At 37.4% G+C, this 960,000-nt stretch overlaps 9 protein-coding genes and 2 non-coding genes across 47 annotated transcripts in view; 8 read left to right on the plus strand and 3 right to left on the minus strand.

The window, feature by feature from the left end:
- Nucleotides 1-28,784: 28,784 nt before the first annotated feature.
- On the plus strand, nucleotides 28,785-503,027 carry LOC106061977 (neuron navigator 3-like). Of its 10 annotated transcripts, none has more exons than XM_056032697.1 (31): nucleotides 28,785-29,892; nucleotides 189,583-189,700; nucleotides 222,308-222,360; nucleotides 242,942-243,014; nucleotides 257,386-257,668; nucleotides 293,695-294,029; nucleotides 341,377-343,917; nucleotides 346,845-347,001; nucleotides 347,513-347,755; nucleotides 349,415-349,438; nucleotides 381,067-382,292; nucleotides 385,160-385,228; nucleotides 387,874-387,926; nucleotides 390,559-390,582; nucleotides 391,443-391,517; nucleotides 472,759-472,854; nucleotides 482,773-482,911; nucleotides 484,100-484,254; nucleotides 484,910-485,085; nucleotides 485,797-485,932; nucleotides 487,050-487,221; nucleotides 488,124-488,227; nucleotides 488,372-488,461; nucleotides 489,161-489,329; nucleotides 490,248-490,419; nucleotides 491,361-491,576; nucleotides 492,050-492,121; nucleotides 493,752-493,945; nucleotides 495,721-495,827; nucleotides 496,276-496,476; nucleotides 497,005-503,027. In XM_056032697.1, the coding sequence occupies exons 1-31, from the start codon at nucleotides 29,083-29,085 to the stop codon at nucleotides 497,161-497,163; spliced, it is 8,442 nt and encodes a 2,813-aa protein (XP_055888672.1). In that variant the 5' UTR covers nucleotides 28,785-29,082; the 3' UTR covers nucleotides 497,164-503,027. The 10 variants fall into 10 exon arrangements, with proteins under 10 accessions (XP_055888672.1, XP_055888676.1, XP_055888673.1 ...); XM_056032698.1 differs by having other exon boundaries at nucleotides 28,786-29,892; nucleotides 484,103-484,254; XM_056032699.1 differs by having other exon boundaries at nucleotides 28,786-29,892; nucleotides 293,698-294,029.
- Nucleotides 503,028-526,909: 23,882 nt separating this feature from the next.
- On the minus strand, nucleotides 526,910-544,742 carry LOC106079752 (glucose dehydrogenase [FAD, quinone]-like). 4 transcript variants are annotated; one of them, XM_056033058.1, is made up of 13 exons: nucleotides 544,377-544,442; nucleotides 544,166-544,229; nucleotides 540,798-540,950; nucleotides 540,321-540,529; nucleotides 538,531-538,720; nucleotides 536,979-537,107; nucleotides 535,828-535,949; nucleotides 534,596-534,763; nucleotides 533,261-533,411; nucleotides 532,131-532,279; nucleotides 531,310-531,487; nucleotides 530,449-530,671; nucleotides 526,910-529,732 (listed from the first exon to the last, which is right to left on the minus strand). In XM_056033058.1, exons 3-13 carry the CDS (start codon nucleotides 540,925-540,927, stop codon nucleotides 529,591-529,593), a joined length of 1,791 nt encoding a protein of 596 aa, XP_055889033.1. In that variant the 5' UTR covers nucleotides 540,928-540,950; nucleotides 544,166-544,229; nucleotides 544,377-544,442; the 3' UTR covers nucleotides 526,910-529,590. The 4 variants fall into 4 exon arrangements, with proteins under 4 accessions (XP_055889033.1, XP_013096412.2, XP_013096419.2 ...); XM_013240958.2 differs by lacking the exons at nucleotides 544,166-544,229; nucleotides 544,377-544,442 and adding an exon at nucleotides 544,463-544,742; XM_013240965.2 differs by lacking the exon at nucleotides 544,166-544,229 and having other exon boundaries at nucleotides 544,377-544,742.
- Nucleotides 544,743-550,635: 5,893 nt separating this feature from the next.
- LOC106079785 (catalase-like) lies at nucleotides 550,636-565,460 on the plus strand. The gene is made up of 13 exons (XM_056032753.1): nucleotides 550,636-550,793; nucleotides 551,561-551,658; nucleotides 553,586-553,757; nucleotides 554,565-554,675; nucleotides 555,134-555,264; nucleotides 556,168-556,218; nucleotides 556,952-557,131; nucleotides 558,095-558,286; nucleotides 558,992-559,144; nucleotides 559,579-559,717; nucleotides 560,152-560,303; nucleotides 561,451-561,606; nucleotides 563,952-565,460. The coding sequence occupies exons 2-13, from the start codon at nucleotides 551,602-551,604 to the stop codon at nucleotides 563,973-563,975; spliced, it is 1,518 nt and encodes a 505-aa protein (XP_055888728.1). The 5' UTR covers nucleotides 550,636-550,793; nucleotides 551,561-551,601; the 3' UTR covers nucleotides 563,976-565,460.
- Nucleotides 565,461-574,437: 8,977 nt separating this feature from the next.
- LOC106079795 (catalase-like) lies at nucleotides 574,438-589,765 on the plus strand. Of its 10 annotated transcripts, XR_008778474.1 has the most exons (5): nucleotides 574,444-574,597; nucleotides 579,745-579,894; nucleotides 580,860-580,943; nucleotides 585,969-586,133; nucleotides 588,592-589,765. XR_008778474.1 is itself a non-coding variant. In XM_056032521.1 (3 exons), exons 1-3 carry the CDS (start codon nucleotides 583,130-583,132, stop codon nucleotides 588,613-588,615), a joined length of 237 nt encoding a protein of 78 aa, XP_055888496.1. In that variant the 5' UTR covers nucleotides 582,945-583,129; the 3' UTR covers nucleotides 588,616-589,765. The 10 variants fall into 10 exon arrangements, 1 of the variants encoding a protein (XP_055888496.1); XR_001220081.2 differs by lacking the exon at nucleotides 580,860-580,943 and having other exon boundaries at nucleotides 574,438-574,555; XR_008778469.1 differs by lacking the exon at nucleotides 580,860-580,943.
- On the plus strand, nucleotides 578,857-578,939 carry Trnai-uau (transfer RNA isoleucine (anticodon UAU)). Its single transcript has one exon. It is a non-coding gene; the product is annotated as a tRNA-Ile (tRNA).
- Nucleotides 589,766-598,773: 9,008 nt separating the features above from the next.
- On the plus strand, nucleotides 598,774-706,747 carry LOC106079880 (blood vessel epicardial substance-A-like). 4 transcript variants are annotated; one of them, XM_056032520.1, is made up of 8 exons: nucleotides 598,774-598,914; nucleotides 611,216-611,375; nucleotides 612,496-612,685; nucleotides 613,696-613,818; nucleotides 615,357-615,462; nucleotides 616,531-616,683; nucleotides 636,059-636,281; nucleotides 680,774-681,614. In XM_056032520.1, the coding sequence occupies exons 2-8, from the start codon at nucleotides 611,243-611,245 to the stop codon at nucleotides 680,827-680,829; spliced, it is 984 nt and encodes a 327-aa protein (XP_055888495.1). In that variant the 5' UTR covers nucleotides 598,774-598,914; nucleotides 611,216-611,242; the 3' UTR covers nucleotides 680,830-681,614. The 4 variants fall into 4 exon arrangements, with proteins under 4 accessions (XP_055888495.1, XP_055888494.1, XP_013096570.2 ...); XM_056032519.1 differs by lacking the exons at nucleotides 598,774-598,914; nucleotides 611,216-611,375; nucleotides 612,496-612,685; ... (2 more) ...; nucleotides 616,531-616,683; nucleotides 636,059-636,281 and adding exons at nucleotides 671,532-671,691; nucleotides 684,800-685,012; nucleotides 686,435-686,619; ... (2 more) ...; nucleotides 693,681-693,815; nucleotides 695,439-706,747 and having other exon boundaries at nucleotides 680,774-682,805; XM_013241116.2 differs by lacking the exons at nucleotides 598,774-598,914; nucleotides 611,216-611,375; nucleotides 612,496-612,685; ... (2 more) ...; nucleotides 616,531-616,683; nucleotides 636,059-636,281 and adding exons at nucleotides 671,532-671,691; nucleotides 684,800-685,012; nucleotides 686,435-686,619; ... (2 more) ...; nucleotides 693,681-693,804; nucleotides 695,422-706,747 and having other exon boundaries at nucleotides 680,774-682,805.
- Trnas-uga (transfer RNA serine (anticodon UGA)) lies at nucleotides 660,088-660,169 on the plus strand. Its single transcript has one exon. It is a non-coding gene; the product is annotated as a tRNA-Ser (tRNA).
- A 26,600-nt stretch (nucleotides 706,748-733,347) lies between the features above and the next one.
- LOC106079806 (myophilin-like) lies at nucleotides 733,348-764,483 on the plus strand. The gene is made up of 4 exons (XM_013241014.2): nucleotides 733,348-733,553; nucleotides 760,753-760,889; nucleotides 762,237-762,459; nucleotides 762,832-764,483. The coding sequence occupies exons 1-4, from the start codon at nucleotides 733,500-733,502 to the stop codon at nucleotides 763,006-763,008; spliced, it is 591 nt and encodes a 196-aa protein (XP_013096468.1). The 5' UTR covers nucleotides 733,348-733,499; the 3' UTR covers nucleotides 763,009-764,483.
- A 2,056-nt stretch (nucleotides 764,484-766,539) lies between these two features.
- On the minus strand, nucleotides 766,540-805,226 carry LOC106079892 (protein dissatisfaction-like). The gene is made up of 7 exons (XM_013241147.2): nucleotides 804,801-805,226; nucleotides 778,158-778,238; nucleotides 777,159-777,320; nucleotides 775,999-776,255; nucleotides 774,388-774,540; nucleotides 770,238-770,457; nucleotides 766,540-768,924 (listed from the first exon to the last, which is right to left on the minus strand). The coding sequence occupies exons 1-7, from the start codon at nucleotides 804,829-804,831 to the stop codon at nucleotides 768,677-768,679; spliced, it is 1,152 nt and encodes a 383-aa protein (XP_013096601.2). The 5' UTR covers nucleotides 804,832-805,226; the 3' UTR covers nucleotides 766,540-768,676.
- A 61,586-nt stretch (nucleotides 805,227-866,812) lies between these two features.
- Nucleotides 866,813-882,956, plus strand: LOC106063879 (coiled-coil domain-containing protein 83-like). Of its 2 annotated transcripts, none has more exons than XM_056032516.1 (12): nucleotides 866,813-867,038; nucleotides 870,578-870,702; nucleotides 871,068-871,152; nucleotides 871,254-871,422; nucleotides 872,218-872,385; nucleotides 873,096-873,187; nucleotides 874,433-874,501; nucleotides 875,200-875,321; nucleotides 876,516-876,646; nucleotides 880,063-880,161; nucleotides 880,572-880,639; nucleotides 881,798-882,956. In XM_056032516.1, the coding sequence occupies exons 2-12, from the start codon at nucleotides 870,581-870,583 to the stop codon at nucleotides 881,972-881,974; spliced, it is 1,302 nt and encodes a 433-aa protein (XP_055888491.1). In that variant the 5' UTR covers nucleotides 866,813-867,038; nucleotides 870,578-870,580; the 3' UTR covers nucleotides 881,975-882,956. The 2 variants fall into 2 exon arrangements, with proteins under 2 accessions (XP_055888491.1, XP_055888492.1); XM_056032517.1 differs by having other exon boundaries at nucleotides 866,813-866,977.
- An 8,975-nt stretch (nucleotides 882,957-891,931) lies between these two features.
- The window catches only part of LOC106063880 (beta-1,4-N-acetylgalactosaminyltransferase bre-4-like), a 139,715-nt gene continuing 71,646 nt past the window's right edge, over nucleotides 891,932-960,000 (minus strand). For 3 of the 12 annotated variants that reach the window (XM_056032506.1, XM_056032504.1, XM_056032505.1), the window contains 6 exons: nucleotides 945,693-945,926; nucleotides 944,906-945,043; nucleotides 911,556-911,794; nucleotides 896,121-896,308; nucleotides 895,246-895,470; nucleotides 891,932-893,723 (listed from right to left, as the gene is read on the minus strand). In XM_056032506.1, coding sequence (XP_055888481.1) covers nucleotides 893,594-893,723; nucleotides 895,246-895,470; nucleotides 896,121-896,308; nucleotides 911,556-911,794; nucleotides 944,906-945,043; nucleotides 945,693-945,926 — 1,154 coding nt within the window. In that variant the 3' untranslated portion in view covers nucleotides 891,932-893,593. Of the gene's footprint in view, nucleotides 893,724-895,245; nucleotides 895,471-896,120; nucleotides 896,309-911,555; nucleotides 911,795-915,171; nucleotides 916,830-924,213; nucleotides 924,233-934,494; nucleotides 934,670-934,735; nucleotides 935,134-935,179; nucleotides 935,381-940,554; nucleotides 940,904-944,905; nucleotides 945,044-945,692; nucleotides 945,927-960,000 lie in introns of those variants that run through there. The other 9 variants (XM_056032511.1, XM_056032513.1, XM_056032514.1 and 6 more) reach the window with 9 other exon arrangements.

Raw genomic sequence — 960,000 nt, forward strand, 5'->3', positions numbered from 1 at the left:
GGCAATCGGCCAGATCTTGGTCACGCTGTTGGGGCAAAAATCAAAGACTTTCTTGTAATTGACAGCTTTAAGACTTCATTAGCTATTTGTCAGACATTGTCTTTTGAGGCCAATTACTGAACACTTTGCAATGCCATTCGTTAATTTTAATTTTTACAATATACCTCTATTCAAGTCAGAACTTCATGGAACCTGGAACCAGTACTTTGGTTGTTACCGGTTTTCAAAGTGAAGATTGGACTTCACAGACATCTTTGAGTTCATAGCGACGGAGACCTCCTATTAGTGGTTGATTATGTGTAATGTGTTTATGTTTGGTCAGTGGTTGTCACGCATAATGTTCAACTCAGTCATCTATCTCTGATTAGTGGTTGTCATGCACAATGTTCAACTCAGTCATCTATCTCTGGTCAGTGGTTGTCATGCACAATGTTCAACTCAGTCATCTATCTCTGGTCAGTGGTTGTCATGCACAATGTTCAACTCAGTCATCTATCTATCTCTGGTTAGTGGTTGTCATGCACAATGTTCAACTCAGTCATCTATCTCTGGTTAGTGGTTGTCATGCACAATGTTCAACTCAGTCATCTATCTCTGGTCAGTGGTTGTCATGCACAATGTTCAACTCAGTCATCTATCTCTGGTCAGTGGTTGTCATGCACAATATTCAACTCAGTCATCTATCTCTGGTTAGTGGTTGTCATGCACAATGTTCAACTCAGTCATCTATCTCTGGTTAGTGGTTGTCATGCACAATGTTCAACTCAGTCATCTATCTCTGGTTAGTGGTTGTCATGCACAATGTTCAACTCAGTCATCTATCTCTGGTCAGTGGTTGTCATGCACAATGTTCAACTCAGTCATCTATCTCTGGTTAGTGGTTGTCATGCACAATGTTCAACTCAGTCATCTATCTCTGGTTAGTGGTTGTCATGCACAATGTTCAACTCAGTCATCTATCTCTGGTCAGTGGTTGTCATGCACAATGTTCAACTCAGTCATCTATCTCTGGTCAGTGGTTGTCATGCACAATGTTCAACTCAGTCATCTATCTCTGGTTAGTGGTTGTCATGCACAATGTTCAACTCAGTCATCTATCTCTGGTCAGTGGTTGTCATGCACAATGTTCAACTCAGTCATCTATCTCTGGTCAGTGGTTGTCATGCACAATGTTCAACTCAGTCATCTATCTCTGGTCAGTGGTTGTCATGCACAATGTTCAACTCAGTCATCTATCTCTGGTCAGTGGTTGTCATGCACAATGTTCAACTCAGTCATCTATCTCTGGTCAGTGGTTGTCATGCACAATGTTCAACTCAGTCATCTATCTCTGGTCAGTGATTGTCATGCACAATGTTCAACTCAGTCATCTATCTCTGGTTAGTGGTTGTCATGCACAATGTTCAACTCAGTCATTTATCTCTGGTTAGTGGTTGTCATGCACAATGTTCAACCCAGTCCCTGGTTAGTAATTAACATTTGTAATGTTCATCTCATGTAGCTATCTTTGGTCAGTGGTCTACCATCTTGGTGTTTCCTAGTTTAATTAGTATAATGAATGGTTATTAAGAAATGCCTTGGTCGTGCAATCACGCAGTCAACGTGCTACATGCCCGGCTTAAAAATATAATATCAGCTGAAGTAAACAGATTATATTAGCTCGGCCTGGATTATTTTCTCAACTCGCCAGGCTTAGATTTCAAATCATCGATCACAGGTATGGGCAGCCAGGCGTGCAACTGCTCACCACAATGCAATTGTAATGCTAAACTAACAAATTTTTAAAAATAAATTGTAATTTAAAATTAATAATTATATTGTTCAATATAAAAAGTAATAATTTGCATTTAAATGTTTAATGTAAAACTCACTAAAATCCCATAAGTATAGTTAATATTCATCAACAGACGTAGACGGCGAAAAGAAAATCTAAATCAAACCACCGGCGGACAATGGTTATGTCTGCGATGAGGATGGCAAACTTTGTAGGTCGCAGCTGGGGCTGCGTGGACACGGGAAATAATGCGTCCCTCATTAAATCCTCGTACTCGAAGACAGGCCTTATTATTATTATTTTTTATAAATAAAGTCTTATGTTGAAGTCTTAGAATGAAATACATCACGAGGCCACAGAGACCTAGCTGTAACCTACATATCTTATCACCTGTTACACTGACATAGGTATTGCCTGCTTGGGGGGGGGGTTTATTTAAGTTCTCTTCTCCCCGTCAGGGTCTGTCCTCGAAGTTAGCTTTCATTACGATCTCAAATGAATGTCCAACGTGCTTTTTAAATTAATTCCAACTGTCAGGCGTTAATTATGTTTGTGAAATCCAATGAAAGTTTTGATCGTTAACGAATAGAACATAGTCTCAATATTTTGTCAGGGTTCTATTTATATATAGTGCTTGTCTCTTGTTCTTGTGTTTCTTGACTTGGTTCCTGTGGCTCACTAGCGGGTTTCTTGAATACTAAATAATACTTGCTCGATACTTTCTTGGTTACTCAATTATAATTCATCAATACTTGCTTAACTCAAATACGAACACTTAATATACATCAACTCTAACTCCTTATATTCATGAATATCGATAATACTTTAATACTTAATAAAGCACACAATCACTCTTATGAAATAGTAATACACAAAACACCAGTCCATCAACTTATAAATACATAAATGCATAAATACCAGTCCAGGAAGTAAACGTCCAACCTTCCTGGACCGGGAGCAAGACCTTACTGACTAACACACTCTCTCGCACATTCAACGAAGACTTAATCACTCAGTTCACAACACGTGCAACACTTCGCATTCATAACAAGGGGATATAACAATCATATCAAAATATCAAACTAACATTCATTCTCGCCATACCTCCCCCTAATATATTTCAGTAACTAGTTGAAGCCCTCCAGGAGCAATGCTTAATTAAGTACCTCCATAGAAATGTGCCGCATATATTCTAGTTAAAGTAATGTCTTGCGTACATGTTACACACCTCCCTTGTGTCCTCACTCACGTGATGCCGTTTGTATCCACAATGTCGGAAACTTGAATCCTAACAGAAGCCAAGCCTTTTCTAGCAAAATGAGAGTTCCTGAAAGGTTATCCACCCTTAACCTTGAGGTGTCCTTGAATTAGAGGCATTGTGATGAACTTAACATAATTAGTTTGGAGGGATGAAGATATAAATACGTAATTATCTTTGTAGGCGTTCACCGTGATATAAGCCGGCACCTGTTGTAGATTTTTTTTTTTAAATCTCAATCGGGGCACTAGGTTTCTATTTCAGGGACCATAACTTGTCATTAGCTGCATAATTCGAAAAAAGAGGAGATAACTTACGCTGATAACGTCAACGCCAGGATTATTCTCCCTTTGAATGTGACTCACTACTGCCACGCTATTTTCGAACTATTTGAAGAGTCGGCTCTAAGATTGAACTATGTTTACTTTTATTACAAAGCTTATATCATTATATCAACTCACCCTGTCTGTCTATATGTCTGTCTGGTTAAAAGTTTGTACATGTTATTTCTCCCACACTCAATCTCGGCTAAAGCTGAAAATTTGCTCAATTATTTCTTTTAGCGGACAACACAAGAATCAATTTTAAAAAGTTAACCAATTAATTTATTAGTTGACTGAATTAGTGATATCAGCTGAATTAGTTCCCTTTTATAGGTCGTCGTCTGAGTCTTAGTGAATACAAACATGAAATACAATTCATAACTATACAATCTTCTATATTTAAAAGAACTTCACTTGCAGAGTGGTTACAATGTTGGCTTGGAAGATAAATCCACATTTTGTTAAGCTGGGGATAGAGAGAACGTCATGCAAGAAAAAGGTTGAATTCGGACCTGACGTGGTTGTCAGGGATATAAAAGTTTGTTTGTCTTGGGTTATACCGAGGGCATCAAGGCTAGAAATTGTTTGGCTAGGGATAATGGCGTCATGAATAAATACGATTTTTGTTAAGCATTGCGTAAACTGAAAGCGACAGAGATTAAATTAAATTAATGAAAATGTGGTTGTGACAGAGCGTCGCATGAAGTTTGCGGGACATGTTCTCCGACAAAATGAATTACGCATAATAAGAGTTGCGATGACATCCTAGTACATTTTGGCGCCATACTTTCATGGAGGTCCTCAGAGCAGGTGGGAAAAGGTTTCAGACATTGCCAGTGACAGATTTTTGTGAAAACAGCTTTCCAGCAAATGCGCCGAACGGCGCAGGAGGGTCTAATTCAGTAAGAATAGCACATTAGGTTTTTGAAATAAAACTTTTTAATAGCAAAGTAATGCACTGTAGGTACCACACAATATGCATTTAGTTGGCTTTCAATACCAGAAATAGTGCTTGGTAGTGAGAAAAGTAAAAAAAATCCTGGCTAGGCCCATAATATATATATATACAGTGTTGTTGTTTTTTTTAAGTGGTGTAATTTTTTGAAAAATCTGCTTGCATATATAATTTTAAAAAATTAGATGGTTCACTTTCGGAAAAGAAAAAAAGTAGCCATTGCATCAGAACTTTGAATGATCTAAAATATCATGATGTCCGATTTTCATTTTCTCCTCTAGTTTCTGAGATCTAAATGGGACGGACAGACGGACGACGGGCGGACAGACAGGCAATACAAAACTAATAGCGTCTTTTCCCCTTTCGGAGGCCGCTAAAAAATAATGGAAGGCAGAGCTTACATTTGCTAAGATCCCAGTGATAATAATAAATCCTTCAACTCCAAGACATTCAAACAGAATCTTTGCGTTAAACATTTAATACATATTCATAGACTCTTACACATACACATACTCATAGTCGAAATAGTTGACTAGATTTAGTTTTCTATTGTTTTAAATTACTTGCAATAGTCCTGTATGTGTGTCTGTCTGTGTGTCTGTCTGATAACATTGGGTGTGGGAGAAATAACGTGCACAAACTTTTTACCAGACAGAAAAACGGACAGAGTGAGTTGATATAAGCTTTGTAATAACAATATCGATCTAATCCCTCCAACTAATCAGCGGGACACGTGACCTGGTCAGTGTGCCCTGGGAAATAATTCGCACTATGAACACTGGATGTTTCGTTGACTAGTGGTTGAATCTTGCGGGGGTGGAGATATTGGCACGAGTTCAAACCGATGTACCTAGTCCTGTTCCCACAGTAACATCGTATTTCATTTTTTTAAAAAGTAGCCTTGATCTTAAAGGTCACGGGTAACTTGACCTTATAATCAAGGACAATAATCTATATAAAACGTATTGATAGAGATATCTAGTTTGTAGGCTAGAGGATTATCCAACGTAAATATCTTGCTGGTGATATTCTGCTCTCCAAGCAACCACTTGTCTTATTTTATCTTATATGATACAGACCTTACTTTAAAAAAAAGAAGATGTTTACGTCCCACGCGTCATGCATCTAGTCATGCATGTTAACCAAAGACTTAAATTCTGCCAAGTCACTGTTTTTTTTTGTTTTTTTTGCTGGCTCAGGCAACCCATTCCATGCTCTAATTGCAATATTCAATTAAAGAAGACACGAAATCATTGAGAATCTTATCTTTTACGGACAATGAAAGAACTCCATTGACCCGAGACTAATCAGGTGAAAGTGACATGTGACACTGTGAACGTAGTTTCAGCAAGCAGGTCTACAAAGTTCAAGCACCAAAGTTTATTACCTAGCAGATCTATGTACGTCGAAACAGACAGAAAGACAGACAGAGGAATGCTGTGCAATATTTCTTTTCAGACTGAAATATAAAAAGATTTACTGTTGCAGGGGGGAACAGCTGTATAGAAAAACAATACACTAGGAAACGTTTGTGGACCAAAGTAAAAACAAAAGACGTTTAGGCCAAGAGGCCTTCATTAGCTGGAAACTACCGAAAAAGGCTTATAGTAAACGTATTTGTCCAATGTTGTTGGCTAACAGATATATGGCTCCTTCTGTCTCGGAAGACAATGGATGCACCCAGGTGAATCAATGGTTTTGGTTTCGTCTTGAGACGGGGCAGAATCTGGTGTGACAAAATCAATCCGATTCTGGAGCGGAAGAGTTTGCCATAGTTCGTGCAGGGTGGTCAAAGAAAGCGCTACAGGGACACCCTCAAAGCTTCTCTGAAGGCGTTCAGCATAGCCCCAGCCACCTGGGAGACAGAGTCACATGACAGGGCATCATGGCGTCGCGCTGTGAAAACTGGTGCACAGGTTGCTGAGGAAAAGAGAACAACGCTGGCAGAAGAAAAACGCAAAAGAAGAAAAGCAAGGCCCACGACACTAGCTCCAACTGGAAAAACCTGCCCAGTGTGCAGCTGAACATTCCAGGCTCACATAGGTCTCACCAGCCACATGAAGAGGCATACAACCCCAGTGCAAAGCCCTCAGCCCTCCGGATGACAGAGTGGTCATCATCGAACTGAACGAACTATATGCATCTGACCTAGGGCTAGTTGACAGGGCAGCATTTTTCTTCTTTCTCGACTGATGCAGCTTCGTTTCTTTTGCACTCGTCGAAGTTCGTACCAGCACGTACAGTCTGTCTCAATGCTGTCCGATCTTGGGCTATCTCATCCCACATACTTTATTCGATGCCGTGGTTCTCATGTCTCGCTTACAGACATCTCTGTAGGTTAGTATTGGGCGGCCCTTGGGTAAGACTCCCTCTGTTGGCCATCAAGGCAGAAAAGAAATGAACTACGCTGACTATAAAGCGCGGGAAATCGGGAGAAAGTGGTGGACTTTACGATTTCTTTAATGTTGAGATATCAAAAATTAGAGAAGCAATAAAAAATTCTATTTCAGGATAATTTGCAGCTTGCTAAATTTACATGCAACAGCATTTTGGCTTCTGAAACCAAACCGTCTTTATTTTATTTAAATTACGCTCCCCCCCCCCCCATACAAATAGATTGAAACAATTCATATTTTCAACATGACAAGGTGCGATTACGATCAACTGGTGTTTGTAAACACACACACACAACCACTTGAACTCCTCTCGATTGACCTCATTCCGGAAGCTTTCTCCGCACGTAAAACCCACTCCCACGTGACACAAAGTTATGTTAAATACATACCTGTATTTTTTTTTCTCTTTTTTTTTCTTCTCAATTATTTTGTTTCTTCCTTTATTTTTTTTTTTTTTCGTATTCCTTACTTTCTCTTTCTGCATGTGAAGAATGTATTCTCATCTTGAAGCTAAACACGAGTTCCCGCGTAATTAAGTTGATCACTTCTGCTAAGTCTCTCTCCTTATTACATACAAAATGTTTAGAGGTTTTTGTGTGAGTTATTTTTTTCTTAAGTTTTTTTTTGTGGTTTTTAGGTTGTTTTTTTTTTTTTGGCTGTTGGAATTTTGTTTACTTGAAGCTATGAGGAAGTTATCTTGGACTAGATCGTGCTATAATACTAATGGTCAGTGTAGCAGTGTTCGGACATGGAGCTACCTAATTGTGTTTTGGAATTCTGTGAGAATTTTCATTCAGGCTTAGCGAATTTTGATTTCAATAATTTATTCAGCTTGTTCTGTTCTTACGCTCGCTAAATGAAAGTTCATCTGTTCTTCAGACACTACAGAAATGAATTTTTTACAAATATGTGCTGTTTTTTTTTAAGTTTTTATCTTATTTGGGGAAAAAATTATCTTCTTATCTTATCTTATATATTATAGACGTAATTTAAAAAAAAAAGAGATAGTTAATTCCTACGCATTTCATGTGTCAATCTGGTTAATCAATGACTTGAACTCTTCTAAGTCGTTAGTTTCCTGGCTGATTCAGGCAACCCATTCCATTCTCTAATGCCACTAGGATAGAAGGAGCACTTGTACGACTTTGTTTCAGCCTATGAAATAAGAAATGTGCCTCTGTTAGGGTAAGGTGTGAATTGTTGCTTAGCAATTTAGAACTACTTCGATGTTGACATTCAGTCATTGGGTTGAGTCCAAATTGCTACTCCGGCTAAACCTTTGAAGGCGTTGTTATAGTCTTAATGCAGAACGTAAACAAAGCTTGAACAAACCTCTTTGGCAACAACAAAATAAAAGCATACAATTTGTTGATCTTAAATACAGATTCTATGAGGCGCGATGGCTGAGTGGTAAAACGCTTGGCTTCCGAACCGAAGGGTCCCGGGTTCGAATCCTGGTGACGACTGGGATTTTCACTTACGCGATATTTAAGGCGCTTCTGAGTCGATCCAGCTATAATGGGTACCTGACATTAGTTGGGGGAAAGTAAAGACGGTTACACTTTGTGCTGGCCACATGAAACCCTTGTTAACCGTGGGCCCAAGAAACAGATGCCCCATATATCGCAACGATAGATCGTGTTTCTCCAGTGTATCCAAGAAATGAGTTACAATAGATGTATAGCTTGTATGTCTTATGATTGTCGGGGCAATACAAATCTCTCTTCACCAATACACAACCGTGGCAGCTCTAATAGATTCTAATCTTCCTTTAAGTTCTGAAAGTTAAATGCTGACAAATGTATTGCGCCGTTACGTTGAAATGTACTTAAATGAACACTGGTGAGTAGATAATGTCTTCCTCATTTCTGGTACTATGTGGATTATGAGAGTCCATTCGTGCCAGGATGTTCCATATACTAAAATGAATACTTGTGAATCAGGTGAATCCTCATTTCTGGTACTAGTGGATTATGAGAGCCCATTCGTGCCAGGATGTTCCATATACTAAAATGAATACTGGTGAATCAGGTGAATCCTCATCTATGGTACTATGTGTATTATGAGAGCCCATTCGTGCCAGGACGTTCCATATACTAAAATGAATACTGGTGAATCAGGTGAATCCTCATCTATGGTACTATGTGGATTATAAGAGCCCATTCGTGCCAGGACGTTCCATATACTAAAATGAATACTGGTGAATCAGGTGAATCCTCATTTCTGGTACTATGTGGATTATGAGAGTCCATTTGTGCCAGGATGTTCCATATACTAAAATGAATACGTGTGAATCAGGTGAATCCTCATTTCTGGTACTATGTGTATTATGAGAGTCCATTTGTGCCAGGATGTTCCATATACTAAAATGAATACTGGTGAATCAGGTGAATCCTCATTTCTGGTACTATGTGGATTATGAGAGTCCATTTGTGCCAGGATGTTCCATATACTAAAATGAATACTGGTGAATCAGGTGAATCCTCATTTCTGGTACTATGTGGATTATGAGAGTCCATTTGTTCCAGGATGTTCCATATACTAAAATGAATACGTGTGAATCAGGTGAATCCTCATTTCTGGTACTATATGGATTATGAGGGCTCATTCGTGCCAGGACGTTCCATATACTAAAATGAATACTGGTGAATCAGGTGAATCCTCATTTCTGGCACTAGTGGATTATGAGGGCTCATTCTTACAAGAACGTTCCGAATGTTTCCTGGATCAGGGCTCGTTACGGTACATAGTGCAGACACTAATGCACCAATCCCTTTTTTTAAATTTCTTTGTTGTTTTTCCCCAGTTCTGAAGCATTGTTTCTGTTATTTTCAGCAAATTAGCGACATCTGTATAGGGTGGCTACTAACTGTTAATTAAGACCCTAGCTCGAGTAAACGTGTTGTTTTTTTTTCATGATTGATTATCTAAATCAGTGTTTCCTATTTTTTTCCATAAGGGAACACTTCGTCTATTCTGAGTATTTAACGGAACAAAGGGTGTATTTTTTAGAGAGATCAATTCACGTGGTGGCCTACTAATTAATTATTCAAGTAGTTCGGGGAACCCCTATTTAGGCCTCGCTAAACACTAAGGTTCCGATGAGCACAGTTTGGGAAACACTGATGTAAATACATCTTTAATCAAAGTAACAACACAGAAATTCTAAATTTCTATAAAGTTCGTTAATTGACGTACCGACTATGATGTTCTGAGTTTTGTCTCAATCACTAGTAAATGAACAGTCATTAAAGCTGTGTATGGTTCGAAGGGATAAAAAAAAAATAAGTATATTTTTTTTACCAACATCCAATTCTTTTGGAGCTGTTCATAGATGACGAAAGATCTAGAAATAGCCAGCTTTTAGTGTATCCGGTGTATACATTTTTAAAAAGTTACATTATTCCTGTAGTATGTGCAGTGGCGTAGCTAGGGTACATGATGCCCTGTGCGGCAGCTCCTCATGATGCTCCCCCCCCCCACTTCTAATTAAGGAAATAAAGCGTAATGTGTATTTATTGTTGAAGTATAGCTAATTTGCGGAACAAAATTCCATTTAACAACAAGATACTACTAAAATCTTAGCTGCTTTCTTGCTGACAAATCGGAAATCTATTTTTTCCCAACAATTGCCAAATAAGTTAGTGGCAAATTTTTCAGCTTTGATTGCCATTAAGTAATGATCATCTTGACTCAGCCGAGCAGATAATGAATTACGATGATGTCAATGAAAGACTATTTGTACCCCGTCATTATCCATGACAACGTAACCTCAACATTTAGAAAAAAATTGATCCAGTTTTGTGATGTCAGTTGAACTGTCAAAAAAAAAAAATTGTCTCATTATCACCCAAAATTCCAGTAGGTTCATTTTGTATATTGTGGAGACATGTATTTGGTCTGGAACTAAGCTTAGTTCGTAGCACATGTGCTCTCGGAAAAGGATTGAATTTGGATTGTAATTTCACAACCCCCCTAGAAATGACTCAGACTTTGTCTTTGTCATGCCTCTTTAACTTCTTTCCGATGATCCTTAGTAGCTCGATTCTATTTTAGAGTCTAAGGCATTCATTTATAAGCTCTATATCTAGATGTAACCAGCGTACTGAACAATGGAGTAACACAATGTTCCCTGGAAGAAAAAGAGTAAAAGTAAAAGAGCGTTGCCCTCAGAGATTGAAACAGATCTAGTCAACTTGATTCAACTTGGTTCACAGCTTACGAAAGAACATAGGAGATTAACAAAAGTAGCACAGTCAATTAATTTCTAGTAAACTTTTCAAATTTAGTAGTTTCTCTTTGTTCATGTATGTACAATGCTTAGATTTTATTGAGAAAATGTATCCTTAATTCGATACCACTCACAACTTCATGCCCCGTGCGGCTCGCACCATTCGTACATGGCTAGCTACGCCACTGGGTATGTGTTTTAACACCTCATGATCAAATTTTTGAAACTCTTCTGTTTGTCACTTTTATATTGTTGGCAATTTTGAGGCTCAAATTAGCGTCCTTGACATTGCTAGTTTATCACCTTCACCTCCACCTAGACATAGTCTGTTGGACCGTCGGGGCACCATACAAGAACTGTCAACCGCCTTTCCCCGTTCCTCTCTGTTCTTTGCCTTGGATGAAATTTCATTCACTGACAGGTCTGTCCATCCTCACCTTGCTTTCTAAGTCTTCCTCTTCTTCTTCTTCGTGGTACTGTTCCTTGAAGGAAGGTCTCTGCTAGCCCTGAATACTCTTTTGATGTGGCCATAGAGTTTGAGTTTACATTTTTTGACCGTGGATAGCAGGTCATCGTGGGATCCAATTGTTTATGTAGCAAAATAAAATCTTTAAAAACAAATATATTAGTCATCTCACATCACATTGGATCATCCCTAAACACATTGCAAACTGGTGCGGACTGGCTTTATGGGCCTTTGGGCCGGCACCCGATGGGTTGCTGGGACAACCAACAGTTGAATTACGAGGACAGATGTCAATGGAAGTTCATCAGATAACACGCATCTCGCTGTATGATAGTGTCAGGGTCGATTTCTAGAACCGGCCCGGCCCTTTGTTAAAACAGTCTTGTAGCAATACAAATGGAATTTATGTTCTTCTGGTTTTATAATTAGAGAAACTTAACAGTTTCTGTTTTAATTGAAAGCCAAAATGACACACGCTCAAGCCGCGAGCTTTTTTTTTTTTTTCTCTTTTCAGTAATTGAGGAATGAGTTAAGTAAGTGATTAGGTTAACGGTGCTGGAACATCCTTACTTCTGCAAGTGAAGTCAATCAGTGGTTTAAAAACAAACACGCAGTGGTATATTTTAGCTCAGAATGAATATAAAAGCCTAAAGTGAACATCTCCTAATATTGCGTGATTTTGTGGTAAACATCTTGATAAGTATCTACTGGAAATGTATGGAGCATAGTGTCATGTAAAGCCGGTATGTTAAACATGTAATTGTGGTTCAAGGTAATAAGTTATCAAGAGGCTGTTATCTTGATATCAAATTACCTGTATGCTAGGGCGGATCAAAATGTGGTGACTGTTTGATTCGGAAAGATATTTCGTGATCTATTTTTTCATCGCTCGAAAGTGTTTCGATTTCTTTCAAAATGTAATTAAAAAGTAATAATGTTTTGAAAAATATTGATTACTTAAACAAGGTCTATTGTTGTTTTATTTTCTATTTTTAATCTGTTGCAGTGTTGGCCTATTTCAGTCATAGGCGTCTACGGTTCATCTCGTAGATCATTTTTTCACGTGTCGGAAGAGCCCTACTGGAGATTTTCACAGAAAACTTTCCAACGTGAAGGACGCTAAATTTAACCTCATTGTTGCCAACTAACTATTTCATATTGAGATAATTTTGTGCTGCGAAAAGAAGAGGTTAGAAGTGACAAGAAATATTTATATATAGCTTTAGAAATACATGACTTCTGGAGTCTTCCTTCATTCTGTACACCGGATACACCGAAAAGCTAGTCTTTCCGCCATGTTTAAAAATCTCCTATTTTGGAGAGACATTATCGTTCACAAATAATGCAGGTTAAGGTGGCATTCGCGTTGGTGGTAGAGGAACCAACTATTTTTCTTTTGGCAAGCTTTTCTTCCAGAGCTGAGGCTAATGCTTTTTTTGCTGACCATAGTCACCGTCTTTCTCCAAATAGTGCGGTCTTACTTAGGGCTATGTCTATAGAGTAGTTAACATCGATGTCCACTGCGTTGAGGTCCTTTTTTATACCATTCTCATATCGGAGATGGGGGTCGTCCAGTTTTTCTTAAGCTCGTCGCGCGTTGTCCATATAGGATGACTTTCGGGAAACGTTCATCCGCCATTCGGGGGACATGACCAAGCCTCCCATGGCGGCGTTGTCTGAGGATTGTAGAGATGCTGGGAAGACCTGTTCTAGCAAGTGTCGGAGTGATACACACTTTTGTCATGTAGTTTTCAGAATCCTCAGGAGGCAGCGCAAGCTTTAAAATAACTTTAATATTCGCTCTTCCTTCGGGTGAGTAGTCCAATACACACTACCGTACAGTAGCGGGTTAAAAGTACATGACTTGTAGACTTGGTGATAGTAGAGAGCTTCCGGTTTTCCTAAACTGTTGGTCTGAGTCTAGTGAACGTCCATGCAGTCTTCCTTTCCCTTCATTTCTAGGGACAGGTCGTCTTGAATTGTGGAGCTGACAAGAATAATTCATAGACGGCTTTTTAGCATGTTTTCATCAATGAAGATGGAGGCTGATGTTGTATCACAGGGCCCCATCACGTTTTTTTCTTCCTGCTAATAGTTATACCACACTCTTTGCAGGCGTGAGAGAAACTGGACATTCGCGACTAAAGTTCTTCTTGTGTGTGTGCCGACACCGCTGCATCATGCTCAAAAAGCATATCTCTCTGATCTTTTGCTAGCAGTAGTTCTTGAGAAAAAGAAAAACACTGATACTAAACTACAAGCCAAAAAAATACATCGGCTTCCTCTGCTTTTAGAACGGCAAATAAAGTAGGCCATGGCTGGGTCTGTTCAAATGTCGTACTATTCTGCAGTGCTTTAGAATGACATATATATATGTCCATTTACTAGTATCAATAAACTAATCTTAACACGTTATCTTTTATATTTGTTCTCCATGGAAATGACTATAGCTTTTATATATCCACACCCACTCTCGGAAACAGTGACATAAACACACACACAAGGTATAGTTTCTCCATTGTCGTAATTTTCCTTTCTTACACCCCACCCCCTCAGCTTGTCCTTTCTCTCCCCCACCCTTCACCTATCCCAGGATACTCTCCATCTGTACATTCGCACCTTATCCCCAGTCCTTATATTCCAGATCCCACGGCTTCTTCGGCATTCTAGTTATCATCACATCCCATGCTCACGTCTATAAGCTCCCCCAATGCAAAACAATGGCGTAGTATTAGGCTGGGCAAAGTGTGGTACGAACTCAACATTGGGGACCAGTTAGTATATTGAAAAAAAACGAACTTTTATTTAATTTTTTTTTTTTAAGGTTTTTTTTTTTAAATTCAGTAGTTCAAAAAGGTTTTACATCGTCAAAAACAAAGAAAACAAATCTCATGGTGTCTCACGCCAAGTAACATTCTACCTCAGCAGAAATAGTTTATAGGTCACTTGGTTGTCCTATTTTCTGATTGTAGACATCATGGCTATTGTTCTTTGTTGTAGACACATGTACGAATAGATGTATTATGCATGTCCTCACATGACAAACGATGAACCAGGGATTCTTCCAAGGACAGTCGTCTGCAGTTTTCATGGAAGTCTGGAAGCCAAACAAATCCCGGGGAATACAATGCTTGATGTTTTTGCTGTTGACAGATCCGCGTGAATCTTCATTGTTCTAATGTTGTTATGTCCAATACTATATACTTAAAGCTGGGCTAATCAATGCAATATTCCTGGACATCACTAAGTCATCACGTTGCGCCCTTGTATATTCTAGGTCCGGGAGCACTTTTTAAAAATTCAATATTGAAGAGATTACATTGCCAACAATACATAAGACACTAACGTAAGTTCCTGGTATTAGGAAACCTCAGATTTTGCGCTATTCAATTTAAGCTTTGTCACCATAGGAATCCCTGTGCCTTAGGCCTCTTTTTTTTGGCCTCAACTTTGAGCTTCATATGCATGTTTTTTTTTTGTTTTGTTTTTTTTTTAATATGTTTTTATTTGTAAGTTACCATAATTCACTAGTATTAAATCATAAACAATTGAAAAGTGATTAACCTAAAAAATATCACAACTGTTCAATGTGTGTACACTGAGGGAAAGAAAGAGAGAAAAATTGGAAAATACATTTCATTGATTAAACTTAAAATAGGTTAAATGTCATATGTTTAAAATAGCAAGCAAGTTTTCCATTTCTTATATTTGATACCAATTATTTCCCTTCATAGTGTACTTAAATTTATACGTGAAAGCCTCCTTATTAATTATATAGTCGCGGATACAGAATAAATTTTACAGCGAGAAAAACTTATATCAGCGTTGTAACAAGTTGTTAGGTTTTATTTGACTATTTTAACAACAAATATATAAACCGTCGCCGGACAACGACTTTGTCTGTAACAAATGCGGGAAAATATGCAGGTCGCAAATGAGTTTGCATGGTCACGTGAAACACTGCACTCATACTTATCTTCAGAATGGAAGACATTGCCATTAGAATAAGCTAGACCCATTAACATATCGAACATATTGTATTAATGCTATCGAAAATATTAGCCTACCCAACCGGTTTGCTTTGCATACCAAAAAAAATAAATAAAAAATAAATAGACTACTCCAGCGGTAGGTTTTTGTTCGCGTAGATGTAGTAAAGCGGCCCACGGATGAATACCATGCCTACCACTTGAAGAAAGATTGAAAGAAGAAAAGAAAGGGTTAGGCACAGGAGGAGAGAAGTGAAACAGGAGGAGGAGGAAGAAATAGAAAGAAAAAGGGGGGAAGGGATGATGTAGTATGATTTCTGTAACAGCCCTTATCTCTCTAGGGTATCTCTCACCCCGACACGTTGTGGCCTCTATGTTATCGCACGTGGAGTTTCACATTCAGCCATCGATTTGTTTCACATCCCCCCTCTCCCCGTACACTGGCCTACACACATCCTTCGCCATGAGGATACATTTACAATAGACCTTCTCTTTCCTTGGCCATGATGATACACTTCCAATAGACCTTGTCTTTCCTTGGCCATGATAATACACTTCCAATAGACCTTCTCTTTCCTTGGCCATGCTAATACACTTCCATTAGACCTTCTTTTTCCTTGGCCATGATGATACACTTCCAATAGACCTTGTCTTTCCTTGGCCATGATAATACACTTCCAATAGACCTTCTCTTTCTTTGGCCATGATAATACACTTCCAATAGACCTTCTCTTTCCTTGGCCATGATGATACGCTTCTAATATACCTCGTACACTGGCCTACACACATCCTTCGCCATGAGGATACATTTACAATAGACCTTCTCTTTCCTTGGCTATGATAATACACTTCCAATAGATCTTCTTTTTCCTTGGCCATGATGATACACTTCCAATAGACCTTCTCTTTCCTTGGCCATGATAATACACTTCCAATAGACCTTGTCTTTCCTTGGCCATGATAATACACTTCCAATAGACCTTCTCTTTCCTTGGCCATGCTAATACACTTCCATTAGACCTTCTTTTTCCTTGGCCATGATGATACACTTCCAATAGACCTTCTCTTTCCTTGGCCATGATAATACACTTCCAATAGACCTCTTTCTTTGGCCATGATAATACACTTTCAATAGACGTTCTCTTTCCTTGGCCATGATGATACGCTTCTAATATACCTCGTCTTTCCTTGGCCATGATGATACGCTTCTAATATACCTCGTCTTTCCTTGGCCATGGTGTTACACTTCCAATAGACCTTGTCTTTCCAGTCTAGAAGATTCCTTCCATTTTTTCCCCAATTAATTTTTTTTTCTAAAGTGGAAAGATTTTGTTAACATTTTTGAATATATTGCTTCTCTTAAAAAAAAAAATCTTGAATGTCTGGAAAGATCAATACCGCGGGCGTCTGGTAGGATCGATACTTTGGGTGTCTGGAATCGATTTAGTTTTGGAGGACTTGTTGCTGATAACATCGTGACCGCATTTGCTGCTATAACTCTTTATTTCAAACACACAAACACAAACTCTCTCTCTCTCTCTCTCTTTGTCTCTTTCTTTCTTAAATTTCTCTCTCTTTCTGTCTCTTTCTCTATCTCTTTCTCAGACTCTCACCATTTCTCACTTTGATATTCTTTCTTAATTCTCTCTCTCTCTCTCTCTCTTTAAATGAAATGTATATCTATCTCTCTCTCTCTCTCTCTCTCTCTCTCTCTTTCTCTCTCTTTAAATGAAATGTATATCTATCTCTCTCTCTCACTCTTTATCTCTCTTTTTATGAAATGTATATCTCTCTCTCTCTCTCTTTCTCTCTACGTCACATTGTTTCTCTCCAGCTCTCTCACAACCTTGCACTGTCAATCTTTCTTTCTCTCCTTTTGTTTATTTTTTGGTATTTCTCTCTCTCTCTCTCTTTCTCTCTCTCTCTTTCTCTCTCTCTTTATCTTTCTCTCTCTCTCTTTCTCTCTCTCTCTTTCTCTCTCTCTTTCTCTCTCTCTCTTTCTCTCTCTCTTTCCCCTCTTTTATCACCCTGTTTTCTGTTGTTTTTTTTGTTTTGTTTTTGTTGTTGTAAATAAATGAACGTGACCTAGCGCTAGTTGTATTACAGGTCTGAAAGTGAATTTGTATTGTCATGTAGCTTCTTACCAGAGGCGTAGTGAGAAGGGAGGAGAAAGTGGGGAACGATGCCCCGGGCGCCACCCTCAGCCTATATTTCTACGTGATGTTTATGGAAAATGTGGTGGGGGCACAAGTACCTTGCCCCGGGCAAAGGTTTTGCTCACTACGCCTCTGGCTTCTCCATAGTATTAAATAATTGTCAAAAAAAAGGGCCGTATGTGAAAGTCACCAAGGGCAGAAAACCCAACCTCAATGTAGAGTCTCCATAAAAGATTCAAACTCGTGACCCTGAATTGGGTAAAAAAAAAACTATCACGCTACAACGCCCTGAACCGCATTTTTACTTTCTACAACCTAAGTGGATATTGAGAATTGTATGTCCCGCACAGAAATCGCGCTAGACAAAATGTGAAACAAACAAACTCGTCCTAACCACTCACAACAGAAAACGCACAGAAAACTGGTAGAAATAATGTGTTTACTATGAGTCTAGCTGCAAGTGTCTGGAACTTCAAATAAATTCTACCGATCAGAAAACACGATTGTACTCTCTCACACATCACCCCAACCCACATACACTAGCTCAGATCGTTGTAACTGGCCCTTTGGACCCAGTCCCGTTTGGTGAGCAGATCGCCTAGTTTTGTTTTTTTTCTCCTTGGTAAAGCCCGCTTGATCAGCGAAAATATTGGACCGTCTGGTCTCAGCGCTTGTGTCATACATATTGGCAGGGAGAAGCACGTACTCGGCTGCAAGTGTGTGTTCAAACACATTCTGGATTATCTCTGGATTTACGCTTGTTCTTTTTTCAATTGTATTTCATAATTGTTGGTGTGTTCTAGATTCGGAAGGCAAGCGTGTTAGCACAAAGTTTATTTCTTTAATGTGCTTTATTTTCGAGGAGACTGAATATACCATGTGATGTGTTAGCGCTTCATCTTTCATCTTCAGAGGTTTCATGAAAAAAACGGTTCAAAGCCGAGGTGGTGGTTGGAAACGCTGATCTAAATGTGTTAGACATTTGAAGTGTATATTTTAGAATCGTATATTTGAGAACGAATGCATTTTATCGTATCTTACAACTTACCGAGTTTCCATTAAAAGAAAGCTAATTACCTCCTACGCGTATCCATGTGCTAATGTAGTCGTGTATGTTGATTAAGAGACTTAAGCTCTGCTAATTCAATGGTTTTCGAGGCTGATTCAGGCAACCCGCTCCATGCTCTAATGGCACTAGCGAAGAAGAAGAATTTATATGACTCTGTCCTACTATATGAAATAAGAGTCTGTCTTTCTGTGTGTTTTATTCGTTTTTTTTTAATTTATTAGTCTTGTTTCAGTGATTTTATATAATTGCTACCTAACATTTTAGTCTGTATAGATCTACTTCCTTGGCACAATGAAGCAAGATGATATACTCTGTAGATTTTATTTGGTTGTTTATCAAAAGTAAAGCTCCTCTTTCAACTAAATAGTCTATAGGGCAAACGATGTTAACGGTTTCTGTTTTCGTGGCCCACGTTAACGAGGGTATCATGCGGCCAGCACAACGACCAACCGCCTTTACTTTTCCCCAACTAATGTCAGGTACCTATCAGAGCTGCGTGACTCAACTCAGAGTCGCACTAAAGATCCCAGTCTTCACCAGAATTCGAACCCACGACCACCCGGATACAAAGCTAAGCGCTTTACCACTCAGCCACCGCGCCTCATAGTTGTTTAAATGTAGACAGAAGATTCATTTTTAGCTACAAGAAACAGTTGTATTATAAATATTGTAAACCTTTATTTCATGACTACTTGCCAGTTTTAAATAGTATTGCACTGCAAAGAGACAATATTGCTAGAGATGTTCATCTATTGAGTAAACATTAGAAATAGTTGGTTTTTTTTTATTTAACTTTAGAAATAGTTAGTTTTTTGGTTTAACATTAGAAATAGTTAGTTTTTTGGTTTAACATTAGAAATAGTTTTTTTGGTGTAACATTAGAAATAGTTTTTTGGTTTAACATTAGAAATAGTTTTTTGGTTTAACATTAGAAATAGTTTTTTGGTTTAGCATTGGAAATAGTTTTTTGGTTTAACATTAGAAATAGTTTTTTGGTTTAACATTAGAAATAGTTTTTTGGTTTAACATTAGAAATAGTTAGTTTTTGGTTTAACATTAGAAATAGTTTTTTGGTTTAACATTAGAAATAGTTTTTTGGTTTAACATTAGAAATATTTTTTTGGTTTAACATTAGAAATAGTTTTCTGGTTTAACCGGTGCTAAAGAAAGTGTTGATAAGAACTATTTTCTACAAGCTTGATAGTATTTTGTTTTTGGTACTGCAGAATGAAATTTTCTAAAATCTTCCGATTGTAGCTTTTATTTGGAAGCCAAACACTGAACCAATCGGCCACCACGACCTATATAATGGACTACAGCGAGCTGAAGATTGCTAAAAAATATGTTTATATGTATATATGTTGTTATAACTAAATTATTTCTATTATATTTTTCTCTTCATTTACCATTTTTTTCTGCATTTCTTTCTCTCTCTCTTTTTCTCAATCCAATGCCTATGGCCGTGTTATTATATTGCATATCACTTGGTTTTTATTGAACTCTTTATAACGAAAACATTGGCTAGCATTAATCCGATAGCGTAGCAAAATGCATAACTAATTGTCTCTTTAAATTCGTTTAATTATGAAAAAATAAGCTTTACGCAAAAAAAAAAAAATTGCCATCAGTCGATCAATACTGAATGTTTGACTACAATATCGTTATTGTTCCCAGGCTTAAATAGCAGGAATGTATTGATTGCTTCAACATTCTTGTATTTGGTGATTCAATTACTTCCCTTACATCAGAGGGATGTTTTAATGGGAGAGTAATCCAGGGGGACAGTTGCAGAGACAGTTCCGTTTGATTGAATAAATGCAGCGACATTAGTCATGTTCATTCATATTCATTTACGGACAATGACGTAGATGACCCGAAAGGGGAGGGGGGGATTCAGGAGTTTGAACCCTCACTCCCCTCTCTCCTAGTCAAGCTGATGCAGAGATCACTTTTCAGAAAGAACCAAGACCGACAAATTTCGGAGCTAAATGCGCGGCAGTGTTGGATTATTGGTTATGGTAGCAGAATGATTATTTAACCTTAGACAATTATTGACTTTGGTAGCAGAATGATGATCCGGCTTCCGACAATTATTGGTTATGGTAGCAAAGTGATGATTTGACCTTCAACAATTATTGATTATGGTAGCAGAATGATGATTCGACTTCCGACAAGTGGGTCTAACGTTTGAATCCTTCTATAGGCACTAATTCTTTTCAATTTGTTTCTGTACTACCTTGATTAAGTTTGGAGAGCTAAGTAAAATAAACGCTATCTAAAATGAACTGCGCTGTTCCCAGATTAGGCAGTTCTTCCCAAAGCTTGTCTTTAATAAAATGAGTTAGCCTACAGACACTACGTGCAGGGAGAGATTCTCTTACATTCCGTTAAGAGATTGATCCTAGTTCCACTCTCAGGTCTAATGGGTACCTAACATTTGTTCCTAAAGTGTCATGGAGTTGTGTCGTTGTGCTGGCCACGTGACACTCTAGTTAACTGTGCCCCATGGAAACGGGTTTACCTTACTTCATGTCTCATAAATATTTTGGTCTTGAAGGGAAAATGTTATCTGGAGGCGAAAGCAAAATATTTGTTTGATACGTTGAGGTTATTAAAAACATTGGACATAATTAAGCTACGCCCCTGTTTTACAGGCAATTTTTATATTTGCGCAGGGCTTGGTGGTAATGCTAAAATTACGGTCCTTAAGTCTCTTGCCAGCCGATTGAAACTTAAGCCGTCCGGAGCTTCCCAATCACTGGGAGTAGTCAGGAGGTACATGGACAGCGATGTGGATCTCCTCCAAAGCTAACAATCTGTTCAGAGAGGCTGGTGAGAGGAAGATGGTTGCTCTTTGTTTGCTGGCCTAGAGTTTCCAGAGCTTTCGGTTTAACTCTGCCGACAGTCTCAAACGAATGCCTTTTCCGCCACCTGGTCTCCAGTTCAACCTAGTCGCCAGTAGCCGAATGCCTCGGACTGACCAGCCAATGTATTACTACCAGGTTTAAACAATGTTTTCAAAATTTCTCATATTGTCAGAATCGATGTAGTATCGCATTGATTGATTTTTACTTTTCAACTATTCCCCACTCAACAAGAGACCCTACACCCTAAGTTTGTATCTCGTTTTCTCTAGTTTCTATTTAGCGTTAAACCCTTTTTCCCACCAAAGCGGTAAATAGAATACTATCAAGCTAAGCGACAGCACTAGAAAAATGAAATAACTGACCTATACAAAATAATAAGCCAACATCCTTCATCGCTCGGGTCGATATGGCACTTCCGCCACTCACCAGGATTGGGTAACACACAACTGAGACCTCTCGCAATCACATGTTAGGCATTCATCATTCTGGCAGACGTGCAACGAGGTGCATGCTGGGTACACGGCATGTATGAATTATAATTATCCTCAGTTGGATTGAGTTCAAAGTACGTTGTCCCTAAATACCCCCCCCCTTCTCCTTCTTTATTTTTCATCTCATTTTTCCTCCATCCCCCCCCCTTTTTTTTTCATGTTTAATTATATATCAGCATTCTTTTCTAAGCCAAGGGAACTAATTTATTTTTTTAGGCGGAATTTGAGTACTTTCGATTAAAACGGAAGTGAGTTGCAGAGATTACAGTAAACATTCCTATTTTCTAAATTAAAAAAAAAATAGGCATAGCTAGAAAAAAAATATATTCCAGAAAAATATCAACTGATTTGCATTTACTGTTTACTTTTAAAAGACCTAAAAATATAAATTGAAGTTTGTAATGAATCGTGCAGCATTCTACGTAGATGATCCTTGACTTACGAAATTCTATCCATGTTTTTCTGTTTGCATTTGTTCCTATATCTAATTGTGCTGATAGCTAGTTCATCTGTCTATAAGATACTTATTTGGTAACCATCGTTGACTTTTTTCCAAAAATAATCTCTCCTCCTCAACCACACGAAGGGCATTTAAATTAAAGAACATTTCTAAAGTAGATCAGTTTTTTTAAACTCTTTCTTGCTACTGATATTTTGATATCCCGGCATTCCAGCATTCACAGTGAAAATAGCTTGTTGACATTAGTAACATTATGAATAGAATCTCTTCAGGTTTGTTGGTGTCGGGAATTTCATACACGTCTGGGCTATTCATAGAGTTACTTGTTTGCTTTGTTCTAACCCTAATGGTTTATTATTATGACTGGGTGACTCCAGGGTGGCTGCGTGGTCGTGTGGTATCAACTTTGGACTATCGTCTCGATGGTCCTGGGTACGGACCCTGCCCGCCCTCCCCCGTCGTCCTGAGCTAAAATGTAATAATCTTTAAATTTGAAGGAAGGTCCGAACTATGTAAATGTTTCATTTTCTAAGGTAGGTTAACTATGATAATGGTCGCATGTGGTCAGGGCAGATCCAAAAAATCCCTGGGCCCTATGCGAAACGGATTGCGCGGTGCCTAGTCTGGGTGGGCATAAGGATAATGTCAAAATTAGGATTTTGTATTAGAAAATACATTCGTCTTTGAAATAAAGTTTTTATTAAATGGAAGTTTGTAATACCGTTTTTATTTACTTGCAACCCAAAATGACAATTTTGTCTATTTTTCAGTAGATTTTTATGAGTTTTCAGGAGATTTTAATAATTTACAGGAAATTTCCAGGAGGTCCTGGAAAATCAGGACGCCGCAGAAATCCTGTTATTGTATATAAGTTATAATGGTTTAATTTCATAATTTACGCCAAGAATTAGCGCGGGGCCTTTGAAAGTGCGTGGCCCACTGCGACCACTTAGAGATAGAAAACTGAATTTCATTTTAAAAAGAGTTTCTTTTAGTGCACAATTGAAAAACTAGATAAAAACTACACATTAAAGGAGATTGTAAATACATAATCGATTTATGCCGTGATAATATCGTATGACTTTAAATGTACTATTTTATATAAACAAATATGCTAACAAAAAAAAACAACAGTTTTTGACTACTTCAATTACTTATTTGAAATAGTTTTATTTTTGGTAGAAAATGCAGTTGCTGGGTGATTCCAAACTGCATCGGTTTGCTGGTCATTTTCTCACCCTCTAATCCCTGCTCCCCCCCCCCCCTTTTTTTTTCCCCCTATCATGAGTATCGATTATTTTAAAGTAGTTGAGTCTGATTTATATCGCGCTGTTCGTTCTTTGATACCAGAAGCTCTAACGATGTTTGCATTTGGAGATATGATTTACTCGATACCGCAGCAATCTTTCTACTTTATTCGACTCGAATGGATTTATATCAAGCTCTCTTTTTTTTTACCCATTTCTTTTCATGTTTTAGATGAATTCAATAAACAAAGTAGTTTTAGAACTTTGCAGATTTTTTTTCAAAATCGATTTGGCCTTTATATTTAAAAAAAAAAGAGTCGATGAACGCAATGCAAATCTGATTTCAATCTTTTTATTTATTTATTTTTTAAAAAATGTTTTCTTAAAATAATTTTAAAATCTAATTAATGAAATCCGTTTCACGTGCTAAATTTATAAGTTTATAATAAGATAAATTTATAAGATAAGCAAATTTTATAAGATAAGCTGAGTGTATAAGATTAGCTTGGTTTTTTAAGAGCCTAGCGTCTTAAATAAGTGAAGAAATTAAACGCAGTTAGCTTAGCCTATAAGAAAAGCTTTGCTTATAAGATAAGTTTAGTTTGAAGGATTTTAGTCTATAAGCATTGGCGTAGTTAGGGGGAGGGTGTCCAAATTTGAAAAAAAAACCCTGGTCCCCACTTGAGAGGGGGGGCCCCGAAATGAGTAACCAAAATTTGTTTATACATTAAATATTACGCCAATATCTCATGTCATGATGTCGAATGTAAAAATGCAGGGAACCCTAAAGAGGTCAAGCCTTCTGGCCCCCAAAAATTTAGCTACGCCACTGTGTATAAGTTTAGTTTACTTCTTTATTCACAAGGTTTGAAGTACTAGACTCCTAAACTTTTCCGTAAAGGACAACTACAGCAGCAACAAAACAGCGCCATTCAATCAAACTACAACAGCAGCAGCAAAACAGCACCATTCAATCAAACTAAAACAGCAGCAACAAAACAGCGCCATTCAATCAAACTACAACAGCAGCAACAAAACAGCGCCATTCAATCAAACTACAACAGCAGCAGCAAAACAGCACCATTCAATCAAACTAAAACAGCAGCAACAAAACAGCGCCATTCAATCAAACTACAACAGCAGCAACAAAACAGCGCCATTCAATCAAACTACAACAGCAGCAACAAAACAGCACCATTCAATCAAACTAAAACAGCAGCAACAAAACAGCACCATTCAATCAAACTACAACAGCAGCAACAAAACAGCACCATTCAATCAAACTACACTCGAGCAAAGCTGCTAAGGCCTACAAATTTAAATTTATGTATTCTGATTGTCAATACGATAGAGCCGGTGTACCGAAAATACAAATGTCTAATCTATACTTTAAAAACTTGAACTCGGAAATCGATTGAGTCGATTATACCATCAAAATAAGTCACAAGCACAGAACTCATTGAAATAGAATTGCACACGCAGAATCCAATCCCTCCCCCCAACCCCGAGTAAAGATTCTATTTAAACCATCTCAGTTTTAATGATAGCCTGTAGCTATTTTAAATACATACATCACCAGCATATTTTTAATTAACTTTAATTAACACTAATGAAAGAATAAAACTATTCACATGGTAATTTATTTAACTAATTTTTTTTGTAATGCAAAATATATTAACAGGCCGAATATGACCCACGGGCCTTAGTTTAGGTATCGCGGATCTAGTGCATTTGATTTATGCCTAACAAAGTGAGATGTTCATTGTGTTAGAAAGCAATGGTTTTTATCACTTTTAAATTTACCCACGAAAAGGAAAGTAGGCTTTGGAAACGGATTTACCCAATTGTTATTATGGTTTTCTTCTTCTATAGAGAAAGGCATTATTTTTTTTTAGAGTTCTCCGGATGCGGGAGGGACATTTAACATATACTACAGCCTCGGCAATGATGTTCGTGGCAAGTTTGATCAAGATTGGTCAAACAGTTTGATTTTCTATGGAAGACATACATACACCTTACATTCATACATTCTACTTTATGTATTATACATTTTATTTTAAATTACGATTTTGTTTAAAAGAGTATTAATACCAGAAAAGGAATTTGCGTTATGTGCTATTAATTCAGTTTATTACAAATTTAGAACAACGGAAACCATTTCAGAATCGAATGTAGTCATGTTTTTATTTCAAATGTTTGTTGGTTATATCCTCGAATATATTACTCCATTGAAATGTGAAGGGTTGTGAGCGAGTGAAGGAAGTCACGTGTTCTTAACATTAACACTAGCTACTGCGTTGACAACATCAACAACCACTTTAAAACAGAAACAAAACCAACAACTGAAATAAAAGTTTGGGTTATCGAATGGTCTGCGCTTTGGACTGCCGTATCTATGGTCCCGGGTTCGAACCCTGCCTGCCTCGCCCCGCCCCACCGTTCCGAGGGAGGTTTGGTGAAGGGCGCAAAAATCTTCAACTCTGAAGGAAAGTCCGAAAGATGTAAAAAAAACAACAACAACTAAACAACATTCACAAACAACAACACAGCAACAGCAAAAAACAACACCACTACAGCAAAAGCAGCAACATTAACAAGACTAATGCAAGCAACAACGTTCTTACAACAACATCACGGGTTGCCTGAGTCAGCCAGGAAAACCAACGACTTGGCAGAATTTAAGTCATTGGCTAACATGCATGGCTAGATTGAACTACGAACAACTGTAGGACGTAATCATCTACTTTTTTTGAAGTAACGTCTGTATTTCATAAGATAAGTTAAAATAGGATACGATAAAATAAGATAATATAAGATACGATAAGAAAAAAGCATGTTCATTTAAGCATTGCCCTCTCCATTGAGTTAGCAATTTGTATGTTGGATCTGTCACTGACACAAAGCACATGCTAGCATGCCAGTGACTCCCGACTCAGGGTCGTCGCCATATTAAGAAGTTATGTATAACAAAGCAATCTACCCATTAAAGCTATGACTGAGAACCGCTGCACGGAACAGTTTATGAACCACTGAGATAGACAGTGAGTCCTGCCGTACACTGCTCAATATCTGTTCATATTCCCAGCGCAGGAAGTTGGTGAATAAATACAATTGATTTGTTTTATGAGCCAGTCAATCAAAGTGTCATTTACACACAAACAACACAACTGGCCATCACGAGGTGACATTAAGGGCCCAGTGTGCTGTCATGCCCTAGATAAACCTGTCAGAGGCACTCTTTCAAATAACCGTTGGGAAAATGTGATGCAAAAAAAGACGAAAATCAGATAAATTGACAGCACAAATAAACACGTTTAACCAATGCTATTTTCATTATAAATAAGGTTGATTGCCAACTTATACAGTGATTTACATTTAAATAAATCATCGGAAAAAAATGTATTAAAACAAAAACAAATGTAAAGCATGCTTTTTTAAATAACAAAGCTTTTATTCAGTTTAATTTCGCCAATTAGTTTGCATTAGCCACAAAATTAAATTTATACTTGCGGTTAGAAATATTTTTACCAAGTTTGTTTTAGCGCGATAGCCGTTTTGACTCGGCACGTAAAGTTTTATTCACATTATAGATGTTAATTTTATTGTTTTTATATAAGTATAATATTTTTTTTTTGTTTTATATGAAGAAAATCCGCTGCCTCATTTGCCCCTTCCCCCATCACTACGCCTCTGTTATGTTGAATGTTCACATATTGACAGCAAAGTTATGTCTTGTGTTTCTTTAGTGAACTCTGTGTTTTAATGAGGTAGTCACTCTCTCTATATCTCACTAGTCACTCTCTCTATATCTCACTAGTCACTCTCTCTATATCTCACTAGTCACTCTCTCTATATCTCACTAGTCACTCTCTCTCTATATCTCACTAGTCACTCTCTCTATATATATCTCACTAGTCACTCTCTCTATATATATCTCACTAGTCACTCTCTCTTTATATATATATCTCACTAGCCACTCTCTCTATATATCTTACTAGTCACTCTCTATATATCTCACTAGTCACTCTCTCTATATATCTCACTAGTCACTCTCTCTATATATCTCACTAATCACTCTCTCTATATATCTCACTAGTCTCTCTCAATATCTTTCACTATTTACACCAATTCCAACTCCCAATCTTATATCACAGTATTTCAGTATTTTCCCTTGCTGTCTAGTCTCACTATACTGCCGTCGAGTTTCCGTAAAAAAAAAATGTTCAGAGCGTCTTTTGTGACCATTTTTTTTCTTTCTTAAAGTCTGCAAGTCTGGAAACTCTCATTTATCATTACAAAGTTCATCGGTTGGACAACTAACTTCCACCTGAGGGCCGCTTTGGAGTTATGTGTCTTCTCGCGGGCCAACACTGCAAATTGTGGTTGTAACTCACAATAAGGACAGAAAGTGTTTCTGGCGCTTACTTAAATGGAAGTTTGAACAAAGGAAGAAATATTTGGTATATCTGTTTTAAAAGTTGGAGTTATGTGTCTTCTCGCGGGCCAACACTGCAAATTGTGGTTGTAACTCACAATAAGGACAGAAAGTGTTTCTGGCGCTTACTTAAATGGAAGTTTGAACAAAGGAAGAAATATTTGGTATATCTGTTTTAAAACTTAACCATAAATAATACCCAACATTTCTTTAAAAATGTATTAGGGTTCATTGACCGTAGGTTGGGAACCGCTCATGTAGATGGGAGGAATATTATTGTTTGTAAGTTACAGTTTTTGGTGTTTCGAACTTTTCTGTCTCCTTGTAGATCTATTGTCTGGACGCCTGTGTCGCAAGGATTTTGATGATTTTTTTAAAAAATCTCGTTAGTTAAGTATTATAATGTTCGGTCACATGACAACAATGAACTTGTAGCAAAAAAAATAAATGAAATTCTGTTTTTAAAGTACATTATTATGTTTTCAAAACGGGTGATGATTTTGCTCTAAAAAATTTATGTTCCGATTCTTATCCAGACTTTACAATGACGTGTATGAGATGACTAGTATGTATTTTATTTTTAGATCCTGAGCTAATATTATTGCATCATGTGACTTTAACCTATATCATGGCTCTAGTCTCATGTCTGATTCCCCAGGGATTTAAATAGTGGTGATTACGTTTCAGTATTGTGTGCATTATTAAGCTTGAGTTACTATTAATCTCTCTGATGGGAGACATTTTGATGTGTAACTTTAGCTATGAAAAGCCTAGAATAAACTATTGATTCTTCGAGATGGCTTACACGAGATAATTGCACTAGATGAAAACAAAATGTAATTAGATATCTTATAAAACACGTGGGCTGATAAGAAATAGTGTCAAATAGCGTCTTTCTTGGATCACATAATGGATTGGAGAGATTTGACATACTATGCTGCTGATGTAACAATGCATTCGATTGGATGAAATCGCCGACGAGGATTAATGAGACCGTCCGGAACCAGCCGAGATTGAGTATGGCTAACTGCACAGTGGTGCCCGCCAGGTCGACAAGGATACCAGTGGCGTCGACCACAGGCAAAGGCGCGTCACCGTCTCCAGTGAGAGCGGCGCACAAGGGGGATAGGAAGTCGATGCACACGGTGATCGCTGTCACGCCGAAAAAGTGCATCGACGCGAACAGTAACCGGAACCTGGCGTCTACAGCGGAGATTATTCCGCCGTGCAAGACCGACCCGAGCAGGGAAGAGTGGGAGAACAAGGATAACGATGAGGCTGCGCGAAGTGGTGAGGAATACGGCGTGGAAAACTCTGAGGAGAACCGCAAGAGAAGCAACGTGGGCATCGAGCTGATCTCCCTGGAGAAGTCCATTCACAAATCCCTAGAGAAGTCCATTAACAAATCCCTGGAGAGGTCGCTCGAAAGCCAGGCGTCCTTACAGTCTTCGACGCATTCTTCCTCCTCTCTGTCCACTGTGGCGACAACGTCCTCTTCCTCCCAGTCATCGGCATACTCGTCCTCAAACACTGACCGCCACTGGGCGGCTGGGCGCCACCTCAACCAGAGCACCAGCAGTGAGAGCAGCAGCAGCCCCGGTGCGGGAGGGGCGACGTTCGATAGCAGCGCCAGCAGCTGCAGCACCACCAACACCGCCACGGATAGCACGGCGGTGGCCGCCATTGTGGATAACGTCGTGGGCGGCGTCAAGATCTTACCGAGTGGGAGCAATGGATTAACTGCTCAAATCGCTGAGGGAAAATCAAAAGTCGGAGTAAGTTATCATGTCATACTCACATATGCTATCACTGATACATACACTCACTCTAAAGGCCAACATACACGTAAACACATCCACACACACAGGCCCCACACACACGTTGAACATGTATAGAAATCAAAACGTTTTTAATTTTTTTCCTTCCATATAATATTTCAATTTTTTTCTTAACTCTCTCCTTTCTCTCTTTGGCTAGAACTGCACCAGATATAGCGGTCAATTTTATTTTTTTAAGTATCTCTTCCCCCATTGTCTAGAAGAGCACCAGATTTATCGTCAATTTCTTTTATCATATCTATCTCCTTCACCTATTAATAGAAGTGCACCTAATCTAGCAGTCAATTTTGTTCTTAAGTATCTCTTCCCCCTTTGGACTAGAAGACCACCAGATCTAGTGCCAAACACGCTTTAATGTCCAGGCATAAGCCAACACTTCTCTATGACAATTTATCAATGGATTTCAAAATATCCACCAAAAGTAATGCTTTTGATTTTTCGCTTTTTTTTTTTTTCGGCTTCCCATTTTTAAAGCGGTCACCGTAAGGGGAAAAGCCGCAATTTAAAGATCTACAATTAGTTACAGGAAACTATTATAGCGACAATTCTTTATATGTAAAAACAAGACCATGGCAACAATTTCATCACCAATAAAGCAATTAGAACATTTTGTCCTCCAGACAAGTCGTATAGTATATCTAATTTAGGCTCACGGTGCTTTTCCATACACGAAATTCGAGGGCTACTCCTGAGTTAGTGTAAAAACACAAACTCACTCTGTTTTCATGTCTTAAAATTTGTCTGTAGGCTGCATTTACGCATTGGAATTTTATATTTGATATGCCTATAAATATTTACGTCAATATGAAGTGCCATTATTGTGTTGATGGAATCAAACTGAGAATGGTCTGTACAAGTCAATAACAATACACTTCAAGCACGAACAATCGACAGTTTAAAAAAAAAATGGAGTCTTTATTACCTGCTAACTTTTCAACATATTTTAAAAGCATTCTGAAAAAAACAAACAATATTGAGCTGGTAAATGATTGAGTTGAAATGTTCTAGAACTTGCTTCAAGTGCCTCGAAATTAGCGCCAGAGGAGACAAACACAGAAAACTAATTTACCCAAGATAGGGTAAAAAAATATGGTCATGAAAAGTTTTCATTGACACCGTTTCTGTGGAGATAGTTGCCAACTCCAATACTCTGCCAAATTGCATCCTGCGTAATTAATTAGCTCGAGTGGTATTTTTTTGTATTTGGTACAAGTATAAAATGGACCCTCCATAATGAAAACACTGGAGAACACACACACACACTCACACACCAACACACTCACACACACCCAGAGCACACTCATAGCAATATTTTTTGCACTTTAAAGGAATAAATGTTAGTTCTAGGGCTAGTGTAGAATGGACCAAAGTAAGTGTCAGAATTCAAACCTTTATCCACTTTCAAGTCGTACCACTCTATAAGAATTAATTTTGGAACTGTGTACAAAATACTATGCAGGGAAGGATGTCGTAAACAAAGTTCTGTTTGAAATTGTGTTTAATGAAGCGTACATGACTCGTAACAGAATCATGTCTTATAGTAGTTATCCTGCATATCATGATTGGGCCTATGTTTGTTTCATAGCGTCATTACTAATGAAGGAAAGAGATGAGGGACCCGGATTCAAAGATAACTTGAGAGATAGACTGCCACAGAGAGAGGGAGGGAGAGATAGATAGATAGACAGACAGACAGACAGACGGACGGACAGACAGACAGACAGACAGACAGACAGACAGATAGATAGATAGATAGATAGATAGATAGATAGATAGATAGATAGATAGATAGATAGATAGATAGATAGATAGATAGATAGACAGACAGACAGACAGACAGACAGACAGACAGACAGACAGACAGATAGATAGATAGACAGACAGATAGATAGATAGATAGATAGATAGATAGATAGATAGATAGATAGATAGATAGATAGATAGATAGATAGATAGATAAACGGTGAGAGAACAGAAGTCAAAGAGAACTCAAGAGATAGACCGCCACACAGAGATAGAGAGAGAGAGAGAGAGCGTTTGACGTAAAGAGATACAAAAGACTAGAGATATTTATAAAAAGAGATACATACACCACCAAAGAAAAGAGAGAGAGAGAGAGAGAGAGAGAGAGAGAGAGAGAAGTACAGAGACATACAAAAAGTAAATGATCCTTAGCCGAACACTTGGTCCACTCGGCCCACAAAGACACAGAGAGTTTGGCTTCTTCAACCTTTGCAGTCTTCCATTTCTCCCTGTCTTATGTCACGCTAGACCGCTAGACCTACCATGAATACATCTACAGATGAGCCCACAACTACAGCAAGCTAGCTGATAGTGCTTCTGCTCGTCCTCTACTCGGACCTAACCGACTTTAATTCTTCTAACCCGTTGAAGAGTTTTGGTTTCATAACTCCAAAAGAAACGAAAATCCCGAGACGCAAAGCAAATTGTGTAACTGTCCGCCCCTTTACTTCCGGTGAAGTGGTCATAGTGTGCGCTCCTTTAAATTTTTTGAAATGGTGGACGCACCAAATCTCGCTTCTAGACGCTCTTTAGACGTGAACACCAGAATACCTTGAGGGAGTCTACACAACTTTCAATAAGACAGACAGCGCGACCCTACTTTATCAGTCCGAACACATCCATACCGGAACTCGTCTCAAGTTATGCTTCCAGACGTACCTAAAAAAAAATCTCACGCTAGTGCATGTTTTTTTTTTTTTTTTAAGTGACATAAAGTAATTTGTCAACTTCTTTTTTTTTTCTTTCTTCTAGCACCTCACGCGATCTAACTATTGAATTCTAAAATTTAACTTCCGTTTGAAACAGGAAGTCACGTGACACAGAAAAGTGGTTCCGGATTGAGACAAAGTTCTCGGGGCTTCTCAGTGTGTCTGCAGGGGGGGGGGGGGTAAGACAAATGTGTAACTTCAATGACGGAGACAGTTACTGCTCTCGAGTTTGTCCAGCTACAAAACAGAACAAAAAAAATTAGGCATGCGTGGGGAGAGGTGAGGCCATCCTGACCTACCCCACCCCTTCTCCACCATGTTTTTTATAGCGGGAAAAAACACAACACAACTTATTTGAGCTTTTACCCTAAAATATTATTGGACTATTATATTTCTAGTTTCCCACGCCACTAGATGAGATTCTTTTTTAAACTGGAGGGAAATTAATAAAACAGTGAATTGTGGGTGATTATCATTGTTCATAAATGAAGTAAAAGTGAATCCGGAAGTCACCATTGACACCAGTTTACATCTTTGCTGACACCATTCCTCGCGCCAGGAGTTGATAGATAGTATTAGTAATGAATCACTACACAGCCCTGGTGTAGAACGCTACTATTTAAAGTAGTTTTAAAGTGTATCAATAAGAAAGATTCCCTCATGGAACCTAAGGGAAAACAGGGTGTGACTCAAGCAGTCTTGACCCCCGCACCAAACGTGTGATGAGATCCTTTAAACAGAGGGGTCGGCTAAGAACTAAACTGGCCAGAGGTGGACATTCTTTCCTTTGGTCAAGGATCTCAAAGGCACTAGAGCTCGGCTCGTTATTTTGCTATTTAACTGCTTGGACTCACGATCCGGTGCAGACATTAAGCATAATCATAATACTTGAAAGAGCACACTACTAGGGCGGAGTGGGTGAAGGAGGGAAAAGGAAATGACGTCATTTGTGTCATTAGTTACATTTTTTGTTCAAGACTTTCCAAAAAGAGAAAAGAAACTAAAATTCACTCAAATTAAAATATACTAGACTCCTTTACGCCAGACCCCTTTACATTAGACTACTTTACACTTCTTTACACTATAATTCTTTACACTGTTGACTATACTTGTTTACACAGAGGTCTGTCCACTATATTTCTGAAGTGGTCTTCTATAAACTAGACTTCTGTACACAAGACTTCTAAAAATAAACATGACATATGTATACAAATTTACCCAAGAGTTCTGTCTACTAGACTTCTACACATCAAACTTCTAGACCAAATGCTACAAAAATTGTATAAGAAACATTGTCAGAAATGTCATTTGTTTTGTTATGAATGAAAATAGAAATGTGTAACTGTGTAACTGATATACCACGTTGACAAAACAAACTTCATAATTTTTGTAATTTGAAACGTGTTATTTTTACTCCTTAGATGAGATATAAAACACGGTGTGGGGGTGGAGGCGGGTGGGGGGACAAGAAACGCGAAAGGACGGGAGACATTTACTTGGTTCATTTATTGATTTCTTTTTTTTTATGTCAGTGGCGATCGTATTTTTAATTTGAAATTTAACCCTTTCCTACAGCTTCTAAAAATATTTACATAATGCTAGGAACAATAACTCTACGCTTAAACAGCGGAAGTTAGTAACTGACATCTCCCTTGCAAACGTGACCGATTTATCAGAGTAAAATCAATCTAGGCCGAACTCTTAACCTGCACCTCTATGCTCTGACGTCCGTTGTGTATACTCCCTTAGTCCGAGTCTCTCGTTTTCAGTGATTTGAAATGTTGCATTCCATTCGACATAAGTTTTTGGTTCTCACGTGACGAGCAAAAAGTTTTGTGGTTGCTGTTGCTACGACTGGCTGACCAAACAATGAATTAATTTTTTAAATGTGTGTGTGTGTGTATTTTTTGAGAGGTCCTCGTTAGTCATTGTGTTGTGTACCTTCTTGGACATGTGTATGTGTTGGTCCAATAGACATCTATTAACTAAATGCACAGACCGACAGTATACTCGCCTTTCTTAAGATATTATTTTTGACAAAGCTTATAATAAACTTATTCTGTCTGTCTGGTAAGACTTTAGTACAAATTGTTTCTCTCTATCCCCCATTCTCAGATCAAGTTGAACATTTGCAGTCATTCGAAGTTGATGACAACATTGGAATCAATTCCAAAAAAAAATAATAATAATTACTTATTAGTTCATTAATTTGTGGTAGATATTTTATTTATTTTGCTTTTATATAGAAAGGGGGAGATAAGTTATGCAATATTGAAAGATATTGTAGTAATTGTACGGTTGTTTCCCTCATATAAGCTTTGTTTTTTTTCTTTTTCAAAGTTTTTTTTTTTTTTTTGCTTGTTTTGAGTCTGTCCTTGATATTTCTAAACTTTGGGACCTCACAACTAGTCATAATGGAGATCTAGCTCTCGACATTTCTGTAGGGATTGGTGTCCTTCATTTCAAACAGGACGAGAACCACCGTTTGGGTATGAATGAAGAAAATAGAATCGGGAAAGGGGGGAGGGGTTAGAGTATTGACTTGTCTGGGCGGAAGCGGACGCTCGAAACACGCGCTGCCTAGCGGGGGAAAAAAATTAAAGGGAAACTAAGCGCGGACTATTGCACACAAGTTACAGACGTCGTCTGCCAAACACAGAGCCAGAAGTTGACGAGATAGTTTCGTATTTCATCGTGCAGACCTGTAGCTGAACTTTTTACCCGATATCACATAGAACTAGGAACGTAAACTTGACGTAATTATCTAGACTAGACAATATGCAAATTATCCTTTGTTCCTGTAATGTAGACAGTATCATACACCAGCACATCAATCTTCTATTTGTATTTCTGTGAGCTCTGAAGTATATCATACAGATTAGAGGCAGAAGGGCCCAAATAAAGGGGAACAATTGATACAGATTAGTATGTACATTGTTGTCTATGGTTTTCCGTTGATAGTTTTGTTTTCTCTTTGGAATTCACTAGATCTAGATTACAGATAATACATCCGCCATCTTGGTGGGTTCTTTTTATTTTGTGTTGAAATTTTAAAGATCTTATAGAATTCAAAATCCAAATTGAAGAAAATATAGTGATATAATTTTTGAAATATTTGTATGTTATATCGTTATTCACAATTTGGTTATATAAATATGAATAATGAATACGTTTCTAGTATATGACATTGAGTATAGGTGTTTGGTCATTTATATCATCAATATGTAGATTTATTATTGATTTTCGCACTAATCAAAGTAATCTGCTCTTTGGCTACACTTTGATTTTTAGAATCCGTTTTTTTAAAGCAATAAAACTGTAGCAAAACTAGAAAAAGAAGATAAAACGATATGAAGAAATGGGGCGATGTAATGACACCTAAGGAAAACAAAAAAAGACAATGTCGAGGAGGACATGCTGCCAACTAAATAAAAGAAACTATTTTGTGCTACAAACGAAAGACCTTAGAAACAAATGTTAATACATTCATTAATATCAAATCTGTTGTAAACATTCAATCGTAACGTAGAGGTAGATCTAGACTCACTTCTTTCTTTATTAGACACAAATCATATTGCACGTGTCAGTGCTTCTGTAGCTAGACCTACACTTTCTTTTATATTTGAGACATTGTATTTTATTTTAAAAAATACACTTTAGAAGATTCAAATCAATATACATCTACAGTAGATCTAGCACTGACACACACAAACAAGCGTTGAATTGTCTACAGTTACTCTACCGGAAGTACGATCTAAAAATAGCCCACCAATCAGAGCTTTCAACACAGTACTTACAAGCGCTACAGGCTAAAAGAATTGAATGTTTATTAGCAAGATTGGTCAGTACAAATTCACCGGTCTATACATAGAAAATACGTCAGGAAATCAAAATAACTCGACAAAGTTTGATTTAAAAAAAATTGTATTAAATTGAGCTATTCCATTGGCTGAACAAAAATAAATTAACCTTGTAGTGAAACAAAATGGCTTCACAGTGTTAAATAATACTCTAGTTTTACAATCGTATTTCTACTTGTTGTTTAGTAGGAAACATTGCGCTTTTTAATAATTATAAAAATAAGATCCAGTCATACACATATGACCAAAAAAAAATCATAATAAAATAATAATAAAACAGTTGAAGACAATATAAATTAAATTATTGTACACAAAGATGGCTGAGCTACTAAAATTAGGTCAAAACAGAAAATAGTTTTTTACCCTTCCCCTCCATCCACCCCTTTAATTTGGTGTCCCGCCTTTTACAATATTTCGATTGTCAATGCTACTATATCTTCCACACCGAACGCACCAAAAAACTTTCTATTTATGGATTTGCTTCCATGTTTTTCTTGTTTCTGATAGTATCGTTCTGGAGTTCACTTGAAATGTTACAGCTTCGGTCATGTTTCTGGTAGTATTGTTCTGGAGTTCACTTGAAATGTTACAGCTTCGGTCATATTTTCATGAAGTAAAACATTAGGCGACAAAACCCCCCCCCACCAAAGCTTATCTATAGGGGAAGAATTCCGCCCTTAAAACTATATCTATCAATAATGTACAAGTTATTTCCCTTATTCGATATGAAACAATTAATTAATTATCAATAATTAATTGACTAATTGTGTATCTCATGTTTGTTTTGCTAGGTACAATAAATAATTAAAGTTTCAATTTAATCGGTGAATGTTTGAGGAAGAAATAGCGTTAATACTTATTTAAGGGGACTAAACCCACCAAATTTAGCCATATATGTGAAAACTGAAGGATTAGTTTTTCATTGGTATCAAACCAAATTGTTAATTACCAGTAATTAATTGACTAATTGGTTACTTTTTTTAAAAATGATTCATGACTCGTCTACGCCAAAGAAAAATTTTGCAAAGTTTCAACTTGATCCGTGAATGGGTGTGGTAGACACTTTTTACCAGAAAGACAGACAGAGTGAGTTTATATAAGATTTGTACAAAAAAAGTTCGCATTTGGATTTGAAAATGTCAATGTAACTCCCGAGTATAGCGATTAGATCTTACAAAAAAATGTTCTCATTTAGTCCTTCTCGCTGTTTTCAACATCTTCTGCTGCAACCCGCTTCACTGTTATATGTAACGAAATATATTTCTCTTCACTTCTAATTGCTATGGTTCTCTATCTACCAAAAACAAAAAACATTTTGACTTTAAATTATACTATAAATACATATAAACGGGAGACTACTCGCGATGAAAGAAAACACTCTGCCTTTAAAATAATATATTATAAGTTAAAATGTTTATACACATTATGTTCATTTTAGCTCCCATAGGAACATGACCTTCGCCTTTATAAAGCAAAGGTCATACGGAGCTCGTGAACAAGATCGTTAATATAACAAAGGTCAAAGGTCTTAGTAAATTAAAAAAGAAAAAGAAAACAATTCACGAGGGCAATGAGTCATTTTTAATATTATTTTTTTTTTGAGTGTCGGCTCCATTAGGTCAATTATATAACGCTCGATGACAACGAGGCTACTATCACGTGACTTAGAAACTTTGACACATTTCAAAGGGAAGCCACTCTTTGTTTTGAAAACCGTAAATCTATTTCAAGAATATGTTAATGCGTCCACAACTCTCGCAAAGTTTAGAGCACTAATACCATACAAACTATAATTCATTCATTCTTTTTTTCTACAGCTAAGCTGTACTCTAATTTAAATCATAAATTGTTTTTGTACTCTAATTTAAATCATAAATTATTTTTTTTTACTCTAATTTAAATCATAAATTATTTTTGGTAATCTCTGCTTTTAATCCAGAAAAATAAGAGTTTGTAGTTTGTGCTTTAGGTAAGAAATTATTATTTTTTTGCCAAATTTTTAAATAAATCTTTCATAGCGATGGAAAAAAAACAACAAAACAAACATCTATGAATATTAGAAGAGTGCACATTAATCATGTTATCATCCTAATCGTATCATTATCCTTCATATTAACTTAAGCTGAGTAATAGTTTCAGTGTTGATAGCTTTGTGGCATTTTTTAAAGTTCTTCTCTTGTTTCAACACAACTGTATACATCACTGAAATTTGTAAAGTTATTCATTATGTATATTAAGCCTTTTGTTTTTGCTAAATACATGTTGGCTGAGTGGCCAAGAGGTAAAGTGCATGTATCATAAACCCCTAGTTCGAATCTCAGGATGTTCAAAAAGACCACGAGTGCCTTGAGCCCGAATAAGAAACTTGAGTTTTGATTATAAAAATGTTTTACATGTTTCGGATGTTCCCTTAGGTTCTGAAGGTAATAACATCCTAGCCCAAACCTACCGCAGGACGGATGGGGACGGCAGCGGGCAGTTTTCGAACCATGGATCTTCGAGAACACTGAACGACAGTACAGGAGTATACCAAAAGACAAAACAGCAAAAAAAAAAAAATCGAAGTTGTCTGGTCTCCGCTAAACACTTACAAGTGACCTAGACCTACCACAATGACTCTGTCTTATCCAAACATTGACATAGACCTACCACAATGACTCTCTCTTATCCAAACATTGACATAGACCTACCACAATGACTCTCTCTTATCCAAACATTGACCTAGACCTACCACAATGACTCTCTCCTATCCAAACATTGACCTAGACCTACCACAATGACGCTCTCTTATCCAAACATTGACATAGACCTACCACAATGACTCTCTCCTATCCAAACATTGACCTAGACCTACCACAATGACTCTCTCCTATCCAAACATTGACCTAGACCTACCACAATGACTCACTCTTATCCAAACATTGACATAGACCTACCACAATGACTCTCTCTTATCCAAACATTGACCTAGACCTACCACAATGACTCTCTCCTATCCAAACATTGACCTAGACCTACCACAATGACGCTCTCTTATCCAAACAATGACATAGACCTACCACAATGACTCTCTCTTATCCAAACATTGACCTAGACCTACCACAATGACTCTTTCCTATCCAAACATTGACCTAGACCTACCACAATGACTCTTTCCTATCCAAACATTGACCTAGACCTACCACAATGACTCTCTCCTATCCAAACATTGACCTAGACCTACCACAATGACGCTCTCTTATCCAAACATTGACATAGACCTACCACAATGACTCTCTCTTATCCAAACATTGACCTAGACATACCACAATGACTCACTCTTATCCAAACATTGACCTAGACCTACCACAAGGACTGTCTCTTATCCAAACATTGACCTAGACCTACCACAAGGACTCACTCCTATCCAAACATTGACCTAGACATACCACAATGACTCTCTCCTATCCAAACATTGACCTAGACCTACCACAATGACTCTCTCCTATCCAAACATTGACCTAGACCTACCACAATGACTCTCTCCTATCCAAACATTGACCTAGACCTACCACAATGACTGTCTCCTATCCAAACATTGACCTAGACCTACCACAATGACTGTCTCTTATCCAAACATTGACCTAGACCTACCACAATGACTCACTCTTATCCAAACATTGACCTAGACCTACCACAAGGACTGTCTCTTATCCAAACATTGACCTAGACCTACCACAAGGACTCACTCCTATCCAAACATTGACCTAGACCTACCACAATGACTGTCTCCTATCCAAACATTGACCTAGACCTACCACAATGACTCTCTCCTATCCAAACATTGACCTAGACCAGGGGTCGGCAACCTTTTGAGTCGGAAGAGCCAAAAATTAGAATTTACAAATTTTAAAGTTTTTAAAGAGCCACAACATTTTTTCTTGCCAACAATAAATAGTACTCACACACTCTTTTTAAACGTGTTATTCCTATATATATATATATATATATATATATATATATATATATATATATATATATAGTGTTTTTCACTATAAATTAGATAATATATATGGCGTTATTAGATAATTATCTTTAATTCGGTAACAACCAAAGCTATTAAACATTAAGGCCTACTTACACTACTAACTTGTACTTCACTAACAAACAATTGAGCAAACAAAGTCAGTGGGAGCGATGCCTTTGCATAGTTTTAGAAAGTTTGGATACATTTGGCTCATAACTTATTTTTAGTTTCAAACACGACTCTCAATTTTCATTTGTAAGTTGGCTTCTTACTTTACTTTTCATTATATTTATAGAAGAGAACGTTTTTTTGCACGAATATGTCGATCCAAAGATGTAGCAATCTGGAAGACTATTCAACTCATCAACTCGCGGCATTTCTTTGAAAGCGGTCCACTTTTGTTGCGTTACGTACACACATTTCTGGACCTCCAACACTTCCAACTTGATTTCAACTCTGTAAATTTTCTACCCAACAAAACCTTACTTTTTAATTCGAGCAATTGCACTTCTAGAGATCAAGTATCATTTTCAAATGGATCAATGTGGATTTCGTTACTATTTGTGTTGAAATGGTGTACCAGGAATGCTAGAATAGTTTTGTTGGTTTTGAACTGCTTAAATTTATCAAGAAATTCATCTTAGATTTTTTGTATAACTGTGCTGAAGTAATTCGTGTCAAAAGTTGCTCTGATTTTATCGTGATACTGCTTTAGACATTGAAAATGAAATTATTTGCCGCTCTGAATATCTTCTGCAAAAAAAAAATGTTTTCTTCAAAACAAAACAATTCGGCTGGGTTTTACTTTCCTTGCAGCTTTAGATTCAGCTCATTTAATTTCGATGTTATATCCAACATAAAGAAAAATGCTTGCAACCATTGTCGTCTCTAATTCAGGTTAATTAATGCCTTTATCATTTAGGAATGTATTTATTTCATTCAAGCACAAAAAAAAAAGTTCAACCTTTGGAAAGTCATCGCACTTTGTTGGCAATAAGGAGGTCGGAATACTGAGTCTCCATTTCCTTTAAGAAGTCTTTAAACTGACAACGGTAGAGTGCTTTTGACAACATGCTGTTAACAATCTTAATTACCAAATTTATGACCTCAACTATTTCAGCCGGAAATGTTTGGGCACAAAGCGCTTCTTGGTGTATTTTGCAGTAAAACGTAAGAATTTCGAGGTTTATTTTGTCGTCGTTGCCCTTTTATTTTTTCCTGTCATACATCTGGCTCCATCAGGTGTTATTGAAACGATTTTAATAAAAGCGATCTTAATGTCTTCAAGGTATTTTTGCACGGCATGCGCTATATCTTCTCTTCTTGTTTGTCACGACAGTGGTAGCAATCCTAGAGTTTCTTCTTTTGGACCTTTGGGAAGACATATAGCTGACAAAATGGAAATCTTGTGCCGTGTCTTTATGTCGCAAGACTCATCTATATCAAGTGATAAGACAGAAGAAAGTTGGATATCTTCGCCTACAAATATGTTACATTTGAAGACAATTAAGCTATATTATCTTGTTCTGTTTAAGCGAATAATGGCAAATCTTTGATTTTTTTTTTTAATTTCTGGTTTGTTTTTGAAATCATGAATCAGTTCTTCAGATGCATGTATGAAGCAGTTTTTCTATAAATGGTTTGCCTTTTTCCGCAAATTTCTAGTGGTACTGCAAAGTGTGCCAGATTAGCATTACTTGTAGATTGCTTCTAACATGGAGAAGATAATCGCTTCTAACTCATTGACTTGAAACAACAAACTATTCGTAACAGCCAAAGCAAGGTTAAGATGCTAATTCGTCTTGCGTCGAAAGCGATTTAAAACCTACATAGAAACATCCGACGACGGCCGAGAGCTTCCAACGACTGACAACAGTGACGAAGCATGTCATAGGGGAGGGGTGGGGTGAAAAAAGAGTACAAGTTGCTGAGAAATAGAATCGGTGGCTAATTCTCGTTAAAATATTCAGAACTATTTGAAAAAATGTTTCGATAAAATAAATAATATTTGCGTTTGGAACTAAAGAGCCGCAGCTTCACACCCAAAGAGCCGCATGTGGCTCGCGAGCCGCAGGTTGCCGACCCCGGACCTAGACCTACCACAATGACGCTCCCTTCTCCAAATTGGTTAACGAATACAAATCTGTTGCTATAAGAAGAAATGTACTACCTTAAAAAAAAATAGTCCTGATCATGTATACATATTTACGAGTATTAGTCACAACTATTGCAAAACAATGTTGTTGATTTTTAAACAAATGTAAAAGTTCCTGTTAAGTTTTAAATGGTTCAGGTCTGACATCGTGGATAAATAGACATCTAGAGCTAATCGACTAACAGATAAAGCCTCTTTTAAATGTTTGAAATAGTCTAGTCTATAGAAGAAAAAAAACAAAAAGAAGAAATAAAGGATAAGAGAGGGAGAGAGAAAGAAAGAGAAGGAGGGAGAGAGGGAGAGAGAGCCATAGCGTGTGTGTGAGTGGCAGACAGAGAAACAATGTTACTGTTTGTGTGTAAAAGAGAGAGAGAGAGAGAGAGAGAGAGAGAAAGGAAACTCTTCATTCATAGCTATATATTCATAGTTGCGTGAGGACAGAATGGATCAGGTTGAGATTTACATTTCAAAATCTGTGGACTGACTAACTGGAAAGAAAAAAAAATATTAAATAGTACATTCGTTGGACGCTATGAGAAATACAACAAGCTCCTCAAATATTTGTTTTGAAGTCTGCCAAACGTTATGCATGCAATAAGAGACTATACATTTATGTTTTCAAGAACATTCTCCTCTCTTATAATAATGACCACTGCTTATAATCATAGTTCGGGGGGAGGGTATGTTTCATACGATGGATTGCAGCACCTAAAGTAAAGTTTTTGTGCTTACTTCACTCGTTGAGCAATATACTTCATCTTAGTTCTGCCTCTATCTTCCACTTCAACCGGAAATGGAATCAATCGTGTGAACTGTTCTAAATATAGATCCACACGTGACCCAATAACTGACCCATTTCATATATTGTCCTAAATAAAGCTATTGTAAGTCATTCGTATGATATAAATATATCTAGACTTGAAAAAATTATCATGAGGATAAAGTGAAAAAAAAAATCTTGGTCGCTATAAGGTCTCAAGAGGCCTACGACAGTAAAAGAACCTTTCCCATAATGCCTAGTGTCAAGACTTGATACTATTATAAGGTGACAACATAGTCCCCCAAATCTCAACGGGCCATTATGGCTGAGAGACTGCTGGACACTTTCGTGTTTTATGGGGCGCGGGAGATTAGTGGCCCTTCTTATAAGGCGTCATCTGGTTCATCCGCCCCTGGGAGGAAAACCATAAATTTTATAAGACTTCATGCTAATAGTACACTCCATGTTCTCGCCGTAGAGGCCAATATTTCTATATAGTTTAATGATTTTTTTTTATTGATATAGCAAAAAGTGGTATGAACATTTTTTTTCTGAAGATGAAATAATTGATACAGTGAAGGCGAATATATGTAAAAAAAACAACAACACATTAGGGGGAAGGTGTGTTGTGTAATACTTTGACCCTTCCATGTAAATAACACGTGTCAAGGTTATTCATATTTAGTATCTTAATTTGATCATAAATTATTTTTGGTAATCTCTGCCTTTGATCCTGAAAATTTAAATTTAAGTCTCGAAACGACTCTATGTCTAAAGATAGCCTACGAGAAATAATACCCTCAAGTGAACTATGAAATAATTCAAATTTCTAATATTTGAGAAGATAAAGTTCATTTAGACTTCACTATGTGAAAGAAATGAAGAAAGCTCGTGGTTCATAAGTTTCGGTCTAGACTCCAGATGTCGAATCTGTTTCTGTAGGTTTGTGATTTAAAACAATGTACAGACTATTTTATAATTCTCAGTGAAATCTCACTAATCTGATCTCGATGGTATTCTCTCAACTGGACCATTGCAACACTCGAAATACTGCATTCCTCATTAATCTTCAAACTAGAAGACAAGCCTTATATAATTATTATTATTATTACAACATTCAATCCTTAAAAGTGAATCCCTGTATGGATTTAAATAGTCTTATATACTGAGTTAATGGATGGCTGCCTGGCCGTGAGGTATGCCCTCAGACCTTGTCAAGATTGCCTCGAGTTCAAATCTACCCTCTGTCTTCCCTCGCCTCTCTGTGTAGTGGTGATTGGGTGGACTAGGCCGTTACAATCTTTATACCTGAATGTACGTCCGACATTTACAAGGCATTCTTATTACGTGTTTGAGACGTATACACATTTTGATTAATGTACATCGGGATCGAATCACTGAAACCAGCCGTTAGGGTACAAGTTCAGTTTCCAGCAAAGCTTTATTTCTATAACTGTTTCATTCGTCCAGTAATTAGTTAATACTTTGTATTATTACTATATTGGAGAACTTCGAATGTTTGTGATTCATCTCTACAGTGACCCCTTGGTGACCGTTATAACTAAACATTGATGACCCATGAAACTGACCGTGCCCGCTCACAGCTCATCGTCATCTTGTCCTGATGTAACGTCCAAACTACCGCTGCCGTCGTTGAGCTTCCCCGCGTGTGACCCATCGTACTGTCCACTTTACACTACACTGGAACATTATGACCACCCGAGGAGAAAGGCCGCTCTTTTTCTAGTTTAATTTGTGAAAGTAATGACCTCTTGTCACGGTAGCTTTTCTGACCTCGTTGGACATCCGTAATGGTCAGTTGTCTCGACATGAACGCTCGTGGAAATTGATGAAAATTGGGAAGTGTCCAAACTATAAGTGCTGCCATTTTAAAAATCTTTGTTTGTGTGTCAGTGTGTGTTTGTCAATGTGTGTGTTTTGTAATTTTCATGTGCTCTGCGTCAGTGCCATTAGAGCATAAAATACTGTACCTGAAATTAGTAAGAAAAACCAGTGACAATGGCTGTGTTTAAGTCTCAAAATAACGACTAGATTCTAGAAGAATTAATAAATGTGTACCCTCAAGACATAATTATCTTCTTTTATGAAGGGACATGTGTAATAAGATAATGGCCTGAGCCATATATATGCAGATTTAGAACCAATGCTTTCAGTGAGTCCATTCTTACCACTTCTCTGCTTGCTAATGTAACAAGGGAATTGTGTGGTCGAGACAGTGTTGTAAGATTAATGCCTGGCCCTGCACACTAAATGATGTCTGGTCATTTAAACACCACCGTATTGCAGGAAATACTCGTTTGAAGTGTAAACTCAAACAAAAATACTTTTAACATAAATACAAAACATTTCATCTAGAACAGTGTTTCTCAAACCTTTACTTAACTGGAACACATCGCACATCTCAAGTATTTAGTGACACACTTTGCTTATTTTCCGGACGGATTAATTCATGTCATGGCCTACAGGTTAATTATTCCACTAATTTTTGAAACACATTTTGAGGTCTCGTGGAACACAAGGGTTCCGCAAATACAGTAAACTCTGGCAAACTCTGATCTAGAAGTTGAAAACACTATGGTGATTAACTCACGTTATAATTAAAGAAAAAAAATATTTTTGTATACATTTACAGCAGTCACCGAGGCCCCAAAACAGTCCATACTTCTACTTATTTACTTTAGCCCAGTGCACGTTGTTCTCCCTGCTAGAACCATCAAGCTATTTTTAGCACATATAGCAACTTCCTAAAAAATCGTCTTAGTTTGAAACTAGCTTGTAAACAATTGTCAACTAGGATCTTACTGCGTGATTCCTCAATGTTCTCAAAATACACCAGTAACAAACAAAACAAGTTTATCTTTCCAACTTTGACCGTAAAGCATTGAACGAAAACATGATGTAGACTCCTGGCGGTAAACGGCTCTGTCTGCGTTTGATGTGGTAACATATGCAGGGATTGCGTGGTCATGGGAAATACTTTACTTATCCTTAATTTTCGGTATGGAAGACATTCTGTGATTTTTTTTTTTAATCAGAGATTTTCCTACATGGAGATGAATCCATAATTAGCAAGTTTTATGGTGTATACGGTGTACAGAATAGAAGTGTTAATAAGCTAGGCTTTTTTTTTTTTAATTCAATGATAATCTTTGGTGCACATTTTGCACTGCAGAAATCAAATTTTTAAAGTTCTTCTGTTTAAAGTTTTTATTTACTTCCGTTTAGCGTCCTTGACATTGTTTAGTTGCTAGTGAAAATCTCCATTTTTTTTGGTGGAAGGGTGTGTGTGGAGGCTATTGCCTAATTTTTGCTTTCACCTCGTTTTGGGGGCTTCATGCCTCTGTTTGGTTATTCCGGCCTCATAACGTTTTGTTAAGTTGGACTCCCACGCGCTCCGATATTGTGGCAGGTCTAGAGCAGTACCGTACTTTAGTCTCCCTGATACTACTTGTAAACAATATCTCCAATATTTGTGACTTCCATCGAAACCAAGAAAGTAGATCATTTAAAAAATCTATTCAAAATCCTCTTTTGAGATAAAAAGAGAAGAGGAAACCGTATTTAAGTTTAATTTAGTGTCAGATGACACAAACAATCGATATCCTTACTCTGTTTACTGGGTCAAGATCAAGTAGCAGCAAAATGTGAGATCCAGCGAATAAACATGGGGGAGGGGAGGAGTTATTCGTTTTATTTTGAAATCGTTCAAATCCGATTTATTATTTACAAGTGTTAAATTGAAACCCAGCGGTGTATTCATGGAAAAGCTGGTGTCTGTCAATGCCACCACAGCGGGGGACTAAAGTTGCCACAGTCTATGGACAGTGTTTGGTCCATGGAGTCTGCAGTGACTAAACCGCAAGGACTGGTCCACATTATAGGTAAACATTATCCGATGACATGGTAAGAAAGGGTCAAAAGCAAGTCATAAGCTTACTTATTTTATGTGACCAAGTTTGAGTTTAGGGTGAATCAGGAGCGAAATGAGGAAGTCGCGATACAATGTTGAGACGTGAGATTTAGTTGTACTTCAAAATGCAACCCAACAAAATACAAAGCTCTAGCAACAAAGTCATGCTAGGAGTGACGTCCATAACATGAAAAGAGGGTATTTGAATATTGGTCTAATTATCTCAAAGATCTGTTTAATGATTTTAAAACATACAAGAGAAAAGGACAGAGTAAGAGAGAGAGAGGTAGAGAGAGAGAGAGAGAGAGAGTGTGTGAAAGAGATGGATAATGAAAAAGAGAATGGGAAAGTGAGTGAAATAGAGAGAATAAAAGAGAGAGTGAAAGGGAGAGAGAAAGTATAAAAGAGAGAGTGTGTGTGAATAAGAGATAGAGTGAGAGCAAAAGAGAGAGAAAAAGAGAGAGAGAGAGAGAGAGAGAGAAGAGAGAGTTGTAAAAGAAGATGTAAAAAGATGGATAATGAAAGAGAAAGGGTGGTAATAAAAAAGATCCAATCGGATTATCGCCGCCATCACATGTCACAAAAACGTCCACCATCCAAATCTGGAGTTATTATTATTGGCGCGAAACAATTTTCACGTCTGCCCATATGTTATTCCTCCATCCATATTGACTCCACAGCCGCTCCACTCCCCCTCCCAACTCTTTAACTTTGGCGCCACCACAACGGAACACAACCTCGATGGGCAACAGTAATATCACGTGACCAGGGCGCCAGAGAAGACAATACATTACAATATCTATGAGAAGGGGCGCATGGATTAGTATCGAGGGCGCAAGGACAGGAGGGAGGAAAATCGATGACCCACATCAAGTTTCAAGTGGCCAAGGTTGATCCCCCCTCCCCTTTTCCTACTTCTTCAACCATCAACAGTTAGTTGTTCTATATACCGCCATGTTTGTCTGTTGATTCTTCTTGGCATCTCATTAACATCCGGGTCAAGAAGGAAAAAAAAAAAAGACTGGCATATAAAAAAAAAAGTCATTGCTAGAGAAGCGCACGTGACCTAGTTTTTTTTTTTGTTTTTTTTTTACTCTTTAACAATACTAGAGAAGCTTTTTATCATTATTTTTTTTAAATATTTACTTAATTTTTTTGTGTTCGTCCAATGGAATTTCGACTCCAGTTTCAAAGACAAAAAAAGACAAAAAAAAAAATAGATTAGAAAGATAACTTGAAGTTCTAGAACTTTCTGAGTGAATGCATCTTCTTTGTTTGTAGTCACCACGTCTGGCTTTATAAAAATAGAAACAAAACGAAAGCGAGGCCATCTAATATTTATTTAGTTATATTACTAGTAAACATTTCACGTTTTTCTTTTGTTTTGTTTTGTTGTTTTTTTTATTTAATGTACCATGCTCTCATGGTAAATTTTAAAGTGATTTTTTTTTTAGAACCACGGAAGCAACCAATTAGTCTAGATATCAAGTTATAGCTTGTCAATATTTCGGCCTGAGATAAATAACTGCGCCGACATGCCGATGCGTTCGAAGCATCTGAATCCCTCAATTTGTTCCTCCAGGCGTTGTCATTCCACTTCCGGATGTCTTTTCAAACCGAGGCTCTCACATTTGTGTAGTTCGTGGCAATTGCAAACGAACACTCAGTGGTTTCCAGATCTGGCAGTTCTCCATATAGTTTTTGTTCTATATGAAGGGTTAGGGCCAGTTTCTTGTATGGGCCTCTTCATAGAGTATGCTTGATACATTTGTTTTTTACAAAAGTGTCCAAAGATATTTCATTTTTAGCAAAATGTGTACAGCTAAAATTAAAATAATTCAAAAGAATGTAAAGATGAGATTACATTAAATTAAAATAATAATAATTGAATGTTTTTCATTATTCATAAGTACGCAGGTTAAGTAGGTGTAGTATGTGTTACCAATGGCCAACACATAATTATACTTTTTTCTCAACTTTGAACACTAAAATTGTTGATATAGATATTAGATCTTCAAGAAGATACAGAAACACACACACACACACACAAACTGCATTATGAAGACATGAAAGCTGAATTTATAGATTTTTTTTTCTTTTTAAAAAAGTTTTTATAAAGCGAATTACAATTTTTTCCGGCTCTAGTGATAATCCTTAGGGCATTTTAGACGACTCTAACACTGTTTAGGTTTTTTCTACCCTTATTTCATGTGTATCATTCTCTGTCATTCTCTCTCCCTCTCTCTCTCTCTCTCTCTCTCTCTATCTCTCCCTCTCTCACTGTTTTATCTATCAATCTCGACGACCTTTTGTCTCAGTGTTTCCCAAACTTTGCTCCCTGGAACCCTAGTTTTCAGCGAGGCCTGAATAGGTGTTCCACCTAGTACTGGAATAATTAAGCAGTAGGCCAGCACGTGAATTAATCTCTTTTAAAGAAAATAAACAAAGTGTTCCGCTAAATAATCAGAATTTGAGAAATGATCCGTTAAGGTAAAAATTTGGGAAACACTGGTCTTACTTATTTAACTCTTCATCTTTCTTTTTTTTTTTTGTCCCTTTTTTTTTCTTTCTCTCTCTCTCTCTCTCTCTCTCTTAATCCTCAGTCATTCCTCTTCTTTCGCCCCCCCCCTGTGTATCTCACTAACACCCCATGTCCGGACATGACTATATTAGTATGCCCGTACATCACTCCAAAGGCTCACCCCGGCAATTACCAAATAGGATCTTCACGAGGCAGAGTCCGCCCCCTACCCACCCCCTCTCCACGGCGTCGTATTCACTCAAAAACATAAGCAGCTTCGACTATCTCCAGAAATGGTCCAATGGTCCCTACCCGAAAGAAAGCCACTTAAGCTGTTTGGGTTTGCATACGGAACACGGTCCGTTTGGAGAAAGGGAGAGGACTAGTGACGGAATACTAAGAGGAAGACAGCATTGACAAAACATTGTTTAGATTTTTGAAAATAAATGAAATCCATAACCTTAGGGCCATTAGCTGTTTGAACTCGAGAAGATAATCCACATTTTATCAACAGGAAACTGAAATTCGAAACCATTTCTTTCGCCCCATGACTGTTTGTGGATTGCGCTCTGGAAATAAAACAGGAATACGCGTAACATAAATCACATTCGCACTAAACATCTAGGAATAAAATAATTATTTCGGTTTTATCGTTCCAGCACTAGGTTTAACAATATTGTATTTTTCTAAATGTTCTTTTTTTTTTTTATAAGTTGCAAAGAAATTAATATTATTTTACTCCGCCACATTCTCCCTATCGCCTTCTCTGCCCCCAAGAAAAAAATCTTGGTTAAGCTAATGTATAAATCAACTGGACTTTATAACGTTGTAAATAAATCTAGACTACGAGGACGATCAGCAAAAGGTTCCTGAATATTAATTTATTCATCTCTTTAATGAAAAGGGCCTACATGCGGAAATACCCGAAGACGTATCGTCTGATTTGTTTAAAGATTTTCTTGTCCTCTAAACCAATTTTGAAATAAATTTTTTTATACTTTGAAAAATTATAACGGTCAAACTAAGTGTTTTCCCAGCGTGGTCAAATACCTTTTCACAAAGATACATATCAATTTCTAGGCAAATAGTTAGAGCCGTTTTCGAGAACCAGGGTACAGATTTTTCTATGTTTTTGCCGATGAAGGTGCAACCTAAATAGATGAATTGTAAAAAACCTGCTCGAAGGATGTGCTCCTTCCTTGAAGTGACTGAGTCCTCTTCTCTAATGTCTTCCTCTATTTCTTCACATGGTGTTGTGTTTTGTAGGAGCTAAAGAAGCGTACATTTAAGAAATTCAAAATGTGTTTTGATAAAATGCTAATATTAAGATATTTAAACTTTATATTTTAATATAATATATAAATTATGTCCCATTTCAGACCTACTTTTCATTTGGCAGATGATCTAAGCCTATTCTGTTAGCTAGGGTTTTATGTGAACAGCGCAACATCCAAAACTCTTTTTCTTTCCCAATCTAACGCTAGTTACCCATTAGAGACTGATGGACTCAAAGACATCCGAAAAGTCATGATTTTCCTAATTCAGAGACATCCAACCCCTAACCCCCTGGGTTTGGAAGCAAAGGGCTATACTTTTACCACTCAGCCACCACACCCCACTAAAATACGGTACAGATCATCAACGAAACTCGTAACAGAGAGATGGATGAAAGAAAGTCTCTATTACTTAAAAGCGTTCCAAAACATTTGTTAAAAATTAGATCAAACATTAAAAATACCTTTGCTTCTGACACCATTTTTTCACTTCTCCACCCCCAAGAAAAAAAAAAAGATCTTAGAATGAAACAATTGGTGCAAACATGGCTGACTTAATTTGACAATGTTGGGGAAATGTGTCTCTGTTTCCCGCCTCAAGATCTCTTCAATCTTCTGCTTCATTTCAAACAGGTCAAGGGCTAACTAGGAGGACATGACTCATCTCTCTTTTAAAAAAAATCTTTCATGATTTAGTGCCCTTTGAAATTCATTTGTTGGTGCTATTCTGTGTATTTTTTTTTCATCTTCTTTTTGTGAACATAGATTAAGTGTAGGTTTAGTTTTAGACTAGGTCTAGTTTAGTATAGTTTTAGTTCAGTGAATGTTTACTTCAGTGAAGGTTTAGTTCAGTATAGATTTAGTTCAGTTTAGAATTAGTGTAGCTTTAGTTCAGTATAGGTTTAGTTCAGTGTAGCTTTAGTTCAGTTTAGAATTAGTGTAGCTTTAGTTCAGTGTATGTTTAGTTCAGTATAGGTTTAGTTCAGTATATTTTTTTCTAGTTCAGTGTAGGTTTAGTTCACTGTATTTTGTTTTAGTTCAGTGTACGTTTGTACGTCGTTTGTTCTCTTAGTTTGTTGTTTCTATATTTCTAACATTCACACTATTTTTCTCAACATTTCTCTCTCTTCCATTCTTTCTTTTTCCTTCTCTTCCTTTCTCACACTACCTCCTTTTCCATTTCTCCCGCATTTCTCTCCATCTCCTTCTCTCCCTTTCTTCCCCTCACTCTATCTTCTTCTCCTTCTCTCTCCTTTTATCTCCTTATTTCAAGCTCTGAATCTGTTTCTTTCCTTCATCTTTCTCCCCTTTTATCTTCTCTCTATTTTACTCTCTTCCTCTCTCTCTGTGTGCCCACTCAAACTCCCTTTCTCCCTCCCCACCTTTCTATCTCTTTACCTGACATCGTCAAGCAAACTTTCCCTGATCTGATTCCGTCTCCTTACCTAAGATATCCCACACTTGTCAACCTTAACTTGAAATAATTTCTATCACAGACCTACCGGATGTAGTGAATGAATGCCGGGAATGGTGACACCCACTTCCGGTGATTTTGCAAAAAAAAAAAAAAAAAAAAGGCTAATTTTAAAACTTCTGAGCTCGAAATTTATCTTTTTTTATGAATTATCTCTCTTTGCAGGTTATCGAAATTCAGACGATTGTGAGAAAAGAGACAATTTGTAAACTACATAAGAGGATCTTTAAAGACATCATAAAAATATTTACATTTTGACAATAAACTTTATAGATATCAGAGATTTATGAAATATATTTGATGAATACCCTGTCGTTCTGATGTCTTCAGAGAGTCTGGCGAATGTTCTTACTTTCACGATCAAAGGCAGAATTTTGTCACAAATCAGAAATTCTTCAAACTAACTTGGCGCATAGGCGCATGAGTGGCAGGCTTTGCTATCTCTCCAGAGGTCAGTCACAAGCTACTTTCGCAGCATCTTCCCAGCTAATGCCTACGGGTTTTAGGTATTCTAAGAAGGTGCGTCGCCTTAATTGTGTTAACACGTGGATAATAGTGTTTGTGATGACCTATTATTTGGTATTTAGTTTTGTAAGAATATGTCCTGCAAATGTTATACGACGTGGGGTCACCACTTCGCTGAGGGGAAAGTACCCGCGCGGGAAGGGATCTGTTTATTGGTAACATGATCTAGTTTGCTACTCCAATGATCATTCTCAGCCACCAGAATCATGAAAATATTTATATTTTAGCAATGCCTTTTTTTTTTAAAGATATGTGACAATTTTAGCATTTATTAGATAAAATGAGAAAAACTGATAATATAATAAAACAAGTGAAACATGAAAAAAATACTTTGAAAAAAATGCTTATATTAAGTGTGTATTAGTTTGGATCAGTCATGTAATTACATTTGTAATAGATCTAGAATAACAATACTAAATCTGCACGACTACAAATATTTTTAGCAATTGTTTTTTTTTTAGCGCAAAATTATTCTTTTGGCTTTCTCAATACTCCATACCTATGATCCTATCATTTGTCTGGACCAATTTTAAAAAATGAAGGAAGAAAGTAGAGGGTATCTGGGTGATCGCTTTTTAAATGCATTTATAAAAAAATGATGAACGACCTGAATTCGAACTCGAGTGCTAAAGGCTCCTCAAGCCGGTAAACTAAGTGCTTATGACAATAGAAGGTTTTATGTTAAAGTTACTTATAATTTCAAACTTTTCTCTCTATAAAGTATAAAGGGGACTAATTCAAACTATACCACCCTATCAGCCAAGTACAATTTCTTTTCCTTATTCGAAATAACGAACAAAATAATTAATTACCAATAGTTAATTAACTGATTGGTTAATTTCTTAAAAATTGAATCTTGTTTTGTGAATGAATTAATATAAAATTTAACCTATCAGTTAATTAATTATTAGAAATAATTTTTTTTTATTGACATCAAATAAGTGAAATAGCTTCTACATTATTGATATATCGTTGTGAGTGCGGATTTATTTACCTTTAAAAAAAGTATTTTTATTATACATAGAACAAAGAACATATTTGTTTTCATTAATCAGTAGAAATTATATTTTCAAAAACAAACAAGACAAAAAAGTAACTATTATGTTCTCACAAAGATTAAGGTTATCAGTGTTCAGACTTGTTTTGATTTTTTAAAGGAAACCTTAGGATTTGCGCTATTCAATTTTAGCTTTGTCATCATAGGAATCCTTGGGCATTAGGCCTCTTTTGGGATCCTCCAGCCTCTTTTGTGGGCTTTTTATTTTATTATTTTAATTTAATGTTAATTTGTACGTTCTCACATTTCACAAATATTAAATCATAACGAATTAAAGGAGAAAATGTTAATTTTAACTTTTTAGTGTTTGTACTAGTAAAGAATTCTTGAAATAACACTATATGAAGTCGTGAAACTGAACCAAAAATAGCTTTCTATATCTATGAATAGAGTAAATAAATTTTTTTCTTCTAATTACCGTGTCTGTGATTAGCGAGAAACCACACAACATACTTATGAAAAACCAAACCTCACGCTATTCCTCCATTTCTCTCCTCACGGCTGGAAGAATTTCTCCGCGGTCTCTGCTCAGTAGGTAGATGTCTGGCTTACCTAGATCAAGGCAAACACGTGACAATATAGAAAACAAAGCAATAAAAGGAAATGGCATGATAATTACTTCAGTAGTCTTACTAACTCAACGTGTTAACTACGTGTATAGAGGTCATAGGTCAAGTAGACCAGTGATACTCAAACTGCGGCCTACCGGACACCTCTGGTCCGTCACGCGGTGCGATCTGACCCTATTTGACCCTTCGAAACTGCTCGTCGTAAGTAATAAATATATTACAAAGTGGACAACGAAATCGATTTGGAAAAAAATCCCCTCTATCTATCTATCTATCTATCTATCTATCTATCTATCTATCTATCTATCTATCTATCTATCTATCTATCTATCTATCTTAATTTCAGCTGTGTTAGTTAAGCGCCAAAAGCCAGAACAAAAACCTCCTCCCAGATGCCGCCTCTTGACCAAGGAACACGGGAGCAGACTATGCAAGAGGACTTCATCATTTCGTCACAATCTCTAATCTGGACTCGTTTGTTTTCTAAGGAAGCTTTGCGAAGTTGACCTCATCAGATCTGTGGAAGTCTAGGTGTGAATCTAAACTCTAAACTAAGATGTTTATATATGTCAGATCCTGTGGTCAGTACACAAAGACTTATAAAGACATAAAGGTCAGGGTTCTCATTTTCTGAAGGTCAACCTTAAGACTGAAGCGCTAGTGTTAAAGAAATATGTCGTCTTCTTTCCATTCTGTGAATTGGGGCAACACAAGCGAACGAGGGAAGGAGAAAAGAAAAAAAAGAACGAAACGCCCCCACCCACCAAACCCTTCAAGGCGTCCTACGCCATCTCATAGGCAGATCAACATGTGGCAGATAAAACAGCTCACGGCTCCCCTGGGAGGAAGGAATGCTCCTTGACACTGTTGCGTGCGTGCGTGGTGAAAAAGTGGGTCTGTGTGGAGGGCGGAGGGGTGAGTTCTCAGTGGTCTCTCGAAGACAAGGCGAGGCATCTCTTTGCCGTTCCGACATTTTCATTAAACTTATTTAGTACATTATTTTTGTTTTAAAGTTAGCAGACTTCAAAATGTTTGAAATCAATAAAATATTTCTCTATTTTGAGTTCACTGCACCTCCTTAGGTATTAGGAACATTAAAAGAAAACATTAAATTTTAACTTTTGTTTCAATCCACCTGTCTAGCACTTGGATTTGTCAGCCTTCTGCTCTGTATAACGTAGGTTATGCTCGGTACCACATGACTTATGCTCCGTATCACGTGGTTTATGTTCTATATTACATGGTCTATGCTATGTACCACTTAATTGATGCCTTAAATGACGTAGTTGATGCTTTGTATGACGTGGTTGATGCTTTGTATGACGTAGTTGATGCCTCATGTGGTCTATGCCTTGTATGACGTAGTTGATGCCTTGTATGACGTAGTTGATGCCTCATGTGGTCTATGCTATGACGTAGTTGATGCCTTGTATGACTTGGTTGGTGCCTAGATCCATCGATCCCAAAATCACTTTGCTTGATCTGGAAACAGACAGAAAGTGCGTCATCATTGTCAGTGGCTATAACTTTTAAACAGAAAGATGTATTAATCATTTAATTATTTTACACATTTAATTAAACAAAAATAATTATATTTAACAACAATTAATATTAAATTAAACGAGTCAGTTAATTCGTTCAGACATATATTTAAATATTCATAGAAGCCACATGAAAAAAAAAGTTATGCGGCAAAGACTAACGTCGAAGTGCGACCTCTCCAACTGAAGACGATGACATCGTCGCACGAGACCCAAGTCGCCTGTCCCCGAGGTTTAATAATGGAAAGTGAGTCATTCCGTAAGGGGGGGGGGAGGACTTGAGGGATGTTTGGAAGGGACATGCGGAAAAAGAAACGAGTTTTGGAACGTGTGGCGGATAGTTGTCTTAAAAATGGGGGAGGGGTGTGATTGGTATGCAAGAGGCAGGTCGGGGTGGTGACCAGTGATTAGAACGCACATGCCTGAAAGTAGCAAAGACAGGAGCATCTTAAGGTTCTTGGGGAAAGGGTGGGGGTATGTCTTCTTTTTGAAGGCTTTGAAGCATATTTAAAAAACAAACGCGCTTCTGTGACATTTTCTTGTTTCACTTTTGTTCTTTAAACTTCCGGTGTTTTGTCCACCCGAGCGGTTCAGCATGCAGCACAGGGACTTCCGGTTTATGCTGGGAAAGGGGAGATCACTGTTTGGAAAAAAAAATATTTGCAGACGATCTTAAAGTGCCGCTCATGAGATTTTTAATTAGCGAGACCCTTTATAAATTGACGCGAGGAGATCTTCTCTTCGATAGCCACTGATCTTGAGAGAAATGGGCATTGGATGTTTCAAGGGTCTGTTTGAATTGGGCTTAGCCGATATGGAAACTGAGGCATTGGGCAAGTTAATTATGATACCTTTCAGCCTTTCATAAACCTTTTTTTTTTCAACATCGCACCAGGTGATTCTTTCCCAGTTTGTACAGCAAATCTCTCATTGCACAAATACTCAAACATGTAGATAGTCTGTTTCTTGTTTAGAAAGGTGGCCACTAGCATGAATATATTTTGATAAGTTTCGACCCTTGCTCCGGGGACCTACATGTTTAAAAAAACGTAATGAGAGGGGGTTGGCAAACATTTTTTTTACTGAGGGCCGCATTGAAAATATTAGTGATATAAGAATAAATAAGTAAGTAAGTAAGTAAGTAAGTAAGTAAGTAAGTAAGTAAGTGTTACTACTTTCAGACCTTGCGACATATGGAGCAGATGATGCTAAGTTAATCTATTTCTTGAATCGACAGCTAATTCATGAGCCCTGTACATATTGCATATGTATAATTGTAAACTATATCTCAAATTGCAATCTACCAGCTGTCTATGTATTTATGAATGAATGCTATTTATAAAATTAACACCATTTGACTAACCCTGACAAATGTTTTTTTTAGATCTGTAATAAGGTTGGTCATATTACATGCCTACATTCCCCCAAAACCCACGGGGCACTCATTATGAAAAAAAAAATGCTTAAATTGTTTAGCCCGGATAGATTACCTCATTGATAAAAATAGCTTCATTAAATCATTAAAATGATCAGTCAGAAACCATGAAACGTTGCATTACTTTAGAGTGTTTCAATGGATGAATTAACTCATTTAATATTCGTTCATATTGAGTTGTTGTTTATTTAGCATTACAGATCCACCTATTTTGTTTTTTCTTGTTTTAACTATTCATAGGTAGACACTTCAAATAGGGATGACAAATAAAAAAATAGGGAAAAAAAAAGCGCAATGAAAAAAGTGCAGATGATACGCGTAAAGAATCGCACACAAACTCTCAGTTTTTACACATACACATCACACATACACGCACACACACACACACTTAATTTCTTTGCTGGAAAAAAAATGGATTGACCAGCAATCCTGAGCAGGGAGGTGTAAGATGGCGACATATTCTAACCAATCAAAAACGTTCAGGAAGATGACGGTGTCTCTGCTAATGTTACAAAGTTACAGGAACTAAGAGAGGGAAGAAAGGGAGTGGGCCGGAATGTAGTCAGTTTGATCGGTGGTCCTCACGCGATGGAGTTAAGTCACATCCATGGATGTAATGATTTCCGTTGATCTGCAAGCCTCCACCGCACCACCCCCTGTCCCTTTAGTCTTTTCATTTGGTCTCAATTTATCGCAGGCAATACGAGCTCATGATCAAGTAACACGAAACTTTGGCCTCGCTCATTGCATTGTACATAGCATAGCAGCACTGGGGTACACATTGAGAGTATAAGGTGAAGACAATTTGAAACATACAAAAGTTTTGCCAAGGACCTAAACCACCGAGCAGGCCACATTGTTTTTCTACGACCCAGTTACCATGCAACATCCAGCACCCCAAAGTTAACCTTTGGAGTCAGTAGAGTTAACTCGACCTGTATCTTCAACCAGGCTTCAGCTCCTTCACATTTTCCACCACTAGAGTTCACAATCATTTCAGGGTTCGTACATATTGGAGGCCGAAGCTTCTTCCAAATACAAAGACAAAGACCTTGTTTTAAACTGCATCTTTCTCTAACATTACAAACAGATTTGGTATACAAAGAAAATCCTTCCCGAAGTCAGGCGCAGAAGAAAACAAAACAAAACCAAACTAATTTAAAAAAAAAACATAAATAGACCCCTATTGAATAACGTTTTTGTCCGCGTTAGATGTTGCAAAATATGTAGGTCACAACTGGGTCTGCCTTATCACGTGAACTATTGAACCCATTCTTAATCTTAGGAATAAAAATGTATGCCTTATAGATCTGTAACTACAAGAACTAATGTACTACAACACATTAAAACAATGAAACTAACAATTGTCTACACCCCTATCGTTGACGTTTTCCCAGATAAAGTTCTAATCCAGCTTTTCACAAACTATGCTACACGGAACCTTGTGTTCATCGAGTCCTGAATAGGTGTTCTACGAACTATTGGAATAATTAACCATATGACCATCGCGTGAGCTAGTCTCTCTAGTAAAAATTAAGCGAAGTGTTCAGCTAAATACTCAAAATGTGCTCAAAATGTGCAAAGTGTTCCCTTAAGGAAAACGTTTTGGAAACACTGTTCTAACCACTAGACCATGTTTTACAAGACAACACTTATTGGTGTAACTTGTCAGTTCTGTTTCTCTTACATTTTTAGTGTCGTTTTTATTTTTAAAATAGAAATGGATTGAGAGGGAAGGGGGCTAATGAACAATATGAAAGGATATCAAATAAATACATCTTAGTTTTCTCCGTGTTATAAAGAATAATGTCCCGTTTACCCAGAATTCTAGTTTAATGTCATTTGTGTGTGTGTAGAAAACGTAAACATTCTCTCTCTTCATTTCTTTCTCTTTTGTCTTCTTTTCGCTTTTCTCTTTTCTTCTATTCTTTTACTTTTTGCCATCGGCCACATTACACCAAACGTTCCAAGGTACGCAATAAAAGCCATAAAGACATCAATGCCTTGACCGGGAAAATCCGAAAGCTAAAAATAGTAATACACACGCGCGATTCAGGATACGCATGTGTATTGCTTGAGCTCACCCTGTTCGTGGTGATACGGGCATAATGTAAACATAACAGTATTGATGTCATGGGCTCCCCTAAACCACATCCCCAACATAGGAGCTCTGTAGTCTTAAAACACCTACAGTTTCCTTTCTCACGTCTAAACATAGAACTGAGATACAAAAATAAAGGAGAAATTGAGACTATTGTGTTTACAAGCAAAGGGAGACCACTTATATGAAAGTAACATATGGTTCCTAATTCAGACCTTACGATCTATAGGGCAGATGATGTAAAGGTCATCTGTTTCTGTGGTTAACTAGGGTGTCATATGGCCAGCACAACGATCAACCTCCAGTACTTCACCAACAGCTGTCAGGTACCCATTAGAGCTGGGTGGTCTCAGGAGCGTCCTAAAGATACCGAAATTCAAAATCTAAGTTTTCGAGATTCGAACCCAAGACTCTAGGGTTTGGAAGCCAAGCGCTTTACCACTCAGCCACAGAGCCTCCTTTATATACTCCACTTATAAACATGATGGAATTAAGCCAAGACTACCTCCAGGGCTCAGGCATTCTCCCTCACGATGTATAAAAGGAAATCGAAAGGAAAGGAATCGACGCCTCTGCCCCTTCTGTAATAGCACTTACCAAAAGTAGAATCTACTTATTTGATCACTTGAAATCTAAAAGAAGAAGTACATATGGGAACTGGTTCCACTGAGATAGTGAATAGGGAAACAAAAAGCCCCCACCGAGTCCCTGCGGCCTTTGCACATATTGTATTAAACATTGTTCTAAATAGAAATTGATTTACACAAAGCTTATATCAACTCACTCTGTCTGTCTGTCTGTCTGTCTGGTAACATGTTGGTGTACTTTTTGTCTCTAACACCCAATCTCGAATCAAGTTGAAATTTTGCATAATTATTTCTTTTACCTGACAACACAAGAATGAATTGAAACAAATTAACCAATTAGTTTTTTAGTTGACTGCAGTAGTGATATAAGCTGACTTAGTCCCCTTTATAGGTCGTCGTTTGAGTCTTAGTGAAAACAAACATGTGATACGACGAGATAACTATTAGTTAATCACCTATTCGAGATTAAGTATTTTGTTTGGTATCTCGAACATTGTACTTGACTGTTGGTAATGTATAAGCTGAATTATAGATCGTCGCTTTAAAGTAAGTTTGAAACAAACAAAAAAAAAACCCCAGATAACAGTACAATCTTCTAGCAATAATAAATATGTGCTATTAGAAATAGTTTTACAATTTCTTTATTTAGTGCTTACAATTTGATTCCACAGCGCTGAAAATTGAACAAACATCGTTATCAAGTTTGTTCTAATACTTCGCACATCAGTTCTTCCGTACTCCGTAGACTGGATACACTGAACAGTTTGATATAGATAGACTTCCCACAATGTATCCATATCTCCAATAGGTATTAATTTTCCTAATGAAGATACTTATATTTTTACCAAATGAATATTCCATTATTAATCATCACATGGACATAATGACAAGGGAAAGGGAGACAACTAATTGCTAACTTGGCTAATGGCGGCAAAACATGTCATACTGGAGTAACATTGGGAATTACAATGTGAGAATAGCACGCAAAGTGATAGCAGTTATGTTACATATTGTCGTAATGTCTGGCCATGCATATCTCGTAAAGTTACTGGGCTAGCAGATAAAATGCAGTAAAGTTACAGGTCTAGCATAGCATAGGTCGTGAAGTTACAGGTCTAGCATAGCGTAGGTCGTGAAGTTACAGGTCTAGCATAGCGTATGTTGTAAAGTTAAAGGTCTAGCAGATAAAATGTCGTAAAGTAATAAGTCTAGCAGATTATAGGTGGTAACGTTACAGGTGTAACAGATAAAATGTCGTATAGTTAAAAGTCTAGAAGAGTGTATGTCGTTAAGTTACAGGTCTAGATGTTGAAACTAAATTTAATTTTAAAGATTTTCAATGAATTGAGAGAAAAATAACGAAGGAATAGATACACACACACACAGACACGAATGCACATACACACTCACACCAGAAACAACAATGACAAACATCACTGCCATAAACTGCAGCATTAAACAAACAAACAAAAATGTTGCAGCCTGGAAATGTTTGTGTTTTCTTAATTTGAACTCGTGTTTGAAATTAACGTCAAATGTCGCAGCGCTAAAATTTAATGGCTGCATCTCAACAGCGACAAAAAGTCGAAGACAATGGAACGTCGCTGTAAGGGAAGAAATTAAAGTTAGAAGGAATCATTTCTCATAAAATGTTGAAACTCCTTTTTGATGCTGATAAAATGTTGCGAACGATCATTAAAACTGAGGGGTGCCTGTGTGTGTGTGTCTGAATGTGTGCATCTGTGTGATCATGTGCAAGTATAAGTGTGCTAGGTCCTGCTTAGATGTGTCCTTAGTGTACGATGATGCTAATTATTGTAAAAAAAAAATAATCGGAAACTTAAACTCTATGTCCATATTACAAGGTCTTCGGGGCTTGCAAAGACCTTCTTTCAGGAAACAGTACCAGGAAAAAGAAGAGGCGGACAGAGAAAGAAGCGATGGGAAGACAACATAAAAGAATGGACGGGCCTAAAAATGAAAGAGGTTCTATCCAAGGCAAAAGACAGAGCGGAATGGAGAAAGACGGTTGACAAATTTTGTGTGGTGTTTCATCGTCCGACAGACTAAGGAATAGATGGAAGTGGAAAACGAAATCGATATGGAAAAATTTAACCATGGGATCACTCTATCTATCTATCTATCTATCTATCTATCTATCTATCTATCTATCTATCTATCTATCTATCTATCTATCTATCTATCTATCTATCTATCTATCTATCTATCTATCTATCTATCTAACTATTTTTCTCCTTTATTATAAAAATGAAGTTGGAGGTTTCTATTAAACCATTTTCCCAAAGACGCAAGTGCGGCCTAAAAAACAATCACCAGAGATTCACATTCATAGACGGGTGGAGGAACAGACATTTTTCTCTCAGTATTTAATGTCAATCCTGAGTGTAAAATGCTGACACCAATCCTTACAAAAAAATAGTCATTGACATTTATATCTCAAAATATTTTTTTACAACCATACTTTGATATTTTCTCTTTCTCTCTATATATCTGTGTCTCTCTCTCTTTTGTTTTGTTTTAGTCTTTTTCTCTTTGTTTCTCTTTCTCTCCCTGTTGCTCTGGACCCCGCTCTTACCTTTTTTATGTCTTTTACTTCTTCTCTGTCTCTTAGTTGTTTTTTTTCTCCTCTGTCTCTTAGTTTTTTTTCTCCTCTTTTTTACTTTCACACAAACACACACTCCTTCTCTCTCTCTCTCTCTCTAATCTTTAATACCCAATCCTTTTTATTCTCTTTTTCTCTCTATCTCAACTAAATGCTCTTGCCCTAATATGCCCTGTTGACACACGCGGGAATACCAAGTCCCGCCATTAATTTCGTGTTTCCACATCCGGGTCAATTAGAACAGTGCATTCTTTCTGTCAGGTCTTCATATCCTGACGTGAAAATAACTCTCCTTCTCTTTCTCTCTTATTTTTTTTTTATGATCCGCCTCTCTGACACTCTTTCTTTCTATCGCTGTCAAAACTGACCAAAAAAAAGTGACATGTTTATTTAATCGAATTCTTCTGTCAACAAAATTTTACAAAAATTAATCGCATTGGCACTTCCCCCCATTTTTTTTTTTTGTTTTATGTATTTGTTCCAGTGTCTACAGCGCCATATTGGGATTCCGGGCTGAATGACAATAGACATGCTGATTGGATAATGTTTGAACAAAGAACAATAAGCTTTGACATAATTTTTTTAGCCAGACTCGAGAAAAGGGGAAAGTGAATCTATCAAAATTGGGAGATGACGGGGGATTGAGGTGGATGATTGGTAGCTTGAAAAAAAAAAGGTATATAGGTGGCAGGAATTGTTATCGACTATAAGGGTGTATAAACGACAGACTTTAGTTTCTAACATATTTATATATAATCTTTTTATTATTGATAAAAGCTATAGCTTTTTTGCATATTTTATTACAAAGCTTATATCTGTCTGTCTCTATGGTAAAACAAAAATTCACAGATGTAATCTCGGATCAAGTTCAAATTTTGCACAATTATTTCTTACTCTTGACAAAACAAGAATAAAAATTAACCAATTAATTAGATAATTATTGGTAATTGTCGTTATCATTATGTGTGGTTTCAAACAAGGGAAAGAAATTGTACTTGACTGATGTGGCGGTATAAGTTGAATAAGTCCCCTTTATAATTTATGTAAAAAATAGATAATTATGAATCCTTCTATTTTCATAAGCACTTCAATGGCATAGTGGTTAGAGTATTGGCTTGAGGATGCTTTAGCCCTCGAGTTCCAATTCAAGTCGTACAACTTTTTTTAGTACAATATATTTAAAAAGCGATCACGGTAACATTTACACAGATAACTCCTTTCTCCCCCCCCCCAGGAACTGGTCCAGACAAGTGATAGGATAATAACGTAGTGAGAAAGCAGGATATTGCACTAAACAAAAACTAATTTGGTAAAACTATTTCTTATCGCATATATTTATTATTGCTAGTCTACACCTATTACACATATAAGTCTCGAGTCTTTGGATCAGGCCAAATTCTTGGGTCTTTGAATCAGGCCAAATTCTTGGGTCTTTGAATCAGGCCAAATTCTCGGGTCTTTGGATCAGGCCTAAATTCTTGAGTTTTTTGATTAGTTCAAATTCTTGAGTCTTTGGATCAGACCAAATTCTTTAGATCATGCCGAATTCTTGGGTCTTTGAATCAGGCCGAAGTCTCAAGAATACAAGTAAACAATTTTTCTTTTGCGTTTGTTTATAGAATTTTCAAACATATATCTGGTTTATGCCTCTGTAAAATCCATGACAGTAGTTCTGGCTCAATTTCGGATACAATTGCTTTGATAAAAGTAGGTACAAATAAAAGCCAATCGATTGCAAGATTTGATTCGATCCGCCAACCGCCCAAGCTAGCACGTTAAATAAAAGCTTGTCATAATATTTAGAAACCAAATATTCAGCCATATTTTTTTTTTCGGAAGGTTGCATTTACAATCTGTGAATATGTTCAGCCCTCCATAGAATGAAAAGCAACAGGCCATCGCGTGCAGGCCATTACGGATGTCAAATCAAGCACGCATGCGCGGTAACGAGCCCGGAAAAGTAACAACAGAGGAAGGGGTAGGGACATGTAGAGACAGGGAGAGAGGGGCGGAAAGGTCTATCAGACCATGAGATCATAAAAATACACAGTCAGATAAAAGCAGTAGCCAATACAAAACCCAAAAGAAAAATCTTACTCTGGAATAAATGTAACCTAACACAACTACACCAAGCTGCATTAAACTTTCAACAAACATTCTTATTAGAAAAAGACATTAACCAACCAGTCGATGACCTCTGGAATTTCATTAAAAACCATCTTAAAAGCATTATAGAAAATCAAATACCAACTAAATACACATCAGACAAAATAAATAAATGCTGGTTTAATAATAGACTAAAGAAGCTTTGTAAACAGAAGGAAAACCTATATAGAAAATTTAAAGAAACTAATGCAGAAAGAGTTTACAAAAAGTATATAAAAATTAAACACTTAACCCAAAAAGTAAGCAGACAGCTGCAGAGTGAATACATAAACAATGTAATATCTAAAGACAACAACAAAAACCTATGGTCATACATTAAGTCTAAGAAAATGGAAACAACAGGCGTAGCACCATTAAAAGATGAACATAACATAATACATAATGATAATGAAACTAAAGCAAACATTCTAAACAAATACTTTGCATCAGCATTCTCAGCCCCAGGAGACAAAGACATATTACTGAATTTGAACCAAGTAGACAACATAGAAGATATAGTAGTACAAGAAAATGGAATTCAAAAACTATTAGCCAACACCAAACCAAATAAAGCTTCTGGACCTGATGGTATTCCAGCTAGATTACTCAAAGAACTAAGTAATGAGCTAGCCCCAGTGTTCAAAATACTCTTTCAGGCTTCACTTAACCAGGGCAGAGTACCAAAGGACTGGAAAGAAGCTAATGTCACCCCCCTATTTAAAAAAGGAGAAAAATCTGACCCAGGAAACTACAGACCAGTATCACTTACCAGCATCACATGTAAAATCCTAGAACACATAATATGTAGCAACATCATAAACCACTTAGACAAACATAATGTCCTCACACCATACCAACATGGCTTTAGGAAATATAGATCATGTGAAACACAACTAATAGGACTAATTGATGATTTTTCAAAAGGTTTAGATAATAGTGAACAAATAGATGCTATCTTACTAGATTTTTCTAAGGCTTTTGACAAAGTTCACCACCATAGTTTGCTTAAAAAATTAAAATATTTCGGCATTAATGGTCCACTGCATCAGTGGATTAAAGACTTTCTGATAGGGAGAGAACAAACTGTAATAATAAATGGCTCTAAATCAACACCAATAACAGTAAACTCAGGTGTACCTCAAGGAACAGTCTTGGGTCCACTACTATTTTTAATTTACATAAATGATTTACCAAATTGCATTAGTTCAGGAACAAAAGTCAGATTATTTGCAGACGATTGCATAATATATAGAACAATAAAAACAACACAAGACACAGATATTTTACAAAGAGAATTAGAGGAATTACAGAAATGGGAATCAAATTGGAGCATGTCTTTCCACCCAGAAAAATGTCAGTTGTTAAGAGTAACAAAAAAACTAAAACAAATTAATTCCACTTATCTTATTCATGGCAAACCAGTAACACAGACTAAAAACGCAAAATACCTAGGTGTTATAATAAATGAAAAACTGTCATGGAATCCACATATTGATGAAACTACAAAAAAATCAAACAAAGCATTAGGATTTATTAAAAGAAATTTCTATAAATCAAATAAGAACATAAAACTAAAATGTTATTTAGCCTTGGTTAGGCCAATAATAGAATATGCATCCTCTGTTTGGGACCCCTCAACTCAAGAAAACATTAAGAAACTAGAACAGACACAAAATAGAGCAGTGCGATTCATAACAAACGAATATTCACATTTGACTAGAGTAACACCTTTAGTAAAATCACTAAATTTAGAAAGCCTTCAGGACAGAAGGCTCAAAAGTAAAGTAGCAATCATACATAAAACACTGAACCATAATCTTCAAATACAAAAACAAAATTTAATAAAATACTCTGAAAGACACAAAGATAAAGGCACATTCCTCGTCCCATATGCTAGGACAAATTTGTACAAATACTCCTTCTTCCCTAGTGCTATTAGAGCATGGAATGGGTTGCCTGAGCTAGCCAGGAAAACCAGTGACTTGGCAGAATTTAAGACATTGGTTAATATGCATGACTAAATGCATGACGCGTAGGACGTAATCATCTTCTTTTTTGAAGTAACGTCTGTATTATATAAGATAAGATAAGATAAGGGCATTATTTATTGGCCACGAACAGCCAAAAATGACCCCTTCCTGACCAAAAACCTTTTTTTTTTTTGAAAACCTCTTTGTTTTCAGGGGCACGTTTTTTTCCCCCGTCAAATCGATCGGTAAAGAAATTAGGTCACTGACTCTTACCTTTATTTTCCCCCTTCTAGTGCTTCGCGCCTCCGGCCTTACCCCTGCATTAACCCGTTTCCCTTGCATTCATTATTACAAAGTCCTTTCATCTCATAACATTGAATTATATCTTCTGAGGCGCTGCTCGCGATTGAACGCCAAGCAATTCCCACACTCGCGTAAATATGAATGTACGCTTTCTCCGTTCTACTTTATTTATCCTATTTTTAGGAAATTCTTTTCTAAGGGCAACAACCCTTTGGACCAGAACCCGACATTACTTCCTGCCCAGAGACTCATTTTTATCTCTTGTCTTATAATATGCTCATAAAGTCTGGCCTATGTTTTGCTGGTAAAGCTGTTTCCTGGACCATAATGAAACAAGGAACCATCGTATACGTATTAATTTGTTTTACTGATTTTTTTTTCCGTTCCGAGTTGTCTGTGTATATCATCATTTTATATACATCTAAAACAAGAGATGTTTAACTATATTGTACACGCAGTGCCAGGAATTCTATTTTCTTTATTTGCTGTTCTAGTTCTTATTTTGGGACTGTTTAGTGCAATCCTATTTCGGGGCTAACAATTTAATGACATTTACTATTGCCGAGTCGGGCCCTTATTTTATTCTTCTTCTTCCTTCTTCTCATTGTTATGTTGGAGTGTTCAGATGACTAGACCAATATATGAGATGAACTGTTGGAGTGTTCAGATGACTAGACCAATACAAGAGATGAACTGTTGGAGTGTTCAGATGACTAGACCAATATATGAGAGGAACTGTTGGAGTGTTCAGATGACTAGACCAATACATGAGATAAACTGTTGGAGTGTTCAGATGACTAGACCAATATATGAGATGAACTGTTGGAGTGTTCAGATGACTAGACCAATACATGAGATGAACTGTTGGAGTGTTCAGATGACTAGACCAATACATGAGATGAACTGTTGGAGTGTTCAGATGACTAGACCAATACATGAGATGAACTGCGCAGTGGTTTCCAAATCAGGGAGCTCTCCATATATTTTTCTTTCTATTGGAATGTTTTGGGCCAGTGTCTTGTACGGCCCTCTTGGTAAAGAGAACAGTTTTGAAGGACATTGTCAGCATTCTCTTGTGACACTCCACATGGGCAAATTTCACTGGTTCCAATTTTGAGCTTCCGGTTCATATGTTGTCTCAATCTGTTGTGTCCGGCCCTTATTAATTTTATGATAATTGCTTTACACCTCTTTAAGAACTATGAAGAATTGATAAAAATTGAATTATATTTCTATCTTTACATACAGTATAGTGTATATAAAGTATATTACCGCTTGGCTGTCTAACTAACGAGGATCGTGTTCGAAGCTAGAAATGTGTATTTTGGCATTGTCAATCCACTCGTAAAACTTTAGTTCATCTGGTGAACATGATTCGTTGTGGGGGGGGGAGGGGAGGTAGTGATAGAGAACAACGCTTTTGCGTGTTCCCTTTACAGCTGGACCCCAGCCGCACCCATCATCAGCTGTGTTCCAGCTGCTCATCAATCAGCCTCAATAGCCCTAATTCCACAGGTGCCACAAGCCGCGAGGGTAGACTCGTTATAGACATTTATTTCCAAGGGCGAAGTATTAAAAGAATCAGTTGTTGGACTCCACCTGACGATTTGGTATTATGTGCACTTTTTTGTTTTAAAATTTTGAATTGTATTAAGTGTTAACTAGTACCAGCTCACTATGCTAAGATATTTCTAAAGACTTTTGATGGTGAGCGATGTTTCTAAGATGTGAACTAGAATCACGAGCCCATTAGTCGTTTGACATGGTACCTTCCTATCTTCACTAATACCGGGACATTACACGTTTATGTATATACATCCTATATTTATACAAGATAGGTTTGGTTTATTCTGATTATTTTTTTCTGTGATTTATTCTGATTATACTTTCACTTACAAGGCACACAAGACAAACAGGTTGGATCGTTTACCAGCTGACATGATCAGCCCGAATTCCTATTGATCTGATGTTTTTATGTCCAACATTTAAATCTGGGCTAATCAACAATGTTCCTGGACATCACTTTGCGGAACTCCACAAGTGGACAGACCGGTACGATTTCCAGATGTTGACTTATCGTCAACCCAAAACTGAGGCCAAACAGCATTGCAATGAGCTTATAAGGAGTTTAGAGGACTATATATAATCTAAAACTGATCATTCTTGACAATTGTCTGGTCTGGCGATAATTTTTTCCCCAATGAAGTCCCGGAACAACTAATCTCCACCAGTTGACACCGAGAGGCCCTGAAGTTCTCTTAGAATCACAACAGACTGAAAAGATTAACAATGGTACCTATGTGTAATTTTTATATATTATTTTTTTTCCAAATAGTCCAACCTTTTTTTTATTGCTATTTAAACCTCCATTGGATAAAACCCTTTACTTTACAAAATTACAATAATAATAATAATCTTAAAATTATAATTTAAAAGCAAAGATATACTGCATAACTAAAGAGACCATCAGAGACAGAAAAATGTAACAATGATTAGCATATCAATAACTAAACGGATAACTAACCAAGAATAAAGGTAAATACACACCAATATTTACACACTAATACATGCATGACCGCACCCACATACCAAACATAAATAGATACACACAATGATCTAAGATATATGCACACAATTATCTTGTAGACAACCCACAGAGCTACAAAGACAATGTGTCGGAGAATTCTGAAGATGCAGTGCCTCAAATACATCTCAATACAAGCACAACATTTATTTTATGTAAATAATTTCATTAACTCTTTCTCCCCAATTAACGCTGGTATAGTTGATTTGACTCCATAAAAATTAAATTAATTTTTGGTTTTATAAACTTTAATTTGTGTTGTATTAAAATAAAGCATGCATTCTTCTATAATTCTAGACCAAAACTAAAATTTCCTGATAACAAACAAAAAATGTTATTGAAGTTTAATCATGACAGGGTAGAATGTACAAATGTGAAAAATGAACAATTATATCAGAAAATAATTACGGAGATAAAGAGTTAAGTCAAATACAATTGCAATGAGAAAACTACTATTGTAATACTTAAAAAAGAGCTTTATTACGTAATTCGAGAACCATATTTAAAAGGATCTACAGATTGACATCCACATCTGAGTCACAATTAGCATCTAACAGACTTTTGACAGTATTTTCTACCTTAGAAAACAACGGACAATCTAGAAACAAATGTTTCTCTTCCACTGAAATATTACATATTTTACATATACAACAGATTTCTAAAATATTGACCTTCTTGCTCTTATTAAGTGTCATGCCAAAATGAGCCTATAGGTTATTTCTCTAGCCTTGGGCGCAATGTTATGAAGATTTCTAAAGGAATCCCTAAACTCTGTTATACCTCTTTCATTTCCCCATTTGATTCTGAGACCCAAGTTCTCCTTTAGTGTGTACTTTAGTGCCGTGTAAATTTCCTTGAACTTATTATGTATTAAGTGTTCATTATTCAAAAGGATTCGTGAAATTGACCTATAAAATGGATGTACGCGTGCACTTAAATAATAATGTGGGGTGTCATTCTGAAATATAACTAATCGCCTCATTCTGATTCCATAATAATACACTGCCAATGGGAACTTTATAGGATTTCTGACTATCTGTCCCACGAAGTCTTAATGCCTTGATCTTAACTCGAACATCCTGTACATTAATTCCCCCGTCTTTTTTATCTTGGATCAAAGTGTTATGTTTGCAAAATGTTTTAGATGTTGTGGATGTTCCTTCAGAGTTGAAGATAATTACTTCCTAGTCCAAACCTCCCGCAAGACGACGGGGGATGGGAGCGGGCAGGGTTTGAACCCTGGACCATCGATAAATCTGAACGACAGTCCAGCGCGCAAACCGCACGACCATGCAGCCATACATTTAATTGTGTTTCTAAAAATGAAGCTTCCAATTATTGTGTTCATCTTGAAAATGAAATACGATGGAAGTTCTATGATACTCGCCATATAGACCACCCTTGGAATGACCATATTATTCATCAAAATCGCCCTCCCCAAAAATGGTAGACGAGGTATGCTTATACATTTTAATATAAAGTTACAGGTTTTATTATAAATACTATCCTACTGGTCTTTGGAATAATAAAGTGGGTCACTATTCCAAACTAGACCACAGATCCTGATTCTGTCTACTACTGTCAAGTTGTCAAGTATATTTAAACTTCCACTTACCCAGCCCCATAATGGATGTTAATTTTTGACCCGCTAGCCAGTCCAAAAGATTTAAACTTGTCCAAAATATTGATGATATCGCTCTCACTTCATGTGAAAAACTTTGTATTGTCTGCGTAAGCTTTTAAATTAACAACATGTATTGGGCCAGAAATGTTACTACCCACAATTGAACTGTCTACACTAATAGATTCCAGAAGAGGTTCCAAACAAAGCGTGTAAAAAAATGGTGACAACGGACACCCCTGGCGTTCTGACTTTTTCCAGAAAATTTTCGAACTAAGGGCGTGATTTATTAACAATTGACTTGTTGCTCCCGAGTAACATAGCCTTATAAACCCCAGTAAATAAGAACCAATTTTACTCTTGTCCAACACCTGGCACGGAAAAGAATGGTCAACTCTATCGATTAGTTCTTGATCAATGGACAGAAGGGCAGCATTTAGGTTTTTATCTCTGCTAAAACTGATGAAATCTCTGATTGTACTTTTATTTTTTTTTTAATGAAAAATAGTTTATTCTTTTTTTTCTCTTTTTCTCTTCTAATAGGAAACCTCAGAATTTGTGCTATTCAATTTTAGCTTTAATAGACATTTGCATTAATAAAGAAAATACGCATGGAAAGAGAATATATTGTTCTGAGTTTATTATAGAGTTGGTATGCATAATTAACATAATGCTGTAAAATTGCTTGTCCGGTGTATTGACTACGTGGTCGCGATGTATGTACTTCGTATTACGATGATCGATCGATGATCGAGTTCCAACCACGCCTGTGAAACCCATTTAATTCCTTTCCTGCAGAAGGTGTGGCCTTAAGAATCTTCAGACCTGAAGGGTCATGGGAAAGTTAATAAGTTCAAGTCAAGTCAACCCTCAACATAATAATTCCTGATATGGAATTCATTATGTAAAATCAAAATAGTGGCTAGAAAGTCCTTGTGTAAATGAGATGACAACTATTAATTAATACTCCAGCCTGCGCAAAGTATTTTGAAAGTGATAACTGGCTCGTGCAGGCCAATACCACTCTTTACACTATATGCAGTCCACAGTGGCACAGAAGTCTTAGACACAGGTCTCCTGGCTGCTGACCAAGGCTAAATTGCAGTTTTAGGTAAGATTCAATGCCCTACTAGAGCCTGTCGTAGCTAGATCTAGGTCGAGACTCCGAACAACGTGACGTAGAAGGTAAATAGCAAATATGGCGCCAATGTGTGAACAGAGTTTTAGTTGAAGACGATCCACAAAGACAATTAGCATAAAATAATTACACTAGATAGAACCAACGAGTTACTAATATTGGCGGTTGCACAATTCCTTTTATTAAATTTTTTTTTTTTTGGCAAATAGGGTATTTTTTTAATCACTACTGATTTGTTACATTCAATTCAATGAATCCGCAATGTCGGAACAACGAAAAATGCAACACGGTCAGCCAAGTCCACTATTCTTTGATATGTTTGAGCCAAGCGGGTGATTTACTGAATGATTGTAAGGGCGTCAATAAAACATATCCCAGGAAGGCTACACAGCCTGATCCCATGCTTGGTAGTAGCTTGAAGTAAAACAAAGACTATACATCTTCGAGATCTATTTGCTGTTGATCGATTTTACTAGTCAGTAATCTCTATCTCACTTGGAGGTGGATCTGGTCTAAACTTAGAAAATCTCTGATAGTTCATAGAGTAGCACTGACCAATGAGGCTAAGCATCAAGAAAACAGCGGCCACGAAGGTGTAGTAGCCATTGCTCATCCATGTTTGCAGATCTCCATATGTGGCACCAAGGACTTCGACTTTGATGGGGAATAAAATGAGAACGAACAAGCCTAAAATCCATAAGACGCCATATAAAATGGCGAAGACTCGTGTATATCTCATGGAAATTAAACATGCGGCAATAAAGTTGAACAAGATGTTTGTCAGAAGTATGACCAGCATGGCGATGACCATGGCCGGCATCGTCGTTTGCCAGACGTTACAAAAGACATAAAGCTCGCAAATATTCGAACCTTGGCAGATGTACATAAAATAAACAGACGTGTAGACCTTCCCAATGGATGAGCACTGAGACCATTTGCCAGACGCAGGAGGACAATCAATGCTGAAGTGAAGATCCTAGCCATCAAACCCAATCAGCAAGTGACCTTGACCTATTTCGAAGCTTTCGATGAACGAGAAAATAAATACTTCTGATGTATATAAGAATTTTGATCTAATGTTAAATGCAGATATGCGTCTTAACTATTTGTTGTCATTACAATTACGTGCTATGAAATGTATACTACTGGACCATGGGCATGAGACAACATCAACAAGGAATATTAAGAAGAATGAAAACAAGAAACGAAAAAGGTTTCTCTCCAACAGAATAATTACTTTATCCTACACACAAAAATCCATTCTTCTGTTTTATAATTGATTGGGGCTCATTTCCTTTACGATTGATTACAAATAATCCGTGGAAAGGCTGAGCTCACCCTGGGACGTGCCTAAATGACCAATGGTCATAATTGCATTGAGAAGGCATGGGCCCAGCCTGAAAAGCGCTGGCCGTAATTCTGATTCTGGCACGCCTTCTTTGTCACCTAAAGTCTGGACTAAAAGTTTCGTGTTTCGACCTGGCTCAGTCATTCTAAATCATTCTCAGAATTTCAGTATATTGGAATAGGCGTATTTAAAACAAAGACTGTTAGGTAAGCAATCTGTTCTTCTGATGACATTATAGAGTTCTTTTGGGGTATGAGTCATATTTCATTATATAACAGAACGTTTCTCGTGAGATTTTGAGAACTTTATTTTTCCAAATCTCCTTCCGATTACTGCGACTGTCTAGCGCAGTGGTTCCCAACTTTTTTGTCTCACCGACCCCATGCCACGTTTTATTGTATTCGGCAGACACTCTGCTAGCTCATGTCGCAATTCTGAGCTTTATCTTACAGCGTTCGAAAGTATTTCAATTCTTCATTTTATAAGGGTGGCATCGTCTCAAATGACTTACGTGGTTTCCTAGCGTCGCTCCATAAAACTGTTGCGTAAAATGCACATAGGCAAGTGCTTGATTGACAAGGATTGAAGTTGTAGGTCTACATTGTATTGTCCAGATCTTCATGACGTTTAAGATTCGGCCTTGTTATATATTAGATACTCCAGACCAACCCTATTTTCTATCGAATAACAGAGAAACAAAAAAAAAAAGATTCTCTAAGGCTCAACTCCGATGCGCGTTTGAAGTTATAGGATGAATGGGAAATACAAATTCAAGTAACGACCTGCTTAATTGAGATCCATTATTGCAGAACACCATTTACATCTCATTGACCCCTAATTAATATTTTTTTTACTAACTCAGACCCCTTGACAGTCGTCTTAGATCCCTAGTGGGTCTGTATAATATACCACCTTGAGAATCACTGGTCTTGAGTCTGTATGTTGTTACTGTAAGTTTAAAAAAAAAGGATGCATCGAAATCAGCGAACTGCTGTTTAAAGATAAACTAAAAGCTATGCAAAAATAACTGTATCAGACGAGCTCTGGACACAACATATTGAGAAGTGGAAACCTATGGAGCGATTCCTAACTTTAGCTCAAATATCGGTAGATTTTAGACTTTCTGTTGGAACTTTCAAACAAGTCATATTGTACACATATTTTAAAAAATATCTTTTCAGAATTTCAGAACCAATTCTCAAGCCCAAAGTGTAAAAAATTATTGAGTTTAATTTTTTTCTTTTTTTTTTTTTTCATTAAACATCCCAGAATATAATAAAACGAGCCGACCCGCGGCCTAGCACACGCCTCTCTTTAGTGACGGGTGAACACTTCCTGAAAGACACAGTTATCCAAATGGGGTGGGTGGTTGGGCGACGTAGAGAATTATATATACAGAGAAGATTACTTGTTTTACCTACCAAGCTTTTTTTTTTCTAAGCCGCTCTCTCTGTCGCTGCGAAAGTTACGTGGGGTAACTCAGGTCCGACTTGCAGAAATAAAAGAGTTATCTTTCCATGACTTTTTCATCGAGTGCTAGAGAGTCGGCGTGCGTGCGTCTTGTCCCGCATGGTTGGGCGACGTAGAAAACTATATATACAGATGGTGAAAACCTGTTTAATTATTTCATCAGAGAAAGAAGAGGGACTAAAGTCTATAATATTCTATCAAGGATTGATGCATTTACATTGCAATCAAACATTCAAAATACAGTATACAAATGCTACAATTCTACATATACGTCACAGCTAGTTATGTAAGATTTTAATCATTTTAAGGATAGCTTGTACATTTGAATAGACGGTCTATACCGTTCATAAATATCCGACAAAAAAGACGACATTTTTAAGGCTCTTCTAGTTGAAGATACTCTGTTGTCTCGCATTCCTAGACATGTTGTTAATAATTTCTTTTACATTAAGACAACCATTCAAAGATATTTTCTCTAGAACCATTGTAAGATATTTTCTTTAGAGCCATTCCAAAATATTAAACAGATCATTGTCTTCACAAAAGTTTTCTGAACTCAAATATTCTATTGTTAACTTTTCTAGGATATTAAACATCTGACAAAGTTTATGTCGCCATGAAAACATCTTCAACGTCTTTAAATTGAATTCATATGAACCTTCCCCCAGACTCCAGAATACACTTGCTAGCGACAGACACGCCACAACGTCTCCCTCAATGCAATTATATTTGACAATTCCTCTCCTGACGTATTACCACTGAATTACGTTTGTCACAATTGAAAGAATGACAAGATGATCTGTCACCACGTGTCCACATGCGCGATTCACATCTTCTTCTTCCCATTCGGTTTTTATGCTCCGCTCCTTGCAAAAAGCCAACACGGAGAGGAGCCACAGCGAGAGGCAGGACTTACGCGCCTAAATAAAGGGGAGGCAATACCTCTTGGTAATGTCTTGATGAAGTTATCTTCCCATTTTCGACAAAAGCACATCGGAAATGTCCCCAAAGTTGAAACAGCGAATCTCTAAAAAAAAAAATATTTAAGAAATTATATAGTAAATTTTGAGACCAAAGAAAATGGTTGGGAAAATAAGCCCATAGGTTAGAGTTTGTGTGAAAACAAAAACTCTCCTTTCTTTGTAATCTTATTTTAAATGGTGATTTAAATCGGAATGAGATACGTAAAAGCAAGAACACGCAAATATTATCAGAAGTTATTTTTTCGCATTGAAAATTTTTATCCTAGTATTTATATTACATTTGTAAAATACCACTCCGACTCATGAATCAAGAGGGCTCTTAAACTAGCATAAAAATATGCACAGATCCCGTTTACCTATTTGTTTATTGGTATTGCGTGATTTTGACAGATTCCAAATCTAAATACCACAATTCGCGAAAAAACCGCAAGCTTTCTATTAGACCTTTGTATTTTATCTTTGGTATTTCCCGAAAGTCCGCATTCTATATATAAATAGAAATAGAAGTAGCGCACAAATAAACTTCCTGTATTTTTAAAGAAGTCAAGTTGAGAAAAAAAATTACCTTACTCATTATCGCTTCCCTTTAGACGCGAAGCCGGTTTTTAATGTTAGTCTATTAATATAAAAGAATATAATAACAAATAATGCTGGCTTTTTATGTATGTAAGAGGATTCGTCAGTTCTCCAATAGCGATTGGGCAGTAGAAGATATTGGCGTGAAACGCGCGCTCTAAACTCAATTTCTTTTTTTTTCCGGTGGAAGAGGCTCTCAGCAGACGTGAAGCCTTCGGCAATGCCACCAGAAGTGATGACGCTATGGCCGGTGACTCACGGTTTAAGTAATTTTTTTCGGCTTGTTGCTGTCACAATGATTAAGTTGGCCGGTCAATGTTGTCAACTTCAATGGGCAATGTTGACCTTTTTTATAGGGCTCTTTTTAAATTTCTTTCAAATGAGTTGATAAAACTTGGCACATATCTTTTCTGTAGCTAATTGTGACATTTTCTGGCGGCTTTTGCATTGAAAAACAAAAATAGATTCCGGTAATGAATCCGAGATTCAGTTGATATTTATCTTGAAATAAATTTGTCATTTCATTAAACACAATGATTGCTAGTTAATACGTCTGTGGTATTATACGTCTCGAGAGATTATATTTTCCCTTGGCAATTTCTCGTGTGACTAAAGAGGCCAATCCTTGATACACAGCTGCGGTCACAGGTTGGGCATATGTATTCACAAGCGCCGTTGCATTTTCACCCTTCTTACTGCTGCTGTTGTGTATGGCATCTGTTGTGTATGGCATCTACAATCCGGGACCCTCTCTCTCCATGTGGATAGATCCACATGGCTAGTTAATAGTCGTCTGTCCCTTGACTTTCGTCGTAAAGTTTGTGTGACAATTCGAGTAACCAAATTCCTTCCTTTTTTTTTCCGGTCAGCAGCTGTTCTTAGTAGGATATCAAGAGAGAGGCCCTTCCATTCTATTACATTATCCAGCCAGCTTTTCTTCGGACGAGCCTTTCTTCGTGATCCCTCTACTGTACCTGGAAGGATGGCTTTTGACAGTGAGTTAATTGTGCATCACAGTGAACAGAATTAATAATGGGAGGCGTATACGTATCTATGCAAATAACGGATTATCTTTAATGTACACAAGTATCATGTAAATATTTTTTAACAAGAAATTTTTTTTTATTAAAATACTGAAAGTAAAAACCCACATCAATAACCGCAACAAAGCTTATTTGAAGTGTAGAGGTAACAATTAGTTTGGATCAGACGTGGAATTATATCTGTAATAGATCTACACCAACAACAACAAAATCTGTGCGATTAGAAAAAGTTGAACCAAATTATTTATGTTTAGCGCTATTCATTCCTTTAACAATTCTCAATACGCTGTTACTTGACATAAAATTCGTGGTTGAGGTTAGGCGTCACCGCGCTGTCTTGTGCAGCTACATCTAAAGGGAGGTAACACTCAAATAACGAAATAACACAAGGCGAAAGGCCATCACTACAAAAGCAGTCGACGCTGACAAACGATGTCGAACGAAAAGTTAAATACTTAAAGAAGGGAACCATCGAATGTCGTGTTATTCAAATATCTACTTCAGAAACTCAAACAGACCTTATTTGAGAGCTGCCGAAAGTCTACTGTGTTCACTTTAAAGCCTGGTCTTATTTTTTTAAAATCACGTGACTGTCTCTAAATCAAAACTTTCCATTTTTTATGACATAAATAACTTTGCACGCTCAATTCCTAGTCGTGTCGTAACAGTGATTAGTACAAAGTTGAAAGCCCAACGAGATAAATAAAATGAACTCAGGTGATTTCAGAGAATCTACGAAAATGAATCCTTCAAATATAAATGCTTCAAGGAATAGGAACCTGATTAAGTGACTGCTGTTTTCAATTCTGACTATGAAATGGATTTTTTTTTCTGAGGCTATCTTGAATAAAATGTCCAATAAGATGATATGCCACTCCATTGTACACACATTCTTTCTATTCATTGTCTCTCTTTTTCATTGGCTATGTTTTAATACATAGCTATCTTTTTTTCTTATATCTTTCTCTCTCTCTCGCTTCACTCTCTATATATCATCTCTCTCTCTCTCTCTCTCTCTCTCTCTCTCTCTCTCTCTCTCTCTGTCCATGTTTCTGCTTAATTTTCTGTTTTTCATGCTAACATTTTTTTCTCCTCTTTTTCTCTTTCTCCCACTTTTCTCACTGACTTTCTCTCTCTCTCTCTCTCTCACTCTCTCTCTCACTCTCTCTCTCACTCTCTCTCTCTCTCTCTCTCACTCTCACTCTCTCTTTCACTCTCTCTCTCACTCTCTCTCACTCTCTCTCACTCTCTCTCTCTCTCTCACTCACTCTCTCTCACTCTCTCTGTCTCATTCTCTCTCTCTCTCACTCTCTCTCTCTCACTCTCTCACTCTCTCTCTCTCTCTCTCTCTCACTGGAAAGAAGGTTAAGCTTGTGACTGATGCTGTAGAAACAGACATACCATTATTACTCTCCAGATCTGCTATGAAGTCAGCAGGAGTAAAAATGGATTTAGAAAATGATACAGCTGTTATATTTGGGAGAGAGGTTGCCTTAAACTTAACATCATCTGGCCATTATTGTATTCCCATTGACAAGACAGAAACAATTCATATTGAAAAGGTCAACACAGTAAAAGCATTCGACGAATCCCCAGAAAAACGCAAGGTTACTATTAGAAAACTACATAGGCAGTTAGCTTACCATCCAAGGGATAGATTTATAACTTCACTTCAAGATGCTAACATTCGGGGTGAGGGTTTTGAAGAGGAATTAACAGATATAGAAAGAAGCTGTGAACTATGCAAAGTAATTGCTAAGACACCATCTCAATCTGTAGTGGCTTTCCCTATGGCCAGAGACTTTAATAAAAAAGTTGCAATGGATCTCAAACAATACAAAGGTCAATGGATACTGCACTTGCTAATGAAACTTGAGACTGAAATTTCAGACGTAGATCTGGAAACTCTATTCTGGGCAAATATTGCTAAAAACTCTTTGCAAATGAGAAATGGTTATAGTAGCCATCAGCTTGTGTTTGGTAGAAACCCTAATTTACCAAGCATTCTTCACGCAAAACTACCAGCTTTAGAGAGTAGCACAACAAGTGAAGCCTTTTATAAGCAACTGCCCACTCTCCGCGAGGCACGTAAAGCTTACATCCAATTAGAGTCAAGTGAAAGAATACGAGCCCTGCGTTCTAAAGTTCGAGCATCAAAGCAGGTGTTTCAAAATGGTGACAAAGTTTTTTACAAGCGGGAAGGCAAAGAGAGATGGTTAGGACCCGGAAAGGTGATATTTCAAGATGGAAAAGTTGTTTTTGTGAGACATGGCGGTGTATTTGTCAGAGTGGCACCTAACAGGCTTTATAAAGCGAGCGTGGATGAGGAAGAGAGTACAGAAGATAATGAGGACACAAAAATGATTCATGACGTCGTCAAGAGTGGTGTAAGCGAAATTTTTGATGGAGATCGTGAACTTATTAGAGATGAAAGTAACACAAGGACAGACATTCATTCTGTAACTTGTTTGAAACCAAATGAACAAATAGAATACAGAATGGACGAATCAGAACAATGGACCATTCTCGAAAGAGCAGAGTGGCGCAGCGGAAGCGTGCTGGGCCCATAACCCAGAGGTCCGTGGATCGTAACCACGCTCTGCTACCATTTGTTAAACTAGGAACGCTACACTTAATAAACAACGCCAACACTCTAGTACCAGATTCATGAGTGAATTTATTTACACACTATGTTAACACACATGACACATAACATTCCAACATTCAGTCCCTTAGTGAAGGGGAATCATTCAAGCTACTCATATAAACAATGTCAACACTCTCTCTCTCTCACTCTCTCTTTCACTCTCTCACTTTCTCTTTCAATGTCACTAACTTTTTCTTTCTTTCTCTCTCGTTCTCTCCTTATTCTCCCTCTCTTACTTCTCTGCCTCTAATTTACTCCCACCCACAACTTTGAAACATTTACTTCTTTTTTTTTTAAATTGATAAATCGGACGTCAGCCAGTTTAATTTGACACAAAGTGGCAGTGACAGATGAAGACAGACAAGAGAAACTGATAAAAGAACAAAACACACACAAAAATGTTCTTCATTACACACGACAGTTGGGTTTATTTAATGCATGCATTTTTAGCCATACCCTAAAAACCTATGTACAAAAAGATCTACCTATATGTATGTTACAAGCACCTAGGCGTGATCTAGAAACACCTACTTAGAACTTAAGATAGTAACCGGTAATCTTTTATCAACTTATTCATTAGTAAAATATAAATATATTATATACTCGTCAACCGTCCTTCTCCAGTCCTCCCTGTCTTTTGCCTTAGTTAAAACCTCCTTCAATGGCATGCCCGTCCATTCTTTAATGTTGTCCTCCCATCGCTTTCTCTGTCTGCCTCTTCTTCTTTTTCCTGGTACTGTTCCCTGAAGGAAGGTCTTTGCGAGCAGCCGAAGAACTTATAATATGGCCATAGATTTTAAGCTTGCGTTTTTTTTAAAAGCATTATCAATATAATGTTTTGCTTGTTAGATTAGCGAGCATACATTTTTAGGGTTGATAAAAGAGGCTAAAGTTTGTCCTCATTCTAGCCTCCCCACTCTCTCCATCAAGATTCCGACTATGGAGAATTTTATGGAGCAACATCAGCTTCTCCGTGAGCTTCAAAGCGTGGTCATCTGGAACTTCACTAGTGACCAGGACTATAGTCCACACTCTTACATGTATAACCATCACGTTTCGTAATGCGTTCCATATTTTATACAAACTAAGCTTTAGTCTCAGGGAGAGCTAGTCTCATTCTAAGAGACAAGGGTATAGTCTGTTTGGGGGTCAGACGAGACCGATCGTCATATCTGGTCTGAACACAGGTCTGAAGGACGTGGCAACGAGCTGTTGGTCCAAACTGCCCACAAGGTTGCGAAGTCACAGGTCAGTGTTGCGGCCTTCTATAACGGTTGGTCTTGCTTAGACTTAACAGTAGTCTAGAAGAGACTCATTTTTAGGTAGATAGTCTAGAATCATTTTTAGGTAGATAGTCTAGAATCATTTTTAGGTAGATAGTCTAGAATCATTTTTAGGTAGATAGTCTAGAATCATTTTTAGTTAGATAGTCTAGAATCATTTTTAGGTAGATAGTCTAGAATCATTTTTAGTTAGATAGTCTAGAATCATTTTTAGTTAGATAGTCTAGAATCTAGATGGAGATAGAGAATCGGCACCCGTTTAGATCATTACCTATAGTCTTTGAGTTAAAGCTTGTAATCTGATTTCACCATATGAATTTTACTGTGTGTATACAAATGTGTATAATAAATATAAATGGGTGTCTGCATGGTTGGGGTGTCTGCCTGGTCGTGCAATTTTGGCGCTGGACTGTCGTTCGGACTTGTTGATGGTCTCGGGTTATACCCTGCCCACTGCAATCCCCCGTCTTTTTGCGGGAGGTTAGGACTAGGAAGTAGATTATCTTTAATTCTGACGGATCATCCTAAACATGTAGAACAAACAAACAAACAAAAACTTGTCCAAGTTTGAACACTGTGAATACTATAGACATTTTTGTTCACCAAGATACATCTAGAGAAGCAGCTCAACTAGATCAATTATTCTTGTGCTTTGTCTGGTTCAGATACAAAACAAAATTAATGCGAATTACACAAAGGTACTTTGAATTCCTTAACAACGACTACTACTTCCTGTCAGTTTAGTGAACCATAGTCATTACATAAACGGCCTCCGCAAAAACTATCTAGGAGAGGACTTTCCCTGGGATGTGCAGTATGTTCTCTTTGGGATTCGATCTCACCTAAACAGGTGCAGTAACAACCGGTGGAGGCAGCAACAATATGGACAGAGAAAGAGTCTTTTCAAGCATATTCTAACAAAATGCGTTATGTATTCTATTCCTTATTATAGCTCACCGAAGCTAGTGTTTCAATAACTCTGGGCCTAGAATGTAATTTATTAACGAACATGTATAATCATGTCTATCATATTGTAGACCTAACTGAAGCCAAGGTATCTCATCGTGAGACATCTTCCACATGCCAATTATTGGTTCCTGAAAGACACCGGCAATAGCTAAGGGTCAATAGCTCTATTGGCATTTCCAAACGCCATGTTGAACCCCGGTTCATCTTCTTCCTCTTCATCTCTTCGTGCCCCCAATTCTTTAAAGTGCCCCCCCCCCATCGCCGCACCTATAATTCAGGCGTTAGTAAGAGACAAAAAGATAATAGTCACTGAGCCCGACCCTCCTCATCTTGACCCCCCTTATGTCAGCGCCCTCCTCCTCCGCCCAGACCATTACCCTCGTAAGAGTACTCAGTCATTGATCTGAGTGAGAAGCTACAGAACGTGACAAGGGTTTCAGACAAGCGTTTTACTTTGGAGAGGCCCCAACGGTCCTGAAATCTGATAGTGCCTAACCCTCCTCCTCACCTCTCAATCGAAAAAATTAGTTCGCCATATTGTCGATCACCTCATTATTGCGCGCCCCTCCTCGCGTCCCTCTTTATCTACAGTGAGCTTATTAATCTTCATTTGACAGTTCGGGCGAGCTGTCCATCTTTGAGACCCTGCTCCGTGAATCTGTTCTCCTTGTTTTATTTTTGTTGTTTTTTTTTAAGTTCTCCGTTACATGATACTGTTGACTTGTAGTCTACACTCATCTACACACGCTGATACACACATTTACACACATTCACATACACACCCAGATACCCACATAATTACACATTTAATTCATGACCACACACACTCTTTATCACACACACACAGACACATACAAGTAACTTCCTTTACTACTGGCATTTAGGCCCGGAGATTTTTACTATATCTTTGAATGAAGAAGCACTGTTTGAAGCTTCAAAAAACAAAACCTAAAACTTGGGTTGGTGGACGCGATTCTCGAAAACGGCTCTAGAAATGTAACAGTTGATGTATATCGCTGGGGAAAGAATAACTAGCTTGTTGGCCACACTAGGAAAACTCTAGTTTGATTGTTATAATTTTGGAAAGTAAAAAAAAAAAGAAATTTTAATTTGGCTATAGCCATCATTAACGGTTTATAGGTCTTTGTGTATTTCCGCATTTATTCAAGATTTTACTACATTAGTGATCAGGACAATTTAGCGCATCTTCTAAGTCTAGATCTCAAGGCCTATCATTGGAATTTCGTAAAGTCTAGTAGCTGTATACATTCGCTTTACCAGGATTCTTTCCCGTGGGATGGGGGATTAGGGCGGGCTAAAAAATGTTCCTTTTTTCAAATCTAATAGTCATTAGAGTCATTAGAGAATAACTCATTCACTCTATTAGTTGTGAGAAGGAGATATCGCCTTTTTTTTTTTAAAGAAGTATTTTTAATGTTTTTCTTCTTGAATTCTAAGGTGAGTTATGCAAATTAAACTGCCGTAAAAATGACCTGATTCATCTACATTAAAGATTTTCTGCTAGTAGATTTACTTTTGATTATTACATGCAGAGAGACTAATTGAAGAGAGGGCTGGTTGGCAGAAAAACTTTGAAATATTTAAATCTAGTCCTAAATGAAGAGCCAGTTGGCAAGCTTTGAAAAAAAGATTTGCTTTAGCAAGATCTACTTAGATCGCAATGATGAGCTGTTATATCAAAGTCATCGATCAGCTGTCTCTCTCTCTCTCTATGTCTCTCTGTGTGTGTCTCTTTCTCTGACTGTCTGTCTCTCACTGTCTCCTTCTGTCTCTCTATGTCTCTCTCTGTCTCTCTCTCTGTATCTCTCTCTCTGTCTCTCTCTCTCTCTCTGTATCTCTGTCTCTCTCTGTCTGTCTGTGTGTGTGTGTGTGTCTCTTTCTCTGTCTCTGTCTTTCTCTCTGTCTCTCGCTCTGTCGTTTTCTCTGTGTCTCTCTCTTTGTCGCTGTCTCTCTCTGTCTGTCCCTCCCTGTCTCTCTCTCTGTCTCTGTATCTCTCTGTCCTCTCTCTCTGTGTCAGTATCTCTCTCTGTCTCTCTTTTTCTCTGTATCTCACTCAGTCTATGTATCGCTCTCTCTGTCTCTCTCTCTGTCTCAGTATCTCTCTCTGTCTCTGTATCTCTCTCTCTCTCTGTCTCTCTCTCGGGTACTTACATTCAAACTGGTTCTCTTGCTCCCTATTGTTTTTTTCCCTTCTTTCTCTTTTGTTCTTTTTTTAACATTTCTCTTTCAATGTCTCTCCCTCACTGTCTCTTTTTTTTCTGCTGTCATTCTCTCTTTTCTCCCTCTCCCCCCCCCCTTTCTCTCTCATTTAGCTATTTTACTCCACTCTTGTTACTCCTTTTTCCCCCTCTCTCTTTATTCTTTTTTCTTTTACTCTCTCTCTCTCTCTCTCTCTCTTCTCTCCACCTCTCTCTGACTCTCCGTCGCCATCAATGAGCAGTAAGCCATCTTTAATAATTCAAAGCTATCCCAGAAGACTTTGAATCCGGCGACTTCGGACAGAAAAAAAAAAAAAAAAGAAATTTGAAATAATTCAAAGATTATCTCTCATGAAATGTTAATATCTCCATAGAGCACGCAGATAGGACGTAGTGAGTAGACACGCATTTCTTCGAGACATTAATAAAATGGCGTCCGAAAAAAGCGAAATATATTCTTGACCTACTACATGTTACCCTCTATGTCAAACTGTATAGAATAAGTGCCAAAAACAAATTATATGTCACAATGTGGCGCTCAACCTCCAAACCTCAACCAACACTCCCCAGTGCACTAAGCCTTTGAGGCTTAAATTAAGATAGATAGAGAGAGAGAGAGAGAGAGAGAGAGAAAGGATTATGTAGAGAACAATAAAGTAAGAGAGAGAGAGAGAGAAAGAGAATAAGAAAAAGAGACAAGATGGGATAAGAGAGAAAGAGAAAGAGAGAAAAGGAGGGAAAAAATGGTATGAAGAAGAGAAAATCAGGCAGAAAAAGAGAAAGAGAGAAAAGGAGAAGAGAAGAAAATAGTATGAAGAGAGAAATAAAATAAAGAGTGAACCGAGAGAGAGAGATAGAGAGAGAGAGATAGAGAGAGAGAACATGCAGTGAATGACGTGCAGAATATTGAGCAAGTAATCAAAGGTACTCACACAATCTGTGTCAAGGCGTACATCAGATATTGTGTTGACATTTTAAATTGAAATGGATTTTAAACTGTGTCTTTATATAGTCCAGGAAAACTTGAGTTGAAACACATAGAACCCATTGAAAAAGATGAAAAGTGTTTTAACAATGTGTAGTGTTCACTTTGAAACATGTAGTGCTTGAAGAGGATGGAACAGCTTAGAAAAAAAGAGTGCTGTTTCCTCACAGTTTTTGAAAGTTATTTCATTTATGTAGTTCATTTGGACTGCATAAATAATAAGTCTTTGTGTCTCTTTTTCTCTCTCTCTCTCTCTCTTCTGTTTCTCTCACCCCCTCTGTCTTCTGTTCATCTTTTCTATCATTTCTACATGTTCCACTGGGACCTCTCCTGAGACCTAATTAGACAACTTTAGCCACATTCATTACAAGGGAAGAATCCTTACCGGAAGTATCAGCAGCGAGGTTATTCTTCAGAGGGATTATGGTCTCCAAGTCTTAATGGAAATTGCATTCAAAATTAGGTTGCAGAAATTACAACAAAAAAAAAAAAACAAAAAAAAAACCGTTTCACACTAAGTAGTTAGAAGAATGACTTCAGTGGGTGTAGACTTTCTTAATAGATTTGTGTCTTTAGGTCTTGTGTTAAGTTCTTTTGTCATGTCATTTTATTTGGTCCTTTTGTCATCTTTTTGTGATATGTCTTTCTGATATGTCTTAGTGTCATGTCATTTGTCATGTCTTTTTATTTGTCCTTTTGTCATCTTTTTGTGATATGTCTTTCTGATATATCTTAGTGTCATATCATTTGTCATGTCTTTTTATTTTGTCCTATTGTCATCTTTTGTGATATGTCTTTCTGAGATGTCTTAGTCCCATGTCATTTGTCATGTCTTTTTATTTTGTCCATTTGTCATCTTTTTGTGGTACGTCTTTCTGATATGTCTTAGTGTCATCTATTCTAAATCTTTGGGCAGTGCCATCGAAAGTTTTAATTGCCATGTTATTATGTCGTGTCCAATGTCTTTATACCATGTCCATGTAGGAGATCTGTGTCGTGTTATACTGACATCTTTTTGTGTTACATCTTTCTACCAAATGTTATGTCATGTCTTTGTATCAAGTCTCGGCCTGTGGTCTTGGTATAGCCTTGATATAGCCCTGCATTAATTCATATCATGATCTAATGTGGCCTATGTACATGTTCTAATTGAGACAGTAGCCGAAGAGACACAAGAGTCGAAGACTTATTTTAGCAGTGATTCTAAACCTAGACGCCAGGAGAAATCATTTCTGTAGCTCGATAGTGCTTTTTATTTTGGGGGAGAAAGCGTCACAAGGAAATGTTCTAGGAACTCTATTTCAGAGCTTCTCTGCTAAGCAACTTTATCGTCCATCATCTGCCTCACCAACACCACCATCAGCATCATCAGCCTCACCAACACCATTATCAGCATCATCTGCCTCACCAACACCACCTTCAGCATCATCTGCCTCACCAACACCACCATCATCATCATCTGCCTCACCAACACCACCATCAGCATCATCAGCCTCACCAACACCATTATTAGCATCATCTGCCTCACCAACACCACCATCAGCATCATCTGCCTCACCAACACCACCATCAGCATCATCTGCCTCACCAACACCACCTTCAGCATCATCTGCCTCACCAACACCACCATCATCATCATCTGCCTCACCAACACCACCATCAGCATCATCAGCCTCACCAACACCATTATTAGCATCATCTGCCTCACCAACACCACCATCAGCATCATCTGCCTCACCAACACCACCATCAGCATCATCTGCCTCACCAACACCACCATCATCATCATCTGCCTCACCAACACCACCATCATCATCATCTGCCTCACCAACACCACCATCATCATCATCTGCCTCACAACACCACCATCATCATCATCTGCCTCCCCAACACCACCATCAGCATCATCAGCCTCACCAACACCATTATCAGCATCATCTGCCTCACCAACACCACCATCAGCATCATCTGCCTCACCAACACCACCATCAGCATCATCTGCCTCACCAACACCACCATCAGCATCATCCGCCTCACCAACACCACCATCATCATCATCTGCCTCACCAACACCACCATCATCATCATCATCATCAAACCCCATTTGCGCTAGGGCTTGAGAGGTTCAAGTCTTCTTTTATAGTTGCCCCAGACAGAACCCTGATGTTGAGCGTAATACACACATGTCCCCATACCGGTCAAGAACTTTCCCAGACTTGTCGAGACGGAATCAGAAAGTCTAGGGCAGTCAAAAAGAAAATGAGACACTATTTGATAAGCTTTGCTTCTAATGTTCCTGAAGTTGCTGGGTGAGCCACTGATAGTCAACTTCGATCTTCGTTCGCCTTCAAACGCTCAGTTAACATTCTAGTACGATTTTAAAACGTGTAACTAATGTAAACAAAGTGGCCGGAAGTTCTTGTTTGCTTCCACATCTGCCTTTAAAACAAGGATAGCTTCCCTTTTAAAAAAAAAAAATTCAATTAATTCGAGCAATAAACTATTTTATTTATAGCACTGACCTACACAAGTCTTTGATTTAAAGCTAATTTCTTGGGTAAATTGTTTAAAAAAGATGCGCATGATCTTTGCCTCATTAAAAAAAAAAGACCTAGAAAATAAAAGTTTGAGTTTACAATTCTAGATTACTATGGATACATACAGTATTCGTCTGCATTGTTTTAAAAAATTAATAAAACAAATCGACTAGCAATCAGAAAGGCGGGAAAACTTTTATTCCTAAGGTTAAATAAATATTGGATGCGAGATTTTAAAACCGCTTGCTCAATAGCGTAACTAGGTCAAAGGTTAAATGACAGAGGGGGGTAAGGTATTTCCGGTGATATCCGCAAAGTCAAACAAAATTTTATCGTATAACCCCCCCCCCCCTTTTTTTTTTTCTTTGAATGTATTTAAAATGAACAGCGGCGGAAACTTGCGCGCGTCGTGGTGAGCACCATCCTCCCGCACAAACTAAATGGACCGAGCGGGAGGGAACCAGGAAGGGAAAGAGAAGGTTGGTTGGGGGGGTACCGCACGTGCGAGGGAGGCTGTGGACATGCCGCGGTGACAGTGTAAAGGAATGGCGCTGATAGAAAGAAGATGCAGGGAAGGGGAAAAAAAAGTGGAAGGAGATGGAGGGAGTGAATGTCAGTGAGGCTGACAGAGAGAAGGGGGGGGGGGAAGATGGAAGTGCTGTGAAAGGGGGGGGGGCATTGGTGGCGTTTGTGATGAAAATCAATGAATGAATCTGGTGGTTGTACGTACGATGCCAACAGGTCAGTGTTGAAACTATCACGCTAGCAGGGGAGGGAGGGGGTGGGGGAGGAGAGGGTGGGGAACCGGTGAAAATCAGAGAAGAGGGAACTAAAGAGGGGAGGGGGATATAAATAGAGAGTGGGGGGGGGGGCTGAGGCTTGTGTAAGAAAAAAAAAGGTTGGTGGGGGGAGTGAATGGATACGGGGGGAGGGAATGGAGAGAGGCCGGGAGGTGTCCAGTGACAGTGAAAACAAGAGTTTAGCGAATATGTGATAGTCTTGTGATCGTTGGAGGTATGGAGTCCGTGTGAGTACTGCAGCCATGAAGTAATGTCAACAGAGTGAGCAGCTCTATCAAAGGCTGTTCTGTAAGTTGTTCCTGTTCTTTCTGGAAACTGACTTTTGTGGATTAAGCATTTGGTTTAAAGTGTTATCCGAGGCGCTCTGGATATTAGGCGTGCACCAGTGGATTATCGTTACGACTTTGGATATGTAAGAAACGAATTTTGAGTTGTGATATACTACTTGTGGTTTATTGGTTGAATAGATTTCGTTATTTGAATGAGCGTCTTAATAAGGAACTTTCTATGTAGGAATAAATTGAATGTTACTTCAAATATTTGTGAAATAAGGTTCTCAGAACTTTGTATATCAAATTTCGATCTTATGATACCAAATGGTGATGTATAAAGAGTTATTATAAAGTAAAAATGTATGTTTCGCAACAGGTGACAATTAGTTTCTTTTTCTCTATGATATGAACCCAAAAGATTTTTCTTTGAATGTATGTACATTAAACAGCGGAGAAACCTGGCGCGCTTTGTTCCAGTCTCTCTGGGATCCAATATGTATCAAAGAACTAAGTTGTTTATTTGTTTTTTTAATAGGGATTTCGAAATTTATCTCTTTACAAAATATTGAAACAAGTTTTAAAAATAAAACAAATATACAATTTTGTATTTAGACACGGCTTATTGCAAACGTATATTACTGGACTTCAGCTTCTTGGCTCTGTAGAAGGAAGTAGTATTGACTATGCTTTCCACGGAAATTTTTTCTTGAAAAAAAAAAGACAATATCAAATTTGTAGCGGTCTTCCACGTAGATTCTCCTTATTATGTATCTCGGTGCTGTTTGGATAACTTGCGCGACGGTGCCCTGTTTCTTGACCAATCCCTTGCGGCGAAAATCTTTTGGAGGTCACCTAACGATTGATGCAGAGTTCAGAAACTTTATCAGCGCTTACCTTCTATTTATTCACTGGATGTTCCGTCCGCTAGTTTATCCCATCTATAGAACATTTCAAACGTTTTCTTGTATTCTGTCTTATCTTATCTTATCTTGTAAATTACAGATGTTCCTTCAAGGGGGAAAAAATTGCTTCTTACATGTAACTTCGGGTCGATCTAACTGAAGACTTAACTCTGCTAAGTTATTTGTTGTCCAAGCTGGTTCAGGCTAAACGGCCCTTGCTAAAACGGTACAAGAAAAGAAAGACTAACTATTATAATTTAGCTTCATCTTCACCTTTATCTTAGTCTGTTGAACCGTAGGGACACCACACTTGATCTGTCAGTCTACTTTCTCCGTTCCTCTGTCTTTTTGCCTCAGACCTCTTTCAGTTACAGCCCCGTCCATTAGTCGATGTTGTCTTCCAATCACTTTGTCTTCCTCATCATCTTTTGCCTGGTACTGTTACCAAAACGATGGCTTACAATATAGACAGTAGGAATACAGACTCTGAGTATTTTATTAGGTTGTGTTTTTTTTTTTTTTTCTAAATTATGGTTCAGTGTTCTACATTTTACTGCTACTTAACTTTGTAGTCTTCTGTCCTGAAGTGTTTTGAAATTTAAATGATTCTTCGTCTCTGTTTCTACTTGCACATTAACTAATGGGACATTCTCTTATTGGCAAATTTCACTTATTGACGGAGGAAGGATCTCTTGGACTTCCGCTTTGTGCTCTACTTGAAGCTCCTAGCCTACACTGAAAATGTCTCGATTCTGTTACATGGCTAATGTATTTATTGCATAACGAGGTTTTATATTCCACTGGTGGTTGTTTCGTGTGAGACTAGATTGACACATGGAATTGGAAGGACGTAATTATCTCCCTTTTGAAGGCACGTTCTTAAATCTAAAAACAAAAAAAGATAAAGGATAGATCCAAAGTTTCGGCCATAAGAGAAACAAATAGCCAGTGTATAAAAACAATTTGTTAAAAAAAATTTTTTCGAATTTTCAATAAATCCGTATTGACTCAAGAAATTGATTTGTAAACTTTGGGGTAAAATCTCTAAATAAGGGAAGGAATGTCAGCAGAGCGTAGTTCAGGTCTTACAAATATCTGCATTGTCTGACTCTAGTCGGTGTTCACTGTTCATTTCAGCAGAAAGTTATTAGCCTTGGTCTAAAAATCATGCTGTTTCAATGTCTTATTCCACATTTTAATTTTTTTTTTCGAATCCACTGCCTCCTTTGTGTTCCAATCATTGAGTTCCCTGAGCATTCCTATCGAACTTGTTGGTGGACATGATCATGTGAATAGAAAGCAACCAGCTTGGAATCGAACCAGGGGAGGACTGACTATATAGGCAGTCGGGCAAATGCCCGGTGAGCCGGTACTCAAATGGGCCGGTAAGGCCACCCAAATGGCCACATGGATGCCACTATGACACGTGACCATTTTCCTAATTAATCTAATAGCCTACATCCGTGGACAAGTCGCGCGGTTGCTGAGTGGAAAAGCTTGGCTTACCAAACGAGGGGTTCAAATCCTGGTGAAGATCCACCCAGCTCTAAAGGTTACCCTGAAAAGTGAAGGTGATTGGTCGTTGTGCTTGCCACATAACACCTTTGTAAATCTTGGGTCACAGAAACTGATGACCTTTACATCATCTGCTATATAAATCGTAAGGTCTGAATGGGGGAACTTAACTTTAGTTGCACTTGATTATTCTTGACTATAACAAATAATTCTGTTGATTGTACTTGACAAAGACTTGCATTCTGTTGATTGTACATGACAAAGACTTGCATTCTGTTGATTGTACTTGACAAAGACTTGCATTCTGTTGATTGTACTTGACAAAGACTTGCATTCTGTTGATTGTACTTGACAAAGACTTGCATTCTGTTGATTGTACTTGACAAAGACTTTTATTCTGTTGATTGTACTTGACAAAGACATGCATTCTGTTGATTGTACTTGACAAAGACTTTTATTCTGTTGATTGTACTTGACAAAGACTTGCATTCTGTTGATTGTACTTGACAAAGACTTGCATTCTGTTGATTGTACTTGACAAAGACTTGCATTCTGTTGATTGTACTTGACAAAGACTTGCATTCGGTTGATTGTACTTGACAAAGACTTGCATTCTGTTGATTGTACTTGACAAAGACTTGCATTCTGTTGATTGTACTTGACAAAGACTTGCATTCTGTTGATTGTACTTGACAAAGACCTGCATTCTGTTGATTGTACTTGACAAAGACTTTTATTCTGTTGATTGTACTTGACAAAGACCTGCATTCTGTTGATTGTACTTGACAAAGACTTACATTCTGTTGATTGTACTTGACAAAGACCTGCATTCTGTTGATTGTACTTGACAAAGACTTGCATTCTGTTGATTGTACTTGACAAAGACTTGCATTCTGTTGATTGTACTTGACAAAGACTTGCATTCTGTTGATTGTACTTGACAAAGACTTGCATTCTGTTGATTGTACTTGACAAAGACTTGCATTCTGTTGATTGTACTTGACAAAGACTTGCATTCTGTTGATTGTACTTGACAAAGACCTGCATTCTGTTGATTGTACTTGACAAAGACCTGCATTCTGTTGATTGTACTTGACAAAGACTTACATTCTGTTGATTGTACTTGACAAAGACTTGCATTCTGTTGATTGTACTTGACAAAGACTTGCATTCGGTTGATTGTGGTTGACGCACTCTTTGTTGGTTGTTAGGTTGTAATATCTCTTCTTAAAAGTCAATATTTGATTCCATTGGTTAGTCTTACAATTTACAGTCATTTTTTTTAGAATTAACTAATCTATAATTCTATTTTGAGTTGCTGAGTCCATCTTACTCTAAAGTTTGTTCTTGTATTTGCCACACAATACACCCGTGAACTTAGGTCACTTACAAGGAAAGCTCTTCTTCCCTTCTTATCAATGCCCCAAAATGTCGACTGAGAAAACAATTTTATTTATATCCTTGAAATATCCTTACGCCTCCAGGTCTATTTTTTTCTATCTAAGTATGACAAAGAAAATGACAAATTTATTAGCAAGAAGAGACAATTTATTAGTCATTCTGTGAGCGTTTCAATGGTGAGGGTATCAAATTACAAAATGGGATTATGTTATGAGAACATTACTTCAACAATGGCGCGCGACAAGGAAAAGGAGGGGGGGGGGAAGACTCTCTGTTGTGACCGGTAAGGACGAAGTCACATGACTATGAATCACCCGGAAGACGACAGTGACCTCATGAATCTTCAAGTCTGACCCTTTGGACTAAGTCTTATTTATTATTAATGTATCACACAATGTTAAATGTTTGAATTTCTACATTTTTTTTTCTTATCAAGGGAGACAATTTTATGATTACGATTTTTGCAGACGATAACGTGTTTTTATTTATTTCTCTAACGTAATTCACGTTTTTGTGATTGTTTGAGAACTAGTCGGAGGTACATTATGGTTATTGATTGTGTTTAGAAGATCGATAATTTCATCGAACGATTGGCGCGAGTAAGTGATATTTAGCTGAATGAGGCTCAGTTCCGCCAGGCCCGCGGGGATTACGAGCGGGACATCCACCCGGTCTCTTACAACGGCCACCCAAGAAGGGCGCGGGGGATGTTGCATGCGCCATCGTTTCACGCTTGATTTGCCGAGCTCACAAACAGGCAAACGTGACTGGAACTCACGCTTGCCCACGTACACAGAAGTGGGGGGGGGGGGGTCCTGGTCTGATAAAAGAATGTAAAGTTTTCAATAGTTAACTTTTCCTTTGAGTTATTGGCCTTGTATCTGAAAAGAGATTGAAGTGATTAAGCACTAAGGCTTTTTCTCTTTATTGTATTACTTTTGATATTACTTTTTTTCCCTAAAGGACATAGTGACCTCCCCTTTAAGTAATAATCAATCAATTAAATTGTACGAATTAAACTTATTACATTACAAATATATTAATGTACCACAACTAATCGTTGTTATCTAATAGCGTGCTTTGTTTTTTTATTCAAATGAAGTATGTTGATGTAAAGACATAAAAGTAGTTTTATAGCCCAACTTTATAAGAAATTCGTCTTGATCTTCACAATGCATCTGTCATATCATCATGGTATGTGTGTGCATGTGCCGTTGTGAGAGTACTAGTGATTAGCATGAGGGCCGCCTAAGTGTTTATTGGTGACAAAAATTTCTATGTCATCTTGTTTTATTATAATTTCAAAGATTTTTGAACATTAAGACCCATCATCTTATTTTGAAGCTACCTATGAAATTATAAGTTTTAGTAACTTTATATTAAATATTCATACCCATCATTTAATTCTCCATTCCGTTGGCCATTCATTGGTTGCCAATTTTATCTAATCACTGAGAAAGTAGAAACATTAGTATTATAAGTTTCAAATCTATATCAGTGTTTCTCAAACTGTGTTCTTCCCAACACTAGTGTTCCTCGAAGCCAGAATAGGTGTTCCACAAACAACAGGAATAATTAATTAGTATACCTTAATAATTATATTAATGAACTAGTAGTCAAACACGTGAATTGATCTCCTTAAACAAATAAGCAAAGTGTTCCGCTAAAGGCTCAGAATGTGCGATGTTAAAGAAAAAAGGTTTGGGAACCACTGAGCCAGGTCATCCACACTCTATGGTCGGACATTGTTAACGATCATTTCACTTTCACCCATTCCTTAGCTTGGGGCACCACACATGATCTGTTGACCGTCTTTCTCCATCCCTCTTTGTCTTTTGCCTTGAATAAAATCTCCTTCCATTACATTCCGTCCATTCTTTTCTATTGTCATCCCATCTTCTTTTTTCCTGGTACTGTTACCTGAAGAAAGATCTGAAGATGTGATATGGCCATAGAGTTCGAGTTTGCGTTTATTTGACAGTGGTTACCGAGGCATCTTGGGGCTCAAATATCGTTGTGATTCAGCTTCTTTGTAGGTCTATAGCATCTCGATTCCGTAGCTAGGATCCTTCTCTCTGGTCATGCAATTAGCTTCCCAAATTTGCAATCATACAAAAATGTATTCATGACCACCATACCAAAAAAAAAATACGGACATTCCGATTGGATGCACACAGTGAGATGAATGGAAGCGGAAAAAATGATTAGCCACGCCACCTAGCGGCGTCATCCAGCCATAACAAGCAACCAGGGCTCACACCAGCAGCGGCCACTGAAGCATGTCAATAGATTTGCAAGTCATGCAAAGAGTGAATAAGAGTTGGAACAAAATACCAGTATGTAGATGTCAGTATATGGATGTCACTACCTAGATGTCAGTGTACAGATGTCACTACATAGATGTCAGTAGATATATGTCATACATTTGGGACATAATACCAATACGTAGATGTCAAGATATAGATGTCACTACCTAGATGTCAGTGTACAGATGTCACTACCTAGATGTCATTAGGTATATGTCATAAAGTTGGGACATAATACCAGTACGTAGATGTCAAGATATAGATGTCAGTAGGTATATGTCATAAAGCTGGGACATAATACCAGCAAGTAGATGTCAGTATATAGATGTCACTACATAGATGTCTCAGTGTTTACTGAGCGCCTAAAGGCAGCGCGGAAAACCTTCTCCCAGATACCCCCTTCCCCACTGGTCCACAAATGAGATTGGATCATAGCGCTCTGAGCATGCTATAAGCTTGAAAGTAGCGCTATATAAAAGCATTATTTTTATTATTATTGTTATCTGTCACATATACGCCAATATATAAATGTCAGTACATAGACCTAAATGCCATTGAAGATTTTAGTACAAGATGCCAATAGACAGTACACAAGTTAATGAGTGAAACAATGAGACTCATGAAGTTTAATGTAACGTATATATATATCCTTCGTACGCTCTCCTAAACAAGGCTGTACAACGTTGTCCATTCCCATTAGATAAATAACACTCAATAAGATCAATCTATTTATTTTTTGACTGATTTCTTTTATATTTTACCGTCTAAATTCTTTTTTCTTTTCGTCCGATCTCTGTTAAGTTTCCAGTAAACTTTTGATCTAATTAAAACTCAAAAAAGCTCTTTGTAGAACAAACTTAACAATCATCTAGGACCAATCTTGACAATGTTCTAACCTTAAATAACTTAAACCTGATAATGAACTATATTTGACAATAACTTAACCATAACTATGACTTAATGTTGACAATGAACTAAGTTTTTTATGTTTGATGATGATCTAAACATGACAATGCCTCAAGCTTGAGAATGACTCTTGACAATGGCTTAACCTAGACTAAGCTAAACTGAACTAAACTAGACACTGACCTAAAGTTAACAATGACCTTAACTATATATTGGCCTAACATTGATAATTGCTCAACCTTTATAAAAACTTGACCTTGATATTGGCTTAACCTTGATAATAGCTTAACCTTGACAATGACTTAGTCTTGATAATAAATTAAACTTGACAATAAATAAAGTTAACGATGGATTAACCTTGACAATAGATTAAAATATTGACATCTAATTAAACTTGACCTTATTTAGATATTGTTTAAACTTGAACATGACCTGAACTTGACCTGGTCCTTGTCCGATATCTAATTTCCCCCTCGTATTTTTGTCTTACTCGACTTGCGTATTTACAATAGTTCTTAGTGTTAAGCTGACTGTTACCCAGAGATGGCATGAATCATGGAGGAGACGGTGGAGGGGAGGGGCGAGACACCAAGTACTTTGAGAACCTCTTAAGTCCGATTATACTTTGTGTTTGAAATCCCCTAGAACAACTGACCAGACATCACTTTGCCTCAAGTCGACACGGCGCCAGACAAGACACTACTCGCGCCTTTCTTATTGCGTGTCTGTGTGAGTGTGTGTGAGTGTGAGCATGAGTGCGAGTGTGAAGCTCAGGACAAGACATGTTGACCTTTTCACGTGAGTACGTAGAGCCAACAGAGCGGAGGGGGAATGGTCGGAGGAAGCGGGAAAGGAAAGTGGGAGGGGTGGGTACAGAAACTCATCGGTGTCCGTGAGTACCGGAGATGAGGCGGAAGTGAATAAAACAAACGGAGAATGGAGTAAAGGCACTACGGTAGGCTAAGACAAAGTCATTGTGGAGAAGCCTTTCAAATATTTATTCGCGTATTACATTGGCTCTTTAGATCTTTGTGTTTTAGTTCTAGCTTACAATTTTTACTATTCCCCTATTGAACTAGCGAATTCGTGGGCTCAAAAACTAGGGTGTTCTTGAAAACGGCTCTAACGATTTTTCTAGAAACTCACATTTGGGAAAAGAAGTACAAGGTATATGGCCACATTGTGATATAGTTTTCAAAGTACACAAATAATAATTTAAATTTGGCTTGAGACTATCTTTATCTTGACTATAGGTCTTCGGGTATTTCCGCACTATGTCCCTCATCATTAAAGAGTGTAACTCTTAATTTCCTAATCGACGATATCATCGTTGATTTTAACCCATTAAATAAGCTTTTTGGCTTATAAACTTAAATTTGTATTGTGTAAAAAGAACATGCATTTCCCGATAATTTTAAGTCAAATAAAACATTTTCTGGTAAAAAAAAAAAAAAAAGAAAAAGGTTATGGAAGTTTAATGGGATAGCGAAATACAAATTATCAAAATGAAATTAAAACATGGAAAGTTAATTTAATAAATAAATTGACATTTAGGAGCGCCATCTTGTAAGTCTACATATATTCTTAGAATTAAAAAAAATCTAGTAAATTTATACATTCCCTACACCAGGATTTTATTCTTCGGTGGGGGGTGGGGGATGGGGCGGAGTAAAAAGTTTCTTTTAAAAAAAAACAAAAAATTTGAACATTTATCAGATATTAAGAGCGAAATATTCTCTCTATAAGACTTCTTTTATATTTTGTGTGTGTGTTGTATTTTGTCTTTGTCTCTTATTCAAAAACGTATTGCTCTTATTGCTTGCCCAAAGCTTATTGCGTAGCCAATGGAACAAACTAAAAAGTGTCTGATCCAGTAGTAATAATTCTTTTGTCGATCAATCAATCAAGTAGCGACTTCATGTATCAATGTCAATCACGTTTGTATCAACGTGGAGCTCCACTGGTTCTTCAGTGCGTTAAAGTTTTAAATAAATAAAATATTAGTTTTGATTTGAACCTCAAAGCGGTTTAAAGCAGTTAAATATTTTTGGGTTGATTAGATATTGTTAAACTATTAATCGTTGCAGTTACCAGTAGAAAACATATCATGGTTTTTAATTATTTACAAAGCTTAAATCAACTCACTCTGTCTGTCTATCTGGTAAAGAGTTTGTACACGTGATTTCTCCCATGCACCATCTCGAATCAAGCTGAAATTTTGGGCAATTCCTTATATTACCTGACAACGGTACCCCGTCAAAATAGCGCGGACAAAATAGCGCCAACAAAATAGCGCCGACAAATTAGCGCGAAGAAAATAGCGCAGAAAAAATATATTTGAGTCATTTTGAAAGAAATACTTTATCGTAAAATATGAATAGAGCCAATATATTTTTTTGGTTTTAATGTTATCATTATTTTTCAGTCATTTTGCAGGTAACACTTGCCCGTAAGTCCGAAGTAAGAGAAGTAATAATACGTATTCGTTTCAGAAAAAACAACAACTGAATTTTGTCCTGGAAAAGAATCTACCATAACGAGAGGAAGGCAAGATTTCTTTTCTTGTCTCATGAAGGGTGTGCTTGGAAGAGACGAGAAGTTGATTCAGGCCTACAATCCAAATGGACACTCCTAAATTTGACATCTTTGTGATGGTGTTAGACAAAGACGGACAGGAAATAGCAAAATCAGTGATTGAATTGGTCAGTCAGGGCCTGAGATTAAACAAACGTTTGGCGAGATAAGAAATGTGGTCGTCATCTTGACTAATCCTGACACAACTAAAAGTTTGTTAATGTTGCGGCCAAAGACGCCCAGATTTCTAATTCTAATAGAACACACTTTCGTATTTTCCTATCCTATTTTATCGGGTCACCACATTTCAAAATCCTATTTTTAGCAAGTTATGCAGTTTAATCAAAGGTGAAAAAGGGGAATGATAAAAATTTAAATTACTTTCGTTCTCTGCAAATATATATATATGGCATAATTTCAAATGTATTAATATTGGAAAAGAGAGAGACATCAACAAAATGATGCCCAGGACATTAAATTACTAATAATCCGGTACTTTTATACACATCATATATAAGTCCGCTCTATTAGTCTTGCTCTACTCATCCACAACATTTCGCGCTATTTTCTCGGCGCTATTTCGTCCGCGCTAATTTGACGGGTAACCCCTGACAATACAAGAATCAATTTAAAAAAAAAAAGATTAATTAACTATACGGAATAAATTATTTTGTTTGTTATCTCGAACAAGGGAAAGAAATTCTAATTGACTGAAGTGGTGGTACAAGCTGAATTAGTCCCCTTTATTGTTCGTCGTTTGAGTCTTACTGGACACAAACCTGACAAAAAAGGTCGAGACAATACAAACAAAAGATAAGTAAACATTCTTCATGTTCATAAGCACTCCAATGGCAGAGTGGTTACCGTGTTGGCTTAGAAACCTGAGAAGGCTGGCACCATGAGCTCGAATTCAGGCCGTTCTCCAGAACCCTTATTTTTATTTTGATAAATGCCTTTTATTGTTTATGATCTAGTGATTTTATAAAACATTGAACTCTCTATCCTTTGATTTCACTAAATATCCATATTTCTATCTATTTATTTCAATAATCATTTCTATCAATTTATTTAACTAATCATTCATCTTTCTATCGATTTTTTTGTAAACAAAGTATACATATACTTTTTCGTTTCTTCCGGTGTACGAGCCATCTGGAATAGGGATGTCATAATCTACTTCTCCTCTGATCTTCCCCATACAGAAGTTTGTCCAGACTGGCAGATGTGTGAGAGCTTCCAAAGACATAGAGTTCCAAGTGTCTTAGACTCAACTCTTTTAACAATAACAAAGAAGATCTATCTCTCTATCCTATTAGTTCTACATTATTTTTATCTTTCTATTCAAAATCTTTACTAGTAAAAAAAAAGTTACCTTTCAGACTTTGCGATCTACAAGGCAGATGATGTAAAGGTCACCTGTTTCTGTAGTCTACGGTTAGCAAGGCTGTCATGGGGCCAGCACAACGACCAACAGCCTTTACTTTCCCCAACTAATGTCAGGTGCCCATTAGAGTTGGGTGGACTCAGTGGCGCCCAAGGATCCCGGAGCTGAAAAGCCCAGTCTTCATCAGGATTCGAACCCGGGACCTCGGTTCAGCAACCAAGCGCTTTACCGGGATTTACCGCTCAGCCACCGCTATTCAAATTATTTTACTTTATATCTTTATTTCCAACAAATTATTTCAATCTTTTTTTTTAAATATCTATATCTGTTTCTTTTGAAGCATTTCTGTCTTTCTATGTATTCCTTTCACTATTTCAATTTCACACACAAACTCTTTTTTTAACCCATCTGAAACTCAATTAATTGGTGTCAATATTTTCACGTGTAATCAAATTTGTGTTTTCCTCTCTCTCCCCTTACTTTAGGACAAAACAAGAGCACTGGGGAAAACAAGTAATTTCATTTTAAAACAAACATATTACTTCCGGTTCATTTGCTGGTCAGTGCTCAGGGCAGCATGACCTCTTGGAAACTTATGCACCGACGTAAGCCAGTGACATTTGAAAGTTAAATGTGGATACAGAAAAGAAAAAATACAGTTTTAAGGGTGTTTAAGTATTGCCAGAAGAATATTTTTAGAACGAAAATGTAATTATACTAATTTTAGGATTCACTCAAACTAAACAAATTTCAGGGTTATTTATTTATTTTTTCACTTTAAAGTCCTCAGCGTTATTAGTGGTAACATTTTATCAGAAAGCCACCTTAACCTGCTATATAACTGGATGAGAGTGTCTCTTCTAAAAAAAATGCTCCACAGTCACATGTGTTCCACGAGACGAACCCGCTACAACTGAAGGAAGCCAACACAAACACACACACTTAGGCCAATAATTAGGCTAATTCTTAAGTCAATACTTAGTCTGATGCATTGTTCAATAGTTATTACTTAAGCAAATGCTTAAAGTTAGAGTAAAGTAAAAAAAGTAAAGTTCCCTTTCAGAATTTGGGAATTATGGGGTAACTGTTAACAAGCAGGGTCTCATTGGGGCCAGCGCAAGCTCAACGACCAAACGAGTTCAAAGTAAAGTCAGACTCAGCGGTGCCCTAAAAATCCCGAAATTCAAAATCCCAGTCTTTACCGAGATTCGAACCCAGGACCCCAGGTTCGGAAGCCAAGCGCTTAACCACTCAGCCACTCAGACTAGAAAATATATACATACTTAGGCTCAGTTTGACCAATCTTGATGAAACTTTACATGTACGCTCTTTACATTATTGCGGAGACCGTAGTGTATATTGATTGTCCCTCCCAAAAACCGGAAGACCCTAAAATAGAATAAATTCTCTAGAGAAGGAAGAATCTATGCAATGGACCTCATTCACCAATCGTAAAAAAACATTTAGCCACGTGGGTCTCTTTATCTTCTACACAAATTACTCAGTCCATAAAGGCTGTCACTTGATACGTTATTTTCATTGTTTTATCAATATTATCACGTGGCTAAATGTTGTTCGTTTACGATTGGTGAATGAGGTCCATGCTACAAATCGGGTAAACCCATTTTCACAATAGTTTCTTTTGCATTTAAATATGTGGGGTAAACGGGTAAACCCACTTTCACATGTACTATCCTTTTCGTGGGAAAATTAAGAAGTGTTAAAAAAAAACCTTTGCTCTCGCATCTTGCCATGTTTGACTTCAATACCAGAACTAAGGCCCGCGGGTCATATTCAGCTTGCAACAAATAAGATCTTTTCTTTTTATTCCGTAAATTATTATTTTTTTTTTTAGTTTAGTCTTGGATAGGCTACAAAAAATACACTTGGGGGAAGACAACTCTCTTGGCCAGCATTAAAGCGCTTGTTTAGTTACAGATTTACCCCCCCCCCCCCCCCTTTGATGTCAAACATGGCTTTCTTGATTAATTTAACATCTGAATGGGTCTAATCGATGAAGCGTATTTCTACGGTTAGTTTTGGTCCACGGGGTCGGGTGACCTTGTCAAGCCAATGGTCTTCGCGGTCACTTAATGTAATATACTTGGGTCAGCCTGTTGTCCAGATACTGACTCTGGCCCTTCCATCGACTCCATGCTTGCAACAAAGGAGAGCTTAGGGGTTATCGGAATGGAGGTCAGGCGATCGGCCCCAGCGTTGTCCTCTTGGCGGAGATTAGAAGATCTAACTTCATTATGTATGACCCTTCTGGCCATCCCCACCTCTCAGAGGGTATTAGCATCAGTCAATTTGTTTTTATGTTTTCTGCGCGTTTCACTACCTGCTAATGTACACGATAGTTACCCATACGATCAAGCTTATGCGCATACACTTATTGGGAATTACCGTTTATATGTTATATCCGTACTAGCACGTAAACCCGTTGAACTTTCGGGTGGGCTTTTTTTTTTTCTGATTTGATGAAGGTATGATCTGAAAATAAAACAATACATCGTTTTCAGTCAGGACAATGTATTCAAAGTTTAAAACACACATTGGCAAAAATGATTAACTGTATGATTATATATGTGGTGTTCCAGGTGCTGATCTTTATAATCTTAACCTACGGCATAATTTTCTTTGATCTTTTAAGTTCGTACAATAGAGGGATTGTTTTATAAGATGAATTCGTCTAATCATAACAAAAGCAAATATCGTCGTCTTTCAACAAGTTATTCATTGATTCATTCAAGCCAAAAGACTTATTCTGCCATTTGCAAACTTTTTTTTTTACTCATGCGCAATTAGAGACATTCTAGCCATGTTGAGAAGTTTTTGAAATGTGATTTAATCCAACGACATTTAACCTTTTGTCGTCTTAATAATTTCGTGTTAATTAATTAACTAATTAATTAGTCCATTTTTTTAAATTGATTCATATTTCATCATTTGTCCATTTCCTAAACCAGCAAATTAAAGGTTCTAGGAATCTAGAGTCACTGTAACTTTTGAAAGCTTAATCCAGACGTGAGACACCACATTAAATATTAGAGATTTGTCACAACAAACTTTAAAAAACTTTAAATAAAAAACAACAACAAAGGATTCCTAAGAGGAAGAACTGTGTATATATTTCAGTGCTGTAATATTTATTTCCCTATATCAATATCAGACTAAATTAATTAATGAGCACTAATTAATTAGTCAATTTTTTTCAAATTGATTCATATTTTTGTTAGGAACTATGATTAACTCGAAACGAGAATGTGAAGTGGGAGAAAAAACTTGTACGAAAATTGTACCAGACAGACAGACAGACGGACAGAGTGAGTTGATATAAGCTTTATATAAAGAAAGAATTCAGCAATAATTTTCACAACATCAATCATTTTGACAACTAAATTCGTGACAATTGATGACGGTATCAACTTAAAACTTCAGGCAGAAACCTATTTGAAGTTTGTTACAATAGAGGGACTAGTGGCTGAAGTTTTTACAAACTATTTAGCAATGCAATATCGCAGCTCAGGATGCAGAAAATCTATTAGCTCTGTCCGGATACCGCTGGACCAAAGTTTTCGCTCTGCCCGGACACTGCTGAACAAAATTCCAAGCTGCATGGGCGGAACGTTAAAAATAAAAACCAAAAAAGCGACTTATAAAAGTCAAATTTGTATTTTTACGGACATCAATAATGAATATAAAAGCTGCTGACCGTTTAGAGCAAAGAATTATGTATAATTTATTTAGTATAGCAGCCCCGCCCTTTTCCCACCCAAAAAAAAAAAAAGTAGCCAAGAGCCTTAGACGATTTGTCGTCACGAAGTAACTCAAACCAGAGATCAATGGTCGATATTCAGCTGAAGTGGTCTACAATCTACTACACTGACGTAAAAAAAAAAAACCACTCTCGGGCTTGAATTAGTGGTCATCGCTAGTGACCGACATGAAGACAATGTGTTTTCAGACCCGTGGGTTGAAACCAATCTGATTCCTATCAGTTCTGTGTGTAGTCAATCTTATTACTGTGTTTGAAGGTTTTATGTTGTAAACAAAAGTTCTATTTAGAGTTCCATTCAATGACGTTGCTTGAGGGGTGTACTTACGCGTTTGACCTAAACCAAGATGTCTGTACGTTCTCTAAGGGTAGTTTATCTAAACCTCTGCTGATCAGATTTTTATTCTACAGTGACTGTTCCAACTAGAATATATTCATTAGGTAAAATTAGTTGTTGTTTTTTCTGTGCGTGATTCTACAAAGGTCAATTTGAGTTCACCAAAAGATAGAAAATGACTGGTACTTATACTGAACTAAAAAATCTATCGATGGGTTATGATTGATACGTTGCTCTGCTGATCGGGGAAAGGGGGGGGGTATATATTCCAAGCCTCATTGCGGCACACCCATGGAGGGAACGTCTGCTAGGGGATACAGAAAGGCTAACTGGAATAGATCACTGCCCCCAGAGGACTCTCATAGTACGTTCAAGCGAACAAGCATTGCACGTGGGAAGGATGAAAGAAAGGCTCGCTGACCCGTCCCATTCTCATATGCTAAACCTTTCCTCGCGGGGCTGTACGTTGTGGTGATTGCTCTCTCACGGTCAATAACAGTATAGTATGGGGCACTATGGGAGCACATAGTAACCCCACGTGTGCTAGGCCTCCGGCCTCTCTGGGATTGAGGAACCCAGGCGGTGGCTCTAGGAGCCGTGATTAAATGATCTAGTGGACGGAGAACCTCCTGAAAGAGTGCGCTGGGAAGAGTCATCTCTCTTTCCTGGGATCTTGGAAAATTCCTTTCCGTTGGTCAACGGCCATAGTCGGATTTGATGTCCAACTGCAACTACAGCTCAAAGGAATAAGTTGCTGTAACTGTAACCACAACCATTCTGTATTCATCGGTATCCGTTTTTATGGCCAGTCAATATTCCTCAACTGTAACTATAGTCAGTCTGTATTCCTTGATATTCAACTGTAGCTATAGTCTGTATTCCTCGATATCCGACTGTAACAATAGACAGTATGTATTCCTTGATATTCAACTGCATTTATAGCCAGCATGTATTCCTACTGTAACATTGGCCAGTCTGTATTCGTCAATAACCAACTGTAACTATAGTCCGTATTCCTCGATAACAAACTGTAACTGTTGCCAGACGGTATATCTTAATATCGAGCTATAACCTTAACTAGACCCAAATACTTGATAACCGACTTATTCCACGATCAATTAATGGATATTGGCAATTATTTAATATTACACCTTTTAATACCTGTATTATTTTCCCCACCGAATCAACAAATCTGAAATCATTGGAGTGCGACACATGCCATGCGCAGTCTGACACGTTAACAAGCCCAACTTACAATCAAAAAGAAGAAAGAGATATTTGAGAAGTGATGGCAGCAGTTCGCAGCAGACGACTATCTTTTTTTTTTTAACTAACAAAGAAAAGAATAGCGAAAGAAAAACTCACGCACTTTTTATCGACCACCCGTACTTTCATCCGTTTCAAAGCCCACCCACGACCGCCCTCCAGGGTTAATTTGCGCGGCACTAATTCCTTATGTTTATTTAATGTATTAGGGTGCCATTCGATTCGATGTTACGCCGCATAGCAAACAGGTTGTAAAACAATACGAGAATCCTGAAATAAGAATTAAAATTTCATGGTTAGAAAAAAAAAAGATATATAAAAGAATGAAAAATCGAAAATTTTATTTGAACTTAAAACGAAATAAAAGAATAAAAAGCCAAGCTGAGAAAAGTGTTTGAGTGAATCCTAGTTTATTTGGGAATCAAAGATCAGTCAAAAATATAAATAGACCATAATTATTTTTTTAAAGATAATAAAATACATGTGTAAGATGTGCTTTGACATTTTGAAAGTCACATTTATACATTTTAGTCTCGAGACCAACAACCACCTTTATTTTTCCCCAAATAAAAATCCCAGTCTTCAACTGGATTCGAACCCGTACCCGCTCAGCCACCGCCACTCCTTCTCTTCGTGTTGACGTCTTAATTTTTCTAGCGTAATTTTAGAAACACAATTTTCAATTCATCGTCTCTGACCATCGCATTTGTTACATTCTGATAGGAAAACAAAATGTAGGCATTAAGACTTAGATATTTTGATGATTTTCTTATCTATTAACATGTGTGTAAGCTTCAAGTTGTGTGTGTGTGTGTGTGTGTGTAGCACTCAGAAGTAGTGGGGTTGACGTTTTCTTAGTGTGACGATGTGTGTGTGAATTTTGTGTGTGAATGAAATGAGATGAAACATTTGTGCGTGAAGATTTGTGAGTAAATTTGTATGTGTGTTTGTGTAGTTTTGTGTGACATTGTGATGGATGTAAAGTTGTGTGTTTGTGACGTTGTGTGTGTGAAGTATTCTGTGACATTGTGTTAGCGTTTATAGTTGTATGTGTGTGTGTGTGTTTGTGATATGTAAAACACACTGTCACCATCTTCAGTGATTTCCTAGAAATTTCAGACAAATACAACCGGAGACAGGAACTTACCGGCTGTTTAGTAGACACATCCATCAGATGGGATTCGGCTTACGGACTGTCCCTCGCGACTCCGGCCAGACACTGACCAGACACCGCGTGGATTACTGGACGTAATCCTGTGGATAAACACTAAAATATTGGACACAAATAAAAGAGTTTGATGGCTGTAAACAAGTCGCCGCGGTTGCTATGGGGAATCAAGATAAATAAATAACACTTCGGGGTAATCAAAAACCTCAAACTCCAAGGAATGAAAACTGAAAAAAAAAAAAAATAACGCAACAAAATTTTCACTGGCTTCACGTTTTATGTTTGGTCAAAGTAATTTGAATTCGTTTCCCATTCAATCTGTATGTCCCAATTGCAAGTCGGGTTGGTTCAGTTGTTAAGGAAGATATCATTTGATATTCACTTAACATTTTGGCTTTTCCTACCTATAGCAGTGTATCCATAAAGCTTTGGTTTAATCCTAACCACGATTATTATGTTGCACATAATCCAAATTGTTGACTTTTCAAAAACCTGAAGGCTAGGGTTTCATTCATTATATCTATCTGTATTGTTTGATTCCATCTATCTATCTATCTATCTATCTATTTATCTATCTATCTATCTATCTATCTATCTATCAGTCCCTCTATCTCCTCTTCACTCGCCCTCATTATTTTTTTTATGGGAAATTGTTGCGTGACTAATTATCAGACGATCTGTGGCTAGTTATGAGCCATTTTGTTTTGTTTGGTCTTTCTCCTACTCTGACTTGCGGTGTGCTCCAGGGGGATGGCTGATTGAATGAGTTTCTGGGAGCCCTGATCAATGTATTGGCTACTTCTGATCAGTTCAAAGGCACGAACCATCCCGTTGTTACCTTTCGTTTAGTCAAGTGATCATATCGGCGATCTCAGATCCCCACAGACAGAAGACGAAACAGTAAAGTAGCGGTAATACATAAAACACTGAACCATAATTTACAAATACTGAACAAAACTTCATACAATACTCAGATACAAAAATATAGGCACATTTCTTATTCCATATGCTAAGACAAATTCATACGTCCCTAGTACCATTAGAGCATGGAATTATTAGAATTTGTGGCCTGAATCAGCCAGGAAAACCAATGACTTAGCAGAGTTTAAGTCATTATTGCACGACGATAGATTGATACATGAAAAGGGTAGGATGTAATTATCTTCTCTATTGTAGTAACGTCTAGAATTTATAAGATAAGATAAGATACGTGTGTCTCGTTGATTATCTTCTCTTGAGTTTTGGAGACTTTTCGTTTTTGTTTTTTTTTAACCTGGGTGTTTGGTCAAATAATACATAGCATACGATGTCGAATAATTCACATAGATCTTTGTTTTCTAGGATCCATTATTAGAAAACAACCTTAAATAAAAAAACAACCCTAGAATGTCCTCATCGAAAAAACATAGATTCATACTGTTTGTTATAACTGTCGAACAGAGAGACCAATTTTAGCTTCAGCTCTACAATGGCTATATTGAATGTTCTAAACTTTGAACTCAAATGCAACTCAAATGATTAGACATGTGATTCTCGAGTCTACGTGATGAGAGTGGACTTGAACTCCTAACCCAGGATGATCTTCCCTTAGCCAGCTATGGGCCGTCCGATGATTCTACCCAGCATGGATAAAGCAAGGCCGTCTGTAAACAGGTTCGGATATGTCAGTGTTTTCGTGCCCCCAAAGTCGGGTTCCGACCAGGGAGTCAAGCCTGGGGAGACTAAAATTGTGGCTGGAGGTGCTGGGGCGAAGGGAGTGTCAAGTTCGCCGGGCATCCTGGGCGCCGGCGCCTCAAAATCCTCAGGAGCAGAGCAGGTCAGCAATTCAAAAAAGGTGAGATCAGTGTGTATCAGTGTAGTGTATATGTGTAATTGTGTATACAGTAGATATGCTTTCTGGTGCGGGTATGTTCTATAGCATATATATTTACATTGTCAGTAAAATTTGGATTCAAATATATATATAGATGCTTAGATGTTGTGGGCACATGAAAAGTAAACTATATAAAACTATATTTTTGTCCACGGCAGGTGGGAGAATTAGTGATTGATCAATCAGTTGGGGCCTTTGTAAATATATAATAGATTTAAGCATATATCTAGCCTAATCCATTACATCATCCCTTTCAAAGAAAGTCATAAAAAAAAATCTAAAAAAAAAAAAATACTAAGGGGAAAAACTCCATACTTACAAATATATATATATATATATATATATATATATATATATATATAAATATATATATATATATATATATATATATATATATATATATATATATATATATATATATATCAATAGTGTAGAAGTTATTTCCCTTATTCAATGCCAAACAAAATAATCAATTGACTTAATAATTAATTAAATAATTAATTTGGTTAATTTTTAAAAAAATTGAAAATTTTTGTGTGTGTATGCCCATGAATATACTTGCAAAATTTCAACTTGATCCGAGAATGGATGTGGTAGAAATAAAGCGTACAACATTTGACCGGACAGTCAGATCGAGTGAGTTGATATAAGCTTTGTAAAAAAAAAAATAAAAAAAAAAAAAAAAAAACTTTTACTACCACACTGATACGGACATCCCTGTTTTACTTCCGCAAACGCCCCTGTTAACAAACAACTTTATCTAGCCAAATTCAAAGTCTTAGGAGCTGGTTAGTAGAGTTTATTTTTTAAATCATTTTCCGCTGATTTTTTTAAAATAATGTTTCTGGGTTTCATTTCATTAAACTATTTCCTTCGTCTCATTAAAATTTAAAACTGTTCATTAAAATAGCAAAAATATTGATACAGACTCGCATAAAATCAATACATTATAATTGGAGCACTAACACAAAAAAACAAAAGATCAATATTTCATTTATAATCATTGAAAATATTTTGATGAAATATTGATACGTAAGCAGACGAACTCTTCTCAAGGCTCGAAGTTAATAATCAAAACCTACGTCATTTCCGGTGTGTAAACTTCAAGAGTCTAGATCTTGCCATCAGTGTGTTTTAGAAGTTTATTTTTCTTCAGTGTTTTCATCTTACGTGTCCTTAAATCCGTCTAGGAATAACAACAACAAATGACTGCTTGTAGAAAGGAATTCATTTAATAACCTATTTTATTAACGTAAATTACCTTTATCAATGTTATCCATTGGCTTCCCGTGAAAGCAAGACTCGACTAGAAGGTGGTCACACTTTGTCATCACTTTGCGGGCTTTTTCGGTATACGGACGGACTTAAGGTTTGGAACTCGCTCCCCATCGATCTGAGACAGACAACATGCTACACTACATTCAAGAAGAACATTTAGACCTATCTGTTCAAAACTTTATTAGAATAGCTTGTCATTTTCTCTCTCGTGTTCATGTTTGTAATGTTATCACAGCGTCTTGAGCCTGCATTATGTTTGCTAAAAGCGTTCTATAGATTATTATTATTATTATTATTACTAGTGTTTCGGCTAATATGAATCAAACACAAGAAATTTGAGAATAATATAATATAATAATATTTTACGAAAATGAAAATGGGTTTACCCGTTCAGCCGCCATATTCATATTTAGTAGGAATTACTGTGAAAACGGGTTTACCCGATTTGTTAAAAAGGTTTCGTTATTTAATAGAGGTACTATTAGGTACTTTTTTTTGTCTATTTTAGGGCCCTCCGGTTGTGGTAGGGACATTAAACATACGCTACGGTATCCGACATGATCTAAAGAACTTTTATTGCAAATGTTATCAACATTGGTCAAACGGTTTTGATTGTTATTCAGGACAAACTTACATACATAAATACATACGCCTTTGTTTCTGCTTTATATAGTAGATATTGAGGTTTGTATAATGATATTTTAAGTTCATACATGTATACATAACTATGTTCGAACGTTTCAGAGTTTGTCTTTGCGTGTGCGCTTCTGCAACGTGCACCAATGTAATCGACCACCTTTGAGTTTGACTGATCAAAAGTTTCTATTGTCTGAACTTTACAAAAAAAAAAAAAGAAACTACAATGGAACCGTTCATTCTACAGTTGTTCTCCCATGGGACAAAGGAGCGAGAGTATTTAAGACTCCCTCTGCTACCTCACCGTAGCGATGTGGCGCCCAATCGGCTGTGTTGGGTACAGAGTCCAGGAGAACGGCCGCTGAAACAATATGCTCGACCAGACGACGTGGGGAGCCTGGTTTCATCCGCAGGGGAAGTAATCAGTAGATCTGACTCCTTTCTTTATTCAAATCTAAGAGCTGAACATTGGAAGAGTGGGAAGAATTAAAGTACTGGTGCGTTGGTACAGGTACTTTTGGCACTTTAGCATGGTGGCCTCATTGCCTGGTCTGTCACCACTCCTTTCTAGGATAATTTGAAGTTACCCACAGTCATTTCCGCCCGTCTTGTAGAAGTTTAGGCCTTAACTAGATGTTGGTATCTTCGATTCAAATGTCTGAAACTAAAAAGTCAAATCTAACAGACAACCAACAAGCTATTCAGTCAACTTTTATAGATTGTCCATTCAAATTTCGGTGTATGATTCTAGACCAAAGAGAAGGATTTCTAACTTAAGGCTTAACTTAAGGTATTTGAGGGGCTTTTCACGTCTTTATTTCCTCTCTCAATCTCTCTCTCTCTCCCTTCCCCCCTCTTTCTCTCTCTCCCTTCCCCTCCCTCTCTCTCTCTCTTTCTCCCTCTTTCTTTCCCTCTCTCTCCCTGTCACTCTGTTTCTCTTTCATTGTTTCTCTTTCTCTCTCTGTCTTGCCCTCTCTTCCTCCCTATCTCTCTCTATGCCTCTCTCTCCCTCTCTCTGTGTCTCTCTCTCTCTGTCTCTCTCTATCTCTATGTTTTGCTCACTCTTTCATTCGCATTTCTTGTCTTTCTTCTTGTCTCTTTATCTGACTTGTCTGCCCCTGAATGATGTCATGAGAAAAAAACAAAACAATTCAACTCACATCATGAACAATGAACCGTTTTAGATTTCTTCCCGCCCGGTCGTAAAACTTTACAATTTATTTTTATTTATTTATACACCTCCTATAAAAATACCAACGCGTACATAAACACACGCACCACGACACACACATACACACACAAAAAGACTTCCCCCCCACACACACACACAACACACACACACTCGTATTACCATTCTTATACTGATAATTCAATTCTCCATAAAATTGTTGTTTTTTTTGACAAAAATCTTTTCTTTGTCTTTGATTAATTATTCTATTGAGATTAATTTACAACAACAACCATTAAAACCGGACGAAACAATTTTATTGAATTTTTTTTTCTTTGCAACATTTTCAATGGAAGAGTTTTTAACGATGGCAAATTAATATTTCAAATTGATATTTCAAAATTTCTCATGAGTATCAAATGTTCACTATTTTATTTCTGTCGTCTGCTGATGAATGAATCCCAAGAGTAAAAGGTAAAACTATGTTCTTAGTAAAGCTTTAAGAAAACAAAATGTTGTGCGATTGATATAACAAGATGGAGACACGAGATTCAGTGACACTATTTGACCTGATTTCAGCGTCTCGTCTGCTGCATGAATTAGGACAGTGGGGGCTCAACATGGCGACCAAATACATTTCCCAAACGAATAGTTACTGACAGCGTCATAACAAAACAATGGACCTCATTCACCAATTGTAAACAAACAACATAGAGTCACGTGTTTTCCTATCTCTTCTAGACAAATTACGATCTAATTCTAATCAACAATGGTTATCACGTGACAGGTTTTTTTTTCGTTGTTTTATCAATATTATCATGTGACCATTCGTTTCGGTAAATGAGATCCATTAACATAAACTTTTATTAAAATACAATTCCTCCCGATAATGTTTTAGAGAACGATTATTTGCTATGTATGATTAATGAATGATAAGTTAAAAAAAAATTGGAACATTTTTTTACCCGCTCTAATCCCTCCCATCCCTTTACCATGTTTGTTCCCGGTTGAGCGCATGTATAAATAAATCTACTCACTGTACATAAACACTAATGATAAGTCTATATGTTCAGACCACAGACCTATATATATATATATTAAATCTAGACTGGAAAACGGAAAAAAATTCTTATTCGCGATTGATCCGCTCACAGACCTATATATATATATAGACTGTTATGGAATCCCCATATTGATGAAACTATGAAAAAAAATCAAAGCATAAGGGTTTATGAAAATAAATTTCTATAAATCAAATAAGAACATAAAACTAAAATGCTATTTAACCTTGGTTAGGCCAATAATAGAATATGCATCCTCTGTTTGGGACCTCTCAACTCAAGTAAACATTAAGAAACTGGAACAGTCACAAAATAGAGCCAGGGACGGCCTTAGGCCACTGCAACCTAAGCAAAAAGACACAAAGATAAAAGCGCATTCCTCATTCAATATGCTAGGACAAATTTGTACAAATACTCCTTCTTCCCTAGTGCTATTAGAGCATGGAATGGGTAGCCTTAGTCGGCCAGAAAAACCAGTGATTTGGCAGAATTTAAGTCATTGGTTAACATGCATGACTAAATGCATGACGCGTAGGACGTAATCATCTTCTTTTTTGAAGTAACGTCTGTATTATATAAGATAAAGAATATAAATATGATGTCACTTCCCAAAAACTGGCGCGTCACCAGTTTTTGTGTTACAAAAATAATCTAGATACCGTGGTATTTTTTTCTAATAAATAAATACAGATATTGAGCTTGGTATACTAGTATCGTATCTTAACCAGAAAAAAAAAATGCGACGGGACACAATTTTATACAGGACTTTGAAATCTAGTTTAAGTTTGTGTTAATTTATTCTTTGATGTCCTTTTCTTTGATTTCTTTACTTCCCAAAATAATAATAATATTATTATGACTTGGAAAACTCCAATTTCTATCAGCGGTAAATTAAATAAAAATGGTATAAGGCCCCCCTCCCCCTTTTCCAAAAATGTATAGATCTATGTGCAACATGCGTTTTTAAAATTCGGCATAGATAAAACGAAAAAAAAAAAGCATTATAATTAAAATTTTAAAGACATTCAGAATCTATCAAACAAAACAACGAAAAAAAAAGTTCCACTCCTGCACTTAAACATTCCTTTGATGTGGTCAGGGCACGCCATCCTCTACTCATCATTGGCATTGATTGCATTGGTCAACAAGTACAAAGTCATTGAAATTCACTGATGACCGCGTGTCAACACCATAAACGTCAATGTTAATCACAAAACTCTTCCCCACCCCCTCTTGCGAGCCCCCCCCCCGCCACATGACATCTACATCACCTTGAACTTTGATTATATGTTCTCTAGCAGCAATGACAATAGAATGATGTTGGACACACAGTCGCTGACAAGGACAATAACTCACAGCCTTGGTTTGTTCGAATTAATTTCAAAAGAATGTCAAAGGCGTTTCTATGTGGAGACGAAATGAGGATGCTTAACATTTTTTAAATCGCTTTTATACAGCACATCTTTCTAGCGGCGCGGTGGTTGAGTGATTAGGGGCTTCACTTCTGAACCTTAGGGCACCTAACTCTAATGGATACCTGATTTTAGTTGGGGGAAAGTAAAGGTGGTTGGTCGTTGTGCATCCTGCTCGTTAACCATTGGCCACAGAAACATGACCTTAACATCACCTGTCCTGTAAAATAAATATAGATCGCAATCTCTAAAAGGGGAACATTACTTCTCATGCACTCTCATGGTCCAATCTTTTTTCTAGACCAGTGGAGGGGAGGGCTTCTGAGTGATGCTTTCCGTGCTGCCTTTAAGCGATCAGCAAACATATATCTGCTCGAGTCGAGATTTGAACTTGAGCCTCCCTGTTAGGTGGCCAAGCGTTTTGGCCTCTGTGTCACATATATCACATTGTAAATATATATTAATTTTTTAACATAAATTCTGAACAAGGAAATCCTATGCCGAACTGGGAGTCGAACACTTAGTGAGGTTGTGACTGAGCGTCGCATGAGGTTTGCGGGACATGTTCTACGTTAAAATGAATTACGCACACCAAGAGTTGCGATAACATGGAAGCCAAAACGAGGAAAGCGCAAACAGGGACGTCCTCGTATTACCTGGCGACACACCTTCATGGAGGACCTCAGAACAGTGGACACCAGGTGGGAGGAGGCTTCAGACATTGCCAGTGACAGATCATTATGGAGACAGCTTGCCGCCCAATGCGCCGAACGGCGCGGGAGGACCTAAGTCTAAGTAAGTCTGAACATGCAGATTAATTTATAGGTATTTTATATTTTAGACAAACAGAAACAATACATACAATTCTCCCCAATTGCAAATTATTCGCTTTTTTTTTTTGGCACTCCCCGAAAGCTGTAGCCTCGGTGATATCCCCCGGGAGTGAGGTTATCGTACCCTAGTTGGAAGTTAAAGCATCGCTTAGAAAAACAAAGAACATTAAATGCAGGGGAAGGCATGCAACGAAAGGTTAAAGGGGAATAACCGTGAAAATGTTGGCGCATCGTGTCATTGATAATGGGATGAATTACGTTACTTGACAATATCTGTGCAGACCAGCAGAAAATGGCATTAACATTATAACGCTGTCATACTGTTCATGATTATATAGGGGGTAAAGTCATAGGCACACTGATCCTTCTTTTAAACTGTAACTATAGTTCACTGACCTGGGCGGTTTTTGACTTAACGCACTACGCGAAACAACTGAAAGGTGAAGAGATGAAGGCGGATATCTGGCGCCTTTAAGATTGGAAGCTTCGGACCTAAATTCCTAATTAACTCTAGCCGATGAAGGCCAATTTGAGAGAGCGTCGTATAAAACCCCAACTTACTTGTAATCTTGTGAAGCGCCTAAAAATTACTTCGTCAATTAAATTAAAGTTAGGCAAAGTTCTTCTCTTCCCAATTTCAACTCTCAATAATAATAATAATAATAATCGATAAAAAAGAAAAAAACCGCTACCATTATAGATATCGCCGTACCACTGTCTCATAATTTAAGAAAAACTGAGATAGAAAAACAAAGAAAAAATGGGAACCTAGGCTTGGAGATTAAGCGTCTATGGAAATTGTCCAAAATAACAATATACCCCATTGTTATATCAACCGAGGGGATAATAACAACTGACCTCACAGACACCTTCAAGGCCCTTAACATTCCTAGGAACATCTTCGTTGCCTGTCAGAGGGCGGTACTGCTACAGAAATGCCACATCACCAGAAAATTCCTCAGTGGAAACTGTTAAAGGGACTACGATGAATTTTGTTTCTCTTTAGCGAAACTCGACCCTGGCAGCGCCAGAGAATGACTACTCGTTCATTTCTAAAATAATAATAATAATAATTATATAATAACAATACTACTACTACTACTAATAATAATAATTTGATCAATAGGGATACTCCTCCTTATTACAAATACTTGCCACAAGAGGCTCTCGAATCTACTGATCATGTGCTGTACTGGGATAGGCCTATTTGACTGACAAAACGGTAGATTTCAATCGTCCTGACCTGCTGTTCGTTGTTAAAAAGGAAAAAAAACGCCACCATTATTGACATCGCCGTACCACTGTCTCATAATTTAAGAAAAACTGAGATTGAAAATATGGGAACCTAGGCTTGAAGATTAGCCGTTAATGGAAAGTATCTAAAATAACGATATAACCCATTCTTATATCAACCGAGGGTATAACAACTGACCTCACATATACCTTCAAGGCCCTTAACATTCTTAGGAACATCCTCGTTGCCTGTCAGAGGGCTGTACTGCTGCAGACCTGTCTCATCACCAGAAAACTCCTCAGTGGAAACTGTTAAAGGGACTACGATGAATTTTGTTTCTTTTTAACAAAACTCGACCCTGGCAGCGACAGAGAATGAATACTCGTTCGTTTCTAACATAATAATAATAATATTATTAACAAGGTTACAAAGACAGTTTGTGTGGAGACACAAACTCAAAATCGGCCCCCGAAGTGGTCCACCCAGGCAGGTAAAAGGCAGGTTTCAATATTTTCAGAAAGAACATCAGAATGAAATTCTATCAAAGACAAATGACAGAGAAGAATGGAGAAAAAAGGTTGACGGATCTTGCGTGGTGCCCCAGACCAAAGGATAGGTGAAAGTGAATGTGAAGTTAGGTGTGAACTTGGCATAACTAATGTCTTATAATCAATGTATAATTGCTTTAATTGTTTTTTGTAAATTGACAATCTCTTATTCCTCAAGAAAAAAACATTTCCGTAAAATAAAAAGTTCCTTTAGTTCAGTGTTTTATAGCCTAACGGCTAACCCAACGTACACGATTCAGTCCAGCCCTAACAGGAATCAACCTTGGAGAAAACTCCAGACTTAGAAACTACAAACTATGGTATCCCGGAGTTACGTTGGTACCAAATGAAATGCCAATCGATGGTCAAGTGACCATGACACATGAAAAGCCTATAATCTAGTACCTTCTTCCTCCATCTTACTGTTACGTTCAGCACCAGAGACACGTAACTGTAACAAGTGTACTCCATATTGGACACCTGGATGTCTCTTATTTTTATTACAAAGCTTATATCAACTCTCTTTCTCTATCTCTGTTTGCCTGTCTGTCTGTCACGCCCATTCTCGGATCAATATGAAATTTTTACATAATTATTTGCTGTAACAAAACATAAATCAATGAAAATATTAACCAGATAATTAATCATTGGTAATTAATTATAATTTTTTTTTGGTATTGAAAAAAAAGATTAAATGGTACTTATTGATCAGGGCCGGCCCTAGCAATTGCGGGCCCTATGCGAAACGGATTGCGCGGGGCCCAGTCTGGATAGGGATAAGCAAAATTAAGATTTTGTATTTGAAAATACTTTCGTCTTTGGAATAAACTTTTATTAAAGGAAAGTTGACAAAGCCGGGGTTTTTTTTATCGAGCGTGTGATTGGCACCCCAAAATGATTTTTTTTTCTCTTTTTCTGGAGATTTTGTATGAGTTTTCAGGAGATTTTAAAAATTTAAGGAGATTTCCAGGAATATTTCGTATATTTTGCAATTTTAGGAGATCTCCAGGAGGCTCTGGAAAATCAGGATGCCGCGGTAGCCCTGTTATTACATATAAGTTCAAAGGGTTTCATTCAATAATTTACATCTAGAATTAGCGCGGTGCCTATGAAAATGCGGGACCCACTGCTGCCGCATAGGTTGCTGTGGCCTAAGGCCAGCCTTGTTATTGATATATGTACATGTGGAGTTATTTCCCTTATTTCGTTTTGTACACGTTTTTTCTCCCAATTCACATGTTAAAACAATAAACTTCATTCATCCTTATCTAGCATTAAAATCACTCCCATACTTGTGGCTTGATTCTATTATCGCGTTATTTAGTTAGTGTGGTATTTTATCCAAGGAGGGGAGTCACAAAGATGTGCAATAGGGGGGAGGGAGGGGAGCGGGTAGAAAAGTGAAGGTGAGAACACTGGCACCCCTTGCCATTGATCTCGAGGAATGCACGTGCATGAAGACACAAACAACAACAACCAATGAACGCGCTCCTTTAAATGTTAGACGGGGAGAGGTCACGTGGAGGCGGTGACGTCACGGAGGTAAAGCTGGCAATGCGAAACAAGAGTTAACTGCCAATACCATACTGGCTAATGTACAGGTGACATTTGGAGCCCAAAGTAGAATCTGGCGATTGTACAGGTGACATTTGATGCCCTGTTCCGTGTTCCCCATTGGATAGAGAATGGAATGCGATATTAGATCTACGACTTTCAACGAAAATAAAAATAAACAAATATTCAAATGCATGTGCCAGTCTATTTCATCTTCATGTTTCCTTTGCGTTTCTTGTGGAACATAAGGCCTCAGTAAAAACAAGCCACTCTCTACGGTCTCTTGCTAGTTTTTTAATGGCTTCCCAGCTCTTTCCTGTCCGCTCGGCTTCATCTAGTATACTGCGTCGCCACGTTCTTTTTGGTCTTCCTCTTCTTCTTTTGCCTTGGTGGTTCCACTCTAAGGCCTGTCTAGCTCTGTTGCTGGTGTCTTTTCTAAGGGTGTGACCAACTTATCTCCATTTTCTAAGATCTGCACTTCTATATTTCTCTGTAGAACCATCTTCCATTATTTGTCACTACTGTGTACTATATACCACTGTTTTTCATTTTCAAAATATTTTCATCTGTTGATGAAGTCTTTTTGGTTCATGTAAAATGAATAATTATAACAAAAAAATAAATCGGTGCGCTTGAGAAGACGGAGTTAGGCCTTACCCTCACTTAAGTTGTTCCTGTTTGAAGAAGAAGGAAAAGGATGTGTAAGGATGATCTCCAAAAACTGCCCCCCCCCCCAAATCCCTTCTTCATCCACACAACTCCTCGAGCTAGTAAAAAAAAAAAGACGTAACAAGTGTTCACACTGCATCCATCATGTCAGTTCGTCTGCTTGTCCGTCAGCAATGTCTCAAACGCGATGTGTTGAAATGTTTATTAGTGCCACGTCGGTCCGGGTCAGTCGTCAACCCTCAGGAACTGATGGCCTTGTGGCACGAGTCACGGCGTCCGTTCGAATTCTTTTACTACTCTGACAATCGTCTGCTCTCACATTTCTCTCCCCTTGTTGCTCTTCTATTTTTTTTTCACGTTCTTTTCATAGTACTACGAAATCAATATTTAATTTTCGAGAAAACTTTTCAATCGATCGCCAACTCTACGACAACCCACCTCCTCCTTCAAGACACACAATGACCCGCTCACACACAATACGAAATACTGATACTTGGCAGTAAATCTTACAAAGTTGGCAGCACCTGACCACAAAATGAGATTTTAAAAAAATGTGTCAGCTATAAAACATGAATATAAATCAAAGATTTAGCGTGACAGCACCGCATGACCTGCACGACGATAAGCGTTACTCAAGTAGAAATTGATACGATAAAAGTTGGCATGAATTGAGCTGCTAATTTTGCACTTTGCCTGATTTTCGATGGTGAAAAAAAAATTCAGAGTTGGCAGGATTAGCTTTTATTCAAAAACGGTTTAGTTGGCAATTTTTTGTTTAGAGAAACAGTTGTAAACAAATTGACAGCTTTCTTCTATTAAAATGTATAGAGAGAGCGTGGAAAAGGAGACTGTCAAAGTGTTTCAATGGTGTCAAACTCAAAGATGTAAGCCGTATTTAAATAGCCCGCAAATTTTAATTGTGCTTGGTACAAAAATTATGTTAACTTTGAAAACCTATTTTTGAGCCGCAATATGCTTGTTGAATACAATTATTATACATATTATCTACAACGGCGGACATCTAGGGCGCATGATACGCCTGGCAATTTTAACTGAAAACGTCGAATTCATATTCCCTTTGTATCAAATTTTGGTTGTGTTCTTCTGATAGCATCGACATTGTTAGTTTTTTTAATCGTTTCTCAAACATTTTTCTCAATATCTGATTCAGAGTTGGCAAGTAAAAATATTTATTCCTTCATAGTTGAAAGGCAAGCTGTGTTTGTATTGGTAGTCGTTGATTTTTTAAATTGTTGTTTTATAGACCTAATGATTTAATTTTATGTTAGTTTGCGAAACCTATTTTTGAACCGCAATATACGTTGTTATTTAAAAAAAAAGTTCAAGGATATAGGCGCTTCATCCTTGGAGTAACAAAAGTCATATAATGGTCTAAATCTGTCCTAAATATCCAGATCACCACATGCAACAGTATTAGAAAATGAAAGAATGGCTTTCAAAGATTAGAGTGTGACACGAGTTGTCTACGACCCACCCCCCACATGATCCCACAACACATACCTACTCACAAATATGTTTTTTTTAATTGTTATTATCATTATTATAAGGTTCATTTCATCCCAAACATAAACAAGCACAATTTCTTTTAACACTAGAAGGCAAACAAAGAAAAATTTGGATTTACGACTCCGGGAAAAGTTCCGGAAGTGTTTCATTTTAAATCACCATCTGAAAAGTAAGATAAGTGTAAGTACCAAACGGAGACCGCTGGGTGTTGAAAGGTGTCATTTTGTTTGACTTTGCTCTGTGTGTGTCTTTGTTAAGATCTACGCGTCCAGAAGGTTCTAGATCTCATGTCGAGGTGTCATGAGCTAGACGTCTGAGGCTGTGTCGAAAACAACAGAGACACAGAGAAGAAGAGAGAGAGAGAGAACAAAAAAAAAAGAGAGGGAGAGAGAGAAAATGAGAACTAAGAAGAGAGTGAGAGAGAAAGAGAGAGCAAAACAGAGAGATGGAGAACATTAGAAAGATAGGGAGAGAGAGAGACAATGATAACCAAAGAGAGTGTGTGAGATAGAGAGAGCAAAACAGAGAGAAGGGGAACAAGTGAAAGAAGAGACAGATTGAGAACTAAAGAGAGAGAGAGAGAAAGATAGAGAGTGAGAGAGAGCAAAACAGAGAGAGGGAGAACAAGAGAAAGAAGAGACAGATTGAGAACTAAAGAGAGAGAGAGAGAAAGATAGAGAGTGAGAGAGAGCAAAACAGAGAGAGGGAGAACAAGAGAAAGAGAGGGACAAAGAATAAGAACAAGAGAAAGGGAGAGATTGCTGATCAATCCGATGGTGAGCGGGCGATAGAATAGAGGAGGGAGTGTCAGTGGAGTACTAGGCGGTTGGGCTGGAAGACGCCTCTGTTTACGCAAGTGTGAACTCTCTTGTCCTTTCAACTTGTTGGATGCTAGCTGAGTACATGATCCACCTTCTGTCTCTCACTCTCCCTTTGTTTTACTTCAAACACCTCCCCACCCCTCCCTCTCTCCCGACAGGTTTGTTCGACTCTGTTGATATTAACCATCATAGTTTATCCTGCTGAATTACTTCCGGTATCAAAAGATACACGGATACACTGGCTACAGATAAGCGTGAGAAGAGAGGGGGGAGCGCGTGTATGAGATTGTGAGTAACTTAAACAATAAGGGGCCGGGGGGGGGGTGCAAAAGTATATTCTAGAAGGAAAAATAAAACGAAGTTCGCCTTTTTTTTTTCTTTTGACCTCTCTATGTAGAGTTCTTTAATAAACCAATCGGTAATGAAATACTAATAAACAAAAAGAAAGATTAAGCAGAGACAGACAGACAGACAAAGATAGACAGATAGATATGTAGATAGACTGACAGAAAGACAAACAGACAGACATAGATAGATAGATAGATAGATAGATAGATAGATAGATAGATAGATAGATAGATAGATAGATAGATAGATAGATAGATAGATAGATAGATAGATAGATAGATAGATAGATAGATAGACAGACACATAGACAGACAGACAGACAAACAGACAAACAGACAGACAGAGATAGATAGATAGACAGACACATAGACAGACAGACAGACAAACAGACAAACAGACAGACAGAGATAGATAGATAGATAGATAGATATATATATATATATATAGATAGATAGATAGATAGATAGATAGATAGATAGATAGATAGATAGATAGATAGATAGATAGATAGATAGACACAAATATACATACATGCTTACATGCAAAGTAGAATAGATACATTAATACTTTGATTCCAAAACTGTTCCGCGGAGACCTAGTCCCAAGAACTACTGGAATAATTAACTAGTAGGCCGACACGTGAACTAATCTCTTTCAAAAATAAGCAAAGTGTTCCGCTAAATACTCAGAATGTGCGAAGTGCTCCGTTAAGGAAAACAAAATAATAAAGAAAACACTGCATTAATACATAGATACATACATACACATTTTGTTTTGTTGGTGTAAAATGTGTCAATGAATAGATTAGTTTATATGACAATACTCTGCCACTGTCACACAGTTCTTTCTCTCCCTCTCACACTTCTGATTTCATCTTTTAGTCCTCTTTTCAACCTTTCCAATATGTCCTCTCTCTCTTTCTCTTTCTCTTTTTCTCATCTTTCTTTTCTCTTCTCTTCTCTTGTATATTACAGACGTTACTTCAAGAAAAAAGATAATGACTTCCTAAGCATTTCACGTGTCTATCTAGTCATGCGTGTTAATCAATAAATTAAACACTACTAAGTCGTAGGGTTTTCCGGCTGGTTCAGGCAACTCATTCCATTCTCTAATGGCACTAGGGAAGAAGGAGCATTTGTAGAAATTTGTTCCAGCGTATGGAATAAGAAATGTGTCTTTTATCCTCAATCTCTCCTCTCTCTCTCTCTCTCTCACTTCTATTTCTCTCTTCTATTTCTCGCTTGTATTTCCCTCCTATGTCTTCTATTTCCCTCCACTCTCTTCTATTTCTCTCTTCTTCTATTTCCTCTCCTCTTTCTTCTATTTCTCTTCTGTTTCTCTTTTCTCTCTTCTATTTCCCTCCTCTCTCTTTATTTTCTCTCTTCTATTTCCCTCCTCTCTCTTTTTTCCCCCTCCTCTCTCTTACACTCTGATAAGTCTGTACTGTGATCCTTGTGCTCAAGCTCGTCATCACCCATACTCTAAAACAATCTTTTTGTTTACTTCTAAAGATTCTCCCATCAATCTTTTCTTCTATCTGTTGTAGGTGTCAGCGAAGTTGACCCTCTCCATCCGCCTCTGACTCTCACACAAAAAAGCTACGCAGTTAAGTTATGCTACGTGAGTCAAGTTTTCAAACGTTTAACAATGGTGAAGTTTATTATTTGGGGGGGGGGGGTGAGTCGTGGGGAGTGGTGCAGGCAAGAAGGTGTCGATGAAAGAAGAATAATGACCCCCCCCCCAAAAAAAAAAAAAAAAAATAAAACGTAACTTTTGGGTGAAAAAAGAGCGAGACTGAAAAGCGCGCGGGAAATTAGAAAGCAGACGTGAGCCAAGAGTTGTGCTTGATTTCATTGAACTTTGTTTTAATGTTTAGAACTGAATTTTGTTTTCAGACCTGAGTGTGTTTTTACAGGTGACGAGAAGATGAGTGTGCTTTTTTGAAAAAGCTGTGTATGTGTGTGTGTTTTGTGTGTGTCAGAGAACGTGCGTGTTTTTATTTCATCTTCTTTAAATCATGTTGTTTGCCTGGCTTTGTTTTCGTTCGTGCGTCTGCTTTCTGTTTCTATAACGTGTAGAGCCCAGGTCAGTGGTCGGGACCATTCAGTTCTTCACCAAAGTGAATGTTGGGGTTAGTAGTAATATTGAATAGTACCAGGAAGTGTTGTACTTTTCGCTGTGTTTAACAGTACTAGTGCGCTGTGTTTAACAGTACTAGTGCGCTGTGTTTAACAGTACTAGTGCGCTGTGTTTAACAGCACTAGTGCGCTGTGTTTAACAGTGCTCGTGCGCTGTGTTTAACAGTACTAGTGCGCTGTGTTTAACAGTGCTAGTGCGCTGTGTTTAACAGTACTAGTGCGCTGTGTATCCAAGATCCTATATCGTGCTCGGGTATACCAATGATGAGTTAATTACGAAGCTATAACCTCACTAAACTTATTGAGACGGCCTCACAGCTTATCCGAACATATTGATTAAAACTGGGTCAAACACGTGATCTCCGAAACAATATCGTTGCGCTCTATCCATTAAGTCAACGCGGTCGTCATGTTCATAGTTTTATTCTATCTCATACTGTCTGGTCGTGCGGTATGCCCGCTGGACGGTTGTTCGGTTGTCTCGGTGACAGCTGACATTCCCCGTCGTCCTGCGGGAGGGTTGGGATAGGTTTGCATTATCTTCAGAACTTGAAGAAACATCCGAAACATTGAAACAAAACATTTTCTAGAGATTGTCCAACCTTGGGTCTATGGTCTTACCTTTATCCACGTGTCGTTCATATACATTACAGGCTCTAATATAGGATTCCTTTTTTGTTTTTAAGGCTGAAATAAGCAAACCGTGCTATGCTTCAGTGCCATTGTGCCCTCATACTATAGTGAAGGGAAAACAACAAATATAAGATTGTGTTTTATTCTTAGTTTTGGTTTACTAGTTTATGTATACATTTTTCCTCACTTTCAAATCTTTCTATAGTTGAAAAAAAAAATGAGATCGATGAATAAATTAATATTAAAGGTAATTTATAATTATACATTGTGCATTTTAAGTTTTTAATGTTTTCTTCATTGGGAATACAGTTAAAAATACTGAATAAATAGGCCTGAAAATAAATAGGCCTGAAAATAAATAGGCCTGAAAATAAATAGGCCTGAAAATAAATAGGTCTGAAAATAAATAGGCCTGAAATTAAATAGGCCTGAAAATAAATAGGCCTGTAAATAAATAGGTCTGAAAATAAATAGGCCTGAAAATAAATAGGCCTGAAAATAAATAGGTCTGAAAATAAATAGGTCTGAAAATAAATAGGCCTGAAAATAAATAGGTCTGAAAATAAAGAGGCCTGAAAATAAATAGGCCTGAAAATAAATAGGCCTGAAAATAAATAGGTCTGAAAATAAAGAGGCCTGAAAATAAATAGGCCTGAAAATAAATAGGGCTGAAGTAATATATGTAGTTCACATGGGTCAATATATTTTTTCACACTCATTCTTGATTTAAAACTTGACTATCAAAACACTCACACGCACGCGCACATTAGTTGAATGTACCACATAGGTCAAAGTCACATGTGTACCGGATTTCAAATGACTTTCATGATTGAAAGTTTTCTCTGTACCATTATCAATTGTACAGCTACAGAATTCAGTAGAATCAGTGTGATATTCATTTCTAATCATTTTTATAAAACCAATATATTGTTTAATATAATTTAGACAAAACAATCCTTAAATTTATCCCTCAAGTCAGTGAATTCAAACGATATAAAGTACTAAATGCTTCATTTACCTTCAATGGCATTAACAAAAGAAAATGCCTTTAATTTGTACGTTATCTAAGTTTGATAATAACGCTAGAGGCAAAAAAAAAAAATGCTAATCTTAATTATTTTGATTTTTTTTTTCGGTTGTCAGCTTTAAAAAAAAAACAACATTTCACAAACATACAGTATTCCTCCCGCAGGGGGGTGCAAGGTCGTAAATGTGCACCACCCTGGATTCTGAGTAGCCCACCACTAGCCAATCTTTTCCACCTTCAAATCCATTAACTTCTAAGTTTAATGCTTCCACTGAAGGATAAGCTATTGTATTAGACTAATAGCAATAATAATAATAAACCTTTCTAATTTTCTTACAACGCATGTGTTACACCAAACAAAACCAGCCTAGGCTTTATCAGGAACTGATGCAGATCACGCAAGTGGAACCCTCCCCTTCCTGAATTCCAAGTAGCCAAATTTTAGACAATGCTTTGCACCTTCAAAAGAATGAACTTCATGAAAGTAGCAACTGAACCAGCAATGCTTTCACTTAAGTACAGTTGCAAGGAGAAGCTGATATTGTAATCAACTAGAATAGGATATCAGGAGTTGATGGCCGACATTGTCTGTGGCATTTTACTTCTCGAGAGACGATCTTTTCCCTTTGCAGCTTGAGATGCAGTGACCTCTCCATTGCTAGGGGAAAGCCTGAGTGGTAAATTTGCGAGTGCTGGGCTGCCCACACGTCAACAATCGTCTCTCCTCCATACTGACCAGATCCAAAGGGATGGAAAGTCATCGCTGTTTGGTGTCAGGCTGATGGAGAGCTCGCCGGAGAGCAGCGATCTTACCACTGTTCCCCTGCCTACGGGGCTCCAAAACCGCATTTTCTGTAAGGGTTCCTAAAAAGATGCAAGAGATGGAACGTGAAGAAGACCCTCAGCACTGAGCACGATAAGCGTTCACCGCCAGCTTGTCCATAGCGACGAGAAGCAATTCATCAGGAACGTTTTTGAAAATTTCGATGGCCACTGTCAACGTTTGCATTTTCTATCGACCGTATGGAGGCACGGACGGCACGGATAAACGCAACGGGTACAGTAGAGAGTTTGTTCGCTTGTTTAGTTATTTTTTTAATTATTTTATTTCATGAAACAAAAATTTAGAATTTAAAGTGCTCTTAATATCACATAGGGCAAAAAAAAAGGAGGGCAGGGGGGCGCACTAGTTCTTTTTCTTCAATAATCTGCGTAACTAGAAAGTAATAAGAAAGTTAAAGCTACGACTAAAGCCAGAGGGCGCAACACGCACTCCCCTGCAACAAATCCTGCGGGCGCCCCTGCCTACTGCTTAATGTACCTGTATACGCCTCAACTCTCAACTACTGAATAACTACTAAGTGTTACTAAGTAAAAAAAAAAGAAAAAGAATTTGTTTATAGCTAACAATTTGCTTCTTTATGTTCAATTGCTTTGCGGTTGGATGCTCACAGCGATGTCACGGGACATATATTTATTCTTGTTTCGTTAAATCTTGTTCGATGGTTAAGTAGTTTCAGTTTTTGTGTGTGTGTGTGTGGCTGAGTGGTAAAGCGTTTGGCTTTTGAAACGAGGGGTCCCGGGATAGAAACCTGGAGAAGACTGGTATTTTAAATGTGGGGATCTTTAGGGCGCCTCTGATTCACCCAGCTCTAATGAGTACCTGGCATTAGTTGGGGAAAGTAAAGTCGGTTGGTCGTTATGCTGGCCACCTGACACCCTCGCTAACTGTGGATCACAGAAACAGCTGACCTTGACATCATCTGCCCTATAGATCGCAAAGTCTAAAAGGGGAACTCTAGTTAAAGAAGATGGGTATACAGTAGAATATACAGACCAAAGCAGTCGATAGAAACAAACAATATTTAGTGGTAGGGGAGCGCTGTCCACAAGTAGCGGACTAAAGCTCTTGAGTTAAGAATCCTGTTGGATTTGTAATTATTTGCAAAAGTAATAACTATCTGACATCAATTGGCAAATGTTGAAAGGGTTGTCATTGTACTGACCACATCACATTCCCACGAAACAGATGACCACAGAAACAGATAAGTCTGCACCATAGATCTCTATTTCTCTTAAGCAAAACCCTGTAGTGGATGTACATATCAACCCAGTGCTATGACAGATCTTTGTAGTCTAATGTAACTGGTCTTGGGTGTGCATGTTTTGGGCGCAAAGATTCTACCACGTTGGGTCATCTGAATACCCCCATACTGTACCCTAAAACATGTGTATGTCTCAATGTCTACATAATTTTTACAAAGCTGTCATCAACTCAGTCTGTCTGTCTGTCTGTCTGGTACAAATCTTGTACACGATATTTCTCCCACTTCCCATTCTGGGATCAATTTGAAACTTTGCACAATTATTCATTGTCGATGACAACACATGAATGAATAAAACAAAATAGCATATTAGTCATTACTCAGTAGTAATTATTTAGTTTTGTTTTATAACGAAAACGGAAATAAACCTTACAATATTGAGAGATATTAAGTAATTGTGTGGTTATTTCCTTTATATAAGCTTAATTTTAATGTAATCTATTACGTTTGTATTTGACTGCATTATGTCTTAAGGACTTGTTCATAAAAGACCTGATCGTAGTGCCTCATAGAAGTTATAGGATGCTATCCTAGGCCTATACAGATGGAACAGATGTTTAATGTTTTAAACGTTTAAAATCATTCAACCAAACATACTATTAAAAATAGCAACTTTCAGTTTTACTCTTTAAAAACAACAACTGACTTGCACGTGAGTTAGCGAAAGAAAAGCACAGTTATTAATAGATGTATTAGTAATCTTAAACGCCACGATCTTATCTCCCCTTGTTTTTATTTTTAAACTTTCAAAAGTGAGATTTTGTAATTTTGTTTATAGAGAAGTTCGCGATTGTTCCCGCTCATTTCAACAAGTAATAAATGTAAACATTTCATATTGTGTACAAGTGTGTAATGATTCCTTAAACTTACAGTATGATGTCAGGCTGTTACAAAAACAAAAACCTGTGGGCGAGAGTCATTTTACAAAAGGCGGTAAAACACAACTATCTTCTGTGTTGAGCAGACGTGATAATCTCGCAAGGTGGTAATAGCGGGAAGAAATTGCGCTTATTTTTTTTTTCCTTTATCTTTTTTTTTTTTCTTTCTTGGTTTTTTTTTACTGTGTGTGTTTTATTCTGAAACGGATGTGCACTTATTGAAACAGAGAAATGTTTATTCAAACAATTGTTATCATGTTTAAGTTTGTAAGTAGAAATAATCGTTAGGATCCGTTTCAAGTTAATAGAAGAATGAATGGCTGGCATGATTTATATTCGTAGCATTTATGAGTTCGGAAGATTTATAGTTTGTTTTTATGTTCGAAAGATTTATAATTTAAATATAGTAGAAGTTCAGGACATTTATAGTTTATACCATTGGTTCGAATAGTTTATGATTCATGAATTCGGGAAGGAGAAATACACGAAGGTGATGCGAGTTCTGGCGTGTGACATGTGGCTGTATTGTTGTGTGTGACATGCTACTGCATTGTTTATATTCTTGAATACTACATCTTAGTGTTGAGTTGTTGTTTATTGTTTACATTCATCTTCTGCAAGGTTCGGATGACACGTGACCTTACTACATAGTCTAAGCCAACGTGCTTCCAGTAGAAATAAACTTCCTGTTTACACTTCTCTTGATGCGTACACCACGTGATACCTATTGCTTCCTACAGTATCTGTGCTCGGGATTTTCCTACGTTAATTTTTAGTGTTGGCATCGATGCTGATCTACAAGTTTCCTGAGCATTATTTTGTTTATTTTTATTTTTTAGGCTTTTACATTTGCTTAACAAGTAAAAAAATACAAAATACTTTTTAAAAAGCTTATCGAAAGGAAAGAGCTCTGCATTTGCTACTATATCTCGCAGTAATGTAGAATGTATTTTCCTTCTTCGATATGAAACTAATAAATTAATAACCAATAATTAATTGACTATTTTTTTAAAATTGAAATGTTTAGTTATGTACAATAAAAAATTCTATAAATTTCTAACTTGTTCCGAGGATGGTTGTGGGAGAAATAACGTGTACAATTATGTGATAGGGCCAAACCCTACATATTTAGCCATATATGTTAGTACTGAAGCATTCATTTCCCTTGTTGGTATTAAACGAAATAATAATTACCAGTATTTTAAAATAATTTTTTATAATTGATTCATGTCTTGTCAACGCTAATGAATAATTGTGCATAGTTTCAATTACATCCAAGAATGGGTGTGGGGGAAAAAAGGTGTTAGGGTTTAGGGTTTATTCGTAAAAAAGAGTTGTTTTTTTCTCACTTTATCTAGAAGTAATTTTCTATGACACAGCAATATGTGAAAGTAGCCCTTTTGCAATGTATTGTGCAGAGAGAGGATTTAAAGTTAATGGTTTTGTGGCCCATGGTCATGTGGTCAGCATAACAACCAATAGCCCATACTTTTCCCCAATTAATGGCAGGTACTGATTAGATTTGGATGGACTCAGACGCGTCCTAAGAATCTAAGCCAACACACACCCAAAGCTATAGATCTAGGTTTCTTTTTTATATGTAATTTTTTCATATTTTTTAACCACAGAACATAATAATTTCTTTTTGCTTTGCTCTGATTACTTCGATTCCCATATTCCAGTTTCATAACTAAACTGATTCTCGTTTGATTTTCGTGGATTAAATAAGAAATGGAGCACAATAAAAATGAAAACTCTAGAAGTCACTTTGACCTCACAGATGTGACGTAATTAAATGTCAGTGCGGCGGAAACTGGAAGACGCAAATACAAAGAAAAGATTTACATGAAATAATTTATTTTATTTTTATTTTGATTGCAGTCCATAAAACGTTAAGGTCTATTACAAGGCCAGATGCCATTTCGCCATTTTCTTTTTCTTCTTCGGTTTTATGCTCACAACGTTTCGATGTTGTTTCATTCAATTAGGCAAAGGGCAGACAACTTTTCCCCCCAAAGATTTGCAGGCGATACACAGAAATTACGTTGCGATGTCATGTTAGGCGGGGGTTATCGTTCTTTGTCTTCTGCTCGGGTGTGTTCACAGCGCGCAGTTGTGTATTCAAATAGTCTGTCCATGTATTTTTCTATTTAGATGAAAAACAAAATATATTCATAAGGACTCGCTTGTAAGTACTTTTTTTCTGTGTCGATAAACTTTTCTTAAAAGAAATAGGAGTGTTTCACCGTGTGATTTGTAGAATGTCTCACCTGCCACAGCTTTATCTTCCTAAGTCATAAAGTGTATTAAAAAAAAGTTAAAAACATTCTTGGACCCTTACAACTGTTATAACTTTATAATTACATATAGAACAAACAATCATATAAAATGTGTTACATGTACACTCAGACTTTGATGTGATCTTCTAGGCCGAGATATTGGCGCCATGTATAGGTTTTAGACTGGAATAATGCTGAATATTAACATATAAGATCACTTGTACAATTGTTAACAAATAAGAAGTTTGAGCAGTTAATTGATTGAGATGGAAACTCATATCCGATTAGTTAAATTCTGATATGGGTGTCATTTATTTAAAATAGTGATATCTTAAAAGACATTTGAGCTAATACAATTCATTACCGTCTGCTGAGTGAATTCTAAAAAATGGATTATTTATCAACAGTCCCTGGATATTATTTAGGTCTCAATGTTCTCTTGGATTAATTATACCACGTGACTTGGAGGAGATTAGACTTACAATGATAGCCTTTCAAAAATAATGAGACAGCCATTCTATAGCACATGGAGAACATTCGAATCTGATTGAGAGGCTGACCATGGAGGAAACTAAAACAAACCGATGTGCTGACGGGAGAGGAGCAACTAGTGAGCACAGTACTCACCCTCACACTCTCTCTCTCCTCTCACACACGCTCACACTCTCCCACGCACGCTAAACGTGTAAACATTAAAAAAAAAATTCTTTGAGATCTTCAAGTCAAAACGTGCGTGCAATTATCATGACGGAGAAGAGATACAGGATTATCTTGCATTCTGCTTCTCTGTGAGACGAGAGGGGGGAAAATGGCATAAAAAGAGAGAGAGTGAGAGAACAAGTGCGGGGAGAGTAACCTGACATCATGGTCCTGGATTACGTCATTACTGTCTGGGATTCCCCGGAACCCAAATCATTCAGCTCCCAGGTAAGTGGACGGTCTAAGCCAGTTTATGACATCATACTAAACATTTTCAAAGGATAAACTTCAGAAAAAAAAGGGGGAGGGAAGTCAGGGGCAGCTTTTAAATAGATGAAAAGGAGAAGTGGAAAGCGAGTCTGTCGTAATCTTTAGGATCTAAAGAATTCAAATGATTAGTCTGTTACAAAGTATGGTATATAATGCAATATATTGCGAATCTCAAATAATCCTTAACCTTGAATAAAAAGCGAAATTGCAAAGAGAGTTTGTGTTTTCACATAAACTCAGAGGACGCCCCACCCCCAATGATATTAATGGGAAAGTACCATGCACTTGTTTAATTACTAATTCTTTGTTGGCTGTCTGAAAGTCAAAATGTTGTTTATTATCTTATTGGTGATGAAGTTAAATGGAAACCTCTTTACAAATTTTTTTAAGAAAATTATTAATTTTCAATGTTAATTATTTATTTATAACTTTGAATAAATCAGATGAAATGATGTAAGCTTACCCATTTTCTGGCGTTTTTTAACGATAAGGGCAGTTACAATTGTTACATTATTAAATGATATAGATAAAATTGCATCCGAACCCCCAAAGAAATAATACTTCAAGAAAATACTGTCTCTTATGTGCGATATTATGGATGACTAGATATTGTATTCTTGTTGTTGCTGTTAGTATGGGCTATTTTCACAATTTTCTTTATCTTTGCGAAAAAAAAAACGCCTTTGTTTTAAAGCTTAATGTGGATTTTAGGAGTCAGTTTCAGACATCGGGTCTCAAACAACATCTTATGCCAACTTAATGAGGTTTTGACCGAGCGTCGCATGAGGTTTGAGGGACAAGTCCTCCGACAGAATGAATCACGCATACCAAGAGTTGCGATGGCATGGAGACTAATACGAGGAAAGCGCAAACAGGAACGTCGTCGTATAACCTGGCGCTACACTTTCTTGGAGGACGTCAGGGCAGAGGACAATAGGTGGAAAGATGTTGCCAGCGAGAGATCTTTATAGAGACAGCTGGCTGCCCAATGCGCCGAACAACGCGGGATAATTTGTTTAAATGTTTGCCTAACCAAAAGCAAGGGTAAACTGCTCATATGCGTGAAATAATAATACAATAAAATAATACAATATAATAATACAATATGATAATACAATATAATAATACAATATTATAATACAATATTTATTTCTCTCTCACAACGAAGTCTCACTTTGGTCATCCATGACAAATTAATTGCTAATTTTGTATTTGGGAATTAAGGATACGTCTTTGAAAAGTTCAGTATCATTAATTGAAAAGAAAGATTGCAATGCATAGATGAATCTACCTGTTTTTCAAACTATATCGACTTATTTATTTATAGACAAAATGGCATTAGTTTATTCACTGAACGTTCGGTCTATCAAATGTAAGTTTACTTGCTTTATTTAAAAAAAAATGATTTACCAAGCACTTTTGTGTGATAATAAATAAAGGTACAATATTATTTAGAATAATTAATGTCAGCTCCAGATGTCCTAGCAAAATGGTATGAGGCCGGCAGCCCCCAAACAAAATCAAATAATGAATATACTCTTTGAAAGCTATTAGAAATAAATAAGAAACTCTTCCGTGTCAGTACTTCCATTAAGCACCTATTGAAACACCTGCTATCATTTTGTTTTATCTCCAGTCAAACTTCTAAACATGTTATTAATCTTTTACGATATAATACTTTGTCCTATTCTTAACTATAAGACAAACAATTAAAAAAGACAACAAAAAAGCTAGTTTATGTTGAGTGAAATTGCATCAATTATTTTGAATCAATCATGTCATTAATTTTCAACAGATCTAGACTAAAAATGATGCATTCGTGCGTTTTGAAATATTCGTATTTGAAATAGTTGTTTTTGTTAAGGGAAACTTTCATGATTATAGCAAGCTAAGTTGCGCAATGGTCCAGTTACTTTGCTGTGGACCGTTTCGGAATTAGGAAGGAAGCTTCCGTTCAGCTTTTAAAAAAAACTATTTAATAAAAGCAAAATATTTAAAACTTTATCTAAGGGAAAGAACTCCACACTTAATACGCTATATCTCAATAATGTAGAAGCTATTTCCCTTATTCGATATCAATCAAAAGCATTAATTACCAATCGATAATTGACTAATTTGTTAATTTTTAAATTGATTCATATGTTGTTAGTTTGAATTTAATATTGTTTAAAGTTTCGATTTAATCCGAGAAAGCGTGCGGGAGAAATAACGTGTTCATTTATCGAAGAGAACGAAACCCTACAGATTTAGCCGTATCTGTGAATACTAAAGGATTCATTTTTCTTGTTGGTATCGAACTAATTGATTACCAACAATTAATTGACTCATTGGTAATTTTTCTCTTGACTCATGTTTTGTCTATGCTTATGAATAACCGTTCAAAGTTTCAACTTGATCCGAGAATGGATGTGGGAGAAATAACATGTACAAACTTTTTACAGACAGACAGATTGAATGAGTTAATATAAACTTTGTAATAAGTAGCTCAAGTCTGTAGTCTAAGGTCTGACTCGGAATCTCGAGCCTCTACAGTGTATTATGATGTTCATTGACCCATAAGATGTCTAAGTAATAAAAAGAGGTTTTATAGTTTAAAAGTTGTGAGTTTCAAATTTTTAGCAAAAGACTTACGTCTGTACACAAGGCTTAACTCCCTTAGGTTGAGTAAATTTTCTATGTAAAAACAAAATCAAATATTAACGAGAAATGAGTGAACAAATCGGTTACCTATGAATTGTTTCATGTGTCATGTCATCTACAAAGTGTAACCCTGTGGGATGTTTCAACTTGATCCGAAATGGGAACTGGGACTTCCAGACAGACAGAGTGAGTTGATATAAGCTTTGTAATAAAAATAATTATTAATTAACTCCTACCACCCTGCACCCTCCACACTCTGCTCTCCACCCAGTGCATTTACAGTGTGCCCCTCTTTTTTGATCCCTCTGCCCTGTACCATCCACCCTGCCTCCTCCGCCCTGTGCCTTCCACCCTTCCTCCTCTGTCCTGTGCCTTCCACCCTGCCTCCTCTGTCCTGTGCCTTCCACCCTGCCTCATCTGTCCTGTGCCTTCCACCCTGCCTCCTCTGTCCTGTGCCTTCCACCCTGCCTCCTCTGTCCTGTGCCTTCCACCCTGCCTCCTCTGTCCTGTGCCTTCCACCCTGCCTCCTCCGCCCTGTGCCTTCCAACCTGCCTCCTCTGTCCTGTGCCTTCCACCCTGCCTCATCTGCCATGTGCCTTCCATCCTGCCTCCTCTGCCATGTGCCTTCCACCCTGTCTCATCTGCCCTGTGCCTTCCACCCTGCCTCCGCTGCCCTGTGCCTTTCACTCTGCCTTATCTGCCATGTGCCTTCCACCCTGCCTCCTCTGCCATGTGCCTTCCACCCTGCATCCTCCACCCTCTGCCATGTGCCTTCCACCCTGCCTCCTCGACCCTCTGCCCTGTGAATTCCACCCTGCCACCTCCATCCTATGCCCTGTGCCTTCCACCATGCCTCCTCCACCATATGCCCTGTGACCTCCACCCTATGCCCTGTGCCCTCCACCCTGTGCCTTCCACCCTGCCTCCTCCACCCTATGCCCTGTGCCTTCCACCCTGCCTCCTCAACCCTATGCCCTGTGCCTTCCATCCTGCCTCCTCCACCCTATGCCCTGTGCCTTCCACCCTGCCTCCTCCACCCTATGCCCTGTGCCTTCCACCCTGCCTCCTCAACCCTATGCCCGATCTTTAAATTGCACTTTTTTTTTGTTTCCACGAGTGTTTTGTTACATTCAAGGCAGCGCGTGCAAGCGCGTGCATTCACGAGGTCAGAGCGAGACGCAGTGCTCTCTCGTGCTTTGTTGCCCTCTGTGCTACGAGAAGAATTTTTTTTTCATCTTCACTTTCTGCTGACCTACAAATGTCACACGGGTGTCTGCGCCACTGGGGGGCATTCTCTTATTTTTTATTTTTTTGTTACCTTCTATAAATATGACCCCAAACACCCTTTCCCCTCTATCACATTGACCTGATGCTTTGCGCTCTCAAATCTAAGTGACGTCTGGTTGAAATAAAACAACATTGTTTTGAAGACTGCTAATATTTAGATCATTTATCTACATCCCACTGACTATAGTAACATTAGTTGCTATAACGTTAGACTATGTCATCGTCTTTGAATATTTCCTTGGAAGTATCAACTTTTCATGTCATTACCTAAAATGCATTTGACGAATTTTAAGCTAATAAAACTATCAAGCAAAATAAAAAAATACTTTGAAAAAGAAGAGCTTATATAAAGGAAAGAACTGCACATTTACAACCATATATCTCAAAACTGAAAGACTTATTTTCTCTTTTGTCTCTCTCTCTCTCTTTTTTGTCTCTCTCTCTTTCTTTCTCTCTCTCTCTCTCTCACTCTCTCTCTCTCTCTATATATATATATATACACTAGCCGGACATTACCCGCGGTCTGTGGGTCTTAGTGTGTGTATTACTAATGTAGTGGATTGGATTTAGGTGTATGTTATACTAAGCTTATGATTCTTTCAAGTTTTTCTCTTTCGCTACGAAAATAAAAGTAGTTTTGCTAAAATGGGTTTACCCGTTAAGCCGATACATTCATATCTATTAAAAATGAAAGAAGCGCGAGATGAATGAGATATAAAGTATAATTAAAACGGGTTTACCCGATTTGTGTTAATAAAGTACGTCAGGACTTCTAACTTCGCAGATATAAGGAACGAATTTACGTACATACATACATACATACATACATACATACATACATGATACATACATACATACATACATACATACATACATACATACATACATACATACATACATACATACATACATACATACATACATACATGATACATACATACATACATACATACATACATACATACATACATACATACATACATACATACATACATACATACATGATACATACATACATACATACATACATACATACATGATACATACATACATACATACATACATACATACATACATACATGATACATACATACATACATACATACATACATACATACATACATACATACATACATACATACATACATACGCCTTACTTTCTACTTTATAGTATATATAAATATTAATTACCACAAATTAATTAATAAATTGATATTATTTTTTATGGACTCATGTTATGGACATTAAACAATTGTGTAAAGTATCAACTTGATCCGAGATGTGAAGTAGGAGAGATAACGTGTAAATTGTACCAGACAGACAGAAGGACAGACCTAGTGAGTTGATATAAGCATTGTAAAAATAAAACTACCCCTTTCAGACCTTGCGATCTGTGGTGCAGACGATCTAAAGGTCATCTGTTTTGTTTTTTTTGTGGCTAAGCACAAGGATCAACCATCATTGCGTTTCCCCCAACTAATGTCGGGAACCCATTAAAATAGAACAATCGATGTTGTACAGTAAATTAATCAGATTTAATGAAGAGTGAAATTATGACCTCGTTAGCTTCTATCAAGGTATGAGAGCAACATCTTCAGTTGTGAGGCGGTTGTAACGCGGTATGGCAGTAAAATTGTCTGAGGTTTAAGACTTGGACTCCTTAAGTCTTGGGAAAACACACATTAAAAGAATGTCTTATTAAATAGCTGAGACATGTTCATACACTTTTTTCCCAATAGTTTTTAAAGCTGAGGTGCCCAATCTTTGTCGGCCCCGGGGAGAGGGGTATTTATATAAATCTCCAACACATTTAGCACGAACTATACGAAAGCTATAGAAAAATAAATAAATTAATTAATTAAATAAATAATCTAACAATCGTCTAGTCCAACGGAAACTATTGTCTGCTGCTTGATACGCACTTCTTGAAGTATTTTGGACTAATTTGGACTAGATAGCAATTTTTTTTCAAGTGATATTTTGTCCTTTAAAGAGACGTTTTCAAGATAAAACAGATAAGATAAAACAGATAAGATAAAACAGATAAGATAACACAGATAAGATACAACAGATAAGATACAACAGATAAGATACAACAGATAAGATACAACAGATAAGATACAACAGATAAGATACAACAGATAAGATACAACAGATAAGATACAACAGATAAGATACAACAACTAGTCTTTGCTAAATCGTTTTTCTTTTAAAAGATAAAAACACATATTTATTAATTGTTCTTGGATATCGCTAACCCAGACTCCATCCAATACTCTGCAATACAGCATAATGCTTAAACCATCAGTCAGTCAGTCAGTCATCGCATTTCGTTCTTGTAGACATAACCAGTGTGGGGCACGTGCCCTGGCTGCCAGCATCACACCGCACCTTACCCTTTCACTGCAGCTTACAATTTACAACATCCCTTCAACCTCCCACTCGACCCCCCCCCCCTCCTCTGTCTCCCTACTACACCCCCCCCCTTTGTTATCCCCTCTGAACGGGCCCAACAGCTGGAATCTGTAACATTAACCTTGTGACAGACGCATAACATAGAAAACTATCTTGCCTCCCGCCCCCCCCCCCTCATCCCATACAAACACCCACACAGCAGGCATCCACCTCCATCTCGCGAGGGGTCAATCGAGGGCGGTTTCTTAGATTCCGGAAATGTCACAGACCATGTTCTTCAATCCGTGAACATTTCCAGCGCTGACAGATAGAAGTGAACCCAGAGAAAATATGTTCAAACAATCTGTTTTCCTTTCTGGCACTGGAGAGACCCATTTTACAGGTTTATATATAGACATGTCAGTCGAATAAATGTGTTTGTTTCTTTTATCTCGTTTCTCCAAATTTAGCATTAGCTTTTAAATTGATGAACTTGTTTCCAACGGAGAAATTTGTCAAAATTAGTGCAAAATCTGTAGATGTAAGTCTCTGGCAAGTGCATCTGCATTAATCTCAAGCCTTAATTAATGCTTTTATTATTTGGTCATCGAAGAAATTTAACATAATTTTTTTTTTCAATCAATGTAATAAATTGCTACATTATTACACTTCACAAACACTCGCGCGCAAACACATAATCACATATGTTTTACTTAATCTGCTCGAAAAGACGACTGCTTTATTTGTGTTACTGTGGCAAAATATGTAGGTCATAGTAGGGTCTTTTAAATTTGGAAAAACATCTTCAGTGTTCCATAATTATCAGACACTGTTTTTTTTTCTTTCTGTTCATTTTTTTCTTTTCTCTTTCTTGTTCTCGTTATCATTATTGTAAATATTATTATTTAAAATGAGTTAATAATCATTTCCTATATGACAACAATTCACTGTATTCCCTTGTATTCCACCTTATTAGTGTCCATTACGAATGTAATGTTGTTGTGATAAGACAGGTGATACGAATCCTCTTCAAAATCTTTTGAGCTTTGAATATGTCTGTATTCACTACCAATTATTCTTATTCCGATGGACCTTTAAGGCTGAAAAGAGCCGGACTCCACTGGTTAGACATTTCGATGGAGCTATTTGGTTCAGGCCGAAAAGGGCCGGACTCCTCGGGTCTTTAGTTCAAGCTCATCGCTAAGCTTCATGTTTACTTTAAACATTAGTTACGTTACAAGTAGACTTTCTTGTCCACTGTCCTGGATGTAATAGTTGGGAGAGTAAACTGAAGGGAGGGAAGGGGCTGTGACATGGGAGAGAGAGGAAGAGATATAGACAGAGAGAGTAAGAGAGCGACAGAGCTCGGCTGCCGGATGTATAGAGAGACAGGCATGTCAGTAGACACGTGGAGAGAAAGGGGGGAGAGAGAGAAACTCAGTGACACTATTATACCACCCGACGTCGGTTCAATTCTCTGCCACTTGTCACCATTACACAAAATGCATGACGCGAAGGTTCCATTCATAGAACAATTACCTGTACGTACTCGTGTGTGTCCATTCACACGCTGGTGTAAGTACTGAGTGTACTCACACGTTATACAATACCAACTTCACTCGTGGCACTAGTACAATCACACCCATTGACACTTTGACACGACATCGACACACGACATTCGTCATAGCAAAAAGATAAAAATAAAAAATGGACGAGCGGGGCGATAACTCACTGCGTCTCACTGGCTATGTAATATTAATAGACATTGTTTCCCTTGCATTTCTTTTCGTTGTCTCTACACTACAGACTTGGCGTCGGCCAAAAATTCCCCCGCTCTTTCCCTACAGTAGTGACTCTAGGGGTGGCAAGTGGGGCAACCGCTCCCGGGCCCCGCGCCTGAGGGGTGCCCCGCGATCGTAGATCTACTTACAACATTAAGCTTCGCAATCCAGATCAGTTCTCATTAATCTAGGACTTGTTACTCAATATTTAGGAAGCTTTCCAGGCATCTAAAATAATCTAAATGATACCAATTACCATGCAACCTCTTAATATGACATTTTTGGTTTCAAATAGCGTTCAAGTTTCGGTAAAGACAGCATCTTATGACCTGTCCATTCTACGAGGCTATAATTGTTTAGTTCACCTTCGCCTCAATAAAAAATAAGTATCCTGAAGCGACCAAATACCATCGTTTCTTTTGTAAATAAACGACCGCTCAATCGGATTTGATAGGAAAACGCGTAGTGATCAGGTTTGAACCAGTTCCAAAGCAATAGCAATTTCTACATGAAGGAGTTATAGGTCAGTTATATTGTTGTAACATAAATACATTTTTGACAAATAGATTTTTAATGAGCATTAATAAAGAAATATAGGCCAGTGTTTTCTTGACTGTCGATGGGGATACGTTACGAGACATTAACATTTCCGTGGTATTTAATTTCTTATAGGTACACAATTAAAAAGTAACTATTTCCCATTCTCTCAATAACCTTTACATGCCATCTGTTTCTGACGTCACGACCTATGACGGTTGAAACGTCGCAGGTCAGTGATGAGGCCTACTGTAACGACTGGCCTCGATTGAACCAGTTCATGTGCTCTACTGTTAGTTCGGCCAATCAGAATCCACAAAGTTGACGATGACGTATTCCCTTTTTTTTTTTTTTTTCAAAAGGCTGCTGTGCATATACCACTTGTGTTCGTAGAAAAACTTTTGTTAAAAAAAAATAAAAAATACGGGAGTATTTTTCTTTTATTTTTTTCAAAACCCGTGGTATAGCCCTTCCGCGAAAGTCAAATCTGCGAATGTCAAGGAACAATTGTAGCTGCTATCGCACAACTTGTTCTTAAAGAACATCAATTTGGCTTCGGCATTCTGACCTCGCATCGGGATAGAAGATACATATTATAATCATTAGTGCGAAGCTACAAGCCAGGAAAAGTTCGTGACTGAATCCGTCTGTGACCGTCTGTTTTACAGATGTTAAAATGTTTGACATGTTTTGGATGTTCCTTCAGATTTGAAGATAATTTACTTCCTATTCCAAACCTTTCGCAAAACGACGGGTAATTGGAGCCGGCAGGGTTTGAATCCGGTACCATCGATAAGTCCGAACGACAGTATAGCGCGCAAGTCGCACGACCAGGCAGACATTTTTGGTTATTGCAAGTGTTCTGACTCTCCTATTAATTGTTAATTCCCGTCTTCAGCGTGCTTAGCAGAAATTAATATTTTCTAGTTAGTTGATTTTTCATGCAAAATGTTTCTGAATCAGTAGTTACGTTTATGAACCTTAAAAGGCGAAATAGTTCATGCAGAATAATCACAATACATTATGTTATTAGTGAAAGGCCAATAATAATACAGTATCTACGTTAGTTACTATGTTTAGTACAAAAAAAAAAGTCTACAGCGTTAGAGGCGGACGAGCCTGTTAGCTTGATGAAGTACGATATGTATAAGGCTCAGGGCCCGGCATATGACACTCGCCCAGGGCCCCGCGCCCTTCTAAGGCCAACTCTGCTCCCCCAATAACTGTTCTCAGTTCCCTATTTAATTTTCTACCTCCCCCTCCCTTTCTGTTATTATCCGATAGGAACAGAGAAAGACGGCAGACGGTTCAGGTTTGGTGCCCTAACGGTCCAACAAACATAGAGACAACACAAGGTAAAAGATTTGCACTCATCACACACTACGAAACGTGTACACAACTCTGTGTATCATCTCAGGTCAAGTCTCTGGGCATCAGATCTAGATGTAACTGACGTCTCTCTTCTCCACGTGCAAACAGTGACCTCCCTTTCGTTACTCCACCAATGGGTGACAACAACAACAAAACAAAAAACAAAGAAAGATAATACATTCCCACCATTCCCCTGAAATCTCGTCCTATCTTCTCATTCTCGTGCACGCCCCAAGATCGTCTTTTTATCAAGTCCTTCACACAGTTGATAGTCGATATTATGGTGCGGGGGGCACTGTTGACGGAAAACTGCATGGGTGGTGCACGTGATGGAAGATCTCCAGTTTTACTCTTTGTGCGTGTGTGTGTGTGCGTGCATGTTCATTACATGACAAGGTTCTTCTTCTTCTTTGTAGTTGTCCTGAGAGTTGATTCGATGACTATTGAAACTCTATAGAGTCACTCTAGACCATTGGAAGCTTCATCGGCCTGTCTGAACAACTGTTCTGTATGGAGAGATCCAAGCTGATATAAATTTGTTACATCCTGTTCTCGATGGCTCACATCCCAAAACGCTAGGGTTAGAGACGAGGCCAAAGGCCGAGCACACCGCAAAACTTCCGCATATTTCTTCTCTGTAACACATCAGCAGTAAGGGTGTCCTCCATAATACGGCCCATGATGGAACCATGTAGATAGTGTCATGGGTGTTGGGGCTCTCTTCCATCCCCGCTAGTGCAATGGACTCGGTCCTTAGGTACCGTAATGATATAGTCTTGTATTGCACCCTATTGTTTTTATCGTCTCCTTTAACGACCATGTCCACTCATGCGTTACCTTGAGAATGAGATGTATAGCCCGAGACATGACAAGGTCATGGTAGTCAATTTATTCTACCACACATTTACCTTACCTAGTACTGGTATATATCATATATATCGCTACAAATAAAAAGTATCTTTCACTCACGGGGAGAAAAAAACCCAGAAACTTCTAGCCTGTAACTTCTTCTGTAAGAGTGCGTATGGATAGGGCACCAGTTCCGCTCCACTGCTGCTCTAAGCCATGACCTTGTTAGTTTGTATTATGAACTTTGAGTTACGTTCAGAAAACACGCACACATTTTCCACACCTCTTCACATTCTCTGTCGGATACGCCACTGGTTATTAATTTATTTACAAAAACATTCTAATCAAATATTTGGCGAACAAAGAGGAAGGATTTACACCGTGGGGTTATTGTGATGAGCCCACCATCTTACAGTTGAAGTAAATCATGTGATTAATTCCATTTACTGATATATAACAGGTTCTATGTTCTGAAGACGAATCTTACTGTAAATATTTTAATTTTCAAAACGTCGGTACTAATTTTATATTACTTTGTTGTAACAGATTTTTAAGCACCACGAATATATTTTTTCCCTTAAAAAACAACAAACTTTTCTCCCCACCCCTGCCCCCCTGTTTTGGCTGGACGTCACGCCGCCCTTGATAGAATCTTGCTGCTCCCTAAGGGGGCCGCACTCCACAGTTTGAGATACGCTGGGCTACACTCTAGTTCTTCATGTACTCACTCACAATGGAACACTACCAAACCCAAACGCACTCTCACACCCACTCATACACACACATGTCGTCACAAGCAACCTCTCACTCACACACATCACACACTCTTACTCACACACATGCTTTTACACACACCACACTTACAGCTACACTAGCACACTTACTCACAAACGCTTTTACACACACCACACTTACAACTACACTCACACACTTACTCACACACGCTCTTACACACAACACACTTACAGCTACACTCACACACTTACACTCACATACTTTTACACACACCACACTTACAGCTACACTCACACACTTACTCACACACGCTTTTACACACACCACACTTACAGCTACACTTACACACTTACTCTCACACCCCCACGTTTTCTCGAACACGCACTCACAAACCCCTCACACACACGCGCTCACGCACCCTCACAGATTCAAAGACGCTCTCACACACACCCCACACTAACTTCATTGGCTACAATACAGTTCATTATCCACGCAGTCACTTACACACACACGCACAAGCGCTATCCCACCCAAACACCATCCACACGCACACTAACACACATAAAATATTATCAGTTGTTGACGAAATTTTCTTTGGGTTACTTCATTAGCTACGAATTAACGCGCGCGCCAATGTTGCGACGGACATTTCCGGTTGCTGTTTCAGCCATTAAAATTTGTAGCCGACGGCTGACGCAGTCTCTCTCTCCCTAGCCCTGTCTCTCCATGTCTCTCTCTCTCTCTCTCTCTCTGCCTGTCTCCCTCCCTCTCTCTCTTTTTCTCCCTCTCTTTTTCTCTCTCTCCTTCTTCTATATCGTCAGCGTCACTAACCTCTATGCTAAGATCATCAGATTCTAGACAGCTAATCTAATGCCAGGTTTGTTACAAATACAACACCTAATTAAAAAACGATTTCTTGAGCCCTGGTTTACTGATTACCGACCAACGTGACCGCCCTGATCACTCATACCTGAAGTAGAAGAAACTTTTTTTTTTAAATACATTCAGGGCGCACCGCCCTCTTTTTGGTCTTGTCTGTAAATGAAGGCATCTTAATTCTTTTTCCTACTGCTGTATTTGATCAGCTGAGCTGTGGCAGGGCCAATAACCCAAAATAAACGTTTTCACATGAGCAGTTAGCCTTCTTTAATTACCTCCCTTTGAAAAAAAAAAATTACGTGCCGTGAAGTGATTTTGTTAATTGTGTTGTAAAGTTAAAAATAACTTCTTTTTTTTTTTAATCACAAATTATCAGGTGAATAAGGACAAAGATATTTCTAAAACCAGGCAACCTTAAATTTCAATATTCGAGGTGGAATTGCATGGGTGATCGGGTATTGGAATTACATAACTTACCACTTGGGATGGCTGCCTCTTCGTGTAGTATGCGGCTAAGACTAGTTCTAAACAAGGTTCATGGTCTTACAAGAAAAAATGTAAAACTTCTTCATAAAATGTTTATTATTCACGCGCTCATTTTTGTTCAATTCGTCGCTGTAGACACGTGATAAGTCCTCATACATCCCACAAGTTCTTTCATCTCTTTCGAAACGAAACACTTTAGTTTATTAACCTTTTCTTTTTCCATTAAATACTTTTTTTTTCCAGTATGTCTTTTTTCTTTTGATACATTTTATTCCGTATTTTTGTAGTTACATCAGTATCTTATATACAGCTCTTTTTTTCTTTTAATTTCCTTTAAAAAAAACAACAAAAAAAACAACGAATTTAATGGTATCACAATAAGAAATGTAAAAGCTTTGTTCAGAAATTGTTCAGAGTTCTTGCTTTCATTTGCTTGTCCTTTTTCCTGCCCTAGTCGCATGAAAGTCCGGATACATTTTAAGCCATACAATCCACATGGGCTTACATCTCATACGAAATGCCTGATCTCCGAAGTTTTGAAGGTCAATGTCTTTATTTACTAGTAAAGTCCAGCAGTTCTGGGACACATACAGTAGTATAGTGGGAATTTGATAAGCGAGTTAGGTCAATAGTTAGTAGTTTTAATCAATTATTTTTTTTTTTTGCAAATAATAATTTGTTAACTGCAGGAACATCAAGTACACCCTTTTTATATCTTAAACCTTAGACGAAGCTGAAACGTATAATAAATACTAGTCTTAGGATTTATTTTTGAGATCTAGGATAACCAACTCTTGAAAAAAAACAACATCTTAATCCACACCCTCCCTGACCAAAAAGTAAATAGACTGTGTCAGACTGATTTTAATAATCTGTAGGCCTAGTGTACTGTACGTGTGTAGTCGATGATACTACAAGACTACCCGGTGTTTTTTTTTATCATTGCGCGTTATGCAATAGTGTTTGCTTAATGTCGAGTGGACAAACAAGAAACTTAACACACTGGCGTAGCTAGTCAAGCATGTTCGTAGATATATCTGTACACTAAAATAGTTACTCACCCTCCATGTCCAGAAAGTAAATATACCGTGTGTCCAACTGGTCAGAAAGACGTACACATGCAGGCCTAGTGTACTGTAGTGTGCAGCCCATAATGACAAGACCACACGTGGTTTTTTCCTTGTGCATTTAACGGTTTTGCGATAGTGTTAGTGAGTGGTCAGACAAGAAAATAACACATTGGCAGGGTTAGTCAAGCATGTAATTTACCACAAAATAGTTACACATGTCAAATGTTTCATAAGATTCCAACTATTTCGTTTCTATTTCTGTAATTCCTAGATCTAAATATGAAAATCTATATCTGTTATTAAATGAGATTTTAAAATTTACAGACGTACGTATGATTTTCTGTTATGTAAGAAGTTAATATATATATATATATTTTAAGTACCAGGTAAAGGTTTTAATTCAAGGCAAAAAAAACAAAGTACACATATTTATTTAGACATCTTTTTTTTCAAATGTGATTGTGCATTAACGTTTATGTAAGAAACATTTTCCTTATTACTGATTGTATTAGCTTCTACAACGTTAAAAGGAAGCGCGGTGGTCCCGGGTTCGAATCCATCTTTTGTGATTTTTCACTATAAACTGAACTAGATCAAGGACGCTAAATTGAACTGCAATGCTGCCAACTAAAAAAGAATGTCAAACGAAAAGTTTAACAATCTGCAGTTTTAATAAGTGTTAAAAAATTTATCATAGAACTTAAAAAAAACAAAAAAAAAAACACTTCATTTATTGTGTACACCAGATACACACACACACACGAAAAGATGGCTATTTATAGTTTCCCTGCCATAGATGAAAACCTCAAATTTTTCACGATTTGATTTCGGCGTGTTCGTCTGCCAAGAGTCTTCTTTCAACTTGACGTTTGCTCTTGTTTCTTTTAGTTCGAATCCCGACTTCAGCTGAGTTTTGCTGAAACACTTAAAAAAAACAACCTTATAATAGGGAATCAGCGTAATCAGTACTATCTCTAAATACAGGAAGATGTATCTCCCTTTTTTATAAAACAAAATTAGTTAATTACCACTAAATAGCTGTGGGTTTTTTTTTTTGTTTGTTTTTGTTTGAATCCTGTAGTGTCTTAGACAGTGACTAATTGGGCACGATTTGAACTTGTACCGAGATTGGGAAAGCGGAGAAAAAACCCGTGTAAAAGATTTGCACCCGGAGAGACGGATTGAGGTCATATAAACTTTTGTCAAAAAAGGTACTTCATTCCGTCCTCACCAACAGGTAATTTTGGTATTTAATTGTCTTTACAGTAGTGTTTCACTCTTTATTTTGATTTTCCATTTTATAAGGTCAAAACCGGAATTTTTTGTTTTTCGCTACTCACCCTTATCCTATCTCTAGGGAAGTTTCCCCCCAGCGTGAGCCAATTATACACTTATTTACATTTGACCCCCCTCTCACGCGCAGATCGCAGTGTGTGGTGTTTGATAGAGTACCCGAAGGCGTATCTTCGCTCCATTCCCTGCCTCCGGTAACCCGAGATTCGCCCAATTAAGCCTCACGGAAATCTCGATTTTAAACAGGGACACTTCGTCAATGAATCAGGAAAGGAGAAAAGACGAACAGGGGGAGGGGGGGGCGGTCGGACGTGGAGGGGGGAGCCTGAAATGTGTATTTTTATAAATTTGGAGTGCTCGGCCCAAACCTTCTGTGAAGATGAATGCGACAGGTGCGTTTAGTGAGGGCTAGGACTCAAAATGAATACGTAGAAGTCAGGAGCAACTACGAGATAGAATGTTCAGAAGTTAGGAGATAGAATGTTCAGAAATTAGGAGATAGAATGTTCAGAAGTTAGGAGATAGAATGTTCAAAGTTACAAGATAGAATGTTCAAAGTTACAAGATAGAATGTTCAGAAATTAGGAGATAGAATGTTCAGAAGTTAGGAGATAGAATGTTCAGAAATTAGGAGATAGAATGTTCAGAAGTTAGGAGATAGAATGTTCAGAAATTAGGAGATAGAATGTTCAGAAAGTTACGAGATAGAATGTTCAAAAAGTTACGAGATATAATGTTCAAAAAGTTACAAGATAGAATGTTCAGAAATTTACGAGATAGAATGTTCAAAAAGTTATGAGATAGAATGTTCAAAAAGTTAGGAGATAGAATGTTCAAAAAGTTACGAGATATAATGTTCAGAAAGTTAAGAATCCAAAGTATCTTTCAATATTTGCTTTGCACATTGATCTCATTATTGCAAGTTTTTTTCCCCATTTTTTATATAAAGCAAAATTGATTAATAACCACCAAATGATTTACTGATTGTTTATTATTTAAAATCAATTCATGTGTTGTCATTGAGAGATGTTAAATGTGCAAAGTTTCAACTTGATCCGAGAATGGAAAGTGGGAGAAATAACATGTAAGATAATCCACCCAGACAGACAGAGTGAGTTTTGTAATAAAACCCACTCTTCTTTCTGTCTTGTCTGCAATATTGCACATAACTATTTTTTAAACTTTGACACTTTGGCTTCGAAGATTCTGGTTATTTTTATATTATTAATTCGGAGCGTTGTTAAAAATAGGATTACTACAGCATTGTTTTTTTTTTGTTTTTGCTTTTATTATTTTAAACCTAAAACGTTCTCTGTATCGTGAACAAACAATTGGAATCTATTTCTAGTGGCGACTCTCACACTAAAAGTCAATCACGTTAATCTTCTCTAAGTGTTTACCATGACTCTTGTGATCGAGTACATGTTCTTAAAGCCAAAATTCAGGAAGAGAGATGAAGAAGGTAAAGAGATATGTGGAAATATGGTAGCGATAAAATGAAAGGAAAACGTAAGACAAATATAATATCAAGATTGAAAGAGATTAGAGATCTGAAAAAATATGTACAAAAAAATAAAGTCAATGTTTGAAAGATGGAAAGAGATTAGAGATCGTAAAAAATATATACAAAAAAATAAAATAAATTCAATATTTGAACATTTCAAAAAATCACATTTGTCATCTAAAAAATAGAAATTATTTTTTGCAGCAAGCAAAATTACTTTTCTCTCTCTATATATATGTTGCTACAGGATTAAAAATACACTTTTGTATTCTGTACACCGGAGACACCAAAAGTTGTTTCTTTAAATAGACAACAAATAGTTTCACTAAAATGACCCCAGTGCTTATGGTCCGAATCAACGTCCCGTTCAGTAGCATCAAAACTAAAATTTTTAAATACTAAAATCACTTTACTTTTTGTCTTTAAAATCTTTCTTGCATAGTTTTTGGAGCATTAAACTACATCATTAAGGAGTATCGGGAATTAGTGAATGAACTATTAAGAACTTTTTTTTAAAGAATCGTAATAGGGTGTATAATTGTGCATAACATTTATACAGTAATGACAAACTAGTGTTTGTTTAAAATAAAGTGCTCTTTAAATCTAAAGTGTTGTAATACTTATTTAGAACCCACAAAAAAGTCTAGTAGTTATTATATCAATACATATAGATACATAATTTAGTAGATAGATAAAATCAAACCATATAGATAGATATAATGAATCAAACCGTAACTTTCAGATTTTTAGAACAGTCATCTAATCTGCCCAGAAAAGATAAGAACAACATTGTATGACCTTTTCACGAAGCTAGGGCGTACAGGGCTGTAGACATGAAAGTGCTCTTTCTCTACATACAAATCAGTATAGAATATCATGTCTGAACGAGCCATGGCAATCAATAAACAAAGCTATTCTCTAGGTTGAAATAACACAAACATCCGGATTATCTCTTCGTATTATAAAAATACTCTGACGGTAATAATAATAAGCTGCAGAAGACGACCTTCTACACAGCCTTAGAACGATGTGCCAGGCTTAGCGATGAAATGACCTTGACATAAGAGACGTCATTCTTAGAACGCTTGGTCTTCCATCTCACCTTATCACACGCATACCGTCTGCAAGCCTCGGCCAGTATGTCTTTCCTTTTTTCACAGATCTATCCTTAGGATGCTTTGAGACCTTTTGCTTTGAGACTAGTGGCTTTGAAACCTTTTTTCTTCGAGGACTTTTGCTTTGAGGCTAGTGGCTTTGAGGCTAGTGTCTTTAAGAGATTGACTTTGAGGCTATTAACTGAATCGTTTGCGTTGAGACTATTGGTTTTGAAGCCATTTGCTTTGAGACTTGTGTCTTTAATGACTGAGCTGTTTGCTTTGAGACAGGGGCTGACTGGCATTGTGTTCGACCAGGCGATTTCCCGTTGGGCCGGCACCTGAATGGACCCCTGGGGTCACCGAACGGGCCTCTTTGAATGACTATAAGTACCGTAAATGTAATTGGTATATTTTAACTTTCTTAAAAGAGCCTTACAGACTTTACTGTGTCAAATACATACTCTCGTAAAAAATGGAATCACATAGATCTTTATACATATCAACAATTCTCTATATTATATACACCAACCGATTTTAACAAACAACATAAGGTTTATATTGTGTATACCTCTGTAGAAAATACATTTGTTTGAACATGCTCCGGTAAATCTTTAGCGAGACGCTGAACTTAAAAATTAGTAATGAATTTCAGGTTATAAAGGAAGTATTATTGTATAGAGTAATCTTCGCCTGCCTGCATCCAACATAACAAGGTAAGCCCTAACCTGGAACCCCCAAGGAAAGAGGAAGAGGGGACGGCCCAGGAATACATGGCGTCGCGATTTGGAAGCAGATGCCAAGCAGTTAGGCAAGACGTGAGGGCAGTTGGAGAGACTCACCCAGAACCGAGAGGCCTGGAGGAAGCCGGCTGGCGGCCTAAGCCCAAGAATGGATCACAGGCGGAAATGAAATAAATTTATAGATCCACTGTTATTAAAAATGACTGAAATATACAAATGTGCATTATAGTAGCGTTCATCCAAGATCCTCGGATTTCCCGGCGCCGAATTTTTACTCATTTAGTGATAGAGAAAGGTGGGGGTGGCGGAGATAAACAGGACGATGTCTTGTGAGAGTTAGAGGTGAGAGTTGTCTTGTAATAACTGTTCAAATAGTTGTCACTGAATTTGAAAGAAGTACAACATTTATTGACAGGGGCGTGTTTTGTAATCATCAGCTTGACTTTTGAGTTAGTGATTACGAAAGTAACTCGTGAAAGGAATTTCGGCGCGTTGAAAAGATTAAGGAATTGGGATGTTTCATGTTTGAGGCTGTTGATAATGTTTGTTAATGAGGAAATTTGTATTGTTAATTCTCAATGAATGTTGTGCAAGAACGTTCATGTCGCTCCCTGTTCAAGTATTCTTTGAATTGTATCAAATCGTTTCAAACTCATGTAGTCAAGTATTTTATTCAAACTGTGTTAGTTTCTTTCTGTATTAGTTCAGTGATGTCCAAACTATAGCCCACGGGCAATATCCGGCCGTTGGAAACTGTTACGTTTTCATATTGGATGAGACTCTTTAGACATGTAAACGACAAATCACAGTTTATAAATACTTTAATCTTTATTAACACTGGAAACACTTTCTTATTCATAGTCCTCCATTTCGGTTCTTTTCCTTTCAACACGCAATCGCACCATTTCACATTCACACTAAGATGCGCACGTAACACCCCCCCTGTTTAACAAGTTCGATGTACATCGAACGTCCAAAATACAAATCACTGAATATATTATCAGACTATTCCAAGTTAAAAAAAAATCGGTAACATATAAAACCATAATGTAATAACTAAACAAACTCAAACACAATGTCATGTTAATACCAATACAATTCCAACATGGAATAACAATTATATTCATCACAATAATAACTGTTATTATGAGCAATTGAAACCACTTCTGTTAACATATACCTTAAAGTAATCATATTTCTATTAATACAACTCCCCACTCATAATTTTATGCCTGTACAAACACCAACATTCCAGTCGCAATCACATAGTTAACAAACAAGGTCTATTTGGCTCCATGTATATTGTAGCCTCAACAACATGACCCAGTTTATAACTAACAACACTCCTCATAGGCTACCATAGATTTAATCCAATGCTATTTACGTCTTAGTATCATCAGGCCTATATAATAATTCCAGTCTTGACGTTTCTTTTTATGTATTTCTACCACATCATTTCGATAATTTTCTTACAAATGTAATTTTAATAGAATAATTATAATCCAACAGAACCACACATAATTAAATACATTGTGCAACATCTACGTATCTACTTTCCAGTATTTATACTCTTTTACATTTCCTATGTAGCCTTTACAAACTTCTATAATGTAGTATCCTTAACCTATATGTATATGTAACAACAATATTTACTTCATTACACGTATATTTATTCATTGTAGAATAGAACAATAATTAGTGTCCATCAGTCCTACCTTTTCTAATCATATCTATATAATTCTAACATTATCGACATGCCATCCTTTCCGCTGCAATGATGTCCCATTGTGATCCTACTACCGAATGATCTAGCTGTACTGTTTTCTAGGCTGCTAATATCCCTCTCTTTTCTCGTATACGCCTCTCCACTATTGTACCTTGATTCCTTAATTCTAATTAACTGTTGACACTGTCTTCTAATATGCCCCCTTCTCCCACAATTAAAGCATAAGATGTATGGACTTGTACGTCTATATGTGGGTTTAAATCGCTTTCCCTGTACCACTGATTGCCTTACTTTACTTTGATTTGGACCCATTCCTATTGCATTGCTTTCTACCTTATCTGTTAATTCTTTCTTCTCGTGCTCTCTGCTACCCATGTCATCTGATGTATGAGATCTTATGTCTTCTTCCACATCCCCATTTCTACCTCGCGTAGACTTTATCCCATAATATTTCTTCCAATTCTCAATCTCCCTTACTGAACATATTTTCACCCCATGAATATTCCCAATAATTAAATCTATCTCACCCTGATCTACAACACAAGCTTCCACTGTCCCCTTAAAATACGGTGTGTCTATACTAACTTTAGCAATCGGTAATTGTACAATATTCCCATTAAACATAACACACTTCCTAGATTCGCCTGTATATTCATGGTCTTCCACTAAATCCTTATTCACTCCAATAATAGTGCTCCCTGTATCCCTGATGGTCTTGGCTGCCTTGTTCCCTACGAATGTCTGAAAAATCTCCAATGTTCCAGTATCAGATGACAATGATAAGCCTTGCTCTATTCTACCTTTCTCCCAGTCCTTTCTTTCCTGTCTGTTTCCTTGATATCTTCCGTTGCGGCTATCATTTTGTCTTTCATATGTACCACTTCTATACTGTCTATCCTGTGTCTCCCTTGTTCTGTGAGAGTTATTCTGTGTCTCACATGTTCTGTTAAAGGCAACTATTTCTTCTATGTCACTGCCTCTAGATAATTTCTTCTCGGGATGAGCCACTTTATAAGCCCTTATCAGTCTTACTATGTCTTCTATGGATTTCGGTTTCCTCTCCAACAGAAATATTTTTAATTCCTCCTGACACTTGTACATCACTTTGTCCAGCATGAGAAATGTCTTAAGACTGTCAAAGGTTTTTTCTACCTCAGCAGTTTCTATCCAGTTATCGAAATGGCTGCTCATTTTGTCCAAGAAGGTCTGCGGGTCATCCTCTGGTTCTATCTCACAATTAACAAACTGTTGGCGATAGAAAGCTTCTGTTTTCCCGAAAGTTCGAAGTAGTTGTTCTTTCACAATGCTGTAGTTACCCTGGTTCATACATATTTTTGAAGGCACCTCCGCTGTAAATGATCTCGACATTAAGAATGTCCATTTGTCTTCAGGGTATTCCAATTCTCTCATTTCTATTTCGAACTTCTTCAAAAAAATGTCTATGTCCATTTTGTCTTCGTTGAATATCAAACCTTTATATTTTGCCAGTTTATTCCCTGTAGAGTCACTCTTTCTCACTGGCGGATCCAGGGGGGGGGCGGTAGGGGCGATCGCCCCCCCCCACTCGGCCGACCCCCCCCAAGGGGGGGGGGGCGGACGAACTTTTGTATAGGATTCACACAATTTGTATACGAATTTATTACTTATGTTAAAAATATATACTAATTATTTATATTTCAACCTATTTTTAGATTATTTCGCCCCCCCTCTAGTATGTTGGCCGATTTGGTGGGGTCGGGAGGGGGCGATGGTATCAATCCCGCCCCCCCCCCCCTTAACTTTCGAGTGGGGGGGGCGGTCCAATTTATTGGTAGAAATCACAGCCTGCTAACAAAATCAATTAAATATCTATATCCTTGTAACTTGTTATTGATATTTTAACCGATCTTTATATTATGTCGTTCCCTGTTTGCCGATTGGTGGGGGGAGGGGACGAATACCTCTTCTGTCCTTCCCACCTAAACCCTTTGAGTGGGGGGGCGGTCCGTTTTTATTGAGAAATCATAGTTTGTGAACAAAATTAGTTGAATTAATATATAAATTTTATATTATGTCGCTCCCTTTCTGGTATTTTGGCCGATTCGGTGGGGTGAGGGGGGGCGATTGCAAGTACTGCCCTCCCCACTCTAGCCCTCTGAGTGCTGGGGGGGGCGGTCCTATTTTTGTGGAGAATCATAGTTTGTGAATAAAATTAGTTGAATATCTATATAATATAAACTACGTATTGATATGTGACCCATTGTAAATATGTCGTACCACACTCTAATCTCAAATTGTATCATTAGAAAATTTAAATGAAAAGGGTTGTACCAGGTGGGAGGGGCGATACATGCAATCGCATTTCCCCCATCGGACAAATCAATACTTTTTCTTTTTGTATTATAGTTAAGAAATTACAAAATAAAAAAAATCTGTCACTAATATAATTTATATATACTATAAATTAAATTCTTATATCGAGTCGCCCCACACCTATTCTTTAATGCCAAATGCAATCTTTAGCAGAAATTAGTAAAGGAGCGAGGATTAATCGTTTTCACTCTACCGCCATTCCCATTTCCAGACAGAGTTTTTGTAATTTCACATGAAGTTATCATAAGTATTTTAAGAAAGACTTTGCATTGGAAAAGTTAGAATTCAAACGAAATTTTTCTGTAGAAGAGTCATGATTGAGATGAGTTCTAGACTCAAATAACATTTTCATAGTCACCTTTTCCCAACCTTTACTCAATCTGATAATTTTCTAGCTAAATAAATTTGGGACTATAACTCACAATTTATGCCAGAGTTTTCTTGAATACTATTTATCGAATAAGTTTTTTTTCGGCGGCGATCCTCAAAGCGAAAATCTAAATACGTGGGGTATCCTATCTTTTCAAGGAACAAATCGGTTTTATTTGCAATGTATTATGGGTCTATAAATTCAAATTAGAATATTTTTCAAGTACAACATTATTCGAAAGGTCGTTTTTTAATAGTATGAATAATGAGCTTCAGGTCAGGAGAATGCGTTTCTGCAGTGAAGAATGCAAGAAAACGCTTTTGGCGTCGGGGCTTCGCCCCGAACTCCATTTATGAGTAATGAGTTGTAGATGTCAGGAGAATACGTTTCTGCAGAGAAGAATGCAAGAAAACGCTTTTGGCGTCGGGGCTTCGCCCCAAACTTCATTTATGGGTAATGAGTTGTAGATGTCAGGAGAATGCGTTTCTGCAATGAAGAATGCAAGAAAACGCTTTTGGCGTCGGGGCTTTGCCCCGAACTACATTGATGAATAATGAGCTGTACTTGTCAGGAGAATGCGTTTCTGCAGTGAAAAAAGCAAGAAAACGCTTATGGCAAGAGAACCTTATAGCGCTGCCCCAGTTGTTTTGGTTTTCGCCGAAGGTTGAGAAATGCTGCTTTTTTTATTCTCATATTTATATTTATATATATATATATGTATATATGTGTGTGCGTGTGTGCGTGCGTGTGTGTGTGTGTGTGCGCGCGCGCGCTGTATGCACGTTTATGCGTAGGGTTAGGGTTTACTGGGCGTTAGGGTTAGGGTTTGGAAAAAAATCGCCCCCCCACTCCAAAGTTCTGGATCCGCTAGTGCTCTTTCTTTTATCATTCTCTTTTCCTTGGTCTGTTTTTAACTTTTTCTCTGCTGTCTCTTTTTCAAACGCTAATCTTTCTCTTTCAATGGCGACTAATTCGTTTTTCTTCTCCTTTTCAATGGCTTTCTTTTCTCTTTCTCTTTTGTCCTCCTTGTCTAATCTTTCTTTTTCTTTTTCTCTTTCTCTTTTGTCCTCCATGTCTAATCTCTCCTTTTCTTTTTCTCTTTCCATCGCTAATCTCTCCTTTTCTTTTTCTCTTTCCATTGCTAATCTCTCCCTCTCCATCAACCTTTCTTGTACGTACTTTCTTAGTTCTGCCCCTTCAAGCTCCAACAACCTTCCCTCTTCTTTCAACGCTGCTACCTCAGCCTTGTCCGCCATTTTCTATTAATATTAATCAAATTGAATAGTATCCTGTCACTAGATCTAGACTATATAATATGATATCTCTACTGTCTGTTGACAGGAGATCAACTGTGTATAAAGGACTACGTAGGTTTTACCTTTGCGTTGGCGCCACTTGTTACGTTTTCATATTGGATGAGACTCTTTAGACATGTAAACGACAAATCACAGTTTATAAATACTTTAATCTTTATTAACACTGGAAACACTTTCTTATTCATAGTCCTCCATTTCGGTTCTTTTCCTTTCAACACGCAATCGCACCATTTCACATTCACACTAAGATGCGCACGTAACAGAAACTTCCACCCACAATACATAATGACTCAACGTTGATTTCAACGATTTGTTGTGAAGATGCACAGAAACTTCCACCCACAATACATAATGACTCAACGTTGATTTCAACGATTTGTTGTGAAGATGCACCGGAAACTTATATGGCCCCTCAGGCCGGAAAAGGTTTGACATCAATGTTGGTATTCATACAATCTCATAATCAATCGCAACAATGTTTGGAACATCATAATATTCAATCTTTCCACATCTCCCTTTTGCTACTGGTATCAACATTTTAAAATATTCTTTCAACATTATTAAGTACGCACGGATTGTACCTTATCCTTCTGACCCAACCGAAGCCAATACCCAGGCTCTCTTGAGCTAGACCCGTCATACGATTGAAGGAAGTTGATTTAACTTACTTAATGTTTTCATTATATTTACATATATCATTTTCATTAAAAATACATAATGTTGTCGTCAAATACTTTACTTACTACTCTGGTGGGGTGTAATCAATAATAATTCCAAATATGCTAGATATTTTACGAAACCTTTTTTTTAACCTTTATCAGAGAGTTTATTCCTACACAGGCACCTCTGTTTGGTTTCTGAATTTGTTGTTATATTGCAGTGATGTCCAACATATGACCTGGACGGCCACGGTAATACTAAAAAGTCCTTTCTGGTCCTCAAAACACCCGCCCACTGTGCATGATGTTGATGAAACTGCAAAGTTTTCGGTTCCTAAGAACACGACGACACTTTCAATCTTAATAAACACGTGATAAGTCAGTGTAAGCACACCTTCTCCACCACCTATCGCTTAATATGTTGGACCGCTGGGGCTCCACACGTGATCTGTCCGGCCGTATGTTCCATTACTGTCTTTTGCCTTGACTAGAATCTCATTCAAAGACAGGCCTGTCAATGCATTAATGTTGTCTCACCTTGGCTTTCTCTGTCTGCCTCTTCTACTTTTCCCTGGTACTGTTCCCTGCAGGGAGGTCATCGTAGTATAAGCTAGTCAAAAGGAAAAAAAGTTGGCTACTAATATATTTCTTACAAACTACATTTATTTTGAACAGGATCCTGTTCTGTTATTATATTGAAAAAGATGTTTTGGATCAACTTTAAGATACATCGTCTGTTATTTATCCCATTGTTTTCTTAAATTGTACATTAAATCATGTCCGCTTTTTTCCTGAACATAAGGCTTCAAGATAGAATGATCCGAGTATTTTGTTTTTTTAATCTGACGTCCTGGTCTGACCATCCATCCACCAAGAACCCAGCCTTCACTTGTACACTCAGGTATAGAGACCCCACCACACACCCACAACCCTAACACACACACACACACACTGTATAGACCAGCAGAGAATAAGGTTTATCTTGACAATAACAAATTATTATTTTTTTTTTTACTTTGGATAAAGTCAGAAGAAAGCTTAGATGGTAGAGATAGACGTACCTGGCACTAACCGCGGCCTTAGCTCTATAATCTGATTTCTGCTGGCTTACGCCTTTTTTTTTAATCTTCCACTTTCTCCAACCGCATCCATTTTCTTTTTCATTTCTGTTTATATATATACGCAAACCCCTTGATAGTACTTTCATAGTACGTGCTTCGTACGAATCACTGTCTTTAAAGCCGTTCGCTTTGAGAACATTGGCTTCGATCACATTTGCTTGAGACTATTAGCTTAAAGAATTTCGGCTTAGAGGCGAGACTAATGGTTTGAGACTATTTATTTGGAGGCTGTCTGGAGTTCCGCGTTGACATGTACATACTCTAGTACGAGGACCCTGTTCAAATCCCCCAGAGTAGGTAACTTTGAGTGGGCACCTATTGCAAGCAGTTGGTGAGTTGAGATCCACTTGACAGGTTTAAAAAATATATTAATGAAGTTTGAAGCTTCAGGGCTGTAATAAATGAATAAATAAACATGGCATGTAACATACAGTCAGCAGTACTATTGCTCGATAGTACAGACAGAAGAATGGGAAAGAAAGTATTGTAGACATAGATAAACTCCTACAAGGACTCGGAGCTCGGACTAAAAGCTACCAAGTCCTCCAAAAATGATCCCAGGATCACGTGGTTTCGCGACCCGCCTTGCTCTCTCTTATATTTTTTTCCACAATTTTTTTCACGAACTCGTGATCGAAGATGAGCATTACCTGCAGGGGCATTCTGGGTATTCTGGGATGTAAATTACGTGGGAGAAAGAAAGTGAAGTCTTTTTTTCAAGACTTTGATTATATCTTCTTAGATTTCCGACCCAGGACTTTCGGCTTGGCATCTAGTCTGCTACCACGCTGCCGCGTCGTATCTCAATTAGTTCGATGCAGAACACCAATGTGCCAGCACGCGTGTGCCTCTGTCAGTGGGTGTGAGTATACATTTGTTGGCAGCTATTAGCTCACCCCGGGGCATGGCGAAATGATTCTTTTGTCCGTAAACATAGATTATTGGCACCAGGAGAGATAATTCTAACGAGATTATTAGGTGCATGGCTATGTGTGCGCGTGTGATCTGTGCGTGTGTGTGTGTTGTTTAAACATTGCCAACAGGGCCGGTCCTACATATTGCGGGGCCCTATGCGAAATAGATTGCGCGGGGCCCATTCTGGGTTGTGATAAGGATAATAAGGGAAAGTTAAGATTTTGTCTTAGAAAATAAATTCTTCTTTGCATTTTAATCATACTTTACTAAGTACAAAATCAATGTCAAATTAACTTTACGAGCCATCTACAGTAGATAGTAGTTTTCCAACAAAAAGCCGATAAACATTTAGATCTGCCTTTTAGATTTACTATTGACTAGCAAAATATCGCTTTTGTCTTTTAAGAGGTCGAGATAGATTTAGATCAATATTTGTATGCCAGGACAACAAAAGTAAATAAATATTTGAACTTCTTATTTTGGTTAAAATTCGACTTATTATTATATTTTAATTAAATGAAAGCTGACAATGCCGTTTTTTTTTTTATTGCGAGTAGAATTGGCGTTGTCCATATTTAATGACACCCCGAAATGACAATTTTGTCTGTTTTTAAGGAGATTTGCATTATTTTCAGAAGATTTTAATAATTTCAGGAGATTTTCATGACTTTTTAGTAGGTAATATTTTAGAATTTCAGGAGAATTCCAGGAACCTTTAATAATAAGCTAAAATGGTTTAATTTAATAATTTACACCTAGAATTCGCACGGGCCTATGAAATTGTGGGGCCCACAGCGGCCGCATAGGTTGCAGTGGCCTAAGACCGGCCCTGATTGCCAATCTCATGCGTGTGTGTCTGTGTTGGTACATGCCAAGAAACCCTAACTAAATACTGTTATTAATAATTTTACTGGTTTTTGAGAAAAAAACAATTTCTTTGTCACGTGCTTTTTAAGTTTCCCTTTCGACAGTGAAGCCCAAAACTTTGGCCTGCTGGCCATATCCGGTCCGCGACGCGGTGGTATTCGGCCTTCGAAATTTTTGCCCACAGTGTATATTGAAGCCATAGAAGATTGGACGCAGACGATGACAAATTTGTCAGAAATATATAGGTCCCCTAGGCTGAAATGTTTTGGCAACCCTGACCAATGACAATCACAGTCAAACGTTTTTGACCCGGGGATCCCTAAAAGCTTGACCACGGAACCCTAAGTGCAAAAGCTACATAAATGTATAGCACATAAGTTTAAGAAAATCAATGTACAGTGGGATTGTTTATTGAGATTATAACTTTTATTTAAAATAAAAAAAAAATTAAAATTTAATGACTTGGATGAAGTAGAATAGATTTTATGACCTACATTTCTGTCCAGCTGAATAGTTTGGAGTAGCGGCCCCGCAACTCTTAACGAGCACACAGTTCCAGTGGGTTTCTTTTATTTACGATGAGGTTCGTGGATTCCGTTTTTCGTGTCCAGATTTTGTGGTATCCTTGACCACACATTACTTTTAAGTTCTTTGTGTGTGGATATTTCAATAAGTTGCTCCTGCCTTAGTATGGATTCATCTGTGATTGGGATCTGACCTTGATAACGTGGAAGAGGGCTCAACACCCAGTCGGGAGTATCCTATTGAAGGATGTCTTTTAATCTTTGTCTTAGGGCGTCAAAGAATAATTCTTAATAGACTTATTAAATAGTAGTGAGGGGCGAATTGATTATTATTGAAATTATCTTATCGGATAAACTGGCCTTTAGCAAAAAAAAAAAAAAAAGTCATTCTAATTGTTGCGTATACAATTTTCGTTTTTCTGAGGAACTCTTACGATCGTCTCTAGGACCCCTGGGGGTCCGCGGAAGACAGTTTGAGAACCACTTATGTAGTATGGTTGGTCGTTGTGCTGGCCACATGACACCCTGCTTGTTAACCGTTGGCTAAAGAAACAGATAACCTTAACATTATCTGCCCTATAGATCGCAAGGTCTGAAAAGGGAACTTAACTCTGTTAATGAATTGAGGTTTCCCCTAACGAATCTAGACTCTGGAAGGACCTTAAGTTATGGTTCATCAAATAATATAGCAGTTTTTTGATCACTAAGATGGAAGTCTGTAAATTCAAAGAACTTAAAATCATCACTTTATGTTGGCATGACATTGACCAGTTAAGGTAAACAAAAGATAACAAGTTATGTAACGTATAACAATATATTTGAACTCCTGTCCACTAAAAGTAATTTAGTAAAACACCATAAACAAAAAAAAATCGATTGTATTACTTGTTATTGAGGACAGGTATTATGCCATACCACTAGCTTATATATTTGGAGCAAACATAATTACAGAGTTGTTCCCCTTCAAAGAAAAAAAGAACTAACAGCATTATAGACATATTATTATATTGTTTTTATTTAATGATTCTTGCTTATATTAACAAGAGAGAAATCGATTACTCCTTTATTTTAACAGAATCTCCGCAAACCTGTATATCCAATAGAATCCTTTAAGATTAAGATCGTGTATCTAACAACAGAGCTTCTTCCAAACACTGGCAGACACAGGGTTGTCTCTGGTGTAATCAAAACATTTTGAAGAAAAAGCAGCTCACTCCCTCTGCCCCACAAACCCATTTGTTAAAGCCCGATTAGTTTATTGTCTTTTGGGAGGGGGGAGGTGCGTTGCGCCGAGATGCTCTACATTCTACATGCACCCAGCCCATCACTTCCCCAGACCATCTCTTCGTTATTATGGCTCCACTGTTCTGAAAACATCCGCGCTAGCGACATTACCTTTTGTTATAGAGGTCGTACTGGGGGGGGGGGGATGTTAATCTGTTGATTGTAAACATCGGTACACTGTGCTGGCTAAGGACATACACAGCTATATATGCACCTAAACATATATTCCGAAATACAAGCTTACATGAGCATGTGAGAGCGTGCACTATTTCTATTTTAGATAAATTAATACATTAAACACATTTAATACTTGAGAAAAGTCCTTTAAACTATTGAATAAAAGAAAATTCCATTTGTTCTTGTTCCTTAAATGAACTATATGGTGCGCTATCGGACCCACTATGACCCACTATGACCCACTAGGACCCACTAGGACCCACTATGACCCACTAGGACCCACTAGGACCCACTAGGACCCACTATGACCCACTAGGACCCACTATGACCCACTATGACCCACTATGACCCATGACCCACTATGACCCACTATGACCCACTATGACCCACTATGACCCACTATGACCCACTAGGACCTGCTGACTAAAGTCGAAAAACAAAAACAACTTAAATTTAACTTTACGGTCATATCACGAGATCCTCGGGGCTTGTAAAGACACTCCTTAAGGGATCAGTACCAGAATGTGATAAATCCTACAGTATTGAAAGATGGCTTTAAATGTACAGTTCTTTCCCTTATAGAAGCTTGTTTTTTTTTAATTCGCGTGCTTTTTAAAAAAAATTATCTTCACTACATTTAGTTATAACGAATCAAGGACACAGTGACCTTACTAAGGTCATCTCTTTATATCATTATCAATGTTTGACTAGATTTCTGTTTGAGCACTTCAGCTAGTTCTTGAATATGTCACTGCTAAGTCTTAGGCTGCTTGCACACTTGTACGACTACTGCAGCTTGTGTCTTGAAGGAAGAAGAACTAGAATGAGCTAAATAAATACCCAATACCCAGAAATCACAATCATTGATCCCTAACTGTACCTTATAACGGAACCTTGCCAGTCTGCAAAGTGAGCACAAACACAAAAAAAAAAAAAACTCGTCCATTTGGTGAGCAGCAGAAGCTAAAGCAGACGTACGCTCCACCTGTCCTCCCCCCATTTTTACCTTCAACGCCCCCCCCCAAACAAATGCCTTGTTATATTTTACCTGTGCTTATTGCCAGCTGTTGCATTTTTTTCCCTCCCCAGGTAGAACTAATAGAGGTTTCCTCTCGTCCTGGACCTAGTCGTTTCTTAAACTTTCCCCTCAGTTTTCAACGAGCTAGCACCGCTCCGTATACCCCACTAGTAATGGCGTCGTTCTTTTTTTCTTTTCTGTTCTGTTTTCCTACCAACTTAATTGACTTTCATAGTGTATGTCAATAGCTAGCTTTAAAATAAAAATAGAAAAAAAAACACGTTTTAAACCTTTCCCTCCTCCCTCCTCCCATAAAAAAACAACGCCTTCCAACACTATTTTCCCTTTCACTGCTTATATGATTGTCGGAGTGAAAGTAGTAAGGGAGATAATAAACAAAAAAGAACAACTAAAAAATCTTCTAATCATCTTCGTTTATGCTAACGAGTTGCATGCCTCGCGATTACAATCTTATTGTCAAAGTAACGAGGAAGCGACGAGAGCTGCACAAAACGGAGGCACAGCCCACATGAGGGACCATAAAGGAATTTTGACGGGTACTCCCCTAGCCCTAGAAACTATATTACCATACAAGTGCTCCAATGGATTTCAAGAATAGTTTTTTTTTTTTTTTTTTGATGACGTAGTAGAGTCATGGAGCCTTTACTTTGTTTAGATCAAGGATGCATTTAAAAAGAAATATCATTGGAGCATTTAGACTGCCAGAAGGAAGACTAGCCCAACCGACGATAAGTACATCTGGTCGAAGGTAGCCGATTTTAATTTGCTCATCAGGTTAAAGCTAACAGATTTATAACAATCACAACAAGTCGTAACCAAGTGATGTATGACCAAACACGAAACTAGGTACGAAAGTAGAATAAGTAAAATAAAAAAAAATTACTTTGTAAAATTAAAGCTTATTCAGTGTGTGGAGAGTAGGGAAAGCCCCTTTCAATCGCTGCCATATCTCTAAATATTGAAAGGTATATCACCCCTTTTTTATATTAAAAATAATATCTAAAATGTGGGGTCAATATAAGGTAAGGTAGAGAGTGGTAGTCCACATGAAAAGATAAAGATTGAGAGAGATCTTGAAATCAAACAATGCCAATGACGCTATACTGAAAAATCTAAATTTAAGTCATTGGTTAATATGCATGACGCGTAGGACGTAATCATCTTCTTTTTTGAAGTAACGTCTGTATTATATAAGATAAGATAAGATAAATCATTGTCGCCAACTATTACAAATTACTTTGTATAAAAAGAAAAAAAAATAGGATCATCCAGTGCTCTAAGGGCAAAACAATAAGTGACTGTTTCCTTTTCAAATGTCTAGTCTTTCAATAGTTCCTATAGTTCATATATTCTATATACTGGATACATCAAAATGTTTCAGAAATCGTCTCAAGTAAGCAGCCACTAAACAACGTTAATTATTTATTTGCCATAAAAGCGCGCGAATTTCACATCACACAATTTTTTTAAAATTTTTGCACAAGAAAGTCCCACCCTGTCGATTCATCGCAGATAAATGTCCAATTCAATATGAATGCTATGTCTGCCAGTCCGAAGCTTAAGGTCGCAGTGCAGTATATTTTACGAGGTGGCCGCTTGATGCACATGCAGGTTCACAACAGCTAAAAGTTCAGGAATGGAGACAAAAAAGCGCAGGTGAGTTCCGAATGGAGAGATGTGTTGGAGCAGGACAAGGCTCTCTGTGGGCTGTAGTGTCACTGCGAGGGGAGAGATCCGAATGTAGAGATGTGTTGAAGCAGGACAAGGCTCTCTATTATTATTTATTCTTGCTATAATCCAAATACTAATCCTAATCCAGACTGAACTTGTGTACTAACCAAATAAACAACACTCAATTAACTCGAAACCTAGACTAACTCTAATACTAAACCAAGACTAATCTTAATTCTAACTTAGTTCTTCAAACCGGACTTGGATATCTAAAAATATATTTTTAAATATTACCCCGCCACTCTCTTCTATTAAACACCGCACTTGCTTCTTCTATCAAACATCTCAAAACCAAACCTACTTCTAAAGAATATCCCACAACCTACTTCTAAAGAATATCCCACAACCAATGTCTAAAGAACATCCCACAACCTACTTCTAAAGAACATCAAAAAATTTACTTTCAAGTAAAATTCGCTACCCACTTCTATAAAATAAAACATTTATTTCTAAAGAACATTCCAACATTAGCTACCTCTGAGCATTCCGCCATACAGTTCTCAAGAGCCTCCTGAATATATTTCACGGAACATGTTTGCGGAATAAATGTGAAAATATCTAGACGTTTAGCGTGCCCTTAGGATCCATTAAATTTCCGAGGCTAGAAGAATTGAAGTCTGTGCAGTATCGACTTCTACAAAAGTATGTTGTTGTTTTTCAAGCATCTTTCTGTCAGCGAAACTGTTGTATGTACTTGTCAGAGGCTCCACTTAGAGCTGCTCATTTAGAACTCTCGTGAAACAGAAATAACTTTTTTTTTCTAGCTGAAACATAACTTTCGTTTATTTTGTGCGTTTAAAAAAAACAATACAAGAACTTTTCGAAGAATTTCTTAAGAGCATTTTGAATAAAAAGAAGAATAAAGACAAGAGGAGTACAAAGATAACTCTTTACATTTTTGGAAACAGTTTCAGTGGAAGACAGTTGTTTCATTAGAAGACGTCTGTTTCAGTAGAAGACAGTTTGTTTTAGTACAGTGGTTCCCAAACATTTTTGTCTCGTAGACCCCTTGCCATGTTTTCTGCTTTTCGGTAGACCCCCTGCTTAACTTATATTTCTTTTTTTTTTTGCAATTTTTTAAAAAACTAATTTCTAATTTTAGTGAGTTGAAGAGTGAAAATACAATTTAAAGCTACAAATTAAGTATTAAATAATAACTAATTTTTATTGATTAAATTCAAATGAAATGTAAACCAATTAAATTAGCAATTAATATGTATTGCTGGAGTCATCAAACACACTGGAAATGTTTCTTTACCCAGGCTTATCATCTGTTCCTACGGATGTCATGTTTCATACATTCTATGAAGAAGACATTCCAACATTAAATATTAATTCATTTATTTGTATTAAGAATCAGTGTAAAAGCTTTCGCAAAGAGTTTCTCGTGTATTTCTTGATCTTTCACGTGTCCGCGTAACCTTTTTCACTAAAGGAGAAGGGTGAAGGTGAGTAACTGGCGCCTTAGCCAGTAGGCTTCAAGCAGGAAGGGCTCATTAGCCACATAGCAGAAGGAAAAATGAATTCAAAACGCTGCTGCCTTGCAACTATACCCAAACATGGGAAAGCTGTCGTGAGTTCATCATCATCATCATTCCTTTGGGTTCCTCATGGAACATAGGGCCTTGACAAAAACACGCCACCCTCCACGGTCTCTTGCTAGTTTTTTTTTTATGGTTCCCCAGCTCTTCCCGGTCCTCTCGGCTTCTTCTAGTACACAGCGTCACCATGTTCTTTTTGGTCTTCCTCTGCGTATTGTTCCCTGGGGGTTCCACTCAAAGGCCTGCCTAGCTCTGTTGCTGGTATCTTTTCTAAGGGTGTGACCAATTCATCTCCACTTCCTCTCTAAGATCTGCACTTCTATATTTTTCTGTCCACACATTTCCCACAGTTTGGTGTTTTCTACTTTGTCGTAACAGTGTATTTTTAGGATATTTCTCAGGCATCTGTTGATGAATGTCTGTACTTTTTTATTGTCCCCTCCGTAATTCTCCATGTTTCAGAACCATTCAGTAGGACAGCCTTGACATTAGAGTTAAAGATTCATAGTTTAGTCTTGTTTGAGATGTGAGGAGATTTCAAGGTTGGTTTTAGCTGTGTAAATGTCTGACGCGCTAGATTTATACGGCGTTTAATGTCTTCATCTGTTCCACCTCATATACTGACTACACTCCCAAGGTATATAAAATTTTCTACTTGGTCTATTGTTTGAGAATCCAGTACGTGGGTTAACCTGAGGAAAAATAAGGAGCTGGCGACCCTTAGGCAGTTTGCAGCACACAGCGCTACACCCTGTCACAGCCTGTGACGCCACTGATCTCAACCTATATATATTTCCTTTGCAAAGAATCACATAAGAAGCTTTTAATTTGATAACTCATGCCACCGATGTGCCATAGAACTGTTGCTTAAAGAAATTATTTTAATAATATCACATATAGGTGTGTGTAAAACAGTTTTCACAACTACAACGGCTGGTAAAATCCATGTTTTACCAATTGTGTTTTCCGTATTTTGCTATAAGTTAAGAGATATTGTAAGACACTCACAAACCAACATCTTCTCTATATGATGTTGAAGAGAGATTGTTTGGGTCTATTCAGAACTTTATCTTTGAGGGTTAGAAAATTTTTCAAATCTTTATCTATTTTGTCAGGGTGACATTGTCTCAGATGATCCTACAGCGTAATAGTTTCGTATCATTATAAAAAAAGTCACTTAGGCAACCGCTTGTTTGACAAGGAAGGAATGAATCCCAGTTTTAAATAACCAACACTGGACAGTGTACATTTCTTGTTGTTAAACATTTGTTACATGTAGACAAAATGAAGCTTTTTAAATACGTATTGAGACTAAATACTACAATTCTTTGGTTTGATTAGCAGGATAAATATTTAAAGGATTTACCAAGGTACACATCATATATTAGTCTACAAAATAATTACATTAAATGAATGTAAAAATTAAAGTCACGATCTGCTTAAATGAAATCTATTACCGTAGACCCCCGTGGACATCTCATAGACCCCCAATTAATTTTTTCACTTTCGTAGACCCCCTGGAAGTCTTCGTAGACCCCTGGGGGTCTATATAGACCACTTTGGGAATCACTGTTTTAGTAGAAGACAGTTTGTTTTATTAGAAGACAGTTTGTTTTAGTAGAAGACGGTTTGTTTTAGTAGAAGACGGTTTGTTTTAGTAGAAGACAGTTTGTTTTAGTAGAAGACAGTTTGTTTTAGTAGAAGACGGTTTGATTTAGTAAAAGACAGTTTGTTTTAGTAGAAGACAGTTTGTTTTAGTAGAAGACGGTTTGTTTTAGTAGAAGACAGTTTGTTTCAGTAGAAGACATGTTTTAGTAGAAGACTAATTGTTTCAGTAGAAGACATGTTTCAGTAGAAGACAGTTTGTTTCAGTAGAAGACAGTTTGTTTTAGTAGAAGACAGTTTGTTTCAGTAGAAGACATGTTTTAGTAGAAGACAAATTGTTTCAGTAGAAGACATGTTTCAGTAGAAGACATGTTTCAGTAGAAGACATGTTTCAGTAGAAGACAGTTTGTTTTAGTAGAAGACAGTTTGTTTCAGTAGAAGACATGTTTTAGTAGAAGACAAATTGTTTCAGTAGAAGACATGTTTCAGTAGAAGACAGTTTGTTTCAATAGAAGACAGTTTGTTTTAGTAGAAGACAGTTTGTTTTAGTAGAAGCTTACTCCATTCCTTTTCCTAGATCTACTTCTAGATCTATAGTTTTATACTCTAAACGTAATCAAATAGATTTAAGTAACAAAATAAGCAAAGCTTAGATAATCTATCAATAAACTTTGAGCAACTTTAAATTTAATAAATAACTCAGTTATCTGTACACTACGTCGGACTACACTACATTATTTTTACTCGATTTTATAGCCAAATTTAAATTTGTTTCATTTTTTAATTGAATAATGATAACGGTTTAACTAGAGTTTTTAACCGTGTGGCCAACGAGCTAATAATTCTGTTATATTTCTAGGAAAATTGTTGGAACCGTCTTTGATATTAGCGTCCATGCAGTTCCTGCTTCCAGGTTCCACGAAGTTCTGACTTAAATAGCGGTATTGTAAAATAAAACAGTAAGGGAAGTAAAGGTACCCATGAGAGTTGGGTGTACTTAGGGTCTTCCTAAAAATCACGAGATATGAAATTGGCACTCAACAACCAAGCCCCAAAACCTGCAGCCTAAATGTGTTTGAAAATTATTGTGCAAATCTCACGTGGACTGTCTTCACTGTAAAATGTACCAGGCCCTATCTGATCAATTATTTCGGTTGTTTCATATTATATCATATAATTCTCTTAACGTTTATTGTGTGTGTGTTTTATGTGTTTGTATGTGTGCTGTTGTTTTTGTCGGAGCAACTCCCCTTCCATGTTTTAAATTTAAGGATTATTGAACACCAAAAAAAGTGTGCCTAAAAGAATCAGCCTATTTATACATATACAGCAAGTCGAGTTTTAGAATGTAGAATTTAATTGCTAATTTGTATTAATTTGTATTTAAAAAATTACACACACACACAAACACTCACAAAAAACTTGTAAACTAATTTCTCTTCTGATTTATATCTCTTTGTATGTGTATGTGTGTTCTTTTTCTGTTATGGTAGCCTCCATATTGTCCAACCTCACACGATGAACCGTGTAGCACGAGGAGTCTCCTCCTGAATGCTGAGGCTTCTGGTTCTGTTCGGATGGAAACTATCTCCGTCTGTCTATCATACTATCTCTTATATCTGTCCAGGTGTAAACTGTCTCTGTCTGTCTATTACTGTGTCTTGTAATCTCACACAATCCTGAACTGAACTACCCCCCCCCCCACCATCCTTTCAAATCACTATCCCTGTGTCAGCCCTGAGATGTCACTGCACGAGTCTGCCTGGCATGCTATCTACTTCTTTCCTTTCTCTTAACGACCCCCTTGCATCTACTCTCACTCCCTACCCCCCCTCCAGACTTTCTATTTTGTACTTATAGTACCAAACTGTAATCGTCACGTCTGCTTCTCGTACGTTAGTCATTGTGAGTACTCTCCCCTTTTCCCACATTTCTCTTTGACAGCCTTTTTTTTCTCTTCTGGTCGCCCTCGCAACCCTGCTCGTTATTCGTACCTCTAGTTTTTTTCTTTTCTCTTGTTCTTTTTTTCCTGTTGTCTTCCTCGAGTCAGGTGTGTGTGTGTGCGCATGACAGTGAGTACCTCTAAGAGTAAGGAGCGAGCACATGAGTAGGTTGGTTTGATTCTAAACTCTAGGTGAAGAGGTCAGACGCGTATTATATAGAATCTTTATCCTCTAAAATACCGCGTCCTCCTTAAAAAAAAAACGGAGGTTCATCTGGCGAGCTCTAAGGTAAGATAGTCAAGACAACATGCCCCCGTGAGTGCTAGAATGAGGAGGAGAGAATGGAGGGGCGCCACCGACGCCACCACCGCGCGTGCATTGGGCTAATCCATTATTTACTCATTGTACTATTGCGGATATATCTACGCGTCCACACTTGTTTGTGTGAGTGTGTGTGTGAGTGAGGGAGGAACTCTGTTCCGCTTCCCACGTGAGGCGCCCTCCCGCTTGGAGCGTAATTAGCGGGGGCCAAGCCTGAAGGATTTCTCTCTTCTGTGCTCATCTTCTTGTCAGAGGGAAACCGAGAATAAGGCTTTTCTTTTCTCGTTATTTATAGATAGATGTATTTGTGTGGATAGCTAAATTACCATTGGACAATATCGCATCCATTTAATGAACGGATTATTGTGTGTACAAGATAGGCGTATGAAATGTGCTTGTTGTGTAGGTTATCGTAAAAAGCTTATACACTTTTTGGTGTAGGAAGTGAGGAAAGAAGAAACAATAAATATCCGGTGTTATCGTGCTGTTTATGTGTACATCGGGAATACCCACAAATTATCCATATTTACGGATAACGTGAATTGTGACAAGTATTAAACGTCACTGTGAGGTTAAGCTGGCGATATTTCCACAGCTTCTTTGCAGTTATAGGATATTCATCACTACATTGTATGTTTTCTTTACATGTCTGGATACATGCATTTTTAAATGGATTAAATTGTTAATTTTCTTTTCTACTAAGCAGTTTCTTATCTCTTACGAGTTTCTAAGCTGTGATTTCATTAGTTCAAAAACATAGGTGGATTATTACAGTGTAGATATTTGTTCTCATTGCTAGTGTATGTAAAATGTGCATGTTTTAATGTGGTCTTACCATGGATGGTCTTTCGTTATGTGGGAACGGTGTATCCAAGGATGACCACTACGATGGGGAATTCTATGGAGGGTCATTTACTTTAGCAGCTACGCGGTCGTCATAGCAAAGTGTTCAGATTGGTCAACAGTACAATGGTGAAGGACCGTAACCCCGCGAAAGAAATGGAGGACCTGATGAAGAAGGCATTGGTGAGTTCTTTTTTTCCCCTGAGAGGACCCGGGTCATTGAATGGGTCAGAGTAAAATTGAGTGTAGTGTGTGAGTGATTATTAATGTGTTTTTCTTAATGTGTGTGGTTCTTGTTGTGTGTAATTGATTCTTAGTGGTGGTAAGTGATTTTTAGTGTGTTTGAGTGATTCTTCGTGTGCTCTGTGTGATTTCAAGTGTGTGTGTATAAGTAATTCTTCTTCTTCTTCTTCCCTAGTGCTATTAGAGCATGGAATGGGTTGCCTGAGCCACATAGGAAAACCAGTGACTTGGCAGAATTTAAGTCATTGGTTAATATGCATGACTAAATGCATGACGCGTAGGACGTAATCATCTTCTTTTTTGAAGTAACGTCTGTATTGTATAAGATAAGATAAGATAATTCTAAATGTGTGTCAGTGTTTTTTTTTAGTGCGTTTTTTTGTGATTTTGTGGCAAGTAATAGTGTATGTTAGAGTTTGAGAGGGATTCTTAGTGTGTGTGTGAGTGTATGCAAGTGTGTGTTTGAGTTATTCTAAATGTTTTGTGAGTGATTCTTAGTGTGTGTGAGTGTATGGATGTGAGTGCCTGTAATGGTATATATGAATGTATGTATTAGCATGCCATGTATGTGTATTTGAAAGTATAAGTGTAGGTTCGAACTTATGTAAATATTGTTTCAGTGTGTCTACAATTCTGATTGTTTCTGTATGTTTAAGTCTGTGCTTGTGTGAGAGTGAGTATGAATGTGTTGTTAACAAGTCTGATTGTTTCTGTATGTTTGAGTGTGTGCTTGTGTGAGTATGAATGTGTTGTTAAGTGACTGAGTGTATGACTCAATGTGTACATGTGTTTGTGTATGAGTACTCACGGTTACAAGCTTGTCATCAAGTTACTTAGGTATATGTCAGGGTATAGGTACTTGATCAGGTAAGAAAAAGAAATAAAATGATGAAGAGAAACAGAAAGAGAGAGAGAGAAAAACAGAAAGAGAGAGAGAGAGAAACAGAAAGAGAAAGACACAGAGAGGGTGTGTGTGTAGAAGGAAAGGGCCACAAGAGTAAGTACAAAAGGTTTTTCATAAAAGGGGGGGGGGGGAGGGAAGTACCCTCCGGACATTTGACTTAATGATTTCAAAACTAGCTCGACCTAACAGAAGTAACTGGCTATACCCTGTGTGTCTGTTCAGCACCTGGCTTCACCCATCGTCAGGTAACACTAACACATCATGAAGAGGTGGGGGGGGGGAGTTCAGGTGTGCCCAGAACAAGCCAGTTTCTATAGTTTGGATACTGCGCTCTATTCACCTATAGTATGGACGAGAAGAACAATATCGTTCATATTGTCTCGTTATTTCAGTGGTTTCGAGGCCTTTACTTTTTGCAAGCACAACTATTACCTGTAAGAATATATGTAGATCCTAACCTTTAGGCAAAAATATAATTATTATTATAAATATGTATAGGAGATCTTCATACGTGTGGGCTAAGCCATAAATATAGTAAGTTTCTTGGTGTAAAAGGAAGTATTTATGATTTAGGTGTATTACTACTTACCTAATAATTTTGTTTAATGAATAGTACGTCTATAAAGAAAAAGAAGGTTATGCTCTTTGGCTTGCAGCAGAAAGTAATTTTTACAAAGCTTATATAAATTCACTCTGTCTGTCTGTTTGTCTGGTAAAAAGATCTCGGATCAAGTTGAAATTTTAACAATTATTTCATGCACTTGACAAAACAAGAATAATTTAAAAATAAAATTAACTAGTTAGTAAATTAACTATTGGTAATTAATTATCGTACTTGACAGATTTTGTGGTATAAGTTGAATTAGTCCCCTTGTGGAGGCTTGAGCCCTGAGTTTGAATTCCAATCGTACAACTTTTAAAAAAAAAGCGATCACGGCAACGTTCACCCACATTTCCCTTTATCCACCCCCCCCCACACACACTTTTTTTTTCCTTTTTCCAGAATGGTCCAGACAAATGATAGGATCATAGTGCATTGAGAAAGATAAAACCTTAGAGACTAGTCAAAAAGAGAAAAAGATTTTAGGAAGAGAGCTAAATGTAAACAGACTACTTTTGACAACTTTAGAGAGAGGCAGATTTTATGGACGTAGAGATTTAGCTTGACGACATTCGACAGTTCCCTTCGTTATTAGTAAACTTCTTGTTCGACATACACTATCAGCGTCGACTAAAATCTATTGTTGGCCTTTCGCCATTTTATTTGATTTCGCTATTAAAGTGTTACCTGCGTTTGACTTATCTGCATAAGAGTCGTGCGGTTTGCGCGCTGGACTGTCGTTTGGACTCATCGATTGTCCCGGGTTCAAACCCTGCCAGCTGCCATCCACAGTGTCCTGCTGGAGGTTTGGACTAGTAAGTTCATTATTGGAGAATCATTATCTTCAGCTCTAAAGGAACATCCGAAACATGTCAAACATTTTACAAACAAACAGCGCTAAACAATACATAAGCTAGAAGACAGAGACTTATCTTCAAGAAGAGCATGGCATGGTTTTCTCATATAGTGTTTGCCATCTTCAGTGTTTATGTATTTTGCCGAGTAACTAGGGCGCCATGTTGAAAGCCCAATGGCAATTACGTTTTCTCCAATCAGGTCAATGCGAACTTTGGAATTTCTCAGATTTAAAAAAATAGGCTACTAGTACCATCCATATTCTGGGTTTGAACTTAGGACCCTCGGTAAGATGACCAAGCGCTTTACCTCTCGACTTAAGTATTAATTGAATTAATTAATTTTGTTTTTTCGCGAATTTGCTACAACTGAAAAGCACTGTTGGCTATGGCGAACTTGGGTAAACACAAGAACAGGTACTCACGCACAACAGTTGCCACTACACTAGTAGCATCAAGTCCTACAGCCGCTGCAACCCACTGTTGTAAATAAGCACAGCACGAGCGCCCCCAGCATGAGTTCCAGTCCCACCCCTTCCAACCCACCCCCCCACCCCACCCCTCATTTCTTTGCCCATCTACTGCATTCACTGTCGACCCCAACAGGAAACAGTGCGCACGGCAATGGAAAAAGCTCGTAAAACATTTCACCCCTCGGGGGATAGCAAGTGGTGCTGGGGCCAAAGTGGCGAAGGCTGTGGCGCATGCAAGTAGGGAGGGTGTGACAGACTCAGGGTTGCGACTGCTCTCCTGGAAAGCGAGGTAAATATAGGATTCCGTTGCAATTAAGAAAGTTGTCAGGTTGATTTACGCGTAGTGTAGTTCTTGACCTCTCCGTGACCTCTGGGAACAGGGCCCGTTCAACCAATAACGTTGGGACCAGGAGCCACGTCCATTATTGCCTAGAACTGTTTGACAATTTCATTTCACAAACAATGTGCTCAAAACATTTTTGAAATCCCAAAAGTATTAGGGAGGCGCAGTGGCTGAGTAGTATAGCGCTTGGCTTTCGAACCTTGGGGGTCCAGGGTTCAAACCCTGGTGAAGACTGGGATTTTTAATTTCAGGATCTTTAGGGCGCCTCTGAGTCCACCTAACATTAGTTGGGGAATAGTAAAGGCGGCTAGTCTTTGTACGGGCCAAATGACACCACTGCTAACCGTGGATCACAGAATTGAGCTTTTCTTTATCTGCTCTATAGATAGCAAAGGTCAGAAAAGGGGAACTAACTAAAAGTATTAAACATAATTTATTATCAAAAGCCTAATAAAACACACAGCAGAGACACTGGATAAAAACATTTCTCTAACACCTTTACATGGGACAAACACGTATGAGAACCCTATCAATGTAAATGTTATTCCATCAAGTAATAGGAACATTTGTGATATTTGCACCTGTTAATTATTTTTCATCATGATCGACTGGACGAAAGACGAAATAGTTCCTAAATCGGTTTGACACTTTTGTTTAAAAACTTGATCTAGTACAGTATCTATGCTCTTCTGACACAGGGAATACTATGTTGACTCGGACATGTCATCAGCATGCCAAATGGAAGAATTCCCAATGTCATCTTCTATGCATAGTCTGCGGAGGGAATAAGAGCCAGCGATAGGCCAACTATAACCTGCGGAAAGGTTTCATACGGCCCGCAACATGCTTTGAAATAATAATTAGCAAGAAAAAAATAATAACCGTACTTGTATCGATTTACCGAATTGCATTAGTTTTAAATAAAATATCTAATTATGCGAGACGTTATGCACCATTCTAACATTAATTACTCTATATTTAAAAAAAAAAAAAAAAAACGACTCAATAATAGGGCACTATAAATTTAAAATTTACTGTTTTGACAGTCGCTTGACAGGACCGAGCTATACTGGTATATTTAAATCTGATGTTTTTGTCTAATAAAATTAATTTCATAGTCAAAAGAAAATGAGGAATTTAATAAGTAGACAAATACCTCAATCTTATCGATCTGGAAAATGGGGAGACTAGACAAAAGTATGATTTCCTGTTTCCAAGAACTACTCAACACTAAATGTCAGACGTAGTTTTAGTAATGTCATTAGGTCATACAGCGACACCTCTTCAGAACGACGTAGGGTTGCCTTCCAACGGGTTTTGATCTAGGGACCATTTTGAGATGAGTTCAAAATGCTAACCGGACGGTCAGGCAGACGAAACTTTAAACCGTCTAAAACAAACATGGTAATGGACCTCATTCACCAATCGTAAACAAACAACATTTAGACACGTGATAATATTGATAAAACAATGAAAATAACGTATCATGTTACAGCCTTTATGGATTGCGCAATTTGTATAGATATAGAGAACCACGTGGCAAAATGTTGTTTGTTTACGATTGGTGAATGAGGTCCATTACAGGAAAATGAGTTTCAGAGAGGTCAGTCTCACGTGTATGCGATTCTTATGGACGAAAAAAATTTTTTTCTTGGAGAGTATGAGATTTCTTCCTGCGCGCGCGTGCTAATCGTCTGCAAGTCATTAAACTTTAAAAGTATATGTGTGTGTGTGTGTGTGTTGAATCGCGTCAGTGTACTTTTCTGCAGCTCATTATTCTCGTGTTTCCCGATTGCGTTAACAATAACATTCGGATTAAAACCCCAGTCACGTGACAACGCGGTGGTCCATCACCCAGAATGCAAGGCTAGTTGCTTTACAGTTTCCGGCTAGTCTTAAAACTATTAATTTTAACATCTAAAAAATAAAGAAAGATGTATGTATTTTTAAAAACATGTTTAGTCATTAAAAAAATGGAGATGGTATAAAGTCCTTCCCCCCCCCCCCCCCCAGGTTTATATGAAACTATTTTATGGGGGGGGGCCTCCTTGTGTATTACATCCTCAATGTGATTATCAATGTTGGCAAAAAAAAAAAGACAAATTATCCTCGTGAAAAATTCAGCTTCGTTTGTCCCATTGATGCCCGTGTTGTACTCTGTGCCTGTGTACCATGAGTAGCAGATGTGCTCATGTATTGGGACATCGACAAAGTTCCTAGTTGTTACTATGGAATTGAGTGGTAAATACATATGACAACATGCAAACGTTATATATTTATATATTGATATTTTTGAAACCGAAAGTTCAATAATTATCTCCCTTTCATGAAATGACTCTTCTACGTAGAAACCGGAAGCTAATACAATGTAAACGGCTTCCTGTTTGCACCTCTCTGGCAATCGTCAAAACGCACTTACACTGATACCTTGGTTGGGGCCCACGTACTTTCACACCTCCAGGCAAGCCGTTTCTTTTTGTCGTCTGCTAAGATAGGCTGGCTAACCCTGTTATACCATCCAGTCATATCCTCTTTTGCTTTTCTCGCTTTATTCTGCCTGGTGAAGATCTTTGTAGGAATGAAGGATTTATTTAGGACTTACTTTGTAGGAATGTAGAATTTATTTAGGACTTACTTAACACTTCATTAATACAATAATTTTCTCATGCTAGCAAGTACTCCCCCCCCCCCGTGGTTACACCGTCGTTGGATTTAAGCCTCCATAGTGGTAAAATTATAAAAGCTTGAACAATTCAAACAATATACAACTCATTGTAAATCAACATCAAACACACATCCTTCTGACTCTCGGCCTCCGGCCTCAACTCCAACAAAAAATGTAACAATTGTATTCGTTTTGCCACAAAGCACTAGTGCTACAGAAGCAATCGAATTACAAATCATCTGCCATTCACCCCTATTTAGAACCTAATAGTCCTACACGTGATTACATCAGAATCTATCCAGCCAATCCAGACACGCACTCCGTCTTGCCCTCCCCCCCCCCCTCCTCATTTTCTTTTATTTGGAATTATATTTATACATTTTTACCAAGCTAACATCAGCTGACTGTCGAGTCTAATTCAAATCTTGTGCACGCTAGTTCTTCCGCTTCTCGGATCCACTTTGTACAATTATTCATTGTCGATAACAAGACGTTGATCGATTAGAAAATTAATTAGTGGGAATTAAATAATTGTATTATATATATAATAAGGGATATCGATCTTGCAGCATTTAGTGACATAGCAGTAATTTTGCGGTTCTTTTCTATTAAAAGCTATTTTTTAAAGAAGTATTATTTTTTTATATATTTTGGATGCTCAATCATGAGCGTAATTTCGACAACAATTAGAGGTCTCACTAGACATATTTTGTCTTGCATTTTTTTTTCCGGCTTTTAATTAGATCTGATGAGGTCACACTTTGACATCTGCTTCGATTGTGATCTAAGAATCAGTCCTACTTACACTCATGTTCCTATGGAGGTCAAAAGTCAATCAGTGAAGTCAGGTAAATCTTCCCTGTCCCCCATTTTGTTTTTTGAAATTCCCGTTTTGTTACAAGAGCTGGAAAAACAAAGTATGCTGTCGAATGTTTGGTTGTTTGCTTTGGGTTGAAAAGTATTGTGGGATATGTTGCAATCACATCAATAATATCGTAAATTCCTGAACTACTCTCTCTCTCTCTCATTCACTCTCTCTCTCTCTCTCTCTCTCACTCTCTCTTTTACTCTCTCTTTCTCTCACTCTCTCTCTCACTCTCTCGCTCTCACTCTCTCTCTCTCACTCTCTCTCTCACTCTTTCTCTCACTCTCTCTCTCTCTCACTCTTTCTCTCACTCTCTCTCTCTCTCACTCTCTCTCTCTCTCACTCTCTCTCTCACTCTCTCTCACACTTTCTCAAACACACACTCTCTCTCACTTTCTCTCAAACACACACACTCTCTCTCTCACTCTCTCTCTCTCTCTCTCACTCACTCTCTCTCACTCTCTCACTCTCTCTCTCTCTCACTCACTCTTTCACACTCTCTCTCACTCTCTCAAACACACACATACTCACACGTTCTCAATACATTTCTCTTTCGCATTCAATGTCTCGTGTTGTAGCCTCAATCAAGGTCATTGTTTCGTGATCTCACTGACCTTGTTCTAGCTCCGTCCCTCTCTCTCTCTCATTCTCTCTTTCTTTCTTCATCCTTTTCATTCTCTTTTTTTCTCTATTTCTTTCTTTTGTTTACGCTGGTTTTTATCGGATATTTTATTAATGATAATTTTTTTACGACCACGTGTTTTGAGCAGACGTGAAGAACTGAATATTTTTTTTCCCGGCGTAACCTTGCTCTTTGTCATTGATATGAATTCAAGGTCAAATTCCAATTTTCTCAAAGTTATATCCCCTTACTCTTTCTGTCTGTTTGTCTGGTAAAAGTTTGAATATGTTTGTTTCTCTCATTTTCCATTCTCTTATAAAGTTAAAACTTTGCACAATTATTCATTGAACTTGACAAGACACGAATCAAAATTATAAAAAAATCACCCATTAGTTAATTATTTGTTGGTGATTTATTACTTTGTTTGATATCGAAATAAATGGAATAGATGCTACTTATTAAGAGATGTGGATGTTTATATGGATTTAATCCCATTATTTTGTTTTGACACGTTTTTTCTCCCACTTCCCATTCTCGGATCAAACTGAAATGTTCCATAATTATTCATAGTCGATAGCAATACACGAATCAATCCAAAAATTTATCAATTAGTCAATCATTTAGTACTAATTCATTAATTTTGTTTTATATTTAAAAAAAGGGAGCTCAACCCTGTAATTTTAATTAAATGGCAGTTATAAGCGGTTGTTTCCCTTTGAAAGGCTTTGATTTTAAAAAAGTATTCTATTTTCTATTTGCTTGTTCTTTTTTTTACAGAAGGTTTCAATGAAAGCAATGCGATCTTGCGACCTGATGGCCTCTTGTAATTTGTTTCCGTGGCCCAAGGTTAACGAGGGTGTCATGTGGCCAGCACATCGACCAAACACCTTTACTTTTTCCGAACTAATGTCAAGTACCCATTAGAACTGGGTGGACTTAGAGGTTTCCGATCTCGAAAATAAAAATGCCATTCCAACCCGAGACCACCTAAGAGGACATAAGTCTTACTAGACCACTTGTTATTTAGTTCATGGCTTAATATAATGATTGTAAACATCAAGATTTAATCATTATCACTTCAAACCAAATAGAAAACCGATCCAATCAATTATTGTGACTATTGCGTAATAAAAAAAATTCATAATTAACAGACCCAGAAATTGTTTAAAAAGAAAGTTTCAAATAGTTTATGGTCTTACCCTTTTTAAAGTTCAACATATCAGATGCTATATTGTTCGTGATCCTATAAAGAGATCACTATATTATGAGTAAAAAGAATACTAATACAAAATAATATTAACGTGACTGTGACATTCGTCTATTCTCAACCCCCACCAGTTTCATAAAACTTCGCCCCTGGCTTAGGATATATACATTTTGAAAAAGAATTAAAAAAGCAACAAAACGTCAAACAAACTGGCAGCCAATCAGAAATAACACGTAAATATAACCAAAACTTTAAAAAATAAAAAGCTGAGTAAAAGTATATCAATTATTAGGGATAAATAAATTGATTAATTGCTAATAGATTGATACTAACAATTATACAGTTGTGAGATTGGAAACACTATATTGGCATAGTGTCGAGTAACTTTCAGGCTTATTTTAAGCTCAGTGAGCCATTGTTCAATCACCTTAGCGGAACATTTGGTGGAGTAACTGGAAATAATCTGGGATAAAGTTTCCCTGTCGCCTTTTTAAAAGCTTATTCCAGAAAAGGTAGTTTAATAGTCTATAGTTACTTTAAATTTACTTTAAAATATTTAGTGTACGACCTAATTCTCTACAGACGGCTCAGCTTAGTACATTTTTAATATTAAACTTAATTAATTAATAACGGCTAATTAATTTATTTACTGGTTATTTTTTAATACTAGAACATCTACCAGTGACAATGAATGATAGTGCAAAGTTTCAACTAGATCCAGAGATGGGAAGAGAGAGAAAATAGCCTGCAAAATATTCCCCCCCAGACAGACAGCGTGAACTTTGTAAAAATGGAAAATTAAAGCCTATTCTAAAAAGATAAATGAATGAGTTCTATTACATCCCTTTATTACTTCCCAAACTGGCAATGGACAAGATTTTCTTCTTTAAATTTGCCTTTTGCCCACTACATTCTGTGCCTAACGTTGTCCTTGCTGTGGACGTGATTGCGTTTAGAGTTATATGTTTTGGCCAATGCTAGAAATCGGCCAATCATAGAAATTGTTAGCCATTTCGCGAGATGTTACTTTATCGCTTTACATTGAATGGCCAATGTTAGGTGGGTCGACACAGGGGCGTTTCTAAAAATTCCAAAATTCAAAATCACCGAGATCGTCAGTTCCGAAGACAAGCGCTTCTCCACTCGGCCTCATTACCGTTAATAACAGACATGCTTTAATATGTTTTTCCCTCTTTATTAGCTCTAATATGTTACTTCATTGATTAAAGTCGTCATTACGTCGGGGTCAAGACGAAACGAGCGGAATATCCCATTACGATATTCACGTGCAAACTATATAGAAGCAAGCATGTCTGATAAGCAAGATACAACTGCCAGATAATATCACAGTCTTGTTTAACACATGTATGCACATCTCTGTAGGCACGTCTCTGGGGGGAGGCCAGGCAGACTTCTGAAGACCACTTAATAGGCAGCTCCTTTGTAATGAGTTTGGTTTTTTTTTTTTTTGGTTTTGTTTTATTTTATTTTTGGCCAATGCGCATAAAAAAAAAATCTGGCACACCTGCCTGCACTTCAGACTTCGTTTGCTTTCTTCTCTTCTGCTTTCATCTCCCGCTTTTTTATCTACCTCTTCTGTTTTTTTGTTTTTTGTTCGATTTAGGTTTTTTTTTTGTTTTGTTTTCTTAATCTTCTCTTTTTTTTTTTCACTTTTCTGATCATTATTAGAGTTAAGAGTGAGTTTTAAATGTAGAGATCTCCAATCGAAGAGATCACAAAAATGGAGGGGGAGGCGGGGAGAAAGGTGAAGGACACAGTTTCGCTAGGATGAGGGTTAGGTATTGCAGAAGTCAGGAACAATTAGATCTCGCTCTAGATCTAGATTTTATGGCATTCCTTTATGCACGCATTCTTCTCTGGCAGATTGTAGCTTTCAATGAGGTATCTGATAGTCAGTGACAGCAGACGTGATTTAAATGAATATGCATGTTGACAGACATAAGAAGGTTTTATTTGGCTTCACATGTCGAAGTGAATGCTCCGTTATACGAAAATACATTTTCAAGTAAAATGTCATTAAAAATAATGTGCTTTCAATGGACGATGTTGTTGATGGCGATTCAGATCCCATCGGCCATCAGTCATGCTGGGCAGGGACCCAAAAAAAAAAAAGTGCCATTTCATTCGGCCATCGTCTGCGTGATTTAAACTGTACACTTTACTATACAGTACCGTGAGTATTTCTTTTATGAACGAAGACATTATTTTAAAACAAGCAAAATAAAAAAAAAATCATTGTTTTAAAAAAATAAATAACATAGCTTATCAAAGGGGAAGAACTCAGCACTTACAACTGTTTATCTCAATAACGTAGAAGTTATTTTCCTTATTCGACATCAAACAAAATAATTAATTACCATATAGTGTGGCTGAGTTGTTGTTTTTTTTTCCGTGTGTGTCCAGCATGTCAGAAGGTCATGTCCAGTGTGTATATGTTCATAGTACTTAATTATACAATGTCGTGTGAGAAGTGTTTGGGCACGAGCACTGTTTACTGTGAACTGTTGATAAAAGTCATGATATTGGTATTCTAGTCGAGTTATCTCATTACATACCAATAATTCAGTTACCTCTTGGTTTAGTAGTAGTATTATTATTGATTCTTTTCTTACGTACAATAAATAATTATTTAAGTTTCATCTTGATCAGAGAAAGGGTGTGGGAGAAATAACGTATTCAATTATCTAAGGGGACGAAACCCTACACATGGAGCGTATCTGTGAATACTAAAGGATTAATTTCCCTTGTTGGTATCAAACAAAATAATTAATTACCTGTAACTAATTGACCTATTGTTGTTGTTGTTTTTTATTCAGTCATATCTTGTCTATGCCAATAAATAGTTTTCACAATTTTCAACTTGATGCGAGAATGGGTGTCAGAAATAACATGTACAAACTTTTTACTAGAGAGACAGACAGAGTTGATATAAATAAAATAATAATAAAAATATTTTCTAAAAACTCGATTCCTGTAAGTGAAATCGAATCAACTGTTTTGAATCAATCACAACTGTACACAATTGCCTAAGTTACTCTCCTGGTTTTGCAACTTTTACGCGTCTGCTTTCTTGCATGTTGACAACAATCACATTCGCGCTTTGGGAAGGGGGGGGAGGGGGGAGCCCACTTTAATCGCTGACGTTTTATTACACTTTCCATATAAAACAAGATAAATCAATTGCAACTAATTAGGTTTTTGTAATTGTTCATATGTTGTCATCAACAATAAATAACAGTACAAAGTTTCAACTTGATCCGAGAATTAGAATGGAGAGAAATCACGTGTACAAGATTCCACCCGGACAGACAGAGAAAGTTTGATGTAAGCTTTGTGAAAAGGGAACGGGCAAGAGATCCTCTTAGTACTTATAACACGTGACTCAAATTTGACCTAACTGTGACATTTTTTTTTAGCCTTCTAATCCATACCTTTTATCATTCGACAGACTATATGTGTGTATACTGTACTTATTCTTACCAGCAGTTCTTTCCCATGACCTAGATTACCTCCCTTTGATGTCTAGGCCCATCCATTTACCTACCTTTCATTTTCACCTTCCTAGCCTACTTGCACCTGGCTTTCTCCTGGAGAAATGGCATATTCCCAACCAGACTAGCGGACCTTTTTTTTTTCCTTCTATTTAACGTTCTGTTTTAAAACGAGGCTTTCCTGTGAGGAAATCTATTTTTACAACTTATGTTTTAATTAGATTACACCACTCTTTTGAGTAGGCGCATATTGGACTTCAGAAATGTCATCGCTTTGTTCGTACCCTTTCACTTTAAAACGTATAGCAGTGTGCTATGTCAGCTCGCCTTAGTAGAAAGTCCGTTCTGTGGCGTAGCAGTCCTGACTTATCTTTTTCCGTAATTATATCCCCACGTTTTCAAGGAATTCTTCATTTTGTCCATTACCATTTCACTGCCCTGTTTGAATTAAGCTTCAACAGCGTTGTCGTTTGTTATTAGAAAATGTTTTTATTTTGGTAGAGAATTAAATACATGTTCTTTTATATAACACAAGATAAAGTGTATAAAATTAATCAATTAAGTTTATTTAATGTGGTGAAATCAACAATGGTTTCGTCAATTAGGAGAGAAAGAGTTAAAGTGGCCCGGATCAATGAGCATTGAAAGAATAACGTAAGGATAACATAAGTTAACATTAAGTATCGTGACGCTATTATTTGTAAAGTAAAAAATAGAGTTACCCGTTTCAGGCCTTGAGGCAGATGATGGAAAGGTCATCTTTTTCTGTGGTTAACGAGGGTGTCATGTGTCCAGCACTACGACCAACAGCCTTGACTTTTTCCCAACTAATTTCTGGTACCCATTAGAGCTGGATGGACTCGGGTCCTAAAACTCCCGGAATTAAATATCCAAGCCTCCACCCTCAAGAACTTAACCTCTCAGCCTCTACGCCCCAATTAATTGTAAGAATTTGCTGCTTAATAGAATATAATAAGACTATTTAAGATTTTCATGTATAGAGTGCAGAGAATAGAAGAAGTAGTGATGAGCTATGTATTTATAAATCTTGCGCACTTTTTAGCGCTGTACTAAAACAAATACATGAGTTCTTTCCCTTGTAGCAGAAATGTTTATCAATGAAATGGCAACAGTGGTCTTTGAGTATAGTGTCCTTGACATTGTTTACGAGAAAACAAAATAAGGCTAAACATGCCCAGTTACTTTTAATAATAAATACCAATATTGAAAAGTCTTTTTGTAAATGTACTGATTCGAACCATAGGTCTTCGTATGTTGTTTAGTTTTTTTGATCACACATCGCTTTCTATTATGTGGCAACAATCATGTTCTTGGGTCTTGGCCAACTGGTCTGTTCAATCCCACGACACTTAACCAGTTTCTCATTATGGCATCGATATGGGAGAGCACTCTTTGGCTCGTGACTGGCTGATATTGTCCCCTTTTCTTTGTTTATTAAATAGAAAATAGGTCACAATAGATGACACTTAATACATGCTGCCTGGTCGTGCGGTATGCGCGCTGAACTGTCGTTCGGACTTCTCGATGGTCCCAGGTTCATACCCTTTCCGCTGCCATCCCCCATCGTACTGCGGTAGGCTTGGACTAGGAAGTAAATTATCTTCAACTGTGAAGGAACATCCGAAACATGTAAAACAAAAAAATAAGTAAACAAACAGTAAATTAAAATTCATTTATCTTTTAAAAATAAAAGTGAAATCATTCAACGCGAAATGTTTTAAGCCTGGGAATGTAAACTACACATGTGCGTAGGATTTTGTACACCCTTGTTGCGGAATTTATCGAAATTATGAAACTCCAGTTGTACTTAAGACAGTGAAATCAGGGCCTGCCTTAGGCATAGGAAAACTAGGCAGCCGCCTAGGGCCTCCGATTGGTGGCCACATGACATCCGTCGGCCATTGAAATAGAGTAAATAGAGGATCTTTACATCTAACGTATCCTACGCTCATTGCAATGATACAAGGAGTAGTCCTGAACACTGACCTGTGACGTGGCAACGTGTGGTCAGTGGAGACCAATCGTTATAGTAGGCCTGAACACAGACCTGTGACGTGGCAACGTGTGGTCAGTGGAGACCAATAGCTCGTTGCCATGATAACAGGCCTATGTTCAGGCCTACTATAGTGATTAGTCTGGATTGGTCAAAGTGTGTTCATTTGTATAAGAAACTTATGTCACAATTTGTTTTATTTATTAGTATAGGATACATAGAGATATAAATGGATACATTAATATAGATGTATAAATGGACATACAGAATCCAGAAATATATATAAAGGTAAAAAAATCAGTAGCCATCACGACAATTTGGCTTCTTGCCTACCATAAAACCAAAAAAAAAGCAACCAAAATATGAGCCATTTGCCGAGGGCACACACACAAATATTCCGCCAAAAAAAATGAGTTGCGTTACCCCTGTGACATTTCCAAACAGCGCGGAATTGACGTCTGCAAAATATCCCGTCTGGACTTGTCCCAAGTCTGTCTGTGTGGTGATAGAGGTTAGTGCATGCATATGTCAGCTTACGTAATATTGATTGGATAATCAGTCCATGAGGAATAGATTAGTTTTTATACAGACACAATACTTTGAATTAAAACACTTATTTTAAAGTATGACCTTATTTTGAACTTTATTTTTCACTTCATTGACATCGACGCTGAAAAATCTCAAGAACAACGCATTCTTTGGGGGAGGATAGTTAGGACTACTTAGGCTCTAAAAAATTCTTATACTCCCCATCTGGGAGTTTTGATTGCAAGTCTGGACTGTATTGTATTCTGCGGAGTAAATTTTAGAAGTCATATAAAAAAAAAACCTTAAACATAACATATACTTCACTGAACAGAAGATCTCTTGAACTCTTCTAGAATGAAAACTTTTAGGATGAGTACTTCCAGGAAGTGTGGGCCTTGTACTTTGATGGGTACTTCCAGGATATGTGGGCCTACTACTATGATGAGTACTTTCTATAATGTTTTCTTTTAGAACTAGTACTTGTAGGATACTTCTAGAATTTTTACTTCAAACTTGACTACGTTTGGGATAAGTACTTCTAAAATTATGTCTTCTAGGATAAGTACTTCTGGAATGATGTTGCTTATGAATTATTTCGGTGGGTTTTCACAAAGCGTATATCAACTTATTTTGTTTGTCTGTCTGGTCCAAAATATGTGCACGTCATTTCTCCCACACCCAACGTTGGATCAAGTTGAAATTTCGCACAATTATTTCTTTCACCTGACAACAAAAGAATCAATAAAAAAAAATAACCTAATTGTTAATTATTTATTGGTAATTAATTATTTTGTTTGGCATCTCAAACAAGTGAATGGATTAGTACTTGGCTGAAGTGGTGGTATAAGCTGAATTAGTCCCCATTATTGGTTGTCGTTTGAGTTTTAGTGAATACAAACCTGATAAATAGGTCGAGACTATAGAAACAACAGATAACTACACAATCCTCCAAATTCATTAGGTCTCCATTAGCACAGTGGTTAACGTGTTGACTTGAGCAGCCTAACAGGCTTGAGGTTTCGTTTCAAATTTAGGTCGTTCCTCCTTTCTTTTTTTTTGTTCTATTAAAAATGTAATTACATGACTGATCCAAGCTTATTGATACAAATACGCTTTTTTTTTTTAATTGTATTTTTTTAAAATGTTTTTCTTGTTGAACCTCTGATTTAAAAAAAAAATGTCTGGGTTTCTAGGTTTTTGTTTGTCAGCGTCTTCCTTCCATGGTCATTGCGACATGAACTAGAAATAAAACTGACTGGGAGGGGGGGGGGTAGCAGTGTCGGCACACTTACAGAAACACTTCCTTCCAATCAAAATGTGTTACCGAGTTGATATGTCCGGGACTGTCGATGTATTTTCATGACGTCTTATCTCCCTTAGAAACTTTACCTTCTTATTATTCGTGACGCAAGACAGTTTTTTTTTCTCCTTCTTTCATTTGACCTTGATGCTGACCTTGTAAAGAATACTTAAGAGGCCGAGTGTTGGAAAAAAGGGGGGGGGGGTGAGCACACACTTGTCGTCTGCTCACTTTAGATTTATTTCATCTTAGCTTACTCTTTGGTGATATTTTATTTTTTTTGGTTGTTTGTCTGTTTTGTCTGTCAAGGGCAAAACGTGTTGTATAAGTGGAGAATGTCGGTGATGTTAATGAAAATCTTATAATGCGAATCTTATCTTATGAATTGATGACGTTACTTCGAAGGAAAAGATAATTACGTCATAAGGCTTTTCCGATTACCAAAGGTACATGTTAATTGGAGACAAATATATCAACGCCTTTGGTTTTCATGACTGATTCAGGCCTTTTGTTTTTGGTAGCTATAAGGATTCTAGAAAAACTATAAAATAAAAAACATTATTAATATAAAACTGTCTTATAGTGTAGAATGATAACATACCCTTACCGTTTTGTCTTCCTGTGTATTTTTATATAAGTTACATAAGTGTATCTACACTGGTACACACAAAGGTATGGACTTACAGGCCTACTGTGTATTAGTTTGGGGGGGGGAGAAAGAGGAAGGGTGCACAGAAAGAGGGGGGGGGGTGCTGCAGCGTGCACGTATTATATCTCTTTGTGCGTGCGCGCGTGCGTGTGTGCTGGAGAGAGGGAATGTTTAAGTCGAGCCAGGCTCTGTTTGTATAAGGCGCATGTGGTACCGTGCAGAAGTCTGCTGAGGGGAAGACTTAGGGACATGATCTTTAGATAGACAAGCGGCAGGGGGCCGGGGGGAGTGAAAATACAAGAAGAAATTTCAAGAAAATGGATACTTGAAACAAAAAAACTAGAATGTATCAAGAATTGACACGAGAAATTATAAACATTTATTGCTGTTTAGTCTACTGTCAATTGTTGTCAATACTTATGTATAATTTTCATCCTTCATATTTATCTATCTATCTATCTATCTATCTATCTATCTATCTATCTATCTATCTATCTATCTATCTATCTATCTATCTATCTATCTATCTATCTACCTATCTATTCGTAGATCTGTGAACTAAAACAAAAAAAAAACATTAGTATGTATTCAAAACAATAGGAAAATTTTACAACCGAAATATAGCGAAATAAAAAAAAAACTTAAATTATTCCTTTCTAAGCATTATACAAGGGCCGGATCTAAGTACCTGGACTCCTTGGGGGTGATTTTGTTTATCCATTTACACGTTTTCGAAAGCTGCAAAAATTCACGTATTAATAATAATTATTATAGCTGAAGGTATGCCATATTTTAGAAGAAAGTAATAAGCCAAGACTTTAAAAAATTTAATTGGCATATTTAGCACAAAAAAAAGTATATTTTTGAGTTTGTAGAGGGTTAGGCCCGATGTTTACTAAATGTCGTGAATCCGGAGTTTATTTCTATATTACGATCACGCTACAAGCGGACACTTAACCACGACCGTAAGACTGAAAGACTAAAAGTAAATGGTAAAAATATTAATAGATAACAAATAACAATTACAAAAAAATTGAAAGTTGCTGACCCGTTGAAAGTTTTTGCTCATCGTTTGGGTCCCCCTCTCTAATGCAGGTCCAGGAGCGATATCCCCGTTAGACCTCCCCCAACCAGGGCCCTTCATTATACTAAGGCGAAGTTACGGACTTTGATAACAGTGATTTTGATTATACAACGTGTAACACAAACTATAAATGTTGCCTGCTATTAAATGTTTTTATTTCCCACTGTCTCACATTTAGTTGTTCTCCTCCTCAGATCTACACGGACTGGGCCAATCACTACCTGGACAAGGCCCGCAACAAGCGGCATATCGTTGACCTACAGAATGATGTGGCGGACGGTGTGTTGCTGGCCGAGGTGATAGAAGCAGTCAGTAAGTACCTTGTTTATTTTGTAGTTTTAACCTCACGGCATTGTGTGGAACTGTTGTCAGGGTTTCTTAACTCATTGCATCTTTATTTAAAACAAACATCCGGGGTCTCTCAAGAACCTTAATCTTGTTTACATAAGGGTTTACGCGTTTTCCCGAACCTGTTCTGATAGGAACTTAGATCCTCCCCGCGTAGTTCAACCCATTGGGCGGCAGGATGTTGGGTTTTTTTTTTTTAGTAATCTGTCTCCAGCAGCTACTTTCTACCTGGTGTCCACTGCTTGGAGGTTTCCTAAAAAAAAAAAATAATAACTACGACATTTCAGACCTCACAGTGGCCGTTCAACCACTTTCTATCTCACCTTCATAAGAGATACCGGCACCTTTGTGACACAAATTTGGAGTATACATATGACTGCTCACGTGAAAGAGTGAGAGAAAGAGAAAGGCAGGGAGGGATAGAGTAAGAGAGTGAGAGAGTGTGTGTGAGAGTGAGATGGAAAGAGGGTTAGGAAGGAAAAGGAAAAAAAGAGGAAAGAGTATTTCTGAGCGCTTGAAATAATAAATAATACGAAGATACCCATAGTGCTCGTGGAGGAACAATGTAAACAAAATAATTGAGTATTTACAACTGTTATTTCTTGTCAGATATAACCATTTGAGGTTAATAGTGATGGGAACTAAACTAAATTTTTTTAGTTAAACTAAAACTAAGTTTGAACTAAAAAAAGTAATTAAACTTTTAGTTAATCACAAATTGAAAAAATTAATTAAACTAAACTAAGAAACTATAGTTAAACTTTTACTAACTATTTTGACCTTTTTTAAGGACGAAACAGCCAAACATGAAAAATATAAAGCACAACCAATCTCTTTAGCAAAATGTAATAAACATTTATTTGTGCACATGAAAAAAGATTTAAATGTCTTTATGGGATAGATGTAGATCTTAATAGAATCACTAGAATGATACTATTATAGAAAGAAATTAGAAGTAATTGTCCAAGTTCTAACAAAAGTTACCTTTAGAAGTAATGATAAAACTGCATGTTGACTCTCTAACTAACTCTAGATTCTAGAATATTCTGGATCTAATATCTTGTACAAACGAAATGATCAGAAATATAATCTGGATCTAGAATTATATCTAGCTACTAGACCTTGATCAAATAATTAATATTTTACTCTAAAAATAATCTAAGAAATACTAGTTACCACTACTACTGTGACGAGATGTTATTTAGTTATTATTTGGCTTGTTTCTTTATGTCTAGGGGAAATTTTATTAATTTTATCCCGCTCACATATAAGATTTTGTACAGGCACACCGCAACTAACAGTAAGAACAGACCAATATTATAAGTTCATAAATAAGAATAATTTAATGAATGAAAGTTTACAAAGGAAAGTGATCAAATAAAATTATAATTAAGAAAATAAAAGAAGTAAAGGTGCTAATATCTAAAATAACTGCTCATCATGGATTGCTAATTATTGAGTGATTGGAGGAGAAGAATGTTCCTATGTCTGCTACTTATTTTTCTTATCTGCTAGCCCGTGGGTCGTCTTCTGGCGGTCGTAGGACTGGCACTCAGAAGGATGAGTCATCCGGCTCTGTCTTAGGACGTCGGCTCGAGATGTTCTCTTTGCTTTAGGCAAACTGGCTCTAGGGTGAGGCCGCTGCCTGTTTAGCAATAGAGATGGTTGGTGCTGCAGACTAAGTTGTAGTGGGACGATCTCCCAGCTGTGATCTCTAACTCGTAGAGAGCCGTGCTAACGCAACACCAGTTTATCTTCTGCTGCGAAGGTTGCTCTAGTCTGTCGGCATTAGGCAATAACTATTGGGCAGTGGACAGTTTGGGCCGGGTACTGGGCAGATGATACTGGGCAGTATAGGGCACTGTGGACACTGGGCAATATGTTAGGGCCAAGGACAGTAGGCAATGCCTTCTTGCTAACAGGTATGTAATTGGGGGGGGGGGGGGTGTATCTGGTGTGGTCTGCCTCGGTTTCAGCTTTCTATGGAGATCTGGTAGTTGTAGCAATCGTGTGTAGTAACCAGGGGTAGCAATCAGGGGTAGCAATCAGGGGTAGCAATCAGGCCGTTTGTCCCTAATGAAACCTCACAACTAAACTTCCTAACAGAGGAGACTGTATGAATCCTAGCGGGCCTAACTTAGAATGTTTGGGTCTCTCTATATATATATAGATGGGACTTTTCGTTTACCGGGTGGGGAAGAAAGCTAACTGATTTTCTCACATGTATCGATGTACCGGAGATGTCAGGCGTCAGGTCAGATTTATGGTCAATATTCGTTGCCTACCGTGGGAGTAAAGTCTTAAGCGAATATGTATCTGTCCAGCCCGATTGCAACGCTATTCTTAGAGCGATGCGTATTCTGCGGGGGGGGGGGGGGGGAGGGGGGGAGAAATAGGTGTGAAAAGTTATTAGTCCGCAGCGCGTAGCGCAGGTGAAGCGAATATTGTGTGTGTGGGTCACCTGTCCAGCGGTCAAAATTAAAAGTTAGCCCTAGAGAAGCTAGTTAATGTTTTACGTCGAGATTCGTCCCGTGAGAAACGTGCGAGGGGGGATAAATCCTACAAGAAATTAGTTATGGGTGGACAAGAAAATAATTGTTTAAGTTAAAAATTAAAGTTTCTCACGGTTTGCTGGGAAAAACTCAAATGAACTTTTGCATGCAAGTTTCGTATCGTCACATACCCACCCACTTAAAAAGTATTCGCAGAATACTAATACTTTTGTTGCCTAATCTAATTGTTTAAATTTACTGAGGGGTGGTACCCATTGAGGCCTGTGGGCTCAAGAACGCAGTGCCGACTGAGGAAATCAGACGCTGCATTTTCATTTCCAGGAACATGTTCAACCTGGAAGGAGTACGGTTGCAATAGCAAAGACCATCTCATAAGTCTGGCATTTAGGTGCTTGCTGGAGGATAAGTAAGATAACGGCTTATGGTCAGTTTGCAGAGTGAAGTGCTTTCCATATAAGAATGCCTGGAATTTCTCTATCGCCCACACCAGTGCCAGGCATTCTAGCTCTATTGTGGCGTAGTTGGATTCTGCCTGGTTCAGCTTACGGCTTGCATAAGCTACTGGAAAAAGTGTGTCACCGGATCCTTCGGCAGTTTGCATCAGAACTGCGCCCAGGCCAGAGCCACTGGCGTCTGTCCTCAACACGAAAGTGCGGGATAGGTCAGGTAGCTTGAGCACTGGTGATGAAGTGAGGCATTCCTTGAGTCGTTGGAATGCGAGCTCACATTTCTCATTCCATGTCACCTTGTCTGGTCGATCCTTTTTTGTTAGATCTGACAGTGGGGCAGCGATAGAGTTGAAGTGTGGGATGAATTTTTGATAGTAACCACACATCCCGAGGAATGATCTCACTCCGGTTTTTGTGATCGGCCTGGGAGCCTCGAGTAATTGAGCAACCTTTTCTTCGTCTGGCATGAGCTGGTTTTCTTGAATGACATGGCCTAAGAACTTGAGTCTTGTGAAACCGATGAGACATTTGGAGGGCCGAGCAGTTAGACCCGTCTCGCGGAGCCTTAGCAAGAGGGAGGAGATGAGAGCTATGTGTTCGGACCAGGTCTCCGTGGCGATCAGAATATCATCTATGAAATTTTGGATGCCTGGACTTTCGATGGGAGCTAATAGCTTTCTCATCATGCGCGTGAACACGCTAGACGAGTTATTCAGACCAAAGGGGACCGTTTGAAATTCATAGTGCCCTTGTGGGGTGCTAAAAGCTAACAAAGGTCTGCATTCTGGCTCAACTTCTATTTGATAGTACCCTCGGCTTAAGTCAAATTTGCTAAAATACCTAGCGTGACTTAAGTTGGCAAAAATTGTGGCTGGGTCTGGAAGAGGCTCCGCTTGGAATTCAGCCACTGCATTGAGGCGTCGAAAATCAATGCACATGCGATGGCCTCCATCTGGCTTCCGAACTAGCACCACTGGAGCGTTGTATGGAGAGACCGAAGGCGCTATAATTCCAGCTTTTAGAAGCTCTTCCACCTCTTGTTTGATGACCTCAGCTTTTGCGTGAGGTAAAGGGTAGGCCTTTACTTTTATGGGCTCAGCACTTAACAGCTTCATCGAAAACCGCTCAAGCGATGTTCTGCCAGGCTTATCCGACAAGACGTCATGGAACTCCCCCAGTATAGATTTGACCTCGGCCGTTTGCTCGGCGTCTAGCTGTGGACTAATGGTGACGTTCTCGTGTGTCTCCACTGCATGGAGGGGGTACTCCACTAGGTCTTTGGGTTCTTTCACATCCTCTGCCACCGCTATAGCCATCAAGTCTCGGGGAGGGTCCGCTTGTGAAGGCCTCTCTAAGTAGTGCTTGAGGAGGTTCACGTGATAAGACTTCTCCTTGCGACCGACTTTAATGACGTAGTTAGTGGGTGATACCTTTTTCAGCACCTCGAATGGGCCTTGCCAACAAATCTGTAACTTGTTTGTGTTCTTGGGCAGTAACAAGAGAACCTTATCTCCGACGTTGAGTGACCGTTCTTTAGCCCTCCTGTTGTAGTATTTCTCTTGTCTCTTACGTGCCTTGATGAGTTTGCTTCTAGCCAGGGACCGTATGTCTTGTAGCCTTTCTTGGAGGTCCTTCACATATTTGGACACCGTTTTGACTTCATCGTTGAGTTGATCTTTGGTCCAAGTTTGTTTTAGGATTTCTAGTGGGCCACGGGGATGAGATCCAAAGATGATCTGGTATGGCGAATACCCTAGACTGGCGTGAGGTACCTCTCGGTATGCGAATAAAGCAGCAGGTAGGTAATTGTCCCACTCTTCTGGTTTATCATCGATGAGACGTTTAAGCATCGTTACCAAAGTGTGATTGAACCGTTCTACAAGACCATTTGCTTGGGGGTGGTATACCGAAGACCGGAGATGTTTTGCATTAAAGAGAGCATACACCTCCTTCATTAACTTCCCTGTGAACTGAGAACCATTGTCTGTTAATATCTCTTCGGGAAAGCCTATCCGAGTGAACATATTGAACAGAGCTTCAGCCACATGTTTAGAGTCTATGCTTGACAAAGGGGCGGCCTCTGGCCATCTTGATGCTTGACATATGACACAAAGAATGTAGGCGTTTCTTTTCTTCGTGCGGGGTAGGGGACCAAGTATGTCCACAGATACTCGTTTAAACGGAGTTTCGATCAAAGGGGTTTTTCCCAGAGGAACGGGCGGAATGCGATTCTTTGGTGACAACTTTTGGCACTGTGGACATGAGGCGACATATCGTTTGATGTTTTCGGTCATGCCAGGCCAGAAGTAATGGAATCGGATCCTGTTGAGGGTCGAGCTCTGACCTTGATGGGCACTTAAAGAGGAGGCATGACCTGTTTGCATAACCTGCTCCCTGTACGGTTTGGGCACAACCAGCTGGTTGCAGGCATCTGGTTCTTTACCTCGTCGATATAGTAGCCCTGTTTTAAAGAAGAATTGTACCTTGCCAAGGGCGGGTTCACCTTCTTGGGCGAACCTAAGATATTTTTGAAGCGAGGGGTCTTGCTTCTGAGCTTCCCTAATCTCAGTGGGAATGGTATTGACTTTGAGGGAGTCAGATTCTTCCACTTGTACCTGTGATCTGGTGAGAACAGGTGCAGAGACGCTGGGGTATGGTGGTGTTCCTAGAAACACGTATCGGCAGCCTAATATGAGATCATAGGCTGGGGATTTCATCACAATCGCTTTGATGCGACCGCGGACATATTTTGACTCTACATTTATGAGAGCCATAGGTAGAGTCTTGGGCGGACTCTCCAAATCAACTGTTTGGATTTGGGTAGTCTCCTCGATGTAGTCACTCGGGCTTACCAATGACTCCCGAACTACAGCTTCCACCAAGCAACCTGTGTCGTTGAGACAAGTCACAGCTCTCCCGTTGACCAGCGCCTTTTCGACACTTGGGGGATGAGGAGACTCACCTGACTGAGCGCTTACTGCGGCCAAGACGAGGGCTTCAGCATCACTCGGTGCAGGATTGCGTATACTATTTAGAGTATGGGTGGGCTTACCTCTGCTCCGACAGTCTTTAGTGTCGTGCGAGTTAATTTTATGGAAATTACACCATTGTTTAGGGGGCGGGTGAGAAGATCTATAATTAGCAGGGTTCGGGGTATTGGGGCGAGGATGAACGGCCTGGTTGTTTTTGTGGTTGGGTGGATTGTTTTTCCCTTGGTGGGAGTTAGCTTTATTTGTGCTTGCTTGGGGCTTTGAGTCTTCCGTCTTTGTCTTAGTGTCACGTCTGGCAGCTAAATATCGGTCTGCAGCAATTGCAATGTCAGAAGGGTCAATCACCTGTTGCTCATTGACATATATTCGAGTTTCCTGCGTTAGGCAGTCTCGAAGCTGCTCAGTCAGAATAAGGTTTCTAAGACCTTCAAACGTTTCGGGCATTTTGCTTAGGGCTAGCCATTTTCCGAGGTATTTGTCCAGCCTGTCGCAAAGATTGACATACGTTTCTTTGCGCTCAAGGCGGGACCCTCGAAACTTCTTATGGTATGAATCAGAGGTTAGCTCAAATTGAACCAATAGTGCCTCTTTTAGGGCTTCAAAGTCCTCCCGTTGGTATGAGGGGAGCTTTGTGTAAGCCTCATAAGCTTTGCCTCTAAGGCATTGAGCTAGTCTAAAACACCACCTATCCTTGGGCAAGCTATAATAGCGTGCCACCTCTTCAAATCGTGTTAAATAAACTTCAACACTTTCGCTCTTCTCATCGAAGGGCTCGAAGGGGATGTTGGGTGAGTTATTTGAGGACCCTTGGCTGGAAGCTGGGCTAGCAGGCTGAGAATCAGCGACTGTGCGAGCCGTCTCATTCTCTTGAACTATTCTAGCTCTCTCAGTTGCCTGTCTCTCCCGCTCCATGGCTAACTCGTGCTCATGTTTTTCTTTATCTCTTGCTAACTCAAATTCCCGTTCCCGGGCTACCCTCTCCTCTAATTCCCACTCATCCAACTTTTGTCGGATGTAGTCAGAGCGATCTTTCCCTTCTAATTCTAACAATGCCGCTGTCTCTGTCAACTCTTGTATTTTGAGTTTTCTGTCAGAGTCAGTCTTGGATCTTGTATTGCTGGCCATTATTTATGTATGAGAGAAATAAAATGGGAAACTAATAAGACTACAAGGAGGGATATTACTGAAGTAAGAGCGTTCTATGAAGCCCGTATGAAACAACCACGTTGCCCGTGATAATAATACAATATTAAGTACAGTGATGCAACTTAAAATAACCACAAATAATAATATTATACTAAGTTAATACGTGATAACATCTAAAGTAAAATAGATATAAAATAAAGACTCTAGCAACACTCATCACTCCGTTTGCAATCCGTTACTTTAAGATAATGAAAGTATATTAGATATAGGAAAGTTCTACTGCTGTATGCCTGTGCCTGTCTAATAAAGGATTCTAGTTTCAGATCCCCGGACGGGACCACATTTATATGTGACGAGATGTTATTTAGTTATTATTTGGCTTGTTTCTTTATGTCTAGGGGAAATTTTATTAATTTTATCCCGCTCACATATAAGATTTTGTACAGGCACACCGCAACTAACAGTAAGAACAGACCAATATTATAAGTTCATAAATAAGAATAATTTAATGAATGAAAGTTTACAAAGGAAAGTGATCAAATAAAATTATAATTAAGAAAATAAAAGAAGTAAAGGTGCTAATATCTAAAATAACTGCTCATCATGGATTGCTAATTATTGAGTGATTGGAGGAGAAGAATGTTCCTATGTCTGCTACTTATTTTTCTTATCTGCTAGCCCGTGGGTCGTCTTCTGGCGGTCGTAGGACTGGCACTCAGAAGGATGAGTCATCCGGCTCTGTCTTAGGACGTCGGCTCGAGATGTTCTCTTTGCTTTAGGCAAACTGGCTCTAGGGTGAGGCCGCTGCCTGTTTAGCAATAGAGATGGTTGGTGCTGCAGACTAAGTTGTAGTGGGACGATCTCCCAGCTGTGATCTCTAACTCGTAGAGAGCCGTGCTAACGCAACACCAGTTTATCTTCTGCTGCGAAGGTTGCTCTAGTCTGTCGGCATTAGGCAATAACTATTGGGCAGTGGACAGTTTGGGCCGGGTACTGGGCAGATGATACTGGGCAGTATAGGGCACTGTGGACACTGGGCAATATGTTAGGGCCAAGGACAGTAGGCAATGCCTTCTTGCTAACAGGTATGTAATTGGGGGGGGGGGGGTGTATCTGGTGTGGTCTGCCTCGGTTTCAGCTTTCTATGGAGATCTGGTAGTTGTAGCAATCGTGTGTAGTAACCAGGGGTAGCAATCAGGGGTAGCAATCAGGGGTAGCAATCAGGCCGTTTGTCCCTAATGAAACCTCACAACTAAACTTCCTAACAGAGGAGACTGTATGAATCCTAGCGGGCCTAACTTAGAATGTTTGGGTCTCTCTATATATATATAGATGGGACTTTTCGTTTACCGGGTGGGGAAGAAAGCTAACTGATTTTCTCACATGTATCGATGTACCGGAGATGTCAGGCGTCAGGTCAGATTTATGGTCAATATTCGTTGCCTACCGTGGGAGTAAAGTCTTAAGCGAATATGTATCTGTCCAGCCCGATTGCAACGCTATTCTTAGAGCGATGCGTATTCTGCGGGGGGGGGGGGGGGGGAGGGGGGGAGAAATAGGTGTGAAAAGTTATTAGTCCGCAGCGCGTAGCGCAGGTGAAGCGAATATTGTGTGTGTGGGTCACCTGTCCAGCGGTCAAAATTAAAAGTTAGCCCTAGAGAAGCTAGTTAATGTTTTACGTCGAGATTCGTCCCGTGAGAAACGTGCGAGGGGGGATAAATCCTACAAGAAATTAGTTATGGGTGGACAAGAAAATAATTGTTTAAGTTAAAAATTAAAGTTTCTCACGGTTTGCTGGGAAAAACTCAAATGAACTTTTGCATGCAAGTTTCGTATCGTCACAACTACTACTAAGTACTAGATCTAAAATCTAGATAGAGTCTAGTAGATATTCTAAGATATCTTACTAACTGTAGATCTAATGATTTTAGATTATTATAATTATGATTATAACTAGATAAAGGTATTTAGATCTATATACTCTAGTACTACTAAATAATACTAGATCTAGATCTAATAGATCTAGATAGTAGATTTAACTTAATTAATTTAAGTAGATATAGATCTAAGATTCTAACTATAAGATAAGTACAATTATAATAGAAGTAGATGTAGATCTAGTCTAGATTTAGTTAATTTAGTATTAGTATTAGATATAGTATAGTGACGACTATTATTAGTATTATAGTCATTATAGATCTATCATCTATGCATCTTAGGTCTTAGTAGCCTATAATAAGTAATCTAGATCTAATCTAGACTCTAATTCTAGAATAGTAGAATCTCTAAACTAATAGATCTAGTATCTAGTCTAATAAAGTAAAGTAATATAGATGATTTCAATTAATAGATCTAGATCTATATTATTGACTTATCATTTTAAATTTACATCTAGATCTAAGACTAAGACTACTAAGAGTTCTTCTATTGCTGTATGTGTGCGGGGTGGGGGGGGGGTCGCAGCAAAGTGGTGGATTGCAAAAAGGGGTCGCTGAACTTAAAAGGTTAAGAACCGCTGCTCTAGATCTATCTTGATCTAGTAAAAAGTTTTAAAATTAAAAGAGTCGACATTTCTTTTAGATCTATAGTTAAGCAAAATTCTTTGCAGGAACACACTGGTGTTTAATAAAAAGCAGCAAAATGTAGATCTATAGAAGCAAGGAATTATCAGGATTTATCAAGGAGCGAAACTTGCTAGAAATATAATGAACACGTTTATTTTTCTCGCCTTTCAAATACCTTGAATTGGCGGGAATAGCGACCATTATAGGGTAAAGGTCAAAAGGCTTTCTACTGACCTGTGCACCCTCTAGTTTATTCTCCTCTCTATTATTCACCATATATATTCTCCAAATTACATAGATCTAAATATTTACTGGTATGTATATTTAAAAAGTTTGTAAAATTTGTAATTAAACTTTTTAGTTTGTAACTAAAAAAAAAAAATTAAACTAGGATTTTAACTAAACTTTTTTTTTAAATTAAACTTTGGCCTTAACTAATTTTTTTTAGTTAAACTAAAAGTTGGCAACTTTTAAGTCGACTTTTGCCCATCACTAGAGGTTAACAATGAAATAACATTTTATAACATCCACTATTAGCTCGAAAGTTGTTGTCATATTTCCAATATTTAATGTAACGAAATCTATACAGTGAAATTGGGAAATTGCTGTTCTGTGCTTTTCACATAAATAAACTACACTACTACAGCAAACTTTGATTCTAATAACTATAAGTTTGTGGCACAGTCCACAACACATAACAACTAAATTGTTTTATTTTTTTAAATTTTTTTTTTTTTTAAATTTAGTTCAAGGGACGCAACTGATAAAATAAAACTGTTACTTCTTTTATCCTTGTTATCTTCCATGAGACGCTATCTTCTTATATTTTTAATTTTATTTCCACTCATTTTGAACAGAAAAAAACTCCTTTTAAACACATTAAAAAAGACAAACATTATAAAATTAATATATTTGAGAATTATGGATGTTTTTAGAACAGTATTTTACATTTTTGATTTATTTTTAGAATCTATACGTCCGTGAAATATAATCAATTATATACTTATTGAAAATGAAATGGTTTTGTTCTATTGCACTTCATGCACTTCATCGTAACAGACTCGTTAAAACATGTCATCCATTTAACGTGTATCTTATTAAGCATAAGGCATTTAGCTACCAAAATGAGGGTCTAGAGTTCGAATCCCTTCGAAAATAGAAAAATATATTTCCAGATTAGTTTTTTATAGGAACTGAGTTAAGCTTTAGCAGCATGGAAGAGCGCTAGATAAAACGTTATTAACGCAGACTACTTGGGTTTGAGTGAGAGCTTTTGTGTGTGAGATCGTGTGTGACACTGTGTGAGAGATGGTTGTGTGCGGCTGAGGGCAATAGCTTCACCACCTTCCAATGTCGAGTATGCCCGCTACTTGTAGTCGAAGAGACTGCACTGTTCTGCTAGAAATAACCTAGTTAGTTCTCTACCCTAATCACACACCCCCACCACTCTTTTCCCATCCAGAACCTCCCTGGTGACTGGTGGGTCAACATGGTCACGCCGCCCTGGTGTAATTTATGCATTGAAATACCATCTGCTATTCATTTTCAAGTCATTGTGATTTAGTTTCGGACTAGGTGGTCCTTCCTAGACCTAAAATAACAATTAATTATCAATTATCTTTAATTAAAAACAATTTTTTAGTTAAGCTTTTTATAATCAGTTTTCCTGGCAATACTTCCCTGTTATTTTTTGGAAGTGCTTAAATTATTGTTCTATTTATATTCTGCGTTGTTCCACGCATACACATATTCAAAGATGTCCTGGAAGTATGTTTTGTTTTTTTGTGACTTATGCAGAGGTGGGGGGGGGAGTATTTGAAAATACTCGTGCCCCTACTTGTAGGGGGCCCCCAAATAAGTGTTTTAAGAAATATTAAATATTACGCAAAATGCAGGGGCCCCCAAAGAGGTCAAGTCACAAGGGCCCCCAAATGATGGCGAATTCCTAGCTATGCCGCCGGACCTATGACGTATGTTGTTCTTGTCTGAGATGATATTAACTGAAAATGTACTTCAAGATTTGAAGAAAGGAAAGAAAACACCGGTCATCCGTTTGTCGTCGTGTGGTCAGCGTAACCGACGTAGCGCTCATCAAATTAGATGACATGGATTTAAAGTAGCTAGTCAAACCGTGTCAATTGATCAAAGTAGGTTTCAACACTGAGCTGTGACGTCGTAACCTGTTTGCAGTTTAGACCAATTGCTCGTTGCCACGTCGCAGATCAGCGTTCTGACCTTCTTATAGAAAGTCCTTAACACGAGCTCTCGGTCTCCACTGCCCACATGTTAAGACGTCGCAGGTCAGTGTTCAGTCTTTCATAACGATTGGTCTCAGTCAAACCCAGTCGTTATTCACAGCTTATAGATCAACATAAGAGAAATGTTTGATCAAGCCAATAAAAGCTAATTCATTCTACCATCCTGGCCACCACTTCTATGCTTAGATTAATTGTATGAACAACGATTTGTTACTAAATGTACATGCTATAAATGTCATAGGTTCCCTACAACCTTGTTGCTTGACCGGTCGTGTGGCATGCGCTCTGGACTTTCTTTCAGTGGTCCCAAAAGTCTTGGGTTCAAACCTTTCCCGCTACCTCCCCTTCACGTCGTCCTGCGGAAGGTTTGGGCATTTCTGAAAATGTCTTTAAATATGTAAAAACATCCGAAACATGTAAAATAAAACATGTAATATATAGTGAAAAGAAAAGGGGGATAAGGGTGAGTCATGAGCCCCCCCAAAGCATCCATGTGTAAATATCAGTTTGTTTTTTACTAATTTATTTCGCCCACAGATCCTCTGATAAACGTTGTTTTGCTAATTATTTAACCTGCAATGTGCTTCCATAATGTGAGAGCTACTATTATCCTAATGACCTCCCATGGCGAATTGTAATGAGACTCCTTGCAGGGGCAAAAAAAAAGCTGGCGTCCATGGAGACAGCAAAGGGCCGCAACCTTCCTTTGTCTTGCCTTACACTCTCCAGACGCTCTCTCTGGGTGTTGTTTCCCTTTGTTCACGTCACGTTCCTGGAGGACAGGCGAGTCCTGCTGGTGGTGGTTTGTAACGTAAGCAATGCACCGTGTCTCCCCCCCCCCCCCCCAGCCTCCCCCCACAAAACGTTTTCACTCCAATCGACGCCCTCAAGCTGTCGGTCATGTACCTTATATTGAAAAGTGTTTCAAAGTTAATGTCCAGCTAAGAAAAAAATGTTATGACTAGTTACACTGTCACACATTGTGAAACAAAATGGGGTCTTCAACACACTCGGGATCAAATGTGTTATGGATAATGACATTTTGGAGGATAGTCAAAAAATGATTGCCTCGTATTGCCATGTTCCTCAAATAATATTTTGTCTTTGGAGACATCTCTCTCACTTTCTTTCTCTCTCTCTTTTTCTCTCTCTTTTTCTCTCTCTCTTTTCTCTCTCTTTTTCTCTCTCTTTTTCTCTCTCTTTTTCTCTCTCTCTTTCTCTCTTTCCCTCTCTCTTTCTCTCTCTCTCTTTCTTTCTCTCTATCTCTCTTTCTCCTTCCCTCTATTTCTCTTACTCTGCTTTCTTCTGTATTACTTGAAAAAAAAAAACAACAGAATGTCTCCTATCAATATACCCATTAACTGGCTCATTGTTTTTTTTTAATTTAAATATAAAAATCAGCTGTTCTATTACAGTTGATTAGCACTGTGAACAAATGCTTAGATTTGTAGAACCTTTGTTGAAATGTTAGATATAGTGTACGAAACGAAACAGACTTGTATATTATTTAATCATTTATCAGCAGCTGTACAACTAACGAGTTAGATGTGTGAGCCAAAAATTGGTGGATTTCTTAATCCCTTGTTTTGGAGGCGCGTTGGCTGAGCGATAAAGCGCTTTGCTGCCCGGGGTCCCGGGTTCGAATACTGGTGAAGACTAGGATTTTTGATTTACGAGTCATAGGGAGGGGGACGCCTCTGAGTTCCACCCAGCTCTAAAAAGGTATCTAACACTAGATGGGGAAAAGTAAAGGCGGTTGGTCGTAGTGCTGACCACATGACGCCCTCGTTATACAGAAACAGATTGCCTTTACATCATCTGTCCTATAGACCACAAGGTCTGAAAGGGGAACTTTACTTTAATACATTTTTACGCAAGTAAATATTAAGCAATAAAGATTTACGCAACTAAAGTTTACACAATAAAGGTTTACTTAGTTAAGGTTTACACAAAGATTTGAATTTGTTAAGAAAATGGTTAAAGAATGAATTTAAAAACCTGTCTCTCTATCTGTATGTCAGATTCTGGCAGCTTTTCAGGTGGGTTTTTTTAAATCCATTCTTAGTCTTATATGGGGTGGAGGTTGGAAAGGGGTGGTGGCTCCAATTATTCAAGGTCGGACTAAGATCTTGTGGTGGTTGGCAGAGGAGTGGCTGCTCCGGGGTGAAAATTTGAGATGGTGAGTCATGACGTCAGAGCGACGTCTTGTCTTGCTTTGTGTTTGTCTTCGTGCCTGACTCCTGTGACTCACTGACTCAGGGTTTTGTTTGTGCTTTAAGGTGTTTTGTTGTTGGCTCGAGGTGGGAGGTATTCGTCAGGGTAAATAAACAGGCTCGAACGTGACGTCAGAATAGAGCTGAGGAGAGGTTCTCAACAGTAAATGAGTCTCTGACTGTTTCAAGTTTGATCTATCTATCTATCTATCTATCTATCTATCTATCTATCTATCTATCTATCTATCTATCTATCTATCTATCTATCTCCTGTCCACATATATCGCGGGTTAAGGTGGATTTCGCTTTGGTGCTGGAGGAGCCGGGTGTAGTAGATGCATTTAAAGCTGCTGAAACAATAAGGCATGTCACAATACCAAGATGAAGGACTAAGTCTAGACCGTTAGATACTTGAGTAAAGTTTAATGCATAAATGTCACGGTCGAGTCTCTGTCGGGAATACGAGGTTGTCACATTGAATTCCTAACACCAATTGGTTAATACTAACAAGCTAAACCCCACTATCCGTGACGTCACTTAATGTCACTTGTAAAGTCCGTCAACTATCCTGCGTCTCTATACTCACTAAGTGCCTAAAACTGTTTAACTTTTTGTTTCAATATAATGTTTCCTAGGGAAAGTGAGTACTTACTTGTTTTAGGGTCAGGCGAATGAAATAATGCAAGAACCGTTGATTTGATTAAGAGTCGCCCTGCTAAGTGAGTGACCTCACAGCTGTTGACTGATGAGAGTGACTAACGCTAAGTTGACCAAGAGGGAGAGAGAGAATGGGGGGGGGGCGGTAGCTAGTGAAAGGGGCACTCACTAGTTATGGTAAATCCAAGCGCTATTTTGTGGCCCGCATATCGTTAAACGTTTCAAATCACCATATCGTCCGTTGGAACATCAATTTGGCCAACTACATTTATTAAGAGATTGAGAGGTCAAACCTAGATCGACTTTCTGTGAAGTGGAGGTGTTGGGGCCGTGTTGTGAAACTTTTTGTTTCAATGTAATGTTCCTAAGGGAAAGGAGTACTTACTTGTCTAAGGGTCAGACCATGAAATAATGTAAGAACCGTTGATTAGTCTAAGACGTCACAACAGCATGTGCCCATTAGAACGTACTAGCTGGATTAGACCCGTGGCCTTCGAGACTTACTTTGGGTAGTACTGATCTAATTGATTGGATGTTGATCTATGTCAAACATGGTGAATGTTTCCTTAACAATTTTTAAAATATATTTTAGCACGAAAATGAAAGTAGAGTGTGAAAATGGGTTTTCCAGTCTAGCCGACATATTGATATCAAGTATTAAATACTGTGAAAACGTATATTACCTTCATATGTGCAGCTTTTTTTTTTTTTTTTGAAACCACTTCGTTAGTATTTCATGTGTACTAATAACGTTTGCATGTTTGTTTGTTTGTTTGTTTCTTTGACTCACTCACCACACAGTAACGCAATGAAGAAACTCAAAACACATTGTAAAGAAACAAACTGCAATTACTTTTATTACTAAACTACCAGCCATTCATGTAGATCTAGATCTTAGGTCTACATGTTTCTAGCGGATTAAACGCTCAAAAGTCAACAGCCAGTCCTTAACAGTCAAATTGAGTGCCCCTTTGCGATCCATAGCCGACGGCTACCGAAGGTGTCATGTGGCCAGCACAACGTCCAGACGCATTTGCTTTCCCCAACTTACGACATGTAACCTGTCTCCTGGCTTGTCTTGTAACCTGTCTCCTGGCTTGTCTTGTAACCTGTCTCCTGGCTTGTCTTGTAACCTGTCTCCTGGCTTGTCATGTAACCTGGCTCCTGGCTTGTCATGTAACCTGGCTCCTGGCTTGTCTTGTAACCTGGCTCCTGGCTTGTCTTGTAACCTGGCTTGTCATGTAACCTGGCTCCTGGCTTGTCATGTAACCTGGCTCCTGGCTTGTCTTGTAACCTGGCTCCTGGCTTGTCTTGTAACCTGGCTCCTGGCTTGTCTTGTAACCTGGCTCCTGGCTTGTCTTGTAACCTGGCTCCTGGCTTGTCTTGTAACCTGTCTCCTGGCTTGTCTTGTAACCTGGCTCCTGGCTTGTCTTGTAACCTGTCTCCTGGCTTGTCTTGTAACCTGTCTCCTGGCTTGTCTTGTAACCTGGCTCCTGGCTTGTCTTGTAACCTGGCTCCTGGCTTGTCTTGTAACCTGGCTCCTGGCTTGTCTTGTAACCATTAGAGTTGGCTGGACTCAGGGGCGTCCTAAAAAATTAAGAAATTCCAAATCCCAGTCTTCACCGAGATTGTGCTTTACCATTTGGCCACCTTGGCCCATTAACCATTCTATCAACAGCTCTTTAAGTAGTCCGCCAGGAGTTCAATCCCCAAGTTAAAAGAAAATTTAGATTCCGAACCGATCAGCAGGCCTTTAGACAAAGTTCAATGTTTTTGACATCTTTCAAAACAAGCTTCTCTTAAACGACTCAAACGACAAAAGCCTGGGGCCAAACATCTTCCCGACCCTTGACTTTTTGTTTTATTGTAATGTTTCTAAAAAAAAAAAAACATAGGGGTCAGGCGATAAAATAATGCAAGAACCGTTGATTTGATTAAGATTCACAGAGCTAGGGGACATCAGGAGCTGTTGAATGATGAGAGTGACTAACGCTAAAGAGGTGGGGGGGGGGGGGAAGAAACCAGAGAGAGGGTAGAGAGGGCGTTAGCATTTAAAGGAGGGCGCCCACTTGTTATGGTAAACTCAGGCTCTATTTTGTGGCCCGCATATCGTCACAAGGCCAAAATCACCATATTGTCCAACTGAACATCATTTAGGACAAAGTAAAAACGCGTGAGAGCCTACCCTAGACCAGCTTTACCAGCTAGACCAGCTTGACGTGTAGGTTTTTAAGTCGAGATGTTGGGACAGGGAAGTGACTTATTCACCAACAAGCATTTTCCTGTTCTTACGACCTTCTTGGGCCACCACTGCCGATTGTAAGACTGAGGCTATTGCTACCTTATCCATTTCTCTGCATAAAGCTAAACTCTGTAAATATGAGATAAAAAAAAGTCCAATCCTTGGTAGTATGTATGTAACTCAATTTACATCTTCACTGCTGTCTTACGCTTGGAAAATGTATAACAGTAACTTGGTTTCGATGTCTAGGTTCTAAAACAGGTCGATTATTATTCTGTCTCTTTAATCATATTGTCTTTGAAAGAAGTTCGGAAGATTTTACAAAGATAATTTATAAGTAGCAGGATAGACAATAGAGGCGTTCAGTTAGTAGAGCGTCAGGAAAGCTCTCTGTAACTTTTTTGTTTTTATTTGAGAATCGACGAACAACGACAGCATTTGATCCAGAAATGAATTTCAACACAGTACAATACCGGACTCTACTCAACGCAGAGCATTCCCGGATTCCACTCAATACATTCCCGGATTTTACTCAGTGCATTCTCTGACTCTACCCAGTACATTCCCTGACTGAATCCAGTACATTCCTGACTAAACCCAGTACATTCCCGGACTGAACCCAGTACATTTCCGGACTGAACCCAGTACATTCCCGGACTGAACCCAGTACATTCCCGGACTGAACCCAGTACATTCCCTGACTGAACCCAGTACATTCCCGGACTGAACCCAGTACATTCCCGGACTAAACCCAGTACATTGCCGGACTAACCCAGTACATTACCGGACTGAACCCAGTACATTCCTGACTAAACCCAGTACATTGCCGGACTGAACCCAGTACATTCCTGACTGAACCCAGTACATTCCCGGACTGAACCCAGTACATTCCCGGACTGAACCCAGTACATTCCTGACTGAACCCAGTACATTCCCGGACTGAACCCAGTACATTCCTGACTGAACCCAGTACATTGCCGGACTGAACCCAGTACATTCCCTGACTCCTCCGTTTAAAAACCCTTTCAGTAGACCCAAGATGTCTGGCGCTACATCATTACTGACTTGTACCTCCTTCGCTGGAGTTTCTCTTCCTTCCTTTTCCACTTTTGAATGGACAGAGGAGCCAAGCGAAATAGGGAAAAAAATTCAATAACACGTAGCCAAGTTCAAGGCCATAACGCCAGGAATGACATCATCTGGTTCTGTTTAGGCATTCAAGGGAGGGCACTTTGGATCGATTTTTTTTTCCAGATTAAATGAATCTTTTTTGAATTCGTACCAAACCTTTAATTCTCATATTTGTATTTTTTTTTTCAAATATTTTTTTTTTTTGTAATTTTTTGTTTGGGGTGTAGTGTGGAAAAGGATTTCCAGAGGAGAATTTCTAAAACAAACAAACAAAAAACAACAACAATTCTTTGGGCAAAATTTGATTATTTCTGAGTAGAATCATCCTGTATCCTATTTTATTGTGTAGTTCTTTCTCAGTCTTCCATGCATATGTATACTAACTGGATTATTCATTATAAAGTGTCCCTTTAGTTCTTTTATCATTATATGAGTGCTGTGTAATATTCTTTTCATTTTTGGCTGGCAAACACATTTAAAAACCTTTCAACCAAATTTAAGTCTATTCAATCGTCGTAAAATAACGCAAACGTATAACGATACGCCAACAGTCCACACCGAAATACAGTAGTCACCAATCATGCTTGTAAATCTTTACCCACCGGAAACAGTTCAACATTCTTACTACTGTCAGATTTAGCATTAGGAGAAGAGCAGCTCTATAGCTACACAGTGGAAGAAGGACCTCAGCGACATGTATTTTTTTTTTAAACAGTTAAAATTGACGTCATCAAATTAGGTGTTGCCCATTCTTAGAACCGCCCCCCCCCCTTTGTTATGGAGTGTACGTGTGCGTTTCCTAGACGACGGTGAGTAGAGGTTAGGCGATTGGCTGATGGCAACGCAGTGCGAATGATGAAATATGGGCTGATTTGTCGTAATACGAATGTTGAGAACGAGAGACGATGTAGAGATTTGAAGTTAAATCTGTCCTGATTTACATCCTTATGTTAAGTTTTGTTTTAAACCAGAAGTTTGTTCAAGATATTTCACGCTCTACAGTTTAAATATAATACGCCTTCATTGTTTTAGTTGTACCAGCAGACTGGTACTATAGGTAACCGACCTACCAACAACACCCCCGTCACATGCTGTAGAGATCTTCTTGGTCTGAAAAGTTGAGAACGTCATTACATTAGAATCTCGGATGTCCTGAAAGTGCTCTAACAAAGAAAGCCGTATAATTAGCAATTAAACAAATTACGAATTTTAATGTTTAAAAATGTTAATGCGTTTTTTTTTGTTTTTTTTTTTTAAATAAATTTTTAGTAAAATTCATTATACTGAACTCATTCTCTAACCGAAATAATTCCTCATATTTAGTCAATTCCCTAGGGGTCACAGATGGGAATCCATTACATTCCAATAATAATAAACCAGGCTAAGCATTCCTTCCCAGGTTGGGGATATAATTGATATCCTTCAGGAGTTGGGGATATGATTGGGATTTTACTTGGTCTTGAGGGGGAAAAAAAAGGGACCATGACTGTCTTGTTTAGTTCTTGGGAAGCTAAATTTAGAAATCTGATTTGACCAGCGGTCAGTATGGTTTATGAGACTCTTGATCTTATAACATGATTCTAGTTGGGCTTGATTGAGTCCTGGGGGAACTGATTCAAGAGGTGGTCAAGGTCAATGATGGGACGGTTCCGGAAGTGCTCTCGTTTTAAAGTGATGTATTAATAAAATGCCTGCCATCCTGAGACTTCTGCTTCCTTAAAAGTAGGCTACTCTCTCTTTCTCTTTTATTTCTGAGACCTATCTCTCTCTCTCTCGTCTCTCTTTCTTTCTCTCGCACTCTATCTCTCTCTCACACAACTATCTCTCGCTCTCTCTCCTTCTATGGCCTCTCTCCTTTTTTCTCGCTCTCTTCCCCTGTCTCTCTCACGCTCTCTTTCTCTATCAGCTCTCTGAGTCTCTCTCCCTCTCACACTCTCTCTTGCTCTTTCTCGCTCTCTTCCCCTCTCGCTCTCACGCTCTCTCCTCTTTTATCCCACACGCTCTATCTCTGCTTTCGCTCTCTCTCTCTCTCTCTCTTACTTCTTGACCACTCATGTATTCTGTTTCTTTGTTTCTCTTTTTCTTCCACTTTTTCTCGCTCACTCTGTCGTGTATTCTTTCGTACAGCCTTCTGTCACTCCCAGTCTCTCATGATTACTACTGTTTCTTATTCCGATCAGTTTCTATACAATAGCATGCTGCTTTCCTTCTCGTTTCGTTAATACAATCGAGTCTTTATTATCTTTAAATTGTGTTTCACCATCAATGATTGGAATCTAGGATATACCATCTGTAAAAAGGATTCAGGGGGACTAGATATACATAAGTAAATGGCTACTCTGGCCAGCAACGCAGGTATCGCCCGTGTAGCAATTTGATTGAACTTGGCCAGCACTGCAGGTATCGCCTGTGTAGCAATTTGATTGAACTTGGCCAGCACTGCAGGTATCGCCCGTGTAGCAATTTGATTGAACTTGGCCAGCACTGCAGGTATCGCCCGTGTAGCAATTTGATTGAACTTGGCCAGCACTGCAGGTATCGCCCGTGTAGCAATTTGATTGAACTTGGCCAGCACTGCAGGTATCGCCCGTGTAGCAATTTGATTGAACTTGGCCAGCAAGACTTTACTTGTCTATATATGGACTAGTATAAAACTCGCTGATTTCGTGGGTCGTGTTTATCGTCTAGGAGTCATCCATAAATGGCATCCAGTTATAAAATCGTATTGACGTCTACTGTATTTCAGGAGTTCCAGTCTAGACTCTTTGCGAAAGATTCGTCACTTCAAAGTTACCTTTTTTTTTTCCTCTGTGCATAGCTCTTGATAATTGAAATAAATTTTCATTTTTTATCTTTTTTTCTTATCCCGCTTGCTCTTTCTATCTCCCTCTTTCTCTCTCTCTCTCTCTCTCTCTCTATTTCTATCTCGTAGTTATCCATCTCTGGCCCCAGCCCGCACACGCACACACCGGACATCTTCTCACGACATAATCAGAATCCATGGCAGCCCAAGTCAATGAAATTTGCCGACACGTTTCAATCCTAAATTCAAATATCCGAACAAACTCTATCAGGAATCTCTTTTCCTTACTTATTAGCTCACGTCACGTGACTCGGTATGTGTGTGTGTATTTGCGTGCTCGCGAGTGTATGTGTATGTTGACGAAATGTCCTAATCCCAGTGTGTGTGTGTGCGTGTCTGTCCGTTGGTTTGTTTCTAGGCAACTGCTAGAGAACGACCCTTGGGTTCAGCTTAGCCAAGAAAGAGATGGGGAGAGCTAAACACTCCTGGGCAGAGAGGGGGGTGGGCTGGGGGTGGAAGCTAGCGACCCAAATGTCATCACAGCCGAAAGTTGATTCTGAAGGATTACCAGTGGCCAGCAATCACGAAATATTTTAATGAACCTGGAACGACCACCAGCATCTCCAGCACTGCGTTACATACTCTTTTTTTTCCGGAACCTTCATAGAATTCGAGGGACGAAAATTCATTTTTCTGTTTATATGAGATAGAGACATTTTTTTTTCACTTTCTCTGTCGCCTCCCTTCTAGCCCTCCTTGCATCCCCCTTCTCTCGGGCTCACTCCACCCCTGCGTGGGGCGCCATTGATTTTATGTCAGGATTTGAAGCCATGTTCATCGGTTAATTTCTTTTTAAATATTTTCTGCTTTGAGAGACGCCAGTTTGTAGGGTCTTCTGTTGGTGTTTACAGTCTCGTAATTAAAGTGTCTCATACGTGTGTCTGGTGTGTGTCGTGTGTGTCGCTTACGTGTTTCTGTGTCTCGTATGTGCCTTTTTAGTCTTTTGCGTATCTCTTAAAAAATTGTGTGTGTTTCTGATTGTGTGTGTGTGTGTGTAGCAGTTGAAGTACGACCCCAACTGCTAATGTGCAGATACCCAACCAATTGATTGTCTCACTTATACACTCAGCAGCTCATCGGTCCATAAAAAATGGGTTAACTCTAGACGTCTGAAAATTCTGAATTTACAATTGTACCTTTTACCAAAGAATCTAATTAAAACCCATCCGATTCAATTGCTTTACCTAGAACAAGGCCAAGCCCACTAGCAACCATAACATTTGGCCTACTTTTGTACAGTTTGGGGCAATCTATATGTATATATAATTCTCTTCGTCGCCCAACCATGTGGGACACCACGCAAGCACGCTGAGTCTCAAACTCTCGATGAAAAATTCATGGAAAGATAACTCTTTTATTTCAGCAAGTCAAACTAGAGTTATCCCACGTAACTTTCGCGGCGACAGAGAGCGAGGCTCAGAAAAAAAGAAGGGGGGCGTATGCTACGCCGCGGGTCGGCTCGTATTAAGTATTAGCGCTCTCGAAAAAAGAAGTATTTTTCCTAACATTGATGCCCGCGGGCAATGTCAGGCCTATGAGTGTGGTGCTATCCTCGAAATATCTACTCGAAATCAATTATGAAAGTGCAGAGGTCTAGTCGCGTAGAACAAATTGAGTTTCGGCACTGTAGCGGCTGCTGACAACTAGGAAGATTTGGAACCACTGTTTTTAAAGAAGATCTAAATACTACCAACTACATTTCTAAATTCTACATATACACCAACAAACATTTCCATACTTAAAAGATGGATCTACAATAAAGTCGAAATATTGATAGAGTTGTATTGTTGTCGAACAATCACTACGCCAGTGTTTCTCAAACTTTTTCCGTAACGCTTCACACATTCTGAGTATTTAGCGGAACACTTTTCATATTTTTTAGGGATTTTAATTCACGTGGTGGCCTTCTACTGAATTATTCCAAATAGCTTGTAGAAACATCTTTTCAGTCCTCGCGGAACACTAGGGTTCCTCGGAGCACAGTTTGGGAAACACTGGTCTACACCTATGGGATTTACTTCCGAGCGAACATTCACCAAGGAAGAAAGTCATTCTCTCAAAGGAAAGAAATCTGAAGGAAGAATGACCTCCACAAAATAACTTTTTTTTTTGGAAAAAAGGGGGGGGGGTTGTCAACAGATGAGCAGTTTGACGTGGCATAGAACCTTATACACTATGCGAGGGAACAAGGGTCAAGCTGATCTCTTTAAGTCTTAAGATACAATTTTTGTAGAAATCATTTGAAATGTTAGGAAAAGAAATATTTGGATATGCGGCTTTAGAGATTAGACTTTGGATCTCAGACACTTAGGAAATCAACATTGGGACAAGACATTTTGATGAGTTTCGTTTAAAAATGATCATTGCTCAAACATTCGGAGAGGATTTTTAAGGATCACATCACAAAGTGACTTAAGAACAAGATGACCAATAGTGGTAAAGTATCTCTCTCATTCCTTATGTCTCCCCTCTCACACTCTCTCTCTCCCTCTTTCTCCCTCTGTATCTCCTCTCACAATCTCTCCCCCTATCGACTCCCATCTCTCTCTCTTCTTCTCTCCCCCGCGATCTTTCCACGCTCTCCTCCTCTTCTCTCTCCCCTCACTCTCTTCCCTCTCTCCTCTTCCCCTCTCTCTCTCTTTCTCTCTCTCTTTAACACACAGCGGCGACTCGTTTTAAAGAGCTTCTATTTTCTCGTTTGATTCACTCGTGGAACCTCAGGACGAAGTGAAATATGAGGAAAACTTGCGATTGGGTCTGAGGGTTGACGCCGTTCTGGGGAGGGGGGGGGGTCATCGATCTGCCTCGGGGCCTCTCGTGACCTCTCCGTTGAAACCAAAACATAACATCTTCTCTCAGTTGTCTTCTCTTTGTCCAGCGAATTCAAGGAAGGCCTCGCAGGGCGTTTAAGCATGGTTGCTTTTAAGATTCATCTTTCCCCCTTTCCCCTCCCCTGGCCCGCCCTACATTTCTCGATTCCCAGCGCCGAAACCCCGATCTAGATACCCTCCCATGATAATACACTCGCCCGTGATGCCACACTCTAGAAGTTCTCCAAAGCGCCTACAGTGTCTACTTCTATGTTTTTATCTCTTTTTTTTTTCTTTATCTCTCTCTTTCTGTACGCTCTCTCTCTTTCTTTCTCTCTCTCTCTCGCTTTCTCTCTTTCAACTACTATTTCCTGTTTCTCCATGAACTCAGGGGAGTAGAAAATCGGAAATTTTCTTTCCTGTTCCTCCCAATCTCTTTTTCTATGTTTCTCTCTCTCTCTCTCTCCTTCTCTTTTCTCTACACTCCCTTTTCTCTATCACGCTCTTACTCATCAACCTTTTTTGGCTCTTACTTTCTCTATTTTCCAAAGACAGTCTCCTCTCTTCGCTCTCTCGCGTTCTTATGTAGCTTCCTTTCTCTGAACCACACACTAATTACCTTCTCTTTTTCTCTCTCTTTCCCTCTTTCTCCCACGTCTCTCTTTCTCTTTCTCTCAATCCTCATTTCTCAGTCTCTCACTCTATCCCCCAGTCTGTCTCTCTCTCCATCTCTCTCGCTGTCTTTCTCTACCTCTCTTTCTGCCTCTGTCTCTCTATGTCTCTCTCTGTCTTTGTCTTTCTCTCTGCCTTTATGTCTCTGTCTCTCTCTCTGTCTCTGTCTCTCTGTGTCTCTCTGTCTTTCTCTCTGCCTTTAGGTCTCTCTGTCTCTTTCACTCTATCTGCACATAATTGAAGTCAAAACATTACTGGAAAACAGTCAACTCCTGACGGTCGAGGTCTAGAAAAAAACGTCACGGTTCCCGGACTCAGATATTATTCAAGGACAAAAAAAATCCTGATCAATGAGCCTCGGGGCGAGGGCCGCCCTAAGCAGATGAAGTACATTCTTAAATTATGACCCTTAGTAACATATTGTTTTTTATTGTGGCCCTAGGCCCTAGGGAGAGAAAGTGAATCAGGCTTGAGATATATGGCCAGGGGAGGTAGCTCTATACATATCATTAGTCATATTTACTATTGCAAATGTAAAACAGTGAATATTTTGCAAATTAAAAAATTAAATCTAGTGTTAAGATTTGTAAACATGCAGAGTACATTATAATATTTTCACAAGCTACATCTGATGATCTAATGGAAGTTACATCTGATGACCTAATGGAAGTTACATCTGATGACCTAATGGAAGTTACATCTGATGACCTAATGGAAGTACATCTGATGACCTAATGGAAGTTAAATCTGATGACCTAATGGAAGCTACATTTGACCACCTAATGATAGTTACATTTGATGACCTAATGAAAGTTTCATCTGATGACCTAATGAAAGTTTCATCTGATGACCTAATGAAAGTTTCATCTGATGACCTAATGGAAGTTACATTTGATGATCTAATAAAAGTTTCATCTGATGACCTAATGAAAGTTACTTTTGATGACCTAATAAAAGTTTCATCTGATGACCTAATGAAAGTTACATTTGATGACCTAATGAAAGTTTCATCTGATGGCCTTATAAAAGTTTCATCTGATGACCTAATGAAAGTTACATTTGATGACCTAATGAAAGTTTCATCTGATGACCTAATGAAAGTTACATCTGATGACCTAATGAAAGTTTCATCTGATGACCTGATGAAAGTTTCATCTGATGACCTAATGAAAGTTACATCTGATGACCTAATGAAAGTTTCATCTGATGACCTAATGAAAGTTACATCTGATGACCTAATGAAAGTTTCTATTCCAGCATAACCTAGAGTGAGATGGAAATTAATAAACAAAAAAAACAAAGCTCACATAAGATAACCCGACGAAGCCTGGTAGTCAAGAGTTAAAATTTTCTTTCAGACCTTACGATCTATGGTGCAAACACGACCTTAACACCATCAACCAGGACTCCAGGTTTGGAAGCCAAGTCCTTAAACCACTGAGCCACCGTAGGCCTGGTACTCTATCCGTTATTCGCCAAACTAGACGTCTCCACCGAGACTACGGTAGGCAGGATCCTAGAAGATGATTGAACCAGAATTTTCTACTGAAAAGATACATGTTTTTTTTTTTAAACTCCCTTGGCTATTTTTAGTTCTATTGGAAAATCGCTGTTGTTTCTCGAAATGAAAACATGATGTTTATTGTTTGTAGCTGGTTGTACAATCAAGACAACCGTGACACTAATTATTACGTGACAGTTGGGTATTAACAATTGTTTATAATAGCAAAATAATATAGAATGTGTTTGTATGAGTGGAAGATGCAAACAAATAATAAACACTAAATAAATAAATATTTAAACTAGCAAAATCAAAATCAAAAACAACAAAGCTTATCTAGGGAGAACATTTACATTTCTAAATATACACCAAGATACATATATCTTTCTCTCTCTCTTTTTTCTCATTTAATACTGTAAGATGTATGTAACTTTCCTATTTCAATCAAAATTGATAGGGGTTTTTTTTCGTCTTTATTTTATAGATTTATGAGATTTTTTTTAAAAACAATGAATAATTGTACAAAGTGTCAACTTGATCCGAGAATGGGAAATGGGATAAATAACGTGTTAGAAATTTCTACTGGACAGACGAACAGACCGACACAGTGATTATAAGCTTTGAAAAAGAAAACAACGAAAGAAAATGTATTTGCTCTAGCTTTAGTTTCGAATTTCTTACATTTTACTTTCATATCTCCATCATTTCTATCATGAGAGAGTGAGAGATTCCTAGGGACATCCTCGTTGCCTGTCAGAGGGCGGTACTGCTGCAGACATGCCACAGAAAGAAAATTCCTCAGTGGAAACTGTTAAAGGGACTACGATGAATTTTGTTTCTCTTTAACGAAACTCGACCCTGGCAGCGCCAGAGAATGAATACTCATACTTTTCTAACATAATAATAATCTTTATTGTCCATAAGGAAATTCGTCTTACAATTTGTGCATTACATTAAACAAAACATAATAACTACAGAAAACCAAAATACACATTCACACTAGACTCGTTCCTATCAATTAATTTTGTTGTTGGAACAATCAAATTTAACAATGAACAGCAGAAAAAAAAACTTTTCCCACAATTCCTTTCTTGCGTTCAGGTTAGAGAGAAACCATGCATTTTGTATTATGAATAATGTGTTATGAATTACGTCCACGTTGTTTCAGACAGAGCGTTGACCGAACAGCGCAAAAATCGAAATCATTTAAAAATGTCTGCGCGGTGATTTGTTTTGGACGGACGGACGGACTGACTGACTGACGTTAATTTCTATTCCAGCGATTCGTCCCCCACCAAGCGAAAATTAATTTCCTAAGCTATTTTCATTATAGTAATCTTAGGCTTGGAAATGGGGCGTCAGTCTTGTTTGCGCAGGCCTTCCATTACTAGTCCCTTTCTTTACTACCGTGTTGATACGGACATTGTGCCATGGGAGTCAGCATCGAATATTTGTATAAGACCAATGTCCTCCTGCAGCTGTTGTCCATTTTGTCCCCCTCCTCTCTCTATACCACCCCCTCCTCCCCCCCCCCCATCGCCCTCCCCCCTCTCTGGCCTGCTTGGTCATTGGCCGTGGTCAGCTAATGATGGACGATGCTCATCACGGCCAGGGCAACTCACGATCTGGTTTGCCTTATAACTTTAATTTGCTAATAGAATTCTGATACAAACTGGACGAGGAGTAGGGTAGGGGGAGGGGAGTGAGAGGGCGCTGAAGTTGAGCATCCCTGGGGTGGAGACTAGAAACAAAGGAGCCACGTTGGTCTTTCACCTATGGGGAGAAATGGGGCACTGGTTTTCTTTTTGGTCCGTGTTTGGCACCCGATGAACGGGGTGGATGGGGGGGGGGGGTTAGAGTGAGAAAGTAAAGTTGTCATTGACAAGGGGGAAGGTGGTAAAAAAAGAGGGGGGGTGTGTCTTTTGGGAGTATCGGGTCATTAATCCTGATTAATGTTTAAGATTAACTGATGACCGGTTGGAAGTCTCTGCAAGCGATATTGCGGATTCCGAGAAAGGTCAGCGCAAGGACGCATGTCTGTCCGTCAGAGTGTTCAGAATGAAATGACCAGAAGTGAATGTCCACTCAAAGTCAGCAACAGCAGTGGACGTGAAATCTTTTAACGCTGAGAGATTAATGACCTTCTAATGCGCGCTTATCATTGGGTGTTACTTCGATTTGTTTCATTCAGATAGGCCAGGCATTGGTTCTAAACAGGTTGAAACTACATGCTACGTAAAGCTAAAATTATCATGAGTACACATTTTTTTTTTGTTAATTTAAGAGACAAAGTTGTCTAATATTTGTTGTTTTTTTTAGTCACGAGCATGGGCATGGACATATACAGACTGACCAGCATGTTATTGGCTTCTATTTTATAGTATATATTCAGATAGTGAAAAACATGCTTTTCCTCCCATTTCCCATTCTCGGGTCAAGTGAGAACATTGTATAATAGTTCATTGAACCTGGCAAGACATGAATTAATAAAAAAAAAAATTAGTTAATTTATTGATGGTGATTAATTATTTTGTTTGGTATCGAAATAAGGGTAATAAATGCTACTTAATGAGATCTGTAAATGTATATATGGATTTAATCCCCTTATTAGGTTTTGACACGTTTTGTCTCCCACTTCCCATTCTCGGATCAAATTGAAATTTTGCATAATTATTCAAAGCCGATGGCATTACACAAAAGAATTAAAAAATTAAACCATTAGCAATTTATTTAGTAATAATTAATTTATTTTGTTTTATATAGCAGAAAGAAAACTTAACCATGTAATTTTCAGATAAATGGCAGTAATAAGCGGTTCTTTTCCTTTGATTAAATTTTTTTTTTAATATTTTATTTTTAGTTTGAAAATTCTATTCCCATATTGCCAAGATTCAACTATACAAAAAGAAGGCGCAGTAAATGTTGGATCGTCATTCTTTATATTCTGGTTCATGATTTCTGAGTTAAACTAAAAAAAAATGATTTACTTCAGTCGAAATTTAACTGGAAAATAATCCTAGGGTGCTATGACGTACTTTTCGAGTGGCGTGAATTAAATATTGCAACGATCAAATGCAAACATTTTTAGGACATTACTTTATTAATAATGGTAACAGAAACTGTAGAACTAGAGAGGCGGATCCTAACAATGGAATTGGGATGCTACAGTAAGATCCTAGGTATTATATACAAAGACCGCATCACAAGCGAAAAGTTTAGAGACAGGATTATTACAGCGATTGGACCCCACGATGACTTGCTTACGGCTGTAAAAAAAAAACGCAAACTGCGACACTATAGCCGTATTACAAGGTCCTGAAGGCTCGTAATGACATTCCTTCAGGGATGAGTTTAGGGATACTACGAATAATTCTGAGCCTATGCTTCACGAGCCTTTGAAATCGTACTCAACATACAAATCCAGTGGCGTAGCTAGAGTATATGATGCCTGGTGCGGGACCTCATCTTGGTGCCCCCCCCCCCCAAAAAAAAAAAAGCTAACTAAATAATAACATTGTAAAACCTTACTTTTTTTCTTCAAAATAATATGTATTTGTTAATCAAATATTGTTAATTAAAAAAATCACTTTTACATAAACATACTACAACTGAATTTTACGAGCTTTCTTGCTGGCAAAAGTATCAATAATTTTATCGAAATCAATTTTTTCCACCAGCTCTTGTTCAATGAACAAAATGGCTAAATTAGTGAGTCGTAAATTTATCATCGTTGATCGCAAGTAATTCTTGATCAGTTTCAGTTTGGAAAAACTTCTCTCGCATAAAGCGACGTTTACCGCAATAGTAAAAAATATGCGAATCATGAGGACGATATTCGGGACTGAATCATCTAGCTGATATTTATTTATAAATTTCAAGAGCTCAACAGGTCCTTGTTTTGGAAGTTCGGAGGCTTCTGATGAAACTAACAAACCGTTGAAGCCTCTTTCGCTCCAGCAGAGATTCGTTTTTATCAATGTCGCTAGGAGTACAATCGAGATTGATTTCGACCTGAGGATTTAATAGCTGGTAAGGCGACAAAAATTCATACCTATCTGCTACATCATGAAGTTGCTCGAATCGAATGATTATTTCTTGAACAATCCTGTCCAAGGTAGAATAAATTTCCCTTCGTAGCTCTTCTTTGTGTGTAAGTACAGAGTCGTCACTTTTTTCACCAGGCATCTTTTTCTTATGGCCAATACGTTTTTGAGGTTCTTTACTGATTCTCAGATCTGAGCACACGCTTTCGGTAAAGGTAATGCTGGCTTCAGCGATGTCCTCTCGATTACTACTTTAAAATGTCTCTAATGTTTTTAGTTTGAGTGAGCAGTCTTGAATAGACAATCCTTGTTGTTGAAGGTAGACTTGCGCATCATTAATTTCAGTTAAAACAGGAGCCCAAAATCCAAGATAGGTGAGGAAATTAAAAGACTGAATGGCAACTAATAATCCATCTGCTTCAGATCTAGTCGATGAATTTTCCTCTCTGCTAGATATTGTCTCCAGAGTTTCTATAATTTTAGAAAATGTATTTCTAACCATCTTGACGGCTTCTCCTCTGGCGCTCCAGCGGGTCAAAACTAAACGTTTAAGGCTAGTTCCGGTTATATTGATGAGGATATCCCAGCGGTGTGTTGAAGTTGAGAAAAGTGTACCAAAAAATGTTACCGAATTGACTTCAGCTTCAGCAGCTCGAATTCCTGCTATATTAAGAGAATGGTTTAAGCAGGCAATGAATAGTGCTTTGGGATTTACTTCTAGAATACATTTTTGGACACCGTAGTTTTGACCTTTCATGACCGCTGCATTATCATAGCCTTGACCCCTGCAGTCCATTATGTCTAAGCCATTCGAACGCAGTTTCTCTAGAATCATCTCAGCGATTCCAGCAGCATGCTTGTCCTTTGTGTCGATGAAGTCAATAAAAGACTCACAAACCTGCACCCCGTCATTATCCATGACAAAGTACCGGAAAATTTGGGAAGTTTGATCCAACTTTGAGATGTCAGGTGTAGGCCTACTGTCAAAAATCATATATAAATATTTGGCTTGTTTTACTTGCTGTATGATTTGTTTTTTAACGTGATCCCCCAATATTGTAATAAATTTATTTTGTATTTGTGGAGACAAGAATGTATTCGGTCTGGAACAAAGCTTAGTTCGAAGCACATGCTCCCTCAAGAGTGGATCGTATTTTGATAGTAATTTTACTAACTCCAAGTCACTCTTTGATCCATGCCGTCAGCCAATTCAATCAGAGATGCCGATTTCTCCGTCTAAGCTTAAAACGGTTTTCAGGAACTAGACAGACTAGTCTGTTTTGAGCACTGTTCATCTTTTGTTTACTTTACAGTATTACAATTAACTAGTTAGTTAAAAAAAACTCGTAGAAAACAAAGGTTAGCTTATTTTAAAATATTGACATTACAATAGAATTATTTCCAAAATTAAACTATAAAGAATCATAAAGAAATGAATAAACTAAGACAATTGTTTAGAGCTAGAGTTTAGTAATATATTTGTAAACTCTATATCTAGATTAAACAAGTGGACTAAACAATGAAGTAAAAAAGGTTGGCCTATCTTCTTTATATTACAGAGCATTGATCAGTGTAGTAACAACATGTACCGTGTGTCCAAAATAAATCTAGTAAATTTGATTCAAACTGTTCTATAGCTTACATTGTATGGAAGAAATAGTCAAGGAGATGAAACAAAATAGCGACATAACTAGTTTATAAATCGTTAGTTCATGTTTAAAATACAGTAGTTTATGTTTGTTCGTGTCCATACAATTAGTCGTTTTTACTGAAACGCTCATGGAAATAGGAAATTAATACACACTGGGGGAATTTTGGTGCCCCTCTCCACTTGGTGCCCTGTGCGGCCCGCACCACCCGCACATTGGTAGCTACGCCACTGTACAAATCTATGAGTTTCCGAAACATACATACAATTCTATCAGGTTTAAAAATCTTATACTACCTAAGTACATACATAAAAGTCTATGAGTTTCCAAAATCTTATCACCACATACATAAAATTACATACATAAAATTACATACATAAAATTACATACATAAAATTCTATGAGGTTAAAAAGACCTATACTACAGACATACAATTCTACGAGATTTAAAAATCCTATACTACATACATACAAATCTATGAGTTTCCAAAATCGTATCCTAACATACATATAATTGTATGAGGTTTAAAAATCCTATACTACATACAAACAATTCTATGAGATTCCATAATCTATATTACATACTATTCTTTTCCCCACCATAATTTATGCTACGCACAATTCTTTGAGCCACCAAAATCTTCTGCTACATACAATTCTCCAAAATTGTAATAATTATTTCCGTTCTTGACCTCGTTTAAATTTATGCTGATCCCAATCTTATTACACGTCGTTACTGACAAAAGCTTCTTTGTGTGTGTAAATTTCTTGTTCGCCATCTCTCTCTCTCTCTCTCTCTCTCTCTCCTTGTGTTTCAAACTTCTGCCACTTTCAATTCCTTGAAACATGGTCTTTTGTTTCTCTTTTCAGCCGGTGAGAAGATCAAAGACATACGACCGAAACCAAAGAACTCGGCTCAAATGGTAAGTTGTTCAAAGTCCACATATTTCGTTTTAAAAAATCAATAAAAGCCCCCCCCCCCAACCCATTTTTTTTTCTGAGGGAATCGTGATATTTTTCTGTCACGTTAGTTCATAATAGTTCATGACCAACAATTCTGTAATCCTTCCGCTTGGTTCCGCACCTGTGGCCCTGTCTGTGTCTCCGCCTATGGCTCGTGAGGCCCAATAACGTGGCTTTTTTATATCATTCTTAACAGCACATTTTAGGCCAAGCAGCCTCTTATGACGGAATTCGCGTCAATACAAATACTTCTTTGTAAGTTAAAACAGTGAAACGGTATTGTTCAACTTTTCGGTCGACTTCAGTACTCGGTTAACGTCATTGTTTGGTCGACTTCTGTATTCGTTTGACTTCCGTATTCCATCAGTCGATTTCAGTATTCTGTCGGTCAACCTCAGAGGCTTTTCATGAAATATTGCGTGATCAAACAAATGCTTCTCCCCAGAATAATCTCCAGCTGATCCCCGGAAGTGTTTTCATAAATGGTCTTTCAAACGATAGAAATAGACTATCCAGGCCAGGTCAGTAATGTCTTGACCTACATCTGTTGCAGACAACTTGTTTCATACCGACAGCAAATGAGTTTTTTCTTCAAAGTAACAAATCCTTTTTTCCTAAAATAAACGCTATCTTCTTCAGAAGGAATAAAAAAAAAAACTTCTTCGAAAATTGTCGGAAATAAATCAGTCTCCTGAAGTGAAATTCAATTTCTAGAGGCGTTTCTTGCCAGAAAAAAAAATACATCCGTTTTGATTCCTAATCAAACTATTACACAACAGAAAAGCGTCATCTAGCCCAGAGGTTCTCAAACTATGACACTAAAGAATCGTGCCATCCAGCCCAGAGGTTCTCAAATTAGTTCCTCATTACAAATGTATATCCTGCAGTACTGGTCATTCTAAAGAAGTTGTTAACTGCTCTCCCGTCTTCTTATTGGGTAAAAAGTGGATTCATTGACGTCATTCATAAAAAAAAAAAAAAAAAAAAACTCGGTCAAGTCATTTTTAAAAATTGTATTTTAAACAAAAAAAAAAAGAAATAATGTTAGTTATATGAAATCTATTTATGTAGATTCTTTTTCACTTAGTGGTCCTTGGGCAAGTTTTGACTATATAAAGGGACCCCCGTGTCCTAAAAGCTTGAGAAGCTCTGGTCTAAGTTGTTGGATGTTTAATTCCCTAAAGGGGTCTCAAACTTGAATGAGATGTTTAAGGAAAGTGGCTAAAAGTAGAAGAAGAAGAAGGCCAAGTAAAATAAAAAGGCGGGACTTCATTTCTCCAGATCTGCTTCCACGTCTTCTATGTCTTCAATAAATGTATTGTACTCGCCACCAATCAACCGTTTAAACCTTTAGGCGCTAAGTGGTCAATTAAACTGAAGTTCAATGCCGAGAAATCAATAAGCTTTTTGTTTTCCCTACTAACCACGTGAAGTAAATTGATCGATTTTTTTTTTTTTTAGAAAATGTCACTTTCTGTAATTTCTGATTTAAACTTACATAACTCTGTATGCAAGGAACACCAGGTCACGTGACTACATGACTTTGTATACAAGAAACACCAGGTCACGTGACTACATGACTTTGTATACAAGGAACACTAGGTCACGTGACTACAGCACTTTCCATACAAAGAACACCAGGTCACGTGACTACATGACTTTGTATACAAGGAACACTAGGTCACGTGACTACAGCACTTTCCATACAAAGAACACCAGGTCACGTGACTACATGACTTTGTATACAAGGAACACTAGGTCTCGTGACTACATGACTATGCATACAAGAAACACTAGGTCTCGTGACTACATGACTATGCATACAAGAAACACTAGGTCTCGTGACTACATGACTATGCATACAAGAAACACTAGGTCTCGTGACTACAGCACTTTCCATACAAAGAACACCAGGTCATGTGACTACATGACTTTGTATACAAGAAACACTAGGTCACGTGATGACATAGCTTTGTATATAAGAAAAACTAGGTCGCGTAACAACAGATTGAGAATAGTTATAGGTCACTCTGTTTTTTTATATTTTAAAAAAGCTTATGTCTACTCACTCTCATGTTGGCCTATAACTCAACCTAGATCTGGTTTCAAAGGCAGAGAACAAAAAATGTCTCTCGAAAGGTCAAAAACTTGATTGAATAGTTAACGAGATTTAAAACTAGACATTAAGGGAGAAAAAATACTGAAACTCACACACCAACAAAACAGGTCCAATAAAACAAAGGTAACCTAGTTTTGGATGCATTGTTTATTTAGAAAATAATAATTTTAGCTAGTTGTTTTTTTGTTGTTGTTTTTTTTGTTACTTAAATGTAAATTTAAAAAGTTGTAATAATCACTCAATAAATTTAACTTCCTAGTAAAATGTGGTAAAATTGTGTGCACACGTGATTTCTCCCACCCCTAATTTCGAATGAAGCTGAAATTTGGCACAATTATTTCTTTATCTGACAAAAAAAAGAATCAATTAAAAAAACAAACAATTAGTTAATTGGTAATCAATTATTATGTTTTGGTATCTCTAACAAGGGAAAGAAATTGTTCTTGACTGATATGGTGGTATAAATTGGATTAGCACCATTTATTCGTTGTAGGTCGCCGCTTTAGAGTTTGAAACAACCTTCTATTTTCATAAGCGATTCGCTGGCACAGTGGTTTTTGTGTTGGCTTGAGGATGCTGAGCAGGCTTTAGCCCACGGGTTCGAATTCCCTGTCCACCTCTATTTCTATATTTATATATATATATATATATATATATATATATATATATATATATATATATTATGCATTTAAAAAGCGATCACCCAGATAGCACAACTTTCTCCCCCTACCTTTTCCTAACCTGTCCAGAGATGTGACAGGATCCTATCGTATCGATAAATCTTCCACCTTGGAACTCTGAGAAAGAAAACAGCCCAGCGACTCTTTTTTCTATACAAACTCAACAGTTTTAAATTAAACAAGAAGATCCTTGAGAATTTTTACGGCTCGACTATACAAAATCTACTAGCATACGGTATAACTTGTTGGCAAGGCAACGCCTCATCTAAACTGTTGCGACGTCTAGAAAACATCATAAAAAAAAGAATAAAAAATTACACTCACAACATTACCACATTTAAAGGAACTTTTTGAACAAAAGTGCCAAAAAAAAATCGAAAAAATCTTGGAAGACCCGCTCCATCAGAACTACGTCAGGTCGTCGCGAAGTGAGCGTCTGCTGTTAATCAAAACAAGAATGAAGCGGTACAAAAACTCGTTCGTACCTCACTAGGTCAGACTCTATCACCGCCACTCGTTGATCAGGGAACATGAAAAGCACCCAGATAACTGTGTGTAGTCGCTGAATGAACTCTTTATGTTGTGTCTGTTGTATTTATGTGTATTTTTCTGTTGTGTTGTCTTTATATTAGAAAATAGTCCTTGTAATCACAACAAATATCCGTAAGGATCAATAAAGCAGTCTTAGTCTTAGTCTTAGTCATAAAATTGCACTAAACTAAAACAATTGGTAAAAATATTTGTAATATCGCAGATGTATTATTGTTAGTCTAGATCTATAGTAAATTTAAATACAGGACTGATCTAAAAGAAATTAATACAACTACTCCAAATATAAGCTTTGTAGGTTTTTTAAAAGTACTTTTTCTTGTTTTACTGTGGACTCAAATACCAGTAACTTATCGCCACTTTGGCAACAAACTAAAATTAAATATAACCCACACTCCAAAGCTAACGTCTATAACTCACTGTAGTTGACAAGCGATTTATCACTTTAAGAAAGCAATAATTTTTTTTTACGGGGTGGGGGGAAGCGCTTAATTATATCCATTTAACTCCAAGCTATCCGTTTTGTTGTAAAATAATAACGTTCACTTTACTGTAAAACTGAAAAAAATATTGACTTTTCTCAGCGCTCGTTCCGTACCAGTCAAACAGTAGTCAAACCAACGAGCTTCTGGTCGCGTGCAGAAAACTTTTGGCTTGGATTGATTTTTTTTTTCTGATGTATTGGGGAAAAAAGAAAGAAAAGGGAAGTACAGATTTTTAATCAGAGCATTGCAGCCTAATTAGTAGAACTAATTGCCTTAACGCTAACTGGACAAATACACACTCGCGTGCGCGTGCTAACAAAATAAATACAGAAGCCAAACAAAAACGGAAACGGAACTAGACATTCATTCTTTCGTTTTGACGAAATCACTCGCGAGCACTGTGTTTGTGCAGTGCAAAGAAGCTTATCCCCCCCCCCCACACACACACCCACACCTTTCTTTTTACGGTTTAGATGTTCATTAATAAGTTTTCGAACAAAAAAAAATGACACGTCTGGAAAATGGGAATTAATTTCTGGGGAAACAAAATGGTGGAAACAGAAGAGGGAAGAACAAAAGGGTTAAAGAAGAAATCGATACGTCAAATTGAAAAGGGGTGGGGGGATTTATTCCCAGTGATGATTCACTCAATGGGTTAAGATAATTATGAATATTGAGCTCTGATAATTGAACTTCATCAATTAACATGGAAAGCCGGTGATAGAAACAGTTTATCTTAGTAGAAATTATACAAGAAAATGTTTAGCCTGTAAAATTGTAATTTCACCATGAGATGAACACAAATTTTAGTTGGAATGTACCTTTTACTTCAAAAACTACAAAAATGCATACATCGAAAAAATGTCAACAGACATTTAGGCTGTCTGATATTTTTGTGACATCGCTGGCCTAAATATCTGTGACATTAATGACTGCTATCTCTTTGAAGTCACTGACTGATGTCTCTTCGACGTCACTGAATTCTATATCTCTGTAGTTAATGACAGCTATCTCTGTGGCATACACTGCTATCTCTGTGGCATACACTGCTATCTCTGTGGCATACACTGCTATCTCTGTGGCATACACTGCTATCTCTGTGGCATACACTGCTATCTCTGTGGCATACACTGCTATCTCTTAGTAAATGACTGCTACTTCCATGATTTTACCGACTGCTATCTCCGTGACATCACTGACGACTTTCACTTGGACGTCTTTTTGACGTCATGAACTGCTATCTCTTTCACCTTCCTGACCGTTATTTCTGTGACGTCACTGATTGTTATCTGTGCGACATCACTGCCAATACTTACGTTGATGAGCGCATTCTCTTGACGCTTCAGTATTGAATCAAAGAAAATGCACATATTGGGCTGCAATTCCTGCCTAACGTCACATTGAAGTTCGTACTTCAATGGTATTTCAAGCATTTACTGCGTCCTCAAAACAAACCACTTAATCACTTCAATGGATTTATGTGAAGGTATTCCTGTGCAGTGAAGTACGCTAAGACATGTACTAGTTGGTTTCAAATGGACTCATAAATAATACTGACAATAATAATTTGATTTAAGAAACATAATGTAGGCTCAATGAGTTATGATAACCTAAAAGATAAGAAAAATAGAAAGTTTAAAACAAACTAATCTAAAAAAGTTTTGAACAGATAGGTCTTAATGTTCTTCTTGAAAGCAGTGAAGCATGGTGTCTGTCTGAGATCATCGGGAAGCGAGGTCCTCAAAACGTTGGGTCCGTGCACTAAAACAAGTAAAACTAAAAATCACAAAGCTTAAATTATGTGTAATTGTATCAACTGGACCAGTTGGGGGGGGGGGGGATTGGGAGAAGGTTTCCCAGCTGACTTTTCAAGAACAATTTTTTAAAAAAGTTGCTCGACTTAATTCAAATTTTAGGACTCAATTCTCTTGACACGCTATCCACTAAGCTAGACAGGTGCTTATGAAACTAGAAGGATTATAGCTACTTATAGTAAGTTTCAATTTTTTGTCAACGACCAAATTTTCAATAGCATGACATGCGATGTGCTATTTTCTTAAATAAAAACAAACTTAATTAATTACGACTAATTGATAAATAACTGGTCAACACGTTTTGAATAATTGTGCACAATTTAAACTTTATCCGATAGAATTGATATAATCTTTGTAAAAAGCCAGCACACCTTAACTTTGGAGAGTAAACGAGGCACAAACTAGAAGCGTTGATTCCTTGGAGCGAACGGCTCTCTGGGGGACTTATGGAGCGATCAGTTCACTAAGGGACGAGGGCATTTCTTTGATGTCACCATGATCTCTGTGTTTGAGTGAGATGCATTAAATCCCTAACAATCTGAGAAAATGCCTTAATTTCTTAAAAATTAGTTACTTTGTGGGTGTACGTGTGCGTGTTAAAAAAAAAATCAAAACGAGCGTGGAAAAGGTTATTGGAGGAAAATTTCGTAAGTACAAAGATTCTCAAATCACTTGTCAAAACCTTGAATGTAGATTTGTATTCTATTCTGCCTATCATGTGATCACCTAGGCGTACAGAAATAGACAGCGTAATTATTTCAAGATTTATCTTCCTTGCTACAATAACAATCTCTCCTAAAGAAAGAAATCTCTGCTTTTTTCCATTGTGTTTTTATTAGGATCAGGACATTCTCTACGTTGGAGAACCTCTTCTGTAAATTGTTTAGATTCGCCGACTCCTTGATTGACAGTGCCTGCGTCGGCCATTATTGACCACTTCCGGCTTAGAGTTTCATACAACCTTGTCGTCTTGTTGCCTCCCCTTTTTTTTTATTTTTCTTGAACGTTTTCAAAACATTGAGTCATGAATCAGGCCCTCGATAGGGCGCAGATCAGGGGAACGTTTTAGTCTTGTGGCGTTGAGTGGAGAGATGGGTGGGGGATGGGGGAAGGAGACTGTAGGGAGTGAGTGACTCACTAAGTTAAATTTCGTGTTTTAAAATGTTTGAAGCGTACAAGTGACTGAGTGACCATGCTCCTGCCGACAGATGTTTCCAGTCGTTGTTGAGAAGGAGTGGGCAATAGAAGCACTGGAAAAAAAAAGGCAACACTTTAATAAGCATTTAGAAAGTCAGCTGCATTGGCAAACATTTTGAATGTATGAACGTGAGGAGAGAGAAAGAGAGAGTGAGAGAAAGCGAGAGAGGGAGTGAGAGATAGGTATGGGGACAGGGGAAGGGCTATAGAAGGAGAGGAAAGAATGAGTAAGACTTATAGACTAGTCAGGAGGGATAGAGAGATGGAGAGAGAGAGGTGAAAGAGACATACGGAGATAAAACGGAGGGGGGGGGACTAGGGATAGAGAGAGAGAGGAGGAGACAGTTGGAGAAAGAGGGTGGAGAATGAGAGACGAGAATAGAGTAAGACAGATGAGGAAATGGAAGAAACAGAGAGAGAGAGTGATAGATACAGAAAATGGGAGAGAGAGAGACATTTAACTGTGCCTGGAGGATAAGATTTTTTAAAAATATGAAGATAGTGAAGAAAAATAACGGATGAAATGAGGTGGAGGGACTCATGCATGGAAAGAGAGAGAGAGAGAAAGAAAAAGAGAGACGGACTATACATTAAATAGCAATTAGACACGCGCACTTACAAGATGCATTGCAGCTATTTCTTAATGGTCGGCGATCAATTAAAGTCGTCGGGTCCATTCGTTAGATTTAAAGTCTAATGTCGGACCGGCGAAGTGCACAGGTGAAGAAAAAGTGAAAGAAGAAAAAAACAGAAGGGGGAAACGAGCTGAATTCGAACTCCTGGCTCTTGCCTCCTCAGACCGACTTGCTAACCACTGTGCTAGTGAGGAACTTATGACTAGAGAAGATCGTATACTTATTTTTTTTTCGGGCCGACGTGCTAACCACTTTGCTAGTGAGGGGCTTATGACTAAAGAAGATGTATAATTATATATTCTTTATTTCAATCTAGAGCGGCGACCTATGAAGGGTACTAATTCAGCTGATACCAACACTTCAGTCAAGTACTATTTATTTCGCCAAGCAGAACAATTAGTTACCAATAGAAAATTAACAAATTGGTTGATTTTTTTAAAATTTATTCTTGTGTTGTCAGGTAAAAGAAATAATTATGAAAAATTTCAGCTTGATCCGAGATTGGGTGTGGGAGAAATAACGTGCACAAACTTTTTACCAGACAGACAGAGAGACAGAGTGAGTTGATATAAGATTTGTAAATTGGTTAACATTATGGATGAATAAGATAAGTGTTCGTGGACAAATCTATAGAAGCTCTTTGAGAAAAACAAAAGAACAAAGAGAGAGGCAGACAGAGAGAGAGACTGAGAGCAAGAGAGGCAGAGAGAGACAGGGGCAGAGAGAGAGAGAGAGACAGAAAGACGGTCAGAGAGACAGACAGAGAGAGACAAAAAAGTAAATAGTTAAACAGAGAGAGAGAGAGAGAGATAAAGTATTGAGAAATGTAATAGAGAAAGCAGGAGAATAAAAGACTGGAGAAAGAGAAATCCCATTAAAAACATTGATGAGTACACAGAGAATGAGAGAGAGAAATAGATGGAGTAAAAATACAAGGCAGAGACATGTCGAATATGCTTTTTAGCTAATGATTATTGAGCAATGAAGATAATATTGTTACAAATGAACAGTGATAGGTAGAGGTCAACGTATGACCCCGGCGAGATGACACAGCAGCGAGTGTTCTCTGAAATCTACATGTACAAACAAAGACAGGATGTGACGTGTCCTCACGTGTTGTTCCAGGGGACGAACAGATCTAAGTAGGGGGACAGTTACTAATGAATAGTGACAGATAGAGGTCACAACTTGTGACCCCGGCAAGATGACACTGCAGCCGATGTTTTCTGAAATCTACATGTATAAACAAAGACAGGATGTGACGTTTCCTCACGTGTTATTCCAGAGGATACTAGCCGTGTTTGTGCAACTTTGGACAAGCGATTAGGGACTCTATATAAGCCAGAGAGTTAATGTGAAAGTCAGTCGTATGGAGTCGTGAGTGAGTCGTGACAGTCGATACAGACAATGTAAGACGTGTGCGGCTCTGTGGAAGAGAAATGTGTACGACTCGATGCAAGTTAACTAGGGTAGAGTTAACTGGAGTGGACTACTGTCGTTAAAGTCTATACAGCGAACTACAGTGGACTTGAGCCGTTACAGTCGATACAGTCGATGTAAGACGTGTGCGGCTCTGATTCGGTAGACTTGAGTACGACTTGGTTCAGCTTTGGGAGACCTGGAGCGACACTGGGAAGTGTGTCGTTGGTCTGTTCTGTGGAATACGGCTCGATGCAAGTTGAGAAGAGAGGAATTGCAACGAAGTGAAGAGATGCAGTGCAACGAAGTATAACTAACTGTAAACTGACAGATATTGTACAGTCTTCTTCGCTACATGTTACAGTAATGTTAGAGTTAATAGTCATTAAAGTTATATGAAACTGAAAGTTTAGTCGTCAAGTTCTTTGCAGTGTTTTTATTTGTGTGCCTACTAATACACATAGCCAGAAGATTCAGAAATACGTAACAATATAGTCGAATTAACTAATATGTTCTAAGGAAATAAATGGCCTGATGGAAAGAGAGAGAGACAGAGAGAGATATGGGGAGAGGAAGAGAGAGAGAAAGAGGTATGGAGGGAGGCAGGGCCGGACTTAGGCCACTGCAACCTATGCGGCCGCAGTGGGCACCGCACTTTCATAGGCCCCGCGCGAATTCTAGGTGTAAATTATAAAATTAAACAATTTTAACTTATTGTTAAAGGGTTCCTGAAATTGTAAAATATACAAAAATCTCCTGAAACTATTAAAATCTTCTGAAAACTGATGCAAATCTCCATAAAAACAGACAAAACAACGCCAATCCTACTCGCGATTAAAAAAAAAAACGGCATATTCAGCTTTCATTTAATAAAAAATATATTAATAAGGCGAATTGTAACCACAACAAGAAGTTCAAATACTTAATTGACTTTAATAGTCTCTGGCATCTATCTCGACATCTTCAAAAAAAAAGCGATATTTCGCTATTCGATAGTAAATCTAAAAGGCAGAATGTTTATCGGCTTTTTATAGAAAATCTACTATCTACTGTAGATGTCTCATAAAGTTAATTTGACAGTGATTTTGTACTTAGTAAAGAATAAATAAAATGTAAAGACGAATTTATTTTCTAATACAAAATCTTATTTTTCACTTATTATCCTTATCACAACCCAGACTAGGCCTCACGCAATCCGTTTCGCATAGGGCTCCGCAAGCTGTAGGACCGGCCCTCGGGGGAGGGAGGAGAGGAAGAGAGAGAGAGAGAGAAAGAGATATGGGGGGAGGGAGGAGAGGAAGAGAGAGAGAGAGAGAGAAAGAGATATGGGGGGAGGGAGGAGAGGAAGAGAAAGAGAGAGAGAAAGAGATATGGGGGGAGGGAGGAGAGGAAGAGAAAGAGAGAGAGAAAGAGATATGGGGGAGGGAGGAGAGGAAGAGAGAGAAAGAGATATGGGGGGAGGGAGGAGAGGAAGAGAGAGAGAGAGAGAAAGAGAAATGGGGGGAGGGAGGAGAGGAAGAGAGAGAGAGAGAGAAAGAGATATGGGGGGAGGGAGGAGAGGAAGAGAGAGAGAGAGAGAAAGAGATATGGGGGGAGGGAGGAGAGGAAGAGAGAGAGAGAAAGAGAAAGAGAAATGGGGGGAGGGAGGAGAGGAAGAGAGAGAGAGAGAGAAAGAGATATGGGGGGAGGGAGGAGAGGAAGAGAGAGAGAGAGAGAAAGAGATATGGGGGGAGGGAGGAGAGGAAGAGAGAGAGAGAGAGAAAGAGATATGGGGGAGGGAGGAGAGGAAGAGAGAGAGAGAAAGAGATATGGGGGGAGGGAGGAGAGGAAGAGAGAAAGAGAGAGAAAGAGATATGGGGGGAGGGAGGAGAGGAAGAGAGAGAGAGAGAGAAAGAGATATGGGGGGAGGGAGGAAGAGAGAGAGAGAGAGAGAAAGAGAAATGGGGGGAGGGAGGAGAGGAAGAGAGGGAGAGAACGAGATATGATGGAGGGAGGAGAGGAAGAGAGAGAGAGAGAAATAGATATGGGGGGAGGGAGGAGAGGAAGAGAGAGAGAGAGATATGGGGGAGGGAGGAGAGGAAGAGAGAGAGAGAGAAAGAGATATGGGGGGAGGGAGGAGAGGAAGAGAGAGAGAGAGAGAAAGAGATATGGGGGAGGGAGGAGAGGAAGAGAGAGAGAGAGAGAAAGAGATATGGGGGGAGGGAGGAGAGGAAGAGAGAGAGAGAGAAAGAGAAATGGGGGGAGGGAGGAGAGGAAGAGAGAGAGAGAGATATGGGGGAGGGAGGAGAGGAAGAGAGAGAGAGAGAGAGAAAGAGATATGGGGAGAGAAAGAGAGAGAGAAAGAGATATGGTGGGATGGGGAGCAAGAAACAGATAAGTTGAGACACACAGAGAAAGAAAGAGTACATATATAGGAGTTCAAGAAATCAAAGTGTCTGGACAGAAGACAGCCAAGAAGAGAGTAGCTGCAGACTCTCCCCCACTCCCTCTTATACCTCCCGAGCAGACAGGAGGAGCCCACTGTCCAGGGTAATGAGGCGTGTACAGTCTGAAACAAGTGGACGTCTGACGGACAGCGTTCCTAAAGCATTAATTAATTCCCCCGCCCCTCTCTTTTCAGTCCATCACGATGCCTGGAGATCTAAACACAGTAACAAGAGTTCTGGGGAAAGTCATCACAGCCTGAGCTTTCAGCGGGCACTCCTCCTTCTCCTCCCCCCACCCTTCCCCCCAACTAGCTGTCTTGAGATTTAACCGAAAACAATTTTGAAAGAAATGCTTCAAGGGTCGACGTCATTGAAAGGGATCATAAAGCGCAAGGACTTATGGAGGAGTTTTTACTTGACGGTACTAAAAGTACTTTCTTAGTGTTTTCACATTAACTACTCACCGACTCTCAGAATGATTGGCGGCAACATATAAAAGTAACAGTAACAATAAATCTCTATCTTGGAGACGTCAGAGATTTCGAAACACGTTTTATAATAATAATAATAATAATAATAATAATAATAATAATAATAATAATAATAATAATGTTACGGCACGATTAGGAATTAATTATTTGTTTCGGAAATACGAAGTTTTGACTTTGAGACAATGACGTGACTGTCACGTGACTAGTAAAAACAAGACTAGGTTTTAGTCAGAGCGAAATATCAGACGACTTAAACGGACTACTTCCAGGACGCCTTAGAGATGGGAAGCTTGATATGAACGTAGAGAGTTAGCTGACATTCGACTGTTCCCTTCATAGCTATTCAACTTGTTCAGTATCAGCGTCGACTAACTTATATTGATTGTTCGGCCTTTCGTTGAGTGTTACCTCCGTTACCCTAACCCTCCCTCCATTTGTTTTATCTGCATTAGACACCACGAAAGCGCCTAATAATAATAATAATAATATAAGAAAAACTGAAATGGAAAAACAAAAGAAAATATGGGAACCTAAGCTTGGCGATAAGGCGGTTATGGAAGTTATCTAAAATAACAATATACCCCATTGTTATATCAACCGAGGGAATAATGACAACTGAATTCACAGAATGTACATACATTCACTCTTTACAAATCTTATATCAACTCCTTCTGTCTGTCTATCTGTCTGTCGGTCTGGTAAAATGTTTGAACACGTTTGTTCTCCCAGTTCCCAATCTTGATCAAGTTGAGACTTTGCACAAATAATCATTAAACCTGACAGGTCACGAAGCATTCAGACAAAAAAAAATAGCCAATTAATTTTTTAATTATTGGTGATTATTTGTTTGATATCGAAATAAGGGGAATAAATGCTATTTAATGAGAGATGTGGATGTTTATATCGATTTAATCCCCTTATTACGTCTTGAAACATTTTTTTCTCCCACTTCCTATTCTCAAATGAAGTTGAAATTTTGGCATAATTAGTCGTAGTCGATGACAATACACGAATCAATCCAACAATTAAACAATTAGATAATCAATTAGTACTAATGAATTAGCTTTGTTTTATATGGCAGAAAGGGAGCTAAATCATGCCATTTTCAGGTAAATGGCAGTACTTGGCTGTTGTTTCATTTAGATAAGCTTTGTTTTTAGAAAAATAACCTTTTTTTTTTCTTTTGCTTGTTTAGAATCTTCTCTTAGAAGGATTTGAAACTTCCTGTTTACACTTCTCTTGAGACTAAGACGACCATGAACTTTTCCAGTACTAATAGGAATAAAGAAAATAGCTGATCAATGTATACTTATTTTAAACAGAAGTGGATCTTAGTGTAGTTGTTCGTCTGGCAGCGTTTAAGATTTAGAAATTAAAAAAACCCATTAAAACCGTTGCCACTTTCCCATTTAGATGTAACAAGGGAAAGGATTTAACGATTCGGGTTCCCAGCAAACATCTAGCAAAGTATTTCAAATGTTCTTAGATCAAGTTTCTATCTAGACAGATTTATCGATTACTTCATGACGCAATTGGTCTCGAGATATGAAAAAAACAAACATTTGAACTACAAACATTTTATAAATATGATATCCTTGATAATGCTTTATCTTTTTTTTAAGCATTTTTTTTAAAGATCGGATCTCATTGACCTTGACACTTTCATTCTATTTCTAGACCAGGACGGCTCGGTTAGTTCCTCCTGCCATTCTTCTCATCGCATGGGATCAGAATCTTGCCGCCGCGTTAGCGTCTGGATTTATTCCAGGAGAGTAACGCTTGTTATAAATAGCGATATGTCAATCCCGGGTCTGCATATCATAATAAACACAGCATTGGTTTGAAGAAGCAGGGCCGGCTTATTTCCTTCCGAAGCCCAAGTTTCTCGTCCATTTTTTAATAGTCGAGGAGTGGATGTAGCTGTAATGGTTTCAATGAAATGATTATATGATCAGCGAATTGTTGACACAGATTGATACCCCCCGAGATAGTGGAATAAAAATCTCATAGGTCTAGAAAACGCTATTTTAGATAACCTTTTGTAGAAGGCATTGTTTGCAAGGTTTGAGATCAAGGAAATTGTGAAATGTTGCTTAAAACGTTAACTTTTAAAAGGAATGACTTTAATTTTGTGGAGAATTTCGTAAATTGAGACAAGTCTATAAATAGCTAGCATTTTTTGGTGTATCCGGTTGTACAGAGTTCAGAAGTATTTATAAGCACAATATTTTAATGGAACCTTATGACAATTGTGTGTGCGCTTTTAAAAATTATGGAATAAAATGTGTAATCTCTTTCGCACATGAATTTCGATAACGGCTCTAACGATTTTCCTAAAAATTTGGTGTATACCGTTGGAAAAAGAATTACGAACAATTAGTTCAAACTGGTGGAAGCGTGGTGGCTGGGCGGTAAAGCGCTTGTTCCGGGCTCAAAACCTGCTAAAGACTGGGATTTTTAATTTCGGGATCTTCTGGCGCCTCTGAGTCTACTCAGAAGACCTTCACACTGGTAAAAATCTAGTTTGGCCGTTATAATTTTTCCAAATATTATCTCTCTGATAGTTCATTTGGTCTCAAAAATCTTTATCTTGTAACAGAAATACGACCAGCGGATACGCTTGCATAAAGGTCTTATTCATTGAAGAACTGAATAAAGAATGAGAAGTTCTCTGGAACATTTGGTGCACCATCTTCTAAGCCTGGACCTGTAGGCCTGTCATTAGCATTGTATATACTCTGCGTGGATTTATACATTCGTTAAAACAGGTTTTGTTTTCTAGGGAGGAGGAAATAGTAAGAAAAAGTAAAGTTCCTCTTTCAGACCTAGCGGTCTATAGGGCATATGATGTAAAGGTCATCTGTTTCTGTGGCCAACAGTTAACGAGGGTGCCATGTGGCCAGCACAACGACCAACCGCCTTTACTATTCCTCAATTAATGTCAGGTACCCATTAGAGCTGGGTGGACTCGCCCGAAGCCCGAAATTAATAAACCTAGTCTTCACCAGGATTCAATCCAGGATTTCCGGTTTGGAAGCAAAGCGCTTACCACTCAGCCACCGCACCGCAACAGCGTGAGGAGGAAATAGGACTTGATAATGTTCCTTTTTAAAAAAATCGGTCATTCATTAGTAAAAATGAGTAAAATACTTACGAAAAGTCTTCATCTTCTTAAGAGAGCATTTGTCTTGAAAGAAAAAAAAAAAATGTTATTTGTTTCGTATAATTCCAAATCTCTCTTAATCTTTTTATATTTTTTTTTCGTTTTCCTTAATCGATTCAACGCATCACTTCCACATTGCTTCGTATCGCTTTCTCTTCTTTATCTCTCTTTTTTTTTTTTTTTTTTGTATTTTATTTCTTAAAGGACATACACAAATCAAGGTGTCAACAAAGAACAGATTACTGTGATTAACTTTTATTGTGAAAACCCTCAATTACTTAGTTAAATACGCCCAGGAAGCCGAATCTATTGAAAACCTTATTTTGAGAATGGCTGTCGTTAGGGTATCGGGTGGCTACAACTCGGCCAGCTGTTTTCGTAACTACAAGTGAATTAGGAGGCTCAGAAGCTGAGTGGTTAAGCGTGTAGCTTCCAAACTAGAGATCCCGGGTTCGAATCCTGGTGAAGACTGGGATTTTTAATTTTGGGATCTTTAGGGCGCTTCTGAGTCCAACCAAGCTCTATGAGAATAGAAATGTAAAGGTGTTTTTCGTTGTGCTAGCCACCCGACACCCTCGTTAACTGTGGGCCTAAAAAACAGATGATCTGTCCTAAAGACCGCTTGGTCTGAAAGGGGAACTTTACTTTACACCTTAACTCCTCTTCCTCTTTTAACGACAATACATTTGTTTATTTTAACGACAATACATTTGTTTATTTTAACGACAATACATTTGTTTATTTTCACGACAATACATTTGTTTATTTTCACGACAATACATTCGTTTATTTTAACGACAATTCGTTTATTTCTGAAAGTAATTAACCCTCTTCGCCCATTCTTTAATGTCATAGTTTGAGTAAAAGAGAAAAACATTTCATGTTTGGAAGTCAACATTCCTGATTCTATAATTATCCTAACGCGAGCCATTCGTCGAGGCTCATTAAGAAAAAACAAACGTGTCTCCTGTCTTCCTGGTCAGGTCCATTGAACCGGTGTGACGTCAGTGCGGCTTTTAATCAGTTCGACTATTAATACCTCAAGACAAGCAAATCTTTTTTTTTTCTTCATTGCTTTAAACGACAGATTTAAAAAAAAAAGAAATTAATGTGAATATTACAGAACTAATAATATTCTTTCTGGATAGAGGATTAAAAATATGAATATTTTTTCCACCGGCTACGTCCAGTATTTCGATATAATTTTGGTTTTAGAAAAGTTAATTTAAGTATTGGAAATACTTAAATACAAATAGATAACTATACAATCCTCTGTATTCATAAGCTCTTCACTAGCAGAGTGGTTAGAGTGTCGGCTTGAGCTATGAGTTCGAATTCAGGTCGTTACCACTTTTTTTTTTTTTAATTTTTATAAATGCTTTTAAAAAGTTATTATGTTAACATTCACCAAGATATCCATTTATTTCATCTCCCCCTCCCTCTTCAATGTTCTCAACTAGTTCAGATAAGTGATAGAAGTCTAGATAAGTGATAGGAGTCTAGATAAGTGATAGGAGTCTAGATAAGTGATAGGAGTCTAGATAAGTTATAGGAGTCTAGATAAGTGATAGGAGTCTAGATAAGTGATAGGAGTCTAGATAAGTGATAGGAGTCTAGATAAGTGATAGGAGTCTAGATAAGTTATAGGAGTCTAGATAAGTGATAGAAGTCAAGATAAGTGATAGGAGTCTAGATAAGTGATAGGATTCTAGATAAGTGATAGGAGTCTAGATAAGTGATAGGAGTCTACATAAGTTATAGGAGTCTAGATAAGTGATAGAAGTCAAGATAAGTGATAGGAGTCTAGATAAGTGATAGGAGTCTAGATAAGTGATAGGAGTCTAGATAAGTTATAGGAGTCTAGATAAGTGATAGAAGTCAAGATAAGTGATAGGAGTCTAGATAAGTTATAGGATTCTAGATAAGTGATAGGAGTCTAGATAAGTGATAGGAGTCTAGATAAGTGATAGGAGTCTAGATAAGTGATAGGAGTCTAGATAAGTTGTAGGAGTCTAGATAAGTTATAGGAGTCTAGATAAGTGATAGGAGTCTAGATAAGTTATAGGATTCTAGATAAGTGATAGGAGTCTAGATAAGTTATAGGAGTCTAGATAAGTTATAGGATTCTAGATAAGTGATAGGAGTCTAGATAAGTTATAGGATTCTAGATAAGTGATAGGAGTCTAGATAAGTTATAGGAGTCTAGAGAAGTGATAGGAGTCAAGATAAGTGATAGGATTATAGATAAGTTATAGGAGTCTAGATAAGTTATAGGAGTCTAGATAAGTGATAGGAGTCTAGATAAGTGATAGGAGTCTAGATAAGTTGTAGGAGTCTAGATAAGTTATAGGAGTCTAGATAAGTGATAGGAGTCTAGAGAAGTGATAGGATTCTAGATAAGTTATAGGAGTCTAGATAAGTTATAGGAGTCTAGATAAGTTATAGGAGTCTAGATAAGTGATAGGAGTCTAGATAAGTGATAGGAGTCTAGATAAGTGATAGGAGTCTAGATAAGTGATAGGAGTCTAGATAAGTGATAGGAGTCTAGATAAGTTATAGGAGTCTAGATAAGTGATAGGAGTCTAGATAAGTTATAGGAGTCTAGATAAGTGATAGGAGTCTAGATAAGTTATAGGAGTCTAGATAAGTGATAGGAGTCTAGATAAGTGATAGGAGTCTAGATAAGTGATAGGAGTCTAGATAAGTGATAGGAGTCTAGAGAAGTTATAGGAGTCTAGATAAGTTATAGGAGTCTAGATAAGTTATAGGAGTCTAGATAAGTGATAGGAGTCTAGATAAGTTATAGGAGTCTAGATAAGTTATAGGAGTCTACATAAGTGATAGGAGTCTAGATAAGTTATAGGATTCTAGATAAGTGATAGGAGTCTAGAGAAGTTATAGGAGTCTAGATAAGTTATAGGAGTCTAGATAAGTTATAGGAGTCTAGATAAGTTATAGGAGTCTAGATAAGTGATAGGAGTCTAGATAAGTTATAGGAGTCTAGATAAGTTATAGGAGTCTAGATAAGTTATAGGAGTCTAGATAAGTGATAGGAGTCTAGATAAGTGATAGGAGTCTAGATAAGTGATAGGAGTCTAGATAAGTTATAGGAGTCTAGTTAAGTTATAGGAGTCTAGATAAGTTATAGGAGTCTAGATAAGTTATAGGAGTCTAGATAAGTTATAGAAGTCTAGATAAGTTATAGGAGTCTAGAGAAGTGATAGGATTCTAGAGAAGTGATAGGAGTCTAGATAAGTGATAGGAGTCTAGATAAGTTATAGGAGTCTAGATAAGTTATAGGAGTCTAGATAAGTTATAGGAGTCTAGATAAGTTATAGGAGTCTAGATAAGTTATAGGATTCTAGATAAGTGATAGGAGTCTAGATAAGTGATAGGAGTCTAGATAAGTGATAGGAGTCTAAGTGATAGGAGTCTAGATAAGTGATAGGAGTCTAGATAAGTGATAGGAGTCTAGATAAGTTATAGGAGTCTAGATAAGTGATAGGAGTCTAGATAAGTTATAGGAGTCTAGATAAGTGATAGGAGTCTAGATAAGTGATAGGAGTCTAGATGAGTGATAGGATTCTAGATAAGTTATAGGAGTCTAGATAAGTTATAGGATTCTAGATAAGTGATAGGAGTCTAGATAAGTTATAGGAGTCTAGATAAGTGATAGGAGTCTAGATAAGTGATAGGAGTCTAGATAAGTGATAGGAGTCTACATAAGTGATAGGAGTCTAGATAAGTGATAGGAGTCTAGATAAGTTATAGGAGTCTAGATAAGTGATAGGAGTCTAGATAAGTGATAGGAGTCTAGATAAGTGATAGGAGTCTAGATAAGTGATAGGATTCTAGATAAGTGATAGGAGTCTAGATAAGTTATAGGATTCTAGATAAGTGATAGGAGTCTAGATAAGTTATAGGATTCTAGATAAGTTATAGGAGTCTAGATAAGTTATAGGAGTCTAGATAAGTTATAGGAGTCTAGATAAGTGATAGGAGTCTAGATAAGTGATAGGAGTCTAGATAAGTTATAGGAGTCTAGATAAGTGATAGGAGTCTAGAGAAGTGATAGGATTCTAGATAAGTGATAGGAGTCTAGATAAGTGATAGGATTCTAGATAAGTTATAGGAGTCTAGATAAGTTATAGGATTCTAGATAAGTGATAGGAGTCTAGATAAGTGATAGGAGTCTAGATAAGTGATAGGAGTCTAGATAAGTGATAGGAGTCTACATAAGTGGTAGGAGTCTAGATAAGTGATAGGAGTCTAGATAAGTTATAGGAGTCTAGATAAGTGATAGGAGTCTAGATAAGTGATAGGAGTCTAGATAAGTGATAGGATTCTAGATAAGTGATAGGAGTCTAGATAAGTTATAGGATTCTAGATAAGTGATAGGAGTCTAGATAAGTTATAGGATTCTAGATAAGTTATAGGAGTCTAGATAAGTTATAGGAGTCTAGATAAGTGATAGGAGTCTAGATAAGTGATAGGAGTCTAGATAAGTTATAGGAGTCTAGATAAGTGATAGGAGTCTAGAGAAGTGATAGGATTCTAGATAAGTGATAGGAGTCTAGATAAGTTATAGGATTCTAGATAAGTGATAGGAGTCTAGATAAGTGATAGGAGTCTAGATAAGTGATAGGAGTCTAGATAAGTTATAGGATTCTAGATAAGTTATAGGATTCTAGATAAGTGATAGGAGTCTAGATAAGTGATAGGAGTCTAGATAAGTTATAGGATTCTAGATAAGTGATAGGAGTCTAGAGAAGTTATAGGATTCTAGATAAGTGATAGGAGTCTAGATAAGTTATAGGAGTCTAGATAAGTGATAGGAGTCTAGATAAGTTATAGGATTCTAGATAAGTGATAGGAGTCTAGATAAGTTATAGGATTCTAGATAAGTGATAGGAGTCTAGATAAGTTATAGGAGTCTAGAGAAGTGATAGGATTCTAGATAAGTTATAGGATTCTAGATAAGTGATAGGAGTCTAGATAAGTTATAGGAGTCTAGATAAGTTATAGGAGTCTAGATAAGTTATAGGAGTCTAGATAAGTTATAGGAGTCTAGATAAGTTATAGGAGTCTAGATAAGTGATAGGAGTCTAGATAAGTGATAGGAGTCTAGATAAGTGATAGGAGTCTAGAGAAGTGATAGGAGTCTAGAGAAGTGAATGGAAGAGAATGAGAGACAGACGAAAATAACAAAAAAAAAACACTCCCTAAAAGAATGGTAGGTGAACTAAACACATAAAAGAGAGAACAAGTGGGCAAAAAGAGAGAGAGAGAATATGAACCAGAAATAAAAGTTTTGCAGAAAACAAAATGACGCTATAAGAAAATGCAAGAAACACACGACAACACTAAGTCCACTGTTCTGTGTAACTTATCCAAACATCGACCGCGTGCTAGACTCCAGATAACACCCAGACCTATCAGGAATGTCCAGACATGCTGAAACAAGAGACCCCCCTCTTTACTTTATGCCACGCTAACAGCCTCATCTACACCCATTGGCATAATAGATGTACAATGTCTAATTATAGCTTCGTATTTGGAACAGGTTGAAAACATCAACACAAGTTTGACCTTCTTGGCCGGTCTAGGAGTCAGCGTAGAGGGAGTGAGCGCCAAAGGTATGTTCTTTTTTTAACCCTTTACACCTGCAACATATAAATCTGTTTCAAAGTTGTTGTTATTCCGCTTCAATATTCTCTATTGTTTAGCACCCTTGGCTAGTAAACAAACGTATAAGTTCTGTAAATAACTCTAAAAAAAAGTTTTTTACCAAAGCGTATATCAATTAACTCTATCTGTCTGGTAAAAAGTTTGTACACGTTATTTCTCCGATTCCCAATCTCGGATCAAGCTGAAACTTTGCACAATTATTTCTTTCACCTGACAACATAAGAATCAATTGAAACAACTAACAAATAAACATTAACATTTAAAAAGCGATCGCCCAGATACCCCGTTCTTTCTCCCCCTATCCCTTTCCAACTGGTCCAGACAAGTGATAGAATTATAGCGCATTGAAAAAGCTAAAAGCATCTAATTGCGCTAAACAAAAACAATTGGTAAAAAAAATATACCCCCTTTGGCTACGCTCATAGAATTTTGAGTGTGTAATTTGATTTTTTTTTAATTGAAGAGGTGGTTGTTAGCTTCAAACACCGCTAGTAGGGGGTTTAAACTCAAAACGCACTTAGGTTATGCTCATAGAACTTTCAGTGTCTAATTTGTTTTTTTATAATGAAGAGGTGGTTTTTAGCTGCAAACCCCGCTGGATGAGGTTTTAAACCCAAAACCCCTCTTGTCTGCACTCATAGAACCTAGTGACTGATGTATGGATAGTCTTATACTGAAGAGGGGGTTTTATTGTAAATTTCGGAGGGGGGTTTAAAATCAAAATCTTCCTTAGCTATGCTCTTGGAATTATGGGATTGTCGTTTGCATTATTTATTTGTTTGTTTGTTTTGTTTTATAGAAAAGGGGGATGTAACTGCGAAACCCCCTCCCCCTTGGCTGGGCTGGGGCAAGTGATGGTTTAATTTTTAATATCTCACATAAAATAAACAAAATCAAAGCAAAAATTCTGTCACAAAATTCCACCCCCCCCCTTTCCTGCTGGGGGGATTTCATTTACGAGGGGGGGGGGGTTGAACCCCTAGACCCCCCCCCCCCCGCTACACCCATGGGTCATAAGCAGGCTGGAAACCGTAAGCGTAGACTATGCCTATTTATCATCTCACAGAATCATCCGCCTCTAATGTTGTAGGCATTTTCATTGTTACAAAACGTGGTATCTTCCGAAGGTACTGTAGTATCGGCCGCTTGACTGAATTAAATACTATATTGTGATTTGTTCTGCATGCTAGCTTTTGCTTGTAAGATATTGTCTCCAGTCCTCTAATATTGATTTAGTCGCTTTTAATCAACCTAACTAATGAAAATTCAATAAAAGAAATGATCATTATGATTTCTGCTATCACGGTGCACCTCACTTTGAGAAACAAGGAGTTAAGAAGACGGCAGGGAAGCTAGTGCTCAAACAATGGCTTTGTGGCAAGCTCTCCGAATGGTTATGGGTTTAAATCCTATCCGCATTCCCCTGCTTTTCTACGTAAGGTTTGGGCTAGTAATTAATACATATCCAAACCTGAGAAGCTAACATGCATGTTATGTATTTATGTCCCTTTATTTATAGCGATGAAACAATTCAACTGAAGATCCTATCTTTATATGTAACTTAGCCTACTTTTGTAAATTTCGCATGTAATGTTAAAGAGTTTCAGTTTGAGTTTTGAGTTTAGGCACATCGGAACAATTTAGGCCATGTCGTGCCCGTAATCCTTTAAACAGAAACTGGGATATGAACGCATATCTTGTGTGCCATAGTGTGCCATTGTGTGCCATTGTGTGCCACTGTGTGCAATTGTGTGCCATTGTGTGCCATTGTGTGCAATTGTGTGCCATTGTGTGCCATTGTGTACCATTGTGTGCAATTGTGTGCAATTGTGTGCCATTGTGTGCAATTGTGTGCCATTGTGTGCAATTGTGTGCCATTGTACAAATGTTTGCTCTAATCAAGTACTGTTGATGTTTTTTTTGTAATGCACTATTATAAAACAAATTTCCTGACGGATAATAAAGATTATTATTATTATTATTATTATTATTATTATTATTAAATCCAATATCATGCATTATCGAAATATTACCAGATAAATTTTCACCAACTAAAAAACAAAAACAAAACATGGATTTAAAAGATAAAACAAAGTGTAAAGTGCGGTGCACTTCATATCCAAATATTTGCAAACAATAATTATTTATTATAATGGTAATGACAGTATTAATATAAATTATATTTATATTTTTTTTAATTCTATGGTGTAACGTTGCCTGACAAATAGTTAACAAGTTCTTCATTCCTACTGATATTTTATGCATAAGTCTTTTTTTTATAACAATAAGAAAAAAAAACTTAAGCTATTGATGTGCCTTCCAAAATACATATAAAATTCTGTATCTCCATGGCAACGCTTAGAGAAACCAGCCATCAAAATAAAAAAGACAAAAAGTGTAATGTAAAAATAATGAAGTCGTCCGACTGTCTCTTGAGACACAAAGTCCGTTGTCCGTAAATAAAATCCGACCGCACGTGTATGCGCAGAACAATCGTCGCTTGTGTCTGTTTAAATCCATCCAACCATCTTCTTTCATTAGGTCACTCTGTCTTTCAGTCAGATACGCTTACACAATCCTTTTCCACTTTTCAACCCTGTGGGGCTAATTTTTGTTTGTTTCCTTGTTTCCAAACTCTAAGGGCCCACAAGAGAGATAACTCAGTCAACGATCACCTACTCAAGGAAAAACAATTTTCGCTTTGAAGTAATTACCTCTCTTGGAGTTGCTTTCTTCCTTCAAAATCCATTTTCAAGCCAGTGATTCTCAAATGGCCTTATACATAAAATACATTCTAGGTCTACTAAGGAACCATTGCACCATACAATATTTTGGGAACTGCATTAGTTCTCTTTGGTTGAGGTCAAAGGTCAAATATTACAACAAACATAAAAGTAAAGTTCCCCTTTCCGACCTTGCAATCTGTACGGCAGATGATTTTAACATCATCTGTTTCTTGGCCAACATCTAACGAGCAGGGTGTCATGTGGCCATCACGACGACCAACCGCCTTTACTTTCCACTATTAAAGTCAGTTACCCATTAGAGTTGGGTGGACTCAGAGGCGCCCTAAAAATCCCGAAACTCAAAATCCTAGTCTTCACTGAGATTCGAACCCAGGACCCAAGGTTCGGAAGCCGTCAGTTGGTCATGGCTGACCTCATCCTTTGACGTTTCCTGTTGTGCTCTATACTGAGTAGCAGATTTGATCATAAGTAACAGACACACATTTTTTTACGTTCGCCTGGAGGTTTAAAGAGATCCCGCCCTCGAGAGGATCATTTTCCTCTTAGGCATTTCTGAGGATTTTTATTTCCCAAGTATTTATCAAATTTTCTGTGGTTTTGGTCAGCGTCCAGACATCGCTTGCAAACAAGACTACAGGTCTCAACACAATCGTCATTCCAACTGCTACATATGTATGTGAGACATGGAAGACATCTGTCAAAATTGAGAAAAGACTAAATGTGGCTCAACAAAAATGGCTGAGACGGATTTTTTGAGTCAGTTACACAGATCGGGTCTCAAACAAGGAAATCCTATGCCGAACTGGGAGTCGAACACTTAGTGAGGTTGTGACAGAGCGTCGCATGAGGTTTAAAGGGACATGTTCTACGTCAAAATGAATTGCGCACACCAAGAGTTGCGATAACATGGAAGCCAATACGAGGAAAGCGCAAACAGGGCGTCCTCGTATTACTTGGCGACACACCTTCATGGAGGACCTCAGAACAGTGGACACCGGGTGGGATGAGGCTTCAGACATTGCCAATGACAGATCTTTATGGAGACGGCTTGTCGTCTTCTGCGCCGAACGGCGCGGGAGAACCTAAGTCTAAGTCTAAGTAAGATGGTTTTGTAAATGGTTCTCTTTGTTTTCTTAGATATATGTTTGTTTTTAAGTATGTGGCTATGTATACACGTCGACTTATTTGTCTTCACATGAACAGCGCACTTGGAACGTTGAAAATCTGTTCTCTCAGGAGAAGGATTATGGGAAAGGAGGGGGGGGGTAGAGAAGTAGACAACGAATGGACATCTGGTCAGTTTTGTTGACATTTGTCCAAGCTCTGTATGAAACCTTAAAGCGACTCTGTATTTGTAGCTGTCTTCGCTATTATTGTAACATTTTCTTTCGGCGCGAGCCTCTTTGAACAATGACCTATTCCTTGCTTGTGTTTGCTTAAGTAAGAACTCAACTTGACCTCTCTCAAAGGTCATTGGTAATGTTTATTTTCCTGGTATATATGCACTCACATAGAAGCACGCTTGAAACGGGCAGGGCCGGATTTAGCTGTTAGAGATCTGGGGCTTCTTGTAAGACAATTCTTTCTTTCCTCTTTCTTCAAAACCATTTTTATTGACGTTCAGGTAAGCAGGAGTGTTTAAGCTATAGCTTTTTTTTTAGACTATAAGAACATCCAGCACTGGAAACTGGCACCCGTTGTAATCGTATATCTGCTTAAAGATACATTAACTAAGGGGTGCAGCAAGAATATGATGGCGACCCCGCCCCTTGAAAAAACTCTAAGGTTGTGTGTGACTAAAAATCCATTCATTTTATAGGTAATAGTGAATTCACTTAACAAAGAGACTTGTCAGTGTATGTACCACCCTTTATAAAGGTAATAGTGTCTTGACTCACTATTCGGTAACGACTTTGTACAAAAATTTATATTCTGTAAGGACTTTGTACAAAAATTTCTTTTCGATAAGGACTTTGTACAAAAATTTCTATTCGGTAACGACTTTGTATGAATAAATTCTATTCGGTAACGACTTTGTACGAAAAATTTCTATTCGGTAACGACTTTGTACAAAACGTTATGTCATGTCACTCAACGCTTGAACTTCTTAATAACAGTAATAATCGACTTTCTTTAAAATGACCGCTGTGGGCTTCTATTAATCATAGGTCCGGGCCAGTGTTATGGATGCTACACCACTACACTGACTGCAAGCTCATAACCCTTTCGTTTAGTCATTATTTACATCCCCCCTCCCTTAAAATACTTTTTTTCCATATCATTCTAAGTATTCGCTCACATACACACATTCAGACATACGCGATTCACAACAACAACACACACACATACACACATCTTTCCTTTACTGGCTACTATCTGTGGTCAACGATGCCTTGATTAAAACTTTTTTTTTAAAGAGGGTACGGGGGGGGGGGGGAGGTTAAGAGGAGACTTCACTATCTAAAACCTTTCAGAGAGTCGAGCAGGACAGTTGATGGTCAGGCCATATGGTAGGGAGGTGGGAGGGTGATCGGAGAAGGAAGAGGAAGCACTGATGAGGCTGAGAGACAAGTGCGACGGACACGCACCACGCTCGCACTGAGTCAGAACGTGAGCTCTTGACGTCATCAGCTGTACTCAACGTCTGTCCTTGACCTCTAGCGTAAATTTATTGATGTGACTATCATTGTCTTTATGGAGATATTTCAATTTGGCTGTATGTGGTAGAAATTACAAACATTTATAACATAAAAATATATTTAACAAATCAGGAACGGAATAAATGGTTGTTATATTTCATGCTAGCCGGATATGACCCGCGGGCCTTAGTTTGGGTATTACTGATCTAGTAGATTGGATTTCGATCTATGTCAAACATGCCAAATGTTCTCTTAACACTTTTTTTCAATTTTGTCATGAAAATAAAAGTAGAGTGTGAAAATGGGTTTACCCTTTCAGCCGGCATACTCATATCAAATATAAAATACTGTGAAAACGGGTTTACCCGATTTGTGAAAAAGTTTCGTTCTTTAATAGAGAATTTTTTTTTTATTTTAAGTTTTTTTAATTTTTAGTGCCCCTGGTAGTGGAAGGGACATTAAACATACACTACGCCATGATCAAGGAACATTTATACCAAAGTTTATCAACATTGGTCAAACGGTTTTGATTTCTGTGCAGGACACACATACATACATACATACATACATACATCTGTGGCATTTTACGTCTCTGAATATTGCATTCTCCAATTGAAACTTCTTGTGTGACTAAAGTGGTCAATCCTTGATACGCAGCTGCGGTCACAGGTTGGGCATATGTAATCACCAGGCTCCGTTGCATTTTCACCCTTCTTTCAACTACTGTTGTGTATAGTATCTGCAATCCGGGACTCTTCCATTTATGCTCGCTCTCCATTTGGATCTATCCAGCTGGGAAAAAGTGGCACATACAAACATAAATACATACATACATACATACATACAAACATACATACATATATAGATAGTCCTTACATTCTACTTTTTCTATTATCCAACGAACACCACTTACCTTACAACTAAGCACAAGAAACTCTACTGTCAGTCCTTGGCCATTTTCCCCTCTATTTCTACATTGTTTCACTCGGAAACGATCGGTGACCTAAGCAAAAGACACCCAATCAGTCGGTAGCAGTTGATAAGATTAGCGAATCGATACCCAAACACTAGAAGATTTTGCCCGTTTTAAGCAAATGATTTTGTTACCATTGACAGCGCTGTAAAAAAAAAAACAACTAGAAACCACAAACAGACGCTTTAAAATGAGATGAGTTAAAGAGAGGATGGGAAGAGAGAAATGGGGAGAGGGCAAAGAGAGAAATCGAGATAAAAAAGAAACACAAATAGAGATTTAGAAAAGAAGAAAGAGGAAGAGATAGCGAAAGGAATAGAGAGGGGGAGAAAGAAAGAGACAGGGAGAGAGAAAGAGACAGAGAGAAAGAAATAGACAGGGAGAGAGAAAGAGACAGGGAGAGAGAAAGAGACAGGGAGAGAGAAAGAGACAGGGAGAGAGAAAGGGACAGGGAGAGAAAAAGAGACAGGGAGAGAGAAAGAGACAGGGAGAGAGAAAGAGACAGAGAGAAAGAAAGAGACAGGGAGAGAGAAAGAGACAGGGAGAAAGAAAGAGACAGGGAGAGAGAAAGAGACAGGGAGAGAGAAAGAGACAGGGAGAGAGAAAGAGACAGAGAGAAAGAAAGAGACAGAGAGAGAGAAAGAGACAGGGAGAGAGAAAGAGACAGGAAGAAAGAAAGAGACAGGGAGAAAGAAAGAGACAGGGAGAGAGAAAGAGACAGAGAGAAAGAGACAGGGAGAGAGAAAGAGACAGAGAGAAAGAAAGAGACAAGGAGAGAGAAAGAGACAGGGAGAGAGAAAGAGACAGAGAGAAAGAAAGAGACAAGGAGAGAGAAAGAGACAGGGAGAAAGAAAGAGACAAGGAGAGAGAAAGAGACAGAGAGAAAGAAAGAGACAGGGAGAGAGAAAGAGACAGGGAGAGAGAAAGAGACAGGGAGAGAGAAAGAGACAGAGAGAAAGAGACAGCGAGAAAGAGACAGGGAGAGAGAAAGAGACAGAGAGAAAGAAAGAGACAAGGAGAGAGAAAGAGACAGAGAGAAAGAAAGAGACAGGGAGAGAGAAAGAGACAGAGAGAAAGAAAGAGACAGAGAGAAAGAGACAGGGAGAGAGAAAGAGACAGAGAGAAAGAGACAGCGAGAAAGAGACAGGGAGAGAGAAAGAGACAGGGAGAGAGAAAGAGACAGAGAGAAAGAGACAGCGAGAAAGAGACAGGGAGAAAGAGACAGAGAGAAAGAGACAGGGAGAGAGAGAGAGACAGGGAGTGAGGGATTGCCTATATGTGAATAGAGAGACCGCGATAAAGAGAAGAGAAAAAAAGGGAGATAAAGAAAGAGAAATGGGCTAATAGACGGTGAAAAAGAACGAGAGATTAAGAAAAGTGGATATATATAGGGAGAGAGAGTGAGAGAGAGAGAGAGAGAGAGAGAGCGAGAGAGAGAGAGAGAGTGAAATGAAATTTCAATTCTTATTCTGTATAATATGTATGTCCTGTTACGGAAGAAATACAAGTCAATAGCTCAATGGTTACATCGCTCTGAGTTTAAAAAAAAAAAGCATTGACCTACATTCAACAATGTTAACCAATTAAAATGTATTTAAAGACAAATTGGATGTGATCTGACCAGAATTACTACCCACTAATTCTCATTCAGAAAGTTTGACTCTCAGAGGATTGTCAGTCTGACTCAGACCAAGCACCAGTCACCACAGGACTAACAAATGCCAGAGCTTAATGTGCCAGTGTCTCCACTAAAAAAAAAAAAAATCCTGTCCCCAGCTAAAGACAATTGAGTGATTTATAAAACCAGTGGCAACCGTTTATAAAAAAGTAGGACTCGATAATGCGGGAGAATACATTATTTGGGCCAGTCAGGCAAAGAAACAATAGTTTTATTTCGAAAGACGTTCAATTTATCTTTCTAAATTTTTAAATAATTTTTTTAATGTAATTTTGTCCCCAAATTTTCCCCCTTTGTTTTTCTCAAGAATGATTTTTTTTCATATTTGTATTTTAAATCTGAAGTTTAAAGAACATTTGCATAATTCTAAGTTATTATAAAAGTAAAGGTTTTGTTTAGTGTAATGCATAAATGTAAGACAAATGTCATCAAAGATATAAAAAAATATTATTATTATTATGACATGTATTATTATTATTATTACATTATTATTACTATTAAACCCAGCTATATAATTTAACGATTCTGACCCAAAATAAAGCCTTTGATTAAAGAAGCGTTTCTCGAACTTTTTCCGGTGGCGCACCTCAAAAAGAGAAAGCTTTCATCCGTGCCTCACTTGGCTAACTGGTGAGTTCGGCGAGCGCTGTATCTTCTCTTCGTGGGGTCCTGATTGGTTTTAGACTTTTGTTATCGGAACAATGATTTCGTAGACAATGGTTATAGAGTATTTGTATATTATAATAGGTTCTTTATGAAGATAATTTTAGAGTACGTTACCCTTCCATCCGGCAAGGGGTTTGAGGAAGCGTTGTAAGCTCCCACGGTGGGGTTGTGGGAGGAGTCCCGGCATTAATTGTTTCCTGCGTTCTCATCTTCAGAAGTCATTTTTTATTGCAAGAAGCGCACTGTAAAAAAAAAAAAAAAGTAAAGGTATGATTAAAAAGGATACTGAAGTCTTTTCTTGCAATATGGCACACCATTCATAATTTATAACCTGAGATGAAGATTGTTTTTTTAAATATTTTTTTAAGTTTGGTATTCTTAAATTCAGTTTGAATTTGGGCAAAATAGTTAACTGAACACCAGAAGGAAAACAAAATTATATCATTACAATACATGGAACGGTTACAGAGATCTGTATTATTAACTAAATGTTTTCATTTTTGAATAGTGAACTTTGACTTTCGACCTATTCAAAGTTAAGTAACAAAAATTCTTAGGGGAAGCAAGATAAAGATCTTTGATTTCCTTGTGTCACAAACAACTATGAAATGTATTTTAAAAAAATTAAAGTTCCCCCTTTCAGGTCTTGCGATCTATAGGGCAAATGATGTTAAGGTTATCTGTTTCTTTGGCCAACGGTTAACTAGCAGGGTGTCATGTTGCTAAAAACAACGACCAATCGCCTTTACTTTCCCCAACTAAACCCATTCACGTGAACTCAGGGGCGCCCCAAAAATCCCAAAGTTCAAAATAGGTTTCGGGTTCAGAAGACAAGGGCTTAACCACTCTAGCACCACGCCCCATGAAATGTATAAACTCAATTTGAAGCATATAGTGTACCTATTGTTTCTCACAGTTCGTCATAACTATTCGCTTATACCAATACTTCTTGGGGTTATTAACTTTCTGATTTTAAGATGTCTTCCGGAACTGTTCAACATAAACTTGTTGTTGTTTTTTTCTGCTCACTAAAAATTTATATTTAACCAAAAAATCGAAATTTTTTTCTTCGTTCAGCATATTGACAAAGTCATCTCCTCATAGCGCCCGTTCAGCCAGCGCCTTCATCCAGCGCCACCAATCCTAAACTCATCTCCAGGAAACCGTAAAAGAAAAAAAAAATGTAAATGACACTTGATGGAAGAAAGAGTTAACAGCTCCAGGGAATACTCCCCCAACGTTTAAGGGAATCTCACAAAACTCTGAAAGGTTTCTGTATCTGGGTCGAACAAGTAATAAGAGAGAAATAAGAAAATAAGAGAGAAATAAGAGTTTTAAACCAACCGAAGGAGAGAAAAAAAAAACGTAAAATCAATCAGTTTTGTATCGGGGATAAATTGACTTTTTTTGTGTGTTTAGAACTGGCCACTGTCAGTCTTGTGTGTGCAAAGTATTAGCGTTACTATAGCAACAGAATGCGTTCTTTTTTTTTGAAACTCTTAGGATCAGTGGAACCAAGGGAGTTAACCGGTAGTGTCGTGTCGTGTTAATAAGTAGCAAAGAAAACTAGATAGTTTATTATGACCTGTACATTTCTAGAAGACTTCACATGTCTCTCTAGTTCTCTCTCCGTCACTCTCTGTATCTCTCGGTATCTCTGTCTCTACCTGTCGCTCTCTCTGTCCCTCCCTCTCTCTCTTTTTGGGTCTCTCTTTCTCTCTCTCTGTCTGTGTCTCTCTCTTTGTCTCTATCTGTCTGTCTCTCTTTCTTTGAAATATAAAATCACAATGTTCGTAGGTACAAGTCTTTATATAATTTTAGCTAAATAATAAAATACAATAATACGACTTGTCTTCAAGTTCAAAGACACAAGAGAAGAGCAGTATTTTACGTAGCAACGAGGTCCTAGCTGTGATCTACATATTTTGCCACACCCACTGTTGTACAGTGGTTATTGAGAGAAAATAGTGAAATAAATGAAACAGAGGTTCCTATGAGGACTCGAACCATGGACCAGCTGGTCGTTTCTAAATGGCATTTAGGTCCGAAGACCGAGTCCTTGTGGGAGTCTATCTTTGTTTCACTAGATTTTCTTCATCTTTTTCTCATCACAACCATTGTCCTGCATTTTCTTTTTCCTCCTTTATGTCCTCCTTTGTAAAGTTTGCCCTCCTTTTTGTCTACCTTATTAAGGCTTGTCCTCCTTTTGGTCTTCCTTTAAAAGTCTTGCCTTCCTTTTTTTCTTACTTTGTTAGGATTGTCCACCTTGGTGTCCTCTTTTGTAAGGCCTGTCCTCCTTTTTTTTCCTCATATGCGCATGCAGTTGTGTGGCAACCCTAAAATAATATAGCAACAAGGTCGAATGCAGGACTCAGTCTCGAAAAAACATAAGTTATTTGAGAAATGGGGCCCTCTTATAATCATTTATTCCTTTGCCTTTTCTTCAGAACAATATTGGGGGGGGGGCTGACAAGTGGGGGCCCAAACCTATACCTTATGTTGCCCATATGTAAATCCATCACTGGTCATATGACAATCCAGAATCCTTTTCATTTATTTATTTATTTTAGCATTTGATTCGAATATTTTTTCTCAAGAGGTCACTGTATTTAATAGAATCTTGGAAACAGAGGGAATTAGGATGTGAGGAGGCTAAGGGGACTAGATGGCGCCCCTTGGCGGCGTTCTTTGCGTGTGAATCGAATGACAATGTCAAAGATTCTTGATGTTTTTCCTCTCTCTTCATTTGTTGCCAACCAGTCAGAGTTGTCTGCCCATGCGTTCAGATTGGCAATTTGTTTAAATCTGCGAAGGAATTGCGCAAGTGTACATTTATAAATATGTATGAGAACATTTATATTTGATCTTGTTGGCCTTTGCGTTTTCAATGCATATTTTTTAAAATACATATTTTAAGTGAAACTATGTTGGTCTGTAGATTGGTTTTCACTTTTTTAATCCATTTGATGATCACTTCAGTTTTAAAAAAATCCTTGTGCATTATGTTTCGACTCCCGTGACTAAAGTTTTGTTGTTCTTTGGCGCCTCCTCTACCTGCTGTGTGTGCAGCTAAAAAGAGGGGGGGGGTCAAGGTTTAACTAGAGAAAGACACTTTGTAGATCCCTAAGCTTAGAACCGAACCAGGACAGAAGACTAAAAAGTAAAAGGGCTATAATACATAAGACACATATCTTACAAATACAAAGATAAAGGCACATCACTTTTGTTCAATATGCTATGACAAGATTGCACCTAGTGCCATAAAGGCAAGTAGCGGGTTGCCTGAATCAGCCAGGAAAACATGCACAATTAGATTAACACATGGATACAGGTAGGACGTAATTATCTTCTCTTTTGAAGGGCCTATCTCTCTGTATATATAATTCTTTTCATGGCTCAACGGTTTGGACACCAAGAAGTAAAGGAAAGATCACTCTTTGATTTCTGCAAGTCGGACTAGAGTAACTTAAGTGGCGAAAAAAAAAGGGGGTGGAACAAGTAATCTACTCTGTATTCACCCGTCACTAAATAGCAGGGCCGGACTTAACTATTGTGGGTCCCTATGCGAAACGGATTTCGCGAGGCCAAGTTTGGGTAGGGATACGGATAATAAGTGAAATTTAAGAGCTTGTATTGGAAAATAAATTCGTCTTTGCATTTTATTCATTCTTTACTACGTACAGAATTACTTTACGAGCTTCGCATGTAGCGAAGTCATACACTATGTCATACAAATTCTATTTCCTACATAGATCACACTCAATAGCAAGAATTACCTAATGTTTCAATCTATCTAAGAGAATTGTTGACCTCAAGTAATTTAATAATCTACACCTGCAATTAGCGCGGGTCCTATGAAAGTGCGGGGCCCACTGCGGTCGCATAGGTTGCAGTGGCCTTAGGCCGGCCCAGCAAAATAGCGGCGTGTGCTAGGCCGTGGGTCGACTAGTTGTAATTAATAAGACAAGTTTATCACTACATTTAATTTTAAATTAGGTAACAATTTGTTTTTGTTGATAATTTTGAGGATACCTTTTTTTTTGTTTGGCCAGTCTTTGCAACTTATTTGAAGCATCATGCTCTGTATTCTGATACGTGCAAACATATTGACCCTAAGAAAATTTTTTCCCTGACTTCAGAGTTTGAGTGAGAAACTGATCAAAGAGTGGCCCTAATTGATTCCTGAATCTTCTACAGCCCGGGTGTTCTTGGTTTCGATTCCTTGGTCTTTCTTCTTCTCCAGCCCTCTCTGTCTCTCTACTCTCTCTCTCTCTCTCTCTCTCTCAACAACTCACTGACATTCCTAGATCCTCCCCCTTTCCTTTCCTAGTATCAATCTCGTGAAAGAGTGAGCCACATTCTTTACAATCAGGCTACTCACGTTCCTACCAGGCTAGCGATCACAAACCTGTAACACACACAGAGACATACGTCTTATAACGTGACGTCTTATTTTAATTAACTACATCCGAACACACGCAAGCACAAATCCAAACCAGAATTGGTGTAAAAAATAGTTGGTTTTTTTTAGGGTGAAAAATTCCTTAAACAAATAATTCAGTATTTTTCGAATCTCGGAAATAACATTGTTTTGTCCCCGTGATCAGGCAACTCCATACTGTTCTCAGAGCGAGGCTAATACCCTCATAAAACAGTTCACTAATCACGTGACGGAGATTTTCCACACATAAAAAATATTTGTTTGAAGCGTACACTTCCATATGGTTTCTATACCTTCCAAAAAGTCCATTATGGAATAATGGCTTCTATGCGTAGCCGTTATTCCGTTGGCTGTTAGGAAAGATTTATCCTAACAGAAAGGCGTACATTGGCAGCTCTTTCTCCCAAGTCCTCTCTGAAGATTCCACAGAGGCAAACCAATATTAATGCGATTGGGTCTACTGACCAGATCTCCAGTTCGTCACTTTTGCTCTTTGCTTTGGTGGACAAGGCTTTTTTTTTTCTGCCATCGCCCGATGGTCATTAAGTAGGTCAACTCCATAAGCGATCAGCTGGCCAGTTTTAGTATTCATCTCGATTCTCTGTCATTTCGATAAAGACTCAACTTGAAATCCTCAAAGGTTGAATACTAAGTGATAAGACTTGAATTCAAAATGGTTCTTTTTTCATCCCCAAAGCTGCTGAGCTTTACGTGACACAAAAGGCGAACATTGAAGGAATATTTTTACGGCTATGTCAAAAGTGAAAGTCTCTTGTGTTATGGGAGATTTTAGCGTTAGCCACAAACTATTTAAACATTTCACAATCACGTTGCTTTTGATTATCTCTCCCTCTCACACTACACCTCTAATGTAACCCAACCCAACACATTTCGTTCGTAAACCCAAAAAGCTTTATTATATATATAAAAAATCCCTAAAAGGGTTTGATGTACACTGGCGCCCTGGTCTAAGTGTTTTCCTTCAGCTCCCCTTAAATCATACCGCTATGATATACTCCTACTTAACAGACGTCTAATAAAAGGGGAATTGGAAAAGTGCTTAACACTATTTCCCCACACACAGAATTTGACCCAAATAACTCTTAATAAGAGCACATACAAATATTCTTGTCTCTTTATTTTTAATGCCCATATGATTTTTCTTTATCCCGCAGATATCAAAGATGGCAACCTCAAATCTATACTAGGGCTCTTCTTTAGCCTGTCACGGTACAAACAACATCAAAAGACTTTACAACAGCAGAAGCAGCAGCAGCAACAGCAGCAACAGAAGCTGCACCAGAGACAGCCAGGGGAACAACAGCAACTACAGCAGCAGCCGCGCGTCACAGTGCCTTTATCAGCGCCATCTGGCGACAGCAATATCAATGCCAGCGGAAGTGGCTCCGCGCCGCCCGGAAGTAAAATTTTGGCCAACGGCGGTGAGACGACATCAAGGTGAGTGATTGGTTGGTTGGAAGGTTGGTTGGAACGCATGGAATAGTAAAGGCTGCAGTCATTTACCACCTGCTCTCTGAGTGGTGACATGAGTGATGGGGGACAAAGTGACAGGTGTCAGATACTTATTCTGCATTACGTTTTGACAACTTCGGTTCATTTCTTTGTCAGTATGTCTCCCCCATTAAGTTTGGGTCTTCTCTAGATGAAATACTAAATATTTTATTGGCGCATGGTATAGGGATAACAAAATGACTCCAAGGGGCCACCTAAGATTTTTTTGTAAAAACACAAACTCCCTCTTTTTTTTTTTTTTTTTTTTTTTTTGTAACATGTACACATTATTAGCGTTATACTTCTGTCATTACTTCCATTTGATGAGCTTGTGGTAGAAAAAAAAAGTTTGTTCTTATATACGTATTTAGTGCATTTTATATTTCAAAATTTGATCATTATATCATTAGGTCCTACCGTCATTTTAGAAAAAAACCATTAAAAAATAGTAAGTAGTGTGTCATTGTAACAACTACACAGGACGTGAATGTAGCTTGTAACCACATTGTGATTATAATTACTGAGCACATTTAACATGTATGGACAAATACAACAGACATTTACATAGGAAACCCTTCTGAATACTGAACCAGTAGGGTTTCCTCATATGCTTTTTTACCTTGCAACTGTATATCTTTTTATGGTACACTTGTAGTTGACACGATGGAGATCTAACTAGAAGACAGTTAATATTTTACTACTACGAACTTTGAACTCTAGTTGATTGATCCTAGACCAATTGTCACCCACTGATCTGTAATGTCATAACCTGAGGGCTGTGGAGACTAATAGCTCTTTGAAACGTCTTAGTTCTTTTCGGGTTATTGGTCTCCACAGCCCACAGGTTGCGACGTCACAGGTCAGCGTTGTGGCCCTGTATAACGAATGGTCTTGGATAGACATGAAGTAGAATTGCTTCTATTATACTGAGCTCTATTCGCACACAAACACAAACACAACTGCAGCGACACACACAGACACACCTATGCGACACACATACTAAACACAACACCTTCCACACACCCACACAAACACTTACCTGTTCATTACATTTCCTGTCAGTATTTAAAAATAGAACTTTCAAACATGTATTTTAATCTATTTTTCAACCCAGGATTTAAAATTCCTTTATGCTTTTTAAAACATCTCCATCTGGCTTCCGTTGATATCATTAATTGAAACCAGGATTTAACAAAATTTCATTTATTTAAAAAAAATAAAAAAATAAAATCGAAATCCTGCGTTCATTTCTTTTTCCTGGCCATTTTTTCCCCCATTCGAATGTGGAAAGTTTTGAGCAGATTCTTGGTAATGAGCATCGGATCTGCATTTTTTCTTCACACCCAGATTTGTAAACAAATCTTCTCCAGAAAACAGAGCATGTAATAGTTTTTGAAACAGTTATTATTGTTTATATAAAGGAAATGGGTTTAATTTTGTTACTTCTGGGTCTACGATTAAATTCTCATATTATTTAAAACATTATATCGATGAAGAAAGATTTGGCAGACATTTTTTTTGGGGCGTATCCGGTGAAAAGAGAATATTATTAAAAAACCACATGATCATGTAAGTGGAATTTTAGCATTGCAGATTCCAATTTTCTAAGCTCTTCCATTTGTAGCTGATTTTTTAAAATTAGTTATTAGCGTCCTTGACATTGTTTAATCTATCAGGAAAGTCCCTACGAGTTTTTTATTGCTTATTTCTTTGTGACAAAGCTTATATCAACTTGCTCTGTCTGTCTGGTACAAGTTTTGTACACGTTATTTCTCCTACACCCATTCTAAGGATCAAGCTGAAACTGTACACAATTATTCACTGTATCTAACAAAACTTGAATTAATTATAAAATAAAAAAAATAAAAATAAAAATAACCAATCAATTAACCAATTTAAACCAGTTCTTAGTTTTGGTTGATTTTGAAAATAAAAGTAAATAAATAAGGAGTGTTGTTATTAGATAAGCTTTTTGTTTTAAGTATTTAAATATCCTTTATGGACATACGGTGGCAAGACTGCACTACAAACAGCTCTATTCGCTTTGCATAGGGCCTCAAATTGCCTAAGGCCGCCCTGATAGAGACAACAAGATGAGTGATAATATTAATATAGGAGAGTGAGAAGACTGGTTATTACTATTTCGATGTTCAAATGTTCAAACCAGGTTGAATCGTTGAAACTAGTAGATTACTAGCACTAACTGCTTGGCCAACTAACCGATGGGGTAAGGGTTCAAATGAGACTAAAAAGTTTGAGATATAATAGCTGGGCGCCTTGAAGGCAGCACAAAATCACCAGCTGAGCCTCTCTGCTCGCGCAGTGCTTGGGGGGGGGGGGGGGGGCGTGTAATCCGCGCCTTGTCACAAGTGTGCTTGTCTCACTGGTGTGTTGAGCGCGCGACACGTGCCAAGGCGCTCAGCTCTTTGAAGGAGTGGGAGCGGCGCGCTCGTCACGGTCGGGTGAGTAACGTGTCAGAAGTCTTCTCTAGACGAGGCTTAGTCGCGCGACATAGAGAGAGGGGGAAAGAGGGGGGGGGGAGATGTTGTCAACTTTTTTTTCCCCTGGAGTTGACAAGTTTTACCATAATGCATTCACGCTTAACTGGACTTTGGCGCCAATTTCCACTCCTTTGACTCACCCTCCCTCACTCCACTGAACACTTCTTTTTTTTTTTAAATAACAGGTTTTTCGATATTGCATGAGTAACTATGTCGCGTCTTATTCCAATGTATTGTCTCAGAAAACAAGGACAACTTGATTGTATAGACGGCAGTTGACGACGGAACACTTTTAGTTTTTGTCATTGGAGGGTAAACGCATTCATTCAGTAGCAGCATTCAGCTTTAAGCTGGGTTTTATTGCGGAATTTCATGCATAGACGAAAATCCATAAATATCAAGCTTTTTGGTGTATCAGGTATGAAGAATGTGGAATTATTGAAAGTCAAAGCATTTTAATACATCATGTAATAATTTGTGTACACTTTTCAGCACTGAAGAATCTGTTCTTAGCTCAATCGCATGTAAAAAAAAAATAAAAGTTCCACTTTCAGACCTTGCGATCTAGGGGAAGAGGATGAAAAGGTCATCTGTTTCATGGGCCCACGGGTAATGATGGTGTAATGTGGCCAGCACGACAACCAACCGCAAAAAAAAAAAACTATTATAAGAGCAGTGTGGATTCAGAGGCGCTATAAAGATCTCGAAATTAAAACTCCCAGTCTTCATCAAGATTTGAACCCGGGAAACCTCGCGTCGGAAGCCAAGCGCTTAACCACTCAGCCTCTGCTCCTCCTAATTCGCTTCTAGTTAAAAGTAATTTTGTTTATTTGACAATATGGCATTTTTTTGTCTATTCATCTCAAAATCTCTCTCAAAATCCTTCTTTTCATTTTTAGATGCCTTTATTTAGCTTCCATTTACATCACCACTACAAACTTTTAGCCACTACAATTGTTCAGCCACTACAGTTGTTCAGCCACTACAATTGTTCAGCCACTACAGTTGTTCAGCCACTACAGTTGTTCAGCCACTACAATTGTTCATATCGCTTTCATTTGTTCTATGGCGGTATTTTATTACTTTAAGAGCGTAAAACGGGAGCTAAAACTTATTAAGTGGAAACAAAGAGCAGATTACTGTCGTCCACTATTTTGTGTGATTATCCCCAAAATGAATAAGTCTATAGATTTAAAGAAAAAGAATAGACAAACAACAACACCTCAATAACAAGGTGTTTCTAAAACAATGTGGGACAAAAGCTGTTTATGCGAAAGATTTTTTTCAGAAAATTAGCTAATCCCTAAGTATCTGTGTGTATGTGTGTGTGGTATGTGTGTTTGTGTTGCATAAAAGGATGACTTTTTGACACAGTATTGGAAAATCCGTTTAAACCAAAGAAACTCATGTTTTTGTCTTAATCTGTTGTCTGGTGTTTGTAGTGATCGAGGGCATGTATCATCAGTTCATTGCTTAGCTTTTCCCATCGAGGTTGGCAATAGTACTTCCGGTAATCGGTATTGCTTTGTCAAGGCTTGACTTAAAGAATGTTTTAACCTGTCAACAATGGCGGCATTCTTTTTTTTTTTTTATTGAAAGAAAATGACACCCTATCACTGTGGACTAATGACAGATGACTTTGTCCTGGGATGTCACAGTCAGAGAGTGTGTGTGTGAGTGTACTTTCGTGTGAAAGTTCTCTTCTTTTTGTTGTTGTAACTTTCGGGCCGTAGTGTATTGAGTTTATTTTGTTCTATTTGGAAGATAGAGAAAGAGAAAGTGGAGTGGGGAAAGAGAAACAGTGATATAAGGAGTTTAGAGAGGGGAGAGAGAAAGAGATGGCAGAGAGGGGTAGAAAGAGAGATAGAAAAAGAGTGGATAACAGGATAGAAAGAGAGAGAGATAGAAAGAGAAGGCAGAGAGAGATAGAAAAAGAGGGGAGAGGAGGATAGAGAGATATGGAGAGGAGAGAGGGATTGAAAGAAAAAAAAAAGAGGGGGATTTAGAGAGAGAATTTAAAAGTGAATAAAAAGTTTAAGGAAATTCTGCGACACGTAAAGAGAGAGAAAGTGAGAGATGAGTGTGAAAAGAGAGAGAGAGATTGAAATAAAGGAGCGAGAGAGAGAGAGAGAGAGACTCAGAAAGAGAGAGAGACTCGGAGAGAAAGACTCAGAGAGAAAGACTCAGAGAGAAAGACTCAGAGAAAGAGACTCAGAGAAAGAGACTCAGAGAGTGAGAGAGATTCAAGGGACCGACTCAGAGAGAGAGACTCAGAGAGAAAGACTCAGTGAGAGAGACTAAGAGAGTGAGAGATACTCAGAGAGAGAGAGAGATTAAGGCGAGGACATTGTGAGCACCAAAAAACAAAGAACTTGTTAACACATGTATTCCAGACTCCGGTCCCTGTGTGTGTGTGAGTGTGAGACTCTGTGCCCGCTCACGCGTGTGGCTGTGGGGTGAATGTGTGAGTGTGTGTGCGTGTGTGTGTTGTCGTGGTGGCAGACTAGGGGCCGTAACATCAGACCAGCGTAAGGGAGATGATTCACTCACCCCCCCCCCTATTCTTTCTCTGGTGCACTAGACGGACATGTGTATGCCTGGCTGGGTGTGTGTGTGTGGGTCTGTGCGTCTGTCACAAAATGAAAAAAGAGTAGGGGAGGGGGAGGAGGACTTCTTTTGGAAATCAGAAGGGTGACTGGGATAGAAGGAGATGAAGGTCCGAGAAACAGAGAGAGAGAGAGAGAGAGGGTGGACTGCACGGTTGAAAACAACCCCCCCCCTGCACGCGTAGACAGAAGAACGAGAGAGAGAGAGAGAGGAGAAAGAACCTTGTGTGAGCGGCTACATGTGCGCTGTGTACAAGCAAGCGTGAGCCCGTAGGGTCCGCGTCCCCATGCTCCCTTCCGCCAGCCACCCCCCCTCTCTCTCTCCCCCCTCTTTTCTCTTATTCATTTCTCCCATTATTTTTTTTTCTCTTCTCGGTGTGTGTTTAGTTTTTGAAATGCCTTTCTGAATAGCACACACACATTGGAACACACCGTGTCTTACCATCCCTGCTACAGCGACTGACCAGGAGGATTATTATAGCCCGATACGTGTGTTAACTAGCCGATATGTTGATAGTCCTGTGTCGACTGCACGCTGAGGACCATGAATAGACCTGTACACCATTTCATAGGACCTGTTTATACAGTCATTCTCAGGAGTGTGTTTTATAACTGTGTGTTTTTTTGTTTTTAAGCTTGGCGATTTCGAAGCTCTTCAGTAAAACAAATTTCAAAGGAGTTATGTGAGCTTCGTTAAGTATTGTCACCAGTGCTAAATTGTTTACTGACTGATAGGTAGGTGATTAAAAATACATTTTATATATAGCTTCCTAAGACTAGCCCTTAAAGACAGGGATAAAACTTGTATAGCTTAAGTATCAATTTTAGGGTGGCTGCCTCATCATATGGTATGCATCCTGGACAGTCATCCCCATGGTCACGGGTTCTAGCCCTGCCCGTCGCATTTCCCCACCGCCCTTGTCAGTCCTAGGGAAGGTTTGGGCTAGGGTGTCTTACCTTTCATTCTGAAGGAACATCCAAATTAAGTATTAGAACAAAGTCGCCTACATGAAACAGTCTGCAGTTTGTCTATCTTACAAGTAGAGTTTAAAACAAGTATAAAGTCTACATCTAGTCTAAACAAAAACAACCAAAAAAAAAACAACAACAACTGTTTTTCGCCCTATTTAAAAATCAATAAATAAAATCTAAATATTATTATGCCAGCTCTAAGTAAAAACTACTTAAACAATATTATTATATATATATATATGTAATAATAATAATAATAATTCTTTTTCTTTTAGTAGCGTGATGAGTTTTGCCTCATAAAGACATGTCTTAATTTGCAAAATAAGTATACATAGATAGGATTTTATTTCATTAGTTTTATTCAGTATTCTTAATCCAATAATATAAAAATATCCAATTAGACCCCTTAAGCTTAAAAGTAAAACTCGAGTGAATTGGTTATTAAACTAGATAGATGTTTATTCTGTGTCATCTACAGCAGTTGAGATAACAAATATTGTGATACATCAAAAAATGCACTGGAAATAAAAGACCCTGTGAGAGGAATCGTGTGGCTCTTTTGCAAAACTGGCCATCATGGTGTCTCTGTGACCCCCCCCCCCTCGAAATATTTAAATTGTATAGCATCTTGACCTTGATGACTGGACTACAAGTAAATGTATTTCCATGACAACGTGAATAAAGCGCCGAGCTACACGGCTGGATTAATATAACCACGGTGCTGAAGTTGTTTCAGTTTACAGCTTCACGGCTGGATACGTTTGTTTGTACACAGCTTGGATAAGTTAGCTGGAACACGGCCTCACTCCTGGATTTCTTTGTTACGCAGCTGGAGTAAATAAATAGTCAACTTCAAAGTCTGGATATTTTCCTTGTGACTGGTGAGTGAGTAGACATAAGATTAGCAACTCAATATTTACGTATGGAATATAGCTAAGAGCAGGGGCTAAATTGGGTGGTCAACTCCAATCCCCCCTCCCCAAGTTTCATTTCTTTTGAAGCAAAAACTATTCCCTTTGGTGTTAAAAGATATTTAGTAAAAGCGCAAAAAACAACAACAAAAAAAAACAACAACACATTCACTTGGTTGCTAGAAATTATTTCAATGAACACAAAAACAATTCACTGAAGTGCTAAAATCTATTCCGAATACGCGCAAAAACAAAATAAAAGTTCTCATCTGGTCGATTTATTCTTTCCCTACTTAATTCAACGTTGGTAAGCCTTTTGTATGTTGCTTTTTTTCAGTCATTTTTTCTTCCTAGACAATTAAGTCTTCAACGCTTACGGTCTAGTTCCACTATATATTCGTCAAATGAGATTTTTAAATGTTAACTGCTCTCTATTTTTTTTTTTTATTTTCATTCAGATCTCTCTTGTGACACTCTTGTCTTAACTCGAGAAAACAGTAAAAATATATTGTGCTATTATTTGCGTTTTTCTTATATAAATAAAATTAGAGGATTGTTTCGAAAACACCAATGAAATAAATTTTAATTTACACGATAGCTTCCTATCCTTTTCTTCAATACAAAGCTTGTACCAAATCCCTCTTTCTGTCTAACTACGTACTAGTCCTTAACGAACCAATTTATATAATATGCATTAGGGTAGTTCACTTATGGGTCCGTTTTGATTACGTAAAGGGGTCCTCGGATCAAAAAAGTTTGAGAACCTCTGGCGTAGACACTATATGAATCAATAAAAAAAAACAATTAATCAATTACTTATTGGTAATAAATTATGTTTTTTGATATCGAATTAGGGAAATAACTTCTAGCCCTTTAGGTCCAAAACCATAGCTGCTTATCAAAGGAACAGACATGTCCGCTCATTAATATGGTCTCATTCTCTTCTTTCACATGGACCTTTTTTCTTTTTTTTTTTTTTTTTTGAAGACTTTTTCTGATTTCTCCTACTTATGAACATTGGCCTCCAGCTGTTTGAAACCTGTAAAATTGTTAATTAAAGTACTTTTATAAGTTTCGTGAGCTGCTTAACGGCATCGGCAATACCAAAGAATTTTCAACATTATAAGTTGTTTTTAATGGCTTATTTAGGCCTATAGTTGTGGCTTTTTCTTTGAATATTGTTTTAAAAAAATATTAGGAATGATTAAGATAATGTGGGGAGGCATTGTGGCCGAGTGGTAAAGCGCCTGGCTTCCGAACGAAAGGGTCCCGAGTTGGAATCTGGGTGAAAACTTATTTTAAATTTCGGGATTTTCGGGGTGCCCCTGAGTACTCAAATTTTGGGAAAGTAAAGGCGATTAATGCACATGACACCCTCGTTTACTGTCGGCCATAGAAACAGATAACATTAACAATCATCTCCCCTATAGATCGCAAAATCTGAAAGGGTGTTATGGAATGTGTGTGTGTGTGTGTGTGACGGTGACGGTAGGAAGAGGTTAGAGATCTTAGTTGTGAATGATGCAACATTGTTGGCATTGTCGTCACTTGGTCTTAGTTAGGGGAGACGACTGAGTCCAGAACGTAAGACTGAAAGGTGGTGTTATTGTAGTGAGTCAGACTTTGTTAAAGAATACTATTACTAAAGTCTACTATAAATAAAATAAATACGTCTCACCCAAATTAAATTCCGAAAAAACAGGGGAAGAAAACTCCATCTCACCTCAACGCGTTTGGAATCTATGGACGTTGAATTAAAAAAAAACGAAACGAAAAGATTATCTTATACGGTCTATTAATTTGGCGCGCATTTTTAAAAATCTATTTTTAACTTTTCTGAAAGTGAGAACGAGGGTGGGAACATTTTTACAGTTTGGGTGAGAGGGGGGGGGGGGATTGTGAATGAGCATCCTCAGAATTCTTATCGAGATACAACATTTAATCTATTCGCACTCCTCTCACTCTCCCCACCCTTTCTCATGAGCACACAGACACATAATTCTATTTAAAAACATTCTCTTAAAGATTTAAATCCCAATATAATTTAGCCTGTACGTTTCTTAGACTTGATGGGACTGCACTAGAATGAACTCTGCAGACGGCAGAAGCCATGAGAGGGTGGGGTAGGGGGGGGGGTGAGGGATTGAGCAGAAATTTGTTGAAAATGAAACAGCCAGACAACGTAACTAGGAGATCAGGAATGTAAGGATTTGAACTGTAAGCCTCCATAACGAGCTGCTCACTACCAAGCTGAAATGATTATAATTGTGTTATTTGAATAATTAACAGGTCGGACATGTTATGTTAGCGATAAGTTGGTCAGATATATTATTTTTGTGTTAAGTAGGTCTATCGTGTTATGTAAGTCGTAAGTAGGTCAAATATTCATGGATAAGTAGGTCAGAGTCATGCTATTAAAGTATACATACGTTAGGCATGTCATTCATTGGCTATGTAGGCTAGAGAAAATAATTTAAGTCTTACGCAGAATGAAAATGTTATTTTTGTGAAAAGTTGGTCAGAAATAGTTTTTAAATAATAAGTTGGTCAGGCTTATATGTTAGTGCAGAGTACTTAGGTATGTTATTTTTTGTAATAAGTATACTAGATATATTTTTTGAAATAACATGTTGGTCATATGTATGATCTTAATTGCGAAAATTGTATCAGATATTGTTTGTTTGTAGGCCTACTAAGTAGATCGGATATGTTAATTATTTTATACATTGGTTAGACAGATTATATATATCCTATATATGATACATTGGTCAGAAAGTTATATATGTAATGAAGGTCACTTTTTTTTGGTGTGTGTGTGTGGGGGGGGGGTAATATCTACGCGGATCAGTTCAGCTTTGAATGTTACAATGTTACATTTTGTGAGAGCCTGTCATCTTCCGTAAGCCCCTCTCAACTTCTGTCAGACAGCGGAAACTGAGAGACTTTTCTGTAACCGTTACGACATCCGGCCGTCTGGTGAACTGTGTAAGTTGTTAAGACCTTTTTGGTTTCTTTATGTTCACAACAGTGGCAGCTTGAAAGAATATCACAGATGAGCCCACGGTAAAGGCGAGTGACCTGGTTATAGTAAGGTTTCTGTGCAAGGTTTAATTTTCCGAAAACAATCGAAACATTTTGTCTCGCTTAATGTTTTAGGTTTTTACATGGTTTTGGATGCTCCTTCTCAGCATTGAAGAATTTTTTTTTCATTAAAGCCCAAAAAATCCCTAATGACGACAGGGCAGCGAGAAGGGTTAGAACCCGGGACTATCGAGACATCAGTCTAGAGTGCATACCAAACGTCTATTTTTATTTTTTTTTAAAGTTCGCTCGAAGCCAATGTTCATTTCTCATCGATTTGTTAGTTGAAAGTTAAGTGCACAGTGACTTTGAAGAGAACATTGTTAGGAGTTAAAATGTTTGCGTTCTTATCTTTTTTTTAGCCATTGAAGATCCGCTATTGTGACGCGGGATATTTGTCAAGCAGTATCACTTAAGCGCAGCTTTCAAATACTAAAACACACACACACACACACACAACTGTAGAACCATATGAAAACACATCTTTTCTAGAATAAATAGCTCTGGAACAGCGAATACCGCTCTCTTGGAAACGAAAAACAACTACATCCTCAACTTTTTTGGAAAAACCAGCTTCATCCCTTTAAGAACAACTTACTTCTTACTCTTCTTGAAGAACTAGCTCCACCACATTCTTGAAGAACTAGCTCCACCACATTCTTGAAGAACTAGCTTCACCACATTCTGGAAGAACTACCTTCACCACCTTCTGGAAGAACTAGCTCCACCACATTCTTGAAGAACTAGCTTCACCACATTCTGGAAGAACTACCTTCACCACATTCTGGAAGAACTAGCTTCACCACATTCTTGAAGAACTAGCTCCACCACATTCTTGAAGAACTAGCTTCACCACATTCTGGAAGAACTACCTTCACCACCTTCTGGAAGAACTAGCTCCACCACATTCTTGAAGAACTAGCTTCACCACATTCTGGAAAAACTACCTTCACCACATTCTGGAAGAACTAGCTTCACCACATTCTGGAAGAACTACCTTCACCACATTCTGGAAGAACTACCTTCACCACATTCTGGAAGAACTAGCTCCACCACATTCTTGAAGAACTAGCTTCACCACATTCTGGAAGAACTACCTTCACCACCTTCTGGAAGAACTAGCTTCACCACATAATTGAAGAACTAGTTTCACCACATTCTTGAAGAACTAGCTCCACCACATTCTTGAAGAACTAGCTTCACCACATTCTTGAAGAACTAGCTTCACCACATTCTTAAAGAACTAGCTTCACCACCTTCTTGAAGAACTAGCTTCACCACCTTCTTGAAGAACTAGCTTCACCACCTTCTGGAAGAACTAGCTTCACCACCTTCTGGAAGAACTAGCTTCACCACATTCTGGAAGAACTACCTTCACCACCTTCTGGAAGAACTAGCTTCACCACATTCTGGAAGAACTAGCTCCACCACATTCTTGAAGAACTAGCTTCACCACATTCTTGAAGAACTAGCTTCACCACCTTCTTGAAGAACTAGCTTCACCACCTTCTGGAAGAACTAGCTTCACCACCTTCTTGAAGAACTAGCTTCACCACCTTCTTGAAGAACTAGCTTCACCACCTTCTGGAAGAACTAGCTTCACCACCTTCTGGAAGAACTAGCTTCACCACATTCTGAAAGAACTAGCTTCACCACCTTCTGGAAGAACTACCTTTGCCAAGTGAGCATTATTTTTCTGACTGGTCATCTTGATAGTCTCATCCTTTTAGTACTTGCCCACGTTAACGCAATGCACTGGTCCGACTTTCTTGAGCGCAAAGACTCTCATTGAGGGGCATGCGCACTTAAGTATAATACCTGGTACCTCGAATCTCTCAGCTATGTTTTGTAATTAGAGACATCTGAGATATTAGCATTTAATGAGTGGGAGAAGAAGAGAGTTGAAAATAAGAGGAGGGGAGGTGGAAAAGAAGCAAGACAAGATTAAGTTCTGGGGGGGGGGGGGTTATTGTTTTTTTTTTTTTTACAAAATCTTTCTCGACGTGTTTGCCCCCCCCCCTCTATTTTTTCCCAACAAAACTTACCCCATGACCCCTAACCCTTACCCCATGACCCCTAACCAGTTTGAAAGTCGCTGTTTTTTTTTTTTTTTTAGTAGTACAGAAGACATAGTTGCTATTAACTGAAGTGTTGGGTGATGATGGATAGAAAGAGGAAATGAGTTGAGTTGAGTTGAGGGGGCGGGGGTAGGAAGCGTGAGCTAAATATAGAAACCACTTTAAATTATTTCTATTTTAGTCTTTCTTTTCTTTTAAGCCGGGACAAGAATTCCAGGTATTTATTTCTTGAAAGTCTTTCCAATTTATATTTATTTCAACTGCATGGAGAGACAGAGAGAGAGAGAGAGAGAGAGAGATGAAAAGAGAAAGAGATAGAGAGAGAATAGGAAGAAAGAAATAAGAAAATAAAACTATAAAAAAGTTGTAAGGGAGAGAGAGAGAAGAGGTGGAGGAAATAAATAATAATTCCAATGATAGATAGAACTGGGTGCTGAAGATGCAAGACATAAAAGAATGTACTCGAGATATAGAGCCGCCCAGAAAAGATGGAGATATAATGAAAAGACGCGAGGCCCATATGACCTGTCAGCCTAATGACAGAAGACCGTGAAATGTGGGCTTACGGTGACAAAGCCCAAAACCCAGTTGGATCCCTCGAGAATATTGACAGTGTGGATAATGATGCCGTTAAACAGAGGCACTGTTCTTACGTTTCTGGTTGCGTGTAACCGAGAGTCCTGAACGTTATTTTCTTTTTTATTCAATCTCCACTTCAACGTTGGAAGGAGCTCGGAAGCCGGCCATCTTGTTTGCCAGGCCCAACGGCTGAATGACGTAAAGACTGTTTTGTAACATGCTGGAGGCTACGATCATCTTAATGACGTAGTTTCGTAGGCTTTGATAGAACTCTGACCGTATCCCCCCAAAGCTGCATACTCTGTCCAGATGAATGAATACAAAAAAAACTGTCCCCTAACCTCACTATAGAACAATAATTATAAGGGGAGCTGCCTAATCTGGAAATTACAGAGTAGATTTGGCAGATATAGGACTAAACTGAAATGATCATGAAAAAGAAGAAGATGGTTTTGATCAAAACTTTCGTCCTATATTAGTGATCGTAATAATAATAAGGCGTGTCTTTGAGACCGTAGATAATGAGCTATTCGGCATTTCTTACGTCACACCAGGAAGTTAGTGAGGGGGAATGTAGGTTGAATCGACACTGGAGTCAGCAGTGGGCCAGCGTTAGTTGCCCACAGGGTGGGGAGAGAATTTGAAAATCCCTCCTGGGATTGAGATGGGCCCCCATATAAGTGTTTTTGGGATTAAAAATTAAATATTACGCAAAATGCAGGGGCCCCCAAAGCTTCACGGGCCCTTAAGCGATGGAAAATTTCTAGCAACGCCCCTGGCCAGCGTAGTGAGTTTGTTGTGAAGAGGCCAAATATGTACTAATGTGTTGGGTTTTATGGGACGCAAATTGAAGAATGCTTACTTATCTATTAGCATAATATTTATAATATAATAATTGTTAAATTCAATAATAGATTACGTTGTCATTGTATTCAGTGTAAATAATTTCATCTAATTAAATATTATATTGATATGTTAATCAGGTAATCAATTATTTATGTGAAGCTCTAAGTGCATTGAATGTCAGGGGACCTGGCAAACGAGCTAAGGCTTATGTCAGTGATCATAGTTAGGGATGAACAAGCGTGTCATTTGCCGAGCAGAAGGTCTCGGGTTTGAATACTATTGGAGACGCTTGAAATTATCCTGTGCTTCTTCTGCTATGAAAATCAGAGATCGATCGCAGCCCAAGGATGGGGGGGGGGGCACTTATGCTCACTCATTCTTTTATCGTTATCAATAAAAAAAAATGCACTTGACCTTAGCTAAGGACCACAGCCCAGTTAACTGCATCAATGCGGCGAGCCAGGGAATGTGGGTCATAGCTGCCCCGTAGCAAGGTGCTCTCCAGTTTCTCTAAAGTTCTGTTCTCAAAGCGTGACGAAGTCTCTCGGAGGTTGGCTCGCATTGCACTTGACAAGTTTCACGGGATGTGCTCGAAAGATCGAGGCTCACTGCCCTATTGACTTGTAAATTCTTCTACCAACAATGTCTTATTGGCGAAGCAGTGTACTAGATGAAGCCGAGAGGACAGGAAAGAGCTGGGAAGCCATTAACAAAACTAGCAAGACCTTAAATGGCGTGTTTTTTTAACTGGGGAATGCAAAGGAAAGATGATGATGATGAATGTCCTAGAGTTGGACAACTATCTTGACCTTTGGTCAAAGGACATACATTTTTAATATTACCCCCCCCCCCAACCCCATCTTTCTGTGTGTTTTAGCTTGTAACTTGACGAGGACCATCTGGTTACTTTACACTAACCTCCCCTCCCCAAAACCTCACACACCGCCTCCCCCGGTTTCTAACTCACGCTGAAACCTGTCGATAAATCACCTCCGGAGTAACTGAGGACAAAAGCAGGAGACATACCTCAGCAAGATTTCCAGCTCACACTCGACTCTCTTTTTCTCTCTTTCTCTTTTTTCCCCATGTTCACATTGTATTTCGCTCACGCGTCAAGATCACAGCTGTCTCTATGAGCATGAACGAAAACGGGTTGGGGAGGGTAGACCGGAAGTATGCTGTGCGTATAAGGTGTGACATCATCCCTAAGATGAACGTGTCTCCGGCTTCAAATTTTGTGTTGAAAAACTGACATTGATTTTTTTTCGTTTCACTGTAACAGGCCACGGAGATCTTCTGACAAAGAAACAAACAAGAAATTGCTGCTTACCTCCCCCTGTCTCCCAGGAGACATATGGACATTCCTTCATCCTAGTTTGGAAATGAAGAAAAAAAAAGTGATTTTTTAAAGAAATGAACGAGATTTGAATTTGGGAAAAAAAATTAAAGGGGAGTTTGCATTTTTACAAACTCGTGGGTGGCCCCAAGTTGGTTTTTTTTTTATTTAGTAAGCATTGCATGCCAAAAGAAAATAAAAAAAATTTTTTTTGCGAATTCGTGTGCGGACAAATAACTAAAATGTTGGTCTGTCAATGTATGGTATGATTGTACAGTATAATAAATACGCGGCGGTATATGTAGATCACTAAAGAATTGGCTATCAAATCCTGTTTTTTTAAAATGTCATAGTGTATAGCATACTCACATATATTTTAATTTTTTTCTTTCATTTGACTCATAAACAATATTGATCAAAAATGTGATTTTAAAATTTGGATCCATTATAATGTATTTGTACGTTGTGTATTGTTTGTGCTCTTGTCACCTGAAATCAGTTGATGAAATGAAATTCTTGAGACTATCATTACGTTGTTCTCAGCCTAACAGCTAGCCTACTAAGTTGTGAGTCAGGCAGTTTAATCAGAGAACATAAAATATATATAAATAATAAAATAATAATCCTAGATCTTAAGTTCATTATCCTCCCTCTCTGATTAAAAAAAAAAAAGTAAAGTTCCCCTTTCAGAACTTGTGGTCTTTAGGGCAGACGATTTTTTAGGGGCCTACGGTTAACAAGGGTGTCATGTGGCCAGCACAACGACCAACCGTCTTTACTTTTCCCGAACACAGGTACCCATTAGAGCTGGGCGGACTCAGAGGCGCCCAAGATCGCAGAATTATAAATCCCATTCTTCACCAGGATTCGAACCTCGGTCATCGGTTCGGAAGCCAAGCGCTTTACCGCTCAGCTTTAAATAACTAGCTACACCCTTTTTTATTACCTCCTCCTTTTCTGGAACAACTAGCTCCGCCACTTTTTGAAAAATTGCCCCTGCCTTTATAGAACTACAGACTCCGCCTTTTTCTGGAATATCCACTATCTCCCTATTCCAAGTAGAGATGGGAATCGAACCCAACTTTTAAAGTTCGGGTTCGGTTCGGTTCGGTCAGATTTAAGTTCGAGTTCGGTTCGGTTCGATGACGAGTATAGTTCGGGTTCGGTTCGGTTCGGTCAGGTCTAAAGTTCGGGTTCGGCTCGGTTCGATGTTATGAAATTATGCAATAGCAAAATTAAGTTATAATGTTTAATGCAATTTATTAGTTAAAACGTTTTTATTTGAATTTTTACATAAAACAAATACTTTGCAATATATAATAGGCCTATGGGCAATACTTTTTCCAAAATAATGTTGCCTACATACATTCAAAGCGTAAAAAGTTCTTAATGAAGATAGAAATAAAGATGCGGCAGGTTTTCGCTCAAGTCGGCAAGTGGTTTAATTCTGGGCATGACTCGGTGCTAAGCGAATTTTTTAAAAAGGCTAATATCGATGTGCTTTCGTTCAGAACGCACTATTCATCATAATAAAAAAAAAGTCGAGGGCCATATTAAATCTAATAATAAAGAGGCAGACCTGGCCAATAGAATTATGCAAGGGACATTCTAGGTAGGCCTATAATGGGCGTGATCTTTTTAAAGAAATATTCTTCGTGTAAAGACGTCTCTATCGAGGATTTTTTTTCACACATAAGTCGTCACTATTATAAATTGCAATATACGGAAGAAATTCGACTAATCTGAGACAAAAAAATGCAGAAAGATCACACTAGAGTAGATATTTTAAAATGTTTTCTTCAAAACGATTTGACCCACATTGTGCATACGCGCCTCGCAAAAAGCAGTCTTCAGTTGACAAGCTCTTATTAGAAGATAAAATGACATCTTCTACTTAATATTTTAATTTTTAAACATGTAATTATACTAATATTCAGATAAGTTACACTAAAAATAAAACTTTTTTTTTTCGATGCCCCGTCTCTTTGTTAGTTGGTCGTTGGTTTGTCGCTTACAAACAGCTATTACAATTGAACCAATAAAGGCGTTTTATATTTTTACCGGTAAGGATAGTAAAGATGGACTTCTTATGGTCCGACAGTTACGCTGGTCAGGACACGTATCCCGTATGGGAGACGAACGTATGCCAAAGGCAGTCTTTTTTTTTTTGGTGAGCTAAAAGGTGGTCCACGTAACAGAGGCGCTCCACGGAAACGCTTCAAATACCAGCTTAGGCGTCAACTTTGCTTAGCTGACATAGAAGAGAGCAGCTGGTTGCGTGCGGCCTCAGAACGAGACAGCTGGAGGTCAGGTAGGCCGCGGGATACACATTTGAGACCAAAAGAAAATCCGCTGCCGAGGACAAACGCGGACGCGCAAAGAAAAACTAAATCGACCACCTGCGAACAGTGGTTATGCTTGCCCTGGATGTGGCAAAATATGTAGGTCACAGCTGGGCCTGCGCAGCCATGGGAAAAACTACATTCCTCACTAATCTTCGGACTCGAAGACAAACCTTATAATAATATATAAACTTAATAAACTTTAAAATAAAGTTCTTATGTGAACAACTCAATATAGCCTAACTGTTATTACAATTTTCACATATTTAACTTTTGATAGAGATGTAATATTAATGAAATATACTGATATTTAAACGAAATCTAGCTCACCACAAAACAACGTCTTCACTCTTTCATGTCTCAAGATTGTCTGCCGTTTCACATTTGCATTACGCTAATTTCATCATCCTCAATACATAAACACAAATCAATCGCTTAACCTCTTCTTACCGCCACCAGAAAACACACACACACACTCTATGACACCCCTTTTTGTCAAGAAGTTGCGTCTCCCCATCCCCCAATTCAAGGTAGTAACCATCCCCACCCACGGGAGAGGACCCAAAGTTTGAGAAACGCTGCATTAAAAATACTGATGATCAATAATGCAAAACAGAATAATAGTAAAAATATTCAGGGGCGTAGATAGGAATTTTTCATCATTTGGGGACCCGGGAGGGACTGGACCTCTTTGGGGCCCCTGCATTTTGCGTAATATTGAATATTTATTGTAAAAAACACTAATTTGGGGCCCCCCTCAAGTGGGGGCCCGGGGGGATTTAACATTTCTCACCCTCCTCCCCTACCCTTGCTACGCCACTGATAATATTCCAATATGGAATACTTCACAATTTTGTAAAAATAAATCACTTAATAGAAGATAATTAAAATGTATTTAAAACTAGAACACAAATGAACTTATTGTAGATTGATATCTACACTCTCTAATCGGCAAAAAATATTCTACTCTCAACTAACAGTCATCTCAAATAAAAGTGACAATATTTTAATGTTGACTTGCTACTTACTAGGAACTTGAATCTAGATCTAGATCTAATTAGAGGGCGCCTATTCGACTCAAAACCAATATTGCAAACAGCCCACGAACATTCAAGGTTAGGGGAGAGTCGGCACGTACGGAAAAACCCATGGGAATCAAAGCGCGCCGCTTTTTTTTTTTCAAAATACCACCCCCCCCCCTTCCCAAGTTTTCAAAGTATAATGGAATCATTAGGATTTAAATAAAACATTTAAGTAATTTTTTTTAAAACCCAAAATATAAAAAAGGAGTCTAAAAATTGCAAAATTAGTTCGGTTAAGAAAAGGAGGGTTCGTTCGGTTCGGTTCGTACCAAGCAGTTTCAAAGTTCGGGTTCGGTTCGGTTCGGTCATAAGTGAGGTTCGAGTTCGGTTCGTTCGGTTCGGGTTCGGTTCGTTTCCCATCTCTAATTCCAAGTACTGAAAAAACTAGTGTCGCCCTCCTTCGGAAACAATAAGCTTCGCAGACTTCTTGAGTCGAGTTCATTTATGCAAATGATGTTCTTTAAAAGTACTCGGCAAGACGACATTGTTGGCCAGGCTCCCAGTAGCCGGAGCATAACACTTGAATGGACATCATGAGGTAATCGATCCACTCTTAAGTTCTGACCAGGGAGATGTAGTTATGGGCTCTAGACTGCGGTAAGAAAGTATTTAAACGGCGAATCTCAAAGTCCAATGGAGGGGCTCGACACGATTACCCAGCAGCCGTATCAAAAGTAGCTCACGAGGAACTGTCCGACGGGCGATATGAGGATAGATACTACAGATACTACAGATGCTACAGTGCCTACGTTGTGTATGATAATAAAAGTAGCATCTATTTATTTTATTTTAAAATTATGTATATTTTTTGTGGATGACAGAGAGAGATAGAAAGAGAGAGAGAGAGAGAAAGTAAGGGGGGGGAAGAGAGAGAGAAAGAGAGAGAGTGCGAGATACAGAGAGAGAGAGAAAGAGAGAGAGAAAGAGAGAGAGAAAGTGAGAGATACAGAGAGAGATACAGAGAGAGATGGAGAAAGAGAGAGATACAGAGAGAGAGAAAGTGGGAGATACAGCAAGAGAGAGAAAGAGAGAGAGATACAGAGAGAGAGAAAAAGAGAGGTGCAGAGAGAGATACAGAGAGAGAGAAAGAGAGAGAGATACAGAGAGAGAGAAAGAGAGATATACAGAGAGAGAAAGTGAGAGATACACAGAGAGAGATACAGAGAGAGAGAAAGAGAGAGATACAGAGAGATAGATAGAAAGAGAGAAAGAGAGAGATACAGAGAGATGCAGAGAGAGAGAAAGAGAGAGATGCAGAGAGAGAGAAATTGAGAGATGCAGAGAGAGAGAAAGAGAGAGATATATAGAAACAGAGATACAGAGAGAAAGTGAGAGTGAAAATATGTGTGTCTTTGTGAACAGTGAGACAGAGACAAGACACTTTTCAAGAGTTGACTAAACCTAAAGTCCAGGACTTGACAAGAAAAGTTGCCAACTGCTTTTAGATCTTAGTATTTTATCGATGTCTAAAAACAAAGGTATAGAAACTAATGTGTCATAATACAGAAATATAGAAGCAAATTTTGTGGTTCAGTTGGAGTTTCTTTCATCTAGATATGTAGATGTACCTTCAAGAAATCTTTGCATTGGCTTACAGAAACATGGAAACGAATAGATTGTGCATACAAAAAGTTGTAGCCAAATTTTGCGCACGCTTAAGGACAGACGGAATGACAACAAAAGCACAGTAGCTGTTCTCCTGTTGGTAAAACTCCCTTTGAAATAACTTCTGACGCCAAGAGTGTCACCTACAAGTCAGTCAGTCTGCTTTTAATGCTAGTTTCTCCTACATGTTTGACAGAGTGCTGGCCCCCTTTTTAACTCTTTCATAGCTCATTAAATTCTTCCTTTTTTTGTTTCAAGTCTCGCCTCGCAGCAGACATTGCACGCTGTGTAATTGTGTACTCACCATAACGAGCTGGGACGTGAGCACTTCCTCTCCAGTGTAACCGTCGCAGTCTGCACTCCGGGCACACGTCCACACTCTAGTTGTTGTTGTTGTTGTTTTTTCCCCTTTCATCCTCCTTCATTGGAACATCGCCCACACAGCAGGGAGCCAAAAATATTCCAGACGAAAAACAAAAACAAAACAAAAACTCTCTCACACACACAAAACAATTCTTAACCCAAACACACACACACTCTCACACGCATGCGTAATTAGGAAAAAAAAAAACGTTTTGTAAACAAGGAAATGTCCAAACTGGTATATTTCTTGTGATGTTGGTTCCCTTGTGAAATTCTCTCGTCTGCTCAACATAGTGTAACCTTCCCCGTCACCTTTCTGGACATCTTTGACCCTCGTACATCCCTCGAGCAGGAAGCAGAGCGTGTTTATCAATAAGTCTGGAAGTTAAAAAGGTACCTTCAGTAACAAAGAAATAAAACAATAAGCAAAGATAATAGAGAATAGAGTGGATGAGGGGGTTTGTTGCTGACCCGAGGAGGCAAATATTTTGCAGAACCTTAGATTATTTCTGCCGTAATTTTCGGAATTTATTTGGTAAATAAACATCGGTCGTGTCAATACAGATCAATATTGTAATAACTTAAGTGAGGCAACTCAACGAGGCACATATATGTTTATTTACAAGACATCACAGGTACACAAACAACATCCATCTTAGGCACAATCTCTCCATATTGGCTCTCTACTTGGGCGGAAATCGTTTGTCTCCTAATGTCAACATCCGACTTGTTTAGTCACAGATAGTGCGCACCTTCGTTCTGCACTATCTTGGGTGGCGGTGCGCATGGCAAAGTCATAACAATATTTAAAATTGTTCCATCATTTGGAAACGTGTGCCACAAAATAAAATGTGACTTTCAAGTTTTCAACTTTGTCTTAAGAGATGGCAAGATATCAGAAACAAATCTAGATCTCTAGGCAGAAGTGATCAGGGCCGGCCTTAGGCGTACGCAAACTTGGCAGCCTCAATTCCGTCGTTCGCTCGGCTTTAACAATCTAATAAGCAGAAACTTTACCTATGGAAGAACCAGTACAAGAACTGTTTGCAGGTTATGCTTGTCGTAACATAGTTCAAAGCTGGTTTTTTAACGCTCGTGTTCCAAAGCCAGTTTTCGACCTATATCATTTACAATAGGGGATACAAATTTGGCCTTAATCCTCAGAGAAGTTTTCAAGTTACTTTTGAGCCAATTTCGTTGTTTTATTGTTGAATTGAAATTCAACAAATCTGCCAATTTAAGCTAGACTGTTTTCATAGCTATTGACTATGTGTTAACTGAGCAGTGCTTTAGCTGAATAAAAGAAAAAGCATTATAAAAAGTTTAAACAAAATTTAAAAAAAAATAGTTTAAAAAAGCATAGGTGACATAAGGAAACGAACAGCTCAATTACTGCAATTTCTCGCAATATTATAAGATTTATTTCTTTTTCTGTATAAAGCGAAATGAATTTAATTACCACTAATTAATTAAATAATTGGTTAATTTTTGTTGTCATCGACAATAAATAATTTTGATAAGTTTCAACATAATCCGAGAATGGGAAGTGGGTGAAACAATGTGTAAAAGATTCCCACACAGACAGACAGAAGACAGACGGAGTGAGTAAATATAAGCTTTGTAAAAAAAATAAAATTGGACAGCTACCAAGCAACATTTCTCAAAGAGGGATCTTTTTTCTTTTATGTCATTCTGGCCCAGTCCCAGTATGATATCCGGCACATCAGACATTATCTCACGTGACTCTAAGAACTCAGCTGGACTCACGTCTTGCCAGAAGAAAGCGAGCCATTTACCTCGGGAACACCCAGACACCAACGAGGGCTGTTATATCACCTCGTCAGCTTGCAACATTGAAATGTACACGCACTTGTGCGCATGCGTACATACACATCTAGGTCATAACAATCTAGAGACCAAAATCAAAACAGAGCAGCAGAAGACATAGCAGATGTTTTAAAAAAACAACAACACCTGATTTCAAAATGAGAATTTCACATTGTAGACATCTGCCAGTTTAGAGGGTGAGCGTTGCAGCAGACGATGGAATGGCCTCGCAGATGGTTTTCCTCTCTTCTATGTTACTGTCACCTTTTTTTAATTTTTTTTTTTTCAGGTTTCCCAAGTCACAAAATTTGTTGCCAATTAATTTAAAACCCTCGTCATTTCCTCCACTCTTGTAGTTTGTGTTTCAACCTAATGAGGACCAGATCGTTTCAGAGAATTATAAAATGTTGGGACGAAAACTAATTAGGAGTGTCTTGGATAGGCAAACTTGACATAAAATGTTTGTTTTTCTCTCTGCGTCGTCTGTCTTTCAATCGATCTCTGGTCATTTAAGCCGATTGCCGGTACGGCTTTGTGGCATCATGTCAATACTCCATCCTGCTGAGAAATCCGCTAGCAATTTCACTTCTTCCATTAGTGACTGACTAGCTTTTTTTTTTTTACCAAGACTCGTAAAACTTTTAGTATAATAAGAACTGATTTTCTTTGTTTTGAGAATTATATATCAAGATCCCCAGTGCTTATAAAGCAGCTGACCCCCTGAAACTTTTTATCTGGACATCTGCGTCCTAAAATCCCCTCAGGTTGTTGACTTGTCCAGTCGGACATTGTTCTGTCTTTTTTTTTTTCGCGTTTGGTGAGTTCTGACCAGCATTGTGGACAGCATTTAATAGTCGAAATTGTGTACTTCACTGAAACAAAGACATCGACTAAATAGACTAGTTGAATAGCATCCTATATCACTCGAACACAGCTACCATCTCGTGAAGAACATTTTCCTGAAAGATGCCTTTCCAAAGCACTAAAAAAAAAAAACAATTTGCACCCATTACACTAAGTTCCATCAGATCTGGACAAAGTGGTCAGCCCCTCTCCGTTAAAGTTAGAGCATACAGATTTAAAAACTCTTTTATCCCACTTTCAGTCACGTGTTTCAAGATCATTTCTACTCACCGTGAAGTACACGGAAGTCTGGTCATGTGTGTATGTGTGTTTCATATGTGTGAATGATGTTCATGTGGTCAAAGTTGTAATGCTGAGCTGGACAATTGTAGTCAAAACAAAATGTCCATTTGTTTTGGACCAATACGATTATCCCATCTCTCTATTATATAGTAAAATATTTTCTTTTTAACTTGTATGTACAGTAATGCAACATTCATTGACTGTCACTTTCAATAGCACACTTTTCTCTTTTGGCGAAATTAGAATCGCTATTCAAATAAATAAATAAATAAATAAAAGATCTAAAAGTTGGTTACACGCACAGTGAATAAAATCGTTACAACAAAATCTAGACTTATTGAGGATGCATCGCTAAAATCAAACTATACCTTCCACCCAAAGTGCAAGAGTGATAGTTTAAAATAAAACATATAGCATACGGTTATAGATTTCAGATTCTGTATTCAACATTTTCACCTACTCATACCCCTATATTTTCCCCTCTCTGTTTTCTTTTTTTCTTTTGTATTCATTTTTTTTTTGTCTTTCATACCAACACACACACATCAGCACACACATGCACACACTCGTTGACACCCTAACTCGTGTTCTTGAAAAAAAAATCGTCTTCAGACACTTTTATTCTTTCTAAAATGTACTGACCAGTTTTGTCCAGTGAAATAGGCGCGTAAATACGATCCATTCCCTTGTAGCTAAGAAAACAAACGGCCCTACCACAATAAGACTTCAATTGTTTGCTTTCTTTATTTGTGGGACGCGACATGGAGTCTGGACGTCTTTTGTCCTCTTTTGTCCAACCTATCATTTTCAAGACTTTGACTGGCTTATAGATCTACAAATATTTTGAACGTGTCGTCTGCTAGCCAAATAGCTTTTCGTGCGAAAGAGAGTTATAGTGCTAATAAAAAAACAAGTAACCACAAAACATAACTTGTAAAAGACGCTTTCATTCTCATTTTTCGTATTTCATTGTTATAATTATTATAGTTATTTTTGTGTGTTCTAGTTTTTTTTTTGTGTGGAAACATTGAAACGTAGATATTAGACTAAGCATTTTTTTCTTGATCATACATAAAACAACTCCATTGCAATACAACAAATTGGCTTCAATAGGATTGTACTGTAGTTAGGTCTGACAGCTAATATACTCCAAGAGATGCAGCCAAAACGTGAACTTCATCAACTAAGATCTATGTTCCACCCTGCACCCCCCCCTTTTTTTTTAATTGTTAATTCTCACATTCAAGTACTAGAATGTTATAGTGATGTTATCATCATGTTATAGTGATGTTATAGTGATAGAAAGTCAAGTTAATAGAATGTTAAGGAGATACAATGTTAAACGGATAGACTATTAAACGGCTAGACTATTAAACGGATAGACTATTAAACGGATAGACTTTTACACGGATAGACTATTATACGGATAGACTATTAAACGGATACATAAAGGGATCGAATGTTAATGTGATGAATGTTAAACGGATAGACTATTAAACGGATATACTTTTACACGGATAGACTATTAAACGGATAGACTTTTAAACGGATAGACTAATAAACGGATACCTAAAAGGGATTGAAAGTTAATGTGGTAGAATGTTCAACGGTTTGTATGATAAACGGATAAATGAAATGAATAGAACGTTAAAAGGACAGAATTATAAAGGGATATAATTTAAAATAGGATATAATGTTATAGGGATATATAATGTTGAAGGGATTCCATGTAGTAGGGATAAAATTCTCAATAAACGTTTCGATTCAATTTAAAAGGATACGTGTATGCCTAGTCTGACGTTGAAAGATTTGGGGTGGGAGGGGGGGGGGCAAGGTAAATGAGAACTAGAACGTCTGCTCGGTACTCAGTGTCAGGACTGATGTGCCAGGTTGGAGTTTTGATTCCAGTGCTGATTACTGGCCACAGAGTTACTTTTTGTTTTCTCGTAAACCTAAAGCAACATTTTCAAATTTACTTTCGTTTTCCGGGTAGGATTGGTGGACGAGGGGAAACAATAGGACTGTGCTGCTGAGTTCGAATCCTGCTCAGGTTGGGCTTTCTATTTCTAGTCCACGTGTGCTCAGCACTTTTGAATACTGGACATGAACTGGAGGAAGACTTGTGTGAGCTTAATGGAAGGCTGGTCTTTGTGATCACATTATATGTCCATCTTCGTTAACAGTCGAGCACAGAACAAAAGATCAACTTTACCCAACATTTGGCTGCATCTCCAAAGCAAAACAAAACAGAGATGGTTACCTGGTCGTGTGGTATGCTCTTCTGGCTGTGTTCACATGGAGTTTGAACTCTTCTCGCTTCCATCCCTTCAGTCCTGCTGTAGGTTCAGACGTTATAATCTTTATTTCTGAACTTAAGTCTGAAACGTGTACAACAAAGACAAGCCTTAAGTTTTGAACTAAACTCTGTAGCAAGCTTCTTGGTGACATCTCCACCACGTATTTGAGACCAAAAGACGAGAAAGTTCGTCCCCCCCCCCGCCCCTTTCAACGTTTTGAATATTTCATGTGTGGTCAGTTCTTGTGTAAATGGTTGGGAGTGGGGGGGGATCTCTATTTCGTCTTCTCCTTGCGGCTATCTGGTCACGTGATTCTCTGCTCGGCCCGTATTGGCCCCAGCAGTCGTGTGCGTTTATACTTTCATAAATTATTCAGAACATTATTTGAAAGCTCCGAGCATGGTCAAATTAGAAACAGGGAGTGGGGGGGGGGGGGTGAGAGATCATCTGGCCGTTGGCGCCCTTACCGCGGCGTATATCGATTCTGGTGTTCTATTCAGACGTCATATTTTTTTTTATCTCTATTTTTTTTTCTTATTCAAAATGCTATCGACCCGTTTAGGATGATGAGCACTACAGTCAGAGTTACTGGACGTAGGAAACAGGACATTGATATAAAAAAAACAACAGTGAGGTGAAGAGGGGGGGACAGGGGGGGTTAAGAAAATTTGGGGGAGTGTGATGCGATGGAAACGGAAAGGCGTGTCATATTTATATTCAGCGGCTAAAATCTGGCTCGATCTGACCATTTCCTTTTGGTTTTGTCTCCGAAATCAAGTCGTCTGCTCATGACGTCATACGTCTCGTGCATATCCTTTGGAAGTGATTTTATTTCTCTTAATTTTTATGAAATGTGCAAAAAAATAAAGAAATATCTAGAAATTAGATCTATTTACTACACGCGGAAATGTAATAAGAAACCAAACCTTATATAATGGGAAGGACTCCACATTTACAGTCACATCTCAGTAATGTAATATATATTTCCCTTTATCGATATCAAAAACAATTAATTAATGACCACTATTTTATTTACTAACTGGTTATTGTTTTTAATTGATGCATGTTTTGTTAGTGACAATGAATAATAATTGCGCAGAGTTTCAACTTGATCCAAGAATGAGAAGTGGGCGAAATGAGAAGCTCAAAAATTTGTGCCAGACAGACAGACAGAGTGAGTTGCTATAAGCTTTGTAAAAAATATGTCTAGAATCTAGATCTATGAACTACATACGGAAATAAGTCATGTGTAATCTTACATTTGTTGTAGCACAGACTGTGTAAGCAGATGTTGAGTTTAAAAGACGTTAATGAAATTCAGACCAATTCTAAGTCTATATCTAAATGAATATGGATAGGACCTAGCCCAAGCCTGTTGAGTCCTACAAAGTATGGCAGCAGGCAGGGGTTTGAAACCTCGAAGACCCACTCTATTGCGATCTATAGGGCAGATGATGTAAAGTTCATCTGTTTCAGTGGCCCACGGTTTTACGAGAGTGTCATATGGCCAGCACAACGACATTAATAACCACTATTAATTAATAATTACCTCTACCAAAGTTACCTCTACACACTGCCTATATATACACAGAGAGAGAGAGAGAGAGTGATCTAGCTCCTCCTTCTTGTTGGAAGAGGTGCACAATCTCATCTCCTATGAATTCGAAGATGGCTGTGGAGTTCCATCTCAGCTTTGTACAGCCGATTACATTCAGCTCACGTGAAGCTGGGCGTGTTGCTGTATTGTCTGCATTTCTTCAGAGTTATCTGCCTTTTTCTTTTTTGCTTTATCGTTCAAGAAGGAGAATGGAAAAGTGTGGAGCTGTGTCATGGCTGTATGAGTGATCTCCCTTACTATTAATAGGTCCACTACGTCTACCAGAGTTACAACCCCTACCAGATCCTCTACCACTGCAATATAACTATAGTATTACAACGAGCGAGGCTCAGTTGATACCTTTGATTGTGTCTAACAGGAAGTTTTTGTCCCATCTGAAAGCTCTTCAGCTACAAGTGACCCCGGGAGGTAAAAAAAAGTGCGTATGTGTTTAGGAGAAGGGGTGTGTGAAATAGAGGTGAGCACCAAGGTCAGACCTGGTGACACGTAGATGACTTGACTCGGCTGCCAGGTCGATTCCTCGTAGCTGGGCTCGCGCGAGATCGATCTAATGAGCTTACCGCGGTCCTAGTCTCTCCCCACCACCACCACCACCACCACTGCCCCAGGGTGTTGCAATGTTTTGGTCAGGTCTCACGAATGGTTAATAATTTATTTAAAGGTTTCAGAAGCATAAAATATTTGAAGAGTTATGATTCGTATCTTTTATTACTGGTTTAACTACATTATACCACCTGAAAACTTTTATTGGCACTGATTAGTTTTCTACATTAAGTATTTAATAAAATGTAGTTAAGGCGTAATAGGGTTAATTTTAGGCTTTAATTGTATAGCTGACCGGTGGTGCGGTATGCGCGCTCTGGGCTGCCATTCGGTTGTTTCAACGGTCTCAGTTACAATCCCTTCCCGCTGCCATTCCTCGTCATCCTGCGGGAGGTTTGGACTAGAAAGTAGATTCTCGTCAACTCATCCGAAACATGTAACACATTTTACAAACAAACAAAGGTACCTAGAGTTACTGCAAGTGGAGTAATACAGTCCTAAAGTGATCAGATTTATTTTTAACCCATACACGCCTAACATTGTTTTTTTTTCAACAAATGGCTGATAGATGCAGTCGAACTTAATTGACATAGATGTGTAGGTCAGTGATGCTGAAAAAATGGACAGCGGCTCTCTCGAAACATCTGCCCAGGTTGCTATATGAAGCCGCGGAAGCGCATTTCTATTAGACTAGTCCATGTACGAAAAAAAACAACACAAAGAAATGATTTCAGACTATAGAAAATAATAATTTTTTTTTGGGGGGGGGGGGTGAGACAAAACTGTATAGGGTCCAGTTTCTTGCCAAGGCACTACAGTATAGGGTCCAGTTTCTTGCCAAGGCACTACGGTATAGGGTCCAGTTTCTTGCCAAGGCACTCGGGGACGATAAGTTCACCCTGTCCTGACCACAATCAAGAGTTCATCTCAGAGACCAAACCATCAAAAGGCTTAACGCGTTGCTGGTCACGTGATTTGAACTTGTAAAAATGTTCATAATGACTGTCCAGAACCTGTCACTCAAGGTCATTTATACGGAAGTCTGGCCTTCACTCTCGTCCGTTGTTTAGTGTCTCTAATGTGTCACAACATCGGCAATGTCCAGTTCTATTTATAATTCTTACAGAACTATTTGAAACACTGGACGGAGAGTCCTTCATTTAAATTCACTGTTAACGTCAATAATTAAATAAAATGACCTTCTCTTTACTTAATCGCCAAGATAATCATAAAAAGACAATTTAAAAAAATCCTTTACTGTTGGTTCCTATCTCTTTTTCGCTCTATAGTTTTCTTTCATTGTTTATCTTTCCATCTGTCTGTCTGTCTGTCTGTCTCTCTCTCTCTCTCTCTCTCTCTGTCATTATCTCTCTAATTTAGTTCTAATTATGATGTTGTTAGAAACACTACAGTCAAGAAATAAACCAATCAAGCAAAACAACACTTCATCTCCCCCCCCTCTCATCCATGTCCCCTTTCTAATTTAGCCCTCGGTCAGAGCCTCGTCGCTATTAATGAGGCCGAGTCTGATGTTAACATGCTACAAAATGGCGAGCGTGCTGCGGTTGTCTCTAGAGAGTCTCACCCTCTTTTTTTTTTGTATTCATTTTTTGTCTTTGTTGAACTGTCATGTCCTGTTATGTTCTCATGCCAAAGTCTCCCATGCATAACTATTGTATCTTCCACCAAGGACTATTAAGGGGGGGGGGGGGGAGGGCTTCAGTGTTTCCGGTTGGTTTCCCATCGTCCCATTGAATTTGCATGATTTTGCCAGTGCGTTAATAATAAGGCCCTAATAATAGATTCAGATCTATACATTATAGACCAACGATTCTCAATCATGTGGGTCGACATCACCCTTGGGGGTTGAATGACGTTTTGCCAGGGGTTGCTTTAGAGTTTAGAGTATAGACGCTGAAACGGATCAATCTTATGTGTGTATGTGTGCGTTCGCGAATACTCGAGTGTGTTTTTTAAAACGTGTTGAACTTTAATAGGCCGCCACAAACAACAGATTTGTCAGCGTTAGTTGTGACAACAAAATGTAGGTCACAACTGGGTCTAAGTATCTACTTGCAATACTGTAAATTCCAAACTCAAAAGACAAGGCCTCATTATATCGTTATATTTGAATTCATATAGCGCTATTAGCAAACATAATGTTGGCCCAGGGCGCCCTGAGAACATAACAGACAACAAAAAAACAGGACATAAAGATAAGACAGAGATAAAAAGACAAACTAGTCTAGTTTTAGAGTTCTTTTCGTATGTAGTATGTAGTAAAGCTTTCGGTTGTCTGTGCTCTGTAAACAGCGAGTTATATTATACATGTTTTTATGTCACTATATGCTGTGGCTTTGTTGATCTGTTTTTTTTTTTACATATTTCGGATATTCCTCAGATTTAAATATTTTTACATCCTAGCCCAAACCTCCAGCAAGATGAGGGGTGGGGGTGGCAGCGAGCAGGGTTCGAACCCGGGACCTTGAGATGACAGTTAATAGCGCACACAAGCGACCAGGCAGACATGTATACACATATACATGTATATAGCTTTGGATTTAGAATCTCAGTGGAAAGCTTTTATTCGAGGTTAAAAGAAAAAAAATAAACTCATGCAGAAATGCGTCTAGAGGCGCAGTCGCTGAGCGGTAAAGCGCTTGGCTTGGGAACCGAGGTCCCGGGTTCAAATCCTGTTGAAGACTGAGCTTTCTAATTCCGCGATCTTGGGCGCCTCTGAGCTCATGGGTACCTAACATTAGTTGAGGAAAGAAAAGGCGGTTGGTCGTTGTGCTGGCCACATGACACCCTCGTAAAACCGTAGGCCACAGAAAAAGATGGCCTTTGCATCATCTGCCCTTTAGATCGTAAGGTCTGAAAGGGGAACTTCACTTTTTTTTTAAAACTAGCATTGCGTCTGCAATTTAAAAGATTAAAAACCTTGTTCCCAACAAAATCGATTGATTAGAAATGTTATTGTCCTCATAAGCTTGCAACGCGCATTCATTATGACGACCCTCTGTCCTATCACTCCCATTCCTTTTCTGTTCGTGCCTGTGTCTTTACATCATTATCTCCCTCCACCTCCCCGTGCCCCAGTCTTGGAGTTGTCGCGGTTAATTTGGTGATTTTGTACCTAGCTCTCGACATTAAGTCCTCGGGCTATGACTAAGGCGTGCTCGTCTCGTAACTGTGCTGCCATTATCTCTTGGTTTTGAATGGTCACATTGCTTTTTTTATAGCTTTGTTTTGAAAGTTTTGCACGTTGTCTTGGCGTCTGCTGTGTTTGTAAGACGACAAAATGTTCCTTTTGTACTTATCAGAAGACTAAGGTAATCGACTTTTTGTTTCTTTAAAATGTTATTTTCGCTTTGATGCTTACGTTTTTTTTTTTAACAACCGGAAGCAGACGTCACCATTTATTTTTTCTGGTTAGCCAATCAGGCGTTGATTTGAGGTAATAGGATAAATGGTTACATTTCTAAATATCCGAGACTCTCGTAAACTTGGAATGGACTTTTTTTTAAGGTGTTCCTTTAGTAACTTTGGTCAATTCTTTAGAATGACCTCAAGGATGATGTCCGGATAATTGGCAGGAGTGGTGAAGTGTAGCTAGACTTAGACTGACACCTCTCACCCGATGGTCGCAGTTTGAACAGGAAATACTTAGTCTGACGGGTCGTGTATGTGAGAGATAGAGAATGCCAATATTTGAAAGGGATTAAGTTTAAATCTAATCATCGTTTTAAAAGATGACAAGATACATTTAAGACTAATTGTCAAGATGTCTTGGTTGACGTTACGATGAGATTGTGTTGATCAGACAATGCGTTTCCGATACTCTAGCTTTGTGTTATCCTCTCTGACAGTTTTAGAATCCCCAAATAATATCGTGAACCTGAGATACTACTTCAAAGTATAAACTCAAAACAGAAATCTTCTTTTAAATAAATAAAAGCTTTAATTCTGAAACTTGGAATCTCATAAAAATATACACACTACATAAATGTACAATAAAATTCAATTTAAATTCTTTTACTCGCAGATCTCTCTAAACTGAATATTGAAGTCTTTTTTCACATTCGAGAGAGATTTGCACTATAAATCCAAGATTGCACTTTACCTTTGAAAGATTTACATTAGTTGCATATAAGTTTATATATTCTACATGGGTCATCCCACATACTACTTTACAAATGGTGGCCTCATACATAAACACACACCATCTCATGATACAAAGATTACTTTATGATAAGCATATCTGTCAAAAAAAGCTGTTAATTTTAATTTATCAATCAGTAATAGAGTTTAAAGCAAGAAGGTAAATAAAAGAAAAAAAAATAATATTAATATTGGTATGTTATATAGAAGATTTGCAAAAACTTCAGTAAAAACGATTTGTTTGAGTCATGTAGGTATTCGGCTCCGGCTCCGGCCGAAAATCAAATTTTACTATCTTGTCATATCCTGCTCCGGCCGAATATCAAAAAGTACTATCCAGTGCACCCCTACTTTAAATACTTCCTCTTGCCCCCTCCCTTTTTCAAGCAACATCCAAATTATTTTTAAAGCTTACGGAAAAATCGTCAACCTTTCAAATAAACGTGCCATTACTTGTCAACAACATACATCCATGACCTTGCGCTGCAAGTATTCAATCTAAAAAAAAATTAATGCAACAGCTGCTTTAAGCTACGTGACAGTGCTGAATACGTCTTGGTATAGTCAGGAATATATCTAATGACCCAAAATCCAATTGCTTAGGGGAGATAATTGTTTAGGTGAAGAAATGACAGAATCAACTTTACGAAATACAATATGTTAATTCTCCAAGCAGAAATCATGAAGAGAATGAACACACATTATAAACAATGTAACTCAAATTGAACTATAGATTCACACAAAGCAGACTTGACATGAAGCTTAAAACTTATGAACTCGACTCTAATTGTCTTCACTTGTATTTATACTCTCTCTTAAATAAGGTTCTCCTATTGACAGAAAAAAATTGAGAAACTTCTACTGAAAAGAATGTTAGCCTTTTTTTTAAACTCCATTGGCTATGATTAGTTGTTTTGAAAAATTACTGTTATTTCTCAAAATGTAAACATGTTGTTTATTGTTTATTTACAAGTAAAGAACATCGACACTTACTATTACGTGAAAAAACGTTTTGAGAGCAGCTACGAATTTGTATATTCAAATAATACTTCATGGTACATATTTATACATATTTATACATCTTTATTCATTTTAATATAAATTAGTCCAGTAGAGAGACCGTAAGGCAGATGAATGGATGGATGGATGGAGGGATGGATGCATGAATGGATGGATGGATGGATGGATGAATGGATGGTTGGATGGATGGAATGTGGGATGGGAGAGAGGGATGCAGGAAGATGAAAAGAGAAAGAGAAAGGTTCAGATAAAACGAAAGTTTGAGACCATTACCAGTGACGTCACTTCTTTATTCACAACAGACTAGATATAGATAAATATATAAACCTTTTTGGTAGATGAAAGGTGAGGTGGCTGAGTGGGAAAACGCTTGTCTTCCGGTGTCCCTGGTTCGAATCTTGGTGAAGTCTGGGATTTTTTTAATTTCTGGATCTCTAGGGCGAGTCTACCGAGCTATAATGGGTACTTGACATTAGTTGGTGAAAAGTAAAGGCGTTTGGTCGTTGTGCTGGCCACATGACACCTTAGTTAATCGTGGGCTATAGAAACATAAGAAACATGTGACCTTTACCCTACAAATCGCAAGGTCTGAAAGGGGAACTTTAAATGTTTACATAGACACATGAATTAAGACCCAGACATATGTGAGTTCGTCTATTAAAATGTTTACAAGTTACTTATGCCTCAGTTTCAAGAAGATGTTAACTGAAAATTTACAAGAACCTTGATCGAAATACGTCGCGTGCATTTTTCCCTAGGCATTCAAACAAATCCATTAGCTGGATACATAATCCCCACATCTGTCACTCTGACCTTTTTAAAAAGGTCACACATTGTCTAAATTTGGAAATATTTAATGCTTGACTAAAAGCGTGAGCGATGCATGTTTTGTGTTTTTTCTTTAAGAGAAACTTTGTGTATGCATTTTTTCTAACCCATTCATAAGATGATTGGAAGTAATGGAACTAATTAGGCATACTATTTGAAACAACACACATAGGGGTATCAGTAGGGCTATGTTAGTGTGATATGGAAAGTTTTGTTTCTAAAGTTGAAAATGTTCGTATATTTGATTCCGATAAGACATATCATGATACATTCATAAATAGTAAGCGAGAAATGAAAAAAAAACAACAACACTTGTGTGTGTGGGTCGGGGCGGGCGGGCTAGGGAATTGTATATGTTCTGAGTTAGATTAGATTTACATTTGCTGTTTTCATGTGCTAACTATGTACACATGTGTTCCTAGTGCTTTAATGTTTTACTACTACTTCCATGTTTTCCAAGTACTTCCATGTTTTCCAAGTACTTCCATGTTTTCCAAGTACTTCCATGTTTTCCAAGTACTTCCATGGTTTCCAAGTACTTCCATGGTTTCCAAGTACTTCCATGGTTTCCAAGCACTTCCATGTTTTCCTAGTAATTCCATGTTTTCTAGTACTTCCATGTTTTCAAAGTACTCCCATGTTTTCTCAGTACTTCCATGTTAGTACATCCATGTTTTCCAGGTACTTCCATGTTTTTCTAGTACTTTCTTGTGTTCCTAGTACTTCCATTTGTTCCTAGTACTTGTTCACCGTCATTGAAAGAAACAGATGACCTTTACATCATCTACCCCATAGATCTGACAAGGAAACGTTTCTATTGTAGACTATATAGAGTACTGCTACTCGCAGGTATTCATTATAACAGAAAGTCTGAGAATGTATAATAGACTTCTTTTCTGTTAAACATTTACTTTTATAGAACTCATTTTAAACAGAAATATCAAATCATAAAATGTTGTAAAGACACATACCCTCACTCGTTGACTAAACAAAACGGAATGGAAGTTTCTCCACTAACATCGCCCTGGTCCAGTCTGGAACTTCAATTACTCAAAGTAATTACTTCATTAAAAACTGGATACGTTTGGGGAGGGGGATGAAAAAGGAAGTATTTTCTCTGTCTTACCATTGTTTGTTTTCTCTCACTTCTACCACACAACCAACGTCTTGTGTTGTTGTTTTTTTTTCAAAGAGAAACGCTGTTATAGTTTCATTAGTATAAATATACTTTAAGAAGTAAAAAAAAAAAGCAATGGCTTGATACCAAATGTAACTGAGGATATTTGATTTGGTCAAGAAAAAAACAGAAATCCTCTTTTAAAGAATTGAACACTTTATGAATCCAGTCTGAAATTATCGATAAAATAAACATTTTCAATATTCAAAATGAGAATAAGCAATTAAGGCATCATCTTCGATTCAGAATGAGTGCGGTACTTCACATGGTCACGCAAACCCATTTGCGATATGCCTATTTTGTCATATGAAATGCAGCCGTTGCCTGCGGGGGAGTCTACTTTTACTGTCCTATCCTGTCTGCGCCTGTATTCGGCAAGGGTCCTTCTATGAGGTAGCGCTAAAAACATTGAATCAGGCCCTCACTGACGTACAGGACATCAGCTAGCAGCGAATGGGCCCCCTACCAGCTTGAGAACTCACGGTAAGGTCACGGCACACACATTTCAGACTCAAGAATAAATGCAGTGGAATCAAATAACAAATCTACAGAAATGAATTCAACAATAAGTATAAATCTTTAGGACTTAACAAAAAAAAATTCAATCGTCAGAACTAGAACTCTGTGGAAACCTGCAGCTACGAGAGTTAAATTAAATTTTACTTGTTGATCACTTCACCTGAAGTATTTACTCTCTTGCTGCCAAGACACAAATCATCCAGAATCAATTTAACATTTTGGTAAAGCTTCTGCGACCTTGACACTTTTTATCACATGGCTACGATTGACTCCACTTTGATAAGAAAGTTTAACATATTAGCGTAATTTGTACTAAAAGTCTAATGTCTAGTTATGACTGTCTGGGCTCCTACACAAGTGAACTGATTATCAAACATTACTTTTGTACTAACAATAATTCTGCTGTCTGCTATAGAGCTACAAAAAAGAGTTTTTTTGATGATACACTGATGCCATTATTGATTGACTATTGACTGATTATTAATTGATGATCGATTGATTACTGATTGATTATTAATTGTTCTTTTCTTTCAGCAGACTTCCCTCCCCGTTCAAACAGACCGGTAAACCTACAGCCCCTTTAGCAGTCCAGACATCTCCGGCGCCTTCATCGTCCGCGCCGCCCTCCTCGTCCACATCAGCGTCCCTCCCGGCGCCCTCCAAGGACAATGTCAACCTGGGCGGAGGCGGCGCCCTCATAACACGAAGCGGAAGCGGCAGGTCCGGGTGCCCGGCCACAGGCTCTGCTGAGAAAGGGCGGCTGCACCAGAACCAGCAGCCACAGGGAGCACTCTCCCTTGGCGCGGATAATCAAATAACTTGTGGGATTACTAATAACAACAACAACAGCAACCAAAATTCCAATGCAGGTAAGCCTCCATTGTTTGGTTTTCTGTTTGTCCTCTTCTTTAAACACCTGAGCAGGTAAACAATATACACGATACTAGTGAGGATGTTTTGGTGTATACGGTGTACAAAATAAACTGTTGATAAGCTAGGTGTTTTTTTTAGGGTATATGGTAGCTTTTCTTTTTAGCACTTTTTAGCACTGCAGCACCCAATTTTCTGAGCTCTTCCGTTAGTAGCACAAAATAATTTTAATATTGAGGAAGCATTAGACTTTCACTCTGTGACTTATGAATTATTTAACAAGAAATGGGCAACTAACTAGCGGTATTAAAGGAGATTTGATCGAGACTCAAATTCTAGCTTAATTCTGTCTTGTATAGTTGGCAACAGAGAAACTCAATTTAAGGCGAACCCCATCATGTTATTCTGTTAGTCTTACTACCAAGTCTTAGTCTTACTTCCGCAAGTTTATCATTGCCGGAAGTGGTAATGGATGTAAGCACTCCACTACCTATAAAATGCTTCCAAATGGCATGCGTCTCAAATAGCCTCTGACAATCAGTCCAACTCCTGGCCTTCACGTGTGGCTCAGATATTGAGTCCGGCAGAACTGTTCTCACTAGCAGGGGAAGGGCAAAGGCGAGTAACTGGCGCCTTAATCAGTAAGCTTCGGGCAGGAGAGGCTTGTTACCCATGGCTGGCTACCCACCAAGGAGAAAGAAAACTCTGAATTCAAACCTCTGTTGCCTTGCAGCTATACCCAATCATGGGAAAGGCTTCGGGAGTCAACCCTGAGGAAAAATCAGGAGCTGGCGACCCTAAGGCAGTTTGCAGTATCCCATGCTACACCCTGGCAGAACCTGCGACGCCGCTGACCCCAAACTGTATCGGCAATGCCGTTCCTTTGGATACATCAGCTACGTGGAGAGGGGGAACTGATGTGTGGGCGACACAGCTAATGCCCAAGCATTCATCTCATTTCCATGAGATGATCCATAGTCGCTTCGCGACGGAAGGAGACCATAGACTACCAAGACATTCCACAAAATAACAAGTGTCGTCCTCAACTAAGGATAATTATTTATGCCATATACATTAGCTTGTACATCGTTGTACTGAGTGTTATGTGTAAGTTATTTTATGTTAGCACCGTCTTCTACCTATGTCTTGAACCAACAGTAAAGATAACTCTAACTCGTCTAGTTATCTGAACATTCACTATTGCCAGGACATTTTCTATAGCTGCTAAGTCTACAAGTTCATAAATTTCATACCTACATATATATCATAGTTACTCGTTCAATTAACAAAAAACATTCGCGAACATCATTTAAATTGTTCTTGGTAACAGCATAATAACACGTGACCACCTGTACTGCGTTACTCTAACTTATAAGCGACGAATTTAAGCACCTCTCTATCAATTTAACTTATTAGAGTTGTTCTTCGTAAATTATCTACACTGAGGACTATAGTTCTTAAAGACTAAATTCGTAGCCCTTTTACAAACTATGCCAATAACAACAAAAATGTATGCAAAAACTCAGTCTTTCTATAAGTTGTTTCATGTAATTAAAATGTTAATGAATGTTAATTATGTTCTAGTTAAAAGAGCAAAGAAAATCACTCTCGCTTCTATTTGCATAAGCTTAATATAAAACATACAATTTTCTTCCATTGGAAACGATGTATCACGAGGTAATGAAATCACTGAACTTTTCCTATACTTTGATACAGTAGGACAACAAAAATCTCCTAGTTACTTTATGTTTGGCTCCAATGTTTTTTGGTGAACGAATTGAAAAAGATGGCTGCCTGGTTGTGCGGTTTGCGCGCTGGACTGTCGTTTGGATTTATCGATGGTCCCAGATTCGAACCCTGCCCGCTCCCATCCCCGTCCTCCTGCGGGAGGTTTGGACTAGGAAGTAAACTATCTTCAACTCTGAAGGAACATTCAAAAGATGTAAAACATTTTTTACAACACATTTTCTCTGTGTATTTTTGGTTATTACAACACTCTGATTCGACCAAACAAATCTTGAATCTTGTAAGTATATCAAAAGATTTCTCTAGAATTCCCATTCTAATTACGAAAAAAAACAACTTAATGATCCCATTTTTAAAACTTCGACAAGGTACATCTTTGAGGAGCTAATCTAGTGACATGGTAGTGTAAAGTACTGAAGTAGTGGAGTATATGTAAGTATTTGTGTAAAATGTAGCTAATAAACTATTTTAATATCACATACAGGAATCGTATATCGAATAAGTCAATATAATGCATCAAGTATAAAGACATAATATAAAACAAGTTAGAGAATAAATTTACAGAAATAATTTTAAAATGAAGCACAATAAACAAATGACCCTAAATTTCTCAGTTTTTGTCCCCTTTTATATACAGCGATTTCAGAATTCTTCTAGAGTTATCGTTATTTTCTTGTCTACGAAGTCAAATTTTAGCTACATTTGGGCTGTTTGCTATGAACTAGTTTTTTCAGTATGCTTTGGATATTATTTCATTGTATTTTGTTCCGACATATTATCTCTCAGTATGATTTAAGACATACATGGAATAAACTATTTTAGTTAATATCTCGGGTATTTTTTTTTCTCTGATTTCTTCTGATTGCTCTCCCCCTGTCTTCTTCTGATTGCTCTCCCCTGTCTTCTTCTGATTGCTTTTCCCTGTCTTCTTCTGATTGCTCTCCCCCTGTCTTCTTCTGATTGCTCTCCCCTGTCTTCTTCTGATTGCTCTCCCCCTGTCTTCTTCTGATTGCTCTCCCCTGTCTTCTTCTGATTGCTCTCCCCCTGTCTTCTTCTGATTGCTCTCCCCCTGTCTTCTTCTGATTGCTCTCCCCTGTCTTCTTCTGATTGCTCTCCCCCTGTCTTCTTTTGATTGCTCTCCCCCTGTCTTCTTCTGATTGCTCTCCCCCTGTCTTCTTTTGATTGCTCTCCCCTGTCTTCTTCTGATTGCTCTCCCCTGTCTTCTTCTGATTGCTCTCCCCTGTCTTTTTCTGATTGCTCTCCCCCTGTCTTCTTCTGCTTCTTCGTTTTCTTGTTTCTTCATTTTATTTTAGTCTGAGTAGGAATCTGTTGGCTTTGATCTATCTTCACTGATAGTACAGCACTTCAATACTAATTGCTCAAATAAATTGTTATCTTTGGTGCCTAACTATTTCTACTTTCAACTCTGAGGTCAACTATGTCCATGTTCATTATTTGTAATCTAACTTTTTGCACCAAGTCCACCAATGTTCTAATCTAATTTGGGTTAAATATAGATGACTTTATTTTTTAAAGCAAATACATTCTAACATTAAAGTAATGCAAGACTTCAATCATTTTGGCTTTCAGTTTTTTTGTCTTATTTCATTGCTACTAGTTGTCATAATATTTGTGGAGAGATGTAAATACAGAATGTAATATGGTGTATCTCACTATTACATATTTATAATTATCTACATCTCTCTGTGAATGGACCTTGGTTTTAATGGCTTAACTATAAAAAATTTAGCTCTTGTGGTATGAAGGGAGAGGAACCCATGAGGAATTGAGGGCACGACATGGCCTAAAGTGTGCCGATGTGCCAAAAAGTCAAAACTCATTTTTTTTCTTTCCGTAATCTTCATGTTTCAACTTATTTCTTTATTTAGAGTCTATTCAAAGTATTAAAATACGAAACTTTGATGTGAATTGAATGTATGGTGTTGTAATTTGGTAAAAATCAAAATGACAAACAAATCAACAGACAAACATACGAGCAAACATACAAATAAAAATTTTGAGGCGAACACAGACAAACAAATTTAAAGTCGTTTTGATTCTGCCTTGGCCACTGTGAGGTAACTCCGGCGTGCGCAAACTTCTACAGAAAAATTTTTCGTAGATGGATCTAACATTCATGATTCTCTCTCTCTCTCTCTCTCTCTCTCTCTCTCTCTCTGAACGCTCTAATAACGTTCGTGTGTTACTTGCCAGATAATGTTTTTATAAGAAAGCGCGATAAAAACGCTGCTTCTGTGATTACGCGGGGAAAATATCTATTTCACTTTTATTCGTTTGACGCCAACTGATAAGGAGAAAGTGAGATGAGGTCAGAGGGCATGCAAGCAGACGATAGATAGCAAGACACACTTTGATCCAGGGAAAGACAATTCCGTTAAGGGACATTTAAATTAAACTTTACGTTGATCTTCATTCCTAAATAGATACAACAAGCTACTAGACTTGGGAAAGTGAGTTGCGCAAACGTGATGGCAGCCCCTTCGGAGCACCAGTGCACACAGTTTATATTTAAACTATACTCGTGCCGATTTGACCAAGACATGTGTCAGTGACCCGTGGCTTAATTATAGCTTAAATGAAAAAAAAAAGTTTCCCTTTCAGACCTTGTGATCTATGGGGCTGATGATGTTAAGGTTGCCTGTTTCTGTGGCCCACGGTTAACGAGGGTGTTACGTGGCCAGTACAACGACCAAACGCCTTTACTTTTCTTCAACTGTCATCCGTTAGAGCTGGGTGGGAGCAGAGACGCCCTAAAATCCCGAAATTCAAAATCCCAGTCTTCAAAAGGATTTGAACCCGGAACCCTCAGTTCGCGAGCTAAGCACTTTAACACATCTTTTTTATGGACCCTGTTAAATGAAAATCAGAGTTATATACAAAATAATTTTTTCAAATGTTATAATGTAAGTTAGGTTTGATACGAATATTTACTAAGTAACTAAAATATTCGACTACTAGGAGTTATAGAGGTCACAGGTCTAATTTTAGTACATCTATTGTTTTAACGTCTTTTAGTTTCAGCTTCTACACTTTTTTTTTTCCTGTTTCATTTTCATGGTTTCAGAATTTGATATTTCACAACTTAAATGTTTTTTGCTTTTTTTTTTTTTTTCATTTTGAACTTTTTTTCAGATCAGTTTTTTTCTTGTCTTCTGCTTCTTTCTATTTCGTTTTGATTTTATTTTCGTCATGAGTCTAGCTATTTCCTGTTTACATTACCGTTAGCGAAATGTTTCTATTTCCTGAACCAGTTTCATCTTTAGTTCTTCCAATGCCAACAATCACTCCGAGAAACACGTTTGCAAAAAATTTACAAGAATCGAAACTTGGTTTTTATCGCTTCGAGAAATATTTTGTTGTGTTGTCGTCGTCATTGATTTCTTGCTCAAAGTCAAAAGAGAATTACCTGCCAATTTTGTACAATCGACTCCGATTAAAGCAGATTCACAAGCGTCCTCTATTCTAGCTCACACTCACACACACACTCACACTCAAACATGTACACACACACACACACTCAAACATATACAGACACACTCACACACACATACACTCAAACATATGCACACAGACAGACCTGTAAAACAAAAAATCGCTAACATTGAAGAGTTTAAAATAGTTTTAAAACAAACGGAAAACGAAACGAAACAAATAAAAAATAAATAAAACCAGACGTTTGCAGCGCGTGGGCAGATTGAAGCAGCCTGATGTTCAACTAAAATATTTCCATTGGCGTTGATTGGCTAAATGCAACATGCTTTTTTTTTAAAAAAAAAAACTACTTCCGGCCTCGAAGCAGATTTTAATTTTTTTCTTTTTTTTTACAAAGCTAATATCAACTCACTCCGTTCGTCTGTCTGGGGTAGATTTTGTACTCGCTATTTTATCATTGAATTGTCTGTGAAATTGCCTCTAATAAAAAACATGAATTAATAAAATGAAATTCATTAACTAACTTTTGGTTATTAACTTTGTGGGATATAGAAAGTGGAAATAAATGCTACAATATTGAGAGATATGGCAGTAAATGTGTAGTTTTTTTCCCACTTGTATAAGCTTTTGTTTTAAAAGATATATTTCAACAGCTCTTATCCATATATTTCTATGTTTTTGTTTTAACTCTTTCTCCATGTTTTGAAGGAATTCTTCATTTGCTTATTACTATTTCACTCTCCTGTTATGATTGGGCTTCAATAGCTTTGTTGTTTGTTTTCAGAAAATGTTGTATTTGGTATAGAATTAAAGGGAAATGCATGCTCTTTTTATATAATTCAAAGCCAAGTTTTAAAAATTAAACATTAATTTAATTTAATGAGGTCAAAATCAACGATGGTATCGTCGATTAGGAGAGAAAGAGTTAACTCTTAAAAGTTTTTTTTCCTCCCTGTCCAAGATTTTGCACAAAAGAGACATTCCTGCACGTGCAGCGCAGACACACAAACACGCACTCACGAATTTGGTGTGCGCGTGTGCGTGCTGTGTCCATGTGTGTCTGTTCTCGCTTCTCCACCAATCAATAGCTCTCACTCAGCTGTAGATGTGAGTTGATCCTGGATAAGATTAGCCCTACGTCTTTCCCCTGAGGCGCGGGTTTAAGTCTAAGAATGTCTTTTTTTTTAATGCTGCCGGGTTCACGCATCGATACAGTGTCTTTTTTTAACTATAAAGAAATGAACAAAAAATTAAAAAATCAATGAAGAAACTGCTTTTGTGTTTGTTTTTTTGTTGTCTTTCTGTCTGTCATTTCTTTTCTTGAAAACAAATAAAAAGCAGACTTTAACGTAGTCTTTATCCAGCTCGATCTTGATCTAGACCAGAGTTTCTCAAACTGTGTTCCGTGGAACCCAAGTGTTCCGCGAGGCTTGAATAGATGTCCCACAAACTACTGGAATAATTAACTTGTAGGCCACCTCGTGGATTAACCTATCTTAAACAATAAGCAAAGTGTTCCAGTAAATACTCAGAATGTGCGAAGGAAAAAGGTTTGGGAAACACTGATCTAGATACTAGGGGCTGGTAAGATGGTTAGTCTCTGCGACAACTTTGGTGTTTAAGTAGTGCGGACAATCTCTTAAGTGTTGACTCGCTAGGTCAGCTGTTTCTCTTTTTTTTTTTTTTTACGGGTTTTCTTCATTTCGGGCAGCCAAAAGTGTGCATTTTTTTCAGATTAGGATTTTGATTCTTATCCGGTCTGTATGATTGAAAACCCACACATTTGTACCGCGACACAGTTTGAGTTCGTGTCCATGTCAGACTAAGGTGTGTCCTCTTTTACATTAAGTGAGTGGGTGTGTGTGTGCTGCGCTGGTGTGTACAAGTCAGATGACACCATCCTAACCTTGGCTGACAGCACTGACATTTGTTAACGTCCCTGCCCTTTCTGTCACGTGGCAATGGAGCCTGGTGGGAACTGAACCTGGGACTTAGACCACACCGTCACCTAAAGACTGATGATTAGGTCACTCTGATCTGCTGTCTTCCCTCCCTCTACCAGAGCATCATTATTGCTGTGGGTGTAGGGCTGGAGGTTAACCCACAAGAAAATTGTATGATTGTTTATTAATATTAATTATTTTTTGAAAAAAACATTGTCTGTTAGAGATGTGTTGAATATGAAAAAAAAAATTTTTAATTTGATTCTATAAGAACAAAACAGACAGACATTTAATATTGAACAGCAAAAATAAACTCCAGACTTTACTTTTAAATTACAAGTATGTGCTACATACTTTTTGCATGGATAGCAGGCATATATTAAATACTTAACGTTTAAATAAAAGTAATGGCTCCACAATTTTTGTTTAAATAGAAAATATGTTGTTGTTTTTTCTATTAGTTTACTCAACAAGTTTTTTGCTGCAGTTCAAAGTATTTGTTATGATAATTTCTTTCTACTCCAAGAGTTTTAATGAATCAAACAAAATTCTGAATAATTAACAAGATTATCGTATATCATATACATGTGTACAAGCTTTCTTCCTGACATATATTCCGACTCTACTAGATTGCTTCAATGGATGCTAGAATAAACTCGTCGACCTTTTAGAGATTTTTTTCTAGCTCTTTGTTAACTCTGTGATGCTCTCCAGTGGGCTGTGAATGAGATTGAAGGCCCCTGAAAAGAGAGAAGATCCTTTTGCCTTTGTGAGCTGGATCTCGCGAGACTTTCTTGCTTGACATATGTTTCAGCTTGTCTCGCGCTGCGCTCGCCCTCTTTAGACCTGTATTCATTCTTTGCCCCACCGAGTGGATTCGTCTTGCCTCATTACTGTCATGGGGATTCATTTAATTACGTGCGTGCAGGGAGGAGGCTTAATGAAACAGCAGTGGGGCGTCCTTGCTGTGTGCCTTTCTCGTACGAAATCCTATCTGAGGTCGTCGATGTACATGTGTGTGAAGGGTAAGGATTTGGGTTTGCATGTTTGTATGTATTAAGTGTGTGTGTGTGTGTGTGAGGAGAAAAGGAGAAGTCCGTGTGTGATAATATTGTTGATCTGGATTAAATAATGATTTAGAAAAAACGCTGGTGTGACAAAATGAGGACACCAATCTGTGGGAGACGAGGTGAACAGAGAAATATAGAGTCGCATATCTTAGAGAGAGAGAAAGTGGAGATGGATTGATCACACCCTTTGAAAAGATACAGACAACAAAGCTAGACAGGCCTTAGAGTCGAACCCCTACGGCAAAAGACGCAAAGAAAGGCCAAAAAGAGCGTGGCACCAAAATGTACTAGATCAGAGTTTCTCAACCTGTGGATCGCGACCTCCTTGGGGGTTGAAAAAAATGGATTTTTTAAAAGTCAATTCTAACACGTAAAACTTGACACATGAAAAGTTTTTTTCCTTGGAATTTACTATTTTTATAGTTACCCGAGGATAGATGTTGCAGACAACTGAATCAGAAATGATTTCAAACATTTTAATTATCGCAGAAGAAATATTTTTTAATAGTTTAAGTTAATGTGCATTAATGCATAACATATCGTTACGTTTGGACGTGTTAACCTCTGGACTGTCGTCTGCAAAGTCAAGAGTCAACATTATTAGACAGTAATTTCTATAGATATTAGTGAAGTATACGGTCAACCATTTGAATGACACACTACTGCATGCAATTAAACAAAAATGTTAAAACTGTAAGATGTGACCAAAATTGTGTATGTTTTGAAAAAGGTTGAATAAGGCATCCATAAATTTCAATTTTAATACGTAAACTCTGTATAGAAATACATAACGTATTGGACAAGATGAACATTGGATGAACTAGTGGTAGCAGGGGAGGAAAGCATGGTAGTGCTCTGGTAAGAAACTGTGGTTGAACGTAGTGCTTCATAGCTTCCATGCAGTTCAAGTGACCCTTCAGTTGTCTCCCCGCAGCTCTTGGACACTCTCGTAAGACATACTCCACTGTTTCCTCTGCCTGCCCCCATTAGTTTAAGCAGGAATTAATGAACCCCAGTCATTTGTAACGAAGTTCTCTAAGTCTATGAAGCTGAAATAACTGCAATGCCTTTTTGGTCGCTAGCATCCGAGCTCATCATTAAGCTTTTCCTAATGATGTTTATATAATTATACTTGATAGTTACTTTTAAATAATGTCGTCATGGATACCAAGTAGTTTACAGGAATGGTTAGGCAAAGAAATGTTGGCCATTTAAAGATTTTGGCAATCCAAGACATTATTCGAACGTGTTAAAGAAAATGTGTTCTTTTTGGAAAAGTGTCAAATAGTTTTGAAAAATATTAGAGGTGTCTCTGCACAGATTGAGCTCCATGTATAGTAGTATGCTGCTCTGAATTTTAACAGATTGAGTCACCAAAAGTCATCGGAACTCTGTGATTCAGCGTCGAATAGTTATAAAGAGGGCAATGCTGCTAAAATTACAACAAGCAATGAAAAAAAGGTCACTGCAAGGATCAGGTGCAATGGATAATTTTTGTGAAAGAACATTTGCAAACACATCCAACTTTCCAAACTTAACACTCCATTTGCATTAGCCAGAACTGCAAATGAAAGTCAAAGTTGAAGACGTTTAGGAGACAGATATAATTTATTGAACTCATTAATAGAGACGCAGCGAAAAATGCCTCTATAATTACACCAATCTGAATCAATCGTTTGCAGTCATGTCCCAATTTATCTGTATTGCACCTTCAATTTGCAGTAATACATTATGTGCATAACAGCATGTTCATTATCAAGTCTACATACAGAAAATCGTCACACCTGTATGAAATGTGAATAATGTGAATAAGAAATAGAACGATAAATAAATGCATGTCATAAAGAAATTATTTTATTTATTTGTGATTGTAATAAAGAGATATAGTCAATGGCAAAATAAGACATATTGTAACATATTATAACATATTGTTTCATGATTAAACATAAAGCTTTGGCAATGCAAATCAAATATTTACATTATGCCTACACTCATTAATATTGTAACATTAGCGAAAGCACAGTCAATTATACTTATGAATAAAAATAATTTACTGTTGGTGGGTCGCGGCATAGTGAGGAGTTGTAAAAAGGGGTCGCCGAGCTGCAAAGGTTGAGATCCACTGTACTAGATGAAGCCGAGAGGACAGGAAAGAGCTGGGAAGCCATGAAATGACTAGCTAAAGACTGTGGAGAGTGGCATGTTTTTACTGAGGCCGTATGTTCCATGAGGAACGCAAAGGACTTGATGGTGATGCATTAAGCAAAAGAGAGAGAGAGAGAGGGAGGGAGAGAAAGAACAGTACGAGACGTGAATAAGACGAAGCGAACAAGACAAACATTGCTAAGATGTCTATCGATACATAATTATTTTGTCGATCTGGTATAACTTTAAGAATTTATATTTGCGTCCAATTGCCCATCTCTCGCATCCATTTTTTTGTTTGTTAATTACCAGAACGCCGTTTGAACAGACTTGATCTGGTGTTTTCCTTTGTCTCAAGGGAGTTTAATTTAATCCTACACTTAAAACGACTAAGACAATGTTTTCATTTCTTCCACATCTTATGATATAACGGCACATGTTTTAATGTTTTGTTTCAACCAAATTTTCATTAGATCGGCTTCAAGGGCGTTTCTTGTTTTAAAAGATACCAGCGAGCTTCGACCGGGGCGCCACCCGTATAACTCAACACATTAGTCAATATCAAAACGAGCTCACGCCAAAAATATATTTAAAAAAAGAGAACGTGTGCAATGTTTGGTATTTGGGTCAAGGCCAAGTTCATTTACAGGTAAACTCAGTTCTCACGAGAGAAAAGAAATGGAGGGAAGAGTGAGACATGCGAGTGTACAGAGAGTAATCCTTTAGTATTGGGTAAGGTGATCTGAGGCGTTGGTCTATATATTGGCTTTGTTTTACACATTATTTGAAAAGTGTTATCAAATGCTATTTCATTAGAATTTATATTAGCTTTCTCTTGTTAACGATCTGTCAGATTGGCAACCTAAGCTTCCACATCTTGTAGGATTTAGTGTCCGGAGCAAGAGTTGGCAACAGTAAAATCTTGGCTAGGTTGTACTGTATTATGTCTGCATTAAAACGAAAAAAGGTTGTTTTTTCTCTCAAATTTATTTTGGAATCTGCACAACCATTTTCCTTGCTCCTTTGTCTATCTATCTATCTATCTATCTATCTATCTATCTATCTATCTATCTATCCATCTATCTATCTATCTATCTATCTATCTATCTATCTATCTATCTGTCTGTATGTCTGTCTGTCTTTCTATATGTCTGTCTGTATGTCTGTCTGTTTGTTTGTCTGTTTGCTTGTCTGTCTGTTTGTCTGTCTATCTATCTAATATTTCTGTATTTATATACCTACCTACCTATCCTATCTGTCTTTATGTATACTTTTCTTTTTCTCTCGAGCTAGTCTCGTGTAATTAGAAGACAAAGGGTTATCAAACGCAGACGTAACAACATTTTTTTCTATCTAATTTGTTTCCAAAAGTCTATCAAAAATATGAAATCAACTTATTAAAAGTTAAGTTTTCTCCCCAAGTCTCGTCAATGGTTGCCAACGGAAACAAAAACGGTTGCTTGGCAACGGAAAAATAAAAACAAAATGTGTAAGTGGGTGAGAACTATTGACTAAGTGTTTATATGGCTAATTTCAAGTTTAGGTTTATATAAAAAAAAAAATTGAGAAACAAGCTAAAATCGTCAAAGAAGCTGCCATTCAACAGCCAATGAAATAAGAGCTGAAATTAGCAGACGTAAAAACAAGAGAAAGTTGTTAGGGAAGTGAAGGTTGGGTGTTGAGGAAAGGGGGTGGGGGAGGGGCGCTCGACAGTTGGCTCGTTAAATCTACTCACATATTACAAGTTTATCTTTTCACGTAAGAGATTCCTGGGGCACTTGTTATCTTTCCCCAGGTTTCACCTACGACGTAGCTTTTTTTTTCTTTTAATAGAATTTTATGTCTCGCTTCTTTCCGGGATCGTAAAATTCCAGGTTGTTTTTTTTTTCGCTATATAAAAATAACAACCTAAAACTGGTGAATCCACAGGTAGCAATGTCCTACATCTAGCTCGAATCTTTAAAGTAGGGCTCATTTTTAATGGAATACATTTATATCCATGGATATCTTGACATGTAGTTTTATATCTCTCACTCTCTCTCTCTCTGTTTTCCTCCTACTCTCTCTCTCTTTCCTTCTTTCTCTTTCTTCTCTCTCTCACTCTCTCATTCCTATCCTCCCCTCCTCTCTCTTACTCTTTTCCCTCCTTTGCCTCTACCTCTTTTTCCTTTCTCTTTATTTGTTTTTCTCACCATCTCTCATTCTTTCTCCCATCTCCCGCTCTTTTTTGTTCTTTCTTCTCTTCTTTTCTCCCCCCCCCCTTCTCTCTCTCTCTCTTCTGTTTGACTTTGTGTTTGTTCTATATAAGAGTATATTTGTGTGTGTTTCTCTTTAGTGCTTGACAGTCCGTCTATAGGGTAGTGCGGTTCAACCTACAAACGTTTGGTGGCAATTTACATTCTCTCCTCCCACTCACTGTCTCACGATATAAAACATAACAAGAGCGTGGAATGACTGCAATGTCGTGATTGATAGCTACATTTTCATTCAGGTCACGTGATGTCTTAAGACAGTGGGAGGGGGGGGGGAGGAAAAAGAGAGAGAGAGAGAGAGATAGGGAGAAAGAGGAATAAAGAAAAAAGGACAAAGTGATTTTGAAATTCGGGATTTTTGGGGGCACCTCTGAGTTCACCCTGCTCTAATGAGTACCTGACTTTAGTTATGGAAAAGTAAAGGCGATTGCTCGTTGTGCTGGTCACATGACACCCTGCTCGTTAACCGTTGGCCAAAAAACAAATGACCTTAACATCATCTGCCCAATAGATCGCAAGGTCTGAAAGGGGAAACTTTACAAAGTGATAGATGAAAACGAGAAAAGAGAGAAAAAGAAGGAGTAGGAGAGAACAGAAATGAGAAGAGAGGAGAAAGAAAGAGTAGGAGGAAATTAGAGAGTTGAAAGAGATAGTGAGCGATATAAAAGTACAGGTCAAGATATTTATGTCTACAAATATATTCTAGAAAAATTTACAAAAACTTTTGATTCATCTTAAAATTTAATTTTGCAGTGATTCAAGCCACATTTTTTTCTAATCTTATGCATTACAGACGTTACTTCACGAAAAAAAAGGATAATTATTTAATGACGTCAATCTAGTTATGCATGTTAATCAATGACTTAAACTCTGCTAAGTTGTTGGTTTTCCTGGCTGATTCAGGCAACCTATTCCATTCTCTAATGGCACTAGCGAAGAAGGAGCATTTGTACGAATAAGAATAAGATATGCCTAGATTCATAATTCCTTTAATTATTTCTGTGAGAATCATGATGATAAGAGTGAGAAAGACAGATAAAATACAGAGAAAACGAGAGAGAGAGAGAGAGAGAAAGAAAGGCAGAGATAGAGTCAGCAAGGCGGCGTAACATAATTGGAGGCCCAGGCGAAGTGGCCCTAATAGAAAAGATAACTACAAAATAAACAGCGAACTAATAAAATAACGCAATTAATTTTATTAATTGGGGCACAACTTTGGCTATCTCTTCTCTAAAGATTTGTTATGAGTCCTTAACGATGTCCCTGCCAATGGGAGGTCCTAGACGGCTGTTTGCAGTAAGACCGGCCGTAGTGTGAGAGATCTACAGAGAGGGAGAAAAACATACAATAAAAATTGAACCCTGAGAATTTGTTTATAAAAATATATATTATTAGATGCAGAAACAACAAAAGATTTACTTTTATTGAAACAAGTCGATTCGTGCAGCGCTCTTCACGTCACCGCCAACCAGACACTTAGTCAAACTGATCGTCTGCTGGTTCTATAATTAACCATCGAGCAAGGCATTCAAAGTTTACTCCCTTCCTCCCCCTCCTTTCAACCCCCCCCCCCCCCCGCATCTTGCAAGAAAAAAAAAGGGGGGGGGGCGGAAGAAATGGGAGCGTGGAAAGCAGCGATGGCCAGGACGGGGTTGGTGGAAGAAGAGATTGGGTGAGCACTGCGCTGTAATGAGGATGAGTTCGCGTCGTGCCAGTCAAAACAGAACGGGTTGATTAGTGTGAGCAGAGATGGAGGCTGGTTAGAGGGGGGGGGGGTTGTATTATGTTTGAGTCTGCTCACAGCTGGGAGGAGTTTGGTGAAAGGAGTGGGGGGGGGGAGCGCTGTAAACATGAGCGTGTACTGTGTTACTCTCCCCAGACATGTTAATAAGATCTTTGTTTAGCCGAACACATTAAGGAAGGTGGGTCGGGGTGGAGGGTGAGGATCATGATGAGGGGTGGGGGAGGGGACGGACGTGTTACAAAAGTGATGTGGAGAATCATACAGAGAGGTTTTGAAAAAAAAATCAACAACAAAGATTGTTAGCGATTTTATTGGAAAGTCTGAACTTCGGTTATCATTAGTTTATGCATACATTAAACTCGCTTTCTTTGTGTTCAAACATCAACAACAGACCATCTGACTAAAGTATGAGTTGCTGTCATCTAATGCTGCAACATGACCCTGACCGATAACTTTCACTACGTCATTCATATAAAACCAGTGACTTGGCAGAATTTAAGTCATTGGTTAATATGCATGACTGAATGCATGACGCTTAGGACGTAATCATCTTCTTTTTTGAAGTAACGTCTATATTATTTAAGATAAGATATATATTATTAAAAGTCTTTGATTTACACGAATAATTCATTTAACTGTGAACATTGCTGTTTGCTATGATCATAACACAGAGACTTACTTTATCAAATCATAATTCATAGCATGGGCGTAGCCAGGAATTATTTTCGGGTGTGTGTGTGCATGTGCTTGTGCTTGTACATAATTAATCTTTATTACATTCTGACCCTTCATTCTTTCGGAAGACGTTTATTGTACCCTACAATAGAATATATTCTTCCTGGAGTCAGTGGAACAATTTTAGACTCCCCGCCCTTGCCTGTGAGCTCCCCCAGCGGGGTTCGGGGCTGAGCCTCGCCTCCAAACACCATTTCCGGTATTGCAAGCCATTAAAATGCATATTCTGAGGTATCAATAGTGCATTATCCTGCTATTAAAAAGTTTTATATCAAAGACCTAATCTGCTTTACTTACTTAGATCCTCAGGCGCAGTTCGGCGCATTTGCGCCGCAAGCTGCCTCCATAAAAATCTCTCACTGGCAATGTCTGAAGCCTCTTCCCCACTACTCTGAGTTCCTCAATGAAAGTGTGGCGCCAAGTTGTGCTAGGATTTCCCTGTTTACGCTTTCCTCGTAATGGCCTCTATGTCATCTCAACTCTTATTATGCGTAATTCATTTTGTCGGAGAACATGTCCCGCAAACCTCATGCGACGTTGTATCACAACCTTATTAAGCTGTCAACTCCCAGTTCGGCATAGGATTTCCTTGATTGAGACCCGATCTCTATAACTGACTCCTAAAATCCGTTTTAGTCATCTTTGTTGAGTCACATTTAGTCTTGTTCAATTTCGGCAGATGAATATTCACTGGACTTTGAGCCACTGGTAGAAATGTGTAACCTCTCTTGGCTACGCTCTTGGAATTAGGTGACTGAAGTTTGCTTTAAATTTTATATCGAAAAGGGAAGTTTTATCGTCAAAATCATCTGTTGGGGGGTTTAAAACTAAAAAATCTCTGGAGTTTTATTTTTAACAAATTCAAAACCCCCTTAGCTACGCTCATAGAATTTGGTGAATTTTGTTTGCTTTAGAATAATATTGAAGAGAGAGGTTTTCAACCTCAAAACTCTATGTAGGGGGATTTAAAACGCAAAACCATCTGGAGGGGTTTTAAACTTAAAAAAAAAAGCCCTCTGGAGGAGGGGGGTTTAAACTCAAAACCCTCCTTGGCTTGGTTACGCTCATAGAATTTTGAGTGTAATTTGATTGATTTATATTAAAGAGGTATTTTTTAGTTTCAAACCTCGCTGAGAGGGGGGGGGGTTAAACTCAAAACGCTCTTTGGCTACGCTCATATAATTTTGAGTGTGTAATTTGCTTTTTTTTTTATATTGAACAGGTATTTTTTAGCTTCAAACCCCGCTGGAGGGGGGTTTAAAGTCAAAACTCCCTTTGGCTACGTTCATAGCAATTTGTTTTCTTTATATTGAAGAGGGATTTTTAGCTTCAAACCCCGCTGAAGGGTTTTTTTTAAACACTAAACCCCTCTTGTGATGGTTTAGTATTAAAATCTCACCTAAAATAAACAGAATCAAAGGAAAAAATCAGCCACTAATTTCCGATCCCACCCCCCACCCCCCTGCGGGGAGGGGAGATTTCATTTCTGTGGTGGGGCGGGGGGTTGAACCCCAACTCTCCCTGGCTACGCCCATGATTTATAGTACAACTAAAAAGTAGGCCCTATGTTTCTTATACAAATACAAGGCTTTTTCATATTCTAGCAGCCTTAGCAGTGATGTTACTGTGATGTTAACTCTGCTTGTTTGCGTTTCTTTTCTCCTTGTTTTGTTTTGTGAGGACTCTAAAACCTTATAGTTTTTTCAAGCTAAGACAACGTCACAATATACTCTTTATTTTTTTCTTGTGCTGTCAAACAGAAAGTCGGCGTTTCCGGCTCGTGTCAGTCAGTCTTCTTATCTCGCTGTCGAGATACGTCAAGTCATATTGTTTGTTGGGGGTGGGGGAGCGGACGGCAGATTTAGGGACGTGATAAATCTGGCACTACCCTACTGACTGACCACTAGGTCATGTGTATGTCCGAGCACGCCTGGAATCAGATTGCCTCGTGCCTCGGATACTATTCTACCTCTGTCACCTGAGAGGCGCTGTAGTCGGTGAGGTAAACATGTCTGAGTCTAGAGATGAGATCTTTATGAAAGTCAATAGGTGTATAAGGGTGGAGAAAATAACAGAGTTGTGCTGACTTCATGACACCCTCCTTAACCTTCGCCCAAAGCATTGTTGTCCAAACCACGGCCCCGGGGTTATATTCTGTCCGTCGTGCAAATGTTATCCTGTCCTTCGAGACTTGTACTCACGGTACAGGATGAAGCCGCTGACGGTTAGTTCGATTGTAAGTAAAAAAATAAATAAAGGTCTCCTTTCAGACCTTGCGACCTATGGGGGAGATGATGTAAAGATAATTTCTTTCTGTGGCCCACGGTTAACAAGGGTGTCATGTGGCCAGCACAACGGCCAACCGCCTTTACTTTTCCCCCAACTAATGTCAGATGCCCATTAAATCTGGGTGGACTCAGAGGCTCTCTAAAGATCCCGAACATAAAAATCCCAGTCTTTATCAGGATACGAACCCGGGACCCCTCGGTTCGGAAGCCAAGAAGTTCACCACTCAATCACCGCGCCTCTTGTTCGTTTTTACTCGTCATTTGTTTGTCTGTTTTTTTGGTGGTGGGGGGGGGTGTCAAAATTTTGAAAATGAATATGGTCATCAGGCTTTTGTAGCCTAGGCACAACTGGGCCACAGAATCAAGCGACCGTAGTAAGTAATCTTAATTCTTATCCCCTAGTTGTAAGCCTATGAAGTAAGTCAATATAGTTCTCAGGTAAATGTGCATGTGTGTTTAAGATAATCAGCAATATTAACGGTGTGTCAACATCAGTGATGCAATATATTATGTCTAAGAAGTGTATTATAATTTTAGATTTCTGTTTGGCATTTCATCTATTGCAGCCTGTTACTTGCAGAGGGCTGGCTCAATTGTGTCGATGTTAAGGCTTTTAATAGTTTCAACTTAAGCTGTTGGTGTGTGTGTGTGTTTTGTTGTGTGTGTTTTGTTAGTTCCTTTCCGATATACGCTTACAGAATATTTGGCTATAGGTTGGTGAGCTGAAGTGGCTCAAATGTATAGCCCGAATCGCCAGCAGAACAATAATGGATGACTCAGGGCAAGATTTGAACACAAGATCAATGTGAAGATTAGACTGTGGTCTAATGTATCGAGGACTGTTCGTGGCTTCTTTATTTGTATGAATATTCAGGGAGGACTATGGCTGTATTACACTGTACGATGCGTTTTAATCGTTATGTGCTAATCAAGCAATATGTCACATTCCATACAGTCACTTTTTATGCAGCGTTCATTCATTCAGAACTTTACTGCACGCAGACAATCTCTCTCTCTCTCTCTCTCATTTTCTCTCACTCTCTTCAGCTCTATCTTCTTTGTCAATATATCTGCCCCCCTCCCTTCTATTTTTTTTACTCAATTTCTTTTACTTTCCAAATCTTGACTGTTCCATTTTTTTTTGTCATCTCTCTCACTCTCTCTCTCTTTCCTTCTTTCTCTCTCTCCCTCTCACTCTCTCTCTCTTTCTCTGCCAAATAATGCACACTGTACATACATCTATGAATATACCACACACATCCGCAGGTTGAGACTGTATCGATCTATGAGTCATGTCTCGCTTGGCCTGATCCCAACCCCGACCTTACCCAACCCACACCAGCATTTTTTTTAAACAACTTACTATTGGCCAACATCAACACGCTGAAGGTCATTTGACTATCATCTCTCTCTCTCTCTCTCTCTCTCAGTTTATCTCTTGTTCTGTCTGTTTGTTGTTTTTTTTGTCTGTCCGTCTCCTTGTCTGTTATTCTCTGTATGTCTATATAGTCTTGATGTCAATCCCACACCTACATTACTGGCTTACATGTCATTTCCACAATTACTTTATAGGTTTACATGTCATTTCCACAATTACTTTATAGGTTTACATGTCATTTCCACAATTACTTTATAGGTTTACATGTCATTGCCACAATTACTTTACAGGTTTACATGTCATTTCCACAATGACTTTACAGGTTTACATGTCATTTCCACAATTACTTTACAGGTTTACATGTCATTTCCACGATGACTTTACAGGTTTACATGTCATTTCCACGATGACTTTACAGGTTTACATGTGATATTCACAATTACTTTAAAATCCACATGTACTTTATTATCTTCACAACTTTCTTACGTCGCCCCTTCCTATCACCTAAACCGTGACCTCCGTGACCATATCGAAGGTGCCGCCTTAACACATCTATTTATATGTTCACTTTAACTGCCTGGTATATAAACAAAGGTCTAAAACTAACACACAAAATAATAAAAATTAATCATTTATTTAATTAATTTATTAATTTAATTAATTATTTAAAACCATATTGTAAATAAGGAATTAGAAAATAGTGTACTGTTCTGACTTCCGGTGTGTAAGTATTCCGTTCTCCCGATACTATTGTTATGGAGTGTGTGTGCGTGTGTTTCCAAGACGATGAAAAGGGGAGCATTAGATTTTCATCTTGGAAAATGATGAAATCACGACCTGGTCTGTCATAATGTATGGTAAGAACGGCAGACGACTCAAGAGATTTCAAAGAGTAAAGAGACGTGATTTTTGTAGTGAGTTTGATTTTATTTAAAACATCATTTCATATTATTTTATATATATAGATTATATATATTGATTTATATCGTGCCTGCTGGAGTTAACTTTGTCTATAATGTTAATACAAATGATTATAAGGTTGTTGAAGTTATGTCTAGTTCTACATTTTTAAATACAATACGCTTACATTGGTTGGTGTGTTCTAGTTACATTAGTAGTAGCAATCAGGTGCAACAATCCAACAACTGACCACAGCAACTACGTGTGAGTGGTACTATGTGTGAGTGGTGCTACGTGTGATTGTGCTATGTGTGAGTGTTGCTATGTGTGAGTGGTGCTACGTGTGAGTGGTGCTACGTGTGAGTGGGGCTACGTGCGAGTGGTGCTATGTGTGAATGGTGCTATGTGTGAGTGGTGCTACGAGTGAGTGTGTATACTTAGCGTGTTACTATGAATGATTATACTTTGGTGTGTCACTGATAAACTCTTGACCACTGGCAGACCAGGCTTTCGTTCGGTGTACTGCTGGGGCCTTGCCCAATGGCAATCTTGGAGCTAAAAGCTAAGCTTGAACTCTTCGCTTTGCCTTACCTCTTAAACCCCCTCCAGTCGCGTGACTAGATAAATCTTTAAACAAGCTTTAAAACCCTTGTTTTCTACATACTTATCCACTCACAGCTTGACTACTCTCTGTTACGATTTTGGGCATCTGGACTTGACTAGTCAGTGGTTTATCAGTCCACGGCGGCAGTGTTGTTAAAAGGGGGGGGGGGAGGGTAGACTCAGCGGTCAGCGCCGTGCTTTATTCAATTAATCATCCGTGTCTGTTGCGTCACAGAATTTTTCTTTCCCTTGGTTCTACAGCTTGAAGGGATGGGACCAGGAGGGGAGACTGTGTGTGGTAAGGGGCGAGAAACTCTTCGTGTTTACGCACTGTTTGATTTCATTTCTGGAGTTGTGTGCCTTGGTTTCTCAATCACGAAAATCCATATAGATCTATCATAGCAACATGACATGTGGAAGTGACCGATGCACTCGTGGTCAGTGTCGGTTGGAGGATCAAACAAAGTTTTTACTGTGTCCAATCATTGGTGTCAGCGTTTTAAACTGAGGAGTAGTATGCAGAAAAGGAGTTTGTAATTTAAAATCGATTTCAAACAGTCAACATGGAGTGATTTAGTTGAAGTTCAAAGTTATACATTTTATCGTTTTTTTTTTCTCTTGACTAAGGTATGCATCTTACAATTTTATTTTAATTGTTGATTATTTATTCATTTTTGTTGAACCTAATATTATAAATATAGTTTGCCTGAACATAATTTGATCATATTTTGTTTTAAGAAGCCTGGATTAACTCTCTCTTGTCTGGTACACAATTTGAGCACGTTTTTTTTTCTTTCACTTCTGATTCTTGGATCAAGTACTCCCCCCCCCCCCTCTCCATGTAACGTCAGTATCGCGTATCCATTAGTTCAAAATCCCAGTCCTCAACAATTTTTGAACCCTAGACCCTTAGGTTCGCAGGCCACGCTCTTAATCACACAGCCACTACGTCCCTGGAAAAACAAACAACACCAAAAGAAGCGTATAAATAAATAACTTTTTTTAATGTCCCATAAGGTACGAAACAAAGTATCAGTTTGGAAAGTATACAATCACGTGACATGTCGTGCAGTGGACCTCATTCACCAAAAACGAACGGTCACGTGATAATATTGATAAACATTGAAGAGAAAAAAACGGTCACATGTTAACCATTATTGATTAAAATTAGATCATAATTTGTATAGAAGAGATAGGGAAACACGTGGCTCAATGTTGTTTGTTTACGATTGGTGAATGAGGTCCATTGACTGGAAGTCAATTTTATTTATTATTATGTTGATGCGTGGTAGGAGGGTGTTAGGGATATAGGATGGGAGTAGGGATATTGGAGGGGAGTGGGGATATAGGAAGTGAATAGGGATATGAGGGGGTAGGCATATAGGGTGGGAGTATAGATATCGGAGGGAAGTGGGGATATAGGATGGGAGTATTTATATCGGAGGGGAGTGGGGATATAGGATGGGAGTATGGATATCGGAGGGGAGTGGGAATATAGGAATAGAATAGGGATATGAGGGGGTAGGCATATAGGATGGGAGTATAGATATCGGAGGGGAGTGGGGATATAGGATGGGAGTATGGATATCGGAGGGGAGTGGGGATATAGGATGGGAGTATGGATATCGGAGGGGAGTGGGGATATAGGATGGGAGTATGGATATCGGAGGGGAGTGGGGATATATATTTTGTTTTATTTTCTCTAAATTAACTATGATAACTGCATATGCGCTAGACTTTCAATGTGGTGGAAATAATACCTCACCTTGATTTAACACATTTCATGAGAAAAAAAAAAGATGCAGGTTCTAATTATTTTAGAACCCAGGACTTTTATATATTTCAACCCATAAACATAGGAAAAGAATCGGAGAAAACAAAAGTCTAAATACCGGGAGGTTATATTTACAAAAATATACTTTATTTTCATTAAACATATCTTTAAAATATTGAGAGCCTTTTCTCAGTTTCACACCCCCTTACCATCAAGTTGTTATGGGGGGAAAAACCCAGATGGGATGTAAGGAATTGTAAGGTATTGACACCTTGTTTTAGGATGATTTGTGTATATTTTGAGTTGCAAGTGATGGTTAAGTAAAGAAAAAAGATGGAGATTAATATTGTTATGATCATAACAGAGTCAAAAACCATGTCCGCTTAGAATGGCTTTAATACACTGAATGACTACACAACACACATTTCGTGAACACATTCTTACGGACGAGTTACAAGCACATGTAGACATAAGAACGACAACCGATACAGAATACAAGTTTCATAACAAATATTTAGAGAAATTATTTGCATCTCATCAGAAAGTAACGGAAATCAGTCAACTAAAGAGCTCTCCACATTGTAAAGTCTCACTATCTACCCTCCAGACTTCAACGAGAAATAGATATCACTCACGTGACCTCTATTTCTGACAGCGGGTCGAAAGACCTGAGATAAACATGATTAAAGGGGGTTGTGCTGGCGGTTGGGGCGGTGTTTTCAAAAAAAAAAAGAAGACAATGGACAATTAAAACAATTATGTGCCTGTCTGTTAGCGGGTTTCTCTTCAAGTCCACCCTCGTGTTCTCACGATGATAGGCGGCCTGTCTTTCATTCCTGCAATACGTGGACAGCATTTCACACACCTCTTTTAAAACGTATATAGAAACTGTAAAACAGTGAGACCGACGTTACATCTGTCGTGTGCACGGCCCATCAAATAGTTTACCGTTATTTTGTATTTCTATAAAAGAAATTGGCGAAAAGTTCCATTACAGCCTACCTTAGATTATTTAGCTACCTCATTCTTTCTACCGAGTTCATTTGCAATTTAGGCTAGTTGCAGATGACCTTCTTAAAGTTTCCCCTCAAAACCGTGCAATCTATAGGGCAGATGATCTATTTCTGTGGCCCACGGTTAACGAGGGTGTCATGTGGTCAGCATAACGACCAACCGCCCTAATTTCCTCCAACCAATGTCAGATACCCATTAAAGCTGGGTAGACTCAGAGGCGCCCATAGATCCCGAAATTAAAAAAAAATGTCAGTCTTCACTAGGATTCGAACCCAGGACAACTGGTTCAGAAGCCAAGCGCATTACCACTCAGCCACCGCACCTTCTAGATGACTTACAAAGCTTATATTTACTCACTCCGTCTGTCTGGGTAAATTGTACACTTTTTTTTCCCATTTTCGAATTAAGTTGTAATTGTGTATAATTGATCTTTGTCAATGAAAACACATGAATCATTAAACAAAAAAAACAAACAAACAAAAAGTTAATCAATTAGGGTTTATTAATTAATTTTGCAGTATTGATAGGTACGACACCATATGTCATATTCATATCTAAGTGAATCACAGTAATCTGCTCTTTGCTCTATATTTTGATTTCAAAGATCCACTTTCCGTTCCTTAAGATACGAAACAAAAACCCATCACAAGCTATTAGCAGCTCTTCAAAGTCACTAGCTATTTCCCGAGAAATGGATGTAGGCCTCTTGAAAGTATAATTTTCTGCTTAGATTTGTGAACATTGCCTTGAATCAACAAAGAAAAATACTCTGACAACATGGATGAAAAACATGATTAATAGGTCAACAGAATATTATTTTTTATGGCCATTATTGTTGACATCCCTTTTTTCCCGCACGGCCCGCAAGTGAAGTGATTACTAAAGAGGTTCGCGGGACATGTCCTAAGACACGCTTACCGAGGTCAGGCATAACATGGAAACCGAATAGAGGAAAGCACATACAAGTCCAAGTCTAACTGTTCTAACATCGCGCATCACCTTCTTAGATAACCCTCAATCCGTTGGCACTAATTAGAAAGAGGCTGTGGAAGTCGCCTATGAACGATCTCTGAGAACAGAGCCGGCCGCCCTAGACCGAGGCCAATCGTTTCAGAAGGCCCGAACACCGACCTGCAACGTCACAACGCGTGGGCAGCTTAGACCAATAGCTCGTTGCCTCGTCAGAGGTCTGACGTCACGAACTGTAACGTGACAAGGAGGTGTCGGTCTATACTACCCCACAGACTGATACGTCATAGGTCAGTGTTCAGGCCTTCTATAAGTATTGGTCTCGCCTATACGCCAGCCTAACTGCGCGGAGGGACCTAGCCTAAGTATTGTTGAAGTCGGTTAAAAAAATAAACGAGTAACATTGGAACCTGGCAGAATGTGTGGTAGTGTCTAAACTGGGACTACTTACTAAAACCTCTCACCTCAGATCTGAATCTTTTTGCCACCTTTTTATCTGTTAGTGCAGGATCGCAGACATCATATTGTTATATATATATATATTGTATGATTAGAATAATTTTTTTCGCAATGGTATCAGCAAAAAAGTTGAGCTTTGCATCTACCAGGGCACTTACAGTTCATATCATGAACACCTTGACCCCAAGCTCGGGTCTTAATGCATGAAGTGCAATGGAGAGAGACTTGTTTTGCATAAAGAAAATGTAAAGGCGATATTCATTAACGAATTGTGTGCAACACCAACGTCTATAACAAACAAACCGACAAACAAACAAACAAAACGACGGAAACAAACAAACAAACATGCTGACATGCACGTGTTACCAGCGATCACATCCTTGTTCAGCACATCTTACACACATGTGTGAGTAGCTAACGGACGTGCGCACTTCCTTGTAATTGTTAAATATACTTTTGTTTTTAAAGTGTCTACTATTTATTTGAAATACTGTACATACTGTCTATTACTTCCTTCCCTTGAGGCTCGTCCTACGGCTTACGGTATGGATTGTACTCTAGTGGCTGATCAGCACTTTGTACTTCGTGACTGAGACCACGTGATCACTGTCGGTTCAAAAGTTAGGATAATTTCTAATCAACTTTATAGATGCAATTCCGATCTTTTTTTTTTTTTTGTTCTAAAAGAATATTGACTTGATTTACTTGACTTAAATCATTTTGACTTCCAGTGAAGCATAGATCCGCAAAATCAGACTCTGTCCTGGGCTATTCTCCTCAGCAGGGTCCATGTCCATCCTGCCATTTTTGCTTCTTGGTCAACTGATCTTCTCCATGTTGGCTTCCGTCGGCCAGTTTTTTTTTTGCTCGTCCCCTGTGAGTTCTACTCCAGAGGCTGTTTACCACTGTTCACTTATTTCAGGTCTCACTATTCTTTCTTCTCAATGTCTCACTATTCTTCCTTCTCAATGTTTCACTATTCTTTCTTCTCAATGCCTCACTATTCTTTCTTCTCAATGTCTCACTATTCTTTCTTCTCAATGCCTCACTATTCTTTCTTCTCAATGCCTCACTATTCTTTCTTCTCAATGTCTCACTATTCTTTCTTCTCAATGTCTCACTATTTTTCCTTCTCAATGTCTCACTATTCTTTCTTCTCAATGTCTCACCATTCTTTCTTCTCAATGTCTCGCTATTCTTTCTTCTCAATGTCTCACTATTCTTTCTTCTCAGTGTCTCACTATTCTGTCTTCTCAATGTCTCACTATTCTTTCTTCTCAATGTCTCATTATTTTTCTGTGTCTCACTATTCCCTCTTTTTGGTGTCTCACTATTATCTTTTCCCAAGGAATCACTATATGATCTAGTCTCACCATCTTACTATTAGCTTATCTCAATGTCTAACTGTTGTTTTCTTTTGGGGGTGGGGAGAGTTACTATGCACTTTCTCCCGGGGCGGGGGTTCACTTTTTGTTCTGCTCAAGGACATGTCCTGGATCTATGTTTTGCAGTGTGCTAATGACCCTTTTGGTCTACTTTATATTATTCGTTTTTTTTCCCTACCGTAAAGGGCAACTCCTTATCTTTTCTTGTTTTATTGTCCGTATCAAATGAAAACGTTTAGACGTCCAGCACGTAGGTCCACACGTTGGGCGGCACCCAATAAGGGCGACGCTAGTAAAAGCTAGTCTTCCGCGTCTTCCGCCTCTTCCTACTGGATGCTATAAGACTTTTTCACATCCTTTTACTACAAGTGTTTTAGCCATAATCTTGACGATGTTTTCTCTTCATAAAAAAAAGGGGGGTGGGTGGTAATTGTATTTTTGAATTAACCATTGTCATTTCTTACTTGTACCTAATGTAAGGCATTGGAGACGCCTCTGCGTACTACAGACATGTATAAGGATGTTTATAATGACATCAAGTATCGTCCCAGGTCTATACATCGGGAACATGCGCGTTTTAAATATCTACACACTGAATGACCGCACTTGTTGAAAGTGTACAATGTGTTCCCTTGGGAATAACACTGACATGAATTTAATGCATTTTATGCGTTTTTTGACTGTATATTGTGTTCATTATCAATAAGCGTATCATGTGGTTTTAGTGACAGAGTGGATCAGTTATAAAGACACGCGAGTGTGTTACATTATAGTGTGTATCAAGTGTAACAGAATGATAAAGACATGGATGTGCTCGACATGACCTCTGCATCTTTACTTCAATGTAGTTGAGCTACTTTGTTTCGGTTAGTTTATCCCCATGGAGTACATATCCCTCAGCGACAGCTTTGAGTTCGATTCCTGTGATGGCGTGTCGTCATTGGAACCTGGTGGTGAGTCTTTCTGAACTTTACATTTGTTATCCACATTATTTGATTTTATTTTATTTTCCCGAATAAAAAAATAAATATTTTATAATTTTAAGACTTTTAGGTTAGGACGTAGAGTTAAGTAATGCTAGGTAATGTGGAGAGGTGGTTTAAGGTAGTTCACAGGCGTACCAAGGGGAAGGTGGGTATTGCAGTAGCCCCTGCGCCGGACCGTAACCCCGTATGATATCGTATATTTCTTTCGCTATGCTCGGTAACCTTAATTTGCACTGTATGCAGGTTTTGTAGTGCTTTCTGGTGACTGTATGCAGGTCTTGTAGTGCTTTCTGGTGACTGTATGCAGGTCTTGTAGTGCTTTCTGATGACTGTATGCAGGTCTTGTAGTGCTTTCTGGTGACTGTATGCAGGTCTTGTAGTGCTTTCTGGTGACTGTATGCAGGTCTTGTAGTGCTTTCTGGTGACTGTATGCAGGTCTTGTAGTGCTTTCTGGTGACTGTATGCAAGTCATGTAATGCTTTCTGGTGACTGTTCTTATGTAAATATTTATTACATAGTCTATTGGGAGAAGGAAGAGGGCGCCGACAGGCCTTGTTGCCTTGGGCATCTGGCACCCTCGGTATCTTACTGGGGTAGTTCCTTCTGGCATGAAAGTTAAGAAGTTTACTCCTTCTATGAGCCACGCTGCTGCTATTAAAAAAAAACAAGTTAGATTTGTTTTCTTTTTGTAATAAAAAAAATAAAAATATTTCGAGTATGTCTATACATGCAGATGCTAGTGAAGTACGAACTATGGCCCGCTAGCCATATCTGGTCCAGAGCTATCCGAGCCTTCTGTCCACGGGTCATAATAAAAATACATAGACTCGTTTCCTTTGGATTCGAATTGTTTTTTTTTAGAGTGATGCTGGGCTGTGTGTGCAGTGCCGGATTTAGAATTTAAAAAGCCCTAAACTATTTGAGATAGGGGGCCTGTTCTATGTCCAGATATTATTTGTTAATGCTAAATATTTATTGAGGCGCCTTTGCTATGCCCTTTGTTGCCTATAGGTAAATCCGGCACTGCTGTGTAGGAAAATGTGTGTCCCCCATTCCAAAACGTTAAGGCAACACTTTCATGCGTTGAAGACCCGGGCCGGTTTTAGACTTGATGAAGTCCTGAGCTATTTGATGTAATCGACATTAGGTTATTGTTTATTTGATGAAAATGACCCAAAATAACTCAAAGAAGTGGAGGTCCTCAGCTAAAGGTTGAGTTGCCCAGATCCAGCACTGCTAAAGACGGAGACATTGAATTTACATCGTCTGCTGGTGCTTGCTCTTTATTTGATTGCGTAATAAGTTGACCTAAATGTAGGCTATTTTTAGCTGGCCTAAGAAAAAATATAACTCTTTTTTTTTTCAGACTTTCAAACCTCTCTTTACTTGAACCCCCCCCCCCCCCCAACAACTCGCTTTTTTTTTGTCGACTGTCGCGCCCCCATCAAAACGTTTTAAATACCGGTACTCTTAACCTTAGTGCGTAGAGGAACGTCTCACAAGGACGCGTGAGGAGGGGTGGGAGAATAGTGCTGCAATTCTGGGAGGGGAGAGGCGGGGGGGGGGTCAAGTTAGTTAAAGAACTAACGAATTTTTTTTTTTTTAATTCTGTTTGTGCGCGTGTATTGGATTACGTTCAGACCAAATGTCGGTAATTAAAGACTCGTTAGGATGTAACATACTGAATGGCTGTCTGCTAGAGAAAAAGACATAAAGTCTTACTAGCTTTCATGATGTACAGATATAAATAGGATTAAAAGCACACAGAAACACGTTAAAAGAAATAAGATAGGATAAGATAAGATAAGGTGCTAGAATCTCTGACTTGCATGTAGTCTAGATCTACATCTCGCTAACATTGCGATGTCAACCCTCTCGCCTTGTCGCTTGTCTCTCTCCCTCTCTAAGACACAGTTGTCGGACTACAAGGGAGGTGAAGATTGATAGACCAGGTCAAAGTCTACAGGAGAGGTTTTGGTTGTGTTTGCGGTGAAAGGAGTGTGTGTGTCTGTGGAGGGGGGGGGGTGTGCTTGACTTGACGACAACTATCAGTTAAACAATAGCGACCACTGTTTCGTCTTGGTGATAGAGTCTCACAGGAAACAGACTATGAGTAACGTATTGCGTTCGCTATAGACGTAGTAAATGTGTAAGCTTCACCTATCCCTTAGTCTGTTGGGGGCACCACACACGATCTCTTTCTTCATTTCTCTCTGTCTTTTGCCTTGGATAAAATTTCTTTCAATGACAGGCCCGCCCATTCTTCTATTTTGCTTTCTCTGTCTGTCTCTTCTTCTTTTTCCTGGTACTGTTCCCTGGAGGAAGATCTTTGCGAGTCCTATGGACCTTGTGATAATCAAGGAAATCATTACTTTTCATTTATCTTATCTTATTCTATCTTATCTTACGATAGTAATAAAATACTTAAACAAAATGTATGAGTCTAAAGATAAAAGAAGAGTGCAGGCTTAAAAAAAAAAGAGAAAGAAACAAAAAAAAAAACATTAAAAATACTTTTTAAAAAAAAGACCATACCTCTAATCTCCATTACACAACTTAAAATAATTTTTTAAAAATCTTTGCTCAAGCCCCGGGTATCGATCTAGGTACAACCAACAACAAACTGAAATGGAGTGAACCTGTCAAAACCTTTACACCAAAATTCACCACCGACTCTCCTATCTTAGAAAGCTAAGGAAATTTAACATCGACAAAACAATAATTAAACTTTTCTATACAGCAACTATCAGCAGTCTAATTAACTTTGCCCTCACCTGCTGGTATGGCACTTCACTGGCACAAAGACGTAGACGTAATAGACTAATTAAAAAAAACATCGTATATCACTCGAACACAGCTACCATCTCTTGAAGAGCTTTTTCATGACAGATGCCTTTTAAAAACACTCACGATTCTTAAGGACAACCTGCACCCATTAAACCACTGTTACATCAGATCTGAAGGAAGTGGTCGTTTCCTTTCCATTAGGACTAAAACAGAAACTATATTGTTATTGTACAGTAGTCAAACTGAATTTCCATTTGATTGGATCAATGAGTACCTGACATTTGTTTAGTGGACACAAGACTCAGATCAGGTTTGGACTCCCCTCCGTGACCCATGTGTACGAATGTTGTTGGGGAATCGCACTGCTGAAGTAGAATCATGTTGGACCCGTCGCACAGTTCAAGCGATTTGCGCCCGGAAGGATCGTTCGCTGAACAACCCCAAGCTTGTGTCTCGGCATTGGAATCTCCAGCCACCAGGGTTCTGACGTAGGTGTGGCCTTCTATGTCAAGCAGAAGTTCCGTCCTTTGATGGTTATAGACGTTCACGCATGTGAATTTCAAACCCCTTTTGTATACCTCCATCGTTAGCGTGTCGGTCCTCCTAAATCCTTTTGGGGTGGATTTCACTACACGAGCAAGTGGAGGATTCCTGACAAATGTGACTAACACCAGACATTTCTCGTAGGAGCATCGGAAGGCCGTAAACCCCAAGAGCAAGGGGACACAGCTTTTGGACGTGCCAGCTTCCTGAATCATCACCACATCGACCTCGTACTTAGCACATAGCTTTTCAATCTCTGGTCTCTTGCACCGGAGTTAGCTGTTCGCGTTCAGTTGTAATACCTTTAGCTGTTGGGTTGCACCAATTCCCTTTTCCTTGTCCCGTGGTGCTGTCATATTTGGTGGGGGGAGGGTCCCAACTCCCTCGTCTGTATTTGAGCATGTGCTCTTGGGTCGGTCGGGCCAGGGAGCCCCCCCCCCCCCGGGGACGCTGACCGCCCGCCAGACGCCCTGATCGAGTTCTTGGTGTGTCACTACCGGTAAGCTTAGTGGATTCTTAATGCTTTCGTCGATAGGTAGCACACTTTTCGACCATGGACCCAACAGCTACGTTGCATGGCCAGGGCCTCTTCGTCGAGTCTTGCCCAAGGCTCACGTTTCAATGATAATTTTGTACTAGTCATGATTTTGATAATTTCCCAAAGGGGGGAGGACTGGGTTGCATGTTTGACCTGGGGGTCTCACCAGTTAAGACATTGCTGCCTACCTAGAGCTCATGCTCTTGGCTAGCTTGTGCCCTCGTCGCACTGCCGCGCATACCAGGAGTGTATTTGGAGAGGTTGTCAGGGACCGTTATTCTCAGCGCCCGAAGGCCCGTCGTCGGTGTGGCGGCTTAATGCAATGCCGTTGTCTCCGGAAACAAACTTTCGAAATCCCACAACGCTTACTGAACGCGCCTTTCGTACCGGAGCATTCTGACCATTTTAATGCACGGGTTCCCTAACATTACCTGATCCATTCGATTGGCCAATGTGACCACGAACGAAGAATGGTCTTAGCCGATATCGCAATTCTCTCCTATATAAAGTGTTTCGGTTTAATGCAACTTACGTAAATGGTAATGAACTTCGACTAGGTAATAATTATATGAATACAAATTTTGGAAGGCGAACGCTAGCTTACAGCTACGATAAAGGCGGGTGCATTCTTTTTTCTCTTTCTTTAATAATTTTTGAAAAACTGCGCAGTATTTTCTGGTTTTCAAACGCGCACATTTCTTTCAGTTGGTAACTCAAGCGTTGACAAATAAGAATGAGTTTTTCAAGAAAGCCTGCACCCACGGCATTACCTCCCCTTTTCTAGTAAGATAACTTTACCGATAGCAAGGACCGGGTGCCTTAGAAACAAAACAATCACAGGCTCCCTAGTTCCCCCACTTCCCACCTCCACGCGGGCCACACACACCTATTGTAAAGTATCCAGCTCCCCACAGCACTGACACGCAGGCACGCACCGTCTTATCAAGTGAAGGCATGGTGGTCATTAATACTAGTGAAAAACGTTTTGGTTAGAGGTTAAAAAAAAATTAAAGGGAGAATAATCTCGCATTGCTTCCGCGTGTTTAGTATACATGTCTTGCTCTAGTGTGTCGACTACACATGACACACTAGCGTGCATAACTCAAGGGACCTTTCAAAAACAAGACAACATACTTCAGTAGCTTGCTTGTAAGAATGAAGCCCTTGATGGCGGTAAATACAGAGTGGATTTGTCTACATCTCCTCTAGCATTGAATAAAATAAAACTCACCGCGAGATAGTGAATAGGTAGCGAACTTGGTGACTCTGTGATGTAACACAGATACGCGCCAATGGAGATTTAGCAGAGGGATACACTTTATGTTTGAATACACTGGAAGACTTTCTAATATTCATACCCACGGATTACCTGGAGAGTTAAAAGGTCAAGGATGAGGTTAAGCAGTACGTACGTTTTTTTCCCCCTTTTATTTTCATCTAGTTTTTATGTAACATGTGACACTATTTTCTCGTCTAGTATTTTATTATATGTTTGGTTTTGATGTATTCCCCCCCCCCCCCATTTTTTTAAAATTATTCGAAATTGAGCACAAAGGTATAAGAAAGACAGTGAATTTCCAATACAAGAGAAATACAATAACAAATTCTTAATACAGATGTAAGGGAATTACATCAGAAATAATTTGAATGTTTATTTTTTTAATCCACTGGCCCTGTCGATTAATAGAAGAGACTTTAAACGTCGAAAAGAAAGAAAGAAAGAAAAGATAAAGATCTGGATGAGAGATTCTGTCATTGTTAAAGTTTAAGTCTTCTGTCAGAATTGTGCGTTTTTTTTTTGTTTTAAATAAGATAGCATAGCTGTCTGGTCGTGTCGTATGCGCTCTGGACTGTCGTTTGGTCTCCCCGCCTTCCTGTACGAGGTATCTGCCAGGATGTAATAGTTTGTAGCCACGGAACACGTAAAACAGCACTAAGGAAGAGCAAGAGCCTACGTCCTGTCTTACAAGACATCTGGTGAAGCAATAGTCTCCTGTCTTACAAGACATCTGGTGAGGCAATAACCTACGTCCTGTCTTACAAGACATATGGTGAGGCAATAGTCTCCTGTCTTACAAGACATCTGGTGAGGCAATAGTCTCCTGTCTTAAAAGACATCTGGTGAGGCAATAACCTACGTCCTGTATTACAAGACATCTGGTGAGGCAAAAACCTACGTCCTATCTTACAAGACATCTGGTGAGGCAATAGCCTACGTCCTGTCTTACAAGACATCTGGTGAGACAATAACCTACGTCCTGTCTTACAAGACATCTGGTGAGGCAATAGCCTACGTCCCGTCTTACAAGACATCTGGTAAGGCAATAGCCTACGTCCTATCTTACAAGACATCTGGTGAGACAATAGCCTACGTCCCGTCTTACAAGACATCTGGTAAGGCAATAGCCTAAGTCCTATCTTACAAGACATCTGGTGAGGCAATAGCCTACGTCCTATCTTACAAGACATCTGGTAAGGCAATAGCCTAAGTACTATCTTACAAGACATCTGGTAAGGCAATAGCCTAAGTCCTATCTTACAAGACATCTGGTGAGGTAATAGCCTAAGTCCTATCTTACAAGACATCTGGTAAGGCAATAGCCTACGTCCTGTCTTACAAGACATCTGGTGAGACAATAACCTACGTCCTGTCTTACAAGACATCTGGTGAGGCAATAGCCTACGTCCCGTCTTACAAGACATCTGGTGAGGCAATAGCCTACGTCCCGTCTTACAAGACATCTGGTGAGGCAATAGCCTACGTCCCGTCTTACAAGACATCTGGTGAGGCAATAGCCTACGTCCCGTCTTACAAGACATCTGGTGAGGCAATAGCCTACGTCCTATCTTACAAGACATCTGGTGAAGCAATAGCCTACGTCCTGTCTTACAAGACATCTGGTGAGGCAATAGCCTACGTCCCGTCTTACAAGACATCTGGTGAGGCAATAGCCTACGTCCTATCTTACAAGACATCTGGTAAGGCAATAGCCTAAGTCCTATCTTACAAGACATCTGGTGAGGCAATAGCCTACGTCCTATCTTACAAGACATTTGGTAAGGCAATAGCCTAAGTCCTATCTTACAAGACATCTGGTGAGGCAATAGCCTAAGTCCTATCTTACAAGACATCTGGTGAGGCAATAGCCTACGTCCTATCTTACAAGACATCTGGTAAGGCAATAGCCTAAGTCCTATCTTACAAGACATCTGGTGAGGCAATAGCCTAAGTCCTATCTTACAAGACATCTGGTAAGGCAATAGCCTAAGTCCTATCTTACAAGACATCTGGTGAGAAAAAAACCTACGTCCTGTCTTACAAGACATCTGGTGAGGCAATAGCCTACGTCCCGTCTTACAAGACATCTGGTAAGGCAATAGCCTACGTCCTATCTTACAAGACATCTGGTGAGGCAATAGCCTACGTCCTATCTTACAACACATCTGGTGAGGCAATAGCCTACGTCCTATCTTACAAGACACCTGGTAAGGCAATAGCCTAAGTCCTATCTTACAAGACATCTGGTAAGGCAATAGCCTAAGTCCTATCTTACAAGACATCTGATGAGGTAATAGCCTAAGTCCTATCTTACAAGACATCTGGTAAGGCAAAAGCCTAAGTCCTATCTTACAAGACATCAGGTGAGGTAATAGCCTAAGTCCTATCTTACAAGACATCTGGTGAGGCAATAGCCTAAGTCCTATCTTACAAGACATCTGGTGAGGCAATAGCCTAAGTCCTATCTTACAAGACATCTGGTGAGGCAATAGCCTAAGTCCTATCTTACAAGACATCTGGTAAGGCAAAAGCCTAAGTCCTATCTTACAAGACATCTGGTGAGGTAATAGCCTAAGTCCTATCTTACAAGACATCTGGTGAGGCAATAGCCTACGTCCTGTCTTACGAGACATCTGGTGAAGCAATAGTCTACGTCCTGTCTTACAAGACATCTGGTGAAGCAATAGTCTACGTCCTGTCTTACAAGACATCTGGTGAAGCAATAGTCTACGTCCTGTCTTACGAGACATCTGGTGAGGCAATAGTCTACGTCCTGTCTTACAAGACATCTGGTGAAGCAATAGCCTACGTCCTGTCTTACAAGACATCTGGTGAAGCAATAGTCTACCTCCTGTCTTACAAGACATCTGGTGAGGCAATAGCCTACGTCCCGTCTTACAAGACATCTGGTGAGGCAATAGCCTACGTCCTATCTTACAAGACATCTGGTAAGGCAATAGCCTACGTCCTATCTTACAAGACATCTGGTGAGGCAATAGCCTACGTCCTATCTTACAAGACATCTGGTGAAGCAATAGCCTACGTCCTGTCTTACAAGACATCTGGTGAGACAATAGCCTACGTCCCGTCTTACAAGACATCTGGTAAGGCAATAGCCTAAGTCCTATCTTACAAGACATCTGGTGAGGCAATACCCTACGTCCTATCTTACAAGACATCTGGTAAGGCAATAGCCTAAGTACTATCTTACAAGACATCTGGTAAGGCAATAGCTTAAGTCCTATCTTACAAGACATCTGGTGAGGTAATAGCCTAAGTCCTATCTTACAAGACATCTGGTAAGGCAATAGCCTACGTCCTGTCTTACAAGACATCTGGTGAGACAATAACCTACGTCCTGTCTTACAAGACATCTGGTGAGGCAATAGCCTACGTTCCGTCTTACAAGACATCTGGTGAGGCAATAGCCTACGTCCTATCTTACAAGACATCTGGTGAAGCAATAGCCTACGTCCTGTCTTACAAGACATCTGGTGAGGCAATAGCCTACGTCCCGTCTTACAAGACATCTGGTAAGGCAATAGCCTACGTCCTATCTTACAAGACATCTGGTGAGGTAATAGTCTAAGTCCTATCTTACAAGACACCTGGTGAGGCAATAGCCTACGTCCTATCTTACAAGACATCTGGTAAAGCAATAGCCTACGTCCTGTCTTACAAGACATCTGGTGAGGCAATAGCCTACGTCCCGTCTTACAAGACATCTGGTAAGGCAATAGCCTACGTCCTATCTTACAAGACATCTGGTAAGGCAATAGCCTAAGTCCTATCTTACAAGACATCTGGTAAGGCAAAAGCCTAAGTCCTATCTTACAAGACATCTGGTGAGAAAATAACCTACGTCCTGTCTTACAAGACATCTGGTGAAGCAATAGCCTACGTCCTGTCTTACAAGACATCTGGTGAGACAATAGCCTACGTCCCGTCTTAGAAGACATCTGGTAAGGCAATAGCCTAAGTCCTATCTTACAAGACATCTGGTGAGGCAATAGCCTACGTCGTATCTTACAAGACATCTGGTAAGGCAATAGCCTAAGTCCTATCTTACAAGACATCTGGTGAGGTAATAGCCTAAGTCCTATCTTACAAGACATCTGGTAAGGCAATAGCCTACGTCCTGTCTTACAAGACATCTGGTGAGACAATAACCTACGTCCTGTCTTACAAGACATCTGGTGAGGCAATAGCCTACGTCCCGTCTTACAAGACATCTGGTGAGGCAATAGCCTACGTCCCGTCTTACAAGACATCTGGTGAGGCAATAGCCTACGTCCTATCTTACAAGACATCTGGTGAAGCAATAGCCTACGTCCTGTCTTACAAGACATCTGGTGAGGCAATAGCCTACGTCCCGTCTTACAAGACATCTGGTGAGGCAATAGCCTACGTCCTATCTTACAAGACATCTGGTAAGGCAATAGCCTAAGTCCTATCTTACAAGACATCTGGTGAGGCAATAGCCTACGTCCTATCTTACAAGACATTTGGTAAGGCAATAGCCTAAGTCCTATCTTACAAGACATCTGGTGAGGCAATAGCCTAAGTCCTATCTTACAAGACATCTGGTGAGGCAATAGCCTACGTCCTATCTTACAAGACATCTGGTAAGGCAATAGCCTAAGTCCTATCTTACAAGACATCTGGTGAGGCAATAGCCTAAGTCCTATCTTACAAGACATTTGGTAAGGCAATAGCCTAAGTCCTATCTTACAAGACATCTGGTGAGAAAATAACCTACGTCCTGTCTTACAAGACATCTGGTGAGGCAATAGCCTACGTCCCGTCTTACAAGACATCTGGTAAGGCAATAGCCTACGTCCTATCTTATAAGACATCTGGTAAGGCAATAGCCTACGTCCTGTCTTACAAGACATCTGGTAAGGCAATAGCCTAAGTCCTATCTTACAAGACATCTGGTGAGAAAATAAGATACGTCCTGTCTTACAAGACATCTGGTGAGGCAATAGCCTACGTCCCGTCTTACAAGACATCTGGTAAGGCAATAGCCTAAGTCCTATCTTACAAGACATCTGGTGAGAAAATAACCTACGTCCTGTCTTACAAGACATCTGGTGAGGCAATAGCCTACGTCCTATCTTACAAGACATCTGGTGAGGTAATAGCCTAAGTCCTATCTTATAAGACATCTGGTAAGGCAATAGCCTACGTCCTGTCTTACAAGACATCTGGTGAGACAATAACCTACGTCCTGTCTTACAAGACATCTGGTGAGGCAATAGCCTACGTTCCGTCTTACAAGACATCTGGTGAGGCAATAGCCTACGTCCTATCTTACAAGACATCTGGTGAAGCAATAGCCTACGTCCTGTCTTACAAGACATCTGGTGAGGCAATAGCCTACGTCCCGTCTTACAAGACATCTGGTAAGGCAATAGCCTACGTCCTATCTTACAAGACATCTGGTGAGGTAATAGTCTAAGTCCTATCTTACAAGACACCTGGTGAGGCAATAGCCTACGTCCTATCTTACAAGACATCTGGTGAGGCAATAGCCTACGTCCTATCTTACAAGACATCTGGTGAAGCAATAGCCTACGTCCTGTCTTACAAGACATCTGGTGAGGCAATAGCCTACGTCCCGTCTTACAAGACATCTGGTAAGGCAATAGCCTACGTCCTATCTTACAAGACATCTGGTAAGGCAATAGCCTAAGTCCTATCTTACAAGACATCTGGTAAGGCAATAGCCTAAGTCCTATCTTACAAGACATCTGGTGAGAAAATAAGATACGTCCTGTCTTACAAGACATCTGGTGAGGCAATAGCCTACGTCCCGTCTTACAAGACATCTGGTAAGGCAATAGCCTACGTCCTATCTTACAAGACATCTGGTGAGGCAATAGCCTATGTCCTATCTTACAAGACATCTGGTGAGGCAATAGCCTACGTCCTATCTTAGAAGACATCTGGTGAGGCAATAGCCTACGTCCTATCTTACAAGACACCTGGTAATGCAATAGCCTACGTCCTATCTTACAAGACATCTGGTGAGACAATAGCCTACGTCCTATCTTACAAGACACCTGGTAAGGCAATAGCCTACGTCCTATCTTACAAGACATCTGGTGAGGCAATATCCTAAGTCCTATCTTACAAGACATCTGGTAAGGCAATAGCCTAAGTCCTATCTTACAAGACATCTGGTGAGGTAATAGCCTAAGTCCTATCTTACAAGACATCTGGTGAGGTAATAGCCTAAGTCCTATCTTACAAGACACCTGGTGAGGCAATAGCCTAAGTCCTATCTTACAAGACATCTGGTAAGGCAATAGCCTAAGTCCTATCTTACAAGACATCTGGTAAGGCAATAGCCTACGTCCCGTCTTACAAGACATCTGGTAAGGCAATAGCCTACGTCCTGTCTTACGAGACATGTGGTGAAGCAATAGTCTACGTCCTGTCTTACAAGACATCTGGTGAAGCAATAGTCTACGTCCTGTCTTACAAGACATCTGGTGAAGCAATAGTCTACGTCCTGTCTTACGAGACATCTGGTGAGGCAATAGTCTACGTCCTGTCTTACAAGACATCTGGTGAAGCAATAGCCTACGTCCTGTCTTACAAGACATCTGGTGAAGCAATAGTCTACCTCCTGTCTTACAAGACATCTGATGAAGCAATAGTCTACCTCCTGTCTTACAAGACATCTGGTGAAGCAATAGTCTACCTCCTGTCTTACAAGACAATCTTGTGAAGCAATAGTCTACGTTCTGTCTCAAAGACATCTGGTGAGACACGCCGATGACAAATTACACAACATTCTGTGAATCCACCAACATTTTCAAAACTTCACTATATACTTTAAATGTCAGCACATTCAACACACGACAAGAATATTTGACAATATGTTACTATCCAGGGAACGAGTTGTCGGCGATCCATTTGTCGTGTGAACCAAATGTCTGGTGAACGAATTGTCGTTAATGATTTGTTAGTGAACGAATTCTCGTTAACGATTTGTTGGTGATAGAATTATCGTAAACGATTTGTTGGTGAACTAATTGTCGTAAACGATTTGTCGGTGAACGAATAGTCGTTAACGATTTGTTAGTGAAAGAATTGTCGTAAACGATTTGTTGGTGAACTAATTGTCGTAAACGATTTGTCGGTGAACGAATGGTCGTAAACGATTTGTTGGTGAAAGAATTGTCGTAAACGATTTGTCGGTGAACGATTTTATTTGTTCCCAAAAGGCAGATGATGGAGAGTTCCAATGGTATGTGAGACAAGGTATAGTGACGTCAACAGGAAGTCAACATACTTTGCAGCCAGACCACTCTTTGTAGCAGGCCTGACCTAAGGGTATTTTTACACCCAATGACTCGTTGCCATTTTTTCACTCATCCCTCTTTAGTGTTCTCAAAACAAAGTGTTTGAACTGAAACAAAATACGATGACGTCACAAAGCCTCACATTTTAGGAAGTCGGATATTTGTGTCTAGTAGAGTTTTATAGGTTTGAAACATTCTTTTAGAAAGAAAGTCCTAGTTCAAACCTTCTGCAGGGTGGCACAGGATGGAAGCGTGCTAGATTCGAATTAGGGACCATGGAGACAGCACTCGGAGTTGCATATCACGTGACCAAGCAGTCGTACTTGAAGCTTGATTATAGATAGCAAAGCTTTACAAAGCTGCACTATAAGTAGACAATGGCGATTATTATTGATTTATCTCATATTTATTTGCAGGGTTTTTCTGTTGTGTCGTCATTTCATAAAGATAAATATTGCATGTAGCTAAAGTCTGAAAGAGTCGACATCGGTGCCCCAGTGACATCCTCACCTCTCTAAAACTGTTTACGCGATAGAAGACAGTACCTTACCAATAAGCTATTCATAGTGCAAACGCAACTGCTGGACGGCTATAAATCACGTGACCTATGACGAGACTGTATCGGGTTCATTCCACCTCGAGCGTGTTGTTTTTGGTGTGTCCACTAGTCGAGATGACCTCTCGTAGGGTGACCTGAAACGTCAGTGCGACGTCTACACACATAAGATAACGCGTCAAAGAAAATGTGTCCTGTATGTCCTCGCATTCAGACCGTCTGACCAAAGTTGATGACACCCCTACCTATGACCCACTTGTCCCTCTGGATTTCGTTAGATTGTCTCATGTAGTTATGTACACTGGACTCTTAACAGGCACCGAAAGTCAAGGCGATATATATATATATATATAAATGTATGCATAATAGGTTTTTGGAAGAGCTTGGGTTTCTCTTTCAATCCATCTTGTTCGCTAACCCCTTTTCCCAATCTCTCTCTCTCTCTCTCTCTCTCTCTCTCTCTCTCTCTCTCTCTCACACACACACACACACACTTACATTGACAGAAAAATAAATTAAAATTAAATGAGATGGAGAGGGGGGGGGGAGAGGGAGACGTGAAAGGTTGGAGGTTGTTCCATCGTAATAGTGTCTAGGGTTAAAGGTCTGCCTCTCATTTGAATGTCTTCACGAGGCAGTCATTTATTTGTACCTTTGCTAGGGCTGGTTGTGTGCCCCTTTAGAAAGTCAAATAAATAGCAGACCAGTGAAAGGAAACCTTTTGATTACATTCGTGAAAAGAAAAACAAAACTCAATGTATTGAACATGAAACTTACGAAATCTGCAGGTATAGTTGATATGATATGCTGCTATAGTGGATGAAATGTGCAGGTATAGTTGATATGATATGCTGCTATAGTGGATGAAATGTGCAGGTATAGTTGATATGATATGCTGCTATAGTGGATGAAATGTGCAGGTATAGTTGATATGATATGCTGCTATAGTGGATGAAATGTGCAGGTATAGTTGATATACTATGCTGCTATAGTGGATGAAATCTGCAGGTATAGTTGATATGATATGCTGCTATAGTGGATGAAATGTGCAGGTATAGTTGATATGATATGCTGCTTTAGTGGATGAAATGTGCAGGTATAGTTGATATACTATGCTGCTATACTGGATGAAATGTGCAGGTATAGTTGATATGATATGCTGCTATACTGGATGAAATGTGCAGGTATAGTTGATATGATATGCTGCTATACTGGATGAAATGTGCAGGTATAGTTGATATACTATGCTGCTATACTGGATGAAATGTGCAGGTATAGTTGATATGATATGCTGCTATACTGGATGAAATGTGCAGGTATAGTTGATATGATATGCTGCTATACTGGATGAAATGTGCAGGTATAGTTGATATACTATGCTGCTATAGTGGATGAAATGGGCAGGTATATTTGATATAATATGCTGCTATAGTGGATGAAATCTGCAGGTATAGTTGATATGATATGCTGCTATACTGGATGAAATGTGCAGGTATAGTTGATATACTATGCTGCTATAGTGGATGAAATGGGCAGGTATAGTTGATATAATATGCTGCTATAGTGGATGAAATCTGCAGGTACAGGGACATCGTTACTTATGAAATATATGGGTATTACTAATGAACAAGATAAAGGCACATTCCTCGTCCCATATGCTAGGACAAATTCGAACAAATGCTCCTTCTTCACTAGTGCTATTAGGGCATGGAATGGGTTGCCTGAGCTAGCCAGGAAAACCAGTGACTTGGCAGAATTTAAGTCATTGGTTAACATGCATGAGTAGATGAATGACTCGTAGAACGTAATCATCTTCTTTTTTGAAGTAACGTCTGTATTATATAATAAGATAACAAGAGCAGTGTATATGTTCGGAGCTACTCTATGTTCCTACCTACACTGTCTAACTGACCTAATGATGTTTATGTGTAAGTAACACTTGGCTAGCCACGGACTAGTGAGTTTTCAATATGCAAATATTTTTTTTTTACAAGTAGGCATCAACAGAAGCGATTGACAAGAACAATACAAACAACAACAACAGCATCATTGCTTTTTTTCTTCATTTTAAAATTCTGACTTTCCTCCCAGTGCATCCGAAGGACAGCCTACTCGGTACTCTTCTCTCCCCCCCCCCCCCCTCCTTTATTTCATGAAGCTCTCTTGCATAACGTCAGAACCTGTTACCTCAAATCATCTCTCCATAATTTGTCAATAGATTCAGAAACCTTAGACTCTAGACTTTGTTATGCTCTGACTCTAGACTTTCAATGGCATTGAACTTCAATAGTTTTTATATAAAGATTTCTTTCATTCATCGCTAGGAGCTCAATCAAGTACGTTTTTTTTTTTGGCCTATTCAATCATTTTGATTTTGTAACTAAAATTGGTTTGTAAATACATGTTTCTATCAGAGTGTTTTGATATATATAAAGCATGGCTGTTAGGAACGTAGCTGGTCAAAGTTTAAAGCCGTCATGCTTCATGGCTTCTTACTGCCATACAGAGCGCGCAGTTTATCATCATTTGTGTAATATGATTGCGCAATACACATCACATGTAGTCTAGGGTCTGTAATATTCCCTAACTGAAAATCAAATTCTTTTAGAAACTTTTTGTTATTTAACAATAATTAATGAAAGATAAACATGTTGCTTTTTTTTCTTGCATAGAGACATAAATTTAAAAAAAGGAATTATTAAAAACATAACTTTTTTTTTCGGAATACGACAGCTTCAGCCTGTAACGAATATTTTAATCTTCTTCAATTGTCTTGCCATCTATATCTATCTTCAAATACAAAATATACGGAAGTACGCCGATACGTGGTAAATTAATGTCAAATTATTATTATTACTATTATTATTATTATCATTATTATTATTATTATGTTAGAAATGAACGAGTAGTCATTCTCTGGCGCTGCCAGGGTCGAGTTTCGCTAAAGAGAAACAAAATTCATCGTAGTCCCTTTAACAGTTTCTACTGAGGAATTTTCTGGTGATGTGGCAGGTCTGCAGCAGTACCGCCCTCTGACAGGCAACGAGGATGTTCCTAGGAATGTTAAGGGCCTTGAAGGTGTCTGTGAGGTCAGTTGTTATTATCCCCTCGGTTGATATAACAATGGGATGATTATCCTTCTGGAACTATGTCTGATGATTCAAACTCCACCTTATACTTATTTAAATGAAGAAGCGGAATAGAAATCCTTTTAACAAAATAAAATGCTTTTATTCCTCAACTTGGTATCACAAACATATTGAACACATACTTTACCAAAACAAAATACAATATCATGTAGACACAATAAACATATCTAAATAACACAGCGACCTCTATAGTTGCCATTCCCTGTTTATATCTGCTCAAATATAACTGGAAATCTATTTTTAGTACTCTAGACTTTTCTGTCTTAAACGAGTACACCGTATGTACTCGAAGATAATGTTTGGTAAAACAACTCTTGTCGAGTTCATTTTTCTTTAAATGACTTATTTATTGAAACCGTGAGACCTTTTCGCGTGCATTACGTGTCAATTATTATTGATATGTTAATATAGCTTTTGGTTATACTAAATCTGATAGGAGACTGATGGGGTAAATACTTAGATTCCGCAAGAAGTAAGTCACACTAATGTGAATGATGTAAATTAAACTATAATCAATTGGAGAAAATGCTTACAGGCTCTAATCACTTACAACAGGTGAGAGGTCAGGGTTAGGTAATGGGCTACAGCTTACAGAACAAATGTAATTATCAGTCACTTAATCCTATGGTTAAACATGCCATGTCACTTAGAGATACGAGTCTAATGACACTGGTGTCTGCAGCCGCGGCCCTCATCGTAATTACACTGTACTATAGTTTGTGTGTCACGGATGAGTTGACATCAGCACATCTTACTCACACGACGACCAAGGTGTGTGTGTGTGTGTGTGTGTGGCATTGTCTGTGCTATGCAAATGAGCCAGCTGTGAATGTCTGTGTTGAGCATTGCCGTTATACTATATAACTTCATTTATTGCTATACGAGTTGTCGTTCTTTCGTCTCTTTTCGTATTTGTTTCGGATACTCTATGACAAGTAGTGGAGAGTTTTTTTTATTCTTTTTTCTCTCAAGAAAACATGGAATACTCATTTTAGAATAGTATTTTGTAATCTTTTTATTTAGCTGACATACTGTGGCTTAACAAGCTCGTACACTGTTATCGTATTAATATTTTTTATCGACTCAATTTTGTAAACTTTAACCCTGTGTGTATTAGATCAAGATCTATATTGATAATACCGCACAGTTGAATCATTCGTGTCTATATTATGTATCAGACCTATAGAAATATACTTTAAAAATTGTAAACTTATTTACAACTGTTGTAATGTAGGCCTACGATTTTAGATCTTTATTATGATTTTTACAAATATACATTGATTTTAATTAATTGTGAGCGATACTTCATTATTCTTTTATGTAGGATTTGTAATGTATGAAAACAAAAGCATATCATTTTGTTAAAGCCACACGTTGAAATCAGTGCTTACGAACATGGCTGCCTGGTAGTGTGTTATGCGCTCTGGAATGTCGTCCTGGTGGTCCTGGGTTCGAGGCGCGTTTGTCACCATCCCCTAACCGTCTTGCGGGTAGTTTGGGTTGGAATGTTATCATCTTCATTTCTGAAGGAACGTATGGAACATAGAAATCAACATTTGTAAAAAAAAAAAAAAAAAAACATCAACGCAGAAACGAGTATTCAAGTCGTGCTTGTTAATCAGAGATTTCATTATCCTCCTTCAGCCGTGAAACGACTAGTAAAGTTTCCCCTTTCAGACCTTGCGATCTATAGGGCAGATGATGTTAAGGTTATCTGTTTCTGTGGCCAACGGTTAACGATCAGGTTTATCATGTGGCCAGCACAACGACCAGCCGCCTAAAGTCACGTACCCATTAGAATTGGTTGAACTCAGGGGCGTCCTAAGAATCTCGAAAGTCGAAATCCCAGTCTTTACCAAGATTCGAACCCAGGACTCCAGGTTCGGAAGCCAAGCGCTTAAACCACTCGACCACCTATGGTGGAGTACTTATTTATGTGACTTGATCAGAGACGTAAGTTCATATAAATCACAAGCTGTTCTGGCTGATTCAGGCAACTCGTTCCATTCTCGTACTTACATCAACGAGAATTTTTCAAAGTTCAAAATATATGTTGCATTTTTTCTAGAATACAATGTTGTTGTTTTTTTACAACTAATTAGTCAAAGATCTACAATCTACCTAATGAATATATCTACATTTTATCGTGATGTCTAGCTTGTGCAGCGAAGTGAGGTGCTTGCATATCACTGAAAGGTTTAAGTAAAAATCTTATCGAGTATAGAATAACTTTCGTGAGAGATACGTGATCTAGATCTAGCTAGAGTTGTCTAACGTTAGAGTCCAGTAGGCCTAAACAGAATGTTACGACCAAAAAGAAACTGTTGGAATAGACCTATTGTGGATATAGGACTAAACTTAAGCGTACATGGATTCTAGCGAGGAATTGGATGTCTCCGATTGTAATGGTACAGATGATCTATTCTATTCTATTCTCTATTCTCTATTCTCTATTCTATATTCTATATTCTATATTCTATATTCTATATTCTATTCTCTATTCTATTCTCTATTCTATTCTATTCCATAATTCTTTTTATACGCCCTCGTTCCCACCTACCTTTGTCACCCAATTATCTCCCCACTTACTTTCCTTTCTCTGTCTCTCTCTCTTTGTCTCTCTCTCTTCGTCTCTCTCTCTCTTTGTCTCTCTCTCTTTGTCTCTCTCTCTCTCTGTCTCTCTCTCTTTGTCTCTCTCTCTGTCTCTCTCTCTTTCTCTCTCTCTTTGTCTCTCTCTCTTTGTCTCTCTCTCTCTCTGTCTCTCTCTCTTTGTCTCTCTCTCTGTCTCTCTCTCTGTCTCTCTCTCTTTGTCTCTCTCTCTCTTTGTCTCTCTCTCTCTTTGTCTCTCTCTCTCTCTTTGTCTCTCTCTCTTCGTCTCTCTCTCTTTGTCTCTCTCTCTCTGTCTCTCTCTTTGTCTCTATCTCTCTGTCTCTCTCTCTTTGTCTCTCTATCTCTCTTTGTCTCTCTCTCTCTTTGTCTCTCTGTCTCTCTCTCTTTGTCTCTCTCTCTGTCTCTCTTTGTCTCTCTCTCTGTCTCTCTCTCTGTCTCTCTCTCTTTGTCTCTCTCTCTCGTTGACTATCTCTCTTTGTCTCTGTCTCTCTCTCTTGGTCTCTCTCTCTCTCTCTTTGTCTCTCTCTCTCTGTCTCTCTCTCTCTTTGTCTCTCTCTCTCTCTTTGTCTCTCTCTCTTTGTCTCTCTCTCTCTCTTTGTCTCTCTCTCTCTCTTTGTCTCTCTCTCTCTCTTTGTCTCTCTCTCTCTCTGTCTCTCTCTCTCTTTGTCTCTCTCTCTCTCTCTTTGTCCCTCTCTCTCTCTCTTTGTCTCTCTCTCTCTCTCTCTCTTTGTCTCTCTCTCTCTCTTTGTCTCTCTCTCACTCCATACTAAATTGTATCCCTATTTCTCCTCTATTTGTTTTATTTTTGTTTACTCTTCCATTCTGTTCTTTGTTCTCATGTTACAACCCGTCTGCGTACTAAAGCTGACAAGTTGTCCTGAGTTGAAGTAATGTATCCACTGAAGTCCACATTCAATAACTTAGCCTCAAGTGATGCTGACCAAAAACAAAACTGAGATTTTCAAAACTAAAAAAATTAAATATTACGAGTCCCACATGTAACATCAATAAGTCGGCATGAGTCACCTGCGAATCACCTGTGGATTCTGACATACAGAAGAAAATAGAAACACGCAACTTTTTACCATCAATTTGCAATAACAAAAAGTCTGCATCAAATTGTAGCGATTGTCTCCCTTGTATATTTAAAACCATCTTTACCTCCCCTTCTTTATAATGTTTATTGTTACGAAGTGATTTTTTTTGGGTCAAGATAACTTTTCTTACATATCATTTCATATATACTTATATACTTTCATAAGAAATATACTGTGAGAACATTGATTAAAAATAAGAACAAATATGAAAGATGTATGACATATTGAACAGAATAAATTATTTATAACCTTTCTAACTTTGACCTCTCCTGGAGACAATATTTCATTTTATTAGCTTTTATTTTAAAACCTCAATAAAATATACATACACTCTACATTTGTAAGACAATGCATTAAAGTTTAGTTCTACTATTGTTTTCGTATGTGTGTGTGTGTGAAAATGGTGTCTTACTTGAACATTTTCTTACATATTTCTATTTTTAACTTTGCCCATTTTGAAAACACCAAATTTCGCCTTATATTGACTAAAGTTTATCATTGAAGAAATGTTATAAAATGATTGTATAAAATGTTTAACAAAACGTCATATCATATGCTAAGTTAAATAATACACCAAAAGCTAAGTTAAACATTTCAAATGTCTTCATTCTTTAACTTATTTGATTCCAGGGTCTTCGTCTTTGATCCCGTTACGGTCTGGTAATTCCAACACTGGCGGGTCAGTTCGTGCCACATCACCTGCTGCCCAACCCTCAGGCATCCCCACGCCGATCGGCCGGGGCATCCCCACATCTCGGAGCCAGACCCTCGCGGACAAGCAGTCGAACCGGACCAGCGCGGGCTCCACCACATCGACCTCCTCGTCCAAGAGTAACAACTCTTCCAAGCCGCCGTCCAGCAACAAAAATTCAATGTTGGACAAGTTCAAATTCTTCAAGGACAAAGACAAGGACAAGGAGAAAGACAAAAACAAAGGGGTGGTGAAGAGCACGTCCAAGAACAGCAGCACCAGCACCAGCACCACCAGCAGTAGCTCCAGAAGTGACAGTGACTCCAGAACGAGCAGTGATCCCTCAAAGTCCTCGTCTTTTACCAGTAGCCAGAGTTCCAGCTCTGGGGATCAGGGCGTACCCAACTTGCTTGGTGCCGCCTGTGCTTCACCTGCCAGCAATCCAGGCACGCCTTCTAAAAGCTCGAGCAAGTCGGGAAAAAAGTCCTTGGTGAAAGCTTTCAGTTCTAAAAAAGAGGCACCAGACACAGTTCCTCCTCCTATACCTAGTGCTGTAGGGTTAGGACCTCCAACAGGTGGTCCTTATCCTCAACAGACACAGGCAAGTAATGGGTCACAGAAGAACGTGTCTCCTGGTCAAAGTAGGAAGTCTGGATCAAAATCAGAAAGATCAGAGTCTCGTCAGCCTCAGCCTGATCCTAGGCTAGCGACCGCCAGTCCTACGCCATCGAAGAAAGCTTCTAAACTAGGGAGTCTTACGGGTATTCCCAAAACTCAGTCATCAACATCATCTAGTAAATCCTCCAAAGGCTCATCACCATCTGCCACAGTTGCGATTCCACTATCTACATCGTTATCATCAATTCCGGCATCTTCTGGGATCCCTAAGCCCAGTAAGTCGTCAGGAAAGCTCTCGAAAGAGGACAAAGCTCGAGCTGCAGCTGCAAGCAAAGAATATAACAAAACTCTTTACAAAGATTTACCTGGAGTAAATGTGCCAAAGACATTCGGTTCTAGCTCCAGCTCCAAATCATCGTCACTTTCATCCTCCCAAATGCAACAACTTCAACAGCAACAACAACAGCAAATACCACAACAGCAACTTCAACAACAAGCATATCAGCAATCTCAGCAGCAGCAGGCGTATCAACAGCAGCAGGCCTATCACATGAGGCAACAGCATTATTCCCAACAGGCTGCATACGCCATGCAGCAACAGCAGCAGCAGCAATATCAGGGATACCAACAGCATTATCCAGGCATGAGCCAGGGGTCATCCATTTCTGAAAGCCCTTACAGTTTGTCTCATGGATACACTCCACCTTACGCGCACAATCCTGGCTATGCCACACCAACTCGTGTTCCAACTAGTCCTCTGGTACAAAACGTCCACCCAAGGGTGAACATCCAGAACGTAGAGCGCCTCCAGCAGCAACAACAACAGCAGCAGCAAAACCAATCTGTTGAGCAGACCAGTGCCTTTATACCGTCCCAATCTAGAGGAATGAACCAAGCATCCCATTACGTGCCAGTCACCATCCCTGCCGTCAATATGGATACGCATCCGGCAAATGCTTCATCCTCAGGAAGATCGATGAAACAGACTCTTCCCCAAAGCCCGATGATGAGTCCCAATTTGAGCCGACACAACCCGTCGGTCAATGTAGTAAAACCAACAATGTCTACATCCACGCCCACTACCTCAGTGCAAAAGTCGAACAAATCCGACAGTAACACGCAAACGAACTTGTCCGTGCTCCACAGGTCAGCCACTCCTAAACAATCTTTAACACCAGATTCCAGCAGCAGAATTAACTTAGCTGAATGCTCTCCGATCTCATCCACAAGGCTTACTTCCGCCCCTTCGTCTCCTTCCATGTCCCACAAACTAAATAAATCTGCCGCCGATAAACTAGAAAGATCTCAAGATAGCCCAACGATAAACTCAAGCCCCAAATGTTCCACCCCAGACAACGACCTCGAAAAGCCGAACAAGGTCACTTCCAGCAGGGAGAACCTTCTCAGCGCTAAATCAGAGTCTGACCCGCCTCCCATGTCAGGGATGGCCAAGCCAAGCATGAAGGATACTTCCAGCGCTGCACTGGACAAGCCACTGACCACTTCAAGCACTAGCTCCCCGAAGCTTGGCGTCAAGATGTTGGGCTCGCACATCACCAAGAACGCCAGTAATGTCGCTGTCGTTCAGCCGCGCCCGGGGGAAAAGATGGAGACGACTTTTGACGCCGAGGTCCGCACGGAAACAATTCACAAGCTGAACTCCGACACTGAAAAAACTCTGTCCGCTAAAGAAACGACTTTCCTGACTCCCGATAAGGACGAGAAGACATTGTTTGTGGATGATTCCGGGGAAGCTATGGATATTAAACCTATGCCTCCCATTATGAGAGCTTTGCCTTATGGATATTTCCGTGGATATACTGGATATGGTGGATTTAACAACAGAAATTTCCATATTCCAGGTAAGAAAAAAAAATAGTTAAGATACTTACTCATTTTAATATGATAGTCTTTGGTCTACTGGTCCCCTTTATGCTTCCACGGAATATATGGTCATCATTTATGATCCTCATTGTAGGCCTGCTGGATCTCGTTCAGTTTTACGACATTGAATCTTGTAAACATTACGGAGCTAAAATCAAGACTTAGAAAAAGGCTTAAGAAGACAAACCTGGTATACAGTTTTATAAAAGATGATAGTTATACTTATATATTCGCCTAGATAATAATAATAATAATAAAAAAAGACGTCGGTAAAGCGACTCTGTTTCATTCAAATAGAAAAATAATATGAAAAAATACAATGTTTGGAGTGGGTTATGGCTCTCATTTTTTTGTGAGGTATTAATTTTTTTCAGGATCGATGCTAGTTTAATTCTCCCATAGAACAACCCAATTTATATTATTAATGTGACCTGTTGATATTTCCTTGTAAGTAAAATACATAACCATTGGAGACAGTAGCAAGAACATCATAAGAAATAGGGTTAAAGTGTTTTTACGTTGACAATCAATCCTATTCGCTTTCCTTGCAACTAACTGATTTTTCTAGGTTGTTTTTTTTTTTCTTTCCTTTTTTAGCTGACCCCTAAAGGGGGAAAATCCGCTATTAGTGTTGATGTGCTCTGTCTGTCTATCTGTCTGTCAAATTTAGATCTAAAAAACTGGAAATGAGATTGAAAATGCGATTTAATGATTTTTTTAGAGCTTATAAAGTTTTAGTTTCACGGCTATTTTTCTATAATCTAAAAGTAAAATAAATACATAAGCCAATAAAAATTCATTTTTTTTTATATCTATCTAATATTAAATATCAATTAGGGAGATGTGTATTTCAGGTCTGTTTTGTTTGTTTGTTTGTTTCACTTATTATGTTTACAGTATTCTTATTTCTAAATTAAAGTTAGTTAGATAGATAGATAGATAGGTAGACAGATAATTTCATACTCACCTTTACACAATATACTTATGTATATCCAAATGGATATATACATATACTATATTGTCTGCCGTTGTAAAAATATCACACCCACAATTCTGAATGAAAGTCTAGTTGAAGGGGGCCAATAACTCCAAAAATTTCCAAAAGGTGACAATGATGTCATCATCGTGTTAACAAAGAATAAATAATATAAATGATGAAATAAACTCATTTAACGACACTCAAGTTTCACTATTACATTATACATCTAAACTCTTAGAGCTGCACCATTCGAAATGTTTCAAATTTCGATAGATTTGTAGAGAGTAAGGGAGGTAATCCAATATTATATGAATGAAATGATTATATTTGAATTCTGTCCCTTACCTTTCATCTCTTTTACTAGAGAAATAAATATTTGAAAACAAATATACATTTAAAGGCAAAATGAGGGTCATTTTGTAAGATATATTTATTCTAGAAACAGACTTACCATACCACCGAAAGTTGAATCACACTGTCAGCTCCACGGCTCCAACATATAAAAGATGTGTTCATAGGTGCAATGGTCACATATGGTTGTCTACCACAGAGGTCCTCACACCTTTTTGACCAGAGAACCCTTTAAATAGTCAAAACTTTGCCACAGACCCCTTAGTGAAAAACTACATAAATGCATAGTATATAAATTTGGTCGTCAAAGAATAGTATATGCGTGACATCTAAAACAGCAGTGAGGGACGAGTTGATTATTATCAAAATTATAGGATCAGATAAGTTATTTCAATAGTATACAATTTTAATATTTCTGCTTCCGTCTCATGACCCCCGGGGGTCCGCGGAACACAGTTTGAGAACCACTGTTATAGCAGAATGCTTTATTTGCTTTTAAAATTAAGAATACATTTTGTGTGCACATACTTAAAAACCATTTTAAAACAAGGGAAAAAAAGTCTGTTCATGGAGCTGATGGTGCAAATAAACTTGTTCCCGTTCTCAAGGAAGCAATGTCAAATATAGTCTCTGTTACAAAAAAAATCAATAGACCCCAAAAGATCCTCATATAATTCCAACCCAGCTAACTGCAATTACCGCTTACCGATAGGAATGTCCTTCCGAGTTTGTATTTTTACAAACCATAAATCAACTTATTCTATCTGTCTGTCTGTCTGTCCGTCTGGTATACATTTTGTACACCCATTCTCGGATTAAGTTGAAACTTTAGCACAATTATTTATTGGCTAAGACAGTACATGAATTAATAAAAAAAATAGCCAATTAAATACTGGTTGTTAAGTATTTTATTTGATATTGACAAGAGAGATTAAATCTTCAGCATTCACAGATATCGTTAAATTATTTTGGGTTTTGTCCTCTTAGGTAATGTACACGTTATGTCTCTCACACCCATTCTCAGATCAAGTTGAAACATTGAAACAATTATTTATTGCAACTAACAAAACATGATTCAACTAAAAAAAATTAACCTATCAGTCAATTAATTGTTGGTAATTAAATTATCTTGTTTGATATCGAACAAGGGAAATAACTTCTAAATTAGAGAAAAATATTGTTGTAAGTGCGGAGTTCTTAACCTTAGATAAGCATTGTCTTGTTTATAAATTAAAGGATTTTTTTTTTATATCTTGCTTCTTCAATAACTTTAAAAAAAAGTGGAAAAAAAAAATAAAGGTAATAATAAAGATAAATGGTAAAAACTTTGGAGTGCATGTGACACTTTTACAACAAATGTGCAAAGTATATTTAAAGAAAAAATATTTTGAAATGTTTTTGCAATATGCATAATTTTAAAAGTCAGATGTTTGTGGAGAGACTAATATAGAGTTTACGTCTAGAATCTTTTAGCCTTTGTCTGATTAATAATATATTTTAAGTAGACCCAGCAGTGGGCTGGATGACTAGAAGTGTTCGAACCCCCAAGTACTACATTTCTTTCCCTCTGTTCAGGTATCTCAGTCCCAACAACGGCGATGTACGCCACCAGGACGGCTAGCGCCCATGGCCTGGGGATGCCGCGCCCCTTGGTGGAGCCAGGTCAGACCAAGTTCTACTCTGGGCAGATTAAGAGGACGGGGTCCACCAACGGTCCAACGTCCGCCTCCAGGTAAGTTACGCCGTAACATTAGTTCTGTAGACTCAAAAGCGGACTTCCTAGAGAACTCCCTCGAAGGTCCGTGACTTCTCAAGGTATGTAGGAATCACTATACTATGACATATGCAGTACTAGAAATACGTAACAAATATGAAAACAAATATGTATATCACTATGTTCTTTGAATAGTCACAAAAACTCGGATATGTACAGACACTACTGTTTTTTACAGCCCCCCATCCCTTTCAGTTATGAGCCATCTTACTAGAAGCTCATTTAATAATCATTTTACCAGAAGGCCAACTTCTAGAAGACCCTTAAGTTAAGACTTTTTATTTATACTAAAAGACTATTGCGTTGAGATTTACCAGTAAACCCATAAGTTTGATATCATTTTAATAGAAGGCACTAGTTTATAATCATTTTAGGCCTTGTAATAATTTTACCAGAAATCTATTAAGCATAGAATCGCATTTATAATCAGGCGGAAAACAACAAATAATAATGTGTCTACTTGTTACAGCGATGCTGACTACGCCTCTGAGTCGGACACCTACGACTATGTCTCCGGCTACATGTCGGACGGGGACATCCTCAAGAACAACCGGAACAACGGCTGCAGCAGCGGCGACGAGTGGACCAGCGGCTATCTGAGCGAGGGCGGCGCCTCCCTCTACGCCCGCCGGCTGCAGCAGAGGTTCCGCGAGGGCATGCAGGCGGTCAGGGAGTGCATGCAGAAGAGTAGCGGCATCATGGACGATGACAGGTGAGGCAGCCTCCCCCTCTTCCCTAAACATTCTACATTTTTTTGTGTTTGCAGCCTTTGATCTGAGGGGTAACAATTTCCCCATTTAGGTGTTGTGATCTATGGGGCCGACGATATAAAGGTCATCTGTTTAGTGTGGCATACTGTTAACGAGGGTGTCATGTGGCCAGCACAACGACCAAACTTTACTTTTCCCCAACTAATGTCAGGTGCCTATAAGAGTTGGGTGATCTCAGAGGCACCCAAAGATCCTGAAATTAAAAATGCCAGTCTTCACCAGGATTCGAATGGTGGACCCCTGGTTCAGAAGGCAAACGCTTTATCATTCAGCCACCACACCTCCTTTGCTGAGGGGTAGTTCAGTATAACTAAAGTGGTTGCTGTGGGTGGGGAATAGGGCTCTTTTTCAGGCATATCATTAAGTGAAAAAAAAACAAACCAATATGCCGGCTGTAGTAGAAACTGTTGATGGCGGCGTAGCAACCGTATGAAAATGTAAAGATACCCACAGGGGCATTCACCAGGTTTTAAAACTGTGGAGTGTTGGTCAGTTGGTGATCCGGCGTCCGCCTACATAATCCAGCAGGAATATCTTCTGGGGAAAGGATTCGATTTACAAAGGTTTACACGTTGTACTTTACTTCTGCATTAATCAGTCTTCACTTCCAGTCAAAGCGGGTGGAGGAAGGACTTCATTTATAAACGGCACTGTTGGTGAGGCATGCTAATCTTGAACCAAGGTCCAATACTTCCTCGCTGTAGACATGCATTTGACTAAGAACTGAACTATCCATTCCCCCCCCCCCTCTTCAGATGTATGTTGATGGCTTTCCTTCGGAAAACGTTCTCCAATGAAACATCTGCTGAACTTTCCTACTACTATGGTTAGTAATACAGTTATTATTAATATCATGAGGAGGCACAAAACAAAGAAAATATGGGGAATTTGTACTTACAGATTCAGCGGTTATGGAATTAGTCTAAAATAATCATATATATATATATTCTGCTGTTGTATCGACTGGGGGGATAAAATTTTTTTGGTGGATCCGCTGTATAGAGAAAAGTAAGTCTGGATAAGCTTTGTTTTTAAAAAGTTATGTTATAATCTCAGTGTATTCGGCTCAATTTTTATTTTATTTATATGTCAAAATTGAACTTCAATTGAGTTTCCTTGGTGTTGTTTCATTTGTCATGATAATCCCCCCCCCCCCCACCCCTCTAACGAACTCCTGTAAATCATATTGTTGATATGTATAAAAAAAGAAATCAATTTTGTTGATTCTTTTATAGTATCCAAATTAGACAGTAATCAATTTGATCAGGTCACATTGTTACTGTAACCATTTTTTTTGTTGTTGTTGCACAAGTTTTCTTTCTTTTGTTTCTACCGATTTAAAAAACAATTTAACAACAATCGAATGTTCCTTTCAAATAAATATTTTATAACCCCGATGATTGCAATGTAGCCAAAATGGATGTTGTCCATCCGTGATTTTATCTCTTGAAATTTTTTTAAAAACTTTTAATTAATGATGTCATCATTAAAGTTTATAGAGAATTCATATTTCTTATTATTTATAATTATTTTTATTTATCTTTTTTACGACTTCTAGAATATGAATACGAAATGCATGATACCATATAAATTATTTTCAGACTTTTCAGGCGAAGAACGGTTCGGTAGGATTTTGTTCATATTTCTTTTTTTTTTCTAACTGGTACCGGTATACTAGATTCTGGGTGAAGAAGAATAACTCATGTAATTCCATGCTGGAGTTTCACATGTATTGGGTTATTTGCTCTTTATTTCGATTTCAATGACATATTTGTGGTGGATTCTTAGAAGTATTCTTCTTTTAGCATTAGCGCACTTAAAACAAATGCACTCAGCTTTTAGCTCAAATTACTAACAATTAACACACAAAAAAATGTAAAAAGTATACAATTTAATTGTTTTCTAACCCTATTCAGACTATTCTATTAAACGTTAAATAAACGTGTTCAGGCATAATAATTTACACCTATTGTATAACTAGTGAATATATTTCTTATATGTAGCTAAATTAAATTTCAAAGACTACAGCGTACATATTTAGCTTTAGCCAACTTTGGTAGTTACCGTCTTTTTTAAATAAAAAGTTTAATTGCTGATAATCTTGTACGGGTAATCTAATTTATATAAATATTTCATATAGGCATTTAATTACAGTAATGTTAATGTCTAACTTTAAAAAAAAAGAAATGGAGAACTTATATTTGATAAAATTGGAAGATTTTCTTACTATTGCCTTTGATAAAAATTATTACTGTGTTTCTCAATTTTTTTCTTTTTGGCTTTAAGTTTGATTATTATCTATTATCTACAGTAGGTCACGAGACTTTGTTGCTACGATTTTAGTGTTTTTTTTTTTTTTTTTGCTCAGGTAAAATTTGTATTAAACACAGGAATTAAACAGGATTTTATTTCACTTTTGAGGCACACTGCAATTGATTTGGTCTAACCTTTTCATTGCAATCTTTACTGGCGTTTTATTTAATGTTCTGGAATTGTACTTTTCAGTGCATTATTTACTGACGTTTTACTTTTCATTGCCTACTTTTACATTTTAACTGAACTAGACATTTATCTTCATTAAAAAACTTAACATTTAATAGAATCTGCTATCCTTATGACTTTAGTGATTATTATGTCTTTGTTTTTTTTGCCTTGTATGATTTATCATTAAATTAGTTTTCTTTATTGATGGAAATATCCGGTTTTACAGGTCGATACGGACATTTAACTTGTGCCTACCCATTTTCGTTCTGATGGTGGGGGGGGGGGGGCATATTCATTTTGACACGAGCAGAGGGCCACATCATCCCGCAAAATAGACTGTGACTTAATTATACAACAGGGACTGAGTTTTAGAGGGATAGGCGGTGCACGGGCCGAATACGGCCCTTAGGCTTTTTGCGATCGTGCTTGAAAATAATAAATTACACATTGTGGGAAGTGCTGTCAGTTTGGGTAACTTCAATAAAAAACCCAACAATTATGACTTGGGCACATAAACTCATCTTCTTTTTAGAAGCAAATCTGAATTTTAAAAGATAAGTTACTCACATAAACGTAACAAAAACATCGATATTATCTGAGTGGAGTATGAATTCTAGATCTAACCGTGTTTGCCCGTAGCCTGAAAATTTAATTTTGAAAAGCTGTTCATACTAATTTGCTTTAACTCTTCAAAATATATTTTCTATTGTGAAAGAGATAACATATAGTAAGGGAGAGAATTCAAATGTAATCGTTTTATTATAAGAAAATTATGGGATTACCTCCCTTAGTGGCATCTCTCATGGACACGTTTCTACATTGATAGTATTTATTCGATATGTCTAGCTTATATTATGATCGTTGACTGTATCTAAAATCGAATCCAGCAGTTTTACACACTGGTAGCCTAGCTAGCTACCCATTAAGTAGCAATAGTACACTTTACCAAGACGTACATCTGTTGTTCTGAATTCACGAAATAGAACTTATTATATCTATAGACAATTCAAAGTGTTTCATTTGCGTTGTATAAAAACATCAATTAGTTTAAATTCTCATTTTGACCTTTAATAACTTTTCAAGACGACTATGCTAATTTTTTTTGGACAGAAATCGGAATTATTTTGGTTAAAAAAAAAAAGTTCAGTTGGGGGGGAGGGGGGAGGCTATGATTTAAACATGAAAGGCTTTGTGGGCAGGGCCGCCGCGAGGATTGTGGCCGCCTATGTGCAAAATTTAAAAATATGCCGCCCTCCCCCTTTTTATCTAGAGTTTAAAAAAATCCACTAAAACTGAGCTGGACACTGTTCCAACAGTGACCTTTGATTTAGTAATCACATTAGCGGAGACGGTTTGAAATGTTTTGTAAAAATAGTTTTGACCTATTTGTTTGCATTCGCCTCTCGCACAAAAACAGACTCCATTTGACAAGGTCTTATTAGAAGATGAAAGGACGTCTCTTACTTAAGATAGTTGAATTGTTTAATAACATCGGTAATAATGGCATTTTAGAAGATATTCAGACATCGATTAATAACTACTAGGAAAAAAAATATTTTGTTCACCGCCCCCCTTCCTTGTTGTTGGTCAGTTGTTGGTCAGTTGTTGGCTTGTTACAGCTCCAATAAGCTAGTACAACTGAACCGATGTAGGCGTTTAATATTTTGTAATAAATAAACTTGAAATAACCTTGAGCTTGAGATTTAACTTGAGATGAGATTTAACTTGAGATGAGATTTAACTTGAGCTTGAGATTTAACTTGAGCTTGAGATTTAACTTGAGATGAGATTTAACTTGAGATGAGATTTAACTTGAGCTTGAGATTCAACTGAGATGAGATTTAACTTGAGATGAGATTTAACTTGAGATGAGATTTAACTTGAGCTTGAGATTTAACTTGAGATGAGATTTAGCAGTAATTGAATAAACTGAAAATTTAAAAAAAAAAGACGTCCTACTCTTTCATGTCTTAAAACCGTCTATCGTCTCACATTTGCACTGTTACTCTAATTTGATCATCGTCACTGCCGATCAATAGCTTAACCTCTTCTCACCGCTGCCCAGGAGACACACACACTCCATAACAACCTTTTTTTGTCGGGACGTCGCGCCCCCCCCCCTCCCGTCCACATGAGAGGAACTCGCTCCTCTCTAAGGGGAACCAAATGTTTGAGAAACGCCCTAGTAAAGATATAGATTATCAATAATTCAAAACATAATAGTAATAATTACTAATAATAATCCAATTCGGAATACTTACACGAGTTTTAAAAATAAAATACTAAAAATACCGTTACATTTAATTACCTATTAAGTAGACCTAATATTAACTATTTAAAAAGTAGATTCCGTTTTTTAACTGATTTGATTAAGTTTTACTACGAAAAAGAACTTTAGCTAAAATATATTTTAAATTAGAACAATAACTTAATTTAGACCTAAACTCTATAATCACCGAAAAAATATTCTACGCTAATCCAACAGCCATTAAAAATAAAAGTGAACATTGAATTTTTAAATACCGGTACTAGATCTATATCTATACTTACAGGGCGGGGTATTCGACTGAAAAGAAATATTACTAACAACCCGCGAAAATTCAAGGCCAGAAATGATTAGGCGCTTATGGAAAAACTGTGGGAATCCCTCGCACGCTGCTCTATTTTTTTGTTCTAAAGTTTCCAAAATAACTGCTTATGTATGAATATCGTTTATATTTTCAAAGGATAATGGATTAATTCGAATTTGTTTAACTCTTTCTCTCCGTATTATTTTCCACGTTCCGACGGAATTCTTCATTTTTGCTTCAATAACGTTTTCGTTTGTTATCAGAAAATGTTTTATTCGGTGTAGGGTTAAAGGGAATGCATGCTCTTTTTATACAACACAAAGTAAAGTTAATCAAACATTAATTTAATCTAATGAGTCAAATCGACAATTGTATCCCCTATTAGGAGTGAAAGAGTTAAAATATTTAAGTAATTTTTTTTTATTTTACTCAATTTAAAAAAAAAAGTAACCTTGGAATAATGATTTGGCCGCCTGCGTGCAACGCAGACATTGCACAATATGCAGCTGGACCCTATTTGATTGGTACAGTATGAACGGATAAATAAAAGACAATTTTATAGATTTGTGTTCACGTTTAGTCTCTGGTCATTATGAAATTGAATAATGCACAGCTCCACTAATTCCCAGAGAGCTAGCAGCCTCTCATTATCATGTTGGCCCTCACCCTCCCCTCATGTCCAACACAATACTCTGGGCACAAGTCACGTGCATAGAACTTATGCTTCTGCGACCTCGCACCAAAACATTGAACGAACATGGGGGAAAGGCTGGCTAGGGAGACCCGTGTTTACTCAGCGCTCTGACTCACTTTATGCTGATCACTCTCACTCTTAACTCCCATGACAATATTACGCGAAGTTGACCCCCCCCCCCTTCCACGGCTGTCCTCATTTCTTTTTTAGAAGCTAAACAAAATTTATTTTTAGGGGAGGGGAGGGGCTGTCCGTGACTGTTTAATGTATGCTCAATCTGTGTTAGGTCGGGGTAAGACAACTGAAAAGGGTCAGAGTTCAAGTCCGACTCTGGCAATGGAGATTCAAATTTTAATTATTATTACAGTGTGGTATAAAGGATCTTCGTGAAAGGAAAAAAAGAAACTGGAGCGTGGGGCGAGATGAGGCTGATTGTTCAATGTGAAGGCTACAGACGTACACCCACAACGAGGCCACTAGCTCCCTCTCTCTCTCTCTCTGTCTTTCTCTCTCTTTCTCTTTCTCTCTCCCCCTCTCTCTCTCCCTGTCATTTTCTGATCCCCGCTCTATCTCTATTTCACTCTCTTTCTCTCTATCTTTATGTTTGTGTAGATGTGTTTCTACAGCCTGGAGCATACCGGACATATCACTGGACATATCACTGGACATAACCCACAGTGTGGTTCGTTGTTCAAAAGTTCATTGTATCGATTATATATATACATATAAAAGTCTTGTAAACGTGATTTAATATCTGTGTTTTCCTGAGGATATAATACATTCACTGTCCATGGCAGGGACATTATTACTGTGACATTATTACTGTGGCCTAGGCTATGATACAACATCGCCATTAATGAGAGAAGCCAGGGCGTGCATGGATTTAGAATGACAGTACAAATCTGACAGCCTTTCAAATACTCTCTGTGACAGGTTTCTGATGACATTTGTCATGTTGACATGTCATTCTACAAGGTAAACAGGACATTTGGGCTACATATTTTTCTGTTTTAAATCTTTTTATTAGCTACTAAAATTTGGTGAGAAAATTAAAATAAAATAACGCTTTTTTTTTCTAACGCTTATAAATATTTTGTTGTTGTTGTTGTTAATGTAAAATGCTCTTGCAAGTCCTACAAGCATTAAAAATTACCTTTCTATGTTCAGCTGAAGTGTATTGTATAGGACCTTTCTATTGGAAGGGGGAGGGGATGCAATCCTCGTTGTTAATGCAATGCTTAGCTGGAATGTAGATCACCAGGACTTGAAAGGGCACAGACCTGATCTCTTAAGTGTCATTTCGTTATGAAGGAATCAAAACAAAGCTTCAACAGACGCAACACACAATGGTAACCTTGAAAACTGTAAAGATTAAATTGAACGCTTTGTATTATTTCATGACAATAATAACAGAGTTTAAAATACCACACTAATTAACTGACTAGATTTGTCTTCCCTTGTATATATCTCACCAATGTTCTTGTTACTGAATGTTCTACAGTAGTTGTTAATAGAATGATATAGTTAGTTGCTAGATATATCCACTGAAAACTAAACACTGAAAGCAACGTCTTCTATGCTCTAGCGACTTGTAAACAAATTAGCTAAACCAGTTTTGATGATAATAGAAATACACTTTGCACCATCTGCCTCATGGCTTATTGTTTTGGCATATACACATATATACATGTATACATTTTATTAACATTACTTATGTTACAATACAAAAAAGTGTTCTAACGATACACAATACTATCAGGTTGAACAATTTCATGTGTGTAATTTATTTATTTAAAACTGAAAATCATATTTAAAAAAAAACTAACAAAACAGAGTGAACAATGTTTTCCGATAGTTTGTACTCATAGCGAAGTACAGAAATATAGTCACTGAGGAGTTAATGCTTTCAAACAGAATGGTATAGGAGACACACACCATAAAGTAGTTGACCAGTGAGCCGAAGACTGAGAACCTGGGCTCCACAAACCCCACCAAGAGGATCAGGATCCCCGGGCTGTAGCACGTGACGTAAGTGGCAGCCATTGTGATCACCAGCGCGATCGTCGTCGCCGACTTTTTGCTGTTTTGGCGCTTGGCGTTTTCGCTGCTGTGTGCTTGCTGGCTTCGAAATTTCGACTGCAGCCAGAGCTTGAAGGCTAAAATAAAGCTAAAGAGGGAGACGGCAAGGAAGGTTCCGACCTGGACTCCCGTGTATGTCGACAGTATCGCGTTCATATCTGCTGATCCTCCGCCTTCCGAAAAAATCGCACTTAAAATTGTCCTGTTTAAGGTTATGTCATATTGCCAGTCTATCCGGACGCTTTGGTAAAACGGTATTAAGGTCACGGCCATGCCCACGATTATAACGCAAAGGAATAAGACCGTCACCCGTGTCGTGATGATGGCCTTGACCTTCAAGGGCAGGACCACGCACATGCAGCGCTCGAAGGTGATAAACGCCGTGACGCAGCTTTTAATGTGGCTCAGCACCCCACGCGGAAACGCGGCCACCACGTTGATAAAGTCGCCCGGGCTGAGAGGCAGGCCTGCGCCTGCGAAAGCCGGATTGTTGCACACGCTGAAGACCATCACGGTGAGCAGCTCGCCCAGGTCGGCCACGGCCAAGACGAAGAGGCTGATGTTGATGTTTTCGGAGAATCCCTGCTTGACGAAGACCCGCATGTTGATGACGTTTGCGAAAATTCCAAACAGGGCGAAAATTGTGTTGAGGTAAACAATGTTCAGCGTCACAAACAGTCGCCTGACGTCATCGCTGGCGTCATCGTCGTGGTCATCCATTTCTTTTTATTGTCAAAAGCTTTTTTTTTTTAAATTAGTCAACGGTTCTTTGTTTATTCGTCAACAGTTCTTAACTGATTATCAACAGTACTTTTTTATTTATTAATAGTTACTTGTTGCTTTCATCAGTACTTTTGTCACCTTGACAACAATTCCTTGGTCAACAGTTATTTTCCTTTATTTTTTTATCAAACAGCTCTTCGATACTTTGAAGCAGGGAACGTAATCAAGCTCTTTTTTTATGTCACGTTTTTATTCTGTTCTTTGTTTACTACTTTACAGAGTGATCTCTCCATTTCAGAACTGTTCTTTGTTTATCTATCAATAATTACATGTTTCATTTCATCAGTTCCTTGACACGTTGACATTTCTTTGCTTATATGCCGACTTTTCTGTGTTTAATTTTTATATTTGTCTAGAACGGCTATTTGTTTATTTGTTAATTTTTGTTTTCATCAACCCTCTCTTAATTTGTTAAAATTTATTTGTCAGCTCTTCGTTTAGAATTTGTCAAACTCTAAACTTAAAAGTTGTTTTTCTTTTTGTTTTCATTCTCTGTAATATTAAACTTCAAGAAAAAAACAAAACAAGCGTAGAAATGTAAGACTGCTGTTGTCCTCAACGCACTTTCATAATTTTTTTCCGTCTCGGTCTTTATAGTTTATAGTCTTCTTTTTAAATCGAAAATAATAATTAAATTAGGTAGTACAAAGTTGGCTGTATGTAATTAAAACATTAACATTGAGACGTCATGCAAGCAGGACTTCAGCAATCACTAGTATCTAATATTAATTAGCCGCTAGTTGGTTGTAATTTATCAATTACTGGTTGAAATCAATGCAGGCTTATTTTAATGACGTGGAAATCAAAGAGTTATCTAGAGACAGCTGGTGCACAGTGCAAATACTTTTAACATTTGATGACATGTCAATATATTGAGATAGGCAGTGACAGAGCTGTCTGCAGGTTACTGGGACATGCCAATGCATTGATAAACTTCTTTGTTCAATCTATTGGCTTTTGATAATTAAGACTAGGATGGTACTGTGCTCTATCCTGTTTGAATGAGAGCAGTACTGTTGCTCTTCTATCAAGGCTATCTTGATGAATCTGTGAGTCAATATAAAGATTGATCATTTTATTTGAGATAACAGCTTAAATGGCGCCTTCTTTTCAAGCGATATCGTATTTAATTTCAATATTCTTACATTAAACTCAACTGTATAATTACTTCTAATACTTTCAAAAGTAGTTCACTTTTAAACGGACACTCCATTGATTCGTGCATGTTAAATGTGGCTCAATAAATGTCCTTTACATTCTCAGTTCGCAATGCAAAAACATTTTCGAAAGATGGAAAGGAAAGGGCATGAGAGGGCTATTTTTCGGGTAATGAGGAACTCGACGCGCATGTTATATGTAGAGGTATATGGTATATCTGAGTTCTGTACACATAGTATACAACTTACCTTTACCTATCCCATATAGTATACAACTTACCTTTACCTATCTCTTAGTCTATTGGACCTTTGGGGCACCATGCCAGACTCGTTGACCGTCTTTCTCCATTCCTCTCTGTCTTTTGCCTTAGTTAGAACCTCTTTCAATGGCAAGCCCGTCCATTCTTTTATGTAGTCCTCCCATCGCTTTCTTTGCCTGCCTCTTCTTCTTTTTCCTGGTACTGTTCCCTTTAGGAATGTCTTTGCGAGCCCCGAAGATCTTGTAATCTGGCCATAGTGTACAAACGAGTCTTAAAAATAACTGAACACTGTCAGGAAATGTTTTTACATGTGCTAAAGAATGTTTAAAATTTGTGACGCTGACGAGACCAAAATATGCCAAGCTTTAGGTCACACCTTCCTTTTTTTTTTTTTTTTTGTTAACAATGCCGTCCTGGACATTGTCTTTTAAAATGCCATGATCTCGCACTTTTATCACAGCAATGAATACGTCTGCTCTCTGTCGTCTGAATCTGCGCGCGAAATTTGTTTAACACGAAATTCAAACCTTATAATAAAGATTGATTACAATAAAGAAAGGGGCGGCAATTGAAGATTGGCATTAACATTTTTTTTTTCGCATTACTTAATTAATACATTTCTGCAAAGAACATTGTTTGTAATTTTACTCATACAATGTTTTGAAAGTATTTTAGTACATTATTATTGAGTATAATACTGCTGTTAATATAACAAATAATGGTATTGTTATTGTGATAATTGCAATCGAAGCTAGTTTTATGAAAATTATTTTCTTTACATAAAGGGCGAGGAGAGAGAGAGGGGGATAGTCCCCGCGCATGCGTATTTCACATTTCCGTGATCACATGAGGTGTAACTGCTGTTGTCGAACAAGAAAATAAAAGTTTTTCATTCACGGAACTCCAAGCAATCAGTTAATGTAACAAAATAATGAACACAATTTACATGTTCAAGCTTCAAAACACAACGTGATACGGGTATGTGTAATATAAACATGTAACTACAAACCCACACCAGCTGCTTGGAATGACCAGGAGATAGCCTAATGGAGCTCCAAAAACATTACAAAATAGATGGACACAAGAACTCACCTCTGACCCCCAAAATCTGCTCATGAAAAGGTTGTTGCTCAATACAGCTCTGGCTTTTGAATGTCGTACTACTGTGCCGCAGGGGCCGCCTTGTTATTGTTATCTTAAAGATTCCACAACTTAATCATGGATAAAAAAAATTCGATAATCTCTTTAACTCTTTCCTACCAAGACTAGTATATTTTCCCTTTACAGTTAGTTTTAGACGAAAGATCTATATTAGAGAAGTTAGACTTACTTCGGTTGACTTTATTATGCACTAACCTAGATAGGAGCGTGTCGATGTAGATAACAATGCCAACTTCAAGTGATCTAGACTCATCTCTCAAGTTGATCGATGATGGAGTGCCATTCTGCTAAGCATTGGAAACTTTAGGAGGGTCAAGGACATTCGCTGTAGCCAAAATGTCGCTGCCGGTCAGGGATGAGTCACCGATTTCCTAACCACATTATCTATCTATCTATGTCCAGCAACACCAGTCCCCCACCACCACGTGCGCGCGTACACACCCATCTGGGGGCTGAACACACATTTCGAGAATTTCCAAATCTACTCTGTATGGACGTCAGATCGATTGGTCACTCGACTCTCTCCCCCCTCCCCGCACGCAGGATCCACTTGGGGTCATTAGATGCGACATTAATTCGTAACAGCCTTGTTTCGTGTGGATTGTTGCAACGCCAGCTTTACATTAATTCAGTCTGACCTTCAATTTCACATAGGTCCTGTCATTTTCTTCAGAAACAAGACACGATTTGTTTGTTAAAAGAATTCGGTTACCGGTGACGCATAGCCAGATTTCTTTGCGTTTGGTTTGTCAAATGAATCTAAAATAGAGCTCTCTAATAATGAAATAATTTCGTTTACACTCTACGGGAACATTTAAAAAAGCAGTGCGTGCGTGGGAGGAGCGGAGAAAAATAAGATGGGTGGAGGGGAATCGCAACAGTAGTTTAGAGAAAGGCGGGGCGATTGGTGGAAACCAGTGTTTCCCAACATTTTTACTTAACGGAACACTTCGAGTAGTTAGCGGAACACTTTGTTTATTTATTTATTTTACGAGAGAGACGAATTCACGTGGTGGCCTACTAATTAATTATTCCAGTAGTGCGTGTAAAACATATTCAGGCCTCGCGGAACACAAGGGTTCCTTGGAGCACAGTTTGGGAAACACTGCTGTGAACAAATAGATAAATAACTAGGAAAAAAAAAACAACTCACGGTTTTATTTATTTTACTCTCTCCATTAGCTTTCCCTTTGAAGGTGTCGCGGTAAGATGTTGCAGACGATCTATTGTTAGACTTGAGGCATTATAAAGAACTTTTTTTTCTTGCCTTATTTTTTAGTATTGGAGTCTCTGTGATCGCTTGGATGTTAACTGTGAGTGTGCGTGAGTGTTCGGAGCATTTCTTCTCTCAACCTTATCTAGACTTTACAAAAACTATGGATTGTACATGAAGAGAAATGTGGACAATAAATATAAATGTAATATTTTGGTAGTTAGCGAGGTTTTACAAATGTCCTTACATACTATCTACTTGTCTCTTTGAAATATAGATGATTAAAATCATTACAAGAAGTAACCACTAGACTTAACGTCCGTTTAAAAATATTTGACCCCGTAACTTCTAGGGTCAAAGGGTAGCGTACTTTTGTCAGAGCTAGTCACTTTCCTAGTCCCACAGCCGTGGTTTTATGACTAAGTTCCAGACACTATTCTACTACTCCTGACTCACAGTATCCGGCCTGTGTGGTATTATGGGAAGACGTTTACTAACACCACGGTGCGCGAGCTACTTGCTCGTGAGTTGTGAATTACACCTGTGGGTTATCGAGGTCAGGTTATCGCGCCTGAAAGTACTATATGGGACCGAAAGGTATGTTTTCATTAGCGCTTAAATATGTGTACATTTAGTGTGTACATTTCGTGTGTACATTTCGTGTGGTTTGAAGAATAGAGACGAGGAAGACATACGAAATTAAGGTGCTTGAGCAAACATCAGGAGCGTTTCAGTGATTGGACATTCTGAGATTTGTGTTCTTTTGAAACGGTACCATTAAGTGTACAAGTCTGCAAGTTCGTATTTCATGGTAGACTATTTTTAATAACTTCGAGTCTTATTAAGGTAAGAGATGACCCGTTTCAGACCTTTCGATCTACGAGGCTGATGATGTAAAGCTCGTCTGTTTCTCTGGCTGACAGTTAACAAGGATCTCATGTGGCGAGCACAACGCTCAACCGCCTTTACTTCCACAACGATAGGATCACATGACCTAATTGTGGCGAAACCCCCCCCCCCCCAAATATCCACAACGTTGAGTGGATTTAGGGGCTTCCTAAACTTCCCGAAGTTCACAATCTTAGTCTTAACCAGGATTCGAACGCGAAATCACTCATTATGGGCAAGCACTTTTCTTATCAGCATCAAGCTTATTAGTTGTGATTGAAAAAATATAATGAAATGGAAGATCCTGTCAACAGATGTTTTTTTTTAAAGCTTTAGTGTCTGTGGTTAAAGAAGGTTATTCCTTACACTTTACATGTAATTTTTTTTTTTTTTTTTTTTTGGGGGGGGGGGGGTCGTTCCTTTAAATATGAAGATTATAACGTCGTAGCCCAAACCTCGTGCTGGATGGCATTCATGATGGCTCGAACGATGCGAAAAAAATATTCAACTTCCATTGTAGAATTATTTATATCACGAAGAAGCAGTTAATGCCAGAATACAAATCGAGTTTTAGTTGGTATAAAGTTTAATGAAATAGCTATATTAGTTACAATATGTAGTTTAATTGCCACAGTAGTTACTATTAATAGTTATATTGTTACAAAAGTTACAAACGAGTGTCCAATTGTTACAATAGGTACAATGAGTGTTACATTAGTTATTGTAAAGTTAAACCTTGGAGACCTAAAAGTATAAACAAGAGAAGAGCATGGAGAATGAGTTTACAGGTTACCAAAGTGTTATACAAAAGCAGTAAGTCTGCAGCACGATTAACAAGAGCTCCCTTATCTCTTTAAGTAGATACATCATTGAAACTGATTGTCAGTCCAAACACATTAAGTTATTTGTGTAAAGTCGACTCTAGAAATCAATAGTCGACATTGTTAATGTATGTGCTACATTTGTAGGCCTCCTTCAGTCATAGAACGACGCATGAGTCATCTCCCAGATCTTGTTCTATTTGACTGTAGAGCGCCTTGTTCTGGAGAGACCTCAAGGTCCTCGTGCAAGTCAGGTAAAGGTAGCAGTCGCCTTGCTGGTAGAGAGTCTGTCATTTTTTTAGGTAGACTTTCCTTACTTGCGGAGCTTGTCTCATGGTTTTGTTTCATTGTCCAAAGCTTTGTCTTGTCACTTTCTCTATCAACTTGGTGCTGTCTAAGGCTCTGTCTTCCAAGGAGTGAACATTGTACTTCACCGTTGGATTGCATCTGCATATCGGAGGCTAGAGACCAGTTTTTCATTGTTCTAATTGGACATTGCCCATAGAGAATGCCTTTGGGGTAACGTTTATGCGACCAAATGGCTGACAGCGCAGGCGACGTCGTCTGAGGATGGTTAAGACGATGGGCAGACCCGTTCGAGCGAGTATCTCAGAGTTGCACACCTTTTGCTGGCATTAGCATTTGACTTTCAAGATCTGTCTGAGACGGCGTAAAAAAAAATGGAAAGTTGTCCTTTCAGACCTTGCGATCTATGGGTTCAAATGGTATAACGAGGGTGCCATGAGGCCAGCCAGCACAGCGACCTCCAGCCTTTAGTTTTCCACATCTAATGTCAGGTACCCATTAGAGCTTGGTGGACTCAGAGTCGTCCAAAGATCTCAAAATTTAAAACACCAGGATTCGAACCCGAGACCTCCTGTTCGTAAGTCAAGCGCTTTACCACTCAGCCACCTTGTCTCTTAAGAGATAGCATAAGTGAAAGGAATTTAATTTTTGCTCTTAGTTTGCTTATGTAGTTTATGACTCATTTCGGAAATGATGTTTGAACCTGTGCTACATTATGGATTGTTAATTCCTACTAAAACATTTTGTGCAGCCATTCTGGGGCGGAGTATACAAAATATCTGTGTATATACATGGCCGCAACTTGCGTTGAAAACATTGAAGACTAATCTATTTCGGATGTGGCTGAGTAGGAAACAGCCGATTTCGTGGATTGAGAGTAAGGAAGAAACATACGAAGGAAAGTAATTCTGTATTTGGCGCTCATGGTGTAATACAGGAAAATTCCTATAGATGAGTTCACGCTCTCCATCAAGATAGCAAACGACAAAACTGAACTATATATGGCGAACAAGGTCGAGCGGTAGGCCGGCTCCACTGCGTTGTAGATGAGGTGGAACACGGTCAGGCTGTAGCAGACTATGTAGATGGCGGCCATGACTGCAATCATGTGTATCGTTTTGCTCACTCTCTTCCTAGCCACCCTGGAAGAGATGTTATTAGTTTGAGCTGCCTGTTGGCGCCACTTTGATTGCTTCCGGAGCTCTCCCGCCAGAACACTTGTGAACAGGGAGATAAGAATGAAAGAAGCGAGCTGGATGGAAGAGTGTAAGTTCAAAACCGCGTTGATATCTGCGGGGCCTTTGTTGAATTCAAACGTCATACCCAAAATGGTCCGATTGTAAAAAGGATCAAATCTCCAGCGTACAACCAACCCGAGGTAAAGCGGGATCAAGGTCGAGGCCACGGCGAGGTAGATGAAAACGAGGGTGACGGCCGTGACCCGAGCGGTGATGATCCCCTTGACCTTTATCGGGAATACGACGCACATGCAGCGCTCGAACGTGATGTAGGTGGTCACGCAGTTGGTGATCCGGCTGAAGGTAGCCCGCGGGAAAGCCGCTACGACACCTTGCAGCTCGTAGAGGGACACAGGTAGACCGGCACTGATCAGCAGCGGGTTAATGCTTACACTGTAGATCAATGATGACAGGAGCGTCCCGATGTCCGAGACGGCCAGGGCGAAGAGGCTGATGTTGACCTTGTTACGAAATCCTTGCTTCACGAACACGCAGATGTTGATAGCGTTGAACAGAAGACCGAACAGGGAAACGATGGCCAATAGATACACGTTGTTGATGTTGCAAATCTGAAACAACACCATATCGTTCTGACCACTGGTCAGATATACTGACGTAAGGTTACTTGTCATGGTACCCTTTCACCAAAATATATGGATACTTCTATAGAAATCTGTCATTAAGATTAATGTTCAAATTAACTTTGTTATTTTCTTAAGTTATTAATTTTAAACTATGTTTCTTCAAAGTTATAATTAGCAGGATACAGTTTTTCGTTTTATATTTCCATTGGTTTCATTGTATATAAAAATGATCGTTAAACTTTGATAAATTCTATTTTCAATTTAAATGTAAACAATGGCTGTACTGAAGATCAGTCGGTTGATTTAAAACGACAAACAACTAAAGATAAAAAAATTCCTTTCATTATTTAAGAATCATAATAAAATATAACAATAGAAATATTCACAAAAAGTTATGTAAATATGGTGTACACTATTATAGTTACACATAACCTCATTCATTGCTGTATACATTTCTAAAAATAGAACTACGCAAAATGTAAACATCATCAACAAATTTTCATTAATTGTAGATTTTTTAACAAGGAGGCGTTTCCATAAATAGCAATCTGTTTTCGGTGTACAGAACACAGGAAGTCTTGAGAAGATGTATATATATATATATATATATATTTAATAAATATACTTTGTAGCACTGCTGAATCAAAGTTTCTAAACACTTCCGCTTGTAGTTTTTGTTGAGTTGGCAACTTTTCAATTTAGTGTCCTTGACATTGTTCAGTTTATCATCAAAAACTTTAGAGGGAAACTGTTTCGTATTTACGCAGTGGGTATTAACGGTTGACTGTTCGCTGACTTTGTCGTTTGCTTTACAGTTTGTTTGAAAATGGCGAAGGCCTCGTGGCCTAATCTTTTCTTTGTTTTGAATTTAGTTCAGGAGAGGATTTCCTTTTTTCTTTTATGTTACATATACTATTCCACTACTATAAAGAAATCAAGTTTCTCTTATAGTACAATAGTGTTTTTTTTAATAAGACTATAACCAGTTATTCTGAAGAGAATTTTTGTTATATCAGCTCTTCGAACTTCATGTGTCTGACTTGGAAACCTTGGTTGCATCTCGTTAAATTATATAAGATAAAACAATCACCTTCACGCTCAATAGTAATGTAAATATCATCATATATATGACAAGTATTGTATTTCGTAGAGTTTCTATGTTTTGTCAACATATCCACAAATGCACGCTCAAGAAGAGTGTCGGGTTTTTAATTACCCCTCCCCTCTTTTTTTTTTACTCTCATCTACAATCTCTACTTCAATTTTCCATTCAACTGATCGCCTGTTAAAGTTTTGTACAATTTAAAAGACAAACAAAGCAATATTATTTATTAGACACTTTTATTTTAAGATTAAAAAAAAAATGTTTCAATTCTCTGGTAAGATGAACTGATACTTACAATTCAATACTTTTAGAGGCGTATTAAAAATGTGGTAAATGTAAAGATTGCGCAGTCCCTGATTGGAGCATAATGACACCAATCTTCGACTCATCGGTACTGGGAGACTCTTTAAGTATTCATTTAAAAACTATATTGACACGTGTTTCTGTGTTTGGAAACGATTGAACTCTTTTTGTACCACGATTACTAGCCACTTTAGCAGGAAATTGTTTTGGTTTAAATGGAATTCATTTCTGTAACAATGGTCATTATCATTATGACGATGATTTGGGATGATTTCAATCGTGTCTTTGATACTTGTATGTTCTGTGAAATCTAATATGTATAGAGTTAAAATGAAGGAACCAGTTTCTTAGTGAAAAAGCACTAAATGAGAATTGATACTTCAAATAAAAGATTTAAAAAATATATCTACATCAATATTTGAATTTGATTCGTGGAGCTGTTTGATTTCTTTGCCGACTACGAAGATTACGGATAAGTGAAGAATTATATGTGACAAAAGAGGTACCCACTGTGACCATCAGAGTTTGGCACAACCGCCGCCTATGAAAACGTCTGGGAATGAGTTTAAAATTATCTTTAACTTATTAAAAAGACAACTAAGCCTAATTAATATATTCTACTTACTACCTGCCATTTTCTGTTGTAGATTCGGCTGGACAATTTTGCTCACCAAAGGGTTTAGTCTGAGAGTTCTTGACTCTATGCTATGGATCATGTGATACCAGGAATTGAGACTTCTCTACGTATCTTCAGTAGTGATTGTTCATTTCTTTGGATTCCAGTTTTAGAGACATCAAGACTTTACAATTTGTATCTGGTATCCAACAGAGAGCGTTAGTTGACTGTGCTCTTTTCAATTTTAGAGACATCTAGACTTTAAAAATTGTATCTAGTATCCAACAGAGAGCGTTAGTTGACTGTGCTCTTTTCAATTTTAGAGACATCAAGACTTTAAAAATTGTATCTAGTATCCAACAGAGAGCGTTAGTTGACCGGGCGCTTTTCAATTTTAGAGACATCGAGACTTTAAAAATTGTATCTAGTATCCAACAGAGAGCGTTAGTTGACTGTGCTCTTTTCAATTTTAGAGACATCGAGACTTTAAAAATTGTATCTAGTATCCAACAGAGAGCGTTAGTTGACCGGGCGCTTTTCAATTTTAGAGACATCGAGACTGCAGACAATTTTGTTTTGTCTTCAACAGAAAGCGTTGGAATTCTTTGTGCCTTCCAATTCTGAGACATCAAGACAGACATTTTATCGTGTTTCCGAAGAAGATGCGTTACTTTGTTCTGTCACCTTCCAATTTTCAAGACATCAAGACTTGAAACTTCTCCCACAGTGCAGCAGTTTAGTTGTCTGGGCGCACACCAGAGGCGTGTAACATCCAAATTTGAGACATCGCATTACAATTTTTTCTTAAAAAATTTTCTAGAGACGCCTTCATCATGACGCTACTTCCATGTATCTTCTTCCTCACCAACGTTTTCTTTGTCCTGCTCATTAAAATTGTCACCAAGAGTTGGGTTTTTATTGTGTATCTTGTTGTTTAAGAAATCTGTGTTGAACTGTAAGCCTATCACAGTGAACAATACAATTTATACATACAAAACGTAACAATTTTAACACTAGATAGAAATATGTTTTTTAATTATCATTAACCAAAGTGTTTAAAGCGCATTCCAATTCTTCGATCCACATTGTGATTGTTTTATAACTTTATTTGTATAAGATGCATTAAATGTGTAATTAAACAATATGTATATACAATCTTAGTATTAAGAATTTCGGATCGTAGGGGCACCACGCATGATCTGCTGACCATCTCTCTCCATTTCTCCCTGTCTTTTGCCAGGAGTATGGTCTCCTTCATGAACAGGCCTGTGCCATCGTCGCATCTCTTCTTCTGTCTGCCTCCTCTTCTTTTTCCTGGAACTGTTCCCCGCAGAACGGTCCATGCGAGCCATGTGGATCTTGTGATGTGGGCCTACTATCTTGGCTATTGGCTACTTTATGTTCCGTATACAAACGTACAGATGGCAATAAAATTTGGTCTTAGCGGCTACTGTAATTACATTATTTTATAATGATTAGAGTGAATTTGGAACATGGACATTAGCAAAAAAGGTTTGAAATACACTTACAATATGTTTGTAGGTACGAGAGCTGTATACTAGTGTACATGGTCTTGTCGAAAGTCTGCACTTCTATTTTTATCTCAACTATATACGTTTATTGTATGAAGTTCAACATTTTTAAGAACAAGAATTATGATAAATTCGGGTTTATCTCAACTTATGCAAAATTTTCGTAAGTTTTCTTGTAACTTAATTTGTGAGTAAAAATTATTCGCATACGCAGTTTCTCATTATGTCCATTATTATTTCCAAGTAAAAAAAAAAAAAAATTAAAAAAAAAACGAAAAAAAAAACATCCATCTTTTAATATTATTGGTACATTAGTGCTGCTATTGGTGAATGTTGCTTGTGTGACTTATTCATCATTAGTTTTAGCAATAAAAACATTATTCACCATTTGTTTACCCATAAAAAAAATTTAAACTCCATGATAATACATATTATGTTCAAATTATATTTTCAGATATTTAACTGTTATCTACTAACAAATAAAGATATATATGGTTGTAAGCTGATGGAATAAATCATTACCCACTCATATAAAATATTTTTAAATACCAGTTTGATGCTCTTTATTTGTTGGAAATAGATTCTTTAAAGATGGGTTAATCTGAAACAAAAAAAAAAAAAAAAAAAAATGGGTACCTAACAATGTTTTATGTTTTGAAGAAAAGAATAAGGTTGATAGTACCAAATATTTTCGGGATCTCCTTCCTGGCCCACGCTCATATTGATCGGTCTGTTTCCGCCCATTGGGCCCAATCTTGTATCCGCCTTCTTGCATTATTCAAACTTGATGTCTAGTAGCCGTCTTATCTGGAGTAGGTTACAGCATCTTAACACGAGTAGAAAACATTGGCACGGCAGAAAGTTCACTTTTAAACGTTTTCTATTAGCAGACGAGTTGAAATCTACTTTGGAGTGTTCATTTTCAGAGCTTTTAAAGAAATACATGAAGCACGCACAGTTCTCTCCCTTTATGTCCCTGTCCATCTCTCGTTTGCTCAACAATTTTGTAAGGTGGCAACTATCTTATTTTCATATTTTTTTAGTAGATGTCACATTATGTAAATTTAATTTACCATTTTTTAGTATTAGCATCAAACTTAGCACAACAATGCAATATCTAGTTGTTGTCTTGACTGCCGCTACATTAATTACAAAGACTCGGTGAACGGCTGCATGGTCATGCGGTTTGCGCTCTGGACTTTCGTCTTGATGGTCCCGGGTTCAATGCCTACTCGTCGATTTCCCCCACGTCCTGCGGAAAGCTAAGGCTACAATGTAATAACATTTTTATCTTCCTTGGGTTCCTGTGTGTTATATATAGCTCCATGACACGATTTCAGCGTTTTCTGGGATAACAGTGTTAAAAAAAAAAGTAATGACACCTATTCTTGCCAACCACTGGCACGTTTGATCGAGTGACACTAGAGGTAGTCATTCCACTGCCCGTGCTGTCACTCTGTCCCTTTCAACGTTAAGTTTTTTAACTTTACGAATACAAAGGGTTAACTGAAGGAAATTGGGCTTCACTAAGTCTGGCCATTGTCATGCTGTGTGCGTGTGTATGTGTGTGTGATTGTCATCTCGTATCACCAAGTGCGTGCGTGGAACGAGTTTTCCCCAGTATATTGAAACAACATGGAAATATTGCATTTTGACGTCCTTGCCTCTCTCGCTGTCCATCTTTCGTCCACCCCTCTTGCTCTTCGCTTCTCCAGTTTCTGTCACACCATCTCCTCTAGCACACCAACACACCCGCATAGCACTCAAACACATTTAGGAAAGGGAGCGAGCATTGGCTTGCCACACACATTGTACTCAGCTTACCCACCTCCTGCCTCCACCCCCCGCCGCCTCTTTCTCTCTCTTTCAAGTCTCATTGCTTTATCTATGTCTTTAGAAAATTCCCAGTGCTTTTGAAGAATGATTATCTTCTGTACGTAACATTATTATATATTTTAGCTAATATCTATATTAACCAAAGCCCTAGCTCACTGTCTCACTCATACTTGATTCTCCATTCTCCCCACCACATCTCTGTTTGATATTTATTAAGTATTCTTAGTTTCTAAGAGAGATTGGTGCGACACCAGACTCCAATATGTGTTCAACATTAAGTGTTATTCAGATTAGTAGCTAAGTAATTAGATCTACACAATTTGTGTAATTGGTCATGACCTGATGTCAACTAATTAAATTTACTGTATTTTGAAATAGAATTAAAAAAAAAAAAATCAAGATTAGTTCCTTGTCACAGTCCTCTAGCCTTGTGTAAAATCTCAGTATTTTATAGGGTTTTTATTTATTTTCCTTTTGCTTGTTTTCATCGATATTACATAAATCTTAATTCAATTACATGGTGCCAGAAGTATTTAGCTTTGAACAAAGCTGAAATGATTCCTTGAAGATCATCTTTTAAGGGTTTTCCTCAAATGCAATGCAAATAGTGTGTACACCATAAGCACAAAAATACATCAGGAAAACATGTGAAGAGTTTTATGATTTTTTTTTTCATTTACATGTCATTGTATTAAATGGAGTGAAAAAATAAAATATTTAAAAAAATATATATATATAAAAAAGAATCGCAAAATCATTGTCATATCTCTCAATACGGCAAGATTTAAACCTTTTATATAAACAAAAATAAATTGATCACCACTACTTGCCTAACTAATTGGTAATTTTTTAAAAGTTGTTTCATGTTTTGTTAGGAAAAATGTCAAGAGTTTCAATCTCGATTCTAATTCTGTAGTGATCGTAGAAATAATATTAAAATACTCCCTTGTAAATCATCTAGATGTTTAATTCCATTAGCGCTCTCAATACCACCTTGCATTCAGAGACATTCGGAAGCTCAAGACCTACTATATGACATATATGGTCAGGTTAGAGAGAGGAACTCCTGGTGGCTGGGGTATGGAACTCTCTTTTTATATATCTCTTCAAGAAACACGGAAGATTGTTAAAATAAGATCCCGAATGAAAACATTTACTATAGAATTTAAAACTCGAGAGCCTGACATTTTGATAGCTATAAACAGAAATACAATTCTATACTTAACTTTGTCTTGTACACACAGCTTTGAAAACTTGTATATGAGAGATTCAGTTTAGTTCGATATAGCGGATTTCATGCTTTGAGAGCACGCGAGAAATGTGCGAATGAAAGTTATTCTGAATTTCGCGCTCATGGTGTAATATAGAAATATCCCCACCGACGAGTTCACACTCTCCATCAAGATAGCGAACGAAAAAACTATCCAGTACATGTCGTACATGGTCCATGGGTAATCTGGTACAACAGCGCAGAAGACCAGTTGAAACACTGACGTGCTGTAGCAGACGATGTAAATAACGGCCATGGATGCAATCATCCGTATCGTTTTGTTCACTTTCTTCCTGGCCACTTTGGAAGAGATGTCGTTTGACTGCGCTGCCTTAAGGCGCCACTTCGACTGTTTCCGGAGCTCTTCCGCCAGAACTATCGTGCAAGCAATGATTAGAGCGTAAGTAACAAGCTGGATGAAAGAGTGTACGTTCGCTATAGCTATAATATACGCGTAGCCATCGTTCGTTTCAAAAGGCATGCTCAGAATGGTTCGATTGGAGAATGAGTCGAATCTCCAGGTCACAACGAGCCCTAAGTAAGGCGGGATGATAGTCGAGGCCATGACGAGGTAAATGAAAACGAGGGTAACGACCGTGACCCTAGCTGTGATGAGCCCCTTGACCTTGATCGGGAAAACCACACAGATGCAGCGCTCGAAGGTGATGTAGGTGGTCACGCAGTTGGTGATCCGGCTGAAGGTGCCCCGCGGGAAACCGCCGATCCAGTTTTGCACTTCGAAGAGGTCCACGGGAAGGCTGGCGCTGCCGAGCAACGGGCTGCTGCACACGCTATAGATCAGCGATGACAGGAGCGTCCCGATGTCCGAGACGGCCAGGGCGAAGAGGCTGATGTTGAACTTGTCACGAAATCCTTGCTGGACGAACACGTAGATGTTGATGATGTTGGAGAGGAGGCCGAACATGGAAATGACGCCCATCAGGAAGCCGGCATTGATATTGTAGATCAGCATAATCAGAGTGTCACTTTGAACGAGGATGGAATACGACGTAAAGTTAGTGGCCATCGTGTACACCCTACTTAGGAATTGCTATTGAAATAGTTTGTCAATGTTCACAAAATCTGTATGTTGTAATTTCAGCTTAGATAGTGTAGATCAGTGTTTCCTAAACTGTGTTCCGCGGAACCCTAGTGTTCCGCGAGGCCTGAATAGGTGTTCCACGTATTACTATAATAAGTAACTAGAAAGTCACCACGTGAAGTAATCTGTCTAAAAAAAATAAGTAAAGTGTTCCGCTTAATTCTCAAAATGTGCGAAGTGTTCCGTTAGAGAAAGGTTGGGAACCACTGTTGTAGATCATTCAAAAGTAAATCTTTTTTTATTTTTCGTTTTGTACTTTAAAAAATTATAACAAAACAGGACAGAAAATTTTTGGGTACTATCTTTATAAAAAGTCTATTCTTAATACTTTTTAGTGACAGTTTTGAAGAATTTAGCTGAAACAAAATCATTGTTGAAAACAAAGCTTGTTCTTTTTCTGTGAGCCTGACTCAATTGATAAAAGTCGGTAAAATAAAGAGGCCTAAGTAATATTTGTTTGTAATTAAGAGCAAGAGAAAATACGCTGCCGAGGACAGACGCAGACTGCGAAAAGAAAATCTTAATCGACCACCGGAGGACAATGGCTATGCTTGCCCTGGGTGTGTCAAAATATGTAGGTCACAGATGAGGGCTGCGTAGCCACGGGAAATTCTGCATTCCTCATTAATCTTCGGACTCGAAGACCTGCCTTATTATTATTATCGGTTGACAACTATCGGCTGTCTTTAAATTTTTGCTATGTTGATTGTAGTCTACGCATGCGCAGCGACCCAAAAACAGAGACCAATTCGTCATAGAAGGCCTGAACACTGACCTCTGACGTCTCAACCTGTGGGCAGTTTAGATCAATAGCTTGTTGCTACATTATAGGTCTGGTCTCCACTATCTGCATGTTGCGATGTCACAGGTCAGTGTTCAAGCCTTCTGTAAGAAAAGGTCTCATCCAAACTTTAGCTTTGCTTCTAGTTCTGTATTGTTTTCTTTAATTGTGTTTATGAATAGCGATAAGGTGTCAGGACTCCAATAAAAGTAGGACATACTGATGAAATGAGCTAGGTTATTCTGACATTGGCAATGTTAGATCAGGTGCCGAACTGCATTAAGTCTGGTTTCAGCAAAACCTTGATCTATATTTGATCCAGTAGCGCCAGGTAAAAACAATCTATTTTCGGTCTTAGTCAACTTCATCTTTAAATATATGAGAACTATTTTACCACCATCTTTTATGACAACCACAATGGCATGCATACGTTCTATAATTAGCCCATCAACCCTTCCTCACCCCCCCAAAAAAAATGTCTACACTTGAGCCACTAGCTTGTTGTGTCTACAAATAAAAAATGTTTTCTTTAGTCTTTTTCATTTTAAATGACACTAATTAATATTTTCTTGTACGCTTAATTTTTTTGTTTCAATTTTTTTTTCCGCTTTATATGGTGGACTAAGTTGTACTTTCAAATCAATAAACTCGACCTGTTAATGTAAGTTTTATGTTCAATGCGTCGATGTCTCTAATTGTTGCAATAATAATAACTCTCACTTCGACAATTAAAAAGGGTTTTTCTTTGTGAGTGGAAAACTTTCTGTCTGCACTGTTTTATTTTGTATATATTTACTTTTTCCATGTCAGTCATTTATTAACAACTAGTTGTATACAATTATCTTGGTTTTTTAAAAATTGAATGAAAATGAGTTCTGTAACAATGGTTTGGAGGGGTATAGTTATATTCTTGCAGGACTTGGAAGTTCAATGACATTTAAATATAGATCTGCACATAGTAAAAACGTACAAGACCAAGGACTCTAAATTAATGGTGAGAAACTATCTAGGAGCAAGTATCTAGGAGTAGAATAATATGTCAGGCAATTCGTATTTTGATTTCATTTCTAAAGATTAAGGAATAAAGCCATTCTTTATATTACAATAAATATTTATCTGTGACTTTATATAGTTTGACACATTTGTCGCAGATAAAACTGTGGTCCTCAAATACACCTGTTAAAGATATTTCTAATCCTAATAATCTTGTAAAAGTTTTTTTCCCCATTATAATAATAAGTGTGGTGAAGTTTCAGTATAATGATTGGATTCAAACAATCTCCCGCCATTTTCAGTGTTCTTTTAAAGGAGTTTGCTCCTTTAAGAGATCCCCAAAGAGTTAAGCTCAGTTAATTCAGTGGAACTCCACAATGTATTATGCGCCAGGAGGCCCATTGACTCCGACTTCAGCCTGCTTTTCTTTTTGGGTGTGCTCCCATAGCCTTTGATCATCCAAGATCATCTGCAAGGCAGCAGATTTTATTTTCGGAGTTTTCTCTCCTAGATGAACTGCTATCCCTATCTAACAAGTTTCATCTACCCGGGTTTAAAGTTAGAGCACCCTATACTCGCTTTTTGCAATCATTTCCCTGGATTTCTGAGATGTTTTTTAGTAAATATTCTAACCATTGGAAACTCCACCTCATCCTCCATGACTGCAAACCAGTTGGTCCGCGGCTGTTTATTTGGTGTTCCTCCCCCTATCCGCCACCTAGGGACGCGCTTGGTAGAAGGTGGTAGCCTCCCCCAAACTATATGGAGAACTCCTTGATTTGGATACCACTGCTCAGTTCATCTCCTATATTGGTCAAGCCATCTGAAAATGAGAACGAGGAAGAAGTTCAGTTGACTTTGACTTCAGTTCTGGATTGTGTGGCACCAGGACAGAGGCATGTCAATGTGATCGTTACTTGGCGTTCCACATTTGTGTGACGTCGGCACGCCATTGTTAGTTGTCTTGGCTTGCATGAAACCATTGCATGTGTGCAATAAGAGCCATTTGACTACAGGTCACATGAAATAAACAAATCTCAAGTGTTTATATTTCATTTCTACAGTTTTAAACGTAGTGTAGTATCATCTCTCTTTCCGCTTAAACAATGAAGGGGTCATTCCGAGTATAATAATAATAATAATAAAGTTGAGATCTAATGGATTGATAGAAGGAAGACAAATAGAAAGTCTGGATGTGTGTGTGTGTGTCCTTGTGTGCGATGTTATCTTGGAATCCCAGTGCATTATTTCTTTCTGTACACTTTAAACGTGTAAAAAATTAAAATTCAAAAATTGCCATCTTTCTTGTTGATCTGTCCAACACTTAGTTTCTGTTGTATGCAAGAAACACGCCATAGCCTTCTCTCTTTCTCTCTGTCCATCTCTCGTTCCTTCCTTCTCTTCGATTCCCCAGTTCCATTTCCAGAACTTTGTATTTTCGATGTCCATCTTTCGTTCATGTCTCATTCCCTCCGATTCCCCAGGTTAAATTTCACCATCTCTCTCACTCCCCCCCCCTCTCTCTCTCTCTCTCTCTCTCTCTCTTTCTCTCTCTCTTTCTATCGTGTCTTGAGTTTTATTTAACACATCCACACATCGATAAAACCATTTAGCAAAAGGAGAGAGAATTAGCATGCCGCATTTATTTTTTTTTTTTACTCAACATCCCCTCCACCTCTTTTTTCGTCCACATTCTCCCTTTTACTTTCCTTTGATTACCTTCCCTTTTTTGTTGTTTCAATCATGTGTTTTCCAATGGTGATCACGCTGTTAGTGTACGCCAGTAATGTAAGCATGATTCTCTTCCATAGGAAAACAAAACAAGTTTCTTTAGTAGGATCTTTTGACGTGTGAAATCTAAACAATGTGAATTTTTTTCTTTCGTTAGTTAAAATACTAATGAAATTTATTTTATGTGTGCTAATATCTACGTTCGATTTTTCTTTTTTTATTATTATAGCTTTTATATAGCGCTACTTTCATGCAAATATCATGCTCTTAGCGCTTTTGGTCCAATCTCATTTGTGGATCTTGTATTTTGGTACCCTTATCTTATCTTATAAGTGACTGAAGTTGATTCACAATGAGAAACTAGTTCCTACGACTCTTCATATGTTAAGTTGTCGTCCAGGCTATAATTAGAGACACTATTTATCTATCGGTTTTCCTGGGATTATGCCCTAATGGCAGTAGGAAAGAACGTGTGCAAACTTTTCCTAGCATATGGAATTAGAAATTTATCTTTGAGCATTTTTATTAGGTTGATCCTCGTATTTGTAAGTCGTGAGGTAGTGTTTTAACTCTTTCTCTCCGTAATTATTTACCACATTCTAGTGGAATCAACGTTGGTATCGTCAGTTAGGAAAGAAAGAGTTAATCATTATGTACTACTGTAAGTAAGAATACCTGTTGTGGAGTGTCTCTAAGTTTAGTGATCTAGTGATGCTGCCCTAGTCCAATGAGATTATTCGTTTGCTATAAATAAAATCAATAGTAAATAACTATGATATTTAACTATTGCTACCACCAGGGCCGGTCTTAGGCCACTGCAACCTATGCGGCCGCAGTGGGCCCCGCACTTTCCTAGGCCTCGCGCGATGCGAATTCTAGGTGTAAATTATTAAATTAAACCATTTTAACTTATTATTAAAAGCGTTCCTGGATATCTCCTGAAATTATAAAATATAAGAAAAAGTTATGAAAATGTCCTGAGATTATTAAAATCTTCTGAAAACTGATGCAAATCTTAAAAACAGACAAAATTGTCCTTTCAATGTGTCATTCAATATGGAAAACGCCAGTCCTACTCGCGATTAAAAAAAAAGGCATTTTCAGCTTTCATTTAATAAAAATGTAACAATAAGCCGAATTTTAACCAAAGCAAGAACTTCAAATACTTAATTTATTTCAATAGTCACTTGCATACAAATATAGCGAGTCGATAGTAAATCTAAATGGCAGATCTGAATGTTTATCGGCTTTTCATTAGAAAACTAATCTCTACTGTAGATGGTTCATAAAGTTAAATTGACAGTGATTTTTGTACTTAGTAATGTATAAATAAAATGCAAATAGGAATTTATTTTCTAATACAAAATCTTAATTTTCACTTATTATCCTTATCACAACCCAAATTAGGCCCCGCGCAATCCTTTTCGCATGGGGCTCCGCAACCTGTAGGACCGGCCCTGGCTACCACTCGCACGAAGTAAATGTAGAACCAAAAACGAGGATGGACTTAAACAATTTAATACACATGATACAGAAATAAAATGTTTGTTTTTAAAAAATATAAACTTTGTTTTCTTCCCATGTCCTAAAAAAAAATTGAATTCTTATTTTTAATGCATTGGATACAAAAATATTTTCTATGACTAAAGAAATGTGAACTTTGAAACTTAGTCTGTGACACTAAAGGAAACAGATCAATATGGATAATATGATGATAGTGTTATTTGTTGTTGTTGTTGTTTTACAACTAGCAATATTTATAATTGTACAGCCTACAAAAAAATAACCTAATACCGGTGGTGTAAACTTTGAGAGGAAATCCCGACACCTAGTGATTGGACCACGTGACTTTTCGACTCCCCCCCCCTCCCGCCTCCCCAACAGTAAGACCAATGGAATGGTGAGAAGGGGTTGGTTAAAATAATACAGTAATATGTACCTACACTACTAGGTATGTGGCTGGGGAGCAGGGGGGAGAGTGACGGAAGGTGGGGCAGGACGAAGGTGTGAAGGGTTGTGAAGATAGAGCCAAAAAGGAAAAGAGGGAACGAAAGACCTGAAAACTTTAAACCCTCTTTTTTTAACTCTCCCGGAGCTAACCGAACCGGCATTCATGACCTGGAATCATCTGTTAATGGCATTCACCGAACGAGGCCAACTAGCCGAGTGCCATTTAGAACTAACAGACTTCTACTCACTGCTGGGGCGTGTGTCAGTGAGTACAAGTAAAACAATAGCAAGAGGTGTAAATAAGAGAGAGGGGAGGGGGAGACCACATTCTGGAGAGAAAGTGAAAAGGGAGACAAAGCAGACCTGAACTATTTAGGATACAAACTGAAGAAAGGGACAATTCAACAATTCCATTCCCAAAGATTTTGATACTCGAAGATGCTCGTCACGTTTCGCTTCCACAAGAACCTGGTACATTTTAGTGGTGTTTTTTTTTTATTTAAAACACTATTTCTCCAGGCTTGGAGTCGAATAAACATAGTTGTCAAAACCTATTTTGAGACGCATGCTGTAATATTTTAGACAATTGGCAATAAGCTAAGCCTACTTTCCAAACAGACAGTTCGTGCGATTACTTTAAATGTGAAAAAATCATTATATTGACTACATTCAATACAAACACATATTTTTTTTTAAAAGTAGGTCTGAACTAGTGATTACATAGTCTATGCGTTGATTAGCAGTCTATGTGTATAAATATAGCTTGCTTGTAAACAGAAATAGTTTATTGGCTTACTAAAGCAATTACTCATAGAAGAGCCCTTCGAAGACACGCGCAGACGACTAAAAGAGAACTTCAGTCGACCTCCAGCAGACAAAGGCTTTGCCTGCATTAGATGTGGCAAAATATGTAGGTCGCCACAGGGTTTGCGTGGCCATGTGAAATACTGCACTCATTCTTAATTCTCAGAACCGAAGACATTGCCTGTTAAATTAATTGTATGTGTTGTGTCACAACCGACGTCCTTCCTGGGCTTTGTTGTTAAGTAAGTAAAATAACATGAACTACCAGACGTCACTGAGTGTGTGTGTGTGTGTGTGTGTGTGATTTGAAGACGACTAACAGTGGCAGAAATTTGTGTGTGTGTTCGTGTGAGTGTGCTGTGTGATAGTTTAGTTGAAAAAGTCAAAGCGTCTTAACGTTAGGATTGTCTTAGTTCAATACCACAAAATAAAAAAAAAACTTGTCTAATGAGTCCGTCAGATGTATTATACTAGAGTAGACTTTCTTGGAATAGCAAGAAGGGCTTCTTTAAACCCATAAATAAGCCATAAATAACATAAGACATTTGTAAACATTACAAGACAAGTCCAGAAAACCTAAGGGACAATAGGTTGAGCAAATGTACGGGTCCTAACTATTTGTGGCGACAAAACCGTGTCTCTCCCTCCCGCTCAGCTTCTTAATACTGACTTTAGATGGGTAATCTCAGGGACATCGTTCAAGGCCACTGACCGTAACGTTTGTCACGCTTCAATCAACATTCTGCAGTATCTCATTATCTCCACACAAATACTGTGGATCGACTTCTGAACAACTAACCACTGAGCCATCCCCCCCCCCCCCCTTTACCAGTTACAAAGACTTCAGCTTTTTCTACTCCAGAACAAACTGATATTAAAATCTTAATTTTATTTTTTATTTTATTATTATTTTTGTTTGTAGGTTTATTATAGCTTTAAAAAAAAAGTACCTTAAAAGCGTATCTCTGAGTGCGTGTGCGTGTGAAGGTGGGCGAAATCAAGGCTGTTTGTGTATGTGTTTGTGCGAGTGTTTGTGCGAGTGCTTCATAATTGGATGTCCGTTCCTCGAACAAGAAGGTGAGGGTCACGTGACATCACCAACTCTATTATCGAGACTTACTTCCTCCCCCTCATCTGCGCTGGATTTACCTCTAGGGCAACATACGCTAAAGCTTGCTTGGGGATATTTGCAATCATTCTGAAGAAATAACAAAGGAAAATGGTTACTTTACAAAGGGCTCAATTTATCTAATGGCTAAGGGCCTTATCAAGTCTAAATCCGGCCCTGTTTACTGACAGTCTCCAGTGTCGATACTTGTATCCATTAAAATAAACGTTCCAAGAATGACCTAGATCTTCTTTTCTTTTCTTTGCTTTCACCCTATCACTTATCTCCTTTCAGAAAGAGGACACACAGTTCACATTTATATAATCGACGATAAACTAAGTTATTGGATATAAAAAAAAAACAAAGCTTCTAGATGAAACAGAAGTTAATAAATATAGTAAAAAATTAGTGATGGCTCTCACTAATATACCTCTCGCACTCTCTCTCTCTCTCTCTTTCATTCTTTTTCTTCTCTCTCTTTATCGTTGCTTATATTCTTTCTCTCTTTCTCTTTCTTTTTCTCTTTCTGGCGCTCTTTCTCTACGTGTTTCCTTCTCTGTTTCTCTCTCTCTCTCTTTAACTCTGTCTTTCTTAGTCTCTTTCTCTCTCTCCCCCCTCTCTCTGTTTTTTTTCTTCGCTTTTTATACTACACATATTTTATTTCTGTAACAACTTAAAGAGATTTTATGCAATTTTTGACATCAATTTTAAAGAGCTAGTTCATCACTCGATAACTTTGAAATACGAAAGGGAGACAAGAAAATATTTAATGACAACTCCTTGGCAGTAACACGCGTTACTGGGTTTGGATTGCTTCTTCACTCTTCTAAACTATCTGGCACATAATTCTAACACCAGGTGGCGGGCCTTCACTTTATTTCATTCCTGTAGATTTCTGGTTCGTAGTGCATGCACACATTTTTACTAAGTGAACCAGTTTATGGACATTAGACAATGTCACTTGTTTTAAACCAATATATAGATCGATGTATAAATGTTAACAGATAAAAAGGTAGTAATGTCTGTCCATTATTGTAACTAGCCATCGCCTAAGAGAACTTACAAGTACTCTAATCCTAGTGTACCACTAATATATATTACAATATATATATATCTATCTGTAGTGCTATGTCCTTTTATTTATCATTTGTCTGTCTACAACTTGGTCAGGACACAATGTTTAACTTTCTATTTTAGATACTTTATGCTGAATACAAACGGGAAGGTTACAGTGTTACAGAGATCAGAGATGAATGGAGTCTTAACAATATAATTAATCAATTATAGACCCAGAGAGTATAGATATAGATGGGGCCGGCCCTAACAATTGCGGGGCCATATGCGAAACTGATTGCGCGGGGCCCAGTCTGGGTAGGGAAAAGCAAAGTGTTGAAATTAAGATTTTATATGAGAAAATACATTCATCTTTGCAATACATTTTTATTAAATGAAAGCTGACAATGCCTTTTTTTTTTTTTCACACGTAGGATTGACACCCCAAAATGACAACTTTATCTATTTTTCAGGAGATTTTATGAGTTATCAGGACATTTTATTAATATCAGATTTCCAGGACTTTTTCGTATATTTTGCAAATTCAAGAGATTTCCAGGTCCTGGAAAATCAGGAGACCGCGGAAACCTTGTTATTAAATATAAGTTATAATGGTTTAATTTAATAATTTACACCTAGAATTAGCGCGGGGCCTATGAAAGTGCAGGGCCCATTGCTGCCGCATAGGTTGCAATGGCCTAAGGCCGGCCCTGGATATAGCCTTTATAATGTACGTGACTATGTTTAGTTCAATATATATTGTAGTTACCGAGACAGCACATTGTGTTTACAATAATTCTAAACAGCTTTTTTTTTCTTGTTTATTTTCAGTTTTGACGACAGCAGTTCCATTAGCAGCGGAGAGATAAGTGACACCATTGCTGAGATTAGCACTGACGAGAACCTGACGGGCTCATCCCAGGGCCACCTCTCTGACAACCCTTACAACAGCCTCAAACGGGCCCCTAAAGACATACTCAGTGGATTTAACAATGGCGGCGGAGGCCCGTGTGGGCTGCCGTTCTCTCAGTCAGGACTGGTGGGCAAGAGGGTGCCCAATTTGGGCACCAGCGCTTTCATGGGTACAGATTACAATGGAGAGCCGCCTGGCCCCTGGGGTCGCGCCTACTCTTTGACTCAGCCAGGGAAGTACCTTAGCAATGATCCTAACAAGCTTCTGAGTAGCGACCCCAGCGACTACGGCTACGGCTATGGCTGGCCGTCGTCCAGAAGCGATGGCGGATACAGCTCCCTCAGGAAGATGTCCAGCGGCAGCAACCCGGACTACGCTTATCACTCCGAGGGTGACTACGAGTCCCCGCACCGGCCGTACTCCCCTGGCCCGGGTGTAAAGAAAGACACTGAGACAAACACAGACCAGTCGCACCTAATGGAGGCTAGTATGAGGCGCCTTCAGGCGGGCCGAGGCGGCGGCAGTTCAAATAACGTCCCTAGCAGCAATGGTGCTGGTACCCAGTTTGGGTATAGGCGTCCTCTCAGCAACGCCAGCAATTCTTCTAACGGAAGCAGCAAGGGATCAGCGACCAAGGGTCAAGGCTCAACCACTGTGGGATGCCGCTTGGCGAAACATGGCGTTGACACGGGGCAGCTCTCCATGCAGGATCTCATGCTGCCCAGACCGGCCAGTGCCTCGGGGAAGCCCATGAACCCCGACGTAGCCATGATGGAAGGGTTCAGCTCCTCCACGCTTGACCGTAAGAAGAAAAATGGTGGTATATCCCCGAGCAAATCTACCGGATGTACTCAAACAGATCGCGACTTTCAGTCCAATTCCCTCGGACGTCGTCGCCTTTTTGGCAGCAAAAATAGTTTAAGCAAATCCCCCAACGGGGACCAGTCCAGCCCTGGTCAGCTGATGGTGGGAGGAACAATAATCTCCAATCCGCATGCCACCTACGGGCGCGAGCTTCACACTAGCCACTATGTGAATTTACAGGAGCTTCACTCTCGGATACCTGGATCCAACTACGTTCCTCTAGAGTTCGCCTCCAGTCCCAGAAACTCAAGCCTCGGAAGCCCCTCTGTGGGCCCTGCAAGTATGTGGTTGAAATCGACAATGTCAGGTGTTGGTCTGCCCCCGCCCCTGCCTCCCCACGTCCCCCACCCTTTCCACTCTCACGCCATGTCGGACTCTGAAACATTCGAGTCCCTGGCCAGCCCTCACGTCCAGGCGCAAATCCAGCAAGCCCGTGCCCTGACCAATGCTAGAATGCTGGCCCACCACGCGGACACCGCGGGGCCGCCCCTGTCTTCTTCCTCTTCTTCCTCGTCTCACTGCCTCCACCGATCCAACAGCATCAAGTCCGACAGTGCCTACTGCAGCACTAAGCATTCCTCTTTCAGCGAGGACCTCCTCCCTAGGACCGGCTCCTTCACGCAGTTGGCCAGCCCCCAGTGCCACACTGTCCCAGCCTCGCCCACCCTCAGCCAGTCCTACCGCTTTACCTACCCCATGACGTACAGCCCGGGCTCCATCGGCCCCGTGTGTGGCCCCAACATGGTTCGCTCCAACACTCAGAGTAGCCTGCCCTTCTCCCAGGGCGGTGGACTGGGCAAGCGGGCCAGTCGAGACGAAGGTGATAGCTGTAAGTGTGACCGGAAGCACTTACTTCCCCTTTCCATCTTTGGCATCTCTTCAGTTTGATCACTTTCTTCGTGTGCCCTTGTTTTAACTGCTTGATGATTTACCTTGTTGGTTTTAATGCTTGCTGGTCTCCCCTTTTTAATTTTCAATCGGTTCGATAGCTCTTTCTTTAATTACTATATGTTTGTGTGGATAATTCATCTCATTAACATTTTTCCAAAATTTCACTAATAGAGATGTCATCTATTCGTACCCTTAAGTAACATCTAAGCACTCTTGAGATAAAGTGACTCAATACTATATACTTATATGATCACCCCGACACAATTATATACTGACGTATGTATTACAATTAGTGCAATTATTAATAGTTAGTCCATCCTAAAGGATCATTACACCTACTGGGATGTCATCATAATGATTTAAAGCTTCATTCTCATCTCATCTCAATGTCCCATGACTTTCGATGTAGGGGGTGGTGAGACAGTTCACTATTCTAAAGCACTGCACATAAAAATATCAGTTAATGAAACAATAAGCTGTGGCAATTAGATTGATTGTTGAATAAGGGAGGGAACTTCCTAGTTCACGAAAGTAATAATACAAAGCATAATATCATTTTACTTAGTGGTAGAGTTTACATTTACATTTTAATGTAATAGTATTGGATTTAATTGATAACAAAACTATATAGAAAATGTGAATTAGTCTTTTTTCAGATGTTCAAAAGTGTCAAAGAGGAATCACTAGTAAATGAAGTTAAAACTAGTTTAAAATGTTACATTTAGACAGCGCAACATAATACATGGAGAAGAAATTACTCTGGGAAAGTTTTCTTAAGGTCTTTGAAGAACAACAAGGGCAGACTAGCATTCTTTTTACCATATTCTAAAATAATAAGAGTAATCTCCCCTGTTTTGAAACGGAAAGTATCTTTTTTCAGGAGCAAAAAAATGAGTAAAGATTTAGATTTAGACCCCTAGGTATTGAAATTTTTTCTTGCATGCAGTTCTTACCAGTAGTCGTAGGTCACGTTCAGTCCACCGCCAATCCATTGTTTATTACCTAAAGTATCTCCCCCCCCCCCCCCCCCAAAAAAAAAAGGTTTCATAACACAATTGAAGAAAATACTGAATGCTGTTTTTTTCAACCCTTACCTTATGTATCCCTAGTTTATAAAGCTTTAGCTAAGGGAGGCAATCCTGAAAGTTATGAATTGTCACATTCTGTGAATAGTTATTTTCCCTAATTTACAATAAATATATGTATTTTAGTGTAGGCAATACTATATATTTCTTATGTCGATTTATAAGATACAGTGTATACAATGTATGCAATAATACAGAAAAATCTATATGTGCACATCAAAGATAACATTGTCAAATTACAAATTAGAATATAATATTGTGCTGAAGAATACTCCATACAAGCTTCAACGCAGGTACAAACACAAAAGATATATATTTAAATATTTATAAAAATCACCATTTAATACTAATATATATTGTTAACATCTTTATATAGATTTACTTTTTAATTAAAGAAAATTCTTAACCAGTTTCTTCATTATTTAAAAAACAAAATTAGCATAATGCTTGTTTTATAATTCTCCAAACTAAAAATTATAGTTTTAAAAAATCTGAAAAAAAAAAAGAAAAAAAATAATTTTAAAGTTAATAAAGTTTAGCATTTTCTTTTTTACACATACGTATCTTGCTTCAAGGAGGTATTTACTTTTGCTGATTGGAACCCCCCACCCCGTCCTTTCCCAAAAGAATCAATGAGCATTCTTCGACAGACACATCACAACCAGGAATCATGAAATACATGATGTCCACCCCTTCCCCTTACATACCATCCACTGCCACACGTACCAGCAGTCAGTTCTTGTCATGTCATCTCATTGAATGCCAATGTCAAATGTCATTTACATTTTTTTTAAAAATTATGTTTAAAAGGTGCATTTTTTTCATTATTTTGTTTTTATGAAATTTCTAAATCCTTGCATTGGTGGTATTTGGCAGAAAACAAATCAACTAAATCTTTAACATTCATGATTGAAGGCTGACATAACACAAATACTGCTTTCCCATTTGTCCTAGTTTAGCCAGTGGAAGGAATGCACCATGATACTAAGGAAGCATGGAATTAAATGTGCTTAATTAAATGTTATTTTTAGTTTGAGATTTTTTATCTTGTAATTTTTGTTTGCATTGATTTGATTGTGTAATGGCTATGATTGTGATTGTGCATCAAGATATGATTGTTGTTGCTATTTTTTGTTTATTTAATGGCTGTTTGCATGTTTTTGTCACTCAGGTGTTCGTAGAGCCTCTGCCTCTGCCTTGGGCTACTCATTCTTTAGTGACAGTTCCTTTCTGTCCTCTGGTAAGTTAACCTGGCAGGCCTGTCCACAACTTGTACTTCACATTTCTGTCATCTCTTTGTCACCCCTACGTGATCCCTCTATTACCTTGTCAACAAACAGCCTCTTTATCTTTTCACTTTCCGTTATTTTCTTGGTACATATGTCTGAATGTCTTATTTTATCTTATATAATACAGACGTTACTTCAAAAAAGAAGATGATTACGTCCTAAGCGTCATGCATTTAGTCATGCATATTAACCAATGACTTAAATTCTGCCAAGCCACTGGTTTTCCTGGCTAGCATGATATTAACAGGAATGTTTTGTCTGAAGAGCACACTTTAATTAATATCACAAATCTTTCAAATTGATTTCTTAATAATATAAAATTTCTAAAACTTGTTTTTACAATGTAAGAAAAGAAAAGCCAACACTTTCAGACTTTGTGATCTATGGGGGAGGGGGGGGGGCTAAGGATGTATAGCTTTTCCATTTCTATGGCTGACTGTTATTTAGTGTGTCATGTGGTCACCACAATGGCCCAATGCGTTTAATTTCACGAACATAAGTCAGGTATCTATTAGAGTTGTTTAGACTCAGGGGTGTCCTAGAATCAAATCCCAGTCTTCATCAGGATTTGAACTCATGACCCTTTAGTTTGGAAGCCATTTGCTTCACTACTCGCCCACCGTGCCCCTCTACATTTTTTACAATGTAATAAAATTTATTACTATTTTTATTATTATGTTAGAAACAAACGAGTATTAATTCTCTGGCACTGCCAGGGTCAAGTGTCTTTAAAGAGAAACACATTTCATTACATTATTAAAGTTAATTAGTGAAATGGTTTATCAATGTGTGTGTCTATGAAATAGATCAAAGCCCTTTATTTAGATCTGAATTTTATACTTCAAATCATTCAAACAAAGTTTCTTATACACAGCTCGTTTTATAACTTTCAATAAGATATCACCTATTTATGTATTAGTTTAATAATTTTCTTTAAAATACAAGGTTCTGGAAATGTGTTCACAATACCCTAGCCCTGAATATCACAAAAATGTTTGGGGTATGGGGCCACTGTTTAAATGATTAGCACTTAAGACAGGGAACTTTTTTAGTTGAAACACTCCAAGACACAACTTTGTTGAAACACTCCAAGACATAACTCTCTTAGTTGAAACAAACATACACACACCTTTGTTAGTTTAAACACTCCAAGACACACCTTTGTTAGTTTAAACACTCCAAGACACACCTTAGTTAGTTTAAACACTCCAAGACACACCTTTGTTAGTTTAAACACCCCCAAGACACACTTTTGTTAGTTTAAACACTCCAAGACACACCTTTGTTAGTTTAAACACCCCAAGACACACTTTTGTTAGTTTAAACACTCCAAGACACACTTGTTTGAAAGCATTGTACTTATGTGTGCTAACTGCATGAGTATGCTTGCTTGTTGTAACTTCTTGATATATAATTTTAAGTTTAGTAAATAGACAACAAATAATAGAACTTTTATATGTTACACTGTTGTACTTTACAATTTTAGTTCACATAAATCTAATTCAATGTGTAGTTGTTGTTAATTATGAATCATAGTGACAAGCAGCTATATTTTGACGGTGTAGCCTATAAATATTATAAATAGGATTACATTTATAGAGTTCTGGACAGGTGTATAACATTAGTTTCTACTTACGAAGGGCCGGCCTTAGGCATAGGCAAACTAAGTAGCCCCCTAGGACTTCCGATTGTTGGGGGCCTCGCTTAGGACTTATACATTTTTTAGTGAAGACTTAGCGAGACTTTACTATTGTTATAGTTGGACTACACTAGGTTACACTGTTCATTATGTATTTATTTCATTTGGGGCCACCAATTACATTTTCTTGAGGAACTCCAATTATCTAAGGCCGGTTCTGACTTATTTATGTTACAGTTAATAACAATATGATCATTTCGGAACTAAGCTCACACAGTAAATAACAATGAATCTAAATATACATAAACTATATTTATTTCTATTTTATTGATATGAAATGTAAAAAAAACAAATTCTGGAAGAAAATTAAATACGAAATCCAATTTAAAAAATGATCACGTGATTAAGTAACATAAGTTGCGTTTTTGTATAATATTATTTCATTTACCTCCCCTTACTAAGTGTCTTACCAAAGCCACGACAGTTTCGATTATTATATATTAAAGATCAATTACACTTTAGTTATTTAGTAGTTCCAGTAGTGTTAACCTATCTATTTGTGCATAACTATACCTTCATTGTCATATACCCTATATCTCTGTAATAAATTCCCATTAATCCAAGCAGGATGTTATTGTTTTCAAATAATGACGAGCGAAGTACCCCAAAGTAATTGGCATGCGGTTTCAGGATTACTTATTAAAATTAAATGTGTTACCGCTACTTTCATATTACAAAGGCCTGTGATGTAAGATTGAGTATAAAAAAAAAAGACTTATGATTATATACAATTATTTTTATATGCTGTTATATAGACGCCTTTATTTTGCATGGAGTCTCTAAATAGGGAAATGGCGTGCCTTTATGTTCAGTGTGCTTTGCATGTTCAGTGGTACCCTTCATAGATTTGATTAAACTTTATCCTGACGTCATTTTATTTGTTCTCTTCCACCACAGTGCACGGGTCCAACTTGTCCCTGGTGTCCAGCTCATCGTCCTTGTATTCTTCAGTAAGTAACCAATAGAAATACTGTGTGTGTGTGGGGGGGGGGGGTAGTAACCTCAACAGCTCCCACATTTAGATAATTTGAATTTAGATGATGTTTGCAGACATTTTATATTCGCTGTTTAGGTGGCAAAAAAAAAAACCCAACAAAAAACTTATTCTTTAGGCGGACAAAGCGTCATTTTGAGTAGGCGGACAAAACTTTATGCTGTTTAGACGGACAAAACGTCGATCCTGCCAGTTCTAAATAACTAGCCTGTGTCTACGATAAGTCCCGAGAAGGGAAAGGGGGCGTAGTGACAAGAGACATCACACATATCGTGTCTGCTCTGGTTATATGCAAGCCCTAAGCGTGAACTTGTAAGGTGATTACCTAACTGTCTGACATAGAAGAGAGCACCTGGTGTGCATGCGGCCTCATAACGAGACAGCTGGAGGTCACTCATAAAGGCCGCGGGATACACATTTGAGACCAAAAGAAAATCCGCTGCCGAGGACAGACGCAGACTGCGAAAAGAAAATTTAAATCGACCACCTGCGGACAATGGTTATGCTTGCTCTGGATGTGGCAAAATATGTAGGTCACAACTGGGGCTGCGCAGCTACGGAAATTCCGCATTCCTCACTTATCCTCGGACTCGGAAGACAGCTACAATATAATTCTTGAGTTAACACACGCGATAAACTCTAAACCCCATGCCTATATGTCAGTACTAAAACGCCGTCATTCTTTAACTCTTTCTCTCCTAACTGACGATACCAACGTTGATTCCACCAGAATGTGGTAAATAATTACGGAGAGAAAGAGTTAATCAAGTCAATACTCTTTTATTTCCTTCCATTTCTAGTTATAGGCCTACTTTGTCTAAACTAAGGCTGTGACCATTTAAAATATAATACACTAGCCAGGCATTACCCGCGGCCTGCGGGTCTAAGTTTGTGTTTTCTAATGTAGCGGATTGGATTTAAATGTATGTTAAACTTAGCTAATGATCCTTTCACGTTATTTCTCTTTCGCTACGAAAATAAAATTAGTTTTGCGAAAATGGGTTTACCCGAAGTCGATACATTCATATCTATTGTATGTAGTCTCTTAAAAATAATGCTTTAGAAAACCAAATTTGAATATTTATTTGATCAAAATATGAAATGAATGGACTATAATTAGTATGTTCATGTGTTAAAGTATAAAACTATCTGTGCGAAGAGAAGTTTTATCATCTTAGAGTTGAATTAGAGTTTTAGATCTAGGGATGGGATTATAAAGTAAACAATTAAACGAATTAATATTTAGTACGTGATTCATTACGGTATTGTCTAATGAAAGAATGTTCATCAGGAAATCTGTAGTTACATATATAAGAAACTAATTAATGTAAAAAATGCTTTTGAAACACAAAATTGAAGGTTAATTTTATTATATAATGAAATCAATGGATCTTTTTTTTATATTTTCATGTGTCAAAGTAAAAAACTATCTGCGCAAAGTGTATTTCTTAAAATTAGATCTAGGTCTAAAACCTTTCGATTTTTTCTCATGTCAACATTGTAGACATGGCCTAGATCCATAAAATACTATAGCTGTAATAGAGTCGGACAACTTTATTTTTTTTGAGGGTCTTAAGTTTGTTTTAGGGCTACAATACATACACTACGGTCTAAGTTGGTACCCAAGAAACATTCCTGCCAAGTTTTATCAAGATTGGTCTAGCGGTTTTGATGTCTATAAGTAACATACATACACCTCACATTCTACTTTATAGTATAGATTATAGTTCTCTACAAACTCTTCTTTATTGTTTCCTTATATGCATACAGGCAATTTTATAGATCCTTTTGTCTACATAACAATGTTGAAGAGTTATCTATTTGAAGTGGTTACAGAGAATAAAAACATAGTTAGAGATTATCTCCTTGAAGTTGTTACTGGGATTAACAACATTAGAGATTATCTCTTGGAAGTTGTTACTGGGAATAACATTAGTTAGAGATTATGTCCTTGAAGTTGTTAATGGGATCAACAACATTAGTTAGAGATTTTCTCTTGGAAGTTGTTACTGGGTTTAACATGGTCCAAATTACAAGAAAGGCTATACTAATTCATCTTCTTCCCATATCAGGACAAAAACATCGGCACATGTTCTTCTTAACCATTTCTATCCACCACATTTGTCTCACCTCTGTTAGGGCAAACTCTCGGCCCATCCTCTTGATTTACACAACAATGTTCAACTACGTGGGTGAGTCTAATGTAGCAACATTGGTAAAAAGGACACCAACTCAGTCAATTATAGTTCTGTAGGGCGGCAATGGAGCTCAAACCGTCAATATAGAATTGGTTATTTTGTAATTTTATTTTTAATTAATTATGTATTTATTTTGATGGTTTGATTGTACCTTTATAAATGTATTAAGTTGATTATATATATATATATATATATATATATATATATATATATATATATATATATATATATATATATATATATATATATACCATGAGCTTATTATTACAATGATAATAATGAGTCTCAAACAATTTAATGTTGGCTCTTGAAAATGAAGTTCGGCCTTATATATATATTTTAAAATAACCTTGAAAGTAATGTTTTGTTTTGTTTTTTCTTTTTCTTTAGGCTGAAGAAAAACACGCCCATGAGGTATGTCCAACTTATTTTATTTTCCATAATTAAGTACACCAGTGTCTAGATCAGTGTTTCTCTAACTTTAACCAGTGGCGCCCTCTCTCACCCTACCCAAGGAGAAATATTTCTTTTGCGCCCCCCTCCAAACAAGCTAGGGTCGTGCCGTTGGGTTATGACAAAGTGTAGTCATGTTATAAAGTGTTGAACAAATTAAAGTAGACAAGTCTCTTTCAAAGTTTCAACTACTCATCTAAAAATGGCAAAAACCTTCAGATTACTAACAATTTAGTCTAAGTTTGAAAGGAAAAATGGAATCAATCGAATCAAGAATCTGTCAAGAATACATCAAGGAATACAGGCATTTGTTTTATAGACTTCTGGTCTTAAGAATGAAGCTGGATCGATCTGTTTCCAAAGATTCAGATCTATATTTAGTTGTTTTAGAGACCTGTGGTTTATAGTTAAATAAAGTTAGATCGAGTTGTGTTACAAAGATTATAGTTAAATTAGGAAAAGTTTTCGATTTGCATTTTGTTGTTTTAAGGACTTGTGGTTTTAAGAATGAAGTTATGGATCTAGTTGCATGAAGTTGTTGAACCCATGTGGCAGTCTTCCTCCACTTTGGTTAGCTACGTGTCCAGTCTATGAATACAATAAGAATTTCGTTATGAAAAACAGCTAAAGTTTTCACATACTTTCAAAATACAGAGCTAAGCATTCGATAAATGCTGATTTTTATTCTCTGGCCATCACAAAGTAGGCCCAAGTCAACCTAATTAAAAGAAGATATTTTTTAAAATAGTTATTAACGGATTTTCATTACGCCAAGGTTTACCACTGTCCACTTCTTTACTTTCAAATCTGTTCTAATGTAGGTGAGGAAATTAAAGAGAGACCTGCTCATTGCCCAGGAGAAGGTCCAGACACTGACCAATCAGTTGTGCACTAATGTAAGTACATCCGGTGAACCCAACACGCAGACACACACCTTCTTGCACTGATTTCAATAGTGAGATCATGGGCTCTATGGTATACCGCCTTTATTTAGGTCTCACATCTGGACACGTGCGGCGTGCTGTAAGAGAATACGATTCATTCTGTGTCTAGATGTGGCAAACTTTAATTCAACTATCTTATGGATACCAGCCCATGTCAGCAATGTGTAGATGTGAAGACGTGACTATGTGGTAGAGCCCGTTAGACCACTGTTTTAGTCTCCCTTGCAAAACGTGACACTATGACAATACTTCAAATCTCTTCGTGCTTCCAGAGTTACTTCCCTTGCCATCCATACAATCATAAACCTCTACGTTTGCATTTGTTTTAACTCCTTGAAATTTATTTTAGTGCACATACTAGAACGCACATAAACACAGTGCCAGTCTCGTACACACACACACTCTTTGATTTATGCACACATACACACATTATTATTATTCACCGCACGTTGTCATTAATCACATACACACACATACACATTGTCACTTTCACGCACACACATACACACATACACGTTGTCACTTTCACGCACACACATACACACATACACGTTGTCACTTTCACGCACACACATACACGTTGTCACTTTCACGCACACACACACACACGTTGTCACTTTCACGCACACACATACACGTTGTCACTTTCACGCACACACATACACGTTGTCATTTTCACGCACACACATACACGTTGTCACTTTCACGCACACACATACACATATACATGTTGTCACTTTCACGCACACACATACACGTTGTCACTTTCACGCACACACATACACGTTGTCACTTTCACGCACACACATACACACATACATGTTGTCACTTTCAAACACACACACACACACCAAATTTATAAGTATTTGCGTTCTTTTCACTTAGCTGATATTAAAAAAATGATCTCGACTAACAGCAGGAAAACAAAAGTACAACATTTGAAACATTGAACAGGAATAACGAATGCAGTCCATAAATGTTTAAAACTTCATTGTGACAACACACCCACACACTGAGTCTAAATCAGAGATATTCAGAAGTACGTCATTCCATCGAGACCATTCGTCATAGCAGGCCTCAACACTGACCTGCAACGTCACAACCTGTGGGCAGTTAAGACCAATAGCTCGTTGCCACGTCGTACAGACGCGGAGTGAGTGTTATGAGTGTGTGTTTGTTTGTGTGTGTTTCTATGGTGTCGATGGGACGAGGTTAACTATACAGTGTGAATGATGCAAGAGAAGCGGCATTGTCAGTCAGTGGTCTTTGGTATTACAGACAACGTCAGATTGCCAGAGTGAAAAGACGTGTTTTTTTTTTTTTGTAGTGCGTTTGATTTTGTTCAAAAACCATTTTATTAAGACTTAAGTCTATTCTATTTATTGTATTTCATCTCAAGTTGAATTTTTCTATATTGCAAAAATCTTTATAAAATCTTTATTCACAAAGAAGTTACTAAAGTTATTTCAAGTTTTACAAGTTAAAATATAATACTCCTACAGCGTTTTAGTTGTCTACCAGCAGTTTGGTACTACAAGTCAACAACCGTCTACAACAGTAATGAAATATAGATTTGGGTGGGTCTAGATTAAATGAATAAGAAAGACTTGGTCTTGACGGAGTTTTGGGAAATGTTAGAAAGAGCTTTTACGTCTGGGCAATGTAAGGAAGACTTTCTCAGCCTTTAAAATAACTTCCTTTTATAAGTCCTTGTCAAAACTTTCACTGAAATCTTGTTACTACCAGTAGGCTAGAACTCAATGCCTGATGTCTTTCTATTATTGTGAATACATTTTGGAACTTTCTATCACTTGCTAGTTTTAGCCGTACACAGACCCGATTGAATTTGAAAATTATGACACACTTCGTCTCACAGCTCTAAATACTCCTAAATATATAATTTATCATCTCAAGCTCCAACAGAATCTGTCTTTGGCTACTTTGAGTTCAGCGCATCTCAACCCGTGGCTACGGGGGTACACTCTCGTGGTTAATGAGTAAAACCGAGATTTTGTTAAGGAAGTCAGTATTTAGTTTTGCTCGGTCGTTGGTTTGTCTCTCCAAACATCTAGTACAACTAAACCTATGTAGGCGAATTTCATTCTTTTTAAAATAAGCTTGAAACTTGAACCGACTTTAAAACTTGAACCGACTTTAAAACTTGAACCGACTTTATTTTAATTAAATGTGAATAGAATGTATTATAATCGTAATAAATTGACCTGATGGCGACCCATCGGGACATCACAAAAACTGCTTTGAGCATAGCTTCTTCATCAGCTCTAGACATGGGCGGGACTTCGTTAGCTGCCTCAGTGTCAACATTCCTTCTCTGTCTAGTCTCTAACTGTGCGCACCTATTGCACTACTTCGATGGCGGTGTGCATGGCAGAGTTATAACAATATATATATAGATTCAACTTGAAATGAGATATAAGCGGAAGCAAGTGAAATGATAAATGAAACAAGGGGTATAACTCACTACAAAAATAAATAAATAAATAAAAAAATACGTCCTTTCTGTCTCGCGTCTCTCATTCAAAAAATCTCCTCTAAACAATCATCCAAGTGACCTACGTTAGCATCCATTATGACAGACCAGCTCCTCGTTTCATCATCCTACACCACCAAAACAAAAACAACAAACGCTCCCCTTTCCTCGTTACCTTGGAGACACACACACATTGTACTAATGTAATGAAGGAAACAAAAGTAACGCGGAAATCTGTGTATAGTGGACTTTTTAAGACGTGTCGGGGTGTTGGAAAGGGGGTACATCCAATCGGTGTGAGAATCGCTGACGTAACTCCATCCTTGGCCCTCTAGCCCAGCCCTCCTCCCCTGTTCTATAAAACTTTATCTCATGTACCTGTCCTTATCTTTACGTCAGAGATTTCCGAACGATCTCGCCAGGCGCCCTTTCCTGCTCCCTATCTTTCCTGTTCACCCCCCTCCCTCCAAATCCTCTCTCTTCGCGAACTTCTCTTTACCCTAGACCTTACGTGATAAAGGTTTATAGAGTTACTATCTAATCTCACGAGCCGGTCTCAAGGCGTCTAAATCTATTTTTATCTGATCTGACGGCCGTAGCTGTTTTTATTACGCCTGCGTAGGTGCGTTACTAGATATCTATAACCAAAATATATTTTTTTTTACTCATAGTGGCGCAACTATGTAAGCGGATGACCAGGCGCATCATTGATGCATCACGCTAGCAATAAGAGTCCCTTTTTGTTGATTTACAACTGACGTTCTGTTGACTTAAGCCATGGTCCTAATGCTGATATTTTTTTTTTAATCAATAAGAATATTTCTATGTCACAAGCTGGGCTTTTTGAGTCATCGGAACTCGGGAGAGATAAACCAGCAGGGCCTAATAGAATCATAATTAGTAAAATTTGTGTGTTTACATTAATTGTACAGAAGAAAAACGTGGTTTGTTTGTTGGAGGGTAGTGGGGAGTTCAAGTTTTGGTATATGAAGCATATTCTTGTTAATGATAATATAATAGTACATCTATGCGCGGTGGCTGATCGGTAAAGCGCATGGCTTCCGAACCGAGGTCTCGGGTTCGAATCTTGGTGAAGACCGGGATTTTTAATTTTGAGCTCTTTGTGCGCCTCCACCCAGCTCTAATGGGTACCTACCTGCCTTTAGTTGGGGAAAAGTAAAGGCGGTTGATCGTTGTGCTGACCACATGACACCCTCATTAACCGTGGGCCGCTGAAACAAATGACCTTTACATCATCTGCGCTATAGACTACGAAGTCTGAAAGGAGAAACTTTACTTTACTTACAACTAAACTGCTGTAAACTATTAGCAGTGAAAGAATAATGTAAGTCTTTCTCTCTCTCTCTCTCTCTCTCTCTTTCTGTAGCACGTACATTGCCAATTTTTGGTATAGTACAAAAAAAAAAAATTAAAATATAAAATAGAAATGTTAGTCTTGATAATTAGAAGATTGATATTTTTATCCATATTTCTTTCGAATTTTAAAATCCAGTTTGGACGAAATGCATAGGCATTTAATGCAGTTTGCTAAATGAAATTTATATCTTTGCATTAGAAGGGAGATTACCAGAGAGACTTAATTTCCCCTCCATCACTAAATTAAATTATTGGCCCGTTTCGAAATAACAAATATTTTTAAAAAAGGAAATAAAAATAAATAAAAATGTACCTGTACTGTGTAGAATCTCTACCAAGACTTAAGGCTTAAACTGTTGCCAAAGGAAAAAAAAAAATAGTTTATCATTCGGGAGATAACCTCAGTGCCATTGACGTCGTCAAGGGGGGTAACTCATAATATAGATAACTGATAATAAAATTTATAAAAAAAAAGTGTATGCTTAAATATATGTTACAATATTATATAATATTATTTATATTTTATTTAGTGTTGTTTTCTTAAACTATAAGGTGTCGTTTTGTCCTTTAATACTTGTTTTATTACAACTGATATTAAAATGTATGCATAAAATATATGCTAATTTCATATACTTGTGAATGTAAACAGAGACAGATTTATATACTTGGAATGTACACTATTGCATACAGCAGAATCATTAATCTAAATTAAATATAACAAATTTGCATTGGAATACAATAAGCAATGATGTATTTGTAAAAATTATGCATAACCTCAACAAATATAGATCAACAAAAAAGAAGAAGAATTCGGAAATGGAAATTAATTTTTGATTGAGATTATATCGGGAATGACTATACTTTGTAATGTCCATGATTCTCATACGTTGTTATACTTCGTATCGACCCCCAAACTACTCCTGTAGAATGTAGTGTGTTATCCATATCACGCCCTGCTGTGCTCATAACAGGAAGCTGACTTCTTATTACCCGTGCTGCATCAGGTCCCGGAAGGTTATCTATTTTGTTTTTTGTTTTGTTTTTAAACATATCCCTCGTCAAGTCATCGTCTGGTGTTGCAGATCCGAGAACTAGTTTGTTGGCTTGGCATGTTTGTGTATGTTTGTTTGTGTATAACGAACATCTTCACACTTTATGGTTTGCTGGGATATGTTTACTGTAACTATGACAACACAGTCAACTGGAAACTACTGTTTCTAGTTTTAAAAAAAGCATTTTATTTCGTTGTTTTGAGTCCTAATTTCTTTTCTGTACAAATAAAAAAATACTTCATATATTTTCTTTGTATCCACCTTTTCTTCATCTAATTCTTTCAGTCCATTTGTTTCTTTTATCTTCTTTTCAAATAATTCTTATTTTTCTTTCCTCTCGTCTTTGTCTTCTCTCGTGGAAAGCGTGGTCGAGAGGCTTGGATATCTATGAAGGGGGCTCGAGGTTTGACCCTCGACTCGAGAAGAGTTGTGTTTACTGAGTGCTGAAGGCACCACTGATCCACAAATGAGATTGGACCATAGCGCTCTGAGCATGCTGTAAGCATGAAAGTAGCGCTACATAAAAGCTTTAATTTAATTTTTATTTTTTTATTTCTCTGTTTTGTAAAGCCTCTCTTTCTTCCTCGTTCTCTCTCTCTCTTTTTCTCTCTCTCTTTCTCTCTCAGGCAGACATTGTCTTAATATTGGTATTTGTAATTCTCTTGATACAACGTTTCTTTTACGCCATGATTTCTCTCCCTTCTCATGTTTCTCATAACTTCTCTCTAATCGCATCTGTTTCTCCTTCTATTTCTCCCCCTCCCTTCTTCTCCCTCTCTCCCTCTCTTTCTATCCCCTCCCTCTCTCCCCTCCCTCTCTCTCCCCTCCCTCTCTCTCCCTCTCTCTCTCCCCCTCTCTATCTCTCCCTCCAACTCCCTCTCTCTCTCCCTCTCTCTCGCTCTCTCTCCCTCTCTCTCTGTCTCTCTCTCCCCCTCTCTATCTCTCCCTCCAACTCCCTCTCTCTCTCCCTCTCTCTCGCTCTCTCTCCCTCTCTCTCTCCCTCTCTCTCGCTCTCTCTCCCTCTCTCTCTGTCTCTCTCTCCCCCTCTCTCCCCTCTCTCTCCCTCTCTCTGTATGTGTTATTTTTTTTTTGGTCCTGGATTCATTTGCTTACATAGTTCCTCTCTAAAGTGCAATTGCATATTTCAAAATTACTATTTATATAGCATCGCGCTATTCGGGAACGGAAATAGTTCTAGTTTCTATATTTATATTTGAAAACACATCTATCACGACCAAGCTGACCTCTCTCCCCCTCCTCCTCATAGGGATGTGGAACTGTGCGGGGATGTTGAGGCAGACACTTGCGTGCCTTTTTGCGACAATCTCATTGGGATGATGTCCAGGTGCGTCCTAGCATCCACCTGTAAAGCGTGGCCTATCTCGCTCCATCATCGTCCCGCATAGCTTCTGACAGGCTCCAAACTATATATTTTTTTCTGAACACGTAAGCTGACCACTAATGAGCCGGATATAAAAATCAAGAAAACCACCGCACAGAATGTGGTACCACAGGGGACGTTATTTGTTCCTTCTTTGAAGAAATTCAATCAAAATGATAATGTTTGGGGTGTGTGATTGTGAAGCAGAGGCCGTTTGCCTACCTCACCGTTTGGGGTTTGAAGTCGCTTACTGGTGAAATGTTTTTCATGTAGAGGTTTTAACTCGAGCTGTGTGAACTGATGAGCATATACACCTCCTAGATACTCCCTTCCCCAATCGCCAGCATAAGAGATAATATGTGTGTCATTTGCAGTAGTGTTTCGTAAGAATAGACTTGCTTTAATCTTATTTGTTTAAGATTTAAAAAAGGTTGCGGACTCCTTGTTTTCTTCTCGTTTGTCCCGTCATCTCCCGTCCATTCTTTCTAGTTCTTTTCTCTTCTTTCAGCTTTGTCTAAGCCTCTTACACTCCTCACTCTCTTGTCCTCTCCCCCCCCCCCCTCACTATACTTCTCTCACCTCACTTTCTTCCCCCCCCCCCTTTTCCCAAACACTAGCTCTCCCATTTTTGATCTTTCACCTTTTATTTAATCCTTTTTCATACCTCCATCTGTCGCTCTTCTTTCTTTCATCCTTTACGAAGATATTTTTTTTCTAATCTAAAATGATAAATACAATCATAGAAGAATGATTTATATCAGCTGAGTGACTCGTTGAGATTACACCCAGATAATACATTGGTAATATATGACGTGTCTTAAACACGAGAGTGATTTTAAAAATATTTTTTAAATAAAAATATCAAGTCTTCCATATCATCGCTTCCTTCTGCAAAACTTTATCTTCCCGCCATAAATGACAGACAAGGTATCGATACCACACTTTAGGAGCAGGCGTTAAGAGCAAAGCATTTCAGAGAGTCTAGCCTTTGAGTCTCGAGTGCAGCACCAGACAGAAGAAGTCCATGTTTTGATAGAAATAGTTCTCATCTATCCCCCCGTTCTAAAGTGGTGGCTGAGTGGTGAAGCGCTTGGGTTCCGAAACGAGAAATGACTAGTTTGAGTCCCAGTGAAGATTTTTTGTTAGACGGCCGAGATTCAACGCACGCCAGAAATATTTGGGCCCCAGAAATTAGGTATAGGTGGGACCCTCTGCCTTCCTCGTCAAATGCCCCCAAAAAAGTTTTCAAATACGTACACAAGATGGGGCCCCGGACTACAGTCTTGTTTGCACCCTCCTTTTTCTGATGATGGCCCAGATTACAGTCTTGTTCAAGGGCCTAAGTAAAGGCTAAAAATCATTTTCCCCACTTCACATTCTCGGATCAAGTGGAAACTTTGCACTTCTTGACAAAACAAGAATAAAACAAATATACCAATTTCTTTGTTGAATAGTGGTTAGTAATTAATTTTGTTTGACAGCAAAAAAACGAAATGCATCTTACAATATTGATACGTCTATAAACGAGGAGTTCCCCTTAGATAAGCTTTGGTTTTAAATATATATATTTTTTAATTTCACTGGTCTCTTTTAAACAGACCTGTACTTTTTGTTTGTCTGTTTCGTACTTTCAACACACTGTGTCAAGCACACACACACGCACACACAGCTTTGCGAGCAGTATTCGACACATCAAAAAAAAAGAACGATACACAGGCAGTAAGAAACGCCTTTGAGATTCGTATAATCTTCAAACTACAAAGCACTAGTATTCGAATACGATATTCAAAATCAAAAGAAAATCGCCTTCCTGATTCGATGTTTCAACAGGGGTTTACAGGGTAGATCTAAGTATCGGAATCGATTGATGGACCCTGTAAACGCGGGCGCGTGTAATCTCGACACCTGTTTTCTGCCTTGTCCCATCTCAGGGGGGAGGCTGGAGCTAGTTAATGTTGGACCTTAGGGAAATAATAGCGGGGAATAGGATGTTATCAAACGTACACATGTGTGATCTGGTGCCGCTTCGTAGCAGACGATCATTCTTTTCCTTTTTTTTTTTTCTTTTTCTAATTTTTTTTTCTCTTCTTTATCTCTAGATTCTTCTTCCAATTTTTTCATTGTCTTAAGAGTATTTTAGTCAATTTTAAAATTCCCGCCTTTTTTTGTTTCTTTTTCTTACGGTCTATCTATCTATCAATCTATCTATCTATCCATCTGTCTGACTGTCTGTCGGTCTGTTTGTCTGTGATGTCTGTCTGTGATGTCTGTCTGTGATGTCTGTCTGTGTGTTTCTGTATTTCTGTTTGCTTGTATGTCAGCCTGTCTGTCTCTCCCTTCAACTATCCACCCATCCTCTTTCTTTCTTTCTTTCTCTATATTAACTTGTCATATTTGGAATAAAGGTTCACCCAAATCTTTAAAGTTCAAGAACTTGCCAGAAAGACGATTTCGTGATCTAGTTTTAGCTTTACCCACAGATAAAAACTAAAAAAAAAAAGAAATTTCAGTTCCCCCCGAAAAGAAGAAAAAAAAATATCTTGAAGCATCAGATCGCCCCACCTCGCTCTGAAAAAAAAAGGGGAGGTTTCAATGTTTTAATTATATATTCCCCTAGCACATATTGCTTTTCGTATAACTCGTGTTATTGCAACTGGCTCAAAGTCTCGTTCTACGAGGTCACGTGCAAATCAGCAGACGTGAAATACACACGAAATGCGATTTTATATTTTCTGCTTTTGCTGTGCCGCGGTGGCTGTTGGTACAAGAAAAAAAAACTGTATCAGTAAATATGGACACACTATGTTTTTAAATAGAATCGAGAAAAGAAATCTAAATTGAATACTAATAGCGAACGTATTATACCAACTCACAAATAGCTAACGCCTGACTATAATAGTCCGTTCTTTTATAAATAGACTAAAAATATACTTATGGCTTTAGCATTACAGTAAGTAAATACCACTCCCAGACCTTGCGACCTATACGGCAGATGATGTAAAGCGTATCTATGGCCCACGGTTAACGAGGGTGTCATGTGATCAGCACAACGACCAACTGCTTTTTCCCCCATTTTCCCCAAAAAAACAACTAATGTCAGATACTCATAAGATCTAGGATTCGAATCCGAGACCCCTCGGTTCTTACGCCAAGCGTATTTCCACTCGGCCACCACGCGGACACGTATAATGTTATAATCTGGGCCTGGAACTGGAAGGAGGCATTGAAATCTTTCATATTGCTAGGGGCAACTACCCTCTCCTGTCTTCTCAAAACCAACGCCTCTTCTAATCTACAACAAACGATGCTGGATCCGCCCGCCACCTCCCCCCCCTTTTTTTTTCTTCAACATTCACGCTACTGCTAACGATGGCTGAATGTGCCAACGAATCACACTCATTAATAACAACTTTTGGCATCTCCTGCCCTCGGCAAAGGCTCAACTCCATCTAACATGATTTTCGGTCACGCCTACTTTACGACTACAGTAATCTCCCGCTAGGTTGCGGTTTATCTTTCGCTATCCTATGTATAAACCCATGAATTTATTGCTGGAAAAAAATTCAGTTCTGGTCTATTTCATCGATTGACTGCGAGTGATTTTTGGAAAATGGTATAACTTCACATACTTTCAAAATGAAGACATTTCATTTTCAACGTCGGTTCAATGACGTGAAACTATTTCTTTTGAAGGAACTAGTCAATGGCAATGTCTTTCTAAATTGTGGAATTCTTGCATTTTCACCAAGACAGTTCATCGAGTACCTTTTGCGTCAAAGAGTCTGTCAGATTTGCAACGTAACTTGTTGGTCTGCTGTAGTATGCACCTACATGTAAACTATTTTAAAGTACAGAAATAGTTAATAAAGAAGTTAACCAATGTCAAATCAAAATAGCCACAAATCGTATAGTGCATATTATACACATATTTTAAACAAGAAGAATTCAACTTATTGAATTGTGGCTAAACTACAGTCATTTTGGCTATTGCCCCCCCCCTCCCCCGTTTTGTTTTTGTGTTTTTTTTTAATCGAATTTTGATTTCTGATTTGTTTCGTTAAGGTTAATTTTTACTCTAAAAGAAAATGTCTACTTACTTGACTCAGGTATCAGACTTGTAAAAGAAGATGTCTACTTACTTGACTCAGGTATCTGACTTGGACAGGAACTTCAGAGTGATACACACACGACTGACATTGACTGTCTTTTGACATTGACACTTATCTAGAATTGTCCCTGTTTTGGTCTAGCTTGGCAGCAACAGACTCACCTTCACCCTCCCCCTCCCCTTCCGTCACTCTGTCTCTGATAGTTCTGTCCATTTCGAACCTTTTCACGCCCCCCACTTCCTCCTGTTTTTCACTCATCACCCCCCCCCACACACACACACACACACAAAATTACCTATATGTGATCTTTTTTTTTTTTTTAGGGGGGGGGGGGGGAGAAGGAGTATTTATATGCTTTGACTTTGAAAAGTACGAGAACTCCTGTTCAGATCACTTCATCGCGTAGTTATCTGCTCTTGGCTTCACCTCCCTCATCTCGAATATTTTTTTTTAACTCGGAAGAAATAAAACAAAGTAAAAATAAATTGAGATAAATTTTTATTCCGAGTCCAGGAAATAGGATTGGGGCTGGGGGTCGACGTTAGAGCGTTGGGGGTAAAGGGGGGGGGATGACGTATACGCAATGGGTAAGGCATACAGACACATTAATTACCAAGATTTTAGTATCACGATGGCAATTGTAATTTCGAATTTCAGTTACAGCTAAGTAATAATTGACAATCAATTACGTTGACTGCTGCATAGACAAGGCTCTTAGCCAGTTATCTTGTTCATTGCCAGTCTCAGTCGGTCATGTTGATGTATATTGTCTGAAATTCACATTGAAATATTCTTTCACATGCGGTTTATTTCGAATATATGAGAAGTACCGATATTACATAGAAAATGTTACATCATAAATAAACAAAACATCCTGAACTTTTCCTGTATCTCAAATTCCAAAAGTATTGTTCATAAGGCTAATAGCAACGAAACAGCTAACATTCTAGCTCCGTCTGTTTCCATTTTCCGTGCATAATTTTAATTTAAATTTAGTGACGGAATTAAAATATGAATAGCTTCTAAATATATCCAAACTTAGTATCTGTATTTAATATGGTATGCTATTACGTTGGTAACGAGGAGAGAAAAACCCACTCTACTCACGGTTACAGAGATATGGGCGTGCTTAATCTTGGTTGCAACTCACCTTAACACCACACACACAGACACACACACGCATACAAAGCGCACGCGACGTCACACATTTATTTTTGTTTCTACTTACTACCGATTTCCACCCGACGACTCGGACTCTAGAATTGGGAGAATGTGTGTTTCTGTGTGCTGGGTGGGGGGGGGGGGCGTTATTTAGTATGTGCGCCACCACCTCCTTAGTTTTATCCCCCCCCCCTTTCCCCAAAATTCCTCTTAAAAGAAAAATTACCCAACCTCATAAGCTTATTTTGATCTCGGAGTTCGCCTCGGTGGATAAACAAGAACCGCGCGTTCAAACTATTGTTTAACAAACATCAACTTGACGCACGCGCTTGCGCCTGTGTGTGTGTGTGTGTGTATATATACACGTTTTTATTACGCCCCCCTCCCCCCCCCCCCCATCCCTCAGCCCAATTTCAATTTTTTTAGTCATCTTGTTAAATTTAACTCTTAGATTCCTGAGATGTTTCTTTCTTTCTTTTTTTTTTTAGCGGTTTCGCGTGAACGTGTTTGTGGAGTTTACGGAGTTAATTATAAAGCCTCTTGTGTGCCTCGTGGGCCCGGTTTATCACCGCCTTGTTTATGTAAATGCTGTAGACACTTTATTTATTAGGCCGCCAGACTCCGTCTTTATTGGTTTATATAAACAGCTTGAGCCTTGTTTGAAATATGTAATTACACACTTGTTTTTTTTATTCTCTTGCTAGATCTAAGGGTGTGTGTGTGTGTGTTTTCTTCTTTTTCACGTGGATTACGTATATGTGTTCATGTGTAATGCTGCAGTGTTGTTTTTAATTGGAGTAGATCTAGGCTAGTAAGTACTAATTAAAGAGAAGTATTTTATCGATTAATTGCGCGCAATACTCGATCAGATATAGTTATAGTTGCGTAATATTTAATATTCAATGTAAAAAAAAAACCCACTAATTTGCCCCCTCACAAGTGGAGGCCTGGGGGATTTCTCAATTCTCTCTTCCCTCCCCCACTAATAAAGCTTCATAATAATTATGTTAATTGTCAAAGGTCAATTCAGTGTAGGTGAATATTTAATAAGAAGTAGGCGGATATTACATTTTTATTAAATATTTTTTATATTTCGAAATATAATAAAAACAAAAAGAAAGCCAAATTCTGTTAAAAGATATAACATACAAATCTCGCTTTGTTATTAATAGTATTTTCAATTTAGTGTGGTGGCTTAGTGGTTAGGCGCTTGGCTTCCGTACCGATGGGGTTTCCAGTTCGAATCCTGGTGAAGACTGGGATTTGAACTTCGGGAATTTTGGGACACCTCTTTGTCCAACCAACACCTCTTTGTTCAACCAACACCGATGGGCACATGACATACGTTGGGAAAGAAAGGCAGTTGGTGGTTGTGCTGGCCACGTGATGCCCTCGTTAAACGCCGGCCGTATACAACATATGATCACATGGATCACAAGAGGTCAGTGCGCTTTGGTCCAATCTCTTATGTGGAAATGGGGCTAGAGGTGGTGGAGAAAGAGGGTATCCGTGCTGCCTTTAATTTCTCAGAGCACCTAGATCAATTAGAACTCAACCCCTCTTGGGATTAGGTCATTCAACAACATATCCCACTTGCTAATTAAAATAATCGCTGTCAAATGTTTTTTTTATCTAATCCTTATCCCAATAATAAAAAGCCTTTTTTTAATTTCGGTCTAAAAAATACTATAATAAATAATAATAATAAATAAGCATCTTCAGAATTAAATAAAATATATTTGTCAGTATTTGGAGCTCTAGGAGGCGCGGTGGCTGAGTGTCAAAGTGCTTGGCTTCTGAGCCGAGAGATCCCGGGTTCTAATCTTTGTATGAAAACTGTAATTTTTTAATTTGGTGATCTCTAGAGCGCCTGTGAGTTCACGCGGATCTAATGGTACCTGACATTAGTTGGGAAAAAGTAAATGCGGTTGGTCAATGTGCTGGCCACGCGACACTCTCGTTAACCGTGGGCTACAGAAATAGATGACCTTTGCATTATTTGTCACATAGATCACAAGGTCTGAAAGGGAAACTTTATTTTTTCTATTTGAATTTTTTTTTTATTTGGTGAAACTTCTAATAAAAAGGTACTAAATGGCGTATTTTCTAAGTTCAGTCAATAAAAAATCAACGAAATTAATAAAAAAAAAAAAAAAAATTTTTTTTTAGAATGAGAGCCGTAGTATTTGTGAATCGCATAGTCACCTGTTTCTACCTACCTGGCACCAATGTACCTATAAGCCGCTGCAAGATCCACTTAGCAGCAAGGTGGTATTTTTTTTTCCTAAGGGTGAGGGAGGGGGGTGTGACCCTGTGTGTGAGCGAACCGTTTCCGTTTTCCTGCTGGAAATATTTTGTTGAGCATTCTTGTGTCAAAGTCGATACATCCACTCGGAACACGCCATGTGGTTCTTCAAATAACTTCAACTGGATCAAGTGTGATTTGTTGTTGCAGAGTGGATTAATTTATTCAGATTGTGAAGTGCTCTATGAATTAACGAACTCTTATGGTGGTATTCACTAGGTATCAAAAGTATTCGATGTTCTATAAGTTTGCATATGTTCATGATACCATATAAGCTTCTTTTGGCTCTGAAGGCAACAGGCTAGTAGTTCCTCTGTATGGATTGAAGGGGAGATAACTTCATCCTTTTTTTTTGTGATCCTGGATAACCGTTCTTTTCTTTATTGACGAATTCGGACAGTTTAAATTTTAGTTTCAAAAGTGAAAGAAATTATTCATTTGAACCTTCGCTTGACCTATTGGCGGCACGTGGTTTAAATGAGTTCATGCAGAGAACTGGAGGAGAGGCAATCGACACAAAGAATAAAAAGAAATAAAAATATAAATAAGTCATGTGAACAGAAATGAAACCAAAGACAATAGAGGCTTGCACATAGTTTAATTCAATAAGATAAATACAGAGACTTTAGCCTGCGGTGAGTTACACATCGTAGAGACATTTAGTCAGCAGGGTGACTTGTACTATTGGTAGTATATTTGGAACATTTGTTGTTGATGCTGTTCTCTGGGTTATATATAATATTTTAATGTAATCAATTTTAATGAATAAAATAAAAGTTAATATTTAAAAGCTATTACAAAAAATAATAATAATAAAACAATACTAGACAATGAGCTATATTAGTTCACTATAACATCTAAAGTGTGAATCTTCTACCTGGAGTGAATCTACAGTTTTAGTTAATCTGTTCAGTTCTCCGTTTGTGTGCAGCCGACAATTTGTGTTCAACATGGAAACATTGTTTTTATTTATACGGACTGTTTATCAGTGCACCCAGTCAACAGGTGATCACCTACTTTAAAAAGAACAGACATGAATGATTATTGACTTCAGAATATTGCTCAACATGATAACATCACAATATATTGTTTATTTATTTTCTCTTTTGATAAGTGTTGTAGTTCTCTATAACTAACATTCTTTTATTCTAGAGACAGACATAAGAAAAAGCATTATTGAGAACCATGCGAGATAACTCTCCACTATTTTACACAAGTTCGGCTTATTTGTTAGCTTTTTAAAAAATTTATTCTTCAAATTTAACCCGTGGGGGGAAAAACGATGTTTTATGATTTTATTAAAATTAACCCCTTTAATTTAATAATAAAAAAGTAGCAACTTAATAATTTGACAGTCTAAGAACTTGGAAATATTATTCAGAGCATAAAAAAATAATAGTGATTATATCAGACAACGGCTCACATTAGACAGAATGCCTTACAGAATTTCCGAGTCAACTATATAACCGTGTGAATATAGTGTGCTGGACAGAATGGACCGTTGGTCAATGTACCAGATCAGGAGAGACAACCGGGCCCAGTGGTACCCAAACTATACCACCCCAGCGTATAAGCAGCAGGTATGTTTGTGACAGAACTCTTGCAGTTATTTTAATATTTAGCAGTTTTATGTTAAGCATTTAGTTAGTTGTTTATACACTTACATCCAATGTATTTTTTGTGGCATTCCATTCTGTCATACAGATTCAGATTATCCAGTCAGTTTCTGAGCCCAAATATGTAAATCATAATCAGTATTTTCTAAATATCATCAAACTCTAACATACAGAAGTATCATAGAAGAAAAAAATCTAGGAATCTGCTTTAATGTCTGAATCAATATCACGAAGGATTCTCCAGAAAATATCGAAATGTATCTTTAAAATATCTTCATTACAATATTTGAGTTTCGATACCAAAACAGTATTACTGGGCTCAACAAAGTTTCATAAAGTTAGGTGGGGAAGGGTAGGGGTGCTAACTAAACTTGCCCCAGGGTTGGAATGGATTTATCTCCTTATTTTCCCATGAATGGTTATAATCTTGTGTAAGACCTCAACCCTTAAGTACATCAAGTCTATATATCTAATGATATAATTATAAAACAGAAGCCGTTGGCTGACCACATTCCTCACTCATGCCCCCCCCCCTCCATCCTGCTATATCCTTAAATCTTTTTTTAAAAAATACACAAATCTCTTATTTTGAAGGTGTGTGTGTATAGATGGTGGAAAAGGGGTGGGGGCTTAGGCACCGAAGAAAAAAAAATGATTCTAAAAGAAATTCCCCTGTTTGAACAAAAAAAAAAGGCGTCATCTACGCCAATGAAAGTGACTTAAGTCGGGACTACTTTCCCCTTGAATGTCTACATTGATTGTCTTAACAAGAAGTCTGGAAGGTTCCATAAAGTCTCACCGTGAATGTTTGAAGTGTCGTGCTACCTACCTTTTAACCAGGTCTCGCTGTTTGAATTTCTACCAGGGGTTAAAAAAATGTTTTGACTAACGCGGAGACAGACGGACTTTTTTTTTTTTTGTACAAAGTGTCGAGGCTCAGAACAATAATCAGCTTTTTTTTAATAGGCTGTTGCCATGGGTTTCAAAGAAACTCTAAGATCTAAGACAATAAGCAGCTATTTGATTGGCTGTTGGTTCCGATTAATGCGTCTGGTCTCAAACAATAAGCGGCTTTACGATTCGCTGATATTAGATCTAGGGCGATTGATGCATGAGGCACAAGAAAACTCATTTATCGCTCTATTTTTGGAATTCTATAAATAGATCTATATCCCATATCTTTGGAGGAATCATTATAGTTACTGTATCCTCGTTTCAGTCAAGCAATATGGCTACTTTACTGAGTTCCTACGCTACTTGTTTAATCAAATAAATGACTCCACTGACTAATTAGAGAAGACCGATGAGGCAACCTATGGTTGAATTCTAGTTAAATGTTCTTAAACACAGACTGGTTTTATTAACTGCGTTTTAATATATAGTCCCTGTAGTATTGCGTCACACAAAACAAAAATAAGCCGAAAATCAAAGGAGTTTGTGTTGCAGGCGAAATTGTATGTGGCCCTGCGGGTTCTACCCCCCCCCCCACACACACACACCACGTTTCAGAGATACTATCACCCCAGTCGGGAGAGTGGACTATCTATTAAATATTAAGAAAATGTTATCATGTAGATGTATGACGGTGCTAAATATTTCTTGGGGGCCCTAAGCTATAGCTTGTTTTGTCTATGGGTAAATCCGGCCCTGTATTTAAATAATTTTTAATATGTCACAAACCGTTTTTTTTTTATTCAAAGACAGTGACCACGATATATATTTATACCGGTTTGTACTATGTATGTAAATGAAAAGGGATCTCTTATACACGACTAAAAGTAGCTTTTGTAACTGTTTTAAGCACAATGTAAAGTAGAGTAAAATTTGATTTGCAATTGCATTTCTGATTTACTATAACTGCATGTAAAACACAGGCACTGTGTGGGTCAGCTTAGAACATGATTTCTGACTGTCATATATATATTTCATTCGTAAAGTTATGTCTGACATACTTTTTTTAGCTATACATGAATTTGATTTATTTAAAGCAAGAGTTCGATCTAACTCACTTTTATCTAGTTGCACATATGCTTGAGATTCCAGGACTGAACGCTGTTAAATGTTTCTTTTCAACATTTTTAACGCATGTGGTTTCAACGTGCAGATCTGCCCTCGACGAGCACCAAAGAAATGTTTTTGAAAAAATCTACCTTGGTTTAAATAACTAGTTTTGTTTGTTAATGTCAAAAATGGAAAATAAAAATGGCCGTTCAATGAAAGTTTTTACGTATTCGTTGTGGGTAATGAAAAGTAGAAACAGTAGCAATAACGGGGAACAAACACGTCAGACAACTTGTTCCATGATACAAAGCTGAGGCATGAACATTGAAAAACGTCATTGCTGAAACATTCTTTTAGAAAACTTAAGTTGAAATAGACATTATAAAAACTAAATATTATTACTATATTTAAAAAATTAACTGAAACAAGCCGAAGCATAATTAAGTAAAACGGGATAAAAACAAAAACTGGATTAAGTTAAAAACTATGTTATTATAATGCAGGGGTTCTCAACCTTTTGGTCGCGACCCACTTGGGGGTCGAATGACGATTTGCCAGGGGTCGCCTAAGACCATCGAAATAATGGATTGTTATTGTCTATTCTTCTATTGCTGTATCTGTGTGTATCGGGGGGGGGGGGGGGGGGAGTCGCGACAGAGTGGGGGATTGTAAAAAGGGGTCGCCGAGCATAAAAGGTTGAGAACCGCTGTTATAATGGAACCAGAATTTTAAGTATTTTAATTGTATTATTTTGTTGTTTTTTTTTTTTAATTTAAAATTCTTAACATTTTTGTTATTATATTCTGATCACAAAACTTCCTTACACGAACTGAGACCTTTCATTACAGAAGGCCTGAACACACATGTGACGCAGCAAGGAGCTATTGGTCTAAATTGCCCACAGGTTGTGACGTTGAAAGTCAGTGTTCAGGTCTTCCGGTCTCGCACGAAAACGGACTTAACACAATTTGTGATCTTGAGTTTGTTCAAGAATTTAATTTTAAATAGTAACATTCTTTGCAATGGAACATTCGTTGATAATTGAATTTGTCTGTACCATTAATTATTTGTTTAAAAAATATAGCTTTTTATACCTCTGCAAAGGTCACGTTATCATATAAAAATATATCATCATTGTAAATCTGCATAGGTATATTTAATAGCCTGTTTATTTTCGATCACATCTAGCAAAAAAATAATAATCAGGAATCAAGGGGAATAACGGAGTATTTATTAGCGAAGAGAAGTTTTCTTTGGGTTGCCTCCCTTAGATCTTCCCACGTACCGTACTATCAAATTTAGCATCGAAGGTTGTTGTTATTTTAAAAAGCTATCTGACCCTGACTTTTTGGGGGTGAAAAAAAGGAGCAGTCAGATAGTCCTCACCATCTCAGCAGGGATTGCCTGTAATGTTTTTATCTAACCCCTGTTTCCACCTGTCTGGCAGCTCCTGGCTTTTCCCTTCAGGTAACTTTTTTTTTGGGACCAAAATTCTCCAGGGTACAAAACACCAAAAACTGACACACATTATCGATGTATCTAGACGCCGACACAACCATGTCAAACTCGCGAACTTTTTCAATGTGTCTTGAAAAACCTTTCATTTAGCCTTTAAAAAATCTGTTTCTACTAAACCACACGTTCCCCCCTCCCCCTCCTACGCTACCCATCAAACATCTTCCAGTACGAAACATGTGTCGTATCTCTTTTATTCTTCTTATATCTTTATGCTGATAGAAATCAGTTATTGCAGCTCTATAGAAATGAATAAAACCATATAGCTTGTAAACTACCTCTATTAGAAATAACTAACTGTTAGCTGTTATAAAAGTAACAACAATGACGAGAGGGGACACTTGGATAATGAAAAAAAAAAAAATTATCGGTTTCCTTTTTATTTTTTGTATTTTTTATTCGGTTTGTGCATAATAAAACTTAATTTCAATAATAAATTTTATTCACTAAAGTATTTAACATGATGCTTGAAACTTATTAACAGAAGAATCCTGATTATTGTCTTCCCTTGTATCCTCTGTAAAATGTGCTTCTCCAAAGTACAAGGAAGAACTAGAACTCTATTTTTGGCAATTTTTAGTATTATTGAAAATTCACTGTTGTTTCTCGAAAAGCAAACATTCTGTTGATTGTTTAGACAATTTTTAAAAATCTTGACCTTGACGACTACAACTACGTGACATCATGACATGGCGACATCTTTTTTTCACCCTTTAGGTCGACTTTCTTTTGTCTTTCTTAACTCCCCAAAGTATCTTGTTTCAAGAGCTCGAGCTGCGGTTATTTCCAAAGTATAAATAATGTATCGGTTTGAAAGGTCAAACGAATATACTGTCCTCGTCCTCTTTCTTACACAATATCACATTATCTTTGGGTCTCTTTGAGTGAGCACTCTAGACACTCACCCAGTTGATCATTTCTGATTTCAGATGTGACCAGGCTAGGATGTAAACACGTGCTCAGCACTTCGCCAGTTTGATATCAGCTCCCTTTTTAATCACCCCTTCCCCCCAAAAACACACTCACGCATGTACTCTCGCAGATACACCTTTCTCCTTATGGCTTATCTTTCTTTACTTTGATCACCAAGTGGCACATCCAAAACTGAAGTAGTTTGACTTGCATTCAGCTCTGTGATATGCGCGAGCCATGCGCGTGCCGTTCCTCCTACACATACACACACGTCACAGTACTTATAATAGTATCTGGGGAGAAGCGCGAACGAAGCAATTCCGGTTCTAGTTCTACATTCTCTCCCCCCCCCACCCCTCGACACTCAGCTCACTTTACTTAATTCCCAAGCTTGTGATCTCCTCACCACTCCCTTCAAGTGATTTATCAAAAATGTGATATGAAATGACAAAATACACACACGCGCAAAACTCATTTTAAAAAAAAGGCCTATATCCAATTAAAATGACCTTTCAACTACGTGTGTTAAAACTGTAATACAAAAAACTATGGAAGACAAAATTAAAAATAATCAACTCTTTATTTGAATAAAAAAAAATATTCCCCCATAAGTGTATACTATCTATTTAAGACAAGAATACTTATAGCGTTGATTTAATATATAATAAAATAGTCGTAACTAGAGAGATGTCCAGTCGTAACTAGAGAGATGTCCAGTCGTAACTAGAGAGATGTCCTGATTTCAATCAGAACATAATTCCGTTTATTTATTGTTTTAAATTGCGTTTTTTTATAACGCCACTCTCGTGATATAGCATGCTCAATCATGACCTCCGTGACCCCTATGTCAAAAGTGCCTGCTCAATGCGCTCTGGTCCAATCTTTATTGTGGACCGATGGAGGAGGCGGTATCTGGGAGAAGGTTCCCGTGCTGCCGTTAAGCGCTCAGCAATTACAACTCTGTTTAAGTCAGGTTTGGAATTCTTGACCTCCTTGATAGGTAGCTAAACTGTTTATACATCTCAACTAACTCATGGTATGGATCTGTTGCATATGTTATTTCACTGCTAGACAAGTACGGCGAAGTTATCTAAGTCAACTTTTATTTTTCTAAATTAATTTAAAAAAAATAAATAAATAAAGATTAATACGTCCCAACATTAGTACGTTTGTTAAAACGAATTAATCATAGAATCCCTAATAATGGCTGATATAATCTGCAAATAAAGCTAACCATAATCTTAGCAGTAATAACTTTATGGAGAAATAATCTTAGACGCCAACAGCTGAGACACATGCACCCCTGACATAAAGTATTCTTATAAAAACAATAATCTTACAATATTGCAACCTTTGAACATTTGAACGTAATAACAATCTTAGGGCGAAATGGAACAGGTAATGCAAGGAGCTTTTTGCTGAGTCGTCATCCTCTGACATATCTAAATGTGAATTAAAGAAGAATGGTAATAAAAAAAAAATGACCCTAATCCACCAAACCTTAAGACATCAAAGGATTAGAAAAAGCAACATCAAGAGATATCCAAATACAAACACTAAGCTCGTGCATAAAACACGAGCGGTTAAAAGTTGTGGCACGAAAATCTCTAGATATACCCAGCCCAGACTTATGTTAGACTTGGGAACTAATAGTTTTTAACAATAAGAAAATCTCTAGATAAATCGAGTCCAGACTTATGATAGTCTTGAGAACTAATAGTTTTTAACAATAAGAAAATCTCTAGATATACCCAGTCCAGACTTATGTTAGTCTTGAGAACTAATAGTTTTTAACAATAAGAAAATCTCTAGATATACCCAGTCCAGACTTATGTTAGTCTTGAGAACTAATAGTTTTTAACAATAAGAAAATCTCTAGATATACCCAGTCCAGACTTATGTTAGTCTTGAGAACTAATAGTTTTTAACAATAAGAAAATCTCTAGATATACCCAGCCCAGACTTATGTTAGTCTTGAGAACTAATAGTTTTTAACAATAAGAAAATCTCTAGATATACCCAGTCCAGACTTATGTTAGTCTTGAGAACTAATAGTTTTTAACAATAAGAAAATCTCTAGATATACCCAGTCCAGACTTATGTTAGTCTTGAGAACTAATAGTTTTTAACAATAAGCCTAGCTCTAGATATACCCAGTCCAGACTTATGTTAGTCTTGAGAACTAATAGTTTTTAACAATAAGCCTAGCTCTAGATATACCCAGCCCAGACTTATGTTAGTCTTGAGAACTAATAGTTTTTAACAATAAGAAAATCTCTAGATATACCCAGTCCAGACTTATGTTAGTCTTGGGAACTAATAGTTTTTAACAATAAGAAAATCTCTAGATATACCCAGTCCAGACTTATGTTAGTCTTGAGAACTAATAGTTTTTAACAATAAGAAAATCTCTAGATATACCCAGTCCAGACTTATGTTAGTCTTGAGAACTAATAGTTTTTAACAATAAGAAAATCTCTAGATATACCCAGTCCAGACTTATGTTAGTCTTGAGAACTAATAGTTTTTAACAATAAGCCTAGCTCTAGATATACCCAGTCCAGACTTATGTTAGTCTTGAGAACTAATAGTTTTTAACAATAAGAAAATCTCTAGATATACCCAGTCCAGACTTATGTTAGTCTTGAGAACTAATAGTTTTTAACAATAAGAAAATCTCTAGATTTACCCAGTCCAGACTTATGTTAGTCTTGAGAACTAATAGTTTTTAACAATAAGAAAATCTCTAGATATACCCAGTCCAGACTTATGTTAGTCTTGAGAACTAATAGTTTTTAACAATAAGAAAATCTCTAGATATACCCAGTCCAGACTTATGTTAGTCTTGAGAACTAATAGTTTTTAACAATAAGAAAATCTCTAGATATACCCAGTCCAGACTTATGTTAGTCTTGAGAACTAATAGTTTTTAACAATAAGAAAATCTCTAGATATACCCAGCCCAGACTTATGTTAGTCTTGAGAACTAATCGTTTTTGACAATAAGCCTAGCTCTAGGTTGTTCAACGTACCGTATATTCGACAATTTCCAAACAACATAAAGTTATTGGTAAAGTACCCCTTTCTGACGTTGCGATCTAAGGGATGCTCATCTGTTTTTTATGGCCTACGGTTAACGAGGTTGTCATGTGGTCAGGACAACGATCAAAACCGAATTCACCCAAGATATGTTAGGTACCCTTGGGTGGACTTTGGAGGGAGGAGGAGTCTTAAAAATCACCAAGTTAAAAATCCCACGCTTCACCGGAATTCGAACTCGAGACCCCGCGTTTCAGAAGCCAAGGTTTTAACACTCAGCCACCACGACCCTTCCAAACAACTTGACAACGTCATACAAGTAACAAAACGGGATTAAACAAGGTTACAAAGATAGTTTGTGTGGAAACACAAAAAAACTAATTTTTTTTTACGGAAATGTTTTTTTTCTTTCACCTATCTTTTGGTCTGCTGGGGCACCATACAAGATCTGTCAACCTTTTTTCTCCATTCTTCTCTGTCATTTGTCTTTGATAGACTCTCATTCTGATGTACTTTCTGAAAATATTGAAACCTATCTGGGTGGACCACTTCGGGGGGCCGATTTTGAGTGTATATATACATACCCCTTCTAAGAGCCTCCCGTGTTTGTTACTAATAATAGTGAATAGTTGTAAAAGTGGTGTATTTGTATGAAAAAACTGCTTGCACAAGTGATTTTTAAAATTACGATTTTTCGCTTTCAGAAAAAAAAAAGTAGACTTTGAATCAGAACTTTGAATGGTCTAAAATGTGGTGTCAGATTTTCACTATCCTTTCTAGTTTACGAGATCTAAACGTGACGGACAGGCGGACAGACATTCCACACAAAACTAAAAGCGTCTTTTACCCTTTCGGGGGTCGCTAAAAAAAAGAAAAACTCTCTCACATACAATTTGTTTTGATCTATTACTTCTGTCAAGAGTAGGTAAATACTATTTAAGACATAGGTCTTGCTCTTTGTTTAACACCCACACTTTCTGGCTTTCCTTTTCTTAAAGTACCATTTGAAAGTAGATCTACACTTTCTTTCATCACATGACACATTTTTGAGTGTAGATCTACAATCTAGATACCACCGCGTCCCTTTCTGTCAGAGTCTTTACATATCCTCTCCTCTTTTTGTCCTTTCGCTTCCTGTTTTGTTGACGTCATTGAATTTTTCGTCACGTGGGTAATGAGCCGCGAAATTCTATTGGCTCACACTTGCGGTTGTGCAGAGAAATTTCACTCAGGAAGTATCGCACTTGGCGATCTTTCTAGACAGACTGTTCGATTTCCCATATTTTTTCTTTTGTCAAACACAATTAAAGATACAAAGCTTATTAATTAATTCACTCTGTGTGTCATTGTACGGTAATTATTGTACACCTTTAAACTCGTATCTGAAACAGATGCCCTTTACATCTTCTACCCTATTGATCTAAAGGTCTCCTACTTTTTTAAGCACATTTACTGTTATTACGCCAGAATTATAACCTCAATTTATTCAGTGTGTGTCTAACTTGTTTTACACCTTATTGCTAGTATTATTATAGGATTCAAACAGCACAATTTTTTAAGGTGTTTACCTTTTCAAGGAACTTCATTGGGGAAAAATTATCGCCAGACCAGACAATTTGTATTAATAAATAATCTTGGGTTATATATAGTCCTATAAGTATAAACTCCCTTTGAGCTCACTGCAATGTTGCTTGGCCTTAGTCTTGGGGTTGACGATAAGTTAACTTCAGAAAATGGTACCGGTCTGTCCAATTGTGGAGTTCTGCAACCTGATGTCCAGGAACATTGTTGATTAGCCCAGCTTAAAGTGTTGGACAAAAAAACTTCAGATCAATAGGACTTCAGTCTGATCTGTCAGCTGGTAAACTATCCAACAAAATCATTGACTACGAATAATTTGGATCTTCGACCTTGTAATGAACATGAAAAACTGATATTTTTTGACCACTCGCTAATGCTCCTATATCTGCGACTACAACATAACAGAGCCTGTATACACAAGCCTCCCCCCACAGTTTGAGAATGACTGAGTACTGGCAACACACCATCCATAAAAACGTCTGTATGTGTATGTGTCCCAGAAATGTTGAACTTTACTAGTAAATAAAGACATTGCCCTTCAAAACTCCGAAGATCATGCATTTCGTGTGAGATGTAAGCCCATGTGAGATGTAAGTCCATGTGAGATGTAAGCCCATGTGGGTTGTATGCGGACCTTCACGTGTCCAGGGCGGGAAAAAGGACAAGCAAATGAACGCAAGAACTATGAACAATTTCTGAACAAAGTTTTTACATATGTTGTTGTAATACTATAAAATTCTTTTTTTTTTTTTTTTTGCAATGTATCTTTTGGAAAGTGAAAAAAAAAACAATTGGGCATGTAGTGGGATGAGATCATGATTTAGTGTTTCGTTTTATATCTAGGCATATCAATTTTATTTGAATCTTAGTCAACATTCGGGATTGGAACTCAGAACCCCTTAGTTAGCTAATAGTTTCGTGCCTACCAGCTACAGAGTTCACAAATGAATAATACATAGACCTATTTGGCGATCAGCAAACACAGCTATAATCATATACCGGTATCTTATAGGATGGGGGAGACAGGTTTCTGTAAACAGGTTTCAGCACACTCTAATGTAAACAGGTTTCAGCACTCTAATGTAAACAGGTTTCAGCACACTCTAATGTAAACAGGTTTCAGCACACTCTAATGTACATTATTAAGAAAATAATTTTATTTTCAGAAAAAAGAAATGCTAACATTTTTAGCAAATATAAATTAATAATAATGGTGATGATAATAATAATAACTTCCCAAAGCAAAACTTTTTTTTTTTACAAAGCTTCTCTGTCTGGTAAAAAGTTTGAACACGTGATTTTTCACACACCCAATCTCGGATTTTTTCTTTTACCTGACAACACAAGAATCAATTTAGACACAATTAACTGTTAGTCTATTAACTATTGGTAATAAATTATTTTGTATGGTATCTTTAACATAGGAAAGAAATTGTAATTGACTGAAGTGGTGATATAAGCTGAATTAGTCCCCTTTTTAGGTCGTCGTCTGAGTCTTAGTGAACACAAACCTGAAAAATAGATCGAGACTATAGAAACAATCGACAGCTATACAGTTATAAGCTCTCCACTAGCAGAGTGGCTACTGTGTTGGCTTGAGAAGCCTGAAAAGACTTGAGTCATGAGTTGGAATTCAGTTCATTCCCCACCCCTTTTTTTTTTATAATACTTTTTTATTGTTAGTGTAGATTTATTACAACTTTTATTTCTTGACTGATCACAATTAATACAATTACGCTTAATCTAACCTTTTTTGTTTTATCTTTTTTATTTTATATATATTTTCTCCTTTCTTTATTCTTATTAAAAATTATGAATAAGTCAACTGATGGAATAACTCCATGGAAGGAATGGAAAGAGTGGGTTCTCTTAGTCTAGCTATTAACCCTCTTAATTCACCGTCTAGCGGTTAACACTTGGGACTCGGCCCTATACATTATCTGCCCCTCACTTCTTGTTATCGAGGGGTCAATTTAGGGTTGAACTAGGGGGTCAGTAAAGGGCATTTGGTCTGGACACTGATCTTTTGGTCTTTAACCAAAGAAGTAAGTCATCTATTGTATGGTCATTGACAGATCTAGATGGAACTAGAAAAAATGTTCAGCTTTGACCTTGACCCTAATTTATATGAATCCTAACTTTCAATCCTAGATTCTAAATGGTTTCAGTTGTTGTGCATATATTCTAAATTGAATTGAATATATTCTTTATAGTTTTAATTGTAGGCAATAGATGCTAAGTTTCAGTTGAAAGGAATAGATTCTTATTAGTTTTAATTATGCAGGATAAACTTTAAATGGTTTCAATTTTAATTGATATTTTCTAAATTTTTAGCGAGAGATTCTAGGGAGTTTGAACGTTAGGGATTCTAGAAATGTAGAAATGTTTAACTTTAAGGTATAGATTCTATAGAAATGTTTAACTTTAAGGTATAGATTCTATAGAAATGTTTAACTTTAGGGGATAGATTCTAGAAATGTTTAACTTTAAGGTATAGATTCTAGAAATATTTAACTTTAAGGTATATATTCTATAGAAATGTTTAACTTTAAGGTATAGATTCTATAGAAATGTTTAACTTTAAGGTATAGATTCTATAGAAATGTTTAACTTTAAGGTATAGATTCTATAGAAATGTTTAACTTTAAGGTATAGATTCTAGAAATGTTTAACTTTAAGGTATAGATTCTATAGAAATGTTTAACTTTAGGGGATAGATTCTAGAAATGTTTAACTTTAAGGTATAGATTCTAGAAATATTTAACTTTAGGGGATAGATTCTAGACATTTTTAAAATTCTGGAGATTAATCTGAAAAACAATAGTTTTAGGGGATAGATTCTATATAGTTTCAGTCTCTGGAGATCAAACTGTTGTTTTGGCTAGTCAAATGTGTTCTACCCCTGGCGCAAGGGCCAAGATTATTATTTGAAGAGCCCTGGACTCATACCTCAATTTAAACCATGGGATCTTCGGACATATATTTAAGCCTGTTTGTTTACTCACATTCGTTGATAGGAGGTCAAGGTCAACAATACAACTTTGTGTTATTCAATTTTCAGACTTGTTTTTTTTTTTCCTACTGTAGGTTACAACTTTTTTTTTTTAATTAGCAGATTTGTTGCTAATGAAGATAAATGAGTGTACGACATATTAAACACAGAGCAGGCTTGGTCATTGATGTGAAAATGCTTTCAAAAGATCTCTTTCTTTTTCAAGCATTTCTCTCTATCTCTCTATCTATCTCCCTCTTTCAATCTTTTGTTGTTTTTTTCTCTCTCTTTTCTCAAACATTTTTTTTTCGCTCTCTCTCTCTCTCTTTCTCACAAACACTCTTACTGTCAAATATTTCCCCCTCTCTCTCTCTCTTTCTCTCTCTTTCTCTTTCAAGCGTCTCTCTCAAATATATTTTTTCTCACTCTCAAAACTTTATCCACACCTTCTTTCTCTCTCTTAAGCATCTCTCTCTTTTTCTCTCTCCCTCTCTATCTCACTTTCAGGCATTTCTCCTCCTCTCTCCCTCTCTCTCAAATATTTCTCCTCATTTTCTATCCTCAAACATCTCTCTCTCTCTCTCTCTCTCTCTCTCTCTCTCTCTTGCAACCAACGTTTGGCACATTCGCGCGTCAAGTTATGCCCCTTGATTCAATCGTTCGGCCCAATCCTTAATTACTGTATGGCAGTTCAGCCAACATCTTCATTAGTGTCCATTACATCTTTCGCTTATTTATTTTTTTTTTGTTTCAATCTTAACGCAGGCTACTGGTAGCCATAATAAATCACAGTTGCTTAATTTTTGAAGACATGTGGAATCCAATCGTTGTGTGTGTGTGTGTGTCTGTGTATGTGAGAGACTGTGTGTGTGTGTCTGTGTATGTGAGAGACTGTGTGTGTGTGTCTGTGTATGTGAGAGACTGTGTGTGCGAATGATTGCTTCTTCTTGGTTACTTACAACGCTCAATGGAATCTAAATCATTTCTTTCTCAGCCAGGCAAACACAGTTTTCAACAATTTCATTGTCATACTCTCGAAACGATATAAGCAGAGCTAGACATTAAATCGTTTGTCCTGGTACAATTATAATCGAATCTTCTAAATGTTCAAATAATATACTATAATAAACATTGATATTTTATTTGGCATGTTAAAAAAAAAGAGAGAAAAAAAAATGACCAGTATGTAAATTGAACCCATTACAAGCCAACACGGTAACCACTCTGCTAGGGAAGAGCTTATGAATATGGAAGACTGTATAGTTATATATTGTTACTATTTCATGTCTGATTTCACTAAGACTTAGACGACGACCTATACAGGGGGCTAATTAAACGTATACCACCACATCTGTCAAGATACCAAAGAAAATAATTAATTACCAAAAGTTAATTAACTAATTGTTTTTGTTTTTTTTATTGATTCTTGTGTTGTCAAGTAAAAGAAATAATTGTTCAAAATTTCAGCTTAATCCGAGATTGGATGTGGGAGAAATGGCGCGTACAAACCTTTTACCAGACAGAGTGAGTTGATAGAAGCTTTGTAACAAAATTGTTTCTAACTAGAGTTAGATCTAACATTGTACACTTTAAATGGCTTAAAACAGTACTAGAAAATCAAGGCAGTATACTTTGGTGTAAATGTCTTTGAGAGAGTCGAATCCAATGCAATAATGCCAGGACTTGATAAGAGAATTGAAAAAAAAAGCCACTTTTTTTTCTCTATGACGTCATCGTTGTTCGCAATATCTGATCCGTACTCTCTAACTCTCGTGGCCTTTTGGTAAAGAAATAAACAATATTCCGCTGTCATCCGAAGACGTGAAAAGATAGACAGGGGCAGGTAATGATCAGATGGCGAGTCTGCTTCAGTTTTATGCAAGCTTTTCAATCTAGCTAACCTTTTACTGTTTCTTTGCTAATTAAAATTCCTTATTAAGTCTGCAATATTTTGCAGTTAAGTAAATTTTGCCATTATTTTCTTTAAAATTAAAATGATTTTATAAGCCTTTTTTTTTTACAAAGCTCTGTCTGTCTGGCCAAAAGTTTGTACACGTTATTTCTCCGACACCCAATCTCGGATCAAACTCACATTTAAAACGACTATTTCTTTTATCTGATAACATAAGAATCAAGTAAAAAGTTAACCAATTAGTTAATTAACTATTGGTAATAAATTACTTTGTTTGGTATCTCAAACAAGGGAATGAAATAGTACTTGACTTAAGTGTTGGTATAAGCTGAATTATTAGTCTCCTTCATATTGGGCTGCCGTCTCAGGCTGAGTGAACACCAACATGAAATAGAAACAATAGATAACTTTACCATCTTCCATGTTCATAGACTCTACGCTAGCAGAGTGGTTAACGCGTTGGATTGAAAAGTCTGAGAAGGCTTTAACTCACAAGTTCGAAAATTTTAATTTTTTTTAAAAATTCATTTTGATAAATGCTTTTTTATTGTAGTCTAGGTCTATTACAAATTTAATTACATGGCTGATCCAAACTAATTGATACAAGTACGCTTTATATAAGTTTTTTATAACTATTTTTTTTTTCTTGCTTATAATTACTTGAAAGTTATGTAGACTTCTGGAAATAAAAACCCAACATGGAACACATTAAATCTATGTAGAACTATACCAATGAAGAAACAACAATACTCCATCCGTTTTAATGTATGAATGTGTTTTTATTTTGTAGTGAAATAGACTTATTTATGTCGAAGTGGGTGATAAGATAGTGAAGCTAAAAATATCCAACTCCTTGATTCATTCAAAAACGTTATTTCATTGCAAGAAGCCATCTTGAACACACTCCATCCCTACTCACACAGGCGCCGGCGTTCGACGCACCTGCAAAGATAGATAACTCTCAAGAGATTCTCGTCCCGGTTATCTGTAGCAGAAGATTTAATAAATAAAATTCGCCCTATAAGAAAATTATGTGGATTTTTTTTTATTGCCCGCCCCCTTTTTTTTTCTCTCTGTGCAAGCCATTAGATGCTTGCTTGAAAGGTTCATCGAAAATAATTTATAGATTAGAAAAAAATTGAGATTTTTCAGTTCCGTCGCTTCTAAAGACTTACCAGTCAGTAAGCATCTCTTGGAAGTCAAAAGCTTTCTGAAGGTCGTACACAGAGTATACCATATTGGTCACGTGAGCGACGTGGGAGTAAAAATTAGTATGTAATAGTTAGAAATTCAGGCTCCGAGTCTAACGGATCTATTTAGGTTCGAATCTGTCGAGACGTGGCCATCTTGGAATTTGGAACTAGGGTAGGTCTACATTAGTGAAATCGGGATCCCAGCTGCGGTCGTAGCCAGTGGGTAATAACTCACTATAATTCAAGCCAACAATAACAATCCCAAAACAATTGATTCATGCTCGGTTATATTGCATCAAACCCCGTTTGTTAGAATATTATTTTTATATAAATCTAAAGAAAATGTTAAAGCAGTGGCATAATGGCCTTTGTCCGAAGGGGTTCATAGGGCCCTGGGCCTTGACCATAATGAATCCTGCAGGAGATTTGAAAGAAAATAAAAAGAATAAATTCATTACTGTATCGACTGTAAACAACACTTATTTGCATCAGATAGTTGTCTGAATGGAATGCTCTTGTGAAAATGTACTGATATATACAAGATGATTTGATCTGGAATTTGTCACGCTCAACTTACTGAGAGGGGGGGGGGGATGCACCATCATTTTTTAACCCAGGCCTACACGTACCTTGTTACGCTACTGGACAAAATGATGACATTGTGATCTACCTCTAACACGTTTTAAACCTTTTGGCTTCAGTTTATTGTCATCGCGTCTATTTCTGACCCAGACTTTAAGCAAAAAAAAAAAGAAAAAAAAAGATAAAGTTAAAGAAAGAAAAGAAAATGAAAAACTAACACACAGCCCTCGGTTCAAGTTTCATATTTTGACATTCATTCAACGCTTTATCCGATACCGATTTTTTTTTTATTCAACCCAACATGTTGAGTTCATTTATTTTTGAAGATCATTTCGTTTTTTGACAAACTCACCTTGTGTTGTACTTTTTCATGGGATCTGGGTTTTTATTATTTCTGAAAATAAGTGTTTTACCACGACTAGGAAATCTGACAGACGAGTTCAAGATCTAAGGAAAGGATGAACAAAAAACAAAAAAAAAAACCTGTTCAGACTCAGATCTAAGGTTTCAGATACACTTGTAATCTTACATAACTGGTCGGGCTATCTATTTATAATTGTGTATAATGCTCAAGAGACTGCGTACGTTTTTCACATAGAATCTATTTCTTTGACATTATTGCATGTTTCATTCCTGTATGTTTCTTTTCCATGAGTCTCTTTTTAAGATGGCGGCTTTGATTAATGTTATAATTTAGATTTCATTAGTATTACTACATAATAGAATATTAAAAGTTAACAATTTACAAGTATTTAATTTTTGCTATTATGACTAGTACAATCTACATATTTGCAAGATATAGAATTAAAACATTAGTCCACTACTTTTTAAAATGTGTAACATTGTATTGCTTATATAGGCCAATAACCTGTTTTTGAAACTCATTTCAGCTTTAATATTCTGTGCTCAACCAAGTTTTATCTTTTACTATCACGTGATCGTTTGTTTATTTGTTGTTGTTTTTTTTTTAATACCGTAAAACGACAGTTTGAAAAATATTTTATTAAGATTCAATAATCCTTTAAAAGACGTCAACATATATCTTAATGCTGTCCCCGAGAGATTTAAGTTACCCCCCTTGCGTAACGTAAGGTTATGACCTTTGAACTACATCTTGTTAACATTCCCCCTTCCTCCTTCATCCACTCTGCCCCTCCCCCCCCCCTCTTTACCTTGTTCTGTCCCTTCTCCATTGAGTCACTTCCATCTGTTGAGATTCTAGTGAACTCACTACTGAGAAACTGTTTCTTCCTTTCCTTATCTTTCTTTGTCTAGCAGCGCTGGATCTCAAGGTGTACTAGGCCAACTTTAATATCAAAGGATAATAATATATAATAATAATACTAATAAAACTTGTGCGGTTAGTTAATGATATGCACCCATGCCAGTGATGCTTAGCCTACGGCCCGCTGACCATATTCGGCCTTTGACGCTGACCGGTTCCTCTAATGGAGATTTAGATATTAGGAAGCTTTTTTTTTTAAGTTGCTGTTGTCTAGTGTATCTTACATTCTATAACATGTTTATGACTCTCTGTTCTTATATATTTTGTACACATCTTGATATTTGGGAGAAGGCTTCCTTGCTGCCCCTTGGCGCTCAGCAAGCACAACTCATCTCGAGTCAAATCGCAATTAAATGTTCATGGTCTATATCGGGCTTTGTTCTCAGTGTCACATCCCACTGTTTGAGAGCCATCGGGTCTACTCACTCTCTGAGGTCTTTTGATACCACTGTTTTTATTTCGGGAGCTTGTATTTTTTAACCCTCGCCTTAGTCTCAGGTCGCGTGCAGTCCTGACTATCAGATTGGATGCTACATTGCGCGCACCTCAAGCCACACCGTGGCGCCCTCGATACCCCCCCTCCCACGCCTCTAGATACCCTGCGCTTCCCTACACTTGCATCTTGTCCTTACCTACAGTAATACTTATTCTGAAAGCGAACGAGGGCGTTTGGAGTTACATAAAGATTTTTGGAGAAGGGTGGGCGTTTGAAAAATAGAGTGTGAGTGTTGATATATGTGTATATGGGGTGGGCGTTTGAAAAATAGAGTGTGAGTGTTGATATATGTGTATATATGTGCGTTTGCGTATTCATATATACATATGTAAATATGAGAGAATGAGAGAGCAATACGGTATAAATATGAAGAGATGATATTGAATTGTATCTAATGATGGGGAAGTGATTATGTTTGTAGATATGTAATATTTTTATGAACTTTTTTTGGTCTTGGTCGTTGGATGTGATAAAGACAGAGTGTAAGATAATCTTCAGATGTTTTTACATCTGTCTGAACCAACGCTTCTCTGGAGATATTTATTCATATGGATCGCTTTTGATTTGTTTTAATTTATTACTTTTTTGTTACTTTAGTTTATTAAAAGATAATATGTGTATGCACAGGTAGAAATAGTGCTGCATGGAAAGCTGTCTTTGGCTTTGGTTCAAATCTCGGAATTATGTATTTTGTTCATTTATTTTATTTATTTATTTAATTTTTATTTTGTCATTCCGTTTTGTGATGGGTTTATCGTTTCACTGTATTGAAACCTATTGGTTCTATCTAGAATCTAAAGCTCTATTCGTTCTATCTAGAATCTACATCAGGGGTTCTCAACCTGTGGGTCGCGACCCCCTTGAGTGTCGATTAACGATTTGCCAGGGTTCGTCTAAGACCATCGATAAATGGATTGTTTTTGTCAATTCTTCTATTGCTGTGTAAGTGTCGGAGGGTGGGGGTCGCGGAAGAGTGGGGGGGGTAAAAAAGGGGTCGCCGAGCTTAAAAGGTTGAGAACCGCTGATCTACATGTTTTACGTGTGTTCCTTCAGATTTTAAAGACAATTAAATCCTAGCCAAAACCACCCGAAGGACGACGGGGGATGACAGCGGGCAGGGTTCGAATTCAGAAACGCTAGTCCAGAGCGCGTATAACACGAACAGGCAGCCGGTTGAGAATAGGGATGGCCGAATTTGGGTCTTCGGGCCATATCTGACCCCTAACGATGTGGATCCGACCCTTTGAAAATTCTGAACAATGAAGCCACCGAGGCTGGATTCCAGTTTTAAAAAGCTAATATAAACTCACTCTGTCTGTCTGTCTGTCTGTCTAGTAAGAATTTCGTACACGTTTTTTTCTCCGACACCCAATCTCGAATCAAGCTAAAAAAATTTACAATTATTTCTTATACCTGACAAAACAAGAATCACGCCACACCCAATCGCCGATCAATCTGAAATTTTAATCATTTCTTTTACATTCATATACAAGAATGAATAAATAAAATTAACCAATTAGTTAATTAACTATTGATAATTAATTTTTTTTTGGTATCTCGAAAAAGGGAAACAAATTGTACTTGACTGATGTGATGGTATACGTTGAATTAGCCCCCTTTATATTTGAATGTTTCAAACTAACAACAGATAGCTATAAGACCTTCAATTTTCATGAGCAATTCGCTGGCAGAGTGATTAGTGTGTTAGCTTGAGGAGTCTGAAGAGGCTTTAGCCCTCTAGTTCAAATTCAGGTCGTTCAAGTTTTGTTTTTAGAAATGCATTTTAAAAAGCGACGACCCAGATACTTAGATACCCCTTTCTCCACCCCCACCCTCCACCCCCAAAACTTTCCAATAGGTCCAAACAAGTGATAGGATCATAACACATGAAGAAAGTTAAAATCATGAAATTGCGCTAGACAAGAATAATTGGTAAAAATATTTGCAATGGCGCAGTTTTATTATTGTTCGTTTAGATCTTTTGCAAGTTAAATTACGTGACTGACTCAAACTATGCTTGTATTTAACATTTTGTTTTCATATTTCAAAGTATTTGTTAATGTTTTTCTTGTTTTATGTGATGCAAGGGTCGGAAATTATATTTGGCCATCGGGTCGTAAGAAAATGTTCGCCGCCCCTTGTTCAGTGATTTCGCGCGGCGTCACCTGCGCGTCCCATAAACTGTGTGATAAGGTGTGAAATTACATTATCAGTTCCATCGATACTGATCCATGAATCGATCTGGCATTGTTCAGATTGTTGTTTATGGCGAAAGCCGATCCTTAATTTCCGCCCCGCAACATGTCAACACGAGAGGGGGGGGGAAGGAGAGGGGCGCGACACCGCAACGTTGGAGAGAAAAATCGATAGATGGTAGCACCGAAAATTAAAAAAATTCTAATAGGATTAGCGCAAATCTATGATTTTTTAGCTTAGTTTTTTTTTTCTTCATAAACTACACGAGTAAGGAGGTTGTGAGTTGTGACTTCAGTAGTTGTATTTTTTTTGTCTTTAAAATAAACGTTTTTTTTTTTCGCAAATATTTACAGCTTTCAATTTTAATATATAAACATAAAAAAAAAAAACACTAATTCAAGTAGGGGATGACACCATCACAATAATGTATTTCAGCTCACTTTAAAAAGATATACACTAAAGCTCAGTGACTGCGGTGTTGTTTTTTTTCAAAAAAATGCTACTTTTTAAAAAAAAAAAAAGAAAATGTTCCAGACATAGCTAAAACAAAAATTTATTGCTTAAGTACCAATGATGCTATACTAGCATATTTGGTATCAAAGTAAAGGTAAATGAATGGAGAATGTGACAATGTAAACATCTTTCTATTTAAATATAAGATACAAATTATAATCTAAATAATATGACACTCAGAAAAAAAATGGATGCCAACTTTAGATTTTTTGAGACCTAAATTTAGATTTTGTTCTTTGTATAACTGTTGAAACAGCATATTTAGACTATTTACAGCATTTTCAAAAAGAAATGTGATAAAACAGTCAATAAAAGATGATGAATCATTGATTATATTATTATTTTTACCTGGTTTTTTAGTCAGAAAAAAATGAAAATTATTGCGCTTTTCATTACTACCAATAACAATAGATACCAGTACTAAATCTATCAACCAAATGCACTCAAATATTATGTACATTTTAATCAATGGGATATAGATCTAGATTTGTCTTCTGTTTATTTGCCTAGAACATCTTTCATTCTAATACTAGACTAGTGCAAGACATAGGCTAGCGAGAGAGCAAAGCATAAATCTCTAACTAGCTGAAGGACAATAAAAATTCTAATTCATTATACCTAAGATCTAGACCTAGATCATTATTACTATTCCTTTGTAATAAATTATGGATCTAGAATAGTTTTATATTTCACTTTTATTTAGTAGTAAACCTTTTGGAGTACTTACAAAAAGACAGAGTGCAACTTGAACCTGTATAAGTAGGCCTATAGTCATGGTGATGATTTTTACTGATAAACAATACTAAATAACAATTGCTACAAAATAGACCAAGAAAAAGCCCAGCATGGTGGATAAATATTGGATTTAGATCTACCATTTCTGTTGTTTTCATTTATCTTAGGCTTAGATCTATAGGGATCTACCCAGGTGTAAAGATAAAAGCATAGATCTAGTCAACCTTTATCTACATTCCAGACCTAGCCTAAGCCTAAGGACAATACTAGATCTAAATCTAAATGCTAATAATGTCCAAGTCTGCTTCATCCTATGCTAAATCTTGATCAAGATCTTCATTATTACAATTCATAGAAGTATAAATAAAACAATAATAAAGCTTCTTCAGTAGTAAACATTGTGGGTGTTTCTTGGACAAGCATAGCCATGATGTTGTAGATTTTTACAGATAAACAATAATAAAAAAAAAAAAAAAAAAAAAGAAAATGGGCAAAAAATGCCCACAGTGGATGATTATTTGATGTAGATCTACCATTTCCTTTCTTTTTATTTATAATAAGCTTAGATCTAGAGATATATCTAGATCTAGAGTCTAAATCTAGAGATAAAAGCTTAGATGTATTCAATCTCGATCTACACTCTACACCTAGCCTACTGACAATAATAGATTTAGATCTAAATTTTAAATACTAATAATATAGATATAAATAAGCTAAATTTAGACTTACCTGGATCTAATCTATATTAATATATCTAGATCAAATTCTTCATTATTACTATTTATTTGTGATAAATTTTAGAATAATTATAAAGTTTCTTCAGTAGTAAACATTGTGGGTGTGTCTTGGACTAGCGTAGTCATGGCGACGTTTTTTTACATCGTAAAAAAAAATAAAAACAAATGTCTAAATAAAGCCAAAAGCTTCTAATCTCTATGTAAACAAAGGATGAAGAACTCTTTTATAAAGTAAAAATAGTTCCACTGTTGTTAGTTTAAAAGTTTAATTTAAAAATGCAACGCAACAAAGGTAGGGTATGAACGTCTATGGGATAGACGTTCCGTGCGTTTAAGGGCAGTCAAACCGTCTATGAGATAGACGCTCCGCACTCAATGAGGTAACATACATTACTCTAACTTGGATTCTGTATCCAATCTGATGTGTTTGTTTGTTCATCCCATTGAACCAACGCAGCAATCCTACTCAAAATAACATGATGGCAAAAAATATGTTAAATTAGCAATTTTTTCTTCTCCATTCATTTTTGCCAAACCATTTTTAATATTATTTTTCAGACTTTATAAACTTTACTAGTGGCATTTTTTATCAGATTGCTTCTCTTAAAATCTTCAGGCTCGAAGACAGGCCTTATTATTATCTTTTAAAAATTTCGAGATTTGGTTCAAAAATAAAAAAAAAATCGTATGTGATTTTGCAATTGACTGTTATTGACGATTTGGTTTTATGTTATTTTAACTTATGTTTAAATCTTAATAATTAATCTTTCAGAATATTATCAATCATGTGCATTCCTATGCTAATAATCAAGCTCAAGTGGGGTTCCGATTCTTATGTAAGACATACTATGGCCTCCTTCAGGTGCGAAACGACTATAGATCATCTCAGGGAAATGAGATGAATGCTTGGGCATTAGCGGTGGTCGGAACATTGTTGCTCTTACATGTCCCCTCTCCTCGAAGCTGATCTCCCAGAGTAACGGCAAGTGCCAAGACAGTTTGTGATCAGCGGCATAGCAGGCTCTGTCACTGTGTCAGAGTGTGGCAATATGTGCAGCGAACTGCCTTAGGGTCGCCAGCTCCTGATTTTTCCTCAGGGTTGACTCCTCCCGAATCTTTTCCATGTTTGGGTACTTCCGCAAGGCAGCAGATGTTTAAATTCAGTGTTTTCCTTCTCCTAGATGGTTTACCAGTTAAGGCTAACGAGCCTCTAGTACCCGAAACTTACTGGCTTACTCACTATTTACTCGCCTTTTGCCCTTTCTCCTGTTAGTAATAAACAGTTTCGCCTAAACAGCTTCGCCGTGCCAAAATTTGAGCCAAACGTGAAGGCCAGGAGCTGGACTTACTGTCACAGGCTTTATTGAAACGCATACCATTCGACTCATTTAATAGGTAGTGGACTGCTTATTTCCATTACCACTTTTGGGAGTGACAGCCTTACGGAGCTTTATAGGTAAAAGCGCTTAAACGCATACCATTGGACGCATTTTATAGGTAGTGGACTGCTAATTCCATTACCAGTGACAACCTTATGGAGCCTCTTATGTAAAAGCGCTTGAACAACATATTAATTTGCTTCGCGCGTTAGTTTGTACTTCAACTTAGGGTCATCATTCGAGAAGTACTCTAAACCTACACTTGAATCTCTGATGATCATTTTCTTGATGTGCGACGAGGAGCGACACCTAGAGTATGGTGATGTTTTGTTGCTGTATTTTCTAGAAAGAAATAAGGGAATGGTGGTGGATGCTGGTGGTGGATGCTGGTGGTGGATGCTGGTGATGGATGCTGGTGGTGGATGCTGGTGGTGGATGCTGGTGGTGGATGCTGGTGGTGGATGCTGGTGATGGATGCTGGTGATGGATGCTGGTGGTGGATGCTGGTGGTGGATGCTGGTGATGGATGCTGGTGGTGGATGCTGGTGATGGATGCTGGTGATGGATGCTGGTGGTGGATGCTGGTGGTAGTGAGACCAATCGTTATAGTAGGCCTCAACACTGACCTGCGAGGTCGCAACCTGTGGGCAATGGAGACCAATAGCTCGTGGCCACGTTATACAGACACGTGACTTGGCAAAGTTACGTTTTAATAATTAAAAAAAAAAGAAAGAAAAATAAAAATTAATACGTCGCAGATTAATACGTTCTTTAAAATAAAGATTATAAATTAAATATATTATGCAAATAAAGCTAACCATAATCTTATAAATAATAATTTTATGAACGTCACATGTGGGAAATGGAGTCACACACCCTCAAATACTTGTAACATACAGACATGTGACGTGGCAACCAGCTATTGGCCTTCTCTGCCCACGGGTTTCGACGTTGAAGGTAAGTGTTCAGGCCCTTTATGACGATTGGTGTCGAAGGATGGGGATGCTGGTGGAACAAGAAAATGTGGGAAGGAGGGGAGTGAGAGGTGTTGCGCACTGAAAATGTTAGGAGAGCATAAGAGAATAAGGTCACTGGGTAGAACGTTATCGATCGTCCTCACGGACTATGATAGTAGCACCCGAAAAGTGGATTAGCAGTTTTTGTTGAGAACCCAGTGGTACAGATGAGGGTAAAGGTCATCTGTTTCTAAGGCCGAGGGTGTCATGTGGCCAACGCTGCGACAGACCGCATTTTTTTCCTTCCACAAATAATGTTGTAACTAGAGGCGCCCCCGATTTAATAAGAAACGCGTTACGTACCCTCACAGCCCTCACACGTAGGCTAACATAAGCAAAAGTGATGCGAAAAGACAATAAGACAAAGACAAATATAAAAAGACAACAGACGATATAACGATGACCAGACTGGTTGTCGAGAGTGAAGACTCGACTACTAGACTAAGAGACCTGGGCCTAAGTCCTCCTGAGTTAAGATTGATTTCTGCTGCGAAATGTCATGGCAGATTGCCATTGTTGTCACTCTAGCATTACGCAATAGGCTGGCCTTGTTTTTAGGATGAATTTCGAAGGCCTTGAGGAACCTAGTTATCTTAGTGCTCAGATTGTACAAACTAGGATCGCTGTCGTTCACTCTCTCTCTCTCTCTCTATCTCTTTCCCCTGCCTCCTTCTCTCCTCTTTCTCTCCTTTATCTCTTGTCTTTCTCCCAATCTCTCTCTTCTCCCTCTATCTCTTCTCTATCTCTCGCTCTCTACTCTATCTCTCCTTTTCTCTATCTCTTGTCTCTCTCCCCATCTCTGTCTTCTCCTCTCTCTCTCCTCTTTCTCTCCTTTCTTTGTCTCTTGTCTCTCAATCTCTTTCCTCTCTCTCCTTTCTCTCTTCTCCTCCATGTCCTCTCTCTCTCTCTCTCTCTCTCTCTCTCTCTCTCTCTCTCTCTTTCTCTCTTTCTTCTCTTTCAACAGCTAGTCACCAATGTTTCCAAACAGTTTATATAAAACTACAATGACATTCGGCTCATTTACTTTTATCACAGCCAACCACAGACTCCATCCAACCCATGCACGCAAACACTCAACATTTCGAAACAATCCCACATGGGAAGTCTTTGACCTTTGAGGATCAATTTAAAAAAAAAATGCAAACATGTTTTAGATTCAAGCGGAAATTGTGAGTCAAAATTTAGACACACACACACACACTTACGTATTAAGGAAATAAATCAACTTTTGACAATAATCACAAGTGATAACAAATTGATTCTACACAAAATGTTGACTGTATGAGCCATTGTACTATTATTTGTATGACGTGAATTATTGGTAATGTTTTTAGAAGTACAAGTAAACATCATTGTTTATCTTTGTTGAGACTTGAAGTTTGTATTTTCGAATTGAGATGTTTTATGCTTCTTTTAATACGTATGGTAAGAACGATATCACTAATGCGATGTCTGATTCACTATCTAGCAAGCTGATATGACATTATTACGATTTGCATTACCATGAAGTATAACTGAGAATACAATACGGTAGGCAATGAGATCAGAATCGGTTGCAAAACTTTGAATACACATAAATAACCAGATGAATTCGGATGTGTTGGTCCCATAAAGCTTTTCAAAAATGAAATTCATTTTAAAATAATCGCCTTTGGTTTTCTATACTACTTGTCACAGATGCCATTATAGATTTATTTGTATATTTCACATTTAAAAGCTTGTGTGTAAATAGAAATATAAACCCTTGACTGAGCCTCAGGAATTACCCCACAAATCTAGATCCTTGACAGCGCCTCAGGTTTTACCCGAGACGTAATTATGATGTTGCAAATATATTGGTTGATTTGAAAATAAATAAAGACATTTTTTTAAAAGAGTTAGCGCCAGAGAATTGACGAGAGAGAAAGAACGCCAGTCGATGAAAGAATTTCCTAGTAGGCAGTCGCGTTTTCTAAGAGCTCTGATTTAAAGCCTTTGTAATATTATTTGTGCTTGTTGATCTGTAACTTGTACATAAGCTGTACTTACGTTTTATATTTAAATAAAGTTCCAGAGTTCTGTTTTAACAAAGAATCTTTTATTGTGAATCCTAGATCGTCATTTATTCAACTATTTTAATTCAAGTGAAATCCCCGGCACCACAACACACGTTGTGACACTACTTAATGTTAAGGATAACTTAAGCAGTACAAAATAAATAAATTTTTCAAAAAATTTACAGTTAGAATGTATCTTTAGTTTAAAATGCCTTTTCGCGTACTAATTATTAAAAATTATTAAAAGCATATTTATACATATAAAGTAAAGTAAAGTTTCCCCTTTCAGGCCTTGCAATCTATTGGGCAGATGATGTAAAGGTCATCAGTTTCTGTGGCCCAAGGCTAACGAGGGTGTTATGCGGCTAGCATAACGACCAACCGCCTTTACTTACAGGGTTTAACCCGGGACCTCCAGTTTGGAAGTCAAGCGCTTTCACACGCGCCGCTGATATATGCATATATAGTGCAACTAATTTTGGAAGTCTGAAAAGTTTTTGCTTTTTGCTGTAACATCAGACTCACCTCAGCTATTTACATTTGAATTGAATATAGTTTTAGTTTCTGTATTTGTGTATCTGGAAATGCAATTTAACCTGAACACATTTTTTATTTTGATTACTTTCTCTCTCCAACATATACTTTTGTGTTTGAGGTAACGGAGAACACAGGCTCGCGTTATAGACGTAATAGTCTCTTTGACAATCTGCCCAACACTTCGCACGTAATTTCTTTGAAAACTTCGTAAGGAAGCGATAGATGAGCAATCATATGAACTTTTAAGTTTAGAATATCACTTTCTTTTTTTTTTTTACAATCAGTTTTGTTAATCCCTGACCACGTAAAACGTTCTTTTTGTCCTTTATGAAATCTTATTCAGAACCACAGATTATTTTTATTTTAATTTTTACACACACTCTCACACACACAGAGACATACGCACGCACCCATACACACACACAATAAACGCCAATAAAAATGGATACAATTAAAATTTCTCACAAAAATATATTTTTTTGACGCTTTGAAATCCAAATTTAATCTCATTATTTTTCATAAGTATTAAAATATGAAAGATAACTCCTTGTAGTTTTTATTTGGGAGAAAGGGAAGACACTCGGTGTCATGTGGCTAATCTGAAAATCTTAGTCCAGGAAAGTTTAAATTGAAAAAGGTTAACACATTAGAGTTTTAATATTTTATTGATTTATTCACTGCATCTTATATGTCTAATTACAAATAAACATTTATTTTAATTGTTATAGCATAGATCTAGTCTAGTGGGACATTCGCAATAGATTCAATGTGGGAGAAAGTTTCTGTGCTCCCTATGCCTTCACATGGAACAAAAGTAGAGTCGAGTCGGGATTCGAACTCGAGGCCTCTTGATAGGTAGCCAAGCGGTTGGTCCTTCTGAGCCACTCATCTCACTTCCAAACGTTTCGTGTACTCTTACCCTCGCTCTCCTATGAAGTATGTTTGACTTGCAACAACAGAATGTCTGAGACCACAGACCAATTCAGTAGTTCGCCTAACAAATAACCTAACAACTAACCTTACAAATAACCTAACAAGTAACCTTACAAATAACCCAATAAGCAACCTTACAAATAACCTAACAAGTAACCTTACAAATAACCTACCATGTAAACTAACAAATAACCTTACAAATAACCCAACAAGCAACCTTACAAATAACCTAACAAGCAACTTTACAAATAACCTAACATGTAACCTAACATGTAACCTAACATGTAACCTAACAAGTAACCTAACATGTAACCTGACAAATAACCTAACATGTAACCTAACATGTAACCTAACATGTAAAATAACATGTAACCTAACATGTAACCTAACAAGTAACCTAACATGTAACCTAACATGTAACCTAACATGTAAAATAACATGTAACCTAACATGTAACCTAACAAGTAACCTAACATGTAACCTAACATGTAAAATGACATGTAACCTAACATGTAACCTTACAAGTAACCTAACATGTAACCTAACATGTAACTTAACATGTAACCTAACATGTAACCTAACATGTAAACTAACATGTAACCTAACATGTAACCTGACATGTAACCTGACAAATAACCTAACATGTAACCTAACATGTAACCTGACATGTAACCTGACATGTAACCTGACATGTAACCTAACAAGTAACCTAACATGTAACCTAACATGTAACCTGACATGTAACCTGACATGTAACCTAACAAGTAACCTAACATGTAACCTAACATGTAACCTGACATGTAACCTGACAAATAACCTAACATGTAACATGACATGTAACCTAACATGTAACCTAACAAGTAACCTAACATGTAACCTAACATGTAAAATAACATGTAACCTAACATGTAACCTAACAAGTAACCTAACATGTAACTTAACATGTAACCTAACATGTAACCTAACATGGAAACTAACATGTAACCTGACATGTAACCTGACATGTAACCTAACATGTAACCTGACAAATAACCTAACATGTAACCTAACATGTAACTAACATGTAACCTAACATGTAACCTGACAAATAACCTAATATGTAACCTAACATGTAACCTAACATGTAACCTAAAAAATAACCTAACAAATAAAACTGTACAACTGTTGTTGCATTTGTTTTCTTTTTCTTTGAAACAAAATGTTTTGACACGCAAACTGTGTGATGAAAAGATCGAGAAACGTAAGCAGAAATAAACTAGATGTGATAGGTTCATTCTTTGTAGACAGTTTCATTCTTTGTAGACAGTTTCATTATTTGTAGGCAGTTTCATTCTTTGTAGACAGTTACCCTCTGAAATACACAGACAGGTGGCATCGGAAACGTTGTTTTTTTCCGCTTTTTTTTTTAAACATGTCCCCATTTTATGGAGTGTGTGTGTGTGTGTGTGTGTGTGTGTGTTTCTATGGTGACGGTGAGAAGAAGTTTGTGATTGGTTGGTGGCTATGCAGAGTGAATGATGCAAGATAAGTGTCACTGTCGTAAGCTGTACTGGGTACACCAGACGAGTCCAGAATGCCAGAGTGAAAAGACGTGTTTTCGTAGTTTAGTAGAATTTGTTAAAATACCATTTTACGTTATTACTTAAAGTTAACTACATTTATTTCATTTCGAGTTGACTATGTCGCCTAAGACGCTATTCACGTTATTTCAAGTTTGAAGTGGAAATATATATCCATAGCCCTACAGCGGTTTAGTTGTCTACCAGCAGTGTGGTGCTACACGTCTACAACATCCCATAAAGTTTTTGAGATTTGAGAATGTAGAAGTATAACTTTAAACGGGACTCACTTAAAACTGTGTGTGATATAACTTTGTTGTGAATGTGGATTTAAGCCATTGGTTGTTAGCAGGAGGAAAGGGGGGGGGGTAATGCGATAAGATGACCATTAAGGACTCGATGGCCGTTGCGCACTAACAGGCAATGGGAGCTTTCCAAGAGCAATAACGTGCTTTCCCACACTTTTCCAAAACTAATAAACTTTGGCTACCAGACCCCCATCAGCTCGATTCTTCCTTAACAGATGCTAGACCCCTTTCTTCCATTACAGCTACTTTCTTCCATCATGCCCGCCCCATGCTCAAAATAGTTACCCACCCCTTTCACCTCTGCACTCTCCCCTCTGTTTGAAACATTTTTTTTTTGTTTCCTAATGCTAAGTCATCAACTGGAAGTAGTTATCTCCCTTTTATTCTCTATTTAAAATTAGAAATATTCTCGCGCTAAAACCCACCGGATGTTAGCCGGAGAACGTCACGCGCTCTATGTTTCTTTTATTAACCGAGCTTAATTAACATCCGCTTCTTGTCTTATTATTAATTTCAAGTTTTGTTAAAGTTTGTAAAGTCGATGCGTAATGCCCGTCTTATTTCAAGAGAAGTCGCGTTAAAAAAAAACGCACTTTTTTTTTCTCACTGCGGAGATGTAAAAACAAGAGCAGTTGTTTGTTCTGAGATGCCACAACATGGAAGAGTTAACGGTCCGTAAAGTGAACATTCCGCTGGACTACTTTTATAAACAGGAGACACGCGTTATAACAACATCGTCATTTTTCAGTCACTTTTTTTCTTTTTTATATTTGTTTCGTTTTCTTTGTGCGTAAGTCAAGGATGGTTTTAAAAAAACAAGAGATGCCATCACCTTTTTTATTTTCCCTTGGCTTGTGTTTGAATCTTGTTTCCGGTAATAATATGAGACAGATTTTGGCGCGCTTTGAAAAAAAAATATTTTTTTTTTCATTTCTAATAGAAATGACATTGTCTGACAGTGTGCTGTGTGAGACATACAATGAGAAGAACATTAATGCACTGGGTGTTCATGGACTGTTATATGTCTAGGACTTTCCTCCAGAGATGAAGATTATTGCATGACCTAGCCTTAACCTCATGCTGGGCGTCAGGTCATGACATCAGGCAAGGTTCAGTCTCTGGATTATTGTGAAGCCATTCCTAAGCAAAGTCATTGTAATAACTCGAGGCCTGTAGGGCCTATCTTTGGTCGTGGTAGCCAAGATTGCAATAGTTATTGAGAAGTGATTGTGATATATTTTGATTATATTCCCTTACTTTCACCAACTCATCACTTGTGTCACATTCACTAGTAGGCACTGCCTGATGTCCTAACCTTCATCCTTGTTTACTATAGTTAAAAAAACAACAACTGCCAACTTACATGACCAGTACATGCAACAGTACTAACTGTAGAATAAAAAATAGTTTGCTACGTCACATCCGTTTCTGAAAATATATCTAGGACATTCGATTAATTGATTCAGTTTGTTGTATGTTTTTTTTTTCCTTTTGTGTTATACCATCCCAATCGGAAGCTTGGTGACCGAGTGTTAAAGCGTAGTGGCCGAGTAGTTAGGCGCTTGGCTTCCGAACCGAAGGATCTTGGGTTCGAATCCCGGAAGACCGAGATTTTTATCTGGATTTTTAGGGCGTCCCTGAGTCCACAAAACAATAATTGGGTACCGGTACCTGACATTTTTAGGGGCTAAAATTAAATTTGGTCTTTGTGCTGGCCACATGACACCCTCATTAACCGTGGACCACAGCAACACAATCAAGATCAGCACACTGTAACAATTTGATTATCAAAATGTTTACAAAATATTGATGAAAGTGACATGATAGTTTGAAAATACTTCTTCAGCAGATCACACTACCCAGAACCGACTTTTGTTTAAACGAACTCTCGTCCGCTTCCTCGGTTATTGAGAGCTTAAAAATTCACGGGATGTCGGATGGAGTGTAATAGAGACCGGCTGGATAGAAAGACGGTTTTAACATTTTTGGAAACCCAATATATACATCGCGTTCAAGTTTCTGAACTTGTTGTTTAACAATGTGTGTGGTGTGGTCTGGGTACAGCTTAGAGCTAATGGACCAGACACCTGTTAATCTGCATTGCCACCTGTAGACTTGCATATACTTTCTTTAAGGATGGAGAAGGTGAAGTTTCAACCATGGACAGCATCAGTGCTATTCCCATTCAAACGGAAAAAAAGTGGAACCTCTATTGTGTTCCATTTTTCAAAGAAATAATGTTAGTAGTTTGGTCTCACATTATTATAGTACACTTTTTCATCACCTGTGTATTTATGCACAAACTATATCACCAAGTAAAAGTCTAATATCTTTTCTAAGCTTTCATTCTAAATTAAATTTTTTGAGAGAGCAATAATATAATACACTGTGCCTTCAAATAGGAAAATAGAAAACAAAAAAAAAAAACAAAAGACAAATACGAGAACATAAAATTGGCACACATATTTAAGTTTGTTCATTCAGGGTCGGAGAATTCAACATTCCCTCTCCTTAAAATTCTTATGTAACCCAAGTGATTAATGAATTTCTTAGTTATTAGAACAACAAATAACAAACGTTTTGAGATTACTATATTTTAATGAAAACTGGACGTAGATCAATATATAGGTTGTTTAGTTCAATCAAAAATTGTAGCTATGTTCATATTTCTTCCTAATAGAGCCCTGTCACTCGTAGAACAAGTCTCTGTCTCGATCTGTCTTCAAAACCTTGTCTTGTTTTTAACTGTAGAGAACAATTTGTAAGTGCTAGATAGAACTTTTTGGAAGTGCTAGATAGAACATTTTGGAAGTTCTAGATAGAACATTTGGTAAGTGCTAGATAGAACTTTTGGTAAGTGCTAGTTAGAACTTTTTGGAAGTGCTAGATAGAACAATTTGGAAGTGCTAGATAGAACATTTTGGTAAGTGCTGGATAGAACATTTTGGAAGTGCTAGATAGAACATTTTGGAAGTGCTAGATAAAACATTTTGGAAGTGCTAGATAGAACATTTGGTAAGTGCTAGATATAACATTTTGTTGGCGCTAGACAACTCAAGGGCTCCACATGATTTGCCCCCATTAGCAGAGCTCATTCTGAGAGTTTGTTGACAATACGAGTCTGGTCTGTCTATTCACACACGCACACACTATGCACACACAGATGCACGCACGCACGCACAGTTCCCACACGCCACTAACAAACAGATGGTCCATATTTACATATTGCCCCCGCGACTCGTAAAGAAAAGAGAAAGAAATAGAAGTGACAGAGAGAAAGAGAGTATCCCCCCAAAACCAAATGCTGTAGAATAGGAGGATCAATCAGAGACCGAGAGAGACAAGAAGAGACATTTTAAGAGAGAGAGAGAGAGGGGGGGGGTTGATAGAGACTAAGGACGACTATGGCCCTGGCAATCCGAGAAGAACACTTAGGGCTTTGGGTTTCGGGCTGTGACGACATCTTTAGAATTGGAATAAGAGAAACGTACCTCTTCTAGAATTTCCGTAACACTGAGTACCCCTTGCCCCCCGCCCCCCCCCCCCCCCCCCCAAAAAAAAAAGGATTTATTTTTTATAACAATCAATTGTGTGTAGGCCTACATACAACAAATAATTATGACTGTATCGCAACAAGTTGTTACATCCCTATCCAATTCCTAATCTTTGTAGAAATTAGTTTCAAATGTAAATACAGCGCCGTATTTGAGTTTGTAAGAACTTAAATCATAAAAAGGATTTAAAACTTACGATATCTTATTTTAATTTTTTTTACCTGAATCTGTATTTAAAAAAAAAATATCATTGTTAACTATGAGCAAAGCGTACCCTCTTTCCAACTCTTCTCGTACCCCTATGGGTACGCTTATCCCACTTTGGGAAACACTGGTCTAGATGAGCAGTGCCAACTTGTGCCAGATATTCATTGTGAGTGAAAGACTCAAGTAATGAGTGCCTTTGTGTATTCACTACCTCCTTCAACTAGCAAATTGAAATAACTGGACACTGATAGAGAATTGGGGCGGGGGGGGGGGGGGGCGCAGATTTTTACGGACTGTATATAGGCGTCCTTTCGTAACATCAATATCAGTCAACCCTACCCCCTTATTCCTACGGACTACAATATTCTTGTTTAATACATTTCTAGTTCTCCAGGGTCAAGGTTACATCATTGGGTTTTTGAGTACGTATGATAGTGAATGCGGAATGGGACAGATTTGAAAGCACTGATAACACTGATCATATTTCTTTAGTAGCGTCGCAGCCATCGCTAGAAAGGTCTCGTTGCTCTCCCGGGATTATAAATAGTAGAGGCTAGCAAGATCCCTTAACAGAAAAAAACTAATAAAATGATTAACTAGTAGTTTCAATGTATCAAATGTACATCATGCTAGTTAGTGTTACTGAAGTGAGGATTGTAAAAGGTAGTCCTTGCATTGGTGTTTGTATTCTGCTACTCTTTTGTAGCATCAAAAAGCTATTTAAATAGCACCAGTGTATGCGTATGAAATTATGCATATATAGAACTTACCAAAAAAAAAAAAAAATAAATACACTCACACTGTGATACAAACACACCATTTCAAGGTCACGTGTTATGCACAAGTTTGTTGACCGTTTATAGAACTTTAAAATTTCACTTTTAATATGGTAAAATTCGTCTTTTAAAGTGGGCTAAATATGCGTTGGTGTTTGCATACATTTATTCGTGGACTTAATCTGAAAATATCAGATTATCAAGAAAGACAATTGAATTCTAAGAAGAATAATTCATTGATGTGGTTTCTCCTGGAACATTTAGACTGCTCGTATACAGAAGCTGCTTTTATCATCTGAGAAATGAACAGTAAGATTCGTAGTCTTTGAAATCCACACATGATTGTCTGCCAATAAGCAGCAGCATACATATGTACTTAACGATCATTTCTATTGGAGTGCTAGATGTGAAGATATTTTGATGTTACGATGAAATGGTGTTGATCAGTTAATTCGTTTCTGGTGTTGTAATTTATTTTAGATTTCTATCTTAAACAATTACTGATCACTTCAATTATGTCGTTATGCCGGAGATTCAATCAAATGTAAACTCACAATTAGAAAAACTGAAGTTACGTTTACTATGAATACAAAGCTTTAATTCTGGAACTAGAACTCAATTTAATCAAATATGCACACTGCACAATACAATTAAACAAGTTTACTCTCTTCGTTCAAGCTCATAACTACAATTGACTTTCGCCGTCCTTACAAAATCTTTTCATCATCTACCTCCTACTATAATTAGAAAACAAACAACCTCGCTCCTTTAGAGGCCTTTTACGGTCACGGAATTAACTTTGCCCGTTTCTGTTCAAGGAAAGCATGCTTGTTTCAAGAACCCGTCGACAATTAACCATGACCTGTGCTGTGCAGACGCTTGCAGAAATCTAAAAATAAACTTAATGCTGCTTCATGCTACGCGACACACACCCCAAAAACCGTTACTGGAAAGCTTACATGATGCATACCGTCGAAACTCTTTAAATATAAACACATATGCACGAGACATTAAAAACCACTTTGTCGTAAATTTGTTTTTAATTTAGTGCGAGCATTGTTGGAAATTTGTTAATTTTCAATTCGCGGTATAAAGGCAAACTTAGCACACATACACACACAAAAAAACGGAAAGAATAAAAAATAATATAATGACATATGTGATTGAGCCTGTTTTCAGTAGTAAGGACCAACTCCTGAGTTAATTCAGTGTTTCTCAGTCATAAAAAAAAACAATGCTATTTACATAAATAGATTTTATTTTTGTCGTGTTGTAAAGAAAAAAAAATGTTTCCCTTTGAGACCTTGTGGTCTATTGTGGTCATTAAGATTTTCATGTTGGTTAATCTTCATGTCAAATTTATTTTTTTTTAATTTTACTTTTTTTTTTTTTGTCTTCGATTTGAACTTATCGTGAAGATAATTTTCTCGTTCGTTTACACTCCCTTACTTTCTCTTATCATCTTTCTCTGTTTCTCTCTTTGTCTTTCTTTTTGTCCCCGTCTTTCTCTTTGTCTCTCTATCTCTTCCGTATCCTGCCTCCCTGTTTCTCTTTATATCTGTCTCGCTTTTTTGCTCTAGTCTGTCTTTCTCTTTCCTTCTCTTCTCTCTTTTTTTCTCTTATACATTTTTATATGTTTGACATTGTTCTTTAAACATTGCTAAGTTGACAACGGTTAACATTGGAACACTAGCATAAAATAAACAATTGTATTATACAACATTTTTTTTTTTAAATTTTAGTTTTAGCCTTAATATAAAAAAAATACAATTTAATTATGCTATAAAATTAAACGCATGTATTGACTTGACATGACTTAAAGGAGGGCCACTTTTGAAAAATTCAATTACGTAGAGTCCTCGTAAATTTCCACCTCAAGGGAGATAACATTTAATGCTCATTTATTTTTTCTCGCATGGTGTAATAATGTAATGAGCATAAATTGACAGTTAGGCCGATGATTATTACACCAAGTACGGTGAAGCCACCCCTCATGTCCATAAAACCGTATTGGGAGTACGAAAAGAACGTTTTTACTCGTTGGTTGTTCAAGTAATTAACAACTGTGAAATAAAATCGATTCAGCAATCTATATCTAAATGTTCGTCGTAGAGAAGAAGCTCCAATGTCTATAATGACCAAAGTCATTGACACTCCTTATGATTAGACTTCCCTACTATTCAAAATAATAATAATACTGCCTTACTATACATGGATTTTTTGTTTGCAAAGCTTATATCAATTCCCCCTGTCTGTCTGTCTGTCTGTCTGTCTGGTAAAAATTGTGTCCACTTTATTTCTCCCACACCCATTCTCGGATCAATCTGAAACTTCGCACAATTATTCATTGGCATAGACAAGACATGAATCGATTTTTTTTTAAATAACCAATAAGTCAATTTATTACTGGTAATTAACTATTTAGTTTGATACCAACAAGGGAAGCTAATCTTCAGTATTCACAGATAAGGCTAACTTTGTTGGGTTTAGTTCCTTTAAATAACTATTCTCCTTCACGCATTCTCCGACCAAGTTGAACAATATTTTTTTTACCTAACAATACATGAATCAATAAACAAAATACTCAATTAGTCAACCAATTATTGGTAATTCATTACTTTGTTTGATATTGAATGAGGGAAATGATTTGTATATAATTGTTAGATATTCTTTTAATGACGGAGTTCTTTTTTTTTTTTTTTTTTTTTAAAGAATTTTTTAAATATATTTTTTTGCTTGTTACATTTAACGCTAGTTTTGATCAAACAGTTCTGTTGGGAGAAGGGGTTTGTGGGGGTGGATGGTCTTTGGGGTATCCCTGCTGACTCTTACTCATTTTTGCACAGCATAAGTTCTCCAATTTTTTAAAATAATTTGCGAACAATCGACAAGGCCCAACCTTTGTTAAAACATCTATTTCTTTTTTTCCCCCCTCCACATAGGACATACTTTAACAGTCTGATATTTGAATGAAAAACATATACGGCGTTGTGTCCGATTCCAGAAATTAAGGATGAGTGCAGATTACGTAGACCCATTTGCGACCTGTATATTTTGCCACCCCTAATGCAGACAAAGTTATTGGCCGATGTCAGGCTATTCAGGTTCTCTTTTTTCTTTGGTTTTCCAAAGGTAACGGCTAACAGTCATCGGTATGTAGCAGAGTTGGCCTCATTGTTACTTCTCACCTACCGTAGATACTTTCGCGAAGTGAGATCGTTTTGTTTTTTTTATTATTATTTATTTTGATTTTATTTTTGAAACTTATGTCAGCTCCGCTAGTTTCTGCACTCACCCGCCGGGGGGAAAGGGGAGGGGGGGAGAGCGCGCGAAGTTCGCGCTGTAGGAGAGGAGGAGGGGGGAGTGCCAGAGCTCACATCTCCACTGGAACATGGATTCCCACCTGTACATATCCAGATTTCTTGCCCTCGCGCGCGTGAGGCTCCCCCCCCCCCTCTCTAACGTCTGGAATTTTTTTTTCTTTCTTTCTTTCCAATGTGTTTTATTTTCATTCTATTATCTTCTTTACACGAACGAAAATTTAAAAACAAGAAAAAGTAACGGAACAAAATATTTTGTTGTATTCCACTTTAAACGTGCGTTCTATAAAAAGGAAACGATTCCGTGGCAAAGAAAGTGTTCATAAAGTGTTCATAAAGTGTTCATAATGTGGTTACCTACGAAGTGACTGCAGTGCAGTATTGTGATCAAGTAATACACTGGTGACATTTTTAATGTGAATAATTCGCTAGCAATTCGTCAAGGATTTGGCTATAAGCTGTGGTTTTTCAAAGTGTGAATAGTTAATACTTTGTATTTATTTAATTTGGTTTTCTAACGTGCTTTTGTATTGTTTTATTTTTAGTATGTAAGCTTTATATTATGAGTGATATATGCTTATATTTATCCTAGTCAAACCACCAGATCAACGCATCTGTTTATTGCAGTTATTAGTGTGTCTATGTTGTAATATTTGGTAGCGCGTGAAATGAAATTTGACAACTATACTCTAAGAAGTTTGATAAGCAAATGTTACGAAAAATGTAAAATATTTATAGAAAGTTTTTACTTCTTTTTTTTTTATAGACTTGTATTCTGGTTGATTTTTTGCACATATATGGATGAATAGCTGAATGGATGGATGGATGTATGGATGAATAGCTGAATGGATGGATGGATGTATGGATGAATAGCTGAATGGATGGATGGATGTATGGATGAATAGATGAATGGAAGAGTGGATAAATGTATGGATGAATATATGAATGGATGGATGAATGTTTGGATGAATAGATGAATGGATGGATGGATGAATGTATGGATGAATAGATGAATGGATGGATGGCTGAATGCATTGATGAATAGATGGATGGCTGAATGGATGGATGAATAGATGGATGAATGTATGGATGAAAAGATGAATGTATGGATGTTTGGATGGATGGATGAATGAATGGATGGATGAATAGATGAATGTATGGATGTTTGGATGGATGGATGAATGAATGAATGGATTAATATATGAATGGATGGGTGGATGGATGGATGAATGTATGGATGAATAGGGGTGAATAGATGAATGGATGAAATGGTGGATGTATGAATGGATGAATAGATGGATAAATGGATGGGTGAACACATGGATGGAATAATGAACAGTGTGGATGAATGAGATGATTGGATTCGCTGAGTGGATGGATGGATGGTTGAGAAGGTGAGTGGATGGATGGATGGTTGAGAAAGTGAGTGGATGGATGGATGGTTGAGAAGGTGAGTGGATGGATGGATGGTTGAGAAGGTGAGTGGATGGATGAATGAATGGGTTACATGTAGACTAAAAGGGCAGTAGATCATATTTGTTTTTCTTTTAAGTCGATCAAATATGTTCCTTTTCGTTTGATCAAATATTATGTTCCTTTTCGTTCAATTAACCATTATGTTCCTTTTCGTTCAGGGAAGAGGGAGTGGGATTGTATATTTCTTTATTCGTCGAATTTTTCCCAAGGGGATATAAATGGTAACAATGTAACATTCCGTTTTGTGATGTATCATTGACATAACTCCATGGCTACAACCACCTCCTCCCATCTAGTGCCATGTGGAGATTCTTGATTTTCATTCGGTTTTTTTTTGTTTTTTTTTAGTTTTTTGTTGGTTTTTTTTTTCGGCCCTCCACACACCTTCCAAGGGTGAGGCCAGTCCCTGGAGAGAAGGTGAGGTTGGGATGCAGGAGAAAAAAAAAGAAAGAATGACGAAAGCAGGAGACATGAACATATGTTTGCTTGACTTTGTGTTTTCTTGTTTCTCTCTAGAAGTCGTTAGATTTTACGTCTGTGCGTGATTGCGTCCGTGTTTTGTAAGAATTACAAGAGCATGTCTATGACGTCGTTGCATCCTCTCTCCTCTCTCCCTCTCTCCCTCTTTCTCCTCTCTCCCTCTATTCCTCTCACTCTCTCACTCTCTCACTCTCAAGCCCTCTCTCTCCTCTCTCCCTCTCTCCCTCTCTCTCTCAATCCCTCTCTCTCTCCATCTCTCTCTCCCTCTCTCTCTCTCCCTCTCTCTCTCCTCTTTCCCTCTCTCCCTCTCCATCTATCCCTCTCCCTCCCTCCCTCCCTGACTAACAAAGAGTAAACTCTCTTCTTGCTAGTTACCTTGAAAAATGCTTGATATTATAATCAGTTCATGTCTTCGCTTAAACAAGTTTTGCATAGCCTAAAAACAGTTAATTTTTGTTTGTTTTATCTAATACTTATTGCCAACTTTTCAAGAAGCTGAAAAAGGCTACAATTACCCGTATCAGGTTTTAAGGAGTAGATCCAAATGTTAGGAAATGATTGAAGGATTTAATTTTAGTTTAAAATCGATATCAGTCCCGGCCCGTGAGTGCAGAAACAAATACAAAAACAAAATTTAATAAAATACTCAGAAAGACACAAAGATAAAGGCCCATTCCTCGTTCCATATGCTAGGACAAATTTGTACAAAGGCTTCTTCTTCGCTAGTGCTATTAAAGCATGGAATGGGTTGCCTGAGCTAGCCTGGAAAACCAGTGACTTGGCAGATTTTAGGTCATTTGTTAATATGCATGATTAGGATATGCATGATTTGGATGTAATCATCTTCTTTTTAAGTAACGTCTGTATTTATATAAGATAAGAAGATAATAAACGATTCCTTTCTTATCTTCCGAGTCAATTCCTTTAATATTACGCTAGAGATTAAAGCTTATGCTATGCATGAAAAATATAGCCTTACGATTATAAATAGTCAAGACATTTAAGAATTTATCTTTTTTTAGCACAAACATTCTTTGATTGTTACATTTGAACAGTACAAAGCTTACTTTGATTTGCTTGTTTATCTCCCTGGCGTTTCTGCTGGACAATTTAGACTTCCAGGCCTACACTCCGCCCTCTCCCCCTTTTTCCAATTCACCCCCCCCCTCCCCATTCTTAATGACCAGGCACAGGAGCTATGCCCACGAATCTCGGAAATCTGGTCTTCATTCTCGGTGCCAAATGCTGACAAGCCACGAGCCAGTCTTGAGTTTATTGGTTATGTTTTGATAGGGCATAGTAATTCGCCTTAGTGTGTGTGTATGTGCGTGTGTTCGCGTAAGTGGAGAGGATAAATAGGGGGGGGGGAGATGGAGAGATAGCTTAGTGGGTGCCAAGGGTACCGGAAAAGACAATGATGGCCGAAAATAAATGGATTTAATCACGACAGACAACTCGCTCTTATTGATCCGCGAGGAAGCGATTGTTCCCAGCAAGGGGCTTAATCAAGAATGACCGCGTAAATTATCTCATTTGATTAGTATTTCTAAATATTAATCACTTTTTAAAATATTTTTTACACCACGTGATATCAAACCTTTTAGTAAAAAATTGAAATGAAAAAAACAAAAACGGTCTACTTCCTTAAGACAAACATAGACCGGGTTTTAATTCTTTTAAAGAAATCTCATTGATATAGACGAGAATACTGAGGATGCTACAATAGTGGGGGCGTTTCCTCTAGTTACTTCTTCATAAGCTCAGCCGTCACAAAAGAAATGAGAAACAAATAAGTGGTCAAGCGCTTGATCCGAGAGGTAAGAGTTCCAATCTCAGTGTAGATAACAGGATTTTGAGCTCCCTCAATCCGCCCTAACCAAATGGAGATATGACAATAGTTTGTGGAAAGTAAAAGCGATTGTACTGGCCATGTAACACCCTGGTTAACCGTAAATCATTGAGATAGATGATCATTACGTCATCTCAAGTTCAAATAGGAGAACCCAACTTTTCAACTATAACGCCTTAAATTTTTATTTTTTTAAGTGACGCATACTTTTAGAGTTCCTAGAAAACGAAGAAGGCATTCTATGAACGGTAAAACCACGGTTTCTTTGATTGACATCACTCGGTTCCTCTCATTCGTATTCAAAGTCATTTTACGCCACTGGACAAAGTTGGACTAATTACTAGTTCATCAATCTACTCTCGTGACTTGAGGGTACATCTACTATGTACTCATTATGGCCTTCACGTTTCGCCAGAAAACAGAGAAAGTCAATACAGAAAAAAGATCTATGTATCTTTTGTTCTTTGTGGGTCCCCCCCCCTTTTTTTTCAGGTCTCGTTATTTTTAGCCGTTTGTTCTTTGATTCCAAATGAAATATGTTATCTGAACACCCCCCTCTCTCTTTCTTGTTATTGTATTTCCATTAGCGTTCTTAAAGCCGTACACTCTAGCCCACCTTGCATTATAAACACTGACAACAGAAATACACGAGAGAGAGAGAGAGAAATCATCTATTCACACGTAAGGATAAAATGAGAATGTATGGGGAGGGGGGGAGAGAGATAAACGTCGAGTTGGAAAGAAGAGGATAGTGAAAAGTGAGATGGGGGTTAAAAAAAGAGAGAGAGAAAAAAAAGAGTAAATACTATCACTAAATCATCTATCAAGCTTGGTCCTTCACATTACTTCCTCATGGGTTCTAAAACTATGAAGAGAAGAGAAAATCGGAAGGAAAAAAAACAGAAAGACTTTAAGGGAAGGAGGAAATGTGAGGTTAATCCTCTCAGCTGAATAGAGTATCAGGGATTGAGTTTGAGATTGGAATGATCATACAGCTCGAAGAAGAATAGAAAAAAAAATTCAATAGCTTTTGTTCGCTCAAAGACGGGGATATTGCTAGTACCATTAGTAGCCTAGTAGATATTCATAATGAGACATAACTATTGAAAAGATACACAAGGAAGAGATAGAATACTGACAGACAATGATTTCAGGTAGAAGCCATGCACTGCCATTTGGAATCTTTTTATTCACATTTTATTTGTCTTTTTAAAGCTTCGTTTGTATTTACTTGTCACAATGGTTTCTAGTCTAATAAGAAGGAAACTTGAATTGTGGCGCTACCTAGGGGAAGAGGGCATAGGGTAGAAACAAAGTTAAACTCTGGTGCTTATTAGGATGATATATTCACATAGGGAAGAAACATGTCTCATAAGACCCTATTTAATGCACGCCTCTTCGGCTGTGCTTTATTCATTTCTACATTGCAAAGACCTTATTACTACAAAGATTAGAAACTTGAAATTGAAATGTTCTTTCAATCTTGGCCGACGTAAAAACAGTCTTTAGTTTTGAGCTCACCGAAACATGAGCGAGGACTTCTATCCAATGAAAAATACAAAGTTGGCGGCCTACAATAGCTTACGGCAGCTTATAACCGTAATCAATGGGGTTGGTTTGGCATCAAATGGACCAGTATCATTCTTGGCCACCCGGGAGAGAGAGCTTCTTTTTTTTTCTGGCAAAAAGATAAAAAGTTATTGATTTGTGTTTGTAGAAAGGGAGGGGGGGGGGGCGTCGGTTCGTCCCGTATAGATCCATGTCATTACTTATCTCCCCCCTTTTCTCTGTTTGTTTTTACGTTTGTATATTAATACACTCACACATTTTTCCCCCGCGGTCCAGGGGAGGGGAGATGGAAGTAGTTTTATGAGTAGGCTCTTAACTTCAGGCTTGCTGGATTTGGGTCATCTCTTTACTTCTGGTAGCGAATGGTCAATAGACATAAACATGTATCCAACGCTCTTAAAGGAGGGTGCATACATAAAGATGAATACATTCCCACGAAGGAATCGGGGGGGGGGGGGTTTTGCATTGACTGGAAATTTCCAACATTCGGTGTGAGAAAAATCTATACCATCTGATGATAGGGTACATGATGCGCCCACGCCGCTTCAACAAATAAACAGGTTCATATTTATTATTAGGCCTATTGTTTTTTGGTTTTAGTTTCGGAGCTTTTGAATATTTGTTTTCACTTTTTAATATAAAATTATAAAAAAAACGCTGGAGCGTCTGTTGTTTAAAAATGCCTGTAACGGTTGATGTGTACCAAGGAATTGGATTCTTTAGTCGAATGAGAAGTTTCGAAGGGAGACGTTGATCTCTCGAGACCTAAAATACCACAAAAGAAATCAAAACTTGTAAAAATTGCACCCCCTACCTCCTTTTCTCCTCCCCCTTTTTTTCCCGAAGGTCCTTAAGTATAGGGGACATATTTTTAGCGGGAAAATAATTTCTAACTTATCACTTTTAGTACTTCCACTATTTCTTCTAAGGTTTCGCGGGGAAAAAAAAAGGGGTGGGGGACATATCACCTTTATTTACTTCAGACGATCTGGTCCAGTCTGCATTACACTTTTAGAAAAAAAATATCGAAATAAAATACTGCGCGTATAATGCTGTCGTTTGTAACAATTTGTTCTAATGAGAAAGAAGGGACACCAGTACGCCACTGGCGTTGGGGGGGGGGGGTCGCAGAAAGATATTGGGTACACTAGGTCCGGAATGGTGCATTCTACATTCTACGAATTATGCGGGACAGAGAGAGAGAGAGAGAGAGACAGAGAGAGAGAGAGGGATGCAGACTAAATGACCACTGTTGTTGACTCTCGACCTTTTTAAGCTCATCATTATACCAGCACCTCTCTCTCTCTCTCCTCTCTCATGTCCTTAGTTGTTTGGGAGGGCAAAGATAAGTGAAATGTGATGGGGGGAGGGGACTGTAGAAACAACAATGGCGGCTAAAATAACAGGAGCTCTTTTATTGAATGCGTATCGAGTACTGTTGGTGTAGATATGTAACCACGACGAAATAACGGTTGCACTCTCCTGAGGTTTCAGGAATGTTTTTTTGCCAGAGCACCGGTACACTGTCGTGCGCCCCTTAACCAGTAGCTCCCATTTTTATTTGTCGCTCGACACTCGTCGCCTTTTTCGTTTGGATGCGATGATGACCAAGACTCGTGTTGTTTTACAGTGTTGTTGGTACATTGGTTCGTGTTGACATCTTTGAAGAGCTTGTTATTGAGTGTTTCCTTTTACACATTGTCATGTTACGTCGTATATATATATATATATATATATATATATATATATATATATATATATATATATATATATATATATAAATGTGTGTGTCGCCGGAACATATATTACACGATTTGCTCCAAGGTTTGAGGTAGGAAGTATATCTTCTTACAGCTTTCGGATAACGATCTTGTCCCGCTTTTTAGAATCTGGTAATTCTTGCTTGATGTCAGAAATTGTGTATTCTTTAGCCAACTATCTATCTATCTATCTATCCGTCCCACCATCCATCATTCAATCCAACCATTTATGTACCCATCCATCCGTCCTTCCGACTTTCTGTCTGCTTGTTATTCGCCTTTTCGTCTGTCCTTGTGTTTGTCATTTCTGTTTATTTATCATCACATCATCTCAATGTTTTTTTCTGTTTGTCCATCTGAATATATCAATTCACCTTTTTGTTTGTCCATCACACATTCTCTTGTCCATTGTCCGTCTCCCCGTCTGACCGCCTGTTTATATTCATATCAGATTTCTCCCCGATTCGCTGCTTACGTAAGCATGTCTACGTTGTGGCGATTCTGTTTACAAAATCTCCTGTGCAATATATTGATTTGTTATGAGCAGCTTCGCTGTATACATTGTGTTGTTCGCTAGAAGAGGATGCGCCTCTGGACATGGCGTGCCAGAGTAAACGTTTTAACACGTCACGGTGTGGGGGAAATGTGGGGCGAAGCGCCCATTTAATAGATAAAATCGTGAAGAATCAATGTGTCGGCACAGACCAAAAGCGTGTCACTAGTCTGGTTGTCCTGACTACGGTGCCACCATTTGAGCACCCACCCGCAGCGATATCTTTAAACTTCACTACCTGATCTTGTGGGGTTTTTTTCCCTCTAACTTTCCGGGAGGGGCGAATAGAAGGGAGAGAGGGGAGGTAGGGGAGTCGGAGGAATGCATTGTTCTGTTACCTTGTAGCCAAAGTTCTTGGTGATGGCGTTGGTGATAAGTTCCCTGAAGGCAACCCTCTTTGTTTTTATCATGTCCGTCCGTCCGTCCATCCGTTAGAAAAGATTTATTGGTTTGATTTCTTGACACTATGGCAGTTTACTTTTCTCTCTTTCCAGCTCTCATTCTCTGTCTCTCACTAAGACATAAACAAAACAATTCTTTTTTTTCCCGCCCTTTTTCACCACTTAAACTTGACTTAAACTCACAGAACTCACGTCAACCTAGAAAGTGTCCCGTAAACAAACCTAGATTGTATTGCCGACAGAAGCCAATACAAGTTCTGGGTCAGACTTCGAGAGTAAGCGGGGGGGGGGGGGGGAGAGAGGGGGAAGACTCAATAACGAATACAAGAATCAAATGATTATTGAACTTTGGCCTAAAAGAAACTACGTTTGGTGCTAACATTAGGACAAGAAAGTTGGGCATACTTCTCCTTTAAAATACGAAACTAATAGAAAATATTACTCTGCAAAAACACTTTTTAAAAATAAAATAAAATACGAAACTAATGGAGTATCCTGATTTTTAAGCTAACTTTTTTTTTTAATTGGAAATGTACGCCTGCTTGTTTTTTTTTTTTTTCTTGTTTTTTTTTACGTCTGCTAGCGTGGGTTGACTTATTGAACTTTACAAATCAATTTCAGCTGACTGACTCAGATGGCATTAGGGTTGTTAGTATTTATACTTGGACACTTGAAGGCCCAGCAAATATGTTTTCCCGCCTAATGACTTTGTTTTCCGAAAATAGTAAAAAGAAAAATATTTGAAGAAAGCTCGATGTATAAGCGCAAATAAAACGCCCTTTGTAGCCAAATGCACTGCGCTTTAAAATTAATCTTCAGACTCAAAGACATTTGAAGTTTTCTATTGTTAAAGGAGGACAGAAATCAATGCTTCAAATGAGGGGAAAAAAAACACGCTAGTTTTATTTCTTGTGTAGGTCAGTGCGCACTTCGCCTGTTCCAGTGGAACTTTTTTTTATGTCTGTCGTTGAGAAAATGTCGCTGTCAGACGATGTCCACTGTCATTCAGTGCTGATGTTCGTCTGGTATGGCATGAATTTTAAGTGCAGCTGCTTGGATTCTTTATACTCTTGACTCTTGAATACTTCTAAGATAGCTCGTCGAATTAAACCCATTCGTGTCCGTTCTATATTAAATAGCTTCGATCTGAATCTTTCTCAATGCGTGTGTTATTGAGAATTTTGATTATTGTTGGGCATGTCTAGAATTTGGGGTTTGTTTTTTCGCTATATCTGGTGTTAAGAATACGGAAGGATGGATAAGCCTATGTGTGTTTTAATACCCGTATAACAATATAGTTTTGTTTGCACCCATTATCAGGATTAAACTTCTAAGATTGCTGAACATAGTGAATTGTTCAGATAAGATTGTTGAACAAAAGTGAATTGTTCAGATAAGATTGTTGAACAAAAGTGAATAGTTCAGATAAGATTGTTGAACAAAAGTGAATAGTTCAGATAAGATTGTTGAACAAAGTGAATAGTTCAGATAAGATTGTTGAACAAAGTGAATTGTTCAGATAAGATTGTTGAACAAAGTGAATTGTTCAGATAAGATTGTTGAACAAAGTGAATTGTTCTGATAATATTGTTGAACAAAATGAATTGTTCAGATAAGATTGTTGAACAAAGTGAATTGTTCTGATAAGATTGTTGAACAAAGTGAATCGTTCAGATAAGATTGTTGAACAAAGTGAATTGTTCTGATAAGATTGTTGAACAAAGTGAATCGTTCAGATAAGATTGTTGAACAAAGTGAATTGTTCTGATAAGATAGGTGAACAAAGTGAATTTTTCAGATAAGATTGCTGAACAAAGTGAATTGTTCAACAAAGTTCAGATTTATCTCCTTGTTTGACATTATCAGCTCCTAAAGATCGCAAGCTCTGAAAAGGGACTTTACATTCGTTCTTTTTTCTGTTTACTGAAAGAGTTGTCTGGAGTATTAACTAGATTGAAACAAATTAAATGTTAACAAACATGAGGTAGCTATGATTAAGTTAATCTGCTGCTAATCAGATGCTAATCAAAGATATTTATGCTAGGATTAAGACATTATTGTCAACTAAACATAGAATGCAGTGTTGCAGCTAGGGTAGGGAAGAAGGGGGGGTTGGGGAGTCCCCCAAATGATTGTCCGAAAATTGTTTTTTACATTAAATATTACGCCATTATCTCATGTCATGATGTCGAATGTCAACATGCAGGGGGCCTCCTAAAGAAGTCAAGCCCCCCGTGCCCCCCAAGTCCCTAGCTACGCCCCTGATACAGCTTCTGGCATAAAACTGACTTAGGTACTATTAAAAGTATCGGTTGAGAAATGCTGGTCCAAGTCTGTATAAACGTAAAGGTCCCCACTTCAAGTGTTTCGAGTGCCAGCCGTTCAGTAACATTTTAGGCCATCTCGAGCTCGGTCTAAAATAAGTCTAATTGATCGAGCCACTTCATGTCGTGATGGTGACCGTCACATAATGACCTTTTAACTCACGAGGCCAGATAATGGGGGCTCAAATTAGACGAGGAACTGGAACACTGAAAGAAGAGGGGGGAAAATGCTGGAAATACACAATTGAACAAGAGCAATGTAGAGCAATACGCTTCGTGTTATCCGGTTTAGAATGTGGGACAAGACTGAGTCCCTGGCTGAGACAGAACATGTTGGGAGAATCAATACGAGAGAGAGAGAGAGAGAGAATTTTTGTATATTTCAATCCGCTCTTGTGTTTTATACGTAATATTGTAAAAATGTAGCATACTTTTACTTAATAGCTTTATAAAGCATTACAAAGCAATCTAACGTAACATCAGTAACAAAGTGTTTCTTTATATATGCATATATATATATATATTGTCTCTAAGCAAATGCGTATAAATATAAAACATAATATGCTTAGGCTTATAAACTCCAATAACATCATTGTTTCATATTATAAATTCTTGATTATGGAAATAGTCCACATGTAGAACAGATGTAATCTTGTATTTTTTTATTTTTTTTTTTATAAAAGTTTTTAAGTCTGAAGTATTGTGTCTATTGACTGCTAGTTTTTCTTTCGCCAAGACCTATTTCATGGAATGCATTCTTCAAAAGGCTGGGATATATTTCTAGTATTTCGACATTCGATCCTTTGAAGAGGAGATTACAATTAACGTTTGGGGATTATCTGAGGATTACTTTTTTTTTTGATGCGCGTTATTCTTGTGAGTGGATCTGCGCTGTGTTATCTGTGCTGTGATGTCACTGTCACCAGTGTAATCTATTCTATTTATTATCGGTCTAGACTTGCGGGGTCAAAACGACGGATCCCTACAGACCCCATGCTCGCCTTCCCAGCAAAGCTATGGAGGAGAAGGCCGAGTTCGAATCCCTGTGTGACTATGAGTCCAATGATGGATACTTGGTACGTATTACGGGTAATAGTTTTGTTTTAGGGGACTTGTTTTTTTTTTTTTTTTTTGGGGGGGGGGGGGGGTTGAATGTTGGGTGAGTGCACTAGGTCATGAAGACCCTGTATGAGACAAATTACTTGGGTAAGGAAGCCAGAACAAGAGACTGTCTGTGTGTCTGTCCGTGTGTCTGTTTGTGTGTCTGTGCGTGTGTCTGTCTGTGTGTCTGTCTATCAAGAAGCAAAACTTGCAAAATAAAAATTGATTTTTTTTTAGGGGGGGTGGGGGGTCAGGGTAAGGTGAAATCTCCTTTTCTTTCCCCCCCCTCCCTTCCATATTGAAAGAGCTGTCTTTGTGATGTTTATAGCTACGTACGACTTGATTCTTTCATCGCTTGCTTTTATTATCATTCTTATCGCTCACAACATTCCCTTTCATCCTGCACTGCAATACAGTCATAACCTCAACACCCCCCCCCTTCTCCCCCTAACCTCAAAGTTAAGTGAAAAAAAAATCGATTTCACTGGAGCATCTGTGCTATGTGGTCAAAGGCATTTTCCACGCCCCCCCTCCCCTCACCTCTTGGCACTACAGAGATAAGAGCAGCTATTTAGTGTTATAATTGTGCCTCGGAACTTTTCAATGAAGTTATTACCGAACATTGTTCTTGCTCATTACGGTTACTTAGCGTCGAAAACGAGGCGTGTAAGTAAAGACTGCATTATGGCTTCGAGACTTTTCGAAAGTTGAGCGTTGGTCAATTTTTTTTATTGCATTCAGCAGATCAGTGATCAGTCTAGGGTAGCGGTTCTCAACCTTTTAAGCTCGGCGACCCCTTTTTACAACCCCCACCTCTGCTGCGACCCCCCCCCCCCCCGGCTCACACACAGCAATAGAAGAATAGACAATAACAATCCATTTTTTCGATGGTCTTTGGCGACCCCTGGCTAATCGTCAATCGATCCCCAAGGGGGTCGCGACCCACAGGTTGAGAACCCTTGGTCTAGGGCATTCGTCCCTATGTCTTTCCAATATTCATTTAAAGCGCTTAGGAAAAAATGAATCATAAGTAATAAAATAACTTAAAAATTAAAATGAAAATAGTAAACTAAGACTAAGACTGCTTTATTGATCCTTACGGAAATTTGTTGTGATTACAAGGACTCGTTTCTCATATAAAGACAACACAACAGAAAAATACACATAAATACAACTGCCATATGATGCTATAATAGTTTACATTGTGTTCGCCATTTTAGATATTTATATATGGCTGAAAACTCTAAGTAGCAGCTCTTTGATGTATCCAGTGCACAAAAATAAATTGTTGATATTAAGTGAGGGAAATAACTTGTACATCATTGATAGATATAGTTTTAAGAGCGGAGTTCTTCCCCTTTAGATAAGGTTTGGGTTTGTTGTTTTTTTAAAGATTTTTTTTTATTTTGCTTGTTCAATTGTCCAAGAGAAAATTTCCGTTGCTTTTTCATTGAACTAATTTCCTCTCAGTTCTGTAAGTATTTAAAAGGACTGAAACATTTTACACGATACAATGCAAGCCCTGTACATAGTAACAGCATCTTTGAAGTTCCCTGCAGGACCAAAACTCAGTGCCTTAGCCTAGGCTTCAGAAACCAACAACACAACTAGTTGCAGTTCTTTTAACGAGGTGTACACCTGGAATGACTACATTTCTCCCTTGATTAAACATACTTACAGCAATTTGACAAGTCCGTTAAGCGCGATCTGGCAAAAGAGACGCGAAGCCCACTGGAGCGCAAATCCTCGAGGAATTTTCCAAAAGCGTTAAATATGAGAAGGACTGCTCGGGTCTGTCTAATTATTGTGACTGGCATTTGCTGACCCAACAGAAATGTCCTGTTTCAGGGAGCGGGTCAAGTGTGTTTGTACTGGAGAGAGTGATCCATCTCTTCCTCCCCCTCCCCCCCCCCCCACTACTGCCCCCTCACCTTCCAGCACCTTCTCCTCAGTCCTCATTATTTCGCTCTCACTATCAACTCGGATGTATCGCTGTCTCCCTAATTCGATTCTGCGGCCCGCAAATTATGAGATTTTGTAGCCAACGGTCAGTTTTCCACCTCATCGTCTGATCAATCTCCATTCTTGCACTCCGCTACTGACAGACGCACTCGCGCACTGAGAGCCCAAACACACACCCCGGACTCACGCGCGCTCACACACACATGCATCACATATGCCAACGAATATTTCACCTCAGGCAGAGAATAAGGAGGAGACAGAATTTGTTTCATTTCGTGAATTAAGTCCGCCTGGAGATTGTCCGCTGGCCTCTGAAATTGTCTGATTTTACTCTTAGATGAGCTCACACAGACACACACACACCCACACATACACACACACAGACACACACACACACACACACATTCAGCCATTTGTAGCGTACCCACAAATCTTGTTACCTTTCGTCTACAACTGTGCGGGGTCGTGGACTGAATATTTTTTCTATACGCGTTTTTTAGGTCGCCGTTGTTCGCGCCTATTAAAAGTAAGAGACTATTTATGGTTTTAAAAAAAAAGTCTATGGGTAAATAAATACTATATTCTAATTTAGAACTAGGGAAGCATGTCTCGCGACGGACTCTACAGCGTTGACCTCTTGACGTCACTTCCCGCTGAAAGCTCGTGCTCTCAACCTTTTCCGGAAGTCATGACCGGACCTCGGTTAAATGGAGGTTAATGCCTGATGCAAAGAGGGTTAAATAAAAGAATTCCATGACACAGCCGAGTGTAAAATGTTACGTCGTTATTGAAATATTTCTGTGTAATAAGCTTTTTTTTATTTCATTCAGTGACGGACTCAATTTCTCTATTTTGTCTTAGAAGTCTACTCTCTGTTATTCAACCTTATTCCGAGAACGTGAAGGTCTCAAGGACTTCCAAGACCTTCAATGACCTTTTTTTTTATTTGGGGTGGGGAGGAGAGATTTGTATGTGTATGTATTTGCCCCCCCCCCCCACGACTCCATTTTTTGCTCTCTAACCATATAGTGTGACTCATATTATCCTGCCAGACACTCTTCGATCAATAGACTGTCGCCCCCCTCCACCATGTGACGTCACCAGTACTACATGCGATTCCCTGGACATTTGGTAATCCCTTTACACCCCCGTCCCCTTGACTTTCCACTACATACGTACCGATGGTCATTAGTGTTCTCATTTCAAAACCAGGCAAAGCCTCTTCCCTCTCCCTCCCCCCCCCCCCGACTTCTTACTGTTCTCCCTGCCTCTGACCTAATAAAGACATATTGACTGACAAATGTTCTAGGCCACCTCCGCCTGTACTCTTGGAACAAAAAAAACAAACCCAACAGTTTAATAAATACGTAAGACAGAAGAGAGGGTTGAGCTAAAGTAACTCTTGTCAGGAGCAGAGCTAAATGCGTGGTCAATGTTGAACGTACTCAAAGTCGGCCGTAGTCAAAGTCGGCCGTAGTCAAAGTCAACAGTGGTCAAAGTCAAAGTTAAACTTAGGCAAAGTCGAACGTAGTCAAAGTCGAACGTAGTCAAAGTCGACTTTGCTAGGGCATTTTTCCCCCCTAGTCTTTTCCCAGGTGTTATGTCATCAGAAAGTTTGATAACTTCTTTTAAAATGTACTAACAAAAATCAAGCACAATTATCTTCTGTTGAAAACAGACTTCACCCAAGCAAAGAACTAGCTTAATAAGTTCAGTTAATTATCGAAGAATTAGAGCTTATTACGGAAATCTTACTCTCATGAAAACTACAAGAACTGACCCATAGTCGGAAGGTGGAGGACGGGCTATGGAATGTATCTTCCCCTCTCTATATAACAACAATGTTATATTATAATATGTTATGCTCAATAAATGAGTTTAGTTGGATTGTTTAGGGTTATTTACTATTTCGGGCTTTCAGAAGGCTGGATAGAGAATGAGCTCATACGACGTATGAGTCTCTCTAAAACGTATTTCAAGAAGACATTTCCACCTGGGAACCAAGCTGCCATTACAGATTGTTCTCCCGTGATTAATTACCTCGCTAAGAAGTGCAGAGGGAGGGGGGGGTCCTGTAGGCTCCAAATCTCACATAATGATACGTTTTATCTAATCCGATTCCCTGATTGGCCTTGAAACCAATTAAATGCGCGTAAAGAAACGAGGCTTGTCCGAGAGTCTACGATACTGAAACTGGGTCTTTGTCTTATCGTTAGATTTATCAAGTGGTTTTTTTTTTAGCCCGCTTTCTGGGTTGAAAAAAAAAAGATGGACTATAAAAGGTTTGAAAAAAAATTGTCTAGTGCTTTGTCTTTAAATATTGAACAGAACAGATTTTAAAGTTTCAATTAGAATAAGGCTTTCTATTCAGCCAGGGGGAGTTATTTGAACTATAACGAATACATTATTAGCTGCTGTGCTGCGATGTAACTCATGGATCAGAAGACTGGACAGAAGAGATTTTTATAATCAAATACGGTTTTTAAAGTTGCTTATTTCTTATTCTCTTATCTGGAGAAACTTAACAGTAATCCTAGCAATTTCTGCATTAATCCTAGCAATTTTTTGCATTAATCCTAGCAATTTTTGCCAGACTTTATTTGACTTACCTCCATCTTCTGCTCTGTCTGTCACTCAGAATAATCATTGTCTGGTACTTATCTATGTAACCAAGAGACGATCTCATCAGGTGTACAACTCCGCCATGATGGTTGAAAAACGAAGCTATCTTATATAGTCTGTTCCAATGAATGGATTTTCTTCGCTCTCTTAACAACATTCGAACATCAGATTAATATAATTTTTTTTTTACACTTGTGTTCCTTTGTTCTTTGTTTGACAATTCGTGAGGAGAATAAATGATGGTGTACATGAATCCAATGAAAGTTAAATAATTTAGAACCTCTGGTTCTAAACGAGACACGTGCCAAAGTCATACTTGGAGAAACAAAATTGCTACTTTCTCGTCTAATTATCCTTTACTTTCTCCTTGTCTCTCTTGGTTTATCGCCCTCCCTAAAGAGACATTATTTGTTTCCTCTCTTCGTGGCCTGCTCCAGCTTTGGACCGGTGGATCTGGGTCTGGATCCAAAGTGTTCCAGATTAACATCTACAGCTGCTGTGAACTGACATCCGTGACACAAAATGGAACTGTTACATTGGTGTCAGCACGAGGTGGTATTGCTACTATTATGCTTCGTGGTTCAGTTTGGATAGTTACGATGGTGCCGCCTATGGCTGAGACCGTTGATGACATATTCCTTACAAATAATTGTATATGTATATTAATGTATAAGGATGCTAGCATTGGAATGCCATGTGTTAGAGTGCCACCTTATCGATATTTGGTCATTGTATCTACCACCAAGCCCCCATTATTTCAAGACGTAAACAGAAGTAAGACCTATAAACATTCTGAAAACAAATAACTCCGCCCCACCCCTTTTTTTTTTAAATTGATGTAACAAACAAAGAAGAACAGACCAGAGGGCCCCACCCAGCCGAATAACATAACTCTCATTTTCGCTGAGCAAGCAGATAGATTAAAAGAACACTTTAAAAGCCAAATGTTGTTTTTATTCCACTCTACGTAGATTCTAAATTCCTTTCTTTTCTCGTTTAAAGTGTTCAAGACATTTTTATTTCTTTTCTCGTAAAAACCTAGAAACACTCAGAAATTGCCTGAGAACATGGCGATCATTGAACGAAGTCCTTAATGTCCGGTAATGGCCACCATCTTGTGCCACAAGAGCAAGCAGGCTTTATTTAAATTTTCACGCACATCTAGAGTAAATGGAGGCAACGTCAAGTCTCACAATGTGATGGATTACTAATGCCTTTCTCTGTCGTCTGCTCCTCAGACATGTTGTCCAGCGGTTGTCAATATGTTATGCCTAAATACAAGCTCTGCATCAGATGACCATGACGAACCAGTAGACAAATAACTTTTTGAAAACTAGTGCTAATCATTTTAGCTATGTATAGTTTTTAAGTAAGTTTAACTCTTTAGCTACAGATATAGATCTGTCTACCTCATCAGGAGGTTTAATTATTTTTTTTTTTTATGTAAAAGTCAGTTTAGATTGCGTTAAGGTTACACCAAAGTGTATACGAGCTTTATCGGGTCGTGCGACTGCAAAATGTTTGGGAACCTCTGCTACAGACGACTGATTCATGGTCGTTATGCAAATTTATGCATGAGTTGGTTGGTGTCGCCGCCTGTTGCACATAGGCGGGCTTTGTTGGGGTGTACTGTAGTGTGGCAAGACAGAGACACACAGAAGTCAAAATAAAGAGAAGTGAGAGGCAAAGAAAGACCACAGTTAAAACTGAGGCCAAACAAAAAGGCCAAAATGGAATCTGAACCAAAGGAAGTGCTGAATGGAGACTGAAATAAAAAAAAAAGAGACCAAAATGGAAAGTAAAACAAAAAAAGACCAAAATGGAAACTGGAACAAAAGAAAGACCAATATAGAAACTGAAGCAAAAAAAAAAAAATAACAAAAATGGAAACTGGACCAAAGAAAGACCAAGATGGAAACTGAATTTTAAAAAAAGACCAAAATGGAAACGAACAAAAGAAAGATTAATATGGAAAATGGAACAAAGAAAGACCAAGATTGAAAATGAAACAAAAAAAGTACCAGACTGGAAGAAGAATATAAAAAATTGGAAGTGATTCGAAATGAGCGAATAAAATCAAGACTAGCAAAAATATCTATGAGAGAAAACGAACATACTTCCCGCCTTTTTTTCTCTCTGCCTCGTTTCTGCAGTCAAGGGATTTCTCGGCCACTGCATTTTAGAGTATCGTTTTTTGTTTCAACCAGATTTAAAATATTTCTGAACTTGTATGTAAGCTCTTTAAAATTATTAACTTTTGTATTTTAAATTTTTTATGAACTCTTCAGGTCATCATAACTTTGTTGTAGTTATTTTTTGTCCTAATTATCTCATTCATCTTAAATATCGGCCCCTGCCCTTTCTCTCTCTTTTTTTTTTTGTTTGGTCTCCTCTGGGCTGTCTCTCCGTTAATGATGATTTGTTCGTGTTAATACGCCCAATGAACTTCCACCAGACAGTAATTGTTCCTCAAATAACCCCTTGTCTCTCCCCCCCCCCCCTCCTTTCTCATTTCTCAACCGTTCAAATTTCGGAGTCGTCTGCTTTGCATTGGAAAACATCTTCTACCTTACCTCCCTTCTTCTGTCCCATACTGCATCTGTAACGTAACCGGACGAGCGCCAAAATATGAGTTAAAAATTAAATCATTTATTCAAGTGTACGATTAACGAGGATGGCCAGCACTACGACCATTGACGACCAACATACGCAGATGGTAAGGACTGAAATGGGGGACGTTACTTATTTACTTTTTAAAAAGTGTACAATATTAATAAATGGTTCCTATTTTTTTTTTTTTTGTTGTTGCAAACTCTCTATTTCTCTCTCTCTCCCTCTCCACCCTCTCTCTCTTCGTCTCCCCCTCTCTCTCTCCCTCCTCTCTCTCCCCCCTCTCTCTCTCCCTCCCTATACCTCCCACATATCCTCCCTACGTCCTATCAGTTTACTTACTTGCTCTGTCAGCTCCCGTCCACGTCTGCTCTGAGGACTCCATTGTGCTTGGGTAGCGAAGAACAAACAGGCACATTCTGTTCCACGATTTTTTTTTTTTTTTTATGCCAGACTTCTGTCCAATTGTGGGGCTCTTTATTTTTATTCTAGCTTTAGCTGAACTGTATGTTATATTTATAAAGACATAAATTGTATTCGTACCCTATAACCTGGTCAGAAAATGTTTTTAAACAAGATATTTCAAACGAAACATCAACTTCAAACAGCGCGTTGTTCTATAAATGTTAGTGATAACTTCAAGCAGTCGAAATTGTGGAAATAGCGTCGAGTATTTCCATTCTTCACAATATAACAAAATATATTGTAATAGTCTCACAGACCCAACATTCCTTTCTATTTAATATATATTTATATATTTAATGTAATGGTCTGATGGATATATGCATATTGTAATAGCCTGATGGCACTAGTATTCCTGTGTAAGCTATTAATACATAAAACGGTCTTTACTTCTGATAGTTTATTTTGTTTATTAACCTGAGCTCCGTTTTTTTTTTAAAAGTCAAAGATATTAAGGACCCTTTCTTTATTTTATTTTATTATTTTGGTGTTATGAACATTGTTATGACCTTTCTAGAAGTATTTAATTGTATTGTTTGTAATGCTTCTATGGTTTTTTAACTTCTTCTAATAGGGTTATCCACTCTTCGCCTCTGTGCCCAAATGTTTCTAATACTTAGACCTAGACTTGAGTCAAATACAAATATATAAGACAACAAATAAGTGTATTCGATAACCGTCAGATGTGGGGACGACAGCAGAAGACCGATTTCTTGGGGAAAAAATAAATAAATAAAAGCGGTGGAAGGGGGAGTAAATGCGTTGGTAAGATCCTCTCTCATTTCTGTCTAACCTACTTCTTCCCTCCCCTTTCTTTCAGTTCTTTCGTCACAATTACGACTTCGTCCATTAGATCTAATCAAGTGTAGTTTTAACTTTATACAATTGCATTCAGGGCTGATTTATGTCTTTCCTGATCTAGACTTCTGTCACCACAGTAAGCTCCTCTAATATCTCCACAATTCGGTTTGATCAATTCAATTGAAACACTTGGGGCTCAGATAAATTGACAGATCCGTGAGGGCTAATAGAGCAAGCGTGCTAGCGAATGGATTGGAAATATATTTTATTACCCGATAATACCGGAAGGGAAGTTGAGGATAAGAAGAAAAAAAAAGTTTTTGTCAAAAAAACACAAAAAATAAAATTGTTAAAGTGCATGAAGGAACACACCCAAACCGGAATATCAAATATCTTCATTTTTTTGTCCAATCATCTTGAAGAATTTTGTCAGAGTGTGCATTTATTTCTGATAGCGCTTAAAAAAATTATTTGGACAACTAACAAAAAATGTTTCTATTGCGGACTATCTCTAGAAATTTAGATCAAAGAATTAGTGGAATACCCTATCTAGAGGTGTCCTATGACCACACAAGTAATCCTCTGACCACACAAGTAATCCTCTGGCCACGCAAGTGATCCTCGACCACTCAAGTGATCCTTTGACCACTCAAGTGATCCTTTGACCACACAATGATTGTTTGACCACACTAGTAATCCTCTGATCTCTGTCCGCACCAATGACCCCCTGATTACAAATTGAGAATCACAACGGTCTTAAGAAATTGCCTCGGCCTACAAAAGAAGACGGTCACGGTAGAGCGAACAGAAAATGCTCTAATCCAAATGCTATGTGCATGTTTAAGAAACTGTATTGTGCTCAAGTTGCTGCTTTTGTCGCCAGTAACATTACAGTGTATGAGCGTATGTGTATTTGTTTCTGTATGTCAAAGGTAACACTTACGTCAGACCTCTAGCAGGCAAGTGAGGGGTTGGTAATGCCAGTACAATAGCAACAGAAAGAACCTAATCTAGGGCACAAAAGACTTACCTCCAAAATAAAAGTAAAAAACTAAACGGACTAGCTGTAATGAGCTTTCTTTACGTGTGTATATGTGTGTGTGTTCAAACAAAGAACCAAATATATTTTACAACCTACCTAATAATAACAATAATAATAATAAGGCTAGTCTTCGAGTCCGAAGATCAGTGAGGAATGCAGTATTTCCCGTGGCTGCGCAGTCCCAGCTGTGACCTACATATTTTCCCACATTCAGGGCAAGCATAACCATTGTCCGCAGGTGGTGGATTTAGATTTTCTTTTCGCCGTCTGCGTTTGTCCTCGGCAGCAGCTTTTCTTTTGGTCTCAAATGTGTATCCCGCGGCCTTTGAGAGTGACCTCCAGCAACCAGGTGCTCTCTTCTATGTCAGCTAAGGAAAGTTGACGCCTAAGCTGGTCTTTGAAGCGTTTCCGTGGGGCGCTTTTGTTACGTCGACCATCTTTTAGCTCACCAAAAAAAGACTGCCTTTGGCATACGTTCGTCTCCCATACGGGATACGTGCCCTACCCAGCGTAACCTACCTAACGTTAAGAAATTTCTGGTTACGCCCATGACTAAAATCATATGCTTCCATCAGTGTGTTTAATCTTGCTCACCTTGCACACTGTAATCTCTTTTACGTCCCCACGCATTAACTCTATTGCTGACCTGTGAAATGTTTCTTTCTTGGCCTATACTGCAATAACAACAAACATTTACCGCGTATCCGGCCATAAAGTTTTGGCCAGAGTCGTGCTCTCCAAGTCCCACGGGGCCGTTGTGTCTATGGAAACATTTTTTTCTTTTTATGGTTCAGCACATGAGATCGATTGACCTTGCATTAACGTGACCTGGCGAGAAGCCCAGAGGGTTGGACTAGAGCTGCAACTTTGAGACAATAGACTTAACGACGGGATAACGTTTTGTAGCTAACTCTCTAATAAGCCCAACCATGCTTTTAGCATAAAATCTGAGAATTGGCAGCGTTCTCTAGCTTTAAAACAAAATTACTGTAGATAACCAAATAGTTCGCCCGGCGTTTTCAGTGTTTTATTCTGCAAGATAAAACCAAGACAACGATTCTGAAATAGGCTATACATTTGCAATTTATTTCTAATATGCACACTCTTGATCTTGTAACTCGAAGACAATGAAGGAGGAAACAAGAAGGGGCAAAATTAAGGCTAAAATTCGTAGCCAGTTGCAGTATCGGGAGTCCGAAAGATCCACGTCTATTTGATCCGGATTTTCTTCTTTCAAGTATGGCAGTTTAATATGATACATTTTCAAGAATGGCCTTCACACCTCATTGTATATCATTGCTAAAAATGTATGTTTCGGGGTCATATCCGTCCCGTAGAAAACTATCAAAAATTTCTATATCAAAAACTCCGAATAATCAAAACTTCCAAACTATCAAAACTTTTTGAACTATCAAATCTTTTTGAACTATCAAATCTTTTTGAACTATCAAATCTTTTTGAACTATCAAAACTTTTTGAACAATCAAAACTTTTTGAACTATTAAAAGCTCCGAACAGTCAAAACTTGCAAACAATCTTAACTTCCGAAATATCAAAACTTTTTGAACTATTGAAACTTTCTATCACCAGTTCCAGCCATCAAAATTTTCCAACCAAAAAGAGTATCGAAACTTTCGTAGTTGCACAGTATCCAAGGACTTCTCCTGTATCACCGCTAAACAACGGACTTTTTTTTTTTTAGTCTGTCAATATTCATGTGTATCCCTGTTGCTGTAACCAGCATTCTTCTCTATTTATGAACACGCAAACACATAGAAACAGAAACTTCGAGTCAAGAGTCAGAGTACAGACTCTGCTTATTTGTTAAGCTTCCTACCTGAGTCAGCACCGCGAGACGAGATGTATACATGACTTTGACACGACCTACCTTATAGGTAGCCATGTTCACAAGATGTACACACAGTCTACATATCTATCACCGATTGAATATATTGACATGGGGAGGGGGGGGGGCCTCACGGGGCATTGCAAAGCGTTTGGTTACACGCTTGCGATGTTTGTTTGTCTAATATGTAGGCAAGTGCTTGGGCATGTACTAAGTATTTGTTTAACACAAGCTTCTATCAACTCACTCTCTGGTACAAATGATGTACACATTAGTTCTCCTACTTCCCATTCTAGGATCAAGTTGATAATTGACATATTTTTTTCTCTCATAGTTCCTAACAAATCAGGAATCAATCAAATAATTAAACAATTAGTTAATTAAATCGTGGTAATGGATATATTTTTTTTGATACCGAAAAAGAAAAGTAAATCATATGTGTGTGTGTCTATGAGAGAGAGAGAGAGAGAGAGAGGGGGGGACTATAAATGTGTAGTTCTTCCCCTTAATTAAGCTCCCTTTTTTTTCACATCACATATTTTTAGATTGTGTTTCCTTTTTAATAAAATACTTGATCATCTCCTCTCAACTTCTCTACCACCGACAAACAGACCAACAACACAACACAAACACAACACGACAATACAAGAAACAATTTTATATATTAAAAAAAAGACACACATGGCAAATAGGAACACACCAAACACCATATCAGGATTGCATACAAACATGAGCACACTCATGAATAAACAACAGACAACACACGACATAAGCAAAAAACGCAACAAATACAACCAAACAACAAATATAACACAACCAAACAACAAATACAACACAACCAAACAACAAATACAACCCAACCAAACAACAAATACAACACAACCAAACAATAAATACAACCCAACCAAACAACAAATACAACCCAACCAAACAACAAATACAATACAACCAAACAACAAATACAACACAACCAAACAACAACTAGCATCACACGAAATAAATAACGCTTGACAGTAAACAATAACACCCTCAGAGGCTCTTGTCTCTAAAACTATCGATTCGGGAAAGGTCAAGACCCAGGGACCAAATAAAAAACAACGTTTCTTTCCGAGCAGAACTCATCGTCCAGAACTAGACAGACAGTAGAACACACAGATGACAAAGGCAGGATACCACACTACGATTTAATAGAGAAATAAAAGTTTTGTTCATCTAACGAATTTATAAACAATTCCAACATTTATACTATTTACACAAGATAAACATTGAAAATATATTTTTAAACAAAGCGTATATTAAGCCTATGAATTAGTGTGGATCAGTCATATAATTAAATTGGTAATAAATCTAGACTAACAGAAAAAGACATACATTGGGGGGGGGGGGACAACCTGAATTCAAACTCATGACTCAAGCCTTCTCAGGATTCTCAAGCCAACACGGTAACCACTCTACTTGTGGAGAGCATTTGAAGATCGTATTGTTTCTATAGCCTCGTCCTTTTTGTTCATGTTGTGTTCACTAAGACTCAGCATTGTAGAATGTATGACGTTGAATGGAACTAACCTCTCTCTCACTCTCTCCTCTCTCTCTCTTTCTCCTCTCTCTCTCCTCTCTTCCCTTCTCTTTCTCTGGACCCCCTCCCCCTTTTTTGTTAAACCCTTGATTTGAATTGGAACAACCCCGTTTTATAATGCCCCCACTGCGCATATATTCATACATCATTTGTGCTTGTGAATTATAGAATTACTTTAGTCCCTCTCGCCTGGTTTTGATAGTCAACTTTTTAAAGTGCCCACAATGGCTAGTTACGCACTAAAGAATTATTGATTTCATTTTCTTTTTATAAACTTAGTAGACACGCATGCATGTAGCTATTTCCTATTTTAAAGAAAAAGAAAAATATGCTTGAAATGTAAAAAAAAAAACGGAAGTGGATTTTATGTTATCAAACATTTGTATTTATGTTTTATAAATAGACTGCGAAAATAAAATACAAAGGTTAGGGTTAGAAAGCTTGCGGTGTTTCACAGGCTGTGAATCTGTCAAAATTGTTTCTCATCAAGCACCTGAGTGGTAAAAGAAACCTGTATACGAAATTTCAGGCGAATCCGTACGGCAGTTGCTGAGAATTCTTTATGTATAGATACATTAAATCAGTATTTTACGAATATATATACACAAATTCACTAGCCGTCCGTTTTCCATATAAAATGTCTTTACATATATAAAGGCAGTTTCTTTGTATGGGATACGTAAGGATATATAGGCCTTTATATGCAAAATAAATCATTGAAAAGAAAAAATGCTTTTGATAATCTCATACCTTTTAAAACGATGGGGTATAAAAAAATTGTGCTTAAATATATTTCAAAGCCTGTCCTGACAATGTTTCTTGATATAACAGAGGCAAACGTATGCAAGAGGTAACATCATAGCTTATAAGAATCTCTTTGCTGTCAATTCATTGATGCTGAAAAGAAACAAAAAAAGAAATGAACAAAAGCCTAGGGCAGGGGAAGTAACATTTTCAGGTGTTGACTGAAGGAAGTAGTTCGCGCCTTTAAATATTTTCTATGAGAAAACTTAGACTCGCATTGAAAGGTGAAATGAAGGGGAAAAAAAAGGAAACAAATCGAAACGCTTGATTCCTTGCTGCTGATGCTAAAATGAATGTGATGTTAGAAAAGGCAGGGGGAGGCAAACCAAGCATTGCTGTACCAAACGGGGTTAATCAAGGGCCACCAAAATAGTTCATTCGCCACTTCAAGGAGCAGCAACTACTGTTCGGAAAGGCCTCGTTGCTGATCTTTTCCTGCAACTACGAGGATTTGTTATGCTAAATTGTGTATTACATTTATTGTCTAACAAGCAGTTGGCTGTCATACTTTTACTTGAGAGTTTACTAGACAGTTAATCGTTTATTTAGAAATGCTATAATAATTTTTATGCATGAGAAATTAAACCCTTTTTGTACAAGTAAGAAGCTGGATAAAAAAAATGGCTACTTCTATTTGTGTAGTGCCGCCATATTGCAAATTGACATAATAATCTATAATTGTGAAATATGCCGACCTTTCGGTTTTAAAATAAACAAATGAAACTACTAAATTTTTCTAATACATGAACTCCTGTTTTAATGTTTTGTAAAATGTTTGACATGTTTCGGATGTTCCTTCAAAGTTAAAGTAGTTTACTTCCTAGTCCAAACCTCCCGCAGGCCGACGGGGGATGGGAGCGGGCGGGGCTTGAACCCGGGACCATCGATAAATTCAAACGACAGTCCAGCGTGCAAACCTGTTTGAACCCTGTCGGTATATTACAATGAACAGTGTAAATTGTAAATGATCATGAACTATATACAATTTCTCAATAACCTTGACTGCTCAATAGTATTATATGGTCCGGACGTGGATGCGTTAATCTGTTTGTCTTGTGTGTTAGTGAAACTATAACCTGAATAAACCACATACAATAAAAAAAAAAGCAGGGCAAATAAGGCGCTTACATTTTTTGTTACCGTACATGCTGTTGGAGATGTTAAAGGAACATCCAGAGACCAGGACCAATATGGGAGCACGGAACCTTGATATACTTGGAATAAAAGACTCCATCAATGAGTGAGAAGCTCGAAACTAGCAACCACACCACACCCCCCTTCCTTTTACGTTGCATTTGAGTGCAATTAGTTGGCTAGGGTTAAACAACAGTTTTAGAGCAAATGAATAAAACATGTATTTATATCAACGTAAGAGACCCTGTCAACAGTAGCAGTCAGTCATAACCCCCCCCCCCCATTCTCTGACATTAAACACTCAATCACTAAATCAATCATTCTTTTACTCTCTCTCTCTCTCTCTCTCTCTCTATTGAATAATTAACTCAATCTCACTTAATGCATTACAGCCCCCCACTCTTATTTGTACTTACTCTTTCATCTAGATACTCCCACACACTCTCACATACATTCTCTTACAACTCAAATCTCTTTCACTCATTCAGGCTTTCTCTCTCTCTCTCTTTCTCTCACTCTCTCTCACTCTCTCTCTCTCACTCTCTCTCTCTCTCTCTCACTCTCTCTCTCACTCTCTCACTCTCTCTCTCACTCTCTCTCTCTCTCACTCTCTCTCTCTCACTCTCTCTCTCACTCTCTCTCTCACTCTCTCTCTCTCTCTCTCAGCCATTTACTCTCACTCACTTTCTCACCATAAGCACCAGCCAACCCCCATCATTGTGTACACACACACACACAAACAGGTTGCCAACCTACTAAAGAACTTCGCGACTGTGTTTACCTCTTGGTCTACAGTTACCTTTTCTTCTTGTTTACCTCTTGATGTTTACCAGTCTTAACGTTTACCTGTGTCCCCCACAGCTAGTACTATCACACAAGTGTTGTGTTCGACAACTTACCTTTTTTTTCCTTCATCCCTTTCCTTCTCTATCTAGTCATCTTTCATTTTTCTATTGCTTCATTCCTTCTCTCTATCCTTATAATCATTCTTTTTTCATTACTGCATTCCTTCTCTCTTTACTTCTGAACTTTCTTTTTTCCCCATTTATTTATTCCTACTCTCTATCCTTCTAATCTTTAACTTCTTAGGATGCTAACATTTTCACTTTGTTGCCACTACAATTTTCTTGTATAATTTGTCATCTCATCAGCACCCTTTACAAAGTCAAATGAGGACATTAACAACAACGGAAAAGTGAGACAAAATAAATACAATAAAAATCACAACACGCAACAACACCCCCCCCCCAAATTCCAATGACTCACGTTTAACTTCTAGTCTACCTGCAGGGGGGCGCCGATCCTATCTTTAATTCTGGCGACGTTGGAGTTTTGAGGTGAAAATGAAATGATTTTCCCCCCTTTCTCCCCAAGCCATTTTCTCTTAAAAATAATGTTTTTGTACGAATGTCTAGATGTCGTTAGTTCATCGTTACCAAGTCAGATTGTGTCTTTCTGGGATCCGTTATTCTCATTGACAGCGGCATCGTGCTTACCCCAGCATGTCATGATTTATATTATCAATATCATCAGCCTATCAAACCTGATGGTTCTACTTTTTTTTAGGCCATTCGAACCAGATTTAAAAAAAAAAAATAAGAAGATTTTTAAGTCCAAATGAGATTTTTTTAAAAAGCCAAAAAAAAAATATATATATAAAAAATAGTTTGGCAATAATATAAAGAATATTCTCTCTCTCACACACACACACACTCACACACACATGTATAAAAGCTTAGATCTTTCGTTGATAATAGAATAGCCTTGGACAAGTTTAGCCAAAACATATCAGAGTTGGCAGCACTTTTACTTTTCAAATAATAGTGCAGACAACACGTTCACAGACAACGCTAAATACACTTTTAAAGCCACATCAGAGAAACCTACAGATAGAGCCATTTATCTTGGCTGTTTTCAGTGTTGTTTGTATTCTTTATGTTAAAAACTGAGTGTGAATGAAGTCAACTAGAGTTCTCTAGATCTAATTAGCTCAATTTATTTTTTTTCCATTTCAGGCCCATGTTGTCTCCGCCTTTGAACAGTCATTGTCCAACATGACAGCACGCCTCCAGTCTCTGACGACCAATGCAGAGCATAAGGCAAACCTGCCGGTGAGTAGATCAATTATGTCTACCTACCTGTCTGCCTACCTATCAACTGCGTACTTACCTACCTACCTGTCTGCCTACCTATCAACTGCGTACTTACCTACCTACCTGTCTACCTACCTGTCAACTGCGTACTTACCTACCTACCTGTCTACCTACCTGTCTGCCTACCTATCAACATGACATAATAATAGCAGCACTAAAGTACAAAGGAAAGAAAATAGGATGAAATAGATAAGCTCTGAGGACGACTTGAACCACAGAACTCTCAAACGGACCCTTCGCCTAGCAGCAACGAGGTATCAGTGTGACGTCTGACCAGTGGTGTAGCTAGGGTGGGAGAGGAGGGGGGAATTTTAAAATCCCACCGGACCCTTACTTGAGGGGGGCTCCAAAATGAGTGTTTTTTACTTTAAATATGAAATATTAAGCAAAATGCAGGGAGCCTCCAAAAATGTCAAGCCTCCCAGCCCCCCCCCCCAAATGATGGTAAATTCCTAGCTACGCCCCTGCATCTGACTTGATTATTCAGATCTTCCACAAAGAACCTTTAAAATTCAGTAGTGTCTTCTGGGCCCGCGTCGTTACCCAGGATAACGTGCGGACACGATTAGGACGAAAACATAAATTTGTTTCGTCGAAAGGGTAAATTTTTTGACTTAAGAGACAGTGACGCGACTATTAAAAACAATACTAGTATTAAGTGAAATAAAAGTAAACAGAGAATACTCTTGGCAGCTTTAGAGAGAAAGTTCGGCTTTAGTTTCTGGAGTAGATATTTAACTTAGCGGGTTTCGGTGGTTCCCTTCATTTCGTATTAAACTTCTTGTTCGACAGCGTTCATCAGCGTCGATTAACCCTTAAAGTGCTGAGCTTTTTTTTTTACATGTGTGCATATAAAATGGAATTACAATTCTAGTGTTTAAAGGCTAGACTACCACACGCGTCTAAAGGGTTAATTTCTGAATTGTTGGCCCTTTTACCTGTGTTAACTTGTTTGGTTATTTGAGTTTTACCTTGGTTTAGATTTATCTTCACAAGACACAGCGTCTCCAAGAGTTTTAGATCTTGCTCTGGTGTGAGTCCTTCATGGAGCTTATCCATGTTTCACCATATTCTCTTCACCTTCTTCTCTTAAGAACCTCTGCAGCTTAGTGATGGATGTCACGTGTCATGTTTATTCATCGTTTGTTTCCTCACTAAAACTTCGAACTCCATTTGTGTTACCTACCTCTATTAATGACAACCTGAACTATAGACCTGCCTGCCCCATCTCCCCACCGACCTAACTGACTGTAATTCTGTTTTTAGTCTAATCTTTTGTCTCGGTTTGTCTGTCGCCACTTCGTCTATTGTTTTCAGACTTTTTGTCTCCCTGACAACCATCAGCCCACTAATCCAGTGTTTCTCAAGTCTGTGTTTCGCGAGGCCTGAGTAGGTGTTCCTCGAACTACTGGAATAATTAACTAGTAGGCCACCATGTGAATTAATCTCTCTCAAAAAAAAAAAAAGCAAAATGTTCCTCTAAATACTCAGAATGTGCGAACTGTTCCTTTAAGGAAACAGTTTGGGAAACACTGCACCAATCCATTCTTGGTTCAAACCAGCAACCAATCCACTCAGCTTGTTCTTCCCCCTTCTGTTGACCCTATCTATTAATGTTGTTGTTGCTGTTTTTTTGCTCTAAGTATTTCACCAATGTCTTTGTGATCCGGATCAGTCCCTGGCATGCGCCAGTGTTGAAAGCTTAGAGACACAGTTAATTTACAGTGACGCACTGTGTTGACAGGATCACCACTGTGCACTTAACTAGATCCAATCCTTATTTCAACACGGGCACAGTTTCACAGTGTTAGATTCACTGATAGTCTTGCATTTAAGGTTCAAGCTTCCACAAAATCAGTTTTTTTTGGTCTGCTGTTATCCTAGCATCTCTTAACCTACCCCTAACCCTAACTACTCTTGTCTAAAGCATGTCTAATCCTGATCCTGTCAAGTTTTGTCCCAAATCAGCTCTTTGAATCTGACTCTATCCTTTTATTTTTTCCTAAACCCTTTTTTTTTTCTCATAGGTACTGTTAGACTTGGTTGTTTTTTTGTTTTTTTTTTTTGGGGGGGGGGGTATGAACTCATAGAAACTGTGTGTTTTTGTTCTTCCTTTTAACCTTCCCTCGGAAAGTAGCAACTTGAAAACAAAACAAGATAGTTGATGCGGTTTGTGTTATACAGATAAACTCGTGGTCAGCCCCTGCGTGTTTTTATTTTTCGTACTCAGACATTACGTCATACAAATGAACACTGCTAGGTTACATACAATATGTAGATGAATATACTTAAGAATCGACATCGTTCCGACCACAGCTAATGCCCAGGCATTTATCTCATTTCCATGTATTATTGAAGATAAGATAATATGATCCATAGTCGTTAAGCGACTGAAGGAGGCCATATTTATTGAAGAATAAAATAAATTTTAACTACTCTTTCGTAATACCATAATTAGAAGTGACATCTAAGAGGTCTTGTTTGTTGCTGTTGTTGTTGTTTTAATTATGTATTTGATAAATACATTAACGATTAACGATATTACAGAATAGTTTGACAATTTCAGTCTCTGCTTCTTATTGACCATAATACATTAGTATTAAAGTATATATAATTTTTTGAAACAGTGTTTTTAATGGTGTGCATTTAGTCAGAAAAATTTTTGAAATTTTAAATTTGGACGGACGAACATTCAGATGCACCAATAGCCTGATTTTCAACATTAAAATGAATTTTGTTACTAATACCCAGATCTAGTGAAAGATACCTAGCCTGTGGGAGGATTATCTCTCCCCTGCCCTGGGCCTCCTTTTTTCACCAACACTTGTCATCTAATTACCGATCAAACAGTGGCCACCTCAGCACTCCAATAGAAACCCAGGAGTTTCTAGTTCTTTGTTTTTGAGTATTTTCTACTTTAATCTCGTGTTGGTATCTCCTGGAGATCCCCCAACTTGATCCCAGCCTCGGGGAAAGGATTCAGTCGTATAGTACTCTTCAGACGGCTTTCGTCTCTCTCTTTCTCTCTCTCTCTCTCTCTCTCTCTCTGCCACTTTCTTTGTCTTTTCATCATCATCTCCCTTGTCCGTTCTCACTTCTCTATCTGCTCTGATCCAAGTGATAAGATTCTTTAGCACAAAAAAAAAAAGAATACAGAGGAAGGGAGAGAACACTTTGACAAGATGGAATTATTGGGCATAAAACTTGCATCTGAACTGGTTTTGGTTTCGCTGCGAGATAACCCAGAACTAGACCCAAGACAAGCACAACATAGTTGTGGAAACCTTATGCTATTAGCAAAAATGGTAGATATAGATTATAGCGTCGGTGTTCTGTAAATATTTAGCGTATTCGAAATTAGAGGAATAAATTTAGCGTTATTTATTTTAATAATATTTCTATTTTTTACAGAAAAGCCAAAATAAAATTGTATTTAATGAAGAAGTTATTGTAACGAAGAAATTTCTTTCTGGCATTAACATCTCACCATTCTTCATAGTTCTCTTATCACTCACATTTCTCTTCTATATACCTCTTATCTCTAACATTTCTCTACTATATACCTCCTATCATTTCTCTTCTAACGCTTTCTCACTCTTTCCTTCTTTCTTCTCTCTTAATATTTCTCATTCTTCTCCTCTCGTTACCTAATTCTTCCTCTTCCTCTCTCGTTACCTAACTTTCCCTCTTTCTTTGCTACATTCTTCTTACTCATTCCTACCCTCCCCGTTCTCTCCCTCCCTCCCTCTCTCTCTCTCTCTCTCTTTTCTTCCTCTATATTCCTTCCACTTATATCCAGCCCTGCCTATGATAAGAAAGTTAATTAAAACTCGTTTCAAGGGCAACGTGTGGGTACAGTACCCCATGGGGTAGCGAAACAAGATACACAAGGGGCGCCTAAAGCAAGGGGGAGATTTCCTTTTCATAAGGCGCTAAAAATAGGAAACCAGATCTAATTAAAACAACAACAAACAAAACTACTAGTGCACCCCGCACACACGCACACTTCTTTTTTTTCTGCACAGCGCCATTATTTTTTTCCCCTATCATTTATCGATCTCGTCACCCGGAAAAAAAAAGTGCATGCACGCTACTGCACCAACCAACCACTGGCTCTACCTGCACACCACCCTGCCACTGTTCACTGAATCTTGTAATTAACCCGTGGCCACGTGGTTCCGCCAATTAAGCGAAATAACATCTCGATGGCTTGAAACATAATGAAGGATATTTTGGCTTGGTACCAGCATGCACCCATTGGCTCCGGTACTCTTTGTCTAGCTTCTAACCATTGGTTATAAAATGTATCCATTGTTTTCAATGTATGTGTGTTTTGGCTGTTTTTACATTACTTTATTAACTCTTTGACTACCAAAAGCTGTAATCTTATGTTCTGAATATAGATTTCCCCTAACGTTGTTGAAATGTATCGGATTACATTACTTTGTTATTGATTTAGGCCTTAGGGGGATGACTGTGAAACACAGTAATAAACTTAACTAGACTGTGGCCTCAGTTGAATTTTAATTTTCAAAATAATACAAATCTGTCTGTTTCATAAAGTCACTTGACCTTTACAAGATTCTGGTTTAAAAAACATCTACCTTGGGTGATCTGCTGACCAGTTGCTTCAAATCTAATGCTCTGATTGGTTTCTTGCCACTCACTGTAAGACGTGTCCAAACCTTTACGTTTCATGTAAGACGTGTCCAAACCTTGACGCTCCATGTTAGACGTGTCCAAACCTTGACACTTCATGTAAGACGTGTCCAAATCTCACCACTCCATGTAAGACGTTTCCAAACCTTGACGCTCCATGTAAGACGTGTCCAAACCTTGACGCTCCATGTAAGACGTGTCCAAACCTTGACACTCCATGTAAGACGTGTCCAAATCTTGACGCTCCATGTAAGACGTTTCCAAACCTTGACGCTCCATGTAAGACGTGTCCAAACATTGACACTCCATGTTAGACGTGTCTACACCTTGACGCTCCATGTAAGACGTTTCCAAACCTTGACGCTCCATGTAAGACGTGTCCAAACCTTGACGCTCCGTGTAAGACGTGTCCAAACCTTGACGTTTCATGTAAGACGTGTCCAAACCTTGACGCTCCATGAAAGACGTGTCCAAACCTTGACGCTCCATGTTAGACGTGTCTACACCTTGACGCTCCGTGTAAGACGTGTCCAAATCTTGACACTCCATGTAAGACGTTTCCAAACCTTGACGTTTTTTTCTCACCTATTCTTGCCAGCATTTCTGAACTGTACTTACTAATGCCCCTTGCATGAAGTCCGTTATGTTCAAACAATGAGCTGTTTGATTACTCCCCCTGTATAAAACAAAACTTTCCGGAATGTGAAATACTTGAAATAAAATAAGGCACTCCTTCAAAATACGCCCTCGCACTTAGCTCGTTCTACACTATCGGATAGAACTAAACAAAAGCTCAAAAAGTGATGACACTACTGTTCACCGACAACCTATAAGTGTCTTTATGATGCTAATTGTATAAATGATAGTTGTCAAGGACAACCATATAACTAGGTGCCACGAGTTTGTAAAGATGTCACACAAATTGAAACTAATCACATATCATATTACTCCCCCCCACACACACACACACACTTTCTTTAATGCTTTGAAAGTAATTCTCATTTTTTAGTTGGCATCTTATCTTATATATTACAGACGTTACTTCAAAAAAAAAGAAGATAATTACGTTCTACGCATTTCAAGTGACAACACAATTTGTTGCAAGAAATATCTGGCTGTGCTGTTGGCCAGGCTATGAAAATAAACAGAGGAGGCCTGTTGGAGTAGCGAAAAGGGCGTCCGCCCCAAACCCCACTCGCCTCAGAGCCCCCTCGGTTTGAAGATATTGTAACCCTCAAGCCTGAACAGACATTATACACGTTATTTCTTTCACACCCAATCTCGGAACAAGATAAGATGTTCCACAATTAGGTCTTTTCCAGCGTCTGTTCTAACATGCAAGTACCATGAAATTTCAGGTTAGAGTTACGTACCTCAAGTGACACTCGCCCAATGACTTGCTAAGGCCACATTTTCCACAAGGAAAGTGGTGGGAATGAATTTGGGACGCTAAGCTTCAAAATTACCTTTTTTTTTTGTTTTAGCGCGAGACTTTAAATCACGTGCGCCTGCTACGTAGGAGAACGCGAAGGTGTAGAAGCGTTGCTATGAATGTAACACAATACGATGTCTAACTTATATATGCAAGTGCATTTAATGTCCAGCCACGCTGGGATGCTTGATAGCCACATTTGCAAACCACATGGGGGACATTTCTGACCACAAAGACTCCATTAAAGTGTTTCCCAAACTTTTTTCCTTAACGGAAAAACTTCGCACATTCTAAGTAGTTAGCGGAACACTTTGCTTTTTTTTTTCTTTCAGTGATTAATACACGTGTAAGCCTTCTAATTAATTATTCCAGTTGTTCGTGGAACATCTACTCACGCCTCGCGAAACACTAGGATTTGGGGAACACAGTTTGGGAAACACTGCTCTAGTTACACTCTAGTATATTAGTGCTGTACCCACAGCTCTTGAGTTCTACAAATACGCATACATGTGTGTGTGTTTCTTGTGTTTATTGCTTAGAAATAACCCAACTCCTTTTTTTTTCTCCTTCAAATCTCACCTCATATTTTATCAAAAGGTTAAAAATTGTTTAAAGCTTAAACGAAACATGAGATTTGTTGATTTTAATTATCAACTTCAAGACCTTCCTTGACGTAATCATAGGTGGGTTGTTTTTTTTTCTTCTTCATAAATCCTTTCTATTTCGATAAATACTCTCGAAACCCTCACCAGCAGGTCATGACGTCATGTTTCACGTGAACGATTTCAGCTCGGTGTGTAACGGAAATACCCTTTCCTGACTGTGGGTTCCCTTTCCTGTTTCCACCCAGCGCCCTTTGGCGGAAGCAAAAAAAAAAAAAGTAGTACCTAGACTATCTCTTTAGTCTGCAAGCTTGAAGTCCTTGAACGTCCGTTGTGCTTAAAGGTGGACAAAGACATCTTTATTCAGTACTGAAGACATGACATTGCCAACAACACATAAGACACTAACATAAGTTTACGGTTTACACAACAGTTCACGTTAAAATTGTTCATAAACTGTCCAAACTTGACGATCACTGGGTTGTCCATTGTCCTTTGCTGTAGACAAACGAAGTTTTGGGGATTCTTTCGGAAGGATCTGTCATTTTTTTTATTTTTTTTCCCACTTTATTATCCAAAAAATACATTGCAATAATCCATAGTATACAACGATTTAGATTACTAATGCAGTTAATCATTTATTACAAATCTTACATCAGGTTACGGTCTGTTTGAATTTTTTTAATACGTTATTTCTCCCTTTCTCCGATCAAGCTGAAACTTTACGCAAATTATTCATTGGCGTAGACAATACATGAATCAATAAAAAATAAACAATTAATCAATTAATTACTAGTTGTTAATTATTTTCTTTGATACCAAGAAGGGAATTTAATCATTATTCACAGTTGTGGTTAAATATGTCGGGGTTAATAACCTTAAATAGTTGTTCACGCTATTTCTCCCACACCCATTCTCGGATCAAGTTGAAACTTTCCACAATTATCTATTGTACGTAAATAAAAATAAATTGATGTAAACAACTAACTAATCACTTAATTAATTATTTGTAATTAATTATTTTCATTTCCAAAATGGAAAAAAAAATATACATTATTGATAGACGTGGTTGTAAATATGGAGTTCTTCCCTTGGATAAGCTTTATATATTTTTTAAAGTACTTTTTTTTTATTCAAATGAGAACCATTCGCGTTCTATCCATTCCCAAGTGTGAACCTGAGGCTAAAAATGGATTTAAAAAACCTGGAAACACCTGTCCTAGAAAATGATTTTTTAATAACATACAAAAAAGTTTCTGCATTGGCATGTTGCTAAACTCTGTGATGATATGCAAAGCTACGTTGTTTACCGTGGTGTATTAACGGGGGGGGGGGGGGGGCGACTGTGAGTTTCAGTCCTGGCGCCATGGGAGATGGCAGTAAGATGAATGCCAAGACAAACAGGGCATCGATATGAATTTTGGTGAGCACTCGGGCGCCACGAGATCATGTAATATTAATTCATCAAACGCGATGCTCAGAATTTAAATAACTTTCGCCTTTGTAGTTCATTGTCTGTTTTCTTGCAAGACACTGAGTCGAATTCTAATTTGTTTCTTTTTTTAAATCTTGACAGAAAAAAAAAATAATAAAAGGTTTATGACGTTTAGATGACACACACAAATATTAATCAATATAAGATGACTGAGGGAGTTAGTGTTACCAAACTCGTAGTTGGCCCTTGCTAGTTAGTCGCCCATTACGTCACGTTTTGATGGAATCCGCAACAGTGACCATGACTTAAAGTAACTTGACCGAATAACATGTACAACTATTTTCATCATCTGACTTTCAAATTACTGAAATTTTCGGCTATTTAATGATTTTTGTTTTCTGAACGTTGCAGACAGACACCACAAACACAATAATGTTTTTAAAATTATATAAAGTGTAGCTTAAACTTAAGAAGAAGAGAGAAAACAGTAGTAAAACAAACACACACAAAAAAAGATATTTTATTTATATGTTTTTTAGATTTTTGTTTTACATTTAAAGTATGCATAAAAATGGAACAAAATGAAATCAAATTATTTTATTTTTTAAAGATGTGTATGTATTTATATTAATATGTATATTTTTTTTTTTTTTGCTACAGCTCCGCACAAAAACATATTTATATTTTCACATATATTTAGTTCTTTTACAAGTTGAGTTTCTGTTTTTAAACAAATCTCTTCATAGATAAGATAAAATATGACATCATCCTTGAGGGAGATTTGAACTTCTCAAATTTCGCCTTCTCTACATTTGTGTTCTGAAAACCATATTTATAGTTTTAAAAATATTTTTGGAGTTGAAAAATTTTTTAAAAAAAGGTGAACTGCACGCGAAAGTAAAATAGAATTTACCTTTAGTTTTTATTTTTTGAATTATTTTTTTATTTGGTTTCGTTTTGTAAATTTTGTTTTATTAATTTTATTTTTTCGAACTTTGGCTGGCATGTGGTATCTAGGGATCTAAAGGGAAAAAAAAAAGTTGCACATCCAAGACAGATTTTAGAGAGTATGGCTTACTCATTTCATAGGCCTGACCTCGTGAAAATAAGTATAGGCGGGCCATTGGTGTAGAGAGTATGAGTTTAACTGCATATTTGATGGCGTCATAAATGTTGGGACGTCTGCCTGAGATACGTTAGAACAGTGTTTCTTAAACTGGGGACCGTGACCGTGGACCGTGACCAATCGCTATAGAATACAACGACTGGTCTTAAGCGAACCTCCACCCCCCCCAGACCAGGAAGTAACGTGCTAACAAGGGGGACAGCAAATAGAGACCTCGAAAACCAGATTGAAAACCTATAATTGTAAATATCATTTAGGAATTTTGCAACTTTTTTTTTCAGTGGGTATTTTTATACCATATACGGCGTTGTTATAACTTCATAAACTCACACCTTGCATTAGTTCAATAAGCCCATATAATGCTTCCAGGTCGTGCGGTTTGTGCGCTGGACTGTCGTACAACTTTTTAACGGTCACGGGTTCAAACCCTGCCCGCTCCCATCCTCTGTCATTCAGCGGAAGGAACATCCGAAACATGTGAAACATTTTACAAAAAAAAAAAGCTAATAATGAATATTGATATAATTATATACTGCACAGTCAGCCTTAATTCTTAGTGAACAGACTTTTTAAAAACATGTGTAATAACAAGACACTTATTTCGTTGTCCTTTTCACTTCAGGATAATGAGCTGCATGAGTTGAGGATGACCATTGAAGCTCTGAAGCGACAGAGTAAGATGACCATGCAGGAGCCGCTGATGAGTCCTACCTCCTCAAGAAGACACACTTCCCCTGCAATGAAGGACCTCCACCTGACAGGTGAGACTATTAACTAGTTTGTTTTTGTTTTCAAATTTGAAGAGTGCATTCTTTTTGAGAATCTCTTTATAGATAAGAAAAAATATGACATCATCCTTGACTGACATTTGAACTTTTCAAATTTTGTATTGTCTACATCTTTCCTTTTATAAGCATGCTCAGTGCGCCCTGTTCCTATCTCTTTTGTGGATCCGTTTGGTGGAGTGGGTATCTAGAAGGTTTCTTGCTGCCTTAAGCGCTCAGCTAACACAACTTGAATCAAGTCAGGATTTGAACTTCAGCCATCTTGATAGGTAGCCAATGGTGCCACTCGGCCACGCATCCCATTGAAGAGGACTCCTCGCCTTTTTATTGTTTATTTTTACATATATTGCCACGTGTATACTTGTTGCTGATAGCACTCTGATTCATTTTCAAGCAAGAACTGTGTCCAAATTCGCTGCTCCAAAATTGGCCTGTCTAGTCACAGCAGTCTACTTGGATTCAAGGAGAAGCGATTTATACCACTGATCTGTCTGGGTGTCTTTCAAGACAAAAGGAGCGCTTACATATGTACACACTTCTTAATGTCTGTCACTCTAAATTATTGACGCTGCCCTCAACGACTCAGTATCTGTAACCACTAACAAATCAAGCAATGGTGGTTGAGTCAATAGGACACACTAACTTTCTTTATTGGATGAATTAATATTACCTATGTGTCGGCTTAGTGGTAAAGCGCTTGGCTTCCAAACAAAGGGGAATCAGGGTTCGAATCCAGTGAAGACTAACTTTGAATCTCGGGGATTATAATGGCACCCCTGAGTTTACCAATACTAGTTGGTAAAGGTAAAGGCAGTTGTGCTAGCCACCTTACTGTCACAAGGGGTCTGAAAGTAGTACTTTTTTTTTTTTACTTTTATGTACCTTTGCTTTGATAGGCCTGCATTCCTTTCATCATAGTCCCAATTAAGGTCTTTGAGTTTCTCCTGTTGTTTACAATACGTTTTTGTTGTTGTTATTTTCAATTTTCAAATTTTTTTTCATTGACAGAACACAACATGTCTGCCATTTCAGTTTTTTTTTCTCCTTTAAATCAGGTCATTAACATTATGCAAAGAAATCAATGTAATACCGGTATATTCTTCTTCTAGTACTCTTGGCACATCAGAATTACCTTTACTTATTTAAATTGACCTTTCTGCAAAGCAGGTGATGCACGCATAGCTCGCCAGATGTCCTCAGACAGTGTGTCCAGCATCAACAGCCTGTCCAGTGCCTGCAGCATGACCAGTCAGCAGTCTGCTCACACGGACAGTGAAGCAAACAAGAGAAATGCCAAACAAGCTAAAAAGAAAGGATGGGTAAGTGACCCTCGTCCACTGAGCTTCATTAGAATTGACATGTAATAAAAAGCATCAAGGTCAATGTTGTTTTTATTGTGTAAGCAATATGTTTACATTTTAAGAAACAACATTAATTTCCTAATAGAACTAAGAATAGCAAAGACTTAAAATATGCAGTCTTTCTAATAGAACATTCTAGTTCTTTCCTGTATTTTGGAGAAGCAATTTTAAAAAGGGTATATATTTATATGCAAGGAAAATCAATAAGTTTTAAGCTTCATGTTCAGTCTGGTTTGTCAATATATTATTGAAATTAGTTATATTTTGTGTTCAGAGTGTAGGTTCAATATTTTCATGATATCTACTTGAAGAATCAAACTGTTTTATTTCATAGAATTCTGTTGCTTTTTAATCTACATAAAAATTCCTCCATGTACTTTGGACTTTGGGTCATTGGAAATATATAGACTACTCACCTAGTCTATTTCTATTGGCAAGATTTCTTCTTTTTATATATTAGATTGACACATCTTTGGCATCACAATGTAACTATGCTAACTAATATCCCTGTCTGTCATATCATGATAGAATTAATATTCTGAATAAACTCAATAGACCATTAAGATTTTATCATTACTAATTTGAAAAATTTTAATAAACCTCTTTTGTTCAGTTGAGGAGTTCGTTCAGCAAGGCATTTTCACGCAAGAAAGGAAAAACTGGATCATTATCTGATGTGGAGCCAGACTCTCACAGTTTGAGATCCAACGCCTCTGCTCCCAACTCTCCTCTTATGCAGCTGGGACATCTTGGAGCCCCATCCATGAAAGGTTCTCATTCTTCAGGAGCGTAAGTACCCCACTATTTTTCTGAACCATGTAGTAGATGATCTTTAACTATAAGTCATCTTTAACAGTAGTGTACAGATTAAAATGTTAAGATTCCTTGATAGAAAAATTTTAAACATTTCATTAAGCTTTTAATTTATGAAAACAATTCATTTGGCAGCAATATTCATGAACGTTTGATCATTCAAAATAACTTTTTATTTTGCTATAACTGTTAATTTTAGAAAATCCATAAGATTTATAAGGGAGAATAGAACAGAAACTTAAAAAGCTAAGGGCTAAATCCTGCTTCTTCTGGTTGATATAATCTATTCTCAAGGCAGGATTTTTAAAGAACATTATGGCCTAAAGGGTCATATTTACTATAAAAGAAACCGGTAGTGAACACATATATCAATTTGCTATTTTAGTTACATTTGTTCACAAGGGAAACAAATTTCTAGTTTTTTTTTTAAATGGTATCTCTAGTCATTATTACGACCTTTTATGCCCAAAAGGTCGGAACAAGTTTTGAATAAAATGTAGTTTAAGACATTACATAACTTCCTGGTTGTGTGGTATGCACTCTGATCTGTTGTCTTGAAGGTCTTGATGATTCATAGTTTGAACCACGCCTACCACCATCCAGCAGGAGGTTTGGGCTATAACCTTCAAATCTGTAGGAACATCCAAAACATGTACAGCAGTACAAAATGTTGATCTTTCCTTTCAGCCTGTGTGACAATGATGTGAATGCACTCAAACAAGCTCTGAGAGATAAAGACATGAAGCTGACAGATATCAGACTTGAGGCTTTAAGCTCAGCTCACCAGCTGGAGCAACTCAGAGAAACAATGACCAAGATGAAGGTCAGTGATAACATTTATTTATATTACTTTTCTCAGCATAGTATTTTTTTAAAACAAAGGTAACAAAGTTATTTCAGCTTCAATGTTTTTTTTTCAGGAACAAATAAAGTCTGTTTCTATCTTTTAGAATTAAAGCTTTTTCTTCTGAGTCCAACAGCTAAAAATAAATATATAGAATATTCATGCAATTCTTTTTTTTTTAACTTTCGCACTATTGTACCATTTTTTTACAACCTTTATATCAACTCACTATGTCTGTTGGTTTGTCTGTCTGTCTGGTAAAAAGTTTGTACACATCATTTCTCCCACACCCAATCTTGGATCAAGCTGAAACTTTGCACAATTATTTCTTTTACCTGACAACAAAAGAATCAATAAAAAAAAATAAAACAATTAGTTAATTAACTATTGGAAATAAATTACTTTGTTAAGTATCTCAAACAAGGGAAAGAAATTGTACTGGACTGAAGTGGTGGCATAAGCTAAATTAGTCCCCTTTATAGGTTGTCGTCTGAGTCTTAGGGAACACAACATGAAAAATAGGTCAAGACTATAGAAACAATAGGTAATTATACAACCTTCTGTGTTCATAGGCTCTCCACTAGCGTAGTGGTTATGATAACTATACAATCTTCTGTGTTGATAAGCTCTCCACTAGCATAGTGGTTACCGTGTTGGCTTGAGAAGGCTTGAACCATGAGTTCGAATTCAGGTTGTTGCCCCTTTTAAACAAAATTTTTATAAATGCTTTTTATTGTTAGTCTAGATCTATTACAAATTTAATTACATGACTGATCAAACTAATTGATAGAACTATGCTAGATATAAGCTTTGTTGTTGTTTTTTTTTTAAAGTATTTTAAAAACATTTTCTTGTTTTAAATTTATGGCCATGTAAGATATGCTTTGAACTGTTGTGACAATTGACAGCATTCATATACCACTTTCCCTCATCCCCTATCTTGCTGAAGGAAATCTTTATTATCGGATGCATAGCCTTATGTCATGATGAAGTTAAATGATTATTATAATTTAAATTACAGTTTTAAAAAAGCTGAATGACATTAGCCTAAACTTTAAGCAACTATATGTCTTTATGTCTTAATGTCCTTTCACAGAATGAAATGAGTGCCTTGAAAGCTGACAATGACCGGTTACACAAAATGATGTCCACATCTCAGTCTTCCCGGACATTGAACATGTCCCATGGCTCAATGTCTCCACACCACTCTAGAACCAGTACAGATTCACTGGACCGGTCATTCAGCATGACTGATCACAGTAGTTTAGGTAAAATTCTAAAACCTCAGTTTAGCATTGCTATTTCTCTGGACTAAATAGTCTAATTATTTACTAATGTACATTTTGGAGTTCTTTGGTATTTAGGTCATGGAAAAGTAATACTATTTAAAAGATGAATTTAATGTTCTGTCTTGCACACTGTCTAATTATTATTTTTTTTTTTTTTAAATAATAAAAATAAAGTTACCCTTTCAGATAATGTAAAGGTCATCTGTTTTTGTGTCCTACGGTTAATGAGAGTGTCATGTGGCCAGCACAATGACCAACCGCCTTTACTTTACTAGTGTCAGGTACCCATTAGAGCTGGGTAGACTGTTGCTTTCTTTAACCCTTAAAACGCCTGTGGTAGATTAGCCTCTAAACATCAGAATTGTAATTCCATTTTGTATGCACTCATTGTTAAACAGCTCAGCACTTTAAGGGTTAAAAGATATGGTTTCTGTGGTTTCAAATTAAAAGTGACAATATTATGAACTTGTAAGAATCTTAGAAGACAAAAAAATCAAATGCTTTAATTTTCATATACAATTATTTCAATCTCTAAATTAATTTTTTTTAATAAAGTTTTTTTTTTAAATATATATATATATATATATATATATAGCTATTTTTTTTCCAATAAAAAAAAAAGGGTAATAGAGTAATAAAAATATTATATTTTAAGATCCATTTATGTCAATGCTCTTTTTTTAAATCTTCACACACAAAGAATAAAAAGGGTGGTAACAAATTTTGTTTTCTTCAAATTTCCAGATGAATAGGACTGTTTGATATTTAGTTCAGCAGCCTTTTACATTTTTTCTTGACACATGCTTAAAATTGTATTTTTAAAAAAAAACAGAGATTAGAAATATTAAAATCTATTTGCATTGATTTAAATTTTTTTCTAGATATTTTATTGGCTGAAACTGCAGCCAATGAAAGAGAGGGAAAACGTGTCACTATATCAGTGGTCTTAGGTTCAAATCCCGATCCCACTCGGACAGGCATAGATGTGAGTATGAGACATTTTCTTTCTATCTGGCTGGTGCTAATACATTTTTATAAATCCTTGTTAAAAAATAATCTGAAATTAAGCATTATTGTTTTTGCTATTAATAATGTTTGAGATTTTTCTTTTAAATATTTGTTTGCATAGAAACCAGCAGAAATTTTGATTGGTGCACTGTCAGTTAGTGGAAAAACCAAGTGGGACATGCTGGACAATGTGATAAGAAAAATGTTCAAGGTGAGCAATGACCTAGTTCAAGTTGACGCTATCTACTCTACATTAACTCGAAACTGTTTGCCTCTGGGTTTTTGTTACTTGAAGCCTTGTTAAAAAAGACATTTAAGAGGTGACTTAGCAAATGAATGTACAACATGAATCACTAGGAAATTATACTTATGTGTGTTGCTTTTAATGACAAGAATGTCTCTGAAAGCAATATACCTTATCGCAGAATGTCTGATATTTAAAAAAAAAAATTTTTATGTTCATAAATATTTTTTTTTATGTCCTTTGTTGTTAATGCTCAGATCAATTACAAACAAGTTATAAGATAATAATTAAGAACAGGTAAAACTGTAGCCTGTTAGTAATTCTTTTTCTTGATTGATGATAGTTTAATGTGATGATATATAGTTCTGAAATCTTTGTAGACTAGATAATTTTAGGCTTGTTTCTTTGATCAATTGTTTTTTAAACAACCAGCATCATATTACTAATATATACATCATATGGTCTAATATTAACATGGAATGGACAAGAAACACATTTTAGTTTTTCTAAGGAAATTCTGAGGGCAAAATGAAAATTAATAACCTTTTTATAAACACTTTTCAGAAACTTTTGACATGACACACTCTTTTAATTCCAATAAATTATCATAATATTGTCATCAAAGTATTTTACTGTGATGTAGGAAGTATTTTCTCCTTTCCCCAGGAATATGTTTTACGTGTTGACCCAGTGACTAACCTAGGACTGAGCGCTGAAAGTGTCTACTCCTATGTGGTAGGTGAGGTGACAAGAACCAAAGATTCAGAGCTGCCTGAGTTGCTGCCCATCGGTTACCTAGTAGGGGACACAACACAGATAGAGATATGTCTTAAAGGTAGGCTAATGCAATATCTAAACCTAGTTTTAGGAGTGGGCTTAGCTTAACTCATTCCAAACAATCCGAAACAGATAAACAGAAATGTAATGTAACATTTCCTATTAGAAACAACATTCAAAATCAATAGATTGCTGCCAGCTCATGCAAGCTGGACTTTCATTTGTGTGTCTAGATGATCCTGGGTTCATACCCTGCCCATTGCCTTTCCCCATCATCCTGTGGGAATTTGGACTAAGATGTAATATCTTCAGAATCTGAAGGAACATTCAAAATGTAAAACATTTTACAAACAAACGCGTAGGACGTAATCATCTTCTTTTTTGAAGTAACGTCTGTATTATATAAGATAAATAAACAAGAAAAACTTTTAAGTACTGTAGCCTAATATGAACATCAGGCTGTGTTTATTTTAATTTTTCTTTTTTATTTAGTGTTTTAGTAAAATGCTCTAATAGATCTTTAAGGAAGCGTTAAATCAAAATACTGATCCAATGCACAGTAATGTCCTTAAATCTCTGACCGTTTGCAATCAGTCAACCCAGAAATACAATTTTCAGCTACAATTTCTATTAAGTTTTGACTTTTTTTTTCTCATTGAGGTGTTATTTTAATGAGAATGCCATTGATAAGTTATAATGAGAGATTTTGGGTTTAATTATACCCTATTTTTGTCTTACTTAATCCTGTTAACTCCCAGGGGAGTATTCTTATTTTTATTTTTGTAAAATATCTTTGTTTCCTCGTAACATTCATTTGTGTGTGTGTCAAGTTCACATTTAATAAACAATTATGATTAACTTTAAAAAAAAAACAAGATTTAATAGCTAAATTAACTTAATTAGGTTTCTCTTTTTTTTTCAATCTGCCAAACTTGTTTTTTTCTGATGATATCTGTTTCTTTTTTTTTATCTGTAGGCACAAAGCAGTCATGTGTGGACTCTCTAGCCTTTGAAACAATGATTCCTAAAACCATAATGCAGCGCTACGTCTCTCTACTGTTGGAGCACAGAAGAATCATTCTGTGTGGACCAAGTGGAACAGGAAAGACATATCTGGCCCAGAAACTGGCTGAGCATGTTGTACTTAGGTAATGCACCCAGAGACATTTCATTAGCTGCACACTAAGAGAATAAGTTACACCTTTTTTGTTTTTTACTTAAATACTCACCTCAAATGTTAATTATAAAACAACCAGGGTCACTTCATTAGCTGCTCACTAAGAGAATAAGTTTTATTTTATTTTTACTTATCTAAATGCTCAGCTTTTTATTTTATTATCAGCATTTAGATTGAATTTAGAAGTTTCTATTATATGAAATTTCTATCTAAATTTAGAACATAATTAACCTATCTACACCAGCTAAACTTTCTAGCTCTAGTACTCTAAGATTAAAAGAATAAGGGGCATTAAATTATTATTGACACACTGAGAAAGTATTGGGTGGTAATGGTACAATCATAATTTTATGAGGTTTTCTCTGCTCTCTCTTAACATCTCATAAATTAAATAGGTTACTACATGCATCCATGTGTCAGTCTAGTCATGCTTGGTAATCAGTGACTTAAAATCTGCTTAGTTGTTTTTTTGTAACTGATTCAGGCAACCCACTCCTTGCTCTAATAGAACTTTCTCTTTATCATTGGAAATGGACTTTAATTTGAGATTTATGTATTAGATGACTGTAGTATAGCCTATCTGTGTCACCACCAGGTTAATAGCAATATAATTTAATGTAGGCCTATAATTGTGGGAAGCGTGGTCGAGAGGCTAAGTATTCTTTGCTTGGCTTGGCTTCCAACGAAGGGGACTCAAGGTTCGACACCCGACTCGAGCAGAGTTGTGTTTACTGAGCGCCCAAAAGTAGCACAGAAAAACCTTCTCCCAGATACCCCTCCCCCAATTGGTCCACAATTCAGATTGGACCATGGTGCTCTGAGCATGCTATAAGCATGAAAGTAGCACTATACAAAAGCTATAATTTAATTTTAATTTTTATAAATTAATTTTTTTCCATGTTTTACTTTTAGATCTGGTCGAGACTTGACAGCAGGCTCTGTGGCTACATTTAATGTTGACCACAAATCAGCTAAAGAATTGAGACAGTACCTGGCCAACATTGCTGACCAGTGTGAGAACACCAATGTGAATGCACTGCCCTCGGCTATAATACTAGACAATCTTCATCACGTCACATCCCTTGCTGATGTGTTCAATGGTTTCCTTAGTGTGAAGTATCAGAAATGGTGAGTTGAAACTAATATTTGATTTTTCTTCTCATTTTGATTTATAATTGAGATACAAAAAGGTGTTGATATATGTCATGCAGAGAACTCAAGTTCCAATCCTGATTTGATTTAATGAGAAAGAGTTGACGTGACATATGAGCTCAGCATTAGTTTTAAAATGTAAATTACCCCTTGCAGACCTTGCGATCTGTAAGGTTGTGGTTATGTAAGGGTCATCTGATTCTATGGCCAACAATTAATAAGGGTGTCATGGCTACAATATTTTTGTTAAATTATCATCTTTATCTATGATAAATAAAATATTCGCGCAAGAATGACTAAGCCTACCACATTTTCAGAAACTCTTGTTTTTAGTTTGGATTCTGAAAAATATATGTTCTTCTTATTGATATTTACATTATTATGAGGTAGATTTAAGATTATTAAATTTTGCATAAATATGTATTTTTTTTTTTTTTTTGGGTCTGTAGTCCTTACATTATTGGCACCATGAGTCAGTCTTCTTGCTCAACAACTAACTTGCAACTTCATCACAACTTCAGGTTTGACAAGTTTTTGAATTATTAACTTTTTATGTACCAGTAGTTAATGGTCCAAATGCAAAAGTGTCCAATTTCATGTGTTAAGTTTTTTTACAAAATCTCGAGAAATAGCTGTAATTATGCTAGAGCTGCAATGGAAATCTTAATATAATTTTAACATTTTAGACAAATATTTTTCCATTTTTTGTTTATTTGTTTTATTATACATTTTAAAAAACAAAATCACCAAATTTACTTTGTCGCATTAATGTAACAATAATTAAGTATACATTATTAGTTTGACATGGTTCAGCGACATTTGCTTTGTAACATATAGGGTTACCAAAGTTTGTTTTATTTACTGATTAAAATTCGTTATTAGCATCTTTCTCCACCCTCCCTAAGGCTATTTATATTAAGAATTAGTTTATTTTCAATTTTTTTATTAGGATTTTTTCTATCTCATATTTATTTATTTTTTTTTTTTTTCTCTCTTTTTTTTTTTTTAGGAAAGGTTCGACACCCGACTCGTATTTATTATGACATAGGGAACAAACATATTTGTTATTCTGAACTAAACAATAGTGAAATTCCCTTCAACTTACATTGAAACTTTCTGTCATAAAATGAGTTTTTATGTTGTCAAGGGAGATTATTAACCCATAATCTTTCTAAAAAATTACAAATATTTTGTTGCCATATACTTTTTTTTCTTTAAATATCTCTAGCAAAATCGTTTTGTCTTTTTTAAAGAACATATAGGGATAGTATAATTCAGTGCTGGTAGTCATTGAACATTGATGTAAAAATAAATGTTTTAAAAATCAATTTTTGCATAAAAATATCAGGCAATAGATAAATTAATATATGACCATCATTGAACTTTAAATATATCTAAATTATTTATATACATATAACTAACTAACAACTAACACATAACTATTTATTTATACAGTGATTTATAATCATTACATTTAGTTTTACTAATGTTGCTGTTTGGCCCAACTGCATATAAGACTATTACCATCTCTTTCAAAAGAACAAAAAGTTCAAGGCTAAAAGTAAATTAAATCTTATCTTATCTTATATAATACAGACGTTACTTCAAAAAAGAAGATGATTACGTCCTACGCGTCATGCATTTAGTCATGCATATTAACCAATGACTTAAATTCTGCCAAGTAACTGGTTTTCCTGGCTAGCTCAGGCAACCCATTCCATGCTCTAATAGCACTAGGGAAGAAGGAGTATTTGTACAAATTTGTCCTAGCATATGGGACGAGGAATGTGGCTTTATCTTTGTGTCTTTCAGAGTATTTTATTAAATTTTGTTTTTGTATTTGAAGATTATGGTTAAAGCATGCAAAGACTATCAGAGATGCTTGCCATTGCCTCTATATTAGGTTTAAATTACAGTACTATACCATATGACTATATCATATCAATACCTGAAAATTTAAAATTACCTTTTGAAGTTTGGAAATTACAAATTTATAGTTAAGAATTTAATGTAAATAATGTTAAGCCAATCCTAGACACTAGCTGAGGCTTTGACTTTATGACTCCTAATGAGTCATAATTTTTAAAAAAAGAGACCAAAATTAATTGTTTGTCGTTAAAACCTTGTCTTATTTATCTTTTTTTTTTATAGGTTTGTCTTGTGTGCCAACCACATGGAGGTCAAAGGTTTCCTTGGCAGATTCCTGCGTCGTAAGCTGGTAGAGGCTGAGATCAGGACAGGTGTCAGAAACAATGACCTCAACAGGGTAATGGATTGGATCCCTAAAGTATGGGCACATCTTAACAAAGCTCTTGAGTCTCACAGCTCAGCAGATGTTACTATAGGTCAGTGAGATTTTTCTATATTTGGAAATAGATCACCATTATTATTTTTTAGATTAAATAAAAGCACAAGTAAGTATGTAGTAGTATTTAGGGAAACTTAAAACTGCAGTTAAGACAAAATCACGTTTCTAGTACACTTTAGAATTCTTCTTCTTCTTTCTATTTGTCATAAGAGTTGAGTCTATGACTATTGGAACTCTAGGCATATGAAAGCTTTGCCTCCATCTGCCTATAAATGTCTGTCTGGGTAAGATCCAAGCAGATGTAAATATATGCTTAATTACTGATGGCTTATACCCCAAGGCGCTTGAATAAGAAGTGAGGCCAATGGCTGAGCACATCAGGGAAACTTTCCCATAATCCTTCTCTGTACCACAATAGCTGTTCAAGTGTCCACCATTGTTATGAAAATTGTATTCTGTATCGGTTATCGTTCTTATGTTTACATGTGCTTGTAACTCGTCCGTGAGAATGTGTTCAGGAAATGTGTGTTGTGTAGTCATTCAGTGTATTAAAGCCATACTATACAGACATGGTTCTCGACTCTCTTATCTTTATGTTCATAACAATTTAATACACTGAATGACTACACAACACACATTTAAAATGTTTTTTTGAGAAACATTGTGTGGATGTTTGTTGGGGCTTTCTTCCATCCCCACCAGTGCGACATACTCGTCCTTAAGCATCCTAATGGGGTTTTTTTTTGCTTCTCTATTGGCCTAATTGTCTTCTCTAATGACAGTTTCCACTTGAGTGCCATGGTGAGGGTGAGAAGCATTGCTCAAGACTCTTTGTTATAATTTATTGGCTTTCAGTTTTTATATTCTTGTAACTGTGGTGGTGGTGGTGATGCGGGTATGGGTAATTGTGTATATAATCAGCTGACACAGATAACACAGGCCACCACTAGGTAAGTGGTCAACCATGATGATTGATGATGTGCAACATTTCAAAAAAACTAGGTGAACTGAACACTGCTTATGCAATCCATGCAGAATATGGTCATGTGATCATTCTGATGGAACTGGAAATATTCTATTCCTTTAGAGAAGGCCTTTAGGGACCCTTTAAAAATAGTGATGGTGTCAGAGTCAAAAAGATTCAGTGAGTCCAGTGTGAAGTCATTTTGCTACAGTAGCATCCACTACGAGTCCTGGACAAAGCAGATGCCATTAGAGTTTGGTATAGCAGTCAGTGGTGTAGCTAGGGTGGGGGAAGGGGGTCCAAATTTGAAAATCCCCCCAGTCCCCCATTTTAAGGGAGCCCCCAAAAGAGTGTCCAAAATTTGTTTTTAGATTAAATATTACGCCGTTATCTCATGTCATGATGTCAAATGTCAAAATGCAGGGGCCCCTAAAGAGGTCAAGCCCCCTGCTCCCAAATCCTAAGCTATGCCACTGACAGCACTACAGGATTATGCAACAGTATAGGGAATACACCGTAAATTTGTAGTCAGTGTATTGTGTTGCTAATTGCACAGTGTTGGCTGTGAATTTATTAGACATTAAAGAATTTGGTTATTTGGAGCTCAAGTTGTCAAGTACTTTGAGTTGGTTGTGCCATGTTGAGCTGTGTTTGCAGAGAGCCTGATAGAGAGATTCTTAACAATATGCATATGTGAGGTTATTTTTCTACCAAGTTTCATTTTCAAGCTTACTATAAACATTAAAAATTCAATTATATCTTTTTCTTTTTAAAAATAGTGATTAAACAGTTTGACTTATCACTTTCTTAAGGAACTTGTATTCTATGATGAGATAATTATTTTCTAGGTCCAAGATTGTTTATGTCATGCCCTATGGATATTGGAGGTTCTCAAGTTTGGTTTACAGACCTCTGGAACTACACATTAGTGGAAACAGTTAGAGAGGGACTACAGGTACTGGTATTTACATTTTATATATTTATCTTACAGTTTAAAAAACTAGTATGTATGTAGAAAGAAAAGTTTATTTTTTCAATAATTGTATCATCTCATCTGTAGTCCCATCTGGGACATAGAGTATCTCAGTTATGGAGATTCTCTCCAACTGTCCTAATGATTGTCCCATTTGCTTTCAAATAGCTATGCATGTGTTTCTGGGACATCCCCTCTTTTTCTCTAGTTTTCCAGATAATTTGGGTTAACAGTATGTTATTGATTATATATTTTTTAAAAACATCATCAAAAGTCTACTCTTTCTGAGGTTAAAGTGTCCAATAAAATTATTTTACTTAAGTATTATAATTGTCTTGGAATGCAAGTTTTGCAATAATACCACAATTTCATAATGGTTATTATGATGGATCTGGAATCTTGTAATGAGCTTGTAATCTCAAATTGATAGGTATATGGATGTCGAAGTGCTTGGGAGGACCCCACTGATTGGGTATTGGAAACATACCCATGGCCCAACAGGGGGTCAGGAAACAGCCTAATGCACATCCGGGCAGATGACTTAGGATATGAACAGCAGACTCCTCTATCTCCAACTTTGACAGGAAAATTGAAATCTCCTTTGAGTGATGGCAAAGATGGAGACCCATTGGTAATTTTTTTTTTTTTATACACAGTTTTTATCATAAATTTTGTAGAAATGTATATTTTTACAACCATTTGGCTAAAATAATGTTTGATTTTTTTTTGCCACAATTTTTTTTAATAATCAGCCAAGTCATTGAACATTTGACTAAAATGTTCCCAGACTTAGCCAAATGTTTCAAAAGTCATGATTTGAGCATCCATGTCTTTATAGCTGCAATTTGAAGTCACTTTGAGTGCCTTGAACACTTTTGGAATCATAAAAAATCCATTGAATAAATCTGCTAATCACTACAATAATAGAACTTATTTTTTTGATGATTTAAATTGGAAATCTTACTAATTCTGGGACAAACTAAATTCCAAATAAGAACTTTAATTTTTGAACAATTATTAACAATTAATAAATAATAAGTAACAATTAGGAAAACTGCAAAACCTAAAAAAAAAAAAATGTTAATAAATAAACAAATCAAGTATCAATTTATGTCTTTGCTAAGTTTAAAAACTAAAAACAAATGTGTTTAATTTGCAGGTAAATATGTTAATGAGGCTACAGGAGGCAGCTGGGACATATAATGCCAACAATAGCAGCAGCCTCAACCCTCACAGTAATAATGACAGTGACAGTGCTGACAGCCACAACAGCATGCAGGACTTTTCCTCTAGCTCAGGTGTTGAATCAAGGCTTTGAACATGTCCGCATCATCACTTCACCACTGGCATGGGCTTTCACTGAAGAGGACAGATCAGAAAAAAAGAAGCTATTAATTTGTTGTTTTTTTTGTTACTAGCGAGTAGCCTATCACTGCATTCAATTCATTCAATCTGTTTACTTTTGACAAAATGTGTATGTAATCACAAGATAAGTAAATAGTAAGTGTAATCTCTTGTCTAAGTTTTTTTTAAACAATCATCTTGTGGGTTTCAAAATACATTATTAGATGGAAGCTTCAAAATGGGAATAAACTCTAAGTACTACTGAGGCTTAGGCTTCTAAAATAGTTGACAGAACTTCACTGGATTATTCAGTTGTTGGAATATTTTAAAAAAGGACTACACTTGGTTATAGACTACTACATATTTTAAAGTTTGGAATTTACAGTGTAGTTTTAGTGTAGTATCTATTTTAAGTTGAAGATTTTTTTCTTATAAATTAATATACTTTTAGTGTTACATGTAATTGGAATTGCAATTTCAATCAGTCTTTTTTTTTAGTTGAAACTATGAGTATTTTTATAAATATTCTGTGAATTTATTTATTAACTATTTGATCACTCAATTACTTTATTTTAAATCAGAAACTAAATTAGACAAATAGTAGTTACATTTTTTAAAGCATCTTAATTTTTTATCCTATACAATCTGATAAAAAAAGAATGTTTTTTTTTTTAAATCCAGAACTTTCATTTATTATGAATTTATTTTTTATTACTAAAAATTTTTAATTAAACTCCAACTTTTTTATTTAGTTGTAGTCATCACTGTAACCATATGTAATTTAAAGTTGTTATTTTAACACAACGGGACTAATTTGTTTTAAAAATAAAAGAATAAATGAAATAGAGGCGTATAGGTTTTGTCTCCACCAGGCCATGGGTTTAGGACTATCAACACCATAGTCCTGCATAATATCCTTGTTTGTCACTTTTCTGTGAGAGGTCTGACCATGGATGTAATATTCTTCATATCTGAATGTGAAGTTTAGAAAAAAAAGAAAGCTGTCACCAGTTATTATAATTAGTTATGTATCAGCATAAAATAAGAACAAAAAAAAACCAGTTGCCTCTTTGCATTAGAAGTTTTCATCCTCAGTAAAAATGATGTGAGGCATATTTTGTAGAAAGACTTCACAAGGTAGTTAAGACAAACTCTATTAACCCTCTTAAAGGGTTACACTTCTTAACAGCTTATTCTGAAAGTACCATTTTTTCTGGCAGCGTTAGTTTTAGCAAATAATATTAAGCCTTGTTGAGTTGAGAATTAAATAATATTGTATTTTTTACAAATAGAGATAATAGACAATGCAAGACACTTTTTTCAATCTAGTGAAAAACTTTTTTTTTCAAGACTTACAAATTACATATTGTTGTACTGTATGTACATAGATCTATATATAAAACATTATGGGATCTATCTATGTTGTGTTTCTCATCTTGTGATGTGCCAAAGTTGACAATATTCTCAATATATTTATATCTGTTGTGTCTTGGATTAAATATAATGATACTAATTACAATCATTTTGATAGTAAAAAAAAATGTAAAATGAAACACAAATGTTATTTGTTCTGTTTGGAAATTGATTAATCTTTTTGTTTTAAATTGTTCCATAAAGTAAATTCTACTTTTAAAACATTGTTAAACAAGTTCTTTGCCCTCCCCTTTTCACGCCGTATTTTCTAAAGCTTTGTTTAAACAGAAATTAACTCTTAATAAATATTTCAATTTAAATTGTATTAATGTTTGTGTGTTTTTTTTCTATTTCATTTGATTACATGAACTATTTAAGCCATATCTGTGGTTGGTTCCTAGACCTAAGGTCAAAGTGCAATCTCATTTATTTTTGTTTGTATTATAAGAGTTTTTTTATTATTTATTAATGTACCAATTTTTTTTAATTTCTTGTGTTTTCAAATAATGTGTTCAAATAAGAAGGAACAAGTTGATGTCTTGTATAATAGCTTGAAGGCTTCCATACATTCTTGGAATGCATTTGATTAAATATAGAATACTTTTTTAATAAGTAACATTCATAAGGTTATGTATTCACTTGATAATAATTATCTCTGTGCTATATCATTTTAACTTGTAAGTCATCAGCAGTTATTCATATTTTATTATCTCCATTTCTGACATAACTTTCAACAACAATAACCTTCGTGTGCAGGGAAGGGATAGAGAGACATTTATCAGTTCATTCTTAAGCGTGTGGCTCCTAAAATATATAACATATGTATTGCTCATGAATCAGGTCAAAAAAGGGCTGAAAAAAAAATGGAAATGTAAAATATTCAACAATATGTCATAAATGACATAAGAAACAACATACATATTCATATTGCTTTACTCATTTCATTATTGCCATTGTAAGCAATAACAAAATTGAATTTATATGCCTTTAAAAACATTCATTTGTTCTTTTGTTTCTTAAGCAAAATCTACATAATAAATTGCAATATTCTTATATAATAGAACATTTATTTGATTTTATAAATTCTATTCATTTTTTATTAAAGGAGATAACTATAAATATCATTTCTTAATATAAATTTCAATATTAAATTGTACAAAACTAAAACTGTTTATATTTTCTTTAACTGCATTTTGTTATGTTGTCAAATTATTTGTGTGTCCACTTGTGTTATATGTTGTTATTGCTGTAAATAATTTTAACTGCCTTCAGCCTTAAGTTGTATTTTTTTGTGCATTTTTTATTTCATTTTTTTTTTATTCTGTGTGAATTGTGTGTGTTTGCATTGGTATGATTTCTGACTTTTTAAATTTGCCTTTTTTTCACAAAACTATTATTTTATCCAGACTTTGAATGCAAACTATCATAAAATAATACTCACAATTAGTTCAATCTATTTTGCTATAACAATGAGCATTCATATCATCATTTAATATCTCATCCTTAATATGGTAGTTTTCTTATCATTTATATATATTTACAAATAAATAGCCACATTATGATAATTTTCATCCCATTAAAAACCATATTTTGTTATAATTAACATAATATACAATATTCTATGATCATGAATGTAGTTGACTGTTCTAGATAATCTTATAGGCTAGTTATGAACATTGGTGATATTAGGCATTCGAATGTAGTCCCTATGTAGCCCCGTGGTGTAGATTACTCTGTGCAGCTAATAAATCTCATTGGTTTAAGTGATCACTTCATGTTGACCCACTGGTGGCATTGAAATAAATTTTGAACTGCTGAAACTGTCTCTAGTTAGTTGTGAACAGACTTGTACCAAGCATTTCACATGCACATATTTTTAGTTCTATCATCAATGCTGCAGAGCTGTGTGGATAGTCTGCAGCTGACATTCATGTCTATATCAGAGTTTCATACAATAAGATTTCTTCCAACTTCTGTGTCATTCAAATCTATTTTACATCTACTAACAATATTAGTTTTACTTTTTTTTTTAGTAAGAGTGAAAATAGGTATGCATATTTTAACATAATTTTATTCATTCATCCATTTTTATTTTTGGATTGAAAGAGAAAGGTTATAAGAGCTTTTTCTAGCATACTGTTATATTAGTTAGCCAGCTTTGGCTGCCTGGTTATGCAGTAAGCACTCAGGACTGTTGTCTCAGTGGTCCTGGGTTTAAACCATGCCCATCACTATCCCCTTTCATCCATTGAAAAGATTGGGCTAGGATGTAATAATCTTTAACTCTTAAGGAACATCAGAAACACGAAGAACAAAAAGTATGTTAGAAATTTGACTAGGCGATAAATTAGCATTACCTTCATTTATATGATTAGGACATCAGTAAAAAAAAAAAAAAAAAGACCATTTATACATAATTTTTAAAAACAAAAAAAAATAGTCATAATTCTTTGATATAAAATCATTTACAACTTAACTTAACAACTTTATTAGAAATTATGATTTCCTAAAAGAAATTACTAAACTATCCAAACATGCAATTTTTTTTGTTTAATTTCATTCATCCTTAAATCACTCAGACAACATTGTCCATTAAGTATTGAATTCATACTGTATTGAGATGTCTCTATACCCTTAGCTTTTATATACATGTATCCCTTAGCTCCCCAGGTTAAGGGATACTTCTTTATTACAACTTTTGCTTTCGATGTGAGCCTTCTTGGTTGAGGGAAAAGCTTTGGTGTTTTGACCTTTTCATTTTAAAGTATGTAGTCCACAGGCTATGTCTGTGGTGTAGGCCTATGCCAATAGTTAATGTTCCAAATATATTACTTAAAATGATTGCATAGAAGATGACTTATGCTTTTCTGGCTGAATTATAATGCTGATTTGGTATGTTCTTGTAATGTACCAGTACTCTTTAGCTGGTAGTAAAGATAGAACATGTAATTAGTCATTTGTGGAAAAACAGTTGTTAAGTTCGTTAATCTAATTGTAGTTGATTCAATATTTTTTCATTATGTTTATTTATCATACCTAATAAAGTTGAGAATTATTTCTAATTGACATGCGTATGGTATAAAGGTCATTTGTTTCTTTGACTGATGGTTAACAAGCAGGTTGTCATGTGGCCAGCACAATGACTACGCACCTATACTTTCCTCAACTGAAGTCAGGTACCCATTAGAGTTTGGTGGATTAAGGGTGGCCTTATAATCCTTAAATTAAAAATCCAGTTTTCCCCAAGATTTGAACCTGGGACCTCTCAGCCACCATGCACCCCAATTGACCTAAGGCAAAGTGTTTGTCATTTGTCAACTGTGCTTTAAGAAAAAGGTCATGCAATGCTAAGTTAAAGCTGCAATCAATGAAGAGCTCATACTGTAAAAGCTAAATGGGATAGAGCTCTAGCTCACATACATAGATCTAGAGGTTTATTAGAATCACAAGCAACAAAATAATTGTGTAACTTGCTAGTTTGTTAACTCTAGAAGAGAAGCGAAATGTTGATTTGTTACTGTCTATAGTTTAAATAGTTAGGCCTAAATGTAGAGGCATGTTTTTAAGAAAAAAAAATGTTCTAGTTCTAGATGTCATGTATAATAGTCTGTACTACACACCCACACCCCAAACAATATTCCAGAGTAATATTTACACCAAGTTACAAGAAAGTAACTAGGGGGAATATTTATAAGGGGATCTATATGCATCTCAAATATTTAGTCCTTATCAATTCTAAATCTGGACCTATCTTGTAACCATTATGCATACTTTACATTAATGAATTTGTCTTAAGGCTAAGTTAAGGACATACAAATCATAACTAACTTTTAAAAACAGCTTTTTTGTTTTAAAAGTTTATTAAAAACAGCTTTTTGTTTTGAAAAGTACCTAATTTTTTAAAAATACATTTTGTAGTTACATTAAACAGCTATATTAATTATATTAAAATAATATATTTATTCATTTGTATGAAAGTTAGCAAGATTCTTAGTTTCAACAAACAGGCTTTCATAATATAGATCTAGATTTATTACTTTTGATTTTGCATGAAAACGATTTAAAAAAAAAAATAGAAAGTTCACTTTTTTAGCACTGACCTATCAAACAGCTGAACTTTTAGTTCTTTTCAAACATTGGCTAGCTGTGTGGTGGTATGTAATAATGGCCAGTTATATATTATAATCCTGTTATAAGAAACTGTAATTTTTATGGACTTTGCTTTGTTTGCAGCTATTTTTTTTTAATAATAAAATGATTATTAACTTTTTGAAAAGTATTATAATGAAGTTTATTTTTTTTTTATTTCCACTGCATTATGTTTTGTAGTGATGTTGTTGAGTGTAGTTGTCGATGGTTTGATTACACCAGTTTGTACATAGTATTATTCAAGTCAATTCATCAATAAACATGAATGGAACTACTTTTTGTGTGTTTCGTTTCATTTGTCATTTGTATTTTTTACTTAAAGCTATATGGCGTAGAAATCCGTGCCATTGATGTGATAAGGTTATTTGACACTATTTGGGCCTATTTGTAAAATGTGGTACAAGCATTCCAATGCTTTTGTTTTAGTAAATGCACTATTTATACAGAATGACAGGATTTATTTGCCAAGGCTTAAAAATCAACCTCCGACTGGGACACTAATTTAAGTTATAATTTTTCAAAATTATTTAATTGTCTTAAAATTAAATTGGGCTTACTTCCTTTTTCTCAGTGAAATTGTTCCGAAAGACAACAAAGAACAAATATAAATGTTACGCATTATGACACACGACTTAAGAGGAAATTACCGCACTCGACTCAAATGTTGCTAAATTTGTATTTTAAATGTATGGACTTTGAATACATAAAAAAAAAAGTCATGAACGCTTTGCGCAAAGTCTTTTGTAAGTGTCAGCCCCAAGAATATAGGGCTTACAAAAGTCAAATCAGTGGCGTACGCTGAGGTGGGGAAGGAATATCTAAATTTGAAAATGTCCCCCCCCCGGGCCCCCACTTAAAGGACCCCCAAATGATAGGCTATATCTCGTGCCATGATGGCGAATGTCAAAATGCAGGGGGGCACTAAAGAGGTTAAACTCCCAGCAGGGCCTCCAAATCCCTAGCTACGCCACTGTGTCAAATATTAGACGAGATCTAGATTAAGTACTGAGCGAACTTCACTTGAAAGATTCCCTCTAGGCCTACTGTCAGGAGTATCCCATTCAACTGACAGGCCTTTGCCACTCAACTGAAAAGCCTAGTCTACTTTAGATGTAGATCTAGCTTAGAAAATAATCTGAATTAGGATTACCAGATGTCCTGCAAAAAGGTCGTGTCTTCTGTCCGGCAGGTATTGGCCTAAAAGGTGGAAAAGTCCGGCTTTTTTTTTTTTATTTACTTCAATTGCACATTACACGATAATGAATTTAATTCTTAATATCTCCTGGTTGAAGCGGAGACCAATCGTCATGCATAAATGATTTACTAAATTGCATTAGATCAGAAACAGACGATTGCATAATATACACACACAAAAAACACAAGATACAGAAATTTACAAAGAGAATTAGATGATTAACATAACTGAGAATCAAATTGGAGCATGTCTTTCCACCCAGAAAAATGTCAGTTATTAAAAGTAACAAAAAAATTAAAATAAATTCCACTTGTCTTATTCATCACCAGTAACATATAGGCCTACTAAAAATCCAAAATACCTAGGTGATATAATTTCATACAATAAATGAAAAACTGTCATAGAATCCACATATTGATGAAACTACTAAAAAATCAAACGAAGCTTTAGGGTTTGTTAAAAGAAATTTCTATAAATCAAATAAGAACATAAAACTAAAATGTTATTTAACCTTGGTTAGGCCAATAATAGAATGTGCATCCTCTGTTTGGGACCCTAAACTCAAGAAAACATTAAGAAACTGGAGCAGACACAAAATAGAGCAGTCAGATTCATAACAAACGAATATTCACATTTGACTAGAGTCAAACCTTTAGTAAAATCACAAAATTCAGAAACCTTTCGGGATAGAAGACTCAAAAGTAAAGTAGCAATTATACATAAAACACTGAAACGTAATCTTCAAATTCAAAAAACAAAACCTAATAAAATATCCAGAAAGACACAAAGATAAAGGCACATTCCTGGTTCCATATGCTAGGACAAATTTGTAGAAATGCTCCTTCTTCCCTAGTGCTATATATTAGAGCATGGAATGGGTTGCCTGACCAGGTAAACCAGTAACTTTGCAGAATTTAAGTTATTGGTTAACATGCATGACTAGATGCATGATGCGTAGGATGTAAGGATGCCTGGTCGTGCGGTTTGTGCGCTGGACTGTCGTTCGGATTTATCGACCGTCGAGGGTTCAAACCCTGCCCGCTCCCATCCCCCGTCGTCCTGCGGGAGGTTTGGACTAGGAAGTAAACTATCTTCAACTCTGAAGGAACATCCGAAACATGTAAAACATTTTACAAACAAACAAACATTTTTGAAGTAACGTCTGTATTTTATAAGATGGGTAGAAGGACGAACACATACCTGCAACGTCGCCACCTATGGGCAGTGGAGACCAAAAGCTCACGACACAGGTGTTTATTTTTTGTTTTGTTTTGTTACTTGTTTTTATAAGCTTATTCGGTAAGACAAAAAACGACGTTTTCTCGCAAGTGACAGAAACAATGGGAACAAAATATATTTCGTCTGATTCTTAATTAGTTAGTAGGCCTATATTCGTTTTACTGCCTAGAATTTACTGATACCATTTATTAATGAAATAGCAAGTCTATTTTTTTAAGTTTTCTTTATATATTTATATTTTCGTTATATTTGTTTATCCTCCTTTCTGTACTTTTTTTTTCTGTCCTCCTTTGACTGTGCAGGTATCTGGTAACCCTCCACCTTCAAACTTATGTGTGCAATGATTACTTTTGTTTTTAATGGAAAGCGATTTGTCTTCTAACGGGACACTCTCGGAGTATTTTGATGAGCAGCATGTTAAAATTGAGATTTTGATGTTTTTTTTGTTTTTTTTTTTAAATAAAAGTTCCAATGTGAAGAAAACAACTCGTGGCCGCAACTTGGTTGTATATAAAGTCTGTTGGTTTTAAATAACAACTAAACTTTTATGTGTTATTGAAGTCTCCGGAATAGATTTTTTGCTCTCAGAAATAAGACAGTTTCCTTAAAAACATACCCTCGCAAACACAAAACAACAGTACACACACACACACAATTTATAGAAAGTCTGAGTTGTGAGATGGGGGCGAAAGGAGAAATATCTGCGTTCAAAATTTGTATCAAGAATACAGGCGCATAGTTAAAGACTTGTTATGTTTCATCAATTAAAACTCTAGTAACTCTCCTACCCTACAGATGCACATAAGCAAGAGAGTCCACCTTGTAATTATTTTTAAACTATATCCAAAAAATTAAATGCCTTTGACATCACGCGTATCATTAAAAACAAGGATTGTAATTTCTACTAGCAATGTTCACTTCATAAAGTAGACACTAAACTGTTATTACCTTCATACTTGAAACTGAAGCATAGATTAAATGCATATTATGATTAATCTTGAAAATTACAGTATTTGTTTTGTAGCATTTAAAAAAAGGAAGGGGAGTTACAGACACGTAGATGAAGATTTTATTGATATTCATTTTTCGGTAGGGTTTATTTTAAAGTTTTGATACTCCTATGCAGTGTTCTATGGTTGTGACATGATTAGGATTTAGTTATTTGTTTCGGGAATAGGGGGAAAGTTTTACTTAGCGACGATGACGTACAGTTTGTTAAAAAGTAAGAACGCTCTATGATTGGATAGGGACAAGACGCTTTTCCTATCACAGCAAGAATAAGAAGTAGTTTACGGACATAGTTGACATCGGAATCGGACGATTCCCTTCTTGATCATTAAACATATTTGTGGACCAACATCAGCGTCGACTACCTGTCTTGATTATTTTGGCATTTCACAGGTGTTCCTGATTTAATTGAAGGTTACCTCCTGTTTATTTCATTGTTTGCATTCAACACCGCGGAAGAGCCAGAAGAGCAGGCATATTCACGCTTTGATTTATTATCTTTGCTTTTTTTCTACTTCGATGTTTGTAAACCCGTCTGGACAAAGTTTTATAGTATTATTTTAGGTCTGTCGTGAGAAGTGTGCTAAATTACTTTAAAAAAAAAATAAATGAAAGGATAGTGTATATTTAGAAGTCTTTGTCAATCATTTAGTGTAAGGTTATATTTTTTACACTTAAGTGTTTTCCAAAAGTTCGTTTATCTTGTTGGAAGGTCTTTGCCACTAAGTCAGCCCTCTATTGTAGAATATTAAACTGGGTCAAGGTCATTTTAACATAGATCTAGTTGTGAACTTAATGACTCTCAAAAGACTTTTCTATCTTTTCGTTCATCTTGACATAACTGTGGTCCAAATGTTACCACAGCACATACAATAATGTGGTTGTTTGAATTGAAACTAAGGGCCGAACAAAACAATGGGACGAAATGATTTAAACAGAGAACAGTTCCAGCAGTTTACTTTGGTGAATATTGTATATCTAAATGCGATCGTCTCCCTTGTTGGCGTTGCTGGAAACATGGTGAACTTAGTAGTGTTCGTGAGGCAGGGTTTTGGTGACAACATCAACAGAAGTCTTTTCGCTCTGGCCGTGGCAGACATCGGGTTCCTCTTGATTGGATTGATCTCCAGCCTATGCCGCAATCCAGAATTCGCCAACGCTGACATCTTGCTTAACGCCGAAGAGTTTCATGACGTCATAGTTCCTTTCGTCCGCGGTGCTCTGAGCCGCATCATCAGCTCCGTCACCGCCTTCATCACCTTCGAGCGCTGCTTTTGCGTCCTTCTCCCCTTGAAAGTGAAAATGATCCTCACTGCGCATGTCACGGATGTCGCTCTATGCCTCATCTTCTTAAGCATGGGCTTAACCGTTGTCCCCTTCTATCTGGTGGAAAGCCTGGGCTGGAAGTTTGACGTTCTCAAAAACAGAACAGTATTGGGAAGAGTGCATTTACCCTACACCGGACCAGCGGACATCAACGTTACAATTTTCATCCATACTTGTGTTCAAATCATCTCCTACAGCGTCATCGTAATATTTACCTTTCTTCTCTTAATCAAACTGAAACAACAGTCTGAATGGCGAAAGAAGACGACGGAGAATTTGCAGAAATTTTCGTTAGGAGCAAAGAGGAAACTAAATAAAACTTTAGCCCTGGTCTCCACGATGGCTGTTACATACCTGGTGTGCTACAGTCCCATGATTGCGTATCAGATAGTTTACTTCTTTGAGCCTGGCTTCAGTATGTTCGGAGACCTAGTCAATTATTTCCTTGTAGGCATATCGTTCAGCGTACTCTTCGAAAGTTTTAATTCTTCGCTGTCTTTCTTTCTTTACTTCTCAATAAGTGCCAAATACAGGAAGACTTTTAAAACCATGTTTTCTTTCTTTACTTCTCAATAAGTGCCAAATACAGGAAGACTTTTAAAACCATGTTTTCTTTCTTTACTTCTCAATAAGTGCCAAATACAGGAAGACTTTTAAAACCATGTTTTCTTTCTTTACTTCTCAATAAGTGCCAAATACAGGAAGACTTTTAAAACCATGTTTTCTTTCTTTACTTCTCAATAAGTGCCAAATACAGGAAGACTTTTAAAACCATGTTTTCTTTCTTTACTTCTCAATAAGTGCCAAATACAGGAAGACTTTTAAAACCATGTTTTCTTTCTTTACTACTCAATAAGTGTGAAGCACAGGAACACGATGGATATATATATTATGTCTATGAGGAAGACTTTTACTCCAATGGTATCTCACTATACTTCTAAATTTATTTCGAAATGCATGAAAACTTATTCTATCATGATTTGTTCATCTCGTCTGAAAAAAAAAGACTTTTCGGAAGAAGGATTGACAAAATGAAACAGAATAAAGAGTTATAACTTTAAAACTATGACTTTATTTGTAAGAACAAAGGTACAATATAATAAGATATACTTCACTCTTTGTTCTTTGTCCTCAGTTTAGGTTGCCAGATGTCTTTCAAAAGTATGTCTTTCTTTTTACAATACCTCTACTCAAGTCAGAACTTCTTGGAACCTGGAACCAGGATCCAGCAAGGATGCTGATATCGAAAACGGCTCTAACGAGTTTCCTAGAAATTTAACAGTTGATGTATATCGCTGAGAAAAAAATTACTATCTCATTAACCACACTCGAAAACTCTAGTTTGACCTTTATAATTTTTTAAGTAAAAAATTAAATAAATTTTAATTTGGCTATAAATTGGAGTTTAAAAAATTGACGTAGTCACTCGTGGTCTACCGATAACTGAGTAGTTTACTAAATTTAAAGTTGCTTAAATTTTATTGATAGATTATCTAAGCTTTGCTTATATTTTTACGTAAATCTAATAAAGATTACGTCTAGATTCTAGATATGGAAGTAGATCAAGATAGAAATCAAATATAGAAAGACACTTATCGACTTATCATTCTTATCTTATATATTACCAAAATATACGTTTGGTGATGCAAGAAAGAAACTTCAGATTAAACAAGAACAGTCAGCATTTTTACTTTAAATCACTGTGTGAATTCTTCTAATAAAGTTAGTCTGGCATGCTGTGTAGCTAGTTAAGTGCTGCTTGCTTATAGAGATTTTGACAGAAAAAAACATATTCCTGAACTATTGAAATATTGCCGAGAAAATAAATATAATACAAGTATTAACATTTGCTACTTCAGAAAAACAACAAACTGTTAAATAAGAAAGAAGCTATTCTCAGTAGGTTCAACAACTTTCGAAAAAGCAAACGACGTTAGCCTTTGTTCAACTCCAACTGATACTGTAAGAGAAATACATTTTTCGCCCTTTAATATTGATGTTTGCAGCTTTGAAATCCATTGGATGAGGTATAGAGGTATTGTAATAGATAGAGGTATTGTAAAAACAAAAATGTGAAACTCGATATTTGAGCCCTTTGTGCTGATTTAGAGCTATTAGAGAAAAAACAATGTGAATTAAGTTTACGGAACAATTGGTCTGCTTTGTAAGATATGGAGTGGGAAGATATGTTGATTTTTAAATTCCTGACTTATATGATCAACCAATAGAAAGTAGCATTTGTTGATCTTTTCTCTTTAGCGTCTTCATATCTTTAGGAACAGCCCTTTTCTAGCATGAACTTTATCAAGATTAACTTAAGAGATCGGGTTATCGATGAGAACTTGGAATCGAGTCTAAAAGCAGCATAAAAATCTGACTATTATTTTACAAGAAAATGCTTGTTTACATTAGTGGAGCATAAGTTGAAACTTGCACCACTCTGTAAGAAAAAAAAAGCCTGCTAGCGACAATGCCTCTAAGCCACAGATCCACTAGCTATTATTTGGTTGAGATTATTATTGAAATCAAAATTGTTAGCCCGATTTTTATTGGCTTATGTTGGCAAAGAGAGGTAAGCTAATGAGTGATCGCTAGCGTAGGAGGGGTAGAAGTATTTTCTGTGACGAAACATTTCAAAATAGAAGCAAATTTTTTAATTAGATGACAACCGGCGTGATTAAGTTTATTAAAATACAATGCAAGCTGAGCTGAAACCAAGTAGACAATATATTTTATAAACTGAAACATATATATTTTATTTATATTATGTAATCTTATATCTGCTGTAATTACAAACATAATCAATCAAACAACATGCAACAACATTTAAACATGTGCACAGTCACAAAGATAGAGTATACATCATAAAACCTAGGTCTGTTTACATTTGTTTGTTTCATGGATCACAATTACAATTCCTAATAGCTTGTATTCTCATCATTGATGTGAGGAAGGGAACCGCTAAAATGATTTTCTTAGAACTTGGACAATTTCTGTAGCCTATAACTCTATTAAGGAAACAATCACTAGCTAATTGAACACACACAGTGACTGCGATGCAGTGCGCATCTTTACACTGCAGCATTGGATATTTGTGTTGCACTTCCAGGTGTTGGTGTAAATAGCTTTCTCTTTGTCCTTTGTGTTAGAGGACGCATGAATGAGACAGAACTTCTTGGTCTTTAATGTTCGACTTGCCTTTGGCGGTTTTCCCCCCTTTTTAAGGGGAGCTAACTGGAGCTAGCGCTGTTAACTTTGTTGCTGCCTTTTCAACGATCTGATGAGAGTGGTGGGCCAGTGTTGTGCGGGTGGTGCGGACCGCAGTGGGCATCAACTATGGACAATCTTTTTCAGTTTTAAAAAAAAACGCATTATAAACACATTAACTATGAAAAACTAATGTACTTGAAATAATATATTATACTGTTATTATTTTGCTACTCTTTTAATCTGCTTTATTTTTTCTCTGATTTAATGTTGGCTGTAGAAAAGCTTGAATAAAATTTACTAGTTTTCTTTAAATTTGCTAAGGTAAAGCACTTTTACAAGCTCACTTTCTTCATTATTCAATGCACTTGTTTTATATGAGGGACAAAGTTATGATGGTACAATTGTTACCTCATTGCTCGGTACACTTGTGTTATCTAGTTCTAGATTTTATAGATATACCTCTACATCTAGATAATTATTGTAATTTATTTTCATTTCACTGGGATTCTTTTTAATCATTTTGAAATAATTCTCTTCTTCCTGTAGATTTTAATGACCAATGAACAGTCAGTCTTAACTAAAATAAACGACACGTAAGTCAACTTTCAAAAACAAGGATCGCGAATTCGACACTGCGCAATTAAATGAAAAACATTAAAAATATTCTAGACAACATCGCTGAAGCTATTATTACCTTTGCCGAAATCCTGTGTTCAGATCAGGGGATTAGTGCAGAATGTCAAAGACGCCACAAGAAAAGGGTGCCAAACGAAAAAAAGATTCTGTATTAATATACAAGAACGAGCTACGGATGGAAATTTATTCCTCCTGAACGGGATAATTCAAGAAATAATCACTCCATACGAGCATTATCATGATGTAAATAAATACGGATTTTTATCGCCATCCCAAAAATTGAATCCTCAGATCAAAATCAACATCTCGATAGTGCTCAAAAACGAATTTCGTCTGAAGCGAAAAAGACTTCATAAGTTTTTCGTAGTTTCTTCAGAGGCTTTTTAACTTCTGAAACAATGACCTGTTTAAGATCTTGACATTTTTTTTTTTAAAAAGGATATCGGATAGATAATTCAGACCTAATCATGATTTGGATTCGCACATTTCTGACATATGCGGTAAGCGTGGCTATATGCGAACAAAGCTTTTTGAGACTTAAGTTGATCATGAATAAATTACAATAATCGTTCACTAATTGGCGACTCAATAATTTTACAATTTTGTCCATTAAACAAAAGCTGAATGAAAAAAAAATTGATTTCAATAAAAGTATTTAACATTATATAACTGTAACAATGAATACACATTAGTTCCGAAAAATGTCTTTTTTGCTGGGGTTTTTTTGATGGGGGGGGGGGGGGGGTAGTGTTAGGCTTAAAAATCAACCCCGACTGTGACAAATTGATTTAACGTTTATAATTTTTCAAAATTATTTAATTACCTTAAAATTAAATTATGCTTACGTCTTTTTAATCAATGAAATTGTTCCGGATGTCACAAAAGAAAAAGATTTTTTTATACATTACGTCACACGATTTAAAGAGGAATTACTCGACTCAAGTGTTTATTTGTATTTAATAAGGACTCGAATAGATAAAAATACAACATGAACGTTTAGCGCAAGCTCCAAGAATGTTTTTTTTTTAAATATATAAATGACGAGATCTCGATTCTAGATTTATGATTGATGGAAATTCACTCCTTCAACTCCTTGCAATCAATACAAGAAACGAATAGAGTTAGAAATCATAGAGCAACATCTGCTTCATTGAGTAAGACATGGATTGGCTTGCTTCTTGTTGGGAGTTTAAGGCAGGCTTATAAATAATTAGACATAAGGATGGGAATGAGATCAACATTCTAGCCCTTATGCACGTGTACAGTGCAGCCTTTTGTCAAGGATAAAAATAATCCGTGCTTGGAAGATAAACAAATGACTTCAGGCGTAGCCCACTCAATTGGCAGGTCTTGTCCACACAACTGACAGGTCTTGTCCACTCAACTGACAGGCCTTGTCCACACAACTGACAAGTCTTATCCACACAACTAACAGACCTTGTCCACACAATTGATAGGTCTTGTCCACTCAACTGACAGGTCTTGTCCACTCATTTGACAGGTCTTGTCCACACAACTGATAGGTCTTGTCCACTCAAATGACAGGCCTTGTACACACAACTAACAGACCTTGTCCACACAACTGATAGGTCTTGTCCACTCAAATGACAGGCCTTGTACACTCAACTGACAGGTCTTGTCCACACAATTGACAGGTCTTGTCCACTCAACTGACAAGCCTTGTCCACACAACTAACAGGCCTTATCCACACAACTAACTGACCTTGTCCACACAACTGATAGGTCTTTTCCACTCAACTGACAGGTCTCGTCCACTCATTTGACAGGTCTTGACCACACAACTAATAGGTCTTGTCCACTCAAATGACAGGCCTTGTACACTCAACTGACAGGTGAGACAGGTCTTGTCCACTCAACTGACAGGTCTTGTCCACTCAACTGACAGGTCTTGTCCACTCAACTGACAGGTCTTGTCCACACAACAGACAGGTCTTGTCCACTCAACTGACAGGTCTTGTCCACACAACTGACAGGTCTTGTCCACTCAACTGACAGGCCTTGTCCACACAACTGACAGGTCTTGTCCACTCAACTGACAGGCCTTGTACACTCAACTAACAACTGTAATCGTCATCTTTCCTTTTCAATGTGAAGATAGGACTCCGGCCATCTCCGGTCATCTCCGGCCATCCTTGTGCGCATAAAAATCGTACTGAAGGAACGTCATGATTAGACTTTAACCAGCGATAATAAAACTTTTTATTTCTACCAAAAAGATTTCATTCATGAAGTATGCGCTCAAGGTTGCCATCACAATGGTCCCAATTGTCGAACCCTGCCTGCTCTCCCCTGTCATGTAGGAAGTCTTGAGATGGGACATTATTAACTTCGTTTCTCAAAGAACTTCCGAAATTCATTAAACACAAACTTAGCTTTATAGATCTACATCTAGCTGAGAACATAATTAACTGGATCTCTTTTTTTTAAGGTCGTGTCCTCCAGCAGGTATTGGCCTAAAAAATGAAAATGCCTGGCTTTTGTTCTTATATTAGCATATTATTTTTTTACTAACAAACTTACTTGAGAAATATATATTGTTAGACATGCAGAGCTTAAAGGAATAAGGTATTAATGTTAGAGATGTTCAGTTTGGTATTGCAACTGGAAATTATTTGAGGACTGAAAGATACAACTTTTTAAAACTCTACCTTTATGAACAGTGTTGTTGTTTATGTGAAGTCAGCTCTTCTTTCTCTCTTTTTTTGAAACGCTAAACTCACGCTGTATCTTTCTGGTATGTTTAGATTTTTGCTATCGATTTTTGACCACTTATACTCATCCAAACTTAATCGAATTTCGCATACAAGATCGTGATCGATGACGACACATGAGTCAATTTAAAAAAAAAATCAACAAACTAGTTAATCAGGTAGTCGTAATTTAATTAATTTAGTTTTCATGTACAAAGTGTACTAAACTTGGTGGTAAGCCTTGTGTAGAGAATGGACCTCATTCACCAATCGTAAACAAACAACATTTAGCCACGTGATAATATTGATAAAACAATTTTTAAAAACTGTCACGTGACAGCCTGTGTGTATTACGTAATTTGTATAGAAGAGATAGAGAGCCTTATTGGTAGATGTAGTTTTAAGAACAGAGTTCTTCCCCTTTAGATAAGCTTTTTTATTTTAAAAAAAGGATTTTTTTTATTTTGCTTGTTTAAGTTTTATTTGTATTTTTCATCCTCCTTTGAAAGGATTTGTTTTTCCTTTCTGTTTTTCCTTTAGGTGTGAAGGTGTCTGGTAGCCCAATCCCACCCTCAAAGTATTGTGTGTAGTGATTTATTTAAAGAAAGTAATCAGTTGTAAAACTCGACAACCAAAGAACTTTGTTTAGCAGCTTGTAAAAAAAAAATGACATTATATCCCTTTTTTTTTTTCTTTTATAATCTGTGGAAAAAAAAGTTAGGTCTTACCTTTTTTTTTACCATTTTACCTATCCCTTAGTCTGTTGGACCTTTGGGGCGACACGCAAGATGTTACGACCGTCTTTCTTCATTCCTCTCTGTCTTTTGCTGTCCATTCTTTTATGTTGTCCTTCCATCGCTTTCTCTGTCTGCCTCTTCTTCTTTTCCTGGCACTGTTCCCAGAAGAAAGGTCTTTGCGAGCCCAGAAGACCTTGTAAAATGGCCATAGATTCTTAGCTTGCGTTTTTTTTACTATAGTTAGCAGGTCATCATGGGGTCCGATCGCTGCAGTAACCCTGTCTCTAATCTCTTGGTTTGTGATGTGGTATGTATTACCTAGGATCCTTCCATCTCAATTCCATTGCTAGGATCCTCCTTTCTAGCTCTGCATTCAACGTCCAAGACTCTCAGGCATATAAGAATGTGGCCATGACCAGGGAGCGCATCAGTCTGATTTTGGTGCCGAGGACCTGGCTTTGTCTTTCCATATTATTTTAAGTTTTGAAAAGGCTGCTGTGGACTGTGCATTCGGGTCAGTAGGTCAGGTTTCGTTCCCTCATCTGAGACAATAGCTCCGAGGTATTTGAAACTACTGAAACTAGTCACCTCCATACTGATGTCCCTTTTAGAGCTCTGTTGGCTATTGATCATAATTTGTTTCTTTGTTTGTTTTCGCCATTTATTTGCATACCATTTGCTGCGGAAGTCTTGTCTATGCGCATCACCAGGTCAGCTAGTTCTTCTTCAGTCCCTGCTAGAACATCAATGTCGTCCACGAAGCGCAAGTTAGTAATTCTTCTTCCAATGCTTACAGTACCTTCATAGCCATCGAGAGCATCTTCCATTATCCTTTCAAGGAAGATATTGAAATGTGTTGGTGAAAGTAGGTAGTCTTGTCTTACTCCAACTGTGGTTTTAAACCAGTCTCCAATATTATTTTTGAAGTACACCGCACTGGTGGCCTCCTTGTACTGATTCTGGATTAATTATGTTTTTATTTATGTTGTACTTTTCCATTGTCGCCCAGAGTGCCCAATGCCATACTCGATCGAAAGCTTTCTTGAAATCAATAAAGACATGGAAAAGATTCTCTTGGTGTTGGGTATTTTCATAAAGGTATTCTGAGGTTTAGGACTAGTTCTGTTGTGCTGCGACCTTGTCTAAAACCCGCTTGTTCTTATGATATAATTTTGTTTGCTATCGGTTTTAGCCGATTTAGATCTACTGTGTGGGGGGAAAACAAAACAATCGCAACTTTTTAGTACAAAGTCTGAACATAAAACTTTTCTGTCATTAAAATCTCCCCGGAATATTTTTTTAAGTTACTTTCAGAAATAAGATGTTTGCTATAATAACGTACAAACACATACACAAGCACACACACACACACACTCAAACACTCAAACAGTCAGCACACACAAACAATAAATTGTATGTATAAAAAAAAGTCTGAGTAGGGATAGGGTGGGGGAAGGATGGGAAGAAGTCACGTGCAATAGTTCATCATGTGACCAGGCCTATAGTTAATGACGTATGGTGAGCCTACAATTTAAAAAAAAATATATAAGTAACTACCTTAACATTTATCACAGTCACCGCCTTGTGCCTTCCCTGTAATTATTTTTAAGCCATGGCAAAAACATCAAATGCCAAAATGACATTGCGTATATTATTTTAATTATAATAATAAAAAAAACTTTGCATATACTTTTTTTTTTGGTTTATAATGTCATCAGTATAACCTAAACACAATCCTATGAACTATTATTATCTTTATGCTTGAAACTAAAACATAGGCTAAATTCATTAGATGATAAATGGTGAAAATTACAGTATTTTGTTTCGTAGCTTTGGAGAAAGAAAAGAAAAGAGAAAAAGACAAAATAGAAAGACGTTGAGAAAGAATATATTGATATTTGTCCTTTTTTTTTCTTTTCTGCTTGGGTTTATTTTGAAGTATTAGACCTACTACTTATTTATAGGCATGGTTAGACCAATATTTATTTACTTATTATATTTTTAAAAAGAAAAGCTAAATTAAATTTACAATACATATATTTCATTCTTCTAAAATATAGCATGCTTTCGATGATATAAGTATTTTAGATATACGTATTTTCAGTCATAAGTGGATCTTTATTAAAGCTTTCAAACATATCAAGGCTCCTTCACAAAAATCCTTTCCCGGGGCCTCCGTATACTTAAATTCGGCCCTGATCATGTGACATTTTAGTGTAATAGTGTGAGGACGTAATGAGGCTCAATAAACCTTTTTATCTTTTCCATCATCTTTGTAATTATCCAAAAAGTAGAGTATAAGACTCTTGATACTCTATGCTCATTCAAGCTCCCCTCCATCTGACTGTCTGGACTATTGTCACAGGGGGCTTACCGATGATTCGTAACCAAAGAAAGACCGGTTAAGGTCGAGGCCATAGGTCAAGCACACCGGGTAAACTCCCCATCGACATCAGTCGAGCGAGTGTCAGCCATAAAACTGCCCTATGAGTAACGACTTGAGCATGGTGACATATTTGTTGGAGCTCTCTTCCACCCCGCCCTGTGTAATGGACTCTGTACTTAGACCCCAAAGGCGGTTCTGTTTTGCTTCTCTATTGAACTTATCGTTTTCTCTAATGACCTATCCAGCCAGGCGCCACGTTGAGGCTGAAAAGCATTGCCTAGGTTTTATTCCTTATGACACAACTATGGTCCAAATGTTAGCACAACACCAACAACAATAAAGCTGTTGCAATAAATAATATGGAGCAGAACACAACAATGGGACGTAATGATTTGAGCAGAGAACAGTACCAGCAGTTTATTTTGGTGAATATTGTATATCTAAATGCAATCGTCTCCCTTGTTGGCGTTGCTGGAAACATGGTGAACTTAGTAGTGTTCGTGAGGCAGGGTTTTGGTGACAACATCAACAGAAGTCTTTTCGCTCTGACCGTGGCAGACATCGTCTCCCTCTTGATTGGATTGATCTCCAGCCTATGCCGCAATCCAGACTTTGCCAACGCTGACATCTCGCTTAACGCCGAAGAGTTTCAGGACGTGATGGTTCCTTTCGTCCGCGGCGCTCTGAGCCGCATCATCAGCTCCGTCACCGCCTTCATCACCTTCGAGCGCTGCTTTTGCGTCCTTCTCCCCTTGAAAGTGAAAACAATCCTAACTGCGCATGTCACGGATGTCGCTCTATGCCTCATCTTCTTAAGCATGGGCTTAACCGTTGTCCCCTTCTATCTGGTGGAAAGCCTGGGCTGGAAGTTTAACGTTCTCAAAAACAAAACAGTATTGGGAAGAGTGCATTTACCCTACACCGGACCAGCTGACATCAACGTTACAATTTTCATTCATACTTGTGTTCAAATCATCTCCTACAGCGTCATCGTAATATTTACCTTTCTTCTCTTAGTCAAACTGAAACAACAGTCTGAATGGCGAAAGAAGACGACTGAAAATATGCAGAAAAATTCGCTAGGAGCAAAGAGGAAACTTAGTAAAACTTTAGCCCTTGTCTCCACGATGGCTGTTACATATCTGGTGTGCTACAGTCCCATGATCGCGTTTCAGATCGTTTACTTCTTTGAGCCTGGCTTCAGTATGTTCGGAGACCTGGTCAATTATTTCCTGGTAGGCATGTCGTTCAGCGTACTCTTCGAAACTTGTAATTCTTCGCTGTCTTTCTTTCTTTACTTCTCCATAAGTGCCAAATACAGGAAGACTTTTAAAACCATGTTTTCTTTCTTTACTACTCAATAAATATCTCGTCTGAAAAAAAAAAAAAAGATTATGGAGAAAAGGGACTAACAAAATGAAACAGAATAAAGAGTTATAATTTTAAAACTATGACTTGACTTGAAAGAGAAACAGTGTTAAATAATTATATTTCATTCCTAGATCTTTGTCCCTGGAATTCAGAGGCGTAGTGAGCAAAACGTGCGCCCGCGGCAAGAAACTTTATTGGCACCCCTACCCAATTTTCCATGAGCCTAACATACAAATATATATATATATAATGCAATATTTCACGGGGCAACGCAATCCCAGCTGTGACCTACACATTTTTCCACATCCAGGGGAGGCAAAACCATTGTCCGCCTGTGGTCGATTAATATTTTCTTTTTGCCGTCTGCGTCTGTACTCGATAGCTGAATTTCTTATGGTCTCAAATGCGTATCCCACGACCTTCTTGAGTGACCTCCAGCTGTCTCGTTCTGAGGCCGCATGCAATCATGTGCTCTCTTCTATCTCAGCTAAGGCAAGTTGGCGCCTAAGCTGGTCTTTAAAGCGTTTCAGTGGGGCACCTCTGTTACGTCGACCATCTTTTAATTCACCAAAAAAGACTGCTTTTGGCATACGTTCGTCTCCCATGCGGAATACGTGCCCTGCATAACGTAACTGTTGGACCATTAGAAGTCACACTATGATGTCCATTCTGGCGTTCGCAAGGATATCGCTGTTTGTACTGTGGTCTTGCCACTGTATGTCTTTGATGGAGCGCAAGCATCTTTGATAAAAGCACTCAAGTAGTCTTAGTTGCCTTCTGTCTAACACCCATGTCTCAGATCCATATAGAAGGGTTGATAGAACTACCGCCTTGTAGACATTGATTTTTGTAGGCAGGCGGAGCGATTCATTCCTCCAAACTCGCCTGAAGGCGTCCAAAAGCACTACTGGCCCTGGCCAGACGGTTATCAGCTTCCATTGAAAGTGAGGCGTCATTTGACACTATACTTCCTAGATATGTGAAGTCATCTACCACGTTAAGGAGCTGACGATTTTTGGTGATCTTTGGGGCTGAGTAGGTTTTATTGGGTGACTTCTGGAACATGACTTCTGTTTTCCCGAAGTTTATAGATAAACAGAAATAGGCGGCAGCATATGTAAATTCGTTGACCGCGTTCTAGAGATCATGTACATTTTGAGCTAGCAGGGCGCAATCATCGGCATATAGAAGCTCTGTTATGACCATTTTTTTTTCTTTTTGTATGGGATAGTAGACGTTGGAGATCGAACACATTGCCTTCCGAACGAAACCTGATGTAGATATCTTCGTGCAATCGCTGCCTCATTTGACCCAGCATTACGCCAAAGAAGATAGGGAATAGGGAAGGAGCAAGTACACAGCCCTGCTTCACGCCATTTTCTATTGGGAAGTGACCAGACAGGTCACCATTGTGTCTAATCTGGCCTTTCATGTGTGAGATAGAAATATAGGCTTCTAAATAATAGGGATTAAATAATAATATAATACAAATAACCTTAGAATGTATTACCTAGCTAAAATATCTACAATATTTTTGCCCCCCCCCCTTGAGGGGCCCAACAGTAAGGTGATCATTTAATTACACCTATCTTTCGTGAGACACGATTCCTTGAGCCAACGTCATAGGTTCCTCCTATTTCGTAATGTACCGAAACCGTGGGAGGACTATCACCACCCGTATGGTCCACGCTGGTGAACAATACAACGGATGGGACTGAGTTAGCAAGCTTTTCCTCCGTCCCCGCCAAGTGTATGTACGCTCGCTAGAGCATAACTGTGTTAGCCAACTGGAGGGTAGGTTCGCTCTCGCTCTTAGCCTATTCAATTCCCCAGAGGCGCCACGTTAAGGCGACGAGAGCAGAAATCCGTCATTTGCCAGTTCTCTAGTACGAAAATGCCATTTATATTTACTGGCTTAAACACTCAAACTCACACTGAAACCGCACACATTTAAAGATAAGTGTTGTTTCTTTTTAAACAACCTAAGTGAACAGCTGTTTTTATTGTTATAACCCTTGCATGCACACCGCCAACCAAGCTAGTGTAGAAAGTGCGCACTGTTAGAGACTACACTAAGAAGGGTGTTTACATTAGGAAGAAGAAAACGACGTTCCGTGTCCAGAACCTACAAAGAGGATGTGCTCAAGGCAGACGTTATCCTAGATATATGTATTTGTGATGACCCCACTAGCGGATCCAGAACCTTGGAGTGGGGGGGGGGCGATTTTATTCCAAACCCTAACCCTAACGCCCAGTAAACACTAACCCTATGCATAAACGTGCGTACAGCATGTATATATATATAATATATATATATATATATATATATATATATATATATATATATATATATATATATATATATATATATATATATATGACAATAAAATAAGACAGTGTTTCTTAATCTTCGGCGAAAAAAAAACAGAAAAAAAACAGACATGTTGAGGCCTTTCTCTTGCAAGCTTGGGGGTCTGAGAGAGCGCTGTAAGCTTCCTCATTGGGATTCGGGGCGAAGCCCCGACGCCAAAAGCGTTTTCTTGCATTTTTCACTGCAGAAACGTATTCTCCTGACATCTACAGCTCATTATTTATTAGTGGGGTTCGGTGCTTCGCCCCTACTCCAAAAGCGTATTCTTGCATTTTTCACTGCAGAAACGCATTCTCCTGACATCTACAGCTTATTATTCATCAGTGAGGTTCGGGGCGAAGCCCCGATGCTAAAAGCATTTTCTGGCATTCTTCACTGCAGTAACGCATTCTCCTTACATCTACTGCTTATTTTTAATCAGTGAGGTTCGGGCGAAGCCCCGACGCCAAAAGCGTTTTCTTGCATTCTTCACTGAAGAAACGCATCCTCCTGACCTACAGCTCATTATTCATCCTATTATAAAGGACCTTTTGAAAAATGTTGAAAAATATTCTAATATGAATTTATCGTCCCTTAATATATTGCAAATCAAACCGATTTGTTCTTTGAAAAGATAAGATACCCCACATATTTAGATTAAGGCTTTGAGCATCGCCGCCAAAAAAATAATTATTCGATAAATAATATGCAATAAAATTCAAGCATAAATTGTGAGTTATAGTCCTAAATTTATTTAACTAGAAAAATATGAGATAGAGTGAAAGTTGGAAAAAGTCGACTAAGAAAAGATCATCTGGCTTTTGAACTCATCTCAACCGTGACTCTTATATTGAAAAATTTCGGTTGAATTATAACTTTTATAAAGCAAAGTCTTTCTTAAAATAGTTATGATAAATTCATGTGAAATGGAAAGGGGAAGGGCGGTAGAATGATTGCATTTTGCATTAAAGAATATGGGTTGGGCGACTCGATATAAGAATTTACTTTATAATTTATAACATATATTTAAATTATATTAGTGACAGATTTTTTTTTATTTTGTAATTTCTTACTATAATACAAAAAGAAAAAGTATTGGTTTGTCCAATAGGGGGAAGGTGAATTCCACCTGTTTATATTATATAGATATTCGACTAATTTTGTTCACATACTATGATTTCTCCACTCAAAGGGTTTAGATGGGAAGGGCAGTAGAGGTATTCGTTCCCCCCCACACACACACACACCAATCGGCCAACAGTTGAACGACATAATATAAAGACCGGTTAAAATACCAATAACAAGTTTTACAACCGACCCTACCAAATCGGCCGACGTACTAGAAGGGGGGGGGGTGAAATAATCTAAAAATATGTTGAAATATAAATAATTAGTATATATTATTAACATAAGTAATAAATTCGTATACAAATTGTGTGAATTCTATACTAAAATTCGTCCGCCCCCTCCTTCGGGGGGGGGGGGTCGGCTGAGGGGGGGGGGGGCGATCGCCCCTACCGCCCCCCCCTCTGGATCCGCCAGTGGATCATGACCCCCATGTAAATAAACATCTGTTTATCGTTGACATGCCTCCCTTAAGTTATTACAGTATCTTCAAAGCAGTCTAGCGTGACATGTATTATCTTCTTTTATTCTTCACATAGAGCAACTTGTGAGTCTGTCTAAAAAGTGTATTCTAAGCTTAGGCCACAAATAACATCTTATATATGTTGCTATAATACGTTGCCCGAAGTCTAACAAGTGCAAAACGCATTTAACTATTCCATGAAGGGTACGAAATAATGAATAGTCCCCCCTACTTCCATTGGACTAGAGACAAAAATACACCTACTTAACCCAATAGTCATCCCTAAGGCAACATACGCACGAGAGACATGGATGCCATCTTCCAAAAATTGAGAAAAGACTAAAAGTGGCTCAAACAAAATGGCTACGACAGTTCTTAGGAGTCAGTTATAAACAAAGAAATCCTATGCCGAACTGGGAGTCGACCACTTAATGAGGTTATGACCATACGCCGCATCAGGTTTGCTGGGCATGTCCTCCGACTAATTGAATTACGCATGCCAAGAGTTGCGGTGACATGGAGGCCAATGCGAAGAAAGCGCAAACAGGGACGTCCTTTTATAACTAGGCACCACACCTTCATGGAGGACCTCTGAGCAGTGAACTCGAGGTGAGAAGAAGCTTCAGACATTGCCAATGACAGATCTTTATGGAGACAGCTTGCCGCCCAATGCGCCGAATGGCACAGGAGGTTCTAAGTCTAAGTCAGTGCCCTTTTTAAAAGACATTCCTTTTTTTTTAATACGTTTGAAGTCGGTAAATTTTATTTATTGATTTTTGTATTTACACCTATTCTTTTTTTTTTTAATTGATACGTATTTTTATTGATTTATTCGGATTACAATAACAAACATGTTAACAGATCCACGTCCAGACCATGGAACACTGCCGAGCTGTCAATGTTATCGAGAAATTGTAGGCCTATTTAGTTTATGTTTAAATTTACACTGTTTATTGGAATATAATTATTATAAAGTTCATGAATTGTATTGCATGCTATTTAAACGTTCCTCTAAGCCAGCCCCAGGTAGGCCTATTAGTCAGAAAAATGTTTCCTGGAATTACATCCTGTTGTTGTCTGGCTGTGAGATTGAAGCTACTGTTCAAATCATTTCAGGGGCCATCCAAGCAGAGTTACGTTGGGGAATAAAATACATTTCAGATTTAAGCGAATCAATATTTCAGACATGTACACATCAAATCTGTTCTGTTTTGTTGTTGTTTTTTTTTTTGCATCATCAGCATACAGGAGTTCTCTGTTCTGATGATAATTTTTTTTCTTCTTAAGAGCCATAGGGGTTTAATAAAATAACTTTATATCCTCGCTAATTTATTGTACTTTTTCATGCTTGTAAAACAGCGTCAAAGTGTGTGCATAATATTGTAATTATGAATATTCTTACATTATGACATAAGTAAATTGACATATAGGCCTAGGTGTATATTCTTTATATGAATAAATAAATGGTTAGCTCCAAGTTTCATCCATGAATGTGCAAGCTGAACAAGAAACACATTTTTAAAATACTTTATTTTAAAGACAACACATCCTTTCAAACAACTTATAGAGTGAACATTGTAAAACTCACTTCTGTCTTCTGGTAAAAAAGGTTTTTACGCGCCCACACCGAATCTCGGATCAAGCTAAAATTTTGCATAATTATTTCTTCAACCTGTTCAAACAAGAGTCAATATAAAAAAAAATAATAATTAGTTAATTAACTATTGGTAATTAATTATTTTGTTTAGTATCTCGAACAAGGGAAAGAAATTGTACTTGACTGATGTGATGGTTTAAGTTGAATTAGCCACTTTATACTTTGTAGGTCGCCACTTTAAAGTTTGAGGCTAATAATACATGACTATAAAAAAATTCTATTTTCATAACCGATTCGCTGGCATGGTGGTTAGTGGATTGGCTTGAGAGGGCTGAGGTTTTGAACTCAGGTCGTTCACCTTTTTTTTTTTTTTTTAATTATATAAATGTATTTAAAAAGCGGCCGCCCAGATACATCCTTCCTTCTCCCCCACCCCTATCCAACTAGTCCAGACAACAGTCATAGTGTATGAAGAAAGGTAACAGTATGAAATAGCGCTTAACGTAAACAAAATAGTAAAAAATATTTGTAATCGCACAAATTTATTATTGTTATTATTAAGCCTAGTAGATTAACTTCTGGCAAGCAGCAGATAGTTTGTCAACCAGGGACTGTAGTTGAATATCAGAATCAGCCACAATAGCTGCATCATCAGCATACAGGAGTTCCCTGACGAGTAGCTTCCTAACCTTGGTTTTTGCCCGCAGCCTTGATACATTAAATAGTTGTCCAGAGGATCTTTTAAGGAGAAACACACCTTCGTTGATGTCGTTGTACGCATAATGCAGTAGACAGGAGAAGAATATGCCAAACAGAGTAGGTGCGAGCACACATCCCTGCTTGACACTACTGCAAACCTCAAAAGGTGCTGATTGGGCTCCATTGAATTTGACAGTACATATAGTTTCCTCGTGAAAACACTTAATGAACTTCAGTAGTTTGGGAGGGCAACCTATTTTCCTTAGGAGTTTGAAAAGGCCACTTCTGCTGACCATGTCAAAAGCTTTAGTCAGATCAACAAAAACAATGTAAAGGGGTCTGTCTCTCTCTCTGAATTTCTCCTGCAGTAGTCGTAGAGACGATATCATGTCTATAGTGGATCTACCACTCCTGAATCCACACTGAGACTCTGGGTAGACTCTAGAAGCTATCACTTGCTGCCTGGATAGTGCCACTCTAGCAAAGATTTTGCCCACTATACTGAGGAGAGAGATACCCCTGTAATTGTTGCAGTCTTTCCGATCCCCTTTGTTCTTGTATATTGTGACTATAGTTGCGTCACGCATTTCCTGTGGGACATGACCGGTTTCCCAACAGCGGCAGAGGAGAATATAGAGTTCAGGGAGCATATCCAACAACACTCTAATGGATAAAGACATAAACAACAGGATAGCCAAGGCAATGGCCACCATGTCACGGTGCAGAAAAGAGTCTGGGACAACATATTGCTGACTAGCAGTACTAAAGCCCTAGTCTACCGGACCTGTGTGTTGAGCACCTTGCTGTACGGTAGTGAAACATGGTCAACCTACTCATGGCAGGAAAAAAAGCTGAATGTCTTCCACCTCCGATGCCTAAGGCGGATCTTTAAAATAAGGTGGCAAGATAAGATAACCAATGAGGAAGTGCTACAAAGAGCAGGGTGCCAGGACATCCGCTCTGTTATCAGCAGCAGACGCCTTGGCTGGCTTGGCCACGTTCGTAGAATGCCAGTAGGTCGACTTCCACAGGACATCCTGTATGGCGATCTAATAGAAGGCAGGAGAGCCGCTGGTCGCCAACTTTTACGTTATACGGATGTATGCAAACGCGACATGAAGCTCTTCAAAATCGACACAAGCAGCTGGGAAGAGTGGCACTGGACAGATCCACATGGAGAGAGAGCATAAAGGAAGGGTCACGGATTGCAGATGTCATACACAACAGAAGCAGAAAGAAGGGTGAAAATGCAACGGCGCCTGGTGATTTAAATGCCCAACTTGCGATCGCAGCAGTGTATCAAGGATTGGCCTCTTTAGTCACACAAGAAGTTGCAAAGGGAAAAGATCGTCTCTCGAGACGTAAAATGCCACAGAGTAGATTAACACATTAACTTCACCAAGAGTTTTCTTGCGTTGAGGGGGGGGGGGTTCACAAAGTGAGGTAAAAAATTTTCCTTTTTTTTAAATCGCCACTAATGTGTATGTTAACCGTGTCTGTACTTTATACCGTTGTCTTCGGCCGGAATCGGGACCTGTCATGAGGGGGTGATAGGAGTAAATCCATGAATGAGTCAAACCCTTTATTCAAAGATTTATTTGTCAGGGGGAGGGGGGGGGGTGAATACTATTATTATCGTCAGAACTTCGAAAGCCTAAAAGGTTGCGAACCGTCAAGTTTTAGTGTTCAATTCAAACATGCATATGACCTATATAGATTATATCTAAATATAAAATAATGTCGTAAAAAACGTGTTAAAAAGATGAAACAAGGCGTTGTTTTGTAAAGTAGTTATAAGAAGTAAAGGTGTTATTGTTTTTTCAACCCTAACCTATGTAACATATAATTTAATGTTTAGATCTAGAATCTAGATCTAGTAATTAAAGATCGAAAATAAGAGCACTCTCGTCTCATGATTAGGTCTGTGAGTTGATCACTCGCGGATAAAAATGTTTCCGTTTTCCAGTCTAGAATATATATAGGTCTGTGATAGAAATATGAAAACCAATAATATATATATATATATTTTTTGTAGTCTTGCTATCACTGCTTCAGAAACTAGCTAACTATAACTATAGATCTATTTAAAAACAACAACTCACACATTCACAATTGTATATTTGTTTATTAATCTGTTAATGAACATAGTTTATATTTCTCTACACAAACTTGTGTGTGGCAGGGCAAAATGTAAACTGGTTAAACAGTTGAAGGAAGAAAACAGAAACATCACATAACATCAACAACTCACTTGGTATGGTGTCAATGATTATACACCATTTGAGAACCACTCGAGGAAACATTACTTAGAATTTGAAAGCGAGAATGTCACAATATGTGCAATCCACACGAAGGCCAGTGGTGGTGATTTAAACAAAAATATCTAAGCGCTAAGATTTAAACCACTAAATACCAGAAGTTTAGGTAAGAAATTTAATTTTTGCTCCAAAGCCAGCCAACACACTGTGAAGCACTTTATACCACTCAGACTAAACAAATCACAACCCAGCCAATCAGTTATTAAATCACTGGGGCAAATTTTCACCCCCCCCCCCCCCACTCCCTGATGCTTTCCCCAGATATTTTCCATGTCAGACGTCATGCTATTGTGAGAAATTTAAGGGGTTCAAAATCGAAGAGAAACGATGAAAAAAAATCCCCCCCCCCCCCCCCCCCAAAAAAAATAAACGAAGGATAGCAGGACTTTAAAGTCAATGCTACTTTTTTTCCTTCACCTAGAAAGTTCAGTTATGTTATAAATACAGCTGCAATATTATGTTGTTAATTGTTTTTTTTATTCAGGAAATCAATGTCTTTTCACTGATAAATTTCATCCAATACATATTGACTTTCAGCTAGAGTTGAATTAACAGATCAGTGACATATTATGGGAGTTAATGGAAGCTTGACAAAAATTGTAACAAATGACAGTTTAAAAATTGTTAAGGAATTTCACAATAAAATTGAGCACAAAGAATAAAAAATGATATAAACATAAGCAAAACAAAATCTCATAGAAATATACATATATTAAGCCAAACCATGCCTGAATTCTAGCACTCCACAAAATTTGACTAACCCTTTGACCAACCACAGGATTTGATCAGGGTTTCTTTTTCATGAAAGCCATTTTGAAAAGTAGCTTAGAATTTGTTTGTAAGCTACCTTTGACCAGTGGAGCACTGTGGAATTGTCAAATATATTTTCAGGTCATGCAGATTATGGGTCTGATTGGTAGCTAGAATGCATTTTTGTTAAAGTGTTAATGAAAAAAAAAGGGGATGATTCTATGTAGCACAAATAAAAACTGCTCTTGCATTATAAGATTTATATTTTAGTTTTTTGACCTAGTGTCGTTAATTGTGATTTAGATCTCCAATATGTACCAGCCTGGATCTCACTACAAATGACAATCTTTGATTCTGTTCTTGTATCACATTTTGAAGCTAAGACTATAACACTAAATAGATTTTTAAAAAATATGCAATTTTTAAAAATAAAAATAAGAAATATATACTTTAAAAAAAACAACATATAGCTTCATTAACTAATTCACCTCATAAAAATCTTCATGCAAAATGTCCATAACAAGATCAACAAGTGCACATTTTCTTTAGTGACAACTCTTCTTAATTGTGAGGCAAGAATTTCAGTTTACATCATATACCAGAACTAAATCTGAAATCTACATTTTAAACAATTTACTGCACCTCAAATAAAGTGTGCACTTAACTCTAGGAATCTATTGGCAAAATCATTTTATAGGCAGAGAATTACCACAGACATTATTGAAGCTTTTGAAATGTAACAAAATAAATACAATGTGGAAGCAATTCAAATCTGCACAATAAATGCACCAACATATGTAAGTACCCCAAAATACATTCACACATTAGCTCTACATATGCTCTGTATAAACATAAAGCACATACAAAAAATAAACAACAACTGTAGATGGCTTTGTCTTCAAAACTGATGATTAAAGAGGAGGGCAGTATTTCACGTTGGCTATGCAGCCCTAGCTGTGATCTACATATTTTGCCACTTCCAACGCAACCTAACCATGATGGTCTGCCTGTGGTCAATTTTAGTTTCCTTTTTAGCATATAAGCCTGTCTTCTGCAAAAGCTCTTTGTTAATCCTATAGTCTTGGTAAAAGACCATCAGCTATCTCTTTTGGAATCAACAGGGCATTTTCTGAGAGCATTTCCTTGGAACTTGTAAAAAACAAAATACTGCCTTCTCCCACAGCAGATAGGTGCCTTGCCCTGCACAGCTGTCGAACAGTAAGCAGTGCCTCTACAATATCCACACCTGCATTCACCACAATTTGCATATATATGTATATACATTGAATTTTTACAGACAGGGCACAATATCAAATTATATCAATTTATAAGTCTACACAAATACTGACAGCAGTAATATTTTCTTTTAAGTTACAGTAAAAAAATAATTTTTAAGTTAAATAAAAAAAAACAACAACAAGGATGAGTAACACAAATGAAATGTCAGAGTGTTTTGAGAATCAAACTCTTTGTAAGACATTAGAAAATTATTGGGTATTATGATCTAAAATAAGAAAAAAAAATTATTTAAAACCATTTTACAAAAATGTAAATTAATGAATATTTTTAAAATAAAAAAAAAAGTCTCCTAGTTTTACAGCCATTGATCAAATTAAGTAGAACTAAGTAAGGAATAAATAGATGAGGATTTGTTCCCTGAAATAAAATGTCAAAGGTGTTTCGCTTCGCTACAATGATGACGATGGATGCAACACTCACTACATGTGCTGAGCTTGGTTTAATTTGATTATATCTGCTGCCTTCTCTGCAATCATGATTGTTGGAATGTAAGAGCCCCCAGAGGTCATGTAAGGAATGATTGATGAGTCCACTACACGGAGTCCCTGTACACCTTTTACCCTGTCGATGATTGATTATCAAGATTTATTTTTAATTATTACAACTTGGCAACCTGAAATTAATTCATTTTTTTAACACTTTTTCTTTTTTTACTTCTCAATACTCTTGGGGGTAACTTGACTTTTAAAAAAAAGTTTAATGACAATAAATACATTTTTTTTTTGGTCTGAAATTAGGATTATACTATGCACAAAAGAACATCTTAAAAATTATTTGTAGATTGTTTTTCTGAAAAAAAGTTGGCTTAAAAAATATGGTGACCAGACACCTCATCATACGAGACATTTCATCATTGCAACATTTCATCAATATAGCAATTCATCATTTAGGGTTAGGGTTAAGGTTAGGGTTAACTTGCTCAGTATGTTAATTACTTAACTACACCCACATGTACTTATGTTTGCAAAATGCACTTTATGCAATGATGAAATGTTTTGTATGATGAGATGTCAGGGAACAAAAAAAAAAAATTTCAAAAGAAAATTAATCCACAGTTGAAGCTAGTCAAATATTTCCTCCATTCTGCACCTCGAAAATCCTTCGGTAGCTCCAGACAGTTCAACTCATAGGGTACTGATAAATTAATGCTGCATTACTGCATTATGGTTGTCATCTCACTGCAAACATTCTCAATCAAGTTTTTAAGCAGAATCAGTTTCAGTCACATAATACTATAGTGTCCCCTTAAGTGACGAAAGTCTTCTGTGACAACTTACCTTAAATAGGGATCCACTACAGCTGTGCTGTCTGTAACAGAGCCCATCTTACAGGAACCTACTGGCTGATAGACAGGTTGGCCTCTTGACCTGATCATGCATCGCCAATAGTCATCTGTGTCAAAGGTGATATTGCCGCAGGTTGTAGCTGGCCCATCAGCTGGTACAGCTAATATCTGTTTCATTGACGGCATATCCAGCAACTTTTTACAAATCTTTATACCTACATAACAAAACAAAAATTTCTATAATTTATTTATAAAACATTGGCATTTTAATTTTTACATAGTATATTTGAAACAATTGGCAAAAGCAATGATTCAATAAACAGGAATAAAAAATATTTAAAATACTTTTTAAAAAAAGACAAGACTTCCTTTATTCAACTTATAAAGCAATTATTTTGATCTTTATAATAATAATAAGGCTTGTCTTCAAGTCCAAAGATTAATGAGGAATGCAGTATTTCCAGTGGATATGCAGCCCCAGCTGTAACCTACATATTTACTTATAAAAACTTTTTTTTTCCTCTTCATTCTGATTTTTTTTCATGCAATGTTTCTCAAATACGTCTATTTATAAATGTTATACTGTTTTTTCTATTTGTTGAAACAGAGACTTGTTACAGAAGGAAAAAACCTTCAAAATGGCCACGCTAGTGTTCCCATAAACCATTCAAATAATTAAAAATATGGATCAGAAAAGAAAAAGGAGTAAACAAGAAAAAGGTGATCGGACGCTGGAAAGACAAATGGTTTTCTCCCAGACAATGAGATAATGAATTTGTTTTATCTTTGTATATTTTGATGGATAAAATTTGTTTCAATAGCAGGACAAATTGAAGTTGAATGAAGTACTGACCTGAAAGTATGACTTCCACGTCCTCATCATTTTCTAAGTAGTTAGGATCAATCAGGGGCTGGGCACTGGGATCATTGTTCAGCAGTTTGATGGTTCCACGACTCTTAGGACGCAGAATTGTGCTAAAGCAGGCCAAGCCATTAGCAAATTTGTTTCTGACTGACATGTCTGTAAGAGCCTAATAAAATAGTACACAGTATCCATATAATTCAATGCATTTACAACATTTAACACTAATAATACATTTCTTGGTGGCCAATGTAAACATTTTAGACCCAGTTAATTCCATTGTTATCAATGTACATAAAATATTATTATTGAATAAATTATTATACATTATTGTTTCATAGTATTTGTTTTATTTGTAAAAACAATATCTATTGATTGTTAATTTATTTTGTTTCACTTTAACTTAGCATCTCTATGTTTGCACATCTAGCCTTCACCATCATTCCCCTTCAAATATCCCTTATTCTGCTGGGCTGTGATCTTACAGAATTGTCAAATTTCAAATGTTTTTTTTTTTTGTTGTTTTTTTAAACATAAAAAAATAATTAGATTCTTTTGTGTTTTTTTAATAGATAAAGACAAATAAAAAAACAAGAATATGCTTTTTTTTGTAGTCAAATAGGTTATATGGCCTGACTAGTATTTTGATTGTATTATATTTATAAAACAGAAGAATAAAAAAAATAATTGAAAAGATTATTATTATTATTATTTTGGATTTTTTTAGCAATAGAGATTTGGAAGATTTAAAAAGGTTGTAGTGTCTACAGAACAAAAATATGGGTACCTTTAAGAAATCAATAATTTCTTACATTATCAGTGAGCCCTAACTTTTTCCCATAGGCTTCATTATGTAGCATGCCCTTGAACACCAGTTGAAGATCAGGCCAGGACTTATCAGCGTTGACTTCACTATTAGTGTAAGCAACAACTTCAATCCCATTGGGTGAGGCATAAATTCCTTAGATTAAGAAAAAGAAATAGTTAAATTTAACAGGCACATTTCTGTTACATTTTGAGATATTGGTGTTGGTGCATATTTTATTTGTGGTATAGTTAAGTCACGATAGTCTAATATGATTAGGACAGGACCCATTTCAGATTAACTAATATTTTGGATTAAGCAAAATTATTACTAAAAAAAACATGAAATACAATGTATTATTACATAAACTGGTACATGATGTAGTGCTTTTGATACAGTGCTACGCCACATAAAAAAAAAAGTTCCCAGTGACCCCAACGTTGTTTCTGAAGTGTTGGCATAATTTCAATCTTCTCTTCATCAAAAAAAAAAAGAAAACTTTTTTTTTAAACCAATATAGTTAAGAACAACATATAACATTGTTCCATTATGTTCATAGCAATGTCTGTCTTTGAAACTACGGTAATATTTAATACATAATACAATTATTCACTGTTCTTTCTTAGTTTTTTATTATTCCTAAAATCATCCTAATTTCGGTTTTGGATTAATTGAGCTTTCAGATTACAGAAGTTTGGATTATCAGGCTTCTGCTACATAAATAATAGAAAGACTATGGAACCAGTGAAATCTGTGCAAGTTTTGCATTGTAATTGAAACAGAATGGTATCCAACTTGAAGAAACCACTTTGAACAAAATATAGCCAAACGATGTCCAACATCTTATACAAGTAAACAATTAGTCAATCTAGACTTTTATATTCATTAGTCATGAAATGTTTTATTTGGAGATCCCTATCTTTTTATGTAAATGAAGCATGCTATAAGGGGCCTGAACATTAGCAAGTAAGTTACATATACATTTTAGATAGTAATATTATCTTTAATTCTGTGCACTTTTAAAAAATGACCTGAAAGGTTCTCTTTGGGCTGGTGCACCTTAATGCACCACATATTTCACTAACACTACTAAGCTGTGCTGCATAATACAGCTTAAAAAGTCAAATAAAAAGATACCTTTTCCTACTAATTTATATTTGATTCCTTCCCAGAAAGAATCAAGTTTCTCAGGTGAGATACTTATGGCTGGCTCTATGGCCACTGGGAATTCATAGGTCAGGCTGTCTTGCACATTCTTTCCCACTGGTAAATTCGCCACAACAGGAATCTATATATATGCATGAAAATATAACAATATTAGCCTTTTGAATGCTGAGCTCCTTTTAAATCCCATTCACCAAATCTCTTTCCCTTAGGTCCCGATTCCCCACTGCGCTTTGCCCTTAAATCCTTATTCGCCTGTGTTCCATGCCTTACTACTCCTATTCCCTAATCCCTATTCCCTGGAGATCCTGATGAAAAATTACACTTAACACATACATGCAACCAACCAATCTTAATAATGTAATTTTAAACGAGTTAATTTAATTTATGGTCTGTGAGTCTATGGTAAGGTGCACAAGACTGGTCGGACATGAATTTAGCTAGGTAAAAAGTAAAGTTCCTTTTTCAGACCTTGTGGTCTATAGGGCAGATGATGTAAAGTTCATCTGAGTCTGTGGTCTACGGTTAACGAGGGTGTCTTGTTAATGCTTACGCGCGGTGTTGATTCTTGGGAATATATCTAGTGTAGATCTGACTGGAAGTAACGCTGAACTCAACTACTTCAGTAACACCGGCGAAAGGCCGAAACAATCAAATATGTAGTCGACGCTGATGTTGTTCTACAAATATATTTAATAATCAAGAAGGGAATCGTCCAGTGTCAGTTATGTCCGTAAATCCGTATCTCTATTGTACTCAAGTCTACTTCTCTACAAGAAGCGTCTTCTTTTAGCGTCACTTAGAGCGTTCTTATTTTTTAAAGATCTGTCACGTCACTTGTCGCTAATTAAAACTTTCCCCTTATTCCCGAAACAAATAACTAATTCCTAACCATGTCATAACAACTCCTATGTGGCCAGCACAACGACCAACCGCCTTTACTTTTCCCCAACTAACGTCAGGTACCCATTAGAGCTGGGTTGACTCAGAGGTGCCCGAAGATCCTGAAGTTAAAAATCCCAGTCTTTACCAGGATTCGAACCCCGGTTCGGTAGCCAAGCGCTTTACCACTCAGCCACCGCACCTCCGATTTTTGCCATATGCTGACCAATATTTGAGGATCTAAGTTCAAAACAGAAGATGCAGAAAGATAATATGAAGCATACAAAGTTGTAGCTTTAGTAAAAAGTTGTGGGGCTTTTTGTTTTTTCATAGAGACAGCAAATAGTTAACTTATACTAAAAATTGAAAATGTTTTCAAGTGAAAAATTAATTAACTTGATATAGTATGAGACTATTTAAACTCACATTTATTTTGCTCAAATCCTCAGCTGGCCCTATTCCAGAAAGAAGCAACAACTTTGCAGTTTCCACTGTTCCAGCACTAAGAATGATCTCTTTCTTAGCCCATACAATCGTCATGGTTCCATTGTGGTCAAACTTTACTGCCACTGCCCGCTTGCTCTCTGTCATAATCTGAAATCAAGAAACTAAAAAAGTTAAGCAGCATTGTTAAGTTATCTACCTTTCTTACAAAACAAAGTGGAGCCAGGTGTCACATGAATTAAGCCCCTTTGTTTTAATCCCTGACACATTATTAGTTATATTTTACTAAATAAAATTAAAAACATGTGCTGTGCCATAATAACTGCAAACAGAACACCATCCAACAATCTGATGGTACAAAGAGTTGAAAAGACAGTGAAAATGGCTGTCTGGTCATGTGGTATGGGCTCTGGACTGCCTTGATGGTTCTAGGTTAGAACCCTGCCTGCGGAAGTTTGGGCCTCCTCTTCTGCTGCTGAGCTGTAAGCTCTTTTGCAGACTGTGCCAAAAAAAAATAGTGTGCTGTTCTCTTCAGTTATTCAGCACTGCCATACAGAGTGTTGGTTGTGTTAGATATAATTATTTTAAATATTAAAAACATCAAAATTATGTAAAACATATAAAAAAAAAAAAGTTAGAGAATACAGGACTAGAAAGAGAGTCACAGCTGAATCTTTGTTGTTGTTAAGTTATTAAATTTAAACTGAAAATTAAACTCATATACTAAGCTAATATCTAATGTACTTGTAAAAAAATTTAAACATTAATGAATTGGATAAAAGAACTTTGAGCTAAGTTCTTTTGCATGACAGCTTCAAATACATTAAAGGCAAAAAGGATTTAAGTTTTAGGAAATCTTTTCTGGTATTGAAAGTTTGATAAGAGAATAAAACTATTAAAGCAGAATACTTTTCAACATCAAATGAGTAGTACACATAATCACAAAATTTGAACAGTAAAATAAAAAATGTGATTCTTAGATGTATTTCTTATTCTAAAGCAAAATATTTTCCAAGCATTATCCCTTTAGTAACATCCTTATATTACATTTGCCAATCGACAACTCTATGCTCTAAGTCTTGTACAACTCTATAGGTGACCATAGTGTTTAATTTCATTTTGACAAACCTTGTCACAGTAAAAGCTATAAAAAAGGAAATGCATATGACATTGTTGATCACAGCTATCTAAGAAGGTCACTGCCGACTATTTACCTGGACAGCAGGGGAGTTTGTCAGTACATGTAGGTTGTGTCTAAACAAAACAGGATAAAGAAATGCCCTTGAAGCACTCTGTCGGACACCTTTCCTTAAGGTGGACTGAATCTCAACAAAACCTGCGTAACAAAAAGTAAACAGATCAAATAATTAGGCTTACTTTTAGTGGTATATAGATACATAAAAACAAGAGAAAATTTAGAGATCAAGAGAGTTGTGAAATGTTTTATACAACTTTATAGTTGTAGTTTTTTTCTCATTTCTCCTTTTTTGGGGCTTGAGTTTCAATAACGATGCATACCAAGAAATTTTTGTTATTAGAGATTCAAATTGAAATGAGTTGTGTTTGCTGAGAATCCAAAAACAGCATGAAAACCTTCTCCAAAAACATTCTCAGGTACATTCCCCCCCCACCCCCTTCTACATCTACAAAAGACATTGGACCAAAGTGCATTGTGCATTCTATAGAAGCATGAAACACAAAATGGTAAAAATAATTTTGATAAAATAATAACATGTATAAGTGGAAACAACAAAATTAATAAGTATGGGCTGAAAAAATAAAGTTTTTAAGTAAAAACTATAAACAAGTTTACATTAATAACATTATTAGTCGTTTAAAAATAAAAGATAGTGGAATGAAGCTATTGATAATATAAACACATAATGTAAATACATTTAAACTTTTAAAAATTGTGACAAATCCTTACCCATTACTTACAATGTAACATAGAAAAACTAAGAACAGTTTGATGATACTTTGCAACATTACAAAATACACTTTGATCTTCAAGGGGTGGATGGTTAGTGAATAAAATAGTTCACACTTCCCAGAAATGTACTCAATACATTTCAAGTGTAGTAGATCTACCACCTAAATAATCTACATACATGTTAGTTGTTTTTTTATTTCAACATAAATAAGAAGTAAAATTTATTTTGCAAAACAAAAATGTGAAGCGTATGCATCACCATGGAGTTGGCCGAAAAAATCCTATAAAATTAATTTCTATTGAACTCGAAGTTTATGGATTAAACTGTAGGACACCGCAGAATGAATGAAAAGAATTCTATTTTTGATTGTGGTCATTAACCTCGAATTGAAACCAGGGGGAAAAAAATGTTAAAAAGAAGAAAACAAATGTTACCTTCTGACTGAACAGCATTAGCGTCAATTATTTTATATCCCATTTCTTTACCAGCTCTCAGCAGAAAATTTGTTAAGCTGTGAGTCTTGGACCTGCCAACTTTAAGTGGTCCACCCATCTTGTGAAAACCTGAAACGCCAAATATTACAGCATTGTCTTACAATTCCTTTTTCAGCTTGAATCGTTTATTACAATGAGTAAAAAAAAAAAGGTTTAGGGATTTAATATGGTGTTTAGGAATTTCAATAATAATCAAAATTCCGTATTCCATATAACCAAGTCATGTTGACAAATCATTTATAATTATCAAAAATCATATCATCTATTGATTTATGATAACATTCATTACATTTATCATAAAACTTCTATCACTAAAAAAGAAAAACAAAACTTATCAAATAGTATACTAAAAATGTGGGTGAAATATTGAGACATGACACATTTAATTTAATCAGACTATTGATGTTCTAATACATTTTGAAACATTTTTCTTTTGATTCTTTGATTTTCTCTTATATGACCAAATTTTAACAATTTTGCCTAATTAAGCGTCCACCTGATATTTAGGAAAAAAAACAAAAAACATTCTGTCTCAACTTTTTTAAACCAATCAATATTTTCAGAAAGAACATCAGAACTAAATTCTATCAAAGACAAATGACAGAGAAGAATGGAGAAAAAAAGTTGACAGATCTTGTGTGGTGCCCCAGCGGTCCAGCAGACCAAAGGATAAGTGAAAGTGAATGTGAAGTTAGATATGAACCTGGTCTAACTGATGTCATATAATGACATTGTTTTGTAAAGGGTCAATCTCTTATTCCAATCCTCAAGAATAAAACATTAAAAAAAGATTTTTTTTCCCTTTAGTTTGCCACTACAGTTCACGCGATAATATGAAAAACTACTTATTAATTGTTGTTTTAAATTATGTCCAATGCATACTAAATAGATTTTTTCTCTTTAAAAAAAAGTTTAAAATTTTTTGTGTGTAAATGTTAGGACAGAACGTACATAATGTAGCAATACAAATGTATAAAAAAATATTTTTTTATCAAAAAGTCTAAAACCATTTGCATAAATGTGTTAAAAATATGGCAAATAGTTATCTCTCCTACTAAAGAGCCTCCCGTGTTTGTTACTTTTGAAAGTGAATAGTTGTAAAAGTGGTGTATTTTTATGAAAAAAAACTGCTTGCATAAGTGACTTAAAAAATTAGATTTTTCACTTTTAGAAAAGAAAAAAGTAGCTGTTGCATCAGAACTTTGAATGGACTAAAATATTATGATGTCGGATTTTAACTATCTTTTCTAGTTTACGAGATCTAAACGGGACGGACGGACAGACATTTCACAAAACTAATAGCGTCTTTTCTTCTTTTGGGGGTCGCTAAAAATGCTTTAATAATAAAAAAATATGTTTGCCAAAACTATGGCTCATAACATCATGTTGATAGTTTCTTACGTTCAGAAAGAAATCGTAGTGGATGTAAAAGATGATAAAAACAATTGTTCTGAGATACAGTGTCATTTATTAAAAAAACAAAAAAGTTTACCTGACTTAACAAAGTCTGCATTCTCATTGTCTTCAGACTTTAAAAAGTATGGCAAAACATCCTTGAAAGACCATTTCTGGGCACCATTAGCTTCCCAGTTGTCGTAGTCTTTTGGGAATCCCCGTGTGTAGGTCATGTCATTGAGGTTGGACGTGCCGCCAAGTATTTTACCTCGATACCATCGCCCTCGCTGTAGACAAACATTAAACAAATTTTGGGTTACTTTATTTATGCCTGATATCATAATTTATGATACAATAAGTTTCAGACAGGAGGGATTAGCTTTGGCCGGCTAACTTCTGGAGAAAAAAAAACTCTGAATTTAAACCTCTGCTGCCTTGCAGCTACATCTATGTCCAAATATGGGAAAGGCTTCCAGAGTAAACCCTGAGAAAATCAAGAGCTGGTATCCCTTACATAGCTCGCAGCTCAGTGTTGCACCCTGGCAGAACCTACAACCTTGCTGATCCCACACTGATGTTCCTTTGGACACATAAGCTGTGTGGAGGGGGGAAACTGTTGTGTGGCAACATGGTTCCAACCTCAGCTAAAGCTCAGGCTTTTATCTCATTTTTGTGAGATGATCCAAAGTCGTTTCATGACTGACCATAGAGAATACATTAGATTTATTTCTAAAAAAAACATTTTGAATCTTGTTTAAATTAAAACCAATCTTTTCTGATTAGCCATCATCTACTAGTAGAGACATAATTAGCTAAGCCATGTATTAAAATGATGTTTTGTTGCAGTGGACAAGTCTTCAGCCAGGAAAGCCAATAACTTAGTTGAGTTCTCATTAACACAAGGATATGCAGAGGACATAGTTATCTTCTGTTGGAAAAGAATGTCTGTAATTCATATGATTTAAGATATGGTTGTATTTTCTCACATGAGAGACTACTAAAATACCAGTGTAAATATCTGAAGTTGGCAAACCCAAAGATTGATATGAACACTTATGAAGCCAAAGTGTCTCTCAGCAAAGGCACTGCCCAAACTGTTTTGATCTGCAGTGTGGTCTTAGCTAGCCTGAAAAATTCATTACAGTGAATAGTCCTGTTGGTCTCACTTCATTGTGTCATTTCTGACCAACGTTGTATGGAAGTAATCATTGTAGCTTTGATTTAAAATAGGGGTCTAAGTGCTAAACATTTTTATATAAGATATGCTATGTAATGGACAAATATTTCAAAGGTTGTCAGTGAATGAGAGTTGTCAAGTTTAAAAAATTATCAAATTTTTTAAAACCATTTCATCTGAATTTTAAAAAAAAAGACCTTCCACAGAAAATGACCATCTAAACAAGGGGTTCTCAACTGTGGGTCGCAACCTCCTCGTGATCGAATGACAATTTGCCAGGGGTTGCCTAAGACCATCGAAAAAATGATTTTACCTTCTGTACCTTCCAGAAGTCCATTCACAGTCAAAGATGAAGGTGTTCCAGAGAAAGTAAGAGTTTATTGAGCTCATTAATAGCGACAAAGCAAAAATGATTTATTTTTATTGCCAGTAACTCAAATCTGGATTTAGTGTAGCAGTCATAACCTGATTTGTCCTCTTTCATTTTCAGTAACATATTTTTTGCAAACATATTTTTCCAGACTATAGATAACAATTATTCACATTTGGATTACATTTTATACCATTAGCAAAAGCAGTTTTTTATGCTTATGAACGAAGATAATTTTACTGGTTGGGGTCGCCGCATTGTTGTAAATAGTACAAAGGGGTCGACGAGCTAAAAAGGTTGAGAACCGCTGATCTAAACCTAAAAAATAGTTGATACCTACCTGATCTTTAAACGCCTTCAGTGCATGTTTCTGTGGCACTGTAAGGTATCCCCAGTCAATGTCAGTGTCCACAGAATCCATTGCCCGCACTGGTATGGAAATAAAAGGATGGTCTCGGTCATCTGGTCCAGCCTCTAGAAGCAAAACCTTTTTGGATGGATCCTCAGATAATCTGTTAGCCAATACACAGCCTGCCGAGCCACCACCGACTTGAAAAATAGAAGTAATTACATTTAGCTTAATAGTAAAGAAGGATTCTGCAATATTCAAATGATTTTTTAAAAAATATATATATATATATATGAATCTCTTGGCACAATATGGTTTAAGATGTCAACTTTAAATTGGTGAAAATAAATGCTCTCATGCTGTCTGTGCTACAGAAAGCGTAGCACAATAACTCCACCATAAGAGTCTAAATACTGTTAAGGCTCATGATTAAAGAAAGCATTCATGACAAAATGTACATTTTCTTACCAATAATGTAGTCATATTCCTGATCTACTTTGGTTGCTAATTGAGGAAGTTCATTGGCCTTTCTCTGTATAAATATGCCTAACAGTATCACAATACTGGATGATATCAGCATGTAGGACCAAGGACCCATGTTGTATGGTCAAGACTTTAAATCTGAAAACAAAATGTCAGAAAAAAAAGGGGTTTCAAGGTCTACAGAGAAACATGAGTGTTATAAATAGGCCTATCACACTCTTTAGACATCACAATGCAAGCCTAAGACTAAGTGAAACAAAGCGAGAAGTGATGGGATTTAGGAGAATAATGTTACTGTTAGCACAAGCTCTGTCTTGAAGCCTCTTTAAAAAAAAAAGAAGATACATTTGTTAAGACTAGATCTAGAGTAGATATGTATCTACATGAATTAAATTATTCTGGAAGCATGCATCAAGTCTAGAATCTAGATCTAGTCTAGATTCTACTACTAGATTTAGATCTAGAATCTAGTATTTTTTTTATAGATTTTTTAAAATTTATATTCTATTCTAAATCTAGACTTTTTTACTGACTTTAGTGTTTTAAATTACACTTTACACTAGATTGTGCCTAGGTCACTATATCATTAGTAGATCTTTTTTAGATATATATATATACTATTATAGTCTATTATAACTATCTAATATAATGAATATCTAGAATGTCTCTGTCTAGATCAGGGGTCGGCAACCTGCGGCTCGCGAGCCACATGCGGCTCTTTGGATGTTAAGCTGCGGCTCTTTAGTTCCATACTCAAATATTATTTATTTTATCGAACAAAAAATTGAATCTATTAACTAAGATTAGGCACCGCTTCTATCTCTCAGCCACTTGTACTTGTACCGCATCCCCTCCTCAAGTCTTTAAATGTAACATATTTGCAGGTGGAAAAACTCAACTTTCTTCTGCCTTATCACTTGATATTGATGAGTCTTGCGACATAAAAGACACGGCACAAGTTGGCTTTCTGTCTGGTATACAGGGGCGTAGATAGGAGTTTTCCATCGTTTGGGGGACTGGGGGCTTGACCTCATTGGGGTCCCCTGCATTTTTAGTAATATTTAATTTTTAATGTAAAAAACACTCATTTGGCCCCCCCCCCCTCAAATGGGGGCTAGGGAGGATTTTCAAAATCTCCCCCCGCCTCCCCCACCCTAGCTACGCCACTGCATGTATATGACTTCTCAAGGATTGCTAGTGCTCTCGCGACAAACTAGAGGAGAAGATTTAGCGAATGCCGTGCAAAAATGCCTTGAAGACAATAAGATCGATTTAAATAAACTCGTTTCAATAGCAACTGATGGAGCCAGAAGTATGACAGGAAAAAATAAAAGAGAATCTGCGAGTCTCCACGTATTTCTTAAGTTTCCAGCAAGAAGTGCTGGTCAATAGCACTCTACCATCGTCAATTTCAAGAATTCTTAAACGAAATGGAGACTCAGTATTTTGACCTTCTTTGTCCCAATAAAGTGCGATGGCTTTCTAAGGGTTTGTTGTTGAAACTTCCAGCTTTGTGCTTGAATGAAATAAATACATTCCTAAATGAGAAAGGTATTAATCACCCTGAATTAGAGAACGACAATCGGTTGCAAAAATATTACTTTATGATGGATATATCAACAAAAGTAAATGAGATGAATCTAAAACTACAAGAAAATGAAAAATGATGTTTTGGTAGAAAATAAGAGCGGTGTCTGAGCAGTAAAGCGCTTGGCTTCCGGAAAGAGGTTCGGAGTTAGAATCTTGGTGAAGACTGGGATTTTTAATCTCTGGATATTTTTTAGCGCTTCTAAATCCACCCAGCTCTAATAGGTACCTGAAATTAGTTGGGGAAAGTAAAGGCGGTTAGTCGTTGTACTGGCTACATGACACCCTCGTTAACCGTGGGCCACAGAAAGAGATGACCTTAACATCATTTTCCCTATAGATCGCAAAGTCTGAAAGGGGAATTTTACTTAATCAGAGCGATCAATGGCTCATTTTCATTTTCTAAAGCAATATTGCTATAAAACCTGTGCAACTGTTGACAGGAATTACTTCGGCACAGTTATTCTAAAAAATTACAGATGAATTTGCTGAGATATGTGAGCATTTTAAAACCATCAAACCATTTTAGCATCCATTGTAAATACCCTCAACACAAATAGTAACGAAATCCATATTGAGCCATTTGGAATTAATACTGGACTTTAAAAAATTAAGTTTTCTGGAGTGGAGAATTCACAGATTTGAAAAGCAAGTTTGAAGAGTTGAAGATCCAGAAATGTATGTATGTAACGCAACAAAAGTGGACAGCTTTCAAAGAAATGGCGCGAGATGAGGCACTCATATTCGACACATGGATTGTCTTCCAGATTGCTACAGTGAAGTGAAAAGGTTGGCAATTGGAACACTAACTATATTCGGATCGACATATTCATGCGAGCAAGCGTTGTCTTGTATGAATATAATTAAAAGTGTAAGTAAGAAGCCAACTAACAAATGAAAATTTAGAGTCGTGTTTGAAACTAAAAACAAGTGATGAGCCAAAAATGTAGGCCTACCCAAACTTTTTAAAACCAAAGCCATCGCTCCCATTGAATTTGTTTTCTCAATTGTTTTGTTATTCAAGTACATGTTAGTGTTGTATGGAAATGTGCAATTCTTTTAATTTATTTACAAACATAATAAGTAATTATCTAATAATCCCATTTATATATTATAAAATACTAGTCATATATAAATAAGTAGATATTTTTTTCATATGAACAAATAGATTCGTTTTCATTCATTTTAGTACTTTATTTAGTCGAGTACTATTTATAGTTGGCAAGAAAAAACTTTGTGGCTCTTTAAAAACTTTGACATTTTGTAAATTGTAATTTTTGGCTCTTCCGACTCAAAAGGTTGCCGACCCCTGGTCTAGATCATCGTGAACATGATATTCTATCTCTTATAGATCTAGATTTAGATATAGTTTAGGCTTTAACTTTATAGACATCTGGATCTAATTATAACTAATAGTAGATCTGAACGAAGTGGTCGTCTCCTTTCCATTGGTTAATATGCATTATGCATGACTAAATGCATGACACGTAGGACGTAATCAACTTCTTTTTTGAAGTAACGTCTGTATTATATATAAGATAAGATTAGAACTAAAATGGAAAGATTTTAAAACTCCTTCATCCCACTGTCGGTCAGGGTGTTATAAGATCATCTGTCATCATCGAGAAGTTCTTAGAAGTCTAATTCATAAAGCGCTGGTTATAAGTGAGTATTACATGTGTTTTGTGTGTGAATGTTGTTCGTATTTGCATCTATCTAATCTATAATGTTATTGTTACAGAGTTACACTGAGGTTGTCAATTTACCGTCAATTGTAGTCAAACTTCAAACTGAATTTCCATTTGATTGGATCAATAAAAATTATCAAATCTATTTATATAAAAATAATAAATTCTATTATTAGTAAGTATTATTATTATAATTAAATTTGTATTAAATTATTAGATAGTTCTAGTAGTTATTGAGCTTATTCAGTTATAGACGTCTAGTTACAGTTAGATCTATTGGTCTACTTACAGTTACACTTCGTGTAACTTACACACTGTGAGTGTGTATTTTACTACACTACTAGATCTAAGTCACTATTGTGACTATTCACTAACCTAAATTACAGTGACAGTGAGCTAGATAGTAAATACTAAGTCGTGAAAAGTTAAAAGATAGCTATCTAAGACTAATCTAGAATAGATCTAGATTAGATAGAAGGTTCCTAGGCTAGACTGACTCTATAGATCTAGATTAGAATTAGATTGAAATGTAGATCTAGACTCTAGATTGCAGTCAATGTAGCCAATGTTCTAGATTCTAGATCTAGACCTCTAATAAAGTTGCTATTCGCTGAGTATTCTCTCGCCCACTTTCCGATTCTTGTTTTTGAATTTTACATTCGACATTGTTTCCCACTTTTGAATGATTCTCAAGAGGTAAATTTATACTAGATCTAGTTATTTCGACACCTAGGTCACGGTTATATCAGTAGTTCTCAATCTTTTGGGCTCAGCGACCTCCCTTTTTTGTTTTTTACAATTTTTCACTATGCGGCGCTCCTCAACCGTAAAACTCATATGTTTGTTCAAAAGCCTATAATAAGTAACTGCTTTTTATCATGTAGCAATTCAAAGGTAAATATTTTATATGCGATTGCCAAAGTTTTAAGCTTAAGGCTTAATCTCCCTCGAATCTTCTATAAAACATAAAAAAATGCAAACAATTCCCAAATTCCAAGAGCACATCTAAGGAAGATTTCGATTTTAAGCCCCTCTCCAAAATGTACGATATAAAAAAGTATAAAAAAGCAAAATACACTCAAAATTGTATACGCGTAGCCAAAGGGGTTTGGGGCTTAAACCCCTCTTCAGCTGGGTTTGAAGCTAAAAATACCTCTTCAATATAAAAAAAAAGCAAATTACGCACTTAAAATGCTATGAACATAGCCAAAGGGGTTTATAGTTTAAACCCCCCGCCAGCTGGGTTTGAAGCTAAACAAAAATCTTCAAAATAAGAAAAATAAATTCGCAATCAAAATGCTATGAGCATAGCCAAGCCTATTAGGTGTTTTGAGTTTCAATTTCCCTTCAGAGGGGTTTGATGCTAAAAAAAAAATACCTGTTCAATATAGCAAAAAAAGCAAATTATACACTAAAATTCTTTGAGAGCAGCCAAGCCAATGGGAGGGTTTGAGTTTCAACCCCTCTCCTCCAGATGGCCTTTTTAAAAGTTTAAAACCCCTAAAGATAGTTTTGTGTTGAAAATCCCCCTACAGAGCGTTTTAAGGTTGAAAGCCTCTCTCTTCAATATTATTTCTAAAGCAAACTACAGTCACCAAATTCTATGACCGTAGCTAAATGTGGTTTTGAATTAAAAAAAACAAAACAACTCCAGATATAGGCCCTATTTTAGTTTACCCCCCCCCCCCAACAGATGATTTTGACGATAAAACGTCCATTTTCGATATAACATCTAAAGCAAAATAGTCACCTAATTCCAAGATCGTATTCAAGAGAAGTTACACATGTCTACCAGTGGCTTGGGCTCCATGTGCAATGAAATTGAAAAGTACTAAATGTGGTTCTACAAAGATGGTTAAGAAGGATTTTAGGAGTCAGTTATAGAGATCGGGTCTAAATTAAGGAAATCCTAAGCCGAAGTCGGAGTCGACCCTTTAGTAAGGTTGTGACAGAGCGTCGCATGAGGTTTGCGAGACATGTTCTCCGACAAAATGAATTATGCATAATAAGAGTTGCGATGACATGCAAGTAAAACTTGGCGCCACACTTTCATGGAGGTCCTCAGAGCAGGTGGGAATATGCTTCAGACATTGCCAGTGAAAGATTTTTGTGGAAACAGCTTGCCAGCAAATGCGCCGAACGGCGCGTGAGAGTCTAAGTCGGTAAGAATAGCACATTATGTTTTTGAAATAAAACGTTTTAATATCAAAATAATGCACTGTAGGTACCTCAGAATATGCATTTAGTTGGCTTTCAATACCAGAAATAGTGCTTGGCTCTCAGCGCTCCCCCAGACCCCTTGCTGGCGAGGGCGAGGAATCTTAAGATTTTTTACTTACTCCAGGAAGAACATATTCTAGAGCACAAAAACGTCTTATAAAAGAATGAAGGGTCAGAATGTAAAAAAGATTAATTATGTACACACACATACACATCCATCTATACAAACATATATATATATATATATATATATATATATATATATATATATATATATATAATATATATATATATATATATATATATATACATATATATATAATATTTTTGGCGGGGTTCCCCCCCCCCCCCGAAAAAAGATCCTGGCTACGCCCATGATATATATATATATATATATATATATATATATATATATATATATATATATATATATATATATATATATATATATATATATTAGCCTACTTCCTACGCATTTCAAGTGTCAATGTAGTCATACATGTTAATCAATGTCTTACTTAAACTCTGCTAAGTCGTTGGTTGACCTGGCTGATTTAGGCAACCCATTCCATTATCTAATAGCATCTTTACTTTTTATTCTTCTGTCCTGAAGTGTCTCTAGGTTTAGTGATTTTACTAATGGAGCAAATCTAAAGCAAATAAGAATATTCATTGATTATAAATCTCTCTGCTCTATTTTGTATTTGTTCTAATTTCTTTATAAATGTTTTCTTGAGTTGAGGGATCTCAAACAGAGGATGCATATTGCCTAACTTAGGTTAAATAGCCTTTTAGTTTTATATTCTTGTTTGATTTGTAAAAATTCTTTTAAAATAAACCTTAATGTTTTGCTTGATTTTTTAAATAATTTCATCAATATGGGGATTCCATGATGACTTTTCATGTACTATAACATGTTCATCAATAAGGCCTACTTAAACTCTGCTAAAATAAGTGGTTGGTCTTCATGGCTGATTCAGGCAGCCATTAGGCCTACATCATCTAATGGCGCCATCGAAGAAAAAGCACTTATACGAACTTGTCCTAGTATGTGGAATAAGAAATGTGCCTTATCTTTGTGTCTTTTTTAGTCTCTAAATTTAGCAATTTCACTAATATGGTGTAGGCCTGCGTACTTAAATCAAATATGAATATTCGTTTAGCATAAATCTAACGCCGGTTCTATGTTGCTCTGTTTTAGTTTCTTTATGTTTTCTTGAGGCTAGGGGTTTCAAAGCGAGGATGCATATTCCAATATTTTAGTATTATGTTCTTGTTTGATTTGTCAAAAATTCTTTTAAAAACCTTAATACTTTGTTTGCTTTAGTTGATATATTATTTCAATTTAGGCCTATAAGAAAAATTCAAGAATGAGTAGTCTATACACCTACAACAAATAAATGTTGAAAGCATTAATTCTTTTATGTGTGTGTGTTGCCTAATTTGCAATATAGATTTCTAAATCCTATTACCTGTTCGCTTAATGTACACTCTAAAAATTACAGACGATGAACCACGCAATATAACATCTAGTAAACAAAAATCAACTATAGGCCTACAAAAATAAATAATTATCAAGACTTTAAAAAAAGTCTTTTTTTTTTTAAATGGCAACATTAGCAATGTGTGGCGGAAAATATATGTTTACAGTTAAAACTATTAATATAGGTCTTAATAGATAACAATTTTCTGACCACTAATCCTTGAACTTTGAGAAATAATTTGTTTGTTGATTTCTTTGAAAAAAAAACACCTTTCTGTATAATCAGTGGTGTAAGTAGCCAGACACCCGTAGGGAAACACGGTCTGTCGGCGCCCCGACACATCCAATAGTGTGCGTAATGGATTTGGATAAGATCACCAGTAAGCAGTTGAAAATGTACAAATAATGTAGTCTAGATAAACGGACGTAGATACATTTTATGTAGGGTTTTGATGACCCAGCCGCCTTCTCCTCATTACGCCTCTGCATATACTTTGGTAGACTCCTATTGTTATCATAGATTTGTTGATGTTTTTTTTTCCGAATCTTTTTATTTATAATACTTCTGCATGCCTTGTGACCTTCGACATTGTTTATTTCAATTACGGCCTCTAGTGCTAATTATAGGTTTAGGTCGTACAAAGTGATGCTCTAAATATGAAAAATACGACAAAACAATTTTTTATGTCCCCTCCTTCCGTAAACATCTTTTCGAGGCCAGATTGGATAGATCTATAGACTTACTTATATTTATATTATATTTATGATCAAAACGTAATATTACTAATCAGTAAGTCTATTTCTGCAATTCTGTGGCATCTTGTGGAAGAATTTCAGTTTTGGTATCTAGCCTCGATCAGAAAAAAAAACCCGAAATGAAATCCCCCCGCTTTGATTTTGTTTATTTTAGGTGAGATTTTAATACTAAACCATCACTTGCCCCAGCGCAGCCAAGGGGTTTTTGAGTTTAAACCCCCTATCATGAGGTTTAGCAGTTAAATCACTCTCTTCTATGAAACAAAACAAAACAAATAACAATGCAAAGGACAATCCCCATATTCCAAGAGCATAGCTAAGGAAGATTTTGATTTTAAACCCCCCCTCCGAAATAACCATAAAACCCCCGCTTCACTATAAGATATAATCTATTCATCGGTCACCAGATTCTGTAAGCGTAGCCAAGAGGGGTTTTGTGTTTAAAACACCCTTCAGCGAGGTTTCAAGCTAAAAAATACCTCTTCAGCATAACAAAACAAAACAAATTACACACTCACAAATGAGCGTAGCAATTCCAAGGGTGGGGGTTGAGTTTAAACCCCACTCCTCCTAGGGCTTTTTTTAAAGTTTAAAACTCCTCCAGATGGTTTTCAGTTTCAAATCTCCCTACATAGAGTTTTGAGGTTAAAAACCTCTCTCTTCAATATGATTCTAAATTTAAATTCTAATTTAAAAAAAAAAACAAGCAAAAAAACTCCAGAGATTTTTTAGTTTAAAACCCCTTAACAGATGATTTTGACAATAAAACTTCCCTTTTCGATATAAAATCTAAAGCAAACTATACAGTCCCCTAATTCCAAGAGCGTCGCCAAGAGAGGTTACAAATTTCTACAGTGGCTGGGCTCCATTACTAAAGTGCAGTGAATAGTCATCTGCCGAAATTGAAAAAGACTAAATGTGGTTCAACAAAGATGGCTAAGACGGATTTTAGGAGTCAGTTATAGAGATCGGGTCTCAATCAAGGAAATCCTATGTCGAACTGGGAGTCTGGGGGTATCTAAGTTAAGTAAGAATAGCAGATTAGGTTTTTGAAATAAAACGTTTTAATAGCAGGATAATGCACTGCAGATACCTCAGAATATGCATTTTGTTGTTTTTCAATACAGGCCGCCTCCAGCCCCAGCCGTCCTGCGGGAGGTTTGGGCTCAATATTGAATTTTTTTTATAGATATATCCCTAGAATAATTTTATTCAAAAATTCAAACAAAACAGGTTAATTTAAGGACGTCGTTTTTTCTGATCGAGGCTTGATACCAAAAACTGAGATTCTTCCACAAGATGTCACAGAATTGCAGAAATACTTGATATCAACTAATAAAAAACTACATGGTGCACGAGATAATCAAGATTCAACAATCAGCAGCAAACTAAACCTAGTAAAAGCTTAATGTATGACATAATCTTGTAAACGAGGCTGGGAACTCGGCAACAAATTTAAAATGATAGTCGAGACTTCTCCAGGACGACGACCATGAATACAATTGTAGTCAAAGATCCGCCAACATGAAAACAGACGTGAGAGTTGCAGAGAGCAAAAAGGCTGAGGCGACTTTAGATGGAAGTAAGTAGAAAAGCTACTACGATAGCCTATTGATAACTCAAAAGGCGGATTGAATCATTTTCATGTAGTGCTTCTTATCTTATAAAATACAGACGTTACTACAAAGAAGACGATTACGTCCTGCGCGTCATGCATCTAGATATGGTTAACGTCTCGTCTCTATGGAATTTATCTGGTTGATGAAGATTCTGCGCCGAATCTAGTGAAAGTAATTTTAGCAGCCTCAGTGGGAAAATAAGTTATCTGTGGCAAAATATGTAGATCACAGCATAAACACGTGAAATATAAATAAATAAATAAATATATATATATATATATATATAATATATATATATATATATATATATATATATATATATATATATATATATATATATATATATATATATATACAGAGAGAGAGAGGGAGAGAGAATCTATAGATACATAAACACATGTCCACAATGAACGACCCCTCGTAATGAATGTATTTTTTTTTCCTTAGTGCAACGACAAGTTCGGCTACTCTTCTTTCTTTTTAATGATAGCTTGTTGTTTTGGACTATGAACGGTGACTTTATTCTGCTAGACCACATCTAATCTAGACTACATCTAGATCTAATATTTTATTTCTTTGCATTTAGATCTATAACAGAGATTAGACTATAAAGGACCCTTGCAAAAATGTAATTATATTTACTTTAGATCTAATCTATCTAAAACTAAAGTAAATCTATCTCTAGATCTAGACTAGATGAGTAGAGTAGATCATAATGAATGTCATATGACATTTTTTTTCATTTTATATGATTATAATCATTATATTGATATTCATATGTATTATGTATCATACATTGTATGATATATCAAAATCGAAAATCAAATATGCTACTGCTAGATCATTAGTCTAGATGATAATATAAATATTAATAATAAATAATGTCGTAAATGATATTTTTGAATTCATACAATTCATACTATTCATAGATTAGATGAGATCTACTCTCTAGACTAGTTGAGTCTAAGTCTAGATCTAGATGATAGATCTAGTTTAAATTTTGGTTACTCAGTAGTTAGATCTAGATCTACTTATCTGTTATCATGATTTATTCAATTATTGATTATGGTTTATAATTTGTTCTACTATTTTAGTATTTACTAATAAATTCTACTAAATACTAATTCTAATTTCTAGTCTAGTATTACTAGAAAATGGATTTAGTCATTCGTGTTAGTAGATCTAGTCTTCTAGACTAGACCTAGTTAGTAGCTGTTAGAATCTAGTCTTGATCTAAATCTAAATACTACACTAGTCTAGCTAGAGTAGATACTAATCTATTATTATATATAAAATCTATAGAATCTAGATCAACACAACAGTAATAAAAGATTAGAGTAACTTGGTTTTTAAAAGTTAATAATTAAATTCCTTTTCAATTTTGCATGATTACAGAGATCTAAATATCTGTGCTGATTTAAAAGAAAAAGATTAGGATGGCTAACAGAGACAAGGCTTCCAATCAGTTGAATGATTTCTTGAAATCACAGCAGGTAAAAATTATAAAATATTTTTAATTTGAGTTAGATCTAAGACTAAGAATGCTTTGTTGATCCTTAAGTTTTAAGGAAATTTGCTTTGATTACAAAGACTCTTTTCACAAATAAAAACAACAACAAAAACATTCTCATAAATAGAACAACACAACATAAAAAGTTTTTTGAGAGACCACACACAGACATCTTGATCCTTTTTACATTTCCTTGTCAATGAGTAGTGCTGATACAGTTGAGTCTAAACAATACTCATTTTATTGATTTGTGATAATTTATATCTTAAGCCATTCCCAAGCCATATTATACTTGACATAACAGATTCTAATTAATTCTAGATTATATCTAGAGATAACATAGCATAGATTTCTGAGACTGAGGTACTAAGTGAACTAGTTTAGATCTAGAATGTATTCAAGATCTAGATCCTGCTATTTTTGTCTGGCCGTAAGTTGAGTGAGCATGTATACAATCAATATGATTGATATTATTCATAAGTATTTCATTTAAAAAGGGAGCATATCTTTCTTACAGTTGTTTTTCGTCAGTATTTTTTTTTTACCCAGGATATTTTAGGTCTATAATTACATAAAGTGCTAATATAGATTACATACATATTTATTTTCAAGTATATAACTATGATAAAATACAGACATAAACATATAGAGTCTTATATATGAAAAAAAAAAGGTTTAATGACTTTGTTAGTATTGTGTCCTTGTTCTTGAAATCAGGCACGATATTGGTAAGCTGAATTGTAATATTTGGTATGGTGTCAAGCCTGTTTCTTTACTTTGACTTTGTTCAAACAAATAGGTTGTAGCAAAAGGAAGTAAAATAACAATAGTTTGTTATGAAATATTGTGGTGCTGATCAGACAAACTCAACCTGAAAGTAATTAATGGCTGATTTCTGTATCTTTGTTTCAAATTAGAGCTCAGTCTAGACAAGCTTTAAAGTTCCTAGTGATTTTATTATAGATTTTTACTCATTACCAAGAAGAGGTAATAAAATCAATTTGTATTCCCTTTTCTGCATTTATTGTGGAATTAATTCACATGTAGGGTCTACTTGTTAATGACTTTAATAGTTCATGGAACACATATATGCCCCTCCCTGAGCTCAACTTACAAGCCAATATATAATTGTTGTACTGAGTCACCAGAAATATGACTAATAGGATTTTCAAGCTTTGGAGACATGCCTATAAAAGGAGCAAGACCATTAGTCAAGAGAGAAAGATAGAAAAGACATACATAACAATTAGAGGTGTCTGGTTACTTAATCCCTGCTCATCTAATCTAATTGTGATCTGCTTGACTCTGACTGTGTATCCACTTACATTTGAAGTAGGATGCAGAAGAGAGAGTCCATTTAAAATTAATTCAAACACCTTTTAAATAACTTGTGGCAGTTTCCTATCCATTTACAGGGCCATAGCTGTAGGTTAACAACTAAGTTTGTGCAGATGACTAGCCCATAGCAGCCACTCAATATATGTGTGACATAATTAGCACCAGATACTATTGTGTGTTAGTGAAGGACGATTGAATTTATAAGTTGTTCTTTGTCTACCCAAAAATAAGTCAATATTTTTTTCAAATTTAATGATATCTATTTATTCCATCCATACCTCAAAAATATCTAATGAATAGGAATTTTAAGGTGTAATAGTTTCTATTACTGCAGTGATATATTTGTTTTTGTTACTATGTGTATGGAAACAATTTGTTTCTAAGGCAAGTGTGTGTAGTGTGTGAGCATGTGTGTGTGAGATTTTGTCTCAGAATCAGTTCTTAATGAGATATAATATATTGCACCTCCTGTTAGTCGTAATTATCAGTTTGATGCTGCACTATAAATCAACTCTTTGATGTGACACTATAAAATGTCAAGATCGGTTAAAAATAATTATTTCCAATTTCAGAAACAAGACACAATAACAACAGCTGCTGGGGCTCCAGTTGGTAATAAGAATGCTGTTCTCACAGTTGGCCCAAGGGGGCCCATGCTTATCCAAGACCATGTCTTCCTGGATGATATGGCCCATTTCAACAGGGAGCGCATTCCAGAACGGGTTGTTCATGCTAAAGGGGCAGGTTTGTTTTATTTCATTCTTAGAAAGATGCTTAGAAACTATAAACTCTGTAGATTATACAATATGACAGAACTAGACCTAAGTAACTTTTCAGTTTTCTACTGATAATTAAGATGACCTTGATTCATATCTGTCCACTTAGTTTTAGTAGGTCAAAGTTCACCTCAGTAAGGTGCATCCTAATTTTATGGTTTTAAATTATTGTATGTCAGGTGAGGAATTAATCTTTTACAATATTTCATATATTTTTTAGAGCAACCAGTTAGTACTTCACATTTTGAAAGACATACCAACAACTTCAGTCTTTTTTTTTAAATTTGTCATTAAAATTTCAATGTTTACATAGTAATACAGCAGATTTTTTTTTCTTGGTTGCTAAGGGGAAAATAAGAAATAAATGTTTTTTAAATGTCAGATTTGTGTCACTTGGTTACTTTCATTTACATTAAATTTGAATTTTGAATTTCTTTAAATTACTGTTGAGTATTAACAAATTGTACAAAAATGTTTCTTTTTCTTTTGTTAATAGAATAGTTAATAGTTTCAGATTTTTTATTGATTTTTATTTTTTTTGTCTCAATATTATTAATATTATTAAAATGTTAAGGAAACTTTATAAAAAAAATCAAGTTTTGTAAATAGTAGCCTTGACATACTTTTTAAAAATATAAGTATATGAGTAGTATAAAAATGGACAAAGACCCCAAAATATTGTCTAAAATGTTGCTTTTTCTCTTCCGAATTCATATATTTGTTTACAACTTAAATTTAAGTTGTTACATTTTCATTATTTCTCTTTTTTTTTTAGGCGCCTTTGGCTACTTTGAGGTGACTCATGACATAACAAAGTATAGCAAAGCTAAAATATTTGAACATGTTGGCAAGAAGACACCAATGGCTGCCCGTTTCTCAACAGTCGGTGCGTAATTATTTATTTTGAGGGGATATATCGGATAGGTTGTAGTCCAATCTTTGTATAGTCAAGGTACCATGAGCTAGTAAGATATGAAATGTCATTCACTCCTTGGCTCATGCTTGTGACCAACTGTTTTATTAAAATATCAATTACATTTACAATACAGTTGTTATAGTACTCTACATGGCTGGCTTGACTTGGGAGCATTCTTAGATAAAAACTCCATTCCAATAGGACTCAAGGATCTTCTCATCATCCACCAATCACTGTATCCACCAGAGCCATATAAAGAATTAGTTTTGTTGTAATTTGTCAACACTGTCACTGTTTGTGGTTATAAACCTCTTGGGATTATGTTTTGTTTGTTCGTAAATATAAAAAAAGTCATTTGATTCAGTCAGTACATTGCATTTGTTTTATGAAGATGAATTAACATTTCTACCTCTACATTGTGCTTCAAGGTGGAGAAAAAGGTTCTGCAGACACAGCCAGAGATCCCAGAGGTTTTGCTCTCAAATTTTATACAGAAGATGGTAACTGGGACCTAGTCGGAAATAACACCCCTATTTTCTTCATCAGAGATCCCATTCTGGTCAGTAGCTGTTTCCTCTCTCTTTTTTTTTTTTTAGAAAGTGCCATTTTTTTGTGCTACTTGAAAGTTTTTCCTCTAAACATCATTATGTTTTAGTAATTATAACAATCATCATCTTTTTTGAAGTAACATCTGTATTTTATAAGAAAGTAACCATTAGTTTGTTGTCCCTCTTGATTAAACTTTAGTTTTATTTTTGTGCTACCAAACTGTGTGGGGCAGCTTGGGGTATTGCTGTATATTCTTAAAAATATGAGCAGCAGTCAAATTATTATTTGCATTGCTTGACTTTTCACTTTGTCAATAGTTGTTTCCAAACATCGTTGGGTAAACGTATTCCATTGAAATCTATGCTCTCCTTACACATAATATAAAACAAACTAAAAGGTCTTTAAAAGATAAATGGAATCTACCCATCTCAGCATTCTCTGAGACATAAAGATTTGATTCTAAGTTCAAGATGTCATGACAATGTGAAAGTATCAGCAGTGGTGACCACATAATCTCTTATTTTATGATGAGAGATTGCTGCAACATCCAACATCTTTATGTTGAGGATATATGGTATTTTAAGATAGATTATATTATGAACTAATTTATCGTAACAGAGCACGACAGCCTGATAGGAAAATCTGTTGAAAGAAAAAAAAGCAAACTTTTGGTTCATTTATTGTTTTTATTTTCCATTTTCTTTTTTGTATCAGAATTAAAGCACACCACTCATTTTAACTCCCTTTTTAATTTTATACTGTGAATTGTCCATTCGAATCCATTTTGTTCAAGAATTAATAGAAATTCTATTTAACTTTGTACTTCAATGGAAGTATGCAACAATTAAATGTCAACATTAAAAAGATTCATATTTCTTTTTTTTTTTACTCCTATTTTTCCTAATGTCACCAGTTTCCCAGTTTCATCCACACCCAGAAGAGAAACCCGGTCACAAATCTGAAGGCAAGTTGTTTTTTTAATCTACTGCTTTTCTAAGAAGTGATCTAACATAAAGTAGAAGTATTGTGAGTGCTATTTAGGCATACGTTTCTATGTGATGTAATGTCTTGGGATTTAAAGTTCCCCTTTCAGATCATAGGGCAGATGATATTAAGGTCATCTGTTTCTGTGGCCCATGGTTAATGAGCTGTCATGTGGCCAGCATAATGACCAACCGCCTTTACTTGTCCCCAGCTAATGTCATGTACCCTTTAGAGCTAGGTGTAATCAAATAGACTCTAAAGGTCCTGAAATTAGAAATACCAGGATTTAAACCCAGGTCCCTCCAGTTGATAAGCCACCACCCCTCCATTAAAAATTTTAAAATGATGTAATATGTTTTGATTGCAATTATTGAGTTTTATGCATCAGTTTAAAACCTCAGTGTACATTTCCCTGTGGTTAATGATGAAGCACAGTGTTATTGCTTAAATGGATGAAACACAAATTTAAAAAGGATGTCACAAATTACAAATGTATGCTCTTTGTTTGTCTTCTTTGATAAAGCAACTAAAAGCAGTGATTGTTTGATTTGTTTATGGTTGTGGCTGCTCTGTTTGAAGGTTTTAACATGATCATAATAAATGCTTTTCTTGTTATTAACAATTAAGAGAATTTTGTGTAAATGTTAAATTATTTAGTTTAGTGCTTTTGTAAAGGGTTGGCAGTTTTCATTTACTGCTGGTTTTGTTGATAGGATGCAGACATGACATGGGACTTCTTTACCCTGCGCCCTGAGACAACTCACCAGGTGGCATTCTTGTACTCTGATCGTGGGACACCAGACGGTTACAGACATATGAATGGCTATGGTAGCCATACATTTAAGCTGGTGAACAAAGATGGCAAGTTCAACTACTGCAAGTTTCACTTCAAGGTATAATCACCTAGTCTGTAGGCTCAGTTTGTGAAAAATTGAAAGTGTAGTATAAATAGACATAACATGCAATTTAAAAGTTTAAATTAACGTTTAAAGTATGTTTCTTTTTTTTTTTATATTGTATGGGTCAGTGATCACAATTATTGCTGTGTGCTGAAGTAAAAAAAACAACAACTGATATCTTGCCAGAAGCAAGACTTTTTTATGGTTTCTTGGCCTTTGAATGATTTTTAACATTGTTTCTCATTAAATATAGAGGTCATGTAAAGGATGGGGTGGGGGGGGGAAGACTAGCAAAATAAAAACTATGCTTTTATTTTCTTACATGTGGGTCTTTAACATGTATAAATAAAAAAAAAAAAGTGTAAATATAATTGATTTCTATTGTACAGAGAGATAGCACACTTGGCCTATTAAAAATGAAATTAACAAAGTCTCATTCAGACCTACACATTTACTTAGAGCTAATTACCTATACATTGGAAAAGTTTTTCAGAGAATTAGAGCACCGTCATGATTTCCCACTATCCCATTGACTGTTGGGAAAGATTTCTGCCAATAGACAGCCATGCACCGAAAGCTCATGCCCGCAGTTTCAAGTGGTGCCCAACCTTTTTTAGATCATATAAATTTTACATACATGTCACTGGCCACATCACCTCAAACAATCATCATCCAAACTGGTCAACTGCAGCTTTACTATGCACTGTAGTCAGAAAGTTCAGTGGGAAAGTTAGCACCTCCTGACAGATAAACATATTACATGATTTTTTTATATAAATTAAGCTCTTGAATGGATGCTTCATTTTTTAATCCAGTTATTCAATGAATCATTTTTTTTTAAACAACTTGGAATTTATTCCATGTGGTTATATTGTTTGTTGATTCCTGTATTGACTTAAAGACAACTAACACATTTATACAAGATATGAGAATTCTAAATGTGTCCTCTTCTTTCAGACTGACCAGGGCATCAAGAACCTGACAGCTGATGCTGCTGCCAAGCTTCAGGGCACTGACCCAGATTATGCAACCAGAGACCTGTACAATGCCATCGCTGAAGGAAATCCTCCATCTTGGTCAGTATACATCCAGATCATGAGCCCAGAAGAAGCAGAGAAATTTAGATGGAATCCTTTTGACTTGACAAAGGTAAACATTAAAATGTAAAAAATATACTTTTCAGGACTTGTACGAGGCATACTTGTTAGTATGAGTAAAAATTTATATCACAACAACCAAACACCTTCAATACTTTTCCAGACAAATTTCTGTTACCCATTTCAACTAGATAAACTTATGAAACCTTTAATTCCTGAATTTATATAAAAAAAAACATCCTTCACATAGATTCAAACTCAGGACCTTCCATTAGCCAGCAAAACTCTACCTTTCAACTACCATGTTTCATCAAGTGATGATTGTGCTCGCTGTGCTAAATCTTTTGTTTGCTGTCACACAATGTGTGTACTGCACTTAACTTTGTAGTAAGACATTTGTACTTTGTTTTTTCTAGAAGCTAAGAAGAGAGAGCTTTTATAATCAAATTAGTGTTGCTCAACTCAAGATTATTGTTTTTGAGTCTTTTATAATTTTATTATATTAGTTTTATTTTAACACAAATTATGCTTGTCTTTAGTCGGAAATTGATAACTAAGCAGGAAAGACTCCTCCTCCCGTGGTGCTCTGGAAAAGAACTAGGCCATATGACATAATACCTTGTAGCTCCACAAATTTAGTGACCTTCCAAATACGTCCTTCATCCCTATGAAGCTGTATTCCTGAGAATAATACCTCAGACTTTATATAGCTTGGTATATTGTTTAACTCCTTAAAAACATCTCATATATGTTTCAGATTTGGCCACATTCAGAGTTCCCACTGATCCCAGTGGGTAAAATGGTCTTGAACGGCAATCCAAAGAATTATTTTGCAGACATTGAGCAGCTAGCCTTCTCACCTGCCCATCTGGTGCCAGGTATTGAACCAAGTCCTGATAAAATGTTGCAGGTAAATGTTAAGCCATTCTTTTATACAATATTTTTTTTATACAACAGAGCCATGACATTAACATAACAACAAGATTAACACATAATTATACTAAGATATAATTAAAAAAAAAGTGAATGTCCCTTAATTCTGAACAAAGAAAGATATTTTGGTTTAAAAAATAAACTTGTTTTATGAATAAGATGTATATTTTAAGTTTGTAGTTACTCTTCTTTATAACTGTACATGTAGCCAGCTGCCTAAAGCTCTAAGGGGATTTTGTTTGATAAAAGCAAATTTATTGTTTTTTTATTTTTAAACTCTGTTATATTTGTTTTTATTTATTTTAAGATTTAAAAAAAAATGGAATTTTTTATTTAAACTTAAGGTATTATTAATTTGAGCTGATCTTATAAAAAAAAATAACATCTGTAAATTATATATATAATTTTCAGGGTCGTCTGTATTCCTACACTGATACTCACCGCCACCGCTTGGGCAGCAATTATTTACAGATCCCAGTTAACTGCCCTTACAACACAAAAGTGAAAAATTACCAGAGGGATGGCCCACAGTGTGTGACTGATAATCAAGGTCAGTGTGGATATTACTATCATGTGTTTTGTTATTTGTTTATTCCATTCAATCTTTGATTTTAAAAAGTCCTTGTGTTATATGACCTGTTTTAATTGACATTTGTTGGGTACACAAGAGACTTTTTGGGCTTGATACAGGACACCCTTGTTAATTTTTGGCAACAGATATTGATAAACTTTACATCATCTGCCATCTCAAAGGATAAACTTAATTGCAATTTACTTTCTTCCTCTCAATTTAACGTCAAGTTTTTGTTTTAAAATTTAAAAAATCTATTCACATTTACTGAAAATACAAAGAGAATACAATGTGTACATTTTAAACTCCTGTTTGGCTTGAAGTGAAATTTGTTTGTTTTTAAATATACAGTACTTTTGAAGAGTAATTTAATTATAGTTGTATTACAATTGTTTGTTTTTTTCGGTAAACAGACGGTGCACCTAACTACTTTCCCAATAGTTTTGGAGGACCAGTTGATGTCCAGGCTCACCTTGAATCAACCTTCACTTTGTCTGGAGATGTCCAGAGATACAATACTCACGATGATGACAATTTTACCCAAGTTGGAAACTTTTGGAGAAAGGTTAATGACATTTTTTTTTCAGCATTTTTTTTTACTGCCACATTGTTGGAATTTATGCCAAAGGCTGTGCTTTCCTTTGACTACAGCTCAGACAACTGAAAATCTAGAAAACTAAAAGTAATTTAAATGGATTTGAACATTGCATATTTCTCACCAACTTCCCATATGTTCCTGTTAAATATACTTTTAAAAAAAATTCCCCTTTCAGACCTTGCAATTCTATAGAGCAGATAATGTAAAGATTATCTGTTTCTGTGGCCAATGTTAAACAAGGGTGTCATGTGGCCAGCAGAACCCAACTGCTTTGCTTTTCTCCAACCCATTAGAGCTGGGTGAATTCAGAGGTGCCCTGAATATCCCAAAATTAAAATCCCAGTCCTCACCAGGATTAGAACTCAGAACCTCTGGTTCAGAAGCCAGGCGCTTTATGATTTACCACTCAGCCACTGTGCCTCCATATAGTTAATAAACTAGTTTTTTTTTGTTTTTTTTTTAATTCCTCCTATTAACTTGCAAACTCTGCATGGGTTCAAACTGGTTGGAAACTACATGGGTATTTTGGAAAGTTTATAACAGTTTTCCTAGAAATTTTATAGTTTATGAATATCTTTTTGAATAAAAAATTGCCTTATTGGCCACACAGGGAAAACTTTGGTTTGACTGTTATAATTTTTCAATATATAATCAGCTTAAAATTAAATGTGGCTCTTGTCTTTTTTTTTTTTTTACATTTTTTTTAAACACAACTTCAGCGTGAATTACTGCATTCGACTCCAATGTTTCTTTATATTCAGTAAAGAGTTGAATAAATAATTAATCTACTTTAACATTTTGTGTATCGTCTTTATCATCATCGTCATTATCATCGTGTATCATTAGCTGGACTGTTGATAGATTAACTTAAGTGTGCATAGTTGACTATATCATAAATGAAGCATTACACAAAATAAATAGAATAAGAAATAATAGCCACCATCAGCTTCATATAGTAAAAATAGACTATAATTTACTTAATTTTTTTTTTATAATGTTACATGTTTTTAATTTTCATTTGAAAGTTAAATAAATAATAAATATTAAAATGATGCGCTTTGATTACCATGTTTATGCATATTTAAATCAATTCATTGATTTTCTCTTCCTGCAGGTTTTGTCTACTGATGAGAGGACCAGTCTGGTAGAGAACATTGTAGGCCACCTGAGGGAAGCCCAAGATTTCATTCAAAAGAGAGCAGTCCAAAACTTTTCTAAGGTTGACCCTGAGTTTGGACAGCGGGTCAAAGATGGACTCGGCCTTGGAAAGGTGATTATACACATTTTATTTTTTAAATAAATAATCATTGTTACCTGGCATCTCTATTTTTTGGAAAAATATTCTCACTCACTAAACAGTAAATTTTGTTTCATGTTTATCTCAGGGTTATCTCCCATGTATCAAGTTTGAAAACTGATAAATGGACAAAAAGATTGTACTGATACAACAAATTTTCTCGCTCTATTCTCACTCATAATGCCTGATAACTCTTTTAAAGAAAGGGAGGAGAAATGTTTAGCTCAACACAGCTGGCTCTAGCTCAAGTCCATGCAATATATTTTAATCCTCATCTGTCTAGTTTTGATAAAAAAATAATCTGGTGCTGCACTGCAACCTTTATTATGACCTTTGTTATGACTATTTACTATATATATGTAAAAGTGAACGGGGATGTGTCAGGCACGAGAGAGCTTAGCACTGGAGCGCCGCAGGGGTGCGTCCTGTCACCTTCGATGAAGTCCAGTAGGGAATCGGCGCCGACAGGCGCGGTTTATCCCGTTGGTAGTTAGAAAGGCTTTTATCTTAGCCTATCCAGATCCACCCATGGACGTTTCCACCAGAGGGCCACGTCCTGTCACCACTATTGTATACCATATACACAAATGACATTCAGAGCCTATCAGCTGACACTCCCATCTTAAAATTTGCTGATGACACAGCAATCATTGCCCTTATTACAGGTGACGAAAATCTGTACCATTCAACAATTAACACCTTTTGCCAATGGTGTATAGATAACTTTCTAATTTTAAATGTTCAGAAAACTAAAGAAATGATTATTGACTTTAAGAAACATAAAGGCCATATTGCAGAAATTCAGATAAACAATCAAACCATAGAACAAGTAAAAGAATATAAATATCTAGGAACAACCATCTTCAACAAACTGAAATGGAGTGAATACTGTGCTCTACACAAAAATTCACCAGCGACTCTTCTATCTCAGAAAGCTTAGAAAATTTAACATCGACAAAACAATTATTAAACTTTTTTATACAGCAACCATCAGCAGTCTAATTAACTTTGCCATCACCTGCTGGTATGGTAATACTTCAGTGGAACAAAGACTTAGACCAAATAGACTAATTAAAAAAGCATCGCATATCACTCGAATACAGCTACCATCTCTTGAAGAGCTTTTTCATGAAAGATGCCTTTCCAAAGCACTCTTGATGCTTAAGGACAACCTGCACCCTTTAAACCACTGTTACATAAGATCTGAATAAAGTGGTCATCTCCTTTCCATTAGGACTGAAAGATTTAAAAACTCCTTTATCCCACTTTCGGTCAGAGTGTTACAAGATCAGCTGTCATCATTGAGAAGTACATAGAAGTCTAATTCATAAAGCCCGGTTGTGAATGTGTATGTGTTTCCTGTGTGAATGTTCAAATTTGTCATCTATACTGTTATTGTACAGTAGTTACGCTGATGTTGTCAATTGTATTCAAACTGAATTTCCATTTGATTGGATCAATAAAATTATCTTATCTTATCTAATTATGCTTGCTTAATAAAGACCATATTCGCTAGTTGCTTTTTCCCATGACCAAGACATTACTAGAAAGGAAACTTGTAATCTTGTAAAAGGGTTAGACACAAGCAAGAAATCCTAGCCATGACATGACATATGACAAGTTTTCATTGTGTAAAAAGAAACCATAAACATTCTAGATCTATTTTCATCTATGTGCTCAAGTTGGCTTTCTATAACAAAAGATATAAAGATATTTTTAGCTAGATCTAGAAAACATTATATTATTCTTTAAAAAGAAGTTTTGATTATCAAGTAATTGTTTTTCTGACAATCTATGGTGGTGAAGGAGACAAAACTTTATTGGGAAAAAATTTTAAGATATTTTAAAAATTAAATTGCATGGTGAATGGAATTTAAGTAACAGCATGTGGATAGGTTTCATTGAAAAATTAGTTTGTTTTCAGTAACTTAAAAAAAAACAATAAATATTTAAAATGGATTTTGTTTGTTTTTGAAATAACTTAGAATTCCTTAAAAAATTCTCTTGCTTAAGTAAAAATGTGTTTTAAATCGTATAAAAAAAACCAAATCAAATTGTACTAAAATATAGTTTTGCTAATAATGCAAATGTCATGGGTTTCATCCCCGAATTTGTCATTATTTTTCAAATTGTCAATGACCTATTTTTCTTTGGGAAAGAAACTAAATTAAGATCGAGATCAGGGGTTGTTTCTCATGTACTGTTTTACCATTTTTGTCTTTAGGACTCAAGGCAACTAGCAATTATATTGTATTTTTAAATAGATAAATAAATGACCTTTTAAATTTTACTTTAAATAATTTTTTTTTCTTTTTCAGGACAAAACTGGTGCCAACTTATAGAAGACTAGAAAGTTTAAGAAGTCGTCAACCTGACCAACAAATGAAGGGAAAAAATACATGTTTCATTATTATAATTCTTACCTATTTGAAATTTTATCTGTTGCTACAAATTTTTGTAACTACATACTTGTGTTATGGTGATTATATTGTTATTGTTGCATAAAGTGCTTTAGGTTTGTATTTTGAGATAAACATGTAATCAGATTTTCAGGTGTTAAAATAATAATTAAGATTTTTCTGTCCTGTCCTATCAGTATTCATGTTTCAGGCTTACCTTATTTTTTTATTATCTGTATATTTGTTTAACTCAAAAGCTCTCAGCAGACAGGGTATTTCTGTGACTCTCTTTTATACATTTGTTGGATGAGGATGTGTTTCTGGTGGTGTGGTATTTCTTTAGGACTGTCATCACGATAGTCTGGTGGTGTGGTATTCCTTTTGGACTTTCATCACGATAGTCTAGAGTTCAAACACTGCTGTCCTGCAGTTTGGGCAAGGACGTAACAATCATTCTTTTCTGAATGAACATCTGAAATGTATAAAATAAAACTGATCATAATATGGGCATAAAAAAAATGAATGGTTGAGAGTTATTCTCAGTTAAATAAAATAGATTTAGTTTTTTTTTTTTTTTAATTAATTTATTTGTCCATTAAGCTTCTTGGCAAGTTAACTTCTGTGCTTTGTAGGAATAGGATTTTTCTGACAACCTTGCTCCAGAAGATTTGTATTCAATGAAACTGATTGATTCTACTATTTGTTTTCTTTTTTTGTTCTAAAGCTTTGTTTCAATTGCTTTTGAATCAAGTCCAAGAGATTGCTCCAGAAGATTTGTATTCAATGAAACTGATTGATTCCACTATTTGTTTTCTTTCTTTGTTCTAAAGCATTGTTTCAATTGCTTTTGAATCAAGTCCAAGAGATTGTGTGATCATAACAAATAATGTTGTTGTTTTTTCTCAATTAATGCTTGGTTTGTACTCAAGGTTTTGTGGGAGGTTATAGAATGGTGTCATGTGAAGGAAGCCAATCATTTGGGATTGGGTGCATGCATGAAACACAATGGTTTGCAGTGTCAGCCATGATGTCATCTATTTAACTTTAAAAACTTTAGCTGGGGCTAACAAGCATGTAACTTGCTGGATATGGCTGTGTTACTCTTACACGTGTAGTTCAACACATTGATATGTTACTGTAGTTCAACACAGTGATATGTTACTGTAGTTCAACACATTGATATGTTACTGTAGTTCAACACAGTGATATGTTACTGTAGTTCAACACATTGATATGTTACTGTAGTTCAACACAGTGATATGTTACTGTAGTTCAACACAGTGATATGTTACTGTAGTTCAACACAGTGATATGTTACTGTAGTTACTCAGTACATATCCAGTGTTGAGTGATAATGAATTTATGTCAACAATTACTTAGAACTTATGTCATTTGTTGGAAATAAAATCATTTCTATTATTAATGTAATTATTGTTGTTGGCTTTCGTTACATTTCAAAATTCTGAATATCCCTTTCATTATGAACCTATTTTTACAAAGCCATATAAACTGTCTGTCTGGTGTACACAATTTGTGTACAGGTTATTTCTCCTACACTCAATATCCAATCAATTTGAAATTTTGCACAAATTATTTCTTGTACCTGACAAAACATGAATAATTTAGTCAATTAGTTAATTAATTATTGATAATTAATTATTTTTATGGTATCAAACAAGGGAAAGAAATTATACTTTACGGATGTGGTGGTATAAGTAGCATTAGTCCCCTTTGTATTTAGTGTGGAAAATTATGTTGTTGCTTAAAAGTTTGTAACTAACATTAGATAGCTATGAAACATATTTTCAAAAGCACTTTGCTGGCACAGTGGTTAGTGAATAGGCTTGAGCCCTCAAGAACGAATTCAAGTCATGCAACTTAAAATAAAAACTTTTGAAAAGATATCAAGGCACTAGCGGATCGAGAATTTTGGAGGCTCTCTTTCCAAGCTCTTACCCTAACACCAGTAAACCCTAACCCTATGCATAAACGTTTGTACAACATATAAATATATATATATATATGAGAATAAAATAAAGCAGTGTTTCTCAAACTTTGGCGAAAAAAAAACACCCAGTCATGTTGAGGCCTTTCTCTTGCAAGCTTGGGGTCTGGGGGAGCGTTATAAGATTCCCCGGTGTGATTCGGGGCAAAGCCCCGACGCCAAAAGCGTTTTCTTGCATTCTTCACTGCAAAAACGCATTCTCCTGACATCTACAGCTCATTATTCATCAGTAAAGTCCGGGGCTAAGCCCCGACGCCAAAAGCGTTTTCTTGCATTCTTCACTGCAGTAACGCATTCTCCTGCTGACATCTACAGCTTATTATTCATCAGTAAAGTCCGGGGCTAAGCCCCGACGCCAAAAGAGTTTTCTTGCATTCTTCACTGAAGAAACGCCTTCTCCTGACCTAAAGCTCATTATTCATCCTATTATAAAAGACCTTTTTAACAATGTCGAAAAATATTCTAATATGAAATTAAAGGTCCTTAATACATTGCAAATAAAACCGATTTGTTCTTTGAATAGATAAGATACCCCACATATTTAAATTAAGTCTTTGAGGATCACCGCCGAAAAAAAAATATTCGATAAATAATATTCAATAAAATTCAAGCATAAAATGTGAGTTTTAGTCTCAAATTTATTTAACTAGAAAAATATCAGATTGAGTAGGCTTGAATAGATAAGATACCCCACATATTTAAATTAAGTCTTTGAGGATCACCGCCGAAAAAAAATAATCGATAAATAATATTCAATAAAATTCAAGCATAAATTGTGAGTTATAGTCTCAAATTTATTTAACTAGAAAAATATCAGAATGAGTAGGCCTAAATGTTGGAAAAAGGCGACTACGAAAACATTATTTGGGTTTTAGAACTCATCTCAATCGTGACTCTCATACTGAAAAATTTCGTTTGAATTATAACTTTTCCAAAGCAAAGTCTTTCTTAAAATACTTATGATAAATTCATGTGAAATTACATAAACTCTGTCCGTAAATGGGAAGGGGGGTAGAGTGAAATTGATTAATCCTCGTTCCTTTTTATAATTTCTGTTAATAATTGCATTTGGAATTAAAGAATAGGGGTGGGGCGACTCCATATAAGAATTTAATTTATAGCATATTGTTATGACTTTGCCATGCGCACCGCTTTCCAAGATAGTGCAGAAAGAAGGTGCGCACTATCAGTGACCAGACAAGTCGGATGTTGACATAAGAGACTAACGATTTCCGCCCAAGTAGAGAGCCAATATGGAGATGCTGTGCTCAAGGCAGATGTCCTTTGTGTTTGTCATGTCTCCATGTAAATAAACGTCTATGTCCTCGTTGAGTTGCCTCACTTAAGTTATTACAATTGGTCTCAGAAGTGGGATTTATAGGCAACTCAACGAGAGGAGGTAGGATTAGATCTCCATGGCATCGCTGAAGCTATTACATCAGCTCTTAATTAAAGAGCTAAGACAAGAGCTTCGAGACCGAGGTTAAAAACCTGTCGGTAGCAGGGAAACGCTCACGGCTCGTCTGCGGCAAGCTCTGATCGATGAAGAGGAAGATCCGGAGACCTATCAATTTGAAATTGAGCCTGGGATTGTTGATGTAATGGGCAAGATCCAGGACTTTGTGGATGCATTTGATGAACAACTGAACATGATTGGGAACAAGATGGGAAACATGAGCAGGAACATAATGTTGAACAAAGTTGATAAAAGTGTATTACAAGTAGAAGGCCAAATAGACCAAAGGGATAAAATTGTGTCGCAAGCAAAATGAGGAATAAACTCGTTAGGGAAGGAGCAGTTGCCTGGTCAGGACTGTGGCTGCACAAACAGTGGTGATGGAGGCGCTGGGGATTGGAGCGCTGTCTGTGACTGTGTTGTGGGCAAGTCTGGCGGGGATGACTTTCATGTCGAGAAACGTGACAACGATTGCTGCGACGATCGCAATGGGATACACAGAATTGAAAGAAAAGAAACAAATGAAGAAACTAGAGAAGTCTGTTATGAGCCTGAAACTTTTGTTCCTGGTATACCTGCAACGGGCCGGACAGATCAAGACAATGTTGGGTCTGCTTTCAAGCCTGTTGCTATGGACCTTAAAGACCTCTGCCTATCTGTCGGTGCTCACGAGGGAAATTCGAAGCTTGACAACTGCATCCAGAAGTTTAGCATGAACTGTACGTGCGGCGCTTCACACATAGAATTTAGATGCCAAGAAAACCACCAACAGCGCATATGTACTTCTACCATCATCATCGACATTGGCATAGATGAATGTCAATCAAATCACTCTAAATCTGAGCTGTCAAGAGAAAGACATTTTCCACTTGAACCTGAAGAGACCTATCTTCTGGACGAAAGACTGTGTGAGGATGACTTCGGTGCATTGGACTTTGCTTGCAACGTGGCTGCAAGCGAACCTGAAGCTCCCTTGAGAGGCGTATGTCGGGAAGGTCTGCCGAGACAGCGTGTCCGATCAACGGCTGTGCTGAAGAAAACAGTGCTCGACCCTATCTCTTTGTGTGGCAAACGGCCACGTCATTATCGCAACAACAGCCTGGTCAACTGGAGAAAGAGAAAGCGGCACTGGAAGAAAACAATGCGGATGGCCTCGTGGGGAACACGCTCCCTGCCGCCTGTGGCTCCCACTGATCGACCTCCACCTGAACTGTCAAACCTCAGCTGCAGTGTTTCTTTTCGGGACGAAAAGTGCTAAGACGGGGGCAATGTTATGACTTTGCCATGCGCACCGCCATCCAAGATAGTGCAGAAAGAAGGTGCGCACTATCAGTGACCAGACAAGTCGGATGTTGACATAAGAGACTAACGATTTCCGCCAAAGTAGAGAGCCAATATGGAGATGCTGTGCTCAAGGCAGATGTCCTTTGTGTTTGTCATGTCTCCATGTAAATAAACGTCTATGTCCTCGTTGAGTTGCCTCACTTAAGTTATTACAATATATAAATTATATCAGTGACAGATTTTTTTAAATTTTGTAATTTGTCCTATGGGGGGAAGGTGATTGCATGTATTGCCCCTCCCACCTGGTACAACCCTTTTTCATTTCATATTTACTAATCATAAAATTTGAGATTAGAGTGTGGTGCGACATAATGTACAATGGGTTCACATATCAATACGTAGTTTATATTATATAGAAATTCGACTAATTTTGTTCACATGGTATGATTTCTCCATAAAAATAGGACCGCCCCCCCACTCAAAGGGCTATAGTGGGGAGGGCAGTACATGCAATCGCCCCCCCCTTACCCCACCGAATCCGCCAAAATAACAGAAGGGGAGCGACATAATATAAAATTTATAAATTAATTCAACTAATTTTATTCACAAACTATGATTCATCCATAAAAGTAGGACCGCCACCCATTCAAAGGGTTTAAGTGGGAAGGGCAGTAGAGGTATTCGCCCCCCCCCCCCCCCCCCGCAATCGACCAACAGGGGAACGACAATATAAAGATCGGTTAAAATATAGGCTACCAATAACAAATTTAATCATATAGCCTAGATATTTAATTGATTCTGTTAGAAAGCTATGATTTCTACAAATAAATTGGACCGCCACCCCCACTCGAAGTTTATGGGGGGAGGGAATAATGCCATCACCCCCTCCCGACCCCACCATATCGGCCGACATACTAGAGAGGGCGGGGCGAAATAATCTAAAAATAGGTTAAAATATAAATAATTAGTATATATTATTAACCTAAGTAATAAATTCGTATAAAAATTGTGTGAATTCTATACTAAAATTCGTCCGCCCTCCCTTTGGGGAGGGTAGGAGTCAACCGAGTAGGGGGTGCGATCGCCCCTAATACCGCCCCCCCTGGATCCGCCAGTGTATCAAGGTAACCTTCAACCAGATACCACCTTCTTTCTCTTCCCCCACGCTCCTACCATCTGGTCCAGACGATTGATAGCGCTAAATTAGGCATGAAATTGGTAAAAATATTTCTAATCGCACTGATTGATACATTTATTCTTAATATAACCTTTGTTTTTTTTTTTATATATCTCTAGTTGACACTCTTTTTACATTCCACTCCCTCAAGTGCACCATGTAGGCTACCTAAGCCACACATTCCTTACTCCAATATAGATTTTAAAAATAAAAAACCTTGTTTCAAATAGCGGAAAAGAGACCAATAGTGACCTAAGAGTAAACATTGACAGTGTTATGAATTAGAATAAAAATGGCATTCATTTTTACAACGCTTATATCAACTCACTCTGTCTGTCTGGTAAAAATATTTTACGTTATTCCACACCCATTCTGGAATCAAGCTGAAACTTAGCACAATTATTCATTGGCATAGACAAAACATGCATTAATAAAAGAAAATTATCAGTATTGAGCACTGGCGGGTCCAGAACTTTGGAGTGGGGGGGGGGGGGCGATTTTTTTCCAAACCCTAACCCTAACGCCCAGTAAACCCTAACCCTATGCATAAACGTGCGTACAGCATATATATATATATATATATATATATATATATATATATATATAGGCCTATATATGTATATATATATATATATATATATATATATATATATATATATATATATATATATATATATATATATATATATATATATATATATTCGATATATGAGAATAAAATAAGACTGTTTCTCAATCTTCGGCGAAAAAAAAAAAACAGAAAAAAAAAAAACAGTCATTTTGAGGCCTTTCTCTTGCAAGCTTGGGGGCCTGGGAGAGCGCTGTAAGCTTCCTCGGTGGGGTTCGGGGCGAAGCCCTGACACCCAAAAGCGTTTTCTTGCATTTTTCACTGCAGAAACACATTCTCCTGACATCTACAGTTCATTATTTATCAGTGGGGTTCGGGGCGAAGCCCCGACGCCAAAAGCGTTTTCTTGCACTTTTCATGGCTGAAACGCATTCTCCTGACATCTACAGCTCAGTACTTATTAGTGGGGTTCGGGGCGAAGCCCCGACGCCAAAAGCGTTTTCCTGCATTTTTCACTGCAGAAACGCATTCTCCTGACATCTACAGCTCATTATTTGTCAGTGGGGTACGGGGCGAAGCCCCGACGCCAAAAGCGTTTTCTTGCATTTTTCACTGCAGAAACGCATTCTCCTGACCTACAGCTCATTATTCATTCTATTATAAAGGACCTTTTGAAAAATGTGAAAAAATATTCTAATATGAATTTATAGTCCCTTAATACATTGCAAATACAACTGATTTGTTCTTTGAAAAGATAAGATACCCCACATATTTAGATTAAGGCTTTGAGGATCGCCGCCGAAAAAAAATTCGATTAATAATTTTCAATAGAATTCAAGCATAAATAGTGAGTTATAGTCATAAATTTATTTAACTAGAAAAATATGAGATAGAGTAAAGGTTGGAAAAGTCGACTAGGAAAAGATTATCTGGCTTTTGAACTCATCTCAACCGTGACTGTTATATTGAACAATTTCGTTTGAATTATAACTTTTCCAAAGCAGTCTTTCTTAAATTAAAATAGTTATGATAAATTCATGTGAAATGACACAAACTATGTCTGGAAAGGGGAAGGGCGGTAAAATAAAACCATTAATCCTCGCTCCTTTTTATAATCTATATTATAAAGTAGAATGTGTGGTGTATGTATGTATGGATGGATGTATGTTACTTATAGACATCAAAACCGCCTGACCAATCTTGATAAAACTAGGTAGGAATGTTCCTTGGGTACTAACTTAGACCGTAGTGTATGTATTGTAGCCCTAAAACAAACTTAAGACCCTCAAAAAAAAAATAAAGTTGTCCGACTCTATTACAGCTATAGTATTTTATGGATCTAGGCCATGTCTACAATGTTGACATGAGAAAAGATAGAAAGGATTTAGACCTAGATCTAATTTTAAGAAATACACTTTGCGCAGATAGTTTTTTACTTTGACACATGAAAAGACAAAAGAAGATCCATTGATTTCATTATATAATAAAATTAATCTTCAATTTTGTGTTTCAAAAGCATTTTTTACATTAATTAGTTCCTTATATCTGTGATTACAGATTTCCTGACGAACATTCTTTCATTTGACAATTCCGTAATGAATCGCGTACTAAATATTAATTCGTTTAATTGTTTACTTTATAATCCCATCCCTAGATCTAAAACTCTAATTCAACTCTAGGATGATAAAACTTCTCTTCGCACAGATAGTTTTATACTTTAACACATAAACATATTAACTATAAAGTCCATTCATTTCATATTTTGATCAAATAAACATTCAAATTTGGTTTTCTAAAGCTACATTCGTTTACAAAAGCTGCGAAGCCGAGTTGAGATAGGCCTAGATCTATATTCATTCATGAATCGCGTACTAAAAATTATTTCGTTTAATTGTTCACTTTATAATCCCACTAATTTAACAAAGCTATCGCTCTTTTTGTTTTTTAATAGATATGAATGTATCGGCTTCGGGTAATCCCATTTTCGCAAACCTAATTTTATTTTCGTAGCGAAAGAGAAAAAACTTGAAAGGATCATTAGTTAAGTTTAACATACATCTAAATCCAATCCACTAGATTAGTAAACACAAACTTAGAACCGCAGGCCGCGGGTAATGTCTGGCGAACATCCTTTCATTAGACATTACCAAATGGTTACACATTAACAGTGATTAACACATCTCTCTACTGAGTCTATTCCTAGACCGGCCCTAGGTCTAAAACTCTTATTGAACTCTAAGATGATAAAACTTCTTTTCGCAAAGATAGTTTTATGCTTTAACACATAAACATACTAATTATTGTCCATTCATTTCATATTTTAATCAAATTAACATTCAAATTTGTTTTTCTAAAGCATTTTTAATACATTCGTTCTCTGTTCGCTAAATAAAGCTGCGTAGCCGTGTTGAGATAGGCCTATATTCATTCATGAAAAAAGGTTACGCATGCGCAACACAGAATGAACTCTATAAAAGCCTCTAGATTAGTGTAGATTTAGATCTATGTCTACCTCAAGATCTACTTTATACTTTAACACATGAACATACAAAATTAAGTCTATTCATCTCAAATTTTAATCAAATATATGTAGGCCTACAAGCAAATGTTTTAATTTGAAAAAAAAAAAGATTTAAGCCTATTAGCTATTTTGATTTCATAGCTTCATTCACACTATTTTTACATTGACACATTCGCTTTACTTATTACATTATTATTTCGTTTAATTGTTTACAAAACACTCTCAGTGACTATATCGACAGTAATGCGCAAATAAAGACCCGCGGGTCGCGGGTAACATATGTCTAGTTTCTGATAATGATTGAATTTTGCAGTAAAGAATAGTGGTTGGGTGACTCGATATAAGAATTTATTTTATAGCATATATAAATTATAATATATTAGTGACAGATTTTTTAAATTTTGTAATTTCTTACTATACAAAAAGAAAAAGTATTGGTTTGTCCGATGGGGGGAAGGTGATTGCATGTATCGCACTTCCACCTCTTTATATTATATAGATATTCGACAAATTTTGTTCACATACTATGATTTCTCCATAAAAGTAGGACCGCCCCCCCCCCCACACACACACACAAAGGGTTTAGATGGGAAAGGCAGTAGGCCTAGAGGTATTCGCTCCTCCCCTTCCAATCGGCCAACAGGTGAACGACATAATATAAAGACCGGTTAAAATACCAATAACAAGTTTTAATCATATAGATATTTAATTGATTCTGTTAGTAAGCTGTGATTTCTACAAATAAATAGGACCGCCCACCCCACTCGAAAGTTTATGGTGGGGGGGGGGCGGATTGATTCCATCGCCCCCTCCCGACCCTACCAAATCGGCCAAAATACTAGAAAGGGGGGGGGGCGAAATAATATAAAAATAGGTTGAAATATAAATAATTAGTATATATTATTAACATAAGTAATAAATTCGTATACAAATTGTGTGAAAGCTATACTAAAATTCGTCCGCCCCCTCCCCTTCGGGGGGGGGGTCGGCCGAGTTGGGGGGGGGCGATCGCCCCTACCGCCCCCCCCCCCCCTGGATCCGCCAGTGTTATTGAGACACTTAGCTATAATAGTGTTATTAGTTTGTATAGAAACGCAGCATAGTTGACAAGACTTTTGTCAATTGGTGTTAAAACTTCTTAGGGATAACGTGATATTACAGAATACAGACAGAGACTCGACTGTGGCCTTTTCAATATTAAACGTCATCTGTATTTGTATAACGGTTTATTTATATATATGTATATATATATATTAGATGTGGATATGGAAGTTAATTTTATAAATTGAGTTTATTTTGTTTCTTCTTCTTATTGTTTAATTTATTTTGTAGACATACAATCATAGTTTTTATGCTGTGATAGATTAAACTCTGATCCGTATTTTTCACAATTCTTCCGGACTACGTAGTCTTGTAACGGATGTGTGTCACTCAGAGTATAAATTGAGCTGTTGTAGAATGTAGATTTCATTATAAATCTCTTAATATGTGAATTTCAAACATTAAAGAATGGTAGAGATTGAGTCCGACAATAGCATCTAGATCTATAGTCTAGTATATGTCTCCTTTTGTCTCGAAAGGCAATGGATGCGCCCAAGTGAGTCACTGGTTTTGGCTTAATCTTGAGACGGGGCAGAATCTGGTGTGGCTAATCAAGCCAATTCTAGAACGGCAGACTTTGCCACAATTCGTACATGTGTATGCCTCTGATTTAGGGCTAGCAGACAGGGCAGCTTTCTTTTTTTCCCTCTTGATTAAAGCCGCTTCAATTCTTTTGTTCTCAGCAAGGGTTGTCCCAGCACGCACAGTCTGTCTCCATGCACTCCGGTCTTTGGCTATGTTTTCCCACATACTTTCACTGATGCCTGAGGCTCTCATGTCTCGCTTGCAGACATCTCTATATGTTAGTCTTGGGCGGCCCTTGGGTCTGACTCCTTCCACAAGCTCAGCATATAAGATATCTTTCGGGATTCTACCATCTGGCATGCGGGTGACATGTCCGAGCCAGCGTAATCTTCTTTGTGTCAGGAGAGCATACATGCTGTTCATATTGGCCAATCTCAAAACTTCCTGATTGGAGACATGGTCCCTCCAAGAGATGCCCATTATGCGTCTCAGGCAGCGCAAGTGGAAACTATTCAATCTGTGCTCTTGGTACATGTATGTTGACCAGCTTTCACTGCCATAAAGGAGAGTGCTCACAACACAGGCGTTGTAGACTAGGATTTTGGTCGCTGTGGTCAATTTACCATTTTCCCAGACGCGCTTGGAGAGTTTTGCCAATGCTGTGGTAGCTTTTCCTATCCTTTTTGTCAGCTCGATGTCTAAGTCTAGGTTACTGACAATTGTTGAACCCAAGTAGGTAAATTCCTGCACCACTGAAAGGGTGTGGTTCCCAATTTGTATTATAGGTATTTCTGCGACGTCTTGTGCCAGGATTTCGGTCTTGGAGAGACTTATAGTAAGGCTAAATTCTTGACAAGCAGCTGCTAAGGCGTTCACTAGCTTCTGTAGACCTCCTTGTGAGTGAGATACGAGTGCCGCGTCATCGGCAAACAGCAGCTCCCTTATCAAGATACGACGCCTTTTCGTTTTGGCTTTAAGACGTGCCAGGTTAAAGAGCTTTCCATCGGATCTGCTATGGATATATATTCCGTCTTCCAGGGATTTAAAAGCACTGGATAGTACGACTGAGAAGAAGATGCCAAATAGTGTAGGGGCCAGTACACATCCTTGTTTTACACCGCTCTTAATGGAGAATGGCCTGGAGGAAGAACTTTCAAACTGAACGGTGCCCTGCATGTTTTCGTGAAAAGCTGACACTAGTTTTCTTAACTTATTTGGGCAGCCGATTCTCTCTAGTACAGCAAACAGACCGCTTCTGCTAACAAGGTCAAAGGCCTTGGTCAAATCAATAAAAGCTATGAAGAGGGGCTGCTTTTGTTCTCTGCTCTTCTCCTGTAGCTGCCGCAGAGAGAAAATCATATCTGTTGTAGATCTACCTGCCCTAAAGCCACACTGCGACTCTGGATAAACACGATCTGCCAGGATCTGTAATCGCTTTAGTAATACTCTAGCAAAAGCCTTTCCGACTATGCTAAGCAGTGAGATGCCTCTGTAATTGTTACAATCAGAGCGGTCGCCTTTATTTTTATAAATTGTAACAATGTTGGAGTCTTTCAATTCCTGGGGGACCATTCCTTGTTCCCAGCACAAGCTTAGCAGTTCATGGAGTGGTTTGATTAGGGCATGTTTTCCAGCCTGAATTACTTCAGCAGGAATGCCATCTCCTCCGGGTGTTTTCCCATGTGCAAGCATTTCAATGGCAATGCTCAGCTCCTTTACTGAGGGCGTTTCGTCTAATTCCGTCAAAACTGGAAGTGATGGGAAGTTGGAAACAGCATTTGGTGAGATGGCGTTTTCAATCTGGTAGAGTTCTACATAGTGTTCAACCCATCGTTCCATTTGCAGCGCACGATCGCTGATGATTGAGCCATCTTTTGACTTGAGCGGAGCACACTTGCTGGTGTGAGGTCCAAAGGCTTTTCTCATGCCCTCATATAGTCCTCTTATGTTACCACAGTCGGCACAAGATTGAATATCTTCGCATAGCTCCTGCCAGTATTTGTTAGCACATTGTCTCGCTACTCTTTGGGCATTGTTACGTGCAGCTCTGAGCCTTTTTAAGTTGCTTGGGGTGGGATCCTTCTTGTAGATTAGCATGGCTGCTCTCTTGTTCGTAGTGGCAGTTTCCATTTCTGGTAGACTAGCTTCAAACCAGTCTTCGCTTTTCTTGGTTTTGTTTCCAAAGACCAGTGATGATGTTTGGTAGATTGTATCACGCATAAACGTCCAGCTTTTTTCTACCTCAGTCACAGAGAAGTTTTTAAAAGCTTCCTCTAATTTGTTCTCAAATTCGGTGCAAAGATCAGGATTTTTTGTGCTAGTAGTATTCAGGCGTGATTTTCTTTTTCCCTGTGATGCGTGGATCTTAGTTGGCAGCAGTCTTGTCCGGCAGGACACTAAAGTATGATCAGTATCACAATCCGCGCTTTGGTAGCTACGTGTCAGCAGTATATTTCCAATGTCCTTTTTTCGTGTCAGTATCATATCCAGCTGGTGCCAGTGCCCAGACCTAGGGTGCCTCCATGAGACACAGTGCTGTGGTTTTGTTCTGAAGTATGTGTTGGTAATGCAGAGCTTATGGTATGTGCAGAATTCAAGCAGTCTTTGTCCGTTCTCATTCATCTTTCCGATTCCAAAAAGCCCTAGACAGTCTGGCCAGGTAGTGTGATCTGATCCTACTCTGGCATTGAAGTCACCTAGAAGGATCATATGTTCTTTTTGAGGAATGTTTGCAATGGCTTCTTTGAGGTCTTCATAGAACTTGTCTTTGTCCTCCTGAAGCGAGCATAGTGTGGGGGCATAGGCACTAATTAGAGTGACTTTTCCAGATGCTGTCATCATACTTATGCTTAGTAGCCGTTCTGAGCCACCAACTGGAGGGACTATCATGGGAAGAAGACTATTCTTGACAGCAAAGCCCACACCATGTATTCGAGTCTCATCCTGTGCTTTCCCTTTCCAAAAGAAAGTGTAGTCAGTCTCGCGGAGCATGCCGTTTTCGGCCAGTCGGGTTTCTTGCAGGGCTGCAATGTCAATATGTAGCCTTTTTAGCTCGTTGTTTATAACTGCCGTCTTCCTTGCATCGTCGATCTGCCTTAGATCATCAGTGAGACCAGGACACATTGTCCTGACATTCCAAGTGGCCAGTCGCATGACAGGGATTTTCTTTTTCAGTTTAATTTTTCTTCTTTTGTTGCTTGGTGCAAGTTTCCAGCCTACTTGTCGTTTTAAACTAAGCTCTAAGCACCCATTAGAGCAGGCAGGCTGTGGCGGATCAGCACCTAACTGACTGGGGGCTGCCCAGGTTGAGGCGGGTGGTAGCTGATCAGTGAGGCGCGAAGACCTCTCCCACCGTCAGAGACAACCCGTGGCGTCCATACATTACGCCAATCAAGTTGGACTTATAACCCGTAACTGTTGTCTCCCGTGTTGTTTTAGCCGCTTTGCAGCAGCACCAGAGTTTCCTCTCCGGGGCGCATTCCTGGGCCTTGGATAAAGGGGTCATGGGTGGCCCATGCGTCATGATCCCTCTCTCGACCTTGCTGATGTGATCCAAAGGAACGCATCGCATTACATTTGGCACCAACTCAGTTGCAGAAGCTGCCGGAGGGAATTTCGTAGCTGATACTCCCAACGCCTAAGGGGCTTCACTCCTGATTTCTCCTCGAGGTTGTCTCCTGAAGCCTCAGTACCGCAAGGCAGCGGGGGTTTGAAGTCAGAGTACCCCTCTCCTAGATGAACTGCCTTACTAGGCTGACGAGCTCCATCTGCCCGAAGCTCCCGGTTTTGTGGCGCCAGGTATCCGCCTTCACCCCTTCACCTGTTAGTAAGAGCAGTTTCGCCGGACTTAATATCTAAGCCACACGAGCAGGCCAGGTGCTGGACTTAGTTGTCCGAGGCTATTTGAGACGCATGCCATTAGGAGTACTTTATAGACAATGGGAGCTTAACCCCATTGACACCCCTGGCCATGACAACCTTTGAAACCAATATATAGTCTAGTATTTTTGTTTTAAATGTCACAATTTAGGATCTATTAATACATAGATCTAGATATCTTAAATATTTACGATTAATCGTCGGATCTAGATCTAGATCTATAAATAGCAACTTGGTAAATTTTATAAGGTCTATACAATGTTCCAAAGGTAGATATATATATCTCCCAATGATAATAATAAATATCAGCTGTGATGGCCGAGTGGTCTAAGGCGTTGGACTTATGATCCAATGGGTTCTACCCTCGTGGGTTCGAATCCTACTCACAGCGTTTTTATTTTTTTGCTTTAAATTTAGATTTTAGATGGTGGTGTTACTAGTGTTAGACAGTTAGCAAGCAGAAAAATCAAGGTCTAGCTAGATTATTATAGAGATGTAGACTTTAATAGGGCCTTCAATGAAAAGTAGTTTTTTTACTCATATGTCATTAAACCCTACAGTCCTACAGATAATTGAATTAATTGCATGTCATTTAGTTATAAATTACACAAAAAGAATTTTGAAAATCAGATTTATATTTTAATTAGTTCAAAAGTCACATTTTTAGTTATTATTTTGACCTCTTCTTTGACTTTGTATTTTACTGATTTTTTTTTATCCCACTTTTGGTTGTCTTGCATTGTCAATGTGAATAAATTTTAAAGTAAACAAATCTGCATAAATATTACTTTGGCTTTTAAATACCCCAGTACACTCAAATTGATATTTCTGTGATTTTTAAAATGTTATTTTCATGATCCCCATCCCGGTGATGTCTAGGTGTCTATGTGAATTTAATAAATAGATCTAGATTCTTCATCTAGTCATCTAGTGACCTAGATCTGTAATAATCTACTTAAGACTTGATTGTTCAATCATTGGACTGTTCTATTATATTCTGATATATTATATACTATATATATAAGAAAAAAAAACATTATCATTTACTGAAAACTAAGAGCGAAGAATTTGTATATTTCAAACATCTGTTTGGCTTGAAGTGAAATTTGTTTTCTTTGTCTTTAAATACATAGACAATACTTTTGAAGAGTAATTTATTGATATTTGTCTTTAAATTTATTTTTTTTTGGATACAGATGGTGCCCCTATTTACTTTCCTGATAGTTTTTGGTGGACCAGTTGATATCCAGGCTCACTGTGACTCAATCTTCAGATGTCCAGTGATACAATAGTTGAATAGTCACGATGATAACAATTTTACCCAAGTTGGAAACTTTGGGAGAAAGGTTTTAATGACATTTTTTTTGTTGTCTTTTTCTAAAACTTTTTTTTAAGAAGACTGTGCTTTTAAGTACAGCTCAAATGACTGAAAATCTAGAAAACAAAAGCTGAATCCTAACAAAAAAGCACATTTCTAAACTGCTTCTTATATGTTTCTGTTAAATTAAAGAAATTGAAATAAGTTGTGTTTTTTTTTAAAATACCTTCTATTTTTCCATCAAGGGCAGCATTACGAAAATTTGGGGAATGGAGGACTGCACATATATATATATATGTGTGTGTATGTGTATAGATATCAGGGGCGTAGCCAGGATTTTTTTCGGGCGGGGGGTGCGATTTGTGTGTGTACATAATTAATCTCTATTACATTCTGACTCTTCATTCTTTTGGAAGAGCTTTTATTGTGCCCTTGAATAGGTTCTTCCTGGAGTTAGTGAAAAAATTGTAGACTCCTCGCCTTTGCCAGCAATGGGTCTGGGGGAGCGCTGAGAGCTCCCCCAGCGCAGGGCAGAGCCAAGCCGCCAAGCACTATTTCTGGAATTGAAAGTCAACTAAATGCATATTCTGAGGTACCTACAGTGCATTACTATGCTATTAAAAAGTTTTATTTCAAAAACCTAATGTGCTATTCTTACTGAATTACACCCTCCCGCGTCGTTCGGCGCATTTGCTGGCAAGCTGTCACTGGCAATGTCTGAAGCCTTTTCCCATCTGCTCTGAGGACCTCCATGAAAGTGTGACACCAAGTTGTACTAGGATGTCATCGCAACTCTTATTATGCGTAATTCATTTTGTCGGAGAACATGTTCCGCAAACCTCATGCAACACTCTGTCACAACCTTACTAAGGGGTCGACTCCCACTTCGGCATAGGATTTCCTTGATTTAGTCCCGATCTCTATAAATAACTGACTCCTAAAATCCGTCTTAGCCATCTTTGTAGAGCCACATTTAGTGCTTTTCAATTTCAGCAGATGACTATTCATTGCACTTTATTAATGGAGCCCAGCCACTGGTAGACGTGTAAATTCTCTTGACTGCGATCTTGGAATTAGGTGACTATTTTGCTTTAGATGTTATATTGAAAAGGGAAGTTTTATCGTCAAAATCATATCTTGGGGGGGGGGGGGGGGTAAACTAATATATATCTGGAATTGTTTTTTTTTAATTCAAAACATTTAGCTACTGTCATAGAATTTTGTGACTTTAGTTTGGTTTAGAAATAATATTGAAGAGAGAGGCTTTCAACCTTAAAACGCCCTGTAGGGGGATTTTTAACTCAAAATTATCTTGACGTGTTTTAAACTTTAAAAAAAAAGCCATCTGGAGGAGAGGGGTTGAAACTAAAAAGCCTCCATTGGCTTGGCTACGCTCGAAGAATTTTAGTGTGTAATTTGCTTTTTTTTATATTGAAGAGGTATTTTTTTTACATTAAACCCCTCTGAAGGGAAATTTAAACTCAAAACACCCAATAGGCCTGGCTACGCTCATAGCATTTTGATTGCAAAATTTGTTTTTTTTTTTACTTTGAAGATTTATTTTTTTAGCTTCAAACCCCGCTGGCCGGGGGGGGGGGGTTTAAACTGAAAACCCCTTAGGCTATATTCATAGTATTTTGCGTGCTTGATTTGCTTTTTTTTTATATTGAAGAGGTATTTTTAGCTTCAAACCCAGCTGAAGAGGGGTTTAAACTCAAAACCCCTTTGGCTACGCTCATACAATTTTGAGTGTGTAATTTGCTTTTTTATATTGAAGAGGGGTTTATCGTAAATTTTGGTGAGAGGTTTAAAATCAAAATCTTCTTTAGATAAGCTCTTGGAATTTGCGAATTGTCGTTTGCATTTTTTTTTGTTTAACAGAAGAGGGGGTAGTGGGTTTCAAACTCAAAACCCCCATTGGCTGTGCTAGGGCAAGTGATGGTTTAGTATTAAAATTTCACCTAAAATAATCAAAATTAAAGCAAAAGAGCAGTGACTAAACTCCGCGGGGGGGGGGGGGGGAGTTGAACCCTAAAACCCCTCCCCCCCCTGGCTACGCCCATGATAGATATTGTTACAAATGAACAGTGATAGGTAGAGGTCAACGTATGACCCCGGCGAGATGACACAGCAGCTAGTATTCCCTGGAATCTACATGTACAAACAAAGACAGGATGTGACGTGTCCACACGTGTTGTTCCAGGGGACGAACAGATCTAAGTAGGGGGACAGTTACTAATGAACAGTGACAGATAAAGGTCACTACGTGTGACCCCGACTTGATGACACTGCAGCGAGTGTTCTCTGGAATCTACGTGTATAAATAAAGACAGGATGTGACGTTTCCTGACATGTTATTCCAGAGGATACTAGCCGTGTTTGTGCAACTTTGGACAAGCGATTAGGGACTATATATAAGCCAGAGAGTTAATGTGAAAGTCAGTCGTATGGAGTCGTGAGTGAGCCGTTACAGTCGATACAGACTATGTAAGACGTGTGCGGCTCTGTGGAAGAGAAATGTGTACGACTCGATGCAAGTTAACTAGGGTAGAGTTAACTGGAGTGGACTACTGTCGTTAAAGTCTATACAGTGAACTACAGTGGACTTGAGCCGTTACAGTCAATACAGTCGATGTAAGACGTGTGCGGCTCTGATTCGGTAGACTTGAGTACGACTTGGTTCAGCTTTGGGAGACCTGGAGCGACACTGGGAAGTGTGTCGTTGGTCTGTTACGACTTGGTTCAGTTTTGGAGACCTGGAGCGACACTGGGAAGTGTGTCGTTGGTCTGTTCTGTGGAATACGGCTCGATGCAAGTTGACAAGAGATGAATTGCAACGCAGTGAAGAGATGAATTGCAACGAAGTATAGCTAACTGTAAACTGACAGATATTGTACAGTCTTCTACGCTACATGTTACATTGACGAATTGTTAGGGTTAACAGTCATTAAAGTTATATGAAACTGAAAGTTTAGTCGTCAAGTTCTTTGCTGTGATTTGTGTGCCAACTAATACATCTAGCCAGAAGATTCAGAAATACGTAACAATATGTTTATGTTTAGAAGTATTTTTGTATTCATTAGTGGATACTTAAAGCTTTTGAAACAGTGTAGGGGCCTCTACAAAATCTTGCCCCGGGCCTCCACATACTTAAATCCGGCATATATTTAAATAAAGTGTGGAACTACAGCTTTTGGTGCCCATAAAACTCCAGTAAAAGAACTGACTGGAACTTCTCTTTTAGGTCATAATTTGCTTGAGGTATGTCCAGTGGAGCTGAATCATCTTCTTCACTAAATGGTGAGCTGAAGGTATTGAAAACTGGTTACACGTTCTGACGTCTTTAAATTTGATTTCAAAGTCCACAAATGTCTTGTGCGTTTCAACCATTTTACTAGAAATAGTTTCACCTTTTAGCAAAGGAAAATGACTTAACCTGTTTTCACTTGCTTGCCTCTAGAAACGGAAAAGCTTTGTTTGAAAAAATTTATCATGCACATACATTTCAAGTATTGCATAATTTCTGATGAAAAATATGAAGTCTGTCAAAAACTCTTATATATTAGTAACAATGTCGTAGTTCAAGGAACTCGATTTCTTCCTTAAACACCCATAATCTTCTCAATACCTTGCCCATGTTAAGCCAGTGGATACAACTGATACCGAACAAATCATTTTTTTTTTCAAGTACTTCTCGGAACTGGCTGTGATTAAGACCCCAAGCTCTGATAAATTTGATCACTGAGATAATTGGGCCAATAATATGTCCAGACCAGCCTACCGTTACGCAAAATGCGTATTCGTTGTGCAAAATCTCCCAAAACTGACAGCCACTACGCAAATACAAATTTAACCCATCACTTTACTCATTAATTTTTTTCCCCTCTAAACTAGATTGCGAGCGGTCACTGAGGTAGGTCACGCTAATCTGTTCTATAGTGAAAAAAAACCAGAAAGGGTGGGGTGAACACATTGCGTCCAGATCTATATGTTGATTGGTTCTTAATAGCTGTAGTCTAGAAATGAAGAATGCAAGAGTGGTGGGTTGGTACCATTCAGTTAGCTACTACATCAACATGACTTTTTTATTTTCATTAGAAATTAATTATTTTGGAACTTTATTAAAAAAGTCAAATGCAAAAAAAAAAAAGAATTCCTGATTCCTTTATATTCATTTTAATCAAAAATATCGAAGGCTATTGATTCAACACACCATATTTTAGCTAGACGTCTATATATATAGACCTCTAGATCTACTTATTATACAACTCTAGATCTACATTCTAGATACTGGCCTCTATGTTTGTAGAGGATCCACGGGACGAGTAACACTCACTTCAGAACTAAGTCTAGAGTCTAGATTTAGCTTATTGATCTTATTAAAGATTTAGGTTCTAGATATATCTAGACTAGATCTAATCAATGTAGAAAGAAGTGCAATGACTAGGTTTAGATCTAAATTTTAGATCTACTACTGTATAGAATCTAGTAATAGTAATAGAGATCGGGAGTTTGGGACTCAAATCTAGACTAGACTAGCGATCGAGATACCAGACCAGAAAAGACAAGTACTAAACTGTCTATTAGATATTAATATAAATTAATGTAGTATTAGTTAGTAGTTAGGTAGATCTAGTCTCTAGAGGGACTAAAGCTCTGCAAAGTCTACTTGATCTATATTTAGAAATTTAAGTTTCTAAATTTACTAGTGACAGTTTAAAACATATTTGATTTAAATTATCTATCTGTCTATCCATTATTAGGCCTATATATTATATCTATATATCTATCTATCTATATATATATATATATGCACACATGGGCGTAGCCAGGATTTTTTTTCGGGGGGGGGTTTGGTAGGGATTTTCCCCCCCCCCGACCCCCCCCCCCGCGAATTTTTTTTTTATATGTATTTATGTGTGTGTGTGTGTGTAAATAATCTTTATTGCATTCTGGCCCTTCATTCTTTCGGAAGACGTTTATTGTGCCCTAGAATAGGTTCTTCCATGAGTTAGTGGAAAAATTGTAGATTCCCCGCCAATACTAGCAAGGGGGTCTGGGGGAGCGCTAGGAGCTCCCCCAGCGCGGGGCGAAGCCCCGCCGCCAAGCACTATTTCTGATATTGAAAGCCAACAAAATGCATATTCTGAGGTATCTACAGTGCATTTTTCTGCTATTAAAAAGTTTTATTTCAAAAACCTAATGTGCCGTTTGGCGCATTTGCCGTCAAGCTGTTTCCATAAAATTGTAGATTCCCTGTCATTACTAGGGGTCTGGGGAGCGCTAGCGCGGGGCGAAGCCCCGCCGCCAAGCACTATTTCTGGTATTGAAAGCCAACAAAATGCATATTCTGAGGTATCTACAGTGCATTTTCCTACTATAAAAAAGTTTTATTTCAAAAACCTAATGTGCTATTCTTACTGACACCCATTTGACATAAGTCGATCACGCAAGTGTTACACATTCAGGTGCCAAAATACACATTTTGACTTTTTTAGGTAGGCAGGTCTGAATATGTTTCATTTTCCAATGCAGTTTTGCACATACTATCCCATTTAGAGTTTATGGTTGGGATATTGTTCTTTAATTTATTTTAAAAAACGTTTTTCTCAGTCAAAACACAGGCTCCATCAGTTGTTACCTGAGTTTGTGATTGTGTCTTTGACTGAATGTTTAGAAATATTGCCAATAAAAATATTTTTCGTTTTCTCTATTTTTTTAAAAAATAAAATGAAGAGACAATGTTTCTCTTTATCATAAGTGATTAAGATCAGAAGTTTCAATAAATTATAGAGATATTTAAAATTTTTAACATTTTTGCTTTTTTTATATGTATAATTTGTGGTCACACCTGATTTCTGTATGTGCCCGCGTCTCGTAATTTGCCCACCCCTGGCATTAATGAAGCATTACACAAAATAAATAGAAAAAGAAATCAGCTTCATAAAGTAGGAATAGATTTTTTAAATATTTTTTTTTATTATGTTAGGTGTTTTTAATTTAAGTTTGAAAGTTAAATAAATAATAAATATTAAAATGATGCGCTTTGATTACCATACTTATGCATATGTAAATCAATTCATTGCTTTTCTCTTCTTGCAGTTTCTGTCTACTGATGAGAGGACCAGACTGGTAGAGAACATTGTAGGCCACCTGATGGAAGCCCAAGATTTCATTCAAAAGAGACCAGTCCAAAACTTTTCTAAGGTTGACGCTGAGTTTGGACAGCGGGTCATGGATGGACGCAGCCTTGGAAAGCCAGGAAAGGTGATAAAAAAGACATTTTATTTTCTGAATAAAATTTCAATGTTTCATGGCTGCTCTATTGTTAAGAAAATATTCTCACTTACAAAATAGTAGATTTGTTTCATGTTGATCTCAGGGTTATCCCTCAAAGTTTCTTTTGTCATTTCCATTATCACTCGTATTGCCTGACAACTCTTAATAAGGAAGGGAGGAGAAATGTTTAGCTCAACACAACTGGCTTTAGCTCGTCCATGCAATATGCTCTGATCCTCACCTGTCTCGTTTTGACAAAAATATTCTAGTGTTTCACTGCAACCTTTATTACAACTTTTGTTGTGACTTTTTAGCTATATTGCTTAATATAGACCATCATTACCAGTCCTAATTTTCTTTTTCCCATGACCAAGACATTACTAGAAAGGAAAATTGTAAACTTGTTAAAGGATTAGACACTACCCAGAAATCCTAGAAATGACATATGACAAGTTTTCATTGTGTCTTTTTACACCATAAACATTCTAGATCTATTTTCGTTTATGTGTTCAAGTTGGCTTTCTATAACAAAAGATATAAAGATATTTTTTAACGTTTGATTATCAAGTAATTTTTTTTTCTGAAGGGCTTTGGCAGTGAAGAAGATGTAACTTTATTTGGAACATTTTTTGTTAAACAACTTTTAAGAATATTTTTTGTATTGTTTGCCTAGCATGGTGAATGGAATTTAAGTAACAGTGAAAGGTTTGGACTAGGAAGTAAATTATCTTCAACTCTGCAGAACATCAGAAACAAGAAAAACATTTTATAAACAAACATTTTGCAAACAACAAAAAACACCAAATCAAATTGTATTAATACTACCGTATAGCTTTTTAAAATGTTAATTTATATGTAGAAAACTTTTAAACATCAAAATTTAAGAAAGATTTCCTCAGTAATTTATTAATTAATTAAAATTGTGTACAGTATATGTGGAAAGAAGTATTAAGATCCTTATAGGTGGCAAATTTTTAAAAAATTATGTACGGGGTGACTTTGCACACTTTTCAACTTCCGACTTAATTTTCCCATATTTAAAGTACACTTAAACTACTATAATCTTGTTTTCCTACAGAGTGGATGCCTGTACTTTAATAAAAACATTAAATAAAGTCAGTACATTATAGGGAAAATACTTTTTTAGGGGCATAAATGCCATTTTTTCAAAAATGGAAAAATGGGGTGACTTTGCCTACGAACTTTATATTCTTAATAAATATATTTTAGAAGTAAATAAAACAAAAAAAACTTTTTTCTAAGATTAAGACAACATTTTTGAATAAAAAGACAATAAAAGGCATCACAAAATTTTAGCATGGCTTTCTCCAAAAGTAAGCAGTTAAAATCAAAGACATTTATCGACAAATTCTTTGTTCGTGGTTGAGGTTTCCACTCATCTGACCCAGAATTTATTTCCCCACTGCTGGAATATAAGTGTTTCAATGGTAGTAGCATTATTTTCATCTATTTTCATTCACTTGGAACATATCTGATGTTGAGAATGTTGGCTGTGAAGGATGTTGCCTTCTTGTGCCAATCTCACCGAATAGCCCAAAGAGAATGTTGTTTTTTTCTTTTCAATCTTCTCACATAGCCAGCTGAATTTCTGCTCATCCCTGTTTGTGTTTTCACTCTTCCATAGCTTTAATAAAGTTTCTACATCATTATATTTATGTTTATGTCAGCTCAGCTTCTTTTTGGACACTATTATAATGACTATCTGAAAGAAAAAATGCAACACATATAAGGGGGGCGGGGGTGACACTACCATAGGCATAAAACCTATTAAGAAATTGTTTAATTACAACTTCCCCTCATAATTGTAAACCAATTAACAACTACAAAAAATGCTTAAGTTCATTTTATTAGCTAACATTATATTAGATCTAAACTAAAGTTGTAACTCACCTAAAACAGCTGAAATTGAAGGTCCTGATTCAAAAACATCTGCCATGTTTTGCTACTAACAGAAGAGACGAAGTATCATTTCTAAACACTAACCTATATTCTTTTATAATTAAATGAAAAATTCATGGGAAAAAACGTTTTTAAAGCCTTTCACATTTTTAGTATTGAGTAGGCAAAGTCATCCCATTTAACAATTCTTTGATTTTATTTAAAGGTCTAGATCTATATATTTATGACTGGCTGTTTGTAATGGCTGGTTTGCTTAGTTGGTTACGAGTGTCATGCTAATAATGCTCATGTCATGGGTTTCATCCCATTGGTCATTACTTTTCTAATCATCAATGACCTTTTTTCTTGGGGAGAAGAACAAGGGTGGCCAGGCTTTTTGTTTCTCATGGAGCAATTTTTCACTCTTACTAGTTAACCATTTTTGTCTTTAAGACTCAAGGGAACTAACAATTATATTGTATTTTTAAACACATAAATAAATGTCCTTTATATTTTAACTTTAAATTTTTTTTGTTTTCTTTTTCAGGACAAAACTGGTGCCAACTTGTAGAAGACTAGAAAGTTTAAGAAGTCGTCAACTTGACCAACAAATGAAGGGGAAAAAATATGTTTCGTTATCATAATTCTTACCTATTTGAAATTTTATCTGTTGCTACAAATTTGTGTAACTACATACTTGTGTTATGGTGATTATATTGTTATTTTTGCATAAAGTGCTTTTGTTTTGTATTTTGAGATGTCTAAACATGTAGTCTGATTTTCAGGTGTTAAATAATAATTAAGATTTTTTTCCCTGTCCTATCAGTATTCATGTTTCAGGCTTACCTTATTTCTTCTTATTATCAGTACATTTGTTTAACTTGAAAGCTCTCAGCAGACAGGGTATTTCTGTGACTCTCTTTTATACATTTGTTGGATGAGGATGTGTTTCTGGTGGTGTGATATTCCTTTTGGACTGTCATCACGAAAGTCTGGTGGTGTGGTATTCCTTTTTGTCCTGCAGTTAAGGCAAGGACGTAACAATCATTCTTTTGTGAATGAGCATCTGAAATGTATAAAATAAAACTGATCATAACATGGGCATTAAAAAAAATTAATGTTAGGGAGTTATTCTCAGTTAATTAAACTAGATTTTTAAGTACATTTTTTTTTGTCTATTAACCTTCCTGGCAAGTTTACTTCTGTTCTTTATAGGAACAGGATTTTTCCTGACGACATTGCTCCAGAAGATTTGTATTCAATGAAACTGATTGATTCTACTATTTTTCTTCTTTCTTTTATCTAAAGCTTTGTTTTAAATTGCTTTTGAATTAAGTCCTAGAGATATCACAAATATAGTTTTTTTAGTGTTTGGTTTATGTTTAAGGTTTTTTTAAACCTGACGGATGATATGATGATGTCATGTGAAGGGAGCCAGTGGTCTAAAGTTTTGGCTATGGGTGCATGCATGAATCTCAATGGGTTGTAGTCTCAGCCATGATGGCTTATATTTGACTTAAAATAAAACCCTTACAGTATCATGTACTGGTGCTAACAAGCTTGTAATGTGCTAGATTTGGATGTGTTACTCTTACACATGTGTATTTGAACAGTGATGTTACCAAGTACATATCCAGTGGTGAGTGATAAAGAATTTATATCAACATATAAGATACTTAGAACTTTTGTTGGAAATAAAATCATCTCTGTTAATAATGTAATTATTGTTGTTTTTTCGTTACATTTCAAAACTGTTTATATCCCTTTCATTACGAGCATATATTTACCAAGCTTAGATCAACTCACTCTGTCTGGTACAATTTTTTAAATTTCTCCTACACCCAATCTTGGATAGCATTGTAAGTTTGCAAAAAAAAATTTCTTGTACCTAACGAAACATGAAACAATGAACAAAATTAACCAATTAATTAATTATTGGTAATTAATATTTATGTGGTATTGAACAAGGGAAAGGCATTTTGACAGAAGTGGCGGAATAAGTTACATTAGTGACTAGTCCCCTTTTTACTTTGTGTACAAAAATTAGGTCGTTGCTTAAAAGTTTGAAACTAATAATAGATAGTTACAAAACATAAAGTTTGAAACTAATAATAGATAGTTACAAAACATAAAGTTTGAAACTAATAATAGATAGTTACAAAACATAAAGTTTGAAACTAATAATAGATAGTTACAAAACATAAAGTTTGAAACTAATAATAGATAGTTACAAAACATAAAGTTTGAAACTAATAATAGATAGTTACGAAACATAAAGTTTGAAACTAATAATAGATAGTTACAAAACATAAAGTTTGAAACTAATAATAGATAGTTACAAAACATAAAGTTTGAAACTAATAATAGATAGTTACAAAACATAAAGTTTGAAACTAATAATAGATAGTTACAAAACATAAAGTTTGAAACTAATAATAGATAGTTACAAAACATAAAGTTTGAAACTAATAATAGATAGTTACAAAACATAAAGTTTGAAACTAATAATAGATAGTTACAAAACATCAAGTTTGAAACTAATAATAGATAGTTACAAAACATAAAGTTTGAAACTAATAATAGATAGTTACGAAACATAAAGTTTGAAACTAATAATAGATAGTTACGAAACATAAAGTTTGAAACTAATAATAGATAGTTACGAAACATAAAGTTTGAAACTAATAATAGATAGTTACGAAACATAAAGTTTGAAACTAATAATAGATAGTTACGAAACATAAAGTTTGAAACTAATAATAGATAGTTACAAAACATACATGCTGGCACAATGGTTAATGAATAGGCTTGAGGAGGTTTGAACCCTCGAATTCAAGTCATGCAATTTTCTTTAAAAAATCAGGTAACCTTCACCCACACACCCCCTTCTCTCTCTCCGCCCTCTTTACCTAAGGGTCCAGACAAGTGATAGGATCATAGCACATTGAGAAAGCTAAAAGCATGGAATTCGTTGAAAAATTTCTAATTGCACAGATCAATACATTTATACTTAATATAAGCTTTGTTAAAAAAATAGTTTAATATATTTCTAGTTAACTGTTTTTTACCTTACACACTCTCAAAGGCCCCATGTATCTTAAAAATAAAAACCTTGTTTCAAAGAGCAAAGAAGAGACATGGTGTGACGGGAAAGAGTTAACATTGACACCCTTGCTAGTTATGAATTATAATAAAAATAACATTCTTTCTTACAAAGCTTGTATCAACTCTGTCTGTCTGGTAAAAACGTGTACACGTTATTCCACGCCCTTTCTCGGTTCAAGCTGAGACTTGGCATGGACAAAGCCATGAATCAATTTTAAAAAATTAACCAATTTGTCAATTAATTACTGGTACTGGTAATTAGTTGTTTTTTTATACCTTCAATGGAAAATAATCCTTTTGTATGCAGTGAGTATGCACATATATGGCTAAATATAAAGGGTTTCGTCTCACTAAGTAAATGAACATGTTATTTCTCCCACGCCCAATTTGTATCAAGTTGAAAATTCAAGCAATCATTTATTGTACCCAACAACACATGAATCAATTAGAAAATTAACAAAGAAGCAAATCAATTATTGTTATTTAATTATGTTGTTTTGAGATCAGATAAGGGAAATAACGTCTACTTTATTAAATTATAGTTGTGAGTGTAATAGTGCTTTCCCTTAGATAAGATTTTTAAAAAATATTTTGAATGATTTTTATATTTTGCTTGTTTGTTAAATCCATTTTACCGGTACTCTGAATCAACTTTCTTTTCTTTTCACTATTTCTAGACATGTTATACACAACGCCCTTGGTGATAGCTTGCTGGTAACACCTCTCTTGTCATGCCATGAAGTCACCAGCATATCCACTTCACTCTTGGTAACATAGTAAGGGGATCAACTCATGAGATGAAATGACACCCTCGAGATCTCGTTAAAAAAGGAGGAATGAACACCTATGACTGGGAAGAACTAGCCAGTGATCTCTCCCATCTATTGAATCCATTAGTTTTGGTGTCTTAGGCTTTAAAGCCAAGATGCTCACCAGGTCATGAAGAAATAGATAGTCTTATCTTCAACCATCGAGGCGGTGTGGCTGAGCGCTTGGTTTCCGTACCGGGGTCCGGTGAAGACTTAGATTTTTAATTTCGGGATCTTTTAGCGCCTCTGAGTCCACCCAGCTCTAATGGGTACCTGACATTAGTTGGTGAAAAGTATAGGCGGATGGTCGTTGTGCGGCCACATGACGCCCTCGATAACCGTAGGCCACAGAAACAGATGACCTTTACATCATCTGCCCTATGAACCATACGATCTGAAAGGGGAACTTTACTTTTTTTTTACTTTATCTTCAACCATGAAAGAAAAGCTTTACATTTATCTCGCTGCCGGTTGTAACCAGCTTTATCAATATATGACTTGTGTTATGAGATATTGATCTGGATCTACCCACCCCTCCCCTCTCTCTTTGGCCTCCTGCACTGGTCAATTATAACCTGCATGGTCCAAGTTAATGATGTCCAGGCAAGAGTGAGGCTTCCCTCTCCCCCTCACCCAATGGTTGGACGCTTCAAGTTCTTCTCTTCTCACTTAAACCTGTTGAGAGGCAATGGCGTGAGTGTCTGTGCGTGCGTGCTGTTTGACCAGTGGTCACTCGGGACATGTCCAGAAGAAGAAGAACGTGAAGAAAAAAAGAAAGGGAGGGGAAGGGGGTGGTGAGACTAGTAAGTAACCTTGTTTGTAGTAGTGGACGTGATCAAATGTGACAGTTCTCTAGTAGTCTGGACACAGTCTCTTAGTACTGACTTGTCACGTGACGTTAGGTCTCATTTTATTTATTTGTTTTCTTGTCCTCTCTTCTCCTCTCTCTCTCTCGCTCTCTCTCTTTTCCCTCTCCCTCTCTCATCACTATTTTTCTTTACGATGCAAATTGATGTTTTCAGTGGCCGATTTGGGAAAGAAGATGAAGGGAAATAATCTTGGCATATAACATGGACGCACAAGAATAAAACAAAAAGATTCTCTGTACCATCGAAGACTTCAAAGGAAATTTATTTTGCACTGAGCATACATGGGGCAATTCTACATACCTTTATTTCAATTGCAAGTTCAATATTTACGTTAAAAGAAGAAAATTGCTTTTAAAAATCTCAAAAAAGTTGACTTTAAATTACACACCGACATATAAATATATAATTGCTAATTATTTTAGGATAGAGCTCTACAAACCAAAGTTACTCTATGAACAAGCTGCATGCTGTTTCGTGTAGTCTTTAGAACGTCGCTATCCACTATTGATGTTCTAACCATGGGACAATCTCTCCTGAGAAGTTGTATTTTGGCTTTTACCCTTCTGGCAGATTGCCAGAAACTGTCAGATCAAGATTGTCCTCGCACTAGGAATGTATGAATGTTGAGTAACTAACCTCTACTTGATTCAAATGTAACATTTAGGCTGGAGAGGTCGTGCAATTGTTTGTATGTTATATAAGCATCAGATGCTCATTCAGAAATAAAGATTTATTTGTGCTAGCCCAACCTCCTGCAGGACGGATGCTGGATGACGGCGAATGAGTTCAAACTCGGGACTATGTAGAGACTGTCCTAAGCGCACACCACACGAGCAGGTGGCCACCCTCACATTATTGCAGGCATACCGGCACTTACTTTTCACATACAGGGCACTCACCTGTGTGATGTATCGGATTATCAACACCTCTGAAGTGCATGGATTTATCATCACTAGTTAGTTGCTTCAAGTTATCAACTTTTATCAAGTGGCTCCGTTTATCAATACCTTCAAGGTACATCAACATATTTACTTTTCTGAAGGGGCGCCATTTATCAACATATCTCAGGTGCATCAGCTTATCAACGTTTTTGAATTGGCGCCATTTATTTTCATCTCTGAGGTGCATCAACATATAAAAAGCTCCTGTTTTTTTGTTGTTTTTTTTTAAGTGGCATGACATAAATGATTCAAGCGAACGTGTGACAAGTGACATTTAAAAATCAGAATCCTCTGGACATAGTTCAACAATAGATTACGATTTTCTTGTTTGTTTGTTCAGTCGGCCTGGGGAGGGGGGAGAATAAAAGGCGGAGGTGTAGCCAAGGCTGCCCAAGGAAACACGATCTCCAGTGTTTATGACGTTGTGTGTATGTGGTTGTGGGGACGTGGTTGTGTGTGGTTATCTATTCCCCCATATTGATTTTCTTATCGTCATCGCCGCCCCTGTTATCATCACCACTTTACTTTGCCGAGGTCATCTAGAATGTCACTAAGTACTTCATTCTATCATTGCGACGGAATGCGATAACACCTATATTCATTGGGGGGGGGGAGCGTGGCGGTTGATAGGTAAAGCGCTTTGTTTCCAAACCAAGAAGTCTCGGATTCAAATCTCGATGAAGACTGGAATTTTGAATTCCACTCATCTCTAATGGGTACTTTACACCACTTTGGGAAAGTATAGGCGGTTGGTCGTTGTGTTGGCCATATGACACCCTCGTTAGCCGTCGGCCACAAAAACAAATGGCCTTTACTTCATCAGCCCTATAGATCGCGAGGTCTGAAAGAGGAACTTTACTATTCAAAGTGAAAAACAATTTCGCGAAGTGGGCGACTGCTGTCAATCAAAACAAGAACGGAGCGGTACAAAAACTCGTTCGTACCTCACTTGGTCAGACTCTATCACTGCCACTCATTGATCAGGGAACATGAAATGCACCAAGTGCCTGTGTGTAGTCGCTGAATGAACTCTTTATGTTGTCTGTTGTATTTATGTGTATTTTTCTGTTGTGTTGTCTTTATATGAGTAATGAGTCCTTGTAATCACAAAAAATTTCCGTAAGGATCAATAAAGCAGTCTTAGTCTTAGTCTTAACAAAAATGTGACATGAAAAACGTAGAGGGCGTTCAATACAGCTATATAAAGCTCTTTATTTTTTTTGTTATTGTCTACCGGAGTTTACCCCATATTATCCCTTCTCAAAATTTAACAATATTTGCATCATTATGTTATAATATTTCGGTGCCACGGGGAAGAGATCTGATCTTGGATTACTGCCAGTAACAAACTTAGTTTGTTTCTCTACTTACGAGGTAGACTCGGTACATTCTTAAGTCAATTACTATGTCATACGTCCATCCCGCTCCGATGTACACTCTAGAAATTCCCACTTGGGTTGCTCTAAACTCGGATATTCTTATTTGGTTCAATTTCGCCACTTATGATTATTGCTTATGCTGTCAGTGATCATTACAGAGCTTATAGCTTTACAAATACAGACGAATCCGCTTAATTGGACCAACGGTTAATCGAACCATCCGCTTATTCCGACCGAATCCTATAATGATATATTAATGAATCCGGCTAATCGGACCAGACGCTTATTAGAACCAAAGCGATCGCGTCCCGGTGTGGTCCGATTAACTGGATTCAACTTATATTGGTCATAAATGCTTGTAAAGTTTGGCACACTGTTTCAAAAGTTTGAATTTGATTTGTCCACTTCCTGGAGATTTTCACGATAAACTATACAATGTCAAGGACGCCAAAATGAACGTCACTGTCAACTATTTCACAAACAAGAATTTTGTTTTGCTTGGTAGTTTCGTATCGGTTTCCCTTTCAGACCTTGTGGTCTATAGGGCAGATGATGTAAGGGTCATCTGATTCTATGGCCTACGGTTAGCGAGGGTGTAATGTGGCCAGCACAACGACCAACCGCCTTCACTTTTCCCCAACTAATGTCAGGTACCCATTGGAGCTGGGTGGACTCAAGGATCCGAAATTGAAAAAAATTCTAGTATTCACCAGGATTCGAGCCCCGGAAGCCAATTGCTATGACCCTATGCAATTCACGCCCACTTTCGTATCAAATATCCTCTATTAACGTTGGTTAGTTGTTTGTTTTAAAATAGGTTTGTAGCCTCATGCATCCTTCATGTTGAATTTATTTTGTACTACAAACGGAAGAGTTGAGAATTTACTACTGCACACAATTGATCATAAACCTTTAAAAAACAACAACCTAGTTTAGCAGCACCTCCTTTAGTTCGTACACCGGATACACCAAAAAAGCTAGCGAGCTAGCTATTTATAGTTTTTCCGCCATGTCTAAAAATCTCCAATAAAATCTGATTTTGTCATCTTCACAATTTTAGCATGCTCATCTCAAAACTTGACTTTATTATTATATTTTTGTTTTTTGTTTTTGTTTTAAAGATTTTTGGACGTTCGTTAAAAAATGAAGATCAAAACTTCCTGGCCCAAACCTTCTGAAGGACAGCAGGACATTGAAGTGGGCTGGACTCGAACTGCGACCATCGTTATGACAGTCCAAATACCATATTCTCCAAGACCAACCAGCCTTCATTCATTTATAGGACTATAGTGAACATCCTCGACTTTTTTTACGGTGAAATTGTTTTCACTGTGAATAATAAAGTTGCCCTTTCAGAGCTTGCGATCTATACAGCAGATGATGTAGAGGTCACCTCTTTCTGTGGCCGACGGCTGAGGTGGACAATGGCAGTCAAATTTAATTTTCATTTGTTGTGACTGTTAAAATTGTCCTGTATATCTTCCAGGTAAGGATGAATGCCTGACAGTACGGTATGCAATACGAACTCTCGTCACAATGCTCTTGAGTTCAAATCCTGTCTTACATCATCATCTACCGCTCCACGAGATGTCTGAGTAAGGGAGACCTACCGCTCCACGAGATGTCTGAGTCAGGGAGACCTACCGGTTCACGACAGAGTCTTGGAGAACATGTTTCCGAACAAAAGTCCAAAACAAGTCAAGCAAGGTCTAGTCTTCTCCATGGAGACCTGCAGGATGTTACATTGATAGCAGACAAGTAAAATAAAAAGAATACTAAATTCATGCCTACTTTATATTGAACTAATATAGTCAACTAAATATTCATTGTTTAGGCTATAGGTCATTTAAAAAATAAAGAGAAAAAAAAAGGCCAGTATGGGAATCGAACTCATGTTATTAGCAAGGCGCTCTAACCAACTTACAACAAACGCTCAAACAAAAATATGCAGACATAAAGACTACTTTTACTAATCTTATCTTATATATTACAGACATTGCTTCAAAGAAGAAGATAATTACGTCTTATGCATTTCATGTATCAATCTAGTCATGCATGTTAATCAATGACTTAAACTCTTCTAAGTCGTTGATCTTCTTGGCTGATTCAGGCAACCCATTCCATTCTCTAATGACACTAAAGAAGAAAGAGCACTTGTACGAATTTGTTCTAGCGTTTGGAATAAAACATTTGCCTCTATCTTTGTGTCTTTCTGGGTATTTCAAATAACATAAAATTGTTTTTATGCTAATTAATTTAAGGATTAATGAAAGGATCGTTGCCATGCAGCACCATGTGCAGAATTTCAGCTCGAAGGGATAAGGAAATCAAATAAATGATTTTATACTTTAAGTTTTTGAATTTTTACTATGTCGAAAGTGAGGTAAGCTTATTTCCGAGATTGCCCCAACAGAACTGAATGGTACATAGTTGTAGAAGTGTTGAAAGTTTACCCGACCTATGATGGTGGCTTTTTAATATGGTTGATTTTGACAAAGTCTCATTAAAATAGATCTGTATTCTACATGTTAAAATATTCATGTTTTTTTGTGATTGTAACATAGATGTAACTTATTGGTAAAAATTGTTATCAAAAAAAAAAAAGTGGCACCTTAGCAGTCATCAAAAAGACTAGTCACGCCTCTATCTTTATGTCTTTACAAACTTTTACTTAGAGGAAGACTGCCTTGATCTGGATTAATGACTTAACAAGAAGTATAGGTCGACCTAGTACAATGTACTGATGGGATGCCATTCACCAAGTGAAGTACAAAGCACATTTATTACTACGAACCCTGTTAGCAAAGACTTGGGAATCTATTACAGTCACATCAAAGCCAACATATACTAACGCTATGGGGTTCATTCGGGGGATGAACGGTGTCCCAAACGGGGAATGAACGGTGTCCCAAACGGGGATGTTAGAGATGCGCATGGGCCCAGTAAGATTTCCGAGACAAGCCCTAATAAAAACCTTTGTGCGGTCAGCATGGGTCAGCACGGGGCCAAATACATGGGACCTGTTTGGGGGATGAAAGACAGCCCAAGTGGGGGCCAATAAGAGGTCAATTTCGGTCTCCAATGGAGGGTGGTGGTTCAAACGAACACATAATAAAACCATTGTGAGGCCAATAATGCGTGAAGGACGCAACAGGACCAAACACTTTGAACAAGAAGGGCTTGCACGTTGGTGGTCCAGGTCATGTTCACGTTTGGTAGAAATGCCAGTGCTCTACAATAAGAAAAGAAAAATGTTTACAATATCGGCTTGGCCTAACGAAGTCTTGAAAAAAAAAACAGAATCGATACCGAATATATTTTGCGACGTTAGAGTGAATCTAAAGGAACGTGGGTAGATCCCCCACTCCCTCCTCCCCCCGTTTTTTTTGTATCTCATCACACTCCCGCTTCTCTATACCCCCGCATGTCAAGTCAGGCTCGCAATATCATCTCTCTCACATACAGACGTTCACGCTCACACACACACGCATAAAACAGACGGTGAATTTGATTTAGGATTATACAGTCTCTTAGGATTATAAAATATCTTTATACCCTTAGTGCAATCATCAAACGGCGCCCTGCTCCATTTCTTTTCTCCCCTCCCCCCCCCCCAGACCGCCCTCCGAATAGACTCGCGCTTTTGAGCGTGGTGGGAACGTCGCCCCGGTGGCGCGGAATACCCTCGGCTAACTGCGGGGCTGGTCTCAGACTCCCGTGTTTGCTTGTGAGCTGGTTGAGCGCCATCTATCGATTCACACGACAAGGTAGTTTTTTTTTTCTTGTGTGTACTGTGTCGTGTCGTTGTGTGTATGTGTGTATATGTGTTTTATCTGATATTCACTGATTTGTTTGTTTTTAACCAGTTTGTTAATACACAAATTAAGCTGGAATGTCTGTTAGATTTTAATGCAAAGGAATCTTCCTCGTAGAATTTTGCGAAAATATTTCACAACAGCAATTTGTTGACATTTTTCTTTCAGCTTTTAATCTAGAATTCAAGTTGTCTTTTTGTTCTCTATCGAATCGCGCTGTAATTTTGTAATGTGTCTGGTAATTGCATAGATCCAGTTGCCATGAAGATAATTTTACTTTTTACTGTTTTGTTTCGGAATATTATAAATTGATTATTTGTTTTTTTTAAACTGTTACTAGTTTGTTTTGTTTTTAAATAATACAAATAAACCATTTTTTTTTGACATTGTTAAGAGTGAAAGAGATAAAAGAAAGACAAACAGAGGAGGGGGGGGGGGGCAAGACATAGCCTACGGACAAAGAGAAAAGTCCATTTAAAAACAAGGTTACAAAGAGAGTTTGTGTAGAAACACAAACTCAGACACGGCCCCCGATGTGGTCCACTTAGGTAAAAAAGGTGTGTTTCGATATCAGACAGTATGAACTACAAACTATCAAGAACCACAACCCTATCTCCCCCCCCCCCATACAAAAAAAAAACAACAAGAGACGTGTGCAAGACCAATGTGTTGCCGATATTACAGTATTCTTAGGTCAACTGACGACATGATACGCAGGGTGAGAATATATATTTAAGTTATAATTATTATATTATTAATATTCAGTAAACTAATTGCTGTGATGATATGCTTCAGTGTGAGCCTGTTTTTGAATGATCATCTGATTGATGTTTTTTTTTTTCAAGGGCTAATCTCTCACTCAAGGCCACATGGTAGAGGCCTTTTCATTGGTTAAATCTCTAAACTGGCATTGTTTATGTGTGTCCATTTGTCTTCTAATATATAATACAAAACACTGCTTATTAAATCTTGTTATAGGCCTAAAATAAATTGACTTATATACATACTAAATGCATTCTTTGTCTGTTACACCAAAAATAAACACTTTGAAATTTGTAGCTTGTATAGCAGAAAACACTTACTTGGGTAATGCAGACATTACCCTTAACGGAACACTTCGCACATTCTGAGAATTTAGCGAAACACTTTGATTATTTTAAGTTGAATTTTTTTTTTCGATTTTTTCTTCTTCTTCTTCTTGTTTCTCATTTTTATGTTAGAGCGTTCAGATGACTAGACCAATATATGAGATGAACTGCGTAGTGGTTTCCAAATCAGGGAGCTCTCCATATAGTTTTCTTTCTATTTTGGTGTTTTGGGGCCACTGTCTTACACGGGCCTCTTGGTAAAGAGAGCAGTTTTGTAGGACATGGTCAGCATTCTCTGGTGATACTCCACATGGGCAGATTTCACTGGTTCCAGTTTTAAGCTTCCAGTACATATGTTGTCTCACTCTGTTGTGTCCCGTCCTGAGTCGAAAAATTAGACGTTGATCTTGTCGGGATAGTTTATAATAGGCATCATCTTTCTTGTGATTTGGATGAGAGCTTGTCCATTTCTCATTTATTTTATTTATTTCATTTCTTTTGGATAGAGTGCAATATTTAATTGTTAGTTCTCCCACTCTTGGCGAGTGTGTCAACCTTCTCATTTCCTTCTAGTTCTATATGTGCTGGTTTCCATTCGATTATTTAAATAAAAACAAAAATATAAATCCATAGGCCTATTCTAAATTAAGCATTTTTTAAAGTATAAAACTTTTAAAAATATAGATATGATATAATAATAATAGTAATAATAATAATAATAATTATAATAATAATAATAGTAATAACAATAAAAGGCTTGTTTTTGAGTCCTCAGACCCGTGGCTACGCAGCCCCATCTGCGACCTACATATTTGGCCACAATCCTCGCAGGCATAACCATTGTCCGAGAACTTATTAAAAAGTAATATAAGAACTAAGTAAGAAATAACTTGAAGAAAAATTCTCACTTAAAAATTTGTGCATGAAATGGAAAGAAATTAAAGTTGGCCCTACTCCCTTTCAGATAAATGAAACAAAGGTAATCTGTTTCCATGACCGACGGGTAACTAGGTAGTCATAAGGCCAGGACAATGACTATCTACCTTAACTTTCCCCCTCCATCCAATGTCATGGACCAATTAGGGTTAGATGGACTAAGGGGCGTGCGGGGCGTTCTAACAAATCAAGAAATTTCAAATTCCAGTCTTAAATTAGATTTGAAACTTAGGCCCCTCGGTTCAGAAGCCAAGCTCTTAGACTTTCCAAGTAAGTCTTTTAAGGAATGATGTACCCCCCCCCCTCCAAAAAAAAACAACAACAACCCCAAGCTCTTCAAGAAATCACTGACCACTAGATATATGAGAATGAAAAAAAAAAACAACGTTCAAGAAAGAAATTTAAACCCAGCGAAATAGACATTCAAATAATAATGCTTAAGAGTGGCAATAACAAACTGTACGGGTAGCCTGAACTAGCCAGGGAAACTAATGACTTAGCAGATTTGAAGTTTCTAATTAAAAGATAGTCTGAAAATGGAAAAGTTTTAAACAAATCTGCTTATAAATAGTTTAAAAAAAAAATTCTAATCAACACGCGGGTAAATCAGTCGAGGCGTAAAATCCTACTTTGTCTCAAGTTTTTTTTTTCGGTAGTGTTACTTTGAGGTTGCTGTTCCTTTAGCATAGACCTCGACATTTTCCAAAAAATCGTTAACATTGTTTTCGAAATACTACTAATAAATAAATAAATAAGGCGCAGTGGCTGAGGTGTAAACTCATTATACTGCTAGATCGCTGTTGCCAACTAAGTAACCATACATTTTGTTTGCTACAAGTGAAAGTGCACGAAAGTATCATACACCTTCTAAAATACATAACTTTTTAGTATCTGTATTTTTCTAATAAATACAGAACTCTGGGCCTATGGAAGCTTGCTCCATTTGCTTGTCTTAACAAGCAGATGAATTTTATTACATCCCTATTACCGATAGCTCGTATTCTAGGACGCACGGATTAGAAGCGAGGTCAAAGGCCAAGAGCATCGGTGAAACTCCCCCATATTCCTACTCTGTAGTATATGAGCCATGCAGGTGTTTGCCACATGGGCGTAGCCATGGGGGGGGGGGGGGAGGGGTTGGGGTTGAACCCCAAGAAATGAAATTCCCCTCGCGGGTGGGGGGGGGCGGAATTTAGTGACTGATTTTTCGCATTGATTTTGTTTATTTTAGGTGAGATTTAATTTTAATACTAAAACATCCCTTGCCCCAACAGCCAATGGGGTTTTGAGTTTAAAATCCCCTACCAGGCGGTTTTGCAGCTAAATGCTCCTCTTCTATAAAACAAAACAAAAAATGCAAACCACAATCCCCAAATTCCAAGAGCATAGCTAAGGACAATTTTGATCTTAAAACCCTCTCCAAAATTAACAATAAAACCCCCTCTTCAATATAAGACTATCCATTCATCAGTCACCAGATTCTATGAGCGTAACCAAGAGGAGTTTTATGCTTAAAACCCCCTTCAGCGGGATTTGAAGCTAAAAACCACCTCTTCAATATAGAAAAAAAAAATAAAATTACACACTCAAAAATCTATGAGCGTAGCCAACGGGCGTTTTGAGTTTAAATTCCCACCCCCCCCCCTTTCAACGGGGTTTGAATCCAAAAAATACCTCTTCAATATAAAAAAAGGAAATTACTCAAAATTCTATGAGCATAGCCAAAGGGGTTTTGAGTTTAACCCCTCTCCCTTCAGCGGGGTTTGATGCTAAAAAATACCTTTTTCAATATAAAAAAAAAGCAAATTACTCAAAATTCTATGAGCGTAGCCAAAGGGGTTTTGAGTTTAACCCGCCCCCTTTTCAGCGGGTTTAATGCTAAAAGTACCTCTTCAATATAAAAAAAAAAGCAAATTACACATTAGTAAGGTTGTGACAGAGCGTCGAATGAGGTTTGCGGGACATGTTCTCCGACAAAATGAATTACACATAATAAGAGTTGCGATGACATAGAGGCCATTACGAGGAAAGCGCAGGGAAATCCTAGTATAACACATGGAGGACCTCAGAGCAGGTGGGAAGAGGCTTCAGACAATTGCCAGTGACAGATTTTTTGTGGAAGCAGCTTGCCGCCCAATGCGCTGAACGGCGCCTGAGGATCTAAGTAAAAATAGCAGACTATTTAATAGCAGGATAATGCACTATAGATAACTCAGATATGCATTTTGTTGGCTTTCAATACCGGAAATAATGTTTATGTTTGTCTCGTAGAGCCCTTGCCATGTTTTCTGGTTTTCGGTAGACACCCTGCTTAACTTACATTGCATTTTTGCAAATTCATCAACATTTTTTTAAAAACTAATTTCCAATTGTAGTGAGTTGAAGAGTGAAAAAGTAATTTAAAGCTACATATTAAGGTATAGAGATCTATGGCTTTTATTGATACAATTCACATTTAAATCAATTAAAATAACAATTATTTATTACTGGAATCCCCAAACACACAGGAAATTATTTTTTTTTTTGGGGGGGGGGGGTATCATCCGTTGCTATGGATATTATGTTTCATATAGAAATTTGTTGTTTATGAAGTAGTACTTCAAACATTAAATAATTAATTCATTAGTTTATTTGTCTTAAGTATGATTGTAAAAGTTTTTGCAAAGAGCAATTTCTCATGTATTTCTTGATCTTTCACGTCTGGCTAAAATATTGGGTCCGCGAAACTGTTTTCACTAATAGGAGAAGGGTCGAGAATGAATAACTGGTGCCTAAACCAATAAGCTTCGAACAGGAAGGGCTCATTAGCGTTGACTTGCTACCCACCTAGCAAGAAGGAAAACTGAATCCAAAACTCTGCTGCCTTGCAACTATACAAAAGAGGGGATATTTTGTGGGTCAACCTTGAGGAAAACTAAGAAGCCGGCGACCCTTAGGCAATTTGCAACACCCTGTCAAAGCCTGTGACGCTGCTGATCCCAAACTTTATATATGCCGTTTGCGAAGAATTACATAAGAAGCTTTTGATTTTATACCTCATACTACCGATGTGCACTTTAACTGTATTGTTGCTAAAAGAAATTCTTTTAATAATATAAATGTATTAATAATTTAATTAATAGATGTAGATTTGTGTAAAACAGTTTTTAAAACTACAACGGCTGGTAAAATCAATGTTTTGCCTATTATGTTGTCCGCATCTTACTATAAGAAACCATCATCTTCTCTATTTCTTAATTCTTTTCTTATTCAGTCAGGGTTGCATTGTCTCAAATAATTCTAAAATCGTATCGTCTTAAAAAAGGTACTTAGGCAACCGCTTGTTTAACAAGGAAGAAATGAATCCCAATCAATAATCAACGCTGTACAGTCAACATTAGTTACATGACAAAATTAAGCTCTTTATGTAAGCATTGAAATTAAATACAACAATTCTTAGTTTAAATATCAGGATAAATATTTAAAGGATTAACTAAGATATAAAGCATATATTAGTGCATGAAAGAATTACATCAATACGATGTGAAAATTAAAGTCACGACCTGCTTAAATGAAATCTATTATCGTAGACCCCCGTGGACATCTCATAGACCCCAAACTTATTTTTCCACTTCCGTAGACCCATTGGAAGTCTTCGTAGCCCCTGGGGGTCTATATAGACCATTTGGGAATCACAGTCTCAATCACTGCTTTATATCATCACCAAAAAATAGATGTCTATGTATGACCTTTCAATGCACTCTATCTACTGAAAGGGGGACCATAAAAAAAAAACTGGCAAGTTAATGTCTTCGCTATTATTTTATTTTAAAATTTAATATCTAAAATATTATTTTTTTTTACTTTTTTTTTTAAATAAAGAAGTTATGACTATATAATATTTAATTAAAAATAAGATTTCGATTTCTATTTGTGAAAACTATAATGTAATAACGTATTGTTTCAGATCACTCCGCTTCGCATTATTACGCATGTTAGATGTAGAGACTGAATCATAAACATACCTAAATTTTGAATGCCCTATTAAAGAGGCCAACGTAATACACTTGGGAATTTCAAACCAGAAATTGAAGGGTCGGTAGGGTCGCTGGACACAATGGGGATGTTGAAAAGGGGGGGGGGGCATAAAAGGGTTACAAAGAGCTGAAAGAAGAGACTTGAGGTACACTGAAACAAAACAAATAAAATTACTTCGAAATTAACAATGGCAAACTGTTATTAGTTAGCTTGCTTCAAATTTAAGAACAGAAACAATGTTAGAATTTAATTTCGGGAAATTCCCTTTGTCTATGTTTAAATTCTTACGCTGTTATAATTGGAGTGTCCATATTCTTTAATTCTTGCGTCGAAAATGTTTATGATTTGATAGACAAACTAGAGGTCACGGGTGAATATATGTAAGGGTGTATAATCTATTTTTACAAATGCGCGAATGACCGGTAGAGTGTGTTGTCAGACAGGAGATTCAGACCAGCGTGTGATATGAAGTTTAAAATAAAGTTTCTGTGTTTTGATCAAGTTGTTGAAGTGGTTTTTGTTTGTTTGTAATGACAGCTGAACCCAGGAACACACAGACGAAGAGAGAAACTAAGGTAGTTTCTAGAGAGTATAGGTGTAGTAGAAAGGTGTAACACTAGATAATACGCTTTTTAGATAATAGTTTATTTTATCTACATATGTTAATATATTAGTATGTAAATTTTAATTTTAAAAATATTTTTTTTTTAAATGAAAACATTGACAAAGTCGTTCGTGAGGAAGACAGTGACCTCCGTGACCTACATCGAAGGTGTCGGGACAACTCCACCGTATACCCTCCAAAAGTTTGATTGAATTGCGCCATCAGATACACAGTACTCCAATGTTCTACTTAAAATGACGCCCTATTAAAAGCTTAAAACCTCCTTGGCTACGCTCATATCATGGGCGTAGCCAGGGGGGGGGTTCTTGGGGTTCAACCCCCCCCCCGAAATGAATCCCCCCCCCCGCGGGGGGGGGGGATGGAATTAAATGACTGATTTTTGCTTTCATTTTGTTTATTTTAAGTGAGATTTTAATACTAAATCATCACTTACCACAGGGGGTTTTGAGTTTAAATCCCCCTACCAGGGGGTTTTGAGATTTTAAAAACCTTTATCAGGGGGTTTTGAGATACAAATCCCTCTACCAGGGCCTTTGAGTTTAAACCCCCCTACAGGGGGTTTTGAATTTTAACCCCCCTACCAGGGGTTTTTGCAGTTAAATCCCCCTTTTCTATAAAATAAAACAAAAAAAAATGCAAACAACAATCCCCAAATTCCAACAGCAAAGTTGAGGAAGATTTTGATTTTAAAACCCCATCCAAAATCTACGATAAACCCCATCTTCAATATAAAAAAGCAAATTACACACTCAAAATTCTATGAGCGTAGCCAAAATGGGTTTTGAGTTAACCCCCCCCCCCTTTTCCAGTTGGGGTTTGAAGCTAAAAAGTACCTCTTCAATATAAAAAAAAAGCAAATTACACACTATAAAATCTATGAGTGTAGCCAAAGGGGTTTTGAATTTAAATCCCCCTCCTCCAGGTGGCTTTTTTTTTAAAGTTGAAAACCCCTCCAGATAGTTTTGAGTTTAAAATTCCCCTACAGAGCGTTTAGAGTTGAAAACCTCTCTCTTCAATATTATTTTAAAGCAAACTACAGTCAACAAATTCTATGATCGTAGCTAAATGGGGATTTGAATTAAAAACAAAACAAAACAAAAAAAAAAAGAGATTTTTTAGTTTAAAACCCCTCAACAGATGATTTGATGAAAAAACTTTCCTTTTCGATATAAAATCTAAAGCGAAATACAGGCATGTAATTCCAAGAGCGTAGTCAAGAAAGTTTACAAATTTCTACCAGTGGCTTGGGCTCCATTAATTAAGTGTGAATAGTCTTCTGCCGAAATTGAAAATCATGGTTAATGGCTAGATGGCTAAGACAGATTTTAGGAGTCAGTCATAGAGATCGGGTCTAAAGCAAAGAAATCATATGCCGAACTGGGAGTCGAATCCTTAGTAAGGTTGTGACAGAGCGTCGCATGAGGTTTTGCGGGACATGTTATCCGACAAAATGAATTACGCAAAATAAGAGTTGCGGAAACAGCTTGCCGGAAAATGCGCCGAACGGCGCGAGAGGGTCTAAGTCAGTAAGAATAGCACATTAGGTTTTTGAAATAAAACTTTTTAATAGCAAGATAATGCACTGTAGATACCTCAGAATATGCATTTTGTTGGCTTTCAATACCAGAAATAGTGCTCGGCGGCGGGGCTTCGACCCGCGCTGGGGGAGCGCTGCGAACTCCCCCAGACCCCCTTGCATTTTGTTGGCTTTCAATACCAGTAATAGTGTTCGGCGGCGGGGCTTCGCTGCGAACTCCCCCAGACCCCCTTGCTATCAAGGGCGGGGAGGCTACAATAAACGTCTTCCGAAAGGGTCAGAATGTAATAAAGATTAATTATGTACACACACACACACACACATATATATATATATATATATAAGAAATTTTTCCGCGGGGGGGGGGGGGGGAGGTGGGGGATGGGAATCCCCCCCCCCCCCAAAACCCTCCCCGAAAAAAAATCCTGGCTACGCCCATGGCTCATATAATTTGTTGACTATAGTTTGTTGACTATAGTTTGCTTTAGTTTTATATTTATGAGGGGGGGGGGGGTTAACGTAAAAAAAAACAACAACTCTGGAATGGGGGGGGGGGGGGTTAAAAGTCGAAACCCCCCTTAGCTGCGCTCATAGAATTTGGTGATATCGGTTCCTTTTTCTGTTTTGTTGTTATATTGAAACCCCCTTGGCTGTACTTGTGTGAGTGATGATTTTACATTAAAATGTTACCTACAGTAAATAAATTTAAAAAAAAAACAGTCACAAAACTCAATTAAATTATTACTTTCATTTTCTTCCCAATTGTCGCTTAAATTTAATTAACTAAGAGATTTTTAATGAAATTTATACTAATACCAAATGGCTGTTGGAAATCGCTTTTCAAATATATGAAAATATAAATAGCAATTAATTTTCTTGCTAAAACCTCACAAAAGAGTGCCAAAATATTATCTAAAAAACACAAATTCTTTTTATAATCTTGTTTCTTTTTAATTTTTGCTTGTTGTTTTGTCGGGTAGAAAAAAATAATTGTGGAGAATTTCAACTTGATCCGAGATTGGTGTGGGAGAACAAATGTGTACAAACATTTTACCAGACAGACAGACAGAGTGAGTTGATATAAGCCTTGTCAAAAAGAAACGTAGTGTGGGAACAAATCAGCCGATATGTACAGCTAGTACACATATATATATATATTGTTATTGCACGATTGGTAATTAGTTATTTGTTTCGTAAATAGGGGACGTTTTGACTAAGAGACAATGACGTGATTAGTAAAAACTAGACTAGGATTTGAGGAGGAATAGCGAAACGTAAACAGACTACTTTTGACGGCTGTAGAGAGGGGCAGCTTTTTAATGAACGTAGAGATTTAGTTTGAGGACATTCGATGGTTCCCTTCGTTCTTATTCAACATTCGCTATAGGCGTCGACGTACTTCTATTGTTGGCCTTTCGCCTTTGTTATTGGATTTCGTTAGTTGAGTGTTTCAACTTTCATGCTTACTGCATTGTCAGTGGCGCTTTGGTCCTATCTCTTTTCTGGGACCGGACTATGGGTGGGGTATCTGGTCAAATGTTTTAGTGCTGCCTTTAGGCGCTCAGCAAACACAACTCTGTTCTAGTCTACATGCCTTTTTCTAAATGTTAGATTTGATTAAAACAAGAAATTGTACGATATGTTTATGCCAAGTAAAATAATGTTCATTTCAAATAAATGCTCATGCCAAGTAAAAAAAAATTTTCTTGTCAAATAAATGTTCATGCCTAATCAAATATTCATGCCTAATCAAATGTTCATGCCTAATCAAATATTCATGCCTAATCAAATATTCATGCCTAATCAAAAGATCATGCCTAATCAAAAGTTCGTGCCTAATCAAATATTCATGCCTAATCAAATATTCATGCCTAATCAAAAGTTCATGCCTAATCAAATATTCATGCCTAATCAAATATTCATGCCTAATCAAATATTCATGCCTAATCAAAAGTTCATGCCTAATCAAATATTCATGCCTAATCAAAAGTTCATGCCTAATAAAATATTCATGCCTAATCAAATATTCATGCCTAATCAAATATTCATGCCTAATCAAATATTCATGCCTAATCAAATATTCATGCCTAATCAAATATTCATGCCTAATCAAATATTCATGCCTAATCAAAAGTTCATGCCTAATCAAAAGTTCATGCCTAATCAAATATTCATGCCTAATCAAAAGTTCATGCCTAATCAAAAGTTCATGCCTAATCAAATATTCATGCCTAATCAAAAGTTCATGCCTAATCAAAAGTTCATGCCTAATCAAATATTCATGCCTAATCAAAAGTTCATGCCTAATCAAAAGTTCATGCCTAATCAAAAGTTCATGCCTAATCAAAAGTTCATGCCTAATCAAATATTCATGCCTAATCAAAAGTTCATGCCCAATAAAATCATATTCATGTCGTATAAAATACGTTTAATGTTCATTTGAAATAAAGAATGAACATATTGCGAGTTTAAAAAAAAAAGGTTTAACCATTGACTCCACAATCCTGAGAAGCCGTCAGTTTTAGATCCTGCTCTGTCCAGCTTGTTAGTTACAATTACAGCTTGGGACATTGGATAGTTTAAAATTTCCGGTGTCCCCGTGTCTCTGTTCCAGGGAGATGGCCTCCGGATTCTACGTAGTGGAAATTGATTCGAGGTGGGGGGGGGGAGAGGTGAAAATAAAACCAAGTCTGGGTTGAAATTGGATACAACAGTTTCACAACTCTGTAGCATAATACACTGGAATCAATAGTGTTTCTGCTTTGAGTACAACTTCATTGTTTATGTCTAGGTTCATTCTAAAAGGTAAATCAAAAGCCTATGATGCTAAAGTAAAAACCTTTTTTTTTGCTCACCCCCTTTTCCGTAGAGGTTTAGATGGGGGGGGGGGGAGGGGGTTCTGCAAAGATCTAATGAATATTCATGCCAAGGTTTTTGAGGACTGATCAAAAGGTGACCATTTCTATAAATAATTTACATTAATGTATACATAGATACACTCTATTAATTGCTTTATTTAGTACAGCGGTTCTCAGCCTTGTAAGCTCGGCGACCCCTTTTTACAATCCCCCCCCCCACTCTGCCGCGATCCCCCCCCCCACACACACACAGCAATTGAAGAATAGACAAAATACAATCCATATTTTCGATGATCTTCGCCTCCCCTGACAAATCGTCTATCGACCCCTCAAGGGGTCGGGACCCACAGGATGAGAAACCCTGATTTAGTATATCCCCTTGTTGGAGATTCTCATAAAAGGAGGCACATCTATTATCTAAAATGTTATATGGAGCACTTGGTGCTCACAACACGGAAGTATTGATTACCAAAGTGTTTTATTTATATATATTTAGTTGGAACTTTCAAAATGGCGTCCTTGACATTGGTTATTTTGTCTATAATAAAAAAGCCCCCAATTTTTCCCCTTTTTGAATTTCTTTAGTTTTCCATTTTGCTCTTGTATTGACACCGCATTTTTACAATACCTCTATTCAAATCAGAACTTTATGGAACTTGGAACCTGCATGAACGCTAGTTTTAAAAACGGCGCGAACGATTTTTCTAGAAATTTAACATTTGATTTTATATCACTTAAATGTATATATGTCTATGATCTATACATTCGCTTAACAAAGAGCCTTCTCGGGGGTGATGGGGGGGATGGGAAATGGGGCGGGGTAAACAATGTTCCACTGTTTTTCCTAATCTAGCATTCAGTTTTTCAATAATAGAAAAACAAACGTCTGTACGACGTGGCAACGAACTATTGGTCTAACTTGCCCACAGGTTGTAACGTTGAAAGTCAGTGTCGAGGCCTTCTGTAACGAGTGGTCTTGCTTGTTGAAGTATTCAGGATTCACAGTCGCTACCAAACGGAAAAGTTCATACAAAGAAAATGAATTGGCTAACCGGACATGAAAGAACGGAGAACAGAGCTGACTGAGTTTTACAATTGTGTAGCTAAGATGACCCCCCCCCCCCCTCTCCCCAACCAATAAGATGTTGTTTTGTGTTCACTGTGATTGAAGGAATATTATTTGTCGGTTCAGGTTTTGCCGCTGACCAGAAGCTCGGAGATGATTGGTTGTAGACAATGGCAGCCAACCAACCATATTCTGTATCACTTGGCCAACGGGATGCTGTGTTTGGGGCTCCTGGTACCTGATTACAACTACGGGGCTCTCCTTCTACATGGGCTCATGTTTCTAGGTCAGTATTGGAGTTAAGCGTTTTGTTTTAAACTCACTGTTGAAATATTTTGTTATTTATAAAGTGATCCATCAACATCCTCATAGAATAGTCCCATTGTCTACATTGAAACACCACAGTAACCCAGGACTTGATGCTTTGAAGTTCCTGCCTCCAAGGTTTCGTCTAGTTTATATTGCTGTAAACCTATGCGAGCAACTCAACAATAAATATTCAAGACGAATTAGTATGTTTATTTATAATTAGTGATGATTCGAAATTCAACAAACACACAAAGTTGTCCGTTTCCGCCTGATAGTTCTCGATATTTTCTGTTTTTACACTTTTTAAGCTTGGGTAGATCTCGTTTAACACAACAAATCGTTGAGTTTACAGTTCTGAAGACGCGAATGGACATTGATCACATTATAAGAAGAAAACTGATCTTCTGAAGTCCTAGAAAAACATTTTGACAACAAAATTTCTTTTTTTTTTACACACTGTGATAAACCTAAGAAAGGCAACTCACCGAGGATAGGTCTTTATTCACAGGACATTGCAAATACATAACAAGGTCTTTCTTGATCACAGCTTCTAATCAAGCTTCTAGACTTAGGCGGAACTCTTTTGTTTATTCTTACGTCAACATCGTAGACATATATGTCTATGGTCAACATCCATCCAAGTCTAGTCTCTAACAGTGCACAAGCTAGAGCGCACTTTCTGCACTTTGACTTGCGGTGCCCAAGGCAGGGTTATAACTATAACAATACTATAAGCACTTAATGATCACGTTTTCAGATCATTGCTTGAAGTTTTAGAATCTCACAGTTACCTATAGATGCCAATAAACGGCGACGCTGGAAGAATGACCATATTTAAGGCGCTACAGGACAAAACTTCTGTAAGTGCAATGAAAACTGAATTCCAGCTATGAAAAAAAAAAAAGATGTTTTCAAAGCTTGCCCCAGAATGCCACATACAATGTATTGATTCAGTGTTGAGAAATAACAAATAACATATAATGAATACATATTTCCTTGCCTAATCTTATCGATTGGCATACACTTAGCCCCCCACATATAAACCTACTTGTCCATACTTCAATACAATATTCCATCTAATTGATTCTCCTCCCCAGGCTTTCTCCTGATGTCAATCTGGTCCTGGGTCATCTTGTGCGCACCAGATTTTTTCTCCTGGAACTTCGCCTTCCTGATACTGAATGGCGTGCAGACGTTTTCTCTCATGTACAGCATCAGACCCGTCAAGTTTTGTGCTGAGCTGGAAGAGGTCTACGTGTCCTTGTTTTTACCTTTTCGTGTCTCCAGGTGAGCGATTCCTAGTGAGTAGAGTCAAAAGGGTAGCGACCTTGACCTCAGGGTGAAAAAAAAAGTTCAGATTCCATTTTGATACAGATATTATTGGAAGCGGAAAAAAAAACACGCTACAATGTCGATGCTTGATTGATACTTTCTAGACCATGTTGAACAGAACAACGACCAACCAGGAAATGGACGGTTAATGATTAATTGAAAAATTTAGAATTCAATATTCACTATCGAAACTTTCTGCTAGAAAGACAAGGTCCCATTTATAAAAATTGGAGTTCCAATCCAATATTTTAACCAATAGACTGTCAGTGTACAGATCTAAATATAGCTTTCACCCATTTATCTATATTGTTATAAGCTTAGACAAACAACTTAGCGAAATTGTTATAAATGCCTCAAAAGATAGATATTTAATTATCGACCTTCTATACATGTCCCACCATGACCACTACTTTCTCAGGCCAGACCACAGACATTTAGAAAGTTTTCACCGCTATTCCTAACTTCTCTCTGTTCACTCTTGGGCGGAAGTTGTTAGGCCCCAAAGCATTCTGGTTACACTCAGCATAGAACAGTGCATAGGATGTTGCGCACCTTTCAAAACTTTGAATACGGCGTGCAACTTAACAATATCCATAAAGAAACAAAGCCCTTATAATTAGCCGTAGTAAACACATTTTGTTTTTGTTTACAGTTGTTCTTACTTCTTGCTCTAGTTCCACTATGCGCTGCAATAAGTTTAAATAAAAATACAACAAAACAAAATAACTTTTGACAGACTTTTTTTCTTCATGGTTTCTTTAAACCTAAGCTTAGTACAAACAAAAAAAAACAAAAAACAAAACAGATGTTTAGTCTCGTCCTGTAAACGTACAAAATGTAGCTGAAGTAAACAATTAGACAACATCCAATAACCATTAGCTACACTGTCCTAGTGCGCCCTCCAGGACGCTTTGCTATTTCCAGCGTGTCCAATCAAGTCTATTCTCGTCTTTGTATTTTTCCAGACACTTGTACAAGCGGCTAGTGTGTCCGGAGTTTTGTACTTTGATGACCCTTCACGAGGGCGAGGCCTACGCCACTCAATCAGTCACCCGGACAGACAAACTTGGTCTGCTTATCTCTGGAGTGTAAGTCTGTTCTTAGAACGTTTCACTTTACCAACGATGCTAATGTCTTCTCTCTTTTGATTGGCTAGAACAGAAATAAATTGATCACGTGGCACTAGCCGATAATCAAATCGAGGCTATACATTTTAAAGTCGTTTAGACTTAAGAATTTATAAGAAACAAACTTATATTAATTAAGTGAAATGGCATCAATTATTTTGAATCAATTATAACTGTACTCGTCTGCGTTAGTCTTGCAACTTTTACGCATCTGCTGTCTTGCATGTTGACATGAGTCCCATTTGCGCTTTGTGGGAAGGGGGAGAGCTGCTTATCTTCTGTTAGTTTAGTGTTTTTCAATCTAAAACAAAATGAATATAATTAACTAATTGGTTTATGCTTTATCTAAACGTGTGTTGTCGTCGACAATGATAATTGTGCAAATTTAAAACTTGATTCGAGAACGAGAAGAAATAACGAGACAGACAGACAGACAGAATGATTAAAAACCTCAGCTCAGTTAGCTTTTCGGGATAAGGGCTGGGGGGGGGGGGGGTCATATTTGTATAGCAGCACAAGGATACCAACCACCTTGACTTTCCCCCAGGTACCCTTTATAGGTGCTCTAAAGATCCCGAAATTAAAAATCCCAGTCTTCACCAGGATTCGAACTCGGGACCCCCAGTTCGGAAGCCAAGCGTGCCTCGCTGATTTACAAAAGGAGATGTAAAAAAAAAATGTGTTCTAAAAATAGAAGCAGGATCTATTTACGTAGCGCCTTCTTTCTTGCAACAACAACAAAACAACAACAGTGAATTGAGACGGGTAGAAAAATGAACCCATAAACCCATTTACACTTTGACACGCAACCTTAATTATATGTATTGGTATTTGTTTCGCTAATAGTTTGAGTGGGACTTTACATAATTTTCTAAAGTAAAAATTATATTCTTAAAAATAACATAAAATGCAACTTAGGTACTGCACCTGTTTCATTTATTTATTTAGTATTAATCCTTGAAAGCATTTCCATTTCGCAGTATCAGTATTTTGTATTTATATTTTCAGTATACAGTGTTTCACTTTACTCACACATAAACAATAATCTCGGCTTTGAGCTCCGCCCGCCGCCATCCCCCACAGTTCTGCGGGAGGTATGGGCTATGGGCTAGGATGTAATAGTCTTGAAATGTGAAGAAACATCCGATACAAACAAACAAATAAATGAACCTTGAGACATACGCTCTATCGCTATGCAGACAACACACTGTCAACATCTGTAATCTGTACACATACAAATAATGGTTTGGTCTAACTCAAAACCAAAAATTAAAACAAAAATATTTTAAAATGGAAATCACGTGACTGTTTTTTTTTTTTTTTTTTTGGTAGTATATTAATATCTTAGTTTTTTAAATGAATTATTTTGATTCTTTTTTTTAAACGATCGGATTGGTTCTTGTGAAAAAATAAAGACAAAGCAGAGCATAGTGGTCCATAGAATTGTTAACTTAATTAATTGTATTTTTAATGATCTCTATTTCTATTGCGCTCTTCAGCATGCACGCTTACAGCAACCGAAGTCTCCTGCACACGATCACTGAGAAACAGTTTATCGACTCACCGGAATTTGAATCCACTTCAACAGGAGAGGAAAAATTTCAGGTAGATAAATTACGTTTTCACCGCCCCCACAAAGCCATATCGAGGCTGTTTTTGTTATTTCTGTCTTATTTCATTGTTGTTGTTTCCATATTAGTCTACAAAGAACACACAAAAGAATAGTTATAATTATAACCAATAATAATATAGTAATAACAAGATAAGATTCATGCCACCCTAATTTGCTTTTTAATCCGCATTGAAAGGGACGGAGCAATCAATCTCGTGGAACAAAATGTTCAAATACACAATTTGACATTTCAAAAGAAACCAAACAATAAAAAAAAATAATAATAAAACGTATTGAATTATTAAATTAAATCACTCTTTTGTTGTCCCATTGCAGAAACAGAAACAGAAACATGAAGTGTAGGAGTTTTATATTTATTTACTTTTTAAATCGTTTTAGATTTTTTATGGGTGTTCCCCCCCCCTCCCAATCAAATTAAAGTCGAAGAGAGTTTTTGTTACCAATCTTAGTGTTTAACTTTTTGAAGAGAAAATGTCCAGAGCAAGAAGAAATGTCAACATATAAAATGTTGCAGACATGAACTTTCTTAAGTCTTGTATTGTTTTGGTCATCAGCTCTTAATACTACAATACAAAATATTTTGAACGATCAACCCATTCTAAATCTTATGTGCTGATGACCTCAGAGGGTAGTAAATTGAAGGACAACTAAAGTATGAATTATTAAAGCAAAAGTGGGTGTGCTATTTGTACTATGATTCATGTTATATACAAATCATTTTCTTTCATATAGTTCGCAGACACTGCTTTCATCGGCCAAATATGTTAGAGAGTATCCTGTCGATTTCATGCACATATCCAGTAGATAATTGCCATGGAGATGTGATCTTAAATAAAGAATTTTCATTCATACGTGATCTTATAGCTATAACTTTTACTCATACGTGATCTCATGGTTAGAATTTTATTTCATACGTGATCTCATGGTTAGAATTTTATTTCATACGTGATCTCATGGTTAGAATTGTATTTCATACGTGATCTCATGGTTAGAATTTTATTTCATACGTGAAACCCCGCATCTCAATTTTTTTTTACCAGGTGTCCATAGTGGCTGCAGGACTGTGCCGTTATATCTTCTGGCCACGTCAGAGTGTGGAGTATCTACTTATCAAAGAGCCCTACCTGGCTTGTATCATGAAGACTTTGATCGGTCGGGACATCACCAATAAACTCTACGCCTTGAACGAAAAGGTCAGAACTTACCGACAAAACAAAAGAAAGAAAGAATACTTGCTAGCGGAAGATGAACATGTTAAGCAGCTCTGATACGTCTAGGGGGTTGGGAGGGGGTATCTGGGAGAAGGTTTTCCGAGCTGACTTTAGGCGCTCAGTAAAAGCAACTGTGCTTGAGTCGGGTCTCGAACCCTTCATAGGTAGCCAAGCCAATCCAAGTTTAAGCTTAGCCTCTCGACCACGCTTCCCACTAGGTATCTCTCTCTCTCTCTCTCTCTCTCTCTGTGGGGACTGTGGTAAGATCACAGCTCTCCGCAAGCTCTCCACCACCTGACATCCAATTGCGATGGCTCTCTGATTGCTCTCCATCCCTTTGGATCTGGTCAGTATGGAAGAGTGACGATTGTTGACGTATGGGAAACCCAGCATTCACAAATCTATCACCCTAGCTTTTCCCCCAGCAATGGAGATATCACTCCTTCTCAAGTTGCAAAGGGAAAAGATCTTCTCCCGAGAACTAAATGCCACAGACATGGTCGGCCATCAACTCCTGTTTAGCTTATTTAGTTTATTACAATAATAGCTTATCCTTGCAACTGTACTTAAGTGGAAGCATTGCTGGTTAAGTTGCTACTTTCAAGAAGTTCATTGATTTTAAGGTGCAAAATATTGTCTTAAATTTGGCTAATTAGGGAGGGCGGTGGTGCACGTGTGGTGTAATGCACATATTTGAAGAAAATTTCCTTCTCGATAATAAAGATTATTTTAATTATTATCGTTATATGTCTTCTAATACAATATCTTATCCTTACAACTGTACTTCGGTGGAGGCACTTTGGTTTTTACGTAGAAAAAGTTAATGTATTTGAAGGTGCAAAAATTGGTTAGAATTCGGCTACTCAGAATTCAGGGGGGTGCATGTGCACATCAAGGCGGGCGCCCATGTCCTTACTCTCCACAAACTCAAAATTATACACTTCTTAAAACTAAAATTTGCATATTAAATGTTTAAAAAAATGGAAATTGAGATTAAATTTAGCATGTTTTTAGACATAAGTATTTTTATTCATAAGTGGAATTTCATTAAAGCTTTTGAAAAGCTGTAGGGGCCTTCACAAAAATCCTGCCCCAGGGTCTCCACATACTTATATCCGGCCCTGTAAATAATGGGGCATGGTATATTTATACAAAAATTACGTTTTTATGAATGTGGTAGGACGAAGCAAGAGCTTTTCAGAATTTAAGTCACTCATTAACATGTGTGACTAGATTGACACATGTAAATGTGTGACTAGAGTGACACATGTAACGCGAAGGACGCAATTATCTTCTTTTTTGAAGTAACACTTATAATCTTGTAAGGATTTAGAGATGTTAATCTACAAGATATTTTTTTATAAGTTATTAGACGATCAGAATTAACATAAATGTCTTATTCTGTCTATGAATTAATTTAGCTGCTCTGGCCTGCATGGTTCTCTGTCTCCGCCACTGCCTTCCACTAACATACACGTTCACTGTTGCCGCCTGTCTTAACGTTCCAACAGGGTTCTCTATCTTACCACTAACACAGGTCACATGACGTGTCTCAGGAACGATAGTATTGGCCTACATTGGGCCTTAACTAAAAGGAATGTCTTCCACTAACCCACTAACAGGAACGACCCTTTCCACAGTTTCCTCACTAGACTTTTTCCTGACCAGCCAACCTACACTGCTGACAACACTGGCAATGATCTCTTCTACAACTCAGGCTGTTCTAAACTCCTAACCTATCTTTAGTTCTGTTTCTCTATCTACGTATCCGGAATCAACAGTCCGCCATCTTGTTTCTACCCACTCACTCGTCTTTAACAGTGCCCTTGTGCGCACCATACGCTTCAATGTAGGAGCAGAGATATTACATTATATTCATTTCAAACTTATTAAGGCTGATATTGTACTGTTAATAGTTTTCAGACTACATACATGTTTAAATAAGATACAGTACGTAATCCTACGCAAGCATACATCCAGTCTCCGATTCATTATCAAACTTTATCTACATATATTATACACATATACTCATATAGTATGAAATGCCATTTCTGGGCTGGGTTATATGGAAAATGCCCGGGCCGATTTTGATACCCAGTCCGCCCCTGGTCCACACATACACACATAACAAATATAGATACCTATATTCACACATATATATTCACTCTACATACACACACGCACATACAGACACAATGCTCATTTCTGTTCAATATTCCATCAGTCACAATAAAATTATGCTAAGATCAAAACGTATTGATTTATCATCACCTACTGACACCTACTGACACCTACTGACACCTACTCCAGGCTTTGTTTCATAACTACAACTAGTGATTGCGTAATATGTAGAACAACAAGGTGGGGGTGTATATACTGTATATATATATTTACAGAGAGAGAGAGAGAGAGAGAGAGAAAGAGTGGTGGGATTGGTTGATTGATGGATAGATAGACAGAAAATAAGGCAAGGACGGAAAGAGAAATAAAGAAAGAGAATGTACATAAAAGTACTGGTTAGAGAAAGAAAAAGGGAAAAAAAAAAGAGGTTCAGAATGAGAAATTTTAGTTTTTGTGAGCGTGTGTGTGTGTGAGAGTCAGAAGCAGAGAGAAAGAGTGAGTAAGAAGAACGAAAAAGAGCGATGGAAAAAGACACCAAAAAAAAAAAAAAGAAAAAGAAAAGGGGGGGAGTGAGATATGACGAGATTTGGGAATGCAGAATTGAGTGATTAAAAAGAAGACATTCTAGACCAAGACCTATCAATAACTATTCTATTGAACACGTGTGGTATGTCTGTATTCTGTAGGTTTACCATCTGTATGTTAACTAGGGAGCTATATTTGTTGCTTATTGCATCGAGCAATGCTTTTGAAGTGATCTAAAAAAAAAATAAAGTTAAATCAATGGCCGATATGGATCTCACATTGAAATCATATATGGGATGTCCAAACTACGGACCGCGGGCCATATTCGGTCCCTGACCCACTGCTATCCAGCCCCTGGAAGATTTCTCCCACAGTGGAAAACAAAGTCGCAGCGGATTGTTTCCATTGAACTCGACATTTTAAAATATGTTGAGGCTAGTGCAGGGCCGGATTTAGACTTTATAAGGCCATAAGCTTTTCTGAGACATGGGGCCCGTTGTAATAAAAGTGATTAAGAATATATCTGGTTACCATTTTAAGGGCCCCCCAGCAGATGGGAGCCCTAAGCAATATCTTTTGCTGCCTATAGGTAAATCCGTCACTGGGCCCATACCACCTGTGTCGGAAATTTATAAGGCCCCGAGGCTGGAAGTGGCTGGCCATCATTGAACTACGTAAGATAAGATTTGAACTCTCTGGACTGAATCTATGCATTCGATTTAATTTCATAATCATAATATCGAAAAAAATTAACTTTCACCCCCCCCCCCCAAAAAAAAAAAAAAAAAAAAAAAAAAAATTCATATTTAATAATCCCCTTTCCTCTTTTTTTTGTTCCTATCAGAAATCAATCAATGATCTTCCCATTTAGAACGGAAATCCCATTGTAAATGTTCCTCTTCAAAAGATAGAAACTCCAAGGAAACCATGAGCGCTGTAGATTTTGTCCCCGTAAATATGAAACTGTCCAACTTATCCATTTTTGAATGGCCCATAAATTATCTCTCTAAGACAGACCGATTTGCCTGAAGGCTGAACTGCCAAGTTTGGTTAATATGCTCTTCTATAGTGCACAGCAGACGACAGGATATCAGGCTATTGTTCTGTTGCACTGTACATGAACGTAAAACCACATCTCACCCACAAATAGCTGACCAGAAGATAAATATGGATTTTTTTTCTTCCTGTTTTTTTTTTACATCCGGATAATCCAACTATCTGTGAATGTGATCACCGTCCATTATGTCACTTCCGTTATGTCACTTCCGGAATCAAATTTTAAAAGAACATCTTTAAGTGTATGTCTCTTGTTGCGAGAAGAGATCTTGGCCAGATTTAAAATGGTCACAAGAAAATTGTTAGGGATAATCTTGTTAGTACTTAAAGAGATAAAACTAGCGTTGTTTTTTCTTGTAAACGTCCAAAAAAAAAAAGACATCTAAAGATACGTGCATGCTATAGGCAAGGTAATTGGACGGATGCTAGTTAGCATTGTTTGCGTTTCAGTCTGTCGTCGTAATGTTCCCTTGCTGTTGTCATCCCTTGCTGTTGTCATCCCTTGCTGTCGTCATCCCTTGCTGTCGTCAACTCTTGCTGTTGTCATCCCTTGCTGTTGTCATCCCTTGCTGTTGTCATCCCTTGCTGTTGTCATCCCTTGCCGTTGTCATCCCTTGCCGTTGTCATCCCTTGCTGTTGTCATCCCTTGCCGTTGTCATCCCTTGCCGTTGTCATCCCTTGCTGTTGTCATCCCTTGCTGTTGTCATCCCTTGCTGTTGTCATCCCTTGATGTTGTCATCCCTTGCTATTGTCATCCCTTGCTGTTGTCATCCCTTGCTGTTGTCATCCCTTGCTGTTGTCATCCCTTGCTATTGTCATCCCTTGCTGTTGTCATCCCTTGCTGTTGTCATCCCTTGCTGTTGTCATCCCTTGCTGTTGTCATCCCTTGCTGTTGTCATCCCTTGCTGTTGTCATCCCTTGCTGTTGTCATCCCTTGCTGTTGTCATCCCTTGCTGTTGTCATCCCTTGCTATTGTCATCCCTTGCTGTTGTCATCCCTTGCTGTTGTCATCCCTTGCTGTTGTCATCCCTTGCTGTTGTCATCCCTTGCTGTTGTCATCCCTTGCTGTTGTCATCCCTTGCTGTTGTCATCCCTTGATGTTGTCATCCCTTGCTGTTGTCATCCCTTGCTGTTGTCATCCCTTGCTGTTGTCATCCCTTGCTGTTGTCATCCCTTGCTGTTGTCATCCCTTGCTGTTGTCATCCCTTGCTGTTGTCATCCCTTGCTGTTGTCATCCCTTGCTGTTGTCATCCCTTGATGTTGTCATCCCTTGCTGTTGTCATCCCTTGCTGTCTGTGCAGGAAGTTTCGCCTTGATCGTAAAAAACCGACAAATAAATGATACAACTTTGTGGACACAACATCGTGCAGGTGAAAACACAGGCAAAGATAGACGAAAGTCAAATATCGCATCGTCGTGTGTTTATTTAAGAGTCTTGAATTCATAAGCTGCATCGTCTGATGCATTTTTTTTTTACAGTTGAAGCTTTGAATTTCTCAATGACGCACGGACTATATATTTGCGTAAGCCTTTTCTGTATTTCATGTGATCTTAGGGTAAATTTTAACCGGACCATCATTTTTTATTCCGCGAGACATTTTACCAGTTACCTAGTGTACATGTTATTGTGTGTCCCACCCTCCTTTTGTTTCACGCGCCATATTTTGTCTGTGTTTCCAACCGCCATATTTTGTCTGTGTTTCGACCTGCCATATTTTGTCTGTGTTTCCAACCGCCATATTTTGTCTGTGTTTCGACCTGCCATATTTTGTCTGTGTTTCCAACCGCCATATTTTGTCTGTGTTTTCACCTGCCATATTTTGTCTGTGTTTCGACCTGCCATATTTTGTCTGTGTTTCGACCTGCCATATTTTGTCTGTGTTTCGACCTGCCATATTTTGTCTGTGTTTCGACCTGCCATATTTTGTCTGTGTTTTCACCCGCCATATTTTGTCTGTGTTTCGACCTGCCATATTTTGTCTGTGTTTTCACCTGCCATATTTTGTCTGTGTTTTCACCTGCCATATTTTGTCTGTGTTTTCACCTGCCATATTTTGTCTGTGTTTCGAACTGCCATATTTTGTCTGTGTTTCGACCTGCCATATTTTGTCTGTGTTTTCACCTGCCATATTTTGTCTGTGTTTTCACCTGCCATATTTTGTCTGTGTTTCGACCTGCCATATTTTGTCTGTGTTTTCACCCGTCATATTTTGTCTGTGTTTTCTCCTGCCATATTTTGTCTGTGTTTCGACCTGCCATATTTTGTCTGTGTTTTCACCCGTCATATTTTGTCTGTGTTTCCAACCGCCATATTTTGTCTGTGTTTCGACCTGCCATATTTTGTCTGTGTTTTCACCCGCCATATTTTGTCTGTGTTTCCAACCGCCATATTTTGTCTGTGTTTTCACCCGCCATATTTTGTCTGTGTTTCCACCCGCCATGTTTTGTTTGACCTGCCATATTTTGACCTGCCGTATTTTGTCTGTGTTTCGACCTGCCATATTTTGTCTGTGTTTTCACCCGCCATATTTTGTCTGTGTTTCGACCTGCCATATTTTGTCTGTGTTTTCACCCGCCATATTTTGTCTGTGTTTCGACCTGCCATATTTTGTCTGTGTTTTCACCTGCCATATTTTGTCTGTGTTTTCACCTGCCATATTTTGTCTGTGTTTTCACCTGCCATATTTTGTCTGTGTTTCGACCTGCCATATTTTGTCTGTGTTTCGACCTGCCATATTTTGTCTGTGTTTTCACCTGCCATATTTTGTCTGTGTTTTCACCTGCCATATTTTGTCTGTGTTTCGACCTGCCATATTTTGTCTGTGTTTCGACCTGCCATATTTTGTCTGTGTTTTCACCCGTCATATTTTGTCTGTGTTTTCTCCTGCCATATTTTGTCTGTGTTTCGACCTGCCATATTTTGTCTGTGTTTTCACCCGTCATATTTTGTCTGTGTTTCCAACCGCCATATTTTGTCTGTGTTTCGACCTGCCATATTTTGTCTGTGTTTTCACCCGCCATATTTTGTCTGTGTTTCCAACCGCCATATTTTGTCTGTGTTTTCACCCGCCATATTTTGTCTGTGTTTCCACCCGCCATGTTTTGTTTGACCTGCCATATTTTGACCTGCCTTATTTTGTCTGTGTTTCGACCTGCCATATTTTGTCTGTGTTTTCACCCGCCATATTTTGTCTGTGTTTCGACCTGCCATATTTTGTCTGTGTTTTCACCCGCCATATTTTGTCTGTGTTTTCTCCTGCCATATTTTGTCTGTGTTTCGACCTGCCATATTTTGTCTGTGTTTTCACCCGTCATATTTTGTCTGTGTTTCCAACCGCCATATTTTGTCTGTGTTTCGATCTGCCATATTTTGTCTGTGTTTTCACCCGCCATATTTTGTCTGTGTTTCCAACCGCCATATTTTGTCTGTGTTTTCACCCGCCATATTTTGTCTGTGTTTCCACCCGCCATGTTTTGTTTGACCTGCCATATTTTGACCTGCCGTATTTTGACCTGCCGTATTTTGACCTGCCGTATTTTGACCGAGTTCCAAATTAGGCAGTTTCTTTCATATATCATCATAACTTATTGTTCAGTTGAGATCAATTTGGCTCTTTTCAGCAACCTCCTGTTGACCCTTTCCAGCAGGTGCCGGATAATAAATAGAACATAATTGTCTCAAACGACTGACCCACTTACCCTACTTAGTTTGGGTCAGTCTACCACCAAACTATTTATCACTCCCCCATCCCCATTTCTTCTTTACATTATAAATTCGAGTGAGTGGGAAGTCTAAAACTTAAACACTTAAAACAGTGATGTTCACACTATGGCCTGCGGGGCTTATCCAGCCCGTGACGCGATGCTATCCGACCACTCCAAGCTTTTACTTTCAGTGCATATTGAAGTAGAAGACGGTCAGTTTTTATTAGACTCAAGGGCCAAATGTAGCGAAGATGCCAATGTTATATCTGTCGGAATGGCCCCTAGACAGAAATTGGTTGGGAATCACTGGCTTCAAAATTAAACCCTTTATATTTGCATTTTTTTTAAATAAATGTTTAATGACTTGGTAAATTTATCCTTGAAAAAGGTTCAAGCCTCTGAAGTCAAGAGCCTTAAAAATGCTATCCCCATAGTCCTACTTTGACAAAAAAATGCTTCTTTCACTTTTAGCAATTTATTTGATCAAATGGAGGGGGTAGAAAGTCCTTGCATTGATTTTTCCCCCCCCCCTCGCCATTCTATCACTAAACTAACTTCCTGAAAGTGTCAGGAAAAAGAAAGATAAGACTTGAGTTTTAGTCATTACCTGGCCACACGGAAGTTTATCGTGTCGGCTAATTATATGATATGCCTTTTGGGGCTTGTAAAGCTAAAGCGCGTTACCTAGTTTTGCAATTGTAGCTGAAGGTACTTTAAATAGAGCCTCGTTGCTTAAGGCATCATGTGGTGACGGTTAGCATTTCACTGTCACTAAATGGCGACAACTTTGTTTCACTGTCGCTAGTTACGGATTTCCAGAAAAGTGCAACGTATTATAATAAATTATAATTAAATCACACAAAAACTGATGATTATAAAAACACACACAATAAGGGGAGGTTACTACAATATGGTTGACCATTGTTTCCCAAACTTTAACTGTTAAGAACACTTCACACATTCGGAGAATTTAGTAAACCACTTCTGAGAGGAGAAATGTGAGCATTAGAAACATTTTTGATGATCGATTATGTTAGTTGTTATTATGTTCGTTTACAGGGCCGGATTTAACAGAGGACAAGTGGAGCCTCCACAAGAAAGGGGCCTCCACAAAAGAGATAAAAATATAATATCCGAATTTCGACGGGTCAGAAACTTTTAACTTTTTTTTTCTAACATTTTTTTTCGCAATTTTACCTCCAACATTTTAAATATTACGTCGGGGGGAGGAGGGGCAACACTGTCGTGATTCAGAAGTGTCCACTTGTAGCTCGCTCGGAATATGTAAATGCAGTTCCTGATTTACGGAAGCGTGTCTACCAATGGCCTTACCCTCCGCCAACTAGAAAATATACACGTTTTAAAACTAAAATATTCATGTTAAGTATTTTTTTAATAAACAAATGTAAGTAAATCCAGCGGTACATACGAGCAATCTTCTAATTATATATATTATTACATACTTTTTAGATATAGGTATTCATAGTACTCATACATTTAATTTTTTTCTTCTTCTTCATTCTCATTGTTATGCTGGAGTGTTCATATGACTAGACCAATAAATGAGATGAACTGCGCAGTGGTTTCCAAATCAGGGAGCTCTCCATATAGTTTTCTTTCTATTGGGGTGTTTTGGGGCCAGTGTCTTATACGGGCCTCTTGGTGAAGAGAGCAGTTTTGGAGGACGTGGTCGTCATTCTCTGGTGATACTCCACATGGGCAGATTTCACTAATTCCAATTTTGAGCTTCCGGTACAATACATTTAATAAAATAAGCGGATTTATATCTTTATTGGTGAATTGAATGGAGTTGGGGGAAGCGAATGGGCGGAGCTTCGGTAGGTCACATGACGGCTAGGCTGGTAGGTTGGGAAAAAAAAAAGAATCTGTTAACACTACCAATCAAATAACTGGATGTTCAAAACCTCGATAGTCACCTCATCTTCGTGTTGCTGCTTAGTCCCCTTCAGTGAAGTCCAGTAGGGCGTCGGCGCCGTAGGCGCCATTATCCCGTTGATGGTTAGAAAGGCTTTTATCCAACCACCAGGCCTGGACATGGGGCTCTTCACCCCTGTTCTGTCTGAGGGTTCCCAACGGTACACGGCCATATCGGTTGAATGGGCCAGACCGGGCTGTGCCGTGTACACAGCGCACCGTCCCCGGTCTCAGAACAGTGCTAACTGCGGGGAGCTTGTCTCATATTCCTATACTGTAACCGCCACTATTCCGTGCAGGGACCGTCACTCCAGCTAACGGGACACTGATGACGGCCCCCATGTGGAACGGTGTGACGGACTTTTTGGACTGGGTTCCGGGCGATCTTTCCATCCCAACCCCGAGTGAGAGAAAAAAAAACAACCTCACCCAGTGAAGCCCGGCCGGGCCTGGTTCGCTACTCCTACTTAGCCTATCTAGTCTCCACCCACTAGACGTTTCCACCGGAGGGCCACGCTGAGGCGACGGGTAGCTGGAATTCCTCCGGGCTGCTTAGCCCCAGAGTTGTCGAGTTAGAGGTCTCTTTTTTTTCTCATTCAAAAGATTATAGTATATGTTATATTATATGTTATTATTTGCAATGTTTACAAAAATTACGATGTATTTTTTTTTTGTTGTAAATTTTTGGCGCGTGTCTTTGTTGAAGCCTTCCACGTTGGTTTCATATAGGCTACATGCACAGGGGACGCCCGCAGGGGGGTGCAAGTTGCGACCTTTAACTTTAGTCGTTGTTTTAATTTTTTAAAATACTTTCTAATTGCGCAGATTATTAAAGAAAAGAACGGCTTCGAATCTCCTTTTTTTTTTTTTTACTCTATGTGACATTAAGAGAACTGTTAAAGCTTGTGCCATGAAATAAAAATAAAAACTAAAAAAGCGAACAATCTGTTTACTGTAAACGTTGCGGCTCGAGACTCCCTACGATAATAAAAAAAAACAACTGCAAACGTTGACTGTGGCTACCGAAACTGTCAATAACTTTATTAAGAATTGCTTCTAATCGAGATGACGATGAACGTTTATCGAGCACAGTGCTGAGAGTCTTCTTCAAGTTCCAGCTCTTGCATCGGTTTGGAAGCCTAACAGAAAATCCGATTTTAGAGCCCCGTAGGCAGGGGAACAGTGGTAAGATCACTGCTCTCCGTCGGGCTCTCCATCAACCTGACCCCAAAATGCGATGGCTCTCCATCCCTTTGGATCTGGTAAGTATGGAGGAGAGGCGATTGTTGACGGCACTCTCAGATTTAACACCCAGGCTTTCCCCCAGAAATGGAAAGGTCACTCAATGTCAAGTTGCAAAGGGAAAGATCGTCTGTCGAGAAGTACATGCCACAGACATGGTCGGCCATCAACTCCTGTTTAAGTTTATTTAGTCTATTACAATAGCAACTTCTCCTTGCAACTGTACTTAAGTGGAAGCATTGCTGGTTCAGTTGCTACTTTCATGAAGTTCATTGATTTGAAGGTGCAAAAGATTGCCTAAAATTTGGCTACTCGGAATTCAGGGAGGGGGGTGCACGTACATGGTCTGCATCAATTCCTGAAAAGCCTAGGCTAGTTTTGTTTGGTGTAATTCACAAATTAGTAGAAAATTTCCTTCTCTATGAGTAAAGATTATTATTATTGTTATTAGTCTCATACAATAGCTTATCCTTACAACTGTACGTCAGTAGAAGGACCACAGTTGCTACTTAGAAGACGTTAATAGATTTAAAGGTGAAAACAATTGGCTAGAATTCGGCTACTTAGAAGCCGGAAAGGGGGGGGGGGAGGTGCACATGCACGATCTTGCGACCCCCTTCGAGAGCCCATGTGCATGCACATCTTCTAGATCTTAACTATGAGTACCTATATAACATAAGAAACCTAGAACACCTAGATCACATAAAAAAACAACATAGAACGCCTAGATCATATACAAAACGTAGAACACCTAGTCAGGAAACGGTCACGCAAACACAAAAAGAAAAAAAAATTATAACACCAGAGTTATGTCAACAATCATCCTACAAATAACCACTAATTAAATTAACAATTTTTAAAAATCAAAATTGTGTTACCAATTTTATGCTAAACAAAAACAAATTAAATCTAAAAGAATCGTAATCTTCTTATTTTAGTCAATAGTGGTATTAAGTATATAATTATGTCACAATAAATGACTGTAGGCCTTTAATTTTATTCTGAGAGAATTTAATTTGAACACAATAATTGGCTATCATTAGAGCGATTAGCCTTCGATTGCTTCTATTATGCCATATAAAGTACGAGATACAAATAAGATAATATTATATACAATTCATCATCTACTTTGTGGTAAACAATGTTATCATAAAAAGAAATAGACCATTTAGAAGACTGAGATTCGAGCTTTATTGTAAACTATCATTCAGTGTATTGTTTAGATTTTAAAAGAAAGACTCGGGTTCAACACTGTGGAACATTTCTATGTATTCAATTCCATTGCCCTGCTCATTGAACCATGACAACAAAACCAGGGACGACTCCATTGTTCTGCTCAAAAGTGGGGGACAGCAAGACCGCAATAATTATTGTAACAAAGAGTTTGATGTCAGTTGTATTGTAGCGTTTATTTTACAATGTCCATAAAGACGCTGACCATTTTAATGTAGAAAACAATACATTCCTTAATCGCTTCCAAATTAATTTTTCATAAAGTAAAATCCAATGAAGTCCTGATCTTTGAAACATTGTGTGATCTCGAGACTGTTCTCCTTGCACTCCATTGTCATAGCAGTTGTCTGAAAACTTGTACGGTTCAGATTGAGCTTTAAAAGCGTTTGGTCTGAAAAGACTGTTATTGTATTATCTTGTTAAATTAGAGACTCGTGAAATATTTAGGACGTAACTTTGGAAGAAATGTTTCTGTTGAAGCCATTGTTCTTTCATTGCTCACATTTTCTGTTTTTTTTCCCTGAGATAATTAGTTGAACTATAATTATGATTCCATCTAGACTCATTCTGAGGTTGCTTGAAGATCTTCAATGGCTAGTTATGAATCGCTTTATTTATGGTTTCGTTATGATGAATACATTGAACTTTGTTTCAATTGATATATTTCAATGATCTCTGATTTGAACATCTTTATACTTCTCTGACCCCTGTTTCTCTGAACCCAGTTTCTCTGAGCCCTGTTTCTCTGACCCCTGTTTCTCTTATATTGTTTTTCTGAACCCAGTTTCTCTGACCCATGTTTTTCTGACCCCTGTTTCTCTGACCCCTGTTTCTCTGAACTCAGAGAAACAGGGGTCAGAGAAACATGGGTCAGAGAAACAGGGGACAGAGAAACTGGGTTCAGAGAAACAGGGGTCAGAGAAACAGGGGTCAGAAAAACAGGGGTCAGAGAAACTGGGTTCAGAGAAACAGGAGTCAGAGAATTGTTTATGTTAAAAAAGCTCTCTTAATTTTCTTTATCAATTCTATAAATCCCGTACAAATAAAAATTGAAAAATTGCTGACATTCTGAGAACCCCCTATATGAAGTAGTTTGCTTTGAGAGTAATGACGTAGCAACTATGGCGCGAAGGGATTTTTGTGTCCAGACTATATCCATTTAGGGCCCTTGAAAGAAAAAACAAACAATTTTTAGCTGTAAGTAATTAAATGTATCATATTTCTATCATCTACTTGTTAAAAGTCATTACTGAATTGACTATCATGTCACTAATACTACTAATAAACTGCATTGAGATGCCATTTTGTATGTGTACTAATACAGTGATGTCCGAAATACGTCCCGCGGAACAGATACGGCCCGCCACGTGGTTCCATCCGGCCCGCCGAAATGTCGTCACAAAGTGTAGAAAATCCGCTACCCCCCCCCCCCCCCTTTTAAAGAAAAGGTTGTAAAATGTCTCTTTACCTACGTTAGGGCCCTCACTTTTTCTCCTATTGATTGGTACCAAGGAAAGACCTTTACATTTTTGCAGAACATGATAATAAGCCAATATATTCGAGTAGTAAATTAAAGTGTGGCTGTTTTTTAAAAAAGAATCGCCATTATAAAACAAAATTAACGTCATTCGAATAAAAAGATTGTTAAACTACCTCTGGAGATTGGAAGATTAATGTTAATATTTACCAAAAAAGAGTCAAGAATATGAGTCGTTGGTATAGCAAGCTACACTGTTGTTCATATTTTTAGTAGAGAAATGAAGCCGTTTTCTGACGCATGAAAAAACAAAAGAGATAATAACATCCCATTAATGAATGTAAGTACTAGATCCACGGGTTTCTACTCAAATAGTTTCAGGTCAATTTCATTTCGTTTTTGTACCATTCCTTTATGTGGCCGCGACACCAGTGTCGGAAATTAAAATGGCCCGCAGGTCGATTTATGTTGGGGCAACACTGTACTAATACATAAAGGATGACTCGATTTGGCCACCGTCATAATCTTGAACTTGGTCCATGACACCCTGCCTCGCTGTTGTTAAAGAGTGCCCTCTTTCCATTCGTTTAACATGACCACAAAGTCTTATCACCAAATACTGTGGTAAATAAAATGCATTGCATTACTTTGACTAATTATTAGTATTCGGTCTCTCAGAACTAAGTTGATAACCAAGTTGATAACTGAAAAAAAAAACTTTAAATATAGACATAAAATATTAGATGGAGTGATATTTCTACATTTGTTTTAAAAGCCATCAAGATGTTCAAGTCCGCGTCGTTAATGACGCATTTCTGTTGTTTTGTTTCTTTTCGTTATTTAGACAGTTCCACAAATAACTCCCTGATGCTATTCTGAGTGTTTCCCACACATTCAAGTGATGAAAATAAAACCCTGACGAGGTCTCTCTATTTCGTGTCTCACTTTCGTATTTTTCTTGCCTCGTGTTCTGAAGAGCGTTTTCTTATTGAAATTGATGTGAAGTGCAACGTCCTGCAGAGTTCATTGTCTCTTTTGGTTTTGTCTGCGGCCCTGCAACGGATCAAAACTTACAGACAAAGAAGGACTGCGATACTGCGGTGGTGTCGTGAATATTAGTAACAGTAGTCATTATTTGTATTGTTATTTTCGGGTTAATTTGTATTTAATTTGTGTGTAAGAAAAGTTGGGACAGTAGACGTTAGGGAAGAAAGTTAAGTGGGGAGGTGTGAATGAGAGGATTGAAGATTGAGAGAGAGGGAGAGGATTGAAGATTGGGAGAGAGGGAGAGGTTCGAATATTGAACGAGAAGGAGAGGATTGAAGATTGGGAGAGAAGGGGAGGATTGAAGATTGGGAAAGAAAGAGAGGATTGAAGATTGGGAGAGAAAGAGAGGATTGGGAGAGAAGGAGAGGATTGAAGATTGGGAGAGAAGGAGAGGAATGAAGATTGGGAGAGAGGGAGAGGATTGAAGATTGGGAGAGAGGGAGAGGATTGAAGATTGGGAGAGAAGGGGAGGATTGAAGATTGGGAAAGAAAGAGAGGATTGAAGATTGGGAGAGAAGGAGAGGATTGAAGATTGGGAAAGAAAGAGAGGATTGAAGATTGGGAAAGAAAGAGAGGAATGAAGATTGGGAAAGAAAAAGAGAATTGAAGATTGGGAAAGAAAGAGAGGATGGAAGATTGGGAAAAGAAAGAGAGGATTGAAGATTGGGAGAGAAGGAGAGGATTAAAGATTGGGAGAGAAGGAGAGGATTGAAGATTGGGAGAGATAGAGAGGATTGAAGATTGGCAGAGAGGGAGAGGATTGAAGATTGGGAGAGAAGGAGAGGATTGAAGATTGGGAGAGAAAGAGAGGATTGAAGATTGGGAAAGAAAGAGAGGATTGAAGATTGGGAAAGAAAGAGAGGATTGAAGATTGGGAAAGAAAGAGAGGATTGAAGATTGGGAAAGAAAGAGAGGATTGAAGATTGGGAGAGAAGGAGAGGATTGAAGATTGGGAGAGAGGGAGAGGATTGAAGATTGGGAGAGAGGGAGATGATTGAAGATTGGGAGAGAAGGAGAGGATTGGAGAGAGAAGGAGAGGATTGAAGATTGGGAGAGAAGGAGAGGATTGAAGATTGGGAGAGAAGGAGAGGATTGAAGATTTGGAGAGAAGGAGAGGATTGAAGATTTGGAGAAAGATAGAAAGAGAGAGGGAGAGGAATGAAGATTGCGAGAGAGAGAGAGAGAGAGAGAGATGATTATAGAGAATGAGGGGGAGAGTTTTACAGCCAGGGAATGTTAAATCGCCGTGTTTATATTGTTCTATAGTTGTATTTTAATCCAAGTAAGAAAAGTAAAGTTCCCCTTTCAGACCTTGTGATCTATAGGGCAGATGATGTAAAGGTCATCTGTTTCTGTGGCCTACGTTAACGAGAGTGTCATGTGACCAGCACAACGACAATCCGCCTTCAGTTTTCCACAACTAATGCCAGGTACCCATTAGAGCTGGATAGACTTAGAGGCGCCCAAAGATCCCGAAAATAAAAATCCCATTCTTCACCAGAATTCGAACCTGGGGCCTCCGGTTTGGAGGTCAAGCGCTTTACCGTTCAGCCACCGTGCCCCCTAACTTAATCCAAGTAGCACTTGGGTGATTTGCGGCCAAACTAGTAATTTGTCACATTTTTAAATTGTTGCAAGATTGTGATCTAATTTGTTAGCTAGGATAGTCTCACATGTAAGGTGTAGGCTCTATATCTATATATCACACGGAAAGTAAAGAGGAGAATCAAGATGGAAGCAAACCACAAACATCGAACTCAAAGACAAGAAGAATTAAAACGAGGCTATTAACTAGGTCAGTAGATCATCCAGTCACGAAATATTAAACCGCTTTGTTTAGCTAATGCCGCGCGTCATTTCCAGATTGATTGAAACTCATATTTTATTTGTAAGATTCTACTGACGCAGTGGCTGAGTGATAAGGCGCTTGGCTTCCAACCCGGGGGTTCCGGGTTCAAATCCTGATGATTTTTTTACTTTCGGGATCTTCAGGGCGCCTCTGAGTCCAACCAGCTTTAATGGGTACCTAACAAATGCGGTTGATCATTGTGTCTTGCCACAGGACACCCTCGTTAACAGTGGGCTATAGAATCAATGACCTTTATATCAGCTGCCCTATAGATCACTAGGTCTGAAATGGGAAATTTACTTTACTTTTTGTTAGTAATACTATTCTTCACCTTAGTGAGCTATGAAGTCTGTAGCATCTTGGGCAGAACAAGTGATGTGCTGACCAGTTTCCTCCATTTCGACCTGATCCCCATTCCCGAGGGGGAGTTAAAGAAAAAGCTTACGTAATGCTAGAAAACGCCCAGGCTGGAGTCAGTGAAAAGAAAAAAGAAACAAAAAGATCGTGTATAATGGAAGCACGGTGAAGAATCGAGAGAGAGAGAGAGAGGGAGGGGGAGAGAGAGAGGGAGAGAGAGAGAGCGATAGAGGGAGGGGGAGAGAGAGAGGGAGGGAGGGAGAGAGGGAGAGAGAGGGAGGGAGAGAGGGAGAGAGAGGGAGGGAGAGAGAGAGGGAGGGGGAGAGAGGGGGAGGGAGAGAGAGAGAGGGAGGGAGAGAGGGAGGGAGAGAGAGAGAGAAAGAGAGAGAGCGAGAGAGAGAGAGAGAGAAACTTCCACAAACTGAGTATTGATACAATCAGAGGCGTCGCTATGTTTCTTGTCATCCGGTGCGGTCGCTTATGGTGTAACCTCCCTCTCCCCTCCCCCACTGTCACCTCTCCTTTAAAAAAAAACACCTCCCCAATATAGTTGGATCTCTCTATTTTCTCGAAACTCTAGTAAAAAGAGTCACCTCCTAAATTCATTGATTTGGTTCACACATATAAAATATGCGTCTATGCTATTTATGTAATGTCGTTATTAATAGTCTTAAAATTTAAGATTATTAAAACTAGATATGGACTTTTGCTTTCTTGTGTTATAAAAAAAAAGTCCATTTGGGATTATTTCTGAAAGGTGTTAACCACTGCGGTCCCCAACCCTCGCCCCCTTTAGCGACGCCATTGGATACTATGAAATCAATATTTCAAACTACACACTTTTAAAATCCTAAAAGAAAACGTCTAAGAGAAAGAAAGCTTGTAGGATTAGAATTCAATTCTTGTATTCTTTTAAAGTTAACTAGTCGATGCTATTTTGCAAGGCCGCATAAAGCCACTGCAACCTATGCGACTACAGTGGGCCCCGCTCTTCATAGGACTTTCATAACGTGTACATTATCAAATCAAACCATTTTATAACTTATAACAGATTTCCCGCGGCCTCCTGATTTACCAGGAGCTCCTGCAAGGCTCGTAAAGTAATTCTGTACGTAGTAAAGCATGAATAAAATGCAAAGACGAATATTTTTTCGAATACAAACTCTTAATTTTTACATATTATCCGTATCCCTACCCAAACTTGGCCCCGCGAAATCCGTTTCACATATGACCCCACAATGGTTAAGTCCGGCCCTGCTATTTAGTGACGGGTGAATACTACTTGTTCTCCCCCCCCCCCTCGTTTTTTTCACCGTTAAAGTTACTTTGGGTAATTGTAGTCCGACTTGCAGAAATTAGAGAGTGATCTTTCCATGACTTCTTGGTGTCGGGAATGGTTGAGCTATGAAAAGAATTATATATATAGATACTTCCCGACCAGAGGTTACTTAATATTTGTGTGACAATCACATTGAGTAGGTTACATTTTTGTTGTTATTGCAAGAATGATTTGATTTCATAAAATCAGGGCCGGGCGTACTTATAGACAACACAAGCTTAGGGCCCACAAGAAATATTTAGCAGCTTCATATAATATCTGGACTTATAAAAGGCTCCATAATGGACTTATATCTCAAATAGCTTAGGGCCTTTTCAATTCAAAATCCATCACTGTTTATAATAAAGTAAAATGGAAAGGGGGTGAAATTTTAAGCGTCCAGTTGTCCATAGTTAGAGTGTAGGTTTAAATCTTATAGTAGGCTTGACATTACTATGACATCTTTCAAATAGAAAAAGCAAACGCAGTTAGTCAAATTCATGTTTTTAAAAAAGTCTAATAGACGTTGGTGCATCACGAGTCTATGTCATTTCTCTTTTACTTGCTCTGTTGCTCTATGTCAGTGTTTCCCAGACATTTTACCTTAACAGAACACTTCGCACATTCCGAGTATTTAGCGGAACACTTCACACATTCTGAGTATTTAGAGGAACACTTTACACATTCTGAGTATTTAGCGGAACACTTCACACATTCTGAGTATTTAGAGGAACACTTAACACATTCTGTGTATTTAGAGGAACACTTTACACATTCTGAGTATTTAGCGGAACACTTTACACATTCTGAGTATTTAGCGGAACACTTCACACATTCTAAGTATTTAGAGGAACACTTCGCACATTCTGAGTATTTAGAGGAACACTTCACACATTCTGAGTATTTAGAGGAACACTTTTCTTTTTTTTTTTGGAGATATATTTATTCACGTGGTGACCTACTAGTTAATTATTCCAGTAGTTCGTGAAACACCTATGCAGGCCTCGCTAAACACTAGGGCTCCGCGGAACACAGTTTGGGAAAGATTGCTCTAGTTTAAACAGTCCAGTTTGTTAAGGAGAATGAAGCCATTTTTTTTTCGTAATTCAAAATTCAAGATTTGATGAAGATTTATTTAATGCATAATTTAATTAAGCGTGCTAAAAGAAAACTCAAGGAATAAAAAAAAAATTATAGTCTAAAAAAACAACAAATCTTTTGTTGGGAGCACTTGGGAAAATTTTTATTTTTATCTTTTAGATCATCAAGCTCATTAATATTTCTTTTCCTCGGGTTTCCCTAGTTTCGGCTAGTGATAAAACCGACAGCTCTTTACATTGCTATGCGACTTCTCTTTGACTTCTCCTTGGCATCGCTATAAGATTTCTCTTTGTCTTTGGTATTGCTTTAAGACTTCTCTTTGACCTTGCCCTAAGACCTCTCTTTGATCTCGATATTAGATTACTCTCTTTGTTGTTTTTATTGTTTACAGGTAGCCACACCTGCCGGGTCGAGACTGGACATTCGTCTGCCCAGCATCCCAGGCACCAGAAAGCAGCGCAAGGATCTCCGCAGGGCTCTCGCGGGAGCTATGGGGAACGATGTCCAGACCACTGACCACATTTTAGCTGCGGACACTGCGGTCCAAACGTGCAGCCATGAAGTGACCATCACCCAGGAGAACGATTTGGATAAGACATCTGATAACGAAGAAAGTAAGTAGGTTGTTGAATGGGTGTGTGGATTGCCAGGAGCAGATTTGACTCCATTCTCCTTTTCTTCCGGGGGAAAGAAACAAAAGTCTCGAGACAATGTGCAATGCAGCTTTCTAGAGTAATACACGCAGCACGTTAGCGAAAAGCAACGAAAAGTCCAGCAATGAATTGTTAGGAGAAGAGAGAGTTGTGGAGGCAGTAGAGTTGGCCAAACAGGATGCATGATGGGTTTTCTAGCGTGATGAACAGGCAGTACTAGCCAAGCTCAGAGTTGGTCACTGTCCAATAGACCTGTAATTCAGGCGATTCAGAAAGAAGAGAGAGTAAAACAGAGAAAGAGAGAAAGAGTGAGAGAAAGACAGAAAGAGAGATAGGGTGAGGGGGGGGGAGCGCATTGGTCAATAGCCGGAAAAAATTAGACCGTAAAGAAAGACTGCTTACTCATTTTCACGTGCTTCAGGGAGATTAGATGATAAGTTCTAAGTCCCGGAGTATCCGTCATCCAACGGAACAACGAACCTTTTCGATCATCAATTAATTGCATTAAAAAATTATTTCAAAAGCTCTTTCAACAACTTAGCAGCAAAATGTTATTGTAAAACTCTCGCGAGGTAAACAAACGAAAAACAAAAAAATCAAACAAACAAAAAAAAAGAGACACATTATTTTGAAAAGACTTGTGGTATTAACGCGCACAAAGATCCCAAAGTCGCCCACAACTTAAACATAAAACAAGCAAAACATGAAAACTTTTGCATATGAAACAAAATAATCTATTACCAACATTTAACTTAGTCATGGATTAATTTTTCAAATTCATTCATATTTTGTAAGGTGCAATATTTTTATTTTGTAATGTTTCAACTTAATCCGAGAATGGGTATGGGAGAAATTAAATTTACAATTATCTAATGGGACAAAACTCCACAAATTTAGCCCTATATTTTAAGACTGAAGGATTAATTTTCAATTTTGATATCAAACAAAATATTTTATTACCAGTAATTAATTGACTTATTGTTTTATATTACCAGTAATTAATTGACTAATGGATATTTTTTTTTATGATTCATGTTTTGTTAGGTACAATAAATAATTTTATTAAGTTTCAAATTGATCGGAGAATTGTTGTTGGACAAATAACATGTTCCAAAGTTTTACCAGACAGACAGAACTACAGAGTAGATATAAGCTTTGTAACAAAAAAAAGACAAACGTTATTTACTTCTAACTTGTTCTAATATCACTAAATGCTGCTATTAAGCTCTAGATATCAATGGTAACATAAATGTAAAATCCTTTTGTTTCTAGAAGTTTCATTCAGAAATAAACAATATTAGCCTACGTCCTGCAGCATGTCATGGGGTAAAACCGGGCGTGGTTTGAACTCGGGACTATCGATACGACGATACTTATTTATTAATATACTAATAGACTTTCGAATCAAGTTCCTATTTGTACACTACATCTCGTACAAGAGAAAAGAGTAAAGAAAGGTTTTAGTGACATCTATCTCTACCAGCAATGTTAAACAGAATATAACAAAACTAATAGCCCAAAACAGAATATAACAAAACTGATAGCCCAAAACAGAATATAACAAAACCAATAGCCCAAAACAGAATATAACAAAACTTATAGCCCAAAACAGAATATAACAAAACTGATAGCCCAAAACAGAATATAACAAAACCAATAGCCCAAAACAGAATATAACAAAACCAATAGCCCAAAACAGAATATAACAAAACCAATAGCCCAAAACAGAATATAACAAAACCAATAGCCCAAAACAGAATATAACAAAACTGATAGCCCAAAACAAAATATAACAAAACTGATAGCCCAAAACAAAATATAACAAAACCAATAGCCCAAAACAGAATATAACAAAACTTATAGCCCAAAACAGAATATAACAAAACTGATAGCCCAAAACAGAATATAACAAAACCAATAGCCCAAAACAGAATATAACAAAACCAATAGCCCAAAACAGAATATAACAAAACCAATAGCCCAAAACAGAATATAACAAAACCAATAGCCCAAAACAGAATATAACAAAACTGATAGCCCAAAACAAAATATAACAAAACTGATAGCCCAAAACAAAATATAACAAAACTGATAGCCCAAAACAGAATATAACAAAACTAATATCTTATCTTCTATCTTATATAATACAGACGTTACTTCAAAAAAGAAGATGATTACGTCCTACGCGTCATGCATTTAGTCATGCATATTAACCAATGACTTAAATTCTGCCAAGTCACTGGTTTTCCTGGCTAGCTCAGGCAACCCATTCCATGCTCTAATAGCACTAGGGAAGAAGGAGTATTTGTACAAATTTGTCCTAGCATATGGGACGAGGAATGTGCCTTTATCTTTGTGTCTTTCAGAGTATTTTATTATATTTTGTTTTTGTATTTGAAGATTACCAGACACAAGCAAATATAATATAACAAAACTAATTGCCCAAATAGAATATAACAAAACTTATAGCCCAAATAGAATATAACAAAACTGATAGCCCAAAACAGAATATAACAAAACTGATAGCCCAAAATAGAATATAACAAAACTTATAGCCCAAACAGAATATAACAAAACTGATAGCCCAAAACAGAATATAACAAAACTGATAGCCCAAAACAGAATATAACAAAACTGATAGCCCAAAATAGAATATAACAAAACTGATAGCCCAAAATAGAATATAACAAAACTAATAGCCCAAATAGAATATAACAAAACTGATAGCCCAAAACAGAATATAACAAAACTGATAGCCCAAAATAGAATATAACAAAACTTATAGCCCAAACAGAATATAACAAAACTTATAGCCCAAAACAGAATATAACAAAACTTATAGCCCAAAACAGAATATAACAAAACTTATAGCCCAAAACGGAATATAACAAAACTAATAGCCCAAAAATCAAATAACAAAATATTGTTTTGGGCTTGAGCTAAGTTAGCTCCAGAGCTTTGACATGACAGTAGGCATAATAAAAAGCTGTTTCCTATCAGCAGACGATAATCTGCCCAACGCAACTTGAAAGGGGTTTCATGTCCAGCATAATTAGCCCCCTGTTATCAGAGGTATTAAAGGTCAGTCAACACGAAAGGTCACTTTCCCCCTCCTACGATGACCTTTCACATTTCGAATGGATATTTTTTGGGGTGGATATGCTAATCAGCATTGTCTGCGTGAAGGGTTGGCAAACAGTTTCCTAGTGGATCGTCGTCTGCGTCCAGTGATGATCATGACAGTTTGATCTGGTCATTGAAATTCAGGCATTCAGAGTTCATGTTGACGCTTAGTTTTGATGGAGATGGTTATACATTTCTGTTCAACACTATCAATATAGATCTCTCTTTCTCTCTGTCTTTTAATCTATCTATCTATCTATCTATCTATCTATCTATCTATCTATCTATCTATCTATCTATCTATCTATCTATCTATCTATCTATCTATCTATCGTATCTATCTATCTATCTATCTATCTATCTATCTATCTATCTATCTATCTATCTATCTATCTATCTATCTTATCTATCTATCTTATCTATCTATCTATCTATCTATCTATCTTATCTATCTATCTTATCTATCTATCTATCTATCTATCTATCTATCTATCTATCTATCTATCTTATCTATCTATCTATCTATCTATCTATATCTATCTATCTATCTATATCTATCTATCTATCTATCTATCTATCTATCTATCTATATCTATCTATCTATCTATCTATCTATCTATCTATCTATCTATCTATCTATCTATCTATCTATCTATCTATCTATCTATCTATCTATCTATCTTATCTATCTATCTATCTATCTATCTATATCTATCTATCTATCTATATCTATCTATATCTATCTATATCTATCTATCTATCTATCTATCTATCTATCTATCTATCTATCTATCTATCTATCTATCTATCTCTCTCTCTCTCTCTATATATATATATATATATATATACGCGTGTCACACTGACAGATAAATCTTATTATTAAAAAATGCCATACCAGTTTTAAGTCTGGATAGACAAACTAATAGAAAGAGTATTGCCTAATTGACAAATTATTGCCTACAAGATATCTCTAGGCACAAGTCTTAGCACCTGTCCTCAACACATATCTTTAGCACACACATGTCTATAACACTCGTCTTTAACACTTATCTTAAGTACATGTCCTCAAAACGTCTTTACCATTCGTCTTTAACACATGTCTTTAGTAATCTTCTTTAACACATATCTATAGCATTTGTCTTTAACACATATCTATAGCATTTGTCTTTAACACATATCTATAGCATTTGTCTTTAACACATATCTATAGCATTTGTCTTTAACACATATCTATAGCATTTGTCTTTAACACATATCTATAGCATTTGTCTTTAACACATATCTATAGCATTTGTCTTTAACACATATCTATAGCACACGTCTTTACAAATGTCTTTAGCTCTTGCTTTATACTTGCTTGTAACACATTGGTGTCTTCTGATAGGCGCCAAGTTCAGATATGAAAAGCAGGTGTTTTTTTTACTACTTATAGTAGGTTTACTCATTTGGAGATGGTTAATTTTAGTAACACCGACCGTTTCAAATAGTCCACCCCCAATACAAAATGTTAGTGACAAATCTCTAGTGTAAACAGACCTAACAGAAAGTAGATCTACACTCACTCTATACTTATGTATCAGTCCATCCAATCTTCTAGGTTGACTCTGGTTGAGTCCTGCTAAATCCAATAACCTAGATTGTCTCAGTTACGCATAGAATTAACCCAGATTTCTTGCTTTGTTAACCATCTTCCTTTTCTGACCACCTGAAGAAAAATTATTTAAAAAAAACAACAAAAAGAAAAAGAACAAAGTAAAATAACAAAGGGACATCATCCATCACTGCAAGGAGAAAATAACTCGTGGAGAAACAAATAGCTTGCAGAGCTTTGCGTGCAGTGGATTAATGACGTCCCTTGTCATTAAACTCACTCACTCTCTCTCTCTCTCAGACACACACACACGCACAAAAACATACACATAGATATATGTAATTAATGTAATATTACACGTTACTTAAAAAAGTCGATAAAGTCAACTTCTAAGAAATGATAATATATCTGATACAGGTGTGCGTGTGTGTGTCTGTGTGCAAAAACGTGATTGCTAGAAAAAAATATATAATTCTGTAGTGAGGCCTAGCCTAAAATTTTTTTTGTACTTTTAGTTCATTTTAGTATAAGTGTTTTTAGCGGCCCCTATAGCCGCTATTATTTTTGTGTGTTCTGTCTGTCCGTCCGTCTGTCCCTCCGTCTCGTAAAAACTATGTTTCCTCCGGACACTATCCAGAGCGTTGTGTATGTTTCCTCCGGACACTATCCAGAGCGTTGTGTATGTGTCAAATGTCAAATGTATCCCAAAAAAACTCGGGCAGTAGGTCGGCCTTTTACTGAGTTACATTATTGATGTACCCTTGGTAAGGATGATATTTATGGGAAAAGGTTTGTACATTCAACGGAACGACTGGTCACTGATGGGTTAAAGGGAACAACTGGTCATTGATAGATTCATGGTATCAATTGGTCACTGATGGATTCACGGGATCGACTGGTCACTGATGTATGGAAGGGAACAACTGGTCATTGATAGTTTCATGGTATCAATTGGTCACTAATGGATTCACGGGATCGACTGGTCACTGATGTATGGAAGGGAATGACTATTCACTGATAGATCCAACAGGACTACTGGTCACTGATTGACACAGATGGATTCAAGAAAACGACTGGTCACTGATGTATGGAAGGGAATGACTATTCACTGATAGATCCAACAGAACTACTGGTCACTGATTGACACAGATGCATTCAAGAAAACGACTGGTCACTGATGGATTTAGTAGAACGACTTGTCACTGATGGATTGAAGGGAATAACTGGTCATTAATAGATACGAGGTATCAATTGATCACTGATGGATTCACGGGATTGACTGGTCACTGATGTATGGAAAGGAATGACTGTTCACTGATAGATCCAACAGAACTACTGGTCACTGATTGACACAGGTGGATAAAATAAAATGACTGGTCACTGATGGATTTAGTAGAACGACTGGTCACTGATAGATTTAAGTCACTGATAGATTCAAGAGAACAACTGGACAATGATAGATTCAATGTATTAATTGGTCACTAGTGGATTTAATGGAACGACTGTTCATTGATGGATTCAATGCCCTTCAAAGACTGGACATGCGTACAATGCTGTAAAGAGCACTGGGAAGGGGAGGGAAGTTGGGGGGGGGGGGGACTGTAGCGTGACAATTATCTCCCTGAAAAATCCCAGCTGTCAGCGAAACAACAGAAGTGAGAAAATAATTGTCTGCCCCTGTTAATATATATATATATAAAAATAACAATAACGTGATAGAATTGAAAGCAAAACCTGATTGGTTGCTTCACGTTTCTGCCATTTAGACTTTAAAACAGAACGAGGCTATTGGTAAACATCGCATCTATATTGCACAAAAACAAGCTCAACAAAACTGTCTGTGTTCTTTATTATTTAAATCCTTTTTAAAATGAGATTCCTATGTTCCATGTATTACTCCTAATCCAAACCTCCACCGTCAAGACAGTCCATACCAAACGATGAGTGTGTTAGACCCCCCCCCCTCCCCCAGTAGCGTAGCTAAGGTGTATGATGCCCGATGCGGTAACTCCTCATGATGCCTTCCAAAAAAAAAAATCGAAATAAAAAAAGACTTTTTTTTTCCCAAACTAACATTGTTCGAGTATTGCTAGTAAGCAAAAAAAGCAACTTCACAAAAAGATATTACAAATAAATCGTACGTACTTTCTTGCTAACAAAAGTATCGAACATCATCTGAAAAAACTTCAGATCTCTCTTCAATGTCGTTAAGTCTATATTATCCTGTTGTTTTTTTGTTTTTGTTTTACTAAAAGCTCAAGGGAATAGGAGCTTAATACATAACATGATAAAGTTTGATGCTTCTCATAACCTGATGCCCTATGCGTCCCGCACTACACTAGAACTGGGTGGACTCAGAGGCGAACTAAAGATCCTGTAATTAAAATACCTAGTTTTTACCAGGATTCTAACCCGGGACCCCTCGGTTCGGAAACCAAACACTTTTACCACTCAGCCACCGCGCCTCCATTTTTCTGGTATCGGGGTGTAATTTATGGTCGTTCCCCCCCCCCCCACACACACATTTTCCCTAATTTTCTCAATCAAAATTATCGTTAGTTTCCTCTCTTTAATACCGTGATTAATAGATTGTTTCATAACTTAAAATGAGTGTCCGTCTATTTTAAAATTTAGTTTTTGTATAAATAGTTATAATCTAAGATTATTAAAATTGGAAACAGACTTAACATCGAATGGGCATGTTATACTTTAAAGACTTTTCGACTATTTCGACAATCGACTGTAACAGTGAACAGCTGAACACTGATACGTTCCTCCACGTCCATTTTGGTTTATTATCGGTGATGAAAGCAACAAAAGCTTACGGACCCCATTGGGGGACCACAAAATGGGTTCCAGGCGTATTTTCAATCTTTTTTAAGAGAGAGCGAAAGATAAAGTACTCTATGAAGTCTAAATCCGGCCCTGTTTAGTCTAAACGTTACGTTAAAGATGTTCCTATAGCCGATGCTTATATAATTCTTAGAGTCATTCTTTTTGCAATACATTTTAAACCAACACACAGATATTTTTTATCCAAATATCAAGTAACTTGAGGCCTGGATCTATTTACTTTAGAACAATACCAGAATTGTTTTGTAACCCGATAAGGAAGATTGTTTTTTTTTTTAACTTGAGAACTTGAGATGTATGTATGATGAAATACCCAGACCGGCCAGAAACAGACCGGCTCTCTGGTCCATGCGGCTTCGCTGCATGTTCCATGGACGCTGAATTAACAGGGATAACTCGGGCATTCGAGGCTATTAGAGCCCGAATGACCCAAAATAAAACTAGCGCAACTACTTAGTGCTAGTCACCGACTCTCGCTCCAGTCTCTTAGCTATGGCTTGCTGCGGGGGAGGGTCGTCCGTAATAGAAGAGGCAGTCGGCGCCGCAGATAACATCCGCCGAGCCATTGGAGCTGTCGTTTTCATGCAGTGGGCGCCCCACATTGCGGCGTGAAAGGCAACGAAACGGCAGATACCCTTGCAAGAGAGGGAGCTTCGGCAGCCACTCACCTCGAAGCACCATGCACGTTTTTGCAAGCAACGGCAGAAATCCGAGCACTCATTCATGAGAAGTGGTTAAAGTCCTGGGAGGAATCCGACAGAGCACGTAGTGTCTGGCAGCATATGCGTCATCCAGATCGCGACAATCCGGTGGCGGTTAAGGAGGTCAGAACAAGCAATCATTGCACAGTGTAGGACGGAACATTGTCCTGTTGGGGCATACTTTGCCCGGTTTCGCCCGAACTACGACTCCCGATGATGTTACAGTGGAGAGAGCGTCGAAACAGTGTCACATATATTGTACGAGTGTCCCCAGCTCCGAGAGCTAAGGGGGGACGTGTCTGAGCAGACCGATGCCGTTACAGTGGAGAGAGCGTCGAAATAGTGTCACATATATTGTACGAGTGTCCCCAGCTCCGAGAGCTAAGGGGGGACGTGTCTGAGCAGTCACTCGGTAGGACTGCAGTGGTGAATTCAAGAGTTCAAGAAGCAGGTCGGTCAAATCCCTCTATTTGGCTTTTGGACTACAGAGGTGAATGGAAGAAGGGGCTGAAGCAGGCCCACTACTTGCTTAGCTGAGAGGCGGGCATAGAAATACGCGGGGCCCTTAGTGATTGCCATACACTGACTGGGACCTTACATACCGTACCGCATTCCCCTAACGGTGACAAGGGCATCTCCTTTCGCGGGGGCCCTCTCATGCTCGGGGAATGGGGCGGTTGCCTCACACGCCACCACCTAAGGCCGCCTCTGCTTAGTCAGGATATAAATGTTAGACATAACATCTCCAATTCTATTAAACGTTTCTTAGAATTGTTGTCGAATTACTGTTACCATGACAACGAAAGTACTCACCGTAATCAACCTTTCATGGCGGTCGACCAACTCGGTACTCAAACGTTGACTGAAAGAGGGTCCAGTGAAAGCTTATTGTCTGACCTTTAACCCCTGCTTTGTAGTTATTTACTTCTTCGACGATAGAAACCTGAGGTGGGGGGGGGGGGGGGAGCGGGTTTCCTTGCCGGAAGTAATTTTCTCACCGTACGACCTCAACCTTTTAAAACTCTGCTGCGCAGAAGCCATTATTGATCTTATATTACTCCCCTCAGCCATTGTATAGAGAGAGGGCATGAAGGACACCTTAACGAGGGGAGGGGTGTCAGACGGTCTGATATTGCCAGTTATCCCAGTGGTTATCGAAAAGAAAAGTTTAGTAGTCTCAAAACTAATAGCAGTACAAGATGAAATATTTGTAAGAGAGAACATGGTGAACTAGACAGGACACGAACCACAGACCCTCCCGACTGGACCACTTCGACTATCAGCATTACAAGACCAAGTGAACGTTCCAGACGACCATCGAGATTCAGATTGAAAATAATCTTTTTGACTAGTGTGCAACATTCAATGCGGTTAATGTTGTCATAGAATCTCCAACCCGCCTCTTAAAAACTCTTTCATTGAAGTTGTACAATTTGTTGGTTACAGAGGTTATGAATAAGTTGAATTAAAAAACAAAACAAGCTGTTTCGTCCTTTTTGTCACGTAACGAGTAATTTTTTGAGTTTGTCTTTTTTTTTTTTTCTAGGTTTCAGAAAATTGCTTCGTTTCGTATATATTTCCTGTTTTTACTTAACACAATTTCGACATTTCCACTTTCTAAATGCGAGAAATAAATGTTTTACAAAACAAAAGAAACACATTAATAGGTTGTGAAAGGGAGAGAACGAGACAGCTCTACTCGGCTACTGCTCTATAATTATACTGATTTTAAATCACATAGTTCTATTGTGAAAAAAATAGATTCATGATAATGTTAATGCATACATAAGAACAGGGCCGGTCCTACAGGTTGCGGGGCCCTATGCGAAACGGATTGCGCGGGGCCTAATTTGCGTTGCAATAAGGATAATAAGTGAAAATTAAGATTTTGTATTAGAAAATAAATTCGTCTTTGCATTTTATGTATAGTTTACTAAGTACAAAATCACTGTCAAATTAACTTTACAGTAGATAGTAGTTTTCCAACAAAAAGCCGATAAACATTCAGATCTGCCTTTTAGATTTACTATCGACTAGCAAAATATCGTTGTTGTTTTTTTCGAAGAGGTCGAGATAGATTTAGATCTGTATTTGTATGTCAGTGACTATTAAAGTACATTAAGTATTTGAACTTCTTGTTTTGGTTAAAATTCGGCTTATTATTACATTTGTATTCAATGAAAGCTGACAAAGCTGTTTCGTTTTGTTGTTGTTTTTTAATCGTGAGTAGGATTGGCGTTCTCCATATTGATTGACACTCCGAAATGACAATTTTGTGTGTTTTAAGGAGATTTGCATCAGTTTTCAGAAGATTTTAATAATTTCAGGAGATTTTCATGACTTTTTCTTATATTTTATAATTTCAGGAGAATTCCAGGAAACCTTTAATAAGTTAAAATGGTTTAATTTAATAATTTACACCTAGAATTCGCCTAAGACCGACTCTGCATAAGAATGTGTCTCAGCTGTCGAATTCCCACTATAATAAAGTGTAAACGACATGCTTAAAAAAAAAAAACATTTTTAAAAAGTACTTTAAAAAAACAAAGCTATTATTAGTGTAACTGTATCAATTTGCCTGAATCAGTCATGCAATGGTTATCACTGCTGACCTAGACATGAATCTGTGTGATTAAAAATATTTTTACCAATTATTTTTGTTTAACTTTCAGCTTTCTCAATGCACTATGATCCTATCACTTGTCTGGACCAGTTGTGAAAGGGGGAGGGAAAAAGGGGGTATCTTGGTGAATGTTTACATTATCGTGTTTCAAATGCGTAAACAAAAGTTCACTAAGGGCTTATGGGTCCTTAAAGAGACTAATTCAACTTATACCAACCACCACATCTGTCAAGTACAATTTCTTTCTGTTGTTCAAGATACCAAACCAAATGATTAATTACCAATACTTAATTAACTAATTCTTTTTACTTTTTATTTTATTCTTGTTTTGTCAGGTGAAATATATAACCTTACAAAATTTCAGCTTAATCCGAGTTTGGGTGTGGGAGAAATATCGTGTACAAACATTTTACCAGACAGACAGACAGACAGAGTGAGTTGATGCAAGCTTTGTAAAAAAACAAATAACACATTAAAGCTCCCAATTTAGAATAGCCCCCGACTGATGACTCCCTCACTACCAATCGACTCACGCCTTCTCGAGATTTTTCTTTCAATGCATTACTGCCCTTTCACGTCTGTCCCCTCAATGTTCCATTCAACTGCCTCACCAGGTCACGTGACATCAGCCTTCGCCTCCTGTCACCCAGCATTCAAAGAAACATGCTCCCCCCCTACACACAGGCACACGTGGACCTTTGCTGTGGCCATATTATGACATCCGTTGGACATTCTCACGAGGCAGGGAGGGGGCGGTGTTGTTAACTTTGTCACTGTGGAGACTTCACCTCCCATTTCTTGTTTCAAATAAACATTACAAAAAAAAATAATAATAATAATAAATCACAAAATAAACAAGCAAGAAAAAAAAGTCTTTCACAGATGGAGTATGGCGCAATACCGTTATGACGTCATTTTTGTTGTTGTTGTTGACATCATTATGTGAAAGAAACCGACTGAGCGTTGTCTACTACTTTAGAGCAGGGCTTATCTTATCTTATATAATACAGACGTTACTTCAAAAAAGAAGATGATTACGTCCTACGCGTTATGCATTTAGTCATGCATATTAACCAATGAATTAAATTCTGCAAAGTCACTGGTTTTCCTGGCTAGCTCAGGCAACCCATTCCATGCACTAATAGTACTAGGGAAGAAGGAGTATTTGTACAAATTTGTACTAGCATATGGGACGAGGAATGTGCCTTTATCTTTGTGTCTTTCTGAGTATTTTATTAAATTTTGTTTTTGTATTTGAAGATTATGTTTCACTGTTTTATGTACAATAGCAACTTTACTTGTGAGCCTTCTGTCCTGAAGTCTTTCTAAATTTAGTGATTTTACTAAAGGTATTACTCTAGTCAAGTGTGAATATTCGTTTGTTATGAATCTCACTGCTCTATTTTGTGTCTGTTCTAGTTTCTTAATGTTTTCTTGAGTTGAGTGGTCCCAAACGGATAATGCATATTCTATTATTGGCCTAACAAAGGTTAAATAACATTTTAGTTTGATGTTCTTATTTGATTTATAGAAATTTCTTTTAATAAACCCTAATGCTTTGTTTGATTATTTTTTTTTTATAGTTTCATTAATATGTGGATTCCATGACAGTTTTTCATTTATTATAAGGACTTCTCAATTAAAGGTTAAAAAAAACGAAAAACAAAACCCGCTTTCTTTTAAAAGAGACAATTCCTCCTATATACATCTTATAGAGCGATTGTCTTGCTCTTATAACTAATGAATATTTAATATATTAAAAAAAGGAACCTTTTTTATCCAGCCCTATTCCCCCTTCCCCCAGAGAAAAGCCTGGTTAAGCGAATGTATAAATCTACTAGGCTTATAAGATTGTAATGATAGGTGATAGGCCTTCAGATCTAGACGTAGAAGACTGGGCCCAAAATGTTTCTGAACATTCATTTACTTGGTTCTTTATGTCAAATGTTTGACATGTTTCCCGATGTTCCTTCAGAGTTGAAGATAATTTACTTCCTAGTCCAAACTTCCCGCAGGACGACTGGGGATGGGAGCGGGCAGGGTTTGAACCCGGAACCATCGATAAGTCCGAACGACAGTCCAGAGCGAAAACCGCACGACCAGGCAGCCATCCTGGTTAACCTTAATGAAAAAGGCCTACCTTCGGAAAGTCTAGAAGAAGTAGTCTGTTCAAAATTAAATGTTTTCTAGTACTCTAGCCAAATTAAAATTATTTTTTTTTATATTTTTTTTTTAAATTTGAACTGCTAAACTAGAGTTTCCCCAGTGTGGCCAGCTAATAGTAATTCTTTCCCCAAAAATATATATCAAATATCAAATTCTATGAAAAATTTTAGAGCCATTTTCGAGATCCATGTCAGGTTCCTTTTGTTTCCACGTTTCTATGAATGTGCAACGTTCATCGGTTATTAAGAGCGAGATAATTACCATATAAGATGTACAAAGGAGGCATTGTCTTAAAAACATATTTTATATATTTTTCTTGTTTTGTTTTAGAATGCATGAGGTGGTCTCCACCGATGATATAACTAGTCTTCATTTTTTCTAAAATTGATATTTAAATGTACATTATTTTGGTTGAGACGTCTTGTTTTATTATTTATGTATTTATTTTTGTCTCCCGAGCTTTTCAATTTTCATTTTTTTTCCATGGAAAAGGAGATGGGGGAGGGAGGGGGATGGAGCATCTTAACAGCATTAGCATTTTAAAATTTACTTTTCAAATTACAGTTTTAAATTATCTTATAAAAACAACAAGAGTTAGGAAGAAGAAGAAGAAAAAGAAGAGAGCGAGAGAGAGAGAGAGAGAGAGAGATGACAGAGAGAAAATGGGAAGTTCTTTTTGTGAGAAACTTTCCTCTTTTTAATGAGAGTTCCTCTTCCAAGTAAATTGAATTATGTCTGAGGTTAAAATGAGATTAAAACAAGGATGTCACAAAATCTTTTTTAAACGTAAAGAATTTTGTTTTCTTTAAATACAAAATTCAAATTTCTGGAATCCCAATTTCTTTTTCTTCTTCTATTGAATTCATAATTTCATCATGACTTTGAAAAAAATAATATGTAAAGATTACTAGCGGGCTTTAGTTCAGTGTGTTTTGAAATAAGTTGCTTATAAAGTGTCCTGTTTGGAGCATAGGTCACAAGAGCACTTCGCCATCGGACTCTATTCTGTGCAGTTCCCTTCAGCTGGGGTCCATGTCCATCCTGCCTTCTTTGCTTCTGGTTCAACTGATCTCCATATTTGCTTTGATCTCACAGCCTTCCCTTGTCCGTTTCAGTTCAGTGTGTTTTGAAATAAGTTGCAAAAAAATTGTAATACAACTACTCGATATTATTTTGTCGGCGCGATTCTAAATGACATCGTCTGAATTAGCAGTTATAAATAAGCTTTGAACCACTTGCTGCGTAAGTTCTTGTTTTAAACGCTAATTATCTAATGAAACAAAAACAAATAATCAAATAACTTTGGGTAAACAAGAAATGACACCTACACGATCAAACTTGTATGCCAAATCTAAAACGTGATGAAATGATAATAATTAGATATACACCTTCCACACGGGTGTTTAATAATTCACTCGCTGGGGGCCTCGTCGAATGCAGCTCGGCTCGTCACTTCTGGGAAACTTGACAGATGTCCCTCTGAATGGCTTCATCAATCCATTGCCATGGTTAGCTTCAGGCTGGTTCAGTATCTCACTGTTAAGTCGGTCATTACGTGACTAGACTGAAAGGTGTTTCTGTATAATGACTGAACTCTGCGAGTCAAAGCGAGTCCCATCAGGTTTTGCAAATAGACAAGAAAATACACATTTTCAAACAAAAAACTAATAGCTTTTCAACTCATTACAGGAGAACCTTAAGTTTGGTCAACAATTAGGCTAACGCTCGATTTAATCACGGAGCATTGGACAGATTTTGTCATTCCTGAAATTTATTCGTAAGCGTTTAGTGTCAATTATACGTACTACTTTGTACAAACCGGCGCTATCTTAGTGACGTGTTTCGTTCTTCCGCTTCTTCTATCGTCCCAACACAGATTAAATCTGCCTGGACGAGCCGTAACATAAGATGATAATATTAAACTGTTAATAACGAAAAGGGGGTTTATTTTAAATCGAAATTAAAGCAGAACGAAAGACACGATCCCAACACCCTGTACGGCAGTGCTGAACAACTGAAGAAAACAGCACACTTTTTCTTTCCTAGCACAGTCTGCAAAAGAGCTCACAGCTCAGCAACAATAAAGCTGGCTAGAAGAAGAAGAAGAAGAAAATCCAAATAAATTCTCACCCAATTTATGTTTAAATTGTTTACGTAATACACATACAAATATCAAAGTTTCATACATTTTTTGTATATACCACTGCTCGTGTCATCTTTTGGTATAGTGTCTTCCGTCCTGCTTTAATTGCCCAAAAATGTCAAATTGTCCGGCTCACTCTCTACTGTCTACTCCAATTGTATTTTATCAATTACAAAAACTCAATCATTCATGTCGTCTGGTTGAAAGAGACAAAATACTGAATAGCAGAAAGTTGACTAGTTCTTTTGGGGGGGGCTTTTTTTTTTTTTTTTTGGCAACCTGCTTTGCAAGCACATGCTGGACTATTCCAAGCTGTTCAAAGGACATGTGCTTCTCAAGTTTTTCTAGATCTCGAGAATGACGCTGACGTGGAAAAGAAGGTCTTCGCTGAGCAATCAACATATGATCAAGCTTGTGTGAGGAATGCAGTTTGCCGTAAATGGCATACATGGTGTTCCCCACATTTGTCCACGCAAACGGTGAACCACTGCAAAAAAGTCACCTCTTCTAAAAAAAGCTACTTAATTTTTTTATTGCAATTTTTTAAAATCATGTTTCACTTTCTTGTTTCAAAATATATCACAAACCTGGCTTTTAAAGTTCACTTTTTTTTCCCTAGTTCGTAAAGATACGTTCCCCTTATTGTTGTGAAAATATCTGTTATATATATATATTGTTACGTATTTCTGAATCTTCTGGCTAGATGTATTAGTTGGCACACAAATAAAAACACTGCAAAGAACTTGACGATTAAACTTTCAGTTTCATATAACTTTAATGACTATTAACCCTAACAATTCGTCAATGTAACATGTAGCGTAGAAGACTGTACAATATCTGTCAGTTTACAGTTAGCTATACTTCGTTGCAATGCATCTCTTCACTTCGTTGCAATTCTTCTCTTCTCAACTTTCCTCGAGCCGTATTCCACAGAACAGACCAACGACACACTTCCCAGTGTCGCTCCAGGTCTCCCAAAGCTGAACCAAGTCGTACTCAAGTCTACCGAATCAGAGCCGCACACGTCTTACATCGACTGTATCGACTGTAACAGCTCAAGTCCACTGTAGTTCGCTGTATAGACTTTAACGACAGTAGTCCACTCCAGTTAACTCTACCCTAGTTAACTTGCATCGAGTCGTACACATTTCTCTTCCACAGAGCCGCACACGTCTTACATCGTCTGTATCGACTGTAACGGCTCATACGACTCCATACGACTGACTTTCACATTAACTCTCTGGCTTATATAGAGTCCCTAATCGCTTGTCCAAAGTTGCACAAACACGGCTAGTATCCTCTGAAATAACACGTGAGGAAACGTCACATCCTGTCTCTATTTATACACGTAGATTCCAGAAAACACTCGATGCAGTGTCATCAAGTCGGGGTCACACGTAGTGACCTTTATCTGTCACTGTTCATTAGTAACTGTCCCCCTACTTAGATCTGTTCGTCCCCTGGAACAACACGTGAGGGCACGTCACATCCTGTCTTTGTTTGTACATGTAGATTCCAGGGAACACTAGCTGCTGTGTCATCTCGCCGGGGTCATACGTTGACCTCTACCTATCACTGTTCATTTGTAACAATATGTATACAAGGCTTTTTTTGTGACTGTTCGCACCGGTACGGCGTACCGGCACCTTTTTGAAAAAAAATTATTACTTTTCTTGTATTTTAACGTATATTATTAATTCTTATTTGTTAAACACACACACGCCAGAGATATAAGTCGTTAATCATAGAGAAATAATCTTTAAATAAAAAGGAATCCATATTCTGCCAATTACCCTTTTTTTTTGTCTTTTATTCCCATTTAAATGAACGGAACTCCTTGTGTGACGTATTAACATTGGCAATAGTCTTGTTCCCAGCCAATAGCTCGTTCTGTCCTCGGTCTGTCAACAAGGTCTTCAGTCTTCTCCAACACGACACTTGTCTCCCTTTGTTACTCTTCACCGAGGGAAAAAATGATGGAAGTTATCTGGAGGTGACCTTGACTTTCCTGATTTCAAATTTTTAAATGGGGCAAAAAAAAAAAACGCTGGGAAGCAAGATTGGAAAAGGGATGGGGGGGGGGTGAAAACGCAGAGGCAACAATGCTAGAACTTATCAATACTGACATTATAATTGCCTCTATTTTGTGGCTAAGAGTTGAATTGTAAGCGTAAGTTCCCAAGAAGTTGAGAGTGAAGCTCAAGTATATAATGTAACAAGTAAGCAATGGTGTCAGATGGTGTGAGGAGTGACTTGATATCTATCTATCTATCTATCTATCTATCTATCTATCTATCTATCTATCTATCTATCTATCTATCTATCTATCTATCAAATCAAATCAAATCTATCTATCTATCTATCTATCTATCTATCTATCTGTCTGTCTGTCTGTCTGTCTGTCTGTCTATATCTCTCTCTATCTATCTGTCTGATCATTTTGTTAAAATTAGAACTCAAATTGTATGTAAATTTAATTAAACTTTTGTTGAAACAAGATTTGATAGTCAGTTGGCGTTAATTCATTACTATTTTGTTTAAACACACAAAAGACTGTAACTGACACGACGAGAGAAGGGGGTGGGGGCGCCCCTGAGTTTGTGTATAATGCTACTAACATCACTTTTGATTCGCTGTTTGTTTGCTGTATCATCTCATATACGTGAATTGCGAGGCCCATTAAGCCTTGAGGCCATCTGTGGTGGCCCACTTTGCAAAGCCCGGGCCTGTTTGCACTTAGTCCCCCCCTGCCCTCCCCCCCCCCCCCCCCCATTAACCGTTAACCCGTAAAATGTGCACTCAGGATACAGCAGAAGTGCTCTGGCAATCTCTACTTAATGACCACATTATCTTTCGCCTCGATATTTTATTGGATTGAATCCATCTAGATCTACTTTACGGATTATGTTCAGACAGTTTTGAGTGATTAAAGTGAGCCCCCCCCCCTTCCCCTCTTTAATTTGAGATAACTTTATAACAAAAACATCCTTTTCGTTTATTATCTCCTGTGTGTATTTGTTCCCGACTTCCCCTCCCACCTCCCATTACTTTGTGCTTTTATTGGCCAGTGAAGGTTTTATTGATCGGGCAGACGACGGCCAGGTTGGCTGCTTCACAATAAACACTTCAGTAAGACGATTGAAATTAAGTTATTTCTGAAAGTAATAAGAAGCAGTGTCAGGAAATAATCTCGTTTCTATGACAACTGAAGAGCTTTTTTTCTCCGTTTCGTTTACTTTTTTATTTTACCGGCGCCAAGATTTATGTTTTAATGAGAGCGTGTTTTTTTTTTAAGTATGGAAGATGTTCTATTGTAGACACATTTGATAGATTTCATTATTTTGGCGGCATTGAATGTAAATAAGGGATACTAATCTGTCCCATTGATCAATATATTGATATAATTTTAACAAGTAATATAAAAGAGTTATTGTCTTTATACAAAGATAAGGCCTATATCAACTCACTGTGTTTATCTGATAAAAGGATTTATCGTGTTATTTATCCCAAACACTTTCTTGGATTAAGTTTGCACAATTATTTATTGGCATAGACAATAGATGAATCAATAAAAAAAAAGCCCATTAGTCAATTAATTACTGGTAATTAATTATTTTGTCAGCTACCAACAAGGGAAATAAATTCTTCAGCATTAAACGATATAGCTAAATATGTGGGGTTTTGTCCCCTCAGATAATTATACACATTATTTCTCTTACACCCATTCTTGGATCAAGTTGAAACTTCACACAATCATTGATTTTACCTAACAAAACATGAATCAATTAAAAAATTAACCCATAAGTCGATTAATTATTGGAATTATTTGAAGCGGAACAGGGACTCCCTTAGAATTATCAGAGTTGGAGTTAGAATTAAAAATAAAAGGTTTCTTTAGTCCTATTCTATATGTGAAGTAACCCCTTTCAGGAGCTTGCGATATATAGGTCGCTGTAAAGGTCATCTAAGTTTATAGCTTACGGTTAACCAGCGATTCACGAGGCCAGCACAACGACATACCGCCTATTATTTTCCCAACTAATGTTGGGTACTCATTAGAGTTAGGTTGACTAAGGGGCGTCCATAAATTCTAAATCCTATTCTACACCAAGATTCGAACCCAAAACCCCTTAACTGGTCTCAGCCACCACACCCTGTATTCCTGTCAAGAGAATATGGTTTTATTTGTATTTCTCGGATCAGTTAATTACGTGCAACGAATCGATTAGCCACAAGACATTGTCACAATGCTTCAAATAAACACGAAAACGTGACCTTAACAAAACACCCAAGCCTGTGGTAAAAAACCCCAACTCAAATATATTCATAAAGCACGAGGGACAGCATTGCAGAAGACATTAACGACGTCACCTGACACCAAACAACGTCATCAACGGAGTATTCCTTACAGTAGCCAGCGGGCAACGTGATGAGGCAAATCCGCTACTGGACATCTCATCGTCCGTGTAACGCCATCTTAATGTCTTCCACTATCTTGATGGAGAATCTCTTACCATGATCTCCACCTAGTGTCTTTTTTAGGTTTTATTGAGTTTTATTAGGTTTTTGAGGGTTTTCTTGGGTTTTATTGTTTTGTTTTCTTCTTATGATTTGGTTTTTCTCATTTTAGTTTTAATTATTGATTTGTATACATCTTTGTGAAAATTATATTATAGCTACATATACTTCGTTTAAACGTAATGTAATTTTTTTTGTAAATTGTACATTTCTATACTATAAAGTAGAATGTAAGGAATATGTGTGTTCCGAATAGAAATCAAAATCCTTTGACCAATCTTGATGAAACTTTGTACAAATGTTCCTTGGATGTTCCTCTGACCGTGACGTATGTATAGTAGCCCTAAAACAAACTAAAGACCCTCAAAAAAAAAAAGTTGCCCAACTCTATGAAAGTATTAGTATTTGATGAATCAAGGCCATGTTTACCATGTTTAGATAGAAAGGATCTAGATGTAGATCTAATTTTTAAAACTACACTTTGCACAGATAGCTTTTTACTTTGACACATGAAAATTACAAAATATAGTCTATTGATTTAATTATTTAATCAAATTAAGCTTTTACATTGGTCTTTTAAAAGCATTTTTACATAAATTCGTTTCTTATATCTGCGAATTTAGACGTCCTGCGGTACTTTATAATTGCATTCATCTATCGAAGCCGACATCTAAGTCTAGACTCTAGACAGTCCAGATCTAACTCTAATTCTAGATCTAATTCAAAGAGGAACGATATACTTTATACTTTAACTTATTAACATACAAAATAAAGTTCATTCATTTCATATTTTTTTATACATTCGTTCGTTATAGCTTCCATGTTGACATTTAATAGTCCCAGTCATGTGCACACGGCTATGTAAACACGCTATGTAAACACGCTATGATTGGACATGCTACATGAAGCTCTATATGTGGGATATTAAATAGACAAACATACAATAATTAATAAGCATCTTGAGCCATTGAATTCACTCTTATAATAGTAGGTCTACATCTATTTTAATAGTATCTAGACTCTAGATCTAGATCTAAATATATGTAGACCTACAAGCAAATGTTTTTATTAATAAAGGGATTTAGGTTGATTAGCTATTTTGATAGCTCCATTCATACTATTTTTTAAATTGACGCATTCTCTTTCTTATAGCATTATTATTTCGTTCAATTGTTTCCAAAACACTCTCAGTGACTATAACGACAGTGTTACGCAAATTAAGACCCGCGGGCCGCGGATAATATATGTCTAGTAAATTATAAGCTTAAATGACCTTAATTAAACCACCGCGTTGAATTTACTGATCATTGGGTCAAAGCATGTGGTCATCTCATCTCTACCTAAGGTTCCGTCTGGGGCATAGGCCACAAAACAGCTTCCTCTAGGCGTGTCGGTTCTGGGTGAGTCTCTCTGTCCCCACGTCTTACTCATCTATTTGGAATTTGATTGCAAATCGCGGCGCCATGTATTTCTGAGTCGTTTCTTTCCTTGGGGGTTCCAGGTGATGGCTTGTCTTGTAATTTTGGATGCAGGTTTGCGAAGAGTGTGGTCTATCCATATCCAGCGTGCCTGAAGGATCTCTACTTCTATGGGCTCTTAAAACCATTGATAACGTGATGCACCTTGCAAACTTTCCTTCCCTTATCCCTTAGTCTGATGAACCGTTGGGGTACGACATACAAGTCTGTGGCATTTTACGTCTCGAGAGACGATCTTTTCCCTTTGCAACTTCTTGCTAGACTATATAGGCCAATCCTTGATGCACAGCTGCGGTCAAGGTTGGGTACATGTAATCACCAGGTGCCGTTGCATTTTCACCCTTCTTTCTGCTTCTGTTGTGAATAGCATCTGCAATCCGGGACCCTTCCTTTATGCTCGCTCTCCATGTGGATCTATCCAGTGCCACTTTTCCCCAGCTGCTGATGTCGATTTTGAAGAGCTTCATGTCGTGTTTGCATACATCTGTATACCGTAAAGTGGACGACCAGCGGCTCCCCTGTCTTCTGTTAGATCACCATGCATACATACCAGTCACCAAACAGAAATAATGCATAAGGCCTCAAAGTCTCGATTCCATATAACTCGACCATTTTTTTTCCGTATGTGCCTGTCATGACATTTATATCGCTCCCAGGCCGAAATGGAGTGGGAAACACAGAAGGGGATTCCAGCTCCCCGTGACCTCAGCGTGGCGTCTCGGTGGAACCGTCTGTTATCGGAAGCAGAATGGTGAAGAACGGGTAGGGAACCTGTTCCCCATCGGTTTACCTTTTTTTGTTCTTCCTCTCTGAGGTAGGGATGAAAGAGAGGCTGATGACCCAGACCAACAAGTCAGCCACGCCATTCCACAAAGGGGCCGTCCGTAGTTAGAATGGCAGACCTTGCACTATAAGATGGCGGTTACAAAATTGGAATATAAAGAAATTCCCCTTGGTTAGCGCGGCCTCGGGATGCTTGTAGCAAGCAGAGTTTGGGAAGGACAGCTGCAAATATGGTACGACCTAATCTAATGGACAATGTTTGCTGCCATTGGTTGAAGAGCTCCTGGTCGGCGCCTGTTCGTTAGAATAAATCCTCCCCAAAGGTCAGCGGGATAATGGTCATGCATTGAGGGACCCTCGATAAATCATTTCCGAGTGTCCTGCGCATAGACGCTCGGATTCAATACTGTACTTTTACGGAGGGTACCATAAGTCTTGACCATTCTGTGATATTGTTTATTTAAGACTTATAAAGGTCATTCGGTATTGCTTTTATTTGTGTGATAAACTTTTTTTTTGTATACGATCGTGCTAAAAAGTACATAAAACCATAGACCATATATATACAATAAATTACGAAACATAATTTTAAAATATAGATTTACTAGCAGAGACCCGTGCTTCGCTACGCCGAGATAGTTGGTAAGCCCTTGGTAGGCTCATTGTCGTAAATCTGGAGTTGCATCGGTATTTAGAGCATAATACATGCTGAAACCTCTTAATCACGACATTGTAGCCACCCGTCGTAAGATTTAAAGTGTTAGCGTTATAAATTAGGATTACAAAAAAAAAATAAAAAAATAAAAATTCCGGCAAAATAATTAAAATTTGGGCGCATAGATATCTAGACATAACCTCTATAGTAGATCGAATGTTAGGTTACCCAATTAGATACTTCAATCTAAACCTATACATTATGCTTCGTTTATGATACATGTAGCGGCCTAATACAGATCTAGCCATTCTATGATGTCATTAAGATATAGGCCTATGGCCCTATACCAATATCTAGATCTGTCTATATGTTTAGATCTAAAAGATAAGTGATAACATAGTAAAATTTTGTTCCATAATCCGGTTTATTATTAAAATTATTGTGAAGACTTCCGGGAATAGGCCTATATTTACTTACTTAAACTTAAAAAAAAAGGGGGGGGGGGGGGCAAATGAATGTTTTTTTACATTGAATATTAAAAATTAAAAAAAATAAATAAATAATATTACACAAAATGCAGAGGGCCCTCAAAGTCAAGAGGCTAAGCCGCCGGTCCCCTAAATGATGGCAAATTCCTAGCTATGCCCCTGAGTCTAGAATAGTTATTGATCTAGGCAATCAATCTAGGTCTATTTTTTTTTATAGAAATAATCATACGATATAATATGATTTATAATAGGACGTCCATATATTATAGCACTATTCTTTTTTAGACTTTAATTGTAAGTTACAGTGTAACAGTCGGCCTACTTAGACTTAGTTTTTTTTTTATTACTATCATGAACCGTATTTGTGAAGCTAAGTAAGCGATTAGATCTAAATATAAGCCTTAAAGCCTATATCGATTAAGATCAAGATAGATGTATCTACTTCTGACTGCACTAGTTCTATTATTTTATAAATATTTTATAATATAATATACTAGATCTAGAATCTATATCTAAACTAGATAAAACTAAACGGGAAACGCAAAAATTATTATATGTAGGTTATTTAGCTCTTGATCACATCACAACCATAGCCCACAATGGATAATTAGAAGAATATATTTTCAGCGACCCAAATTCGTAACAGCTGTGATGGCCGAGTGGTTAAGGCGTTGGACTTGAAATCCAATGGGATCTTCCCGCGCAGGTTCGAACCCTGCTCGCAGCGACCTTTTTTTTAAAAATCCGAAAAATCCTTTTTTGTATTTTTTTTTTAAAATTACATTTACATTGATAATATTATAGGTAATTTGAGACATATATATATATATATATATATATATATATATCATGGGCGTAGCCAGGATTTTTTTTCGGGGAGGGTTTTGGGGGGGGGGATTCCCCTCCCGACCTCTCCCCCCCCCCCGCGAAAAAAATTTTTATATATATATATATATATATATATATATATATATATATATATATATATATATATATGTGTGTGTGTGTGTGTGTGTGTGTGTGTACATAATTAATCTTTATTACATTCTGACCCTTTCGGAAGACGTTTATTGTTTATTGTAGACTCCCCGCCCTTGCTAGCAAGGGGGTCTGGGGGAGTTCGCAGCGCTCCCCCAGCGCGGGGCGAAGCCCCGCCGCCGAGCACTATTTCTGGTAGAAAGCCAACAAAATGCATATTCTGAGGTATCTACAGTGCATTATCTTGCTATTAAAAAGTTTTATTTCAAAAACCTAATGTGCTATTCTTAATGACTAAGACCCTCTCGCGCCGTTCGGTGCATTTTCCGGCAAGCTCTTATTTTGCGTAATTCATTTTGTCGGAAAACATGTCCCGCAAAACCTCATGCGACGCTCTGTCACAACCTTACTAAGGATTCGACTCCCAGTTCGGCATATGATTTCTTTGATTTAGACCCGATCTCTATGACTGACTCCTAAAATCTGTCTTAACCATCTTTGTTGAGACACATTTAATGATTTTCAATTTCGGCAGAAGACTATTCACACTTAATTAATGGAACCCAAGCCACTGGTAGAAATTTGTAACCTTTCTTGACTACGCTCTCGGAATTACATGCCTGTATTTCGCTTTAGATTTTATATCGAAAAGGAAAGTTTTTTCGTCAAATCATCTGTTGAGGGGTTTTAAACTAAAAAATCTCTGGGTTTTTTTTTTGTTTTGTTTTTAATTCAAAACCCCATTTAGCTACGATCATAGAATTTGGTGACTGTAGTTTGCTTTAAAATAATATTGAAGAGAGAGGTTTTCAACTCTAAACGCTCTGTAGGGGAATTTTAAACTCAAAACCATCTGGAGGGGTTTTAAACTTTAAAGAAAAAGCCATCTGGAGGAGGGGGATTTAAACTCAAAACCCCTTTGGCTACGCTCATAGATTTTATAGTGTATAATTTGCTTTTTTTTATATTGAAGAGGTACTTTTTAGCTTTCAAACCCCAACTGGAAGGGGGAGGGGGGTAAAACTCAAAACCCCTTTGGCTACGCTCATAGAACTTTGAGTGTGTAATTTGCTTTTTTGATATTGAAGATGGGGTTATTGTAAATTTTGGATGGGGTTTTAAAATCAAAATCTTCCTCAACTGTGCTGTTGGAATTTGGGATTGTTGTTTGCATTTTTTTTTTGTTTTGTTTTATAGAAGAGGGGCATTTAACTGCAAAAACCACTGGTAGGGGGTTTAAAATTCAAAACCCCCCTGTAGGGGGTTTTAAACTCAAAGCCCCCTGGTAGAGGGATTTGTATCTCAAAACCCCCTGATAGGGGTTTTTAAAATCTCAAAACCCCCTGATAGGAGTTTTTAACTCAAAACTGCCTCGGCTGTGCTGTGGTAAGTGATGATTTAGTATTAAAATCTCACCTAAAATAAACAAAATGAAAGCAAAAATCAGTCACTTAATTCTGTCCCCCCCCCCCCGCGGGGGGGGGGGGGATTTCATTTCGGGGGGGGTTTGAACCCCAAGAACCCCCCCCTGGCTACGCCCATGATATATATATATATATATATTACATATATATATATTGAATGGAGTGATCTTGATAATAGTTTTATATTCAGTTTTACACAATTTTTAGTATAAAAATGTTTATAATCAAATATATGAGTAGTTTATTTAATCCGGACGTTACATGAATTCGGACACTCGCTGTTTTTGTGGTCATTAAATATATCTTTTAATATTTAATATAAAACTAGCGCGCTGTATAATGTGCTTGTCCATTTTCCAATGATTCTAACCCAATTTCCTTCCATTTAGCTGTCTTTTATGCAAGAAAAACGAATTTCAAATGTGTAAGTCAGGTTGTTTTTTCCTATGTTACCCGGATGACTTAACCTCTTCCTATGGTTAAGACTATATTTTTTGATTGGCTAAGTCTATACTAATGAGCCCGGCAACATTTATTCTGTTTTTGGAGCTGATTTATTTGATTCATAAGCCAAGTTGTTTGATTCCAACTTAGAAAATTAATAGGGTGTTTGAATTAAATTCCGATTTTCTTACCAAAATTTATTTCGAACAGCCAGTTTTGGACATCAATGTTAATGATCTTATTTGTTTGTTTGTTGTTGGTTTTTTTATAGAGAATAAATGGGCAAATGTTTGGAGTGAGCTTGGTACACTGAATAAAGTTAAACACCTAGCTCTAGACCTACTAGATTTATATAGACAGAATATAGAAGATTCAGCTATTTAGGCAAGAATGGCTATCCTAACCTGTACTATACTACAAAGATCATCTGTATTAGAAATTTATTGAATTTATAAACAAAAAATCACAAACATTCAACACACATCTAATCATGCAAACATAAAATAAGTCTAAAAGTCTGTGTAAAAGTCACTATCTCAGTGACGTAATTTTGGTAGAATAAGTGAGTTCATATTTTTATTTTTTGTGTTCATATTTATGCATAATATAAAAACAGCTTAATGATTTCACGTGAGGGGCTATGGCTGGGGATCTTATAACTTAAGTTAATATTAATATAAAATTAGAATCTCTTGATGCCAAAATATAGAGACTGTCTGAAATAAATTATGGTGTCCTGAGTCAAATAATGTGGGTCAAACTTGTCTGAATTAAGTAGTCATCCTTATTCTCCTTAAACTAAAGAAGACTTTGATACTTCATTTTCTTTTCTATGTCAAACCATTATCTAATTATGCACTGTCAAAGTCAAACTTTGAAATTTTGGCCTATAGGTGTCCAAATAGCATAAACTACTCTATATAGTTCAGATAATTAAATTTTATTTTTTAAAGATTTGGTGAATTAGTCGCATGTGTAGGAATAAGCTCTGGTTTCTCTTTCTTCTATAAGACTAGAGAAGAACACCTGGCAGATTATATAAGAGATAGTTGGATTACTCTTTTGAATACCACCAATAGTTGGATTACTCTTTTGAATACCACCAATCCCATGACAGTCTACCAAGTAGAACATAAATAGACTCCATATGGATAACGATTTTTCTACGTACAGCGTTTATATATATATATATATATATGTATGTATGTATGTATGTATGTATGTATGTATGTATGTATGTATGTATGTATGTATCTATCTATCTATCTATCTATCTATCTATCTATCTATCTATCTATCTATCTATCTATCTATCTATCTGTCTGTCTGTCTGTCTGTCTGTCTGTCTGTCTGTCTGTATATATTTATTTAATTTTCTTTATATATATTTATATGTATTTATATATTCCATATTTATTTATTTATATTTATTTATACTTTTAGTTTCTCTGTAAAGGCGAGCCAAAAAAAGAGGGAGCGGGAGAGAGAGAAAGAGAGAGAGAGAAAGAGAGAGAGAGAGAGAGTTATTCCGTATCAAAGAACATAGATTCTTTATTCACACTATCTAGCCGTTATATTTTTTTAAAAAGTGACTTATCTAGCTAATCTGTCATTTGGTTTTGTGTTCACCACTTCTTGCATCCTCCCTCTTGAGGTCAGTGAACAAGTCATGTGCATAAAGGTCATCGTATGTCCCGGGGAACAGGCAGAGGGCTAGAATACAATCAAGTTCGATTTTGGCGAGCTACCACAAAGGGGGAGCTATATTATGAAGTGATCTCAGCGCGGAGACCCATCCACTGGGTGTCCCATCCACTGGGTGTCCCATCCACTGGGTGTCCCATCCACTAATATTGTCGGCTTCATCAAATATACAAGAACTATTCAAAAAATAATTAGTATGGAAAAGCAGAATCCTCTCTAGGATTCATGGTACCCGGTTGGGGGCACCCGGTTTAAAAGTCCTCTCTCTCTTCGATTGACTTACATTTTATATAATAAGGTCCCTTTTAAGACCTCGCGACCTATAGGGCAGATACTGTTAAGGTCATTTGTTTCTTTGACCAACGGTTGACGAGGAGGTTGTCATGTGGCCAGAACAACGACAACCACCTTTACGTTCACTAAATAAAGTCAGGGGCCCTTTAGAGTTGGGTGGACTCGGGGGCGGGGCCTACATTATTTTTAACTAACCAATATACAAAGTCACACAAAATATTTTCAATGCATTTAAGTATTCTAAAAAATAGTTTTAAAAAAAAAACAACAACAAAAAACAAAGATTTTACAAAGTGTAATTGTATCAAAGAGCTTAGATCAGTCATGTAATTAAAACAAAATTAAATTTGCACTAGATGTATACCACCACACAATAAATCTGTACGATTAGAAATATTTTTACCAGTTGTTTTTTGCTCTGCTCTATTTCATGCATTTAGCATTCTGGGCCAGTTGAGAAAATAAGGGGGGGGGGGACTCCGTGGGAGGGAGAAAAGGATACATGGGTGAATTTTTACCGTAATTACTTTCTGAAAGAAGTATTTTAAAAAAAAATTTGGGTGGGTGTGGGATGAAGGTCCGTCCTGAATTCGAACTCACGGTTCAATCCGACATGCTGACCACTCTGCATGTGAGGTGCTTATGACAAGAGAAGATTGTATAGTTATCTATTGTTTGTTACAAACTTGTTTGAAAGTGGCGACCTATAAAGGGGACTAATACAGCTTATTCCACCTCTACAGTCAAGTACTATTTTTTCCCTTGTTAGAAAAAAAATTACTAATAGTTAATTAACTAATTGTTTTCTTCTTCTTTTTTTTTTGATTCTAATGTTGTCATGTAAAATAAATAATTGTGCAAAATTTCAGCTTGATCCGAGATTGGGTGTCGGAGAAATAACTTGTACAAACTTTTTACCAGACAAGACAGTCATAGTGAGTTGATGTAAGCTTTGTAATAAACAACCTTTGCAATAAAATCTTTTCTTAATCAAAGAATTACTGAAAATCCAATAGGAAGCAACTTGCTTTACAATGTGAAGAAAGGTGCTTAGAAAATCTCTTTAGTTGAATCTATTAAAAAAATGCTGGTAAAACTATGAAACGTTTGGTGTCAGAAAGACAAACTAAATTTAACTATTTTAACTCTTTCTCTCCGTAATTATTTACTACATTCTGGTGGAATCAACGTTGGTATCGTCAAATAGGAGAGAAAGAGTTAAGTCTGATGATTGCCAACTTTGAAACGATTGCCTGACCGTACGCTTTGAAATCACATGCAAAGAATATGTCAACTATTTATAATTCAGCCCTAACAAGACCACACGATCGTATCAAGTATCTCATTTTTTCCTGTTATAAAACCCCAGTACGGGTGTCAGGAAGGGGAAAGGGTGGCGAAAATGTCAACGCCAAAAATGGAGTCTCTCAAAATAGTTATCTGGATCTTTCTCTTTATTCAGTTGTTGCTATTTTGAAATTGATTTTTACCGATTACAATTTTATTAAAAGGCTTGTCTGTCGACTTTTGTGAACGGCATTTTGTCCTCGTTCTTAGAACGTGTTCTGTTCTTGTGGCGTGTCTGCCGATACAATAAGACTGTCACTCATTCATTTCCTGGTAATCGCGACACGATTCAAGAACCACAATCATGTTTAAAAATGGTGTCGGTTAAAATAGAATATCTGCCAGTCTCCGAGAGGGCAAATAATAGTTTGAGAGGCTCGCACTAAAAATGGGGAAAATGTATTAATGTTTGTAATGTATAATTGTAAAATAAATTTCCTCGAGAATATAAAGTACTATTATTATTATTATTATTATTATTATTAATTCTATTTCTAAATTAAAATCAAAAGGATTCAAATGAATATGCTCAATTGAAAGACTCATAGGGTGTACGTAAATATAGTTACTATATAGTTACAAAATCATAGCAGCTCTCTATACCAAATTAAAATATCACATGTGAGACTGGTGGAAATTCACATGTGATTTCCTGTATATCTCAAGAATCAGATATTCATGTAAGATAATCTTGTGTTTTATGATTAAATACAGACTTCTATCGGCAATTGAACTTCTAACCTATAAAGAGCATCCTTGTGTAACCGTATCCCCCATTATTATACCCTCATGAGGTGTGTGTGTTTTTGTTGTTGTTTCTCAACCAGCATATTGAAGTTTGATGTCTGCCAACTTTGAAACTCAATGACTTAATACTAGCTAGTTATACATTAAAAGTTCTCTGCTCCACGTTCTACTCTCAAGCCCCTTTACAATAACTCACTCCTAGTACGTGACCTAACACCATTGAAGCTCATAGTCGAGGTGCCAGGGAATCTCATTAGACATCGGATCAGGGTGTAGCGGATGGTACTAAAATAAAAAGATTATGGTATCACAAGTAGCATATCCATTGAAATACATGGGCAGGGGGAAATAAGTTGACCCGTTTCCCTATCCCAGAGTTTACGTGAGGTGTAGTGTGTCCTAAGTTATTCGATTCCAGGTGTTAAAAGACGAGTAGGACTTTAGGCCAGGGCAGATAAATCTCCAATAGCTCGGTCACCTCTGTGGTTTCACCAGATATCGAGTAATGGGGGGGGGGGGGGGTCAGTCAATCACCTTTACATATCAATCTCACTTACGCGACAAGGTAGGCATATGTCCTTGGCTGTGTCTTAAATACATCAGTTTTTTTTTATCTATAAGGGTCGAACTTTCATTACCCCTCGCTTCTTTACAAAAACACGCACAGAAAACAATATCACACATATATACTGAGTCACACATATATACAGAGTCACACATATATACTGAGTCACACATATATACTGAGTCACACATATATACAGAGTCACACATATATACTGTGTCACACATATATACCGAGTCACACATATATACAGAGTCACACATATATGCAACTCTTTGTGACTTGGGACATCGCCCATTAGCTTAAGCTATATTTAGAACAAAACACACACACACATTTTATGGCTCCTTCACGTCACAGTAAATTATAATTCTCAATTTGAGTCCGTTGTCGAGTTACCGTTCTTTCCTACTCTCTCAGACCCACCACCACCACCCACACACCATCCGCGGCCTCACTTCAACATCGTAAAGTGACTTGATTAGCTCCCATTATGTCTATTTATAACAAATCTCAATTGTCGAGTAAAGGGGGCACAACTAATAAAATGTTCTCATAGCATAAATTGTTTGTTAACTTCCAATCACTCTCTTCCCCCTACGCCATCCTAAAAAAAAAAAAAAACATCCATTATTTTGGCGCCCCTCTACCTTCCCCCTTCGCCCCATTTCTCATTTGAGTTCCATCCACTACGCCGCTGTTTGCTCCCCAGACACATATTTCAACGTTCGCTTGCCACCACTGATCGAGCTGCCCTATTAACGTGTTTGTGCAGATAACGAGAACGACATCCCTCTGCCCCCTACTCAAAGCAACCCTTACCCCCCCCCCCCCCCCCCCAGGTCTAACATTGAGAAGTTCAATATGTTTTCATGGAAGAATAGGTGACATGCTGTAAGTTATGTGTTTATTTCTAGTCTGTAGATTTTAAAATAAGGTTCTATACCCGGTTCATTGCAGATGAAAAAACAACAACAACAAAAAAAAAAAAAACGTTAGTATCAAAAATAATACCTACCTACCTTTGCCTTTACCTATCCCTTAGTCTGTTGGACCGTTGGGGCACCAGACAAGATTTGTCGACCGTCTTTCTCCATTCCTCTGTCTTTGCCTTAGATAGAACCTCTTTCAATGGCAGGCCATTTAATTAATTAATAATACAGTACCAGGTGACCGAGCCTCGCTCGTTAGAATAATTTGTTGAGGAAATATATTTACTTATTTTGGATCGGGTAAAGACTCTCACTTTGAAAAGTTGCTTTCGTGTTCTTTTAGTTCTAAATGTCAATGTACATGGCTAATAGAAAAGAAAGTCTCTTAAGTCCCCATCCCTTCAATGAAGTCCAGTAGGGAATCGGCGCCGTTGGTGGCGTTATCCCATGATGGTTAGAAAGGCTTTTATCCAACAAACTGGCCTGGACATGGGGCTCTTTACCCCTGTCCTGTCTGAGGGCTTCCAGTAGTAGCGCTATAGACTGGCTAGAAAGTAGGCCGTGCCACGTACACAGCGCACCGCCCACGGTCCTGGGTCCACTGGCTATAGGTGGCCGAGAGCAGTACTTACCATTGAGGGCTTGTCTCATATTCATATACTGTGACCGCCACTATTCCGTGCAGGGACCGCCACTCCAGCTATCCGATCACTGATGGCGGCCCCCTTTGTGGAACGGCGTGGCGGATGTTTTGGACAGGGGTGCTGGCTATTTGTTCCGTCCCCACCCCTAGTGAGATAAAAAAAAACATAAAGCTCACACGGGGAATCCTGCAGGGGACTTGTTCGCTACTCGTTCCTAGCCTATCTAGTTCCACTACTAGACGTTTCCACGGAGGCGCCACGCTGAGGCAACGGGTAGCTGGAATCCTCCGAAGTCATTATACAGAACACGCCGGTATCAACAGTATAGAGGGATTTCTTATGGTCCGAGAGTTACGCTGGAGAAAGCACTTTCCCGTATAGGGCGGACGAGCGTTTGCAAAAGGCAGTCTTTTTTTGTGAGCTCAAAGTTGGTAGACGTAACAGAGATGTCCCACAGACACTTTAAAGACCAGCTTAGGCACCAACTTGCTTTAACTAACATAGAAGAGGGCATCTGACTGCAGGCGGCTCCAGAACGAAAAAAAAATCCACTGCCAAGTACAGACGTAGACTGCGAAAAGAGAATCCAAATCGACCACCGCCATTTAATGGTTATGTTTGCGTTGGATGTGGTAAACTATGTGGGTCGCAGCTGGTGCTACGTAGCCACGTAAAATACTGCACTCCTCCTCAATCATCGGACTCGAAGACAAGGTTTGTATAAAGGCATCAAGGAAACTTGCTTTCAGATACTCCCTACCCCCACCATAGAGATGGGCCGTAGCGCTCTGTTAATGCTATAAGTAAACTCGTTAACCGTTGGCCATAGAAACAGATGACCTTAACATCATGTGCCCCATAGATCGCGAGGTCTTTTACTGCATGCCCATACTTCTGAACCACGTATCTTAAGACCTGAAGGTGACGGAGTTGACGAAACAATTTTCATTGACTTTTTAAATTTGTCTTTCATTGTCTTTTGTTTTCTGTAATATTATAATTCGGTTGTTTCTCTCTTCTTTTGGCGTTCTTCCTTGTTTCTTTGTTCTTTATGTTTCTTTTATTGTCTCGAGTTTTTGTTTCGTTTTCTACACTTCTTTTCTCCGCTTCTGTTTCTTTTATTTCTCTTCAGTTTCCATCTTTTTATTTCATTTCGATCTTTTTTTTTTTTCAGCTTCTCTTTTCTTATCCTCATCTCATCAGCTCTCTGTCTCTTTCTAGCCTATCTTTCCTTTACCTCATCTCATTAACTATATCTCTTTCTAGCCTATCTTTCCTTTACCTCATCTCATTAACTATATCTCTTTCTAGCTTATCTGTCCTTTACCTCATCTCATTAACTACATCTCTTTCTAGCTTATCTGTCCTTTACCTCATCTCATTAACTATATCTCTTTCTAGCTTATCTGTCCTTTACCTCATCTCATTAACTATATCTCTTTCTAGCCTATCTGTCCTTTACCTCATCTCATTAACTATATCTCTTTCTAGATTATCTGTCCTTTACCTCATCTCATTAACTATATCTCTTTCTAGCTTATCTGTCCTTTACCTCATCTCATTAACTATATCTCTTTCTAGCTTATCTGTCCTTTACCTCATCTCATTAACTATATCTCTTTCTAGCCTATCTGTCCTTTACCTCATCTCATTAACTATATCTCTTTCTAGCTTATCTGTCCTTTACCTCATCTCATTAACTATATCTCTTTCTAGCTTATCTGTCCTTTACCTCATCTCATTAACTATATCTCTTTCTAGCCTATGTGTCCTTATCATAACGCATTTCTCTTTCTGACTCTCTCTAGTCCTAGTAACTTTCTCTTTTCTGTTCTATCACAGCCATTTCTTCTCTTGTAGATTCTCTTATTCTTTCTCTTTATTCTATCACTATCTTTCACTCTTTTTCTTTCTCTTTCTAGTTTCTCATGTTCTTCTTCTCTTTGCCTCTAACACTGTCTCTCTCTCTCTCTTTTTCCTTGTCTTTCTATCTGTCCATCTGTCTGTCTGTCTCTCTGAACTAATCTACTCTAATTCCAGCGAGTCAATTATACTTTCAGAAAGCAATGTTATCCTCAGGCTGACTCCTAGGCAGCGAGAAAAAAAAGTGACCCTACCCCCCTTCACGCTTCTTTCCCTCGTATCCCCCCACACCCTCCGCACTGCCCACCCGTACCTCCTCTCTTACTCCTGGATCATCTTGTCACACGAATGTATCATGTCGGTGGCACGACAAGATGGAGGTGATCAACAGGTTGGGGGGCGGGGGTGGGGCTGAGAGAGAAAACAACACGCGGCATAATGCGTACAAGATGTGATAGAAGAAAGGGGGGGGGGTAGCAAGAGGGGGGGTTTGTAATTAGAATGAGAGACAGAGTAAACTATTTAAAATGTTTTTAGATATCTGATACGTCTATGGGACATTGCTAGATCCAAAGACAGACAGAAAAACAGACAGACTAATATACATACATACATACATACAAATATACATACATACATACATACATACATATATACATACATACATACAGACAGACAGACAGACAGACAGGTAGATAGTTAGATATAGACAAACATACATACATACATGCAGACAGACATAGATATCTATATGTCTGTCTGTCAGTCTTTCTGTCTGTCTGTCTGTCTTTTGATCTAGATACATAGATAGATAATTTACCTGTGACATTAGTTTATGTGACAACGATCTATTACCTGCAGGGTGAGAGGGGGGGGGCGGTGGTGGGGGTAAAAGATGACCAACACAGAATGGAAAAGTCTCGAGTACACTTCCTTACAAAAAAAATCTCATTCTCTGGACTTCCAGAATGCGAGTCCTCGTTCTTCTCTGTACTGTGAGTTTTCCTGCGTGAGTATAAGTGTGGTCGTGAGTGTCTGACCGTGAGCCAGCCTCCCCGTGTGTGTGAGCGCGTGTGTGGGTCAAGCCGCTAACAAAATGAATGACACAGATAACTTCGTCAAGGGAAGAAAACAGTCCAGGGGAGGCCATCAGATAAACTGGCGCTTTTTTTTTCTTTTACACTCTTCGTCCTGGCGTGCTGTTGGAGTCGGTGCTGTTGTTATCGTTGGTGTCAGAGAAGTGTGGTTTCCATGGATTTAACACCAAAATGTCGTCTTGTGGTTACATTTTCTAAACATTTCAGAAGGTAAAAGAAAAAAAAAACGTAGACAGGATTTCTTTTAGTTAGTTTTTTTTTTAGGTTTTTTTTTTAGCTACTCGTTTGAGTTTTTTTTTCAAACTGTGTATGTCGTCTGTCACATTCCGTAAGGTTTGCAGACGTAGAGCACGGTGGGGACATCCGTCCGTACGGAAAGGGGTGGGGAGAGTTGTCATGTTGGTATGGGGGGGGGGAGAGAAGAGGGGTTTATGGAGATTGGGTCATATAATGACAATAACCACACATATTGACGTTTAACTTTGCATGCACAATGTAATAACCTTGCTTATTAACATCCCGTGTTCTAATCAGCATAAAAAGTTGTTGTTTTGTTTCATCATTTCACGCTCCAGCAAATAAAAAAAAAAGTAATTACAGGGTCCTATTATATTTCTTTTTACATTAACTTTCATTACGTCTAGAATTGATTTTTTTCCCTCATTAATCTCTCCTTTCTCTGTGTCGGGGATGTGTCGCGGGCAGGGGAGGGCTATAAAACTAGTGATGGTCAACAAAGTGTGAGGTCTCATGATGCGTACGATTACATTTAAACTCCTTCAATCCATCTTTGTTAATCACCCTCTCATCTAACCCTGTTGTGAATTTTGGTACCAGGTGATCTCAAACTGGTGAATGTCCCAAAATTTTAATGCAGGACGAAATTGGTCACGAAAGCAAGCTTCCAGGTACGTCATAAACTGTTTCGATGAGCATGAGATAGCAACCATTCCAACTGAGGTCTTCATTGCTGCAATGAAATGTATCTGCCTCTACACTGCTGCTCTTCACTGACTTTACTTCACAGGGGAGGAGTTTTTTAAAGAAGCTTATATCAACTCACTCTGTCTGGTACAAAGTGTGTCCACGTTATTTCTCCCACACCCATTCTCGAATCAAGTTGAAGCCATGTACAATTATTCATTGACATAGACAAGGCATGAATCAATAAAATAACAAGGTTACAAAGACAGTTTGTGTGAAACATAAATTCAAAATCGTCCCCCGAAATGGGCCACCCAGGCAGGTAAAAAAGGCAGGTTTCAATTTTTCAGAAAGAACATCAGAATGAAATTCTATCAAAGACAAATGACAGAGAAGAATGGAGAAAGAAGGTTGACAGATCTTGTGTGGTGCCCCAGCTGTCCAGCAGACCAAAGGATAAGTGAAAGTGAATGTGAAGTTAGATGTGAACCTGGTCTAACTGATGTCATATAATGAATATCTAATTGATCTAATTGTTTTGTAAAACGTCAATCTCTTATTCAAATCCTCAAGAACAAAACATTTCGAAATTTTTTTCCCCTTTAGTTAAGTGTACTATAGCCATAGTTTGCCACTACAGTTCACGCAAAAATATGAAAAACTACTTATTAATTGTTGTTTTAAATTATGTCCAATGCATACTAAATACATTTTTTCTCTTTAAAAAAAAGTATTTAAAAATGTGTGTGTAAATGTAGTAGTTAGTATAACTTTTGACAAAAATCTAAAACCATTTGCACGAATGTGTTATAAATATGGTAAATTGACATCTCCCATACTAAAGAGCCTTCCGTGTTTGTTACTATTTAATAGCGAATATTTGTAAAAGTGGTGTATTTTTATGAAAAAAAAAAAACTGCATGAGGGATTTCAAAAATTAGTTTTTCGCTTTCAGAAAAGAAAAAAAGTAGCCGTTTCATCAGAACTTTGAATGATCTAAAATATCATGATGTTGGATTTTCACTATCTTTTCTAGTTTACGAGATCTAAACGGGACGGACGGATGGACGGACGGAAAGACATTCTACACAAAACTAATAGCGTCTTTTCCCCCTTCGGGGGCCGATTAAAGGTAGCCAATTAGTCAATTAATTGGTAATTATTTGTTTTGTTTGATATTGACAAGGGAAGCTAATCCATCAGTATTCACAGATATGGCTAAATTTGTTGGGTTTAGTCCCCCTTAATCCCCCATAAATAATTATTAACGCTATTTCTCATTCACGCAATTTCATTCACTCCCAGCGGAGATTAGAGCCGCTACAGTACTTCGCCATTGGACTGTGATCTTGGTCCATGTTTTTTCCTGCCGTCTTTTGCCTCTTGTTCTTCCGATCTTCTCCAGTTTTGTTTTGGACTTCCGGCCTCTCTCTTCCCCTGTGGGTTCCAGTCAACGGCTTGTTTTGCAATGCTTTCTATTGTTTTTCGCAATGTATGCCCAATCCAACCCCAATTCGCTTTTTCTGATTCCTTGCTTTATTTGTGTTTGCTGGGTTCCCCCCCCCCCCCCCCCCCCAAGATTATTGTTTGAAATTGTGTGTCGCAAACATTTGTTGGTGAAGGTTTGAGTACGGGAATTCCCGCTGAAGCCGCGTTTAAAATCACAAGACGTAAGCCAAATGTGATGTTAACATGATCATATCCTGAAACATGGTAACAATCAAACCAGAGTTTTCTTTGTGTGGCCAATAAGTTACTTATTATTTTATCAATAGATATTCACAAACTGTCAAATTTCTAGAAAAAAAAATCATTTTCGAAAAACTCGTCCAATGAGTGTCCACCACTTTGAAACCATTAATAGTTAGCAAGCTTACAGGAGGTTTTGTAAAAAAAAAAAATTTGAACCGTATAAAGTATCCTATGAATTAATCATCAATTTTGACGAATTTCAAAAGTAAGCCTTTATCTTGAATCGATATTTGTGATAAACCTTGTGAGAAGATGGATAGTTTGTATCGATTGGATCTTGAACTAATTTCCCCAAATAAATCGATCATAAGATTTACTCTTAGATTTGTTCTTCTTTTATCCGTCAAACAGTTTACCCCCAAATTAAAGTGGACATTTTCTAAAATGTAATGTCTCCAACTTAAGCCGTCCTCATCTTTTGAAACATAACAATAATAGGCAGGGACATCATTCGGTGAACAAAATAAAATAAATATGATATTTGTTTTGTACTTTGTTTTAGATCTCTATTTATATACCTCTATTTAAGTCAGAACTTCATGGAACCTTCAGAAACCTGGATCCAGGCACCTGGACAGCTGGTCTCACATACACCTATATTTAACGATTTTTTTTTAGAAAGTAGATGTATATCGCTGAGAAGAGAATTACGAGCTCGTTGGCCAGGCGGGTAAAACTCTAAATTGACCGTTATAATATTTCAAAGTAAAAAATAAATAAATCTAAAATTTGTCTGGAGACTTATGTCTAGGTCTAGAGCCGACATGGCATAGTCAGGCGTATTACCGTAACTACGCCATAACTTAGTAAATTTAAAGTTGCTTCCGTTTTATTGAAGTTTATAAGCGTTGCATACATGTTTACGTTAATTTAATATAGACTACATCTAGATTCTAGGTCTAGACTAGATCTTCAAAGTTTGAAATTAGAACGTAGGGGTCTAGTGTTAGGTGTAGTATAGTATAGACTAGTATAGAGGGATTTCTTATGGTCCGACAGTTACGCTGGAGAAGTGAACAGAGCAATAAATAAAGAAAGATAATTTGCTCGCTGACCAAAAACGAAAAATGCGTAAGTTTTAGCAGCGCTGACGGCGTTACGGGTTCGATACCCGAATCGATCCATAAAATTGTTTAAATTTTTTTATTATTATTTTATTATATTTGAAGTTTAATAATGGAGGTATTGTCTTTTTTTTTTTAAATATAATTTTTAAATGTTTTTTTTTACTATTGTGTCGTAGCAGACTATAATTTGGCGCGACAGACACAGAGAAAGTACACACTTATTCACGAATTTACTGGCAGCGTAAATTTCCTTTGATAATCATCAAGTTGATTGGATTAAATTTGGCAACATTGGAAAACAAACTCCCCAAAATATTACAGGGTTAAGGGTATCGATTAGCTTCGACTCGCGCTGGTGCCAAGAAGTGGAATGGGGCAAGGGTGAAGGCTGAGTCTCTATAAAGGTCAAACATCTACATAAAGTATGATGTAGACACAGAGGAGCGTGACTTCTGCTTGGCAGCGCGCGGATATTTAGAGGCTATTTTGTATGAGAGCTAACTGGGAAAGACAATATACCAGAGCTTAGGAAGAAAAGCGCTCAACAATGAGGATGATTTTGTACGTGCATGGTTTGAATGTTGTAGTGTGAATATAAAGGCTGTAGTGATATATCATTGTCTACTTATATTAAAATGTCAATATGTTTCTAATAACTGTAGATCTTTATGAATCTGAGAATCTCATTAGCATCTAATTAGAGGATATAAGTGCAGGATTGTAGGCTTTCATTTCGTGCTACTATCTATTAGACAAATAATGCACATTTTGACTGAGGGGAGAGAGAGTGTGAGAGAGAGAGAGAGAGAAAGAGAGAGAAAGACAAAGATAGAGAGAGAGAAAGAAAGAGAAAGAGAGAGAGAAAGAGAGAGAGAGAATCAGAGAGAGAGAGAGTGAGAGAAAGAGAGAGAGAAAGAAATGAGGAGAGAAAGAGAGAGAGAGAGTGAGAGAAAGAGAGAGAGAGAGAAGAGGACTGAAAAGGCGAGAAAGAAATTGAGAAAGAAAGAGATTAAGAAGGAGAAAGAGATGGACCTGAAGAGAAAAATAGGAGAGAGAGAGAGAAAGAGAGAGAGTGAGAGGGATGAGAAAGGTAGAGAGAGAGTTGAGAAAGAGAGAGAGAAATATAAATGTTTAAAAAGGAGAAGAGAAAAGAGTTTCAGAGAGAAAGAAATGAGAATGGATAACATAAAATAGGATTAAAAGTGAGAAACGTCTAATAAAGAGAGACAGAGAGAAAAAGAGATGAGAGAAAGAGAGAGAGAGATATATAGAGGGGGAAGAAAAAGAGAAAAGAGATTGAGAGAAATGTGGTTAAGAGACTAAGAGAAAGATCAAAAGAGAAAGAGATTGTGATTGGAAAAAAAGAAAATAAAAGAAAAAGAAACTAAGAGAGAGAGAGAGAGAGAGAGAGAAAGATGTGAGAGGTAGATCCAGAAGATATCGATGTGATTACGGAAAGAGAAACATGAGACTGGTATCACTGATGACAGCTTCCTAATGATCATTCCGTCTTTTAGGTGTTCTAAAAACAAAAACAACTTGATATTTCCTCATGACCATCTCTAAACATCAATATTTTAAATCCCGACTAATGGCTGCCTAATCTTTACAACGCTTATATTAAGTCATTCTGTCTGTCTGTCAAGGACAAAACTTGTACACATTATTTCTACACGTCCCGTTGTTGGTTCAAGTTGAAACTTTTCTCAATTAACCATTATCGATGACAACACACAAATCAATCAAAAAATTAACCAATTAATTAATTAATTGGTGGTAATTAATTTTTTTACACAGAAAAAGGGGATAAATATTGCAGTATCCTTTTCTTTTTTTTTTTTTTTAATGTTTTGCTTGTTTAATTATATTATCTTGGTAGTGTGAATAAATGAAACCATTGTCCACAGTTCATCTACACCAGTGGTTCCAAAACTTTTTGTCTCGTAGATCCCTGGGGTTCTATATAGACCACTTTGGGAATCACCTATCTACACAATAACTAGATAATCTGCAGAATAACCGATTTCTTTACTCTAGCGGTAACATTTATACTGGGTATAAAATTTAAAAAAGTAAAGTAAAGTTTCCCCTGTCAGACTTTGCGGTCAATGGAGCAGATGATCTTAAGGTCATCTGTTTCTATGGGCAACGGTTAACAAGCAGGGTGTCATATGGCCAGCATAACGACCAACCGCCTGTACTTTCCCCAACTCAAGTCAGGTACCCATTAGAGTTGGGTGGACTCAGGGGCACCCTAAAAATCCCGAAATTCAAAATCCCAGTCTTCATCGAGATTCGAACCCAGGACCCCACGTTCGGAAACCAACAAATAGATTTTTTTTTTAGTTTCTGTTTCAATTACAATAACAAACAAGGCAAGCTAACGGTTCCCCTAGATTCTAGAATGAATGACGACCAGACTGTACAACACAGTCAATCGGTCTGCATTATCGAAAAAATTGTATATAGTTTATGGTCGTTACAAAGCATATTTCAACTCACTCTGTCTGGTAAAAATTGTGTACACGTTATTTCTTCCACACCCAATCTCGGATCAAACTGAAATTTTGCACAATTTTTTTTTTCACTGACAAAACAAGAATCGAAAAAAACAAAAACAATTAGTTCATTTACTATTGGTAATTAATTAATTTGTTTGGTATCTCGAACAAGGGAAAGACATTTTACTTGACTGAAGAGGTGGTATAAGCGGAATTAGTTCCCTTTTATAGATCGCCGTCTGGGGCTTAGTGAACACAAAAATGAAACAGGACAATAGATAACTTTACAATCTTACCGGTTCACCAGCTCTTCGCTAGCAGAGTGGTTACCGTGTTTGCTTGTGAAGCCTGAGAAGACTTTAGCCCACGACTTCAAATTCAGGTCGCTCACTTTAAAAAAAAAAATACATTTAAAAAGCGATCACCCAGATAACCCATTCTTTCTCACCCCCAGTGGCGTAGCTAGGTTGGGGGGAGGAGGGGGAGAATTTGAAAATCCCCCGGGCCCAAAATGAATATTTTTTACATTAAAAATTAAATATTACCCAAAATGCAGACACCCCCAAAGAGCTCAAGCCCCCCAGGAGGATGGAGGATTCCTAGCTACGTCCCTGCTCACCCCATCTATTTCCAACTGGTCCACACAAGTATGGAGAAAGTTAAAAGCATGTAATTGCGCTAAATAAAACAATATGGTACAAATATTTCTAATCGCACAGATTTATTATTGTAAGTCTAGATCTTTTACAAATTTAATCACATGACTGATCCAAACTAACTGATACAACTCCGCCTAATATAAGCTTTGTTCTTTGTTTTTTTTTTTTTTTTATTAATTTGCTTGTTTTGCTTGTTCATTGGTATATACCTGTCGGCGCCCACCGCACTACATGAAGTATGAATTCGTCGCAAATCTAGCAGCAAGTGCATGTTGGCGGTACGGGATTGCTTTTAAATGTTCATCTCAAAGTATGAGGTCCTCGGACTGATGAGCACCAAATAGTTAGGGCCACTGGTCAGCAATAGTTCATGGTTCATGATCATCTGATTGGGTCCTCACTAATCACGCATCAGCTCGCGTCCCAAACGAGCGAAGTCCTTGAACGTAAAATTATTTTGAAAGCCAAGGTCGTTAGTTACCACGAAAGCCTACAATTGGGCGACACACTCAAAAAATATAACATTCACGCGAGAAAACAATAATATATAAGTTGTCTGTTATCTCCGTTCCTTTATAGCCGACATTTAAACTTGTGAGTCTGACATTGTTCTTTTGTATCCATTCATAACGTTCCTGGTCAACTATATTGGTCATATATTTTATATTTACTCAGTAAAGGTCTGTTGTTATCCATTTCTAGAGTTATATTTTCTACCATTAGTTTGACTTTTCCAGTAATAGCTTGTATTGATTGGTACTTTGAGAAGGTTTTTTTATTGCTTCCATCTGAATGCTTGTGTTGTAATCTATAATTTCCCAGTAATGGTAATGTTAGAACTGGGATGGTGTGGTCTTGTGAAATACTGGTCTCAACTTCAATCTTCAGACTCGAAGACAATGTTTATGTATTTCCCAAGCCGGTTTTAAAACTATTTAATGTTAATACGCTTAAAAAAACAAATTACATAATGCCTAGAGTTTTTAAATGAATTGTTACTTGATACTTTTATTAAAGGAAATACGATTGTATATTACGAATCAAAAAAAGAAATTGATATTAGATATAACATATATCATAAAAACATTTTTAAAATTCCAAAATATAACGTCATTGTTTTTTTAACAATTGTAAATATTTATTTTTAAAAACAATTTTTTGTATAAATATAAAAATCTCTTTATAAAATGTTTTTCATTCTAATGAGGAAAAAAAATAAAACATTTTTTTATTACAATACCTCTATTCAAGTCACAAGTTCATAAAAGAACCTGGACGCTGTTCTCAAAAAAACGGCTCTAAAGATTTGTTGTTTATTAAATTTAAAATTTCTTAGAGTTTATATTTTACGTAAATTTAATATGGATTACGTCTAGATTCTAGATCTAGATCTAGACTAGATCTTAAGAGTTCTAAATTAGAAGTCTTGATCTAGGCCTAATTGTTTATATTATAAAAGTACAAAAAAATAACTACTAACTTATACATTGCCCGCTGGCCTAGTGTGTAGTGAGTTCGATACGCGACCTACGAAACAACTTTCCCCCTAGCGGGATCTGAGGAACAAGCATTTTCTGCATTGTGATTTTCAGAAGTATATTTCTTTCTGGTATTCAACTTTAGCCGATTGCTACAGCGCACTCTTCCTTCTTAGTAAAAAGAACGCTGGAGAAATAACGCTAAAAATGGAAGGGGTGGAACAGTAGAACACAAAGTCAAAGTAAATTTCCACTTTCAGACCTTGCGATCTAATGATTTCAGGCCAACGGTTAATGAGCAGGATGTCATGTGGCCAGCATAACGACCAAGCGCCTTTACCTTTCCCCAACTAATGTCAGGTACCCATTAGAGTTGGGTGGACTTAGAGCGCCCTGAAACATCCAGTAGTTCAAAATCCCAGTCTTCCATGACCCAAGGTTTGGAGCCGAGAGCTTAACCACTCAGGCACAGCGACCCCCATTACCTTAGTTGAATTGAATGAAAGTTCCAAGAAAACACTTAATGAATAGCCCTAACAACTCGTCTGTTGAATATTAATACCTACTCTTTCTCTCCGTAATTATTTGTTCACGTTTGGGAGGAACTCTTCATCTGGCTCATTTCTATTTCACTCACCTGTCATGATTAGGCTTCTATAGCTTTGCTGTTTGTTATCAGCAAATGTTGTATATTGGTATAGAATTAAAGGGAATTGCATGCTGTTGTTATATAACACAAAGTCAAGTTTATAAAATTAATTGTTAATTTAATTTAATGAGGTCAAATCAACGATGGTATCGTTGATTAGGAGAGAGGGAATTAATTAAACAAACGTATGATTACATCGTATTTTTTTCTTGCTATTTTTCTAAATTTCCACTATTTTCAAGTCATACTTATTTCTCCACAGCCGATGTCTTCATTCCCAAGAGCGCTACAGTCAAGTCCGCTAACTTCATCCTGTAAATCTGCCAAGTGCCTTGCTCGCATTTCTTGTGTTTACCTCCCTTAGACGTTCTGACTCGCCATGGCTAGATTCCTACTCCATAGCACCAACTCTTCAATCTCAAGCTTCTTTCTTCAACGCAGACATTTCTTCTGCTGTTCCACTCAACGAGAGTCATCTGAATGATTGCGAAAGTATTTTACTTTTATTTAACTACTTTGGTGTCTCGGATCTTTAAAGAGTGATTCGTGAAGGAATTATATTTTTTTAAACGTCACGGTATTCAACACATTTTATTAGACGAATCTTGAAACTGATTCACAAAATAACAACTATAGGAAATTTTCACGATAAATTAAACAGTGTCAAGGTCGCTACATTGAACTTCAATGTTATCAACGAAAAATATAAGAAAACAATTACCTAGAATCGGAAGAGATTAGAAAATTTAATACTGCACCTCTAAAAAGTGCAAACAAATTATCCTATTTAAAATACTTAAAAACAAACATAGTTTATCAACATTTCCATTATTCTCTATACCGGATATACCAAAAAGCTATTTATTGTTTTTCCGTCGCAGTTTACACAGAAAGGCAAAACTTAATGTTTGCCAAGTGCTGATTAAAGCGTAGCAACTGCTTCGTCGTGTGAACTACCTGGCTGTTGTCGTCTGCTTAATTCTTGCCTGCTGCTTGGATATTCTCCTCTAATTTGTATCTTTCATGCAGATAAAGTATTGATGTATGCATGTGTTCCTAGCTAGAGTACTGCCTTGTTCTTGTTCAATAAAGACACAGACTTTTTTTAAAAAAAAGGAAATTGCTGCTGTTATGATAGTGCTTATTATCTATGATGTTTAACTGTCGTCTGCTTCGAAAATTGTATATAATTTAAAAGTTTGGCATTCTGAACTTTTGATGTCGTCTGCTGAACCTGGATAATAGTTACGTCTGCTAGCCTTGTCTGATAATCACGTGATTAGACATTTATATTCTCGAAGAGACACAAATAAAAAGATTTCGTCTGATTATGACGTCTGGGAAACAACTCTAAATACACCGGCCGTTCTCGTCTGCTGCACAAGTATGCTTGTTCCACCAGATGATCACGTCTGCAAAACAAACCTTCTTGTTCCCGCCGACCGATCTCGTCTGCTGAAAAAGTAGTCTAGTTCCACCAACTGAACTCGTCTTTTGAACAAACTTGCTAGTTTCACTGACTGACCTCGTCTGCTGAACCATTCTGCTTTAAACGCTGCCTAACTACATGTCTTAAGCACCTACGTTTGCAGATTTGACCTACCAAATAAATTTAAGTCCTTATCATATCTAGCATCATTTACTTTTCTTGCCATTTCTTAGCATTTTCGGGACACTTCTGCAAAGCTTTGTTTGAAATTCACTTCTGCAACTATTGCCATCCATTCAAGCCATCACGTGATGTCGCCATATACGTTATTTTGTATCTTATGACAAGGACTAACTCTTGTTCTCATCTGCGCCTAGCCGAAAAACATTTTTTATTTAGCATCATTCAACTTTAAGTGCTCTAATTATTTTGAAGAGCCACTCTACTGATAACTTCCATCTGTCACTTGTGTGAATAGGGTTTTATTGTTGAAGGTCTGCGAACATAGTGCGGGGGGGAAAAAGGTTCTGAAGGAATTAAGCACGTTGAAAGAGCAGCTTGAGCAATGAAAGAGCAGCTTCAGCAATGAAAGAGCAGCTTGAGCAATGAAAGAGCATCTTCAGCAATGAAAGAGCAGCTTGATTACAAGGCGTTCATCAATATCACACAGGAGATGGTGGAGCTTGTCCAGGGCTCCACGGAACACTACGGCGTGTACAAAAACATTCACGTCAATATGTCTGACCTCAGTGAGGCAGGCAACAGAGCTGTAGCCGGCATGCCCGCCACGACGACAGCTGCTGCTGGTGCCTCGCATTGGGAGGCATGCCACGATTGGATGGATGCTCAGCATACCCTCTTTCAAGTGAGCTAGCCCGTTCTCCTTTGACAGAAAGTTTATAAAGTTATAAAATAAGTTTATTTATAATTTGAACCTTTAGTTTGTTAGCTAGATAGTTCCATTATAGTCTATACAATTTTTTTTATATGAAAACGTATACTAAAAGCAGTCTTTTTAATGACCTAAAAAGGTGGTCGACGTAACAGAAGTGCGCCACGGAAACGCTTCAAAGACCAGCTTAGGCTCCAACTTTAACTGACATAAAAGAGCGCACCTGGTTGCATGCGGCTTCAGAAGAGACAGCTGGAGGTCACTTACAAAGGCCGCGGGATACATATTTAAGACCATAAGAAAATCCGCTGCCGAGGACACACGTAAACTGCGAAATGAAAAATCTCAGTCGACCACCGGCGGACAATCATTATGCCTGCATCGAATGTGGCAAAATATGTAGGTCACAGCTGGGTCTGCTTAGCCACGGGAAATGCTGCATTCCTCGTTAATCTTTGGAATCGAAGACAAGGCTTATTGTTAAAGTATCAACTTGAGCCTAGAATTGGAAGTGGGAGAGATAACGTGTTCAAAATGTGTAGCAGACACAGTATATATATATATATATATATATATATATATATATATATATATATATATATATATATATATATATATATATATATATATATATATAAGCTTTGTAAAAGAAAAAAGCCACGCAATCTCTCGACATATACTTACATAAAATACCGGCTTTTGTGTTTTACGTAGTCATACGATCGATGGTGGCGGGATTTCATAGGAGCGTTTGTAATTACAGCTACAGAGAAAAGGGAGACCATCAGTAGGAAGACAACAGTCATAATAAAATGCGCTTAGAAAATAAAAATCAACAATTTTAAGAAGAACAAAAATTAAAACATGGTCAGAAATGATGAACCTGAAACACTGATATATAAGTAAGACTTTTTAAATCTATACAGACATACACGAAGTAATATACAATATGTATGTATATATAAATCCATAAGTATGTCTATTTTCATACCTATAAATTCATATTTCTTGTAATTAATTCTATCGTACACCGCAACACATAATCACCAAAAACCTATGGCACGCAAGTACGAGATGTAATCTATGTATAGATAGTACTACTAATAATAAGGCCGGAAATGTGGGTGAGTCAATTGAACACATAAAGGCAGTATGTTTAGCCTTATCAGAATCCGCCTACCTAGGTCGCAAAATTAATACACCAACACTTGGCTTTGACACACAATATGATCAATAAGAATACTCTTCTTTATTACCAATACTCGCCACATGAGTTTCTGATGTCTACTGATCACTTATTATACTGGGATAGGCCTATTTTTAATGACAAAACGGTAGATTTAAATAGCCCTGATCTGCTGTTTATTGATTAAAAAAAAACCGCTACCATTATTGATATCGCCGTACCTTGTCTCATTATATAAGAAAAACTAAATAGAAAAACAAAGAAAATATGGGAACATAGGTATTGTAATATCAACTGATAATAATAATAATAATAATAATAATAATTAAGCGTCTATGGAAATTGTCCGAAATAACAATATACCCCATTGTTATATCAACCGAGGGGATAATAACAACTGACCTCACAGACACCTTCAAGGCCCTTAACATTCCTAGGAACATCTTCGTTGCCTGTCAGAGGGCAGTACTGCTGCAGACCTGCCACATCACCAGAAAATTCCTCAGTGGAAACTGTTAAAGGGACTACGATGAATTTTGTTTCTCTTTAGCGAAACTCGACCCTGGCAGCGCCAGAGAATGACTACTCGTTCATTTCTAACATAATAATAATAATCAAAGGTATTCTGTTTAGTCAACATTTAGGATGCGCTCTAGTCCGACACCCTTGATATAGAGGTCACGGTCACGAGTAGTCTCTGGCCACTGCGGACAAGAAATAGCTGTAGGCGTTATAAATTATAGATGTATAGACTCTATGAGTAGGTTTATATGTATTTCAGTTGGCCAACCTATGTGCGGCCGTGTCACTGCTGACCCCTAGCAGCTTTCGTCACCACCTGCTGTTCCTCCGCTGCCTTCTCTTGATATCATTCCTGCTCTTCATTCTCTGGGCTGGCCTCTTTGAGTGCATGCTGGACGTCCTGGTCTGGAACTGTCTGTTCTTCGCGGTGGACCTTGTCCACATCATCATCCTAGTCTATACTAACATACCGGTAAGTGATTACCTGCTAGAAACTTCTGCTTACCGTTGAACCTTATTGTTTTAAATTTTAAACTAGAAAAACTCAAGTGCTAGCAGTAGCATTAGTCCTTGATGTTCTTCAGTCAGGCAGCCAGCATTCTCGGTTACTTGCCTGCAATAATCTTCGTAGTATCGACATAGACGAGAGAGAGGGAGAGAAAGAGAGAGAGAAAGAGAGCGATTGAGGGACGGACGGACTGATCAACAGACATACGGACGTACAAAAGACAGACCGACAGGCAGACAAACAGGCAGACACATAGTAAGACAAACAGTCTGACTGACTGACATACAGACTGACTTACAGATAAATTGTATTTGTATATTGGAGAGAGAGAGAGAGAGAAGAAAAGGGGAGAAAAAAAAAAATAGACTTCCCAATGAAATCATATAATGACCCCCCCCCCCGAGGCGTAGCGAGGGTGGAAGGGGCCCCTGGTTCCAGCCTCAAGGCTGAGGCACCACAACAAAATTAACGTAGATATTTTGGATAGGTTTTTTAGTATCATATTATTATTAAATACTTTCCACTTATAAACTATATTTCTTTGTACTGTTTATGGAAAATAAGTGTGGGGGGGGGGGGGGCGCCAATAAACTTTCTTGCCCTGGGGACAGGTTTTACTCACTACGCCTCTGCCCCTACCATTGACTAATGGCGACAATATTAATTGTGAGCCATTTTAAAATCAAAAAGGAAGTTAATCTAAATCTTACAACATGATAACAACATAGTAACAACATGGAAACCACGTGATAACAACTTCATTTTTTAGGACTCATTAAGATAACACGGCTTTCATTTCCCATTAATAAAGTTCACAATGAGAATAATTGTCGAGGCTCGACGTTGCGAGATAACACTCAAGATAATATTCTAAATGATATTCACCATTTTGTAATCTTTATTATAGTGTACATAATAGCGAATTAGTTAACGACCCTTTTAATTCCAGTTTCTATAGAAGTTTCCAAATAGTATTCCAGATACTTTATCAAACAAAATCCGATTAGTTAGTAGAATACTTCTTTCACACCGTTCAGACCTTGCAGACTATACGGCAGTTGGCGTGAAGGATAACGATGGTATCACGTGACTGACGACCAACCGTCTTATGTCAGCTACACCTTTAGAGTTGGGTAGATTCAGAGGCAACCTAAAAATCTTGAATTTTCATAATCCCAGACTTCGTTGAGATTCGAACTCGATACCCATTAGTTCGGAAGTCAGACGCTTTACCACTCGGCCACCATGACTTTGATTTCCGAAATAATGTTGAAAAAAAAAGTTTCAGATAATCGTCCTGATAATAGAGATTCGGATATTAACATGCTTACGTCTCCTTTATCTCTACAAAACCTGTTTGTTTATATCCGTGTGTGTTCATTAAAGAGTAGATTCAACAAAAGTTTGCTGGACCTGTACGACAAGAAGATGAAGCCTCTGAAAGTTGGACGCCGGGACTTCGCTGAGCTCTGCAGCCATGGGAACATCATCCCGCTGCGGAAGGGCATCAAGTACGCTATGGAGAATGTGACGCCCTGCGGGGAGAAAGTATCCATACTCCTTAGAGGAAGGTAGGTCTGCATGTAGTATGCTATGGAAAAATATCGATACTCCTGAGCGGAAGGTAGGTCTGCATGTAGTACGCTATGGGAGAGAGAGAGAGAGTGTCGATACTCCTGAGAGGAAGGTAGGTCTGCATGAAGTACGTTGTGGGAGAGAGAAAGTATCGATACTCCTGAGAGGAAGGTAGGTCTGCATGAAGTACGTTGTGGGAGAGAGAAAGTATCGATACTCCTGAGAGGAAGGTAGGTCTACAAATCAATACATGTATATGCAGTATTAATGACTCCTCTTGCATATAGTGCACGGATATTTTCTGTTTGATCTATGAACTGAGAGCAATCACCCCCATGGAGTCCTCTTCACAAGATAAATCCAACTATAATATAATAGCAATACGTTCTTCATATCGTACAATGGAACAAAACTCGGCCGTTAATTTTTAAAAGCACAATACACATTTTAAAAACAATGCATTCACAGAGGGTAGTAATAAATATTAAAACATTATCTCCAGGTGCGTAGCTAAGAATTTTGGTGCCCGGGGAACTTGACCTCTTTGGGGGCCCCTGCTTTTTTGCGTAATATTAATTTTTTTATGTAAAAAAAAATCATCATGGCCCCCCCTCAAGTAGAGGCCCGGGTGAATATTCAAATTTCCCCTCCTTCCCCCACCCTAGCTACGCGACTGATTGTCCCATTCGAAAATCCTCATATTAGTGTAGTGAAGAATCTCCCAAACTGTAACTAAATAGTCCATTATTGTATGAAGAAACTTTAGTATTTTAATACTTTTTACTTTTAAAAATTATCCGACAGTGGTTTCTGTTGTATTTCATGTTAGTACATAAAAATAGTATTAATATTATCAATTTATTAATTTTTTTTTTTTTAAATACAGTTGTTGACTTGTGCTTGCTGTCGCAGAGTGTTTTGAAAGTCAGGCTCCTTAACTCCTCCTTATTTAATTCTGAATTTTATTTTTCGAGTATTTGCCCTTTATTCTTAAACTGACAGACGTACATATTACTAGCAAACAGTAGAAATATGAAGGAACCATCTCAGAAATGTCTAGATCTGGATGCTTGCTTAATCTGACTGCAATTCTGAAAAAGAACAAAAAAAATATATATGTAAAGAATATTGCAGTTCTTCTACGCACTTGCCCATAAAACAATAAAAAACATTTTTAAAAATATTTTTTTAAAGACAAGAACTCCTGGAAACAGCTTATTAAGCGATTATTTTGCTCTTAAGAATTAATAATGTTAAATTAAAAAAAATAATAAAAATGGAACAACGTTGTACACAGCTCTATTCCCATCCCCCTCCCAACCCCAGAAAAAAATCCTGGTTAAGTAAATGTATAAATCTACTAGACTTGATAATATTTCCATGAACGGCCTTTAGATCTAGACCATAGACCAGCGGTTCTCAACCTTTTAAGCTCGGCGACCCCTTTTTACAACCCTCCACTCTGCCGCGACCCCCCCCCCTTTTGACACACACATACAGCAATAGAAGGGTAGGCAATAACAATCCATATTTTTCGATGGTCTTAAGCAACCCCTGGCAAATGGTCAATCGACCCCCCCAAGGGGGGTCGCGACCCACAGGTTGAGAACCCCTGCCATAGACTCATTCATATATATATATATATATATATATATATATATATATATATATATATATATTGTATCTAGACTGGACATGGAGATCTTTTAAAACTACAAAAAAATGGCCGTGAACATATATTATACCGTGAGAATATATTATATCATGATTATATCTATAATGGAAACCGGAAACGAATTGATATCCGTAATTGATCGATTCACAGACCTATATATATAGAGAGATTTTTATGTACGTAACTCTTTTTCAAGCTCTTCGGAAAATCGCCCCAATCAATCTTTTCTGTCTAAGAAAAGTAATGATCTTTAGTTTTCAAAGTTTAGAAATAATGCAAAATCATTTCTCGGATTAATCACAGAACTATATATTCACGCTAATATCTTCCTATCTATCATTTCCTGTTAGTTTCCATTGAGATAATGTTTCAAAAATCCTAGATCGAAATAATTTATGTATGTTGATTTAATCATCTTATGCAAGTAATGTATTTTTAAAAAATTCATTGATTAATCGGATACCCATGAAAAAAGGTCAGTAAATGGACTGAAACCACGCCATTAGCATTATTAGTGGGACACTATATCAATTTCCCGGCCAATTTCGGGAAATTCCAATCACCCAAATTTTTTCCCTTCAACCTACAGACAGAAAGAAAATGTAGGCTAATAGTAAGAAAAAAACAACAGATGACTTTAGACTCCTTCCCTGGTCCCACTTCAGCTGTAGACATGAGAGACGAGTGTTCATGAAACAGTTGTGATTATATCACCTCCTGTTTGAGATCCGCTCTACTGAGACTATATAGAGCTCATCTTTCATTCGATTCATCGGAGGCTTAAGAAGACCAAGATTGTGGACAGTCACAGTTCAATGAGACAAACTCGTAGTTTATCCTTTCAAAGTTCCCTAACCAGTACCTAAGACCAATAATTGTTGATGGGCCTTACTCAGACTTAGATCCTCACGCGCCGTTTGGCGCATTGGGCGACAAGCTGCCATGTAACAAACAAAATAAAGACAGGTTTCTTTTTCAGACTCAAAGTCAGCCATGATGGTGTGTTCCTTCACTCGGTAGAGCCAAATGAGTTCGTTGATTCGCCAGAGTTTGATTCTATACCACTAATAGGAGACAGTACAGAAAAATATCAGGTACGCCACCCATTTTTTGTTTTATTAAAGGCAGCCATTGTTTTTGTCTGTCCGCCTGTCCGTCATGTTTTAATCGCAAAATCTAAAAGCGCTTTACACAATCTGATTTCCACTTCGCTTGTATGGTAATCTATACATACATCAGCTAATTTTGGTATTCTCAAACCGTATGTCTTTTTTTAAGGTAAGTAGTACTAAGTATGAACATTCTTTTTTACATATAAACTTACACCTTTCTTTAAACAAAATTTTAATAATTTTTTAAAATATCTTTTAAACTTTTTAACATCAGAAGGCATTTAGGGAATACAATGATCCATAAATCATGCGAAACTTTAATTGGCTTTATGTGTAAATGTGAATACGACTATCCCATAGGGGCCGCCTGAGTTTGTGTCATGCACACACTCTCTCTCTCTGTTGCACAATTTTGTTTATTCCCCTTTCCTTGTCCACTCCTATTTAAAAGAGTGATTGTAAAAGTCTTTTTGGTAATATTTCTTGTTTGTTCTTTGCTTTGTATGTTCAATCTAATCCTAATTTTTATTCCCTGCTCTGTTTTTCTTGGTTGTTTCTCGCAGACTTAGTTAGAGATCTTATTCGTCCATTTATTACCTCCAGTGTTGTAAGATTTACTGCTAGTTTGACCATGAAATTTTTGAACTTATTTTGTTTCTTTTAACTACTACTTATACAACCGTGTGTCTCAGGTGACCATCACGTCCAGTGAAGATTCCTTGATCCTGTCCTGGTGCCACACCACGCTGAGAAGCTACTTGGCGACCAACAGTTTCATGTGGACAGTCTTCACACACCTGGTGGGCAAGGATGTGAGCGATAAGTTGTACAAAATACAGGTATGTGCAGACTGGATATCTTGGTAGAATTGAAACAAATATATCAGCAGAATATCATCCGACCACCAAGGGTAATGGGCTTAGGACTTGTTCAGAGAAAGCAAAAGTGAAATAGGCAATGGCAGCGTGGAAATTCAGTGAGCTAGGCGATCTTAGCGTGGAGAATAGTGAACTAGGAAATCTCAACGTTAGCAATAGTGAACTAGGCAATCTCAGTATGAAATTCAGTAAACTGGGCAATCTCATGGTTGGCATTCAGTGAATTAGGCAATCTCAGCGTTGGCATTCATTGAATTAGGTAATCGCAGAATGGGTTTTCACTGACCTCGGCTTTATCAGTGGGTTTTCACTGACCTCGGCTTTATCAGTGGGTTTTCACCGACCTAGGCTTTATCAGTGGGTTTTCACTGACCTAAGCTTTATCAGTGGGTTTTCTTCAAGTTCGATGGTGATCTCACTAAAGGCTTTCAGTCATCTCTTATTGTTTGTTTGTTGACATATTGTTCAATATTTTACAAAAAAAAATATTTAAAACCTTTATTCATTCTTACTTTTGGCATTGAAAGCTAAGGCCTAAAAACCCGAAGTGGTTTAAAAGCTGACGGAGTGGAAGAATGAACCAGTCGAGGTCAAGTATTGATAGAGCTGTCTCGGCATTTGGACATTATGTCTTGCAGCGCTAATACAAGTCCAATAACAGAGAATAGATACAACTTTAAGCTACTGCAGCTCTAATACAAGTCCAATAACAGAGAATAGATACAACTTTAAGCTACTGCAGTGCTAATACAAGTCCAATAACAGAGAATAGATACAACTTTAAGCTACTGCAGTGCTAATACAAGTCCAATAACAGAGATTAGATATAACTTTAAGCTACTGCAGTGCTAATACAAGTCCAATAACAGAGAATAGATACAACTTTAAGCTACTGCAGTGCTAATACAAGTCCAATAACAGAGAATAGATACAACTTTAAGCATCTGCAGTGCTAATACAAGTCCAATAACAGAGAATAGATACAACTTTAAGCTACTGCAGTACTAATACAAGTCCAATAACAGAGAATAGATACAACTTTAAGCTACTACGGCAGCACTAATACAAGTCCAATAACAGAGAATAGATACAACATTAAGCTACTGCAGTGCTAATACAAGTCCAATAACAGAGAATAGATACAACTTTAAGCTACTGCAGTGCTAATACAAGTCCAATAACAGAGAATAGATACAACTTTAAGCTACTACGGCAGCACTAATACAAGTCCAATAACAGAGAATAGATACAACATTAAGCTACTGCAGTGCTAATACAAGTCCAATAACAGAGAATATATACAACATTAAGCTACTGCAGTGCTAATACAAGTCCAATAACAGAGAATAGATACAACTTTAAGCTACTGCAGTGCTAATACAAGTCCAATAACAGAGAATAGATACAACTTTAAGCTACTGCAGTGCTAATACAAGTCCAATAACAGAGAATAGATACAACTTTAAGCTACTGCAGTGCTAATACAAGTCCAATAACAGAGAATAGATACAACTTTAAGCTACTGCAGTGCTAATACAAGTCCAATAACAGAGAATAGATACAACTTTAAGCTACTGCAGTGCTAATACAAGTCCAATAACAGAGATTAGATATAACTTTAAGCTACTGCAGTGCTAATACAAGTCCAATAACAGAGAATAGATACAACTTTAAGCTACTGCAGTGCTAATACAAGTCCAATAACAGAGAATAGATACAACTTTAAGCATCTGCAGTGCTAATACAAGTCCAATAACAGAGAATAGATACAACTTTAAGCTACTGCAGTACTAATACAAGTCCAATAACAGAGAATAGATACAACTTTAAGCTACTACGGCAGCACTAATACAAGTCCAATAACAGAGAATAGATACAACTTTAAGCTACTGCAGTGCTAATACAAGTCCAATAACAGAGAATAGATACAACTTTAAGCTACTGCAGTGCTAATACAAGTCCAATAACAGAGAATAGATACAACTTTAAGCTACTGCAGTGCTAATACAAGTCCAATAACAGAGAATAGATACAACTTTAAGCTACTGCAGTGCTAATACAAGTCCAATAACAGAGATTAGATATAACTTTAAGCTACTGCAGTGCTAATACAAGTCCAATAACAGAGAATAGATACAACTTTAAGCTACTGCAGTGCTAATACAAGTCCAATAACAGAGAATAGATACAACTTTAAGCATCTGCAGTGCTAATACAAGTCCAATAACAGAGAATAGATACAACTTTAAGCTACTGCAGTACTAATACAAGTCCAATAACAGAGAATAGATACAACTTTAAGCTACTACGGCAGCACTAATACAAGTCCAATAACAGAGAATAGATACAACATTAAGCTACTGCAGTGCTAATACAAGTCCAATAACAGAGAATAGATACAACTTTAAGCTACTGCAGTGCTAATACAAGTCCAATAACAGAGAATAGATACAACTTTAAGCTACTACGGCAGCACTAATACAAGTCCAATAACAGAGAATAGATACAACATTAAGCTACTGCAGTGCTAATACAAGTCCAATAACAGAGAATATATACAACATTAAGCTACTGCAGTGCTAATACAAGTCCAATAACATAGAATGGATACAACTTTAAGCTACTGCAGTGCTAATACAAGTCCAATAACAGAGAATAGATACAACATTAAGCTACTGCAGTGCTAATACAAGTCCAATAACAGAGAATAGATACAACATTAAGCTATTACGGCAGCGCTAATAGTCACGCATTTATTCGTTTCTTTGGTCACCTGACTAAACATTTTTTGAAGTGAATGATAGGTTGTTGCTCTTGAGCTGCATTTAAGTAACACTCCCTCGCCCGTAATATAAGATATGATATTTTTTCAAGGGGAAACCAGTTATATAACTAGAATCAAAAGGTTAAATAATGTTGCGAAATAAAGATTTTTGTATTTGTAGATTAAATTTTTTGAAACCTAGTCATAAATAAAAACAATAAATAATAAATAGTAACACTGACTGCATTAAAATGTGATAAGGATTTAAAACTACATAGAAAAATGTAATGTTTTTTTGTGCCTACAATGTTTTATGCATGTCTCCATCTTTCCACACGCTTTCGCTTTTTTGTTGTTTCACCTTTGCTCTCTGTCCTCCTTCATCTCTGCCTATCTCTCCCTCTCTCTCTCTCTGTCTCTTTCTCTCCCTCTGCTTGTCTGTCAGTATCTGTGTCTGTCTCTGTCATTGTCTGTCTGCATGCCTCTTCCTATTATGTCAACAGTTAACATTCTGAAAGTAAACTTTTTAATTGTTGAAGCCTAAACCAAAAAAAAAAAAAATATTTACAAGTGAAATTGAAAAAGTTGAAACTATTTAATGTTGGCGTATGTGTGTGTGTTTTATTAGGAGCTATTGTTGAGGGAGCCAACAGACAGACATTCGCCCTCCTTTCTAACTCGTAACTCCTCCATGGTAAATGTCCGCAAATGTCTGCTGACCAGTGATGGACGACAGTCGAGTTTGACCAATGGTAAGAACGAGGTAATAAAACTTGTGGGTAGAATGGATAGTTGGTAGTACACTAGTTATGTACTTATAAAAAGTCTATACCTTCATCCACTTTCTCTCGCTTTCTTTTTTTTTTTTATTGTTTTCGCATTTTCTCTCTCTCTCTCTCTCTCTCTCTCCTTCTCTCGCTCTCTTTCTCTCTCTCTCTCTCTGTTTCTCTATTTCTCTTCAATCGCATCTTTCTATCACATGTTCATTTTTTTGTTTGCTTTCCATGTTAATCTTTTTTCTTTCTTTCCTCTCTCCCTCCCCCCCCCCCATCTATCTTCACTTTTTTCATACTCTTATTTCTTCTTCTTTTTTGTTTTACTTTGTATTGATGTATCCTTATTTTCTCCCCCCTCTATCTCAGAGATGATCCGTGGCCATTTGTTATAGAAGGCCTCATCACTGACCTGCAACGTCACAACCTGTGGGCGGTCTTGGCCGACAGCTCATTACCACATCGTACAGACCTGTGACGCAACAACGAGTTAATGGTCTAAACTGCCCACAGGTTGTGACGTTGCAGGTCAGTGTTCAGGCCTTCTTTAACGATTGGTCTCGGTCCGTCTCACAATCTCATTGTCCGTCTTTGTCTATTTCTGAATGCAAGCTAAACAAACACGCTTAAGAGTACTTTTTAAATAACCTTTGTATAGCGCAATCAGAAAACAAAGGCGGTCAATAAAATGTCTAACTCATGTATGTAACTGGCTGCTTGGTAACATCTTCAGCTAGCTCCGATATGTTTTATCAAGTTTATTAGCTATGTTTTTACTCAGGTTTGCTCTGCTTTTTGTTGTTATATAATAAAAGGCAGCCATGCTGTTTTAATATTGAAAATCTATCTCAGGATGCCTCATTGACTTAAATCTAGTAAACTGTCTTGTTATATGGCAATTTTACATATTATAAGATGCTCGCTATTGTGTAAGGAACGTTCATACCAAGTTTCATTAAGATTGGTCAGATGGTTTCGATCTCTATAAAGGGCACATATACATACATGCATACATACATACATACATACACAAACATACATACACAAACATACATACACAAACATACATACATACATACACAAAGATACATACATACATACATACATACATACACAAACATACATACATACATACATACATACACAAACATACATACATACATACATACATACATACATACATACATACATACATACATACATATATGCATACATACATACATACATACATACATACATACATACATACATACACAAACATACATACATACATGCATACATATATGCATACATACATACATGCATACATACATACATACATACATACATACATACATACATAGCCTACATACATACATACATACATACATACATACATACATACACAAACATACATACATACAAACATACATACATACATACATACATACATACATACATACATACATACATACATACATACATACACACATACACATACATACATTCATTCTAATTGATACATTATATAATCCAGTCCTTTATAATACATTGACTTTTTAACCCAAACGTGTTACACATCTACAACAGTAATTTAAGTTTTGGTCTTTTTTTCAGATGTTAACCTTTTGCAGGATACAGCTATGAACAACTTATCTCCAACTATGAACAACTTATCTCCAGCTATGAACAACACTGCTCCAGCTATGAACAACACTGCTCCAGCTCTGAACAACCTGTCCTCGGAAGCTAACGTTGAGACTTGTGTTTAGTGTGCAACTCTTTACTTCTGACGTTTCTCTGTTGTCCTGATTTTATTCTCACACTTCAAAGAAAGACATATTAAAAACGCTTTTTAGCGCAAAGTGGTCACGTAATAGTCTTTAAAGGCTCAACTTGAAGAGCATGTGATCCAGACTGCGTGTCACAGTTCGGGATTCTGGTTTAAACTAAACATGTGCCAAGAAGTGTGCGCAGTAGAATCAAAATGATGGACTAAAACAATAAGACAGTGAAAACTTTGTCACTGTATTTTCTTTTCCATCAAATACATTTCAAAGCATTCCTGTTTAAAGGATTTGAAGCCTGTGTACTATCAGTAGATCTACCAGGACAGATCTACCATAATATATCTTTAAGGACCAGATCTTCCATGGCAGATCTTACTGTAATATTTTTCCTTCAAATACATTTTAAATCATTCCTACTTAAAGGATTTGAAACCTGGACACTATCAACAGATCTTCTAGGACAGATCTACCATAATATATCTTTAAGGACCAGATCTTCCATGGCCTTTCGGGACAGATTTTTCCTTACAGATCATTACAGATCGTCCACCTCAGATCTTCTAGGGAAAAATCTGCGCCTTGGTAATGAGATGCATCCTTAAATTTCTGAATCTTTCAAAAACACGGAACTATTATCAAACGAAGAGGTTTGTGAAAGTCATCCGTGTACTGTGTCATTTTGATGAGTAGCTCAGTAATGTCAAAGTAAGAAAAACTATGATATTATATGGTCACGTGACATGACTCAGCAAGTCCTCAAACACATTCCTACAAGGCGAGAAATACAAAAGAGTAAATGGGCGGATACTGGATCCCATCGAAGTTTATATTCCACTGATTCATTGAATGCAATTAAATACCGAGATTGAAGACATGAAGTTGTAGGAGAATCATCAGTGGTACTCCAAAGTTTCTTCTACATAATTAGGGGAATAGAACAAGTAAAAAAGAAGATAATTAAAATGTGTTTTGAGCCTTACAAATAATTTTTCTAAAAACCGAAGAGACCCAGGTAAATGCTTATAGTACCTGATCTACGGTCAAACAAAAAGAAGGCATTATGAGTAAATGTTCATTAAGCATTGTAGTGTCCACACCATCACTAAGCCCTGAACAAAGAGAAGGCTTGCTACACGTTAGATGTACACTTTTTGTGGGCGGGGGAGGTTGCTGAACTTATACAGCAAAAGAAAGACCTTCAATAAGTCAAGGGCCACAACCAAACAAAAGTTCCAGCAGACGGTTTTAGCACTCTCTCCCTCTCTTCATCTTATTTCCACCTCAACAAATCGATGACCTCTTACAAATTGCTTTTGGTCTATACATATTTTTCTCCATTTCATCTGTGTGTGTGTGTTTGAAAAGAGGATCGGGCGTGTGTATTTTGTCTTTGAAGGACCATCTGTAATTTATCCGATAAGGTTCCATTCTTTTGATTAGGTAGCACTGTAGCACCCTGGCTCGTACATGGTCTGTCAGATACAAGGGCGGACTGGCTATATGGGCATTTGGGCAAATGCCCGGTGGGCCAGTACCCAAATGGGCCGGTAGAGCAACCGAAATGGCCGCATCTATGCCACTATGGCACGTATGAAATTGTTAAAGATTTTATAATATTCTCTTATAAAAAAAAAAGGCCACCTGAGCGTCTTGTTTAAAAAGAAATCTTTTACAGACTATGCAGTGTAATACCATTTTAATTTAACACATTTTCCGAAATAATGTAATAGCCTTCATCCGTAGACAGTGCTACTAGTAGGCTTCATCCTTTTAGGGCCTACATAATTAGCGATTAAAAAGCAACATAATGTCTATATTTCTTATAAAGATACAGAGTCCACTGTATGCATACACATCGATACATTATCAAACTTAACATGATGATTTTGAGGACAGGTAGACCTAGAAATGGATGCCCATCATATGATATAGAATTTGTTGGCCGAATTGCATAGAAATCCCGGGCCGATTTTGACACTCAGTCCGCACCTGGTCAGATATAACTTCACAATAGCTTATTATGAGGTCTTTCAGGTGTTTTTTTTTAATAATTAATAATCACCCGATGCCTACGGTTCGTCCAAGCCCATAGTAGACTACAATTTGTTTTGTTTTGTTTTCGAGACTCGCCCACTTTTCAAGCTCTACTCATAAAAAATTTATCAGAAGACCGACTCGTTCTGTGACACTTTCTTTGACCAAATCTCTTCTAGTTTTAAAGCAAGAAAAACATAATGAAATAAAGTAGAAAAACATTCTAAGAATATATATTTTTTTAAAATTCAAATATAATCAAATAATTTTTTTAAAATAATTAAACATTTTTTTTTTTCAATTCAGGTATCGAACCCATGACACCGTCAGCTGCTAGAACGCGTTTTCTGTCGGCCAGGAAGTCACACTTGTGTGATTATGTATTAGTTTGTTCATTAGGCTATATGAGTATCTAGATCTAACACTAGACCAGAATTCTAATTTAGAAGTTCTAGTCTAGATCTACTTCTAGTTTGTTCATTAGGCTATATGGGTATCTAGATCTAACACTAGACCAGAATTCTGATTTAGAAGTTCTAGTCTAGATCTACTTCTAGTTTGTTCATTAGGCTATATGAGTATCTAGATCAAACACTAGACCAGAATTCTGATTTAGAAGATCTAGTCTAGATCTACTTCTAGTTTGTTCATTAGGCTATATGAGTATCTAGATCAAACACTAGACCAGAATTCTGATTTAGAAGTTCTAGTCTAGATCTACTTCTTGTTTGTTCATTAGGCTATATGAGTATCTAGATCAAACACTAGACCAGAATTCTGATTTAGAAGTTCTAGTCTAGATCTACTTCTAGTTTGTTCATTAGGCTATATGAGTATCTAGATCTAACACTAGACCAGAATTCTGATTTAGAAGATCTAGTCTAGATCTACTTCTAGTTTGTTCATTAGGCTATATGAGTAGCCTATCTAGATCTAACACTAGACCAGAATTCTGATTTAGAAGTTCTAGTCTAGATCTACTTCTAGTTTGTTCATTAGGCTATATGGGTATCTAGATCTAACACTAGAACAGAATTCTGATTTAGAAGATTTAGTCTAGATCTAGAATGTAGATGTACTCTAGGCCTATATTAGAGTTACGTAAAAATGTAAGCAACGCTTAGAAAACTTTTAAAAAAATTGAAACAACTTTGAATTGACTCAGTTATCGCACAATCATAATTGAGGTCATACGACTAACTACGTCAGCCAAATTTAAATGTATTTATTTTTTTAATTTGAAAAATTATAACGTCAAACTATGGTTTTCTTCATGTGGCCATCGAGCTAGTAAATCTCAAGTTTCTAGGAAAATCGGTAGAGCCGCATTTGAGATGAGTTTTCCTGGTTCCTGCTCGATCCAGGTTCCTGGATGCAGGTTCCATGAAGTTCTGACTTGAATAAAGGTATTGCCAAAAAAAAAAAAACAAGAAGAAAATATGAACGTATTTCGAGACCAAAAAGGTTCCAGGAGACATCTTTTTTCCTTTGTCTAGCGTTGTACGAATGTCGTCTACCTAATTAATGTAAAAAGAGAATAGAAGAATTAGAATAAATATTCGAAACATATTGAATACCACATTCTGTCAAATAGTCACATCATGGTTGGTCTACATGTAATTATCTACATTTACAATAAATAATCTCAAGGGAGGTAAACGTTTTAGAGTCAATGACTTTTGGATGAAAATATTTTTATGAGTTACATACCCTGTAAAAACAAATATAGGTATTGAATAAAAATGTTTGTTAGGTATAACTTTTTTTTTTTTTGAATTGCATGCATATAAAGACAACTTAAAAGTTCAAAATGTACATTTTAATGAAATGTTTTCACGCCATCTGACAAACCATATTTAATCTAGAACTATATCTCTTCTTAAAGAACTGTGAATCATAGCCCCCTAATACCCTCGTAACATTCACAGTTAGTTCATAACATTCGTACTATTGAGCATAGATTCCTACTTAATTGACAATATAATTATTTTATCTGTGTCGTGGGTTAAATGAACGAACAGGTACACAAAAGGAAAGAAATGGATCTAAAAATAATGATAGATAATCTATTACAAAATCCGTGGATCTAATACTAGCATGAATAATGGGATATTTGAACTTTTTTCTTTTTTTTTAACGCATCCGATAATTGCTTCATCTCTTTACTTAAAATACGAGCAACATTGTAGCTAGTTTTACAACTAAGTCATTTTCTTGTCTCTTTTTGGTAAATATTCCCAACAATCCTCCTAACTCTAGGCGTAGTTTAACAATATTTTATTAGCAGCTCATATTTGTTTTATAATGCCGTTTATATGTTATTCTTTATCAAAACATCCACACATTCTTTACAAATCAAACATGTTGGCTTAATATCCACAAATGTTAAAGATCATGGATCAATCCATCAGAGAAAATGTGATGGCCCTTTCGTAGATAAAAATACATTTATCAACCTTTTTTTTTAGGTGGGAAAAAAAAGGGGGGGGGTTTCTACTCTTTGTGCCGACTTTTCGGTGGGCATGATTGAACTACGTCGCGGGCCGAATATGGCCCGCGGGCCGTATTTTGGGCATTAATATATTAGAGAACCGCATTCATTGCTTTTAAATATCAAATGTAATACTTGTAATTATATTCTCTTATGAGAAATGATCGTATAGATGTCAATTTATGGTTCGAGATGATCCGGATCCCTTTTATGAACCATGTGGCCAGGTAAAGGATTTTATCCACGTGGCCAGGATGAGGAGTTGGCTCCTCACCGACCCTTCTGTCTGGAGTCCCCCTGCAACTAGATGATCATTTATTCACATCCGTCTGGTCATGGGACACGGAAGCCAACGATATGGGTTCCTCCTACCATGCGAGGCCAAAGGCCGAGCCCACGGTGGGCCCTCCATATGCCTATAATATGCCATTGATTCCCGTGGGAGAGTCATCACCGCCCGTATGACCCCCGCTGGGGAACGATTCAATGGGTGTAGGACGGGGTAGCAGGCCTTTCTCACATCCCCACCACGTGCAAGTACACTCGCTAGAGCATAACTGTGGTAGCCCACTGAGAACCCTGTTTGCTCTCGTACTTAGCCTCTCAATTCCACGGGTAGACGTTTCCACGGAGGTGCCACGCTGAGGCAACGGGAGCATTTCCTCCGAAATTATCAGACAGTTCCAAATATTCTCACATCAGAATTTATAAATACCAGACAAAAACTTCTTTTCTATCACCAGCCTACTTCGGAATAGAAGATATAACCCCATAGAGACCTACTTGTGCTGAAACAAAATTCTATCAGCATTTTCAATTATCAATCGGCAATTTCGAGATCTCGTCACCCAGCCTTAGCCGTTCCTAGATTTGACCCACAACCGTTTGGCCAGAGCTGAGTGTGCACCAGAACTACTGTGGCCAAACTTCGATATGTGAAACTACACATTTCTATTAAGTGATTTATTTAGAACTCTAATCTTCTTATCTTGTCTTCTTCTTATCTTATGAAATACAAGTCTAACCTTGACCCTAAGGTACTTGCCCATCTAGGGGTCACGCTTGTGTATGTGTGAGACCATTAGTAATAGACGCCCTCAACACTGACCTGCAACGTCACAACCTGTGGGCAGTTTAGACCAATAGCTCGTTGTCACGTCACGTGGCAACGAACTATTGGTCCAAACTGGCAACAGGCTGTGACGTTGCAGGTCAGTGTTGAGCCCTACTGTAACAAATGGTCTCGTGTGCACGCAATCCTTTCCTATACAATGACTATACTACTAATGCCATGCATGCTTTGACTCACTGCTGACGTAGTAGAAGGTAGCTAAAGCTACCTCTGGTTTAGTTTGTTCACAGCCACAAAAGCTTTGCCATAGGATGAAATTGATTTGTAATTATTATTTTTGTACTTCCTGTATGTTACGTATATGATTAAACTTGGCCTAACTTTGACAGAATACACAATAGAAGAGAAAGAAACAATAACTTGGGTAGGATAACAAAAGGTCTCACTTTGGCTGAATTCTCATACTATACGGGTTTTCAGTGACGTAGCCACCTTTGCGCGAAGCAGTGTCTCTGTGACCGGCCACATGACTAATTGGAGTCCTCTGGGGCTACTGAAAGATGGTAGTTTATTACTTTTAAGAAGTAAAAGTATTTAGTGTCATGACACTATTACAGGTACTTAAAGAAGTCGTTACTGAATAATGGATAAGAGTTTTATTAATTGTAATGGGTGACACATGCATGGAATGCCATAGTTTACAAAGCTTAATATCAACTCACTCTGTCGGATACAAATTTTGTACACGTCATTTCTCCCAATTCCCATTCTCGTATGAAGTTGTACTGAATGCTTCTGTGACTATTGGATTTTTACTGAATGGCTTGTTAGAGATTAGTAATTGTTAAGGGTGATATATGTGTACTAGAATGCCATATTTTACAGAGCTTAATATCAACTCACTCTGTCTGATACAAATGTTGTACACGTCATTTCTCCCACATCCTTGGATTTAGTTGTGCTTCTGTGACTAAAGTATTAGTTTTTGTTTTAGGTCTATTCTACAGAAAATACATTTAACAGGTAATCCATGATTTGCTTCATATGGAAACAATATTTGAAATTTCTTTCAAAAATGAAGGAGAAGAGCAGTGTTACAAATCTTGGTTTACTAAATCTCAACAAGTCAAATCTTGGTTTACTAAATCTCAAAATGTCAAATCTTGGTTTACTAAATCTCAACAAGTCAAATCTTGGTTTACTAAATCTCAAAATGTCAAATCTTGGTTTACTAAATCTCAAAATGTCAAATCTTGGTTTACTAAATCTCAACAAGTCAAATCTTGGTTCACTGAATCTCAACAAGTCAAATCTTGGTTTACTAAATCTCAACAAGTCAAATCTTGGTTTACTAAATCTCAACAAGTCAAATGACGAAGTAATGTGGAAGCGTATTATTAAATATAACCTTGTTGTAAATCCCTATTGCGGGCCGGTTCTATGGTATTTGCTATCTCTTAGCTAAAGCTACGCCATTCATGTCAATGTACTAACTGGATCGATGGAGTTCCACTTAAAACAAGGAACTACATTGGCAGCAAAGTTTTTTTTTTTTCTAGGAATGTCTCTGCTTCGACCGATAACTGATCCCTTGGTCTTTATTATTCAATAAGACTGTTCGTCGGCAGTGGCGTAGCTATGAATTTGCCATCATTTGGATGCCCGGGGGGGGGGGCTTGACCTCTTTGATGGCCCATGCATTTTGCGTAATATTTAATATTTAATGTAAAAAAAAATCGAACACTCATTTGTGTCCCCCCGTCAAGTTGAGTCCCGGGGGGATTTTCAAATTCTCTCCCCCACCCTAGCTACGCCACTGTTCGTTGGCCCAATAAAGCTATTAAGACAAACTGCGCTTATAGTTTGTTGCTTTTGCCATTGTCCTGACAAGTAAAATGTTAGCTTCGAGAGTACTTGACTTCAGTCGCAATGTTGGCATTGATACAATGGCTAGTGCCATGTTCAGGTAAAATGTGAAAGATAAAATATTACTCCCAAAGAGTAGAACTTTCATTCTGTTCATTCTCTATTGGAATTGCGCGTAGTTGCGCGGTTGTCCGACCTCTATTCGCTGGACAGGATCTGGGGGTGCACATCACATATTTGTTGTGACCTAGCCCTTTCATGGTCACATACATTGTGGAACTTTCAGACAGGACTAGTGCTGGACACCTCTCGGTTCACGCTTGTGTGTCTACTGAGAGAAATCCTTCTGAGCAGTTAAAGTGATTAAGGGAATGCTCTGGACTCCCTAACGGACTTTTACTAAGATCCTATCTTTATTTTATTTATTTTTTTGAGGGGGGGGGGAGGGTGGCTGGATTTCTGTGCTGCTTTTATGAATTCAGTAAATCAACCCATAATTCTGAGAGGTATCTCGAATTGTACTTTCGCTGTTCAGTTCGGTTTCTGCCACTCAGAACACTCCCCATCCCCTGGCCCTTGGGGGGGGGGGGGGGGCTTGTTCTGGTGCATTATTGTTTTCACAATTTTATTATATTTTTAAGCAAAAAAAAAAAAGGTCAAGCATTCAAGTTGTAAAAAAAACATAAACTTGCTAGATTGTTTATTTGTGATTTCACTTGGCCTTTACTACGTTTAGAAAAAACAAAATGAACAACTAAATATGTTTATCATCACATTCAACTGTATTTAATTACATACTGGTTCTACTAATACTAATTCTGTTATTGATAGTGTGTACTCTTGAGTCTTAATAAGATTTGTGTGTTTTATCTTCAGAAGGTTTCATTTAACATTTCTTTGTAACATGTGGCGTAGGGGGTTTCCCAAAAATAACAGAGTGGGCAATAGTCAGTTGTAGATGGTGTAGTACTTTTGAATTACTGCAGTTAGAAGTAGAAGATGTGGCACTTTGCAGGCCTGCAGAGGTAGAAGTTCATTTACATGACTACTACATAACTCTTCTCTGAAATATATGTCAATAAAAGCGATGCATTCTGAGGTGGCTCCAACAGAAATTTGGGTACCAGCCCAACCAGAGTTTGCCTGAAATCCCAAATGGTCAGTCCGATCTGCATTCTACTGTTAAAAGACAAAAACTGAGACATTTATAAATTCATACTAGACTATAGGAGTGTTATGGAGTGTGTGTGTCTGTGTTTCTATGGTGACGGTGGGTAAAAGTTCTGAATGATGCAAGATAGGTGGCAGTCAGCAGTCTTAGGTAGGACAGACGACTCCAGAGCGCCAGTCAGCAGTCTTAGGTAGGACAGACGACTCCATAACGTTCGCATTTTGTGTGTGTTGAAAGGCTTAGTTAACCAATCCCTAGATCAGACATGAACCGGCAGCTCTCCAGACAGTTTTGTTTTTCTTAAATGGGAGTTTTTGGGACCAAAAGACCGAATCTTGGCGTGGACCACGTACAGCTGTGTAGACCTACTGGAGTTAGTATCTGTATTTCATTCTTCCCGGGCAATGTTTATAGATCGTGTCCAAATTAATTTCAGTTAACCTTGACCTTGTTGCTTACATTATTCGTTTTCTTGACCTGTCCGCAGGGATCTGTATCTTTCTAGGCGTCGTCTCCATATTTTGTTGAGGTGGGCTTCTTCGTGTGATGTTTGTTTTGTATGAGGCTAGTGTATGATATGCTTATGTTGATCAAAACGTCATCGACTTAAATTTTTTTTCTCATACTATGAAGGTTGGTTACGTCATGCTTACTCTTTGTTTTATTAGCGTCATGTTTGCTTTTAGCGTGTTTACTGTTGTTATCTATTTATGATGTTAATTTGTGTTGTATGATTTATGTCATGATTTTGTAAGAGTTACAATGTGCCTGTCTTTCCGTTAGTTTTATTGACAATATATATATATTTTTTTATTAGATCTGTATAGATGCTTTCAAAAAACGTAATGATGTATTTTGTTACGGTGCTGTATTTTCAGCTCACACAAAATGTGTAGGTCAGTGCGCTCGAGACCAATCCTTATAGAAGGCCTGAACACTGACCTGCAACGTCACAACCCTGACATGTCTTTACGACGTGGCAACAAGCTGTTGGTATCAACTACCTACAGGTTGTGACGTTGCAGGTTGGTATTGAGGCCTTCGCTGACGAATGTTCTCGGTGGGCTAGACTTCAATGTGATGTTTGATTTATGTGAATTGCATTGTCGCTTTGGTTTTGAGACTTTTATGCTATGTTTTCATTTCGTTTATACAAATACTAGTTGATACTCGCATTTCTCTTGATTAAAGAAGCTGATTGAAGCCTTGCGTTAACATTGTAAAGAAAAGTTTGGTAATTCCCGATCTATTAATAAGTCATTAACAAAAAATAGTGAAATAAAAATGTAAAAATACAAACTAAAAAAAATAATGTATATGAACTTTACATTTTTAATAAAATATTACATAATTTTCCGCCTAATTGTACTGCCATTGGAAAAGGCGTTATAAAAAAAATATACATGTATTGATTTGTGTCACTGACTGGTATTGCTGATATTATAGATGTCAATGTATTACTGTGTAAACTTTCATTGTGTACAAGTGTGAACGCCTTCACCTGTGTGTGCTGTATATTAACTAGCAGCTTGATGGCGTGTGCTCTAACTGTGACCTTTGATCTCGTACCACAGAAGGGAAAAAAACAACAATTAAACATTAAAAACATTGAACCACAAATTTGAAGGTGTCTAGTGTTGTTTCTTTCTGATGTGGTAAAAGTGGGAAAGGGGAGTGTTAGAGAGAGGATGTGGAGATAGAAGAAAGGCACGAGAGAGGAGAAAGAGGAAGAAGAAAAGAGACTTGGTGGAAAAGAGAGAGAGACTGAATAATAAGAGTTGGTGAAAAGAAGAGAGGTTGCTAAATGATAAATGTAGTGGAAAAGAGAGAGATGGTGAAAGGAAGAGAGGGACAAAATTCGAATGCAGAGGGTATCAATGAGAGAGCAACAGACCGGGGAACTGGGAAAGAGAGAGAGAGAGAGAATGAGGGACAAGGGAGAGTAACAAAGTGAATTGGAAATAAGAGAACCTGGTCCAGAGCAAGAGCAGAACTAATTACAGCACACACGAGAAAGAAATCTACATCTTCTCGCTATTTTTCCATGCTACTATATAAACATATCTTCTTGCTCCTAGCTATACAGTTTCATTTCTCGACAATCTTCCATATCTTTTCTATGCACCACCTTAGCCAGCAGTTGGAACTTGACTCGCTAGCCTTCCTTGCCGTCAGACAGGAATATCTTGCTAGAATATACGAGATCTTTTTTATAAATTTTAATCAAGGAAGCAGATAGGAAAGACGTGAGACGCATGGGGGAAGCTGGTTAGTGGCCCATGCCACAGACGAGAACCACATGCAGAAATGAGATGAATATTCTGATTTCTGGGATCCAGTTTACGCAATGAAATACAGTAAGAAAGAGAAAACAAAGTCATGAGACATGAAGAAATGTGGTAGCCATATAATGAAACCTAAAGAAAAGGTAAAAAAAAAATAAAAAGAAGAAGATAGGAAGAGCTAGAAAACAATGTCAAGGACGCCGTATTAAAATATGGCTGTTGCCAACTTTACTTTGTGCTTCAAGGAGGCGCGATCACTGAGTGGTAAAGCACTTGACTTCCGAACCGGGGGTCCTGGTTTCGAATCCTGGTGAAGACTGTGATTTTTACTTTCGGGGTCTTTAGGACGCCTCTGAGTCCACCCAGCTCTAATGGTTACTAGACATTAGTTTGGGGAGAAGTAAAGTTGGTCGTTGTACTGACCACATGACACCCTCGTTAACCGTTTGCCACAGAAACAGATGACCTTTAACATTATCTGCCCCATAGATCACAAGAAGAACTTTACAAGTGAAAGTGTTTACTATCTGTTATGTCTTACTTGAGTTGTGTCCTAGAGTCTTCCGACTTCTCCATCATTAACTCTCCTCGGTGTGGTATCATTAATACCAATATAGGAAAGCAAAAGTACACTATCACTTTTCTCGAGCATTCTATACAATGTCTGAATAATATCTATCCCTTTATACACATTTTTATTATGATTCTTCCTATTCCTACTCTTAGCTTGCATTCTATACATGGGTAGAAACTAGATGGATGGGTATTTCCAAAACGGCACTAAAAGATTTTCCAAGAAATTTTACAGTTTTTGTCTATCTTTGTGGAAAAAAAAACAACCTAGCCAACTGACTACACACTGACAATTCTAGTTTGACCGTTTTAAGATTTCAAAATATAATCTTCTTAAAATTTTAATTAGGCTTACGTCTTTTTTTTTTAACACGGAATCAGCGGGAACTCCCGCCCTGGACTCCATGGGCGTAGCCAGGATTTTTTTTTTCGGGGGGGGGGGGGGAGGAACCCTTCCGCCAATATATATGTGTATGTGTGTACATAATTAATCTTTATTACATTCTGACCATTTATTCTTTCGGAAGACGTTTATTGTACCCTAGAATAGGTTCTTCCTATACTATACATACTATACATTAATAAATTTCCGTTTCCTGTGGTATCAAGTCGTCGTTAGCCAAACTAACAATACAACAGTAATGGTATCGCCTTCGACACGAGCACATGTCTTCAACGGAGATAGAGTTGTGATTGTCTATAGTTCATAGTTACTGATATTCTTTCTGAAAATATTGAGCGGAACACTCCGGGGGCCTTTTGTTTTATATTTCTTCATAACTTAATTACATACACATCAAAGCGATTTACATAAGTGTGTAAATGACAGCAAAAATGTGCATGAGTTTCATTTAGTTGTTAATAGACCCATAACTTTGAGAACTACGGAACACATAATAGTTATTCACAATTTTTATAACTCAAATTTAGCCAGCCCTATAATAAGGTCAGATAAGAAACCGTCTATTCATTGAAGATTTTTTTTTAATTCATGCCGCTCAAAATTTGATGACGTCATGGCACAGTTTACATGATTCAACAGATTAAAAAAAAAAAAGGCTCAAACTCCGTGTTTAAATATATGACATCTCTTCAATGAATTGATTAATCAGCAAACTGGTTCGATGGTGGTGTTTTTTTTTTTTTTCACATTGGTGTAGACACAAATAGACAAAATATAATCTAGTAAAAAAAATGTTGAAATGATCCATGTCATCCATTCAGAAAGAGAGAGTGTAGATTACTCTAGAATAGAAAGCCTGATTTGTATTCTCTTTTTTTCCCACACTCAGTATAGAATAGCGTTATCTAGATTTAGACTAGTATTTATATCTATATTATAAATAGAATGTGAGGTGTATGTATGTATGTATGTATGTATGTATGTATCTATGTATGTATGTTACTTATAGACATCAAAACCGCTTGACCAATCTTGATAAAACTAGGCAGGAATGTTCCTTGGGTACTAACTTAGACCGTAGTGTATGTATTGTAGCCCTAAAACAAACTTAAGACCCTCAAAAAAAATAAAGTTGTCCGACTCTATTACAGCTATAGTATTTTATGGATCTAGGCCATGTCTACAATGTTGGCATGAGGAAAGATAGAAAGGATTTAGACCTAGATCTAATTTTAAGAAATACACTTTGCGCAGATAAATTTTTACTTTGACACATGAAAATACAAAAGAAGATCCATTGATTTCATTATATAATAAAATTAACCTTCAATTTTGTGTTTCAAAAGCATTTTTTACATAAATTAGTTCCTTATATCTGTGACTACAAATTTCGTGACGAACATTCTTTCATTAGACAATACTTTATAATCCCATCCCTAGATCTAAAACTCTAATTCAACTCTAAGATGATAAAACTATTTTTCGCACAGATAGTTTTATACTTTAACACATAAACATATTAATTAAAGTCCATTCATTTCATTTTTTGATCAAATAAACATTCAAATTTGGTTTTCTAAAGCTACATTCGCGTACGAAAGCTGCGAAGCCGAGTTGAGATAGGCCTAGATCTATATTCATTCATGAATCGCGTACTAAAAATTATTTCGTTTAATTGTTCACTTTATAATCCCATTCATTTAACAAAGCTATCGCTCTTTTCGTTTTTAATAGATAAGAATGTTTCGACTTCGGGTAAACCATTTTCGCAAACCTAATTTTATTTTCGTAGCGAAAGAGAAATTACGTGAAAGGATCATTAGCTAAGTTTAACATACATCTAAATCCAATCCACTAGATTATTCAAAAGCATTTTTTACATAAATTAGTTCCTGATATCTGTGACTACAGATTTCCTGGCGAACATTATTTCATTAGACATTACCAATGGTTACACATTAACACATCTCTCTACTGAGTCTATTCCTATGCCTAGGTCTAAAACTCTTATTGAACTCTAAGATGATAAAACTTCTTTTCGCAAAGATAGTTTTGTGCTTTAACACATAAATATACTAATTATTGTCCATTCATTTCATATTTTATTCAAATTAACATTCAAATGTTTTTCAAAAGCATTTTAATACATTCGTTCGCTGTTCGCTAAAGCTGCGTAGCCGTGTTGAGATAGGCCTATATTCATTCATGAAAAAAGGTCACGCATGCACAGCACAGAATGAACTCTATAAAAGCCAATGTTTAACTCTATATTAGTGTAGATTTAGATCTATGTCTACCTCAATATATACTTTATACTTTATACACATGAACATACAAAATTTAGTCTATTCATCTCAAATTTTAATCAAATATATGTAGGCCTACAAGCAAATGTTTTAATTTGAAAAAAAAAAAAAAAGATTTAAGCCTATTAGCTATTTTGATTTGATAGCTTCATTCACACTATTTTTATATTGACACATTTATACTTATTACATTATTATTTCGTTTAATTGTTTACAAAACACTCTCAGTGACCATATCAACAGTAATGCGCAAATAAAGACCCGCGGGTCGCGGGTAACATATGTCTAGTATATATATCTATATTATAAAGTAGAATGTGAGGTGTATGTATGTATGTATGTATGTATGTATGTATGGATGGATGGATGGATGGATGTTACTTATAGACATCAAAACCGCTTGACCAATCTTGATAAAACTAGGCAGGAATGTTCCTTGGGTACCAACTTAGACCGTAGTGTATGTATTGTAGCCCTAAAACAAACTTAAGACCCTCAAAAAAAATAAAGTTGTCCGACTCTATTAAAGCTATAGTATTTTATGGATCTAGGCCATGTCTACAATGTTGACATGAGAAAAGATAGAAAGGATTTAGACCTAGATCTAATTTTAAGAAATACACTTTGCGCAGATAGTTTTTTACTTTGACACATGAAAAGACAAAAGAAGATCCTTTGATTTCATTATATAATAAAATTAACCTTCAATTTTGTGTTTCAAAAGCATTTTTTACATTAATTAGTTCCTTATATCTGTGACTACAGATTTCCTGACGAACATTCTTTCATTAGACAATACCGTAATGAATCGCGTACTAAAAATTAATTCGTTTAATTGTTTACTTTATAATCCCATCCCTAGATCTAAAACTCTAATTCAACTCTAAGATGATAAAACTTCTCTTCGCACAGATAGTTTTATACTTTAACACATAAACATATTAATTAAAGTCCATTCATTTCATATTTTGATCAAATAAACATTCAAATTTGGTTTTCTAAAGCTACATTCATATACGACAGCTGCGAAGCCAAGTTGAGATAGGCCTAGATCTATATTCATTCATGAATCGCGTACTAAAAATTATTTCGTTTAATTGTTCACTTTATAATCCCATTTATTTAACAAAGCTATCGCTCTTTTCGTTTTTAATAGATAAGAATGTATCGACTTCGGGTAAACCATTTTCGCAAAACTAATTTTATTTTCGTAGCGAAAGAGAAATAACGTGAAAGGATCATTAGCTACGTTTAACATACATCTAAATCCAATCCACTAGATTATTCAAAAGCAAATGTTTTAATTTTAAAAAATGGATTTAAGCCTATTAGCTATTTTGATTTGATAGCTTCATTCACACTATTTTTACATTGACACATTCGCTTTACTTATTACATTATTATTTCGTTTAATTGTTTACAAAACACTCTCAGTGACTATATCGACAGTAATGCGCAAATAAAGACCCGCGGGTCGCGGGTAACATATGTCTAGTATCTAATAATCTCAAAAGTAGAACCGATCATAACTTTGCTCGCGCACCTAAAAAATTATAACTCGGTGTCCTTTTTAAAAAAAAAAGTGTAATTAAATTCTATAACACTTAGTTATAGATATTTTTTTAAAACTTAGTCTTTGCCAAGTATTTAGTTTATTAATATGAACATGGCTTAAGCCTGTGATAACCAGTTCAACCCCTGGCCATCACGTATGGCCAAGATATTAGGTCCAGCGGAACTGTTATCACTGACCCCACAGGAGAAGGGGCGAATACGAGCAACTGGTACCAATAAGCTTCGGGCAGGAGAAGGAAAGCTTTGAACCCTAGCCTCTACTGCCTTGCACCACACAGTGCTAAACCCTGACAGAGCCTGAACGGATACCAGCCGTTCCATTTGGGCACTCAGATGCGTTTAGGCGGATATATATATATATATATATATATATATATATATATAGATAGATAGATAGATAGATAGATAGATAGATAGATAGATAGATAGATAGATAGATAGATAGATAGATAGATAGATAGATAGATAGATAGATAGATGTTTATCCCCTTCATATGACAGATATAATGTCACAGATAACAAGAAAAAAATATATTATGCTCCCACCTTCACCCTATTTTAAATACAAACTCAATTTTTCGTTTTGAAAATGTATAAAAGAAAACAATAATTGTGTGTCCAGTTTTCAAAACCAAAGGCCTCGCGTTTCAAAAGACCTGTGGTGATTGTGTTTGTATTGTAAACAACACTTGATAGAATCTTGGGTGCAAGATTTAAGGAATTCTATGTTTATTTATTATTATTTCATTGGTCCATTGGTTGGGACAGAGTGACAGCGCTTGGTGTTTCGTTATTGTTGTCAGAGGCCTGAGTTCTGGGAGCCTAGTCGTATAGTATAAGTAACGTACAAGTCAGTTTCATAATTGTGCATATTAAATAGTTAGCATTTGATGCGTTGCCTATAACTACAGTTATCCTGATGACTTTTATTAAAGTTATATTTTGTTGTTAATTCATCTCTAGCGTCTCTTTGAGTTATTGAAAGAAGTACGTTTCTGTGTTATGTCTAAGCCAAGTTAGGAGTTCACAACAAGACCCAAAGGTAAGTCACATCTATTTCTAGGAGTTCACAACAAGACCCAAAGGTAAGTCACATCTATTTCTAGGAGTTCACAACAAGACCCAAAGGTAAGTCACATCTATTTCTAGGAGTTCACAACAAGACCCAAAGGTAAGTCACATCTATTTCTAGGAGTTCACAACAAGACCCAAAGGTAAGTCACATCTATTTCTAGGAGTTCACAACAAGACCCAAAGGTAAGTCACATCTATTTCTAGGAGTTCACAACAAGACCCAAAGGTAAGTCACATCTATTTCTAGGAGTTCACAACAAGACCCAAAGGTAAGTCACATCTATTTCTAGGAGTTCACAACAAGACCCAAAGGTAAGTCACATCTATTTCTAGGAGTTCACAACAAGACCCAAAGGTAAGTCACATCTATTTCTAGGAGTTCACAACAAGACCCAAAGGTAAGTCACATCTATTTCTAGGAGTTCACAACAAGACCCAAAGGTAAGTCACATCTATTTCTAGGAGTTCACAACAAGACCCAAAGGTAAGTCACATCTATTTCTAGGAGTTCACAACAAGACCCAAAGGTAAGTCACATCTATTTCTAGGAGTTCACAACAAGACCCAAAGGTAAGTCACATCTATTTCTAGGAGTTCACAACAAGACCCAAAGGTAAGTCACATCTATTTCTAGGAGTTCACAACAAGACCCAAAGGTAAGTCACATCTATTTCTAGGAGTTCACAACAAGACCCAAAGGTAAGTCACATCTATTTCTAGGAGTTCACAACAAGACCCAAAGGTAAGTCACATCTATTTCTAGGAGTTCACAACAAGACCCAAAGGTAAGTCACATCTATTTCTAGGAGTTCACAACAAGACCCAAAGGTAAGTCACATCTATTTCTAGGAGTTCACAACAAGACCCAAAGGTAAGTCACATCTATTTCTAGGAGTTCACAACAAGACCCAAAGGTAAGTCACATCTATTTCTAGGAGTTCACAACAAGACCCAAAGGTAAGTCACATCTATTTCTAGGAGTTCACAACAAGACCCAAAGGTAAGTCACATCTATTTCTAGGAGTTCACAACAAGACCCAAAGGTAAGTCACATCTATTTCTAGGAGTTCACAACAAGACCCAAAGGTAAGTGACATCTATTTCTAGGAGTTCACAACAAGACCCAAAGGTAAGTCACATCTATTTCTAGGAGTTCACAACAAGACCCAAAGGTAAGTGACATCTATTTCTAGGAGTTCACAACAAGACCCAAAGGTAAGTGACATCTATTTCTAGGAGTTCACAACAAGACCCAAAGGTAAGTCACATCTATTTCTAGGAGTTCACAACAAGACCCAAAGGTAAGTCACATCTATTTCTAGGAGTTCACAACAAGACCCAAAGGTAAGTCACATCTATTTCTAGGAGTTCACAACAAGACCCAAAGGTAAGTCACATCTATTTCTAGGAGTTCACAACAAGACCCAAAGGTAAGTCACATCTATTTCTAGGAGTTCACAACAAGACCCAAAGGTAAGTCACATCTATTTCTAGGAGTTCACAACAAGACCCAAAGGTAAGTCACATCTATTTCTAGTACAATACAAGGCGAAGTTTTCTGGTCTTGTGATATACAACATTGACACTTTGATGTTAAGGTCATCTCCAACAAAAGTCATCTACCCATTAGAGTTTAGTGGACTCGGGGAGCCCTAAAAGTCCCGAATTTCAAAATCCCAGCCTTCTCTGAGATTCGAACCCAGGACCCCCAGGTTCGGAACTTCGGAAGCCAAGCGTTTAACCACTCTAACACCGCCCCCATCCCCGAATTTCGAATACTGATTGGTTTTATTTCTACATCTATATACTAAACTTGACACACAGACAGACAGACAGCACAAGATAAATATACGTTGTTTTTTTTTTTTCCTTACGGGAGCCACTAAAAGAAAAAGCTGCTGTTGTAGTTTGAAAATGTTTGTCTTGTATAAGAAATGCGACAAGAAAATATTGCGAAAACAGAGATGGGTGTTTATTTCGGGGTGTGAGAGTATCGCTATTAGTGCCTCTAGTACTTCTTAGTTCATTGACGTCAAAGTATCATTCACGCCAAATGACAGTCCCATGGGCTACTTGTTGTGTGGTTTATTTTTAAATCCTTTGAAGTTAAAATTAAGACGCCGAACTCTATACTAACACAGGAATGGCTGACCTATTTAGTGTTGTTATCCTATCTCCTGAGTAGATTTGTTCTTTTCGGAGATGTCCACATTGCGTCACTGCACGCTACGACATTTCTTGCTACGTCCAAACCAAAATACGTTTGCCTATGCACTCTACATTTTAATTGTCTGCGTCTAATAATGTCAGAGGATCTATCTCAAGCCAATGTATAAATCTACTAGACTTTATAAGAATGTTATGATAGACCTTTAGATTTAGACCTAGAAAACGGTGCGCAAAATGTGTCTGAAAATATGTTTTATTAAACTCGTGATTAAATAGGGCCTACCTGTAGAAATACCTGACGACGGATAGTCCGTTCACGATAAATATTTTCTAGTCCTCAAGCCAAATTGAAATATTTTTTTTCGACTTTGAAAAATCCACATTATTGCACTCGTGGGGACGTTCTCAGGCAGAACTCCACATTCTTTAACAGGCCACTCTTCCCTGACATTGATCATGTCAGACGATACCGAGGTAAGCTGACTACTTACTCTCGTGAAGAAGCGCCTCACAGCGGCTTCGGAGGCAAGCCCCAACGTGCACACGTGCCTTGGGCACCCCGCCTAAGCCCTAATCACGCTCCCCAATCCGCCCCAGGAAGGAATTATTACTCATCCAATCGCCCAATCTACTCTCCCAAGCAACCCCAAAGGTTTCACCCAGGTGACTCCGTACTCAGGGACGGGAAGTAGACCACGGACAAACTTGGACAGACTCTCCTCCTGGCATGGCTACCCCTTATTTTTCCAATTTTTTTTTTCTAATGCTGTGATAACAACTGATCTTAAAGTTAGAGTGACATCAGTCTGCTCGCACTTTATGGATCTTTCTGCGATAGATCCATCTTGGCGGCGGCGTATGTGACAAGTCAAAAACTCGCTGTCAGAGTCACTCTAATTTATCACAGCATTAATTATTATTTTTTCATCATTTATTTATTTTATTTTAATTATTTCCCCGTCCTAACCCCAATTTCTTCACCCGCGCCACCTTTTCCTCTCCAGGCTAGACTTAGTTGACCACATTGGAGATAGCTAAGGCGCGTCCTTTCATTTATCTGCCCTTGATCGGGGAAAGGTAGACACACAATCCCTTTTGTCTTATCCGCGGATGTCCGCCGCGATTGACACCCCCCCCCTTGGGTGGAATGTAGGTCACTCTTCCCCCCACGTCTCTCTTTGATCTAAGAGATTACACGGGTCAACATACCGCGTGATACACCAAGGTGCGGCTCTTGTCGGACTTCACCCACGTGTAAGCTAATTCTTAGCCTAGGACGTTTCCTGTGTCCGCCCACATTTCCCAGGCATATATAAGTAGAACCAACTCAAGCCAGACCCTTTTCCATTTCTCATTCGAGCTGAGCTATCGAGTCTGGACTATATCACTTATTCTTTCTCCTAGAGGAATACCTGGTGGTAAGCCGAACTTAATCACAAGTTCCATCTTAATTACTCTGTGTATATTTCCATTGGATTTTATCATGTGTATTTTGCTTAGTTCATTTATATTTAATTAGTGCATTGTGTATTTCTCACTGGCGTAAGTAGAAAACATAAACATGTCCTATGTATTTATTTATGTATTGCATTAATCTATTAATGCTACGTTGCTCAATTGATCGTTGATGCAACCATGTATATACTTGTACATCTTATTTTATTTTCTTTATCTCGGCTGACAACCGTGATAATTTTACTAGCGCACTGATACTGCGTTTAGAGAAGATATATGAATTATCTCCCCTTTACTCATTTTACTCTAAGGAGAATTGCGCCGCTTGAAGGGACATTCAAGCACGCTCCATTGGTCTCGACCCACGGTCATATGTAAACAATCATCTGGGTCGCTGACCACCGCCCAATTCAACCCCCCCCCTTTCTTTCTCTATCCACCTGTGTTGGTTATTTGAGATTATTATTTCCCCTTCTATGTACATTTTTATATTATTATCTCCCCTTTTATGTACATTTTCATATTGCTACTATCTGCCATCTATTTTCCAAATCCCATTTGTCATCATCTCCCCTTTATGCTCTAAAGCAATTTTACCAATCTGACGAATGCACCTCAGTCGAGGGCATCGATAAGATGTATGAGAGACAGTCCTAACTTGTCTTTATTTATCCGCAGCCTCCCTCAGGTGTCTGCCTATTTATGTGCTGAGTGCTATCCAGCACTGCACTGTCCTACTGAGACCTGCCTATTTATCGGATTACTTACCTGCCTATTTGCCTACTGGCCTATTTAGGTGCTTAGTGCTATTCAGCACTGTATTTGCTATCAAGAATCACCTATCGCCTATTTGCCTACTGGCCTATCTATGTGCTTAGTGCTATTCAGCACTGCACTTTCCTATTGAGCATCATCTACCGCCTACGGAGATCTACTCAACTCTACCACTTGGCGCTATCGGCATTGCCCGCCTATTCGACAGCCCACCTGTCAAGCTATTAGGCGTGACGTCCCTATAGAGTCAGATCTGTGCGAGACGTCATAGCTACGCCAACCCTCTGCAACTCACTGGACATATCCTGTTACCTACACTGCCCACGGCAGATCAGCTCTGCCCGCAGTAACCTTGTGCCCACGGTAGCCGGCCACCCGCCCTACTGTGCCCACTACAGATATTAGATTTTGGGGATTGAGACTCCACAAGAACTATATCACCGGCGTCCCTCTATCCGCTAGAGCGCCACCTCCAGCTGCAGAACCTCAAGCCAGGACACAGCCAGCTGCGACATCAACAGGACAACCAGCTAAGTCAGAGGACAAAGTGACATACTCTCTTATTAGGTGCAGGAGTGATGATTAAACATATTATTCACTAGAGATAGATGCAAACCCTCCCCCTTTTTATTCTTATATGTATATTTATGTAAATAAATATTCTTTATTTTAACTTTTGTATCTATCTTTCGTTGCTTTGTCCCGTTGCGTGTCTGCTCCCGATTCATATGCTGATAAGTGGGGGTGTGATAGCATTAAAAATAATCATCCCCTAGACATTAAACGCGCCAAACACACGTCACATTTCCCCACCTGTCACATTTTGGCGAGCCCGTCCGTGGATTAACCCATTAGTACAGCAGGCACGAACAGGCAGCAATAACTAAATTCCATATCAATTTTTTTCTAAGAATATTTATAAGTATCATCACTTCGCATTTTCAAGAGTGTCACTTCTGTCATATTTTATATTTTATATTTATTGCATTTTATTTGTAATATTTCATTGCAGGAATTTGTGATTAACATAGGCAGACACCACATTCCTTTCGCACTCTTTCCTATAACCGGCGACTCACTTTCGCTAACCCACTTTCTTTAATTCTAGCTCGACCCTATTATCCATTCTATCTGCCCCTCCACCATCCTAGTACCTCTCATTACCCACCCCTCATCATTATGGCCAGCGGCACTCGCTCCAAGACTGAACCTGACCGCAAGCAGCGGATAGCAGATATCATGGAAGAGGCTAAATTCTTTGACGATGAAGCAGAACGGAAAGAATATGTGAGATCCCAGCTTGAGGCGCTTAAAAGAGAGGAAGAAAAAAGAAACGAAAAGGAAGAATTAAGATTAGCAAGGGAGCATGAAATAGCTATGGAAAGGGAGAGAAGGGAAACTGAAACAGCGTTGAAGGAAAAGGATAATGAATTGGCCAAAGAAAGAGAAAGAAAAGAAGCTGAAATAGCTATTGCTAAAGAAAGAGAAAGAAAGGAAGCTGAAATAGCTATTGCCAAAGAAAGAGAAAGAAAGGAAGCTGAAATAGCTATTGCAAAAGAAGTCACAGAGCGAGAAAGAGAGCAACAAATTACAGCGAGAGAAAAGATAGCCGCGGACAAAGAGAACGAGGCCGCCCGCCAGGCTTCTTCCGAGTCCCGCCCGGCTAGCCCAGCATCCTTTCAAAGTTCCTTGAACGGTCTACCCCACATGCCAATGGAGCACTTCGACGACAAGACAGAGAACATCGAAGTTTATCTTGTCCGCTTTGAGGAAGTAGCACGCTTTTACAGTCTGCCAGAGGAGAAATGGTGCTTCCGGCTATCCCAATGCCTCCGAGGCAAAGCCTACGAAGTTTACTCCAAACTTCCCTCCGTCCAGCGAGAAGATTACGCAGCCCTCAAGCAGGCGCTACTCGTCCAGTTCGAGTTGACCGCCGAGGCCTACCACAAAAAGTTCAGAAGTTCCCGCCTCGAACGCAGAGAGACCTACGGCAACCTCTGCGAAAGGCTGGACAAGTACCTTGTCAGGTGGCACGCTCTCAGCCAATTGCCAGAGACTTTTGATGGCCTAGCATGCCTCATACTCTCTGAGCAGCTGTTGGAATGCATGTCCCCAGAGGTCAGAGTTTATGTCAAGGAGCAACAAGCAACTGCACCCGCCGACATAGCTTCCGCCGCTGATAGGTACTTGAACGCTCGTAAGGACTTAAAAGGCAAAGCAACCGTGACAGACCAGCAAACAGACCAACCAACTTCTCCCGCTCAGTCCAACCTTGCTCCTAAAACTCCCCAGCACATCCAGGCACCAGGTCGGCAATCAGCCCCTCATAATTGCAATAACCGCCCCAACCATCAGTCTCGCTATAACCAGTCCAACTACTCTCAGCGTGACTTACGTCATAGCGCGCGTGACAGTAGACCCACTCCACAACGGCAGCAGCAGGCCCCACGGACCCTATCTACGGTGACGCCAGTCTCTCAACCCTCCGCGATCGATCCTTCTGACCAACCGGAGGAGGACACATACTTTGTCTCCACGATGGCCGTGGTCCCTCAACCCACTGCCATTGATCTCGGCCAACCAGAACTCCCACCAGTGCTACCTCACCCCATCTCATCTCCTCCGGGAGTAGAAAACATTCTGGCCAACGGTGTCGAAGTTTTGGGCCTATACGACTCAGGATGTTCGTTCGGCGCGGTTATCAATAAGAAGCTGATTGACCCATCGGATCTCACTGGTGGAACAGTGACAATCCAGTCCATAGACCGTGGCACTCCTCCGCAGGTTCTACCTGTCGCGAGGGTACACGTAGAGTGCAGATACGTACATGGCACCATTGACGCCGCCGTCATGGACACGCCAGTATATGACTTCATTCTAGGCTCCAAATATGTCCCTCTTGGAGTAGTCAACAAACCATACCTCTCTCTGCCCGTCGGTAGATCGACGAAGCAGAGAAGTGGCCGCAACCAGCAGGTTGGAAGCCCTGGTCGCCACACTAACACGCCTAGTCCCGACTCATCAGCGAAGCTCAAACCACACTGCCCTGGCATTGACTCTGCTAGGAAGTCACGAGTTAAGTCGTTTACCCGCGCTCGTGAGGGTCTACTTGACCCAGGCTACTCAGCCAAAATCATGCAACATTCCTCTGACATTGACAGTGTCAGAATGCCACGAGGTAAGCAGAACCCTCGCGCTCGTGAAAACACTTCTCACCTTGGCTCCGCAGCCACCATGCAAAATCAACCTTCCCCTGGCATTGATAGTGTCAGGAAGTCACGAGGTAAGCCGAACTCTCGCGCTTGTGAAAACACTTCTTACCATGGCTCCTCAGCCACAATTCAATATCGACCTTCCCCTGGCATTGACCATGTCAGGAAGCCACGATGTAAGCCACATTATTGCACTCGTGGGGACGTTCTCAGGCAGAACTCCACATTCTTTAACAGGCCACTCTTCCCTGACATTGATCATGTCAGACGATACCGAGGTAAGCTGACTACTTACTCTCGTGAAGAAGCGCCTCACAGCGGCTTCGGAGGCAAGCCCCAACGTGCACACGTGCCTTGGGCACCCCGCCTAAGCCCTAATCACGCTCCCCAATCCGCCCCAGGAAGGAATTATTACTCATCCAATCGCCCAATCTACTCTCCCAAGCAACCCCAAAGGTTTCACCCAGGTGACTCCGTACTCAGGGACGGGAAGTAGACCACGGACAAACTTGGACAGACTCTCCTCCTGGCATGGCTACCCCTTATTTTTCCAATTTTTTTTTTCTAATGCTGTGATAACAACTGATCTTAAAGTTAGAGTGACATCAGTCTGCTCGCACTTTATGGATCTTTCTGCGATAGATCCATCTTGGCGGCGGCGTATGTGACAAGTCAAAAACTCGCTGTCAGAGTCACTCTAATTTATCACAGCATTAATTATTATTTTTTCATCATTTATTTATTTTATTTTAATTATTTCCCCGTCCTAACCCCAATTTCTTCACCCGCGCCACCTTTTCCTCTCCAGGCTAGACTTAGTTGACCACATTGGAGATAGCTAAGGCGCGTCCTTTCATTTATCTGCCCTTGATCGGGGAAAGGTAGACACACAATCCCTTTTGTCTTATCCGCGGATGTCCGCCGCGATTGACACCCCCCCCCCTTGGGTGGAATGTAGGTCACTCTTCCCCCCACGTCTCTCTTTGATCTAAGAGATTACACGGGTCAACATACCGCGTGATACACCAAGGTGCGGCTCTTGTCGGACTTCACCCACGTGTAAGCTAATTCTTAGCCTAGGACGTTTCCTGTGTCCGCCCACATTTCCCAGGCATATATAAGTAGAACCAACTCAAGCCAGACCCTTTTCCATTTCTCATTCGAGCTGAGCTATCGAGTCTGGACTATATCACTTATTCTTTCTCCTAGAGGAATACCTGGTGGTAAGCCGAACTTAATCACAAGTTCCATCTTAATTACTCTGTGTATATTTCCATTGGATTTTATCATGTGTATTTTGCTTAGTTCATTTATATTTAATTAGTGCATTGTGTATTTCTCACTGGCGTAAGTAGAAAACATAAACATGTCCTATGTATTTATTTATGTATTGCATTAATCTATTAATGCTACGTTGCTCAATTGATCGTTGATGCAACCATGTATATACTTGTACATCTTATTTTATTTTCTTTATCTCGGCTGACAACCGTGATAATTTTACTAGCGCACTGATACTGCGTTTAGAGAAGATATATGAATTATCTCCCCTTTACTCATTTTACTCTAAGGAGAATTGCGCCGCTTGAAGGGACATTCAAGCACGCTCCATTGGTCTCGACCCACGGTCATATGTAAACAATCATCTGGGTCGCTGACCACCGCCCAATTCAACCCCCCCCCCTTTCTTTCTCTATCCACCTGTGTTGGTTATTTGAGATTATTATTTCCCCTTCTATGTACATTTTTATATTATTATCTCCCCTTTTATGTACATTTTCATATTGCTACTATCTGCCATCTATTTTCCAAATCCCATTTGTCATCATCTCCCCTTTATGCTCTAAAGCAATTTTACCAATCTGACGAATGCACCTCAGTCGAGGGCATCGATAAGATGTATGAGAGACAGTCCTAACTTGTCTTTATTTATCCGCAGCCTCCCTCAGGTGTCTGCCTATTTATGTGCTGAGTGCTATCCAGCACTGCACTGTCCTACTGAGACCTGCCTATTTATCGGATTACTTACCTGCCTATTTGCCTACTGGCCTATTTAGGTGCTTAGTGCTATTCAGCACTGTATTTGCTATCAAGAATCACCTATCGCCTATTTGCCTACTGGCCTATCTATGTGCTTAGTGCTATTCAGCACTGCACTTTCCTATTGAGCATCATCTACCGCCTACGGAGATCTACTCAACTCTACCACTTGGCGCTATCGGCATTGCCCGCCTATTCGACAGCCCACCTGTCAAGCTATTAGGCGTGACGTCCCTATAGAGTCAGATCTGTGCGAGACGTCATAGCTACGCCAACCCTCTGCAACTCACTGGACATATCCTGTTACCTACACTGCCCACGGCAGATCAGCTCTGCCCGCAGTAACCTTGTGCCCACGGTAGCCGGCCACCCGCCCTACTGTGCCCACTACAGATATTAGATTTTGGGGATTGAGACTCCACAAGAACTATATCACCGGCGTCCCTCTATCCGCTAGAGCGCCACCTCCAGCTGCAGAACCTCAAGCCAGGACACAGCCAGCTGCGACATCAACAGGACAACCAGCTAAGTCAGAGGACAAAGTGACATACTCTCTTATTAGGTGCAGGAGTGATGATTAAACATATTATTCACTAGAGATAGATGCAAACCCTCCCCCTTTTTATTCTTATATGTATATTTATGTAAATAAATATTCTTTATTTTAACTTTTGTATCTATCTTTCGTTGCTTTGTCCCGTTGCGTGTCTGCTCCCGATTCATATGCTGATAAGTGGGGGTGTGATAGCATTAAAAATAATCATCCCCTAGACATTAAACGCGCCAAACACACGTCACATTTCCCCACCTGTCACACCCCGGTCACTTCATCTCCGGTCACCTTCATCCCCCGTCATTTCATCCCACTGTCATTTCATCCCCGGGTCATTTCACCCCCTGGTCATTTCCTCCCCTGTTATTTTCATCATCTGGTCATTTTACCTAACAAATAGTAATTGTAAAAATCATGAAACATCCGAAACAAACGGAACAGCGTCTGAAAATTCTTAGCACTTAGCCTACCGTTTACCACGAGGGTATCACGAAGAATCACTAATCTAGTTGGGCCTCCCCCAGGAGAGACCTGTTCAATTTATGAGAATATTGCTGTTGAATTGTTGCTGTTTTTTATGAGAAAAGAGTCCTTGTAATCACACAAAAATTTCCACATTGATCAATAAAGCAGTCTTAGTCTTAAAAGGCCGAATTAAACTATTCTTGCCTCCAAGCGAATTTGATTTTACGTGTTTCGTGCGTTCCTTTATGACGGCAGGTAACGGCAGTCTGCAGGGTTTGAGTTCGACATCATCGCGATGATAGTCTGAAAGCGCTACCACACGATCTCTAAACCAGGGCAGAGTACCAAGGGATTGGAAAAAAGCTATCATCATCCCCCTATTTAAAAAAGAAGAAAAATCTGAACCAGGAAACTACAGACCAGTATCACTAACCAGCATCACATGTAAAATCCTAGAACACATAATATGTATCAACATCATAAACCACTTAGACAAACATAATGTCCTCACACCATACCAACATGGCTTTAGGAAATATAGATCATGTGAAACACAACTAATAGGACTAATTGATGATTTTTCAAAAGGCTTAGATAATAGTGAGCAAATAGATGCTATATTATTATATTTTTCCAAGACTTTTGACAAAGTTCACAACCATAGTTTGCTTAAAAAATTAAAATATTTTGGTATTGATGGTCCATTGCATCAGTGGATAAAAGATTTTCTGATAGCGAGACAACAAGCTGTAATAATAAATGGCTCTAAATCAACACCGATAATAGTTAACTCAGGTATACAAGTAACAGTCTTAGGTCCACTACTATTTTTAATTTACATAAATGATTTGCGAAATTACATTAGTTCAGGAACAAAAGTCAGATTATTTGCAGATGATTGCATAATATATAGAACAATAAAGACAACACATGATACAGAAATCTTACAAAGAGAATTAGATGAATTACAGAAATGGGAATCAAATTGGAACAAAGCATTAGGGTTTATTAAAAGAAATTTCTATAAGTCAAATAAGAACATAAAACTAAAATGTTATTAAACCTTTGTTAGGCCAATAATAGAATATGCACCACTTGTCTGGGACCCCTCAACTCAAGAAAACATTAAGAAACTGGAACAGACACAAAATAGAACAGTGAGATTCATAAGAAACGAATATTCACATTTGACTAGAGTAACACCTTTAGTACAAAATTACAAAATTTATAAAGCCTTCAGGAATGAAGACTCAAAAGTAAAGTAGTAATATAGGCTACATAAAACACTGAACCATAATCTTCAAATACAAAAACAAAATTTAATAAAAAACTCAGAAAGACACAAAGATAAAGGCACATTCCTTGTTCCATATGCTAGGACAAATTTGTACAAATGCTCCTTCTTCCCTAATGCTATTAGAGCATGGAATGGGTTGCCTGAGCTAGCCAGGAACACTGGCGGATCCAGAACTTTTGAGTGGGGGGGGGCGATTTTTTTCCAAACCCTAACCCTAATGCCCAGTAAACCCTAACCTTATGCATAAACGTGCGTGTATATATATATATATATATATATATATATATATGAGAATTTTTAAAAAGAGGCATTTCTCAACCTTTGGTGAAAAACAAAACAACTGAGGCAGAGCTATAAGGTTCCCAAGTGGGGTTCGGGGCGACAAAAGATCTTTTCTTGCTTTTTTCACTGCAGAAAAGTATTCTCCTAACATCTACAACTCATTATTTATCAATGGAGTTCGGGGCGAAGCCCCTCCTCCAAAAGCGTTTTTTTGCATTCTTCATTGCAGTAACGCATTCTCCTGACATCTACAGCTCATTATTCATCAATGGAGTTCGGGGCGAAGCCCCGCCGCCAAAAGAGTTTTCTAGCATACTTCACAGAAGAAACGTATTCTCCTGAACTAAAACTCATTATTCATACTTGCTTTTTTCACTGCAGAAAAGTATTCTCCTGACATTTACAGCTCATTATTCATCAATGGAGTTCGGGGCGAAGCCCCGCCGCCAAAAGAGTTTTCTAGCATACTTCACTGTAGAAACGCATTCTCCTGACATCTACAACTCATTATTTATCAATGGAGTTCGGGGCGAAGCCCCGACGACAAAAGCGTTTTCTTGCTTTTTTCACTGCAGAAAAGTATTCTCCTGACATTTACAGCTCATTATTCATCAATGGAGTTCGGGGCGAAACCCCTCCGCCAAAAGCGTTTTGTTGCATTCTTCATTGCAGTAACGCATTCTCCTGATATCTACAGCTCATTATTCATCAATGGAGTTCGGGGCGAAGCCCCGCCGCCAAAAGAGTTTTCTAGCATACTTCACAGAAGAAACGTATTCTCCTGAACTAAAACTCATTATTCATACTTGCTTTTTTCACTGCAGAAAAGTATTCTCCTGACATTTACAGCTCATTATTCATCAATGGAGTTCGGGGCGAAGCCCCGCCGCCAAAAGAGTTTTCTAGCATACTTCACAGAAGAAACGTATTCTCCTGACCTAAAACTCATTATTCATACTATTAAAAAAGGACCTTTTGAATAATGTTGTACTTGAAAAATATTCTAATATGAATTTATAGGCCCTTAATACATTGCAAAAAATCCGATTTGTTCCTTGAAAAGATAAGATACCCCACATATTTAGATTTTGGCTTTGAGGATCTCCGACGAAAAAAAATTCTTCAATAAATAATATTCAATAAAATCAAAGTATAAATTGTGAGTTTTAGTCCCAAATTTATTTAACTAGAAAAATATCAGATTGAGTAAAGTTTAGAAAAAGGCGACTATGAAAAAATGATTTGGGTTTAGAACTCATCTCAATCGTGACTCTTACTGATAAATTTCGTTTGAATTTTAATTTTTTGAATGCAAAGTCTTTCTTAAAATAGTTATGATAAATTCATGTGAAATTACATAAACTCTGTCTGGAAATGGGAGGGGCGGTAGAGTGAAAACGATTAATCCTCGCTCCTTTATCAATTTCTGCTTTTGGCATTAAAGAATAGGGGTGTGGCGACTTGATATAAGAATTTAATTTATAGTATATATAAATTATATTAGTGACAGATGTTTTTGTTTTGTAATTTCCTAACTGTAATACAAAAAGAAAAAGTATTGGTTTGTCCGATGGGGAAATGGCGATTGCATGAATCGCCCCTCCCACCTGGTACAACCCTTTTTCATTTAAATTTTACTAATGATAAAATTTGAGATTAGAGTGTGGTACGACATAATATACAATGAGTTCACACATCAATATGTAGTTTATATTATATAGATATTCAACTAATTTTGTTCACAAACTATGATTCTCCATAACAATAGGACCGCCCACCCCCACTCAGAGGGCTAGAGTAGGGAGGGCAGTACATGCAATTTCCCCCTCCCCCAACCTCACCGAAACGGCCAAGATACAAGAAGCGAGCGACATAATATAAATCTATATATTAATTCAACTAATTTTGTTCACAAACTATGATTTCTCCATTAAAGTAGGACCGCCCCCATCGCCCCCTCCCGACCCCACCAAATCGGCCAACATACTAGAGGGGGGGGGGCGAAATAATCTAAAAATAGGTCGAAATATAAATAATTAGTATATATTATTAACATAAGTAATGAATTCGTATACAAATTGTGTGAATTCTATACTAAAATTCGTCCGCCCCCCCCCCTTCGGGGGGAGGGGGGTCGGCCGAGTGGGGGGGGGCGATCGCCCCTACCGCCCCCCCCTGGATCCGCCTGTGGCCAGGAAAAGCAGTGACTTGGCAGAATTTAGGTCATTGGTTAACATGCATGAATAGATGCATGACGCGTATGGTTAATCATCTTCTTTTTTGAAGTAACGTCTGTATAATATAAGATAAGATAAGACCCAAACTATAACTTCAATTCGGCAGTCAAGCAGAGTCTGGCCACGACGCTCTATCGGTAGGCATATAACAGTGGTTAAATGCACGAAAATAGAACCACTTTGCTGTACAATTCTATGAGCGATCTACGCCTATACCACCCATGCTTCATAGCACTTGTCACCCAGCGAATAAAACACCTTAAATAAAACTTTCTATTTGAGTGCCCGCCTGAAATCTAAAAATAGAATTTCTAATTGTGTCAACGCTCCGATGTTAGCCCAATTTTTACTACCGAAATGATGTTCTAATCCAGTCCAGCTTTTATCTCGATACAATAATCGAGTACTGCGTATCGGCGCTAACAAGACCCGGCGAGTTATTCCCCCGTTTATCTTTAGAGCCAGATCCTTATAAGGAGGCGACGGTCGAATCTAATCTGACAGCAGGTGTGACGCACGACGGTACGACACCAAATCTTTTTTTTTCCTCTCTCCCCCTCCTCGCCCCTCCTAACGGCTTACAGTTTGTGGAATGTGAACAAATAGTAAAGCTTACGTAGCGCGCCCAGGGAGATTTAGAAAAGATCCGGCCAGGGTCCGAGTCACAAATTGCTTATTCAGTGCTATCAGTGGGTGGATTATTCCAGGCCCGCCCCTTTCCTGTCTGACCAACCTACCATGGTGTCTTCAGTAACAAAACAAAATCTGAAACCTATTGCTTCCCGAGAAAAAGAAAACATGGCATTAACGCTTCTTTACCTGATGTATGTGTGTGTGTGTGTATGTATGTGTTTTAAGAATACGTCATAATGAACAGCTGAAAGATGACGTCATAGACAAATCGTAATGTAATTCCCCCGATGAGACACAGTGGCAGATAAACAATTATCTTATTTAAGTCTCTTATTTATTTGTATTTGTTATTCGGCTTTTATGTACAAACCTCTTTAGAAACAATGACTCAGTGAATGACCCCTCGACATTTTAAAATTATTAGTACATTTAAATATCGGCTGAATCAGAGACAGTGTTATTGCAGCGATTGGACCCATAATGATGACCTGTTAACTATCGTAACAAAACGAAAGCTATAAATCTATGGCCACATCACAAGGCCTTCGGGGCTCGCAGAGACCTTCCTTCAGGGAACAGTACCAGGAAAAAGAAGAAGAGGCAGACAGAGAAAGCGATAGGAAGGCAACATAAAAGAATGGACGGGCCTGAGATTGAAAGAGGTTCTAACTAAGGCAAAAGACAGAGAGGAATGGAGAAAGACGGTCGACAAATGTTGCATGGTGCCCCAACGGTCCAACAGACTAAGGGACAGGTGAAGGTAAAAAAAAAATATTAAATGGAATTAGCAATTCGGAGAGGTACATTACACCAGACTTAATAGCCCAATGGATGCCTGGCGTCCAAATGGTGCCTAACACTTATTGGTTGCCCGAAATCTCAAGTGTGTATAGCGCCATGAAGTAATTGGGTACCTTTGGAGTGTGAATCAAGTTTGAGCTAAACAAATAAATGTTTGAGAGTCATTTACGTTGCTCTTATCCAATCATTTATTTGAAGCTAAAATTTCGCACATAGTGGTATGGCTACTTTTTTCAGAGTGTCGTGATTGCCGAGGGTTCGATTATCGATCCCAACTCTAACCATTATCATAGAAATGTTTAGTTTAATGTAATATTTGAACATAAGTAGAAAATGATTTTTTTAAACTTAATTTCTTATTTACTTTTAAAACTATAAATAAGAGAAAGACATTGAAAAAGCAAAGGTAAAAGAAAATCTAGATCTAGATCTAGTTACAAGCGATCAAAGACTTAAATATACCCTCAAGGGATAACGGCTTTGTCTGCATCATATATGGAAAAATATACAGGTCGCAACTGGGTTTCATGTCCTGTACTCATCTTTAAATCATTGGAATCGAATACATTGCCATACACGCGATAAATGAGTAGAGAATGCCAAGGTGTCGATATCAATCCAAAAAGTACCTAATTTACACTTCATTAATACACTTTCCTTTCTGTGATCCAACGTGAATCTCTTCTTTGTTCAATACTTAAGACCCCCCCCCCCCGCCCTTCTCGCCAGTTTTATTGCATTGTGGTGTCATAAACAAAGCCTTTCATTGCAATAGTCATCTATTTAACTAAGCCTGTTCGTCAGTCTTCAACTAGTGACACGCTCAATGAGTAAGTGTGCAGACAGTGCTGGTCGGCCTTGGAGATTGTTGGAGATTTTAACTTGGGTACATTTTGACATACAAGATACTTACATTGATAGAGATAGAAAGAGGGAAAGAAAGAAAGACAGATTGAGAGAGACAAAAAGGGAGAGACAGAAAGAGAGACAGAGAGAGACAGAAAGAAAGAGAGACAGAAAGAAAGAGAGACAGAAAGAAAGAGAGAGAAAGAAAGAGAGATAGAAAGAGAGAGACAGAGAGAGTGACAGAAAGAGAAAAAAAAAAAGAGAGAGAGACAGAAAGAGATAGACAGAACCAGAAAGAAAGCGAGACAGATAGAGAGAGAGACAGAAAGAAAGAGAGACAGAAAGAGAGACAGATAGAAAGAGAGATAGACAGAAAGAGATAGACAAAAAGAGATAGAAAGAAAGAGAGAAAGAAAGAGATAGACAGAACAAAAGAGAGACAGGAAGAAAGAAAATATAAAGGTAAAAGAAAAAAGAAACAAATTCCTATTGCACTCTATTCGTCTCACTCTGAAAGGTCTGGATCCAATCTTGAACATTACTCGTTGATGCGGTTGTTGTTTTTTTATTATAGAAATTTTTTTATATAAACAAACTTTTATTCTTCTTTGGAAGCTAGTTGTTTGAAACAAAGTCAAATTTGAGAACCTCTGCTGTTATATGTGTGACGTCACCCATACGTGTGTGTGTGTGTGGCTGACTGACAGCTCATGTTCCCAATCAGAACAAAGTACCCTTCTAATCACTTACTTCTTTCTCCAAGGCCATTTGCCTTCTGTAGCCATGGTGACGAAGGGAAGCCACTCTGGTGTAATCAAAGATGCGAGTTCCCTTTTTTAAATCCATTCTACAAGAGTTGGGGTGGGTTTCAAAATTGGCCCTGGCATTATTACACAATAAGATACACATGCAGGCCTTATGTTGCAAAGTATGTATACGGTATATGAAGTTCAACAGAGGGTTTCAGTTCAGGGCTTTTGAAACTGACGATTTGAGCCTCTCAAGACCCCAGTCACGTGGAGTTAGATTGTTAGATCATTTATAAGTATAGATGAAGTTTTAGTTTTACACTAGTCTGTACAATTTCTTTAATAAAAGGCAATGGAAACAATTTATTACATATTTGCCACAAAATACACTACAAAGGCAGTCTATTTGAACAGATACAAGTAGGCCTATAAAATATGCAAATAAAACTTACCACTAAACATACAAACATGGCGATTCGAAAAGCCTCGCTCCATTTTTGTCTAATTGGAAATACAGAAATACACACATTCACTTTTTTTTTTCTTTACGCTTCTACTTCCTACATTACTCCTCTCCAACATCCACATTTCCTACACATTTTTGTTGGCCTACTACATATCCTTAAGAAACATCTCACAGGTCTGTACTGTAAGGCAACGAACAATTTCTTCTAAACTGCCCACAGATCGCATGTTAGTGTTGAGGCCGTTTATAACGATTGGTCTCGTACAAACGCAACAATCAAATAAAAAAGTAAACACAAAACATTTAACGATTAAATGATGACCAGGTGATCGTCTACTACAGTGATGCCCAAAATACGGCAAGCGAGCCAGATCCAGCCTGTGACGTACTTCCATCCGGCCCGTCCAAATTTCGACACAAAATATAAAAAAAAAACGCCTCTTCCCACCCTAAAAGAATGTTGAAAAAGTATCTTTACATACGTTAAGGCCCTCACTTTTTTCTAATGGATTCGTACCAAGGCATTTAACATTTGTGTGTTCATTAAATAAGACTCAGAATATAGAATCTACCAGGAAAAGTGAATGGATCTTTACTTTCTTGTAGAACATGATACCATGCTAGCCAACATGTTTGTGTTTATAAAGAAAGTCTGGATGTTTAAAAAACCCACTAAAGCAAGAACAACAAAATATAAACCGAACTTATTTTCTAAAGCGTAAAAAGAAAATTCAAATGTATCCCAATAATTCAGTGTAAGTACTAAATCCGCGGGTCTCAAATATTAGAGTTTCAGTTCAATTTCATTATTTTTTTTTATCTTTTCCATCAGGGGCGGACTGGCTATATGGGCATTCGGGCAAATGCCCGGTTGGCCGGTACCTAAATGGGCCTGTAGGACCACAGTAATCATCTTTTTTTTAAAATCACGTCTGTATTTTATAAGATAAATGTCGCATGGATGTCACTAAGGCTTGTATTAAATTGTTAAAAGGTTTTCTAGTATTCTCTTACAAAAGAAGCCCTCTAAGTGAAGTATTTATAGTCACTATATGCATGTATACAGCTATCGATACATTATCAAACTTGACAGAATGATTTTGAGGACATGTTGACCTAGAATTTGATGTCCATCATATAATATACAATTTATGGGCCGGACGAAATAGAGATGCCCGGGCCGATTTTGACACCCAGTCCGACCCTGTTTTCCATCATGTGGCCCGCGACACTAGTGCTGGAAATTAAAATGACCCGCAGATCGAATTAAGTTGGGCATCTCTGGTCTACTGCATAACTCTTTTCTGAAATATCTGTCATTCAAAGCGGCGGTGGCTCCAATTGAACTTTGGGTACCAGCCAACCCAGAGTTTGTCTAAAAACCCAAATGGTCAGTCCGACCTGCATTCTATTGTTAAAAGACAAAAACTGAGACATTTATACATTTATACTAGACTACAGGAGTGTTATGGAGTGTGTGTGTTTCTATGGTGACGGTGGGGAAAAGTTCTGAATGATGCAAGATAGGACAGACACACTGAAGTTCTTCAAGTTATTTCAGGTTTTATTAATTAAGAAATATTACGCCCACAACGGTTTAGTTGTCTACCAGCAGCTTGGTGTTACAAGTCAACGACCGTCAACAAGTAGGTATAAAAAATCGTATTATCCATTTTTAAAAGTGTCCTATGGGTAGGCCTACTTTGCAAATGTAACCAGTGACAGGGGCCATTGTGTCTTTTTCCTCGAAATTTCCCACACTTGAGAATTATAAACTTCCCCGCCCTCTTTGGAGATGTCAACATAAACTTGTTGCTTTTTTTTTGCTGTTATGTTCCCAATGAACGCCTGTTGTTCAGTACTAGTTGGCAAGTCTACACCGAGGAACTGTGGTTTAACTCCAAAGAAAAACACCGAGGAGCTGTGGTTTAACTCCAAAGAAACACACCGAAGCAAGAGATTTGAAACTTATGCTGGGTGCATGCTTGATCGTTTGGCATGTGCTTCCGACGGTCATCGCGAAGATTCCTAGTTCCAACCCTGACCGCTTTCGTCTTTCCTGCGGCCGGAAAGCTTTGGTTACGACGTAGGCAAATAATTTATGCCAGAAACGTCGGTCTATTAGTGGACTTCAGGAAGTTATTTCGCGTTGGCTATTTGACTTGCTGGCAATTGGTGTCAAATGCTTTATTTTATTTTGCTTCTGATTGGTTCATTTTTTTTCCCAAGAATGATTGAGTTTTTTTTTTTTTTACAGTATTTTATTGACAAAGCTAATGTTCTGCCCCCGCCCCCTTCCCGAGCTGGACGCTCTCCCTGTGGCTCCTTCCTTAATGGTAAAAATATAAGTGCCTGAGCACTAAGTGACGTAGGTGTGGTACTTTCTCTAAGAGTTTGTGTAGTCTAATTTTTTAAAAACTGTTTTTTTAGAATTGTTATTTTATTTTAGGAAAATAAGCAACATATAAACAACTATAAACAAACCCGAATATGACCCGATTCTTAAAAGAAAAATATGGTAATCGATGCTTAAAATGCCTTCACGCTTCGCTATGCTTGATGAAGCTCAGAAGAACCACGGGGAATCCCCATAATTTGAACCTATTAATCCTTCCGTCATGTTGTTCAATCTCCTACACAAATCTGTGGTGCTATTACTGGACATCCACGAAAAAAAAGGGAACACCCTTAAGGCTAAACTGATACAAAGGTCGTTGGTAGGCTAGCTAGCCATTGTATTCACTCTAAAAACAATAACTATCTCAGTTAGTGCGCATTTTATCTAAGAATGAAATAAACACCGGCTTCTCGGCGAGACGCCTTCGGGATGGTCGGGCAACCAATCAGAATACTCGGCTGACTGTGCCTCGCACTTTTACCGCCCTTCGGTCGAGTGTCAACAAGAGCAGAGCGAGGCAGAACAAAAATAGCTGACATTGCTTTCGCGCGTTCACTGTTGTCGGCTTCAGTGTAGCAGACGGCTAGTGTGTATCAAGTGTATGTGTAAATCCATTGATCCATTTTCCTTGTTTAATTTTGTGAGAAAGTATAAACTGTTAAATTTATTCTAATAAAGATGGCAGCACACAGAGCGGCTAAAAGTGGTATCGCCTTAGAGGCCCAGCAAAAGGTAAGTTTTAAATTGTTATTGTATTTCTTAAAATTAAAAAAATAAATTCTAGATCTAGATATAGATCTAGGTCTATATTAGTATATAATATAGATTATAGATCTAGTATCATCTAGCACTAGACCCAGATTAATATTTAGACCTAGATCTAGATCTAGATTCTAGATCTAAATCTGCATAGATCATATCATGATCTAGAATCTAGTTACTAGACTCCAGATCTAGGTCTAGATCTAAATCTATTTGGTCATCTGTGTTGTTTTTTTGGTAAGTTTTTATGGCCAACGGTTAGCGAGGTTGTCATGTTGCCAATTCAACGACTAACAGCCTTTACTTTCCCCAACAAGATATTGAGTCTAGAATAGTCTAGATCTAATCATGTCTAATGTGTACCCAATACCATTAGAGCTGGGTGGACCCTGGGGCGTCCTAAAAAGCCCAATATGTTCAAAATCTCAGTTTTCACGGGGATTCACCCTCAGGACCCTCGTTCGGAAGTCAAACGATTTACCAGACAGCATGTCTTAAGACTAGACTAGAGAGCTAGATCTAGACTAGATCTATAGCATATCTATAGTGATTCTATTTTATTATTGATATTATTAGTATTAATCTATATCTAGCTAGATCTGATAGTCTAGATCCAATCATGTATAATGTTAATCTAGCATAATGTAATACCAGTATGATTTCAATAAAATGTAGGGATCTACTGTTATGTATTACTAACAGAAAGTCTTGAATTTCTTGATTAGGCTAACTATAGAAATAGCAATCTAAAACGCGCAGCATAACCCATTTAGCTGATACATGCAGAATTTTTTTGTGGTCTTTGGACTATAAAATAATCTAATAATTACTAATTTTATTATATAAGTGGTCGCCCCCCACCCATAGAGGACACTTTTGTGCCTTGCCCATCAGCGACAATTTTCTATATGTTCCTAATTTATTAGAAAAAGACTTTGGTTCTTGTTGTTTATCATTCCTCGTCTCTCCCCCCCCCCCCCAAAGCCCTACCCTAGCCCACTCCTGCGACAGAGCTGTCATTCTAGATCTATTAGCCAACAATGTCCGGTGTCCGTCCATCCATTGTCTCTTCTCTCCTATATAGCAGAGCCTTCTCCTTTAGTGACTCACCATATCTTAACCCTTTAAAGGCATTAAGTAGATTAGCCTCTAAACATCAAAATTGTAATTCCATTTTGTATGCACTCATTGTAAAACACCTCAGCACTTTAAGGGTTAATATGAACTGCTTACTTTGCCACATAAAGTAGGTATATAAAAAAACAACTGAAAAACATCTACCGGCTTTGAATTGAATCATATCAAAAACTAAACAGGCTTTTAGCCGAAATCAATTTTTGAAAAGGGTGCTAGGTCTTGTAGGTCTAGATTTAAAAGAAAAAAATCAACATGTTTATCTCTCGCAGATTATACATTTCTGTTGAACATACTGTCAAACTAATGTTGGGAGCAAATTAGAGATATAAAAAAAGTGGGGTGTTTATACTTATTTCCTTCCTATAAATAGATTCGACTTGTTATCTGTTGCTGGTGCATTATGTCAAACCACGTCACCAATCTGGGAGAAATAAATGACCGTGCTTCAAGCATACCATTAGAGGGAGCGGTGCATTATCCCACGGGCTTTTAGGGAGGTTTCTGTGTGCTTTATACCTCCGTGGACCCCCCCCCCCTCTGTCATTCAACTCGATATGCTAATCCATTGACTGCTAGTCTAACGCCTGCCAGGCCTGTTATTGTAGAGCGTTAATGTCTTATAGAAGTCCCCCAACGTCAAACAAAATAGGAGGGGGGAAAGAGGGGGGGGCGCCTAGTCGGCTCCTGGTGTTATGTATGGAAGTCCGTTTATGCCTACTATAACTGTTAAGTTTGATAGTCTTAAAATACTTGTCTGGGTTTATGTGTATTCATTGCGCATGTGGATAAAGGACTTAAAGTCTTGATGTCCCTGTCTTTCTTAACCCAATCCCTAAATCCTAACTGTAGTTAGAAATGTGCAAAGGTTAATGCTGAGTATTTGTGTGTGTGTTAGTGTAACTGTGTGTGTAGCTAGTAGAATGATCCAGCCTGTGAATGCCACGCCTTGAATACACATTTTTACTTTTTTTTAATTTTTATTTAACTGCCTGTGATATATTAACATCGAGTCACTGTGTGTGTGCGTGTGAAGTTACGTCCCAACGGTGCAAGGGTCAAACTGATCCAACTGTGTATTGCACCTTGTAGAATTTGTACCAGTAGAAGTATACGACGGATTGTGGCCCCGGGGGGGGGGGGGCCTAGTGTCACGTGGATCTTTGATTCATTTTTTTTTTAAGCTCTAAGGTTCAAGTCGATGGATACTGTAATAAGAAACTAGTGTAGCCACTAGGGAACTTTCGGGAACAGAACCTTTTCATACAGATCTCCAAAGTGTGTACTTATTTTACTTATTTAAAATGTTATTGCCTTTTTCCGAAGCATCACTTTTCATCGGCATTTCTGGTACCGATGACTTATTATCAAGTGATGAAAGGTCTAATAACAACGACATTCTGGTTACACACATTTCTAATGAAGCGAACAAAATGCTGTTCTGCGGCCCTTAACCTCCTTTCGTGTGTTTTAATTAATAACATTTTGCGAATTCTAAATCAAAGAAACCAGCTGTGGCCATATGTTTTTGTTTTTTTTTTTTACTTTTTTTTTTCACCTAAATCTAAAGGATTAAAAACAATCTTAGACTTGTAGAATCTACACCCACTTCGAAATTCTACATTAAAACTTAAAAACCCACATTTTCATAATATAGATCATCTTCCAACTTTAACTTTGAAATCTTTTTCGTGCATTTAGAGATTGTCGTGGAATTCGACTTTGTGATTTTCAATCATGGGGAAAGTTCATGAAACAAACTATAATCTCCCTTGAAAAGCTTTCTTTACAGGAACTAAATTGGTAATGGAAATGTCCTTATTTCATTGTAGCCTTTTTTTTTTCACTCGTCACTCGTCACTTTACTATCGGCACGGCCAAATTCTTGGCCGAAATATAAATCTGCATATCCCACAGAAAGTTATCTGCTGATAAAGCACGAGCTATTAGCACGCCCAAAGCTACAGGTGTCCTTGAATGTATCGACCACCAAATTACTTTATTGTTTCTCTATGTTGATTTATAGGTCAAAGCTGGGTACTTCTAGCCAAGTTCACTTCTTCAACCATCCTTAATGTTCATTTTTGAAAACAATACCGCGACGTTATTTCATGACAGGGCGCGGGTTAACCGCTTGGCTTCCGATCTCGGGGTCTTGGGTTCGAATCTCGGTAAAGACTGGGATTTCTAGGGCGTCCACCCAACTCTTATGTGTACTTAAGTTTGGGGGAAAGTAAAGGCGGTTGGTCGTTGTGCTGGCCACATGACATTGTTCTCGAAACAGATGACCGTAACATCATCTGCCCCATACATCGCAAGGGGAACTTTATTTTATTTCTGTCTGTTCACACTACTTGTATGAAAGCTGTTAGGAACAGGTCTTGTTTACTGTGAGGCAGTGATCATCAAATTGTATTTTTATGTTCCTTGCCTATTTATTCAAATGTAAAGAGAATGTTTTTTTTTTCCTTAGCCCAAGGCAAAAGGTTAGCATTGTCCCTCCCCGCCCTCCTCCCAATTTTTCGAGTTGGCGGCTAATCTAGTCTGAGAAGAGCACCTTTTTTTTTTTTCTCATCATGGAGAAAGTACGTTTTTATACGTCATGTAACACACCCCTCCATTTTGTGACACATTTCTGCGAAGCAATGCGAAACAAATACTCCACCCAACTTGAGACACACTTGACCCGCGACTTGTACAAAGAGACGCCCCTGACCTTAAAAGTGACTCACGAAGAATGTCGCTCACAGATCACACCCTTAAGTGAATGAATGCTAGTGTGTGTGTGTGTGTGTGTGTGTGTGAGTGCTGGCCAAGTGCGCGCTCGACACGGACACTGCCACGAATGGGCGTGTCCTTCTGTCTCATTTAATAAAAAAAAAATTCACTTCTGGTCGTTGCTGTATCACGTGACCACGCTTTCAATAGAATAGGATGTGTGTCCCCCTTCCTTCTTTCTATACGTGAGTGTGCAATTGATAACATCTGCTGTCTTAGTGTATAGAATTAGTGAAACGCCGCACAGCGAGTCAAGTCTAATCTCAAAACAAAACGTTTATCTGATTCATATGGCCTCCTACTCTTGACTTTCTGTTATCCTCAAACCCCTTCCTCTCTCCTTCTCCATTTTAAATTTGCTGGCTTCATTCTCGTACTCTCCGCTCTACCTTCACCTGTCTCTTAGTCTGTTGGACCGCTGGGGCACCACACAAGATTTGTCAACCATCTTTCTCCATTCCTTAGATAGAACCTCTTTCAATGGCAGGCCCGTCCATTCTTTAATGTTGTCTTCCCATTGCTTTTTGTCTGCCTAACTTCTTTTTCGTGGTACTGTTCCCTGAAGGTAGGTCTTAGGGAACCCCGAAAACCTTGTACAATAGTTGACAATACAATAGTTAGACTTGTTACCAACTCTCATAAGGCGTTTTTGTTTCAACATTTAGCCACGTGGTGCTCTATCTCTTCTATAAAATTTACGATCTCATGTTTAATTCATGATGGTTGTCACGTGACAGTTTTTTTCGTTGATTTATCAGTAAGATCACGTGACTAAATGTTATTTGTTTACGATTGGTGAATGAGGTCCATTCTAAAAGAGCTCTAGTAACATTGTCATAGCAAAACACGCGACACAAATAAAGACGATAGTCTTCCGTTTTATAAAATATAGACTATGCTGTCTCCATGCCATTGTACAAAGAATGAGAAAGTTCACTCTAATTTTATTATTTTATTTTATTTTTTGTTTAAGAAATAGATCTGGAAAGTATGTATAATTTTGCTGTTAGTTTCTACTCAGCCTCGTTCTGATATCGAGGTTTCCTCGTTCCCTAGCCTGCAAAGTTTCCAGACGTCGCCTCAGAAATGAAGATTGTTATGTCGCAGCCCAAACCTCCTGCAGAAGGGAAGGATTTTTGGCGGTCAGGATTCGTGCAAGGAACCGTCATGGGGACGGTCCAGAGGGCCATCTCCCCCTGAATAAATGAAAGTTTGATTCTTGAGGTTCTCAAAGTTTATAAACTAAGATCCCTCTCCTTTTGCTTATGCCTAACTATGACACTAATTCTAAGGAGAATCGTATTTCAACATGTACATCTTATACGAGTACATACTTCAGACATCTAACTGGGGTGCTGTATGGAAGAGGATCTAAGCCCTACGTGTTTTTTTATCAGAACACATACAGGGGCACATACACAGACAGGGGCACATACACATACATATTGACTTTATACTGTGCGTTATCTAAGAGGATGACACCTGGGTCAGTCTGACCTAAGTTTCCAGTCCAGACTAAACGCCGACTTGTGTAAAAGACCAGGTCGTTGCATTGTGTACGTGGCGTGAGAAAGATTGATAAAATATTGAATACAAAAAAAAAAAAAAAAAATCCCACTTAAGCTTCTTTTAAAAACAAAACTAAGACCGAGATTCCGAATTCAAACACGTACACACATACACATCTCTCTCTCTCTCTCTCTCCCTCCCTCTCTATTGATAAAGTGACGTGAATCTGACGATTGTGACAATGATACACGAAAAGAGACCTACGCCTGGAACTTCACGTGCTTCTCGTGTGTTTGCGCGTCTTGTGTGTGAAATTAGTGTAGTATTTTACTTTTACCTATCCCTTAGTCTGTTGGACCGTTGGGGCACCATGAGATTTGTCGACCGTCTTTCTCCATTCCTCTCTGTCTTTTGCTTTAGTTAGAACCTCTTTCAATGGCAGGCCCATCCATTCTTTTATGTTGTCTTCCTCTTCTTCTTTTTCCTGGTACTGTTCCCTGAAGGACGGTCTTTGCGAAGACCTTGTAATATAGCCAAAGATTTTTTAGCTGTAACCCTATTGGACACTAAACTATAGTAATTGTATTTTTTTTTACGGAATTTTTTTTTCTTGAGGCTTTGAATAAGATTTGACCCTTTACACAACAATTAGATCAATTAGATACTCTTTATAAGACATTAGTTAGGTCAGGTTTACATCTAACTTCACATTCACTTTCACCTATCCTTTGGTCTGCTGGACGGTTGGGGCACCACACAGGATCTGTCAACCTTATTTCTCCAATTTTCTCTGTCCCTTGCCTTTGATAGAATTCTGATATTCTGAAAATATTGAAACCTGCCCGGGTGGACGAGTTTGAGTTTGTGTTTCCACACAAACTGTCTTTGTAACCTTGTTATGTATTAAAAAGGGGGCTGGGGCATAATAACGCGGTATTCTCTCGAATGTTAAGTTTCAGTTTACTGTCCATTAATACCACAGGTAAAGTCAAGCAGGATTCCCAGGTCTGGTGTAAACACCTACTGTTATTCCAGCACTATTTGATCACCTGACGTAGCTGGCTTACACGTAAATCCCATAATCCAGCGGTTCTCAACCTTTTAAGCTCGGTGACCCCTTTTTACAATCCCCCCACCCCCAGTCTGCCGAGACCCCCGCCCCCACACACACATTCAGCAATAGAAGAATAAACAATTTTGTTTCTCCATATTTAGATGGTCTTAGGCGACCCCAGGCAAATCGTCAATCGACCCCCAAGGGGTCGCGATCCACAGGCTGAGAACCCCTGCTATAATCCGTTAGCAGTCAGACGGTAGGACTGCGTACAATTGTGGATTGCATGTTGTTAACATGCTATGAAATCAGACCTTATTCTCTGGTTAGACTGTCGAGTCGATGTCTAGGTGTAAAGACTGTAAACTAGGTTGTTTTTTTTTATAGACATGATCGCACTTTAACATTTCTTCACCCGTTAGCTGATAGTCACGCATGAATGAACGGAAAACCTTAAAGGGAAATAATTGCTTCTTTCATCTTTCTCTCTGTCACTGCCCTTGTCAACCTTCAAAATCGTCAAGGGAGTTAACAAATAGGCGCCACGGTACTTCTGTTTACGCGTGTTGCCTCACGATATGCGATGTCATCATCATAAGCAGTGGCGCCACTCCAATGTGCCTCAAGCTTCTATGTGTGCCTGTGTGTGTTGATAGACGAGAAATGTGATGTCATGGGGGGGGGGAACACACTAGATCTGAGGGAAAGGGGCGGAGTAAAACGCACTCATTGACAAATTAGGTAAAAGTTATGCGTAATTTAGGCATACCAATTCTCCTAGTCTGACGCCATGATTTCTCCACTTCATAGATACAAACTTTTTTCTTTTTTTAGGCAGGACACTTGACACTCCCCCCCCCCCCCCCCCAATCCCCCGGGACCCCTCATTGTTACTGAAACAAAAAAAAAACAAAACAAATTGCTGGTGATAAAGGCAATGACAATTACCTCATGACGAATGTTAACCCTCAGCACTCCATCACGTAGCCCAGGGGGGAAATGTATCGACCTAGGGTGAATGATTTAGAAGGCTTCATGGAGGTTAATGAAGTCATTCATAATCTACGTCGCCCCCAACCCTAACCACACCCACCCCCAGTCCCTCTTCCTATTTTTGTATTCAGACGTATTCCTGGTTCTACTTTATAGTATATATTGTCTTGTTTCATTATCTACTTCCGCTTCCCCTCGCTGCTAGTTGCTGATCACTTAGTTTTGTGAAGTAAAGTTCCTCTTTCAGACCTTGCGACGTATGGTGCAGATGATGTTAATGCTAAGGTCATCTGTTTCTTTGACCTTAAGGTCATCTGTTTCTTAGACCAGCGGGCGTCATGTGGCCAGCACAACGACAGGTACCCATTAGAGCTGTGTGATTTTAAGGGCGCCCTAAAAATCCCGAAATTCAAATTCGAAGTCTTCACCGAGATTCGAACCCAGGCGCTCAGGTTCGGAAACCAAGCGCTTAACCACTCGGCCACCCCCCCCCCCCAACCTTAATCTCCTTAGTGTGCTGGAAAGTAATTTTTTTTTTTTGTGGACATCACACATAAAACTTTTGTTGAAGCCTTGTACTTTTATTTTTAACAAGTCCTTAATAGCAATTTTTTTGTATATAAATGGTTCTTTGGTGAGATTTATAGTGTATTTTTTTCACGCGCTTTTTTGGGGTGGTATTCGTCTCACATTTTCTTTAGCTTATTGTCTTCTATATCGACGCTGCCTTTTCATGATTTTCATATGTGTTGGTCATTACAGTTGATGCTCAACAGAATTAGAGTCCAACTCTATCGATTATCTTTCCATTCCCCCCTTTTGAAATCTAGGTCGCTTGTGTGTGGACAGGAAAGGGTCAAAAGAAGTTGACCACTACTAGCCTCGTAATCTGGCACAGACTATGTTTATTCTTAGTATCTAATCCGTCAGTCAGCGTGGCGCGTGGTTGATTGATCCAATACTAGCCACAGTCAGCAATGTTACACGCAGGCCGTACATGTGTCAACGACTCGTACGTAAAGATAAACGTCAGGGGCGGAACTTGTATTTAAAAAAAGGGGGTAACCCTTTTTGTTTCTTTTATTATTTAAACACCACACGACGTTGAGAAGACTAATAACATAGCATATCTTTCAAAGCAATAAATAATAGAAACCTTAATACCGGTATAACAATTTAGTACAGTACAGTACCTTCTTACCCAACGATCCGCCGCTGACCCCCCCCCCCCCCCACCACAGAGCGGAACGTTTGCTTCCCTAGCCGCTGCCCTATCTTTAGGTAGAGGCCGAGCGAGCTGATAACCCAATAAGTTACACTCATTCTAACTTCACTGGAATGTTCCATGGAATGACCTGAGGGAGGAAAAAGAGAGGTGGTGGGGGGGGGGATGCAAGATAGGAGACTTTGTGGGTGCGGATAGTGAGATATGAGTGTGTGTGTGTGGGGGGGGGGAAAGTTAAAGGAATAGAAACTACTTCACCATCTAAGCATTGGAGACTTGCTTATCAAATAAAATACACACTGGACTTGGATATTTGTTAGTAACTGTAAATATTTTGGGAGGATTTGCATGTGTGTGGTGAGGGGGGGGGAGAACCACTTGAACGCTTCGCGCGACTTCCTCTTGTCACTATCTCGCTAACACGCACGCACACACACACACTATCAACAGGGTCATCACTTTTGCGCATGACACAAACTAATTTCACATTCTAAGCATTCCCTCCCTTCTTGCCACTTCTAAGCTTTCTCTCTATCCGGCCGGAAAAAAAAATATGAAAAGAAACATCCTTGAGACTTAAGACTTTCTTAATATAATGTTAGTAACCCCAAGCATGGTTAAAGCCAGAGTCGTAGATGTACAGTGATGGGGTGCCATAGCTGAATAGACGTAGTTCGACAGTCCCTCACCTCTCGATATCTTTCATATTTGAACATTTTCAATTAGAGTCATAGTGTTGGGCTTAGATCTTCTTAATTCTTTATACTTAGACAGTACAAGAGAAATATTGTTAGACTGGATGAGATGGCGTAGCTTGAAACTAATTGAAACAGTCATCCTTAATGAATAGAACTTAATGCAGTATGACGATATTGCATACTTTTAAAAAATTATCTCTCCCCTTTGAAGGATATTCTAATCTCTTATATATCTCTTTTATATCTCTTATTATATCTCGATTCTCTTTCGTCTTTCGCTTCACCTATGCCATAGTCTGTTGGGCCGTTGGGGGACCACACAAGATCTGTTGACGTCTTTTTCCATTCCTCGTTCTTTTGCCTTGGATAGAATCTCTTACAATAACTCTCCACCCTGTAGTACTTTTCTTTAACATTCAAATACAAGACTGTTGCATGGTGGTCCTTTTGGTAATGTGGAAAGGAGGGGGGTCATTCAAGTTAAACCGAGACCATTCTTTATTATAAGCATCAGCACTGAGCTTTGGTCAGTTTAGACCAATAGCTCGTTGCCACGTCGCAGGTCAGTGATAGGGCCTTCCACAACAATTGGTCTCGGTTAAACGCTTGCTTTCTTCAAGGCTTGAAAATTAAAGGTCTGTAGGAATCGTAGTATTTTGGGGTGTCATTTTTGACTCCTCACCCATACCCCACAGTAAAATTAGTGCATTGCGTAGGATATGTATTTTGAAGTGTGACCTCTTGTGTTATCGGCCATCCATGTGAATGTTGAGTTACTTTATATATGTTATAGATCTACATCACGAAATCGCCATATGTAGCGGAGTAAAATAGACGAAACGCCATACAAAATTTAAAGTGAATTCGTGTAATATTTGTGGTACACGTCATTAGCATATAAGCTTATTGGTCACTTTTAGGGAACCTTTAGTTTCCAGGGCGCAGTTCTAAAGGTCGGTAGATGGCGCAATACGATTTCCTTTGGAGAGTGACGTAAAACAAATACGTCCCGTTGTATAAGAAGTGGGTGTGTGTTAGCACTGTGTGTGTGTGTGTGACGTGACTCAATGTTGAAGTGCAGCAGTAGAAACAACACAGCCACTGTGTCAAGTGTGCTATGTGTCACATTCGTGTGTCTCAGTATTTTTTGTGTATTGCCAAGTACAAGTACATTTTATTCTTTAAGCCAGATGATGTCAAAAATGCCTTGACGATCTTCAACTTACAGTAGGTTTAAAGAGAGGTCCTGGAAAGGTGAATCCCAGCGTTCTATGCGAGTTCATCTCGACCCCCCCCCCTCGATCAAGCTCTTCACCGCTCGGACACATCTTGATAGACGTTGACTTATGTGTATAGAATGCTACGCTTAAGTTAGTAAAACTGCGTGCATTTGTAATCAATGTGTTTATTATAGTGTGTTAACACTGGCTTCTACTTAAGGCCAATCTTAAGTTCACTCTTTTCGGACCATGCTGTCTATATGGCAGATGATGTAAAGTAAGCTGTTTCTGTGACCCACGGTTAACAAGGGTGTTATGTAGTCAGCATAACGACAAACCGTCTTTATTTTCCCCAACTAAAGTCAGGTACCCATTAGAGCTGGGTGGACTCAGAGGCGCCCTAAAGATCCCGAAATTAAAAATCCCAGTCGAACCCGGGACCGTCCGGTTCTGTACCACTTAGCCACCGCGCCTCTTTAAAAAAAAAAGATTGTGATACTTATAAATGGCCCAAAATGCACGTTTTCGCCATCTTTATTTGAAGCCTGCATCATTTTCTGTTGACCAATTGACTCTTCCAGACATTCACAAATAAAATTTAAAAGTTGGTGCAACAAGGAAAAGATGGCACGCACGTCTGTGTATGTGTGTGTGGTAGTGGTTTCGGGGGGCAGGCGGGGAGGAGGTTTAACGGGGTCATCCCCTGTGGCTTTTTTTAAAAAAACGACCAGGATTTAACTTCATTGTTGTCGGTGTGTAGTGTCATCAGAGGACAAGACTAGGACAAGGTCCGTGACATTTGTAACACCATGACACCTTAGTTGACCATTACATCTTTAAGTCGATGCCCATGGAGAGGAAGTAGGTCCCCCCCCCCCCCAATTACTACTCATTAATTCATTAGTAACGCAAGGTATGTCCTTCACTGACAACTCTAAGTCTCAAATTGGCCTTTCGATGAACTATTGAGAAAGCACGTTTCTCAATGGCAATATTTTAAATTTCATGCCTAACGAAACCGCAAAAATGATGGCGGCCATTGTGTTTTATTTTATTTAGGCCTTGGTTCTTCTTTTTTTTTTTTTTAAACTGAAAGACCTCATTTCATTAATATTTAAACATTCTTTCCCTGTTACCGTATTTTTTTATTTTTTTTTTACGTAGGTGTCTAAAAGCCCTGTTGACAATCTGATTTCACTTTATTGTGGTCAATCCAGTTTTAGCAGCAGTTTTGCACTTTAGCAACTCAACTCTATTATTTTCAAATTAAATATCAAAACTGTTTTACATATGTATGCACCATTTTTAATACAAAATTTGAAAGTCTTACATAGTTATTTTTCTGTATAACGAAACATTACCATACATGGTAGGGGAGGCTTAGGTTGTATTTTTTTGTTGTCCTTTGTAACAGATAGAGCTATATACAAAGTTTTGGTATTGGTTATGATTTTTTTAAAAATTTAAAAGGATAAATGTATGTTCGAAAAAGCAACAGTCATTTGAAGTGTGCATTTTTTTAAACTAAGCAAATTTATGTAAATAGGCCGCCACCTATTTATATCTATTTTTAAAAACAAGATTCGATAGGCACTACGCGCCAATCTCCATCACGCCATATCGAATCCATGTGAGCATTTTTGTAACCCAATGAATGAAGACAACTGTCAATTTTTTTTTTTTGTCTTGTAAGATATGTATTAAAATTTGTATAATATTTTTTTTCCTAAACTTATTTTGTTTAGAAGTGTGTTATTTAATCTCGGGACAACAAATAGGTCGATCGGAAGTACAAAACGTTTTTAAGCAAAAGTATGTGAGAAGGTTTTTCACACGTACTTACTCGTTAAGACTTAGGTATTCCCCTCACACGTACCAATTGTTTAGAGTTCACGGCTAACACCACATTCAAGGCGTGAATGCAGCTCAGCTGTTTGGCCTGGTGTTTCAATGGGTCGTGCCCTTACCACAATGTTCGCTTATGCCTTAACTCCTATAGGATCGTACTATTAAGCATACCCCCCCCCCTTTTTTTTTTCATTGCTACCAGGAATTACCCTTTCAGAAATGCTAATTTAGGTCCAAAGTTATTTAGCACCATTTCCGCGATTGTTAGTTTGAGACATTCTACCTTAGCCTAACTTATATCTGACTTTGAAAGCCACTATGTATACTATAACAGTTGAAAAACTTGGTGATTAGAGAGAGAGAAAAATGGCGTCAAAAATTTCCCTACCACAAAGTAATGACACATTTTGGACTCGCGTTTAAACTAAAGAGTTTTACCTCGTCACTCGAAGATCTCATTATAGGCCCCAACATTATTCAGTGTTACTCTTGGAGAACGCCAGTGTTTAATTAAAATCACTGCAGGTGGCCGACCCGTTCAGGGAATACTTACCTTCTGCCCCCTCCCTTTCTCCCCTCATTCAGATACTTGTGTTTGTATTGCCTTATATAGCCAAGTCTAGAGAGCAGCGTTGGGACTCTCTCTTCCCTCCGTTTCAAACTTTTGGCTGAGTGCGTGCTTGTGTTTTTTAAATGTACATGTCTGATGTTTGCGGTAAGTGCCGAGTTCAAGACCGCTTCTCCCCACCACCATCTTTACTTTCTCTTTCACACTTTCTCCCGGAGACTCTTTAAATCTCGAGCATTTCCTTTCTTTAATGTTACCACAGCACATAAGGATCGATTGTTTTAAGTAGAACAAGTCAGTCGTAAGCAGGAACGTACTGGATTCGAAGTGACTGAGCAATTGCTTGTGAGTCTTAAGTGGTATATCTTCCCCCCGTAGAGCCGGGCACATCTGGCATAAATTATGAAACTATAAATGAATCAAAAACACTTTTGCATTTACGCGGTAGTCTCATTGCTAGCCTCGCCTTTGAAAGAGATCTCAGAGTCATGCATGCAGTTTGCACAGATTTGTTGATTTCAGTATACAATATCTCCCTTGGCTAGTCAGTTGACATGGACTCGTAGACCTATGCATAGATCATATAACATACATAGTACCTTTACATAGATCATATAACATATATTGTACCTATACATAGATCATATAACATACATTGTACCTATACATAGATCATATAACATACATTGTACCTATACATAGATCATATAACATACATTGTACCTATACATAGATCCTATTACATACATTGTACCTATACATAGATCATATAACATACATAGTACCTATACATAGATCCTATTACATACATTGTACCTATACATAGATCCTATTACATACATTGTACCTATACATAGATCCTATTACATACATTGTACCTATACATAGATCATATAACATAGATCATATAACGTACATTGTACCTATACATAGATCATATAACATACATTGTACCTATACATAGATCCTATTACATACATTGTACCTATACATAGATCATATAACATACATTGTACCTATACGTACATCCTATTACATACATAGTACCTATACATACATCCTATTACATATATTTTAGATGACGCTGTTACTGAAAGAAACGTTTTCTTAATTGGATTGTGTCTGTGTTTATGCGTTATTGTTGTACCTGGGTCGTGTTTTCTTTAATTAGCATTGGAAGACTATATACCGCGCTAATTAAAAATAATAAAAAAAAGAACCTGTGGGACCGGTTGCATTGGCCTTGACTTTGTAACCTTCCTTATAACAGCCGATTTCCTTGCATATAAAATCCAGTTCCCTTGAAAGGCTATGGGTTAAAGTACAAAACTACACTCTTGACTGCGTTTTACTCACGACAATTGTAGGTTTAGGGTAACTCACGTGGTCAGCGCTTCTGACTGTGGTCACGACTTTCAGGAGTTTGAACCCAGCCCAATAGCCTACCTCCCTTTCTTGAAAGACGTAGATATCTTACAAGGAACATCCGAATTCTACACGTCATGCCTGAATAGAATTTTGTTTTAGTCCATTGTAATCCTGGACCAATGTAATGGTAGTGTAAGCTAACTCGTATCCCAGAGTCACATCCTTCTAGTCAGTGTAATCATATAATTTATACGAGTCAGCGTTATTGATTTTTCTGCCTTATCGCATTTAAAAGTGCATGGAGTGGCCACATAACTAATAGACACAAGGTAAAGCGCGCGGGTCGATTCAGTACTTAACACACACACACACTGCGTGTCACACACTATGCTGACACGTTGTTATGTATATAGGCTCGTACCAGATTCTTACAAGGGACGCTAATCGTTAAGTTAACACTTTTATCTTTTGTCTAGAGACTGTCCAAAAAAAAAAGAGCAGTATTGAGATGCAGATGTGACAGGGTTCTGTGATAGATGACAGGGAAATACAGGAGCCGGGGATAGGGAGGATGATGTTTGCTGGAAAACTTGTCAGTTAACACCGTTAGGGTTTGAGTTTAAAACCCTTTCATGTTTCTTGAACGTTTGTCAAACATAACAAAAGTTACATTCATATGTGTGCATGTAAAAATCCCCCCACCTTTTTTTTTCTCTCCTTCCTTCTTTATCTATATTTCTGAACTTTCTTTTATCATTTCGTGACATTGTAAGTATTCACACGGTAGACAACATCTTGCATGGTGCCCCAACGGTCCAACAGACTAAGGGACAGGTAAAGATAAAGTCTCGTTTACTTGCAGGCTGCCAGCATTGAGTTCAAGCTGTGATATGGCTACTAAAATCTGGCCGGCTTAAAAAAAAATAGGTTCTGACTTTGGTGGTGGATGGGATTGTGTTGACATTACATGCAGGAATGTTAGATTTGCCAATCTCTTATGTCCCCTTGTCTAATGTTATATTTAGCTTGTCCTCACTACCCCCCCCCCTTTTTTTTTTCTCCGGTGTTTGTCCTCTCGTTAATGGATCTAGGTTTTGGTCGGCCATGTTATACATAGATCTAGGTTTTAGTCGGCCATGTTAGGTATATAGGTCTAGGTTTTATTCGGCCATGTTTTATACATAGATCTAGGTTTTAGTCGGCCATGTTATACATAGATCTAGGTTTGTCGAGTGGTGTACACATAAAGTAGGTCGGATTTTCAGGTTTAGTTATGAATTTCAAAATCACATTTATATACACATACACCAAACAGTAGTGTTTTTATTAATAAAAAAAACAACATAACAGACCTATTGTCAGTGCGTTACGTAGCAGGGGAAGTTATCAAGTTAGACAGTACAGATCTTTGTATCTTCCGATTTGACTAGAGAACAGACTGATCAAGTATCGTGGATGCACAACAAGTACATTGTCATTGGAAATCAAAGAAGCATGTATAGTCATGTATCCTACTCTTGACTACTTTGGTCTCTCTCGGGATCTCCCTCAACCCCCCCCCCCCTCTGTTTCTCTCACATCCTCTTAATGCTTAAGCACATCTACAATGTGGTTTTCCTCTCCAGACAATTAAGTATTATTACAGTTTGTTTTGTTGTTGTTGTTAAAAGCAAGTCATAGATTTTGTACATTCTCCCCACCTTCACCAACCCCTCTCTTGAAAAAGATTCAACACAAGGATTTAACGAAAACAAAGGGTCACTAATTTGTCGTCTGTATATTACCCCCCTTCCCCCCGGCCCTGCTGTAATTCACGATTTATGGCCCTTGTAGCTGTGTGTTAAGTTGGGTAATCACCGGGTTGTATACGACTACAACTTACTCTATCTATAAGTATAAAAACATTAACTGACTCGGGATACGCCCATTGAAAGCAGTAGTACCAGGATCTAACCAAGGCGATGTCACCAACATAGCTATAAACACAATGTACATGGATTCTTCACAAATAGTCATATGTTAGTGTGGGCTCATTATTTGTTTAGCGGCATTTCTAGTTCATAATCTTAACCTCTTCCCGCTCGTAATTTTTTAAATGCTAGTAGTCTGACAGTAACACAGACTAAAAAACGCAAAATACCTAGGTGTTATAATAAATGAAAAACTGTCATGGAATCTACATATTGATGAAACTATAAAAAAATCAAACAAAGTATTAGGATTTATTAAAAGAAATTTCTATAAATCAAATAAGAACATAAAACTAAAATGTTATTTAACCTTGGTTAGGCCAATAATAGAATATGCATCCTCCGTTTGGGACCCCTCAACTCAAGAAAACATTAAGAAACTGGAACAGACACAAAATAGAGCAGTGAGATTCATAACAAACGAATATTCACATTTGGCCTAAATTGTGCCGATGTGCCTCAAATCAAAAATCAAATCAAATCAAGTAACACCTTTAGTAAAATCAATAAATTTAGAAAGCCTTCAGGACAGAAGGCTCAAAAGTAAAGTAGCAATCATACATAAAACACTGAGCCATAATCTTCAAATACAAAAACAAAATTCAATAAAATACTCTGAAAAACACAAAGATAAAGGCACATTCCTCGTCCCATATGCTAGGACAAATTTGTACAAATACTCCTTCTTCCCTAGTGCTATTAGAGCATGGAATGGGTTGCCTGAGCTAGCCAGGAAAACCAGTGACTTGGCAGAATTTAAGTCATTGGTTAATATGCAAACTAAATGCATGACGCGTAGGACGTAATCATCTTCTTTTTTGAAGTAACGTCTGTATTAAATAAGATAAGATAAGAAGATTTGGTCCCAACGCTATTTTAATTAAGAAAAAATAGTTTTGGGTCTAGGGGCTTTTACTGGAGTCTAAACAACGAAATATTTTACTCCGATTATCAAATGAAAGAATATAGACTTAGACTTATATACCTTTCTTTCAGGTGATAAAAGCACGGTGTTCTTACAAGTGAAGGAAACAACCTTTTAACACAAACACACAAAAAAAATGCATCTCTTACTTCCCATGTAAACAAAAATAAATGAATGAGATACTCCCCTGCATTAACATACTATAGTCCTATCACTGTGGTCTTAACTGCCACTGACCGTTACTATTGATTGTTTGAAATCTTTGAAGATATTGATCTGTCTTCTATAGCAGTAGCTGTGGAGCTGTCAAGTATCAGACGTTGGCTCTATGTCTCATGCAAACAAAGTCTGACGTCACGCATGCTTATTATATGCACAAGCATCGTGCCTATACACTCCACCCTCAATACCCTCTGGGGTGGGGCCTCACAGGTACAGAATAGGAGTGATTCGTAAAACAGAGACGCGGAAAATAATAGCAAAGGAAGTCAGTTCCACGACATCCAATATTAAAATGATGCTTTGGAATAATGTGTCTTAGTAGGTCTCGGACACCCCCCCTCCCCCGCTTTACGGGTATTTAGTCTTTTTTTTCTGTTTGGAAATTTGTTTCTTTCTTGGGATGTTAACATTTCCCGTCAGGACAAAAATTAAAAAAAAAAAATGGTACAACACTTCAGTGAAGTAAAGTCCTAGGATGTTGATTGATGACTGTGTTATTGTTCACAACGCCATTTTGGGCCGTCGACTGACACAAGGTGGTAATGAAAGAGTTAAGCTGTAGGAATCGTTAAGGGAACGAAACATTGTTTTAAAGAGTATATAGACTATCAGGGCCGGATTTACCGATAGACAAAGCAAGCAATTGCTTAGGGCTTCCAAGAATTATGTTGCACTGGCACATACAATCTGTACTTTTGAAAGGCTTTAGAACGGCCTCATATCTCAAGTAGCTTAGGGCTTTTTCAAGTCTGAATTCGGCACTGTAGACTATCTATATCTTTTGTAGACTCGGCCATTCTTTTCTCTATTTCAGGGCTTGTTATTTAGCTGCATGTGAATGGATCATAATATTGTCATTATGGAAATTATTTAAAAAAAAATTAAGATTGAAACGAGGTGTTAGTAACTCAGTAGCAAAAAGGGCAATAACAACTATATTCTTATTGATTGAGCTTTAGTTTTTTTTTTTAATTTATTTATTCACTCCTCCTGACCTCTTTCTTACGGCCTCTGTATAACGGAGCACTCTTTCATGTGGTAACTAAGTGACGCCGCCCAGCTGTCTTACTGCACGAGGTCTGTTTGAAGTTCTTCGCGATGTTGAACGAGGTATCGAACGTGAGGGGAGACAATGTACTGGTTGAACTCAAGACAACGAAATTAGAGCTGACGAGGCAGTGTGTGTGTGTGTTTGCATAGGTACAAGTGTACGTGTTATCCTATCAAAGGTCAAAGCACAGTTGAAATGACAATTGAATCATTTACGAACAATAAAATGGCGTGCATATATTCCTACAAGTGTAGCAAGCCACTGAATGGCCGAGCTGCTTGGCCTTGGATTGTCTAGAATTCGAATACTGAATGGAAAAGTCAACATTACCCTTCGGATTCCAGGTCCCATATGCATTCAGCCTTACCTTACGGTAACCTGACATTTGTATAAACTTATATGAAAAAAAGTAATAGTGGATGAGCCTTGTGCCGGCCAATCAACACCATAGTAAACCGTTAGCCAATATGTTGACGCACTCAACCTGACCCCAATCGTAGACCTTCATATTGCCACTTCTATTCATTTGCTTTTGGTGATTTTGGTTAGTTGGTATACGATTTACATTTTTTTTTTTAAAGAAGGACACAACTTTTTAAGAAGACAGCAGATAAGAACTCTTACATTAGGTTTAATATTATACGGTGCGTTTTTTTTTTTTTTTTGGGGGGGGGGGGGTATTTTTTTCTTTTCACATCATTTTTTTGACCCCGATATGCCGCCACTGTAAATGTCTTGAAAAGCGCTTTGATGGTCACCCCATTTATTTGTTATTTATTTTTCCATTCTTTTCCCTGAGATAAATTTTGTTATGTAACGCTGCAGGGACCTTGACCTTAACTCTATCGACTCGCCCAGTGGTTGACCTTTCAACCGTGCTGCTGGTCAGATTCTTATCTAGAGCTCTCAGATATTTCTGCGACCTTAAACCATGTATCTTTCTTTGTAGTGTTTGAAACAAAACGTTGCCCCCCCCCCCCCCCACCTCCGGGGTGTTGCACAAGAAAAGGCATGTACGGGAAAAGAACACAGAACTACTTGCTTGATAATATCATTTGCAGACGACATAGCTTCAAACGGATAGACATTATGTCAGTGTTTCTTAACCTTTGGTGTCTCGTCGCATAAAAAATTTGAACTTTATAAAATGTATTCTTTCTTTCTTTATTTATAATCGTTCTGAGATGATCTGATATTAAGAGGAACCATTTGATATGTCTTTACTGGTCCGAAAATGTTCATAGTGCTTGCTTCTGCTAAACCATAGACCCTAAAAAAAGGAAAAAAAAATGAGTTTGATACATTTACTGACGTAATCTTTATGCATGAGGTTGAATTGACTGGTTACGTGTAGATTCTAAGTGCCTGCTATAAATATACACTTAGAATAATTTCGATTTTGTGTCATGATCACCCTGGCCCATACTGAAGCAAGACTTCATTATGATTTATGGAAGATCTAACTTCAGAAATAAGGGCATGTCTTCAAGTAAGTTGGCAGAAATTCTACTCGGCCACAAATAGCCAGGTGATAGTATTGTTACGTATTTCTGAATCTTCTGGCTAGAAGTATTAGTTGGCACACAAATAAAAACACAGCAAAGAACTTGACGACTAAACTTTCAGTTTCATATAACTTTAATGACTATTAACTCTAACATTACTGTAACATGTAGCGTAGAAGACTGTACAATATCTGTCAGTTTACAGTTAGCTATACTTCGTTGCACTGCATCTCTTCACTTCGTTGCAATTCATCTCTTCTCAACTTTCCTCGAGCCGTATTCCACAGAACAGACCAACGACACACTTCCCAGTGTCGCTCCAGGTCTCCCAAAGCTGAACCAAGTCGTACTCAAGTCTACCGAATCAGAGCCGCACACGTCTTACATCGACTGTATCGACTGTAACGGCTCAAGTCCACTGTAGTTCGCTGTATAGACTTTAACGACAGTAGTCCACTCCAGTTAACTCTACCCTAGTTAACTTGCATCGAGTCGTACACATTTCTCTTCCACAGAGCCGCACACGTCTTACATAGTCTGTATCGACTGTAACGGCTCACTCACGACTCCATACGACTCCATACGACTCCATACGACTGACTTTCACATTAACTTTCTGGCTTATATAGAGTCCCTAATCGCTTCTCCAAAGTTGCACAAACACTCCTAGTATTCTCTGGAATAACATGTCAGGAAACGTCACATCCTGTCTTTATTTATACACGTAGATTCCAGAAAACACTCGCTGCAGTGTCATCAAGTCGGGGTCACACGTAGTGACCTTTATCTGTCACTGTTCATTAGTAACTGTCCCCCTACTTAGATCTGTTCGTCCCCTGGAACAACACGTGTGGACACGTCACATCCTGTCTTTGTTTGTACATGTAGATTCCAGGGAACACTAGCTGCTGTGTCATCTCGCCGGGGTCATACGTTGACCTCTACCTATCACTGTTCATTTGTAACACTGCCCCCTTCTTAGATCTGTTCGTCCCGAACAGATTCTACTTCATCACGATACTGATGAAATCGATCGACGATCAAGTAGGAAGCTTTGGTGGTTGCCCCCTTCTCAGAGATGTTCTTTCAATCTGGCAGTTGTCCATCTTCTTTCCATAGAAGAATGGGAGCCAAATCCTCATTTTTCAGCAGGTCCTCACAAATGTTTTCTTCAATCTTGGTATGGAAACATCGACCTTCAGATGACGACATTGGGCAGCATTCTAAAGAGTTCGTACTTCACTCGCTGAGTTTTACATTTTCAAGTATCTTTTTACAGAGCTTCTTCAGAGATGACCAAGTTCATCACAGTACAGCAATATTCACATGCTCTTCTTTTAAACAACAGCAACTGACTTGGGTTTGTACGATGTTGGGTTGATCTTCTTGCACAGTTTTATTTGTACAGTTCTATCTCAGATGGTTACTCACTTCACAGTTCTGGCATCTTAAACTAGTTCTGTCCTTCTTGCTTCTGACTTGATTATCGTTCTTCTAAAACCTCTGTTATACTTCATCAAACCTATTCTAATGAGGAATGTTCTTAGATTATTCTTTAGTGGCTTCACACTTTCAACTGATTCGTAAGGCTTTCTTCTTTGGTCTGATGGTTCCGGACAGAATCTTTCTAAAAACATGGGCTGTGGAGTTTCATCAGTGCAGGTGGGGGTCTATCAGTGTGAGAAGTGGTGGGCTTGTTTTCTAACAACATGGGCTATGGAGTTTCATAAATGCAGGTGGGGGTCTATCAGTGGGAGAAGGGGTGGGTTTGTATCTTGATCTTGTTGGAGCCATCCACGTTGCACTCTGCATATGTCGCTTTCTCCGCCTCCTCAATTTGATATTTCTTTGGTTGCGTTGATGTCGTTGTCGTTGTCTTGCTTTCCTGTCGATCAATGCTGATGGCAGCGACTTAGCACATAAGAAGGCATTGTATTTCATAGCTGTAGTCATCAAGACTGTTGATCTAACAAGTTGCTTCAGCATTATTCTTCGATGGGTGCTTTGCGAATGAGCTGCAAGTCCACTTGAAGGCAAGTTGTCAAACACGTCATCACCTTCATCCGAGTCTGGAGGACTCGACTGTGGGGCAGGTTGATAACATTCAACGTGCAAAGGTCCATCAACTTCAGCATCAGTTTCTATTGTAATTCCTGGACTATCACCAGGGCTTCTCACGCCTACCTTGATAGCTGTACAAGCTTCTGTTAAGTCTAGAGCTTGTTGGTGTATTTCTTGGCATTCACAGTCTTCTTCTAAAGCTACGTACGTACAGTTCTTGTCAAACACATAGTTGCAGTAATCAAGCTTCGAGTTCCTCTCGTAGACACTGGCAGATAGAAGACAGAAGTCTTTAAGGCCCACAGCAACAGGCTTGGACGCAGACCCAACGTTGTCTTGATCTGTTTGGCTGGTTGAGGTACTCATATCAGGTTTATCTGTAGCTAAAGCTTCGGTCAAACTATAGGTCTCTTTTATTGTTTCTTCAGCGGTCTCATTCTGCTTTTCGTTGAAACAGAAACAGCTACCGTCTCTTTTCATTTCTTGTTGGCCACATTCGTTTGGTTTGCTATCACAGTCACAGACAGCACAGCCATCACCAGCATCTTTATCGTAATTGTCTGTATCGCCACATTCTTGGTTGGACAATTGTTCGCTGTTCATCAATGGTGTAGCTCTTTCATCTGTCGACTCAATCTGATACTGCTGAGTGTTCAGCAGCTCATTAATCATGATTCTCGTTTGATCTTTTATTTGTTCTTCTGTCTTGTTGGGCGTGGTAGCTATTTGTTCATTTTCATTCATGGCTTTGGTCAACTGGTTAAATGAAGAAAATCTGGTGTTGATTTCTGATTCTATCTCCTTAATGCTCTCTTTCACCGAGTTCATTTTGTATTGCAAGGTTCTCAGGAGCTCCATCGTATTAGGTTTGATTTCAAATTGGCAAGTGTCCGGATTCTCATCTTCCTCCAACAGGGCTTGTCTGAGACGTGCTGTTAGCGTTTCCTTATTTCCGTTAAGCTGTAGACCTCTTTCTCGAAGCTCTTGTCTAAGTTCTTTCATGTCAAGTTCAATAAGAAGTTTGATGGAACACATTCTAGCCAGCAAGATCCCACTTCTGACACCAATTGTTACGTATTTCTGAATCTTCTGGCTAGAAGTATTAGTTGGCACACAAATAAAAACACAGCAAAGAACTTGACGACTAAACTTTCAGTTTCATATAACTTTAATGACTATTAACTCTAACATTACTGTAACATGTAGCGTAGAAGACTGTACAATATCTGTCAGTTTACAGTTAGCTATACTTCGTTGCACTGCATCTCTTCACTTCGTTGCAATTCATCTCTTCTCAACTTTCCTCGAGCCGTATTCCACAGAACAGACCAACGACACACTTCCCAGTGTCGCTCCAGGTCTCCCAAAGCTGAACCAAGTCGTACTCAAGTCTACCGAATCAGAGCCGCACACGTCTTACATCGACTGTATCGACTGTAACGGCTCAAGTCCACTGTAGTTCGCTGTATAGACTTTAACGACAGTAGTCCACTCCAGTTAACTCTACCCTAGTTAACTTGCATCGAGTCGTACACATTTCTCTTCCACAGAGCCGCACACGTCTTACATAGTCTGTATCGACTGTAACGGCTCACTCACGACTCCATACGACTCCATACGACTCCATACGACTGACTTTCACATTAACTTTCTGGCTTATATAGAGTCCCTAATCGCTTCTCCAAAGTTGCACAAACACTCCTAGTATTCTCTGGAATAACATGTCAGGAAACGTCACATCCTGTCTTTATTTATACACGTAGATTCCAGAAAACACTCGCTGCAGTGTCATCAAGTCGGGGTCACACGTAGTGACCTTTATCTGTCACTGTTCATTAGTAACTGTCCCCCTACTTAGATCTGTTCGTCCCCTGGAACAACACGTGTGGACACGTCACATCCTGTCTTTGTTTGTACATGTAGATTCCAGGGAACACTAGCTGCTGTGTCATCTCGCCGGGGTCATACGTTGACCTCTACCTATCACTGTTCATTTGTAACAGTATCATATAGTGTTGTAGAGAGACAGTCCTATGTTTAGATCTGCTCGGGAAGAAACTGCCATTCACCAGTCATTCATACAAGACACTTCTTGTGCTCTTAAACAAACACGGCATGAAACCGGCAAGTGTCAAGCGCGCACGTACATATATAGTCTCTCACACACACTGGCACTGGGAAATATTAGATTCCAACTCCGAATGTTTGTTGTGTATTTTAGTCTAGTTATACGTTTTTGGCATTCTTTGGGATTTCATAGTCTCTATCTATCTATCTATCTATCTATCTATCTATCTATCTATCTATCTATCTATCTATCTATCTATCTATCTATCTATCTATCTATCTATCTATCTATAAATATAGTTAAAGCTTTCTATAAATGTGTTGAAGTATGAGCCTTGGTGTTTATTGACTCTGTAACAATGAAACCAAAGAGAGAAAGAAAGAAAGAAAAGAAGCTAATGTTCTTAAAGTGTGTATGTATGATCACGTGATCCCTTGTTTAAACATAATTTGTTGGGCTGAGCACTTCCCCGATTTTATCGGTTTCTGTTGAGTTCACATCGCGAGTTCTTTGATCCGAATCTCAATATGACTGGTTAAAATATTGCTTTATAAAATCACCGAAAAAAAAAAGCCATCAGAAATGAATGCTTGATTTTTATTGAATCTTGTGATTTCAAACAATATGGTACAATAAAGTGTTTAGCATCTGGCTGCCAATGAATCTATAACTTTTGAGAACCACTCTGCCAAGGCGCCTCCTACGCGCCCTTCCTTCTCTTCCCTTCTTACCCCCCCCCCCCAATGAAACCACTGACAGGAGTATGTCAGAATGACTCATTTGCCAGGAAAACTTTGGACTCGTTTGTGAGAGAAAAAACCGCCATTTTTTAATCAACTAATTGCTAAAATAGTTTGAGGGACGAAAGATTACAAGAATATGATATACACGTAGTCTGATAGAGAGAGAGAGAGAGAATGTTTAAAGTAGGTTATTTGAATAATCAGAGCAATTCTGAATGATATATCAATATACATGTCTACGATATTAAGTATTTGTTGTCACCAATGGCATCTTATCTTATATCTTACACATGTTACTTCAGAAAAGAAGATAATTAAGTGGCATTATATTTTTTAGGGAAGTAAAACAAACTATTACAGTGTTTTTTTTACTTATTTATCTGTATCATTCCGCCACTATCGATTAGTTGTCGCTTTAGATATGTTGAATGCTGTGTTGCTAGGTAAGAAGCACAAAGTACTCGATTCTAACCAAATAGCATTTCTTGGGAGAAATGTAAAGTAGCTTGTCAAAATTGTATTGTTTTCGCTATTGATATGTTTGGTTTTGCTGGAGCAGGTTGAGTTTTTCACTAATTATGTACTACCACAATCTGTGTTTTTTTTTCAAATAGTTAATAAAATGATAAATATACAATATTAACGTAACTTCTTCCCGAAACGTGCTGACGTGTGCAGCTATGTTTTTATTTCCCTTAAATATCAGTATTTAGAACTATCTCGAAGTGCAGACGTCGACATGCCTGACGATGTGAAGGGAGTTTTCTCTTTCAACTTTCGTGCAGTTAAGAAAAATGAAAGTGTCATGTCACGTCATGAATGAAAAAAAAAAAAAAAAAGAGTTAAGTTTGAGTTTGTTCACGTGACCAGCGGTGACGTCTGCTACTGTGTACATTTAGGCTTGCGCAAACAGACGGGGTCAACTGTGTATTTCCTCTCCTTCCACACCCTGTACTGTGGACCAGGCACAGATTCGTTGGGTAGACATTTTTTTTCTCTTCTCTCTCGTTTGTACTTGTGTCAAGTTCTGTGGGATGGTTTTAATGATGAGTGGGACACCTGCCTGTGGTTTCTTGGTCTGGGGGGGAAGGGGGCGTTTGTTGGCTCACAGCTGCGGGATGGAGGTGGAAGAACATCACCCCTCCTTAACCCATCCTCTGCAAAGTAACCCCCCCCCCCCCGTTTTTTTTTAAATGGCAAATTCTGTAATTTCTCTTTTTGACGACTTCTCCCCCCCCCCCCCTCAATAATAGTCCTTTTGTATTCTTAGTCACACAGTGAATTATTGTTTCCCTGTATGCATTTTCCTGACATTTCACATGTGAAGAGCTCCCCCTTTGCGATTTATAGGGCAGATGATGTTAAGGTCATCTGTTTCTTGAATAGGACGAACGGTTGAAATATTGAAGCTGTACCCTAAACTCCTTGACCGGTTTGAAGTTTCAAATATTCTGTAATAACTGAACATTATTAAGTCCTACCTGAAACCTCCTGCACAACAGCAAGAAAGACACAAAGATAAAGGCACATTTCTCGTTCCATATGCTAGGATAAATTTGTACAAAATCTCCTTCTTCCATAGCGCTATTAGAGCATGGAATGGGTTACCTGAGCCTGCCAGGAAAAACCAATGACTTGGCAGAAGTAAATCATTTGTTAACATGCATGACTAAATACATGACGTGTAAGATGTAATCATCTTCTTTTTTGAAGTAACGTCTGTATCATATAAGAAGATAAGGGATGAGAGTGGACACCATCGGGATGACACCCTAAGCACATACCGCAAAGCTAGTCAGTCCTTGATCCATTACGAGTATTAAAAACCAGGCTGTAGATGAATACCAGACATTATTTAGGGAACTTTAAAGGGAAATTCCCAAGATGGAATCAACTTTGAAACCCACCAATCAAAATAAATCTCATCCAGCTTCATAGAGAAACTAATTCTTTTAAAATTTCAATAGCATTTGATTAAAACAAAAATTAATATGAAGCAAGATAATATTTTGTGGGTCCCTTATCAGAATTTTTGGTTTAAACTATGTTGAATTCAAGGACATTGTGCCCTATGTTGTAAAATGACAACACAGGACCACTAACTTGGGTTCATGTCTTATAAAAAGCTGTATTCTCTTAAAATTATGTGTCAATATTATTGGAACTGTTTATTAAAAATAATAATAATATGAAATAATTGCATGAAAACAATTATCTGTATGTTCTCAGATGGACAGTAAATGGGACAATGACCGTGCCAGAGTAGCCATTGATTGGGTTGGAAAGAGAATCGGTGAGCATTTGGAAACAGATGGTTCAAAAGAAAGTGTCTACAATCTCTTGAAGGATGGCATGGTTCTTGCTAAGTAAGTATTCATATTAATTTTAGGTCATCAGTTAAAAAAAAAACTCACAAAGTGGCATGTGTACAAAGTTGTACAAGTCCTTTTTAAGTGGTATAAATAGAGCAATTATTTCCAAAATACATTTTATTGATAAAATAATCTATACATTTTGTATTTTATTTGTCCAAAGACCATTTTTGACTCCATATCCTATCTCTTGACTCCATATCCTATCTCTTGACTCCATATCCTATCTCTTGACTCCATATCCTATCTCTTGACTCCATATCCTATCTCTTGACTCCATATCCTAACTCTTGACTCCATATCCTATCTCTTGACTCCGTATCCTATCTCTTGACTCCATATCCTAACTCTTGACTCCATATCCTATCTCTTGACTCCGTATCCTATCTCTTGACTCCATATCCTATCTCTTGACTCCATATCCTCTTACTCTTGACTCCATATCCTATCTCTTGACTCCATATCCTCTATCTCTTGACTCCATATCCTATCTCTTGACTCCATATCCTATCTCTTGACTCCATATCCTATATCTCTTGACTCCATATCCTATCTCTTGACTCCATATCCTATCTCTTGACTCCATATCCTCTATCTCTTGACTCCATATCCTATCTCTTGACTCCATATCCTATCTCTTGACTCCATATCCTATCTCTTGACTCCATATCCTATATCTCTTGACTCCATATCCTATCTCTTGACTCCATATCCTATCTCTTGACTCCATATCCTATCTCTTGACTCCATATCCTCTATCTCTTGACTCCATATCCTCTATCTCTTGACTCCATATCCTATCTCTTGACTCCATACCCTATCTCTTGACTCCATATCCTATCTCTTGACTCCATATCCTATCTCTTGACTCCATATCCTATCTCTTGACTCCATATCCTATCTCTTGACTCCATACCCTATCTCTAGACTCCATATCCTATCTCTTGACTCCATATCCTATCTCTTGACTCCATATCCTATCTCTTGACTCCATATCCTATCTCTTGACTCCATACCCTATCTCTTGACTCCATATCCTATCTCTTGACTCCATATCCTATCTCTTGACTCAATATTCCATCTTTAAATTCCACCTCCCACTGTCCTAAATTTCTTTTTTTTTTTTTGCTCTTTCACATCAAGGATTTAACACTCACATGCACAAAATGTTAGTTGGTATATTGTGGTGACTTGCACTACAAATTTAAGTCCATTTTTAATATTAGACTCATCTGCCAATATGTTTTGTTTCAATTAAGCAGCAAACGATCTTTAGCTTTAAGCAGATTTGTAAAAATGTTCAAATTAAAAGCATTATTTTCTTTTTGTACGCACCTCCAGATTAGCCAACTGGGTGAGACCAGGAAGTGTGGCTGCTGCCAAAATGAGCAAAGCCCCATCTCTGGCCTTCAAGCAGATGGAACTGATTGGGATGTTCTTGAAGACAATTGATGAAGGAGAAGGGGGCTGTGTGAAGAAATCTGAACTTTTCCAAACAGTCGACTTGTACGAGAAGGTCAACATGGTGCAAGTGATTACAACATTAGAAGCTTTGGGCAGAGCAGTAAGTCTTTTGGTGCATTTTAGCATGCATTTATACACAATTACCACTGTTAGCTGTTTACTTGTGGGGGGTGGGGGGGGGGGCTGTTAGGAACAAGCCTGGGGGCTTGATGTGTTTTATCACTCTTTGTTTTAGAAAGCATTTTATAAACAATTTCCGACTCATTTGGAAGGGGGGGGGGGGAAATGTCAATCATAAAGGGAAAATACTAATAAGCTTCATAGAGATTAAGAACTTGAGTATCATGTGATGCAATTATGTCAAAGAAATACAATTTAACATCATTTTTATTGAAATGCTTATCATTGAAGTTGACAATGTCTTTCATTTGTTTTGTTTGAATGCTCTTATAGTATTGCTTTCCTTTCGCAGATGTTGACACAAGGCAGGGAAGGTTTCGGCAAAGCAGAGTCCAAAGGTCAGACCCATGAATGGACAGAAGAACAGCTTAAAGCTGGACAGAATATCATCGGGCTCCAGATGGGCACAAACAAGGGAGCCAACCAGAGTGGACAAAACTTTGGCAAGACAAGGGCAATAGTGGACTAGAAACACATACACATTGAAAATCTATAGAGTAGTCAATCTTTCAACTAGTTACCACCACACACACACATCTGTTAGGGAATGACGCTTTCAATTACCAAGTTTTGGTATAAGTTACCTGCTTCTAGTTTTAAAATTAATCGTTGATCTCTGCTTTTTCATGTTGAACTAGAGATGAAAATTGTTTTAAGAGTTAAATCTCGATGATAAGATAGGCCTACAATATCTAACAAATAATCGGACCAGAAGCCATAATGTGAAGCAATGTTTTAACAAGGGTACTCTATATTTTTACTCACTTTACAACTGCAAGCCATTCCTCAACATTTCGGGACCAAACTATTTTACAATCATCTTTATTATCATGTTCCTTTTTTTTAACTTCCTGCCTTTTTTTTTAACATAATCATTATGTTTTTTTTTTAACTTGATGACCCATTTATGGTTTTGCCTATGCATACATCATTTATATATAGATATAAGTTTATATCTCTGATATATTTGTATAGATCGACATTGGAAAATTTTTTACACAATTTTTCCTTGTTTATAATAGAAGAAATATTTGATCAAGACATCATGACATTGTCAGAATATTTTTTCAATTAATTAAATTTTTTTTTGTGTATGTAATAAAGAGGAAACTGACAAAACAGGGCATAAGGTTTTAGCATGGACGTAATACGTTATTTGTTTTAACATGTTCCCAATACATAAGTGTGATAGATTTTTATGCAAGCATGTTATGTTTGGGCAGTTGCTTATTAATGCACGGATTTTACGGAAGACACGTTTATACTTTTATGGTGCTTAATTTTTTTTCTTGTTTTACCATGTCACTGATAACTTTCTAAGTCTATGTAACAAAAAAAAAAAAGATACACAATCTTGCAAACATTGATTTAAATTATTTTGTATATCTAGTTTTGTTTTAAAATTAAGGTTCTTGAAGTTTAAACTTGTACATAATAAATAAACATAATAATAAAAAGAAAGTAAAGTTTAATGTAAGTATGCTAAAAATGTTTATCGAAATGTTTTGTGAACTTGTCAGAATTTTATTTTGGGATGAAAAGATGAACCATTTCTCATACCAAATACATAAAAGTAATGAACTTTTTGTGCTTATAAAATTATAATATTTAAATTGAAAGGAATCAGTCAATTTCCCAGAATGTTATTGTCAAAGGAACCATTTTGTGACACTTTGTATGAGTAGTTGATTGGATTGTATACCAGCCATTGATGTAAGCAATAGTTATTTATACAGTAGTCCCCATTGGAAGTTTGTTTGATGTAGAAATGTAGAACTCTTTTGGAAATGAAGCCAAAATAAACTTAATTTCTCACTTGACATTTTTGGAGCTGATATTTTGAAATTTGGGTCTTAAAGGGAAGTAATCTTCAGGCAATTCTTTTTATTATAATGTTTTTTGAAGACCTAGCAATAAAGCTACTGTGACTTAAAAAAAAAAAAAGTTTTGTTGATTTGTGTGTATGTGTATACTAGCCTTATCAGACTTCAGTAACATCTAAACATTTGTTTGTTTCATTTGGACACTGCTTTTAATATGCTGACAGTGGAGCAGGAGGAATTGATTATGCATGAGTCAGATGTGTATCTTATCCACCACTAGAAATGTAACCGTAGAGAACCACTGCATACTGAGACATTTATTATTTCAAAGTCTGAGTCATGACAACTCTGTATCGCAACTTTCTTGTTTAGAACATGCCCCCGATACTGTGAGGACATTCTTTTCAACATAATGAGATTTCGTTTTCACAGAAGCAAGCTGTGTCGCTTTAAGTAGCTAACCTGTACATACCGCTGTAGCAACATGAGCACAAGAGTCAGCTGGAGCACCCCGCTGTCGTGAGTCACGTTCCAGAGTCGGCGTCACTGTGTTGGTGGGCAATCTACCAAAACTTGATTAGAGGAATGAGCATTCTGTCGAGTCAGTAAACAAACGTCTGCTACAGCATGTTAGTGCCTGCTCCAAGTCATGGACTGTACTTGTGTCCGGTACTGGTCTAACAAGTCATGGACTGTACTTGTGTCCGGCACTGGTCCAACAAATCATGGACTGTACTTGTGTCCGGTACTGGTATACACAAAGATGCAATGCTTTTTTTTTTATGTTCCGGATGTTCCTTCAGAGTTGAAGATAATTATTTCCTAGTCCAAACCTCCCGCAGGACGACGGGGGATGGGAGCGGGCAGGGTTTGAACCCGGGACCAGGCAGACGTAATAGGAATTGAAATGATAATTGAGACTCTAATTTCTACAGGTTTTCATAGACCTGAGAGTGACCTATATATTTTGCGGTAGTATTAAACTGAATGCTGTTTATACAAGCTAAGAAATGTGTTATACGTGCAGACAAATTTAAAAAAAAATTGTCAGTACAGCAAATAGTAATATATTTATTATTATCAAATTGATACTGTACTTTCTTAGAACTTAAAAAAAACAAACAAAAAAAAAAACAATTTGTATCCATAAAGAAAATATATTAAAAACAAAAAACAAACAATCTCTCAAATCTCTTGACTAAATGGTCAGGTGAATAAAACATACAAACATCTGAAGTATGTACACTTTAGTATTTCTTTCTATTTAAATTGGTGTCTAATTAAAGGCTGTTTAATTTATGATGCATGTAAGGGCTAGGACATTGGGGTTCTGATTGGGCTCACATGATTTGCTACTTATTTATTTGTATTGTCTATTTGCTGTCTATTTGCATTCGCAACATGGTTTTCTGGTTAAGTTGTAAATGCAAAGCGTGTCCTTTAAAGTATCATTCCCTTTGTCTCGCTCACACATACACACACATGAACTCTTTAGACAGAGAAGACAGGGAACAACCATCTTTCTTTCAGCAAAAAAAAATCCTTCCTGTTTCTCAAGGGGTCCAACCTCGTTCTTGAATTAGAGATCCACAAAGATAAAGAAGGATTCCTTGTTCCGGTTTTCCGAGGAAGTATCTCCATCGAGTCCTCTTCATGCAGCCCCGATTAGTCCTTCGATTGATACGTGGCCATGATGGCTTCAGGATTTAAAAGATTTCCTTTAAATAGCACGGCTAGCATTTCCTAGTTTTTGTAACAGGAGTAAATTCTTCCGCGTGTCTTTCTGTTGAGTATGCATACACCAGAGTTAACCAAGCTTGACAGATCATGGTCAAACCAATCTTAAATCTAGATTTGAATCCAGCATATTTAGCCACGTAGCCAAGCTATCTCCCGGTCAAGGAAGTTGAAGAAACATTGTTTAAAGTACATATAGGAAGAACGCCTACCCTCCTTCTTTCTGAGAGCCGCCTCTGGTAATGACACTAAGTTGAGTTTCAAGTGGTGACATCTGTTTTAACAATTCTTGTCTAAAGTGGTGTCTGACTTCGTCGTCAACCACGTACTTACACATAACTGTTATCGTCAAATCCTCAAGGACTAACTCTTGGTGAATAGTTATGAAATCTAGCTTAATAGTATTATTTAAAAAAAAAACTATAAAACAGTTCCTCATAGATAGTGTACTTTTATTAGTGTTGTATTTTACACAATTCATATTGCTGTATAGTAGACTATATCTATCTAACAAGCAAATGGTTTTCAACACACTTTTGTATGGATCCGAGATCTGGGATCTCCACAGATGGCATCTAAGGCTCCTCGAACGCTTCAGTCAAAGGTGCCTCCGCTCCATAATGACAGAGAGAGAAATGTTTGGACCCAACTGGGCATCCATCTTCTCATCTGATAGAAGGCATAGAGACAGAGATACGCCCTGGTGTCGTTTTAAGAGTCACATTCTTCCCAAACATACTAGATGTACAAGACTAGAATCATATTTACATTTTGGTTTTGAAAAAAAAAAAAAAAAAAAAAATAACCTCTTGGACATGCTCCATCAAAACATTACTTAAATCAGTGGGTCACAAAGGGGTGCAGGGAGTGCGGGCCGCACCGGGTGACAGCGACCCTAGTGACGCCACTAACTTAAATTAGTTTTACGGGAATAATAAATTAATCTTATTGAAAATAGAAAGAAAAAAAAAATTCAATAATTTATATCTTCTTAAAGAGTACGTTTATTTTTATCCATACATGCAGTGGCGTTGCATCGATAGGGTGTCCTGACTTAGGAGGTACTTCATAGCTTGATACTTCAGTTTTGAAGTCCATTTAATATGTCAAATAAAATTAACCAATCAGGTTTCATTGTAATTAAGTTCTGAGGCAGGGTGGTACCCTTCTCCACCTCCCTTGTCTATCATACATGTACACATATTTATACATAACATTGTCATTGTCTCATACATAATTATTGCTTTGAAAGCCGTATTGCAGCTATCTACGCTGACCAAGTAGATGCCTAGATTTGAAGAACATGAAAATAAGTATAAATATATATGAAAACGTATCCAATGGACACACAGATGAAAAACATGGTTTACTGTATTGTGCTCTCTCAAAGTCTGTTATATAGTTTTTAATTCTAGCAACAACAAAGAGAATTGTTTACCAATAGCTGGGCTGATGGGGTGGCTCGTTGGGCTGATGGGGTGGCTCGTTGGGCTGGTTGCGCGCCTCTAGCCTATATTTTCTTAGAGCTGAGTTTGAACACGTGACTGACAGACGATGAGAAGATATTTAATTGTTAAGAAAGTAATATCTTATGTTATGGCTCTTCCGCGGTGTTGAATGCAAACAATGAAATAAACAGGAGGTAACCTTCAACCAAATCAGGAACACCGGCGAAATGCCAAAACAATCAATATACGTGGTCGACGCTAGTATTAAACAATAATAAACACTTTAATACTTAAGAAGGGATCCGTCCAATGTCTTTCAGTAAAGCCGTATATCTAATACTTGTTATTCCTACTGTAATATACAAAGCGTCTTGTTTGTAGCGTAACTTTGAGCGTTCTTCTTTTTTTTTTACCTATCTGTCACGTCATTTGTCACTAAGTAAAACTTTCCCCTTATTCCCGAAACAAATACTAAATCCTAATCATGTTCAATATTGACAATGATGTTTTCTTATTGTAGTTTTATACTAGGGGTGTGGTGGCCGAGAGATAAAGCCTTGGTTTCCCAACCGAGGTGTTTCGAGTTTGAATCCTGTTGAAGGCTATGCTTTTAAATTTCAGTCCAGCCAAATGTAGCATGTAACTGACAACATAAAAAAAAAACTAAAGCCAAGTTAAAATGTTGTTCTGGTCACATGATTCCCTAGTTAACCGTCGGCTAAGGACATAGAAAAGTTTTAGATCCTCCTTCCCTTGGGTTGCAAGATCTGAATTGGGGCTTTATTTATGTTCAATCAGTTTGATATAGGTTTTATATTGATTAAAAAAGTCAGTTATAAAATTATGAAGTTAAATTCTTTAAAAAATCTTTTTTAATGTAGGCATTCACCGTTTGAAGGGTAGATAAAGACATTCTCCTAGGAAGTCCATGCTGCTGTTTGGTCAACACTGACAATGAGTAGAAGAAAACATCAAAATTGTTCAGAAGTTGAGCTGAATATGAACACCAACCGCACCAAAGAAATTGTCCAATTCATTGTTCATTGAAATGTATAAATCTGCGCACCGAAAAAACTCACAAGCGCTGCGTCGTGGTGTGCACTCATAAGCGTGTGCACCGAGCAGACAATCACAAGAAATCACCGTGCACAATGTTCCCGACGAGTTTCTCGATGGAGGAGGAAGCCAGGAGGCCTCTGAAGAACAGCCTCTCCACCACGCTGCCGTGGATCGTCTGCATCTTGGACAGGAGCATCAGCAGACGACCGAAGCGGATCATTTGCCTGGGGTAGGTCAACTGGATGTGCCGGTTAAGCATGAGCTGGGCTTGATCCTGGATTCCTTGGATTTGACTCTTGTCTGCCAGGCCGGACACGTCTGAGTATTGGAGAAGAATGATAACAATTTTAGAATCCATCGAACCACAAATATATAAAGGTGAAGTTGAATCTATTTCAAAGTATCTTAAATTTTAAACACGTTTTTAAAAAGAATTTTCGCAACCTAAGAATCGAAATCTATAATTCTACTCTTTTGTCTTATTTTGAAATAAAATGGCACACATTCAATGAGTTATCTGGCTAACTTTTGCGGTACACAGATGAAAAGAAGGAGTACCATTTGGGTCATAGCACGATTACCCAATTTATTGATAATAGCCTAAGTATACAGTTGATAATAGGATGAATACAGCATGAGTACTTGAGTATGCCAAACAAAAGCGTAACTTAATTAAATTCGTTCCTCTTGACACTGTCTTCACTGTATCTTGAAAGTGACATATCAAGGCAGAGAAAGTAAAACTGCGATATTAGCTCGAATGGATTTCCTCAGCATATTCACCACTCTCAGACATAGATGTCTGCGCTGGCTTGATCATGTACGCCGTGTGGTCGGAAGACGAACTAATCTCTAACGTCATCTTGAGACAGAATTATAGAAAAGTCTCCGCCCGTTTTGTGGATGTAATGAAAATTGATCTTAAAGCTATAGGCATAGATGTAAATTATTGGCATAACTTTAGCCCGCATGACTAGATTGACACGAAGATAAAAAGGCACAATCCATGTTCCATATGCTAGGACAAATCTGTACAAGTGCTCCTTCTTACTAGCGCTTTTAGAGCATGGGATGGGTTGCCTGAGCCAGATAGGAAAACCAGTGACGTGGAAGAATTTAAGTCATTGGTTAACATGCATGACTAGATGCATGACGCGCAGGAGTAACCATCTTCTTTTTCGAAGTAACGTCTGTATTTTATAAGATAGGATAAGAAGAAATGCGTTGGCCATAATTATTTTCTTTATAAGATAAGGCTGCAGTGTGTAAAGAGGAGTGATACAAGCAATGGACAGTGATATAGCCCTGACCTCAGCCTAGAAAAATAGAAAAAGACTGGCTCCTCCAACACCCATCTCAAATATGGGCTCTACATTCAGAAGAGATCTTCAGGGGGTCGTTTTGAGACTAAAGGTAGCCTGCTAAAAATGGCATGTAATTTAAAAAAAAAAATTCTTAAAAGTTAGGGTGACTTATTATTTATTTGAAGAAATGGTGGCTTTAACTACAATAAGAAGTGGGCTCCGAAATTCCAAAGCCGAAGATTGTAGTTGTTTCAAACGAGAATTCATACTAGAACACTTCTATCCATGCTATATCACACTTGTTTTGAGTTAATTTACGCCATATACCTGGTTTAAATAGAGCAATCGCTTTGACGCACGTGACTTCGGTCGGATCAAGGGAGAGCTCTCGGATCCTGGCGATCATCTGACACACGGTCACACAGTCGTCCAGGTCAACGCTGGACGTGGCGAGCTCTTCTCGGGAAATGAGATGCTCAACCGGAAGTCCCCACTGCACAAGTCCGAGCAAAAACAATTCTTTCCACGCTGAGGCAATTAGAAGAGTCTGAATAAAAGGGAAATAACAACATAAAATATGTTAATTTACAGAATTATTATCCATTTCTAAAAAGCAATATTCTTTATTTAAAATAAAAATATAATAACAAGGTTACAAAGACAGTTTGTGTGGAAACACAAACTCAAAATCGGCCCCCCGAAGTGGTACAACCAGGCAGGTAAAAGGCAGGTATCAATATTTTCAGAGAGAACATTAGAATTAAATTCTATCAAAGACAAATGACAAAGAAGAATGGGGAAAGAAGGTTGACAGATCTTGTGTGGTGCCCCAGCGGTCCAGCAGGCCAAAGGATAGGTGAAAGTGAATATGTAGTTCGATGCAAAGCTGGCTTAACTGTCTTATAATGAATATCTAATTGCTCTAATTGTTTTGTAAAGGGTCAATCTCTTATTCAAATCATCAATAGAAGAAAAAAAAACATTTCCGTAAAAAAAAAAAAAAAAAATTCCTTTAGTTAAGTGTGTTATGACTGACGTCTAGCACCGCAGTTTACACTATAATATGAAAACCTACTTATTAATTGTTGTTTTAAATTATGTCCGACTTATTTGCATAGTAAATAGATTTTTTTCTCATTAAAAAAAGTTAACATTTTTTTTTTTGTAAATGTAGTATTTAATATGACCGAACTTACATAACTTAGCAATACAATTGTAAAAAAAAATATTTTTTTTTGACCCAAAATCTAAAACCATTTGCATAAATGTGTTAAAAAATGGAAAATTTCCAATCTCCCTTACTAAAAAGCCTCCAGTGTTTGTTACTATTAATAGTAAATTGTTGTAAAAGTGGTAAATTTTTTATAAAAAAACAGCTGGCATAATTGATCTAAAAAATTAGATTTTTCGCTTTCAAAAAAATAAAAAAAGTAGCCGTTGCATCAGAACTTTGAATGAATATTATGATATCGGATTTTCACTTTCTTTTCTAGTTTACGAGATCTAAACGGGACGGACGGAGAGACGGACAGACATTCCACACAAAACTAATAGCGTCTTTTCCCCTTTCGGGGGCCGCTAAAAATGCATGCTTTGAATTTTTAAAAAAGCACTAACGAAAGACTTAGAATATTTTAATCTCTTAACAAAACAGTCCTATTTTTTTTTCCCCTTAAAAAATTAACTTTAACAAAAGAAACCCTGCACAGATTGACAAATAGAACCAGATGCATTAACATTGGTGTTAGTGTTTTAAGCCATTCCCATCCAGGTTGCTCGGCTGTCAGATGGCTATATTAGGTCCACATTAAAGTGTGGTCTCCATGGACTCACATCAGTTATTTAACCCAATCTGAAACACTTCAAACTCGCTGTTACATTTTTTTCTATCAGTTCAATAGCCTGACCTTTTTTTTCTTTTTTTTTTTTTAATTTCGTTTTTTGTAATTCATTTTTTTTTTTTTGCATAATGCAGGTTATAAAAACTATGTTAATTGTGTAATATTTTTCTTTTAAATGGTACTATTTGATTGTAATTAATTTAAATAGGGGTAACATTGTGTGTTCGTAATATACAAGAGGGTTAAAAAAGAATGTGCCAAAACCATTGCGTAATATTTAAACAATAATTTTAGAAAACGTTCTAGCTGGATACACGTGCTCTATATAACTTCCGTTTTTTTTGTTCGTCTTTTCCATTGCTCACTGTGTCAAACACCAGTGACCAACACCAGTGACCAACACCAGTGACCAACACCAGTGTCCAACACCAGTGACAAACACCAGTGACCAACACCAGTGACCAACACCAGTGACCAACACCAGTGACCAACACCAGTGACCAAAACCAGTGACCAACACCAGTGACCAACACCAGTGAACCAACACCCGTGACCAACACCAGTGAAGAAAAAAACAAGTGACCAACACCAGTGACCAACACCAGTGACCAACACCAGTGACCAGCAACAGTGACAAGCACCAGTGACCAACACCAGTGACCAGCAACAGTGACAAGCACCAGTGACCAACACCAGTGACCAACACCAGTGACAAGCACCAGTGACCAACACCAGTGACCAACACCAATGACCAGCAACAGTGACAAGCACCAGTGACCAACACCCGTGACCAACACCCTTGACCAACACCAGTGACCAACACCAGTGACCAACACCAGTGACAAGCACCAGTGACCAACACTCGTGACCAACACCAGTGACCAACACCAGTGACCAACACCAGTGACCAACACCAGTGACCAGCAACAGTGACCAGCAACAGTGACAAGCACCAGTGACCAACACCAGTGACCAACACCAGTGACAAGCACCAGTGACCAACAGCAGCGGCAGAGGCATCAATCTGAATCCTCCCATACAAGCTTCAGAATGTCCCCCCATCCACTGTGCTTATTTCAGCTTGGTATTTGATCTTTCCTTTCATTGATATTTACTGGCAAAGGGGGTACAAAACCTTTGTCTTTAACGTACCTCCCACCCCCCCCCACACCCAGGAAAAAGTCACCCACAGTGAGGTCGGGGGGAACTAGCAGACTAAGCGCAGAGAGCCCACAAAACGTCTTCTGCTGAGGAGTCGCCATTTGGAGAGTAAATAAGCAAGTGATTTTTATACGAAGACAAATTGAAACTGACTAGTTGACTTGACCGCTAATTCAGTTCATTGCAATGCTTTCAAAACGAATATACTCGCGCTGATTTTGGAGCATTCTTTCTGAATCACTCTTTACTTTAAATCATTAGTTGTTAAATCAATTAATATAACACCAGAAATTAATGGAAACGATGATAATTCACAAGTATTGAATAGGTAAAGTCACCCTTGTTACGGCAGCAAAAAGTTGTGTTTATGAATAAGCTAAGAGCATAATTATCTTCTTCTAGTATGAAACGTCTGTATTAGATAAGATACAACTTAAATCGCCGAAACTTTCAAATTTCCCCCCTCCCCCCCAACAAAGTTTATTAATAATTGCATTGTCCCATAGTTCATGTTATGGATAATGTTATGAATACGATATTGGTTTAAGATTATATTTGACATAATGTGTGAGCTGGACTAACCCACAGGGGCCGCTCATGAGTTTTTAAAATTCAAAATACGTTGTTTTTTTCATTACACTGAGTTGAATATCCTCAATTTTTTATTGGTTTTTCTAACTAGCGCTTAAATGATCATTAATTAATTCGAGAGTACTTGAAAGCAAAATATGTAGGTCAGGTATAAAGACTTTTCAAAATGATGGTCTTACAATTATAGAATTGAAAAAAAAATCAATTCCTACTTCTTGCACCAAATTCTAAAGTACCGAATCAAATCCTTGTTTTACTGTCAGATCTGTCTAAACGGTTATTAGAAACAAAATGATCAAGCGCTTGATTAACTGGATTCCACTGCATAAAGATTGCAAAGCAACAACAACAACAACAAAAAGACGAATGACAGGAATTAAACCTTTTCACTCCTTTTCAAGAAATATTCCTAAGATTGACTTAGATCGTTGAGGAGGCCGTTAGGTCTTATTTGACCCCCCCCCCCCCCCACACACACACCATTCTGACGAGTGGTCATTTTGGCGCATAATGTTTTGAGAAAAAATGTTTTAGACACATTATATATGTTCATTTTATTGTGTCTTTGAAAATAATGGTATGTTTTGTATGTATTTTTATCTTCAAACGCATTTTTTTTTATGTCAAGGACAATAGTTTATTTTTGTCCATTCGATTCTGGACTTTCTGTTAGTTGTGTACTTATTGTTAGGTCACTTCTATCATAGTGTATGTGGGCTTCATTTGATATTTTTTTGTACGTTTAATATGTGCGACAGGCCGCAATGCCCCGACACGCATATATATTTTCTGCTAATTTAGGATAATCACTTTCAAAGATTGTTTCTAGACACAATTCATAGACTTTTTATATGGACAACTCAATGCTTTTTTTTTTTGTTTACCTGGTCAGCGGAGCAGAGAGAGATGAATGCTGGGATGTGTCGGACCCAAGTGACCACAGTGAACATGAGTCTGACCATTACTTCTTGAAGTATATCTTGGTGGAAACTGGTCACCAGAGGCGTGGACATTGGGCTGCTAAACGCTGATGGGGCCTGTGGAAGAATCACGGAATAAAATGTTGGGAAATCTTTCTTATTGAAAATATTTATTTTAGTCAAAGTCCACATTCTCTAAAGTCAACATTCTCTTAAGTCAACATTCTCTAAAGTCGACATTCTCTAACTGTTCTGCTTTACAAACCAATGAAGATGGATGGCTGCTTGGTCGTGCGGTTTGCGCGCTGGACTGTCGTTTCGATTTATCGATGGTCCCGGGTTCAAACCCTGCCCGCTCCCATCCCCCGTCGTCCTGCGGGAGGTTTGGACTAGGAAGTAAACTATCGTCAACTGTGAAGGAACATCCGAAACTTGTAAACCAAATGAAGAGAAAGAAATGAGAATCATTATTGGAATAGCACCCAGTGAAACATACGTTCACTTTAAAACCTTGTTTCTTGGTGTTTTTTTTTCTCTCTATGTCTCTCTACCCACATCTCTTTGTATTCACTTCTCTTTCTACTTTCTCATATCCCCAACCCTGGCTTCAACCTAGGATTCAGTTCGAAGAAGCAAGTAAAATATTAAAAAAAAAATACTTGAAAAAATAACAAAAAAAAAACTAACCTATATGTAAATTTAATTGCATCAATTATTTTGAATCAATCTTGTAATTAGATTTGTAATAGATGTAGTCGAGACTAACAAGAATAAATTTGTGCGATTGGAAATATTTTTACAAATTGTTTTTATTTAGTGCAATTTCATGTTTTTGTGGACTAGTTGGGAGAAAAGGGGGGGGGGGGAGGAAAAAGGTGGTTATCTGGGAGAAGGCTTTTTAAAACCTTTTTTTTTTTTTGTAAGTTGTTCGAATTGAATTCGAGATCGAGAGCCGAAACCTCTTCAAGCCGACACACCAACCAGTGAGCCAGCCCATTGCTAATGAAAATAGAAGGTTTTATATTTATCAATAGTCAGTATTAAATTTTGAGGCGACGCCTTTACACAATAATTATCTCCGCGTTGCAAGTACTGTCTCTGTATAAAACAAAATAAATTAATTTTGAATAATTGATCAAATAATTGGTCAATTTTTCGACTGATCCACGTTTTGTTAAGGACAATGAATAATTGTTCAAAGTTTTAACTTCATTCAAGAATAGAAAGTGGGAGACATAAGGTGTATAGGATTCTATCCAGAGTAACAAACAAACAATTATAAATAGAAGAATAAGATGAAAGTAGGTTTGAATTATAGAGTTAAAAATTACACAAGTTGAATTTTTCTTTGTCTCTCCATTCAACTTTCTATCTCTTGTCTTTTGAAAACATTGAAGGGTGAAAAGAAAATACTCTCGGCCAAAAATTACAAGAAAAGAAATAATAGTACACATTCTCTTGAAATACAGCGACGTGTGTGAAAGTATTCTCTCCCCTTATCAAGTAGCCTCTATTCTCATCACTGGCTGGTCATGCAGAACCAACGCTAACATTCTAGACTAGACCTTGGCTCACCTGCACGCGCATGATGTCACTAAATCTGTTCACGTAGCTCAGCATGAGCATCTGGCTGTCAGGAAACACGTGCGGGTTGGGCAGCGACACCTCGTGCTGGTAGGCCATGGGCAAGAGAGGGCAGGGCGCGCTGACCCCAAGGCTCAGGTCTATGGGATGTTCCTGCGAGCTGTGACACCTGGTGTCCACCAGTAAAGGGCCCGTGAGATCTCCAGGCTTAGTTTTAGGTTTCCGAGGACCCCTCTCATGCTGGACGGCTGGAAACGTAATACAGGTTATTAGTTTAATTAGAGATAGAATCTTATGTTATTTGTATAACAAACTCAAAATTCGGTAATAATAATCAATAATCTATGCCCTGGGATATCAACCCTACATGACGTCCGGGAGTTATTTCAAATTACAACAGCCCAATACCAGGGAAAGGGCGACACTGATGCAGTCCTGCCATGTCTATAGAAAATTTATCAGTAGACACCTTTACGGAGATTACCATAAAATTTGTTTCCCTTTGAAGGAATTAAAATCCCGACAACGCAATAAAATTTAATTTTGGCAAGTCTCCTCGCAAGCAAACCTAAGACTTACCACACCAAATGTAAAGTCCCTTATCGGAGACCACTGGAGGAAGCTGCTTGGTGACCTAGGCTCCAAACGAGACAACAGGCAGAGATGAGCAGACACATTTCCCCTTACACACACACACACACACACCAGTCAAGATGAAATACACTTTCGATTAAGTTTGGCTCTTGCAAAACGCAGTTTCACTTCCCTACATTAGGAACTAAGGAGTTCTTGACTTTTTTTCACCCACCCCTAGCGAGAGAAAGACTTCGCCTACTTCTTTCTATTCTTTTGTAACTTCTGAGAATTGAGTTGGCGACGAATTCTATAATTATTTTTTTTCAATTTCACAGAGACAACATTCTTGTAGTAGTTCTTGGACAAGTACGTATGTTTTCGAATTTAACTAAAAATTTATAACTCATTGATGGAGCCAAGATTTAGAAAAAAACAACATACTGATTAAGTTAACATTAAGTCAGACAGACAACACACACAAAAAATAATAGCGATTTTTCACTAAAGAAGGTCCGCTAAAAACGTCAGAAACGTCACGCGAATCTTTAAATCCGGTAGCCATTGTTTGAAATTACCTTCTTTGTTCATGTCTGCTTGAAAACACTTGTTAAGTCTGCAGGCCCGGCACTGGTTCCGGTGGGTTTTGTCTACCGGACAACGGCCCTTCAGTGGCCCCTGAGCCTTGCAGGTGTAGGCCCTGTTCTTGTGGATGCTGCGTTTGAAAAAGCCCGAGCAACCTGAAAGTTTGAGAGAGAGACAAAACGAAAGGTCAGGAGCGTAGATGCACAAGTTTAAGGGGTGTAGCGGAAGGTCGTTGACTTGTGGCACCAAACTTCTAGTAGACATCTAAAACCGCTGTAGACGTATTATTAACTTTGTATTTTGCAGATAAGTCAAACGGAGGTAACACTCAAATAACAAAATCAAATAATACAGGCAAAAGGCCAACAATATAAGCCAGTCGACGCTGTATGTCGAACAAGAAGTTTACTAACAACGAAGGGGACTGTCGAATGTCGTCAAGCTAAATCTTTACGTCCATAAAATCTGCCTCTCTCTAAAGTTGTCAAAAGTAGTCTGTTTACATTTCGCTATTCCTCCTCAAATCCTGATCTTGTTTTTACTAGTGACGTCATTTTCACTTAATTCAAAACTTTCCCTTTCTATGAAACAAATAATCAATTCCTTATCGTGCCATAACACTAGAGAGCGAAGACAAGGCGTAGTATCAGCCTATAAGATCAGGGAATTAGCGACGGCATTGCTAGCAGTTCTCTAAGGTAAATGTACGTGAATAAAAGCAACACCTGTTTAAATAAAGATTGATTCTATTAAGATTTTTTGGTCATTATATTAATGGGAACTTTTCTTTTTTCTGAAAATTTTTTAAAAATATTTGATTGAGTATGTTGCCACGGCTACATTTTTAAACATATTTCGATCAAGTTAACAAAAAATAACAGAAAAAAAAAACATAGATCAATTTGTTTAATATTTCAAAACAGAAGACACAGCCTGTAGTCGGTAGTTAGACCTAAATATTAGCCATTCATAATATGTGTAGGCCAACTTACCATCACAGCTGTATATCCCATAATGCTTGCCGGAACTTCTGTCGCCGCAGACTTTGCAGGGAATGTCCAACAGACGATCACCTGGGGATTGACAAGTGTCCATCAGCGAGATGTCTCGAAATGTGACAGTATGAGAGGGACAATGTGACAGTGTTATTGCGTGATAGTGTGAGTATGTGTGTGTGTGGCTCTGTTATAGTGTGATAATGTGTGTGATTGTGTGGGAAAACGTGACAGTATTTTTGTTGAGACAGTGTAACTGTGTATATGTGTGTAAATCAACGTGACGATATTATAGTGTGACAGTATGAATGTGTCTATAAAACAACGTGACAATGTTATAGTATCACAGCGTGACTGTGTTCATACAAAATACAACGTGATAATGCTATAGTGTGACAGTGTGAGTATGTGTCTTTAAGTGTGCTACTTAGTGGGTGCTTATGTGATAATGTTTATAGTGTGACTAAGTGTGCGTGTCTTTGAGTTTGTGCTAATGTAATCGTGTGTCAGCCTTTTTGTCAACGTGACAATATTATATTATGACCGTGTCTGTGTAACTTTGAGAGTGTTGCAGTGTGAGTGTGATACTGTTTGAGATTGTGACAACGTGACAATGTTAACGTGTGACACTGACAATGTCTTTGTGTGATAATGCGTGTGGCTGTGTGAATGTGTGTTCATTAATTAGATTATAAGAATGATCACCAATGATGACACTTTACATAGAAATGTTTCGGAAACACTTTTTACAAATATATTGACATCCCAAGAAGTGGCGACACTAGGGTTGGTGTCGCCGGGTGCGGTTACTGTTAGAGAGGTATCATGGCCCTCCCCCATTCCACTCTTTTCAGCATGGTCAGTTGAGGAATCGCCGTAACTTTTTTTCTTGTTCTGAGCTTCATATTTCTTTCTGTTCTAGAATCTACAACGTTTTTATCTCGTAGTAAGCAGAGCCCATGTCAGAGCCCATGTCAGAGCCCATGTCAAAGCCGCATGTCAGAACCCATGTCAGAGCCCATGTCAGAGCCCATGTCAGAGCCGCATTCAGAGCCCATGTCAGAACCCATGTCAGAGCCCATGTCAGAGCCCATGTCAGAACCCATGTCAGAGCCCATGTCAGAGCCCATGTCAAAACCCATGTCAGAACCCATGTCAGAGCCCATGTCAAAACCCATGTCAGAACCCATGTCAGAGCCCATTTCAGAGCCCACGTAAAAAAAAAAGGTTGAAAATAAACAGGTTTGGACAATCAGATGTTGAAATAGTATCCATAACGTTCTACTCATTCTAGTCAAAGGAAAAATTCGCAAGTCAAGCTGAAGCTGAACAAAGAAGGAGGCAGAATTGCTCAATACTATTATGTGTGAGAAATACAGATAGCGTAGTGGGTGGGATCGTCTTAAGATAATCTTCTTGTTATGCCGCGGATCTTTTTACAAAGCTTATATCAACTCACTCTGTCTGTATGTATGTCTGTTTGTGTGTCTGTCTCTCTGTCTGTCTGGACAAAGTTTTGTGCTTCATTCCTCCGACATTCAATCTCGGATCAAGCTGAAATTTTGCAATTATTTCTTATACCTGACAAACAAAACAAAACAAAAAAAAAAAACCCAACCAATTAGTTAATTAACTACTGGTAATATATTACTTTCTTTGGTATATCAAACAAGGGAAAGAAATAGTACTTGACTGAAGTGGTGGTATAAGCTGAATTAGTCCCCCTTATAGATTGTCGTTTGAGGCTTATTACAAATTTAATTACATGGCTGATCGAAACTAATTGATATACTTAATATAAGCTTTGTTTTCCAAAAAAAGTATTATTTGTATTTTGCTTTTTTATGCTTGTGTCACATAAAAAGTCTTCAACATAACGATGCCCACCAGTTGGGAGACTTTGTAACACAATAAAGTCACTTTCTTGGGTTTTCATTCAAGCGTTCAATAATAACTACAATAAAACAATGAAATAAAGTTGTCATTTTACTCTTGAAACAATGACTTCAACGATTTCACCCCCCACCACATTTGTCACCCCTTAGCGGTCTAGGGTGCGCCCTCCAACACAGTTTGAAACGCTGCAGTATAGCATGCACAGTGTTAATGGGCTTCATCGTTCTTCAACTAGAACAGGGTGTTCTCAACCTGTGGATCGCGACCCCTTTGGGGGTCGATTGACGATTTGCCAGGGGTCGCTTAAGACCATCGAAAATATGGATTGTTATTGTCTTCTCTTCTATTGCTGTGTGTGTGTAAGGGGGGGGGGTCGCTGCAAAGTGAGAAATTGTAAAAAGGGGTCGCCGAGCTTAAAAGGTTGAGATGCGCTGCACTAGAACATAGTAGATGTATATACCGCATTGGTAAAGACGCCATTGAAATGTGGTTTGAACCGATCGTGTGGTGAACGTTAACAAGGTTCTAGTTGGAAAAATGTAATTTCTGAAACTTTGGTAGTAATGTGGTTTTTACTTGATTAACACGAAGACATAACTATAATACAAAATACAACTGATTTTTTGGTCCTTAAAAGAAAGTTCGCCTTTGCGTCCCCCTTTTCAGTACGTACTTTTTTTGGACATTTGTAGGCCTACCAACATTAAATGAAAATAAAATATAAAGATTAAAGCATGTTTGGATATCTAGTCATTTGTATTACAGAAGTTGTCTGCGTTTTCCAAAGTAATTTTTTTTCTACTTGGGTGTCTCCTCACCCCCACACCACCACCACCCTGTGTGGACCTTCCTAGTGACGCCGCTGATGCTGAGATTGATCAGAGCTAGCGTACCATTTTAAACATTAAAGAGCTTTATTTCTATTTTGTTTTATTTTTTTCTTAACTTTTTTCTCCTTTGCGAAGTTACTGGGTCAAACCAATATGTGAGTTGAACGCCTCGTTCACATGTGAAATCATGAATATAAACAAGTCTCACATTTTATTCTCTTAAGTATAAACTATTTCTAATAACAGTATTGCACGAATAAAATAAAAAACTTACGAACTCTTTCATTCGGTAAACGTAAATCGATTACCTGGACAGGTGTATCGCTTCTCGGCCCTTAGGTTCCGATCGAAGCGAAAAATAATCTCCACAATTTACATTACGTGTCCTCTTTACCTTCTAAAGCAATTAATAAAAAAAGCTAAATTTTAAATATTTTTTTTAAAGAAAAAACAAACTCGCTTATACTGAGTGACATTGCATCAATTATTTTGAATCAATAATGTAATTAATTTTTGATGACTCAAAATTTTACCAAATACATGCTAATACCATATCGGCTTGTTGTCTACTGTGCACCCTGTAGGTTAGGCATCGTTCGATTGCTATCATATCCCTCATTATAGCAAGGCCTGTCTACCGTTAGTAATGTGCGATTTCCATATAAAACAAAAACTGAATAACCAATTTGTCTAATTGTGTGATTGATATATGTAGGGCCATCATTAAGGAATTTATTAAGTTTCAATAAAATCGCAAGGCCTATATTCCGTTGGCTTATTATATTTTCCATATAAAATAAAAATTGATTTGTTATTCTATTGATTGATTCATGTATTGTCAGCGACACAGAATGATTGTGCAGAGCTTCAACTGGATCAGAGAATGGGAAATGGGAGAAAATAACATGTACAAGATTTTTTAAATATTAAATGTTTGACAATTGAATCTAATTATATTTTTAAAAAATGGATTAATTCTAAACTTTCTTCTCAGAAACTATTTTATAGACAAAGGGAGCTTATCCAATCAATGCTAGACTTTTTTGCCAGAGGCTTCTTTTTTCCAGGAAAAGGGGAGGTTATCCCCATTAACAAAACTTTTAAAAAGTAGTCACCCTTTCAGACCTTACAACGTATAGGGCAGATGATGTAAAGGTCATCTTTTTCTGTGGCGGTTAACAAGCGTGACACGTGGTGGCCAGCATAACGACCAAATCGCCTTTACTTTTCCCCAAATATTATTAATTTTTAAACAAATTTTAAAATCTTTAGGGGACTTAATAAAGATTTGCAAAAGCAAGAAATTACACTTTTACAATATGCAATCAAGTTATGGCAATTACAAATTTAAAGTGACCATATTGGAATATTCTCAGCAAATGTTGATGTTTACTCAGGTATATATTATGACACTCATTCCATGTCACGAATAAATAGTAGACAATGGCCACTCGAAGTAGGCCTACCATAGCAGAAACAGAGATATATACATAATACATTCGATTAACCAGATGGAAGAGCAAGGGAAAGATGTAAAAGAAAATGTTTTTAATTGTAATATTCATAAATGTGTAAGTCAAAAACAATCGCTCAATAAGTTTCATAAAGGAGGTACTTTATTGTCTTTTGTTGCTATACACCTCTAATTTTACCTGTTTTCCTTTGAAACTTACAGAAGAGTAAATAAACCAAGGATAGGTTATTGGTTTCCTGTATATTAGACAATCTTCGATTTCTGAGTTTGGAAACCTATGACTATACACTTCATTCCTCTATTCGGACTGGAAGAAGAAGGTACAAAAAAAAAATATACATAAAGAAATTTAAATACAAATCCATTGATTTAATACAGCGACCTGCTAACTACCGTAAAAAAAAAACAACAACGCAAGCTTTAACTCTATGGCCATTTCACAAGGTCCTCAGGGCTCGCAAAGACCTTACTTCAGGGAACAGTGCCATGGAAATAGAAAAATGCAATCAGAGAAAGATTATTATTATTATTATTATTATTATCATTAAGGCGATGGGAAGACAACATACAAGAATGTTATTGAAGGAAGTTCAATTCAAGGCAAGAGAGAGGAATGGAGAAAGACGGTCAACAGATCTTATGTGATGCCCCAACGGTTCCACATATTAAGGACTAGGTGACGGTTAAGGATGTATTTATAAGTGCGAAATGGAAGATCTCTGTGACTTTCCTAAATTATGGATTTTCTTTTTGATCCAAACAGTGGGGGTGAAAGCCAATATTGAGAAAGTCATTGATGATGGGAAGGGACCAGATTTCTCAAATAAAAATTTAACAAGAAAATTACAAACAAAAATCACTTGAAACGCTGCAGGACATATTTGTTGGAGAAGTCTTGTCTGAAAACTATCAAGTTACGTAATGAGGACCCGAAATAAAGAAAGAAAAAATGTTCTGATGTCGAACTGAAGTTTTCAATCTCAACATCAAGACAAATAGAGGGGAGACAAGAACAAACACTCCAGTCGTCATCTTGTCGTCAAAGTGATTCTCTCCCTTGTCCCAGCTTCTTGATTTCAGCTGTTTGAACTACTTTGGGGAAATGATTTGGGGGGGGGGGGGGGGGGGACAATGTATGACCTTCATGGAATGGGGCGCCAAATTTGTTAGTTTATTTTTGTCTTTTACATTTTTTTTCCCCCTTCCCGTAGACCATTTCTTTAACACTTTTTATGTTACCTACTGGAGAATAAATAAAAAGCAACTTTTAATAATATACATTAGATTAAAACAGTGTTTCCCAAACTGTGTTCCTCGGAACCCGAGTGTTCCGAAAGACCTGAATAGGTGTTCCGCGAACTACTAGAAAAATTAACCAGTAGGATACCACGTGAATTAACCTGTGTAAAAAATAAATAAATAAGCAAAGTGTTCCGCTAACTACTCGAAATGTGCAGTGTTCCGTAAATGATAAATTTTGGAAAACACTTTTAATGTTTTAAGCTTTTGAGATTTTCACACTAAAAGTTGATCCGATTTATTTATTTGCACTTCGACGTTCTTTAAGAAAAGAAAATACAGTAAAAGAGAAAAAGAAGAGAAAGCAATGTGAAAAAGTGTCATGGCAATATAATGGAAACTAGAGGGGAAAAAAGACAAAGAAGTGAGAGATTATGAAATAAGTAATCTAAAAGATCTAGCACAATGTCATGCTTTCAGGTTTCTTAGCCCATCACTTGTCTCAACATTTAAGGAAGGAGAATTCATTTCCTGTATTCTATTCCAAACAAAATATTTATTTCTTATACCTGACAACTTAAGAATCAATTAAAGAATTGCCCAATTATTCAATTCATATTACTGGTAATTAATTATTTTATTTGATATCGATTGATATACATTATTGAGAGATATAGTTGTAAGTGTGGAGTTACCCCCCCCCCTTTTTAAATAAAAAAGAGCATAGATGTTACATTTCGCAAGGTGAGACAGCACAGTCATAACATTCAGTGCAGAATGGACACAAAAAAAGGTCGCCCTCCTCTCTTTCCCATCAACTTTTTATTTTTTTTTTAAATTTTAATCATCCTTGTTGTGTTCTGACGGATACATATTTTTGTATGTAGACAATTAAACACAAGAATTAATGAACAGAGGCTTCGTGTTGATATAAGTAGACATTGAAGACTATCATTTTATTACGTCACATCCTTTCAAGTACTATTCCCCCAAAAAAGTGCACAAGAAACAATGACGTAATATAAACATATTAGCACAATGCTGTTGTCTTTTAACAGTAAGGAATCAGTGACGAGAAACCATTCAAACCAATATCAATGATGTGGAATCAATCAATGATGTGGAATCAATCAATGGTATGGAATCAATGAAGAAGAATCAAGCAATAAAGAGGAACCCTTCAATAATCTGGAATCAATAAAATATATGAAATAATTCAATTTTGAGGAATCAATCAATGATTAAAGAGTCAATCAATGATGGGAAACCAATCCAAGATGTAGAAACAATCAATAACGAGGAGCCAATCAATGATAAGCAATCATTCAATAATCAGGAATTCATCATCATTGATCTATAAAGTAATGATAAATGATGCCAGCCAATGTTATTGCATCAAAACATATTGAGGAATCTATCGGGGTCTCAAAAGATGATATATATATATATATATATGGCTCCTTTTGTCTCGAAAGGCAATGGATGCGCCCAAATGAGTCACTGCTTTTGGCTTAATCTTAAGACGGGGCAAAATCTGGTGTGGCTAATCAAGCCAATTCTAGAACGGCAGACTTTGCCACAATTCGTACATGTGTATGCCTCTGATTTAGGGCTAGCAGACAGGGCAACTTTCTTTTTTTCTCTCTTGATTAAAGCCGCTACAATTCTTTTGTTCTCAGCAAGGGTTGTCCCAGCACGCACAGTCTGTCTCCAAAGATGATACAAACAAATATTACCCTTAAAAGTAATTTGAGCATTCAAAAAAAAAAAGGTTTTTGATATTATACTTTAAATACCTAAGTAGATCTAGTTTATATATGCAAGTGATGTCACTATGTTAAGATTTACGACATTAACAAAATTCCATAGCGTTAACTCAAATAAATCTCTTATAGAGCCTATTAAGTCATCCATCTTGCCGAAACTGTTTATGCGACATAGTTAGGAATTCCGCAATTTGAATTGTTTGAGGCTTGCGCGTTAAAGTTTTAAATATTGTATTTATGCTTTTATGTTGTTCAGTTTATTTCTAAGTGTTCACTAAAAAAAACGATTTCGGCTTGAAATGAATGTCAGCGGTCTAGGATGTCTATCATCAGGATGTGGAAGAGTCCTGCACAAAAGGACATTGATTTGTCGTGCTGGGATGTTGACAAACGGACAGGAAGTGTATTGATATATTTGCTGTTGGTTTAATTATGTCCTACAAAGTTTTCATCCTTACAGGACACGAGAGAGAGAGCCCACTCACCGACGCCTTTTCCGTTTGAAAAGCTGATCTCAAAAGATACCCCCTTCTCCCCCCCCCTCCCCCCGTCGGCTCAAGATGTGATGAGAAGACAACATGTCATCAAACGTTTCCAGCCTGCAGCTTTTTAACTGGACACACCCACTTTTAGGAAGACGCCGCTGCCAGACAAGTAGACTGGCTCAAACGATTTTGTTGTCAGCCTGCACAATCTGGGCACTGCTTCTCATTTTACGTATAAACTCCTCACTTTTCTCCCAGTTTTTTTTTTCTCGCTCGTCCGAAAAATCTCAAAACAAGCTCTGCAGGCCAAAAAAATTTCTTGCAGCTGACGGATTTTTTTATTTTTTTTTTTGTTGAAGGGCTTGGACGTGGACATGGCGTTGCGGGGGACTGTGGTTTAAAGGCTGGGGTAAGAGGCCATGGAGAAAATAGCCTCTGGAAATGGGTAATTTTGTAATTTTCTGGTGTCCACAGTGACCACGCTGAGAGGAGGGGGAAACGAATGAGGCCAGTGTTCCAAAAAAACTGGACAATCTAGAGTGGCCAGGGAAACAGATTGCCAGAAACACTTTCTGTCTTATCCAACTGGCAAATTTGTGTGTATTGCCAGTTGGTAATAGGCCCAAGGGAGAGAACGCAATAATTGGAAACAGTTCAAAGGTCATTACGTCCCCTGCCTCATCCACCGCATTATAGCGCTCTTTTATTGCCACTATGTTTTTTTTCTTCTTTCAAAAAGTTATTTACTGAACATGGGACAGTCATCTATCTATCTATCTATCTATCTATCTATCTATCTATCTATCTCTCTCTCTCTCTCTCTCTCTCTCTCTCTCTCTCTCTCTATATATATATATATATATATATATATATATATATATATATATATATATTTGTCTGTCTGTCCGTCTGTCCGTCCGTCCATTCGTTCGTCTATCTATCTATCTATCTATCTATCTATCTATCTATCTATCTATCTATCTATCCTATGAATTACAGAGTGTAGATTTTTTTTTTCTGAAAATGTAAGAAGAAGAGAATGTAATGTAAATGTAAGAGAAGGAGAGTCGAACAAATTCTAAAGGCATGTTGATTTTTTTTCGAGCATAAACAAGCTACAATTACATTTTTGTGTGTACTGCAAGTAATTAGAGTTTACTTCACTTTTTTAATATTTTTTACTTGAATGTTACATTTTTGAAGAAATTGTCACAAAAATTTCCTATATCTTTTTATGTGCGTTTCAAAAACAAAATTTATTCCAAATAATCACTCTGCTTTTTTTTTTTTCTATTAGAAATTACAGCCGTTCTCTATTTTGTCTTTGTTTTATATTAGAAATTTGGATAGAAATTTGGACTAATTAAACCTTTTTTTTTTTTTTTTTTTTTTAGATTTAATAGGTCTAATTTATATTGATGGTTGATTAGAATTATATTTGTGAACATAACTAGTTTGAAATTTTTTTCTGCGGGACCAAGTGTTTGGAACTCACTCCCCATCGATCTCAGACAGACAACATGCTACACTACATTCAAGAAGAACATTAAGACCTATCTGTTCAAAACTTTATTAGAATAGTTTGTGATTTTAGCTTTCGTGTTTATGTTTGTAATGTTAGCACAGCGCCTTAAACCCATATTTTGTTTGTTAACAGCTCTCTATAATCGAAAGAATTATTTTAAAAACAATCTTTACAGATAATAGTAACTTCTTTTAGGTGCAGATACGATAGCATTAGAAACAAAATAATTTGATTAAGATGGTATGATATGATTAAATATATAGATCTAGAAATGGTTATTTATTTTTGCATAATACGATTTTTTGCTTCATTCTGTATGTGCTTATTACATAACATCGCAGAATTAAATTTTTAAAGCTCTTCTATTTTAACTTTTATTTAGTTGGCAATAAGTTTAATTTCTCGTCCTTGACATTATTTGGTATCTGTTTATGTGTATGGTCAAAATAGAAAATTATAGTAACGTATCAAGATACCAAAATAATAATAGCTGTTGAAAAGTTAAACCGAAATTTTGAAGGGTGACTAACTATGTACAATTACATTTGCTCGTGAGCTCTATATATAGCTAGCGCACTGGTATGATAAGTTGGTGTAGATTGTAGACTAGCGGAAATAAAGGGAGAGAACAAATATTGTAGCAAAATGTCATGATGATATTGCAATAACAGCAAGGCCAAAACGTCAAGGAAATCTCAAGAAAATATGGAGGATGCAGATTCTAGATTCTAGATAAATCTATCTATCTATCTATCTATCTATCTATCTATCTATCTATCTATCTATCTATCTATCTTATCTATCTATCTATCTATCTATCTATCTATCTATCAATCTATCTATCTATCTATCTATCTATCTATCTATCTATCTATCTATCTATCTATCTATCTGTCTGTCTGTCTGTCTGTCAGTCTATCTATCTATCTATCTATCTATCTATCTATCTATCTATCTATCTATCTATCTATCTAACTGTCTGTCTGTATATCCATTCGTTCGTCTATCTATCTATCTATCTATCTATCTATCTATCTATCTATCTATCTATCTATCTATCTATCTATCTATCTATCTATCTATCTATCTATCCATCCATCCATCCATCCATCCATCTATCTATCTATCTATCTATCTATCTATCTATCTATCTATCTATCTATCTATCTATCTATCTATCTATCTGTCTGTATATCCATTCGTTCGTCTATCTATCTATCTATCTATCTATCTATCTATCTATCTATCTATCCATCCATCCATCCATCCATCCATCCATCCATCCATCCATCCATCCATCCATCTATCTATCTATCTATCTATCTATCTATCTATCTATCTATCTATCTATCTATCTATCTGACTGATCTGACTTCGTTGTTTTTATTTTACTTATCGAGACCAATATTGTTCTAATTATTAAATTATATGCTTGCATTATTAATACAGATCAATATATAACAATAACACTCATGATGACAGCAGTGTAACACCATTATTGTAAAAATCCCACCAGCCCTACCCTCCCGCCTTGAATCCAGTCTCGTTCTCACGCAACTTTGTCCCTGACCAATCAAAAACTTCCATTCCTTAACGCCATCTTAAATTGACTCCTCCAGCCAAGAAAGAGTTAACAAGGACAGACCAGGCTTTCAGCTTGTCCAGTCCTCCGCTTTGATGTCGTGGGAATCTGACACTAGCGGCGCCACCTGGTGGGAGCCATCTCAACTTTTGTCGATATATTACTAAAGCTGATGAGCTGAATGTCACAATATTGTGTTATTTTTTTTTGTTCTCTTCTCTCATTTCTTTCAGTTCTCTCGCAACTTTTCTGAAGAGCTCAGTGAGTGTTTAGAAAGAGAAAAAAAAAAAAAAAGAAGTGTGATTTTTTTTTCTTTCTCCCACCCCGCCCCACATCCCCTCTCTTATCCCTTTATCCATGTTAAAATCTCTTATAACTTGCTTGACCAGATAAAGTCAGTTATTACTGTGTGAGCACGAGCACACGTGAGAGTGAGTGGCTGTGGCGTGTCGGAGAGCTGGATTCTTCGCAGCGCCACAGTCATGGGCGTATCTTACGGTTTAGAAAAAAAGATAATAGGGTTCAACTCACGGGGTTTAAACCTTTTATTTTAAAAAAACTTATATCAACGTACTCTGTCTGTCCGTCCGTCTGCATGTTTAGTAAAAAGTGTGTACACGTTATTTCTCCCACACCCAATCCCAAAAAAAAAAAAAAAAGAATCAGTAAAATAAAAATTTATCAATTAGTTAATTAATTATTGGTAATTATTTATTTTTGTTTGTTATCGAACAAGGGAAAGAAATTGTACTTGGCTGATTTGTTAGTATAAGTAGAATTAATCCCCTAACAATAGTTAACTATAAGAATCTCTATTTTCTTAAGAACTTCTCTAATAAAGTGGTTAGTGTGCTGGCTTGAGGAGACCAAAGCCTTCGAGTTTGAGTTCAGGTCGTTCAACTTTTTTTTTTTAAATAAATGCATTTAAAAAGCAATCAAGGCAATATTCACATTGATACCACCTTCTTTCTCCGGGGGGGGGGGGGGGGGGGCTTGACCTCTTTGGGGGCCCCTGCATTTTGCGCACTATTTATTTTTTATGAAAAAAAAATCCTTTTGGGACCCCAGTCAAGTAGGGGCACTGGGGGATTTTCAAAATGATTCCCCCCCCCCTCCACCCACCACTCTGGCTACGCCACTGCTCAGCAAGGCGGCTTGCAAAGGAGTTTTAGTGGGCTTATAGTGGGACTGTTGTGGGCTTATAGTGTGATCGATGTGGGCTCACGGTGGCATTGTGATGGGCTTATTGTGGAATTGTTGTTGGCTTGTTTAGTTCAATCAAAACAATCAATATATATATATATATATATTGATTGTTTTGATCAATACGTATCGCATTATTGTATTAATTTTATTTAATTTATATTTTCAGGAGCTTTACAGAAAAAAATATAACAGACATATCAATCCAAGTCTCAATATTTTACCAAACAAGTCTCAAAGTTGTCTGTCCTTGACTATTGTCACCCTTACAGCCTCATCCCGTTCTTTCTACCAAATGACCACTTTACACCAGCACCGACTTGTAAAAGCTTCCTTAGCAACCGCGCCACGCCCACTTCATGGACGCTGAAAAGTGTTCGGAGCGGATCGATTTTTTTTTTCGTAAGTCTCAAAGACAAGAAGAAAAGAAAAAAAAAAGGAATATGGAGGGGTGGGGGGAGAGAGAAGCCGAAGTGAGTGCAGTTGAAACAGTTCATTCAGTGAGTTCCCGGACAGTGAGCAATCATAATATTGACATTTAATGAACTTTCCTCCCCCCCCCCTCCCCCCATTGACGACAATATAATTAGACTTATTAATGTCCCGGGTTCTCTGCTACGGCCACGCATTGTACACTGGAGAGAAACTACACATGCAGAAGATCGCTTTGTCGAAAAAAAAAAAATTCGACGATGTATAATTTTGTCTTTGCGTTGCTGGAAGAATGGGGAGAGAGCGTCGAATGATAGTTTTCCCGCGCCTTGCATTAGCAGACGAGCATAATTAATTAGCAGGCGACATAATTAATTGCGTCATGAATTTTAAACAGAAAGCAAATTAAACATACATTACTTCTTTCAATTTCCTCCGAAGCAGACGATAATTTCAAATCTGTTTTGTCAGTTGGCTAATTCACATTCGTATTAAAATAGTAATTGGTACATTTCTTTTTTTTTTTCTTATAATCTTTATGTTTTTGTTTTGCGGAAGGATAGAAATCTGGCCAGTTTAATCCTAACAACTTCCCGACGCAACAACCCGTTGATTTGACACGTGAAGTTTCTTAGACTAGGCACGCGCCTGTCTCGTTCTTTGACGTTATCTTCACTACTTGCTTTTCCGGAAATGACGTTTTGTTCTTTTTCGTTTGAAGGTAAACGTTGTTATGGATACGAGGGCTGCCATGCTTATTTATATATTCGCACGTCACTAATGAATAGAGGAGGACGGTTGTTTTTTTTTCCTTTTTTTTTAATAACATTGACTTGACAACAAGGATCGAGGTCTAACCCATTATCTACATGACACAGGACGTAGTCATTTAGCTTGTCAAGACTGCAGAGATGGGAAGTAACTGACTTAATGTCACGACCTAGCATCTAAATGACAATTATAATCGTCACGACATACGAGGAAAGTCATGTTTAATTAATTAATGATCGCTATGCAAATAATCTGAGCGTGCACAATACTTCAACACTCTGGCATCATCACAGCTTGGTAACATCACAACTTGGTAACATCACAACTTGGTAACATCACAGCTTGGTAACATCACAGCTTGGTAACATCACAACTTGGTAACATCACAACTTGGTAACATCACAACTTGGTAACATCACAGCTTGGTAACATCACAACTTGGTAACATCACAACTTGGTAACATCACAACTTGGTAACATCACAACTTGGTAACATCACAACTTGGTAACATCACAGCTTGGCAACATCACAACTTGGTAACATCAAAACTTGGTAACATCACAACTTGGTAACATAACAACTTGGTAACATCACAACTTGGTAACATCACAACTTGGTAACATCACAACTTGGTAACATCACAACTTGGTAACATCACAACTTGGTAACATCACAGCTTGGTAACATCACAACTTGGTAACATCACAACTTGGTAACATCACAACTTGGTAACATCACAACTTGGTAACATCACAACTTGGTAACATGTCGATTTAAAGAATAACTTTGATTTACGTATTTCATTTATATTCAAGTCGGTGTTGTCAAAAATTAGCAGAACTTATTTTTTCCCCGTTTGAGTTGTCAGTAGAAGAAGGCTCATCCTGTTTAGTCTATGCTGGACTCTACAGACTACATAAGGTGTGCATCCAGTTTCAACAAGAGTTGACATTTGATCGCTTCAGGAATTAATTGTGTATTTCTAATGATACTTTCAAAAAGGTCATGTTATCAAAAAAAAAAATGTATAACCAATACTTTTTCAAGATCTAACCATTATATACAGGTTTTATCAAAGTCAATATCTGACATTAACATTCAGATTTTATCAAAATAAATCTGATTATTATATACATGTTTTATCAAAATCAAGATCTGACCATTACATACAAGTCTTATCAAAATAAATGTCTGATCTAGCCATCATCTAGGGTCGTTCTCAAAATGTTATTTGATCAATTCTTAAATATGTGATAATTGACATATGTGATCATTGATTAATACATATAACTGTCGAAAATTCAGAAATTTCCGAGGCACAAAGTTGCCTTTTCAAAAGTCAAACATTTCGATGAATATTGTTACGTATTTCTGAATCTTCTGGCTAGATGTACTAGTAGGCACACAAATAAAAACACTGTAAAGAACTTGACGACTCAACTTTCAGCTTCATATAACTTTAATGACTATTAACTCTAACAATTTGTTACTGTAACATGTAGCGTAGAAGACTGTACAATATCTCTCAGTTTACAGTTAGCTATACTTCGTTGCAATTCATCTCTTCACTTCGTTGCGATTCATCTCTTCTCAACTTGCATCGAGCCGTATTCCACAGAACAGACCTACGACACACTTCCCAGTGTCGCTCCAGGTCTCCCAAAGCTGAACCAAGTCGTACTCAAGTCTACCGAATCAGAGCCGCACACGTCTTACATCGACTGTCCACTGTAGTTCGCTGTATAGACTTTAACGACAGTAGTCCACTCCAGTTAACTTGCATCGAGTCGTACACATTTCTCTTCCACTAGAGCCGCACACGTCTTACATCGTCTGTATCGACTGTCACGGCTCACTCACGACTGACTTTCACATTAACTTTCTGGCTTAAATAGAGTCCCTAATCGCTTCTCTAAAGTTGCACAAACACTCCTAGTATCCTCTGGAATAACACGTGAGGAAACGTCACATCCTGTCTTTGTTTATACATGTAGATTCCAGAGAACACTCGCTGCAGTGTCATCAAGTCGGGGTCACACGTAGTGACCTTTATCTGTCACTGTTCATTAGTAACTGTCCCCCTACTTAGATCTGTTCGTCCCCTGGAACAACACGTGAGGACACGTCACATCCTGTCTTTGTTTGTACATGTAGATTCCAGAGAACACTCGCTGCTGTGTCATCTCGCCGGGGTCATACGTTGACCTCTACCTATCACTGTTCATTTATAACAATATTGAAGCAAAGACTTAAACATACAACATTTTATCAAAAGGATATCCTATAAGTCTCTCTCTCTCTCTCTCTCTCTCTCTCTTGACGCACACACCCACTTTCTTTCTCTCGCTTTCTCTGTTTCTCTCTCGATTTCTCTCTTCTACTCTCTACCTTTATCTCTTTCTCTGTTACTCTCTCTTCCCTTTTCTCTCTCTCTCTCGTTTTCTTTCTCTCTCTTCCCCTTCCTCTATTTCTCTCTCTTCTCTCAGTCTCCCCTCTCTCTCTCTCTCTCTCCCTCCCTCTTTCTCCATCAATTGAAATGTCCTGTGTTACTTTAATCACTGACCAATACAGACGCCTTTTAAACAACTCTTGATATTAACTTTATATTTCATCGTTAAGAGCATCCCATACAATGCTCACAAGACAGTGCTGCTTGATTTCACCTCTCCCGCCCATCCTATTCGCCTATGTCCACATAATTAAGTATTATGTTAACAGTCTCATTGTAAGACTCCCCCCTCCCGCACACACACACACACACACGATTTACAAATATTATCGCGAAGTCCCCCCACCCCCTCCATTTTCTCATTTTATTTATTATTTTTTGGAGAGAAAACGGGGGGTGGGGGGTCGAGGCTTCAGGAGATCATCAATGTAGAGTGATATGATCCCGTGCAGGACATTGCAAATAGGACAGGTCCCATGCAGAGCATCGCAAATAGGACAGGTCAACATTCATCGTCGTAAGAGAACCAATCTCCATTTCACTCAATTATTAATATCGCTTGCTATTTCCGTCTGATAGGAAGAACTTAAGAATAATATGAAGATTTTTTTTTTTTTTGATTTGTAAACTTATATTTGTAAAAAAAAGGGGGAGAGAACTGAGAAGGCATGTCCTATTGAAGAAGAGTGTTATCGAACTTCGCAGAACTGCCATCTATCAGTTTCCCATCTAGCCTCAATACCAACATAAAAACAAACGGACTTAAAAAGGGGGGGGGGGGGTGATGCCAGGGCGATGCTAAAGAATAACGACCTGGGACGGAGTGTTGTAAGAAGGGAGAGATGGGTCGGGGAAAAGGGAAAAAGGTAGAGAAATGAATATGTGGTTAAACAGTCACACTGCATTGGTTTCCGTAACGGGTCAACCAGGTGGGGGGAGGGAGGGTTGAAAGCGATGCGCGCGCGTGTGTGTATGCGCGTGAGTAAAGAAGGACGACGGACGCTCCCAATTAGCGCGCGTGGCGTGGAAGGAGCGTCACCTGCGGTCCTGTCCCTTCCATCCACCCCTCCCTCCCCCGTATAGGGTAATCTGTTGATCTACTGGCCATTAAGCCGTAATTGATTCTCTTTCCGGTGACTTGAGGACCGTCGACCCCGAAGTTTGTTTGTCCACCAATATTTGCAGTCCCCATGGTCTTCTTCTCAACTTGCGTAAGGAGTTTCTCTTCTTTTTTTTTTTGTTTCTTACTAAAGACATGAACAAAAAATGGACTGATCGAGAGGACAAGAAGTGTGTGTGTGTGTGGGGGGGGGGGTGGAGAGCGAGCAAAACAGAATGAACAAAAAAAAAAAGAAGACACAATGCAAGACACTACAAGGACTGTGCTGGATGAGGGAGGAGAAGAAACAACGCGGTATCTTCACGTCTAAGCATTGAGAGAAACACGGGAAGAAAAGGGTTGGGGGAAGGGGCGCGCAGGATAAAGACGGGGTGAAAAAAATCGAATATGTCCTCTGTTTGGATGCACAGAATAATCGAAGCCGAGACAGCTAATTGTTTCCTCTAAGTGAAGTTGTGTCAAGAGGGAGTTTGTGTGTGTGTGTGTGTGTAGGGCTCTGTGTTAAAAGCAAAACTAATGTGTGTGTGTGTGTGACCAAGAGAGAGAGATCCTTATTACTTTTGTATGTTTTAATCAGTCAGAATTTTTTTTTTGCTTCAAATAAAAGAAAAATATTGATAAACGGCATTGATCGAGCAGCCCCACCCCCACCCCATCTCTTCCCCTTTCTGTGGTTGCTGTCCACAGCCCTGGACAGAGACACGAAACTGGTCCGGTAGAGATCGTATGTAAATGTAGGGCCATTATTAGCGCCCTCTCGCGGTGCAAGGGGCAGACCACTTCAGGTGAGTTTCGTTTGTGCAGCTCTTGCGTCGTCTTGATGTCAACAATGAATACCAACGTCGTGTGTGTGTGTGTGTGTGTGTGTGTGTGTGTGTGTGTGTGTGTGTGTGTGTGTGTGTGTGTGTGTGTGTGTGTGTGTGTGTGTGTGTGTGTGTGTGTGTGTGTGTGTGTGTGTGTGTGCGCGCGCGCGCGCGTGCGAGATTGTGTCTGAGTGTTTGTGTCTCTGTATAGGAACTAATGCGTTCAGGTGAAACAGAAATAAAAGTATTATCCCCTATATATTTCATTGTCCTAACGTACTTTTTTTTTTAGCGTAACCACTGCACATTGTAACTGGCTTTGTCAAATCTATATTCTGCAATTCAAATAAGGAGTTATTAGAATACCTCAATATTAATCACACTTTTGGCGTGGAACCTTCTGGGTGGGCTAAGGGTGGTCGGACACGATTGTCAAAAACGGCTTCATTAATTCTTGGGCTGTGTGGTAGTCCGTGAATATCGTTCTAGAAGGAGGTATTGTAAAGTATTTTAAGTGTTTTAAAATGGTTTTCTTGTTTATGTTTTTTTTTCCAACGTTTTGAAAACTTATTTCATTGTCATATCGACAGGTCCTTCGAGTCTCAATATTAAGAAAGACGGAGCTTTGAATAAAGTAATAGAAGCCAAAAGAAAAAAAAGCCTTTTCAAAGCACTTTGATTGTAAATATTTCTGAAATCGAACTCAGTGTGTGTGTATGTGTTAAGTTTATTGAATGACTATGAGTGTATTTCAGATGTTAAAGTAATGTAAAATTCTTTCAAGCTATCAATGATGTTTTTATAATCTAAAAAAAAAGTGCAATATTAGTCTACAATTTTTTTCCCTTAATTAATTAATTTTGCCTTGGACTTTAATTTTTAAAAATAATACTTTACATTCACTTTTCTGATATCTAAGAATTATTTCTTGATTTAATTTTTTTTTTTCAAATCCACTTCCAACCAATGACTGGTCTTCATAACTTGTCAGAGACAGAGGGAGATAACTTTTAATCACAGATAACTTCCGGCTGAGTTTAAGTCAAGGTTCTAAATGTCGTTTTTTTTTAAAACATGGACATGACAAGAGATGTAAAGCCAAAACGGACAACAAAAAAAGTGTAAATAAAAAAATAAAAAAAAAATTATAGAATATAAAAAAAAAAAGATCATATACGGGAAAGAACTGCACATTCACTACCATATATCTCAATACTATAATATTTATTTCCCTTTTTATATAAAACATATTTACCACTAAATAATTACTTTTTTGTTTTGTTTTATTGATTCTTTTTTTTTTTTTTTTTTTTTGTTAAGGGTAATTTCACATATAAAGATGTAAAGTTTGAACTACCAGACAGACAGTCAAACAGATTGAGTTGATTTAAGCTTTGTAATAAATCAAATAACAAGGAGATGAAATCAAGCCCACTTAGCGTGACGCCGTGCGCTACTGGCCAGTGCAGTGAAGGATGATGTAAAGCCTGTTTCTAGGGACGAAGTTTAATGAGGATGACAAACGGCCAGTACAATGATCACACCCCCCCGCCCCCTGGACTCTTCATACAATCCCCTTCCCTTTTCACCACAAACCATTACATCACGTGCTACCCAGAGCCCGAGGAAAGCCAGGAACATGATGGATTTCAATCGGACAGCAAAAGAAAATGTTCTTACATTTGTCTTAACGCAAAGCAACAGACCGCATACAATCGTTAGCACAATGATTTAAAAAATAAAAGTCGACATTATGATAATCAAATAGGTAGATGTGGGATGCGTGGCCGAGAGTAAAAAACCGCTTGGCAATCAATCAAAGGGGCTTGAGTTTGAATCCCGAATCAAGCCAAGTTGTGTTTTATTGGAATTCCTATAGGCAGCAAAGAAACCTTCTACCTTACATTCCAATATTTTCCAATGGTTCACAAACAACATTGCTCTCTATGAAACTGCTCTCTCTCTCTCTATATATATATATATAAAGGTCGATCAATCGCGGATAAGAATTTGTTTTCCGATTTCCAGTCTAGATATAATATTGTTACGATCTTCTCTGTCAGGCCATCTGTAAACACTGCTAAACACAACACAGCACATCTAACACAAGATCTTGTCAACAAGAGTCTCAATAAACAATGTGGCGGTTTAATGACAAATACATCAAAAGCCAATACAGCACCATTGGCTACATCAAATTCAAATGCTTTCTTGTACAATAGAAGTGCCTACTAAACACTACAAGTCTTTCTCTGTCTACTTCCTGAGATGAACTGCAGTTGGTGGCAAGGCTGGAAGGATCAGTCCTCCCGTAGAGCCTTGGCGAGAAACTCTGCTGTTAGACGTAGTGCCTTCAAGCTCCCATACAGGTCAAGTGACTCTGCAGACAAACTACCCCTCAGCTCTCGGAGCTGCAGACACTCTTGCAAGAGATGCGCCACTGTTTCCACCGACTCTCCACAGTGTCGGCAACTGGCATCAAAATTTGGCCGGAACCGGGCAAAATAAGCACCAACAGGGCAGTGCCCCGTTCTACACTGCGCAATGATTGATTGTTCCGACCTTTTTAGCCTCCACCATGGATCGTCGCGGTCCGGGCGACGCAAATGCTTCCAGAGTCCACGGGCTTTGTTGGAGCCATCCCATCTTCCAGAGTTGTACAGCTACATGTTTTAAGGACTCACTTTGTAGCACACAGTCCTTACTGCCTTGCGTCCTGGACTCAACTGTCCTTTCTTTACACATTGTCTCTCAACCGTAAAGGCTTTCAGTCACATAACCACGGCACGGGTCATACTTGCGTGCATTAGCTGTACTGTCCCTTGTTCAACAGGCCCTTGACTTGTGTGTTTGGCCTGAATCGTGTGTGTCAGTAGGCCGCACACACATTAACCCTTTCAGTCCGCCACTGGAGTTATTACAATATTATGTCTATGACGTAGACACAAACCAAACCTTCAAGTCTACATAAGAGCGCGCGCAAAACATCTATGCGGTCTATTTATTCAACTCCTACAAGAATACAAAGATACAGTGCGGGGATTCCCGCTGATGACGTGTGATGTATTGTATCCAAAAATATTTTCATTAATGAAAAGACGTAAGCTCTAATAAAAAAATAATTAGATAACGTCAAACCAGAGTTTTTTAGTTTGTGGCCAACTAGCTAGTGATTTTTTTCTCCAAAGATATACATAAACAGTCACATTTCTAGGAAAATTGATAGAGCCATTTTCGAAATACAAGAACTTTTCCACCCATCGTTTCAACCCATAAAAAGAGTGCAGCTTTAAGTAAGGGAAGTAAAAGTTCCCCTTTCAGACCTTGAGATTTGTAGGGCAGATGGTGTAAAGGTCATCTGTTTCTGTGCCCCAACTGTTAACGAGGGTGTCATGTGACCAGCACAACGACCAACCACATTTACTTTTTCCCAACTGATGTCACGTGCCCACTGGACTCAGAGGCGCCATAAAGGATCTGGAAAGTAAAAAATTTCAGTCTTCACCAGGATTCGAACTCAGGACCCCCGGTACGGAAACCAATAGTAGGAATAGAAAGCATACTTATACACTAAAATAAATTTTGCATTTAAAAAAAATCCTATATTCCAATTTAAAAAAAATATTACAATTGCTTATTCCAGTAATTAAAGTGAAAAAAAAAAGTTAAATCTAATTAAAGAAACGTGAACTGTAAAGAAAAAAAAAAGGTTTGGCCTAATTACCGAAAGGTGAATGGCATAATGACTAGGTCCACCGGACCCATAAACACTGACGTGTATAATTTGTCGTGAAGATGACGCACAAGTGTATCTTTGGCTTTAAGAGGGCTGTGATTATTGAGCCGGCAACCTGTCACCCGAAGGCGGGAGACGTATTCATCCATGGCATGCTCAACTGGCAGAAAGTGATGCGATCGGCAGACGGCAATTTGTCTCGGCTTCAAACGTTCAACATGTCAACGTCTGTGCTCTTACCTGGCCAATAACATCTCGTTGGCTGCCAATTAAGCGCTGATTTCACTGCAATTTTATTGCTAGTTTTAAGGATGATTTTTATATTGCTGGTTTAAGGAGCTATTCTGTTCAGGATTAAAGATCTAACGTGTCACTGGCCAGTGTCGACCTTGTCTGGGTTATTTATAACGTACTGAGAAGTTAACTAGATTTAAAAAAAAAAACATAACATTTATATCCCTAATATTCTATATCTACTCATGTTGTTTCTATAAAAAATTAGTTTGTAGAAAAAGGTATCGAACTTTTTTTTATATTTTATGTATCATGTTTTTAAATTGTTTTCTGCATTGTTTACCTAATAGTGAATCCATCAGCAGACTCGCTGGGTGCCGCTTCTCAGTTTGCGTGACAACAAACACTTTTTGTGTAATATTGTTTGTTTTCTTTTTAATTGATTATCTCTCTTTCTCTATGTGTATAGGTTTTGCGTAGCTTATGATCTATCATTCTATGATCTGGATCTGTTAAGTTTAGGTGGCTGAGTGGTTAAGCGCTTGGCTTCCGAACCTTGGGTCCTGGGTTCGAATCTCGGCGAAGACTGGGATTTTGAAATTTGGGATTTTTAGGGCGCCCCTGAGTCCACCCAGTTCTAATGGGTACCTGACTTAAGTTAGGGAAAGTAAGGCTGGCCACATAACATCCTTGCTCGTTAACCGTTGGCCATAGAAACAGAAGAACTTAACATCATCTGCCCAAGGTCTGAAAGGGGAAACTTTACTTTACTCGTAAGAAAGATACAAAGATAGAATCTAAAGATTGTATGACTATGAATGTCTATCTAAATATGTGAGTATGTAATAGTATGTAATAGTATGCTTTTTTTAGAGTGAGAGAGGGAGAGAGAAAGAGAGATGGAGAAGGGTAAAGAGAGCAAGAGATCAAACCCCTTTCAATATTCGCGCGGAGGCTGATTAAAAAACAAACAAAAACTGTGATGAAGCTTCGCTTTTTATTTTTACAAAACCTCAATGGACCTCATTCACCACACGTAAACAAACAACATTTAGCCACGTGATGCTATATATCTTCTATACAAATTATGTAATTCATAGTGGCTGTCACGTGATACGTATTTTTCATTGTTTTTATCAATATTATGACGTGACTAAATGTTGTTTATTTACGATTGGTGAATGATGTCCATTCAGCTAATAGCTTCGTGGAAACTGAAATATTGAATATTCTGGGTAGGTGGGTTAAAAAAAATATGGTGGAAACGGATCTCGAGAAAGCTTCTAACGATTTTCATTAGAATGATATAAAGGCTAGTACATTTATCAATTAGCTTAACCAGATTTTTTTTCTCGTGGGGTAGAGGGGGGGGGGGGTATGGGTGGGGGTAAAAAATGTACCATTAATTTTTAAATCTAACATTCGTTATTTATTTAGAGGAAAATAATCAATGTATAAGTTGTATACAAGAGTTAGTCTTTATTATTACAAAGCTTATATTAAATTGCAATTATATATATATATAGGACGTAATCATCTTCTATTTTGAAGTAAAGTCTGTATTATATAAGATAAGATAAGATATATATATATATATATAGAGAGAGAGAGAGAGAGATTTTTATGTGCGTAACACTTTTTCAAGCTGTAAGGGAATTCGCCCCGGATCTAGGAAAATCAATCTTTTCTGCCTTAGAAAAGTAATGATCTTTAGTTTTCAAAGTTTAGAAATAATGCAAACTCATTTCTCGGATTTGTTTTTTTCTTAGAATGGGCTATTAATCACAGAACTATATATTCACGCAAATATATGAAACAAAGCCATTTCCTATTAGATTCCATTGAGATAATGTTTCAAAAATCCTAGATCGAAATAATTCATGTCTATTGAATATTAATCATCTTATATACATTTAATAGCAATATATATATATAATTTTCTGCTAGTTTTCATTAAGATGATATTTTAAACATCCTAGATCGAAATAATTCACATCTATTTATTTTAGTCATCTTATAAGTACATTAAAATAGATTAATTACCTTAGATCTTTTTAGATTATGTATATAAAAATTTCAAAATAATAATTATGCTCCTATTTTCAATGTTCAATTACTAGATCTAGATCTAAACATTACATGTTACATAGGTTAGGGTTGAAAAAAAAAGCTTTACTTCTTTTAACTACTTTACAAAACAACGCCTTGTTTCAACTTTTTAAACAAATTTCACGACATTTTTTGCAGTGTTAAAAGATCTCCATGTCCAGTCTAGATATAATATATATGGGTCTGTGGGCTGCGATTAGCTTTTAGTGGATACAAGTGGATAATTTGTACGCACGTCTATATCTAAACCAATTTGAATTTCGTATTAATTAAGACATTCCAATTTTAACTGCAAATTGGAATTTTTGATAGTGAAAATAAAAATATAGAAAATCGCGTTTGCATTTCAAATATTTCGGCTGTAGGTCATCGAGAGTATGGGAGAGTCTTACGATGAACTAACAATGTCAAGGACGCGACATTGAACCTCATCGTTGAGCTGTAAACTACAGAGGTTAGAAAATTGGATTCTGCAGTGCTGAAAAGTGTAAAAAAAAAAAAGTATCATATAACTATAAAAAAAAGGTAGTTTATCAACACTTCATACTGTACACCGGAGACACCAAACAGCGAGTTATTTATATTTGACACCAATAAAGAAAATCTTTCAGAAACATTGAACTCTATTGACTCCACTCTTGTTTATTCGCTCACATTGTGTTGTTTATATTAATGATTACAGAATGCAAGAATCGTTAACAAATCTCTAAATTCGCTCTTCATCTATGAGATACCTTTTTTTTTTTTTAATTTTCAGTTAAAAATCTAAATACTACACAATTCTCATTTTCCTGAGACTTCGCTTCCGTAAAATATATTTAAAAAAAAGAAGATTTGCCTGTAAATCCTGCCATCATTCTATTTCTATTCATGATTTCCTGGGTCAATAATAACACAAATATGGTCAGTGCAAAGTCCTCAGCCCCCTGGATGACAAAGTGGTCATCATTGAACCACGATGGACGAACTATAACTATAACATGGTCGACTTCTTTATATCTCCTCTAATTGTTAAATTTAGTAGAGTTGAGTCGAAATCCTATATCAAAATAATGTCCATGTATCCCTCTGCATATTTTCGCTTACGCTAGGTTAAGTATATAAAGACAAAATGATAACTTTTTTTTAGGTTAAATCTATTAAAATAATGCTGACATTGTCTTGATTTAGATCTTAACATCTAAATCTAGTTAAATCTTTATTCCTTAAGAAAAAAAAATATTTTCAGACTTCTTAAACTATGCGATAGAAAAAGTAATCTTTGTACAATCTATTTATACATTTGTAAAATACCACGTGACTCACTGATGGATCATGAAATCTCATAAACCGTCTCACATATCCGCATGAAATCTCGTACTCAGGTTCCTTTTACCTCCTAGACGCTCACTAAGAACCCGATTTGACATATTCGCAAACCGACGACTGTTATTCGCTAAAAACCGCAATCTTTCTATCAAACCTGTGTATCTTAGTTTCCGTATTTCCCCCCAAAAAGGCGCAGTCTACATGCTAAGTATTAAAAAATATCACAAATATTTTTAACGCAACTAGATATATTTGTTCTTTTCTCTAAGTCTACTCATTTCCGCTTCCTTAGGTATTACCATTAATTACCTAGAAATTTGTCAGTTGATGTATATGTTTGAGAACTAATCCATTTTATTTTTAAATCTATCATTCATAAGTTAAGATTACAAAAAAATCACTCTTAGAAAAAGGTCATTAGATTTATAAATTTCTTGTAAACATTAACTATAATCTATAAGAATTCAAGTATTTTTCAAACTATAATAAAGTGGTAGCTGAATATAAATATCTGTATAGATCGGAGGAAATAAAATGTGACAGCAAAGTTTAACTATACCACATAATATAACGTTTGATAAATACTTGCAGGCTTTTGCAGTACGCGGACCATAGGTTTGGAACCCATTAATCTCAGAAAACATTGCTTAGATTAGTTTGTCATTTTAGCTCATGTATTTATGGTTGTAATGTTACCATTATCCTTTCTTTACAATAGATGTATTTTACACTAGATATTAATTACAATAGATATTAATTACAATAGATATAATTTACAATAGATGTACTTAGTGTAATTAAGCATATTTTAGTAATTTGTTTAGTATTATTTTGAACAGAATTTTCATTTATTTACACTATGTCTTGCTAGATCTTGCTACCTGGAAGATTACTCAATCTATACAGTCTATCGGGCAGGCGAAATAGGAAGCTGTACTTTAATGACAGTAAACAAGAGTGTTGTGTGGTCAGCACAACCACAACGATGTCAACCATGGCTTCTGTATCGTAAAATAACTGGCATGAATGTTTCTTTTCGAGTTTTAATCAAATTAGTTTCTGGTTTTTTAATCTTTTACTTTCAATGCGAAGTAGGGGAACCAGCACATTGAAAGTTTATTTTCTTTATTAAATTTACACAGTGAATTCCCGGTACGTTGCACGAAATTAAATACGTTATTCGTATAATGCCTACCAAAATTAGGTTGTATATATATTTGTTAAGATGGAATGTAATTTGACGACTAAGGAGAGAACAATGTATCGAAATTGAATAGATAGACAAATAGGCCTAATTAGATTAGATTGGATTGGATTACATTAAAGAGATAGAAAAATAAATACTTAGATTAGATTAGATTAGGCTAGATTAGATTAGATTAGAGAGAAATAAAACTTAAGACTAGACTAGATTAAAAAGATAGATAGATAGATAGATAGATAGATAGATAGATAGATAGATAGATAGATAGATTTAGATTTTCGTTCAAAATGTTTATTTGCACACAGTCTGTGAGTCTCCATTACAACAGCCACAAGAATCTCGACAGATAAACAACTAAAGCGTCAGAGTGATCATTTGACAAGCCGGTGAGGAAGTCTCGAGAGATCTCACAAATTTGTACAAGGCACGATTCTATGTGACGAACAAAACATGACGTAAGCGATGGTACTCACTTTTTGGCGGTATTCTCGTTGCTGCGGACATTTCTGTTAGCGCCGAGTCAGGCCCGAATGTCGTCTGCTATGACGTTTAAGATCACACAGGTGTGTCCGTTCGGCGGAGACGGAACTATTTCAAAGAAATATTTTCTTAGTGTCAGGTTGTATTAATCAGAGTAATGACATCAGTGAAATAACCAACTCCGAGACGAGTGTGAATTGAAATAAAGCCAGATGGAAGTTCAGTTAGTTATCAACAAATTTTAAAATAGCGTTTTGTTTAAATATTTGGTTTTCAATTCAATGTTTGAAGAGTTATGAATACAATGTTAGAAATGAAGCTATAACTAAGCCGAAGTGCTTAAAAATAACTATGGAATCCCAATTTTTTTGTGTTGTTTTTTTAAAAGGGTAAGCGGCTATTTGTAACTTGGTTGCCGGACCAATAATCTGGTTATTTAATGGCATCATGTGACTGGCCTATCATTTTAAGAAACCGCGTAACAAAACTTTAAGACTTGGCTCCCAGGCAAACCACGCCCCGCTTGGCATCGATCATCGTTGTTCTGTTGGAGGGTGGAATCTCTGGCGCACGCCCTCCTGCTCTTGGGATAGGCGGGGCGTTGTTGGTGTTGGGGGGAGATACGAGTGAGGGGGATTTTGGAGAAAGGGGGAGGGGGGCTGGAATGGATCGTCTGAAAGTGGAGAACTTCGGATGCTTGTTTGTCAGATGACAGGCGAGGAGCTTGATGACGTGACAGAGGATGTTGAGTCAAGTCTGGAAGGATGCTTCGCCACGGATGTTTGGCTAGCGCGTTTGAAGCAGATGGGAGTGTGTGTGTGTGTGGGGGGGGGGAAGCATGTTGATGCGCTATTTAGGCATCGCAGACGAGCAGGTCCTGTAGGTTATAGTTTACTCAAACAGTCTGGCGGAGGGATACAAGCAAAGCTATTTTCATGGTTAAATGGTCAGTTTCGAACTATTTGCACCGCCATTTTCATTAGCAGATTAAAAAGTCTATTCTCTAGGCATATAAAGGTTGAAGTTTGCATTAAAAAAAAAGTGAAATGCTTCGCGATAAAACAGGGGGTTTTGAGTTAAAATCGCGGGTTCGAACCACTTTTTCAGTTGTCGTATGCCGATTTCCAAATTTAACTCAGAGTTAGATGCTGCTTTTAAACATTGTTTAAGGATACCCTACCAAAGCTTTACGCAAAGAAAAGCGCTTGACTTTCGAACAGAGCGTAACTAGCTCGAATCCCATTAAGTACTGAGACCTTGACCTTCAAGTCTGTTATAAGATCCTTGGGCTCTTTCTAATGTGTAACCCCATATTAGTTAAGAAAAGCGTCTTAAACAAATTAGCAGACAGACCTTAACAGACTTTAAAATCTGAAAGGAATGCTAGTATTTATCAACAATCTGAGGCATTTTACTTCTCTCGAGACGATCATTTCTCTTTGCAACTTCTTGTGTGACTAAAGAGGCCAATCCTTGATGCACAGCTGCGGTCACAGGTTGGGCATCTGTAATCACCAGGCGCTATTGCATTTTCATCTTACTTTCTACTGTACTGTTGTATATGGCATATGCAATCCGGGAAGCTTCATTTATGCTCGCTCTCCATGTGGATCTATCCAGTGCCACTTTTTTCCCAGCTGCTAGTGTCGATTTTGAAGAGCTTCATGTCGCGTTTGCAAACATCCGTATACCGTAAAAGTGGGCGACCAGCGGCTCTCCTGCCTTCTGTTAGATCGCCATACAGAATGTATTTATCACCAATAAGCCTCGGAAAAACAGAAGTCATGTAAAGGCGCTTCCGTGGTATCGAATACAAACAATAACCTGGAGGTAATACTCAAATTAATTCAGTAACACCGACGAAAGGCCGAACAATCAATAGAGGTAGTCGACACCCCCCCCCCCCCCCACGACCCCCCACCCCCGCGGAAAAAAATTTAGATGTATATATGTGTTTGTGTGTGTGTGTATACATAATCTTTATTACATTCTGACCCTTCATTCTTTCGGAAGACGTTTATTGTGCCCTAGAATAGGTTCTTCCATGAGTTAGTAGAATAATTGTAGATTCCCCGCCATTACTAGCAAGGGGGTCTGGGAGGAGCGCTAGGAGCTCACCCAGCGCGAAGCGAAGCCCCGCCGCCAAGCAATATTTCTGGTATCGAAAGCCAACAAAATGCATATTCTGAGGTATCTACACTGCATTTTCCTGCTATTAAAAAGTTTTTTTTCAAAAACCCAATGTGCTATTCTTACCGACTTAGACCCTCCCGCGCCGTTCAGCGCATTTGCCGTCAAGCTGTTTCCATAAAATTGTAGATTCCTCGCCATTACTAGCAAGAGGGTCTGGGGGAGCGCTAGGAGCTCTCCCAGCGCGGGGCGAAGCCCCGCCGCCAAGCACTATTCTGGTATTGAAAGCCAACAAAATGCATATTCTGAGGTATCTACACTGCATTTTCCTGCTATTAAAAAGTTTTTTTTTTAAAAACCTAACGTACTATTCTTACTGACTTAGACCCCCGCGCCGTTCGGAGCATTTGACGTCAATCTGTTTCCATAAAAATCTGTCACTGGTAATGTCTGAAGCCTCTTCCCACCTGCCATGAGGACCTCCATGAATGAGTGGCGTCAAGTTGTACTAGGATATCATTGCAACTCTTCCTATGCGTAATACAGTTTGTCGGAGAACATGTCCCGCAAACCTCATGCGTCGCTCTCTCACAATCTTACTAAAGGGTCGACTCCCAGTTCGTCATAGGATTTCCTTGATTTAGACCCGATCTCTATAACTGACTTCTAAAATCTGTCTTAGCCATCTTTGTTGAGCCACATTTAGTGTTTTTCAATTTCGGCAGATGACTATTCACTGCAGTTTATTAATGTAGCCCTGCCACTGGTAAAAATGTGTAACCTCTCTTGAATATGCTCTTTTAATTAAGTGACTGTAGTTTGCTTTAGATTTTATATCGAAAAGAGAAGTTTTATCCTCAAAATCATCTGTTGGGGGTTTTCCACCTCAAAATGCTCTGTAGGGGGATCTTAAACTCAAAACCATCTGGAGGGGTTTTAAACTTAAAAAAAAAGCCATCTGTAGAAGAGGGGTTTAAACTCAAAACCCCCGATTGGATTGGCTACGCTCAAATAACTTTAGTGTGTAATTTGCTTTTTTTTTTATATTGAAGAGGTATTTTGAGCATCAAACCCCTCTGAATGGGGGTTTAAACTCAAAACCCCTTTGGGCAACGCTCATAGCATTTTGAGTGCGTAATTTGCTTTTTTTTTCTTACACTGAAGATGTATTTTTTATCCTCAAACCCCCCTGGGGGGGGGAACTCAAAACCCCTTTGGCTACGCTCATAGATTTTAGATTGAGTAATTTACTTTTATTTATATTGAAGAGGTACTTTTTAGCTACAAACTCCACTGGAGGGAATTGAAACTCAAAACCCCTTTGACTACACTCTTAACATTTTGAGTGTATAATTTGCTTTGTTTTTATTATTTAAGAGGTATTTTTTACCTTCAAACCCCGCTGAAGTGGGGTATAAACTCAAAACTGAGTCAAAACCCATTTAGCTACGCTCATAACATTTTGAGTGCGTAATTAGCTTTTTTTTTTATATTGAAGAGGGGGTTTATCGTAAATTGTAGAGGGGGTTTTGAAATCAAAATCTTCCTTAACTGTGCTCTTGGAATTAGGGGATTTTCGTTTGCATTTGTTTTTGTTTTGTTTTATAGAAGAGGGGGAGTTCAGTGCAAAAACCCCAGGTAGGGGGTTTAAAACTCAAAACCCCTGGTAGGGGGTTTTAAACTCGAAACCCCCTGGTAGGGGTTTTTAAACTCGAATCCCCCTGGTAGGGGCTTTTAAACTCGAACCCCCTGGTAGGGGTTATTAAACTCAAAACCCCCTGGTAGGGGGTTTTAAACTCAAAACCCCTTTGGTTGTGCTGGGGCAAGTCATGGTTTAGTATTAAAATCTCACCTAAAATAAACAAAATCAAAGCAAAAAATCAGTCACTAAATTCCGATTCCCCCCACTTTCGAAGATTTCATTTCGGGGGGAACAACCCCCCCCCCCCCTGGCTACGCCCATGCTTTTTATGTAGCGACTTTCGTGCAGTAGCGTGCCGTCTCTCTTCTGACCATCACATATTTCATTTTCTTTCCAAAACACCCGAAACTTTCGATAATTAAAATATTGTGCAGTATTTATTCTTTTTTCTGTAAAGCAAAATAACGCCAAATGATTGTTAGAATTTTTTCTTTTTATTTGCCGAAAAAAAAAGCAAAAGTCTAATTATCAATAATAAGTTGTTCCAGAAGTGTTTCTTTTTAATTAAAAGCAACTTAACTCCAAATAATGTTTCGAAATTGCTATTATGATTTATATTACATTTCAGTTGTATCCCTAAACGTGGCAGAAATTTCATTATCAATAATTCGTTGTTCCGGATATTTTTTATGAAAACCAAATGAACGCCTAATTACTTTTTGCAAATTTTCTTCTAGCTTATATTATATTTATTTTTTTTATATCTAACGTCGCAAATCAACAACAACAACAACAACTGATTATAGAACATATGTTTCGTAGTTCTTATGAAAAACATATTAACGCTAAATGAATGTTTAAAATCACTTTTTGACTTATATTACATATAATTTTCTTCCTAAATTTTCAAAAAAACAAAACAAACAAAAAACACAAACAAACAACTCATTATTGATAACATGTTGTTCCGGTTTTTTTTTTCTTACACCAAAAGTATTGTATGAATTATTTCTTCTAAGCTACGTCGCAAAAATTTTAGTATCGGTTATTCCATTTTTTATAACATAATAACATAATAACTTTTTTTTTTTCAAGTTAGAAACAAATAAACGCCTTTAAATTCTTTTCTTCTGATAACAATTGGCTTTCTTGTCAGACAGTCTAGGAATGTAATTTTCAATATAAGTACCTCCATTCGTCAATGATTTGTTTGAGAATCCTGCAAGATGATTTTCACTAGTTCTAAACATTGCTGATCAGTTCAGCATATGCTGTAGGCCCTGACAGGCACTACAGTCTCTGCACCAGAGGAGCGTGCAGGAGCTATGTCATTCAGAGCTCAGCATTTTCCCCCAAACCCCCTCCAGCAGAGCTCTGCACCAGAAGAGCGTGAGAGTCTACCAGGTAAGCTGGGGCTCCCGCAACATTAGCCCTTTTTGGAACAATCCGAGAGCAAGGGACTGAACTTACTCCAGTTACCAGAGGACACCACGAGGAAGTCGGCGGACACTGTCCTCCTTTTAGTCTTTCTAAGTCTTCTTAGCCTTGTGAGGTAAAATTAAACATTTGTATCTTCTATTTGATGTCATTCGGAAAGAGTTTATTTTAAAAAATACACGAGTCCTCGTTTACTACTATTCCAATGTAATGATTAATTTTAGAAGGGTGTAGTGGAGTTGGATAATCTACGGAACAAATGTAGTTGATTGATTAATTTTAAACTGATATTCTGTTTTCATAAAAAAAAATTGACAATACAAGGAAAAGGGTTAATTTTACATATATTTATGATTAATATAGTTAACTTTCCCCATTCAGACCTTGCGGTCTATGGGGCAGATGATGCTAAGGTTATCTGTTTCTATGGCCAACGGTTAACGAGGGTGTCATGTAGCCAGCATAACGACCTACCGCCTTTACTTTCCCCAACTAAAGTCAAGTACCCATTAGAGTTGGGCGGAGCCAGGGGCGCCCTAACAATCCCGAAATTCATATTCCCAATCTTCAACGACATTCGAACCCAGGTCTCCAGGTTCAGCGCTTAACCACTCAGCCACCGCGCCCCTTAATCAGATGCATAAGCTACTACAAATTCAGAGGCTTACAGAAATACACACATCCTCATCTAGGGTAAAATACACACATACACATTTAAGGTAAAGTAAATGACAAAACGGTATTGCTTATCTATTCAGTCTTCTGTAATTAGACCCTTTATAAGGTTTATACTGCATTCCTCGCTGTTCTTCGGACTCGAAGCCAAGCCTTATATATATATCATGGGCGTAGCCAGGGGGGGGGGTTTGGGGTTCAAACCTCCCCCCCCCCCCCGAAATGAAATCCCCCCCCAGGGGGGGGGGGGAGACGGACTTTGGTGACTGATTTTTTGCTTTGATTTTCTTTATTTTAGGTGAGATTTTAATACTAAACCATCATTTGCCCCAGCGCAGCCAAGGGGGTTTAGAGTTTAAAACCCCTACCATGGGGTTTTGAGTTTGAAACCCCCTACCAAGGGGGGGTGGGAAGGGAAAGACGGACTTTAGTGACTGATTTTTTGCTTTGATTTTGTTAATTTTAGGGGAGATTTTAATACTAAACCATTACTGCCCCAGCACAGCTAAAGGGGTTTTGAGTTTAAAACCTCTACCAGGGGGTTTTGAGTTTTAAAACCCCTAACAGGGGGTTTTGAGTTTAAAACCCCCTACCAGGGGTTTTGAGTTTGAAACCCCCCTACCAGGGGTTTTTGCAGTTAAATCCCCCTCTTCTATAAAACAAATAACACAAAAAATGCAAACGATAATCCCCAAATTCCAAGTGCACAGTTAAGGAAGATTTTGATTTTAAAACCCCCTCCAAAATTTACGATAGACCCCCTCTTCAATATAAAAAAAAAAGCAAATTACACACTAAAATTATTTGAGCGTAGCCAATCCAATCGGGGTTTTGAGTTTAAACCCCTCTTCTACAGATGAATTTTTTTTAAAGTTTAAACCCCTCCAGATGGTTTTGAGTTTAAGATCCCCCTAAAGAGCATTTTGAGGTGGGAAACCCCCAACAGATGATTTTGACGATAAAACTTCTCTTTTCGATATAAAATCTAAAGCAAACTACAGTCACTTAATTCCAAGAGCGAAAACATTTTTACCAGTGGCTGGGCTCCATTAATAAACTGCAGTGAATAGTCATCTGCCGAAATTGAAAAACACTAAATGTGGCTCAACAAAAATGGCTAAGACATATTTTAGGAGTCAGTTATAGAGATCGGGTCTAAATCAAGGAAATCCTATGCCGAACTGGGAGTCGACCCCTTAGTAAGATTGTGCAAGAGCGACGCATGAGGTTTGCGGGACATCTTCTCCGACAAAATGAATTACGCATAAGAAGAGTTGCAATGATATCCTAGTACAACTTGACGCCACTCATTCATTGAGGTCCTCATGGCAGGTGGGAAGAGGCTTCAGACATTACCAGTGACTGATTTTTGTGGAAACATCTTGCCGCCAAATACGCCGAACGGTGCGGGAGGGTCTAAGTCAATAAGAATAGCAGATTAAGTTTTTAAAATAGCTGGTTAATACACTGTAGATACCTCAGAATATGCATTTTGTTAGCTTTCAATACAGGAAATAGTGCTTGGCGGCGGGGCTATGCCCCGCGCGCGGGGAGCTGCCGGCGCTCCCCAGACCCCCTTGCTAGCAAGCATGGGGAGTTTACAATTTTTTCACTAACTCCAGAAAGTACCTATTTTAGAGTAGAAAGAATGAAGGGTCAGACGCAACTCATTCATGGAGGTCCTCATGGCGGGAGGGATGAGGCTTCAGACATTACCAGTGACAGATTTTTATGGAAACAGATTGACGTGAAATGCTCCAACGGCGCGGGAGGATCAAAGTCAGTAAGAATAACACATTAGGTTTTTGAAATAAAACTTTTTAATAGCAGGAAAATGGAGTGTAGATACCTCAGAATATGCATTTTGTTGGCTTTCAATACCAGAAATAGTGCTTGGCGGCGGGGCTTCGCCCCGCGCTGGCGCTCCCCCAGACTACCTTGCTAGTAATGGCGGTGAATCTACAATTTTATGGAAATAGCTTAACAGCAAATGCGCCGAACGGCGCGGGAGGGTGTAAGTCAGTAAGAATAGCACATTAGGTTTTTGAAATAGAACTTTTTAATAGCAGGAAAATGCACTGTAGATACCTCAGAATATGCATTTTGTTGGTTTTTAATATCAGAAATAGTGCTTGGCGGCGGGGCTTCGCCCCGCGCTGGGGGAGCTCCTAGCGCTCCACCAGACCCCCTTGATAGTAATAGCGGGAAATCTACAATTTTTCCACTAACTCATGGAAGAACCTATTCTAGGGCACAATAAACGTCTTCCGAAAGAATGAAGGGTCAGAATGTAATAAAGATTATGTACTCACATAAATACATATTATTTTTTTTTCCGCGGGGGGGGGGGGAGAAAAAAATCCCCCCCCCAACCCCTCCCCCCGAAAAAAAATCCTGGCTACGCCCATGATATATATATATATATATATATATATATATATATATATATATATATATATATATATATATATATATATATATATATATATATATATATATATAAGGTTTGATTCTAATTTTTCGAAAGGGGAAAAGACGCCATTAGTTTCGTGTGAAATGTCTGTCCGTCTGTCCCGTTTAGATCTCGTAAACTAGAAAAGATAGTGAAAATCTGACACCATATTATTTTAGATCATTCGAAGTTCTGATGCAATAGCTACTTTTTCTTTTCTGAAAACGAAAAATATAATTTTAAATCACTTATGCAAGCAATTTTTCATAAAAATACACCACTTTTACAATTATTCACTATTAATAGTAACAAACACGGAAGGCTATTTAGATGTGGAGATGACCACCTACCATATTTTTACTATATTTATGGAAAAGCTTATAGATTTTTTTAACTTTGTTTTTAAATAGAATTTACTTCTCGATTTGATACAATGGCGTGTTTAAAATTTAAAAATAGATCTGCAATATGCATATACAAGAACAAAACTGGCTTTATATCTAAATAATTTGTTTACTAAGAGCAGATAGTTGAATAAAAATATCGACCATTGGAGATTTTCACACTAAAAGTTAATCGCTGTAATCTCTTGGTTTACACTTTGGTAGTCCATGTTCCGATTTACATTTTTTAGTATGAGAAGGCAGAAAGAAATTAAAAGAAAAGAAAGCGATACGATATAATGTGGTGGCGATATAATGAGACCTAAAGAAACACGGTTACAAAGACAGTTTGTGTGGAAACACAAACTCAAAATCGGCCCCCGAAGTTGTCCACCCAGGCAGGTAAAAAGGCAGCTTCCAATATTTTCAGAAAAAATATCGGAATGAAATTGTATCAAAGATAAATGACAGAGAAGAATGGAGAAACAAGGTTGACAGATGTTGTGTGGTGCAACGGTCCAGAAGACCAAGGAATAGATGAAAGTGAATGTGTACCTGGCCTAACTAATGTCATATAATGATTATCTAATTGATCTAATCGTTTTGTAAAGGATCAATCTCTTATTTGAAGACTAGAAAAAAAAAAAAATTAACCGTAAAAAAAAAAGTATTTTAGTTACGTTTACCATGGTTAGGATATCGAGTTGCAGTTCACGCGATGATATGAAAAAAATACTTAATAATTAATGTTTAAAATTATGTTCCACTTAATGCATACTAAATAGATTTTATCTCTTTAAAAAAAATTGTCAATTGAATGTTTTTGATTTTTTAACAAAAAAACTAAAACCATTAACATAAATGTGTTAAAAATATAATACATTGTTGCCTCTCTTACCAATCAAATAGAAAAGGTCACGCATGCGCAGACCGAAATGTTACGAAACTCTCTTTTCCTAGGTCTAAAACACTATTTCAGCTCCAAGATGATAGAACTTCTCTTAGCAAAGATAGTTTTATAATTAAACACATGAACATACTACAGTTCATTCATTTCATATTTTAATCAAATTAACATTCAATTTTTTTTTCTAAAGCATATTTACATACATTAGTTCGTCATTAGAGCAACTCTATTCTTGATATCGCGTGCTTCTAAATATAGATCTATACACAAGCCAATGTTTTCATAAAAAAATTGGATTCATGTCAATTAGCTATTTTTAACTCCATTCATAATATTTTTTTCATTCATGAATTTATGCATTCACTTTACTTATAACATTATTATTGTCTTTAATCGTTTCTAATGCACTATATCAGTGACTAAATCGGCCATACACAAACTAAGGCCCGCAGGTAATGTCCGGTTAGTATATATATATATATATATATATATATATATATATATATATATATATATATATATATATATATTTATATTTATATTTGAGAATTTTAAAAAGCAGTGTTTCTCAACCTTCGGCGAAAAAAACACCAAAACAGTCATGTTGAGCCCTTTCTCTTCAGCTTGGGGGTCTGGGGATGCGCTGTAAGCCTCTTTAGACGCCAAAAGCATTTTCTTGCATTTTTTCACTTCATAAACGCATTCTCCTGACATTTACAGCTCATTATTCATCCTATTAAAAGTGACTTTTAAATAATGTTTTACATAAAAAAATATTCTAATATGAATTTATAGGCCCTTACTACATTGCAAATAAAACGATTTGAAGATACCCCACATATTAAGCTTAAGGCTTTGAGGATCGCCGCCAAAAAAAAAAATATTTGAAAAATAACATTTTAAAAAAAAAGCTCATTTGTAAGTGATGGCTGCCTGGTCGTGCGGTATGCGCGCTGGATTGTCGTTTGGATTTATCGATGGTCCCGGGTTCAAACCCTGCCCGCTCCCATCCCCTGTCGTCCTGCGGGAGGTTTGGACTAGGAAGTAAACTATCTTCAACTTTGAAGGAACATCCGAAATATGTAAAAACATTTTACAAAACAGACAAAACTGATACATTTTGTTCTGTGGGCATGGTTGTAACTTTGTTTTGTTACAGAACTATAATTCAAAGCTCTAACAAAAAAATTTGGAAGTGGGAGGAGAAATTTGCATTTTTAGGATTCAAGCATAAATTGTGAGCTATAGTCCCAAATTTATTTAACTAGAAAAATAACAGCTTGAGTAAAGGTTGGAAAAAGGCGACTTGGAAAACAATATTTGGGTTCAGAACTCATCTCAATCATTACTTTTGTACTGAAAAATTTCGTATGAATTCTAAATTTTCCAAAGCAAAGTCTTTCTTAAAATAATTATGATAAATTCATGTGAAATGACATAAACTCTGTCGACATATTTGACTATTCTCTTTTAAAACATCATGTTTTCGTCTGGAAAGGGGAGGGGGCGGTAGAGTGAAAATAATTAATCATCGCACCTTTTTATAATTTCTGCTAATGATTGCATTTGACATGAAAGAATAGAGGTGGGGCGACTCGATATAAGAATTTAATTTATAGCTTATATACAATATATTAGTGACAGATTTTTTTTATGCTGTAATTTCTTAACTATAATACAAAAAGAAAAAGTATTGGTTTGTCCGATGGGCGGAAGGCGATTGTATGTATCGCCCCTCCCACCTGGTACAACCTTTTTTCATTTTATATTTACTTTGAGATTAGAGTGTGGTACGACAATATACACATATGGGTACAAATATCAATGTGTAGCTTATATTATATAGATATTCAACTAATTGTGTTCACAAACTGATTTCTCCTTAAAAATAGGACCGCCCCCCCCCCACTCAGAGGGCTAGAGTGGGGAGGGCAGTAGATGCAATCATTTCCCCCCCCCCCTCACCTCACCGAATCGGCCAAGATACCAGAAGGGTAGCGACATAATATAAAATGATATAGTTATTCAACTAATTTTGTTCACAAATTATGATTTCTCCATAAAAGTAGGACCGCCCCCCCCCCCACACTCAAAGGGCTTAGGTGGGAAGGTTAGTAGGTGTATTCGCCCCCCCCCCCTCACCCCACCCATTCGGCTAACAGGGGAAAGACAAAATATAAAGATCGGTTAAAATATCAATAACAACTTTTAATCACATAGATGTTTAATTGATTCTGCGATTTCTACTAAAAAAAATTGACCCCCCCCCATTCGAAACGTTATGGTGGGGGCGGGATTGATGTCATTGTCACCTCCCCCCCCCACACACACACCAAATCGGCCAACATACAAGTGGGGGTGGGAGGCGAAATAATCTAAAAATAGGTTGAAATATAAAGAATTAGTATATATTACTAACATAATAAATAGATTCGTATACAAATTGTGTGATTTCTTTACTAAAATTCCTCCGCCCCCTCCCCCTTGGTGGGGAAGGGGGGTTGGCGGAATTGGGGGGGGGGCGATCGCCTCAACCGCAATCCCCCCCCCCCCCCCCCGGATCCACCAGTGATACAAAGTGTAGTTGTATTGTTTTCTCTCTATTTTTCAATGAATCATATATGCATTAAGAAAAAAAAAAGAAAGAGACCTACATCAGCTTCATACACTGGAGGAAACAATTCACAACAAGATATAAATAAATATGTTTTTAAAAAAAGTTCTCCTTTATACAGCTGACCAAATTTTGTAAAAGCACTTATTTAGTTCTTAATAACTAAGATGATAGATTTAAAAAAAGGAAAACATTTTTTATAACGACCCTATCCCCCCCCCCTTTTTTTTTTCACATTCCCCTGCCCCACGAACCAAACTCTGGTTAAGTGGATATATTAATCTACTCAGAGGTTATACAATTCTAATGCTAGGCCTGGACTCTAGACTAAGAAGACGGTACGCAAAATGTTCCTGAACGTCTAGTTCTCTATAAAACTCTTTAATGAAGACGGCCTACATGCGGAAATACCCGCTGACGTTTGTGTTCTCGAGATATTTCAAAAAAATTATAACGCTAAAACTAGAGTTTTCCAAGAGTGGCCAATTAGCTTGTAATTTTTTTCCCAACTGTCAAATTTCTAGGAAAATTGCTAGAGCCGTTTTCGAGAACCATTTTCGAGAACCTATGTGAACTTTAAAATGTTTGCAACAATTGCTATCAAATGACACAGATCTACGCACATTTGAAATAGATATTTTATGAACAGACCCATCGGCCAAGAGACCTTCGTTAGCTGTTTTAAAAAATATAAAGTTTCGTCTGTCACACTTTTTTTTTATATTTTAGATGACAAAGGAACCCTTTTACAATACCAATCTTTTTAGATTTAAATATTTACGCAATCCTTTGGGGGGAGGGCTATCCATAATGATTTCTGCCACCTATCGGTAATCGAGATCTCATCAGAGGTAATGAGGGTAACCTATTACTGGTAACTTGTGAAAAGAGACCAGAGATTACTCTCTCTTTCAACAGTCAACGGCGCCAGGGGACATAACCAGTCAGAATGAGGTAAAGCTTTAACGCCGAAGTGAAATAAAAAGGGGGAGATTATTCATATCTAAGAGTCGATAACTGGCCAGCGAAACCAACTAAAGACTCTGGCATTATGCTACAAGTCTGAAGGGGGAAGGAAACTACAATAACGCGCCAGATCTGACGGGCCGCCTCGCTGGGCCAGAAAATGATGATAGCTGGCCGCCATTTTTCTTTCTTTCTGCTTTCTGAGCCTGGACTTTGTGAACGTTGGCAGGTGCGGAAGAGTGCTGGCAAGGGGAGTGAAAAACAAAAAAGGCGGGAAGCGCTGAGAATATCTTCTGCTGGAGGGACTAAAGGGAAATAATTCCTGACAAAATGACTATCGATCCTCTCTAAACACTTTGGATCGAGAGCTTGGTATCGAAAGTAAGGCAGTCATTAAGCTTCTGGTCGGATATACCCACTGAGAGACATTAGGTCGCATTTTAATTCACACATTCTTGATACTGTTGTGTGTTTTGTTTTAAAGATGATCCCTGGCTTTTTGGCTGAACAGTATTTATTTAAAAACTACAAATAAGGAAAATGTAAAGAGATAAAATAGAACGAAAAAGGGGGGGGGATATATTAGCGTTAAGAGTGCTCAGTTTGAAACACAAAGTGAAAAATGTGTCCGGCCGAAAAAGGGGAAGGGAATCAAATGCTTTAGCAAGAGTTGGCTAATTACGATCTGCAGGAAGCATTAGGTCCATTTAAGAGCTGTATGCTTTGAACAGAGGAGAGGAGTGCCTATTATTTTGCCACAGTCCCAAGTTACAAGACGATTTTAAGATGTTATTTAAGCGCATGTTTCGATATTTTTTTCTTCTTTTGAGCTAGAAAGACCGTCCCGCCCCCTTCCTCTGGGCTGATAATTTCGAACCGACTCTTTTAATACACATTTACAGTATGTCGTGGCCGAGTGCTGGGCTGCTGAGCTTTTGGGTTTAGAGTTCAAAACTAGCTGAAAAACTTTTTTTTTTTAGAATTGTTAAACCGGAAGCCGGACGATGGCTCAAGGAGACGTGACCCCTGAATTCGGATGTGATTTACTGATTGTCTTGTTTACGGGGGAACATTCAGACTGAGGGTTTCGCAAAGAGACTATCTTCTCATCCCTGACCTCTATGATCAAGAGTCTCAAGGTTTTTTTTGGCACGATTCTTATATTGCATGACTACAATGGATGTCATTATCTTTACTTTGCGTTCCTTATGGAACATAGGGTCTCAGTAAAAACACACCAATCTCCACGGTCTCTTGCTAGTTTTGTTAATGGCTTCCCAGCTCTTTCCTGTTCTCTCTGCTTCATCTAGTTCACGGCCAAGGTCTATTTGGTCTTCCTCTTGTCATGTGTCCTGGGGGTTCCACTCTAAAGGCTGTCTAGCTCTGTTGTAGGTATCTTTTCTAAGGGTGTGTGACCAATCCATCTCCACTTTCTCTCTAAGATCTGCACCTCTACATTTCTCTGTTCATCCATCTCCAAGAGTTTAGCGTCTTCTATTTTGTCATGCCATATTTCTCAGGCATCTGTTAACCCTTAAAGCACTGAGCTATTTTACAATGAATTACAATGGAATTTCAATTCTAATGTTTAGAGTTTAGAGGCTAATCTACCACACGCGTTTAAAGGGTTAATGTAGGTTTGTACTTTTTTTCTTTGTTCTCCATACTTCAGAACCATAAAGTTGGATGACCTTGACATTAGAGTTAAAGATTCTTCTTTGCATGTCGTGCAAATAAAACACGAACTATTGACAACTAAATCTTGTTTTTAAAAAATGTGAAGAAAATATTCAAATATATGTGCAGACATGGTAATTTTTAGTTTTGTTTAGTAAAATTAACATTATTACTTCTAGCTTATACACAAAGATAAGAAACACACACACACACATGCATGGGCTTACATAATTGAATTTTAAAAAACAATATGATTCTATTTCCAAAGACTAAAGGTAACCTTTGCAACTGAGTTGGATTAGCCACAGAAATGTGGTGAAATTGGATTTTCAATTGTTTTCCCAGCTTTTCAGATCTCAACGTGACAGATGGACAGACATAATGAACAAAACTAATAGGCGGCTTTCCCCTTACGGGAGCCTCTAAAAATGAACGATTTCATTGTGTTATGTTTGTGTTTTAATTCTAATACTATTTCATACAAGAAATAATGGAAAGATGAAGATTGTATTTATGGATTTTAGACGTTTGTCTGTTTGTTCATTTTGGATATCAATAAATAAATTATAACTTACTTTTCCTCAACTCATGACCAAGATATTGTCCTGTCATTATACATTCGTATGAACCCGAGTTTTAAAACGAAGCATTTCCCTGGTGGGCTTCTGTAAGGTCATCAAAATGAGGGACTTACATCATAGTTATTTTTAATCTCTGACAATAACATTACAACGCATTGCCACCTTGACCTTGCATCAAAAAATATAGAGAAACTTCGCAGATATAAATTCCTCGTCAACAAACATACGCATTAGGGGGGAAAAAAGGGGGGGGGGAGAAACATCTTGAAACATGTCAGAGGGACTTTCGCTCCTATCACTTAGTCATGTCACTTGGATGTGGCAATTAGTGAATGCGAAAAACAACAGATAACTAGGAAGAAATCAAATAGAGAGATTCTATCGCTGTGGCGATGTGATACAGAGCGTTGATGGCGAGGCTCTAGCACAACAATATCTTTAATTTGTTCCTAATTGTGATAGACATGCAGAGATACCGCTCAGCAGTGAATGTTATTCACAGTACGCATTCACAGGACACGTTCTGAGTCCAATGTTGCCAAACTAACTTCCTTTAATTTGTCTTTTTGTAATGCTATTGCTATGCAGTTACATATTAGGGCATTCCACTTCTGAGAAAGTCTTTGCATACATCGTTTTTACTTTTTACACTAAAGACATCGGCTCGTAATATGCCTTAGCCGAGCATGGGGAGTTTTGAAAATTTAAACTTAAAAAAGGGTATTGAAAAGAATTTCTGTTAAACTCGTGGACCGACCCTATGGGTCGGTTCCGAACGAATGTTTTTAAATACGACTAGCTCGGTGTTAAATTAAAGCTCTTTTAATTTTTTTTTCTCAATTAGTTAATATGTATGTGCATACAATATGCCTATATGGTCTCTTACAGTCACAAAGCCAATATGGATAATCTTATGAATGCCTTGGCATTAGCTGTGGTTGGTTGACTCCCGAAGCCTTTCTTATGATTTGCAAGGCAACAGAGGTTTGAATTCAGAGTTTTCCTTCTCCTAGGTGGGTAGCCAGCACTGACTAACGAGCCCCTCCTGCCCGAAGCTTTCTAGTTTAGGCGTCAGGTACTTACTTCTGTTAGTGAAAACAGTTCCGCCGGACTCAAAATCTGAGGCATTCGTAAAGGCCTGGAGTAGAACTGGTTGTCAGAGGCTATTTGAGACGCATACCACTAGGAAGTATTTTAAAGGTTCCGACAACGACAACCTTGCGGAACTTTAACAAAAAAACAAAAAAATAAATCTTTATTTAAAAAAAGGTGTTTGCATATATATTTATCCCAATGTAAATATTAATAAAAAAAAAATCAAAGACTTTGAGTTGCTACGTGGCACAGACCTGTGACGTGCAACGAGATATTGGTCTCCACTGCCCACAAGCTGTGATGTTGGAGATCAGGGTTCAGGCTACAATTAGATCTTAAATTACAAATATAGGAAAAGAGTAGATACTGCGATGAACGTTATTCGGGGTATCACACACACACACACACACACACATACACACACACACACATACACACACACACATACACACATACACACACCCCCAAAAAAAAATCCTGGCTATGCCCATGGCTAGTATTATTATAAAAAGTTGTCTTCTAGTTCAAAGTTTAAGGTAGAGTCCGTTATTCCACGCCACTTCTCAGACCAAGCAGTGACCTACATTGTTTGCCACACTTAACACAAACAAAGCCGCTGACTGGGGAGGATGGTATATCATTGCATGGTCTTTTCTTGATTTCGGCAAAAGCTTAAATGATCTTACGCCTTTGGTAAATACCTTTATTTCACTTTAAAAAAATAATATCGTCTTGAAGAAAAAAAAAACGTCAGTAATAAAAACAACAAAATCATACTTTTGTTTGTTAATGAAATCGTGGCCCATTAGAATGTTGTATCTAGAGAAGATGAAGAGAGACAAGGATTACTTAACAGCTATCTAACAGACGTAGCCTGTCAACTAAACCAACACCAGGTGAACACTTACAGATCCTGATTTTCTCATGCGGTGATTAAAAAGTGAGTGATTCATTTTGAGATTTGTAATTTGTATTAAAAGATTTTTTACAAAACATTTTTTTAGAGGGTGATTCAAGTCACGATTGTCACGATTTTGATTTCATTTGACAGGTAAGCTCTGCACTGATCTCTAGAAAGAAATATTTCCGTTTTGGGTTCTGTGTTTAAGTTTGACCTGACAAGCCGGTGGATTAGTTTATATGGGTATGTTTAAAAAATATGCTTTATACTTTATACAGATAAATGTGGATATAGACGATTAACTTTAACGATTCTATGAAGCTTTTTTTGTGTTGTTCTATAAATCTGAAATAGGTTTCACAGGGGAAACAATATACGATCGAGGGTTTGACACTTCATCATTGAATCTCTTTCTCTCTCGCTCTCTCTCTCTCTCTGGAATAAAATTTTCCTCTTAAGTTTTTTTGGAACTTCTCATCTACGCATACCACTTCTTATGGAGACGTTATACATGCACCTAATTTGCATTGTAGAGATGTGTATATGTGTGTATGATAATACCATATACAGAACAGAAATTTCCACAATATAATTACTCCAGCTTAATGTTTTCAAGAGCTCACCTAGACTGTAATTAAAGTGAATATGTTATTGTGCTAATGTGTTTCCTATAATTGACTAAAAATGTGTATGTTGTAATGTAATTGACACCAAAGTTTGTAAGCTTTAATATAATTGACATTAAAATTTGTAAGTTTGATAGTATTGACATTAAAGTTTGTATGTTTGATAGTATTGACATTAAAGTTTGTAAGTTTGATAGTACTGACTATGAAGTTTCTGGACATGTAGGACTTCAATTGAATGCCTACTAAATGTAATGAGGTAAACATTCTGATTGTTATTGCCTTTCTGGATTCTAAGTAACTTGAATGTTTACAAATGTGTTTGCAACTGCCATATAAAAACATTGATGATGAACAGTAGCAAATTACCGGCATGTTACAATAAACACGCAGCCTCACTATGTATTGCTTTAACGTGTATCTCTGAAGTGGTAGAGGACTCGACAATATCTAGAGGCCGAACTGCAACTGGACTTTAGAAAATGTGATTCTAGATCGAACATTAATTTGTCTTTGATGGAATTCAGGGGGAATTTATAGAGTCGGTTATCTAACTTGGCATTGCAAATCTTAATCAATTCACAATATTTACTTTGCCAGCTCCAGTCTATTGCTTAAGAATGTGTATGATGTCTCCAAAATTTAGTTAACAGTGTGATAATGACAGAAAAAAAATCTAAAGTATGCAATTTGTTTTGCCTGCAGTTTCAATAAGACTCAGACTGATAAAGCAAAGATCAATACAAGAAATTATGTATGTTCTCATAATAAATATAACAATAATATAGATTTTTCTCCACCAATATTGATGCTTTATATTGTTACTCTATAATAAATAATATAAGCTTGGATATAAAAACTGGATGAAAAACATTGTACGTAAAAATAACAAAGCAAAAGCTGAATCGTAACACTAATAAACTTAAAATCCAAGTTTGTTTTTTTCGAGGAGTTTCTCTAAATGGTGCTCTTTTTTTTTTTAACAAATTTCTTTCTCTCTTTCCCTCCCGTCTGTCCTCTGTCACTCTCTCACCATCCCTAACAAACACACATACACAGATTCAGCCTGATTCTACAAACTCACTCACAACACGCTTCGTTTCGATGCCCTGGTTTTAAGCTATTTCATCACGTCAATCGATCGATACAATTTCAGCTTTCAGTTATTGGTTTTCATTTCTGCTCCTTAAGCGAACAGACAGAGGTGTATTCACATGGGGGCGCTCTGGACAGTGACTTTGATATTAGAGCGAAATAAAAAAAAAAATGAATAAAAATGTAATGATGAGCCGAAGTCTTGGGTTCCAATCCAGGTATTGGTGATGGTATTAGTGTCTCTGAATTCATTCATGTTTGTTTGATATTAAGCAATAAGAAGGCCCTAATCTCAATGTATAGGCCTACAGAGAATTCGCAGTACAAGCGTATCTAAACTTTTGCAAGTAAACAAAGATATAATAATTTAATAATAATAATTTTATTTATAAAGCGCTGTTAACAAACAAAATGTAGGCTCAAGGCGCTGTAACAACATTACAAACAAAAACACAACTGCTTATAGCAACTGGTCCTATACTGGCGGATCCAGGGGGGGGGGGCGGTAGGGGCGATCGCCCCCCCCCCCCACACACTCGGCCGAAGGACGAACTTTAGTATAGGATTCACACAATTTGTATACGAATTTATTACTTATGTTAAAAATATATACTAATTATTTATATTTCAACCTATTTTTAGATTATTTCGCCCCCCCCTTTCTAGTATGTTGGCTGATTTGGTGGAGTCGGGAGGGGACGATGGTATCAATCCCGCCCCCCCCCTACACTTTCGAGTGGGGGGTGGTCAAATTTATTTGTAGAAATCACAGCTTGCTAAAACTTAAAACTTGTTATTGATATTTTAACCGATCTTTTTATTATGTCGTTCCCTGTTTGCCGATTGGTGGGGGGAAGGGGGGACGAATACCTCTACTGCCCTTCCCACCTAAACCCTTTGAGTAGGGGGGCGGTCCGTTTTTATGGAGAAATCATAGTTTGTGAACAAAATTAGTTGAATTAATAAATAAATTTTATATTATGTCGCTCCCATTCTGGTATTTTGGCCGATTCAGTGGGGTGAGGGGGGGTGCGATTGCATGTACTGCCCTCCCCACTCTAGCCCTCTGAGTGCTGGGGGGGGGCGGTCCTATTTTTGTGGAGAATCATAGTTTGTGAATAAAATTAGTTGAATATTTATGTAATATAAACTACGTATTGATATGTGACCCATTGTAAATATGTCGTACCACACGCTAATCTCAAATTGTATCATTAGTAAATTTAAATGAAAAAGGGTTGTACCAGGTGGGAGGGGCGATATATGCAATCGTATTTCCCCCATCGGACAAATCAATACTTTTTCTTTTTGTATCATAGTTAAGAAATTACAAAATTAAAAAAAATCTGTCCTTAATATAATTTATATATACTATAAATTAAATTCTTATATTGAGTCGCCCCACCCCTATTCTTTAATGCCAAATGCAATCTTTAGCATAAATTATTAAAGGAGCGACAATTAATCGTTTTCACTCTACCGCCATTCCCATTTCCAGACAGAGTTTTTGTAATTTCACATGAATTTATCATAATTATTTTAATAAAGACTTTGCATTTGAAAAGTTAGAATTCAAACGAAATTTTTCAGTATAAGAGTCATGATTGAGATGAGTTCTAAACTCAAATAATGTTTATATAGTCGCCTTTTCCCAACCTTTACTCAATCTGATATTTTTCTAGCTTAAAATTTTAGAACTATAACTCACTAGAGTATTCTTGGACACTATTTATCGAATAAGTCTTTTTTCGGCGGCGATCCTCAAAGCAAAACTCTAAATACGTGGGGTATCCTATCTTTTCAAGGAACACATCGATTTTATTTGCAATGTATTATGGGCCTATAAATTCATATTAGAATATTTTTCAAGTACAACATTATTCGAAAGGTCCTTTTTTAATAGTATGAATAATGAGTTTTAGGTCAGGAGAATGCGTTTCTGCAGTGAAGAATGCAAGAAAACGCTTTTGCCGTCGGGGCTTCGCCCCGAAGTCCATTTATGAATAATGAGTTGTAGATGTCAGGAGAATGCGTTTCTGCAATGAAGAATGCAAGAAAACGCTTTTGGCCTCGGGGCTTCGCCCCGAATTCCATTGATGAATAATGTACTTGTCAGGAGAATGCGTTTCTGCAATGAAGAATGCAAGAAAACGCTTATGGCGTCGGGGCGAAGGCTCCATTGATGAATAATGAGCTGTAGATGTCAGGAGAATACGTTTTTGCAGTGAAAAAAGCAAGAAACCGCTTTTGGCGTTGGGGTTTCGCCCCGAACTCCAAAAGAGAACCTTATAGCGCTGCCCCAATTGTTTTGTTTTTCGCCGAAGGTTGAGAAATGCTGCTTTTTTTATTCTCATATATATATATATATATATATATATATATATATATATATGTATGTATGTATGTATGTATATATATATATGTGTGTGTGTGTGTATGTGTGTGTGTGTGTGTGTGTGTTGTACGCACGTTTATGCTTTTGCATGGGGGGGGGGAGGGGTGACCATATGCAAAGGGATATTACTGAATTACTGATCCTCTATAATAAGGAATATACAATATGATTTTTAATATTTACATAGACTTTAATAGAAGATGAAAAAGGCCTTTTTTTTTTTCGTTCATATGGTATGGGACATTATATTTGCACTGGAAACAAATGTCTTTAAACAGCCATTTTATGTTGAATTTTTGGTTTGGCGCTATACGTCCTGCTATAATCTGACACCCTTTCATTGTATATTTCCAAACTTCAATCCATACCATTATTGATTCAGAATATAAACATGTGTCCCAGCAAAAATGAATGCATTACTCTGTGTGACTTTTCAAGCCCCATCATTAAGTATTTCAAAATAATGTTTAAAAACAATCTCGGCTTTAACATTTAGAGGCAAATCTAGAAATGGCTTTAGTTGTATTTGTTTTATCAAGTGCACAGGATACTGAGGTAGTGATAATACATGTATTTTAAAAGTGATAATACATTTATTTTGAAAGGGATAATACATTTATTTTGAAAGGGATAATACATTTATTTTAAAAGGGATAATACATGTATTTTAAAAGGGATAATACATTTATTTTGAAAGGGATAATACATTTATTTTAAAGTGATAATACATGCATTTTAAAGTGATAATACATGCATTTTAAAGTGATAATACATGTACTTTAAAAGGGATAAATCATTTATTTTAAAAGTAATAATACATATATTTTAAAAAAAATGATAGTACATGTATTTTAAAAGTGATAATGCATGTATTATAAAAGTGATAATACGTGCATTTTAAAGTGATAATACATTTGTTTTAAAAAGTGATAATTCGTGTATTTTAAAGTGATAATACATGTATTTTAAAAGTTATAATACATTTATTTAAAAAGTGATAATAGGGGTACATGTATTTTAAAAGGGATAATACATTTTTTAAAAGTGATAATACATATATGTAAAAAGTGATAATACATGTATTTTAAATTGATAATACATTTATTTTGAAAGTAATAATACATTTATTTTAAACGTGATAATACATGTATTTTAAATAGTGATAAAGTGTATGTATGCACTTTTTAGCGTTGCAGAACCACATTTCTTAGTTCTTCTGTTTTTAGCACAAAGTATTTTTATCATGGCAAAAGCGATCCTGCAGTCCGGCGTCATGCGTCATTGTTTAGTTTATCTATTTAATTCAACATCTATCTAAATCTTCCCCTTTCATTTTCTGTTGTTGTTTTTTTCTTTAGGTTCCATTACATTTTCTCCACATTTCTCCATATTGATTTTTTTCCCCTCTTAATTTATTTTATATTGAAAAAAGAAATGTCATAATTGAAACCTTAAAAGTCTATTAGCAAAGAGGATCATTGTGATTAATTATGAAATTCCATATAGCACAAAATTAAAAGAATGAATCTAGTCATTACGAATTTGTATCGAAGAATAATTGAAGTCTATACTTTTTGCCCCCCTACCCCCCCCCCTCCTTCACTTTTTGTTTTAATAAACTAAAATTCTCCGGTAAACGCCACTGCTGAAGAAGACAATATTACTTTGTTATATTTACCTAGCACTAGCTAGTTGGCCGCCTATCAAAAAGCTATTCTGTATCCAGTGAGTGCTTCAACAATGCCCGGATCTGATGCCGTCTGCTGTGCATTAGCGAGACAAGGTTACGTCCCGTTACAAGACAAACATAAGCCAACAGACCGGCGTAGTCCATTGTGGATATTTTAACACTAACATAAAAATATATTTATTGAGAAAGCCCAATGACTAATTCACTTTTAGTTTGACCGCCCACCTCCCCCCGTATCTCCTGCCTTCTCTCCGTTTCTCTTTTGTCTTCGGTGCATCTTGCTATTTGCTTAGTTGTTTGGGCAGAGAGAGAGAGATAAAATAATGCCCAGGCGTTACTCTAAACCTCGATCCTTCAGCGCGGGAAATTTTTTGGTCTCTTTTTCCATTCGTCAATATTTGACCAATGAGGAGCTAACTAATTCTCCGGAAGTCTCGCACAGTTCTGATGTTTGAATCCATTTCTCTGTCTCGTTAAAAATTAATATTTGACCCCCCCCCCTTTTTTTTTCCCTTTTTGGAATTTTTTTTCTCCTTTACCTTGCGTGAGCATCCGATCGGTCCACAAGTGATCTCGCGCGGAAGAAGGGTAAACAGTACCGCTGCTTGCAGCACGTGCTAAAGATGTCACGCGCCTTTTTCGTCTTTGGAATCATCCATAAACATGAGATAAAAATATTAGAGATAACAAGTTGTAGGTATTTGTGTGCGTGTGTGGTGTATGTTCGTGCGTGTGTTTTAGATGGAGTTTACTTTTTGGTTGGGAAATGATTAAAAAGGGCATAAATTATGGTTTCCGATAAAACACAAACGGCATGTCGAGTTCTTCAAAACAAAAAAATCTTTAAAAATTCACAAAAAACAAACTGTAAGCAATGTCAAGGGAACTTTTATAATTCAGTGACGCCAATGTTAACAGAACTATTCGGGAGAACTCAGATGGCTATCTGGTTGTGTGGTATGCTTTCTGGACTGTGTCTCATTGATGCTGAGTTTAAACCCTGCCCGCTGCCACCCCCCCCCCACCCCCCCCCCCCACCCCCAGCTGCAGGAAGTTTGGGCTGAGATGTAATAATCTTCAATTCTGAAGGAACATCTGAAAAGTCCAAGAATAGCGAAGTTAACTTATTTTATACTTTAGTTCCGTATACTTTCAAGTTTTTCAGCAGAAATTGCCCTTTTTTGTGGTATCATTTTATCGTAACCATCATCATCATCAAACTCCATTTGAGTGAGGGTTTGAGAGGCTCAAATCCTCTCTTGCAAAAGCCCTTTCCTCTTCTTCCCCGTAGGGGAGCACAGTGAGTCAAATTGGCTATAGCCGTGAGAAATATGAGCCAACAGGACAGTGTTTTGTCCTGCATTGTGCTATAACTATAACAACCCCCATAGACAAAAATGTCAAGTCATTCAGAAACTCAAAATAGACTTATGAAAGTTAGAGCAAAAATTGTAAAAACTTTTTTTTAAGTTGATGGCTAACAGACCAAGAGGTCTAGAGTCTGAATCGCAATGAAGACCGAGTTTATTAATGTCCGTAAAGTTAAAACGTCATTCAGTTCTTCCAGTTCTAATGGGCCCCCTCCTGTTTGTTGGTAAAGTAAAGAACGCTGAGACTGGGGCGCCACAAAATATTTATCGCTCTAGCCACACCACATTGGCGTCTATATCCTCATTTGGGCCTTCAAGGATTTTCCTATTGTTATGGAGTGTGTGTTTGTGTGTTTCAATGGCGCTTTCCTTCCCTTAATTAGCCGTACAGGAGTCGTTTAGGGATGCGGCGGTCTTCAATTCTGCTGACGTGGCCTGCCCATCGCAGCTGGGACTGCATCGGGATTGTGTGGATGATTTGCAGGGCCCGCTCTTGTATTATTTGTTGCCTTTTAACATTCAGAATGTTTCTTAGACAGGCCATGTGGAAGTGGTTCAACAATTAGTTCATTAACTATTAATTGACTAAATCTGAGATTCGCACTCGAGAACCATTGTTTCGGAAAGCAAGTGCTTACCACTATATAGGGCCTGCCTTACAAATTGCGGGGCCCCATTTAGTGGATGCTTGCGAGGTCCCTCTTCTAAATTTATTGTTACAATAACAACTATGAGTATTAGTTTTTATCATGATATCAACATGTATTATACAACATGCAAAGGAAGCTGTAGGTTAATTAAAATGACGTCAAGAGAGCGAGAGAGAGAGAGAAAGAGAGAGAGAGAGAGAGAAGGTGAGCTATAGAGAGAAATAATAAGATATAGAGCTAAAGACAGTGGAGTTTGCTATCATTTGGAGACACGGGGGGTGGGGGGAACTTGACCTCTTTAGGGGGCCCTGCATTTTGCGTAATATTTAATATTTAATGTATACAACGATTTCGAACACTCTTTTGGAGAATTTCAAATTTTCTCCTCCTCCCCCCCCCCAACCGTAGCTACGCCACTGGCTAAAGAAAGAGAGAAATGAGACAGAATGAAAGATATCGAGAGGAATAGAGAGCTTGTGGTACAGAGCTATATAAAGAGCTAAAGAGTGAGAGAACCAAAGAGATAGTTAAATAGATAGACAAAATTAGAGAGAGAGAGAGAGTTAAAGAGGGAAGGGAGGAAATATGATAGCGCTAGAGAGAGAGAGAGAGAGAGAAATTAAAGAGAGCATGAGATAAAGAAGTTGCTGACAATTGTCATTGCAAGATAAACCTCGTGCCCCAATCGTCTGTCTTTAAGGCATCAAAGATCCCTAGCTGATTGCCCTCTCTGTGTATTCGTGTACGTGTGTCCCCCTGGCTATCAACTAGTGACCCTCACCGAAGATAAAAGAATATAAAAAAAAACTTGAAGTATTTTGACAAACTAATCATTAGACTCATTAATGCGACACTTTCACCGCCTGTGTTGACGACGGACTCACCCGCCCAACCTGAGAGATCAAAAACCCGATGTATTGATCGAGTCCAAGTGTACATTGAATGAAACCAGTTCCAGGTGAATCAACCCTTGTTAGCATCTCCAACCAGCATTGCCAATGCCCTCCAACCTTCATTGCCAACAGTCCGTCAATTGTGTTGACCGAAAGAAAGAAAGACTGAAAGATAAAAGCAAAGGGTAATTTGTCTGAGGTGCCGGCAGGAAAGATAATAAAAAAAATCTGTACGTCTTGCATTTTCCGGCCGATTATCTCATGTTAGAAAGCTTTTTGGAGCGAAGTCTGAACACAGGGGAAAGGGGAAGCGCGAGTCACAAATTAGACTCTGATTCATTCAATTGCTGTCCAATTAAACGGTTCATTAAGGGGGCCCTAATGAGGTCCCGACAAACATATCCCAGTTGTCAGTACCGCCATGTAGCATAATACCTTCTGTCACTGGCTCCTGGTGGAGTTGTACTATAAATGGTATAAAAGAGGGAGAGAAAGAGAGAGAGAGAGAGAGAGAGAAGGAGGAGGAGGAGGAGGGGGTTGAAATCAGAAATTATCGGACAAGTCTTATTCATTTGCCAAAGCACATTCATTATTTTTTTTATGCGCTTTTTTTTTTCCTTCTTGGTAGAAACTTGATTTTATTTGGTCATTCGACGGGGCTATGTCTTGATCAGCGTCTACAAATTGTGTTTGTCCTTACGCGGGTTTGCTTTTCAATGCTCTCTCTCTTCTCTTTTGCTTCGCTTCGGGCGTTTGTGAAGAGACAACAGGTTCATGCTGTTTGGCCTTCAGTTTGACCGTGAAGGTGGCTGTGCTTGCATTCGTCACAATAGTGCTGCATCTGTCACTCTATAATCTACGGGGCCGGAGCAAACATTCTACTTGGTAGGCTTTCTCAAGAAAAGATGAAAATCGCATGCAAAGAAAAAAAACAAACTTGATGACGGTGCTTGGACAAAATATTTATGGACAGAGACAAGTCTTTGACATTTTTTTCTCTCGATAAAGTGAAATGCAGCAATTAGAAGCTAATTGGTTTTAATGATTTAATATCCCAACACCTCAAAAAAAAATGATTTAGTTGTATATATATATATATATAAGTGGCATACTTTTCAATTTTATTAATAGTGAAAGAAAGGAAGTCAATATTTAGAAATAACAATTTAAGAAATATGCAAATAAAGCAAACTATTAAACATACAAACAAATCCCTTTGTCACGATGGTGCCGCGAGTTTAAGCCCCAACGCAATACACTTCCCGCCATTATTATTTTTCATTTCTGAAGGATAGTCTGGAACATCAGCTACAAACAAACAAACAACACAAACACAATTAATTGCGATGTAGGAGCGGTTGTGAGCTCCACTGTAGTCTCGAAAGTGTACGTGTTCAAATGTACGCTTTGTTTGCTGTCGTTTGTTACAAATCTTAAAATTCACTCTCCCTGGTACTAGTCTTTAATAAGTCAATTCTCCCACTTCCAAGTTGAAACTTCGCACAATTATTTCATTGTCGATGACCACGCATAAATCAATCCAAAAATTAACTAATTTATTAATTAATTAATGGTAATGAATTACTTTTTTTTTTAAATAGATAAATCTTGCAGTACTGAGATATAAGATAGTAATTGTGCAGTTCTTACCCTTAGCTAAGTTTTGTATTTTTTAACAGTATTTTTTTTTTTAAATATTTGGCTTGCTTATTTCTACTTGATTGTGCCCTGTTGAAGTGAGGGACAGAAGCGGATCTTTGAAGAAAAAACAAAAACAAACAACGTAACATTGCATGGAGCAGGGTGTTGTTCGGACAGCCCAACCACCCACACTGAGTTTCTTCTTTCTTAATATTGTCAGGCACCTGGAACTGAAGACGAAAGTTTACTCACGCGGCCATATCTCTAGCTGCACAGAGTCATGCTGGGATATTAAGAAATAACTACTAAAATAGTCACCAGTTACCGAGATTTAAACTCAATATCTTTGCTGCAAATGTGCACTCATGTACTCCCCAAGCGCCAGATTTCATATAAATTTTAAGTCTGAGCAAAACAGGTAATAAAGGCCGCTGATGGCGCCACAGGGGCGTAGCTAGGAATTTTCCATCGTTTGGGGGCTTGGGGGGGGGCTTGACCTCATTGGGGGCCCCTGCATTTTGCGTAATATTAAATTTTTAATGTAAAAAAACACTCATTTGGGGCCCCCTTAAGTGCGTGCCCGAGGGGATTTTCAAATTCTCCCCCCTCTTCTCCCCACCCTAGTTACGCCACTGTTACGCCATTCAAAAATAGAATGCGCCCCCCCCCCCCCAACTATAAACATTTTAACAATTTACGGCGTATTTTTCAGCAGACAGTTTTAAAATGTCAGCAATTCCCAGCGTCTTTCAAAATTGGGTCGCCAGCCAGAAAGAAGACAACACTCTCTGCGCCCACTTGACTCCGCTCTCTCTCTGCTTCAGACATTCTACTAATAACTCAGAGTCGAACTCAGTTCGAAATATGTCATTAGTCCACGTCTGTCAACACTTGCTTGAAGCTCCGCCCTCCCTAACTGCAATCAAATTAGTGTTGTATCATGTCAGACGGTCAGCGGAACATAGTCATTACAGACCTGCAACTCTTGACTGCAGGCAATGAAGTGTGACGAACTTTCTGGGCAGACGACGTTCTGTTTACAACACACCTCCATCATAAACACACACACACAAAACACAGTCTCTTTTTATACCTTAAGTTATGGTCCGTTTTCAAGAAATGTAATTATTACATGAGCGGATTTTTTTCTGGGGGCGAGGTTTTGCTGTTTGCGTCATAAGATAATTTCATTTGCAGGTAGAACTCTTCAAACTTTAAGCTCATTACAAATTATCCATCAACGACCGATCATTGATAGTTAAAAAAATTTAGTGACATATTTCATTTTGTTTTAAAATGTTAGCCTGTGACAGGTGTAGATTATGCGCGGGTTCAGATTGAATAGTAAGTGTTCAATACATTTGTAAAAATCGTTAAGTTGGGACCAAAGTTTTAGTTGTAATAGTTTTATTTGCTAATTGCAACAAAAATGTTGTCGATATATTTTCTTAAATTTTATTTATTTTATTTTATGACTGTATGTAAATTTCAATATACTCTGCTAACTGTGTGGGGAAGACAAGGCTCAAACGATATTTGTACCCGGTGAGGAATGTCAGCGTACGACAGAAGATACACTGCTTAAAACAATAATTTGTCACAACAGAGTCAAATCAAATTATAATGCTAATATAAAAATATATTAAAATCTGCAAATTATGTAAATTTGAATTATCAATTAACTTTGAAGTTTGTAGACACTTCACAGTCAAATAAAAAAGACAAACAATTTATTATAGTCTTTGAAAAATGTTTGTTTGTAAAATGTTTTACATGTTTCGGATGTTCCTTCAGAGTTGAAGATAGTTTACTTCCTAGTCCAAACCTCCCGCAGGACGACGGGGGATGGGAGTGGGCAGGGTTTGAACCCTCGACCGTCGATAAATCCGAACGACAATCCAGCGCGCAAACCACACGACCAGGCAGCCATCCCTTTGAAGCTCTTTTGCATACATCAGTATACCTTAAAAGAGGGCGACTGCGGCTCTCCTGCCTTCTGTTAGATCACCATATAGAATGTCTTGTGGCTTTCTGTGAACATGACCAACCCAGCCAAGGGGTCTGCTGCTAATAACAGCACCGATGAAATGGCATCCTACTTTTTTCGCAACACTAGCTCATTGGTTATTTTATCATGCCAGCCTATTTGGAGAATCCGCCTCAAGCATCGGAGATGGAAGATGTTCGTATTTTTTCCTGCCCAGAGTAGCTGGACCATGTTTCAATTAAATAATGACAGAGAGATCATTTGAATGTACACATTCTAAGGAAAAAACGAAAACTTGAAGGTGAACTAAAGACACAGAAGATGGAGAAAACTCCAGGGCCAGGTACAGAATGCATCCAGAAAGAAATATATACTTACAGAAATATGTACTAATTACTTTAATTAGATTTGTTCTGGTTTTTTTTTTGTTTTTTTTTTGTGAAGAATGAATGTGACAATAACTTTAAATTAGCAACAAAAGCAAAAAAAAATTTTTTAAAAAATCTGTGAATAAATCTAACAAACAAACTCGACTCTCTATTGTCTATATCTCACACTAGTAAGTGAATCTCAAACTAACACTCTTTTTTATATCACCAACTTTCAGATGAGAAAAATACAAATAACTAAGCTTTCGGATCAAGTGAAACTTTAGGCTGACTCAATCCTCAACGTGAAATGCAATAAACTAATGTGTATAACATGTAGAGCTAATTAGTAATAGTCAAAAGTAGCCTATTTATTTTAAAACATTCTTAAACCAGTGATGTCTTAGCTACAACCCGCGGGCCACATCCGGCCAATAACATGTTGTTGTCCGGAGCCCTCAAGACTTTTGCTCACTGTGCTTAATGATGCCGCCTATGCTCCCTTACCGCTCCAGTACCGCTCCAGTACCGCTCTAGTTCCGCTCCAGTTCCGCTCAAACAACTTTTTTTCAACGATGTAAACCCATACAATTTGGGAACACCTGCTTTAAACCAATTTTCTATTACCGTTGTCGTGTTTAAGCTTTAAAAGGCCATTAGCTATTTGATATATGGGACCCTATTCGGACCATTTATAAGTCCGGTTATTATATATCAGTGCTAAAAATTTCTTGGGGGATCTAAGATATAGCTTGTATTGCCTATAGAAGAATCCAGCCCTGTCCGTGATTATTGCTACATACAACTAATTCCTAATTCATATACCTAAAAACATGACTATTAGATAAGTAAGACAACTTCACGAGCACACGATAATGGCCAGACTGTTCAGGCATTCTTTCCTCTAATGCCATAGTGATCGGAATAGTCAATGTTATACGAAGAGCGTTAGTGAGACATTTGCAGCATCGTTGATCACACGGAGTAGAAACATATTTGTAATTCGACGCATCAATGAGCCAATAAATTGTAAATCTTACAGATGGCTAAAGAAACCCAAAATGAAAAAGAAATTACGTGACAGTGACGATGACTTTTCCCTGCATATTGGCCGATTCGTTGATCAAAGAGACACAAAGATTTCTTATTCCATACGCTAGAACAAATTCGTACCAGTGCTCCTTCTTCCCTAGTGCCATAAGAGAATGGATTTGGCTGCCTGAATCAGCTAGGAAAAACAACGACTTAGCACAGTTTAAGTCAATGATTAACATGCATGACTAGATTGACCCATGAAATGCGTAGTACGTAATTATCTTCTTCTATTTTTTTGAAGTAACGTCTGTAATTTATAAGATAAGATCTCTTCTCCTAAAGCCATTCGACTACTTTGACCACTTGTAAGCGACTCGAAAGAACATTGGGTGAAATTGACTAAAGCAACTAATTTTGTTGAATGAAAGCACCATCCTAGATTTAAGAAAACAACAATCTAGATTTATGAAAACATCAATGTAGATTTAAGAAAACATCAATGTAGATTTAAGAAAACATCAATGTAGATTTAAGAAAACATCAATGTAGATTTAAGAAAACATCAATGTAGATTTAAGAAAACATCAATGTAGATTTAAGAAAACAACAATGTAGATTTAAGAAAACATCAATGTAGAGTTAAGAAAACAACAATGTAGATTTAAGAAAACAACAATGTAGATTTATGAAAACATCAATGTAGATTTTAAAAAAAAACATCAATCTAGATTTATGAAAACATCAATGTAGATTTAAGAAAACATCAATGTAAATTTAAGAAAACATCAATGTAGATTTATGAAAACATCAATGTAGATTTACGAAAACATCAATGTAGATTTAAGAAAACATCAATGTAGATTTAAGAAAACATCAATGTAGATTTAAGGAAATATCCGTGTAGATTTATGAAAAGAAAAAAGAAAGAAACTATTAGATTTATGAAAAGAAAAAAGAAAGAAACTAGTAGATTTATGAAAAGAAAAAAGAAAGAAACTATTAGATTTATGAAAAGAAAAAAGAAAGAAACTATTAGATTTATGAAAAGAAAAAAGAAAGAAACTATTAGATTTATGAAAAGAAAAAAGAAAGAAACTAGTAGATTTATGAAAAGAAAAAAGAAAGAAACTATTAGATTTATGAAAAGAAAAAAGAAAGAAACTAGTAGATTTATGAAAAGAAAAAATAAAGAAACTAGTAGATTTATGAAAAGAAAAAAGAAAGAAACTATTAGATTTATGAAAAGAAAAAAGAAAGAAACTAGTAGATTTATGAAAAGAAAAAAGAAAGAAACTATTAGATTTATGAAAAGAAAAAAGAAAGAAACTAGTAGATTTATGAAAAGAAAAAAGAAAGAAACTATTAGATTTATGAAAAGAAAAAAGAAAGAAACTAGTAGATTTATGAAAAGAAAAAAGAAAGAAACTAGTAGATTTATGAAAAGAAAAAAGAAAGAAACTATTAGATTTATGAAAAGAAAAAAGAAAGAAACTAGTAGATTTATGAAAAGAAAAAAGAAAGAAACTATTAGATTTATGAAAAGAAAAAAGAAAGAAACTAGTAGATTTATGAAAAGAAAAAAGAAAGAAACTAGTAGATTTATGAAAAGAAAAAAGAAAGAAACTATTAGATTTATGAAAAGAAAAAAGAAAGAAACTAGTAGATTTATGAAAAGAAAAAAGAAAGAAACTAGTAGATTTATGAAAAGAAAAAATAAAGAAACTAGTAGATTTATGAAAAGAAAAAAGAAAGAAACTATTAGATTTATGAAAAGAAAAAAGAAAGAAACTAGTAGATTTATGAAAAGAAAAAAGAAAGAAACTAGTAGATTTATGAAAAGAAAAAAGAAAGTAACTAGTAGATTTATGAAAAGAAAAAAGAAAGAAAATAGTAGATTTATGAAAAGAAAAAAGAAAGTAACTATTAGATTTATGAAAAGAAAAAAGAAAGTAACTATTAGATTTATGAAAAGAAAAAAGAAAGAAACTAGTAGATTTATGAAAAGAAAAAAGAAAGAAACTAGTAGATTTATGAAAAGAAAAAAGAAAGAAACTAGTAGATTTATGAAAAGAAAAAAGAAAGTAACTAGTAGATTTATGAAAAGAAAAAAGAAAGTAACTAGTAGATTTATGAAAGAAAAAAGAAGGAAAATAGTAGATTTATGAAAGAAAAAAGAAAGAAACTAGTAGATTTATGAAAAGAAAAAAGAAAGTAACTAGTAGATTTATGAAAGAAAAAAGAAGGAAAATAGTAGATTTATGAAAGAAAAAAGAAGGAAAATAGTAGATTTATGAAAGAAAAAAGAAGGAAAATAGTAGATTTATGAAAAGAAAAAAGAAAGAAAATAGTAGATTTATGAAAAGAAAAAAGAAAGTAACTAGTAGATTTATGAAAAGAAAAAAGAAAGAAAATAGTAGATTTATGAAAGAAAAAAGAAGGAAAATAGTAGATTTATGAAAAGAAAAAAGAAAGAAACTAGTAGATTTATGAAAAGAAAAAAGAAAGAAACTAGTAGATTTATGAAAAGAAAAAAGAAAGAAAATAGTTGATTTATGAAAAGAAAGAAAACTTTCGTGTTGCTTTAAGGAAACAAAGGCAACATCCATTCTTTCAAACTTTTCAGTTTCAGCTGTTTGATCTCACAGGGATCTCCAGAAAACTTAGTTGCAACGGGCGGATCCTAATGGAGCCCTTTCAGCGAAGTATTCCGTAGCCCATTTGCTTCGAGCTGCCTCGCCATTCTAAACTCCGGCCTGAAACCTAACATCATGTGCGGTAATAATATATCAACAGAACAGTAAAACAGCGTTGATTGGTTGATACCACAATAGCTGCTTCTTTTGAAACTTTTCTGTCATCTTATTCTATATCAATGATAAGATGACTAACTCAAGGGAAGACCAAGTTAGATCAAAAGGTTTTCACTACGTGACACATTCTCAACGCCTAGTATGCAATGAAAAAAAACAACTCAATGTTATCTAGTGAAGAGATATATTACTGGAGATAAGTGCGAAGCGAAAGGTAACAAACCTCTCCTGCCTCAAGTTTGAACATAATCAGCCATTTTAATATTTAGCAATGAACTCTCTAAACCAAAGCTGGTAGAGACATATAGAGAGAAGTGTCAACCTTTAAAAAACAATCCTACTTTACATAATGTCACGTGGCAGAAGGTTAAGAACCCTAACCCGACCTTACTTGACAGAAAGAAGTTTATTAACTACAGGTCTAATCAAACTGCAGTACGAGAGAAGGATATTAATCCGGGATTAAAGAGACGGCCATCGAGACGTCTGTCTGGGGCTCATAACACACTTCGGCCTTTCCTTTTCTAAATTCGGTGACAACATCAGATGATCAAGACAGAAAAAGAGAATCGAAAGAGTCTCTAGTGGTGTCCTAGCTGAATTAAAAAGTTCTGCCTGGATCTAAACGGCTGCGTACTTCGGAATACCGAATACCACCACAATATTTTTCTGAAGTTTTTGGGGAAGATGTTTTGATAGCTCTGGTTAAGGATTAATCCTCGGATGTCAATTTAAAATTTACTTCAATCTTGTTCACCAGTAGATATTTGGAATCTTTTATCTCATCTTATATGATACAGACGTTACTTCAAAAAAGAAGATGATTACGTCCTACGTGTCATGCATTTAGTCATGCATATTAACCAATGACCTAAACTCCGCCAAGTCACTGGTTTTCCTGGCTAGCTCAGGCAACCCATTCCATGCTCTAATAGCACTAGGGAAGAAGGAGCTTTTGTACAAATAAGAACTAGTTGATGCCCGTGTTGTGGAATGAATCAAATGGTATGATAGCTTATATGTTGTGTTATTTTGGCCCGGAACACTTTTTTCATTTTTCAATAAAACGGCCCACAACTCTCCCCCATACCAAAACAATTTTTTGGTCCTCCCACCCCCTTTTTTTTGTCTCTTTCCTCCTTCAATCGAACGGCCCGCAGCCCGCAACCCACAGCCCGCAGCCCACTAACACAAACAATGCACAAACATTTCTTTGGCACATCAGTTTTAGCTTTCGCATCTACCTGCGTTATAGAAACCCCCCCACACACACACACACTACACACACACACTACACACAAACCACTCCTCCTTTTTGGTCTTTATATCTACCAATGAAACGGTTACCCCTACATGATAACGAATAATCAAACCAAACACTACTTAGGCCATTGAAATCTAAAAGCGCACAACGATGAAGCACTTCTTATAAGTTAAATCTGAATATAAAAAAAGTATTTTTATTATTCCGTGAAACAACCAGCATTACAATGATATCCCATTTTTGATTTTTTGGCATCCTCCTATACAAAGCCCTCACCACTAACCACACACTTTGGGACGCCCCATCCAATTTTTTTTCCTCTCTCAATCGAAAGGCCCGTAATCAGGGCCGGTCTTAGGCCACTGAAGGCTATGCGGCAGCAGTGGGCCCCGCACTTTCATAGGCATCGCGCGAATTCTAGATGTAAATTATTGAATGAAACATTTTAACTTGTTATTAAAAGGTTTCTGGAATTTTACTGAAATTGTAAAATATACGAAAAAGTCATGAAAATCTCCTGAAGTTATTAAAATCTTAATTGTCATTTCTCGGTATCATTCAATATGAAACATGCCAATCCTTCTAGCAATTTAAAAAAAAAAAAACGGTATTGTCAGCTTTCATTTAATAAAAATGTAATAACAAGGCGAATTTTAACCAAAACAAGAAGTTCAAATACTTAATTGACTATAATAGTCACTGGTAAACAAATATACATCTAAATCTATCTCGACCTCTTAAAAAACAAAACAAAAGCAACATTTTGCTAGTCGATAGTAAACCTAATAGGCAGATCTAAATGTTTATCAGCTTTTTGTTGGAAAACTACTATCTACTGTAGATGGCTCGTAAATTAGTCGTAAAGTTAATGTAACCGTGATTTTGTACTTAATAAAGTATGAATAAAATACAAAGACGAATTTATTTTCTAATACAAAATCTAAATTTTCACTTATTATTCTTATCACAACCCAGAATAGGCCCCGCGCAATCCGTTTCGCATAGGGCCCCGAAATCTGTAGGACCGACCCTGCCCGTAATGCACAGTTTTTAACACACCACACCCTTCTTAGGATTATCCGGTGCATTCTAGGACAGACAGCGTTATGATTCCCACCTCACCATTCGCACGTAAAATATAGAAGTCCTGATGGATACAGGTTTTCAGCTTTGCTCCTCCCGAGAAACAGTTCGTTTGTTTGTTTGTTTGTAAAATGTTTTACATGTTTCGGATGTTCCTTCAGAGTTGAAGATAATTACTTCCTAGTCCAAAACCTCCCGCAGGACGACGGGGGATGGGAGCGAGCAGGGTTTGAACCCTGGACCATCGATAAATCTGAACGACAGTCCAGCGCGCAAACCGCACGATCAGGCAGCCATCTAAGGAAGGAACATCAATATTTGCAGTTTTTAAACCACTCCTTGAATGTGAATTTGTATTTTCATAGACGTAGATTTAGACCAGTGGTCTTTACTCTTTTTAGGCCTACTGCCCCTTTTCGTATTTTTTTTCTTTTAAAAATCCGCCAGCGACCCCCTCTAAGAAAAACACATTTATAGAAGCGTGAGAAGGCTAATTTGAACAAAATGTCATCTATTTATTAATTTAATTTTTATGCTGTTAATAACACTTATCCCGCATGGGAGACGACCGCATGCCGAAGGCGATCTTCTTTAGCGAGTTTAAAGGAGGACGAGGTTACAGAGGTTCCCCCGTAAGCGCAATAAAGGTCCAATCAGGCGCCATTTCGCCCTCACTGGCATAGAGGAAAGTACCTGACAGCATTCTCTGGCAGACAGTTGGAGATCTCTTACAAAAGCTGCGGGACAAACATTTGAGACTCAAAGAAAGCTGTTATTGAAGACAGGCGCAAAAGACAGAAAGAAAACTTAAATAGACCGCAAGCAGACAACGGCTTTGTCTGCAAAAAATTTGGAAAAATATGTAGGTCGCAACCACTAGCGGATCCAGAACTTTGGAGTGGGGGGGGGGCGATTTTTTTCCAAACCCTAACCCTAACGCCCAGTAAACCCTAACCTTACGCATAAACGTGCATACAGCGCGCGCGCACGCACACACACACACAAACACACACACACACATATATATATATATATATATATATATATATATATATATATATATATATATAATAATATATATATATATATATAAATATGAGAATAAAAAAAGCAGCATTTCTCAACCTTCGGCGAAAAACAAACCAACTGGGGCAGCGCTATAAGGTTCTCTGGTGAAGTTCGGGGCGAAACCCCGACGACAAAAGCGTTTCCTTGCTTTTTTCACTGTAGAAACGTATTCTCCTGACATCTGCAGCTCATTATTCATCAATGGAGTTCGGGGCGAAGCCCCGACGCCAAAAGCATTTTCTAGCATTCTTCATTGCAGAAACGCATTCTCCTGACATCTACAGCTCATTATTCATCAATGGAGTTCGGGGCGAAGCCCCGACGCCAAAAGCATTTTCTTGCATTCTTCATTGCAGAAACGCATTCTCCTGACAAGTACAGCTCATTATTCACCAATGGAGTTCGGGGCTAAGCCCCGACGACAAAAGCGTTTTCTTGCTTTTTTCACTGTAGAAACGTATTCTCCTGACATCTGAAGCTCATTATTCATCAATGGAGTTCGGGGCGAAGCCCCGACGCCAAAAGCATTTCCTAGAATTCTTCATTGCAGAAACGCATTCTCCTGACATCTACAGCTCATTATTTATTAATGGAGTTCGGGGCGAAGCCCCGACGACAAAAGCGTTTTCTTGCTTTTTTCACTGCAGAAACGCATTCTCCTGACAAGTACAGCTCATTCTTCACAATGTAGTTCGGGGCGAAGCCCCGACGCCAAAAGCGTTTTCTTGCATTCTTCATTGCAGAAACGCATTCTCCTGATATCTACAACTCATTACCCATAAATGAAGTTCGGGGCGAAGCCCCGACGCCAAAAGCGTTTTCTTGCATTCTTCTCGGCAGAAACGCATTCTCCTGACATCTACAACTCATTACCCATAAATGGAGTTCGGGGCGAAGCCCCGACGCCAAAAGCGTTTTCTTGCATTCTTCTCTGCAGAAACGCATTCTCCTGACATCTACAACTCATTACATAAATGGAGTTCTGGGCGAAGCACCGACGCCAAAAGCGTTTTCTTGCATTCTTCACTGCAGAAACGCATTCTCCTGACCTGAAGCTCATTATTCATACTATTAAAAAACGACCTTTTGAATAATGTTGTACTTGAAAAATATTCTAATTTGAATTTATAGGCCCATAATACATTGCAAATAAAACCGATTTGTTCCTTGAAAAGATAGGATACCCCACGTATTTAGATTTTTGCTTTGTGGATCGCCGCCGAAAAAAAAACTTATTCGATAAATTGTATTAAAATTGTGAGTAATAGTTCCAAATTTATTTAGCTAGAAAAATATCAGATTGAGTAAAGGTTGGGAAAAGGCGACTATGAAAACGTTATTTGAGTTTAGAACTCATCTCAATCATGACTCTTATACTGAAAAATTTCGTTTGAATTCTAACTTTTCCAATGCAAAGTCTTTCTTAAAATACTTATGATAACTTCATGTGAAATTACAAAAACTCTGTCTGGAAATGGGAATGGCGGTAGAGCGAAAACGATTAATTGTCGCTCCTTTAATAATTTCTGCTAAAGATTGCATTTGGCATTAAAGAATAGGTATGGGGCGACTCGATATAAGAATTTAATTTATAGTATATATAAGTTATATTAGTGACAGTGTAATTTCTTAACTATAATACAAAAAGAAAAAGTATTGATTTGTCCGATGGGGGAAATGCGATTGCATGTATCGCCCCTCCCACCTGGTACAACCCTTTTTCATTTAAATTTACTAATGATACAATTTGAGATTAGAGTGTGGTACGACATATTTACAATGGGTCACATATCAATACGTAGTTTATATTATATAGATATTCAACTAATTTTATTCACAAACTATGATTCTCCACAAAAGTAGGACCGCCCCCCCAAGCACTCAGAGGGCTAGAGTGGGGAGGGCAATACATGCAATCGCCCCCCCCCCTCACCCCACCGAATCGGCCAAAATACCAGAAAGGGAGCGACATAATATAAAATGTATATATTAATTCAACTAATTTTGTTCACAAACTATGATTTCTCCTTAAAAACGGACCGCCCCCCCCACTCAAAGGGTTTAGGTGGGAAGGGCAGAATAGGTATTCGTCCCCACCCCCACCCACCAATCGGCAAACAGGGAACGACATAATATAAAGATTGGTTAAAATATCAATAACAAGTTACAAGAATATATATATTTAATTGATTTTGTTAGCAGGCTGTGATTTCTTCCAATGAATTGGACCGCCCCCCCCACTCGAAAGTGTAGGGGGGGGAGGCGGGATTGATACCATCGCCCCCTCCCGACCCCACCAAATCGGCCAACATGCTAGAGGGGGGGGCGAAATAATCTAAAAATAGGTTGAAATATAAATAATTAGTATATATTTTTAACATAAGTAATAAATTCGTATACAAATTGTGTGAATCCTATACTAAAGTTCGTCCGCCCCCCCCCCGAAGGGGGGGAGGGTCGGCCGAGTGGGGGGGGGGGCGATCGCCCCTACCGCCCCCCCCCCCCCTGGATCCGCCAGTGGTCGCAACTGGGTTTGTGTAGTTATGTGAATCACTGCACTCAGCCTTAATCTTCGGAATCGAAGGCATTGCCAATATTACCATTATACAAAAATTATGTCAAACAATTTGCAGTAATTACATACAAAAATTAATCTCATTGTCATGACTTTCTTTCAAATCCTAAGAATAGTCCCTTTTTAAATTTTGGAATATTAGGGCCTATTGTTTTTAGGATTTATTGTAAATTTAGTTTTATTTTTAATATAAACATTATTATTGCTGAATTCACTACGAAATAGAATTAAGCTACTGAAAAACTTGTGCCTCCTGCAGTCTGACAATATTAGAAATTTCAAGCTTTAAATTTGCCAAAGCAAGGCGCAGGTCTCATCTAATGGCTACATCCAGTCTATTTCTTTGCTTATTCTTTACGTTTGTTACCCACTAAATCTAGGTTTACGATGTATGTTGAAGAAAAAGCTAAAACATAATTTCCATTTTTGACCACAGTTTTGGAATTTTACTGAAACATTTAAGTGCAGCCACATCTCTGTTGTGCCTCCTATGTATTAATTCGTTAAACCAAAGACATAATTTTGTAGATCAATTTTTTTCCTGCAACTCAATTTGATCATCAGTAACAGATGTTTAATAATTGTCGTTTATTTTTTTTTTATTAATTTACATCATAGAAGAGAATCTTAATTTCTTCATGGAGCAGTCCTATGTAACTTGCAAAGATATAGGTGTCCTTAGGCAGTAATTCATTTGTCAACAAACAAGTTACGTGAGATTGTAAAACACAGTAAAACTCTTTAAAATAGATTTAATATCGCGATAAAAGAAACAAGGTTACAAAGACAGTTTGTGTGGAAACATAAACTCAAAATCGGCCCCCGAAGTGGTCCACCCGGCATGAAAAAAGGCAGGTTTCAATATTTTCAGAAGAATATCGGTATTAAATTCTATCAGAAGTGGTCCACCCAGGCAGGTAAATAGGCAGATTTCAATATTGTCAGAAGAATATCATAATAAAATTCTAACAAAGGCAAATGACAGAGAAGAATGGAGGAAAAAGGTTGACAGTTCCTGTGTGGTGCCCCAAAGGTCCAGCAGACCAAGAGATAGGTGAAAGTGAAGTTAGATGTGGACTTGGCCTAACTGATGTCTTATAATGAGTATCTAATCGATCTAATTGTTTTGTAAAGTGTCAATCTCTTGTTCAAAGCATTAAAAAAAACAAAACAAAAAAAAAAACATTGCCGAAAAAAAAAAAAATTCCTTTAGTTTTGTGTTCTATGGTTTCGGTTATTCTCTGTAGTTCACTCAATAATATGAAAAACTACTTATTAATTGTTGTTTTTTTTTAATTATGTACATCTGATATTGTGCTCCATAGATTTTTTCTCTTTAAAAAAAAAGTTAAAATATTTTTTTGCAAATGTAATATATAGTATGATAGCATTTGCATAACTTTTATTTTTTTGATCAAAAATCTAAAACCATTTGCATAATTTGTTGTAAAAATGGCTAACGCATGTCTCCCTTACTAAAAAGCCTTCAGTGTTTGTTACTATTAATAGTTTTAAAAATGGTGTATTTTTTTATGAAAAAAACTGATTGCATAAGTGATTTTAAAAATTAGATTTTTTGCTTTAAGAAAAGAAAAAAGTAGCCGTTGCATCAGAAATTTGAATGGTCTAAAATATTATATGTCGGATTTTCACTATCTTTTCTAGTTTACAAGATCTAAACGGGACGGACGGACAGACGCATAGACGGACAGGCATTCCACACAAAAATAATAGCGTCTCTTCCCTTTCGGGGGCCGCTTTTTTTTTTTTATTACATTTGTATTGCTAAGTTATAAGTTAAGTAAGTTCTGTTATACTAACTGCTACATTTACACACAAAAAATGTTAACTTTTTTTTAAAGAGAAAAAATCTATTTAGTATGTATATAAGTTGGACATAATTTAAAACAACAATTAATAACTAGTTTTTCATATTATCGCGTGAACTGCAGAGTACATGTATAGCGATATAACACTAAATTAAAGGAATTTATTTTTTTTACAGAAATGTTTTTTCTTGATTAATAAGAGATTGTCCTTTTACAAAACAATTAGATAAATTAAATATTCATTATAAGACATTACTTAGGCCAGGTTCACATCTAACTTTACATTCACTTTCACCTATTCTTTGGTCTGTGGACCGCTGGGTCCGATTTTGGGGGTCCAATTTTGAGTTTGTGTCTCCACACAAACTGTCTTTGTAACCTTGTTTTTATTTGTTTTGTTTCAGTGCACCTTTAGTTTATTCTTTACTCTTTATGCCCAGCGCCCCCTTACTGCCCCCTTTTGTGCCCAGCGCTCCCTACCGTCCTTTGGCTCCCAGCACCCCGCAAAATCTCAAAAACGCTCCCAAGGGGGCGATAGCGCCCCCATTGAAGACCACTGATCTAGACCTTACATCGAGGCGTTATCTAGAGACACATACTCTATATAAATAGAGTAAACACATCGCCACAAATCGTATTATTGCCTACCCCCCTCCTCCAAAAGAATAACAAACACACATAGTTTTAATAAGTCCTTTTATTCACTGACAATTTTCTGAATTTTGATTTTACATATATATATATCTTTTTATATAGCGCTACTTTCATGCTTATAGCATGCTCAGAGCGCTTTGGTCTCATTTGTGGTGGGGGGGGGGTATCTAGGAGTTGGTTTTCCGTGCTGACTTTAGCGGGTGTCGAACCTCGAGCCCCCTTCTAGGTAGCCAAGCTAAACCAAGTTCAAGCACACTTAGCCTCACAAACACACTTCTGCGCCTTCACGCCGATCTTGCGTGTTCTCGTGAAAACACATTTAATAATCACAGATCTAAGTATAATCTCTCACATTCACGCTGACAGTTTCGTGGATTCTTCTAGCTCTAGAGAAAAGTAGCTCTATATGTAGCTCTAAAGAAAAGTAGCTCTAGATGTAGCTCTAGAGAAAAGTAGCTCTAGATGTAGCTCTAGAGAAAAGTAGCTCTAGATGTAGTTCTAGAGAAAAGTTGCTCTAGATGTAGATCTAGTAGGCTAATTATAGAAAAGATTCACTATCATTATCTAAAACTAGAGTACAGGCCTAATCTTCTTAATACAAACACGCCCACGATCATAAATAACACTTGCTCTAAAAAAAAAAAAAAAAAAAAAAAAAAAAAGATCTATCTATTTATTGTTATCAAGAACATAAAACTAAAATGTTACTTAACCTTGGTTAGGCCAATAATAGAATATGCATCCTCCGTTTGGGACCCCTCAACTCAAGAAAACATTAAGAAACTGGAACAGACACAAAATAGAGCAGTGAGATTCATAACAAACGAATATTCACATTTGACTAGAGTAACACCTTTAGTAAAATCACTAAATTTAGAAAGCCTTCAGGACAGAAGGCTCAAAAGTAAAGTAGCAATCATACATAAAACACTGAACCATAATCTTCAAATACAAAAACAAAATTTAATAAAATACTCTGAAAGACACAAAGATAAAGGCACATTCCTCGTCCCATATGCTAGGACAAATTTGTACAAATACTCCTTCTTCCCTAGTGCTATTAGAGCATGGAATGGGTTGCCTGAGCTAGCCAGGAAAACCGGTGACTTGGCAGAATTTAAGTCATTGGTTAATATGCATGACTAAATGCATGACGCGTAGGACGTAATCATCTTCTTTTTTTGAAGTAACGTCTGTATTATATAAGATAAGATAAGATAAGATAAGTGTTATTGTTTAGTTTGACTGTGTCTTAAAACAACGGAAGAGGACATGAAAACACAATATTGCGTTGAAAATGAGTCAAATAAAACATGACACATTTGCTCGAAACTAAACGAACATACATTGATTTTGGAAAAGTGACTTTCATATCTATTTACAGTCGTGAACCAATTTGTAAAGTGCTTAGTTATTTTAAGTATAAAGCCTGCCTGGTCGTGCGGTTTGCGCGCTGGACTGTCGTTTGGATTTATCGATGGTCCCGGGTTCAAACCCTGCCCGCTCCATCCCCCGTCGTCCTGCGGGAGGTTTGGACTAGGAAGTAAACTATCTTCAACTCTGAAGGAACATCCGAAACATGTCAAACATTTTACAAACAAAACAAACATATGTTAGGGAAAAACTGGTTGAAATTTCTTTCCTTTTTAGCGCCCTTATAAAGGGAAATTAATGATGAGTCTGTGAGCAAGGACTATTACATATAATATATATATATAAAGCTTCTTTTAATAAAATGACACAATATACATCAAATTGAATAAACAAATCACCACTGATATACAAAAAAAATAAAATCCAAACTTACAATTGACTCATCGAACACTCTTGTCCCTCTTGATACAGTTTTTCTAAGTATTCTTTGTTTGAAAACTATCCATCCATCCCACTGGCGCTACAGCCCATGAAGGGCTCTGATCTGCTATAACAGATCTCTCCTGGGCCCCTCGTCTCCACGCCCTAACCCCAAGCTGTTGTAGATCTGCCTCCACATCATCAATCCACCGCATTTGGGGTCTGCCTATGGGTCGCCTGCCTTTTTGTTTTTGGATGTATACAATATCCGCTCCTCTGTTAGCTGACATTCTTTCAAGGTGACCTGCCCAAAGTAGTCTGTTCTTATTTATTTCAGTCATTATAGGTGGGTCTTTATACCATAGATATACCTCATGGTTAGTGCGTGTCCTCCACCCTGTTTCATCTTCTATAGCACCATAGATTTTCCTAACTGCTGAGGTCTGGAAGAAATACGCACGTTGTAACTAAAGTTATACCCTTTAGCCGTGTTTTGACATCTTTTTTTTTGTATCAGAAAAGGTGAGCAATAAAGTCATACCAGTCGCATGACAGATTGGCTTGATGATAATGTCAACAAACGAAAATTCCGTTGCTATTAGCAACAAGCGAGACGTGACAGTTTGAATTAGCTGAGAATATTAATTGTTGATAAGTGCAGTCATTTTCACAGAGCACTGATGGCAATTAGCTAGACCTGTTACATCAGATCTGGACGAAGTGGTTGCCTCCTCTTTATTAAGGCTAAAACAGAAAGATTTTAAAACTCCTTTATCCCACTTTCATTTAAAGGTGTTGCAAAGTCGTATGTCGTCACAGAGGAGTACCAAGAAGTCTATTTCAAAATGCCCTGGCTTTGTGAGTGTGTGTGTGTATGTGTGTTTCGTGTGTGAATGTTGTTCATATTTGCATCCATATTGTTATTGTTACAGTAGTTATGCTAAGTGTCAAACTGAATTTTCATTTGTTTGGACAAATAAAATTAGCTTGTCCTATCGTATCTGCTCTGATCTTTAGACAATGAACTAACTCCATTCATCATCATGGCTGCAGATTTCCCTGTGACCAGCAATAACGCAGCTTTGAAAAAATGGACCACAATTTTCTCTTATCGTAAAATTATTCCTAACAATGAAATTAAGCGACAATTGCTCCATTGTAATTTTAAAACACATACATGATGAACCAATGACTTTGTTCCTCTTTACGAGTTAAAATAATTTAAATCATCAAGTGGAAATCATGACACAAAATTAACACGTACTATATATCAAGCAATAATATACATTATAATCTAAATTTTATAGTAAAATAGACTTAACGTGAAGCTTAATACTTATTTACTGAACAAACTGATTTGTGGACCCCGATATTAACTTATCTCTTCTATTACTAGTCTACCAAGCTAAGTTTAGAAATCGAAAGTTCGCTGACCTTCTGGTACCGGAAACCTATTATCTCCCCTACATATTTAACCTCTATGTAGAAACTCAGAACTTCGAGAAACCAAGATATAAATAAACTTCCTGTTTAGAATTCTCTTGAGACCATGAGGCGTACAACACATTCTCATTGGTTAAACTGCACACACAAAAAAAAAAAAAAATATCTGCAAACTAAAAGAAAGAAAAACAAAAAGAGCATAGTAATTGAAGAAATGTTAACTCTTGAGTTTTAAAAAATGTGTAAAAGTCACAACTCCGAGATTTGCGTTTCAGACACGTCACGAGTTCGAAACTTTCTTCAATAAAATGTTACAAATACTCTAGGTTTCCATGGCAACAGTTAATAGCATTGCAATCTCTTGATCCTATAATACATTTCTGTTTACTTTTTTTTTGAAAATTAAAAAACTAATCTTCATCTTATCTTTTTCTTATCGTAATCTTATCATTAAAAACATTTTACCCTTAACATTTGGTCTGAGAAACTATGTCCTACTCAATGTGTTCATCTAGGTTTTTTTTTTTTTAGATTTGTTTCTGCCAACTCCGTTTCAATTCTTTAATGGCACTATGAAAGAAAAATGTTCTTATATAAAATGTTCTTATATAATTTCCACGTATATAGGACCAGACATGTGTTTTGATCATATATGTATATACATGTAGTCTATGGTTTTGATCCTCTTATAGCCCAGAGCGCGTTATTTGCTCTTACATTTGAAACAATAACATTCTTTCGTTCAGGACTCTTTTTCTGCTTATCTCATCTTCTATGATACTTTTTTTTCCGCCTATCTAACTTATATGATACTTCTTTTTCCGCCTATCTTATCTTATATGATACTTTTTTTTGCGCCCATCTTTTTTATATGATATTTCTTTTCCCGCCCATCTTATCTTATATGATACTTCTTTTCCCGCCCATCTTATCTTATATGATGCTTCTTTTCCCGCCCATCTTATATGATGCTTCTTTTCCCGCCCATCTTATCTTATATGATGCTTCTTTTACCGCCCATCTTATATGATGCTTCTTTTCCCGCCCATCTTATCTTATATGATACTTCTTTTCCCGCCCATCTTATCTTATATGATACTTCTTTTCCCGCCCATCTTATATGATACTTCTTTTTCCACCTATCTTATATGTGTTATGACCATAGACATACATATATAGACTGGACGATAAAGTAAAAATTATTATGGGAAACATTTGGGAAAAGATAAGTTTGCATGAGTTATAGGCCTATAGCAGTTATGAGCAGTGTAAAATTAAAAGTATTTATAGTTTGTTTGTTTTTCAGCCATAACCTATATAATTGATAGAACCCCTTCTGTATTATTATATCTCTAATCGTGCCTAATTATAAATAGTTTTAAATGCTAGATTTAGATTTAGTCTATATAAATACTATAGTAAAAAAATACTACTTACTACTAGTACTATACTACTATACTATACTATAAACTATAATTGTAATCTGTATAATCTAGTCTATAGTTAGTATATAAATAGTCTAGGACTAGATTCAAGATTGTCACTAGATCTATAATCTATACTTATACTAGATCTAGTCTATAGTCTGCATGCATAGATGATAGACTGACTAGTTTAATAGTTAGTAGTAAAAAGTATGAAAAGTATTAGACCTAGTTATTACAAATATTAGTCATATTTATTAGATTTAGATCTATCAATATTAAACCAGTGACAGTCACAGTGTCAGTCAAGTCAGTGATACTGAATTATTCTGACTTACTGAAACTGAAAGTTAATGTGTATAATATTCAATTTTTTTTCAACCTTTAGAATTTATCCTTGGCCTATCGTACTACGAACATTAGAGCACGTTCTGCTAATTTTCTTTGACTTTTTTGACTAAAAACTAATTCTAACAATTTGAATCGATAAGATGACCGCCATACATTAATAAAGAAGCCATGTCAACAAACATAGATCCACATCACAAACCTATATATATTTGCCTATGTCTATGATTATGAAACAAAGGCAAAATATTGGGAATATGGCAGTTTTGTACTTTTCAAAACTAAAGATCATAATTATATATTGGTTGAAATGTTAGTCCTAGAATTTATAGCTCGATTGCCGCCATTTTTTTTTCACATAGATATAGTACATAAAACATATTTGACTTCCCCCAAATAAAAATAACTTACTACTTCCAGTCTATATTTATTTATGTCTATGGTTATGACATGATCAGGATTTAGTTATTTGTTTCGGGAATAAGGGAAAAGTTTGACTTAGCGACGATGACGTAAAGTTGGTTAAAAAGTAAGAACGCTCTAGGATTTGATAGAGACAAGACGCTTTTCCTATCACAGCAAGAATAAGAAGTAGTTTACGGACATAGTTGACATCGGACGATTCCCTTTGTGATTATTAAACATATTTGTTACCAACATCAGCGTCGACTACATACCTTGATTGTTTCGGCCTTTCTCCGGTGTTCCTGATTTAGTTGAAGGTTACCTCCTGTTTATTTCATTTTTTGCATTCGACACCGCAGAAGAGCCATAAAATGTGATACTTCTTTTTCCGCCAAAATTATCTTATATGATACTTTTTTTCCGCCCAAATTATCTTATATGATACTTTTTTTCCGCCCAAATTATCTTATATGATACTTTTTTTCCGCCAAAATTATCTTATATGATACTTTTTTTCCGCCCATCTAATCAAACTTTTCTTAAATGGGGAGGTAATTCGCCATTCGCGTACCCATGTTTAAATGTTAATTAGAAACTTAAATTCTGCTGAGTCATTGGTTTTCTTGTCTGATTCAGGCAACTAGGCGCTAGGGAAGAATGAGCACTTGTACGAATTTGTCTTAATATATGGAATAAGAAAATCGCATTTATCTTTTAGACTTCTTCCTGACCTAGTCGCTAATTGGAGGAAAGATAATACAACCCTAGTCTTAAGTCCACTTCCGATCCATTATCTAGTTCGCCTTTGTTTATATTGATTGCCAAAACACATCGTGAAAATGTACTTCACCTTACTGTTGAAATTGTGAAACTATGCTGTTTAGAAACTGATTAATATAACTGTTAAAGCGTAGTTGAAATTCATTGATCATGACAGTGTGACAAGATGTTTAATTAGTTAATTTTTGGCTTGTTTATTTAAGTCTAGGGGAAACTTTATTAATTCATCCCGCTCACATATACACGCTTTTGAACAGGCACACCGCAACTAACAGTAAGAACAGACCAGTGAATTAAATGCATAAAATAAAATGATTTAATGGTCTAAAGTTTACAATAGATAAATAGATCAATGATAAAAATAATATAATCAAGAAGTGAATTGAAGGTGTTAATATCTAACATAGATGCTCATCATGGATTGCTACTTTAGGCGTGAATGGAAGAGTGTTCCTATGTCTGACTACTTATATCCTTAGCTGCTAGCCCGTAGGTCGTCTTCTGGCGGTCGTAGGACTGGCACTCAGAAGGATGAGTCATCCGGCTCTGTCATAGGACGTCGGCTCGGGATGTTCTCTATGCTGTAGACAAGCTGGCTCTAGGGTGAGGCCGCTGCCTGTTTAGCAGTAGAGAGGGTTGGTGCTGCGGACTAAGTTAGTGATAATAACGGTAGGATGATGTCTCAGCTGTCTCTAGCTCGTAGATGGCCGTGCAAACTCAAACCAGTTTATCTTCTGCAGCGAAGGTTGCTCTAAGCGGTCGGCATTAGGCAATAGCTATTGGGCAGTGGACAGTTTGGGCCGGGTACTGGGCAGATGATACTGGGCAGTATAGGGCACTGGGGACACTGGGCAATATTTTATGGCTAAGGACAGTAGGCCATGCCTTCTTGCTCACAGGTATGTAATTTGGGAAAGGGGGGGGGGGTATCTGGTGTGGTTGGCTCCGGTTACAGCATTGGGTGGAGATATGGCCGTTACAGCATACAGTTACAGATACAGCAATCGGATGTAGCAACCAGGCTGGGGATAAGACAGACAATTAGGAACCTCCTAAAGGCATTGAGTAGGGATTCCCATATGCCTTGCAATCATTCAGATACAGGCATCAGTATCAATCCCAATAATGCAATTATGTATAAAATCTTAAAGCACGCATAATATATCTCAATAACCAACAAAATATAAGGAAGACAACCACAATAAATGTATTGTCATATAATGTAGGATGATACTAGTCAATATTCATCCGTTGACTGTGATTACGTCGATCAGTAATCAGTTATAGTAAAATGGAGAATGAGCATTGTATTTACTAAAGGATAAGATGCACATAAAATACTAGGGATATGGCTACTGTAATAAGGGTTTGATATAATTAATCAAAATTAGATTCATCCAAGGAACTATAAGTTCACAAGGGTGTGAGACATAATAATATGTATGAGGGATATATAATAGGAATGTGAAATAATTACATTACCATGCACTCTGTAAGTTTAGAGCACTGTGGTCTAAGTTCTTAGACAGTACTTAGATTCACGAAAGGTTATTGTTTACACCAATCACTAAGATACAGAAATGGATGAAACATAACAAATTAAATACAATAACTATGGTTTCAAATGTAGACAACCATAGCGGCATTAATAATACAATACGAAGATATAGCATCGACATAAAATAGTACAATGTACCTACATACTTACTTAGACTTAGGTTCTCCCGCGCCGTTTGGCGCATTGGGCGGCAAGCTGTCTCCATAAAGATCTGTCTTTGGCAATGTCTGAAGCCTCCTCCCACTGTTCTGAGGTCCTCCATGAAGGTGTGTCGCAAAGTAATACGAGGACGTCCCTGTTTGCGCTTTCCTCGTATTGGCTTCCATGTTATCGCAACTCTTGGTGTGCGTAGTTCATTTTGACGTAGAGCATGTCCCGCAAACCTCATGCGACGCTCAGTCACAACCTCACTATGTGTTCGACTCCCAGTTCGGGATAGGAGTTCCTACATAATAAAGTCATAATGTAATGACGGGGAACGTGGTTGTGTACTAATGTGTACTCACACATTCCTATGAGATAAAATAAGTATAGTAAAATATTTACACTCACCCGTTTGTCCCTAATGAAACCTCACAAAATAAACTTCCTAACAGAGGAGACTGTATGAATTCTAGCGGGCCTAACTAAGAATGCTTTGGTCTCTCTCTATATATAGATGGGACTTTTCGTTTCACGGGTGGGGAAGAAAGCTAGCTGATTTTCTCACATGTATCTATGTACTGGAGATGTCAGGCTTCAGGTCAGATTTATGGTCAATATTCGTTGCTTACCGTGAGAGCAGGGACTTAGGCCTGAGTGCAACGCTATTCTTAGAGCGATGCGTATCCTGCGGGGTGGGGGGGGGGGGAGGAGGAAAGGTGTGAAGTTATTAAGTGGTTGTGGGTAGCGCGGATGCAGAGACTTTTGTCTTGTGTGTCACCCGTCCAGGGCCAATAATTAAAACTTAGCCCTAGTGAAGGTAGTTTGTTTTAAATCGCGCTACGTCCCGTGAGAAAGGGGAGATAAATCCTAAAAGAAATTAGTTATGGGTGGACAAGAAAATAATTTTAAGGTTAAAGATATACGTTTCTTATGGTTAGCTGGGAAAAAACTCAAATGAACTTTAGTATGCAAGTTTCGTATCCTCAGAGACAGTGCTAAGTTCTTTACATAAATACACGTTTATCAAATTAGGATCATCTGCATAGGGAAGTTGTTGTGCTTGGTTCTATACTAGTTATATATAGAGTTCAAACTAATAAGAGTGTAGGTTATATACAAATCTCCAAAGTTCAAACTTACATCACATTCTAGTGAGAAGCAAAGAAGCCGATGCTCCTGTAACTTTCCTTTATCACTCAATCCAAATACAAGTGACAGCGTTCAAATGTATCGAGTCAATATTTTATGTAATGTTTTGAATACTCTCTCAGATGTTATTGAGATTAACATGCATATATTCCAAAGCTAAAATGTGACGCATTTGGTTAAAATACATTTATTATTTGTATTTGCTTTGCAAGAGCGTACCTCATAATCACCAAACAGGGGGAGACTGAAGTAGTGTAGCTAAAGTTACAAGCCCATCCACCGACAAATGTATTAACTTTTCTGGAGAACAATGAGATAAACTAGATTTAATATCCATGGCAAACACGCTACTACAAAGTATGAGCAAATATCGGCCTACTTTATAATAATGTCGTAAACGTCAATGATGTCTTGAGTACATGCACACATTTTTTAATCAAAATATCGCTAATGTCTGATTACATCATTTCGTACATCAAAATAATGTATTGAAATAATTAAGCCACTTATCATTTTTCAGCTAGATATACGCCAAAAAACACTTTACAGTAATTGTAAATCGCGTATGCATATACATTGATCACATCATCAAACATTGCTGACAACTAAATTGATAGTATTGTGCAGGCAAAAATCGTTAATCTCATCGCGAAGTTTAACAATCTTTTATTTACTGTTCAAATGAAGTATGCCGCCATATTTATTTTATAATGCCGTTTATATGTTGTTGTTGTATTAAACAGTCACACTTTCTTTACAAAATTCCAATATGCTGGCCTATGATCATGTTCCACAAAAAAAAAATAAAGATACATTCTCTTTTCTTGTTGTACATTCGGAGTCACATTTCATAAACACACAAATGTTAAAGGTCATGGTACCAATCCATCAAACACAATGTCAGAGCCATAAAGTACATTTTTTTCAACTTTTTTTTTTTATGGAAGGGGGATTTACTACACGTTTCGGTGGGCTGGTTGGAACCATGTCGAGGGTCGGATCTGACCCTAGGGCCGTATTTTGAGCATCACTGACTTAATAGATTTCACTTCAAAAGTTGTATTAATTAATGTTAGGAACATTTTGCACACAGTCTACTATGTCTAGATCTAAAGGCTTAGGCTAAAGGCCTTTTATTAGAATATAAAGTCTTATAAAGTTTTATACATTCAATACAACTATAATTTTTTTTTCCTCCGGGGGGGGGGGAGTAAGAAAATGTAATTTGAATAATATTTTTATATTCAACTATTTATGGTCTAAATGTTATTGGATAGGGTCTTTAGCTTAGAAAATTTGGACTTCAACTTTACATGACAATTTGGAATTAATTTCTCCGAGTATTTTATACTCCAGCGCCCTAGCAGAACGTAGGAGCTCATTGCGGCCGGGCCCATGACAGTTTGAGATCCATTACAAAAGAAAAGAAGAGAAAACTAGATTTGAAGAGTTTTGATCTCGTATAGAGTGTTGGAAAGCGTTGGGGAATTACGTGTCAAGACACTAATGCTTGTAAAAGAAATCGCTAAAGAATTGAGTGTCAAGACACAAATGCTTGTTAGAAATCGCTAATGAATTGATTGTATTGTCAAGACCAGGGGCGGCCTTAGCAGTGCGCGGGGCCCTGGGCAAATCTCATATGCGGGGCCCTGAACAGTAAGGGCAGACTATAGGTATATATCGTAACATACGTCACGCTAACGGGATCGTCCGCCTTATTTTTGTTACAAAACATAAGTAATGTACTACTGGCTTTTTAAATACAGTCTATAAGTGTTCTGTACTTCTGGATCCGACACGTCCACAAAACGCTATTTAAAAGCTGACATCCGCTCTTTGTGGCTAACATCAAGCGTGCAGTCAATGATGACAGGAAAATATGCCATCAGGTCTATAAGTTTGTTTTGAATCCTATATTCGAGGTTCAGGTAGTGAGCCTGGGCGTTCTTAATTCGTCGAAGATATTATTGTATGGTTGGGTCGAATTTGTCAAGGATCTAAACCAAGCCTAAAAACTGACCGTTGTTCGGTGCATTAAGTTTATCTGTTTCCCAACGAAATGCGCTGTTAATTTTTTCGGCAAGGTCCTGAACTATAGCTACTATTCTTGCTAAGACTGTGCCATATTGCAATTTTCTTGTCTAATTTGTTCCAGCATCAAGTTATTCATTGTGCTACCATTATAAATTCTCTGAGCTTAATGATGGCTTAATCCAACCACGCTGACGCATACTTATAAGTATGGATGGCTGCCTGGCAGTGCGGTATGCGCGCTGGTCTGTTCTTCGGTAGTCTCAATGGTCCAGGGTTCATACCCAGCCAGCTGCCATCCCCCTTCGTCCTGCGGGAGGTTTGGACTAGGAAGTAGATTACCTTCAACTCTGAAGGAACATCCGAAACATTTAAAACATTTTACAAACATTTTAACTTGATTTACAGAAACCTGCTGATTTCATTTGCTAATTGGCCTCCAGTAGCTATCATTCCAAACAACTTACTAGGAAAAGAAAATACTGCCTTTAGTCTTTGGTATAAGAACATAGTGTACAGAAGGAGCCACAGTGGTCTATTTCACAAATCAGACTTTCTAGTGAAAAAAATCCCTCCATTTTTTTTTCAACTGATTTTCTCATGGCCATGTTACTGTTATTGTTATCTTATTGTTATTATGGAAAGGCTTCCAAAATATTGAGTAACAATTCTTAGTTAATGAGAACTGGTCTGGATTTCGAACCTGACGGTGACAAGGGAATCTAATATTGGTGGAATCCCCTTAGGCGCGGGCCCCCTTCAAGCGCGGGGGCCCCACTTGCCACCCCCTAAGGCCACTACTGGTCAAGACACTAATGCTTTTAAGATAAATTTAATGAATTGAGTGTCAAGACACTAAATGCTTTTAAGAAATAACTAATGAATGTCAAGACACTAATGCATGCAAGAAAGCCTTAATGAATTGAGTGTCAAGACACTGATGCATGTAAGAAAGCCTTAATGAATTGAGTGTCAAGACACTGATGCATGCAAGAAAACCTTAATGAATTGAGTGTCAAGACACTGATGCATGTAAGAAAGCCTTAATGAATTGAATGTCAAGACACTGATGCATGCAAGAAAACCTTAATGAATTGAGTGTCAAGACACTGATACATGCAAGAAAGCCTTAATGAATTGAGTGTCAAGACACTAAATGCTTTTAAGAAATAACTAATGAATGTCAAGACACTAATGCATGCAAGAAAGCCTTAATGAATTGAGTGTCAAGACACTGATGCATGTAAGAAAGCCTTAATGAATTGAGTGTCAAGACACTGATGCATGCAAGAAAGCCTTAATGAATTGAGTGTCAAGACACTGATGCATGCAAGAAAGCCTTAATGAATTGAGTGTCAAGACACTGATGCATGCAAGAAAGCCTTAATGAATTGAGTGTCAAGACACTGATGCATGCAAGAAAGCCTTAATGAATTGAGTGTCAAGACACTGATGCATGCAAGAAAGCCTTAATGAATTGAGTGTCAAGACACTGATGCATGTAAGAAAACCTTAATGAATTGAGTGTCAAGACACTAATGCATGTAAGAAAACATTAATGAATTGAGTGTCAAGACACTAATGCATGCAAGAAAACCTTAATGAATTGAGCGTCAAGACACTAATGCATGCAAGAAAACCTCTACTGGTCAAGACACTAATGCTTTTAAGATAAATTTAATGAATTGAGTGTCAAGACACTAAATTCTTTTAAGAAATAACTAATGAATGTCAAGACACTAATGCATGCAAGAAAGCCTTAATGAATTGAGTGTCAAGACACTGATGCATGCAAGAAAACCTTAATGAATTGAGTGTCAAGACACTAATGCATGCAAGAAAGCCTTAATGAATTGAGTGTCAAGACACTGATGCATGCAAGAAAACCTTAATGAATTGAGTGTCAAGACACTGATGCATGCAAGAAAACCTTAATGAATTGAGTGTCAAGACACTGATGCATGCAAGAAAACCTTAATGAATTGAGTGTCAAGACACTAATGCATGCAAGAAAACCTTAATGAATTGAGTGTCAAGACACTGATGCATGCAAGAAAACCTTAATGAATTGAGTGTCAAGACACTAATGCATGCAAGAAAACCTTAATGAATTGAGTGTCAAGACACTAATGCATGCAAGAAAACCTTAATGAATTGAGTGTCAAGACACTGATGCATGCAAGAAAACCTTAATGAATTCAGTGTCAAGACACTGATGCATGCAAGAAAACCTTAATGAATTGAGTGTCAAGAAACTAAGGCATGAAAGAAAACCTTAATGAATTGAGTGTCAAGACACTAATGCATGAAGGAAAACCTTAATGAATTTAGTGTCAAGAAACTAATGTTTTGCAAAGTTGATTTTACTAAACCGTCTTAAATGATATTGAAAATGATATTTCCTATAAGCAAAACGATAGATTAAAAAAGAAAGTTAATAAAAGCTTTGCAGGACTATTACTTTTGTAAATGATTCAGTATTGTAATCGATGAAGACAGATAGAAACAATAGATTAGAGATACGTAATTCGATACATTGGTGATCAAATATTAGTGGAAAAGTAATCGTAGTTTTCTCAGTAAAAATTAGAAAGTACCACAGCTTGTGATATAAGTGCTACTAATTACTTCTAGATCTTTAATTTTTTGGTCCATCAACTGAACAACGGAAGTCTTTGTACTCTTTTGTTTTAAAAACTGGAAATGCTAGGACTGAAGTTCAGACAACTGACAATTGTAACTTGTTCTGATTTGAATTTTTATGGATTAAATCAGCCTGCGATAAACTGCACCCCTAGTTTATCCGGGGAATGCGAACGATTACTGTAATACATTTAAAATATTTTCATATAACTTTGATATTAGGGGTAAAAAAGAAAACAAGTATCTTTGCCCACCCGATCCCCTTTTTTTTTGTTTTATACCCACAATGATTGTCACTTTTATGACTTATGACAGTTCTTACCCCCCCCCCCATTTTTTTTTCCCCCATCGTCTTTTGTTTCTCTTCCTTTTTCGCTTCTGCCAACACGACTCTTCTAACCTCTTTGGTTAGCTGCCCTTGAGTAAACACTGCGCATGCCCGAGCATTGATGCTCAGACGAAAAGAAAAAAACTCTGCGGAGACTCACCAACCGAAAAACAATTGGACTTAGGACTGAATGTTTACTTTGCAACAAGGCATGAAGCCGACGACACAGAGGGCAGTATCGAGCTCACCCACCACACTCGGGCCCATGACAATACCTTTCACATCGATACCGCGAGCTTGTCAGAAAATGCTATTTAAAAAAAAAAATTGAAAAAAAAATTATTCCTCAGTCCATTAGAAAATGGAGTTTCTTTGTTTACAATAGCTCGAATAGAAAAAAAAAAGAGGAAAAAAAAATCATATGAAACTTCACAACTAGAATCGAAATAAGAATAAAGAAAAGTTTAGTCATTTCTAAATTAACGATTACGTCCTGCCGCTCCATGTCTAAGAAGTGGATAATGGATATATGACAAAACGAGATGAATCTATTGGGCAAGACAAGAAGTGGTCGATATCGATACCCTGACCATTTCGTGCACAATAGAAAATACCTTACCTTTGTTTGTCGTTTCCACTTTAATACCTTGTTTTCGATATGAGTAATCGACCGACTAAACGAAGACGATTCCTATTGAGGACATCACGAAGCTACCCTGTTGAATGGCAGGCGGGAAACGAATTATAAATAAAACAAGGGACGCAATTGAAGAAAAAAAAAGTATGATCACACTCGAGTAGTCACCCCTGACAACTAGCAGGCTCAACGACGCAGAACATTTCCACTTGATAATTCTAAAGCCACGAACTTTAAAGAAGATCAAATTTGCAATAAATGTTGATTTTTTTAAAAATATATTTTGGGGGATTTTTTTTTCTTTTTTTTCAGTACCCTTTATTTAGCCTCAACCTATTCTTGAGCTTTAAAATATGTGTTTGCATATTTAACGGTACATAAGGACGAAATGGTGTTCTTTTGTAATAAATCCTCTCTATTTATAAATCAATCTTCTAATGTTTTTAGACTTGGACTTGACCTAGATTCCAGAGACTCTAGAGTCACTCTAGACTCTAGACCATAGACATAAAATATGTAGTAGACTAAATCTAGTCTAGATAGTGGTATAGTGGATCTAGACTCTAGATCTAAAATTCTAAATCTAGTCAAGATCTACATTTAGATTTAGATTCTAAACTTTGGTTATATTTTTAAATTTTTACGTAAATATAATCTAAATAGATTTACCTATATCTAGAAGTAGATCTAGATCACAAGAGCAAGGCAGTGGAAAGTTGAGCACTAGACATTCTATATATATATATTTTTTTTTTCAATGCAGCACGGAAAGGAAATGTTTTCCCAAAATGTATTTTAAAGTAGTTTGTGTAGTGGCGTGCCTTCCGTGTAGCCTACACAAGAATCTAAGTGGAATTCCTCACTCCCCCCTCCAAAATTTCTAATTTTTTCTTTTTTTTTCCACTGCCTCGTTGTGTTGTTCTGCATCTCTGATTGTCACCTGTCACAATCAGATTTTTTAAAAAAAGAAAAGAAATGATTTTGAAAAGATGATTTTCACTTTTAATAAACTAATAAATAAATGTACTTAAATCTCATTATCGATAGTAGGTTGTACATTTTTTAAGTTAAAAAGAACAATACCATAAGATTATATAAAATCGCTCATCTGATATAAAGTCTCTTTATAGATTATAGGTTATTCAGTTTGTTTTTAAGTTAAATGTAACAACAATTGATTCTTTAAAATTCAGTTTCCTTAGATAATTAAAAAATCGTGGCTTAAATATTCCTTACCCATTGGCGGGTCCTATGAGGGCCGACTCTGAGTTCGTGTGATAACACAAACTCTCTTTTGTCTGGTACAATAAATAAATGCTTAAAATTTCAACTTGATCCGAGAATGCTTGTGGGAGTAATAACTTGTTCAATGATTCATGGTACGAAACCTTATATATTCAGCAGTATTTGTTAATACCGAAGGATTAATGTCCCTTGTTGGCATCAAACAAAATAAATAATTACTAGTAATTAATTTATTAATTGTTTAATTACTTTGTTTTATTTATTCATGTCTTGTCAGCTAATTAATAATTTTGTAAAGTTTCAACTTGATAAGAGAATGGGTGTGGGAGAAATAGACTTTTACTACGCATAGTAAGTCCATATAAGCGTTTCAGTTAACTATCCTTGTCAATGTTATGTGATCCAGTTCTATTTTTAACTTAATTTTTTTTTTATAGGGAGACAATTACCATAACACATAATAGAATATGAATATTTTGATTTTTGACGTCAGCAGCGTTCAACAGATGTGATTGTTTTTTTCTAAATAAAATATTTATGTCATTTATAATTATTTTTTAAGCTGCAAATTAAAAGTAATATGCATGTAGGTCATATATAAAGGTATGGGTTTTTTTTTAAAGTAGCCTCTGTATTTTATAAGATAAGATAAGATAACGCAAACTATATAATTGTTTTAGAATATATATTTCGTAATCTCCACATTTCCATTTGTGTATAACAATTTTGCACTGTACCTGGAAAGTTTAAGTTATTGGTGTTGATAAATTTTGAGACACCTCTCCGCGAGGGTCCAATAAAATAAAAGGTTTACTGTTGTACAAGCGACAGATACCTATTTCTAATTGTAAATAGTTTCCAATAAACCAAGACCATTAAAAATGATCATTCATGGATTTCAGCCTAGTTAAAAGGGGCGGCAGCGTACACAAATTCGTTGACCGCGTGTGAGCAAGCAAGGTGTAGAGAAACTGTATATGACCATTTCCTTTGTTTCTGGTATGGGACAGTAGACTTCTAAGCTTGAACACATTGTAATCTATATATATAACTCTCTTCATGGCTCAAGAGTTTAGACAAGAAGTAAAGGAAAGATCGCTATTTTATTTCTGTAAGTCGGACGGACTAAAGTTACCCCATGAAAAAAAAGAAGGGGGTGGGTGGGGCGGGGAGAACAAGTAGTATTCACCTGTCACTACATAGCAGGGCCGGACTTAACCATTGTGACCAAGAAGTCATGGAAAGAGAAGAAGTAATCTACTCTGTATTCACCCGTCACTAAATAGCAGGGCGGACTTAACCATTTTGGGCCCAATGCGAAACGGATTTCGCGGGGCCCAGTTTGGGTAGGGATACGGATAACAAGAGAAAATTAAGAGTTTGTAATACAAAATATATTCGTCTTTGCATTTTATTCATTCTTTACTACGCACAGAATTACTACACGAGCCTTGCGTGTAGCGAAGTCATACAGTCATAGACATAAATAAATATAGACTGGCCAATTAAAGAATTTTATGAAACGAAAATTTGTGACTTGCAATTTTGTGTACTTTATTATAAAGCATTTATGAGCAGTATAAAAGTTAAGTATTCATATCTATTTCAGCCATAACCTATATAAGTATTCACTAGTGTTTTGTTTAATCTCTAAGAATGAAGATCATGCAACTTTTCATAATTTGGAAATCCGAATACAATAGATATACATGTTTTCAAATTACATGAAGTTACTTCCTTCGGCCAGTCTATATGCATACAGTATATCGGGGTGTTACGTGCGCATGTTAGTGTAAATGTGGAACGGTGCGAATGCGTGTGGAAAGGAGAGAACCAAAATGGAGGAATAGAAACTAAATAGTGGTTTTAGTGTTCATGAAGATTAAATTTATCATAAGAATTCTGTTTCCTACATAGATCTCGCTCAATAGCAAGAATTACCAAATGTTTCAATCTATCTTTGACAATTGTTGACCTCAAGTAATTCTTCATTAGTTAGAGGCGCGAGAAGCTTATTTCACTAGATTCCACAATTACGGGTAACGCCGTTTTTTTTTTTTTATCGCGCGTAGGATTGGCGTTTTCCATATTGAATGACACCCCAAAATGACTTTGTCTATATATTTCAAGAGATTTGTAAGAGTTTTCAAAAGATTTTAATAATTTCCGGATATTTCCATGACTTTTCATATAATTTGCAATTTCAGGAGATTTCCAGGAGCTCCTGGTAAATCAGGAAGCAGCGGGAAATCAGTTATAAGTTATAAAATGGTTTAATTTAATAATTTATATACTTAGAATAAGCGCGGGTCCTATGAAAGTGCTGGGCACACTGTGGACGCATAGGTTGCAGTGGTCCAAGGCCGGCCCTGCTATATAGCGGAGTAAGCTGCGCCGCCGGTTGACTAGTAGTGGTAAGTAATAATTCACTCGAAAAATAGCAAAGTTGAGTTTTTCCATTTGTGCTTGAAGTTTAGATGTCCACGTATGGTTAGAGATAACCGCGTCCCTTTGAACCATGTGACCGGGTAAAGGATTTTATCCGTGGCCAGGATGAGGAATCGGCTCTTCACCAACCCCTCTTTCTAGTGTCCCCCCCCTGCGACTAGATGATCATTTATTCACATCCGTCTGGTCATGTTCATAGGACAACTAAATATTCTATTTTTAATTTGTCATTAAAAAATTAAATTGGCCAGAATGCTCGACATTCTACCAGACTCGCTACCTAACTATGCTAGATCTACTATGTACACAATTATAACTAGAAGAATTATAACTAGAGAAGTTCCGCAAGGTTGTTAACGCCGGAAGTGGTAATGGTCTTAAGCCCATCATTACCTATAAAGTGTTTCCAATGGCACGCGTCTCAAATAGCCTCTGACAACCAGTCCAACTCCTGGCCATCACGCGTGGCTCAGTTAATGAGCCTGGGGGAACCGTTACCACGGACAGGAGAAGGGGCAAAGGCGAGCAACTGGCGCCTAAACCAGTAAGCTTCGGGCAGGAGGGGCTCGTTAGCCTTGGTTGGCTACCCATCTAGGAGAAGGAAAACTCTGAATCCAAACCTCCGCTGCCCTGCGGCTATACCCAAACACGGGAAAGGCTTCGGGAGACAACCCTGAGGAAAAATCAGGTGCTGGTGACCCTTAGGCAGACTGTGGCACACCGTGCTACAGCATGGCAGATCCTGCGGCGCTACTGATCCCAAACTGTATTGGATACTCCGTTCCTTTGGTAACTAGAAATTAATAATTCAATTTCTACAGCACATGCAGACTATTATCTCGGTATTATTTTAAAGGAAGTAACTAATATCTCCAATAGGCCTGTATCAATAAAGACAAAACATCTCCATGATATGCTGTCTTCCTCTCCTGTCCTTTTTCTTCCTTTTCTTTATATTTAGCACGCACTCTGGGCTCGCATTATTCCACAGTTGGCAGTGGCACGTTCACACTATCACATCACGCAATCATAACAGACTTCCATCTTAAAAATAAGCGATATAATAATTTACTTTAACTAATACAGCGAAGTAATAATTTTCTTTATATTACTTTCTACGAAGCAGGTTTAAGTGTAGCTTTGTATGGTTGCCCAAGAAACAAGTATGTCGGCGTACATCCTGTGGATCTATCATCTGGAATTCTAGACTAGTTGTACTCGATTTCAAATGCTGAGCAAATAAATTCCCCGGATTTTCATGATTTTCTTTATACCAAAAGAAATAATTATAATGATTTAAGTAAATATATTTGATCTATATAGATAGATTTGTTAATCAAAGGACGGAGCTAAAATAACGGGTAATTTCTATACTGACTATTTAGATTTTAGATCTACTTTGTACTTATTAATATATAGATCTATATAATAATTATATAGTCAATATAGTAATATACATAAGTTTAATAGACTAATACTATACTTTAGTGACTATACCGTTACCCGTAGTATACGACTACAGCTAATAAGCTATATTATAATTATATATAGTTCTAGATCTAGACTCAAACAAATCATTTTAAATATTTCAGTGATTTGTGTAGTCCTATAGAGATAGAGCCTTCTATATAGTTAATATAGAGTTTGAGGATCTAGATTATTTTAGATCTAATTCTAGAATTTAGTTATAATTAGTTATATAGGTCTAGTCAAATGTAGTGCTACCAAATTGCATTACTTCAGGAAGAAAAGTCAGATTATTTGCAGACGATTGTATAATATATATATATATATAGTTCTAATAGAACATTAAAAACAACACAAGACTCAGATATTTTACAAAAAGAATTAGATGAATTACAGAAATGGGAATCAAATTGGAGCATGTATTTCAACCAAGAAAAATGTCAGTTGATAAGAGTAACAAAAAAACTTTATCTAAAACAAATTAATTCCACTTATCTTATTCATGGCAAACCAGTAACACAGACTAAAAACGCAAAATACCTAGGTGTTATAATAAATGAAAAACTGTCATGGAATCCACATATTGATGAAACTACAAAAAAATCAAACAAAGCATTAGGGTTTATTAAAAGAAATTTCTATAAATTAAATAAGAACATACAAATAAAATGTTATTTAACCTTGGTTAGGCCAATAATAGAATATGCATCCTCCGTTTGGGACCACTCAACTCAAGAAAACATTAAGAAACTGGAACAGACAAAAAATAGAGCAGTGAGATTCATAACAAATGAATATTCACATTTGACTAGAGTAACACCCTTAGTAAAATCACTAAATTTAGAAAGCCTTCAGGACAGAAGACTCAAAAGTAAAGTAGCAATTATACACATAAATCACTGAACCATAATCTTCAAATACAAAAACAAAATTTAATAAAATACTCTGAAGGACACAAAGATAAAGGCACATTCCTCATCTCATATGCTAGGACAAATTTGTACAAATATTCCTTCTTCCCTAGTGCTATTAGAGCATGGAATGGGTTGCCTGAGCTAGCCAGGAAAACCAATGACTTGGCAGAATTTAAGTCATTTGTTAATATGCATAACTAAATGCATGACGCGTAGGACGTAATCATCTTCTTTTTTGAAGTAACGTCTGTATTATACAAGATAAGATATATACATTTATTTATACACACTTATACACAGTGCTTTTTTTTTTTGTAAAAAAAAAAAAATAGGTGCCGGTACTCAGTGATGGATTGCCTAAATTTTAATTTTAAAATACGAGAAAAGTAATAATTTTTTCCCCACTTTGAAAAAGGTGCAGTTACACCGTACCAATGCGTAACGTCACAAGAAAAGCACTGCATATACACCCTGGTATTTAATTTGCCTTGTGGATGCTGTCTTAGTTGACTCAGATCTAGATCTACTAGTCTACTCTTAGTTAAGTTTACTCTATACTGGGCCTACTTTAACTTTAGAGTCACGATCTAGGATGAAAAAAACAAAACTAGATTTAGATCTAAAGTCCTATCTAATTCTACATTGTGAATAAGAACTTGAAAAAGCTTTTGATTGCATCATATATTAATAGATGTATAGTTTGCATATTTGCACCAAAAAGGATTAAAATTTTAGTTCAATAACCAAACAGACATATATATAATTTTCAGATCATGAAAATTACTAGACTGTAACATCATGAATGTGTATAATGTTAAATGCGGGGTTTGTTTGTCCACTTAGCACATGACAGACATGAATAGTATACAAAACTTGAGTCAATCTCCAGCAGACAAATATAAGGTTTATTCAATAAAACAATATGCTGCACTTCATAGTAGTTACAAAAATGATCCAATGCATAGAAATATAGTTACATCCGCATAACAGCGGTATAAAAAATCTCCAATATATTAAGTCCTTAGGAATAGATATACATATAACTTTACTTATTAAATCACATCCGCATCACAGCGGGTAACAATAACAACTCCGCAGTACAGAAAACTAACTACTAGAAAAATATGTGCTGTCTCAAGTGACCACTGGCTTCGACTGCCCAAAAGATACTACTTAACTGAACTAAAAGTCAATTTAGTCATTCTTACTTCCTGTTTCTATATCAGGAGTTTCATGTGTCTTTTCACCCTCATGACCCGAGGTGAACATATAGCAGGCAATGTCAACCAAGACTGTGACATAGACTCTATTGAGATATTGAAGATATTGAGATATTGAAAAATCTGTGACCTGTGATGTCAGCTGATATGTTAATGGAAATTTAATTGTTGTTCAAAATTCTGGCTGGTGCTTATTATACATTGTGAAATAAGATGATATGTCCTTGACCAGTTGATGTTGTGATTGTAAAAATACAATTGACATGACCAATGACTGTCACTGTTTCTTTTCAAAAAGGAAACTCGATTTCTTTTAGTAAAGTTTCAGTTTTTTTCTCCATGTTTTTACAAACAATATTTTGTATTTATAAAATAGGTTTTAAAAATATATTTTAAGGCTTCAAATGAGTAAAGCTAGGAATCTACTGTAAAAGTCTTAGGCACATAAAGCTTATCAAATATGAAATACTATCCATTTTGACACCAAAAATTGCTATTAAAAAAGTAGCTTGAAAAAGTTTTAAATTGAAAAATTAATTTTTAAAAGTACATCCCTATTTGAACTTAAATCTATTAAACAATACCCAACTAGCAAACAATGCTCAGTGGCATAGCAATTATGGTGCTAAGGGGGTTTATTGCACCCTGCCCCATTGCAATTAAAGGGCCCTTAAAAGGGAAAAAATAAATGAAGACATACAATTTCTATCTTGTTTTTAATTAGAAGTTGTTTCAAATTGAGTGTATTGTTACTGTTTTTTTTTTTTTGTAGAAGCTAGTATCTTCATAATTGTATTTTTGTAAATAAAGCCTATCAATACACACAGGAATACTCAATTTCATTTTTCTTAATTGTCATATTCTTGAACTGGGCCCATGAAGACCTTGTTACACCACAGACATCATCCATCCTAGTGACCAGTGGCGCTATAGCTCATGGAGAGCCTGGCCTGCTTTAGCACATCTCTCCATTCTGATCTATCCTGTGCTTTATACTCGGACTTGTAGCTGTTGTAGATCTGCCTCAATGTCATCAAGCCACCGCTCTCGTGGTCTGCCTTTTGGTTTTTGCCAGTGAAAATTAAATATTTGAAGCTGACAAGATTTGATTTAAATCCACAAATGCAATGATAATAAAACAATGATATTTAAAAAACTGCAATGTTAAAATTTTATTACAAAATTTTTAAGTTGCAAATCACAAACAATTCAATTACAAAAGAAACAAAATTTTCTGTCACTGAGTAACAATTAAATGCATGCAGTGGACTCATTTATTTGGTTTGATCTATTTGGCAGGAAATGGCAGGAAAGAAAGGGAAAAAGGGAAAGAAAGGAAAGAAGAAGGGAGGAAAGAAAGGGAAGAAGGGAGGAAAGTCCAAAGAGATTCAAATGACAGCTCAAGAAGCTATTCTAGCCTATCAGTAAGTAAATATAAATATTTTAATGTGTAGACTAATCAACGAAATACCAGCTAATCCTTTTTCATTAGAAAGTATATCTAGAAGATCTTTCCTTGTCATTCTTTTATTAATAATAATGTATATATATATATTTATAATGCTAATATTTTAATACAGTATTTTACCCTAATGTAATTTGCTTTAACATACATTAACAATACTGGTTGTATATTAATTTTAATTCTCAGTTTTTACTTAAAAAAAAAGTGAATTATTGTTGAAATTTCTTCTGTGTTTTAATGAAGTTTTTTTCACCCTGGATACCAGCATATAATAATTATTCTAATCTTGTTAATTGTCCTTTTTTTTTTTTTGTGTGACATCAGAGTAAATGTAGTTGAAAAAAAATTGGAGGATGTCTCATATGAAATTCGAGGCTGGGAAGAAAGAATCAAGAGGAATCTAGAAAGAGTGAGTTAAACACTGCATATTGTTAAGTATTGCACTCTGCATTCTAATCAAAGACAACTTTTCATATCTTTATGGCATTGGATTCACCTTTTTTTTTTCAGAATGAAAAACTCAAACACGAACAAGAATTATTACTGAAACATCTTTTGAAGACAAATCGTGATGCATCCAACATCACAGATGCAGAGAGCATAAAAACTAGAGAAGATGTGACCAAAGAGATGATGTTGAAATGGCAGAGACAAAGAGAACGAGAGAAAGATATAGATTGTATGTTCAAAGACAGAAAGAGATAGATTGTATGTTCAAAGAGAGATAGAGCTAGATTGTATGTTCAAAGAGAGATAGAGATAGAATGTATGTTCAAAGAGAGAAAGAGATAGATTGTAGGTTCAAAGAGAGATAGAGATAGATTGTATGTTCAAAGAGAGAAAGATATAGATTGTATGTTCAAAGACAGAAAGAGATAGATTGTATGTTCAAAGAGAGATAGAGCTAGATTGTATGTTCAAAGAGAGATAGAGATAGATTGTAGGTTCAAAGAGATAAAGAGATAGAATGTATGTTCAAAGAGATAAAGAGATAGATTGTATGTTCAAAGAGAGATAGAGATAGATTGCATGTTCAAAGAGAGATAGAGCTAGATTGTAGGTTCAAAGAGATAAAGAGATAGATTGTAGGTTCAAAGAGAGATAGAGATAGATTGTAGGTTCAAAGAGAGATAGAGATAGATTGTAGGTTCAAAGAGAGATAGAGATAGATTGTAGGTTCAAAGAGAGATAGAGATAGATTGTAGGTTCAAAGAGAGATAGAGATAGATTGTAGGTTCAAAGAGAGATTGAGATAGATTGTAGGTTCAAAGAGAGAAAGAGATAGATTCTATGTTCAATTAGAGAAAAATAAAAAAGATAGTTTAAATATTAATTTAAAAGTCTCCTCCCTAAATATTCTATTTCATTTTTAGGAAGTAATTGATTAAAAATAATATTAGATATTCAAATAAGAACATTTTCATATATATATATCTTATATTACTTTCATAACATTGTTTGTGTCCTCTTTCAGTGATCAAAAAAGAAATTTTGCTGAAAAACAGTGAGGTAGAAAAAGTTCAAAAGGAAGTTCATTACTGGAAAACTTTTCGAGACTCAGGTCAACATAAACTACAGATGCAAATAAAATTGCTGGAGCAGGAACTTCAAGATATCGACTCCAGTTTTCTTGATATGGAAGGTGAAAATGTTTATTGATACCAGAATTTTTGTTGTTGTTTAATTACAATCAATTTTTCATGCAATTGAAAAAAATATGACTTTCAAATATTTTGATTTTTATAATTTGATTTTATAGTTAATAAATTGACAAAGTCATCAATTTATGGTGCTGTGACATCTTCCCAAATCTCAATTGATGCACTAAAGATTGATTAGTGTTCAAACATCAGCTCGAAGCTAGATGTTCTGTAATTTTAAAATTCAATTAAAACATAACAACAAGTAGTCATTCCATTACTTCCTTAATTAAAAACTTAAACAATCATAAATAAATGAACAAATGCTGGAAACAGAATTTGCCTTAAGGAGGATTTTACATAAATTTACAACATTTCAGTTATTTCAAACAAATTCAGTCAGTCCCCTGAGATTTGACTGTTTAAAAGTCAATAGCTGTTTTGGAGTGTAGTGCGACATCTGCGCTTCTATTCAAACACACTAAGAAACAGGGTGATAAATTATTTTTTCTTGAGTTTTATATCATCATACTCATATTCACATAATGTCTAATAAATGAAGCACAGTGAAGATACTGATGATCAATAACTATCAATGTATTAATAATGACCCTAATAGCCAGCTTTGCTTTTCTTAGACGTATAATTATAATATTAGCATACTTTTAGGTACACTTTTATTCACATACATTATTGTCACTACTAACTTCAGCACATTTAAGCCGAGAGAAACAGCTGACTATTGAAGAGTTGGAAAAAATGACAGAGGAAGCACTTTTACAACAGCAGGACAAAGCTTCACAGGTCAGTCTAACCTTTACATTGGAATCTTTTTAAGTCTGACATGGATATGATGTGCAAAAACTGTTGGGCTGAAATCTTTAGGTCTTAATTTTAATGATGATCACTGTGGTTTTTTTTTTCACTGGGTCTTAATGAGGTACCTAAGTATTCTTAGAGTAAATGGGAATCTAAAATTTTTTTGAGTCAGGTAAAAGTGTTTAGTGTGTCAGCCACAATGTATCCTAGAAAAAAACAACAACTAGCCATTGCAATGGATTATGGTTCACCTGCTTATGAAATATTGCTTTATTTAAGCAACTGTCATATAAAGTTGAAGTACATGTGTAATCAATATTCATGACTGTACTCTTTGAGGCCAGTGTACTGAGATACACTTGTAATAGACTTTTTGATGCCAGTGTACTGAGATACACTTGTAATAGACTCTTTGAGGCCAGTTGTACTGAGATACACTTGTAATAGACTCTTTGAGGCCAGTTGTACTGAGATACACTTGGAATAGACTCTTTGAGGCCAGTGTACTGAGATACACTTGTAATAGACTCTTTGATGCCTGTGTACTGAGATACACTTGTAATAGACTCTTTGAGGCCAGTGTACTGAGATACACTTGTAATAGACTCTTTGAGGCCAGTGTACTGAGATACACTTGTAATAGACTCTTAGAGGCCGGTGTACTGAGATAAACTTGTAATAGACTCTTTGAGGCCAGTTGTACTGAGATACACTTGTAATAGACTCTTTGAGGCCAGTTGTACTGAGATACACTTGTAATAGACTCTTTGAGGCCAGTGTACTGAGATACACTTGGAATAGACTCTTTGAGGCCAGTGTACTGAGATACACTTGTAATAGACTCTTTGAGGCCAGTGTACTGAGATACACTGGTAATAGACTCTTTGAGGCCAGTTGTACTGAGATACACTTGTAATAGACTCTTTGAGGCCAGTGTACTGAGATACACTTGTAATAGATATAAGTCCTGAAACTAGTAGACACTATTAGAATCTTTTTACTTAAAATTCTATATACTTCTGAGTCATTCAAAATTTCATCATTGGAGGAAGTTACAAAATTAGAGACATGAAAATGTTATCAGTGTCAAAACATTTGTGATATTTCTTAATTATTTAACTTTTTTTTTTAGTCTGCTTCATTTTGATTATTCTGTCAACATGAAACATTTAAATGTTCTGTTTCCTGCATTAGCTGCATATTTTCAAACTATTTAATTTTTTTTTTCAGAAAGCTATGGCTCAGATGGACAAATATGACAGACAGGAAGTTCTTGATAATGATTGGCTGAAAAGAGAGGTACCAAAAAGAAATGGAACACTTGTTTTCTATAATTATTGACCACTAATGAACAAGATCCACTAAATATGAATGCATTGCAAGCATACAATAAATCATCTAGATGGCCTTACTGTTTGATCCCATGCTTTCCTTTTCTTGATTAAGGAAATAGATAACAATTAATAAGTTTCAAATTGTTTATAATTTTTTTGCTGCATTCTGCACAGAAAATACAACAACTAAGATCTCAGTTTTTTTTTCAAGTACACATTATCTGCAAAGTTCCTGTAGTCAAGCTTGGTATAAATATTTATTTCAGTGTCTGATTGTGAAAGATCTGAATGTAGTTTTAATGATATGGATGCAGGCAGAAGTTATTTTACTTTTAGTTTTCCAATTTCTAATTCATTTTCTTTTCCTTTACCATAGACTCTTAATGGATTTAATTTAATTGTTTTGGATGTTTGTTCAGGAAGGAAGATAATTAAATTATAGCCCACACCTCATACAGGACAGCAGAAGATATTAATGGACAGGGTTCCCTTGTGGGACCATTATGGTGACAGTCCGAGGTGCATACTTTTAAAGTCAAAGTAGGGAATAGGATGTGCAGGTGTTATGAGAGGTTTGATGGGTTTAGGAAGGACACAAACCAACTTTTTTTTTCTTGTCCTGGTCATAGATATTTATTATTCTATTATCTGTGTCTTCTTCAGGTGGGTCTACACAGAGCAGAGGTTTCTGGGATACAACAAGTGGTGGAGCTGTTAGAGAGAGAAAATCTTGAGTTGATGAGTGAATTGTTTGAATGTTCTGTGGAGGACTTGAAAGTCTCCAGGTAAAGAAAGCACCAACGACAACAAAATTTAAACAAATATCTGTTACAGTTTATGTCACCATGACCAGTTGTTATCATAGAAATGCTTGCATCTTGTTTCTTTGTTCACCTGCTCATCACTTGGCAACACAAGAAAGAAACTTTTAACTCATTGATTAAAAAGATAAATTTTTTAGGTGTGAAACAAGTGAAAAAAACAGCTATGTACTGCCCCATTAGGGGTTAAAATTTTAAGCAACAAACTTTAGGAATAAACTATAAGCTTTTATTTACACTCTAGGTCCATAAGTTTAACTCATTTATATGTAAAAAAAAAAAATGATATTCTCACAAATTTTGCTATCTACAACTCTGTTAGCTAGCATGTCATCAATGGTTCCCCTACAGGTCACTTAGGTCAGATCATTATACACACACCTACATGTTTGTCATCATTATTGTTACAGTATTTGGTATGCTGAAAAAAGAGGGGGAAATTAATGTAAAAAATTTGAATGGTGAAGTGGTCATTTTTTATCCATCTCTGGGACTTATTGGACTGTTTGTAATATGCATCAGTGTCTTCTTCACTTGAGATCTATATTCTGCTTTCTTCTGTCATCTCTGGACTCTAAAACTGTCATGGAATCAGTCTTCCGTTATCTAGGTCTATCTCCTGAAGTCTACCTACTATCTTACCTAGAAGTGACTGCATTGTCGAAACCCGTTCAAGTTATTTGACCAGATATAATAGTACAGGAAGTAGTGTTCGCCTTCTACTTCATAGAGTATGGGAGTTTCTTTTAATTAGTTAATGTGCAAATGAAAGGACATTAAGTGATAATGTTTTGTAGGAGTTAAAATGTTTGGTTACTTCCCCTGGAACTTTTCTCAACTTTAACTCTTTTTTCTTGTCTTCTAATTGCTAATGTAGTTATAATGTAAATACATCAAAAGATAACATATTTAGAAATGTTACAAAAAAACTCTTTAAAAGTTGGGGTAAAAATATTGTTTCATTTAATTCACACATTCTATTTATCTAGTAAAAGAGTTTATGTTGTTTTTTTTAGCATGAGTTATCTTTCTTTTCATTGGTATCAAAATGCTTTTTTCCCTTCCATTTAGCCTAGCTTCCATTGTGTTTTATTTTTTAGACTCAATCTTTGTAATTATTATTTTAACTTTTAACTATTTTACCTTTTCTTCTTCCAGATCATTTTATCTGACACAAATAGCAGATTCTGAAAACTTGGAGCAGTCTGGTATTCTGGAGATGGACTTGAGTGAAGTGAGTCCTTTGTCTGAAGAGTTTATTGAAGAGCAAGTCAACAAATCCGTTTCCAGTAAGTCTTTCACTACTTGATTTATTTCATCAATTCTTTAGTTGGCATTGATAATAAGTTTTTTTTTTTTTTCTTTTTTTAACTATTTTAAATCAGAAAGTACGCCTAAACATATTTCTTCTATAATTACAATAAAAGTTCAAATTCATGAATACAATGTAAGGGGATGCTTAATTTCTCAATTAGAAACATATTTCTTATTTGGCATTGGTAATATTAAGTTGTTTTTCTTTTTAAAAGTATTCTTTTTTTTTATCACTACCATTTAAGTGCTTTTAATTAGAAACATATTGTATTGAGCAGAGAGTTTTTAATTAGGGATGTATGATTTGCAAAAAAAATTGGTCACAGTTCCTAGTGTGTCTATTGCCTCAAAACATTTTAAAACCCATTCCAGCAGCTGTTAGTTTAATAACTTCAAGTTAATTATTATTGTTCAACACAAACACACACACACTTCCATGTCCTGGTGGGAATAAACTTTTACTTATAATCAAAACATTTTTAGTTTGCAACCAAAGATCCTAGTTACAAGTTACAAGAAGGAAGGAAAAAATAAATTTTAGAAACTGTAAAAATGCAGTGGATTCTAAAGAGTCCTGTGGATACAGGACCACAGGGATGTGGGATTGCTGAAAATGCGCTTTAAAGAATTTAACTGCACATGTGGGGAAAATTCTAAATGATTTTATTAGATATTCTTTTAGAGTTCAGTGGTATTAATAAACAATAAATGAAAAAACAATGTATTGATGTAAAAAATACAAAACAGAATTTACATCAGCGTCATGTCAGCACTGTGTTGGATTAATAAGTGTGTGGGATTACTAAGTGTGTGGGATTAATAAGTGTGTGGAATTAATAAGTGTGTGGGATTATGAAATGTTGCACTATCCAGAGTCAGTTGTAAATTTTCTGATTATAGGGAAACTCCGATAGTTTTTCAAATTTTAGTTATTGACTTATTTAAATTCTGCGTAAAAAGTTGTAATAGTAAACATTATATCATTTTTTATTTAAATGCTCAGAAATTTTATATTTAATAAATTAGACAGAAAATTCTTCACGCCCCCAAAAGAACGGGGTTCTGCGAGATATTGTTTTAAGTTATTTCATGCGTCACTTCCCTAAACAATACTGAAAGAGAAACTTGATTTAACCAATCGTATCACTTCATTCTTACAGTAGCTGTTAGGCTGTTAGGCTTAGTGACAGCCTAGTCCAGAGCTATGATACAGTTATATATATAAACATGAATAGATAGATCCAAAAGCATTAATATAACCAACTCGAGAAAAAAAAAGTAACATTTTCATCTAAGCCTCTCCCTATCCCAAGAAGTAAATAGATCGTGTGTCTGAATGATTCGAACAAGCTGGTCAGTGTAAGGCTAGTCGAGACTACGTGTAGTCAGTCATGACAAGACAACCAAGCGATAGTGTTTGTTGTGTGTTGAGTGGTCTGGCGAGAAAATACACACTGCCGTGATTAGTCAAGCATGTAAATCTACTTTTAATACGCATTTTTTCTTTGCTTACAAGATCCTAGATCTAACTGCATAGACAAAGATATATTTCTTTTACGAGAATGTAAACTTTGCTGTATGGTCTCCTGTTATACAATAAGTCAATAGATTAAAACACCTTTGTGACGTCACATAGAAACCCGGTGAAAGTCTGACTGTTTTTTAAAATTACGTCGGAAAAACATCAATTACTAAGTTATTATTGCAAATAAAAAAAAAGAAGAATATATTCATTATCTGTAAATCAAAACACATATTATACCAAAAATTGTCAAAACCATCGGAGTTTCCCTTTAAGCACTAAATTTTTTAAATTATCACATTTTCATAAGTATTATATCTTATTAAAAATTAGAGACACTGGCATGTACATTTTTACATCATTTTATTTTAATGTTTCTCAAGGACATTGTAGCATTTAGTTTTCTATATGATCAGTCATTTTAAAGATCTTTTATTCAATTTTATTCAAAAGTCAAAACCACAACAAAAAGATTTAATTTTCTGATATTTAATGTTCAAAAGATAAAATTAACTCTAATTTAAAGTAAAACCTTTGCTTTATCTATGTCTACCTTCTGTTCCATATTCCTACTTCAGTAGATATGGTGTCAATAGTGTATACACTGTTTGTGAAACATAAACATTTCTACTGATTTCCCATAGAGAAAGAGCCATTCTAAGAAGTTTTATCCTCTATGATGTGAATATGATTGATCTGAAGTATTGCTTGCAAACAGTCTGTCACTTTTTCTCACTCACTCAAGCTCTCTCTTTTGGACTCTACCTCATTAGCTCTTATCTCAACATTACCTTCATTACATTCAACCTGTTCTTACCTTCAAATCGTTATCATCAATGCCAAATAGCATTAAGTTTTTCCTAATACTTTATAAGGGGGCTGAGTGATTAAGCGCTTGGCTTCCGAACCTGTGTCAAATCTCTGTGAAAACTTTGATTTTGAATTTCGGGATATTTAGGGTGCTTACTTACTTACTTACTTACTTAGGTCCTCCCGCGCCGTTCGGCGCATTGGGCGGCAAGCTGTCTCCATAATGATCTGTCACTGGCAATGTCTGAAGCCTCTTCCCATCTGGTGTCCACTGTTCTGAGGTCCTCCATGAAGGTGTGTCGCCAGGTAATACGAGGACGTCCCTGTTTGCGCTTTCCTCGTTTTGGCTTCCATGTTATCGCAACTCTTGGTGTGCGTAATTCATTTTGACGTAGAACATGTCCCGCAAACCTCATGCGACGCTCAGTCACAACCTCACTAAGTGTTCGACTCCCAGTTCGGCAAAGGATTTCCTTGTTTGAGATCCGGTCTGTGTAACTGACTCCCAAAATCCGTCTCAGCCATCTCTGTTGAGCCACATTTAGTCTTTTCTCAATTTTGACAGATGACTTCCATGTCTCACATACATGCAAAGAACTCCGCCATATGCCGGTCCCAAGCCCGGGTGAGAAAGGAGGAGGGTTTGGCGTGGGGCTAGCGACCCCACCCTGTAAAACCACTATTGCTACAGAAACGGCAAACTCGACACATTTAGGGTGCCCCTGAGTCCATCCAATTCTAGTTGGGGAAAGTAAAGGCAGTAGGTCATTATGCTGGCCACATGACACCCTGCTCATTAACCGTTGGCCAAAGAAACAGATGAGCTTAACATCATCTGCCCAATAGACCGCATGGCCTGAAAAAGGGGAACTTAACAAACATTTTATAAATTTTAGACACTCATTTTGGTCCTCATCCTTACCTCTCTTTGTATTTGTGTATAAGTATCTCTAGTAATTACTAGTCTACTGCAGCCATGGCTTGGTCGGGTAAGGGAATGTATTCCAGTGGTGAAAATTATGTCAATGTAGCTCTATAACTCATCTATTGCAACAACAGCTCGTCCTAAAAGTGCAATACAGAAAGCTGTAGAGGACAAAGTATTATCCATCCTGGCAAGACAGAGCTCTTCAGAAGAGGAGGAAAATAAAGAAGAGGGTTAGTGTTACTGGTGCTTTGTAAAACAATAATTTTTACATAAATAAATAAGTAAATAATATTTATATAATTTCTTAACACATGAAAATGCTTGGTGATTGTGATGTCAATGTAAAATGAGCAGGAGTTAAACATTATTTTTTTTTAAGGAAAAAAACTTTAAATATATTTGAATGGCTCTTGACAGAGAAGGTAAATATGTCATTTATCCTTGAGGAAAACATTTTATGAAAGGAATTAGGAATGACAGACTTTATTTTTACAATTTTAATGGCAAGGAGAAAAAAAAAATCATTGTAGCATAAAAATAAAAAAAAATAATAAAAGAACATGAAACCAGTTTCTACTTTACTTCTTTATATGATTAGTGAAATGATATACTTACATTTTTTTATTATATTTTATTCCAGAGGACATGGGTTCGGATTCAGAGAGTGGAGTGTATGCCAACTATTACTTTGAAGAAGAAGATTTTGATGTATGTTTTACAATATAGTGTTTGGGGATATAATGGATGTAAAGACCATTGGAACATTGTAGATAACAAAAATTAAACAAATAAACCCCTCCCACAACATGTTTACAACAGAGATTGAACCAGGCCTAATAGAAATTAAAAAAAAAAGCTTGCATGTTACACATTTGTTCACACTGTGACATACAGCTGGACCTGGAGCTTACTTTGAATAGGTTTTAAGATTCATGCTTCTCAACTTAACAATGTTGTTTTTTTTTCAAAAACCTCAAGCTTGGTCTCCTGCTGGAGTTAAAATCTGTGTGTGAAGCAAGTTCTGGTTTAATAGTCACTATCTCTTGGGTTTGTCTACATACCTCTAAGATCCTCATACAAATGACTTTAGACTGTAGAAAGGACGTAACTATACATCAATTTCATCTGAATCAGAATGTGGCATTTGGATCTCAATTTATAACTAATGATAGCTAAAAACTGATAGTTTAAACTAATATGTTCATTTTATAGGATTCATGTTTTTTTCCCCATCGTTCAATGCAAACTTGTTGGCTTGTGAGTCTAACTGGAGAGTTTCATATTAAAGATACAATGTCAAGGAGACAGAATGGAACTTTTTTATTTGCTGCAGTGGTAAAAAAGTTGCAAAATTTTTAAAACTCTTTCTCTCCGTAATTATTTACCACATTCTAGTGGAATCAACGCTGGTATCGTCAGTTAGGAGAGAGAGAGAGTTAAAACATCTTCTCAACACTTCCTTTGTACACCAGATACACCAAAAAGCTGGCTATTTATAGTCTTTTCACCATGCTTGGAAATCTCCAATAGCCTTTAAGGATGAACTGGGGAGGGGAGGAAGTAATTATTTTTTAATCATCCCTAAGTGGAAGAATGAGTGATTCAGTCAGTAAGAGCTTTGGATTATGTATATATATATACACATATAACATCTTTAATATATTTATGTAAACAAGAAAATTATAATAGTAATAATCATTTTTATTAACCATAAACCATAATCAGTGTTTACCATTAGTCACACAAATAGGGGAATGAAACATCACCTCCTCATGGATTTAGGTCTATTGATATAGTCTTATATGATTGTAACTAATTATTCTGTACATCTATTTATGGTCTTTATACATTTTGTTTAAAACACAGGATTATTTGAAACTTGGTCCTTTGGAACTGAAGTTGTTGAGCATCACTGGCCAGCCCAAACCCATTCATAGAACCAAGACACTCACTGAGGAGGAAATGGAGGCCAAACAGTTTCGACCAGATGAGTGGCCAGTGACAACAGCCATGCTACATGGTCCTCTGATGACCAACACATGAAGACAGAGTCCTTCAGAATCTCAATGAAGTAAGCAGTTTGAAGGCTAGATCTTTATTTATTCTGTTACTGCGTTCATGTTTCCTGTGAGATCTACATTTGATATATTCATCTTTGTGTGTACCTTTTTTAAATTGACCATGATGACTTAAATAATAATAATAATTATTATTATTGACACTCTTAATCATATGTCCTATGAAATTTTAAAGTGTGCACCTCTACCTGATCTACCTGTGATATTAGTAATACATTTCTTTATAAGTTAACATTGGTATATGAACCTCAACAGTTTATTTTTCTGTCATTTAAACCCTGTTATCTTATCTAATAAAATACTGACATTACTTCAAATAAGAAGATGATTACTGTTCAGTTATTTAGATTAACTATGATAGTACAGAAGTAGTGTTAGCCTTCTACTTCATAAAGTATGGGGAACTTCTATTATTTATTTATTGCATGTGCAAATGACAGGGACACAACTGATAACTTTTTATTTTGGACTACACAATGTTTGGTTACTTCCCCTGGAGCTTTTCTAAATTTTTAATAATTCCTGAAACAAGTTCTATTTCATTATATATACATTCATTAGTAAAGTGTTACATTTCAAATTATTTTTGTGAGCATGTTAATGTTTCCAAGCTGCCAAAATTTGTTCTTTTTTTTTTTTAAAGCCATCTGTTCACATAAATATAAGCTCAAGTCTATGAAGTGACTTTTTTTTTTTAAACATGGTAGAGTAGGCAGTTATAGAAGAGATAAGATTGTTGAGATTTGTTTAGAATTTTACTGTAATATTACGATGCTCTTGTCAGGACTCACAATATTGAAGACACTACATTTGATTATTATGTGATATTGTTAATAGCCTTCATATTATATTATTGTTATAAATGACAAAAAAATAATATCGTAACAAATGCTCCTTTTTAAATCCATATTTTGTATTCTTCTTTGCAATAAACATATACTGGTATACATATTTATTTTATTTTTTCTCTGAGACAAAATTTATAATATAATATCTAAGTGATCAAATGAATGATCCAAAGCTCATTATATTTAAAACTTTAACTGGTATGACATTCAAAATGGAATAAGACTTTAGTACAGTTGACCCTTGATAGACAGTTAAGGGACCAGGGTTTTGGTGGATTATCAAAAACACCAGATTATTAAAGGGTTAACTGTACTTAAAGAATTTAGCTGTACATGTCAAGAAATGTATCTGTACACTATAGTTTAATAAGATATTCTCAGTGGTATAAAATAAACAATAGATGACAAACAAGTTTTTTGATCTAAAGAAAACCCCTCCTCACTTAGAGATATCCAATATCTGGGTCAAATCAGATTGAAATATTTTTGTCTTGGGGTGGTCTTCAATGGATTTCACAAAATGTTCAATTTTCTCCCTATTTTTACAAAGCTGATATCAACTCTAGTCTGATAAAAAGTTTATACACATTATTTCTCCAACATCCGTTCTCAGATCAAGCTGAAATTTTGAACAATTATTTCTTTTATCTGACAACACAAGAATGAATTTAAAAAAATAACCAATTAGTTAATTAACTATTGGTAATTAATTATTTTGTTTGGTATCTTGAAAAAGGGAAAAAAATTGTACTTGACTGACATGGTGGTATAAGCCGAATTAGTCCCATTTGCTGCTTTAAAGTAAGTTTGAAACAAAACTTCAGTCTTCCATTTTTATAGACACCTTACTAGCAGAGTGCTACTTTTAGTTTAAGGAGGCTTGAGTCATGAGTTTGAATTCAGGTCATTCCATTTTTTTTTTGTTATTGTACTAAATGCTTTTAAAAAACAATTCAGGTAAAATCCCCCCAGATCTCCCTTTCTCTCTCCCCCCTTTCCCCTAACTAGTCCAGAGAAGTGATAGGATCATAGCATATTGAGAAAGCATAAAGTAGAGCAAAACAAGAACAATTGATACAAAATATTTCTAATCGCACAGATTTATTGGTGTTGGTCTAGATCTATTACAAATTTAATTACATGACAGATCCAAACTAATTGATACAATTACACTTTGCATAAGTTTTTGTTTAATTTTATGTTTCTCTTGTTTATAATGTCATAAACAGTAAGTCACCAGATGCCATTAATTAAAGAAATGGTAGTGGGAGTTTCACCATGGGCATAATAATAATGGCAATGTCTTCGATTCCAAAGATTAAGGATATTTTCCTGCATCTGCAGACAAAGCCGTTGTCCGCCTGGGGTCTCTTTAAGTTGTTTATTTTGTCTTATATAATGGCTTTCCATTGGGTCTCAATTGTGTATCCCGCAGCCCTTGTGAGAGCTATCCATCTCTTTCAGAGGCCATTTGCTGCCAACTTTCTGCTATGCCGTGGTCATACTGCTTAATAATTTCTCATGTTTCAGGTAGAGAGAGTTTTAATGATTGGGTTTGACAACTTTGTTCATCATCAGGCAGGATATAACAAAAATTTCAACACTAATATATAGGTCAGGGAAACAGTCTAATTGTAATAACAGAAAGACAACTAGGAACGTTGACATTGCAACAAGACATGAGTGTCAATTTATGCAAGTGTAGCTGAGGCATACATTGTCAAGGCCACATGAGATTGTTGTGTTGAATTAAAACGTGTCAGACTGTCAACAAGGGTCAACTCTTTTCTTAGCTGGATGTTCTAGATGCTTGAGCTATTCATTATAAGACCACTTATCAGTTGTTCTTTAGTTACAAGTGTTCATGGACCATTTCATTCCTACTACCAGTCTTGAGAGTTCCAAGTCATTATAGAGCTAGAGAAGCCAGATTTGACCCAGATATTTGAAAGGTTATAAAAAAAAATGTATATTGTCAAGTATAGATATGTACATAAATATATATTGTTGTCAATCAGTTCACTTGAGCTTTGCTTACCATTAAAAATAGACTTAGATGGTGCCTGTAAAATTATTTTCTTTCAGCATTTTTTTTTAAAAATAATATCTGTGTAATATCTAATACATTTATATCTTCTCTTTTGCAACGAGTGTCATCTGCTGGCATCTTTTGGGGGCATGACATGGCTAAAATGTACCAAAAATCAAAATAAAAAATCTGGTGTCTGCTGTATTTAACAAGTCTCAGAGGTAGGGGCAATCAAATCTTTAATGTTCATGCCTTGAGCCTTAAAGGACTGTTTTTGAAAAGCTTTTAAATTTGTAATTAGATTATTGCAAAAAGAAAAATAAATGAAAAGCTTGTGAAATGTTTTAGACAAACATTCAATCTAGCTCTAGGAATAACCAATTATACTTCAGTAATTCATTCCTTCTGTACCTGACTAAAGATGACAGAGATATGCCCAGAAGAATGTTCAGTACAACTAAATAAAAAATAACACTAATAGAAAACAAACACATGAGATGCAATGGTTATATTACAAATGTATTCATCATGTATTTTCATTATGCAACAAAATGGTCAACAAATTATTAGTTAGGAGATTGTTAAAAAAAAAAATCAAATGCAGAGCTGTGTTGTGTTGAAGAAATGTATCAACCAGCAACTAACAACTTTAGCATACACATCAAAATAAGTCACCACAGTATACATTCCTTGTACAGCAACGTCTCATCACATCTTCAAGCCAGCTCATTTAGCTGCCCACCCTCATACTAAATACATTATGCTGACCCACACACATACTAAATACATCATACTAAATACATTATGCTGACCCACACACATTCTAAATACATTATGCTGACCCCCACACATACTAAATACATCATAAACACATTATGCTACAGACTGAGTTAAAATATTTGTTTCTATAAATATGACCACTACAATGTCTAAAGTTTTTGTTGCTCTATTCCAAAGCTGTCTAACCAAGGACATTATAATTGTACTATTAGTTGCAACTATTAGATAATGTTAATCTTTAAAGAAGTGTCCTTAAATGATGTCATAACTACATCTGTTCAAAGTAACAGGAATTTGGGTGAAATACAAATATGAGCAGTTGACAGAAAGCCAGACATCCATTGCTCTTCTTGCCATCTCCATCACTTAAATAACACACACACATAAACAATGGAGTTGGCAATATTCTAGTATGTACATACAACTAATGACAATGATACTTTTTATATTCCCACCACACAAAGGCACTGAAAAAAAAAATCTAATCACACACAACAAAAATGACTGTAACTTCTTTTCTGTATAATAATCTAAGTTTCCCCCAAACTGTTGGGTAGTTTCAGTGCCAGCATATCTTCATGACTTTCAATTTAAAAGAACAATTTTATAGGTTTTATATATTTTGTAAGGTGCTAAAAAAAATAATAGTATATAACACCAATGGAATTTGAAAGTCTGATTGCTGTTCAGTCTATATCATCTATTAATAACATACACATCTAGAAACAAAATAATATCTTATCCTTTGGTCAAATGTAAACAAATTACTCTAAAGACTTTACAATCTATGAATATTGCCAGATCAAAGGTCAATAGAGTGGGTAAGTAATATGCACAACAGGGTCTGAACATTAAGAAAGTTGATTACAAACTTCCACATTTATGTTTGTTCCATTCATAGTCAAACCATTTCATATTGTGCCAGTGGTGCACTAGTAATATACAAGTATCTGATAGGAAACAACAAGAAAACATGGAGAAGACAGCTGCAGACCAAATACAAACAACAAGAAAACATGAAGAAGACAGCTGCAGACCAAATACAAACAAAAAAAACATGGAGAAGACAGCTGCAGACCAAATGACAAACAAAAAAAACATGGAGAAGACAGCTGCAGACCAAATGACAAACAATAAAAACATGGAGAAGACAGCTGCAGACCAAATACAAACAAAAAAAAACATGGAGAAGACAGCTGCAGACCAAATACAAACAAAAAAAACATGGAGAAGACAGCTGCAGACCAAATACAAACAAAAAAAAAACATGGAGAAGACAGCTGCAGACCAAATGACAAACAAAAAAAACATGGAGAAGACAGCTGCAGACCAAATACAAACAAAAAAAACATGGAGAAGACAGCTGCAGACCAAATACAAACAACAAGAAAACATGAAGAAGACAGCTGCAGACCAAATACAAACAAAAAAACATGGAGAAGACAGCTGAAGACCAAATACAAACAAAAAAAAAAGAACATGGAGAAGACAGCTGCAGACCAAATGACAAACAAAAAAACATGGAGAAGACAGCTGCAGACCAAATGACAAACAAAAAAAAACATGGAGAAGACAGCTGCAGACCAAATACAAACAAAAAAAAAGAACATGGAGAAGACAGCTGCAGACCAAATACAAACAAAAAAAACATGGAGAAGACAGCTGCAGACCAAATACAAACAAAAAAAAAAGAACATGGAGAAGACAGCTGCAGACCAAATGACAAACAAAAAAAACATGGAGAAGACAGCTGCAGACCAAATACAAACAAAAAAAAAGAACATGGAGAAGACAGCTGCAGACCAAATGACAAACAAAAAAAACATGGAGAAGACAGCTGCAGACCAAATGACAAAAAAAAAAAACATGGAGAAGACAGCTGCAGACCAAATGACAAACAAAAAAAACATGGAGAAGACAGCTGCAGACCAAATGACAAACAAAAAAAACATGGAGAAGACAGCTGCAGACCAAATACAAACAAAAAAAAAACATGGAGAAGACAGCTGCAGACCAAATACAAACAAAAAAAAACATGGAGAAGACAGCTGCAGACCAAATGACAAACAAAAAAAACATGGACAAGACAGCTGCAGACCAAAAGACAAACAAAAAAAAACATGGAGAAGACAGCTGCAGACCAAACGACAAACAAAAAAAAACATGGACAAGACAGCTGCAGACCAAAAGACAAACAAAAAAAAAGTGTGCACTAAATTTTAACTGAATTCCACTGAAAATGTGTTCATTATAATATGATGTTTCTTACTGGCAACTTGTAATTTGATTCTAATGTTATAAATACATTCAATGGTTTCCAAGACATTGACACAAAGGAGGACAACAATAATTCACTTGGATTTCCTCACAATTTATCTAGATGAAAGAAAAGTGCTAAAAGGCTGGTCCAAACACACATTATATATATAATATATAATACTCACTATATAACCAGCTTGTAAAGAATACACACGTGAAATAAATGGATTTATGATGTTCATCATGATATCATTCAAATAAATAACAAATGAGAAAATTGTACAGATTGAAACTTTTCTCTGGATTAAATGAAACAACAACAACATAACACACAAACGTTGAACTCTTTTTTCTCATAGAAGTTATGATGTTTAGAGAGAGACTGGGATAAATAGAAATTTTTTTTTTTTTTTTACTGTTTTCAGTTTGTTTACAATAATTGAAGGAAATGGAAGTAGCCTAGAATAGAGAGATTTGTCACCACAATATGTAAATACTTCAGCTTTTCAACTGACACAGTATCCCTCCCTTTCCACCTATCATATGGTAAAATGTTTCCTAACATGATAGTGATGACATGATCTTATGTTTAAAACAACTATTGGCAAGTTAGGCCTTAGACTAGATGTCACGAGGTGAGTGACCTAACCTTAAACCCTGTTTACAAATCAAATTACAACTAATGTTGACATCATTCACTCGTGGATTCTTGCTAAGCAAGGAACCAAAAAAATCTGCTTCATTTCTTGATGTGCTCAGAAGTGACAAGAGAATAGGTCAAAATGTACCTGTCAAGTCACAGTGCACCCTCTGGAAGTTTCTAGGAGACGAAAGATTTGTAAAATAGTATAAAAAAAAAGTATGCAGGCCCATCATCATGGTTCATTGATTTAGTCTGTTTATTGAATTGATACTACTAGTTAGGTAGGACAAATCCTATCTATGAATTCAATATTGTATAGTTAGGTAGGACAAATCTTATCTATGAATTCAATATTGTATAGTTAGGTAGGACAAATCTTATCTATGAATTCAATATTGTATAGTTAGGTAGGACAAATCTTATCTATGAATTCAATATTGTATAGTTGGGTAGGACAAATCTTATCTATGAATTCAATATTGTATAGTTGGGTAGGACAAATCTTATCTATGAATTCAATATTGTATAGTTAGGTAGGACAAATCTTATCTATGAATTCAATATTGTACAGTTAGGTAGGACAAATCTTATCTATGAATTCAATATTGTGATTAAAGAAATAACTCTTATTAATGAACTTATTGCATTCAAGTATTTTTAATGTCAACACCAGGATTGTTTTCTGTGCCTAATTCATTGTAGATGTGTGTCTTGTTTAAGGACAGAGACTCCACTAAATCTATCATAGCGACTGAAAATATACATGATCAAGCGTAACCAAACACTAGATAATCTTACATGCTAGTAATTGTAGCAAAAAGTCGAAGGTGAAGCTAGTACGTGACATTCAATACTACTGACAGAATTGACTGAGATCAAGGTGAGGCTTGATATAAGAAAAATCTTATATATGAACAGTGTAATTCACACAAACATTGTACACGTAATGAACAGATTTACAAATAATAATCACTAAAGAGTATTCATTGTGTACTAGCTTTCTTTGGTATTTTCTTCTATTGCAGAATTTAACCTCATTCTAATTAGTAAACACTGTGGTGATCATACAAAAATACATAAAATCTTGGTGAGAAGAGGCGTAGCTAGGGTGAGGAGAGGCGTAGCTAGGGTGAGGAGAGGCGTAGCTAGGGTGAGGAGAGGCGTAGCTAGGGTGGGGCGAGGCGTAGCTAGGGTGAGGAGAGGCGTAGCTAGGGTGGGGCGAGGCGTAGCTAGGGTGGGGCGAGGCGTAGCTAGGGTGGGGCGAGGCGTAGCTAGGGTGAGGAGAGGCGTAGCTAGGGTGAGGAGAGGCGTAGCTAGGGTGAGGAGAGGCGTAGCTAGGGTGAGGAGAGGCGTAGCTAGGGTGAGGAGAGGCGTAGCTAGGGTGAGGAGAGGCGTAGCTAGGGTGAGGAGAGGCGTAGCTAGGGTGAGGAGAGGCGTAGCTAGGGTGAGGAGAGGCGTAGCTAGGGTGAGGAGAGGCGTAGCTAGGGTGAGGAGAGGCGTAGCTAGGGTGAGGAGAGGCGTAGCTAGGGTGGGGCGAGGCGTAGCTAGGGTGAGGAGAGGCGTAGCTAGGGTGGGGCGAGGCGTAGCTAGGGTGAGGAGAGGCGTAGCTAGGGTGGGGCGAGGCGTAGCTAGGGTGAGGAGAGGCGTAGCTAGGGTGAGGAGAGGCGTAGCTAGGGTGAGGAGAGGCGTAGCTAGGGTGAGGAGAGGCGTAGCTAGGGTGGGGCGAGGCGTAGCTAGGGTGAGGAGAGGCGTAGCTAGGGTGGGGCGAGGCGTAGCTAGGGTGGGGCGAGGCGTAGCTAGGGTGGGGCGAGGCGTAGCTAGGGTGAGGAGAGGCGTAGCTAGGGTGAGGAGAGGCGTAGCTAGGGTGGGGCGAGGCGTAGCTAGGGTGAGGAGAGGCGTAGCTAGGGTGGGGCGAGGCGTAGCTAGGGTGAGGAGAGGCGTAGCTAGGGTGAGGAGAGGCGTAGCTAGGGTGAGGAGAGGCGTAGCTAGGGTGGGGCGAGGCGTAGCTAGGGTGAGGAGAGGCGTAGCTAGGGTGGGGCGAGGCGTAGCTAGGGTGAGGAGAGGCGTAGCTAGGGTGAGGAGAGGCGTAGCTAGGGTGAGGAGAGGCGTAGCTAGGGTGAGGAGAGGCGTAGCTAGGGTGAGGAGAGGCGTAGCTAGGGTGAGGAGAGGCGTAGCTAGGGTGGGGCGAGGCGTAGCTAGGGTGGGGCGAGGCGTAGCTAGGGTGAGGAGAGGCGTAGCTAGGGTGGGGCGAGGCGTAGCTAGGGTGAGGAGAGGCGTAGCTAGGGTGAGGAGAGGCGTAGCTAGGGTGAGGAGAGGCGTAGCTAGGGTGAGGAGAGGCGTAGCTAGGGTGAGGAGAGGCGTAGCTAGGGTGAGGAGAGGCGTAGCTAGGGTGAGGAGAGGCGTAGCTAGGGTGGGGCGAGGCGTAGCTAGGGTGAGGAGAGGCGTAGCTAGGGTGGGGTGAGGAATTTGAATATCTCCCCAGGCCTCCACTTGAGGGGGGGCCACCAAATGAGTGGGTTTTTTTTACATTAAATATTTAGCAAAATGCAGGGGCCCCCAAAGAGGTCAAGTTCCTAGCTATGCCACTGGTGAGAAGGACCTTTTTTTTTTATATGTATATTTAGTGCCTAGTGGATCCAATCTGATTGTTCCAAGTAGAAGTTGACTTGAAACTTCAGATATGTCACTGTGTAAACATATCACATAGAAAGATCTTTTAGATTAGTTTATACAGTGTTTGGGTGAGCAAAGGGCAGATCAACTTCTGATGGGTAATGAGAGCTAATCTTCTATACATGTCAAAGATAAAAGTTCACTTGAACAGACATTCCGAAAACAAAGAAATCACTCATGGAATCGACTTACACATACAAAAAAAAAACATTAATATTCCAGTAATTGGATACATTGTAAGTATCACATGGTTTAGACAGTACACAGTGAAGCACCACATGGTTATCAGACAGAACAAAGTGAAGGATCACATAGTCATTAGACAGTACAAAGTAATGGTTTATCAAAGACATGTGTGAAATATTGAAATTTTCCATTGAAACTCTTGAATAAAACTTCATCAACATCAAGGACTTCCATGCAAAATGTCAACAAATTCAGAAAACCTAGATAATTAACACATTCTGTTAATTATCAAACCTTTTTCAGACTAATTAAGTCTTATTTTTGAAGAAATATTTTAATAATAAATTCATTCATTCTTATTAGATCACCTTTTTCAACAAATCGAGCCATAAAACATATTCCAGTTCAATGAAAAAAAAAATCTTATTTTTATAAAGTTTTTAAAACCCAACACCAAATTAAAAAAAAAAAGTTAAAACTGACATCCTCCTATTATTGTATTAGTGAGACAGTGTTGTAGGCTTAAACAGAATACCATTACCTTTCATACATTGCAAATGTATGCCACTAAATAAAGTCAATTCAGATCAATATGTGAGTATAACTTCAATTTTGAACATGCCCCTTAAGGGTGTTACAATCTAACTGAGACTGTTATCTATTTATAGCTATGATGGCAATGTCAGCTACTTTCAAGATTAAATGCAATATATTAAAATTATTTTGTTTCCTTTAGTTTTTTTAATTATACACTAACAGCAAATCCCTTTTATGCCAATGCTAAAATAAAATGTATATAGTAAGCTTTTGTTTTTCTTCTATTGCTAAACATTTTCCCAACTATTTTGTAAGCTGGCTATAAAAACCTTGACATAAATATTATGTTAATAATAAAATTATCATTTTTTAAGAACAAAAAATGGATATTAGATTTTATATTTTGTTATATTATGTTATTGGAATCAAGCTTTAGATAGCTCTAGGAAAAGGAATACAGACCATTTAAAATGTAATACTGATTTGGATTTTAGTCAAAGTCTTCTTGCTATACTCAAAGGTATATGCATTTTATTGTAGACTTTGTAGCTGCCAGGCTTATTGATGCTTTCTCTTTGAGCTGAACAGGCCTAAGTTGATCTTTTTTTGAAATAAGAGTCCTATACAGAATCTCAAAATTATTTCTGTGGGATTCCCCTAATACCGGTATATAATTTTTTTAAAAGTATAAACATATACAGATTTTATTAAAACAGAACTATGTATAGTTCATAAAATATATCTACCAAGAGCTAGGAGGCTGACAAGACTAGGATAAGTAGCTAGAGTGACAAATGTTACTTCAAAGAAGAAAAACAAAATATCTCAAACCCATTCAGAAATAGCTTCTCACTATTTTTGTTTCTTCTCAGTCAGTAAGTTGATTATATTTCTAGAATACCTTTTTTAGATTATTTAACTTAATAAAGAGGCATGGAGAAAGATGGTCAACATATCATGTGTGGTGCCCCAAATGTTAACATAATAAAGGATAATTAAATAGCCAGATTATTCCAATAAAGATTAGACATTATGCTAATTGTATTCAATGCTGAGCCTGTGCAAAGAGATATGTAATAGTAATGTTGAAATATTATCTTAAACTTGGATTGTATAATGTATATTCTACTAGTATGCATCAACAGTTGTAAAACAAACAAAAACATGTTTCCATAATTTATATTTATAACAAAAATTGAGTAAATTTATTTCAAACATTTATAGCACATTTCTTGTAAAACAGATACTGTTATTAGTAATTACTATGATGAATAAGTTTGACTGGAGCCATGTATGTCTATGTAAAATGACATCATTACAATAGTGAAGATGTAAACTATCCCCCAAAAAGTCAATTGTATTTCAAAAATAAATAAAAGGGAAAAAAAGAATTGAAATGTATATGACTATAAAACAACAAAAAAAACAATCAGTTCTAAAGTTGATGTGATCCAAATGATGATGCTATGAGACTGAAGAAGCTGTACACCTGAACCAGGCAGAAAGACATGGTGACAAGCAGGAGTTGGTCATGACCTTGGTTTTGATAAGCCTAAGCCAATGTAGAGCCCAGACAGGACTGTTCTCGTAGAACTGAGTAGTAGTTTTGATCTAAATGTTGGCTACTCGTCAAGGTGTTCCTATATCCACTATGAAATGTGTAAAAAGTTCTCTAATCTGAGTGGACACTAGTTTATACTGGACGTTGTTCAGACCTTCCAGCTTGCTCCTTCTAGCGGCTGATCTAAGTAATTTCATTCTGAAAAGATACATTTAAAAAAAAAAAGTTTTAAGAAAATGGTAAAACAAAATATTTTTCATTCATTTTAAATTTTGCAATTTCCTTGACACTTGTATTCCTTTTTCAGCCCCAAGAAAAAACTTGATCAAAAAACACAAACAAGTTTCCACTTTCATATTTGTTTCATTTTTTAATATGATTCGAACTAAACCAATCAGAAAAAAAATAAAGTGCTTAGGATATTTCATTGGCTTTTAGTATATAATCAATAAAAAATGTCTAAATTTGACATTGAAAATTCTTCTCTGAAGTCTAAAAAATCACGATGGAATTTAGTTTATAAAAAAGAATAGGAAAGAACTGTGATAAACAAGCTCCAAAGTAACAAAAGAAATTTTCAACTGGCTATTGTGGAATCATCACCCAACACTAGAATATCCAAATAGCATGATCCAAATCAGAGTGACAATTTCAAATCAGAGTTGACTAGATATTGACTAGATATTAAGCAAACAGGGAGTATAAGAGAGAATACATTTTATTTTTTGAAAATTCAAGATACGATCTCTTAACATAGAAACTGTACAAGACTTTTAAAGATGTGATTCTATTCGAAAAAATTTGTACAAATTTAAAATGCTTGCCAATTAGAAAATTTGTTATAGAATAAGACACAAAAGTAAACTTTGAATTGAAGACCTAACGTAGGTGATACTGTTGGTAGGTGAGTTAGAATTTAACTACTTTAGATTAGTTTGTAATGTAGATAATAGATAGCATGATGAATCCAAGACATCTCTTTACTGTCTCCAGATAGATGCACATAGTCACACGGTATATAGTGGTGTGACAAGTAGTATGATACTAGATTCTTCATTGTGATTATTCAGTGTAAGTTTGAATAGCATGCAAATGAAATCAGACAATGAGAAGATTAAAGTATAATCATGTAAGTCTAGTTTTAATAATAAAGAGAGAAAGAGAGAGAGAGAAAAAAATTTAGAATTAAGAGAATAAAGTTGCAATATAATATTTGGATTTTTGGCACATTAGCACAATTCAGGCCATGTTGTGCCCGCAATATTAGTCTTTGGAGAAAGAATGTTTCTAATGTGTATCAAAATTGCTTTATTAGAATATTCTAGATTTTGCTGTGCTAAGTATTATTTTATTTTATTTGAATAAAATTATATATCAATGAAATGAATGCGCTATAAAGAACTGTATGTGTGGTGACTGAATCAGTATTCTATTCTATTCTATTCTATTGTGAAGATTTTTCATTTTGTGTAGCAGTGCAAAAAGTTAAAAAAAAAATATTGAGCCAGAGCCCTCTAGTTACATATATGTTCATATATCAAGCAGCACTTCAGCTTGGTATTTTAAACACTAGAATTTGAAATGTCACTTAAAAGCTCTGTACTTAAGTTATCCTGTCCCCATTGCTACTTAATTTCACAGGCAATTAGTTTTACACTCAGCTAGAGGGCATTGTCAATAAAAGGTTTTCTAAAATGGTTTATCAATGTGGTAAACCTACCTGACAGCTACTTCTGAACCTTTGCGGCCCTCATGCTTGACCATCTTGTACCTGGCTATATTGCTAGGTGGACGGTAGATTCGTAAACCTCTGTGGAGAATTCTGGTAGTCATGTCATCATCCTCAGCTCCCCAGCCCCAGTACATGTTGGAGTAGCCATTGACAAGCTGAAAGTGGTCAGTTCTAAACATCAGAACACCTCCAACAAGCCCTTGATATGGAAGTCTGGAGACAAGATGCAAACTATAAGTTTAGCTTACTGGTTGTGTAATAGCATTTTATCAAACATAGCATTTTAAATAGTAAATTTTTCTAATAAGATTGATTAACTTCAAGTTAGTTACTTAAAAACAAATATTTTAGGGCAGAAATATACAAAAGTTATTGTTTGGATGGAAATTTAAACATTATATTGAGTCAAATTTCATCAATTATTTTTAACCAATCATGTAATTAATTTTAATATATCTAGACTTTGTGCAATTGGAAATATTTTTATAAACTGTTTTTGTTAAGCACAAAATTCATGCTTATAGCATGATACAGTGCGCTATGGTCCAATCACTTTTGTGGACCACTTGGGCAGTTGGAAGGTGTCATCTGGGAGAAGGTTTCTAAGCTGCCTTTTCAAAAGCTATTTAAAAAAATTTTGCTTGAGTCTGAATTCAAACTCGGGATCTCAAACCTCCATGCTGGAAGGTCCAAACGTTAGCCACTAAGCTACTCAAGTACTTATAACATTTGAAGTAAATGATCTAATTCTCAACTTAAAGTTGTTTTTTTGTAATCTCCCCTTAGCTTAGAATATTATCTAGATAAAACAAAATTCTCCTATAGAAGTTTAAAAACAAACAAACTGGGTCTTAACTACTTACGTATACTGAAATTTATCTATGCTAATGGACATGTGTTTGGGTTGTTCTGTACAAGAATACATGTTTCTATCATCCTCAGGCACTAGGTCAACATCATGGAAGGTTACACACTGGAAGTCAAACAGCTGCAGAGCCTCTCGAAAGGCTGCATTCATGATGCGCCCTTTGTTGAATGTTTCATTTCCATACTGAAAAAGAAAGAAAGAAATATAAAGAAATTGAATGGGTTAAAATAGACAGTCACAAAGGAAATCATTCTACTTTCAACATCAGAATACTTCCAATTAAAATAAACATTTAATCTCTATGAAATAAGTGCAAGTAGTGAGACTGACCCCTGCAGCATCTATTCACCTAACCCACCTCTCCGCATTGAGCAGTTGTGCCCTACTAGACTGTGTTAGATATCTTCCTGCCCCATAGTGAGCAGTTCACTACTGCCTGGTTGTGTGGAATGTGTTATGGACTGGCACTGAGATGGTCCCAAGTTTCAACCCACTGAAGTCCTGCTGGAGGTTTGAACTAGGACGCAATAATTGTCATTTCTAAAGGATGAAGTTGTTTGGTTTTTTTTTACATCTACAACTTATTTTATAAACATGGCTTCTCTACTAAATGAGCCTCAAATTGACAATAAAGTAAGTTTAAACATAGAAGACTAAGCTTCTCTACTAAATGAACCTCAAATTGACAACAACCTAAGTTTAAACATAGAAGTCTAAGCTTCTCTACTAAATGAACCTCAAATCGACAAATAAACTAAGTCTAAGCCTACTTCAAACTTCTACTTTACTCCTCTACAGTTCATAAACTAGTGCGAGAAATTTAGATTTATAGTTTGACAAGCTCATCAGACATTGACACAGAGAGAGAGAGCAAGAGAGAGACAGGTTGTGTGTGTGTGTGGGGGGGGGGGTAAGAAATAGAAGTAAAGAAAAAGGGAAAGGATGAGATACATGAGCAAAGAGAGGAAGAAAGAAAGAAGAGGTGAGTATGGGTGGGTGTGTGTGGGGGGGGAGAGGGCATGGGAGAGAGGAGAGCAAAATAGAAGTTGAAAAAGGTGGCATAAATACAATACAGAGACAGGAAAAGAAGATCAAGAAAAGGACACAACCCTCAAATGTAGCCCCCCCCCCCCCCTTGCAATGTGTCAACATCTACATAAATTGAGACTCTACATAGATCTAGATGGGTACTCTTCAAGAAACAGGTGGTCAACCATTAGTGCACACTGTCCAGCGCATAGATCTAGACATACAACAACACTGTACAACGACATCGCACCCATAGCCAGCGCCAGCCCCAGGATGAAACTAGAAGTGGTTTTCCATTGAATTGTTAGTGACAAAGAAACACTGCAAAGTGGGGGGGGGGGAGAAATTGATGGCTGGGTCAGCAACAAACGTTAAATTAATGTTGACAGATTACAGGGGCGAAGACCTAATGATTCAGTCAATAATGAAAAACTGTTTTCTTTTTACAATATTTCTATTTAACTCACTCACTCATGGGGAAACCTGGGTGAACGCTATCTCGAATACTGCTCTAACGATTTCCTATAAATTTAACATTTGATGTATATCGCTGAGAAAAGAAACACTAGCATGTTATAATTTTTCAAAGTAAAACAAAAATAAATGTAAATTTGGCTGACTAAATCTAGGTCTAGATCCATCGACGTTGAAAGGATTATTGCGTTCTTGAAAAGACTATCTTGTTCGGGTATTTTCCCAATGTAAGGCATTATTGAATTGAAAGTTGCTTTAAGTTTATTGAAAGTAGATCTATATCTAGACTAAATCTTTAGAGTTCTACGTGTAATATATGTGCCAATAAATAATAGATATCTTATACAATATCTGCTGACCTAATTGACAGAATCGTTGGATGAAAAAGCTGACGGTCTCAACATCACAAGTTTGGAGCTAAACACAACAACTACTGCCTGGTTCAAGCAGTTGAGTTCTTCCAAAACAACATTAATGAGACTCTAGTCCTGTATCTTAGCCAAACGTAAATCTCTATTGAACAATTGTTATAGTGAAGGGTCCGAGACCAGGACTAACCTAGTCCTGTATTAATACCTGAAACTAACCAAGTCCTGTATTAATACCTGAAACTAACCTAGTCCTGTATTAATACCTGAAACTAAGCAAGTCCTGTATTAATACCTGAAACTAACCAAGCCCTGTATTAATACCTGAAACTAACCTAGTCCTGTATTAATACCTGTAACTAACCTAGTCCTGTATTAATACCTGAAACTAACCTAGTCCTTTAGTAATACATGAAACTAGCCTAGTCCTTTAGTAATACCTGAAACTAACCTACTCCTGTTAAATGGAGCACCCTGAAACTTAAGACTGAATTGCTTCGGTATTCAAAAGTAATTGAATAGTAATGTGTATCGATACAGTTTTATCTTCTTACTAATTCCAGGCAAACTCTATCATACAAAAATTAAAACTTTTTATTTTTTTTGATCCAGTCTACGTTCAAAACACAATAGCAGGTGACCCGTTGGTTCAAGAATACGAATACTGACCCCTGCCGGTAAGTTAAGTGTGACTGAACCCATATCGAGCAACACTGTATCTGATGCGACAGTACATACTCTAAATGTGCATTGTTTGTCACAAGTTTAGGAACCTCAGTAGAAATCTATCGTGGTCTCGAGCTCCGCTTTTATGGACACATTTAAATAATTGGAAAAATCATTATCTCATTAGGTACAAAGTGTGTGTTACATAATTTTATAGACTGATTAATAGTAGGAATACCAAATATTCACTTCAGAACTGCAGATATGAATTATAACGAACTTGACTTTACTGTCATCTCATACTATTGATTCATGTAACTCAAGTGGTTGATAGATACCGTAATATTTTGGAAAGAAAGCTTAAACTAAAACAAACACAATTTTATCTAATAGAGTACTTTCACATTGTCTAGACACTATTATTATTATTTAAAATCTCAACACATAATTGAATGCAACTCTGTAAGTACAGTTTAAGAGCTACTTTCCTTTAACTATAGAAGGGGATCTCGGCAATGGAATTTTTATGCCACAGAAACATCCTTGGGCATCACATTCAAAGACCTCATCCCAAACGAGGAGATAGCCATTGGACCCCAGGATGACCTGCTGTCAGAAAATGCAAATTAAAACTCTACGACCATATTACAAGGTCTTCAGGGCTCGCTAAGTCCTTCCTTCTGAGAAAACAAAAAAAGAGGTAGACAAAGAAAGCAAGTTACCTTCCTTAAACATATTTCAAACTTAAAGTAATAAGATTGACATCGATTTGTTGCTTTGCTCGGGCACCAGAAATATAATTTAAGAATAACAAATATACCATAATTTAGAAGCAAAATGGTGAATTCCTTCGCGCCAAGGATGCTACTTCACTACGCCACTGATAATAAAATGCAGCAAGAGAAACAAAAGAGAGAAAAGCAACAATGTGGGGAAATTGAAAAAAAAAGGGGGGGGGGGGCAATATAACAAAATGTCAGTTGTTAAGGAACCATTAAATGTTCAATGAAAAGTAAGTGCTAAATCGAAATTTTGTTGGAGAGTCATTCGACGGATGCTAGTATGGTAAAAGGTAAGACATTTCTTAAACTAACATCTGTTTCAACAACAGCATTGATTGCATTCGTTATAACGTAATCGAATAAGGAAACATCAAGCAACACATCAACTTCCAACACATCAACAAACAAAGGGCATGTCCATTAGCGATGAACTAACACGTGATCACGTAAACCAATCGCTTTGAACCCAACTGAACCTTCGATTGAACTGCAGCTAATTACACACACACACATATATTTTAACGATTAAAGAAAAAGAAAGAGAGATAAAGATTTATAAAGGGTCAAGTTTGTGACCAATTAAAAGCTCAACTTACGCCCGCGGGCTATAGTCAAGGTGCATAACTCTCAAGTGGAGCAACAAATCAAGAAACAAACAAAAAATGATCTAGGCCAGTGATGTCTAAACATTTTTGATCTGCGGGTCAGGACTCAGGTGTTGGGTCAGGACGCAGGTGTTGGGTCAGGACTCAGCTATTTGGTCAGGACTCAGGTGTCCAATGGAGCTGAGTAAGAGCGGCATGGGGTGTTGTTCAGGACTCAGGTTTTGGGTCAGGACTCAGGTATTGGGTCAGGACTCAGGTGTCCAATGGAGCTGAGTAAGAGCGGCATGGGGTTCTAGGGACCGGAAAGCAACGGTACCTTCGATATGGGTCACAGATGTCACGATAGCACCCCGTCAAAGGACCAGAAGCGTTGTTATGGTTCACTAATCGAGACCTTAGCATTAGTTTCAGATGTTAAGAAGGTCTAATAGGGTCCCAAATGGCTATATAGATGACACGCCCTTTATGTAAGATAGAAACCTGGAAATGTTCAAAACATTTTTTTTATTTTTTTTACAAATTTTTCAAGCTGATGTGGGTCTATTTTTACAAAGCTTAATATCAACTCACTCCGTCTGTCTGGTCCAAATCTTGTACACGTCATTTCTCCCACTTCCCACTCTCAGATCAACTTGAATTGCACAATAATCAACTGTCGATGACAACACACGAATCCGTCTTAAAAATACCATTAAATCAATTAAACTGTCTTTTGGAAGCATAATCTCTATCTATGTGAAGGAGAGCAAAGGTTCTCAAAATGTGTGGAGAATCTATGGTCTTGAAACATGCATATACCAACATCATACTAATAAGCCTTTTCAAGATGTCAGTCAGCGGACACAGACACTAGATAACTGTGTAGAGTTGCAGTTTGATCAGAGAATGAGCGTGGGAGAAATAACGTGTCAAAAAATTCACTTGATATAAGCTTTGTACAAAAATCACATCTTACAATTCCGAGCAGCTCTCCGAGTGAGAATCTCTGACAATCAAGACGAAGTAACATAACCTGTTGAAGTCAGTTGAAGGTCTCTGTCATGCAGAATGCCCTCCTCTCCCCCCCTCCTCACGACTTGCGATGCTGCGCGATGCCAGACAGGAGATATTCTTACTGACCACATCGCCCACAACAACAGTTGAGGCTATCGTTGCCATGACGATCGTCTCAGCCAAGGAAAAAAAAAGCGAGGGAGGGGGGGGATGTAGACGATGTCTAGAGAGTGTCACATTGGAAGGTCAGGCAGACGAAAGAGATATCAAGAGCTCGGGAAAGAAAAAAAACAATCTTGATATCTGCTGCTGGTTTGCTGGTTGTACTCACCCAAATGAAGCACGTGAGCAAAACTATTTACACTCACAAACATCAACTGTAACACTAGGACATTCATTTTGTTTTTGGAGGTGACCGACTTTTAAGCCGAAAGTCCAGGGTTCAAATCCTCGAATACATAGAGACTGTATACACAAACACGTAGCCGAATTCACACTAGAAAAGACTGACCTAGGACATTCTTGGAAAAAGACCTGAAGATCTGCTGACTGCCGAATCTTGTTTCAAATCTTAAAAAGTGCGTTTATCTGATATTTTGGGTTCTTGGCACATCGGCACTATTTAGGCCGTGTCGTGCCCAGTGCGTTTATCGTGGTTTTTTCGTTCAACAGGAATGTAGTCAACTACAGCTGATTTTCAGGGAAAATCAACAAAACGTACTGGTCAACAAAACTTACAGGTCAACAAAACCTACTGTTTAACAAAACTTACAGGTCAACAAAACCTACTGTTTAACAAAACTTACAGGTCAACAAAACCTACTGTTTAACAAAACTTACAGGTCAACAAAACCTACTGTTTAACAAAACTTACAGGTCAACAAAACCTACTGTTTAACAAAACTTACAGGTCAACAAAACCTACTGTTTAACAAAACTTACAGGTTAACAAAACCTACTGTTTAACAAAACTTACAGGTTAAGAAAACCTACTGTTTAACAAAACTTACAGGTCAACAAAACCTACTGTTTAACAAAACTTACAGGTCAACAAAACTTACAGGTCAACAAAACTTACTGTTTAACAAAACTTACAGGTTAAGAAAACCTATTGTTTAACAAAACTTACAGGTTAAGAAAACCTATTGTTTAACAAAACTTACAGGTTAAGAAAACCTATTGTTTAACAAAACTTACAGGTTAAGAAAACCTACTGTTTAACAAAACTTACAGGTCAACAAAATCTACTGTTTAACAAAACTTACAGGTCAAGAAAACCTTACTGGGGGCAACCAAATCAAACTGCAGCACACATTACACCCATGAAAACAAAATGTTTTTCCTGTTTGTACACTAAACTAAATTATTTTAAGAAAATTCTACATGATAAAAAACAAACAAACATTAGAATGTGGCTCTTGTGGTAAACATTTTTTTTACAAAACTGCATCCTCCATTTTATTTTCAAATTATATTGAGTCTTAGTCAGTGATTTTTATTTCTTTCTCCTATCTTCTCCATTCCGATTAACCACAGAGTCCCCTCACAGTAAACACAGACTTTAGAGTCCCCTCACAGTAAACACAGAGCTTTAGTCCATGTAATAGAGGGTTAAGTTCAAACGTTGTTTTAGGCCATGAGCTGGGGTGAGTCTTAAAGCACGATGTAATGCAATGGGTTTCAACTAAATTACATGCCCGTCTTCCTCCTCAGCTTCTCACCCAATGCGAACGTGGAGATAATAATGAGATTCTATCATGCATATTGACGGCAAGATAAAAAAAAAATGTGGCAGAGTATCAAAGTGTAGGTTTCGCCTGGGAAATTGTAGGGCTCAGAGCCCATTGCACGAGGCCTGCACCACAATCACAGCGAGATAGTGATATAGGAAAATTACACACTAGGATGCTCTGTTATATCGCTCAGTAGTGCTATCTCGAACTTGACCTTTCACCTTCCAAACAAAAAAAAAAAAAAGATTTATCCCTATGTCAAGTTTGAAGACGCCAAGCACAGAGATAATTTTTTTTTTAAATCAAAGCTTATATTAAGGAAAGAACCGCACAATTACTTCCATATTTCAATACTGCAAGATGCATCTTCCCTTTACTATATAAAATAAAATTTAATGATAATTACAAATTAACTTTCTTTAAAAAATGTTCGAACTGAGAAAAATTTAAAATGACGTCACGTCAGTTGTCGTTATTTGTTATATTTACACCAGTTATCGTTCTTTCTGTTAACTTGTGTTGGCAGAAGTAAGAATGTACTCGATAAGTTTGTGATATTCATTCTGTGAAAAAAAAGCCACCAACGATGGACAATTCGGTCGATTGTTGTTAACATATCTATGACACGGATAGTGTTGATTGTTTCATCGCGTCCAGGACTGGACGTGGCCAGTAGGTTAGATACTCAAGGTTCTATAATGATCATCGGTTTTCAGTCGTAAGCTAAAAACATCGCGATCGGAGACGTGGATGCCTTATTGTTTCGTTGGTTAGACATCATCTTAAAAAAAATATAGAAAAAGAATGGGCCAACAACACAACCTTTTTAAAGTACGAGGAGTGTCTACCACGGTAACTAAATGTGATGAGATGTCTTGTCAACAGTCATTTTAAAATAACACACTCTGTCTGAGTGGATTCTTTGACACCTTTTTTTTCTACCAGTTCCCATCTTCGGATCAAGTTGAAATTTTGCACAATTATTCATAATCAAAGATAACACATGAATCAATCAAAGAATTAACAAATTAGCTAATAAATTAGTGGTAATTACTAATTTTAGATTTAATAGAAAAAAGAGGAGATAAACCTTGAAGTATTTATAGAATCTAAATCGACCATCGACGGTTATGTTTGTTCTCGAAGAAAAACCTTATTTATTGAGATACGGCAGTAATTGTGCGGTGTTTTCCCTTATAAAAGCTTTGCTTTAATAAAAAAAAAATTTTTTATTTGCTTGTTACTAAATGCTATTACTTATCAGCAACAAATGTCCAAATCCTGCACAAAAGATCTCAGTGTTTACTAGAAGAAGGACTTGACCAAGTAACGCTTATTCTAAGAGAACTCTCCAAAGTGAAATCAGCTCAACATTGTTGTCTTAATTGACTCCATTGTTCTTTAAAGGCAGCTGCTGGAGAATGACGTAGAACCCTTGAGGGAATCCAAGAGTGGACAAACGTTTTCAACAAACCTGGCGTTCTGATAACACTTCATCGGCTAGTAAAGGTCAAGATGATTTCTGGAATGATCAAACTTCCTGCTACTGATAACCTGGGAGTGATGTAGTAGCTAGAGCAATCAGACTTGTCAATCACTTTTTTTTTTAATTAGCAGGAAATAATGACAACAAAGCAAGGATCATACAGAAATGTGAATTTTTATTCCATTTTTGTTTCACTTTTTTCTTGAACAAAATTAAGATCAAATGTTAAATTCATCTCTTTACCCAAAGTTCTTAGGCTTTTAAGTTTAAAAGTTGTACTAGTAAATTCAGGACGAATTTTAGATCCTACAAATAAGTTCATCAGGAAAACAACTATTCGGTTTGTTTCGAATTGTATTTCCATGCCATTTTTTTAATAAGCACACTGACCCAAATGCACGTGCACAGTTGGTGGATTATTTCCCAACGTTCCACCTGGGAACAGGTTGCTAAGCAACCTAGGAGAGATTATAAAAAAACAATGACAACCCAAACAAAGAAATCTCTTCTGTTGAAATACAAGTAAATATAATTAGAAGATGAATAGATGATGAGACCAGACATAGGGTTGACGATTTATAGTGTATTGAGAGAGAGAGAGAGAGAGAGAGAGAGAGAGAGAGAGAGAGAGAGAGAGAGAAAGTGTGTGAGAGAAAGTGAGAATGCGAAAGTGATGAGAGAGAGAGAGAGAGAGATAAGGGAGAGAGATGAGAGAAAAAAAAGAGAAACAAAGTCAGAGACATGAGAGAGAGAGAGAGAGAGAGAGAGAAAGAGAGAGAGAGAGAGAGAGAGAAAGTGAGATAGTATGATAGAGCTTTAAAGAGAGAGAGAAAGAGAGAAACGGTAAAAGGTGAGGGAGAGAGAGAGATCGAGAAAGAGACAGAGGGTGGAGAGAGAGAGAGAGAATGGGGTGAGAATGAATGAGTGAGTACGAGAGAGTGAAAGAGAGATGGGTCTATAGTCTATATGAAACAATTATTAAAAAAAAACTGTATACTTAAATACTTAACACATCACGTGACTAAACATAATGAGGTCATAATGAAAAGATGGTATGTTTTTATTTGTTAGTGTGTTTAGTATATCCTAACTGAAGTAGCTGTAAACGTATTTACACCCAGCCATCAATTAAACCCAGCAATGAAAATGTCACGAAGAATTATGGTCCAATGTTCAAGAGCTGTCTAAGAAAAGGGGGGGCCATTTTGTGTGTGTGTGTTCATTTCTTCTGCATCTCTAAAAATAGAATTGATTTCGCACACTTGTGTACTACTGTACACACGAATGCAATGTGATGGCTTGGAATTCTGGGAAAGTGAAACTTATCACTTCCGGTAGCACTTGGCGCAAAACAAAATGTTTATTGTGAACAGCGAGTTTAACGAAACCAGACGACGTTGGCGAGGGTCACTTTAAGTTTGCGGGCTTGATTTGTTTGACACTTTTCGAATGCTCCTTCAGATTTGAAGATAATAACATCCTAACCCAAACCCCCCGCACGACGGCGACAATGTCAGAGTTCGAGCCCGGGACCATCTTGACCATCGAACGACAGTCAAAGAGCACATACCACATCTGAAATTGTCTAGTAGTGTTGTGCGTCGCACTTGGAACACTAAGGCCAGCAAAAGTGAACAAAAGCTCCCTTTCACCAGTCTGTATTGGACAGCGAGTTCCTCCTTCCCGCCAGCCTGTCCGACGGGGGGAGGGGGGGGGTGAGACTCGGGGATAAGCATAGAGTTTGATTTTTGCGTTCACTTCCAATGGACACGGACACTCCGGACTCGCGAGTAGAGACGCGGCTGAAGGACCCCGTCTTATTCGTATAATTTACCAGGCTAACCGTGCGGGACACGCCATTTATGTAATGGCCCCTTGAGAGACGGCGCATGGACGTTGCCAGATCGCTGCTGGGAGCTTTTTTACATCCCCGCACAGTGCAATGAGGGTGCTCTCGCACCTTCTTGGGCATTCCCGCGGGAGCCTTTTTCGCCACCCATTAGGCCTAGTCGTCCACTCGTTTCCATTTTTTTTTGGTAAGAGATTGTAAACATTACTGTGTGGTTTTCCATCATACAATTAAGTCAATAGATTGAATTGATAGATTTATGTGACGTCACATAGAAACCTAGTGAAAATCTGACAGTTTTGGATGCGCAGATAAACATCAATTACTGAATTATTATTGAAAATAAAATAAAAAGAATAATATATTCATTTTCTAAACTCATATTAAATCTTAAATTGTCAAAGACATAGGAATTTCCCTGTAAAGAAATGACATTTACTTTAAAACAGACCCCTTCTTCATATAAATGATAAACTGCTGTAAATCAATTGATCTTTACTGTTTCCTGTACTAATTGAAAGGTTGAATCTAATCGAATGTAAGTGGAAAAGTTTGTGTTTTAAATATGGTGAGAAAATCACCACGAGTTAAAATTTGTTAAGAATATTACCTGAATTTAAATATTATTCTAACTGTATGGCTATAAATAATTCCATAGACAACGCTGTGGACCACTATGTGTACTTAATGAACTTTTAATGAAGTGTTTCTCAAACTGTAGACCAAAGGGAATCCACAGAAAGATGAAAATTGTATACAGTTAAAATAACTTTTTCGCTAAAAGCCAGTTTATCCGATCAGATAATAGGAACAATAATCAGCTCGCCCCTCACTACTGTTTACTTTGTCTTATAGATACATTTCTATGACGACCTAAACCAAAGATTTGAAGATATTCTTCACTTGGATAGTGCCGACTGAGTATTGAACCCTTTTACGTGGGGACAAACTCAGATCCCAATCAAAGATGAGTCCAAAGTAATGTAAGGGGGCAGCTTAATGAAATATCCACACACGAGAAATGTAACCCAATGGTTAAACAAGGGATATCACAATTTCTGGTTACAAAAACAACATACATGAGATCTTGCCTTAAATTGTCATTGTCAAGAAGTTGTTGGCTGCTTTCCCGTCTTCTTATTGACTACCACGTGATTGCCGTCATGAACATCATCACAAATCAAAGAAACCGACTCGTTTAGACGGGCATATATACGTTCATAAAATCTCATCCGCCTCATTCTTGTAAATTTTAGACAAAAGTTATCAATTCAGTCATCACACTCCTTTAACAAAATGTTGTTTGTGTTTATTTTTTGTTTTTACATATAACGTGCAGTTATGTCGCTTTTCCGCTTAGGGGTCGGTGAGCGAGTTTTGACTGTACAAGGGGCTCTCCCGGGATCAAAAAAGTTTGAGAGCCTCTGCTCTAATGGATAACTCTTACGACCTAAATAATTAAACCCACTCAATCACATTGTACGAGAAGCCTAATCAATATATTGAATGATTCGATCTCTACAAATTAATTCAGGGCCACACACACAAAATAAAACTTATCAATCTTCTATTTTAAAGTACATTAAACTGATGCGGCCAGGGACACATTCAAAAAGAAATACACTGGCGTCAATATCAAAAGTAAATGTCAGCACTTGGTCGTGTTTCGGTCTAAACAAAAATCACGAGCTCTAGGACTCCCTGATAATAATAAAAAAAAAAAAACTTCCTTATTGGATGACGCAGACTTAAATAAATATTAAGGGTAAATCCTATCTTTTACATTGATTACAACTTGGGTGGAAACTCTAGACAGAGATGACAAAATGACATGTATAACTAAATGCGGAAGAAACATCACATTGACCATGAAGAGGGGCATACTACTAATTGCGAACATTTTTTTTACAAAAAGCTTCTTTCCACTGTTTGGAAACATATCCCATCAACTGGCATCAATTTATAAAATCTAACAATTTCTTAAAAGAAAGAAAATACCTTATTTTGCCCTATAAATAAATGTGTTTTCGTGGCTACTGTACATGTGTATTATATATTTTTCGTTTACTAATCAAGCCAGAGTGTTACAATTGCTGTCTTATGTTGAAGAGCTTCCAGTATAAATATTTCATCACAACTATTCAGATGTTCAAATCATTAAATGTAAACCCTCCCCCCCAACACGCCTTTTTTTGTATCCACAAGCGGAGGCGCGCGTGGAAAATCTATTACTGATAGCTTAAGCTTTAAGACTACCGCTGAACTGATCACTATAGTAAAACTCTAGTTGAAGATACACTGGCTCATCAGGGTTTAGAGCACTCATACACTCTAGTCTAACACATAAACACGTGCATTTCTGAGAACCGCTAAAATCCCTTTGTGGTGTCAAGTACTGCTAGTAATGATTCAAGCCTCGGTTATTATAGACGTAGTTCTATTAAAAGATAATAGTGGACCAAATAAGATTTGCTAGTCTTAATAAGTCATGGTGATACAGACTTCCTGTTGTTGTTTTTCATTTCCTTATTTTAAGACAGCAGATACAATGTTCTATCTATAATCATTACCATAAATAAGTCCCCTTTCCACACTGTTGAGCTACTTATAAAGAACGCCAAGACATAGAGATCTACTTATTGTAACATTATCCTTGAAGGACATGATCGGCATTCTCTGGTGACGCTCCACAAGGGCAGATGTCACGAGCCCCCATTATGGACTTCCGGAACATGTGTTTGTCTCATTCTGTTGCACCCGGCTATGTAATTGTAATTGACATCGTTTTTCTTTAGCCCTGGGTGACAGCTGGTACTCTTCTCATTTATTCTACTCTGTATTTGTACAAAACCTATATCAAGTCACTCTGTCTGTCTGTCTGTCTGGTAAAAAGTTTGTACCTGTTATTTCTCCCACAGCCACTCTTAGATCAAGAGGAAACTTTAAACAATTTTTCAATGTACCAACAAAAGGTGATTCAATTAAATAAATTAACCAATTTATTAATTACTTATTGGTAATTAATTATTTTGTTTGACATAGAATACGGGTAATAACGTCTACACTATTAGGATATAGAGTTGTAAGTGCGGGGTTCTTCCCCTTAAATAAGCTTTTTTTTTTAAGTTTATAATATATATATATATATATATATATATATATATATATATATATATATATATTCTTTGTTTATTTTCATTTCTTCTGGGAATTTAAGAGTGTTCTTTTGTGGCCATATGGAGTGTAAAGGGTGTATGCGAGAGTTGTGATTAATGTACCTTGATAATTATTCTAGATGCTTGGGTATACTGTAGGGCAGGGGTGGGCAACCTTTTTTGTATTGAGGGCCGCATTAACAAAATATATGTATAATGTATATATATATATGTGTGTGTGTGTATATATACTTACAACTTAGAAAAATACGCTAGTTAACTGATAATGTCTTTAATTTATATTTGTACTGTATCATACATTCACTTTTCCTTTTTTTCACATTCCAAATTGGGAATTACTAGAGTTAGCAATTTCTGAAACCAATTTAACAATTTTTTTTTTTAATTTGCTATTGTCTTTTCATATTACATTTCACCACAAATGTACAGTTGTACTTAATGTGAGGAATTTAACTATTTACACTCCTGCGTAATGTTCCTGAATTGTGGAACTAGCTTTCTAGTTGTTATACTTGTGACTGCTGTCAAATTATAGTCATTCACCATCGACCTGTGATTACACTTGTTTATTTTCCACAAGAAAAATACTTGTTCACATATGTATGTGTACCAAAATAATGTTAAAACTTAGCTACAAAGTTTTTTTAAAGTGTGGAAATACTGACTTGAACTTCTCTTACAGGTTATAATTTGCATGGCGTTATGTTCTCTGGAGCTGAATCAGCTTCTGCACTAAATGGTGAGCTGATGGTATTGAAAACTGATTCTTGACGTGTTAAAATTTGCCTTCATAAATTTCATAATTAAGGAATTCAAATAAGTCTGGTAATATTAGCCATTTCACTAGAAATATTTTCACCTTTCAACAAAGGAAAATGACAAAACCTATTTTCCCCTGCTGGCCTGGAGAAATTGGAAAGCCTTGTTTGAAAAATTTAACATGCATTTCATAAGCAAGCAGCCAATAGCAATAGCTACCATGAAAAACATAAAATGTCTTCCACTCTTCTTTAGAAATATTAGTTTCAAAGTCACAGTCAATATCCTTCTAAGAATATGGACAGTTCTTCTTTGAGAATTTATATTCTTCTCATTACCTTGCCCATGCTAAGCCAGCAGATGCATCGGAATATTTAGTTTATATATCTACAAGTACTTTTCTATACTGCCTGTGGTTATGACCGTAAGTCTGATGTTTTTATTGACGTTTTTTCTTTCGCATAATATGATGAGAATTCATGCAGCTTTGTGCAAACTTTTCTGTTTAGAGTTTATGGTTGGAATATTCTTTAAAAAAAAAAGTTTTTCTCAGTCAAAGTTCGAGCTCCATCAGTTGTTACACTTGTCATCTTGTTCCAATCATACCCAACATTCAACACAGTTCTTCAAAGCATTGAAGAAATACTGGCCTGAAATTGTGTCTTTGACTTTATATAATGAGAGAGTTTCGATAATTTGTAGGGAAATTTAGAATTATTTTTAATAGATTAGCATTTTTATATGTATATACAGTGGGTACACATGATTTCTGTAGGTATTCGCGGGCCGCATAAAACACTTCAGCGGGCCGCATGTGGCCCGCGGGCCGTAATTTGCCCACCCCTGTTGTAGGGTGTATTACATGTGCGAGCATGAACAAGGGACAAACATCGTCACAACAGGATCATTGCCCAGTAACTAAGTTCACTTGAGAAGAAATAGAAGAACGAACTTTAATACAGAATGGGCCACAGTCGAGTCAGTAACTATGTATGGTGTAATCCCTTCCACAGCCTAGCGGTAACTGTCCGAAAAAATCTACATCAATAATCTGTAACCCAATACCTATGTCGTGCTAAAATGTCGCGTTCAAAGTCTGTCTACTACAGTGCGTCTATAGACTAAACTAAGTGCATAACAGGAGGGGTGTTTGGGAGAAGGTTTCTGTGCTGCCCTTAAGCTTGAATTCCAAGCTTACATTCGATAGGTACGAAATCTAGAACATTTCTATATTATGTCGAGTTATTTTAGAACTGAGACGTCAGTTAGCAGGTCAGCACTTGTTACTTACAATAAGAATTCAAACAACTCCTCACCCACTCTTTTCTATCTCTCTCTCTCCTTCACTATTAAGCACCCACTTCTCTCTATTAAACTCTTTCCTTATCTTGTTGTTAGCCTTTATCTCTTTCACTCTCTCTCTCTCTCTCTCTCTCTTTAATGTTTCTTTTATTCCTAGTAGTTTTAGAACCACTCCCCTTCAAGGGACACAACTCAAGCGGTTACTCACCTGCTCGACTACAAATATCCGGAAGTGGATCTGCTGACGCTTGAGGGTGGGGATGAGGTAGTGCAGCAGGACTTTGAGGTGGTTCCAGCGGTCCCTGTACGGTATGATGATGGCCACCCGGTGGCGCGATATGCACGAGGGCGGCCTCCACTCCCCGCCCATCCTGACGTCACTGTGCAGCTCGTTTATGACGTCAATGTTGACGGAGATGTTCAGGTTGACGTCAGTGGTGTTACCAACTGGAAGAGAAAGAACAAAAAAAAAGTCCAAAAAGCCTCGTTTAATTTATATGTACAAACATACAAATACACATACATATCTACAGACCTAACAATACACTACTGGACATACGTAGGAACAACTACACACACCTATAGAAGTACGTACTCATATATGTTCTGTCTAACAATGAAAAACAAAAAGTAAAAACCATTGCTCCAGTACAATATGCAAGCCAAAAAAAAAAAATTGTTCTTTTCAGCTGTAACCGAAAAAACATTACATTAAAATTTATAATTCTGTTTTACAAAGAACAAGAAGGGGAGAAAATTGTGTGGCATTGTTGTGTCTGGTACTTTGTTATAAATGTCAAAATAATAATTTTATTCTCACAAGTTCTCACCATTTTTTTAACAGCAAACAATAAACAATAAAGTACCTAACTTCCTACAATTCAAATGGGAAAGCAGGCGGTATTAAAACATTTAGATTTTAAAAAAATATGAATCTGTGTTTCTCAGAAACCAATTTGTCTTGCGAATAATGTTTACGGTAGTGTTAGCGCACCCCACACACACAGAAACACACACTGTCGGTTAAGCCATCACCAGAGACTCACTTGATATAAGTGTTGTACTCGATCTAGCTCAACACAGCGGTGTCAGTCCAATACTGAGCGCATTCGAAACAAGCCAACGAGACGAGGGTATCACTTTTATTTAGTTTACTTTATTAAAGACACGCAAATGACCAGTGTGCTGGTCATTATCTGCAGACGTGTTGCGTAAAAAAAAAAAAATACGCCGTTTTCTCCCAGCCCAGCCCATGTTGACTAACGACACGTATGGAGAATTAAGTTTTAAGTTAAGTTATTAAATAAATTCTTGACATTGGGTAGTAGTTTCTGCCACCGGGATAAGTCTATATCTAATATATAAAGTAGAATGTTAGGAATAAGTATATATGTATGCATGTCCCGCATAGAAATCAGAACCGTTTGACCAATCTTAGTGAAATTTGGCATCAACATTCCTTAGATAATAGCGGTGATCTTAGAATATGTTAGGTTGACCTGCAACAAGAGAGTTTACTATGTTTTGGTCAATGAGGCATTTTGACTTACACTTCAACTATAAAAACAGCCTATTATTATATAACAAAACAAAAACAGAACAAAAAGAAACCCATGAAAAGCTGGGTAATAACATAGGTAGTTGTCTATAAAAAGAAATTCTATCATTGAAATAGGTATGTTTTCAGTCAAATATAAACTTAAAAACGTATAAACTTGACATAAGTATAAAGTTGAAAATGAAAATTAATAAGACTAATAAAAATTTCTCTTTAAAATACATCCATAAATTTTTTATGAAATTCATCAATATTTATTATTTATTACATTATTTTACATTTATGTAGACTTTACTTGAAACTTCAAATCTTAAAATAAGAACATTATTTAAATCAATCTTGACTTATCGAGAGACTTATCCCGCAAATCAACATTGACAAGTTTGGTTGTTAAATACAAACAGGAACTTGCGTAAGGCTGGAAGGAGTCGATGTGCCAGAACCTCGGCACACCAGATTGAACGTCGAATCCCATAGCTAGCACTGATGATGACGAGGCGACCGCTTTATCTTTAGTAAATATTACGCCCTGTAAACGGTGGTCGATAGTTTATCCAAGAAAATTTAATTCCCTAAAAATTTAAATTAAAATAAAATCTACGCCAACCCACACGTCTTGGAGCATGCGACCTTACCCGATCGATAATACTTGGCGGCCATTGAGAAATCAATGCAGCATCGATCGTATCAAAACAACTATCTCTTTCTTGCGAATACAGTTCTCTCTCTCTCTCTCATTTCTCTCACCCGGTCTGACCTTGAGTACTGTTAGAAGATTCCAACGTGTCCGCAAACACTGGACAGTAAGTTGCTGTGCTGAAAGGAACCGAGAGTGCTGTGGGGAGTGGGTGGGGGGCCTGGCCTGACCGGGCAGAATGACATGCAGGCTTGGTCGTGTAGAGAGCGAACATTAAAGAAAGGGGAGAGAGGGGGGCGGAAACGAGAACCAGGAACAGAGTTGTGAAATCAATACTCCGTGAGCACTATTAGAGGGCTAAAAAACATTCATTCATAACTATTGATGCTAGCTCTCAGACCTCTGGAGTGAAGGGACATCCCTAAAGACGATAAGGAATTTACACTCAAGTTTTATCACCACTTTCTTGGGCTAGAAAAGGAACAAGTTTCTCTACAAACTTAAACCCAGAAAAAAAAAAAAATACCAAAAACGTGGATTCATTGCCGTCATGAGCCTCATCACAAATCAAAGAAACCGACTAGAAATTTGTGCTGGTTGGAAGTTGCAGTTGCTACTTGCAAACATTGAGCCGGATTTCAAAACACTTATTACATCTCAACCTCATCTAGCATTTAAAAAAAAATTGTAAACAAAAGTTATAATCTCAATAAACACTCCCTCAACCGAATGTGTTGCTTTTTTTTTTTTTGCTTTTTTTTTTTTTTACATTTGTGACTTATATACTATGTATTTTTGTAGCTTTTTGGCTTAGGTGTCCGTGGGCAAATTTTGACTATTTAAGAGGGTCCCGGAATCAAACAAGTTTGAGAACCTCGGATTTATATCACTTCGTACTGCATTTGGTGTAAGCGAGACCAATAGTTATAGAAGGCCTGAACACTGATCTGAGACGATTAGAAATCGCACAATTTCTTTAAAAAAGATAATTACATCTAATTCGAATGTGTATCCACGTAGTAATCTAGCCATACATGTTAATTAGAGACTTAAAATCTACTAAGCCATTGTTTTGTTTTTTTTGCTTGTTTGTCTTTCTGGCTGATTCAGACAGTCTGTACTCTATAGCACCAGGAAAAAAACGCTATTGTAGCAACAAGTTTATGTGTTTGTTTTACGTGTCACTGACTATTTGGTTTATTTCGGTCTCATGCACTGACCATGGCTCGGACTAAACCCTACATATTGAGACGTTAGGGGGAGAGTTTTATGAGAAGCTGTACATGGAAGAAGACCTTAACCGAGACTCTATTTGATCGAGCAATGATCTAAGATCTACTGACGCTACTTTGGGCCCAAGCATTCTTTAACATCTTCTTCTTTGAGGATCTTATTGTTAATTACCAAACTTTCATATAGCTCTTTGTCTATAATCGATCAAAGCGATAAATCATCTAATTTTTTTAAACTAGTCTGTCCGACAGCGTATGCCACAGAGCGCATTACTCAAAGAAGAATCTCAATATCTACTAGCAGGCTTTTAATGAAATAGCACAATTCAATCTTTACGATGGACCTCTAGCGTCTCAAAAATTGTAAAACACATTCAGAGTCACTGTCGTTACTCACCTAAAGACGCGGGCTCCTTCGGGCAGACGTTCAGTCGCCCCTGGCTCTCACCCTTCAGCTTATCCTCGTCCACAAACAGCTCCGTTCCTTCTTTGAACTGAGACTTCACTTTGTAGTAGTTATCCTCGTACTCGTGGGATACGGTGAAGTTATCCTGGGATAGGAGCGACTTCAGTTCTTTCACTTCGGCCTGGTCAAAGTCGTGAAAGTGGTGAGCTCTGACGCCGCCGTCGACGCTGTTGTCGCCCGGGTCAGGCGTCGATCGCTTAAAGGAGAAGGGGACTCCATAAGGCACCGTCGAGTTTGTTTCCCGGAAGTTCTCGCGACCGGGGGCTATAAGGGGTTGAGAGACGTTGGATTTTTCTTTCGGCATTCGATCCTTCATGCCAATGATAATGTTCTGTACGCGCCTGACATACAGGTCGTTCTGGTATTTCGTATACGCCTCGTCCGGCGTCATCGAACTCTCTCGCATCAGCTTCGCTAGCGCTTTCTCCAACTCGCGGACCTCCATCTGTGCCCTGGCCCGACCTCTAGCCTTGGGTGTAGGTTTCTGGAGAGCGGGCGGAACGCTCCTGCTCGTCGCAATCGGCTCGGGCATCGGTACCTCCCTTTCCACGTTTGAGCGAACCAGGCCCACTGCATTCTTGGCCCGGTGGCTGAAGACGATGATCTGAGCCACGGAGAGGAAGACGAGAAGGAAGCAGCCTCCGAATACGCATATCTCTGTGTAGGTCCGGTTTCTTTTAATTCTCATGTTCAAATGAGGTTATTCCCCCATTGGCCAGTGTCCGGCTGGGTGGAAAGCTCCGATTTTTCAGACTATCATTCTGTTTGTTTCTTATTGTCTGACCTCACTGAGCGAGACACAAAGAGTCAAGTTTAAAATCAAAAAGCGTAGATCTAGCGCAGTGATACAATAACGATTGCTCAGTTTATAGTGTCAGTAATGTGCATCCACAGAATTTCGTTAATTCTAGTGAAGTAATGAATGAAATGATTTCCACATCTATGTTTAAAAAATTACTTTAGAATATAAACTCGAAGTTTCATGCACACACGCCAACTTTAACCCCATGGGTGGGTAACATTAGTCTAGCACATTTTAACTCTTTCTCTCCGTAATTATTTACCACATTCTGGCGGAATCAACGCTGGTATCGTCAGTTAGGAGAGAAAGAGTTAAAATAATGATAACTATCAGATTACACAGCAATGAATGCACGCAAATGCAAAATTTTCAGTGCAGTTAAAACTAAAGCAAAAAGTGTGCAATGCTCTGGGCATTTCTCTCCCAACAAACAAACAAAAAGTTAAATTATTTATAGCACCAAAAAAAAAATGAAAGAGTAATTTAAAAGACAAATACCGATGGACAAGTCTCTAGGCCAAGCAATTAATAATCGATCGACATTCTAGACATTTTTTTGTTACACTATCAAGCCGATGTTTGGGGGCGGGGGAGAGTTTCAATGGCCATTGGAAACAAGAGTGGAATGTTGCTTTCTTTCTCTTGCGTGTTTCTCATTGGAAACAAAAGCACACAAAACATAGTTCGATCTCAAGTTATTTTGTCTCCATAGCAACCGAAAGAAAACAAAAAATAAAAATTCTCAGCAAAAAGGTTATGAAGAAGATAACAAAAAAATTTGCAAAGAGTTTTTCACCATTTGTTTTTTTTTTTTTTTTTTTTTGTTCTTGTTTTTTTATAATTATTTTAACTGCTAAATGTCAGGTTGGAACAATCGAAGGAGTTATACAATAAAAAAAAAATGGAGTGAAAATAAAAAGGTAATGACTTTGAATGTCAGTGAATTTGGTCTGTCACAGAAATAGGGGGGGGGGGAGAGAAAGGGAAGCTCGATAAACAAACGTGCAAATAAGCTAATAGTACCTGACGAGTGTTTTATAACAAGTATTGTGGAGATATTTAACAAGCTACATCTAAACGAGAATATGGCACTGTGACTCTCTCAAAGACGTTAAAATGATAGCGTTTTTCTGGCAGAAGTAGCTCTGCAATGATGAGCTAAATTAGACTGATACAACCTCCCAGCCTATGATGTCACTGGGGTATTTAAAAAAAAAAAGTGGTAAGGGAAAAAAAAAAGATAAAACATTGGTACTCCCTTTTTTTTTCTCTCAAACCAGAAACAGTGCAACATTTTTACATAGACACATCTGAATGGAGCTTGCCATATCCTTCCAACTTCCCACATTCGAGCTTCTTTTGACTCGCGCTTAGATACAAACAATGTCGCTATTGCATGAACTGAGAACCACTGAAATATATATGGAAACATACTAGAAAAACTTTCAGAACTGAATGTATCAAACATCTGAGAGTAGAACAGAAAGTTTTCACTTTAAGGCAGACGTCAAATACAATCTTTTGTTTGGTTGTACAAGTGAATAGATTACTGGTGGGCTTTTTATAACCCAAGCCAATACCGGTCACTGGTATTGACTGTACCGCATGCACTTTTGTCAGAGGGTCAAGACATAAACTAGAGAAAAGATAATTGCACAGCCCTGATTAACACAGCGACTGATAGTATATATCCAGGGCTAGAGGCTAGTTCATAATTCTTTGGGTACATCGATACTATTCAGAACCAGGATATGAGGCAAGTTTTATCACATCAGAACTATTCAGCACTGAAGAAAAGTTGAAAGATTTCTGATGAAACACAAAGAGACGCTTCTAAATTTTCATACTTCGAAAGCTCCTCTGCTTGTAATAGACCGCTGGATGCTTATCCTGCGACATCACATCTTCACGGTCAAAGAAAACTGGAAACCACCATAACAGAAATCTTAACGACTTATCATGCAAACAAACAAAAATAGCACATTTAGTGAATAGTAGGAGTTAAGTAAGTCCTTTCTTGCGATCTATAAGGCAGATGACGTAAAGTTCATCTGTTTTCTGCGGCCCACAGTTAACAAGGGTCTCGTGTGGCTAGCACAACGACCAACCACCTTTACTTAATTTAGAGAATAAGGAAAAACAAAACATTAAGTTAGATATATGACATTTAGCTCAGGACATAATACCCACTGGCTCAGATGTCAATGAAAACATTGACCTATAGTTCCAGCAAATAAAACATATCAAATGTCTTTGCACGAACTGCATCAATATTAAGCCAAACAAAGCTAAATCAATCTCAAATATTACTGGGTCACTTTGTTTGTGTTAGAAAAATAAAATAATAAAATACCCGTATATATCTATGCTACTCTGTTTTGTTTTTTCTAGATACATTAAAAATTTCCAACTTTTCCATTTCACCATGGATAATCTAACCTGCATTTTTTAACTACACGTCAGCATTACAATTATAAAAGTATTTAGTAATATATATAAAAAATAGATTGATATAAAGACTTAGATCTAGTAAAGTAGGCAGTAGAAGAACGGCACGTTGCTTTACCTTGGCGCAGATTGCAAAAGAGCTTACTTCTCAGTGGGAAAAAAAATCTGGCTAGATGAAGAACATGCCGTGCAGGATTTACCAATATTTATTTAATTTTTGGTAAATTTGCAAGCGAACTTAACCGTGGAATTAAAAGAAAAGGTACATTGGATAAAGTGCAAATAAAATATTCGGAAATGTAAACAAATGCTTTTCAAACGTCCCTTCACCAACGATCAAGCCTCCAGAAGGGCGACAGGGGAGAGTAGAATTACAACGCTGGATTATCGTTACTACAGTCCAGAACAAAATCAAGCCGTCGAATTCCATAAAAACCTAGCCTTCAATTTTTTAAAAAATCTAAAAGCATGAATAACCCATCTGCGGAACAAAGAATCTAATAAATGAAAAAAGCAGCTATTGAATTAAAAAAAACAAACAACAAACATCTATTTATAATAACCCTATCCATTAAATACGAGACCTATGTAATAAAAGAAAAAAAGACATTTAAATTGATGAATTATAGAATAAAAAGGATAGTGAACACATTTCTCACTGAAGAACAAAAAATGTATTTAATGAATGAAAACAGCACAAACTAATAAAGCAATCCTGAATAAAAACCCAACAACTTATTTGAAAACCTAAACAACTTATTGAAAACTACCGAATGAAAACTCAATTGTTGTTCTGCCTGCTCTTTACACTCAGTTTAAATAGCCTATTGTTCAGTATAACGTCGCTGAGCTGGGTTTTTTTTTTTCAACACGTATAAAAAATAATAATAGCATGTATCGCTTTTGGTTGGTGACGACACTTCAAAACTGGTGAACAGGATATGGGTATGATTGGAATCACGGTACAGACTAGACTTAGGGAAAGAAAAAAAAAAAGAAAGAAGCCAAAGCATTCATAAAGGTGATACGGGGACTTTCCATAGACAAGGATTTAAAACAGCTCTATATTTGATCTCACCTGAGAAAATATTGAAATTAGAGAGATGGGGGTGGGGGGGGGGGAGAAAGAACAAAAAAAAGAGGGAGAGAGAGTAGAAAGAGAGAGAGAGAGAGTAGAAATAGAGAGAAATAGAAGAGAATGAGAGAATAGAGAGAGAAAAAGGGAGAGAGCAAAAAAGAGAGAGAGAGAGAGAGAGAGGGAAAGAAAGAAAGAGAGGGGGAAAAAGAGAGGGGGAAAAAGAGAGAGGGGAAAGAGAGAGAGTTAAAGAAGGAGAAACAGGAGAGAGTGAAAGAAAAAAGATACAAAAAGAGAGGGAAAAAGAGAGAGAGAAAAAAAAGTAAGAGAGGGGAAAAGGGAAAGGGAAAGAAAGAGGTAAAAAGAGAAAGAGAGAAGGAAAGAGACGGAGAGAAGGAAAGAGACGGAAAGAATGAGAGTTCGGAAAAAAGAAAAGAGGGGGAGGTGAGATTAGCCCTCGACTATATTGTTTTCAAATAAAAGATCTCAAGACTTATTAGTTTCAAACCAGCTTTACACATTTCCACTACTATATCGCCTACACCCGTCAACCTCTCTTTCTGCTGAGCTGAGCTTCTTATACACAAAGCCATTAACAAACAAACATATATACGTCTATACGTGTGAGGCGGCATTACAGATTGCTGTACAGAAGAGAACATTGAGCAATCCCGAAATTCTAAATTCTAATATAAAAAATATTTCAATGAAAAAAAAAAGGATAATTGGTTTGCAAAAGAAAACAATGGGTCGAAAGGCTTTAGAGTTATTGAAATGCAACGTTTAACCACATCATCTGAGACTTGGGGTTTGTAGAGTCCTGATGTTAAGACAGCATCCTCGGGGGGGGGGGGGGCTCACAAAAACCTTCCTTCAGGGAACAGTACCAGGACAAAGATGAAGAGACAGAGAAAGCGATGGGAAGACAACATGAAAGAATGGACGGGCCTATCATTGAAAGCAATTCTATCCAAGGCAAAAGACATAGAGAGGACTGGAGAAAGACGTTCAACAGATCTTGTTTGGCGCCCCAACAGACTAGGAGATATGTAAAGGAAACAATAGGGCAAGAGACTGGCGTAATAAATATGCATCATTTTTCTAATTCAATATAGATGACTGGATCTACAGAGTCGCACTGATCTACACGATGATTTCAAACTCTTTTCGGCCTGCGGTAGCTGGCATACAGAGTACAGACACCAGTGTCATGGATCGGCTTAAAAATCGCCCAGTCCAATGAAGAAGAGCCTCTGCGGCGCTATTTTCGCAATGTGAGAAGAAGTTTCCAGGTACATGACAGCACTTTGTCACGAGTCGAACATGGACCGCGGGCCGTAGGCAGGGCATCACAAGTTTATTTACTTCACCATAACGTTGAAGATCTCATCTAGGGGAGATAAGAGCTAGACCTCACATTTTTGTGCCTCAACATAAGTCTAGTGAAGCCTATCTGGGAGTATTCTTTTCAAAACGGCTTACTTACAATGAATTTAAAAAAAAAAACAACTCAATAATTTTACACACCGAAATAACTTGTTTCTACAATGAAAACAAAAATCCATAATTCATACACAGATCTAGGTTAATAAACTGAGAATACAGTGCAAACGTAGTAAGACATCCTCAAGAAGTTAATCATAGAGTTTTCCAATAAAAAAACAGCCCAGTGGAAACAGCGCATGTTAGGTCTCTGTAGTAGCGCAACATTCGTGCAATGAAAATTGAAATGACTTCACATGATCCAGATTTCTCAAGAATTATGGCTGGGTTTTTTTTTAACTGCCAGCCGAACGAAATGATGTGGATGTGAGGTGGCATCGATTCGTCAAACTCTTTGACAAAAGCGGAGTCAGAAGGAGAAATCTCACATCCTAAAGCTATAAAACAATAGCTCTTCGTGTCACATTTTACAGTGAATCTTTAGCGCTGAGATTTATAGTCACTTGAAACGAACATGCAGCGTTAAAGTTGGGTCAGAGTGGATTTGTGTATACAGCGATACCACTACTACAGGGGCGGGCAAATTACGACCACCTACAGAAATCAGGTGTGCCCACAAGGTAGTCCTATAAAATGCAAATATATTAAAATAAATAATTGCAATATCTATCTAAATTGTTGAAACCTCTGATGTGTATCACTTATGATCGAGAGGTGAAAGAAACAAAACAACACGAAAATGTTTCTAATTGGCAATATTTGGAAACGTTCAAGTCTAGCCAGTATTTATTGAATGATAGGAAAAACTGTGTTGAAAGTGTTGAGTCAGCTTGGAACAAGATGGCAAGTGTAACAACTGATGAAGCCCGTGATTTGACAAAAATAGATTTTTTCTTTTTAAAGTTAAAGAACAATATCCCAACCGTAAACTCGATTATCAAACATATTGACCTATTAGCCTCGGTTATCACACTTATCACAGCAAGTTCAGTACCACAGTAGTATCCGCTGGCCCATCATGGCAAGGTTTGAGAAGAATATGAAATCTCAAGGAAGAAAATGTTAAGTTCCTTAAGGACTGTGACTTTATTACTAATATTTCTAATAAAGAGTGGAAGACAAGACTTCATGTTTTTTTTCATCGAGAAATGAAATGTATGTGCATGTTAAATCTTTTCAAAGTTATCCCATTTCTCCAGGAAAGAAAGTGAAAACGATTTTGTCATTTTCCTTTGCTGAAAGGTGAAACTATTTCTAGCGAAATAGTTAAAAAGTACAAGATTTATTTGGATTCCTTGATTGTGGAATTTAAAAGCAAATTTTAAGGCGTCAAGAACATTTTCAATAACCAGAGCTCACCATTTAGTGCAGAAGCTGATTCAGCTCTAGAGGACATATCTCAAAGCAAATTATGACATGAAAGAGAAGCTCAAGTTCTTCTGCGGGAGTTTTATTGAAACTAGAAGCTGTATTTCCAAACTAAAAAAAAACAACTTTGCAGCTATTTTTTTTTTTTTTTTCACTTTTTGGGTCCACAGACATCTTTGAACAAGCATTTTTCTTTTGTTTGAAAAAAAATAAGTGTAAGAAAAGGTCGATGCTGATTGACTGTAATTGGACAGCAGTCACAAAGACAAAAACCAGTAAGCTAGTTCCATAGTTCCGAACATTGTGCAAAAGTGTAAACAGTTAAATATTTTACATTTAATGCAACTGTACATTTGTGATGACAATAAGGGAATTAAAAGAAATATTCGTAAAATAAGATTCAGAAAATGCTAACTTGTTGTAATCCTCAATTCGGAGTGTAAAAAATGATATGTAAATATATTATTCAAATATAAATATGAAATAATAGACATTAAACACAGTCAGCTAGGTAATTTTTCTAACTTGCAAGTACATATTTAATATGCATATATGCGTCCCCCCATGCCGAAAATTTTATTTAATGCGGCCCTCGATAGAAAAAGGTGGCCCACCACTGCTCTACTATGAAGTGTAAAGCCAACTATTCTGCTGCCTACGTCAGGCAAACTCCCATCTCCGACTAACGAGTCATTCACATAAACCTACAACACAGGCGAAATATAGCCCGCGCCGAGATTAATAATAGCCGGGGTGAGGATGTTGATAGAGAATGGATGTTGATACAGTGTGAATGATGATAGAGTAGATCGTGGATGTTGAGAGTTTGAATGTTGAGAGTGAACCGGGGGAGGGGGATTTTAACAGGGAGGAGTATGGATGTTGATAACAGAGTGTGGATGCTGATTGCTGATGGAGTGTAGAAGTTGCTACAGCAGAGAATGGATGTTGATAAAAGTGTAGGTGTTAAAAGGGTAGAGTTTGGTTGTTGATAAAGTATGGATGTTGATAAAATGATGACGTTGATAGAGTATGGATATTGATTAGGTGTAGACGTTGGTAGAATGGATCAAGGATGTAGACAGAGGGTCTATGAGCAAGTATAAATTTTCAAGCATTCAGTCACAAAAGAGATATCATTTCATCATATAGATAAATGCATGTGCCACCCATGACCCCTTTAGGAATGCGCCTCGGAGAGGAATTAACAGAACCTGTGATTCATCCGAGACAGAAAGAACCACGGATAGATAGACAGACAGATAGATAAATAATAGATAGATTGATAGATAGATAGATAGATAGATAGATAGATAGATAGATAGATAGATAGATAGATAGATAGATAGATAGATAGATAGATAGATAGATAGATAGATAGATAGATAGATAGATAGATAGATAGATAGATAAAGAGACATCAAATTTTATAGCTATAGTCTTTCATTTCAATACATTTAACAAAAATGAACTATAGACCTACTAACTAGATTCTATTGTGACTGTAGGTCATTGCTACATAAAATACTGTCATTGTGATTCTCTATCGTCTTGTCTGTGTAATATAAGTTCAACGTTAAATGCGTGTCACTTACATACAATAAATCTAAAAGTCATGATACACACACTTTTCAAAACCAAGGCGTGAACTAAAGAAAAGAAAATGGCTATAAGCAATCAAGACTTGAGAACTCGTGTGTCATCATCGCTGTTATTAAATGTCATTAAATGTCAAGTTCGCAAGCAATTTATCCATCGCATTCCCTAAGGCTATCCTATTACAGTATTTTAACGTATTGCTTCCATCGTCAACACTGCGGTGGTTTATTTGAATTACCTTAGTTAGTTAAATATTTATATACAAAATCATGTGGGGGAAAAACATAAACAAAAATATAAATTAAGTCTGCGCAAACTTTTTTTTTTCTAATGGAAATTTCCGATTAGGTGTGATATTTTGATGTGAATCTGCCTGCTCGCGCCTTGTTAGTGTAAAAATGTTTGAGCTTTGAGAAACAGCAGGGTGTTCTTTTTAAAACTCAGACGTGTGCTCTCTTTCAGGTCCTGTTAATAGTACGATGATCCTGTTGTCCGTTGTAATTATTTATAAAAACTCGAACAGCATGTGGGCTTTTTTTTTCGTAGAAAGGGAAGGAAGTTGATACATGTATCACAAGAGTTATGCCCCTTTGTCCAAGTGAATGGTGTCCTTTATCTTAAACTGTAGCTGTTAACTCGAGTTGACGTCAAGCGCCAAGGTAAAGATTGCAGACCAAATCTAGTGTAGCTCATGATCTTATTAACATAATTAACAGGTTCTACTCTATTTATGAGACGAAAAGATAACTTTCACGTGTTTACCAAAGAGGTAGATAGGCAATTATCTTTCCCTGGACAGATTTACATAACTGTGCAATAAAATAACAGAAGTGAAGGATTCATTTTGATACGAAGATATTTGGAAAAAGGAGGGGGGGGGGGAGAAAACACGGCGCCATAATTTAAACTCCACTATAAATACAGCATGTAGAAACATAATTATGGGGATAAAGAAAAGCAAGACGTAGGAATGCCATTCGAAACTGACTTTCGATAAAGCTTTAAATTTGAAATAGGAAATTAAATAAAATGCGCAGAAGAAAAACATGCTAGGGGGGACATTTTCGTTGTGTTATATATTTGGAAGTTTAGTGTTTGGCACATTGGCCGGGCAATGTGAAGTTTAGTGTTTGGCACATTGGCCGGGCAATGTGAAGTTTAGTGTTTGGCACATTGGCCGGGCAATGTGAAGTTTAGTGTTTGGCACATTGGCCGGGCAATGTGAAGTTTAGTGTTTGGCACATTGGCCGGGCAACGTGAAGTTTATTGTTTGGCACATTGGCCGGGCAACGTGAAGTTTAGTGTTTGGCACATTGGCCGGGCAACGTGAAGTTTAGTGTTTGGCACATTGGCCGGGCAACGTGAAGTTTAGTGTTTGGCACATTGGCCGGGCAACGTGAAGTTTAGTGTTTGGCACATTGGCCGGGCAACGTGAAATTTAGTGTTAGGCACATTGGCCGGGCAACGTGAAGTTTAGTGTTTGGCACATTGGCCGGGCAACGTGAAGTTTAGTGTTTGGCACATTGGCCGGGCAACGTGAAGTTTAGTGTTTGGCACATTGGCCGGGCAACGTGAAGTTTAGTGTTTGGCACATTGGCCGGTCAACGTGAAGTTTAGTGTTTGGCACATTGGCCGGGCAACGTGAAGTTTAGTGTTTGGCACATTGGCCGGGCAACGTGAAGTTTAGTGTTTGGCACATTGGCCGGGCAACGTGAAGTTTAGTGTTTGGCACATTGGCCGGGCAACGTGAAGTTTAGTGTTTGGCACATTGGCCGGGCAACGTGAAATTTAGTGTTTGGCACATTGGCCGGGCAACGTGAAGTTTAGTGTTTGGCACATTGGCCGGGCAACGTGAAGTTTAGTGTTTGGCACATTGGCCGGGCAACGTGAAGTTTAGTGTTTGGCACATTGGCCGGGCAACGTGAAGTTTAGTGTTTGGCACATTGGCCGGGCAACGTGAAGTTTAGTGTTTGGCACATTGGCCGGGCAACGTGAAGTTTAGTGTTTGGCACATTGGCCGGGCAACGTGAAGTTTAGTGTTTGGCACATTGGCCGGGCAACGTGAAGTTTAGTGTTTGGCACATTGGCCGGGCAACGTGAAGTTTAGTGTTTGGCACATTGGCCGGGCAATGTGAAGTTTAGTGTTTGGCACATTGGCCGGGCAATGTGAAGTTTAGTGTTTGGCACATTGGCCGGGCAATGTGAAGTTTAGTGTTTGGCACATTGGCCGGGCAATGTGAAGTTTAGTGTTTGGCACATTGGCCGGGCAATGTGAAGTTTAGTGTTTGGCACATTGGCCGGGCAACGTGAAGCAATAATTGCCATATCACGACATGACCGGCTAGTTCGCTAATTAGCCGATTTTCGGCATATATATACTTTCGTTTATAGAGGCTAAAAATGCACATTGCAATTTTGTATGTTTATTCATGAATCGTGTCTGAGTGGTTCATGTTATTAAAGAAAAAGAGTTCGGTCGGTCGTTACATCGTTGCTACATTACTTTCATTAATCAAAACAAGACAATGACCTGAATAGCCCTTGTCCATGGGCAGATAACACAAGCTCTCTTTGTAATAGTGTTGTGCTTTTTTTTTTTTCTTCTTCCAACTATAGTCTAAATAGCTATCTACGAGTTAATAGGAAGTCAGAAATGTGCTATCTTGGACCACGAAGGTGGGAGCTATATAACATCTACATAAAATCTAAAAGAGAACAAAACAATAAGGTATCATGAAAATGTCTAGCTTTTGGACGAAACGAAACAATCAATACCAACACATTTGATCAAAGGAGAAATGAAAGTCAAACATAATTTGATGAAACAATGGTTATACAATAAATTATTCGGGACTCAAAAGCACATAAAGCTACGTAACTATCTTTGTAGTGACGATACATAAATATCCTTGTTGTCAAGATATAAATATCCTTGTAGTGAAGGTATGATTTATTTATTTATTTTTTGTGAAGGTATAAAGACATTCACGCTGAATGCAAAGTTCATTAAGTCTAGCCCGATACTTAACATGCAACAGCAACATGCGGCAATCGATGGTGTAGGATGCTCTTCGTAATAGAAGTTTTTGATCCATTAAGCGTCGGGAGATTCAAATCTTTGCTTCATAATTAGCCATGCCTAAAGCGTGGCTCATGGGGGTGGCTGATTGCTCCGTCCCATGTCGCTTGAAGGGGGGGGGGGGAGGAGGAGGCACTTCATCTTTAATGAGAGGGGAAACACGGACGTTAAGAGAGATATTGACTAGCAGTCGATCAAAACAAGTGGCGACGATCCATCATATCACGTGTATTAAGATACGAGTGCTCTTACATGTCTTACACACAGGTCTTACATGTCTTACACACAGGTCTTACATGTCTTACACACAGGTCTTACATGTCTTACACACAGGTCTTACATGTCTTACACACAGGTCTTACATGTCTTACACACAAGTCTTACATTATTACGTGTCTTACAGGTCTTAAGTGTCAAACGTGGCTTAGGTGTCTTACATGTCTTAGATGTCTTACGTGTCTTAGATGTCTTACGTGTCTTAGATGTCTTACGTGTCTTAGATGCCTTAGATGTCTGTGTGTACCAGTCAGACAGAATGAATTGATACAAGCTTACAAAAAACCAATTGGTTTACGCCTTTAAGCTGTTTCACTATAAAATGCAGAAAGAACAAAAATAGAGAAATGGGGAGAAAGGGGTTGGGGGGGGGGGAGGACTCTAAAGAAAAACGTGAAAATCCAATGAAAAGAGGCAGAGTGACAAAATAAACAATGTCAATGACGTGTCATCGTGTAATCACGCAGTCGACAATAGAAAGCTCGTAAATACGTTCGAATCCCCTACACCGAATACACACAAAAAAAAAATTTAAGAAAATTCCCGAAGTATTTAACATCACTTTACACTCTTAGACAGCCCTCTCCTCCCAGTAATACAAAATGTAGATTGTACTTAAAAAGCAGTTCATCACTTTTGTGCAGGATGAACAATGCCAAACATCTCCAACGTCAAGAGGCTTCACATACAGTATTGCACCATGTCAAGGGTTACAAATAGCAAGGGTTCATTATACACAATCAATATCCACTTCATGGTTCGTTTGAAGCGATGAATTTATAATGCATCGGAGATTCCTCCCTATAATCGTATGTACCGTAATCGATAGGTGCGTTGCTTTCAGCGGTTCTCAATCAACTGTCTTACAGATTAAATCAAAATGCGAGCTTAGTACAAAATGAATGTACAAAATACAACATGGTCTCTTTCATAATAGTGTAATTTCATTATGTTATTGGCAGTAAGCTGCTCTCTGCTAAAACTTAAACACTTAAATATTGTTGTTGTTTTTAAATTTTAAGAACATCTTAAGTTGTTTTTTGTACTAGCCACAAGACACCCTCGTTAACCTTAGGCCACAGAAACAGATGGCCAACAAACAGATGGCCTTTAGGTCTGAAATGGGAACTTATACTAGTCAAAAGGTATCGCATCAAGTCGTGAACCACGGTAAAACAAAAGTGTATGAGAGATATGTAGAAATGGGGGGGGGGTGAATATAAAACAAAACAAAAGAAAAGGGGAGGGGAGGCAGGAGGAAACTTTTGAAACAAATAGACACAATAAACAATGTCAAATAAGCTATAATGAAAGATATCAACTAAATAAATATGACATTGTTGTTAGTCTCTATATGAGGATTATGTTATCATCAGTGCTAAAAAGGGATACGAATTATGTGCATGTTAAAATGCATAAGCTTGTCAATGTTTCCGGTATTCTGTACACCAGATACACCAAATATAAATCTATTTAAAGATTTGCCTCCATTATGAAAATCTCCCAATATATATGAGAAGCGTGGTCGAGAGGCTAGGGACGATTGAACTAGCTTGGCTAGCTATGAAGGGGGCTCAAGGTTCGACACCCGACTCGAGCTGAGTTGTGTTTACTAAGCGCCTAAAGGCAGCATGGAAAACTACTCCTAGATACCCCCTTCCCCCACTGGTCCAGAGATGAGATTGGACCAAAGCGCTCTCAGCATGCTATAAGCATGAAAGTAGCGCTATATAAAAGCTATAATTATTATTATATACGTTAAGAACACAGTGAAAATAAAACACATAATAAGCAATATCCTTAAGAAATATATTTTAAAAAAGGGAACTAAAGAACGTTTGAGATAATATGAAGATGTGGGCGGCCCCCTGAGTACTTTTGTTCACCCGCCCCCCCACCTCTTTCCCATCACCGGCCAAACAATCGTGTAGGAATACACGCAAGGCTAATTCACACATCAATAAGCCACATCGCCTGTTAGAAGCCCCCCCCCCCATCTTACGCGTCCACTCACTACACACGTTTTTCTCGCCTCTTCCTCAACCTACATTGTTGGGCTGGAATCCTGGAATGCTCAACAATCTCCTACTACTGAACAGATGTTTTCAATTTGATTTGTGTGTGTGTGCTTTTTCATTATGTCTTTCCTTCTGTTGAATTTAAATTCGACCGCATTGAGCAATGTGGCTCAACAACACACACACAATCTACTCTTTTCTAAGATGCTAACCATTTTATATTGTTCTTCTTCAAATCTGATTTAACCCAATCCAGTCTAGCCATCCCAAGAACAGGCTTCTAAGATCCAGCAGCATGTAAATAAAAGAGTCTTCGCATTCAGCTGAAGAATTCAAGAGTCGTTGCTGTTGTTTTATCCGTCCGGGTAAAGGAAAACGTGGCTATTAATTTTGAGTGTAAAATCGTATTTGTTTTTAATATAGGTATGGATAATTCTATTTAAATACAATCATAAAGTGTGCTGTTTACGAAAAAGACTGATTTGTTTAAGGGGCTTAATATCAAGAATGATACCAGAAGGATGACCCGCGCCATACCAATTAACAAACGCGTCCCTGACTAAACATTGAACACAGTTGATTCGGCCTGCTATGATCCATTCCAGCTATTCCATCAGCCATGAAGAACATACATTATTTGAGATTCGGCCTGCTATGATCCATTCCAGCTACTCCATCAGCCATGAAGAACATACATTATTTGAGATTCGGCCTGCTATGATCCATTCCAGCTACTCCATCAGCCACGAAGAACATACATTATTTGAGATTCTCTGTCCAGCAGACAAGTTCCGTGACAGATGATATTAAATGTCTCAGGTCAAGGTCACTAAATTGAACCTCCTTTTTGCCAACTCAATTTAAAAAAAAAAAAAAAAAAAAAAAAGAATTGACCTATACATGTCTCAATGCCTGGTAGTTCACCTTCGCATCAAATACACTTCTGTTGTATCACAGCTAGACAGTTGCCCCCCCCCCTTTTTTTTCGCTTTAAATAATTAAATAATTAAATAATTGGCAAGTCATTGAGTGGTAGTCCTATGCTTCATATGGAAATTTATTTTCAGTTACAAACGGAGGGGCGTAGATTATTATTATTCTTATGACTCTGCATTGATAAAAATGCACGCACACACACACACACAAACTTAACCTTAAAAAAAAAAAAACACTTCCTTTAGTTTATACACCGGATACACCTATAAAGCTAGCTATTTAATGTCTCCGCCATGTATGAAAATCTCCAATAAACAGTATCTAGCTTTGCTTCGTAAGATAAAACAAAAAGTACAATAAAAAAAACAAAAACTATTTTCTGTTATAGACCAAAACTAACATTCTAACGAGATACGTGGTGTAAAAGGTGTTTATATGGCCAGCACAACGACCAACCGCCGTTACTTTTACACACACACACACAAAATCCCCTTTAGCGCTGCGTGAGATCTGAGCTTTGGTTTATTATTAGCAACGAATAAAAGATTTAAGCAGCGAGTACCTACGGAGTTTGTAATACAATCCAGACATAATCAAGGTTACAAAGACAGTTTGTGTGGAAACACAAACTCAAAATCGACCCCCGAAGTGGTTCACCCTGGCAAGAAAAAAGGCAGGTTTCAATATTTTCAGAAAGAATATCGTAATGAAATTCTATCAAAGGCAAATGACAGAGAAAAATGGAGAAAGAAGGTTGATAGATCCTGTGCGGTGCCCCAAAGGTCCAGCAGACCATGGGATAGGTGAAAGTGAATGTGATGTTAGATGTGAACCTGTCCTAATTGATGTCTTGAAATGAGTATCTAAGTGTTTTGTAAATGGTCAATCTCTTATTCAAAGCCTCAAGAAAAAAACATCTCCGTAAAAAAAATTCTTTTGACGTTGTGTCCCATAGTGGTACTCGCGATAATATGAAAAACTACTTATTAATTGTTGTTTGAAATTATGTCTAACTTATTTGCATAGTTAATAGATTTTTTCTTAAAAAAAAAAAAGTTTACATTTTTTTTTTGTAAATGTAGTATTTAGTATGACAGAACTTACATAACTTGATAATACAATTGTAAAAAAAAAATAAAAAATGTAAAACCATTTGCACAACAGTGTTTAAAAAATGGTAAATACTTACCTCCCTTACTAAAAATAGTGAGTAGTTGTAAAAATAGTGTATTTTTATGAAAAAACTGCTTGCATAATTGATTTAAAAAATTAGATTTTTCTCTTTCAGAAAATACAAAAGTACCCGTTGCATCAAAACTTTGAATGATCTAAAATATCATGATGTCCGATTTTCATTTTCTCTTCTAGTTTCTGAGATCTAAACGGGACGGACGGACAGACAGTCCACACTAAACCAATAACGTCTTTTCCCCTTTCGGGGGCGCTAAAAAAAACAACATAAGAAGCTGAAAATAAAAATACCCGCACCCTTTCCCAGAAGATAACTTTCTTAACTGGTAGAGTCATATACTCCACAAGATCTACTGGTCCACATTAACACACTAACGCGTTCATATATGAACTATCAATGTCCATCTATCTTGTGTTCATATGAACTATTAATGTCCATTTATCATGTGTTCATATGAATTATTAATGTCCATTTATCATGTGTTCATATGAACTATTGATGTCCATTTATCATGTGTTCATATGAATTATTAATGTCCATTTATCATGTGTTTATATGAACTATGTCCACCCTAACGTTTGTACTGTTGAACTATTTCTGGAGGGGAACAAAAATAGGCGCATCAATCAAGGCGCCAGTGTACTAATTAGTTGACCACATGTTCTCTACGTCGCAGTGACACGTGACATGTGCGTCCTCTATTTGAATCTATGTTAAAAGGTACGCGCCTGTGTGTGTGTGGGGGGGGGGGGGGGAGGGGAAACGGACTGAGGCAACATGTGCATTCAGCACCAGGGATAGGGTTAACCAAGTAGTGTTATAAAAGATTACGATGGTTGAATTATAACTTTATAGAGAGAGAAGGGCGAGGGGGCAAATAATGTGTGCCATTAAAACACTCCAATCACTTTCGAATTTGACTGCTAAAACTTTGGCAATAAAGAAAACTTCAAGAACTAATGTGTATGCAAACAGAACGTGGCGAGAAGAACAAATGTGTTTTAATGTACAACTAACTTACTCGAAAGTCTACTTAACAGAACGAATGGTCCATATTCAAACTACAGTTGCATAACGGCGTTCATTAGTCCACCACGGAGGAGGTTCATTGCTTCAGACTAAATCCTGTTTTTTTTTTCTTTTTATTCTTAACAAGGCACCCACTGGCAGTACAGCTGAAAACCTACAGTAGCATGATTGTTAACTTTGACTACAATCCCGTTCATCATCAGCTTTAAACAATGCAACATGCTATCTTAATACTTCTGAGTTTTCGAGAGTTCAAATCAAAGAATTATGAGAAAAAACTAGAATTATGTGAATTCTGAGAATTCTCATAAAAAAAAAATTACCATCAACTTATTTTTCTCTTCTCTCTGGCATACACTCTCTCACCCCCCTCCCTTTTTTCCCCACTCCCTCTCTCTCTCTCTCTTTCTTTTTATTAGTAGAGTCTATAGAAACAAAATAAAAGGAAAACTGACATCTGCAATGACAGAATTGTATTTATGGGAATCAATAACGAGATTGAGATAGCGTTTCCAGGAGTCTGCCAGTGCCAGACAATCAAATAATAAATATCAAACGTCTCAACTCTCAACGAATGTACAATGGGACATAACTATTTCTAGTGAAGACAAAGTCAGGTGTGAATGTATAATAACTCGATATATGGAGTCTCTCTAAAATCTAAAACCGTTTGCATATATGTGTTGAAATATGGTGAATTGCTATCTACCTTACTAAAAAGCCTCCCGTGTTTGTTACTATTAATAGTGAATAGTTGTAAAGTTGGTGTATTTTTATGAAAAAAAAAACTGATTTTAAATTTTTCGCTTTCAGGAAAGAAAAAAGTAGCTGTTGCATCAGAACTGTGAAAGGCCTAAAATATCATGATGTCGGATTTTCAATATCTTTTCTAGTTTACGAGATCTAAACGGGACGGACGGACAGACCACAGAAAACTAATAGCGCCTATTCCCATTTCGGGGGCAGCTAAAAAACAGATTTAAACGAGATAAGATTTTACGAACAGAACCAGATGAATTTCAAAAATGGGAATCCAGGAAACATCAGTTCGGAAGTCAAATGCTTTACCACTCGGCAGCCACACCCGTAAAGAAACTAGAACAGACGCAAAATAGAGCTGTGATTTATTTGTAATAAATGAATATTTGACTAAAGCAAAAAAAAGAAAAAACACTAAATTTGGAGATGATCGGGACAGAAGACTTAAACATAAAACACTGAGCCATAACTTGCAAATACATGCGCAAAAAAAAAAAAAAGAAAGCTAATAAAGATACTCAGACACAAAAATAAAAGCACGTTTGTTATTCCATATGCTAGGACCAACTCCTACAAGTGCTCCTTCTTCCCTAGAGCCATTAGAGCACGGAACGGGTTGCCTGAATCAGCCAGTACAAGGAATGACTTATTAGAGTTTAAAAGCGAGGCTTAAGTCTCTAATGAATATGAACGACTAGATTAGCGCAAACAAATGAGTTTGACGGAATAATCTTAATTTTTTTTTAAGCCCCTCTGTACCTTAAAAGACAGGAATCAGCAGTAGAAACAAATGTTCAATTTTAACATTTTAAATCAAAGAGTTAAAATACACTGGGGAAAAAAAGGGTGGGGGGCGGCTTGCATGTAATTTCTAAGTTGGATTCGCCAAACATATCAGTGACAAACTCTTTCATTTTCATTATCATATCAAAATTATAATTAAAATATTGCTACAAAAAATATATAAATGTTCCAGCATCCACACCCCTCCCAACCACACACAAATAAAGTTAAAATGTTAGTGTTTAATCTTATGAGATTACACAGACGTTACTTCACAAGAGAACATAATTACGCCTAAACATTTCATGAGTCAATCTAGTCATGCATGGTAATCGGTGATCTAATTTCTAGTTCTGGACATCTAGATTAGATCTAGACTAGGTCTAGCTCTATATCTAGCTCTATTACATACGCATTTCGTAAATTATACTCCAGGGATCTACTCACTTATGGACATGCAGTCTAGTTATAAATATACGAGAGATCTAGAATCTAGATCTATTAGAGAAGCGTCACATCCGCCAGTTTACTAAAGCTACAGTTGTTTCAATTATTCGTCACACAAATATAAAGTTTCTAGATTCCAGAATAATCTAATGAGACCTATCTCTAGAACTAGACTTAAAATCTATATCTACTCATCTAGATCTATCGATATATAGATATCTAGATCATCGACGATGCATACTCCGCCTGCTTTGTTTACTAGAAGTAGATTTATAAACATTGTAGTATATACAACAAGATGGGTTATAATCCAATGGGAAATAAAATACACACGAACTCGTATTCACTTGTTTCACAGAAAACATCACATCAATCCTTCACAGCAGACAATTCAAAATGAAATATTTATTGCACTCTCGAATCCATAACAACACGCTCAGTCAAGCGAAAACACCACAGTGGCCTAGAGAGTCTAGGCCAATCCACAAATTAACGGTCTGAGAGTAAGCTCTCCAGATAAAAACACACACCAGCGCGCGCGTACATCTCCGGACGTCTGCGCTTGGCTTTCGATAGGTTTAACACACAACATGTGAGGGCGAAAAGAAAAAAAAAAAAAACGAAGGCGTTTCAAGGTTACAGCCTAGAACAAGCCGCTCGATGGCGACAAAACCACAGCAATTACAGTAATTATGACAGAGAGGATGCCGTTGCTGATAACTCCGAGAACATTTTAATCCCCAGGAATTCAATACTTGAAGCAGGAATCGCCAAAGTCGTGCGGGTGAGTAATGCGACACAGGCACGAGAGGAAAATAAAAGCACAATGCAAGGGAGGATAACTCACACTGCTTTCACAACATGTTCTGAACCAGTTCCGTATTTCCCCCCCCCCCCCCCCCCTTTTTGCAGACACCGCTTCTTTCCCCTTTGGAATGGCGCTGACCTAATACCGTAGTCATGGCGATAATTCAACACGTTTTCTCTCCACTCCTATTTTAAATGACCCGCGGTGCCCTGTTATAAAGCTAACTGAAAAGATAAATAGAGTGACAACAAGTGGGTCGAGCTTGAAAAGCTTCCCAAGATTTCGTAGAATTGATTTCTATCCGAGAACTAGATTCTATATATAGATTCCTAGAAGAATAGCTTGCCGCGGCTTCTGTTACTTGAATCACAAATCGTTACAGACTTTTTCAATGCGCGTAACGTGGAGATCACAGTGTAAACAGGAAATTAAAAATAAAAGTCAATGAATGTTTGAATAAAAGGAATGTTAAAAAAGGTTTCTGTAATAATAAGAGTAGTTCGAGCTCATATAGTTGTTAGTTAAAAAAAGTGAAAAAAAAAGAAACTATTAAATTGGCCTATTTGCAGAATGTACACCTGGAGAGGAAATTTTACACACTAATTGTTTGCTTTGAAAAAGTAAAAAAATAGTGGGCCTAATTAGGTAGAGATCCGGAGTATATTTGTGACTGACTTGTCGAGTTATTAGAAACATTACGGTACTACTTTCGGCTATTCCCCTCTTGATAAATCCATCTCTCTCTCTCTCTCTCTCTCTCTCTCTCTCGCCAAGTTGTCTGGCAGTATTCAAGCTAAGATCAAGAGTTTCACAAACGTTATGTTCACTTTCAGTTTTAGGTTGATTGTCTTGCCTGGTAATGACGTCACTGATGACCCCGTTTGTTTGTGGTGGTTGTCCGTTGCTGTTGCAAAGTAGTGTACACGTCACTCTACTGAATGTGCGCGCGCTTCCAACACATAGAGCAAGCAATTAGCAAGAAAATGTTCTCTTCCGGTTTTATGCAGTTTTAATTACAAAGTTAATGTTAGCAAACACACACACAAATAGACAGATATATAAATAGATTAGGTAGATGGGAAGAAAAGATGACAGACAGACGGAAGGACGGACAGACAGATTTTAAAAAAGACATAAAGACGAAAGGACGGACAGGCAGACATATAGATAGATAGATAGATAGATAGATAGATAGATAGATAGATAGATAGATAGATAGATAGATAGATAGAAAGACAGACAGACAGACAGACAGATATCTAGATAGATAGATAGATAGATAGATAGATAGATAGATAGATAGATAGATAGATAGATAGATAGATAGATAGATAGACAGACAGACAGACTGACAGACAAATATATATATATATATATATATATATATATATATATATAGATAGATAGATAGATAGATAGATAGATAGATAGATAGAGAGATAGATAGAGAGATAGATAGATAGATAGATACAAGTAGAGTCTAGATCTTGATAGGAAAATATATTGAAACAAGGTTACAAAGACAGTTTGTGTGGAAACACAAACTCAAAATCGGCCCCGAAGTGGTCCAACTAGAATCTTCACCAGGATTCGAACACGGGACTTTCGGTTCCAAGTGCTTTACCCCTCAGCCACAGCATCTCCATATATTCATTTAGCGTACACTTATATTTTTTTTTTATAATAATTATTAACCTTATCCATACATTCAAATTAATAACTTTACGTATAATAAAGAGAAACTAAAAAAGACTTATTCTTCTAACAAAATTAGATAAATTGGCAACAAGAAAAAAAATAGATATATAACTTAAATAACCTAGACTTTGGTTTATTTCAAATTAATACGTGACTATTTCAAATTGATACGTGGCACTTATAAATAAAACGAAGTTTGTATTAAAAATCTTTTTTTTTTAAAACAACATTTGAATCAATATTCTATTCAATGAGTTAGTTAATAAATTGGAAAATATATTTTATAATGATCCATTAACACTTTTATAATTGTGACCTTAGATGCAAATTTTTGTACCAATGCGCGAATCTATGAATGAAGCTTGAGTTATTAATGAAGAAGTCCATGAGCTTTTTTAAAAAGTTACCTCCCCTGAAGTGTTTCATTGAAAAGTGGTGTAATTTTTTTGAAAAATCTGCTTGCATATATAATTGTAAAAATTAGATGGTTCACTTTCGGAAAAGAGAAAAGTAGCCGTTGCATCAGAACTTTGAATGATCTAAACTATCTTGATGTCCAATTTTCATTTTTCTCATCTAGTTTCTGAGATCTAAACGGGACGGACTGACGGACAGACAGACAGGCCACACAAAACTAATAGCGACTTTTCCCCTTTCGTTGGCCGCTTAAAATACATTTTTTTTAAAAAAGCAAATAACAGTGCCATCAGTTTGATCCGAGATAGGGTGTGGGAGAAATAACGCATACAAACGCATACAAACTTTTTACCAGACAGAGAGTTGAGTTGAAATAAGATTGTAATAAAAAAGTTTATGGCATTTTTTTCCCAACTTCTGATTTGTCTAGTTAGTGTCTTTAGAGACATGTCATCCTTTAGGGCGTGACATATTTATTATAAAGTTCAAACCCTGGCCTATTAAGTCAACACGTAGAGTTGTTCGTTCAACAAACGAGGGTTTCTTCTTGTTGATCAGACATAAGAACAAGAAAATAGTTTTTTAAAATACTTAAAAAAACAAAACAAAGCTTATATTAAGCGAATCAATTAGTTTGGATCAGTCATGTCATTGAATTTGTAAAAGATCTAGACTCTAGACCAGTGATGCCCAAAATACGGCCCTCGGGCCAGATCCGGCTCGCGACGTCGTTCCATCCGGCCCGCCGAAACGTCAGCACAGAGCTTAGAAAATCTTCCCCCTTCCGAAAATAAAAGATGAAAATGTATTTTTCCCTATGTTAGGACAGTCACGCTTTCATAGATAGATTGGTACCATGACCTTTTAAACTTCAATTTGAAATCTTCCTGGAAAAGTGAACGACCTTTACTTTTTTTTTTAGGAACATGATAGTGAGTCAACATATTTGTTTGATAAGATACTGTGGATGTTTTTAGAGAAACAGGCATATCTGGTACCGCTTAACTCTTGGTATTTACGGTATAAGCAGCAATATTGCAATAATAGAGGAGTTAATAGCTATAAGGAGGATGCATGGGACCATCACGCAAAGACCTGTTCAAAAAGGTTTCAACCATCATAAAGGATATTTTTCTTGGGAGAAAGTTATGAGAGTGACTACTGATGGCGCCAGAAGTATCTTATCTTATATAATACAGACGTTACTTCAAAAAAGAAGATGATTACGTCCTACGCGTCATGCATTTAGTCATGCATATTAACCAATGACTTAAATTAAAAGTATGGTTGGATTCCACTGTGGACTGGAAGCAAGAGTTATTAGAAAGGTTGTCGAGTCAAATGGAACCAAGTGTCTGCAGCTTCATTGCTTTATTCACCAACTAAACCTCTGTGACAAGGGTTTAAACCTGGAGCATATGATAAGGTACTAAAACGGTTTTTTTTAAATCAATATTTGAGACAGAGCATTCAAAGCAAGTATCTCAACTGAACTACCACACAAAGTTGTGGGATTTGGCTATTTGATGAGACATTACATCACATCGGAATGAACTCAATATCAAACTACAAGTTGATTTCTCTTAGCATGTCTTATGCTGACATTGCAGCTCTTCATTCAGCATGGGAAGGGGTGCATCTTTTCAAGTTCTAGCCTGTACCGCTCTACAAAAATACAAGCAGCTTAATATGTCTATCCCAAAAAGATCAAAAAACGATCTAATTTCTGAGGCCAATGAAGGATTATTCACTGAAAGATTTATCGATTTTCACATTTTTAAAGAATGAAATAAGTCTTTTCGAAAATCCATTAGCGGCTGATGTGTCAAGAGCCCTGTCATCCCTGTAACTGGAACTGATTGACTTACAAAGCCAGACATCACTTCTTGATACATTTCTAACCATGCAGACAATTGATTTCTACTCCGTGGTGCCTGCAGAAACTTGTCTAAATCCCCCGAAACAAGAGTTAAGGATGGTCACCTTGTTTACAAGCACAAACTTTTTCAGTGATGAAACAGGCGAAACCAATATTAAATCCTCGTATCACGGACGAGAGTCTGGATTCAGTGCTCTGACTTAGTGTCTCATCTATGCAGCCGGATATTCAGAAGTATGTTTTCGAATAAATTTCTAACAAGCAATTAATGTGTGAATAATTACATAAAAATGATTTCAAGTCAATGTTCTTTCTTTCTTTTTTATTTGATCATTTCGGTGGTGTGGCCCGCGACACGAGTGTTAAAAATTAAAATGGCCCACGGACCGAATTAGGTTGGGCATCACTGCTCTAGACTAACAATAAAAAAGCATTTATAAAAAAAAAAAAGGGTAACGACCTGAATTAAAAACTAAATGGCTCAAACCCTGTCAGGCTTCTCAAGCCAACACGGTTGCCACGCTATTGGAGAGCTTATGAACATGGAAGATTGTAGAGTTATCTGTTGTTTCTATAGTCTCGTCCTATTTGTCAGGTTTGTGTTCACTAAAGCTCAGACAACGACCAATAAATGGGACTAACTCAGCTTACACCACCACTTCAGTCAATTACGATACAAACAGAACAATGTATTACCAATAATTAATTAACTAATTGGTTAGTGTGTGTTTTTTTTTTTATTGATTCTAGTGTTACCGGTTATCAGTTAAAAGAAATAATTGTGCAAAATTTCAGCTAGATCCGAGATTTGGTGTGGGAGAAATCACGTCTACAACCTTTTAACCACACAGACAGAGCGAGTTGATAGAAGCTTCGTAAAAACTTGAACGAATACTAACACATAACTAGAGAAACCAAGAACAGCGATAAAACATAAGACAAGGAGACATACATTTCAGATCATGACCTTAAAAAAATTATTAAAATGACACGGATAAAAGCACTTTTCTTATTCGATATGCTAAGACAAATTACTACAAGAACACCTCTTTCCTTAATGCTATCAGAAATGGAACATGTTGTCTCAGTTTAAAACACTAATTAACACGAATGTGGATATTTGTGGTACTTTATATATATATATATATATATGTATATTGAAAAAATGTCCGTATTTTATAAGAAAAATATTAAACGTGAAGTTAATAATCAAGAAATAATGTAAAGAATGTTGATCTAGATTAGAACCAAAATTTACAGTTTAAACGAAATATCCAGTCTAGCCTAACTGAACGAAATTCTAAAATGCAATTTCCAGAATGGTCTAATTCAACTGAATATCCTTTGTGATCTAACTCAAAGGAATATCCACTGCAGTCTTAGTCAACTGCATAATTTAACGGAATATCTAGTACGGTCTAATTCAACAGAATATCCAGGAAGGCCTTATTCAACCAATGTGGCCTAACTCAGCGAAATATCCAACATAGCCTTAACTCAATGATAAGAATCACAGTCAATAAAATTGTCCACCGCTGTACACTGTGACTCTGGCCACGCTCTGGCACGAATCTCCTCCTCCTCCTGACCACTTGAACTAACCAATCTCCGAGGGAGAGAGAGAGAGAGAGGGAGAGAGAGAGGGAGACGGATACATAGACAAGATCTAGTTTAGGACGGCAAACTGTGCTCCATGACGTCACCTAATTGTGGAATTGTATCAACAGCATGTGTCAACAGTATGAAAAAAAAACCACGTCATGGTGGGAATGAAACGATCGCATTCATGTCAAAGGTCAAGTGCCATCAACGACGTCAGTAAGTGGCCATTACAACATGTATTTTATTATGTGAAGTCGGCGCTACCGCTGTTGGGTATTTACCGCTAGATCTGGGTGTTTTTCTTGTTTTTTTCTGAAGTTAACATCTGTGATATTGTCCCGAATTTTTGGATAGTTCGTTTAACTTTAGTGATGCTTTTTTTTCCATTTAAAACTTGCTGCTTATCTTTCAATTTTTAATGCCCTTTTTTTAAAATGAAAAATATTAATTGACGTCTCGATAGATCCTTAGCGAACTGAGTCATGTGACTTTCCTTCGTTACGACTGCCACAGCTCGACCAATCAAATACATTGTACAAGTTTCTTGTAGATGGTTTCTTTTGAACACAAAGTTATTACTGACTTTTGTTATGGCGTGTTAGTGTGTGTTTCTAAGGCAGTGTTACCCAAAATGGGGTACGCATACCACCCGGGGTACGCGTTGCACCTCATTAACTATGCTATGTTTAGTGAAAGCATCAGAATTATTGCCTTTTCCAAACTCATTGCTATGTGAAGCTGCTTTTTAGCATCTGTTGACAGTAAAATTAAGTCGAATAATTATTTAATAATAATGTAATTTATAGAGCGCTGTTAACAAACATGATGTGGGCTCAAGGCGCTGTGATTGCAAACATAAACACGAAAGCTAAAATGACAAACAAATCTAAAAAATGTTTTGAACAGATGGGTCTGAATGTTCTTCTCGAATGTAGTAAAGCATGTTGTCTGTCTTAGATCAATGGGGAGTGAGCTCCAAACCTTTGGTCCGTGTATTGGAAAGATCCCGAAATAACAAAAATTCCAGTCTTCGCGAGGATTCGAGCACAGGACCCCATCGATTTGGAGGCCATGCACCTAACCACTTAAGTCACCGAGCGCATCCGTATACATGCTCTTGTATGTTTTCCTCGTCACGTGATCCTATTTTTCGATTGCGGAAGACGTCTTCTATCGCTAAGACGTTTTCTGTGATCTGCGTCTTGAAACAAAATAATGACTTTTACGTACTGTTCCGAGTCACGATGACGCCGACTGAAAGACTTTGTGCAGCCTCATGCAAAGTACCTCTCGAACCTCTCTGTATTGCTATAATCTTGAGTTTTGCTGTATTTGAGGGTTTACACGATAAACTAACCAATGTCCAGCGCAGGATGCGAACCTTGGACCATCGTGACATCAGTCCGAAACAGCCAAGCAGCCACATCTACCATTGGTCCTATGTAGCTCTTTTTTTTTTTCCAGCATCGCGATGGATCAATTCATTTTCTTCTGTACATGCTGGGACCGTGGTTGAAACTAAGTAATAAGATCAAGTAGGCCTCCTCTTGAAATTGAGAACTGCTTGGCTAGAGGGGGGGGGGGGAGAACAGGGGAGGGACTCCTACAGCCTGGCTGTCAAGCTAAAAAAAAAATACACATATTGTAAGCCTACCAAGTAGCCCACCACGTGATGCTGCTGGAACAGCAACAATCTTGGTAATAAAAGATATTTAACTCAAGAGTGTTGACCTAGTCTGTTGACACAAGGAGGCAGATAAGTCTCTTGATAGCCAAGCCTAAGTGTCTGGTTATATTGTAAAAAGCCCGGGCTCCTTACAAGATGGCAGCAGGTTGTAGCCTTCTAGATCTATTAAATTAACACGATGGAATTGTGTTTACAGACCTATACAGAAATGAGCAGATACTTGGAATTGTGTTTACAGACCTATAAAAGAAATGAGCAGATACTTGGAATTGTGTTTACAGACCTATACAGAAATGAGCAGATACTTGGAATTGTGTTTACAGACCTATACAGAAATGAGCAGATACTTGGAATTGTGTTTACAGACCTATACAGAAATGAGCAGATACTTGGAATTGTGTTTACAGACCTATACAGAAATGAGCAGATACTTGGAATTGTGTTTACAGACCTATACAGAAATGAGCAGATACTTTTTCATAATTCTTATTATCAATGTATGACAGGGCGTTTCATGGAAGGAAAAAAAAAACACGTGTGGGAGAGGCATGGACCATGGAATACTTTACCACACTGGTGGACAGTGGATGCCAAGGGAAATATAATTAGAACAATGTACTTTCTGGTCACTAATGGCTTATCTGTAATAGTGGTGCCCAAATCACATCTCGCGGGTCGTGTCCGGCTCCTGGCGGGGGTACTCGAACTCCTGCCTGGAGTGTATAATGAAGCCGCGTAGACCTAGTTCATTGCACTTGACTATTTTATTATTTTTTTTTTAAATTTTATTTTATTTATTTATTTTTGCTTTAATGAGGCCCGTGGCGGGCGTGGAAAATGTACATGGCTAAAAGGGGAAAATGTTTACTGATGCGAGGCTAGCAATAAACAATTTTTTTTTCCCGAACAGGAAGTAAGAGGAGGAGGAGGAGAGAGAGGGGGAGAGAGAGATATATAAAGAGGGGTAATAACAAGTTATTTTAAAACTGACAAGACTGCTGGAAAAAAATATAAACTTTGTAGGGGGAAAATAAATAAACTTTGTAGAACGCTTTTATTATTATCAGGAAGTAAGAAACAACATTAACGTCCCCTACATTAAAATCCGAAAGAATTGCTGGAATGAGAAGGATTATTATCAAGACCCCCGTGCAACAGCCCCCAGTACTCACCTGACCTCTACCTGCTCGGTAGCCACGAGAAGCCGAGTTACCTGCAGCATATAACTAAAACTCTTCCAGGTAATTTACGTTTACTGCCAAAATAGTAATTGATATATATAGTTCGTCCATCGTGGTTCGATGGTGACCACTTTGTCATCCAGGGGGCTGAGGGCTTTGCACTGTGGTTTTATGCCTCCTCATGTGGCTGGTGAGACCTATGTGAGCCCGGAATGTTCGGCTGCATACTGGGCAGGTTATTCCAGCTGGAGCTAGTGTCGTGGGCCTTGCTTTTCTTCTCTGGCGCTTTTCTTTTGCCAGCGTTGATCTCTTTCCCTCAGCAACCTGTGCGACAGTTTTCACAGCGCGACGCCATGATGCTCTGTCTTGTGCCTCTGTCTCACCGGTGGCTGGGTCTATCCTTAATGCCTTCAGAGAATCTTTGAGGGTGTCCCTGAAGAGTTTTCCTTGACCAACCTTTACACAGCCGGAGGTGCTGTGGTTATGCGGTTAAGCGGGTTCGAATCCCGTTGAAGACTGTGATTTTTAATTTCAGGATCTTTGGGCATCTCTGTGTCCACCCAGCTCTAATGGGTACCTGACATTAGTCGGGGAAAAGAAAAGGCGGTTGGTCGTTGTGCTGGCCACATAACACCCTCGTTAACCGTTAACTGTTGACGACAGAAACAGATTACATCATCTGCCCCCACAGATCTAAAGGTATGGAAGGGGAACTGTATCAGGGCTTTTCAATTAGACCTACTTACTCATCAAGGGAGTGAAGTTAGTACAATGTTGTGAAGGTTTTATTTTATTGTATTTTGTGACTGAAATTTTTACCAATCATAAAACTAAAATTCTATTGTTCTTACGGCTTTGTAATATTACTTCTTCACTGTAGTGTCATGCTCTTTATAGGATGAAAGATGCCTAAACTCCACAACATGTTTGTGTATGCAAAGTGACCATGCTTTAAAAAAAAAAAAAAAAGTATTTTAATGCGTGTTTGTATATTGGCTCTTGGAGTGCACGTGAATGTTTACGTGTTGCCAGACCGATTTTACATCTTCCCGCTAAGTCCGGTAATTCTGCTAGTCTAGAACAACGCAAAACAAACAGAAGCACATTCTTAAAAAAAAACAAAAAAAAAAAACGCTTACCTAGCAACGGGGAATCCAAGGGACATAACCATAATTTTTCTTTCGCTTCACTTGACAACGCCAGCGAGTGTTTATCCACCCTTTCAATCAAATGTGCAACCCGCCGGAAGTAGACGTTGTTCCATAATTGGATGCAGTCTGGGAAACAAATGTTAATAAGCTCATGTAAATTGGAAAAGCGATAAAATATGTAAAATATCTAGACCTAAAAATTTAAAAAATCCCAACCTAAATTATGTGGATCAGTGGTTCTCAAACTGGTAGCATTCTATACGAAAGGACGACGGAAGAACATGTATACAATTTAAATAAATTCTTCGCTTAAATCCAGCTTGTCCAATTGGATAATTTGAATAACAATCAACTAGCCCCTCACTGCTGTTTATTACTGTTTAAAATACTTATAACGTACTATGAGAACCTAAGAAAAAAGAGTTCGAAAACATTTTTCACTTGGATACTCCCGACTGGGTAATTGAGAACCCTTTTTGCGTTCCAACAAACTCAGATCTCAACCACAGACTCTTCTTTTCCCTCTTCGTTCTCATATATATGTTGGTAGGTTCTGACAAGTGGTCCTATATAGTCTGCGATAAACTGCGCAGTTATTTCCAGATCTGGCAGCTATCCATTTAGTTTCTGTTCTAAGGGAGGGGAAGGAAGTTTTGGGCAAGTGTTAGGGTCTCTCGATAGAGTATGCAGCTTTGAAGGACATGCTCGGCCGTGATGCTCCACAAGGGATAATTTTTTTGTTCATTTGTTTTTTTTGGGAACAAAAAGTACTGACCTTCATCCACTGGCCCAAGGCCGGCCTTCTCCTGGTCCTGCTCCTTCTGGTCCACGTACTGACAGAGCAGAATGACCAGCCCTATGATGACCCCGAGCCCCATGATGCAGAAGAGCATGCAGATGAAGACATTGAACTGGTCGTCGTCTACCTCGTCAAGCTTACCTCCCTTGGAGGATCTCTTCTGATAGGGGTGAAGGTAGCGATGATACCCGTAGTACTCAGAGTAACGATCTGCCAGAAAGTACATGAACAAAAAATGTAGTAGCGCTGGAGACAAAGACAGAGGTTTTAGATGTGGAGACAAAGACAGAGGTTTCAGATGTGGAGACAAAGACAGGTGTTTCAGATGTGGAGACAAAGACAGGTGTTTCAGATGTGGAGACAAAGACAGGTGTTTCAGATGTGGAGACAAAGACAGGTGTTTCAGATGTGGAGACAAAGACAGGTGTTTCAGACGTGAATACAAAGACAGAGGTTTCAGACGTAGATATAAAATACAGATGTTTCTGACGTAGAGATAAATATAGATGTATCAGACGTGAATACAAATACAGATGTTTCAGGTGTGAAGTCAAAGACATAGGTTTCAGACGTGGTGATGAAAAACAGAATAATTAGACGACAGACAAAAGAAAGATGTATCAGACGTCGAGAAAAGACAAAGATGTATCAGACGTGGAGAAAATAGATGTATTAGACGAAGAAAAAAGAAAATGTCATTGACGACAAACATTAGAAAGATGCATCAGACGTCGAGAAAAGAGAAAGATGTATCAGACGTGGAGAAAAGAGAAAGATGTACTAGCCTCCTAATTTCGATAGGCAAAATGGGTTCGGTCAACGACAGTAACGGTCAGTATCCATTCCTTTGTGTGTTGATCCGGATTGCTTAAATTACGGTATACTTAGCCTAGGGGTGGTTCAAAGACAGGTCAGGCACCATCCGCATAGGTCTAGAAAACGTGAAAGTTATGCGTGAGCTAACATTTTGTTTTTCTAATGCTGAAAGGCTTCTGCTCGGTGTAGCACTTAATTAAGATAAATAGTAACAATAATTTAGGTATTTAAAAAAAAGGACAAATACAATAATTTAATTTTTTATTTAACTTCCCAGTGTGGCCAATTAGTTAGTAATTCTTTTCCCAAAGATATACGTCAACTGTCAAATTACTAGGAAAATCGTGAAATCCGTTTTCGAGAAATCGTGTAGACCCAACCACCCTTTTGTATGACGTCTGATGGTCTACTAAAGCTCATGTTTCTAAGGCCAGCACCGCAAAATGTCTCTAATGTTAGGTACCTACGTAATTATTTTGACCATAGAGCAGGGAGGACTTCATAGATACGTAACATTCAGGTAATATATGAGAACTAGCTGGTCACAGGAAGCCACTCCGAATACAGTATCGATCTCGAACTTCAAACTTTTTAATTTCGAAAGATAAGTGCCCTAACACTCGGCCACTAAGCACACTCACAGGGAGTTATGGTTAATAGTTCAACTATTTCTTAAATCCCAGAAAGGAAGACGCGACTCTAGAACGATTTCCCCCTAAGTAAAAACTAAAGAATTCAAGGGAAACAACTCTCTTCACAATATTAAAAGAAAAGAAATTCGGATCTGAGGACACCGCCTCTATAAGAAATAACGTAAGCATGTTTATAATATCAGAAGTAAAGAGGGGGACAATGTACTTTGCCGAAATGCAAAGTAACAAAATAAAAAGTTTGACAATCCCTGATTCAGAGACTAGTGTGCTTATTTTGGCAGGTAATAGCGCCAGTTAATAGTCGACCGGCGGCATAGCATACGCCGCTATTTTGCAGGGCCGGCCTTAGGCCACTGCAACCTATGCGACCGCAGTGGGCCACGCACTTTCATAGGACCCACGCTAATTCTAGGTGTATACATTTATAATTAAACCATTTTATAACTTATAACAGATTTCTAGCTCCTGGAAATCTCCCGAAATTGCAAAATATACGAAAAAGTCCTGGAAATATCCGTAAATTATTAAAATCTTATGAAAACTCATACCATTCTCCTGAAATATAGACGAAAATGTCATTTTGGGGTGTCATTAAATATGGAAAACGCCAATTCTACGCGCGATAAAAAACAAACAAACGGCATTATGCAATACCCGTAATTGTGGAATCTAGTGAAAGAAACTTCTCGCGACTCAAACTAATGAAGAATTACTTAAAGTTAACAATTCTAGTAGACAGATTGAAACATTTGATAGTTCTTGCTATTGAGCGTGATCTATGTAGGAAATAGAATTTTTATTATATACTCTATGACTTCGCTACACACAAGGCTCGTAAAGTAATACTGTACGTAGTAAAGAATGAATAAAATGCAAAGACGAATTTATTTTCTAATACAAACTCTTAATTTTCACTTATTATCCGTATCCCTACCCAAACTTGGCCCCGCGAAATCCATTTCGCATTGGGCCCCACAATGGTCAAGTCCGGCCCTGCTATTTAGTGACGGGTGAATACAGAGTACATTACTTGTTCTCTTCCCATGACTTCTTGGTCACAATGGTTAAGTCCGGCCCTGCTATTTAGTGACGGGTGAATATACTTGTTCTCTCCCCCCCCCCCTCTCTTTATTTTCGCATCTAAAATTACGTGTGGTAACTCTAGTCCGTCCGACTTGCAGAAATAAGTGATCTTTCCCTTACTTGGTGTCCAAACTCTTGAGCTATGAAGATAATTATATATATATATAGATAGATCGTTAATGGACAGTTATATCCACGTTGAAGTACTTCACCCTGCGGGCTACTGACATATTCTAGATTCAGATTTGTATTTGATCTACTTGGATAAGCGATGACTGGACTATATAGCGCCCAACTCCATTTCCTAGAGGATCGAAAGTTTGAGTCCCGATGGAAACATTTGTTTTGTGTTATCTCGGGTAGCTCTTTCATCTACATGGCTTTGAAAGAGTTAGGTCCCATAACTTACCGTGTAGAAAAAAAAGGTACACAGTTAATAACATCCACTGTATGATACACGGGCAATAACATTCACTGTGTGATACACGGGCAATAACATTCACTGTGTGATACATGGGCAATAACATTCACTGTGTGATACATGGGCAATAACATTCACTGTGTGATACCCGGGCAATTACATTCTCTGATCGATAAGGAGGAAATAACCTTTACTCTAAGATACACAGGTACTAACACTTACTTTGAACTACAGAGGCAATAATACTCACTATACACTGGCAATAATACTCACTATACACTGGCAATAATACTCACTATACACTGGCAATAATACTCACTATACACTGGCAAGAATACTCACTATACACTGGCAATAATACTCACTATACACTGGCAATAATACTCACTATACACTGGCAATAATACTCACTATACACTGGCAATAATACTCACTATACACGGGCAATATTTTTTAATATTCACTGTCTTGCAGACAAACAATAAACATCTGGCTGCATTATTAAGTTTTCTTGACGATTGAAGTTTTGGCCAGGTAAAAAAAAGAGCGTACACACGGGCAGTATGGAACTTTTTATTTTCATAAAACAAAACCGGCTCTTTTGAACATCACCTGATCATAAGATCATAAAAGGTACAATGTCAAATTGTGTTCCGTCTAGTGTCGTCACAGTGTTAAATATAGAACCGCCACACGCAGGGTACAATGCTCAAAGTTGAGTTAATATTAGAAATAATAAATCCACAGTGAAAGTACAGAAATGAAGGACGTTATGCAAAGGACTGACAAACCCCGCGATCTTTCCGCTTTAAACCCTTTTATACTATTCTTTTAAAGAGCGGGGGGCCTACCAAATGCAATAAAAGGACAACGCCGACCATCTTGCAGTGACGTCACACCAGTTTCGTTGTCGATGTTGTTTACACTCTAACCACGTTTCTCAAAACGAGGCTGTTGGTTGTGGCGGCAATAACATGTTGTTAATGATAGGGACCGTTCAAATTAAATTTTATCCAAACCATTAAACAGTCTTATTTTCAATCAATACTGATCTAGCGTTTATGGAAAGGATTACAGCATACCGCGCAGTATAATGTATTGTATTCTCCAGCAGACGATCTGTAAAAGTCGAGAAGCTTAATGACTGTGGTAGATTTGAACCGATGGAACGATATATCTCTAAACTTTTCTTAGACACAGTGATAGAGCAGTGGTGAAAAAAAAAACAGCCCGCGGGCTACATCCGGCCCGCGATGCTGGTCTATCCGGACACAATAAATGGGAATGTAAAATACTTGATTAAAGAATAACCGAACTGTGTCCTTGGCATTTTTAGTTTTTAGACTTGAGTGAGTAGCGACGTGAGTGGTAGCTTGATGTTCAACATTTGAATGTTCATGAAATGGGAATGGGAAACAAACTAAAACTTGGCCTTGAGTGCAACAATAAAAAGAAAAGTGGACAGATTTTTACCTTTTGTACAAAATACATAAAGTATGTCTATTTGAATGGAGTGTTTGCATTGCAGCCTGTCATTCAGAAGTTGGTTTCGGTAAAACAGCTTGAAGTATCCAACTAGTTGCTATAGAAATAATGTTGATTACAACTTGTTTCTAATGTAAATGTCGCTGTTCTATCACTTTTCCATTTTCGCAATGATGTAGCCCGCGACAAGAGTGTGGGGAACTAATTTGGCCAACAGGCTGAAGAAGGTTGGGCGTCGATGTGATAGAGCAATGTCATAAAGTCTGCGTGATGGTGAGGATTAGAACTGGACTAGTAGGCGACTTTAAGACGAGTAGGCTTCGACTTTGTTTTTGGAATGAGTGGCAAAGATCACAGGTCTGAGACGTGGCTACAAGCTATTGGTTTCCCTTAACACCATAGGTTGCCACGTCAAAGGTCAGTGTTCATGCCTACTATTAGGATTGGTTTCGACCACTGCCCCCACTGCGGACAATGAAAATGTTCTATCATGACAAGATAGTGAAACATTGTTAAGACCTCGGCTGTGTTAGAGATGATAACATCACAAATAAAGCATTAAATTCTTTTGAAACAAAATACAATCATTATAATAGGGACTGCTATGCGATGATATGACCAACTAAGTGCAGAAGATGCTGCATGATCTACCATCTGCTGATTAGGAGCTTCTCATGTTGTTTTGTTAGACTTAAGAATTTGTGCATCTATTACTTGTTTAGTGTCACCTTTTCCTTCAATGAAAATTAAATCCAAAACAATCCCACAATACTTCTCTTTGAGCATGCGAGTCTTTCAACATTTGTGTAACTCTCCAATGTGACGAGCATTTAAGCGTCCAATCACAAACTCACGGTCATGACAACATTACAGGTAGGACAATACTTTAGACCTCCAGGTCAGTGTGTCCCAAAATGTGTTCCGAGGAACCCTAGTGTTCCGCGAGGCCAGATTTGGTGTTCCACAGACCAATGGAATAATAAACTAGTAGGCCACCACGTGAATTTATCTCTCGATTAAAGTTTAGCAATGTGTTCCGCTAAATACTCCGAATGTGAGAAGTGTTCCGCTAAATACTCCGAATGTGAGAAGTGTTCCGCTAAATACTCCGAATGTGAGAAGTGTTCCGCTAAATACTCCGAATGTGAGAAGTGTTCCGCTAAATACTCTAAATGTGAGAAGCGTTCCGCTAAATACTCCGGATATGTGAAGTGTTCCGCTAAATATTCTGAATGTGAGAAGTGTTCCGCTAAATACTCCGAATGTGAGAAGTGTTCCGCTAAATACTCCGGATATGAGAAGTGTTCCGCTAAATACTCCGAATGTGAGAAGTGTTCCGCTAAATACTCCGGATATGACAAGTGTTCCGCTAAATACTCCGAATATGAGAAGTGTTCCGTTAAGGGAAACGTTTAGGAACCACTGGTTAGGTATTGTATCATTTCTTTTAAAAAATTATCAAAATCATGTTTGTCCTGAATTAGTGAGTTACAGAGAAAGGTATTTTCTTCCATTAAAAATAAAAAAAAAATAAAAACTTATCACTCCGAAAGTGATTGTGAATTAAAAATACAATAATTTGAAAATGAGTTGAGTTTTATTGATTCAGTTGCATACGAAAGACACAGCTGGTGGTAAGTACAATAATTATACATTTCAGCACAGTTAGTATCGAACTGCCTCATTGTTTATACGCCAGCTTATAACGCCATAAAATACATTGAGCTAAGTTTAGACTAGAAATAATGAATCCACAGTGAAAGTATTGAAATAATACTAAGTATGAAACTATTCGATCACTCTGCTAGGGAGGAGCTTATGAACATGGAAGATCTATTATTTCTATTTCATGTTTGCGCTCACTAAGTCTCATGATACGACCTATAAAGGGGACTAATTAGGTTTATACCACCACTTCAGTCAAGTAAATTTCTTTCCCTTGTTCGGGATACCAAACAAAAAAATTAATAACCAAAAGTTAATTAACTAATGGGTTAATTTTTAGCGACCCCCGAAAGGGGAAAAGACGCTATTAGTTTTGTGTAAAATGTCCGTCCGCCTGTCCGCCCTGTTTAGATCTCGTAAACTAGAAAGGATAGTGAAAATCTGACATCATAATAATTTGATCCATTCAAAGTTCTGGTGCAACGGCTACTTTTTTTCTTTTCTAAAAGCGAATAATCTAATTTTTAAATCACTTATGCAAGCAGTTTTTTTCATAAAAATACACCACTTTTACAACTATTCACTATTAATAGTAACAAACACTGGAGGCTCTTTGGTAGAGGGGGGGGGGGATGGCAATTTAGCATATTTTAAACACATTTATGCAAATGGTTTTAGATTTTTGTCAATTTTTTTTTTACATTTGTATTGCTACGTTATGTAAGTTCTGTCCTACTAACTACTACATTTACTCAAAAATATTGTTTATTTTTTTTAAGAGAAAAAAATCTATATAAGTTGGCCATAATTTAAAACAACAATTAATAACTAGTTGTTCATATTGTCGCGGGAACTGCAACGCAGCGCAGCAACGTGCACATAAAATAGTTAACTAAAGGAATTATTTTTTTTCTGTTTTTGAGGATTTCAATTAGAGATTAATATTGAAACCTGCCTTTTTACCTGCTTGGGTGGACCACTTCGGGGGCCGATTTTGAGTTTGTGTTTCCACACAAACTGTCTTTGTAACCTTGTTTATATTGATTCTTACGTTGTCGGTTAAGAGAAATAATTGTGCAAAATTTCATCTTGATCAGAGATTGGGTGTGGGATTAACAACATGTGCAAACTTTTTACCAGACAGTTAGAAACAGTGAGTTGATATAAGCTTTGTAACAAAATTAAAAAAAACATAAATCCTTTAATTTAAAAAAAAAAAAAAATTAAAATTACATTCTTTAAAGTGGTTTAAATTGACAGTGCATACTAATGACAAATATATGATGCACGACTGAGTGTTGACTTGTCAAGGTGCATTAATCAATTGATATCAACTTTTTTTTTCAATAACTTAATATAAACTATGATATTTAAAAATTATAACTGAGTACCTTGGGAATAACGATGTATAAATCCGTTGCAGCAAATGGATAACAGTTCAGCATCTAGAACCACACCAAAATAAGATTAGGGCAACCGTTAGATCAAACTCGCCCTCCGACTAGTGTAGTCCCATTGAACCTTGTTGCTCCTGCGTTTGTATTTAGTATCGATCGACTACAAAGTCACAACTTGCTTTGTGTCCGGCAAAGATGAATGCATAAGATGACGTTAATTAGAATCACTGATGTAGCGGTAAAAAGCTTTAGAACTAGCTATAAATGACTATTAAATGGGAGTAACATTCTAAATTAGCTAAAACATGACGTAGGCATAGCGTTAAGTTTTCAACTAGCTAGCGGCACTAGCCCTACAAACATAACTGTAAGCATAACTTTCAGTTCTCAACTAGCTAGCCCTACAAACATAACTGTAAGCTATAAGTAAAATGCAGAAGTAGTAAATAATTGTTAAATATTAGTTAAATTCTAATTCAGATATAAATATAAATCAGATATTATTTTTTGTAAGATTCTAAACTAGATCGAGTTACGAATGTCAATTCTTTTTTAAATGTTTTAACTGGCTCTAACAATGACTTTTTTTTATTAGCTAGCAATAGTTCATTGGTCGATATTTTATTCGTTACAGTAAGTTTTATAGCCCCATCCAATTCAAGATCAGGGAAGAGATATCAGCAGTACCTCACAGGGGGCGAAGTTTGTTTGTTGCGGATGTGCCTTCAGAGTTGAAGGTAATTTACTTTCTAGTCCAAACCTCCCGCAGGACAATAAGTCCGGACGATAGTCCAGTGCGCAAAACGCACAACCAAACAGTGGATAGGGGTTAATGAATGCAAAACATTTTTTTTCCTGACTTTATTGGGTTCTATGACGACATTTCAAAATGCTCCGTATGTTCATGCCCTTAACCGGTTGTTACATTCGAATCGAGAGTAGAGACGCCTCCGACCTTCCCAATGAGCTTCATATCACTACTAATAATTAGAACAGCTTCTCGAGAAAAGTCTCTTATCTTACTTAATACCAGTATTTACCTACCCACGGCGCTCGTAATTTTATTTCCCATTTATCACCTAAATTAGAATTTTGACTTCACATAGATTCGAACAGAAGCTCTAATGTACTATTTAATTTTTTTATTATTTTTTTTGGTGTGAGGGGGGTGTTAAATACTAAAACTTCCTTACTATGGTAATTCGAGACTTGACCTACTGAGAGTCTATGTCTTCAATGGAATGCTTGTTGACTGGGAAATATTTTTTTTTTCTGGGCGTTTGTAAACGCTCTATGTGCTGGGTTCGTGCTTCCTGGAGTCACACTTGACACGTGACAAACATAGATACTACAGATTGACTTAAGCCCGTTTCAGCAGACAAAATATAAAGTTTATTTAATAACAATAATAATACCGCACTCCTTGTCGGTTACATAATCCAATAAGAAACAAAGTCACATCCGCAAAACATCGGTATCAAATATATCCAACATGTCAAATTCTCAAAAATAGACTTCAAGTAACGTCCGCATCACAGCGGGTAACAAATACTTAATAACAATAATAGTACAGAATAGTAACTACTAGAAATACATGTCTCAAGTGACCACTGGCTTCGACTGCCCAAAAGATACTACTTAACTCAAAATTACTACTTGACTCTCGAAGTCTCTACTGTCCGTACAGGACCAAAAGAGACTACAAAAGATTAACCCGAGGTAAACATATAACAGGCAATGTCAACCGAGACTGTGACAGCGTTCTCTATCAGAAACCAAACATTTTAAATAAATCTACATTAAACCTTAGAACCATTTTTTTTTTTTGCTAGAGCTGATAAGAACTTAAACAAAAAAGAAATACCACATAAATCTAGACGCTACACTGAAAATGGGTGAGGAAGACGCGAGTAGTGACACGGGACAAATCTGGTTACTTCATTTCTAGTGCATTCAATCATTGGCAGAATTTAAAAATTTGACGTTTGTCAACTGAAAATTAAAGAAACAAGGATTTATGTAGGACCTCAGATTTGTTTATGTACATTTCAGTAATCTGTCTTAGCACTTGATGGATTGAAGAGAAGAAAACTAGAATAGAAATGCTCTATTTAGAACGAAGTCAATAAAACATCTACACGGGCACGCTACTATACAGCTAGACCAGTTATTGGCAAACTTTTTAAGAAGTGAGCTCAAAACTCAAAGGGAAAACTTTGGCGGAACATATTTTTTTACATAGAAACAAAATCAAGAAATTTAGCAATACATTCCAAGGTACCTAAATGAAACTAATGCGAAGTTCGTCATAATTTGGTTCAAACTTAAACTTAACTAACCAAGGTTAATCTATCACAGGCTTTTTCTGAGTATGATACTGAAAAAACTAAACTGTTTTCAACTGCATGAAGAAGCTAACATTGCACTAATTCTCCTAGAAATACATTAAATTTGGAAAACTGGATTTTGCCAACAAATTGCCTCAAATTATCTTCATAATTCCTAAGATAGTCTTCATTCACATCAATCATTAATTTGTTTTCCTCGTGGAATGCGATGTCACTTTTAGTTAGCTGATCGTTGTTTAAAATAGTTAGTGTAATTTCATCAACAGCTTTTTTTTTCCCCTCGTATCTTAACATTTAATTTGTTGAAGATTTGTGACAAATGGAAACTTCGAGACTATATCGAATCGAATATGTCCTATTCAGAAGACTCATGAAAGAAATATACTCTCTGACTTTCTGAGGATTTTCAGCTTCCAAACTCTTCCAACAATGTGTCCTGCACCAATTAATCTTATTTCTGTAGAGTGTAGTAAAAAAAAAAAATCCCCTTTCGGACCTTGTGGTCTATAGGGCAGATGATGTAAAGTTCATCTGATTCTGTGGCCTATGGTTAAAGAGGGTGTCATGTGGCCAGCACAACTACCAACCGTCTTTACTTTTCCCCAACTAACGTCAGGTACCCAATAGAGCAGGGTGGACTCAGAGGCGCCCAAAGATCCTGAAATTAAAAATCCCAGTCTTCACCAAGATACGGGCACCGGTTCGATAGCCAAGCGCTCTACCGCTCAGCCACCGCGTGGAGTATAGAACATTAGAGTATTCAGATTGCAGGGATTAAGGAGCACGTGAAATTGACAGCGAGTAAGCCTAATAGAACAAAAACAATGAGGACTGGATTTATACGTTGGACAGTTTTACAGAGAATAAACAGCAACAGTCACATGAGGCACATTTTACATGCACCGAAGTTTTGTGCGAAACAACAAGTCTTGAATCATAAATATCAAAATCAATATTAGTCTTATGTTTCAAATCACCATAAAATCTTTAATTTTTCAATTATAAGAGACATTTTTTTTTATTTGCAACAATCATGTTTACAAAACGTATTTCGGGCGGAATTAAACCTTTGTGTAGACATTCTAGATATGTAGATCTAGATTCGTGTCGTTAATAATATTAATAAATATATATTCCAGACTAGATCTAGACTAGATCTAATAATAATAACAACATATTTTACCTTTTGTTAAACGACTTAGTTTCACTTAGGATAAGTTAGAAACCAGTTAGTCTAACCGGAGATCTAGATCTAGTCCTAGATAAACTGTTAGGAAATGATTTAAATAGAGCATTATGCTTATTATTATTGCTAACATGATTCTAAGACTAATCTAGATCTAGACTAGATCTATATAGGTCTAGATCTTACTTAGACTAGATCTAGCTAAACCATCTTATTCTTCGAATCTAGATCTAGATCTAGGACAGATCGGGTCCAAGAGGAGACGAAATGTAAACAAAAAACACTGACCTATATGTATTTTATTTTACTTTCTTTATTTTCATTTCGCACTTTTAAATAATTTTAATAAATAATGAAAGTAACTGCGACTTTTTCTTAGTGTCACAATTTAGACTTAGCGGGAAAAAAAAATCGGCACCACTTTCTACTTTGAACTGCTATCCACTATCCAGTTGCACCACTATCTATTTGAATGTTTGCATGTATTTATTGATTTGTTTTAAATCCATGTTTATGAGACAGATTCAGATATAATCCTAGAAGGATGACTACTAAATACGTCTGATGAAGAATAAAAAATATTGACGACCCACGCGCACACACACACACATACATATACACACGACTTTAGCTTGATGGAATACAAGAACTTGAAGTAACACATCGTCATATTTGCACCTACACAGACCATATTGGACTCCTTGTGTAACTTAGCAATCCCTGCGTACCACTGATTCATGTTCTATTTTAGATTATATCTGCCATATTTCTACACCAAAACCCACAACCATAGACATAAATAAATATAGACTGGCCGATAAAAGAGTTTAATGAAACGAAGTGAGTTGCAATTTTGTGTACTTTATTATACAGCTTTTATGAGCAGTATAGTTTTGTTTAATCTCTAAGACTGAAGATCATGCAACTTTTCAGAATTCGGAAATCCGACAACAATAGATATACATGTTTTCAAGTTACATGAAGTTATTTCCTTTTTCCAGTCTATATTTACTTATGCCTATTATGAGCCATTTCTGAATGATGTTGCATTCACAGAAGTAAACGTCGTTTTGAATGGCTTGGGAAAGTGCATCGGATGCCACAGGGTTGAAATCCACAAGACGTAGGCCTATAGAAGGGAGATCTATTGTATTTATTTTTTTTATATTTTTTTTTTGCTGACTGTTATGTTCACACAAAAAAAAAAAAAACATTGAGTTTATATTATTGATTGTTAAAAGTGTCAGATACATTCAAATTCTTAGTATCATTATAATCAGCAAAAATAATGTCATGAAAAATCTGTATTATTGAAGACATGTTTCGAGGTCTCTATCAAAGCCAGGGTCAAGCGTCATTAAGGGGAAACAATTCATTGTAATATCTAACAGTGTCCATCCGCTCAGAAACCTTTCAAAGATATGGCAATCCGCAGCAGTTCCGCACTACGACAGGCGATATTAAATTTTCCTTGGAATGTCCAGGATTGCTAGGATTTATACGAGGTCGTTAATCCCCCACCTAATCGGCTGATATCATAACAGCGACTATTATGTCATAATCGCTTTCTTTGTAAGTTAACTAAGTATAGTTAGTCAGTCAATGTGTTTTATGTAACTTTATAGAAAAACAAAACGGCACAGAGATGTCGGTAATAATAATCTAATAATTTCGTTCGAAATTTATGATTAATGTACTTAGACGTTTGCTGACGAAAAGAAGGAACTCTTTGATACTCTGAAGAGACGAAAGCTGAGCTGGTTCGGTCATATTGTAAGACACGGCTCACAATGAAAGGTTCGTCCTTAAAAAAACAAACTGGATGAACGTGAAAGAGGACCGGTCTCTCTTGGTATTTTGCCAATGACAGCAGCTGTCCGGGAAAAAATGGGAGGATTTGGTTAAGCGAATCTTCAACAGCATCATTACGACACAGGTCAAAGGACTGATGATGATGAAGATGACGATTCAGTTTGCAGCTATTTCAAGGCTAGTCTAAAATACAAATAGTTTCTCAATTCCAAGGTAAACCAATGATTTAATAATCATATTTCTAGTTGTTATTTAAACCAAGTCTCATATCTCTAGTTGTTATTTAAACCAAGTCTCATATCTCTAGTTGTTATTTAAACCAAGTCTCATATCTCTAGTTGTTATTTAAACCAAGTCTCATATCTCTAGTTGTTATTTAAACCAAGTCTCATGATTCTCATCTTATTATGATCGCCATCTATGGAGTCAACAGATAACTTACAGCCTCAAGAGGTTTTATTTTTGTAACTTATATGTAATTTTAAAACTGGACAAAATTGTATCTACGCCATTTTACGTCTTCTTCTTTTTCACTTTCCAATCCTCTTACATGTTTGTTGCTATACATTCTAGAACTCGGTTACACAGGTCAGGATAAAAGCAGTGGTCAGATCAAACTTGATGACCGTTAAAGGATAAGAATGGGCAGACAGCAGAAATCAGGTCAAACTTGATGACCACTAGTTAATAGGCATGGACAGATGCCAATTTAAACTTGATGACCTCCGGTTGATAAGTATAGACAGAGGTCTGTGTAAACTTGATGACCAATAGTTGATAAGCATAGACTCATGTCAATTAAAACTTGATGACCACTAGTTGATAAGTATAGACAGTGGTCAATTTAAACTTGATGACCACTAGTTGATAAGTATAGACAGTGGTCAATTTAAACTTGATGAGCACTAGTTGAGGTCGATAAAAAAAATTGATGACCACTAGTAGATAAGTATAAACAGGGGTCAATTTAAACTTGATAACCATAAGATGATAAGATGGACAGAGGTCTATGTAAATTTGATGACCACTAGTTGATAAGCATAGACAGAGGTCAATTTAAACCTGATGAGCACAAGTTGATAGGCATAGACAGAGGTCGATTAAAAATTGATGACCACTAGTTGATAAGTATAGACAGAGGTAAATTTAAACTTAATGACCACTACTAGATAAGTATAGACAGAGGTCAATTTAAACCTGATGAGCGCAAGTTGATAGGCATAGACAGAGGTCGATTAAAAATTGATGACCACTAGTTGATAGACATGGATAGAGGTCAATTAAAACTTGATGATTGTTAGCTGATAAGCGTGGACAGAGGTCAACAAAGGTCAAAGCAAACTTGATGACCATTAAGCATCAATTGGGGCACTGTTGCTTTTCATTTATGCTGTAACGGGGTGATCAATTAGTTCAGC

This window comes from Biomphalaria glabrata, chromosome 6, assembly GCF_947242115.1.
Source record: "Biomphalaria glabrata chromosome 6, xgBioGlab47.1, whole genome shotgun sequence".
Classification (NCBI taxonomy): Eukaryota; Metazoa; Mollusca; class Gastropoda; family Planorbidae; genus Biomphalaria; species Biomphalaria glabrata.

Bases quoted from the DNA above. Each gene is read 5' to 3' on its own strand.
- LOC106061977 (XM_056032697.1), top strand. From the start codon at position 29,083: ATGAAATCGCCGACGAGGATTAATGAGACCGTCCGGAACCAGCCGAGA. The intron at 385,229-387,873 runs GTAAGTTAACCT...CTTCCACCACAG, and splicing joins CAGTTCCTTTCTGTCCTCTG to TGCACGGGTCCAACTTGTCC. The intron at 492,122-493,751 runs GTTTGACAAGTT...TTTTTTTTATAG, and splicing joins CAACTTCATCACAACTTCAG to GTTTGTCTTGTGTGCCAACC.
- LOC106079752 (XM_013240958.2), bottom strand. From the start codon at position 540,927: ATGGGTCCTTGGTCCTACATGCTGATATCATCCAGTATTGTGATACTG. The intron at 533,412-534,595 runs GTGAGTTTAAAT...GCATATATATAG, and splicing joins AGGATTTGAGCAAAATAAAT to ATTCCTGTTGTGGCGAATTT. The intron at 530,672-531,309 runs GTCAGTACTTCA...TTTGTTATGTAG, and splicing joins CGTGGAAGTCATACTTTCAG to GTATAAAGATTTGTAAAAAG.
- LOC106079785 (XM_056032753.1), top strand. From the start codon at position 551,602: ATGGCTAACAGAGACAAGGCTTCCAATCAGTTGAATGATTTCTTGAAA. The intron at 553,758-554,564 runs GTTTGTTTTATT...TTTTTTTTTTAG, and splicing joins TGTTCATGCTAAAGGGGCAG to GCGCCTTTGGCTACTTTGAG. The intron at 556,219-556,951 runs GCAAGTTGTTTT...TTTTGTTGATAG, and splicing joins ACCCGGTCACAAATCTGAAG to GATGCAGACATGACATGGGA.
- LOC106079795 (XM_056032521.1), top strand. From the start codon at position 583,130: ATGTCCAGTGGAGCTGAATCATCTTCTTCACTAAATGGTGAGCTGAAG. The intron at 583,178-585,968 runs GTATTGAAAACT...CTCTTCTTGCAG, and splicing joins CACTAAATGGTGAGCTGAAG to TTTCTGTCTACTGATGAGAG. The intron at 586,134-588,591 runs GTGATAAAAAAG...TTTCTTTTTCAG, and splicing joins GCCTTGGAAAGCCAGGAAAG to GACAAAACTGGTGCCAACTT.
- LOC106079880 (XM_013241116.2), top strand. From the start codon at position 682,566: ATGAAAGAGCAGCTTGATTACAAGGCGTTCATCAATATCACACAGGAG. The intron at 685,013-686,434 runs GTAAGTGATTAC...TGTTCATTAAAG, and splicing joins TAGTCTATACTAACATACCG to AGTAGATTCAACAAAAGTTT. The intron at 686,620-689,277 runs GTAGGTCTGCAT...TTTCTTTTTCAG, and splicing joins TCCATACTCCTTAGAGGAAG to ACTCAAAGTCAGCCATGATG.
- LOC106079806 (XM_013241014.2), top strand. From the start codon at position 733,500: ATGGCAGCACACAGAGCGGCTAAAAGTGGTATCGCCTTAGAGGCCCAG. The intron at 733,554-760,752 runs GTAAGTTTTAAA...GTATGTTCTCAG, and splicing joins CCTTAGAGGCCCAGCAAAAG to ATGGACAGTAAATGGGACAA. The intron at 760,890-762,236 runs GTAAGTATTCAT...ACGCACCTCCAG, and splicing joins GATGGCATGGTTCTTGCTAA to ATTAGCCAACTGGGTGAGAC.
- LOC106079892 (XM_013241147.2), bottom strand. From the start codon at position 804,831: ATGTCCGCAGCAACGAGAATACCGCCAAAAA. The intron at 776,256-777,158 runs GTAATTTCAAAC...TTACGTTTCCAG, and splicing joins AGCAGACATGAACAAAGAAG to CCGTCCAGCATGAGAGGGGT. The intron at 768,925-770,237 runs GTATATGGCGTA...TCCAATACTCAG, and splicing joins GATTGCTCTATTTAAACCAG to ACGTGTCCGGCCTGGCAGAC.
- LOC106063879 (XM_056032516.1), top strand. From the start codon at position 870,581: ATGGCAGGAAAGAAAGGGAAAAAGGGAAAGAAAGGAAAGAAGAAGGGA. The intron at 870,703-871,067 runs GTAAGTAAATAT...GTGTGACATCAG, and splicing joins GAAGCTATTCTAGCCTATCA to AGTAAATGTAGTTGAAAAAA. The intron at 876,647-880,062 runs GTAAGTCTTTCA...TTGCAACAACAG, and splicing joins AGTCAACAAATCCGTTTCCA to CTCGTCCTAAAAGTGCAATA.